Source organism: Macaca fascicularis, chromosome 1 (assembly GCF_037993035.2).
Source record: "Macaca fascicularis isolate 582-1 chromosome 1, T2T-MFA8v1.1".
Taxonomy (NCBI): domain Eukaryota; kingdom Metazoa; phylum Chordata; class Mammalia; order Primates; family Cercopithecidae; genus Macaca; species Macaca fascicularis.
This window is the reverse complement of record NC_088375.1, coordinates 167,920,297-169,050,617: the sequence shown is the minus strand read 5'-3', so window position 1 is coordinate 169,050,617 and position 1,130,321 is coordinate 167,920,297. Positions and strand designations below refer to the sequence as shown.

Below are 1,130,321 nucleotides of genomic sequence, written 5' to 3'. Positions count from 1 at the left end.
TCATAAGTTTCCTGAGACCTGCCAACATATGCGGAACTGTGAGTCAATTAAACCTCTTTTATAAATTTCCCAGTCTCAGGTATTTCTTTATACCTGTGTGAGAGTGGACTAATATACTTACTATCCATTAGTTATTTTTCCTGATCCTCCTTCTCCTCCCACCCTCTGCCCTCCGGTAGGCCCCAGTGTGTGTTGTTCCACTCTATGTGTCCATATGTTCTCATCATTTAGCTCCTATTTACAAGAGAGAACATGTGGTGTTTGATTTTCTGTCCCTGTGTTAGTTTGCTAAGGATAATGGCCTCCAGCTCTATCCATGTCTCTGCAAAGGACCAGACCTCATTCTTTTTTTTGTGGCTGCATAGTATTCCATGATGTATATGTACCACATTTTCTTTATACAGTGTATCATTGGTGGACTTTTATGTTGATTCCATGTCTTTGCTTTTGTGAGCAGTGTTGCAATGAACATACATGTGCATCTGTCTTTAAAATAGAATGATTTATATTCCTGTGGGTATATACCCAGTAATGGAACTGCTGAGTCTAATGGTATTTCTGATTCTAGGTCTTTGAAGCATTGCCACATTGTCTTCAAAAATGGTTGAACTAATTTGCACTCCCTCCAGCAGAATTTGATTCTGGGAAGACAATCTTTTATTCTACTCACATAAAATGTCACATTTATCACTTACTAACTCACAAGCACATTTGTGTTTATTTCTGGACTTTTTATTCTTTTTCATTGACTGTTTAATCTATTTTTTTTGCTAGTACTAAATTTGTAATTACCACAGCTACTCAATAAATTTAATACCTGGAGAGCCAGATTCTCCACCTTTCTTATTTTACTGAATTGATATTCTTTCCAGAGTAATTTTAGCTGAATTAAGTTTTGATAATAAAAAATTATGTTGACATTTTAATTGGAGTTAAAGTGTTGAAAATATCATCACTACAATATTTAGTAGCCCAAGATTATACATCAATTATAAAACAAATTTGTCATGAAAATATTACTTCTATCTTTTTAAATAATAAGACAAATAATTCACATAATATCTGTAATACTGAATTCTTCCCAGAATCATTCTTTCTTTGATATGAAACATTAGAAATTTGGTATGTGCTTGTCTTAGTCAGTTCAGGCTGCTGTAACAAAGTACCACAGACTGGGTGGGTTATAAATAATAGACATTTATTTCTCATGGCTCTGGATGCTCTGGTGAAGGCCCTCTTCCAGGTTGCAGACTGCCATTTTATCATTGTATCCTCACATGGCAGAAAGAGAGCTACGAAGTTCTCTGGGGTCTCTTTTATAAGGACACTAATCCCATTCATGAGGACTCTATCCTCATGATCTAATTACTTCCCAAAGACTCCACTTCCTGATATCATTACATGGCAGTTAACATTTCAGCATATGAATTTTGGAGGGACACACACAATCAGTCCATTGCAGTGCTCTAAGCTTTATGATTTAAATGTGGGGCTATAAATAGGGTGGTTATCGATCCCACTGTGTCTGACCAAGTCTTTATTTATGTATATATAATGACCCCTATCACTCTGGAGGGGAGGCAAAACACCACCACCTTCAGAGTCCCGGTTGGGCCTGATAATTAAATTGACATAAGATAGGTTAACAAGAGTAAGATAAAGCCCCAAAGAAATAGAATCAGTTACTTATGTACCAAATTAGACAAAGAATTTTAAGTTTGGAAACGTGATAAGGCAAAGGGGGTTGGGCCAGGGTAGTTAATTGGGTAGAGAAGTGACCAGAAAGACAATAGTTAGTTTAACAAAGTCTTCCTCCTGCTCTAGCCATGTAAGATGTGCCTGCTTCCCCTTCCACCATAATTTGCAAGTTTCCTGAGGCCTCCCCAGAAGCTGTCATGCTTCCTGTACAGCCTGTGAAACCATGAGACAATTAAACCTCTTTTCTTTATAAATTACCCAGTCTCAGGTGTGTGTTTTTAGCAGTGCAAGAATGTACTAATACACAGGGCTTATTGCTTAGTTCAGTCATTGCTCTGGACTGAGTTGAAAAAAATGGAAGGAAAAGAAGAACTGTCCTGAGAATTCCTACCTTCAGATTTGCGAACACTCGAATTTCTATCCTCAGATTTTCATGAGCATGAATTTTGGGCCAGAATTCATACTACCTGTGTGGTCTAGAATAACAACAAGCAAAATATTTAGTTTTAAGAGTCCTGTATTGCTTGAGCATCTAAGATACATCGTAGAAGCAAATGCAAATAGCTTCTGGCAAAATCCACATTCCACCAAGACCCTGGGAGACTTCAAAGTTCTAAGAATATAAGGTCATTAACAACATTACTTACACAGGGACATGGTCCCTTGACTGAGAGTCAGCAGGAACAATGGATGACAGTATCAGAACCACAGAGACTGGAAAACCAGGTCAAATTGCTAAGGAAGGCAGAGGAGAAAAGGGGAAAAGGTTTGGTCCAAGAAGGCAGTACTGAACTTTAGCAGTCCTGTAACTTCCCATTCCGAAACTCCTAACAGAGGAGATCCTCCTTTTTTCCTGTGGTTTAAACCAGTTTTAGTGGATTTTATACTGATAACTGGCAGTATCTCAACAGAGAGGGAGAAAAAGGAATTGAATTGAGGTGAGGGCTGGTAAGATGGCTGAATAGGAATAACTCTGATCTTCAACTCCCACTGAGAACAACGCAGAAGGCGGGTGATTTCTGCGTTTCCAACTGAGGTACCTGGCTCATCTCACTGGGACTGGTTAGACAGTGGATGCATCCCACAGAGGGTGAGCAGAAGCAGGGTGGGGAGTTGCCTCTCCTGGGAAGCACAAGGGGTTGGGGAACTCCCTCCCCTAGCCAAGGGAAGCCATGATGGATGGTGCCATGAAGAATGGTGCACTCCAGTCCAGATACTATGCTTTTCCCATGGTCTTCACAACCCATATACCAGGAGATTCCCTCAGATGCCTAAACCACCAGGGCCCTGGGTTTTAAGCACGAAACTGGGCAGCTGTTTGGGCAGACACTGAGCTAGCTGCAGGAGGTTTTTTTCATACCCCAGTGGCACATGGATCAGCAGCGAGACAGTACTGTTCACTCCCCTGGAAAGGGGGGCTGAAACCAGGGAGCCAAGTGTTCTAGCTCAGCAAATCCCATTCCCAGGGAGGCCATCAAGTTAAGATCCACTGGATTGAAATTCTCACTGCCATCACAGTAGTCTGAAGTTGACCTGGGACACTCGAGCTTGGTAGAGGGAGGGGCGTCTGCCATTACTGAGGCTTGAGTAGGTAGTTTTCCTCTCACAGTGTAAACAAAGCCATCAGGAAGTTCAAACTGGGGAGATCCCACTTCATCAAAGCAAAGCTGCTATAGCCAGATTGGCTCTCTAGATTCCTCCACCCTTGGCAGGGCATCTCTGAAAGAAAGGCAGCAGCCTCAGTCAGGGGCTTATAGATAAAACTCCCATCTCCCTGGGACACAACACCTTGGGGAAGAGGCAGCTGTGGGCGCAGCTGCAGCAGACTTAAACATTCCTGCCTGCTGACTCTGAAGAGAGCAGCAGATCTCCCAGCTCGAGCTCTACTAAGGCACAGACTGCCTCCTCAAGTGGGTCCCTGACCCCTGTGCCTCCTGACTGGGAGACCCTGCCCAGCAGGGATTGACAGATACCTCATACAAGAGAGCTCGGGCTGGCATCTGGTGTGTGCCCCTCTGGGATGAAGCTTCCAGAAGAAGGAACTGGCAGGAATCTTTGCTGTTCTGCAGCCTTTGCTGGTGGTAGCCACACAAACAGGGTCTGGAGTAGACCTGCAGTAAACTCCAGCAGACCTGAAGCCAAGGGGCCTGACTGTTAGAAGGAAAACTAACAAACATAAAGGAATACTATCAACATCAACAAAAAGGATGTCCATACAGAAATCCCATTCAAAGGTCACCAACATCAAAGAACAAAGGTAGATAAATCCATGAAGATGAGGAAAAAACAGCACAAAGAGGCTGAAAATGCAAAAACCAGAACTCCCCTTCTCCTCCAAAGGATCACAACTCCTCACCAGCAAGGGAACAAAACTGGATGGAGAATTAGTTCTGAAGTAGGCTTCAGAAGGTGTGTAAAAACAAACTCCTCTGAGCTAAAGGAGCATGTTCTAACCCAACGCAAGGAAGCTAAGAGCCTTGGAAAAAGGTTAGAGGAATTGCTAACTAGAATAACCAGTTAAGAGAAGAACATAAATGACCTGATGGAGCTGAAAAACACAGCACGAGAACTTTGTGAAGCATACACAAGTATCAGTAGCCAAATCAATCAAGTGGAAGAAAGGATATCAGAGACTGAAGATAATGCAATATAGCATGAATATAATATTAGAGAAAAAAGAATGAAAATGAATGAACAAAGACTCCAAGAAATATGGGACCATGTGAAAAGACCAAATCTACATTTGATTGGTGTACCTGAAAGTGAGGGGGAGAATGGAATCAAGTTAGAAAACACTCTTCAGGATATCATCCAGAACTTCCCCAACCTAGTAAGGCAGGCCAACATTCAAATTCAGGAAATACAGAGAACACCACAAAGATACTCCTCGAGAAGAGCAACTCCAAGACACAGAATTGTCAGATTCACCAAAGTTGAAATGAAGAAAAAAATGTTAAGGGCAACCAGAGAGAAAGGTTGGGTTACCCACAAAGGGAAGCCCATCAGACTAACAGCAGATCTCTCAGCAGAAACCCTCCAAGCCAGAAGAGAGTGGGGAACAATATTCAACATTCTTAAAGAAAAGAATTTTTCAACCCAGAATTTCATGTCCAGCCAAGCTAAGTTTCATAAGTGAAGGAGAAATAAAATCCTTTACAGACAAGCAAATGCTTAGAGATTTTGTCACCACCAGGCCTGCCCTACAAGAGACCCTGAAGGAAGCACTAAACATGGAAAGGAAAAACCGGTACCAGCCATTGCAAAAACATGCCAAAATGTAAAGACCATCGATGCTAGGAAAAAACTGCATCAACTAACGAGCAAAATAACCAGCTAATATCACAATGACAGGATCAAGTTCACACATAACAATATTAAACTTAAATGTAAATGGACTAAATGGTCCAATTAAAAGACACAGACTGGCAAATTGGATAAAGAGTCAAGACCCATCAGCTTGCTGTATTCAGGAGACCCATCTCACATGCAGAGATACACATAGGCTCAAATTAAAGGGATGGAGGAAGATCTACCAAGCAAATGGAGAACAAAAAAGCAGGGGTTGCAATCCTAGTCTCTGATAAAACAGACTTTAAACCATTAAAGATCAAAAGAGACAAAGAAGGCCATTACATAATGGTAAAGGGATCAATTCAACAGGAAGAGCTAACTATCCTAAATATATATGCACCCAATACAGGAGCACCTAGATTCATAAAGCAAGTCCCTAGAGACTTACAAAGAGACTTAGACTCCCATACAATAATAATGGGAGACTTCAACACCCCACTGTCAACATTAGACAGATCAACGAGACATAAAGTTAACAAGGATATCCAGGAATTGAACTCAACTCTGCATCAAGCGGAACTAATAGACATCTACAGAACTCTCCACCCCAAATCAACAGAATATACATTCTTCTCAGCGCGACATCACACTTATTCCAAAATTGACCACATAGTTGGAAGTAAAGCACTCCTCAGCAAATGTACAAGAACAGAAATTATAACAAACTGTCTCTCAGATCACAGTGCAATCAAACTAGAACTCAGGACTAAGAAACTCAATCAAAACCACTCAAATCTACATTTGATTAATGTACCTGAAAGTGATGGGGAGAATGGAGCCAAGTTGGAAAACACTCTTCAGGATATTATCCAGGAGAACTTCCCCAACCTAGCAAGGCAGGCCAACATTCAAATTCAAGAAATACAGAGAACACCACAAAGATACTCCTCAAGAAGAGCAACCCCAAAACACATAATCATCAAATTCACCAAGATGGAAATGAAGGAAAAAAAGATAAGGTCAGCCAGAGAGAAAGGTCAGGCTACCCACAAAAGGGAAGCCCATCAGACTAACTGCGGATCTGTCTACAGAAACCCTACAAGCCAGAAGAGAGCAGGGGCCAATATTCAACATTCTTATAGAAAAGACTTTCAATCCAGAATTTCATATCCAGCCAAAATAAGCTTCATAGATGAAGAAGAAATAAAATCCTTTAGAGACAAGCAAATGCTGAGAGATTTTATCACCACTAAGCCTGCCTTATAAGAGCTCTTGAAGGAAACACTAAACATGGAAAGGAAAAACCAGTCCCAGCCACTGCAAAAGCATACCAAATTGTGAAGACCATTGACACTATGAAGAAACTGCATCAACTAACGGGCAAAATAATCAGCTAACATCATAAAGATAGGATCAAATTCACACATAACAATATTAACCTTAAATGTAAATATGCTAAATGCTCCAATTAACAGACCCAGACTGGCAAATTGGATAAAGAGTCAAGAGCCATCGGTGTGCTGTATTCAGGAGACCCATCTCACATGCAGAGACACACATAGTCTAAAAATAAAGGGATGGAGGAATATTTACAAAGCAAATGGAAAGCAAAAACAAGCAGGGGTAGCAATCCTAGTCCTTGATAAAACAGACTTTAAACCAACAGAGATCAAAAGAGACAAAGAAGGGCATTACACAATGGTAAAGGGATCAATGCAACAAGAAGAGCTAACTATGCTAAATATATATGCACTTAATACAGGAGTAGGCAGATTCATAAGGCAAGTTCTTAGAGACCTACAAAGAGACTTAGACTCCCACACAATAATAGTGGGAGACTTTAACACCCCACTGGCAATATTAGACAGATCAATGAGACAGAAAATTAACAAGGATATTCAGGACTTGGACTTAGCTCTGGACCCAGTAGACCTAATAGACATCTACAGAACACTCCACCCCAAATCAACAGAATATACATTCTTCTCAGTACCACATAGCACTTATTCTAAAATTGACCACATAATTGGAAGTAAAACACTCCTCAGCAAATGCAAAAGAATGGAAATCATAACAAACAGTCTCTTAGACCCCAATGCAATCAAATTAGAACTGAGGATTAAGAAACTCACTTAAAACCGCACAAGTACATGGAAACCAAATAACCTGCTACTGAGTGACTACTGGATAAATAACAAAATTAAGGCAGAAATAAATAAGTTCTTTGAAATCAATGAGAACAAAGACACTATGTACCAGAATCACTGTGGCACAGCTAAAACAGTGCTTCGAGGAAAATTCATAGCACTAAATGCTCACAGGAAAAAGCAGGAAAGAACTAAAATCAACACCCTAACATCACAATTGAAAAAACTAGAGAAGCAAGAGCAAACAAATTCAAAAGCTAGCAGAAGACAAGAAATAACTAAGATCAGAGCAGAACTGAAGGAGATAGAGACACGAAAAACCCTTCCAAAAAAATCAATGAATCCAGGAGTTGGTTTTTTGAAAATATTTATAAAATAGACCACTAGCCAGACAACTAAATAATAAAAGAGAGAATAATCAAATAGACACAATAAAAAATGAAAAAGGTAGCCAGGGCGGTGGCTCATGCCTGTAATCCCAGCACTTTGGGAGGCTGAGGCGGGTGGATCACGAGGTCAGGAGATTGAGACCATCCTGGCTGACATGGTGAAATCCCGTCTCTACTAAAAATACCAAAAAATTAGCCTGGCATGGTGGTGGGCACCTGTAGTCCCAGCTACTTGGGAGGCTGAGGCAGGAGAATGGCATGAACCTGGGAGGCAGAGCTTGCAGTGAGCTGAGATCGTGCCACTGCACTCTAGCCTGGGCAATAGAATGAGACTCTGCATCAAAAAAAAAGTGATATCACCACTGATCCCACAGAAATACAAACTACCATCAGAGAATACCATAAATGCCTCTACACAAATACACTAGAATAGCTAGAAGAAATGCATAAATTCCTGGACACATATGCCCTCCCGAGACTACAGGAAGAAGTCAAATCCCTGAATAGACCAATAACAAGTTCTGAAATGGAGGCAGTAATTAATAGCCTACCAACCAAAAAAAACCCAGGACAAAACAGATTCACAGCAGAATTCTACCAGAGGTACAAAGAGGAGCTCATACCATTCCTTCTAAAACTATTCCAAACAATAGAAAAAGAGGGAATCCTCGCTAACTCATTTTATGAGGCTAGTATCATTCTGATACCAAAACCTGGCAGAGATACACACAAAAAAATAAAATTTCAGGCCAATATCTCTGATGAACTTTGATGTGAAAATCCTCAGTACAATACTGGCAAACCAAATCCAGCAGCACATCAAAATCTTATTCACCATGATCAAGTCAGTTTCATCCCTGGGATGCAAGGCTGGTTCAGCAAATGCAAATCAATAAATGTAAGCCATTACATAAACAGAACCAATGATAAAAACAGCATGATTATCCCAATAGATGCAGAAAAGGCCTTCGATAAAATTCAACAGTGCTTCATGCTAAAAACGCTCAATAAACTAGATATTGATGGAATGTATCTCAAAATAATAAGAGCTATTTATGACAAACCCACAGCCAATATAATACTGAATGGGCAAAAACTAGAAACATTCCCTTTGAAAACTGGCACAAGACAGGGATGCCCTTGCTCACCACTCCTATTCAACATAGTGTTGGAAGTTCTGGCCAGGGCAATTAGGCAAGAGAAAGAAACTAAGGGTATTCAATTAAGAAAAGAGGAAGTCAAATTGTCCCTATTTGCAGATGACATGATTGTATATTTAGAAAACCCCATCGTCTCAGCCCAAAAACTCCTTAAGCTGATAAGCCACTTCAGCAGAGTCTCAGGATACAAAATCAATGTGCAAAAATCACAAGCATTTCTATACACTAATAATAGACAGAGATCCAAATCATGAGTGAACTCTCATTCACAATTGCCACAAAGAAAATAAAATACCAGGAATACATCTTACAAAGGACGTGAAGGATCTCTTCCAAGAAAACTACAAATCACTGCTCAAGGAAATAAGACAGGACACAAACAAATGGAAGAACATTCCATGCTGATGGATGGGAAGAATCAGTACAGTGAAAATGGCCATACTACCCAAAGTAATTTATAGATTCAATGATATTCCCATCAAGCTACCATTGACTTTCTTCACAGAATTAGAAAAAACTACTTTAAACTTCATATGGAACCAAAAAAGAGCCCATATAGCCAAGACAATCCTAAGTAAAAAGAACAAAGCTGGAGGCATCATGCTACCTGACTTCAAACTATACTACAAGGCTACAGTAACCAAAACAGCATGGTACTGGTACCAAAACAGACACATAGACCAATGGAACAGAAAGGAGGCCTCAGAAATAACACATCTACAACCATCTGATCTTTGACAAAACCTGACAAAAACAACCAATGGGGAAAGTATTCCCTATTTAATAAATGGTGTGAAAACTGGCTAGCCATATGCAGAAAACTGAAACTGGACCCCTTTCTTACACCTTATACAAAAATTAATTCAAGATGGATGAAAGATTTCAACATAAGACCTAAAACCATAAAAACCCTAGAAGAGAACCTAGGCAATACCATTCAGGACATAGGCATGGGCAAAGGCTTCACGACTAAAATACCAAAAGCAATGGCACCAAAGGGAAAATTGACAAATGGGATATAATTAAACAAAAGAGCTTCTGCACAGCAAAAGAAACTATTGTCAGAGTGAACAGGCAACCTACAGAATGGGAGAAAATTTTACAATCTGTCCATCTGATGAAGGGCTAATATCCAGAATCTACAAAGAATTTAAACAAATTTACAAGAAAAAATCAAACAATCCCATCAAGAAAGTGGGCAAAGGATAGGAACAGGCACTTCTCAAAAGAATACATTTATGCAGCCAACAAACATATGAAAAAAAGCTCATTATCACTGGTCATTAGAGAAATGCAAATGAAAACTACAGTGAGATACCATCTCACACCAGTTAGAATGGTGATCATTAAAAAGTCATGAAACAACAGATACTGGTGAGGGTTGGAGAAATAGGAACACTTTTACATGGTTGGTAGGAGTGTAAATTAGTTCAACCATTGTGGAAGACATTGTGGCGATGCCTCAAGGATCCAGAACCAGAAATACCATTTGACCCAGCAATCCATTACTGGGTATATACCCAAAGGATTATAAATCATGCTGCTGTAAAGACACATGCACCCGTATGTTTATTGCAGCACTGTTCACAATAGCAAAGACTTGGAACAAACCCAAATGCCCATCAATGATAGATGGATAAAGAAAATGTGGCACATATACACTATGGAATACTATACAGTCATAAAAAGGATGAGTTCATGTCCTTTGTGGGGACATGGATGAAGCTGGAAACAATCATCCTCAGCAAACTAACACAGGAATAGAAAACCAAACACTGAATGTTCTCACTCATAAGTGGGAGTTGAACAATGAGAACATATGGACACAGGGAGGGGAACATAACACACCAGGGCCTGTCACGGAGTAGGGGGCTAAGGGAGGGATAGCTTTAGGAGAAATACCTAATGTAGATGCAGCAAACCACCATGGCACATATATACCTATGTAACAAACCTGCACGTTCTGCACATGTATCCCAGAAGTTAAAGTATAATTTTTTAAAAAAGCAAAAATGAATAAGCAAAAAAAAAAAAAAAAATTGAATTGAGAGTGGGGTGACTGTGATCACAAGATAGCAACGCAGTGTGATTGATTCCCAGAAGGAAGACAGATGGTTATTCTGCTTTTGGTATTGGAAAACCAGCCCTACTAAATGGAAATGGGAGGAGCTGGTGGGGGAAATGACTAATTCTCTTGAGGGAAACTCACAGTCTTAAAAATTAACAAAAATCAGCTGGGTGCAGTGATTGACCCCTGTAATTGTAGCACTTTGGGAGACTGAGGTAGGCAGATTGCTTGAGCTCTAGGAGTTCAAGATCAGCCTGAGCAACATGAAAAACCCCGTCTCCACAAAAAAATACAAAAATTAGCTGGATGTGGTGGTGTGCACTTCTAGTCCCAGCTACTGAGAGGATGAGGTGGAAGGATAACTTGGGCCCAGGAGGTCAAGGCTGCAGTAAGCTGAGATCATGCCAGCTTTGGCAACAGAGTGAGACCTTGTCTCAAAAGAAAAAAAAAAAAAGACAAAAAAACAGAAATCCTGATCCCAGTAAAACTGAAAAATATTTCATGTTTTTTCGTCTTTTAGAAATGAAAATAATTCACATAGTTAGAAATTTCTGACAGCACAACGTGCATCCAGCAGTGAAGTGAAGACAATTGAGCAGCTATCGACTCTGAGACAAAATACACATAATGAAAACAAAAAACAGAAGAGGTTCTAGACAGCCTGTTTGAATGCAGATTCTTCCAGAAAATTTCAGGATATTTGATACAGGAAGAATATTCCAATTTCTTCTCAAGAAAAGAACTCTGTACAAAAGGATAGTTGCATTGACTCCTGTTGGACATTGTTATGCTGAAATGCCCAGTAAAACTTTCCTAAAGTCTTTATTTTGGTATAGTGACAAGGTGGTCTGTGTTGAGGATTCCTAGAATAATTCTAGATTTGCAATCTGCTTTTGGACCTACCTCATTTTGTGCCATTCTTTGATCTTTTCCCTCAGTGGGCCCCAATTTCCTAAATTGTCAACTGAGAAGTACGCTTTACTGAATATTTGAGGTGTCTTTCAATGCCAAATTTCTAAGATCATGTTTCTTTACCAACATTCCTCTTAACCAAGATTACCAGTCTCAACAGTAAGGACAAAATAAGTGCTGACCTAAGTGACATTTTTCACTCCTGGATGTACTTTTCTTTTCCACTTAGCACTCTGGGTTTTTTTTTTTTTTTTGATGTGCTGATTTTAATTTCAGGGTCTCTTCTGCAGCTATACTTCACAGGCTTTGAAGTAACACCCATGTGAAATGAATGTGCTGCAGCCACAATTGTTAGTTAAATTTCCAAGAAAGGAGTTTCATGTGGATAAAACTGATAGGAAGTGTGAATAGCTAGATATGGGTGATGGTTGAACTATTACAAGCAATTTCACATAGTTTATATTGACAACACACTGAGATGTGATGGACACAAATATATATATATTTAAAGCAAAACATATATCTATGTACAATAACCTATCTTTATGAAATTCCCTTTAGTACATATTTTGCCTACAACTCCAAAGCCTGTGTTTCCAAGCTCTGTAATTCCATGGGAAGGCTGTCAGGGAAAATTTTTGACTCTGTAATGGATAAATACTTTCTAGTAAAACTGCACTCGACTTCTTTTAGATCCTCAAGAAGGCACGATGCCCAGCTTTCGGCTGCAGGGCCTTTCAACTCTTTGCATTAAAGGTATTACACTTGGCCAGGGAATTAGACTCCACTTACTTATATCCCCAACTTCTATTACTTTTATCTCCTGAGCATCTTCTAAACCTATCCACAATTTTCAATCCCCTTAATCACCATTCTAGTCCAGGTTTCTGTGATATCTCACTAGATGCTGGGAGTTGTCTGTTTCAGGCATTTGGGGGAGTGTGCAATGGTATGATATAGCATTGTTTGACATTTCTCTCATGAGGAATGAAATTGAGCCTCTTTTTATATATGATTTGTTCATTCACATATCCATTTTTAAAAAGTAACTAAGTCTTTCTAAATGGTTTACTTCTTTTTTTTCTGTGTATTATTCTGTGATATGGCATATTACTTTAACCATTCACTTACTATAGGACATTGTAGTTGTGACAAGTTTTTGGCTACTACAAATAACACTGCCATGAACATTTGTGTGTAGGTTTTTATGTGAACATAATTTTAATTTCTCTGGATTGTTGAATGGAAATGGTAGGGTGTATAGGGAGTGTATTTTTTTTAAAGCAACTTTATTGAAGTGTAATTGACAAATACAAATTATATATTTAAGGTCCATTACTTGATGTTTTGACATATGTATACATTGTGAAATGACCACCACAAACAAGCTAATTAACATATCTATCACCTCATGTCATTACACCATTTTCCTCTCTTTTTTTTGGGGGGGGGGTAAGAACACTTAAATGTACCCTCTTAGCAAATTTCAAGTGTACAATAGAGTATTATTAACCATAATCACCAAGCTGTACGTTAGATTTCTAAAACTTATTCATCTTGCATAACTGAAACTTTGTACCTTTGTCTAACATTACCCGATTTCCCTTTCAACTTCAGTCCCTAGCAATCCCCATTCTGCTTTCTGCTTTTGTGAATTTGACTATTTGAGATTTCCCATTTAAGTGAGATCATGCAATTTTTGTCTTTCTGTGTCTGGCTTATTTCACTTAACAAAATGTTCCCCAGGTTCATCCATGTTGTCGAAATGTATTAGTCTGTTCTCACACTGCTAATAAAGACATACCCAAGACTAGGTAATTTATAAAGGAAAGAGGTTTAATGGACTCACAGTTCCACATGGCTAGGGAGGCCTCACAATCATGGCAGAAGGCAAAGGAGAAGGAAAGGCACATCTTACATGGTGGCAGGCAAGGGAGCTTGTGCAGAACTCCTTTACAGAACTATCAGATCTTGTGAGACTTATTCATTACCATGAGAACAATATGGGGGAAACTACTCCCATGATTCAATTCTCTCTGCCTGGCCCTACCCTTGACACATGGGGATTACTACAGTCAAGGTAAGATTTGGGTGGTGACACAACCAAACCATATCACAGGGTTTCCTTTTTTAAGGCTGAATAATAATCTATTGTATATATGCAACACATTTTTTAATCCATTCGTCCATTGACAAACACTTAGGTTGTTTCCATATCGTGACTATTGTAAATAAGGCTGCAATGAATATGGGATTGCAGATATCTCTTCAAGATTCTGATTTCAGTTCTTTTGGATAAATATTCAACTTTTTGAAGAACCTCCCTACTGCTTTCCATAATGGCTGTACCAATTTACATTCCCACCAACAACATACAAGAGTTGTCTTTTCTCCACATCCTTGCCAACAGTAATTATCTTTGTCCCTTTGATAATTGCCATACTAACAGATGTGAGGTGATATCATATTGTGGTTTTGATTTGTATTTCCCTTATCATTAGTGACACTGAGAATCTTTTCATATACCTGTTGGCCATTTGTATGCTTTCTTTTGAGAAATGTCTATTCAGGTCTTTTGCTCATTTTTAAATTGCATTTTTGGTTTGTTTTTGCCTTATTTGTTTCTTGCCATTTAATTATATGAGTTCCCTCTATATTTTGAATATTAACTCCTTATTGAATATATGATTTGCAAGCATTTTCTCCCATTCTGTAGGCTGCCTTTTCACTCTGTGGATTGTTACCTTTGCGGTGCACAGGCTTTTTAATTTGAGATAATCCCACTAATCTATTTTTGCTTTTATTGCCTGTGATTTTGGTATCACATGCAAAAAAACCATTGCCCATATCAATGGCAAGAAGCTTTTCTCTATGTTTTCTTCTAGTATTTTTATAGTTTTAGGTCTTACCTTTAAGTATTTAACCTGTTTTGAGATGATTTTATTGTAAGTGGTGTGACATAGGGTCCAATTTCTTTCTTCTTTTTTTTTCATGTGGATATCCAGTTTTCCCAATACCTTTTATTGAAAAGAGTATTCTTTTTCAATCTGTGTTCTTGGCACTTTTGTCCTAGATAAGTTGACTGTAACTGTGTGTATTTGTTTTAGTCTCTTTATTCTTTTCTATTGATGTATATGTCTGTTTTTATGCCAATACCACACTGCTTCAGTTACTGTAGATGTGCAATATATTTTGAAATTAAAAAAATGTGATGCCTCCAGCTTTGTTCTTCTTTCTCAAAATTAATTTGGCTTTTCAGTGTCTTTTGTGATTCCATATGAATTTTATCATTCTTTATATTTCTATAAAGAATGCCATTGATATTTTCACAGGAATTGCATTGGATCCATAGATCCTTTGATTAGTATAGACATTTTAGTACACAAACATTGGATGTCTTTCCATTTATCTGGGTGGTCTTTAATTTCCTTCATCAATGTTTTATATTCTTCAATGTACAAGTCTTTTACCCCTTTGATTAGGGTATTCTTATGTATTTTATTCATTTTGTTGCTATTATAAATGGGATTTTTTCATAATTTCCTTTGCAGATAGTTCATTGTTACTGTATACAAGCAACACCAATTGTCATATATTGATTATGTTATCCTGCAACTTTACTGAATTTATTAGTTATGACAAATTGTTTTTGAGTCTTTAGAGTTTTCTACTTATATGATCATTTCATCTGCAAGAAGAGATGTTTTTATCTTTTTCTGTCTGATTTGGATGCCTTTAATTTCTTTTCTTGTCTAATTGCCCTAGCTAGGACTTCTAGTACTATCTTGAATAGAAACGGTGAGAGAGGGCATCTTTATCTTGTACTGGATCTCTGGGGAAAATCTTTCAGTTTTTCCCCTATGTCTTGTATTGTGTTAAGTTTCTTCTATACTGATGTTTTAGAGTTTTATGGATATCAAATTTTGTTAAATGCTTTTCCTGATCTATTAAGATAATCATGTGGTTTTTATCTTTTAGGGTCATATATCATTTATCGATTTGCATATATTGAACCATTCTTGCTTAGGTTACTAGGAATAAATCCCAGTTGATATGGTGTATGATCATTTTGATGTGCTATTGAGTTTGGTTTGCTAGAATTTTATTGAGGAGTTTTGCATCTATATTCATTAGGGATATTGGTCTACAGTTTTCTTGTGGTGCCTCTGTCTGATTTTGGTATCAAGGTAATTCTGGCCTCATGATATGAGTTTGCAAGTATTCTCTTTGCTGCTTTTGGGAAGAGTTCAAGAATGATTAGTATTAGTTTTTCTTTGAACATTAGTTAGAATTCACTCATGAAGGCTGAGCTTCACAGGTCTTTAGCTTTACTTTGTTGAGAGGTTTTACATTTTGATTCAATCTCCTTACTTGGTTTTGGTCTGTTCAGGATTTCCATCTCTTCTTGATTCATTCTTAATAAGCTATAGTTTCTAGGAATTTATTTCTATGTTGTCCAATTTGTTGGCATATAATTGTTCACAATAGTTGCTTAAGATCCTTATTTCTGAGGCATCCATTGTAATGTCTCATCCATTGTAATGTTTCATGTCTGATTTTATTTATTTGAGTCTTCTCTCTTTTTTTCTTAGTTTAGCCAGGGATTTGTCAAGTTTGTTTATCTTTTCAAAAAACCAACTCTTGGTTTCATTGATCATTTCTGCTGTTTTTCTATTCCCTATTTCATTTATTTCTGGTCTAATCTTTATTTTTTCCTTTATTCTGCTAACTTTGAGCATAGTTTGTTCTTCTTTTTCTAGTTCCTTGAGGTATAAAGTTAGGTTGTTTATTTAAATTCTTCCTTCTTTTTAAATTAAAGCATGTGTTACCATAAACTTATTTCTTAGTACTGCTTTTGCTGCATCCCCTAAGTTTGGTATGTTGTGTTTTGTTTCATTTGTTTTATATGTGTGTGTGTGTATATATATGTAATTTTTTCTTTTTTTGAGACAGAGTCTCACTTTGTCACTCAGGCTGGAGTGTAGTGTTATGATCATGGCTTACTACAATCCTGACCTCCCAGGCTGAAGTGATCCTTCTGCTTAAGCCTTTTGAGTAGCTGGGACCACAGGTGCATGCCACTATGCTCAGCTGATTTTTAAATTATTTTTGTAGAAACGAGGTCTCACTGTGTTTCCCAGGCTGGTCTCAAACTCCTGGGCTCAAGTGAACCTCCTACCTCAGCCTCCCACAATGCTGGGATCACAGGCATGTGCCACTGTGTCTGGCCTGTCTTATGATATTTTAAAAATTCCCTTTTGATTCCCTTTTCGACCCAATGGTTGTTCAAGCATGTATTGTTTTGTTTCCATGCACTTGTGAATTTTCCCATTTTCTTATTCTTATTGATTTACTTTTATTCTGTTGTGATTAGAAAAGGTACTTGATATGATTATTTGTTAAGGCATTAAATTTATGGGCATTAAATTTGTTAAGATTGATTTTGTGACCTAATATGTGATCTGTCTTGAAGAATGCTCTGTGTGTGCTTGAGAATAATATGTATTCTTCTGCTATTGGGTAGAAAGTCTTGTATATGACTATTAGGTTCATTTGGTCTATAGTGTTGTTGAAGTCACCTGTTTCTTTACTGATTTTTATGTCTGGATGCTATATCTATTATTGAAAATGTGCTATTTTGAAGTCTCCTACTATTATTGTATTGTTTATCTACTTCTCCCTTCATACCTGTCAATGTTAGATGGTCTGATGTTGGGTGCATTATGTATTTACAATTGATGAATTGATCCTTTCATCATTATGTGATGAATTTCTTTGTCTCTAGTGACACCTTTTGACTTAAAGTGTAATATGTATATATAAAACATATATATTACACACACATATACACATGTATATACATATACACACATATATACATGTATATATGAAGAATACGTGTATATACACAAGAATTGTATACAAAATCTCTACATTTTTATCCCCTCCACCCCCACTTTGTGTTCTTGAAGTCAGAGTTTGCTTCTTTTTATGTTGTTTATTCATTAACAATTTTTTGTATTGTAGTCATAACTTGCTGAGTATATATGTGTATATACACACGTATATATATGTGTGTATATGTATATACGTGTGTGTGTATATACGTGTGTGTGTGTAGTCACCACTTCTTTATTTTTGTTACTATTTGCATAGAATATCTTTTCCATCCCTTCACTTTCAGCCCATGTGTGTCCTTAAATCTAAAATGAGTTTCTTATAGACCGTATATTGCCTCCAGCAGTTGTGTTCTGCATTGGTGAAGACTGTGGGTATCTTCAACAGCAAAGGCTGCAGAGGTCCACAGTGGAGGCAAAAGCAATTGTGGTCCTGGGTGCTTAAGGCTGCTTACATCCTCCTGATTTTCTTTTCTCCTATTCATCTTTGGATAGTTATTTAATCATTGTTTGTGAGGCAGGAGGACGAGGTCTGGTACTTCTTAGTCTGCCATCTGGTTGCCATGATTATCTGATTGACTCTTTTTTTCCTACTTTATTGCTTGCTTTTCTTTTCAATTTATTTGTAAAAATTCTTCAGGCATTTTATATGTGAATCTTTTGTCAGGTATATGAATTAAAAACACATTTTACCACTCTGTGACTTACCTTTCAACTTTCCTAATGAAATATTTCAATGAGTAGAAATTCATAATTACAATATATTATGATTTATTATTATTTTTCTATGGTTAGCTTTACTTTGTCCTATTAAGAAATGTTAACCTATCCTAGGGTTGTAAATATATTCTTTTATTAACTTTTACAATCCATCTGGAGCTAGTTTTCTTTTCTTGGTATAGTATGAGCTAAGGGTCTCTATGTTAGTTTTATGTTGCTGTGTAACCAATCACCATAAATTTAATGGCTTGAAACAACACATATTTTATGACCTCAGAGTTTCCATGGGTCAGGAGTCTGGCCATGGCTTAGCTGTGTCCTCCACTCAGGGTCTCACAAAGTTGAACTCAAGCTGTTAACTAGACTGGGAGGTCTCATCTGAGGCTTGAGTTGTTTTCCATGCTTACATAGTTGTTAGCAGAATTCATTTTCTTTTGGCTGCAGAGTTCATGACAGCTTGTTTCTTCAAAGCTACCAAGGGAAAGAGAAATATTCTACTGCGTAAGGTTGTTCACTCTAGAAAATATTGTAAGAGACTCTTTTGATTAAGTGAGACCTGCCCAGGATAATTTGCCTTTTTATTAAAGGGAGATTCTATTGCCTTTCTTAAAATAAACTGGAAACTAATTACATTGAAAAAAATCCCTTGCCTTTGCCATATTCTATTGGTTACAAGCAAGTTACAGGTTTTCCAACACTCAGGGAGAGAGGAATTTGTAAAGGCATGGATTCCAGGGGCAGGAATCACTGGGGACCATCTTAGTATTTTGCCTACCATAATCCCTTTTTTCCTCCATGTATACAATTGACTCAGGCATGTTTATTGAAGAGAAGAGAATATCATTTTCCCCACTGAACTGTAGGGTCACTTTGTCATAACCATATATATGTGGGTCTGTATCTGTACAATAATCTGTTCTGTTGGTCTCCTTTTCTGCCTTTGTGCCAATGCCCATATTGTTTAATGACTGTAGCTTTACCAAATACCTTGATATCTTATAATATAAGTCTCTAAGCTTTGCCCTTCCTCAGTATTACATTGACAATTCTTGGCTCTCTACATTTCCATATGAATCCTAGAATCAATTGGTTAATTTCCCAACCTACCAAGATTTTGGGGAGGGGAGAATTTTTTTTGCCTTTATTAATAAATATTCAAAAAATTTAAATTTTAACAATATCAGATTTTCCAATCTATAAACATGATATAGATTTTTAAATTATATTTTAAAATTTTGTTCAATAATGTTTTATAAATTTCAGTATAGAGGTTCTTATGCAATTTTCTTTTATTTATTCCTAGATATTTGATGGTTTTAAAAATGCTATAAGTATCATGATTAAAATTTTTTTGTTTATTGTTGATATTTAGAAGTAAAATTGGTTTTTATGTATATCTTACCTTCTTTCTAAATATATTAATTCTAATTGATAAAAGATCTGTAGAACTTTTTGGAAATACTATATATACAATGATATAATTTTAAATGACAGTTTTTATTTTTTGCTATCATACAATTCTTAATTCATTTCTTTTTCTGGCTTTATTGTACTGACTAGGTCTTCCTTTCTAATGTTGAATAAAAATGGTAAGGGCAGCCGTATTTATCTTATTACCAATCATGGGGAAAATTTTCAGTAATTCTCTATTAATTATAATATTTTCTGTGGAATTTTTTCTTGTGTAGTTTCTCTTGTCAGGATGAAACATGTAAGAACTATATTTGATGGCAGAAACCCCTTATAAACATAAAGACACAAATAAGTTAAAAGTAAAACAGTGGAAAATGTTATATTATGTGAACACTAATTAAAAGGAAGTTGAATTGTCTATAATAATATGAGACAAAGATTGTAGGCCAAAGAATATTACCAGGGATAAAGAGAGAAATGCCATAATAATAAGGACATAAATTACTTAAGAGGATATAACAATTCTGAATGTGCATGTGCTTAAAAACAGCTTCAAAGTACTTGAAGAAAAATGGATAGAATTGAATGGAGAAATAGACAAATCCACAATTATATATGAAACACTAATAATCATTTCTAATAATTGCTAAAACACATAAACAGAAAATCAGTAGTTATATAAAATATTTAACATCATCAAGCAACTTTCCCTAATTACATTTATAAAAGACTGCACCCCAAACAGCAGAATATACATTTTAAAGAGGGCACATAAAACATTCACCAATATGGGCCATATTCTGAGCCATAAAACAAATCTCAATACATTTAAAAGAATTCAAATCATACAAAGCAAGTTCTTTTTATTTAATGGGATTAAACTATATTCCAATCACCAAAAAATGGAAATTTCCCAAATACATAAAAACAACATAGTAGGGTTACAAATAACTCATGGACAAAGATGAAATCAATAGAAAAAATATAAAATATTGTAACTGAATTAAAGTGAAAACATAGCATATCAAAACTTGTGAGATGTAAAGTACTACTTAGCAGGAAATTGATGGCATTAAGTTTTTAAATTAGAAAAGAAAGAAACTGTCAAATAAATAATCTCATCTTCAATCTGAAAGAAACTAGAAGAGCACATGAAATATGAAGTATGCTGCAAACAAGAAATAATAAATATCTAACCTGAAACAATGACATAGAAAACCTAAGAACAAGAGAGAGTATCAGTGAAACCTAAACCTACTTCTTTGAGAAGATCAATCAAATTGATAAAATCTAGCCAGACTGAGCAGGGGAAAAAAAAATGAAAGCACAGTTACTAAAATCAGGAACACGAGATGTGAAATCCCGATAGTTTCAACAGATATCAAAAGCAAAATAAGGGAATACTTCAAACAATCTTATGTCAGTAAATTTTACATGTAGATGATACAGGCAAATTCCTTGAAAGAGCTAAGCTACCAAATATTAGTGAAGTAGAAATAGCTAACCTAAACATTGCAATATCTATTGATAAAATTGAATTTGTAGTTAAAAATCTGCACCAAAAGAAAACTTCAGCACAGTTGGCTTCAATAGTGAATTCTACTAAACATTGAAGGAAATAATAATAATACCAATTCCACAGAAATTCTTCCATGAAAACTGAAGCGGAGGGACTATTTTCCGATCATTCCATGAGGCCAACCTTCCTCTGATGCCAAAATCAGAAAACCAAAAAACAAAAAACAAAACAAAACAAAAAACCACAAGTAATGAAAACTGCAGAAAAGTATCACCCCTGAACATAAACTCTAAAATTCCTAACAACATTTTAGAAAATTAGTCCAACATATAAAAGGATTATATATCACAACCAAGCAGAGTTTATTCCAAACATGGAAAGTTAATTTAACATCCTCAAAATGTTATACGTAACACCTCACACATGATCCAGCCGTTTCACCCAGAGATACGAAAGCACATGTCTGTACAAAGATTGGCACACCAATGTTCTTTTTCTCTAACGGTAAAAAACTAGAAACAACCCAAAGATCATGAACAGGGGAATGGACAAAGATTGGCACACCAATGTTCTTTTTCTCTAATAGTAAAAAACTAGAAACAACCCAAAGATCATGAACAGGGGAATGGATAAAAATTTGTATCTGCATCTAATAGAATGTTATTCAGTAACAATGAATTCCCTAAATTCCACTTCTAGCAACTGCAGCAATATGTGCCTAGCATTATCTGGAACAAGGCTATCTGCCATGCATACTCTGGTCTAGAAGACTGGGCAGAAAAACTGCTTCCAACTGGGATTCATAGTTGGATTCAACAGCTCAGCCAGATGGGTAAGCCAAGGTTGCTGGAGAGTAAGGGAGTCAATAGAGGTGTTATGGCTGTGGGGAGCAAAACATAGTAGAAAAAAGAGAAAATTATCAATGAAAACAAATCAAACCTGGAAGGAAAAGATTCCTGCTGAGTAGTACCTGGAGCTATAAGAGATGCAGGTCAGTCGCTAGAACTTAACTTCATTGTAAATATACATACCTAAAGTCTAACACACTACATATGAGGAAATTAGTTTTCTAAAACAAAAATTCCTTATCGACACGTAATATTAATCCTATTTTAAAGCTAGCAGATTATGATCACTGTTTTAACATCTTACCCAGTTATGGAGATGCATCTTAACCATTGGGAAGCACATGCTGGAGAATCTACAAATCAAACAACTATTGGCTTTGTTGTATTGGTGAAATGTTAGCTGGAGCTAAAAATTAGCTTTGAGTGGCTTGATTTGAATTTGGAAAGGAAAGATAATCCAGGCCAAGATGGTGGCAGTGGGTACTTCTGTTGTTTGTTTTATTGTAGCTTGGCCATCCATCAGCATTCTAGAGCAACTCACTGGTACCGCAGTGTGGCTTACTTAGGAGATGGCTAGATAGGTGGGTGCTCATGGATCATTGCTGGGAAATGAAGAGAGGCAGACTTAGAGCCCAGACTCTCAGTCCTACGGTGACTATCAAATGTAATTTTTTGTATACCTAATGTTAATTTTTGAAGGCCTAAATGGAAAGTTCGACTATTCATTTATTTAATAACATCAATTCTGCAAAGATTAGGGAACTTACATGCAGTCGAAACTAACTAAAATAGTAAGCAGAAAAGATTCCAAGAGCATATGAAAGTTTCTTGATTTTGGGAAATTTATATTAGAGCTGAAAAATGAAGGTTGATAAAGTGAATCCTGCAATTCCCAAATTTCCAGAACATTGAGAAATGTACTACAGAATATCTATGTAGGTTATCATATGTTTTTGTTTCAAGGACTTTTTGATGATTCAAATAATGAAGCAGCCATCCCTTTCTTTCAAAGTTTTACCATAATAAAGATATCCAGTAACAATAGAGTGTTCTCTTTGTTTAAAACTCTGTTGGGCAGGAAGGGGAAAACTATAAAACACACTTTTGAACATTTGCAAAGAGACTGGGCATTAGATGATATTTGGGAAGCACTGTCAACATTCTGCATGATAATAGTATGGCTATATAGGAAAACGTGCTCATTCTTAGGAAATGTACAGTACTCCCTCTTTATCTCTTTGTCTACAGTTTTGCTTTCCACAGTTTGTTACAAATGGTCAACCACGGTCCAAAAATATTAAGTGGAAAATTCCAGAAATAATCAACTCCTAAGTTTTAAATTGCACACTGTTCTGAGTGGTGTGATGAAATCTCATGCTGTCCTGCTCTGTCCAGCTCAGGATATGAATCACCCCTTTGTCCAGCATATCCACCCTGTCTACACTCCCCATTTGTCAGTAGCTGTCTGGATTATCAGATCGACCATTGTGTGTCACCACGCTTGTGTTCAAATCGCCTTATTTTAGTTCATAATAGCCCCAAAGCACAAGAATAGTGATGCTGGCAATTCAGATATGCCAAAGAGAAGTCATAAAGTGCTTCCTTTAAGTGAAAAGGTGAATGTGTTTGACTCAAGGAAAGAAAAAAAATCACATTCTGAGGTTGCAAAGGTCGTCTATGGGTGAGACTGAATCTTCTGTCTCTGAACTTGTGAGCAGTATATTGTTATATTTTATTATTATTTGTTGTTGTTAATCTCTCGTTGTGCCTAATTTATAAATTAAACTTTATCTTAATATGTATGTATATGAAAAAAAACCAATGTATATAGAGTTTGTTACTATCTGCAGTTTTGGGCATCCACCTGGGGGTCATGAATGTACTTACCATGGAAGGAGGGATTACTGTATGCTGAAGTTTTAGATATGAAGTGTTGAAATGTCTCCAACTTACCTACAAGTGGCTCAACCTATGTATACTTATCCTTATGTATATATATTATTTTAAATTATAGAAAAATGCTAACAATTATTAAACAAAAGTAGATTTGTAGGTGTTCACTGTATCATTATTTTAACTTTCTGGATATTTGAACATTTTTTATAATAAAATGTTGAGCTTGATGTGGTGGCTCATGCCTGTAATCCCAGCTACTTGAGAGGCTGAGGTGGGAGGATTGCTTGAGTCCAGTCCAGGAGTTTGAGACCATCATGGGGCAACATAGTGAGACCCCCATCTCAAAACAATTAAACAAATAAAATATTGAAAAAAGAGAAATTTACAAAAGAAAATACTAGGAAAGATAAGCCTCATTAACCAGTACATTTGGAAATATTGCCTGATGGACTTTCTTTTCCGTCATTTTCTGACCTCCTTATTCCACAGTCATTTTCCTTCTAGGACTAAGTCAAGGGCTGAAATTTATTGGTCTAGGGAATGGAGAAGATAAATACAGCTCAGACAAAGAGGTCAATATTCAATTTTGACTTTCAAAATAGAGTTTTGTTTTTTTTTTAAATACTGATGCCAAAACAATACAATAGAAAACAAGGACTTTATTCGAAAGAGCCATGCTGTGTTGGTGGTGATATGGTGTTCAAAGGGCCATAGCTCAAAGGGTTTACGTGGGAGTTGTATTCTACGTAATAGAAAAGGAGACTACCTTTTCCACATTATTGTGGGTTAAATAAGTTAAACCCTTTTCTATTAAAAAAAACTAGAAATGCTCATTAAACTTAAATATCCTTTTAAATGCTTAGGTGATCCTACAAAAATTAAGGCATATACTCATGGGCTTAAAACAAGAAGGAATTAAAAACTAGGGCCATAAGCACCCGAATCTTATTTATTGCTGATTCTCTGCAGTGTTTGCTGGTCTAAGTAACATAGGGCTTGTGTATTAGTAGCATCTTATGAGAAAATTAGACCTTGGGCCATCAGGAGACATGGGGTTAGAACTAATATCAGGTTACTTGAAAGGCTCCATCTTGAGTAAAATATTTGATAAAATCTAGCTCTTAGCAAAGAAGTATGAGTAAGCGAATTTATTTTGTCTTGAGATCTGAGTGGGGAAAAAAAAACCTTCCCTGAGAATTCATAACCAGAGTCCTATCTTGACACAAGATTGGGAAATAAATTTCTATCATTTGCAAACTCTAGAACCAAGCCCAGATATTAACCTAAAAGTGGCCCTGTGATATAATATCCTTATTGCTTTTGCCAAAAGAAAATTCAATATCCCTCTGGAGGGAGTGGCCTCGTGGGATTTGCACAAAATCAGACAAACATGACCTCACAGTCCAAACTTATAAAACGTGATATAATCTTTGATGAATAGGAGAGAGAAGGAAAACCTCTGTATTTGACCCCCCAAGAATTTAAGAAAATGGAATTATTAGATAGACTCTAAAATGAACATGAGTAACATTATTTAGGAAACAAAGGAATGCAATATATGAGAAAAGAGATAGATAGAAGCAAAGATTAGACATATCTGAAAAAGACAAGTACAACTTCTAGAAATAAAATACATAGTCATTGGAATTAGAATGCGGCGACTGCTGTTGATAAATCTGAAGTGAATAGCAGGAGCAACTGTTAAACTTCTCTACAGGCTCATGCCCCCAGCTGAGCTACCTTTGGTTCTCACAGATAAATTTTGCTAAGGAGAAGATCAGAATCAAAATTATGAAACAAAATAATAAACCATGCACTTTGAGAATGTCATTAGACCCAGTAAAAAACAAACCCACAGAGATTTTAAAATTAACATGTTGATAATCATTAGACATAAAATAAAAATTAGAAGTGATAAAATCATTATTACTGATCAAATATAGCAAATCTTAAAAAGACAAAATATAACTTCTAAAAATTAAAAATGATCATTACGGTTTTTAAAATAATGGGAGGTTAAATAGCCCATAAGAGATTAGTGAACTGGAAGATAAAGCTCACGAATTTACTGAGAATGCTTCCCACAAAGATTTAAAAAAAGGTTACATTCAGAATGTATATAGAAAAAAAGGATAAAGGAAAGGAATGTATAAAAGACATGGAAGTGGGGGAGAGAAGGTATACTATGTGTCTAACAGGAACTCTAAAGAGAGATAATGAAGAAGATGATGGAAAGATAGTAGGCAAAGAGTCTTCTGAGAGACAATGTTTCAGAATTGATGACAAATATTAACCTAAAGACCCAGCAATCATAAGCCCAGGTTGTGAATAAAACTAAATCCACACCTAGACAGATGATGAAACTTCCAAACTACAAGCATAAAGAAAAGATATTTTTCAAAACCAGAAGAAAAAGACAACTTACAAAGGAAGAAAAAATAAACTCTAAGTAGGCTTCTCAAAAGAAAGAATAGAAATTAGAAGGCAATAGAACAATATCTGTAAAATAGTGAGAGAAACTAACAATGCACCTGAATCCACCACTGATAGAACCTTGTTGAAAGAACCAACAAACGATTTAGTCAAGGAAGAAATGGAGCCTAGAAGGACAGAGTGAGGTACAGGATATGTTCTTAAGCAAATAAATTAGTCAGCAGGTGGGTAACCTGAGCATATTAAACAATAATAAAAATGTTCACAAACTTACAAGAAGACATTTCTCTATATATTCAAGTATAACTATCCGAGTCCATTTTGTGCTGCTATAACAGAATATCACAGACTGGGTAATTTATAATATCACAAACTGGCTCATGGTTCCAGAGGCTGAGAGTCCAAGATTAAGGGCCTGGCATCTGGTGAGGGCCTTCTTGCTGCATCATAAGATGGTGGAGGGCATCACATAGGAGAAAAAGAGAGAGCAAGTGAGGGCCAAACTCATCCTTTTATAAGGATCTCACTCCTGGGATAATGGTATGACTCTCTTAATGAGGGCAGAGTCCTCGTGGCCTGACACTTCTTTTTTTTTATTTTTTATTTTTTATTACTATTATACTTTAAGTTCTAGGGTACATGTGCATAACGTGCAGGTTTGTTACATATGTATACTTGTGCCATGTTGCTGTGCTGCACCCATCAACTCGTCAGCACCCATCAACTTGTCATTTACATCAGGTATAACTCCCAATGCAATCCCTCCCCCCGCCCCATGATAGGCCCCGGTGTGTGATGTCCCCCTTCCCGAGTCCAAGTGATCTCATTGTTCAGTTCCCACCTATGAGTGAGAACATGCGGTGTTTGGTTTTCTGTTCTTGTGATAGTTTGCTAAGAATGATGGTTTCCAGCTGCATCCATGTCCCTACAAAGGACACAAACTCATCCTTTTTTATGGCTACATAGTATTCCATGGTGTATATGTGCCACAGAGGATGTGGAGAAATAGGAACACTTTTGCACTGTTGGTGGGATTGTAAACTAGTTCAACCATTATGGAAAACAGTATGGCGACTCCTCAAAGACCTAGAACTAGATGTACCATATGACCCAGCCATCCCATTACTGGGTATATACCCAAAGGATTATAAATCATGCTGCTATAAAGACACATGCACACGTATGTTTATTGCGGCACTATTCACAATAGCAAAGACTTGGAATCAACCCAAATGTCCATCAGTGACAGACTGGATTAAGAAAATGTGGCCTGACACTTCTTAAAGATCTCACCTCTTAACACTGTACTATTGGGGGGTTGAGTTTCCAACACATGCTTTTTGGGAGACACATTCAAACCATACCAATAACCTTGCACTTTTTTTATTGAAATGGGCACTATAATATAAACCTTAAGCCTTAGCACAATTATACAACCTTTCCCTTGAACAAACACAGATGGTGACTATCTCTAATAATCCTCAGATTGTTCCCATGTCCCAGCCCATGACTGGGCTCACTCTCCAACTTTCAACCAAGAAACATTCTTTCATCTTATATAATATCATATATGATTACATGATAGGGAAAACAAGATTGCTAGATTATTTAAACATAGGTATCTGTGGTTACGGCTAAATGATCACAGAGTCTCTAAAAATTAAGTAGATAAGTGTGGCTTAACATATATATGAAGAAATATTTTTAGTTTACTGAGTAGACAGGCATCTAATATGAGGACCCATGGAAGAAATACACAGCTTCTTTTTATATCTTTTTAAAAATTTGAATACTTTTTGGGGTACAACTAGTTTTTGGTGACATGGATACATTGTGTAAGGGTGAAGTCTGAGATTTTAGTGCACTCATCACCCAAATTGGTACATTGTACCCAATATGTACTTTTTTATCCCTCATCTTCCTCCCACCTTCCCCTATTCTGAGTCTCCAAAGTCCATTACACCATTCTGCATGCCTTTGTGCACCCATAGCTTAGCTCTTATTCATAAGTAAGAACATACAGTATTTGGTTTTCCATTCCTGAGTTACTTCATGTAGAATAATGGCCTCCAGCTCCATCCAAGTTGCTGCTAAAGACATTATTTTATTCTTTTTTAATGGTTGAGTAGTATTCCATGGTGTATTTATACCACATTTTCTTTATCCACTCATCAGTTGACGAGCACTTATGCTGTTTTTATCTCTAGGGTATTGGGGATTGCGCTGTGATAAACATACATATGCAGGTGTGTTTCTGATAGGAATTGCACTGAATCTGTAGATTGCTTTCAGCAGTATGGTCATTTTCATGATATTGATTCTTCCAATCCATGAACATAGAATGTTTTTCTGTTTGTTTGTGTCATCCATTATTTCCTTTTTTTTTTTTTTTTTGAGATGGAGTCTCGGTCTGTTGCCCAGCCTGGAGTGCAGTGGCGCGATCTGGGCTCACTGCAAGCTCCACCTCCCGGGTTCACGCCATTCTCCCACCTCGGGAGAGTAGACTACAGGCGCCTGCCACCTCGCCTGACTAATTTTTTTGTATTTTTTAAAGAGAGATGGGGTTTCACTGTGTTAGCCAGGATGGTCTCGATCTCCTGACCTCGTGATCCGCCCGTCTCGGCCTCCCAAAGTGCTGGGATTACAGGCTTCAGCCACCGCGCCCGGCCAGTCTATTATTTCTTTCAGCAGTATTTTGTAGTTCTCCTTGCAGAGATTTTTAACCTCTTTGGTTAAGTATATTCCTAGATATTTTAATTTTTTTGCAGGTATTGTAAAAGAAATTGAGTTCTCGATTTGAGTCTCAGCTTGGACATTCTTAGTGTATAGCAGTGCTACTGATTTGTGTGCATTGATTTTATAATCTGATACTTTACTGAATTCATTGATTAAATCTAGGAGTCTTTTGGAGGAGTTTCCCAGGTGTAAATCAAATCATTGGCAAACAGAGATGCTTTGACTCCATCTTTTCCAATTTGGATGCCCCTTATTTCTTTCACTTGACTGATTGCTCTGCATAATGTCTTCCAGAGTAAAAGCAGAGAATATACTTTTCAATTCATTTTATTAGTATTGGATGTCTCAATACCAAGACTAGACAAAGATATTATAAGAAAGAAAACTATAGACATAAACACTTGAAGATAAAAATCTTCAAGAAAATGTTAACAAATCAAATCCAGCAAAACGTAAAAAGGATAATATATCCCAACCAAGTGGGCTTTATTGCAGGAATATATGACTGGTTCAACATCTTAAATCAAGCAATGGGCTGGGTGTGGTGGCTCACAACTGTAATCCCAGCAAGTGGTGCTGGAACAATTGGGCATACACATGAAAACAAAAAATAATCTTAGTCTGCACCTTACGCTGCATAAAAACATGAATCAACAATGATTCATAGACTAAATGCAAAATCTAAAATCATAACACTTCTATAATAGAAAATTCCCTAAGAGAAAACTTGCACGATGTGGATTAGGCAAATAATTTGTAGAGATGACACCAAAAGCTTATGTAAAAGAAAAAAAATCAATAAACTGGACTTTATATTAAAATGTAACATTTTGTTCTGAGAAAGACAGTGTTAAAGATTTGAAAAATAGAAGGCACAGACTGGGAGAAAATATTTGCTAATCACATTTCTGACTAAAGGCTGCATCCAGAATGTAAAGAATATTTAAAACTCAACAATAAGAAAACAACCTAATTTTACAAAATGGACAGAACGTCTGAACTTTCACCAAAGAAGGAATTTTGGATGGAAAATAAGCATATGAAAAGGGGCTCAGAATCACTAAAAATTAGGGGAAATAAAATAAGATACCAGTATGCATCTATCAGACTGTTTACAGTTTAAAAAAAAAATCTGTGAATTTCATGTGCTGGAGAGGTTGCGGAACAACTGGAACTCTCCAACATTGCTGGTCACAATGAAGAAGGTTTTGGCTACTTCAGAAAACAGTTTGACAGTTTCTTATAAAGTTGAACACATATGGTGGACCACCAAATGGTCCAACAATTTCACCCGTAGGTACCTATTTAAGTGAGATAAAAATTTATGGTTACATAAAAATATGTCCACAATTCTTCATAGCCCCTTCATAATTGTAATTGTCATTGTCAAATTGTAATTGTAATTGTCAAGACATGGAAACAACCCAGATATCTTTCAGCTGGTGAATGAATAAACAAACTGTGATACATCTATATAATAGGAGATAACTCAGCAATATCAAGGGACAAGCTATTGATTCCCCAACTACATGGATGAATCTGAAAACCCAAAGACTATGTGTTGTTTGATTCCACAGGCAGACCTATAAGGAGAAAAACACATCAGCAGGAGCAGGGGTTGGGAGTGAGGGGAAGGGATTTTGTATAAAAAGGAAGCATGGGGAGTTCAGGAGGAGGTGGATATGTGATGGAAATGTTCTCTATAGAACCGTGACACTATGCATGTGTCAAAACCCATAAAACTGTATGCCATAAAAGTGAATTTTACTGCATGTAAGTTAAAAATCTCAGCCAGGATATGGGAACAATATGGAAAGCCGGCTGTGACAAGTGGCTCAGAATGCACTATGAATGAATCACATAACCGATATGGAGGGAGGTGGGGAAGTCAGGGTTTAAACTGGATGGATGCTGTAAGATTCAAGACGAAAGAACTGTATATAAACACTGTACTTGAGAAATTTGTTTTTTTATTTTTTAATTTTTCTGGTTAATAGTAGGTGTATATATTTATGGGGTATTTGGGATATTTTGCTACATGCATACAATGTGTAATAATCACATCAGGGTAAATGGGGTATCCATTACCTTAAACATTTATCCTTTTTGTTGTCAACAATTCACATATACTCCTTTATTTATTTTAAAATGTACACTAAGTTGTTGTTGCCTGTAGTCACCCTTTGTGCTATCAAATAGTAGGTCTTATTCACTCTTTTTTTTTTTCACTTTTGTAGCATTTACTATGTGCCAGGCACTGTTATAAGTTCTTCTGAATGTTTTTAATCCACATGACACAACCTTAGCTCCATTTTACAGGTAAAGAACTAGGCACAGAGATGAGCTTGCCTGAGGTCATATTGTACAGGTAGGAAGAGGTAGAGCTGGGAGTTTAGCCTAAGAATATGCTAGAGGTGATCCTTTAAACTCCTACACTCTTTGCCTCCTGAGCAAAGAGGCTGTGGGTCATACATTCAAATCCTGTTGCCCCAAATTGCCATAACTGCATGAGTTGGGCAAGCTGCTCCCTCCATGAGCCTCAGTGGCTGCATCTGTGAAATAGGGACAGTCATCACAACTGCCCCATGGTGCTGCTGTGATGATTCTTAAATAATCCACACAATGGGTTTAAAAAGCCCAGCTGGGAAAATAACATTTCCTGCTTTTCTATTTCACAAGGTTCCATGAGAAGCAAATAACATAATAGTATGTCTATAGCCGCATTTTAAAATTTGCATCTTGAAATATTGCAAGCACATAAAAGTATAGAGAATAAATATAATAAACTCATATATTCAATATCAAGCATAAAAAATTAAAACTTACAGATGCAGGCGTAACCTTCTACATAACTCTCTGTAATTGCCTATCTTCTCCTCCATCTCCAGGGGTAACCACCACCCTGATTTTGAGGTTTATCATTCATATGCATATTTTTACATTCTTACCCTGGATGCATATATTTATCCTTAAAGAATATATATTATGTAATGTAAGATATTGTTTCACACATTGAAAAACTTCTGTCCATATTCTTGTGGAAATTTTGCTTAACACTGTAATTCTGAGACTGATCTATCTTGACACATGCATTTCTGGTTGGTTATTTGATTTGATTTGATTTGATTATACTTTAAGTTCTAGGGTACGTGTGTACAATGTGCAGGTTTGTTACATATGTGTACATGTGCCATGTTGGTGTGCTGTACCCCTAACGTAAACTCATCATTTACATTAGGTATATCTCCTAATGCTATCCCTCCTCCTTCCCCCACCTCACAATAGGCCCTGGTGTGTGATGTTCCCCACCCTGTGTCCAAGTGTTCTCATTGTTCAGTTCCCACCTATGAGTGATAACACGCAGTGTTTGGTTTTCTGTCCTTGCAATAGTTTGCTTAGAATGATGGTTTCCAGCTTCATCCATGTCCCTACAAAGGACATGAACTCATCCTTTTTTATGGCTGCATAGTATTCCACAGTGTATATGTGCCACATTTACTTTATCCAGTCTATCAATGATGGACATTTGGGTTGGTTCCAAGTCTTTGCTATTGTGAATAGTGCCACAATAAACATACGTGTGCATGTGTCTTTATAGCAGCATGATTTATAATCCTTTGGGTATATATCCAGTAGTGGGATTGCTGGGTCAAATGGTATTTCTAGTTCTAGATCCTTGAGGAATCACCACACTGTCTTCCAGAATGGTTGAACTAGTTTGCAGTCCCACCAACAGTGTAAAAGTGTTCCTATTTCTCCACATCCTCTCTAGCACCTGTTGTTTCCTGACTTTTTAATGATCACCATTCTAACTGGTGTGGGATGGTATCTCATTGTAGTTTTTATTTGCATTTCTCTGATGGCCAGTGATGATGAGCATTTTTTCATGTGTCTGTTAGTTGCATAAATGTCTTCTTTTGAGAAATGTCTGTTCATCTCCTTTGCCCACTTTTGATGGGATTGTTTGATTTTTTTCTTGTAAATTTGTTTAAGTTCTTTGTAGATTCTGGATATTAGCCTTTTGTCAGATGAGTAGATTGCAAAAATTTTCTCCCATTCTGTAGGTTGTCTGTTCACTCTGATGGTAGTTTCTTTTGCTGTGCAGAAGCTCTTTAGTTTAATTAGATCCCAGTTGTCAGTTTTGGCTTTTGTTGCCATTGCTTTTGGTGTTTTAGTCATATACTCCTTGCCCATGCCTATGGCCTGAATGGTGTTGCCTAGGTGTTCTTCTAGGGTTTTTATGGTTTTAGGTCTAACGTTTTAAGTCTTTAATACATCTTGAATTAATTTTTGTATACGGTGTAAGGGAGGGATGCAGTTTCAGCTTTCTACATATGGCTAACCAGTTTTCCCAGTATCATTTATTAAATAGGGAATCCTTTCCCCATTTCTCATTTTTGTCAGTTTGTCAAAGATCAGATGGTTGTAGATGTGTGGTATTATTTCTGGGGGCTCTATTATGTTCCATTGGTCTATATCTCTGTTTTGGTACCAGTACCATGCTGTTTTGGTTACTGTAGCCTTGTACTATAGTTTGAAGTCAGGTAGTGTGATGCCTCCAGCTTTGTTCTTTTGGTTGAGGACAGAATTGGCAATGTGGGTCTTTTCTGGTTCCATATGAACTTTAAAGCAGTTTTTCCAATTCTGTGAAGAAAGTCATTGGTAGCTTGATGGGGATGGCATTGAATCTATAAATTACCTTAGGCAGTATGGCAATTTTCACAATATTGATTCTTCCTATCCATGAGCATGGAATGTTCTTCCATTTGTTTGTGTCCTCTTTTATTTTGTTGAGCAGTGGTTTGTAGTTCTCCTTGAAGAGGTCCTTCACATCCCTTGTAAGTTGGATTCCTAGGTATTTTATTCTCTTTGAAGCAATTGTGAATGGGAGCACACTCATGATTTGGCTCTCTGTTTGTCTGTTATTGGCGTATAGGAATGCTTGTGATTTTTGCACATTGATTTTTTATCCTGAGACTTTGTTGAAGTTGCTTATCAGCTTAAGGAGATTTTGAGCTGAGACAATAGGGTTTTCTAAATATACAGTCATGTTATCTACAAACAGGGACTATTTGACTTCCTCTTTTCTTAATTGAATACCCTTAGTTTCTTTCTCTTGCCTAATTGCCCTGGCCAGAACTTCCAACACTATGTTGAATAGGAGTGGTGAGCGAGGGCATCCCTGTCTTGTGCCAGTTTTCAAAGGGAATGCTTCCAGTTTTTGTTCATTCAGTATAATATTGGCTGTGGGTTTGTCATAAATAGCTCTTATTATTTTGAGATATGTTCCATCGATACCTAGTTTATGGAGAGTTTTCAGCATGAAGGGCTGTTGAATTTTGTGGAAGGCCTTTTCCACATCTATTGAGGTAATCATGTGGTTTTTGTCTTTGGTTCTTTTTATATGATGGATTACATTTATTGATTTGCATATGTTGAACTGGCCTTGCATCCCAGGGATGAAGTCAACTTGATCGTGGTGGATAAGCTTTTTGATGTGCTGCTGGATTCAGTTTGCCAGTCTTTTATTGAGGATTTTTGCATCAAAGTTCATCAGGGATATTGGTCTAAAATTCTCTTTTTTTGTTCTGTCTTTGCCATGCTTTGGTATTAGGATGATGTTGGTCTTATAAAATGAATTAGGGAGGATTCCTTCTTTTTTCTATTGATTGGAATAGTGTCAGAAAGAATGGTACCAACTCCACTTTGTACCTCTGGTAGAATTCAGCTGTGACTCCATCTTGTCCTGGACTTTTTTTGGTTGGTAGGCTATTAATCATTGCCTCAATTTCAGAACCTGTCATTGGTCTATTCAGGGATTTAACTTCTTCCTGGTTTAGTCTTGGGAGGGTGTATGTGTCCAGGAATTTATCCATTTCTTCTAGATTTTCTAGTTTGTTTGCATAGAAGTGTTTATAATATATTCTCTGATGGTAGTTTGTATTTCTGTGGGATTGGTGGTGATATCCCCTTTATCATTTTTTATTGAGTCTATTTGATTCTTCTCTCTTTTCTTCTTTATTAGTCTTGGTAGTGGTCTATCAATTTTGTTGATCTTTTCAAAAAAACAGCTCCTGGATTCATTGAGTTTTTGAAGGGTTTCTTGTGTCTCTGTCTCCTTCAGTTCTGCCCTGATCCTAGTTATTTTTTGCCTTCTGCTAGCTTTTGAATGTGTTTACTCCTGTTTCTCTAGTTCTTTTAATTTTGATGTTAGGGTGCCAATTTTAGATCTTTCCTGCTTTCTCTTGTGATCATTTAGTGTTATAAATTTCCCTCTACACACTGCTTTAAATGTGTCCCAGAGATTCTGGTATGTTGTGTCTTTGTTCTCACTGGTTTCAACGAACATCTTTATTTCTGCCTTCATTTCATTATGTACCCAGTAGTCATTCAGGAGCAGTTTGTTCATTTTCCATGCAGTTGAGAGGTTTTGAGTGAGTTTCTTAATCCTGAGTTCTAGTTTGATTGCACTGTGGTCTGAGAGACAGTTTGTTATAATTTTTGTTCTTTTACAATTGCTTAGGAGTGCTTTACTTCTAACTATGTGGTCAGTTTTGGAATAAGTATGATGTGGTGCTGAGAAGAATGTATATTCTGTTGATTTGGGGTAGAGTGTTCTGTAGATGTCTATTAGGTCTGCTTGGTCCAGAGCTGAGTTCAATTCCTGGATATCCTTGTTAACTTTCTGTCTCGTTGATCTGTCTAATGTTGACACTGGGGTGTTAAAATCTCCCATTATTATTGTGTGGGAGTCTAAGTCTCTTTGTAGGTCTCTAAGGACTTGCTTTATGAATCTGGGTGTTCCTGTATTGGGTGCATATATATTTAGAACAGTTAGCTCTTCTTGTTGAACTGATCTCTTTACAATTATGTAATGACCTTCTTTGTCTCTTTTGTTCTTTGATGGTTTAAAGTCTGTTTTATCAGAGACTAGGATTGCAACCCCTGCTTTGTTTTTTGCTTTCCATTTGCTTGGTAGATCTTCCTCCATCCCTTTTTTTTGAGCCTATGTGTATCTCTGCACGTGAGATGGGTCTCCTGAATACAGCACACTGATGGGTCTTGACTCTTTATCCAATTTGCCAGTCTGTGTCTTTTAATTGGAGCATTTAACCCATTTACATTTAAAGTTAATATTATTATGTGTGAATTTGATCCTGTCATTATGATGTTAGCTGGTTATTTTGCATGTTAGTTGATGCAGTTTCTTTCTAGCATTGATGGTCTTTACAATTTGGTATGTTTTTGCAGTGGCTGATACTGGTTGTTCCTTTCCATGTTTAGTGCTTCCTTCAGGAGCTTTTGTAAGGCAGGCCTGGTGGTGACAAAAATCTCTCAAAATTTGCTTGTCTGTAAAGGATTTTATTTCTCCTTCACTTATGAAGTTTAGTTTGACTGGATATGAAATTCTGGGTTGAAAATTCTTTTCTTTAAAAATGTTGAATATTGGCCCCCACTATTCTGGCTTGTAGAGTTTCTGCTGAGAGATCCACTGTTAGTCTGATGGACTTCCCTTTGTGGGTAACCCGACCTTTCTCCCTGGCTGCCCTTAACATTTTTTCCTTCATTTCAACTTTGGTGAATCTGACAATTATGTGTCTTGGAGTTGCTCTTCTCGAGGAATATCTTTGTGGTGTTCTCTGTATATCCTGAATTTGAATGTTGACCTGCCTTGCTAGGTTGGGAAAGTTCTCCTGGATAATATCCTGAAGAGTGTTTTCCAACTTGGTTCCATTTTCCCCGTCACTTTCAGGTACACCAATCAGACATAGATTTGGTCTTTTCATATAGTCCCATATTTCTTGGAGGCTTTGTTCATTTATTTTTACACTTTTTTCTCTAAACTTCTCTTCTTGCTTCTCATTTCATTCATTTGATCTTCGATCACTGATACCCTTTCTTCCACTTGATCAAGTCAGCTACTGAAGCTTGTGCATGTGTCACATAGTTCTCATGCCATGGCTTTCAGCTCCATCATGTCATTTAAGGTCTTCTCTACACTGTTTATTCTAGCTAGTCATTTATATAATCTTTTTTCAAGGTTTTTGGCTTCTTTGTGATGGGTTCAAACATCCTCCTTTAGCTTGGAGAAGTTTGTTATTACCAATCGTCTGAAGCCTTCTTCTCTCAACTCGTCAAAGTCATTCTCCATCCAAATTTGTTCCGTTGCTGGTGGGGAGCTGCCTTTCTTTGGATGAGAAAAGGCACTCTGATTTTTAGAATTTTCAGCTTTTCTGCTCTGGTTTCTCACCATCTTTGTGGTTTCATCTACCTTTGGTCTTTGATGATGGTGACGTACAGATGGGGTTTTGGTGTGGATGTCCTTTCTGTTTGTTAGTTTTCTTTCCAAAAGGCAGGACCCACAGCTGCAGGTCTGTTGGAGTTTGCTGGAGGTCCGCTCCAGATCCTGTTTGCCTGGGTATCACCTGCAGAGGCTGCAGAACAGCAAATATTGCAGAATGGTAAATGTTGCTGTCTGATCCTTCTTCTGGAAGCTTCGTCTCAGAGGGGCACCCGGCTGTATGAGGTGTCAGTCGGCCCCTACAGGGAAGTGTCTCCCAGTTAGGTCACTCGGGGATCAGGGACCCACTTGAGGAGGCAGTCTCAGATCTCAAACTCCATGCTGGGAGAACCACTACTCTCTTCAAAACTGTCAGACAGGGACGTTTAAGTCTGCAGAAGTTTCTGCTGCCTTTTGTTCAGCTATGCCCCACCTCCAGAGGTGGAATCTACAGAGGCAGGCAGGCCTCCTTGAGCTGTGGTGGGCTCCACCCAGTTCGAGTTTCCCAGCCGCTTTGTTTACCTACTCAAGCCTCAGCAATGGTGGACACCCCTTCCCCAGTCTTGCTGCCACCTTGCAGTTTGATCTCAGACTGCTGTGCTAGCAGTGAGCAAGGCTCTGTGGGCGTGGGACCCTCCAAGCCAGTGTGGGATATAATCTCCTGGTGTGCCGTTTGCTAAGACCATTGGAAAAGTGCAGTATTAGAGTGAGAGTGTCCCGATTTTCCAGGTACCATCTGTCACAGCTTCCCTTTGCTAGGAAAGGGAATTCCCCGACCTCTTGTGCTTCCCAGGTGAGGTGATGCCCCATCCTGCTCCATGGGCTGCACCCACGGTCTGACAAGCCCCAGTGAGATGAACCTGATACATCAGTTGGAAATGCAGAAATCACCTGTCTTCTGCACTCATGCTGGGAGCTGCAGACTGGAGCTATTCCTATTCAGCCATCTTGGAAACTCCTCTTATTCACTCTTTCGAAGCATTTTTTGTACCCATTAACTATCCCCACTTCCCTTCCCCCACTGCCTTCCCAGCCTCTGGTAATCATTATTCTACTCTCTATCTCCATGAGTTCAATTGCTTTAATTATTAGCGCCCCCAAATAAGTGAGAACATGTGAGAACATCTTTCTGTGCCTGGCTTATTTCACTTAACATAATGACTTCCCTTTCCATCTATGTTATTGCAGATGACAGAGTTTTATTCTTTTTAATGGCTGGATAGTGTCTACTTGATAAATTTGTTTCTCATGGGAGTATGGGTTAGAAGTTTTGAAACTAATTAATTTGGATGTTAAGGTTGAACAAAATAAATGAATGAATGAATGAATGAATAAATAAATAAATAAACTGTAAATGATCAAAGCTAGGTTTCTCAGAGTGGGAGGATGAAGTTACGAAAATGAAAGTCAGGAGGGTTAGATGGAATCCCATGATGCTTTTGCCTTGCTAGGGTTTTCTGTGTTTTGGCTCCTCCTTGGACTTTCAGCCATCCCTGCAGGGCTGAGCCACACACAGTGACTCTCCACTCATGTGCTTCTCCTTCAGTGGTAGGCTGCTCTTGTTTGTGACTGGATTCTGAGTTCATGGTGGACATTCTCTATTGTCTTGAATAAGCCTCAGTCTTAGTCATTTAGACCCAGTGCCTGGGTCTTGAGAGTGGGGCTCTCTGGGCACGTTATATTTATTTTACTACTTCTGTTGCTTTCCTGCTGTACCTATACCTATACAGTCCATTTCCAGAGAGCTGCACCAACCAGTGTCTTACTTATATTTGGACCTCCAGTGTCTGTGATAATGCCTGGTACATAATAGAGCTTTGGTAAATTTCTATTGCATGTAATTGAACTAAGTCAATTTGAGTGAAATGTTTAGGAAAATGAAGGGTTGACATTGCTTGTATTTCACAAGATATTAAAAAATGAGTTAACAAGGAAAATTCTGGTTTGAGAATCATTTTCTCTATTTCTATATAACTATTTGAAATGACAGTATTCTCCATAATTGATTCTCTTTATTTGCCCCACTTCTCTTCGTAGGGGTGAGATAACTGAAATGTGCTGAAGAATTTCCATGTGGCAAGTGTCATGCTGGTCATTTAAACCCACATCCTCATTTAAATCTTGATGACGCTTAAAATCTCCACTGAGAAAATGGGGGACTTAGTAACTTTTCAGATAACTCAGAACTAGTACATAAAAGAGCCAGACTAGGAGTCTAGGTCTGAAGACATGCAAATATCAAAACCACCTTGTCAAACAGTGTGCTTCTCATAAAAGGATTACTTCTTAACTTGGAGATGAGAACTTTTCATGCTGTGAAAACTGGCATGGACAGTGGGTGAGGACAGAAGACTTCTAGGCTACAAATCTCCAAGGGGTCAGGAAACAATCATGGGATGGCCAATCGTAGTAGGGCCCATTAAGTTTCTTGTGAAGTGAAGAAAACGTATCAATCAAATTTTGAAAAGTATACTGGTTTCAAGCTCTTGTCTTTCCAGAGCTGCCGACAACCGTCCTTCTGCTTTGCCTTGTGCTCTGCTGCCACCTGCTGGTCATCCTAGAGACGGCAGAAGGAAGCTTTGGGCACAGGGTCAGTGCTCTGGGATCTTTGCCAGCGTAGCCCTGCGGAGTGACTACAGTGCCATCTGCAATTGTCTTCAAGGTGCTTGTGTTGACATTCTTGGCTTATCTCTATTCTTTCATTGTCTGAACAGTTTTGAGTAAAAGACCTGTGCCCTAAGGTCTGAAGTTCCAGCCTTCAAACAGGATGTGGGTAGAGGCCTCCCCTTGCTTCTGTAATAAAGTAGATGGATGGCGGGTAGGGAGGGCCCAGCAGTCCCTGACCGGAAAATAGTAGGCATTTTCCAAATGAGAGCTCTTTCCTCTCCCCCGCCCTTCACCAGAGGCCCCTCCGGAGATGCTTGGCTCCTGCAGTCCCTGAAGTTGGAGCACATTGAGAAGCTAAAATAGTACCAAGGATTGGGTCTTCTCACTTGCAAGAGAGAGCCCCCTAATCTGGGAGTAGGTATACAATTATAAAGTCTGCAGACACAGCAGGCAGGCGGCGGCTGACCTCATTATGCTGGCTTTAAATAAGTGTTGCTGAGGTCAGCAGAGCACCCAGACACCAAATTATGCAGTATGATTGGAAAGTATCCATTAATGACTTTAGAAGTCTACCATTATTTTTCACCATCAATCTTGGAAAAAACATGAGAAATAATGTATGTGTGCATGTAGTCACACATATACAAAGAATGTAAAGAATATAAAATTTGTGATGAAAGACTAAATACCAACGGTAGTTTTCTGAAGGTGATGAGTGCTTTTCCTTATCTGCATTTTATAGATTTTTTTTTAAACGGTGAATATTTATCACTTAGTATCTTTTAACTTAAAAAAAGAGTGTCTCTTAATCAGAGACTCTGGTTGTGTAAACCTGGGACTTTTGGTTGTAAGTAGAATGGACCAGGATCTCCAAGGCAGGAGATGGGAAACAGAAAAGAAAGGTTAGCTCTGTTTTCTTCTTGCAGCTCACTCACCCCAGCAGTTTGAAGATAGAGGACAGAGCTATTTGGCTTCTCTGATGTCGTCACTCGCTTGGCTGGGATGAGTTGGCTGGTGCTGGAGTCCAGAGATCTGGCACTGGCTTTTGTCCTTATTCATCCTCAATCCTGCTTCACCCTTCATCTCTGGCCACTACTTCTGTCCCAGTCCTCCCCTATCATAGTAATTGTCTTGTCCTCATTCTAATCTCTCTTTCTGCCACCACACAAAATTTTCACAAGTAAGTGGCTAGAAACCGACATTGTTTGTTCAGTATTAAGTCAAGGGAGAGAAGGAGGAGTAACACAGAGGTTTTTGTTTGTTTGTTTGTTTGTTTGTTTTTTGCCACGGAAAGATTTGTGCACATTGACATTTAAAACTTATTAACCGGCCGGGAGTGGTGGCTCACTCCTGTAATCCTAGCTCTTTGGGATGCTGAGGTGGGCAGATCACTTGAAGCCAGGAGTTCGAAGCCAGCCTGGCTATAATGGTGAAACCTCTTCTGTAGTAAAAATACAAAAATTAGCCAGGCATAGTGGCACACACCTATAATCCCAGCTACTTAGGAGGCTGAGGCAGGAGAATTGCTTCAACCCAGGAGGCAAAGGTTGCAGTGAACCAAGCTCGCACGATTGCACTCCAGCCTGGGTGACAGAGCGAGACTCTATCTCAAAAAAAAAAAAAAAAAAAGAAAGAAAAAGAAAAGCAAAAGCAAAAAAAAAGACTTACTAACCAATAGCTTAACTGGGCTGAGAGGGACTAAAACTCAGGTCTCCACCTGAGTGAAATACCAGATGAGCAAAATCATGCTCAAGTTCTCACTCCCAATAAGCTTTTTTCTTCCCCTCTTCCCCTTTTTGAAAGAGGGCCAATATCCTTCCAGAATCCTAAGCATAAAACGTGAGAGTTGCTATGGAGTCTTCTCCCCATCTCAGCAATTGCCAAGTTCTGAAGCCTCTATCTCAGGCCCTCCCTTCTCCCCTCCTTCCCTCTATGAGCTCCCTGTTTTACCCCCATTACCTCTTCTCTGCTCATAGCATAAGCCTCCTGAGGTTTCACACCCCCAGTCTGCCCTCATCCAGTCCATCTGACCTAGAGATGCTGCATTCATTCATCTGAGGGCCAGTTTTGACTGCCTTTCTAAAAGCATTTACAAGTTCTCCGGTATTGACCAAATAATACTCGAATTCTAAAAGTAGGTGTATAAACCCTTCTGCAGTCTAATCCCAGGTCATCATTGACTATTCCCTATGGGATAACATTGGCAACAGCCAAACTTGATGGTTCCAGGCACTGTAATTGACACTGAGGCTATAGACATGAGAATGGGATGCAGTGCTTGTGCTCCAGTGGCCCCACCTCCTGTTGGAGACACAGTCAGCAGTGGTGTAAGTGCTCTAGAGGGATGACCAAGGCTCTCTAGGAGTCTAGGACAGAGAGTATCAGAGGCTTCTTTAGGCTAAGGCAGAGAAGGAATAGGAATTAACCAGATAACTTGAGGGTAGAAATGGAGGCTAAGAGACTGGTAGACATTTTAGGAAGAGGCAACCATGCAGATGCATGAAATTGCAAGAATACATGGCAGGTGCTACTTCACACAGTTTAGGCTGCATGTGAGGAAGCAGTGGAAGAAGATGCAGGGGGCATAAGAACAATAGCACAAACATTAATTTCTTCAGCACTTTTCATGTGTTTTCCTGTTTACTTCTCAGGAAACATTGTAATATGGGTATGGTTTGTTCTGCTACAATGTATGTTTCTGTAACAACAGTTAGCTCACACTTGATTGGAAAATAAGGGAATGATTTCAGTATAATGAAGTTGGGTTGGTTCAGACACAGTCTCCCTGCCCCATCCCCCAAGGCTAGGATAATTAGAAAAGCAGGAGTAAAATCAGAACACGCAGCAGGAAATAAGAAAGCCCTCAGCTCAACTGTGGCTTAGACTCGAGACCCTTACTGCTCTATTTTAAGAAAATTAAAAATGAGAGTATGCCATGGGGCTCCCTCTCTAGAGAACCAGCCTCACACAAGCTCCTGGCTCTTGGCAGGTCCATGTCCCCCTCTGTCTACATCCACTGCAGCCCCTCTGGTTCAGAGCTCCACTTCTGTCTGCATTTTCTTAGTGCCTACACGATACCATCTCCTCCCTATAACTGTGAACTTTTTTGATAGCCCCTGAAGCAGCCTTCAACTGTGTTGAGCAACCTTCAACTGAGCTGAGCAGCCTGCCTAGATCAGCCTAGTTAGCCCCAGAGATTCCAGTTATTGTTTTTTCTTTCTGGTTGCAAAGTTTCACAGCTTTTGAGAGATATGCCTGATTTCATTTTGTCCCTTTAGTCCTTTATTTTTAGTGTGATTTTGTAGAACGTGAGATCTTTCAGGATTGAGTATGTTGTGCAATAGAAGACATGTACTATTGAATTCTTGTTTTACAGGAGAGGAAACAGCAGCTTAGATGCATGGAACTTGCTCATGTTTTTATGTCTGGTGGATGGTAATGCTGAATTTCATGACTCAAGCTACTTTGTTTTATGGGGCAGATTGGATAGGGTCTTACATGCTGGCACTTAAAAATCTGTTATTTCTCAGTAACTGGGCCCGGGACTTTGCAAATTGCATTTCCCAAACTCCTTTGGCAGCTGCCTTCCTTAGGTTTTGCCAGTGGGAGGCACTAGAAAGTGACTGAGAAGTTAGAGAAGGGGGAAATGGACTTCTTGTTTTTCTATTCCTGTCCTTGTTTCTCTAGAGCCACAGACAGTTGGCTCCAGCCTCTCCATGTCCCTAAGTTGCCAGCAGCAGCTGGGTCGCCCTTCCTTGGCAGTCAGCAAACAGGCCATGCTATTGTCCTTCACCAGATGGGCCTTAAAATCCCTTCTAATTCAAGCCCTGGCTGGATTCTTCTTCCTCAGTGGTCTGAGTACCAGCTTTCCAGAGCTTCCTTCAAGAAGTCTGATTTCCAGGCCCCCAGAACTTCTCCCCAGCTCTTCATTCTGGAAACACCATCTCTCCCCTTTGGATTCCTCAATCCTAGGAGTTGCAGTTGCTTCCTGCAGTTCTTGTTCTTTAGGCCGTTGCAGTGGGCCCTCTTGTTCTTCCAGCCTTCCAGCACTTGTGTGACCCATTCCTTGCACCAAACGCCTTCTCTTTAACAAACGTAATGTGTTCTGTCTCCCTGAGTGGACTCTGACCCTGATATCATGCTCATGAATATTGCTCAATAAGGAAATGTGAGTCTTTGAAGGCATTTAAACTGAAAAGTGGCTCCTTGCTGCAGTTTTTATTTCTTCATTTGGCAGCATTTGACTCTGTTAACAACGTTTTCTTTCTTTAAATCTTATGTCATCTTGGTTTCTCTGAAGTAAGACTCTCGTGGTCTCCCTACCTCTCTGGCTATTCTTTCTTAGCCTCCCATGGAGACTCATCTGCTTTTATTCTGGTGTTTCCTAGGGCCAGATACGTACCCTTTTATTTCTCCAATCTACACAATTTCCCTGGAAGAGCTCCTGCATTTCCACAACTTTAGGTATTATCTGTTTTCTGATGATGAGAAAACAGAGCTTTTATTTCTCCAATCTACACAATTTCCCTGGAAGAGCTCCTGCATTTCCACAACTTTAGGTATTATCTGTTTTCTGAGACAGATTCATGTCTCAGCCAGACAGTTCTCCTCAGTCTGTCAGTCTGTCTCCTCAGTCTGTCTCCTCAGCCCATTCATCCAGCTGCCCTCTGGACATCTCTCTGGGAGCACTCCCTGTGTTGCATTAGAGGGCCTGGACTGTGATGGAGGGAGACCCGGTTTCAATCCAGATCTGCATCAAACTCGAGGCGTCCCAGAAAGTTGATAATTATCTGTTTTTCCCACCAACCTTTCCCTCCCTCTGTGTTCCTAGTGTAAGTGGCTAACTCTAGCATTCATCCTTGTCCAAGTTGAAAAGCTGGGTGTCCGTTTTGACCCCTGCTTCTCCCTCATGTCTCATATACAAATAAGTCCACTAGGTTAAATCTCTTCACTTATTTCTATCATTCCTGTCACAGCTCTAGTTTGGTCCACTATAACTTCCAACAGCTTCCTCACAGGCATCTTACCTTCCAGTGATGCTGTTCTCAACATCAACTCCACACAGCAGTTAAGAGTATTTTCCCCCAAACAAAAATCTAATCAAAGTCTCTCCTCTACTTAAGACTGTTCAGTTCTGATTCTCCTCTTGGAATAAAATACAAACTCTATAGCATGGCTTATCATACCTTTGTGATCTTGTAGTGGGATGCTTCTGGCTGAGGGCTCTTTATTTTATGCAAGAAAAGATGCCATTTAAAGGCTTCCAGTCCTAATATCTCCAGGGGGTATAGATGGAAGGCACCGTTAGGAAGAGATATTGCTCTGGGAGGGGTCACTTTTCTCTCTTAATTATGTAAATGTCAGTCAAGATTGTACCCATTGCCTTGAAGGAAGGCATAATACGGTTTTTTTGAAACTCACCCACGGCTGCCTCTTGGAAATCACATGACTTATCTCCAGAGATAGGATCTTGCTCTGTCACTCAGGCTGGAGTGCAGTGGCACAATCGTGGCTCCCTGTAGCCTTAACTTCCTGGGCTCAGGTGATTCTCCCACCTCAGTCTCCTGAGTAGCTGGGACTACAGACATGGCTAATTTTTTGTATTTTTAGTAGAGACAGGGTTTCACCATGTTGCACAGGTTGGTCTGGAACTCCTGGCTCAAGCGATCTGCCACTTTGGCCTCTCGAATCTTTTCATTGAGCTAAAATATGTCTGTTGAATATGTACAAGAGTACATGAGAAGACTACCCCTGTTTCCTCATTCTTTCAGTGAAAAATTTAGGGAAAGAAAATGTTCATTCATTTTTTTCTTCCATTTGAACATGAGGCACATACATTCCATGACACAAATACCCCATACTCAGTTGTAAAACAATGGTTTATAACTCTCAGAAACAGGTGTTTTACAATTTCCTACATTAACCTGAGGGCCTGGTACAAAGGCATTTGAGCTTATAACCTCTGTGACACTAGCATTGATATATAGAAAGTATCTGCCACTGCCCGCTTTGCATGCACTCTAAAGTTGTGTCTCCTGTTGCAATATTTTATTTTTAGATTAGGGAGAGTCTTCATCTGTAGTGCCCTTCCACCATCAGTTTAGTAAATTTTATTGGCTCCTAAGCTTTCAACACCTGTGATGATGGATTACTTGCCTTTGATCCCCATATGGTGGTTTTTTAGAGCACAAAACGTCAAAAGGTGGCTCATGCCTGTACACCCAGAACTTTGGGAGGCTGAGGTGTGTGGATGACCTGAGTTTGGGAGTTTGAGACCAGCCTGGCCAACATGGTGAAACCCCGTCTCTTGGAAGTCTGTTTTGGACTTCCATTTCCTTCTTAAGGATGTAGCCTAGGTTCAGAGGGAAATCGAGGTCCTTGGAACAAGAAGGATAGTTTGTTTTAAGGTCAAAGTGCAAGCAACACAGCCCTTCGGCCTGCGGAGGCAACCCAGAGAAGAATTCTCCCTACACTGTCAAAAGCAGCATCAGGAAGCAAGTGTCCTCCTCACACATCCTCATCTGAACATTACTGTCTCCCTCCCCTAAATACCACCACACACACTCATAGACGGTCCATTCAGCTCTGGGTTTCTAATGCAAATGATTTGTCTTGGCCAAGATTGATCTGAAATTCTACACAGGACTCTAGCCAGAAGCCTTGAAGCTAGGATCTGAAACCAGCCCCCAAATCATATTCTAATTTCATTTGTCATCCCAGTGAATGGCCGGCTGGTGGTATCATGAAGAAAGAAAAGAGTAAAGCAACAATCTGAAAACAACCCGTACCTTGCAATGTCTCATTTAACAAACAGATAGTAACTGAACACCTATTCTGTGCCCTGTTGCTTTTGTCACCTGGCCTTTCTCAAAGCACCAAACCTCTTCTCCCTTGGGCCTTTGTTTTTTAAACCAAGTATTTGTTTTAATATGTCAATCTAGACCTCTTGATTATCCCAAGAAACAATGGGAAAAATGAAAATCCCCTAAAATATCTCCTAGAATAAGCTTGTGTGGAGTTCTTTTTTTTTTCTGTTTTGTTTGTTTTTTGAGATGGAGTCTAGCTCTGTTACCCAGGCTGGAGTGCAGTGGCGTAATCTCGGCTCACTGCAACCTCTGTCTCCCAGATTTAAATGATTCTCATGCCTCGGCCTCCCAAGTAGCTGGGACTACAGGCACATACCACCATGCCTGGATAATTTTTGTGTTATTAGTAAAGATGGGGTTTTGCCATGTTGGTCAGGCTGGTCTCGAACTCCTGGCCTCAAGTAATCCTGTGGTCTCCACCTCCCAAAGTGCTGGGATTACAGGCGTGAGCCACTGCGCCTGGCTGAGCTTGTGTGGAATTCTCATCTGGGGTGTTCCTGTTTTTTGGAGGCAGTAGAAGCAGGCTGGGCTTTGGCAACCAGCAGAATGAGGTCAGAATGCCCGCTCTGCTAGTTATTTGCAGCATGATCACTAAATCACTTAATCTCTTTGAGTTTCAATTACACCTTTGGTAACATGGTGATAGTTATAATAATAAGTACCTAGAGAGCTATTGGGGGATTAAATGCTATATGTATGCAAATGGATAGTCCACAGTAAAAGCCTAACACATATTAGAACCTCCTCATCCGACCAACCTCCAGTATGGTCTTCACTGAATATTCACCTTGTGCTGCAAAAGTGCTTTTTACTAAGAAAAAAAAAATTGATTTAGCTTTAAGACCTACCTAATAGCAAAGATGGAAATCCATTTTCATACACACTCCCAGTGAAAGTGAAGAGTGAGCAGGAATAAGACAGACAGTGCTGTAGTCACTAATGGGAATGGACTGGGGGTGACATAAATCAATTTACCAAATAGGAGGAATACTTTCTTACGAAATAGATATATTACCAGAAATGTAACAAAACTGAGTAAGTGTCTGAGAACAGAGCCACTTCGTTCTCCTTGCCTCCTGGCAGAGCGCCAAGCAAAAACCCATGATAATCTTAATCTTCCAGAACTCATGCTTTTGTCTTATCTTTTCCTCTGGACATGAGATTAATTGCTGTGCCCCACAATTAATTAACTGCATGTTATGTATGCACTCTGTTATGTATGCACTCAGTTCTCACCCATAAAATTTCTTTTTTTTTGAGATGGAGTCTCACTCTGTTGCTAGACTGGAGTGCAGTGGCACGATCTTGGCTCACTGCAAGCTCCACCTCCCGGCTTCAAGCGATTCTGCTGCCTCAGCCGCCTGAGTAGGTGGGATTACAGGCACTCACCACCATGCCCAGCTAATTTTTGTATTTTCCGTAGAGACGGGTTTTCGCCATGTTAGCCAGGATGGTCTCGATCTCTTGACCTTGTGATTTGCCTGCCTTGGCCTCCCAAAGTGCTAGGATTGCAGGTGTGAGCCATCACGCCTGGCCTAAAATTTCTTACTCTTGGAGAGGTGCACATCCTTTTGCAAGTGCTTGCATTACCAAATAGGACAATCAAAACATTCTCTATTTATACATGATCTTTCTGAAGGGTGTCTTGACAGTTCATATATATCAAAACCCTAAAATGGGCATACTCCTTAACCTAGCAATTCCAACTCTAAGATATTATTCAAAGAAAATATTTAATATGTACTAAAAATGTATGAAGTAGTATGCTATTTATAAATTGAAATACCCTTAAGTTTTAAAGATATTTTGGAATGCTACGTAGCTATTAAAATTGTGTTGTAGAAGAATAATGACATGGACAAATGTTCATAATTAATTTATAGCCAGAAAAACAAATAGGTTATAAGGCATTTTAAAAATGAACTCATCGCTCTAAAATCTAGGCTTGACAAAGAGTCTACAAGGAAACCATCAAATTATTCAGTTATTATCTCTAAATAAAGGAATTAAAGGAAAGTATTTGTTCTATACCTTTGTGCTTTTCATGTTTTAGCAGTTTTCCGGTTATTGTTATTGTTCATATTAGCAGCCAGGGAATGACGTGTTCTTTCTCTTTAGGGTCTTTGGGATGCTGGTCCCGCTACCTGAAATATCATTTCCCCCTCTTTGTCTGTTGAAGATAATTATCTGGTCATTCTTCAAAACTCAATTTATCACTGATTCCCAGAATCCTTTACTACTCCCAGGCTTTTTTGCTTTTAAAACACCTTACATTTAAAACACACAAACACACACTCATTGAACAGTTGTCACAGGCTAAGTACTGTTCTCGGCTTTTTTGTGTGTTTTTACTCATTTATTTTTCACAATAGACAGATGGCGCAGAGAATATCATCATCTCCATTTTATAGATAATGTAACTGAGGCTCACAGATCAAGAAACCTTCCCAAGATCATACAGCTAGTAAATGGCTGGGTGGGAATATTATTAACCCAGGCAGCCTGACTCTAGAACCTCTGCTGTAAACTTCTCTAGTAACTCGCATGCTACTAACCTTTTTTTTTTTTTTTGAGAAGGAATCTCGCTCTGTCACCAGGCTGGAGTGCAGTGGTGTGATCTCAGTTCACTGCAGCCTCTGCCTCCTGGGTTCAAGCGATTCTCCTTCCTCAGCCTCCCGAGTAGCTGGGACCATAAGTGCACACCACCACGCCCAGCTAATTTTTGTATTTTTAGTGGAGACAGGGTTTAACCATGTTGGCCAGGATGGTCTCGATCTCTCGACCTTGTGATCCGCCTACCTTGGCCTCCCAAAGTGCTGGTATTACAGGCATGAGCCACTGCACCCTGCCTCTACTAACCTATTTTAGTATCTGCTTTGCTTCTGTGCACATTAACATCTTTTGTACCTGGATCTTCTTGAATACAACAGGGCTAAATTTCCAGCAGCAAACATCTTGAGACAGCAATATTTGTGGAATACAAAAAAAAAACATCATCAACAAGGCTTACCACTGCTATTAAATACTGAATAAGTGTTTTATTATTATAGAGAAGTGGTAGGAAAAGGAGGAGAAGAAAGAGAAAGAAAAAATCTAAGGGATGAAAGAAAGACAAAGAAGAAGAATAACAAGAAGAACAGAGAATGGTTATAGAGGAAAAAAAGATCCGAGGCTTTGGGGACATTCACCTGATAGCCTCCTTACCTGTATTTTTCAGAAATCCTAATTCTATAATTTTTCATTTTTTTAAAGGCAGTTGGTTGGGTGTAGTTGCTCACATCTGTATGCCCAGCACTTTGGGAGGCCAAGGTGAGAGGATTGGTTGAGCTTAGGAGTTTGAGATAAGCCTTGGCACAAAGCAAAACTCGCCTCTCTACAAAATAATATAAAACAAATAAATTAGCTCGGTATGGCAGCATGCACCTGTAGTCCCAGCCACTCAAGCGGCTGAGGTGAGATGATCACTTGAACCCAGGAGCTCAAGGCTGCAGTGAGCTGTGATCACACCACTGCACTCCAGCCTGGGCAACAGAGTGAGATCCTGTCTCAAGAAATGAAAAATAAAAAATAAAAAAAAGCAGCAAACTTTTTCCAAGTGAAATTTAGTGCTGAAGACCAGCAAATAAAACAGATGACACTGTTTTGGGGCCAGAGTTTGCTGTACTCACCTGGAGAATTCCTAGCCTGCCCCAACCCCATGGCAGCCCTGAGACATCTCTGAAGAGCTATTAGGATTCTGAGAACAGCTTGAAAACCACTGCCTTAAAATTTTCTCTGGGTAAAGGTCACAAGTGTGCCTTTGTGAGTAGAATCCTTATCTCCTATAGGATCAAGGTTAAAATCTATGATCTGTTTCTGAGACTCCATTGAAAACATACTACATCCAAAGTTAATCATTAAAATAAAGTTAAAGAAAATGAAACTATAAATTACGAAATGCTTATATAATTTCCTTATATATAAATGTTCCTTTTGGTAGATTGTTTTTTTCTACATGGATTTTATTGGTTAAAGTGTTTATTTAACTTTGGACGTCAGATGCCTTCTTTTCCTGATAAACATTTCTACACCAAGTATAGGCAGTACCATTATTCCAATGATTTTCAAACTGCTTCCAAAATTAGTTTTATTTATTCTGAAATGTTCTGTGGTTACTTTGATATACATGAATTCCTCTAAAAGCTTTTGAATGGAGTAAAGGTTGATGGAGGGAGTTTTCTAAGGTAACTTTATTCTCTTCAATGATTCCTTGCTCAAAACACAGAGGAGGTCTGACTTCACCCAGCCAGTCATCAATGTCACTCTACTCATGAATGCACCAGCATCCAAGACAGAATTGCTCAAAGTTGTTAGTAGTTATATATAAAATGTTATTCATTGCTACAGTGTTTTCTTTATGAGAAAGATAACAATAGCAAAGTTTTGCAGGTCAAACCAGTATGCTAGTACAGGTTTTAGTCTATGTATTAGTCTATTGCTACGTTTGAGTGATGGAAGTAATAGTTTTGTTTGCAGCCATTACAGACATGAGTGGATGTTGTGACTAATGTTTACAGAGGATATGGAAGGGGATATTTATATAATACAGATTGTGTTGCAGGTGTCTTCTCTACCGGTTTACACATCTGGGACAGAGAATGTGGGAAGTATAGCACAACTTCTAGGATAGGTGGCTGGCTTACCGGGACTTTGTGTTACCCAACTAGAATGGGCTCTCCAAGTACCCATTTTACATCCATGTATCCTTCCAATAAGTCATTACATTTGCAAATACACCAACATTTATGTATTTTTGATTCTTTAATTGTTTAACAACCCAGAAAAATAGCTACCTTTTCTGTATTAAAAACGGTCTATACTGGGTGTGGTGGTACACGCATGTAGTCTCAGCTGCTCTGGAGGCTGAGGTGGGAGGATCACTTCAGCATAGGATTTTGAGACCAGCCTGAGCAACATAGAGGGATCCTATCTCCAAAAAAAATTTCCAGATGTTCTAAATGCAATCATTTTGTCATTAATTTGATGTGCATTACCTCATTTTACCTCATGACAACCCTATGAGGTAGGTACCATTTATTTCCATTTCTAAAAGTGGCTCAGGGTCTTTGACCTGCCCACCGATACACAGCTGGTTAAAAGCATGATCAGAATTGAAGCCAGTATTTATCTGACTGCAAAACCATGTCCTTGACTGCTCTGTTAAGTGGACCCTTGCAGTGTCTTCCAATTAGAACTGTATCTTTATTCATTTTAATTATTCTTTCACAGTCTAGCCCATAGCAGGCATTTCAGAAATGATTTTTTAAATGAATGAATGAGTAAAAAATGGTTATTGGAGTTGTGAATACCAAAATAATATACCAATTACTTCTTAAAGTCATCTAAGCTCTGTTTACTTCTCTCCATCTCTGCTGTCAGCACTAGCCAGAGCCACCATCCATTTTGCCTGGAATCCTTCAGAAACCACCTAACGATTCTCTGAATCCTTGGCTGCCTGTAGTCTATTTTCACTAAAGCAACCAGAGAGAGCTTGCTAGAATGCAAAACATTTCCTCTTTCCCCTCAAAAGAACAATCTTCTATGGTTTTCCACTGCTTCTAGGATTGAGTCGCAGGTCCTTAACATAGGACACAAAACCCTTTAACCTCATCTCATACCATGTCCACACAGCCCTTAGTGGTCCACCCACTCCGTCCTGCCTACAGTTCTCACGGTGCTGCTTCCCACCACAGGACATTTGCCTGTGCTGTGTTCTCTCTTGGAAATGCACGCTCCTCTTCCCTCCACCCTCCACCTCTAGTAACTCCTCTTCATCCTGTACATCTCCCCTCAGTCCAGATAAAATTCTTCTAAAATTTTCCTTTATTGCACTTTGAACTTCTCCTTGTTAGCACTAAACATTGTTGCAATATGCACTCATTTGACCTATGTTCTGTCTCTCCCAAGCAAGCTTCTTGGGGCATGAGCTATCGCTATTTTCCTCTCTTTTGTGAAGGCCATCCGTGTTTGTCCTGTAGTGGTCACTCAATAGATATTTAATACACAAAAATTTGTTTGAATGTGTGAACAGGATTTGGATATTGTGAGCTTGGATTTTGTCATGTTTCTGTTCTCTATCTTTACGATTTTTGGGGGTAACTATTTTGCTCAGGGCACTGTGATATTTAGAATGGATTTAAAAACTTTTAGCACATCTGTTGCCAAGGCCCAACTCCAGGGAAGTTCATAGAGTTAGAATTAGAAAAGCAAAGTATGTGTATGTTGGGCGGACAATCAAGGGAAGTGATAGTCCCAGGATGGCTGGGTCACTGGCCACCTGCAGTTGTCTTCTTTCTCTTCTCATTACCACCTTCCATTTTCCCTCAAGCAGGAGAAAAAGTGAATACAGAATGCAGATCACCTGCTGAGGTGGGTGCTGCAGAGAGCCACTGATTAAAGGTGGAGATGGAACTCCTTTTCTCAGTCTCATCTTCTTGAACCTAATACCAGCTGTGTTTGAAACTGAGCTACTACACACCTGCTGGGAGGTCATTTGCTGATGACACTATGAAAATGCCGGCGTTTGCTCCTTCAACTGAGAGATAATCAGCTTATTAAGAGCCTAAAGGAAGAGAAATTTTTTTCAATTAGGTATGTACCTTTTACTCTCTATTTCAAAGGTTAAGAACAAAGGCACAAAGTGTGTGTGTGTGTGTGTGTGTGTGCGCGCGCGCGCGCGTGTGTGTGTGTGTTCGTGTGTGTGTGTGTGTGTGTTGAGCAGTGCTGACCTGGGGTCCTGTATTTCTAAAGCATCTATCACTGTGGGAAAATTCAATTTCATGAAATTGAACTGGTGGGTGCTGTGCTGGCTCTTGCAGATATCTCTGGCCTGAAGCTCTGAGCTGTGCTGGCTCTTGCAGATATCTCTGGCCTGAAGCTCTGAATCCTGCATCTGCTTTGTCTCTGACCTCTCTGGCTCCTTTATGAAACTAGAACCTACAGAGGCAGAGTACACACTCCCTCCTAGACCACATTATTAAAAAAAGTACTTTCTCACCAAAAAAGGAGTGAGAAGCCAAAGAGATGAACAAAGCTTTTCTCCACAGAGGCACTACATGTTTATTTTCTAAGACCTTTTAGTTCTCACCTTAGAGAAATTTAAAAAAAAAAAATCAGTATGTCATTATCTTTCTGAGGGAAGGAATGAAATGTGCTAAGATGGATATTTTTCTTTCTGCTTTACTCATCCCATCTGCCCTGCATTACTAGCACTCTCAAGGAGGAGGAGCTTTTTTAAAGCTTTTTTTCCCCCAGCTCTTTGATTGAAATTGATAAGTGTTAGAAGGTTAGGTACTACTTTGGGTTGAGAACTTTGGAGTCAGAGTGTGAAACTGACAATCTAAATATTTCTCACCTTGATATCTAGCATACTAGACAGACAAATTTGTAGAAACTAGAAGCTCCCTAACAAAGTAAAGCTATTTACCTTTCTAGGCTGTCAGTACAAGCTTTTAAAGATGATAAATCTAGAATATGGCATACAATTCATTTTGGATCATTGTTAGCCTTATTCTTTTCTGAATAGCACAGTGCCTAGGTCATAACAAGCCCTCTAGAAAATGTTTTAATGGGATGAATAACTAAATGATTCTTTCAATATCATCAACACTGTCCTCTTGAGTATCTAAATTTGTAGGGAGCTTTAGGGAGGTCCTTGTCTCTCCAGCTCTTCTTTGCTATAGACATCAATGACTATCAGCTTAAAGATCAGCACCCCACCCAGTCCCTGAGTTTGCATTAGAAGACCTTGCCACCGTTGCTTTTGGTGTTTTAGACATGAAGTCTTTGCCCATGCCTATGTCCTGAATGGTACTACCTAGGTTTTCCTCTAAAAAGCCAAAATTGACAAGTGGGATCTAATTAAACTAAAAAGCTTCTGCACAGCAAAAGAAACTACCATCAGAGTGAACAGGCAACCTACAGAATGGGAGAAAATTTTTGCAATCTACTCATCTGACAAAGGGCTAATATCCAGAACCTACAAAGAACTCAAACAAATTTACAAGAAAAAAACAAACAACCCCATCAAAAAGTGGGCAAAGGATATGAACAGACATTTCTCAAAAGAAGACATTCCTACAGCCAACAGACACATGAAAAAATGCTCTTCATCACTGGCCATCAGAGAAATGCAAATCAAAACCACAATGAGATACCATCTCACACCAGTTAGAATGGCGATCATTAAAAAGTCAGGAAACAACAGGTGCTGGAGAGGATGTGGAGAAATAGGAACACTTTTACACTGTTGGTGGGATTGTAAACTAGTTCAAGCATTATGGAAAACAGTATGGCGATTCCTCAAGGATCTAGAACTAGATGTACCATATGACCCAGCCATCCCATTACTGGGTATATACCCAAAGGATTATAAATCATGCTGCTATAAAGACACATGCACACGTATGTTTATTGCGGCACTATTCACAATAGGAAAGACTTGGAATCAACCCAAATGTCCATCAGTGACAGACTGGATTAAGAAAATGTGGCACATATACACCATGGAATACTATGCAGCCATAAAAAAGGATGGGTTTGTGTCCTTTGTAGGGACATGGATGCAGCTGGAAACCATCATTCTTAGCAAACTATCACAAGAACAGAAAACCAAACACCGCATGTTCTCACTCATAGGTGGGAACTGAACAATGAGATCACTTGGACTTGGGAAGGGGAACATCACACACCGGGGCCTATCATGGGGACGGGGGAGGGGGGAGGGATTGCATTGGGAGTTATACCTGATGTAAATGACGAGTTGATGGGTGCTGACGAGTTGATGGGTGCAGCACAGCAACATGGCACAAGTATACATATGTAACAAACCTGCACGTTATGCACATGTACCCTAGAACTTAAAGTATAATAATAAAAAAAAAAAAAAAAAAAAAAAAAAAGACCTTGCCACATGCCTCACCCTCACCAGTCGGGGGATTCTGGAGTAAATCTTGTTGCTATAATCCCAGCATCTACTGAACCTGGATGAAACCTTTTGAGTAAGATGCCTTTGTTCCTAGATCTAGCCAGCCTCCTTCCTATGGCTAAGACTGTGTCCCTATTTGACTGACCTGCAGGGGTTTTGCTTCACAATGGTCAGACACTGGACATCTCTGGACGATCTGACTACAGGTCTCACCTCTGTCTGGTGGGCTACTTGCACAGTTTGGACCCTGTAGTTTAGAGAAATTAACAATAACCAATATTTACTGAGCATTTATGTGTTTGGCATAATTTGAAGTGCTTAGTCTATTCTAGCTTACTTAATTTTTGTGACAGCCCTATAACAACCCTGTAAAGTACTATTTTGATACACTTTTTAAAGATAAGGGGATTGAGTACAGAGAGGCAATGAAAATTGCCCTAAGGTTAAATAGCAGCATGATTCAAGTCGGGTCATCTAATTATAAAGCTAGTATTCCTAAGTAGTATGCCATAACTAGTACCACATTAGGCAGGGAGAATATTCAGTCATCACACAATGATACATTTTAGCAACTGGTGCCCATTCTGATTGGTTGGGAGTTCCTTCTGGTTGTTAAATATTTTGATTTTCAGTTGTTCTCTTAGGGCATTGTGAGGGAGGTTCTTGGCCGTCTCTTGGAATCTTTTCTGTAGCTAAGTTCATGACGCCACCCTACTTGGTTCTAGATTCCACGTCTTCTCAACCAGTTTCACAACTGAGGCACATGGCTATAGCAGATATGAAGAACAAGACAAGGTCCTTCTCCTCAATCTAGTTAAGACAGGCCTTGATTATTAAACAGTGGATTATGTCTGATTTAGGACACCAGCCAAGAGTTCGAACTCTAAAAGTCTATGTAGGTGTTGATTAGAAATGGAAGTGAAGTTCTGCTCCTGAGATCCAGAACACTAACAACTTTCTATTGTACATAAAACCAGGAACAAGAGAAGTTTTTATTAAGTTCTGCTAGCATCTCTGACTCATAAATGTACAAAGAGAAGATGACCAGAATAGTCTTTGCAACATTCAAGATACAAAAATAGAAGTCCTAAATAGGAGACCTAGGAGTAAAGCTGTATGTTCTTTTGGGGGAAGTGTGGTTGGGGTGACTCCATTAGATCAGGAAGAGAGAGTGTATAGAAAAGCACACAAGTCCAAGGGACTAGATTTCAAATTCAGCCTTCATCTTTTACTAGGACCCTTAGATATGAACGTATCTTGAACATCCAGAATTCCAGTTTACTTCATCTGTGAGGAAGTATACGTGAACACATGGGCTTTGCTACAGAATTCCTGGGTTCAGGAACTTTTTTGGGGGGAGGGGGGCAGAGTATCACTCTGTCACCCAGGCTGGAGTGCAGTCGCATAACTTGGCTCACTGCAATCTCTGCCTCCTGGGTTCAAGCGATTCTTGTGCCTTAGCCTGCCAAGTAGCTAAGATTACAGGCGCTTGCCACCACACCTGCTAATTTTTGTATTTTTAGTAGAAATGGGGTTTTGCCATAATGGCCAGGCTGGCCTTGAACTTCTGGCCTTAAGTGATCCACCCACCTTGGCCTCCCAAACTGGTAAGATTACAGGAGTGAGTCACCACGCCTGGCTGAGCCACCCCACCTGGCGACTTCCTGGTTTCAAATCCCCGCGTTGCCGTGTCCTAAATGGCAAAATATTGGGGAAGTTTTTAACCTGTGAATGCTCCAGTTTCCCCATCTGTAAAATGAGATAAATAACAATTCATAACATTATTGCAGGGATCAATGAATCATTTAAAAATTAAAATAGTGCCTGGCACAGGGGAAGTGCTCAACTAATGTTAGTTATTGTTAAAACAGGCCGAACGGAGATATTGGCAATTACCTCAATTATCTTTCTCGTGAGAATTCTATAAGGTAATAACCTACAATGAAATCATCTGGTACATAAAATATGCTTGGTAATTGTCAGTTTTCCCTCTACCCCAGTAAATATTAGATCCTAGGTAGCAATAGAAAATATGGAAAATGCAAGGCATATTTCACCAGCTTTAGATCAAGCCTATGTTCACAATTCATTCAAAACCTATCTTGAATCAAGCTTAAATCACTAGCAGAAAAATAATTGTCTTTTTCCACGAAATCTCCTTAAATTCACATGTCATCACCACAGATGATTATTATGGTCCTACATATGCAACGTTTATGTAAAAAGGATGAAATTGTCTCTCTTTAATTGCAAGAAGCTTACAACTTAATTTTGGAAACATGATCTTTGCTCCCTTGGTTAGTGATCACTGGAAGGTAAGGACCCCCAGGCAATTAATGAGATTGCTTATACTATGTGCCAAGGAATGAGGACAGAGAGTTCATGATTTCTAATGTCCCCAAGCACTTTTTCCTCTAAAATGGCCATGAGGAGTTTCAGTTATTTCACCATATAATTTTCTATGAATGCATCCAACTTTGGAGCGTGATGTATTCTGGAATCTAAATATCGAATCCTAACTTGGGTATTTACTTGCTCTGTGACCTTTGTCAAATTAGTTAAACTCTTTTTACCTCGACATCCTCTTGGGTCCTCAAAAGGGGGATAAAAATAACATCTCCCTCCCAGGAGTGTGGTGAGGATTAGCAGAGTTAGTACTGATAAAGCATTTAGAAGAGTACTTGGCACTTAGGAAGCTGGCTGTCAGTAAGTCTGCCATTGTTCCCTGGATTATTTTTTTTTTCCAGGGAGAAAATATTTTCCTTTCCCTGGATAAAACTGTGTTGCCAGGACTCAATAGACACGTCTGTTTCTTTAAGTTTCAAAATCAGTCTGGATTCACATGTTAAAGATGTCCAGTCCGAGATATCAATTTTCCCTTATATATTAGGTTGGTGCAAAAGCAATTGCAGTTTTTGCCATTAAAATGCTTTTGCACCAACCTAATACATATTAATATGTAGTTGGTGAACCTGCATCCTCCAGGGAAGGACATGCATTTCTGCTCGTTCATTCTCCTTCCCGACAAGCTAGCTGCCATTTCTGACCTTTACCAGATAGCATCATGATCTGGGTGTTTCAAGAGGACTTGCTTTTATGGCTACTTTTGTGGCCTTTCAATGCAGCTTCCTTGATGTTGGGAATGAACTCACCACGCTGCCTTTGACTCACAACCGGGTCCCGCCCCACCTCACTACCCCCAGCCCCTGGCTTTCCAGTTATCTCCACAGCCAATTCTTCACTCTCTCAAATACTTCACTTGATAGGACTTAACATGAGTCCAATCTGCCCTTCTCTTTTGTGTGGCTCATAGCAAGACCACAGGGAATAGGCACTCATCCCTTGCCCTGACAAACTCTGGGAGTGCTGGACCATTGCAATGTGGCAGCTTTTATTCTCCACCCGAAGGCTGCTTTATCTTTCTTGCCTGAGGGTCAGGGCAAGTGTCTTCCAGCTTTAGAGCATAATGTAAAGCTCTCATCAAGGCCATTGAATACCCTATCAGTAAGCTTAAGGTGACCACGATAAACTTTCCCCTCATTTTGGACGGGATAGGATGGAGTCTCACAGCAAAGTCATGCTTTCTCCAAAGAAATCTCTTTCCAAATCCTCTCTCTCTATATCCACTATCTCAACCCCATTTTAGGCTTTACCTGTAGTTTGATACCTGCTAGGTACCACATTCATCAAAACTGAGATAGAAAAGTTCTCTTTTTAACATTCTGTTATTATTATTATTTTTTTAAACCACAACTGGGACCAGGAAAGTCCACAGAATTTTCTCTCTTTCTCTCTCTTTTTTCTTACATTATCAAGGAGCTGAGGATTTGGCTGAAGAAAATTTTCTGGCAATCTCTCTTTTGAAGAATACTAGAGAAGGATCATCTGTATAGAAGTAATTAGATGTCAAAAAATTGCTGGGTCAAATCTCAGTCAGAAGATGACAGAAATCCCATCTTAAACTGGAAGCTCAATTTAAGCCTATTTACGTTGTTGCTTATTTTATTTAACAACTGAGAAAGGATGCCAATATTCTGCCTTAGGGACTTAGCTAAAAGCTTTTTAGATTGGTAGCTGCAGGATCTTGAAATGAGTAACATTTTGAGGTTTAATAGTGGCTTTGCTGAAAACAAGCAATTCTTAATACATTTAATTTAACGACAAGAATAATTAGAAATATGGATTTATATTAACAGGAGCTAGAGATTTGATGTGGGGCTCCATGATGTAAATGGGGAACAACCAATAATCCTTAAGGGAGTTACTGAATAATACTGGTCTTTCTTCTTCTTCTTCTTTTTTTAAATTATACTTTAAGTTCTGGGATACATGTGCAGAACGTGAAGGTTTGCCATGTGCCATGGTGGTTTGCTGCACCCATCAATCCATCATCTAGGTTTTAAAAAGCCCTGCAGGCATTAGGTATTTGTGCTAATGCTCTCCCTCCCGTGCCCCCCAACCCCTCATCACTTTCAGGTACACCAATCAATCATAGGTTTGGTTTTTCACATAGTCCCATATTTCTTGGAGGCTTTTTTTGTTCTTTTCCATTCTTTTTTCTCTAATCTTATCTTCACACTTTATTTCATTAAGTTGATCTTCAATCTCTGATATCCTTTCTTCCATTTGATCGATTCAGCTATTGTACTTGTGTATGCTTCACAAAGTTCTCGTGCTGTGTTTTTCAGCTCCATCAGGTCATTTATGTTCTTTAAACTGGTTATTCTAGTTAGCAGTTCCTGTAACCTTTTAACAAGGTTCTTAGCTTCCTTGCATTGGGTTAGAACATGCTCCTTTAGCTCAGAGGAGTTTGTTATTACCCACATTCTGAAGCCTACTTCTGTCAATTCATCAAACTCATTCTCTGTCCAGTTTTGTGCCCTTGCTGGAGAAGAGTCGCGATCATTTGGAGGAGAAGAGGCATTCTGGTCTTTGGAATTTTCAGCATTTTTGTGTTGTTTTTTTCCTCATCTTCATGGATTTATTTACCTTTGATCTTTGGTTCTGATGGCCTTTGGATGGGGTTTTTCTGTGGGTGTCCTTTTTGTTGATGTTGATGTTGATGTTATTGCTTTCTGGTTGTACGTTTTCCTGCTAACAGTCAGGCCTCTCTTCTGCAGGTCTGCTGGAGTTTGCTGAGGTCCACTCCAGACCCTGTTTGTGTAGGTATTACCAGTGGAGGTTGCAGAACAGCAAAGATTGCTGCTTGCTCCTTACTCTGGAAGCTTCCTCCCAGAGGGGCACCTGCCAGATACCAGCTGGAGCTCTCCTGTATGAGGTGTCTGTCAACCCCTGCTGGGAGGTGTTCCCCAGTCAGGAGGCACGGGGGTTAGGGACCCACTTGAGGAGGCAGTCTGTCCCTCAGCAGAGCTGGAGCACTGTGCTGGGAGATCTGCTGCTGTCTTCAGAGCCGGCAGGCAGGAATATTTATGTCTGCTGAAGCTGTGCCCACAGCTGCCCTATCCCCCAGGTGCCCTGTCCCAGGGAGATGGGAGATTTATCTATAAGCCCCTGAATGGGGCTGCTGCCTTTCCTTCAGAGATGTCTGTCCCGGGGAGGAGGAATCTAGAGAGGCATTCTGGCCCCAGGTGCTTTGCCATACTGCAGTGAGTTCTGCACAGTCTGAACTTCCCAATAGCTTCCTTAATACTGTGAGGGGAAAGCAAGCCTCAGTAACGGTGAACACCCCTCCCCCACCAAATGCGATTGTCCCAGATTGACTTCAGACTGATGTGCTGGTAGTGAGAATTTCAGGCCAGTGGTCCTTAGCTTGCTGGGCTCCGTGGGAGTGCGATCCACTGAGCAAGACCACTTGGCTCCCTAGCTTCAGGCCCCTTTTCAGGAGAGTGAATGGTTCTGTCTTGCTGGGGTTCCAGGCACCACTAGGGTATGAAAAAAACTCCTGCAGCTAGCTGGGTGTCTGCCTGAACAGTTGCCCAGTTTTGTGCTTGAAACCCAGGGCCCTGGTGGTGTAGGCACAGGAAGGAATCTCCTGGTGTGTGGGTTGCAAAACCACGAGAAAAGTGTAATATCTGGGCTGGATAGCACAGTCCCTCAGGGCGTCCCTTAGCTAGGGGAGCAAGTTCTCCAGCCCCTTGCACTTCCCTGGTGAGGCAACGCCACACCCTGCTTCTGCTTGCCTTCCATGGGCTGCACCCACTGTCTAACCAGTACCAATGAGATGAACTGGGTACCTCAGTTGGAAATACAGAAATCACCCGCCTTCTGCCTTGGTCTCACTGGGAGCTGCAGATTGGAGCTGTTCTTATATGGCCCACTTGCCAGCTCTCCCCCGCTGTTTTTTTTTTTTTTTTTTTTTTTTTTTTTTTTTTTTTTAAGGGACAGTGTCTTGCTCTGTCACCCAGGCTGGAATACAATGGCATGATCATAGCTCACTGAACACCCAGGTACCTGTGATCCTCCCATCTCAGGCTCCCAAGTAGCTGAGACCACAGGTGTGTGCCATCACACCCAACTGATTTAAAAAACAATTGTAGAGATGGGATCTATCTCTCTGTTGCTCAGGTTGGTCTCCAACTCCTGGTTCAAATGATCCTCTCTCCTGGGCCCCCAAAGTGTTTGGATTACAGGTGTGAGCCACCGTGCCCAGCCCCTTTGTCCTTTTTAAACCCATATCAACCACTTAATAATAAAAAGATGCTACTTAAAAGGAAATTAGCATAAGTGTGTAAATACTGGGCATCATTGAGGGGTGGGAAAGCAGGTGCTTTTACACAATCCAGGTGGAAATGTAATTGTTGCAGCCATTTGGAAGAATAATTTGACAAAATGCATCAACAGCCTTAAAAATTACATACTTTCAATTCAGTAGTTATCTTTTAGAAATCTATCCTAAGGAATGAAAAAGAATGCAAAGATATTTTTTCAAAGATATTTTTGTCAATGAGGCAATCTAAAAGTTCAACAATAAAGGTTTTACTGGATTATCGTTTATACATCTGTTGGAATTTTATGGAATCCTTTAAAATTAGGATATGAGTCTATATTTATCAATAAAAAAATTCTTTAAAGAAAAACAAGCTGAGTGTGGTGGCTCATGCCAGTAATCCCAGCCACTTGGGAGGCTGAGACAGGAAGATCCCTTGAGCCCAGAAGTTCGAGGCTGCAGTGAGCTATGACTGTGACACTGCACTCCAGCCTGGGTGACAGAGTGAGACCAGAACTACAGGAGAATACGTGGAATCATATTCCATGTTTTAAAATTATATATTTACATATAAAGTATATATATATCAGGAAGAACCAACATTTTAACAGTGGTTATCACTGAGAAGTGAAATTTTGAATGATTTACTCCCTTTTCCTACCTGCGTTTTCTAATTTTTCAGTAACAGATATGAACAATGAGCATTTAAAATGAAGAAAGTTATTAGAAGATGTTTCGTGTGATCCAGAAGCAAAAAATATATCAAAAAGAAGGAAAGATGGATGCATCTAACATTAAATACAGATGGATATAAGCGAAAATACAGCTTAGTGCAAATGGAAAAGAAAACCAAAACTGTAATCCTTTTTTCAACAAATGTTATTGCTTATGTGTTAATTGTCAGTTGTGTGACTCTGTGCAGCAGAATTCTCTAAGATACATAAGGCTCAGAGTTAGGTAAAAGTAGCTTTTTTATAAGGACACAATAAAAAATATACACTGAGCAGAGTTTAACTACATTTCCTAGATTCTGAATAAATAATTCAAGAATTGATCTACTAATATCAATAGATTTTGCATTATATGTTATTGCTTTTCTCACAGAATTGGGTGAATTTTTTTTTATTTTTGCTTATTTCCTTTCTACAATAGAAAATATCAGTTATATGTAATTAACACGTGGCACATGGTAGTTTCGGTTTATTTGCATTTAGCTAAACCCTTCAGCATGACCCTTATGCCAGACTCTTTCATCTGCAATACAAGTATATTATTCTGCAGCACAAATGTTTCTAAGGAAATTTTATGGAAATGGAAAAGCTCCAGACATACCATCGTATATCCAAAGGAGAAATTGACATGTCCATAAATAACAAATGTGATTTTTTTCAAGTCCAGTGAAACCAGCATTTGTTGTCTCTGCTCAGGATGGAGGCCAGTAATAAAAAGAGATGCCCTAACTCTGCTATGCATTTCAAAGAGAGAAATGTGCTCACATTATCTCTTAGCTATAAAGCATGAAAAGGAGAAAGTGTTTGTGGGGATAAATGGAAAATCATTAGTGGGCTTCTGTTAAGAGGGCAAGGGAGACAGCTAATGCATTAAGGCCAAACTGGCTTCTCAGAATGTGGTTATCAAACTTATCACCCTCCTCCCTCAGCCGTCTCACTCTCTTCAGTTTCTAATTCCACTTGACACGAAGCCTTGGCCTGTGAGAGAGTGCAGTAATGAATACCTAAATTCTGTATGTAAAAGAGCTCGACCATACAATCAGCTACCCACACACCTATAAAGCAGGAAGAGAAAAGAAACTTCTCCTTAGAATGGACTCTATACAAAGTAGTGTGTTCTGAGAGCTGACTACAGAAAAGAGAGCATGGTCCCTGATATATGTGCTGCATAAGTAAGTAATAGAAAGTTTTATTATAACACAGCCATATGCATTTGTCTACATATTGTCTATAGCACCTTTGGTTCTACAGTGGCAGATTTGTGGGATCTAAAAATCAAAGCAATTGAACTCATCTGCATAGTGCATCTAACAATGGTGGCCAGAGTCTGCAAAGGGTAGAAGGGTATTGTGGGGGATGTGGGGATGGTTAATGCTTACATTAAAAGTAGTTAGAAAGAATGAATTAGACCTAGTATTTGCTAGCACAACAGGGTGACTGTAGTCAGTAATAACTAAATTATACATTACTAAAAGAGTGTAATTGAATAGTTTGTAATACAAAGGATAAACGCTTGAGAGGATGAATACCCCATTCTCCATGATATGATTATTACACATTGTATGCCTGTATCAAAACATCTCATGTACCCTATAAATATATACACCTATGTACCCACTGGGTAAACTAACTGCTGGATCATATGGTAGCTCAATATTAGTTGTTTAAGGAACTTCCAAACTGTTCTCTATAGTGTTTGTACTAATTTACATTATCACTAACAGTGTACAAAGGTTCTCTTTTTCTACGCTCTTGTCAGCATTTGTTATTGCCTGTCTTTTGGATATAACCATTGTAACTGGGGTGAGATGATATCCCATTGTAGTTCTGATTTGCATTTCTCAGATGATCAATAATGTTGAGCACCTTTTCTTATGCCTGTTGGCCATTTGTATGCTTTTTGAGAAATTTATATTAAAATCTTTTGCCTATTGTTTAATCAGATTATTAGATTTTTTTTTCCTCTAAGGCTGTTTAAGCTCCTCATATATTATGGTTATTAATTTCTTGTCAGATGGGTAGTTTTCAAATATTTTCTCACGTTCTGTAGGTTGTCTCTTCACTTTGTTGATTGTTTCCTTTGAGGTGCAGAAGCTTTTTAACTTGTTGTGATCCCACTTGTCCATTTTTGCTTTGGTTGCCTGTGCTTGCCTGGGTATTACTCAAGAAATTTTTGCCCAGACCATTGTCCTGGAGAGTTTCCTTGATGTTTCTTGTAGTAGTTTCATGATTTGAGGTCTTAGAGTTAAGTCTTTAGTCCACTTTGATTTGATTCTTGTACATGGAAAAAGGATAAACGTCTAGTTTCATTCTTCTGCATATTGGTATCCAGTTTTCCCAGCATCATTTATTGAAGAGACTTTCTTCTACCCAGTGTATATTATTGGCACTTTTGTCAAAAATGAGTTTACTGTGGGTGTGTGGATTTGTTTCTGGGTTCTCTATTCTGTTCAATTTGTCTATGTGTCTGTTTTTATGCCAGTATCATACTGCTTTGGTGACTATAGCTCTGTACTATAATTTGAAGGCAGGCAATGTGATTCCTCCAGTTTTATTGTTTTGTATAGCATAGTTTTGGCTATTCTGGGTCTTTTCTGGTTCCATATACATTTTAGAGTTTTTTTTTTCTTTCTATTTCTGTGAAGAATGTCATTGGTATTTTGATAGGGATTGCATTGAATCTGTAGATTGCTTTCAGTAGTATGGACATTTTAACAATATTGATTTTTCCAATCCATACAAATGAAATATCTTTTCATTTTTTGGTGTCATCTTCCATTTCTTTCATCAATGTTTTATGTTTTCATTGTAGAGATCCTTCACTTCTTTGGTTAAGCTCTTTCCTAGGTATTTAATTTTGTTTGTGGCTATTGTAAATAGGATTACTTTTTGATTTCTTTTTGAGATTCTTCACTGTTGGTATATAAAAATGGTACCGATTTTTGTATGTTGATTTTGTATCCTGTAACTTTGCTGAATTTGTCTATTAGTTCTAATAGTTTTTTTGTTGGAGTCTTTAGGTTTTTCCAAATATAAGATCATATAATCTGAAAACAAGGATAATTTGACTTCTTACTTTCCAATTTGGATGCCCTTTATTTCTCTCTCTCATCTGATTTCTCTAATTAGGACTTCTAGTATTTGTTGAATAAAGCTGTGAAAGTGGGCATCGTTATCAAGATTTTAGAAGAACGGCTCTCAGTTTCCCATTCAGCATGATGTGGGTCTGTGACTCTATTGTATATGGCTTTTATTATGTTAAGGCATGTTCCTTCTATCCTCAGTTTTTTAAGGGTTTTTATCATGAAGGGATGTTGAATTTTATGAAACGCTTTTTCATCATCATTTGAAATTATCAGATGTTATTTATCTTTCATTCTGTTGATATGATGTATCACATCAATGATTTGCATATGTTGAACCATCCTTGTGTCTCAGGGATAAATCCCACTTGGTCATGATGAAAGATCTTTTTAATGTATTGTTGAATTTGGTTTTGTTAGTATTTGGTTGAGGATTTTCGCATCAATGTTCATCAGAGATATTGGCCTGTAGTTTTCTTTTTTTGATGTATCTTTGTCTAATTGTGATGTCAGCGGAATACTGGCCTTGTAGAGTGAGTTTGGAAGTATTCCTTCTTCCCCTATTTTTCAGGATAGTTTGATTACATTGGTATTAGTTTTTCTTTAAATGTTTGGTAGAATTCAGCAGTGAGGCCATGGAGTCCATGACTTTTCTTTACTGGGGAGATTTTTATTATGGTTTCAGTCTTATTACTTGTTATTTATCTGTTCACATTTTGGATTTCTTCATGGTTCAATCTTGGTAGGGTGTATGTGTCTAGGAATTGTCCATTTCTTCTAGCGTTTCCAATTTATTGCCATGTAGTTGCTCACAGTAGTCACTAATGATCCTTTGAATTTCTATCGTGTCAGTGGTAATGTCTCATTTTTCACCTCTGATTTTACTCATTTAGATCTCCTCTTTTTTTTTTTTTTTTTTTTAAGTGGAGTCTCGCTCTGTTACCCAGGCTGGAGTGCAGTGGCTCAATCTTGGCTCACTGCAAACTCTGCTGGGTTCAAGAAATTATCCTGCCTCAGCCTTCTGAGTTGCTGGGACTACAGGCGCATGCCACCATGCCCAGCTAATTTTTGTATTTTTAGTAGAGAGGGGATTTTACCATGTTTGCCAGGAGGGCCTCAATCTCTTGACCTTGTGATCCGCCTACCTCCGTCTCTCAAAGTGCTGGGATTACTAGTGTGAGCCACTGCGCCCGGCCTCTTTTCTTTTTTTCTTAGTTGGGCTAAAGGTTTGTCAGTTTTGTTTAACTTTTCAAAAAACCAACTTTTTGTTTCATTGATCTTTTGTATTGTTTTCTTCATTTCAATGCCATTTATTCCTCTGATCTTCATTATATCTTTTCTTTTTTTTTAATTTATTTATTATTATTATACTTTAAGTTGTAGGGTACATGTGCATAACGTGCAGGTTTGTTACATATGTATACTTGTGCCATGTTGCTGTGCTGCACCCATCAACTCGTCATTTACATCAGGTATAACTCCCAATGCAATCCCTCCCCCCTCCCCTCTCCCCATGATAGGCCCCGGTGTGTGATGTTCCCCTTCCTGAGTCCAAGTGATCTCATTGTTCAGTTCCCACCTATGAGTGAGAACATGCGGTGTTTGGTTTTCTGTTCTTGTGATAGTTTGCTAAGAATGATGGTTTCCAGCTGCATCCATGTCCCTACAAAGGACACAAACTCATCCTTTTTGATGGCTGCATAGTATTCCATGGTGTATATGTGCCACATTTTCTTAATCCAGTCTGTCACTGATGGACATTTGGGTTGATTCCAAGTCTTTCCTATTGTGAATAGTGCTGCAATAAACATACGTGTGCATGTGTCTTTATAGCAGCATAATTTATAATCCTTTGGGTATATACCCAGTAATGGGATGGCTGGGTCATATGGTACATCTAGTTCTAGATCCTTGAGGAATCGCCATACTGTTTTCCATAATGGTTGAACTAGTTTACAATCCCACCAACAGTGTAAAAGTGTTCCTATTTCTCCACATCCTCTCCAGCACCTGTTGTTTCCTGACTTTTTAATGATCGCCATTCTAACTGGTGTGAGATGGTATCTCACTGTGGTTTTGATTTGCATTTCTCTGATGGCCAGTGATGAAGAGCATTTTTTCATGTGTCTGTTGGCTGTAGGAATGTCTTCTTTTGAGAAATGTCTGTTCATATCCTTTGCCCACTTTTTGATGGGGTTGTTTGTTTTTTTCTTGTAAATTTGTTTGAGTTCTTTGTAGGTTCTGGATATTAGCCCTTTGTCAGATGAGTAGATTGCAAAAATTTTCTCCCATTCTGTAGGTTGCCTGTTCACTCTGATGGTAGTTTCTTTTGCTGTGCAGAAGCTCTTTAGTTTAATGAGATCCCATTTGTCAATTTTGGCTTTTGCTGCCGTTGCTTTTGGTGTTTTAGACATGAAGTCTTTGCCCATGCCTATGTCCTGAATGGTACTACCTAGGTTTTCCTCTAGGATTTTTATGGTATTAGGTCTAACATTTAAGTCTCTAATCCATCTTGAATTAATTTTCATATAAGGAGTAAGGAAAGGATCCAGTTTCAGCTTTCTACTTGTGGCTAGCCAATTTTCCCAGCACCATTTATTAAATAGGGAATCCTTTCCCCATTTCTTGTTTCTCTCAGGTTTGTCAAAGATCAGATGGCTGTAGATGTGTGGTATTATTTCTGAGGACTCTGTTCTGTTCCATTGGTCTATATCTCTGTTTTGGTACCAGTACCATGCTGTTTTGGTTACTGTAGCCTTGTAGTATAGTTTGAAGTCAGGTAGCGTGATGCCTCCAGCTTTGTTCTTTTGACTTAGAATTGTCTTGGAGATGTGGGCTCTTTTTTGGTTCCATATGAACTTTAAAGCAGTTTTTTCCAATTCTGTGAAGAAACTCGTTGGTAGCTTGATGGGGATGGCATTGAATCTATAAATTACCTTGGGCAGTATGGCCATTTTCATGATATTGATTCTTCCTATCCATGAGCATGGTATGTTCTTCCATTTGTTTGTGTCCTCTTTGATTTCACTGAGCAGTGGTTTGTAGTTCTCCTTGAAGAGGTCCTTTACATCCCTTGTAAGTTGGATTCCTAGGTATTTTATTCTCTTTGAAGCAATTGTGAATGGAAGTTCATTCCTGATTTGGCTCTCTGTTTGTCTGTTACTGGTGTATAAGAATGCTTGTGATTTTTGCACATTAATTTTGTATCCTGAGACTTTGCTGAAGTTGCTTATCAGCTTAAGGAGATTTTGGGCTGAGACAATGGGGTTTTCTAAATATACAATCATGTCATCTGCAAACAGGGACAATTTGACTTCTTCTTTTCCTAACTGAATACCCTTGATTTCTTTCTCTTGCCTGATTGCCCTAGCCAGAACTTCCAACACTATGTTGAATAGGAGTGGTGAGAGAGGGCATCCCTGTCTTGTGCCAGTTTTCAAAGGGAATTTTTCCAGTTTTTGCCCATTCAGTATGATATTGGCTGTGGGTTTGTCATAAATAGCTCTTATGATTTTGAGGTACGTTCCATCAATACCGAATTTATTGAGCGTTTTTAGCATGAAGGGCTGTTGAATTTTGTCAAAAGCCTTTTCTGCATCTATTGAGATAATCATGTGGTTCTTGTCTTTGGTTCTGTTTATATGCTGGATTATGTTTATTGATTTGCGAATGTTGAACCAGCCTTGCATCCCAGGGATGAAGCCCACTTGATCATGGTGGATAAGCTTTTTGATGTGTTGCTGAATCCGGTTTGCCAGTACTTTATTGAGGATTTTTGCATTGATGTTCATCAGGGATATTGGTCTAAAATTCTCTTTTTTTGTTGTGTCTCTGCCAGGCTTTGGTATCAGGATGATGTTGGCCTCATAAAATGAGTTAGGGAGGATTCCCTCTTTTTCTATTGATTGGAATAGTTTCAGAAGGAATGGTACCAACTCCTCCTTGTACCTCTGGTAGAATTCAGCTGTGAATCCATCTGGTCCTGGACTTTTTTTGGTTGGTAGGCTATTAATTATTGCCTCAATTTCAGAGCCTGCTATTGGTCTATTCAGGGATTCAACTTCTTCCTGGTTTAGTCTTGGAAGAGTGTAAGTGTCCAGGAAATTATCCATTTCTTCTAGATTTTCCAGTTTATTTGCGTAGAGGTGTTTATAGTATTCTCTGATGGTAGTTTGTATTTCTGTGGGGTCGGTGGTGATATCCCCTTTATCGTTTTTAATTGCGTCGATTTGATTCTTCTCTCTTTTCCTCTTTATTAGTTTTGCTAGTGGTCTGTCAATTTTGTTGATCTTTTCAAAAGACCAACTCCTGGATTCATTGATTTTTTGGAGGGTTTTTTGTGTCTCTGTCTCCTTCAGTTCTGCTCTGATTTTAGTTATTTCTTGCCTTCTGCTAGCTTTCGAATGTGTTTGCTCTTGCTTCTCTAGTTCTTTTAATTGCGATGTTAGAGTGTCAATTTTAGATCTTTCCTGCTTTCTCTTGTGGGCATTTAGTGCTATAAATTTCCCTCTACACACTGCTTTAAATGTGTCCCAGAGATTCTGGTATGTTGTATCTTTGTTCTCATTGGTTTCAAAGAACATCTTTATTTCTGCCTTCATTTCGTGATGTACCCAGTAGTCATTCAGGAGCAGGTTGTTCAGTTTCCATGTAGTTGAGCGGTTTTGATTGAGTTTCTTAGTCCTGAGTTCTAGTTTGATTGCACTGTGGTCTGAGAGACAGTTTGTTATAATTTCTGTTCTTGTACATTTGCTGAGGAGTGCTTTACTTCCAATTACGTGGTCAATTTTGGAGTAAGTACGATGTGGTGCTGAGAAGAATGTATATTCTGTTGATTTGGGGTGGAGAGTTCTATAGATGTCTATTAGGTCTGCTTGCTGCAGAGATGAGTTCAATTCCTGGATATCCTTGTTAACTTTCTGTCTCGTTGATCTGTCTAATGTTGACAGTGGAGTGTTGAAGTCTCCCATTATTATTGTATGGGAGTCTAAGTCTCTTTGTAAGTCTCTAAGGACTTGCTTTATGAATCTGGGTGCTCCTGTATTGGGTGCATATATATTTAGAACAGTTAGCTCTTCCTGTTGAATTGATCCCTTTACCATTATGTAATGGCCTTCTTTGTCTCTTTTGATCTTTGATGGTTTAAAGTCTGTTTTATCAGAGACTAGTATTGCAACCCCCGCTTTTTTATGTTCTCCATTTGCTTGGTAAATCTTCCTCCATCCCTTTATTTTGAGCCTATGTATGTCTCTGCATGTGAGATGGGTCTCCTGAATACAGCAGACTGATGGGTCTTGACTCTTTATCCAGTTTGCCAGTCTGTGTCTTTTAATTGGAGCATTTAGTCCATTTACATTTAAGGTTAAGATTGTTATGTGTGAACTTGATCCTGCCATTATGATATTAACTGGTTATTTTGCTCGTTGGTTGATGCAGTTTCTTCCTAGCCTCGATGGTCTTTACATTTTGGCATGTTTTTGCAATGGCTGGTACCGGTTGTTCCTTTCCATGTTTAGTGCTTCCTTCAGGGTCTCTTGTAAGGCAGGCCTAGTGGTGACACAATCTCTAAGCATTTGCTTATCTGTAAAGGATTTTATTTCTCCATCACTTATGAAACTTAGTTTGGCTGGATATGAAATTCTGGGTTTAAAATTCTTTTCTTTAAGAATGTTGAATATTGGCCCCCACTCTCTTCTGGCTTGTAGAGTTTCTGCCGAGAGATCTGCTGTTAGTCTGATGGGCTTCCCTTTGTGGGTAACCCGACCTTTCTCTCTGGCTGCCCTTAAGATTTTTTCCTTCATTTCAACTTTGGTGAATCTGGCAATTATGTGTCTTGGAGTTGCTCTTCTCGAGGAGTATCTTTGTGGCGTTCTCTGTATTTCCTGGATTTGAATGTTGGCCTGCCCTACTAGGTTGGGGAAGTTCTCCTGGATGATATCCTGAAGAGTGTTTTCCAACTTGGTTCCATTTTCCCCCTCACTTTCAGGCACCCCAATCAGACGTAGATTTGGTCTTTTTACATAATCCCATACTTCTTGCAGGCTTTGTTCATTTCTTTTTCTTCTTTTTTCTTTTGGTTTCTCTTCTCGCTTCATTTCATTCATTTGATCCTCAATCGCAGATACTCTTTCTTCCAGTTGATCGAGTCGGTTACTGAAGCTTGTGCATTTGTCACGTATTTCTCGTGTCATGGTTTTCATCTCTTTCATTTCGTTTATGACCTTCTCTGCATTAATTACTCTAGCCATCAATTCTTCCACTTTTTTTTCAAGATTTTTCGTTTCTTTGCGCTGGGTACGTAATTCCTCCTTTAGCTCTGAGAAATTTGATGGACTGAAGCCTTCTTCTCTCATCTCGTCAAAGTCATTCTCCGTCCAGCTTTGATCCGTTGCTGGCGATGAGCTGCACTCCTTTGCCGGGGGAGATGCGCTCTTATTTTTTGAATTTCCAGCTTTTCTGCCCTGCTTTTTCCCCATCTTTGTGGTTTTATCTGCCTCTGGTCTTTGATGATGGTGATGTACTGATGGGGTTTTGGTGTAGATGTCCTTCCTGTTTGATAGTTTTCCTTCTAACAGTCAGGACCCTCAGCTGTAGGTCTGTTGGAGATTGCTTGAGGTCCACTCCAGACCCTGTTTGCCTGGGTATCAGCAGCAGAGGCTGCAGAAGATAGAATATTTCTGAACAGCGAGTGTACCTGTCTGATTCTTGCTTTGGAAACTTCCTCTCAGGGGTGTACTCCACCCTGTGAGGTGTGGGGTGTCAGACTGCCCCTAGTGGGGGATGTCTCCCAGTTAGGCTACTCAGGGGTCAGGGACCCACTTGAGCAGGGAGTCTGTCCCTTCTCAGATCTCAGCCTCCGTGTTGGGAGATCCACTGCTCTCTTCAAAGCTGTCAGACAGAGTCGTTTGTGTCTGCAGAGGTTTCGGCTGCGTTTGTTATTGCCCTGTCCCCAGAGGTGGAGTCTACAGAGACAGGCAGGTTTCCTTGAGCTGCTGTGAGCTCCACCCAGTTCGAGCTTCCCAGCAGCTTTGTTTACCTACTTAAGCCTCAGCAATGGCGGGCGCCCCTCCCCCAGCTTCGCTGCTGCCTTGCCGGTAGATCACAGACTGCTGTGCTAGCAATGAGGGAAGCTCCGTGGGTGTGGGACCCTCCCGGCCAGGTGTGGGATATGATCTCCTGGTGTGCCTGTTTGCTTAAAGCGCAGTATTGGGGTGGGAGTTACCCGATTTTCCAGGTGTTGTGTGTCTCAGTTCCCCTGGCTAGGAAAAGGGATTCCCTTCCCCCTTGCGCTTCCCAGGTGAGGCAATGCCTCGCCCTGCTTCAGCTCTCACTGGTCTGGTCGGGCTGCAGCAGCTGACCAGCACCGATCGTCTGGCACTCCCCAGTGAGATGAACCCAGTACCTCAGTTGAAAATGCAGAAATCACCGGTCTTCTGTGTCACTCACGCTGGGAGTTGGAGACTGGAGCTGTTCCTATTCGGCCATCTTGCTCCGCCCCCCTATTTCTTTTCTTCTACTAACTTTCGGTTTGGTTTACTCTTGCTTTTCTAGTTCTTTAAAATGCATAGATTGTTTACGTAAAGTTTTTCTTTTTCTCATTTAGGCATTTATAGCTATATACTTCTCTCTTAGTACTGCTTTTGCTGTATCCCATAGATTTTGGCATGTTGTGTTTCCATTATCACTTGTTTCAATAAGTTTTTCAATTTCATTCTTAATGTCCCTCATTGACCCACTGTTCATTCAGGAGCATGTTGTTTAATTCCATGTATTTGTATGGTTTCCAAAATTCCTCTTATTACTGATTTCTAGTTTTATTCCATTGTGGTCAGAGAATATGCTTGATGTTATTTCATATCAAGTATATTTGAATATTTTGAATATTTTAAGACATATTTTGTGACCTAACATATGGTCTTTCTTTGAGAATTATCCATGTGGTGAGGGAAAAAAATGTGTATTCTGCAGCTTTTAAATGAAATTTTCTATAAATATGTATTAGGCCTATTTGGTATATAGTGCCGATTAAGTCTGAAGTTTCTTTGTTGATTTTTCTGCCTGGAAGATCTGTCCAATGCTAAAAGTAGGGTGTTGAAGTCTCCAGCTCTTATTGTAGTGGGGCCCATCTCTCTGTTTAGCTCTAATATTTGCTTTATATATCTAGGTGAGTCAGTGTTTGCTGTATTTAATTTTCAGTCTATGTGTGTCATTATAGATTAAGTGTGTTTCTTGTAGGCAGATCATTGGGTCTTCTTTTGTCATCCATTCAGCCACCCTCCTGTCTTTTGATTGGAGAATTTAGTCCATTTATATTCAGTGTTATCATTGATATGCAAAGACTGCAACTTTGTTGTTTGTTTTTTGATTGTTTTGTGGTCTCCACTTCCTTCTTTCTTTTTTTCCTTCTTCCTTTTAGTGAAAGTGATTTTCTCTGGTGATATGATTTAGTTTCTTGCTTTTTATTTTTTGTGCATCAATTGTATGTTTTTTAAATTTGAGATTACCAGGAGGCTTGCAAATACTATCTTAAAACCCATTATTTTAAGCTGATAACAACTTAACACTGTTTGCATAAACAAACTGACAAGCAAAAAGAAAACTAATAAAAAACTCTATGTCTTAACTTTGTACCCCTTCTTTTTAACTTTTGGTTGCTTCTATTTATATCTTATTGTACTGTCTATGTCTTGAAAAGTTTTGGCAGTTATTATTTTGGTCAGTCTATCATTTAGTCTTTCTACTTAAAACAAGAGTAGTTTGTACACCACAGTTAAGTGTTATACTATTCTGTTTTTTTTTCTGTGTAATTAAATTCCGTGTAATTACTATTACCAATGAGTTTTGTAGCTTCTGATGATCTTGTATTGCTCATTAACATCTCTTTCTTTCTGATTGAAGTACTTCCTTTAGCATTTCTTTTAAGATAGGTCTAGTGTTGATTAAATCCCTCAGCTTTTGTTTGTCTGGGAAAGTCTTTCTTTCTCCTTCATGTTTCAAGGATATTTTTGCTGGATATACTGTTCTAGGGTAAAAGATATTTTTCCTTCAGCACTTTAAATATGTCATGCCACTCTCCTGGCCTATAAGGTTCCCACTGAAAAGTCTGCTGCCAGATGTATTGAAGCTCCATTGTATATTATTTATTTCTTTTTGTCTTGTTGCTTTTAGAATTTTTTATTTATCCTTGACCTGTGGGAGTTTGATTATTAAATAGCTTGAGGTAGTTCTCTTTGGGTTAAATCTGCTTGGTGTTCTATTACCTTCTTGTACTCAGATATTGATATCTTTCTCGAGGTTTGGGAATTTATCATTATTATCCCTTTGAATAAACTTTCTACCTCTATCTCTTTCTCTGCCTCCTCTTAAGGCCAATAACTCTTAGATTTTCCCTTTTGAGGTTATTTTTTAGATCCTGTAGGGATGTCTCATAGTTTTTCAGTATTTTTTTCTCTTGTCTGCTCTGGCTGTTTATTTTCAAATAGCCTGTCTTCAAACTCACCAATTCTGTCTTCTGCTTGATCAGTTCTGATATTAAAAGACTCTTATGCATTCTTCAGTATGCCAATTGCATTTTTCAGCTTCAGAATTTCTGCTTAATTCTTTTTAGTTATTTCAATCTCTTTGTTAAATTTACCTGATAAAATTCTGAATTCTTTCTCTGTATTATCTTGAATTTCTTTGAGTTTCTCAACTCAGCTATTTTGAATTCTCTGTCTCAAAGGTCACATATCTCTCTCTCTCCAGGTTTGGTCCTTGGTGCCTTATTTAGTTCATTTGGTGAGGTAATGTTTTCCTGGATGGTGTTGATGTTTATAGATGTTCTTTGGTGTCTAGGCATTGAAAAATTAGGTATTTATTATAGTCTTCTCAGTCTGGGCTTGTTTTAGCTGTCCTTATTGGGCAGGCATTCCAGATATTTGAAAGAATTTGCATGTTGTGATCTAAGCTGTATCTACTCTAGGGGCCATCCCAAGCCCAGTAATGCTGGGGTTCTTGCAGACTTATAGAGGTACCACCTTGATGGTCTAGGGCAAAAATCCAGAAGAATTCTCTAGATTACCAGGCAGAGACTCTTGTTCTCCTCCAGTACTCTCTCCTGAGTGAATGGAATCTCTTTCTCTGTTCTGAGCGACTTGGAGCTGTGGGTGGTGTGACACAAGCACCCCTGTGACCATGATGACTAGGACTGTACTAGGTCACACCTGAAGCCAGCACAGCACTGGGTCTCACCTGAGGCCTGCTGTAACTTCCTGGCTACAGTCTATAATTAATTGGTAAACGCCATGGGGCTCTAAAGTCAGCAGGTGGCAAAGCCAGCAAGGCTTGTGTCCTTACCTTCAGGCTGGTGAATTCTGCCTAGCCCTGGGCAGGACCAGAAGTGCTATCTGGAAGCCAGCAACTAGGGTCAAAAACCTTAGAAGTCTGCCTCGTGTTTTCTTATACTGCAGCTAAGCTGGAACTCAAACCACAACACACAGTCCTTCCTACTCTTCCCTACCCTTACCAAAGACGGAGGAGCCTCACCCCATGGTCACCACCATGACTAGCCCACAGGGAGTACTGCCAGACTACTAATGTTGTTCCCTTAAGGCCCAAGGGCTCTTTAGTCAGCTTGTGGTGAATGCTACCTGGCCTTGGACTCGCCCTTCAGGGCAATGGGCTCCCATCTGACTCAGGGCAGATCCAGAAATACCATCCAAGAGTCAAGTCCTGGAATCTGGGACCCCAAGAGCCTGCTTGATGTTCTACACCCCTGTGGCAGTGTTGGTACCTAAGGTGCAAGATAAAGGATATTTGAATAAATAGTAAAAGCAATATCTGTTACTTTTTCTTCTGCTTTTCTCAAGTGGAAGGAGTTTTGCCCCATAGCCACTACAGCTGGTAATATGCTGAGTCTCACCTGAAGCCAGCAAGTCTTATAGGCTTACCCATGGCCTTTAACATAATACCTGGCTATCACTGCTGGTTATTCAGGGCTCAAGGGCTCAGTTAGCAGGGGATGAATACTGCCAGAACTGGGTTCTTCCCTTCAAGGCAGCAGGTTTTCTTCTGGCCCAGGGTATATCTAGGGATGTCATCCAGGAGCTAGAATCTCAAATGGGAGCCTCATGACCCTGACCTATGCCCTATCCTGCTGTGGTTGAGCTGGTATCTAAGATGCAAGAAAAAGTCCTCATTCTTACCTCTCCTCTCCTCAAGCAGAAGGAAGGGGTCTCTTTTGGAGCTGAGCAGCCTGGGGTTAGGAGAGGGTTGATACTCACACTCCCTTAGCTGCGCCTGGCTGGCATCTCAGTAGGTTGCATGCCCCATCAGTCCACTGTCTCTGGGCCCAGTTCAGCACTAGGACTTGCCTGGAAGTTCCAGTTCTTGTGGCCTAGACTGCCTTTCAAGTTTATGTGGGGCCCCAAAGCATGTTAGCCTGTGATGGCTAGGCTTATGGGAACTGAAGTTTGCACCACTGGGATAGGTGATTCCTCTCTTGCTATGGCTGATTTAATTGCTCTTTCCATGGGTGGGCATCCGCTGACTTTGGTTTTGTTTTGTTTTCTGTTTTAATAGGCAGCACTGAGTTCAGTGCCTCACAGATGCTGCAATAAATATCCCTCTCCCCAGAATGAAGAAACACTCTCTGCACCAGGCTGCTGCTGCCAGGGGATGGGGCAGGAGCAGTGTTGGTGATTCAGGATGGTTTTTCCCACCTCTTCAGTGACTCTTTCAGCGATATGAAGTTAAAACTAGGTACTAAGAGTGTTCACCTGATTTTTGGTTCTTATGAAGGTGCTTCTTGTGTGTAACTAGGTGTCCTTGTAGGAGGGGGTTGGGGGGTTGTTTGGTGGAGTCTTCTATCCTATCATCTTGCTCATCAAGGCACCATTAGTCAAAAAGAACTGGGTGAACATCCTGACTTTGTTATCTGTATGAATGTATATCTTCTAATCTCAAGATATTAAAATACATACCTTGCAGAACCATGGAGGATGAAGGATCATTTATAAATCAGTGAGCGTGAGACAAAATATGCTCTTAACAAATAGCTTCTATTATAAGTAATATATAAAAATATGTAAAGTACATATTTCCAAAGCGTTGTTAAGTATGGTCACACCCTGAATCCCCCACCTTCTCTAAAGCATTTATCCAATAGTAAGTATCCATTAAGTAAGAGGATTTTTGAAATATGAATTAACAAAGTAAATATTACATGGAATGAGCTCTGCTTATGGCCAAATATAGTGCCAGACAGTATTCATATGTCACCTCAACAAACTAGTGCCCTGATTATGCATTAAATAAGGCTCCCCAAACATAATACTTTCACATATTCCTTTATTTGGTTCCCCTGAGTTTTTACATTCTTGTCCAGTACATCGTGGTAAGATTCTGGATGTATTAGGGACATATGCTTAAATTTTTTTCTTTTTGAAATAAGAGTAAGTCTACTGTGAAAAGGGAAGTGGGAAAGAAGAACCTACATGATGCTTGGAAAGGACACATATAGAAGTTTAGGAGCTGGAAATTGATTCCTTTGCAATAATTATTATCATATACCATTTGGAATGTTCAAGTACTCTCAAGGAGATACACATTCCAGTTTGAAGAATGGCTTTGCCCAATATTAAATCCTGTAGAGGAGCAAAAAAAAAAAAAAAAAAAAAAAACAAAAAAAGTAAGTTAGTATTAAAAATATACAAAAGAAATAAAGTGATTTACTCATGTAATAATTAGAACAAGTAACATTTGGCTATGTTTACAAAGTGCATTATTATAATTAAACTTATTGGGTATTTATAACATCACTATGAAGAAGTTTGGAATTAGCATTTTTTTTAAAAAAAGGAAGTTAGGATTAAGAGAGTTTAAGTGGTTTTCTTAAGGTCCCAAAATGAAGTGGCAGAACCAGGACATAAACTCAGTCTTCTGGTTCTAAAGATGTGTACCAGATAACAGTTATTACCTACATTAGTAAAACCTGGGACCATTGTAAATAAACATTTAAAATCTTTCTTAAATATTGATTTTTGAAAACTTTCTAAAATTAGAATTTTCAAGTGTTTCAGTAAGGGAGTATGTAAAGTGTATAGATTTTTTTCTTACTGCCCATGTTTTCTATGAATCATCAAGCTAAAAATTCTATTGCTATTTAGTTTTTAAATCAGTATTTCTAGAGCATGACAGAATACACATAATGACTTGCAATCAGAGCACCACAACAATTTCAATGGCCATGGCATTTTTTTAAATTTAAGATATTCTGTATTTCATTTTGGGATCTGAAACATTAAGGAAGTAATGTGGTGTTTTTAAACTTAACTGAGTACTAATCCTTTTAGTAAATTAGAAATTAAAGCTGACATACTTCTTTCCAAAATATTCTTCCTTAAGCTACTCTAACTTTACGGTTTTTCTCTCATTGCTAGAATGGGATTATTTACCTACTGCTAATATTGGATTTAAGCTATTGTTTTTGGAGGAGATAATTTTGAGACTAAATTTTGAGTCTAAAAATCTGTGTGGCAAAAAGGTAGTTTACCAAATACCATTTTATAGAATAATACAATTTTATAAATATAATTTTATAATACTACTCTTATAAATACCATATTATAAAACAAGTTTTAGGAAATGCTTTCTGGTACTTAATGACTAATAGATTGCATCTTCTGCCTAGGAGAGCCTCCAAGTTTTCTGTCCTACATCCCATGGGAGGCCCTTACAGGGGCACGGAAAACCCGTTGCATCTCATCACTGCTAACTGACAAATTAATTAAAGCTTTTTTCCCGTCCGTGAAAGCCAGTGGTCTTGCCATAAAAGGTGAGCTAGAAGATATTCATTTTTCCATCCTATAGCATATACATTTAAAGAAAGTATGTGATTTAAAGAAAGTAATGCATAAGAAATTACAGTCCATTCCCAAAAGAGAGTCACTAAAATTAGAAAAATCCATCCAAAAATCTAGGCGTACGGAGATCCTCCACTTTAAAAGTCATTTTCTTAACCCAGGAATGTAAGTAGGAGGCTATCCTTTGATATCTATACTGAAATAACAAATTTAAAGAAAATATGCAGATGTTTCAAAGTTTAGAAATGGAAAACCACCACAGGAAATTATTAAATAGAAGCATAACTCTGGCCCAAGGACAAGTGTCATTAGCTGGTGTAAGGTGCAATAGGAAAGAAAAGGGATGGTGCAGTGACTTTTTAATAATGCTATTTTTAAAAACAAGTAAATTCCAAGAAGATGATGTCTTTCTTACCTTTTTGTTTTACTGGTATTTAGAATACTTTTTTTTTTAGTGAGATGATAATGATAGGAAATGGTGGTAATTGTTTATTTTCCAATTCTCCTCCTCTACAGAAAAAAAAGGCTGGTCTTCTGATGTGGGCCTTCCTCTGCCTCATCCTAACTCTAAATGCATGTTTAACACCATAGCATCCCAAAGCCTGGGAACTATGTGGGATCTGAGGATGGAGAAGACATGCATAAGTGAACAGGGTCCTTCCGATATTTCAACACACTTATGAAAAAATTCAGTTTCTTACCTTGCCCCAGGAGGCCCCATATGGCTTTCCACCTGCCCACACTTTTTAGCCTCATCTCTTTCCACTCTCTCATCTGCTCACTGAGCTCCGGCCGCACTGGCCTCCTTCCTGTCTCTCCAAGAGTCACACATCCTTGCTTTGTCTTGTGGCCTTTGTATCCGCAAATCTGCTTGTTCTCTCCTCCTCATGGCTCTTCGGATGACTGGCTTCTTCTCACCCTTCAGTACCCTGTGTCCTTGGCCATCCCATCTTAAGTGGACCCCTTTCTCCTCCACTCACTTTCTGACATACCAGCTTATTTCCCCTCATTTCACTAAGAACTAATTTTTATTATTTGTTTATTTCTAGCTTATTTGTTGTCTATCTCCTCCTGCTAAAATATAAGCTCCCAAACTGTAGAATGTTTATCTTTTTTGTTCTTTGTTGTGTCCACTTTTCCAAGAACAATGTTTGGCAATTGACAGTTATTGGGTACAATTAATTGAAAAGAAAAAGTGCAGGAAGGGAGTTGAGAAGGGAAGGAAGGAAGAAAAGGAGAAAAGGAGGAAGTAAGGAAGTGGGGAGGGAAGGAGACTGTAGCAAGATTTTTTTTTTTGGTGAAAGGAAAGTCAATTGATCTTGGCAATAGCATGAGTTTAAGAATATTTTGATTATATCTTTATTTGATAATTATCTGCAACCTTCTTTGGAATGAAAATTTTGTAAGTACAAAAACTTTGTTGCTTTTCCACCATTGTATTTCCAATGTCTAAAATAGGGCCTGACACAAGGCACTAAATAAATATTTGTTGAAGTAATTGATGAACGATGAGCTCCACTTAGGAAATAATGAGAAATACTATTAAGAAGCAAGAATATTTTGAGTGACAAGAAGTAATCTTTCAGGCATTTGAATTTGAAAATGCATTAAAAAGAAAACTATACATAATGCTAAATAAGGCCCAGCAAAAGCTTACACAGCAACGTTTACAATAACCATAAATTGGCCGGGCGTGCTGGCTCACGCCTGCAATCCTAGCACTTTGGGAGGCTGAGGTGGGTAGATCACCCGAGGTCAGGAGCTCGAGACTAGCCTGGCTAACATGGTGAAATCCCATCTCTACTAAAAATACAAAAAATTAGCCGGGCGTGGTGGCGGGCGCCTGTAGTCCCAGCTACTTGGGAGGCTAAGGCAAGAGAATCACTTGTGCCTGGGAGGAGGAGGTTGCAGTGAGCCGAGATTGCATCACTGCACTCCAGCCTGGGCAACAAGAGCAAAACTCTGTCTCAAAAAAACAAAAAAAACAAAGAAACAAAAAACAAGCAAAAAGCCCCCCACAAATTATTTCATAAAATTTGCTCAGATTACCTACTTGCTGCACACTGAACTAATAAAGAAAAGAATGCTCATTAGGACCTAGTATGGCCCAGGTAATGTGCTTACCATTTTCACCTGTCACCCGTTTTACCTTACTGGATCTTCATAACAACTAAATCACGTCTGTTTTATAGATGTAATAGGGTGTCTTTGCTGGGCGAACACTCCTATAAAATACAATTGGGAATAGTCCTATCATGTCCAGAACATAGAAGCTCCTTGCACATAGAATTAGCTAGTATCTCTCCCTACTGTGTCCATTTACACCCACTGATCCACACAGGGGCTGAGAAGCCTTCTGGGTGGAGGGCTTACACCTTCGTCACTGGATTTCAAGTACATATGAATGTGTTTGACAGACTCACGTGACCCTGACAGATGGTAACTTGTAGGGAACAACGTGGAGCCTCTGAGAGTGACATTGCTATGGCGAAGGAAGAATCTGGCATGATAAGCTACATCTAACCATATGGCTTGTTCTTCAGAGGGGCGTGCTGGGTTCTTCTGGGGATCAGTCTGGTGCTGATAATGGAATCTTCTCTTACTCATCCACTCTGTTGGTATGTTTTTACCCTGTGGAGAAACTGGCTGTATATCAGTCAGGGTTTCAGTTCTAGATCACAGAAACTCCTTTAAGCAGAAAGTTATTTAACACAGATGTTTACAAAGGTGTTGGAAGGACTGGGGGACCTGGAATTAGCCTGAGCTTCTGGGAACAGTATTGAACAGTCCCTGAACAATACGGTAGATCCGGCCAGTTAAGGGTGTAATTCTCACACCATCACCACAACGTGGCAGAATCAGTAAGCTGCTGGAAGCAGAATACCCCACCTCACCCACAAGCCGAGGAGCCAGAAGATGCTACCACCACGGATGGCTCCAGCTCCACTTCATCTCAGCCATGATCCATGCTAGCAGAATGAATGCCCCATGCCCTGCCTCTTGACACCACAAAGCCAGGGACCCCTGTCGTCACCACTGTGGAAAATTCTTATGCTTCCATGATCATGATTGCCAGCAAAAATGACAAAAGCAGACAGCAGCTGCCCTCACATCACTCTCGTCTTCTACATCTTGGGTGGGTGTCTCTTCTTGGAGAAGCTAGGTCACATACAGAACGTGAGCTGTGAAAGGGATCCAAGAAATGTTATTTTTTCATGTTTTGCCCTCCAGAGTGCGGGGAACCAGTGTTCAATATCTGCTATAGCTTACATGTGTGAATTGAAAGTTATATCTCTGAGTGCTGAAGCCCCTTAGAGCACAAGCAATTTTGCTGTGGGATGACTACAATAAACAGAAGGGACTCAGATAATCTTGTGGGAACTTCCTCAGTGAAACACCCAAAGGGCAGTCTCTTCCATATTTTGCAAGAATGACAACAGAGATCCCTGGCATAGGGTGGCAGGGATAGCATTTCAGGTCCACTACAGTCCAGGTATGTAGGTCTCTAACTCCACTAACATCTGAGCAGCAGAAAAAGAAGGAGGACAAAGGTCCCACTGGGGACAGAAACCACAAGGAATTGTCAGTCCTGAAGCTTTGGGCTCTAAATTAAGGTTGATTCATGAAAATATGTAAGCTCCCCTAGGGTCGTGTAGAGAACTGGGGACCTGGAATTGTCATTGTAACATCAAAAAGGAGGGGTTAAAGTTCTCAAGATTACCGTATTAATATACCTTCATTTGAATTCATGTGGGTCTTTTGGTTATATTGATGAAGATGATGAAGCTTAGAGCAAGTCATCACTTTGCCTAGACAGGAGTGGATCTATAATTTGACTCTCTCCAAAGTAGATGGTTTTTATATTGGCATTCTTTTGACTGAAAGTGACAGAATATCTTGCCTCATATTGTCTTACACGACAAAGACATTTATTATTCCCCATAATGGGAAGTCTGGAGATGCCATGAGCAGGGCGGCAGGGCTCCAGCTGTCCTCTGATTCCTTTAGCTCTTCCTCACTCTGATACTTCAGGTTGGAGACAAGATGGCTGCCCTGGGTCCAGGCCTCAGGCCAAGCATGATGATGGCATTTTGAAGAAAGGGGTCACATTCACCTCCGGTTTTCCTAAGATGATGGAAATTATTTTTCTGTAAGTCCCCCAGCAGACTTTCTCTCATGTCTCATTCACTAGAACCAATCCCTTTCTCTAAGCCTATCCTTGGGAAAAGAAATAAGATAACTGTGGTTGGCTACACTAATTAGGATGCACCACTGCAGCTGGAGTGGACTTGACTTCCCCTGGAGCATAAGGCTATGTGAAGAAGTGTGGTCACCTAAACAAAATGAGATATGCTAGAAAGGAGGATGATGAGGGTAATGGAGGTTGGGTAGGCAAGGAGTGATGCCAGGTTTGACCTCTCCATTAAATACTTAACTATTTTCCTGGGGGAAAAATTACAAGAAAGTTATTTTTGTTAAGGTTGGGTGATACACTGAGGAATGAGGGAACACCCAAATGCCAGGGCAGAAGAGGCAAATTTAGAAAAGAGTGAGAGAGAAGATGGACTGTTTCAAAAGGTGGAGCACAGAAGGGAATCTGCTGTACATTGGACACAACAAAGTTGCTTGTACCAAAGGTATGTACCCTGGTAAAGGTTTTTATGAGAAGGTCCTCTGAAGAAGAGGCAGGACACAAAGAATTCCACAGTTAAAGAGATCCAGGAGACCAACTGGAGGAGTGTCCGACAAGAGAGCAGGAGTAAAGTGACAGATGAGAAAAAGAAAGGCAAGAAAAGGATGAGGAGACCTGCTGGCCTGCAGTTAGTGCAAGGTGCTGTTGCTGGGACACCTGTTCGGGTGCTGCTGGGAATTACAGTCTCTGGCAGCTGGGTTCTGAAGAGAAGAAGTGGCTCTTAAGTAGCCGATATCCTTTGTGTCTCTGGTTATTAAAAATACAATTTAACGATGAGGGAATTCAGCAGAGCAGCAATTCTGAGGCTATCACCTTGCACTTACCGCCTAGTAAGATAAGTTTACCAAGAAAAAAAAGAAAAAAAGAAAAAAGAAAAAAAAGGAGAAGTTTACCACTTCTGTGTTTTCTCCTGGCTGACTTCGAAGCTGCAGAATCTGAGTGTGGTCTGTAAAAGGGGCAGGGGCTCTAAATTAAAATGAACAGCACTGTAGCTTCTCCCACACCTTGCCCAGAATGTCTTAGTTACTGAACCACAAACCACTCACTGCTGTGGCCCTCTGGAATGCTTTCTAGGAATATCCCTGTACAGATGCTCTTCATGAGCCCTTTCAAACCTCGAATCTTTGTCTCCCCTGATTCCTGTTATGTTGCATATAATGCTTCAGTTTTGTAGTGCCTGACACCATTATGAATGAATGTATGGTGATCTATGAATGGATATTTGAGCTTTACAGCTATTTTATGATTTAGGTGCTATTTTATAAAATGTGGACACCTAGTGTTGGCATTTAAATGAAGCTGACTTATGTAAGCATAGTGGTATAAAAATGAGGGAAAAACTAGCCTTAGACAACAGCCCTCTTTTGGTGCTTACTTATCCAATCAAATTTTGACTCTTTGATTCTCATATATATGTCCCAACAGTCGTGGCCTGGTTGAGGTTGCATTATTTGTAAAGTCTTTTGGCTCTGTATGTGAAATTGACATCTTGGTCCCATTCTTCACTCAAAATATTCTTCCAATTCCAGCTGCCATGGATTGCTATAAAGGAAATTTTCTGCAGCATCCCTGGACATGCTGGTGTTAGCTCCAAATCTCCTCAGAGAAGGATCAGGTAACTAGCATAAATCCCATGAGGAACATCTCTTTTCTCTTCAAGAGCTAAGCACTGAATGCAGCCTTCTGATGTGTTATGCTGATTGTATTTTGAATGTGTTTAAATTAAGACTGAGCCACATATTCCACTCATGAGCCTCAGCAGAAATCAAGGGATAGGCTGATTTCTCTTTAGAAAATCAAGATTCCTTACCAGGAAAAGAAAGTATAGATACTGGGCATCAAGACTGATAGATGTCTACTATAATCATCCACATGGAAGTTTCAGGAATTTAATGGGTTATCAGCCCAATGTATTTACGTTTCAACCCTGTGTAGTGATTTTCTAAAAGGTTATGTTGCCTCAGCATCCACTTTAATAGGTTTAATTTTCTCATACCAGAAGTGAGCTTGGTCGTCCTTGACATAATTTTCAGTTCTCTGCCTTTTCCCAGTTCCTTAATGTGGTCAATCCAGATATCTGTCTTGCACAATCCCCTCCTGGCGACCAACTCCCCATAGCACGGCTAGATGCAACCTACTGGACTTATCCCATTGACCCCCACAGCCCACATGGACTGCACACACATGCTGTAGCAACCATCTCTCCCTCAAAACATGACCCCATGGAATTTGTGCTGGCTTGCTCAAAATCCAACAGTTAGAACTCCCCATGGAAAACCTGCATGGGTAACGCCCTGAACCACAAAAAAGACTTCAGTCCACAGGTCCCTCTTTCTTTCTCTTGCTCCCCACCCACTGGTTGAGTGTCTGTGTCCTGGACAGTTCCCCACGCTCCCTTTGCCCTGTGAGGCATGCTGCCTTCTTCTCTCTGATCTGCAAGTAATAAGCTGCTTCTGTTATTTTATGTGTTTTGCTGATTGGAAGAATTATTTTATGCCTCCTCTGGGTCTCAACTGGCCAACACATTTAAACTTAACATTTTTCCCCATCAGGGCTCTCCTAAAGAGTGGCTATCTGGTAGGAATAACCTGGATACAAATCAGACAAGAGTCACAGGGTGTCATCAGTATAAACAGGTTTTCTATGAGAGGCACACTGGTCATGGGTCAGATGCTTAGGCATTGGGCTGGTCTGCCACGAGAAAGAAGAATCCTGTGAAAGGCTCATTGTAAGCATTTGTGACCAAATTCCTGGAGTCCCATCAGTCAGGGCTACAGTTTATGGCCACTTTTGCAAAAGAGACCTCAAGACCAAAAATACAACACCTTGAAATTAGATTTTTGAATATCAAAGTAAAATTTCAGATCATGGAGTCTAGATTTTTTCTTTTTTTAATTTTTTTTCTTTTTTTAAATTATTATTATTATACTTTAAGTTCTAGGGTACATGTGCATAACGTGCAGGTTTGTTACATATGTATACTTGTGCCATGTTGGTGTGCTGCACCCATCAACTTGTCAGCACCCATCAGACTGGATTAAGAAAATGTGGCACATATACACCATGGAATACTATGCAGCCATAAAAAAGGATGAGTTTGTGTCCTTTGTAGGGACATGGAGGCAGCTGGAAACCATCATTCTTAGCAAACTATCACAAGAACAGAAAACCAAACACCGCATGTTCTCACTCATAGGTGGGAACTGAACAATGAGATCACTTGGACTCGGGAAGGGGAACATCACACACTGGGGCCTATCATGGGGAGGCGGGAGGGGGGAGGGATTGCATTGGCAGTTATACCTGATGTAAATGACGAGTTGATTTTTTAGACAATACATCTTGAGAACCTCATCTTTCTTCTTGGTTATTTTAATTATGTATCCAATAAAGGCAGTAAAAATGACTTAAAATAAAAAATTATTTTATGTTGTTTGGAATAGGTCATTATTAACTCATTCCTAAATTATAGCATCTAGGAGAGTCTCTGCTGCACCTCATTACAAGATGCAAAAATACAGCAATTTCACACTTGCTTAGTTGGAATAATTCCATAAAATGTAAAACACCATCAAAAGTATCAAAAAAGGAGACTAAAGATGTGAAGTTTAACATATAAAACAATCTTCTGAAGAGGAATGTGAAGCTCTTTGCAACATGTGATTAGGTATCAGCATATAACAGTATAAAAGGTAATACTTAACTGCAAAGAAATACTTTACTAATAATGGGGTATTGTTATGCAGAGATTGTATTTCTGATTAGAGAACAAATACCATATGTTCACCTGCTCCATGGGCATTCCAGTTTTGCATACCAGGCACGTACTCTGCTACATGCATGGCAGCACTCAATTTGGAAAGTGCTATGTTGCTTGACAACATCCCCAGGCCTGCTGAATAGGAATTGAAGAGATTGCCAATCCCACATAGTCTTGACAATCATCCTCTTTGCACATGCAGGAGACAACACTAATGATCCTGTCATCCTTCCCCGCTCAAGTACTCAGGACAGACAATGCAGTAGGGGATAATGAGGTCCATGATCTCAACTATTCCTGGTTCCTGCACCTGTATGTTTGCAGAGGCTCAAGGAGTTCCTCTGAAAGCTGACGATCTGGAGGATAAAAATGATTCACAGATACATGCTTAGTGAATGAAGTAGAACATTTTTGTTTATCTTGTTTTTTTTGAATCCACACCTGGATATGAATCTGTGTCTCCAAGGCCTATACCACTTACTTTTATTGTTATTTGTGATTTTAGTTCTGTAGTTCTTTGAATACTAACAGCCTTCCTTCCTGGTATAGAGATCTTTCTGCTTTTTTCAAATCTTATGGAGGAGATAAGAGAGAGGACCAGTTTTGGTTGCTTATGCAGACAAGGTTGGGGTGGGTATAATTAATTAAGATGCTTGGAAAGTTTGTGAGCTGTCAAAGTGATGAAATCTAAAGTACTGATGATACACTTTGGAGAGCATGGAGAAAGAGATCATGGAATTTTTGCATAATGGACATATTTTTCTCCTCTAGTCTATAAGAGTTTACATGTGTAATTCTTGGCACAAAGTAGGTGTTTAATAAATATATATTGCATGATGAATTAATAAAATATAAAAACATAATAAGGGCAGGATAATTTGATTTTCTAATTATGTCTGTGTAAAAATGGAGTGATGAGAAAGCACACAATTTCTCTCTAGTCTTTAATTGAATGAGAAAAGAAGTGTTCATTCAATAAAACAAATAAACAAATGCTAGCAAAAAATAATGACCAAGAACCTAACAGGAAAAAGGGAGCAAAGATTTACGGTATAAAATTTAAAAATATGTATGTAGCTCTGGAAAGAAAGGAAACTTCAGCCTTGCTTCGTTAGCTCCTAACCTGGCTCCAACTTCACAAAACTAGTTCTAGGGAAAGAAAATATGTCAACCAAATTCTGATAATTCTCTTTTTACCCTTCATTTGGAAAGAAAAGGACTTAGGAAGTGGTTTTCTAATTTACTCTATTTAGTCCTGGATGGAGTAGAAATAGTTTTGTAAAGAGAGGGGCAAATGGACAGCCTTATCAACCAGCATTGACTGAGTCTGATGAAGCCTAAGTGCCAAAGCTTCATATGAAATAGCGGTAACAATACAAGGCCAAAGAGAACGGCACGGAAGAGGACATACCTCCTCCAGGCCAAGTATAACGCTAAGAGTGTCAAACTAAAATAATTGAATATTAAAGCAATGCCAAGTGTGAGCTTCTATTGCAATGCAAAGGGGCATATTTTTCTACCTACTTTATAGTGTTTTATGTTCTAATAAAATTCTTTGGGCTGAGTGCTAGTAAGAAACGTAATAAACCTGCATGTTCTGCACATGTATCCCAGAACTTAAAGAAAAGTTAAAAAAAAAAAAAAGAAAGAAATCACAATGAAAGATGACCCTCATCCCTTACCACTTAAAACTGGAAAATAATTTTACTTCTGCTAGGCTCATTTCTACTGGCTCTACCTACCCCTTAAACCCCTGCTTTTAACCATGTAAGAGAGGATGCATTTTTATTTGTCCCTCTCCTTTATGTTTATATAGAGTGATTTTCATTTAAAATACTTGATGATTGCAGAGAGCAGCAAAAATATACTCAAAAGCATGGCGGTAATGATGGTTCTTTCTGTTCATTTTTTCTCCCACAAGCGATGCTCCATATAGTAGCTGGTTCATCCAGCAGGAAGAATGGCAGATGGAGTTTACTAATATATCAGTACATGAAATGGAAAAAACAAAACAAAACAAAACAAATAAGCCACCAGGAAGAGGGCTTCCAGAAGACACATTATGATAGGACATTTATTCAATAAATATGAGCTCAAACATATCTCATCCCTGGAAATCAAGTTAAAACACACAGCCTTGATATGCTTGCTATTTCTGAACCAGGTCCTGTCTAGCTTTCCTGAAGCTATCCAGACAGGACCAGATTAGCATCTTTCCAGTACTGCAAAAAGCAAAACCAAACGTCAACAACAACAAAACCCTGTTTTCTGTGTACTATTTAAAAATTGTTGGCAGGGCGCGGTGGCTCACGCCTGTAATCCCAGCCCTTTGGGAGGCCGAGGCAGGCGGATCACAAGGTCAGTAGATCCAGACCATCCTGGCTAACACAGTGAAACCCCGTCTCTACTAAAAATACAAGAACAAAAATTAGCTGGGCTTGGTGGCGCGCGCCTGTAGTCCCAGCTACTGGGGAGGCTGAGGCAGGAGAATGGCATGAACCCAGGAGGCGGAGCTTGCAGTGAGCGGAGATCGCGCCACTGCACTCCAGCCTGGGCGACAGAGCGAGACACCGTCTCAAAAAAACAAAACAAAACAAAACAAAACAATTGTTGAGGCTTGATTCATTTGTTCAACAAATATTTAGTAAGTTCTTACTATGTGTCAGGTACTAAGTTAAACAAGAAAATCTTTTTAATACAATCAACAAGGCACCCTGCACTCTGAATGCTCAAATAGATAAGACTGATTGGTCAGCGTTTTCCTGGCTCCCTTAGCAACAGAAGGCCAGGCTAGCCTGAACTCAGGGGGTTGCATGCGGGAACTTGACTGGTATTCTCTCTCCTTTCTGTTCCCTGTTCTCCCTTTTGCTCCTCCTTTCTCTCTTTCCATCTTAATATCTCCTCTCTGTTTCTCTCTGCATATTAACTTTGTTCTCCCAAGCTACTTATTCTTACAAGCATACAACTATAGTCACAGGGAGCTCTGGACTTGTATCCCTACAGATTTGTTTCTGGAAAAGAAAGCAAGCTTCCCCCATCCAGCTTCAGTCAATTGCAAGGATTCTACTTGGCCTGAGGATAAGCCCAACTTTGGATCAGGTGGTGGGTTACAATTATTAGGCCAGGAAGGTGGGGTCTGTTACAATTATATGAGCTAGCGAGAGGAGATAAGGAGTATAATATTATGTAAAGAATAGCTATTGCAAAGACAGCATGTCATTAGTGTGCTATTACAAAACATGCTATGAGAAAAACCATCTAAAATTATCCATTGTCTATTTTAAAGAAGATACAATTTTAATTAAAAGAGTGCAAAGCGCACAATCAGAAAATCTAAACAGGGAGACATAAAATAGCTGAAAACAATTAAAAAAATACCTAACAAGGTATTTTCCTCTAATCATCAAGACTTAGCTTAAATGTCACTTCTCTGTTAAGTTTCTAGCTGACCCTCAAGACTGGCTAGGTCCTCCTCATACAGCGCCAGTGTTTCTCCTCTCCCACACTTGCCACATGGAACTTCATTATTTGTTTAAAGTTTTTTCCTCTGATAAGATTGTAACCTCCATGAGAGCAGGAACATATCCAGAGTCCAGCATAATGCCTGACACACAGTAAGCACTCAACAGATGTTATTTTAATGAATACAATGAGGCAGTTTAAAATGATCAGATATAATTTTTACATCCTAAGTTTGTAAGGATTTTTTAAACTGATAATTTTCAGTGCTATCTAGGATCATTGAAAACGTAATTCTTACACACCACTGATAAAATTGTAAATTGATGCCACATTTCTGGAGGATAATTTGACAATTGGGACTAGAGCTCAAAATGTTCATAGCCTTTGAATTTTATTTAGAAACTTAAGGAAATAATCAGGCAGTTATACTCAAGGCTATAGCTGCAAATGTCTGTTTTATAACTTTCTCCCTGTTTTCTTCTTTCTAACTACCTTCATTACCAGCTGTAAACCTCATGCAAGTAAAATTTATTAGCTGCTATTTCTCTTTGCACAATTATTTAAAAATTGTGGGTGACTCACTTCCTCTTACTCCTCAAGGTGTGATCTCCTGGCTCATCACCAATGTCTCCAGTACTCTTGAATTAATTCTTAGTGATTTCAGTATCTGCATACATGATCCTTCCAAAACCCTGGCCTCTCAATTGCTAAGCCTCTTTTCTCCAATGGGTTTCACCACCATCCTTTGAGATATCTACTCCCATGGTTTTCCTCTAGACTCTGTCATACTGTTCATTACCGTAATCATAGTTTTCAGAATTCCGATTCTCTAAGCAACACCCTCTGTCTTTAAAGTTCATTCCTTCTACGATATCCTTATAAAGACTGTTAAAGTACCCTAATTCTAACAATTATTTCAGCCCACCAGGACTATGTTAGTCCACTTTGCATTGCAATAAAGGAATACCTGAGGCTGGGTAACTTACAAAGAGAAGAGGTTTTTTTTTGGTTCATGTTTCTGCAGTCTGTACAAGAAGCATCGTACCAGCATCTGTTTCTGGTGAAGCCTCAGGAAGCTTCCAATCATGGCAGAAGGTGGAGCAGGAGCAGGAATGTCACGTGGTGAAAGAGAGAGCAAGAGAGGGGAAGAGGTGACAGGTTCTGTTAGACAACTAGCTCTCATGTAAACTAACAGTGTGAGGAAAACTGCCCCCATGATCCAATCACCTACCTCTAGGTCCCTCCCTCGACACATGGGGATTACTATTCAAGATGACTTTTGGGTGGGGACATAGAGCTAAACCATATCAACAAATAATAGCATGTTCGTTGTTCTTTGTTTACTTAAATGTTCTTTTATATCTCTCAGAGAATTTAAACATTTTCTTCATAGAGGTTCTACACATTCCTCACAAGGTTTGTTTCTAGATATTCTTTCTTTTGGTTCATACCTATTCTTTCATGTTATTTTATATTGATCATCTTTTGTACATTGAGAAGTTATTTATTTTTGCTAATTGTTAAACTCATCATCTTACCTAATTTTTTTGCTTCTACTGGGTTTTTAGATGGTTTGCTTAGGTTTTCTAGTTTTGTATAATTATGTCATTTGCAAATAATGAAACAATGATAATTTTGCTTTATATTTTGTTTTTGCTACTTTAATTATCTTTTCTAATTGAGCTGACTAATTCATTCATGGAAATACTAAATAGGAGATACTATTTATTATTATTTTGTCTTATTTCTTTCCAGTCTTTCATTCTTATGTTTTTGCAAGGTAAATAATAGAAAACACATAATTTATATTATTTCCCAAATTATGCACATACGCAAATTGTAGCTATGCATGTATTTACAATCTTATTTTCCTTCATTTTGCAGTTAGTTCAAGGATTTTCTTTTCTTTCTTTTTTTTTTTTTTTTTTTTTTGGAGACAGAGTCTCGCTCTGTCAGGACTCACTCATTATTATAGGGAGGGCACCAAGCCATTCATGAGGGATCTGTCTCCATGACCAAAACACCTCCCACTAGGCAACCCTACTCTAACAGTGGGGATCACATTTCAACATGAGATTTGGAGGGGACAAACATCCAAACTATATCAAGGACTTACAATCCACCCTGTCCTTCTCATTGTGCTAATTTTCTTCCTCACACCAATAGATTCTATGTGACTTCATTATAGTCATTCTCCTGTCCCTTTCTATCCTTATTGCACTCACATGGCTCAAATAAAATTCTGGTTAAAGCAAGTTCTCCATTTATGTCTGCATCTAAGCTGCTGAATTGGCTGGTGGAAAATAAAAATCATGGTGACTGCTCTGTTTAAATTAATGATCTGCAACTGTAAGAGAAACCCTTATTATTTCCTGGCGACCCTGCTATTTTACATTAGACTTTTTCCTTTCTCATCAGCTCTCTGAATCTCTAACATCTTCCCTTTCCTCTTCTCTCACATCTGATGCTCTTAATTTCTACTTCACAGAGAAAAATACAAGCAGTTGGAATGTACTTTCTACCATCTCTCCCCAGGCATGTTTAACAGCCTACAGACACCTGTGCCTCCTCTGCTCATTTAAAGCAAGCTTGTACACTATATCTCATCGTTTTCTGCTTACTCAAGGACATTGTTCCAGCAAATCTCCTCTCTCTCTCTCATGCATCATCAATTCTTTTGTTTTATACTGGATCATTCCCATCCATATGGGACATGGAGCTATTTTTTTTATCTTGAGAAAACAAAAACCAAAACTGTCTCCACTTCTGCCATCAGCTACCAATCTCCTTTTTCTGCTACCCTTTAGAGGAGATTCCTCAGAAGAGTTGTTTATACTTGATTCTGTTTTGCTTTGCATATTTTCTCTTGATTTCCTTCTAAGTAGGTATTCATTTCTACCATTCCACAGAAACTGCTTTTGTCAAAATCATCAGTGATCTTTTTGTTTCCAGATCTAATGATCAATTATTAGTCCTCAGCCTACTTGAATTATCAGCAGCATTTGACATAGTTAACCACTCCTTCCTGTATCACTTTCTTCACTTGGCTTTGGGAATCTCAATCACTCCGTCTCTCGTGGTTTTCTTCCTACCTACTGATCATGCATGTTTAGTCTTTTTTGCTGGTTACTCATGTCTCTGACTTAAACATTGGAATGCCCTGGGACTCCACCCATAGATCTTTTCTCCTTTCTATCTGTACTGCCTCCCTAGGTGATTTTGTCTATTTATGTAGACTTAAATATCATGCAAATGCTGATGACTTCTGAATTGTTTCTTCATGTCAGACCACTCCTCTGAACTCTAGGCTCATATATCCAATTCCTACTTGATCTCTAGGATGTTTACTTTGTATGTCAAACTTAATAGATCACATCCTGATAATCTGATCTCTCCATCCTATAATGCTCCTTATCTCATTAACTGACAACTTCAGTCTTTCAGCAGTCAAGGTTTAAATCTTAAAATTATCACTAACTCTTCTCTTTCGCTCTTATTATCTATTAGCAAATTCTGTTGGCACTATCTGCAACATCCAGAGTCTGACTGCTTCTCACTACTTTCCCTACTGTCTCTCTAGTTCAAGATATTTTCATCTCCCTAGATTGCAGCAAGGCATCCAGACTGGTTTCCCTGCTACCATCCTTATTTCATTTTAACCCTCTCAATACAGCATCAGAGTGATCCTTGGAAAATGTAAGTCTGATAATTTCACTTCTCTGCATAAAACTCTCCAGCATTCCTGTCTCCCTCAGATTGAAAACAAAAATTTTTCATCAAGGCCTACAATAATCTGGCAATCCATGAACTCTGTGACCACATCTACCATTCACACACTTGCCCAGTCCACTCCGCTTCCTTGTTGTTCTTTGAACACTTAAGCAAAATTCTACCTTGGGACATTTGCACTGACACCACTTGGAATGCTTTTCTTCCAGATATGCATATAGATCACACCTTAACTCTTTTAGTTATCTGCTAAAATAGCACATCAAAATGAGACTTTATATTACCATTCTATTTAAATTATAACTTCCTTTCCTGGCAATTCTCATTTCTGTTCTCTGTCTTCTATCCTTCATTAGTCTTATATAACATATTTGCTTGTTGATTATGTGTCTTATTAGAATGTAAGCTTGAGGGCAGGAATTTTGTCTCTATCACCTAAAATACTGCCTATTGTATATTGGCACGCATATAGTGTTTTCAAATATATAAATGAAATGCTTATCTTTAAGATGAAAAATTAGGGACATTCTTAAATATCCAATTATATAATAATGTCTGAATAAGTCACGGAAAATGAATTATGTTTCTATATGATGAAGCAAACACATCCACCAAAATTAGCATTAAAAGAATATTTGATGAAAATAAAATCCTTGAAGTAACTGCAAATGAAGGAAAATAAGATTGTAAATACATGCATACTTAAAATTTGCATATGTGCATAATTTGGGAAATAATATAAGTTATGTGTTTTCTATTATTTACCTTGCAAAAACATAAGAATGAAAGAATAGAAAGAAATAAGACAAAATAATAATAGTGTCTCCTATTTAGTATTTCCATGAATGAATTAGTCAGTTCAATTAGAAAAGATAATTAAAGTAGCAAAAACAAAATATAAAGCAAAAGTATCATTATTTGCAAATGACATAATTATACAAAACTAGAAAACCTAAGCAAACCATCTAAAAACCCAGTAGAAGCAAAAAAATTAGGTAAGATGATGTGTTGAACAATTAGCAAAAATAAATAACTTCTCAATGTACAAAAGATGATCAATATAAAATAATATGAAAGAATAGGTATGAACCAAAAGAAAGAATATCTAGAAACAAACCTTGTAAGGAATGTGTAGAACCTCTATGAAGAAAATGTTTAAATTCTCTGAGACAGATGAAAGAACATTTAAGTAAACAAAGAACAACCAACATGCTATTATTTGTTGATATGGTTTAGCTCTATGTCCCCACCCAAAAGTTATCTTGAATAGTAATCCCCATGTGTCAAGGGAGGGACCTAGCGGGAGGTGATTAGATCATGGGGGCAGTTTTCCTCACGCTGTTCTCGTGATAAGGAGTGAGTTCTCATGAGATCTGATGGTTTAAAATTGGCACTTCCCTCTTCTCTCTCTCTCTGTCTCTACTGCCAGAAGGTCCCTGCTTCCCTTTCATCTTCTGCCATGATTGTAAGTTTCCTGAGGCCTCATCCGTCATGCAGAACTGTGAGTCAATTAAACCTCTTTCCTTTATAAATTACCCAGCCTCAGGGAAGTTCTTTATAGCAGCATAAAAATGAACTAATATAGGGTATTGGTACCGACAGAGTGGGGTACTGCTGTAAAGATACATAAAAATGTGGAAGCAACTCTGGAACGTGGTAATGAGTAGAGGCTGGAACAGTTTGGAGGGCTCAGAGGAAGACAGGCAGATGACGGAGTTTGAAACTTCCTAGAGACTTGTTGAATGGTTGTGATCAAAATGCTGATAGTGATATGGACAATGAAGTCCAGGCTGAGACAGTCTCAGAGGGAGATTAGGAACTTATTGGGAACTGGAGCAAAGGTCACTCTTGCTATGCTTTAGCAAAGAGACTGGTGGCATTTTGTCCATGCCCTAGAGACCTGCAGAACTTTGAACTTGAGAGAGATGATTTACAGTATCTGGTAGAAGAAATTTCTAAGCAAAAAAGCATTGAAGATGTGACCTGGTGGTTTCTAAAAGTGTGTAGTCATATGCATTCACAAAGAAATTATCTGAATTTGAAACTTGCATCTGTTTATTATTATTATTTTAATTTTTTTATTATACTTTAAGTTTGGGGATACATGTACAGAACATGCAGGTTTGTTACATAGGTAAACATGTGCCATAGTGGTTTGTTGCACTTACTGACCTGTCATCTACATTAGGTATTTCTCCTAATGCTATCCCTCCAGTTACCCCTCCACACCATGACAGTCCCCAGTGTGTGATGTTCACCTTCTTGTGTCCATGTGTTCTTATGGTTAAGCTTCCACTTATGAGTGAGAAAATGCAGTGTTTGATTTTCAGTTCCTGCGTTAGTTTGCTGAGAATGATAGTTTCCAGCTTCATCTATGTCCCTGCAAAGGACATGAACTCATTCTTTTTTATGACTGCAGAGTATTCCATGGTGTATATGTGCCACATTTTCTTTATCCAGTCTATCATTGATGGGCATCCAAGTCTTTGCTATTGTGAATAGTCCTGCAATAAACTTACATGTGCATGTGTCTTTATAGTAGAATGATTTATAATCCTTTGGGTATATACCCAGTAATGGGATTGCTGGGTCAAATACCATTTCTGGTTCCAGATCCTTGAGGAATTGCCACACTGTCTTCCATAATGGTTGGACTAATTTGCATTCCCACCAACAGTGTAAAAGTGTTCTTATTTCTCCACATCGTCTCCAGCATCTGTTGTTTCCTGACTTTTTAATGATTGCTATTCTAACTAGCATGAGATGCTATCTCATTGTAGTTTTGATTTGCATTTCTCTAATGACCAGTGATGCTGCACCTTTTTTCATATGTTTGTTGGCTGCATAAATGTCTTCTCTTGAGAAGTGTCTGTTCCTATCCTTTGCCCACTTTTTGATGTGGTTGTTTTTTTTCTTGTAAATTTGTTTAAGTCCCTTGTAGATTCTGGATATTAGCCCTTTGTCAGATGGGTAGATTGCAAAGACTTTCTCCCATTCTGTAGGTTGCCTGTTCACTCTGATGATGGTTTCTTTTGCTGTGCAGAAGCTCTTTAGCTTAATTAGATCTCATTTGTCAATTGTGGCTTTTGTTGCCATTGCTTTTGGTGTTTTAGTCATGAAGTCACTGTCCATGCTTATGTCCTGAATGGTATTGCCTAGGTTTTCTTCTAGGGTTTTTATGCTTTTAGGTCTTACATTTAAGTCTATAATCCATTTTGAGTTAATTTTTATATAAGGTGTAAAGAAGGGGTCTAGTTTCAGTTTTCTGCATATGGCTAGCCAGTATTTCCAACACCATTTACTAAACAGAAAATTCTTTCCCCATTGCTTGTTTTTGTCAGGTTTGTCAAAGAACAGATGGTTGTAGATGTGTGGTGTTAATTTTGAGGCCTGTGTTCTGTTCCATTGATCTATATATCTGTTTTGGTACCAGTACCATGCCATTTTGGTTACTGTAGCCTTTGGTATAGTTTGAAGTCAGGTAGTGTGATGCATCCAACTTTGTTCTTTTTGCTTAGCATTGTCTTTGCTATAAGGGCTCTTTTTTGGTTCCATATGAACTTTAAAGTAGTTTTTTCTAATACTATGAAGAAAGTCAATGGTAGCTTGATGGGAATATCATTGAATCTATAAATTACTTTGGGTAGTATGACTTTTTCATGATATTGATTCTTCCTATCCATGGGCATGGAATGTTTTTCCATTTGTTTGTGTTCTCTCTGATTTCCTTGAGCAGTGGTTTGTAGTTCTCCTTGAAGAGGTCCTTCACATCCCTTGTAAGTTGGATTCCTAGGTATTTTATTCTCTTTGTAGCAATTGGAATGGGAGTTCACTCATGGTTTGGCTCTCTGTCTACTATTGGTGTATAAAAATGCTTGTCATTTTTGCACATTGATTTTGTATTCTGAGACTTTGCTGAAGTGGCTTATCAGCTTGAGTTTTTGGGCTAAGATGATGGGGTTTTCTAAATATACAATCATGTCACCTGCAATCAGAGACCATTTGACTTCCTCTCTTCCTATTCGAATACTCTTTTTTTCTTTTTTTTTTTGAGACAGAGTCTCGCTCTGTCACCCAGGCTGGAGTGCAGTGGTGCTATCTCGGCTCACTGCAGGCTCTGCCTCCTGGGTTCACACCATTCTCTTCCTCAGCCTCCCAAGTGACTGGGACTACAGGTGCCCACTACCTCGCCCAGGTAACTTTTTTGTATTTTTGTAGTAGACATGGGATTTCACCATGTTAGCCAGGATGGTCGATCTCCTGACTTCGTGATCTGCCCCCCTCAGCCTCCCAAAGTGCTGGGATTACAGGCCTGAGCCACCGCGCCCAGTCGAATAGTTTATTTCTTTCTTTTGGTTGGTCGCCCTGGCCAGAACTTCCAATACTATGTTGAATAAGAGTGGTGAGAGACGGCATCCTTGTTTTGCGCTGGTTTTCAAAGGGAATGTTTCCAGCTTTTGCCCATTCAGTATGATATTGGATATGGGTTTGTCATAAATAGCTCTTATTATTTTGAGATATGTCCCATCAATACCTAGTTTATTGAGAGTTTTTCGAATGAAGTGGTGTTGAATTTTACTGAAGGCCTTTTCTGCATCTATTGAGATAATAATGTGGTTTTTATCATTGGTTTTGTTTATGTGATGGATTATGTTTATTGATTTGCATATGTTGAAGAAGCCTTGTATCCCAGGGATGAAGTGGACTTGATCATGGTGGATAAGTTTTTTGATGTGCTGCTGGTTTCCGTTTGCCAGTATTTTATTGAGGATTTTCTCATCGATGTTTATCAGGGATATTGGCCTGAAATTTTCTTTTTTTGTTGTGTCTCTGCCAGGTTTTGGTATCAGGATGATGCTGGCCTCATAAAATGAGTTAGGGAGGAGTCCTTCCTTTTCTATTTTTTGGAATAGTTTCAGGAGGAATTGTACCAGTTCCTCTTTGTACCTCCAGTAGAATTCGGCTGTGAATCTGTCTGGTCCTGGGCATTTTTTGGTCGGTAGGCCATTAATTACTCCTGCCATTTCAGAACTTGTTATTGGTCTATTCAGGGATTCGACTTCTTCCTAGTTTAGTCTTGGATGGGTGTACGTGTCCAGGAATTCATCCATTTCTTCCAGATTTTCTAGTTTATTTGTGTAGAGGTGTTTATTGTATTCTCTGATGGTTGTTTTGTATTTCTGTGGGATCAGTGGTGATCTCCCCTTTAGTATTTTTTTATTGTGTCTATTTGAGTTTTCTAACTTTTTTTCAGTATTAGTCTGGCTAGCATTCTATTTTGTTAATCTTTTCAAAAAACCAGCTCCTGGATTCATTGATTTTTTTGAAGGATTTTTCGTGACTCTATCTCCTTCAGTTCTGCTCTGATCTTAGTTATTTCTTGTCTTCTGCTGGCTTTTGACTTTATTTGCTCTTGCTTCTCTAGTACTTTTAATTGTGATGTTAGGGTATTGATTTTAGATGTTTTCCTCTTTCTGATGTGGGCATTTAGTTCTATAAATTTCCCTCTAAACACTGTTTTAGCTGTGTCCCAGAGATTCTGGTATGTAGTGTCTTTGTTCTCGTTCATTTCAAAGAACTTATTTACTTCTGTCTTAATTCTGTTATTTACCCAGTAGTCATTCAGGAGCAGGTTATTCAGTTTCCATGTAGTTGTGCAGTTTTGAGTGAGTTTCTTAATCCTCAGTTCTAATTTGATTGCACTGTGGTCTGATACACTGTTTGTTAAGATTTCCATTCTTTTGTGTTTGCTGGGAGTGTTTTACTTCCAATTATGTGGTCAATTTTTGAATAAGTGTTATGTGGTGCTGAGAAGAATGTATATTTTGTTGATTAGAGATAGAGAGTTCTGTAGATGTCTATTAGGTCTCTTTGGTCCAGAGCTGAGTTCAAGTCCTGAATATCCTTGTTAATTTTCTGACTCGTTGATCTGCCTAATATTGACAGAGGGGCGTTAAAGTCTCCCACTGTTATTTTGTAGGAGACTAAGTCTCTTTATAGGTGTCTAAGAACTTGCTTTATGAATCTGGGTGCTCCTGTATTGGGTGCATATATATTTAGGATAGTTAGCTCTTCTTGTTGCATTGATCCCTTTACCATTATGTAATGCCCTTCTTTGTCTATTTTGATCTTTGTTGGTTTAAGTCTGTTTTATCAGAGACTAGGATAGCAACCCCTGCTTTTTTTTGCTTTCCAGTTACTTGATGAATATTCCTCCATTCCTTTATTTTGAGCCCATATTTGTCATTGTATGTGAGATGGGTCTCCTGAATATAGCACACTGATGGCTCTTGACTCTTTATCCTATTTGGCAGTCTGTGTCCTTTAATTGGTGCATTTAGCCCATTTACATTTAAGGTTAATATTGTTATATGTGAATTTGATCATGTCATCATGATACTAGCTGGTTATTTTGCCCATTAGTTGATGCAGTTTTTTCATAGTGTCAATGGTCTTTATAATTTGGCACGTTTTTGCAGTTGCTTGTACATGTTTTTCCTTTCCATGTTTATTGCTTCCCTCAGGAGCTCTTTTAAGGCTGGCCTGGTGGTGACAAAATCTCTCAGCATTTGCTTGTCTGTAAAGGATTTTATTTCTCCTTCGCTTATGAAGCTTCCTTTGTCTGGATATGAAATTCTGGGTTGAAAATTCTTTTCTTTAAGAATGTTGAATATTGGCCCCCATTCTCTCTGCTTGTAGGATTTCTGCAGAGTTTCACTGTTACTCTGATGGGCTTCCCTTTGTGAGTAACCTGACCTTTCTCTCTGGCTGCCCTTAACATTTTTTCCTTCATTTCAGCCTTGGTAAATCTGATGATTATGTGCCTTGGGTTTGGTTTTTTCAAGGATTATCTTTATGGTGTTCTCTGTATTTCCTGAATTGGAATGTTGGCCTGTCTTGCTAGGTTGGGGAAGTTCTCCTGGATAATATCCTGAAGTGTGTTTTCTAACTTGATTCCATTCTCCTCATCACTTTCAGGTACACCAATCAAATGTAGATTTGGTCTTTTCACATAGTCCCATATTTCTTGGAGGCGTTGTTCTTTCGTTTTCATTCTTTTTTCTCTAATCTTGTCTTCACGCTTTATTTCTCTAAGTTGATCTTCAATCTCTAATATCCTCTCTTCCGTTTGATCGATTTGGCTCTTGATACTTGTGTATGCTTCATAAAGTTATCATGCAGTGTTTTTCACCTCTATCAGGTCATTTACACCCTTGTCTAAACTCGTTAATCTAGTTAGCTGTTCCTGTGATCTTTTATTAAGGTTCTTGGCTTACTTGCATTGGGTTAGAACATGCTCCTTTAGCTTGGAGGAGTTTGCTCTTAACTACCTTCTGAAGCCGACTTCTGTAAATTTGTCAAACTCATTCTCCATTCAGTTTTCTTCCCTTGTTGGTGAGGCATTGTGATCCTTTTGAGGAGAAGCAGCATTCTGGTTTTTGGACTTTTCAGCCTTTTTGAGTGCTTTTTCCTTCATCTTTTTGTATTTATCTACCTTTGGTCTTTGATGTTGGTGACCTTTGGATGGGGTTTTGTGTGGATGTCCTTTTTGATGATGTTGATGTGATTGCTTCTGTTAGTTTTCCTCTAAGAGTCAGGCCCCTCTTCTGCAGGTCTACTGGAGTTTGCTGGAGGTCCACTCCAGACTCTGTTTGCCTAGATATCACCAGTGTAGGCTGCAGAGCAGCAAAGACTGATGCCTGTTCCTTCCTCTGGAAGTTTTGTGCCAGAGAGGTAACTGCCAGATGCCAGCCCAAGCTCTTCTGTATGAAGTGTCTGTCGACCCCTGCTGGGAGGTATCTCCCAGTCAGGAGGCATGGGGTTCAGGGACCTACCCTAGAAGGCAGTCTGTCCCTTGGCATAACTTGATTGCTGTGCTGGGAGATCTGCTGCTCTCTTCAGAGCCAGCAGGCAGGAATATTTAAGTGTGCTGAAGCTGCACCCACAGCCACCTCTTCCCCAAACTGTTCTGTCTCAGGGAGATGGGAGTTTTATCTATAAGCTTCTGACTGGGCCTGCTGCCTTTCTTTCAGAGTTGCCCTGTGCAGAGAAGAGGAATCTAGAGAGGCAGTCTGGCTACAGCAGCTTTGCCACGCTGTGGTGGGTTTCACACCCAGTTCAAACTTACTGGCAGCTTTGTTTACACTGTGATAGGAGAACCGTCTACTCAAGTCTCAGCAATGGCAGACTCCCCTCCCCCAACCAAGCTCAAGTGTCCCAGGTCAACTTCACACTGTTGTGCTGGCAGCGAGAATTTCAAGCCAGTGACTCGTAGCTTGCTGTGCTCTGTGGGGATTGGATCTGCTGAGCAAGATCACTTGGCTCCCTGGCTTCAGCCCCCTTTCCAAAGGAGTGAATGGTTCTGTCTCACTGGCATTTCAGGCACTGTTCGGGTACATACAAACAAACAAACAACAACAACAAAACACTCCTGCAGCTAACTTGGTGTCTGCCCAAGCAGCCGCCCAGTTTTGTGCTTGAAACCCAGGGTCCTGGTGATATAGGCACCTGAGATAACTCCTGGTCTTTGGGTTGCAAAGACTGTGGGAAAATCGTAGTATCTGGGCCGAATAGCACCGTACCTCATGGCACAGTCCCTCATGGCTTCCCTTTGCTAGGATAGGGAGTTCCCTGACCCCTTGCACTTTCTGGGTGAGTCAATGCCCCACCCTGCTTCTGCTTGCCCTCTGTGGGCTGCACCCTTTGTCTAATCAGTCTCAGTGAGAAGAACCTGATACCTTAGTTGGAAATGCAGCAATCACCGGCCTTCTGCCTTGGTCTCACTGAGAGCTGCAGACTGGACCTGTTCCTATTCAGCCATCTTGTCCTAATCCCTAATAATATGTAGAATATATCTACAGGCAAAGATTGTTCCCTATGAAAACCACTCCACAAAATTAGAAGCCACTGTCACATCAGATATCAACACAAGGGCATGAGAAATATAACAGGTTTCTTGAAACAAATAAAAATGAAAACACAACACACCAAAACCTGTGAGATGTTGCAATACCAGTGCTAAGAGGGATGTTTATAATACTAGATGACTACATCAAAAAGTAGAAAGATTTCAAATAACTTAATGGTGCACTGCAAGTAACTAGAAAAGCATGAATAAACCAAACCCAAAATTAGTAGAAGAAAAAAAAATCAGAGTAGAAATAAATAGAATAGAGACCAAACAAATACAAAGGATCAATGAAATGAAAAGTTGTTTTTTTTTTTTTTGAAAAGATAAACACATCAATAAATGCTTGCTAAACTAAGAAAAAAAGGAGAGGAAGCCCGAATTAGTAATATCAGAAAAGAAAAAGAAAATGTTACAACTGATACCACAGAAATACAAAGAATCATTAGACACTATTATAAACAACCATATGCTAACAAATTGGAAAATCTAGATACATGGATAAATTCCTGGATACACAGAAATCACAAAATTGAACTAGGAAGAAACAGAAAACCAAAACAGATCAATAATGAGTAACAAGACTGACTCAGTAATAAAATGTCTCTCAATAAGGAAAATTCCAGGACTGGATGGCTTTACTGTTGAATTCTACCAAACTTATAGGGAGAACTAACACCAATTTTTCTAAAACTATTTTTAAAAATTGAAGATGAGGAAATTCTTCCTAACTTATTTTATGAGGCTAGCATTACAAGGATACCAAAACCAGATAAGGACACAACCACAAAAGAAAACTATAGGCCAATATTTCTAATGAACATAGATACAAAAATCCTCAGCAAAATATTCTCAAACCAAATTAAATAACACATCAAAAAGTTAATCCACCACGGTCAAGTGGGATTTTTCTCAGGGATGCAAGGATGCTTCAACAAATGCAAATTAATAAATGTGATACATCAAATCAACAAAACCATATTATTATCTCAATAGATGCAGAAAAAGCATTGATAAAATTCACTATTTAATCATGACAGAAATGTTCAACAAATTAGGCATGGAAGGAACATACCTGAATGACAAAGACATAGCTAACATCCTACTAAATGGGGAAAAGCTGAAGGTTTTTCCTCTAAGAACTGGAATAAGACAAGGATGCCCACTTTCATCACATTCATTCAACATAGTAATGAAAGTCCTAGCTGGAAAAATGAAGAAATAAAAGGAATCTAAATTGGAAAAGAGACAGTCCAATTGTCCCTCTTTGCAGATGTTTCATACAGAAACATTTAAAGACTCTGTGAAAAAACTCTTAGAACTGATAAGCAAATTAAGTAAAGTTGCAGGATACAAAATCAACATACAAAAATCAGCAGTGTTTCTATATACCAATAACAAGCTAGAGGAAAAGAAATTTAAAAATAATCCCATTTACAACAGCTAAAAAAAAAAAAAAAAAAAAAAAAAACCCAGGGATAAATTTAACCAAGGAGGTGAAAGACCTCCGCAATAAAAACTACAAAACACTGATGAAAAAATTTGAAGAGGACACACACCCAAAATAGAAATACGTCTCATGTTCATGGATCAGAGAAATTAATACTGCTAATATGACCATACTACCTAAAGTAATCTACAGATTCAATGCAATCTCTATCAAAATGCCAGTGACATTCTTTTTTTTTTTTTTTTTTTTATACTTTAAGTTCTAGGGTACATGTGCATAACGTGCAGGTTTGTTACATATGTATACTTGTGCCATGTTGGTGTGCTGCACCCATCAACTCGTCAGCACCCATCAACTCGTCATTGACATCAGGTATCACTCCCAATGCAATCCCTCCCCCCTACCCCCTCCCCATGATAGGCCCCTGTGTGTGATGTTCCCACCAGTGACATTCTTTACAGAAATAAAAAAGCAATCCTAAAATGCATATGGAACTACAAAAGACCCTGAATAGCTACAGCAATTCCAAGCAAAATGAACAAAGCTAAAGGCATCCCATTACTTGATTTCAAAATACATTACAAGGTCATAGTAACCACAACAGCATTGTACTGGTATGAAAAACAAACACTTTAGACCAATAGAGCAGAAAAGTGAACTCAGAAATAAATCCATGTGTTTACAGCCAACTGACTTTCTACAAAGGTGCTGAGCACCTACACTGGGGAAACGCCCTTCAATAAATGGTGTTGGAAAAAACCTTGGTATCTATATGCAGAAGAATGAAACTAGACCCCAATCTCTTATCATATAAAAAAGTTAACACAAAATGAATTAAATACTTAAATGTAAACCCAAAATCATGAAGCTATTAAAAGAAAATATAGGGGAAATGCTTTATGATATTGGTCTAGGCAAAGATTTTAAGGCTAAATCCTCAAAAACACAGGAAACAAAAACAAAAATAGGCAAATGGGACAACGCAAAATTAAAAAGCTAAAAAGCTTCTGCACAGCAAAGGAGACAATCAACAGAATGAAGAGATAACCTATAGAATGGGAGAAAATATTTGCAAAGTATTCAACCAATAAGGGACTAATATCCAGAATACACAAGGAATTCAAACAATTTAAAAGCAAATAAACAAATAATTCCCATTAAAAAGTGGGCAAACAATCTAAGTGGACATTTATCAAAACAGGGCATATAAATGGCCAAGAAGTATATAAAAAATGCTCAATAGCACCAATATTCAGGGAAATTCAAATCAAAATGTCAATGAGATATCATCTCACCCCAGGTAGAATGGCTACCATCAAAAAGACAAAAAATAACAAATGCTGGTGAAGATGTGGACAAATTCTTATACACTGTTGGTACTTAATGCATGCGGGGCTTAAAAGCTAGATAATGGGTTGATACGTGCAGCAAAGCACCCTGGCACATGTATACATATGTAACAAACCTGCATGTTCTGCACATGTATCCTAGATCTTAAAGTAAAATAAAAAAAATTGCAATTATAGCTATTATGGAAAACAATATGGAGGTTTCTCAAAAAACTAAATATCAATTTGTCATACAATCCAGCAATCTCATGACTGAATTTATCCAAAGGAAAGGAAATTAGCATGTTGAAAGGATATCTGCTCACCTATGTTTACTGCAGTTCTGTTTGCAATAGCCAAGGTATTGAATCAACTGAAGTGTCCAACAGCAGATGAATGCATGTAGAAAATGTAGTGTTTATACACTATGAAATACTACTCAGCCATAAAAATGGAATGAATGGTGTCATTTGCAGCAACTTGGATGAGCTTGGGAGCCATTATGTTAAGTAAATGAGTCACAGCAAGACAAATAGCACATGAACTCACTCATATCTGGGAGCTAGAAAAATTGGTCTCACAGAAGTTGAAAGTAGAATGGTGGTTACTAGAGGCTTGGAAGGGTGGAAGAAGGAATGAATGGAAGTGGTTAATGGGTATAAACATTTCATTAGAGAAAAGGAATAAGCTTAGTGTTCAATAGCACAGTATGGTGACTAGTTAACTATAACATATTGCGTATTTCAAGATAGCTAGATGAAAAAATTTGAAATGGACCCAACATAAAGACATAAAGTCATGTTTGAGGTGATGGATATCCTAGATATCCTGATTTGATCATTATACATTGTATGCATGTATCAAAATAGCACATGTATCCTATAAATATATATAATTATTATGCATCAATTTAAAAAAAGAGAGAAAAAGATCAACAATGGGCTTCTTCTTTGATGTATACAAAGCATATAGAAATAATAAATGAACAAATACTTTCAATAGAAAAAAATTAGGGAATAGCATAAAGAGAATGCTTACAGAAAAATATGAATTTTCAATGCACATATTGGAAAATGCTCAATCTTACTCATAAGAAATGCACGTCACAGTCAAAATGACAATGATATCATTTTAAATTACCTTTCATATTGGGATAAATTACAGATTTTGACGATACTCACTGTCTGTGATCGTTTTAAGAAAAGGTGCTGGGATATACTTTTGGTGATAGTAATTGTTATTGTAGTTTCTCTAAATGGCAATTTGATAGTTTAAATAAAATGTATACAAATATACCTTTTGAGCCAGGAACCTGACACTAAACCTGACAGTAAGGATTTATCCAATGATACAGGTACACAATTAAATAAGATGTATAATGATATTTTTTAAAAGGCAAAAGATTTATAAAACCTGAAGAGAAACCAGAGTATTATAATGATATTTTAAAAAGTGGTATTAGTAATAACAAAACAAAATATTTGACTATAAATGTTCACCTGTAGAAAACTGGTTAAATGAAATGAACTTTTGAGTAATGAAAGATTGTATTACCAGAAAAAAGAATGAGATGGCTCTATATACATTAGCATGAAAACAATTCACAAAAAATAAACATATAAGGTATAGGTATTGTATGTAAACATACAATAAATTAAATACAAATAGTTTAAATATTTGTATATGAAAAAATATATGCTCATATATGCATGAACATTTTCTGAATGAAAACATGAAGAATTATTCAAGTGGTTGTTCTTGGGAAGTGCAGTTGGTGGGAAAAAGGACTTAAATTTTTATTTTTCATCCTCTGGATTGTTTGAATATTAAAATCATTTTCATGTGCTATTACAATTTTCTTAGAGATATCATTATGTGCTATCTGCATGGTAGAACTATGTTTTCCTTTTCCTTTTGTTTCTTTATATATTTCGGAATTTTTTAAATATATATTTCAGAATTTTAAAAAATAATAAATTCTTTTTTTCTTTTAAATCCCAGTAGTTTTGAGTCTGGATAATCCTACATCGCCTGTGCCCTTCAGGATAAGCCTGTAGGTGATGTGTATCTATGTTAAATGAGTAGGGCGATATGTTCTATAGAACTTTAGAAGACAGATAACAACAAAGAATTTCATTTTTAGTTTAAGAATTGTTAATCTGTAGCTTTTCTCTCAAGGAGCAATCAAATAATAGGGGTAGCTGACGGAAAAGTCACTCCTAGATAATGATATAAAACCATTTTCTCTGTGACAAAGCAACAAGAATCTTAGTTTTCTTTATAGTAAAAGAACATGTAATCATACTACCCAAAAGGGAACTGAGTTCATTTGAGAACATTTAAAAAGATATAACACTTCATGTTTGAATGTTTTCACTGCCAATTTTTAAATCCTTTTATTGAAAATGTGGACTGAAGAAGAAAAGGCTTCACAGATCTCATGTTGAAAGCTAAAGAAAGCATATTCACTTTATATGTGATAATGACTTCATCTTTACTTGCATAAAGATCTTTCACCTACATTAATTCATTTCAATTGTCAGAACAATCCTTTGAAATTTGTATTATTATCATATCCCTTTATGAATGACAACCTGGGGCTTGAAAGAAGTGAGTCACTGGAGGAGAGTTTTGGCACCAACGAGAGTGCCTGGGGAACACAGCCAGTGGTAATATTTACTGAATGAATGACTTCCTAATATCATACTGACAATAAACACAAGGACAGAGAAGGGAAGTCATTTATGTCCTCACAGCATTGGATGGGCAGCAGTGGCATCATCAGGAGCCCCAGACAGTCCAGATCACTGCTCCCTGCACCTTGTCCTCAGCCCCAAATGCACATACACCAAGGGCCCCACTGAGTTGGCTATCCAGTAAGCTAGCCACCTGGCCTTTCCCCTATGCAGCAGCCTAGAGCCACACACAGAAGTACATTAGGTTCCTGAAGAAGGAGGCCTTTCCAGCTTCCAGTTTCAGGATCACCCATAGTGACAACTTACTCCTTCTGCATGCCTGCCCATTAGCCTTGGCTTGACTGTATTGCTGGAGGTTTGCTTTCCACAGCCTTCTGATGCAGACATCATGAGCTTCAGGCTTCACATCCACAGTAGTGCCTGTTTTCCTCTGTGCATACACTCCCTCTACATATCTGCCTCTAACTTTGGCTCACCTGCAACCCTCTGGGTTGTCTCTATTTGCCTAGAGCCTGTGAAGCTGGCAACCTAGGGAAATTCTTCACCATCCATCATTTTCTTCAATTAGGTATTCCTCTTTGGAGGAATCAGTTCTCCATCAGTTTTAAGATGCCCTTTACAGTTTTCCTTTGAATCCTATAGTTACTCTCATATGAGAATGTAATACATCTTTATATTAAGACTTCCCTGTTTAAATTACTGTGTGATTTCTGTCTTCTGACTGAACTATACTGATAGAGAGGGCTTGAAAGGACAGTAAGAATCTGGGGAAATAAAAGGGAAATTCTACTCCTCTGAACCGTTAATTTGCAACTCAGGTATTTATATCTGACTTGCCAGTTATTGAGCTTTAATAACTGTGTATCTTTCAGTCAACTAAGAAACATATTGGTTGTTAAAATTTACTTATTCCTTGCAAGATAATACACATGAAAATGTTTAGAAAAACAATAAGAAAGGCCTATTTATCTCATTATATACAAATTATGATGCTATTCTTTAAGGAACTTTAGGGTTGTTTAGTATATATACCTAAGTGTGAAGACAAAAGTGACTCCATCTTGGATGCTAATCTGTCAAGTTAACTTCTGATTATCTCCAGTACCATGAAAGCTGTCTGATTCCTATTTTATTTACTGTCTTTAGTGTAAAAACTAGCACTTATTATAAAATCTTCCTTTAGATCAAAGCGACCTTGATGTTATTGCACAAATTATAGACTATGTGCATAGTCTTATGATGCATATAGCATTCTTGCCCATTCTGGAGAGTTGCCTTTGTCTCTATAGAGCACGTTTCCAATGGCATATAAATTCTGAATTTGGGAAGTAATGGTACAGAGATCTACCTGTCCTGCCACGCAAGACCATGGTTCTGTCGAAAAGTGACCCAATATATCGTCCTTTACCAATACACAGAATTTTCCTGCCTCATTCTTTAGTTTCTTGGCCCTTTATGTGTTTGCAGGTTGCTTTGCATATATGGCCCTTTCATGGAATACTATGACTCAGACATAATAAATGGATAAGATTCTCAATTGTAGAAAGTTCCTTTCCATGTAAAGAATGAGACAAAAACTTGCAAATGGAATCCCAATTGATAATCTCATTTGATTTCTATATTAACAGAATTTACTGACATTTCTGTTTAGTCTGCTAAACTGCAAGGTTACTTAACTGCAGCCAATTTTAAGGGATTTCTAATGGTTTAGGCTGGGTTATTTATTTATTTATTTTTAGATGGAGTTTCACTCTGTGTCCCAGGCTGGAGTGCAGAGGCACAATCTCGGCTCACTGCAGCCTCTGTCTCCTGGCTTCAAGCGATTCTCCTTAGGCTGGGTTAATTTTGGTTAATCTAGCTTAAAGAACAAAGAATAAGAAAGCTAAAGAGCTGATTTCTTGACTTGTTAAACACCTCCAGTTAGAATGTTTTATTTACTGTAGTTATACTCCACAACCCCTCTTTATGCCAATGTGTTCTGCGTGACCTGTGCTGTCATCCACCAGAAGAAACCTCAAGACAGCTGGAAAGAAATACAGATGAGCAGGGCAATGTGTGTGCTCCATAGATAGAAAATTTTATGCAATGAAGATCATGAAAACATAGATAGTCTAATAAACAGTTAACATTTATGGAGCATGTTCTATGTGCCAAGCATGCCTTATTGCTTATAAGAAAATGCCCATCTGGTTTCCTTTACCATTTTGAAACACCACAACAAATATATTATACTCAGGAGATAACCTGCTGCTCTTTAGCTGTTGCATCTCTTTAGCTGGCCAGAAAGACACTTGACTCTGAGGTGATCCAACACCCTAAAGCAGAAGAATCACACAAAGAAACCAACACAGATATTTAATTGAGCATAGTTTCAAAATAGATAACCAACAGATGGGATTACTAATGTGCTAAAACCCCATCGTCTCAGCCCAAAATCTCCTTAAGCTGATAAGCAACTTCAGCAAAGTCTCAGGATACAAAATCAACGTGCAAAAATCACAAGCATTTTTATACACCAATAACAGACAGAGAGCCAAAGCATGAGTGTACTCCCATTCACAACTGCTTCAAAGAGAATAAAATACCTAGGAATCCAACTTGCAAGGGATGTGAAGGTCCTCTTCAAGGAGAACTACAAACCACTGCTCAAAGAAATAAAAGAGGGCACAAACAAATGGAAGAATATTCCATGCTCATGGATAGGAAGAACCGATATCATGAAAATGGCCATACTGCCCAAGTTAATTTATAGATTCAGTGCCATCCCCATCAAGCTACCAATGACTTTCTTCACAGAATTGGAAAAAGCTACTTTAAAGTTCATATGGAACCAAAAAAGAGCCCGTATTGCCAAGACAATCCTAACCCAAAAGGACAAAGCTGGAGGCATCACGCTACCTGACTTCAAACTATATTATAAGGCTACAGTAACCAAAACAGCATGGTACTGGTACCAAAACAGAGATATAGACCAATGGAACTGAACAGAGCCCTCAGAAATAATATCACACATCTACAACTATCTGATCTTTGACAAACCTGACAAAAACAAGAAATAGGGAAAGGATTCCCTATTTAATAAATGGTACTGGGAAAACTGGCTGGCCATATGTAGAAAGCTGAAACTGGATTCCTTCCTTACACCTTATACAAAAATTAATTCAAAATGGATTAAAGATGATCTAAAACCATAAAAACCCTGGAAGAAAACCTAGGCAATACCATTCAGGCCATAGACATGGGCAAGGACTTCATGTCTAAAACACCAAAAGCAATGGCAACAAAAGCCAAAATTGACAAATGGGACCTAATTAACCTAAAGAGCTTCTGCACAGCAAAAGAAACTACCATCAGAATGGACAGGCAACATACAGAATGGGAGAAAATTTTTGCAATCTACTCATCTGACAAAGGGCTAATATCCAGAATCTACAAAGAACTTAAACAAAGTTACAAGAAAAAAATCAAACAACCCCATCAAAAAGTGGGCAAAGGAGATGAACAGACACTTCGCAAAAAAAGACATTTATGCAGCCAACAGACACATGAAAAAATGCTCATCATCACTGGCCATCAGAGAAATGCAAATCAAAACTACAATGAAATACCATCTCACACCAGTTAGAAGGGCAATCATTAAAAAGTCAGGAAACAACAGGTGCTGGAGAGGATGTGGAGAAATAGGAATACTTTTACACTGTTGTGGGACTGTAAACTAGTTCAACCATTGTGGAAGATGGTGTGGCGATTCCTCAAGGATCTACAAGTAGAAATACCATTTGACCCAGCCATCCTCTTTACTAGGTATATACCCAAAGGATTGTAAATCATGCTGCTATAAAGACATATGTACATGTATGTTTATTGTGGCACTATTCACAATAGCAAAGACTTGGAACCAACCCAAATGTCCATCAATGATAGACTGGATTAAGAAAATGTGGCACATATACACCATGGAATACTATGCAGCCATAAAAAAGGATGAGTTCATGTCCTTTGTAGGGACATGGATGAAACTGGAAACCATCATTCTCAGCAAACTATCACAAGGACAGAAAACCAAACACCACATGTTCACACTCACAGGTGGGAATTGAACAATGAGAACACTTGGACACAGGAAGGGGAATATCACACACTGGGGCCTGTTGTGGGGTGGGAAAAGTGGGGATGGATAGCATTAGGAGATATACCTAATGTAAATGACAAGTTAATGGGTGCAGCACACCAACATGGCACATGTATACATATGTAACAAACCTGAACATTGTGCACATGTACCCTAGAACTTAAAGTATAAAAAAAAAAAAAAAAGAAAAAGAACTTCTGATAATCTAGGAAGCTAATAGGTTACTTTTCCAAAGTTTTGGAAAAAATTCAGGAGACATAGTTGAAAAATAATGATTGAACTCTTTAAGTGATTTGTTTGACCAGGTTACCTTTTTGTGCCCTCGTATTTGCAATTCCTTATATTTATGTAGCAAATTGGAAACTGGTGCTTCATAGTTTACTTGATATAATCACATAGGTTTTCTCTCCTGACCCTTAAAAATTGATGTGAAGTAGATAAGAAACTGTTTTATTCCTCAGATAGAAGAGGAAAGTAAGCTAAAGAGAAGTTACGTAATTGGTTCAAAAAGACACACTGGAAATGGTACCCTTGTTTTCATATTTGCACCCCTGATCTCACTTGATTGCATCACACTGTCTCTCAAATAGCACCACCTAGGCCTCAGTGTGTTTTGGGTGTTTTTTTGTTTTGTTTTGTTTTTTTTCTTTGTGGTGTGGGAAACAACCTCTGAATGCCAGAATCAAGTCATCCTACAGGAAAGGACTTACTATTGTAGAGGAAAACATACTCTACAACCTCAGAAAATATAAAGAAAGCCCTATGGGTTAAGGAAGTATTTTCTTCTTCATTTGCTTATTATTTGTACTCAGAGGCTGTGATCTGCTGGTGTGAGCCACATTCTGTGTGGCTTTCTGTCATGTTAATTTTGCACTCAGCCACCTTCTTTTTTATTGCATACAATAACAGCACTGCACACTCAGAATTATTTTGCCATCCTGCTGTGAAAGCTTGCCTCCGCCCTTTTTTTAAATGGAGACGTTAATTCATTACTATTTAGAGACTGAAAAAGATTGGTTAGTATACATATAAATAATTTAGGCATTCATCAGGAATTAGTTGCTTTCAAATACCAAGAATGCTCAATAAACAGTTGATGAAAAACTAAAACGTATCTTAGAGGAGATGAATTATCAGAAGAGTGGGATCTTACTGTGTGATTTGGTCTGTTATTAAAAGCATTAGTAGGCCGGGCACGGTGGTTCACGCCTGTAATCTCTGCACTTTGGGAGGCCGAGGTGGGCGGATCAGGAGGTCAGGAGATGGAGACCATCCTGGCTAAAACGGTGAAATCCCGTCTCCACTAAAAAATACAAAAAAATTAGCTGGACGTGGTGGCACTTGCCTGTAGTCCCAGCTACTCGGGAGGCTAAGGCAGGAGAATCACTTGAACCCGGGAGGCAGAGGTTGCAGTGAGCCAAGATCGTGCCACTGCACTCTAGCCTGGGTGACAGAGCAAGACTCTGTCTCAAAAAAAACAAACAAACAAACAAAAAAAAAACGTAGTGAACAGTTTACTTCCTTATAGGACTTGAATACAAGAGAATCAGAAACATTGACCTTTTTATGTATGTGTGAAAACAGGAAATTTTACAAATAAATTCTGAATCACATTATTTTCTTGTTTTTCCCACTGAAAAACCTGATACGTTGTAAAGAAAAACAAGAAAATTCCACAAACTTACCAATGCTCCTCTAGGGAGCTGAGGAAATACTATAAGCCTTGATTTCTATCCCTCTGAGTCATAATTTTAACTTTTTATGAACCTATTACCTATCTAAGTTTCTAGAGTTGCTTTTTAAAAATCAGTTTTTATAGATTTACTCCTTAAGTTTTACACTTAATTTATCTGTTCTATAGTCATTTCAAACTATTTCAAATAGTTGTTCTCCATAGGAAACCGTATCACAATATCAGAAGCATCTAGGAAACATTTTAAAACACACCTCTGTTTTCTTTTTCCCTTCCCTACTGAGCTGTGCCCCGATTTGTGAAGTCATTCCTTATAAAAGTCCTTGGAACAAATTCATGGAAGCGCTGGTAAGATCATTCTTCCCTAAGCCTTTTTGGCAGCATAGTCAACCAGATAGCAAAGAATTTTACTGATGATGAACAAGAGTCCCAAATCACCCAAGCTTAGCAAAACACACAAAATAAACTGGGGCAATAAAATATGAGAAGCAAATTACATTTTTAATATTCTTTCCATGTTAATAATCTCTAGACTGTTACTGACAATAGTTGCAAGGAATTTAAAAATGCATTACCTATGTACAGTCATGCTCCCAATGGTTTATTATAATAAGATTTTAATCTGACAGAGTTGTTCCAATTCATTCCTCCAAGATATTATTACTTTGCAGAATAACCAAAAGGTGGGCAAATGCTTATCTGACATACTCTAGGGCGTTTATCATTAGCTCTGGATACCTATACCTGAGGAATTCAACATAATCAATCATGATACTTGAAAATTAACGGTGTTAAGCACTTTAGGGACAGCTTAAGTATTTCCCAGAAGAAAGACCTAGAATTGGGTATGGGCCAAGGGAAAAGTTATAAAGACAGATTCTGGACACACAAAAATAAAGATAAAGCAGAGAGAACGAGTATCCAATGTTAGGCATCCTTGACTTTGTTCATGATCTCTCATTTTTCTAAGACTTGAAATTGTAAATATTTGAGAATCCCTGCCCTCTCTGAGGTCCTCCTTAACCCTCCTATGTGGGACTGATTCTCTTCCTGATGCGTTCTCATCACTATAGGGACCTGCCCCTCTTTTAGCTCTTTACTTAAGTAATAGTCTCCACTTCCTGCCATTGCTGTAGTACAGCTATAGCTAATTAGATAAGGAGAAAAAAACGGATCTAAAAGATCTCATCCATAGATGGGCCAAAACTTTTGATCTGAAGTGAAAATATGGTCCAGACCAATCAAATTTCCCTCTTGGGATTCTGGAATGGAAATGCAGTTCCTGGGAAGAGAGCCAAGGCAGAAAATTACAAAAACTCAAAGGCTGAGTCTAGATGAGGAAAAGACTTTGTACACTTACTGATCTTATGCAGGGTAAAAAGGGGGTAATTATTATAACAGAAAGTGGATAATCAGAAAAATTATCCAAAACTTGGAAACGGATAAAAGAGACTATTGGATATTCCTTCAGGGCAGTACTGGGCTCAGTTTTCTATTGATAGGGTATTTTATAACTCAGTGGGAACAGAAGATAAATTATAGATTTTTGTCCGGTAGACAAGCAAACAATTTTTGTTCATTGGAACAGATACAGCAAAAGTTGCAATTTATGGCACAGGAAGACATTAACCACCTTTGCATCTAAGCCAGCTATCTAACCTTAATATTCTTTTATTAAATTCCCTACATATATCTTGCTTCTTAAATGTTCTTTGGGCATGGTTCAATATATTTAATATCTTTCCCATTAACTAGTAAATTAAATAAAAGCTTTGGGAAATATTTGTTTTATATTCATATGAAATCATTTTTATAGTATTTTGGGAATTCTTCTTCTTTCTTTTTTTTTGAGACAGGGTCTTGCTCTGTTGCCCAGGCTGGAGTACAGTGGCATGATCTCTTTGCCTCCTGGGTTCAAGTGATTCTTATGCCTCAACCTCCCAAGTAACTGGGATTACAGGTGCTTGGCACTACACCTGGTTAATTTTTGTATTTTTAGTACAGATGGGGTTTTGCCATGTCACCCAGGCTGGTCTCAAACTCCTGGGCTCAGGTGATTTGCCTGCCTCAGCCTCCAAAGTGCTGGGATTACAGGCGTGAGCCATTGTGCCTGCCCTTGGGGATTATTCTTTAACAGTTTTGGCAGTCATCCATTGATGTGCTAAATAAAAGTCACCTAACAGAGATAAGTAAATTGTGTTGTCTGTTGTATACCTCATGGGCTACTAAGCCCAGGTACATGTTTTCTTGGCTCCCAGTGTGAATTTCAAGTGATAGGAGAACTTCAAACGTTTCTGACTCTCTTTTTCCCTCTAGTTTCATTCCTTGTTACTTGCCTGATTTTACCATGGCCAGCATGTTATTCCCTCTGAGTGGCAATTAAAACTGTGAATTTGGCTTTATGATCTGACCATTTGGTGACTGCTGTTGTTAAAATAAAGATCATTAGACTGACGGAACGGACCCTGTGGCAATAAGATACCAAATTATAAACAAGAGCTGAGCCCATGCCAGGCAAGGGTTAAGTTATGCACCTTTATACATGAGGAATAAACTATATTCTAAGTATGACAAGGATCTTTTTCTTTAGCAGCTACATAAGCACTGGCTTTGAGATAAGCAATACAGAAACAATTGTGGCTCACCTACTGCCTCTTGGTTCAACAAGCTGACCTCTTTGTTCGACAGGCTATACATATAGCTTTGATTGGGCAAGAGACTGATTTCAGTAACTTTGTCCTGATAAGAGATCACCAGCCATGGACTGGTTCTTGCCTATTTACAGAGGCTGAGCACTGAGTGTCTTTGTGTCCTCTGCTTCACCTCTTAATGCACAGGGCCTAAGTGTAATGCATTTAAATGTTAGATTTCCACCCCAAAGTAAACAAGGGACATATGTAACATGTATATTTGCTCACTAAACAATTGCGTGTCCCCCTGTTCATGAATATTCACAGCTTCTCCTATAACCTGCTGAGTATGTATACTTAGCCAATCCATTCAGCATAAATTCCTGTTTCACCCTCCCTCCTTCAAAGTGCCTCCTCTCAGTCTCTGCTGGAGAGTACTCTTCCCAGTCTGTCAGGATGGCCACTCTGCAGACTGCAACCCTTTATAAGAAATAAAGCTCTCCTCTTGTTACCATGGGTCCTTGCTCCCAGAGCTCACAAGATGGTGGCAGGCTGCTTCGAAAATGGCGGTGGGCCACTTCCAAGATGGTGGCAAGTCTTGTGTTCTCTGACCTGGGGTTCTTGGCCTCACAGATTTCAAGGAATGGAATCTTGGGCCATGTGGTGAGTGTTACAGCTCTATAAGAAGCTGTGGGTCATGGAAGAAAACCATGGAACCCAGTGACTAGTGTTCAGCTCAGTCAGGACAAACCCAGGCACTTAGCTGTGCAGGAACAATGGCAAGTCTTTAGCTCCATCGGGAGTGGCAATGGGTGCCTCACTGGATCAGGAGCACAGTGGACACCCTGCCGGATCTGGAGGGATGGAAGTCAGTGGCAGGTCTGCGACTGCCGCAAACAGTAGTGGTGGATGGCCAGGGAAAGCTCAGCTTGAGCAGTAACAAAACACGGACCAGAAGAATGCAGTTGCAAGATTTATAGAGTGAAATAGAGTGAAAACAGGGCTCCCATACAAGGGGAGGGGACCTGAAGGGGGTTGCCATTGCCAGGTCGAATGCCTGGGTTTATATCCTGATCCTTGTCCCTCCCGCTGTGCTCTCAGGCAATAGATGATTGGCTATTTCTTTACCTCCTGTTTTTAGCTAATTAGCATTTTAGTGAGCTCTCTGATTGGTCCAGTGTGGGCTAAGTTGCAAGCACCCTGTTCAAAGGTGGATGCAGTCACCTTCCCAGCTAGACTTAGGGATTTTTAGTTGTCCTAGGAAATCCCAGCTAGTCCTGTCTCTCACTCTCCAAGTCTATGTAAATCATGATTCTTCAGTTGACACTGTGGAAGGAAGATGGAAATCCGTTGTTTGCTGGGTGAGAGAGAACAGAATCCAGCTTGTTCGTCCATTTTGTTTGGTTGTATTCATGAGCGCAAATCAGTTAAAAATTTTATGCCCACTAAGGAAAAAAAAGGTTGTTTGAGCTCTAGACTCATGAGTTTTTGTATTATTATGCTGTGATATTTTGTAAAATATATTTGGTCTGTGACCCCATTTCCTGGCATACACCTCATAAAAGCTGTAGAAACTCCAAAATGGTATCTTTTTGTATGCTAAGTTTTTGACTGATAACTGGCAGCCTGTAAGTAGCTTCAATATGGAGACTGGTCACCAAAAAGACCAAGGGAGGATTCCAGGGTTGGGACTTTCAGCCCACATCCCAGCCTCCAGGAAGGAGAGAGGGGCTGAACGTTGTTGACACTAATGGCTGATGGTTTATTCAGTCATGCCTACATAATGAATCCTCCATATACCCCCGCAAAAAACCAAAAAATTTGAAAGCTTTCAGGTAGCTGAACACGCGGAGGTTGCCGGAGGGTGGTATGCCCAAGGAGAACATGGAAGTTCCACACCCCTTGCCCCTTCCCCCATACCTGGCCCTAGGCATCTTTTTATCTGTATCCTTTGTAATATCCTTTATAATAAACCAATACATATAAGTAAGTTTCCCTAAGTTCTGTGAGCCACCCTAGCAAATTAATTGCACCCAAAGAGGGAGTTGTGAGAACCCCAACTTGAAGTGGGCCAGTCAGAAGTCCCAGAGGCTGGAACTTACAACTGGTGTCTGAAGGGGGTGGAAGCCTTGGGGAACTGAGCTCTCAACCTGTGAAATCTGCGGCCATCTCCAAGTAGAAAGCATCAGAATTGAGTTAGAGGACACCCAGGTGGTGTCTGCTGATAGGTATGTGCCCCCCCCGCCCACAATTTAGTCATAGAAGATTGATTGTTGATTGTTGTTGTGCAAGAACAGAATAAAAGCCATTTGTGTTTTTCTGCTCATGTGTTCACTTCATATCTGCGTATCTGTGACTGATTTGTAAAACAAGCTAAAAACTGTGTGACTGTGATCAGAAAAGCCTTTACCTCTCATTGTGTGTGAAATGTTTTTCTAACTCTGGAAAGTGTTAACACATTAGATTATGTTTCTGAAATTACTGGAATTTTTTTCTGATTGGTTTAATAGATAAATAAGTCGTTATAAGAATACAATATTTACTAAATTTGCAAAAATAAAGAGATGAAGCTTCTAATTATTTTAAATGTGCTAGACTTTTAAGGAAAGAACATCCTTACATAAGCTGCTAACTCAAAATCATTTTTTAAATAAAGTCTAAGTTTCTATAATTATGATTGGTATTTGGACAAATCAGACTGAATTAATAATTCTGGCTTAAAATCAGTCATAGCTTTTTGGTTTTTTCTTGAGTTATTCATGATGGAATGTGAAATAAGAATACTCAAAAAATAAAAAAAGGGTTATGTTTGTTTTCTCACGAAAAGACATGTTCAGATGAACTTCTAAGCCTTCTTGTTATATTGGCTTCCTGACCAAATAGTTAACATTACTCCTGTGTACTGATTAAGATTATGAATAATGCAAATTTGTGTTAAACTGAATTGAATAATAATTCCAACAAACACTTTTATAGTGGTAGTCATGTTTTAGAGTGTGTCAACTTAAATATGATTTCCAAAATCCTTAGGTAATTCAGCTACTTGTACTAATGTTAAATTGAGTTACCTTTTGAATAATTTTTGAATAGCTGGATACTTTACAATTAAGATGGACTACTGAACCCTTGATCATTAAGCATAATTGTAAGTTTATTAACTTTTGCTTCTGATTTTACTATACTCTATAGAGTAGATGTGTCTTTGGGGTATGTTGATGAACATGTTCGTTTTTGCTTCATTATTAAGGTAAGAACGGGATAAAAAAGAGGTGTGTTGTTGTGAAGTATTAAATTTTTTTTTTTTTATTTATTTATTATTATTATACTTTAAGTTGTAGGGTACATGTGCATAACGTGCAGGTTTGTTACATATGTATACTTGTGCCTTGTTGGTGTGCTGCACCCATCAACTTGTCATTTACATCAGGTATAACTCCCAATGCAATCCCTCCCCCCTCCCCCCTCCCCCCTCCCCAATATAGGCCCCGGTGTGTGATGTTCCCCTTCCTGAGTCCAAGTGATCTCATTGTTCAGTTCCCACCTATGAGTGAGAACATGCGGTGTTTGGTTTTCTGTTCTTGTGATAGTTTGCTAAGAATGATGGTTTCCAGCTGCATCTATGTCCCTACAAAGGACAAAAACTCATCCTTTTATGGCTGCATAGTATTCCATGGTGTATATGTGCCACATTTTCTTAATCCAATCTGTACTGATGGACATTTGGGTTGATTCCAAGTCTTTGCTATTGTGAATAGTGCCGCAATAAACATACGTGTGCATGTGTCTTTATAGCAGCATAATTTATAATCCTTTGGGTATATACCCAGTAATGGGATGGCTGGGTCATATGGTACATCTAGTTCTAGATCCTTGAGGAATTGCCATACTGTTTTCCATAATGGTTGAACTAGTTTACAATCCCACCAACAGCGTAAAAGTGTTCCTATTTCTCCACATCCTCTCCAGCACCTGTTGTTTCCTGACTTTTTAATGATCGCCATTCTAACTGGTGTGAGATGGTATCTCATTGTGGTTTTGATTTGCATTTCTCTGATGGCCAGTGATGATGAGCATTTTTTCATGTGTCTGTTGGCTGTAGGAATGTCTTCTTTTGAGAAATGTCTGTTCATATCCTTTGCCCTCTTTTTGATGGGGTTGTTTGTTTTTTTCTTGTAAATTTGTTTGAGTTCTTTGTAGGTTCTGGATATTAGCCCTTTGTCAGATGAGTAGATTGCAAAAATTTTCTCCCATTCTGTAGGTTGCCTGTTCACTCTGATGGTAGTTTCTTTTGCTGTGCAGAAGCTCTTTAGTTTAATTAGATCCCATTTGTCAATTTTGGCTTTTGCTGCCGTTGCTTTTGGCGTTTTAGACATGAAGTGTTTGCCCATGCCTATGTCCTGAATGGTACTACCTAGGTTTTCCTCTAGGATTTTTATGGTATTAGGTCTAACATTTAAGTCTCTAATCCATCTTGAATTAATTTTCGTATAAGGAGTAAGGAAAGGATCCAGTTTCAGCTTTCTACTTATGGCTAGCCAATTTTCCCAGCACCATTTATTAAATAGGGAATCCTTTCCCCATTTCTTGTTTCTCTCAGGTTTGTCAAAGATCAGATGGCTGTAGATGTGTGGTATTATTTCTGAGGACTCTGTTCTGTTCCATTGGTCTATATCTCTGTTTTGGTACCAGTACCATGCTGTTTTGGTTACTGTAGCCTTGTAGTATAGTTTGAAGTCAGGTAGCGTGATGCCTCCAGCTTTGTTCTTTTGACTTAGGATTGTCTTGGAGATGCGGGCTCTTTTTTGGTTCCATATGAACTTTAAAGCAGTTTTTTCCAATTCTGTGAAGAAACTCGTTGGTAGCTTGATGGGGATGGCATTGAATCTATAAATTACCTTGGGCAGTATGGCCATTTTCACGATATTGATTCTTCCTATCCATGAGCATGGTATGTTCTTCCATTTGTTTGTGTCCTCTTTGATTTCACTGAGCAGTGGTTTGTAGTTCTCCTTGAAGAGGTCCTTTACATCCCTTGTAAGTTGGATTCCTAGGTATTTTATTCTCTTTGAAGCAATTGTGAATGGAAGTTCATTCCTGATTTGGCTCTCTGTTTGTCTGTTACTGGTGTATAAGAATGCTTGTGATTTTTGCACATTAATTTTGTATCCTGAGACTTTGCTGAAGTTGCTTATCAGCTTAAGGAGATTTTGGGCTGAGACAATGGGGTTTTCTAAATATACAATCATGTCATCTGCAAACAGGGACAATTTGACTTCTTCTTTTCCTAACTGAATACCCTTGATTTCTTTCTCTTGCCTGATTGCTGTAGCCAGAACTTCCAACACTATGTTGAATAGGAGTGGTGAGAGAGGGCATCCCTGTCTTGTGCCAGTTTTCAAAGGGAATTTTTCCAGTTTTTGCCCATTCAGTATGATATTGGCTGTGGGTTTGTCATAGATAGCTCTTATGATTTTGAGGTACGTTCCATCAATACCGAATTTATTGAGCGTTTTTAGCATGAAGGGCTGTTGAATTTTGTCAAAAGCCTTTTCTGCATCTATTGAGATAATCATGTGGTTCTTGTCTTTGGTTCTGTTTATATGCTGGATTATGTTTATTGATTTGCGAATGTTGAACCAGCCTTGCATCCCAGGGATGAAGCCCACTTGATCATGGTGGATAAGCTTCTTGATGTGTTGCTGAATCCAGTTTGCCAGTACTTTATTGAGGATTTTTGCATCGATGTTCATCAGGGATATTGGTCTAAAATTCTCTTTTTTTGTTGTGTCTCTGCCAGGCTTTGGTATCAGGATGATATTGGCCTCATAAAATGAGTTAGGGAGGATTCCCTCTTTTTCTATTGATTGGAATAGTTTCAGAAGGAATGGTACCAACTCCTCCTTGTACCTCTGGTAGAATTCAGCTGTGAATCCATCTGGTCCTGGACTTTTTTTGGTTGGTAGGCTATTAACTATTGCCTCAATTTCAGAGCCTGCTATTGGTCTATTCAGGGATTCAACTTCTTCCTGGTTTAGTCTTGGAAGAGTGTAAGTGTCCAGGAAATTATCCATTTCTTCTAGATTTTCCAGTTTATTTGCGTAGAGGTGTTTATAGTATTCTCTGATGGTAGTTTGTATTTCTGTGGGGTCGGTGGTGATATCCCCTTTATCATTTTTAATTGCGTCGATTTGATTCTTCTCTCTTTTCTTCTTTATTAGTCTTGCTAGTGGTCTGTCAATTTTGTTGATCTTTTCAAAAAACCAACTCCTGGATTCATTGATTTTTTGGAGGGTTTTTTGTGTTTCTATCTCCTTCAGTTCTGCTCTAATCTTAGTTATTTCTTGCCTTCTGATAGCTTTCGAATGTGTTTGCTCTTGCTTCTCTAGTTCTTTTAATTGCGATGTTAGAGTGTCAATTTTAGATCTTTCCTGCTTTCTCTTGTGGGCATTTAGTGCTATAAATTTCCCTCTACACACTGCTTTAAATGTGTCCCAGAGATTCTGGTATGTTGTATCTTTGTTCTCATTGGTTTCAAAGAACATCTTTATTTCTGCCTTCATTTTGTGATGTACCCAGTAGTCATTCAGGAGCAGGTTGTTCAGTTTCCATGTAGTTGAGTGGTTTTGATTGAGTTTCTTAGTCCTGAGTTTTAGTTTGATTGCACTGTGGTCTGAGAGACAGTTTGTTATAATTTCTGTTCTTGTACATTTGCTGAGGAGTGCTTTACTTCCAATTACGTGATCAATTTTGGAGTAAGTACGATGTGGTGCTGAGAAGAATGTATATTCTGTTGATTTGGGGTGGAGAGTTCTATAGATGTCTATTAGGTCTGCTTGCTGCAGAGATGAGTTCAATTCCTGGATATCCTTGTTAACTTTCTGTCTCGTTGATCTGTCTAATGTTGACAGTGGAGTGTTGAAGTCTCCCATTATTATTGTATGGGAGTCTAAGTCTCTTTGTAAGTCTCTAAGGACTTGCTTGATCAATCTGGGTGCTCCTTTATTGGGTGCATATATATTTAGAACAGTTAGCTCTTCCTGTTGAATTGATCCCTTTACCATTATGTAATGGCCTTCTTTGTCTCTTTTGATCTTTGATGGTTTAAAGTCTGTTTTATCAGAGACTAGTATTGCAACCCCCGCTTTTTTTTGTTCTCCATTTGCTTGGTAAATCTTCCTCCATCCCTTTATTTTGAGCCTATGTATGTCTCTGCGTGTGAGATGGGTCTCCTGAATACAGCAGACTGATGGGTCTTGACTCTTTATCCAGTTTGCCAGTCTGTGTCTTTTAATTGGAGCATTTAGTCCATTTACATTTAAGGTTAAGATTGTTATGTGTGAACTTGATCCTGCCATTATGATATTAACTGGTTATTTTGCTCGTTGGTTGATGCAGTTTCTTCCTTGCCTCGATGGTCTTTACATTTTGGCATGTTTTTGCAATGGCTGGTACCGGTTGTTCCTTTCCATGTTTAGTGCTTCCTTCAGGGTCTCTTGTAAGGCAGGCCTAGTGGTGACACAATCTCTAAGCATTTGCTTATCTGTAAAGGATTTTATTTCTCCTTCACTTATGAAACTTAGTTTGGCTGGATATGAAATTCTAGGTTGAAAATTCTTTTCTTTAAGAATGTTGAATATCGGCCCCCACTCTCTTCTGGCTTGTAGAGTTTCTGCCGAGAGATCTGCTGTTAGTCTGATGGGCTTCCCTTTGTGGGTAACCCGACCTTTCTCTCTGGCTGCCCTTAAGATTTTTTCCTTCATTTCAACTTTGGTGAATCTGGCAATTATGAGTCTTGGAGTTGCTCTTCTCGAGGAGTATCTTTGTGGCATTCTCTGTATTTCCTGGATTTGAATGTTGGCCTGCCCTACTAGGTTGGGGAAGTTCTCCTGGATGATATCCTGAAGAGTGTTTTCCAACTTGGTTCCATTTTCCCCCTCACTTTCAGGCACCCCAATCAGACGTAGATTTGGTCTTTTTACATAATCCCATACTTCTTGCAGGCTTTGTTCATTTCTTTTTCTTCTTTTTTCTTTTGGTTTCTCTTCTCGCTTCATTTCATTCATTTGATCCTCAATCGCTGATACTCTTTCTTCCAGTTGATCGAGTCGGTTACTGAAGCTTGTGCATTTGTCATGTATTTCTCGTGTCATGGTTTTCATCTCTTTCATTTCGTTTATGACCTTCTCTGCATTAATTACTCTAGCCATCAATTCTTCCACTTGTTTTTCAAGATTTTTCGTTTCTTTGTGCTGGGTACGTAATTCCTCCTTTACCTCTGAGAAATTTGATGGACTGAAGCCTTCTTCTCTCATCTCGTCAAAGTCATTCTCCGTCCAGCTTTGATCCGTTGCTGGCGATGAGCTGCACTCCTTTGCCGGGGGAGATGCGCTCTTATTTTTTGAATTTCCAGCTTTTCTGCCCTGCTTTTTCCCCATCTTTGTGGTTTTATCTGCCTCTGGTCTTTGATGATGGTGATGTACTGATGGGGTTTTGGTGTAGGTGTCCTTCCTGTTTGATAGTTTTCCTTCTAACATTCAGGACCCTCAGCTGTAGGTCTGTTGGAGATTGCTTGAGGTCCACTCCAGACCCTGTTTGCCTGGGTATCAGCAGCAGAGGCTGCAGAAGATAGAATATTTCTGAACAGCGAGTGTACTTGTCTGATTCTTGCTTTGGAAGCTTCCTCTCAGGGGTGTACTCCACCCTGTGAGGTGTGGGGTGTCAGACTGCCCCTAGTGGGGGATGTCTCCCAGTTAGGCTGCTCAGGGGTCAGGGACCCACTTGAGCAGGGAGTCTGTCCCTTCTCAGATCTCAGCCTCCGTGTTGGGAGATCCACTGCTCTCTTCAAAGCTGTCAGACAGAGTCGTTTGCATCTGCAGAGTTTTCTGCTGTGTTTGTTATTGTTTACTGTGCCCTGTCCCCAGAGGTGGAGTCTACAGAGACAGGCAGGTTTCCTTGAGCTGCTGTGAGCTCCACCCAGTTCGAGCTTCCCAGCAGCTTTGTTTACCTACTTAAGCCTCAGCAATGGCGGGTGCCCCTCCCCCAGCCTTGCTGCTGCCTTGCCGGTAGATCACAGACTGCTGTGCTAGCAATGAGGGAAGCTCCGTGGGTGTGGGACCCTCCTGGCCAGGTGTGGGATATGATCTCCTGGTGTGCCTGTTTGCTTAAAGCGCAGTATTGGGGTGGGAGTTACCTGATTTTCCAGGTGTTGTGTGTCTCAGTTCCCCTGGCTAGGAAAAGGGATTCCCTTCCCCCTTGCGCTTCCCAGGTGAGGCAATGCCTCGCCCTGCTTCAGCTCTCGCTGGTCGGGCTGCAGCAGCTGACCAGCACCGATCGTCCGGCACTCCCCAGTGAGATGAACCCAGTACCTCAGTTGAAAATGCAGAAATCACCAGTCTTCTGTGTCGCTCGCGCTGGGAGTTGGAGACTGGAGCTGTTCCTATTCGGCCATCTTGCTCTGCCGTGAAGTATTAAATTATTACTATGCATGAGATTTGCTTGTCTGTTAAAGTTAATGACAGATTAACTACCTTTTGGTTCTTTCTGTAAAATAGAATTGTTACTTTAATTAAAAGTTATAATTAATTTGGATGGTTGAGGCTATGTTAGGATAACTATATCTGGGTATATGATTATATTTTTCATAGAAAAAGGAGAGTGTCTTTGTTTTAAAGGGCCGCTCTGTTCTAGAACATGAAAGAGCATAGTGAAAGACAAGGGTTGAGGGAGAAGACAAATGCCGAGAGGATTGAAAGGGGTAAATTTATCTGCTTTGGTCTATAACACTTTTTTTTTTTTTAAGAGATGAGGTCTTGCTATACTGTCCAGGCTGGAATGCAGTGGCCATTCATAGGAGTGATCCCACTTCAAGCATGGGAGTTTTGACCTGCTCTTTTTCTACCCTGGGTCAATTCACCCCTCCTTAGGCGACTTGCTGGTCCTCTGCTCCTGAAAGGTCACCATATTGATGCTGAACTTAGTGTGGACATCAGATTGGAATAGCACACTGCAGCCTAGAACTCCTGGCATCTTGCAACCCTCTTATCTCAGCCTCTTTAGGAGCTGGGACTACAGGCCTGCTCTGTTGAGCCACACTATAATACTTTTAAGTCTGTAAAGGACCTGTAAAATTTGTTAAATTTGGCAAAGTTCATACAATTTTGATGGACAAGCTGATTTAAGGAGAAAAAAGGAACTCACAAAACTTTTACTGCCAAATATATTAATGTAAAACTAGAATATGGTTATCTCTTTGGTAAGATAAAAAATTGGTGTCAGAGCTTTACCTTCCATGTAATCTACCCAAGATATTCCATAACTCATCAGAATAAGCTCTGTTTTTGATTGGCTTTGTAATGTACTTTTTTAAAGGAAGAATATCTCCTCACTTACAAAGAGCTGAATTTCCATAATGTGTTTTTATGTCTATTTGAATATATTTTATTGTCACCTTGACTAAGTAGATAACCAAGTGTTATTTCTCAGAGATCCACAATCCAATATTAATCAAACTACCATATTTTTAAATACTTTTTGCCTTTATCAACACTGGATTTCAAATTAAGAAAAAATAAAGTGAAATTTCAGGATATTTTTTCACACGAGATTATTTTTGAAATTTCATACAAAGTCCATGGAAATTTGCAATAATTATTTTTGTGCCTTATAAAAAAGTATGCTAAAATAATTAGATTTGTTTGGTGTGCTCCGTATTTCTTAATTAGATTAACATGATTATAAAAGCTGTATAGGAAGAATAGTCAAATCAGAAAAGATGCCCAGTCTATCCGAGGTTACATTTGTGTAGGAAATGTGCTGTCCATAGAGATGTTTCACAAATTGCACACTTTATGGGAAGGCCATGAAGATTTTTCAGTGCTTTAGTAATCCATAATAAGGTTTTACCCTCAAGGGAAACAGTTATCAGCTTCTTAGGAAATAGTAATGTGCTGCACGTCAATGGAAACTTGTACTCTCCTCCACACTCATGTTATTGGTCACTAGATTAAAATAATCACAGTTACTCAGTCTCACTCTCAAACAAGTTTCTGCTTCCCTCTAATACTTGCTTGAAGAACAGGCTATAGCTTCAGGCTATAGTTTGTATTTTAACATAGATGGACTGACTCAGATCCTTGCAGAAAAAACTTTACCAGATACTCTGAATTATTGGGTGCCTCAAAAAACAAACTCTTGGTGTTAGAGTAGGCAGAGAGCCAAACATGAGCTGAGAGGGGAGCCCCTAAGAAAAGGGAAATACCAATGCAGAAAGAAACGCCCCTTAAGATGCTCAGTCCTCATTCACTTTGCAGGTTAACCTGTCAGAATGTAGCTAGATGCATGCTGATAAGGGGAAGAGGGCAAAGAAGAAATTCCTAAGAGATACTAAGGCGCAATTTGTATCCAAAACTGGGCCTACACACATGCACCAACTAATAGGAAGGAAGGGTCCCACAAGGTCTCCCTGCCTAAGGTCTCCCCTAGGCAGGGAGAAGGAGGGGCTTAAGGCAGGAATGGAAAAACTTAAGATAGGAAACAGGTAGAGACTTGAAACAGAGGCAGGAATCTCAAGAAAAAAATCCTACAGCATCAAAATCCACCAGCAGGACTCTCAGGCTGCTGCAAGCCCACTCCCTTCAGCAGTCCACTCTGCCTCACCTTTTCAGAGTGTATTGTCTCTCTAAATAAACTCTTTGCTTTCTATTTTCCTTCAATACATTCTCTTTTTAGGCTAAATCAGTGGCTTGGCAAAATTGTTTCTCCAAGTAAGACTAAGAACTGAATATTCCTGCACTTCCTGGTAACACTGGTGCAGGTCTTCAACTGACCCTGCTTAGACAATTTTCAGATTGTACCAGTGCACTGAGTCAGGATTTTCAGGACTTTTTCCAGACTGAAAGTCAATGTACTTCTAAAATCTGACTTCTGAAGCAAGAACCACATCAATAATGAGAGAAATAGAATTGATTTTCTGGGGTGGTGGTGGTTATTTTTGGTATTACCTGAAATGTTGTATTTTTCATGGATATATGAGCAAGTCCATTTTCCTTCATCTTAAGCCATTTCTATCTAATCCATTTGGTAGATTATGCTTTTAAAAACTGAATGAAACATTAAGAAATGGTATTTGAGTTTCACTGACCCCTTGGAATTCAGAAATTACTGAATCTTTTTACTTTTCATGGCAATAGAGTGTATATATATATATATATATTTTTTTTTTTTTTTTATGAAGTCTCATTCTGTCACCCAGGCTGGAGTGCAGTGGCACAATATTGGCTCACTGCAACCTCCACCTCCAAGGCTCAACCGATTCTTTGGCCTCAGCCTCCTGAGTAGCTGGGGATTACAGGCATGAGTCACCACACATGACTAATTTTTTTATTTTTAATAGAGACAGAGTTTTGCCATGTTGGCCAGGCTGGTCCCTAAACTCCTGGCCTCAAGTGGCCCACCCACCTTGGCCTCCCAAAGTGCTGGGATTAGAGGCATGAGCACCATGCCCAGCCTATAGTTTATATATATATCTTGTATTAGTCAATTTTTTTATGCTATGAAGAAATGCCTGAGACTGGGTAATTTATAAAGAAAGGAAGTTTAATTGACTCACAGTTTTGCATGGCTGGGGAGGCCTCAAAAAACTTACAATTATGGTGGAAGGTGAAGGGGAAGCAGGCACCTTCTTACATGACGGCGGAAGAGAGAGGGAGAGGGTGAAATGGGGAAGATCCCCTAATACAACCATCAGATTCTGTGAGAACTCACTCACTATTAAGAGAACAGTGTGGGGGAAACTGCCACACGATCCAACTGCCTCCCTCGACCTGTGTGGATTACAGTTTGAGATGAGATTTGGGTGGGGACACAGAGCCAAACCACGAAACCTGTTTTCTTTTCTACCAATACATAATTGCCAAATCAATTCTGCAAACAAATCTGTACCTGGAGTGCCACACTTAACAATAAATCTCATTTAACCAGGTATGACAAGCCCACTTATAAACAGCAAGGATTGATTTTAGCAGAGGAGCCTATGAGTACACAGCCCTCTTAAGAAAACTGGCATGGGGCCTGGCATAGAATATTCTTATCTCAGGTGATAAAGAAGGATGCTCCTTGGCAGGCCATTCCTGAGCAAATCTTGGGAAGCTCAAAAAGAGAAACATTCATTCAAATTTATAGGTACTGTAGGTAGAATCTGGTGAAGAATGTATTCTGGTTTGCTAGGTTCAGGATAGAAGGGCAAATAATAGAGACTTAACAATTAAATCCAAGATTCTTTATGAAAATTTCCAGATGAAAATCAATTATCTTGTATTTGTAGTTGCTTGATGCTGGGTGGCTCTAGATTTGCAGAGTAAACTCAAAGAGGTCTGTGTCACTATTAAAATTCTTGTTAGTCTAAACCTTAGTAAGGCCAGCCATTTTGTGATTATTAATATTTGGAGATAATACCAAAGAGAGAGATTAACAGAAAAATTATTCAAAGTCTGGGAATAGACAAAAGAGATCACTGGGTGTACTTTCAGTGTAATGTTGGGCTTGACTTTCTTTGACTAGGGTATTTTACAACTTTTTTGGTGCCAGAGACTAATTTATAGATTTCTGTCCAGTTTCCTTATTAATTTAATATTTAAATTAAATTACATATTTGACACATGTTCACTTTATATTTGTATGAAAATACAAGTTTTTCCAACCTTTCGAAAATTATACTTTAATGCTGGTAATAATAATAGAGGTTATAAGATAGATATTTGGTATTATAATATGTCATATTGCTAAATATGTTTTAATGCCAAATCTTTGAAATCTAGTGCTAAATCTTGATAAGAATTGAGGCTTTTAACTTGCCCAAATGAAATCTCTCTTTCCCCATCTCCATGGTAGCCTTCCCTTGAGAATCAAGAACTCTGTGACTGCAGTTATTGTAAAACCAGGGGCCTGGTAGTAGTTACTGAAGGGTGTAGATTGGATTTTGAGTTGCCCCAAGTCTCATATCCAGAGAATTGTTACTATTTTCCCCACCTGGAAGTTCAATGTAAAGCTCCATTCTTAGAATCTGAATCATTTAACCTTAATTATCTCCCAATGGTTCAATCTACAGATATGGTAACATTGGAGATTAGGGTTCAATATACGAATTCTGAGGTACAAAATTCAGTTCATTGTACATTTGAACAGTATCAAAAGAGAGCTGGTTTTCCTATGCTACTACCAGGGAAAGTAGGCTTTAAGACCAAAGTTGTTACTAAAAAACTCTAAGGGGTTTATGGTGATAAAAGGGTCAATCCATCAGGGAGATATACAATTATAAACATATGTGCACATAACAGAGTCCCCAAATATGTGAAGCAAGAATTGACAGAATTGAAGGGAGAAATAGATAATTCAAAAATAATGGACACCTCAATACCCCTCTTTCAATAGTGGATAGTACAATTAGCCAGATTAATAAAGAAATAGCAGACTTAGCAACAAACTTGAACTGTATTAGTCCGTTCTCATGCTGCTATAAAGAATTGTCCAAGACTGCGTAATTTATAAAGAAAAGAAGTTTAATTGACTTACAGTTCCCCAGGGTTGTGGAGGCCTCAGGAAACTTACAATCATGGCAAAAAGGAAAGCAAACACATCATTCTTCACATGGCAGCAGAGAGGAGAAGTGCTGATCAAAGGGGGAAAAGCCCCTTATAAAACCATCAGATCTCATGAGAACTCACTCAACACCATGAGAAGAGCATGGGGGTAACCACCCCCATTATTCAATTGCCTCCCACCAGGTCCCTCCCATGACACATGGGGATTATGGAAACTACAATTCAAGATGAGATTTGGGTAGGGACACAGCCAAACCATATTAAGAACTAACATCTATAGGACACTCCACCAACAGTAGAATACACATTTTTCACAACTGCACATTAAACACTGTCCAGTATAGACAATTTATTAATAGGCCATAAAATAAACCTCAATAAATTTAAAAAGATTGAAATCATACAAAATATGTTCATTGACCATAATTATGTTTACTGTCCATAATGGAATGAATTAGAAATCAAGAACAGAAATAAACTTAGGATATTTACAAATACGTTGAAATTAATACACTTCTAAATAACTAACAGAAGAACTCACAAGGAGAACTCACAAAGGTAAATTAGAAAATAAACTGAGATAAATGAAAATAAAAACACAATATCCCCAAAACTTAGAAGATACAGGTAAAGCAATACTTCAATGGAAATTTATGACTATGAACATCTATATTAAAAAGGAGAAAGATCTCCAGTACAGTTAAGGTAACTTGTTACCTTAAGAAACTAGAAAAAGAAGAGCAAAATAAATCCAAATAAAGCAGATGAAAGGAAATAATAAAGACTAGTGGAAATAATGGAATAAATAGTAGAAAAAATAGAGAAAATTAGAAAAATAAAAGTCAATTCTTTGAAAATAATCAAGAATAGTGAAAAACCTGGGCTGACCTAGAAAACGAGAGAGAAAAATCAAATTACTAAAATCAGTAATGCAAAAATGATATGACTACCTACCTTATAGAAATAAAAAAGGATTATAAAGAAATATGAAAATTATCATCAAAATTCTTTGGCAACAAATTAGGTAACCTAGATGAAATGAACAAATTTCTAGAAAGAATTCTCAGAAAGACAAAATCTTTGAGTTCCTAAAACTGACAATAGAAATGAAATAAAAAATCTGGGCCAAGTACTGTGACCCACACCTATAGTCCCAGCACTCAGGGAGGCCGAGGTGGGAGGATCAATTGAGCCAGGAAATTTGAGACTAGCCACAGCAATATAGTGAGACCTGTCTCTAGCAAAAATAATTTTAAAATGAGATGGGTGTGGTGGTGTGAACCAGTAGCCCGAGCTACTCTGTAGGCTGAGGCAGGAGGATCACTTGAAGTTGGGAGATCAAGGCTACAAAGAGCTGTGATCATGCCACTGCACTCCAGCCTAGGTGACAGAGCGAGACCCTATATCAAAACTGAAACCAAAAAACCAAGCAACCAAATATAATTTATAAGTGAAGATATTTTGTTAGCAGTCAAAAACTTCCCACAAAGAAAAGCACAGGTCCAAATAGCTTCACAGACAAATTCACTACTATTTTAAGCAGAATTAACAACAGTCTTTCATACTACTAAAAAAAAAATAGAAAAGGAGGGACGCTTCCAAAATTATTCTACGAGGGCATTATTATCCGATACCAAAATCAGACAAAGGCATCACAAGAAAAGAAAACTACAGATCAACATCCCTTTTGAAATAGGTGCAAAATTCTTCAACAAAATACTAGCAGATTGAATACATCAATATATAAAAAAAATTATGCACAATTACCAGTGGGATTCATCCTAGAAATGCAAGGCTGATTTAACTTATGATAATCAATCCATGTAATACACTGTATTAATAGAATAAAGGACAAAAATCACATGATCGTCTCAATAGGCACAGAAAAAGAATTTGACAACACACAACATCCTTTCAAGTTAAAAAACACTAAATAAACTTGGATTAGAAAGGAATTTCCTAAACTTCATTAAGGTCATCTATGAAATACCCACAGCTGACATCATGCTTAATGGTGAAAGCCTGGACTCTTTCCATTTGCTATTTGAAAGAAATAAAATGCACCCAGATTGGAAAGAAAGAAGTAGAGCTATCTTTTCTTTTTCTTGAATAACAGTGCAGTTCAGAATGAGCCAAAGCTCACCACCCCCAGACAATACTGCACATTTGTTAGCATCACTCCAATAACCATAAGGATGACTACTAATATTCTGAGAGCAACTCAGCATGTCCCATGCATCATACTAAGAATAATCTTTTTTTAAAACTTTTATTTTAAGTTCAGGGATACATGTGAAGGTTTGTTACACAGGTAAGCATGCGTCATGGGGGTTTGTTGTACAGATTATTTCATCACCCAGGTATTAGGCCTACCACCCATTAATTATTTTTCCTGATCTTCTTTCTCCTCCCACCTGCCACCCTCCCATAAGGCCCAGTGTGTGTTTTTCCCCTCTATGTGTTCATGTGTTCTTATCATTTAGCTCTCACTCATGAGTGAGAATAGGTGGTATTTGGTTTTCTGTTCCTCTGTTAGTTTGATAAGAATGGCGATCACTATTTCTATTTACAGATGACATTATATTGTTTATAGAAAACCCTAACTAACCCACTAGAGAATTATTAGATGCAATAAATGAGTTCAGCAAGGTTGCAGCATGGAAGATCAATGTAAGTAAACCAATTGTATTTTTATACTCTTGCAATAAAAATTCCAAATATAAAATTCAGTAAACAATTCAATTTAAGATAGCATAAAGAGAAACTGTATTCTTAAAAAGAGAATAAAATTCCTAGAAATAAGTTTAACAAAAGAAGTACAGGAGTCATACGCTGAAGACTACAAAACATTGTTGAAACAAATTAAAGTAGACCTAAATAGATGGATGTACACCCCATATTTATGCTTTGGAAAACTCAGTATTGTTAAGGTAGCAATATTCCCCAAAGTGATAAACAGATTTAATGCAATGTCTAGTAAAATTCTACCTGTTTTTTTTTGGCAGAAATTGACAAGCTGATCCTAAAATTCATGGAAATGCAAGGAACACAGAATAGACAAAATAATCTTGAAATAAAACAAAGTTGGAGGACTCACACTTTCCAATTTCAAACTTTACTACAAAGCTACAGTAATCAAGATAGTGCGGTACTGGTGAAAGGGTAGAAATATCCATCAATGGAATAGGTTTGCGATTCAAGAACTAACTCCTTACATTTATGAACAATTTATTTTTTGATAAAGAGGACAAGACAAATGAAGAAAGAATAGTCCCTTCAACAAATGATCATGGCATAACTATATATCCACTGGGACAGAATAAAGTTGAACCCATACCTCATACCATATACAAAAATGAACTCAAAATGGATTAGAAATCTAAACATAAGTAAACTTTAACATATAGCTAAAACTATAAAATTGTTAGAAGAAAACCAGAGTAAACCTTTGTGCCTTTGGATTAGCAACAATTTCTCACATATGACTCCGAAAGTATAAATAACAAATGAAAAAATAGATAAATTGGACATCATAAAAATGAAAAGCTTTTGTTCTTCAAAGGACATAAGGAAAGTGAAAAGACAACTCACAGAATGGGAGGAAATATCTTCAAGTCATATATTGGCTATGGAAACTATACATTGAATATATTAAAATCTCTTACAACTCAACGATTCAAAAAAACTCAATTAAAAATGGACAAAAGATTTGAATAGACATTTTACAAAGGAGATAAACAAATGGCCCATAAGCACAAGAAAAGATGCTCAACATAATTAGTCTTTCAGGAAATACTAATTAAAACCACAAAGAGATACCACTTTACACATTATAGGAGACTACAATAAAAATGACAATTAACAAGTATTTGGAAGGGTATGAAGAAACTAGAATCCTCATACATTTCTGTATGAATTGTCATGCACTACTAATAAAAATGTGAAACTGTGCATTTGCTTTAGAAAATAGTTTAGCAGGTCCTCAAATGGTTAAACATAATGTTGTCGTACAACCCAGCAATTCCACTCCCAGATTTATACCCAAGAAAATTAAAAAATATGTCTACACAAATTCCTGTATGTGAATGTTCTGAGAAGCATTATTTTTAATAACCAAAAAGTGAAAGCAACCCAAATATCCATAAACCAATGAATGGATGAATAAAATGTGGTATATTCACATGATGGAATATTATTCAGCTATAAGAAAAGGAAGTTCTGATATATGCTACAGTATGAATGAACCTCAGAAACATTATGCTAAGTCAAAGAAGCCAGACACAAAATGCCACACATTATATGATTTTGTTTATACGATATGTCCAGAATTGGTAAATCCCCAGAGACGGAAAATAGTGCAGTAATTGCTGGGGTGAAGATAGGAAATAATAGGTAATTTCTGCTAATTAATATGGGATATCTTTTGGGGGTGATAAAAATATTCTGGAATTAGATAGTGGTGATTGGTATACGACTAAAATATACTAAATATTTACTAAAAACCACTGAATTGTGTATGTCAAAAGGGTGAACTTTACGGTATTTAAATGATATCTTTTTTTTTTTTTTTTGAGACGGAGTCTCGCTCTGTCACCCAGGCTGGAGTGCAGTGCAGTGGCCGGATCTCAGCTCACTGCAAGCTCCGCCTCCCGGGTTCACGCCATTCTCCTGCCTCAGCCTCCCGAGTAGCTGGGACTACAGGCGCCTGCCACCTCCCCCAGCTAAGTTTTTGTATTTTTAGTAGAGACGGGGTTTCACTGTGTTACCCAGGATGGTCTCGATCTCCTGACCTCGTGATCCGCCCGTCTCGGCCTCCCAAAGTGCTGGGATTACAGGCTTGAGCCACCGCGCCCGGCCTTAAATGATATCTTAATAAAGCTGTTATTTAAAAAAAAAAAAAACACCTAAAAACATCTGCAATACAATTCGTTGAAATGAGTTTATAGAAACTTTGTTGTTGCTGTTGGATTGTATCCTGTTGTTCAGCTGATTTATATTATATGTAATCTTTGTTCCAGATTGATCTTGCAAGTTACTCTTCGTTTTCAGGATTCAGCTTCCCTTTCTAAAATAGTTTCATCTCTAATAATTTGTTTTATAAATTTCATGATTTGTTGTCCTTTATATCCTTTATATCATTCATCACTTCTTTGCCTGCTTGGATTCCAGGGTCAATTACTAGAATCACTCCTTGGCTTATACTCTCAGCCTCTTCCATTGACCTGGTAAATCCAAATCCTAATTTAATGCAACATTGTGTCCTCTGTGCCTGAAGTTGGGTGGGTGAATGCTTGGAGAAAACTGAAACATTATGTTGACTGTTCTATTCTTGACTATTGACTTCAAGGTGGTCTTCGTGTTGTCTGACAAACCTATTGTATATTGATCCTTAGCTAATTCAATCTCCAGTCTTTCTAAAAGGAAGGAAAATAAAGAAAAAAAGGCCACTTTCTTTTCTCTCTTCAAACTTCCTATACTTCATCTCCTCTCCCTGTGCTGATGATTATGATCCTCTATTTTCAGTAAGAAAACAGGCACCTTGTAACATATCAACGTAATGTCACCATCACATCTTCCCAGCTACCTGAAATTTTATCCATAGACCACAACTTTATTCCTAGTTCAATGGATGAAATGTTCTTGTTCCCAGGCTAAGCCTCCGTCTGCTGGTACACAGGATCCCATCCATCTTTTCTCCTCCATGATATTGCTCCTGCAAATGACTTCTTCAGGTTTTTCAAGCTACTGGATTACTACCACACAGCATACAAACATGCTATCATATCTCCCATCTTAAAATATTGCCACACCCAGCTGCGGTCTCATTCTTTTGTTTCTATTTAAGAAATGTTTCCAGAAAACCTGTCTAAAACTATTGTATCCACTTACCTGACCCCTCCATTCTTTCTTCAATCTACTTTATTCAAGCTTTTTTCCCCTTACTCCTTTGACTCTTAAAAAGTCATCAGTTGAGCTCCACACTCACACTCAGTTCTCAGTCTTCATATTATGTAAATGAAATCACAATTTTTCATCATTAGTATGTTTCTTACTTCTTTAAACATTCTATTCACTTACTTTAGGAGTATCACTTTCTCTATCAGTTCTCCCCCTGATTTTCAGTCTCCATTGCTGGGTTCTCCTTATCTCCATAACCTCTAAGTATTGATGTGTTCTAGGGTACACCTCTTCTCTTCTCAATTGAAACCCATTACATAGGTAAACTTATCTGAACTTGTGACTTTTTGTACCAGCTACATATTGATGAATTCCAAACTTTTAGGGTAGCTTTCAGTGTGATGGAGATGTGTGCTAGCAAATGTGGAGTATCAGGGGCTGAAACTTTCTAGATAGTGGAAGCTACTCCATTCAATCTTGTACCAGGTCATCAAGAGTTCTAGAAAATGAGGCTCCAGTGACCTGAAACATGGGCTAGATTTTGCCATATCTTAATTCATAGCCAAACTTGCATTTCTGTGCCTTAACTCTGGACTTTAATGCTGAACTTTAACTCTCGGACCTCTGCACCTTACTTAAACTGTTATACCCAAATCATAGCTGTGCTTCCTTTGGAAAAGTCAGTAGATCCCAGATGCTTGGCCAAAAGTCCCTTGACAAATTCTGTTTTGAACTAGGCAGATGCTAACTCTGACCATTTATAGTTTTTGGCAGGCTTGGTACTCAACCTATTCAACACTATTCTAAACACTTAGTATCATTCACAGCACGTGGAGGTATTTGATATGTGTTATATATTTGATAAATGTTGGTTGTAAGGGGGAAGAGAGAACAAATTCTTATATTGGCCATGAGTTTTTTTTTTTTTTTTTTTTTTAACATCTTTCTAAGGCTTACTTCTGAATGTTATCAGAAATGAAGATGTTTTCTGCCCTTCTCTACCTACGGAGTTGATGTGATATGTAAATGAACCCTTTGGAGGTAAATATGCTACACTCAAATTCACATTTTCACATCACTTTACCATTTGTAGAAGTTACTACCCAAAATCGTTTGGTAAACATGCATTGCTATAACTTATCAGAAAATTGTAAGAAAATGCAAGTTTTCAGACAATTATCAGGCCATTGGTTAATAAATCAAGTTCAGAATTCTCCAAATTCTTAGATAGAAATTTATTGACATGTAGCATAAAGGGGTTTTGGTTGGTTTCATTGTGGCCAAGCAAATTGATTCTATTCACTAGTCAGAAAGGACGTGAGTGACTCAAATTCATGTAAAGAGCTTTATATGTATTTACTCAATCTTCTAACAGCTCTCTAGAGTACATATTATTGTGCATATTGTGAATGACCACATATTACATATATTCAAGGCTATACAAAATCCTGGCAACTTCTGCTGCCAGGAAACTGTATGTCTTGGGAAACTCTATACCCCAGTATAATAAAGACTGTCAACTTTAGTAACATTACTGTTGTAGGTCTTCTTGTAGATGAAATTAGAGGATTTTTCAAACATTGTGTATGGTAATCTACATGAGCACTTTAGAAAACCAGGAGGGACTGGGGCTGGGCGTGGTGGCTCACGCCTGTAATCCCAGCACTCTGTGAGGCCGAGATGAGTGGATCACGAGATCAGGAGATCGAGACCATCCTGGCTAACACGGTGAAACCCCGTCTCTACTAAAAATAAAAAAAAAAAAAAATTACCCGGGCGTGGTGGCGGGCACCTGTAGTCCCAGCTACTCGGGAGGCTGAGGCAGGGGAATGGCGTGAACCTGGGATGTGGAAGTTGCAGTGAGCCGAGATCGCGCCACTGCGCTGTAGCCTGGGTGACAGAGCGAGACTCCGTCTCAACAACAACAACAACAACAACAACACCAGGAGGGACTCAAGGTATTTTTGAGAAAGATTGTAGGGGGAAACATGAAGATTTGAATTGCTTTGAAGCTGTTCTTTCACCTTAAATTAATCATTGTTACTTATGCTTGCTCTCCCAAAGAATGGGTTATAGCGGTGAAACCAGAGCAAGTCTACAGTTTCCCAGACTACGCATAACCCTGTTACAGTTCCAAGATTGACAATGATCCTTATTTTGAATTTTCTCTGGTGGCTGTCTATGAGATGAGCTGTACATTCTTCTGAGGTTGACATTATCAGAGGATTGCTCTGTTTCTACTTAAGGGCTGAGGTTTGAGAACAGCAGAGTTGAATTTGTAGATTTTACAAGTTTATTAAATGGCTAGGCCCAACTTTATGTTTGAAGTCAGCCAATCTCGGCCTAAAGTCTAATACAAAAGAACTTTCAAACAGGGATATGGATAAATATATCATTTCTTTAGAAGTTGTCATTCCTTTTGACACTTGAAAATATGATTAATCAATAAATAATAAAGATTATATTCCTGAAATAACCACATGAATCATGGTTGATAACATGATTATACTCTGCATGTGAAAATTAGTTTGACCTTTTCACAGAAAGAAATCACTGAAAGTAATGTTATTGTTCTATGGCACACCAAATTTTTTCCCCAACATTAAAGACAGCATGGCAGATAGAAACACATAATTCACATTACATTTAATGATTTTTAAATTTATCTTTAAAATGTTTAAATAGATAAAAATTATAAAAACTCACTGAAAAGCTTATTACCCATGTCCCAGATCCTACTCCATCTGCAGAATTAAGCATTTTTGTTTATTGGATATCCTTTCAGAGACTTAAAAAAATTTGTATTTAACTAAGACAAATACATATTCTTACATTTATTTGTTTGTTACCCAAAGGTAATATACTTTTTAAACTTAATAACATATCTTGGAAAAATTTACATGTTAGTACACAGAATGATTACCCTTAGTTTTTTTTTTTTTTTTTTTCTGCATAATAGTATTCCATTGTATGGCTGTATCTTGTTATAAAATACTTGAGCTATTTTCAATCTTCTGTCATTCCTAAAAATGTTGCAACAAATACATTTGCATATGTATTATTTCATATATTAGTAAACTTTAGTAACCGTTAGTATATTTGCTTTAATATATTCAGTATATATAATAATTGAAATGTAATAAAAATGAGATTTCTGGGTCAGAATGTACATACATTTTCAATAGGAATCTACATGACTAAATTGCCTGCCAAAGAAACTGTTTCAGTTCGTACTCCCCCAAGCAAAAGGTGAGAGGAGCTTCTAAATTTTCAAATAATTTATCCCAATTCATCTTTTCCTTTAGACTTTGCTTATTGTTGTTTGCTTAACCTCTCTCTTTTCTTTTTCTTTTTGGTATACAGAAGTTTTCTTTTTCTTACACAGTCAGATTTTTCAATCTCCTTTTAATGGCTTTTGGATTTAAGATTTGTGCCCATGTTTTCTTCTAGAAGTTTTCTTGTTTATTCTTCTGCATGAAATTTAGAAATAGCTTTTTTGATTCTAAAAAATTATATTTTGGAGTAATTACTTTAAATTTATAAATTAATTTACAACTATTGTCTTTATTATGTTGAATCTACCTGTTAAAAAACAGGGAATGTTTTTCTGTTTACGTTTTCTTTTGTGCCTTCAGTAGTCAACCAAAATTTTCTGCATATAGATAGTCACGCATCACTTAACATTATATTTGGGGAAATGTATGGTGATTTTGTCATGCAAACATAACAGAATGTGCTTATGCAAACCTAGATAGTATATCCTACTACACAGATAGGCTATATGGTATAGCTTTTTGCTCCCAGGCTACAACAGCATGTTACTGTACGGAATACCATAGACAATTGTAATACAAAGGAGAGTATTTGCGTATCTAAACATAGAAAAAGTACAGTAAAAATATGGTATAAAATGATAAAAATGATATAACTGTAAAGGGCAGCTTCATTATAATCTTATGGGACCATTGTTGTATATGCATTTATCATTGATCAAAGCATTGTTATGCAGATTATGACTCTATAGGTCTTAAACATTCTCTGCTTAGTTTATTTTTAGATATTTCGGTTTTTTGTTGTGAATGTGAGACATTTTATTCATTATGTCTACGTGGTTGTTGTTTGTATATGTAAAAGCTGTTTTTCTGTATATTGACACAATACTTATTGTTTTTAATAGTTTTCAATTGATTTGCTTGGAGTTTCCAGATACTCTCATATTTTCTACAAATAGTGAAGGTTTTACTTCTGTATTAGTCAGAATTTTCCAGAGAAACAGAATCAACAAACTGTATATATATACACACACGTATATGTTTATTATGAGGAATTGGCTCACATGATTATGGAGACTGAGAAGTTTGACAATATGCCACCTGCAACCTGGAGACACAGTAAGCTGGTGTTATATTTCTAAGCTGATTGAGTACAAAGGCTTGGGAATGCAGGGAACTGATGGTATGAGTTTTAGTCCAAGTGTGTAGACTTGAGAACCTGGTGGTCTATGGTGTAAGCCCCAGCCTGAGGGCAGGAGAAGAACCAACGTTCCAGCTTCAGGAGTCAATACGAGAGAGAGAATTCTTTCTTCTTTGGCCTTTATGTTCTAATCAGGTCCTCAATGGACTGAATGATGCCCACCACATTGTGGGGGGCAATCTGCTTTCTAAGTCTACCAGTTCAAATGCTAATCTCTTCCAGAAACACACTAACAGATATACCCACAAATAATGGTTTAACGTTTTATTGATACATAATATTTTATACATTTTTGGAGTACGTGTGCTTTTTTATGCATAGATTGTGTAATGACCAAATCAGGGTATCGGGGTATATATCACCTTAAATATTTATCATTTCTATGTGTTGGTAACATTTTAAGTCCTCTCTTTAAGCCACCTTAAAAAATACAATATATAGAATAACAGCATAGTCACCCTAGCCCACTATTGAACATTAGAATTTATTTTTTCTATTTAACATGAATTTGTACCCGTTCACCAGATTCACACCCTTCTCAGCTTCTGGTACCTGTCATTCTATTCTCTATCTCCATGTAATCAAGTGTTTTTAGTTCCCACATATGAATGAGAACATGTGGAATTCGTCTCTCTGTCCTTGGGTTATTTCACTTAACATAATGTCGTCCAGTCCTATTTATGTTGCAGCAAATGACATAATTTCATTCTTTTTTGTGGAGGAATAAAATTACATTTCAGAAATAATGTTTAACTAGATATCTGGGCATCTTGTGACTCCGTTGACATGACACAAAAATTAACCATGATTAACCTTCTTAATTCAAATGGTTAGACCTTTAATTTATTTTTGTTCTTTCTTTTTTTTTTTTTTGAGACGGAGTTTTGCTCATGTTGCCCAGACTGGAGTGCAATGGCACGATCAGCTCACTGCAAATTCCACCTCCCAGGTTCAAGCCATTCTCCTGCCTCAGCCTCCCGAGTAGCTGGGATTACAGGCTTGCACCACCATGCCCGGCTAATTTTGTATTTTTAGTAGAGATGGAGTTTCTCCATGTTGCTTAGGCTGGTCTTAAACTGCCGACTTCAGATGATTGGCCCACCTCGGCCTCTGAAAGTGCTGTGATTACAGGTGTGAGCCACCAAGCCTGGCCATTCCTTTTTCTTCTGTGCATTAACTTATAAGCAAGAATAATGTTAAAGATAGTTATGAAATTTGCAACATGGTTATATACAATTTTTTATGGAGGAATAAAATTATATTTCAGAAATAATGTTTAGATATCTGGGCATCTTGTGACTCTGTTGACATGACACAAAAATTAACCATGATTAACCTTCTTAATTCAAATGGTTAGATCTTTAATTCATTTTTCTTCCTTTTTTTTTTTTTTTTTTTTTTGAGTTTGAGACCAGCCGAGACCAGCCTCAAACCAGTGGGAGTTTGAGACCATCCTAAAATTCCCTTATTTTAGTGGAAATGCCTTTACTGTTTTATCTTTAATATGGCTTTTGGGTTGAGGTAGATAAGTTTATCTATCTCAGATCTAGAAAAGATCCTAATAAGCTCGATTAGAATCCTTGTTGAGCAAGGATTTATATGCACCTAGATAACTGGGAATTTTTTTTTTTAAATAAAAAATGGTTATCATTTGAGTCTTCTGGTTCCCAAATAGTGACACAGAAGCAAGCTGGCTCTGCTTTCCCACACAGAAAAGCAAAAACAAATATAAAGTATCAAGATAATCACTAGCAATATTCCAGAACTCAAATATGAGGAAACAGTTCCTAGGGCCACAGAGAAAAGGAAAAAATTCCAAGCAGATGGTATGAAACCCCAAAGATAAATCTGTAGCAATAATAGCTATAGAAATCTGTTAAGAGTTATGTAATATAAAATTTTTAAACTGCAACAACATAAAGTAAAAATGTGGGAGGGAGTTAAAATGTAGAGTTTTTAAATATTTTTCTGTGATTGTTTGTTTCTACTCTTTTTGTGTGTGTGATCTAACATAAATTGTCATCTCCTTAAAATAGTTTGTTGTAGCTGTAAGATGTTTTTGTAAGCTTCATGGTACCCACAAAGCTAAAACCTATAATAGATCCACTAAAAATATAAAGCAATGAATTAAAACATACTACCAGAGAAAATCACTTAACTGCAAAGGGAGACATTAAGAAAGGAAGATAGAAAGAAGTTACAGAAAAACCAGAAAATAAGCAAGTAATGGTAAGTCCTCACTTATCAATAAATATGAAAGTAAATGGATTCAATTGTCCAATTAAAACGCACAGAATAGATGAATGAATAAAGAATCAAGAACTAACTATATGCTGTTTACAAGAAACTTACTTTACCTATAGAGACACACCTAAACTAGAAGTGAATAGGCAGAAAAAGATATTCCATACAATTAGAAACCAAAAAAGAGCAGGAGTCACTAGAGTTCTATCAGATAAAATTGACTACAAATCAAAGACGGTAAAAAGAGACAAGAAGGGAACTATATAATGATAAAGGGCTCAATTCAGCAAGAGGATATAACAATCATAAATATTTATTTACCCCAAACTGGAGCTCTCAATTATGTAAAGGAAACTTTAATAAATCTAAAGGGAGAGATAGGTTGTAGTACAATAATAGTAGGGCACTTCAGCACCCCACTTTGAGGAATAGATCAATCATCCAGACAGAAAATCAACAAAGAAATATAGGAGTTAAACCGCACACTAGACCAAATATGCCTAACTAACACTAACAGAACACTTCATCCAACTGCCGCAGAATGCACATTCTATTCATCAGCACATGGAATACTCTCCAGAATAAACCATATTTTAAACCACAAAACAAGTCTCAACAAATTCAAAAAAGTAGAAATCCTATCAAGTGTATTTTCTGACCACAATGAAAACAAGCTAGAAATCAATAACAAGAGGAACTTGGGAAATACACAAACAAAGAGAAATTAAACAAAATGCTCCTAAATGACCAATGAGTGGAAAAAGAAATTAAGAAGGAAAATTTAAAATCTCTTGAAACAAATAAAAATGGAAGTATAATGAACAAAAATCTATGGAATACAGAAAACTCAGTACTAAGAAAGAAGTTTATAGCAATAAACACCTACTTCAAAGAAGTAGAAAGACTTCAAATAAGCAACCTAACAATGCACCCTTCCCAGGACCTTAAAAAGCAAGAACAAATCAAACCTACAATTAGTAGAAGGAAAGAAATAAAGATCAGAGCAGAAAGAAATGAAATTGAGACTAAAAAATCAATACAGAAGGTCAATAAAATGACAAGATGGGTTGAAAAGAAAAAAATCAACAAATCTTTAGCTACACTAATTAAGAAAAAAGAGAAGACTCAAATAAATAAAATCAGAAATGAAACAGGAGTCATAACAACCAAAACCACAGAAATATAAAGAATCTATATGAAAGGTTATTGTAAAGAACTATATGCCAACTAATTGGAAAACCTAGAGGAAACAGATAAGTTTCTGGACATATACAATCTACCAATACTGAAAAATGAATAAACACAAAACCTCAACAAACCAATATTGAGTAACGAGTTTGAGTCAGTAATAAAAGATCTCTCATCAAAGAGAGCCCAGGACTTGATAGCTTCACTGCTGAATTATAAAAAACAAAGAAAAAGTAATACCAATTCTACTGAAATACTTCAAAAAAATTGAAGAAGAGGGAATACTTCCAAACTTATTATATGAGGTCAGCATGATAATGATACTAAAACCAAATAAGTATACCATAAAGAAAAATACATGCCAATATCACTTATTAACATCGATGAAAATATCCTCAACAAAATACTAGCAAACTGAATTCAACAACACATGAAAAAGATCATTCAACATGGTTAAGTGGGATTCATCTCAGGGATGCTAGGATGATGGTTCAACACACACAAGTCAAGAAATGCCTACATTAAAAAGTCTGAAAGAGCACAAATAGACAATCTAAGGTCACACCTCAAGGCTCTAGAGAAAGAAGAACAAACCAAACCAAATAAAAGAAATAATAAAGATCAGAGCAGAACTAAATGAGATTGAAACAAAATAAAATAAAAAAATCAGTACAAAAGATAAATGAAACAAAAAACCAAGAAAAGAAAAGAAACCATCCAAATAAGCTCAATTAGAAACAAAATAGGATATATTAGAACCAATACCATAGAAATACAAAAGAGTATTCAAGGCTACTATGAACACCTTTATGCACACAAACTAGAAAACCTAGAGGAGATGGATAAATTCCTGGAAATATTCAACTCTCCTAGATTAAGACCGGAAGAAATAAAAACTCTGGACAGACCAATAACAAGCAGAGAGGTTGAAACGGTAATTAAAAAAAAATTGCCAACAAAAAAAAGTCTGGGACCAGATGGATTCATATCTGAACTCTATCAGAAATTCAAAGAAGAAATGATACCAATCCTATTGACACTTCCAAAAGATAAAGAGTGAATCCTCCCTAAACTATTCTATGACTCCTCCCTAAACTATTCTATGAGGCCAGTATTGCCCTAATATCGACATTAGGAAAGGACATAACAACAACAACAACAACAACAACAACAACTACAGACCAATATCCCTAATGAACATAGATGCAACTCAGCAAAATACTAGCTAACCGAATCCAACAGCATATAACAAAGATAATCCACCATGATTAAGTGCTTTCATACCAGGGACACAGAGATGGTTTGACATCTGCAAGTCAATAAATGTATATACCACATAAACAGAATTAAAAACAGAAATTACAGATTATCTCAATAGACATAGAGACAGCATTTGACAAAATCCGGGATCCCTTTATGATTGAAAGCCTCAGCTCAAATCAGCACCGAAGGGACCTACCTTAAGGTAATGAAAGCCATCTATGATAAACCCGCAGCCAACATTACATCAAACAGAGAAAAGTTGAAAGAATCCCCCATGAGAACTGGAACAAGAAAAGATGCCTACTTTCATCACTTCTCTTCAATGTAGTACTAGAAGTCCTACCTAGAGCAGTCAGACTAGAGAAAGAAATAAAGGGCATCCAAATCAGAAAAGAGGAAGTCAAACTGTTGCTGTTCACTGATGATATGATTGTATATCTAGAAAACCCTAAAGACTCATCCAAAAAGCTCCTAGAACTGATAAATGAATTCAGCAAAGTTTCAGGATCTGTAATGTGCACAAATCGGTAGCTCTGCTGCACACCAACAGTGACCAAGCTCAGAATCAAATCAAGAACTCAACACTTTTTTACAACAGGTGCAAAAAAACAAAACAAAACAAAACAAAAATACTTAGGAATATACCTAACCAAAGCTGTAAAAGATCCACACAAAGAAAACTACGCTACAAAACACTGCTGAAAGAAATCATAGATGACATAAACAAATGGAAACATATCCCATCCTTATGGATGGGTGGAATCAATAGTGCAAAAATGACCATACTGCCAAAAGCAATCTATAAACTCAATGCAGTTCCCATCAAAATACCATCATTGTTCTCATCATCATCTACCATCATTGAGAAAACAATTCTAAAATTCATATGGAACCAAAAATGAGCCTGCATAGTGAAAGCAAGACCAAGCAAATATAACAAATCGGGAGGCATCACATTACCCGACTTCAAACTCCACTATAAGGCTATAGTCACCAAAACATCATGGTACTGGTATAAAAATAGGCAAATAGACCAATGGAACAGAATATAGAACCTGGAAATAGAGCCAAATACTTACAGCCAACTGACCTTTGACAAGGCAAACGAAACATAAAGTGGGGTAATGGACATCCTATTCAACAAATGAGATGGAATAATTGGCAAGCCACATATAGAAAAATGAAACTGGATCCTCATTGCTCATCTTACACAAAAATCAACTCAAGATGGATCAAGGACTTAAATCTAAGACTTGAAACCATAAAAATTCTAGAAGATAACATTGGAAAAACCTTTCTAGACACTGGCTTAGGCAAAGACTTCATGACCAAGGACCCAAAAGCAAATGCAACAAAAATGAAGATAAACAGATGGGACTTAACTGAACTACAAAGTTTCTGTGCAGTAAAAGAAATAATCAGCAGAGTAAACAGACAACCACAAAGTGGGAGAAAAATCTTTGCAAACTATGCATCCGATAAAGGAGTAATATCCAGAATCTACAAGGAACTCAAACAAATCAGCAAGAAAACAAACAAACAAACAAACAAACAATCCCATCAAAAAGTAGGTTAAGAACATTAATAGACAATTCTCAAAAGAAAATATACAAATGGTCAAAAAAATGAAAAAATTCTCAACATCACTAATTATCGTAAAAATGCAAATTGAAACAACATGTGATACTATCTTACTCCTGCAAGAATGGCCATAATTAAATAATCAAAAAATAATAGATATTGGCATGGATGTGGTAAAAAGGGAGCACTTTTACACTGCTAATGGGAATGTAAACTAGTACAATCACTATGGAAAATGATATGGAGATTCCTTAAAGAACTAAAAGTAGATATACCATGTGATCCAGCAATCCCACTACTGAGTATCTACCCAGAGGAAAAGAAGTCATTATATGAAAAAGACATTTGCACATGCATGTTTATAGCAGCACAATTTGCAATTGTAAAAATGTAGAATAAGCCCAAATGCCCATCAATCAACGAGTGGATAAAGAAAATGTGGTATATATATTCCATGGAATGCTACTTAGCCATAAAAAGAAATGAAATAATTCACAGCAACCTGCATGGAGTTGGAGGCCATTATTCTAAGTGAAGTAACTCAGGAATGGAAAGGCAAACATCAAATGTTCTCACTTATAAGTGTGAATTAAGCTATGAGGACACAAAGCCATAACAATGATACAATAGGCTTCAGGGACTCGGGGGGAAGATGGTAGGAAGGTGAAGAATAAAATACTACACATTGGGTATAGAGTACACTGCTCAGGTATTGGGTTCACCAAAATCTCAGAAATCACCATTAAATAACTTATCCATGTAACCGAACACCACCTGTTCCCCAAAAACCTATTGAAATTTAAAAAAATAACAACATCAAGTCAAATACTCCAAAAGAGAAAAAAAAGTGATACATCATATCTACAGAACCAAGAACGAAAACCATATGATAATTACAATAGATGCTAAAAAGCATTTGATAAAATTCAACACCCCTTTATAATAAAAATTCTTAACAGACTGGGTATGGAAGGAGCATACCTCAACACAATAAAGGCCATATATGACAGATTCACAGCTAACATTGTACTGAATGGAGAAAAATTGAAAGCCTTTCCTCTAAGATCTGGAGCAAGACAAGGATACCCATTTTCACCATTTTATTCAACATAATACTGGGAGTTCTGGCCACAGCAATCAGGCAAGAGAAAGAAATAAAGGGCATCTAAATTGCAAAGGAAGAGTTCAAATTAGCCTTGTTTGTAGATGATATGACCTTATACTTAAAAAATCTAAAGACTCTATCAAAAACTGTTTGAATTGATAAATTAAGTTCAGTAAAATTATAGGAATGCAATATCAACATAAAAAATCAGCATTTATATATGCCAACAACAAAGAATCTGCAAAATAAATCAAGGAAGCTATTTACAACAGCTACAAAGAATATGAAATACCTAGGAATCAATGTAACCAAAGAAGTAAAAGTTCTACATAAGGAAAATTATAAAATTCTGATGAAAGAAAATTGAAGTGAACGCGAAAAATGGAAAGATATTCTATGCTTATGAATTGAAAGAATTAACATATTTAAAATGATAATATTATCCAAAACAAATTACAGATTCAATGCAATCTCTATCAAAATGTCAATGATATTCTTCATGGAAATTTTAAAAACCCTTAAAATTCTTACGGAAGCACAAAAGACTTTAAATAGTGAAAAGAATCCTGAGCAAAAAGGACAAAGCCGGAGGCATCACACTGACTTCTAAATATGCTATAAAGCTATAGTAACCAAATCAGCATGGTACTGGCATAAAAACTGACACAAAGACCAAGGGAAGCGAATAGAGAACCCAGATATAAATTCACATATTTACAGTAAATTCATTTTTGACAAAGGTATCAAAAACATGCAATGGGAAAAGGACAGCTTCTTCAATAAATTGTGCCATGAAACTGAATAACTATATGCAGAAGAGTGAAACTAGACTTCTATTTCTCATAATATAAAAACATAAAATCAAAATGTATCAGAGACTTAAACTGAAGATCTGAAACTATGAAACTAGTAGAAGAAACTATCGGGCAAATGCTCCAGGACATTGGTCTGGGCAAAAAATTTTGGGGGTAAGACCTCAAAAAGCACAGCAATCAAAATAAAAGTAGACAAATGAGATTGTAGCAAGCTAAAACAGTTTTCTGCAGAAAAGAAAACAATCAACAAAGTGAAGAGACAATCCATAGAATGGGAGAAAATATTTGCAAACTATCTGACAAGGGATTAATAACCAGAATGTGTAAGGAACTCAAACAACTCAAAAGCAAAAACCCCAAATAATCCAATTTAAAAATGGGCAAAAAAGCTCAACACACATTCTCAAAAGTAGACATATAAATGACCAACAGGCATATGAAAAAATGTTCAGCACCACTAATCATCAGATAAATGCAAATCAAAATCACAATGAAATGTAATTTCATCCCAGTTGAAATGGCTCTTATTAAAAAGGCAGGAAATAATGGATGCCACTGAAGATATGGAGAAAGAGGAACCTTCATACATAATTGGTGGGAATGTGAAATAGTAGAGCCACTATGGAAAACTGTATGGAGCTTCCTCAAAAAACTGAAAATAGAACTACCATGTGATCCAGCAACTCCACTACTCTGTATATGTCCAAAAGAAAAACAAAATCAGTATGTGGAAGAGATATCTGCACTCTGTCTATTGCAGTACTATTCAGAATAGCCAAAATACAGAATCAAACTATGTGTCCATCAGTGAAAGAATAGATAAAGAAAATATGGTCTATATATACATTGCCATATTTTTTAGCCATAAAAATGAGGAAATACTGTCATTTGCAGCAACATGGATGTTACTGGAGGTCATTATATTAAGTGAAATAAGCCAAGCACAGAAAGAAAAATATTGCATGTTTTTACTTGGACTTGGGAGTTGAAAAAGTGGATCTCATTGAGGTAGAGAGCAGATTGGTAGTTACCAGAGGCTGGCAAGGAAAGGGAAGAGGAAAAATGAAGAGAGGCTGATGAATGGGTACAAATACACATTTTGATAGATGAAAGAAGAAAACCTTGTGTACCTTGTGTTTGATAGATCAGTAGGGTGACTATAGTTTACAGTTATCTATTGCATATTTCAAAATAGCTAGAAGAGAATAATCAAATGTTGCTAGCATAAAGAAAAGACATTTAATGTGATGGATACTCCAATTACACTGATTTTATCTTTACAATTTATATAAATGTATTAAATTATCACATGTACCCCCCCAAAAATGTTCATCTGTTATGTATCAATAAAAAATTAAATTAAATTAAAAAGTGAAAAACTCTCAAAAATGGCTATTGAATTTTTCAGATGCCTTTTTAATGTCTCTAGAATAAAAATTTTATGGTTCTTTCTATTTCGATCTTTCCCTATGATTATTTACCTGAAAAACTGCTAACATTGAATTATGCTTATATTCTTGGATTTTGAATTTAAAAGTAAGACTGATCTATAGGTTTCCTTTATGTGTGTCCCTTATTAAATTTTAGTATTAATGCTAAATACTTTATAAAATTTAATTGAAATTATTCCTTCTTTTTTACACTTTTTAATAGATTAGATATAATGAGAATTATCCATTCTTCAATGGTTTGGTAAAATTTCCTTGTAAAATTCATATTGGCTTGGTTACTCATTGGAGGAGGGCAAGGAATCGACAATTTTTTTTAACTTTTTCCCTTTGGATTTTCTCTGTCTTCTAAGGTCAGTTCAGGTTATTTATATTTCCCACTAAAAATACCCATTTAACCCAGATTTTCAAATGCATTTGCATATAGTAGAGCATGTACTGTCAATTGGGGCAATATGTCTCTGATATTATAATGGTCAATTTCTCTCATTAGGGAAAAATAAAATTTTCTTGGGAAGCAAAAATGAAAAAATGAGGAACATTATAACAGATTAAAGTAATCTTTAGAATTACATTAACATTCTTTATTTCTATGTTTAACCCCTTTTAATTTCTTACAGTGTATATTTTTTTGATTAATTTAACAATTATTTTAAATATTAAAAAGGCTGGCTTTTCAAATTACACATTAGCTCTAATCACCTTCCTTTCCTAACTCATTTATTAATTATTCTAAATTGTTCATTTTTTTTTCTTTTAGTTTCCTTCTGTTTAATAGTTGTTTTTCTAACTTTTTGGTTGGTGCATAATTCATGAATTAAGCTTAAGCTGTATCACATAATTCTTTTCAGTAGTGTTTTCATACCTCATTATTTTCAAGAAATCCTACAATTTTTGTTCATAGTTACTTAAGAGAGTTTTTTTGTTTAGAATTTTCAGGTGGAAAGATTTTTATTTTTCTGATTTTTCTATTGATTTCTGTTTTTATGGAATTGTCATCATATAACATTGTCCCTAATTTCTTATTTTTGCATTTTATCTTTATGGTTTAATAAATGGCAATTTTTATGAATATAATATTAGCCCTTAAAAAGAATATGTAATCTCTACTTTAGAGGTAGAAAGTCTGATATATCTGGAGTTGACTGAGGGAGGTGATTAAAACTGTCCTATTGTTGCTCTGTTGCTTTCCATATGTCTTTATATCTCTTGTAATAAAACTTATATATACAAGTTTCTGTTGTGTATTTGGCTCATAGATATTTATAAATTTCACATCTTCATTGTGATTTTTACTTTTTATATCATAAAGTGCTTTTCTTTGCTTTATTTAATACTTGTTTGTTCTGAGTCCAACTTGTCTGAAATTAAAATCACGAGTTCCACTATATTATTACTATACCTTTGCCATGTGTTTGGGTGGGGGGAATGTGGATGGGTATTATTTGGGTAAAACTTTGCTCTTCCTTTAATTTTCAACCATCTGAACTTTTTTTTCTTCAATGTGTATCTTATATATAGCATGGAGTTTTGGTTTTAATGCAATTTGAAAATCCTTTAAAAAATAGCTTAAAATGTGTATTGACTGAAAAATATTTGTCTCAATTCTTTGATATATACATAGATACGTGTGTGATTATACATGTATGCATGAATTTATGGTGCCTCTGATATTTAAAGTGTGCATTAAGGTGCAAATTTTCTCTCTAGCTGCTACCTTTATAATTCCATCTTTATATAATACTCATATTCTTTATTGTTTTGGATATAACTATTAGTTATGAGCAATGATAAATTGGTATGTATCCTCTTCTTTTTCCCCCACTGCGTTTCATCAGCTGTCATATTTTGTTTAAAAATTACATTTTTTAGTGTTTATCTTTTTATGTTATGTATGCTTACTCTACTACTTGTATGTCAGCTTTAAATGACATTTTCAACCTAAATAGTTACAGGTGAGTCAATCAATGAACTTATTCTAATTACCACCACCTTTTATTCTTTCCCTTCCCAAGATTGTGATTTGTGTCATTTCTATATTTTCAAAACCTATAGCATTCAAACTTTTTTGTAGTATTAGTTTTATAGTAAAAATACATTCAGTGTTCACCACCAGTCATTTTGAGAAAGTTTTCCCATTTTTATTCTAGTATATCCCCTTATGAGAGGAATATTCTTTGAGTTCTAATGTTTAAAAATATGACATTTATATATGATGAAAAACTAGCTAGATGTAAAATCCTTAGATCATATTTTTTCCCATGAGAATGTAATAAGTTTTGCTTCCATTGTCATTGGAACAAAAGCCCATTGTCATTAGGCTTTGAATGTTGCTTTCAAGAAGACTGAGGGTAGGTTGATTTATTTTTCTTTCCCCAATAATTGATTGTTTTGCTTGCTGCTTCAAGGGTTCCTTACGTATATATAAAATTCAATAATTTGTTCAATCATTATGAATCATTTTTTCTACTACATGGTATTTATGTTGCACATGTAGATTGAAGTCTTTTTTATCAATTTCAAGAAAGTTATTTTATAATTTTGCTTAAAACGATTTGCTCTGTTCCACAAATAAGGTTTTCTTCTTTAGAGACTACAATTATGTGTGTGTTGCATTTCATCTATCATTATCAGTTTCACACAAATAATTTTGTTTGCTATGTCTTACTTATCCACAATACTTATTCCTCTTTTGTGTTTCTTCCAATATTGCTTTCATTTCTGTCATGGTTTGCTTTTCGTCTTCTTTCTATTAAAAAAAATCAACTAATTTCATCCTTCTCATCTCTCTCTTGAGTTTCTTCATTTGTGCTTTTTGGTTTTCCTTAATAGATGATGTTTATTTCTTAACATAGCAACAAATATGCTTCTTTTAGAGAAACTACACTGCGTATGAATAAGATCGAAGACTCTAGAACAAGATTAACTGGGTTTAAATACTGGGTCCTCCTCTAACTGTGTGATCTTGAGTGTTACTTAACTTGTCCCTTAGGTCTTTAAATCTATATAATGGTAATAATAATAATAATATCTAATTTACAGAGTTGTGTTAAGAATCAATTGAGTTCATATCTCTACAAAGTGGTTAGAATATTGCCTGGCAACAGTAAATACTATGCTAAAGTATTATTAGTTTTTTTCTTGCATTGCAAAATTTATAGTCATAATTTTAATTGTCTCTATGACAACACTTTTTCCCCTCATCTATTAAAAAGTTTTGATGCTCATTTTCTGAATTTTAAAAATAGTATGTCTGTATCTGTGTTATGCCAGTTTCTTCTTTATCACTGCTCACTACTGAATGAATTATTTTTCTGGTCAAAGTCCTCAGAGAAAGTTACTGACGTGGAGGTTGCAAAGTGGCTTTCCTGTTCTCAAAACAAATAGCTCCCACTTAATGATCCCCAATAATTGACACCTCCGTCTACCCATGCCCATAAAATCCTCCCACATTGACTCTGGACTTAGCTACATGACTTGGTTTAGCCAATGGGACATTAGCAAACATGACACATACAGAAGCTTGAACCTTGAAAGGGTGTGAACACTAGAGCATGAACACTAGGCCACCATTTCTGTTGTTATTGGGAACATGTCCACCTCCATGTGAAAAAGCCTGACTAGTTTCCTGGGAAAAGGCCCTAGGTGTACAAGCCATCCTTTCAGAGATCCAGATTTGTGAGTAAGACCTGCTGATACCACATGGGGCAGAGATTAGCCACTAAGCCCACACAGCTGAGCCCATCCCAATTTTTCATCTCACTAAATTGTAGGCAAATCACTGGTAGTTTTTTAAACCATTGTTTTGGGTGGCTTGTTATGCAGCAATAGATTATAGATTCATTTTTACTGTTGCCTCACAGGCAGATTGCTTTTAGTAGTTATGGCATCTTTGTATACTCACTTCCTCTGAGACTTTGAAGGGAATTAGGTCCAGAAGATCCTTTTCCCGTAGTTCTCTGCTCCCCAGTTTTTACAAAGAGGGAATAGGACTTTTACGTTTCATAGTGATTTGATCAGCTTCAAGCATTAAAGTTTTGCTGACGCTGAGATCTGCTGCTACCTTGTTTCTGGAAACTCCCTGTGTTTCCTTTCATCATCCATATGTATGTGTCTCTTTTGCCTTCCTTCTGCTTCTGCTCCAGTTTTTGAGAGACATAGCTTTTGCATTTTATGATATACCTCTCATTTCCCAGAAAACATATTTTTGCTGGCACTTTCTGATATTTCTACTGCTGGTTCCCATTGCCTCTCCCTGGGCCTTTTCCATATGACTTCTGCCCAAACTCAGCTGCTTTTGGCAACCTTTAGAAGCGCTTTGGAGTTTGTAGGTAAAATCTGTATAAATTTGTTGAAAACGGTGTTTGACACTTCTTTTCCATTCTCTTTGTTAGTTGATGTAATTTTTAGAAAGAGATGAGAAAGATGCTTAGAAAGCTGACATCATTTTCTACTGGAATCCATGTAATAATTCTTTTTGCAGTTACAACTCTTTGGACACATTTTTCTGAAGATGATGTAATAACCTTGGGAGGCTTAGTAATTATTAATACCTTTCAAATTTCTCATATTCAAAAAGGGGCAGCATGATGCTTAAATTGGTTCTTTTTTTCCCCTAGATTGATCAATTTAGATTCCTTACACTCTCTTTAGGCAATGGTTGCCTTATATTTAATACATCTGACTAATTAATCCTAACTGTAGTTCAGAAAAAGAGATTACATTGTCATCATTTTACAGATGAAAACTGTGAGAACAATGACTACATTGCAGATTTTGTTGTCTTCCTTTCAGGTGCTTATTGCCTCACTATTATTAATTTTGGCTTTGGGCTCAATTTCAAGGTTATGGATGAGGTAGATGGCACAGTGTAAGCAACAGGTCCAAAAAGACAGAATAACCAGCGAACACTTGGTAGCATCTCTGATGTGGGGAAATGGGTGTTTTACACTCCAAAGGCTAGTGTTTGAATATGTTTCCTCCAAAACCATGAAGGGGAAAGTTCATTAAGTTCCCACACTGATAAGCTCTTAGACATGCCTTTCAACGTATAGGCATGTAAAGCTATTTTGGGTGAATGGGTGAATAGTAGGTTACTATGTTATTGCCCTTCTTTGGGAGGTCCCTATTTGTCCTTTAATACACAGTTCAGATGAGATTTAATTCCCTGACCTGTTCCTTCTCTTACATATAAAAAATTGCTTAAGCAATTGGTATGTGCTTCTGTTGTGAAATACTTGTGTTGTTTGTCTCGGGCTTTCATAGTTGGTTCTCCTACTAGGCAGTGAGCTCCTTGGGTGCAGAGACTATGTTCTAATTGACTCTGCACCTTCAGCTTCTGCAAAGTGCTCAGTGCAAAGTAGGTGTGCCATGATGTTTATTGGAATAAATCTATAAACAGGCAAATGTTATCTGTTAAAGTCATTTTGGTCTCTAGCTAGTGTAGTAGTTGGATAGGCAAAGTTACTTCATGCCTATCTTCCTCCTCTTTTTCCTTGCCAGCTTCCTTCTTTTTTTCTCTGACTGAAAGGGTTAGACAACCGGGGAAAAGGAAACTGTGCTTTCCAGCATACCTCTCGCACTCTACACACACACACACACACACACACACACACACACACACACACACACACACACACACACACACAGACATACACACACACACACACAGGACTCCACCCTGTTGCATTTTTAAAGCAGGCTCAATGAGGTTCCGGAGTGCCTGTTGCTCCATCACACGAATTCCCAAGTTGTGGGACCCATCTTCATGGGTGTCTTGGTGGAGAATCTCTTGGGAGGTGATCTGACCTGTTGGTTCAGGAGCACTGCGCATATTCACTCTGGAGCCCCTTTGTGCAACAGGAGACCAGCGGACTCCCACGGTCCCACTGGCTCCTTCCACGTAATGTGCCCCGCTGACTCTCTCGCCTCCCCCAACACGGGATCTGCGTTCCCTGCGCCCCAGTCCCTCTTTGTGCAGCCAGTAGCTGCAGAGCTCTTCGTCCTGTATTCATGGCAGATGCACAGCGAGTGACTGACACGTTTCAGGGACGGCGAATGGGAAAGAGCGCGGGCGGCCGGGGGAGGGGGTGTAGTGGCAGACGGCCGCTGGGATTATGAATGGGGGCTGGGGGGCCGGCGAGTGTGGGGTTCAAACCGGGATTTTCGGTTTCTGGCTTTGGATAGGCACGCAGGGCTGTGTGTAATCCTTCAGCTCTGGTGGTAAGGGAGATGCTGTGAGCTCCCAGCTGGGAGAGAGGGTTATTTTGCAAAACTCCCCTGGTACCGTGCCCATAGAATATTGCAGGAGGTCTGTGAGGTAGGTAGGGAAAGAAAATAACCTGGGAGGGCAATGGGAGAGGGCCAGACGACTGGGGACGGCGTGCTTTGCACCCTAGAATTGACAGGTGGTGGTCTCAGCAGTTACAACCTACTACACAGCATCTCATCCGTGCGATACGGTCACATTGTTTTTCCCCGCACCCGGCTGAAGAGCGCAGCGCGGCCGACCAAGTGGCATCCGCGAGCTGTCTCTTCCGGGGGGCGGGGGTGGACAGTAGGGAGAGGGGGTTTAAAGGGCCAGAGGAGGAGGGAAGAGCTGAGGGGCGCGTCGCCAGCGCCTGTGTCTCCCTGGCGCGGGTCCCCCAGGCTAGCCCGCTGGCCCGTCCGCGCGCGCGCTCCGCAGCCGCCCCCGGCCCGCGCGCCCCTTCCCGGGGCTCCTGGCCTCTCCTCAGCGGCTGCAGGCTCTTCGTCGCGGGCCGGGCTGCACGCGAGCGCCCTCCGGGCAGACTTTCGTCCCCCCTCCCCCGGGAGCGCGGAAGGCTCACTCCCAGCGCACGGTCTACCCGCGCCGGGTGGAGTCCCGGCGTCCAGAGAGCTGCGGCCGCGGCTGTGCAGCAGAGGCGCCTCGGGCAGGAGGAGGGCGGCTTCCGAGAGGGCAGCCTGAGGTAAGGGCTGCCTAGGAGGCTGCGGGTTTATTTTTCCTCATTCTCTTACTTCATCACACACCGAAGCCGTAATGGAGAGTGTGGGGTGCTGTAGGACTGATGGGGGGCGAAGAAGGAATGGGGTCGGCGGGCCTGGATGGTCGTATTGACGGCGTCATTGTTGCCCCTTGTAGAAAATCCGCCAACCGGCCTCTAGCCTTTCGCCCTCATCTTCTCTGCCTCGGCTTCCGCCTTTGGACTCTTGACAAGTCACTGGGGAGGAGAGGAAGGAGAGAGGCTAAGGGAGAATGGAGAGAGGCAGAAGGATTCAGGGCTTGGAAGCCCTGGACTAGGTGACGGATGGGCGCGCGGTGCCCAGTGATTGACTGCAGGCGGCAGGCGCGGAAGGGAGCCTGAACTACCCAAGAGTTTGCTGGGCTGAGGCTCCAGGATGGTCCTGCCTGCCCTGGTGGCTGGGGCACCAAGGGGGGCGCACTCAAGCCTCGGCATCATCAAGGCTCTGCCAGGAACTTTTGGGAAGCTCTGTCTGGTGTTTGGTTAGGGGGCTTGGACCTTTCTAAGCTACAAGAGTGTTTTGGGGAAGGAAGAGGCTCTCCTCCTTCCTCCCGTCACTTTCCTTGATGCCTACTCTCTTTTTCCATCTTCCTGCTTTGCCTCCTTCCTTCCCGTTTTTCACAGGCCACCTTCCTTGTGCGGTACTTCAAACACAAATCGGAATCCACTGTGGCCAACAGCTTTAAAGCGTGTATAAGGAGGAGCGCACAGAGGAATCGCTCTTAATTACAGTGGTTATATATACTTGTGTGTGTGTGTGTGTGTCTGTGTCACACACGTGCCTGGGATAATTTTTAGCAAGACTTTGAGATTGTCACCTAAAATTACATTGTACTTATATTAGGTTTACATCATAATTATATGATGCCACTGAACAGATATGGTAACTCTATGCAGTCTACATCTTAGATCTGAGATATAACTGTTCTTTGAATCACATGCATCTTTTAATTTCAAAGATTTCCAGCTGCTGGAAAATTCTTGGCTACGTTATAAGAATCAAAGGCACATTAAGCATAAAAAAAGGTAATAAAAGTCCAGATGCTATTTTTATTAGTAGATCATACTCCCCCCTCCCTTTCCTTTTGCTAAAAACTGTTATTATACCAATTATATTCATAAAAACAAAACAAATTTGGAGATTTCCAAGTGTTTTTACCTACAACCTGAAGTGTAGGTAGGGGTCTGGAATTTATCTGTACACGAATTGACAAGAAGATAGATAAGGCCAATGATTTCACTGCAGGTAAAGGAAGTTGAGCTTCTTCTCTCTCAGGATACCTCATTTCTTGACATCCCAAGAGAGAAATCCCCTGAAGGTCAATAAGTATAACATTGGCCTATTCAACTCTTCAAATCAATACTTGTAGGACTTGACTGCAATATATTTGCTGGCTGTTTCTATTCTTTTTCATTTTCTAAACAACAGCGTGCCAATTTTGTTAATTTACAAAAAATAAGTAAGATTGTTAAATGGACTGGAATTGTTGAGATGGCTTGATTGATGCATTGAGGCTGTTTATCTATATATCTATCATCCTTCTATTTTCCTTATTACAGTTGGGAGCTAAACAATGTTGCAGTGTGTCTACTTGTATTTTTATCAGCTGATTTGCTTTTCAGTTTCTGTGGCTTGGCATATTTTGCAAAAATGAATTCTTTTAAATTTCACTAGAGAGTAACCTGTTAGATATACTTGTTTGCTTTCAAAATAGTACTGTTTTTGATTTGAGGAATAAGAAATCAATCATACATGGTTTTCTGATCTTGGAGTCCTTCGCCTATCTAGAGACAGGTATTTAATAGTAATAGGTACTGTGTATGTACGAGTAAAGGTTTGTTTGATGAAGATACTGGACACAGAAATAATAATTCCATTTTGGTTTACAAATGGAATACTTAAAATCATGAAGAAATAAAGAGTTCTAGGTTACTCTTAATATCTTACTTGACTTAATTTGGCTAAGGAGCAAGAGGTATATGGCGAGGTTTTCAGTTAGAAAGATTTGGGGGTTGATAATTTATTATCATGTCATACAATTTCACCCATTTCTATTTCCAAAAACCTTCAAGCAGCATAGTTTGGAGGTGTAGGATGTTGCTGACCACAAAACAAATTAGTGCCTTCAGGCACTGGCTATTGTAGACACCATGTGGTAATACAGTGGACACTGTGATGTGCCAAATCGTTCTTCAAGGAGGGACTTGTTGCCCCAGCTTCTGAGAGTGTGGTCAACAGACGGCCTTCAATGGTCAGACTCTTCAGGGATTGCCTGAGCTGTAGAAAGCTCCCTTGTCCTTGTTTCCACTGGAAACACCCCTTTCCAGTGCAGCTCACATCCAGTGGCTGATCCATGTGGGAGTATAAAGATTGGGCCATCGCAGCACAACTCTGGAAAACTCTGAGGGATCTTTCTAGCTCTGGAGCTCCCTGAGGGCTTGCATTGCAGCTCTACTTCTCCCTTTGGTCTTTTCTGTTTCTTTCCCCATCCTTCCTCAGGTGTGGATAACAAGGCGGTTCCTAATAAAATAGGGCTTTGAACTTCATTTCAGAATTAGCTTGCCAGGGAAACCAACCTGTGACGATGTTCCTACCACATACATTCATTTTGCCAGTTTTAATCCATTGGTCTTTTGAAATGTGGTGTTTCAGCCATCAAATATGGTATAGAAAATGCGTATGTGGAAGGAATTTATAGTTGACAGTTTCTTTTTATTCCAACACTTGAAAAATGTTATGTCACTTCATTTCACAGGCCTCCCTGGTTTCAATGAGAAATTTGTTGTTGCTTGAATTGATGCTCCCTTATATGCAATGCGTCATTTCTCTCTGGATAGTTTCAAGATTATTTCCTATATCTTTAATTTTTGGAAGTTTGATTACGATCTGTTTTGGGATGAATTTCTTTTGGTTTGTTCTGTTTGGGATTTGATCAGGTTTGTAATATGTAGGTTTGTCTTTCACCAAGTTGGGAGATTCTTAGGCATTATTTCTTCAAACACAAAAGTATTTCAGCCCCACTCGCTTTCTTATCTCCTTCTGTGACTCCAATGCTATGAAAGTTGGATCTTTTGTTGTTGTCCTACAAGACCCTCAGGCTGGGTTCATCATTTTTTTTCCTGGTATTTTCTCTTTGTTAAAATAGAAAACATTCTGCTGATCTGTTTTCGAGTTCACTGATTCTGTCCTCTGTCTTCTCCACTACGGAGTCCATCTAGTATTTTATTTTGATTACTGTATTTCTCAGCTCAATAATTTCCATTTGGTTATTTTTGCAGCTTATGCTTATTTGCCGAGACATTCTACTTTTTCATTAGTTTCTAGGGAATTTGTATTTGCTTGCTGAAACATTTTTTTGTTTTTTTTTGTTTTTGAGACAGAGTCTTGCTCTGTCACCCAGGCTGGAATGCAGTGGCACGATCTTGGCCCACTGCAAACTCTGCCACCCGAGTTCAAGCGATTCTCCTCCCTCAGCCTCCTGAGTAGCTGGGACTATAGGCGCGTGCCACAATGCCCAGGTAATTTTTTGTATTTTTAGTGGAGAAGCGGTTTCACCATTTTGGCCAGGATGGTCTCGATCTCCTGACCTCATGACCTGTCTGCCTCAGCCTCCCAAAGTGCTGGGATTATAGGCTTGAGCCACCGTGTCGAGCCTGAAACATTTTTAGAATAAATGCTTTGTAATCTTTGTCAGATAATTCCAACATCTGATTCACTTAAATGTTGGTGTCACTTGATTGTCTTTTCTCATTCAAGTTGTGGTCATATTTTGGACATTTTAGCTATTATGTTAGAAGGCTCTGGGTTTCTATTTAAATCTTGTATTTTAACAGATAATCTCTCTGTTTAGGGTTAGCACACAGATCCTGGCCTACTTTTGTGGGCAGTGGTTTCAATGACAATTTAATTTCTAGAGACTTTGGGGTGCTGTTAGTCTGCCTAGTTTGTTTGGTGCTTCTGGGCCTCCCACTGAACGCTGCTGATGCCACCTGAAGGGGAAGAAGAAACCTCCCCAGGCCAGGCCCCATGGTGCCTCTAGGTCAGGGAAGTGTCTCTAAGTGACTTTCAGTCTTGCAGAAATGAGGAGCAGTCTTAGGCCTGGAACTTGTTGTGGCAGGATTCCTGGTGCCAGTGCTTTGAGGCCACCTAGTATTGTCAAATGGACCCCAGTTAGATGCAGACGAGGAATAAACCTACCTAGATCATTTTCTACTACCAGGTTAGGAGTCGGGAGACTCTGGGCCTGCTGTTGAATAGAGAGTTGGAAGACACCCACTGCCCTACTGCTCTATTGTTCCTCCAGTCCCGAGGTCACTAAGCAGTCCATCTCCCTCTTGCTACCATTCTCAGTCCTCCTTGAGATGCCCCTTGCATTATTCTTATTTTTTACTTTACAATTTTTTTTAAAGTTTTAAAAATTTATTTATTTATTTATTTATTTATTTATTTATTTATTTATTTAGAGTTTTGCTCTGTCACCCAGGCTGGAGTGCAGTGGTGCAATCTTGGCTCACTGCAACCTCTGCCTTCCGGGTTCAAGCAATTCTCTGGTCTCAGCCTCCCAAGTAGCTGGATTACTGTCTTCTCCACTACGGAGTCCTCTGTCTTCTCCACTACGGAGTCCACCTGGCTTCTCCACTACGGAGTAACACCACACCTGGCTAATTTTTGTATTTTTTTTTGTTTTTTTAGTAGAGACTGGGTTTCACCATGTTGGCCAGGCTGGTCTTGAATTCCTGACCTCAAGTGATCCACCTTTTCTTGGCTTCCCAAAGTGCTGGGATTATAGGCGTGAGCCACCATGCCCAGCCACATATGCTTTTAAAAAACACTCTAGTTTTAATCCTCAACCACATAATACATTACTATCACTGAAAATACTAGTTTGATTGTATTTCCCTGTAATACATATTTGTTGTGGAGACAGAGTTTAAACCTTAGTTCAAGATAGCTTAGTTAAATTAAGTTAGTTAATATTAATGTAATTGGAGAATTAAATGTCAAGTCATACCCTGTCAGTAGAGTCTAAGACAAAAATCTTGGTATGTGACATTTACTCTATGAAACATTTTTTTTTCAAGTTATCTTAATCCATTTGAAAAATATTAGTACTTCTTATTTATTGCCATCTTTGTGGGAAATACTAAAAAATCCTTTATCCCATAGACACTTTAACCTTAGAGAAAGTAAATGACATTATTTCCATAAGCAACTTGCTGATATTTTGAATGGATTAAGGAGCAGATACCAGGATTCTGTCTTTGGCTGTCCTGGTATATCACAGTGCTGACTCATAGAATTATGGCATTTTTAGTACTGAAAGTGATCTTAGAGATCACCTATTTCAACCTTATTGTTTTATATTTTAGAAAACTGACATGTTAGAAAGTCATAAGGGAATCTAAGTTCCTTCAGTTCAATGATGGCAGGGCTTGTTTATTCTGAGTTCTTAGAATTTCCTGATTTGATATTTTCTTTAACAAATCAGAATTGCCTTCCTTTGAGAAGGCTTATTAAAAAACTATTGTGAGGTATAATCTTTCAGTACCTCTTTTTTAAAAAGAAAAAATACTTCAAGAAGTTGGGAGGACATGATTTTTTTTTAAATAAAAAGTAGGCTTCTTTGAAAATCTGAGGGACATATGGATCAATTATCCAGAAAAATGAACATATAGTCAAAAATTTGCATTCAATATTAAGTATTTACGGATTCCTAGGAAAGACCTCCAGATACTGTTTTGTGTTATACTTATGCATTAACTGCGGATTGTCTTTGTTGGGGAAAGTGATAAGGATAATGACTTATTTTATAGTCTGAGTCAGCCTTAAAGGCCTGTGGATGGTGGCAGTTGTCCTGGGCATGGCACATTGGTATGCTGCAGGATTTGTCTCCCTGTAGATTCTAGAGTGGCAGTAGGTGAGAAGGATGTAGCAGGACCAGCAGGTGTTCAAACACACTGACTGTGCGAAATACAAACAGGCAACTCAGCCCACAGGGCTTGCTCTCTCCTCCCCCATAACACACACACACACACACACACACACACACACACACACACACTTACAACATATATTAAGATTCCTTAGAAAGATTCTCCATCTGTTTCTTTCTGCTCTCACCTTCTTACCATATGGAGAAACAGTGTCCTTTTGAGAGAATTCTCTCTTTTTCTGATAAGGCTGCTCTGGTGGTCATTTAAAATCAATTTCACCTATATCAAATGTTAAGGGCTGAAAAAAGAAAGATTAAAGCAGCATTTGCTGTATTTACTGGGGGGATTTTTCTAAGGGTAAAAACAAAACCACATCCATGTTTTCCTTATATCATGGATAAAAAAAATATTTAAGACCATAGAATAATAACTGAATTCAGAGATCAGGAGGCAAGGCCAGTATTGAAATTACTTTTAAAGAGGCTGCCTATATATACTTAAAGGAAGTTCTTATATATATCTCTGTGACTAGTACAGCTCCCTGGATGAGAAATAAGACTGAATTGTTTTGCAGTGTCATGAAGTATACCAGAGTGAAAAACTCAATGCAGAAAAATGGGAATGTTGTACAAAAAGATATAATAGAATGAGGCAGTTTTTTTTTTCTGGTTAATAACCCTAGAAAGCACTGTGTAGGACTTCTATTTGCAAGGTTACACTTTAGTAACTGAGTAAGTGAGGACTGGGAACTGGAAGTCCTGAGTTCCAGTGCTGCTATTTATTGGGTCAGCGACATCCTGTGTGTAAGCCTCAGGGTGTAAAATAAGGCTAACTTATGATAATCTCTAAAGTTCTTTCCAGCATTATCATTTGGTGAAACTTCAGATTAGTGGATATTGTTCGACAAAACATTTGAGGCATTTTGTGATAGGCCTGTGCAATTAAGTATTATCCATAAGAAAGATCTCCAGGAAGTTAATATTTGAATTTGAAATTAGTATTATATCTTGACATGGTCAGAATTGGCAACAGTATGAGTGGTCACAGTTGGGTTAAGACTATCCAACTATATGGTTATAGAACATAGCACAAAGCACAATTTGGGGAACAAACATTTTGTTGACAATGATAATGACAATGGTCATGATGCTAATATGGATGGCACTAGATTTAACTGGACTGGAGGTGTGGTAGATACTGTAGATTGGCTGAATATCAATTCATCCCCTTTCTCTCTCATCTTCCTCTGCTATACAAAGTGGAAAGCAAAACATTCAATTTTCCAGCCTCCCTTGACAAAGATTAGATGAAAGCTTCTGGGGAGCACTTCCCTTCTCGAACAAAACTTCTTAAAACGAAGTCTCTTTCCCCTTCTTTCTGCATAGAGCATGGATGATCCTTTGAGATGATTGGCCTTCTTGGAAGGATGAGGAATAAATCCATAGGCTTAGGATGATGAAGTGGCAAAACAGATGTAGCTTGGATTCTTGGTGGCATTTTCAAGATGTATCAGCCTTGCACTGCCTACCTCCAGATTTACTGTTCCATGAGAATAATATAAACCCCTTAATTGTTTCTTCCACTATTTGTTAGGTTTTTTTGTTACTTCCAGCCAAATATATTTCCAACTGAATACATAAAGTAATTTTTAAGACTTCACATTTTACATTTTTGAAGGATAAAATTAGTGTCTACAGATCTATGTAATTACTGACCTTGGATATGAAATTTAGGGTACTTTGTACCAATTCTTTCATTTTGAAGAAGTTTGGGTGTGAACATTTTAGATAATTTGTATAATTTTCATCTTATTTTTCATTGCTTGAAGAATAGCATGAGACTTCAAGAGTCTCTGTTTTGCATTGCTTAGAGAATAGTTCAAATTTTATTCAATGGGTGAAATTTATATTAAGAAAACTCTTTCTGTGAGTCATACCTCCTACTTAGCTATAATCTTCGGTAAGATAGGGATATAGCTGAAGAATGCCAATGAATCTGGAAAAAAATTGTTTTCCCCATTTGGATTATAGGCAAAATGTACAGCAAAGTGGGTTGCCCTCTTTACCATTTAATGTAAGTTTGTTTCCACCAAATTCCTTCTGACTTCACACTATCACAAACTGAGAAATACTTTAAAAGGAGGAGTATAAAGGTGAAAGAAGGTTGGCATTTGCAGTATGTGGATATAAAGATGGAAAATAATTTTGTGCATATGACAAAGAATCTACAGACTCTCCATTTAGATTTGTCTGACTTAGTGCAGGGAATTAATTTTTGCTTTAAGCCATGTGATAAGAGAAAAAGAAGGATTCGATTGGGATACATTGAGGATATTTTATCAGTTAAGATTGCATTCATTTGGGAGTAACCAATAATTTGACACACAGTGCTACAACCAGCAAGGAGTTGGTTATTTTTTTTACACAACATAAAGTGTCAGCAGAAAGATAGTTCTTAATAACCAAGGAGACTATGAAGGAATTGGGCTCCTTCTTACTTTTGACTCCACTGTAATTAGTGTATGTGTTTTATTCTCCTGGTGAAAAGACAGTTTGTAAAGCTCCCAGGCATGACATCTGTACCACAGGCAGGTAGAGGGGGCCAGGCACAAGGCATACAGCAGCTAAGTCAGTCCTTTTTAATAAAGAAAATATTAGCTTACTGGGAAGTTGCATCTGGTAGACTTCTAAAATCTTATTCACCAGAACTATGTCAATGGCCATACCTAAGTACAAGGAAGTATGAGAAATAGTTTATTTCTGTTTTAATTGCTGTCTGGAAAAATGGGTATCTCCCCAAAATGTCAGGATTCTGTTATAGATATGGGGTAGGAAACCACTATTGTCATTGCATATGAAAATATTTTACAGCTTTTTAAATACTTGCAGTGTTGTCTCATAAATTTGTAATCTGGAGATTTCTTAAAATATGATAGTTTAAAATGGTTATAAATTTTTATTTGCCTTATTATCTAATGTTTTTTAATCAGTTGTCATTGTGTCAAGAGAGCTGACTGATGTATGAAACTGAGTGATAGTATTGCTATTAAATGAATTATAAGCAAAAAAATTCATAATTTCCTTCTACATTAATAATGACATATATAAGTGTGAAATTCTGAGAAATCAGATAGTGACACTATTATGTACTATTTGTTTATAAAATGTATGTACTATTTATTTATAAAATGTTATGCTTTTCTGTTTTCCCTAAATTTTTAATGACATATATTAATATTTTCCAAGAGCAAATATATTTTTTAAAAGAATAAAATAAACTTGGCTTAATCTTATTATAAATGAGTATTTACTTTTGCATTATAAAAATGTATAAACTTTGCTATACTCATTCAATATATTGACAAAAATATCCTTCATAATTGAGGGTTTATTCTCCAATTGATGTAGGCACTCTACTTAGAAGCTGTTTATCCACATCAAGGATAATGAATTTCTTTTTCTAGTTAATTTTTTCACATTAAAATAGAAAGCAGCAACTGTTCTCTCCACATATCAAAAGGATATTATAAAGATAAATGAAATAATGGATGTGAAGTGTATTATTCTGCTCTAAAAGAAGGTGTTATATAAATTCTATAAACAGTATTATTAATATGTAAACAAGATGATGGGTGATCATTTCCAAAAGTGAGTATCATAAGCAGGAATTTTGAGTGTGATTCTCAATATAAGTTTTTCAAAGGAGAACAATATAACAACGTATTCTTAAGTTCTTGCATTGAAATATCACTGGTAAACCTCATTGTGTGGGGAAGAGAATGTACAGAAAGAGCTTCAAAGCCAGGCAATTTCTTGAATAATGCAACACAGTAATAGATTTTTGCCCAGATATAAAAAGTCCTTTGGGTCTCTTAAATGGTTTGTGAGATGGGAAAACTCTGATTAAAATGTACGATTCCAGTGCTGGAAATGGAATCTTAAATCTAGAATGGAAATTCCAATGCCATATCTTGGAAACAATGAGGTTCTGCTTTACTCAAAAATCTTCAATAAAGGCTTTTGTAATATTGTCAGTAAAGGTTTTTGTCAGCCCTTTGGACGCCTATTTAAAATAGGAAGTTGTTCCTTATTTCTAACCATGGCAAATGTCATGCTTTCTATGTGCTGGTCACTAGGGAAAATGAATTGTATGATATGGTGATAATGCTTGACTCTGAGCCAGAAAGCAAGGCTTGTGTCTTAGTTTTGTCGGTAACTTAATTGTGTAACTGGGAAAATTATTCAATTGCTTCGTGTAAAGAAACAGTCTTTAAACTACATCATTTTCCTCTTTAGGCTTTTTAAGCATGAGATGCTTAGGGGACTTGTCTAATGGAGGTTGTAGGGAAAAGTCACACCTGTGGGAAAAATACTGGGTCTCTTTCACATCAAATTTATGGTGATGGGTGTTTAGTCATGAAATTGTCATGTGAAAACTGATCTGGAAATAAGTACAAGGAATGAAGCTTTGCTTTTCTCTGTGCTTTATGCTCTTGCTTGATTTGTTGAAGATAAATGCTTATGTGTGGGCTTCCAAGTGGTGTATGCTAAAGAGACAGTAGCTAAGAAGGAACAAAGGTGGTCAGTTAAGGAGAGCATGTCATACTTTGTGAATCAGATTGTCAAGATTATTTTCTCTCTTTTTGCTTTACCTCAATTCATTACAAAGTCTTGTTTAATTGTCTTGGCTGTCTTATGAAAATTAAGAGTGAGGTTAAATTCAGGCAAGTGTTTTGGACAGGAAGTAGTTCCCCTTGGCCTAAACCACTGTGGTAGTAGCAGTAGCAGCAATAATTAGAGAGTAGGGAATTCTTAAGAGAAGATAGGGGAGAAATTAAGGGGGGAATAAAGGAATTGTGGCTGCCAAACACCACTAGAGGTCCAGCTGTCATTTTCCAAATGGATAGTTTTCTTCCACTGTGCATGACAGAAATATATTTCTTGGTCATGTAATGATACTGAGCTATTCCAGGTGGGCTGGGAGGAGGAAGTGGGAGCTCTGACCTGCTGTTTCAGGTGAGTCGTGTCATGGCTGCTCTGCTTCTTGCAGTCACCCAGGGACCTTAGAGTAGAGGCACTTATTTTAAAAAATTCCTTAACTAATAGACTTTAATTTTTAAATTAATTTTAATTGATACATAATATGTGTTCATATTTACGGGGCACATCTCTTCTTTTTTTTTCTGGGGGGTGTGTTGGGGGACCGAATCTCACTCTGTCTCCCAGGCTGGAGTGCAGTGGTGTGATTTTGGCTCACTGCAACCTCTGCCTTCAAGGTTGAAGCAATTCTCCTGCCTCAGCCTCCTGAGTAGCTGGTATTACAGGCATGCGCCACCAAGCCCGGCTAAGTTTTGTATTTTTAGTAGAAACGGGGTTTTGCCATTATGGCCAGGCTGGTCTCGAACTACTGAACTCAGGTGATCTACCCGCTTCGTCCTCCCAAAGTGTTGGGATTACAGGCGTGAGCCACCGTGCCTGGCCAGGGGCATGTCTCTTTTCAGTACGTGGATTTCAAAGATCTCGTGATCAACTCCATTCTGACAGAGCATGGCAGAGAAAGAGTGGGCAAATATTATGATGTTGTCCTGGAAGAGACACACATCCTTTACATTTATATATTATTGTTTAGAAATCAGTCTTATGGCCAAACCTAATTGAAAGAGAGATTGGGGATATTTTGTCTAATCTGTGTGTCTAAGGAAAAGAAAACAGATATTTTCGTGGATAGCTAATAGTATCTGCAGTACAATCATTGTGCAGATTTCTTTCTTAACCACTTTCCTACATCTGATTCCTTGTTTCCTGATTTCTATATCTTGCTGTTTCTTGGTTTAATCTTTTGTATTGATATCTTCAAGTATCTTCCTAAGGAAGAGTATTTAAAGGTAGAACTTTTGAAATGTTTTACACCTGGAAATGTTTTTCTTCTGTTTTACACCTTGTGGATGTAGAATTCTAGAAAGCCATTTTACTAAGAATTTTGAAGGTGTATTTCCATGTCTGTTGGCTGCCATTTTAGCCATTGAGAAGTTTGATGCTATTTTGAATCTTGATCCTTTAAATGCAAAGTTTTTTTGTCATTTGAAGCTTTTAAGATCATCTCATTCTCTTTGAAAATTTTGAGATTTCAAGATTATGTACCTGGGTGCAGGTCATTTCTAATTTTGGTGGGGGGACTCAGTGGGTCTTTTCTTTCTGGATACTGTATTCTTCTTTAGTTCTGGAAGTTTTTCTTCTATTATCAATTGTATGAATTCTAAAGTCAATTTTCCCCCATTATTTAACATCTCAGATCAAGATGCACCTTTAATCGATGGTGTCTTATAAAAGCCAGATGTCAGTCATAACTTGGTTGTGTAAAAAACATTCTATTGACACCTTCTGACATGACTTTAAAACAAGTGCTAACATTAGCACTATATTAGTGCTAAATTATTTCATTTGGTTTTCTTGGTTCTGTTTTTTAGAATTTCTGTTACTTCTTAGTGATACATAAAATAATGCTTGTTTTCAGTTGTAAGTCACACAATTATTTTCTGTATCACTAAGAAGAAATACTAGCAATGAAACTGTAAACAGTGTTTTCTAATCGCTTACAGAATTTCATTTTTATTGAACGAACATACTTTCACTTAAATATAAAATATATGATATATTTCTCCCATGAATGCATAACAAAAGGAACACATACTAAAATAGCTTAGATGAGTTATTCTAAAAACTGATTCTCTTTCAGAGTTTTAAATTCACATTCAGAATCCATCTCTTCAGAATCCTGAGTCACTAATATCTGTGTTTATCCATGCAGTCCCACTTTATGTACCAGCAGTAGAGCTCATCCTGAACAGACGCTTAGCAATTATGTTGATCGAACTTGCCTTGCGATTTCTGCTTTGGGGGTGTTGTTAAACATGCTTGATTCCCCACTGATCCTATCTCTTCATTACAGGTACATGATTTCTAGGTGTTAAAGGATGTGCCATTATTGTTTCTTAGATTTCCTCGTGACCAAACTAACACTCGTTTTGTAAGTTTTTATGAACATGCAGGTCATGACAGCTATCTCATTACTGCTGCCTCTCTGACAGCAATTGTAAGATACTGTCAATTGTAAGACATATCCTGATTTCAGGGCTTTAATTGGAAAATATATGTGGTATTTAGATGTTGAGCCATCAGGATTAATCCTCTAAAAATTTCTTATCTTTTAAAACAAATTTTCTTTCACATCTTACATATTGTTCTATGTATAGTGACTCTTCTACCATGTACCTTAATTGCAAGGTAAAGAGAAACTTGAGTTTTCTTGAAATGAATCAGAAATGGCAAGAAACCCTGAGGTCCTTTTACCTCTAGCAACAGTACATCTGCTAGAAAACTCACCTGACCTGGGAGATGATCAAATCATAAAGAGAACCACATTTGTGATTCAGGCACCCCTTTTCAGGTGCCTCAGAGAATCATGTCTAGAAGCAGTGGGAAACGTTTCTCCATCTGTCCCTCTGTATAGATTCATAGATCCACAATCACATTTATACATATCATTCTATAACTACACGTATTCACTCAAAATTGAGTAAAAGAATCGATTTCTCACATCATTATGAAGGGCTGCATCGTATTCTATTGAAGAAGTGTACTATGCTTTATTGAATCCATTCTCTAATGATGAATATTCAAATTGCTTTCATTTTAATTACTGGAATTTACCAGTGCTTTAATAAGTATCCCAGTATAAATGTTTGGAATTGCTGAGTTAAGGGCTATACACAATTTAAAGGCTTTTTGACATAACCTTTTCTTCCAGAAAGTGTATACCAATGTATGGTTTCACCAACTGTCGATCATAGTGCCGGTTTCCTCCTATCCCTCTAATCCCATTTCCTCATTTCCCTCTAATTCTCGGTTTTGTCAAGTCATTGGTCAATGTGAGGAGAGAAAAACGGTCTCTTGGCCATTTTCAATTAGTTTTCTTTAATTACTAATGAGCCTGATGAACTTTTCAATGTGGTGTGGTGTCCTTTAAGAGAGAAAGCAGCTGCCAAGTAGGGTTAGAGTGAGCAGGGCAGCTGGAGTGGCCCCTTCGTTGATGTCAATAGAAGGCATCTATCAGGAAAAGAGTAGTTACTGCTTTGGAGTCCTGGAAGGTTTGGAGAACTCTGTGGTTTAAGCCCTTCAGTCATCACAGAGATCCTTTTTGTTACCTCCCCAAAGTAGCTGGATGTCTTTCAGGTTCCACAGTTATTGTTACTTTGACCATAGTGTCTGCATGAATACAGAGCATCAACCTCTAGACTGTATAATCCTCATTTAGTCCCAGAGACAGGATGGGCTAGGGGCAATAAATAGGTGAGGTGTAAGTACGATAGTAGGATTTTGAGTCAGTGGGGATTAAAAGGAGAGCTGGGTCCATCAAGTAGGTAGACAAACACAATTTATTTTATTTTATTTTTTGAAGCAGACTCTTGCTCTGATGCTCAGGCTGGAGTGAAGTATACAATTCTAGCTCACTGTAACCTTGAACTCCTGGGCTCAAGTGAACCTCCTGCCTCAGCCTCCCAAGTAGCTAGCACTGCAGGCATGCACCACCACACATGGCTAATTTAAAAAAAAAATTGTAGAGACAGGGTCTTGCTACGTTGCCCAGGCTGGTCTTGAACTTCTGGTCTCATGTAATTCTCCTACTTCAGCTTCCCAAAGTGCTGAGATTACAGGTGTGAGCCACTATCCTTAGCTGGAAGAGCATAAATATTTGAAGGCAGACAGTATAAAGCATATGAGGGAACAGTAAGTCTAGACAATATTCCATATAGGTGAGGAATGGGAGGATATGTTTGAAAGGTGGGCTGAGATCACATTGTGAACTTTGAGCATACGAATGTGAGTTTTAGGAGGGGGATCTTTATCTTAATGGCAGTGGGGGCCCTCTGAAATTTTTGGAATTCTGATGTGGTGGGACCTGACAAGTGTCATGTTGTAGGAAATGTAATAGCATTGAAAAGCATTGGAAATGAATATGGGTAGTACAAAAGGTTTCTATGTGTATCCTGTACTTGGTAAAGGGTAGAACCTTTTCAGTTATGGCTGATTTGTGTTTAGAGGGACATAGAATCAGTTGAATGCTTCTAGTACATGATTGTTGTTATTTTCTATTTCTCAGAAAAAGACAACTTAGGATTAGCTCATTTTTTGGACACACAGGTCAGGCTTTTAGAATATGTTTAGGTTGTAACAGAATAACAGAAAGTGGAATTGTTTTTTGAACATGTTATGTGGTGTGTGGGTAGATATTTAGCATTTAAAAATGCAAAATGGGCTGGGCGCGGTGGCTCATGCCTGTAATCCCAGCACTTTGGGATGCCAAGGTTGGGGGATCACTTGAGGTCAGGAGTTTGAGACCAGCCTGGCCAATGTGGTGAAACCCTGTCTCTACTAAAAATACAAAAATTAGCTGGGCATGGTGGCATGGGCCTGTAATCCCAGCTACTTGGGAGGCTGAGGAAGGAGAATTGCTTGAACCTGGGAGGCAGAGGTTGCAGTGAACTGAGATTGTGCCACTGCACTCTAGCTTGGGTGACAGTGAGACTCCATCTCTCTCTCTCACACACACACATACACACACTAAATAAATGAAATAAAAAAATTGCAAAATGAATTCAGAAGGTGCATCAAAAACAACCTACAGAATTGCCATGAGATCGTCAACTTTGCCGAATGACAGCAAACATGATTTCAAATGGAAAATACACTCATTAAGCCATTTAGACTACTGAAGTTATATGTGTTATAATTTATATTCCATTTGTATATGGACTCATTTTTCATATTGAAATATTAGCATAAATGAGGAGATCTAAACACTGCCTTCATTTGATTGGGAAATTATCTGAAGTACATGATATAGGATATTTAAAGAGGCTTTAGCATTAATAGTTTGGAATTGGATAGTTTATGGTTATTTTCTTACTTTTGTTGAAATTTAAACTGCACTTTCTGAAATAGCATTTATTATACTTTTAGATATCATCTGTCTTGACTAGGAAGTCAGTCACTGAATAAGTAATTTTGTTTCTGGTATTACTACCTGACAAACAGTGATTTTCAGAGATGGTCATAAAAGCAGCATTAATGATCATTTTTAGAGATAGAATGACAAATATCTTGATAAATCATGCCTTGTGTTTAACTTATTTATGAATAGTTTCTGCTGTGGATCTTTTTTGTGCTCTTAAAATGCAGTTAAATCTGTAGTTCAAGAATTGAATTTTTATTCTTCCAGTAATTGCAGCCAAGGGCTACACTCTCTTTCAACCTAGATAAGTCATAGTGACATTCCTAGGCCAAAAGAAGGATGCTTGTTGAAAGTTGGTGGGTGGTGAAAAGGACATGCAGTGTATAGCTTCCCTTTCAAATGCAGAAACAGGGCTTTTCCAAGGTGGAGTACTGGCAAATTATGGGATGTTCCAAAAGTCCGTCGTCCACACTTTCTGCTCTAGCAAAGGCAATTTTGCTCTTTATTTCAATGTCGGTACCTTTATAAAGATTTTGTTTTTTCCTCTGGAGGAGGGTAACTAATATTTATTGAGCATTCACCATGTGCCAGGCATCTTAGGAAATGCTTTAAATGCAGTCTCATTTAATTCTTACTATTACCTTGTGATGAAAGCATTATTATATTAATTTTGAGGATGAAAACACTAAGTCTCAGTCAAGTAATTTGCTTAAGTTTATGTAGCGAGGGGTGACTTGTTTTTTTTCTTTCACCAACCCAAAGTCTATACTTTTTCTAGTGCCTGCTTAAAACTTTAAAAATATTTATTGAGGGTTTTAGTATGTTCCAGGTATATAATTTAGATATATTTATTTTCATTTTAAAGATGAAGAAATCGAGAGGTTCAGATTAATCCTTTTTTTAACATTACACAGAGCCAGGATTCAAACTTAGGTCCATCTGACTCCAAAGCCTATGCTCTTACCTACCATGTTGACTTGTAAGACTTTTTCTTAAAGGGCTATATTTTTAAATTATTATTAATATTTACAATTATTTTCTATTTATTTTCTTAAGACATAAATGCCATAAATGCTACCACCTTTTCATACAAATACAGTGAGTTAATGTGGAGGATCTACTACTAAATGCCTTTAGGATTCTGCTAAACGCTTCGTCTACATTAGGTTTTCTCAACTCCAATGCTATTGATATTTTGGGCCAGATGATTCCTTGTTTGGGAGACAGCCTGTCTTGTGCATTGTAGGGTGTTTAGCAGCATCCCTGGCCTCTGCCAACTAGATGCAAACAGCACTCTCTTTTCCTCCTACCCAGTTGTGACAACCAAAAATACTTCAGACATTATCAAATATCTTTTGTCAGAGAGGAAATAACCTGAAGTTGAAAACTAATGGTCTACATTATCTCATCTTATCCTTAGGGCACCCCCTGAGGCTCATATCATTATGATCTCAGTTTTACACAATAAGAATAACTTGCTTAGGGTCATATTGCTGAGAAATAGTATCTTCAGGGCTCAAATTTAAGGCTTACCTATGACTTTGGACTAAGTTTTGTTGTATTTCATGGACTACGTCTTGTCGTCAAACTTAACTTGAGCATTCTGGAAGGCGTGGCTATGTCAGATTCTCCTTTTTCTTTTGCCCCAAGGGCACCTAGAAAAGTACTTAATACCCAGCTGTGCTTTGACAGATGTTCATTAAGCAAATGACCCATTTTATGTGGGTCATAGTTAAATAAGCAGATTTTAAATAAAATGGATCTGAGTGCAGACACATCACAGGTTTATATCTCATTCCTGCCATTTATTTGTTATAGGATCATGGAAAAATTTTTGACCTATTTGATTTCCTCATTTGCCTGTGACTAATAATCCCTCCTGTGGATGTTGTGAGGAGTAAGTGAGTTAACATATAAAGTCATCTAGCATAGTACAAGACACAAGGTTACAAAATTAAGTAAATGATAATTACTAGTAATACAAATAATATTAATATTAATGATAAGAAGGTGGCTTGAATTTTCTCTTTATATTATGACATAATTTACATATACTTTTATTTCAATAAATTTAGAAAAAAATTTCTTTTGTATGCCTAAGACAACTTGAAAGCTGCTATTTCATTAACATTAAATAAAAATTACATAAAATATAAAATATACAGAAGGTAAATGAGGAAATTAGGGGGAAAAGGTAAAGCCAAACAAACAAACCAAAAAAACCCCAAGACCATTAAAGGACAAAATTAGCATGTTGTAGGACTGAGGTTTCAGTGAAGAGTTAAGCTTAGTTCCTTTCATTTCACTGAAGAAGTTTTAACCCTCATGGTGGCTCAAGGGCTAGGGCTTCTTTTGGCCTTGAGAGCAGATGAATTGACTCATCCCTGACCTCAGCCCTCAGCCTTCTGCTGATTTGGCATCTCTAGCTTCCTTCCCCGAGGTCTGACCTTTTGCCTCATTTCCTCTGACTCATTTTTGGGTTCTGTTCTTGGCTTTCAGCTTCTGTTCTGAGATTTCCTTTTCTAAGTTTCTGGGTCCTCTTGTAGGTTAGTTACTCACTTGTTTTAGTTTCTCTGCTGGTCTCCTTCTTAGGGTATGGTCCTCCACGCTCTGCCATACCTGGGTTGCATCAGCTGCTCAAAGGCAGCATTTCTCACCTTCTGCTGCTCTGGCTGGTCCATGGCCAACGTAGACAAATCCCTTCCAAACGTAACTGGCCATAATCATGTAGGTTTTAACTATAGGTTGATGGCATTAAATTTCCAAGACAGTAAAATGTCAGGGTGCAAATTCATTGTTTTTAGACACTGGAGGGACTTTCTGTGTTCTAAATACCTCTCAAATTTTTTTTTCATCCATTGGCACACTTTGGAATGTTAATATTTGTAGTAAACACTGAACTACACAGATAATGCTGTTTGTGGTTCTAGGAATTACAAGGCTATCCTAGGGACTGAGGGGATGACTGTCTCAGCCTCCTATGCGATATTATGTATAGAAATGCACTGGTTGAGAAGCTCTATTCTAAAGTCTCCATGAAAACACAAATAGATAGCACTGGGCAGGGGTTGGGAGAGAGTATAACACCTTAAACAATTATTCTCTAGCTTCTTTATTTCTATTTGCCTGTCAGCTGCTTTCTAAGGGTCCTAGACAGCCCTGGAAAAGTTGCCCTAGGAATACAAAACCTTAAGAATGAAGATAAGGACACTAAAGTTTCTGTAGGGGCTGGAGAGGGAATGCCTAAATCTATTCTAAGACATATTGAGAGATATTAGAACTGGAACGAGATTGGGAACAGGCAGAGAGTTAGGAGGCTACTGAGGAAGTTCAGGAATGAGATACTGAGAGTTTGGTCTATTAGCTACTCACCTGAAAAGGAATGAGTCTCTTATTTAAATTCATACAGAAAATATTTAAGCATGTATGGTGGGTTGGTTGTTAATACTTTGTCAAATGCATGCCACTTGACTAATTGTGGGAGGTCACTATAATTACCATTTTGATGTGAGAGGTATAGGGAGGGAGAAAGAAGTCAACAATAATATGCAAGTTACTATTTTAATTAATTGGGGGAATTGAGTTGCCATTCACTAAAGGAAGAGTAAGAAAAAGATAGTTTTGCTGAGGGAGATGGCATGTTGAGTTTTGAACATGCAAGTTTGAGATATATTTGCAATATAAAATAATAGCTATCTGAAAAGTATTTGGAAGGTGGTCTGGAACTCTCAAGAAAAAGTCAGATCAGAGGAAACAGATTTTAGAATTGAACAATGTAGAGATCTATACATTTTCATTGTGGGCCCTGGAAATCATATGCAAAATAGTATGAAAAATGTTACTTGCCAGTGTAGTTTTTCTGAGGAGGGGGTCCTCTGTAGTTTCAAAGAATCACTGCTACAGATAGATGAGATAGGTAAATTAAGACCTTAATGGCAAATGGGCAGAAATTATGATTTTTAAAGTAAAAGAGGAAAATGAATCAAGGATAACTTCGGGGTATGTTTTTCTTTGGCAGCAATGCAAGAATAGGATAAGAAATTGGTTTGTGAAGCTGTGGGGTTAGAAATACTGAATTTGAATTAGAATGTAGATTTGAAAAATAATGTGTCCAATAGGCAATAGGCATTATGGGAAAAAAAGAAAACCCCAAAAAATCAAAAAACAAAAACAGTTGAGAGATCTGGAATATAGATTTGTTTGTCTTCAGTGTTATGATGATAGTAGAAGTCCTGAGTGTATGTGAGCTTTAAGCCAATTATTAGAATAACAAGAGAACAGTGAAGAAGTCCAAGTCTTGAGCTTTGGGTAATACCCAGAGTCGAGAGCCAGGTGAACAGAAGGGCTGGGGCACTCTGGGCACTTGACAGAAAATTCAGTCGTGAATTGACTACAGCACATTGCTTGCCAAAGCCTTGCCTGAGGCAGCTGCCGGTTGATGGAAACAGCTCAGGGTGTGTATCAGCACTCTTCCTCTAGCTGGCTGGACTGGTAGTCTTCAAATCCTTTTGCTCCCTCATCCCTATAATAAAATTTATTTAAGTCACACCACCTTCTTATATGTATATGTGTTTAGATGCTGTAGAGAATACGTGAAAACAGAAATTTATGAAGATGAAATACATTGATAAAAGATGAATGTAATATGCATTTTCTTATAATCAAGGGATTATTTTGTGCACCTTCTATAATGGTTTTTTAAAAGAAACTTTATTGAGATACTGCTTAAGTACAATAAGTTAAACTCATTTAAAATGCTACAGTTTGGTGACTATTGACAAATGTGTTCAATTATGAAACCACCACAATCAACATTTTTCCATTATTCTTGAAAGTTTCCTGGTGCCTCTTTGCTGTCTGTTCCTCTCTCCAACTCATCCCTTGGCAATTACTGATCTGCTTTCTTTCACTGTGAATTAGTTTTAGTTGTTATAATTTTATATAGATAGAATCATACAGTATCTACTTTTTTTTTGTTTCTGTCACTCAAAGGATGCTTTTTCTTTTTATTGCTGTATGAGATATAGCAAAATATCTTTGTACATTTACCTGTTGATTGTCATTTAGGTTGTTCCTAGGTGTGAACTATTACAAAAATACCAGCCACAAATATTTTTTGTATAAGTTTTTGCATGGATATATGTTTTTATTTGTCTTGAGCAAATACCTAGTTATGGAAAAGCTTGGTTGTTCTAGGTAATTAGAAAGTGCTTGGCTATGCAAAAATTATTGCATTTCCCAGCATAAGTGTATTCATTCATTCTTCATTCAACACACATTTTTAAGCAAGCATAACTTGTGCTTTAAGAGTCAACTTAAATATTACATCTCTGCTTTTGAAGAAATTTAATTTAAGATATATAAATTTGGAAGCCATATATATGATTAAGTTGGTGTTTCAAGTCATGAGAGAACACAATTATTTATCAAATGACAGTTCAATTTTGGAAAAGAAATTGATACTGTTGGCTCCGTAAGTGAGAAAAAAATACAACCAAAATTAAAAATTAAATTGAGAATAAATGCAATATGGTATCCTGGATTGGATGCTGTAATGGTAAAAGGACATTAGTGGAAAAATGGGTGAAGTGTCTGTGAAAACTCTGTACTATCTTTACAACTTTTCTGTAAATTTAAAATGATTTGAAAATAAAAGTTTATTTTTAAAAAGGGTTCATTGAGAAACCAATTGTACAGTTAGGAGTTTCTGCTCAATAAAATTTGTCCTGAAACTAAAAGAATTTAAACTGAACTAAACATTTGATCATATATGACAAAGATACATTCTTATTAAATAAAATGCACTTGTAAGTCAATAATAACAATCCTAATCTCCTCAAAGAATATTGGACCAAGTATATAAAAGCAATCAGTAAAATGATTCATACATATTGCTCTGTAAGGAAGGAACCATATTCACCTGCCTCAAGTTTTTACATAAAAGGACTTCAGCTACAGTACCTTGTCCCGTTTTCTCATTTCTCACTCTGTCCTAAGCTAACTGATCTTAATAATTGGTGAGAAAAAAATAACAACTACTTGGCTCAGCTCTTTCTCAATTTTCTCTTTTCCTATAGATGCACCTCAGCTGCTTGTGTTTCAGTTTTAGAAGAATCTTGGAAGACCCAAGTGTTATCAAAAGTCAAGTATTCTTTTCTGATCAGCCTAAACATTAAGAAAGCTATTTTTTAAAATCGGTGTGATTCGCGTTTCTTGTTTTAGTGATTATTAATGCAATATGTGTGTGTGTGTGAGAGAGAGAGAGAGAGAGAAAGAGAGAAATTTGGTTTTGGGGTGGGGTGGAGAGTACAATTAATTATCTCAACCCCGACAGCTAATAAACACTGGAAGATATATTAATTCTCCATAGTAACCAAATAAATGCAACTTAAAACAAGGTTGCTGCTACCAAATTGATAATTCATAAAAGGCTTCAGAAGGAAAAAAGCCAGTTTTGAAGAACTTTTAGTGAAAGAACCTTTAAACTGTGAGTAGAAATGTAAATTGGTACAATTTTCCCCAAAGGCAAATTGGCAATTTGTATCAATAACCATAAAATGGTTCATACTCAATTTTGATTTTATGATAAAATCTACGGAAGCAATCACAGATTTCATCACAAAGATTTATAAACAAAGATGTTAGTCACAGCACTATTTATAATGGACAAAGAAAGGGAAACAGCCTTATTATCTAATATGGGGACATTATGCTACTTATTATTAAAGCCATGAAAATCATTTTTTGAAGAGTATTTGTTGATTTGGGAAAATTAATATGATACAGTATAAATTAGATAAAAGCAAGATGCAGTACTATATGTGTGTTTTGATTTGAATTTTCTAAGCAGCTTCATTCTATGTAATAAGTTTTGTAAAAAGCATTTTTATAAAATTACAATTTTGAAAAATAATTTTGTAACAAACCCAACACAAATACATTCATAAACATGTTTGTATAAAAGTATTATTAAGCGAGATGATTCTTGTGTTCTGGACTTGTAGCTGAGGTTCAAAACTGTGAACAAAGTTTACTATGTACTGCACAGAAATGGTTATTTTTGGGGGTGCAGAATGTTTGTGAGGAGTGGGCCCAATGAAAGGGGTGTCATCATGATGTCTGAGTGCCACACAGGAGGCATCTAAAGCCAGTGTGAAATTGTTAAGCAGAGAAACAAGAGCCAGGAAAATAATCAGAAGAGGTGACAGTCTCTCCCAGTTATTCGTTTTCTCTTCCTTGCCTTTGGTGGAATTAGCCTTTAAGAGAAATGAGGCAGTATGTAAGGGTGCTGCTTCTTGCATTCAGAACCTTGTTGACAGTGAACCCAAGTGTAGCTTTCATTGGTAGCAGGATAATGGAAGAGCTTTAAATTTAAGGTTGAAGTCTGAAATTTAAAAATGAAAGGATTGAGCCTTAAGTGTCAAAGCAAGACTCTTCTATAATTATAAATTTACATGTATACATTAGTGTGTACATGGCTTGCTGACAGGGTCCTAACTCACTGCTGTGTACATATGAAGTGGTTTTTATTTATTTATTTTTACTGTAGCAGGTCAAACTCTAGTCCCTCCCTTTATTATTGCAACTGTTACTGATGTGTTAACTGGACTCTGTATCTATATTTGTTGTTTAGTTTTTATAGGATTGTGTTTGTATTTTGTACATCATGAATGAGTGAAAAGACCTAGAAGGATATGCGCTAAAAATTGGAGATTAATTAATGATCTTTTAGTTGTAGAATTATTTATCCATTTTGTTTGCATCTTTAGACTTCCTTGTATTTTCAAAAACAATTATGTATAATTTATAATCTCACAAAAATATATATTTCAAAGATGTCTTCCGTAAAATTATAATTGAAGATGATATTCATTGTGTTACTTGATTTATGTATTTTACAAGGATACACACATTACTTTTATTTTTCAAAGATTAACACCTCAGGAAAATGTTTCTTCAGATAAACTTGTAAAATTTCTTTTATCAGATACAAATATAGGGCCTCTTCTGCTCTAGTTATCAAGAAAAAAAAAAAGCTAAATTCATTGCTCAACTGTCACTGCTTTTGATTTTGCCCTCATCATGTCTAATTTAGAATGCTTCAGCAGCCTTCTGACTATTCCCTGCTCTAACCTCTTCCACCCTCAACAATGCCTTCCAAGGGATATTTCCAGCCTGCAAATCTGGCTGTAGTTATTTACATGCTTAAAATTCTTCAGCCTCCTTCTGTGTCACAAAACCAAACTATGGGCCTGGCACTCTAAGCTTTCCCTGCTCAGGACTCAGTGTAAATATGTCTTTTCTTGTGTATTGTTCTTTTCCTGTTTGCATTCTATTCTTCAACCTTATTAAGTTACTTGTAATTTTCCTAGAGAGCTGTGATCTTTTCATGCTTTTGCTCTATTTCTTTTTTTTTTCTTTTTTTTTTTTTTTTGAGACGGAGTCTCGCTGTATCTCCCAGGCTGGAGTGCAGTGGCGCGATCTCGGCTCACTGCAAGCTCCGCCTCCCGGGTTCACGCCATTCTCCCGCCTCAGCCTCCGAGTAGCTGGGACTACAGGCGCCCGCCACCACGCCCGGCTAATTTTTTGTATTTTTAGTAGAGACGGGGTTTCACCGTGTTAGCCAGGATGGTCTTGATCTCCTGACCTCGTGATCCGCCCGTCTCGGCCTCCCAAAGTGCTGGGATTACAGGCTTGAGCCACCGCGCCCGGCCTGCTTTTGCTCTATTTCTCGTGTTCTTTTCTCTTCAATTCTCCTTCTTCCTATTGTCTCTTTCTCTGGAGGAAATTTTTTCTTTTCCTTTAATGAACTCCCTTTTTCCTGGCAGAGTAATCTGTTCCTTTCTTGTGTTCCCCGCACCACATGTACAGAACTGCAATTCTTCGTTTTCTTGTGCGTGTCTTCTGTATAAATATTGGGAGATTCTCAAAGGCCAGAACCAAGCCTTTCTCAATTAGCTAAGGGCTTATTATACAATGAATGTTTAATACATACATACATATATATACACACACACATATATACACACACATACATATATATACATATATATATAAAATAACACAAATCTTCAACATTTAAAATTTTGTGCCTCTTAAAATCCCCACAACAAACTTATGAGGCAGATGTTATTATACAGGTAAAGAAATGGAAGCTTAGAGATATTATATTTATTGTGTTGTTATTTGCTTAATACCTGTCTCTTCCATTGGACCATAAGCTCAGCAAAGCCATGGATAGTATTAGTCAAGGATAAGCTAGCATATGCTGCAATAATAAAACACCCTCAAATTTCAGTGGCTTCTTAAAAACCCCAACATAGTTTGTTTCTCACACATACTACATGCCCGTCATGAGTGTGGTGCTCTTCTGCCACACTTAGATTTTACTCTGGGATCCGTCTAACAAAACAGCTGCTACCTAGAACATTGCCAGTTGCCATAGCAGAAGAAGGGATGTGGAACCACACAATGGATTTTGAACTTCTGCCCACTTTTCATTGGCTAAAGCAAGCCACATGACCTGTCCTAAATACAACAGTATGGGTATATATAATCCTCCTAGAGGGATGGCACCACAGAGAAAAATGAAATATATGGCAGACAAAATAATCTATCATAGATAACCCAACTGTTTTGTTCACGATTGCACATCCAGTACCCTATACCTGATTCATTGTAGGTCTCAGTATATGGTGATTGCATGATTGAATGTCACAAGGCTTGTAGGAGTACCAGAACTGTTATTTGACTAGTCTAACTCCAGAGACCAGTCTGAATGACTTTGCTATTTATATAACTTGGTTTCAGATATTTACGAACATCCCTTCTCTGCTTATTCTCTTTTTTTGTTGTTGTTGTTGTTTTTTGTTTTTGTTTTGTTTTGTTTTTTTTGAGACGGAGTCTCACTCTGTCGCCCAGGCTGGAGGGCAGTGGCACGACTTCGCTCACTGCAAGATCCACCTCCCGGGTTCACGCCATTCTCCTGCCTCAGCCTCCCGAGTACCTGGGACTACAGGCTCCTGCCACCATGGCTGGCTAATTTTTTATATTTTTAGCAGAGACAGGGTTTCACTGTGTTAGCCAGGATGGTCTCGATCAGACCTTGTGATCCATCTGCCTCGGCCTCCCAAAGTGCTGGGATTACAGGCGTGAGCCACCACGCCCGGCGTATTCTCTTGTTTTTGCTTTGTTTATAATTGTTCTGTAAAGGGCATGGAATTAGTTGCTGTGACTGTAAAAGAAATTAGAGAAAGAATGACCATAGAGTTAGAATGATTCCACCAATGTATAGCTCCAGAGAAATCATGTTAAGAATTCACAAGGAAAAGAATAAAAGACAGTATCAACAGAGCAAGAGATTGATTAGACAAAAAGACTAAGATTTGGTTGGAAAAGGTCTTTGCTGTCAGATGCTTCAGGGAAGTTATGGGGGCAACTAAGTGAAGGTTTTCATGTTTAATCAAACTTTAAAAGATAGAAGTAATAGCAACAGTATTTATCTTTCAAAGCATTCTGAGGCTGAAATTGGGAACGGGGGTGTGGTTGAGATCCCATATTGAAGGAATACAGAGATTTTTTCTTTGCAGTTGAAATATTCAAGTGGGCTCATTCTCCATTTTTTAGAAATAGAGAAGTAAAGAACTTTAAAAATTGAAGAATTGATTTTATCTCTGAATAATTAATCTCCTCACATGACAAATCAATCTGAACAATTCACTATGGAAAAAAGAACTTCAAATATTGTAGGTTAGATAGGCACTTTATGAAATTCTAATAGTTTTATTTTATGGTTAAAATATGAAATTATAAAGATTAATTGAAGTACTGCTTTCTCACTAATGAGATTAGTTTGTCTGTGGTCAGGAATGTGTTAGTACAAGAGATTTAGTAGGGGTAAGATGAATTTCCTGAAGAGGAATTCTGGAGGCAGAGTAAGAGCATGTTTTAAGTAAGATGTATCTTAGCCCTTTAAAAAGTTACTTTACCACCTTAGATTTAGGTTTTAATTCAGCCTGTAGTCCTTGATAACAGTGAATTCACGGGAAAATTAATCCCTTGGGTTCTTCCTTTCTTCATCTATAAAGCAGAGATATGGTATTTACCTTGACATTTTGTTTAATAAATAATAATGCATGTGAAATATTGACAATAAATGGTAGCTCCGATGATAGACAATTAGAAATAATTACAGAAATAATTACTCGGCCATCCACTTTCCCTCCTAGGAAAGAGCAGGAAACGTGAGATGAGATGGACAGAATTTGATCAACACTGGTTTACTTTTTTGACACATTGATATCTCTGTAAGATAAGTGAAGCTTAACAGTGCTGCATGGTGAGCCCCAGCCCAGGAAATTATTTTTCCTTAGAGCCTCAGAATTCATTTAGCTACTTGGAATTTTAATAAAGAATTTTACCAACCCTGACCATAATTTACAAACCCTGTGGCTTGGCTGAATCCATTGAGGAGAGATGAGTACATTGCAGGAGACAGGGCACTCTGTCTCTAATGATGGGTCCAATCGACTGCAGCTTGGTCAGGCCCAGTGGAATGCAGCTCATTCTGCCCCTAGAAAGCTTAAAGTGGTTGCGTCATTTATAAACAGCCAGCCTTTTTTATTCTTGCTTAAGGTTGCAGGAGAGTAATTGCCATAGCAACAGTTATCCCTTCCAGAACTGTTAAGTACAAGGGTGCCCCTTGGTAAAATGATTGGAGATTCAGGAAGTTCTCATCCTGTTATGATTTATTCAATATTTCTTTGATTTTAAAGCTATTTAACAAGTTCTTTGCACATTTTCCTGGAAAGTAGCATAGATTCTGTATAATAGTTCTTAGGGCTAGAAGCTATCTCCTAAAGAAGTCTACTTTCTCCAGTCCTGGTCTTCAGACAGATAGAAGTTCTCTATTTACGAAAACAAAACAAAACAAAACTGCTTTATCCAGTTACTTGTGTCTTAAATCTATTTTGTCTATAATTCTCCCTAATCCACTTCTCCTTCTGACTTCTCATTTTAGTTAATGGTACTAACTTCTCTTTCTACAAACAGAAACTCAGAATTGAGTGTCATTTTATACTCATCCTGTAATCTAAAATTGATCTGCCAGTTTTGCCTATTTAGTGCAGTGGTTCTCATTCCTGGCATGCATAAGAATCAACTGTAGAGTCTTTAAAAAATGTCACCCCTAAAACTTATCCCTGGATATGTTTGGATATGAATGTCCATCTTTTGTATTGTGAAAATTTCAGAGATATTGAAAAGTACAATGTGAAATAGAAAAATAAGGTGTAAATATAACAAAACAACTGTTTAGCTTCAAGTTAGCTCAGAAAAACAGAACATCACCGACACAGTTGATGCGTCCTATGTATTGCTGGTCTGACATTTCCTTCTTCCTCCATTCAAGAGTAATTTCTACTCTCAATATTGCATTTATTTTTCCCTTAGATTTCCTTATAGGTATGTGTCTTCTTGGGCAGTAGCTGGTTAAATTTTGTTTGATTTTTATGTAAATGTCATACTGTGTGTAATTTATGACCTGCCTTTTTTTATTCTCTATTATAGTTTTAATATTTATTCATGCTGATGCCTGCACCTGTGGCCCACTTATTTAGTGTAGTACTCCACTAATGACTATAGCTCAATTAATTCATCCTCTCCCCCATGGATGGATATTAAGATTGTTTTCGGTGATTTTTTTTGCCCAGGTGCACACCTTTAGGGCATATATCTAGAGTAAAATTGCTGTCTTCAACTTTACATTTACATTTTTAACTTTGCAAAATGATGCCTTTTTTCCCCCAACAGTCATGTATGAGAATTTGTGGTGCTTCATATCTCTGTCTTTACTTGTTACTGCCTGCTATGGTTTGAATGCAGGTGTCCCTCCAAAATTTGCATGTTAGAACTTAAACCCCAAAGTGACAGTACTAAGAGGTGAGACTTTCCGGAGGTAATTAGGTCATGAGTGCTCTGCCATCATGAATGGGATTAATGCCTTATAAAAGGGCTGGAGGGACCTAGCTAGGTCCTTTTTCCCTTCTGCTGCTTCTACCACATGAGGACACAGTGTTTGACCACTCTGGAGGACATGGTAAGCAACAGGCACTATCTTGGAAACAGAGAGAGCCAACCCTCAGCAGACACTGAACCTGCCAGTGTCTTGATCTTGGACTTCCCAGTCTCCAAAACTGTGAGAAATTAATTTCTATTATTGATAAATTGCTCAGTCTGTGATATTTTGTCATAGCAGCAGAAACATACTAAGACACTGCTGAAGGTTTTTTTTTTTTCCAGTTTTATACTAGAGGATGTAAAGTGGTATCACATACTGATTTTAATTTCCATCTTCCTGATAATTAATGAAACTGAGCTTCTTTTCTTATTTATATCTGCTATTCTTGCTTCCTCTTCTGAAAAATTCTTATTCTTCTATCCTGTTGTTCATCTGCATTTTGAAAAATTCTGGAGAGGCCGGGCATGGTGGCTCACACCTGTAATCCCAGCACTTTGGGAGGTCAAGGCAGATGGATTGCAAGGTCAGGAGTTTGAGACCAACCTGGCCAACGTGGTGAAACCCTGTCTCTACTAAAAATATAAAAATTAGCTGGGTGTGGTGGCGTGTGTTTGTAATTCCAGCTACTCAGGAGGCTGAGGCATGAGAATCGCTCAAACCCAGGAGGCAGAGGTTGCAGTGAGCCAAGATTGTGCCACTGCGCTACAGTCTGGCTGAGAGAGCGAGATTCTATCTCAAAACAACAACAACAACAACAACAACAACAACAAAATTCTAGAGAAGTAATTCTGAAGAGCAGCCAAGGGTGAGAGTGACTGTCTTTATGTCTCACTTCCAGCCCTTCCTTATTGTTTCCACTGCGCCTGCACTTGTTCAGGCCCTTACCATGTTAGAACGTCTCATCTGTTTGCAGTACTCTTCTTAGTGGTCTCTGAGCGTCTAGTCTCCCCACTATCAATTCATTTGAGCCGTTTCTTCTCCGTGAACCCTAGTTCTGACTGATCATCTAACTCCCTGGTTCGGAATATTGGTGACTTCCGCTTGCCTGCAAATAACATCTGAACATCTTATGTACCTTTTTGATGAATACTTACCTACATCTCTAATGTTGCTTCCCTCTAATTTCATCATCTATCCTTTCCTTCTGCAGATCCTAATATCTTGTTATGTCAACAGGAGCACTATCGTTTCTTCCTTCCATGTCTGGCCACCCATGAGCTCCACTGTTTATCTGCTATGTACCCCTTAAAAATGGAAGCAATCTTCCATTCTTTGTCTTCTGAACTATTGCAATATGTAATTCTTTATGTTACTCTTGTTCTCTTGACCACTTTCTACCTGGTGTTATTGTTGTCTTTGCCAGGTAGCAAATCCAGGAAGTTATAATCCTTCATTCTCACCCCCCATCTCAGTGCATTTTATATACTAGATGATGTCATTATTTTTGTGAATGCATAAAATCATGCAATGGAAACAGAACCCAAGTCTCAGGATTGTCTTTTTTATTTTTATTTATTTTTTTTGTAAAATCAATCAATTCCTCAAGGTCAATAACTGAGTCTTCTCAGGCTTGTGTGTTCTTTTTCTTAGAGTGTCTTTCACATACTTAGTGTGAAGATAAAAGGAGACCATTGGCTTCATTGTCGTTTAAGCAAACATATTTTTGCACCTAACTGTACCCTTAAGACCACAGATACATCAAAAAAATTCTTAGTGATGAAAAACAGTAAATATTTTAGTGTCAGTGTGCTTAAAGAAAATAGTTTAAATGTTTTAGAAATTAAATCTGGTGAATACTGTTAACTAGGCAACACTACTTTTCGTAAAAAATATTGACAGTGCTCCATATGCGAAAATATTAGAGGATTGATTATGTGGAAATATAAAGGAATAAGACTGAATTTCTTATGTGACTTATAAATGATCCCTAAAGACATTTATACATGAACATTTCACATATGTATATCTATATACACATATATATTTATATACATACAAATATATACATAAATATATACACACAATTCATAAAGCAATAAATTCTCTCATGTACATATTTGGAAACCATTGCTGGCATTTTACAGTTTCATTTACATCAAGCCCTTCTTGGTAGTTTCTTTGTGCAACTGATGCTGAATACAACTTTGTTGCTGCCTCCTCAGGTCTGAGTTGGTATGCGGGCAATAAGGAGGTCCAGCTTTCTGAAGCCCAGTTGAATCAGGCTCTCTAGTAATGCTACAGAGCATTAGAATGGTTCATTTGGGTGATAACAAAGTTCCATTAAACATAGTCTATCTCTCATAACGATGGCAGAAGAATGTGGCTGTTTTCTTTCATGAAATCCCCCAATACCATTTGGTTCAGTAGCAGACATGATTAACTGGTGACCCCAAAGCATTTCTTATTCCTTACCTCTTTTACCCCTTGTCCCCTTCCATTAGAACTTGAAAAACCAGATACATACATCTGACCCTCTTCTGGCCAAAGAAACTTAAGGGAAAGGCTATTGACTTTCTGAGAAAGATAATTTACTTCCCAAGGAAAGGGGGATATGAAGAGAGGTCATTGATATTGCTCTCCCCGCCTCCTCTTTTTCTATTGCGGACATTGTTGTGATGATATTATACCTGGAACTGTAGTGGTTAGTCTATAACTACAAGGGCAAAAACCTAAAACAATGAGGTGGTGGAACACAAGGATAGAAAGAGACTGGTTCATGATGACCCTGTTTAGCAAAGGAATGAACCCTGGAAATGCTTTCCTCCATACATATGTATAAGTAAACAATACATGCTTTTCTGTTCTGTGGAGTTTCTATTACTTGAAGCTAGCTACATCCTAATCAATAGAGTCACATGTTGAAAGAGTCTATTATCCATAATTATCTCAATAATCTGAAAACAGGCTCACACCTATAATCCCAGCATTTTGGGAGGCTGAGGTGAGCATATCGCTTGAGCTCTGAAGTTCAAGACCAGCCTAGGCAACATGGACAAACCCCATCTCTACAAAAATAAAAATAAAAATAAAAATAAAAAAATAAAATTGTCTATCTATCCTATCCTATCTATCTATCTATCTATCTATCTATCTATCTATCTATCTATCTATCTGTCTATCTATCTATCTCAACATCCTCTTGGTGAGTTTTCTGTTATCTGTCCTGAAGTGAGCTTCAGGAATCTCCTTTAGCTTTCCTTTCCTGAAATTTTTTTTTCTTTAAAAACAACTTCTTACTCATCTTCCTTATATGCTACATCCTTCTGGTACTGGCTGTGAATACTTTTACAGTGATGGTATTATCATCTTTATGGCAATCTGACTCACATTTAAATTTCATCATATTTTGCATCTGGACTAACATAAGATATTCTGTACTCATCTACATGGAAGACTTGCCTGGTTTACTGAGAAATTGCTAGTTTTGTCCCTTTAGGAAGTTTTAACAAACTCTTCACCTACTGGATAGTTTTCCTTTCCAAAATCCACTTTCCGTAGGAATTCGTGAAACTTATTACTTTGGAAAAGCTGGCTTATGGGAGCTAGGTGTATCCATAAATCCTCTTGATACTTCTTGCAAAATAATATTAGTAGTCTAAGTTGTCATTTTTCTGTCCCTGCCTCCTAAGTTACCAATCACTGGACTTGAAGCCTAGATATTTAATAAATATGGGGCTTTTTATTCTAGAGAAAAAGTGGCATATAAGCTTCTAATATTCAGGTGGAATTTTTTAAAAAATTGCTGAGGCTGACTGTGGCCTAGCATGGTAGTGCCAAGTCCCTGGGACCATAGTATTTAATAATAGAGTGCTTCATATATTTTACAGACTTTTCCCTCCTGGAGTCCCACCAGGTACTCAGAGTTACTTTGAGAGAAGATCAGAATGAATCCTAAGAAAGTTGCCCTTGTTCTCTATAGTGCTAGCTGGGGGAAGGAATAGTAGCCACTCTGAGATTGCCCAGACCTGTCTCCCTAATCTTCATATGGACAAATGCCTTGATCTGCAGGAGGAAGAGTAACTAACACTGTAGTCTGAGAGAACTGGTGCAAACCAACTGCATCTTGGGGAAAAAAACAGGAAAAATAAAAAAGTTCTACTCTGGAAAAGGGGCAGGAATGTAGGTTTTGTCCAACAATACTTCTGGAGAAGGAACACTTAGGAAAATTACACCCCCTATTGTGACCCAGGTTCACAATGCCTGATGAAGAATGAGACTGAATCAGAATATTAGATGCTTTCCATACCCTTTAGCTTTACCCAACCATGTACATCAAATAAAAATAACAGTGACATACAACTGGGAAAGCTCCAACAAGGAGTTTCTCTCTTGAGAGAGGTGCAAAAGGATAGCCCAAAGCAAAGAAGGAAGACTTCTGAAAAATTACCGCATACATTAAGCACAAGGTATCACTAGAGAAATTTGAATTCTGAATTCACTGAGTGTAATCATAGCAACTGCAAACATCAAACACAGCCCAACACCTGACTTGATTAACACAACCCCCTTCCCTACACTAAACATTTAGCAGAACAAAGGCTCACTCTTCATCAAGTATTTAAAAAAATGTACTCCCATATCTACTGTCAATCTTTTTGTTGAAAGATGGCTTTCAACAAAAAATTACAAGGCATACAAAAATGCAAAAAAAAAAAAGAAAGTCATTTGAAAAGACACAGAAATCATCAGAGCCAGTCTCAGATATGACATGGATATTGGAACTATCAGAAAGCAAATTTAAAATAACTGATTAGCATGTTAAAAGCTCTATTGGAAAAGTTAGACAACATGTAAGGGCAGATAGATAATTTCAGCTGAAAAATGAAAACTATAAGAAGCAAAGGAAAATGCTATTTAAAAAAACCCTCCAGTAACAAAAATAAAGAATACCTTCAACTGACTTACTAGTAGACTTACATAGTTGAGGAAAGAATCACTGAATTTGAAGGTAGGTAAATGGAAATTTCCCAAACTAAAACCCAAAGAGAAAATAGATTTGAAAAAACAGAAGAAGAGCAGAGCATCCAAGAGTTGAGACATTATCAAACAGCCTGTTCTACATCTAACTGGAATCCTAGGAGGAGAAAAAAGAGAAAACTAGTCAGAAAAAAAAAAATATTTGAAGAAATAATGGCTGAGAATTTTCCAAAATTTGGTAAAACGACACCAAATTATAGATCCAAAAGCTGGAAGAACATCAAGCAAGATAAATGTCAAAACCTCATACTTCAATATATAATATTTTAAGATGTTGAAAACCAAATACAAAGGGAAAGTATTGAAAGCAGACAAAGGAAAAAAGTCGTATTATCTACGAAAGAACAAGAATTATAGCAGGCTTCTCATCAGGAAGCATGCAAGCCAGAAGACGTTGAAGTGATGTATTTAAAGTGCAAAGAAAAAAATTGTCAAGCCAGAATTCTGTATTTTTCCTAAGTGGAAAGAAAAGTAAATGCCTTCTCAGAAAAATAAAAACTGAGAGAATTAATGGCTCTCAAATCGAATCTAGGAGGAATGTAAAGGAAGCTCTTCAAGTCGGAAGGAATGTCATATAGGTCACAAAATGGATCTACGCAAAGAAATGAGGAACATCGGTAATGGAATAAGTAAAAGTATAATAAAATATTTTCCTTTTTATTATTATTATTTATTATTTTGAGACAGAGTCTTACTCTGTTGCCCAGGCTGGAGTGCAGTGGCGTGATCATGGCTCACTGCAACCTCTGCCTCCCGGGTTCAAACGATTCTCTTGCTTCAGTCTCTCGAGTAGCTGGGATTCCAGGTGTGTGCCACCATGCCTGTCTAATTTTTGTATTTTTAGTAGAGACAGGGTTTCACCATGTTGGCCAGGCTGGTCTTGAACTCCTGACCTCAAATGATCCTTCTGCTTTGGCCTCTGAAAGTGCTGGGATTACAGGTGTAAGACCCTGAACCTGGTCTCCTTATTTTTATTACTTTAAAGGATAGCTGACTGTTTAAAGCAAAACTGTAAAAATGTACATTGTGTTTGTAACATATAATCAAGTGAAATTTATGACAAAAATGTTACAAGAGATGGGAGGGAGGAATTAGGAATCTACTGTTTTAAGGTCCTTATACTACACATGAAGTGATGTAATATTATTTAAAGGTTGACTTATATTGTTAAAATACGTAATTATAACCCTTGGGAAAATCACTTAGAAAGTTTTAAAAAGTTATAATTAATACGTCAATTTAGGAAATAAAATGGAATAATAAGAATGTTCAGTACAGCTCAGAGATGGCAGAAAAGGAGGAAAAAAGAGACAATGAGTAAATTGAACAAACAGAAGACAGCTAGCAAGATGGAATATATAAACTCAACCTGGTTGATAATAACTTTAAACACGAATGGTCTAAGCATGCCAGTTAAATGTCAGAGATTTTCAGATAGGATAAAATAACAAGATCCATCTATATGCAACATACAAACAACAACAAAACACTTTAAATAATTATATAAGTTAAATGTAAGAGGATATGGAAAGATATACCATGAAAATGCTAACCGAAAGAATTATGGATAACTATATTAATTTTAAACAAAGCAGACTTCAGAATAAGAAATAGTATCAGAGACAAACAGGGGCATTACATAATAATAGTGGAGTAAGTTATCCAAGAAGATATAACTCTGAATGTGTGTGCAGCTTGTGATGTGACCTCAAATACATGCAGCAAAACTAACAGATTTGAAAGAGATAGAGACAAATTTACAATTATAATTACAAACTTCAGCACTCCTTTCTTAGTAATTGACAAAACAAGCAGGCAAAAATCATTAAGGTTATAGATGACCTAAACCATGCTATAAAAATTATATATTTGACCTTTATAGAGCACTCCAACCAACAAAAGTATAATTTTTATTTTTCTCTAGTGAACACTGAACATTCACAAAGATAGACTATATTCTGGGCCATAAAACAAACGTTAATTAATTTAACAGAACAGAAGTTATACTAAGTTGATTCTTGAATCAGAATAAAACTAAACTAGAAATCAATAACAAAAAGATCTATTGAAAATCCTTGAATATTTGAAAATGAAAAAATACTCTTCTAAATAAACCCAGGGTTTAAATAAGAAGTCTTAAGGGTAATTTCAAACAAAACAAAACAAAAAGCATCTGGTACAGATAACCAAAGGGAGGAGAAAAGCTAGAATGAACCATGTTGTATTAGGTTATAGTCAGAGATACTGGTATGATCTCGTGTTTAGCTCAATATAAATGTAAATGGAGAGATACAAAAATAATTATAGATAAATGTGTAAATTAGCTCTTTCTGTTAAGAAGAGCTAGAGGCAGTAACACCCCAGTGACAATGAGCATACAGAGAGATTTCTAAACATAGTTCTTCTAAAAGGAACAAGGGACTCTTAAGATATGGCCAGTTCTAGAGCTGGACAGGAAAATACAAGATGTGCTTGAAATATCTAGTAGCGTCAGAAAATAAATAAATGCTCAGAAACAACTTTACAGAAGCCAACCTGAAAAACGCTTCCCATGGCCAAAATTGGAACAATTTGAGCAAGGAAATAAATGATGTGGCACTGGGCTGTAACACAAGTATAAAATAAATATACGTGCATCTACATTGATATAAACGAAAGACTGAAAAATAAATAAATTGAAGGAGACCAACCTTTCATACAGAAATGTTACATAATCTTTGAAATATTGTCTCCTCTAGGCGGTCAAGCTTAACTCTCTCTGCCTTGAGTGTGGACTGTACTTTGTGTCTTGCTTCCAAATAATTGAATCTCCAAAAGGAAATAAAGTCACTTTACAGTGGAGAAGTAAACACTGACTTGCCCAGGTGACCAAGGTTAACATCACCAGTGATGAGTCATGTTGATAGCAAGTAACCTCTGATAAAATGAGATGAGAAGCACACTTCAACTCTGTGGCCTTTTCCAAAACCCCTAGCCACATTTGAATGAGAAAACCACCAGACAAAACCAAATTGAGCAACATTCTACAAAATTCGTGAAAGCTACTCCCCAAATCTGTAGAGGTCATCAAAAGCAAAGAAAGAGTGAGAAACTCCCCCGGACAACAGGAGAGCATGGTAAGGAGACATGACATTTCAATGCAATGTGGTATCATAGACTGGATCCTGGAATAGAGAAAAGGACACTAGTGGACATACTAGTAAAATTTGAGTTCTGTCTGGAGCTTATTTAATAGTAATGTATGAATATTAGTTTCCTAGTTTTGAAAAATATGTTATGGTTATAGAAGGTGTTAACAATAGAGAAAACTAGGTGATGGGTATACAGTAATTATCTGAATTATCTTTGCAGCTTTTCTGTCAGCCTAAATTTACTCCAAAAATTGTTAAAAATGATTTGAACTAAAGGAAAATGCAACATATCAAAATTTGTGGGATGCTACTAAAGCAATGCTAAAAGGTACATTTTTAGTGCTAAATGCCCCTATCGAAATGAAGAATGAGTCAAATTCAGTAACTCAAGCTTACACTTTGATAAATTAGAGAAAGAAATTTAGAGAAAGAAGAACAAGTTAAAAACAAAGCAAGCAGAAGGAAATAAATAATAAAGATTAGAGCAGCGGTTAATGAAACTGAAAACACAAATGCAATAGACAAAATTAATGAAACCAAAAGCTGACTCTTTCAAAGGATCAATATAACTGGTAAACCTTTTGCAAGGCTGATCAAGAAAAACTGACACACATTCCTAATAGCAGAAATGAAAGAGGGGACATGACTATTGAATTCACAAACACTGATAGAATAGTAAGGAGACCTTATAATCAATTGTGTGCTCATAAATTCAGCAGCTTTGAAGGAATGGATCCATTTATTGCAAGATAAAAACTACCAAAAAGAATATTAGAAAACTTGACTAGTTCTATAGCTATTAAGTAAGTTGAATTTTTAGTTTAAAACCTGCTGAGAAAGGAAACCCCAGATTATTTCACTGGTGAGTTCTATGAAACATTGAGGATAAAATAGTTCCAGTTCTTTACAATCTCTTCCAGAAAACAGAAGAGGAGGGAACACTTTCCAACTCATTTTATGAAGCCAGCATTACTGTAATGCCAAACCAGTCAAAGATGCTATAAGAAAAATAAACTCCAGATGGATATCTCCCAGGAACATAAACATAAGATTCCTCAATAAAATATTAGCAAATCAAATTCAGCAATATGTAAGTGTGAGACTCATCCCATTGATGAATATCTAGAGCTAAATTCATTCAGCTATTTTTAAAAATTAGACACACATTTATTCAGTATTTACTATATGTTAGAACATATATCAGGCCCCGGGGGTATCACTTAAACAATGACAAGAAGAAAATCTTCTGTTGTGACCCCCAGAGAAAGAGATCAGTCATAACCATTGGTGAATTCCTTTTAGGAGATACAAAAATGACAAGATGTAGGCATGCCATCTTCTTGAGATTCCACAATATTGCTGTGAATTTGATGTTGCTTATGAAATCTTTGGACTCCTAATGATAGGTGTAAGATTGAAAGAAATAATCATAATGTCTAGACAAATTCTTACAAAGATTCTGTGGTAGGAGGTAAAACTTAAGGATTTGGAAGCACATAGAAACACATTCAGTGTTTCCATTGCAGGATGACACTTTAGAAGAGAGAAGATCTGGAAGTTGAACAGCTGCTGTCTGTAAACTTGATTAAGGACTGAAATAACTTTTGGCTAAAGATAAAAAAAACATGATATGCCTGCAATAAATGTATTTAATTGGCATTTAGGTAACTTGGTCAAGAGTGATTTAAATTAAATGTGGAAATGAAGGGAGGATTTGGTCCAGATAAACACATGACTCTAATTGCTATGTGTTGAGCACAGAGCCAGAAGGCAAGACTAAGAGTTCTTGTGGCATCCAGTGAACCACTGTGGCATTCAGTGATTCAGTTCCTAAGAAACAATTAGAAAAAGGCCCAGGAATGCTAGTGGTAATTCAGATACCAATTCAAAGATCACAGGAAATATGGAAAGTACATTGATATTATAACTTGGGAAAGTATAATTGGTCTTATATGTATCACTGAGTCCTGGTAGGATAGAAGTCAACTTGAGAAATGGTGGAAAGATATGTCTTCTGACAAGTTCAATCAGTGGTTTTCTTTTTTTCTTATTTTTTATTTTTTTATTTTTATTATATTATAAGTTCTAGGGTACATGTGCACAACGTGCAGGTTTGTTACATATGTATACATGTGCCATGTTGGTGTGCTGCACGCATCAACTCGTCAGCACCCATCAACTGGTCATTTACATCAGTTATAACTCTCAGTGCTATCCCTTCCCCCTCCCCCCTCCCCATGATAGGCCCCGGTGTGTGATGTTCCCCTTCCCATGTCCAAGTGATCTCATTGTTCAATTCCCAACTATGAGTGAGAACGTGCGGTGTTTGGTTTTCTGTTCCTGCAAAAGTTTGCTGAGAATGATGGTTTCCAGCTGCACCCATGTCCCTATAAAGGACATGAACTTATCCTTTTTTATGGCTGCATAGTATTCCATAGTGTATATGTGCCACATTTTCTTAATCCACTCTGTCACTGATGGACATTTGGGTTGATTCCAAGTCTCTGCTATTGTGAATAGTGCCGCAATAAACATACGTGTGCATGTGTCTTTATAGCAGCATTATTTATAATCCTTTGGGTATATCCCAGTAATGGGATGGCTGGGTCAAATGGTATTTCTACTTCTAGATCCTTGAGGAATCGCCACACTGTTTTCCACAATGGTTGAACTAGTTTACAATCCCACCAACAGTGTAAAAATGTTCCTATTTCTCCACATCCTCTCCAGCACCTGTTGTTTCCTGATTTTTTGATGATTGCCATACTAACTGGTGTGAGATGGTATCTCATTGTGGGTTTGATTTGCATTTTTCTGATGGCAAGTGATGATGAGCATATTTTCATGTGTCTGTTGGCTGTATGAATGTCTTCATATCCTTTGCCCATTATTTGATGGGGTTGTTTGTTTTTTTCTTGTAAATTTGTTTGAGTTCTTTGTAGGTTCTGGATATTAGCCCTTTGTCAGATGAGTAGATTACAAAAATTTTCTCCCATTCTGTAGGTTGCCTGTTCACTCTGATGGTAGTTTCTTTTGCTGTACAGAAGCTCTTTAGTTTAATGAGATTCCATTTGTCAATTTTGGCTTTTGTTGCTGTTGCTTTTGGTGTTTTAGACATGAAGTCCTTGCCCATGCCTATGGCCTGAATGGTATTGCCTAGGTTTTCTTCTAGCATTTTTATGGTATTAGGTCTAACATTTAAGTTTCTAATCCATCTTTAATTAATTTTTGTATAAGGAGTAAAGAAAGGATCCAGTTTCAGCTTTCTACTTGTGGCTAGCCAATTTTCCCAGCACCATTTATTAAATAGGGAATCCTTTCCACATTTCTTGTTTTTCTCAGGTTTGTCAAAGATCAAATGGCTGTAGATGTGTGGTATTATTTCTGAGGGCTCTTATCTGTTCCATTGGTCTATATCTCTGTTTTGGTACCAGTACCATACTGTTTTGGTTACTATAGCCTTGTAGTATAGTTTGAAGTCAGGTAGCGTGATGCCTCCAGCTTTGTTCTTTTGACTTAGGATTGTCTTGGCAATGTGGGGTCTTTTTTGGTTCCAAATGAACTTTAAAGCAGTTTTTTCCAATTCTGTGAAGAAAGTCATTGGTAGCTTGATGGGAATGGCATTGAATCTATAAATAACCTTGGGCAGTATGGCCATTTTCACGATATTGATTCTTCCTATCCATGAGCATGGTATGTTCTTCCATTTGTTTGTGTCCTCTTTTATTTCACTGAGCAATGGTTTGTAGTTCTCCTTGAAGAGGTCCTTTACATCCCTTGTAAGTTGGATTCCTAGGTATTTTATTCTCTTTGAAGCAATTGTGAATTGAAGTTCAGTCATGATTTAACTCTGTCTTTGTCTGTTACTGATGTATAAGAATGCTTGTGATTTTTGCACATTAATTTTGTATCCTGAGACTTTGCTGAAGTTGCTTATCAGCTTAAGGAGATTTTGGGCTGAAATGATGGGATTTTCTAAATATACAATCATGTCATCTGCAAACAGGGACAATTTGACTTCTTTTCCTAACTGAATACCCTTCATTTCTTTCTCTTGCCTGATTGCCCTAGCCAGAACTTCCAACACTATGTTGAATAGGAGTGGTGAGAAAGGGAATCCCTGTCCTGTGCCAGTTTTCAAAGGAAATGCCCTCAGTTTTTGCCCGTTCAGTATGATATTGGCTGTGGGTTCGTCATAAATAGCTCTTATCATTTTAAGATACGTCCCATCAATACCAAATTTATTGAGAGTTTTTAGCATGAAGGGCTGTTGAATTTTGTGGAAGGCCTTTTCTGCATCTATTGAGAAAATCATGTGGTTTTTGACTTTGGTTCTGTTTATATACTGGATTACATTTATTGATTTGTATATGTTGAACCAGCCTTGCATCCCAGGGATGAAGCCCACTTGATCATGGTAGATAAGCTTTTTGATGTGCTGCTGGATTTGGTTTGCCAGTATTTTATTGAGGATTTTTGCATCGATGTTCATCAGGGATATTCATCTAAAATTCTCTTTTTTTGTTGTGTCTCTGCCAGGCTTTGGTATCAGGATGATGTTGGCCTCATAAAATGAGTTAAGGAGGACTCCCTCTTTTTCTATTGATTGGAATAGTTTCAGAAGAAATGGTACCAGCTCCTCCTTGTACCTCTGGTAGAATTTGGCTGTGAATCCGTCTGGTCCTGGACATTTTTTGGTTGGTAGGATATTAATTATTGCCTCAATTTCACAGCCTTCTATTGGTCTATTCAGGGATTCAACTTCTTCCTGGTTTAGTCTTGGGAGAGTTTAAGTGTCCAGGAAATTATCCATTTCTTCTAGGTTTTCTAGTTTATTTGTGTAGAGGTGTTTATAGTATTCTCTGATGGTAGTTTGTATTTCTGTGGGGTTGGTGGTGATATCCCCTTTATCATTTTTTATTGCATCTGTTTGATTCTTCTCTCTTTTCTTCTTTATTAGTCTCACTATCAATTTTGTTGATCTTTTCAAAAAACCAGCTCCTGTATTCATTGATTTTTTGGAGGGTTTTTTGTGTCTCTATCTCCTTCAGTTCTGCCCTGACCTTAGTTATGTTTTGCCTTCTGCTAGCTTTTGAATGTGTTTGCTCTTGCTTCTCTAGTTCTTTTAATTGTGATGTTAGGGTGTCAATTTTAGGTGTTTCCTGCTTTCTCTTGTGGGCATTTAGTGCTATAAATTTCCCTCTACACACTGCTTTAAATGTGTCCAAGATATTCTGGTATGTTGTGTCTTTGTTCTCATTGGTTTCAAAGAACATCTTTATTTCTGCCTTCATTTCGTGATGTACCCAGTAGTCATTCAGGAGCAGGTTGTTCAGTTTCCATGTAGTTGAGTGGTTTGAGTGAGTTTCTTAATGTTGAGTTCTAATTTGATGGCACTGTGGTCTGAGAGACTGTATGTTATGATTTATATTCTCTAACATTTGCTGAGGGGTGCTTTACTTCCAATTATCTGGTTAATTTTAGAATAAGTGCCATGTGGTGCTGAGAAGAATGCATATTCTGTTGATTTAGGATGTAGAGTTCTGTAGATGTCTATTAGGTCCACTTGGTGCAGAGTTGCGTTCAATTCCTGGATATCGTTGTTAACTTTCTGTCTCATTGATCTGTCTAATGTTGACAGTGGGGTGTTAAAATCTCCCATTATTATTGTATGGGAGTCTAAGTCTCTTTGTAAGTCTCTAAGGACTCACTTTATGAATCTAGGTGCTCCCGTATTGGGTGCATATGTATTTAGAATAGTTAGCTCTTCCTGTTGAGTTGATCCCTTTACCATTATGTAATGACCTTCTTTGTCTCTTTTGATCTTTGATGGTTTAAAGTCTGTTTTATCAGAGACTAGGACTGCATCTCCTGCTTTTTTTTTGTTCTCCATTTGCTTGGTAGATCTTCCTCCATCCTTTATTTTGAGCCTATGTGTGTCTCTGCACGTGAGATGGGTCTCCTGAATACAGCAAACTGATGGGTCTTGACCCTTTATTCAGTTTGCCAGTCTGTGTCTTTTAATTGGACCATTTAGTCCATTTACATTTAAGGTTAATATTGTTATGTGTGAACTTGATCCTGTCATTGTGATATTAACTGGTTATTTTGCTCGTTGGTTGATGCAGTTTCTTCCTAGCATCAATGGTCTTTACATTTTGGTATGTTTTTGCAATGGCTGGTACCAGTTGTTCCTTTCCATGTGTAGTGCTTCCTTCAGGATCTCTTGTAGGGCAGGCCTGGTGGTGACAAAATCTCTAAGCGTATGCTTGTCTCTGAAGGATTTTATTTCTCCTTCACTTACGAAGCTTAGTTTGGCTGGATATGAAATTCTGGGTTGAAAATTCTTTTCTTATGGCCATGCGCGGTGGCTCAAGCCTGTAATCCCAGCACTTTGGGAGGCCGAGGCGGGTGGATCACGAGGTCAGGAGATCAAGACTATCCTGGCTAACATGGTGAAACCCCGTCTCTACTAAAAATACAAAAAAACTAGCCGGGCGTGGTGGCGGGCGCCTGTAGTCTCAGCTACTTGGGAGGCTGAGGCGGGAGAATGGCGTGAACCCGGGAGGCGGAGCTTGCAGTGAGCCGAGATCACGCCACTGCACTCCAGCCTGGGAGACACAGCGAGACTCCGTCTCAAAAAAAAAAAAAAAAAAAAAAAAAAAAAGAAAATTCTTTTCTTTAAGAATGTTGAATATTGGCCCCCACTGTCTTCTGGCTTGGAGGGTTTCTGCCGAGAGGTCTGATGTTAGTCTGATGGGCTTCCCTTTGTGGGTAACCCGACTTTTCTCTCTGGCTGCCCTTAACATTTTTTCCTGAATTTCAACTTCGGTGAATCTGACAATTGTGTGTCTTGGAGTTGCTCTTCTCCAGGAGTATCTTTGTGGGATTCTCTGTATTTCCTGAATTTGAATGTTGGCCTGCCTTACTAGGTTGGGGAAGTTCCCCTGCATGATATCCTGAAGAGTGTTTTCCAAGTTGGTTCCATTTTTCCCCTCACTTTCAGGCACACCAATCTGACATAGATTTGGTCTTTTCACATAATCCCATATTTCTTAGAGGTTTTGTTCATTTCTTTTTCCTCTTTTTACTCTAGACTTCTCTTCTTGCTTCGTTTCTTTCATTTGATCTTCAAGCATTGATACTCTTTCTTTCAGTTGATTGAGTCGGTTACTCAAGCTTGTGCATTTGTCACATATTTCTCGTGTCATGATTTTTATCTCTATCAGTTCATTTATGGCCTTCTCTGCATTGATTATTCTAGTTATCCATTCTTCCATTCTTTTTTCAAGATTTTTAGTTTCTTTGCACTGGTTACGTAGTTCCTCCTTTAGCTCTGAGATGTTTGATCGATTGAAGCCTTCTTCTCTATCTTGTCAAAGTCATTCTCCGTCCAGCTTTGATCTGTTGCTGGCGATGAGGTGTGTTCCTTTGGAGGGGGAGATGTGCTCCGATTTTTTGAATTTCCAGCTTTTCTGTCCTGCTTTTTCCCCATCTTTGTGGTTTTATCTGTCTTTGGTCTTTGATGACGGTGACGAACTAATGGGGTTTTGGTGTGGGTGTCCTTTCCGTTTGTTAGTTTTCTTTCTAATAGTCAGGACTCTCAGCTCTAGGTCTGTTGGAGATTGCTTGAGGTCCACTCCAGACGCTGTTTGCCTGGGTATCAGCAGCGGAGGCTGCAGAAGATAGAATATTGCTGAACAGCGAGTGTTGCTGTCTGATTTTTGCTCTGGAAGCTTCGTCTCAGGGGTGTACCCTGCCATGTGAGGTGTGAGGTGTTGGTCTGCACCTAGTGGGGGGTATCTCCCAGTTAGGCTACTCATGGGTCAGGGACCCACTGGAGCAGGCAGTCTGTCTGTTCTTAGATCTCAAGCTCCATGCTGGGAGATCCACTGCTCTCTTCAAAGCTGTCAGACAGGGTCATTTACCTCTGCCGAGGTTTCTGCTGCTTTTTGTTTAGCTATGCCCTGTCCCCAGAGGTGGAGTCTACAGAGACAGGCAGGCCCCCTTGAGCTGTGATGGGCTCCACCCAGTTCGAGCTTCCTGGAGGCTTTGTTTACCTACTTAAGCCTCAGCAATGGCAGGCGCCCCTCCCCCAGCCTCCCTGCTACCTTGCAGTTAGATCTCAGACTGCTGTGCTAGCATGGAAGGAGGATCCCTGGGCGTGGGACCCTCCCATCCAGGTGTGGGATATAATCGCCTGGTGTGCCGTTTGCTAACCCCTTGGTAAAGCGCAGTATTAGGGTGGGAGTTACCTGATTTTCCAGGTGTTGTGTGTCTCAGTTTCCCTTGGCTAGGAAAAGGGATTCCCTTCTCCCTTGCGCTTCCCAGGTGAGGTGCTGGCTCGCCCTGTTTCAGCTCTTGCCTGTCGGGCTGCACCAGCTGACCAGCACCGATTGTCTGGCACTCCCCAGTGAGATGAATCTGGTACCTCAGTTGAAAATGCCAAAATCTTTCATCCTCTGTGTCGCTCGTGCTGGGAGCTGGAGGCTGGAGTTGCTCCTATTAGGCCATCTTGCTCCGGGACCAGCAGTGGTTTTCAATAGGAAATAAAGAGTGCTGGTCATGAGCATCAGAGTTTCATGTGGAATTTTAAAAGATCTGATTGAGTATATTGCTCATTAAAGTTATTAGGTAGGTATAAATAGTATAGTCAAATGATTAGAAGATTATAATAGACATTAGTGCTGCTCAATAATATTTTGAGTTCTACTCCTGAGCTCAGGGAATATAGCCCTTCTCTGCCTCTTCTTTAATGTGACTTTCTGTGATGAATAAAAGTGAGCAAAGTGAACAATTTTATCAGGATTTGGAGCACATTTGCGTGAGTGAGAAATAAGTTATTGCTATATTAAACCATTGAGATTTAAGGATGATTTGTTACCATTGCATAATCTAGCCCATCTTCATTGATACAAAGATATATGTCATTGTAAAAATTTATAGATTGGTCACAATATATAATAAATGATTACAGAAGTGGATTTCAACCAGGTTTTAACTATAAAAATGTTTCTCAAATACAGACTTAAAGAGATTCCCAGTATATAAGGAGATAAGTTATGAAACTGCTTTGTTAGAAGCAAAAGTTGGACTGGTCTCCTCTATCCAGCCTTTCCACTTCTCTCCTCACTAGACTTTAAGGCCCCTGAAGTCCTTGTGGTCAATTTGTAGAACTTCTAACGCATAACAAAACACAGTTGAAAAACCACAGCTATAGGAAGATAGATTTTTAGCTCAATAAGAGGAAGTACTTTCAGTCAGAAATGTCCAAAGATAGAATTGGCTACTAAAGTAGTGAGCTGCTGTCACAGGAAGTGTTAAAGCACCAATTGGTTATGCTAGGCAGATGTAGTGATAGAAGGTATTCTGTCATTGGCTACCACTTCTAGCATTAGAGGTCCTGATTCTTAGGCCTCTTCCAATGGATAACCTCTTCTATTAATCTTTATCTCTTTCTCTGCCTTATTTTTCTTCATTAACATTATCACTTGTTTACATTATATAAAAATTCATCTATCTAACTAGCAGTATACTGAATCAATTATTAAATTTTCAGAAATGTTTTGAGTCAGCTGTTAAGCACAGACATTGTTAAAAATTTAATTATTTAAACTTACAATTAAATTATATCAAAAACTAGGTAATAACACTCAAAATGCATCACTTTCTAATCACTTTGCTACATTTTGCTATTACCTATGCTCTTGAGCTTATTTATATCCATCATGTCTGTATGGTGGAAATATATAATGATGTGCTATGTAATAGTGTGCTATGACACTGAGTTTCTTTAAGCAAAGTTTCTTTCTTTCTTTCTTTCTTTCTTTCTTTCTTTCTTTCTTTCTTTCTTTCTTTCTTTCTTTCTTTCTTTCTTTCTTTCTTTCTTTCTTTCTTTCTTTCTTTCTTTCTTTCTTTCTTTCTTTCTTTCTTTCTTTCTTTCTTTCTTTCTTTCTTTCTTTTCTAAGATGGAGTCTTGCTCTGTTACCCAGGCTGAAGTGCAGTGGTGCAATCTCAGCTTACTGCAACCTCCGCCTCCCAGGTTCAAGCAATTCTCCTGCATCAGCCTCCAGAGTAGCTGGGATTACAGGTGCCCGCCACCATGCCCGGCTAATTTTTGTATTTTTAGTAGAGATGGGGTTTTGCCATGTTGGCCAGGCTGATCTCGAACTGCTGACCTTATGTGATCCGCCTGCCTTGACCTCCCAAAGTGATGGGATGACAGGCGCCTGGCCTAAGCATGTTTCTTTAAGCAAACATTTGGGATATGATGTTGAGTTTCTTGCTTAAAGAATGTGTAAAGCAGTTAGCATGGGCCTCTTACACAGTAAAACTTAAATGCATGTCAACCAGTAAGCTTTTTATACCTTATATGAAGGATTTTGCAGTTCACACTGGAATTTTAAGAATGAGAAAGGGGGAGAAAACTACTCATCATTTGCTGAGCCTCTACCATATTCCACAGACTGTTCTAGAGAATTTACATTAATGATCAAATTAACCCTTCGTAGTCCCATGAGAGAGGTATAATTTGGTATAAGTAATACCATATTGTAAATATGGGAACTGACAGACAGAGGTTTATATATAGCCATGCCCTCATGTCTAAATTGAGGCAGGATCTAGATGATAGCCCACTTATTTTTGATTCCAAATTTCATTTTGCCACTTCCTGGGTTGTACTGATAAGCTCTAAATCACACCACAATCAATAGAGAAGCCAAGCCCAACTTTGCATCCATGATGTTACATTGGTAGTTTGAAATCAGTCATGGTGCAAATAATTACATCACAGGAATCATCGAACTCTATAAATCTCAGCTGATCCCTGGAGGCTTGTTAAATATTTACCAGCACACCACTATGTCCATCTATAGCTCTCAATGCCTCTGGAATTTAACCTCCATAAGGATACAGAACATAACTTTGATATGTTCATTGTTGTCAGTTCTCAACAAATATTTATTTAGTGAATAAATTAATAACCAACAATAATAGGACAAGCAGGCATTTTTAAAGAAGCAAGTTGAGAAACCAGGGAACATGAATGGGAAGGTTTAGATGAGACTGAAATTGCTTTCTGTCTTTTTCTGGTGTGCCTGCTTTGGCTGTTTCATAGGGCAGTACAGTTCAGTTTGTGTGTAGAAATCATCCCTCTCTCTTCTCCAAAGAGAGCTTCCAAAAGCAATTCCTGAACCATTCACAAGTTTCTGAAGAAAATTTGACATTTTTCCTCTCTTGTGGTGTTCATCCTAAGTGTATTTGCAAGCAGGAGTACTGATTTTATAAGCAGAGATAAAATTTTAACCCAGAAAAGTGTTAATTCTCAAAATATGATATCAGCAAACCTAAAGAAGAAGCCAAGTCCAATTAGGTGGCCCTCAGAGAAGGCTGAGCAAGTGAAAAATAAAGGCAAATCCAACCATCTTGAGTAGGTTTCACTGAAAAGTTCTCTTGATTGAAATTTGTTGGTCATCTTAGTGAAGTCACTAGAAGCTTCAACTTTTGACCAATTTGGCCACATTTAAAAAATGTTTTCTGGGGACATTTGCACTGCTGTGGACTGGGGTTCATGAGCTGGAACCCTACAGGTAGTTTCCAGGCTGTCTAAATGTTAGGTCTGCATGGCAGTTCAAAAAATTGAATTAATTTCTAGAAATTAAATATCAGAGAATTTCTACTAAAAATCTGGATTTCTGAGTTGTCTTGAAAATTCAGTACATCCAGTAACACCAGACCTGTATTCCCACAAGGCAAAAATCCACTTGAGTGAAGTAACTCTACTCTCTTTTTTTTATTTATATATTTTCATTTTTATTTTTTTCCTAGATGGAGTCTTGGTCTTGTCGCCCAGGCTGGAGTGCAATGGCATGGTCTCATATACTGCAACCTACTCCTCCTGGGTTCAAGCGATTCTCCTGCCTCAACCTCCAGAGTAGCTGGGACTACAGGCATGCACCACCACACCTGGCTAATTTTTGTATTTTTAGTAGAAACGGGGTTTCACCATGTTGGCCAGGCTGATCTCGAACTTCCGACCTCAGGCCCGTCTCAGCCTCCCAAAGTGCTGGGATTACAGGCACGAGCCACCACACCCAGACTTAGTAGCTCCGCTCTCTTTAGATGGATCATACGTTCTCCAGCTCACCGCTATCCTCACCGTGTCCCCATGGTTACCTCTACTCTGTAAGATCATTTATCTGTTCTTGTATTCCTCTGATATCACCTCAGAGTTATTTTCCTCATGTAATATTGATTACATGTGATGTCTGAGTAACTAATGAGGGCTACGGTTTGTTGTTTAGCATCCAGTAATTCTTCTACTAGGCCGTTAACCTTCCTGGTTCTCATTTTTCTCAGGTGTAAGTCAAGTGGTTGAACCAGGTAAACACCGGGGCATTCTATTGCTCTGGCATTCTGTGCTCACGCTGACTAAGCTAAGCACTTATGCTATTCTCTGACAGCTTTTGTTTCAACTCCTTTACATTTCTATCTCTGTTGCTGTATCTCTCTTTCTCCATCTTTATCTCTGTCTTTATCATCATCTAAAAGATTATTGTTCTCTTACTGTCTGTTTTAGAGAAGGATGCCTACAGGTTATCCATGGTAGAGAGGAAGCGTGTGGGATCTTCATGAAAGCAAAAGAGCATACCTGACCGTCCATTCTCTGTTCTTTCTTCCTATGAGAGACACTGCTTGCTTTGTTTACAGTCTTAATGGGGCTTGAAGCAGTAAAACATGCTGATTGTAAAAGAGCATTCCAGAACTCAGGGAGAAGACTTCCTTTTGCCTTCTACCATACTTCCTAAGTGTAATTTACTCATAGTGTAAACAGATCAACTGCTGGAAATGTCACTGTATACTTTTTAAAATTAAACATACCAGCCAGAACCAGTTTTTTTTTTTTTTTAATCATTAAGCTACCATGGTGATAGATATCCTAGACACATATATATAAACAACAATTTGCATTTTTCTATATATACTGCACTGGAGATTATTTATATATCATGTATTGTGTATATAAAGGACAAAGGGCTTATCACACTTAAGTGAATAGCTTCTGAAACAGTATTTCTCAAGTCTGGTTCACAGGGATAAAGATACTACCTACAGGCCGGGCACAGTGGCTCACACTTGTAATCCCAGCACTTTGGGAGGCCAAAGCAGGAGGATCACCTGAGGTCAGGAGTTCAAGACCAGCCTGCCTCTACTAAAGAGACAGGGGGCAAAACCCCGTCTATACCATACTAAAAATACAAAAATTAGTCGGGTATGGTTGCCCATGCCTGTGATCCCAGCTACTTGGGAGGCTGAGGCAGGAGAATTGCTTGAACTTGGGAGGCGGAGGATGCCGTGAGTCTAGTTTGCGCCACTGCACTTTAGTCTGGAAGACAGAGCAAGACTCCTTATCAAAAAAAAAAAAAAAAAAATTGCTATCTGCAATACATTAGCATCTTCATTAACTGGAGGACCAGAGTATTTGGGGATAGCTGACGAACAGCCTTACTGGCATGGGTTTTGTTTTCTTTAAAATCCCTATTTTTTTAACTTTTATTTTAAGGTCAGGGGTACATATGCAGATTTGTTACATAGGTAAACTTGTGTATGTGTGTGTGTGAGGTCTGTTGTATAGATTATTTCATCACCCAGGTATTAAGCCTAGTACCCATTAGTTATTTTTCCACCTGCACCCCCTGAAAGGGCCCAGTGTGTGTTGTCTTGTTTCCCTCCGTGTGTCCTTATGTTCTCATCATTTAGCTCACACATGTGATTTCGTTTTAGCACAACTCCTGTAGTGTGCTTTTGCAGTATTTTCCATCACTTTGGATATAAAACATCATTGCGAAAATAAATGCATTTTATTTTAGTATCATAGCTAGGTGGGTAGTACATAGTTGTTTGAAGGGGTTGGGTTTTTTTCCTCTTGACTTCCTTTTTTGTTCATCAGAAGTATATGTCTTGCCAGTGATACCTCCGTATGTACTTTTTATTTAGAGTCCCTAAGAATTGACATTATTTTTCAAAATGGGTAAAATATTTCACTAATACTTTTGTTATTTTGTGTTCTAGATCATCACAAAAATGAATGTGACAAGAAATTTAATTGCCTCTTGCTTGTGGAGGAGGACAGAAATTGTGTGGAAATAAAAACTATAGCAGCAACACATTTTTAAGCCTTTATAAGGTGTCTACTTTAGAAATAATTTTGTTCAGAACAGTTTACATTTCGATCTAATTAATCTTTTCTTCTTCCTTCCTTTAGATTGTCTCTCTCTCTATTTATATATATTATATATTATATATTTTATATATATTATATATATATATTTTTTTGTCTCCCATTTCTTTATTGTAGGAGCAGATAGTGCTAGTGATCGATTTAGCCATGAAAGATGACTTGATAATACTAGGTTACTCTAATAGCATTCCTTAATTTCTTTTTCCTTTAATAAGAAAGGCAGGAAAAAATAAATTCTGTTTTTCTTGGTGTTTGGAAAAACTTCACTAATGTTAATTATTCTTACTGATTCATAAGCTCAAGAGGTTTCTGTTGATTAAAAATGACAATTGCAAGCAAAGGTTCTGTGGAGCCAAAAATACGTTGAAGCTAGTAAGTGTTTTGTATAATTTCACTGTGTTGGATAATGAACTTAAAAAGGTTGTATTAAGAAAAATAACTTATTGCTGAAAACTAGTTGTAACTTGTGGCTTGTGCAGTAGGTGTGTAAGACATTGAATTTTTGCTGTATACTTTAGGATTTGGAAATACCTATAACAGCTTATAAGCTATAAACTTCAGTTATGAAATAACAGTTATAAAAATCTCTATATTATTTACCTCCAGCTTTCCAAGATTAGATCTTTTGTTAGATGCCTGTTTTGCTGTGATTTTATTTTATTATTTTATACTTTCATTCTAAACCAATCTTTTTTTTTTAGTATTCTCCTATTATCCTTTTTTTATTATTAAACTTTAAGTTCTGGGATACATGTGCAGAACGTGCAGGTTTGTTACATAGGTATCACGTGCCATGGTGGTTTGCTGCACCCATAAACTCATCATCTACCTTAGGTATTTCTGCTAATGCTATCCCTTCCCTTGCCCTCCACACCCTGACAGGCCCCTGTGTGTGATGTTCCCCTTCCTGTGTCCATGTGTTCTCATTGTTTAACTCCCACTTATGAGTGAGAATATGTGGTGTTTGGTTTTCTGTTCTTGTGTTAGTTTGCTGAGAATGATGGTTTCCAGCTTCATCCGTGTCCCTGCAAAGGACATGAATGCATCCTTTTTTATGCCTGCATAGCATTCTGTGATGTGTATATGTGCAACATTTTCTTTATCCAGTCTATCATTGATTGGCATTTGGGTTGGTTCCAAGTCTTTGCTATGGTGAACAGTGCTGCAATAAACATACGTGTGCATGTGTCTTTATAGTAGAATGATTTATAATCCTTGGGTATATACCCAGTGATGGGATTGCTGGATCAAATGGTATTTCTGGTTCTAGATCCTTGAGGAATCGCCACACTGTCTTCCACAATAGTTGAACTAATTCACACTCCCTCCAACAGTGTAAAAGCATTCCTGTTTCTCCACATCCTCTCTAGTGTCCATTGTTTCCTGACTTTTTAATGATCGCCATTCCAACTGGCATGAGATGGTATCTCATTGTGGTTTTGATTTGCATTGATTTTAAATATATAAAAAATAAATAAGCCAAGTGTAAATTGCACCACGTGAGGATAAGAAAGATGGCTGAATGTCACAGAAAACTATACTGTGGCATCTAATCATATCCTTAAAACTCAGTTAATAAATACTTCTGTTTTATATGTATATATTTGTGTCTGTGTGTGTGTGTATATGTATGAAATGGTGGGGAGTATGAAAAAGTTGTAATAGAAGCAAATGAACATAAATTCCTCAAAAGAAGTATGGATTGGACCAAGACATCATATTCAATGTTGCACACTTTAAAGTAACTGATTTATAATAAAAGTTTTAAAAGAAAAACATAGTTATACTAATTAAACATATAGTTAAGCTTGATGTACAAAATAATACCAAATTGGATTTAAAAATAATTATTTTCTTAAGATACTAAAAAATGTCCTGATTTTTAATGAGTAGTTACAATTTTATTATAACCTTTTAAAACTTTGTTTGCCTTTAGCATTTCTTAATATTATTGTAAGCATTAACAATACTAAACAAAACAAAAAAGAGATTGAAGATTCAGTCAAGACAAATAGAAATAATAGTAACAAAAGTTCCCGGAAAATATGAGCTATTAAAGGGCATGAGCCACCTCTTATGCTGTTTTGGTTAAATAAATGTCTCAGATTGTTTGCTACAAGACCCTGTGCTGGGCACTGGATGAATTAGACACACTTCCTCTGTCCAGGGTCAGATAAAGTGGCTATCTTCGCTCCGTATGTGCGTAGTTTTCACCACTGTACTTTTGGTACCTAGCATAGAGCTGAACTCGTAAAAGGCAGTCAATATCCACTTGTTGCGTTGAATCAAATATTTGTTGTTACACTGAACAACTGAAATTTCGGAATCACTATGTTGAGTCATTTTGGGCTCCTCAGAAATTTTGTTAATGAAACAATACAGGTGTAGGGTATTTTGAACTTGCTAGGATGCAAATTATTTAACAATATTCAAATGAAATCATTGCACTTAGAGGCCAGGCATGGTTGTTGACATCTGTAATCCCGGCACTCTGGGAGGCTGAGGCAGGTGGATTGCCTAAGCTCGGGAGTTCTAGACCAGCCTAGGCAATGTGGTGAAATTCCGTCTCTACTAAAAATATAAAAAATTAGCTGGGTGTGGTGGCACATGCCTGTAATCCCAGCTGCTCTGGAGGTTGGGGCATGAAACTTGCTTTAACCCGGGAGACAGAGGTTGTAGTGAGCCAAGTCTGTTGCCACTTCATTCACTCCAGCCTGGGTAATGGAGCGAGACTCTGCCTTGAAAGAAAAGAAAGCAAGAAAGCAAGAAAGAGAGAAAGAGAGAAAGAGAGAAAGGGAAAGGAAAGGAAAGGAAGGAAGGAAGGAAGGAAGGAAGGAAGGAAGGAAGGAAGGAAGGAAGGAATTATTGCACTTAAAGTTCATTACCATTTCTATTGTTAGTATAGTGGGAAGAGCAGGAGTCTGGGGTAAGGTAGCTGTGTGATCTTGGGCAAGCAGCCTACTGTCCTCAAACTAGGGATTTCTCCATCTTTAACATGAGGTCCCAAAATGGATTATGAACCAGAAGTCGCAGTCATCTAAGGCCTCAAGGGAGGCCTTGAATTACTTAGAATGGTATGCAAAATGATTTAAATATGTTTGAAAATATGTTCTTTACTTGGAGAGGATCCAAACTTCAATAGATTCTAAAAAAGCCTATATTGCCACCTCTCTGGTCTACATTATCTCTAGAGTTTATTTTACTTTGAAAAATAGTTTTTAGTGTAGCATACAAAAATTTTAATCTATAGATTGAAATTAGGCAACAAACCATCAATATGTTATTATATAAGAGAAATGCCATTTTTGATTATTATCTGTTTTCTACCCTGATTGAATAATTAAACCATCAAGCAGTTAATGAACACTTATTGATAATTATTATCTATTCTGAGGGGCAATAACAAAAGGACATAGTGAAAGATATACCAATAACTTTCTTCAAAGAATCCACTATCTAATTAGAAACATTAAATCTACTTAGTCTTTCCCTTCGAAGTAGTCATAGAGATGAATCTTACACCATGGAAAATTAGAGGGAAGCTATATTTAAGACTATATGGTTTGCAAGTGAAATAGATCATTTCTAAGGTATTTATTAGGGAGATACTATTTTCAAGGTGTTGTGCTAATCCAGTCATGCCAGGCATATTTATTGGGTACTCACTTGCCAGACACACACACACAAAAACACTAATAAATAGTATATATGGTCTCTCAACATTAAGAAAGTGTTGGGTTTTTATTTTGCAAGAAATACAAAAACAAATAAGTATAGTGCTGTTATTCCGTATTATAATTCATATATGAAATTCATATATGAGAGAGTTGCATGGGATAACAGAAGCGGCACTCTAAGGTGACCGCTTTTGGTAATCCCTGGCTCTTAGTGGTTTGAAGTCTAATTGAGTGGTATAATAAAACATGCAAACAACTAAAACATAGGACAACATATATTGTATCATGATTAGCTGCAAAGTGCCATGCTGTTTCTGAGGAAGGAGAGTTTTCTGTCATCTCCGAGGAAGGGAGTTTGAGGGAAAGAGCAAAATAAAGTTTGTGAAAGATGTGGAGCCATGACTGTAGTGGAATTTATTAATAGTAGAGATGAGCAGCAGGAGCAAAGACATTGGCTAAGGGTATCCCTGTGACACAGCACATCTTCCACTTTACCTGGAGCCCAGGGCACAAAGGAGCCACAGCAACAAAGGTTAGAAAGGTGGACCAGGGCGAAGGGTGGGGTCCAAACCTTATCTTTTAGAGAGTGAGTAAGTGTTATAGACTTATGCACAAGGGAAAAACGAACAGAACTGTGATTTCTGAAGCTTACCCTGGGATGAATTGAAATGAGGAGAGGGCCAAAGAAAGAAGATCTGCTGTAGCAATAGACCATTGAGAAATATGAGAAACTAGACAGCAGTGAGTGAAGTGGGAACAAAAGGAGGGAACAGATTTCTGTGGCATCACAGAGGCAGAGCAGCAGGCTTTGACAATTGATGAGGTAGGGGGATGAGGAAGATAACAGGCAAAGATGAGTCAGGCCTTTTTTTTTTTTTTTTGCGTGGGTCACTGGCAGGATGCTGTTGCTGTTGGCAGAAATTTAGAAAGTCAGAAGGATGAATTGTTTAAGGAAGGAATAATGGTAATGAGTTTAATTCTTATTGAGGTCAGTGAGGATGGGAACAGCCATGTAAAACTTGGGAACTTGGAATACGGCCTGGATGTTGAAGGACAAATTAAATTTGGATCCATGAAGAGGAGAGGTTTGGATTTTTTTGGCCCAAGGACCAGCATGCACAGAGGTTCATAACTGGGTATATTTATACCAACTGTAACAAGGAATATTTAATTCTGCAGATATTTGTTGAGTGTCACTGGATTTAAGTCCTATAATGTTCATCTGCCTTGTTACTCCAAGCTTAAGATGGTACTTAGCCCTTGGCATGAATTCAGCAAATATTTGTTGAACAGATAAATAAATGAAGACCCACTTCATGCCAAGAATAGTGCAAAATACCCACCAACATAGAGGCAGAGAAAAATAAGTATGTATCCTAAAAATGCTCACAGTCATCATATACATGCGTGTGTATTTATTTTCAAAACACTGTGTTACATGGTAATAGAGTTGCATGCAGAGCACAAGAGGTACTTCTGAATCTTCACAGAAGAGACATTGACATTCTTAGAGAATGGGTGGCATCTAGGAGGATGAATAGGAGCTCATGCCAGGAAGATAGGGAAGTGGAGGAAGGAGTTCCAGACAGAGGGTGTTACATATGCATAGGCACTGGCATTTGAAAGTTTATAGATTTGGGGGATAACTATCAAATGTGTAGGATGTATATGGGTAAAGGAAAGGAGAAAGATGAGATTGGAGATGTAGACCATTGGAGACCATTTCTTGAAGGGCCTTTTCTAACATACTAAGGAGCTGGAGTTATTCTGAAGGCCTGAGGTACACAGAGGAATTATGAAGAAAAGAGGTTATATAGGAGGTATACTCAGGAAGTTGCCAGCAAGAGTGAGGCTGAGAAGGCCCAGCTTCCAACACACGAGAGACATACTTACACTTCCTAGGAAGGCCCCTAAAGAAGAGAATTACAAAGATTCATTTGCTGGCTTCTCTTTCATCATTTGTTTTTATCTTTTGGAGCCTGGATACTCGAATTCCTGTATGGCAAACTTTGCCCTTTCCTTCCCCAAGGTACAGCTGTTAAGAGAGTGCATGAAAATCTCCCACTACGAAATGCCACTGGGGGTCATGAGAAGCACCTCTTGTTAACAGTTAAAAAGTAGAATACATTTTGGACTTTCAGCTTTTCATTTCCTAACTATGGGTCATAGAAGAATGTTCATTGGTGTATATAAACTTGAATTTCTTAATCTGAAAAATAAGGCTAAAAGTTTTTAAGTAAATATATGAATTTAATCAGTCTGTTGGATTGATTTAAATCAGTAGGTGTTGAAAGACAGGATTCATTTTTTTTTCCTTAAGTCTGCTTTTTTCTTACATTTGCAAATAAGAAGTTTTGTATCCAAACATATTATTCTTCCAAAATTTTTAAGGATAAAGATGTACTTTTAAAAGAAGCTATAATTTAACATTTTCTTTTGGTTAAATATAATTATTCTAAAAATGGCATATCTCTACATTATGTTTGCTTGGTAAAACTGAATATTACTTGCCTGTTTCCAGAATATGACATAAGTGGAAATAAGACGATTTTAGAACATTTTCATAACAAAGTTACCATATAAATCTTATATGAGTGGATGGCGTAATTAGATTGTTTTTAAAGTTTCAGGTGTTCAGTTTCTTTTTTCCTGGTTTTTACTTTCTGTTTGACCTTCAGGGAAACTAACTGTATTTACTTCAAACATTTCTTATCCACATGTCTTCAATATATAATCATAGTATTTGGTACATCTGAAATGCCTGACATCTGATGCTTCTGAATTGCTTCCTAAATGTGGATTTAGGCCTTGTGGGCCAGATGGCAAAAGTCAACAGAATAAAAGTATTTATTAGGTATTAATGATTGTACTGGGTGCTGTACTAGATAACAAAATTGAGAAAGAAAGTATTTTCTATGATTTCAGGTATCCTACAATTTAGCTAGGCAGTCCAAACACAAATACATTTTTGAAGAGGAATAAAATTAGTGCACATGGAAGTGTTTGGCCTTGCCTTGATGATAGATCTAACATTAGCAAATAAATGTCTCAGAGCTGCCATCTTACAGACCGTTGTGTTCTCTTAGACAGATGGAAGCTTTCCAGCTAAACTGGTTTAATTCATTACTATTTACTTGGTAGCCAAAATAACTTACTACCTTATTTTGTGTTGGATTTGAAATTCAAAAAAAGTAAAGAAAACAAAATAAAAACAAATTTGAGTTTCTTGTAATTTATTTTATTATAGGGAGTTTTGTTCCAAGACTGTTTAGTGACCAAAATAAATAAGGCTGCTGTCTTTAATATGTAGTTTATTCTCCCCACAAACACATTACTTGAACAGCAACTAAAAAAAGAGATTAAAAAAAAAGAAGTGGGGAGGATATACTAGGCATTCTCTTCTTCTTGGCTCAAAGCTTAGAGGTCGTGACCAGCTGGACAGCTTTCCAGAAATCATAAGCAGCTACTGGGCCAATTGTTTTTATTACAGAATTATAGAGGAATTCTGAGGTGTAAATGATTTGTAAAGCAGCTCTATTTAGGAGTAGTTTTGCGGAGGTTTGGATCAATTCAGTGGGTTGTAGTTTGACATATGAAGTGATAACTGTATGCCTAGACAGTCCCGGCTGCTGAATTCGCAACTACAGTGAAGAGTTCTGCCCACCCCCATCTGTCTAAGGGGCATCTCCACCTGTCATTTCTGTACTCTGGCCTCTATGACATGATAAATTATTTTTAATTAGAATTGCTGACAATTTTTCATTCTCTGGATAATGTCCCAGCGTACAACATAACATCCAACATAACTTTGGCAGTTCAGAAGTGAGCTTAAACAACATGCAGTACTTCTCTCCGCAGTTATAAATAATTGTAAATAATTTGTTGAGAAATACACACATGAAATGCCTTTATTTTTTCCAATCTAAATTCTCAGCACTGCTCTGTGGATCCTTTTCTAGCATCCTTTAACAAAATCTTGGCTAGCTTCTATAGCTTTCTAGCCACTTCTCAGTTATTAAGACTTAGTCTAGCCCAGTATAGAACTTCAGTCTCATGTGTGAGTCAAAGCTCCCTCTCTCTACAGCATGGGCTGGAGTTGTAACCCTGACTTTATTGTAGGGGTGAGATATGGTCTGGCTCTGAGATACCTTCTATGTTTTACTCTTTGAGGTGAAGAAGCTCTTCTGGTTTAAGGAAATGTGGGCAGAATGAGGAATAGGGAAGCAGAGCTCTTGGTATAGCTGATCTCATATTGATGATGCCGAACAGTGCTCCTGCTGTAACTATATTCCATCCAGTTCTGATCTCTGTCCATATAGAGCAATATCCACCTAAGTGTTGTGCATGGTCCTCAGTAGCTGTCAGCTTTACCCCGAACCCTTTATCTTTAATGACTCAGATTGAGGAAGTCAAATTTTTCTTAAGTTCTGCATCTCCTTTCTCTGGATGGGTGTCTCATTACAGGAAACCATGTGAACTCCCCCAAGTTTTTCTCCAGTCCCTATTCAGGGGCTTAGAGAATAGGGATGTAAATTACTGTCTTGTTCTTCAAAGCCACACTGTTTTATCTTAGTATCTTGAAGTCGTGCCTGGCTAGCCACCTCTATGGGCTTTTCCTCTTCAGAAATCAATTTTTCAGAAGAGGGCTCCAATCCCTGTGTTCACATATCTCTCAAACTTCAGTTGTTATGTTCTAAGTTCTTACTAATCTTGTTCGACTCCATGACAGCACTAGGTAGGCCTACAGGTTGTTTCTACCCAGGAAGCATCCAACCAGGGTGGATGTCAGGACCTTCCACTCTCTATGAATGAGTCTCTAGGAGCCACTCTCCCTTAATTCCGGTGAGGAGAAAGCACAGAGAGAGGAGGGTATGGTTTCTGTCCATGAGCTCTGCATTTCCCAACCCCTTTAGGGGCTGACAACAAACTTCAGTAGACTGGGTTAAGTATAGAATAAAGTATATTTTAATGGAAAAACTTAGGGCAAGGTTGTGTAATTCAGAGAAGCAAAAATGAACACAGTTGAGAAATCGTACAACATCTTTGGAGAGGAAGAAATAGGTCAGTTTGGTTGTGGCATAGGAGGTAATAAAAATCAAGTTTCAGAAAGAAGAATAATTTCTGACATATTTTTAATGGCCTTGAATGCCTGGTTGATGAGTTTTGAGTTAATTTAATTTATAAAGGGTTAAGAAGCTAAGATGCTAAGAATGTAGCTGTGATTGAAACAGAGAGGCAAATTCTTACAAGTTTGAATATTGTTGTCTACGTTGCATTTACAAAGCTTTTTGGAGTCGTAGCAAGTGATTCTGAAAGCTCTAGAATTCTAGCTGTATATCTAGTGTTTGTCTGGGTTACTTCATTTATAGTTATAGAGAGGAATAGTTTTCAGTTGTCTGGCACAAATGGAGTGTTTTTATCATAAATTTGTACTATTAGCAATTTCTTAGCTCTTGACAGATAAACTTAATAAGGGGTACCAATCCATGATAACCTTTACTTAGAGTTACAGGGAAAACAGTACATTCTTTGTGTATGGCAAACAACTCTTCCCTGATACTGATTCAATGCGAGAAGAATTGTAACAACAAAGCAGCAATATGACATTAAATTCTTGTTGACCACATTAACTGTTGTAGATTTTTTAAAAAACCTGTTTTCTGCTAAGAGTCATAATATTTTCTAATATTGTTGGCAATAGCATTGTTTGCTTTTGTTATGATCACTGTTCTAAATACTGTAGTTGTCATGACAATAAAATAACAGTAATAATAACAACAATATATAACACGTATTGAGATCTTATCATATGTCTTCCATTTTGTAAAACATTTCCCATGGGCTCATTTGAGCCCCACAACAACTTCATGAGAAAGGTACTGAGGGAACTGAGGCATAGGGAGGTTAAGCTTTTCGACTATGATCACATCACATGTAAAGGTGGAGCCAGGATATTGTTCAGGCAGTCTGAGTTCAATTGCTGGGCTCTTCAACATCACAGCTATGGCTGGGGCTGTATGAAGTCAGGATTGACACTGTGTTATATTCAAACATACGAGGAATGTGGTGGTGGGCTTACTGTGAGCAGATTGGAAGGCTGTGACCTTCAGATCTTTATTTAATGCAAGTTGGTGGGGCTACCTCTTTGTCTTAGCCTCTTTCCTTGCTGAAAGTCCCTGAAACACTTTGTGATTATAGCAGAATGGATATCTCTAAAGCATGGCAACCTGGTGAGTTGCCATGATTTTCTGAAGTTCTCAGCAGCCTGTGAGTGGCACAACTGCAATCATTGTCCTTTCTTCATTGTCATTCCTACCGTCATGTAAATGTTGAACATATAGAGAACTAAGAAGCAGATGCTATCAAGGGAAAGTCCAGAAAGGTGGCAGTTCTTAAGTATAGAATCATCATTTGACATCAAGTTCTGAGCTTGGAACATTTGGAAACTCAGCTTTATCAGTACAATAAGAGTTGAGCAAACTCAGGAAGATGACTTCATTCAAATTAAATGAATGGGGGTTAATATATTGATTAATTTTGTGAATTCATTAATTTTTTTAATGAACTATGATGTATAATTTTTTTTTCTTTTTTTTTCTTTTTTTAAAAATTTATTTATTATTATTATACTTTAAGTTGTAGGGTACATGTGCATAACGTGCAGGTTTGTTACATATGTATACTTGTGCCATGTTGCTGTGCTGCACCCATCAACTCGTCATTTACATCAGGTATAACTCCCAATGCAATCCCTCCCCCCTCCCCCCTCTCCATGATAGGCCCCGGTGTGTGATGTTCCCCTTCCTGAGTCCAAGTGATCTCATTGTTCAGTTCCCACCTATGAGTGAGAACATGCGGTGTTTGGTTTTCTGTTCTTGTGATAGTTTGCTAAGAATGATGGTTCCCAGCTACATCCATGTCCCTACAAAGGACACAAACTCATCCTTTTTGATGGCTGCATAGTATTCCATGGTGTATATGTGCCACATTTTCTTAATCCAATCTGTCACTGATGGACATTTGGGTTGATTCCAAGTCTTTGCTATTGTGAATAGTGCTGCAATAAACATACGTGTGCATGTGTCTTTATAGCAGCATAATTTATAATCCTATGGGTATATACCCAGTAATGGGATGGCTGGGTCATATGGTACATCTAGTTCTAGATCCTTGAGGAATCGCCATACTGTTTTCCATAATGGTTGAACTAGTTTACAATCCCACCAACAGTGTAAAAGTGTTCCTATTTCTCCACATCCTCTCCAACACCTGTTGTTTCCTGACTTTTTAATGATCGCCATTCTAACTGGTGTGAGATGGTATCTCATTGTGGTTTTGATTTGCATTTCTCTGATGGCCAGTGATGATGAGCATTTTTTCATGTGTCTATTGGCTGTAGGAATGTCTTCTTTTGAGAAATGTCTGTTCATATCCTTTGCCCACTTTTTGATGGGGTTGTTTGTTTTTTTCTTGTAAATTTGTTTGAGTTCGTTGTAGGTTCTGGATATTAGCCCTTTGTCAGATGAGTAGATTGCAAAAATTTTCTCCCATTCTGTAGGTTGCCTGTTCACTCTGATGGTAGTTTCTTGTGTTGTGCAGAAGCTCTTTAGTTTAATTAGATCCCATTTGTCAATTTTGGCTTTTGCTGCTGTTGCTTTTGGTGTTTTAGACATGAAGTCTTTGCCCATGCCTATGTCCTGAATGGTACTACCTAGGTTTTCCTCTAGGATTTTTATGGTATTAGGTCTAACATTTAAGTCTCTAATCCATCTTGAATTAATTTTCGTATAAGGAGTAAGGAAAGGATCCAGTTTCAGCTTTCTACTTATGGCTAGCCAATTTTCCCAGCACCATTTATTAAATAGGGAATCCTTTCCCCATTTCTTGTTTCTCTCAGGTTTGTCAAAGATCAGATGGCTGTAGATGTGTGGTATTATTTCTGAGGACTCTGTTCTGTTCCATTGGTCTATATCTCTGTTTTGTTACCAGTACCATGCTGTTTTGGTTACTGTAGCCTTGTAGTATAGTTTGAAGTCAGGTAGCGTGATGCCTCCAGCTTTGTTCTTTTGACTTAGGATTGTCTTGGAGATGCGGGCTCTTTTTTGGTTCCATATGAACTTTAAAGCAGTTTTTTCCAATTCTGTGAAGAAACACATTGGTAGCTTGATGGGGATGGCATTGAATCTATAAATTACCTTGGGCAGTATGGCCATTTTCACGATATTGATTCTTCCTATCCATGAGCATGGTATGTTCTTCCATTTGTTTGTGTCCTCTTTGATTTCACTGAGCAGTGGTTTGTAGTTCTCCTTGAAGAGGTCCTTTACATCCCTTGTAAGTTGGATTCCTAGGTATTTCATTCTCTTTGAAGCAATTGTGAATGGAAGTTCATTCCTGATTTGGCTCTCTGTTTGTCTGTTACTGGTGTATAAGAATGCTTGTGATTTTTGCACATTAATTTTGTATCCTGAGACTTTGCCGAAGTTGCTTATCAGCTTAAGGAGATTTTGGGCTGAGACAATGGGGTTTTCTAAATATACAATCATGTCATCTGCAAACAGGGACAATTTGACTTCTTCTTTTCCTAACTGAATACCCTTGATTTCTTTCTCTTGCCTGATTGCCCTAGCCAGAACTTCCAACACTATGTTGAATAGGAGTGGTGAGAGAGGGCATCCCTGTCTTGTGCCAGTTTTCAAAGGGAATTTTTCCAGTTTTTGCCCATTCAGTATGATATTGGCTGTGGGTTTGTCATAGATAGCTCTTATGATTTTGAGGTACGTTCCATCAATACCGAATTTATTGAGCGTTTTTAGCATGAAGGGCTGTTGAATTTTGTCAAAAGCCTTTTCTGCATCTATTGAGATAATCATGTGGTTCTTGTCTTTGGTTCTGTTTATATGCTGGATTATGTTGATTGATTTGCGAATGTTGAACCAGCCTTGCATCCCAGGGATGAAGCCCACTTGATCATGGTGGATAAGCTTTTTGATGTGTTGCTGAATCCGGTTTGCCAGTACTTTATTGAGGATTTTTGCATTGATGTTCATCAGGGATATTGGTCTAAAATTCTCTTTTTTTGTTGTGTCTCTGCCAGGCTTTGGTATCAGGATGATGTTGGCCTCATAAAATGAGTTAGGGAGGATTCCCTCTTTTTCTATTGATTGGAATAGTTTCAGAAGGAATGGTACCAACTCCTCCTTGTACCTCTGGTAGAATTCAGCTGTGAATCCATCTGGTCCTGGACTTTTTTTGGTTGGTAGGCTATTAATTATTGCCTCAATTTCAGAGCCTGCTATTGGTCTATTCAGGGATTCAACTTCTTCCTGGTTTAGTCTTGGAAGAGTGTAAGTGTCCAGGAAATTATCCATTTCTTCTAGATTTTCCAGTTTATTTGCGTAGAGGTGTTTATAGTATTCTCTGATGGTAGTTTGTATTTCTGTGGGGTCGGTGGTGATATCCCCTTTATCATTTTTAATTGCGTCAATTTGATTCTTCTCTCTTTTCTTCTTTATTAGTCTTGCTAGTGGTCTGTCAATTTTGTTGATCTTTTCAAAATCCAACTCCTGGATTCATTGATTTTTTGGAGGGCTTTTTGTGTCTCTATCTCCTTCAGTTCTGCTCTGATCTTAGTTATTTCTTGCCTTCTGCTAGCTTTCGAATGTGTTTGCTCTAGCTTCTCTAGTTCTTTTAATTGCGATGTTAGAGTGTCAATTTTAGATCTTTCCTGCTTTCTCTTGTGGGCATTTAGTGCTATAAATTTCCCTCTACACACTGCTTTAAATGTGTCCCAGAGATTCTGGTATGTTGTATCTTTGTTCTCATTGGTTTCAAAGAACATCTTTATTTCTGCCTTCATTTCGTGATGTACCCAGTAGTCATTCAGGAGCAGGTTGTTCAGTTTCCATGTAGTTGAGTGGTTTTGATTGAGTTTCTTAGTCCTGAGTTCTAGTTTGATTGCACTGTGGTCTGAGAGACAGTTTGTTATAATTTCTGTTCTTGTACATTTGCTGAGGAGTGCTTTACTTCCAATTACGTGGTCAATTTTGGAGTAAGTACGATGTGGTGCTGAGAAGAATGTATATTCTGTTGATTTGGGGTGGAGAGTTCTATAGATGTCTATTAGTTCTGCTTGCTGCAGAGATGAATTCAATTCCTGGATATCCTTGTTAACTTTCTGTCTCGTTGATCTGTCTAATGTTGACAGTGGAGTGTTGAAGTCTCCCATTATTATTGTATGGGAGTCTAAGTCTCTTTGTAAGTCTCTAAGGACTTGCTTTATGAATCTGGGTGCTCCTGTATTGGGTGCATATATATTTAGGATAGTTAGCTCTTCCTTTTGAATTGATCCCTTTACCATTATGTAATGGCCTTCTTTGTCTCTTTTGATCTTTGATGGTTTAAAGTCTGTTTTATCAGAGACTATTATTGCAACCCCCGCTTTTTTTTGTTCTCCATTTGCTTGGTAGGTCTTCCTCCATCCCTTTATTTTGAGCCTATGTATGTCTCTGCGTGTGAGATGGGTCTCCTGAATACAGCAAACCGATGGGTCTTGACTCTTTATCCAGTTTGCCAGTCTGTGTCTTTTAATTGGAGCATTTAGTCCATTTACATTTAAGGTTAAGATTGTTATGTGTGAACTTGATCCTGCCATTATGATATTAACTGGTTATTTTGCTCGTTAGTTGATGCAGTTTCTTCCTAGCCTCGATGGTCTTTACATGTTGGCATGTTTTTGCAATGGCTGGTACTGGTTGTTCCTTTCCATGTTTAGTGCTTCCTTCAGGGTCTCTTGTAAGGCAGGCCTAGTGGTGACAAAATCTCTAAGCATTTGCTTATCTGTAAAGGATTTTATTTCTCCTTCACTTATGAAACTTAGTTTGGCTGGATATGAAATTCTGGGTTGAAAATTCTTTTCTTTAAGAATGTTGAATATTGGCCCCCACTCTCTTCTGGCTTGGAGAGTTTCTGCCGAGAGATCTGCTGTTAGTCTGATGGGCTTCCCTTTGTGGGTAACTCGACCTTTCTCTCTGGCTGCCCTTAAGATTTTTTCCTTCATTTCAACTTTGGTGAATCTGGCAATTTTGTGTCTTGGAGTTGCTCTTCTCGAGGAGTATCTTTGTGGCGTTCTCTGTATTTCCTGGATTTGAATGTTGGCCTGCCCTACTAGGTTGGGGAAGTTCTCCTGGATGATATCCTGAAGAGTGTTTTCCAACTTGGTTCCATTTTCCCCCTCACTTTCAGGCACCCCAATCAGACGTAGATTTGGTCTTTTTACATAATCCCATACTTCTTGCAGGCTTTGTTCATTTCTTTTTCTTCTTTTTTCTTTTGGTTTCTCTTCTCGCTTCATTTCATTCATTTGATCCTCAATCGCTGATACTCTTTCTTCCAGTTGATCGAGTCGGTTACTGAAGCTTGTGCATTTGTCACGTATTTCTCGTGTCATGGTTTTCATCTCTTTCATTTCGTTTAGGACCTTCTCTGCATTAATTACTCTAGCCATCAATTCTTCCACTTTTTTTTTCAAGATTTTTCGTTTCTTTGCGCTGGGTACGTAATTCCTCCTTTAGCTCTGAGAAATTTGATGAACTGAAGCCTTCTTCTCTCATCTCGTCAAAGTCATTCTCCGTCCAGCTTTGATCCGTTGCTGGCGATGAGCTGCGCTCCTTTGCCGGGGGAGATGCGCTCTTATTTTTTGAATTTCCAGCTTTTCTGCCCTGCTTTTTCCCCATCTTTGTGGTTTTATCTGCCTCTGGTCTTTGATGATGGTGATGTACTGATGGGGTTTTGGTGTAGGTGTCCTTCCTGTTTGATAGTTTTCCTTCTAACAGTCAGGACCCTCAGCTGTAGGTCTGTTGGAGATTGCTTGAGGTCCACTCCAGACCCTGTTTGCCTGGGTATCAGCAGCAGAGGCTGCAGAAGATAGAATATTTCTGAACAGTGAGTGTACCTGTCTGATTCTTGCTTTGGAAGCTTCCTCTCAGGGGTGTACTCTACCCTGTGAGGTGTAGGGTGTCAGACTGCCCCTGGTGGGGGATGTCTCCCAGTTAGGCTACTCAGGGGTCAGGGACCCACTTGAGCAGGGAGTCTGTCCCTTCTCAGATCTCAACCTCCGTGTTGGGAGATCCACTGCTCTCTTCAAAGCTGTCAGACAGAGTCGTTTGCGTCTGCAGAGGTTTCGGCTGAGTTTGTTATTGTTTACTGTGCCCTGTTCCCAGAGGTGGAGTCTACAGAGACAGGCAGGTTTCCTTGAGCTGCTGTGAGCTCCACCCAGTTCGAGCTTCCCAGTGGCTTTGTTTACCTACTTAAGCCTCAGCAATGGTGGGCGCCCCTCCCCCAGCCTCGCTGCTGCCTTGCCGGTAGATCACAGACTGCTGTGCTAGCAATGAGGGAGGCTCCGTGGGTGTGGGACCCTCCCGGCCAGGTGTGGGATATGATCTCCTGGTGTGCCTGTTTGCTTAAAGCGCAGTATTGGGGTGGGAGTTACCCGATTTTCCAGGTGTTATGTGTCTCAGTTCCCCTGGCTAGGAAAAGGGATTCCCTTCCCCCTTGCGCTTCCCAGGTGAGGCAATGCCTCACCCTGCTTCAGCTCTCGCTGGTCGGGCTGCAGCAGCTGACCAGCACCGATCGTCCGGCACTCCCCAGTGAGATGAACCCAGTACCTCAGTTGAAAATGCAGAAATCACCGGTCTTCTGTGTCACTCGTGCTGGGAGGTGGAGACTGGAGCTGTTCCTATTCGGCCATCTTGCTCCGCCCCCCCCCATAATTTTTTAACAATAAGACGGACCCATTTTAAATGTACAGTTTGATTGATTTTTTTTTTTTTTTTTTAAGACAGAGTCATTCTCTGTCACCAGGCTGAAGTGCAGTGGCGTGATCTTGGCTCAGTGCATCCTCCGCCTTCCGGGTTCAAGCAATTCCCCTGCCTCAGCCTCCCAAGTAGCTGGGACCACAGGCATGTGCCACCATGCCTGGCTAATTTTTTTTTTTTTTTTTTGTATTTTAGTAGAGATGGGATTTCACCATGTTAACCAGGATGGTCTCGATCTCTTGACCTCGTGATCCGCATACCTTGGCCTCCTAAAGTGTTGGGATTACAAGTGAGAGCCACCGTGCCCGGCCCAGCTTGATAAATTTTGATATGTGTATGTCTGTGAAATGTCAACCACAATCAACATGTAGAACTTTCTGTTATCTTAAGAGTCCCTTGTGCTAACTTCTAGTCACTTCTTATGCCCTACCCTCAGCCCCATGCAAACACTGATATGCTATCACCATAGATTAATTTTTCTTTCCAAAGTTTCATATAAATGGAATAATATAATATATACTCTTTTGTGGCTGGCCTTTCTTGTTCAACAAAATGTTTCTGAGATTCATTCATGTTGTTTCATGTACTAATAGTTCATTCATTTATATTGCTGACAATATGTTATTGATATATGACAAATCATCCATTTACCTTTGATGAACATTTGAATTCTTTCCAGCTGTCAGCTATTATGAATGAAGCTACTCTGAATATTTGTGTAATAGTCTTATTGTGGATGAAAGGAAGTTTCTATTTCTCTTGGTATATCAGTCAGGGTCCAATCAAGAGACAGAAACCATACAGTTTAGGGAATATTTAATTTTAAAATATTATTAAAATTACTTAATAGATAATAATTATTAATGGAATACTATTATTAGAGCATTGGAGTAATGAAAAATTGGCTATTAAGAGGTAAAGAGAATTTTAAAGAACATGGGGTTAGCAGAATAGGAAGAAGCAACCACTCTATTTGAGAGGGCATGCTCATGGCTCAATAGACCGTGGGTATTTCTGTAAAGTGTTTCACCAACAGGACTCTACTGGCTATCTGCCTTCAGAAGTGCAAGGGGTAAGTGTTGATGAAAAGGAACTGCACTTCAAAACTCACTGGAGAGATACCCAAGTGGGAAGCTGTTGAATTGGAGGTGCCTTACTCATCACACTCACTGGGAAATGATTGTCTGGGTTACCAAGGAAAGCTGTTTACCCAGAGCAGGTTCACAGTGGCACTCCATAAGCAAACATCCTAAAGGGGTTTCAGGGGAAGCTGAGAACAGGGAGGTGCCAGGCTAGCAGTACTCCATTGAGAAACATCCTGAGGAGGTGTTGAAAGAAACTGGTTAAGTGGAGTTGTCTGGCCAGTGACCTTTCTGGGTGCCAGTGTATGCCATTCAAGGGAATGTGTTTAACAGGTGGCACTGGTGGGGATCCCACTCTATGGGCCCTGGAGGAAGCTTCCCTCCCAGTGGCATTCCACTACAAAGCTACCTGAGGGAATGCCAAGGGAAGCTGGTCATGAGAACATGTCATACACTTAGATACTGGACACTGCAGGAAAGAAAAATAACTGTGCATTTTGAGAGCCTGATGCAAGAAATATACCAGAACCAGAACAAGAACCCCGCCTTTTCTCTATTGTCTTTTTGGAACCATCTGTTACAAAGGGTTGTGACACCTGGCAAAGAATAAATATTTATAGGATTTAGCTCGATTATTACAGCCAGGTATTGCAAATTGGATATGGAACTGAGAGTCAATAAATTGGTAATTGACATGTTTGGTAAATGCATAGCAGCACAGTTGCTGGGTCACGTGTTATGACTGTATGTTTCTATAAGCAATTGCCAAACTGCTTTCCAAAGTGGTTGCACCATTCGCATTCCCACCAGCAATACCTGAGCGTTTTACTTACTCCATATCACCACCAATGCTTAGTAGTATCGCCTTGTACTTTTTTTTTTTTTTTTTTTTTAGTCAGAATCTTGCTCTGTTGCCTAGGCTGGAGTGCAGTGACTGATCTGGCTCACTGCAACCTCTGCCTCGCAGGTTCAAGTGATTCTCCTGCCTCAGCCTCCCAAGTAGCTGGGATTATAGGCACCTGCCACCATGCCTAGCTAATTTTTGTATTTTTAGTAGAGATGAGGTTTCACCACATTGGCCAAGCTGGTCTTGAACTCTTGACCTCAGGTGATCCACCCACCTCAGCCTCCCAAAGTGCTGGGAATACAGGGGTGAGCTACTGCACCTGGCCCACTCTGTACTTTTTGTAGTGAATTTGTAGTGCATAGTGTAAGTGAACAGTGTAGATATTGTAGTGAGTTTGATGCAGTATCACTTTGTGGTTTTAGTTCACAGTCCTCTGATGGTGAAGGATGTGGATAGTTACTTTAATTGGCCATTTGTATATCTTTTTATGAGAAGTTTCTGTTCAAATCTTTTGTCCATTACAAAAATGAATTATTGGTTTGTCTTATAGCTAAGTAAGAGTGTGTTTGTGTGTATTTGTGTGTATAGGTGTGTTTGTGTGGCTGTGTATATATATATTCTAGATGTGGGTGCACTGCCAAATATAGGTTACAAATATTTTCCCTCAGTCTGTATCTTGCCTTTGCATTTTGTTCACGATGAGTTTCAAAGAGCAGAATTTTAAAAATTTGATAAAGTCTAACATGTTTTTAACAGTTCATGCTTTTCTTTCCTATCTAAGAAATGTTTACCTAGGTAGCAAATATTTTCTTTCATGTTTTATTCTGTAAGTTTTAGTGTATTCGCTTTCACATTTAGGTCTGTGATCCATTTCAGATTAATTTTTTTGTATGGAGTGAGATAATACTTGTATTTGTATTCACATATTCACATGTATATGAATATGAGTTGTCACCCTACTCCAAGGGATACCCAATTGTCCTAAAAACCATTAGCTAAAAAGTCTTTCTATTTCCCATTGAATTAGTTTAGATGCTGTCAAAAATCAATAGGCCAAATATGCTTGATATGTTTCTGGATTCTCTAATTTGTTTCATAAATGTATGTTTTATCCTTATGCCAATACCATACTGTCTTGATTACAGCAGCTTTATGGTAAGATTTGCCATCCAACAGTTTAAGTCTTCCAAATATGTACTTTTTCAAAACTGTTTTTGCTATTTTAGCATTTTTTATTTTTTTGCATTTATATACATTTTTTTCTATGTACATGTTAGAATCATATTATTAATGTTTATAAAAGCATTTGCTGAGATTTTGATTTGAATTATGTTGACTCTATAAATAAGTTTAAAGAGAACTAATATGTGAACAATATTGGTCTTATGATTAATGAACATTTTGTGTTTCTCTATTTATTTAGGTCTTTTTTTCCACAGTGTTTTGTAGCTTTCATTGTACAAGTGCACATATAAATTGTTAAATTTATTTGTAAATCATTCGTGGTTTATGATGCTATTTTAAGTGGCATTTAAACATTTATTTTCCAACTATTTGTTGCTAGTATATAGAAATAAACATAATTTTTAAAATACTGGGATTAAATCTTGAGTCCTTGTTAAATATACTTGTGGTTCTAAAAGGTTTCTTCTGTTTTTTTTAAAGGTTTCTTCTATTTCTTCTCTCTATTTTTCTTGTCTGTATGGTTTTTATTTCTTTTATCACCTTGCTTCACTACTTACTACTCTAGTGTTGAATAGGAGTAATGAGATTGGAGTTCTCATCTTTGTTATCCAATATTAGGGGGAAGCATTCTTTCATCATTAAGTAGGATGTTAGAAAGGTTTTTGATAGATGCTTCTTCTATTGATAGTTTTCTGAGAGTTTTTAAATTTGTCTTAATCAGGAACTCTTTTTCTGCATCGACTGAGATGAAAGTATTTTACCATGTTAATGCAGTGAATTACACTGATTGATTTTTGAATATGAAATCAGCCTTACGTCTCTAGGGTAAATTTTTCTTGATTATGGTATATTATCCCTTTTTTGTTTAGTGCTGGATTCTATTTCCAAGAACTTTTGAAGATTTTATATCTATTTTCATGAAAGACATGGATCTGTAGTTTTATTGGTTTAATTTCTCTGCTTAGACTATCAGGGTTATGCTAACCTTGTAAAATGAAATGAGATTTTTCCTCTCCTCTCCAGGTTTCTATAAGATTTTAACTAGGATTGTTATAATTTTTTACTTAAATATTAGAATTCTTCAATAAAGCAATCTGAGTTCAGAAACTTTTGTAGTTCTTGTTCAGATTTTAATAAAGAATTCAATATTTAATTGACATGGGAGTATTTGTAATGTTTTCAAAAGACCTGTTTTATTTCCATTTATTTTTCTATTTTATTAACTTCTGTTTTTATCTTTTTTTTCCTTCTACCTATTTTGAGCTTACTTTGCTCTTCTTATTCTACAACGTTAATATGAAAGCTTACATGATTGATTTTGGATCTTTCCTCTTTTCTGTCTTGTTTTCTAATTTAAATCCATGTCTCTCACTGTAAACACTGCTTGAGTTGTTTATCACATAATTTTGTATGTTTTACTTTCATTTTTATTCAGTTTAATACGTTTTCTAATTTACATTTACTTGGGGATTTCCATGTGATTTTTTTCCTACTGATTTCTAGTATAACTCTGTTGTGGTCAGATACATCTTTTGAATTATTACAGTTCTTTTAAATTAATTAAGACTTGTTTATGGTCCACGCTATTGTATCTCTTGGTATACTTCGCATATACTTGAAGACAATTTGGGTTCTATTGTCATTGGGTGTATATTTTATAAATGTCAATTGGGTAAATTTATTGATAATGTTTAAGAATTATTTATACTTATAGATTGTCTGCTTGTTCTTTCAATCACTGAGAGAAGAGTGTTGAATTTTCCAATTATAATTGTACATTTAGCTATTTTCCTTTTCAGTTCTGCCAGTTTTTGTCTCTTGTTTTTGGAGTTCTGTTATTAGGTGCATAAAAATTTACAATTTGTATGCCCTCTTGATCAGTTGACTCCATTATCATTGTGACATGCTTCTTTTTGTCCTGATCACATTCCTTGTTTCGAAGTCTACCTTGTCTAATGTTAAAAACAGTATTCTTTTGATTACAATTTTTGTGGTATATCTTTTTTTGTCATTTCCTTATAATGTATCTATAACTTTACATTTTAAGTGGGTTTCTTGTAGACAGCATAAAGTTGGATCCTTCTCTTTATTTAATCAAGTTTGTCAATCTCTGCATCTTAATTGGAGCATTTAAACTTTTATTTCATGTTATTATAGATGTATTTCAGTTTAAATATACTATATTTCTATTTATTTTCTATTTGTCTTTCCTGCTTTATTCTTTTTGTGACTTCTTTTATTTTAGTTGTGTATTTAAAAATATTTTATGTTATTCTTCATTATTAGTTTATGCATTATAATCCTTTGATTTATTTTATTTTATTTTTTTATTTGAGATGGAGTCTTACTCTGTCACCAGGCTGGAGTCCAGTGGTGCAATCTTGACTCACTGCAACCTCCACCTCCCAGGTTCAAGTGATTCTCCTGCCTCAGCCTCCTGAGTAGCTGGGACTACAGGCACGCACCACCATGCCCAGCTAATTTTTGTATTTTTAGTAGAGACGGGGTTTCACCATGTTGTCCAGGATGGTCTCAATCTCTTGACCTTGTGATCTGCCCACCTTGGCCTCCCAAAGTGCTAGGATTACAGGCATGAGCCACCGTGCCCGGCCAATTTATTTTTAAGAAGTTGTTCTAGGGCAGCTTTGATCAATCTGAGTTTAAAGGCAGAATTAAACTAATACCCTAAGACATCTGTTGTATATAATGAACTATTTTCTTTCTTATTTGCCCAATATGGTGTTATTTATTGACCATCCTTTGGAAAATAAATAAAACAGTCACTCACATAGTTTTCTGTGCTCAGTGGTCCACATGAGAGCCTAGGGTGATTATAGATGATCTAAGAAAGTTTATAAAATGCTTATCATGTTTACCTTTGAATAACATTATGCCTCTTCACACATAAGAACCCCAACCCACCTATACTTCTACCTGTCCTCTCCAGTCCTTTTAAAATACCATATGTTTTGCTTATATGTATATGCAAATATATACATACATTTAATATATACATAATAAATACATGTTCTTTTTTGCTTTAAATAGTAAATTTTGTTTTAAAGAAATTAAAAATGAGAAACAATTTATTTTATATTTCCTCATATATTTACAAATTTTCAAGCTCTTCATCTTTTTTTGTGGACTCATTTTCATTGATTCTTTTCTTTATGTTTGAAGAACTTTCTTTAACATATCCTATAGTGCATATCCACTGGCATTAAATTCTCCCAGCTTTTTTTTTTTCCTGAATGTGTTTATTTTGCTCTCACTTAAAAAATATGTTCTCTAGGTATAAAATTCTAGATTGTCAGTTTTTTCTTCATCACTTTAAAGTTATGGCTCCACTGACTGCTGCATACATATTTGTATCTCTGAAAGTAATGTATCTTATTTTTCTCTGGATTTTTTTTTTTTTGAGACGGAGTCTTGCTCTGTCGCCCAGGCTGGAGTGCAGTGGCGCGATCTCGGCTCACTGCAAGCTCCGCCTCCTGGATTTACGCCATTCTCCTGCCTCAGCCTCCTGAGTAGCTGGGACTACAGGCGCCCACCACCGCGCCCGGCTAATTTTTTGTATTTTTAGTAGAGACGGGGTTTCACCGTGGTCTCGATCTCCTGACCTTGTGATCCGCCCGCCTCGGCCTCCCAAAGTGCTGGGATTACAGGCGTGAGCCACCGCGCCCAGCCTGGATGTTTTTAAGTATTTGTATTTATCATTACCCTTTGGCAATTTAAATATAAAGTGTGTGATATACCTTTCTTGTATTTATTCCACTTGAGTTTGCTGAAATTCTTGCAAGTAGGTTTATAGTTTTCATCAAATTTTTTAAAATTTTAGCTTTTGTAAAAGTGTTTTTCCATTTTCCCTCTCTTTCCTCTCCTCTGGAACTCCATACCTCTTAGTTACAGACCTCTTAGTATTATGCTTCAGGTCATTGAGTTTTTGTTTATTGTTTTCCCATTTTTTTCTTTCTCTGAACTCCATTTGGGTATTTCTTTTTTGGATATGTTTTCAAATTTGCTATTTTTAAATTTTCACTTCATAGTATCTAATCTGCTCTTAATATTATCCAAAGAATTTGTTTTACAAATACTGTTTTTTATTTTTAGATATTTCATTTGATTATTTTCTACATTTAATTTCTCTCTCATGTGTACATTTTCCTTAATATTAAGAAACAGTTATAATATCTGCTTTTACATTCTTCTTTAAGCAGGTATTATACATATTATACTATATTATATTATTCTATCATTTCTGCCATTTCAGCATTGGATTTTATTGACTGATATTTTCCCTGGGTAACATATTTTCCAGTTTCTTTTCCATTTGTAATGATATTTTATTAGGTGTAGGAAATTGTGAATGTTATATTGTTGAGTGTCTGGATTTTGTTTTGTTCTTTTAAATTATATTGAATTTTTTTTTGCCAGCTGTTGGTTAACTGCAGTTTAGTTTGATCCTTTTGAAGCTTTTAAAGAAGTTTTAATGGAATGAGTCTGGCGCAGCCCTTTTTCTAGAGGTAGATTAGTCCTACTACTTGCACAGAACTTCTGGATCTTTACTGATTACTCCAAGTGGTCAATGAGGAATCTCTACTCCATCAGAACTCAAATGTTTCCCATTTCTGTGTGGGCTTTAGGAATAGTTGAGCTGACAGCCACCTGATTATTCCGCGTTCAATTTTGTATCATTTCACTCCACATATGTATGTCTTAGTATTCAGTGGATTCAAGAAGATTTCTGTAAATACTTCTGGAGCTTCCACTTTTTCCTATAACTACGTCTTCTCTATAACTCTACTGCATATGTTCCAGCCTCTGGAGCCTGCTTGAAATCTGATCTTTGTGTCCTTGACTTGGTGAGTACTGCTGTGTTCTGCTTAGGATCTATTTTCCCTCTCTGATGTATAGAACGTGGCTCTAGGCAGAAAGCCAGGAAAAGCATAAAGCTAACCTCATTTGCCTGCCTTTTCATAGTGATTGCAGTCCTGTGTTGTCTCTTTTTTAGGTCTGAAAGTGGTTTTTTTTTTTTGTATCTTTTCCCAGTTTTCTTTTTGTTTACAGTGGGAGACTACATGTGGGCTAATTGCTTCATAACTAGATGCAGAAATTTCCCAATTTATTAATTTTTGATTGAAGATAAAACTTTTTTTTGACCAAAATACATCTATTTGTTATTCTAAGCACTATCTCCTTTGTACCACTTGGTGGATTACATTAATACTTGAAAGATTTTCTGGTGAACATGCAATCAATGTGCAAGGAGATGGAGATTCTTTTTTTATTCTTTTATTTTAAGTTCTGGGATACATGTGCAGAACGTGCAGGTTTGTTACATAGGTATGCATGTGCCATGGTGTTTTGCTGTACCCATCAACCTGTCACCTAGATTTTTGTCCTAATGCTCTCCCTCCCTTGCCCCACCCCCCCAACAGGCCTGGTGTGTGATGTTCCCCTCCCTGTGTCCATGTGTTCTCACCGTTCAACTCCCACCTATGAGTGAAAACATGCAGTGTTTGGTTTTCTGTTCCTGTGTTAGTTTGCTGAGAATGATGGCCTCCAGCTTCATCTATGTCCCTTCAAAGGACATGAACTCATTCACTGTATGGCTGCATAGTATTCCATGGTGTATATGTGCCACATTTTCTTTATCCAGTCTATCACTGATGGGCATTTGGGTTGGTTCCAAGTCTTTGCTATTGTAAATAGTGCTGCAATAAACATACGTGTGCATGTGTCTTTATAGTAGAATAATTTATAATCCTTTGGGTATATACTCAGTAAGGGGATTGCTTGGTCAAATGGCATTTCTGTTTCTATGTCCTTGAGGAATCACCACACTGTCTTCCACAATGGTTGAACTAACTTACACTCCCACCAACAGTCAATCCAAAGCATTGAGATAGAGATTCTTAAGCGTTTGCTTGGCTTGGCCTCAGGAAAGTCTTAACGCTGACAGTCTCACAGATATACTCCTTCCTTTGAAGTCGCCCCACCTCAGTTTAATGCAACTGCCTTGTCAGCGGATTGTGTCAGATATCTTGGAGTCATCCTTGACTTCTGATCTTGTCTTTGATGGTACAATTGAAATTCTGTCAATTGTGTCATCAAAATATTATCTTGTTCCCATTTCCATTACCAGCATGCTGGTGCCTGATCTAGCTCCCTAACTGTTTTCTCTGCAATTTTTCTTACAACCTGCACCCACACCTCTCCCCAGTTTAATGTTGGCAGAGTAGCTAAAGTAGTGCTTTAAAAATGTAAGTCATATATAGTAATGTTCTGTTCTAAACCTCAATAGTTTTTTATCTTACCCAGAGCCAGAACCAGATTCCTTAGAATAGCCTACAAGGCCCTATACAAAGTAGCCTCAATTAACTTCTCTCTTCCTGGTGCTCACTGCATTCCAGGCATAGTAGTGCCCTTGATTTTTCTCAAACACACTAGGCATGATTCCACCTCAGGAATGTTTTCTGTGATTCCACCTCTTAGCATTATGTTCTCTTTACTTTTTTATTTTTATTTTTTAGAGACAGGGTCTTGTAGTTTCAAAGGTGACTTTAAATAAAACTTTGCTCATGTTAAGAGAAGCACTGTGGATACCTGATGCAAAAATAAAAAAACAAACCAGGTGCAGTGGTGTGCACCTGTAGTACTAGCTACTAGGGAGCCTGAGGCAGGAGGATCTTTTGAGCCCAGGAGTTTGAATTCAGGCTGGACAACATAGGAAGACCCTGCCTTGTCACCTATTTTTTATCTTGCCTTGAATGTAATTTTTGTCTGTTTTAATCATTGTAATATCTCTGTTGCCCAAAACACCATTGAACATATGGTGCACACTCCAGATATATTTGTTGGATAAGTGAATATTTGAAGTCAGATATCTTAATGACCAGTTACTCGTGCCTTCTAGATTCAGTATTTATTTGCCCTTGGCAATGATGCACAAAATTCCAGATTCCTGATCTTGACTGCCTTTTTTTTTCTCTAGACTTCACGTAGGCTACCATGTTGCCATGTTCTCCTTTTTGCAGGCAGGTAACATAATACAGATGACTAGGCTGGAGTTTTGTATTCAAACATATATTTCTGGCCTTGCACAGTGGTTGTTTTGTCTGAACTTCGAAGTTCCCAAATAGACTTAGGGATCTATCTCTTGGAGTGGTTTATTTCTACTGAGAACTAATTTTGTCATTTGTGGTTTATTTCTGAAAGTTTCATTCTCAAATGGCAACATTAATTTAAATTCCAGGGCAACTCATTGTGGTCACTAGGAACCACTTTGAAAGTGTTGAAAATGAGTTCAGTTCAGCTGAGAACATTTGAATTCATATTATCAGTGTTTATTCCCTCCCACCTCCTTATAAATGGTGGTTAGGTGTATAGGCCAACCCACAAAAGCCTATTTTATTCACATGAAGCTGATCTGTAGTTCTAATACTATCATTGTACATACCTGATTTATAATCTTTTTTACAAGAGAAAATGTATCGAAGTTTTAAACAGCTGTGACAGCTATTTGGCTGCAAGTTCTAACACATTAATCTACAAACGTTTTTAAAACATAGCTTGATGACAAGTTTACATCTACTTGGAAATATTTCATTATCTTGGATAAAATGTGACAATCGATGTTGATTAAATATTGTATACAGCAATTGGAAATTACAAAGTGTTAAGTAGTAACGTTTAGACTCAATTGTATAGCTTTTCATCTATCTTTTATACAACATTTTGGCCCTTCTTTTCAGTCTGTATACCATATTTTCCTCTTTTCTGTCTATATCTTCTGGTTAGCAAATCACATATTGAGACTGACTGTTTTAGCATTTAAAAGTTTAGCAGTTTTGTTAAACAAAAAAGACAGATAATTTACTGCAGAATGGCAAGGGATCATTCTTTTGGCCTTTGTTTTGTTTTAATAGGGTAGTTGAGAGAAAAAAAGATGCAGTTCAGTTCTGAACCATTCTGTAACAGGCTATTATCAAGAGAGATGGGAAGAGGGAGCACTTTACTTCCATTTCAGAGATGTTTGCACTTGGAAGTGTATGAATTCTTAAGTTTTCATTGGAGCCGTTTGAATTTTGTTATATAACGTACACATTGGCATCCAATTAGTCACTTTCAGATATTTGTGTGTTGCCCAAATATTCTAGCACAAATGCTAGAAGTGCCTAGCATTTCTCAAACTGACACCTATGGGTTCCCTGGATCTTTGAGAACTTATTTTTGGTTAAACTTGAGTACAATAATAATGTTTAGATTTTCTATTTGATTATATAAAATAATTGATATAAGATATTCTGGATTGTCTGGATGCCCCTTTCGCACTAATTTACATTTACATTGGAACAAAGTAAAGGTCAATTGATATCACAAAAACTAATGCAGAGTTTAGTCTTAGTTTAAGTTGAGAAAATAGTTAGGAGAATTGAACAAGCATAAGACTCTGGTACAAAGATGTCAAATAAAAAAGAATATGCACCATGCCACATTTACCTTTTAGGTAAATGTACTGAGTAATTAGGTAGATCCCATCTTTGTATAAATTACATTTCTTTTGTTTTGCAATGTTGTGAAAATATTTTCATTAATGATATTTTTAAATTTGGCATTCAGTTTTGTTGTAGAAAGAGGTGGACTGTCAGATAAAATGAACGATTGGTTATCAAAAGCGAGCTTGCTGTTAAAAAAGGAAAATAAAAATTAATGAATAGTCAATATATGCTCAAAACAACAAGAATTAGACCATTGGTAACTGACATATAATATACAAATACTGTATGTAAGGACAGCTTTCCACTGCGTACTCATTGTTGGCAACTAACTTTTAGAAAAAACATTATATGTCACATTAAATTAATTAAGTTAAATTAATTGCTTGTTAAGAAATTTCTCTACTCTTCTTATTTCCCTATAGAGAGATACACATTAGAAAAACACCTCTGACATCTTGCCCCACCCCTCATTTTTGCCCATGTAGGAGTAGTGAATTATGTGGTTGGAAGATGAAAACCACTGGTCTATGTTTTTTGATTGGGTAGAACTAATCTGGTGAAATACTGTAGGCATTATGAGTTAGAACTCTCTCTTTTAAAATTTTTCTTTAGGTTCTGGGATACATGTGCAGAACATGCAGGTTAGTTACACAGGTATACACTTGCCATGGTGGTTTGCTGCACCTATCAACCTGTCATCTAGGTTTCAAGCTCCACATGCATTAGCTATTTGTCCTAATACTCTCCCTCCCCTCAACCCTTACCCTCTGACAGCCCTGGTGTGTGATGTTCCCCTCCCTGTGTCCATGTGTTCTCATTGTTCAACTCCCACTTATAAGTGAAAACATGCAGTGTTTGGTTTTCTGTTCCTGTGTTAGTTTGCTGAGAATGATGGCTTCCAGCTTCATTATGTCCCTGCAAAGGATATGAACTCATCCTTTTTATGGCTGCATAGTATTCCACGGTGTATATGTGCCACATTTTCTTTATCCAATCTATCACTGATGGGCATTTGGGTTGGTTCAAAGACTTTGCTATTGTGAATAGTGCTGCAATAAACATACATGTGCATGTGTCTTTATAGTAGAATGATATATAATCCTTTGGGTATATACCCAGTAATGGGATTGCTTGGTCAAATGGTATTTCTAGTTCTAGATCCTTGAGGAATTGCCACACTGTCTTGCACAATGGTTGAACTAATTTACACTCCCACCAACAATGTAAAAGCATTCCTATTTCTCCACATCCTCTCCACCATCTGTTGTTTCCTGACTTTTTAATGATCACTATTCTAACTGGCATGAGATGTTATCTCATTGTGGTTTTGATTTGCATTTCTCTAATGACCAGTGAAGATAAGCTCTTTTTCATATGTTTGTCGGCTGCAAAAATGTCTTCTTTTGAAAAATGTCTGTTCATATCCTTCACCCGCTTTTTGATGGGGACTTTTTTTCTTGTAAATTTGTTTAAGTTCATTGTAGATTTTGGATAGTAGCCCTTTGTCACATGAGTACATTGCAAAAATTTTCTCCCATTCTGTAGGTTGCCTGTTCAGTCTGATGATAGTTTCTTTTGCTATGCAGAAGCATTTTAGTTTAATTAGATCCCACTTGTCAATTTTGCCTTTTGTTGCAAGTGCTTTTGGTGTTTTAGTGTTGGAGTCTTTGCCCTTGCCTATGTCCTGAATGATATTGCCTAGGTTTTCTTCTACAGTTTTTACAGTTTGGGGTTTTACATTTAAATCTTTAATCCATCTTGAGTTAATTTTTGTATAAGGCGTAAGGAAGGGGTCCAGTTTCTCTCTCCTGCATACAGCTAGTGAGTTTTCTCAGCACAATTTATTAAATAGAGAATCCTTTCCCCATTGCTTGTTTTTGCCAGGTTTGTTGAAGATCAGATGGCTGTAGATGTGCGGTGTTATTTCTGAGGTCTCTGTTCCATTCCATTGATCTTTATATCTGTTTTGGTACCAGTGCCATGCTGTTTTGGTACCAGTGCCATGCTGTTTTGGTTACTGTAGCCTTGTAGTATAGTTTGAAGTCAGGTAGCAAGATGCCTCCAGCTTTGTTCTTTTTGCTTAGGATTGTCTTAGCTATACAGGCTCTTTTTTGGTTCCATATGAAATTTAAAGTTGTTTTTTGTCTAATTCTGCAATGAAAGTCAATGGTAGCTTGATGGGAATAGGATTCTATCTCTAAATTACTTTGGGCCATATGGCCATTTTCATGATATTGATCGTTCCTATCTGTGCACATGGAATGTTTTTCCATTTGTTTATGTCCTCTCTTGTTTCCTTAAGCAGTGATTTGTAGTTCTCCTTGAAGCGGTCCTTCATATCTCTTGTAAGTTGTATTCCTAGTTATTTTATTCTCTTTGTAGCAATCGTGAATGGGAGTTCACTCATGATTTGGCTCTCTGCTTGTCTATTATTGGTACATAAGAATACTTTATGATTTTTGCATGTTGATTTTTGTATCCTGAGATGTTTCTGATGTTGCTTATCAGCTTAAGGAGTTCTTGGGCTGAAACGATAGGTTTTCTAAATACAGAATCATGTCATCTGCAAACAGAGACTGTGTGACTACCCCCTCTTCCTATTTAAATATGCTTTATTTCTTTCTCTTGCTTGATTGCCATGACCAGAACTTCCAATACTATATTGAATTGTAGTGGTGAGAGAGGGCATCCTTGTTTTATACCAGTTTTCAAAGGGAATGCTTCCATCTTTTGCCCATTCAGTATGATATTGGCTATGGGTTTGTCATAAATTGCTCTTACTATTTTGAGATATCTTCCATCAATACCTAGTTTATAGAGAGTTTTTAGCATGAAAGAGTGCTTAATTTTATTGCAGGCCTTTTCTGCATCTATTGAGATAATAATATGGTTTTTGTTATTATTTCTATTTACGTGATGGATTATGTTTATTGATTTGCATATGTTGAACCAGCCTTGCATCCCAGGGATGAAGCTGACTTCATTGTGGTGGATAGGCTTTTTGATGTGCTGCTGAATTTGGTTTGTCAGTGTTTTATTGAGGATCTTCACATCAATGTTCATCAAGGATATTGACCTGAAATTTTCTTTTTTTATTGCGTTTCTGCCAGGTTTTGTTATCAGGATGATGCTGGCCTCATAAAATGAGTTAGGGAGGAGTCCCTCTTTTTTATTGCTTGGTATTCTTTCAGAAGGAATGGTACTAGCTCCTCTTTGTACCTCTGGTAGCATTCAGCTGTGAATCTGTCTGGTCCTGGGCCTTTTTTTGGTTGGTATGCTATTAATTACTGCCTCAATTTCAGAGCTTGTTATTGGTCTATTCAGGGATTCGGCTTCTTCCTGGTTTAATCTTGAGAGGGTGTATGTGTCCAGGAATTAATCCATTTCTTTTAGATTTTCTAGTTTATTTGCATAGAGGTGTTTATAGTATTCTCTGATGGTAGTTTGTATTTCTGTGGGATCGGTGATGATATATTCTTCATCACTTTTTACTGTGTCTATTTGATTCTTCTCTCTTTTCTTCCTTATTATTCTGGGTACCACTCTATCTATTTTGTTAATCTTTTCAAAAAACCAGCTCCTGGATTCATTGATTTTTTGAAGGGTTTTTGTATCTCTATCTCCTTCAGTTCTGGTCTGATTTTAGTTATTTCTTGTCGTCTGCTAGTTTTTGAATTTGTTTGCTCTTGCTTCTCTAGTTTTTTTTAAATTGTGATGTTAGGGTGTCAATTTCATATCTTTCCAGTTTTCTGATGTAGGCACATTTAGTGCTATAAATTTCCCTCTTAACTCTGCTTTAGTTGTGTCTCAGAGGTTCTGGTATGTTGTCTCTTTGTTCTCATTGGTTTCAAATAACTTCTTTATTTCTGCCTTAATTTCATTATCTACCCAGTAGTCATTCAGGAGCAGATTGTTCAGTTTCCATATAGTTGTGCATTTTTTTGTGAGTTTCTTAATGCTGAGTTCTAATTTGATGGCACTGTGGTCTGAGAGACTGTATGTTATGATTTACATTCTCTAGCATTTGCTGAGGAGTGCTTTACTTCCAATTATATGGTTAATTTTAGAATAAGTGCCATGTGGTGCTGAGAAGAATGCATATTCTGTTGATTTAGGATGTAGAGTTCTGTAGATGTCTATTAGATATGCTTGGTCCAGAACTGAGTTCAAGTCCTGAATATGCTTGCTAATTTTCTGTCTTGTTGATCTGTGTAATACTGACAGTGGGGTGTTAAAGTCTCCCACTATTATTGTGTGGGAGTCTAAGTCTTTTTGTAGGTCTCTAAGAACTTGTTTTATGAATCTGGATGCTCCTGTATTAGGTGCATACATATTTAGGATAGTTAGCTCTTCTTGTTGAATTGATCCCTTTACCATTATGTAATGCCTTTCTCTTCCTCTTTTTTGATCTTTGTCAGTTAAAGTCTGTTTTATCAGGGACTAGGATTGCACCCTGCTTCTTTTGCTTTCCATTTGCTTGGTAAATATTCCTCCATCTCTTCATTTTGAGCCTATATATGTCTGTGCACACGAAATGGATGTCCTGAATGCAGCACACTGATGGGTCTTTATCCAATTTGCCAGTCTGTGTCTTTTAAGTGGGGCATTTAGCCCATACACATTTAAGATGAATATTGTTATGTGTGAATTTGAGCCCATCATCCTGATGCTAGCTGGTTCTTTTTCACATTAGTTGAAGCAGTTTCTTAATAGTGTCATTGGTCTTTATATTTTGGTGCATTTTTGCAGTGACTGGTACTGGTTTTCCTTTCCATATTTAGTGCCTCCTTCAGGAGCTCTTGTAAGGCAAGTCTGGTGGTGACAAAATCCCTCAGCATTTGTTTGTCTGGAAAGGATTTTATTTCTCCTTCACTTATGAAGCTTAGTTTGTCTGGATATGACATTCTGGTTTGAAAATTCTTTTCTTAAAGAATGTTGAATATTGGCCTTCAGACTCTTCTGGGTTGTTGGGTTTCTGCAGAGAAATCCACTGTTAGTCTGATGGGTTTCCCTTTATAGGTAACCTGACCTTTCTCTCTGGCTGCCCTTAACATTTTTTTCCTTCAGTTCAACCTTGGGGAATCTGACGATTATGTGTCTTGGGGTTGCTCTTTTTGAGGAGTATCTTAGGGGTGTTCTCTGTATTTCCTGAATTTGAATGTTGGCGTGGCTTGCTAGGTTGGGGAAGTTTTGCTGGATAATATCCTGAAGTGTGTTGTCAAACGTGGTTCCATTCTTCCCATCACTTTCAGGTACACCAATCCATCGTAGGTTTGGTCTTTTCACATAGTTCCATATTTCTTGGAGGCTTTGTTCATTCCTTTTCATTCTTTTTACTGTAATCTTATCTTCATGCCTTATTTCAGTAAGTTGATCTTCAATCTCTGATATGCTTTTTTCTGCTTGATCAATTCAGGTATTGATATTTGTGTATGCTTCACGAAGTTCTTGTGCTGTGTTTTTCAGCTCCATCAAGTCATTTGTGTTCTTCTCTAAACTGGTTATTTTATTTAGCAGTTCCTGTAACTTTTTATCAAGGTTCATTGCTTCCTTGCCTTGGGTTAGAACATGCTCCTTTAGCTCAGAGGAGTTTGTTATTACCCACCTTTTGAAGCCGACTTCTGTCATTTCTTCAATCTCATTCTCCATACAGTTTTGTGCCCTTGCTGGAGAGGAGTTGCGATTATTTGGACAAGAGGCATTCTGGTTTTTGGAATTTTCAGCATTTTTGCGCTGGTTTTTCCTCATCTTCATGGATTTATCTACCTTTGATCTTTGAGGCTGATGACCTTTGGATGGGTTTTTGTGTGGAGGTCTTTCATATGGATGTTGATGTTGCTTTCGGTTTGTTAGTTTTTCTTCTAACAATCAGGCCCCCTGCTGCAATTTGCTGAAGCTCCACTCCAGACCCTGTTCACCTGGGTATCACCAGTGGAGGCTGCAGAACAGTAAAGATTGCTGCCTGCTCCTTTCTCTGGAAGCTTCATCCCAGAGGGGCACCAGCCTGATGCCAGCTGGAACTCTCCTGTATGAAGTGTCTGTCCACCCCTGTTGGGAGATCTCTTCCGGTCAGAAGGCGTGGGTTTCAGGGACCCACTTTAGGAGGCAGTCAGTCCCTTAGCAGGGCTCAAACACCGTGCTGGGAGAATCCGCCTCGTCAGTATCAGCTGCTCTCCTCAGAGCCCGCAGGCAGGAACGTTTAAGTCCATTGAAGCTGCGCCCACAACCGCCCCTTCCCCCAGGTGCCATGTCCCAGGGAGATGGGAGTTTTACCTATAAGCCCCTATATGGGGCTGCTGCCTTTTCTTCAAAGCAGCCCTGCCCAATGAGGAGGAATCTAGAGAGGCAGTCTGGCCACAGCTGTTTTGCCTTGTTGTGGTGATTTCCGCCCAGTCCAAACCTACCTGCCTCCTTAGCACTGTCAGGGGAAAACCTGCCTACTCAAGCCTTAGTAATGGCGGATGCCCCTCCCCACACCAAGCTGGATCGTCCCAGGTAGACTTCAGAGTGCCCTGCTGTTAGTGAGAATTTCAAGCCAGTGGTTCTTAGCTAGATGGGCTCCTGGCTTCGTGGGAGTGGGACCCGCTGAATGAGACCACCTGGCTCCCTGGTTTCAGCCCCCTTTCCAGGGAAGTGAATTGCTCTGTCTTGCTGGGGTTCCAGGCGCCTCTGCCGGGGAGGGAAGGAACAAAACTCATGCAGCTTAGCTGGGTGTCTGCCCAAACAGCTGCCCAGTTTTGTGCTTGAAACCCAGGGCCCTGGTGGTGTAGGCACATGAGGGAATCTCCTGATGTGCAGATTGCAAAAACCATGGGAAAAGTGTGTTAGCTGGGCCGGGTAGCACAGTCCCTCACGGCTTCCTTTGGCTGGGAGAGGGAGGTCCCTGGCTCCTTGCAGTTCCCAGGTGAGGCATGCCCCACTCTGCTTCTGCTCTTCCTCCACGGGCAGCACCCACTGCCTAACCAGTCCCGGTGAGATGAACTGGGTACCTCAGTTGGAAACGCGGAAATCACCCCCCTTCTTTGTTGGTCTCCCTAGGAGCTACAGACCCGAGCTGTTTTTATTCGGCCATCTTGCCAGATCCTCCTGAATTCAGTCTCTCTCCCTCCATCCCAACTCCACCACCTCCCCTCCTTCAAACTAGTACAAAGCTGTGATCCTGTGTAAATTGCAGCTGCTCTGTAGACCTAAACTTTCTATAAGTAGGCTATCCCAAGATTTGGACCCAGACAGGTTATCCTCACACCAAGCCATGTTCTTCAACAGCTTTATCAGTATGAAAGATGATATTTTGCTCTCCACTTGTCTCTTTCATTTGATTAGTTCCGATCTTGGGAAAGGGAGGGGTTAATCATTATTGAGCCTCTAAAACTCCAACAGTTTTGTTTTTTTTTTTAATTTTCCTTAGTTTTATGGTTATATGGGCACTATATGCAAATAATTGTATTTATTTTTACATTACAGAAATATAATTATAATGAAAATAATTTAATCCAACACCAAAAACCCCTGAGCATGTTTTTCCTTTAATACACATCCATATAACACATAAGCTGGAGAAAATTTAAGGCAGCAGAATTGTCACTAACACACTCAAACTCAATCAAAATAAAGATTAAAGCAATTTCCCTAGAAACTTTTTTAAAAATAAAGTCAGCGACAACAACAATTTTAGAATATGGTAATGATGATAAGTAGTTTTTGAATTTCCCTGCATTCACCATAAAAAGTAAAAAAGAAACTTTTTTTTTTTGCTTTTAGACAATATATATGACAAAACTAGATGACAAAATATGAATCCTAAAATATTACTAGGTCAGGTAAAGCTACCAACAGCAATAATACCTGCATCATAGCAACCTCTAGATATGACTACCCATTTCCTGGAAATACGACAGAGGAACATGTTATACCTCTCTATAGAAATGTAATCAGCATATTCCAGTCTATGGGAGGAACCCTGCTAAAGAAATGGTATCTTTAACACATAACCAAAAGAGTAAAAAAGGATTGATTAGAGAGACTTCTGGGGAATATTGAGCAGCTGCAATGTATGACTCATATTTGAATCTTGACTAAAATTATAAAAATTATAAGAAAAGTTAGAAAACATGAATATAACTGAGTGTTTGCTTTATTAATCAAAGCTTTTTTTGATGTGATAATGGTATTGTGGTGTTTTAAAAAAGAATTTCTAACTTTTAGAGTTGCTTAATGAAATATTTACATGTAAAATAATGTGCCTGGAAAGGAGGATATAAAATGAGGTATAGATGGAATAAGACTGACAACAAGTAAATAATTATTGAAGCTGGATTATTGAGGTACATTATAGCATTCTCTTTAGTGTGGAATATGTTTGAAATTTCCTATAATAAAAAATTTAAAAATACCTTAGGAGCACAAAGGAACGTTTAAATGAGACTATAAGGATCAAATGATGGACTATTAGACTTCAGAGAAAGTGTTTTCATAGTTCAGAGAAAAGGAAGGCCAAAGAAGATTTTGAAATCCTAGGTATCTAGTCAAATTATTTCCAATTCTGTTCAAATATTAGGGGTCCCTATCAATCTACAATAACAGGTAAGAGCGAAGTTATTTCTTTTAACTTTGGAATATATTTCCTTCTTACAGTTGAAAAGGCATATCTGATAGATTGACAATTCCCCTAAACATTTATTGAACCATAGCTTTACAAACCATAGCTTTCTCTAGTGATCTACAATAGCAGGTAAGAGCAAAGTTATTTCTTTTAACTTTGGAATATATTTCCTTCTTACAGATAAAAAGGCATATCTGATAGATTGACAATTCCCCTAAACATTTATCGAACCATAGCTTTACAAACCATAGCTTTCTCTAGTGATCTACAATAGCAGGTAAGAGCAAAGTTATTTCTTTTAACTTTGGAATATATTTCCTTCTTACAGTTAAAAAGGCTTGTCTGATAGATTGACAATTCCCCTAAACATGTATCAAGCCATAGATTTACAGCGTGTGTGGCTGAGAATGATTCACTTCAGCCCTTTTGGGAGCTGGGGCATCTGAGCTCCTGAGCTAAGACTTCCAGCCTGTAGCTGTGTACAGCCTTGTCTTTTTATATCTTAGTGAACTATACAGATATTGTCATTTTCAAATCCCTGTTATGCCCTAAAAATGCATGGGAAGCACTAGACTATCCTGTAAATCTGACTTGTGATTCCCTCTACTGAGGAACTGTCCTCTACGCCCTACATCATTGTTCAGAAGTCTAGTGTCTTTTCCCAAACAGAGATATACACTTCAGATAGAAAGAAGCAGATGTCAATCTGTCAACTAACATGTGTTGATTGATTTCCTAGACACCGTGGGGAGGGAAGATACATACTTTATCTTACCATCTGTTCTCTCTAAAAATCCCTTTATTTCTCCACTGGCTCTGATATTACGAAGTCACTAGTGCACTCAGTCTACAGTCAGTTAATAAACATTTAATGAGCGGAGAACAAATGTCTGACTCGGTGTTGGATTCTAGAGCTCAAAAGGTAAATATGTAAGATATGGTTCTTGCTATCCTTTTCTTAGTTCTCAGTCTCTTTGCTCTCATTGCTAACTTTGACACCAACGAACTCTACCTTGTAGAAACTTTATAATTCTGAAGTTACCAGATGGCTCCCTATGCTCTCTCTGCTCCAAGCTTATTGCATCATTCTAAAAATTCACTGATTGATGCTGCCTCTGATGAAATATAGGCATTTCTATCATCATCTCTCATTTATTTAACAGTATTGCTTCTACTACCATGTTCTGGGCTCAGGGAACCCATGCATCCAGCAGGAGACAGAGATTGCTAAAGACTAGTAAAGTACAAGAAAGTGCAATTAATTGAGAGAGTTCTGAAGGACGCTAGGGAGGCACTTCATAGAGAATGTGAAAATTAGCCAGGGTTTCAAAGGATGACATACTGAGTTGAGCTGACGTTTTATTTCCACTGTTCCTCCTTCTTCCATATAGCTGTGATTAGCCATAGAGCATTCACCTATTTATTCATTCATTGAACAAATACTTATCAAGCACCAACTATGTAAGAGGGACTCTGCTAGGCAGATTCAGCAGGTGGATGGTCACCCAACTGGCAAAAGAACTGTATAGCAGGGGCCACCAACTCCCAGGCTGCGGATCAGTAGTGGTCTGTGGCCTGTTAGGAACTGGGCCACGCAGCCAGAGGTGAGCTATGGCTGAGTCAACAAACATTACCGCCTGAACTCCGCCTCCTGTCAGATCAGTGGCGGTATTAGATTTTCGTAGGAGTGCAAACCCTATTGTTAACTGTGCATGCAAGAGATCTAGGTTGCACGCTTTTTATGAGAATTTAACTAATGCCTGATGATCTGATGTGGAACAGTTTCGTCCTGAAACCAGCTCCCTCCCACCCCCCGTCTGTGGAAAAAGTGTCTTCCACAAAACTGGTCCCTGGTGCCAAAAAGGCTGGGGACCACTGCCCTACAGGGAATACAGATAATCTGGGTCAGTGACAGGGAGTCATTAATACAGGATCAGGCACTCATGGATCAAGTCCAGTCAGAGGAATGGAAAATCTAGTCTGATTCTTGGAAGATACCGTATCCTCAAGAATTCGTGACAGTTGTATAATCAGACAATTTTGGAAGTGTAGGCATATAATGCAGTTAAATCATTTTCCATTTCAGATACAATCTATGCCATTCACATTAGTTCACATCCCAAATATGTTACCTTGAGCAAAGTTATCCATTCTGTGTCCTTGTTTCCATAGTTGTAAAATGAAATAAAGCATAGCTACCCTGTAAGTTCTTGAGGGATAGTAAATATAATTTATATAATTCAAGAGTTTTTGTCACCTGAAGGTGCTCATTAAATGCAATTGTTTAAAGTTATGGGATTTTGAACTAATATTGTTATAGCATTTCCTGAAAGGATGAAACAGCAAGGTGTATGTGTATGTATTGTGTGTGTGTATTATAGACACAAGGGGTACAAGACTTTACAGACTGTCACATAAAGAATTACTTTGGGAACTACTGATAGCAATTAATCATTATCATGAATTTAAGTATTAGTTGTCAGTTCTCAATGACAAGAATAGCATGCAGGAGGGTTAGAATTCCACTGTGTTTTTCTGAGAGGGAGGGATGGTTTGTATACATTTGTTAGTAGCTGAGTAAAATTCACCCCTGATAATTTGTGAGGTGATCTTTGTATTAGTTTATTTGCTTTAATTTTTACTGACCAGAGCGCTGGAAAAAGCTGCACCTATTGCTTGGCTATACCATATTTTTTTAAAATGGCACTTTTGTATCTTTTACTAAGAAACATGAAATTTCAGTTTATCTTGGTTTGTAACTTTTGACTTTTTTTTTTATCAGCTAACAGAAATCCTCTCATAAGGCAATTATAGCCTTTGGTCATTAATGCCATAACTTAGACTGCTTTCATTAGAGATGGTGAAAAATGTGAGTGTGGTTGTGGAAAGCATTTGAGAACTAAGACAGCTCACATATGTCATAAGATTAATTTTAGACTAGATATTTTTTCCATTCAATGCGCACTTACTTTTGCCATTTTTTTACAGTATCTTGCTAAGATTTAAAATATCCAAGAGATTTTCACCCAGAGAGTATTGTTTCCTAAGAGGGTTAGTTCTTATGCATTTATATTCTCCAAGCTGAATAAATTGCAGAGCTAGGCCAAGAAATGTGTAAAAGGTTTGCATAACCTAACCATGTCTCCAGAAATAACATATTCATTTCTTAGGTGTTAATTTGTCTTTAAATCGTGTCTGGATGCTCACAACAGCACTATTAAGCATAAAGTGTATCATTTCTCCAGTCTTTCATTAATCCCCCCTTTGCTTCCTTCCTACCAGCCAAAAACAAGTCAGGAAACAAACACACTAACTAAACTAAAATTTTAAAGAATAGGAAGGTGAAAAATTACTTTCTGCTTAAGATACATCAAAATTATTAGAGGTTTTTTTGAGGTTTCATTGTAAAAATGAGATAAAAACAAACAAATCAATACCTTTCCATCTGTGTGCATTGATGGCACTCCTTAATAAAAAGTCTTTGTGGCTAACAAGAAAATTAGCAGAATAGTTAGAATACCATATTCATCTTTCAAATCACCAAGAACCAAAGTTTTTACTGAGAAGAGGGTCACAACCTTTTTTCCCATTTGCATTGGATCCTTTAAGTAAATTATCAGCAATGTGACAAATATCTTATTATTACTATGTGGGTGTGACCAAGTCTGTTCTTGTTTAATTTAGAGCTAAGCAGGATAGATTATCAGAGAGTATAGTAATGGATAGCAACATGCTGTGACTTAGGTAGGTCCAGGCAATATTAATAGTAATTTTAATGATCTAAAAGCTAGGTAGATAAGAATGAGAGTATCTGAGTCAAGAGAGTTAGAAACCAAATTACAAGTGCCAAAATTAGAGGAAGAATTGGTAAGACTGAAGTCTAAGGGCAGCATTTCAGCCCCAGGGTAGGATCAACATTGGAATCTTGGGCAGACTATTTAGATCCAGGAACAGGGGATGATGACAGGGACCTAGTTAACAGAACTGGAATTCAAGATAGAGATTTGCTCCTAAGGACAAGGTAGATACTTGTCTATTAGGGTGAGTCCTAGAGTCAGAATCCTTCAAATGATGGTTTAATTTGATCTCTTTAAAGTATGCTTTAAATCTCTTCGTGACTAAGGTCAGAATTGATCCAGGACCTTGGAGTGCTAGAGCAGGGCTTGCAAGTGAGAGTTAAGATGTAAACTTTTCCCATTTATGCTTCATTCCCTAGTGACACGCAATTCCTTTTTCTCTAATCTGAACTAATCTGTTAGTTTAACTGTTGACTTAAACTTACAGCATGGATTAAAGATAGGAGTTCTAGCATTAAACAGATGCCCTTACTTGCTTTGGGACCCAGGTCAGCTTATTCAGCTTCTTGAAGCCTCTGTTTCCTTATCTACAAAATGCAAATAAGAAAATTATTTCACAGCATTATTGTTAGCATTGATGTAAAACACTTGGCATAATGCCTGGCACATAGCTAATTACAATTTGTACTTTATTTTTATTTCTAACTAGCTACCAGCTATGAAAAGAAGACTTTAGTTGCCTGAAGGGTTGATACTTAGGCACAAGTTGACACACAGCTTTACGTCATCTGACCATGAATTGTGCAGGCTGCTCCTTCTGCCTCTTTCATTGTGTCTGTCTGCCTGGCTGACTTGTGTGACAGCCCCGTAATAAGTACCAATAAAAGTCCTGTAATAATGCTTGCCAAGAAGTATAATACATGAAATTCTATCTCTAGATGTCTATTTAATATGTTAATCAATTTCACCTAAGCTTTGAATGTGATTTCAACTCTTGAATACAATGTAATATGGAGTGCTTTTTTTTGATGGATGTAATTCTTTTGTGAAAACTTAAGCATTGTACCAAAAATAAGATGTGAATGTGTTTTTTTAAAGAGTAGGTGAATCTAAAAATTGTTATCTAATGGTTACTATTTTGGTTTCATGCATGATTTTATGGCAAAAACCTACATAAATTGTAAGTTATTCAATTTCTTCCTTTGGGCTTATCAAACTCACAGCTTTTTTCCCCAAATTTATATGTGCCAGATACAGCCATATTTCAGGAAATATGAAGTTTTAAAAATGTTCTTCCTGACTGCTAACCAAATTACTTAGAATTTTTCCTTAAGTCATTCTCAGAAAATTGGTCACATTTACGAGTGATAAAATTACATGTACAATTTATTGAATAATTGTTAATAATTAATGACAAATAATGAACTTCAGTCAAGAGACAGATTCTGCCCTCAAATAATTTACAGTTCTTAAAATCATAAGCAGATACTTCCCAGTAGGGTCCGTGTTTTAGTTGACACTGGGCTCACTCTGAGAACGGGAAGTAATCAGAGAACAGTGATGGTTTAACGTTATCTTACTTAGAACTTAGATCAAAGAGTTACAGCGCTTTGTAATCCTCAGCACTCAATGAATAGATTGCCAAAGTAAATCTCAGTTTGTTTAATGTCTAGTGAAGAAGAGGAAAAAGCAGCTATTAAGCCATCACAATTTTTAAAGGAGGACAGAATGACAATGTTATTGGATATGGAATTTTCTCTGTCTTCAGTCAGCAGACTTCATTGAATACTTATGGAATGAAAAGAACTTGGTGCAAATTACTGTACACTAAGCATTGTGGTGGGATATAAAAAAAGTATAATAAAGGCATTTGTGTAGCACATTGCAGGTAAAGAAAATATATAATCTCATGTGATATTCACAACTTCTCTGTGAGGAAGGAATACAGATGTTATCAATTTTTCCCACTTTATCAATAAAATGACGGAGGATTTTGAGATTAATGATTTATGCAATGACCTGCAGAGCTAGCATCAGATCCACATCTTCATATACGAATATCCATTCATTCAAACATATTTATCTAGGGACTACTATGTACAAAGCACTGTGCAAAGTACTGGTGCTATGCCAAAACAAAAAGCCCCTGCTTTCCAGAGCTCATATTCCACATGGGGAGATAAAACTACAACAATTTTAAGTAAAAAATGCTGGGCTGTGGAGGGATGGTGCAAATGTAAGTAAAATGTACTGATAATTCAGAAAAGGAAGTCCGTTTACTCTGGCAAGAAAGACAGGGATGTCTGCTAGATATTGAAGGTGTGTGTAGTGGGAGTTCTTCAAAGGGAAGTTGGGACTGGCTCAAGCACAAGATAGAACTCAGGAAGTATAAGATGAGTAGGAGCAGCAGTGAAACGTGACGGGAAAGAAAGATTGGGGATTATGTCCCAAAGAGCCAGATACAACATTTGTTTGAGCTTTCTGAGGTAGGGATCACTGAATATTTTTAGGTATCAGAATGATCACCAAAAAATAAGATCAAGATGGTAGAATGTGATATGTAGATACAAAGTGTGAGATCAGAGACAAGAGTCAGTTTTTTAAGGACCAGTTGGTTTAAAGCATTTATCTTCTACAATTATGTTGTACAATGCAGTTATTACAATAATCATTACATACTTTCCTCCATTACGTCTTTGAAATGTATAAAAGATATTTTAAAATATTTGGGAAATTAATTAAGAATTTAACAAAAAATAACTCTTTTAGTTGAGTATATAGAATGAACAATTCTCTCGTTACCAAGATCATTGTCTAAGACCAACATTTTATGAAAATGTAGAATTCTACATATATGTGTTAGGGTTTGAAATGATATTTCATAAGTAGAGGTAGAGATTTTTAAAACAATTCTGATTATTTTCCTTATCTATAGTTTGTTCAAAGACATTCTTTGAAAGATTTTTTTTTCATATTAATATTCTAATTGTTATTCATTCAATTGCTTTATTTATTTTCTTTTTTCTGTTTTTTTATTTTTTATTTTATTTTTATTATTATACTTTAAGTTCTAGGGTACATGTGCACAACATGCAGGTTTGTTTTATATGTATACTTGTGCCATGTTGGTGTGCTGCACCCATCAACTCGTCAGCACCGATCAACTCGTCATTTACATCAGGTATAACTCCCAGTGCCATCCCTCCCCCCTCCCTCCTCCCCATAATAGGCCCCGGTGTGTGATGTTCCCCTTCCCATGTCCAAGTGATCTCATTGTTCAAATCCCAACTATGAGTGAGAACATGCGGTGTTTGGTTTTCTGTTCTTGCGAAAGTTTGCTGAGAATGATGGTTTCCAGCTGCATCCATGTCCCTACAAAGGACATGAACTCATCCTTTTTTATGGCTGCATAGTGTTCCATGGTGTATATGTGTGACCTTTTCTTGATCCAGTCTGTCACTGATGGACATTTGGGTTGATTCCAAGCCTTTGGTATTGTGAATAGTGCCACAATACACATACGTGTGCATATGTCTTTATAGCAGCATGATTTATAATCCTTTGGGTGTATACCCAGTAATGGGATGACTGGGTCATATGGTATTTCTAGTTCTAGATCCTTGAGGAATCGCCATACTGTTTTCACAAGGTTGAACTAGTTTACAATCCCACCAATGGTATAAAAGTGTTCCTATTTCTCCACATCCTCTCCAGCACCTGTTGTTTCCTGACTTTTTAATGATCGCCATTCTAACTGGTGTGAGATGGTATCTCATTGTGATTTTGATTTGCATTTCTCTGATGGCGAGTGATGATGAGCATTTTTTCATGTGTCTGTTGGCTGTATAAATGTCTTCTTTTGAGAAGGGTCTGTTCATATCCTTTGCCCACTTTTTGATGGGGTGGTTTGTTTTTTTCTTGTAAATTTGCTTGAGTTCTTTGTAGGTTCTGGATATTAGCCCTTTGTCAGATGAGTAGATTGCAAAATTTTCTCCCATTCTGTAGGTTGCCTGTTCACTCTGATGGTAGTTTCTTTTGCTGTGCAGAAGCTCTTTAGTTTAATGAGATCCCATTTGTCAATTTTGGCTTTTGTTGCCATTGCTTTTGGTGTTTTAGACATGAAGTCCTTGCCCATGCCTATGTCCTGAATGGTATTACCTAGGTTTTCTTCTAGGATTTTTATGGTATTAGGTCTAACATTTAAGTCTCTAATCCATCTTGAATTAATTTTCATATAAGGAGTAAAGAAAGGATCAAGTTTCAGCTTTCTATTTATGGCTAGCCAATTTTCCCAGCACCATTTATTAAATAGAGAATCCTTTCCCCATTTCTTGTTTTTGTCAGGTTTGTCAAAGATCAGATGACTGTAGATGTGTGGTATTATTTCTGAGGACTCTTTTCTGTTCCATTGTTCTATATCTCTGGTTTACTACCTGTACCGTGCTGTTTTGGTTACTGTAGCCTTGTAGTATAGTTTGAAGTCAGGTAGCGCGATGCCTCCAGCTTTGTTCTTTTGACTTAGGATTGTCTTGGCTTTATTTATTTTCATGGACAGTCAAGATAGTTAAAAAATTGATATAAGTTTGGGGGGGGGCAGAATGTTTTTTTTTAAGAATTTAAAGAACAATGCAGATGAAAGGAGTTTTTTTTTTTTTTTTTTGAGACGGAGTCTCGCTCTGTCGCCCAGGCTGGAGTGCAGTGGCGCGATCTCGGCTCACTGCAAGCTCCGCCTCCCGGGTTCACGCCATTCTCCTGCCTCAGCCTCCCGAGTAGCTGGGACTACAGGCGCCCACAACCGCGCCCGGCTAATTTTTTTTTTTGTATTTTTAGTAGAGACGGGGTTTCACCGTGGTCTCGATCTCCTGACCTTGTGATCCGCCCGCCTCGGCCTCCCAAAGTGCTGGGATTACAGGCGTGAGCCACCGCGCCCGGCTAGGAGTTTTATTACATATCCTAAATGTTCATTTTTAGCCTGAATCACTTAATAATTATTTTATAATAATCAAATTATTTTAGATTTTCTCACTACTCACCAATAGATTCACAGTTTGTTTTTTATTATAAACATTTCTGTATGTAATTTAATGCTTGTCAATACTTACAGAAATTCAATGAAATAAAACATTATCCCTAATAAGTTGTCAGTATCTGTTTTTCAGGATCATAGAGTTTATAAATATGATAACATGCAATGGAGCAATACTTAATATTTTCTCAAGTAGTTAAAACAAATATTGCATATATACATATTACATGTGCATACATACATATGTGTATGAAGTTTTATTTTTAGATTGAAATTTGTTAAGTTAGAAAAATAAAATGGAAATATTATTGTATTTACTTGTAAATCTATTTATATCGGTCTCAGTGTATGTTTAAATTCTTCAGGGTTCTCATTAGTAAATTATTTAAATTATTGGTGGTTAGAGTTCCCTAAATATATGGTCTAACAGCTGTTGATTAATAAATTGTCATAGTTTATGACACATTGTAGGTATATGGAATTATTAATAACTGTTATTTATAATCATACAATATGAAATATTTCCGTGGTTGGAAACTATAGCCTGAAAGTATGTTTCTGTGTAACATTTTCAAATTAATGTGATCATTCACAATTGCTACAAAAAAAGAAATCTAGGAATACAACTTACAAGGGACGTGAAGGACCTCTTCAAGGAGAACTACAAACCACTGCTTGAGGAATTAAGAAAGGACACAAACAAATGGAAAAAAAAGTCCATGCTCATGGATAGGATGAATCAATATCATGAAAATGGCCATACTGCCCAAAGTAATTTATAGATTGAATGCAATCATCATCATGGTACCGTTGACTTTCTTCACAGAACTAGAAAATTTTAAATTTCATATGGAACCAAAAAAGAACCTGTATAGCCAAGACAATACTAAGCAAAAAGAACAGGTGGATGCATCATGCTACCTAACTGCAAACTATACTACAAGGCTACAGTAACCAGAACAGCATGGCACTGGTACCAAAACAGATATATAGACCAACAGAGCAGAACAGAGGCCTCAGAAATAACACCACACATCTACAACCATCTGATCTTTGATGAACTTGACATAAACAAGCAATGAAGAAATGATTCTCTATTTAATAAATGGTGCTGGGAAAACTGACTAGTCATATCCAGAAAATAGAAACTGGACCCCTTCCTTATAGCCTATACAAAAATTAACACAAGATGGATTACAGACTTAAACATAAAACCTAAAACTATAAAAACCCTAGAAGAAAACCTAGGCAATACCATTCAGGACATAGGTAAGGGCAAAGATTTCATGACTAAAACACCAAAAGCAATAGCAACAAAAGTCAGAATTGACTAATGGGATCTAACTAAACTAAAGAGCTTCTGCACAGCAAAAGAAACTATCATCAGAGTGAATGGGCAACCTACAGAATGGAAGAAAATTTTTGCACTCTATTCATTTGACAAAGGTCTAATATCCAGAATCTATAAGTAATGTAAACAAATTTACAAGAAAAAAACCAAACAACCCCATCAAAAAGTGGGCAAAGGATATGAACAGACACTTATCAGAAGACATTTACGCAGCCAACAAACATATGGAAAAAGCTCATCATCACTGGTCATTAGAGAAATGTATATCAAAACCACAATGAGATACCATCTCATGCCAGTTAGAATGGTGATCATTAAAAAGTCAAGAAACAACAGATGCTGGAGAGGATGTGGAGAAATAGAAATGCTTTTACACTGTTGGAAGGAGTGTAAATTCATTCAACCATTATGGAAGACAGTGTGGTGATTCCTCAAGGATTTAGAACCAGAAATATCATTTGACCCAGCAATCCCATTACTGGGTATATACCCAAAGGATTATATATCATTCTACTATAAAGACACATGCACACTTATGTTTATTGTGGCACTATTTAAAATAGCAAAGACTTCGAAGCAACCCAAATGTCCATCAATGATAGACTGGATAAAGAAAATGTGGCACATATATACCATGGAATACCATGTAGTCATAAAAAAAGATGAGTTCATGCTGTTTGCAGGGACATGGATGAAGCTGGAAACTATCATCCTCAGCAAACTAACACAAGAACAGAAAACCAAACACTGCATGTTCTCACTCAGAAGTGAGAGTTGAACAACGAGAACACATGGACACAGGGAGGGGAACATCACACAGCCGGGCCTGTTGGGGAGTCGAGGTAAAGAGGAGGGAGAGCATTAAGACAAATAGCTAATGCATGTGGAGCTTAAAAACTAGATGACAGGTTGATAGGTGCAGCAAACCACCATGGTACATGTATACCTATGTAACAAACCTGCATGTTAAGCACATGTATCCCCAAGCTGAAAGTAAAATAAAAAAAATTATAAAGACAATATGAAAAGTTTTGCAACATAAATAATGAGAACATTTGTTGAGGGTTATGATGTGCCAGGTATTATCTAAACTCTTTATATAGTTATATTGATGTCTACTTTGTGCAAGATTTTATTCCTATTTTAGAAATGAAGAAACTGAGACACAGAAAGGTCACACCCTTGTTTCTTCCCTCCTTTTGCCTCTAGACTCCCATTGGTGATTTTATTGGCTGAACTCAGGAGTTAGCTGTCAGGGGTGCCTGGGAAATGCAGTAATCAAAATTCTTCCTCCCAGGACATAAAATACAAACCCAAAGCAGGGAAGGGCAAAGAGTGGGTCCCAGGGAAAACAGGTCCAGAACTAACACATAACTACTGTGTAGCAGGTGCAGGTATATGCTATTTTTTTCTGATAGTTATAAGGTTTTATATGAAATTTTACTTGGTCATTTCTTTGTTTTAAAAATGTTAAGCTCCTGCTAGGTAATTGTGACCAAAAGATATATAAAATAAACAGCCCAATAGAAGAAGAGATAAATTCATAAATAAATAACATATAAAACATAATTATATAAGGTAAATATATATATACATATAATGTATTATAGAAAAATATGAGAAGAGATTTAATTTGGACTGGAGGAATCAGAAGTCTGGAAAAACTAAGAAAAAGAATGTGATATGAACTGGGTTTTGAAAGAAATAGGAAACTAGAACCCAGTTAGGCATTTAGGTACAGGATAAACGTAAATAAAAGCATGAAAACTATAATAGGAATTGTATATCAGGCACAATGGCTTGGCTGTATAGCTGTAGTGCAAGGGATATGGAAGAAAGTGGAAAGATAATTGTTCATTGCATGAGCTCAAAGTCATTTATACATTTGAACTGTATTCCTAACCAAACTTAAGGGCTGTTTACGTCACAGATTTCTGAAAATTGGTTGTATCCATCTTTCTCTTCTTATTGTTTGCACAGACCAGCAGAGTGTTAATGCTGTTCTTGGTCTATGCATAATTCCTGGATCATATAAGGACCATGGAATTACAAAGGAAAAATGCAGTTGGCTTGCATTCCCCAAAATATCTGTATTTGCTGCTTCCCAAAACATTAATATGCATCATGGTTACTACAAGACTTGCAAAGGTGATGCTGATATGTCTGTGTCTGGTTTGTTACTGTTTGTACCTTCGTTTGCTAGATTTGAAGTCTGGCCAGGGAAATAATGTGGGCAATTGCTCAAGCTATGCTGCTTCAGCTTCCCTTTAATACCTGGTCAAGAGCAGTCTCCAGTGATGCTGTGTACTCTGAACACCTCTGCTGCTCCATGACTAGAAAGGACTCAGAATTTAGACAAGGGTGAGTCATGCCAGGCCTGAGTAGGTGGCCATCAACCTAATGTAAATCTTTTAAAGTAGAAAAGTATTTCCCTGCTTATGCTGGTCATACTGCTCACTCCTTCAGATCCATTCCCTGCTCTTCTCTGTGCTGAAGGAGGTTGATCTCTCTAGGACCTCTTGTTACGGTCTGAATGTGAGTGTCCCTGCACCAACATTCACATGCTGAAATCCTTATCCCCAAAGTGATGGTCTTAGGAGGTGGACCTTTGGGAGATGATTAGGTGATGAGGCTGCAGCCCTCATGAATGAGATTAATGCCTTCGTAAAAGTGACCCCAGAGGGACCCCTCATCCCTTCCACTATATGAGGACATGGTGAAAAGGCGTTATTTGTGAATGAGGACAGGATCCCTCAGCAGAGGGATCTGCCAGTGCCTTCATCTTGGATGTGCCAGCCTCCAGAACAGTGGTAAATAAATTTGTGTTGTTAATAAGCTACCCAGTCTGTGGTATTTTATTATAGCAACCTGACTGGACCAAGTCAGTGCTCCCTTGATCTTTGGATTGCATTTGATTTTTGCCTATGGGAGGCAGTAATGGAAGAAGTCAGGGAAGATGAAGAGTAATTGGGGTATTTATTACCTCTCTTTCTCCTTCCTAGGTCATAGTTTTTGCAGAGCCTATTTTCCTTTAATTGCTGTGAGATAGTGAGGTGACCCCCTCCTTGCTGACTTCAGCTCCTGTCAGGTTTCAGTAGCACTGTACCTTTCCTTGCCCCGCAGGCCTAGGGATGGTAACAGCTCCCCATTGTGACTAGTCCTTGGATGCTTCACCATTTCTTTTCAGTTGCCATAACCCTGCCTGCACCTCTATAAAATGTCGCTTCCTTCAGTGCTCTTAAATTAAATCCTTTGAGTGCATTCTTTGTTTCTCTTCTGCATGCTAGGCTATACCACGCAGACTCCTTTATCAGGACTGGTGGATGGCTTAGCTCTTTCAGGAATTTCCCTCAGTCATTTTCCCTCACCAAAGTTCTGTTCACTTTCTGAGCCTGCATTCAGTGACTGATCATTGTGGAGGTATAAAAGGCCTGGTTTGCTTGGACCCTGACTGGGGCAGCCATGGGGTTCATTGTGACTGTTGTTGAGCCTACAGTTGGCACCCAAACCTAGCATCTCCCGCTGCCAGACCTGCTTCCTGTCCTCAGTTCCACAGATGCAGAACCTGAGAGTACTCCCTAATAATTTCTGGAATGCTTGCCTCAGTTTTATAATCTACTTCCCAGAAAAAGCAATTTACAAACACCATTTCTTTAAAAGCACGTGTGCTGGCTAATCATTATAATGATTAATTGTCTTCTCTTGTCTATAATTGCCAATATGACTCACAATGGGCATAGTTTTGCTTTTGTGCCTTCTCAGTTCCCTTTCCTGGGGTCCTTTATGGCCTTTTACTCTTATGCCAATCTGTGCTCTTAAAAAATTTTCTAAACACACTAATTAAAGCAATCCTGAGTTACCAATTTATGCTTGCTAAATCAGCAAACATTTAAAAAATATTACAGCCTCCAGCATTGTTGGAGTTGTTATAGCACAGATACATTTATACTGTGCTAATGGCATTATAAACCAAAGTAACTCTTGAGAAAGATTGCATGACATTATATATCATTATGCTATTTGATCTAATAAGTGCTTTCTTGATAATTTATTCTTCAACAATTAAAAGGAAGAACAAATCTACATGTACAAGTTATCATCTGTTTTGAAAAAAAAGACCACCGCTTAATATCTGAAATAAAATACTGAATTTATTAATATTTTAAGTAAGGGAAAGCCTTGCTTGTGAGGCTAGCCTTTCTGAGCAAAGCATGAAGCTGATATTATATAGGGTTTTTGGAAGCATGAAGTCCAGAAATTTGAAGTTCTTCTGAGATGTCACTGTTTAGTGATTGGCTAACACTTCGTTGTAGAAGCATGGTTACCAGTGTGCATCCATTGCTGACTTTAGAAATGCAGTTACTAAAGTGAAGCTGTTTCCAATTGGCTGACTTTCAGAATTCAGAGCTGTCATTGATTGGCTAGGTTTCAGAAATATGTTTATTGAAGTGAGTTTTCATTGATTGATTATGTAAGTTTAAACTCAGATGGGTAGTTACTTATAATAGGTAGCAAATAACTAGTCTTCTCATAGAAGTATAGGAACTTTTTTTCTCAACAGCATATTCTCTAATATAAACCCGGATGTAATCTCAATGTCTATTTAATATGCAAATGGTTAAGTAATTATGGTGAAGAAATAATGGGATATTATACAGTTAATAACCATTATTAGTATTGCATGGCTGCATAGTAAAAGATTTATAATGTAAGGGTACATTTAAAAAAGATTATAAATAGAATTTTCTTGTTTATGGCAACTATTTGTAAAATGTGTGTGTGTGAAGGGATCAGTTCATAGAATGACGAAAACTATTAATGTTTTACATGTTTGTATATTTTATATGTATATATGTGTGAGAACACATACATGTTTTAAAATAAAGATTAAAAAAGCAATTTAATAATTCAACAGATAACAGGAAAGTTTGAATTTTAGTAGGCAATGTTGAAGACCAATATGCCTTTAAGACACAAATGAACTCATCTCATTAGAGGCCATAAAAGTGGAAGAAACACTGAACTTGGAATTTATGTCTTCATTTGAGTCTTTCCTGCATCACATTATTATTTATCTGACCTTTGGCAAACCATTTGTCCTTTGTGAGCTTCATTTGCCCACCTTTAAAATGTGACTAACAATCATATGCTTCATAGGTTAAGAGAATTAAATGAGACTCCTATTATGAAAATGCTTTGTAAACTAGAAAATGTTATACAAACTCTATTATTTTTTCATCTTTCAATTTTTTAATTGACATAATATTTGTACATATTTATGGGGTACATGTGGTATTTTGTTATATGTGCCGACTGTGTAATAATCAAGTCAGAGTATTTGGAGTGTTTATCACTTTGAATATGTATCATTTCTATGTATTAGGAACATTTCAAGTACTTTCTTCTAGCTGTTTTGAAATATACAATACAGCGTTGTTAATTATAGTCCCCCTATTCTGCTATTGAACATTAGAACTTATTCCTTCTATCTAACTCTATGCTGATACTCATAACCAACCACTTTTTATCTTCCTACCCATCTACTTACACACCCTTCTCAGCCTCTGGTATCTATTATTCTACTGTCTACCTACATGAGACCAACTTTTGGTTCTTACATGAGTGAAAATATGTGATATTTGTCTTTCTGTGCCTGGTATATTTCACTTAACATAGTGACCTCCAGTTCCATCCATGTTGCTGCAAATGACATTATTTCATTTTTATGGCTCAATAGTATTCCATCATGTACATATACCACATCTTCTCAATCCATTTGTTTGTAGAAGCTTAGGTCGATTCCATATCTTTGCTATTGTGAATAATGCAGCAATAAACATGTAAGTGCGGCATCCATTTTATACACTTATTTATTTTCCATTGGATAAATACCCAGTAGTGGGATTGCTAAATTGTATGTTTGTTGTATTTTTAGTTGATAAATCTTCATACTGTTTTTCTTTTTTTTTTTTTTTTTTTTTTTTTTTTGAGACGGAGTCTCACGCTGTTGCCCAGGCTGGAGTGCAGTGGCGCGATCTTGGCTCACTGCAAGCTCCGCCTCCCGGGTTCCCGCCATTCTCCTGCCTCAGCCTCCTGAGTAGCTGGGACTACAGGCGCCCGCCACCGCGCCCGGCTAATTTTTTGTATTTTTAGTAGAGACGGGGTTTCACTGTGGTCTCGATCTCCTGACCTTGTGATCCGCCCGCCTCGGCCTCCCAAAGTGCTGGGATTACAGGCTTGAGCCACCGCGCCCGGCCCATACTGTTTTTCATAGTGGTTTACTAATTTACATTCCTACCAACAGTGTGTAAGAGTTCACTTTTCTTCACATTCTCACCAGCATCTGCTATTTGTGTGTGTGTGTGTGTGTGTGTTAATAGTCATTCAACTGGGGTAAGATTATATCACATTGTGATTTTGATGTACATTTCCCATTTTTCCGTCTCTCCCTCCCTCCCTCCCTTTCTCCCTTTCTCCCTTTCTCTCCTTCCTTCCTTCTTTTTTTTTTTTTTTTTTTTTTAATTTACAGGGTCTCACTCTGTGACCCTGGTTGGAATACGGTGGTGCAATCTTGGCTCACTACAACCTCTGCTTCCCAGGCTCCAGAGATCTGCCCACCTCAGCCTCCAGAGTAGCTGGGACTACAGGTGCCCACCAGCATATTTGGCTAATTTTTGTATTTTTTTAAAAGACGGGGTTTTGCCATGTTGCCCAGACTGTTCTCAAACTCCTGATCTCAAGCAGTCCACCTGCCTCGGCCTCCAAATGTGCTGGGATTACCGGCATGAGCCACCATGCCCAGCCCAGCATTTATTTTCATATGCCTATTTGCCATTTGTCTGTCTTCTTTTGAGAAATGTTGATTTATGTGTTTGCTCATTTTTCACTGGGATTTTTTTAAACTTGTTTGAGTTCCTTCTATATCTAGGTATTAGTCTCTTATTAGATGAATAGTTTGCAAATAATTTCTTCCATTCAACAGATTGTCTCTTCACTAGGTTGATTGTTACCTTTGCTGTGAAGACGCTTTTAAATTTACTGTAGTCTCATTTGTTTATTTTTGTTTTTGTTGCCTGTGCTTTTGAGGTCTTAGCCATAAAATCTTTTCTAGACCTATGTCCAGAAGTGTTTCTCCTTTGTCTTCTTCTAGCAGTTTTTATAGTTTCAGGTCTTATGTATAAGTCTTTAATCTACCCTGAGTTGATTTTTGTATTTGTTGAGAGTTAGGGGTCTAGCTTCATTCTTCTGCATATGGCTACTAATTTTCCTAGCACCATTTGTAGAAGAGAATGTTCTTTCTCCAATATATGTCCTTGCTTCCTTTGTCAAAAATCCTTTGGTTGAAAAATACGTGAATTGATTTCTGGGTTTGCTACTTTGTCCCATGGTGTATGTATTTGTTTTTATACAAAAGTCATGCTGTTTTGGTTATGACAGTCCTGTAATATATTTTGAAGTCAGGTATTGTGGTGCCTCCAGCTTTGTTTCTTTTGCTTAGGATTGCTTTGGCAGTTTAGACTCTTCTTTGGTAACACGTGAATTTTAGGATTGTTTTTTCTATTTCTGTGAAAAATGACATTGCTCTTTTGATTGGAATTATATTGAATCTGCAGATTGCTTTGGACAGTATGGTTATTTTGATGATATTTATTATTTTGATTCATGAGCAGGGGAGGTCTTTCAATTTGTTTGTGTTATCCTCAATTTCTTTCATCAGTGTTTTGTAGTTTTCCCTGCAGAGTTCTTTTGCTTCCTTGGTTAAATTTATTCCTAAGTATGTCATTTTTTAGCTGTTACAAATTATGTTGCCTTCTTGATTTCTTTCTCAACTAGTTTATTACTAATGTAAACAAACAATACTGATTTTTGTATATTGATATTGTATCTTGAAACTTTACTGAACTTATTAATTTATTAGATCTAAGATTTTTTTGTGGAGTCTGTAGATTTTTTCTAGATATTAAATTACACCATCTGCAAAGACGGGCAGTTCGACGTCCTCATTTTCAATTCCATTCTCTTGCCTGATGGTTTGGGCTAGGACTTCCAATACTATATTGAATAAGAGCGGTGAGAGTGGGCATTCTTGTCTTGTTCTAGTTTTTAGAGAGAAGACTTTCAGCTTTCCCCATTCAGTATGATGTTAGCTGTATCTTTGTGGTATATGGCCCTTATTATGTTGAGGTATGTTCCTTCTATGCCTAATTTCATGAGGGTTTTATCACAAAGGGATGTTGAATTCTATCACATGCCTTTTCTTTGTCTATTGACCGAATGAGATGGTTTTAATCCTTCATTCTTTTGTGATGTATCACATTTACTGATTTGCATATATTGAATCATCTTTGCATTCCTGGGATAAATCCCACTTGATCATGGTGTATTATCTTTTTGATGTGTTGTTGGATTCAGTGTGCTAGTATTTTGTTGAGGATTTATGTTTCTCTGTTCCTCAAGAATATTGGCCTGTAGTGTTGTTGTTTTCATGTTTTTGTCTAGCCTTATAGAATGAGTAATGGAGAATTTCAAACTATATTATTAAGGTGCCAGATTCAATATTTATACTATAGATAACTCAAAGCTAATTGCTAAAAAAGATAAATAAAATGAAGTTGTAATTTTTTGAAACATAAAATGCTTCATAATATGAAGTGTGTTTGGAATTGAAGCCAAGGAAAACACATGCTGCTGCTCAAACTATTTGTCCTTTGATGAGGTGCCAAATAACTCAACATCTGTCTGAGAGTTGGTCATGGCATAAAGGGGGATACCTTTTCTAATACACTATGTGGCTGCTGCTTCATTGGGGAGAGATGCACTGCAATGTGGTCTATATTGTACCTTTGCTCACAAACTTCCTTAGATTTGGAGTCATTGTGTTCAGTAGACATCTTAATGGAAAAGCTACAATTTTGTTCCTATGGAATGCATGACTATTTGTATAAACGGTAAATGTGATACACACTTCTTCCTTTTGTGAGGCATCCACTGACTTCACAGTCCTACCAAAGGTTAAAAATACACCAAAACTGAATCATGCCAAGGCAAGCTCAATAATTTTAAAGTTCAGCTTTTAAACACTTAAGCAGTTAAGTCACTAATGAAAAAATATCCCATCTGTACCATTGAGATGAGAAATTTAGAACTGCTAGAACTGCTAATCTTATAATTACTAGGAGAATTCTGCAATTTAAAGCTTGACAAATTTGTTTTATTTTTTCCTACCTGGCAAAATCCAGCATTATCTTTGCTTATTTTAAAGTTTTAGGTTGATTCTTTGACTTACATGAAATTTAAGATAATTTGCCTTATATTGGTTTGCATTTTCATGGAAAGACCATTTCTATTATATACCATTCATATGTGAGGGTATGTGTGGGTGGTTGAGCACATCAGGTTTCATGTTTATTTTAAATACAGTTAAAATCTAAACTGTTCTTGCCCGAGAAATTGGGGAACTCTGGAGATTAATCAGACTTTATAGCAGATGACTATATCATTAGTTTCAGTTGAGCTTTTCTTACTGTGGTAACTGGAGTATCCAGATGAATTTACTCAATTAACAACTAGACATTGTAACAGATTGAAGTATACATGTTCTTGGGCTCAATGTACTTTCACTCTAACTTTGGAGACAGAGTAAACATATTAACCAATTAAAGAATACCTGTAGTCAGCTTCAGTCAGAATTGTAGGAGGGAGAGAGTCCCACGAGAGTGGTGGGGTTTAAGCTGATGTCAAAGAATTTGGATACATGGAGGAGAGCAGACAAGCAAAAGAAAGAAGAGTATGAAGGCATCTAGAGGAGACACAGCATAGAGTATTTACATAAGTTTTGCAAGTGAAGTCTGCAGTTCTACATCCTCAGTTCGAAAACACACACACACACACACACACACAGATACAGCTGCAGAATGGACAACAAAGGGACTGAGATGAAACAGCTGCTGTGGTAGTTAGGAGTGTTGGTTTTGGGGTGAGACTGCCTGGATTTATGTTCCAGCCTTTGTGATTAGCTCTGTGACTTTGAAGAACTCACCTACCCATACTAAGCCTCAGTTGTTTCCTATGTGAAATGGGAATGACTATAATAGTACCAGATGAAAATGGGAAAATTGAAAGAGAAAAAGCAATTAGAACAGTGTCCAGTGTGTGATTAGATGTAAGTAAAACTTACTATCATTTGCCGTTTGTGGAAATGTGTTCATAATTTTGTTACCTATGGTGTATTGCTACAGGATCTTTGAGACCCAGAACCTATCTTTTATTTTTAATTAGTCAATTTGGCATTCAGATTTTGAACATTCATTTATAACAAATGCTAAAGATGTGACAGGTTGTCTAATGACAGGCATCTGATCTTTGTATATTTTATATGATTAATAGTTGTTGAAATAAAGTAAATATCAGCTGTTGGAAGTATATATTTTCTTAAGGGTCACTTCTGTCTTTGGTAGTTCAACTAGTACTTTTTATAGCTCTTATAAAGTTATAGTATAATTTTTTATATAACTATACTGTATACATCTTTAGGATCTCATTGGTGTATCACCTTGTGGACGTCTGTCCCAGTAAAGAACTTAGACTATCATATGACAATGAGTCAAGCTCATTGTTACAAAACATGCTCTTCTTATTTTAATTACAGAGGTCTAAGTTTAATAAAAATATTGAATCGATTCAATTCAATGTAGCGAATGTTAGTTATTTCATTTGTTTGATATTTATGAGCTTTAATGGATTTAATACTAAAATGCTTTTTTATTTAATGAAAAGCATGGCAGAATTTTATTGCAGTACAAGGTGCACTGTACTAATAGTCCTTGACATCTATACAAATTGTTGTGTTGGATTGAATGATGGATATTAAAAAGAACATATTATTTTTACTTCTCATTGTGAAAAATGAAATCAGTCTTTTAGGGGTCAAAGAATTGTTCTAGAAGGCATTAATAGAATTGGATACTGCCTGAGATGATCCATGATGTCAGGCCCCTGTGATCTGATAATCTCCTTTATACTTGTTCTTTTCTGAAATAAAGCTGATCTGTTAATCTCATGTGTTTTTTAAATTTAAATTCATCAACTTCTGCCTTGATGTAAGAGAAAATCTTATAACAGGAATTCCCCAAATTTTGCTTCCTTGCTTTTTAAAACCTAGCAAAGCCATAGATTACAGAATTCTAGAGCTGGAAGAGAAGATATTCCCTTTATTTTATAATCCTCTAATTTTACTGGTGAGGAAACTGAGGCCTGCTGAGTTATCATACTTGCTTAAGACAATAATCACAAAACCAGACTGAAGCTAATGTTTTCTGTTTCCGGGTATCTATCTACAAACCAGAGACTCATAATATTGATAGTAACTAATTTAAGAGCACACAACTTAAATATTTTGACAGGGCTTACCACAAATGAGTCACTATTTTAATTGAGTGACCTTGTTTAAATAGATCAGGATCTTGTTTTACTGTTAAAGGGAATCACTAAGCAAAACATGCCTCAAAGCCTGTTTATGCCTTATAGTCTTGAGAGTCATGATGTCTTCAGCTCCCTAATATCAGAACAGTATTTTTTAAAAAGAAAACTGTGAATAACTCTTCACTTAGCTTCTCTCCACTTAATAGCGTGTTTGCATCTGTACTCACCCTAACCCCAGTCCCTGCTTCTCCCTAGGGATAATTGTCTACCTGTGCCATAGGTCTCTCTTCTTCCACTTCATCAGTTATCCTTTTACCATCAACCTCTCCCAGTATGTCACCTCTTTCTTCTAAAACATAGACTTATTCAAGTAATCTCCTACCACCCTACTGATAAACAACAATAACTTTTTATTCATCTTCTGTTGCTTTTCTTCTTTGGGTATTACTCCCTTCTCTTCTTTTCTATAGAGATAAATTCCATTAAGAAATTATCTGCATTTGATACTTCCATTTTATTAGCTCAAATTCACTACTCAGACAGTATTTTCACAAATTTTCATAAATTAAAAAAGTACTTATTGAAAGTAAATAAATACATAAATAATAAACATTATCATGAAAGTAAAGCTTGAAAATAAAATTCAATAGAATAAGTTTTGGTTTTACCCCCTAAAGGAGGAAGAAATGAATTGATGGATGGTGGTTGTGAAAAAGAAGTATCTAGCAGGCAGTCTTTGGAAGGAGTATTATTTCTCCATTGTTTTTCCCCTACCAGTCTTTGGACCTTTTAGGGGCTCATGGTTATCATCTACTTACATTGCTCACAAAGATAAACTCATAGTGGACTTACTTTTAGTTAAAAATTAACATTTCCTAAATTTATATTAAAATGCAAAGATTTTTGACTTGCTAAACAATTTTTAATAAGAAAAAACAGTTTGTGAGCAAAGGACATGAATAGACATTTCTCAAAAGAAGACATACAAACAGCCAACAAGCATATGGAAAAATGCTCAACATCACTGATCATCAGGGAAATGCAAATTAAACTCACCTTACTCCTGCAAGAGGTACACTTTACTCTTTACTCCTGCAAGAATGGCCGTAATTAAAAAAATAAGTAGATGTTGGCATGGATGTGGTGAAAGGGAACACTTTTATGCTACTGGTGGGAATGTAAATTAGTGCAATCACTATGGAAAACAGTATGGAGATTCTTTAAAGAACTAAAAATGGAGCTATCATTCAGTCCAGCAGTCCCACTACTGGATATCAACCTACCCAAAGGAAAAGTAATCATTATATGAAACATGCACACATGTTTATAACAGGACAATTTGAAGTTGCAAAGATATGGAATCAACCTAAATACCCATTGAACTTAGTTTTAAAGAAACTTAGGTTTAAAGAAACCTGTTTAAAGAAAATGTGGTATATATATCCATGGAAGACAACCCATCCATAAGAGGGAATGAAATAATGTGTTTTGTAGCAACTTGGATGGATCTGGAGACCATTATTCTAAGTGAAGTAACTTAGGAGTGGAAAATCAAATATCATATGTTCTCACTTATAAGTTGGAGCTAAGCTATGGGGACATAAAGGCATAAGAGTGATATAATGGACTTTGGGTGCTTGCAGGGGAAGTTTGGGAGGGGGTGCCAGATAAAAGACTACATATTGGGCACAGTGTACACTGCTTGGGTGAACACTGAAATCTCAGAAATCACCACTAAAGAACTTATCCATGTAACCAAAAACTACCTGTAACCCAAAAAACAGTTGAAATTTAAAAAAGAAAGAAAAAAACAGTTAGAGGATTTATGCTAAGTGACTTGAAGACAATATTCTATTGGCATAAGGATAGACACTAAGATAGAGAGTCCAGAAATAATTTCATGCCTACATGAGCAAGTATTTTCTCAGTAACTTAATGAGGAAAAAGGTAGTATTTTCAACAATTAATGTTGGATGTTTTGACATATATATGGGAAAATTAACTTGTATAATAACTCATGTCATATATAAAAATTAACTCAAAATGAACATATACATATGAAACATATAATTTCTAGAAGGAAATATAGGAACATAATTATTTTCTTATTAAAAATAAGAAATGATGGGTTGATCAAAGATTTCTTAGAACACAAAATGTCAGACCACATAAAATTAATAAATTGGGAAATTCTAAACCTAAAAACTTTGCTGTGTAAAAGACATTGTGCAGAAAATAAAACGACATGTCTCATCCTTGAAGGAAATGTTTACAAAGCATGTATCTTGTAAATAATTTGTTTTCAAAATATATAAACAACTCTCACAAACCAGTAGGGAGAAAAATAACCAAATAAAATTATGGGGGAAAACTGAACATAATTTCACAAAAGAAAACATATGAATGGAAGATTAACACATGAAAAGATGCCTAGCATTGTTAGTTCTTAGAGAAATGTAAATCAAAACCATAGTGAGATACTACTATACTCCCACTAGAGTGGGTAAAATGAACAAAAACAGAAACAAAAAATCCGGTAATAGTAAGTTTTGGCAAACGTGCAAAGTTTCTGGAAGTCTCATACACTGCTGCTGGGAATGCAAAGTAGTTTAGCTATGTTGATAATTAACTCGGTAGTTTCTTTTAAAGTTGAACATACATTTACCAAATGACTCAGAAATCGCAGTCTTAGCTACTTACCCAAGAAAAAATTAAAACATATGTCTTTAAAATTATTGTACTGTGACCGGGCGCGCTGGCTCACGCCTGTAATCCCAGCACTTTGGGAGGCCGAGACGGGCGGATCACAAGGTCAGAAGATCGAGACCATCCTGGCTAACACGGTGAGACCCCGTCTCTACTAAAAGTACAAAAAACTAGCCGGGCAAGGTGGTGGGCACCTATAGTCCCAGCTACTCGGGAGGCTGAGGCAGGAGAATGGCGTGAACCCGGGAGGCGGAGCTTGTAGTGAGCTGAGATCCGGCCACTGCACTCCAGCCTGGGTGACAGAGTGAGACTCCGTAAAAAAATTGTACTGTACTTCAATGTTCATTGCAACTTTATAAGGTGTTAGGGGATGGAATGTATCACAAACAGGCAAAATGATGGAAAAATTCTGTGTCTTGGTTTTAACAATGTTACAGAACTGTATACATTACTCAGCTTAAAGTAGGTGAGTTTCAATACCATTTTTACTTCAGGTATGCTGATAAAATGATACTTCAGGCTGGGTATGGTGGCTCACACCTGTAATACCAGCACTTTGGGAGGCCGAAACTGGCGAATCACCTGAGGTCAGGAGTTCAAGACCAGCTTGGCCAACATGGTGAAACCCCATCTCTACTAAATATACAAAAATTAGCTGTGCGTGGTGGCAGGCGCCTGTAATCCCAGCTACTCAGGAGGCTGAGGCAGGAGAATCGCTTGAACTCGGGAGGTGCAGGCTGCAGTGAGCTGAGATAGTGCCGCTGCACTCTAGTCTGGGTGACAGAGCGAGACTCTGTCTCAAAAAAAAAAAAAAAAAAAAAGATACTTCAACCACAGGATAAACATGGGGTCTACATGAACATTGACCAAATAGTAAAAATATACTATTTACCTTCTTTAAATAAGTGGATGAATGTCTTGTAAAGATTAGGATGGAGATCATTGCCTAATTTCCCATTAGGCATTAAAAATCATGACCAGATAATAATGAAACAGGAGAAGTTATAGATATAAATCCTGGAGAATGAAGGCAATTTTCTGTCTATTCAGTATTACTTAACGCAGTATTAGATTTAACATGCTTTACAAATGATAATAGTGACAGTTGTTTTATTGTCATCTGGGCAAAGATGAAAAAGAAAATAATAATAATAATAATATTTCAAATTATTTATAATAATTGCCTAAGAAGTGAATAGGAAGATTTTCTGTTTTTCTGTAACATTTGCATTCTATATTTGAAGGATGTTGGTATTTGTTTAAAAAAAAATCTACATTCCATTTTTTATATATGCATATGGGGTGTGTGTGTGTGTGTGTGTGTGTGTGTGTGTGTGTGTGTACTAGTCTGTTCTCACACTGCTAATAAAGACATACCCGAGACTGGATAATTTAAAAAAGAAAGAGGTTTAATTGACTCACAGTTTCACATGGATGGGGAGACCTCACAATCACAATGGAATGCAAATGAGGAGCAAAGTCACATCTTACATGGCAGCAGGCAAGAGAGCTTGTGTAAGGGAACTCCCCTTTATAAAGCTATCAGATCTCAGGAGACTAATTCACTATCACTAGAATAGTGTGGGAAAGACCCACCCCCATGACTCAATTGCCTCCCACTGTGTCCCTCCCATGACATATGGGAATGATGGAGCTACAGTTCAACATGAGATTCGGGTGAGGACACAGCCAAACCATATTAGTTTGTATATACACACACAGTCTGTATAATGACAGTCTGAAAAACAGGCAAGCCCAAAATCTTTCTGTGATCCAGGCAATTTTATTTAGCTTTATGATAAAAGAGAGAAATAGTTACTGGTTCTTATTCACCAACACTGAGGGAGAGCATTATAGACTACATTCATGGCTGGATAATAATTTGTCAGTATTTGTTGTTTGCTATAATAATTTGTTATTATATATAGTCTGAAAGACTTGGGATAAATGCCATTTAAGAAATTATATTATTTCCTCATCTTATGATTCGTCCTTTTGTGATGATTGTAATGTTTACCTTGTTAGATTCATCTTGACCTCCTGTCCAGATCCCTGGAGACTGTGAAGCAGTTGTTATAGTCTTTTGTAATAAGAAAATTTAGGCATAAATAGCTCTAAAGCAGAGTTACGTAAGGTATTGTTATTTCTATTGTGTTTTTTAAAAAAGGAAGTGAGGTTGAAAGAGGGCATTTTGTGGTGAAATGAAGAGCATAAGACTTAACTGAAATGGTGGGGTTGTGATTCAGCAAAATATTTAATAAGGACCTACTCACATGCAAGACCCTGCCAGGCATCACTCACTGTTTCATTTAATCCTCAAAATAACTCTGTCAGATAGATAGGATGCATTATTTCTATTTTAATAAATAAGAACACAGTTTCAGAAGGGTCAAATAAATTGCTGAATGTTCCACAGTTACTGTGGACAGAATTAGAATTTCAACCCAGAGTTTGTCTGAATCCAATTGCAAAGACATTACCTGTACACAGATATATAATGCATTTGTTTGCATTGAATAAAGTTTATATTGGAGAATCTTCAAATGCCTATCACTAATACTAGAAATATTAATGCTCCTGTCTTCCTAAAGCCATGCAATAAAATTTCAACTTTTATTCTAGATTTAGGGGGTACATGTGCAGGTTTGTTACCTGGGTAGTACTGAGGTTTGGAGTATGAATGGTTCCATTTCTCAGGCAATAGGTAATTTTTCAGCCCTTGACCCCTTCCCTCTTTTCTCCCTCCAGTACTCCCCAGTATATATTTTTCCCAATGCTTAGCTCCCACTTATAAGTGAGAGCATGTGTATTTGGTTTTCTGTTCTTGTGTTAATCTACTTAGGATAATGGCCTCCAGCTTCACCCGTGTTGTTGCAAAGGACATGATTTTGTTCTTTTTTATGGCTGCATAGTATTCCATGGCGTACATATACCACATTTTCTTTATCCAGTCTACCATTGATGGGCACAGAGGTTGATTTCATGTCTTTGGTATTGTAATTAATGCTATGATTAACGTATGTGTGCATTTGTCTTTTTGGGAGAATGATTTATTTTCTTCTGGATATATGCCCAGTGATGGGATTGCTGGGTCAAATGGTAGTTCTGTCTTAAGTTCTTTGAGAAATGTCCAAACTGCTTTCCACAGTGGCTGAACTAATTTACATTCCCACTAACAGTGTGTAAGCCTTCCCTTTTCTCTACAATCTTGCAGTCATCTGTTATTTTTTGACTTTTAAGTAATAACTATTCTGGCTGGTGTAAGATAGTATCTCATTGTGATTTTGATATGCAGGTCTCTGATGATTAGTGATGTTGAGCATTTATTCATATGCCTTTTGGCTACTTGTATGTCTTTTTTTTTGAGAAGTGTCTCTTCATGTCCTTTACCCATTTTTAATGGGGTTGTTTTTTGCTTGTTGAATTGTTTAAGTTTCTAAAGATTCTGGATATCATACCTTTGTCATGCATAGTTTGCAAATATTTTCTTTCATTTTGTGGGGTTTCTGTTTACTCTGTTGGTAGGTTTCTTTTTTCTGTGCAGAATTTCTTTAGTTTGATTAGGTCACACTTGTCAAATTTTGGTTTTATTGCAATTGTTTTTGAGGACTTAGTCATAAATTCTTTGCCAACGCCAATTCGAGAAGGGTATTTCCCCACTATCATTCTTCACAGAATTGGAAAAAACAATCCTAAAAATCATATGGAACCAAAAAAGAGACTGGATAGCCAAAGCAAGACTAAGCAAAAGTAACAAATCTGGAGGCACCATATTACCTGATTTCAAACTATACTATAAGACCATAGTCACCAAAACAGCATGGTACTGGTATAAAAATAGGCACATAGGCTAATGGAACAGAATAGAGAACCCAGAAATAAACCAAAATACTTACAGACAACTGATCTCTGACAAAGCAAACAAAAACATAAAATGGAGAAAGGACAACCTTTTCAACAAATGGTACTGGGATAATTGGCTAGCCACATTTAGGAGAATGAAACTGGATCCTCATCTCTTACCTTATACAAAAATCAACTCAAGATGGATTCAGGACTTAAATCTAAGACCTAAAAGTATAAAAATTCTAGTAGATAACATTGTAAAAACCCTTCTAGACATTGGCTTAGGCAAGGATTTTATGACCAAGAACTCAAAAGCAAATACAGTAAAAATAAAGATAAATAGTTGGGACTTAATTAAACTTAAGAGTTTTTGCATGGCAAAAAGAACAGTTAGCAGAGTAAACAGACAACCCACAGAGTGGGAAAAAATATTCACAACCTATACATCTGACAGAGGACTAATATCCAGAATCTACAACAAACTCAAACAAATCAGCAAGAAAATAAAATCCCATCAAAAAGTGGGCTAAGGACATGAAGAGACAGTTCCCAAAAGATGATATACAATTGGCCAAAAAACATATGAAAAAATGCTGAACATCACTAATGATCAGGAAAACACAAATTAAAACCACAATGCAATACCACCTTACTCCTGCAGGAATGGCCATAATAAAAAAAAGATAAAAAATAAATGGTAGATGTTGGTGTGGATGCAGTGAACAGGGAGCACTTCTACACTGCTGGTGGGAATGTAAACTAGTACAACCACTGTGGAAAAGAGTGTAGAGAGTCCTTAAAGAACTAAAAGTAGAACTACCATTTGCTCCAGTAATCCCACTACTGGGTACCTACCCAGAGGAAAAGAAGTCATTATACAAAAAAGATACTTGCACATGCATGTTTATAGCTGCACAATTCACAATTGCAAAAATGTGGAACAAATCTAAATGCCCATCAATCAACGAGTGGATAAACAGTATGTGTGTGTGTGTGTGTATACTATATATATATGTAGTATATACATATATATACACAAATCTGATATTGGTCTATTCAGCGTTTCAATTTATTTAGATTCAATTTTGAATTTGATATTGGTCTGTTTGAAGTTTCAATTTCTTTCTGATTCAATCTTGAGAGGTTGTGTGTTTCTTTGTTAATTTAGCTAGTGCTCTCTTCATCTTGTTTATCCTTTCGAAGAAATAATTTTTGGTTTCATTGATCCTTTGGATGGATTTAAGTCTCAGTTTCATTTAGTTCTGCTCTGATTTTAGTTATGTTTTTTCTTCTGATGGCTTTGGGATTAGTATGCTCTTATTTTTCTAGTCCCTCTAGGTGTCATGTTACATCATTGATTTGAGATCTTTTAAATTCTTGGTATAGGTGTTTAGTACTATAAACTTTTTTTTAAAATACTTTAAGTTCTAGGGTACATGCACACAACGTGCAGATTTGTTACATATGTACACAAGTGCCATGTTGGTGTGCTGCACCCATTAACTCGTCATTTACATTAGGTATATCTCCTAATGCTATCCCTTCCCCCTGCCCCCTCACTACAGTAGGACCCAGTGTGTGATGGAATGTGATGATCTCCAAGTGATCTCATTGTTCAATTCCCACCCATGAGTGAGAACACGTGGTATTTGGTTTTCTGTTCTTGTGATAGTTTGCTGAGAATGATGGTTCCCAGCTGCATCCATGTCCCTACAAAGGATACAAACCCATCCTTTTTTATGGCTGCATAGTATTCCATGGTGTATATGTGCCACATTTTCTTAATCCAGTCTGTCACTGATGGACATTTGGGTTGATTCCAAGTCTTTGCTATTGTGAAGAGTGCTGCAATAAACATATGTGTGCATGTGTCTTTATAGCATCATGATTTACAATCCTTTGGGTATATACCCATTAATGTGATGGCTGGGTCATATAGTATTTCTAGTTCTAGATCCTTGAGGAATCGCCATACTGTTTTCCAAAATGGTTGAACTAGTTTACAATCCCACCAACAATGTAAAAGTGTTCCTATTTCTCCATATCCTCTCCAGCATCTGTTGTTTCCTGATTTTTTAATGATTGCCATTCTAACTGGAGTGAGATGGTATCTCATTGGGGGTTTGATTTGCATTTCTCTGATGGCAAGTGATGATGAGCATTTTTTCATGTGTCTGTTGGCTGTATGAATGTCTTCTTTTGAGAAGTGTCTGTTCATATCATTTGCCCACTTTTTGATGGGGTGGTTTGTTTTTTTCTTGTAAATTTGCTTGAGTTCTTTGTAGGTTCTGGATATTAGCCCTTTGTCAGATGAGTAGATTGCAAAAATTTTCTCCCATTCTGTAGGTTGCCTGTTCACTCTGATGGTAGTTTCTTTTGTTGTGCAGAAGCTCTTTAGTTTATTAGATCCCATTTGTCAATTTTGGCTTTTGTTGCCATTGCTTTTGGTGTTTTAGACATGAAGTCCTTGCCCATGCCTATGTCCTGAATGGTATTACCTAGGTTTTTTTCTAGGATTTTGTATGGTTTTAGGTCTAACATTTAAGTCTTTAATCCATCTTGAATTAATTTTCATATAAGGAGTAAGAAAAGGATCCAGTTTAAGCTTTCTACTTATGGCTAGCGAATTTTCCCAGCACCATTTATTAAATAGGGAATCCTTTCCCCATTTCTTGTTTTTGTCAGGTTTGTCAAAGATCAGATGGCTGTAGATGTGTGGTATTATTTCTGAGGGCTCTTATCTGTTCCATTGGTCTATATCTCTGTTTTGTTACCAGTACCATGCTGTTTTGGTTACTGCAGCCTTGTAGTATAGTTTGAAGTCAGGTAGCGTGATGCCTCTAGCTTTGTTCTTTTGACTTAGGATTGTCTTGGCAATGCAGGCTTTTTTTCTGGTTCCATATGAACTTTAAAGCAGTTTTTTTCTAATTCTGTGAAGAATATCATTGGTAGCTTGATGGGGATGGCATTGAATCTATAAATTACCTTGGGCAGTATGGCCATTTTCATGATATTGATTCTTCCTATCCGTGAGCATGGTATGTTCTTCCATTTGTTTGTGTCCTCTTTGATTTCACTGAGCAGTGGTTTGTAGTTCTCCTTGAAGAGGTCCTTTACATCCCTTGTAAGTTGGATTCCTAGGTATTTTATTCACTTTGAAGCAATTGTGAATGGAAGTACATTCATGATTTGACTCTCTGTCTGTACTGGTGTATAAGAATGCTTGTGATTTTTGCACATTGATTTTGTATCCTGAGACTTTGCTGAAGTTGCTTATTAGCTTAAGGAGATTTTGGGCTTAGACAATGGGGTTTTCAAAATATACAATCATGTCATCTGCAAACAGGGACAATTTGACTTCCTGTTTTCCTAACTGAATACCCTTGATTTCTTTCTCTTGCCTAATTGCCCTAGCCAGAACTTCCAACACTATGTTGAATAGGAGTGGTGAGAGAGGGCATCCCTGTCTTGTGCCAGTTTTCAAAGGGAATTTTTCCAGTTTTTGCCCATTCAGTATGATATTGGCTGTGGGTTTGTCATAAATAGCTCTTATTGTTTTCAGATATGTTCCATCAATACCGAATGTATTGAGAGTTTTTAGCATGAAGGGCTGTTGAATTTTGTGGAAGGCCTTTTCTGCATCTATTGAGATAATCATGTGGTTTTTGTCTTTGGTTCTGTTTATGTGCTGGATTACATTTATTGATTTGCGTATGTTGAACCAGCCTTGCATCCCAGGGATGAAGCCCACCTGATTATGGTGGAGAAGCTTTTTGATGTGCTGGTGGATTCGGTTTGCCAGTATTTTATTGAGGATTTTTGCATCAATGTTCATCAGGGATATTGGTGTAAAATTCTCTTTTTTTGTTGTATCTCTGTCAGGCTTGGGTATCAGGATGATGTTGGCCTCGTAAAATGAGTTAGGGAGGATTCCCTCTTTTTCTATTGATTAGAATCGTTTCAGAAGGAATGGTACCAACTCCTCCTTGTACCTCTGGTAGAATTCGGCTGTGAATCCATCTGGTCCTGGACTTTTTTTGGTTGGTAGGCTATAAATTATTGCCTCAATTTCAGAGCCTGCTATTGGTCTATTCAGGGATTCAACTTCTTCGTGGTTTAGTATTGGGAGGGGTAAGTGTCCACGAATTTATCCATTTGTTCTAGATTTTCGAGTTTATTTGCGTAGAGGTGTTTATAGTATTCTCTGATGGTAGTTTGTATTTCTGTGGGGTTGGTGATGATATCCCCTTTATCGTTTTTTTATTGCATCTATTTGATTCTTCTCTCTTTTCTTCTTTATTAGTCTCGCTAGCCGTCTATCAATTTTGTTGATCTTTTCAAATAACCAGCTCCTGGATTCATTGCTTTTTTGAAGGATTTTTTGTGTCTCTCTCTTTCGGTTCTGCCCTGATCTTAGTTATTTCTTACTTTCTGTTAGCTTTTGAATGTGTTTGCTCTTCCTTCTCTAGTTGTTTTAATTGTAATGTTAGGGTGTCAATTTTAGATCTTTCCTGCTTTCTCTTGTGGACATTTAGTGCTATAAATTTCCCTCTACACACTGCTTTAAATGTGTCCAAGATATTCTGGTATGTTGTGTCTTTGTTCTCTTTGGTTTCAAAGAACATCTTTATTTCTGCCTTCATTTTGTTATGTACCCAGTAGTCATTCAGGAGCAGGTTGTTCAGTTTCCAAGTCGTTGAGTGGTTTTGAGTGAGTTTCTTAGTCCTGAGTTCTAGCTTGATTGCACTGTGGTCTGAGAGACAGTTTGTAATAATTTCTGTTCTTTTACATTTGCTGAGGAGTGCTTTACTTCCAACTATGTGGTCATTTGTGGAATAAGTGTGATGTGGTGCTGAGAAGAATGTATATTCTGTTGATATGGGGTGGAGAGTTCTGTAGATGTCTATTAGGTCCACTTGGTGCAGAGTTGAGTTCAATTCCTGGATATCCTTGTTAACTTTCTGTCTTATTGATCTGTCTAATGTTGACAGTAGGGTGTTAAAGTCTCCCATTATTATTGTATGGGAGTCTAAGTCTCTTTGTAAGTCTCTAAGGACTTGCTTTATGAATCTGGGTGCTCCTGTAATTGGTGCATATATATTTAGGATAGTTAGCTTTTCCTGATGAATTGATTCCTTTTCCATTATGTAATGGCCTTCTTTGTCTCTTTTGATCTTTGATGGTTTAAAGTCTGTTTTATCAGAGACTAGGATTGCAACCCCTGCTTTTTTTTTGTTTTCCATTTGCTTGGTAGGTCTTCCTCCATCCCTTTATTTTGAGTCTATGTGTGTCTCTGCCTGTGAGGTGGGTCTCCTGAATACAGCAAACTGATGGGTCTTGACTCTTTATCCAATTTGCCAGTCCATGTCTTTTAATTGGACCTTTTAGTCCATTTACATTTAAGGTTAATATTGTTATGTGTGAACTTGATCCTGTCATTATGATATTAGCTGGTTATTTTGCTCACTAGTTGATGCAGTTTCTTCCTAGCGGCAATGGACTTTACATTTTAACACGTTTTTGCAATGGCTGGTACCAGTTGTTCCTTTCCATGTGTAGTGCTTCCTTCAGGATCTCTTGTAGGGCAGGCCTGGTGGTGACAAGATCTCTAAGCATTTGCTTATCTGTAAAGGATTTTATTTCTCCTTCACTTATGAAACTTAGTTTGGCTGGATATGAAATTCTGGGTTGAAAATTCTTTTCTTTAAGAATGTTGAATATTGGCCCCCACCTCTCTTCTGGCTTGGAGAGTTTCTGCTGAGAGATCTGATGTTAGTCTGATGGGCTTCCCTTTGTGTGTAACCCGACCTTTCTCTCTGGCTGCCCTTAACATTTTTTCCTTCATTTCAACTTTGGTGAATCTGACAATTATGTGTCTTAGAGTTGCTCTTCTCGAGGAGTATCTTTGTGGCGTTCTCTGTATTTCCTGAATTGGAATGTTGGCCTGCCTTACTAGATTGGGGAAGTTCTCCTGGATGATATCCTGCCGTGTTTTCCAACTTGTTACCTGTCACTTTCAGGCACACCAGTCAGAGGTAGATTTGGTCTTTTCACATAATCCCATACTTCTTGGTGGCTTTGTTCATTTCTTTTTACTCTTTTTTCTCTACACTTCTCTTCTTGCTTCATTTCATTCATTTGATCTTCAATCACTGATACTCTTTCTACCAGTTGATCGAGTCGGTTACTGAAGCTTGTGCATTTGTCATGTATTTCTCATGTTATGGTTTTCATCTCTATCAGTTCTTTTAAGGTCTTCTCTGCATTGATTATTCTAGTTATCCATTCATCCATTCTTTTTTCAAGGTTTTTAGTTTCTCTGTGCTGGTTATGTAGTTCCTCCTTTAGCTCTGAGAAGTTCGATCAACTGAAGCCTTCTTCTCTCAACTCGTCAAAGTCATTCTCTGTCCAGCTTTGTTCCGTTGCTGGCGATGAGCTGCGTTCCTTTGGAGGGGGTGATGCACTCTGTGTTTTTGAATTTCCAGCTTTTCTGCACTGCTTTTTCTTGATCTTTGTGGTTTTATCTGCCTTTGGTCTTTGATGATGGTGATGTACTGATGGGGTTTTAGTGTGGGTGTCCTTTCTGTTTGTTTTCCTTCTAACAGTCAGGACCCTCAACTGTAGGTTTGTTGGAGTTTGCTTGAGGTCCACTCCAGACGCTGTTTGCCTGGGTATCAGCAGCGGAGGCTGCAGAAGATAGAATATTACTGAACAGTGAGTGTTGCTGTCTGATTTTTGCTCTGGAAGCTTTGTCTCAGGGGTGTAACCCGCCATGTGAGGTGTGAGGTGTCGGTCTGCACCTAGTAGGGGATGTCTCTCAGTTAGGCTACTCAGGGGTCAGGGACCCACTGGAGCAGGCAGTCTGTCCATTCTCAGATCTCAGCTTCCATGCTGGGAGATCCACTGCTCTCTTCAAAGCTATCATACAGGGGCATTTACCCCTGCTGAGGTTTCTGCTGCTTTTTGTTTAGGTATGCCCTGTCCCCAGAGGAGTGCAGTATAAACTTTTAACATTGGTTCTGCTCCATCCCATAGATTTTGTATGTGTCTCTATTTTCATTTATTTCAAGAATTTTTTTTCACTTCTGCCTTAATTTTTTTTATTTAACCAAAAGTTATTCAGGAGCAAGTTGTTTAATTTCCATGTCATTGTGTGGTTTTAAGAGATCTTCATGGTATTGATTTTTATTTTTATTCCACTGTGGACTGAGAGTATGGTTGGTATGATATTGATTTTCTTGAACTTACTGAGATTTAATTTATGGCTGAGTCTGTGGTTGATCTCAGAGTAGCATGCAATATTTTAACACTTTCTTATATTGATTATGTGTTATTTCAGCCATATCAGAAATGTATACAACAAATAATTATTTTGCCAATAGAAATGCAAGTTTAGAAGGATCAAATGACTCATTAATGATTTCATTGTCAGTAATTGAGCTCTTATTGGTAGCTAAGTATCAGTGATAAGAAGTTTTGTTTATGAATTAACTACTTTCCTTCATTTTCCTGATAAAATTCTACTTATGTTACAAAAGCACAGCTTAGATTTACTTTCTTGATGAAACCTTCCTGGGTCCTCCTAGGCAGACTTACATAGCCTTCCTCTAAGTTATTGTCACATCTTGTAAAGCATATTCGTTATATAACTGGTTGTATCAGTTGTGCATTATGATTGTGATGATATTCTACTTAGATTCAACAGTCCATGAGGACAGAAGTCATACTATTTCATCTATGATTCCTCAAGCCTATACAGTACACGGCCCTCAGTAACGCTCAATAAATTGTTGTTGGGTAAATGAATGAATAAATGCCCAAGTACATGACTATATGGATTCATCATTAAAATTTTTGGTGGGTGCAGAAGTATATTTTTTGGTTTTAGAAAGCTTCCCAATATATAAATAAACTTTTGCTGAAACAAAAACAAAACTAAGCGAAACAACCCTTTAATTTAGAGTCTGCAAATATAGGCACTATAGTGGAACAAACTATGGACCAAAGGCCAAGTTATGCAACTAACTGGGTGAATGACAGGTCAACTTTTATGGACCTCTATATTTTTTTTCTACAAAATAAGGAAATCATGGTATGGAAAACATTACAAAGGTGGTATTTTAATAAGTAAAATTTGAAAATCGTTTGAAAATGATTTGATCTTCAATCGCTGATACTCTTTCTACCAGTTGATCGACTCAGTTACTGAAGCTTGTGCATTTGAAAATGATTTTCAAATTTTACTTATTAAAATACCCACACACTTTATGGAAGTGGGTATAATAAGCAGTACTGTAGTGGTTTTCAAGCTTTTCTTTTTAAGTGGCAGAACTTCTTGTGAAGTAAAATCTTACACCGAGTTCCAGAATGTAAAATAGTTGAAAATTGAGATGTTGTAGCTGCTAAGTCTCTTTGTCCTCTAATAGTTGTCCCTTCTGGTATCTCACTTCCTGCATATCAAATGTATTAGGTGCTTGTCAAATTTCATGAATGAGTTCATTCTTAGGGCAAAGCTTATATGCACCCAATACAGCAGCAACCAGATTCATAAAGCAAGTCCTTAGAGACCTAAAAAGAGGCTTAGACTCCCAAACAACAATAATAGGAGACTTTAACACCCCACTGTCAACATTAGACAGATCAACAAGACAGAAAGTTAAAAAGGATATCCAGGAATTGAACTCAGCTCTGCACCAAGTGGACCTAATAGACATCTACAGAACTCTCCACCCCATATCAACAGAATATACATTCTTCTCAGCACCACATCACACTTATTCCACAATTGACCACATAGTTGGAAGTAAAGCACTCCTCAGCAAATGTAAAAGAACAGAAATTATTACAAACTGTCTCTCAGACCACAGTGCAATCAAACTAGAACTCAGGACTAAGAAACTCACTCAAAACCACTCAACAACATGGAAACTGAACAACCTGCTCCTGAATGACTACTGGGTACACAACGAAATGAAGGCAGAAATAAAGATGTTCTTTGAAACCAATGAGAACAAAGACACAACATATCAGAATATCTTGGACACATTTAAAGCAGTGTGTAGAGGGAAATTTATAGCACTATATGTCCACAAGAGAGAGCAGGAAAGATCTAAAATTGACACTCTAACATTACAATTAAAACAACTAGAGAAGCAAGAGCAAACACGTTCAAAAGCTAACAGAAAGTAAGAAATAACTAAGATCAGGGCAGAACTGAAAGAGATAGAGACACAAAAAATCCTTCAAAAAAGCAATGAATCCAGGAGCTGGTTATTTGAAAAGATCAACAAAATTGATAGACGGCTAGCGAGACTAATAAAGAAGAAAAGAGAGAAGAATCAAATAGATGCAATAAAAAACGATAAAGGGGATATCACCACCGATACCACAGAAATACAAACTACCATCAGAGAATACTATAAACACCTCTACACAAATAAAATCGAAAATATAGAAGATATGGATAAATTCCTTGACACATATAACCTCCCAAGACTAAACCAGCAAGAAGTTGAATCCCTGAATAGACTAATATCAGGCTCTGAAATTGAAACTATAATTAATAGCCTACCAACCAAAAGAAGTCCAGGACCAGATGGATTCACAGCCGAATTCTACCAGAGGTACAAGGAGGAGTTGGTACCATTCCTTCTGAAACGATTCTAATCAATAGAAAAAGAGGGAATCCTCCCTAACTCATTTTACGAGGCCAACATCATCCTGATACCCAAGCCTGGCAGAGACACAGCAAAAAAAGACAATTTTAGACCAATATCCCTGATGAACATCGGTGCAAAAATCCTCAATAAAATACTGGCAAACTGATTCCAGCAGCACATCAAAAAGCTTCTCCACCATAATCAGGTGGGCTTCATCCCTGGGATGCAAGGCTGGTCCAACATACACAAATCAGTAAATGTAATCCAGCGTATAAACAGAACCAAAGACAAAAACCACATGATTATCTCAATAGATGCAGAAAAGGCCTTCCACAAAATTCAACAGCCCTTCATGCTAAAAACTCTCAATAAATTCGGTATTGACGAGACATATCCTAAAAACGATAAGAGCTAATTATGATGAACCCACAGCCAATATCATACTGAACGGGCAAAAACTGGGGGCATTTCCTTTGAAAACTGGCACAGGACAGAGATGCCCTCTCTCACCACTCCTATTCAACATAGTATTGGAAGTTCTGGCCAGGGCAATCAGGCAGGAGAAAGAAATAAAGGCTGTTCAATTAGGAAAAGAGGAAGTCAAATTGTCCCTGTTTGCAGATGACATGATTGTATATTTAGAAAACCCCATCGTCTCAGCCCCAAATCTCCTTAAGCTGATAAGCAACTTCAGCAAAGTCTCAGGATGCAAAATCAATGTGCAAAAGCCACAAGCATTCACACCAATAACAGACAAACAGAGAGCCAAATCATGTGTGAACTCCCATTCACAATTGCTTCAAATAGAATAAAATACCTAGGAATCCAACTTACAAGGGATGTGAAGGTCCTCTTCATGGAGAACTGTAAACCACTGCTCAACAAAATAAAAGAGGACACAAATAAATGGAAGAACATTCTATGCTCATAGATAGAAAGAATCAATATTGTGAAAATGGCCATACTGCCCAAGGTAATTTATAGATTCAATGCCATCCCCATCAAGCTACCAATGACTTTCTTCAGAGAACTGGAAAAACGACTTTAAAGTTCATATGGAACCAAAAAAGAGCCCGCATTGCCAATTCTGTCCTAGACCAAAAGAACAAAGCTGGAGGCATCACACTACCTGACTTCAAACTATACTACAAGGCTACAGTAACCAAAACAGCATGGTGCTGGTATCAAAACAGAGATATAGACCAATGGAACTGAACAGAGTCCTCACAAATAATATTACACATCTATAGCCATCTGATCCTTGACAAACCTGACAAAAACAAGCAATGGAGAAAGGATTCCCTATTTAATAAATGGTGCTGGGAAAACTGGCTAGCCATATGTAGAAAGCTGAAACTGGATCCCTTCCTTACACCTTATACAAAAATTAATTCAAGATGGATTAAAGACTTAAATGTTAGACCTAAAACCATAAAAACCCTAGAAGAAAACCTAGGCAATACAATTCAGGCCATAGGCAGGGGCAAGGACTTCATGTCGAAAACACCAAAAGCAGTGGCAACAAAAGCCAAAATTGACAAATAGGATCTAATTAAACTAAAGAGCTTCTGCACAGCAAAAGAAACTACCATCAGAGTGAACGGGCAACCTACAGAATGGGAGAAAATTTTTGCAATCTACTCATCTGACAAAGGGCTAATATCCAGAATCTACAAAGAACTTAAACAAATTTACAAGAAAAAAACAAACAACCCCATCAAAAAGTGGGTGAAGGATATGAACAGACACTTCTCAAAAGAAGGCATTTATGCAGCCAACAGACACATGAAAAACTGCTCATCATCACTGGCCATCAGAGAAAATGCAAATCAAAACCACAATGAGATACCATGTCACAGCAGTTAGAATGACGATCATTAAAAAGTCAGGAAACAACAGGTGCTGGAGAGGATGTGGAGAAACAGGAACACTTTTATACTGTTGGTGGGACTGTAAACTAGTTCAATAATTGTGGAAGACAGTGTGGCGATTCCTCAATGATCTGGAACTAGAAATACCATTTGACCCAGCCATCCCATTACTGGGTATATGCCCAAAGAATTATAAGTCATGCTGCTCTAAAGACACATGCACACATATATTTATTGCAGCACTGTTCACAATAGCAAAGACTTGGAACCAATCCAAATATCCATCAAAGATAGACTGGATTAAGAAAAGGTCACGCATATACACCATGGAATACTATGCAGTCATAAAAAAGGATGAGTTCATGTCCTTTGTAGGGACATGGATGAAACTGGAAACCATCATTCTCAGCAAACTATCACAAGGACAAAAAAACAAACACTGCATGTTCTCACTCATAGGTGGGAATTGAACACTGAAAACACTTGGACACAGGAAGGCGAACATCACACACCAAGGCCTGTTATGGGATGGGGGGAGAGGGGAGGGATAGCTTTAGGAGATATACCTAATGTAAATGACGAGTTAATGGGTGCAGCACACCAACATGGCACATGTATACATATGTAACAAACCTGCACGTGGTGCACATGTACCCTAGAACTTAAAGTATAATTAAAAAAAAAAAAAAGTAAAAACTAAAACAACAACAACAAAATAAAGAAAGGAAGAAAGAAAGAGGAAGGAAGGAAGGAAGGAAGGAAGGAAGGAAGGAAGAAAGGAAGAAAGAAAAAGAAAACAAGCAAGCCTGGGCAATATGATGAAACCCATCTCTTCAAAATACACACACACACACACACACACACACACACATATTAGCCAGGTGTGGGAGTGTGCACCTGTGCTCCCAGCTAATTTGAGAGGCTGATGTGGGAGGTTCAGTTGAGCCCATGAGGTCGAGGCTGCAGTGAGCTGTGTTTGTGCCTGGGCATAGAGCAAGAGCCTGTCTCAAAATAATTTTTAAAAAATTTAAAAAAATAAATAAGGAAATGATAGTTTCTAAATATGAAGATTCTTAAAGACCAATAAAAATGTATTTCTCTGTTCCTTTATGTTCTATCAAAACAATATTATGTGGCATTCTAGTATTACCACAAGAATTTCAGTCTTCTGCTTTTGACATTGTTTCTTTTTACATGCTTGTTTTTCATATGTGCACATAGACCTGAATCCCCTGACATTTTAATAGAGCTGGGACAGAGAGGCCCAAATTAGATGTTACTTCTAGGTAGGGAATCACTAGCAGACTTCATAAACCAATTATATTTCAGTTAAGCCAGTAAATATTAGGCCATTAATTCATTTAAAGTCCTGGGAAGATTTCTCACATTTTTGTTATCTTCCTCTTATGAAGTCTGTAATGATGTAGTATTTATATTTCTGATAAAGGAATGCACAGAAATTTTGTGTGCTTGCTTGCTTAAAACAAGAATGAACTGCCATCCTTTGTTGTTTCAGTCTTCTTCACAAGAAACGAAAACTTAGTTACTTGGTGATGAGTGTCTGGGGTTTTTGAGTCTAAAAAGAAGACTTAGACCAAATTCCTGTCTGTGTCTCATATACCCCATGAAACATGTTTGAACAGCACTGTACAGGTGAACAATTTTTAAAAGTCTAGAGACATAGCACTTGTGAATGAATGTCAAGCGTCTTCTCTATTAACTTAAAAAAATTTAGTATTGGATTGAAGCCTAACTTAGAAGAAAAAATACTTAGTGAATTCTTGTTGAAGCATAAGATAAACAGACAAATTATTATGCTTAAGTTATGTTTTAGATATACAGTTTTATACACACAATCTACGTTTTCCAATTTAATGTAAATTTCTATGAGATTACATAAAAGAGTAGCTGTTCATGGGCTCCATATGTTCTGCCAACTGCATATCTCTTTTTTTTTGTTTCATCATTTAAAAAATCTTCTGATTCCTTTCTTGTTCTGAAATACCACTTTTATTCCCACTTATCCTGTTTCTTGGCCCCTACCCATCCTCATTTGCTGCTTGTTCTCTGATAAATAATGCTTATTTGCTGCTTCCAAGTGGCAGCAGAGGTAATGGTTGATTTCATGAGCTCTGCAGGCATAGTGCCTGGGTGTGAATCCTGTCTCCCTGCCTTTTCCTAGATTAGTGAGCTTAGATGAGTCATTCACCCTTTCTGGGCCTCAGAATTCTCCCCTGAAAAATGGAGATAAAAATAGTTGTGAGAATTACATGAGATGATAGATTTAGGGACTATAGAAGAGTGCCTGCCATAAAGCTATTCATACCTCTGTCAGAAGAGTAGGAATATGTATCCTGTCAATATAGCTGACATTTGCAGTTTACCAGGCATTCTGATTCTGTTTCCTGCCCCCTCCTATCTGCTGCTTTTGAATTATCACACTTTCAGGGAATCTAGCAAGAGGCCTCAAGCCTATCTAGTCTACTCATTCAAACATTTTCCAGCAAATATTTATTGCTTGGCACAAGAGATATAGTGGTTGGCGGTTCTCTCTCTGAGCTTCTGGGAGGCATAAACCTATTCATTCATACAAACAAATATGTAATTGTGAAAAATACTGTGAATGGAAAAATAATGTGATGATACCTTCTTACAAGAAGGGGAAGTCCATAAAGGCTTTTCTGAACAAATGACATCAAAGCTGAAGGCTGAAGAATGGGTTAGCCAGGCAAAGTTGAAGACATGTTACAGTGTAGGAAAAGTTCAGAGACAAGAAAGGCATGCTGGATACACTGTAAAACCAGTCACTGTAAAACCAGTCGAACTAAAGCTAAATGAGTTACAGGGGAGAGTGATGTGGCATAAGCATAAGGTGGGGAAGCAAGTGGAAGCCAGAATAGGAAGTTGAGGCTTAAAAGTCAAGCAGGGACCAGATCTGTAGGGACTTATATGATTAATCTTCATATTAAGGGTTTTGCATTATCCTAAAAATTACAGAAAGCATGAAGAATGCAAAGCTGGGGATTAATATAAGGAATTTTGCATATTTAAAAGATCACACTGGAGAACAGAGAGAGGAGGACTGGAAGGACTTCTTTCTTTGTTCCTTAGTTACAGTACCTGGGAAAGGACAGTAGCCTCCTCAACGAAGCTTTCCTTGATAACATCTTGCCCATAGAGGTGGCCTTCACTCATTTTTTCATCTGATTAACCCATGATCTATTGCACTTCTCACACTGCACTGTGAACCTGGCACAGGCGAAGGTGTTCAGTATTGTAGGATGAATAAGCATTGATTCTCCTCTCCTAAGATGAGACAGGGGCATTTTAAGGTCAAGAACTATATATATTTTCATCTTTGTATTAGCCACGGCATCTAGCAAATCCCTACCACATGTTGGGCTCTCAATCTTTTGTTGATGTTGAGAAATCAAATGAAAAGTGGTTTTTGATGATGGATGGAAATAGGGGTTTTGGATCATGGATGCAATTTAATTTTTTGTACTCTCATTGAAAGTTGGTAATATTAATTGAGATCTAGAGTGGCTGTTACTAAATACCTCTGAGGGTAGCGTTAGAAGATCTCAATTTGGGCCGGGCGCGGTGGCTCAGGCCTGTAATCCCAGCACTTTGGGAGGCCGAGTCGGGCAGATCACGATGTCAGGAGATCGAGACCATCCTGGCTAACACGGTGAAATCCCGTCTCTACTAAAAATACAAAAAAAAAAAAAAAAAAAAAAAAAATTAGCCGGGCGTGGTGGCGGGCGTCTGTAGTCAGCTACTCGGTGGCTGAGGCAGGAGAATGGCGTGAACCCGGGAGGCGGAGCTTGCAGTGAGGGAAGATCAGGACACTGCACTCCAGCCTGGGGGCGACAGAGCGAGACTCCGTCTCAAAAAAAAAAAAAAAAAAAAAAAAAATCGAAATTTGAGAATGAGCACATACCCAACAAATACTTACTAAATTAATTGAATGTGTTTCAGCCATACTTGCCTTTTACATCTGTTTGTAGATCCGTGGTTTATTTTAGGAGACGGAAAAAATTCCCTAATCCATCCTCAACCTCCTCTAATGCCATCTTCACTTTGGCACAGTGGTAACTCAGAGATGAAAACTCTCAGGTGTGGAGAGAGCTTGCAATACCAGGTTATTAATAGATTTGAATACAGGGCTTTTTTTTTTGTTGTTGTTGTTTTCCTTTTGTTTAAGATGAAACAAAAAATGGCTGAAACGAAAGTGATTTGTGGTGTTTTAAACTATAAGAGATTAAGCAGTGGCTACTTTATTTTAGACTAAGAAAAATAATTCAACTCTTTAAAACTTTCCACTTAGTATTTACTGCAGGGAAATTCACTAAGAAATTCATTAAGGCATTATTTACACAAGCAGAAACATGGGATTCGTTGTCACTTTCTCTCTGTTGTGTTATTGTTGAAAATTAGCATTCAGCTCAGCAAATTGAATACTAAGAATTCTTTTTTTTGTCACCATGTGTATTGATTTCAAATTTATGCCCGATTAGTAATTTACAAAGAACATATTTTATAGTAGAAATTGGTGTAAGTGGTTGTTCTGGAAACATGGGTTTTACTCAAAGCAGCATTTAGCCTTGCTACTTTGCGTTTTGATGACTGTTTAAAAGGATGCCATTATCTCTTCATTACTTATTGTTCTCTCAGGATAAGCTAATGGTTTAAGTTCATATTAATTCCTAGCACTTTTCAATTTTTATCTCAAAAGTCCTTGATACTTACTACTTAATTGAAAAAACTGATTCTTCTCTCTCAGCAATGTTTATATCTAAATATTGAGCAACTTTACAAATAAAATGACCTTTCTTATTACACATACTTTTTTTTCCCTCAAATTTACTTGCTCTTTATTGTTTGCATCATACAACTTCAAAAATTTTGGGGAGGAAGCACATTTGTCTCTGTTTATCTCCGTCATATTAAAATCAGAAAGCAGCAATAACTGGGTACAACAGTCCTGAATTTCTAAAAGTGTGATGAGAGCAGTAGATGAAAATTAAAGGGGAAAGTCTAATATTTTATGTATCAAATTCTGGATATGTTTATCTAATTGTTGAGTCTTGAGAGTTGTTTTTTATAGTTTGTGTTTATTTCTGCTAGTTTTCTGGAATTTCATTGGTTTCATAAAGTTTATGGATGATTATACTCCAGTCCCTTTATTTGACAGTTGAGGAAACCGAAGTCCCAGAGCTAAGTGGATAGCTATAGCTAGGTGGATGTAGGGGCTGGGAGTGGAGATAGCAGTTCAGGCTCTGCTTTGTCCAGCAAGTCTTCCTTCAGTTCACAGTACATTATATGCTAGCACAAACAGAAAACCTTTGTTTTCTTGAACTAAACCTTAATGTTAGTTATAAAAGTCAAGATCCCATGGTTTAGTTTTGAGGTTCTTAGACATTTATACTTTATGAATTGTTAAAATTTCCAAAGAATTAGGAGACTGACATAGAATTGCCAATTTTTAGTTTTCTCAGTTCAGAACATTGAGAAACAAAGCAAAAATACACCATTGCCTCATTATATTATTGTCATTTCATAAAGGGACATTTTCTCATCTAAAAGAAGATGAGTAGGACATTTCCTGTTAAGCTAGAAAGGACAACTGTAACCCAAAACAGTGAACTAGAAGCCATCAAACTATCCACGTTCTGTAAGGATAGACATACACAAGTGTGGTCTGGTGCCTCGCTCTGAGGCAGAGGCAGCTAGTTGGGTTCTGATTCTAATCCTCATCCTGGCAACCTCTGAACTCTCATGTATATAGACTCTAGATGGGGAGAAGAGGTGTTGGAGAAGTGCGTTATTGGCCTACTGAAAATGAAGAACCATTTCTAGGACAGAAGTACCTTCGACAAAGGACAGGCTAACTTCTGTATCCCTTAGGCTCCAGTTAGGAAAACAAAGGATTTAATACAAGCAATTTGTCCATTCTCCTGGAAGAATAAAGAAGGTCTCCTCTCTCCAAGTCTCTTCAAGTCTCCCACCAGTGATTTCCATTGTCAACACCTAAAGGTAGCCACCTAGATAGAGAATCTGTTAAATGTAGTTTGCAATGTAGTCTGTAATGTAGTTTGATTCACATAGCAGAATTTAGAATGATTGGCTTAGGGCTGCAAGACATTGGTAAATAACTGACAGTATCTTTTCTCTCCATTGATCACTTATGTAGAAGAATTTTGTGCTTTTATGAGAAGGAGAAAGAGAAGTGGAGAGATACAGCAGGGAACAGAGAAGAAACAGCAGTAAAGCAGCATATACATTTAGGTGTATCTGTACATTTAGTATACATACATTTAGTGTATATATTTAGTGTGACCAGGATGCTTGAGCTTATTCTAGATCAAGTGGACATGCAGCTTGAGTCATCATGTCATTATTCCAATCAAGAGAGTAGACTATCAGGCAAGGGGACCTCACCAACAAGAGTTTCAATATGTGCCAATGAGGGTGGAACTGAGGAGATGAGCTAAGTTACTTCTCTCCAGTGTGAAAGCTCCTACTGCCCCATTAGAGGAAGGGCCTCATCTCAACACCTGCCTTAGAGAAGGCATCAAAGTGAGTCTGATTTTACCAGAGAAGCAGAGACGCTCAAAAAAGGACTGCAATTAAATGCCTAGTTAAGTAAGAAGACTTTTCCCTCTTGTCTTTAATTCTTCTACTCTGCCGCAATATGGAAAGAGCTAGAACCTGAAGATAAAAGTAGGGAGGAAGAATAAAAGAGTAGAACATTCTCTTTTCCCACTCCAAGTCCCAGACACTGACCACTGAATTAAAACAGTTACAAGATAGGAGTTACGGAATCAATCTGAACTGTTGTTAAGGAGGACAGAATAGATTTGATATTACATATGGAAAAGTTATTGGAGAAAAATGAAGACTACTTCATATCTGTGCTCTACTGAGTTCAGAATGTTCAATAAATCAGTTACATAAGAAATAGAATGAAAGCTTTTTGAACATCATCTCCAAAATAAAAGATATTTTTTAAATTGGAAAAAAGTAGTATTTTTTAAACTCAAAATATTACTTTTGTTTTTCTCATTTCTGCATGGTTTTGTCTAGCATGTGTCCATGATATAGAATTTTAAAATACTTATCACTATTCATTGAAATTCCTTTTAGCCAAGTGTCACTAGTACTGATAACTCTAACCTGTGAAAGGTGAAATTCACACTATTAACACAGAAGTCAGGGTCTTTTTCCTCATTTTAACCTTTAAATATCTGTTGAGAAAGGGGAAAAGGAAAAGGTGCAATTATATAAAGAATATTCTAGTCTGAATAAAACAGAAAATTATAAAGGACTAATATAAATTTAAAAGCATCTTTTAAGTGGTTAAATATAAAACCACAGGGAAAACTATTAAACATATATCAGAAATGGAATCTGCCATCACATTTATCACCTTAGAAATTTTTAGAAATACTTTGTTTTAATGAAGCATATGGTGTTTTGTTTATTCAGAAGCAAATTTTATAAGGGACAATAATCTCAGATTAAGAGAACCTGATCTGTCCTCTCACTTACAGCATTTGCCTTAAATATGAGGTATTTAAAAACTTTAGTATCTTTTAATATCACTTATTTTTGTCCTTACACTAGCAGGGAGCATGGCTCCAGGAAACTGATCAACTTAACTTGTATTACCAACATCAGAAAAAAAAGATACAAAAACCATTTCACTTAGTTTCACCTTGAAAAGATGTAAATAAGACCCAATCAGCTGTACAGTGATAGGTTAATAGTCTTGGTTTTAGAACAAGAATGTTCTGGTCTTAATCAGCAGAGTGCATGCCTTTGGGCAGGTTTCATTACTTTTCCCAAGACATGATGCCCTCACTTGTCTTGATAATTGTGCCTAGCACATTTGGTTGGTTGCTTTTATGATATCATTGAAATCATGTATGTGGAGTGCTTAAAAATGACTCAAGGTAAATCTTCCATCTCTGTTAGCCTAAACAAAAGGCAGCAGAGGTTCCTGAAAAGAATCTCCATTGTCATCTGTGAGTGAGGACACGAAACTATTTCTGACTTACAAAAACAAATTGAGATAATGCTTGCTGACCTTTTCTCAAAGTATCAAAACCAATCTAGATCTCCAAGTAGGTTCTACTCATTTATTCTTTGAATACTTATTTATTGAGACTTGCTTGTGTCAGTCACTGTGCTAGGAACTGAGGGGAGATATTTAACAATTCTGACTATTGTCAAGTTTTGGAAGTAGGTCTGTATTAGTCAGGATCCTAGTAGGAAACAGATTGTTCTCTTAAAGAGGATGAAAGAAAGTTTAATGGAAGTACTATTTACAAAGGGTATAGGCAGGGTTGAGGATAACCAAAAAGGGCTATGAAATACTAGGAGGCTAGCAACAGTAGGAAGCTGCTTCCGGTTCTACAGCTAAATAGGAAGTCCTGCAGGATCTGTGACCTCAAGCAGAACATTTTAGCCATGGCTACACTATGGCCAGCAGACTTTCCTCCTGCCCTCTGATCTTTTGCAACTGCCTCCATTGACTGAACATACCCAGGAGCCAGAGGGCTAGACAGCACCTGAGGGCCAGCCTCCCAGGGCACAGACCAGAATGGAGAAGGGCCAAGAGTGGGTCTGAAGGGGCAAATGAGGAATATCCCAGAAAATAATCAATCTATATTTCTTGCTGTTTTTGGTCTTATATAACATATGTTGGCTTTTTTCCCTAAATATAAAATAATGTATTTTTATTGTAGAACAGTTGGAAAACTGCCTTGTAACTTGTGATCCTGCTTTTTCCGAGCCAGGACATGTGTCCGGTTGAAGACACATGAATTTATACAGTAAGTTATCATACTCAAAGGATCATAAAACAAAATTATTTCCATGGCTAAGACCTTACAAAAATACTCTTGCTTCTCAAAAGATCTACTGATGTTACCCTGGACCATTTTGCTCTCTGCATGATGGCATCTTTCTACATGTGTTGCACTCTTGGCACACCTTTTTATATTTTTGAATATTGTTCTACATTATCTCCACTGAAGAAATTCAACTCACTTAGGAAATCTTCTATAACCCTTATTCCATTATTCTATTATTATCATTATTATATTATCATCATTTCACACAGCACCTTTAATATTTTTTATATGCTCACAACTTTACAGTTATAATCATTGAGTATGTATAGTTTTATATCCTGCATTTAAAACACATTTAAATCTTGCTTTTCTTAAATTTAGGAGTTTGAACTTTTTTTTTTTCAGGTTTAACCCTACCTATAGAGGCCCTCGATATTGACTATAAACCCTGATGAAATATCTCTTGTTACTTGTCTACTTTTGCTGGGTTTCAACCAGCCTTTGAGTAAAAGCCTTAGAATTCTGCCTACTGCTGTTTGGTCAGCATTAGAGGGGCATCGTAGTTCTAATCATCCTTTCGTGTATGCCGAGGAAATTCTTTTCCTTGGCATATTGAATCAAATACCTGAAAAGCCCGTGGGGTTCTCTCCCTAGAGCACTTATAAAGGCAAAGTTTCTCCCTTCCCCCATTCTCTTATCTACTTTGTCAGTTTCACTGCCAACTCCTGCATAATGTAGTCAAATTATGTGTTAGAAATTCAACCCTGGTTTCCTGGGTGATGGTACAATGCCACTACTTAGTATTCCTAGTCACACAGCTACAATTTCATCATGCTCTTAATCTATATATATCTTCATGCTAGAGAAGCAGACTTTTTAAATAAAGCATGCATTAAGGGTTAAATGGACACAGTGAAAAAATATATAGGAGTCCTTGAGCTCAGCAATAATACAGGATATTTTTGGTACTAAGACCTTGTGAAACCATCATATGGACTAATACTTCTCGGATTTTGTATTTTTTATATTACATCTTTTTTCAGTTAAATTCTGCAAACACAATTCTTTGTGTTGTTTTGTAGTCTATTGTATGACAACTTTATATTTTAAAAATTTTATTTTAGATTGAATGGTACACGTGCAGGTTTGTTACACGGATATATTGAGTAATGCTGAGGTTTGGGCTTCCGGTGAACCCATCACCCAAATAGTGAACATAGTGCCCAATAGATACTATTTTACCTTTTACCCCCCTCCCACCCTCTTCCCTTTGAGTGTTCATAAACCAGTGACTGCTTTGCCTTTGGTTTCTACGATAAGAGTGCACCCTTAAATTCTGGTAGTGTTATTGAGGTTCTTTGTTTCTACAGTGACTTCCAATGATCTACACAAAGCAAATGTCATGAACTAGAGCATCTGTATCTCAAAATAGCTAGATTTCTGTGACTTAAACCAGGAAATTCAAGCTCTAACTACTGGTTGCTAGAATTTTCTGTGATAAATAATTGCCTACTAGTTTATGCACTAGACATATGAAAGATTTAAACTGGAGGTAAAAATGACAATTAAGGTTTTTTTCTTTCATGTATATATATTTTGTATTGGTTTACTTTTCTTTACTTTTTTGACAGTATAAAGCAGTCATATTCTTTAAATTCTGAACTCGTCATGTTTTAGCTATGTTACCTTGGCCAAATAATTGTTCTCTCTGTTCCTTTATTAGAAAAAATGATGAAAATAGTCTAACAAACTGTTGCAAGCATCAAATAAAATATTTTATGGGAATATACTTTGTAAACTATAAAGCACCTGTGTAAAATGCATATTCTTTTTATATTCTTCATGATCATTATTTGGGAGCCTAATTGTTACTTATTATTCTTACTATCTTTTCCCAAATAGCTTTGTACCAATTTCTTGGATTTTTGTATTAATATTTTGTGAAGCTCTTTTCTCAGCATATCACATTTAATTGGCTTGGTAAATTATGATGTTTGGTTTTGCATGTACATGTTACACATTTCAAATGTTACTTTAGAGAGTATGCCACATATTTTTCTTTGAGGATACAGAGCTGTTGTTTTTTTTTGTGTGTGTGTTTTCTCCTGTAGGTATTAAAAAGTGTCAGCAAAGCTGCATTGAATAACAGACATCCTAAGAGGGGATATTTTCCACCTCTATAATGAAGAAAAGCAGGAGTGTGATGACAGTGACGGCCGATGATGTAAGTTCCAAAAGGTCCCAATCATGTTCGGTCTGTTCAATAAAGAAGTCACTGGATAATTCTATTCAAAGGGCAGCTGGGGGTGTTCAACACACCACTCTGTGACTAGGTGTTTTTCTGACATGGGCATAGCCAGCACCTGGATCTGGCATTCTGTGAATTGGACAGCAGGAGCAATACCCTCTTTGCATCTTGGAAATGGGCTGAGTTTCACTTTTATGGTTTTCAATCACAGAACCACCAATCTCTAGTCTACGCCCATATCCTCACTCTCAGACAATTCCTCTTTCCACACTGCTTGCATGATCAGTTCTCTGATAACTTTCTTCCACACTTTTACCCATGTACAGCTAACCCTTGAAAGTCACTTCCTGTGGTGGGGTTTTTGACAACTACTCGTAAGAAACTTGTGATATACATAGCCCCTAGGCCTTGCTATTCAAGTGTGGTCCTTGGACCAGCAGCATTAGCATTACCTGGGTGTTTATTGAGAATGCAGAATCTCAGGCCACACCTCAGACCTACAAATCAGACTATATTTTAACAGGATAGCAGAGTAAATAGGTATGTACTTTGTTTGAAAAGCCCCGATCTAAATCATCTGAAGAAATCTGTAAACTATCTTCTATAGCTTTGGATCTTGGTCCTTAATTATCTCTTTGCTTTCAACTGACCAGTCCTTCATTAGTGTGCCTTTAATTGTCTCATCTTTACCCAATTACTGTTTGTAATTGAGCTAAAAATTATGTGCGGCTGATCAGATATGTGAAAGGAAAGAAAGGAGGGAAGAAGGAAAAGTAATTTTCCTTGTTTTCTGTAATAACCCATCTTGTTAAGCTCCTATTTCACAGATGCTCACCCCGTGGGCCCTGTGGGCCCTTTGCCTCATAGCAGCAAAGCTTTGGCAGGAATGTTAGAACTAATTCTCAGCTTTCTTCTATGTTCCCTGTAGGACCCACAGTGCAGAGGGAGAGTTAGGTGTGCTATTTAGGTTCTTGCTTCCAAAATACACTCCTTTTCCATTGCCACTTCTATTTTTTTTGCATGTCAGAGAACCTAGTTAATGTGTTCTGTTCTGTCACTTGTGGCAGCATTTACTTCTTTTTTTTTTCCTCCCTTCCTAGCTCCTGGACTAGAAGGGCATTTCCTTTAAGTTACAGTCTAAGTTCTCAGGACCAACATTGCTCAGGATATCTAAAATAAAACTTCTGGGATTTAGAAAACTTTTTTTCTTAAAAAAAGAAAAAGCCTTGGGATTGTCCCTTAATACTATTTGTATACTGTGTGCGCCAGTATTTTGTTTTTTGGAAGAATAAAACTGATCAATGCATTCCATCTATAAAAGATGGACAAACCATTAATTCTTTCTCATCGCATCCTTGAATAATAATCCTGATCCTCCCTGAGGGAATAGTGGGCATAGTCAAAACAAGAGGAAGGTTGCCTGCAGGAAAAATGCAATGGATATGAACATTAACCCCACCATATTGGATAAATATTACCTAGATTTGCTCTGTCCACTATGGTAGCCACTAGCCACATGTGACTGTTAAGTACTAGTCTGAATGGAAATGTGCTGTAAACATGAAATAGATCTTGGATTATGAATATACAGTGCAATACGAAGCATTTCATTAATAATTTTTGATAATATTACATGTTGCAATATCATATTTTGCATATACAAGCCTAAGTAAAATATGTTATGAAAATAAATTTCACCTGTTTCTTTTTATTTTTTAAATGTAGCTACTAGAAAACTTAACATTACACCTTTCACTCTCATTTGCATTTCTAAGCACAGAAATTATATATGCAAATATATTAGGAGATTGTTTCAAAGAAGGGAAAATAGTAAGAGTGATAATAATTACCTCCAAAAAACTACTCTTCTAATTGATGGTGACTGCCAACAATAAAAATCACAGTTTTCGAAGAAAAAATTGCTTTCATTACTGTCTCATAGAGTATCATGACATTTAGCTTTGATTGGGACTCTGACTGCCATTCACTGCTTTCCATAATTTCCATTTCTGATTTCATAAGGCTTAAAAAATTCTGTCCTGTGGTCCAAATTGAATGTGTACCAAAGCACAGTAGGAGACCTTAAAAATACCTTATTCCATTTTCTCACTATGAGTTTAACCAGAAGAATTCAAAAAGTAGAGAATGCTTCAAAAATGACTGAAATAGAAAAAACAAAAGACAAATAATAACAGCAACAAACCCTTGACTACTTAAGCACCAGCATTTCTCATCTGTACATTTCAATGGTCCCAACTTGGTTGGTTTCAATATGGGGCTATCACAAAGAGCTGTCCTTTGGTGTCCCCTGCCCCTCCTCTCTGCAAACTTCTACTTAGGTGCAGGATTTTACACTACCTTTTCCTTTGTGACAACCTTTTCAAATTTTATTGGCAAGAATATTGACTTTTAAACAAACAATTATTCAGAAACAGAAGGATAAACCAAAACTAGATTTTTCCTTAGGGATTGTTCATATTATCAGGTGAATTTTGGAAACCATGATGCATTTTAAAAGTTGTGATTTCCAGAGGTAACATTCAAATTAATGTTCCTTTCCACAAAATCTTTGAAAATTTAGGAAAAGAAGTTCAAGATCACAAATCAGTAATTGAGAACTGACTAAACTAAATTTTACTATGAGGTTTTTAGTAATTTTAGGGTAGTGGTGTATAAATTATTGGTATGAATTACAGAGTGCGAAGTAATTATGAATAAATCTGCATGAGTTAATTAGTGTTTGTAAAACAATATTAAGTTTTCATCTTGAATTTAATTTCTGACAAGCTATTCCATTATGCTCTTACTTTGTGGCAATGCATTTAATGTTAACTGAGGTCTTCTGGAACAAATCTTTTTAACTTAAAGAATGATTTTAGATTTGAAAATTCGAGCTTGTTCGCAAATTAGTGTGGGAGATATTTTGTGATAGGTGTGACTTTTTGTTTTTCAAATAACAAGTACCAAATAGTACCCATTTAGGTCACTTACCACAATTAAACCTCATTGGTAATAGTTCTTTTTTCTAAAGGAGAAAAATATCTGATAATCACATTAGGAGGCTAGGGTGGTTGGTGGTTTAGCTACATGATAGGTATCCTTATTTCTGTTCTTTGGCATGGTGTTTCTTACATAAGAGATAAAGTATATATTCAAGACTTTGCGTTCCAGATAACCAGTGCTTTCTTTACATGCATATTTGGAACTAGACTGATTTACAGTTATGATTTCATTTAGTTTGTTCTTAAATCTCTTCAGGAAGGTGTTATATATTTTGTCTCCTGAAGTAGTTTGTCTTTCAAAAAATAAGCATATATATTAGTTTTTCCCTTTAGCTTCTAATTTACACATGTAGACACACACACACACACACACCATACAGTAAGTGCCAGACCTACAATGGATTTAATATAATAACTAATTACTAAACAGTGAAATACTGATACATTCCAGAATGTTTCAAACTCTGGAAAATTTTAAATTGTTTTGTCTTCTTCCTGATACTGAACTGTGGTTCTACTGAATTTCAAATAAATAGTATTTTAAAATTATAAGTCAAGCAAAGAAAATATAATGGTATCCCATTTTCTGGTATGGAGGGTGGGGCTCCTGAAAATTGTCAAACCTGTTTTTGCCCCGATTTCTATCATCAAAATATAGTCTTGCATGCCTCAGATAAGTATAAATCACTAGATTATATGTTCTGTGAGAAAAGATACCATTCCTCTTTTTGCTATTGTATCCTTCTTAAACAGCACAGTGCACAATAATAATAGATGTGTGTCAAATGTGTGTTGAATTAACACAGCTAGCCTCAAACTTGAGTTAATTATCCTTGTATGAATTAGGATAGGGGCCATGGAGTGGAGGAGCGGAGGGTAAAGAACTTTGTTTAAACTTTAGGAGGTCTAGTCGCAGGTTTCCTAACTTGAGTCTGAAGGGCTAGAAGGAAATACCTGTCTTTAGGGTCACAGAGTAATTTTTAGGTGAGAGACTAGCCCGATACTAGGACTTCTGTTATTCTCTGCTAGCCAGGTGTGGACAGCAAAATTCTAACTTTTAAACCTTAAGTTGGTATCAGTGGCCATTGCAGGACTATAACATTTTCTGTTTCAACTGGTATGAATGGTACACCAGGAAGAGGCTCATTAGGGCCTCCCGCTCCCAACAATCTCAGGACCCACTGTCACCAAAAGATATGGGAAGAATAAATAACTTGTATCATTGAGTATAGCACAATGTCTTTGTCTTCTCACAAAGTATATGATTAATGTCAGCATTAGGGCATGTACTTGAACATGGCAGTTCAAGACTGGATAAAGTATACTTCTTTTTCTGAATTTTTACACAATTTGACCAAAAAATTATATATATATATATAGATATATATCTATATATATGTATCTCCACTTGTAAGAAGACCTTTCATAAGAACATAACAGTCACCTCTAATTATCAACATTCCACTGTTCTAAGATACAAAATATTTTTACCTTAAAACACTGAATGGCTGGGTTCAGTGGCTCATGCCTATAATCCCAGCACTTTGGGAGGCCGGGACAGGCAGATCACCTGATGTCAGGAGTTTGCGATCAGCCTGGTCAACATGGTGAAACCCCATCTCTACCAAAAATACAATAATTAGTCAGGCGTTGTGGCGCGTGCCTGTAGTCCTATCTATGTGCGAGGCTGAGGCAGGAGAATCACTTAAACTCAGAGGAAGAGGTTGTAATGAGCTGAGATCACTCCAACCTGGGTGACAGAGCAAGACTCCGTCTCAAAAAATAAATAAATACATAAAATGCTGAACAAGAAACTTTATATTTTCTCATAGTTTGTTCCCATAGTTGAAGAATGATAACATTGATTTCCAAAATATATTTTTAATTTTAGCTAATATCATTTTAGCAAATTATGAAAAAAAATTAAAATAGAAAGGAAAGAAGGAGGCCTCCAATCCACATGCTACAACTGGTAAACATTATCTATATGCCTAAAAATCTTGAGGAATATGCACGGATAAGTTTATTCCAAAAGCTGAGAATCAGCCTCTTCTATTGTTTTCTCTTAAGCTTTTGACATCAATGTTAGATTCTGATTGTGAGATGATCAGGACATCATAAGTGACAGCTTGATCATTTAGTTTCTTGTTTCACTCCATTTAACATTTGAATTTCATTTTCTTTCTCTTCTTTCTTTCTTTCCCTGTGGTTCCTCCAGAATGTTAAAGATTATTTTGAATGTAGCTTGAGTAAATCCTACAGTTCTTCCAGTAACACACTTGGGATCGACCTCTGGAGAGGGAGAAGGTGTTGCTCAGGAAACTTACAGTTACCACCGCTGTCTCAAAGACAGAGTGAAAGGGCAAGGACTCCTGAGGGAGATGGTATTTCCAGGCCGACCACACTACCTTTGACAACGCTTCCAAGCATTGCTATTACAACTGTAAGCCAGGAGTGGTGAGTAGCCTCAAAATCAAATGTCAGTTCTAAATTTTTATTTTCCAATTTCTCCAAACATGATTTCATAGTATTAAAATGTGCTTTTCTGTGAAATAACTAAGACGATTGACATTTTGAGAATTTGTTTCCCCTTAGAATCAAACATAAGGTCTTGTAAACAGTGGAGATATTTTCTAGTTCTTCAGAGTGGAAGGAACATGCTTCATTTAAAGCTACTGAGGAAGGAATGAGATACATTTACATTAATGTAAAGGGATAGCAAAATTACTGCTTATGATCTAACTTTTTAAAAAAGAGCTATACAGTGTGCATCAGTATTTTTTGACTTAGAAAAACAAATTACATGAGTTACTATATGTATATGATATTCTTATTGCTGAACTCCACACTTATCCCTAACTTCTCTTTATTATCATCCCATTTTATTAATCTCAGTTTGTGATTATCTATAAAATAAACACTTCTTTGTAAATTGAAAGAGTAATGAAAATTGTGCTGTGATAGATGCTGGGACTATTTTGCAGAGTCTATATTTATGAAAGAGGCTATTTTAAACTAGTGTTGAAAAGTTAATCATCTAATCTTACAATTGTGGTTATCATGCCATGACTGCTTCGAATATGTGCTTTATTATGTATTTAATAATTAGTACATTCTCACTTTTTCTCTTCTGTTTTCCTATATCATTTTAAAATACTTTTTCAAGAATTATTGGCTTACATATCATGGAGATTTATCATGAAAATGAAAAATAATTTCTCGGTTTGATATGATTTTAAATTAATAATGTGTTGCTTTTAAAATAGCTTTTTGTTTAAATAATTTATCAAGCTGAAAGACTAAACATTAAATTATTGTACAACATTATTCTAGTAAATCATTAAAAATCTATGATTTTTATGGTGTACCATGTACCTCTGCCACATGCTGAGCTCTCCAGGGCTGATGACTAGCCCAGTATGTGCTCTTTGAATAATGATATACGGCATCTTGACATCCTTTAGTTAATGTTTACCTGACACATTGAGAATTAGATCACTGAAACTCCAGGTATCATAGTTAATAGCATGAAATATTTAATCAGACAATCCGTGTGATAGAGAATCATGCTAAAACATTGTAAAGAAAATGGATTAAAAATTTGAGAGGCACTGTCTTATATCTTCTGTTCAGCTGAATTAACATTATATAACAGTCATAGCCAATCATGGAGAACTAAAAGGGGTAGGGCTCCCCTATAGGGTACTCAATCACATGGCTTATGTGATTAGTCTTGATTTTGCATCTGTATAATTACAGATTTGGAGTCTTAAAGATTTCTAGATTTATTTTTCAGCAAGTTGGCAGTGATACAATTCTACCAGTTGTTAAAGTATTGAGATGTTTTCATACCAGTTGGTAAATATATGCTTTCTTGAGCTCTCTGATTGCCCCTACTACTATCCCAGACTATTCTCCAGAAGTCTCCAGAAATTCTCACAATCTAAAAGCAAAGAGGTGAAGACTGGCACAGAGGAGTCTGGTTTTGGTGGGTGCTGGTGCTATATCTGTTGTTAGATAATTTTGAAAAACACCTTGGATAAAATGTACAGTGCCTTGTAAAGTTTGAGTTCATTTAATTCAAAGACATTTTGGAAGTTGTAGAATTGTTCCTTCCTTAAAAATATCAAATCTAGACCCTGCCATTTGGGGCATGCTTGTTTATCTTTCCTAGTTGAATGTTTTTATTTTTAAAGGAGGGCAATAATATTTGTCTCATTGGCTATTGTGAGGATCAAATGAGGTAATCTATCTAAGGTTTTTTGCTTAGTAAAATGCATTCGGTAGGTAATCAGCAAATGTTGATTTTTGTCTTCTTGATCATTATCCAATAAAGATTTTTTGGAAATTAGAAACCATGTCTCAAGTATCAGTAGCCTTATTCTGGGTGTCAGTATTTTAGGGTGAAATGGAAAATTTAGCCATTATTCATGTTCAATAGTCAGTGAGCACCACATATTAGTAATTCATTTATAACATGCCTGTTTTATTTCAATTGACTGGCTACTTTTTAAAGTATGAGAGTAGAGTATGCAGTTATCAACTCTAAATTTATTTTTAAATATAAGTAACTAAAAGCGTTTCTGAACATCTCTTGAAAATCCGGCTTCCACTGAAATACTGATAGCTGAAGACTGGTGGAATTATTGGTGAAGGAATCTGATTAAAAAATGATTTGACTAGAAGTGAGGAAACTGGGTTCAAATTATGATCATTGCCATCAACTTGATGAAAGTTCATAGAGATAAGGAGTACTGCCTGCGACTATGTGAGAGAAAGAATTGTGCTTACCACTTAGAGTACCAAGAATATGGAATCAATTTCCATGCCAAGACCAGCAATGAGCAAATGTTTTCTGTAAAGGACCAGATAGTAAATATTTTAAGTTTTATGAGCTTTGCAGTCTCTGTCACAACTACTCATCCTTGCTGTGATATTGTGAAAGGAGCCATAGCCAATGTGTAAACAAGTAAGTGTTGCTGTGTTCCAATAAAACTTTGTTTACAAAAACAGGCAGCAGGCTGGATTTGGCCTGCCAGAGTTTGCTGATCCCTTTCTAGACTACTAAACATCTCTAAGACATGATTCTAGGATTTGATAATTGCTTTCACAGTTATCAAGGACAAAAACTGACTTTGAGGTCCTGGCTGATGTGCTAAATAAGTCATAAATATGGGACGATGTGTTCTAGATCAAGCTATCAAAGACAGTGAAATAATTTGATTCAGTTCTAGTGAAAAGTATTGCTCAATTTTATGTAAAGTTTTATCTAAAAACATTAACATGATTTTAGGATGTGTTTATTTGGAGAAAACTGGCCATCATTACAGCAAAAAGACCTGAAATACCAGAATAGTAGTTTTATTTATCATGGAGCAAGAAAGAGTTAGAAGGGACTCAAGCCCAGTTTTATTGGGTGATTTCCATTTTGTAGCCTTTCAGATGAGTTTCTATTATAATACAATCTCCAAAAGACAGAAATGAACAAACAATGGAAATGGTAATACCTACATTTCAGAGTCATGAGGAAAATTAAAGAAAAGGTTTGCTCTGCATATAGCAGTCACTTGTTCTTAATGGTTATTTTGATGTTATTATTATTGTGATTTTTATTGTTAAATTTAGACTGAGCAGCCAAAATTATGCATTTTCTATTATTGGAGGTTTTAGGGAAACTTTACCTCCTGAGTTCTTGGAACCAACTTGGACATATGATGAAGGAGGAATTCAGGTATGAAAGCAAGATGTTATCTTTAATACTGATAAAATTGATATTGAAAATATAATTTATGTCTGTGGGCAAGTGGGTTCCTAATATTGAAACCTATAATTACATAGATGCTAGACCTGGGCAGGATCACTTCACCTCTTACACACACATATATAGAAGGCCTACCCCTACAAAACTTGTAGCATGGAGGATCTGTAGAAATCCTACCCACGTGAGAAAGTAGAGGGAAGGACTGAATTGTACATGGCCAGTTTCTCCTTCTGAAAACACCAACAAAGATTAAATTATTCATTCTCCCTGGAGAATAGCGAGTAAGGCGGCAGAAAGAGGCTGGAAATGTGATGCTGGTGGCATTCTGGACACTTGCAAGGCATATCAAGCATTTCCCAGTTTTTAAAATCTTTTCACCTTAACTTCAGGGGCACATGAGGGATGTGGCTGTTCTTTAGAGGAAGATATCGGGAGTATACCAGTACCGACTTACCGCCATCTTTGTGAAGCTGTTCTCGCAATATCAACTGCTGCCCTTTTGTGTATTCCCCCGACCCCTGCCGCCAAAAAAAAAAAAAAAAAAAAAAAAAAAAAAAAAAAAAAAAAATCTGAATTCAAAGTTTCCTGCTGTTGTAACCTGAAGTTCAAAGAAATGAAGTTCTCAAATTTATCCTCTGTGTATTCTTGATTTTCTCATTTTGTTAGCAGGATCTTGAAGCGTGGTTTAGAGGGAGGGTTTCCTAACCAGCTGCAGCCTAAGTCATCTTCCGCTGTAAAGGCTGTAGTTTCGTCAGACCCTTAGAAATTGTATTAGTATAATACCAAGTCTCTGATGGACTTCACTTTTTAAATAGTTACTGATGTACCAAATTTATCAATGCAATTCTGCATAACCAAATTTAGATAATAAGCCAATTCTGGGCCGTGAAATCTAAGTTAATCTATAACTTTAATCTTCTTACATGAGGATCTTAGAACACTTTACTTTTTCAAGTCCTTCGCTGTTTACAGTTTGTTTTTATGTATTTTAATTATCTGTCTCTCTCTCTATATATCTTACCACACAATACATTAGCATTTTTTTTTTTTTTTTTGCATTCACCGTTTGATTTGGATTTTCCCAGATATTTACCAATATTTTTGGTTTTAATTCCTCCTCATATCTTTGACCCTCTGCTGGGATTACTTGCCTTTTTGCCTGAAGTAAATTCTTTAGAATTTATTTCGGTTTGTCTGAAAATATCTTTACTTTATTTCAACACTTTGAAACTATTTTTTCCCTGCTTTTTGTATTCTGTTGTTACTATTAGGAAATCAGCTATCACTCCAATTGTCTTTCTTGTAGATGACCTGTCATTTTTTTTTTTTTTGTCTCTGGATTTGAGCAGTTGAACTTTACTGTGCCTAAGGGTGGATTTCCTTTTATTTATCTTATATAAAATTTCCCAGACTTCTTGAATATGTGAGTTTATATCTTCCTCATCAGATCTAGAATATTCTTTATCATTATCTCTTCAAATATTTTATCTGCCAGTCTTTCTCCTCTGCCTTTGGACTTCTGACTAAATGTATTTTTTAAACTTACTTCTTTATCTTCCATTTCTTTTAATTTATTCCACTTTTTTCCTCATTTTGTCTTTCTGGGCTGCATTCTGATAATTATTTCTAATCTGCCTTCGAGTTTGCTAATTTTTTTTCAAATGACGTCTCATTTGTTATTAAACCTATTATATATTTTTTTCATTTTGATTATTGTGTTTTTTAATTTTAAAGTTTTTATTCATGTATTTAAAAATATACTAGATAATCTTATGTGGTTTTCTATTCCCTGCATGTATTCACTACCTATTACTGCATAACAAATAATCCCAAAATTTACTGGCTTAAAATAACTAATTTTTTATCTCAGAGTTTCTATGGATCAGGAATCTAGCTGTGGCTTAGCTGTGTGCCTCTAGCTCAGGTTCTCTCACAAGGATGAAATCAAGTAATTGGCCAGTACCGTAGTCATGTACATGGGTGGAAAGGTGGGCAGATCTGCTTCCAACCTCACCAACATGGTTGTTGACTGGCTCAATTCGTGGCTCTGGCTGACTAGAAATACCAGTTCCTTGCCATGTGGGGCTCATAGACCCATGTGAAGGCTATTTATAACATGCTAGTTTGGTTTCTCCAGAGCAAGTGTTTTGGGAAAGAGAGACCAATAGAAAGTGAGCAAGACAGAAGTCAAAGTATTTTGACAACTTAATCTTAGAAGTGACATCCCATCACTTTTATATATTCTGTTCATTAGGTCTTACACATGCACAGGGGAGGGGATTCTGCAAAGGAATAAACAAGGAGGTGGAGATCACTGGAGATCAGTTTAGAGGTTGTATATGGCTTTGCAGATATTTTCAAGCTTTAGAAAGCAAGAATAGTTATTTTATTGTTTTGCTCATTTTAGTATCTAAAGTTTTCAGTGATTCTATTTTTTATTATCTTTGTTTCCTGATGGTTTTTGCTCATGCTTTTAAAAAACTTTATTAAGAAAAATAGCCAATGCATGCTGGGCTTAACACCTAGGTAATGAGTTGATAGGTGCAGCAAACCACCGTGGCACATGTTGTATGTAACAAAACTGCACATCCTGCACATGTACCCTGGAACTGAAAATTAAAAAAAAAAATTCCTTACTACTATTTAAAAAAACTTTATTAAAGTAAAATCAGTGTGCAAAAAAGTATACATATCATAAGAGGGCATGTTGATAAAATTTCACAAATTGGACACAACCACAAAACCAGGAACAAAATCAAGAAACAAAACTTTACTAGTGTCTCAGAAGCTCTTCTTATGCACCCCATGAACCCCTATGCCATCACTACCTCCTCCATACATCTAACAACATCTATTAGTTTTGTCTGTTTTTGAACTTTACATAATGGAATCACATAATGTATACTCTTTTGCATTTCACTTATTTATTGCCCTCAACATTAGGTTTAAGAGGTGTGCTTAATTGTATTGTGTACTGCCACAATAAATTAAATGTCATTGAAACATTATTTGTAGGCACAATTTAAGGTATCAGAATAAGGTTCGTCATAGAGAATTTGCACTTGATTCTACCAGGTCTATAGGGGCATTGGGGCATTGGTAGATTGATTAGAGGGTTTCTCAATCATCTGGCTGAAACATGATCATAATCTGTGAAGGTCCATTGTCTATGACCCCACACCCTCAACCACTGGCCCTGCTTGAATTATCACTGAGGCTACCCTTCTGGCAGTCTCCTGGATGTACAGTAGGGGTGTTTACTTCTATTTTACCTTTGCAATGAGAAAATAGCCCTTTGAAATTCTGGTTTAATTTGGGAAGACTCTCCTTTTGAATGCCTCACCCAGGCATGGCTGGGCTTTGATTACAGTTCCCCCTTGACCCTCAAGGACATCAGACTGATGTTAACTTTTCCTCTGGGTGGTAAATATCCTCAGGGCAAAAGCAGCTTTGGTGTCCATTATGTACTTTTGGTGAGAAACGTACCCTTATACTTTGGCTTGCTATTTCCTTACTAACTTGACATTTCTTTAGTAGCATCAAGAAAGTAAGATGATACTTTTCCTTATTTTTAAAGCAAAGGTTTTGTTGAGATAACCTTGCTAACAATATTACAGAAACCTTTCATAGCTACTTGCTATGGAGATCTTAGGTCCTTTCGTTCCACACTTGTTTTGGCTATAAAATTGCCTTTAGTACATTCTTAAACTGAAGTTTCTGATGACAATTCTTAAGTGTGTGCTCCCAAGGGTCTAGTGAGGAACTATTTCTTTGACTTTTGCTCCTGAAGACACTATATTTCCCCAGTATCTGAATGTTCTTGGCTTTGAGTAAAATGTTTCCTTATTTTATCTGGTAGATATTAGTGTCTTTATTGTTTTATCTCCCTTTCAGAAAGAAACATCTGAGTTTGCAGTAGTTTAATCTGAATCTTATTTTAGTGTATTTTCTTCCTTCGTACTTGTAGGCCTACATGGAGTTGATTACTTCACTTCTTTTACTTTTTCTTGCTATTTGATCTAGGTATTGGTAATTATCCATGGATGAGGATAAATACCAAATACATATACAAACACACACACACACACACACACACACACACACACACACCCTTAAGCATATCATATTCAAACTACAGCAAACCAAAGACAAAGATAAAAATCTCTAAAGAAATCAAATAATAAAAATAGACATATAGAGGAACAAGAGTAATAATTATACTGGACTGTCAGAAACCACGAAAGCAAGAAGAGAGTAGAGTACATTATTTGAAGTGTCGAAATAAAAACCTTCACCAGGCTAGAATTTTCTAACCAGCAAAATTATCCTTCAAATGTGAAGGAGAGAGGGAGACTTTTTCAGACAAACAAAACTGAGGAAACTCACTGTCAGCAGACCTACTTTATAGGAGCATCTTAAAAGCATGTTTATTCATCAAGAAGAAAAATGATATAAAGCAGAAACATAGATCTACACAAATAAGAGTGCCAGAGGAGAAATACATGAATATAAGATAACATTGTTTAGTTTTTTCAAGCTAAACTTTTTTAACTATATAAAACAGCTGTTTCAAGCAATACCAACAACATGCTGGGTGATTATAGTATGGGGTAAGGGAAATGAAAGACAACAATGTGAAATAAACAAGCAGGAGCAAATGGGAATATTCTGTTTTAAGATATATGTACTACATGTGAAGGTAGACTTAGGTTACTTAAAATATACATGTGTATTATACATATAATATGTATGTAAATATATATAATATATATTATCTTTATCACATCTGGAACAGCAGCTGCTATTGGAGTCACCACTTGGTTAAACTTACGATAATCCACCGTTATCCTCCAAGACCCATCTTTCTTCTGCACAGGCCAAATGGGAGCGTTGGATGGGGATGTGGTGGGAATAAACACCCATGTGTCTTTCAAGTCCTTGATTGTGGCACTAATCTCCACAATCCCTCCAGGGATGCAATATTGTTTTTGATTTGACCTATTTTTCTAGGTAGAGGCAGCTCTAATGGCTTCCGTTTGACCTTTCCCACGATAATAGCCCTCACCCTAACAGTCAGGGAGCCAGTGTGGGGGTTCTCTCAGCTGCTAAGAGTGCATGTGCCAATTATGCACTGGGGAAATGACCACAGGATGAATCTGAAGACCCACTGGATCCACTGTGAGTTGGACCTGAGCTAAAACTCCATTAATTACCTGACCTCCATAAGCTCCTGCTTTAACTGGAAGACCACAGTGACATTTTGAGTCCTCTGGAATCAACGTTAGCTCAGAGCCAGTGTCCAGTAGTTCCCTAAATGTCAATCATTTCCCTTTCTCCAATACACAGGTACCCTGGTAAAAGGCTGGAGGTCTCCTTGGGGAAAGATGGGAGAAAGATTCACTGCACAAATTGTCGGTAATGTAGTGGAGTCCTTCCTCAAGGGGACCTGGCCTCCCTTTCATTCAAGGGATTCTGGGTCTGTAAACTGGCTTAAGTCTGGAAATTGATTGAGGGTATTATGTATAAGTCACTAAACTCCTTGCCTCTCATGAGTGGTGAATGAGGAATGTCAAATGCATCTATTTTGCATTATATCCACGCTAAGGACTATTAGTTTTCTCCATACTATCAGAAGTAGAGTCCTGAGCATTATTGAGTCTAATCATATTAAGCAGCCAACTCCAGAAACTCCCAAACTAATGAAAGAACTCCATCCTTAATATCCTGTTCCTCTAGAACCATTCCAGGTACCAAAATCTATGTTTGTCAGATTTCTGTAGAGGGACAGAACTGCTAGGATACAAAGTCCCACAATAAGCTGTCTGTAAGCTTGAGAAGCAAGGAGAGCCAGTCTGAGAGTCTCAAAAACTGAAGAACTTGGAGTCCAATGTTTGAGGGCAGGAAGCATCCAGCATGGAAGAAAGATATAGGCTGGGAGACTATGCCAGTCCTTCCTTTTCACATTTTTCTGCCTGCTTTATATTTGCTGGCAGCTGATTAGATTGTGCCCACCAGATTAAGGGTGGGTCCTCCTCCCCAGCCCACTGACTCAAATGTTAATCTCCTTTGGCAACACCCTCACAGACACACCCAGGATCAATACATTGCATCTTTCAATTCAGTGAAGTTGACACTCAGTATTATTAACTACTACAGAGGGCCACTATTCTCCAGACTCCAGAATGATAGATCCACTGACAGCTTGTATCCTGTACCTGGAAAAGCCACAGGCATTCAATGTCAGCCGTTAAGAGCAGCCATGGGGGGTTGAGCCCTGCAAGGCCATAGGGGCAGAGCTGTCCAAGGCCTTGGGAGCCCAGCTCTTGCATCAGTGTGCCCTGGATGTGGGACATGGAGTCAAAGGATATTATTGTGGAGCTATACAATTTAATGATCACCCTGCCAGGTTTTGTACTTGCATAGGGCCTGTAGCCCTGTTCTTTTGGCTGATTTCTCTCTTTTGGAATGGAAATATTTACCCAATGCCTATACCCCCATTGTATCTTGGAAATAACTAACTTATTTTTGATTTTTCAGGCTCATAGGCAGAAGGGACTAACTTTGTCTCAGATGAGACTTTGGACTGTGGACTTTTGAGTTAATGCTGGAATGAGTTAAGACTTTGGGAGACTGTCGGGAAGGCATGATTGTGTTCAGCAGTGTGAGAAGGACATGAGATTTGGGAGGGCCCAGGATCAGAATGATGTGGTTTGAATCTGTGTCCCCACTCAAATTTCATGTTCAACTGTAATCCCCAATGTTGGAAGTGAGACCTGGTGGGAGGTGATTGGATCATAGGGGCACTTTCGCATGAATGGTTTAGCGTCATCCCCCTAGTGCTGTTCTCATGATAGTGAGTGAGTTATTGTGAGGTATGTTTTCTTTGGAAATGTGTAGCACCTCTCCCCCCTTTCTCTTCTTCCTGATCCACCCATGTAAGACATAACTGCTTCCTCTTTTCCTCCCACCATGATTGTAAGTTTCCTGATTGTAAATTTCCTGAGACTTCCCTAGAAGCAGAAGCAGCTATGCTTTCCTGTACAGCCTACAGAACAATGAGCAAATTAAACCTCTTTTCTTTATAAATTACCCAGTCTTGGGTATTCCTCTGTAGCGATGTGAGAATGGCCTAATACAAAAAGGCATACAGTTTGGGAAAAAAGAAATAAAATGATCTTTGCAGATGACATGACTGTCTTTACAAAATATCCTAAAGACTGGCAGAAACAAACAAACAAACAAACAAACAAGAAACACCTCTCCTTGAAGGAAATAATCAATATAACAAGGTTTCTGGATATATAGTTAATATACAAAATCAGTTGCTTTCCTATACACTGGCAATGGACAATTTAAATTTGAAATTATAGTGATAAAATGTCATTTACAGAAGTGATACCTTCCTTCCCCCAGCAAACCCACCAATTTAACAACAACTCACAGACAAATTATCTTACTGAGAAATCCAAAACTAGTTGAGAGGCTCCTGCACCCAGACACATCAAATCCCACAGGAAAATTCAGGACACCCTCATTTCTGAATCCCTACCCACAGCTCAATGCCACGTGATCGAAAGGAAAACCCTAGCTCCCATCTTCTCCCTGGGGAGTAAAAGAGTTGGACCATGTGTATGACACCCTTCCAACTTCTTCCTCCCCAAAGGATGGGCCTCTCTCTTTCCAGTCTTGGAGGAGTAATGGAAGCATAATCTAACCATCCAAGGGCTGGTAAGAACACAGACAGAAGTTTGCACTGACAGTTCCCATATCCTTTCCCTCAGCTCAACACAGAGCAAGAAAATGAAAGATCCCTGCTTCCAGCATCTTCTTGGGAAGGGAAGAGTTAGTCGGCTTGGCCAATGCTCCAGCTTTTCTGGCAGCTTCCCAAAGGACTTCCTCTGTCTGGCTCGTTTTGGAGTACTTATGGGACCTGGCATACTCTAGCCAGGGGTTAGAGTACTCTACTCATACTCATTGGGGCCAATGAGAACAAATATGGTGGTTTGTTCTAGCATGCAACTAGATGACATGGTCCCTCCCATAAGCTCAGTGTAGGGTGAACAGGTAAAAAAAATCACAGATCCCAGCTTTTCTCTCTGTGTGTCGTGGGAAGAGTTGGAAAGGGCATCATATGATTCAATTTTTCTGGGGGCTACTTGAGGAATGGCCCGAATATCACTTGTATTGGAACACTGATTGTACCTAGCATACTCTAGATGGTAGCTGCTAAAAACAAAGAAAACAGATTGGCAGATTGGAGAGGCCCCCAGAATCTCTGGCTGGGCTGGTTAGTGAGGGTCTTCTCCTTTATAAGGTTAGTCTGTGAAGATTGGGAGAGGTTGCTGTTTTGTCTGATGTACAGACACCAACACAAAGAATTGAGGAAAATAAAAATAAACATGGAAATAGGTTCCAAACAAAGGAACAAGATAAATCTCCAGAAACAAAGCCTAATGAAAGAGAAATATATGATTTACCTAACAGAGAACTCAAATTAACCATTATGAAGATGTTCACGAAAACCAAGAGAACAATGCATGAACGTGAGTATTTCAACAGAGATATAGAAAGTATAAAAAGTACCAAAAAGAATTCATAGAGCTAAATATTATAATAACAGCTAAAAATTCACTAAAGCAGTGTGACAGGAGACTAAATCAAGCAGAAGAAAGGATAAGCACACTTGAAGACAAGTTATTGTTGTTGGAAATTATTCAGTCAGAAGAGCAAAAAGAAAAAAATCGCAAAAATAAGGACAGCTTAAAGGACTTACGGGACACCATCAAGTGGACCAATGTGCACATTATAGGAGTTCTAGGAGGAGAGAGGAGAGAGAAAAAGAACCACAAAACATATTCAAAGAACTAATAGCACAAAACTTCCCAAATCTGGGGAAGAAAATGCACATTCTACTCTAGGAAGCCCAGCATATACAAAATGAAATGAACTGGAAGAAACCTACGCTGAGATACATTATAATTATATTGTCAAAAGTCAAGGCAAAGAGAAAATTTTCAAAGTAGCAACAGAAAAGTGATTTGTCATGTACAAGGGATTTCCCATAAAACTAAAAGTGGATTTTTCAGTAGAAAACCTTGCAGACCAGAAGGGAGTGGGATGATATATTCAAAGTGCTGAAATTAAAAAAAAGAAAAAAAAAAAAAGAAAGAAAACTGCCAGCAAAAAATACTATGCATGCCAAAATTCTCCTTTGAAAATGGAGACTTTTCCAGACAAATAAAAGCAGAGAGGCTGGGCACTGTGGCTCACGCCTGTAATACCCATCACTTTGGGAGGTCAAGACAGGCAGATCACTTGAGGTCAGGAGTTAAAGACCAGCCTGGCCAACATAGTGAAACCCCGTCTCTACTAAAAATACAAAAAATTAGCTGGGCCTGGTGGCACGTGCCTGTAATCCCAGCTACTTGGGAGGCTGAGGTGGAGATTGCATTGAGCTGAGATCATTGTGCCATTGCATTCCAGCCCTGGCAACAGGGTGAGAATCCGTCTCAAAAAAAAAAAAAAAAAAAGCAGAGAGAGTTGATCAGTGCCATACTTGTCTTAAAAGGAATGCTAATGGAAGCTCTTCAAGTTGCAACAAATGACACAAATAGTAACATGATAGCACAAGAAAGTGAAACTTGGTAATGATAAATATATAGACAAATACAGACTACTGCAAATACTGTAACTGTTGGGTTAATCACTTTTAATTATAAAGTTAAAAGACAAAATATATTGAAAATATCTGTAATCAAATATTATTTAAAGGGATATGGAATGTAGAGAGATGTGAATTTTGACATCTATAATATAATGTGTGATGGGAAAGAAGTTCAAGTGTAGAGAAATTGAATGTAAGTTATTAGTTTAATATAGACTATTTTAAATAAACTATAAAATAGACTAATAGATATTTTATGTAAGCCCCATGGGTAGCCACAAAGAAATACCTATAGAAGATACAAAAAAGAAAAAGAGAAAAGAATCAAAGTATATCAGTACAAAATATTCACCACAACACAAAGGAAGACAGCATGAGAGAGGAAGACATAGGAGGTCAAGCTGGGAGGGTTACTTGAGCCCAGGAGCTTCAGACCAGCCTGGGCAACATACGAAGACCCTATCTGTAAAAAAATATGTTTTTAAAATTAGTTGGGCACGGTGGTCTATGCCTGTAGCCCTGGCTACTCAGGAGGCTAATGCAGGAGGATTGCTTAAGCCTAGATAACAAAGAGCTATGACTGTGCCATAGCACTGCAGTCTGGGTGATCCTGTCTCAATAAAAAATAAAACACAGAGAAAGAATAAAAAGACAGCTGTAAGAACCACAAGACAAACAGACAACAATGAACAAAATGGCAATAGTAAATTTTTCTCTATTAGTGTTTACTTTACATAGAAATGGATTAAATTCCTCAATCAGAAGACAAAGAGCAGTTGAATAGATTCGAAAAATAAGAGTGAACTATATGCTGTCTATAAGAAACTCACTTTAGATTTAAAGACACAAATGAATAGTGAAGGGATGGAAATATATATTCAATATAAATGGTCACCAAAGGAGAAGTGGCTGTACTTATATCAGACAAAATATATGTAAAGTAAAAATTAGTACAAGATACAAAGACGAACATTATATAATAATGAAAAAGTCAATTGAACGGGAAGATATAACACTTACAAATATATGGACCCAACATCAGAGCATCTAAATATATAAAACAAAAGTCGATACACCTAAAGAAATAATACGCAAAAAATACAATAATTATAGGAGGCTTCTTTACCCCATTTTTAATAATGGATAAGACAACTAGACATAAAATAACAAATAGCAGACTTGAACAACACTATAGACCAAAAGAGCCTAACATACCTATATAAAATATTCATCTCATAGCAGCAGAATATACATTCTTCTCAGGTGTACATGAAACATTCTCTAGGATAGATCACATGTTAGGTCACAAAACAATTTTTAATAAAATGAATAAGATTGAAATTATACCAAATATGTTTTTGGAGCACAGTGGAGTGAAATCAGAAATCAGTAGCAGAAGGAAAACTGGAAAATTCACAAATATGTGGAAATTAACATACTCCTGATATCCTAGTATTCTTCACTTAGTGGGTCAAAGAAAAGAATAAGGAAAGAAATTAGAAAATATTGAGGCAAATTAAAATAAAAATACAACATACAAAACTTATGGGATGCAGAAAAAAATAAATAAAAATGTGACATGCCAATATAGGACCTTTACCATGAATGGAATTTGCAGGACTGATCATTGCTCTGGGTAAGTCAGTGAGTGAATGTGAAGGCCTAGGATGTTACTATACATTAGTATAGATTCTATAAACACTCTACGCTTAGGCTACACTAAATTTACAAACAAATATTTTTCTTCAATAAAAAATTAATCTGAGCTTACTATAACATTTTGCTTTATAAAATTCCTAATTAAAAAAATATTTTTAACTTTTTGCAATAATACTTAGTTTAAAACACAAACACAGCCGGGTACGGTGGCTCATGCCTGTAATCTCAGCACTTTGGCAAGCCAAGATGGGTGGATCACCTGTGGTCGAGAGTTCAAAACCAGCCTGACCAACATGGAGAAACTCCATTTCTACTAAAAGTACAAAATTAGCCGTGGTGGCATATGTCTGTAATCCCAGCTACTCAGGAGGCTGAGGTAGGAGAATCACTTGAACCTGGGAGGTGCAGGTTGCAGTGAGCTGAGATCATGCCATTGTACTCCAGCCTGGGCAACAGAAGTGAAATTCCGTCTCAAACTAAACTAAACAACAATGACAACAACAACAACAACAAAAAACATTGTATAGTTGCATAAAAATATTCTCACTTGTTATATCCTTATTCTATAAGCTTTTTTTTTTTTTTTTTTTTTGTTAAAAACAAAGACACAAGCACACACAATAGCCTAGGTCCTTGCAGGATCAGGATCATCAACATCTCTGTCTCCCACCTCCACATCTTGTCCCACTGGAAGGTCTTCAGGAGCAGTAACACACATGGAGTTGCCGTCTCCTAGGATAACAATGCCTTCTTCTGGAATACCTCCTGAAGGACCTGCCTGAAGCTGTTTTACGGTTAACTTTTTTTAATATGCATAAAGGAATATTCTAAAATAATGATAAAAAGTTAGCACAGTAGGTTTGTTTATACCAGCATTACCACAAACACATGAATAATGCTATGACATTATTATATCATTAGGCAACAGCAATTTTTCAGCATGATTATAGTCTTATGGGACCACCATCATATATGTGGTCCACCTTTGACCCAAATATTATTATGCTGTTCATGACTGTATTGGAAATAACGAGGAAAGAAATAGGAGAACTTGAGTTCCCAAGGTGGAGATCAGTTGTTGTTAAATATTAGAGTGCATCAGAATCACCTGAAGGATTTATTGAAACGCAGATTGCTGGACCCTAAGAGTTGAGTGTCTAGGGTAGGACCTAACATTTTGTGTTTCTAACAAGTCTCCAGGTGATACTTATGGTTTTGGCCCAGGGGCCACATTTTGGGAATTATTGGCCTAGATTTTCTCAAAAAGTAGGAGGTTAGGTCATCTGCTGAGAATAAGGGAAAGTGGGCCCTGAACTCTCCTTTCAGCCAAAGGCAGGCATGTTCTAGAACACTGAAGCATGTTAAGAGTGAGTTTTAATCTGGAGCAATGTTTTTTTTTCTATGCCAAGCCAACTGATTTGTGGTGGGATTAATTCCCAGGTTTTAGATAACTGCACTGCTTTGAGAATGCTCACAGCTTAATGATACCATAGAATTATTATCAGCTTCATTTTCCATTGTGTAGGAAGAGGCACAGAAATAAAGAAGGCAGGAGTCTTCTTTCAGGTTTCCTTATGGTGGACTTTTTCATAAGAAAGAGTTCTGGCTTCTCCTTTGTTGTTCCCTCAAAGAAGATTATAAATATGTTTGCTTGTCTCCCACCTCCATCTGCCTGAGGGCTGTGCTTTGCTTCTGTAAATGTTTCAGTTGGAACATGGTGATTCTGTTTGGGCATCTATTAACTTAGGTGTGATGTCTGATGTTTACTGTCTCAACGTTCACCTCCACTGGGGAGAGTGGTGGCGATTTCCCTGACTCTGTCTAAAGCTGGAAACATTCATTACCATGGAGGGGAAAGTGGTTGGTTCACTGAGGTGGGGGCTTTGAAACACAGGATGTGCTTTATTGCTCCCACAGTCAGTCACAAGTTGACAGTTGCATGAGGCTTTCCATAAAAATATTTTATACTTTTGTGCTGCCTCTCAGCTGCAGATCCTAAAGCCCTGTTTTAAAGATCAAAATACCCATAGATGTGCAAATGCCAGGGATTCAACAAAAGCTGGTGCATGGATGGGAAACTAATGACACACACATCTGTTCAGCTCTCATCATGCTCCACCACCCGCTGGAATCTTTTGGCTACAGAAACTGAATTTGTGATTCGTGCATCAAGCATTGCAGTCAACAACTCAGCAATTCACAAAGTCTCCTCTGTGATTGCCATCTTAGGTACGTGAGGTAATGGACGATGGATATTTAAAATTATGCCTCAACCCTGCTTTACCTCGTCACTTATTCTGGTATCAGTCAAATTTCTACTAGATTATGGGAAGTGCAGGTTTTTAAATAAAAGGTGCCTAGGATAGATGCTGGCCTATGTAGCTCTAATAATTGGTATAATACTTTATAGTATAGATGATATTTTCACTGTAACACATTATAGTATACAATGTCCATTCCATCCCCTACTTGATTTAAACTCAACTCCGTAACAACCTCGTGAGATGGGCCTTATTCCTTAAGGTAAAAGAAGAACAAACAAAAAATGGCTGCAACCAAAATGTAATAATTGGTGTAAATGGTTTCATAGTAAAAAAGAAAGACTTCACTTTTGATATTTGATGGCTGACACCTTTCAGTTTCCCATCTATCTTTCTTTTTCTCCTTAGCTCCACATCCTGAGAAGATAAGAGAACCTGGGCTTTCCTCCCTTGGTGCCCATGGGGAAGTTCAAACCACACAAATCCCTCTCCTCTAGGAATTCTCATTCTAGTCCCAACCCTCTTAACTATGATAAAAACCCTAAACCATCAACACCACCCCCATCTTGACTTGTCTCACCTTAGGTAGAATCTGAGCCCTTCACCTTGGGGAATATGTGAGTAGTAAACTTTATTTTGTATCTGTAATTCCTATGTTTTATTCATCCTAGCATTCATACATTTCTGAGGATGCTGGATGTTCATATAAATAGGTTTATTAGCTTTAGATTGACTAATGATGCTTTATTCAAATGTGTGGTTATTTCAGATCAAAGAAAAGGAAGCATTGTGCTTGACACAGGGCTAAGAACTGAAAGACGAACAAAACATTGCCTGTGTCCTTTCCTCAGTAGTTATAGTCTGGTAGAAAAGGCAGACATGTACATTAACAAATTACAAAACAGTGTCATATGTAGCATGTACAAGTTATTGTGGGAATGCAGAAGAGAGAGTGACTGGTTTTTCCTGGGTTTAGCAATATATGTATAAAGTCGTAAGAGCATGAAAGAAGATTGTATGTTGAGGGAACTATATTTAGTTTTATTTGGTTGAAGAGCTGGATTAGTGTTGGGAGATGCAATCGGAAAGGGCCTTAAAGGCTCTGCTGGCACATTGGATTTTATCCTGAGGGCATTGGTGAGCTTTTGAAAGGCTTTAAGAAATGAAATAAAAGAAGAACCCTTTTAAAGAGTCACTTTGATGGCAGTATGGAAGATAGATGGGAGCCGAGACAGAAAGATACTTGAGAACAATATTACTTTAGTCCAAGTGAGCAATGACAATGGCTAAATCAGGACAAAAGCAGTGAGAATAGTTAGAGGAGGACACATGGCAGGCACTGTTCCCGGTGTTGGGATATAAGATTGAAAGAGGACAGAGAAATTCTGTTTTTTATGATGTTTTTATTCTGATAAGGGTATAGAAGAGAACCACTAAGATCCATTCTCCTCTTCTGTCCAGCAGTAAGAAAACTCCAGAGATGCAGCTGAACACATGACTACCTAGAAAATAGACTGTACTTTTCAGACTTTCTTGCAGCTTCCTCCAAGTCTAGCTATACTAGTTTCTGGCCAAATCATGCCCTTGAAATGAAGAGGCATCCTCCTCCTTTCCCTTTTCCCTTTCTACGGGTTGGGATGTGTACACAGTGATGAGATTTCTGGCACCATGTACCCAAGGTTACCACAGGCTTGATAGAACAGCAAGACTAAAGGGTCCTGAGTATGTAACAATTTCATGGAGAGCCATCATACCAGGCTGAATTTTAATGTGGAATAACTAAAATTCTATCTTGCTGTTCTGGGTGTCTCTTTGTCACAGAAGCTGAGCCTATCTCATAAGTAATACTGGGAGAGATATACAGTCATAATGGAGATTTACGTGAAGAGAATGCTCAGGTCTTGAACTCCACAAAGGTAGTCATCTAAGCGTATAAATAAGTTATATAAGTATAAGCTGAGTCTGTTAAGCTTAATATGTAATTATTCAAAATAAGTACCAGCTGTAATTTACATGCAAGGAAAAGCTTTGTAGACTGAGCTAGTCAGTGAGGGCTCCTCAGACAAGAAGGATCCACTTATGCAAGGCACTTACATGTGGGAGTGCCAGACAGTGTGATGAAAGAGAGAATAGAGCTGAATATCTCATCCTATGTCTTATTATTTGAGGAACTTACTAATCCTATATTAAGAATTTGGTTAATTATTTGATAAAGGCATGAGTTTGTTCATTGAGCTGCAAGCTGATTACAGTAGTAATTACAATAACTAGCAAGAAAACTATAGACTGAGATAAATGTAATAAATGAAATAAACAAGGTGGTGTGATAGAGTAAATGAAAACTGAGCAAAAGAATGCTGCTTTAGATAAGGTTGCTACAGAAGTCCTCCAAGAGAGGTGATGTTTGATTGATAAACAAATAATAAATGGCAGTTATTGTATAAAAAGTAGGGGGCAGGGTAGGAATTTTATAGGCAGAGGGACTAGAAATACAAAAGCTCTGAGGTGAGAAAGAGCCTGGTATATTTTTATCGGAGAAAAAAGGCCGGAGTGACTGCAGAATGGAAAGCACGAGGGGAGAAAGAAGGAAGTTGAAATTGTAGAGGGAGGGAGCAGTTAGATCATCGAACTGCTTGTAGGGTATATTAACAAATTTTGTTTTATTCTAACAGCAAGGGGAAGCCATTGTACAGTTTTAAACAAAAACATGACATTATCTGACTTTAAAAAAATAATGTTTTGGTTATGGATAGAATGAATCATAGAAGCAAAGTGGAAGCAGAGATTATTGCAGGAAGGTGATTTGAAACAGGGTGATTGAACAGAGGGTATGGGAAGAAGTGAAAGAATTTAATTGCTTTTTGGAAACATTGATAGGGCTTACTATGAAATGCAGGTAGAGGTCTGAGAAAAGAAGTCATCAAGCATCAATCATGCTTTTTGCTTGAGGTGCTAGGTTGATAGTGATACCATTTGCTAAAACTGAAAATACTCAGGGAAATATTTTTGGGGGTATAAGCCAAAAGATCAATTTTGGACAAGTATAAAAGTGCTGATGGCTGTAGGAAATTAGGTGTATGAATCTGGGCTTCGAACAAGTGAGTGAAATTTCATTAGTCCTCAGAATAAATATAGTATTAATACTTTAATAGCTCATTTTATTTATAAAATATTTCAAATATACTAAAAGTACAGAAAGTAATTTAGTAGGCATAATCGCTTGATGTGCCCACCATGTAGATTTAACGAATGTTGACATTTTGCCATTTTTTGCTTTGGAACTTTGAACAATATAATGTTGCAGATAAAGTTAAAGGATGAGAGCATTCTTAAGGATGGTGGGAAGACAGAGGCTTGAATGTGTCTTACTTCTTGTTCACTCCCAACTCTACCTCTTCTGCCAGCAGACAGGTCCTAGAGGATAGGAATGAAGCCTCAGGTTCTGTCACAGTCTCGCCAAGGAGAGCAGAGGAATTTCTCTTCTTTGGGAAGAGGAGAGCTTGGGCATCAGCACTGAAGAATCCCAAGATTAGGATCAGAATACCTGGATCCTGGGACAGCTTCACTCTCAGAAACTCGTAATCTCCCACAAATTCACATCTAAAGAAATATACCAAAATTCTTATTTTTGGATTCCTAAAAATTGAGAAGTGACCAAACAGGCAGCTGGACCTTTTCTATCTCTTGGGTTGGGAGAGCATGATGAGGCCAGAGCCAGAAGATCAGAAAGGTTTCCTCCTGATGCCTTGACATGGTACCAGCAAGGTGTCCTTTACCAGAGGAAAAACCAGAAAGGAGAAAACCTGTAAGATATATCTCATGAAATAGAGTTACTGGGGGAGACAGACAATGACCCATGACAAAAAACCAAGTCCTTGGGAGATTCAAATACAAAACAGAAAAAAAAAAAAAACTTTCTGGAATCAAAATAATTTTAAAACTTTGGCACAAAAATATGTATACATTGTGAAATATGTAAAAGAAAACATATGCATTACCTCATATACTTATTTTTGGTGTGTGTGGTGAAAACACTTAAAATCTATTCTCTTAGCAATTTGCAAAAATACACTATGTTGGTGTTAACTGTAGTCGTCATATACAATAGATCTCTTGAACGTATTCCTCCTAGGTGAAATTTTGTATCCTTTGACCAACATTACCCCAGTCAACAATCTCTCCATTTTCTCTGGCATCAGCCTTTTTCAAATCACCTTCCTCCTTCCTCCAATAGTCTCTGTTTCCACTTTGTCCCTACAATTCATTCCACCCATACCTAAAACACTATCTTTTAAAGTCAAATTACATCACATTTTTGTCCAAAGCTGTAGTAATGACTTCTTATTTCTGTAAAGATAAAACAAAATTCCTTACCATAGCCTATCAGCAATTAGGTGTTCTAACTACTCCCTGCCTCTACCATCTCAACTTCCTTCTTTCTCTTCCCTGCTTTTCATCCTCCAGACACACTGACCTCCTCAGTCCCTGCTAAGCATAATTCTACTCTCCACTTCTGAGTTAATTTTTTTTCACTCCATATATAAGCGAGATCATGTGGCATTTGTCTTTCTATGCCTGGCTTATTTCACGTAACATAATGTCCTCCATGTTCATCCATGTTGTCACAAATTACAGAAATTCCTGCTTTTTTTAAATAATAAAGAATATTTTTTTCATGTATATGCCGCATTTTTTTCTCTATTCATCCATTGATAGACACTTAGGTTGATTCCATATCTTGGCTATTGTGAATAGTGCTGCAATTAACATGGTAGTGCAGATATTCAACATAGTTATTTCATTTCCCTTAGATGTATACCTAGTAGTGAGATTTCTGGGTCATATGGTAGCTCTATTTTTAAGTTTTCGAGGAAACTTTCTACTGTTTTCCACAATGGCTGAACTAATTTGCATTTTCATCTACACTATAAAAGGGTTTCTTTTTCTCCACATCTTCTTCAACACTTATCTTTCACTTATTTGATAATAGCCATTCTAACAGGTGTGAGGTAATATCTCATACTGGTTTTAATTTGCATTTGCCTGATGATTAGTGATGTTGAATGTTTTTTCATATACTTATTGGGCATTTTTGTTTCTTCTTTTGAGAAATGTCTATTCAGATATTTTGTCCATGTTTAAAATTACTATTGAGTTTTTTGAGTTCCTTATATATTTTGGCTATTAATCCCTTATCAGTTGTATGGTTTGCACATATTTTCTCCCATTCTGTAGGTTGTCTCTTTACTGTGTTGATTGTTTGCTTGGTTGTACAGAACCTTTTCAGTTTGATATAATCCCAATTGTTTATTTTTGTTTTTGTTGCCCATGCTTTCAGATTTATACCTAAAAAAAGTATTGCCCAGACCAATGTAATGGAGCTTTGCCCCTATGTTTTCTTCTGGTAGTTTTTCATTTCCAGATCTTAAATTTAACTCTTTAATCAATTTTTAGTTGATTTTTGTTTATCATGTGAGATGAGGGTCTAATTCATTCTTTTGCATGTGAATATCCAGTTTTGCCAACGCTATTTATTAAAGACTATTCTCATTGTGTATTCTTAGCACCTTTGTCAAAAATCAATTAACCATCAATATGCGGATTTATTTCTGGGCTCTCTTTTCTGTTCTGTTGGTCTATGTATCTGTTTTTATGACAGCACCATGCTGTTTTGATTATTATTGCTTTGTGGTATATTTTGAAATCAGGTAGTGTGGTGCCTTCAGCTTTGTTATTTTTGCTTAAGATTGCTTTAGCTATTCAGGGAATTCTACAGTTCCAAACATATTTTAGAAATGGTTATTCTATTTCTGTGAAAATACCATTGTAATCTTGATAGGAATTACATTGAATTTGTAGATCACTTTGCATAGTATGGACATTTTAACAATATTACTTCTTCAAAGCCATGAACATAGATTCCCTCTCCATATATCTGAGTCTTTCTCAATTTCAATGTTTTCAGTTGTCAATGTACAGGTCTTTCGCCTCCTTGGTTAAATTTGTTTCTAAGTAATATTTTTGTAGGTGTTGTAAATGGGATTGTTTTCTTGATTTCTTTTGTGGATAGTTTGTTGTTAGTATATAGAAATGCTACTGATTTATATGTTGATTTTATATACTGCAACTTTACCAAATTTTGTTTAATAGTTCAAATATTTTTTTGTGGAGTCTTTAGGGATTTTATTTATAAGATCATGTCATTTTCACATAGGAACAATTTAACTTCTCCTCCAATTTAGATGTCTTTTATTTCTTTCTCTTGCCTAATTGCTCTGGCTAGGATGTCCAGTAGTATGTTGAATAGAAGTGGTAAGAGTAAGCATCATCGTCATGATTCATATCTTAGAGGGAAAGCTTTTGACTTTTCACCTTTGGATATGATGTTAGCTGTGGGTTTGTCATATATGGTCTTTACTGTGTGAGGTACGTTACTGCTATACCTAATTTGTTAAGCTGATTTTTTTTATGGAAGATTTTTGAATTTTATCAGTTGCTTTTTCTGTATCTATTGAGCTGATCATATGGTTTTCGATTTTTTTTTTTTAGATTTGCATATGTTGAATCATCCTGGCATACCTGGGATAAATCCAACTTGATTATGGTGAATGGTCCTTTTAATGTACTGTTGAATTCGGTTTGCTAGTATTTTGTGATGATTTTCGCATCTGTGTTCATCAGGTATATTGGCCTGTAATTTTCTCTTCTTGTAGTGCCCTGTCTGGCTTTGGTGTCTGTGTAATGCTGGTCTGAAAATATTTATGTAGCTCAAGAGCAAGGTTAGATATAGATATGCAGACTTATAAGTTTTCGGGCAGATAAAATGATAGCTGAATGTTTTATAGACAGGGAAATGGAATCCACAAATGAGTTTCTAGAATGAGAAAAGGACAACACTTGAAAGGAGAGGGAATGCAAAGAGCAAGTTAAGACAATAGAGATGACCAGCCCTGGCCATACAGGAGCAAGATCAGAGACAGGAAAACAAAGCAATTAAGCATACTGCAGAGAAGTCATGTAAAATAAAGGCAGGAAGTGTAGTTTGAGTCTGGAGATTTGGAGAGCATTTATGACTTCCCACATCCCCATATGCTCTGTGAATCTAGTAGTCCTGGTTCTTATGTGGGGAGCATTCCTACCAGGGAACATGATAAATGTACCACTCAACTTAAAGCTATAGCTGCTACCTTTGGTAGTCACTTTGGTCTCCTTATAGCAGTAGATGAATAAGCAGAGAAAGAAGTTAACTTATTTGCTGGGATAATGTATCCTAATCATCAAGGAAAGGTAAGGCTGCTGCTAAATCATGGAAATAGGCAGCACAGATATTGCAAGGAGAATAAAGTTGAGCAAAGTGACTCGCCTTGACTCCCTCCCCATGTGTTCTCCTATTTGGGCTGTAGACCCACATAATGGCTATTGGTTTAAAGTGTATTCCTCATCCTAAAGTATAGTGTTCCACACTGTAGAATGTCATTTTCCCGCTAGCACTTCAGTGGCAAATTTGAGTCCATTACATATTTTTCTATTGCTGGCAGCTTCTGGATAGTGTAGTGGTCATAGGATTAGTGCACTCCCTGGTTATTTCCTCTACACCACACATCCTTTGCTGTAAAGTGATCCCTTAGCCTGAGTAAATATTTTGTAGATTCCAATTTGGTTGTCATATGTTTTGAGTTTTTGGATAGGGAACTGGCTGAGACACTGTAGGCAGGAAAGTCAAACCCAGACCAAGAATACATGTTAATTCTGACTACAGTAAACATAACCTTTCCCTAGGTGAAGGGGTCCTTATGTAATCAACTTGCCACCCAATGGCAGGTTGGTCTCCTTGAGAGATGGTCTCCACTTTGCTTTCTGTTGCAAGGAGGTCCAACATTCATCAGCAGCAGTTACTAAATCAGCTTTGAAGAGATGGAGCCTATGCTCATAGCCTCTGTCTCTATCACTGTGGCTACACTGTATGTGAGACCATTTTCCAGGCATCAAGGTGGCCAAGTACAGAGATTTGCTGACATACCTTGCCCAGTCATCCTTGGGATTCTGTAGGATTATTCTGCAGTGGATTCTGTGTGGCAGGCACAAATGTACAATGGAACAATCCCTGCACTTTGTTCCCACTCTCATAGGTTCATTCATATGCCTCTTACCCAGACCTTTTCATACCTGGTCTTCAATCTTGTTTATTTCAAGGCTCTAACCAGTCAGCTAGGTAAGTCATTAGTTCATATATCCCAGTTTTTTGCCACTTCTCTTCTTTCCCTAACTACTGTTTTTCAGTGCTACTCTGTAGTACAATAGCTATTCATTTTTATCTTACACCCACACACTGAATTGATCCATCCATGTACCAATCTTGGGCTTTTTCTCCTTCATCAACAGGTCACAGGAAACCCTTCATGAATTCATAGGTGTGAAATGGGGGAGAAGCATGATAACAGTGACAGATAGCATGTAGGTTTGTGACATTTGTTTGTGTATCTTTCTTATACCCCCTTACATCTGCTCAAGTTTGACCCTGGGCATATCCTATCCATGTTATGGTAGATTGCTGCTGGGGTCACCTGATTTTATGATTTATTGGATCTATCGGTATCCATGGTGTGCTAGTAAATGTTTAATGATCACTTCTGAAAAATACTGCCTTGGCTTTTAGCATTTGCTGGCTTCTATGGCGTAAATATGTCTACTATGGCTGATTTCAAGTGCCAAAGTGATGTCAGAATGTGGAGTTAGGAAGAGATGTGATGGTATGAACTCTCTCTAGCACATCACTATCTTCAGTTTGTGATAGCAGTTCTGGTCACAAGGTCACTTGATGTCACTTGAGTTTCCATGGTTTGATACTCATTTTCTACTGGGGCCCAGGGGTATGCCAGGAGTTGTTTATCAATAGTTTATAGTTCTGTACTGCAGATGTCATAGCCTTGCCCTGGAACCCTAGAAGTGTACACTGTATAAAACACATTTTGCTACTACAAATAATTCCAGTACTATGGGCGATGTGGTGCAAGCAAGAGTCTTGGACCTTATGCAGACCATTTGTTGCCTGGGGCTCCTCTCAAAAGTAACATCTCTTTGCATCGTTTGGCAAATGGATTGTAACAGTAGTCTCAAGTGTATTATATGTTGTACCTCAACATCAAAGAGGTCTACTGAACACTGTGATTCTCTTTCAATGCTAGGAGGCAAGATCGTAATTTATCCTTTACTTTGGAGTACATATCCCAGGATACTCAGAATACTGGAACCCTAAGATTTTTATCTATGTGGCAGCCTCTTGAATCTTCCTCTAGAGCACACATTTCTTTCCAAACCATCCAGAATACTTGCCACTTTTTGCACGTCAGGTACGGTTAACATGACATCCTCAATACAGTGGACCAGTGTGATGTTCTGCAGAATATCCAGATGATGCAAGGCTGTGCTGACAATATTATGACAAAGAGCAGGAGAATTATCATAGCGATGGGGCAAGACTGTGAATATACACTATTATCTGTCTATGTGAATGAGAACTTCTTCCAATCCTTCTTTCTGATAAAAATGAAAAAGAAAATATTTGCCAGTTGAGTGGTGACATACTTGTGGTGTGCTTGGTGACTCCTGGTTAACAGGTGGTCCACACAGTTTTTGCAAGGCCAGGCTAGTGTATTAAATAGGGCCCCATTAGGGACCACCATTCCTGTATCTTTTAAGGCTTGGAGGGTGACACTAATTTTTGCTATTTCCTTGAGATGCTGTTTTGGGTTGAATTATATTCCCAAAAGATTTATTGAAGTCGTATCCCCTGGTATCTACAAATGTGACCTTGTTTAGAAATAGGGTTGATGCAGATGTTATTAGCTAAGATGAGGTCATACTGGAATAGGGTGGACCCTTTCTCCAGTATGACTGGTATCCATATTAGAAGAAGGAAATTTAGACACAGCTGTAGACACAGAGGGAAGACTGTTATGTAAATCTGGAGGCCGAGATTTGAGTTATGCTGCCACAAGTGACGGATTGCCGGGGACTACCAGAAGATGGAAGAGATGAGGAAGAATCCTCCTGTTAAGGCTTTGGAGGGAGCACAGACTTGCTGACACCTTGTGTTTAGATTTCTAGCCTCTAGAACTGTGAAATAAACTTCTGTGGTTTAAAGCCACTTAGTTTGTGTACTTTATTATAGCAGCCATAGGAAACTAATACAGATGCAATATATATAGTATATATAATATATATGAATACATATACATAAATATGTATACTATATATAATATATATACACATATACATAGATGTACATAATCATATATATATTTATAAATTCATTATCCTCATGGAAGTGTCTTACTGGTATATCCAGGATTATTCTCTTTGCCTTTGCTATAACAACAGCTCTAACTTTACAATTCAATGAACAAAGGGCTCTGCCAACTGCTAAGCATGCCCATCCCAACTGTACATTTGGAAACTGTGCAAAGGCCCACCCGTACCTATTGTGAGACAGACATGGTTTGGACTCTGTTTGCTAGCTAACTTCCATATACTTCTACTCTTAGCAGGAGGGTAATGTATTAGTCAGGGTTCTCTAGAATGATAGAAATAATGGGATATATACTATATATATATGTATATATATAAAGGAGAGCTTATTATGCTTTAACTTACATGATCACAAGATTCCACAATAGGCTGCCTGCAAGCTTGAGGAGCAAGGAGAGCCAGTCTGAGTCTCAAAACTGAAGAATTTGGAGTCCAATGTTCAAGGGCAGGAAGCATCCAGCATGGGAGAAAGATAGAGGCTGAGAGGCTAGGCCAGTCTCTCCTTTTCACATTTTTCTGCCTGCTTTATATTCACTAGCAGCTGGTTAGATGGTGCCCACCCAGTTCAGGGTGGGTCTGCCTCTCCCAGTCCACTGACTCACATGTTAATCTCCTTTGGCAACACCCTCACAGACAATCCCAGGGTCAATACTTTGTATCCTTCAATCCAATCAAGTTGACACTCAGTATTAACCACCACAGGCAGTGATGGTGTTTGGGATCTTTGGCTATCAGCATCAATCTGTATGCATTTGTTTGGAAATATCTGAGTAATTTATGGATTGATCGATGGTGTTGCAACATCTTTCCTTTTTTTCAGTCGATGTGTTCTGGGTCACAGAATTGGTTCAGGCCTAAAAGCTGAGCATGGAAATAGGGCTTTTCACTGAGCATAGCTGACCTCCAACTTCTACTCTGCAGTCACCTATCTCTTTTAAATATTCATATTCAAATACCCTTATTGACTGCCTATGTATCTTGCCCGTAGGGACAAAATGTTCTGTGAGCCCTTTCCATAAATTCTGTGGGTCATGCCTTGCTGACTCATTCTGAACTTGCTGTGGATTATAGCCATTCTGTCCACCGCTTTTCTACTGGGTACATGCTGCCACCTGGCTCTGCTGTTCTCAGATCCTATCATCTCCATTGCTATTAGGGAACCCAGTACTACAACAATATCTCACATCATTATTCCCAGGGGTCCTTCTAACCTTATTGCCTTGGAAAAGGGCATGTCTTGTGGGCCTCCCTAAGGAATATGGTTGGTACAGGGTTTTCTGTCTCATAGAATGGACCCATTCCTTGCATGTTGCTTCTGTGAGCTTTTTAAGCCCTTCCTTCATCATTTGCTACAGCAGTTCTGACATCTCTATTTTGTTTACTGTAGGCCTTTCCTTTTCTCAAGCTTTCAAAGTTAATTCTATCAGCCGATTACAGCAATCACTGGGGCTCTTGCCAGGGCATTAAATCCCGTGTCACTGGAAAGTGCCACTGTATTGCAAAGCTCTCCCTGACACAGCTGTACAGCCTATCTTCTCTTGATTTAAGCCTTGATGGTAACATGTTATCCAGGTCTTGATGTTTTTAGGCATGTAATTTATTTTTTGCTTTACCTGGCCCAAGACTCTTTGATCAGGTTATGCTGAGATTTTACTCTAATTATGAACCAAGACAGGAAGTGGAGCAAGTCCTGAGAAGGTAAAGAAATGTTGTCTAAGATACCTACCTCACTTGATACCTTTGTATAACTTCAAACTTGTGTGCGTGTGTGTGTGTGTGTGTGTGTAGCTCTATCTTCCAATAAGAGATAATTGGTCACATTTTCAGGTGCATAGTATTCAGGATAACCCAATATTCAAGATTCCTAACTATGTCGATACAGATATCCCTATCCAAGCATCAGGGTCCACTCCTTTCAGGGCTCTAAGTTTGTGTAAGAGACCTGCCTAGGCTGAGATCCAGCTTTCTCTGATGAACTGCCAACAACTAATTTTTTGTTTCTCCTGTTCTTCAACTGTGTCTGCCATCCAGGTGTAGAAGTGGAAGTTTTCTTTAAATGGTGCCTAGGAGTGCCTTTTGCTCTCACTTTGCTAATTTACTTTGTTGATTAATAGACTTGAACCTGTCATTTTCTCTCTTCAATCACTGGTGCTGAGCAATAGCCAACCAATTCCATATTCTTATAGTTGTTATTTCCTCATATCTCTAAAATACCCAGAGTATTGTCCCAGCCATTGCACTGCTTCTACCTGTATCCCATCACAGGCCACGGTAGGTGAGAGTCAGTAAAAAGCACCAGCATTCCAAGGACTGTCAGCCCTCCACCTATCACCAGCAATAGAGTTCTCATTATCATCCAGCTGGAAAATCATCCAACTCCAGGCTACCTATCTTTAGAGTCTGTCTCTCCTAGAACTGCTTTTTGTATCGGTGGTCATAGATTGGGCTCCGCTCAGGTTAGGGATCCTTGTTTAAGTGACTTGTTGGGGGTGTTCTCAATAGGGGAGTGAGGGAAGCACAACAGGATGGGGAAAACGCCAAGCAAGAATGTGGCCTCAGGAGGGACTAACTTCAGTCCGACCCTACAGGACACTCTGGAGCACAAATTACACAACAAAGCTAGTCCTACATAGAGAAAAAGAGGCTGGCCTTGTGTATCCCATGCCAGGAGGTCATTGGCTGAGTCAGCCCTGGAGAAGGGAGGGGAAGTGGTGTATCCACCCAGGCAAAGTGGCTTCCAACTGGTTCAGGACGATTCTCTGGAATAGGGGTGAGCTGTTTATTGTTATCTCCAAAACTCACTGCAAATGGGAGATGGTACAACCAGAAGAGGGAATGTGGACAAATACCAGCCACATTCACCACCATATTACAGAGTTATTAGGAACTCTAATGATCAGCATGAAGTTTTTCTGTGTCTAGGCAAGAACATATTTCTTTAAACTGTCTGGAAATCTTCTCTAGTCTTGGGTAAGAAGGTTGTGTTTATCTTTCCTCCTTTTTAGTGGAATTATACTCAATCCTAAATACCCATTCACCATCTTTAACAAGGGACCCTCATGCAAATAGGATCTCTCCTCCTGGTCTGCTGTCAACTCTTTGAGTCTCCACAACAAGAATGTTATTCCCCACTGTGTTAACTTTACTTTTCTCTCTCCTTACCTTTGTTCTTGCACTATAATGGTTGCAGTGGGGGATTATGAGAACATCTCCTTTCAGATACGTTGTCACATTTGGAATCGTGTGATCTAGCGTGAGAAATGTTTAACCTTTTTCCTTTCTATTTTCAAGTGAAAATGTCTTTATACTAGTACATGTCATTTCTGAAGAGGGGATTAGAAAAGGGGACAAAAGAAGGGAAGATACAAAAGTAATGTAGAAGTGGCCAAGAATGAGATTTGGGTTTCCTATTTTTTCAGTTTGAGTTTGGAAATTTATGCATTCTTTTTGTTTGTTTTTGATCCAGTAAAAAAAAGTGTAACCTCTGGTCAGGACTTCAATACTTCTGAAGCGTCTAGAAGTAAGTCATTGTTTCCTGAGTTGATTTAAGGCAGTTTATGATGAGAGCCATTCTGTTTTTTATTCCCTATAACTCTGAGCATGCTGTTGAATGAATAGTCTGTGCTCCACAACCACTTGAAAAATGATGATGCAGGTCAAAGTGTTTTGAAAACTGTAAAAATCCATGTAGAAATGAGGTAATATGGTTGCTTTAAATTGACCTCTCTAAAGGTTCCATCACCTTTTATCCTGTTTTACCCCATATATAGATCCCAAGGTTCTTCCTCCCCCTTGCTGCAGAATGCCCCTTTCATTTCCTCCTTTAGAGCCATAAAAATTCCAACTATAATTCTAGGGCCTGGTTTGAATCCCACTGTGAGGAAACAAATCCTGCTACTCTAAGATTTGGCAATGGAGGATGAATATCCCTTTAGGGAAAACGATGGCTGAAACTTGTGGGTTTCACTCATAGCTACTGAGTTTCTCCTAAGGGACCTCCTTTTCTTAGGACAGTGTTTTCAAAGTGTGGTCCCCACGTCAGAGTATTAGCATTACTAGAGAACTTGTTAAAAATGAAAATGATTAGCTCTACCCCAGACCTATCAAATTTTGAACCCTGATTGTAGGACCCTGCAGTTCGTGTTTCAGTAAGGCTTCCAGGTGATTGTGAGGCCTGCTAAAGTTTAAGAGCTGCTGTCCTAGGGAATCACTTACATGTCATCACTTTTGATACGACCCCATGAGCTTCAGGAAATCCTCCTCAACTTAGCGCTTTATACCACATTAACCCTTAATTGTTGTGGCACAGTCAAGACATTTAAACTAGCTTTCCTACCTCATGCCTTCTCCCTCATAAAAGGAAAGTGAATTCCTAACATTAATGTATAATTAGGCCGGGCGTGGTGGCCCACGCCTGTAATCCCAGCACTTTGGGAGGCTGAGGTGGGTGGATCACCTGAGGTCAGGAGTTTGAGATCAGCCTGGTCAACATACTGAAACCCCATCTCTACTTAAAAAATACCAAAATTAGCCAGGCGTGGTGGTGTGTGCCTGTAATCCCAGCTGCTCTGGCGGCTGAGGCGGGAGAATTGCTTGAACCCAGGAATGGAGGTTGCAGTGAGCCAAGATCATGCCATTGCACACCAACCTGAGTGACAAAAAGCAAAACTTTGTCTCAAACAAAACAAAACAAAACAAAACAAAACAAAAACAGTTTTATAGTCAGGCAAACTACACTTTGACTCCTACTTTTCACTTAGTTATGTTGATAGGAAGGCTCTGCATCTGTTAAATGATGATAATAGTAATACCTACCTTTTAAGACTATTGTGGAGTTTAACTGAGATGGTGAATGGAAAGCAATTAGCAAAACGTCTGACTCATAGGTAGTTTTCAGTAAATGATAACAAATAATAATTTAGCTTAGTCATGATCATTTGATAGCTCCTTATCTGCAGTGAGTCTGAGAGACTAGCTCTCAGGCCACCTCCACTGGGCATGGAACATATTTTACCCTGGAATTTAGAGGCACCCTAAGCATGTCTTGGGCCCTTGCGGTCTAGGCCAAGAGAGAAGCAGGAATTCTCTCTTCCGTGTCTAACTTCCACTGTCCAGATTCTAGTTTACTGTCTTAAGACCCTTCTCTCACCCAGGATATTGTTTTTGGGAAACATCAGGCCCATTCCCAACATTTACAGGGCTTGAAGCAGGAGTATAAATGGAAGGCCCACACATCATATATGTATTTATAATTTACAGAGCAAGCTGAAAATGTTTTATACTCTGTGTAGGCAGGATATCAGCCCACACAATCCCAGGAAGCTGTGACTGTGTTACATTATGAGATAAAGGGACTTTGCAGATGTGATTAAGCTAAGGGCTTGAGATGGGGTGGTGATCCTAGATAATCTAGTCCGATGAAATCACAAGGGTCTTTATGAGAAGGAGGCCGGAGAGTCAGAGAAGGAGATGTAACAAAGGAAGCCAAAATTGGAGTTATGCGAATCCATGAGTGAGGTAGTGGGCAGTCTCTAGAAGCTGTGAAAAAGCAAGGAAAGGGATTCTTCCCTTCATCCCCAGTGGGAGTGCAGCCTTGCTGGTCCATTTTAGACTTCTGACCTTCAGAACTGCTCCATAATACATTTGTGTTGTTTTAAGTCACAAAGTTGCAGCAATTTGTTACTACAGTGATAAGAAACTAATAACCCTCCTACCTTCATAACAGTACCATTTAAAAAAAATGTGTACATATGTTTTAATAAGACTGAAAGTTGACAAAATATCAATGGTGGTTGAAGTTGATGATTATTTTGCATAGCAAATGGTCTTTGAATGATTCAGTAATATTTGGGTGAATAATAAAATAAAGATACAATTTATTATTATTATTTTCTTTTTTAGATGGAGTCTTGCTCTGTCACCCAGGCTGGAGTGCAGTGACATGATCTCGGCTCACTGCAACCTCCATCTCACAAGTTCAAGTGATTCTCTTGCCTCAGCCTCCCAGGTAGCTGGGATTACAGGCACATGCCACCACACCCAGCTTATTTTTGTATTTTTAGTAGAGACAGGGTTTCACCATGTTGGCCAGGCTGGTCTCGAACTCCTGACCTCAAATGATCCACCTGCCTTGGCCTCCCAAAAAGCTAGGATTATAGCCATGGGACATTGCGCCTGGCCTCATTAATTATTTTTATCCCATAACACTTATTTTTTTTACCTTTATTTCAACATAATCATGAGTTATATGGCTCAGAGAACTTGTTTCTTATAGGCAGTATTGCCACACTAGGCCACCTTACTTGAATTACTGTAGTTCCTAGCTAATATTTAAAATTATTTTCAGTTTGGAGAAACTTGGTTCTACTGAGGCAGTAGCAACTGAATTATCATTAAAACTCTTAAAGAATACTGGATTAAGAAATAATTAACTTATATATCACATTCATGTATTATAAGCGGATTGTTTATGACGCATGGTCTCATCATGATCTTATCATGATCTCAGAAAAAAATTACCAAGTATTTAACTTAAGCAAGTGATTACTGTTGCATATATTTTGCTTTTCAACACCTAAAAAGCAATATCTAGATGCCTAGAGTTTTACTTAAGTTTCTTTTTTTCCCCAATCTTTTCAATGGTGAAATATTAGAAGAAAATTTTAAAAACAGAAGTATAATGCTTAATTTGATTAGTTCTCTCACTACATTTGATACTATTGCTAAGTAAGAATGACCAGCCTGCAGGTTCTCGTTTGTTTGTGCATGAGTCTTCTCCTCTGTGTTCATATAAATGTTTTCTATTTCCTTTTTCTAATTTTTAAATATTTTATTGTTGCATCTCACATGTAGTTTATCTCAATTTAGATAAAAGTAATTCAAAATATTTGCAAAGACTTTTTATTCTTTTTAAAATGAAGTAGCCAAACCTAGATTGTTAGTGTATTTATAAACTTTTGCCATATAATAAGTAGCCAGCAACAATTCATACTGCATCAATTTGTGGTTCCCTTGAGAATCACAAACAAGAGATTCCTTTGAGAATCACAGAGACATAAGAAAACAGACGCTTGGCACTGGTGAAAAATGGTGTGTTATTATATAAGAATCTTTTGCTTTTGTTCTGTCTGAGAGGGCAGAATTGAGTAAATAATTTTTTTTCTTTTACCGAAATCCTTCTCTGTACCCTGAAGCCCTGTCCGTCCGTCCATCTCAGGTGTTAGTTCCAGCACAGTCCCATAAACCTCAAGGCACTGCCACATAAAGACCTTTTGTTCTGAGGACTGGGATAAGAGATGTAGAAAAGTGTCTTCCTAGGGCGTGGAGAGTTTATAGTATACCCACTAAAGTCAAGGGCCGTTCTGAGAGAACCCTTTTATGGGATTTTGCGTTCTCTACCCATAGAAATGTATCTTTTTCCTCTTACTGAAAAAAACAACAACAAAAGCGTAGAAATAGTAATGGAACTCACTACAACAGCATAATGCACCAAGTGGCACATGTGTGCACACTGACACACACACAGGTGAAGAACTGAAACAAGTCACCCAAATTTGCATGGGTAACAGATTTGGGATTCGAGTCCATGTCTACTTCACATTGAGTTCATTCTGCTACGTCATCTTGCTTCCTCAAGAGCAGGGTATTATCCTTGTTCTGGTTTATCTAGCATCTTATCTGTATTTTTCACTCAAAACTGACTCACATTTCACTTCTTGGGGAAGGTCTCCCAATTCCCTTTTGAACTTTCTACAGTAACATGCTATTCAGTCATTTATAGGGTTACATGCTGTTCCCACACTGGCCTCTGATTCTTTGAGGACAAGGATTCTGGTTTCTGTATTTCTGAGGCCTAACAGAGTGCCTAGAATATATTAGGAGCTGAAATGTGGGATAATAAGAAAGCTCTTAATTTAAAAAAGAAATCTACTACCACTATAAGTCAGCATATAAATCAATAAGTGCGGGCATGAAATTCAGAAGTCACATGAATTCATTTTTAGGTCCCAGATTGATAGCTGCTGGGATATTTTAAGGGAATTTTGAAAAGATTCCACTGTTTTCTTCAGTAATTTATTCAAATATGGGTCATTCTATACTGTCAGCAAATTCTTTCTGATATTTAACCTGAAGCAGTAACCTATAAATGATATGCTGAGGCTCTGAGAGAGTTGGTGTAATTGCCAAAGTTTCAGCCTTACTACTGGGATATATTTAAGTTTTGGGAAAGTGTTAATTCAGCACATTTTATTTTTTTTTTTATTTTTTATTTTTTTTTAATTTATTTATTATTATTATACTTTAAGTTGTAGGGTACATGTGCATAACGTGCAGGTTTGTTACATATGTATACTTGTGCCATGTTGCTGTGCTGCACCCATCAACTCGTCATTTACATCAGGTATAACTCCCAATGCAATCCCTCCCCCCTCCCCCCTCCCCATGATAGGCCCCGGTGTGTGATGTTCCCCTTCCTGAGTCCGAGAGATCTCATTGTTCAGTTCCCACCTATGAGTGAGAACATGCGGTGTTTGGTTTTCTGTTCTTGCGATAGTTTGCTAAGAATGATGGATTCCAGCTGCATCCAAGTCCCTACAAAGGACTCAAACTCATCCTTTTTTATGGCTGCATAGTATTCCATGGTGTATATGTGCCACATTTTCTTAATCCAATCTGTCACTGATGGACATTTGGGTTGATTCCAAGTCTTTGCTATTGTGAATAGTGCTGCAATAAACATACGTGTGCATGTGTCTTTATAGCAGCATAATTTATAATCCTTTGGGTATATACCCAGTAATGGGATGGCTGGGTCATATGGTAAATCTAGTTCTAGATCCTTGAGGAATCGCCATACTGTTTTCCATAATGGTTGAACTAGTTTACAATCCCACCAACAGTGTAAAAGTGTTCCTATTTCTCCACATCCTCTCCAGCACCTGTTGTTTCCTGACTTTTTAATGATTGCCATTCTAACTGGTGTGAGATGGTATCTCATTGTGGTTTTGATTTGCATTTCTCTGATGGCCAGTGATGATGAGCATTTTTTCATGTGTCTGTTGGCTGTATGAATGTCTTCTTTTGAGAAATGTCTGTTCATGTCCTTTGCCCACTTTTTGATGGGGTTGTTTGTTTTTTTCTTGTAAATTTGTTTGAGTTCTTTGTAGGTTCTGGATATTAGCCCTTTGTCAGATGAGTATATTGCAAAAATTTTTTCCCATTCTGTAGGTTGCCTGTTCACTCTGATGGTAGTGTCTTTTGCTGTGCAGAAGCTCTTTAGTTTAATGAGATCCCATTTGTCAATTTTGGCTTTTGCTGCCGTTGCTTTTGGTGTTTTAGACATGAAATCTTTGCCCATGCCTATGTCCTGAATGGTACTACCTAGGTTTTCCTCTAGGATTTTTATGGTATTAGGTCTAACATTTAAGTCTCTAATCCATCTTGAATTAATTTTCGTATAAGGAGTAAGGAAAGGATCCAGTTTCAGCTTTCTACTTATGGCTAGCCAATTTTCCCAGCACCATTTATTAAATAGGGAATCCTTTCCCCATTTCTTGTTTCTCTCAGGTTTGTCAAAGATCAAATGGCTGTAGATGTGTGGTATTATTTCTGAGGACTCTGTTCTGTTCCATTGGTCTATATCTCTGTTTTGGTACCAGTACCATGCTGTTTTGGTTACTGTAGCCTTGTAGTATAGTTTGAAGTCAGGTAGCGTGATGCCTCCAGCTTTGTTCTTTTGACTTAGGATTGTCTTGGAGATGCGGGCTCTTTTTTGGTTCCATATGAACTTTAAAGCAGTTTTTTCCAATTCTGTGAAGAAACTCATTGGTAGCTTGATGGGGATGGCATTGAATCTATAAATTACCTTGGGCAGTATGGCCATTTTCACGATATTGATTCTTCCTATCCATGAGCATGGTATGTTCTTCCATTTGTTTGTGTCCTCTTTGATTTCACTGAGCAGTGGTTTGTAGTTCTCCTTGAAGAGGTCCTTTACATCCCTTGTAAGTTGGATTCCTAGGTATTTGATTCTCTTTGAAGCAATTGTGAATGGAAGTTCATTCCTGATTTGGCTCTCTGTTTGTCTGTTACTGGTGTATAAGAATGCTTGTGATTTTTGCACATTAATTTTGTATCCTGAGACTTTGCTGAAGTTGCTTATCAGCTTAAGGAGATTTTGGGCTGAGACAATGGGGTTTTCTAAATATACAATCATGTCATCTGCAAACAGGGACAATTTGACTTCTTTTCCTAACTGAATACCCTTGATTTCTTTCTCTTGCCTGATTGCCCTAGCCAGAACTTCCAACACTATGTTGAATAGGAGTGGTGAGAGAGGGCATCCCTGTCTTGTGCCAGTTTTCAAAGGGAATTTTTCCAGTTTTTGCCCATTCAGTATGATATTGGCTGTGGGTTTGTCATAAATAGCTCTTATTATTTTGAGGTACGTTCCATCAATACCGAATTTATTGAGCGTTTTTAGCATGAAGGGCTGTTGAATTTTGTCAAAAGCCTTTTCTGCATCAATTGAGATAATCATGTGGTTCTTGTCTTTGGTTCTGTTTATATGCTGGATTATGTTTATTGATTTGCGAATGTTGAACCAGCCTTGCATCCCAGGGATGAAGCCCACTTGATCATGGTGGATAAGCTTTTTGATGTGTTGCTGAATCCGGTTTGCCAGTATTTTATTGAGGATTTTTGCATCGATGTTCATCAGGGATATTGGTCTAAAATTCTCTTTTTTTGTTGTGTCTCTGCCAGGCTTTGGTATCAGGATGATGTTGGCCTCATAAAATGAGTTAGGGAGGATTCCCTCTTTTTCTATTGATTGGAATAGTTTCAGAAGGAATGGTACCAACTCCTCCTTGTACCTCTGGTAGAATTCAGCTGTGAATCCATCTGGTCCTGGACTTTTTTTGGTTGGTAGGCTATTAATTGTTGCCTCAATTTCAGAGCCTGCTATTGGTCTATTCAGGGATTCAACTTCTTCCTGGTTTAGTCTTGGAAGAGTGTAAGTGTCCAGGAAATTATCCATTTCTTCTAGATTTTCCAGTTTATTTGCGTAGAGGTGTTTATAGTATTCTCTGATGGTAGTTTGTATTTCTGTGGGGTCGGTGGTGATATCCCCTTGATCATTTTTAATTGTGTCGATTTGATTCTTCTCTCTTTTCTTCTTTATTAGTCTGGCTAGTGGTCTGTCAATTTTGTTGATCTTTTCAAAAAACCAACTCCTGGATTCATTGATTTTTTGGAGGGTTTTTTGTGTCTCTATCTCCTTCAGTTCTGCTCTGATCTTAGTTATTTCTTGCCTTCTGCTAGCTTTCGAATGTGTTTGCTCTTGCTTCTCTAGTTCTTTTAATTGCGATGTTAGAGTGTCAATTTTACATCTTTCCTGCTTTCTCTTGTGGGCATTTAGTGCTATAAATTTCCCTCTACACACTGCTTTAAATGTGTCCCAGAGATTCTGGTATGTTGTATCTTTGTTCTCATTGGTTTCAAAGAACATCTTTATTTCTGCCTTCATTTCGTGATGTACCCAGTAGTCATTCAGGAGCAGGTTGTTCAGTTTCCATGTAGTTGAGCGGTTTTGAGTGAGTTTCTTAGTCCTGAGTTCTAGCTTGATTGCACTGTGGTCTGAGAGACAGTTTGTTATAATTTCTGTTCTTGTACATTTGCTGAGGAGTGCTTTACTTCCAATTACGTGGTCAATTTTGGAGTAAGTATGATGTGGTGCTGAGAAGAATGTATATTCTGTTGATTTGGGGTGGAGAGTTCTATAGATGTCTATTAGGTCTGCTTGCTGCAGAGATGAGTTCAATTCCTGGATATCCTTGTTAACTTTCTGTCTCGTTGATCTGTCTAATGTTGACAGTGGAGTGTTGAAGTCTCCCATTATTATTGTATGGGAGTCTAAGTCTCTTTGTAAGTCTCTAAGGACTTGCTTTATGAATCTGGGTGCTCCTGTATTGGGTGCATATATATTTAGGATAGTTAGCTCTTCCTGTTGAATTGATCCCTTTACCATTATGTAATGGCCTTCTTTGTCTCTTTTGATCTTTGATGGTTTAAAGTCTGTTTTATCAGAGACTAGTATTGCAACCCCTGCTTTTTTTTGTTCTCCATTTGCTTGGTAAATCTTCCTCCATCCCTTTATTTTGAGCCTATGTATGTCTCTGCGTGTGAGATGGGTCTCCTGAATACAGCAGACTGATGGGTCTTGACTCTTTATCCAGTTTGCCAGTCTGTGTCTTTTAATTGGAGCATTTAGTCCATTTACATTTAAGGTTAATATTGTTATGTGTGAACTTGATCCTGCCATTATGATATTAACTGGTTATTTTGCTCGTTAGTTGATGCAGTTTCTTCCTAGCCTCAATGGTCTTTACATTTTGGCATGTTTTTGCAATGGCTGGTACCGGTTGTTCCTTTCCATGTTTAGTGCTTCCTTCAGGGTCTCTTGTAAGGCAGGCCTAGTGGTGACAAAATCTCTAAGCATTTGCTTATCTGTAAAGGATTTTATTTCTCCTTCACTTATGAAACTTAGTTTGGCTGGATATGAAATTCTGGGTTTAAAATTCTTTTCTTTAAGAATGTTGAATATTGGCCCCCACTCTCTTCTGGCTTGTAGAGTTTCTGCTGAGAGATCTGCTGTTAGTCTGATGGGCTTCCCTTTGTGGGTAACCCGACCTTTCTCTCTGGCTGCCCTTAAGATTTTTTCCTTCATTTCAACTTTGGTGAATCTGGCAATTATGTGTCTTGGAGTTGCTCTTCTCGAGGAGTATCTTTGTGGCGTTCTCTGTATTTCCTGGATTTGAATGTTGGCCTGCCCTACTAGGCTGGGGAAGTTCTCCTGGATGATATCCTGAAGAGTGTTTTCCAACTTGGTTCCATTTTCCCCCTCACTTTCAGGCACCCCAATCAGACGTAGATTTGGTCTTTTTACATAATCCCAATTCAGCACATTTTAAAGAGCAGTATTTTTAGTTCCTTGGGCAAATGGTTCTGTTCCAATTCAGGAAACAAAAGGTGTTGGTTTAGCTAACAGTTTGATTTCAATCTCTGAAGCCTTTCCACCAATCATTTTCTTATTCAAGCAAAATCAGTCTTTCCTCCATGTTCTCAAGTCCAATTTATTTAAAACACACACATACATGTCCACAGGCACACATACATACACACACATAATATTACAGTATAACTATTATATACTGTTTTAGATATAGAAAGAAGTGTAGATATAGATTGTGGGTTCTTGAGTTTCTAAGAGTTTCCTTATTGTTTGCTTCTCCAGTGACTTTGCAATAACATAGCAAACTTCCAGTAAATGTTTGCGAAATACGTGAATAATAAATGAGAGAAATGAGGTGGAGCTTGAAATAATCCTGCCACCTTTGTTTCTATCACTGTAAATGTTATGTATACCTGTCTCCTTTCGTAGAAAGTCTTGCACATATGTACCTGGAGAAGAGATATTCATTGTTGTGTTTGCTGTCTTAGAGGGTATGCACAGCTTGAACTTTACCAGGAAGCAACAAATTATTTTTGAAAGTCATTGAAAATTTGTACTCCTACCAGCCATGTATAAATGTTCCTATTTATCTGTGTACTCTCTGACCTTTGATATTGTCGGACTTAATTTTTGCCAGTCTAGTAGGTATATAATGGTATCTCGTTGTGACTTTACTGATGACTTTGAACAATTTTCAGATATTTATTTGCCATTTATTTTTTATTTTCTGTGACATCTCTGTTTAGTGTTTTTGTCCACTTTTGTTTTTCTTCTTTATTAGTGATTTGCAGGCATTTTTGCATTTATGTAAATACTAATATTTTGTCTCAGGCTGGCTTGTCTTTTTACCCTCTTTCTGGTGTTTCTTGGTGGATAACATTCTTCATTTTGACATAGCTGAATTTCATTAACCTTTTATTTTATATGGTTAATGCTTTGTGCTTAAAAAATCCTTTTCTACCCCAACTTTATAAAGATATTTTCCTATATTTTCTCTAAAAGTTTTAAGGTTCACGCACCATTCATTGACTTATCTTTCTCTTAATAATTTCCAATGCTATGTCTGTTACACAGCAAGCTACCATTTATGCAGGGGTCTGATTCTGGACTCTATTCTGATTTGTTTGGCCTGTGTGTCTGTCCCTGAGCCCAACTGCTAATTTATATCAGTAAGGCATTTTCTCCTACTCTGTCACTCTTCAGAAACGGTGAGTTCTTCCTGGTCCTGTACTCATTCATGTAAATTTTAAAATTACTGGTTAAATTTTATGGAAACCTGTTATAACTTTCATTGTAATTGTATTGAATTTAGAAAGCCATTTCTGGAAATTGGTATTTTTTGTGATATTGTGTCTTCCTATCTATTAACATGCTGTATTTCTCGATTTATTTAGGTCTGTCAAAGTCTTTAGAAAATATTTATAATTCTTATTCTTAGGTCTTGCTCCTCTTTGTTACATTACTTCACTTTTGCTGCTGTAGTAACTAGTATATTTAAAAAATATATATTTTCAGTTTGTGGCTGATCATGGAAATAAAATTAGATTTTATATTTTGACCTTACAGCCAGCTGTTTGTTACTGATTATTACGTCTAATAACTTGTCTTGAGAATCTGTTGTGTTTTGCATAAAAATCCATTTTCTGCAAATATTGATACTGTGTTTCTTCCCTTCTAATCTTTACTCCTTTAATTTTTTTCTTGTAATTATATTGGCTGTTTAGTACAGTGCCGAAAAGAAGTGCTATTATATGCATGCTTATCTTGTTTCATGTTGTACAGGGGATTGCAATCAGATTATGTCTGTTGTAGGCTTTTTATAGATGCATTTGATTAGGTTATAGGCGCTTTTTGCATTCTTAGCTTTATGAGATTTTTTAAAATATGCTTGTGTTCGATTTTTTAAAATTATATTTTTCCCTGCACTTATTGAGATGATCTTTTTAAATTTATTGATATGGTGATAAATATAATGTATTTTCTAATGATAAACTGCCTTTTCATTCCTAAAGCTCAACTTGGTCAAGATATATTATTATCCTTTCAAATTTATTTTTGGAAAGTTTGCCTATATTTTATCTAATTTTTTTGCATCTAGTTTCATAAGTGAAGTTGATCGATATTTTTTCCCACATTGTGATATTTTAAAAAGTATCAATGATATGCTAGACTCTTAGAGTGATTTGAAGATTGTGCCCTCTTTCTCTCTTTTGGGGAAGAGTTTAAAACTTATAAATAATGTGGTAGGACTCACCTATAAAGTATTTGGGTCTGATATTTTCTTCATGGGAAGATTTTTCTTAAAACTATGATTCAACATTTTTAACTTATTTTAAGCCTACTATTTATTCTTGATACTGTTTTAATGTTATGTTTTTTCCTAATAATGTGTCCATTTTGACTAAGTTTTTTAGTATATTGGTACAATGTTGTGATGCGCACACACACACACACACACACACACACACACACACACAAATACCGTAGTGTTACCTTATCTTTTTAACCTGTTTTATCTGCAGTTACATATCGGTAGTAATCTGCAGTTTTGTATCTGTAGTTATGACTTATATAGTTCTATTTAAAATTTCTTTTGAAACAAATGTTTGTAACTGCATATCAGAAAAGTATTACAGCAGGTATTTAATCACTTAAATTTGAGTGTGTTCTATGCCTCCCAGATACAGAAATACAGTATTTTATTTTGTTTTATTTTCCAACACAAGGGGGCAGCATTGCTGCACTGTTAATTTCCTGTAGGCTAACACCGCTTTGCCTTGTGTAGGTTTAAATACAGCGCATCTCTTTCAAAAGGATAATCATTTGAGGATTGCATAAATGTAGACCTTGTCTATTTTTCACTTACATGACATTCATGGAAATTTAGTTTTGAAAACAATACTCTCTGATTAGCATTTATATGTGTTTTATATTTGCTTCATTGTTTCTGATTCTGTAACAATCACCTAATTCTGAGAAGACTAAGTACTATTGTGCTTGATGATGTTTATGTACGATAATTTTCTAGAAATCTGAATTTTTTTAAATGAGTTTTTCAATGATATTATTGAGAAATAGGTAGGGTACCGTTTTGACATAAAGGATGAAGAACCCACAAAGCTCATGAGCTTCCTGTCGGATGTGAGAGATTAAAACTACTACTAACTACACCACCAGGTCCATGTCAATCAACTCATTTGGAGATGGGAGGTGAGAGTGCAAAAATAATATTAACATTAATATTAAGTACCCTTATTGGCTACTCATTATAGCGTACATTGTTTATTTGCTCCACTTGGACTTATTTTTATAAAATCATCCTGTAAAGTAGGTATTATTACCCCCATTTTTACAGATGAGGAGGCAGAAGCTTGGGTTGGCTGACTCACCCCTAAGTTCATGAGGCTCAGAAGAGGGTGCTGATTAATAAATCCCCAGGTTTTCTCAATACTCCACACTGCCTCTCCATCAACAGTAAAACAGGTTGAATTCGACAATTCAATAGAAAAGTAATTTTGATAGTTGAGTTCCTTCATCCCTTACCATGTCTAGTTCACATATATTATGATGATGATTATTATGATTTTTTTTGGTAGAGACAGGGTCTTTTTATGTTGTCCAGGCTGGTCTCAAACTCCTAGACTCAAGCAATTCTCTCCATCCTGAGCTTCCCAAAATGCAGGGATTACAGGCATGAGCCACGTGCCTGGCTCACATATTAGATTTGGTCTAGGCTACTTTGAACAAAATGCAAAATGCTTTGTAAAGTCTACATTTTATTATTGCATTTGCTATTTTTAGCTCTTTATGTCTGAGCAATTGTTTAATACCTGTGCCTGAGAATCTTGTTCTCAACAGAGGAACTGTGGGGGAGATTCCAGAAGTTCCTTTTAGAGTTGTTGTTTCACCATACCAGTGCATCAGTGACTGAGAAGGAAGTATTTGCTTTTGTGTGGCAGCGCAGTAAATTCATAGAACACAGTTCTGAGAAGCGCAAGGCACTAGCAAGAATGATAGGTCACCATCTCCATTATCTGTCGGTGGTGAATATGGAAGATAGCATTCCACATTAACTTTTGAGAAAGAGAAAGTGAGGCAAGAAGAGATTGCTGAAATAGATTGTCTGTGATCACTGATGGTTGAAATTCTTGAGTTAGCATTTTTTATTCCTGGCCAAAGAATGTATCTTTTGGGTTTAACATCACTTTAGGAGTCAGACAGCGTTGAATGTTAGACTGAGCTTTGCATTTTTTAGGTCGTGACTTTAGACAGACTCCCTGAGCCTCAGATTCATCATCTGTGAAAGAAAGATAAGATGAATAGCAATTTCTCCAGGCTACAAAATATATAAAAATGTATTTTTTCAAACATACACATTCAAAAATAATGGCCGTATTTTTAAATGCTACCCTACGTTGTGTCAAGGGCATCAATTTCTAACTTAGAAACATTTGCAATTCTGAGCAGTGTCCTTTGAGGCCACTGGGTGTCTCTAGAAAGCTTGAAATTTAGGAGTAAACAGAAAGATACCTGTGAACACGCTTTATAAACTATAAAGACTTGCAAAAATATAAAATCATTATAATGGCTCTTCTCTCTGAGCTCAACTTCCACAGGATACATGGCATATACTTTTGCATGTATCAACTTAGTTCAAATTAATAAAAACTATTTTTGGACTCCTAATATGTGCTAGGAAAACATTCATTCATTAAAAAAATATTTATTAGGTACCTAAATGTACACTGTTTTAGGTACTAGAGATTGGACAATAAACAAAACAGATTAATCCTTTGCCCGTGGAGCTTGTATTTGTAGAGGTGACACGTGTGGAACACACATAGGTAGGATGTTTGGTAATAATACAGAGAAGAATAAAGTCTAGGCCAATGGCTGGAGAATGGTGGAAGCTTGCTACTTTAGATGGAATTGTCCAAAAAGCCTTCTTTGAAGAGGCAAAAACTGAGCAAAGACTTGAATGAACTAAAGAAACGAGCCACACATCTATCTAGAAAAACTGAGTTATTGGCAGAGAGAACAAAAAGTCAAAGACCTTGAAATGAGGTTGTGTGCCTGGTATGTTTGCAAAATGGCAGGAAAGCCATGGTAAACCATACAAATTATTGGGTTTTCCATGTAATTCATTGTCTCTTTGAGAGACAGTATCTATTATAATATTATAATTTTATAGCTTCTCTTTTATAGGTGTTCATAATAAGAAGAAAGATAATAATTAGTGCTTTTTGAGTACTTGCCATGTGCTATATTTGTCCTTACAACCCTTCCAAATAAATATAATTATCCGCTATTATACAGAGACTCTAAGTAGCTTTCCTAAGGTAGCATATTCAGTAAGTAGGTGAGGCAACAGTTTGTCTTATTTCAAAGTGCAGGGTGCATGATAACTCAATGGGGAGACAGATGAGTGAAAAATGCGTAGTAATGTCAGAGGGCTTATGAAAGGCACCTAGTGAAGGTGTCATGAAGTTACCTAGGGAAGGTGTCATGTTATGCCATGGAGGATCAGTTCCTTAAGGAAGGAGAAGATGGAGTGGGAATGGAGACAGAATCTCCTGCAAGAATCAAAGGCATGGGGGCTTGGAAGAGCATGGGATACATATGCAGTAAATAACAAACAGTTAAGTATGACTGAAGAGTCTGTAGCATGCGATTTAATACAGATGCTCCTCCATTTATAATGAGATTACAACCTGACAAACCCATCATAAGTTGAAAATATCGTAAGTCAAAAATGCACTTAATATACATAACCCACAGAACATCATAGCTTAGCCCAGCTTACCTTAGATGTACTTAGAACATTTATATTAGCCTACAGTTCAGCAAAATCATCTACCACAAAGCCTATTTATAATAAAGTATTGATTATCTCATGTAATTGATTGAATACTGCACTGAAGTGAAAAACAGAGTAATTGTATGGGCATTGACAGTAAGGTTTCTACAGAATGTGCATCCCTTCCACACCATCCTGAGGTCAAAAAGTGGTCGGTTGAACCGTTGTAAGTTGGGGACCATCTGCAGACATGCTCAGGTGCTACTGTGCCGGGCAGGGTCTGCTACTGTAACATAAGACGCCTCCCAGCCATGACTGATTGGACAGAGGTGGAACTCTGCCCCAAGTGTAGCAGAATCCAGTGTTTTACTAGGAACACAGGATGTGTGTAGCTTGACTCAAGCAGCTGAGGTGACTGAATCCAATTCTGACTTTCAAAACTTTGAAGCAAGGATACAGAAGCTGTTGCTGGTCCATGAAAGGCCCTGGGATAGGGAGATTATCCAAATTTGGGTGGCTCAAGAGGTCATTGGGCCATGGGAAAGCTGATTAGGAAGCTGTCTACAGAAAGAGAAAAATGGAACAAGTACAGAGAGAAGCAAAGAAGGAATATTATGAAATCTTGGAGAGAAATGGAGACAGCGGATTCTCAGTTTCTGTCGCATTTCCAGTTCTTTAGGCCTCACGAGGCAGGTCTATGTCCTGTCCTAGATCCCGGAGATCTTTCTATCCCAAAATTAGGGGGGAGGGGGGCATATAATTTAGATCCAAAATGGCACTCTTTTGAAGTGAAAGTGGCTGCTATTAATAATTACAGGTTTAAACTCCCAAATCACTGGGAAAACTGGGTTGTATGCAGTGGTGGTCTAGGAAGTATTTAACAACTGGGTCCCCAGAAAACTACAGCAACAACGAACCAGAATTTGATTGGTAGCATGTGTCGATTTCCATGTTGTAGATACTCTCACCATAGCTGATTTCCAGCTACCAACTGGCTTGAAAAATTCCTCAAAATGTAATAATCACCTTTCTCCAGCTGCGACAAGTCAGCCCCCGCACACCACTGGAGGCATACTGCCCTACCTAAACTACGCTCCTTCTATACTCAACCCCCGCCCCCACCGTTACTTTTACTTGGGTTTTGTGAGTTTATTTGAACCTTGCAACTCCGAAAGCACTGATTAGAACAGTAGTGCTTTTGGCCCTGCGACTGCAGGCAGTGGGAGGCCTGCCTACCAGCCTGCCCTCCAGCTCCATGAAGAGAGAGACTATTTTAAACTTCCCTTTCCTCCCCAGCATGCCCAGCACAGCGAGCAGAATGTCACAGCTGTCAGTAAATGCCGACTGCATTAATGTTGAGGTGTCCCTCCTTGCACCCCTGCAGCAAGGTTGGCCAGCTGTGATTTACCATTTGCCTGTCAGCAGTGGGAAAGTAACTTTGTGACAGCGGCAAACACCAGTTTCTCAGAGGATTTTGAAACCTGGATTCTGATCTTTTTACCTAGATGTGATTGTTGTTAGCTTATCATCCCCTGTCAAGTTCTAGGCTTCCATGAGCAGAAAATGAAGTTTGTTAATTCAGTTATGGGATGCTCTGACTCTTTAGCTACATGGATGCTAACTGCTCGATCGGTGCCGCTCCTTAGCATGTTCACATTGGCCTGAGGCAAGCCCTGTCACACTCATTCTTCCTTCTTCAAATAACACAATCATTGCCTTCCAAAAAGCAGAATCATCCATCCTGTTTTAGAAATAAACTGGTTACCCAAACTAAGTAGCTAAGCTTGGACTGTACAAATACCTTTCTACCTGGAATCCAAGTTTTTCTTTACATTTTCCTCTTTTATTCCTATTTATGCTTGTATGTAAAAATCTTTATAATTTGCAGAAACTGGTAAATTATCAGAAGAATTTGGTTTCTGCCAGCTTCCCTAAAAGCAATTATTTTCCCTGTTTCTGAGAAGTGATAAGAATAAAAACATTTCCTCTGAACTTTCTGAATATATGATTGTTAAATGATTGATATAACACTTACACTGAGGAAAAAAATTATTCCAAGTCAGGCACATGGGTGAGCTCACACACATATAGACACACACATATACTTTCTTCTCTAGCAGTTCTCGGGTGAAAGAGAATCAGGTGAAATGAGAATTCTACGCTTGTACTAATACTGTCTTTTAAAGTTGTTTATTTACAAAAGTCTTCCCAGGTTACATGCCAAGTAATAAAATGGTTAAACAATTAAAAGATTTCCAAGGCAACTTATTCCAAAGTACTGTAAAAAGTCAGCTATGAAATCACACTTGTAATTGAAGACTCAAAGTCTCAGCTTTCAGTAGGCATGCATTAGTATCAAGAAGGTCAAGATTCATGGATTCTGGTATTTTTGGTTATAGCAAGAGAAATTTACTTTTATAAACCCTAGTGTGAAAATCAATTCACCACAAAATTCTGTGTGTTTACAATGTGTCCATTAATGTCCTGGTTAATGTAAAATGATGAGAACATGAGTCTAAGTAATAGATTTTCGTAAAGTGGAATATATAGAGATGCTTTCTAGAGCGTTATTTAAATTTTGAAAAAGAATAACAATTCTACATCTCCAATAAATGAGCATGATTTAATTTGGACAGATAGTGAACTGCTATCTGACCATTTAAAACCATGTTGCAGAAGAATATTTGCTGCTGTGAAACGATATTCAGAATATATTGCTAAATGGTGAATTCAGCTACAGAACTCTATAATAACAATTTTTATATATATTGTGTGTGTGCATGTGTGTGTGTATTACATATAGGACTAGAAAGATATAATAATTTAACAGTGGTTATACCCAGTGGATATATCTGGGGAGAGTGATTAAGTCATATTGCTCTATTCGCCTATTTACATTTTTCATGGTGCTGGTTACTGTCGGAGCATGCTCGGCTGTTTTAGTCACAGGAAAAGTTATTCTCATGAGTGTACTGAATTTTGAAGGGAATAGAGTCTTACACAATTAACTAAAATGAGACATATATATGTGCCAAATGTATGGTGTAGGGACCTGTAATTCATTACCTTCCTGCCCTTTTACTTAGGGACAGGTTTAACAAAGGTGAGTGGGGGTAACCTAGAGGAATGAAAACACCTTGGGTAACATGAATTGATGCCTGCTTAAAGAGTTAAGGCATTTCATCACCCCCATGGAAAAGGAGAACAAAGCTTTTACTGTACTATTAATTAGAATTCAGCTTTGCATAGTTACAAACTTCAGTGAAATTGGTGCAGGATCCTATTCTCAAAGGGTTACAAAGCACATATTGTTGTCAAAGTAAACTCAGTACAGAAAGATGGCATCCTCAGAATAAAAATTAAGTACATTTTATATGAAGCGATCCACATTAGATACTTTGATAGGTTTATACATTAAACAGTGGTGAACAGTTCCAGGAATCCTGAATCCTGTGAGCTTTCTTTCTTTCTTTTTTTTTTTTTTTCATAAAATGAATGCCCTTATTTCCCAGAAATCCAAGACTTAACATTTCTTAACAGCTTATCTGATGGTAACAAACCCAAACTGGCATGTAAATATTATCAACCATGATGGTTTTCAATTAATAGATCAAGGTAAAACAAAAATTACATTTTATTCAATTTTTACCACTAGTGCTTAGCACAGTGCCTAATGTATTATTGGCACTCAACAAAAACATGCGTATTTTTCTTTAAGACTGTCGAATAAACAGAACCAATGACAAAAACCATGTGATTATCTCAATAGATGCAGAAAACGCCTGTGATAAAATTCAGCACCCCTTCATGCTAAAAACTCTCAGTAAACTATGTATTGTTGGAACGTATCTCAAAATAATGAGAGCTATTTGTGACAAACCCACATCCGATATCACACTGAATGGGTAAAAGCTGCAAGCATTCCCTTTTAAAACCAGCACAAGAAAAGGATGCCCTCTCTCACTACTCCTATTCAACATAGTATTAGAAGTTCTGGCCAGGGCAATCAGGCAAGAGAAGGAAATAAAGGGTATTCAAATAGGAAGAGAGGAAGTCAAATTGTCTCTGTTTGCAGACGACGTGATTGTATATTTAGAAAACCCCATCATCTCAGCCCAATATTTCCTTAAGCTGATAAGGAACTTCAGCAAAGTCCCAGGATATAAAATCAATGTGCAAAAATCACAAGATTCCTATACACCAATAATAGACAAACAGAGAGCCAAATCATGAGTGAACTCCCATGCAAAATTGCTACAAAGAAAATAAAATACCTAAGAATACAACTTATAAGGTATGTGAAGGACCTCTTCAAGGAGAACTACAAACCACTGCTCAAGGAAACAAAGGAGGACAAAAACAAAAGGAAAAACATTCCATGCTCATGGATAGAAGAATCAATAATGTGAAAAAGGCCATACTGACCAAAGTAATTTATAGATTCAGTGCTATTCCCATCAAGCTACCATTGACTTTTCTCACAGAATTAGAAAAAATTACTTTAAATTTTATATGGAACCAAAAAAGAGCTCATATAGCCAAGACAATCCTAAGCAAAAAGAACAAAGCTGGAGGCATCACACTACCTGACTTCAAACTATATTACACGGCTACAGTAACCAAAAGAGCATAGTACTGGTACCAAAACAGATATATAGACCAATGGAGCAGAACAGGGGCCTCAGAAATAATGCTACACACCTACAACTATCTTATCTTTGACAAACCTGACAAAAACAAGCAATGGGGAAAGGATTCCCTATTTAATAAATTGTGTTAGGAAAACTGGCTAGCCATATGGAGAAAATTGAAACTGGATCCCTTCCTTAAACCTTATATAAAAATTAACTCAAGATGGATTAAAGACTTAAACATAAGATCTAAAACCATATAAACCCTAGAAGAAAACCTAGGCAATACCATTCAGGACATAGGCACGGGCAAAAGCTTCATGACTAAAACACCAAAAGCAATGGCAACAAAAGCCAAAATTGACAAATGGGATCTAATTAAACTAAAGAGCTTCTGCAAAGCAAAAGAAACTATCATCAGAGTGAACAGGCAACCTAGAGAATGGGAGAAAATTTTTGCAATCTATCCATCTGACAAAAGGCTAATATCCAGAATCTACAAAGAACTTAAACAAATTTACAAGAAAAAAACCAACCCCATCAAAAAGTAGATGAAGGGTATGAACAGACACTTCTCAAAAGAAGACATTTATACAGCCAACAAACATATTAAAAAAACTCATCATCACTGGTCATTAGAGCAATGCAAATCAAAACCACGATGAGATACCATCTCACACCAGTTAGAATGGCAATCATTAAAAGGTCAGGAAACAGCAGATGCTGGAGAGGATGTGGAGAAATAGGAACGCTTTTACACTGTTGGTGGGAGTGTAAATTAGTTCAACCATTGTGGAAGACAGTGTGGCAATTCCTCAAGGATCTAGAACTAGAAATACCATCTGAACCAGCAATACCCAAAGGATTATAAATCATGCTACTATGAAGACACATACACACGTATGTTTATTGCAGCACTGTTCACAATAGCAAAGATTTGGAACCAACCCAAATGCCCATCAATGATAGATTGGATAAAGAAAATGTGGCACATATACATAGTATTCCACATATACGTGGAATACTATGCAGCCATAAAAAAGGATGAGTTCATGGAAACCATCATTCTCAGGAAACTAACACAGGAACAGAAAACCAAACACTGAATGTTCTCACTCATAAGTAGGAGTTGAACGATGAGAACACATAGACAGAGGAAGGGGAACATCACACACTGGGGCCTTTTGAGGGGTGGAGAACTAGGGGAGGGATAACATTAGGAGAAATACCAGTGTAGATGATGGGTTGATGGGTGCAGCAAACCACAATGACACGTGTATACCTATGTAACAAACCTGCATGTTCTGCACATGTATCCCAGAATTTAAAGTATAATTTTAAAAAAGAAAAAAACACGCATACTTGATTGAGCTAGAAAATATGCTTGTTCTCTAATCTGTGCTTGCTAGTAAATAGAATGACATAATAGAAAGACTATGGACCGAGAAACCAATACCCACGCCAGCTGGGACTGAGTTCTAACGCCAGCTCTTTTGTTAACTCAATGTATGGCTTCTTCTCCTTGTGGCTCCATTTACCCACTTATTAAAAAGAGGATTGGACTAGATTAACTCCAATGAGAGTATCTTTCAGATCAGAGTACCTAAGGGTTTCTTTTCTTTCTCTCTGTATTGCCATAACTCATGTATTTATTAATGTATTCCACAGATCCTTATTGAATGTTGTCTCTGTACATCAGTCATTGTGCTATGTCATGCAGAACAGGCCTGTAAACAAGGCACACACAGTCCCTGACCTTGAGGTCCCTTCCTCCAGTGAGAAAGTTGTGTTCCCTCCTACTTGGCTAACTATAATTTTTTTTAAAAAAATTCACTCATTGTTTAAAGCAATATCTTAGAGGAATGAGAAGTTATTCTTATTGGGAGAATTGCTTGTCATCATAAAGTTCTCTTTGACGAGATAGAGAAATTTACAAAGATTAAACTCCTAAATTGCATTTCCTTGTGAATTATTTGAATGGACCAGAATAAACACAAGTTTGGTGTTTCCTAGCATTTTAGTGACAGCATGGGTACACCTCACTTCACAATGTAAATGCATTTTTAAAATGCAGTTTGTAAAGTATGTTTTATTAACTGTCATATTTTTAGAGTACCAGAGTAAACTGACCATTTGAAGGAATGCTTCATATAGTGAGTCATATTGTCATGTAATTATGACCCAACCTATATTTTTATTTCATTAAAGGATTTTTCTTAATGCAAAGCATCTTTAAACTTCAATGTAAAGGAGATAATTATATTACAATATTCATAACCACATTTTGACACAGCATTGATCTTTTTGTTGCTTTGATCTAATAGTTTGTAGAAAATAGAATGCATCACAATATCTCATTTAATTTTACCTGAGAAACACCCTACTTTTTCAGGTTGTATAAGTCAGGATAAGCTGGCTATTATGCTATAACAAACAACTCCAAACTCTTGGAGCTTTAAACACTATAGGTTTTCTTCTTGCTCATATGACACATTCATCTTGGGTATGGATGAATTGGACTGATTACAATTACTCTAGAACCCCAGGCTGACAGCTGCCACCATCTCAAACATTTTCATGATAAGTGCAAGAGAGCAAAAAGAGCTCTGAGAGGGTCTCACTTTGCAAAGCATTGTGTGGTTATATCCAGTTATAAATCACTGGCTAGAATGAGTCACATGCTCCATATTTTCACAGGGGGGCAGGAAGTACTATCCTACCATCTGCCTAGGAAGAAGACAGCTGGGACACTAGATGAGTAACACTAATTACTACCAAACACGGTATGAAAGAGTTGTTTTCAGGCATTAGCTCCCTTAATTTGCTAGAGAATCAATTAACACTTGGTTAGCCTAGCAATCTATTTAGTTGAAAAAACTTTTTTTTTGAAGATTTCAAAGCACGAACTTTTTTGAAAAGATCTACTGCATTCTACTATATATTGCTGGAAATCTATCGACATCTTCAAATTTTAGATCTGTGACAATATTTGTAATGACGTGTATTTTACACTTTTGCCCATGACTATTAATGACTTTTTTTGTTTACTGTGATTCTCAAAAGCATTAAAAAAGAAGAAAGGTTAGATCATAGAAATGGGGTTATAGAAATGGTATGATTAGTTTTGTTTCTTTAATTCTTTTTCCCTTGGTGTTTTTTTTAGACTCAGAGTTTTGCTTTGAATTGCTTTTCCAGTATTTGAGAGTGCTCTACTAGTGCTTATTCATTTTCCATTCTAATAAGAATTCTAAGCCAGAACAAATAGGAATTTGTCAGAAAATTATGGTTGACTCTCAACTACTTCTAAATATCAATCTCAAAAGTTCATTTAATAATTCAACTTTCTTAGGCACAGTAATACACAATGTATAAGTGCCTTTTAATCTACATCTTAAAGTATTATTTTTATATTTATTAATAATTGTATTTGTTTATAAATTTACTTATTTAACAAACTTTTATTGTACTCCTATGTAGCAGGCATTCAAACTGATTTAATGGTTTAAAATATATTTAATTGTATACTAAGAATTTATGAGAATTTACAAATATTTTTCTAAGTAAGTTTGTTGTGCTTTAAAGGTTATACGGTTCTATTCTTTCATATGAAATTGGCAATACAAACCTAAAAATAGGAAATACATTTTGGACTACCTGTCCAGAGGCAGGGGCTAGACTACCTTCTTTCTTATGATTTTTTGCAGAAGAGTGATACATGTATTTGGAAGATAAATGGCGGGGAGGTATTAGTGTAATATATTGCTGTCAAATATTCTGGGATTCATACTTTATTCACTTAACCAGCCAAAAGTGACTATGTGTTTACTGTGGGTCTTGTGATTTGGTAAGGACTCAAAATATAAAGATTAAGACATGAGCCATATTCTCATGAAGTTCACACTCAACTGGGGGAAATAGATATGCCAATATACAATTAACAAGTATATAATGTAATAAGTTCTATGGTAAAGGTATCTACTGAGCACAATGGAAATACCAACCAACCTGGAGGCATCAGTGAGATCTTTCAAGAATGGAAGTGACATTCGATTGGGTCTTGGAGTGAAATACACTTGGGAAGTGAGGAAGGAGAACATTGCATGTATAACGAGCAGCATGAGTGACTAAATGTGTGAACATGTGAAAAAATGTGCACCTGGAGGACTCCATACATGAGATGTGGGGTGCAGTAGCAGGAAATGAGGCCAAAAGAAAACCTGGGTCTGGACAGGACAGGATCTTGGCTTGAGTTTGCCTCAGATAAGAAAGGATAGGCTAAAGGATAAGAAAGGAGAGGTTACAGAGCTTCTGGAAAGCCATTAACTAAAGGGATTGGAATTTATCTAGTAGGCATCTGGGATCATTGAGGTGTATAAAGCAAGAGACTGACATGGTCAGGCTGATATATTCAGGAAAATAAGTAATTGTAGTGAGAGATAGAGAGGAATAAATTAGAGACAGTGAAGCCTGGAGGTACAAAAACTTACATCTTGACTTCATCAGCTTAATTTGCCGGTGACTAGACGCTAGGCAATTGAGATAGGTGACTAATTCTTGTACTTTAATTTATAATATTATGACTGTGCTTAGAAAGTGACACCTGGTCCTTTAATAACTTGATTGCTTTTTCTATATAAAACATCTCCATTAAATTTTCTTTGAAGTACCAATGCATTTTCTAGAAAGCAGAAGACATGTTAATAGCAGCGATTGCCTTTCTCTGCTATGAACATCTATGTGATACTAAGCAGTTATTTAGGCATTTCTATTAATAGACAGTAATAGGTATACTGGGGAGATTTCTAAGGGAATCATTTCATGAAGCACCTTATATGACTTTAATGCAAAAACCCAGTAGTGAATAAAGGAATAAGTTGATCAAGTCACACATTTGTAGCCACCAGCATAGTTTGGAGGATGATATGTAGTTGAAGTGAAATGAAAATGCTGAGACTGATATTTATTCCAACTATTTCAAAAGTAGAATATGATAGTCCCTGACAATATTCAGAGAGGATGGTGTTATCAGCAGTATGAGCTGTTTTTGACAAATCAAGAATATAAATGAGGGAGACTGATTCGTGCCAAAATTGACTAACTCCAAGTAATCATCTCTGGAATGCTTAAGTAGGTATTTTCTTTTATTCCTGTAGCTATAACAATACATCATTTGAAAGATTTTCAGAAATGAGCATCATTATCAATAATGAAAAAAGTAGGTCATAATCTCTTTTTCCTTTGGACTTTTAAATGCCAAGTCTTGTATCTTATGAATATAAAAGCCATTATCTGCATTACGAAGATATATCCATCATTGTTGCTTCTCTCTGTTATGAAATAACATCATTTTTTTCTAGGCAGACTAGGTAGATTCTGGTACAAAAAAATTTGGTAACATATTATGACTGTGTGTTTATTGGATTTTATGTTTATTTTAAACTTATAAGTTTTGATTTTTAAGTTTCTAAACATTTAGGTCCCTTGCACTTTCACATATAAGTGTGTTTCAATGCATATGCCTTATGGTCAGATAGCCAGTTGTTTTGGGAATCAGTTTGCCATTGAGATGGTCAGTCCCCAAAAGGCCAGGAGAATATTCCTTCACACGGCCCACTGGGCACATGTGTACACTTCTTTGTCTTGCCATATTTCAGAGAGGCTATTTTTGTCAATTGGGATTATGCATTTGTTAGAGCTGGTGAGTTCTTGGGAGATCCATGTATCGAAGCCTTTTGAGTTTTAGAATTTTTTCTTGGTATAATGTTTAATAGGTCTAGATTATTTGGGAAGAGGTGTGATAAAGCTGAATATTTTCCTGTAGAAGAAACAATTTGTAATCTTGATTAGCTTTCTGCGATGGAAAGTAGCTTTGGCCAACAGGTGACAATATTCTTCAATTGGTAAGTGTGGAATTGGATGAGAGACACAATCAACCTGAAGGTGCATGCTGTTTACCAAACAGTAGACTAGAAGTGGAGGAAAATGAGGAATTAAATTCTATCGAACATACTCTAATTTACTTAGTGTTTCTGCATAACTATTTCTGGAGAGTATTTTCAATTTTTTCCTTTATTTAGATGCAGTTCCACTATAACTAGTCTTACTATAAGCAAGCCTTTTTAGTAAAGAGAGGAGAAAATATACTCTCTTGTTTTTTATTTCTTTGCAACCAAACATTTGTTGAATGCTACACTGGGCCATGCATAGAGTTGAACATGACAAATTGTTGCCAGAGAAAATTCTAGACTGGTGAATAATTTGTCTTGAATGTTTTTTGATTGCATTTAGGTAAAGTTCTTGGAGCAAAGTGTTCCGTTGGCTACAAATCTATCCCTTCTGTTTGTATCAGAAAAACCCAGCGCTAGCCAGCTTTGAGCATTAGTTAATTGACAATATTAGAAAAAAAAATCAGGTCCAGAACCAAGCCCTTATTTCCACTGATTGGGAAGACACACAGAATTATTCCTTAAAGTGGTCCCATTTCCATAGAATGAAACTGAAATTAAATGAGTGACAGAATTGCTTCAATCCACAGATAATTATGAATGAATGTAGGTTTACTGATATAGGTACTCAAACTCAGTGACTATGTTTATATTTACATATAAAATACATACATATCTTTATAATTTTATGTATACAATAATATATACTGTATATTATAGCATAACTGATTTTTAGAAAAGACAATTTTGTTGGAGAAAGATCTTTAGAGTGAGACAGCTGGATTTGAATAAAACTTTAGTACTTACTATTTTTCAGCTTTGAATCTCAGAACAAGAGTTTCTTTGTTACTGTATTTGCAAACTTGGACACAATAGACATCTAGGAATTGGTAGTTATTATCCTTTTGCTACTAATTTATGTTTAACAAATATTCCAGTGCTATTATGATCAGAAGACTGCATGAAGGTATTGTGGGAAAAGCACTAAGAGGAACAATACAAGATCTCTCTCTTTAAAGGACTTTGATACAGTTTGATCGGAGGGATAGACACATTCATTCATCCAATAAATCTTAAAGAATTCCAACCTAAAGCATACAAAATAATGCGAAACCATTATAGGACATAAATGTAGCACCGGGTTTGTTTGTTTGTTTGTTTGTTTTTCTCTTGAGACAGTCTTGCTCTGTCACCCAAGCTGGAAAGCAATGGCACGAGGCTGGCTCACTGCAACCTCCACGTCCTGGGTTCAAACAATTCCCCTGCCTCAGCCTCCTGAGTAGCTGGGACTACAAGTGCATGCCACCACACCCAGCTAATTTTTTTATTTTTAGTGGAGATGGGCTTTTGCCATGTTGACCAGGCTGGTCTTGAGCTTCTGACCTCAGGTGATCTGCCTGCCTCCGCCTCCCAAAGTGCTGGAATTACAGGTGTGAGCCACTATGCCTGGCCTGGAATAATTTTTATGTCACCAAGATGGAAATTCTAGATCATGGTTGCCCTCTTTTCCAATTTCTACTTAGAGATTTCCTCCTTACATGTAGCCATAGTAGAATACTTTTAATAAATAAAAAATGTTCTTGAAAACCATTGTCAATAATTATGATGTGATCAATGACAATAAGTAGACTATTTGTAATTATCATGGATTGTTTCAACCTTATTCTATATTAAGGTTTCACTGTTATTTCTAATAAGCTACTGATTGCTAAAGCTGCATTTTTAAGTTGGCTCATTATATAGGAAATATTCAGATATTAAAATAACTATAGGTGCTCATAGTTGATCAGTCTACAATGCTTGGGTGTTGCCATTCCCTTCTCCCTGGGTCATGGCAGACATTGCCTATTAATCATGGCATCTTTTTTCTATTCATTGCAGTCTCACAAACCTTCTCATGTCAGTGTGATATGGTTTAGATTTGTGTCCCTTCCCAAATCTCATATTGAATTGGAGGAGGGATCTGGTGGGAGCTGAATGAATAATGGGGGTGGAATTCCCCTTGATGTTCATGTGATAGTGAGTGAGTTCTCACAAGATCTGATGGTTTAAAGTGTGTGGCACTTCCCCCTTGCTCTCTTTCTCTTCTGCTTCACCATAGCATGATGTGCTTGCTTTCCTTTCACTTTCCATTATGACTGTAAGTTTCCTGAGGCCTCCTAGCGATGCTTCCTGTACATCCTGTGAACTGTCAGTCAATTATACCTCTTTTCTTCATAAATTACCCTGTCTCAAGTAGTTGTTTATGGCAGCATGAGAACAGACTAATACAGAAATTTGATACTGGGAGAGTGGGACACTCTTATAAAGATAGCTGAAAATGTGGAAACAACTTTTGTAACTGGGTAATGCTCAAAGGTTGGAACAGTTTAGAGGACTCAGAAGAAGACAGGAAGATGTGGGAAAGAGTTGAACTTCCTAGAGACTTGTTGAATGGTTGTGACCAAAATGCTGTTAGTGATATGGACAATGACGTCCAGGCTGAGGTGATCTTAGATGGAAATGAGAAACTTATTGGGAACTGGAGTAAAGTTGACTCTTGCTATGTTTTAGCAAAGACACTGTTGGCAAATTGCACCTGCCCTAGAGATCTGTGAAACTTTGCACTTGAGAGGTGATTTAGGGTGTCTGGCAGAAGAAATTTCTAAGCAGCAAAGCAATCAGGATATAACCTGGCTGTTTCTAAAAGTGTACACTCATATGCATGGACAAAGAGATTATCTGAAACTGGAATTTATATTTAAAAGGGAAGTAGAGTGTAAAAGTTTGGAAAATTTGCAGCCTGGCCACGTACTAGAAAAGAAAAACCCATTTTCTGGGGAGAAATTCAAGCCTACTGCAGAAATTTGCATAAGGAAAGAGGAACTGAATGTTAATAGCCAAGGCAATGGGGAAAATGTTTCCAGGGCATTTCAGAGACCTTCACTGCAGCTCCCATTACAGGCCCAGAGGTGTAGGAGGGAAAAATGGTTTTGTGGACCTGGCCCAAGGCCCCGCTGCTTTTTGTATCCTTGGAACAAGGCACCCTACATGCCAGACACTCCAGCTCCAGGTGTGGCTAAAAAGAGCCAAGGTACAGCTCAGGTCATTGCTTCAGGGGGTGTAAGCGACATGCCTTGGCGGCTTCCATCTGGTTTTGGACTTGCAGGTGCACAGAAGAGAAGAGTTGAGGATTGGAAACCTCCACCTAGATTTCAGAGGATGTATGAAAACACCTGAATGTCAGTGTAGAAGTCTGCTGCACAGGTGGAGCCCTCCTGGAGAACCTCTACTAGGGCAGTGTGGAGGGGAACTGTGGGGTCGAAGCCCCCACACAGAGTCCCCACTGAGACACTGCCTAGTGGAGCTGTGAGAAGAGGGCCACTGGCCTTCAGACCCCAGAATGGTAGATCCATCGACAGCTTGCACCATGTGACTGGAAAAGCCTCAGGTGCTCAATGCCAGCGTATGAAAGCAAATGTAGGGGCTGTACCTGGTAGAGCCACAGTGGCAGAGCTGCCCAAGGCCTTGGGAGCCCACCCCTTGAATCAGCATGCCCTGGATGTGAGACATGGAGTCTACGAATATTATTTTGCAGCTTTAAGATTTAATGACCACCCTGGATTTCAGACGTGCACAGTGCCTGTAGTCCCTTTGGTTTGGCTGCTTTTCTTCCTTTTGGAATGGAAGCATTTACACAATTCCTGTACCTTCATTTTATTTTGGAAGCAACTAACTTGTGTTTGATTTTACAGGCTTATAGGCAGAAGGGACTTGGCTTGTCTCAGATTAGACTTTGGGCGTGGACTTTTGAGTTAATGCTGGAATGAGTTAAGACTCCATGGGACTGTTGGAAAGGCATGATTTGTCTTAAAATGTGAGAAGGTCATGAGATTTGGGAGGGTCCAGGGATGGAATGATATGGCTTGGATTTGTGTCCCCAACCAAATCTCATGTCAAATTGGAGATGGGGCCTGGTGGGAGGTGATTAGATTATGGGGTCAGATTTCCCCTTGGTGTTCTTGTGCTAGTGAGTGAGTTCTCATAAGATCTGATGGTTTAAATGTGTATGGCACTTCCTGCTTATCTCTCTCTGTCTCCTGCCCAGCTATGGTAAGATGTGCTTGCTTCCCATTTACCTTCCATCATGATTGCAAGTTTCCTGAGGCCTCTTAGCAATGCGTCTTGTACAGCCTGCAGAACTGTGAGTCAATTAAACCTCTTTTCTTCATAAATTACTCAGTCTTAGGTAGTTCTTTATAGCAGTGTGAGAATGAACTAATAGAGTGTTTCAGGTAGTCACAGCCAACTAATTTGACTTGACACATGTGATAGCATCTAATTTTCATCCCATCATAAGCATTTCTGAGTTTGAGAAAGTTCACACTCACTATGTTAACTGAAGCTACCTTGTAACCTGTAAATCTATCTTTAGGAAACTTTATCTACTAGTTATAATTCTGGCTTTTTCTTCTGGTCTCATTATATGCTAAAATTCCTTGATTATCAACTCTGAAAACATGGCAGAATTCAGTGGTTCACAAATATTGGTGTGCATCAGATTCACCTGAAGACTTGTTAAGAGATTTATGGGTCCCACTCCCCAGAGTTTCTGATTCAGTAGGTGGCAATATTTTAAAACAGGTTTAGAAAGCTTTCAAGAGATATAAACTCAAGCGATGCTTTTGGTGCCGATCATGGAGCCACATTTGGAGAACTACTGACATAATGAAAAGAACGTAGACTTACAGAGAGAAAAGCATTAAGAGCATCATTACTAGATTCTTGAGCCTCAATTGTTCTCAATGAAGTTTTCCCATTAATAAAGCCTGTATCATGGAATTACTTGAAGCATTACCTGAGAAATATTTCAAGTATTTAGCAATAATGGCCCCTCAGTGAATGTTCATTCCCCTTTTTGTACTTGGTGCATGTTGTAATAAAAAAATCAGATCTAGCATTGTTCTATATACCATAGGGAAATGGAGATGGTGATGTATAGTTCTTGTTCTTTCTTCCATGAACTGTTGTTACATATTCTAATCTTCAGAAACTCGCTTTGTGTTATTCTATACAGCATACCATATTTGCTCTTTGCTCTGAAAAGCTTGCTTTAGGCCCTAAGGAAAAAGTTTTACTTTTTTACTTTGAGTGTGGAAAAGTGCCCAAATGGTAATCCAGCAGATAACTGTGTATAAAAGCTGTGGAGCCACATTAGGCTTGGATTTCCCTCTTTACAGGTAATATTTTTAAATGAATGTGATAATACTTAGAGCACATTTTACATGTGCAAAGGAGTATACTATTCAAATATTTGTGCCAGATTGTATTGTAAATGCAGAACCATTTAATTTTAATTTATTTTTAAATTAATTTTTTTTTTTGAGATGGAATTTTGCTCTTGTTCCCCAGGCTGGAGTGCAATGGCACGATATCGGCTCACTGCAACCTCCACTTCCTGGGTTAAAGTGATTCTCCTGCCTCAGCCTCCAGAGTAATTGGGATTACAGGCACCCACCAGCACACCTGGATAATTTTTGTATTTTTAGTAGAGATGGGGTTTCACCATGTTCGTCAGGCTGGTCTTGAACTCCTGACCTCAGGTGATCCACCCACCTTGGCCTCCTAAAGTGCTGGGATTACCGGTGTGAGACACTGCTCTGGGTGCACTACCACTTAATGTTAAATTTTCATATATTAATTCACATGAATTTCCCTAAAGAATACTTGGTCCGAACATTTACATCTATGGACAAGGCACTGAGAAACAGAAAACCTGAAGGAATTTCTCAAGGATGATGAAGAACCTGGCTTAGGTTTGATCTCAAAACACAGATTCCTGATAAATAATTCACTCGCTTAGGTCATTCTCCTCTATGATTGCTCTTCAATTTACCAGGGGTTTGATTTGTTTCCACAAGTATTTTCGCATGCAGATTATTTATAGATTACTGTATTTTTGTGCTTAGTAATCGTAATAAAAATATCAAGAGTACTGTTTAGGAAATATAATGTTATCTATGGCAAAATTGTTCTTAATTATAATGTAGTGTTTTTGGACAGTATAAATGATAGCTTAGAATTGAAAAGAGAATTACTATGCTTACCATAAATCTCCTTGACAACAAGTTCAATGTTTTGAATAGTGAATCATTTAGAATTTTATGCAGATTTACAGGTCTCTCACCTTAGCATCTCATTCCTTTTTTATATATCTGGGATTTTAACAGGTATTCTTCAAAACCCCCATAATTATTACTGCTTTAACAAATATTTTTGGCCATCCAACTCATTTGTATTTGAAATGTTTGCTTAATTTTTACTATCATCATCATCACCATCATCCATCATCTTCATCTTTCTTCAGTATTTATTGAGCTTTGAAAAACTGTGAAAATCAACTTCAAAGAACATCTTGATTACTTTACTAAAATGAAGTTCCATATTGGAACCCCCATTCCATAAAAAAAGATGTGATTCACATTCTGGGTCTTCTTTCTAAGGGATATATAACGTCAGTTAGGCAGTTACCATCCCCCAAGCTGCTTGCTTCTCATTTTGTAATGACAAGAAAGCTCTCTCAGCATATAGTATTCTGTACAGATTGCCTTCCTGCCTTTGGCAGAGCTCCTGTTTCTCCTGTGAATCATTCCTCAGTACACAGTGTTACCATTGTGTTATCTGAAAGAGCGAATCCTGCTGGGTGGTGGTGCAGCTACTCCATTGGGAAGGTCACAAGTTCATGTCTGCTTTGCCTTCTGTCTAGTGAAATGTGTTCCCACTAAGGAATAGAGAATTGCAATATTTTTCTGCTTATGGAAGGTCAGGCTTTCAGTGGTACCCCAGCAGTGTTGGCTAAAAGGCCATCAACAGTGGCAAATTCAAGGCAAGGTTTAACCTTGCCTGTTGTCTATCATTCCAGATGTTTTTTCACACCTCTTCTCAGTGGCTGAAAAAATGAATTTGCTTAAGGACTTGGTTGAAGTGACTGAGGATGAAGCAGACGGCTCTTAATGGGACCCTTGAGTGAAAGCTCTTGCGGTTTAACTAAGTGGCCTTTATTGATTAAGCAGGCATTTATTGAACATCAGCTCTGTGCCAGGCACTGCTTTAGGTGCTGGAGTCACCGAGGTAAATGAAACACTAAAGGTCTCTGTTGTTTCGGGGGTTTTATTCTAGTTGAGGTGTCAGGTAATAACAATGGCAGACAGTGAGTGACAGAAGCTGTTAGGAGATTAAAACTGAGGAAGGTAAGAGGAAGGGCAGGGCTGTTGTTTTACATCGGGTCATTAGGGACAGACTTTCTGAGAAGACATATGAACAGATACCTGAAGGAAATGAGGGAGGGAACCATAGAAAGATCTAGAGAAAGAGCTTTCCAGAAAGAGGTAAAAGCAAACAGATCCTGAGGAATGAGTGTGAGTCACCATGAGACAGGGGCCACATATGAATTCAACGTTTGTTTGAAATAAGAATATTTTGTTGATAATGACTATACACATCTATATAAAATACATTTGAAAATATGACATTAAGCACAAAAAGCCATCACCACTTTAAAAAATATGTGTATATAATGAAGGTATAAAATAATATTTTCTGTCATAAATTTTTCCACAGTAGAGCCATCACAGGGTTAAAACAATATGTTTTATACATAATGTACTGTAACTGCTTTTTTAACAACTGAAAATGTACAGAAAATGGTGTTTTGACTGTCTATCTTTAGTCTTCAGCTGTTGCTGTCACGATTCAGAAATTTGGATCTCTGCCTTAAGAAGCACATTTTCTTAGCTATAAAAAAATCTGATGGAATCTACAACTGTAATCATAGGCTGTGACTTTAGAATATAAATCACTTGTTATAAAAAGGGGGTGTTAGTGTTTCTTTTCTTTTCATTTGATTCTCATTTGTGTTCTCAATATGCTTTACTTTGAGTTTGTTCGTATTTGGATGAAGATAAAATTTTCCTTGGCTTCGGTGTGTGGCAAGCAGTGCCCATTTATTTTAATAGATACTGTACCAACCAAATCCCAATATGTGTCAGGAAATCCAGAAAACTGAACCCAGAAATGATGCTAGACACAGATAGAAAGGAGGACTTCAACAATTCCTACATGTTACTTTGGTGATTGGTGTGAAGGGGTATGTTATAGTATCTTCTAAAAGCACAGTTACTTTCAGAAAAATTAGAAAAATTTAAAAAGATTTAAAAACACAATATCATTAAGAATTTGGTCTCTTGCCTCTAAATTTTCTAAATTACCAAAAATAAAATAGAATAAAGTTATTGGCTATAGATAATATAGCACAAATTTGATAGTTTTAAATCTCAGGCATGTAAAATCAGTCCAGATTTCACACCAAAGCACTATCTGTAGCAGTAATAGCCATGAGAATTAAGTATCTGACCTGGGAGGCCCCAAAATATCAATCTTAGGTGTGTCATTAGAAGGTAAAAAATCTGGAAATAGAATCCTAAGATTATATTTCTATCTATAATATTTATGGTAAAGAAAAGGAGGTACATAAGAAAAGTTTCTAGATTTTAACACACGAGAGACAAATAAATTCTTTTCAACATGAAAGACAAATAAATTTTGAGTTGCAAATGAATGAACATGCCAAGGTACATTAAACCAATATACTTTCTTCTAAAACTGGCTTAAGATTGATAAGAGTGCATTCAGGCAAAATTATTTTTTAAAATTACTCATTAATAAAAGTTTGTTAATTTTTGTTGCTTATTCAAATTGCTTTGTGTTGTCCTGAAATAAGAAATTATAGAGAAACAATTCTGGTTTCAAGATATAATATAATTGGATTTCATAGATTTTTAATACAGTGTTTTATATTTATGTATATAGAAATATGGCATATTCATAAGTTTCTTTTTCCTTTTTTTTGCAATAAAGTATGGTGGATTAAAGCATAAGTTTTGAAGTCAGATGTCTTTGGGTTCCAATACTTACCAACTGGTTGACTTTGGGTAATTCATCTAATGTTTCTGTAATTCAATTTCTTTATCCGTAAGGTATAGATTATATAGTTCAAAGGGGGTATTATAAGGTTAAATGTGATAATGTGATAATAATGTATATAAAATTAACTAGTACATAGCAAACTCTCAATAAAAAATGGTTATTATATCTTAGTTCCAGTGGTTCTTTCTCTTTCTGTCTTCCCCCCTGAGAAAGGCCTGGAACTGATTCTTTTCTCATAGCTGTTAGAAAGAACCAACTCAGCTTCATTTTTGGACATCTAGCTCCCAGAGCTGTGAGACAATAAATTTCTGTTGATTAAGCCACCCAGTCTGTGGTAATACCAGGAAGTACTAAGGTAGTGCTGTAACAAATACTTTAAAATGTGGAAGTGGCTTTGGAATTTGGTTGGCAGAGACTGGAAGAGATTTGAGGTGCTTAGTAGGAAAGGTCTAGATTGCCTCCAGGAGACTATTGGTAGACTTATGAATGTTAAAGATGTTTCTGATGAAGTTTCGGACAGAAATAAGAACATCTTCTTGGAAACTGGAGGAACGGTAATCCTTATTACAAAATAGAAAAGAACGTGGTCTACTTGTGTTCTAGTTTCTTTGTGGAAAATAGAACTTATAGATGATGAACTTGGATATTTAGCTGAGGAGCTTTCTAAGCAAAGGGTCACAAGCACATCCTGGTTCTCCTTGCTGTTTATAGTAAACTGTGAAGGGAGAGACTAAATTGAAGAAGGAGTTGTTAAGCAAAAAATAACCAGAATGTGAAGACTGGAAAAATTCTCAGCCTATCTACATTGCAAAAAATGAGAAAACTTGTTCTGGAGAGAGCATCAAAAGTGTGACTGAGAGAGCATCAAAAGTGTCATCTCAGCAAAAGCCAGGAATAGATATGTGGTCATCCAGGAAAGATCTGTGAAAGACCCCCTTGTCTGGTGGCTTAGAACCCTATGAATTGCACAAGAGGCCAACAAGATTTTTGAGAGTTTTGTATCAGCAGAAACACTACAGACTCTGACTGAAGGTAACAGAACTGGGATGAAGTGAAGGAAAATGGTCAGACTTCTGGGATTCTACAAGCAGGAAATGGGTTGATTGAACTATCTGGCTGGTTGATAATGCAGATAGTTTTTAAGAAAAGAGAAGAATGATCTGGAAGGTAGTTTAGAGGTCAGCAGAGCTGCTTCTGTCATCATTGGTCCAGAGTGCACAAGCCTGGCAACACTGGGGCCATTTCCTCATTGGCTCCAGAAAATAGGACCACCTCCTTGGTTTCAGAGGGCAAGTCTAGTCACTAATGCTCAGGTCCTAGAAAACTGGTTCCACCACATTTATGGCCCCAAAGGACAGAACACTGAGCCAAAGAGGTTTATTCTCAAGTCTCAATATCTATTGGAATTTTTCCTGCTAGGTTTTGGACCTATGATCTATTTCTTCCTTTTGAAATAGGAATGTTTGTCCTGTGCCTGTCCCACCATTGTATTTTCAAATCAGATAACTCATTGTCTGGATTTATAGGTTTCCAGATGGAGAAGAACTTTGCCTCAGGATGAATCATACTTCAAGTTTCACCCATAATCGTTTTGGATGATTTAAATGAGATTTGAGACTCAGAGTTGATGCTGGAACAGTTAAGACTTTTGGAGGTGTTGTGATGGAGTGAATGTATTTTGCATATGACAGACAAGGACATGAATTTTTGGGGTCAGAAGATGGATGTTTATGGATTTGTGTCCTCCCCAAATCATATGTTGAAATTCTAACCCCCAGTACCTCAGAAAGTGACCTCTTTTGGAGAAAAGATCTTTACAGAGATTATAAAGTTAAAATAAGGTCATTAAGGTGGGTTCTAATCCAATATGACTGGTATCTTTATTAAAAAGGGTAATTGTGACATTGAGACAGCATAAAGGGAAAGCCATGTGAAGAGTCATAGGGAGAAGGCAGCCATCTATAAGCCAAGGAGAAAGGCCTGCAACAGATTCTTCCCTCACAACCCTCAGAGGAGCCGATTCTGCTGACACCTTGGTTTTGAAAGTCTAGCCTCCAGAACAGTGAGACAATGCATTTTTATTGTTTAAGTCACCCACTCATTTGCACTTTGTTATGGAAGCTCTAATAACATAATATACTATTGTGTATGTCAGAAGTTCAGACTGTGTTATTAAAAAGCATCTAATCTATATTGTATAAGGATAGTTGAAGGAGTATAGTTATTTAGGATGGAAGAGAAAAGTACTACAAAATATATCTTTGCAGGGCTATATATGACCCAGGAATCCTACTCTTGGGTATTTACCATAGAGGAATGACATATTGTATTCACACAAAAACCTGTACACGGATGTTTACAGAAGCTCTATTTATAATTGAGCTCAAAACTAGAAACAGCCCAATTGTCCTTCAGTGGGTAAATGAATAAACAAACTGGTAGAGACTTAAAATGGAATGCCATTTGGCAATAAAAATGAATGAACTATTAATAAATGTAACATCTTGGCTAAACTTCAAAGACATTGTGCTCAGTAAAAACTTGATCTCAACAGGTTAAACACTATATGATTCCATTTATATGATATGATTGAAAAGACAAATCAGTGATGGAGAGTAGATCACAGGTTGCCAGGGATTAGCAGTGGCAGGAAGGATGTAACTATAAAGGTGTAGCACAGAAAGTTTACTGAGGGTGACAGAACTATTCTATATCCTGAACCTGGTGGGAATTGCAAGAATATATATGTGTGTCAACTTTCATAGAACAGTATACCAAAAAAGGTGAATTTTATTTCATGATAAATTAAAAATTTTACTTTACAAAAGAGACGAAAATAGTAACAAGGGAAGCTTTCAAAAAATATATGTTCTTGTTCAAGAACAACGTGACCAACATGGCGAAAACCCATCTCTACTAAAAATACAAAAATTAGCCAGGTGTGGTGGCGGGCGCATGTAGTCCCAGCTCTTCAGAAGGCTGAGGCAGGATAATTGCTTAAACCCGAGAGGTGGAGGTTACAGTGAGCTGAGATGGTGCCACTGCACTTCCAGCCTGGGCGACAGAGTGAGATTCCATCTCAAAAAAAATATAATTTTATATATATATATAATCTTTAAATGTCTTTTCTAAAACTCTCAGCATACTTACATATCAAATGTCTCAAGCCTTTGATTTTACATATGTAATATTGCAGTGTTTTGATAATATGAAATATTTATATTGAAGTAAATTTGAGTTACTCTAAATTTAAATTTAAATTCTAGGATTTTATAGCAAGTCTTGACAAATAAAATTCTATTTTCTTGATTATAAACTAATGAGCCATCATCATTAATGCTACTGATTTTTTTTTTTTTTTTTTTGAAATGGAGCCTTGCCCTGTTGCCCAGGCTGGAGTGCAGTGGCACAATCCCGGCTCACTGCAAGCCCCGCCTCCTGGGTTTAGGCCATTCTCCTGACTCAGCCTCCCGAGTAGCTGGGACTACAGGCACCCGCCACCACGCCCGGCTAATTTTTTGTGTATTTTTAGTAGAGACAGGGTTTCACCGTGTTAGCCAGGATGGTATCGATCTCCTGACCTCATGATCCTCCTGCCTCGGCCTCCCAAAGTACTGGGATTACAGGCTTGAGCCACCACACCCGGCCACTGCTACTGAAATTTTTAAAAATTCCAATATGAACAGATTTAAAATAAACAGACTATGTAGTAAATAAATAAATCTTGAAATTAAGTGAGCTGATCTTGATCTAACCTACTATTTTTGAAGCATTTTCTACATAGATATGTATTACGTGCCCTTGTAAGGCTCATAGTAGAAAATATTAATTTCTGAAAATATTGTTTCTGTGAAATAGCTTGCAAATGTCCACTTAAACATGTAATGGATCTCTGCATATTGTTCTTTTTTTTAAGAGCAATGAAGTGGATCTGATTTAATATTAATGTATGCTATACTCTGTGATCTCTGTAGTATCACAGTTAACTGGACTTACGTAGGCAATTATTTACATTTAAAATTTTACAATATAGATTAATACTATATTTTTTTCTCATCTATTTCCGACAAGACTACTGACAAAGTAGGAAATAATGAAAAGAGAAAAGCTTATTTTAGAGAAAGAGGTTTTCCCAAATATAACTTTGTTTCCAATAGCTATGTCCCTAATATTTTATTCATTTGAAATCACCCTTTTAGACAATTTGCTGACAGGTTAATATTATCTTTGGGAACTGGAGTACCCTCTTTTAGTGTGGTTTTTGTAACACCTACCACGGGAATAGCTTCCGCTTGCATTTAGGTATCTGACTCATCCTTTCTAATATATCTTGATTTAATGATGACCTAGGGAAGAAAGAGAGGAACTCCCTTAGTATTTTTATTCTATGTAATCTGCCTTCTCAGAATGTGCCTCATGAAAGAAGCACCTAATTACTCTGCCAAAACCAGAAAGCACTGTGAGGAGAAAGCCTGGCAAGTTTTTCCTACCAGTCTGCCACCTAATGAATAGACATTGTAACACACTGGTATTCTGCTTTTGCACTGCAGCAAGAATGTGAATAATAATAATTATTATTATTATTAAAAGAACAAAGAAATGTTAGCTAAAATGGTAAACATAGATAAACTGCTGTGATTTAAGAAGTTGCCATTTGGAATCCTCTGTAAGCTCAAGTATAAAAAGGATATTGGCTGTAATCGCTTTCAAGACAGTAAGAAAAATCCAGGGCTAATAGCAGGGCATGATTTGAGGTGCCAAATTTATTTTCATTCACACATTTAACTGCTAAATATTAGTAAATCCGAACAGATAATACCAGCTTCTGAAGATACAAAGGTGAATACAATAGTTTATGTCCTTGAAGAGCTCATAGATTAGGCCAGGAGACAAATGAAAAAAAGTACCATAACATATCACAAAATATTCTGAGAGAGACAGCCAATGCTGGTGGAGTACAGATGGATGAAACAGCTGACTCTTCCTATGGAAGTTGAGAAAAAATTTACTGAAGAGTTTTCCTTTGAATTTAGCCTTAATGGATGAGACATGACATGCTTGACAAAGATAATAGAGAAAGAACACTTCAGACAGTGAGAATTGCATAAAATAATACATATACAACATCTTGAAAATGCTATTCCTTAATGCCTATATAGCTCTTACTCTAATTTGAGAGAAATAGTTTATTCCATTTTGTTTGATGCCTCCTCCTTTGTCTTATTCTGCACCAAGGCAATCAGTTATTTATTCATTCAAAGAATATTTGTTTAAATACCTACTATGTAGCAAACAGAATTTGGGGAGCTGAGATTATAGGACTGAACAAAATCCTGTTCCTTATGAAACTTGAATTCCAGAAGGAGTAAACAGATGATAACAAAGTCATTAAGTAACATCGACTATGATAAACAAGTAATTAATATTATATGCTGACAAGTACTATGGAGGAAAATGAAGTAGAATAGGGGAGGTCAGTAGGTTTAAACAGGGCGATTATGAGGGACTTCATCAAACAAGCGATATTTGGGCAAATGCTGAAGGAGATGAGGGAACAAACCATGCAGATATACTGGGAAAAAGGAAACTTGAGCAACATTTTCTATGAACAAAAAGGAGGCCAGTGTGGCTGAAGAAGAACTAGGGGGAGAGTTGAAGAAGATGAAAGAGAGGTACTGCAGTTGGGGATCGGGGAACCTCATGTAGGGACCTCAAGGCCATTGTATAGACTTTACTTTTACTCTAGGTGATGAGGAGTCACTGGAGGGCTTTGAGTGGGCAGTTCTTTCTTGAATGGGACCATCTCTAAGATACATGAAACTATACTCAAGCATCTAGGATACAAGCCTCCCACATAGGATTCAGGTGACATTATCAGGTAGTACAGGCTAAAACTGATCTTTCTGAAGCACCATTTTACTAAAGATGAGTAATTAAATAGCATCAAATGGATAAAAGTGAGGTATTCACATCGTCTTATAAAGATATCATGCTAGATAACTTCAGACTCAAGGATGTTGCGTATATGTGAAGATGAACTTCTAGCAATATGACTGGATCACGCTGGGAGCATGAATTCCCTCTTCTGTCCCATAAGGTATCCTCTGTTTTAAAAAGCTTTGGTAGCATTGGTGTAGTATAATAAAATGGACACCATAGTTAGAGTGGAAAGACCTGGTTTTGAGTATTGGATCAACTGGTTAAAAACGATGCAATTTTATTTCTTGATTTTTTTTTTTTTTTTTTTTTTTTTTTGAGATGGAGTCTTGCTGTTGTCTGCCTGGGCTGGAATGGAGTGCAATGGCATGATCTCAGCTCACCACAACCTCCGCCTCCTGGGTTCCAGCAATTCTCCTGCCTCAGCCTCCCAAGTAGCTGAGATTACAGGCATGCTCTGCCATGCCCAGCTAATTTTTGTATTTTTTAGTAGAGACGGGGTTTCACCATGTTGGCCAGGCTGATCTCAAACTCCCGACCTCAGGTGATCTGCCCTCATCGACCTCCCAAAGTGCTGGAATTACAGGCGTGAGCCACCGTGCCCGGCCTTGCGTCTTGATATTCTTATCTGAAAATGGGTATAATAATGTACAAACAATGCACATTCAATCTAGAAATATTTATTGACTGTCTACTCTGTGCCATAATCTATCTCGAATTCCAGAAATATAGTATTGAACAAGACTCAGCCCAGGCCGAAAGGATTTTATGTTTCAAACAGGGAATTTCAACAGTATTTGTCTGATATATTTATGAGGATCAAATAAAATAATACATTAGAAATGCTTACTGCCATATATAGCTCTCAGTAGAAATGCCAAAAAATGTAAGTTATATCTCTATAATTCTTTTAAAGAGTTGCCAGTTAATTTTATAAGATAGCTAGATAACCATTTTCATTCAGTTGAATATTACCTTCTTTTCAATCATGTTGGAATAATTCTCTAGCTTTGTTTTTAAAAACAAAATAGAAAAATTGAGAGAAGTTGCAATTTGGGGGTTGCTGTAGTTATATATAACAGTGTATTTACTGTTATATACTGTTGTATAATGGCATACACTGTTGGAAGAGGTATGGTTGTTCATTGGTGTTCTGTTACCTTGCCATTGACTGAAGGAAGGGATCTGGTATAGCTTTACTTGAATAGAGTCTAATAGTTGTGTGTTGTTTTAGAAAAAAGGAACCAGCTAGTGAAATAAATAAAGACGTGATCAATAATAATTCAACTTTGTTAATACTGATAGTCTTAAATCTGATCCTCTTTTAAAGCTTTTTTATAAAAAGCTTCTGAATTGTCTTTTTAAAAAAAGCTTCTTAATTAATTGTCTTCTCAAATATTCAGCTTTGTATTTACAGTAAGTGGGAACCATGTTATTTTGAGTGCCATGTTGTGCTATGTATAATATTACTGTATACAAACTGCAGTTTTGTGCATTTAAAATACATTTGTTTTATTTTTTAATTTATTTTACTTTTTTAGGATTTCCTCATTTTTTTATTATACTTTAAGTTCTAGGGTACATGTGCACAACATGCAGTTATGTTACATATGTACACATGTGCCATGTTGGTGTGCTGCACCTATTAACTTGTCATTTACATTAGGTATATCTCCTAAAGCTATCTCTCCCCCCTCCCCCCACTCCATGACAGGCCTTGGTGTGTGATGTTCCCCTTCCTGTGTCCAAGTGTTCTCATTGTTCAGTTCCCACCTATGAGTGAGAACATGCGGTGTTTGGTTTTTTTGTCCTCGGGATAGTTTGCTGAGAATGATGGTTTCCAGTTTCATCCATGTCTCTACAAAGGACATGAACTCATCCTTTTTTATGGCTGCATAGTGTCCCATGGTGTGTTTGTGCCACATTTTCTTAATCCAGTCTATCATCAATGGACATTTGGGTTGGTTCCAAGTCTTTGCTACTGTGAACAGTACCACAATAAACATATGTGTGCATGTGTCTTTATAGCAGCATGATTTATAATCCTTTGAGTATATACCCAGTAATGGGATGGCTGGGTCAAATGGTATTTCTAGTTCTAGATCTTTGAGGAATTGTCACACTGTCTTCCACAATGGTTGAACTAGTTTACAGTCCCACCAACAGTGTAAAAGTGTTCTTATTTCTCCACATCCTCTCCAGCACCTGTTATTTCCTGACTTTTTAATGATGGCCATTCTAAATGGTGTGAGATGGTATCTCATTGTGGTTTTGATTTGCATTTCTCTGATGGCCAGTGATGATGAGCATTTTTTCATGTGTCTGTTGGCTGCATAAATGTCTTCTTTTGAGAAGTGTCTGTTCATATCCTTCACACACTTTTTGATGGGGTTGTTTGGTTTTTCTTGTAAATTTGTTTGAGTTCTTTGTAGATTCTGGATGTTAGCCCTTTGTCGGATGGGTAGATTGCAAAATTTTTCTCCCATTCTGTAGGTTGCCTGTTCACTCTGATGGTAGTTTCTTTTGATGTGCAGAAGCTCTTTAGTTTAATAGATCCCATTAGTCAATTTTGGCTTTTGATGCCATTGCTTTTGGTGTTTTAGACATGAAGTCCTTGCCCATGCCTATGTCCTGAATGATATTGCCTAGATTTTCTTCTAGGGCTTTTATGGTTTTAAGTCTAACATTTAAGTCTTTAATCCATCTTGAATTAATTTTTGTGTAAGATGTAAGGAAGGGATCCAGTTTCAGCTTTCTACATATGGCTAGCCATCTTTCCCAGCACCATTTATTAAATAGGGAATCCTTTCCCCATTGCTTGTTTTTGTCAGGTTTGTCAAAGATCAGATGGTTGTAGATATGTGGTATTATTTCTGAGGGCTCTGTTCAGTTCCATTGGTCTATATCTCTGTTTTGGTACCAGTACCATGCTGTTTTGGTTACTGTAGCCTTGTAGTATAGTTTGAAGTCAGGTAACATGATGTCTCCATCTTTGTTCTTTTGGTTGAGGATTGACTTGGCAATGTGGGTCTTTTTTGGTTCCATATGAACTTTAAAGTAGTTTTTCCAATTCTGTGAAGAAAGTCATTGGTAGCTTGATGGTGATGGCATCTATAAATTACCTTGGGCGGTATGGCCATTTTCATATTGATTCTTCCTATCCATGAGCATGAAATGTTCTTCCATTTGTTTGTGTCCTCTTATTTTGTTGAGCAGTGGTTTGTAATTCTCCTTGAAGAGGTCCTTCACATCCCTTGTAAGTTGGATTTCTAGGTATTTTATTCTCTTTGAAGCAGTTGTGAATGTGACTTCACTCATGATTTGGCTCTCTGTGATTGGTGTAAAAGAATGCTTGTGATTTTTGCACATTGATTTTGTATCCTGAGACTTTGCTGAAGTTACTTATCAGCTTGAGATTTGGGGCTGAGATGATGGGGTTTTCTAAATATACAATGATGTCATCTGCAAACAGGGACCATTTGTCTTCCTCTTTTCCTAATTGAATACCCTTTATTTCTTTCTCCTGCCTGATTGCCCTGGCCAGATAATGGTTGAAAAGTGGTCACTCATAGCAAATTTATTTCGGGTCAACTTTTAAACTTTGAAGGATATTGAGTATAAAAATAATGTAATTATTTTCATCCAAAATAATTGTATTGCAAGGATTTTGAGTTTTAAAAACATTTTAAAACAAAGCTATCATAGTGTCACTATAAATTTATAATACTTTTGACTGTAATTAATTGACCTTTCTTTTCAATTCAATGAAAATCAAAATGTTTCAATTTTTTCCACAATGTTTACAATAATAATATATTATTTAATTGTTATTGACTATATAACTATATTCAAATCCTTTAATCATATTTATTATGATAAATTATTGATTCTTATTGCTTTGACAGGATATGGATATCAGAAATTTCATCATTTGAAACTGAGACAGAGTGGGCACGGTGGCTTGCGCCTGTATTCTCAGTAATTTGGGAGGCTGAGGCAGGTGGATTACTTGAGGCCAGGAGTTTGAGACCAGCCTGGCCAACATCGTGAAACCTGTCGCTACTAAGAATACAAAAAATTAGCCAGGCATCGTGGCGGGCGCCTGTAATCTCGGCTACTCGGGAGGTAGGAGAATTGCTTGAACCCGGAGGCAGAGGTTGCAGTGAGCCTAGACAGAGCCAATGCACTCCAGCCTGGGTGACACAGCAAGACTCTGTCTAAAAAATAAATAAAATAAAATAAAATAAAATAAAATAAAATGTTATTGAGTTATAAAAAAAATAAACCTGAGACGTACCTTTAATTGGAATTCTCAAATAATTCCCAAGTATCTGTACATTGATAAATTAATTGGGAATTACTCATTTCTCCTTCTGAGGTGCCAAGGGCTAAGGGTTATACATGAACAGGAAGGTTTTCAGTTTATTCATTAGTTTCTTCCTAGGCACTTGACAGGGCACATAGACTCTATTTGCTTTTTCTCCTGTTCTCCTGGCTGTCTCTCTCAAATAGTATTCTTTGCTGAAATGTAGCATAGGATTTGTTTTAACTGTACTTATATTTACTTTTTCTTAGATAGCATTGCCTATTTCCTACCTTGTAGACTCATCTTTGTTTTCAACATTTGGCAAAGCGTCTCCTTTTTTTTTTTTTTTTTTTTTTTTTTTTGGCAGTTTTGCTCTAAAAACAAACTTTCATGCATTTGCCTTAAACTTTTTTTTTTTCAGAAATAAGTAATTCAGACTTTCAAAAAGTCCGATTATCTTTTAAGTTTTATATTTCAATTGGCTCTCTTTGGTATTCCTTTTTTTTTTTTTCTAGAGTAGGTAGAATTAACAGACTTTGCATATTTTTGTGAACTTCACTTCTTACGATGATTCTCAAAATTTCTTTATTTGGGAACTTGGCTGTCATAATAGCTAAAGTGAAAAAAGTAATTTAGAATGCCACACAATGGCACATAATTTGGCAATAAGAAATGGAAAGTAATTATAATTGCACTATTCTACTGCTTTAGGTAAGTTTATGTCAACATTTCTTTATCTAAATAAACAACAGTTCACATACGGCTATATCTAGGTTGTGAAATTTGTTGTAATATTTTTAGAAAGAAATTCCTAAAATTCTTACTATATTTTGGCAGTTTTGAAAAGTAAATCTGAGAAGTCTTTTTGTAACTTCAAATTGCTATTTTACTTTTTGCTAATAAATCACTATGAATAATGGAAAAATCACATATTTTCATGTCCCAGTTTTAAATCATATTATTGCTGGAGGAAAGTCCCAGCTTTGTTTTCATAATTCAGCAAATATTAGGTAGCTTATAGCCATATTTTCTCCTGTGACATTACTAATAGTTTGTCTTCTCAAATAGGGCAGTTAAAATATCTTTAGATATTAAAAAATGCATTAGAGCCAACTTGAAGAAAATTACAATTTTGTAATTGAGTTAAAGATCATTCCATTGGGAATTTAAAAACCTGGGTTTTAGTTTTAGCTCTAGTATCAGCAGCTAATATGACTTTAGGCAAGTTGCTTAAATTCTTTAGCTCTGTTACCTTGTCATTGGAATGAGGAGCTGAACAAGGTGATTACTAGGATTCAGTGCAAGTCTAAAATTCCATGACTTTGTTTTTGTTCATAATATATTTTAGTTAATTATTGAAATGTTGTTGTGCTTTCCAGAGGAGTACCTGTAAACTAGTAATTTAAACCCTTCCTATTGTGTTTGAACCACTTTCCCAAGGGCTGGCATGGGTCTTACTTGTTCCTACACGTAGGAGTTAGTCTGCTCTTATTTAGCCCTTTAGATATTTAGCACATTTTAGCCAGAATATCTGACACAGATTAATGATTTTTTTTTTTTTTTTGAGACAAAGACTCACTCTGTCACCAAGGCTGGAGTGCAGTGGCGTGATCTTGGCTCACTGCAACCTCCGCCTGCTTGGTTCAAGTGATTCTTATGCCTCATCCTCCTGAGTAACTAAGATTACAGGTGTGTGCCATCGCACCCGGCTAATTTTTGTATTTTTTTTTTAGGAGAGACAGGATTTCACCATGTTGGCCAGACTAGTCTCAAACTCCTGGCCTCAACTGATTCACCTGCCGTGGCCTCCCAAAGTGTTGGGATTACAGGCATGAGCCACTGCACTCAGCCCAAATGATTTTATAAGGGTAGAAGACTTCACATCGTAGTGGGAGAATTCAATGTCTCCCTTTTTCACTGAAGTCTCACCGGGAATCATGTCTTTTCTGTCACTCTTGCTGATGAGCCCTAGTTCTGCTTTGTCAAACTTATTTGAGATCAAGCTGGCCCTTGTGACAATCATTGCCGGTATAGACTTTTCATAACATCAAGAAACTTCAAGCACCACTATTTCCTTTCTACTTCCCCATGTGCCTTTTAAAGTATAGAAGCTGTATTCCAATATGTATCTAGATGTCAGGTTACAGTGATCTACTTTTGGACTTGAGGCATTTTTTGGACTCCTCTGCCCATAAGTCTCACTTGCATTCTTTGTGAACAAAGAGCACACGCACTCTCAAATGTATATGCCCACATGCAAGCATACAGTATCTTGTACACTTCCCTGCACACACACAAACACAAGCATAGTGCTTGACTTTGGACTCTGCACTTTAACTGAGAGTGTTCATTTTTCCTGGTTGTTACCTTCATTCCAGTTTTGTGAGCTTTGCTGTCAAAGTGTCTGTTCATCTAACATAGAGTGGCTGCTGTTGGCAACCCATGAACAATGAGCTTAAACAGAAGAATGGGGGTAATGTTTATTGTAATAAATATTGGACATTAAATTCCTTGGGGGAATGAACCAAATCCAATGTTTTCCTGTTCACTGACATTTTTTATATTGATGCTGTTTTGGATCTTCTGGAGAAGGGAGGGGAAAAAAAAACTTCAGCAAATCAGCTCTTTCATTCAAAAATGGAATTCAGAAGACTATTTTAGCTAGCTTTTTTTTGACAATTCCGGATTTAATCAGTTTTTACTGTGATGAAGACAGTTAGCCTCACAAATTTTGTGGAAATCTAAAGCGATGAAGGGTGTCGTTAAGGGGGAAACAGAGTGCAATTGTTTAAATAATCCTGAGCCAATAGCGTTTGGTAGGTGGAGTTACTGTTGTGTGCATTACAGAGCAAGATAATTCTGAATGAAGACTTTAAACATTACACATGCTGGACGGATTCTGGGTCTGCTCTTTGTGCAAACAAAACAAGTGACTAGGTTTTGCTTACTATCCATTAGTGAATGCAGCTTGTTTGATAAGATATTTTTTTAAAAAAATACATGTAAAGGATTTATCAAAAGCCCTTATGAATATTTCATGAGTTGATATATTCAGCTGAATGAATTCAGTGAGTGTCAGTGTGTAGCTTGCAGACAAACCTCATCCACAAGGAGGCTACTGACATTGGAAGCACTTTGGCGCATTTTCAGAGGCAAAGCCAGCCTGATAAAGCTCCTTGTGACAGCCTGACTTGCTATTCTTCGAGTATGCTGCTCTTGCTCTAAGACGCTCATACATTGGAGTCCCAGCTTCGTAAATTAAACTGGAAATAGTTTGCAGACTTACCAGTCTTCTAACCTGCAGCAGTGTCTCTGCTATGTTTGAGATTTTTGTTTTGGATGGTGAAAGCTAGCACTCCTTACAAGACATGACAGCAAAAGATTCTTCAAAGGAACTTACTGCTTCTGAACCTGAGGTTTGCATAAAGACTTTCAAGGAGCAAATGCATTTAGAACTTGAGCTTCCGAGATTGCCAGGAAACAGACCTACATCTCCTAAAATTTCTCCACGCAGTTCACCAAGGAACTCACCATGCTTTTTCAGAAAGTTGCTGGTGAATAAAAGCATTCGGCAGCGTCGTCGCTTCACTGTGGCTCATACATGGTAAGATGAGACTTGGAGGTATCTACAGTGCTTTTCAGAATCTTGCATTAGCACCAGTGATTAGCAGTGTAGAAAATGGAACATTTGAGTTTTGTTCCTAATACATACCACAAGTATGAAATGAATGGAGACCAGGTTAGCTGAAGAATACATAAATGCACTGTGTGCTAAATTGTCATTGTGCTACTAGCTATTTCCAGATAAAATATGCTTTTAACTGCAGTCTTTAAAATTACTGCTTATCAGAATACATAGCTAATTCTAGGTAAGTCGAGTAATAAATGAATTTTTAAAGTCAGTTTTTTGCTTCATATCTGTTGAGGTGGTAGGTGACTTTTTTGTTCTGTGATTGTTAGTGATTTTAAAAAATAATTTTGGGACATGAATAAGTATTTTAATCTTAGTTCTAACTTATCTTTAAGATAAGGTATAAAGTCTAACTTAATTTGTTGGACCACCATGTTTATAGCGTATAAACCAGTGAGTTTTTGATTTATTGACTTATCTTTAATTACTTAAGGAAAGGGAAAACTAAGTCCTCACTTCTGAAATTGCATGATTAGTTACTTTAATATATGATTCCAAAATGCTGTTATTTTTAAGAGCCTCTTTAAAAAAAAAATAGAACTTAAAATTTATAGATGTTTTTGGAATACCCAGCAAATAAATTCAAGAACCCTCTATAAAACTTGCTCTGAGCCTGCCACCTTTAATACATATGTTTACAAGGTATGTAAATATAGTAGGGTAATGTCCTTAAACAGTATAATGATGAAATGTAAGGATAAAACACAATGAAATTAAATCACTTTTACTGTAAGAGCCAGGCCACTTCAGATTTCTTTGGAGGATATATTTTCTTTCAGATTAACGTACCTTTAAAAATTAAGTAGCTGTACCTTGGTTTTTTCTAGCAGAGACCATAGCAATAAAGGGAGCATGTACATCTTAAAGGCAATTCTAACACAGTGATTTTGTGACTACATGCTGGATTGCCAATCAACATTATAAATTGAGGAGATCTGATTTTTAAAAATTAATACTCACTTGAATTATTTTCTACTTATCTAAAATGCTTGTCTGCTTAATCTACTGTATAATGCATTGGCAAATTAAAGTTATGCCTAGAAAGATATAGCTTGCCTTTGATAGATACCACATGTTTAGCCAACACATAGTTTGCCTGGAATATATGTTGTGCTTGTTCTTGCTTTATGACAATGGACTGTCCATATAATGGCTTTATTGCAGAATTTCTTTGGTCATCTTCTTGATGTATTAAATCATGTCGTTTAATTGTAATCTCTTATTTGCAAAATACACGTGGTTAGTCTTTCAAAGCCTACCAATGATGGTAGCATTTGTAGAAAGGCAAGGTTTATGTATAAGGATGTACTGACTTGAAGAAGTCCTCTCTTTTGTGCTTTATCCCACCCCTAACATGTATGTATTTTCTTATAGTTTGCTAAGTAGTATAACTAAATAGGGAAGGTATATAAACATATGCTTAATTAGTTATGAAAATAATATATATAGAAAATACATAATAGATGCACATCTTTTCTTACTTGAGTTAATATTAAGTCACTATTTTAACCAAAAGGATATTTAATTTTAGATAGCTAATTTTTAGATAATGATATGTCTTCTTAAACCCTCAGTAATATTTTTCTTAATGTAGAGTTTTGGTTCTGAACACAATAGTGTGACCTTTCTTTTTCTTATAATAGATTTTTGATGTGCTAAGAACATAGAGCTATAAATACTGGAGTTTTTTACTTTTCCAAAAACCCCAATTTTAAAATGATTAAAGAGCTAGTTTTACTCATGCATTATACAAATTTTCTTGCAGCAAGTTGCAAAAGGAACAATTAAATGGTATCTGAAGTTACCTATGCTAATAAGATGATATTCTTTTAGTTGAGTTAAAACAAAATTTTACAATTGCCAAAAAAGAAAACATAGGACTTTGATATAATGCTGTATAATATAGGTTAAAATAATTCATTAATCATTAAACTTGTAAAATAACTTTAGTTATGACTATGATTCATTTTCATCCTTTTTACTTTCAACTCACACATTCCCCTTCTGATGTTTCTTAGTAAAACTGTTTCACAGTTTGTTTTCAGCTCATGACTAAGTCTTTATTTATATTTATTTCTATTGTTTTATCTGAATATATACTTAACATTTTTCAAATTTATTTTCATACAACATGCAATGAAAATCTCTTTCTGGAAAATAGACATATATCTTACATATTTTCATGACTTTTTCAAATCTTAAAAATTTTGCCTTTCCCAGGGGAACCCCAATAAAGGCTCTGGCCGAAAGCTTCATGCTTTCCCCTTGCTTCACTTCTTTGTCTCTTGAGCACCCTAATGTCTTTCCAATGAATATGCGTGGCTCTGTATGGGCTGCCATATCTCCTGTCTCTAAGAATTGTGAGTATAATAAACTTTTCTTTCTTGAATTTTCAAGAAATTTCATGTGCTTTTTTTACATTAGATGAAATGGTTACATGAGGAAATAAGAGCATAAGTACTTTACTTTTGCCTCTGTCATAGTGAAATGTAACCAGCCTTTCACGATCAACGATTGGTATTTTCCAAACCACGCACTTAAGTTAGAAATTCCAAGATATGCACTTAGAAGTCTCTAAAAACATGTTATTACTTTACAGTAGACAGTAGGCTTCTTTTAAGAAGATTGGATTGTTTTGATTCCAGCGTTGAAATTAAAGTAATTTTCATGATGAAGCTAAACAATGCAGAGGATGCAGTTTATATGCAAACCCACTAAACAGTTTTTATTTGTAGATTTCATATTTCAGTCAGATGGATGTGTAGTTCTGGCTTTAAAAACCCAAGTTATGAACTGTGGACTAATGGCAGAAGATTTAAGAAATATTTATGAAATTCTGACTCTGGGCTATTTAAAAATATCTGAGGAAATGTGGATATTCAATGTGTTGTCACCAATCAGAGTATTTACAAAATCCTAAATCTGGAAGGAATTTGGATGATTATCTCATTGCTTCCTTTTACCCTTGGGCAGGACCACAATTACTCCATCTTTAACATATGGGAATCTGCCCTACTTTTAAGACTCTAGAGAAAATAATTCTAAAACCTCACTTAGTATACAATCTTACTACTTTATAGTCCAGGTACTAGAAAACTATTTGTGATGATTTATCTGTATTATTTATATATTATGTATAATATGTTTTCCCCTCAGTGGATATTATTGATAAAAAAGATGCGTAAGAGCCTGCATGAATCTGAAGATCATTATTAACTGGTGCCAGCGTTTTCTTTTTCATTCACTCAACATATGTAATTGAGCACTGCTGTGAGCAAGAAGAGAAAAAAAATCTGATTCAACCCACATGTATTCCAACACCTACTATATTTTAAGTTTTTTACTAGAATGTCTGCATATGTTATCTCATTTAAGTTTCATTTGGAATATAAGTATACTCCAAATTCATGATCCTTTCAATATTGCCTATTGCAGATATCAAAATTATTTTGAATTGCTTTAGCTTCTTATAGGTGTTTATACTCCATTAGTCATTATTTTGACTCTGAACCACCATCTCAAATTTCAAAAATTTTCTTTGAATTTTGAGACCCAAAAGTGGATACCACACTCTTTGTTAGATGATATGAGAAAATATACATATGAAACATGTAATAAGTTGCAAAGTGTCAGTGGAAACTTCAGAATTACTGAATCAGAAAATTACTGCCAGAGTTCTAAGGTAACATACTCTTTATCCCCAATCCCACATCAGGGATGCTAACTTCTGGAGCACAGTGTTATCCTACCTGGCCTGTATGGCCTGCCTGTGCTTGCCTGGCACTTGTCACACGGTGTCCAGCTTTTATAACCTACCCTTCTTTGTTGATGTCCCAACCTCAGTCATCAGTTCTCTTTCATCATTAGCAACATGATGCTCTCTGAAGAAAGCAATGGTCTTGAATATATCCTGGGCCCACCACACCCCCAACTACCATCCTCCCCACTGCCAACTCCCGCTCTGCGCCCCCTGCCCCGCTGCATTGCTGCTCCTTTCTGGAGCTCTCTTCTTGTATTGGTGAGCACTATCCTTTATCTGTCTGTCCATACTTGCACACAGGAAACAATATTTTTGTAATTAGAAGTTAGTAGGAGAAAAGAGGCTTGTATTCCTTTTTCTCATTTAGTTTTACATATATCTTGGAAATCTTTTCTCATTTTAACAAAGGTTCGTGAAGTCTTTACTTGTGTATCTAATATTTGAATATAAAAGTTTTTAAAGCCATAGTTAGTACTCTAAAGGGACTTATATTTGGCAAGACAACACTGGATTAAGTGGAGAATAGGAAAAAAAACAGTGAATATGGCAGATGATTGACCTTTCTCAGAACTGCAGATGTGCTTGCTGTATTACGCAACTTAGTCCTAGTTTGTTAGCTAACTCTACTGAATCTGTGCTTGTAATATTGATCAATTGCCTTGAATTCTTTCCTGGTAATATTGGAAATTTTTTGAGATGTCTGTCTTTACATATTTATTGATTCAACATTTGTTTGAACAAAACATTTGTTTAGAGTCTACTGTGCACCAGGCTCTGATCTGGGCTTAGGAGACACACAATGAGAAAGACCCCTTGTCTTCAAAGAACTCCTATACTAGCTGGAAGACAAACTTATGCAATAATAATTAATCAGTGGTGTGGGAATAATGCTACTGAAGCGTGTTGTTCAACTTGTCATGAGAGCACAGAAGAAATAACTACCACTAGACAGTGAGTCAATGTGTTAAGGTAAGTTTAGAGAAGAGATGACATTTGCGTGGGGTTGTGACAAATGAATAGGAGTTTTCTAGGAGAAAAGTGGGCAGGAAAGGTATTTTTTGGGCAAAGGAGCAATAATTAGGAAATCCTGTTAACAAATGATAACAATAATAGCTCTAATATATTTAGCACTTACATAATGTGTTGGATATTAGTTCTAAATGTATTTACTCATTTAAGCACATAAAAACCCCATGAGTTATATACTATTATATTATTTTCATTTTATAGGAAAAGGAATAAAGGTCAGAGAGGACAAGTAATTTATCCAAGTTTACACAGAAAATAAACAGCTGAGTTGGGATTTGACTCTGAGCATGAGTGAAAGTACACATAGTTCACTGGGGTTTCAGCCTAAGGATGCAAGGTGGGAAAGCTAGGAAGTAAGACTGTGCCAGCAGGTTGGAGCCATTTGCTAGGGCTTCCAATATCATGAACAAGACTTGGGGCTTTAGCCCATCCACCCTCAGTGGGGAGCCATGACAGGTTATGAGAAAGGGATTACCATATATTATTTTTATTTTGGAAAGGTACTTTGCAGGTCAGGCGGAGAATGGATTAGAGGACAAGGAGCTTAAAGGTAAAGGGAAAAGGGACAGTGTGCATTTGAGAGATAATGACTTCTACTTATTTTGTATATCTCGTAACATTGAAAACCATGCATATGACTTGCTTTATGACTTAACAAATTATGGTTTTTGGAAACTGGGAGGAAAGCATGTGAACTTGGTGTCTCTTGATTTATCACTTACACCATGATGCTGTAGATAGTACTAGCTGGTACAATACCCCCACATGCATCAAACAATCAGCAAAGGTGCATAGGAGGATGTGTGCATCTGAGGAAAACCCTATTAGCTCAGTCCTAATTTACTAGAGGTGCTTTGTATTTTGCTTTAAGTGCAGACTCCTAGTGGGTTAAAAAAAAGAGCAGGCATTATCTTAGTCCACAATCTGAATCAAATGGCAGTAGAAATCTATGCCTCATAGCCCGAGTCTGTTGCTTTAATCAGAGCAAGCATTTTATCAGTACATCTATAAATAGTGTTTTCCTGGCCTTTTAGTGTCCTCAAGTCTTCAATATATTGAATTTTTAAAATACTTACTGTAAAAAGGGCTTTGCAAAGTAATGGTGACAACCCCCAGGACACATGCCGGAAGGTGGCCCAGCAAGCTTGCCAGCTGCCTTTCTGCTAAAGGCTAAACCCATTTTGCTAAATCCCACTTGCGTTCTCTTTCCATTCCTTTCTGTTTTGTTATCTCTCCGTTTTTCTCCTTGGATGTTTATAGTGCTTCCTTCTCTAACATCACTGCCAATGCACTTGCAACATTATGCTAGAAGCATTTAAGTGATTTCTTAGAAAAAATCTCAAATGCTTACCATGGTTTTCAGGTAATATTTTCTGGCCCCGAGCTGCTTCCAACCTTCTCTCCTGTTCTCCAGCCCTGTGAACCTTCTTTCTGTTGTTCAGCAAACAAAGCCTGTATCCACTTCCAGCCTTTGCACTTGGTTTTCTTCTGCCTGGAAGAAAAGTACCTGGATGTTAACATGGTTTCCTCTTATGTCCATTCAGGATTCTACTATCTCCAGGTATCACTATCCGGAGAGGCCTTTGCTGACCTCCCTATCTAAAATAGCACCCTTTCACCTTCTAGTTCCTTGTCTCTTTGGTACTTATTATTACCTGAAAATACACTATAGACATGCTTATGTGTTATATTGTCTTATCTTTCCATCATCTGCCATGGCTGCTAAATTGAATGAGTACAGCGATTCTGTCTTGTTTTCAGTATCCTGAGAACATACAAGAAAGACAGTCATTTAACATATACTTGTTGAAGAAAATAAAGAATGAATATGGTTTGTTTCCTGCTCTTTATTCTTTGAGCACTTTTCCTTTAGCTTGATATGAAGGAACCAGAAAGGAAGCTTTGTTGATACTTACTCTGCAAGCATCCTTCTCCATTCATCTCTCAATAGCTGTGCTCCGTTTCTGTTAGTATAGTTACTATAACTTGCTTCCTATATTGTATTCTATGATATTGCAGATGCAGATTTAATTATAATATCTCACTAGAGCCTAACTTCTTTACATGGTAGCCTATTTAATTAAGTCACCACGTACAAATCATATTACCTAGTCTGTAGTGCTGTAAAGTAAATATTTGTCTGTAGTACTGTATAATTATTTATTTGGTTATTCTTCATGCATCAAGTAGCACGGTTGGTATATCAGCTCAGGAAAGCTCTACATATCTCTCACCAACTGCCTGAGAAGAAGTGCTGTATGGGGGAATCTATTTGTTATTTTGCCTTCAAAATGTTTACATAGTGCACATTAGAATGCTTAATTATCTATATTTTTTCCACTGGTGTAACATTTACAATATTAACTCTAGCAGCAGCTACAGCAATTTGAGCTTTTAATAGGATTTCCCCAGGGAACTTGGAAGTAAGAAGTCTATGACTTGCAGAGTGAGGAAATTACAAGTTAATAACCCTTGTACTCTAGGAAAGACATCACTGAGAGGGAAACTGTTCACTTGGTTCTGTCTCATTTTGTTTTTCCTGAACTAGGAGGTTGGCGACCTCTGTCTCTGGTAGTAATTTGTTTGACATAAATATGTTTGAATACCACTGTGTACTGTAGGTTGAAATGAAAAATAACTCGACTTCTCAGGTTGCTTCTTGCTGGAACTTAGGGAGAATGAGGATGACTGCTTCTCAAGACCTTTTTGAAGAGAATGCCTATGCGGTGATGTGCTCCCTTGACAGACCCAGGCTTGTCCTCCTCTTCCTAACTATATCTCTCCTGACTCAGGTTTATTGCAAACTATGCAGATTGGAAGTAAGGGGATGGAGGATAGTGTGGCTTCAAAGAGTGCTTCTTTCAAACTGTATTTTCAGGAAAATCAGTGGTCTAGATCTAGGAACCATTTGGGAATTCCTTGAAAAAGAGCGTGGTGATGATCTGTTTCCTGGTTCTGGGTCAGAACAAAGCAATATGGATGATTATATGCTTGGAGAATTTTGGAGGATTCTCACACAAGTCCGTAATCTCCAAGTACTTGAAAACCACCAGTTTAAGAGTTAAATGAGTAGAGGGAGAAAAGAAATCTGTTTAATTGTGCTTGATAAAGTCACAGGCATTTCCAGATAATTTATAACATTAAAATTATCTTCATCCAATATGTTCAGGAATGGCAGTAGGATAAATGAGGAGGATGAAAGCAACTGTGGGTCAGGGAGACATCAATGGTAGTGAAAATTTTAAATTTCAAAGTTGAAAGAATAGTACAATGAACACTCTTTACCTAGATATACTAATTATTAGTGGTTTCTCTTATTTACCTCTGTATCTCTTTCTCTGTATAAGAGCATATATATGTTTTCTTTATGTTGAAGAGAGCACATTTAGATGGAGAGCAGTAGTTTTGGGATCAAAAGAAAACTATTATTTATTTTTAGATAGTTTCCATGTCATCAGTATGCTGTTATTGTAATTCATCCATGTTTTTGCATTTATTAGTAGTTTGTTCCCTTTTATTATTAAGTGGTATTCCTTTGTATTGGGTGTACTACAATTTGTTTATCTGTTCACCAACTGGATAGAAATTTGAATTTCCAGTCTTTTGGCTATTATGAATAAAGATGACATAAACATTCATGTATAGTTTTCTGGGTAAACATATATTCTATTCTTTCTTGGGTAAATATCTTAGAGTGGCATTGATGGGTTGTATGGTGAAGTATATACTTTTTTGGTTGTTATTTGTTTTTGTTTTTTGACACAGAATCTTGCTTGGTTGCCCAGGCTGAAGTGCAGTGGCATGATCTTGGCTTACTGCAACCTCTGCCTCATGGGTTCAAACGAGTCTCAGCCTTCTGAGTAGCTGGGGCTACAGGCATGTGCCACCACACCCAGTTCATTTTTGTACTTTTTGTAGAGATGGGTTTTCACCACGTTGCCCAGGCTAGTGTTGACCTCCTAGGCTCAAGCAATCCGCCTGCCTCAGCCTCCCAAAATGCTGTGATTACAGGCATGAGCCACTGCGCCTGGCCTAAAGTGTATGCTTTACTTTATAAAACACTGCAAAACTGTTTTCCATCATGGATGTCCCACTTTATAGTCTTACTAGCTATATATGAGAGTTCTTATTATTCTGTATCTGTGAGGGCATTTTAAACTGTCAGATTTTTTTTTTTTAATTTTAGTCATTCTTATAGATGAGTAGTGGTAACTTGCTGTGATTTTAATTTGCATTTCCCTTATGACTAGTAATACCGAACATATTTTAATCTCTTTATTTGCTATCGCTATCTCTTTGGTGAAATAAAATTGTTTATACAAGTCGTGTATCAATAAACTTTGCAAATATTTTAATTCTTAAGAGCGCATTAACATATTGACAAGTTATGAATACATTTGTAGCACCAGTTTAAAAAAGAAAACTATTAAAATATAGTAGAGGGTTAAAGGCATCTATTATAATATATGATTTTTCTTGCTGATAAATTATTGGTTTTCATTACTTAAAATGGTTTCTAAGAGATGATGTCTATAGGATTCAAATTTTCTTCCTCAAGAAGGTATGTTATTTTTTAAAAATAAATATATAAAAAATTTATAAGGATGAAACACTATACAACATCTTAATGTAGTATACTGGATTTTATCATTGTATAATTTTGATGTTATCTTGAATTTATTTTTTATGGTGAATATTTGTTTTATGTTACTTCATCTGGAGTTGAGAATGCTAGGTTGAGTATCAGTATTTTACCTTGATTTTCTCTTGAAACTTTAGATCAATCCTAGACCTAATTTAACTGTTCTAGACCTCAATTATTTAATTGGCAAAATAGAGAAAAGAGTTTTATGTTCAGATATTTTCAAATGTTAATTTAATTAAAAAATGTCTACCTAGACTGTGAGTTACCTGTTTCTCGAGATAATAAAGTACTTAGAACAATACTTCAAGTGTTATAAGTTGTATAGTAGATGTTACTGTTTAATTATCTGACTAAATCTCTAACCACACACAAACATGCATATTGTTGTCAGGGTTGGTTGGTAAAGCAGGAGCTAGTTTTTTTATTTTTTGAAAAGTATCACTATGTATGGACTGTGCCAATTTGAAAGAGTCACAGTGCATATGGGTTAGTAAAGAAATACATTTACAATATCCACAGTGTGACAATTCAGTATACTAAGAAACAAAATATCATTCATTTGCTGTCATGTAATAATCATATCCTAATGAACCAAGCTAAATTATACTAAAATGCACTAATTATCAGAAGACCCAGTGTGAATAACTTACATTCCCAGTAAGAAACTTTATTGTCTTGTTTTGCTCTCATCAATACATTTTTTTTTTAAAAAAAAAAAAAAACCATTTATCATCTTCCACTGTGTGAAAGAGATAGGAGGACCACTTTGAAGTCATTCCATCCACTTGTACCAATAAGCTTAAAAGAAAAAGACAAAACAAAACATAAGAAGATGACTTGTCTATTTCAGGATCCACATATTAAAAGCCAATATAGGATTCAGTGAACAAATGCCTTGGAAGAATTCCAGTGTCATCAAACTTCTTTATTTCAAAATGTCTCCTTTCCATCCTTTCTGGTCCTCTACAAAATTAATAAGCTCAGACTATTTGTTGCAGCGTACAGGATCAGAGCATGCTTCTGTGGCTTATTTCTGATGTAATTCCCTCAGCAGTTTATACAGGAATTCTTTATCTCACCATCGGGATTCTTTAGGCCAGAAGAGAGGTCAGAGAAGACTGGACAAATAAACTATGGGATCTAAGTCTTTCTTGCTAGGGTCCTAACTGCCCAAGACTTCCTCCTGAGAGTCTGCTGTTGAAATTCATATGCATATTTCAATTTTATGGGGTTAACCCTGGCTGTTGTCTTTACCTGTCAGCCTGCTCAGCCAGGTGTGAGTTCACCCATAAAACAGTGTCTTTCACATACTCATTTACCAAAACGACATAGAGACTTTAGGATGCCAGATGATATAATGCAAAAAGTACAGCATTTGGTTTCTAACTGCACCTTTTTCCAGACACTGGTTTTGGGAAAACCATTCAACCTATCTTAGAAAAAGTAGAAAAATTAGAAAAACTCTACCTGTATTTCATTAGGACTTTATGAAGATTAAATGAAGTAATGTGTGTATGATGGTTAGTATGATCCCTGGCCAATGGCAGGTAATAAGCAGTCCTTAGTTCACTAATGTATCGAAAGCTTATGATTTTGCATAAAATTTATATAATATGTATCATAATGTAAACTACTTAAAGATCTTTATAACATGGTTCAATTAAATCAGTTTTCACTGAGCAAATATGGTACATCTTAAATCCATTCTTTTAGACCACTTAGATGTTACTTAGTTTCATAGGATATGACTTTATCATAAAGCCCATATTAATCCTTACCACAATAAAATAAAAAGTAATAAATCCTTGTGTATTATGGTATGTAATCACTCTCATTCATCACAGAGACCATTCCAAATTGCAGATTTTGACCATAGAATAATCTTTTTTTTAAAATTCCATTTACCTTCTTGAATTTGATTCTTTCTCCATTAGTGAAACTATTAATAGATATCAATGAACCACTGCTTTTTTAAGTTAACATAAAACACATTTAATGGCCTTTTCAAAGTGCTGGAATGTCTCTGAAGTTGTTTTCCTTCGTGGGATCTAACCTCCTAGTGACTTGTTTATATAAGAAAGTTTATTCATGAGACGCAGCGGAAAAGCATCTAGGGATCTAGATTGACAGAATCTAGACATGTATCCTGGCACCACCACTTACAAACTGTTTATTTATTTGTTTATTTATTTTTTGAGTGGAGAAGGAGTAGTCACTTAACCTTTGGGAGCATCAACTTCCTTAACAGTAAATAAGAGATAAAACAATTACACTTATTTCTCTACTTATATAATTTTATATGATTATATAATATTTACAAATATTAATTAGTATGGTTGAGAAGCATGGGAAAAGAAAGATAAAGATTACTGGACAGAAAAGTAATGGTACTCTATCATTAAAATATAAAAATCAAAGTGCTTGACTTAAGTGCCGCAGGTGTATTTGGGTGTATGTAAAGAGCATCCCATTAATAAATATTATCGAATACTATACACATTGATCCAGATTTCTTTTATAAAAGGGGGAAGAGTTTCTGCTGTATGGGACCATGTAAGTGAGAGACTGGAGACAGGAGACAGACTAAATGGTACCTTAAGATCCCATCTACCCCATGGGTCTTTATATCACTTTTATGCTTCCTGCAGAGAGATAATAACAAGCTCATATAACCAATAGATGATGAAGTGAAAGTTGCATTTAACCTTTATTCAGACAACTTTACAACATTTCAATCAAATTACTCTTTATTTCTTGGTCATTTCAAAGAATATTTAAGGATGAAAACAAAAATAAAAGTTATTGCTTCTCCTTTAAGAAAGATTTCCTTCTCACATAATCTTTGATCAGGCTATTTTGTCACTTGGCAACTTAAAGGAAGGAAAAAGTTATATCTTTAAGGCCAGGGGTTCTATTTAAAAGAATTGTCATTGAAAAATGGTTATTCAAATCAACTCAAAGCTTAGTAACAGTGAAAAATAAAGTAAACTACTTTTGGGTTTCACAAGGATCATGCCAAGTTTCTGGCTCTGTCCAAATTAATAAAAATAAGATTTTTAGGAACCTGTCTGGAAATTGTAGATTAAATTGAGCAACTGCTTCATCTGAATAAAGCTTTGCAGAGTCTAATATTATGAAGGAGCTATCTTCATGAATACAGTGCTTGCTTGGGATTATAGGGATTTGAGTTTTAATGCCAGCTGAATCCCTAATGCCCACAGAGCACATATGCATTCATTTGTTCCTGGTAGCTTTTCTGTCAAGTGGGATTAATAATTACCTGCTCTACCACTCTTACCTTATGTATTATAGTATGAATATTCATACCTGTGTTCACAGAATGCTCTGCCTTTCTGCAAAATAACATGATGGAGGCATTCAGAAAGACAAAAAAAATGGTTTCTAAAAAAGTTTTATGCATATCAGATTTTCAAAAATGTGTCTCAGCTTTAAAATGCATTAATAAATTTTGTATTTTATGTGAACCCTAAAAATGCTCTTGCCAAGTACTTAGTAATCTGAAAGCTAAGATAATTGTTTTGGGTTTCTTATAGCATTGCTGCATTTGTGTATGTTAGTCCTTTTTCAATGGATAAACACCAGATGGACATTGCTTAGTGACTTAACTCTGATGGGTGACTTGCATTTTCATTTTTTATTGATTACAACTAACAGATATTTATTGCTGGATAATGCAAACATGATGCACCATGCCATCAAGGAGCTTTAATCTCGGTAAGGAGAGTATATAGTCATTTGGCATGTCAAATGATTAATTTTGCATAGATACAAGTGTTAAGAGTGTATCAGCATAGCCAGGCATGGTGGATTGCACCTGTAATTCCAACCACTTGGGAGGCTGAGGCAAGAAGATTGCTTGAGCCCAGAAGTTTGAGATAAGCCTGGGCAGCATGGTGAGTGATATGGTTTGGCTGTGTCTCCACCCAAATCTTTATCTTGAATTATAGTTCCCTTAATCTTCATGTGTCATGGGAGGGACCTGGTGGGAGGTAATCGAATCATGGGGGAGGTTCCCCCATGCTGTTCTCGTGATAGTGAGTGAGTTCTCAACAGATCTGATGATTTTATGTGGGGCTTTTCCCCGCTTTGCTCTGCACTTCTCCTTCCTGCAATCATGTGAAGGGGGACGTGTTTGCTTCCTCTTCTGCCATGATTGGAGGTTTCCTGAGGCCTCCGCAGCTATGCAAAACTGTGGGTCAATTAAACTTCTTTCCTTTATAAATTACCCAGTCTCGGGTATTTCCTTACAGCAGTGTGAGAATGGGCTAATACAGTAAGACTCCTATCTCTACAAAAACTAAAACAGTAATAAATTAGCCAGACATAGTGGCACATGCTTGTAGTCCAAGCTACTCTGGAGACTGAGGTGGGAAGATCCTTGAGCCTAGCAATTACAGGCTTCAATGAGCCCTGTTTGCATCACTGCACTCTGGCTTGGGCAACAGAGTGAAACTTTGACTCTGAAAAAATATATATAAAAGTATAAAATACAGGGCCAGGCATGGAGGCTCATGCCTGTAATCCCAGCACTTTGGGAGGCCGAGGCGGGGGGATCATTTGAGGTCAGGTGTTCAAGACCAGCCTGACCAACATGGTGAAACCCCATCTCTAATAAAATGCAAAAATTAGCCAGGTGTGGTGGCAGGCACCTGTAATTTCAGCTACTCGGGAGGCTGAGGCAGGAGAATTGCTTGAACTCTGGAGGTGGAGGTTGCAGTGAGCGAGATCACGCCACTGTACTTTAGCCTGGGTGACAGAAGAAGAAAAACAAAAAAACCCCCCCAAAAAAACAATCAAATGGAAAGCAAGTATAAAATACAATGGCTCTCCCACTGCTACCAGGTGGAAACGATCGATTATGAAACTACAGGTTTGAAGAGCAGTGGTTCTACTTCTTTTTCCAAATGGCTGTGAGCCTTGACTCTGGCCCTGTTATGGTGACTTACCGAGCAATTAATCACTAGTGAGTAATACTTGAGAATCTGGTGTACTAGCAATAGGCTAGGTAGTCTGCTGATGTGAGCAGGTAGGAAATATCTCCTAAGATAGAGGGAAACAAATTCGCATTTTAATTTTTTTCACATAAAAATTAGGCAGTGATAGAACAATTACATCATATACTTCTTACGTAATTTAGTCTTCATCTCCATTTACAGATGAGAAAGTTGAGACTCAGGAAGGTCAATTGACTGATACCAGGTAAACAAGCTACACATAAATAAACCAAGATTTAGTACATGTGTTCTGATTCGAAGTAACATTTTATATGTTGACAAGGTCCATAGATACAGAGGTATATCGTTATACAACCTGCCCCATCCCCTTTGTAACTTCCAACTCCAAGCTCCTGTGGGAACACATCCAGGGTTACTGGACTCACATGTCCCCTTATTAAAAGCTTCCTCTCAGGAAGGCTTGTTAAATTCATTTGCTCTTACACATAATAGACTCATGGGGTTTAATGTGTGGTTCCATTTGGGGAGAATAAACCATTAAACTAGAATAATTAATTTCTACTTATAGAATTTGGCACATTAGAGAGAAGAGACAAAGGAGAGTATTTTGGAGGATGAAAGCGTATGGTCCAGGCATGGAACATAGACGATGGGCTTGAATGTCCAGGCATGTCATTGTATTTGCAAAACCATTCATTCATTCATTCATTCATTTACATTGTCAGCCACCTGCTTGATGGTGCCCATGTTTCCTGCTTTTCCTGTTTCTATAGATGAATTATCTGTGTACCTGGTTAAGGCCACCCCTCACTGTGCACTGCATTATATCAGTACTCACCAACAAGGGCTTTGCTCTTGCACTTGTCCCTGCTGTGTCCTGTATCATCAGTTTTCCATTCTATTAAATGGTTTCTACCCATTTACAAACATGCTATTTCCCTTTAAAAACCCCTCTTTGACCCAAGGCACTCTTCTATCTATTGCTCTATTTCATTTCTCCCTTATAAGAAAAACTGTCCCAAATAATTTTACTGCTTTCCTGGTTTCCTCTCCTCCAGCCGTCTTCTGGAAACTTCTAACCAAGTTTTCTCCTCACAGTTCCACTAAAAGTGTTCTTACTGAGGTTATGACATTCCATGTGCCAAATCTAATGACCAATTCTTAATCCTCATCTAGCTCAGCCCATCAGCAGCATATCATACAGCTGATTACTTTCTTTTTCTTGAAACACTGCCTTCACTTGGCCTCCAAAACACTGAATGTCTCTCCTTCCTCATGGGCTTGTCTTTCTCAGTTGGTCCCTCCTCATGTCCCTCATGTCTAAATACTGGAATGCTCCAGAGGGTTGTGGACCTCTTCTTTTTTGTCCTATAATAATTCCCCAGGCCAAGTATCTCACTCTAAATAACATTGATATGCTGATGCTTCCTAAATTTATATCTCTAGCCAGACTGAACTCTGAACTCTAGATCTATGTCTCTCTCCAGCAGCCTTCTTGACAACCCAAACTTAGCACATCCAAACTGACATCATGGCTTTCTCCCCCTACACCACGCCCTTGATGTAATATGTTCCAAATCTTTGCCATTGCAGTAAAATGCAATTCAATTTTTCTAATTACTTAGGTCAGAAATCTTGGAGTCTTACATGATTCCTGTTTTTCTCTGATATTTCCCATTTCAAATGCATCAGCAAATCCTGTCAGCTCAACATTCACAAGGAAGCCAGACTCTCACCACTTCTCATCACCAGCTGTCGCTGTTCTGATCCAAGTAACTATTACCTCAAACCTGGATTATTAAATTAACATCTTACTGGATCTCCCTTCTTCCATTCTTTCCCCTTTATGATTAATTCCTCTTGTAGCTGCTACAGTGATCCTTTATAGTGTCTGATCAGTTGTTTCATTCCTCTATTAATTCCTCTATTTAACAACATCTTCTTTCACTCAGAGTATGGGTCAATGTGCATGTACCATGCCTAAAAGTCTACCCTGGTCTCAATCTATTATTTCTCCAACTCCTTTCTTTCCCCTCACACCATCCCACCCACACTGCTGTACCTGGTTCTCAGGCTAAGCAGCATTTCTTATCAAGACCTCGGCCTTTTCTTGTTGTCAAGAAAAAACTTTCTCTAGATATCTGTATGGGCTTTTCTTTTCTTATTTCAGGTTGTTTATTGAATTCATCTAATTGGAGAAGACTTTTTGGCCATCTATATAAAATAGCAGTGCACATCTTAGCCTTTCTACCATCTTTATCCCTGCTTTCGGTTCTTTATCTACATATATATATACGTGTGTGTGTATTTTTCTATATCTGCATCTACTTTATATCCATGTCTATATGATCTGTATCTTTGTCTATCTGTCTGTCTATCTATCTATTTAATCTTTGGTATTGTCTGTCTCTTGTCTCTCTCCAGGTAGAATATAATCTCCATGAAGACAAAGAACTTTGTCTTTGTCTATTTTATTCATGGCTAAATCCTCAAAACTAGAACACATGGTAGCACATGGTAGGTAGTTAATATATATTTATTGAATGAATAAGTGAATAATAAGTGAATAAATAGACGAATGATTTACAGACTGTTTGAGTACCTTCCAGTTTTAAGCACTGAGGCCCCATGTTGAATGGGAGAGGGAAATGGGAAGAGATAATTTGAAATATTATGTGATAAATAAAATAGTAAAAATATTGCCTTTCAAAATGGTAATTTTATCTGGAAATATAAATTTTAAAAATTAAAAAATATTATTATGTAAAATTTAAGAAAAGGTTATTTTCTACATAAAGAGAAAGAGGGGCATTTGGCAAGTATACTGAACTTAACAGTAAGAAAACTTAAATTCATATTTTGATTACATTGTTAACTAGCTGTAAAATCTTTGGAAAATAACTCATCTAGTCTCTTCCTCCCATTGTACCTAGTATACTATCTAATTTATTTTATAGTTGTGAAGATTTAGTCAGATAATATAATACATAATGGGCATTAAGTAGATATTATTTTTATTTCTTTCCATATCTAATACTACATTTTACATTCATAGGTTAACCTTCTGTAATCAGTCTTATTCCTCTACAATTTATCAATGACTTTCTAAATTCCCACTTCATTGACTTTCTTCCATTTTCCTCCTGTGAGACTTTTTGATATCATGCGATGCCATACTCAGCCTCATCTTCCCCACGAAGATTAATCATATTTCTCTCCTTGCTTCAACAATATCGCGTATGAGAACTGGTGAGTTTTTTACCTCTATTTCTATGGATGGAAAGCTGGATTAATTTTCAACATTGTAGGACAGTAATAAGTGAATATTCTTTAATTGGAATTATGTTTCTTTGAGTTACTTGTCACTAATATGTAGTGAATCAGTGGAAATGAAAAGGATGCTCATAGAGTAACTGCATAGTGAGTACATAAATCAAAACCATGGCTATCTTTTTACCCTGTGCTACAGCCAGGCTAATGAAACGAGAGCAACATTAATATTTTTAAGAAAGAGTATCACAATGGTAAATTTTATTTGTAGGGCATTATGTAGAAGAGAAAATTTTCAGGAATAATTATATTAGACTCATCTCTTTGACATCAGGCACTATTTCCTATTCATATTGCAAAATAACTGGCAAGTAGATATTTTTAAAAAATGAGTTTTTTTTTTTTCCTCTGAGACATCTGTATTTTACTACAGGTGGGACAAAGTTATTTTGGTTCTTATTTTGCCACTGGGATATTGGCAGGCAGAGGGTGACAGAATAATGTAACATCTGAAATTTCAGGCTATGAGGAAACTCACACACATAAAATTTGTCAAACAATTAGGATATTTCTAAAATGTGAACAGATGTATAATAGAACTTAGCAAAATGAAAAATGACCTTTTTTGTTTTTGATGGATACATAAAGAATTTATATACGGTTTTCTAGGTTAGCCTAGTTAAAACCTCTTCTTCCAGTTAAGAAATAATTGCTAATTGAGACCAAGACATTATAATTGTTTTCCTTTTGTATCATAATAATGAAAAATATCAAGAATTATATCTTATCACTTTTTACACAGGTCCAAGTGATGTTTTTTGAACTTCCATGCCACATTTTTTTAGCCAAGTTTTCACCAGTTTGGAACTCTTAAGGGTTATTTTTCAGTGAAAGACAATCTTTTAAGGAGTTTATGTCCTAAATATTTTCTGGTTTTGCAGTAGCATACATCAGACATAGTCATTGTGTTTGGATTGGGATTTTCACTTTTAACATGTTCTCAAATTCTCTAGGCGTTTAATGTTTCCATCTGGTCCTCATAAAAGATTTCACATTTGTAATGCAGCTCAGGCTCCTACTCAGAGAGCATCATTATAATTCTATCCATGACTCTAGTTTGATAGAGCAGATACTTTTAAAACTTTGGATTTGTTTTTTGCTTTTGTGTTCTGTCTTAAATCTAGGAATAACACTTGAGTTTAATGGTGCATTTCTTTCTGAAAATAATCATAGTGTGCACACCATGACACCAGGCTCACACCCTGCTTCCTTCTGTGCAGTTTGAAGCTCCTAGGGCAGGAGGAGTAACCACATTGTGAGCCCAGTACGAGGAAACTTAGCAGTCATCTTACTTTCTCTTCATTAAACAATCTGTTCTCAGTCATCACAGATGGAGAGGATATTTTCAAGGACTTGAACATTTTCTTGAAATAGCCAAACAACTAGGAATCTCCTTTTGCCATGTTAAATAATAGGTTCTAGGGCACAGTTTGAGCAAAGTTCACAGCTTCTAGCAAGGTCTTTTCTATGTAGTTAGGTGTGCAGTGCATGTGGATTTGTTTAGTGAGTATGTGCTTAAGTAGCACTTACTATATGTCAAGTAATTCTCTAACAACTTCACAAATATTAACTCATTTAATCCTCACAGTAACTTTATGAATAAGGTACTATTAGTAACCCTATCCAAGGATGTAGAAACTGAGGCATAAAGCAAAAAGACCACAGCTAGCAAGTGGAAGAGCCGGAATTAAAACCTAGGTGGTCTGGTTCAAGAATCCATGGTCTTAACTGTGAAACTATGCTATGACTGAATGTGTTCAGTATCAGATTCCCAAAGATCTATTATTACTTCCCAGAATTGAATTGCACACTTTGTGTAACTCTCCTGAACACCATCCTTGACTCATCATTGGCACTCAGTGAATGTTTGCTTACCTTAGGGTTTAATTAAGAGTGAAATGATAACTGATTTTGCAATCGTTTGAAAAAAAGGCAGAACCAAAGGCGAATCATAATGGTAGCCAGTGGACAGGCTGTTTTTCATTCAGAAGAGTCAGTGGATCCCGTTATCTAAGGATAACCTATATTTAAGGCCCAGATACTTCTAAGATGATGCTTTGGATTCTACATATTCAAATCTGGAAGAACTATCTTCATTTCACTAATAGTTCTTTACTGATACAGTTTATTTTTATTTAAGTGTGGTGAAATACATATAACACAAAATTTACCATCTTCGCTATGTCTAGGTGTACAGTTCAGTAGTGTTACATAATTCACATTCTTGTGCAACCAGCCTCCAGAACTCTTTTCATCTTTCAAAACTGAAAGTCTATACCACTTAAGCAACAACTCCTCATTTTTTCTTCCCTCTAAGCTCCCAGAAACCATCACTTTAAAAAAAAAAAAATCTCATCCACCCATGGAAATTTGGGTTGCTGCCACCTTTTGGCTATTGTGAATAATGCTGCTATGAACAGGGGTGTAAAAATATCTCTTTGAGACTCTACTTTTATTTCTTTGGGGTATATACCCAGAAATGGAAGTGCTGAGTCATATGCTAATTCTACTTTTAATTTATTTCCCATACTGTTTTCCGTAATAGCTGTATCATTTGACATTCCCACCAACAGTGCATAAAAGTTCTACTTTCTCCACATTCTGACCAATATTTATTATTTTCTGTTATTTTTTTTTCTGATAGAAGTTACCCTAATGGATGTTAGATGGCACATCATCATGGCTTTGATGTGTATTTCCCTAATGATTCATGATGTTGAGCATCTTTTCATGTGATTATTGGCCATTTATATATCTTCTCTGGAAAAATGTCTGTTCAAGTCCTTTGTACATTTTAAAATTGGCTTGCTGTGTTGTTGTTGAGTTGTTGGAATTCTTTATATATTCTAGGTATTAGCCCCTTGTCAGATATATGATTTGCAAATATTGTCTCCCTTCTGTGGGCTGGCTTTTCACTATACTCTTGTGTTCTCTGATGCACAGAATTTTTACATTTTGATGTAGCCGAATTTATCTACTTTCACTTTTTTACCTATGCTTTCTGGTGTCATAGCCAAAAAATAATAATCAAATCTAGTGTTAAGATCCTTTTCCTTATGATTCCTTATAGAATTTTTATAGTTTGGGTCTTGTGTTTAGGTTTTTGATCCATTTGGAGTTGATTTTTGCATATCGTGTAAGATTACAGTCCAGCTGCTTTATTTTGCATGTTGGTATCCAGCTCTCCCAACACCATTTGTTAGAAAAACCAATAAAGATTTAAGGGAAACTCAGACCACATAGCTATAAACCTGGAGTTCCTCTCATACTTTGGTCCAAACCATAATAGATTTAGAAAGAATCATGATTAAAGTTCTCAACTGGGGCCTCTTTTCTTCCCCTGAGAACATTTAGCAATAGGTGGGGACATTTTTGGTTGTCATATCTTGGGGTGGGAGTGGGGGTAGCAGTTGTTACTGGAATCTAGTGAGTAAAGGCTATGAATGTTGCTAAATACCCTACAATAAACAGGACAGCTCCCTAAAGCAAAGAAGTATCTGGCTTCAAATGTCAGTAGTGCTGAGGTTGAGGAACCCTAGCCTAGAGTACAGTGAAGTACAGGTTATGTTGTAGGACTGGAAAATTGGGGAATCTTCTTTTTTTGCCATTTGAGGGCTTGATGATCATTGCAGAGGTGACTACCTAAGTGTCCAATTATTAACTACTTGGTAGTTGGTTTTTTAAAGATGCCTGAATTTCACATACATCCAGTTAGGTTTTAACAACAAAATGCTATTTTGCACTTCACTTTTGCCTTCAAGACTGTTCTTTCTTCTCACTTTCTTTCACCACAATTTTGTCCTTTTATGTATTCATTTTCTCTTTTCTGTAAGAAAACAAGTAAATAACTATAGGATTGACCATAAGAACTGGAGACCTATTAGACTATACAATAATCAAGGATTACAGAAATGCCTAGAAATTCTAGGCATTTCTTCTTCTCCTGCTTCTGAGCTACTTACAGAAGAAAGATGCCCAAATGACAATACAAACATGAAATTAGTTACTTTATAATAAATAGTTAATTTATAACACCAAGGCTTGTATTTAAAATTCCAGAGCTTGACTCTCTGCTGAACTGAGCTGGAGCACACGACTTCAGCCCAAGGTAATTTTATACTGGGTGTTTATGGTCAGGGAAACTTCATTTCTGAGGACATGCTTGAGCTGAGATGTGACTGGCTAAAAGCCTCAAGCCATGAGAACATTTGGAAGAAGAGTATTTCTACAAGAAAAAAAAAACAGAAAATTACAGTGCAAAGGTATTAAGGTAGGAATAAGCTTGGCATGTCCAAGAAATATAAATAAGACCAGTGAGGCCGATGCTCTGAGTTACTGAGGATGACAGAGGTATGATGCAACTGCTGAAATCAAATTAATATTTCTTTTTCCAGAGGAAAAGGTGGGGGTGTTTGATTAGAACTTCTCCTAGTATAAGGAGAGCTTCTCTCAACCTTGGACACCTGAAGTTGGCAGGTGTGTAAAGCATTGGTTTTGTATTGCATGGTTGGTTCATGTTATCAATTACTGTTAAAGTATTTATTTCTTCATGTTTCAAAAACCACCAATAATTTTCTGCATTCTAGGCACCATTATAGGACAAGGCATTGGAGAGACTGAGATGAATAAGACAAAATGCTTATGTTTAGGAGCTCATAGTTTGCATTTGTGGATTGGATAGTTGGATAGAACTCTTCTAATTATTGACTATGTGACATGGGGAAAGTTATTAAACCTCTCTGTGTCTGAGTATCTCCACCTTTAAAATGAGATATTTATTGCAGTTACTTCATGGGGTTTTGTGAGGATTGAGTTAATACATTTAAAGCAGTACCTGAGATATAGTAATAGTAACCACTCAATAACTTAGCTATTATTTTGTGATGGTTTTACAGAAGGACAGAAGGAGACTCATTAATTCAGTCTCAAAGGTTAGCGACAATTTAAAAGAAGAGGTGAAATTTGAGTTCTTTCATTAACTCATCATTTGTTTGATAAATATATGTCAAGTGCCTACTGTGTTCCACATACTGCTTTTCTGCTGTGGCACATACTTCTTTCTTGCTGCCTGGATTATCTTTGACACCGTTATTCAGCTGTCAAACTTTAACATCCACATCATCCTCTTCAATGTAACCTTCTTCAGTTTAAGAAAGAGTATATATTAGGGATAAAAATTATACAAATAATAATTTAGTTACAATTGTCAACTATGATATCAAGTGTAATCCAGTCAGTGAGGGGAAAAATGCAAGGAACATTGAGAAAGTGTGAAAGATAAGGAAATGTCTTAGCCAAGAGATGCAATATATGAGAGATAAGAAATGCAAAATGTCATAAGAAAAATTAGAATAATCATAATCATCAACTTTGTAGGTTTCCTAAACTTCTTACATTTAATGTATTTATCTTGTAATTTTCTAAGAGTTGAACACTTATCACCAAAAAGGCTTCAATGCTTGCTTTTGGGTCAGCCATAAATGGATAAGGAGCAAAAGGATGCAGCTTGCTTTCAATGCCAAGTCAGACTTGTGCTGGAGGAGGTGTTTAGGGATGGGTTTTCTAAGGGAGAAGAATATGTAGGGCACCTACTGAAGGAGAGGAGTATGGGCTCTTTGGCCATTCTTGTGAAGAAAAAAGACAGAGTGTGGGTGGGATAAGGAGCAGAACTAGGCTAGAATAGGGAGCGTTAGGTTGAAGCAGGAGGGCTGGAGGGTAGTTCTCTGGAATTTTGATTGTGCCTATATAAGCAATTCTTTGCCCTTTTTTTGGATTTACATACTTGATGTCTCCTTTCAGACTGTTGACTATTAGAGCAAACATTTGAGAGCAGAGAATTTATTGTATTTGTGTAACCAGTATCTCTCATTCTGCTGCATATACATAAGGCCTTTAGTAAATGTTTGCTGAATTCCCCTATCAATTTATATATCAATTAATGAGATAATAAAATAAGACTGGAAGAAGAGGATCATATCCAGTATACCTAGCCTATAATTTGTTCAATATTGATGTGTTTAAAAATAAAAAAGCTACCTAGATAAAAGGCCAAAATATAACATGTAGTTATGACAGTCAGGGTTTATTTAGCATTTCTATAAGCCAATCGCCTTTCAATTTATTCTATGTGTATTCAGTGGTGATGGTAGACAACTGGTTTTGGGTCAAAATTGCATATAGGGTCATATTTTCTTGCTAATTCAACTTTCTAAGTTCTAGGTTGGTAAATATTGTAGAAAAAGCAAAATGCTTCCCATATGTCTATAGATTTTCTTGCTTTAATAGCTTCATTTGTGACTTTGGGAACCAGAATACTTTAGAAAAATTTAAAATAAAACAAGTCATTTATTCCTGGAATAAGTTCCTATGCCATGCATATCTTGAGTTTAGAAATTCGGCTGAGAGCAACTAGTGATTATTTCCTGACTACAACTATTTGTGAGATACAGAAATCTTAATGATAATAATCCAGTATTAGTGAGATTTTTTTAAACAAATATATATTCAAGTGTGCTTTCCAAGAGCAATTTATACCTCACCAATTATTTACTGAGTTGTATGTGGAAATTGGAATTAACTGGCACCATTTATTTCACTTACATTTTGAAACCACTTACAGATTGACACCTGGTAACTGGCTATATTTTATATAGCTCTGCACAGATCATAGAGTTTTAGAGGTGGAAGTTACTTTTTACTTTTAATGTTACTGTTGTAACAGGATGCATTTAATTGTTTCAGCAAGAGGAAGACACAGGTTTCCATCTAAAGAGTATGCAGTTTTAGGCCAGGCGCAGTGGCTCATGCCTGTAATCCCAGTATTTTGGGAGGCCAATGCGGGTGGATCACGAGGTCAGGAGATCGAGACCATCCTAGCTAACATAGTGAAACCCCGTCTCTACAAAAATACAAAAAATTAGCCAGGCATGGTGGTGGCGGGCACCTGTAGTCCCAGCTACTCAGGAGGCTGAGGCAAGAGAATGGAGTGAACTCAGGAGGCGGAGCTCGCAATGAGCCAAGATCACGCCACTGCACTCCAGCCTGGGCGACAGAGCCAGAGTGAGACTCTGTCTCAAAAAAAAAAAAAAAAAAAAAAAAAAGAGTATGTGGTTTTTGACTTTTATAATACATAGATTCAGCTTGAATAAATTTTAAGATTAAGTATTTAAATGTTGTGCTTTGTGTAGATACGTAGATGCAACAGAAATATCAAAGGACAATTCCAATATGAGGTTAGTATTTTAATATCTTATATCAAAATATCTGAGCACCTAGAAACTGTTTGGCAGAGGCAATTAAGAGCTTAAATGGTTCTTCAAATAATTCAATTTAAGGGTAGGATTTGGAAACAAGTAGCATTATCAGACTGAAAATAACACCTTTTATAAGAATGTCTATGGATACAATCTTAAGTTAGTGGCATATGGCTTTTATATATTTATCCAACCAATATCAACTATGTGCAAAGAATGTGATCTAAAGAATGTGTTCAGCCAGATAATACATGTGTATTTTAATAATTAAAAGGTTCTGTGATATAAATTCTGACCTGAGGATAAAGTACTACAAGATAAAATAATTACCATAATTTTATATTTTATAATGATAAAACTACCTATAGAATGAAATACCTTATATCTTACTTTTTGCTACTTTGGGGTTAATTATGCACTTAAATAAATGGTAGGAGTTATTACTCACTGTTTTCACATTTAAATTCATCCTGATATGATGACATATAGTTTTAATGACCTGGTTAATCCTAATGAAAACTTTCAGTGGCAGTGCCTGGGGCCAGTAGTCTGCTGTATGTTTTATTTCTATATTATTGCAACAGCAGCAAAAGATATTGGTGCTTCTGTTCACCTACAAATCATCAATAAGGAACTGAAGGCGAATTTATTTAAAAAGCAATTTTTAGAACAAGTCATTAGTTCACACAGAGCTATTTAAATGTCCCATGCAAATTGATGGAATGTTCTAGCAAATATTATTTAGAAAATTATTATTATTATTGTTCTTCTTCTTCTTCTTCTTCTTTTTGTTTTTTTTTTTGAGATTGAGTCTTGCTCTGTCACCCAGGCTGGAGTGCAGCAGTGTGATCTTGGCTCACTGCAGCCTCCGCCTCCCGGGTTCAAGCAATTCTCCTGCCTCTTCCTCCTGAGTAGCTGGGAGTACATGTGCACGCCGCCATGCCCAGCTCATTTTTGTATTTTTAGCAGAGGCAGGGTTTCACCATGTTGGCCAGGATGGTCTTGATCTCCTCACCTTGTGATCTGACCCCTCGACCTCCCAAAGTGCTGGGATTACAGGCATGAGCCACTGTGCCCGGCCTAGAAACTTTTTAGTAGCTCACATTCTTTGCCCAGTCATTTCACACCAGTATCCCACAGGAGTTCCTTTGCATCCAGAAACAGAAAGGATTAGATTTTAATATCATCTAACAATATTCTTTTGTTGTTTAATCACACTGTATAGTGCTAACCTAAATCTAATCTGGAAATTTGTTCATATCCAGTTTGAGGAACTAGTGAAGTAGACAATACTCTTAGAGAGCTACAGGAGCTAAATGCACATCTCTGGTTCATTTGTAGACATCATTCAAGCCTCAGGCTTGTATTCTTCATTTAGCTCTGCCAGTCAACAAGAATTCACTGCGTGGTCACTCATGACTGAGACCTGTACAAGACTGTGTACATAGAAGCCAAAGAAAAATAGTCACTATCAACAAGCATATATTGATACACATAGGCACAATTCCTCTTTCAAAAGTTTGCATTACTGTTGAGGAAAGTAGACATCTATATTTTTATAATGCCTATTTGAAATTTGTCTAGGAAATTCTGTTGCTGGTCAACAGTGTAGCTAGACCTGGTATAAGAACAGGTCAGGTACAGCAGGATTCAGATTAAGGCAGGTGTCTGGCATCAGAATAGTGAACGTTAGAAAGGTAGGATTCCCAGTATATAGCATTACTTAAAGAACACTTTGAACTCTTACCATTGATCGCTTGCGGAGTGTAAATGGTGACAATCTGTTGGTACCTTGGAGAGCTCCCAATAACCTCTATCTTTGTTTTGTTAAGGTGCTACTGAGGCTTTTTGTTGTCTTAGTTTTAGGTCTACTTTTTAAGCTGTATCATCCTGGTGGACCTAAAAGGTAGGTAAGGCAGCTGTACTTCAATTTGCTGTGATTAGGCTATGTGGTACTAGGATTATTATCTACATCTTACTAAAACCTTTTGACCTTCACACAAGATCATAGACAATATTTTTGGGTTCCTCAAAGTTTCCTATGCACTGAGGAGGACAGATAGGCTTATCAGTTCACAATGTTGGCACACTTTGTCTCCAAGGGAAACAGCATTTTTTGGCATAGACAAAAGAAGTGTTGCCAAGGACAAGGTGGCATATGCTCAGCTCCAATTAGTGGCAGAGACAATAAACACAGTAAGAGTTCAGAGAAGGAAGTTGTTTCTGAGTACTATGGAACAAGTGAAAAGCTCCATGCAATAGCTAGCCTTGTAGTAATGAAAGCATTCAGGTGGAAGAGGGAATTCCAGGTGGAGGAAATGGTTAGCATCAACATTCTGTTGATTTCAATTGAAGACAATTACAAGGCAAAATCTTTATCTTTAGCCTATAATCCACCTGAGGGAGAAACGAACCATGAAAGCAGAAACCAACGTTAGATCAACTGTCATTTATGTAGTTAAAAGAGTAATAAAATACAGTGTAAACTTAATAATAATGCTTAGGAGATAAAGCCTTAGGAATAAAGGATCTGTGTTGGGTAGGGCTATTTAGGGCACTGTATGGAGATCTGTCTCCTGATTTCAGTTATTATTTTGTTTCTTACGTTAGTACTTCATTACTATATGTGTCTCAAGTGGAGAGTTGAACTCAGGAAAACAGCCTCAGAAAGAAAAAGAAAAAAAAAATACTACATACTGATCTTAGTTATACATATTTTGATAATAATGTGAGTTGTTTCGGGCTGAGTTTATTTTTTACCTTTTGTCCTGCCTACCCACTACTTTTCATGTTCCGGCCAGCCTCGTGACTTTGGGGTTCTCCATTCTGAGGGACTCTCCATACAAGTATCCTCCATTAATGTGAAGTAGAGTTGCTTATACTTGCAAAAAGTCCTAGAGGATAGAAAAAACAATCAATAATGGGTGCAAATAATAGATAAACACTATTTTTGATAGTATTCAAGTAGGTCTCTTACCAAGTTATTTTCAGAATATCCCTAAAAAATATAAATCTAGCATCACAATACCTTAGAGTTGGAAGTGCTTCAGAGATCATCTCATTTACCCCTTACTCAATCAGATAGCCATCCAACTTGCATTACTTCTCTGATAACTAGGCTATGTCTGAACGTTTTCAGATATGGAAAGCTTGCTACCCCCAAGGAGCCATTCTGCTGCTGACCAATACTTAGAAAGGTGTTGCATTAAACTATAATTTGTCCCTATGACTTTAAATAGATTTTTCCAGTTTCTTTCCAAAGAAGCTACACCAACTATGTCAATTCATACATTTATTCAACAAAATATATAGGTCATATAATATATGCAAGGAATTTTCTGAGCCCTACAAATAACTTTATAAACATGGATATAATATCCTCTATGAGAAGGCAGATTCTTAATAAATGGGTTTTTTTGGATCACTAGATAGATGGATAGATGAATCCTTTTCACCATTAAATAATGGTAAACTCTTGATGTATAGAGTTTGGTGTATACCTTGATAAGTGAAGGATGTGGAATGAGTATATTAATATCCTAATATCCTCTAGAATGGTGATGTATTTTATTTCATAGCCTATCAGTGTAAAAAACAGGCAAATACAATATTTATGTATTTATTTTCAAATTATACATATGAATTACTTAACTAAAGTATTATGTATATGAACTAAATAGATATTTTTAAAGATTTAACACAAGTACATATAGCTATATATTTTAATAGTTTTTACAGTGCCCTATATAACCCACAAGTATGATTTATAGCTTTGTTAGTTATTCAAATATACTGCCTTTCTAGAAAACCAGCATTTTAGTTGTCCATTACATCTTAGTTGTTTTCCTAACTGGAGTCAAGTGATCACAATATGGTAGCATTTAAAATTTGGCTTAAGAACATATTAGAGCTCACCAAGTTTTTCAAAAAATATACTTGGAGACAATATTAAGAAACAGAGTACCTCAAGGAAAGATGTGATAGAAGTAATTTATGAAAAACAATTTATATGAAAGCTTTATACTTTTAATATAAAAGTACTATAGAAAAAAACACTGTAAAGATGCATAAAAAGGAGAAGTTTGAAACTGTCAAATAGACTAAATTCCTTACTCTTTACAAGCCTAACAACCCAGTTGGAATATCTCATAGAGTATAAATCTGGGATCTCATTAAAAATAAATATTTTCCAGTAACACAATGATGCAGAGGCAAAATGTAAGAAATAGGAAAAAATAGGAAAGAAAATAATGACTTCATATGCTTCTTACCTATTGTCTGCTATGCCAATTTGGATTACCACACCACAGGTTTAGCTTGAAACTGAACTCATAATTTCTCCCCAGACTGTTTCCATGTGAGTTACCTAATTCCGTGTATGGTATCACCATCCTCTGGGTGTCCCAGGCCCCCAACTTTAAACTTAATCTCTGTTCCCCATTTCATGACTATTTGTTTACCAAGTTATTTTGATTATCTGCAATATCCAGCAAGCAAATTATCCCATGTACTTAGGTACAGTAAAAATTTAGATCTGCTAACAACCACAGAGGTTTGTGCTTTAAGTTTAGTTGTGAGCTCTGAAAAATGTTAGAGTATTAAGTGTCAAACTTAAGATGGCAAGTCCATTTTCATAATTTAATTTTTAGTTTCAATTTTGAAGAATCTCAGCAAATGTATATGTCTCAGAATATAAACCTTTAATAATATAATTATTTTCTGGTCAATGACATCTTTTATTGTTTTCTTGATCCATACTCAGACTTACAACTTTGAATAAAAATGTAAATATCTGCAACATTTGGGCAATATTGCTTTATAGATGAAAGTGTACATACAAGTTCAGTTCAGTTTTGCACTTTTACAAACCTAGGAGATGTCCTTGATACATGAATGACAGTGTTTCTTCAAGGGGTTAACATACTATTACAGTAGAAGGCATGGTCAGGACTCATGCTTACACTTTCAGCTTTGACCCACCCTGGCTTTGGACCTTGGGTAAATGATTAGTCTCACTCAGAATAAAACTTCTACTAGACTTTTCATGTCAATGGGTCAATGGTCCCTTTCTGTGTCTAGCTAACATTGTGCCTCATGTCCTCTATTATCCCCATCTGGCCCTAATTAGGTGAGGCTATATCATGGCAGCATAGCTTCAGGATTAAGCTCTCAGGCTTGAAATCAGATACTTTGGGTATATGTCCCTGTTCTGCTACCTATGGTAACAGGACAAAAGCATTTAATCTCTATGTTTTGATGTCTGATCTGTAAAATGAGGTAATAATAGCACTTAATTTATAGGTTTGTTGTGAGAATACCACAGGTTAATATAAAAAAAGTGCTTAGGACTAGCACATAATAACTCTATGTGGTTGCTATTATTGATATTCATATAAAGCACTCAGCAATGTGCCTGGCATGTAGTGTGCACTCACTAAGTATTAACTGTTATTCTCATTGCCAGACTCCATTCAATTTCTGTAAGCCTTATTTCAGACTTTGGTCACAAAGCAAAACAGATGAAAGTATATCCTCATAACACAAATCTGTGTTCTTCACCTCAACAAACCAACCAATTGTGGCATCCTGAGGGAGGATGTGTGCATCACCTTGCAATGTCATAACGTATGTCTGCAAAGGACTATTATACAACACGTGGCTCAGTAAACTTACATTTTTCTTAACAGCTGCAAACTAAGATTTTTTTTGAAAAACCCTATTAGTTTGTGCCAGAGTCACTGTGAAAGTGCATGTTCAAATTCTTGACCCTTGTTTTACCTGTTAGCTTTAATGCATTTTACTTTTTAATATTATAATCTACTAAAATCTAAAAATATGAGTATTAGTCTGTTATCATGCTGCTAATAAAGACATACCTGAGACTGGGAAGGAGAAGAGGTTTAATTGGACTTACCATGTGGCTGCTGAGGCCTCAGAATCATGGCTGGAGGCAAAAGGCACTCCTTACATGGTGGCAACAAGAGAAAAATGAGGAAGAAGCAAAAGTAGAAACCCCTGATAAACCCATCAGATCTCATGAGACTTATTCACTATCACGAGAGTAGCATGGGAAAGACTGGCCCCCATGATTCATTTATCTCCCCCTGGGTCCCTCCTACAACATGTGGAAATTCTGGGAGATACAATTCAAGTTGAGATTTGGATTCAGACACAGCCAAGCCGTATCATTCTGCCCCTGGCCCCACCAAATCTCATGTCCTCACATTTCAAAACCAACCATACCTTCCTGGCAATCCCCTGAAGTCTTAACTCATGACAGCATTAACCCAAAAATCCACAGTCCAAAGTCTCATCTGAAACAGGGCAAGTCCCTTCTACGTATGAGCCTGTAAAATCAAAAGCAAGTTAGTTACTTCCTAGATATAATGGAGGTACACGTATTAGGTAAATATAGCCATTCCAAATGGGAGAGATTGGCCAAAACAAAGAGGTTACAGGGCCTATGCAAATCCAAAATCCAGGGGGACAGTCAAATTTTAAAGCTCCAAAATGATCCCTGACTTTATGTCTCACATCTGGGTCACACTGATGCAAGGGTTGGGTTCCCATGGTCTTGGGCAACTTCACCCCTGTGGCTTTGCAGTGTACAGCCTTCCCTCCTGGCTGCTTTCACAGGCAGGCATTGAGTGTCTGTGGCTTTTCCAGGCACATGGTGCAAGCTGTCAGTGGATCTACCATTCTGGGGTCTGGAAGATGGTGGCCCTCTTCTCACAGCTCAATTAGGCAGTGCCCTAGTAGGGACTCTGTGTGGGGGCTCCAACCCCACATTTCCCTTCTGCATTGCTCTAGCAGAGGTTCTCCATGAGGACCCCGCCCCTGCAGCAAACTTTTGCCTGGGCATGCAGGCATTTTCATACATCTTCTGAAATCTAGATGGAGGTTCCCAAATCTCAATTCTTGAATTCTGTGCACCTATGGGCTCAACACCAAGCGAAAGTTGCCAAAGCTTGGGGATTCCACCCTCTGAAGCCACAGCCTGAGCTGTTTGTTGGCTCCTTTCAGCCAAGGCTGGAGTGACTGGGACACAGGGCACCAAGTCCCTAGGCTACACACAGCATAGGGAACCCAGGCCTGGCCCACAAAACCACCTTTTCTTCCTAGGTCTCCAGGCCTGCGATGGGAAGGGCTGCTGTGAAGCTCTTTGATGTGGCCTAGAGACATTTTCCCCATGGTTTTGGGGATTAACATTAGGCTCCTTGCTACTTATGCAAATTTCTGCAGCCAGCTTGGATTTCTCCCCAGAAAATGGGTTTTTCTTTTCTATTGCATAGTCAGGTTGCAAATTTTCCAAACTTTTATGCTCTGCTTCCCTTGTAAAACTGAATGCCTTTAACAACACCCAAGTCACCTCTTGAATAGTTTGCTGCCTTAGAAATTTCTTCCATCAGATACCCTAAATCATCCCTCTTAGGTTCAAAGTTCCACAAATCTCTAGGGCAGGGGCAAAATGCCACCAGTCTTTTTGTTAAAACATAACAAGAGTCACCTTTGCTCCAGTTCCCAACAAGTTCCTCATCTGCATCTGAGACCACCTCAGCCTGAATTTTGTTGTCCATATTGCTATCAGTATTTTGGGCAAAGCCATTCTAGAAGTCTCTAGAAAGTTCCAAACTTTCCCACATTTTCCTGTCTTCTTCTGAGCCCTTCAAACTGTTCCCACCTCTGCCTGTTACCAGTTCCAAAGTCACTTTGACATTTTCGGATATCTTTTCAGCAACATCCCACTCTACTGGTACCAATTTACTGCATTAGTCCTTTTTCACACTGCTTATAAAGACATACCCAGACTGGGAAGGAAAAGAAGTTTATTTAGACTTACAGTTCCACATGGCTGTGGAGGCCTCAGAGTCATGGCAGGAGGTGAAAGGCACTTCTTACATGGTGGTGGCAAGAAAAAAAAATGAGGAAGAAGCAAAAGCAGAAACCTCTGATAAACGCATCAGATTTTTCATGAGACTTACTCACTATCACGAGGGTAGCATGGGAAAGACTGGCTCCTGTAATTCAATTACCTCTCCCTGGGTACCTCCCACAACACGTGGAAATTCTGGGAGATACAATTCAAGTTGAGATTTGGGTGGGGACACAGCCAAACCATATTAATACCTGATCAGATAGGAAGCTTGCTCTAAGTTGGTAGAATGTAATTTCATGCAAGAGAATTTGGGTTGAAACAGTTTGAGATAAATATGATTTGTATAACAAATATTTTAGAGTGAACTTTTTCAATTTGCCGTTATTAAAAATGTTTTACCTCACGCCTGTAATCCCAGCACTTTGGGAGGCTGAGGCAGGCTGATCACGAGGTCAGGAGATTGAGACCATCCTGGCTAACACAGTGAAACCCTGTCTCTACTAAAAATACAAAAAATTAGCCGGGTGTGGTGGCGGGCTCCTGTAGTCCCAGCTACTCGGGAGGCTGAGGCAGGAGAATGGTGTGAACCCCTGAGGCGGAGCTTGCAGTGAGCTGAGATTGCGCCACTGCACTCCAGTCTGGGCAACAGAGCGAGACTCTGTCTCAAAAAACAAACAAACAAACAAACAAACAAAAATATTTTACATAAAAATGAAAGATGAAGAGTCCATTGACTCTTTTTTCTTAAGCTAAAGTAGACAATACTAATATTAATTTTTATATATTATGTATGAATGTTACTTTTACTTTTTAATATGAAATGCAAGTCTTATGTTACTATAATAATAAGCACTACTGGCAAAGTTTCTTCTTAATTGTAATCTTTACAGCATAATGAATTCATCTTCCTACATCTAGACATGCAATAATGAAATATTTTAAATACTGAATTTAGGATCAGTTTGATTTTATATACTCTTAAATTTGAAATAACCACTTTCAAATTTCTCACCCAGTGATTATAGCAATAAATGATCTTTGCTTGTTATACAAAGGTATTTTCAAGCAATATTCCTTTTGTTGCTTACCCCAAATTACGAAGTCTAACTTCAGAAGTCTCAGATTAATTGGGATAGTCAAGCATAGTGACAGAATTGGTATTTAAATCCGGACTTCTTCAATGCCTAATCTGTTGAGGGTTTTCTTATCATGAAGGGATGTTGGATTTTATTGAAGGCTTTTTCTGCATCTATTGGGATGACCATATGGTTTTGGGTTTTGATTCTGTTTATGGGGTGAATCACATTTATTTATTTGCATATGTTGAACCAACCTTGCATCCCAGGAATAAAGCTTAATTGATTGTGGTGAATTAACCTTTTGATGTGCTACTGGACCTGGTTTGCTAGTATTCTGTTGAGGATTTTTGCATCTATGTTCATCAAGGATATTGACCTGAAGTTTTTCACTGTGTCTTTGCCAGATTTTGGTACCAGGAAGATGCTGAATGTATAGAATGAGTTAGGGAGAAGCCCCTCCTCCTTGATTTTTTGAAAAGGCTGTAGTAGGATTGATATCAGTTCTCCTTGCATGTCTAGTAGAATTTGACTGTGAAGCCATCTGTTCTGGGGCTTCTTTTGGTTGGTAGGTTTTGTAGTTTTTTTAATTACTGATTCAACTTTGAACTTTTTATTGTTCTGTTCAGGTTTTTGCTTTCTTCCTTGTTCAGTCTACTATTTGACTCAGCAATCCATTACTGGGTATATATCCAAAGAAAAATAATTACATCAAAACACATATACACACATATGTTCATTACAATGCTATTCACAATAGCAAAGACATGGAATCAACCTAGGTGCCCATCAACAGTGGATAGATTAAAGCAAATGTGGTACATATACAGCATGGTATACTATGCAGTCTTAAATAGAATGAAATCATGTCCTCTGCAGCAAACATGGATAGAGCTGGAGGCCATTATCATAAGTGACCTAATGCAAGAATAGAAACCCAAATACTGCATGTTCTCACTTATAAGTGGGGGCTAAGCATTTAATACTTATGAAAGTAAATATAGGAACAATAAACACTGGGGACCACTAGAAAAAGAAGGGAGGGAAGAGGGCATGGGCTGAAGAACCATCTGTTTGGTATTATGCTTTCTGCCTGGGTGACAGTCATTGGGACCCCAAGCCTCAACAACACACAATTTACCCATGTAACAAACCTTCATGTATATCCTTGAATCCACAATAAAAGTTGAAATTAATAAAACATAAAATAAAAGCACACACAAAAAAAACCCTGGACTTCTAATGCCAAAGACTACATTTCCAGGTATTTAAAGTAAATAGACTAAAATAATTGATTAGAGAATTTTAGGTGAGAGGAAAACACCCTTTTCTCTGTGGATTAATAAAAAACCAATTAATATTCTTTCTTTTTATTCTCACCTCTCATTCCTTTATAGAGAAGAGCAATGGAAAGAAGAAGGGAACAGGGAAACATGGTCAAGGAAGGAAAGTGATTCTCAATCAGGAGAAAAGGTAGCTCTCATTGGTGAAAATTTGGTGCAGTACAACAAAAATACAAAATCCAATTTACAAAAGATGAAATATTTCAGTGACCCATATATTTATTTTTCTGTGTTTATCTCCATGGGTTTGGGCTTTTTCCTTATTATTTCAGAATTGGGCTGTAGCCTGCAAGTAAATTAAAGAGCAATTGTTTTCATTTTTAATTATTGATTAGCTGTCTCTAAGGTTCATTTACTATTAATGCAGAGGTAGAATTGTGGTTTTTTCCTTACTCTCTAGTTCTTGATGAACCCCATATGGTTCTGGGGCTCACAGCTCTTCAATAATTCAAGATTGTCATGGAAATATAATCAAGTTTTGAAAATCTAGATCAGTAGTTTTCAAAGTTTTTTCTCCTATCAACAATAGAAATATTTTTTTCTAGCTAAATTATAATCTGGACTCAAACTTTTAAATTGTGTTTAAGTGGAACTGCTTGGCTTTTGTATAAGAAGGAAGGTTTCTCCGTGGCTCATTCAACTTTCCATCCTCTCCGGTGACCCCACAGGTGGCTCTTTCAAAGGTTGGGGCTCCTGTTGAACAGAATTTGAAGTACACTGAGATAGATGAAAAACAGATAAGATGTAGCTCAGCCTGAGTGCTAAGATAGAGCTGATCTGGGTTCAAACCATGAACCTCACCATCAACTAAGCTTGTTACCAACAGCAAGTAGCTAAACTTCTCTAATATCAGTTTCCTCCTCAGTATAAGTGGAGGGAAAATAATGGCCAACTTATAAAACTGTTTTGAGGATTGAAATAATGCATATAAAGTGTTTGGCCTGTATTGTTACTTTTGTCAGTTAATAATCTCTTCTGAGACATATTCTATAGTGATACAATGTTGGCAGTATGATGAAGCCATAGAGATAATGCTACTCAGAGTACATACTGCTTTCTTGATGACAGACCTGAATACTTCAAATTATAATCCTAGGAGGCTATAGTTTATGTTTTTTCCAACTCTAAGATTTGAATAAAGACATATTTAAAGTGTATCCATTTTGAATAATACATTTAAAGGGATACTTTATCTTCTAAGATGCCGCACTGGTGAAAATCCCTAGGATAATGTGTAATCTTCTTTGACAGTATGTACACCTAAAATAGTTTCACAAGTGTAAGATGGCAAATGTAATCTTTCCATGTGCAAATAGACTTTATTCCGTTGAGGGTAGGGTCTCTAAAGCGGAGTTTTTTTTTTTAATGCCATGGTATCATTTATCTAATTCTTTTTTTTTTTTTTTTTTTTTTTTTTTTGAGACGGAGTCTCGCTCTGTCGCCCAGGCTGCAGTGCAGTGACCAGATCGCAGCTCACTGCAAGCTCCGCCTCCCGGGTTTACGCCATTCTCCTGCCTCAGCCTCCCGAGTAGCTGGGACTACAGGCGCCCGCTACCTCGCCCGGCTAGCTTTTTGTATTTTTTAGTAGAGACGGGGTTCACCGTGTAGGCCAGGATGGTCTCGATCACCTGACCTCCTGATCCGCCCGTCTCGGCCTCCCAAAGTGCTGGGATTACAGGCTTGAGCCACCGCGCCCGGCCCATTTATCTAATTCTTAATAGGCAATCCATTTTGCTTTCTTTCTTCTCTCCCTCCCTTCCTTCTCTTCTTCCCTTGCTTCTACTTGGTGCCAAACACAGTGTTTTATTTATGATACTAAAAAGTAAAATGAGTGTGAAGCTGGCTGGTCACCCATTGTTTTGAACTAATAACTTAGAAAAAAAATATTTCAGTGGCCCATATATTTGTTTTTATGTGTTTATGCATGTGGTTTTGGGTTTTTTTTTTTAGTGTCTTCCATCCCTAGAAGTCACTTTAATCTCAAGACTCTCCAAGTAAACTTTTCAGCAAAAGCATCAGGTGAGAAGTCTGGGAGAAACCATTCTGTAAAACAATATGAACAGAGTGGAGCAGTGAACACAGTGCACCCTTTCTTTCTCTGTCCTCCAAACCATCCTTCTTCTTATAGACTCCCTGCCATGTGTTGCCTGGCTCAGGTTCTCCTTGTTCATCCTGCCATATTAGCACTGGCTTCTTTGAGTTCTGCACTGAGTTCTGAGGCGGTGGCGCTTTATTCACTAGTAACTTCCAGGACCAGGGCATGCTATGCTCCAATTGATTGTGTAGATTAAAAAGTCTCTTCTTAAAAAATAATACATGCTGCTTGGAAATCCACAGACACTTAAATTTTATTTAGAATCTTACTTGGAATGTGTTAGTAGCCAGATAAAAGAGCAAGACTGACTCAGGAAAGAAGCCAGAGGAAGGGTAGGTGTGTCAAGCAAAAGCAGACAGCAGCACCAAATTGAAAAAAAAAAAAAAAAGAGAGAGAGGAGGAGGAGAAGGGGCTGAAGGTACATCTCTTTTTTCTTTTCTTTTTTTTTTTGTAATTTTTGCCTTAAGCTTTCCATTCAAATTATCTTGTTCTTCTTGGACTAGCTATTAATATGAGACTTATGAGTGATTAGCATTTCAAAGAGATAGAGACAAGGGATGATGATTCTGTGAGTCACCGACTCCATTGAATGACAGCTTGACTAACCCAATGACACACACAGTTCTCAGCCACACCCCTACCCTGAACGTGTCTTCTCAGAATTCTCTCCCTTAATCTTGATCTTTATGTTCTTCTTTCGCTTTCCATTTTATGTCTCTTTTGCCTCTTGTAATGAATTCTGTTTTCCTAATCTTCCCCCTTACCCCTTTCAACGTCTGTGTATTCCTTTCTCCCTCTTTGTGAGTTCTCTCTCTCTTTTTCTCTAATATTTTGCATACCCTTAATTCTTATCTCCACAAGCCATGGATTTTGAATTATATGTTTGAAATATTAACTGCAGCAATTTAATAACGATTTAAAACTCTAGGTTTCTGTTAAATAACAATTAAGTTGAAAGTTTAAAATTTCACATTTCACAGGAGAGGTTTTTTTTGCTATGTAAGCCACTTCTTTGGACTTTAGGTCAGAATATTTAAGTAGAAAAATAACTATCAGTTCTAATTTAAGCTGTTATTTTAATGTTATAGACAGTAAATTTAAATTATTCATGGCATTATGGAATATTCCTGGGTTTCCTGATCCTCTAGTTTTAGGCTACAATGTTTCATGAACTGGCTTAACTACAAAAACTGTTATCTAAAATCTATACCAAACATTAAAAGGGCAGAAAAGGGGAGAAGGCATCCAGACATTGAAAAATTCTGCAGAAACTTCAGCCTGGAAATGCATTGAACTCACACACAACCTTTAATATTTTCCTTGCATTCTTTGAATGAACCTTGCTTTTTTGTTCAGAACCCTAGCATGTCTAGGAACTTACATTGCATGTGCTGAGTCTTGGAAGTGACCATATGTCCTTTTTATTTCTACCTCTGTTTGGCTCTATCTGCTCTAGGTTTTTCCTGTCTGGTCATAAAGTTTTTATCTTACCATTCAGTTTCTCCCAGAAAGCCTCTGAACCTGTCCAACTTTGTTATTTCTGTCTGCTCCCCCACTCATTGATGGAAGCGTGGGTGGGGATAGGGGATTGTTTGAACTTTTGCCTTTTAGGTTATCATCTTATCTCCTTGCTCTGCCAGTATCAATATTCTCTCTGCTAGAGAGTAGCTTCCCAAAGTACTTGGGTCCCTTAGGGACGTCTCTGCATCCTAATCTTTCAGTACTTATCTGCGGTCCATTACTTACCCTCATTAAATACAGTTTGGATCATTTCCCAGAGTCAATGGCAAAAATAAAAAGAAATTTTTAGTTTAATTAAAGACTGGCACCATTTTTTAATTAATTTTTTTTGACAAATGATAATTGTGTGTATTTATGGGGTATAATGTGATGTTTTGACACATGTATACATTGTGGAATGATCGAATCGGGGTGATTAGCATATCCATTACCTCAAATATTTATTATTTCTCTGTGGTGAGAACACTTAAAACTCCTCTCTTTTAGCTATTCTGAAATATATTCTGAAATATCTGCTACATTATTATTAACTATAGTCATCTTCCTGTGCAATAGAACACCAGAACTTATTCCTCCTATCTAACTATAACTTTGTACTTATTGACCAACGTCTCCCCTTTTCCTGTTCACCTCCAAACCCCTAGCCTCTGGTAACCACCATTCTCCTCTCTACTTCTATTAGTTTAACTTTTTTAGTTTCCATATATAAGTGAGATTATACAATGTTTGTCTCTCTGTGTCTGGCTTATTTCACTTAACATAATGTCCTCCAGGTTTATCCATGTTGTTGCAAATGACAGAATTTCCTGTTTTTGTAAAGGCTGAAAAGTATTCCATTGTGTGTGTGTGTGTGTGTGTGTGTGTGTGTGTGTAATCACGCTTTAAAATTATTCATCAGTTTATAGACAAAAGTTATTTCCATATCTTGGCTATAATAAATATTACTGCAATGAATATGGGAGTGTAGACCTCTCTTCGGCATACTAATTGTAATTCCTTTGTACGTACACCCAGTAGTGGGGATTGCTGGATAATATGGTAATTGTATTTTTACTTTTTTGAGAAACTTCCATAGTAGTTTCTAAAGTGGCTGTACTAATTTACAATAGCATCAATAATATAAAATCCTCCCCTTTTTTCCACATCCTTAACAATATTTGTTACCTTTCATCTTGATAACAGCCATTGTAACAGGGTGAAGTGATATGTCATTGTGGTTTTAATTTGCATTTTACTAATGACTAGAGATGTTAAGCATTATGAGCATTTGTATGTCTTCTTTTGAGAAATGTCTAAGTTCCTTGCCCATTTTTAAATAAAATTTTTTTCCTTGTTATTGAGTGGTTTGAGTTCCCTGTATATTTTGGATATTAGCCCCTTGTCCAGCATATGATCTGCAAATATTTTCTCCTAATCTATGGGTTGTCTCTTTGCTCTCTGAACTGTTTTCTTTGCTGTGCAGAGCTTTCTGGTTTGATGCAATCCCATTTGTCTATGTTTGCTTTTATTGCCTGTGCTTTTGGGCTCATATCCAAGAAATTTCTGCCCAGATCAGTATCATGGGTATTTTCCCCCAAGTAATTTTGAGTAGTTTTACAGTTTCCAGTCTTATGTTTAAGTCTTTAATCTATTGTGTGAGTTTGTTCTTATATTAGGGGTGAGATAAGAGTCCATTTTGGTTCTTCTGTATCTGGACTTCTGTTTTCTCAATGGCATTTATTGAAGTGACTGTCTTTTCCCATTGTGTGTCCCTAGTGCCTTTGTCAGAAATCAATTGACTATAGACATGTGGGTTTATTTCTGTGCTCTCTGTCTTATACCATTAGTCAATGTGTCTGTTTTTATGCCAATATCATGCTGCTTTGCTGTTTTCATTACTATGGCTTTGTATATTATTTTGAAATCCTATAGCATGACGACTCCAGGTTTGTCCTTTTTGGTCAACATTGCTTTTGCTATTTGGAGTCTTTTGTGGTTCCAAACAAATTTTAGAATTGTTTTATCTGGGCCAAGCATGGCGGCTCATGCCTGTAATCTCAACACTTTGGGAGGCCGATGCAGGCAGATCATGAGGTCAGGAGTTCGAGACCAGCCTGGCCAACATGGTGAAACCCCGTCTCTACTAAAAATATAAAAAATTATATTTTTATAATTTTTTGCATGGTGGCGTGCGCCTGTAGTCCCAACTACTCGGGAGGCTGAGGCAGGAGAATCACTTGAACCTGGGAGGTGGGGGTCGCAGTGAGCCGAGATCGCGCCACTGTACTCCAGCCTTGGTGACAGAGTGAGACTCTGTCTCAAAAAAAAGAGAAAGAAACTTTTTTCTATTTCTGTAAAGAATGACATTGGGATTTTGATAAAGATTGCATTGAAACTGTAGGTCACTTTGGGTAATATGGATCTTTTAAAAATATTAATTCTTCCAATCTATAAACATGGGATATCTTTTCATTTGTCATCAATGTTTTATAGTTTTCAGTGTACACGTCTTTCACTTTATTCATTAAATTTAGTCCTAAATACTTTAATTTTTTGATGCTATTATAAATGAGATTGTTTTATTTCTTTTTCAGACACTTTGTTGTTAGTGTATAGACATACCACTGATTTTTGTAGGTTGATTTATGTATCCTGTAACTTTACTGAATTTGTTTTCCAGTTCTAGCAGTTTTTTTGGTGGAGTCATTAGGATTTTCTTTATATAAGGTCATGTCAGCAAATGAAGAGGATTTTACTTCATTTCCTATTTTGATGCCTTTTATTTCTTTCTCATATCTAATTGTTCTGGCTAGGACTTCGAGTACTATGTTGAAAATAGGTGATGAGAGTGTGCATCCTTGTCTTGTTCCTGATCTTAAAGGAAAAGCCTTCAGCTTGTTACCATTAAATATGATGCTAGGTATGAATATTGGCATCATTTTTAACAATAAAAATATTTTTAAAATTTTGTGTTGTGGCAAAAATTGGCTATGCAACATATTTTTATCATTTCATAAAAGATTATGGATCAAAAAATATTAACGAAAATAAAAGAAAATATATTAAAACTTCCCTTATTACCTTTATTCAACTTAGGTTTAAATTATATGATAAATTAGAAATAGAAGATATTAACAAAATAAAAGGCTTTATAGCACTTTTGTAGAAATTTGAAAGGTTTGCAATAATTTGTATAGTGTAAAATTGGGGACAATTTTCCATGAGGTCATAAGTACAGGATAGGAGGGCATTAAGGTGGTGGAATAAAATTGGTACATACTGATATGGGACAGAATCACAGCAAAATGTGTGCAGGGGGTAGGATTCATTTATTTAGTCAGTCAGAGAGTCAATTATATATTTTACAAATCGTCTAGTTGCTGTTATTTTGTGCCAGTCATTGTACTAGGTTTTGGGGTTTCAGTGGTAAATAAAAACAGACAACATGAAGTATAACTATATAAGCATTCATTGAGTAATGACACAATGTTTACTGTGTTATTTAATGATTATGTATGTGTTTGGCAGGAAGACAACTGAAACCATAGAACCACATAGCTGGGGATCTTGTTATGCAGAGTGTAGAATCAGAGATTTCCATGATGAAATGATATTGAATTAAAGTGAGAGCAAAGAGAACATTCTTTTTGTTTTATTTTAAGATTGGCAACCCTCAGCATTCTTAAAGTTCAAAGGGAAGGATTCAGTACCTACGGAATAGTGGAAAATATGGAGGGAAAAAAGATATCTGCAAGATATCTGAGATGGTAGAAATAGGAAATGAAGTTGCAGGATTTTGTGGCAGGGAGGTGGGTCACAGTTTGGTGCTTTTCTTAAGACAGGAAAAAATACTTGTGATTGTTTTGTAAATAGGCTCTTGAACAGGGAGGAAACTGGTGAAGGTATTGCTTTAAGAATGGTGGCAATAGATTGTTAAGCGATTGGAATAGTTTAAGAGTGAAAGACCAGGTCAGGTGGAAGATAGCTGCATCTAAGCAGGCATTGAGTAATAAGGTCATGAATTGAGATAGCTTAATGTCCATGTGAAAATTATCTTCTATGCTTTCTGTTTTTGTGACATCTTTTCACTCCTTTTTTCTTTTAAACAAAATGCAGTTGTGTGTATCTCGGAAGTCCTATTCAGTAAAAATTTTCCCTATTCTCTCAGGAAGAGTTTTATTGCAACTCCCCCAGAATCCCACAGAATCTGATTTCTACCTCTTAGTGCACATTCTATGAAACAATTAATTATTTATGTTCTTGTTACCTGAATAAAACTGATAATTTCTCATGGGCTTGGAGAGTTATTTATTTTTATAGCATACACAAGACAGAATTTGGAAAATATTGGACACACAATTAGATATTGTTATTGATTGACTGAGTGCCTAGATGAAGATAATCAACATTTGCATTTTTTACATTTTCCACAGGTAGCCTGCCTTGTTGCTTTTCTTCTTAGTGTATCTCTAAGTGAAAGACTTCATAACTTGGAAAATACCAGTACCTACATTGTTGAAATCAATTGCTTACCTAAAGCAGACAGATTGGTTTCTTTTCAAGACACAGCAAATTAGTGATAACTGATTTATCTAGCGTGTTATTTTTCAGTTTCAGAATAATATATACCAAAATACGTTGTGTTTTCCCATTCTTAGTGGGTGTTCTAAGAGGTTCACCAACAACGTTGTTTACTTCTCTCTTTCTCTCTTACTTTCTCTCATATCTCTATATATCTATAATCTTTCTATCTATCCACTGATCTATAATCACATGTACATACATATATGTACGCCAAAGCCAGATAAACATGGATTTAAATCGTGTTGGCTTCATTTAACTGTGACTCAGAAATGTCATACAGTCACTGAGCCTCAGTTTCTGCATCTGAAAATGGTAAATAATTTCTCTTGTCTTGCGGACTTTAAGACAGGATTAGAAATAACATCTTGTGAAGTGTTTAATAATTGGTACACAATTCACAGTGGCTATTATTTTGGTATATATTTTACAGTACTGGTTATGTAGTTGTATATAGGCATAAATGATTATTGGTATTCGTAACTGACAATGTATGCTGATCAATTTTGATGGACAACTGAGAGAAAACTCTGTGGTTTCAGATTCTGCCCCTTTAGGAATGGATAATTGGGAGGAAGAAGCTGGGATTCTGCATTCCTCTCTCTCCATCAGCATCCAAACTGAAACCTTCATGATGGAGGATAGGATGGATTCTCCTGTTAGAGAAGATAGTTGCACTGCCTGAACACTGGTTGCTCTTAGGATTCAATGTTTATCTTTTAACTTTTTCAATGAGGGCCACCGTTGTATTGGCAGAAAGAGTGCTTTTTGATATGGTTATGTATATGCCCAACTCCTAATGCATAAACCTGTTAGTAGAGCACATTCAGGATACTCAGGACACTGAATAAAGAAACAATAACCCGATTTTATTTAGAGGAACCACCTCAAAGTCTCTGGCAGTGATGCTCAATTCTCTCCCCTTCCTAACCCACAAGGAAGAAGGCGGCTGGAGGCACCTTCTTCCTTTCTTTGGGAGTGGGAAGAAAATACATGTTTCTTCCCACTCCCAAAGAGAAAGGCTATGCAGTGGGAGTAGGCTGGATGTTACAATTCTTTGCTCCATTAGGGGATTAAAATGACAGGTGACACTTCTCTTTTATAAGCCAGGCACCTAGGAAAAAAAGGTTGCTTGTTTTGGGTTTGCTTTATAATAAGAAGAATATGCTGAAGCACAGGTAGTTAGAAAATAAAATTTGGGTAAGAGGTTTGATGAAAGGCTGGGAATAAAAGTAGTTGCATTTTTAGTACAGCATGAAAATTTAATCCTACAATGTTTGAGATTGTCTTGGATGTAGTTTTAAAGAAGTGACTTTGCTCAGGAAATGAAGAATCAAGGAGAGTAAAGGTAAAGAAAGTATTTGCAATTTGGTACCAGGTTTAGAGAAGACCTCAAGTGTTATAGCATAGAGGCCATTTGGAAAGTCAACCCTTAGCCTAAAGTATGGAGAAAGGGGAGGGAGAGGAGGGCTTTTAAAAGGAAGTAGGAAAGACAAAATCATATCTTACTCACTTGATAATTTTGCCTAAAATCTGATGGGACTGATTTTAGCTTAGTGGTCCCATCATTTTAAAAACGTTTCAGCCCATCTTTTCTGAAATTGGTAAGATTGGAAGTGGATAGCAGCTGGGTGTGTCTTCAAATGATTTGTTGCTGAACAGAATAATTCCTTTTCTAGAACTAATACAAACTAAGGTGTTGTATACAGGTGGAGTAGGATGGTGATAGTTATTTACTGGGCAAAAATGCTAAGCAAAGTAGCTTAGAAAGTATAATGGCCCAAAGATAAACTGTTGCCTTACTTCCTGCTTAGTGAAATATTGTTTATTAAGACTCAATTCATAGTTGGCTTCTGTTTTTTCTTCTGCCGTCCAGTACTGAAAGATGTGCAAAAATGTTCCAGCATTTGCTCAATGATCAAATGGTCACTTTCTTTGTATTGACAATCTCTCTTGATGTTAGTTTGTTCCACATGTCATCCAAGGCCGACAATTGTTATAGTAGCCTCAAGGTTTTCGTCATTACAACTTCCTGACTTCTCTCCTTCTTTCTCTTTTTCCAACTTAAGACCCAGGTGTATAGAACCACTTGCAACTTCTACAACATACCATCTTTGCTTACGCTGTACCCAGTGGTTGGAACATTTTAACTTACTTCATCACTTGCCTCACCCTACTGAATTTTCAAGACATGGCTCAATGTCCTATAGAAAGCATGGCCAGTTGCAGGATGAAGTCAAAGAAAACTGTCTCTGCTATGTGCTCCAGTTAGATTTCTGTGCTTTGTAACAGCATTAATCACAATATATAGCACGTCATTTTTCTGCTTCTCTTTCTGGGTCATGAATAACCTGAGGAAGAAGAATCTATTTTCCTTTTGCTTTGAAATACACATGCGCACACACACACACACACTTACACACAGAATACCTAATGTATGATTCAACATAATGTCTGGCTTAGTAGGTCATCAGTAGGTTCAAAGAATAAATGAATATATGAATTACAAGTGTTTTACATAATGGATATATAATAAGTAACTGTTAAATAAATGTTTTCAAAGGAGTTACTTTTCTTGAAGAAAACAAACTTCTTGATTCAATTTTTATTACAAAAGTTTAAAGATATATTTAATGAGCCATTTTCAAAGGAAATGCCATAAGTGGAGGTTATTAATTATTCACTAATTCCTTTTCAACCAACTTACCAACTTCAGGTGACTGTTTTCCCCAAATCAAATAATTGTTAAAATTATTTGTATAGCTGTTAAATTGATTGATACAACTTAAATTTAAATAGAAGATAAGTGTTTTAATAGTAACATTTTCAGCCCCAAGATAGCATGTTTTCCTCATGTGTTTTCCAAAGAAAAGAAGCTAGATTACTGTGACTTAATTTATAATATATTTAAACACTGATGGATAAAAAAATAATGAAGTGTTTATTTACCAAAAAAGTAAATTTGAGGTCCAGTATATCTTAATATACTGATTTATTGCTTATGCAATGTATAATATTAATTATGTACAACTGCATTATACAACACACATAATGGCAGTAATTACATTCATGTGTCTGAAATACATTTTTGAATGAGTTATTTATTTATTTAATTCGAGGGACAGAACAATAAGTTAAAAGAAAGTATAAGGCATGGCCAGAGCTGGGAGATAGCTGAGGAAAATAGTGGAGTCAGCTAGCACTCAGACTCTTACTTCCTTGCTTAATACCTCTGAAAGCTTGATAAGTTACTTAACCTTCCTAACTCCCCTTTTCCTAATCTGGTACAGGTTGATAATGTTACCTCGTTCAAATTATGTAGAGATTTGAAAAAGATAATATAGGGAAAGCACTCGATCCAGTTTTCAGCATAAAACAAGCTCTCCATAAAGCATCATTTCTCTTTTAAGGATATTGTCCTTAAGGCAGTGTGTTGCAGAGGTTTTGAGTCAAGCAGTCTGGATTTAATAAGATGTTTCCCTGGCATTCAAAAGTTTTTGATCTGTTAAAGGTAGAAAAATTTTTATTAAAAAGACTAACTATTTTGTATTAGCCAAAAGTAGATATAATTGTTGTTAATGTAAGAATAGATTTGGTGTATTACTTAAAAATTTTTGACTCTCCAATATCTTTCAAATTTCCAACACCAATAGTAATACAAGCCCCAGTAAGCAGTGAATCAAATTGGAACTGTACTTCTGCAATGGTGTAGTTCTTTGCAGTGCAATCTGTTATGTTAACTCGTTTTTTACTGTATGAAATTCATGTGTTCTTTTCATAAACCTGGGATTATAAAAAGTCTAATGTGATGTGTGAGTTTAAAACTATGAATCCAGCTTTAGGGAGGTCTCGTTAAGGAAAAAGGGGACAGACGGATCCGTGTGCTTACTGTGTGTTATAGTGCCTACTGAATGCTTTTGGAATAAAAAGATGAGTAAGTTTGAGCCTTTTAACAGTAGCTACTTAGAGCCCTTAGAAGGAGGAAAGGAAATTACAGAATACCTCTTTGAATTTTTGACCAGTTATAAATTTTTTTTAAAAGTGAAATAAATAAGTCAACTAATTGGATTTGCTTTGCTATTTCAGTCAATCTGTGTTGAATCTTTGAGCAGAACTGGTTGAGCAGCTTACATGACCGCTCTCCAAGTAAATGGAAAATTTCCCAAGCTCATGCTGGTTAGGAAACAGAAGGCCTCTTTGAAAGCAGTGCAGAACTCAGCAGTTTGGGTTTCATTGAACTGGCTTAGTGGTTTCAACTTATATAACTTCCATATGGAAAGTTAAGGGGAACATGGAAACCAAACCCTCTTATTGTACCACCTGAGAGCAGCTGCTCTTTCGGGGGTTTCTGGTACATTGCCTAGGACCCTGGAGATCTTTTATTTTTCCTAAAAATCTGGAATTCGGTCCAAAGACCAACAAAACCATGAAAGTCAAACTTATGCAAACTAATTTCTAATGGCAGTGAGAGGAGGAAATCTAGTTTAATCTTCTTTTTAAAGTGCACGAGCACTTGGAACTGGTTCACCTCCAGTCAGCAAAGGGTCCAGAGAGAACCAACACCAAACAGGCAACACCATTGTGTTCTGTAGTAAATCATGGATGGTGAAATAATTTTGTTTTTCTTTTGAAATAGTCTAGAGGCAAATGAGAATATTAGGCTGAACGTTGTAAATTACAGACAGCTAGGAACCATCATTGGTAAAGACTAAAGATCCAATTTGGAAAATAAAACAAACAAACAAAAAAATTATGTCTCACTTGGTTATGGGAGGACATTGAGAATCACTGAAAGTCTGTCAAGTATTATACTAAACGTATTATATGTGCTTTGTCATCTAATTTTTTATCACTTCTGTGGGTGGGAATTATTTCAACTTAATTTTAGCTTCTGAAGAAACTGACATAGAGACGGAATGTGTTTCTAAAGGACTGAAAAGGGGTGAATTTAGGATCGAATCCCGCGTGTGTCTCTACCTTTTTTAAATAAATCACACTCTATTTTGATGTGTTTATAATATTTCTTTTAGGGATATGAATTTACAAATGGTAAGAGTGGGTTGAACCATTCTTAAAATACTGATAGTTTAATAAAAAATATTGTAAAAATCTTTACATGCCTAAAATTGATTACTCCTCTGCGAAAGTTTCTACATGGTTGCATTTGTGTGGCCGAATGAAAAGACATATGTTTTAGAAGAGAAACGTAATGAATGATTTGATGATTGTGCAGTGTTTTTATCCAGTGATTTAGAACTCAGCTTGTTTGAATTGCTTTAGCAGGGGGATCACAAGCGGTATATTTTTTTAAGTAAATGTTTAAAACATTGGCTATATGTTTAATTAGAGAAAAGTCTCTGGACTCACAATGAGCAGAGGAATTTGAGAAAATTAGTGTAGTTAAAACTCAGATGTCCAGCAAGGTTATATTATATTTCTTTTGTGCTTCATAAGATGTGAATAAGATTTTCCAAATAATTAGGACTGAATGTTAACTCTATAAGAGAAAGATTTTATTTTTAGAAATTTGAATAAGAATCTCCCTTTAAAATCCACATTTCCATGCCATATGTGATCATTTTATGAGTAAAATTTTATCTTTCCTAGAATCCAAGAGCATTATTATAAACATCAGCTACTGAGTTATTCTGTTAACTGCCATTGATACAATTTTTATGAAATACAAACTTGAGTAACAACTGGTCCTAAATTTAAAAAAAACAGAAACAAAAATTCTCCATTTATTTGTAATAATGACATATTTTTAAGTCCTCTATAACTGGAATAAAATAACCAATCACTATATGTATCTGATCCACCTGCATTCTCATTCTAACCGCATGGTGAGGGTCAAACTCCTGCTCAATGCATGATCTTTGTCATGAGGTGGAGCTTACCAGGACTTACGACTGTTTACAAACTGACCTTTTTCTCCTTTGACTCCTATCTTTTTCTTTGTGTATGTACTGCTGAAGTAAGCATTCTCCTTTGACTCTTTCTTTTCATTTTATTATTATTTTTTCAATTTTTATTTTCAATTCTCTGTGGGTACTCCCTTCATTTTAGAATCTCAAAGTAGCACTTAGTCACCAAATGTCTGTTTCTTCTGTTTTGAAGTCTAATCTAACTCCTCTGGCTCCCCTGAGCTAATGCTGATTCCTAAAGAGAAGGCGCCCTTAACTCAAAGTTAGAAATATAATCAAAGTCCCTAAGTTTTCTCAAATATCTCCTTCTAGCATGTCTTTCTGAACAGAGTCTTATCAGAAATTTCTCCTGCAAAAATACTTTCCTGGCTTGTACCTCCTAATTTTATTCAAGAATGTAGCAGGAAGTTCATGAAGCATCGATGAAGTGTCTATTACATGGAAGATACTCTTAGGTGCTACACACACAAAGATGGCTAAGATGCATGCTCATCCCCCAAGATGCCCATGTTAAAGTGGGGGGCAGGGACATAAAGATGTAATATATATAGATGATTGTGAAAGGATATATATGAGATTCAATCAAAGAAAATATGTTCTTGAAAAGCAAATCTCCAAGAGTGTTTAAGAGTCTAAGATTATGGGAATGAACGTGATAGGCAGTGGGCTGAAAGATGTGCAAATGAATGCTGTGTTCTAGGAACCACATATAGTTAAATAATGCTAAGCATAGAAGTGAGAGAGATGGGGAGTGGAAGGAGAGCAGTCTGTAAGGGTGAGAACCATATCACGAATGAGACCATGGTAGGGAATCAGACTTGATTTTACACATGATGGAGTGCTTTTGGAGTGTGTTTATTTTAGATGAATTATTCTGTAGTGACTGTAGAAGAGATATTTGAAAGGGGCAACACTGGAGGTAGGAAAACCAGTTAGGAAGTGATTGTTAGTCAACTAAGCTGGATAGGATGAAGCTTTAGACTGGGTCCATAGTGACAGAGATGGAGGAGAGAAAATTTAGAGAAATATTTATTAAATGTACATGACATGGAGAGTTCTAAATGTTTACATTGAGCTGCAGGAACAGATACAGATTTTGTGGGGCCTGAAAAGAAAGTAAAATTATTAATTCAAAAGTAGGTATAAAAGTAAATATTTATTTAAAATGAGAGAATAAATCACAAGGTTACACACTTTGATAAAATGACAAGCCACAAACCTCACAAAATTGAGAAAAATAAATGTATTTTATATAAGCACAAACTCAATATTTCTTCAGTTCAACTTCCCTTTAGCCATATTCCAAAACTATCTGTACTGATTCTAGTATCTCCCAACATGAGGAAATATGACAGAGATAAAATCAGAATTCAAAGAGAATCAGGAGCGAGCAAGATACATCCCAGAACCTTTGTTCCCGGTGGTAAATTAAGCAATCATGTCTGGTCAAAGTCAGTGCTTGTTATTTCTTATCTGCATAAAATATTTTCCATTTTAAACCAAGAAGACTCTGAATTATCTGGAATTACATGTTTTTGGCCATAAGAGTGGAATAATGACTGTAATCATTAACAGTAAGGAGTGAGGGAGGCTATTCAATGAGGAAAGAAATGTGTAACATTGCTTCACTTAGGAACATTATCCCCCTCTGCTATTTTTTCTTTTAGTGCCTTCCTGAATAGAATATCCTCCAATATTCAGATACAATGGGCTCTAGCATGCTCTTTAAGAACCAACAGTCTTGAAATCTATAATGAGTCAATGCAGATAAACTTTTCTGAACTTTAATTAGATTTTTATCTAGTTTGATATTTATCTAATTTGATATCTATGCACAGAAACAAGATAGCAAAACTAAGAATAAATAGGATTTTATAAATTGTTTTATTTAAAGAATAGCAAATATTAACTTTGGAGTATTAATTCCTGTGATTTTCTTGATATTTGTAAGACAACCAGTGATTCCTGCAAGAAATGTGGCAAGACGGGTGAAACATGCCATCTATTAAGCTTTCTGTTCTTTCTTTGAGAGACAGCACAGCATAGGGGTTAAGTGCAGGAACCACAGAGTTTGACTGATTTAGTTGGACTCCAGGCTGCTTACTGGTTATGTTCTACTTAACCTTTATTTGCCTCAGTTTCTTCATCTGTTAAACAGGGATAAAATGACACCTACCTTACTGGGTTATCGAGTGAATTATAGGTGTTAATATATGAAAATATCTTAGAAGCAATGCCTGGCACTTTAAATAAGCATTATATAGGTAGCTGTTGTTGTTGTTATCCAAAGAGAAGGAAGCATAGTTTTCCTTAGACTAGCCTAGAAGTCCCTGTACCACTGAGTCAGTCAGATTTCCAAACTTTATTCCTAGGTACTATACCAGGTATGCTGAGCTCCAGCCCAGTGTTGCTCAAAGTGTGTTCCATATGGATGTTCTGAGATAATTTGTTATGCCCAGTAAGTGTAGAGCTGAATTAAATATTTTAGAGGTGACAGAAAGTTCCATATAGTTTTTCATGCTTTAGACTCATAACTCGAAGGCCACATGGATGGTCTCTGAAGATGATGGGGCAATATCCTTTCTATCTGTTACCTTGAGCTTTCACTGAACATGACAATAATTGATTATGCTAAGACTTTGGCCTTTCCGACTTTTGTGGTGTAAGTTCAGACCCTTTGAAGAAGCAGTTCATAAATGCCAATTAAATAAATTTCACCCCAACATTAGCTGTGCTGTCCTGCCAAGGGAAGTGTTGCTTGTTTACTTAGCACTTGTGTCTTGTTAATACTGGTGATGGCCATCTGTGGGTATGAAAGGCTAAAGGCTGTTAAGTGACAGACGAATCATTTCCACAGGGCATGCATATACATTCTTTCTTTGGATGCTGTCTAGAGTTTGTCCTTGGCAGACCATTGGCATTTTCAGACTTGCTTCCAGTATCCTCTTGTATGTGTTGCCTCACAGTAACTTGTCACTTCACTCAAGCAGAAAGCTCACAGTTCTCTCCTTGCTATACCTATTGTACTAGCCTCTGAATGCAATGTTTTGGTGACTGCCATTATCACTTCCTTTGGCTTTTGATCACTAAACTTCCATTATCCAGGCATCACTTGTATTTATGAGTAAACTTTTCCTTTGGCACCACCCCCATACTCCAAGGCTTGTAGATGAGCCATTTCCTGACAGCTAAGGAGCAATCAGCTCCACTGTCCTCCTACATAATAATGAATAATCTTTTCTGCAGTCAATAAAACAGGCTCCCACGATCATATCCTTTTATGACTTGGGGATGCTGGTGAAGAATCTTGACCAGATATTATTTGATTTGGGAGAATAGAGCAATGTAAGTGTGGCATTCAATATGCTTTAAAATAATTATCTGAAAGGTGTAACTTTCATGCTAAACATGATTTACGATACAAAGAAAGTAGTCTAGGAGAAATAAACCATGGAACTCATGGGCATTTAGTGATAAAACGAGTAAGATAATTGTCTAATCTGCCTCCTTTATTTTATAGTTGTGGATGCTGGAGCCCAGTAGAGTTGACTTGCTCAAGGGCACATAGTTAAGGAGCAGTGGAGTTGCTGGAATAGTCTTCTGATTCACAGCCCGTTGCTCTTCATTCTCAGATGTTTTATAACTGATAATATCTTCGAAAATATCTAAATATCTGTGGTTGGGAGGCTGCTTGAGATCACTTCCTTTTCACTGATAGGTCAGAGGACACACAAGAAGCCCGCTCTTAACATATCAGTAAGTCAGTGATGGATGAAATGAAGGGGTAAGTGTAGACGCCACCATTTTTAAGTTACATTGTTGAGGAGAGAGGAAGAAATGCTCAACAAATTAGCTCTCTGTCTTTCTTCAATCTGTCTGCTATGATTTATCCAGTAATGTATTGGCCCCCTGAACTTGGTGCTTTTACATCTAGTACATTTCCATATCTTACATTTGAGTTAAAATTTAAATATTCATTACTTGTTATTCCGAGAGTGGAAAGATCATAAGCCTAGAATAAGGAGATTAGGTTCTACTCTAAATTCTACTGTGAACCTGAATCCCAATCATGAAAAAGTCACTACTCTTTGCCTCAGTTTCTTCACATGTAAAATTGAGGTGCTGCTTTAAATAGCATCATCTAAAATTCGTTTCAGATATTGTGAATGGAAAAGCAACAATCTCTGAATGTTACAACTGTCAGGTCAGTTACCCTCATGGATTTCATACATTTCCCATGCCTGGTTGTTGGCAGAGGGACAAGAGTGGGAGTGTGGTGTCTGTGTTAGTATTGCCAGCTGACGGGCTTTAAAACAGGAGTAGTATGGTTTGAGTAACAAAAATACCTTCTTAGGGTGCCTCACCAAATAATAGACGGTGCTGAAGAGAGTATCTAAGTAAGAGACCCGGCTATTTCTCAACTAGACCTACATTTAATATTTAAAAACACGAAAACTCATATAATTAACATGTAACTTATTTGTATTAAAATTAGTATGCTGACATGATATTTTCTAAAACTGGACCACATATGCATGTATTTCCTAAATAATCCTTCAAGAGAATAGAGCAGGAAATGAAGTGATATGCCCATTTGCAGTGTGGTATGGGGCTTCCTGAATGTATAAATATGGAAGGCACCAAGGTGGGGCTGGATACCAGTAATGCCAATAACTTAATTTCAGCATTTCAACTACTGTGTACATCCTCAAAATGCCTTTCACTTTAATTTTGTATAAATACAAATTGGATCCTGGGTTACATTTTGCTTTAGATATGAAAAAAATGTATTTACGTTTCCCACACAACTGCTAGGAATTAAAGTAGTGTGAAAACTCCACACAAATAAATAATACATTTAAAACTGTTTCCAGAAGAATAATTTGAAAACAAAGTAGTTTTGGCACATAGGCAACAAAAAGTCCCTTTTACCTGGGTTTCTTTGATTCAGAGATTAAGCATATGGATTTATGGAGACAGATTACGTCCTCAACAAATTAAACAATACAGGATATACGTTGTTGTCTGATGTAATATGAGGAAACTTTAAAATTTGTTTCCATGAATTCTATGTTCAATTGGAAATATATGTTCAATTGAGTATCAGTAGAAAAATCTATTGTTTTTACTAATGACTCAGCTGCTTAAATGATCTATTGTATCGGCGGCCAGTGGCAGGAAGGAGGCTCTGTGCAGTATTGTTGTCACCATGACATTAGTGACATCATTTAGCAGAAATAGAATTTGGGACATTTGGAAAACAAAGCAGTGGCCTCTTGGCTCAACTTTGTGAGAACCTAATAAATTCTAAGAAAGTATAATGGACAGTGTTGATTTCTCCATGTATATTTAGTGATATTATATATAGGCACACACACACAACTATATACATATTTTATTTAAATTCACCTACTAATGTATGAGATTCAAAATGCCCTATAGACTTTGGGAAGAATGTTAATTTTGTATTGCAAAGCCATGCTCTACTTTAAAAGCAATGCCATCAGATATACAGCATACTCAACAGGGCCAAGAAAACATGTAATGTGGATTCTGTTCTGAGATACACCTTTGTTAAAAAGAATACCTTCAGTTTTTCCTGTCTGACTAAAAATGATGAAAGGGAGGGTATTCTGCATGGCTGTGTTAGAGCATCGAGATATTGGAGATCCGTGAAGGAGCATCATCGTTACTGTAGAAACTAATGCTGCTCCTGCCATGGACATACAAAGGACAGACTGAAAAATGAAGAGGGGAAAAGCAATGGAAGGAAGAGGTGCCTTGAAATGAGAATAAAGAAACTACACAGAAAGGACTGAATTAAGAAAAGAACAGCCTGCAGCAGAGTGGGGAATCTAGACACTGAAAATTCCCATTGGAAATGTAAAAAACTGGATCACCACTTGGGTGGGTTCAAAGAAATGATGACTTTTCTATATTTAATAGTTAAATTTTCTCTAAAGTATATGCATTTTTTTGCCTTTGGAACACCTTTTTGAATCCTGAAGTCTCTCTTAAAAATTAAATTTGAAAGAAAACAAAATAAGTAAAAGTATTGAAGTTTGTGATAGACAATGTATTTGAATACTGAGTATTAGAATCTGTGACAAGCCACTTGACCTCACCTTAAAATAGGGAAACTAATAGCAACCTCATGATTATTGGGTCAGTATAGGAGAAAACCAAATTCAAACCCTGCTCCATGGAGTGAACATTTCTATTTTGGGGAGAAGATTAGGAAATGGAATCTGGGAATATAAATTATTCAGTTTAGTATTTCAGAATGAAGAGAAAAGAGAAGATTTCTTTTCCTTTATTCCTCTCTCTGAAAAAGAATGATTTGTTCATGTTTGAAGACTGTGAACAGAGGTAGAAAACATTTATTATATACACGTAAATATATAATTAGATGACAGTTTACAAAGTGAATGAATAGATGCTATTAAAATGCTACATTTGACCTTCAAAAGTATCTCAAATAGGTTTGATATTATTTGGTTATTTGCTAATTTGGATAAATTGCAGAGCAAAATTTTATATCTAGAATAGAAGATATAATATCTTTCTATAACATTTGATATGTTTTCTGGAAATGTTTACTTGTAGATTATTATCACTCATGTATTGTGGTAGACAAGGTGATGTAGCATCCAGATACCTCTTAAAAGAAACACTTGCCAGCTCCTGCCTTTTTATCCAAAGTCATACTATTCACTCCTTAGGCCAGCCTATTTTCATAGCTGATGAAGCCTGGGGTATAAAAGTATGGCCATCTTCTGAGGTTCTGTTGGGTTTACTAAGGTCGTGGTGGGGCCTGCACTGAAGCTCAGCTTTTCTTCTGCCAGTCCTGCTTTTTCCCCATCCCTTTCATGTCGTTGAGTCCAACAAGACGTTCTTAATAAACATCCTGTATGCTAAACTCCAATTCAGAGTCTGATTTCTAGAGAACACAACTGGTATCATGTACTTTACTATTGCAAGTAAAGTATCATGTGGATAAATATTTTCCATTTGAAATGTCCATCAAGTTTAACTTTTAATGTCGGTTTTCACATGTATGCATAGCTTCAGATTACCTGTACTATCCTTTAAAAATTCACAAAGAAAGCTAAAAATGCTTGCAAAATTTGTTAGTTCATGTTTTATATGCAGAATCTTAGTGACTAAGGAATTTTAAGAAAATATTTATAGTTATAGGGTTTCAGGAGACACTACAGATCACATCAAACCCACTTGTATAGATAAGAAAGCTGGCGGGCTGCAATAAACATATGTGTGCATGTGTCTTTATAGCAGCATGATTTATAATCCTTTGGGTATATACCCAGTAATGGGATGGCTGGGTCATATGGTACATCTAGTTCTAGATCTTTGAGGAATCGCCATACTGTTTTCCTTAATGGTTGAACTAGTTTACAATCCCACCAACAGTGTAAAAGTGTTCCTATTGGAATCAACCCAAATGTCCATCAGTGACAGACTGGATTAAGAAAATGTGGCACATATACACCACGGAATACTATGCAGCCATCAAAAAGGATGAGTTTGTGTCCTTTGTAGGGACATGGATGCAGCTGGAAACCATCATTCTTAGCAAACTATCACAAGAACAGAAAACCAAACACCGCATGTTCTCACTCATAGGTGGGAACTGAACAATGAGATCACTTGGACTCGGGAAGGGGAACATCACACACCGGGGCCTATCCTGGGGAGGGGGGAGGGGGAAGGGATTGCATTGGGAGTTATACCTGATGTAAATGATGAGTTGATGGGTGCTGACGAGTTGATGGGTGCAGCACACCAACATGGCACAAGTATACATATGTAACAAACCTGCACATTATGCACATGTACCCTATAACTTAAAATATAATAATAATAATAATAATAAATAAATAAATAAATAAAATAAAAAAGAAAGCTGGAGGGCTAAGAGGACTCTTTCAAGGCCATGCTAGGGCTTAGACCACAAGAAGGCCTACTGCTCCTTTAGTTTTCTGTGTTCAGGGACTGATTTTTTTTTTTTTTTTTTTTTTTTTTGCCTTCTCTCTTTCTTTCCTCCTCTGTTCCTTTAACCTAATTTGCTTCCTCATATTCGTAAGCCACAGCTGTTTCCCAGAACTGTGAAATCTTTTCCGAGAAATGATTAGGAGTGTGATATGTGTAGGGTGGTATACAGAGGGCACCTATAACTCCTGTAATTCTGTCAACTTGTAACTGTGCTTAAAATTTATCAAATTAGAGGGTGTTTTCTGAACCTCATGACACTAGCGGTTTTCCCAGATGAAGTGAATGTTACCCAGGTTTCCTCTGAGAATCCAGGAGGTAGGCTGATGGGCAGCTTCTTCATTTTACATTCAAGACTACACATTTGTACCTTCCTCCCATGAGCACAAAAAAATGTTTTCAATATTTCTTAGGCATTAGATGTAATAAAGTGTCATTAGGAGTTTTATAGTGTAGAGAAATGTATTATTTCCGAGCCCATTTTAGACTTTCTATGTGGCAGACAATGTATTTACTGCTAAACATGTTCTATAGCATATGGCCTGAATATATTCTGTAGTTATCTCATATCTAAGCAGATATTTAAGTAGTTGAGATCCATTTATCTTTCCTGAAATGCCTTAATAATATTTTATAACTGATTAGCATGTACAAAATGCTTTTATGTATGTATATTAAATGTTTGTTGAATAAATTATACATGTTTTTATATTCAGACATTAGAAAAGAAAGCTATGTAGTAATCTCACTTAATTTAAGCCTCAGTCTATGAAGTAAATATTATCTTCTCCATTTTTCAATAAGAAATCTAAGAATCTGCAAGTCTAAGTTCTGATAACCACTGGCTTACACTTTCTGTGTATTATGTCCCAGACATGTTCTAGGAGCTTTATGTGTATTAACTATTTCTTTGAACAACCCAACTGAAGTTGGTACCATTATTATCGATGGCATTTTACAGATGAGTACACTGAAACACAGATAGATTAACCTGGCCAAGGCCACACAGTGGGTGAATGTTAGGAGTGGGGGCTGGGCATGGTGGCTTACTCTTGTAATCCCAGCAAATTTGGGAGGCTGAGGTAGGCGGGATCACCTGAGTTTAGGAGTTCAAGACCAGCCTGGCCAACACGGTGAAACCCCATCTCCACTAAAATAAAAAAAATTGGCCGGGGGTGGTGGTGGGTGCCCGTAATCCCAGCTACTTGGGAGGCTGAGGCAGGAGAATTGCTTGAACCCAGAAGGCGGAAGTTGCAGTGAGCCGAGATCGCACCAGTGCACTCCAGCCTGGGTGACAAGAATGAAACTCCATCTCAATTAAAAATAATAATATTTTTTAAAAAGGAGGGGGATGCAGCCTAGGTAGGATGACCAACTATTCTGACTTGCTCAAGACTGAGGGGTTTCCCAGGGCACAGGATTTTCAGTGCTCACACCGTAGCAGTCTCAGGTAAGTAGAACAGCTGGTCGGCCTAAATCCAGTTTGTGTGCTCAAGGACCTACACCCTTAAGCACCTAGCTCTTCTGTTTGTCATGCATAAGGTGGTGGATCCAGGGTTTGAACCCTCATTGAGTGACTCTGAAGCCTGTGCTTTTATATTTCCATCATGTTGCCGTGATTTGTATTTTAATACAAATATATCACAAAAGGTGATCACAGATTACTAATGTATAATATGTTTGGATAGGTAATCATATACCAAAGCCTAATACATTTACTTAGACAGGAACGTGCATTCAGATATTTGTCATGATTCTTTTGTAAACAACTTTACTGGGGGATAATTGATAGCAAAAAAGCACATATTTTAGGTATACAATTTGGACATACGCAAACACCCATGTAACAGTCACTATAACCAAGGTAAAAAGCATATTTATCACTTCCAAAAGTTTTCTCATGCCCCCACCTTTTAGTAAGTTCTAGAGATCTGTTCAACGTAGTGTCTATAATTAGTGATACGATGTTGTGCTCTTTAAACGTTGTTAGGAGGGTAGATCTCATGCTTTGATTCCTAATTGGCTTCATCTCATTTGACATCTGCTTGTTTAATTTTTCTTACACTTCGGTTTCTCCCAAAAGCCTATTCCCTATTTCCCATAAGTTGCTATGGACTTGTACTATAGATTGATATTTTATTCTTCCCTTTCCCATCGGTCACTCCTGAATGATATCTTTCTCATGTGTACCCTACTTCAACTTCACTTTCCCTGATGGGTTTGAAATATATGATGTATACATTCAGTATCCACAGGTGCCTGCCAGTTTCCTCTTCTGTCATGGTTCCTCGTTATCTATAGGCCCCTACTTCTCTAAGTGTTATTGTTTCCCTAATCCCAACTCCTCACATCTCTTTAGTTTCATGACATCTTCCTGTAATATTGTGCCAATAAAACTACCTTCAGATTTGAGAGAAGGGAGAAATCAATATAAACTAGTGTTGTCGTGGACACCTTTAAAGAGATGATATTAGTCAAGCTGCATTTTAAGGAGTGCAAATGCGATTTAGATGAGCATCAGTAATATCAAAGTCTTGATTTTGCTGATTTAGATTTTGAAGGAAGATTGTAGTCTAGGAACTAAGAAATATTTAATTAGTCTTTCTTTCTGATTTCGTGAACTTATCATGAGTGAACTACTAGGTGACTTATGCAATTTCTAGACTCTGTCTTTGAAGGCAGAGTTCTTAAATTGTGGAGGCACATGGTGCTTAATTGTATTGGAGGTTGGCTTTGCATTGTAAAGAGCATGTTTGCATAACACTTATCAGGTGAGTTACTTTTGGCTAGCATTTATTTAACTTCCTTGAGCCTCAATTATCTTTTGGCTAGCTGTACTTACCATGTAGAGTTGTTGTAAGAATGAAAATAGATAAAGGATTAATAAAATAGCTAGTTTAGTGCCTGGCACTCAGTAGCTATTATTAGTCTTACCTAAAGCGTTGTTATTCTGTTCATGGATGAAAGCAACTGATTTTCGACTTCTTTTGATACTCTAATGAGATAACAAGTACATGAGAACGGATGACTGTGGTTAGTACTGTAGGTCAGGAATAAGAAATTATTTTTAAACTCCTCCCACTCTTTCCCTCTATAGCAACTCCTTCTTTGTCCGGATTGAGATTTATGTAGATGCTTTTTCCCAGTGCTTCAGTACTAAATGTTTAAGAATGCCAGATATTTTAATTTAAAAGCATACTTTTTCATCAAAAATGATGCCTGAGAAATATTAGTGTTAACCTTACATAAAATTTTGAGATATAAATATAGCACACTCTGAACAAAATTTGTGTTTAACCATGTTGATATGTTAGATGTTAGATTGAGGTAGACAGAGGGTTTGTGATTACATATTTTGTCTAGAAAAAGGTAACTATCAGAAATGTTCTATTGTTCAATATTGTTTACATTCATATTTCAACAGAGCTACCACTTTTGGTAAATACCAATATGTGTAATGTTTTCTGGCTACACTTCCCTAGAACAAAATTTATATTTTTTCCATGATTGATTTAACTTCCTTATTTGAATATATTTTATAGTTAGGTATGTAGGTGATGCTTACTTTATTTATGCTACTAACTTTTTAAAAATTTACTTATTGAACGGTGCCTTTCAGGCTGATGGGGCCTCTAGAGGCAATAAGAAATAGCAGGGAAAATAGATGAAATTATTTTTAATTTCAATTGTTATTTGCATGCAGTTTCTTTTCTTTCAGACCTTTTCTCTATTACAGAAGTTGTGGGGGTTGGAGGGAGAGAAAGGGAACGAGAGAGAGATGTGTGTAAAATTGCTTCTCCTGGCTGTGGTCAAAAGGGTATATGACTGTGGAAGAATGGTCAGAGACATGCAATGCTAATTGCTTTGAAGGTGGAGGAAGGTGGCCAGGAGCCAAAGAATGAAGACAGCATCTAGATATGAAGAAAGCAATGAAAACAAACAAACAAACAAATAAACAAAATATATATATATTTCCTTACTTGGTAAACTTTGTGGATGTGATTAAAGATATGGAGCTTGAGATGGGTTATATGATTGTGATCAGTTTAATCACACGAATCTTTAAAAGTGGAAGACCTTTTATGCCTTTCCCGGCTGTGGTTAAAGAGAGATGTGACTACAGAAGAATCATCAGAGAGATACAACATTGATGGCTTTGATGATGGAGGAATGTGATCATGAGTCAAGAAATGCAGGTCACGTTTGGAAGCTGGAAAAGGTAAGGAAGTAGATTCTCACTTAGGGTCTCCAGAAAGGAACATAGCCCTGCTGACACTTTGACTTTTTTCCAGCAAAACCTGTGTCTTATTTCTGACCTCCATAAATGTAAGAGAATACATTTGCATTGTTTAAGTCACTAACTTTGCAGTAATTTATAACAGCAGCAATAAAAACTAATTCATGTATACATTTTATATTATATTGAAGGAAATAAATATATTTTCATTGTTTTGAATATATGTATATTCATCTCTAGCATAATCTATAGTAATATATGCTTAAATTATCATCCTGTACCCAAGACAAATTTATTTATAGGAGTCCTCAGTTTGGTGCACCATGACTTACATAGAGGGAACTCTTTCCTTATTTCAATGGATATTTACTGAGCACTTAGTATACACTAAGTGCTAAGTGCTGGATATGCTGTAAATAATAGTAGACATGTTTCCTACTCTTACTACATTATTGCAACATTAGTCATTACTAGTTCTGCCATGTTTTCTCCTTTTTAGATTGTACTAAAAAGGAGGAAATACTAAAAGAGTATTGTACTAAAAGAGTTCTTGGATAAGGGACTCTTTCTTTCTTGGTTTGCAGTTAGCACTGTTCCAACAGTATGAAGACATAAACAATTTTTAAAGAATGGAAGTCTTTTTGAGGCTAATACATACAACATTAGTTCATTTTTATGCTGCTGATTAAGACATACTAAAGACAAACATGAGACTGGGCAATTTCAAAAGAAAGAAGTTTATTGGACTTACAGTTCCACATGGCTGGGAGGCCTCACAATCACTGGGGGAAGGTGAAAGGCAAGGAGGAGCAAGTCACGTCTTACATGAATGGCAACAGGCAAAGAGAGACCTTGTGCAGGGAAGCTCCCATTTTTAAAATCATCAGATCTTGTGAAGCTTATTCACTGTCACCCGGACAGCATGGGAGAGACCTGCTCCCGTGATTCAGTTATCTCCCACAGGGTCCCTCCTACATCACGTGGGAATTATGGGAGCTATGTGATGAGATTTGGGTGGGGACACAAAACCAAACCATATCATTCCACCCCTGGTCCTTCCCAAATCTCATGTCTTCACATTTCAAAACCAATCATCCCTTCCCGACAATTCCCCAAAGTCAACTCATTTCAGCATTAACTCAGAAGTCCACAGTCCAAAGTCTCATCTGAGACAAGGCAAGTTCCTTTCACCTATGAGCCTATGAAATCAAAAGCATGCTAGTTACTTCCTAGATACAATGGGGGTACAGTTACCAGGTAAATACAGCCATTTAGAATGGGAGAAATTGGCCAAAACAAAGGGACTATGGGCCCCATGCAAGTCTGAAAACCAGCAGGGGAGTCAAATCTTAAAGCTCCCAAATGATCTCCTTTGTCTTCGTGTCTCACATCCAGATGCTAATGGAAGAGGTGGGTTTCCATGGTATTGGACAGCTCCACTCATCTGGCTTTACAGAGTGCAGCCTTCCTTCCACCTGTTTTCATGGGTTAGCATTGAGTGTCTGTGGCTTTTCCAGGTGCATGGTGCAAACTGTCAGTGGATCTACCACTCTGGTATCTAGAGGATGGTGTCCCTCTTCTCACAGCTCTACTAGGCAGTGCCCCACTAGGGACTCTGTATAGGGGCTCTGACCACACATTTCCCTTCTACACTGCCCCAGCAGAGGTTCTTCATGAGGGCCCTGCTCCTGCAACAAACTTTTGCCTGGGCATGCAGGCATTTCCATACATCCTCTGAAGTCTAAGCAGAGGTTACCCAAACTTCAATTATTGATGTCTGTGCACCTGCAGGCTCAACACCATGTGGAAGTTACCAAGGCTTGGGACTTGCACCCTCTGAAGCCATGGCCTGAGCTGTACCATGGCCCCTTTTAGTCATGGCTGGAGAGGCTGGGACGCAGGGCACCAAGCTTCGACTGCACACAGCACAGGGGACCTGGGCCCAGCCCATGAAACCATTTTTTTTCCCTAGACCTCCAGTAAAGGAGGGGGAGGGACTACCATGAAGATCTTTGCAATGCCCTGGAGACATTTCTTCTGTTGTCTTGGGGATTAACATTTGATTCCTCATTACTTACACAAATTTTTGTAGCTGGCTTGAATTTCTCCTCAGAATATGGGATTTTCTTTTCTATCACATTGTCAAGCTGCAAATTTTTTGAACTTTTATGCTCTGCATCCCTTATAAAACTGAATGCCTTTAACAGTACCCAAGTCACCTCTTGAATGTTTTGCTGCTTAGACATTTTTTTCCACCATATACCCTAAATCATCCCTCTCAAATTCAAAGTTCCACAAATCTCTAGGGCAGAGGCAAAATGCCACCAGTCTCTTTGCTAAAACACAACAAGAGTCGCCTTTGCTCCAGTTCCCAACAGGTTCCTCATTTCCATCTGAGACCATCTCAGCCTAGACTTTACTCTTTATATCACTTTCAGCATTTTCCTCAAAGCCATTCAACAAGTCTCTAGGAAATTCCAAGCCTTCCCACATTTTCCTGTCTTCTTCTGAGTCCACCAAACTGTTCCAACCTCTGCCTGTTACCCAGTTCCAAAGTTACTTCCACACTTTCAGGAATCTTTTCAGCAACCCCCCACTCTACTGACACCAATTTGCTGTATTAGTCTGTTTTCATGCTGCTGATAAAGACGTACTGGAGACTGGTCAATTTACAAAAGGCAGAAGTTTATTGAACTTACAGTTCCACATGGCTGGGGAGGCCTCACAGTCATGGAGGAAGGTGAAAGGCACATTAAGTCACATCTCACATGAATGGCAGTTGGCAGAGAGCTTGTGCAGGGAAACTTTCATTTTTAAAACCATCAGATCTTGTGAGACTTACTCACTATCTTGAGAATAACACAGAAAAGACCTGCCCGCATGATTCAATAACCTCCCACTGGGTCCCTCCCCTAACACGTGGGAATTATGGGGGCCACATGATGAGATTTGGGTGAAGACACAGAAAAATCATATCACATATATATTCAGGTATTTTAATATTTTCTTATATAGCATGGGATCAAAAGAGAGCTTATTTTCTTTGGCTATAACACATTGTTTTTAAGATACCTCTTACAGTGGAATACCTGATAATTTAAAACAATTTCTGGCCAAAATGGCAGTGACCAAGGAAAAAGCTCAATTAGAATTTCAAGTCTATACACATTTGGAATCCAACCCTGACTTCAAAAACAGTTTTTAAGTAAGTCATTCTGTGAAAACTAAATTATAAATGACACATATGTAAAGATTAATTCTTTAACTATATCATAGCATGCTCCCTGAATGTTAACAGCTCTTATTTGTTTCAGAAGGGACTTCAGGCAACAATTTATATCTTGTGGTTTTCAATCTGGCTTCATTTGTCACTGGGTTCTGAAGCTTCAGGATTAAATTTTGTAGTACTAGTGAACACAGACTCTTTATCAAATGTTCATGACTATTACTCTTTTGGTGTTATGCAAAAAGTAGACAGAAAAATACATAGGACCAAAATATTAGAGTTTTTACTTGCTGTAAAATTCTTCCCGTATTTAAAATACATCGTAAAATACCTGTTTTTTCCTTAAAAGAACATTCAGAAAAATGTAGCACTCTTTATGTGCTTTCCAATATGGTGGTCATTAGCCAGACGTGTGAATATTGAATGCTTAGAATATGGCTGTCTAAACTGGTTACGAGTGTAAAACACACACTGGAATTTGAAGATTTAGTATAAAATGAAAATATTTAAAATACATCATAACAAACTTTGTATTGATTACATGCTGAAATTGTAATATTTTGATATATTTGGCTAAGTAAGATGCATTGCTAGTTAATATTGCCCATTTCTTTTTACTTGTTTAAAAACATAGCTACTAAAAAATTTATAATTCTAAGTGTGCTTTGCTTCTGTGACTCGCATATTTTTGTCAGACACTGCTGTTTTAGATGTTAAGTTAGTTATTCCAATTGCAGGAAAATATAGGGAACCATGTTTGGATTCTTAAATATTAAGTGTGAGGTCAGTGTTTCCTGACTAGCGAAGCCACTCCTGCTTGGTCCTTCTCTTCTTCCTGAGTCTGGTGTTTCAGTGCGGGTATCTTTCTTGTAAAGAGAGTGAAAAATAGGTGTAATACATTTAAGAAAATGATTAGAATGTCATTGAATGACATCAAAAGAAGTGAATAAAATTGGAAAAGAAGAGTGGGCAGCATATTAATTCTGTCATCAATAGCTATGTTCTTTGTCCTTTTTCAGGGAATCTCTAGAACATGTCCTTTGAAAATGAGAAAGATAGCCTGTTTATTCACCAGATAAAGATTACATGTGGTCTTTAGCAAGAAATATGAACTCAGGAGGATGACAGATTTTAACCTTAATTTGAATGGAAGGGAAGCATTGTGTAAGAAGGATTAAATAATGTGACTTCACACTGTCTTCATACTACATAATAACTGAAAATTGATTGGCAATATAGCATTTATTATTTTATTGCAATACTGTTATTAGAACACGGGAAAGTGGTTATCCAAATGCCCATGCTTTCTAAGGAGGAAACCAAAGGTCTGATGTCTGGATATGAGTTCAGACTATCTTCCCACTAAGAGTAAAAACTTCTCGATTTCATGAAGGACAGGCTGGAGAAAGGCAAAAAAAAGACCACCTATAAAATGGATACAGAGAGAGAGGAGATTGAATCGTAAAGTCTCTAAGCCTTTGTCCAATTATAAGATTTTTTCTCTTGTTTCGAGACTTTATTAAAGTTCTATGATCTACACTCATTGTGTAAAATTGATAAAGGTTAATATTATTACCATCTAATCTATTGAATATTATTTTATTTAAACTGATATACCAAAGGAAATCATGAGCTTTGTGTTAGCAAAAGGGAAAGATTTTCAATATTCTCTTACTGCTTATAAATAACTGTTTTATCAAACACCAGGGCCTGTCGGGGGGTGGGGGACAAGGGGAGGGAGAGCATTAGGACAAATACCTAATGCATGTGGAGATTAAAACCTAGATGATGGGTTGATAGATGCAGCAAACCACCATGGCACATATATACCTACGTAACAAACCTGCATATTCTGCACATGTATCCCAGAACTTAAAGTAAAATAAAAAATAATTAAAAAGAAGTTCTTAATTATCTCCAGGGAGAGAGAGACATAATTGTGAGGTTCATAAAGAAGCAAATTAAAAATGATCATACTTTGTTTCCCAAATGGATCTTTGCTTGTTTTTGGAGCAAGGATAAGAGGTTGCTTATACACCTAGTTTTGCAAAAGGTTGAATACTTTAGCCATCTTACCATTTAAACATTGCTGATATTCTATATCCCGAGCCAGGGAAAAGAGATTCTGTCTAAGCAAGCAAATCCGAACACTAAAATACCTTAGTTAAAATGAAAAGCAGGAGCTACTCTGGGTTTCTTTACAAAATGCAATTTTTCGTTCACAAATAAACTCATTGGTGCTAATCTTGTAAACAGTGGTAACTACGGCACCTAAATAAAAATGGCACTTTATTCATTAGCACCATGGAGGGTTTATAGGAGATCACTTTGAAAGATATACTTAGGAAGACAACTTGGGGATTCTGTATAACTCTCTTAAAAGAACTCAAAATGCTCTCAGATGGTAGTGGAAATTAAGCTTTTTCTGCATGACTTCAGGTGAATTAGGAAGAAGAAAAAATGTTGAAGGAGAAGGAAATTTTGTTCAAGTTTACCAAAGAGCTTCCCAACAAATAGAGATTATAGTGAAATTGGTGACATTTGGAAGCCCTAAAAGTTCAACTATGAAATAAAGTATAAAGCAGAGGACTGAAAATTGTTATAAAGTATGCTAGAGTGGAATTTCAGCCTCAGGTAGAAATTAGGTATGATGCTAGGCAAGCTGACCTTCAAAGACCCTTCAATGTTAAATTCTATGAAAAGCAATGATTGATTTGTGTTAGTTTTCTAAAAAGAAACTTTCAGTATCTGTGCTGCATTAAGTATTGCAAGTCCAAATGAAATGCATTATTATTTAAAATTTTTGACCATTTTAATACAATTCATTGCGCTCTCTTTCACATCCCTCTTTAGTGCAGTGAAGAACATGCTTATTAGTATAGATCCTCATGTTCCAGAAGAGTCCTTTTTCTGAGTGGTAAATCAAGCATGTCGGTGTCTCTGTAGCAATCCCAAATACAACATAGCCTGGTAGCTGGTGGTACTGCTGGCACTGCTTGTCTCTAGCTTGACCTTATTAAAACATTGATCAGCAATGGCCTCATGTAGCTTATTTGCACACAGCTGCCTCACAGTAGATATCATTTGTTTTGCGCCCTAGTGGTTTTGCCCAATGAGTAGTTTAAAAGACACTAAACTTAAAATCCTCACAGCACTGCAAACATGGGAATTTGTCTGTAGTTTCTTACTCAGTTGGAATGACAAAAGGTTAGGCGAAAAGAGAAGGTGAATATTATTTACTTCAGTGGTTCTAAACTCTGAAAATAATTACCAGAGTCTGGACCCCCTACTTAGGGATTCTGATGTAATTTATCTACAGTGGGTACTGGGCTCTGGTATTTTTTGACAGCTCCCCAGGTAATTCTAATGTGAAGCCAAGGTTGGGAAAAACTAGTCTTTTCTAATCATTTTCTTATTATGCTTTATTTTATTTTTTAAATTGATACATAATGATTAGGCATGTTTATGGAGTACATAGTGCTGTTTTAATACATATGTAAAGATCAGATTGGTGTCATTAGCAGAACCATCATCTCAAACATTTATCATTTCTTTATGTTGGGAATATTTAATATCCCAACAGTTAGGGAACTGTTGTATCTTCTCTTTTAAAATCAAATTTAAACACCTTATAAATAATGGAAAGAACTTCTTTATTCCAACAATTGAATCATTGAGCCAATATAAATTTCTAGAGAGACATTTTGAATTGGATCTTTTCGGAAGAGAAAGGGAAACAGTCTTCCCCAGGAAGCACTGTCACCCCTCTCTCTAAGGTAACAGACAGTCTGAGTGATGAGTGTTTCCTTGAAGTAAGAGTACTAAAGGTACAAGGAAAAGACTGCTTTTTCCTGTCTTCAAGCCTTTGCACCTACCATGCTATCAGACTGGCATGTTCTTTTCTCACTTTAGATTGGAGAATGCCCATTCATTTTTAAAAATCCCATGCCACTATCATCATCCCTAAAGTCTTTCTTAATGTCTCCCAGGAAGTATTAGCTGCTCCCCTCATCTGCATACGCAGTTCATATCTCTCCTATTGGACATATTCCCAGTTATACAATTTATTTACTCACACATGAAAATCTGAACTCTTCAAAGCTAGACACCCCACCTAGGACTAACCTATTGGTGTGTTTTCTAGTATAGTTAATGACATGTATTATGCACTCAAGAAAAGTTTATTAAAATAAAATAAATAATTGGGTTGGTGCGTGAATGAGTGAGTGTAAGTGAAGTTGCAAATATTCTTGCTGTCACTAGAGAAGCTGAAACAGATTGAATAAACATAAAAACCGTAGGTTTCTGCCCTGAACCATTAAATACAAAGTATACAAAGAATGTCCCAAGAATCCTCCTTTGATATACAATAAAAACATCTAACATCTTAGGCCCTGGTATCAAAGACTGTATAAATAAGCACGGTGAAGGACCCTCATGAACTGGTTATGTCACCCTATTTCCTAGCAAAATGCTGTGGAAGATGACATTTTAGCAGTTGTGATAATAAGACTTTATTTTTCAAAGTTCCCAATAATGTAAACTGAGTTACAAAAGTCTGGAATCCAGAAACAAATGACCTACAGTCTTCTGGTTGGTTTTCTAACTGTGAATTTAACAGTATCTGGAACCTGTTTCCTATACATTGGCTATGACTTTGGACTTCCTAAGGAACCAAACTGTATTTGTACTCTTATCCTGGTTGCGTTTCCAACCCTTAAAATCTCGAGTCCTAAGAAAAATTATTTAAGTCCTTGTCCAATAGATCCAATCAACTACTACACCTACAATATAAAGAAGATAAGAAGCTGTCATCCAGGTGTTCACTAGCAAATCTGGTCACCTCTCAGGTTGTAGTCATGTGACATCTATCATTTATTTCTTGCGTGCTCCAGCTTCCTTTCCTCTGGGTAAGTGAAACCCAAAATCCATATCAACCACTTATGCTGCCCCAAGGTCCCAGGAACCCCTAGCTTTAGTTCTATCTGTCTAAAATACTATTATGAACATATGATTTAATTTGTATTCCCTCAAGTCCTTTAAAAACTTAGGTTATAACCAGAATAGAACAATTTTTTAAATTAACATTGGGTAGAAGAATCAGTTTCTTTTTTTCCTTTTGATATGTTTGTTTCTTAAATTTAAAAGTAGGAAATGTCTAAATGCGTTCAAATAAATGAATGATCAAAGCCAAAATCAGAAGCAGGTTTTATAGTTTATGGAAGGTACTTTTGCATAAAATAATCCATAAAGAACATCCAGTATGTTTTCTCTGAGTCCTCTGAAATGAACAGGTGCTTTCCTATTTAGTTAGAACTCTCACTACTGAACATTATAATAACGTTTGGGAAAGATCAGAATTAACAATAAGTCAGTGAGTTACCCAAAATTGAGTCAGTGCTTTTCTTCAGAGAGTAATATGTTGTGAACAAAAATTGAGGTATGATTAAACAGAATTAGATATTCATACTCCTCAATATTATTTACATTTTAGGTTTCACTCAAGTTTTTCTTAGCCTTTGTTAGCAAAAACAGAATTTGCTTCCAATAGTGCTAATGAAGTGTTGTCAATGAAGGAATTATTTACAGAGTTGTAATCAAGGTAAGGGACAAAGCAAGGGTTGATGCGATGCCAAGAAGCTAATGGCAGTGGGAAGCCTACATCTGAAAAAGTGAAAGTGCAGAAAGTAAAACAGAGTTACTGGGGCAGGAGCTGATGCAGAAGAGAAGGGCCGCTCAGTGGAGCTATGGAAATGGAAGTCACCAGCTGTTCTGCTCTACTAAAAAAAATAAAGAAATGAGGAAGACAAGAAAAGGAAAAAAAGGAGGCAGTTCAGAGATAGAGGGGGATACAGAAGAAATAGCTATGGTCTTCCTCTCTTTTGCCCTCCAGTTTCTTGCTGGTGTTTACTGTTAGCCAAATGAAAGCCAAGTGGAGCTTCCTCCTTAGCCCGTTTACCAGTAGAGTTCTCATTGACTCTTTTTCTCAGGGCTTATTGTTTTCCTGGACTCTGAAGTCTAATTTTTCCTGATACCTCTGTGGAACCTTAGGGTTGCAGTATGTTTTACTGAATTCTTGGACACTGCACTTTGTTCTCCTATCTTTATTAGAATGTTACACCTTATGTTTTAACTTGAGTGCCAACTCTTAACTATTAGTAGCATTTACTAAAAAATATTCTGAATGAGCTTTATGTCTTTGGTATTTCTTGCCAACTCAGAGGTTAAAAAGAAAAAAAATGTTTCAGAAACTTTTACAATCTTTTCCCCTAAACTATATTATTGCTTTTCTCATTTTATAACTCTGCAACATGAATTTGGCTATAAAATAAAAATTTCGTTACTTTTAAATAATAAATAGAAAATTAATATTTTCTTATTCTTGCTATTTAAACGTTTCCATATACTTCTTTAGATTTCTGTGTCGAACTTCTTCTTTCAAGATTTTAAATCAAAGCCCAGAATTTGCTTAGAGGTAGATTTATAAATAATGTATTAAATTATTTTTTTAAATATCAAAGAAATCTCTTGTGGTATTACTAATGAAATTGGAATTAAAGATTGATGTTAACTAGTTCTTAGTTAACATCAATCTTTATTAATTCATCCATTCATTCATTCATGGAGCTAAATATTTATTGAGTAGCTATTACCATATGTCGTTGAATTTAAGTTGCCATCAATTTTAAGTAGTATCCTGATTTCAGAAACATTAAAATGTAAAAAAATGCATACTTTAGAATTAATGAATAATACGTGTGGTAGGTGTATTTCAATTTAGAATAACTTATGGTTGGGAAATAGTTTATGATCTAGAATTGATTACCAAAGGCAAGCAAAACAAAACAAAACCAGATTACTGGAGTTTCAGTTGTCATTTTTATATGTTGCTTTTCTTTTTTCAATAAGTCTGTTTATGTCTTGAATGCGGGAACTGTATTATACTTCTTTGACATTCTCTGGGTGTGATTGTAAAATGTAATCATAGAATATTAGTTACGGAAGAGACTTTGGTGATCATTTAGTCATCTAGTCCAACTTCCTCATTTATAGAAGAAGGGATCAGAGAAGGGCTAACTTGCCCTGATTGCCTAGCTAGTTAGTAGCAGAGTGAATGAACACTGAAATTCAGTTCTCAAATTATTTTTCCAGTGTTTTAATCTATTATTATACAATGTAAGTTTTAAGAGTAGATAGCAATGAATATACATACACATATTGTATGTTTACCAAGGTCATAATTAACTCCAATATTAGTCCTCCACTTAGGTACTAGGGTTTTACTTTAACTTTAGTACAAAAAGGCTTAGTGATGTCTTTTGTCACCTTTAGATATATACATGTGTTAGTAGTAGGTTTTACTTTAGCAAAACTTCATCCATTTCCTGTTATATTAAATGGCTCATTCAGTCTTCTTTTGGGTGCTTTTGTTCTTCTTTCTAGTAACAAAAATTATAATTTAGAAAAATATATAATTTTATGTATTTGTATATTTAAAAATAAAATATGTATCATTTGATCTTTCATTATTCATTCAATCTTTATCAAGCGCTTAATTTTTAATTTCTGTGATGAGTGTTTCCATATAATTTATGTAATTTTGTTGTACTTAGTAATGAGATAGTCCCTACCCGCAACCTCCTCCATCCCCTACATTACCTAAATTAACTAGTACACATTTTTTAGTCATGTAGATGCAGAAAAAGCTTGCCCTGAAGCTTTGCAGATTTGGTGAGTAGTATTTATTATGCAAATTTCCTAAGTGTTCAAGGAGAAGTTATTTTCCAGCATTTCCAGTAGGAAATGATTGGTAGTATTCCTGTTGAGTACACAAAGCTGATTTTGCCTTTGAATTTAACTACCACACTTTAGCACCGCTTTATTGAAATGTTAATGCAGATGTGATGTGTCAACATTTAGAAAAACGTAAATAAAATTGGAAAGTTCCAGGTGAATTTATACGTTCCTTAAAAGCTGCAGAATACAATTACTTTTTGACTTTCTTCGTTCTGGCTTAAAAGTTATAGTTTCATGTTCATTTCTGCTTTTCAACGCCTTGTATCTTATGTCTCATTTACCCTTCCCACTAATCTCCTGAAGGCAGAGCACATGAAGCCTATTATTTAAGAATGTTGGCTTTTTAGTTTCAAAGGTTTGAATATGAATCTTGGCTCAGACTTCTAACTAGCTATGTGATTTTAGGTATGCTACTTGATCTTCTTAGACTTAGTTCTCATATATGTAGAATATTAAAAAGATTAAAACCTCACAAGATTATTCTGAAAATTTCGCAGGAAAAGTAATATAATCTTTTTTGGTTCAGGGCACAGTTTTACATACATTTAAGCTGATTTTTTTTTATTTTGTAATATTCACACAACAAAATGTAGATTGTTGAAGCTAAGAAACCTATAAGACACAGCAACCAAAAGTCAGTGCCTTGGGGGAGCTATATGTATAATTGTTCTTGTTTCCCCAAAAGCCAGGAAGACAATACAACTTGGAGAACTATTCCTGAAGGAATAGCACAGAGCAGAAATACAATTCAAAACCAGCGAAGCTATTCTCAGGGATACAGAGAAAGAGTCTGCAAGCATTTTGCAAAGCAGGCATTGAAAGAGAACTCAAACAAATTTACAAGAAAAAAACAAACAACCCCATGAAAAAGTGGGCAAAGGATATGAACAGACATTTCTCAAAAGAAGACATTCATACAGCCAACAGACACATGAAAAAATGCTCATCATCACTGGCCATCAGAGAAATGCAAATCAAAACCACAATGAGATACCATCTCACACCAGTTAGAATGGCGATCATTAAAAAGTCAGGAAACAACAGGTGCTGGAGAGGATGTGGAGAAATAGGAACACTTTTACACTGTTGGTGGGATTGTAAACTAGTTCAACCATTATGGAAAACAGTATGGCGATTCCTCAAGGATCTAGAACTAGATGTACCATATGACCCAGCCATCCCATTACTGGGTATATACCCAAAGGATTATAAATTATGCTGCTATAAAGACACATGCACACGTATGTTTATTGCAGCACTATTCACAATAGCAAAAACTTGGAATCAACCCAAATGTCCATCAGTGACAGATTGGATTAAGAAAATGTGGCACATATACACCATGGAATACTATGCAGCCATCAAAAAGGATGAGTTTGTGTCCTTTGTAGGGACATGGATGCAGCTGGAAACCATCATTCTTAGCAAACTATCACAAGAACAGAAAACCAAACACCGCATGTTCTCACTCATAGGTGGGAACTGAACAATGAGATCACTTGGATTCAGGAAGGGGAACATCACACACCGGGGCCTATCATGGGGAGGGGGAGGGGGGAGGGATTGCACTGGGAGTTATACCTGATGTAAATGACGAGTTGATGGGTGCAGCACACCAACATGGCACAAGTATACATATGTAACAAACCTGCATGTTATGCACATGTACCCTACAACTTAAAGTATAATAATAATAAATAAATTTAAAAAATAAATAAATAAAAGAAAGAGAAAAACCTTCCTTGGAGAGTTGTGTAGCAGATATTAGAATTAAGCAATAGCTAGAAATATAGAAACAGAACTGATGAAGAATTGATAAGATTTTGAGAGCAATGACATCATATTTTTAAAATACAAATTGCAGTGAACCCCTACCCCTTTAAAATTTATATTTTAACGTTCCTGAATTTGGAATTGATTAATGTCCTGTCTTCCCTCATCAAGTTGATTTTCTATCTTATAATCAAGTCATAATCCTGGATTAGGGTAATAAAATAATACATGCTTTGCTCTATTAACTAATATACTTTGAACAATTGCAGATGAAAATATAGAAAGTTCTTCTCATTTAAATATAATCACTCATACAAACACACTTTTATATAAGGCCATTACAATATAGACAGAAGTGGGATATAGAATATAATGAGACACTGAAGAAGAGTAATCTGGGATCATGGAAAAGGAAGATCGAAATGAGATCATTTTTCATTGCTTTGATCAATTCCTTAATTCCACAACTACAAATCTGTTATTTATGGTTTGTAACAGGTAGATGTTCAGTTCACTCTTTGGTTAACTGTAGGTAAATTTCACCTCACAGTGTGGCTAAATCACTTTGAATTGAATTTTTTGTTGTCTTCATAAAGTCCTGAATTAGAAGAATTCCATTCTTCTATGAGACATAGGTACTAAATAAAGCTTTAAATTGCAAGAAGAATTATTTGACAAAGAGAACAGGCTGTGGCCATTCTAAGAATGGTTTCCAGATAAGCCTATTTCTGTTCGGTAACTGTGTTAACACCCTGCTGTGTCCTTACGTGGTCCTCTATTGTGTATTTTAACCTGGGCATTGAAGTGCGTCAGCAAAGTCTGACCAATAGCTCCAATTGACTTTTCCAATCATGTTCCCATTATTGAGTCTTTGACATCCATGGAAAGCATTTCTTTCTCTGAGCATCCTCTGTTCCTTTTTGCCTCTTATTATGCCACTCATAAAGCTTTGTTTATTGTGAAATACCCTCCTTAGCTTATCTCTGTATGGTGAAATCCTAACCAAACTTCAAAGTAAATCTCAAATTGTCACTATCCAGTAAGAGGAATTATTATAATATTAATTTCTTTTTTTCAGCTCTTCCAGAGCATATGATTATACTTCTGCCTTTATTATTTTCTACAGTTAGTTTTGCATTATACTATTTTCTAGATTTACGACTCTAATTATCCACAATTCTGTCTTTTCCAGTAGAGGTCACACATTTATTGAGCACATACTATATTTGGACATTAGCAGTGTAGAAGTGAAACGGCCATATTCCTTGCTCTCTCAGATCTCAAGTCTACTGAGGACATAGAAAGGATAATCTCTAAAATGGAATATTGGTACCATTGTAGGTAATAACAGGGTGTCATGGGGCTAGGTAATAATGAGGGCCTGGGTCAGGAAAAACTTCCTGGAGGAAATGAAAACTCTGTAAATTGGCCCTTCATTGTATCTCTCACTGAAACCATTTTGGGTGGAATTATGTTTCCTGTGAAGCCTTAACTTATATTTATGATTACAAAAAATAAGATTTACTCCTTTTTGATTGTTTGTGTAAAGCTCTGTTATAATATTACTACCTTGCTTCCTTATATTAACATGTATGTGCATGTGTATGCATGTGCATGTGTGTACTATGTAGTTTTGTGTTTGTTCATTGAGGGGGACTTTGAAATCTTGATCAGGGTAGACACAGTGTTTCTTTACACTTGTTACTCTGAAATTATCTGTTTCATGTTCGTACATTTTTACAAGGCTCTGAATTCTTTTTGGGCAAGTGCCACCACCTCCTCATCATCGTAGCCACAGGTGGTCAGCTCATATAGGGCAGGCACCCTGTAAATGTGTTGAGCTAGATTGATTAATGTGTCTATATGCATTTTTTTCCCTCAGGAGAAAAAGGTCTGTTGAAATCTTTAGTTGGAATATGTGAATATTCTTGTTACTATATATAGTCTGTAACTACATGGAGGAAAGGCTTTGAGGGTGGAAGAGACATTTGCAAGCTGGAGAAAAAAGAATGTGTCAGTATGTGAGGGAATGGTAGAGGGAAAAGTAGATGGAGTGGGAAGCTGGGGGCGGTGAAAGGTGGTAAAGTGAGACACTAAGTGACAATAAACCATTTAAAAATAATTCGTCCTAAAGTTCTGGCCATTCTGAATTCATCTTTGCTGAGAAATTTTACATTTTTGGCTCACCTTTTGGGAAGGTAGAGATTTAGGCTAGGGAAAAAGTAGACAAGTACAAGTTTCCATGGAAACAATTACCATAAAATATCGACCAACAAAGATATTAGGAAGCAGGAAAGGAAAGAGATAGTTGCCATGGAAACATGGACAATCAGAGACATGTACTTGAAGTGATTCCTTCTTATTTATTTTAGCTAAATACCTGATTAAAATTGTAATATTTTAGTTTGTAGTTTAGTTTTAAATATTCATAAAGATTTGTTTAAGAACATGTTTTTCTATCTTGGTAAGTTATAAATTCACAGGAATTCAGGGAATATCCTTTTGTTTTGATTGGATATGACATCATTTTATTGAATACAAAATCCATTTAAAATATGACATTTAATATATAAGCTATGAAAGTATTATTTTATAAACATGACTTTTAAAAATTTACTCTTTCTTCAGAGTAAATGATGTTAATTTTTCTTAATGAAGGTTAACATTTTTCTTGATGAAGTTTAAATCATTGCTTTTAATTTGCATTGACTAGCATAAATTAATAATATTAGGAGTAGGGCATTCCAAGCACTTTGATACAATAAAAGCAGGCTCACTTTTTCTCCAAACAATTTTGTGTGACTTAAATTTTGAGATCCTTTTTAGGTTTACAATTTTATTTTGGTTATTTTGGCTGTCTACTTACTATATAAACATGAATGAGGTACTATTAAAGGCAATATATCTGTAGTGGATAATTATATAAAGATTAGATGATTCAAAAAATGTCCCATCTATATATAAATGCAACTCAGAGAAATTTGGATTAATAAAGCAGAATATTAATCTCCAATGTTGGTTATAAATTTGTAGGATTCAGTTTTAAAGTTCCCTTTGAAGAGTACTTTGGGAATATATTCTGAAATGATTTCTTATGTTTTCGTTGCTGTAACACTGAAATGTAAGGAGCTTACAGAGAATACATCATTTTCTACCAGATACTGATATACCTTAAGTGTCAACTTAAATTGAATTACCATTTTTGAGAATTATTTTCCCCTCCTAGCTGTCACCTCTTGTCATCTTCTTAGGTATTCAGAGTTCAGCTTTCTAAAAGAGGAGCATGTAGACCTCTTGTGGACAGCTTCCCTGTTATGACTGATCTTTTGTATCTTAAAAAGTAGGTTACAAGAAAAACTTCTTTAGATGCTATAAGACTATGTGTTATCGATAACCTTTGCAAAATAAAGCATGTTGATTTTTCAGACTCTGTAGGCAACTAAAAAGCCCTCTTCTTTTCTTAAGGTCATACAACTTTATAGGTAGGAGGAACTCAGAGGTTAATTTGTCCAACTCTTAAATTTTAAAGGGGAAAAATTTGAGGTACAAAGATCGTAGGTGACATGCTAAAGGCCATGTCTCCTGTTTGTCAGTTTAGTGTTCTCTTTATAGCACCAGTATATATCCAAGACATGGTTTGGCTATGTTTTACCTACACCTTTGTCTCTCTTAATCTACCCCTAAGCCACCACACATAGATATACACACATAAATTGCTCACTATGCACAGGAAGCTTTAAGCCAAATAATTCACTGCATGCTTCTCCTATAAAGAAAATTCTGAAGGTCCATGAATACTATGTAGGCTGCTTAAGAAATAATGAGCAAGCAGTGAAGGAAAAGAGTGGTGTCCTTATTTCCAAATAGAATTAACCTTCCCCTCCAAAAGACATACATCCAAATCACTATCAAGTGTAAAAGACAGAGCTGATTTCCAGAATCATTTATTTTGGACTTTCCTTCTCTTTTCTTAGTGCTAACATTTTTTATCCATGTTGCTAATGTTTTTTCAAATGTGTGGATATTTCCTTATAATTTCTCTGAGAGAAATTCTACTACTAAAATGGTTTTACCAATTTTAGTTTGCAGACTTAACATTTCTGGGGGAAAGGGGTGCAAGCAGCTAGGTAGCTCTCCAGACTACTAACAAGCTGGAGAGTGGAGTTTTCCTTGTTAAAGAGTGACCATGGCTGTTTTGAGAATCTTGGTGCCTATACAATGCAGCCTTTCAAAATGGTCCCCACATGGCCAACTCACTAGGATTCTCTGTCTTTCCATTCAAGTTTAGTTATTAAATTACACAGAATTATTCAGGTATTTAGTCCTGAATACCTGCTCTGTTCTAGATAACCTGCTAGGTTCTAGGAACATCAAGGCAAATCATATATGGTTCTTGTCCTTGAAGTTTTTCAGTCTAGTGGGGATGAAAGTGGAACAAATAGAAAATAAACTTTAATACATTGCCATAATAGAAATGGAATCTCAGAGCAAAGACCCCTAATGCACGTCTGTGGAAATTGTAGGATTGATGAAGGTGGAGGTGAAGTAAACAAACAAAATTTAAACAGCAAACAAAAAATATATCCCACTTCTCTAACACAAATTGTATTCAGCCTTTAGCCTTTTTTTTTTTTTTTTTTTTTTTTTTTTTACATTTAACCAGTTCCTTATAGAAAAACATTTGCCATTGTACAGTGATTTGACAATGCCCTTGCTGTGGTTTGATGGCCGAGCCTGCCGGATCTTGTGATTCTCTGGGACAGGGATTGTGTTCTGCAGTGTCTGGTATGAATTGGTGTGTCCAACAGATTGAACCTTTCCATGGCACATCTACGCACCTTTCTTTACAATGTCACCTAGTACTTAAGAGTAGTCTGTGGGATTAGGCAGATCTGTGTTTGATTTGAAGCTTTGCCACAAACTGTCTACCTTATCTTGGGCAATGAGACTTTATTTCTTCAAACCTATTTCATGTTATTATGGTGAGAATTCAATGAGGCAGTGTTGGCAAAAGTTTTAGAAGAGTACCTAGACAAGAAAGTCTCAATAATATGTCAAGTGCTTTATGATGACATGCATGACTATGGAAGGGATGGGGAAACTAGGTGCTAGCAGTCTTAGGAGCCCAGCTCTGTACAACCAGCTCATATCACCCTCCTCCACTCTCTCTGCTCCCACCTCCCTTTCCTTTCTTGGCATGTGGTGATGAAACTGTGTCTCCCCCTTGTGCTTTTTGAAAAAAAAAAAATTGCAGCCAACTCCAAGTTTTAGTTGGCAACAAATCTGATAGTAAACCAGATAACATGCTTCTCTCCAAAGCAAATATAAACTGTATCAATAGAAATGTAGTTTTCGGAACTCTGGAAATTCTTCTCTGGCACCCTTGTGGACCATATTTGAACACTTAGCCTAGTTTCAGATGCCACCTCTGAGGACATTAACAAACAAGAAAGAATCCTAGGAAGGGTGTGTGTATTACTTAATGGTATGAAAACCATATCATAGAAGAAAAAAGGTCAAATACATAAAGATAATAGTGTGGAAAGGAGTAGACCCAGGGTACACGAGAGCTAAATTTAATACAGATAGGGCTTTAATGTCGAGTGCAGTGTTCCTTGGGAACCTCAAGGCTGGAATCCCTCAGCCATTGCTTATACATTTTTGAGCACTGTAATTCAGTAGATGGATAGCACCTGATCTTCAGGCAGGCTGTCTTACCCATTTCAGGCTCACTACCTGTGTCCGAGAAGGTTGTGGAGATGTGATTGCTCATGGATGTATCCTTGGAAGGGGGACTGGAAGACCTTTGGTTTAATGAATTCATGGGCACATTTATAATGGTGAGCATATCCAAATGTTTTCTTGGTCAGAAAAGTTTAAGTATTAATAACACCTTCCTTTTGTGAGGAATTGTCAGGTCATGTTTCATTTTGCTCAGTAATTATTTTATGTCCTTTCTAATAGTGCTGATTAAGCCATTCATTTATTTAAGAAAAGCTTACTGAACAAAGATACTTGGACAAAAGAGAACAAAGCCCTTGCTCGTTGAAAACCTAAGTCCTATGAGTAATGCCTTTATTTAGATCGTACTAATATTACACATAACAATGTTTACCATTTTAACTATTTTGAAATTTACAGCTCAGTCACTTTTAGTACATTCATACTATTTTGCAACCATCACTACCATCTGGTTTCAGAATATTTTGATCATGACAAAAATAAATTCTGTACCCATTGAACCAGTTGCTCCTCATTTCCCCCTCCCCCAGTCCTTGGTTGCACTAATCTGCTTTCTATTTATGTCTATATGAATTTGCTTAAGCTGGGTGTTCATATGAATGAAATCATATAATATGTGGCCTTTGTGTTTGTCTTCTTCCACTCAGCATAATGTTTTCAAGGTTCATCTATGGTGTAGTATATATCAGTACTTCATTGCTTTCTACGGCTGAATAATATTTCATGTCATGGATTCACCACCTTTTGTGTATCTGTTTGTCTGTTGATGGACATTCGAGTTGTTTTCAGCTTTTGGCTATTGTGAATAGTTGTGATATAGAGCAGGTGAGTCCCCAATTGGGTCTTAGCTCAGGAGGGTTTTTGACTCTGCCCAGGAAATAATTCAAGGGTGAGTTGGTGGTGTTAGACAGCAATTTTTATCGAAGTGGCAGTGCACGGCAGCAGCACATTGTTTCTTGCAGAGGAGGGCTACTCTATAGGCACTGTGCCCAGAGTAGCCCTGCTCTTCAAGGAACAGTACCTCTGCTGCTGCTATACACTGCCACTTCAATAAAAATTGCTGTCTACCACCACCAGCTCACCTTTGAATTATTTCCTGAGCAAAGCCAAAAACTCTCCCAGGCTAAGCCCCAATTTTGGGGTTCACCTGTCCTACATCAGCTGGGCTATGAACATTTTTGTACGAGTTTTTGTTTGAACAGCTGCTTCAAATTGTATTGGATGTATGCTGGGAGCATTATTATTGTTGGGTCATATGGTAATTCTATGTTAAACTTATTAAGGACCTATTTTTTTTTTAAGTGAGATTTCCAGGTTTTATATTTACTGCTTTACATGCAGTTTGTGGAATTAGAAAAGGTTCTCAGGACCTTTGTTCCCTCTTTTTAAGAGATTTAACAATATTCTCTTTGACACAAAAATTTTTAAAAATCCAATTATAATACTGACCAAAATTATAAACCTGTGAATAAATTTCTAGGAAAGATCTTATCTAGAAGGGGCTTTCTGTATGTCCTACGTATCATTCCCACTTCACAAGGAGTTGTACAATTGGAGCCCTGGCCTTGCTGCCTCAAGTTGGTCTCTGGCACCATACAATGGGAAGAAGACCTCTGGGCTTTCTGAGGTAAACCTTGGCTCATGCTCATATTCACTAAGCAGAAATGTTCTTTCCGATTTTTAGGTTTTTCAGGAGAAACTGAATATCTAAATTTTTATATGATTATCTTCTATTTTTTTTTTCTACCAGAAATCATTTGATTTTTTAAAAGATCTAATAAACATGGCCATAGAACAGTATCTATAAATTATAAGGGATGGTTTTACAGAACAGAAAATTTTATAATGTTGATTTGATGCAAGCAATTTAGCAGATTGGTTCAAATTTGTCATCTGCACTTTCTAGTTTTAGTGGTTCTCAAATGTATACTCTTTTTTTTTTCTTTTTTATTATACTTTAAGTTCTAGGGTACATGTGCACAACGTGCAGGTTTGTTACATATGTACACATGTGCCATGTTGGTGTGCTGCACCCATTAACTCGTCATTTACATTAGGTATATCTCCTAATGCTATCATCCCCCTTCCCCCTACCCCACAACAGACCCTGGTGTGTGATGTTCCCCTTCCTGTGTCCAAGTGTTCTCATTGTTCAGTTCCCACCTATGAGTGAGAACATGCGGTGTTTAGTTTTCTGTTCTTGCGATAGTTTGCTGAGAATGATGGTTTCCAGCTGCATCCATGTCTCTACAAAGGACACGAACTCATCCTTTTTTATGGCTGCATAGTATTCCATGGTGTATATGAGCCACATTTTCTTAATCCAGTCTGTCTTTGATGGACATTTGGGTTGGTTCCAAGTTTTTGCTATTGTGAATATTGCCACAATAAACATACGCGTGCGTGTGTCTTTATAGCAGCATGATTTATAATCCTTTGGGTATATACCCAATAATCGAATGGCTGGGTCAAATGGTATTTCTAGTTCTAGATCCTTGAGGAATTGCCACACTGTCTTCCACAATTGTTGAACTAGTTTACAGTCCCACCAACAGTGTAAAAGTGTTCCTGTTTCTCCACATCCTCTCCAGCACCTGTTGTTTCCTGACTTTTTAATGATCGCCATTCCAACTGGTGTGACATGGTATCTCATTGTGGTTTTGATTTGCATTTCTCTGATGGCTAGTGATGATGAGCATTTTTTCATGTGTCTGTTGACTGCATAATATGTTTTTAATGCCAGCAACTCATTCACATTTAACAAAACAAAACAAAACAAAACACCATGGGCCAAGCAAAACAAGTCTGGAAGCTAAATTTGACTTGCAGGCCATTGATTTACTACTGCTTTCTTTTTCTTTTTCTTTTTTTTCTTCTAACTTTTGTTCTAGGTTCAGAGGGTACATGTGCAGGTTTGTTACCTGGGTATACTGCATGACAGTGAAGTTTGGCGTGTGAATGAATCCATCTCTCAAGTAGCAATATATAGTTTTCAGCCAATAGGCAGTTTTCAGCCCTTGTGCCCCACCCCTTCTTATATTTCCCAGTATCTATTTTTCTCATCTTTGTGTCCATGTGTACTTGATGTTTAGCTTCCACCTGTAAGTGAGAACATGTAGTATTTGGTTTTCTGTTTCTACATTAGTTTGCTTAGAAAAATGGCCTCCAGCTGCATCCATTTGCTGCAAAGCACATGATTTCATTCTTTTTGATGGCTGCATAATTTTCCATCTGTATATGTAGCACATGTTCTTTAATTCAGAGTTGATGGGCCCCTGGGTTGATTCAGTGTCTTTGTGAATAATGCAGTGATGAACATATGAGTGCATGTGTCTTTTTGGTAGAACAGTTTATTTTCCTTTGGGTATATACTCAGTTATGGAATTGCTGGATTTAATGGTAGTTCAACTTTTAGTTCTTTGAGAAATCTCCAAACTGATCTGCACAGTGACTGGACTAATTTACATCCCCACCATTGGTGTATGAGTTCCCGTTTCTCTGCAGCCTTGACAGCATCTGTTGTTTTTAGACTTTTTAACAAAGACCATTCTGACCAGTGTGAAATGGTATCTCATTGTGGTTTTGATTTGCACATCTCTGATAATTAGTAATGATGAGCGTTTTTTCATATGTTTGTTGGGTACTTGTATTTCTTCTTTGGGAAGTTCATGTTCTTTGCCTACTTTTTAATGTGGTTACTTGTTTTTTGCATGTTGATTTGTTTAAATTTTTTATAGATTCTGGATATTTGGCCTTTGTCAGATGCATAGTTTTCAGACACTTTCCCCCTCTGTAAGCTGTCGGTTGACTCCCTTCATAGTTTCTCTTGGTGGCAGAATATCTTTAGTTTAATTAGGTCTTACTTGTTAATTTGTTTTTTTTTTTTTTTTTTTTTTTTTTTTTTTTTTTTTTTGAGACGGAGTCTCGCTGTGTCGCCCAGGCTGGAGTGCAGTGGCCGGATCTCAGCTCACTGCAAGCTCTGCCTCCCGGGTTTTTACGCCATTCTCCTGCCTCAGCCTCCCGAGTAGCTGGGACTACAGGCGCCCGCCACCTCGCCCGGCTAGTTTTTTGTATTTTTTAGTAGAGACGGGGTTTCACCGTGTTAGCCGGGATCGTCTCGAACTCCTGACCTCGTGATCCGCCCGTCTCGGCCTCCCAAAGTGCTGGGATTACAGGCTTGAGCCACCACGCCCGGCCCTTACTTGTTAATTTTTGTTTTTGTTGGATTTGATTTTGAGGACTTAGCTGTAAATTCTTTGCCAAGGCCAATATTGAGAAGAGTATTTCCTAGGTTTTCTTTTAGGATTTTTATAGTGTGAGATCTAACACTTAAGTCTTTAATCCATCTTGAGTAAATATTTATGTATGATGATTGGTGGGGTTCAGTTTCATTCTTCTGGGTCTGATTGCTTTTTTTTTATGAGCATACCACCACTCAGATGGTTACAAGACAATAATAGCTAATGCATTTATGCTAAATACTATGTTCTAGGCACTAATGTAAACATTTAATATGCGTTAATTTAATTCTTATGACAATTCAGTGAGGTAGGTGTAATTTTATTGCCATTATTCCCATAGCACACTTTTCAGAGTACTTTGGTTATTTATTTATGAACTTGATTTCCTTTATATATTGAAAGTTCTTTGTGGGCATGAACCATGTTTTACTTACATTTATGACCTCAGAACTGAGTCCAGTGCCTAGGATATGTGGATATTCCCTAAATTTTGGTTAAGTGAATGAATGAATGGCATCCTATCCTGACTATAATTCTGGTCTGCCCTGCAATAGTAAGAATGCTCACTAACATTTCAGGCTTTCTGTGTGTTTGGGACAGTGCCAGGTACTTCTGAGAGATATTAGTTTATTATTAAAGGCCACGTTGTGAAGAACTTGGGTTCTCAGTCTCTAGGAATAAATAGACTTCCTGATTCAAATCTTGCCTTTACCAACTCTTGTTTGTGTGATCTTGGTCAAATAACATAACTCTATGTACTTTATTTTTCATATCTTCAGATGGTAACAATGATGTAATAATAGTCATACCCAACCTCTCCAAATGATCATCACATCCTCTGTACACTGTTCTAAGCAATTTGTAAAAATTATTTCTTGCAATGATAGCCAGTTCGTGGATTTTGTGAGAGGTAAATGAGCTAATTCATGTAAAGCATTTATAATTTGCTTGACACATAGTAAGCACTGAGAACAGTTGGTTCTCTGTATTATATCCATTTTACGAAAGAGAAAATTGCGTAGTAGAGATATTGAGTCCCTTTTTTTAAGGTTGCATGGCTAGTAAACTACAGAATTGAAATTGAGACTACTTGCTACCTGGTTTAAGCCTTTTTCTTTTTTTTGTTTTTCAAGACAGAGTTTTGCTCTGCCGCCCAGGCTGGAGTGCAGTGGTGCGATCTCAGCTTACTGCAACCTCCACTTTCATGGTTCAAGCAATTTCCCTGCCTCAGCCTCCCGAGTAGCTGGGACTACAGGCACATGCCACCACACCTGGCTAATTATTATTATTATTATTTGTATTTTTAGTAGAGACGGGGTTTCACCATGTTGGCCAGACTGGTCTTGAACGTCCTGACCTCAGGCAATCCTCCTACCTCCACCTCCCAAAGTGCTGAGATTACAGGTGTGACCCACCAAGCCCAGCCTAAAGCCTCTTTCTTTAATCACCATGCTGTGCAGCCTATCTCCTAATATACACTTTCCCCTTTTCTCCACCTATATAGCATGTGCTTAATCTCTAGACTAGAGACAAAATTGGTTATTTCTCCCTACTCCAACCTGTTCTAGTGTTTACTGGGCAATTCATCTTTTAAAAAATTGTGACAGCTCCCTCATTATCACTATCATAAATTGTACTTTAAATCTGCTCGTAGATCTTAGATCTTATCTTTTCATTTTATCTGTGTTGCAGCCTAGCTCAGGACCTCATATGAAAAGCGCATAATACGTGAGAGGCTCTCGCAAGTAGGAAGAACTACTTTATCACCTTCATCAAAGAACACTCCTGTTCTCTTGAGGTGTGAGTCACTTACAGTTTTGGACGGATGGGCATAAGGGAGAGAAAGAGACTCAATCTAACCCCCACAATCCACTCATCAATTCCCTTATTTATTCAGGAAATACATGTAGATATAATGAATAAACCCTGATGATTAAAAAATGGTATGGATTTTGCCACCAGATAGCCTGCACATCTTTCTCTTATAGTGTATATTGATTCTCTTAAAACAGAATTAAAAATGAAAATCTATGCTCTGAACACACTCTCTCACTGTCTTGGTTTCTGTCTCTCTCTGCTTCTGTTTTTTTTTTTTTTTTTTTTTCCTCTCTCTCTCTCTTGGTCTCAATTTCATTCAATGCTTTTTTATTTTCAGTGGACCCTGGGGGTGTGAACAGGTATTTCTAGTTAAAATATAACTATTTATAGTTAAAAACTCCTGCTGATTGGGTCACAGTTACACTAGTGCCCTATTTGGTGACTTGAGGGAGCTTGAGGATTTGGACCCTTTATCTCTGTCATTTTGTATACCTGGCAACCTACAGGTTACATGTGAAATATGCCACATGAACCTGCCAGTGCTTTAAATTCCCAGCAGATATTCTGCAGAGTAGTAGCACATCGTTTTTGTAGTACATCTGTAACACCATGTAATGCCACTCACCAAATTCCAGCAAATTAAAGAAACTTTGAAGAATTCACCACAAACTGATTAGAGAAAGAGAGTTATTTAGAGAAAAGATTAAAGGAGCTAATTAATTAGCACAGCTTGACGGAGTGGGGGCTAAAGGGAGAGCTAATGGCTGTTCGAAATTATTTGAAGATACTAAATGTCGAGGAGGAAAAAATATTTTGTATAATGCAACAAAGTGCTATTAAGAGCAATGAGGCAGAACTGAGAATGAAAGTATTAAAATGAAGTATGTGAGAACTCTACTAAAAATATAATTTGTTAAATTGTGAAGTAGTCTTTCCAATTATGAGGTAGAAGAGCAAAGAAATAAAAATAAGCATATAAATATATACTAACAAGCTTTAATGAAAATAATTTTAATACTTGTTGGACAGTTTAAATGGTCTGCTATTTTTAACGTTTATTAATTTCAAATTTGAGCAATTATTTCATCCCAACAAAGGCCCGTTCTGTCCTCAAGTATTTCTATATGTCCTGAAAAACACTAGGTCTCTAACTCTATAAACGAGGCTGAGAATACCAATATTTTTAAAATTATTCTTTAGGATTTTGTTTCATTGGCACATCTCTGAGAATAATGGGAGCTATTGACCAGACTGACATTTCTGTGGTTTTGTGCCATGATGTTTTCCTTTCCCAAGTGAGAAAGTTTTTCCAGTTCATACAGAAAAATTGTGTCAAAGTGTTACCAACCAAATTCCACAAATCACCGTGACACTACCGATAGAACATGTCTGTAATATAAGTTGTTGAAAACTGAGCAAATAAGATGCTTTGACAAAACCGGTCAGTCTAAGAATATTGTTATCTTTTTAGCAAGCGAAAAGACAGTTTTATAACTTGAATTATAGTATTGGGGAAAAAAAAGGGAAAAGAAGAGGCTTCATTACATAAGTAAAATTCAAAACATAATTATTGAAAACATTGGCAAAGGTTTTAATGTTTGGATGTTATTGCAGAAATAGTCTGAGTTTATAATAAAAATGATAGGAAGTCTTTAGAAAACAAAGTGGGAAAAGCATGTCTTCACCAGTGTGTCCCCAGGTGCTGAGGGGCCCCATCTTAGAGGCAACATCAAGGTGTCACCATGTGTTACAGGTACACTCTGGCCTTCTTATCCCCTATTAAAGTGTCGGAGATTTTTATTTTGAAATTTTAAATGTATTTTTCTTTTCTTCTTTTTCTTCTTTGTTAACTTTTATTTTAGAATCATGGGTCCATGTGCAGGATTGTTACAGGGGTATATTGTATAACGCTGAGGTTTGGGGTATGACTGGACCATCATCCTGGTTTTCAGCACAGTACCCAATAGGTAGTTTTCAGCCCTTGCTCCTAACCCTCTCTCCACAACTAGTAGGCTCCAGTGTCTGTTGTTCCCATCTCTATGTCCATGTGTATCCCATATTTAGCTCCCACTTGTAAGTGAGAACATGTCGTATAAATGAGAAAGAGATCTCCCATCTTCTATTTGGCCCCTAGTCCAGAACTTCTAAAACATTCTTCCATTTTTTGTGATCTTACTGACTCACAGCTATTGCATCTTTTACAGAGCTTTCTCCATGGTCTTTTGCTCTATGTGAGGAAATTCAATTGTAGTCTCTTATTTCTTGCTCTTCCTCCATAAAAACTGCTGTTTAGTCATAAGAGAGAAAGCATCTAACATTGGCATTAATTGAGATTAATTTGCCTACCGCATATCTCTCGTCTGTTATCAACATTCTCCATTTCATTCAAAAGCTTCAGTGCTAGGTCCTCTTCACTTGAATGTTAAGTCCCACCAGGCTTTGACTGAGAATCTTCCATAGATGATATTCCATGTCCCAAACGTTCTGAGGTCCACACTTTCCACATAAAAGTTCAACAAAATTCACCTTATAAAAGAAATTTAGTGAAAGTAAATCTTTTTGAAGTAATGTTTAAAAAATCTTCTTGAAATATATATTCTAATAGTCATCCATCTGTACTAATTTCTGAAGTAGAATAAAGTGTATATAATAAATAATTCAGGGATAAAGAAAATTCTGTGTATGGAATTAGCAATTCAATTCTATATCGTTGATGATTCCAAAGGAAATTTCATTTTTTGTCAGGAACCCTGGTAGCAATGTGGACTAGTAGAAAGTGTCCAAGCTTTAGTGGTAGTACTGGAGAGATGTGGTCAGTTAGTGTCGTAACAGTTTGCTCTGCCTGACAGGTGGATATATAAAAGCCCATCTTTTCTTTACTATGAAACATTATACCTGGGAATGAAAAGTAAAACTCTCTCTCTCTCTCTCTCCCTCTCTCTATCCCTCTGTGTGTGTGTGTGTGTGTGCGCGCGTGTGTGTGTGTGTATGTAGCTACAAATACTCTGCATTTGCATAAACACCACTTTGCCCATTAAAATGGCGTGTACTCATTTCACAAGTCATCCAGTCTAATATGTCATCAGATTCCTGGAAAGGAAACTTTTAGTAAACTCCTCTTTGGATGGACTAATATATTTTATACAGCCTTATAACACAAAAGGAGAGTTGGAAGTACATATGCAGAAAGAAATAAGAAAATAAAATCAGAGGAGCATTAAAACAAGGGAATATGATAGCATTCACTCCCATTCCCCAAATCCCAGCATTGATTATCCCGTGTCCTCATTGCATACTTCATCAGGTGGTACTTTGCAGTCTTCTTTTACTAGTGTCTTTTATCTTATTTTGCTTTTCACATCTACTGCCCTCTGTTGCCTGAGAACAAGGAGCCTCCTTTGTTCTCTCTGGGCACCTTGCTTATCCATAGTAGGAGAGCATTTTAAACCTAAGTGAATATCTACCTGTGGAATTGATATGAAGATTAAATGCTTATGAAGTACAAGGTATGGAAAAGTTATCTGGTTTCCATTACTTCTGTTTCTCTTTTGACAAGACTTTCTCTTTTTCCAGGACCCATTCCCATTTCCTTGAGTAAGTGTATAGGCTCTGGCATCAGAAGACATGGGTTTGAATCTTGGCTCTGTCATTTGCTAGTTAAGTATCCTTGGGTAAATTGCCTCAATGTGTTGTGCCTCATTTTGTCAGTTTTAAATGGAGATAGTAATAGTATCTACTGTATAGGAATTTTGATAGGATCGAAATAATATATATACAGTGCTTATAAAGTGCTCAATAGAAAGGCTCAATAAATAAATATTTGTGATAGTCATTAATATTATATATTATATATTGATTTGTTTTCCAAGAACAAAATTTAATTCATTATTCATTGATGAAATTTGCTTAAAAACATTTTGAGTATCATCTAGATTTGAAATACTATGCTAGGCATCTGTGAACAAGACAGAAATGGTGTTTTTTCCGTATGAGCTCAAAATCTAGTGGGAGATAAAGACAAACAGGCGGTAATGGGTAGGACAATTACTATGATTAGGCTTGACCTTTGACTCCTTCATTCCTCCTACATAGCCAGTCACAAAATCCTCTCCAAAGAAAGAAATATTTTCTCCAAAGTATTTCAAAGTCTCTCCTTTACAGTCTTCTGCTGCCTCCCTCATCCTGCAGTTTGTTGTTGCTTTGTGTCTATTACCACAATAGCCTTCCAGTTAGCGTCCATGCCTATAGTATTTTCTCCTTCATTCTCTGCCTGCATGGCCACATTCGCCTTCTTTAAACACTGCTTTCATCATGGCACTGCCCTGTTTAGTAACTTTAAATAGCTCGCTTGTTCCTCCTCTGTCAAGTCCAAAGCTATCTGCTAACTTATAAGACCACCCACCATCAGCCCCCAGCCTAACTATATAATCATTTTTTCCACTTCTCCTCACAGTATAGCAGGCATTCTAGTGAGCATGAAACCTGCATGCCGGGGACACTTAATCCTACCTCCAGACTTATCACTATTGTCATAGAAATGACTAAACTTTGAGTGCTTAAAGGGTGCTAGGTATTGTACTAGCTGTTTTTCACAGTTTATCTTTAATTTTTATAAAACCAAGATTCTTCGTTGACGTTATTATCCTGATTTACAAATGAGGAAAAGTATTCTGAGAAGTTCAGGAATCCAGGATCCAAATCCATGTCTGTTTCATCTCAAATTCCTCCTCCTTTTCACTGTACCTCCATTCCATGCTGCTCATTTGACCCAGAATGTTTTTCTGCTCATTCTACCAACACAAAAACCTTAAATTATCTCCATAACCTAAGTGCTGGTTTAAGTTCTGTTTTGGAAAATCGTTAACTCTTTGGAAAATCTCTAACTCTCCCTTCACTATTTTCCTTCATTATTAAACTCCTGAAATGCTAACAACCATCAATATCACCTTGTTCCTAACCTTTACACTTGTATTGTGTGGTATTATTCTGTATGTGCCAGTCTTCTTTCCTCAGCTACATTGTAGGTATAATAAGCGTGAGCACTCTGTGTTATGTCATACTCTCTCAGGTGAGTTGCAGTTTTTCTGAACATGAGGTGTATACATAATACATGCTTGTTGATAGGATTTTTTGTCATCCTCAGCCATTGAGTTATCTCATTTTCTTGGGTCCATGTGGTCAGTACAGAAAGGGTAAATCTTAATTCAATTTAAAAAATTAGACCACTTACAAGAGAGATAGAAAATATAACAAGAGAGTACACGTTGGGGTGAAAGAAAATAGAAAAATAAAAGTGGGGACAATGTTGCTGGGAATGTGACTTAAAACATACAATATAATGCTGGAGGTGGGTCTTGTTTCCTACCAGTCAAAGGTGAAAGACAGGAGCCTTCTCTCTTACAAAATTTATTGTTCAGAAGACAAAATGCAAATCAATTGCTCACAAGCAGTAAATCTATATTTGGTATCAAGACCAGACAGAAATTTCTCCCCATGCGTTCTCATTAGGAGGAAATTGAGTAAAGCAGTGAACACCCTTGCAAACATTATTACAGTAGTTACAATAAAGAGCTTCATAGGAATCTTTCTTATAATGACCCTCAGTCTAGCCAATGACATCATAGCAACAAAGTGAAATACATTAAGAACAATTCCTCAGGTGGGGACCAGAGCAAACTCTGGTTTAGACCCCAAGAAACTCATCTAGTAGAAGGGCTGAGGGATCAACCCTCAAAGAAGTTGCTGTTCCAAATTGATGCTTTAGGGGTCTGGAGGCTCAGGTATGGAAGTGAAGATCAGATATGGTAGGTCTGGGCTGTTTTTAGTCTTTTTTCATGTATGTGATAGTATCTTCATTCTACTTGGTGATCTGTCTAGGTTCTGGTAGAAATTTAGGCTGTGGCTAGCACTACAGTGGAAGGGATTCTCCCTCCTGGGAATAAGGCAGAGTCTCAAGCATTGGGCTGAAGTTACAGACACAGTTCTTATTTTGGTTGGAAACAGAGGTACTGATCAAGAAACCAAAGTGAACAGCCAGTCACATGCATAGAGTTAAGGCAGGGATGGTGGGGGATGTGGCATTAGCTTGATGAACTTAGGGATGTGCTGGTTTACTCATTAGGATGCACCAAGTATCAGGATTAGTAAGGATGCAGCTGGAAATATACCTATGTAAGGCTTTGATCTCATTGACTCAGCGGTGATCCCCAGTGTGTAGAATGGAATCGCCTGGGGATGCTTGTCAGCATGTACATCCCTGTGCCCTACCCAGGACCTCCTGAGTCAATGTCTTTGTGGGCAGCTGTGGGTTTAACAACCTCCCCAAGTGCTTCTCATGTAAACTAAAATTTGAGAACCATTGAATTAGGGAGTAAGAGGATGAACCTACAGGTTTGAGATATAAGTATCTGTTCTTAGGCTGACTTGAAGCTAACATTGGACACAGCAATTTTAGTGGGACTTAGAGGAATAGACACCATTAAATTTTTCATAAAGCATTGAATGATGAAATGACTTGAAACAAGTCATTGAATTAAAAGTGGAATTTTTATGACAGAAGTGCAGGCAGGAAAATTTAAATGTCCTCTTAATAATGAGAGAAGGTGCACATTTAATGAATGGAGAAGTTTTAACAGGAGCTAGCAGCACACCCTGCATTTACCTTCATGGAAAGTAGCTCTCAGAGCACCTGAGAAGTTTTATTTTGGGAGAAGGGAGATCTAGAGGGCCCTACATGCAGCTAGGGAAGTAATTACTTGACAGCTGATGAAAACAAAATGATAGGTTGCTATAAGAAGCAGAGTGGCTGGATACTCTGACTCTAGAATGTTTCCCTGGTTCTGAATACATTATAACTGTGCCAGCACGAAGATCCAGGGCATGCAGTACATATTTCCCTTGGTCTTGACAGGTTATGGGGAATCATGACAAGCTTTGCCTCTGTTAGACTAAAAATAGGTGTTTTGACTGCAAGTTTGCGCAGCTGTCTTTGATGATGAGGAGCTCATCCTACGCTTCTGCTTGTTGTGTTATTGTTTCATTTGTTTGTTGTTGTTATTTTAAGTAGAGAAAGAAAAGAATTGGGGAAAAGGTTTGAACCAAAGCAATCAGACAACTTCAGTAATAAAATGCTACCCAGGTTTTTGCAACAGGAAACCTGAGCAATCCTACTGCTAATGCTGTTCTCGCTATAGGGATTCATCGAGCCTATTTTATCAGCTCAGTGGGGTTCAGTGTCTCTCCACTCCGATGGGAAAAAAGCAGAATTATCACCAGGTAATGAAAAACACCCCATCCCATGTTTATAGGGTGTTTTATTAAAAGCATGTTGCTTTGGCCTCATATACCAATTGCAATATGTGAGTGTAAGATGCTAGAATAGCTCTCAAGGGAAACACTTTCCTTTGTGCTAATTTAAAATTCCTCGAAGAGCATGCAGTCAGGTGTGATGTTAATATTTTGAATCCTTACTAGCTGAGATTTTCATAAAGGAGATGGTAGGTGGAGTAAAGGGTCAGCTGAGTTTTGGAGCCACCTGGCCAGGGCTGGCAGTTTACTATGATTTGCTTTCAGAACTATTTTTTACATTTCTGATATCCCACACTCTTTTATTTTATGTCATAATCATTAGGGGATTCAAATGAGTGTTCCTATTATGATTAGGTAAATAACATTTTACTTATTATTCCTGTTTATAACCACATTTTACTTGGTATAAATTAATTTTCTATTATGCCAGTGGAATTTTCACATTTGACTCTTTGTTTCTGCAAAGCTTAACTCAATGTTGATTTTTGCGGACTCCACCATTAGTTCCATCCAATTAGCATTTTATTCTCCAGCTCATCTTTATCCTAATTCTTTCAAAACTTTAGGGCCCATATTAAGTTCTAGGACAATTAATTCCTACCACAGTGTGTAGTTGACTAGAGGAGGTACACTTGTAAAGAAATAACACCAATACAGTGTGACAACGATAATAATAGAGGTCTTTAAAGAGAGAAGTTTAATTGAGAAGAGTGATATTTCGGTTAGATCTTAAAGGACTGGGTGGAAATTCACCAGACTTTGAAGAGAAAGGTGCTTATGCCTCGGAGAGAAACCTGCACGTACAAGGGCATGGAGTTATGGAAGAACAGAGTGCTTGGCATGTTCAGAGACTACTGGATAAGTCTGCAACTGTTCTTTATACTCACATATTGCAATGAAGGTTTACAGTCAAAAGATAAAGTCAGAAATGTAGGACTAAAATTGTGAAATTCCTTATGCTCTATACAGTTGGGCTTGGCCATTCTCCTTTGGGTATTGAAAGGGCAGTCAATGGCAAGTAGGCCAGTATTTTTAAAAGCATATTAAAAAAGATTACTCTGGCAGAAGTAGGCAAAATGATTTGGAGCAGTCCAGACTAGAGGCAGGGAGGTCAGTTAAGAGTTTATGGCAATAATTCTGAGACTAGCTGAGGAACCACAGCTTGGGCTGAGGTTGTTGGAATGGAGGAACGTTGCTAAGTAAAGGTTAAATGAACTTGGTGATTGCCTGTTTGAAGCAGAGAAGAGGAGTGGGAAGGACACCGTGAATTTAAAGATTCTAACTTAGGGAACTGGCTGGTGCTATGTCAACTCAGACAAGGCATCTGTGAGGAGAGGGCTATTTATTTATTTATTAAAGACAGGAAGTTAGTAAGTCAGTTTTAGGATGATGAGATCCAAGAACCTCTGGGTATCCAACTGGAGATGTCTAGTGTTTAGTCAGATAAAGAAGCCTGGGGCTCAGGAGGAAAGTCTAGACAGGAGACATGGATTTGGGAGCGTGGGGACTAATTATTGGTCTGCTGGAATCATGACTTTACAATGCTGTTAATATAACCTATTCATACAGCTGCATTACATAGATGTCTCATTTACAGATTCTATTCTAATAATTCTTAAATATTTTTACATTTTCTGCTACTGTGTCAGATCTACCCTATGCTATACTTGTATTTTTGCACTTTTTTTTAGCCTAAGTGAAGCAGAAGCCTCTTAATTTACCTTTTTTCAATGTCATACTATTGAATGTTCAACAAGGTAAAATGGTCAGAACTTGGACTTCAGAGCCTGGTAGTCATTGGGGCTTTTTTTCCTCATCTCCTGGAAACAATACAATTATATCCCTCCTCTTCCCCCATCTCCAAGTAAGATTTAGCTAGCTTTTAGCTCTTGAAATGTGAGTAGACAGATCATGTCATTTCTAGGGAGAAGCTTTAAGCATTAGTTTGTCATTCATCACATCCTTTTTTTCTGCCTTTGTAGCCTTGGAGATATAAGCCCTATCAATAAGAGTTCCAAAGTGACTGTATTGAGCAGAGTTCTCCATATGACCCACATTAGACAGAAGAATGAGAAATAAAATGGACTGCATTGAGCCACTGAGATTGACATTGTTGTTATGAAAGCATAAGCTAGCCAGTCTGGCTGGTAAAGAGGTAACTAGACATGGGCTCAAGTCCTGGCTTTGTCACTAATTGACTAACTGTAAGAAAGTTACACAACTTCTTAGAGCTCCAGTGTCTTCATTTTTGGAAATAATGATACTGAATTTGCCAAAACTCTGTGAGAATTAGAGACAAGGTATACAAAGTACCTTGTAAAAAACAGCCATCCACTACATACCAGCTATTATTACAGTCTCCATCCATCATTTTGGATAGTTACTCAATTTTAGTGTTTTGATTTTGTAGTACCTTACAGTGGCTATCCCTCTCACATTTGTGTTGTGTTCAGATTTCTTGAAAATGTAATCTCCATGTTTATCTGAGAAACTGTTAAAAAATAAAAATAAAAATAGTGAAAGCAAGATAGGGCCAAGGACAGGACAGGGTGGTCATGCCAACATAGATCTTCTCACAGACACTGCATTTATTAATGGCTGTCTTTAGATAAAGTTGTAAAATTAATTCTCCTTGCAATGGCCCCAAACTCCTCATCTTTTTTCCTGAGGATACAGAGGTTTTTTCATAGGCACCCTATAAAAGAACTGCTTAGCCAGTCACCTTGCTAAGACTGCATATGATATAACCACATCAATTTCTTAAACATTTGAAAACTGTTTGTTTTGTGGTATGTTGGCTTTTTGTCTCAAACAGCTGATTGTTCTGTGTATTACGAAGTACCCAAATCATTTCTGAGCCGTTATCTTCTACACCAAAACTTCTGTCATTATGCTATTATAGAGTTATTTTTCTATCATGATCTGATTGCCTGCTTATACTATCCACCTTATTTAAAATTCTACACTGGTCACACAAGATTTTATCCATTTGTATATAAACTAAAGTTCAAAATCTACTTATGGAAAATAGGAGTATACCCTTGATCTATGTAGATGACAGACTCAACTCTTAGAAAAAAGAATAAGGGATGATAGTAATTACATCTTGTAACTTCATTTTGAAAAACAAAACTTGGTTGGTATCTTGGAAGACATAGGAATTTCAGGACAGAGTGACCTTAGCTAATACACAGATAACAAAACTGTAGAAAGACAAGGGTATTAATAAGGCAAATGTATTTGTAGAATAGTAGAAAGAAAGGATTACCTTCAGAGGTAGGCTTGATGTAAAAGGAAGTATCACTTCTTATGATGGTCAATATAAAGCTATAAAGCCTATTTCTTCCAGGGGTGATATAGCTAGAAATACACTTTGATTCTAAATAGGTTTAGTTAGGTTTATGAATACATCGATAATGTGCCATTGAGGGCAGGACAGGTCATAGGAACATACATATGATATTTGAGGGGAACTTTGGGTGGCCTATCACCTCATACTCTTAAGAGAGGACTTATGTTGTATGGTTCAGCAGCTTGACCAATTTGGGGACATTCCTTTGTTCTTGTAAGTGTTATCATAGTCAAATTACTCAGAGGAACAAATAGTTACAAGCTCCCCGAGGTCTTAGATGACAAAATCATATATATATATATGTATATTTGTGTGTGTATGTATGTATATAGACACTGACATTACTCATAATTAAAAAACATCTTAACGTTTTTGGGAAAGAGGTACAGACTTCTTTTACTCTGTATGAAGGAAACTAGAGAATTTTGAAAGTCATAGGTCTGAAAATGTTTAGTTACAAGTGTGTTTTCTTTAAAATCTATCCTTCAGTTGAGATGACAGTAGCTGTCACCACACCCCTTTCCCTAGGTAGCCAAATTAATAGGGAAAAGAAAAAATGTGTTCATTGGAGTAGAGGCTCACACACTATCACAGTGCCCTTGACAGCACCCTGTTGTGGCCCCCGTTCCACCTATGTGATGGCCTTTCAGACATGACAAACAGTTTTTCTAGTTTCTTTAGGTGAAAAGACTTAACTGCCAATTAACAAGACATCCCAGGTTTAAAAAAAAAGTGACTGTAACTTCGTAATTTTATTTTCCTAGCATCTGTTCTATTCAAGCCAAGCCTACTGCGGTGATCTTCATCAAGACAATTCAGGGGTTTCCTAGCAACCAAGTTTCCTGTGGTTTCCTTGGTTATATGTAATGACATAACTCTTATGGGCAACTTCACCAAAACACAGAAGAAAGCCCTCCTAAAGAATGAAATTCAAAAAAAAAAAATCAGGTTACTGCTCACTGAGTGTCTCTGTTTAAAATGGAGAAATTTATCTTTGTGAGCGTTAATGACACAATAAATGATTATGTAGCGATTGCAAAGTAAAATCACATGGTTATACGATTTCTTTCATTGTTTTTGTTATATGCCTGATCCTAATTTGATTTCTGAAATCAGGATCCTTTTTCCATCTCTTCTAATTGCCACATACTTAGATATATCCAGCAGATGAAAACTAGACACTTAAAAAATTACATGAGAGGTCATTTATTAAAATAGCAGAGTTGTAGTTGCTCAAGAGTAGGAACCAATAATACTGCCTGTTTGTACTAACAAAGTATATTTAGGAAGTTTGTTTGGCAATATTAAGGGTTGTTGGTGGAGACCATTAAATAACTGTTAATGTATACTGATCTGTAAATTTTCCATGCAACATGACCGACATTAACTACTTTTATGTACTTAATTGTTTTTTCCTTCTATAGTCACAAAGACAAATTATATTGGGTAACTACTCTTTGTTGATATATCTAAAATCCATAATATGTCGACCAAAGAAAGAAATATAAATTTACACAATTAAGAGTAAAATTTGTGTAACATCGGCTATTCATCCTTGCATTTTCAGTGCCTATCATAGAAGGTGGCTTGTGATAAATATGAAAGATTGGATTAATGAATGACCAGAGCCCAATAACTCCTTTGGTTTTTCCAGTGGAAATCGGAATTTAATATGGGGATCCCCAGATTAAAGTAATGCACACTTAGAAAAAGAGAAAAATATAATTAATACATCAGAAATTTTTGAGTTAGAGCATAGTATGTCCTCACTTGTTGATAGGTTCTTGGAAACTGTGACTTTAAGTGAACTGACATAATGAATAGTAGAACTAATTTTACCATAGGTTAATTGGTACGAGCAAGAGTTAAGTTCCTATGGCATACAGTATATACAGTACATTGTTTCACTTAAAGTCACACTTTTCAAGAATCTATCCATGAGGATTTACCATATATATTCCTCTGCATACTATCCATTTATTAATTAAATATTTATTATGGACCTATTAGGTGCCAGGTTCTGTGCCAAGTGTTCAGAGTACAACTGAGAACAAAATTAAATATGATTACAGCCTCAAGAAGCTTGACAATAAAATGATTAGGAATTATAAATTAGCTAAATGAGAATACAAACAAAAGTACAAATGCTGTAAAGACAAGATACTGTAAACACAAGATAGATTAGGCCATAAGTTTAACAAAGAAACCTCTTCTGATTTGGGAGTAGAGTGTCCAGGGATAGCTTCTCAAAGGAAGTAGCATTTAAGCTAAGAGATGAAGGCCTAGGTAAGCATAACTGGGAGAAAGTTGGGTGTCGTTGGGGAACAGCAGAGACAAAAGGATAAGCATGTGCAAAGACTTTAGAGGAACCCAAAGAAGCCAGAGAGACTGGAGTTCTCATTTCAGTCCGTGGGAATTAACCTAGAATAAGAGGAGATTTCAGACGGCTTCAGGAGGATTCCTATAGGCCATGTTGAGCATTCAGCAGAAGCAATCTAGAAAAAAGTTCGGAAATGTGGTTAATAGTCACAATTTAACTCTGTAGTGTTAAATGTACTTAAAAAACTACCTAAGACCTTGATTTGAAGGTGACAATTTAATTCTGAAGTTACTGAAATAGTTGAGCCCCAGTAGGACTGGGTTTGTGGTATGAATGGGGCATTCGGACAGACTGCTTGTGGACTGGTTGTCCAACCTAGGAGAAGCTGAAGTCCAGCAGCAGTGTCAATTATCCAGGCAGAAGATTGAAGGTCTAAAGCTCAGAGCAGGCAAAAAGCATGGTAATGGAGTGGGGGTGGAGAAAATAGCATTTATTTAAGATGATTTTATTACATATTTGTATATACCTTATTTCATTTAATTCTAAAAACCGCATGATGAGGTGGGTATTAAGAAACTGAGAAATAGAAAGTGTAAAAGCCTACCCTGGATGATACGATACCAGTGAGGCTGGGATTAAAATCCAGGATTTTATTGAGTTCTAAAATTGTGCTTTCTTTTTCAGCGTAATACATTATATTTCCACTCTTCTGTGCAGTAACTTGGGTCAGAGTCTTGATATCAAGATGGACCGTATGTCATGGCTGACCACAGCCAATGAGAGAGGAAGATTTATTCTAATCTTGCTTTCCTGAGGCTTCTAACCAATAAGTTATACTAATCCTAACTTAGTGGAAGCAAATGCCTCCTTTAACTTTATTTAAATAGAAGCACTTATTTGTGTATGTATTTATCCAAGAAACTTTATTGAGTTATCTTTAAAATCACATGCTTAGCAATCATTTTGAAACTGATACATTTGGAGTTTGATGTATTCAATTCTGCAATGAGATGAGGGGGAAAAAAGCATAAGACAACTTATGCCCTTCATATCATTAAGACAAACATGGAAAAGTAGAAGGGACCCAGAGATCGTTTGGGTCCTCGATGTTCTTTCATTCATTCAATCAATTTTTTATTGAACTTCTGCTATATGCCAGGCACAGTTTTATGTGTTGTGGATATTCCATTGAACAAAGTCCTTGATATCATGGGAAATAGACAAAAACACATAATCTAATAAATTATAATTCATAGTCAGGCAGCAAGAAATGATATGAAGAGAATTGATGAGAACATTAAAAAGTGATCAAGTGAGGCCTCCCTGAGGAAGTGAAATCTTACTAGAGACCAGAAAGAACCTAAGGAGTGATAAATGGAGGAAGACAATTCAAGGCAGAGTGAGGAGAAATCCCAAAGACTGAGACATACAGCATGCTTGGTAGGTTGGAGCAATGACTACACTTCAGATTTTCTGAAAACTTAGTAATTAATGATTTTTCAAGCTAATAAACTGAGTTTACAGTCCTTGTGTAACAGAAGAGACTCAAAGATCTACCATTTACTCAAGGAGCCATGCAGCTGAAACTGTATAAATCCAAATCTGGCCTCATTTAATATGAACAATTGTGTTAAAATCAATTTCTTTTCTGCATTAAGATTTAGTCCTTTAAAGTTTTCAATTAGCAATAACCATGCCTCAGATAAACCTCATTGGCTATGATATTGCTACTGTACAAAGCTGATTTAGTCCTTTAAAAACTAAAAGCCACTGTCTTGCCTCACAAACTTTGAAAATCACTTTAGAATTGTTTAAGGCAAAGACATAAACTGGGTTAATTTCAGAGTAAAGATGATTCTCTGTTGTTTGCACAGTATTTTATTAATTCTAGAATCATGGAATATTAGAACTTAAAGTGATCTCTGAATTCATCTAAAGCACCATGATAATAGCTAACATTTATAGAGCCAGCTGCCATTCTAAATGCTTAGCTCATATTAGTATATTTTGTCCTCATAACCTTTGCAGACATAATTATTAAGCCTCTGTTTGTAAATGCGGGAAATTGAGGAATATAGGGGTTAAGTAATTTTCCCAAGGTAACACCACTAGTAAGCAATGAACCCACGCAGTCTGAATCTAAAGTCTTTGCATTTAACCATTGCATATTAGACAGCTGGAAGAACCTGAGACTGACTGGTTAAGTAAAATTTCCAAGATCACACCCTTGGGAAGCAAAGGTAGCATTTCAGCCTTGTCCTGTATGCCCTTAGAATTTGAGTTCTTAATCACTATTCTGTGCTACAAGCATCATCCATCTTGGTGAACATCTAGTTTAAACCCCACTTTGAGAGGTAATACTATTCTGTAGAATGTACATGGACTTTTTGAACTAGAAGAGTCTTTATTTAAATTCAGTTATATACTTGCTATCATAGCCTGCAATCTTGAGCAAATAACTTCTTTAAGTCTCAGTTTGCTATATATAAAATTTAGGTAATCATACTTGCCAAATTACATTGTAGAGAGAAATAAATGATGTATTATGTCTAACATAGCATTGAGTATGTATGAGGCAGTTGACATATGGCACAATTACTGTAATTCTGGAGAGGAAACTAAGGTGAAAGGAGCTGTGTCACATAGCTAATAGTGGAATACCTGGGATACAAATCAGGTTCCCTGATTGTTATATTTCTTGCATTGAACTACAAAAGGACTAAGTAGTGACAAGATTCACAGAAAAATAACCTGCCAATTTCTCTGCATGTCTGTTGTTATTCCAACTCAGAATCTGTGATATTAATTACCATAGCCAGTTTGCTGAACTCCTAGTGTTAACCATGCTAGTTCTGTCTGATACATGATGTCATGGATTGTTGTGTAATATAATATGTATCACTCTTGCCTTCCAAATTAAATCATAATAATCCCCTCAAAGGGATTTGTTTCTTGTTTGATTGTTTTTGTGCTTCTTCTGTATCCTTGAGCTTCACCTTCAAGTGTGGGAGAAAAGGTCTTTTATGTTAACAAACCCACAAATCAACTACTTTAACTGCTTTTTAAATTTTAAAATATTTTATTTTATACTTTTTATACTTTTAATCAATACATGGTATTGTAAATGTTCATGGGCTACATAATTATATTTCAATACATATAATGTGTATTGATGAAATCAGGGTAATCAGTATATCCATTATCTCCCTAATTTATCATTGCTTTGTGTTGGGAACATCCAATATTCTCCTTCTAGCTATTTGAAACTGCATATTATTGTTGACTATAGTCATCCTACAGTGCTATAGAACACTTGGACTTATTTCTCCTATCTCGCTGTAGTTTGTATCCTTTAACAAATCTGTCCATATACCATTTTCCTTACCCTTCCTAGACCCTGGTATCCTCTGTTCTATTTTTCACTTCTATGAAGTCAACATTTTCAGCTTCCTCATATGCATGAGAACATGCGGTTTTTAACCTTCTGTTCCTGGGTTTTTTCACTGAAACCGCTTTGTTGAGAGATCATTTATATGCAATAAATAGTATCAACTTTAAATGTACAATTCTATGAGTTTTGACAAATGCATACAGTTGCATAACAACACCACAATTATGACATAGACTACTCTGTCCAAAATGGTTGCCACTAGCCCCTTGTGGCTACTCGTCACTTGAAAAGGGGCTAGTCCTAATTAAATGTGGTATAAGTAAAAAAATAATAATAATAATAAAAATATATATACACACACACACTGCATTTCAAAGGCTTAGTATAAAAGTTTAAAAATCTCATTAATAATTTATGTTGATTATGTATTGGCCACTTTTTTATATATCAAGTAAATATATTTAAATTAATCTTACCTTTTTTTAACTTTTAAATATAGATAGTAAAATATTCAAATTACATATGTGACTGGCACTATATTTCTATTGGGCAATGTTTTCATAGAACATTGTGACCACTTCTAAAAACTTATTTCTTGCCACTTTCTAAGCAATCTCCTTCCTGCACCCCAATTCTTGGGGATCGCTGATATTCCCTCTGTCACTATAGTTTTGCCTTTTTTAGAACATCAAATAGCGTGTAGTTTTTCATATCTGGTTTCTTTCATTTAGCGTAATGCTTCTGAGAGTCATCCATGTTTTTATGAATCAGCCGTTTGTTTCTTTATTGTCGAGTAGTATTTATCATGGATATTCCATAATTTGTTTATGTACTTCTCAGTTAATGGACATTTAGGTTGTTTCCAGTTTTTGATTCTTAATAAAGCTGGCATGAACATATGAGTACAAGTTTTGTGTGGACATAGGTTTTCATTTCGATTGGATAAATATATCAGAAGGGGATTACTGGATAGTATAATAAGTATACGTTCAACTTTAGAAGAAACTGCCAAAGTCTTTTCCAAAGTGGTTATAATACTTTACGTCTTCACTAGTAATGTATGGGAGTTTACGTTGCTCCACATTTTCAACAGCTTTGTATTGTTAGTCTTATTAAATTGTAGCCATTCAAGTGGATGTCTTTGATATCACATTGTGATGGTTTTCATTTATGTTTTCCTTTACAGCTAATGATGTTGAAGATATTTTTATGTGTTTGTTTGCCTGCCATTCATATTTCTTCCTTGGTGAAATGTGTCAATCAAATCTGTTGTCCATTTTTAAATATTATTTGTCTTCTAATTGAGTTGGAAGGGTAAAGTTATTTATAAACACTGGATATGATAGTTTCTGTTTTTACATCTTCAAATTTACTTATTTTTTCTGCAGTGTTTAATATTATGGCAATACAATGCATTGTAATTTTTCATTGAAGATTTTCTTTAAATTTCCAGTTGGCTCTTTGTTATAGCTTATACTTTTTTCTTCCTTCTATTATTTTATATTATTCTTTCTCTCTATCTTCTTAAACAAATGAAACATATTTGTAGTACTTTTTAAAAAATATACTTGTCTACAAATTCTATTATATCTGTTATTTTCAGTCTTTTAATTTGTTCATTTTTCTATTGCTTATTGTCCTTATTTTTCTATCTTTTTATTAACTATTGGATTTTTTAGATAATCCATTGTTTGCTGCTGAGTTTTTTGTTTTTTTGGGTTTTTTTTTTTTTTTTTTTGTATTTTTAAAAGTGATAGATTTTGTTCTGGCACCCTTGGGATACTTGGAATCAGTTTGATCCTTCTGAAGCTTACTTTCAACCATTATTAGAATTGGCCCAGAGTACCAGTTAGTCTAGGGTTACTACTATGATGATAACTATATGATGATTCTTGGGGATGCGCCGTGTAATCACACTGCTTGATAGAAACATGAATTATGACTAACTCTGTGTAAGCTCTGACAGTTGTTCAGAGTGAGGTTCTTTCTTCAGCGTTGGGTAGTTTCCTCTCACACGATTGCATATCAATCTTCAGCCAGACTCAAGGGGATATCTCAGCAGATCCTCAGAGCTCTATATCAGCGCAGCTCCTTCATCTCTGGTACTTGTTCTTGCAATCTCTAGCCATTTGGCCTTCCATAGACTCTGACCTACCCTAACTCAGAACAAATGCCAGTCTCTGTCTGGGTTCCCCGCTCTCTGCACTGCAGCCTAGCAACTGCCTTCAGGCTGTACACTGGACATTCACTGAACTCACCCTGCTTCTTTACCTTTTCTCAGGGATCATGATCCATCATTTCATAGACTTTGTATTTCATTATTCCATCATGGCTGGAAGCATAAGGCCAGATATTTTAACTTTGAAATAAAATATCATCTTTGAAGTCTACAAAGGTTACATATGCAGCCTGAGTTTTTCCTTTCCATTGACAGTTCAAAATATCAGCACTCTGCATGGGTCTTCAAGAGGTTAGTTTTAAATTTTTGCTCCCTAGGTTCCAAGTAAAACCCAGTTAGAAATGTTAACACTTTAACATTCAAGAAAGAAAGTCTAAAGACTATAATGAGCATACCTGTTTCTCAATTTGTAAGGCTTCGTTTCTAAATCAAATTAGAGCGTTAAAAAGCAACTTAATTGGAGTACTTTTCTTTAACTCTCCCATAAATGGCTTTGCTCAGCTTTATTTCATTATTGTGCTTTAGCTTTCACTAAAGTCATACAAAAACATCGCACCTTCTGACAACACATGTACACACAAACATAGATACAATGAGAATTGAATTGCCATAACACATTTCCATCACTTCCTACTACTAAATGTAATTCTCAGATCCTTTGTTCCTGGTTTGGTGAAAATCTTGAAAAATTTTTTTAAACAATTTAATTTCATTTTAAGTTCTGGGATACATGTGCAGCATGTGCAGGTGTGTTACATAGGTAGATGTGTGCTGTGGTGGTTTGCTGCACCTATCAACTCATCACCTAGGTATGGCCCCAGTGTATGTTGTTCCCCCGCCCCCATGCCCATGTGTTCTCATGGTTCAGCTCCCACTTATAACTGAGAATATGCCGTGTTTGGTTTTCTGTTCTTGTGTTAATTTGCTGAGGAAAATGGCTTCCAGCTCCATCCATGTTCCTACAAAGGACATGATCTCATTCTTTTGTATGGCTGCATAGTATTTCATGGTGTTTATGTACCACATTTTCTTTATCCAGTCTATCACTGATGGGCATTTGGGTTGATTCCACATCTTTGCTATTGTGAATAGTGCTTCAGTGAATATACACATGCACGTATTGAAGTAATACATTAAAGGATGCCACTTAATGTGTTTTTGGTAGTTTTGATTCTTATTTCAACTTCATTGTTCTAATTCCTTATTCTTTATGTTATTTTGATTTTTAATGGAATAATTACATTTTAAAATGATGAATGAATAAAATTGTTTTTCTATTTTGACAATGCTAGACACATAGTTGATATTCAGTAAACTCTGATAAAATGAAAGTAATTGCTAATAGACTAAGCTAGTGAACATATGCAAGAAATAGATTACTAGTCCATTTACCTCAGTCCCAAGCACATATTGACACCTACGATGTACAGAATGTTGAGGTGGGTGCTCAAAAATAAATTGACTGAGATGTGGTCTTTTCGTCACGGAGCAATCACTTATGAATTTGATTTTGTATTGATTCAGTCAGAATAGATTGCTTTCTCTGCTTGAAATGCTCCCTCTTTCTACAAGTCACCATACTCAGACAGTCTCTCATGTTTCTTACTTCATTCAAGCCCTTCCTTTAATATCACTTCATCAAAGAAGTCTTCCTTGGCCATTTTTCCTAAAATGCAACTACTTGTTTATACTTCATTCTGTCACTCTGTTTTATTTTTCATCATAGCTATTGCCATCACCATATATATATGTGTGTGTGTATATGTGTGTATATATGTATACATGTGTATATATGTATACATGTGTGTATATATGCATACGTATGTATATGTGTGTACACGTATGTATATGTATGTGCACACGTATGTATATGTATGTATACATATGTATGTATATGTATGTATATGTATGTATACATACGTATACATATATACACACACATATATATACACACATATATATACACACATATATGTACCTTTGAGACAGAGTCTTGCTCTGTTGCCCAGGCTGAAGTGCCGTGGTGGGATCTCGGTTCACTGCAATCTCCCCCTCCTGGGTTCAAGCAATTCTCCTGCCTCAGCCTCCCCAGTAACTGTGACTACAGGTGCGCACCACCATGCTAACTAGTTTTTGTATTTTTAGTAGAGATGGGGTTTCTTCATGTTGGCCAGGCTGGTCTCGAACTCCTGACCTCAGGTGATCAGCCCGCCTTGGCCTCCTAAAGTGCTGGGATTACAGGTGTCAGTCACTGTGTCTGGCCTGTGTTCAAATTTTTCTTTCACTTCTAACCTTAATTTCAAAGTAAATTCCATGACGATAGGGATTTGGGCTGATGTGTTCATACAGTGTCCATGAGTCTTAGAACAATGACTAGTACAAGTAAATGCTTAATAAATATTCACTTAATCAATCAATGAATGAATTTAAAAAGCGAATTCTCTGTGATTAATCTAATCATAGATATGTTAAGTTTAGCCTGCATTATTTGTAGTTTGCTAGAATTTCCACTGGTAGCCAGTTGTGTTTGAACTCATGAAAAATACTTTCCAGCTTCACTGTTGTTGTGAGGAGAGTCTTCTATGTGTAGAGGTTAACTGCACATCCCCCAAACAACATTATTGCTGAGTGAAGATGCCTAATGCCTTTACTATTAATTATCTGTGGCTATACGAAACTCTAAGCTTTTGAGTTTTTATCTTTTTATTTTAATAGTTAATTTGAATAGAACCTAGTAATTTTATAATCTAAGATCTTTTAGAGTTTTTTGGGTTTTTGTTTTTAAGAAAAAGGTTTCTGCATCATACAAATATTCTCCTTTAAATATGGAATTTCATTATCGTGTTTTCAGGGAGAATGGATGTGTCTACCTAAATATTTTTTATTTTGAAATGTGATGAAAATGTAACTAATACCAGACATACTGAATTCTGTACATCAGAATTTATTATTTTAGCAGCATATGGGAAATACTGAAATTCATTTTGCTGTAAGTATAGCTGGTGAAGTGAGCAGTATTGTTGCGTTTAGAGTCTTTGATGTTTTGGAAAGTTGCCATTAAGGCCTTTCAATCTTACATTTTGGACTTATGAGAAAAATCCCTGGGGCTATTCTAAAATCCTAACAGATGCCTTCTGCTAAAACGCATACAAAATATATCTCTTTTCCTATATTAAACTTTCATATTTATTTAATAAAATAAAGCAAATATCTTTTGTATTAGAAAAAAGCACAAATATAAGGGATCTGCAAGATCCTTTATATCTACTTCTTCAATTCCCAATTGAAAAAACTGAGACTCACTTTCTTGAGTCAGAACAGGACTTTATCAAAGACAGAAAATTAATAACAGGCAGTTCTAGAAACCAGAAACCTACTATTCAATTTACTAACATGCCAAACGTTCAAATACTTTAGATATTGTGCCTTAAATATTGTTACAATAGTAATATTTTCGCATTATGCCAGAGAATAAACCGCAGTCTATTTCTAAGGAAATTAATTATATAAAAGGAAGGATCCTATGGTTCTTTATAGTATTTTTTAAAAATGATCAATTAAAGCTCATTATTAGTACTAAAGTAGAATCACTTTTCTTCCCTAGGAGAACTGAGTTGTAAGAATGCATTGTAAATGTATTTTTAAATTGTTGATTTTATTTAGAATTGGCATCTTTTGCTAAAGAATCACCATGAGTCTTCACCGAAAGGTTGAAATGAGTTGCTATTGTTGAGCATTGTGGGCTAAGAGAAATCCTGCCTCATGTAAATTTATTTACATTGCTTCATCCCTCTCTGTATCTTCAGGAAGTTCAAGGACCTGCGATAAAACTGATGCTGAATGTATTTCTCCAAAGAGTTGGAACTTTACAATATTGGTTATTTTCCTTTCTTCAGATTTCTTTTTCTTATCCTGCTTCCTACTATATGTCTTAAACTTTTGATATGAGGCCAGCATATGTGCCATTGAAAATGGTCTTAGAGTTTCTCTTTTAGTGAAATTGAATATTCTCTCATACATACTAATAGTGATGTGTATAGACAATAATTTAGCATGATAAAGCTCTAGAAGCAGCCTTGGCTTTTCTAGTGAACATCATGGCAATCTTTTTAAAGTTATTGGTTTAGTATGATATAAAATTCACAGGTATAAAAGAAAGCAAATAAATACAAATAGATAAATAAGGTATTTCCGTAGCATTCAGTTGGTATGACAATCATTATACACAAAAATTTGCTCTAGATATTTCCCCCTGTGCAATCTGTCAGAACATTCTGGGCTTCCATGTGGTCTCTGAGTGAAATTCACTTTTCACTACAAAAATCTTTTTATATTAAATCATATGCTCCATTACTTTCTAGGAAATGGGAAATCATAGCCCACTGTATTGTACAAAAAGCATACCAACTACCTACAAATGAAATTAAGATTGAGAGGCATCATTCATTATTTTCAGTGCACACCTGAACTGAGAAAAGCACATTAATGTTGGGTTGTTGATGTCAACCCATTTTTCTTGTATTTATTAAAAATTATCATGTACTCTGAGCTTAAAAATTGTTTTGATTTCTTCACTTAAAAAACATTTTCAGCTGTTCACATAATTTAGGAGACAGTAAAAAATACGTACCTTCCCATGAGACTTTCATGGTAAGTCCACCTGGATGACCAAAAATACTTTTTTTTTGTTAGCATTCTTGCTGCAGAAATAAAACATTGTTATGCAGATATATTCACTTCAAGGCAAAACACCAAATTATTTTCCAGTGTTTTTCCCCTCAGGAGCTTTCATGATTCTAAACCTTTCACAAGATAGATAAAGCAAATCTTTCTGAAGATAAATTGGATACTGTAAAATCCAAAACTATTCTAAGCTACCAGGTGAATATGATCAGTTTCAGTTGTGTAAGCCTCAACTCAAGACAATAAAAGGTGTTTGCAGCTCTTATTGATGTCAAGTATATGTCAATATAAAACGACAGCAACAACAAATATCAAAACATTGTGATGAGATTAGACTTATTATTATTATTATTATTATTTTTTTTTTTTTTGAGGCGGAGTCTCGCTCTGTCGCCCAGGCTGGAGTGCTGTGGCTGGATCTCAGCTCACTGCAAGCTCCGCCTCCCGGGTTGCCGCCATTCTCCTGCCTCAGCCTCCCGAGTAGCTGGGACTACAGGCGCCCGCCACCTCGCCCGGCTAGTTTTTTGTATTTTTTAGTAGAGACGGGGTTTCACCGTGTTAGCCAGGATGGTCTCGATCTCCTGACCTCGTGATCCGCCCGTCTCGGCCTCCCAAAGTGCTGGGATTACAGGCTTGAGCCACCGCGCCCGGCCGAGATTAGACTTATTATATTTAATTTGGATTTCTAAAAAAGATACACACTTATTTTTTAAAAAAGATTAAATAGACAAAATTATACATATTTATGGTATACAGCATGATGTTTTGATATATGTATCCATTACCTCGCATACTTATTTCTTTGTAGTGAGAATATTTAAAGTCTACTCTCTTAGCAGTTTTCAAATACACAATACATTGTTATTAAAGAGTCATCAGGCTGTGCAATAGATCTCCTGAACTTACACCTCCTGTTTAACTGAAATTGTGTAAGCCTTTCACCAAGATCTTCCCAATCCCCGTCACCTGCCCACACCAGCCCCTGGTAGCCATCGTTATACTTTCTGCTTCTTTGAGTTTGATTTCTTGTTTTTTTAGATTCATCCACTTCGATTAGAAACTAAAACATAAGACCTGAGACTGTAAAACTACTAGAAGAAAACATAGGGGAAAAGCTTCTTGATAATGGGCAAAGATTTTCTGGATATGACCCAAAAAGCACAGGAAAAAAATGCAAAATTAGACAAATGAGATTGCATCACACTAAAAATCTTCTGCACAGCAAAGGAAACAATCAACAGAGTGAAGAGACAACCTAGGGAATGGGAAAAAATATTTGCAAACCATACATCTAATAAGGGATAATATCCAAAATACATAAGGAACTCAAACAACTCAATAACAAGAAAACAATCCAATTTTTTTAAATGGGCAAAGGACTTGAAAAGACATACAAATGGCCAACATGTTTATGAAAAATGTCCAATGTCACTAATCATCAGGGAAAGGCATGTTCATTTCAGTGTCTTTTATTAATGACATTATGGTATCTATCTATCTATCTATCTATCTATCTATCTATCTATCTATCTGTATCTGTTAGTGTTGATTTTTAATTACAGCATCCAAAATATTCAGTGTCTACTTACAAAGCTGTTTTAAATTATTTTGATTCAACTGACTCATCAAATCAAATGATTTGATATCATTTTCCAATGAAATTAAATTTCTTAATTTCTAGTTTTTGACTGCATGCAAATAAAACTGTTGGCCATATAGAAAGTTCCTGTTCCCACACCGTTGCCCTCATTCCATTATTTGTGTTTTCTACTCAATGTCTTCACTGTAGTATTGGTGGTGGATAGAGAGATAAAGTTTGCATTAAGTGAAATAAACAAGTTATTGGAATATCCCTTGCTAATCAATAAGGTAATTAATGAATTGTAATTAGGATGTAGAACCTGTGAAACCCTGTTATAAAATGCCATGGTACAGACATATCTAAAATAGACCAACAGATGTTTTGAGAAACTTCTTGAAATTTTCTTTGTTTCTTTAGAGTTTCTTTATCAAATTATAAGTAAGAATACAAATGTAGTTGGTGATGATGAGATAATTCTTTGAGCAAAACAATAGCTCTGTAGGTGAGGTTAAAAAGTTCATATTAATATTGCTAAGAGTTTTTCATATAGAAATAATTTTATTTTTCAGATTTTTGAGAGCTGGAGAGATGAGGATGGGGGAATGAAGGAGCAGTAAGGTTTGCTCAATTGATGACACATTTATGTATAATTTTTTCATGCTTTGGAAACAAATTTTATGAAAAATTGTTCCAAGAAGTTTTAAACACATTACAGATATGAATTAACTGCATACTATTAATTTAAAAATTATTATTAGAACATTTGTTACTTTCACATATGACAGCGTTAGATAATACTAAGTTCTAATTTTTTGATTTTTCTAGCTCACATCCCTATTCTGGGTCTCCTTTTCAAGCTTTTTGATGTATTCATAATTTAATATGTTACCTTTTAAAAATTATTTTATTTTAGATTTAGGGGATACATATATACGTTTGTTACACGGATATATTGAGTAGCGGTAGTGATTGGACTTCTAATGTACCCATCACCCAAATAGTGAACATTGTACTCAATAGATTATTTTTCAACCCTCACCCCTCTCCTCTCATTATAGTTTTTTGGCAGTAGGTATTTTTGTTAAGATATCAGAAATTGAATTAGTGGAACTCTTCTTAAAATGACCAACAGGTAACTCAGTTCATTTCTGTGCAGCACTCCTAAATTCGAGATTTTTCTGACTTTCTAGTTGAGAATTAGTGGAACTCTTCTTAAAATGACCCATAGGTAACTCAGTTCATTTCTGTGCAGCACTCCTACATTAGAGATTTTTCTGACTTTCTAGTTGGGAAAGTTCATGTAATTCATTGTCAAAACTTTTAAATCAAAATGCTAGCCTTAATATAAATTTCCAACACTGCAGTGGAGTCTGGGTGCCATGTTAACTTGATTGCTGCAGTAAAAAGCTTGAAGCTTTCATAAATGCAGAACGATGCTGGTGAAGAGGAACCTGATTTTAAAATTATTACTTAAACCTAGGTTTCCAGTAAAGAGCAGAAATTGATGAGCAGTTGAGGGAATAATAACCAATGGTTACAGTCAAAATAGTAACTTCTGTGACATTTCTAAGTATGGAAGTGTGAGATGGAAGTATGTGGAGGAACTGAGAGCTCCTCACTACCTCAAACTTAGGCAGCTTTAACTAGATTGGGAGAGTTCCAATGTATATACCTAACTGCAGGTGTCCATCTTTGAAGAAAGTGGAAAAGGGCAATGAATGAACAGATTCCACAAGTCTTGTCTGCTACTAAACGAATTGGTCAGTGTTATTGTGGAAATAATGTATGAAAAGCATAGAGCACAGGTCCTGGCACATAGTAAATACCAAATACATGGTGGATATTACTAAGGGACGCAGCAATGCTTATTACCTAAAAGCATAGATTCTGAAGTTTAACCATCTGTGTTTTTGTCTTGCTTCCACAGTAACAGCTGGGTAAACTTGGGAATGTTAACTTCTCTGAGGCTTGTTGAGATCAAAAATAATACTACCTCACATGGTTGTCAAGGAAATAAATGAGTGAGAATATATATAATGCAATTAAAACAACTCCTAATATGTAGTAAGCACTCAATGTAAATATCAGCTATTTCCACTACCACTACAACTATGATGAGGGTGATGACTACGACTGCTATCACCACTGCCTTCTGCAACTACTGCTATCTGGCCTATCTTATTAGGAATTGGCTGGGAGCTTGTAGAAGCTTTGGATAAGCAGAATTGGTTAAGTCAGGACCTGACTAATCTGACCAGTTTGGGCAGAGCTGAAGCTTACTTTGTAACTCCTTGGAAGCAAATATGGAAAAACAGATTATCATGAGGATTAAACTATTTGATAAAACAAAACAGTTTTAGCAAGATTATCGAATTATTTATAAGTAAATCATGAAATGATGCTGTTTTAATCACAGATTTAAGGCACACCAAATTCTTACCCCACATGAAAAGACCTGAACCCCAATATTTAAGAAAAAAATTATATCATGTATACTTTAAAATAATTTTCTAACAGTTATTTTGTGTGCTGCAGAAGAACTGACATCTTTTCTTATTGTGTAAAATATATATAACAAAATTTACTGTTTTAAACATTTTTATGGAGTTTGGTGACATTAACTACATTTACATTGTTGGGCACCCATCATGACCATCCATCTCTAGAATAATTTCCATTTTTCCAAACTGAAACTCTTTACCCATTAAACGATAATTCCACATTTCCACCCACCTTAAGTACCTGGCAACCACCATTCTACATTTTGTCTCTACACTTGACTATTCTAGACACTTAATATAAGTAGACTCATAGAATATTGTCCTTTTGTGTGTGGCTTATTTCCCTCAGCACAGTATCTTCAAGCTTCATCTATGTTGTTAGAATTTTATTGTTTTTTAAGGCCCAATAATATATTTCATTGTATGTATATGCCACATTTTGTTTAATCCATTCATTTGTTGGTGAACATTTGGGTTGTTTCCACCTTTTTGCTATTGTGAATAATGCCGCCATGAATATTGGTATACGTGTAGCTATTTTTAAAGACTATTATTTAACTTAGGCTTCCATTAAAATGAACTGTCTCCCTTAATAGTCCAAATTAATGAACTTTTTTTCCTGTACCTCATTCCTTTGATATTAGAATGCTACCCTAAAAGAGTAGTTATGAAACTTTAATGTGCATCAGAATCACCTACCTAAAGGGCTTGTTAAAGTTACTGTGCCCTACCCTAGAGTTTCTCATCCAGTAGTTGATCTTATCCCTACTGAAAATTTGCATTTCTAGTACATTACCTAGTGATGCTATTGCTGCTGGTTAGGGATCACATTTTGAGAACCACTGGCACTGGTTTTGACACTAGCTTTGTCACTTTGAGCAAGCATCTTTTCCTTTCTTCACCTACAAACTGAGGTGAGTATACTATTATCTGTGAATTCTCATCCAAAATTATATATATCTATGTATACATACACACACACACACACACACACACACACACATATATATATATATATTCCTAGCAGGAAACAGATGGCATTCTCAAATTAGGATAATTTTAGGAGATGTATACAGAGAGTAATTTACAAAGGTGTGTAAAGGAAGGCACAAAAGATAGTTCAGTTGCCCAAGTTGGAAATGGTAGTACCATTGCTTTCCCTAAGTCTCAAAGAAGAGGGAAGGCAGGAGTTATATGCAAGAATAGGTGGAGACAGCAGTCTTAGAGCAGATGAGCCTTTCAGTTGGCCCATGGGCTCCATTCAGGAAAGAGTCCTGGAGAACAAGCTCCTCCCCCATCCAGCCTCTCCTCCCCACTGACTGAAGGCAAGAAGCTGGGGCAAGAGAGCTCTGTGATGTCAGTCAGGTAGGTCAGCCCTTTGGAGAATGCATATAGAGAGATCAAACAGATGATATCCAGCACAATGGAACCAACAAATGCAAGGAGCAGCTGCTGGAAAATCTATCAGACTGAGTCTTCTTTATATGGTTAGTTTTTTTCTGCTGCCACTAAAGTATCTCAAAACATGTTCGTAAATCATGTCTTTTTTTTTTTTTTTTTTGTCTTTTCAGCTCCAACTGAGTATAATTGTTTATTGTCTAACAGATGTTGACTAGTCATACTCATTATAGTAGGGGCCTTTTTCATGTCACAAAAATGTTTGCAGGTGTGATTACATGTAGAGTGATGCTTAGAGAAGAAAGGTACTGTCCTCAACTGGTTTTCAGCTTTCTCACTGGCCATGGATCTACCAGTGATACGTTCTGTAAGATCCATCTATTTTGGCCTGATCTGTAGTTGATTAGAAGGAGTTATACTTCTTTTGATTACGTATTTTTATCTTGTCTGGTTATGGTTTCTTACCAAAAAGAAACAATGCCAGGGTTCACTATAATCATTGTTTCTTAATAATGAAGCAACTAAATGGTACCAGGTTCTTTGGCAAGACTAAATGTTTTATATTGGAAACCCACAATTTATGAATCTAAATGAATCTAGAGCTCTGCCATTTTAGAACCTTTGCATTTTATTCAAGGATGAAGATGAACAAAATTACCAACGAGCAATGTATATAAAAAGTTGATTAATTTATATGCATTGAGTACTTATTATAGGCAAAGAATCTCCTGAGGTGCTGGGAGAATTACAGAAAAACTGTAACTAACTGAGTCATGCTTATGAGCTTACAGTAATTTTTAGAGAAAAGGAAGACATTCCTGAAAAATAAAGGTACTAATAAAAAGGTAAATTTTTTTTCTAGCTCTTCCAAGTTTAATCTTCTTGGATTGCTTGCTTTTGTACTTTTCATTTAGAGCATTTATTACAATTTATAATTTATATATTTGGAGAAATTATTGATTGAATATCTGCCTCACCCCAGACTATAATGAGGACAGAACTGAGGTCACGTCTCTACCAGTGTGACTAGGAACATTGGTAAATGACCACTGAATTAATTAGTTAAGTAACCACATAAACACAAATATAAAATTTAAGTCATAGGTCAGTAGCTGAAAGAAGATAAGGAAAGATTTGCTGATTGTCTACAATGAGCCAGCTGCTTTCCAAAGGTACAAATGACAATTACAGGCTAGGCAGTGAGGACATATCTAACTCTGCAGGACCCTCTGCCACTGATGCTGCCTGATTGTTATACAGATTGAGTCTCTCTTTATCTCTCCTGTCACTTGTGTTCTCCTGTGTCGCTTGTGTTTTCCTTCTGTGCCTCTAGCATCATTGCCTCCACATCTTATCATATTTAATCATCTTAAAGTGCTTTTCAGTTTACCAACGGCTTTATGTCCATCCATCAGCAAATATCACAGCAACTCTCCACTTTACAAAGGAGGAAACAGACTCAGAGGAATGTGATGACTATCCCAAGATACTGCAAAGTAAATACAGAACAGAACTTAAAACTGGGTCTTCCACTTCCAAAGCTAGTGCTGCCCCAAGCGATGGGATTATACTGCACTTTGTAGTGACTGTGACAGCCTTTAAAGTGACCAAGTTTCTTTTTGGTTCCTCTTCTCTCTTGGTGTTGAGTTTTTGAGACACAATTGCATTTAGAATTCTCAAGTACTGAAAGGTGCTTTTCCCCATGGATTTGAATCAAATGTGTGAATAGCATCCAAAAAGGTTAATCTGTTTACCCAACTAGAACATTTTGCACTGCAGAAATAAAACTAGAAGTTGCATTGCTGGGTTGCTCCAGATGTCCTGTGCTTTGAGCTGCTTTATTTGCATTTGGTATTTCAAAGCTTGTGATCAATTTACAATTATAATTGTCACCGAAATTTTACTTTAACTAGCACTTTGTGAAGGAAAATATCAATTTACATTATTTTGCAGAGTTTGAAAATATCTAATGATTTATAAAACATAAATGGTTTTCATCAAGACAAGTGAGTACAAAATTGCTGTTGCTCTCTATGTTGTAATTGTTTCCTAATACAAGATCTTGTTATTTTCATACATGCATTTTATATTCACTATGCTAGTCCATAATAAGATAATTTTAATCATTGAGCTATACAGCTGCTCTAAGAGAATGAAGAACATGAATAAGAAAATCAGACAGCTGATTATAAAATGTATTATTGGATGTCTGTCTTGGCGGCACATGTAACTAGATTAACAGTGAGCCTGATTCCATATGTAAGGTGTTTCTTACTTTTCATATCTCCTTTAAGATATGCAAAGATATATTTACTTCATATACTATTAATAGAATTCTTGTCAGTGGCGTTAGAGGAATTCTTAGAAATAGCTCAGTTTCTTTAAACTGTAATACCAGAAAGAAAAGACATCATAAATTATGCATCAAATATATTGTTTTGAGAGTCAATAGATAATAGCAAACATTTATTAAGTGCTTGCCTTTAGCTAGGCTCTGTGCTAAGAACATTATGTGCATAAGGTCATTTAATCATTTGAGATTCTATTTATTATTTGAGACTCTGCTATTATGAATTACTATGGCCTGAATGTTTGTGTCTCCCTAAAATTCACATGTTGAAAACCTAATCACCACTGTGATGGTATTAAGGGGTGAGGCCTTTGGGAAGTGATTAGATCATTAGGACAGAGCTCTCATAAATAGGATTCATGTCCTTATAGAAGAGGCCTGAGAGAGTTGCCATGGCCCTTCCACGATGTGAGGACGCAACAAGGAGGCTCTGTCTATGAACCAGAAAGCAGGCCCTCACCAGCAACCAAATTAGCCAGCACCTTGATCTCGGACTTTACAATCTCCAGAACCCTGATAAATAAATTTCTATTGTTTATGAGCTACTTAGTTTATAGTATTTTGTCATAGTTTCCTGAACAGACTAAGACATGAATTCTTTCTCAAAGATGAGGAAACTAAAGTTTAAAGTGGTTAAGTTTCCGAAGGTTCTGTAGCCAGCAAGAGATATATAAAGCACCAAATAATAAAATAAATTTTCAAATAAAAGTGAAATCCAAGAAAAGACAGAAAGTACTAATGCTTAGTTCAGAATTTTATTATTAGTCTGAAAAAATAACATAATTTATGTGTAAATTATACAAGCTTAGAATAAAAAGAAACCCCTTAAAGACTCTCTGAAAACATAGACTACGTCTTTCTTAATTTTTAATCTCCTTTCATATAGTAGCCCACAATTTTCTTTTTTTCGAGACGGAGTCTGGTTGTGACGTCCAGGGTGGAGTGCAGTGGCACAGTCTTGGCTCACTGCAACCTCTGCTTCCTGGGTTCAAGCGATTCTCCTGCCTCAGCCTCCCGGGTAGCTGGGACTACAGGCACATGTCACTACGCCTGGCTAATTTTTGTACTTTTAGTAGAGACAGGATTTCACCATAGTGGCCAGGCTAGTCTCGAACTCCTGACCTCAAGTGATCCACCTGCCTCAGCCTCCCAAAGGGCTGGGATTACAGGCATAAGCCACTGCACCCAGTCATATAAAAAATACGGAGTTGAATTTTATTCAGTGTCAGAACCTTCCAAAATTAGAGAGTTTACAACCCAATTTATTCTTGAGAAGTTCCAGGTATCAAACAATTATTTTATCTTTTAAGTAATAATGTTTCTCTCCATAATTTCCCTTTGTTGAAATTGTGTGATCACGGAGCCTAAATGTCTATTGGTAATATAATATTAATATTCAACATGGATGATGCAATTCATACTGACCTGTCAACAGCCCAATATTAATTTAAACTCCTGACCTTCAATGATTTACCTCAGAGCAATGGTTCTCTTTTCTTGCTTACTTTTGGGTCAGCTTCAAACACACCAATGCCCAGTTTCCACTACAGAGCAAATTGGTCTGCATATCTGGAGTTGATCTGAACATAAGCATTTTTTAACAACTCCCCAGATAGTTCTAATGTGCAGCCAATATTGAGGCTCACTATGATCGAGAAATGCACACTAAATACAGAGGGTTATGCCAGGCAAGGAACTACCTTTCTGCCCAGCCAGGACAATCCAGAAGAGCATTATTTTTATGACTTCATCAAGCATTGAGGTCCATAATTTGATCTTAACCTTGCATAAAAGTTACGCAGACCCTAGGAAATTGATAATATGTTAATCGAACATGAAACTGTCTCACATACAGTATAGAATGCCAGACTATGGGGGCTTCCCATTGGGCACATTTGCTGTCTGAAAACTCGTTCCTCTTTTTCAATTAGTTGGGTGGACTAACTAATTAAAGAGCTGAAGAGCTAGAATTCGAGTGGAAATAGTTGATAATGTTGGTATATTTTGCTTAAGGTGTGAAGAATCTTGATAAAATGTCCTTGTTTTGATGATAATGCTCTTTTGTTTAAATTCTGATGTCCTATAGATTCAAGGTCTTCTGGATATTCTAAATTAATATTGCCAAGTCAACTTATTTGACTCCTATTTTTCTATGACTTTGTAGGTAATCCTCCTTCTTTCTTTATATATAATACTTTATCTTGCAGTTTTAGCATTGGCAACATTCTATTTCTGTTATATTTCTTGATTGCATTAGTGAAGTTCTAGCACTCCTTAAGCATAGTTGACAGAATGCTTATCCAATGTGTGGAAGACAGAAAGCTTAGAGGATTAGAACAAACATTAGAAGAGCAGTTTGTTCTTAACCTACTTTTCTGCTGAGACGCTTCTTAAAGTTGATGTTCTCTTGCATGGGCATACCCTGATTTTGAAAAACCTTGTCAAATTATCTCTATTTCTGTTTTGTTTTGTTTTGTTTTTTTAATCTGGGTCTCTCTCATGTTTTAGGCTTTCCTCAAATGTCTGATGATTCTTGATTGTTTGTATTTAAGAGAGTCCATAGAAAAGCTGGTTCAGACCTCTGTGTTCAAGGGTAACCATAGCTTTAGCATAATGAGGCAGACAAAGCAGACAGGGCATTCAACTAGGTACTTTGTGCTGGGCTCCCCTCCTCCCCCTAACCCCCACCACACACGTCCTGGAAGGCAGCAATGCTTCTGTTTCATCATACAGTATAATCACATTCTTTAGAATTCTTCCACTTTTCTTGTCTATAGATTAGACTGAGGGTGTCAATATCCAGAGGTCAGTATAAAGACTCCCCCCGCCAGCCGCCCCATACAAGATCTTGCTCTGTCACCCAGGCTGGAGTGCAGTTGCACAATCACAGCTCACTGCAGCCTCAACCTTCTGGGCTCAAGCTATCCTGCCACCTCAACCTACTGAGTAGCTGAGATTACAGGCATGTGACACCACACCCGGCTAATCTTTGTATTTTTTTTTTTTTTTTTTTGTAGAGATGGGGTTTTGTCATGTTGCCCAGGCTGATCTCCAACTCCTGGGCTCAAGCAATCCTCCAGCCTCAGCCTCCCAAAGTGCTAGGATTACATGGGTGAGCCACCACACCTGGCATATATAAAGACTTCTAGGCAAGGGTTCATTCTGGTTCCCTTTCTAGCTACAGCCCCAGGATGTCACCTGGCTAAGTCCATCTCTGCCTGCCGTCATTATTTGCCACCCCTCCATCTGGCGTTGGTCTTCCAAAGTGCCGGTGACTGCCCCATACCCTTTTCTTCATCATTGTGTATTGATTGCTTTCTCGAAAATTCCATTTTTTATTTTTTAAATATCTAACGAGGAGAGGGAGACAATTACCGGTGGATAAAGTAAAACAGACGTTCAGGAAAATTATTGAATGTGGACTGCAGCACAGATAAGTAGATTGTAGATTATACACAATTCCAGTGGCTCAAGCTATATTCCATCACTTTGTTTTCTCAAGAAAACTCTTACTAGTTGCCAAAAAAAAAAAAAAAAACCTGATTATCTTATAGAGGTTTTCTTAAATCAAATTCACGGGCCGAGATACGTGAGTGTTAATGAGAAATTACTTCCCACCCTCTTCACAACTGTTTATAAGCGAACACTCTGTTGTGCCACTGGTTTAGAAGGTGTCATTAAAAGAACCGGGAGTCCAGAAGACCTTTACAAGCCATAATTATAGAAATTATCTGGGAAGGTAACCTTTAATACTGGTGGATGTAATATTGTGCTTGAGTGCAGTTGGAAGAGATGTGGCAGAAACAGACACAGCTTTTATCTAGGTTTTTTTTCTAAGTTTCCAGGGCTACGGTTATTTCTAAAATATTTTTGTATCTTCCTCATAATACCCAGCATATAGCTTTATCCATAGTGAGTACTCAATTTTTCACTGATAAACTGAAGTAGTTTCTGGGATCCTGGCAGCCCACCAACTTATAAAATATTAGAGCTGAATGGAATATATCAGCTCATCTGATTTTTCTTTGATTCTGGGACATTTTTCTTTTCTATATGTCATCATTACTTAAAAGGAGGATGCATATGAAAATGGATATGTACAGATAAGATATGATTGCTTCTTTTTCTTAAAAATCCAAACCCTATTATTTCATTGACAGATTGTCTTAGAGTTGGCAGCATTTAATAATTGAGTAAATACAGTCCTTCCTGTTACTAATGTGCCCTATTTTTTCTTTCCTCTCTACTTTTGCATAAGCATTTTTCTTTGCCTGGAAGGCTCATTACCTCTTTCTTGTTTCTTGGTGAATTCCTAAACCATTTTTTTTCAAAATTACCTCAAATGTTACTACTTTGAGGAAGCCTTCCTGGATTCTCACAGGAACAGCTAATGGCATCTCTTTTAACATATCCCCTTCTTCATCTCTATGTATACTCTTCTTCCATTTCATTTTACAAGTAGCAAAATTCATCCAGAGAGATGAAGGAGCGTTTACAAGGTTAAACATCAGAAGAGCCTCAGAGATTCAGAGGAGTCTATTTCTGACCCATGTAATCTCCATGTGGCCAGCTGGGTCATGTGGCTTAGTCTCAATTTTGGTTGAATTTCAAAGGTGTTTTCGGAGGAAATAGAGGAGTAAAGAGGTCAGAAGTTCATTTTGAGAGATGCTTCCGGAAGACCTCTTTACCACATAATTTGTATATTCGGTGGTGTGTTTTCCACTGTGATTTTGGCCAGAGTGCAGTTGTACACAGACACTTGTTACATTGAGTCTTGTAGAATCAGGTAGGGTCTGACCTTTTAAGGCCATTATTATGGAGTAGAACACAGAGAAGCTGCCTGCGCAGCTGGCAACATGTATAGGTAATGGAGCGTATCTTCAGACTGTAGAGAGAAAAGAAGTGCGTGTATTAATTTCGCAGGAGAAATAATATTGTCTCTAGCATTCTCTATAAACCATAATAGAAAAGCAGTCCTGTGTTCCAGGACTCTGTCAATAACTGATGTTAGTGCCACAATTCCCAGTTCTGTTTTCCTGGCACAAGCTTCTGCTGGGATTTCCAATTAGCAGAGGGAGCTCTGCAAGAGTTTTGGATTGTGGACATTGTCACTGTTCTGGGTTAAATTGTGTTTTCCCCAAAAGTTATTGATGTCCTAACTCCTAGTGAATGTCACCTTATTCAGAAATAAGGGTCTTTGCAGATAATCAAATTAAGATGAGGCAATTAGGGTGGGCTCTAATATAATATGTCTGGTATCTTTTAAAAAAGAGAGAATTTGGACCTCGGGACAGATATGCTCAGAGGGAAGACAACATGAAGACACAATGAGAATGCCATCTATAAGCCATGGAACCTCTGAGGTGAGGCTACCAGAAGCTTAGAGAGAGGCATGGAACAAAGATTCTCCCTTATATCCCTCAAAGGGGATGAACCCTGCTGACACCTTGATGTCAGACTTCTAACCTCCACAACTGTGAGACAACATATTTATGTTGTTTAAGCCGCTCAGTTTGTGGTACTTTTTTACAACAGCCTTCAGAAACAAATACAGTCACTAATTTGCTTTCATCTCTGTGTCACCTTTTCAAATGTCAGCTCCTTGTTTCCAAAATGAAGGATCTAGATAACATGATCTCCAGCTCTAAACTTCCCTAATCTCTCTAGAAGTTTGATAAACTGGTTCTGCAGCTGTGCCTCTCTTCCCACTTCGTCTTTGATTCCTTGACCTAGACCCTTGGTTTGGATGGGGTATGGCTAGGAGTAGCTCACCCTTCTCTGGTCTCCTGGGGGAATTTAACTGAAGTACATTCTCCTCCTGCCCAGTAGTGATGGCAAGAATTAAAGGAAAGACTTGCTGTGTCTCATACATCATGGATCTCTGACCCCTTCTTTCCATCATATCTCCTGAAAGTTTCAGGCCAGATATTTTACACCAGAGATCACAATCTGGACTCAGTATACAAATCGGCTTTATTTGCCTGTACCATTTTTAATTTTTTTAATTAAAAAATTAGTGCCAAGACGAAAATTGTAAGATTTCACATCAAAATCTGAATTTCTGGCATAGCAGGCCAGGATTCCCACACAGTAACAATGATTATTTCCAGCTCATTTCTGTTGAAAGGTGGTTGCCTTTGAAAAAGTCTGCACTGTCTATTGTACCACTGCCTCTACCCCTCTCTATTCTCCCTTCACCAGCTCCAGTTCTGGCTTCTCTCATGAATGCTATCTCCATGGGCCCCACAGGCATTTGACTTTGGGACCTCTGTGGACATTATGATGAGAACTATTTATTTCCATACTATTTTCTCTGGGAGTACAGAATTTAAGTCATTTTATATGTCTCACATGTTATATCACAGTACATTGTATATCTATAAATGTATATGCCCTTTAATGATTACAGATGTGTCCCCATAGTGTCTTGTACATTGTGGACACTAAACAGGTATGTACTTAAAATGTTTTTGTCCACTCTGTAAAAATCAATCTTTTGGTACCATGAGGTCCTTAAAGATAGATCAGAAAGTAGTGCTGCCTCAGGGGGTTACTATCCTCTCTGAGGAAGTAAGACATGGAGTCAGGCAGGTAAAGGATTCAAGAAGAAAGTGAAAAGTCTGAAGACAAATGCAGGCATGGTATGAGGATAATTCAGGGGAAGGATCGAGCACTTCTGACTGGGGCCATCGGGAATTTTGCAGTGGTAATAGGGGACATTTTATCTGAGACTTGGAAGAATGGTAGGATTTGCTCCAACATGAGGAAATATGAGCATTGAGTAGGCAGGTATGGGGTAATTTTAGAGTTGGCAGCATTTAATAATTGAGTAAATACAGTCCTTCCTGTTACTAATGTACCGTATTTTTTCTTTCCTCTCTACTTTTGCATATGCATTTTTCTTTGCCTGGAAGGCTCATTCCCTCTTTCTTGTTTCTTGGTGAATTCCTAAACCATTTTTTTCAAAATCACCTCAAATGTTACCACTTTGAGGAAGCCTTCCTGGATTCTCACAGGAACAGCTAATGGCATCTCTTTTAACATATTCCCTTCTTCATCTCTATGTATACTCTTCTTCCATTTCATTTTACAAGTAGCAAAATTCATCCAGAGAGATGAAGGAGCGTTTACAAGGTTAAACATCAGAAAAGCCTCAGAGATCCAGAGAAGTCTATTTCAGACCCATGTAATCCCATAAAAAAATAGTTCGGGAAATTATGGGAAATGAGCCAGAGGGGATAATTTAGAACCATCTAACCATGGCACGAATATCAGGTGTAAGGAGTTTAGGCAGCTCCTCCTTCCTGGAGGAACTACGTTTATTCTTTGTCTGTGAGTAAGAACTAGACAAGAAGGATGTACCTCACTTCTGTTGTTCAGAAAGAAAAATGGCCATTTTATGTTTGCATCTACTTTGAGTTTCAAGGTAGAAAATCTTTCTTTTTAATTTTCTTCATTCTGGTATGAGTAGCAATTTTTAAGGAAAGCGGCCCAATACAGTTCTTGACAGTACGTTCTAAAACAGCAACACAGCATCCTTATCTCTGCTATAACTTCGTCTATCCCAGCTTTCTAATAGGAGCATATTAGCATCCTTCACAGAAGTATGCTCAATAACTTATTAGCTGTTCATTGAGCAAACTTATTTGTCATTTTGAAACTTGAGTCAGGTAAAATATTTTCTTTCACATTTTTTTTCTCCTTTTCACTCTCTCAACTTTCTCTACTTCTTTCTGCCTCATATCACTCACTGTCTGCTTCCGTCCCTGTCTTTCTTCCTTTCTCCTTTTTCTTCCTTTCCTCCTTCCCTCCTTCCTTTCTCCTTTCTCCCCCACTGCTTCCTTCTTATCTTTCTAATAAAGCAGTTAAGAGCAACAACTTTGAAGTCACATGGCCAAGGCTGTAATTCTAGGCTACTGACTGATTGTAGAACCCTGAAATAGCTACTTAGCTTCTTTGAGCATCCATTTTTCCATCTGCAAAATGGGATCATGATAATAACTACTGCATAAGAATATTGAGAATATTCATGTGTTAACACATGTAAAACACTCAGACCATGTGCCAGGCACATGTTAAGTGCTCAGTAAGTGTTATCTGTTTTTATTGTTATTGTATCTGCTGCTTTTTTCACATTTATCCTCATTGACTTTGGGTTCTTTTAAAATTGTGTAGAAAAATACACTGTAATTGTTCTTTGTTTAATTTTAGACCCAAGAGATATATTCTGATATTAAAAAGATTTTTTGTTATTATGGAACAACATATATAATCCACAACTTAGATCCATATAATTTGTTAAATGTATTATTGGACTCTGACTGATAAGTGGGTTAATTTTATATATGTAACCATAAGACCACTTTTAGAAGAATATGGCCATATCGTAGATGCCTTCTTCTATTTGCTGATTGAGATAGAGGAACATGACATATTTTATGTATAAGGAGTCAGCGGGTCTTGAGTTTCTTTAGTATTTTTTCTTTTATCTTTCCTTTTTTTTTTTTTTTTTTTTTTGGAGACAGAGTTTTCCTCCTGGTGCCCAGGTTGGAGTGCAGTGGCAAGATCTCAGCTCACTGCAATTTCTGCTTCCCGGGTTCAGGTGGTTTTCTTGCCTCAGCCACCCAAGTATCTGGGATTACAGGTGCCTGCCACCATACCTGGCTAATTTTTGTATTTTTAGTAGTGACGGGGTTTCACCGTTTTGACCAGGCCGGTCTTGAACTCCTGACCTCGGGTGATCTGTCTGCCTCGGCCTCCCAAAGTGTTGGGATTACAGGTGTGAGCCACTATGCCCGGCCAGGATTTTTTTCAAGAGCTCTATATTTTGACCGTTTATCTGTTTCTCTTTTCTTTTTCCTTTATTGGGTGCATCCAGTCTATCATATTTTGACATTTGGAAAGGTCGGTATTTTTCCACACGCTAGTAAGCATATTTTACTTGAAATAGGTAGACCCATGAAATTTTGATGCCTTTTTTTGAAGACAATGATTTTAACAAGAGAAAATGGCTTGCTTTATGTCTTTTCTAATAACTGAGTGCAACATGTATGATAAGTGAGATTCTAATAGTTTTGGCAAAAGTGCACAAATGTAACTTTCTTGACAGCATTTTGAAGGTTATCCATCCACAGTAGCTTTTATATCTGTACAACTTGCTTCCTAAAACACTTATTTTCATCAGTACTTTCAGATATTTGAATTATACTTTCTCAATTTGATTTTTCAAGTGAGGTGTAAGGATATAGGTGGGACTGGAGAATTCCTACCTGCCTTTCTTCCTTTGTCATTCCCTCTCTCCTTCCTCCCTCCTCCCGTCCCTCCTTTTCTCCTTCTTTCCTTCCCTCCTTCCCTCCCTCTCTTATTCTTTTATTTTTCTTTTTTTAAAAAAGGCTTTAATATTATTCTGCTTCTGTTAAACTGGCAAGTATTGCCCTTAAATAATCATCACAGACACTTTCACCCTTCTTACCCTCAATTCATCAAATAAAAACAAATTAATTATGTTTAGATGCATCTACTAAATTGTGAGTGCCTTTAGGCCAAGAGCAAATGCTTTTCAAAATACCTAGAAGAATGAATTTACTCACAGTACTTGTGATCGTTAAATCCCTTAGCCTACCAGTGGCTTTTTTACTTGACCTGTACACTGGATTAAAGATTCTTGCTCTCCCTGTCCACTTCCATAGGTTATCATATCACAATAATGATAATAACAATACATAACTTTTGTTCAGCTCATAAAAGTTTTTAAGATGTTCCCATATACAAAGTGATTAATGAGAAAGCTCTTTGGAAATACAAAAAGCAAAGCAAATGCAAGGTTTAGCAAGTTTAAAGAAAACTGTTCTGCACTGAAATGTCTGTGTGGTGCCATTAAGCATTTAATTTTATTTCTCAGGTTATGGATTTGTCTCATGAGAGGTGATGTGCTTAAGAACATCAGTGTGAGTGAAGCGGGACTGGCATAATGCATAAATGTAATTCCAGGGGAGTCGGGAAGACACCAAAAAAAAATGCTTACTGTTAGCTTGAAATGGAAAATGATCATTCTCCTTTGTTAGTTCTGAAGAGCTAGCAGATTGACAGTGATACGACACAGGATCTAATTTTACACTGATGCAAATTAGATAAAATATAAAAATTCTGGTTCTAGAAAGAACACAAGTACTTGCTTATAAATTATTCAATTGGACACTTTGAAAAGAGTCTGCCATGCTCCTATTTTGGCAACATCCAAGTAGATGTTAGAATGACAGAATGTGTTATTTTTGAAAATGACTTTATGGATCATCTAATCAGTTGTTTTGATGGGGAAACTGAAACACAGAAAGGCAAAATACTTTTGCTATGACCGCGTGACTTTTTAATGGCTGAACTAGACTCTTTCAATATATCATCCCCCATATTTTGCCTGTAATATTTTGAATATTCACTAGATTGAGCTCACTGAAGGTAGGTACAGCAGGTCCTCTAGTAATGCAGTTTTGTTCAGTGTTGTTTCCTCATAACATCAATGAGGGGAAAAAAAAAGTTAATTCCTGGCTCAAGCCACTGTCTGGGTGCAATTTACGTTCTCCTTGTGTTTGCGTGGGTTTTCTCCCAGTACTCCAGTTTCCTCCCACATCCCAAAGATATGCTCCTTAAGTGAATTGGCGTCTCTAAGTGGTCCTAGCCTGAACGAGGTGCGTGTGTGTGTGTGCGTGCATGTGTGTGTGTGTGTGTGTGTGTGTGTGTGTGTGTGCGCGCGCGCACCCTGCGATGGAACGGCAGCCTGTCCAGGGCTGGTTCTCACCTTGCACTCTGAGCTGCCGGGATAGACTTTGGCCATCTGTGTGCTTTAAGTGGCATAATTACCTTACTTTATTTTTTTCATCTTGTTTTTTTTGAGACGTTGTCTCAATTTAGTCCTTACCGATATTTCTTTCCTATATCTCTAAATGGTTGAACTAGTCATTTTGCAATTCATGATGGCCCATACTATTACATTTCTTTTTTTTTTCTTTTTTCTTTTTTTTTTTTTTTTTTTTTTTTTTTGAGATGGAGTCTTGCTCTGTCCCCGAGGCTGGAGTGCAGTGGTGTGATCTCAGCTCACTGCAACTTCCATCTCCAAGGTTCAAGCGATGCTCCTGCCTCACTGGGATTACAAGCGCCAGCCACCATGCCCAGCTAATTTTTGTAGTTTTAGTAGAGACGGGGTTTCTCCACGTTGGTCAGGTTGGTCTCGAATTCCTGACCTCAGGTGATCCACCCGCCTTGGCCTCCCAAAGTGTTGGGATTACAGGCGTGAGCCACGGCACCCACCCAATAGTGTGTTGTTAAGTGATAAAAGTTCAGGGATAGGTCAGATGAGGTGGCTGATCTCAAGGAGCTTATAGTCTAAGGAGGAGAGGAGAAAGAGAGAGAAAGAGGTGTCAGCAGTTGAAACACAATGTAATAAGCGTAGCAAATATCAGGTTTTTTTTTTTTTTAATTTATTTTATTTTAGGGAGAGTCTCACTCAGGCTGGAGTGCAGTGGCGCAATCTCGGCTCACTGCAAGCTCCGCCTCCCGGGTTCACGCCATTCTCCTGCCTCAGCCTCAGGCTCCTGCCATCATGCCGTCTAATTTTTTGTATTTTTAGTAGCGATGGGGTTTCACTGTGTTAGCCAGGATGGTCTCAATCTCCTGACCTCGTGATCTGCCCGCCTCAGCCTCCCAAAGTGTTAGGATTACAGGCGTGAGCTACTGCGCCCAGCCTCAAATATAATTTTGATTGTCCCTTAGTGACTAAGGGACAATAAAAAGGAATGCATTAATTACTTTGCAGAATAAGTCAGAGAAATATTTTGAAAAGACATATTTGAGTTGGAACATGAAAACAAAGGTCAGTTCCTAACTAACAAAATAATCAAGATGATAACTTTCTAATAAGCTTCTGGTATTACTAATATCAAATACAAATAAATTGTGTCAGAGGTAGAAGCTTTCACTATAGTGTTTACTCTATGTAACCCCTATACTTTTTTAAACTTTAAACTTCTTGGTCCATGATGCCATTAACTCATCCCAGCCCTGCCTTATTAAGATGAAAACTTTGACCTAAAACACATATATATTTCAGAAAACCTATAACAAAAAGTAAAATGATGATTTATTTTCAAAGTAAACCAACAAGCAAAACTGTCCTTAAAGCTTCTCCTTTTAGAAGAATTTCAGTTAATAAATAAATATAGAGGGAATTAGAGAAATAAAAAGTTGCCGATAGAACCCAGCAGTAATAATAGTTGCGGGCAAGATCCACCAGTGAATGATAAAATTCTTCGTGAAAGTTTGAGAAATGACAGATATGTCTATAGTAGTAAAGTGTTCATTTCAAGATACTTTTAATTACAAAAGCAATAATACTAATTTTGTAGTGGAGACACCAGGTAGATTTCACCTTAACAAGGTGATATGTTTAATATCAACAGTAATAAGACAGGTGGGCATCAGCTTTTACCTCACAGGATATACTTCAAGGGTGCATCACTTACAAGGACATTCTACAAAATGACTAATCTGTTCTCTTTAAAAACATCAAGATCATGAAAGACAAAGAAAGAGGGGGGAACTATCATAGACTGAAGATAAATAAGGCAATTAAAAAACTAAATGGAATATGAGATACTGGATTGGATCATGGAACAGACAAAAGCCATTACTGGAAAAACTGGTAAAATACCAATAAAGACTGCAGTTTAGTTAGTAGTATTGTACTATGACAATTCCTTAGTTTTTAAGATTGTCCTATGAATATACACTATGAATACATCTTGCATGAAGGTATGGCTCTGCGTACCTTAGGAGAAACAATAGGGGAGCTGGCTGAAGGATGAATGGCACACAGCAACTCTCTACTCTTTCTGTACCTTTTTTGTAAGTTTAAAATATTTTCAAAATAAAAATAATATAAATAATTGTCTTTACACGTTAGGGATATTTCTAACTGATTTGAACTTTTAATAAAGGGCATATAATGTTGAAAGGTGATCCAAATCATTGTGTTAAAGGAAATTTGAAACAAAGAGAAAAAGATGGTTGTATTTCTGTAACGTCTTTATTCTAGTACTAAAGTGTAGAATTTAAATAAAATACATAATTTAGTTATAGATTAGTCTTAACTAATGTGAGAATTAATCTTAATCTGTCTTGTGCTCCACCTCTGTTTACATCTTTACCCTAAAAATAGTATATAACACAAAACACAAAGCATGCAATTTCTCAAGTATATTCAGGAAGTTGATTCTGGGGTATAAAAAGGTGTAGGGCTATACAGTCCCTCATTAGCAAAGAAAACAATTTCCTTTTAATTTAGAAAACGTTCTTTTATCCCCAGGAGATGTTATTGGCTCAGGATTACTGACATCATAGTGTTGACTTTTTCGTTATGAACTTTCTAATAACTAACATTTTTATTACTCCAATTATGTCTTTCTCAGTTTCTTCTTTATGACTGAGAAGATTATTTTAGTCTGCATGTGACTTTGATTGGGGGATTTTCTAAGCTAAACTGTAAGAGTTCGTAGGTAATTCTATTTCAGTCTTTAGAATGCTGGATGTCTATACTTTAAATCATGTAAAGTTTATATGTCTGACCTCAACAGATGTAAGTGGGTTTTATTGAGCATTATTTCTAATAATATCATATGTTTGAAAATCTCACTAGTTTAACATAGGTAGATTCTGGGTTTAATTACTAAATTTTCTTCAAATTCTGTGCAATCAAGGTGAAAGGGTTTGTTTCCAAGGAAACAAATGCATTCCATTTTTATCACATAAAATGTTTTCTGCAAGAAAATTCCATAACCAGTCTCCAGGGAGATACCGTGTCATAAAATAGCTCTCATTGGAGATTTTTCCAAAGGAACACGATTTCATTTTTGTTCCCTGAAAATAATCCTGTATTTGTGTAATTTTCATTATATTGAATTTTTAAAAAATTAACAACAGAGCTGTTGCCATCATCTCTTTAGAATCATAAAATGTACAATTTGAGGAGAATGTGATTTTCCTCTGACCATTAGGTTGCATTTATATCGGAGTCTAAATAGCATGTATTCAAGATGTTCACTTGAGAAGAAACAGCCTGTTCTAATGCTGATATTTGCCACCTTAAAGGCTTCATTCTTTGTTGGTATTTATTTGATGTTGGACATAACTGCTTCTTAAGAAAATTTGACAGCCACATGATAGTCTGGCTTTGCATATCTATTAGTCTGTTTTCACACAGATGATAAAGACATACTCGAGACTGGGTAATTTATAAAGAAAAAGAGATTTAATGGACTCGCAGTTCCACATGACTAGGGAGGCCTTACAATCATGGCAGAAGGTGAAAGGTATGTCTTATGTGGCAGCAGGCAAGAGTGAAAATGAGAGCAAAGTGAAAGAGAAAATCCCTTATAAAACCATTGGATCTCATGAGACTTATTCACTACCACGAGAACTGTATGAGGGAAACCGCCTTCATGATTCAATTATTTCCGACTTCCTCCCACACAGCATGGGAATGATTGGAGCTACAATTCAAGATGAGATTTGGTTGGGGACACAGCCAAACCATACCAGCAAACTATTATGATTGAATTAAGAAATAAGGAAACTGAGGGAAGTAGATTCGCTTTACACAAATCTGAGGGTCTCTTCTTACGTACTTCTTTTCGTAGTAGTTGGCCTTACCCATGTGAGTGTTTGCATCTAGAGACGTTGTGTTATTCCTCTTGCAGCCTGGACCTAACATATGTTTGACAACAGAATAAAATAATTAACCATTTATACATTAAGAAGACACATTTTTGAAGTAGAAAACAAGATAACAGTGAAATTACAGTGGTTAGGGATAGCATAATAGTCAAAATTATAAGTCATAGCTCTGCCCCTTACAAAATCTGTAACTTAGCATATTATTTAAACCTCTCTGTAAAATGAGGAAAGACGTATCTATTTCCTAAGGTTGTATATTAAGATAATATGTATAAAAAGTGTATGCACTAGAGGAATTTCTTTAAAATATGAGAACTATTCCATAAAAAGCACTGTGATGTTGCACATAATATGACTTTGTCTTAATTCAGGGGATGTGTTACATTTTTCTTGTTTTTAATGCAAATTTCATGCATGGGCCAGCTAATGTGAAATAATGTACTTACCTTTGCTAGGTTAGCACTATTGTCTAAAAAACAGAAGTGATTTTTAAAGCATTCTGTGAAAGTTTGGACTTCTCTCAGCCTAACCCTAATTCTACAAATCCCCCAAATTCCATCTTCAGAGATCCAACATGCAACTGTCTAACTCATCCCACATGGCTCAAATCTTTACATGACTTAGAAGTATAGATTACCAATCAAAGCAAATGGGAGAATGCATTGATTTGTGAAATGGCAACAGGCCCCTCATGGGACACCCAGTGGAGCCTCCTTACAAAGTTTAGCTTGTGCAATTTGTGAACAAAAGGGAGACACTCATGACTCATGACAGACTGTAGCATACAGGAAATAATAAATACTGACAACAAAATGTGTCATTTGTAAAACGTACATTCATTCATTCATTCATGTGACAACTGTTTATTGAGTGGCAAGTGCCAGGGACTAGGCTAGATTCTGTTCACATATATGATCTCATTTTAAATCACATGAAATTTCAGGAAATATGATCAACCCCATGTAGTGGATGCTGAGGGACAACTCACAGACCCCCTACTTAAGGACCAAACTACACTCACTCTCCCAGCTGTCCCCAAATGTTGACAGTCAAAGCCTCTTGTGTGAATCTCTATCAAGAAATGTTCTCTCAACCAAAGATAGACACCTTGCCCAGAATCATGGTCCTTCCTGGAGGCAGCCTGCATCCAATGACTGATTTATGTCGGATATACCCAGTCTCAATTTTGAACATCACTGAAGGGTCGTCCCGGCTCCAGATCCTTGGTAGGCTCACCTGAGGCCCCTGTTGCAACAGAATCACAGATCATCTCCCTCTGTCAAATCCTGTTTTTCTCACCTCTTATGGGTGTGTTGTTCCTAAAAGCACTAGCCAAATAAATCTGTTGCACACAAATCTTAAAGACTTAGAGTCTATTTCCTGGAAATTCATTTTACAAGTGAAGAATCTGAAGTTGTATTATTTCACCCAAGCCCATGTAGGCAATATGTGGTGGGATTAGGATGCTGTCTCCGAATGTCATGCATGTTGTAAAAGCCCAGCAATTAGAGATGGGGTTCAATCTTGGAAATGGCCCTTATAAGGTTAGGCCTTCACCAGGTTTAAGTTTTCAATTTCAGGTTGGCAGTCCAAAGCTCTCAAAATCAGTCAAAAGTGTTGTGCAAAGGTAAAAAACGTATAAAGGTAGAGTGGATATGTCCAACTGTCCCCATTAGCAGGAAGAGGGTAAGAGCTAATGAGCAAATGAAGCTTGGTGGAAGTATTGACAACTAGAAGCAGATTTTTACACCATTTTTTTTAAACGGGGACTTTGTTAATAAGTCAATTCCACTAAGCAGCTACTTATTTGACCTTATTATTTCCAATATGTAAAAAATTGGAAGATCAAAATAAGGAATTATAAACAACATTAAATATTTATGAGAAATCATGTTTAAAGAATATATTAATGACATTGAAAACAGGTCCTGAATCTATAATGTCTGTACATATGAGAGAAAATGAGCACTTATATTAAAAATATTTGTATGTTTGCTATGAAAATGGCAAAATCAGATAATCCTAATATTAACCTTCAATATTTTCTAAATGCCAAATATGTATTTCTAACCAGGGAAAGGATGATGATTTAACATTTTGAACTCTTTTAGTAATAACACATTAATTCAATCAACAATATTTATTGAGAACCTTCTATGTACCAGACACTATTCTAAGCAATGGGAATAGAACAATGAATGAGAAACATGGTCCCTGTCTCAAGACCCTATATTATACCAGAGGTAGGGAGAGAGTCAACAAGCAAACACAAATGTAAACAAGGCCTCTCTGTCAGCTGACCTCTCAGCAGTGAGGTTACAACCACTTCAAGATCTGTGAGCAGAGCCTTCTAGGCAAAAACCAATGTGGAACCCTATGAGGGAATAGGAAGAACTTTGTAAAACAGAAAGGCAGGAGGGCTGGAGCAGAGCAAGTGATGGGGAAGGTAGAGATGAGGCTTTAGGGTTAGGTAAGAGCCCTTCACTTGTGGGCTATGAAAGAGAATTTGGATTTTATTCTAGGTGTGATGAGAATTTCTTAGTGTGTTCTGAACAATAGAATGACATGATCCTTTTTTTATAAGATCATTTTGACTTTACAGTGTCCCTGAAAAACTAAGTATATTCAATGAACATTCAAGCATTACTTATTGCACTGAAGAGGAGACAGTTGGAGAGTACTGCAGTGTAGCTGGGAGAACATAAGCTTTGTGGTCTGATAGATCTACGTTCAAAACCCATCTCTGTTTCTTTCTAACTGGAAGTTATCCTCTGAATTTTAGGTTTCCTTTTTATTTGTAAAACAGAATAATAAAACTTAGTTTTCAGGGCTAGTTTTAGGATTGACGACTCATGTTCAGTGGCTGACACAGTGTTGGTGCTCCGTATTTTGTGATGGTGATGAATGTGGAGTACAGTAACATAATATAAATTATAGTGACTTTTCTCTGATCTCATTTGTTGTTGGTGCTATAAAGACCTACAGATAAACTCTGACCCCTTTCTTAAAGAGACAAATAATTGTTTTATTGACCTTTTAGTTTCAAAGGAAGTTAGACATGAAGGTCTGCTGAGACTGTGTGACTGGAATATTTCTTTCATATTATTTCTCCCTCTTTTTTCCCCACTGTCTTGAAATTGTGTACCTCAGACCTACTGTTTTTGTTGTCTTCAGATCACACAGAGCAACTTTTGATGGAAACTTGGGCTCACCAGCATACATTTTTGTAGTGTATGCATTTGCACTTAACATTTCTCTTCTTGGCTTTAGCAATGATTCAAGAAAAAGACACCAGAGAAGACCAAAGTCATCCAACTTGTTTAACAGGCTTTTTAGGACTAGGGGACTTAGATAGAGCTCAACAGTGGCATATCTTGGAAAATGTTATGTTTGGAAATTCTTTTCTTCTGAGGTGGCAGTGAGATGCAAGAGTTGATATACCAGGGCTACTCGCTTTGAGGGCCTGCACCAAGGACAAGGAACCCCAGCAATCTCCTCCAATGTTGCGTCTTTAGGATTTTGTTTAAAGTGAAAAAAATAGGAGGAGGAGGAGGACATTGGAAGATAAGGACTCAGATACAGAAGCAGGAAGGTTGCCTCTGTTTTTTTCAGTGAGTGATTCTCTCTGTACGGTGCTATTCACATTTTCCCACAATATAATGACTCACAAAATTTGTAAGGTCCAGGTGATCCTCTCAACTTCCCATATATTAGAGACAGCTTTGGATATCACCATCAAACAAGTATCTGAAGAAATCTCAAAGAAGGTTATTATTATTGCTTATTTTTGAATCTCATTTCACAAACTTGGGAATGCAGTAAATATTACCATCTTTACTTTCACTAATGTATCCTAATTTCTGTCTCCGAGTCCTATTTTACTTACCTAGTAGAAAACTTAAGCTTAGGTCTTTCTGGCATTCTCACCCTCAAGAGTGAGTCACAATTCCTTGGGCTTACTGCCAAGTATGAATATAGGGCAACCTTGTCTTGAGTAATTGGGCCCATAGGCTGACTTGACCATAAGAAGTCTGTTGTTCCTATCCTCATAGCTTCTTTAGGTTTACTCTAATAGCATTTGTTGCCTTCTTGTAGTCCTTGGGGCCCAGGAATCTTAAGCAAGTCTTCCTCTGATCCTGTCTGCCTAGAAGCCATCTCCTTCCTTGTGTCTTGCTACCTTCTCAATATACTTTGGGGAAGCAGAGCCCAGGCCGTTTGTACTCTTAGGCCCCCAACCTGGAAGGTGGGGAGTGGAAGGGAGTTGGTAGCTGGAGTTGGGCTTTCACTCTCTATATGTCCCTTTTATCTACTGTCCTAAAAGTTTTCTGACTTTCCCTATTTCTCCCCTGGGAAAACAGTGAGCTCAGGGCCTGCCTCTTGCTTCAGTGGAAGAGAAGGGAATAGGAAAAAGGCAGAGAGAGAAATGCATAGGTTCCTATCTCAAAACTATATATGCAAAACTGGAAAAAAAAAGACTTTTAAGGCTGCCCTTAAACAGTGGAATCTTTTCTAAGATGAGATAGAGATTGCAGATGAATATGTTGAAACCAAAAGAACAGTTTTCAGTTTTCTTGTCGTGCCAGAACCATGCTGTCTTCCTAGGGAAAACATACTCTGATTCAGCCAGAGAAACAATTGTGTCTTAGGCAGATAGTTACAAAGCTGGCACCATGGAGTTGCTTTGAATAAGCCAATGCAATTATGTGGTCCTTTAAAAACTTCTCTATTTTATAATTGAAGGCACTAAGATAGAAGTGGTACCTAGAATAGCAGAGCTCTCAAAGGTACCATGGCCTTTTACCACTTCTCTCCTGAGCCTCTCTTATTTTTACAAGTATTTGGTTCTTCTCCTTTTGATGTTTCAGGGCTGGAGGAAACTCCTACTCATGTTATCAGACACTATATGCCTTATTTTACATATGTACTTGGACTCAGCATCCAAAGGGTACCATTGTGGCTCGTTGGGCTGAACATGGATCCTTGACTTGGGAAGCATAGGTCCACATTCCTTGCTACACTTAACTCATTTGGTGGTCTTTAACAGGTTGCTTATGCTATCTAAGGCTATTTCCTTATTTTAAAAAGAGAAGTGAAAAATATCTAATTCACGATTTTGTTCTGAGAGTCAAATGAAACAAAGTGATGAGAGGTTGTTTGTAAAATACTGTTTTATACAATTATTTCATTTTTTCCAAAAATGTTTATTATGTGTGCCATGTGCCAAATGCTTTGTTTGGTCTAGGCTTTATAGCCATATAGATAAATAAAATGCAGTCACTTCTGTCAAGCAATATAATCAGGTGAGGGAGATAAAACAGAAAGATACAGTGTGAAGTCATATCTGTAGAGATATAATTGTGTCATATCATGCAAAATTACATAGTCTGTACAAAAGGATAATACTAGAATTGGCTTCCTGAAGAAGTTGACTCTTGAATTGAGTCTTATAGGATGAAGAATTTGGTGGTATGAGGTAGATGAATGAGAAAGACATGCCAAGGTATCAATAACAGAATGAACAGACGGTGAAGCAGCAAGCACCCATGTGTTGATACATATTGGTGGAAGCAGAGGGTGGACAGACATATCAATATAGCTGGCGCTTATAATTGGAAGCAATATGTAGCTTGAGATAAATATGGGCAGGTAGTTAAAGAACAAAGATTACTCTAATAAAGAACTCAGATGTAATTTTTTAGGTGATGAGAAATCATTGAAGAGTTTTATACCATCAGATTTTTACTTTTTACAGATAACCCCAATGAAGGGATTCGCAGTGTCAGCAGTTAATTTGAGATATCAAGACCAGAGTCAGAGAGACAAGTCAGTCTCACCATCTGGGGAAGCAATGATGAAGATCCGAATTAGCACAAGATAAGAATAGAGTATGAAGAATAGAGCAATGCTTGGAGATTGACTTGGCTCTTGGAGATATTGATTGCAATATGGAAATCAAGGATGATTGATGCCAATGACTGGGAAGACATATAGAGGTAGAAACAAGTTTGGGTGTGGATACATTTAGTTTGGGGTGCTCAATTTGAGGGCTATGTGAGGCATGCAGGTTGAGATACACATACAGATGCTGGAATTATGAACTTGAATCTCAGAGAAGGGATCAGGCCAGTAATATAGATGTATTCATATACTTGACAAGTACAGCTTGAGAGACTGCAACCATAGAAGTCTCATGGTCATTTTTTGCTCCCCAATACTCTCATTTTGATAATTAAAATATCTGATTTCATATAGTAGTTAAATTTCAAGTTTGCATTTTAAGCTAAAGAATCTGCCCTCCCAAACTTTGGGCATGAAAAATATGGAATGAGGGAGGAAAAATTGGGCCAGGAAAGATCTCTCTTGACTGATACCAATGTAATCTGGTATTGGGTTGCTCTGGTTGTTTCAGATGTTTCAAGGGGATTCTTTCTCTTCTCGGTACTTTCATGAGCTCATTGAAGAACTGCCTACTGAGCTATGCTAATTACAGCTCCCTTGATGTCAGCAGTATGTATCCGTAGGCTGGCTACTTACGGTCCCCTCCCATCCCCCCGCCCCTCACCATGTAGTTCCACTTTTTAATGGTCCACTAGTACCACCCTAATCTGAGATATCCTTTCTACTTTAAGTTCTGTTCAGGTGCTATAGCATTTATCCTGAAACATGGACTAGTTGATATCTGTTCTCCCAGGGCCTCGACCAAAACCAAAGTAAAATGAACCCCATTTTTATCTTCTATTTCAGAGATGTGTGAATCGTTCAATTAGAAGTGGCAATTGAAATGATGAGATCCTCTTTCTTCCCACCCTCACCCTGCCAGTAAGAATGCTCATAAAGGGGCCAGGCACAGTGGCTCATGCCTGGAATCCCAGTACTTTGTACTTTGGAAAGCCGAAGTGGGCAGATCTCCTGAAGTCAGGAGTTTGAGATCAGCCTGACCAACATGATGAAACCCCATCTCTACTAAAAATACAAAAATTAGCTGGGCGTGGTGGCAGGTGCCTGTAAGCTCAGCTACTCGGTAGGCTGGGCTTGAACCCAGGAGGCAGAGGTTGCAGTGAGCCAAGATTGCACGACTGCACTCCAGTCTGGACGACAGAGCAAGACTCCATCTAAAAAAAAAAATGCTCAAAAAGGAAGATAAGTGGAATGCAAAATGCAAACAGATTGCTGGGGAACAAACCATCATTCAGAAAGTGAGCAGAGGCAGGGAAGGACAGAGACAGAGAAGCAATGGTTGAGACAGAAGGAGAACCTGGAGAATAAGGAGTCAAATAAATTACAGAGTAAGGAGGTCTAAGAAGGAGGACGTAATCAACATATGGGATGCTGTGAAGAATGCAATTCGATGAGGACTAGGATAGTAAAATGTTAGATTTTGCTATGAGATCAATTCCTATCCTTGTAAGGAAATCCAGTTAGAGAAAGGGAAATGGCAAGGGTTTTTGAGAAGTGTGGATGAAAGAGGAGAAATATTAGATATTAGATAGAGGAGATGTGGGATCAATGTAGAGTTTTTAGAATTGGAGAAACCAGCAATGTTCACAGGCTGAGGGAAAATAGGCATAGTGACGGCTGATTTGAAGAGGCAAGAAAGAAGAAGGATAATTGATGGTAGATGGTTAATGCTGATTATTTCTCTTTTGGGCACTTTCGAGGTCTCATGGGGTGTAGGAAGGAAGGAGATCAAGAGCATAGTGAAGAGGTTAGGACTGATTAAAAGGAGGGATAGCTCATACACTGAAAAAGGAGAAGTGTGACATAAGCATGCATTTTGATTTGTTTGTTCATAGTGGCAGAAAGTTGGATGAGATCATGTCTGATGGCTTTAATTTTCTCACTGAAATAGGGATAAGGCTATGTGCTAAGTGTGGTGAACCAGGATCTGAGTCACATCTAATCCACTCATTTAGAAATTAGAAAGACTGAGCTGAATTGAGTGGTATTATTATACCTAACATAGAGATGTGGAATCCGTGATTCAGAACACTTAAGTGACTTGCTTGAAGCTGCCCTGGTGGCTAATGTTAGAGTCTGGACAGCATAAGGAATCTCCAGATCATCAGGTTATTGGCACTTGAGAGTCTCAAGAGATTCTTATGTTCCATCTTTACCAGCCCATCAAAGGAATAAGAGGTAAAAATAGAAAATTGCGGGCCAGGCGCGGTGGCTCAAGCCTGTAATCCCAGCACTTTGGGAGGCCGAGACGGGCGGATCACGAGGTCAGGAGATCGAGACCATCCTGGCTAACACAGTGAAACCCCGTCTCTACTAAAAAATACAAAAAACTAGCCGGGCGAGGTGGTGGGCGCCTGTAGTCCCAGCTACTCGGGAGGCTGAGGCAGGAGAATGGCGTAAACCCGGGAGGCGGAGCTTGCAGTGAGCTGAGATCCGGCCACTGCACTCCATCTAGCCTGGGCGGCAGAGCGAGACTCCGTCTCAAAAAAAAAAAAAAAGAAAAGAAAATTGCAAAGAGTTGTGTAAATTCATATATTCTTTATTACCTTTCCCCTCTCCTTTCTATAACCAAACTTTAACATTTACTGAATATCTAATATCTTCTAGTCACTGTGATAAACACTATTCTGGGAAATCAAATATGTAGCTGATTTATAGTGGGCACTTATTGTGTATCAGGAACTATTCTAAGTATTTTATACTTATAAATGAATGTAATTCTTTTATGAATATAATGAGGCTGGAGAACTCGTGTCTCCATATTACACAGAAGGAAACTGAAGTCCAGTGATATTCGCTGACTTAAACACAGCTATTAAGTTACAAAGCTAGGCTTGTCTAGCTTCAGTGCCCACAGTTTAATCCATTACAATATACATAGTTTCTACTCTCAAAGAACTTACCTTCTTTTGGGAAAGCGCAAGGAAAACGTGGGTGGTTTTAACAAATAAAGCAATCGAAAGCCAGATGATATAACACTACAGAAAAAGTAATGGCCTGGCGCCATAGGTCATGCCTGTAATCCAGCACTTCGGGAGGCAAAGTGGGTGGATCACCTGAGGTCAGGAGTTTGAGACCAGCCTAGCCAACATAGTGAAATCCCATCTCTACTAAAAATACAAAAATTAGCTGAGCATGATGGCGGGCGCCTGTAATCCCAGCTACTTGGGAGGCTGAGGCAGGAGAATCGCTTGAACCCTGGAGGCAGAGGTTGCAGTGAGCCGAGATCATGCTACTATACTCCAGCCTGGGCAGCTGGGCAAGGTCGAGCAAGACTCTATGTCTACAGATTCAAAAAAAAAAAAAAGGAATAATATGGGCCATGATGAAGTGCAAAATGACTAGGCTTTTAGAGATACAGGAAAGAGATGTCAGATGGACTGGGTTGTCTGGTAGGTAGGATTAATACATTTTATTAATACAACACTGATGGCTAACAAGTGTTTGTTGAATTTAGTTACTCAAATAGAAATAGTCCAACCAGGCTTATCGTTTATGTGCACATGTATAAAACTTTATACTTTTATATTAAACCCAAATCACCAAGCCAGACTTTGCCTTCTTTCAAGTGTTTCCCCTTAGAACTTTTATTGCCAGCAGACCTAAGCTAGAACCTTTCCAGCCATTAGAATAGGTTCTACTAACACTGAACTCCAAAAAAACAAGTGGGAGAGGGCCTTGATCTTTCTCCTTTTAGCTAAGGAAGCTCTTTGACCACCATAAAAATGTGCTTGTTTTCTCTCTACTTTATCAACATATCAAAGGTATACTGAGAAAGGCAGCTTGTATTGGGACCCAAAAGGTCTAATTACAACCTCTGTATTTGTTTTCTATTGTTGTTGTTACAAATTACCACAAATTAAGTGGCTTAGAATACCAACCACTTATTGTCTCATGTTTCTATTCATCAGAAGTCCAAGTACAGCATGGTTCAACTGCTTGGAATCTCCAAGCCGAAATCATTGTGTCAGCATGTCTGCCTTCCTTTCTGGAGGTTCTAAGGATGAAGTTGCTTTAAGTTCACGAAGATTGTTGGCACAATTCAGTTCCTTGTGTCCATAGGACTGAGGTCCCTGTTTTCTTGCCAAAAATCAACCAGGAAACTCTCTCAGCTCCTTAATGCTGGCCAGTTTCCTCATCCCATTGTTCCCTCCATCTTCAAGCCAGCAAAGGCACACCCTTCTAATGCTTTGAATCTCCTGGGCTTTCCACATCTCTCTGCCTCCAGTAGGAGAATGTTCTCTACTTTAAGAGCTCATGGGATTAGATTGGGCCCATCAGGATATTCCAATGTTATACATAAGGTCTGTAACCTTAATGATATCTGCAAAGTCTCTTTTACCATTTAATGTAACATATCTACGAATTCTAAGGGATTAGGGAATCAGCATCTTTTGAGATCCTTCTGCCTACTATACCATCCCCCTAGAAATAAGTGAGCATTACTCAAAATAGCCACTTAAGTAAATCTCCCTCCCCCCCACCAAAAAAAAAAAAAAAAAAAAACCATGAGCCAAACATACAAAAACCACATCTGCACCAGAGCCAGGTATCTGCTGACTCCCCAGCTCTAGTGAGAGAAGAGGTGAACATGTTTTAAAAGAAAAGATTTTTCATCAGGCATCCCATTGTATATATGTTGGACATTAGACCATTCTTCACCTATGTGAGGCACTTAGTAAATTGTAGCTGCTGTGATGGTGATGAGGGCAGTGATCCCACTAGATTTAACTTAAGACAGAATGTTAGGTACTGAAGCAGATTCAAAGCAGATCAAACGTAGCTTTTGCCTTAGGGAAAATGACAGGTACACAAATAAATGCAGGATGAAGTAGTAAATGCCTTGAAAAGAGGAACCTTTTTTTCCTTTTGATGGCTGTTCTTGATGCTTGTTTTAAACTGTTATCACCCAATTAAAAATGATGCAAAGGGTGGAGAGCAGTGTTTGTTAACACGGGATTTACCCCAGCTGCCACTCACTTCCTGTGTAGTGCCAATCTTGCAAATCCAGGAAGGCCAGCCACTCGAAACCACCTCAGAGAGGGCCAGGAACCAGGAAAGGTCAGCGAAGCCTCTTGGATTTAAAATAAAGAATCAGGAAACAAAGGGCTCAACGCAACTTTTACAACTACAAATTAAATGCAAAGAATGACACATCATTACATAAGCAGCATAAAATATAATTTAAATGTCAAAAGAACTGAAGATTCTTGAATCATGTAAGAAAAACTTGCAGAATGTGTTAAATGTCTCAATTTGTACTATACCAAAAAAAAGTAAAAAGTAAAAATGGCATTGTTTTATAATGCAAAAATACAGAAATCAGTCTTGTTTTCCTACTGTTTATAGGAATCCTTATGTTTATTTTAGCTAACTTTAAAAATATTCATCTTTTAAAAATTCTTATGACTTTCAGGGACTGTGGATATATTTGAGTATAAGAGGGTATTATTTAACTTAAGACAGTGCTTAAATGTGATATGTGTGCCTATTAAAGTTACAGTTAAATCTTTTATATGAAGAATGCATTTTCATTGGGAGGAGTAGGCGTTTCACAGATTGCTCTACTACTTGGAATATGATTTCACATGCATTTTTGCTCTCTTGAAAATTAGCTTTGTGGCAATTGGTTTCCCTACTTCTGCCACCCACTTACATTTTAGATCTTTGTTTTGAAGCTTGTGAGATATATTTAACAACATCATATTAACATTTTAGGTCTCTGTCTGAATACAGTAGTTCCACGTTCTTTGGCAGATACAGAATTTTTCTAGTTTTTGGTTGTCAAAGATATCAATCTAAACAAAGCTAAATGTGTATGTATATCTATACATGCATTTGTATGTGTATGTGTGTAGTATAAGCTATACCTAGAAAATTTACTCTTCAATCATTTATTAAACATTTATTGAGGTCTTACTGTGTTTCCTGCAGTTACCTAAACACCGAGAATACTAAGGTTACTAGGACACAGTACCCTGGATTCAGAGAGCTCTCAGAATATTAGTTGAGGGAAACTTGGAGCAGTATATTGTGGTAAATGGCAGCCAGCAGTGCAGATAGAGAGCTTTGAGAATATATGTAATAGAGAAGAAACTTACTCTAAACTAGGGCAGAAAGAATTGAGCAAAGTTTCCCGAAGATGACTTTATTTTAGTGAATAAGTCTTTTAGAAGTAATTTGTTTATTCAGGTTTCTGATACTTTTGGCATTTTCTCAGATTAGATGAATCCCCCCAGTTTAGTGGAGGGGACATAGGAAGGAAAGGAAAGCAGAGTGAGTTAGGGAAGAAGAGAGAGTAAGGAGTAGTCTCAGAAAGCCTCCTCAGAAAGCCTCAGAAAGTTATAGCCTCCTGGGCTCTTGCCTCTGGGAAGAGTATACAATACTTTCTGGACCTATGGAAGGCTGGGCCTGAAGGGCATCTTAGGTCAGTTTCCTTTACGGCAACATTTTCCTGGACAATCTTGGGTAGTGCTACCTGAAGTCACATAGGCTTCCCTCCCAGGTCGGTCATTGTTCAAACTAGGGCACCAACACAATGTATTCTGCACCAGAGGTATCACGAAAACAGCAAGGGAGTAGAAACATAGTTGACTCTTGAACAACATGGGCATTAGGGGTGCCAAACCCTTGCACAGTTCAAAATCGAATATTACTTTTACTCCCCCCACAAAACTTAACTACTAATAGCCTACTGTTGTTCAGAAACCTCACAGATAACATGGTCAATTAACACATATCTGAATATGTATTATATACTGTCTTCTTACAATAAAGTAAGCTAGATAAAAGAAAATGTTATTAAGAAAATCACAAAGAAGAAAAAATATATTTATTATTTATTAAGTGGAAGTGGGTCATTATAAAGGTCTTCATCTTTGTTGTCTTCATGTTGAGTAGGTTGAGGAGGAAGAGGAAGGGGGTGGTCCTGCTGTCTCAGGGGTGACAGAGGCAGAAGAAAATTTGAGATAAGTGGACCTGTACACTTTAAACCTGTGTTGTTCATGGGTCAACTTTAATTCTACATAATCTCTAAGAAAGTCAACAGTAGTGCTAAAATATTTAAAGTCACCTCTGCCAGTTTACATGTCGCTTTGCTTGGCTCACTTCAAAATTAGGAAAGCTATAATCCTCTGCCAAGAATTCCGTATGCAAATATTTTTTAATAAAGAAAATCATAGGAGGAAGTTGAATTTTGCTGCAGTATGGCAACATACTAACAGTGTGTTTTAAAAATTTTTTGACAGAATGCAGTGTTAGAAAGCAAGCACAACAGAGTTCATTTACAAGAATACCTGCTTTAAAAATAACTCTACTGTTAGGAGGAAACAACTTCTGGACTAGTTCTTTTGTGTGGAAAAATCCAGAAATGAATAGGAAATAAAGTTGTTGTGTGTTATATACAGAGCATTTGCATCATGGAAAAAGCTTTATATTCCTTTCGAAGTGACACAGTTATATTCTCATTTAATAATATTGTAATGTCGGTGTTTTGATCTTTTGTTATCTGGCCACATCTGGTAATTTTGTGTCTTACAGCCTTCAGTCCAGAAAAAAGTTAGTCAGAAAGAACAGTTGAAGGTTTCCTTCAATACTTAGTTCAGCCACCAGAAAAGGTTTCCACAAAAGATTTTTCTCCCAGCATCAGAGAATGGGTGGGTAATACAGAGAGTAAGCTAAGGGAGAGAGAACAGTTCAGCTCACGTCTGTGTTTTGCATCTGTGTTGTAACAGGCATTTACAAAAGGCTGTAGATGCAGTATAAAGAGCATAGCACAGGAGCCACAGTGTTGATTAGAATAAGAAGCCCAGAAAATGCTGGAAGAATCAGAATAGCATCACTTTAGTGCAAAAGATACTTATAAAGGACTTCTCTTTTGCTAGACACTGAACTGCAATAAAAGTGAAGACAAGGGTTTGTCTTTGTTTCTAGTGAAACAGGTTCATTCACAACTGTATTATGAGCCATGTATACACCAAAATTCAGAATTCATTTTAACCAGGGGAAGTAAGGATGCTTCATTGAGTATATAAGGTTTAAGTGGAGACTTGACAAATAGGGACAATATTTGCAGCTAGAAAATGGAAAAGTGGGAATGGTACGTGGATCAGACATTACATCTGGAATCCACGGCAACAATTTAAGCATGGTTGAAATAAGGAGTAATGCAGAGAGATGAGACTAATAGGACTCTGGTTAATTGGAACAGGACAGTGAAGTCAGAAGATCCTTGATGCTCTGCCAGCCAGGGTGCTTCTAGGGTGGGTGGTGATGCCATATAGTGGAATAGCAGACACTGCTGGGCACTCCTCCTTATGAACAGGACTCTTAATTCTAATTTGAAAGCCAATGTGCTCAACATAAAATCACCTATTTTCTCAGAACTATCTTGTAGCAAGGGATGGGTATGTAACACAGTTCAGGCTATTGAGACATAAACAGAAGTTGAGATATAGCCAGAGGACATTCTGAAAGCCTCTTGAAAAGGAGAAAGTCACAGCTGACATTTGCTTTTTTCATGTTGCCCTGCACCCTTCTTTCCACTCAATTTGTAGGAATGGGCAGCCATCTTGTAACCAGGATGGCAGATGTCTTGTGGGCAGACGTCTTGTGCTAAGGATCCTAGAGCAGGAAGAAAGAAGGAGCTTGGTTGAGTAGCTGCAGTAACTCAGGTCTGCCTACCCCAGACTCCTTGTTATGGGAGAAAAACAAACTTCTTATTTGTTTAAACCACTGTAGCCAGATTTCTGCTAGAGCAGCTAAATTGAATCCTTATTAATATAGATGGCCTGTGGGGAAAAGTGAAAATAGTTGAGGGGAAAAGTTGAATGGAAGTTACAAGCCCTAAGAATTGTAAGGAGGGAGAAAGGAAAACTTGCCAGATTTTCCCAAGTCAGTATCGAGCAAACGGTTCCAGGTTTTTTTCCATTGAAGAATTGCACGTTATTACATCCATTCATTCAACAATTAAACAAATATTTATTTATTTATTGTGCCACTGTTATGTGTCAGACATTTTACTGGATTCCAGGGGTACAAAAATGTATGTAATGAGACCCTTCAGGAAGCACACGATCTAATAGAAACAAGCATGTCAAACTTAATCATAAATAGTTTGGATTTGAAAACTGTGATTTATAAATTTATAAAAATTCCTGAAACTCTAGTAGAGAATAAACTATTTTCTTCCAGCTGCACCAAAGATTTGGAGTGTAAATTGGTTACTGATACAAATTGAGCATTCCTAATGTGAATCTCTGAAATGCTCCAAAGTTAGAAACTTGGAGCGTTAACATGACACTCAATGGGAATGCTCATTGGAGAGTTTAGATTTAGATTTAAATTTTCAGATTAAGGAGGCGCAACCATTCAACCAGTAAGTATAATGCAATTATTACAAAAATCTGAGCTCCAAAAGACTTCTGGTCCCAAACATTTTTGGAGGATAAGGGATATTCAACCTGTACATTAGTGCTGCAGAATAAAAGAGGCCATGGTACTTTTTCGCCAGTGACTTTGAGTTAAGGGAGCACAAAATTAGTGTCTTTCTAAAGGAAAATGAATTGAGTAACTGGAGAGGTATTATCTTGGGAAACATATACATACCACCAGTGGACAGTTATGGATAGCTACTCTACTCTCATACACTTCCAGAGGTTCCCATCTCCACTTTTAAAAACCACTGCATCTCATCAAACTATTAACTTTTTACAATACTAGAATGGACTGATGTGCGAAATATAACCTCTTTATGCCTTGATGAAGCTATGGTGGCCATGAGCAGCAATCTACAAACTTGATTGCTAGCTTCTAAAACAAACATTCAATATCAGCATTAACCTATTCCTTTCCAGACATTCATCAAACATTATTGATCACCCCCTAAATATAGGCCTTTTCTGGGGATAAGGGCATCCCATCATTTATCTTTGTATGATGAATGCAGTATGTTTTGAAGTCTTGAGTCTCAGGGAACTTTGGAAGTCAGGTCATTTCTGAGCTTTTTATTTAAGTAGCAATCCTGTGGTCTTCAGACAATGGGAAGTGATTTCCGCAAAAGCTTTTATGCTTTATTACTTGCCCTTTAAGAAATGTGGGATGAGATAAAACAAAGAAGGTGCCTTTCCAGCCAGTTCATTGCTGCTTTGCTTCCCACAGTGGATTGTTGTTCTTCTCTGGATAAATACCGAGTAGTGTTTTTCTCCTAATTATTTCCTCAAAGTGATAGTATCAGCTCTGATGTTGAATAATGATCCCTGCTATTATTAAGATTTTGTGTGTGTGTGTGTGTGTGTGTGTGTGTGTGTGTGTGTTTTGAGAATTGTATGACTGCTATATGACTGCCATATTTGCTTCACTTCACAAAAGTCAGTAAGGACAGGAAGGCATTTGACAGGTTAACTAGTCCACCCCTCACCTCTGGAAGTAACTTTTAACATCTGCTGTTAGACAGTCTTCTTTTTTACTGTTCACAGCATAATAGAAATATATCAAAACTGCTCATCCTGAACAAGTTTAGGAGAAGGCCATTGCCTGGGCAGCATGATTTTATGGACTTAGTCTACCATGACTTTTTCCCTTGGATGAGCAGCTAAACGGTTGCCACTGTTGCACAACTCCACTGTTCAAATAAGAATCTATGTGAATGGTAGCCCTGAAGTTGTGCAATAAAAAATCCACAGAGTCAGACCTCACAAGTCTGAGCTAAGATATTTGAAATGTGTCCACCACATTTCAAGCATCACACTCTTTGGGAGCCTGCGTGCTATTCCGAGGACTCAAAGTGAAATATTAAAATTTCATGTAAATTTTGCTTCTATTCTACTATCTGTTTGTTTTAAGACACAAATCCTATTTTAAACTACTTACCATAGAGGAAAATTAGTGTTTCATTAAAACTGACCCTGTTTAAAAATCTGTACTTTCTTATTCCTATTGCACACTAAAAATGATGGGTAAACACAAAGGACAAAGGACAGCTTCTCCAATGAGCTGTATGCAACTCTAGGGCCTGGAAATTCAACTCTTTTTGAATTTGTGTCTATGCTCTCAAGGGTTTATATATGACTACATTAATAAATCAGCCAATAGCCTTCAAATAGGTTGACAGCCTGTGAAACCCAAGTGAAAAATTTTGTGCAGTAAGGAGCAATTCACGTGGAAGGAAAGCAAAAATAACATATTTGATCAATATATTATACTTCAGAAAGCACTTGCACATGAGACTGTGACCTTTGTCAGTCAAAGACCATTTTCAAATTATTTGTGTTCCCAATGCTCTAAACAAAAGTAAATTCCTAACAAATATTTCTTTTTTTATTATACTTTAAGTTCTAGAGTACATGTGCACAACATGCAGGTTTGTTACATATGTATACGTGTGCCATGTTGGTGAGCTGCACCCATTAACTCATCATTTACATTAGGTATATTGCAAGAATAAATATTTCTTAAGTTAATTCTTAATAAATATTTGTTATCATATTTGGCCCACCTACCAGCCCGGTAAGGTCGGGAATATTGTCATTTTTCAAAGGATGAAACTGAGATTCAGTAGTGATTTGCCCAAGATAACACTGTTAGCGATCACAGGATTGGGAAAGGGAACCTGAACCATGCCCACAGTGCACTGTCTATGACACCAGCTACCTTCCACATACCCACGCTCACAGTTTCCTCTTAATAACCACACAGTTTCAGGGGAGAGGAAAAACAGTCCATGCATATTGAGTTGCTTTTTCCGGTTCAAATGCCTGGTGCAGAGTAAAAGCTATTTTCTAAATCTGGTAAATCTTCTTGTCTGCTTGGATTCAGTCAGACTTCAGAATGGAATGAGCAAATGATAGATGGCAGTAATAGGGTGCTTCCAGTGGGGCATTTCTTAGCCACTTTATTCTGCTTCTTGGAACTCCACTTGGAGATGTTTTAAATCACTTAGGAAGAGAAACTAGAGTGAGAAAGCCAGACTTGTAAGGAGCTCTGTCCTGACAGACATCTTTAACGATTTGCTATTACTCTATCACTTGAGGCACTACTTATTTGGACTGTACCCAAGTAAACCCTACCAAGTCTTGCAAAAAGACAATAGAAATGAGGAAAACATGTTTTCTCTTCTTTTGGGGGTCACTATCTCATCTGTATCATTAAAAGAATACATTCTTGGGCCAGGCATGGTGGCTTATGCCTGTAATTCCAGCACTTAGGGAGGTGGAGATAGATGGATTTTTGAGGTCGGGAGTTCAAGACCAGCCTGGCCAACTTGGCAAAACCCTGTCTGTACTAAAAATCCAAAACTTAGCCAAGCTTGCTGGCGAGAACCTGTAATTTCAGCTACTCGGGAGGCTGAAGCATGAGAATTGTTTGAACCTGAGAGGCAGTGGTTGCAGTGAGCCCAGATTGTGCCACTGCACTCCAGCTTGGGTGATGGAGTGAGACTCTGTCTTAAAAATAGTAATAATAAAATAAATAAGTAAAAGAATACATTCTTAGGAATGTAAGAATTTGCACTGGCTTCCCCAAGAAATTTTCTATGATCTCACTTGTTATCTAAATCTTGTCTATTCTTGAAGGATGCTGAAAGCTTTCTATGCCGATTCTATTTCACACGATAATATCCATGTCTCACTTTCTATAGTTTGTTGTCTTTTAGGTATGTTTATTGATTTATAATTTACAGACCATAAAATTTATCTTTATAAAGTTTACAATTTAATTATTTTTAGTACATTTATGGAACTGTGCAATCATCACCCACATTTAAGTTTAAAATCTTTGGATATCTCCCCTAAGAAATCCTTTATTAGCATTCACTCTCCATGAGCATTTACTCTCTACTACCACCATCCTCAGCCCTAGGCAACTCTAATCTATTTTCTGTCTCTATAGATTTGCCTATTCTGGTTATTTTATATAAATGAAATCTTGCAATATGTGGTCTTTTGTGACTGACTTCTTTCATTTAGCATAATGTTTTTAGGGTTTATTCATGTAGCATGTATCTGTACTTTATTCCTTTTTATCGTTGGATAATATTCCATTGTATGGCTATACCACATTTTGTTTATCCACTCATCAATTGATGAACATTTGGGTTCTTTCTAGTTTTTGACTATCATGAGCAATGCTGTTATAAGATCCATGCACAAGTTTTTGTATAACTAGGACGGAAATCGCTAGGTCATATGCTAACTATGTTTAACCTTTTGAAGAACTGCCAAATTTTCCCAAAGCAGGTGTACCATTTTTCAATCCCATCAGCAATGAATGAGCATTCTGATATCTCCATATCCTTGCCAATGCTTTTTACTGTTTGTCTTTGTTATTTTAGCTACCCTAGTGAGTGTTAGTAGCATACAATTGTGGTTTTAATATGCATTGCTCTTGAATGATGATGGTGAGTATCTTTTCATGTGCTGATGGCCATTTGTTTATATTTTTTTGAGAAACATCTGTCTAAATCCCCATTTAAATTTATATTATATTTTTAAACTATTGAGTTATTTATATATTCTGGACACAAATATATGTGATTATTGGTTATATAATTTGCCAATGTTTTCTCCTATTCTATGGATTGTCTTTTTACTCCCTTGATGTTATCATTTGTAGCACATTAATTTTGATGTGGTCAAATTTGCATTTTTTTTCTTTTGTCACTTGTGCTGTTGGTGTCCCTTCTAAGAAACCATTACCTAACAGAAGGTTATGAGAATTTACTCCCGTGCTTTCTTCCACAAACTTAAGGTGTTGGGGGTTCTGGGGTGCTCGGTAATCCCAGAACTTTGGGAAGTCAAGATAGGGGGATAGCTTGAGGCCAGGAATTTGAGATCAGCCTGGGCAACATAGTGAGACCCATCTCTCCAAAAAAGTAAAATATTATCCAGGTGTGGTGGCACATGCCTGCAGTCTCAGCTACTCAGTAGGCGGAGGCAGGAGCATCCCTTGATCTCAGGAGTTTGAGGATGCAGTAAGCTATGATTGTGCCACTGCACTCCAGTCTGGGTGACACAGAAATACCCCACCTCAAAAAATATATAAAATAAAATAAAATGAGAAATAAAGTTTGGACTCTGATAAACTTTGAGATAATTTTTTAATATGTTGTAAGGTAGGAGTCCAGCTGCATTCTTTGTTATGTGGGTAGCCAGTTATCTCCTCAGCATTTGTTGAAAAGACTGTTCTTTCCCCATTAAATTGTTATGGAACCCTTGTAGAAAATTAATTGACCATACATGTGTGAGTTTATATCTAGACTCTCAATTCCATTCCATTGATCTCTATGTGTATCCTTAAGCTAGTATCACACTGTCTCATAACTTAGATTTTGAAATCAGGAATTGTAAAACTTGGTTCTTTTTCAAGATGGTGTTGGCTATTTAGGGGCCTTTGTAACCCCATAAGAATTTTGGAATCAGCTTTTCAATTTCTGGGGGAAAACAAAAAGGCCAGTGGAATTGTGGCAGGGATTGCACTGGTTCTGAAGATCATTTTCACATTATTCATTGCTAACATATGGAAATACAATTGATTTACATATGGGGATCTTGTATCCTGCAACCTTACTTGAAGTCATTTATTAGCACTGATATTTTTCTATCAGATTCCTTAAGATTTTCTATTTACAAGATCATGACATCTCCAAATATAAATTGTTTTACCTCTTCCTTTCCAACAATGATGCCTTTTATTTCTTTTTATTGCCTAATCGTACTGACTAGAATCTTCAGTACAATGTTGAAAAGATGTGGCAAGAGCAGACAGCCTCGTTTTGTCCCTCAACATAGGGGAAAGCACCCAGTCTTTCCCTGTTAACTATGACAGTGGCTATGGGTTTTTCATAGATGTCTTTCATCGCGTTATGGAAATTCCATCATACCCCTACTTTGTTGGGTATTTTTTCATGAAAGGATGTGGAATTTGTTATATGCTTTTACTCTGTCTATTGAAATAATCATGTGGTTTTAATTCTTTAATTTGCAAATATGGTCTATTACGTTAATTAACTTTTGTATGTTAAACCAACCTTGGATTCCTGGGTTAAATCCCACTTGACCATGGTGTCTAATGCTTTTATATGATGCTGGATTCAATTCCCTAGAATTTTGTTGAGGAATTTTTTATATCAATATTCATACAGGATGTTAGCCTGTACTTTTCTTTCCTTGTGATGTCTTCACCTGATTTTAGAATCAAAATAGTACTGACCTCAGATAATGAGTTGAAAAGTGTTTCCTCTTCTTTTATTTGTTGAAAAAAAATAGATCTTATAAGGATTTGTGTTACTTCTTTAAATGTTGGATATAATTCACCAGTAAAGTCATGTGGGTTTGAACTTTTCATTGTTGGGTGTTTTTTGGAAAAAGGGGCTTATAGGCAAAGAGAACAGTAAAATGTAATAGAACCTTTTTAAGGAGCAGTTAGAAAACAAAAGCAGCTGTAGCTGAAGTGACTCCCCATTGCCTATATGTTAAAATTTAATCTCATTAGTCTGATTCATGGCTCTTCCTAATGTGGAACTTGCTCAATCCCTCCAGCTTCATTCATCTCTTGTCACTACTTCTTTCACACTTTAAGCATCTTCCATGCTGATTTAATAATAATAGTTACTCTCTTCCAGGCATTGTATTAAGTCTGTGACACAATCTCAATCAACTATTATATTCAAATTCTCAGAAATAAGGCTGCTGTTATTTCATGACTTCGTTCAAGAAGCTCTTACTCCCCAGAATGAACCATGCCTTTATTCATTTCTTATCCCTCTTTGCCTCTGTCTTGTGAGGCTGAAAAATTCCTATCTATGGTTTAAAACTCACCTGGAGTGTCACCTACATAAAACACCAGTGAAGAATGTCTAACAGTCTGGGTACTTTTTGTTAATATGTCTGTTTCTCGCCTATTGTAAGTCTTTTGATGGCCGGCACCATATTTGATTCATCTCTTTATTTCCAATCTCCCAGGGTGCCTGTCACACAGTAGACACTCAATTAAAAATTGTGGAGCTAATGAATAAACCTGGCTATCTCGAATGAAGTTCTCCCCAGCATTTTGGATAGCTGGGATGTTATTGTATTTCTCTATGCTTCTTATAGCACCTAGTGCAACACTGAGAAATGCTCATTGAAGTTAACTCAACTGAATGATAAATTAATATTATAATGTCAGTAGCACATTTTGAACTCTTCAGTAAAAAGATGCCATGAAAACCTCAAAGTAGCTGTAAAAAATAGAAATGATAAAAATCTGTTTGGATGACATCTTTTTAGAAAATACAAAAACAATTCTGTTGTGTTTTGATACATAATTACACTTGAAGATTTTTGGTGTAACAGAGCTGTGTTTGGGGATTCTAGTGATCATAATAACAGCACTGCTTGATGCTAGGGGAGGGGAAATCTATTTTAGAAGCTTTCAATGACAACTTTTGTTCTCTGTATCTGGAAGCAATTCCCAGTGCTGTTTACTTAAATGCTTTATAATGTGGAAAACTCAGGAGCATTGTAGGATCTCCAGAGACAGAAGAAGATTTAATGTTTCTTAAATTCTCCCTCTGTCACAAGACGAAGATGAGCAGGCAGGGTGGCAGCATTGTCTGTAGCAGCAGCAGTAAACCACCACCTATGCAAGCTCTGTACTTTTTAACATAGCATTGGAAGCCAGTATCAGTCATGGTTCTCCAGAGAAACAGAACTGATAAGGTGTGTGATAAACAGAGCTGATATATGTATATATGTGGTGTGTATATATATATAATATATGGTGCATGTATTTATATATGGTATATATACAATATAGGGTATAGGAATTTTTCAGCCTCGCAAGACAGAGGCAGAGAGGGAGAAGAAATGAATAAAGGCATAGTTCATTCTGGGGAGTAAGAGCTTCATGAACGAAGTCATGAAATAACAGCAGCCTTATTTCTGAGAATTTGAATATAATGGTTAATTGAGATTGTGTCACAGGTATATACATATACGGTATATATATAATATAGGGTGTATATATATAATATATGGTTAAGTGTGTGCATATAAGTGTGTGCATATATATACACACACACACATATGCACACTATACACACACACACACATATACACACACTAAGAAATTCATTGTAAGGATTCGACTCACATAGTTTTGGGGTCTGACAAGTCCAAAATTTGTAGGGCAAGCCAGCAGGCTAGAAACAGTCTGGAGTCAATGTTGCAGTCTTGAGTCTGAAATTAATAGGTTAGGCTAGCAGACTGGAAATTTAAGCAGGTGTCAGTGCTGGAGTCTTGAGGCAGAATTTCCTCTTCTCTGGGAAATATGTTTTTGCTCTTACGGTCTTCAGCTGATACCAGGAGACCCCACACACAGTATTGAGAGTAATCTCCTTAACGTAAAGTCAACTGATTGTGGATGTTAACCACATCTACAAAACATCTTTGCAGCAACATGCAGATTATTGTTTGATTAAATAAGTGAATACTATAGCCTAGCCAAGTTGATACATAGAACTAATCATCACAAGGCCCTGTGACACATGGGACATGCTTCCCTCTCCCAGCTTGTATCTTCCATGACTTCTCATGCCCCACACCAGATTGCAAAGCTTGCTCTGAAGAAGCCCTGCACTTCTCTGCCTTGTGGTGCCTTTGCTTTTTCTCCGTCCCTACTCAAGATTCTCTTTCCTCCCAGTTGTCCAACCCAGTTGTCAAATTCCTACCCTTATTTCTTGGATCCTGTGCAAATGTCATTTTCCTTCCCAAACCTTGGCTGCTTTCCGGTTTAAATATTGTGTCTTCCTCTCTTGAACCCCCAACAGATGTCCTTGAAGTAAAACCTCCTTGCTCTGCTTTGCATTATTTGTAAATGTATTCATGGCAACCATTCCGTCTCTCTTATAGCCTGAGGGGGGTCAAGAACCTCGTGGATTTTTTTGTTTTGTTTTGTCTTGTTTTGTTTTAATATCTTTGTTCCCGACAGGGTATAGAGCTTCCATTCATATGGCAATCTTTATTCTTTTTCTGTTCCCTGTTCTTTGCTAGCTTCCCAGGAATATAAAGATTAATTAGACTAGTTTCCAGCACTCTGAGTCTTTATAGCCCAGTGGGGAAGGCAAATAAGTCAACCATAGGTATCCACAAGAACTCATTGAACTGAATTAATTCCGGCTGCAGAAGTACAGTCACTTTCCTTTTAATATCTCCTTACCTTAATACTCCTACATAAAGACATTAGCCAGAGCAGACAGCAGGCTTGTAGTGGGCTGGAAAGCTCTGTCCTCATAAGACTTACAGAGGAGTAGTGTGTATGGTGTGATCTGAGGGGCATCAAGGACGCTTACTGATCCAAAAATATCTCTGTTGCTAAGATGCCTGATATACCATCATTCATTCATCCAAGTTCAGATTATCCTATCTCTAAATGTACCTGGGAGGAATTACCAAATGCCTATATTAACTTTTCAAAATTCTTTTCCCTTCTTTTTTTTACCTTTTTATCTTCCCTTTCTCCTTTAAGGCAGCTAAACTGCTCTCCCTGAAAGACTCCTACCACACAAAGGAGTTAAGAGCTCCTCCCCTGGGTCCCAATAGCACCCCGTGCCTGTTACAGCAGAAATGTTTTATCCTCTAGTTCTTATGTGTTTATTGCTTACCTGAGCTCCTCCACCAGACTGAGCTCGTAAAGGGAAAAACTGTGTTTTTCATCTCTATAATCTCAACACAGAGCACAGTGCCAAACACACAGTGGAATGCTCTGTAAGATTCCTGGAATGACCAGGTGGCTCTCCATGGTGATATACCTGTTTGCCTTTCTTCTCTGATAGAATGACCCATGAGCATATGTAGGGGACAGACTTGATAAAAGAGAATTGAAAGGCAAAGAGAAGAAAACAGAGATAGGAAAAAAGGGACTTTCGGGAAATCACTTCAGTGCCTAGGCCCATCCTTGATCCTGCTGTTGGCTGTTGTCCACTTTTTGGTTTCATTAATGGATAAAGTGCCTTGTGAATTAAACATGCTGTTTTCTTTTGTTTTGTGATACATGATCTGAAGTACCATCAGCTGGCAAGAGATTTTCCAGAAGCATTTTGTCAAGTGGAAAGGTGGCTACACATGCTCCATTTACAAAAGCAAAAATGCTTTCAAATATCTTTTCCTTCCACATGGATTGAGAACACAAATCTCTTCTCATGCCTGTCTCTTCCATTCGTTACCCCTTCTCCTTTGCTCAAGGAATATGCTTGTAAAGACATCCAAAAAGTGATTTTTCCAAGCCCCTTGTGGTTGCAGAATGCAGACCTGCAAAAATTTCCTGAAGTAATAGGATGGGAACTATAAAATTACACCTAGGCTGGGCACAGTGTGTAATCTCAGCACTTTGGAGGCTGAGGTGGGAAGAATGCTTGAGCCCAGGAATTTGAGACAGGCCTGAGCAACATAACGAGACCTCATCTCTACAAGAAAAATAAGAAAATAAGGCAGGAGGATCTCTTGAGCCCGGGTGGTTGAGACTGCGATGGGCTGTGATTGTGCCACGGCACTCCTGCCTGGGCAACAGGAGTGAAACCCTCTCTCTGGAAAAAAAGAAAGTTACATATAGATTGGAGCTGAAACCAAGATGGAAGCCGAGGTGACTTTAGAGTCAGCTATTTTCTGTTTCTTTCTCATTCGCTGAATGAGCTCTTTCTTCTGCTCTCCTTCCCTCCACAGAGTCACTCCATTTTCCTCTTGCTCCTCTTTCCCTATACATCTCTTCTCTTTCCTCGTGTCTTCTGCTTACCTACAATTTCTGCCCCCTCACAACTTCACAGGACCTAGTGTGGCTACCCCAGACACTCACTGCCTCATGATTTCAGATGTAAAGATATATGCCTCCACGTAGATACCCCATGGTTCATACTTATTTTAATCTCCCCAGAAATATGTTCTTAAAATTTAGTTTTAGCAGGGTCAATCAATAAATTGGTTCATTTGCCCTAACATAATCTAGAACTGATTTTATATTGTTACCTATCATTTGTAGCCACTAGATTATTTATTTTTTATACATACATATTTATATATACATGTGTATATACCTATATATACACATATATACTATATATAGTACCTACAGAATGCCAAGATTTGTGCTAGGTACTGGCAATACCATCATGAGAAAACATAAATCTGCCCTAGTGGAACTAATTTCTAACTGATTACTTTCCTTCTTACTTGTCCTCATCTAATCTAACTTCAAATGAGTAATCCTTCCAACACATGAGTCAAACCATGATATTCCCTGCTTAAAATCATTAATGACATTTATCATCCAAATTCACATAAGGATGTTTTACCGCCTGCTTCTCTGTTTTTATTTCTGACCCCTGCCCGATTTATTGTACTTTATGCTTCTACAAAACCAATGTTAATCCATGCCCTTGCCTTGGCACATGACAGAATCGGGAGAAGTAGAAAGTATGGGATGAAGTAAAGATAAACTTGAGAGACAGGTTGATTCAGTGTCTAAATGTTATTATCCTAACTAATGTGTAAATATCACAAAACCTAATCTTGCCTTCACATAGTAAACCATTTTATGTATTTTTGTTAGAGTGGATTAAAAAGTGGCATTTGTGGTTTTATCTGGCTTCAGATTCATTAGGAATGAGTGAGTGAAAGGAAACTAAAAGGGTGAGTTCATTGGTACATGAACAATTTAATCCTTTTTCAGTCTCAATAGCTATTGTTGTGGCCAACAAAGCGACTCTTATAAGTTGTGCACAAACAAGAAGTAGTCAGGAGAGTGTTTATGATGTCATCATAAATATTTATAATAAGGACATGACACAATGTTTTGGGAGACATTGTTGAGAAAGGTTAGACAGTGAATGTTCATTTAGATCAAAATCAAACACCTGACACTTGTTGAGCATTTTGTAATTTACAAAGCATACTCACATTTACTATCCTATTTAAACTCAATTTTTCAATCTACATTGGACCATTATCTTCATTGGGCAAGCATTCGCTAATATCTCCATCCTTAGACTCCACATTCCCCACCAGGAAAAAAACAAAAACAAAAACAAAAACCTTAATATCTTCTTTCTTTTACAGCAAAGCCCAAGAGTTGTCTATGTTCGTTATCTTGACCTTCTCACCTAACATTCTTTCGTCAGTCAATACAGATCTGGTTTTTGTTCCCACAACTTCACTGAAATTGCTTTTATCAAGGTCATTAGAAATGCCCATCGTGTCTCTTCAGTCTCTCTTCCTGGAAACACTCTTCTTCACTTGGCTTCAGACACAGTATATTTCACGGGTTTCCCACCTATTTCACTGGTTTATCCTCCTCTGCACTTTTAATGGTCCCACTGCTCAGTTATTGTCTCTCAATACACTCATTCCCAAGGTGATCTCAACCAGACCCTAGTTTTCAACATGATTTGAAAGCTGATGACTCCCAGTTTCTATCTTCAACCCAGTTCTCTCCCTTAAGCTCTGAACTTGTGTAGCCAACAGCCTTCTTAACTCTCTTTAGATAGGCATCTCAAACTTACAATCCTAAAACTGAACCCTGGAGGACCCTGCTCTAATGCAAGTGCTCCCCTTCTCAGGAAGTGGTACTAAATTCATGCACAGATGCCCTAGCTGGAAATATGGATGTCATCCCTAAGGCCTCTCTTTTCTCATTCTCAGCATTTCATCTATCCACATGTCCTTAGAATCTGACTAGTTATTACTACCTACACCTCTGCCAACCTAGAGAAAGCCACCATTATCATCACTTAGACTTCTGGAACAGCTTTTTAACTTGGTTCTTCACTTCCTTTCTAGCTCCTTTTGAGTGCAGTCAAAGTGATACTTTCAAATAATCTAGTGGTATTCCCTTCATATTCTGATGAAAACCCAGTCTTTTTCTAGAACCTATAGACCTTCATGACCTGGGTCTTGCCTTTCGCTTCAAACTTAGTTCTACCTTAAGGTATTTGCGGTTACTGGCTCTGTCTAGAATTTTCCTCTACCAGACCTTCTCATAATTCATTCCCTCAGTTCCTTCTGATTCTACCCAAATGTAATCTCTCTTCCCCATCCTACAGCTTTTTGTCCCTTAACCCTCTTTATTTTCCTTATTCCCTTACTGGTCAATATAGTATATATTTGCTTAATTATTTATGATCTCTCTTTCTCTCAGTAGAATGTAAGTCCAAGAGGTTTGTTTTCTCCTATACTCCCAACATCTAGAACAGTGCTATATTATTGTAGGTGTCAAATAAATAGATACTGAATGAAAGAATGAGATTTAAATATAAACCTTTCAATTAGAAGTCAAGTGTTCTTTTCATGACCAAAGCCCATGTAAAAAAAGTGATCATATTTCCATATTTTTTGATCTCTCTAGCATATTCTGAGGAAGTATTTTGAGGACATGATCTCAGATTCTTTTGGATAAATGGAGATACATGATATTAGAGCACTTGTGTAATTGCAGTTTGTGTTGATGAGGTATGGGTTTATGACAGAGACATCAGTATCATCTCCATTGGTATGGAAGCATTTCACACTAATGTTCTACTGCATAGATTTAGGCATAATTCCAACAGTGGCAGGAGAATTGCCCTAAAAACATAGGAATTCGCAAATTTTAAACTTTTGATCCAGTGAAACTTAAAAGGGCAGCAGAGATAACACAATGGTATTACATCAAACTTAAAAGCTACCATACAGCAACAGAAACAATCAAGAGTGAGGAGATAACCTACAGGATGAGAGAAGGTAACTTGCAAACTGTGCACCTCACAAGGGGTTAATATCCAGCAAAAGAACAAGTAATTCTATTTCAAAATGGGCAAAAGACCTGAATAGACATACAGATGGGTGACAGGTATGTGAAAAAAATACTCAACATCACTAATTGTCAGGGAAATGCAAATCAAAACCACAGTCCAGTAGAGAAAGGGGAACTCGTATACTGTTGGTAAGAATGTGAATTAATACAGCCATTCTGGAAAATAGTGAAGAGTTTCCTCAAAAAACTAAAACTAGAAGTACCATATTATCCAACAATCCCACTACTAGTTATGTATCCAAAGAAAATCAGTATGTCAAAGAGATATTGTCACTCCCATGTTTATTGCTGCATTATTCACAATAGCCAAAATACGGAATCAAACTATGTGCCTATCAGTGGGTGAATGGATACAGCAAACATGACATATATACACATTGGAATACTATCCAGTCATAACACAAAATGATATCCTGTCATTTGTGGCAATGTGGTTGAACTTGGAGGACATTATGTTAAGTGAAATCAGCTAGGCACAGAAAGACAAATACTGCGTGATCTCACTCATTTGTGGAATCTAAAAAAGATGATCTCATAAAAGTAGAGATTAGAATAGTGGTTACCAGATGCTGAGAAGGGTAGTGGGTAAAGGAGGATGGAGAGAAATTAGCAAAAGGGTACAAACTTACAGTTAGGAAGAACAAGTTTTGGTGTTCTATTACACAATAAGGTGATACATAATAAAAATGTATTGTATATTTTAAGATAGCTATGAGAGAGGATTTTGAAAGTTATCACCACAAAGAATGATAAATGTTTTAAGTGGTGGATGTGCTAATTACCCTGATTTGATCATTATATAATGTATACATGTACTGGAACATCACACTGTACCCCATAAATATGCATGGTTATTAGAGGTCATTTATAAATAAAATAAAACTTTTTTTTTTTTTTTTTTTTTTTGAGAAAGAGCCTCACTCTGTTGCACAGGCTGGAGTATAGTGGTGCAATCTCGGCTCACTGCAACCTTTGCCTCCCGGATTCAAGCAATTCTCATGTCTTAGCCTCCCAGGTAGCAGGGACTACGAGTGTGCGCCACCACACCCAGCTACTTTTTTTTTTTTGTATTTTTTGTAGAGAAGGGGTTTCACCATGTCGGCCAGGCTAGTCTGAAACTCCTGACCTCAGATGATCCACCTGCCTCGGCCTCCCAAAGTGTTGGGATTACAGGCATGAGCCACCACATCCGGTCAAAATAAAACTTTTTTAAAAAGAAGAGAAAATTCAAGTATTAAAAAGCCACTTCAGACAATCTGTTTGTAAAGTGCTGTAGACAATAGGATCTTGGACATGGGTTGAATAATTTTGAGGGTTTTGCCTGGTGCCTCAAATCCTAGCACACTGGGGTAGTGTCCTCTTTTGTCCTTGTAGAAATCATATAAAAGCTCTTAGTCTTTATAAGCCATGAATTAAGTGCTCCCCACACTTTCCTGGGAAGCATTTGAAATTACTTCAAAATTTACAGTTGAATAGAGTAGCTGCCGTTTATCGTGTACCTACTGTGTGCTCAACATTTTAAGTCTGTTATCTTATTTGATCTTTAAGTTCCTGAGTTAGGTATTTGTAGTAGACATTTACAGTTTTGTCAATCTGGAATAGTCTCCTCGCTCTTCTAGGAGATGACTCTTCCCATTCAAATGCCGGATGTTTTAATAGGCACTCTACATACAGCTCTCGCCTGCTGGCCAGAGGAGTTGGCTGGGACCAAGAATGAACCAAATAGATTCCTCACACAGGATTTTTACCATGGGTGTTAAAAGGGGAAAATTGTTCCCTCGTATCACAATACCATAAGGCATAACCCATGCCAATGTCCTACTGTGTGGAGGAGTATGACTGAGAGAATTTACCAGGTATATGGAGAATAGAGACAGATCAGAGACAAGAGACCCAAAGGTGTTTGAATCCTTTCTGTCTTCTTTGAGGTTGGTGCTGCCTCTACCCTTTCAATTCTTTCAATTGCTTCCTTATATGAACCAATGGCTTCCTCCTTTACTTATGTCCATTTAATTGGCTATTTGACACTTGCAATTACAGGAGCTCTACATAGTGCAATAAATTATATCTCCTTTTTATGGATACAACCCCCAAAGCATAAAAAGTTAAGTCACTTTTTATCTGTTACGTGGCGAAATGGTATTAAATTCAGGTCTGTGGGTTCTAATAGCCTTCTGCTCTGTCCAATGCATTACATTGCCATTCTTTTTATACCTTTGAAAGGTAGCACTCAGCAGATAGTTAAATATGTGACACAATGTATTTGTTTTTTTATTAATGGAGACGAGCATCTAATGTAGTTACAAGAATAAAAAGCTATCTAAGTGTCCTGGCACATGTCCTTGCTTGTTTCTTTATTTGTAAAATGACCAAGGTGAAATCTAGGACCTCTGAATTTTGTTTCTTGTGGAAAGTTGTCTAAAATCAAACAGATTCTTAGTGCCTCTGAAGATCTAATTATACTGACTGTGCCTCTAGGATTTATTTAAATATGAAAACAAAAGGAAGTGCCTCTATCAGACCTCATAATCATGAGCCAAGTTGGCTTCCAGTCCTGCAGCAATAAGTCTGGAGTGGCACTGCCAGAACATCAATATCTTCTTATTGCCAGATCAGAGTCCCATCCTAAAAGACATGTGTGCATTGTCAGGAAGAAATTTAAAAATACCCAGAAACAACCAATCTTCCGGAAGATGAAAGGCATTTTTTTTTTCCTTGAAAATTATAGCATACACCCCTAAATCTTGAAAACACATTATTTTGGAATGGTTGTTATAAGCACCTTCCTTTGGCATTCAAATTGGGCATCTAACAACTCCTACAGAACATCAGCTGCGATATAGATGATTATGTTGGAGGTAAAATCAGTACAGTGAAGCCCGTTTCAGCACCGACATGCACAAACAGGTACAGGAGTCAAACCTGAACACACACACACACACACACACACACAGTCACACACAATGGTCTTTTTGTTTTCTTTTTAATGTGTTCTCAGAAAGGGTGCTTAAAATTGTCCCCTTTGTCAGCTTTTGTTACTCACTCAGTCTGAAGTATCAGAATAATCTTACCCTAAATGCATTTCTGGTTTAATACTCAATTCTTTGTAAAAGAAAATCAGTTCACCTTTCAGAATGTCTTTTTTCACAGGTGCTCTAATTATTTTTAAGCTCATATTGATATGATATTTTATTGCCTACCAGATGTTTTCATGCAAATTACCTATGTAAAGTGTTTATGTACCAAACATATAAGGCTATTATTATTATTATTTATGTTTTACCTGCTTGTCTTTCATTATCACAGAAGCTCTATTATTATTTGCATTTAAAGATGAAGACACTGAGGGTCGACGGAACAAATGACATCCAGGAACACACTTACTAGCTGTGTGTCCCAGGATAAGTTACAGCTAACAAATATGTCCCAGAATAAGTCACTTATCTCACTGATACTCTACTCTGGCTTCAGATAACGCAAAGAGTAAGGGATTTACAACCAAACATGTCTGGGTTGAAATCCCAAATTCACCTACCAGCTTTGTGACTTTAAGCAGGTGACTTAATCTCTTGGATCCTTTGTTCTTATATCTTTAAAATGAAGGCAGTAATAACTGAATTATAAGCTTTTAGTGAGTATTAAATAAGAAACTATATGAAGCCCTTAGCACTCATCAGTGCAGAGTAGGTGCTCGCTAAATGGTGCTAGTTTTACTCCAAGTGCTCTTGGTTGCTGAAAAAAAAAAAGTGACCTATTTGGTGCTGATTCTCTAAGGGTCTATGGAAGCTCCAAAAATTCAGTGAAACTTTTATAGCATAACGTGGTCAGTGCTAAGGTGCCCTGAGGCTCTAGGGACATTCTCCCTCCTCGCTTTGTCCCTAATTGAAAACTAATGTACAGGGACGGGACAAGACTTGCGATTTCACAGGTCCTTTGGTGGTATGGTTTGTGGACTTGTCTTTTTTTTTTTTTTTTTTTTTGCTATTCTGGTGACCCATACACATATAGCATCTAATAGTCTGTGGCTTCCAGGGAAGGGAGAGAGTCAATTCCATACTCCTGTGATGCTCTCATTTGGGAGTAGTGTCTATTAGAGCAGGTAAACTGTCAGAGAATGCACCAGATCTTGGGTAAGTCAGCCAGCTTCTTTCTGTTCCATGACTACAGGTCCAGCTTGATGCCCAGCCTATACAGGTTGAGTATCCCTTATCTGAAATGCTTGGGACAAGAAATGTTTCAGATTTTGGATTTTTTTTCAGGTATTGGAATATTTGCATATACTTACTCACTGAGCATGCCAAATCTAAAAATCCGAAGCTCAAAATGCTCCAATGAGCCTTTCTTTTGTGTGTCATGTTGGCACTCAAAATGTTTCAGATTTTGGAGTGTTTCAGATTTGCGATTTTTGGATTTGAGATGCTTCATCTGTACTTGCTGCTGGTCATAGTGTGTGAATGAGGTGGTGCTGGACACTTGATAAACTGAGGAATGGGTTAAGTACTATCAGTTGTTACAATAATGGATCGATTAATTATCAATTGTGTTTTTGTCTGTAAGAAACAGAAGACCCAAGTCAACTTTTATTACTTGAAGGCAAATAGTTCTACTGTGGTCATGGGAAGGCTACTGAGCTTCTTTTAGTTCAGTTTTCCAATATCCTAAATCAGGGTAATAATGCTACCATCCTTCTAGGTTTGCCATAAGGTTTCTTACTGTAAGAGATTAGCCTTAGACTGCAAAGAAGTGTGCTCAACTCCTTTCCCTGCCTCCTACTGGCTACAGTAATCTAATCTAATTCTTCCCAAGACTCACCTGCAGAATGAAATTAACAATGCCTTCCTCAAAAGATGTTGTGAGTGACCAATAAGAGTTATTGGTAGGTAGGATTGCACAGGTGGCAATACCTTGCATAACATCCAATACACTGATGTTTGTTGAAATTAAAACTGACATCTGGATGTTTAGTTTCTTATCTATAAAATGAAGATGGGGTACTTTTCTCGGAAGATTGTGATGGGGATTAAATGCAATGATATATGTGAAAACATTTTAGGAACTCCATAATAATGTATAAAGGTAATTATTAGTACTATTAATCTCATAATTATTTGTATTATAATATATAACCATTATATTAATCATTTTTGTGGCTCTTATGATGTCTAAGTCAATAGTATAGATTCTGATTTTTCATATTAAAGAATTACTTATATAAATAGATTGCTTAGAAATAAATTTTCAAATGTTTGAGTCCATAAGATATTGTCTAGAGACACATTTATTATAATATACTTTAACAAAACTGTCATGTTTCAGCATGTAAAATTGTTGAGAGAAATAATTTTTAAAATGTCACTTAAAGCTAGTGAGGTTAAAAATTAGTGAAATAAAATAAGTGCTGCCTGTTTAAGTATTTAACAGCTGCCCACCTTCCCATTGCACTTCAGATTTTCAGCACCACCCTATAGAAGATCTTCACCTGGTACTGGTGTGTGACTTACTGCTAAGTGAAGCTGCCAGCTTAGGTGAGGTTGTTTTGGTGTCTTTTATCCTGTTAGCTGTTGATGGACAGCCTATGTGCATTTGCACTCTCAGATAACATTCCTTGTTGTTTTTCCTCTAGTAAGCTTTTGAAACCAGTCTTCAGGTGCATTTGTCTATAAGTATGCAAGTCCCTGCCATAGATTTTTTCCATTATTTCCTGATGTTACCCAGCCCTCTCAGCTAGAAACCAAAATTTACTCCATCAACAAGACATGCTTTAGTAGATAACAAAAAGAGAACCATTTGCAGACATAATCCTAGAGTAATGTATTTCGTATGTGTGGTCTTTTTTCCCCAAACAAGAAATTACTACTACTGGTGGTTCATCTCTTATGAAAAGACCAGCAATCAGGCCAGGCACGGTGGCTCACGTCCGTAATCCCAGCGCTTTGGGAGGCCAAGGTGGGTGGATCACGAGGTCAGGAGTTCAAGACCAGCCTGGCCAACATGGTGAAACCCCATCTCTACTAAAAATACAAAAAAAAAAATACAGCTGGGCATGGTGGCAGGCACCTGTAATCCCAGCTACTCGGGAGGCTGAGTCAGGAGAATTGAGAATTGCTTGAACCTGGGAGGCAGAGGTTGCAGTGAGCCGAGACCATGCCACTGCACTCCAGCCTGGGCAACAGAGGGAGACTCCGTCTCAAAAAAAAAAAAAAAAAGGAAAAGAAAAGAAAAGACTAGCGATCTTTGTTATAGGCAGTAGGGCATAATGCATATGAAATATAGAGTCTGAGAACTTAAGTTCGAGCCCTGACTCTGGATCTTCTGGATGAGTTACTTTGAGCAAGCTGTGTCTCTCAGACTTAATTTCTTTAACTTATATTTGAATTCCTGCACTGCTACTATATCTAATTAACCATGTCCTTGGACAAGTCATGTAATCCTTCTCAGGCTCACTTTCTGTTATAAAATAAGATAAAAATTTTCTTCAGAGAATTGTTGGGAAGATTAAGTAAAATAAAGTTTGAAAAGTATGGTTTCTGGTATATATAATAGCTATTGTTATTATTACTATGATTATTTTAATATTAACATTGTAGTATTTAATAAGAGATGCAAGTCACAGTTCATTTTTTTCTAAGACTATTATCTGAGGGGCAATGGATTTCTCTCAGGAAACTCAAAGAAATGCATTTTTCCTCCTTTAATTTTAGTGAGCTAAATAAAATTCATTGTAAAAGAACTTAATCTTGTAGATAATATAATTTTTATAGAGACGATTCTAAGAAGTACACATATACACAAACTAAAAAAACTAATAAATGAGATTCAGCAAGGTGGCAGGATATAAGATCAATACATACAAATCAATTGTAATTCTATATGATAGCAATGAATAATTTGAAATTTAAGAAAACAATTCCCTTTATAATAGCATCAAAAAGAATAAAATATTTAAAAACATTTGCCAAGGCAATACAAGATTTTTATGCTGAAAACTATAAAACATTGTGAAGAAAAATTAAGGAAGACTTAAATAAATAGAAGAACATCCCATGTTAGTAGATTGGAAGACTCAAATTTTAAGATGGTATTACTCCCCAGATTGGTTTACAGATTCAATACAATCCTTATCAATATTCCAATTTTTTTTTTTTTGAGAAATTGACAAACTGATCCTAGGATTTATATGGAAATGCAAGGGACCTATAAAAACCAAATCAAACCTGAGGGGGAAAAAAAAACAAAGTTGGACGATTCACACTTTCCAGCTTAAAAATTTACTAAAATGACAATATAGGACTGACATAAGATAGATATATATAGATAGATTAATAGAATAGAATTGAGAGGCTAGAAAGAAATCTATGCCTGTATAATCAATCTATTTTTGACCAAGGTGCCAAGATAATTCAATGGAGGGGTGGGGAAGGGAGAATAGCCTTTTCAACTAATAATACAGAGACAGCTGGATATCCACATGCAAAAGAATGGAGTTGGACTCCTAATTTACTCCATGTACAAAAATTAACTAAAGTGAATCATAGATCTAAAACTAAGAGCTAAAACCATAACAATCTTATAAGAAAAAAGAGGAGTAAATATTCACGACCTAGGGTTGGTCAATGGTTTCTTAGCTATGACACCAATTACACAAATGTCAAAGAAAAAATGGATGAAATAGACTTCATTAAAGTGAAAAACTTTTTGTTCTTCCAAGGACACTATTAAAACACTGAAAGGGGGCTGGACGGGATGGTTCATACTTGTAATTCCAGCACTTTGGGAGGCAAAGGTATGCAGATCACAAGGTCAGGAGTTTGAGGCCAGCCTGACCAACATGATGAAACCCCATCTCTACTAAAAATACAAAAGTTAGCCGGGCATGGTGACACGCGCCTGTGATCTCAGCTACTCCGGAGGCTGAGGCAGGAGAATCACTTGAACCCAGGAGGTGGAGGTTGCAGTGAGCCGAGATGTTGCCACTGCACTCCAGCCTGGGAAAAGAGCGAGACTCTGTCTCAAAAAATAAATAAATAAATAAATAAAATAAAGTGAAAGGACAATCCACAGAATGGGAGAAAATATTTGTTAATCATGTATCTGACAAGGGGACATGTTTCTGGAATAAACAAAGAATACTTACAATTCAACAACAAAAAGCCACAGACCGTAACTAACAAATGGGCAAAGGATTTGAATAGGCATTTCTCCAAAGAAGAAATACAAATGGACAATGATCATATGAAAATAGACTTTCACACCATTAGTCATTAGGAAAATGTAAATCAAAACCACAATGAGATATTGCTTCACACCCACTAGGATGGCTATGGTCAATAAGACAGCCGATAACAAATGCTGGAGAGAATGTTGGGGAAATTGGAACTCTGATACATTTCTGGTGGGATTGTAAAATGGTGTGACCACATTGGAAAACAGTTTGGCAGTTTCTCAAAGTGTTAAACATAAAGTTAGAGCAAGTTTACACCTACGTTTATGTACAGGAAAAATGATCACATAAATTCATGCAAAAACTTGTACATGAGTATTCATAAAAGTATTATTCGTACATAATAGCTAAAAAGTAGAAACAACTCAATGACAATCAACATAAACAAAATGTGATATATGAGTACAATAGAATTTATTTTGGTGGTAAAAAGGAATAAAGTACTGATATATGCTACAAAATGAATGAATTTTTAAAACTTTAAGTGAGAGAACCCACACAGTGTGTGATTCAATTAACATGAAGTATTCAGAATGGGCAACTCCCTGGTAGGAGTAAATGGAAATGGAGTTCCCTTTAGGGCTGATCAACATTTTATAAAATTTGATAGTGGAGATGGTTGTAAAATATTAATATATTAAAAACCATTGAATTGGACATTTTATAAATGTAAATTTTACAGCATATGAATTGTATCTTAATAAAGCAGTTATTTAAAAAGGAACTTAAGCACTTTGATATTTCTATGGAAGTGAAAAAGAAAATAGGTTACTTGCTTTCCATTTTCAAGAGTATAAGCCAAGTGTCTCCCTGTGGTTATAGTGGTAAATTAGTGTGAATCATGTGGTGAATTAGCGACATGTCATCTTTAAAATTCCCCTTATCCAATATTCCTAGATCATCTTTGCTAATTTTATATTTTCTTCATAATCTAAAAGCAATACTTTAGAAGCATTCTCAAAAGTCATTTTGTTGCCAGATTAGATTAAATGTACACATGCACCAATGCCTCTCTCTTTTCTATTCAGTCCTTCTCAAAAATTAAATTAATCTCCAAATGACCTGAGAAAATAAAGCCTTCTCCTGTAAGAGAGTTACCTTGAACATTCACTCTGACCCAAAATATTATTTTCATGAAAATCACTTCTATTATTATGAACTAGACCAGCTATCTTCTTTCTCATTAGCTGAAAACCTCCAGACTAGCATTTGTTTTTATTCATTTATAAATTAATTTATTTTTCAACAACTATTTATTGAGTTCCTACTTTGTGTTAGGCACTAGAGTAGGCACTGACAACAAAGTAGTGAAAAAATACAGAAATCTTCTTTCTCTTGGAGTCACATTCTAGTGCAAGGGTACAGATGATACATATAATAAATACATGGTATATTAGACAGTGATGTTGTGAGGAAAAAAAGCAGAATAAAGACAGTGCTGTGGTGATAGGGTGGTCAGACAAGGCTTTGAAAATGAGGTGACATTTGAACAAGGTCTGAGTAAGTGTGGGAGTGAGCTATGGAGCAAACTGGGGAAGAGCACATTAGGCAGAGAAAATAGCCATCGAAAAATTCCAGAGGCGAGAGCATGCCTGGCATGGTGTAGAAACCTCAAAGGGTCACTGTGGCTTCAGCAGTTTGGGGAATGGGGAGAATAGGGAATGAGGACCATATCTACCGTCTTGGAGACCATTGTAAGAACTTTGGCTGTCATTGTGAATAGAAGGGAGGCCAGCTGGAAGATGTTCAGCTGGCGAATGATGTGTGACCTGAGTTATGTTTCTAAAAGATTATCTTGGATGCTATTTTGAAAATAAGCTGAAGGAAAGACAAGGGCACAAGAGGAAGTCCAATTAGAAACTGGTTTTCGCAATTAAGTGTTGACCTTCTATGTACCTGTATTATTTTTTACACCTGTTGCTACCATTGCACAAAATGAGTCTTGTCCTAAGGTCAGCTTCTCTGAGACATTGTGAGGGTCGGGGAGATGAGGTGTGAGGCAAATCTGAAATAAAGAAATAAGGCATCCCTTCTAGGAACACAGATCCAACTAAAATACAGGATTATCAGGTTCCCGAAGGAGGATAAATGATACTATGCCCTGAAAAACAGACAAAGGGGAGACCATTCAAAAATGCCTTCTCATTTGATTGCAAACCAGGGATTTTCAGTGTGAGTCATCTACATGTTACTCAGAAATCCAGAATGCCAGGACCCTTGTTCTCTCTGTTGAATGCCTTTGGGGTATAATTTGTCACTCTGGGAAATGCCATCAGTTTTTCAGAGATCAGAGGATCTTTGAACCTAATACTGTTGTGCTGGGTTAATTGTGATTTCAATGGCCTTCAAGTGCTATTGTATCTGTTTAGAGGCCAGTCTTCCTGCGCCAGTGGTGAAAGTTTAAATATACACTAGCATGCTTAGAGCAGTCAGGGGAGTTGGTCCTAAATCTGGAAGTTGAATTCATTATTCCAGTCGCACTGTTATTTCTTTGTGTAACATAGATATTTTCTTTGCTCTCTAATCTTCTGTGATGAAAAGGACCTATAATCTCTCCAGGGTTTTCGCCTTTGTTGTGGTCTCACATGTGTCATTCAGGAAATCTGACCCCATGTGTTAGGTGTTCTCTCATGGTGCACTGAATGAGCTAAACAACGCAGACCGAGTCAGACAGAAGGCTGGATAGCTCCAAATGCAATGCAAACCAGAGAAGGAGAGAGAATTGTATTTGATTAATCAGATCACTGTGAACTTCTGCTAAAAGAAACCCCCGAACATGCTGACATATCACCAGGCATAGAGGAGAAAATGCAAAATGAGAATGAAAACAGAGGATACTGTTTAAAGGGAGATATTTCTGCAATTTGGGAAACTCAAATTATTTCTTTTTCTGAGGTAAATTGGAAAAAATCCTACACGCATCATGGGAAGCTATCATTCAGATTTGGCTACAGATTGGTTTTCTCATTTGATTTCTTAAGCAAACTACTGACGATGTTCCTGTTGAATGCTTACATGTTGATTGCTAAGTCAGTTGTATTCATATTGAAAATTATATTTACTCTGCAGTGGTAAGTGGCATGCCATCAGAAAGAAAAATAAAAGGACAAAGAGTTAAGTAATAATTATGTAGCAGCAAGAACACAGGGAAGATAATGAAAATGAACTAAGTCCCTGAGAGTGAGATACGGATAGTGTACCAGCTTTTCAGGATGTTGCACGTTAGTTCCTCAACAACATTCGTAGATATGGTAGGTGTTAGTGATGCTGTGAACATCAAACTTTATCTGACAGTTCGGGAATCAAGCTGGGAGATGGTGTTATATTTAAAAACACTGAATAATGAGAAATGTTAAAGAAGTAAAATGTTTAGGGAAAATATTATGCTTTGCAAAATTATATGATTTTTAGGAAAAATGCATTGAGTACATTATTTATATTAAAATTTCCTTACTTACCTTTTTAAAAAATTATAGGCGTAGCTTGTGAATTGAGTGTGGAGCTTTTCTGTAAGAATAAATTATCTGTTTCCTCAGGTCAGTCTACCATCTGTGAATGATATTTATTTTTGTCTTTGAAATTTAAATATGACACTTTTAAAAAGCTTTTCCCTATTAGACTTTTACTAAAAGAAATAGAAGGTAATGAGCAGTTATGACAAATTGTAAAGATTTTCTGCTACTCCTAGATATATATTTTTATGTGACTAATGAATAATTGATGATTTTTTTTAATCTCTTTTTAGAGCTATCAGAGAGGTTTAAAATACTTCACATTGCTTAAAATATTTCTGGTGTCCATGAACTGTGTCTCCATTTTGACGGTTAACACAGCAAAAACATGGAATTGTGGGTGGTGGAATGCAAAGGATATCACAAACTAGAACCAATCAGTAATTTGTGTAATTTTTAAACTGATTTACCCTTTTGTAATATCATAGTACCAGGTTTACATGTGCAACAAAACAGAGGCGTGTGACCATACATTTTAAATAGGAGAATTGCTTGGTTGGAGATTAAACTTTGAGCTGCTCTGAATGCCAAGGCTTTTTGGAGGGCAGAAATTGTGGCTGGCATAATTTCTGTGCGCAGTGCCTACCTGGCATGAGACTTTTGGGTGGTGTTGATGAGTAAATCAGAAAAGCAAAGCACTTCTTAATTAAGATTAAGAGTTACTTACTCTTAATTTTGAACATAATTAATTCTTAAATCAGTCCACAATTTTGCCCACTCACATTTTTTTCTGGGATTGATAGAAAATATCAGAGACATTCAAGGAAAAGGAATTTAGAATTTTTACTATTCCCATAAAAACTGGATTTCAAAAGAGAATTTTGAGTAATTGGGTCAAATATGAAATCTTTTCTTCCCATTTTAATAACTTAAGTTGAAAGCAGTCATGTACTTTATGAGATGGAACATTAGTCTTCTGCAACAAAATATAAAAGGAGGCAGTTTCTTGAAACTAGAGAACATGTGGTTAGAAAGTTAAGAAGGTTCTTGTTGGTTTTCAGACATATGATATATAACTAATGTCATCATAATTTTCTTTAAAAATAATATATTAAAAAGGGAAAAATAATTTAAGCTTATCTGATCACAAAACTCTTTTTGGAGGTGAAGTGCCTATTAATATCTCAGTGACCTTCTGGAACAGCCTGGGTGACGTGATGTTGCTTCAGTGAAACAAACACTGCCTACAGAACCAGATCAATACTGTTGAAAATTACAGCTTGTTTACCTCAAGCAGGCCTGAGCTCTAATTTTCTTGTGTGTAAATGAGTTTATAATGCTTCCCTTGAAATATTGTGAAGATTGTGATGTAATATGAAGCACCCAGCATAGTTACTGGCACATCTGAAGCACTCAATAAAAACTAAACTTATATTAAGAATGAAATATACAAAATAATATTTATATGTGACTCATTGTGGTGTTTCAATGAGGTGTAAAAGTACTTAGCACGGGGGCCTTGTCCAAAGAATTAACTCAGCAAATTCTAGCTTTCTTTTTAAAAAATTTCCACTTCTATTTTAGATTTAGGGGGTACATGTGCAGGTTTGTTACACTGGTATATTGTGTGATGCTGAGGTTTGGAGTATAATTGATCCCAGCATGCAGATAATGAGCATAGTATCCAATGGGTAGTTTTCCAACTCTACCCTTATCTCCTGCTTTTGGAGTCCACAGTGTTTATTATTCCCATCTTTGTGTCCATGTGTATGCAATGTGTAGCTCCCTCTTATAAGTGAGAACATGAGGTATTTGCTTTTCTGTTCCTGCATTAATTCACTTAGGATAATGGCCTCCAGCTGCATCCATATTGCTGCAAAGTATATGATTTCATTTTTTCTTATGGCTGCATAGTATTCCGTGGTGTATAAATACCACATTTTCTTTATCCAATTCACTGTGAATGGGCACCTACAGTGATTCCATGTCTTTGCTATTGTGAATAGTGCTGTGATGAACATATGAATGGATGTGTGTTTTTGGTAGAACAATTTATTTTCCTTTGGGTATATGCCCAGTAATGGGATTGCTGGATTGAATGATAGTTTTGTTTTTAAGATCTTTGAGAAATTTCCAAACTGCTTTCCACAGTGGCTGACCTAATTTACATTCCTACTAACAATGTATAAGTGTTCCCTTTTCTCTGCAGCCTCCTCAGAAGTATTGTTTTTTGACTTGTTGATTATAGCCATTCTGACTATTGTGAGATGGTAGCCCATCATAGTTTTTGTTTGCATTTTTCTGATAATTAGTGATGTTGAGAAATGTTTAAGAGAATTAATTTGGTAAATAACAACTTCTTTCCTTTTTTCATCTCCTCACCTTCACATTATGTATAAGTTAGCAGGCTCTTTTTTGGAAATCCAGATCCTTTCAGTTATAATATGATGTTTAAAGCAACTTTTAAAAATTACACTTATCTATTGAAATGGTTGATTCATTCTTCTTTTTGGTATATACTTAGTACTTTCTATGTACCAGGTACTGTGCTGGCTTCTGGAATCTAAAGTTGTATAATTTTCAGATGGAGTGAGCCCCCAAATAAATGAATGATTATAAATCAGCTTGTTAAAACCATAATTGATGTGTATACAGTCTGCTTTGGGCACATGGATACACCTGTATCAGATTGGGGGTACAGGAGGTGACCCGTAATCAGAATTTTCATGGATAAGTAGGCCACAAGTAAACAAAAATCAGAAGGAAGACCTTCCAGGCATAATATAGCATAGCATGATGCATCCTGGAGAATAACTATTGATGTTCTAAGTCACGAGAAGGAAAATGATTGCTTGTGACAACATTGAATAGGCAACAGGGCTGGATAAGCCCTCATGAGAACTTCAGTTTTCTCCTGAAAGCTGTGAGGGACCGTAAAGTATGAAAGCAGAGAAGGGCATAAGCCAAAATATGGGGCTACCTTGGAGTCAGAAGCTGGTCAGGGTGTTTTCCATGAAAGCTAAGGGCGCTTCCATTGTAATAGAATTGTATTCTATTTTAAGAGGAAAAAACTCAAGCAAGTGCTGCTAAACCCGCAAGAGTCTTTTTGAATTTACCTATAATCTTTGAGGTGGCCCAATGGCTTGGACTACTCTTATATGGCAATTTGCAGCGATCAAAATGGAACATCACAATTAAGCTGTTGAATTGTTAAGTGGTAAAATGTTTTAAAGATTCAACAGCTAAAGGCTTAGAAGCCTGCCAAGAGTATCCTTGTAAGCCCTCTACCTGATAAAGATTTATCTGTTTTTATGTAAGTCATTAAGAGTTAAGAATAACTTTTTATTTTCTCCAGTTGAGCTCATTTGACTTACTTAGTTTTTTTTGTTTGTTTTTTGATGCAGAGTCTTGCTCTGTCACCCAGGCTGGACTACAGTGATATGATCACTGCTCACTGCAACCTCCACCTCTTGGGCTCAAAGCATTCCTCCCACCTCAGCCTCCTGAGTAGCAGGGACCACAGGCTTGTGTCACCACACCTGGCTAATTTTCATATTTTTAGCAGAGAGGAGTTTTTGCTATGTTGCCCAGGCTGATCTCAAACTCCTGGGCTCAAGCAATCTGCCTGCCTTGGCCCCCCAAAGTGCTGAGATTACAGGTGTCAGCCACTGCATCTAACTTTATTTTTTTAAGTTACTTTACCTACAATTTTTTTTTCTACTGAACTACAGCTAATGATGAATTCAGGTGAGAAAATAAAAGGGAACTCTACATTTTCAATTACACCTAAGTCAATTAATTAGAGGTTAAAAATCACTTAAATGCAGTAGGGGAGTTAAATTTTATGAACTCTAGGGGAAATCCTTGAGCAAAGAGAATTATGTTTATAGTAAAATTATTTTCTGATTTACTTGTTTTATAAGTATTAATTTTGTACTACATGATTCTCTAAAGCAAGGCACACTTACATTTCGTAAATTTAGTAGGTGGAATTATGTATGGGCTTAACCTAAAACAGTGTTGCCTACTGTAATCATCCATTCTCACACTGCTATAAAGAACTGCCTTGGCTGAGCACAGTAGCTCATACTTGTAATCCCAGCACTTTGGGAGGCCGAGGTGGGCAGATCATGAGGTCAGGAGTTCGAGACCAGCCTAACCAACATGGTGAAACCCCATCTCTACCAGAAATACAAAAATTAGCCAGGCGTGGTGGCTCATGCCTGTAATCCCAGCTACTCGGGAGGCTGAGGCAGGAGAATCACTTGAACCTGGGAGGTGGAGGTTGCAGTGAGCTGAGATCGCACCCCTGCACTCCAGCCTGTGTGACAGAGCCAGACTCTGTCTCAAAAACAACAATAACAACAAAGAACTACCTGAGACTGGGTGATTTATGAAGAAAAGAGGTTTGATTTACTCACAGTTCCACAGGCTAAACAGGAAGCAAGGCTAGGAGGCCTCAGGAAACTTACAATCATGGCAGAAGATGAAGGGGAAGCAAGGCACGTCTTACATGGTGGAAGGAGAGAGAGAAAGAGGGAGGAGGTGTCATACTTAAACCATCAAATCTCATGAGCTCTCACTCACTATCACCAGAACAGCATGGGGAAACCTGCCCCTATGATCCAATTACCTCCCACCAGGTCCCTCCCTCAACACATAAGAATTACAATTTGGATTACAATTCTAGGTGAGATTTGTGTGGGGGCACAGAGCCAAACCATATCACCTACCAAGGCATTTATATTATAAGCTAAATTATAGATGTGTAAACATTTCCAGAAACCAGTAAATATTTCTTTATTGAACTAGTCGAAAATCCATAGAGCCCAACAGAGTGTATTTGTCACTGCCAAACACTGAGAAGAAGCCAAGTTTCAGACTGTGCAAGAGCTCATTTTGACAACTATTAGGTTGCAGTCCTATGCGTAGTTCTGTTGTAAAGAACTACTTTGTTAGCTAAAAGAAGACTCGTTGCTTTAATTATCTAAGTCAGTATGAGAAAAAATTGTGCCTGAGACCAGTTCCCTGTGATGAAAATAAAAGCCAGTAAAATAGTAACACTTGGACACATTCAAATATATTATCTCTGACTGTTAGTCCCTGATAGGTACAGACAGCAGAAAACTTCATTCCAATCAACAACTTTTTTATTTATAAACATTTAAGACTTTAAAAAATGTATTCTTTTTTTGTGCACTGTGGACATTTTTCTCCTCTTGAGATGTGAGCCTTAGCATGTGCAGTATGAGTGAAATGCCTATAACTCCCTACTTTGGTGAAGACAAATGTATGTAACATTTGAAGAATGACATTACTTCTTTCTCTCTACGCTATATAATAGAATTGCATACATCCTGCTCCAGCAGAACACACACTTAAAAGTCAGTCTTGTATGAATCATCACATATTTGCTCTATTTAGCATGGAACTACGTATTAGGAAGGTACAAAAGAAGTGTGGTTCACTTGCCTCAAATTTGAGACAGAAAAACAAACTTTTTCTGTTAATGAGATTATTTCCATGAAATGTCATGCAAAAGATTTTTTAGGAGAAAAAAGATTGAGAAAGGACACATTCTTATTCAGTATAAAAGCTATTTAGTACTTAGAAGCTGGTTAAAGGCAGATGGCTCAGGCTATCAGTTCAGTAGACCTAAAATTATCCTGAGAGCTGATTTCAGGAAGGGATGTTAGCTTCCTCCTAAGACCTTCTTCCCTGTCAGAAATGCAGCTTCCTCTTTGATTGCATAGTTTACTCAACAAAGGCAAGATTGCCCACGCTAAAGACAGACGGGAAAATTCCAAGGTTGGAGGTTGACTGGCAAGAAGCAGGTAGCTAATCTAACAGATAGTGCAGATAGTGTCTTGAGAGAACCCCGCCTACAAAACCACAGATCTAACACAGCATGGGGGCTAGGCATCATCTAAAATCTGCAGGTCCATCCACTCTTGGAACATTCCCTGCCTGAGATCACAGCTACCCGAAGCAAGCTCTGTTGTGCCAATCACAGTGAATTAGTCAGATGGCTAAGACTTCCCTCTTAAATAATGCAGTAATTTAATTTTCTTGTGATAATTAGAAGGTTGAAGAAAATAAATCTCTTAACTATGGCCCTCAATTTATTCAAATATAAGTGCAGATTATAGCACAGATGAAGTTATCATATTAAAAGATAATCAAGTTATAAAATTGGTATTTCTATCAAGGCTATTTGTGTCAACTAATTAAAAGTTATCTTTTGAATTACCATGCCTGCTGAATCAGCTTTCAGTAAATAATGCTAATGTACTTCACATAAAATAGTTATATTTAAAGTAAACTATTTCTTAAATATATGAATTATTCAGACTTTGTTGTGGATGGTATGCAAAGAAACATCCTAATCACAACTAATCTCACAATTGATCTTTATTTTCCTTATGTAGCATAAAACTGCATTCACTTCTCAAATGAACACTTACTGAGAGTGCTACTCTCTTTTGCTGTCTGGTCAGTGGCCCTGGCAATACAGTACTTACTAAGAATTACTCCTTGCCACGTTCCTGCCTAGATTCCTCCTCTAATGGGAGGGACAGATATCTGCCAATAAGAAGACAATCTGAGAAATGGCATAAAAGGGCTATGCATAAAGCTCCATGAGGTCCCCAGGAGAGCTAGCACCTTCTTCACAGAGGAGGTGACATTTGACTTCAGTCTAACAGTGTGACAAGGGAGGTAGTCTAGATAGAGAGAAAAACAAATACAAATGAATGGAGACAGAAATGGGCATGACTGGCTTAGAGAAAGATAAAGCCTACAGTACGGTTATATGTATTGTTTGTTTATGTCTCCCCCTTGTCCCATGTTACCCCTACCACAAACTGGGATGTGAACACCATGAAGGCAAGAAATTTTGTCTGTTTTGTTAACTAATATATGCCAAATGGTTGGAATGGTGTTTAGCAGATGGTAATACTTGTGAAATGAGTGAATGTATATGTGTGTGTGAGAGAGAGTTGTAACTGTGTGACTTGGGACTTAGGCATATCCGGGAATTCAAGTGACTTTGTAGAAATAACATCTAACAAGCGTTGGTCTTTGACCCTCTTACTTCCTTGGGAATGCTTTTCCTGAAGGAAGATTTTATTTGAAAACTAATAATCACTCTGTAAACTTTATTCTGACAGCAGCAAAGTTTCAAAGCCCTGAAAGATCTCATTGTCATTGAACAGTGTCATAAGCTGCAGGCAGGAAAAGTCAAGTTTAGGTTTGTGTCCACAGTGCATTGAAGCCAGATAATAAATATTCAGACTGTGACATTTTAGGAACCTTAGTTCAAGGATATTTAGTGTTAGGCCTCTGGTGTTTTATTGATTTCCAAGTAAGCCACAGGAATGCCCTGAAACCTTTCCTAAAGGTGGGATCATCATGGTTCAGTAAATAGTCAAAGCTTTACAGAAGTCGATACAGGCTTTGGTAGGCATTGTTTTTTTAAGTAAAAAATCTAGTGAAATTCCAGTCACATCATCAAAAATCACTTTCTAAGATACAAAGGACCAAGTGTGAGAATTGGAATTATAATTCACATTTTAAGATACCATCAGGTGGCATCACAATGCCTATTATTCCTTAAAAAGAAAGAAAAGACAATGAAAGGAGAAAATTATGTATACATCTCTTATTCTAACTTAGTATTTAATAAAGCTCAGGATAGGTGACATATTTTTAAGTTACCATGTTATGTTTTTTCCTTTTCTCCCCCCCAAAAAGAAGTCAAAATAAACAAAAATTCATTATATTATTTTTAAAACACTTCTTCAAATATCTACTCTATGCCAGTTTAGGGTGCCTTGTACCCACTAATTTATTCTTCATAACAATCTGTTAGTTAGGAACTCTTGTCCCTGTATTGCATATTAAAAACTGAGGCTGTGATGGTGTTAACTTTTTCATTTTCATGAAAAAAATATTGAGCAGAATCTGAATGAAAACTCAGTTCTGTGTTATTCTAAAACTCTTTCTACCATATGATAAATACATACAACTTGTATAATTACTGATTTCTTGATTGCTAATGGCAGTGATTTTAATTTTTAAGTTTTTATTTATAAAGTTTATAAATATTTAAATTTTAGTTAATGAATATGTTTAAATTTTCTTGTGACCTTTAAAAAAAGAAAAATAATATTTATTTCCCAATTTATCCAGAGCTATTTGGTGCTCCTAACTAAAAAGATTTTGATTGCTTACAAATGCAAGTCAACAAATTTTTATGGCACTCATGCTATGGGTAAGGAGGGCTATATAAGATATGCTGCATGCTGGAACTGTTGTAAATAAGTGAAATATCTTCAAGGACCTTGTGATTACATTTGGATAATGAAATATACATGCTCAATATCTAATCTATACATGTCAATCAACTATTCAGAAAAGATCTACCTTAACTTTTTCTTTTCTTTTTTTTTTTTCTTTTTTCTTTTTTTTTTCTTTTTTTTTTTTGAGATGGATTTTCACTCTTGTTGCACAGGCTGGAGTGCAATGACGCGATCTAAGCTCACTGCAACCTCCGCCTCCAGGGTCAAGCTCTTCTCCTGCCTCAGCCTCCCAAGTAGCTGGGATTATAGGCACCCGCCACTAGGGAGGACCGGCTAATTGTTTTTTATTTTTAGTAGAAACGGGGTTTCACCATATTGGCCAGGCTGGTCTCGAACTCCTGACCTCAGGTGATCTGCCTGCCTCAGCCTCCCAAAGTGCTGGGATTACAGGCATGAGCCACCATACCAGGCCCTTAACTTTTCATGACTTCGATTGATTCAAAGTTACTGATTCTTTCAGTTTGTCAACCTTACTATGGAAACTCATTCAGCGTATAAATTTGCAGTCTTAAAGCACCATCATATAGTGAATGAGCAACACCAGGCTATATAAGTGTCTGTGCATATTTAGAAAGCCATCATAATTTTCTCCTTTATTTGTCAATGGTCAGTGCAGACTGCATATGAGATGGGTAGCAACACAGAATATGATGGAGGGTATGGAGTGAACGTAGAAACAGAAGTTACGTGAAGAAGATCCAGGAGCGTGAGAACTACTCATTGGCAAATATAGCCCTCTTTATGGGCTGCTTAAACATCAAAAATGTATTTGAAGGAAAGAAAAGTATACATAGTAAATATTTATTAAATATAAACTAACCTGTTTGCTCCTTACTGAATTTGCAATGTGTAGGATGACACAGATGCCAATCAATAGTTGCTGAATGAATGAATAGACAAATGATCCAGGACATTCAGGTCATTTGAACAAGTGTAGCTGTCAATAAATGATTAATTAGCTTGCTGTATAGACTGCTGTAGGCTTCCACCTCTGGCTTCACTGAAATTTCTGGACTGACATGGTAGATTGTACACTTCTTACAAACACAGGGAACCCTCAGAGGGTGGGAATTTTAAATGTCTAAGTGTGATTCTAGAACTTCTAGAATCCTTTCTTATGAGTTTGGAATCCAATGCTTGTTTCTTCAATGAAAACAAGGTCCAGGGAGGAAGGAAATGGGGACTAATTGACCAAGAATCCCCCCAGAGATCCATCCATATTCTATAGAAAGGATTTTAAAATCTCATTGACAAGGTAGATCAACAGAAATCATAACTTCTAATGCTCATGGATTCATTTAACATTTTTCAAACACAGCATGCCATTGTGTGCCTATTTAGGGGAAACAGAAATGAGTAACATGTTATTACTTTTCAGGAATTCACAGTCAAGTAGGGAGGAAAGCCAACATGTGAACAAATACATGTATTGCAATCTGGTAAGTGTCTGTCATGACAAAAACATTTATTAAGAGGAATTGGGAGATATATATGGAGGAAAGGGACAGAAAATATGTGAACATGTGAAACAACAAAGCAAGTTGAGGAAATTGAAAGATTATGGCACAGGTGGATATTAAGAGTCACATCAGAAAAGTAAAGTTAGAATGTGAATCAAGCTACATATCATATAGAATTTGTTGTGACATGTTAAGGAACAGATTTTTTTCATAAAATCTTTGAGAAGTCATGGAGGTTTGTAAGCATGGAGGGGCATGACAGGGTTTATAATTTTAAAAGATTATCATAGAAATAAAGCTCAAGGCAGGCAACTGTTCAGAAGGCTGTAGCAGTAACTCAGGAAAGAGATGATCAAAAGACATGAATTAGGGCAGCCATTGCCAGAAAAAGAGAAAACTAATTCAAAAAGGCAAAAGAGGTGGAATACTCCAGGGTAGGTAACAACTTGGGCAGCTGTTCACTTGTTTATGACACTGGCAAGGTTTGGGTTGGCCACTGGCAGTTAAAACAGATTGTCCACAGTTGTGAAGGGGTCTTATTTGCTTTTATTGGTAGTGGTAGTGGTGATCAGATGTGGGAGACAAGAATGATTCTCAAGTTGATAGCTTGATTTACTCTGTGGATTGATAGAAAAAGAGAGAGAGAGAGTGCATGTATATGTGTGTGTGTGTGTGTGTGTATGTGTGTCCACTATCTAGCACTGTGCCTGGCACTGAAACACAATAATACATATTTTAAAATAAATATCTGAGACTAATAGCTGTCTCATATAGAGCGCCTCTGAGGTGTTTTATGCATGTGTCATTTCATTATTACTGTGTATATGCAGAATCATTCAAGGACATATCTCTACTAAGAGATGAAGCTGGATACAAATCTGCATGTAACAGGCCTCAATGCCCATATCAATACCATTGTGCTGAGTGAAAGGAATGATGAATCTGGTCGTGGAAGAAAGTTTAGGGCTTGCTCAGTTAGGAGGAAGTTCAGGCTTGTAAATAATGTACAAGATATTTGGTAGCTTGAGTGGTAATTTATCGTCTGTTTTGCAGCTAAATGAATGGAAGAGGGTGAAAACAAAACTTATTGTTTAAATCCAGGTACTAAAGAACACTTTAGATACCTACCGTTGGGTAAACATTACCTAATTGGCAAGAAGTTTGTTTTTCTAGCTAACCTAAACTCTTAGTGCTGACATTTAAACACATGTTCTCTTGTTCGCTCCTCACTGAAAAAGCAAGTCTTCTCCACAATGATCTTTCATATTTCTGGAATATTTTTATTAATTTAGAGGAATACATATCATATATACTATTAGCTAATGGGATAACATAATGAGCTGATGATGCTGTTTCTTGGACAATAGGCAATTACTGAAGAATATTCTTTCTGTGTTTCTTTCCCTTGGCCAGTTTGACTTTCTACATTGAATGGCTTTAGATTCTATTGAGTGTGGCTACATAACCTTGAGATTGACATTGATGTTTTCACCCTTATTTTTACTCCCAATCTTCTCTCTACTCCACTTTGTAGTTATTTTACCACCAGCATTGTTTGCCAACAAATACTCCAGAACGAAAGGGAAGATGAGATTGCAGTTGATTCCCTACTTTTCACTCTGGTTAGAGTGTTCTATGCCTAGCTTTCCTGGGTAACTTTAAAAACAAACAAAAATCTATCTTAAGTGCATGTATTAGTTTTATTTGCTATGATTGGCCTTGGATAGCCTTAGTAGTTTAAAGTTTCCTTCTTTTAAAAAAAAAATAGCGGGGAAAAAAAGAGCAAAGACCTTTACTTTAAAACTAAATAATTGGAATAAGTGCTATTTCTTTTTTTTTAGATTTGAACATATTATTATTTACTCAGGCAAGTACGACCATTCCTCAAAAAAGGACTTGAAAAGTCAATAAATAATATGCTATGCCTAGCAAGCAAAAAAGCAGTTGGCTCTGCTTCTTTCTTTTTGGTTTTATTTTGAATGTTTTTGAAATAAATGTTAGTTCACAGAGCACTAGCTTCCTTCCTGTCACAGGGTTTTTCGGTGTGGCTGTTGTTTGCTTCCTAAATGACAGTAAAGCTTCGTTATATGTGTACCTATTCTTTTCCTGAACATTTGCACATTTCTTGGAAACATGGTAGAGTTTATCATTTGACATTATTATTGTTTTGGGAAAATATAGTAATTTGTTTAGAATTTTTATACAAAGCATATATAGAGAGTGATCTTTAATAATTTTATAAATGAGACATTAAAGGAAATTGCGCCCCTATTTAAGTTAAATGTTTTAGTAAGCATTCTCTTGTTTAATTCAGTTTTAATTGCATTATTAATTATCATGAACAAAATATTGCTAGGGAAAAGCTGAAGAGATCATCTAATTGCAGCTTTTACTGCTTTGAATGATAAAGTACCTTTGATTTGGTGCTGAGCCAGGAGGGCTTGATTGATAATATCTGTCTCAGATGTCACCCTGGGAGAAAAGAATAAAACCTCAGTAGAGTTGGTGCATTGCAGCTGTCTCCGCTGCTCCAATTTCTCTGCCCCATTGACGTCATTGGGAGGTTTCAAACCAGTCCAGGGTGTCTAGTAAACCTGCACATAAATGAAATGAAGAAACAAAAACAGTGATTCATAGCCCCACTCTCACTCCAAAGAGGTGGCTGTTATAGCCTTTCAGATAATGGGCAGATGTTTTCTCCTTTACTGAATTTTAAAAAGAGAAAAAAATATCATCAGCTCTCCAGAAATGTGGGAAAGCCTCAGACAAGGAATGCGAATTGCGTAAGCCCTTCTGAAATCAGATTATATCACAATGAGCCACATTTGTCCAAAGTTCTCAGATACCATAACCTGTATCCAGCTTGTCTTTAAAATCAGGAATATCTGAAGCAGAATGTGGCATGGGAAACAGCTTCCTTTGGAGACAAGACTGCTCTCACCACTCAGGCCAGTTCCCAATACCATTTCCTCCCCTTCTCTCTTCATAGGCTGCCTTTTGTGCTGAGTTCTAAATGAGGGGCCCCCAAAGACAATGATAGGAACACAGAGTAGAATTACAGTATTTTCCAGTAAAGATGTTTTTGTTTCCTTGTTTGGAGATATGTGTTTGTTTAAGTCTTTTTTTTTATCAGCTTAATGCATTAAATACATGATAAACTCTAATCCTCCAAATAATATCACAAAGAACCATTTCTAAATGCTACCACATAGCAATTTAGGGATCCAGCTGAGCATTAATGATAAAATATGTTCAGATGCTAATTTTTCATCTGCTGGGCAATTTGGCTGCTGGGAGCAAAAGAATGTTCTCCTTTTCCCCTCCCCTCATTTACCACGAGCGATGACAGGAAGGACTCCAAATAACCGAGTAGCTTTCATTTCTTATTTATCCGACAAATTCCATGAAATACAGCTGAAAAATACCTGAATCTGTATAGCACTTTAAAGTTTGCAAAACATTATCATCACTTTCATTTTCCCAGTTATGTTTGTTAGACAAAACTGTAAGGCAGATATTATAATTATCACCATGTTTTCCAATCCTGTGCCCTATATTTTGAAATCACTTCAACTTAGCAGAGATGTGTTGACCATTTATTACATGTGGTAAATTCTTTAAGGTAAAAGATACATAAGACATAGTTTTCAGGCCTCATGAGCTTAGAGAACTGAGGACAAAACAAGCATTCACATGTACCTTAAATCACAAGGCAGAATAACACAGGTGCATAAGACAAAGTGTTGGCTCCCGACAGTGGGTCTTGAATGAAGGGACATTTCAGAGCAATATTCAAAAACCGATAATATTTCAATAGATAAAGATGATGGATGTGGCCTTTGGGAGTCAAAGGACCTGCATGAACAGTCACATAGGCAAGATGATCTGAGGGATGATTGGAATGACACAAAGGATGTTTGGAAACTAAAGGCAGGGATCTGGTGAAAGGTAGGTCAGGCTATTAGTGGCTGACCCTAAATGCCAGGGTGAGAAATTTGTAATAATAATGAGACATTTAAATGCTGAAGCTAGGGAGTAAAACAAATCTGTCCTTTAGTAAAATCCATCAAGCAGTCAAGTGTAAGGTACATGAGAGAAAAGAAAATCTGGCTCATGGCGCTAATTAGGAGGCTCCATAGAAATCCAGGGTAGGGAGGTTTGAAGAAACAGAATAATAGGAATTTATTTGTTTAAAAGTATTTATTGAGCATCTATTATCTGCCAGCCACTATTCCAGAAATGAGAATATGGCAATCATAGACAAACTCTCTGCCTTTATAGGTCTTTCCTTTTAGTAAGGAAGAAATGAAAACAAAGGAAAAGTTTACCAAATGCTATGGGTTAGAACTAACAGCACTTAGTAACAGGTGGTTCTGGATAGAAGAAGATTCAGGATTAATTTAGTAATTTCTCTCTTTGAGAGAACATATTCCTTAACATGTTAGCTAAAAGTGCACTTACTCTATGAAGTTAGCTTTCTTCAGGTGCCACAATAACACTTCACATGGATACCACATAGCTCAAATATAATGAGGTGTAGAAGCACACTTGGCAAAGCACTGAGTGCTAGATAAATATTATCGTTATTAGTTGTGAATGGTTGTTTTTAGTGTATTGTTATTATAACAAAATAGCAATACTTCAGAGTTTTCATTTGGTAAATTGTTTTTCATTTTAGTTATTTGAAAGCAAAGAGTTGAAATATAGTTATATTCATTATGTGTCTTCAAATAATCTCAGAAAAGTTTGGAACTTACCTTGCCATATAATCCTTTGATTTTGTTGCTGCTGTGATTTTTGCTTACATGTTAGTGTAGTATACATTATGAAAAATGATATGTATTGTCTAGGGAGCTCCTAAAACTTGTATCTGGGACTCCAGTGCCTAGTGGAGAAAGAGGCCAATTCAGCAAAGAACGTATTTTATGCATTGATAAATTTTGTGAGCTACATCCTCATGAGCATCTAATACTTTAAACACCTAGCCATCTTCTTTGAGGTTATTTATATGAATGATTTATTAGAGAGTTTAGGTTATTTCTCCTATACATCCACAAGTCTCATAACATTTAAAAGACTGATCTGTTGCTCCTGTTATTAGTAAAATTCATTTTACAACATATATTTAAAAATTAGCAGAAATTAAAATCTTATTTCACATCAAAGTAAATGTGAGCTGCATAATCAGATTACTATCGAGTCAGTAGACTACCTGGGGTTATCAATAATGACCCTACTTATGTGCCTGCCTTTTTGTCAAGTTAAGAAGAAGAATCTACATTCAAGTGGAAGGGGAGAATCGAGAGCATTACCTAGATAATTGTCTTTAAGGAGTATTAGTTCATTTTTGCGCTGCTGATAAAGACATACCCGAGACTGGGTAATTTATAAAGAAAAAGAGGTTGGATGGACTCATAGTTCCATGTGGCTGGGGAGACCTCACAATCATGGCAGAAGGCAAAAGGGACGTTTCACATAGCAGCAGACAAGTGGGAATGAGAACCAAGCAAAAGGCAAAACCCTTATAAAACCATCAGCTCTTGTGAGACTTATTCACTACCATGAGAATAGTATGGGGGTAAACACCCTCATGATTTCAATTATCTCCCACCAGGTCCCTCCCACAACACTTGGGAATTATGGGAGCTACAATTCAAGATGTGATTTGGGTGGGGACACAGTCAAACCATATCAGAAGTCTTTTTAGGAAAAATAAAATGATAATAAAATGAACTTCTTACATTGATAACTATCCCTGATGTACTAAAAAAGGCTTACTTGGTAAGTACTTCCTAATATATATGTATCTAGGGCCTTGTGTCCAAAATTGTTCCCTCTTTCTCTCTCTCTCTCTTTGTATCTATTGAAGACTCTTTTGTGATCCTTTCTGCCCAACTGAAGATCAGGCAGATAAGTAAATAATTTGATCAGTGACTTCTTTTTGCCTATAAAACTTTAGTTTAAAAAAACCATTTGGTAATCATAATCCCTTGTTGTCTTTTTGCTTAGAATTCGGACTCAACTGAACTGATCACAATCTCTGATAAGCCCTTCCCAATTCTGCCCACTGCCCTTCTGCATCCTCCTAGCTCTTCTCACTGTACTGTCCTTACTGTTTGCTTGTCCATATCATGCTGTGCTTATCTATTTGTATGATTCTTTCACCTCTTGGCCATGAAACCACTGAAGAGCATGACTGTTTCCTTCATATCTATACCCATCACCCCTAGAAGAGTCTCAGTCACCCATGAGGTTCTCAAGAAATATGGGAAATGTCCATTAAAGTGAATTTTCTTTTGACGATGGAGACATGGCTTTCGTGGCTTCAGGGGAAACTTTTATTGTCCTAAAAAGGAGCCCCTTTATCCTTTATGCCAAATACAAAGGCTGTATCTCTTATCAAGTCTTAGGGTAATTTTCTGAGTCTTGAGACATATGGTAATTAATAATGATAATAATAACAGGAGCAGCAACAGTTAACTGAGCACTTGGTGTTTGCCAGGCCTGTGTTAAGCACCTAACATATAATAATACCTCAGTCAATCTATATTTTGCAGAGGAAGAAACAAAAAGTTGAAGGTACTTGCCCAAAGTCATACAAATATAAAGACTTGGTAAATCAAGATTAACCCAAGTTTTTCTGCCATTAAAACCTACTTTTAACAGTTATGAGGAATTGCTAAGTTGACACATAACAAATCCATTAAAAAGATATGGATTTTATTTGTACACAGAGCTGGAATATGTCTGTCAGTATGGGAAGGTACCTGACTTCATGATCATATATGGAAACACAGTAAGACGTTTCCACAAGAAAGGAATTTCATGTTGTTTGTCTAGTCCTTTAAACATCTGGATATATTTTGAAACTAATTTTTTAAACTGCCTTTGGTTTGAGTCTTTGAAAATGAAAAATATGTTTTATGAAACAGTCACTGTTCAGGGAGCCAAAAGACTTGAATTCTAATCTCAACTTTGTATTTTACTAAACCAGATTCCTGAACCATCCTAGGCTATTTCTTGGTTGTCAAATCAATGATGGAATGATATTGTAGGTTCACCATATCCCGTTCCTTTCTGTTCCTCTAGTGTGCTTCACTTACTTTGGAGAGGCTGCTGAAGACCAATTTCAAATTACTTTTGGTGATAAAAAGCCTGAAACTTGTGGGGGATACTTCAGGGAAAGGTTTTCATCTCAGAGCTTTAAAATAATCATGTCCACTGGGTTCTCCGTGGTTTGGGATTCTTACGAAGCTTAATGAGTGAAAGGGACAACAATTTTCAAAATGTTAGCAATTTCCTACATTTGACCTTTTAACATTTAGAAACATTAGTCAAGGTATCTTTAAATTCTTTAAATTATAGCTGACCTTTGGAGGACAAAAACCATAAATTAAAGTTATTACCTATATGGAATGCTTATATGGAACTATTAGCAAAGTAAAAGTGGGACTTTAAGTTCACTATGGAAAAATGCTTTTAGAGGCTGAAATCATTATAGGGGTAGAGTCATTGAGCTGGAAAGTAACTTGGGAAGTCATCTAGTCCACCCTTCTGTCTAAGGCCATGTCACATTTGAACCATAACAAGAGATTTGAAATCTTTTTTTTTTTTTTTTTTTTTTAAGGAAGATTCAACCACTTCTCTTGGTATCTAGTTCTAGTAACTGACAACCTCACCTGTCAGCAAGTCGTTCTTCATAGCTAACCTAAATCTCTAGGGCTGTAGTTTGAACTAACTCATTTTCTTCTGTTTTTAGATGTAGAAAACAGCTTGTATAATAACTCCTTATGCACATGAAGATTGCTATCAAGATGTTATTCAGCTCTCATCCTGAAGCCAAATTCTCTGAGGGTTTCTTCACAATTTCTTTGTGTCTAACCTTTTAGTAACCTGCCTTTTGCTCATATGACTGTACCTAAGCCTTCATCCTCTCAACTGTGAGACCCACAAAACGAGCTAATAGCATACTTAGCTATGATACTCTATGAATTGCTTAGTTGAATATGTTATGCTAACAAGATAACTTGGATGCTGTTTCTGTTTAACAAAACATAATGAAAACTTTTCCTTTAAACAATAGAAACAGAAAGCATTGTATTGACAGCAAGAGAGATTACAAGGGTGTCCATCACCTTAAAATTCCCCAATTTATAAAAATCATGAACTAAAAAAATGAATGAACTAAGGAAGATAATTTAACAAATATTTATGACTCCTTTACATTTCTACTCCCATGCTGAGCAGGTGGTTAATGAAGTAAAATAAGTTTTGGTATAAAACAACTCCAATTTCATACCCCATGTAACTGGACTTAATGAGCAAGTATATTCTAATTTCTAAGCTTTATTTGCCTAATCTTACAGAATATGAAAATAATAAAAATGGTGAGTTCCTTGAGAACAGGGCATTCTTATTTATTTTTGTATCTATGGTGAGTTCCTTGAGGACAAGGGCAATTTCTTATTTATTTTTGTATCTCTAGGGCCTTCCCCAATTCATAACAGAGATTAATACTCACTTATGTTTGAATTTTACTGAAAGATTGCTTGTGAGAATTAAATGAGATTATATATGTGAAAATATTTGGTCTGCTGTTAAACTCTACATAATTGTGAGTCATTACCATTAGTTATTTTAAAAGAGTGATGATTAGTAATGAGTTTTAAAAATTAAACCAAACTTTGGTTTGCAGCTGTCTTTCCAGGAACTTTTGTTAATCATTTGTTGCATATCATGTAAAAAGTTATCTAAACATGAGTTTCCTAAAATTAATAATCAATGGTACAAAATTGGCCATTTGGAGTTTAAGGCTTAAACTCTTTCGTTGAGCAAAATGAGAATGACAAGGGAACTCAGATGTGACCCAGGTGACCTCCCAGAGCCAATCCAAATTCACTCTGGCACCAGATGAATAGGATTACCCTGAAAAATTTATAATTTTCCAGGGCTTCCATGACCTTGTGTAGATTTCCCTATGTGGGAGAGAAAAATCAGTGGTATCTTTGACTGACAATAGCACCCAAAGGTTTAAATAACATTGCTTTATTTATTAACAACATGACTAAAAGGAGTCGTTAAGTACTTGACCTTCTTTCATGGGGAACAGCCAAAGGGCCAGAGGAATACAGGGACTTAAAAAGCAGTGTTTATGAATAATATTTGAGAGCTTTCTAAAGAGCACCATCCCCTGTTTTGCTATTTGGTTTACAAATACTTAGTTTAAGAAAGATGAACTTTGGAATCAAAATTCAGATTGAGATCTTAGCTCTGCCATACAAGTAGGTCCTTGGGACAATTACTTAGCTTTTCTACCCTCAATTTTCCTTTCTGTAAAATGGAAAATATATTACCTAGCTCATAAGTTTCCTGGCACTGCTGGGTTCTTGGTAACTTCATTACCTCGTACACCTGATCTCCTTCTTCACCTGTCTTGTTAGTGGCAGTTGACTGGCTAATATGATTTACAAAACTAGTATGTCCAATGTATTTGAGACCCCTGCAAGAAGCAGCAAAACTATTTGATAAACATTTTATTGAATTTATTTCTAAGAGTGATATTGATTGCATGACAATGACACAAAACTATAAACCTCAGAGCATGTGTTGCTTTTTGAGGAATTAACTTAAAACTAGAAAAATACAGCTTTAGATGTAAAAATTGCTTATAGCCTGCCGAGGGCAAATAGCATAGGAAGGAGTTCTGGAAGCGGAACTGGCAGCCCTGGGTTTAGGCCCACCTGTGCCCCAAACTGGAAAACCCTGGACGAGTCACTTTTCTTTTCTGAACCTTACTTGCTTCATCTTTAAAATGATAGGATGATGCCCTGGGCCTTTTTCTGCATCAGCAGTCCATAGAGTTGAGAGTCAAGCATCAATACTCTCCCAAACAGATGCTGCCTAGGCACAGAAGGGTTCAGGCTCCATCTTGTTTTGCTGTCAAAACTTCGAACAGTGAGGACTATGGCCTTTAGGCCAGCACATCTCTGTAGAGAAAACATAAGTTGTCCCAGTGTGAAGATTCTGAAGGCAGTTTGGTCTCCCCTTCCCCAACTTATTTTCTAGATGAAGAACATGCTATCTTGTTTAGTGAGAAAGTTTGTCACAAAAAAGAAAAGTAAAAATAACAAAAAAGAAACATAAACAAGAGCTCAGGATAAAGAAAATAACAAAATTGGAATGCAAACCATACCAATTTGAAATCAGGCAAATAACTTATTTTACTAAATCAAATTTCAAAGATTGAAGTCTGGATCTGTTTATGTTGCTGCAGTCCCTCTTGAAATTACCAAATAGGAATATCACTCCTGGTAATTTAATTTCTATGGAGCTGGAAGATATAGATATTTGTGAATCTCCCACTTAAGGCCTAAATTAGATTTCTTCATTTAGAATAAGAAATATGTTTAAAAAGCATACATTTTATTTTTTTCTCCACGTTTTCTGCACTTGAAAAGGGATCGTGTCTAATTGTACGCTCAGCTTAGAGCCATATTCTTGGCTTAACAGAGATAAATCAACTCACTCCACTAAACCAAAAGGAAAAAATAACTTATAGATGTTAATCTCTCATAGCTTGCAGCAGTCTTTCCTATTATTAGAGGGAGCAAAAAAATCAGCCAGAGACACACGTCATATTTATATATATTTAAAATGGAATATTCAGGAATGTTGTTTATCACAGTTAAACCTGTGCTGAAATACTTTACAGATATGCAACTTAAACTACAGTGAAAAACCATCTTTGCTCTTTTCCTATGTGCTGATGAGAAAGAATATACATCTCAAAGAGCAGTGGTTTCTTCAAAATCCCCTATCTACATCTTGGAACTCTATTCTGTGCAAATTCATTTCTCCTCAAAGATGAAAATAAAGAAATGAACTTATTTAAGACTTAAGGGTAAGGCAAACAAAAAATGCATAGACAAAATTTAGAATCCCTAATAATCTGGGATTTAACCTGAAAGTCTTTAAAATGCATTAGCATTTAATTTTAGAGAGAGAGGGAGAAAAAAAGAAGACCCTACTGCTGTATATTTGTGTTCAAAATTTACTGCTGTTTCTCTGGAATAGAAAAGAACCAGTTTCTGTTGAGTTGGCAAATTAATGTGCTTGAACAGAATAAAGAGAGCAGGCCAAGGAAATCACACTGCTTTTAATACTTTCTTTGCAAAGAGCTTTTTTGGACTAAGTCCATGACTGCTACAAGTAAGTACCGAGTTGCAAGAAGAATGTGAGTGGAGATCAAGTAGGCTGGGGCTTTTTGTTAATTCACTCTTAATGTTACTAATGTTAATTTGAATCTGGAGACTTAAGATCAAACCAAGTGGCTAATATTCTGCAAGGCCCCGTTCCCTTTCCTAGTGACTCCTGGGGGTAGAAATCATTTCTTAAACCTAATATAAAAATCTGCTCTTCTGAGTGATTGCAAAATAACTGGGGTTAGAGTTCTGTATCTTAGCTTTCTATTCACTTATGTGCACAGCTACTTTTTAAATTATTTTTTCTGTTTGTAAGAGAAGTGCATAACCATCATGGGAAACATAAAGAAAAAAATCCTTTGTATTTGACAAAACATTCATAAAGCACAGTCAAGCTAGATAAGCAAACAGTGGCATTTATTTTAAGTTTAATTCATCTTAGAGAAACTACAATAGGAATACATGTGTTTCCAAAGCCTCAAGGACTGTTAGGATTCACTTGTGGCCTCTTTCTGCTCCTCTCTGCACTTTTCCTGTGTTCTTAAGTCTTTTGGTAGTTCAACCTTTTCTAACCCATGTGACAGAAAGCATGGCCACGCCTAAGTTTTAGAATTTATGGCTCATCTATGCAGAGAAAAATTTAAGTATTATACTCCCTCTCCATTCCATACTTAGATTATTTAGAAAGAAATTCATGGACCCAACTTAGGTCAATAGCCCACCCCGGCACAATCATATATAGCATAGGCTGGAGTGGAACAGTAAAATGACAAGACATAGTTGCTTCTGCTCTACTCAAGTAGACTAGGGAATGGGGACAAACTTCCTCAAAGAAAGAGGCTGAACAAACTTTGTAATAAATCTCCCTTTTAAACTTGAAATCTCTTCACCCAGCGATAACTACTGATAACATTTATATATATTTTTTTTTCTTCTGATTTTCTCTTTAAGCTTATGTATTTTTTAATGTGTTAAGGTCATTCTGTTTATAATGTTTTGAATCTAGCTTTTTCCAATCCATCATTCATCATTAGCCCTCACCCATGGTTTACTTTTAACAATAATAATTACAAAGTAACAGCAATGACAGTAGGTAGTATGCAGCAAGTGCTGTCTTATTGTTAAGAACTTTGCATTATCTTATTCACTCTCACAATAGAGTAATATATATTAAACCCGTTCACAGTTTGCTATAGCTTACAACACACTTTCATAGATATTCCATTTGATCATGCCAACAATGTTGTGAAAGATGGCATTATCTTATTTATTTATTTATTTATTTATTTATTTATTTATTTATTTGAGACGGAGTCTTGCTGTATCGCCCAGGCTGGAGTGCAATGACTTGATCTCGGCTCACTGCAAACTCTGCCTCCCAGGTTCACACCATTCTCCTGCCTCAGCTTCCCGAGTAGCTGAGACTACAGGCGTCCACCACCATGCCCGGCTAATTTTTTGTATTTTTAGTAGAGACGGGGTTTCAACTTGTTAGCCAGAATGGTCTCGATCTCCTGACCTCGTGATCCGCCCTCCTCAGCCTCCCAAAGTGCTGGGATTACAGGCGTGAACCACCACATCCGGCTGGCATTATCATTCATTTCCCTTTTATGTCTAAAATAGATTCTCTCTGTGCTAGAAAGGACCATTCACTAAAAGTTATACAACTAGTGAATGGTTCTTTCTAGCCAGACTTTAAATTCTGTTTCCTTGAGCTCATGCCCTGTTGCCTCCCCTGGTATTTTTCTGCATTCAGGTAGACTGACTGCTCAGTTGTTCTCCAACGTTGTCATTTATGCAGTCCTGCCCCTCCTCTTGCCAAGGACTTTCTAGACACTCACAGTGACTATAGGGACAAAAAGGGAAGGTGGAGAAGAGCACTGAAGCGATGTGCCAGGAATCAGGAGTTTGTTCACTATGATCTCCCAGGACACTCATGGAGTGGCAATGGAAGTGTGGCTTCCAAACTGTCAGGCACAGTCTCTTTTCCCTCAGAAACTGTGCTGCTCCTCACCATGGCCTGCCACTGCTAGGCACTCTCGGGCCTGGATATTTTCTCTCAGGGTCGCCTTTTTTTTCTTTTTCCAATCCAGTTTCTTTCAGGGAAACTTGGAATTTACCCTTCAGGAGTGATACTCAATTATGAGCTAGCTTCAGAAGATCTACTGGAAAACTTCTGATTCAGTGTCCCTGAACGTTCAGGAACAGGAGGCTATCTAGCCTGGAGCAAAAACAGAATCTGTAGCAGGGATACAGCCTAACTCCACAGTCCAGCATTTCATCCCAGATAGAGCACAATGACCAAAGATGAGAGGTAATGTGATAATCTTGAAAAGGAAGGTAGAGGAAGCAGCAAGAAGGTAGAAGACTTGGTCATGCTAGGTATGCCAAACATTCTGTAATTACTTCCTATTTAAAAAAAAAATTATGTGGGTGGGATAATAAGAGATACCATGAAATGTGTATCACATACTATAATGACCTTCATTCATTTTGTAAGCAGCTGACTTGGTTCAGAAATATGCTTGCTAGTAATAAGTTGCAGGTAAGGAAACTAGTGACCTAGACCAGGTGATCTGGATGTGGCTGCAGTGGACGTGGGTAGCCAGTCACCCATGGAACACAGAATATGGATCTGATATCATTATGTATGGAACTTCAGAGATTGCATGGTCTACTAGCTCAGGAACAGGTTTCATTTGTCTTTGAATCCCTAGCATGTAAGTTAAACAAACTGAATATAGGTTATTGGGGTCAACATGAGCAAAATTCTGCATTACAGCCTGGCTTATCATGGACTGATTACTTCTGCTGCCCTTTAGTGCTTTACCATTCGTCTTCCCCAGGCAAAACATCCAAGGCTGAGTCCACTTGGTGAAAGATTGCCAACGCTTGTACTGAAAGGAAATACTACATTTCCCCTGTAAATAGTAATGAAACTGACTAAATAAGCACAACTTATATGGCAAAAATTTTCAAATTCTTGAATCAGGCTGAGGTAAATGGAGAGTTAAAAGATTAAGATTTTATCATTGTTTTTAGAGTAACTTGTTTATAGTCATGCTGTTTCTTTATTATATTTGTAGTCTTCAAGTGCCATTATTTCTTACAAATCATATGTGAATTTTTAATGAGGTAGTTATAATATTCGTTAATTAAAACTCACTAGCAAGATTAAAGCCAATTTCTTAATGTAATTTATAGTGTTAATATTAATAATTCAGAAACTGAACCCCAATTATTTACATGGATGATATTTTGATGTTGTAAATATTTATGAGCCATGGGTCACTGGAGATATAAATTAGTTTCTCATCAATTAAGAACAGCAATTTAAGGCAAATGAAAAACGTTTTCAAAACAGAAATTTATTGTATTTTTAATAATAGCTCAACTTTATTGCTAACCTTATTACTGGCAAGAACCTGAGAAACAAAATCAAATTTGGGTTTCTTTCTAAATTTTTTTAAAGTTACTGGAAAACATAGTCTGTTTAATTTCTCATATGATACACAAAGGGAAAAAAAAACTCTTCTAGGATGTAGTCCCAGTCGTAATGGTGAGTCATTGGCTGCAGCAGTCATAATGATACAGGATTCTATTTATTGCTGTTCTCTAAGCCTCATACAGTGAAGCCGGGCAGAAATTATATAATTATTCCTCCTGGATGGATCTTCTTATTGGTTTGTAATTACAAAATACTCTTTGAATACTTTTGTATCCTGAAATTAAGACTTCAGAATTGCAGAAAGAACTATAAGGTTTGATCTCAGGCTTGTTTATCCTCTTTATATTTTATTTTGCCAATTAATAGTGTAGCTTCCTAGTGCTAAACTGTGACTTCTTTATCTTTTGTATGGCTCAATTACTTAGACTAATTTTAAGTAAATCCTAAGGGAAACCTCTTATTTTCACAATTACATGGTATATTTTTCCACTGCTTGTAACTTCTTCCTGTATCAATTAAGTAGCTTACGTTGCTAATGTTCCATGCTCTGTAGGTGTGCCTCCTTCAATATTTCCTGTCCTTTTCACCACTTCTCATAAATGGTTTCTAATCATTCTTACAATTTTATCTTCTTGGAGCCTTGAGAGACAGGCACAGGTTCTCTTACATAAGCTATTACTGATATTGGTTGCTTTTATTTTCCCTCCAACCCCGACTCCAGCTAACAACTGTTGAGTGCGTACCATGTGGCAAGTAATAGGAATAAAGAGATTAATGAGCCCTCAAAGAATTCTTGATTTATGTGGCACATGCTTCTAGCTAACTGTTCTAGCTACACCAGCCAGTTCTAGAGAGGTACCCACGGAGGTTTTGGGTATGTGCTTAACTCCTTGAAGATTCTTCTGGAATGATGACTAAAGTAATTGTCAAGAGAAGCTATGCTAATCTTCCTCTTCAGAACATTCCCATTTCTTTCTTAGTTATAGGTATGAGGAGTCTAAAATATGCTTTAACAAAGTAAGCTTATTGTTATAACTGGAGCCATGCAAAAACTTAATTTCCTACAATATAATTTCTTGCTCCTCCAAAGTCATTCAAATAGTACATTTGACTTATTTTATATGTTGCTTAGTGGAAAGGTATCACAAATAAAAAGTGGACCACAACGAGTAGAGGATCAAATAAGATGATGCATGCATAGAACTTGGCAGAGTGTTATTTTATTATTAATAAATCAAAATCAATTAAAGAAATTAGAAAATATATTGATTTGTTAATTAAAATATAACACTGTGCTAAATGCTTAGCTTGCATTATCTCATTTAATTCTTACCAAAACTCTTTGAGGTGATTATTGTATATACTCCCATTTACAGATGAAAAACTGAGGTTTAAGAAAAAGACATGTGTGTCTAAATTTCTTAGTGACTAAATGGCAGCAGACTAGGACTGTCTTGACTCCAAAGAACATGTTCTAATGCTGTACAGCTTCAGACTACTTCATCAGAGCTGTGATGCTCGATAATATATGTCAGGATATGAATACTTACACTCATGCCAGACCATGTCATAAGCCTTAGACCTTTTTTATTTGTGTTTTATAGATAGTGACCTTTTAGTGCAGTGACAATTTCTTACCACATAGCAATCTGCATGCAAGGAATTGCTAATATCTGCTTTGCTCAGAAGGAAGCTTATATGTAGCATTAATTAGGGCACCATTAATCCATTCAGTTATTTATTGAAACTATTATTTGTTGAGTTTCTGCTACATGCTGGGAAGTTTCATGTGTTATCTCCTTCAAACACATTGTAAAAGACATGAGGATACCAATTTTCTATATCTGCCGTAATTTTCCCAAGGTTACATAGCTACTAACTGGATGTAGTGTCTTGGATTCAGACTCAGCTATGTGTCTCCAAGGTCTATACCGAACTACCCTGCTAGTTAAGTTAGAGCTTATGTTTACCACAAATCTATGTCCCACCAGCATGTAATTTCTAAATCAACTCTGTTGAGGTATAATTTAAATAAATGAAATGCACATGTTTTAAGTGTGATGCATTTGGTAAGATTTGATTATGTATGTACCCTTGTAGCTACCACCCTCACTCCAATTATACAACATTTCCATCAGTCAGTAAATTGCTTCGTGCACTTTTGCAGTCTCTCTTACTCCTTGCCCTAGGCTACCATTGATCTGATTGCCATCACTGTAGATTAGTTTTTCCAATTCTAGAACTTCATATAAAAGGAATAGTACAGTATATACTCTTTTTTGCCTGATTTTTTCACTTGATATAAAGTTTTGTGAGATTCATACATGTTGTTCCTATTCAATAGTTCATTCTTTTTTATTACTGAATAATATTCCATTATATCATCACATCACATTTGTTTTTCCATTTGTCTCTTGATGAGTGTGTGGTTATTTCCAGTTTGGGGTGATGTCGAATAAAGCTGCTATGAGCATTCATATTCCAATTTTATTGGCTCATCCACTATTGTCCAAAAGAATTTCTTGAACTCTGCATTTGTCCTGAAGGATTCTCTGATTGTTCTTCATACAAGCCCAATCTCTAGGAATATAACGTGAACTCCAGCTAATTTCTGAAACTCATGTATTTAATTATACATTTACACTAACTACCATTTGCATTGAGATATATCCTCCTGATTGATGGCATTGCTTTTAGAGTCAGTTATCTTTTATTTCTCACACTAGTCATAGTCACCACTGTCAGTCAGACTTTTTAGTTCCAAGAAACTGAAACCAATCCTGGCTCCCTTAAAAAGTAGATGAATCTGGCCAGGCACAGCGGCTCACACCTGTAATCCCAGCACTTTGGGAGGTCGAGGCAGGCAGATCACGAGGTCAAGAGATCGAGATCAGCCTGGCCAACATGGTGAAACTCCATCTCTACTAAAAAAAAATTAGCTGGGTGTGGTGGCACACGCCTGTAATCCCAGCTACTCGGGAGGCTGAGGCAGGAGAGTCACTTGAACCCAGAAAGTGTAGGTTGCAGTGAGCCGAGATCGCACCACTGCACTCCAGCCTGGGTGACAGAGCAAGACTCCATCTAAAAAAAAAAAAAAAAAGGAAAAGAAAAGAAAAAAAACAAGTGTATGAATCAATGAACAGGAGAGCGGGTAGTTCATACAATCACAGGAAACTATAGAACGAGGTTTGCCAAACAGGCAGGAGCAAGGAAAGCTAGGCAGCTGCCAGGTCCACAGCCAAGGTCATATAAAAAAATCAATCTGTTGCAGACACTGCTGTCACAGCTACTGACATTAAACTCACCATTTCTGCTCCTGATCATAAGACCGTATTAGTTATGCATGACTCACTTTCTAGTACCTATTCCATTTCTTTTTTTGCCTTCAGACGGTTGTGTGTGTCTAAGAAATTTCCAGCAAGTCTCGACCTGGGTTGGGATGAGAGTAGTAGGACAAGAGAAGTAGGCACCCCAGAGGTGTGGACCAAAAGCACTTGCCTTCTAATTATGATATCAGGGCTTGCTTAAGCAGTTCCTCCTGATGACAGAGAACAGCAGGGCAGAGTATTCCTGACTTTAAGGGTTGGAAGATAAGATGTACCATTCATGGACAGCCTTGTCACATGGTCATCTGAATTCCGTGTGATATGAACATAATATTACAAGGCTTATGGATTTAATCTCTCCTAATACTCAGACACTATCCAGGTGCAACTTCTTATTTGTATAAAAGACAGGGTTTTCTCCAGGTAATCATATTATACATTCCAAGCCTCTTCTCTCTCCTTAAATTCTGGATGAGTATTTCATACCTTTGCCTCTCTTTAAACTCTCAAAAATCTATCCCCACTCTCAGCTGATGATGCTTCTTTCTAATTTACTGAGTAAACAGAAGCAATAAGGACTTCCACAGACTCCCAGTTGATGGGATCTGCACTCAAATACTCTGCTTTCCTGCCTATAGATTAATTACCTATGCTCCTATCTAAGGCCAATTAAATAATAATGCTATATACTGGAGTAAATGATTTTGATTTATTCATAATAAAATAACACTCTGCTAAGTTCTATGCATGCATCATCTCATTTAGTCCTCTAAGCGTTTTCATGTGGGCACTTTAATTAGCCCTGATTTATAAATAAACTGTAGCTTAGGGGAGCTAAGTAACTTGTCTGATGTTCTACAACTAGTATTTGGCAGCAGACCAAGTTTGAGTAACTTTAAAGGACAGCTTCAAAAAATTTTTAATCTCAATTTTGTGATTTTTTTTTTTTTTAGTGTATCATAGAACATAGCATTGTTGATCATCCAGTCTCACATTCCAGGTTACCTGATAAACCTTCAGCCTGCATCCCAGCTGGTGGATATTCTCACCCAGTGTGAAACCCAAACCTTTATACTTGATGGATCTAACCCTTGAGATCCTGAATGCATTTCACAAACAGATTTTTCTTGCCTTCTACCACCAGGCATGGAGTATCCAAAAGTACTCCAGCACATTGCTTGGATACCTCAATATTCTTCTCTGCCCTTTTTGTGTAGCAGCAACTATTAGCCACAGCCTATGAACAAACTTGGGTGTGGACCTTAGACTCCTCTTCCAAGAAATATCACACAAGGTCCAGCCACTGGAAAATTTCTCTTCCCCACTGTCCTTCATGGTCAACTCTAGGTGCCCTCCCCTATTTCATGTCAGAATCTGTTTACAGTTGGTACCAAACCATTCCATCCTTTTTCTCTCATAACCTAAGTAAAGGCCCAATGTACCTGACCCTCCATTACTTTTCTGACATCCACTTTCCTTCTTACTCTTTTGTCTTTCTGTACATAGGACTCCATACTTTTGTTCATGCCATGCCAGCCTTTGCTCTTGCTGTTATTCTGTCTGAAATGTCCCTCATCCCCGTATCCACGTGGAAACTCCCTCCTCTTCTAGCCTTTGCTTGAATCTCTCATTCTCCAGGAGGCCTAGCTTTCCCCTCCTCTCTCACCAGAACTCCTGATCTACTCTACTCGTTTTACTTTTTTGTACAGTGCTTTTCACTTTCTAAGACACCATATAATTTACTTACCATTTAAATTTTATTGTCTTTCCCCCCACCAGAATGTTAACTCCTCAATGTCATTTCTTTTGTGCCCACTGACAGTCACAAGCACCTAGAAAAATCCTGGCCCGTATTAGACTCTCATTAAACATTCATTGAACTGACGCTGATCTTAGTGACTTCCATCATGATATGCTCCCTGAGACCTGCTATAGACTCCATACCACCCCTTGATACAGCATCACAGGACAAGCACAATAACAAGAATAAAATGGAATAGCTACTTGTGCTGCAGCACAGTATAGCAGCGAGACCTCTCTTCTCTGGATCCCCCTCAAAGATAACAGCTGTTCAAGTCACCTGGCTAGTGAGTCCAGACAGCACAGCATAATGTGGTATATACTGCCTCCAAAGTCTATGGAGGTTCACTCAAGTTTTGTTCCTCCTCTTTCTCAGTGGTGGCTCAGTCAAGCATTCCTTTCTTTCTTTTTATTTTTCCAGTTAGGTTCTTCCCATTTTATTTTGTCTCTGAAGACTCCATGATTAATTAGCCAATATTTCTATAGGCATTCTTTCTTGATGTGTCATTAAACTCTTAAAGGAAGACTCCTTTCTAAGGAAGCTTTAGGAATCTCCTGGAGATGACATTACAGTGACATAATGTGAATAATTGTCTCAAGAAAGAACCAAGGTACCCTGACTTTCTTCTTCTTCAGATTGTTTTCGCTGCCTTCAGAGAGAATACCTTTTTAGGTATTTTCTTTCAGACATAAAGGTGAAAATTATTAGTCTTAAAATCCTTTTCAAGATTTACCTTAAGATGCCTATTAAGTACAAAGAATATTTTTGGTGCCCAGAGCTGATATCCTGGTGTTCCATGGAATATCTTGATCCCTAGATCTTTACTACATATCTATGGCATTTCTGTTTTTATAGCAAAGTAAACTAAGCACTATAATCACTGTTACTGCAAAATCTTAGGCTACATAGAGTCTCTTGAACTGCCTTAACACAGTTTCTGCATTTTTTTACTTTTAGGATTTCCTCTCTGAAACCTGAATATGTAAGCAATCACCGACTGTATATATTAAAGCCATTGTTTTTTCAACTTGATGGAGACCACATGTATGGCTGGACGTCCCTGTGTTAAACTGCATTTGGACCATTGCTCTTCTACCATATATTTATTTTCACTTGGAATTTTAGATCGTTTGTGGATTTTGGCTCTAGTGTAGATTTAGTGCTCTACTTTTTCATTCATGCAGTTTTTCATCACATTGCCCCTGAATGACTTTTTGGAAGTGGAAGTATGATTATCTCATTCATAACTACATAACATCTTTCTGTGTTCTCCCATCTCTTCCAGGAGAAAAGTTTGAATTAATTAGCTTGACCAAACGCGTCTTTTTAATCTAGTTCTGTTTATCTTTCCAAACCTTTCTGCCAGCCATACAGATGCCTACAGTAAAAAATCATATTTTTGTATCAAAAAGATAAAACATCACGCCAAACATACCTGTGGCAAGAGACACACTATGATCTTGGGCATGCGACAGTGAAAGCTAAGCAACATCCCGTTTTTCTCCAGTGAAAAACTATCTTTGATTCTTGGTTCTTGAAATGTCTTCTAGTTCCAAAAGTGGAACAAGCATTTTCTACAGGAAACTGTACATCTGGGATTAGTACTATTTAGACTTTAAATGAAGAAAAGCCTCTGTTTAAGCAAGAGGAAAGATCAAAAGTATTCTCAGATCTTTTATTCATTCCTTACTTTCCCTTCTGGCATTTTTTTCCCCTGTAACTTTGAGAGATTTTTGAAGAGGAAGAAGGCAGTAAGATCACGATAAGGTACACACAAGGGAGTTGGAAATGAATTCTTATTTTCTCAGCACTTGCTCATGGCTAGGTATTGGGCTGAGGGATTGCACATATATTACTGCATCAATTCTATGATACACATTGCTTTTATATTTTAATATCTCAGAAGTATGTGTTGAAATCAATAGTATTTTAGATTTGATGAAATATGCCTTGCTTGATCTGAACCCCAACTTCATTAACAGATTTATTTATTTTTATTTTTTATTTTTTTAACATCAACTTTATTTTACAAATTAAGAATCTGTAGATGAGAAAGATTATTTGCCCTGTGTCACAAGTAGCAGAACCAGAATTCAAGCAGAGGTCTGAATAACTCCAAAACCCACTAACAAATTGTAGATATTACTTTAGATTTGAGATAAATACCTAATGTTTATTATGACAAATTCAGGATCCAAAATAATCTTGACTGGCCAGAGCAGCCTGAGACAAACTAAATAAAACTGCAAGTGATCCTCTCTCATAACATGACCAGGTTGGAAGAAGTAAATAGCAATGAGAGAGTCAGGAATTAGACAGAAGTAGAACAGGTACTGGAGTGGGGTAGGGGTTAAAAAGTGGAGAGCAGTGGGTAAAGATGAGAGAAAAAAGTCTAGACTCTAGTAATAGGCAGGAGAAACTTGCTATGACAGGTGAGGGAAAGTTTAGTACGAGGTAATGGGGTGTTTTGACAGGCAGACAGAGCCCAGGAGGTGCAAAGCTCAGCACAGGCAGTACAAAAAGATGCAACAGAATGCCTCAGAGATCTCTGTCACCAGCTAGCAGGTCATAGGCAACAAGCCAATGGGAAGGCTTTAGCATTAGCCAATGCTAGCAAATATTTTCACTGTAGCAGCATATAGTTTTGAAAGTCAGTGAAGAATATCATTTTTTCCAAGATGGTTCATAGGTCGAAATCCTAGGCCTGGGAGATGCTAGAAGGTGATGAGAGAAGCAGCAGTAACATAATGCCAAGATGTTAGATGTTGATGTTAAAACTCCTAGTTTGTAGCTATGCTATACTAGAAAAGGAAAAAGAGTGCTTCAGCAGCTCCTGTGACTCCACAAGAGGGTTAACATACAATATTACAGAGGAGGGAGGACTTGTAAGATGGCCATGTTACTGCTGGTCAAGTAACATAATATTCTACCTTCAGCTGTACAAGGGCTTAGATTCCTTTGGGGATGGAAGAGCGATATGATGGCTTCTTTCTGCAGGAGACTTCAGAGACAGGGGATTAAGTCAAAGCTGAACATGCCCCCAGGTAAAGCAATGCCCTATCCACATGGAGGCCATGAACCAGAGGGAGGCCAGGGAGAACTCTTCTGGACCAATGAGTGAACAGTCACCTAAGTATATCTCTGCCTCCCCTATTCTTTGTGGAGTTAGGCCTGGAAAGGAGAGCTAAAGAGATGATACATCCCCAGACTCTGTCCCCATCTCATAAGGGGCTACGCTGGGAGGATGAGTAAAAGAGCAAAGGCCAAATGTTGAGCCAGTGATGAGGGGAAGCATGATATTTGGTATGAGATTGGAGTTTTAAAGTGGCATGGAATGTAGTTCCAAAACTGAAAGTGCTTGCAAAGTCATGAGATTTGCTTGGGATGTTATTCAAGTGTCACAGCAAAGGGAAACTCAAAAACCATGTGATGTCTGATTTTACGTGTCAATTTGCCTGGACCACTGGGTGCCCAGATGTTTGGTTAAACATTATTCTGGGTGTATCGGTGAGGGTATTTCTGGTTGAAATACTCTCTGTTTTATTTTTTAAAAATAAATAATATAATTGCATCTATACTATAATATAAATAATTAAAATATCCTATCTATTTTAATTGATAGGTTAAGTAAAGCAGTTTGCCCTCCTCATTGTGCATGAGCCTCATTTCCTGTTGTGTTCTGTTTCTCTGTAGAACTCCTGATGAGTACAGTATATTTAAAGAAAGCAATTCAAAAAATAAAAAGTCATTCTTAGTTTATCCCCAACAGAGTTGAGATTTTTGCAATAAACTGGTTACAGTTTTGTTATAAAGAGGTATGAGAGTACTCAATTGTGAATATTCAACTACACCTCTGAATTTCCTGCATCACTTTTGTGGACTCATCTTCAGTAGACCTAGTCAAACAGTCTTTAAATTAACATATTGTATTTTACTTTTGACAAACGCACATCATATTATTAGACGAGTCAATGCAATTTGGCCATGAGACTGCTCTCTTAAGCCATCTCTGAAAGTGTCTCAAAGCACAGTCAGCTATTAGATAGGAACAGAATTTCACATATTTACTTCCAAACTAGCCAGTGCATGGTGTGCAAGAGAATAATGGAAAAGGGATGCTGAAACAACTCATTTCCAGCACAGGGAAGGGGAGGCTGGTTGGAGAAGAAGGCAGTCTTAATAGCACGGTCATTAATTTTCCAAATTCTTTTCTGAACTTGACTGTGACTCTCTGGGTAGTGTGTTATCAATTTCAGCCTCATTACCTATGCACAGCAAGGGAAACTGAGGACAAATCATGTCCCTAGACTCCAACCTGTTATAAATTCCCTTGCATTTGAGATCAAATAAAGCCTTGAACTTAAATTACTCTCTTCTTACATCATCATGTCTGCTTCATTTGCTCTAAGTTTATTCTCCCCACATAAAAAATAAGGGAGGCCATTAAGAATAAGAAGGGGAATGTAGTGGTTTGTCAGCTTACCCTCTCCAGATCTTCTCCCATTTGTGTCATTAGTGCTCACATTTAGTCCACTGGATCAGTTCCACTGTAGTTATTTTTGAAGGCCATCTGAGGCTATTATACTTAGTCATTGAGTGTTTACCCCAGCATTGTAGCTGTCATTGGCTAAGCAAGAAACAAAGCACATCTGGCTGGGATTGTAAATGGCACTTGATAAAGGTATTCACAGAAGTGTAGGCAGGGATATTGAGATACCCAATGACTAGCAACAGTGGGAAATGGTCACTACTACTATGCCTAAAGAAGCAGGAGGAAGAAATGATTAATGTGGCATAAAATGCAGCAGCCAAAAGAGCTGCAGTGCCAAGCAGGAAGGAGCAAGAAGAGAGATGCACTGACATCTTTCTCCTTCTGCCTGTCTGTCTCTTTTTGGTGTCTCCTGTTGGCTGAACTCGACAAAAAGTCAAAGGGCAAAGGAACCCATGGTCAGTCCCTCAGGTCACAAAGATGGAAAATGGATTGGAGGGTACGGATAGGGAGAGGCAAATGGAGAATAATCAACCCAGTTGTTTTGCATATTTGTATGATTTGTTTTATTATTTTTATTAGTTTTGTATTTAGTAGAAGAAAATTTCTTTCTCCATCAAGGCCTGGGTTCTGTTGTACAATTATTATTTATTATCTACTGACATTACTGGTACTGCAACTATACCTGGGATCTTTCAAACAATATTTCAATATATTATGGCTTAAGTTTAGGAAGAAGACACATACACACACACACACAAAGTGTGGCTGGAAAAGTAGTTTGAGGCCAGATCATTGAGAACTTTTACTGGCTGTTGAGAATTTTGATAGGCAACAAGAAGATATTGAAGGATGTTGAGGAAGGGAGTGCTTTACTTAGAAATGTATTACAGAAATATTAAGCTGACAACATTATAGCAGATGTTTTGATGGAGGAGAAATTGAAGGCAGGGAAAATTGGAGAAGCAGCATTAGCCTGGTAATTGATTATCCTCCCAACACCTCTGTAAAGCTGTTGGGTGCAAATTGTTAGTGGTTTACTATCTAGTGCCTGGGAACTGCAGGAAGATTCAATGCCCTCCAAAATAATAGCTTCTAACTACTAAATTAAGGACAAGGAGGAAGCTAGGTTACTCCCAAGTGATGTTGGCTGATATCTCAAATGCAGTGACAGAGAGGGCCTTGTGTCATGAAGTTCAAGGACAGTGTCGTTAGGGAAGGAATTTACTGGCCTCCGTGAGTGGGAAATGAAAGTGGTCCCAGGCATTCATTGTGAAACAAACCCCAAAGTTACGCAGTCTCTTTCTAAACTGTTTGGAAAGTACAAAGAAGTGTGGTAGGGAGATGACTCTAGCCATGCTTTGAGCTCAGTGATTATTGCTGTTGCTACTGACAGCTCATCTCTCATGGAGATGAGCCATATCCTTAATAATCTCATTTCGTTCTGTTTTCCAAAAAGTTATACTCCTCCTAGATAATCAATCCTTTTCAATATCAGTGCTTACGACCCCTCTGGGACCTCTTTCCCACCCTTCAGAAATGCTGTGATCTTGGAAGAAATCTGCTGTTAGATCCTTGTACATATGTTATTCTACCACCAGACTACTGTTCTTGAGAGCAGGGATGATATTTATTCATTTTAGCACTCTTAACACTTATTACAAGGCCCAGCATTCGATAGAGTTAAATACTTTTTGGTTGGATGGTTGCATCTAGCTACAGATGGATAGCTGTGGCTATCTTTAAAAAATCTGTTTTATTGGGTTTTAATCATGGGATTTAATTATGTTTTGTTTATAGAAAAAAAATCATGTTCTCATTGCATTTACTAATATGCATTATTTCTGCCAACAGTATTTGATAGCATCAGTGTTTCTGTCTTCTCAGTCTGAATAAATAAAGTCAAGTTACCTCTCACATAGGGTATATAAATATGTAAGGGTCCCGTTCTCACATGGTTCCACTGTAGTGGAGAGTTTAGCCATGTATGGCTTCTCAAATATAAGCTCAATAAAGATAAGTAACTTGAAATTTTTCTAATATGACTTCTCCTGGAACATGGTGCAGTGGCAAGGGCAACATGATGGCAGAGGCTAGTGGCAAGTACAGGTAGACATGTAATGCATGGTAATGTGAAGGTGGCATGTTTCTCATTCAGCTCTGTTGGCTGCCACTAAGAATTCATTGCTTTTACTTTGTGCCATAGGAGTTTCGCAGAGGTGGAAACTTATTAGTAAATCATCACAAAGAGCAACTTCCTGGTTGACATAAATCACCTTGCACTTTACAGCATTTTCTTACATTGTGGTTTCAGTTGTGAAGATGTGCTATCTGTTTCCATTCTGCCTGTGGTGTTAGAGAACAAGTCATGGAAAAAATTGAAATCCAGAAGAATGTACGAAGCACAACATTATCCCTTCCTGTTGTTCCTGGTCTCTACCTTCAGATTCTGCACCATGTTTGTATGCTGAAAGGTGTTTTCGTGATGACTGGGTTGGGCAATGACATGTGAAGAGGTGTCACTTCACCTGGCCAACACAGAGCTCAAATTATCCAGATAAGACGACGAATTGGAATCTTCAGATCAAACACTTCAAGAAGACTATTGCTGAGGAAGGATTCTGCATGACCTTTCAGAGAAACAAGATCAGACAAAGAGTAGGGATGAAGATAAGCCACATTGTTAACAATAAAATTAGAGAGCAGAAGCTCAGCAGGACTTGTAGTTACATCTGTAAGGGAGTTAGAAATGAAGCAGCAGAGACAACATACTTTATACAATTCTGGAAACACTTATCATTTCTCTAGTTTATTATTTTTATGATTTCTTGACAGTTTTTCTATACTGATTAGTATGGCAATGTATAAAACTAGAAGGTTCTGCCAATTTACCTTCCAAGGCAACAAGGAATTAAGGGCTAGAGGAAAATTTCCAAGAGCTAGAAAAAGCTACTTAATTACAGGACAAACTAAGTAAAAGGAAAGAAGAGGGGAGTTCAGGAAATATCTGGAGGCTTGGAGGTAATCTGGGGCTGAGCAGCCAAAAAGTTCACAAGATTGGATGTTTTACTTGCTATTGGGAAAGAGAAGAGAGGAGTAGCTGATAAGAAGAATGCTCTTTGATCCCCTCTACTTCAAAGCATTATGGATCTAGATTAATATTCAGTACTTCTTTATTCAGGTAATTTTCTTTAAGCTTCACCGTCTTTCCATTAGAGTGAGAAAACATTTTATAGTTTCTAAATTGTCTCTTCATAAGTTCTAAGGGATAAAGTGGGAGACATTCAGGAGCCTGGCACATTAGCATCCTCTTAATGCAGTATGAAGTTGAGGGGCTTTTAATGTGGATATCAAAACTGATTATTGAAATTACAAAGAAGCCTTGTATGCTGCTTGCAGGCTAAGATGGATGGCGACGGTGGAGCCTTTTGCATTATAAATTAGAATGGATGCTCCCTTTTTAAGTCATTGCTCTTTTAGGTTGCTAATTTATCTTTTTATCTGTGATTTATCCTTCCTTGCTCACATTCTTAAACTGCTTTTCCCTCTGCTACTATGTCTTAATAGCATAGACTTGGATTTACTGTGACTGATTTGGCAAATTTCAAGCTTTAGAAAGGTGTCTTAAAATTGTTGCTGAGAGCTTTCTGGAGATGGGTAATAACATTGATTGGAATTGATAGTCTCTTGAAGAAGAGAAGTTGAAAATGTTGCCAGGGCTCCAAGGAATGACATGAAGTTGATATCTTCATTTATTTGTCCAATCGAGACTTGGCTATTTCTGTCTAAAGTGGTAAACAGACATATTATTTTACTACTATTAAAAGTAGCAATAGCAATAACAATAGTTATATAATATATATTAATATTTCAGTTAGGACTTTTTATTTCATACCACATAAATTATCTTTGATACACTTAAACAAAGGATAATTTATTGAAAAGATTTTGGGAGCACCTACAACCATTGCAAACCTGGAGAGCCAGCCCTAGAAATAGACAAGAACCAAGGCAGCCCTAGAGAGAAAGCAGGACCCTCCAGAGAGGCCTCCTAACCAAAACCATTGGAAAGTGGCCACCTTACTAGGATAAAGACAAATTCTAGCCATTTTTAGCCTCTTTGTCCTTTAGTTGGGATTTAAATTCCAAAGATAGGGCATCTTGTTTGGCCTACCTTGAATCACATGCAAGCCGCTTGTTTGGGTTGTGTGGAACCCCTGATTGCTTATTATGTCAGCAGACTTTATGTAATATGAAAGACATTTACTTAAGGGCATAGAAAGATATTGTTAAAAATGGGAATTGAGTGCCCAGCAACCAAAAAAATAAACCCATGGTACTTTACTTTTTATAAAAAATGTAAAACATATTCAACTTAACCTTTGCAGCAACACTCTGAAATATACAGGCAGTATTAAAACTGTGTTACAGATTAGGTAATTTAGGATTAACCTTATCAGGTAAATTCTCCCAAATGGCATAGTAATTTAGTGACAGAATAATATTCAAAACCAAGAGTCCTCATTATATATTTTATGTTTTTCCTTGCTTTCTTTCTTATTATTTGGGGCTTTGATACACAAACAGGTAAGATCATTGAGGAACTTCAGTTCCAAAATATTTTCTCCTTTTATCCCTCTGGCCCTCCCACCCTCTGTCATCATTCCTTGTATCTTTCTTTGTTCCCTTTGGCTAATATTATTGAAAGCTTATTGAATTATCTTCCCTTAATTAATTTGAAAAGATGAACTTCAGGTACTGAGTGTATTGACACTTTTTTTTTTATCGCCATGTCTGTATTAATTAAGATGAATTTTGGCTGAATATGCTGAACATTCTAAAACAACAGTTGTTTAAACAGAAAAATGTTTGTTCTCACACATAAAAGCCAAGGAAAGCCAGGTCTGGTGTGGTGGTTCTGGGACATCATCAGTAACCCAGCATCCTCTGTCTTTTTGTTCTACCATATTAGCTCTGGCTTCCAATTTCAAAGTCTTTTCATTAGTTATCATGACTGCTGGAGTCCCCGCCATCAATCCAGATGTTCCAGATTGGAGTATGGAGTAAAAGCAGAAAAGCAAGTGAGGGTTTTCTCTCTCTGTATGTGGTCTTCCTGAAACATCTTAGAGGTTCTTCCCAACAGCTTCTGCTTATATTTCATTGGCCAGAGCTTAATCACATGGCTACACTAGTTCAAGGGTACGTGTAATATCTCTTTCTGAACTAGGGTTTCTTGCCTTTAATGACAATATTTAATTCTTGGTATTGTCGTGAGGATTAAATGAGGTAATGTGTGTACATTTTCTAACAAAAGGGCTTGATAAATAATAAGCACCTAGTAACAGTTGATTCATTTCTACTCTCTTCCTGAGGCCTAGAGTTCAGGGCACCCATGCAGCCTCCAGTTGTTCATTTGCCTTTGCTTTTTGTGGAATCTTATGGTCTAAAGGAGAAGATAAAAATTTTAAACTCAATTAGGACTTCATCAAAATGTCAACAATTATGCTGACTAGCTGTGTAATCTTGAGCAAATTATTCAACCTCTCTGATCATCTGTTTCCTCACTGTTCAATGTGAATAATACTGTAAAATCTATCTTGTGAATTGTTATAAGAATGATATGATATATGTAAAAATATGCTCCCAGCTTAGTTCCTGACATAAGAATAGATGCTCAAGAAATGTGAGTTGTTCCTCTTGCCCTCTCACTATTACAAAGATTTGTAGTCACTTATTATTAAAACCTTTTCTCCTTGGGAAAAGAAAAATTGGCATCTTAATGGCTTTTCATTATTTTTTATAAAGAAGAATAAACTAAAGGAATAATAAAAGATAATTTAAATTGTTTTGTTTTTCTGCTTGTGAACTCAGAATACTTCAAATATGATAGTTCCTCATTATTATTTTTTAAGGAAACATTAACTTGAGCATATATCCATTGAATGTTCACTCAATGTGTGCCAGGTGTGTTACAGATCATAGAAATACAGCAATAAACAAAAACTGATAAGGTTTCTTTCTTTCCTGAAACACATTTTAGAGGCAGAAATAAATGAATACATACATAATATAGTTTCAGGTAGTGATGCATGTGGTGAAGAAAAATGCACAGGAAAACGAGATAGAGAAGGATGGCCAGTGTCATGTCAGATAAGATTCTCAGAGAAAACACCCTCAAGGAGGTGATGTCTGAACTCCCTGCCCACCACAACAAACAGCCTACAGGACCTTAAGGAAAAGGCTATATTTGGGCTGATTACTCAGTTTCCCCGAGAGGCCATCAGAACTAGCTCCAACTTGCTTCATATTCCAGTTTCCCTCAGTTATCCTCAGTAGTCCAAGCCTCCCATAATCATTTTAGCATTTTGCTCCATATGGCTTGACACATTTCCTAAGATAAATGAATCTTCCCTAACCTTTCCACAGTGCTGCTGAAATTCTGAGTCTGGAAATCATGGAGATTTCTTCCATCCTCAGATTCCTAGCTAATTGTTCCCTTGCCTTGCTCCAGCTGACACCTGGCTCTCCCTTAGCCTCTGAGCTACATTTGCAGTGTTCTTTTTTAATCCCCCCTCCTCCACTCCATATTCAATGCACTGCAGTGCCTAGAGAAAGAGGAGGGCCCTCTGCTTAGAGATCATTTTATTCCCTACCTTTCTCAAAAACCTTGCTTTTTTGAGGTGCATGCCATCAGACTACAATACCTGCTACTCTTCTTTGATGTAGTCAGCCACAGATTTCAGGATCATACCCTTGAATTCACTGAATATTGCAGCCTCTGACTCACTCTGTCTCCATGACAAATGGTGGCATCATTTGTGATAACTTCTACATGCATGTAGATGATCCATTCAATACCCTGGTCTTATAGTTATTTGCTATCACTTTGAATAACCTTTTCTTCCACACCAACTAAGCCATCTCCTCTCCCATGTTTACTTTACACTTTTTAGTTTACCAATAACTGAACTGTCTCCAAACTCTTGATGTCAAGCATTTCCACTTGATGCCTGACTCTTACTTCCCATCTTTCCAGTGCATCTCTCTCTTTCCACTGCTTAGACTTCTACTCCATTACGACTTCCAACTCATAGACTCTGCCACTTCTCACTGCTCCCCATTCCCCTCCATCCTTCTCACATACATTCTCCACTTCTTTCTTTGCCAAGCTTAAATTTAAGTATTTGTCATTAAAGTTACTTGTTTCTAAACACACTTAGGTGCCCACCAAAATTCTGAGCAAAATTTTGGAGCAGATCAGATCAATCCTTGCCTACCCAGAACTGGCACAAGGGCAGCAAAAAAATGGCTGGAGAAAAATAGTCAAGCGGCCAGGTGCAGTGGCTCACACGTGTAATCCCAGAACTTTGGGAGGCCGAGGCAGGTGGATCATCTGAGGTCAGGAGTTCAAGACCAGCCTGGGCAACATGGTGAAACTCTGTCTCTACTAAAAATAATTTTAAAAAATTAGCTGGGCGGAGTGGCACGTGCCTGTAATCCCAGCTACTCGGGAGGCTGAAGCAAGAGAATCACTTGAGCCCGGGAGGCAGAGGTTGCAGTGAGCCAAGATTGTGCCATTGCACTCCATCCTGGCAACAGATCAAGAGTCTGCCTCAAAAATAATAATAATAATAATAATAGTCAAGCACAGAACTCGAGCTCATTCTAAACTAATGCCCACAAATCTCAGATGAGTTGTCAATGTTACTCTGCAATTTTATTGCAAATTCTGGTCAAGTCACTCTCTCCGTCTCCAAAACAACTATTTTATGTCATCTCATCTCTACTTAAACCTCCAAAACTATGTCCGTCTGTCTCATTCTTACTGAGAAAATAGAAAAAATCTCAAGAGAGTTATTTATCTGTCACAGAATCTACCAATGTGTTCTACCTTTTCTTTGGACACAATTCATGAGCTACATCCAGCATTTCCACTGTACTCTGGACACCACTTCACGTTGACTCCTCGAGGACTTTGCACCTGTATCTCTCTCCTCCCTCACCTTGATCATCAATTTCTCTCTCTCTCTCTCTCTCTCTCTCTCTCTCTCAAACATGAAAACATGACATTAAAGAAGCCTACATGGGCTCTGCAGCCTCCTCCAGTTACTGTGTCATGTCTGGCCTCTGCTTCACAGACAAGCTCTTTTAAGAGTTGTTTTTATTTTCTCACCCCCCGTTCTCACCTCAACTCACTTCAACCAGGCTTGGGTCCACTACACCCAAATGGAAATTACATTCTCAATATTCTCACTTTTACCAAAACTCATGGCACATTATCAGTCCTCATTTTACTCTTCTCAGTTGATAATATTTCTAAGAATTCTTGCGTTTTTGATGTGAACTCAGATTTTTTCCACCCTCATATTTTATAATGGGAGTCTTTGAGAGGTATGAGCTCCTTGACTTTCATTAAGTAGGTTTGAATAGAATTCAGTGAAGAAGGTCTGTTTCTCCTTAGTCACAGGTATGCCAGCTCCCATAGCATTTCTCCTGATGGGCTCTAGAGCAAGACATCTTATGCACAGTTCCAGCCAGAATTCAACTAGACTTGGGCTCTAGAAATTCTAAACTGAATACTTGGGCCCAGTAACTGGGGCAGGAATAACTGATGTTAAATCCAGCTGTGAAATCTTTTTAAAATCACCCGGTGTTTAACTTACGTAAATTCATACTGTTCTTTGAGTCTCCTGTTTTATTTTGTTTCCCTGGTTGTTGGCATTTCCAATTTCTTATTTTTGTTTATTTGTTTCATGGATTAGTAACAATTGCTCATCAATAAATCCCCCCTTGGGGGAAGTAACACATTCATTGTATGTGTGACGTTTGTCTTAAAGAAAGTCTAGCTCATTGGATGATTTCTTCTGTTGGTGCAAACACTACCAGACCTAGGGCAAGCACTTACTGATGTGCATACTGAAATTCATTGTCATTCTGCATCTGTATCTTTAAGTCCTAAACCTTGTGGAATTGGTATGAGGGTCAGGAAGTGAAGTAGTGCCGTGTAGCAATTAGAAATTCCAACAGACCTTTTGATTTGTCTAGCAAAATGCTTTTAATTTTTTTAACTTAATTTTTTAAAGCTGAGCATGCATTCAGTTCACCAAGACCCCAACAATCACTTTTTATTATCTTTTCTCTGACCAGTTTTATTTAAAATATCTTTGTAGAGGCTCTTCTTCAAGTCAGGCACCGTACTAGGCTCTAGAGATATTGCAGGAACAAGATAGAGCAAAGTCCCAAATCTCATGAAGACTGCATTTAATGGAGAGATACTGATAAAAAATGAGGCAACAAATGAATAAACAAGAACATTCCAAATAATGAGAAATGCAATTAAGTTAATAGAATAAGATGATGTGGTGTGAAAAGTGTCCAGGAGGAGATGTTACTATAGATTGAGTAGGCCAGAAAACCCTCCTGAGGAGCTGGCATTTGCTCTGAGGAATCAATAATATGAAGGAGCCACTTTTTGAAGATCAGAGAGAGGATGCTAAGCAGAGCCAACAGCAAGGTCAAAGAGCCTGTGGCAAGGAAAGTTTGGTTTGTTCCAAGAAATGGACAGTCAGTGCAAAATGGAAGCAAGAAGGAAAATTGTATAAAATGAGATCAGAAAGCAGAGAGCAGATTGTGGAAATTCTTACAGGCTATCATAAGGATTTTGGATTTTATTTTAAATGTGATGGACAGCTATAGAAGATTTTAAAACATGATCTAGTTTATAATTTTTAACGTTTACTCTGATTACTGTGGGTAAAATAGTTTATAGAATCAAAAAATGGAAACGAGAAGACCAATGACTGTTGAAACAAAACCTCATAAGAGGTAATGATAGTTTGAGTAAGGTTTGGAGCTATTAAAGTGAACAGAATGTACAAGGATAGGACAGATGTTGGAAATAGAGCCAACAGGACTTGCTGATGGATTAAATGCATCGCGTGAGGGAAAGAGAGGAATCAAGGACAATTCCAGATTTTGGGCTTGAACAACTGGCTAGACAAGAGTATCATTGACTGAGATGGGAAGGACTGAATGAGCAACAGATTTAGTTGGGAAAAGAAATAATTCTGTTTTGGCCATATGGCATTGAAGATGCATATGAGACATCCATGTTAAAGTTGAGTAGGCACTGGATATGTGAGTCACTGCATCCATTTACATTACCTGTAAAGGCTTCTAAGTTTGTGTCTTTGGTACAGAGCGTAGGTTAAGAACAATGGTTCAGGAGTAAAAAGATCTTTGTTTGAATCCAGTTTTTGATGCTTACCAGCTCCACGACCTTGGGCAAAATTCTTAAGTTGTCTAGACATCAGGATCCTTATCTATATAATCGGGTTAGAATATTATGTACTTCATAAGTTGATTGTGAAGATTAAATAAGTTGATTTATGCAAAGTGCTTAATAAAGTGTCTGGAAAAATATAGATATACAATGCATTAGGGATTATTTATTGAACATCTACTCTGAGATATGCCTTTTGTATATATTACTTCACCTAGCCCTCCCACACTCCTCACATCAGCTCTGACTGCTAAATATCACTCTACAGGAGACTGAGAACAGATTGATACTTTTTCACTTTTCAAAGAAAATGTACATACCTGCATGGACTACTCCTGCCTTACCAACCTAGGAAGCATTTCTATGAAGCTGAAATGGTTATCTCTACACTGAAATCCATATTTCTGTGGATATGCCTACCTCATATCTCTTCTTTGATGTCTGTCATTTCAATTGACATGATCTGATCTCTACCCCAAACCCAAATCTTCTGCTGACTTCCTCATCTTAGTTGAGATCTGATTGCCCAGGTATAACACCCTGTAATCACCATCAGTCCTTGTCTTTCTCACACATGCTTCATGAAAGCTTTACATGAAATGGCTTCATGGTACCCCACTCTTATTTCCTGCTACTCACCCCCTCACTCACTTTGCTGCAGCCACACTGGCCTACTTGCTGTTATTCAAATACACTAGGCATGCTCGTGCTTTTGTGCTTGCTGTTTCCTTAGCCTGACACCCAAATACCCTAGACATTCCCCCAGATATCTGTCTTGTTAACCTGACCACTTGTTCAGAATTAAAGCTCTTCTGGCACTATTTCCCTTTCCTTCCTTTCCCCTGGCTCATTCAGAGAGATACTATACTCTCTTAAGCCAGTTTCCCTGGAGTCAATTCTTCTGTCAGTAAAGGTCCTTTGGTCCTCTGCCTACTGACTCAGCCCCATGACATGCATTAGGGTTGTCTCTAGCTGCAATGTAAGAAACCACGCAACTTTGGGAGTCCGAGGTGGGCAGATCACGAGGTCAGGAGATTGAGACCACCCTGGCTAACACGGTGAAACCCCGTCTCTACTAAAAGTATAAAAAATTAGCCAGGCATGGTGGTGGCGACCACCTGTAGTCCCAGCTACTCGGGAGGCTGAGGCGGGAGAATGGCATGAACCCAGGAGGCAGATCTTGCAGTGAGTGGAGATCGCGCCACTGCACTCCAGGCTGGGTGACAGATCGAGACTCCATCTCAAAAAAAAAAGAAAAGAAACCATGCTATAGTGACTAAACAGGGCTTTATTTGTCTCATGCAACAAGAAGTTCAGGGGTAGGGGTAGGTAGTCTAAGGCCTGTGTGTCACCAAAGATTCGAATCCTCTTACCTTCTTTTTCTACCATCCTGGTGCTTATCCTTAAAGTCATACTATTGATATTGATTGTCTATGAGTTCTTTATTTCAGGCAGAAAAAACAAGGAAAGGGTAAGAAGCAAAAGATAAAGAATTCTCCTAGGTTGTAAAGTTTGTCTTCTATAGTCTGCACTATCTGAAATTGCTGATTTTTCAGCTATTTTTAACCTATCAAATGGCAATTTCATATGGTCTGACCTAATATTTGGGAAGGAACACCTTCCCTAGAGGCTTCCACCTGCATCTCACTGGCCACAACTATGCCACCTGTACACTCTCAACCTCAGGCAGAGGAGATAAAGACTGTGTGAGCCTTTAAGGCAGCCACTTCAATGCCTGCCATCCACAATTTTGTTTGTTTTGAGTTACCAATCTTCCATGAACTTATTCAGCTTCCTGGCTTGGGGCCATCCCCCTCAGAGCTTCTGTTACAAGGCAGCCACTACTCTTTCACAGACATGGGGGTTCATAACTCTTCACTAAATCCCTACTGCACAACTCAGCACATGAGAACTTTTGGGTCTCCTATGTGATATCTACAGATTCTGAGGAATTACATTTCAGAGACTGGGGCACTAATGACAGAATCTCAGGCCTTCTATCTAAAGATATCATACTGCCATTTCTATTCTACCACATTATCCTGTGCTGGTGTGGCGAAAAAAACCCTGCAGAGCTGAATTTCTAAATCTTTATACATATTATTTAATCTAATCCTCACAGCAAGCTTTTAGCTCTCTCTTCTATTGCTATTTTATACACGAAGAAACTAAATCTCAGAGAGGTTAAATCCAAGGCCCTTTTAGCCAGCAAATGACAGAGCTTCTATTCAAACTCAGGTCTGCCTCAAGCCAAAGCCACGGCCTGATCCATTTCGTTAAATTGCTACTGAGTATTATAGATCTTTCCTAGGGCAATCATTTTCTTCTATATAGGACTCCTGGAGTCACTCTGAGCATTTTTAATGAGGCTGACAACAAAGGGAAGCTTAGAAGTTTCTAAGCAGTCACTCCCACAGAGTTGCTTAATTTGCCCTAATTCCTGATTTTTGCATCCCCTGTCCTAGGCTCTTGCTCACACATGGACTTGAATTTGTGGAAAGGTCAAAAATGATATTCTAGATGGAGAGATGGTCTTGCAGTATGAAGAACGTAAGCAGAAATGAGTAAATAAAGCTCTAGGAGAGCATGTGATTCAGCTCGATTAAAGGATAGATAAGCCGTGGTGACATATAAGCTTAGGTAGAGTTCAAATCATACCATTAGGATTTTGACTGCCAGGCAGAAGAGTTTAATCTTTCTTCTGTTGGCAATGATGATGTATTGGAGGTTTTGACACAGAAGAATTAAATTATACTTTGTGTTTACAATTTAAAAAAATTAAAAACTTTTAAAGTTGCCTTGAATAAAAAGGAAACATAATAATCCTACCACAGGGATTCCAAGGCAAATTTGAAAGTTTTGTGACATTTTCTGTTATCATTTCTTTTTTCCAAGATAGCAGTGAGATTTAGTTTGTACATCATAAGGACTGTTAGCCTTTAAACAGACAAAACAGAAAATCCCTACATCTAAATTCAATTTTTGTTGTAAGAACAAAAGTTGCTCCTACTAACGTTAAATAACAAATGACCGGAAGCATCTCCCAATTCAATGTTAAAATAGTTCCTGACCGGGTGCAGTGGCTCACGCCTATAGTCTCAGAACTTTGGGAATCTGAGGAGGGCAGATCACGAGGTCGGGAGTTTGAGACCAGCCTGGTCAACATGGTGAAGCCCTGCCTCCACTAAAAATACAAAAATTAGCCGGGCACGATGGCATGTGCTTCTCAGGAGGCTGAGGCCAGAGAATTGCTTGAACCCAGGAGGCGGAGGTTGCAGTGAGCCGAGATTGCGCCACTGCACTCCAGCCTGGGTGACAGAGCGAGAATCCATCTCAAAAAAAAAAAAAAAAAAAAAAAAATTCCTAAATTGTAAAACCAGCATGGCAAACTAAATGAGTATGATGGCTTCCTTGTCTAGAGTAGAATGGTTATGATTCAGAATATAATTTTTTAAAACATATTGAAGAATATTGAATAATTTAAGTGACTCATTAATAAAATTGAGAAGCTACATGCAATAAACTCAGCTAGACCGTTTAAGTTGCTGGTTTTTATTTGTCCAAATAATGTCACATTATTGAGGTGGCACAGAAAACAGTAATCTGTGAGTCAGAAACATGTGAGTCAGCAACACTGTGTGAAGAGCCCTCTGTCCTTTTGATTACTCAAACTGATGTTTTGATTCAACTGAGTAATTTACCAGTAAGTTAAGATAATTGAGTATTAAAAAGGAAATCCATGTTGAGAGAATTGGTTGTGAAAACATGAAACGAGGAAATGGAGTAATTGACAGAGCTGAGAAGTATTCAGGGATGTCTGTATCAAATAAATCAACCCTTCAAATGACTTGTTTTACTGTTTGTGATTGAGTGAGTCCAAGTACAGGCTTCTAAGAGAAGCAGTTGAAAGAAATGCTTTGCAAATGTGTTTTCTCAAGTACTTAAATTTGAAGGCAGTAACTGTTGCTGCTATTCAAAGGATGGATTTGTAAAATAACAATGCCTTCTTTAAAAACAGGTGTTTAAATTGGTATTGATATCGAATGAGGAAAATAACTCACATTGGTTAAAAAGTAGACTTCTCTATTCACTTCCAAACACTGCTCCTATTTCCCTCTTTTGAAAGGATTGCTATGGAAAGAAAAACCAAGCCTATCACAGTGATTCAGTTTTATACTCCATGCGGGGGTCAAGTGTGAGTGAGGTAAAAGATTATCACAGTTCCTCAAGGATACTATCATAGTGAGGACATCTCCCAATCCTGACTGGTTCCACCTTAATTTGGCTTTGGGGAATGAAATTGGGGACTGTCCAGTCATAGGAAGAGCAAGCTAAGACCTGCTCGTAGGCATTTGGTTTAAATTACAGGAAGATTAAATTTCTAAAAATAATGGCAACGAACAGCAAAGCCTGGAGACTGAGCTTTAATAGAATCATCATACCATTTATTTTTGGAATGTTGACGTTTCTGAAACTCCTCAGATGCAAGATCAATGCTAAGTAGTTTTATAGAAATTGGACGCATTTTCCATAAGATTACCACCAGAGCAGAGGGCAATGATGTGCAAAAGCAGTGCAGAGACAGTGCCTCAAATACACCGCAAAGCTCTGTCTGGGCACCTCTCCTGCAGCACCTGGCATCAGTACTACATTTTCAGACCTTTATCTGTTAAACTGTTTGTTTGCCCTTTTGGGGATATACAGTGTGCTAGCTTTGTTGTCTAGCTGGATTAGTCATTCATCATATTCTTTCTGTAGTTCTCATTGTTTTAAACACATTAGGGAAGCATTGGTGAATAGATAGTATTCTCTATCATGATAAAAACTTGATAAAATCACCTAGGAAATCAGTGTAGAGAAAGAAAAGACCATAAAGCTGAGCCTAGGGGCCCTCCAACATTTAGAATTGGAAAAAAAAGTTAGAGTTTGGAAAAAGACCTAGGAAGCCAAGAATATAGGAGAAAAACCAGGAGGAGAGGTACCTTGAAAGTCAAATGAAGGATAACTTGGGCCAAATATTCCTGATATTTGAGAAAGATAGTGACTAAGAATTGACCATCGGTTTGGACAAGATGTAGGACACTGATGATCTTGACCAGGGGGATTTCTTGTGAAGTGTTGTGGACCAAATCCAGATTCTAGTGTGTTGAGAAGAAAATAAGTGTTAAGGAAATAGAGACAGCAATAGAGACAACTTGTTAGGAAGTTTTATTTGAAAAGAATTGCTAGAAAATGAGGCAATGGATGGAGGGGTGCATGGGATAACCACAGGTCTTTTTAAAAAACATATACATAAGGTACAAATGACATACCAAAAATGCACTTCTTAAAGTGTACAGTTCAGACACATATATATTCATGAAAGTATCACTACATTGAAGATAATAAATATAGCCGTCAAACCCAAAACTTTCCCTTTGCAAACCCTCCCACCTCTCCCTGACACCACCCCTTTCCCCACAGGAAGCTACCTATCTTCTTTCTGTCACCATAGATTAGTTTTAGTTTCCAGAATTCTATATAAATGGAATTATACAGTATGTACTCTATTTATCAGACTTATTTCACTCAGCATAATTTGTTTAGGATTCATCCATGTTGCTGCAGGTGTCAGTAGTGCATTCTTTTTTTATAGCTAAGTGGTATTCCACTGTATGGGTATACCACAATTTGTTTATCCATTCACCTATTACATTTGGATTGTTTCCAGTTATTTTACTATGCCAACGCTGCAATAAGTATTCTGCCTAGACTATTCTATTATCTATTAATAAAAATCATTTTATGTCTTCCTTTTCAGTGTATATGCTTTGATATCTTTGTCTTTCCTTATTGCACTGGGTAAAACCTCCAGTGAAATGTTGAGCAAAAGTGGTAAGAGCAGGCATTCATACCTTGTTCCTAATTTTATGGAGAAATAATTCAGTCTTTTATCTTAAAGGATAACATTAGCTGAAGGTTTTCACAAATGCCATTTACCTGGGAGGTGTGTGTGTGTGTGTGTGTGTGTGTGTGTGTATATGTATGTGTGTAGAATGGATGTTGAACTTTGTCAAATGCTTTTTTCTTCACCTAATTATGTGATTACATGTATGTTGGTTTGTTTTTCAGTCTGTTAGTATGGAGAACTACATTGATTTTTGTGTGTGTGTGTTATAACAACCTTGTATTCCTTGGATACACCCTACTTAATCATAAGGTGTCATCCTCTTCATGTATTATTAGATTTGATTTGACATAATTTTGTTAAGAATTAGTCCGTGTGTGTTTATGGGGATATTATTCTTTTGGGTGATTGTCTTTGATTTTTATACCGGAGAAACCCTGACCTTATACAATGAGTTGAGAAATATTCCCTCCTCTTCAATTTTCTAAAATGATGTATAAAGTCAGCATAATTTTTTAAATATTTTGGGCAGAAGTAACCAGTGAAGTTATCTGGGCATGCAGTTTTCTTTACAGAAATGTTTTTAACTTCAAAATTCAATTTCTGTAATAGATACAGACCTATTTATGTTATTTCTTTCTTCCTGAGTGAATTTTGATAGACTGTGTTTTACAAGCAATTCATCCATTTCTTTGAAGTTGTCAAGTGTATTGGTATAATAATTATTATTATCATTATTATTTTATTTTATTTTTGAGATGGAGTCTTGCTCTGTCGCCCAGGCCTGAGTGCAATGGCAGGATCTTGGCTCACTGCAACCTCTGCCTCCCAGGTTCAAGTGATTCTCCTGCCTCAGCCTCCCAAGTAGCTGGGATTATAGGTGCATGCCATCATACCTTGCTAATTTTTGTATTTTTAGTAGAGATAGGGTTTCACTATGTTGTCCAGGCTGGTCCTGACCTCAGGTGATCCGCCCGTCTCGGCCTTCCAAAGTGCTGGGATTACAGGCATGAGCCATCACATCAGCCTGACATAAATTTTTTTATGATTCTTTATTATCTTTACAGTATCTTTAGAGTCTATCCTGATATCTCCTTTCTCATTCTTTCGGTAACCTGTTTCTCTTCTTTTTTTTTTTTTTTTTTTTTTTTCTGGTAAGTCTCACTAGAGGTTTGTCAATTTTATTGATTACTCAAAACCTGTCTTGGCCTCACTGATCTCTCTCTCCCTCTCTCCTTTATTTCCATTCTATCTTTATTTTTTCCCTTCTGCTTCCTTTGTGATTTTCTCTTTCTTAAGCTAGAAACTAAAGTCATTTTTTCTTCTATTTTTTAATAAAGGTATTTTAGTGCTGTAGATCTCCCTGAAAATACTGCTTTAGCTGCATCCTACAAATTTTAACATATAATGTTTTCATTGTCCTTCAGTTCAAAATTGTTTTAATTTCTATTTTCATTGTATCTTTGGCTCATGAGTTATTTAGATTGTATTTCGTTTCCAAATACCTGGGGCTTTACCAGAGATCTTTCTGGTTTTTATTTCTAGTTTAATTACGCTCTGATCAGAGGACAAACTTAGTATGACTTCAAATTTTTTAAATGTTTTGAGACTTGTTTTATAGACTAGAATGTCAGCTATGTTAGTGATATTTCATGCACACTTGAAAATAATTTCCATTCATCTATTGTTAGGTGTAGTGTTCTATCATTGTCAATTAGCTAAATTGATGGTGATGTTAAAGTCTTCTATATCCTTACTGGGTTTCTGTCTATTCATTCCATCAATTATTGAGGCTCTAATTGTGTAGTCTTCTATTTCTTTCTTCAGTTTTATCAACTTTTGCCTCATGTAGGTTGAAACTCTATTATTGGGTACAAAAATATTTAGAATTGTTATATTCTTTTTAAGAACTGACTTATCATTATGAAATCATCCTTTTTACTCCTGGTAATATTCTTAGCTCTGGAATCTACTTATTCTTTTATTAATATAGACATTCTAGATTTCTGCTGATTAGTGTTATCATAGTTTATCTTTTTTCAATTCTTTTCCTTTTAACATATTTGTGTCTTTATATTTAAAGTGGTCTATTATAAGCCACATGTAGTCAGGTCATGCTTTTTTAATCCATCTAGAAAATGTCTTCCTTTTGAAATGTGATGTTTAGACCATTTACATTTAAAGGTGATACTGCCATGGTCAGGCTTAAATCTACCATGTTGCTATTTGTTTTCTATTGTCTTATCTGCTCTGTTGGAAAAAAAAAAGTTTAGACAAGTTAAATTTAACAGAGTTTAACTGAGCACAGGATTTTTTCAGAATCGGGCAGCCTTCGGATCAGAACAGGCTCAGAGAGCAGCACTCCAGTGTGGGGCAGTGGCATTTATTAATAGAAAACAATAGTAATGTACAGAAACAGCTTGATTAGTATGATTACTTGGCCATCCATGATTGAAGCTTGGCTGCTGTGGTTGGCTGAGCTCAGCTATTTGTTACAAAAGTATAAGCCTAAGTTAAGCTTTCAGTTAGTTTATATCGTTAAAAGTACAGAGGAATTTTCAGGCTAAATTTAGCAGTTCATTATATGCTTTTTCCTCTTTTTCTTCTCTCTTTTGGATAGTTGTTTTATGCTTCCATTTTCTTTGTTAGCATATATATACACACATATATATGCTAACATATATATATACACATATATCTTCATTTTTAAATGTTAATAGTTACTTTAGGATTTAGAGTATAAATGTTTAGTTTATCAAAGTGTACCGTTAAGCAATATTCTACCACTTTATATAAGAATCTTCAGAATACACTTCTATTTCCTCCTTCTTTGCCTTTGTGCTCTTGTCATATAGTTTACTTCTACATATGTTATGAACTTCACAGTACATTGTTATTATGTGTGCTTTTCAATCACTTATCTTTTAAAGAGATTTTAATAGTAAGAAAAAAATGTTTATTCTTTTGTATAGAACCAGATTTCCATCTGGTATCATTTTCTTTCTGCTTGAAGGATTTCCTTTAACATTTCTTGTACTTCGGGCTTGCTGTAGATGATGAATTCTTTCAACTTTCATATGTTTGATGAAAGTCTTTTTACTAGTTACTTTTTGTTTGAGGGTTTGTTTGTTTTTGATACAAAACTTTACAGCTTGTTTGCTCGTGCAAAATGGAAAATGATGATGCGGGAGAGAGTAAGTGTATGCAGAAGGGTAGACCATGAGTAGATGAGCGAGGGCAGGATTCAGAACAGAGGAGTTGGCTTCTGATAAAATCACAGAAATGTATCCATAGTAGCAAGAAGAAAGACAGAACAGATGTTTACACGTGTGAGTTGATTGATTCATTAATGGATCCAACCAAACTGTTTTTAAATCCACGATGTACCATTTAATAGCTAAGTGGTTATCAGCAAGTTATTTAAGCCCTTTAAATTTGAATTTTCACATCTATAAAATCAAGTTCCTTCCTTCCTCACAAGGTGATTAGAACAATGAAATGAGGTAACGTATATCAAATGTACAGCACATGGCCTGGCACATTGTGCCTACTCAATACCTGTGAGAAAAAAATATATAGCTTTTCTATGCTTTACTGCCTAAGTACAAGTGAAAAGATACTGAAATATCATTTTTCCATTTCTACTTTCTCTGCTTCCCCTTCTCTCACCCCTCCTCCCTTCCCAAAAGAACATATTTAAAATCCAAATGCCAGGTTGTCTGCAGGTGCAGTGTTCAAGACTGATAATTTTATTTGGAGGCCAGATGTTAACTGACATAAACACTATTAAGTGCTATGTAGACCGGAGGCTGAAGCATTGATTTCCAATTTTATGATTATTATTTGAATTTACAGCAAACCATACTGCCATTCCTTCCACCTTTCTACCTCCACCAAAAAGAAAATATATGGCCTATTCATTCTCAAGAGAATATAAATTGTTTTTAAAAATACGAAGTTCTTGAAATATTAAGTAATGCTATTTCACAAACCTGGAACTGAAAATGTACCCTTGACGTGCACCTCAACACCTCTCTGGAGCTCTCCTTGAAAGGTCAAAGACTTGTGAAATTTGATCTGAAAACCAGTCTCATTTTCTGAAATAAACACAGAGTAATAACGACAAAAATGCTTCAAACCTAGCACAAGTTTTTACATTAACTTGTATTTTAAATCTGAGTTTCCTTAGACTTGATGTGGGAGCTGACCCAATGGCAATAAATAAATAGCCCTTCTCTGAGTAAAGAAATACTTTGTGAAAACAAAAGTTGGGTCTACTGTGAACCACGGAGGTTATTGTTGGTGTTTAATGCGCTCACACAGTCAATTATTCATTCATTAATCTATTGAACAGACATTTGTTCATAACCCGCAGTATGTCCCAGGAAAGTGCCAGGCACTAGTTAATATACCGTTAAGTGCAACAGATGGCCCTCATGGGGCTTAGAGTTGTATGAGAGAGGAAGGCAATAAAAGGGAAAAAAAGACAAATAAATATAGCAAAAAGCTTTAATAGGTGCTATGAAGGGAACTTACTTAAATAATGGGTTAAAGAAGACATTTTTTAGTAGATGACTTAAACTAAAGCTTAAAGAATGAGAAGAAGGCAGCCATCCAGAGAGTAGAGTAGAGGAGAAAACAAACAGAAAGACCAACATTTATTCATTCATTCACTCGACAAATATTTATGTAGCACTTTCTACCAGCCAGGGACTGTTCAAAGCAAAGCAGATATACCAGGAAGGAAAACACACACGTGCAAAATTGCTGAACTGAGAAAGGATTTGGCATGTTCTGGAACAGAAAGGAAGTCTCTGAGGCTGAATCACACTGAGCAGGGGACAGTGTGGTATTGGATGAGGACGGGGGGTTGTGGCAAGGGCTAGATTATGTGAAAATTTGTGATCCATGACAAGAAGTTTGGATTTTGTCCTACATGAAGTGACATGATTGTATTATTGTATTAAAAGATTGCTCTTGTTATGTGAGAAGGTTTGAAGGACAGGGTCGGGGGCAGTGGAAGTGGAGAGATCCATGGGGTGGCCATTCCAGTTCAGATGAGAGATTTTAATGCCCTGAAACCATGGTGGAAACAGAGTTACAGAAAACTGTATAGTTTCAATATAGAGTGGATAGGACCTGTTGGTCAACTGAAAAGGAGGAAGGAGGTTGGGAAAGGAAGTAAAATCATGGATGATTCTGGTTTGTACAACTGAGTAGATGGTGGCTCCATTTACTTCGATGAGGGAGAATGAGTGAGTAGGTGGTTGGGAGCAGGGAATGAAAACTAGAGGTAGGGGGAAGGGTGGGTAAAGATTAAACTAAAGTTTTCTAGCCAAGTCTTGAAGAATTAAATCAATCCAAAATTTTAATTCATTATGTCATGTGGTTCCTATGGCCCCATCACTGGAATATACAAACAGAAGCTAAATGACCATTTATCTGCAATATTTTAGATACAGATTTCAAACAGATATCTAGAACTGATTTTCAAATAGTAAGTGAGAACTTACAAAAGAAAGCAGCAATTTCTTGAAGCCATCACTACTTTAGTAAGAAGTAGTTTTCCCAGATCAATCTCATCTCCCTAATTGATCTTGAGCTACTGGAAACTGACATCGTATTTCTTAATAAAAATCTTATTTAATTACTAGATTGTCTTGTTGGCAGAAATACTTAACTTATGAATTAAAGTGTTTATATTTTATTAATAGAGCATTTAACAATCTCTTATGATAACTTTTAAAAAATGGAGAATGTAGCTTGGAAAATATTGAGCGAGTAGAATATTTTGCATACTCAAAGTGCACACTGGGGCAGAATCAATGCAAAGCAATCCTCCCTCCCTGGCCCTTTATAATGTCTACATACAAAAAAATTCCCACACAAAATTAATCTCTTTTAGAGAACTTTTCCTTTCCTTGGAATTACTGTTTTATAAAAAGTGGTAATTATTATTAAAAGTTGTAACATCCTTTAGGGGTTTTAGTAGATAAGAGTTTGAAAGTGAGTCTATGAAATTTCAGCCATAATTAGAACACTAAAGAAAGACATAATTTATAATTCCTATTATTTCTGAAAAACATTTTTTACCTGGAAATAGATGGACAGAGCATTTTGTAAACTTGCTAGAAATAATGCTTCTATATTTATGAAGAGGGAATATTTACATATGGTCATATTCTGCTTGCGCATTAAGTAGTATGACATAGGAACAACACAATGTGAAATTACCAAAGAATCACACTAAAATATACTCCTAAGCATTTGAAACAAAACTTTTAAAAAATGATACTTATCTTAACAATTTCAGTAGAAAAACTAAGTGTTGATATTCTTTTTTCATTGTTCACCCATTTCTTTATAGTGAAATGTTTACAACCCAGAAAAGGATCTCAATCAATAAGTAAAATAATTTACAAAATATATTTATCGTCAAAATTAAAGCTTTCTAACAAAGGAACTGAGGGGTACTTGTGGCATTTCCACCTCTCACCACATCAATACCAGAAGATGTGAATGATTGCTGCTGTGTGTGGGCACTGGGCCTCTCCTTTGGGCTTGGAGCTCTCTGGAAGGCATTCTAGCTCCTCCCTGCAGGTGGTATTTGGTAGCACATTCCCAGTTCTTCTTTACGGAGCTAACTTTTAGGAGTTGATTAGGGTACAGGGCAAGAGATGACTGAGTATCGCCATATCACCCACAGTCAGTCTTGTTGAAGTTCGTCTGTGCTGTCTGTGGTGGGTATCAAGGGGAGTTTATAAAAATTCCTTGGCCCTAAACCATTCATTCATTCATTTGTTTATTCATCAGACATGATAGGCATGGCCCTTAGCACTGGGGTTAAAAATAAGAAAAAGATTCAAACCTAAGTATCATCTGACTCAATTCTTTAGTTAAAGTATAGAAATGAGGATAGGAAGGAACTTAAGGACAAGTTTTACCACTACCTGTGTCTGATCTCAACACTGCCTGAGAAAGATGGACGGTATTTCCTGGTGAAGTGCAATTGACAGCCTACATGACTGGATAGAGTGGACCTGCTGCCTACCCAAACTAAAGAAACATTATTCCCTTGGTCTCTATCACACTACTGTATGTTTGCTTTTCTTCATAGTATTTCTCACTATCGGAAACTATCTTGCTTTCCTATTTGTTGTCTGTCTTTCCCTCAGGGACCTTGTTTCATACACTGCTGTATTCTCAGGTGGAGAACAGTGCCTTGTTTCATAGTGGGTGCTTGCTAAATATTTGTTGAGTAAATGAATGCTCATCACTATTAACATAAAACCACACTTGAGAACCAACCTTTTTTCTATCTCCAAAATGTCTGCAAGTTGTCTAATCTTAGGGGGGTACCTCACAACTTCATTTCAGTGGGAAAAGATGAGGTGTAGGGGGCAGGATACAGGGATCCCCTGTTTCATTTCAGTTAATTCCCCCACAGAGCTGGAAGTAGAAGCCAGATCCCTAGAATCTCAGAGCTCTTCAGCATTCCTGCGCTACCTCTGGTTAAGCCTTTCTGTGGGGAAAGCAGTTTTGGATTACTGCCATGAATGTAATTTTCAAAGGCCCTGGAAGAAGAAAAAGCAATGGAAGCTGCTTCTAGACTTCAGATGAGCTGAACATCAAAGTTCTTCTTCGTAGTCTGTGGAAGGGAATTCATAGAATTCTTACGGCATAACTGTAATATTCTGCTATAGCTGTGGCCAGAGGAGTTCTGCCTGCCTTCTGCTAGGACATGGGCTCTATATCAGGCTGGCTGTGTTTTTCACAGCTTAGTCCTTCGTTAGAAATTAGGACTGGCTGCAGCCTGCAGTGACTAATTATAGAAAGATGGGTCATTGTCATTGTGGGTAAAAACACATGTGCCTGTTAAACTCCTCTGTCTACAGGGATCAGATAGTACATTTGAAGTGACGGCCAATATAATCACTTAAGTAAATGGATAAATAGTTATTTGTTTTTATTAAAATGATAAACAAGCGTTTGAAGACATTAGTGTCTTTTTCTTTTTCTTTCTTTTCTTTTCGTGAAATGGAATCTCACTGTGTCCCTCAGTTGGAAGTGCAGTGGCATATCTTGTCTCACTGAAATCTCTGCCTTCTGGATTCAAGTGATTCTCCTGCCTCAGACTCCTGAGTAGCTGGGATTACAGTTAGTTTTTGAGTACAACTGAGGAGAATATTTTCCAACAGAAATTTAAAGAAACCCAGCATTTTTTCATGACTATGCCTCCCCCCACAACATACACACTCTATACAGAAACATGCACTTTATTATAGAAACAACATTTTCCATAAGCAAAAACTGCTAGGATGGAGTTCCTGGGATACTGCAGGGAGAGTGGGGAATGAAGAACCCAGTGACTCCCTTTAAGAGCTCCACTGAGGTCATCACCTGCCAGAGGTTTTAATCCAAATGGAGCTGGCTTTTTGTCAGATGTGAGAAAAAACTATGAGATTTTTGCATTCATTTAACAAATATTTGTTGTATGCCTTTTGGTGTGATACTCAGCTCTAGGCCCTGGGAATACAAAACCGAATGCAGGCTTCATTCCTGCTTCAAGGAGGTCACTGTCTGGTGGAATGAGAGAGAGAAGTAAACAGAGGAGTACAGTCTAGCATGGCCGGTTCTGGAATCAAGGAGTCTGAGGAGACATCTGAGGTGTCAGGGCACAGATTGTAAGGTGTAATGAAAAGAGGTCACACTTTAGAATTTTTTGAATGAAGTTTCACATTTTGGAGCCTCCATTTTCTCTTCTTTGAAACGGGGCAAAAAGAATTAGCCTGCCAGAGTTGTGGTAATTCAATGATACAGAAGAGACTCAGTGAGTAACTTCTAAGAAAGAAATGCAAAACTGAGACAGCAAGAGCTCTCTCCAAAAAGGCAGTGAACCATTCTGCGGACCTGTGGATTTCAATCTCTTTTGTGGAGTTTGCAGTCTTTCTAGCGGGTTATTTGTTAGAATAAGCCAAAGAGGCTCACCTAGAGAATGACTAAGTTGCAGAAGAAAAATCTCCTTTGGTTTAGAAATTAATTATTCCTAGGATGTTGCTTCACGAGTCTTTGTTACAGAAATTGGAGTTTGTGCAAGTAATTGGGGATCAGGAAACAACCACCCTGGGGACAATTGCAGGCATTTCTGCGACCAACTGGTTTAACTTGAATTCTTGGAAGTAGAGCTTCTCTTAGGTTAATCAAAGGTGTCATGGTACACCTTGTGGCTCTTTTCCTTATCCCTGATTTTTCCTCCCAGGCTTATGAATAAGGCTTCAGTCATATTTCTCCCTCCAACACTGCCAGCAGCCCCACCTGCTGGGCTTGGAGGCTGGGGCCTGCAGCCTAAGGACAGTGTGGCAGTCTGCTGCCATCTGCTGGCACACATGTCACCAGCTCCGGGCTGGCTTTGCAAGGATTCCCCAGGAATGGAAACCACCAGAATAACTGTGGGGCAAAGAACGTTCCTGCTTATATTGAAAAACGAAGAGATGAGAAGATGGCAGACAGAAGCTGGTATAAGAAGGCTTTTCTCCTCCTGGGAGTTTATGTAAAGATGCGGACATCTCAGACAGCTAAGCCAGTGATATTACTATGCAGATTTGTTTTGCTCAGGGAGAATACAGCAGTACTTAAAAAAAAAAAAAAAAAAAACCATCTTATTGTATTTAGATCACTGTCTCACAAGGTCGAACAAATAAATTAATGTCACATCTCTGTAGATTCATTTAAAGGAAACAGTAGAAACACATGGCAGTGGGGTCTCAGGTGGGCATAGGGAAGCAGAAAGAGGGGAGGGATTGGAGAAACATTTCACAGTTAGTTACAGTATATTTTAGTTGGTTCTGTCCACATTTTTTGAAGACCTACTGTTTACAAGGCTCTGACCCAGATGCCTGGGATACAAGAATGAGTAATACTCAGTAATACTGAGTCCCTCCTGGCTTGGAGATAACCATGTATTGGGGAGCAGTAAATAAAGAGAATTAAAATAGAATTGCAAGTACTGTGATAAAGTACTATGGTAAAGGAATCTGGGAGAGCACACAGGAGGAGCGTATGTTAAAATCAAACTGGACTGCAGTGTCAGAGAGAGCGTACTCAGGGAGATGGCATGAACTGAATTTTGAAGATACTAGCTCAAAGAAGCACCGCTTCTCATACAGCCTATCACGCACCATCACTGCCTGGAGGAGCTGAGAACACTAGATACAAAGTAAGAGAAGGCTGTTAAAACATTAGGTCTCAGATAAGCAATTGATGCAGTCCAGGGATATTGGCAGAGGCAAGGAGAAGCAGGCAGATCCAAGTGAGCAGGCAGCATAAAGAATCCTGAAGATCAGAGAGCAGGGCTTGGCAGGCTCTTTGGACCCAGGGAAAAGACCACTTTCAATGCTGTGTCCATAGGTTGGATAAGGGCAACCCCTTCCAGGCAGTTATAAGTCACAATCAAATATTCAGAAACTTGTGAGTAACTTCCTCTCTTAATCTATCTGAAACTTCTGTGTGACCTAATTTAAATGTTGAAATAGCTACAAGCTCAAAGGTATCAACTGCAACGTTATTCAGAATTGCAAATATGAGGAGCAAGAGTAGAGAAAATGCTTGAGAAAACTGTGATACATCAACTGAATGAAGCAGCTCATGGAAAATGCTAATTCTGAAAACTGTAGCACATAACAAATACTTGTGAAAAAAATCAAGATCCAAACCTGCAGGAAAAAAAAAATATTCAGAAGAGAAAAAAATAAACTGCTAGTAATGATGCTGTTCTTTTCTCTATTGTCTAAGTTTTATATAATATTCTTATATTTCTTTTATAATGATTTTTTAAAATATAAATAGCCTAAAGATGAAATGTGTGTCCTGATGAAGGCAGAGGCAAAAATTACCCTAAACAAATAATGGCCCTATTTATGTGTTTGTTTCTGCTACTGTAGATTCCATTTTCTTCCTAATTGTATTTCAGTTGGTGTGGTATATTCATTTTGCTTATAAAGCCTGTCCTCAGCCTTCCCTTTGCCCACACCCCTCCTCATTCCCTGGATCTGTGGGACGTATTGTGATGTCTGCCCGCTAATTTTGCTGTGACTGGGGCTGGTGTCTGGTTGGTGATTCATGTTTGTTCCAAAGTTGTACATCTGTGTTGGTTGCTTTGAAGCAGTGCCCCAGGGAATATGAAAGGCCATTTGTCTCCCTAAGACTGCTTCTTTGCATCAGAGACTTCTTCCCTGGCTTCGTTTAAATTCCAGCAAGCTCTCCTATGAGTTTAAGTAGGGTAAGAAGGAAAGAAAACAAAAGCAAAGAGGGTCATCTTGGAGACAGCGTTGGAGTCAGGTTCTAACCCCAGTTTTCCTGGCAGAAGTAAACTTCTTGGATGCTAATACTAGGGACAGAATGCCTGTGATGCTCATTTTAAGGGTAATGCTTTGTGGACTTACCCTCTGCCCACTAGGAATGCCTTTAGCAAAATAGAAGGCAGGATGAGCCTTGGTGGAAACCCTCAATGGAAAGAGTTCTGAGAGCTTGGTGGGCATACCCACTTGGCACCTCCTCTAAGATTTTAGCACAGATACACACAGCAGTGGCATTCATAATATTTAATGACTGGCACTGCATGAGCACTGACGAATTAATGGACACAGGCACAGTGCTTCCAGACACCAATCCTTTAGTTACTGGATCACTAGGAAGTCCAGCTGATCCTGGAGGACCTGGGGCAGTGGATGGATGCTAACAGTTTAAAAAGTATGTTAGGGTTTTAATATCCAGAAAGGTTGCACAGATGCATGCCAATGAATAACAACATAAATACATGAAATTTCTAAACTCATGCCCACCGTTAAGCTTTGTGTATTTCCTCCTTCAGTTTTTAAGAACCTACCTACTTTGCCTTTAAAAAGGGTTCAGAGCCCATGACCTACTGGTTCTATGGGATTTGGGTGGCACACAAAAAAAGCGCTTATCCACAAAGGGGCTTTTTATTTTGCTCAACAGCTACGACAGATCTCACCCGAGGGAAGTTTGCAAGTCACTTTATTATATTTTCGCTTGTTGCAATGTATGTGGTTAACAACATAGCTCTGCCTCCTGGCAGGCTGGCAAGCAGGCTGGTAGTATGAATGATTGCCCACCTGCCTGTCTACCTGCAGTCTTTGAAAGGCAGCCCCATCCCAGACCATTAGCCTAGTGAGAAAATTCATCTACAATACCTTGAAAGACCAAACACATTGGATCGTTGTAGCTTTTCCTTGGCCTTTTACCCAGACATTATCACTTTCTGCTTCTTATCAGACACCTGGAGTTTGTGGGTTGTCTAAAAGCAGCTTCTCTGAGTGATCTCCAGGGAAGCATTATAACCCTGCCTTCTGCCATTTCTTCTCCTCATGTTTCAAGGAAACCTACAGCTTCAATTTGCTGCCTCCCCGTTTTCATTCAAGAGAGCAGCCAAGGTTGCTTATAGTCTAACTGACTCTTTATGTACCAAATTACCTTTGGTTGAATTCAGAGACTAAAGAGGAATTTCACTCAGTTATCCATTGGGCCATCCTGGAGTTCTGTCATTAGGAAAGTCTGAGGTTGTAAAGAAATTAGTCGCAAGACATGAGTCTTCCAATTCTGCTCTACAAGTTACTAGCCTATGACTCTGAGCAAGGTATTTACATCTTGCTAAGCCTCATTTACCTCAAATGTAGAGTGGGATCATCTTATATACTTCACAGGGTTGTTAGGAGGAGGCGCTTTGTAAAGTGAAGAAATATAAGCAAAATTCACCCAAAGAGAGCTGGTTGTAAGAACTAGTGAAAGGAAAGCACCAAGAATGTAGACATAAATCATGGCAGCTGAATTAGTATACAGGAAAATCACTAATTTGAATTTGAAAAAGGGAGCATCCTCAGCCCCATATCTTTTGTTCAACATCTCTCTGCAAAGCTTTAGCTGGGGAGCAGTGAGAGTTCTGGAGAAATACTAGGGAAGAGGGTTATTGTCAATTTGAGGCTAAGAGAGGTTGTGTGTGCAGGAAAAAATGCATATGTGATGATAAAGGAGAATGTGAAAAGGGCACAGTGCCCAGGGAAATACCAGCCGTGGGGATACAGAAAACAAGAGACAAAATCTCTACTGCTCCCATCTCTGTGTTCGTTGATCAGAGCCTGTTCAAATAATTGTGGGCTTGAGGGCACCTTTCTAGAGTGATGAAGACTGATAGGAAAGCTCATGACACTCCTCTGTGGGAGCCAGTGAATGCATCCTCTCCCAGAGACAAAGCTCTGCAGCCTTGGAGAGTAATTTGGTGTTAGCAGATTAATTAAGTCTTTTTCTGTGGTTAAATTTGCGGATGAATATTACATCTCAGGTTGAGCCTCCCATCTAGTCACCCAGTGGAGGTTGTCAGGATAACACTTTGTTCCTGAAACATTTAGAAACATGTGTATTGTATATTTAATGAGACTGTGATATTTGTTCATGACAGGAAGAAGTCTTCCAGATAGGGAGACTTACGCATGTGATAGTTCAGTGTCTGACACCTAGAGCTGTGCTGAATGTCCCACTAGAGTTGCTTATTATCACCAAGTTGTTGTATGCCTGGCACCAATGCTGAATTTGTCAAAGTTGCTCATGTCACTGAAAGACCATGGAGTTTGCTCCTGGGTTCAAATTCTGGCTCCATTATTTGCTAATGGTGGGCATGGGTAAATAACTGAACCTCAGTGGGACTCAGTTTCCTATACATAACATGAAAATAATAATGACTGCAACTCTAAGCTGTCCTGAGGATTAAAACTTTCCATAGTACATACAGTTTTATGTAAAATGCTTAGCATATAGTACCTGCCACACATTGGTTCTCAGGGTATACTATGCGTCCTCCTCCATGGTTACCATGTGACCAGAGTTTCCTGCTTTCTCTTTAAGCTTTGATGTGGAAAATGGCCCTTCCCCAGGTCGGAGTCCACTGGATCCCCAGGCCAGCTCTTCCTCTGGGCTGGTACTTCACACCACCTTTCCTGGGCACAGCCAGCGCAGAGAGTCATTTCTCTACAGATCAGACAGCGACTATGACTTGTCACCAAAGGCGATGTCGAGAAACTCTTCGCTTCCAAGCGAGCAGTAAGTACAAGCTCTGTCTGGCTTCCAGTCTCACACTTACCTCATCTCTACCCAGGTCACAGTGGCAGCAACAACAGTTCCCCTTTAATCCATGGGAAGGATGAAGGAAGAAAATGAATATAAGCAGGGGTGACATGATGACCATTTTAAGGACATTAATGCTCTATAACATGCAGAATATGTAGCTGGGGTCTCCAAGGGTGTTGGAAAATCTAGACACAGTGTTTACTTTACATCTGTTACTGATACCTTAAAAAAATTATTTTGCTTCATTTCCTGAACTGCTGAGTCATTTACAGCATGAGAACCTTAACACTTTTTACGCATCACACTTGAAATTTCAGCTGCATGTGCCGTTTCCATGAGGCTCCAGCAAAGAGGAAAAATGGTGATTGGTTACATGCATGCTGTCTCAGTGGCCTTTGCTTGGTGACTTTAATAAGCTGTCATTCAGCCACATGCCTGTGTCCCTTCTCTGAAACCTTAACACAATGCCCACTTGTTGCCTGGCTCCTTGGTGAGACACAACACACTCCACCGCCCTATAAAGCACAGCTGATATTTTTGTTTTGCCGCTATTAATTGTAAATCTCTAATTTTTATTTAAAGAACAAGGTCTAGGTTGTGTCACCCACTTATTAAATTTCCAAAACCAAATAAAACTGGATTCTGGAATTCATGCCTTAAAAGGTTTCTGGGCACAGATACAATTGTTTTTATATTATATGTCATAAAAGTATCAGTAGCTCCCTAAAGTCTCCAGTTTGGAAAATTCCACTGTATTCTCTTCTGCTATTGGAAAGGAAGTCAAAAAGTTTCACCGTCTGGTGAAAGGGGGTATTTTGAAGCTACCAGCAAAAAAAATTCCTCGAGGCATTTCTGCCAGCACATTTTTAATAGAAGCACCCCTGCCCTAAAATATCTCAATCATCATGTGGGCCCAAATTCATTTTTCAGTCATTTGGCAAATATTTACTGATTCTCTCCTTTGTGCCACACATTGTGCCAATCTCTGGTGATAGAAGACAAACAAAACAGTATAAAAATCACAGATGGGTTAAAGGCATATCTCATTCTCAGAAAGTGCACATGCTCTCAGGGAGGTTACAGCTAAATAAGAAAGACCAGAGAAACACACACATACACACATAACAGAGTGGAAGGAAATAATATTTAATGAGCACTTCCCATGGAGCCGAGCTTGTGTTCTTATGTTATCTCTGTTAATCTGTCAGGTAGGTGCCATTATTATCCCCACTCCATAGATCATGAAACTGGGACTCTGAGAGATTGAGAAACTTGCCCCTATCCCATGACTGTGTATCATGCTGTGTCCCATGATGTGGCTAAGACTGACCATATTAAAAACTTTTGGAATCTTTCCATCCATGTTCTTCAAATTGCAAAGTCGCATCTCTGCCACTAGGTAGAAAACAAATGACTGCAGAGTAGAGGTGTCGGAGGCTGGAGGAGAGGTAGGTAGCCAGCCACTTTGCTGTAGATCTTGTAGAACCCAAGGCATTTCTGACAAAAGTTTGAATGGGGGTCTTTGAATGCAAAGGTATTGGGAATTCTTTCTTTCACCAAAATAAACACCTTTCTAGGCTTCATCGTGGGAGAGCATAGGTTATGTGGTGAGCTCAAAGTAATTAGAACTTAATTCACATAGTATTTTACAGGTGAAAGATTAGCTTTGAAATCTTGTCATCCCCCCGAAACTAATTCCCTGGTTAAGAGTTCTCCAGACACAAGCCAAGCGGCAGGAAGAGTCTCAAGGTCGTTCAGAGTCTCCCCAGAAAACTCTACCGCAATTCCGGATTAACTCTTGTGTTTTATTATTTGGAATCAAAAGGTGGTAGAAATGTTAAACTTGAAGAGACCTTAAAGATCACAATCCAACTCAGTCTACGGCAGTTGAAACAGAGGTGTAGTTCTAAATGATTCTGCGTCCAGCATCCCTGTTACTGGTAGTTTACTGTCCTTTCAGTTTTACTGGCCAGTAAAATTTCCCCCGGTGTAACTTTAGAACCTAATTTTTCCAACTTTAAATTTAGGCAAGTAAAAATTATATATGTAAATTATCGAATATCATTCTCTCTTTTTAAAGATAAGGACTTAGATAAAAAGTAGGACAAGCAAAATTTCATAATAAAAAACAGCCTTTCCCAAGAAAACAAGGTTGGCAACGTAATACCACCCTATCAAAAATACTGATAACAAGATGTATTCAAATCTTTATGTGAATGAAAATAGCACAAGATTTTGTTTTTCAAATATTTCAGTATCACAGAAAAAATCTTCTATATATTTGTCAGGTTTTGAATTATATTTCACTACACACTGAAAAGTAGAGTTTGAATAATATCAAGCTTCTAGTAATTTAGATTTATGTTAGCAAATCCAGTTTCACACAAACATCTGAATCTGAACTAAAGTAATGCTCTTAAAACTATTTCACATGATTATTAATTCTTTACGATGAATTGAAACAGAGGAACAGCAACCCCCAAGCTTCTCACTCCTTCTTTTGCTTTCTGTCCATAGATCCAGGAAGAAGAAGGGTGATCATGGACTAAGAGTCTAGATGTGAAGGCCATTTGGTAGGGGCTGCTAGATGTTCCCTGCTCACAAGCCCCTCATATCCAGCACAGAGCTGTCGTGAATTTTTTATGAAAAGTGGAAAACTTTACATAATTCTACTGCATTAAATCCTAGTAATAAAGGAAACACTCGCTTTTAAAATTTTCTCATCTGAATTTTTTCAGAAAAGTAACAGGAAATTATAGTCAGGGGAGAGTGAATGAAAAGATATTAAGAGTAAAAATGTGAACAAGAAAAATTAAAAGTGGCTTTAACTTTGAGCAACAAAGGAGAGATCAGAATAAGGCAATAAAGCAAGATCACCATTGGGTCCCAAAAGGCAATTTCAGATACTTTCCTAGATGTGGCAATAGTTTGTTGGTTTCTGTTCAGTTCCTGTGTTGTAGTCATCCCAAACGTAATGCCTTCGTATACTGAGGTACAGATTGCCTCATGGGAACATAAAATACTGGAAACTAGTAAGGCCAGTTTTATTGCTGAAAACTGTGGCAGGAACCACCATGGAGAGAATGGAGTTTTGATTATCCACCTGCAAAGCCACAGGAAAGGACACTCCATGTTTTTTTCATTTGGTCATCCCATTTTGCAAAGCCTTACATGGGCAAGAAGCTTTTGAAAGCCACCATTTGCGTGTGGACTAAGTAGTCTCTAGAGAGAGCCTACTCATTTTCAAGGGAAATGAAACCTAAGAACCAAGAAGAAAAGCAGAAATAACAACCCACTTAAATTTAAAACCTGTTTATTGATGGACTAGCAAAAAGTGCAGTGTGGTTTCTAAGACTTGAGTTAGACTTACAGCCATCACACTTGCTAGCACTGTGGCTTTTAAGACGTTGAATCTCTTTTATTGTCTCTAAATTATCTGTAAATAAAAGCACACATTTATTGAGTATTTTCTGTATGCTATCTGTTAAAATACTTTACGTATGTTAATTCATTTAATCCCCATATCCCCAATGTGGTAGGTACTATAACTTTCTTGTTTTAATGATGACGACATTAGGGCACAGAGAAGTTAAATGACTTCCCCAATAAACGGGAACAAGACAAACCCCAGGAGTCTAGGTGGTAAACTATATGGATATCCAGTATGTAAACAGACTCTAAATGAGGCTGAAAAACTGTCTTATTTGTTCACAAAGTTCCTAAATTTACATATTTATTGAAAGAGAGAATGAATATGATCCTCCTAACAGCTGGAAAGGTAGGCAGAACAGAAATTAATAGCATTATTTTTTATTTTTCAGCCTCATTTAGAGTCTGTTAAGTGACCTCCCCAATAAACGGAAACAGTTTCTATGTCTTCAAGGGTACTAAAACATTAGTAAGTCAATAGGCAGTTTTAGTAGCTTCCGATAAGGGCAGGCATAGAGCGTTATGCACTGGTTTGAAAGGTCTGGCCAGGCAGGAAAGCAGCCTACTTTGAGGAGGTTACAGCTCAGCTAGAGGAGTCAGGCAGGCAGAAGGACGTGCAGGAGAGGCCAGTTGCTAACTAATTCTCCAGTTAGTGTGGGAGCATTTTGGAGAACCACAGCTCAGTGTGGTTGATCCAGAGGATATGAGAGGATAAGGAAGTGGTGAAAAACGAGACTGGAAAAGTGAGCAGGAACCTCATCATGAAGGGCCTATGTTAAGGGATTGGCCTTTACGCTGCAAGTGGAGAGTTACTAAGGGCTTTAAGCAGATAAATATATAATGCAACATTTTTAAAAATAGCTCTGATTGCAACATAGAAAATGGTTTACAGAGTAGGGAAGCTTAAAGACTAGTACTCAAACCTACAGAGCCAAATGGGAGGCTGCCTTGATAATCATGTAAAAGAGGACAGGGATTTATATTACAGATGATCTAGTGAGCAGTTAAAACATATTTGCAAGTCAGGATCAGCAGGAGTTAGTGTTTGACTGAAGGATAAGGGAGATGGAGGTTTCAGGCTTGGTCAAGAAGATAGGTGGTTGCACCATTTCCTGGGATCAGGAGCATTCTCTTACTACATGAAATAATGTACATGAAAGTGCTTTGCAAACTGTAAATATCACATAAGTATGAGTCCTCTTGATTGCAATGGACAGACATGAATATCTTAAAGGAGCTCTCATTGCCTGGAAATAGAGACATGCAACCCTTTAATTACGGATGCCCTTCAACTTACAATGTCCCAAAAATTCCATCCTAATTTGAATATATTGTAAGTTGAAAATGCATTTAACATACCTAACCTACCAAACATTACAGCTTGACCTAACCTACCTTAAGTGTGCTCAGAACACTTACTTTAGCATACAGTTGAGCAAATCATCTAAAGCAAAGCCTACTTTATAATAAAGTGTTGGATATCTCATGTAATTGATTGAATACTGTACTGAAAGTGAAAAACAGAATGGTTGTATGGGTACTCTAAGTATAGTTTCTACTGAATGCATATGGCTTTTGTGCCATTGTGAAGTCAAAAATTGTAAGTTGGGCAGGGTGTGTGACCTGTAATCCCAGCACTTTGGGAGGCTAAGGCGGGCGGATTGCTTGATCTCAGGAGTTTGAGACCAGCCTGGACAACATGGTGAAACCCTATCTCTACGAAAAATACAAAAAATTAGCTGGGATTGGTGGTGAGTGCTTGTGGTCCCAGCTCCTCAGGAGGCTGAGATAGGAGGAACACTTGAGCCAGAGAGGTGGAGGTTGCAATGAGCTAAGATCATGCCACTGCACTCCAGGCTAGTTAATAGAGTGAGACTCTGTCTCAGAAGGAAAAAAAAAAAAAGGAGTAAGTGAAATAATCGTTAAGTTGAGGACCATCCATATAAAAACAAAGATACCTACCTACTGGCATTGCTAATAACTATAAATCAATAACTAAGCTGCTTTTATGTGCTAAGCACTGTTATTAAGAGTTGTACATATGTAATAATTCATTTAATTCTCATACGACCCTCTTTTACAGGTAAAAATGTTGAGACATGAAGAGGATTAGCTAGTAATAATGCAGCTGAGAGACAAACCCATGCTCCTTGGCTCCAAAATCTGTGCTGTTAACCACTATAGTATATATCTCTCTATATGACAGACTAAAATCAAGCAAATTACAAGTTAAATTCTGTGTGTAGTGATAAAACAGAGAAAGGTGGAATGAATTAATAACATTCAGAGTGTGGCAGTGAAAGGCAGTTTTTCTGCTTTCTAGAAAATTATTTTATTGTTTAGAGCAGACCTACATACACTCCATTCTATGACTCAGTACTAAGACTGGAGTGCTCATTTCCAGTTATGCTCTAAATTTGCAATGTGCTGACTTTGTCACTAGATGTTGCTCTTGCAATGGTTCTGAATATCCGGACTTGCTCCTGAGAGGCATTGCTTCTCCAGGGGTTTGGGAAAGTAAGAAGTGTATTAGTTTCCATAATCAATCAAATGTTTTGTTCTTTCTATGCTATTTGATTCTTAACTAGTGATTTATCAAATTGTGATTTTTAAAAATTTATAATAGTTCCGTAAATAATCTGGTTGCACTCAAAGAGAAGTTTTTTGTTTCTTTTCTGTTACTTTCTATAAATTGATAGATTCTTTAACAGCAGTTTTCTAACATACAGCATTAGCTTTGCCAGCTCGAATTCTTTAAGGGAACCAATGCTGGGAATCTGTAAAATCTATTTTTTGCTTCTGAATGTTCTGTTCTCCTAAACTTCAGAAGTTCCATAATGATAAAGTCATGATGACATTATGCCCTATTAATGTTTCTTTATCTCCCTTTAGTCTTTGGATTGTGCAGTTTTAATAACTCCTCCAACTCATTCAACAATCCATCAGCTCAAGGTACCACCTATGCATGAGATTTACTTATATTATTTAGCTTTTATCAGATACCAGACTCTGGAAATCCAGGAGTCATGGAAGATACACTTAAATCTAAATCCATTATCTAGTCCCAAATTCACCCTGATGTCTTATGAACAATGTGAACTTCACATCAGAAATCAGAACACTTCACTTAACTAGCCTAAAAAAAATAGAAAGGAGAAAATAGAGAGAGAGAGAGAGAGAGAGAAGGAAAGAAGGAAAGAAGGAAGGAAGGAAGGAAGGAAGGAAGGAAGGAAGGAAGGAAGGAAGGAAGGAAGGAAGGAAGGAAGGAAGGAAAGAAGGAAAGAAGGAAAGAAGGAAGGAAGGAAAGAAGGAAAGAAAAAGGAAGAGAGAGAGAGGGAGGGAGGGAGGGAGGGAGGGAGGAAGGAAGGAAGGAAGGAAGGAAGGAAGGAAGGAAGGAAGGAAGGAAGGAAGGGAAGGAAGAAAAGAATCAGAACAAACTGCAAGATCTTTACCCATCTCAAAGTTCATCTTGGGAAAAATGACTGGAAAGGGGCAGTTTCTGATACAGTTCACCACACTCCATTTATCACAACTGCTCCTCTCTTGATTATTCTGTCTTTCTTTTTTGCATCTCTCCAAGAACCCTGAGGCTCTTCCTTTGGCTCCCTATTTATATGTACCCCCACCTCAGGGGGCCACTTCCTGCCATGGCCTTAACTATCCCTACTTTTGTAGGGAACCCCTTAATCTATAGCTCAAATTCCCATATCTCAGTCTTCCCGCTCGATGTCTCCACCCAGATGTAAATCAGTACCTTAAAGTTCAACATGTAACTTAAAAACTCAGTGACTACTTAAAACTCCCCCAACAGGAGGGTAAACTCCTCATTTCCTTATTTCTACTCATGACTTCACTGTTTTCTCAGATATCCATTTTTAAAATTGAAAATTATATTTCTTTATGACCCCTTATCCAATTAAATGTCGAGTCCTGCGAAACCTCTGGGCTCTCTTCCAGTTGTCTCATTCTGTCCCTTTCTTGGCCTTACCTATTGCTTCTCATCAGAATGGGTGCAATTTCTAACTATTCTTTCCAGGTCTGTCCCTTCTCCAATCTATCCCTCCACATCCAAGCATTTTACTTTCTAAAACACTTTTCTGTTGGCCCATCTCACTTTCCATCTCTCCAGAAACCTTCACTGGCTCCTTTCTCTCTCTCTTTTCTTGCTTTCTCTCTTTCTTTCTTTCTTTCTTTCTTTCTTTCTTTCTTTCTTTCTTTCTTTCTTTCTTTCTTTCTTTCTTTCTTTCTTTCTTCTTTGTCTTTCTGTCTTTCTTTTCTGTCTTTCTCTTTCTTTCTTAGACAAAGTTTCACTCTTATCACCCAGGCTGGAGTGCAATGGTGTGATCTAGGCTCACTGCAACCTCTGCCTCCTGAGTTCAAGTGATTCTCCTGATTCAGCGTCCCGAGTAGCTGTACCACCACGCCCAGCTAATTTTTTTTTTTTTTTTTTTTTAGTAGAGACAGGGTTCCTCCACATTGGTCAGACTGGTCTCGAACTCCCAACCTCAGGTGATCTGCCTGTCTCAGCCTCCCAAAGTGCTAGGATTACAGGCATGAGCCACCGCACCCAGCCTGGGTCATTTCTTTCTATGGAGTTAAGTACTGACTCTATAATCTTTGTCTGGATTGTCCATAATATGAGCATGGGGGGACTTCTATCTTTATTCTCTACAAATGTCTATAGCTAATATGCTCTTCTCCACCCAAATAGCCATCAAAGATCTTAATAAGCGTATTCAGTATTTTCTCATTTCAGTGCCTTTGTTCCTGTCATTTCTCTTCATTGGCAGCATCTACCATCCCTGACTTTTTAAATCCTTCAAAGTTCATCTGAAACACTGCTCACTCAATCAAGACTTTCCTACTTTCTCTAACCTGTAATTATCATGTTTCCTTTGGACTTCATGAAGTATACCCATTGTTCGTAATTCTCATTCTATATTAAAATGTCTATTACAGTTTTTAAAATAATTTGTCTCCCCTACTTTGTTTTAATTTTGGAGGTCATGAATATTTTGTATGATTTGATATGTCAACTATGCAGCAAGTCATAAAATAGGAAGCATAGGCTAGGTGTAGTGGCTTACACCTGTAACTCTGGCACTTGGGAGGCCAAAGTGGGCCGATTGCTTGAGCCCAGCCTGGGCAGCATGGCAATACTCTGTCTCTACAGAAAAATACAAAATAAATAAATAAATACAATAACTTAGTGTGGTGTTGTGTTCCTGTAGTCCCAGCTACTCCAGAGTCTGAGGTGGGAAGATTGCTTGAGTCTGGAGGCAGAAGTTGCAGTGAGCTGAGATCATGCCACTATACTCCAGCCTAGGTGACAAAGCTAGACCCTGTCTCAAAACAAAGCAAAATAATGACAACAACGAAAACGAAGCATAGTGTTTAAAAAGCACAGATTTTTGAAACCAAACGGTCTAAATTCTTACATTTGGAATCAGTCTCAGTTCTTCTACTTACTAGGTATGTGCTAGTTAATTGCTCTGTGGATCGATGTCATTTATATAATAGCAATATTAAGAATACCTGCCGCACAGCCCTGTTACAATAATTAAATGAGATAATGCATGTAAACTGCTTACCATGAGGCCTGGCAGACAGTAGTAGTCACACAAAGAATGCTTACTCCTTGTCAGTATTCTTTTTATTGTCACCGTACAAAGTGGGCACAGAAGAAACTTGCCAGATTAAATTGAAGTTCAGAGGTTTCTAGCTAAAGACAAAGGTGGAAAGAAAAGTATCATATTAAATAGATGCCAAGTTAAAAGCCTATGATAGAGGAGAGGCCCAAATGGATGTATGTGTTGTTAACTCTGGAGCCCGAGGCCTCACATGGTGCCTGGTACATGGCACACAATTAATAATTATTGGTTGCACTAATGTAGTTAACAAAGAAGGTGCCATATTTGTGTGGCAATTATGAGGACAGGGAAGGTAGGCCAGACACTAAGGGAAGGTTCACTGTTACTGACTTCTGTGCTGCTACGATGATTCACACTGTAATGGCAAAGGGCCTGATTTTGTGACTATAGCTCAAACCAGCATGTCTTCTAGTACCTTCAATAGAGAGATTGCTGAATGTGGGTTTAAGTAGATTTCTCAAAGCACGTGCCAGTGAAAACACATTTCGACTCTTCCTAAATACAGATTTACATAACACTGGGTACAGCTTAATCAGTTCTTTGGGACAAAATGGAGTGACAATGGTATGATTATGGTGGGTTCAGCCATATGCTACTATTAAAAGCTTTTCCTTAGATACTTTAAGAAAAAAGTTATATTAAAAACAAAAAGTAATGGGATTCCCAGACAGAATTCTGTGTTTAAATGGCATTAAAGCTGTGGTTCGAATCAACAAAAGCCAGGAAATCCAAAGTTAACCTTTATCCAGACTGTTATACCATTTTTTCCAACTGTGTGTGTCCCTGTGAGCAGCCCTCCCTTTGAATTTCCTGGCTCTGGCAACCAAAATCCACAAGTCGCTTTAAATTACAGTACTCTGGATCTGTTATTTAATGGGAATATATCCTGAGGATATATGCTTACTTGCAAATGCTTTTATGTGTAGTCACTGTAAATTCAGGAGTCATGAATCTGGTACTAATTTTTTTCCTTTCAAGCTCTTGGGATACACTTTCAGGCCAAATTGTGAGTCCTGCCTTATATCCAGGTAGAAGAACTTGTGTAACATTTGTGTTGTTAACACTGATAAAATTTAATATTAGAGCTTGTATGTCACAGTTATAATTCAAGTAAATTTCTAAAGGTTCTTTTTTTCTCTTTTCACCAGACATGGCGATGACTTGATTGTAACTCCTTTTGCCCAGGTATGTATTATGCTGGCCCTGGCTTGCTTTCACTGTTGCTAGTTTCTAAGTTTGAACCTGGCCATTTGTCTTCTTTTGGCCTTAACCATTTTAAACATTTTTCTTGTAGGTCCTTGCCAGCTTGCGAAGTGTGAGAAACAACTTCACTATACTGACAAACCTTCATGGTACATCTAACAAGTAAGCATTGACTTTTTTGTGGAGTTTGAATCCCTAACATAAAGGCAAAGTATTGAGCAGCAATTAAAAAATACAACTATTACATGGAAAATTGCCCTCTAAGCTAAGTTAATATACACATTAAAATTTGAAAATAGGATGGATCACCATAGTATTTTAGAACTCATACAACATTAAAAGTAACCTAGTCTGGGTCTTCTTAGTCTTTGTACCTATAAGACTTAGTATCCAGTAGGAATTCACAAATGAAAGAACAAGAGGAGGATTTTATTTTTTGTTGACTTTTACATTTACCACTTTGACCAGTAATGGCCATAAATTCTGTTAGAAGACTTTTGGAGTAAGTTCTTAATGAATTCAGATATTCAAACTTAAAATTAAACGTAGCAAAAAGTTCAAGTCCAATTTGCCGAATTTTTGATTTTCTATAAACAAATTCATGCAGTTTAATGAATAAGTGCGGGGTTATCTTCTCCTCCACCTTCACTTAATTATATGATCTTGGCATTTAAATTAATATTGCTGATCCTTGATCTCCATATCTATAAAATGAAGGGTTTGAACTTTATATTCCTTGCAGTAATACTCTCTCCAAAATCATTTCAAATCTATGAGCCTAAGCTAAAAGTTCTATTCCATTCACTCTTCTGCATGTTTTAAAAAAGTATCACAGAGGTCAGAGAGTCATAGAACCCATAATCCTGGAATGAGAGGGCTGGAGGAGGCCTTTGAGACCATTGATTCTCTTTGTTTAGGAGAAACCTAAGCTCTCAAGAATCCAGTGACTTGCTAACAACTGCCCCCTACTCCATAAGTTAGAGACCCATCAGGGCCAAAACCTACATCTAATTTTTCAGCCAGAGTTCACTACAGAGTATCCTATATCTCTCATCTTTGTGAAATTATTTTTTAGTCCTTTACTTTGCTTTCATACAAATTTTCATAGAATAGATTTGTTAAAAGTGGGAGTAAACCCTGCTTTGAATGTTTGCTTTTCCTTTCACTGTCTTAATGACTAGGCTTTCTTGTGAGATGACTCTATATACTCTGATCAAACTTCCATGTGAGTGATCTTTCTCACATGTTGTATGACTGTGTCACCCTTCAGCTTGAGGCATTTCAGCAGTCCGGTGTTATTAAGATAAAGTTTAAATGCTGGTGCTTGCACCCAAGACAAATTAATTTGATTGATAGTTGCTCGGGTTTATATTTAGTGCAACGTATATGAAATCTAGAGGCTTGTCCCAGCCTCTTTTGGAGTAGGACTCCATTTATGTATTTATTCATCTATCTATTTATTTATTTACTTACTTATCTATTTGTCCATCCAACAAGTATTTATTTAGCACATACCATCCATTCATAGATCCATTCATGGATATATGCATTTAGCAAACAACTACTGAGCACCCCCATCAGTAGCAGGCACTGGTAATATAATAGTGTCCAGAGCAGACAAGTTCTCTCCTCTTTTAGGGCTTACATTCTAATATGAAATGCTGGGGGATGCAGTGTAAGCAATCAGACTAGGTCTCTAGCCACGTGGAATTATGTTCAATAATCATGGTCTGTTGTTCTCTGCATGCTCTCTTCTCTATCCTAATTATGGACTTACTGTTCTTTCTTCCTAAAATGTCTCTTTCCACTTGCCAGTGTCGGCTTGGCCAAATCCTGATTGTCTTTATGTCCCATCTCTAGTATCACCTTCACTGAGATGCTTTCCCTGACCTCACTAAACCTGGCTGAGTGGCCCTCATGTGGATCCAGAGTACTCTGAAAACCTTATCACTTGCTTTATGGATCTCCGCCTGCCACTAGATTGTGTGCCCCTTAGGAGTAAGAATTGGATTTAGTTTTTCTTGAATTCCCAAGAATAGCAGAATGCCTGACATACAGTTTGTGCTTCATAAAAATTCATCACATATATGAATTTATGGATAGATAATTGTTGGAGGAAAGACCACCAATTATTTAGAAAATTATATTTGCAGGAGTGATCCCTTCTCTATGTTTTTTCTTTGTAGAATATGGCCTCAGGAGCCATGATTACAGGCTTCACAGTCCAATTCTACCCCCTCGAAAATGATACACTTGGGCAAGCTAATTACCCTCTCTATATCTCAGTTTTCTAATGTATAAAATAGGGTTGTTGTGAGAATTAAATGAATTGATATTCGCAAAGTACTTAAAACAGCATCTTGCACAAAGTAGGTGCTCAATAAATGTGAGCTATTATAATGGATCGTTACATTTCTCTTGCTGAATCCAGAAGTGGTGTAACACTTTGGGGATTTCATATCTGTTATGTCAGCTTAGATCACCATAAATGATATTCATGGTATTGAACGAATAAAGGTATTGTTACTCCCACTCTAAGGGTAAGGAAACAAAACTTAGGGAGATTAAATGACTTCAGCAAGAATGTACAGCTTCTAGTGGGCAACAGAGTTTTCCTTGAAACCTGGAATCCTGTCACTGCAGTGCTCTTTTCATTTGCCAAACCTGCTAAGTCTTCTGGTTTATAGGAAGAAGTCCCTGGAAGGTTTTGGAACAGAAAGACATTTAGGAAGAACTTAAGGAATACCTGAAGATCAGAAAGCCTGAAGATAGAGACAGTAGCTAAAATAGTATTTCAGGAATTAAAGGGGGTATAACTCTGAACCAGATTGATGGAGATGGGAATAAGGGGGAAGGGATTAATATAGACACATTTAAAGGCTTCTTCAGCATGGCTGGACTGAGAACCACTACATTGCACAGCACTAGGGAGAAGGCCAGGTGGGTGGTGGTGTTCTCATTCTTATTTGTTAGCATGGGTTTGAGGATTTTTACCTCTGTTAGCAGTATTAGGACATTCAGCCTAACCCTGCTAATTAATATGCTGTGCCAACTGAAACTACTTTCTCAATAATCAGGTCTTTCCACACCCTTGAGGGTTTTGGTCCTTGTGAACTTTTAAGAACCAAGTACCCCAAAACCATAATTGCCATAGCATAGCTGAAGCACAGCCCTTCCCACACTCTAGCTGAGGACTACCCTTCAAATCACGGCCCCTTGTGTCGCCCTTGGTCCAAAGCAAGCCATACTTATCACACAAAGCAGGTCTCCAGTAGTAAGATAGTTGTATCTAATGATCTTTCTCAAATTCATACCCATGTGTACAGAGTTGATCCTGTTACGATTGCAAGTACTACCCTGTCACCAACAAAAATTCAAGACAGGGCACATTTGCCACTGGAGTTTCACCAAAGGGAGTTGAGAGTGGTGCAGTCCAGCTCAGATTCAGTCCTGAATAATGGATTTCAGACATCAGGAAGCTGAAATCGATGAAATCAATTAGCCATCTCCGGAGAAGACTGGCAGGGGCAGGTTGGAAAACTGAGTGTCCATTTAATGCACTCCATTTTATTTCTAGATAGTGAATACCTTCAAACAACTAAAGAAAATCCAAGAGAAGGAACTGAAGACAATAATGTTTGAAAGGAATGGATACAACATACAGAAAGCATCCCCCCCCCAACACACACACACACACACACACACACAGACACACACACACACACAGACACACACACACACAGACACACACACACAGAGTTATCTTAACAGCTGAAACTGTAGAATTCATGGAACTCAGATATTTCTTTCTGGGATACTTGACTTCGGATCCAGGGTGCCATTCCCTGCCTTGAATGTAGCATTTAAGCAATAATTATGTCCTAGGAGTGGTTTTCATGAGACATCTGGTTAGTGTGGTTTATTGTAGGAAAAGGAACTCCCACATAGAACTATACTTCTCATAAGTCAAGATTTCTTTTATCTTTTGGCTCTGCTCTGCATAAAAGCAGTCCATTGTCTGCCTGTGCTTTACCACCCAAAGGGTGGAAATCTCAAAGTTCCTGTTGAGGTGGTTTCCTTGCACCTTCATGAAATATCCCATTGAGGGATGCTTGATTGGACCTGTATTTCTTGGCTGCAAATTAAAACCTACACTTCCTTTGTCCCAAGAGTTAATTTTGAAAATATGGCTTTCATTTAGAGTTGTTAATTCAGATAAGCATTCTTAAAGCATTTGCTGACTTTAAACAGACTGCTGTAGTAATCAGGTGGATGAGTGAGTGTGCCCACTGTTCAGTAGTCTGATAGCCAGGGGATGGAGCTGGGAGCAAAGAGGTGTCATTTATCAATCAACTCTGTCATCAACATCATGAATATCACCTGTGGCTATCAGGCAACCATGTAACTTCTTTGTATTAACATTCTTCCAAAGCATAATTTAATCAACATGTATGTAATCTTCAGGAAAGGATTAACAACCACTTACTTTTTTTAGGTGTATATCTATCCAAAATGTCTTTTATTGCTGTATGTACTTTGGCATGTGAATTAAATTAGCTGAGGGTCATAAAATTTTGAGCATTCAGAGTTGGAATGAACCTAGTCAAATTTCCTCAGATTAAGTGAAGCAATATATGTAAAACTCCTCACACAGGACCTGGTATGTTGTAAATCACCAGTAAATGTTAGTTCCTGCCTGCTCTCCTCAAGTGAGGAAGAAACTAAGAGGTTCTATGAATTGCCCAAGGGCTATACAGTGGGAAGGTGCCAGAGCCAGGATTAGGATTCCTGTCTTCTTAGTCACAGTCCAGTTCTCTCTCCACTGTGCTATTCAGGGCTGGAAAGTATGAACTGCCATGGCCATATTATCTTCCCTATTTATATCACCGTCTTCAGCAATCAGCCACATAACTTTTTATGATTCTTTCATAAGTTAGGGACTTTGGAAACTGAGCAACCAATACCACTTTCCTCTGGCACTCTTTACAATTCTCTGTCTGGCATTCTCAACTTACAGAACATTGAAAATGTACTGAGCATCTTGTTTGCACCAGGTCTCACGAATAATTGACAAACCCAAATAAGGTCCCTGCCTTTCCAAAGCTTCCACACAGAGATGCTTATCTGAATTGACAACTCTAAATAAAAGCCATATTTTCAAAACTAATTCTGAGACAAAAGAATTTGCATAATATGTGTAATTTCCAAGAAGTCATTGAGAGAATTGGGCACTGTGATTAGACATGCTGTAAAGAAAGTAGAGATTTCCAACATTTAGGGTCTCCTAGTTCAGTGTCTTCTTTCACAAAAGTCTTCTTTGGAACTCAGGAAAAGGTGCAAGATAAAATTATTAAATTGTATTATCAATCCAGTACATATGTGTTGAGCACCTACATCATACCAAATATTATGCCAGATCCCTGTGTTACAGTTGTGCACAATGTTCAATCATTGCTTAAATTTCTCCCAGATGAGTTGAAGAGAAAGACAGGAAAATGGGAAATGCGATACAGAATGAACAATGCAATGGTTCAGTAAGCATAGAAAATACAGAACACAGGTGAGGGCCACTCACAGAGGGAAGGCTCCTCTGAGGAGGTGATGCCTGAGCAGAGTCCTAGGACATATGAAAGAGCTAGCCATTTAAAGAAAAGAAAAGTATTCAGCTGAGCAAAATGTGTGCAAAGGCACAGCAACAAAAGAGAGTGCTGTGTTCGAGGAACGGCAAGTGGCATATAGAACCAAGATTGTATGTGAAAAGGAAACCAGATAAAATATTCATATAGAGTATTTGGTTCTCAAATCACTTTCACATCAATGGGTTATTCAATCTACATTCGATTAACATTTTGGAGTTCCTACTATTTGCCAGGCAAATTGGTGGGACCTGAAGAGTATGTAAGCAAAGATATCAGAACTGGATCCTGCCATCAACAGGTCACAGATTACTAGTGGAGATAATATGTGCCAATATGGACTGTCACATGAAGAAATGACCCTAAAGATACAAATAAAGCACCATGAGAGATTAGAGAGACCACTCTTGGCTAAAAGGATGGCATCCTTTGGAGAAGGTTTGATGAGTAACTTAACCTTTGATGGGTAGATTGGTGTGAAGAGAGCTTGCTTTACAGGGGAATGAATGGTCTGAATAATGACAGGAAAGGGGCAGCACATATTCAAGGAAAAAGAGGTGATCAAGTTTGTCCTTGGCAAGTGTGAGTCAGCTCTGTTCCTCATTCATTCATTCTTCTATTCAATAAGTATTTACTGAATGCTTGTCATATGAAGGACTATCCTGGGTGCCAGGGATCAAGCAGTAAACAAGTTGTTCCCTGCTCACATAATGTTTACATTTAATCTAAGGAACTATGTATTGAACACTAACTAGACAAAGCCTATTTAAGCTATAATTTTAAAGTGCTACAAAAGAGAAGTACAGGATGCATGAGAGCACACAGCCAGTCAGTGGTCTGAGATGAAATGTCAGGCAATGAGGAATTATGAGAGATAAGCTGGAAAAAGGATATTGGGGCTAGAGAGCAAGGACTTTGAATGCCAGACTAAGGATTTTGGAATTTAATCTCTTAATTTTCCTGAAAAACAGCCCTCAGTATTAGTGCAGGTGTTATCAGCATATGGTATAGTGGAAAGAGCATGCACTTTGGATTCAGAAAGACTTAGCTTTGAATCCTGGCTGTACCAATTATAAATCATGTGTCAGTATGTTTCTTAACCTCTCTGAGCTTCAGTTTTCTTATCCTTAAAATGGAGTGATAATACTCCCAGTGGAAGCTAAGAAGTACCTAGCACAGCCTAGCAGAGAAAAACAATCATTAGATGATAATTTCCCTTCTCTTGTCACATGTGAAAATTGCATACCACTGAGAGTTTAAAACTACCCTGCCTAGGAACACCCAGCTAGTAAATTAATGGTAGATGTGGACCTGTCTATAGACTATGACTACTAGGTGTGGGTACCTACAAGCTAGATTGTCCCTAAAGGACCAGAGATTAATTTAGAGCAGCAGAAAAACCTAGGGAAATAATTCTGTGGCCACACCAGTAGGAAGACTCTTCTTTAGCAACAACAATGCCGGCTGTTCTTTGTCATTTAGAATTTGACTTCCTTCTCAAACTTGCCTGTGCATGAGAATGCAAAGACAAGTGAAAAATACAGATTCTCAGGCCTCATCTCAGATATACTGAAATCAACTCTTCGGGGTTGGGAAAAGAAATTTAACAGCTCCCCTAATGAGTCTGATGCTTATCCATGTTTGAGAACCATTGGACTAGAGTCTCACTCTCTTGCTCATAGCAAACGTCCTGTTACTCCTTAGTGGAGCAGAGAATCCTTAATACCAGTGTCTCTGAAAATGTGGTCCTCAGACCGGCAGCATCAGCACCACTTGGGAACTTTTTATAAGGGCCAACTTTTAAGCCCATCCCAGGCCTACTGAATCAGCAACTCTGGGGGTAGGGCCCAGCAGTGTGTCTGCATAAGCCCTCCAGGTGGTTCTGATGCACCCTAATGTTTGAGAGCCCTGCTCAAGAGTACTCCTGAGAAGTTCTCCAGCAATGCAGCGGGAAACAGGAGAGTCTGGTAGAAGTTCTGCAGAACATGAGAAGACTGGTAAGAGCAGTGAAATTGAAAGATTTGGGGCAGAGAAAGGAAAAGAACCAAGAAAAAAGGAGGAGCCCCTGTACTATGGGAACATGGGTTTGCTTGTTTCATTTAACCCCTGACTTCAGCAGGCTTGTTATGACATAAAGTGACATCCCAGTTCCTCCATGTAAATTCTGTTCCCTAAGTAAAGCAAGTTGGATGACTGTTCCCAGTGGTTGTGTGACCCTGGTAAGTGACTTCACCTCTCTAGGTGTCAGTCTCCTGAGGTACAAAAATTAGGGACCGGAAGTGATTGATCGCTAAGGGTTCCTCTGGCTATAACTTTTTACAGCACTGCCCAAAGGAATTGAGATTCACTCTGACATTTCGAGTGACGCCTGAGCGAGCAACTCGTTTTCTGAGGGCTTCTTGGAACAGCAAAACCTAAAACAGGGGGCTGGTTGGGGACCCGGAGTAAACAACTTCCTTCATGGAGAGTCAGAGCATCCTGAGGCCTTGCAGAGGGAAATTCCAGGCCATCTGGATGTGAGAGAATTGCAGTCCATCTGGATGTGAGAGAATTACAGTCATCTACCCGGGTTACAGGAGCCTGCCTTCCGGAGATAGCATTATGTCACTACATAGTTCATTATGACCTGGAAAAGTCCTCAGTAACCATGAGGGTGGGGTGTCGGGGGTGGGAATGGGGAGTTTTGATACACAGACTCAGTCTTTCTCTTCTCTGTCTGTCTCCACAGGAGGTCTCCAGCTGCTAGTCAGCCTCCTGTCTCCAGAGTCAACCCGCAAGGTAGGCCATGTCATAAGGTCTATCTCGATGTTTCAAGATAGAACAATAAACATGCCTCTTATTCAGAACTGGTTTTTAGAACAATAGCATTGTTTGCATATTGTGGCTCTCAAAAGTATGTCTCTTGGTGACTTTTTTCTAAGGTACACTAGAGCATTACTTCACTCTATTAAAACCACATTAAAAGCAGGACTAAATAATTTGCCCATTGTATTTGCAGACTTTCAGAACATGATAAATGTGGAGTAATGCTGCTCCTTCCCCAAAGGGGAGCAGGAGGCAGAGTTGTATTGACAGTGCAGCTTGACCTCAGCTTGATGGCCCCAATAAACTACAGGAGAGCTAACCTCAAAGACCTAAGGTGCCCCATGCTGGCCTGAGGGCCCCTGCGGATATGTTAGTGGTTTCCCTCTTAATGTCAACTATAGATCCCACTTGAATCTACATCCTTTCCAGGTGTGAAACCAAAGGCTCTTTCCAGGTCAAGAATCATTTCTCTTGGAGGGCATCCAACTTTGTTCCTCAACGGTGTTTTTTTTTTTTTTAAGAACTTAACCTCTCATCTTTCAGAACAGTGCATCCACTTCTCTTGGTGTGTTGAGAGCTGCAGAGAGGAAGGGTCACCTTGAAGGAACACCATGGAGTTGTGTTGAACTGAAATTCTTCTTCACACAAAATGCAACCAGTTCTGTGACATTTGTTAACGTCCAAATAATGTTTTCTCCTAAATCTGTTCCCTACTATTGTAGCAGTAGGTTTAAGAAAAAACACAGGAGAAACAATTAAGATGAACTCACACTGAGATCACCTAACGCCTGACACCTAACAATGCCTCACACGCTTTTCTATTTCCAGCAGCGCTTCATACTTAAAATCTTTCTTACTTGGTTGTTGTGTTTTCTTTCTGGTATCCTGATCATAAGTATAACGGAAGCATTGCAAAAGCTCAACTTCTAAAAGAAGGGAACAAAAGCAGCAGATTCTATTGGCTCATTGGCTTCTGAAGTATTTGTGGTGCATGCTTTTAAAAATATTTTCATAAGAGAAAGATTGAGAACGAGAAAAAAAAGTGAAAGAAAGATATTAAGTAAAGGTGAGTTTACTCTAGAGCCCTGAGATATGAAATACAAAGAAGTAAATAGTACTCTATGAACTTCAAAAACCTGGCGTGCTGCATGTACTATTTCCCTTAGAACTGTTATTGAAAGAAACAAAATAGGGTGTTTTAACATATAACTCGTGTTACATACTTGGAGATCAAAGGAGGTAGTTTTGAAACTCCAATCATTTCATCATATTGGCCTACCAGTGAGGCAATGTTGCTCACATTTCTGTTAGACAAATTTCTGTTAGCCAAATATTCAACATCAGTTTGAATATTTAGACAATGTTTTCTTTTTCTTGTAATAAATACTGACAAACATTAGGAGAATATGTAAAATTTATGGTTCTGTAAATTAGCTCATTAACCAAAGATGTGGTTGGAAAGATCATTTTGTGATTATTGGCACAGCAACTACAGCTTGACAACTAAGGCTTCTTTTGATAAAGTCTTCTCAAACAATGGAGCAAAGAAATGACAATACCACTCAGGCAATTTGTTTCCTTCTGTCTCTGTGGCAAACTACAAAAATCCTGGCTTTTCACTGGGAAGAGAATGTAGTGATACCAATTATTACGTAATTATGGGTTTCAAAATCTCCTTAACGTTTAGCCACGGTTAGGAAAGGAAGGAGGAGACACACATCCCGTGTTTTGTTCTTATTATCAGCTGAAATAAATCAGGCAGATTTTTCCTGTTATTTTAATATTTATCAGCATATGACAAAGAGGTGTGTTTAAATAGAAACTTTAAAGGGGAATGAAAAATAAGTGGCTCAGAACAAACAGAATTGAGAACTGGAGTGCTGCTTAAAAAGTAAGATCAGGTTTTTATTTGTCAGTACTGACGTTGAATTCATGTATTTCAATTGAAATCTAAGATAAAAGGTACAAGAAATCTACAATAATTTAAACAGATTTAGCAACAACCCAGTTTACTCAGAAAGCCTGACTTAGGTATCTCTATTCTTGTATAGGAGCAATTCAGAAGAAGAGAGAGAAAGAGAGAGAGAAATACCAAATCTTAAAACACTTTATTTTTTTGAATATATAAAGGAGAAAAAATGCAATTTATTTTAAAAGCTAATAGTCAGAAACCATGGTAAATTGGTACATTTACTTTTATAAATTGATTATTAACAGAAATATTAAATAGATAAATCAAAGGAAAACTCTCCGTCTGAAATACCCTTCTTCGGCCAGCGTGGTGGCTCATGCCTGTAATCTGAACACTTTGGGAGGCCAAGGTGGGCGGATCACAAGGTCAGGAGTTCAAGACCAGCCTGACCAACATGGTGAAACCCCATCTTTACTAAAACTACAAAAATTGCCAGGCGTGGTGGCACGTGCCTGCAGTCCCAGCTACTCTGGAGGCTGAGACAGGAGAATCTCTTGAACTTGGAGGCAGAGGTTGCAGTGAGCCGAGATCATGCCACTGCACCCCACCCCAGGTGACAGAGCAAGACTCCGTCTCAAAAAAAATACACACACACACCAGAAATACCCTTCTTCTCACTATCCAACCAAGGTTCTTATCAGCTCTCATGGCTCAATGCAAATGTCCTTTGCAAAGACATCTTATTTTTTCTTAAGTTGTCATAATTGCTCCTTATTTAAATTAAGGAGCAATTAAAGTTGCTATGGCAACAATTTAATTCTCTTAAACAATTTAATTTAATTCAAGGCTTCTTGTATGTCTCTCCCATTGGAGATAAAGCTCTTGAAGACAGGGACTATGGCTTATCTATCTTTTTATCACTCGTGGTGCTTTTGTGTAATTATTTTCACATAGTAAGAACACAGTAAGTGTTGAATTGACCAGGAGAAATACTAAAATTTAGGGACTTTATGTGAAGAAAAATACATATAAAATAAAATTTTAATAAAAAGCCAATATTTTTATCTCTATTGCTGTGAAAAGTATTCAAATTGTGTTTTTTCTCTATGAAAAGTTAGTTATTGCACTGAAGTTAATAGAGGTTTGAGACACACTCTGTAACTGCTTATATATGTTAGTGTGTTCATATAGGTTTTGAACAAAAAGAGTGAAATCTAAGAAGCTGGCATTTAGCACTTCGAATAAGAAAGCCAGAGTAGAGCAATGGAGAATTTTAAGCCCAGAAGGAACGAGGAAGTCATATGCTCCCAGGTTGAGGAGAAAGACACAGTAAATCCTCCTGGGGGTGTCGAAAATGCCAATGTTATAGTTTAATGAGCATCTGAATTTGTTTCACATTTTGCCTTTCACAAGCATAAATTCCAGGCTCTCCCTACATGGTGCTCAAGGATTGAAACAGAAAGGAAAAAAAACAGAAAAGAAGAAAGAAAACTCCAAAACAAGGGAGGAACTTGAATTCTGTCACCTGTACATATTCACAACAGAAAATTGAAGTAATTCTCAGGATTTCGGGTCCCAAAACGATTTGCAACAGGAAAATGGGGTGCATGCATACACACATGTGTGTGATAATTGTCCCCCTTTTGCCACGCCATCCTATCCTTTGCTCTTCAATAGTAATCATACATATGTCATGACAGTCAGAATTTACTGAAAAGATAAATTATCAAGTGTCAACTGTCTTTACAGAATGATTTTTTTTTGCTTTATAGAGGGACTGGAGAAGTATCCTTTTAATTACTAGCACATCTGAGTCATACAAATGTGTCTTAATGTAAAATAATATGTATCATGTATACAATATTTTAGCAGCCAACTTGATACATAAGGTGGGGTGCTCTCTACTAAATTTCTTTTTCTAAAATTTATCAGTAAATTTACTGAGCAGAAACATTATCACTGGAAACAGGTGAGATGTTATGAAAAACAACACAGAAGTCTATGGGTCACTGGAAATGACAGCGAACCATAGCAACAAAATGACTAGGGAATCACTTTGAGGACTTCAAGCCAGATTGCTGCAGATACTAACGATATGAAAGCCTGGATATCCATAGCCTTGATTTATGGTGGTTTTCAACACCAGCCAATTAGAATACATTTCAAGAAAAGACCGTGTTCGGAGAAATCTGATGAGACAGTATAGAGCTTTCCAGTAAAGCCTGAAATAGGTTGGCCTATGTGAGAAACAGGCTTAATTAAGGTTTTTCCAGTGCTCACGGAATGCATTTCTTTTAATATGTGTCTAGGCCATTCTGGGGAGGAATTGGCTTTTTACCAGTTGATAAAACAGAAGAAGAGGCTTTCTCTTTGGAAACATATTTCTCCATATGGGTTCTGCCCATAACTTTACTTGATTATGACTATCCTTCCAGAGGTTCATGTGAGTGTACCAGATGCAGGGTCTCTTCAAGTAGTGGACAAGAGGGTCAGTGAGTTATCTTCGATTTTAAGGAATTCAGAAAGTCATGACATTGATTCCATTCTCATTTTTTGCCAGAGCTTTCAGGACCTGTGATGAGACAGGGTCTATGTGTGCATGGGTAACGGGCTCTCTGAGAACCACAGCAATAGCCTGAGAGCAGTGCTGCATCAGATGACTGGAAATGAGGCCCAGCATAAGCAGAACCTTTGCTTGGTTTCTACATTAAGCAAGAACTGTCAGGCAAGATTACAACACTTATGGACAAATAGGAATAAAATCAATCTTGTGACCAAAAGCTGTGACCAGTCATGATAAAGGAAGGATTGGAGGGAATTATAAGAAAAAAGAAAAAGGAAAGAAAAGAAAGGAAAGGAAAAAGAAAAAGTCAGAAATATCAAACGATGTTTTCTTCCTTATTCTGAATTATGAGTGCTGAATTATTGCAATAATTGCCTTAATTACTCACCTTTAGTGTTTAGACAGCCTGCATAGAAAATGATAGCACAAATGCACCAGAAAAGCCCCAGTTATTTTGAGAATAATTTCCAAATGATTGTTTTGTAATAATTGTTTTTGTCTAAAATAGCCCTCTTGTGAAAGTTTACCACAGAGCATCAACATTGAGCTGTTTATATTGATTTGCAGTTATTTCATACGTATCTAAAATTAAGTATTGGTAGTCATAAAAACGTTAATACCTCAGCTAAAGTGCAAACGTTAAAATGTTTCCCTTAAGCAGGTATTGTCAAATATAACATCCTGCTTATTATGGTTATTTCACTAGTTCAAAATTAATTTGCAAATTTAGCATAAGTATTTCTTCTCTTTGAATGAAACCGATGAGACCTGCATCTAAGTTCTCACTAGCTGCCTGAACAGTGGAGTCCGTTCCGTGTTGACTCCACTTCACATTTTTGTACTGCTGAGAAACACCATCCACCCACCCTCCCCTTGAAAGTTGGAATCATGCATGTTAGTAAGTATTTCAGTTATGCTATTGACGTCAATGGAGTCATTAAATAGATTGCTGGCCCTCCCAGAGGCAAATCGCTGCCAGGGACCTAGATACAGACACGTTTTTTACAAAGACAACCATCAGGTTTTGCTATAGCAGTAAGCCAGAGAAAGGAAAAAGTTTATACTGTAGCAGACCTATCTCCAAACACAGTTTCTTTCTTTCTTTTGCATTTTAATTCCGGCCTTTCTTTCTCTTTGGTTACAGTAGGCTGGAGCAGATACCCAGATATTGTTGCCTGAATGTTTTGTGTGCAAAAGCATCTCCTGTAATTGAGACCTTGAAGGGAAGTACCCCATTTTCAAAAATGAGTCTCACCTTTTGCTCTACACAGCCCAGTTGACTTGGTTGCATAAATTATCTAGGCAAATCACTATTGTCTGCCAGTAAGGTTGTGTTTGATATATATAGTTCCCTGAATAAACAGTCTCCTCCAAACACACACACTTGTGTCCTTTCTGCCATCTCTGCGTGGCATGTAGCTGCATCCCCTCATCTATGAATCAACCTTTATGCAGCTAGCACTGTGCTGTAGCATTGGGGATCTGCAGCAAAGGGTGGAGGAGGAGGCTGGGAAGAAACTTCACTTCTCTCAGCTCAGCTGCCTCATCCGCAGCGCTCCCACAGGAGGCTGTCCACGTGCCTGTGTCCTCCCAAACCCTAGCTGCTGCCTGCCTGCAACCTGGTCCTGCAGCTCCCAGGCGTGGCAGGCAGAACCCTTTAGGAAACATCTGCCTCTTTCTGGGCATTCTTGACAGCTCTATTTACCTGCACAGCCCCAGGAGTCAGAGCCAGAGATTCGCCTCACACATCTGGACTCTTCCACCTCCAGGATTGAAGTTAGGGAGACATCTGGAGCAGACAAATTTCTTCAAATCTGATTGTCAGAAATTATCCCCTTGGTTTTAGAACCTATTTCCCCCCTCAGTCCTGTTCCTTAATTCCCCGGACACCCCCAACCCCCATTACTTACCGATAAGTTTGTATATAAATGCCAGACACCTGACTACCTCTGGTAACCCCTTTTGGTTCATCTGGAGACCCAAATTCATTCCCCTACGCAACTGTCCTTTTTCCTGTTTTCCTGACTTTGAGTAGCATCTTCATCATCCACCCTTTTATCTCCCTCTTCGCCTACCACAGTCAACTCCTTTAGTCTTTTTCTCTAATCTTTCTTTTTCCTTTTCTCCCCTACTTCCTCTGCCTTTGTTTATTGTTCCATCATCCTGTACTTAAAGTATTATGGTGGTCCTCCAACTTGTTATTATTGTCCTCATTCTTTCCCCACTCTAAACCAGCTTCCATTCTGGTATTAGAATTCTTCTTTTTTGGGGCGTGGGGGGAGCGGGGGATGGGGTCTTACTCTGTTGCCAGGCTGGAGTACAATGGCATGATCTTGGCTCACTGCAATCTCAGCCTCCCTGCAACCTCAGCCTCCTGGGTTCAAGCGAATTTCCTGCCTCAGCCTCCCATTTAGCTGGGACTACAGGCACCCGCCACCATGCCCAGCTAATTTTTTGTATTTTTAGTACAGTCAGCGTTTCACCATGTTGGCCAAGTTGGTCTCAATCTCTTGACCTTGTGATCTGCCCACCTCAACCTTCCAAAGTAGAACTATTCTTATAAACCCCAGTTATGGTTATATTATTTTCTGTTTTAGCTACACTTTGCCTTCAAGATAAGACCTAAATGTCTCGCCAGGCATGCAAAAGCCTTTAGAATTTTGCTCTCCCTCTTTGTCATCATTTCCCACTTTACGCTGCCACCCCCCTGCACAACTGATGGCTGAAGTGCACTGAGTATATGTCCCTGAAATACACCAGGATCTTCTTGCTTTCCTGCTTTCATATATGCTGTTTCTTCTACCTGGTTGCCTTTTCCCCAAAATGTCATTTACATATTCAGCTCAGGGATTTTTTCTCATATTGTCACTGTGAACAAATTCTATATATCATCTGATTCTTGGATTCAGGATTAAAATAAATATATAGTCTCAATTCAGGGCCTGGCCCCTGATATATACTATACGCATAGGAAACACTACTTCCTTTACCCATTTCCATCTGGAAAGTGCCTTTTAATCCTTCATCTTCTTAATATACCTCCTGCAATTCATCCAAAATTACTGTTAATTATATCTCAAAATCTCTGTTATTATACTTATCATACTGTATTGTAATTATTTCATTTTTTCCCATTCTAAACTAAAAGCATCCCAAGTTCAAATACTAATAATCTTTTTCTATATCCTCAATTTATAGCATAAAGCCTGGAACATAGTAAATGCTCAATAAATATTTATGAAATGAACAAATAAGGATGAATAATGCCCATGCCTGAACCAAATAAGATTAGAAAGGAACTGAGACTCAAGTTCAGCTTTGTTCAGACTTTCTGAAATATCTGCTAGCTCTCAGGACATGTACATAGTGCTGACATCCCTTGCTAATCTTGACAACATCTGACTTTCAAGGCACTTGAAATGAACTCTTTGTTATCCATTACTTCAGGAAGAAGTGGCAGTGTTAAAAGAAATGGAAGAAAATTAAGCAACTAAATATGAATTTTTATCATACTATATTGTTCTCTTAGTGCCTGGCATTGTACTTGTCACAAAGTAGGCACTCAAGTAGCATATTGAATGGAATTGGTTTGAGAACTCAGTTCATCCTTCAGATAAGTTACTTTTCTGAGACTCACTTTTCTTTTCTGAAAAATGGGCTTTTTTTTTTTTTTTTTTTTTTTTTTTTTTTGAGACAGAGTTTCACTCTTGTTGCCTAGGCTAGAGTGCAATGGTACAATCTCAGCTCACTGCAACCTCTGCCTCCCAGGTTCAAGTGATGAATCTCCTGCCTCAGCCTCCCAAGTAGCTGGGATTACAGGTATATGTCACAACACCCAGCTAATTTTTTAAATATTTTTAGTAGAGACGGGGTTTCACCATGTGGGTCATGCTGGTCTTGAACTCCTGATCTCAGGTGATCCACCCTCGTCGGCCTCTCAAAGTGCTGGGATTACAGGCATGAGCCAGAGTGCCTGGCCAAAAATGGGTATTTTAATATGCTATATGTTAAGATTGTTGTGAGGGCTAAACGAGAAAAACTTTATATAGTGATTAAAGGTGGAGACTCTGGAGTCAGACTGCCTCTTTCAAATTCCAGCTACACCACTTTGTGACCTTGGGACAAATTGCTTAACCTCTGTATGTCCTAATTGCCTCATCTCCAAAATTAGGATGAAAATTGTGTGTTTTGGTTGTAAGAATTCAATATGTTAACATGTATAAAACACGTAGAACGTCCCAGTGTTGGTATTGGTGTTATTAGCATTACGTAACATGCCTCAGATAATACCCAGCACATAGCAAGCTGCCAATATGTGGTAGCTAAGATCCTAGATCCCAGCCTTCTGCTATAAGGAGGGAACCACAACAGAAAGCCCTGTTGAGATCTTTCTAGAAGGTTCTGGTCTACTTTGCTTCCATAATAATACAATGTAAAGGGAATCATTTTTGAAGTTTAGACTTTTTTTCCTCCCGAGACCATAGAAATCTGGTTATATAGAAATAGTTTTAGAACTGAAGGTAGGGTTCTCCAGCTCATACAAGGGAAAGCTGAGGAATCAGGAGGGAGAGTGGAGCTGATACCAAATAGACGGGGACACCCCTAAATACAGCTTTTTCTCTTAAAAGCAGAGTGCAAAAGAGATTGTCAAATTATTCAGGATTTCTGGTAAACCAAATCTTAGTTAACTGAGAGCCCCGTCTTGCATAAACCTGAGAGGATGCCACTTTATAAGATAGCATAATTACAGCTTGTACAGCACATCAAAGTTGTATTGAAATACATCTTTCAGGGTTGGTACACACCTATTCAGGCATAGGTGTTACAACCCAGGAAGCTTAGCAGGGAGTAACAGTAGGAGCTGATGCAGAGCTTCCCTTTGCAGAGAGGACAAAACCTACTAGCAGAGTCCACAGGAAGGGAAGAGGGTTGGCCCTTTTGGGAAAAACTTTACACCCTCTCCAATTACTGCTGAGAAGAAAAAAGCAACCTCATACACATTTTAACCCCTTCTCCTCTTTATTGAAAGGGAAGGAGATCAAAAAGGAGGTTGGGGCTAGCCTAGAGAAGAATGAATGTGAAAGTTTGCTAGGAGACAAGGAAGGAAGAGGACCACCAAAGTTCCTTTTTCTGCCTCCTGCTTCCCCAAGAGGGTATGATCCTGGGGGCAGGCTGAATTCTGCTTGCTTGTTTCTGATCAACCCCGAGCCAGCACATTATGAAGTTGCCTCCAGAACTGTTCTCGGAAGCCAGGAGCATTTCAGGGAACAGTCTTTCACCCAAGAGGAGCGAAACAAAGCAGGGACTGTCCCCTTAAAATAGAGAACAGGCAACAGAACTCACTGGATCTTTTTCTTGGTTTATTGTCTTGACTTCCTCCCAGCCAGAGCTGTTGACAAGTACCAAAAGTCACCCCTTGGAGTTTTCTGTATTTTTCCTACCCCCTCTTTGGCTGTGTCCACAGAGTAAGCTTATTTGAATCTTAGAGGCAGCCAGGTCAGATAATGCTATTTTCTCTCTGCCCCCCTCAGTTGTACTTGGGGCTTCAAATTTCTAGGGTCTAGTCTAGCTGGTACTGCTGGTCTAATAAACTAGATAACGTCCAAAGACCACATGTGCACCACTGATTTCAGCAAAGGTAAGAGGCTAGTGATTATTCCATTTCTGGTATGTGCCGGGCACAGTGCTAGCCCCTTTGAATATATCACCTCACCTAATTCTCCAAACTAAACTTATTTGTATATATTATCGCCCCTATTTCACGTATTTGATTCTTTGCATATATTATTGCCCCAATGTCACATATTTGGAAAAAGAAGGTTCAGGAAGTATATGGGGCTTACTCAAGACCACAAAGTTAGTGATAGAATCAGAACTGAAAGCTAGATCTGTATTTCTTGAAAACCCATGCTGTTTCCTCTACAGTCTTAACCACACTGTCTCTGCCTGCATCCCACTGTAAACCTTGGACGTTACAGCTTATCAAGAAGGGGATGGGGAAAATGTCATAGCAAGAAAGCAAAGTGACTGGACTACCAACAACCTTAATAATTATTACATACTAGAGGACTTTCTTTAATTTCTTTCTCATCTATCCATTTTATTGTAAGTGGTAAGCAAAGGTGTAAGTCTTGAGAGAAATACATCTCACATGTCCATTATTCATTCATTAATGTATTTAATAAACATGTGTTAAATTCATACTGTACACAAGGCACTGTGTTAGCCACTGAGGATGCTGTGATGAAGAGAATGCATTCAGAACCTTATCTCATAGATCTTATGGCCCAGGAAATAATGCATGAATAAATTCATGCTTATACACTTTATAATTGTAATGAAGGAAAGTACCGAATGCTATGATATTGGCTCACTTTTTCACCTGTAAAAATGGGAATAATACTAGTACTTACCATTAGGGTTGTGGTAATATCTAAATGCATTATTATACATAAAGCATTTAGAACACTGCCTGACACCCAGTATTATTTAGTGTTTAATTATTATGATCATTAGTTTTATCATTATTTATCATTATCTTCATTATCATTAGTCTAGTTGTTATTATTGTTATAATTCTGGGGACTAAAGTAGATTAGAAGATAGGAAAGAACTCTATAAATAAATGACTTTAAACTGGAGTTCTGAACACTGAGGAGCTGGGGTAGATCGAGGGGTGGTCGTCCCTGAGAGAGTAACCAACACCTCAGAGGTTCCACAGCCAGAGACCTGGGCAGTCTGAACAATAGTAAGGGACACAGCCAAAGAGACTGAGAAATGCCAGGTTAAGCATAACATTTGTAAGTCATGATAGATGTGTAGATTTTACTGCAAATTCACTTGGGAGCCATTAAAAGATTTTGAGAAATGGATTGACATGATCTGACATGCATATTACTTATTTTATTTTATTTTTTGTTTGTTTATTTTTTCCTTTTGAGACAGAGTCTTGCTCTGTTGTCCAGGCTGGAGTACAGTGGCATGATCTCAGCTCACCACAACCTCCACGTCCTGGGTTCAACCGATTCTCGTACCTCAGCCTCCCGAGTAGCTGGGACTACAGGCGTGTGCCACCACGCCAGACTAATTTTTGTATTTTGAGTAGAGATGGGGTTTCACTTTGTTGGCCAGGCTGGTCTCCAACTCCTAACCTCGTGATCTGCATGCCTTGGCCTCCCAAAGTGCTGGGATTACAGGCATGAGCCCGGCCTGATATGCATTTTAAATACACAACTTCTCTTTGAGCCCCAAGTCTGGGTTACTGGCATCTCCTACATGCTCCCAGTACCTGTATTTTCTCTGTCATAATACTCAGCTCCTGCCCCTTCCATGCACCTCCTGGTTAAGGAGACTGGCTCTGCAGCTAGATTGCCTGCACTTAGTTCTAGTTCAATACCTTTCTTTCTTTGTATGATTGTAGAGAAGTAATTCAACATCTCTGGGTCTTGATTTTCTTACATGTTTAGTGGGGATAATAATAGAACCTTCTGCATAGAATTGTTTTAAGAGCAAAATTAAGACAGTTAGAACAGTGGCTGGCACACATAAAGCGCTAAATAAATATTAGTTGTTTTTAATATATTGTAACTGCCTATTTTCTTGACTGTTTATACACTAGACTGTATGCTTAGTTCCTGGCACAAGGCAAGTGCTCAAAAATATTTACTGAAAAAAGAATGAACAAGGAAAGAGAGGTAGTGCAATAAATTGTAACTAAAAGAAGATAAAGATTGCTGTCCTATTCATGGAAAAATGGGCTTTCTGGAAACTGGGGTATATTCTGATAAGGAGGAGCTTGCTTATGGGGCCAGAGAAACTGAATGACTTTGCAGCTGCCCAGCTGCTACAGCTTTGGGGAACTTGAAATAACATCCGTGGGACAAAAATTTGTTTCAGAATCTGTGATGCCAATCTGGACTGCCATCTGCACAAAAAGAAAACTGGGCTCATGAAAGAGCTTTTTCATTCTCTTGGGCTATGTGACTATCTCTCTGGAAAGCAAACGCAAGGCTAAACCTCCGGAGTTCTCCATTTGCTGCCTTTGGAAGGACAGTCTCACCAAAAGAGCCAGTCATCCTACTAAGAACATAACACTATGACTTCCTTTTCATCCCTGCATTGCTAATAGGGTCTCAAAGGAACAAGGGCTCAGTTCTGTGAAGTAAACACACACCTTTAGTGTAGTGAATAGACACTGGAAGAAGCTTTTCACGTATTTGTAAGCTGGGAAGTCTTTTAGGCATTGAGTAGCAACAGCTCCTTTATTGCTTCATGCAGCTGCACGGGGTACCTGCCCGGACAAACAATGAATCCTTCAGCTCTCTGAATGTTCCAGTTCTGTGCTCTGTGTGTGTGTGTGTGTGTGTGTGTGTGTGGTGTGTGCATGCATACGTGCATGCGTGCTGGTTTGTTACTGTTACATCCCAGGGGAAAATAAGGGTTCTTTGCATGCATTTTGTCAACACAATGGGTCTCTGTTCTCGCTGACCTGGTTTTCCTTTATTCCTTCCCTCTCATTGCAAGTTTAGGCAGTCTGGCTTTCTTCATCCACAGAGCAGTTCAAGGCCTTCCCCTGATTTACCCCTCTCTGCATGCTCTTCACACTTCCAAACCATTTTCCATATAGGCCTCTTAAATCTAATTTAAATACTTCCCTCTAGAAAGCTTCCTACGATGAGTACTGCCTAATTGCTCCCTCCTGTACATCTCCTATGTTGCTTTCTAAAAGCATCATAGCTCTTTATGTCATGGGCATAAGTTCTTCCTTCATTATCTGTCAGGTGTGTGTGTACTCCTTAAGCTAAAATTTTATATTATGGCATCTCACTGAGCCAAGGGGAAGGAGGAGTACTTGTGTGAATAAGACCTAGACTCTGATTGGGAATTTAAACCATCTGGAAACAAGAAATAAGATACATTACTTGTAGCCAGGAGTTCAAGACCAGCCTGGCCAACATAGTGAAATCCTGACTCTACTAAAAATACAAAAAATTAGCCAGGTGTGGTGGCTTGCTCATGTAATTCCAGCTACTTGGGAGGCTGAGGCAAGAGAATTGCTTGAACCCGGGAGGCGGAGATTGCAGTGAGCCAGGATTGCGCCACTGCACTCCAGAGCGAGACTCTGTCTCAAAAAAAAAAAAAAAAAAAAAAAAAAAGAAAAAAGATAAAAGTAAAATACGTGAAGATAAGGACTGTGTCAGTCATGGTCCTCTACAGAAACAGAATCAGCAGTAGGAAGATATTCACTTTAAGAATTTGGCTCACGCAATTATAGTGGTTGACAAGCTTGAAATCTATAGAGCAGACAGTAAATTCAGGCAGTAATTAATGCTGCAGTCTTGAGGCAGAATATGTTCTTTTCCAGGAAGCCTCAGTTTCTGCTCACAACTGACTGCACAAGGCCCACCAACATCATTGGGGGTAATCTCCTTTACTTTAAATCTATTGATTGTAGATGTTAACTACATCTACAAAATACCTTTCACAGACAACACCTAGATCAATATTGATTAAATAACTGGGTATGATAGAGTAGCCAAGTCGGCACATACAACTCATTATCAAGGACCCATCAACCAACAACCCCAAACACCTGTCTTTGGAATTAGGCTGGAATTATGCCCAGCTCTTCTGCAAATAAGATGTATAAAATACAGGACAATAAAAATTTTTGTATTATTTCTGATTGAGTCTTCACTTCAAAACAAACTAAAATAATCATTCATCCTAGCTCACAGAATTGTTTTGAAAGCCAAATGATCGTTCAAAAGACCGGAAGTGCAAAGTATTGCTACTTTGAACGCCTTAACAGTGCGCAAGTAGTAGCGGTACACCTGTTAAATATTGGTGGCCACGCAAACACATCACCGTTCTCTCTACTGAGCAGGCATGAGAGAAGAGAAAATCTTGGGCTTTTGCTTTACATGAATGCCAATCAATTTGTGCCTAGTATCTGGAATACACAACTGATTATCTTAAACTCAATGGAGAGAAATATCTTTAAAAGAAGTTAATTTGGACCAGAAATATCTCAGGGGAGGTAGGAGTGAGGTGGGAACATTCTTTATGTATGTTTCCACAGAATTGAGTATGAAATTTTATTCCCTATAAAAACAAATTAGAAATTTGAATGTCAGTCCAATTTGCCAGGTTATCCTTGAGACACCCTTCCTTCTCACTCCTGGATATTAAAACTTATCTCCATTTCCCTGTAAGTCTTGTATTCCTGTCACTAAGAATGTCTCCAGCCTCTTTGCAGAGCACATTGGCACAAGGCCCCCTTCTGAAGCCACAGTGCCAAAGTTCTGATTGCACCTCCGTATTCCTGTGTTTCCAGTAAGTCTTTTAAAGGCATTTGACTCCGCCTCTGGTCCTGAATATTTTAGGCCTATTGAGTTTAGAATCTAGAGAAAATAGCAGATTAAATGTAGCTCAGGAACAAGAGGGTGTTATCCAGAGAAAGCTGAAAGTGACTGGAGCAGCAGATGTAAACATCGTCACCAGGACGTACATAGCTTTAACTCAGGTACCTGCACAGGCATCAGAGGCAGCATGGCACAGATAGTTCACAGGCCTGGGTGTCTATGCTTATGGACTGGCCTTCCAAGTGCAGTTTCCTCCTCACTCTTATTTATCTTCTAATAAAGAATTGCTCCCAGCAAATTACTAAACTAAACCTACTGTTGATACTTTTACTCGAGTCATAAAAACACATAACTCTACTTCCTGCTTCTGCAGAAGTGGAACATGCTTCTACAATTCCCTTTTCTAAATTTGTTGATGGGTTACTTATTGCCCCACTCCTTAAGTGTCTGTGGAGGGGATTCTGTCTAATCTTTAACAGGGAACAGTTTTGGGGAAATAGTCCCTTTTCTCCCTTCTGTGCTGCCAAAGCAGAGGGCAAAGACAAGTAACAGTGAGTGGGAATTACAGGAGAGGTTTTTGCCTCAGTGAGCCTTTTAACCCATTAGAGATCTGGAAGAAAATGGAGTGGGTTTCTGGGGGAAGTGACTTGTTCTGCATTCCCTTGCTGGAAGATCACTTGCCTGGACATATGTAGGAAGTGTAACATGGGTTTTCCTCATTCGGAGGAAGGGTGGATTCGATCACTTTTGAGATTTTTCTGGTGTTAGGAGCATATATGGTGGAACTGTGGTTTGGTAAGTCAGTTTCAGTTCTACACTGCCCCCAAAGTATTTTGCTTGTTTTCAAAGGCCTGTCCATAAAGCATTTGTTTCAAATACAAGGCATGGGGGAGGAGGTGTTATCATAATATCAAACCCCTGCTAAGTATCAGATTTTTTATTAGGTACTCTGCAAAGGAGATCTTTTTTTATCCTCAACAACCTTCTGTTAAGTCAATATTATTATCCCATTTTTTTAACCGATGAAACTATGCCTCAATGAATGTAACGAGTAGTATAAAGACACTCACTCAGCTTGTAATTGACAGACCTAGGATCTGAACCATCAAGACACTCAGCTAGTAAGTGGTAGAGTTAGGATGTGAACACTGACTTGTTTGGCTCAGAAGCCTGTATACTTGGCATGAGCTCTCTGTGCTGTCCGGTAAGTAAAGGTGCATGTGATGCCCACACAGGTACCTGTGTTGAAGGTACGTACACCCTTGAGATGATGTTTACATCTGTGGTTCCAATCACTCTCAGCTGTCTCTGAACAATAACCACTTGTTCTTCAGCAACATTTAATCTGTATTTTTCCTCCAGATTCTATAACTAGAGAGAATTTAGGAGAAAATATATTTCAAGCTTTAGTTTTCCCTCGTGGGAATAACTGAGTCAATAGGGAGGTGGCAGTGTCTTCCTCTCTTCTAGGAATAAGTCTCCTTCCCTGAAAGACTTTTGGGTTTTGAGTAGGCCATCCTGGCAGGGAAAGGAGGCAGGGGAGAATTTTTAGAACGTAGCAGAGCTGTGGGAGACATATCTCCAGTGCATTACTCACTGCTTAAAAGACACCCTCAGCCTCTGACATCACAAGGAGAGAGAATAAGATTTCAGATCTGTAGTGAAACTGAGGTGTGTCTTGCTTGAACACAAGGAGGCAGCCATCCAACTCTAGGCTGGCTCTGGAAAGTCCCATTTTGAATAATTTGCTTCTTATGATGCTTTGTTCAGCTTCCCTACCTTAAGTGAAACTGTGTGACTTAAATGAGAGAGCACTGAGCTGAAACTCAGGAAACCTAAATTTCAGTACTGGCACCAACCAGGTGTGTAACCAGAAGTAAATCCTTTAACCTTTCTAGACTCAGTCACCTTCAGTTTAAATTATTTCGAGTCTTTGAGTCTTAGAATCCAATCTTACTTCAGATTTCTAAAATGGCTCCTGGCCCAAAAATAGTGGTATGTGGGTGTTGACATGGATAATTCTTTGTCAGGGAGGAAACAGCCCCTCGGTAAGAATCTGGAATTCAAGCCTAGGTCTCTGGTCTGACTCCAAAACCTAGGCTTCTTTCACTTCTCCTACCCTGACAAGAGGCCATACTATTGTTTCATAACAAAGTGTATCTGTATTACTTTTATAATTCCTGTTAGCCTTGTCATTGGCACAGTTCATTAGCAAACATGCATTGAGTGCTTATGAGTGCTGGGAAAACAAAAAGGAAGGGGACATGGTACCTGACCTAAACTTAAAAGCATTTTCATAAGGAGATTCTGGAGCCACGCTGCCTGGATTTAGATCCCAGTTCTACTACTTTTTAGACTGATTACTTCTTAAACTTTCTGCATACCTTAGTTGCTTCATCCTCATTTTCTTCACCTTTAAAATCTTCCTCTTAGAGTTGCTTTAAGGATTAAATTTGTTACTTCATGTAAAACATTTAAAATAGTGCCAATCATAGAGGAATGACAAAATACATAATTGCCGTTATTGTTACTATTATATATATGTATATATGTATGTCAGTCCCCTTGTGTCAAGAGTCTTGGAAGGTTGCAACTGGGTCTTGTTCGCTGGCACTTAATAAATGTTTGTTGGGTCCAATTATTCAACTCATATTTACAACTTTTCTACTATGCACAAAGCCCTCTGATGGATGCTTGGTAGAATCCAGAATTTTTACAACTTACTTTTTAAAAAATCATCATGTCTTAGAGCTTACATAAGTATAATTTGGAAATTTCTTTCTCTTTCAATATTTTCCGCTCTTTCTTTTTCTGTGGCCCTTGTATAGAACGCATTAAGGAACTAAGAGGAAGATATCCCACACATATGCTTTCTAACTTAATCATATGAGCCATCCCGGAGGAGGTGGAGTTAACAACACACCAAAAAGAAGATTCTCCTCTTTCTTAAATGATAAATGTCTTTTAGAACTCTGATGTCAGACAAGAGAGTGCTGCTTGTCTGTGGCATGGGTTTTCTGTGTCAGAGAGAGAGAGAGAGAGATTCATTCACTCACCTTCTCATTCACTCATTCATTCACCCTAAAAGCACCTGGTGAGTACTCACCACAACATGAATCAGGCATTGTGCCTGGATAATGCTGGATAATGGAGATACAGGAATGAATAAGACATGGTTTCCTCTTTGGGAGAGTTTACAGTCATGGGGCAGACAAACACAAATTGATATATAATAGAGTGTAATAAGAATTTTTCAGAAGCATGAGTAAAGTGCTCTGGACGGACACAGGAAGGCAGGTGGTTGGGAGCAGGATCCTGGCCTAAGTATAAATAACATTCTGTACTGAGCTGTACTTAGGAAATTTGTAAATTGGGTTTTATTAAATTTTAAAAATTAGTATTTCCCATAGCTGGGTCATTCATTATACAGCTAAGTTTTCAGCCATTTCAGCTCAAGTTAGCATATTCTTTGAGCACCTATTATAACCAAGTAGATTAGGAGACTACATATTCATTCTGACCATGACTAAGACAGGGAAGGTATAGGATATATGATTTGAACTCTGCCTTAAAGAATAGATAATCTTTCGTAAGGCAAAGTGAGAAGTAGTTTTTAAGAGGGCAGACCATGCTCAAACAAATGGAGGCCAGCTAGGTACAGTGGTGCATGCCTGTAGTTCGATCTACTCAGGAGGCTGAGGCAGGAGGATTGCTTGAGCCCAGGAGTTTGAAACTGTAGTGCACAAGATAATGGCTGTGAATAACCACTTCACTCCCACTGGGCAACAAAGCAAGACCCCATCTCAAAAAAATAAAGTATGTAATGAAAAAGTATAGGTTTAATTGCTTAGTTATTAGAATGAAAGTCATCCTGGGGAATTAGTGAAGGAAGGATAGGGCGTAGGGATATGGCAGGACATTAGACAGGAAAGATGGCTGGGCAAAGAATAAAGGGTTTTGCTTACCTACCAAGATTTTATTTTATGTGCAGCAAGGAGCCACTGATATTTGTTCAGCAGGGAGATTCATTATCAAAGCAGTGCTTCTTGGGATGTTTAATGTGGTTTTGGCTACAGTGACAGGAAGCAGATTCAGGCTTGGAATCAGAAAACATAAGAGATATTGATGAATTGGGATTAGTTGTGTGATCCTGAGCAAGTTCATAATCATTGCTGAGCTTTAGCCTCTTCATCTATATAGTAAGCAAGATTAAATTACGACAAGAGCAACAATCACAACAACAATGTTTATTGATCATTACTCTCTGAATAGCATTGTGCTAGGCCATTTCCTTGTAATGTTTAAGCCTCAAAACACCTCTGTGAGTTCTTTAAAAGGTAAACATAAATTTATCCATATGACCCACCAATTTCACTCTTAGATATCTACACAAGACAATTGAAGACGTATCCACCAAGTCTTGAACACAAATGTTATTAGCAGCATTATTTATTTGTTTTTAATTTTTAATTTTTAAAAATATATTTAGGGGCTACAAGTGCAGGCTTCTTACATGAATATATTTTATAGTGATGAAGTCTGGAGTTTTATTGCATCCATCACCCAAATAGTGAAGATTGTACCCATTAGGAAATTTTCAACTCTCACACCCCCTTACCCTTCCACCTTTTGTAGTCTCCAACAGCCATTATTTCACTCTATATGTCCATGTGTCCATTGTTTAACTCCCACTTATAAAGGAAAATGTGCAGTATTTGACTTTCTGTTTCTGAGTTAATTCACTGAGGCTAATGACCTCCAGTTCCACTTATGTTGCTGTGAAAGATATGATTTCATTATTTTTATGGCTGAGTAGTGTTCCATGGCATATATATCTTAGCTGATCTTGACTTGGGCAGCAGTTGCCCAGATGGATTAGAGGAGTGAGACGAACCAAGAAAAAGAGCTATACAATGCTGCAGGCAGGAAGTAACAAGAGCTTACCCAAAGCACTGTCAGGGGTAAAGAACTGAAGATGTTGACAATGAAGCCAAGCTAGGGTAATGCTCCTATTGTACCATATTTTAACTTCTCTAAACAATCATTTAGGATGCTTGATTCTATGAACAAGAGAAGACAAAGAATAGAGGTCTTCCTTTCCTTCAGCAAACAGCTGACACACTTTCCCATCATAAACTTTGTAATTCAGGATGTAAAACCAGATCCAACAACCAAACCCAGCTAGAAGGTTAAATAAATAAGTGCTAAATAAATAAACATGATTTTTCTTTTCCTTGGCCCATGAGTCTCCATAGAAGATGCCATGTGCTTCTGGTAATTGAAGTCTACTAGTCAATTTTCCTTTCTTTGTAAAATTGGGGGAATGGCCTACTCAGGGTTATAAACTGAAACTTTGAGGAGTTGGAACTTTTTGTATGTTTTGTTTTGTATTTTCTCATCATGAGCCCTGTCATTAACAATAATTATGAATCACAGGTGAGGGAGTGCACCTCACATTTCATCTTTTATTTTGAAATGCTGTTAAAACTCAAAAGGCAGAAACATAGCCTGTGGCCTTGGCAGATGCAGGACTAAGTGATTTCATGGGGTTTTTCCTGCATTACTTTCTATGAGTGATATTTTGTGGTGCAGATGTGCCTGCCACATTGTGAAACATTATTATTAATAAATCCACATTCCCCGAAACAAACAAGACAGCATGGCAAACAGTGGTGTTTGCTCTGTATACATTTGGGTTGGTTTTTCATCATTTCCTAAGACCAAGGCCCTGCTGCTTCCCATCACATGGTGAAAAATGTGAGAATTCACAGTTTGCCTATTTTGGCAACATAAACATGGGAAAACTTGTGGTCACAGAGTCAGGACTCTTCATTCTGGAGGGCTTGGTAGCAAGTGGATGGGGTCGTGCGGGAGCTTCCTTAGGGAGGACAATATTGAATCTGGAAGTGCACAGGACTTAGTCCATGTAATAAAGAGACTATTCTGAACACCCTTTAGTATTCAGTCTTTCAGTCACTGCCCCCAAAGAGCCAAGAAAAACTAATGTATGCCCCCCTTGGTAATTAAATGTTCAAGCTTTAAGAAACTTGAAGAAATCTTGAACGTAGCAACACTAACTGCCGGCTTTGTTAGCTGTTATAAGAATTCAGCCAGTCACAACTCATTCAAAATGCCCTTATTGGACACTGACTTTGTGCATAGCAGGGTTCTAAATTATAGTCCCAGTCCTCAGAGGGATTACAGTGAATGCAGGTGGGGATGATATTTAAATGTGACACATTTACATATTAACTGACAAAGTGAATGGTGGTGGTTTTCTTCTCAGTGAAGACTTTCAGAGCTGTCCTGCCCCAACAACTGGCGAGTGGAGCCTCCATCTTCGAATCCAAACAATTCGATCTCACTCTGTTAGAGATAATAGAAAGGTCATGAGTTTTTGGCATCAGAAACTCGTAAGTCTTAATCACACATTTCCTGTCTATTAGGTGGATTGTAAACTCCCTGAGGACAAAGTCTGTTTAAACACTGCGTAACTCAGAACCCAGCACAGTGCCCAACATTTAATAGGCACTCCACAAATATTTGATGTTGAACACATAAAATTAACTGTAATCCTAACAAAGTTAACCTCTGAGTCCAGCGTTCCTCTTGGTGAAACAGGAGGAATCACACCTGCTTCACAGGATCTGAGAGGTTGACTGGAATGGAGGGTGAGGAGGAAAACTCCAGACCTTCCTTGCCTGGGCCCAAATTCTGGTCTGGCAATCATTAGCTCTGTGATTTTGAGCAAATAAGTTGTCTTTGCCTCTGTTTCCCACACCACCAAATGAGGATAATAATATCGCCTACGTTTCAGGCTGGGCACAGTGGCTCATGCATTTTGGGAGGCCGAGGTGGAAGGATTTCTTGAGGCCAGGAGTTTGAGAGCAGCCTGAGCAACATAGCAAGACCTTTTATCTACAAAACAAAAACTTTTAAAAAATAGCTGAGCATGGTGGTGTGTACCTGTAAGTCCTAGCTACTTGGTAGGCTGAGGAAGGAGGATGACTTGAGTCCAGGAGTTGGAGGCGGCAGTGAGCTATGATTGTGCCACTGCACTCCAGCCTGGGTGACAGAGTAAGACCCTGTCTCTAAAAAAACAAAGCAAAACAAAACAAAAAACTGTTTTAGGCCATTCTTGTGTTGCCATAAAGAAATACCAATGATTAGGTAATTAATAAAGAAAAGAGGTTTCATTGCCTCACAGTTCTGCATGGTGGCCTACAGGAAGCATAATAATGACATCTGCTTGGCTTCTGGGGAGACCTGAGGAAACTTACAATCATGGCAGAAGGTGAAGGGGAAGCAGGCATGACACACAGCCAGAGCAGGGGCGAGGTGACACACTTTTAAATAGCCAGATCTTAGGAGAAATCACTCACTACTGCAAACACAACACCAAGGGAACAGTGCTAAACCATTCATGAGAAAACACCCACATGATTCAGTCACTTTCAACCAGGCCCCACCTCAAACATTGAGGATTACATACCAACCTGAGAGTTAGGTGGAGGTGGGACATCCAAACCATATCACAAAACTACTTTTTCGGTTTGCTATGATGATTAAATGAATACTTGTATAGTTCTTAGACTAGGGCCTGGTACATAGTATATTCTATGAAAATAGTTATAAAATGCCTCACATAGCCTGCTCCAAATGATGCTGAATAAATGTTAAAGAACATTATGTTTGACCCCCATTTCCTAAACTAGTGCCCGACTTACTATAAATGCACAGAATGGAATATAATTATTAATTGAGTGTTATTGATTTTCTGAAACTCAAGCTAGAAATATGGGCTTGTGGGCTAGAAATGTAGGGAACAGTTTCATCAAGGACAAGGAACAAAATTTGGACCTTAGTGGAATTAAATGGCAGTGATAAGGAGTTCACAGATAAGGCATATAATCTGCAAAAGCTGGAGGAAAGAAGGATCAAGTCACAATCACAAGATGCCCCACCATCAACAGGACTTGGTGCCAGTTTCTGGGAGAATAATTTGTCATGATCCAGCTTTTTAAGTGCGTTTGACCAAAGCTCTGCTTTAGTTCTGTGGTTTCAACTGCACAGATTAATACTTCGATGGCTGCTTGTTTATTCACTTATTTATTGAGGAAATATTTATGTAAATCCTACTATGTGCCAGACATTTTGCTAGGAGGTGGTGAATAAAATAGAAATGGAAGCCTGGGCAACATAGCAATACCTGTGTCTACAAAACAATAAAAATAAAAATAAAATAACATGCCTGTGGTCTCAGCCTCTCAGGAGGCTGAGGCAGGAGGATCCCTTGAGCCCAGTAGTTAGAGGTTACAATGAGCCATGATGGTGCCTCTGCATTCCAACCTGAGTGACAGAGCAAGACCTGTCTCAAGAAAGAAAAAAATAAAAGAAATGGACTTCATCTCTTTTGGACCAGGAAGGAGAGACATACTATAAACAGGAAAATAAATAGATTTTGATAAGAGCTTCAAAGGATATTAAAAGGATACGGTATTCCTCAGATGGAAAAATGGGAAAAGGTCTGTCCAAGGAGGTGATATTTCTATGGAACCCAGAAAGGTAAGAAGGAAAAAGGAGACTCTTCCAGGCTAGGAAACATAATATTCAAAGGTCTTGAGAATGGTATATTTGAGAAAGAAGGCCGGTGTGGCTGGAACAGAGTGAACTGGGAGTGAGTAGTGAAAAATGGGGTTGGTATCATATAGACAGGGCCAGGTCTCATAGGATCTTGTAGGTGATGGTAGACAATTTGGATTATATTAAAGCAAATTGGGCAGCCACTGAAAAAAATGGAGAAGAGAAAATGTTATATATATATATTATTTTTTAAAAAATCTCACTCAGATTTCAATGTGTGTAATAAATTGGATTGGAAAGAGAGGATATGAGAGGAACATTGAAGAAGTCTGAGCAAGAGGTGATGTTTGCCTAATCAAGGATGGTAGCGGTAGGAAGTGAGGGCAGTGAACCGACGTGTAATATATTCTGTAGGTGAAATAGATACGATGATGCTGATGAATTAAATGGGGAGGGACTGAAAGTAGAAATAGTAAGGGAGAGGAAAGATTCAAGAATGAAATCCAGGCTTCTGGCTTGAACCACTGAGTGAGTATTAATGCCAATGACTAAGTTGAAAATGTTAAAAGAGGGAATGTTGAAAGGTGGATTGAGGAAAAAATCAGGAGTTTGGTTTCAGATGTCAATTTTCAGTGCTCTGATGTAGCCAAGAAGAGATGTCAACACAGCAGAGAAAAGATTAGGCTAGAGAGATAAGTTTTGAGAGTTGCACAGATCTAGAGGGGGGTGAAGGGCAGTGGGACCCAGAAAGCAGGTTGAGGTGTTGGCCTTTGGTAACAGCAGGGACACCTGGTGAATGAAGAAGAAGGGAGGATGTGGGTGTAACTGGAGGTGATAATCATCATCACCATAGCTAATATTTATTGAATTTACTGATAATGTACCAGGTAATGTTCTAAGTAAGTTTCATTTATTAACTCACTTAATCCTCATAGTAACCTTATGAGTAGATTTGTACATATACTGTTTCAAAACTGAGAGGGTTCTCATTCGATGGTCTACATTGTGGAAGGGGAGTCAAGCAGGACATTTGAAGAGAGAAGCTAGGACACAGTGGGGATAGGAAGTATTCAGTGGAACTTCCAGGCAGGACTGAGAGTTCCTTTGAGATTTTAAGTTATGAATGTAAAGTGAATCTAACCCAAAATACAAATGGATTTTCCACAGCATTCAGCAATCAGACTTCAGTGGCCTGACTTAATTGGTGCTTCATGTGGAATCAGGGATAATTTCCAATGCCAGGAGTAGTAATCAAAAACACTATTATTCCCTACTAGTATCCTAGCACTTTATGTGCTTTCGTGAAGCTGCTTTGGAGACTTGGCCACAAGAAGCCTTCCACCCACCAGGCTACCCCTCAATCCCTGCTCAGAAGCAGAAACCATGGCTCCATGAAAGAATAATATCTAGAGTGAACTACAGCCACTCATCAGGAGGATGAAGAAATTGATGACTGAGTTTAAGCCTCATTTCTAGAAGAGATCCAAACTGGATGCCCTGTCTTGTTCTACCTCACCGCTTTCCAGGTTCCTCTCAGTGGCCAGGGTACCTCCTCTACCTAAGAAATTACCGTCAGCTCTCCCCACTGCCAAGAGCTCACACATGAAGAAGGGATGCAAAATCTTTACTTGACACAGAAAGCTTTAGGTTGACAACAAATAGCAATAGCTAACATTTACTGAGTACATCTCTTATATCAGGCTGTGGGCTAAGTGCTTTTATATGCAGTATTTCCCTTAATCTTTAAAACAAACCAGTGAGATAGGAATCTTTGTGATCTCATACTACAGATAAGAAAAGTGAGCTCTAAGGAGGTTAAATATTTTTTCGCAGACCAAGAAGCTAACAAGTAGAGCAGCCAAGAGTAGAATCCAGGCAGTCTGACTCTAGAAACTGGGCTCTTTTAACAAGTACAATATAATGGCAAATCAACCAACATCTCTGCTGGATCAAGCTGTTGTGTATATCCATTTGTTATCACAGGTTGTCAGCTTTCTATAGATGTTACTTAAGAAACATATGGATTTTATTTCTAACTATATTTAGACTGGCTTCTACTCTCCCGTGTTCTCAAAATGAGGGACTAACTCTGGGGGAATTATGGAATTAATAGATTTTATTATTTCCCTCTTTTGAGAGCAAACAGCCTGTTACAGAGTCGTGTTTATGGTTTGTTGGTTTTTTGCAAGCCTGGTGACCTATGTTAAGAGAATTTCCCCTGAAGTCAAATGTGCTCACACATGTGACAGCATAAGCTGCACTCCATGGGCTCCAAGTACTGGCAATAATGACCTGACTTTTTTTCCCACCATGTAATTATGAATTAAGATTTGACTTTTAACACGAATTCCCAGATAATTGAGGTCAATATGAAAATTTTAGTTTCAATATCTGAGTATCTTAACTGTGTAGGTTATTTGTGGGTATACTGATAATAAGCTCTTTATGTTGACCTTCTTTTAGGTGGTTGTAGCCTGTGAGTGGGTTTTTTCATAAATGAGGGATATATGGATTCCCATGGAGCCATTCACACATTCTGCACATAATCAGAGCCAAATGGTACTCATTAGGATTGAACATGAGATATTAATTTCCTTGAGGGCCTGGGGAATCTGCATTTTTAAATAAAACCCCAGGTGATTCTTGTATAAACCAAAGTTTAAGAAACATTAAATAGATGTGCTTTAATTGTTTGATTTATTTTGTCTTCTTTTCTTATTAAGGATAAAAAAAATTAAATGACCTTTAACAGGCTTGACTATCACTACAGTAGTAATAAAAGCCAATAGCTGGTGAATGTTTATCTTTGCTGAATACTGTTTTATGTATCTATTTCATATGTAACACATTCTTAGGCAGAGATTATCATTAGCCCCATTTTGAAGATAAAAAACAATGAGATGGAGAGAGTCTAAGTAACCCAAGATCACATAGCTACTGAGTGGCAAAGCGAGGGTTTAGAATTATACTATTGCCTTTGAAGGCCAACTAATTATCTGGAGACAGATAACGATGGATATAAATCACAGCTTTACTACTTACCAGCTTGAAAGATGAGTTTAATAATACTGACTTTGTGTGGTTATTGTAAAAATGACAGAATAATGCATATAAAGCACCAAATACATGCCTGTCAAGTAGTAGATACTCATTAAATGGTGGCTATTAAGTGTTGTGAGCTGCAAAGTTGAACAGGTATTCCATGATTTTGATCACTGTAATCAGTGAACACACGTAATCCAAATACCTGCCTACATATAGTATACTGTTTTTAGTGTTTTAACTCTCCAAATTATTTCAATAATTATCTCTACCTCCTCCTTCCCACTATCTCTTTAGATGTGGTCTGTGCCTAAGACTCCCTAAGACACTAATTCTACATGATTTGAAAAGTAACATAAATACTTCTATTGTCTTTCTATCCTAGGGAAGTTTGAATGAATTTAAGATATTTTCCAATGACTTTAGGTATGAATGTTTGCAAAGGGCCAGAGCTCCCTGGAAGTAAGTTGAAAAACAAACCCAGCTGTAATAGCCTGGTGACCCAGCAGCCCAGACCTGCCATAATAACCCATTTGGGGATTGCATGGTAATTGGGTCCATGGCATTTGGCTTAGTGGTTCTGATTGTGACACATGATGATTCAAGTTTACTCATGGACACACTAGACCATCACAAAATGACCTTTTTTGAGGTCCTTGGGGTCAGGCGGGGAGGGAGGGAGGGAGAAGCACTGGGGCACTCTAAACAAAGCAGCTTTGTTTTTACACCGCTTGCTTGGACAAGTGTCTCCTCACGTGCAGCAGTCATTTGCTGTGGGGCTCTGGCAGAGTAACTAAAATGTGACAGAAATGAAGGGCAGATTCTGAAATCCCCTGGAAAATCACCCTCCCAAGCAAATATTTGCCATGGTATTGTAGCCCAATGACTTATTTTTTGTCATTCACTTTTCTTTGCTCATTCTTTTCCTTATGACCATTTAAAAGGTGGGTAAAATGAATATTTATTGAGCATCTACTATGTGCATTGCACGTACTGTACTGAGTTTATGGAAGATAGAGTCTGGGCTGAAATCATTTACCACCTCTAGAATTCATTCTCCATGTCTGCAAAATGGGGATTTGGGCTATGTCAGTGATTCTCAAGTTAGTGTATAGTTTATTAAAGCATATTCAAGAAGTGATTCCCAAGTTAGTTACATAGTTTATTAAAGCACATTCAACATTGCATTTTCTATTTAAAACACACACACAAAATCTTCAGAAAAATCTTTAGAAACCAGGAAAGTAAACTTTAACAAAATCTCAGCCAATAGACATATAAAAAGCGTAGAATCTCAACCAAAGGGCCACCTGAATCTGCATAAAGGCCAGGTATGTGATTTTGTTGTTGTTGTTCTCAACCATATAAAACTGGTTGAGAAACTCCAGATCAGATAATCTCTAAGATTTATCTCAAGTTCAAAAAACTCTGTGGCCAGACATGGTGGCTCACGCCTGTAATCCCAGCACTTTGGGAGGCCGAGCTGGGCAAGTCACCTGAAGTCAGGAGTTCCTGACCAGCCTGGCCAACATGGTGAAACCTCGTCTCTACTAAAAATACAAAAATTAGCCAGTTGTGGTGGCAGGCACCTGTAATCCCAGCTGCTCAAGAGGCTGAGGCAGGAGAATTGCTTGAACCCAGGAGGCGGTGGTTGCAGTGAGCCAAGATCACACCACTGTACTCCACCCTGGGCAACACAGCAATACTCTGTCTCAATTAAAACCAATAAAAAACAAATCTGTGATTTTATTAGGGCTTCTCTCAACAAAGTTAGTGTTTTTATGGCTCAGAGAAGATATATGTAGCTTTAGAGAAGGATAAATCATTATGACTTAAGAGATAATCAGTCATTTCTGATATCAACTTATGATTGTTTATTCATGGACAAATGTATGTAGTGACTCACAAAACACAATTTTCTAATTGATTCTACTGATATTGCCCATCAAATATAATTAATTTAGGCCCAAAGTGAATTTTTTTGCTTTTCTAAAGTCAGTCTTCACTATCTTCGCAGCCCAAATCAGCCAAATAATTTAGGTAAAAAGTATTTATTTTACCACTTCTCTCAGGTTTCTCTCTGATGCTTGTGCTTTGCAAACAGGTCAGTAAAAAATATAAAAGAAATAAGCAATAAATCTTAAGTTTCTTTCTTGTCTATCTGTATTTTTTTTTTTTTTTTGTATATTAGGTATTTTTTCTCTTTTTATTAATTCAGAATGTTCCAGCAAAAGAGGAGAAAAAAACACACAGTAAAGGGAAAATCAAAAAGGAGAGACACTGTTAAGGGATTGACTACATTAAAAGAGAAAGTGGAGGAATGAAATCCAAAAAGAATTTTCAGGGAAAATCCCTCAGTTAAAAAAAAAAAGACAAAGATATTGCATAGGGTGTGTTTCATGACTCATGCCTGGCTCTGTACCTGGGTGATTCATTTGGTGGAAAACATAGCTGGCTCAGAGAACCTTTCACAGGCCCCAGACTTTGTTGAAATCATTTGAAGCTTCATTTTGTGTGTATATTTTCCTCACTTCTTTAAAACTGAAATATTAATTGCTTATGAGAAACAGGCCCGGATCATCAGAGTTTATGTGTATGGCCACTTGAGATTTAGAAGTAGATCAGGGACTTTGAAGTACGGGAAGTGTTTAAGAACCTGGGACAGGTTTGTTCCTAGTGGCTTTTCTTTATCTCCCAACAGGAATAAATAGTAGGTCCAAGGGAATCCTGTTGGATAGAGTTCAAAGGGGACAGGCCCTTGGTAGGGGCAGACTAGATTAGTGGCTTTCAAACTTTTTTGATCATGACTCACAATAAAACATATATTTTACATTAAGACTCAGCCCCACATGTCTGTGTGTTTTGTGAAACAATACTTACCTTTACTATATATGTTTTACTTGATATTTTCTATTCTATTATATTTTATTCCATTCTATTTTTTTCTTTTTAAACCGAGTCTTGCTCTGTCGCGAGTGCGGTAGTGCAATCTCGGCTCACTTCAACCTCCACCTCCCAGGTTCAAACAATTCTCCTGGCTCAGCTTCCCATGTAGCTACAACTGCAGGCGCACACCACCATGCCTGGCAAATTTTTGTATTTTCAGTAGAGACAGGGTTTCACCATGTTGGCCAAGTTGGTCTCAAACTCCTGACCTGAAGTGATCCTCCCACTTCAGCTTCCCAAAGTGCTGGGATTACAGGAGTGAGCCACTGTGCCTGGCCCCCATTCTTTTCTTTTGTTGTTTTAAATAAATGTTGGCAAAGACCTTAAAAAGATTTCACAGCTCAGTAGTAGATTTCTATGTATAACTTTCCAATTTCTGTCCTCTCTGCTGCACCCTCTAAACGCACACCTTGTTAAAATACAGCACGATATAGCCAATTTTCAGGAACATCTCTCTGGCACTCCATCCTTCACACTAAAATACTTGCAGTTTCTCAAACACCATACTGTCTTTCACTTCCTTCATGTGTCGCCCTCTCTGCTCAGTGCACTTGAGTACTTTCCCACTCCAATTCCTCTTTGTTCATGAGGCTAACGCCCGCTGGTTTAGACCCAATTCAGAGGTCAACGTCTCTTACTAGGGCTGTTTGTCTTCTGCACGCTCCTGAGCATCCTGGGTTTATCTTTATCTCAGCCTTATCATGCTGTGTTATGATGACCCATTTATATGTTTTTCTTTCCCACTAGACTTATTGGTGGCAAAAACTGTGTCTTATTTGATATCCGCAGGATCTGGCCTAATGCTTGGCACATACCTGACTAATAAATTCTGGATGAATGAGACCTACCTACTGGCAGGCACTTGGTAGGGAGCGGGCTGACTTCTTGGTAAACTGTAGCCTGTTTACCACAAACAAGAAAGCATACTTCTATGGAGAATGCTCAGCTTCTTTTAGTTGATGTGCTGACCCTCATTGCAATTCTTTTTCTGTTGCCAATAGGAGATAATGTAGCAAAGTAGCTAAGAAGTCAGACTGAGGAGCTGTATAGAACTGGATTTGACTTCTGGCTCATCAGTTACTAGCTTTGTGACCTTAGGCATGTTACTTAATTCTTTTAAATCTCGGGTTCCTCATTTGCAAAATAGGAATAACAACCTTCTATGGCTGTGGTTAGGATTGTGTGAATGCTATTAAATAATGGCATATAAGCTCCATGAGGTTAGGATGTTTGTCACTTCAGTTCATTGTCATGAACTCAGAAGAGAGGTTGGCACATATTTGTTGAATCAATGAGTATCTTGTACATAATAGACCATCAGTAATTCATAGCAGCTCTTATTCATGTGAATTTTTCACCAACTCTTACATGAAATTTTTTGGAGTGTGTATGATGTGCATAATAATTCCATATCCCTTCTTTAATGAGAAGTTAGGGACCCACCTGTGAGGTGACCCTTCCAGAGCCTGACATTCAGTGACACAAGATGCATGTAGAAACAGTTGCCTTTCAAAAGAAGTTGTTTTCAGGCTAGAATTAAGTTTAATCATTCAAAGCTGTTTGATTCTGTGGAAGTTCTACAGTTCCGTTTTTGAGTCGTTGTCCATCGGCATTTGACTCTTTCTTCTTGTCTCATATCATACATCTCTTAGCCATATCACCATTTGCTGAATATTAGACTCACATAGATTCAGATTCAGAGTCTCAGGGGAAAATGATTGCATTTCTCAGTGTTCTTGGAGCTGTTTCACTTGCTTCCTCGACAAATATTTTGTGTAAGATCCATAAGGATAGAAAATCCGTTATTACATAAGACCCTTTACTGTTTCCCATTTCATGAATAGATGTTTGTATTTCAGGTTTTCACTTGGGTCTTTCCCATGCTCAGTACTTTTATAAGTAACTTATTGTGCTACAACCAAGGTATTGTTTTGGGTTTTTGTGAATTTTGTCAGCATACAGATATCCCTACATACTATATTTCTACAAAAACCCCACAAACTTTAAAAAGTAATTCCCAAACTCTTAAACAAGCCAGGCCAAATGAAAGGATGACATTGCTTTATTTCTATAGCTTACTGAAACAGTAAAAATGAAAAGAGATCCTCAAGAAAGTGGTTTTACCTTGCTTTTATTTTCTCATGCATTTATCCAAAAAGTCCTTTTATTATATTATTCATTACATATTATTCATTGAAGCCCACTCCTGAGAGAATTAACCTGCTTCTGTGATAATAATATTACTCCATTCATAAGGGCTCTGCCCCTCACAGGTGCTACCTGTCAACACTATTGATTGGAGATTAAGTTTCTAACACATGTACTTTGGGGAACACATTGAAAGCACCAGAGGTCCTGGTCTAATGATTAGGGGTAATCATTAGCATGGTGTCATTCATTATGGTGTAGGTAGTAAAGTTAAATGATTCAGCTTATTAGTCCATTATTCATTCATTAGTCCATATGTTTGCTTACCTTACATTTGACTAGGTTGGTGAACAAGGTTGTCCTATTACTTACCCTATTGTATGTAAAAATCTGCCCAAAGCCATTTTAATCATTGGTATGAATGTAGGTACCATTTCAGCGTGCACTCCTCATAAACTCTTCAGATACATACTAAGAGGATATAAAAGAGAGTGGTAAATCCTATAGCACTGTGCTAATTTAATAACTTACAAAGTTCATCAACAGAACAATATACTTTTGTTCTCAAGTTGAAGATTACTCCAAAGTCACTATAGTCATATTATGCTGGCTGGGGCTTTTCACTGAAATTTTGAAAATAGGAGGAAGAGGAGCATATCCAGTGGGGAAAGAGAAAACATTTTGGTAAGTGGAATTGGGAGAAAAGCAAGCTTGCCTGACTACCTAATAGGCCTTACTTAGTTGGTTCAGTGGTGGGGACCAAGTAGACCACAGAAGGGCCAAGCTGTCTGGAAAAGAGAAGGGTTGTCATTTCTGGAACCCCTACTATGTGCTAGATACTTCACAGGTCTTTTACATCTTTAAGTTGAACCTATGGGGAAAATTATTGCATTCATTTTAAAGATAAGTTAACTGCTGTCCATTTAAAAAAAGTAAGTACAGTTGCTTTGCAAGGTCACACAACTTTTATGGGGTAGGGCCTGGACTTGAGTCCAAGACTTCAAAGCTTGTGTTCTTTCTACCAGCCACCTACTCTCAGAATGCTCCTGTTAAACCCATTTTGTGGCAAGTCAGGTATGTGTTGCACTTGACATCTTTTTTAGATTTCCACTTGTACAACCATTCCCCCCAAAATTGTGGAGAGGTTCCACGCAATGGAACTTGAGACTTCATCTATTCAGCCTTCTACCCTGAAAGGTTCCTCTGAGCTCATCACTGTAACCTGAAATGTCTTTCACATGGATCTGAAAACATTTAGTGAAGTAGAAAGTATTGTGTTCATAATAGTCATGCCATGGTACTGTTTTTTTCCTTTTTGAAAAAAGGAAAAAGTTTAGTTGACACAAAATAATTGTATATATTTGTGGGATACAGAGTGATATTTTTATGTATGTATACACTGCATAATGATCAAATCAGAATAATTAGCATATTCATCACCTTAAACATTTATCATTTATTTGTGTTGGGAACATTCAAAATCCTCTCTTCTAGCTTTGAAAATATACAATAAATTGTTATTAACTATATTTACCCTATAGTGCAATAGAAAACTAGAACTTATTCTTCCTGTCTGGCTCTAATTTTGTGTTCCTTACCAGAACTTTCTGTCTTCCTCTTCCCACTAATCTTCCTAGCCTATAATAACCATAATTCTACTCTCTACTATGAGCTTAATGTTTTTTAGCCCCCAGATATTAGTGAAACTTGCAGTATTTGTCTTTCTGTACCTGACTTATTTTATTTAATGTCCTCCAAGCTCATCCATGTTGCTGTGAATGACAGAATTTCATTCTTTTTCATGAGTGAATAGCATTCCATTATTATATGCCACATTTCCTTTATCCATTCATTTGTTGATGGACATTTAGGCTAATTCCATATCTTGGCTATTCTCAATAGTGCTGCAATAAATGTGGGGTATAGATATCTCTCCAATACATTGATTTATTTTCCCTTGGATAAATACCCAGTAGTGGGATCACTGTAATATGGCAATTCTATTTAAGCTTTGTTGCAAAACCTCCATACCATTTTCCATAATAGCTATACTAACTTACTTTCCCACCAACAGTTTATAAGAGTTCCCTTTCCTCCACATCCTTGCTGGCATTTGTTATTTTTTGTCTTTCTGATAAAGGACAAAAGCTTTTAGCTTTTCCTCAGTCATTGTGATGTTAGCTGTGTGTTTGCCTGTTTTGTGTTGAGGTTTGTTCCTTCTATGCCTAACGTATTGAGAGTTTTTATCATGAAGGGATATTGAATTTTATCAAATGCTTTTTTCTGCCTTTATTGATTTGTAAAACTTTTTAGTAACAATAAATTCGATTATAGAATATAAATATTATAAGGAAAAATATATGTTATATATGAATTAATAATGGCATGAACAGTAAAATCAAACAAAATGCATTTTGGAAAAATTGGCACTATTGCACAAACACAGACATCTAGGGGAATGTCTTTCTCTCTAGTGTTCTTGTTTTTACCTTCTTCAGCCATGTGAAAAGACTTTCAAAGGTTCTGTTTTATTCTCAGAGTTGACAGACTCACCCTGCAACAGAGTGGGCGTCAAAAGCCAATGGCTGCCTTGAGTAAATTAATTTTCTGTTGATTTTAGTTCCCCTTTGAGACTTCCTGAGATACTGATCATAGAAATGAATATTAGCGATTTAATTCTGGCACCTCGTCAGGACTAAGACTGCATTCCTGGATGCAGCCTGTAACATCACTGCTGGCTGAACTCACTTCTCCTTGCCCACCAAGGGACCTGAAAACCACATTAAGGTGGAGAGGAGAGTGTGGCACCTCCTTGCTCAGAGATCAGCCAGTTCACTGTATTTTATTGACTGTGTACTGTTGATTTATCCAGCCTTCTCATTTCACATGTGAGGGAGAGCAATTTGGAGTGACTTCTCTGCACTTACATAGCTGATGATAGAGGGTGGACCAGAATCCACATCTCCAACTACCAGTCCAGAATTCTTTCCATTCCCCAGTCACTCACTTATTCATGCATTCATCTAACATTTATTGGATGCCTACAGTGTGTGTATAGCTGTGACTACAAAAATGAATTGGACACAGACCCTGAACTCAAGGTCTTTACCCTGGCTTATGTTTTTGATTTCCCAGAGGTCTGAGGTCCATTAGGAAGGTGACTGTCTGCCAGGGCAGTCTCTCCATGCCGGCTGGATTAGGCAATCACTGCTGGCTGTATACAGTCCCATTTTCAGTGTCCAGATGCATTATTCATAGATGGCTTATTCTCTGGTTTTCTGACTTTCTTACTGGGTTTTCTCACCCAAACAGCATTACTGATAAATAATATTTAAGTGGCTGAGCTCTGAAGATTAAGCTATTAATATCACAAACAGGCTCCATAGTCTCTCTAGTAAAGAGAGAAAAAGAGTCAGTATGTATGTGTGTGTGTGTTTACACATATGCGCATGCAGTGTGGCTCTCTGAGACACTTACAAGAAAAGTTCCTGTGTGCTCATGAATGGCCCGTAGTACAGTTACGAGTATGTTCTAGGCCTCACATGGCTCTAATGCTCACCAGATTACCAATATTAGAGAAGCAGATTTTTTTCAATAGGTAATTTTTAATAATTTAAGGACTCTTATTTCTCATTATTTTAGAAATCCAACTTGGGGCGTCTCATTTGATTAGCAACTGTTTTCCAAGGGACTCCTGTATTCTCAGCCCTGTACGAGGTTTGGGCCTTGGAGGCTGAGTCAGAGATCATGATACTCAAACCATTTTCACTTTCATTTGTTGTTGTTTTCATTGTTGCTCCATTTAATCCTGAGGTAAAAAAGGACTAGTAATATTATCTCTATGTCACACAGGAGGAAGCAGAGGCACAGGGAGGCTTAATGACTTGCCAGGACCCTCAATGCTATAAGCAGGAAAGCAGGGGCGAGACCACCAGGCTTCTTACTACGAGGACAATGCTTTTTTTTCCTAACTATGCCAGATTGCCAATCCGTGTTTTTTAATTCAGGAAGGATTAGAGAAAAAATATTGCAAGCATATAAATGTAACCTCATGATAGAATAGGAACAATTAAATAAAAATACTAAAGTTCATTTTAAATACTACCTAAATTAGGTCATTAATTCATCCTATAGCTTTTTCTACCAGCAGGCATAATTGAGTTGCTTTCCCAAATGCCAGGTTATTCTACCCATGTGAGTTATAAAGACCTTTTTCTTGAAGGGATTACTGCTGAGCTTCTCCTAATTCATGACTTTGTGATGGGAGAGATACAAGTAACATGTTCGCTGGGCTTTTGTAACTCTAGAGAAAGCTCTTCCTAAATCTTGGAGCTTACTGCTCAGCCAACTTATTGACTTTGTCTAGGAGGTGGTCATTAGCCTCTCAAACCACAGAGGTTTGGACTGTTCAACTACAGTAAGCCTAGAAGCAAAGAGAGATTAGAACACAGCATCGCTGGGTGAAAATGGGGAAAGCTACACTGCTTCTAAATTGCAGTGCTCTGTCCTATACTCATTTCTAGAGGAATCAAGAAGAACTTGAAGCAGATGTGACCCACTGGCCTTGCAGACAGGAGGCAATGGAAAAGCACATCCACAAACCAGCCTCTCTGAGCATCAGCTCCCTAGCTGGGTGACATTCCTAAGACTCTTCCCTGTACCAGTTTCCACATTTATAAAAAAGAACCACAGATGTGTCCTTGATGGTCATCCTACTGTCATCTGTTACCAACACATACGCTGTGGTGTTATGTGGCTTGGGAAAATCTACAAACTGGTCTTTTGGCTTTGATCACCTGATTGATTTACTGTCAGCAGATGACATTAAAATTAGCTTTCATTTGTTGAGCAAATCTAGATGGGCAATTGAGGATGGAAACAGGGAGTGGCCTGGGTGGTGACTGGAATTAGAATAGTAATCTCTTGTGTTTTAGAGGTTACAAAACACTTTCCCACCTGTAGTCTCATTGAATTACCATAAAGTCCTGCAAGGGCCAATATTCTTAACCTCATCTGACAAATGAGAAGTTGATGTTCCGAAAGGTAAAGTGACTGGTCAGCGTTCACCAAAAGATTTGGTGGCAGTACGAAAAGCAAAATAAAAGCAAAAGTTATTGCTTTCTTGTGCAACACATCAGAGAGTGATTAGAATCTACTATAAGGCTTTTTGGCTATGCTGAGATGATCAACAGTTAATTATAAAACACTGTCAACATACACGCTGGTGCTCTTCTCTTTCTGGGCTTTCATACCTGCTCTTCTTGAGGTTTCCCTCCCCAATCTGTGTGTAACTCCTTCAATTTATCACTTGGAAACCACTTCCTCTAAGAAGACCCAAGACCTTGCTAGATGCCCATCCTATGGATTTCCATGGCATCCAAAGATTACCCACATTCTGTTCATACCACTCTAATTCAATTGCCTGTGTTGGAATATAGCTCCATTTAGGCACTAAGAATACTTATTCACAAGTCATTCAGGAGTGCTTATTTTTTCACCATTGTAACCACAACACCTTGAACAGTAGACCCTGGATAAACATTTCTTGAGAAAATGTTGCATGATCTGCTGTAGCCAAGAGGAAGTTTTGCTTCCACATTGCCCTCAGGGCTGGGAGGGAATTGGAATCTCTTCCTCCTACCCTCCAGCTTTATTAAGGTATAATGGACAAATAAAAATTATATATGTTTATGGTGTATAGCGTGGTGTTTCTATACACATACACACACATACACACAGTGAAATGATTAAATCATGCTTATTAATATAATCTGTCACTTCATAGACTTTTTATTTGTGGTAAGAACATTTAAGATCTACTCTCTCAGCAATTTTCAAGCATACAATACCTTATTATCAGCTATAGTCACCATGCTGTACAGTAGATCTCCATAACTTATTCTTCCTAATAGAAACTTTGTACCCTTTGACTAACCTTTAAAATCATCCAAGACAGTACCATTTCCAGAAGGAGGCTCTCAGGAATCCAAAGAAACCAAACTCTAGTTATTTGCCTAAAATGTTAGTTCATTCCCAGAAGTAAGCCTTAGAGTTGAGAGAGTACTAGAAGTGTGACAAGGATGGAGGTTAGCGTTTGTGTATCCTTATGGGAAAAGAGATACGAGCAGATATTTTTGGAGTTACTGGGAAACTTAACCATGACACTTGGCCTGCTTATGTGTCTGGTATTATTGCTGGGAACCAAACTTCATACCAAACCTGTAGCTATCAGATATCAGTTTTGGGAAGAGACGTGAACTTGCTTATGTTGTTATTTATAACAATAGTTTTCTATTTTGTGTCAGGTTAGAAGACACCATCACACCACTGAAATATGTTATCAGAACCACAGGCAGGTAGAGTATAGTAAATATGGTCAATGATGAGCAAGACCTAGGACTCACGACTCAGGAAGATATGGAACCCAGCATTTAACCTAGTACCTACCCGTGCAAAATCCTTTCAAGTATTTAGGAGTTAATGAGTATATTAATATCATCATCCTACAAAATGAATTTGTCCAATCTTGTCAGTGAGGTCATTTCTGCAATGACAAAATTTTAAAGGACTTGCAGAGTTTGACAAGAGATAGACATTACAGGCATTGTGCTGAATTTTCAGCAAAAGCAGTCATAGGCAATATAAAACAAAAGAGCATGACTGGGTTCCAGTATAACTTTATTTACAAAACTAAGAAGTGGACTGCCATGTTTGCTACATCACAGTTTCCTGACACTGGTAAAAATACACCTATCAATTCCCATTTTTACTCTTTCATTTCCTTCTGGAAATCTTTCCTATGTTCTCCATCCTCCATAAGCTAAAGCCTAAACTCCTTAACTCTGCTCTGATCTGAACAGTACTTCCACACTCCCTCATACTTAGTGGTCCTTTTCCTCTCTTTGTGCTCGTCACATTTTTCCATGCAGATAACACCACTCTTAATGCTTTCTACTTAGTCCAATTCTACTCATCTTTTAAGATAGATCTCTTCAAATGAGGTAGAGGGGTCATATCAGAATAATCTGGGAAACCTTTTGACAATAAACACAGTGCTCCTCTCCAACACTAAATTCTCATAGACACAGCAAGGAGAATGGGGAGAGCAGGGACATACGGGTTTGGAAAATGTGCCTCACCTTATTCAAGCAATTCCTACCTTCTTTTAAAACTACTGCTATAGGACGTTACTAAAATCCACTTCCTCCAAGAAGCTCTCCCTGATCACATAAACCCATACTCAGCTTTTCTTTCTGTGGACCTCCTCGGTCCTCAGGGCTCACAAAATTCATTTTAGCACCTGGAGTATTATTTGGCTAGTTAAGCTTTTCCTGTGCCAGGCACTGTTATAGGTGCTAGTGTACAGCAGTAAACATGACAGTGAATGCCCTTCTCTCAGAAGATGACACTCTAATGAATTGAAGAGACAGGCAAGTGCAGTGCATGTGTACAAGAGAGTGAAAAGATAATTTCAGACAATGAAAACAAGATAATGGGATAAGGAGTGACTGGAAAGCAAGGAGTAAGGGATGGTTGGAGGGATAAAGAAGTGCTGCTTTAGCTAAAGAAGTCAGGAAAAGCTTCAGGAATCTATAATTGAGCTTAAAATCTGAATGCAAAAACCTAGAGGAAAAGAACTGCAGGTAGAGGGAACAGCACAGTTTTATCTTTCCCTTCTCTGAAAATGCTATTGAACATAGAATGTTGGAGAAGCAAGACTCATAGAGATAGTTAAAAACAGTCTTCTTATTTAAGGTTGCTAGATACAGTATGGGATGCCTAATTAAATTTGAATTTCGGATAAACAACAGGTAATTTTTTTAGTAGAAAGACTAATTGTAGCATAATAACTGAAAAGAGTATTATCTGAAATTTAAATTTAACTGGGTGTCCTGTTTGTTTGTTTGTTTGTTTTGGGCTGAACCTGACAAGTCTACATTTTATTCATAGGAAAAAGGTGAACCAGGGTGATTTGTGTCTAATATCCTCCAGGTCCTTTAAAGCTGTACTGAAACAAAATCGGAATCTAAGCAGAAGCAATTTAATTTGGTGTTGCTATGTCAGATGATCTTATGCTGTTTTCTGATTGTCTCATTGGATAATAATTTGTCTCCCTGGTAACTCCTTAACAACAGATTCCCTATGACTTTTAAAAAATCATATACTAAGTTCAATATTAAGTAATTAATTTATTCTGTGATGCTTCTTCTACCACAAGCCTGTAATAATAGTACTTTCCTGAATGAAAGGTGACAGGCCTCTATCCTCAAGTATAATAGGAGAAATTAACAGATATAACTCATTTAAAATCATCTTGGATCATGACAAAGGGCCACAGCAGAGGTACCCAATGGACTGGGTTTCTGAGTAGGGAGATCCAACATGGAAATCAAGGAAGTCTGATGTAGGCCTTGATCAATGGCAAGAATTTCAATAAGGGATTATAGAAGACATCATCCAGGAAAAACAAATCAAAGACAATGCGCTGAAAATAACAGAACTTGTCTTGGTAACAAGTCCATCTCTGTGGTTGAAACAGAGAATAGCTAAAGGATAAGAGCATGAGATGTTAGACCTTGGTTGTCACAAACCCTGTACAACAAATTAAGGGATTTTGTTCTTTGTCTTTATTTTATACCTTTGAAAACTTGTGGACGTCTAAATATTTTTGAGCTGGCACTTGTAAAAAGAGTCACAAATGAAGAAAAACAATCTGATATGGTGTAAAACATGGAGACCAGTAAGAGAGTGACTGCAGAAGTCCTAGTTATTCAAATGAAGATTTGATTCTACTTTATAATAAGACAAAAGGAAAGAGGGCACTGAATGCAATAGATATTTTTGAGATAGAAATCCCAGAGCCTGCCAACTAGTGGGTTGTAGAACTTGAGAGAAATGGAGGAATTGAAGATAAAGCTGAGATTTTATATTTATATGACTGGGAGAAAGACAGTGCCATTCACAAAAATATGGAAAACCTAGGGAAATCAGTAGATTGTAGGTGGACAAGACTTACTCATTTTTAAATATTGCATTATAGAATGTATAGCTATAAAGAGCATCATGATAATGCCCAATTCCTTTGTTTCATGTAGAAGAAAATCCAGTGGGAGTAAGTAACTTGCCTGTGATCACTCAGTAAGTTAGTGAAATAGCCAGTTCTGGAAATCTGATGCCCTATTTTCCCTGAACAGTGTATCATCCGTAAGATGGGCTGTCTTATGATGAGTTTATAGAAGTAGAATAATTATGTGGTGCTGTGCGGTGATCAGTTGGAAATACAGATGTGACACTTTGGTAAAAGATCAGGGACAATGATTTGGGAGGCATCTAAATGAAAATAACATTTGAAGGTACGAAAACAAATGGGGTAGCCTAAAGAGATGTAGTTCATATAAGTCAAATGTGACAGATGTCAATGGGGACTAAGAAGAAGTCTCCACTGAATTTCACATTTAGAAGGCCATTGGGATGAGAGAGAGAGAAAGAGAGAGAGAGAGAGTGCAGAGTGAGGGGCTGGTGCAGAAGTGGAAACAAAATTTAAAATTATTTTTCTGGAAGATGGAAGTAAAAGGAGAAAGATATAATATCGTTGAAGCAGGGCCTAAAGAAAAGCTCTCAGGTTGTTGTTGGATAGGAGAAAAATAAATGCACATGTAGGTAGAAGCAATGAGAGCCATGGAAAGCAAGTAAAGATGTAAATCAATGAGGGTAGAACTGAAATTGGTGAAGTCCTGCAAGGAACTAGAGGAGACAGAGGAGCAGGAACCAGGAGGACACTGAAGCAGATCGTTAAAAGTGGAGATAGAGAAGCCTCCACAGCACAAAGTGGTGAAGTGGATGGAATTCAAATTGACCTTTACCTCCTCAGTGAGGTAGAAAGTTGGGTTCTTGGTTAAAAGTGAGAAGATTGAAATGGGAATGGGAATTTGTGAATAGTGGAAATGGCTTGACATAATGACCGTGGAGAATCAGTAAAGAGATGTAAACTCAGATTTAGGGCCTTGTTGAGGGTAGAGTAGTGCATTTGTGGTAGCCCTAATCAATCTAGTTTCCATGCTGTTCAGCTATGGAAGTAGAAGAGAAAATATGAACAATGGGAGTTTTCCAGGAATTCTCAGGTGGTGGTGAGTACCGTTTTGTTGATGTTGTTCTTGTTGTTATTGTTGTTGTGTTTAAATTACTGTTGATGAAATTAATGTTAGGTAAAGAGTCAAGCAGACTGGGCAAATGTCTGCTTGATATTTGCTGAATGAAGGAGTTAAGTCGCAGGCCAAGGTCAGGTTTCCAAGGGTGCTTTTATGCTAGGCTTTATCTGCTTGTTGCATACATTATTTTTTTATCCTTGTGATAATAGGAAAAATTAGATAAATGATAAACTTATGAGGTACCCATTACTACCCCAAATTTACAGATAGAGGTCCTCAAACTAAGATTGAGTGAACTGTGTACAAAAAGACCCACAACCGTAAATGGCAGAACTTTTTCAAACCCTGCCTTGCCTTTGCCTCCAGTAACCAGGAAGGAAATGCAAAATTGGGCAGATAAGGTAGCTGAGGTCAGATGAGGAATTTCAGAAATAGAGATGGAACACTTCCTAGTGATAAGCTCCAAAGTGAAGCAGTGGTGACAGAGGAAGGATAAAAATGCTGCTTATAGATGTCAAGGCGCAAGGAATTAGAGAGTTCATGGATTTTTTTCCAGAAACTTATTATTGAAGTATCATATGCAGAGAGAAAAGTGCACAAACCACAAGTGTAGAAATCGGTGATTTTTAAGAAAATGAACACACCTATGTAACCACTACCCAGACCAAAAAAAAAAAACAAATAATTACCAATTCAATAGAAAGCCCCTAGAAGTCCCTCCGAGTCTCTAAACCCTGAAGGTAACTAGCATCTTGACATCCTGGCTTAATATCAAAGATTAGTGTTTGTCTCTTTGGAGCTTTGTATTAATGGTATCATACTATTTAATGTACTTTTTAACATCTGGGCATTTTTTGCTCCACATGGGTCACATGGGTACTTATGAGATTCATTCCTGTTGTTTCATGCTACAGTTGTTGCAGTAGATTTAACCACTAATATAACCATGCAAATAGTTACCACCTTTTCTAATGAGAAGAGTCCCATTATGTGAGGCCCATAAACAAAAGATTATGTACATTTTTATGCATTTTTATTAGATAGAAAGTGTAGGCAACTTGACAGATACATTTCTAACATATACAGAGCTATGCTAACATTGCATTTAGATATAGTTATTAGCAAATTATAAGAAAGTCCTGTATGTTCTACTCTATAGTACTGCAAAGAGCCTTGTAATTAAAAAAAAGAAGGTTCACCGTTTAGTCCAATGTACATACACTTTGTCGATTCAGGAAAGAGGCTAGGATTCAATGAATGCACTGACAATTTTGAAACAAACAAAAAATCCTGTGTCATTATGAGTGTTTGGAATTTCAGGATTCACCAAACTATTCTTAGTTGTTTGGAAATGATGTGCACTTAGTCCTGGAAGATTTAAGGAAACACCACCTGCCTTTCAGTAGTGTGTTTCTGGGAAGGCTCTATGTTAACCATTCTGCAGTACAAATATAAATAACTACATACACTTTAAGACACAAGACATAATGGTCTAAAAAATGATGTTCCAGAGCAGCTGGAAATGCAGACAAGTACATGCTTAATGTTGCGAATGGGTTTATAAAACCTCCAAGTTGCTCAACCTCCCTTGAGACACAGTTTCTTCTTCTATAAAATAGAGATAATGCTCCCTCTAGCTCGGTGGGCTTCTATGCGAATCAGATGATGTGGTATATAAGACAGCACTTGCCAAATTGTAAGACAAGAATATGGTATGATTCTTTCTTGCTGTAAATCTTTTTCAGTTGCTCATTGCAAGTCAATGTGAAGGGGGAATACCCAGATTCATAGCACCACAGATTGCAGCAAAGTTTAGCCAGGTGATGAATAAGTTTGCCTTTGGAATCAGACAGTCTGGGATGGGAGTACAGACTGTGCCTGCCACTCACTAGCGGCTGTGTACTGGATGCAAGTTATTAATCTCCTAGGGCCATAGATTTCATTTCTAGAATGGAGATCATAGCACTTGTTAGACTTACCTAGAGGAATAGGTAATTGTAAGAAATGCACCCCTCATGGCACCTTATGCTCAGAATTATACCAATAAATAGTGTCGGTTACCATAATTCTATTATGATAATAGCAGTAATAATAGTATGATGGCTTCAAGCAGCCACTTAGTGCTGTTGAGGTACAAGGTAAACATTGACCTCCTGGGGTAGTACCTGCCGGGCTCTCCCACTGTTTTGTTACTTCATTATTTAAGGGAATTTTTCCAGGCTGATGATAGCAGGCTTGGAACCTTGGTAGCTTACATCCTGTGGCCTCTGGGCACCTACAAAATTCAGGTGCCAAGGGAGCCTCATGTGGGAGGGCCTCTGATAGAGGAACTACTCTCCTCCTCTCTGCTCCCAGATTCTCAAGTAAGCCCTGTGCCTTTCTGTAATTTCTTGATGAATTTTAGAATAGTGGAACATTGGAGCAGAAAGAGACCTCTAGACATCATCTGGTGCAACACCCACATTTCACAGCTGAAGAACTAGGGCTCATAGAGGCTAAGGGGCTTTCTTTTAGAGTGAGCTGGTGGTAAAGCTGGGACTGGAACTAAAATCTCCCAATACCCCGTTCAGAACACTTTCTTCTCTTCCACACTGCCCTCAGGAGGTAGCTTCACCTCCACTCTCTCCGTGCAAATGGAGGACTGTTATCTGCTTTAAATTTGGGCTTGAATCTTATTCTCCATGGAATCCCTTGGACAATGCTTTGCATGTAATAGTTACTCAGAAAAAAGAGTATCTTTAAGTGGAATTCAATTTCTAGGATACCCTCTTCTCATATTCAATTTTTAGAGCAGAAACCAACCTTAAAGATCATCTTTAAATGACCAAGCTCATTTCTCTGTGCTGCACATGTCCTGCTTCCTAAGAGCATTCTCCTCTAGTTGTCCTGGGCAGTCAAGCCGTCTTTCCATTGCTCTCACGCTGCCTCCACTATACAGCTGCGTGCTAATACTTACATCACGATATAGCACAGTATAGTGGCTAAGAGTATAAGACCTGGAGTCAAGAGAGAATGACGATCCTGGCTGACACTTACTATATCTTTAATGACTCTAAACCTGTTTTCTTTTTGTTCCCTTTTTTTTCTTTTTCTTTTTTTTTTTATTATACTTTAAGTTCTAGGGTACATGTGCACAACGTGCAGATTTGTTATATATGTATACATGTGCCATGTTGGTGTGCTGCACCCATTAACTCGTCATTTACATTACGTATATCTCCTAATTAAACCTGTTTCCTTATCTGTAAAATGGGGAAGGTAATGCCTACTTTGTAAGGTGTTAAACATTAATAGTATGTCAAGTCTTTAGTATAGTGCCTAACCCATATTGAGTGCTCAATGAATGTCTTAATATTAGGTTGTATCACAATTTATACATTGACATGTCTGTCTCCCCTGTTGAACTGTTATCTTTGGGTATAGAACCTTGCCTTAGTTAATTTTGTATCCATGGGATCTTGAATGGTGTTGTCTGGTACAAAATAAATACTCAAGATTTTTAGGAGAGGGAGAAAGAGAAGGAAGGAAAGAAGGGAGAACTAGTTATGCAGTGCAGCTGAGCTCCAACCTAAAAAATTAAAGACCTGGGTTCAAGCTTCAGCTTTTCCATCTACTGGCTGTGGAGTTCTTGCCAGTTACTCAATGTCTGTGAAACACATTCTCTTTATCAGCGAAATAGGTTTGCTAATACCGACATCATAGCATTGCTATGAGGATACTTTGAGACAATGTGAGACTGTTTTGCATATTGAAATGTACTTTACAGATTTATACAAATCATCATTGTTATGAGAAGACATGCCTTCACTGTCTCCTTTATTTTACCAGATAATCAGCCACTTTGCAGTGACTGCATCTATGGAGCAGAAGCACTCAGTTAGGTGCTGGGAGGAGGCCTTTGCTTTCAATATGTTTACTATGCAGAAGGGAGGTTAGAATCCACAACCTCCACTCACAGCCATGACAGGTAGCTTGAGAGAATTTCTGGCTGGGAGACTTTGACCTCCACTGATCCCCCTCTCTGAGTGCCCAGCAGCAGCAGTCTCTGAGGTGACCCCTAATATGGCATGCACATGCCAGGCCTGCTCAAGTTCATCTTTGGAATGCTGTCTCCTTTGTCAAATGTCACCAGCGTGATTTTCTCATTTCCCTCATTTTAAAGCAGCAAAGTGTATTCCCCATGATGTAAATGGTAAAGTGGCACAGAGTGGAGACAGAGGGTGACCTAATGCCAGTGGAATAGAAAGTCAGGGCTGATACCTGACCGCCACTTCCCCACTCTGAGCACTGCATATAGGGACCTGCTCTGAGACCTTCATCTTTACCTTCATGCAGAGCTTCTCCTTCCTTAGGTATAAATCCCCAAATGTATAGGCCTGGGAACCTCTAGAGAAACACAGATAAAGAGAAATTCACCTCAGTGCCGCTTACTCTTCATCAGGGATCTGCAAAGCTTTTTCAATTGTAAAAGCAGCTCCTTTTAAACACTTCCTGAAAGCATTACCTCATTTCCTCACATCTAAAACCACATTTCTTTAACCTACTCTTTTCATCTAAGTGAGGGATTTAAGTGGATGTTGAACCTCCATTCTTAATTCTGGAGGCTTGGGTTTCTCTAGAACGTTTAGAAGGTTTGGCTCACGTGGGAGTCTTGGTATTAGTTTCCTATTGCTGCAATAAATGTTACACAAACTTGGTGGCTTAAAACAACATAAACCGTGGTTTTGGCAAGGCTGTGTTTCTTTCTAGAGACTCTAAGGGAACATCCATTTTCCTGTCTCTTCCAGCTTTTAGAGGTTGCTTGCATTCCTTGGCTCCCGGCCCCTTTTCATCTTCAAAGGCAGCAATAGCTGATCAGACCTTTCTCACCTCCCATCACTGTGACACTAAATCTTCTGCTTCCCTCTTCAGCATTAAGAACACTTTCAATTACATCGGGCCCAACTGGATAAGCCAAAATAATCTCCTTATTTTTGGGTTACCTCCTTAGCAAACTTAACTCCATCTGCTACCTTTTGCCATAGAACAGCACATGTTTACAGGTTGCAGGGATTAGGATGCAGACATCTTTAGGAGAGTGATTTCAGGATCTCAAAATTTCTCTATAGCATGATCGACAAACTATAGCCCATGGGCCAGCCACGTGATTTTGCAAATAAAGTGTTATTGGAACACAACTCTTTGTTTATGTATGATCTGTGATGGCCTTCGTGCTCAAATGGCAGAGTTGTTTGCAACAGAGACCGTATGACCCAGAAATCTAAAATATTTATTGCCTGGCTCTTGAAAAAGTTTTCCTCTGCTCTGTAGCACTTTTTATGTCTTTGGTTCTGACTGCATCTCTTTAGAACATCACTCACAACCTTGTGGATATCTGCTTCACATTTTAATTACAAACAACCCCAAACCCACTTTTTAAATTCTAGCAGTGTTCTGCCTGCCTCTCCAGTGGTTCCTCCTCTATCATCAATTACCATACAATTACTTATCACTTGTAGTAACTCCAAGCACCATAGAGTGTTAAGTCTCTTTGCTTTTTCCCTCTGCTTGAAATGCACTTACCTTCTTTCTCTATCTCTTGCCAGGCAAGCTCCTATTTATCCTTTAAAACTGTGACAATGCATAACTTCCTCCAGGAAGCCTTCTCTAACATGCCCATCCAAGGAGAAGTACTCTACTCTGAAATTACTTCTAGAATCCTAGAATAGAATAACTTCTACTCTCAAAACAGTCTTGCTGGACTGTAAGTGCCTCAGTGGCAGTGACTGAGTGATTTACCCTTCTTGTTGCCTCTGCACCTTGGAGAAACTTGCTTCTTTCCGTTTCATGGAGGGAATGGCTGTTTCCTTGAAGATTCACTTCCCTTCTCCTGGCCTCAGTCTCATCATATGCGAACCAAGGAGTTGGATTAAGTACAGTCAGTCTCTAAGGCCCCTTCCAGGTTCAATAATCCTTTCCATCCCGGAAGATTTGGCCTGGTTCCTTACAGATGCTGAGGAGAGAGAAATCTCCTGCATTAAGCTTGTGCCCTGCAGAGTTGGAAATCATCCAAAACAGTTATCACTCATAGCTTTGCTTTGACTGTGTGGCAACTGGGAACTGAGGAAATGGGGGTAGAGTGACTGGAAGAGAGCAAGGAGTTGCTGAGATAATTTGGGGGAAATCTCTTGTAAGTATTTGTCCCTGACCTTTCTTCAGGAACCAATGAGAAGGCAGCACAGTGGCCTGGAGATTTATAATCCTTCGCCGCAATCCATGCCTGGGGCTCCTCCACTTGTTATGGATGCACCCTAAATCTTTGTAACCACGTGGGAGTCAAGACAAACTCAATGTGGTAAATAATTAACACATCTCCCCCTCCTCCCCTAACTCCCTCACATGTATCAGTGTTTCTGCTCTTGTGTCCCACTCCAAGGTTTTGTGACAATTTTGGACACAATTGTCACCCTTTTGTGATGATTTTGGAGACTCCTCTCTCCGATCCTCCATATCCCATCCCTTAAACATATATTTTTGCCTTCCAAACATTGCTTAGAACTTAGCTCTTCTCTGTCATCTTATTGCTACCACCTATTCTAGCCTACATAGGTAATCCTGACAGTAGAATCTTCCCCAGGTTCCCAACTCTAGCTACTTCCCATTGAGAGCCATCTTATATCCTCCTGCCAGCTTCATTGTTGCACATTCCCTCTCCCCTCATGCCTCACCCCTGTTCAAGAACTACAATAGCTCCGTGCTATTCCTGTATCAAATCCAAACTTCTTGGTCTCATTTCATGATCTAATTCCACTGTTTCTGTTTGTTTGTTTTTTGTTTTCTGTTTTCGTTTTTTGTTTTGTTTTGTTTTTTTGTTTCTGTTTGTTTTTGTTTTGTTTTGTTTTTGAGATGGAATCTCACTGTTAAGCCCAGCCTGGAGTGCAGTGGCATGATCTTGGCTCACTGCACCCTCCGCCTCCCAGGTTCAAGCGAGTCTCCCACCTCAGTCTACCGAGTAGCTGGGATTACAGGCACCCACCACTATGCATGGCTAATTTTTGTGTTAGCCACAGTAGAGATGGGGTTTCACCATGTTAGCCAGGCTGGTTTCAAACTCCTGACCTCAGGTGATCCCCCCGCCTCGGCCTCCCAAAGTGCTGGGATTACAGGCTTGAGCCACCGTGCCCAACCTCCAATGTTTTTTCATCACTCTGTTCAGTGTGACCTATCTCGTCTCTGCTTCACATTTCATTTTGGCCTCCATGCCATTCCTCCTATGGTTACCATTACCTGGCTTGTAATTCAGTTTAATTCAGTGCATTTTCACAAACACTTATGAAGTACCTGCTCTGTTCAAAGCACAAGCACACCTGTGCTGCTCCCAGTCCTTCTCTGATGATCCAACTGCAGTCCATGGTTTGCCCTTGCTGTTTTCACTTTGTGTCTATGCACTTCTCCCCTCCTAGACACACATTCCTTGAGGAAAATGACAACTGTGTCTTTCACTGTCGTACCCCTCACTGGGATCTATTAAGTCCAGGCTCCCAGGCCACCTTTACCCATACATCATTCTCTTCCCACTTGTTCTGTCTTCTATAAATTAATGATAACAAATCTATCTCACAGGTTGTTTTGAGTATTACAGATATTTTGTTCAGGGTTGACTCTCAATTGATGGTTGCAATGATTAGCATTGTTTTTTATATCCATCCCCTTAGAGTCCTTCAATTTTTATTGCGCAAGCTCTTAAGCATTTGGAGTTAGGGAAAGTAAAACATATTTTATCACTATTAGGCATAGAAGTTATTTCTGTTCCTGAGTCTTGACTGGAAAATTCTACACTCAACACCACAAATTACAGTAGGTTAATGCATCTAATTTCACCTGTTCATAAGGCAAATATTTATTTTATTTTATTTTTTTGGAAACAGAGTCTCACTCTGTCACCCAGGCTGGAGTGCAGTGGCACAATCTCGACTCAGTACAACTTCCGCCTCCAGGATTCAAGCGATTCTCCTGCCTCAGCCTCCTAAGTAGCTGGGATTACAGGCACACGCCACTATGCCAGGCTAATTTTTATATATATATATATATATATATATATATATAAAAGAAAGTGAAATTATGAGCCTTTATAGGCCATTACTTGTGAAGAAAATTACTTACTTCCTAAGTGCCAAGCACTATCCTTGTCTATGAGCATACTAGGGTGAACAAGACATCATGCATCTCATTGTCAAGAAGGAAAAAGAGGCAGTATACTGATACACACAAAAAGGATTATGTATTTACAAATTATGCTGACTTCCAGGAAAGAATATATATATATATATATATATATATATATATATATATATTTTTTTTTTTTTTTTTTTTTAATAGAGACGGAATTTCACCATGTTGGTCAGGCTGGTCTCGAATTCCTGACCTCATGATCCGCCTCCCTTGGCCTCACAAAGTGAAGGCAAGTATTTATTAAATGCTTGCTGTTTATCAAGCAGTGCTCAGTCCTTACCATTATCAACTTCAGTGGCCTTCTTTTTTTTTGTAGGTGAGTCATTCCCTCTTCCTCATCTCAGACCCAGCCCTCCCTACCTAAGAGGAAGTGTAGTATGGGAACTGTGCAATTCAAAGTTTTCACTGAGGGCTTGGTTCTGAGCCTTGCCACGTAAACCTCACTCACTCTCCACCCTCCTGGGTTCTTCTGAGGCTGTGTCTGCTGGGTGCCAGCTAGAGCCTTCTGTCTGCTGGCTCCCTAGCCTATTCAGCTTCAGAAAAATAATTTCTAATCCAAACTGCAACTATTTGAAATCCAGTCAGAGTGTAGCAGTAATTCATTCATTCAATAAGTTCAATCAGTGAGTAAATTCAATTTAGTAAATGATTGCTAAATTAAAGCAATCGCCCAGCAAGGCTGATTCAACAATCTCAAAATGTCTGCTGTATGTTTCTGCAACGAACTTTGTAGTATAATCTCTTCATTAAAAGATTAATATTCCTTTGTTTACTACTACTTCAAATAATACAAATTCACATAATTCAAGGAAATCTTCCAAACTAGATAACATGATATTATATGATAAATGCCAGAAGAACCATCAAAACAAAACCCAAAAACATCAAACCTTCACTAATGAGAAAACAACTTTTAAAAATTACCTTAGGCATCTATAACCTAGATCATCCCAGTTTTAAGACTTTTCAGAATCTGTATCTAGTTGTTATATGTATGAAGCTGGCAACAAGAGGCCAAAATGTCAGAAGTGACATGCAAAACATTTACAGTCCTGTCTGTATGTGTGTGTTCAGGGGGAGATTGATTTAAGCCAATATTTTCTACCTAGCCTGCACATTTATGTTGGCAGGATTTCACTGGTAAATATTGGTCTAAACCAAACACTGAAATCTTTAATCACATTTAAACAGACATTGCATTATACTGCGTTAGACACTGCATTAGAAAGGAACCAACAGGGAAAAAGTAAGCACAGCTGATAGCTACAATCTTTCAAGGGTAAAAAGGAAAAATCAGAATTCAGTAAAATTCTTCAGAGGGAGAAATGCCAAGAAAACCATAGCTGAAATGCAAAATTTTGTTTTTCTAAAGTCTGGAGCTGAGTTCAGTTAAGTGACGTAGTTTACAAACCAGGGGAAATTAGGGCAGGAACGGAAGTACTGCTAAATTAGGAGAAATCGGCCAAAGGAAAGTGAGCTAGCTGTGACATACACAGTGTTGGCTTCTTTCTCTCATTCTCAAACAATTCTTGTTTGCTACTGTGTGGAGTTGGGTTGCCATGAAACCTGAGGCCTAATTTTATATTTCATTGGAAGTTCTGAATCTGTCACATAAAGCAACTGTTTGTCTACCCACAGAGGCTGCAAAAATCGTAACTGTTAACCTTTCCTAATACACACAGAAAACCCCAACCCAAAAAGAGTTGCTTGGCTTTTTTTGTTTAGTGTCTTCATTCAGATCCAGGGGTTCTTACTGAATCATCCAGAACCCTGTAAATCACCTCAAGAGCCTGTGAGTCTCCTACTAAAGTGCCCCTTCCTCCATCCCTCACCACCTCTGCTGCACCAAACCCCACCCCACACACTTCAGACACAGCCCTAGACTGCTTAGATGTTTACTAAGAGAGTCTTCAGGAGGAATGGCTATTTTATCTCTGAAATCTATGCTTTTCCCTTCTTAATTAAACTGTCAGGCCCCACATTTTGGTGCAGATGATAAGATTTGAGAGAAGCAGGGATCCTGTTGAGATGAATGGTCAGTCCCACTAACGGGTGCTTCAAAGAAATACTGTTTTTATTTGTTTCTTTTCTTTATTATTATTTTTTTTAAGTCAGACCTGGTGCAGTGCCTCACATCTGTAATCCCAACACTGTGGGAGGCCGAGGTGGCAGGCTCACTTGAGCCCAGGAGTTCGAGACCAGCCTGAGCAACACAGCAAGACCCTCATCTCTACAGAAAATTAGAAAATCAGCCAGGCATGGTGGTAAGCACCTGTAGTCTCAGCTACTTTGGAGGCTGATGCAGGAGAATCACTTGGCCTAGGAGTTCGAGGCTGCAGTGAGCCGTGGTCACGCCATTGTGCTCCAGCCTGGGTGACAGAGTGAGATCTGGTCTCTAAAAAAATAAAATAAAATAAAATAATTTATCAGCTCTTAGGAGAGTGAGGACGTGGGACGCCCAGGAAAAAAAAAAAAATGTTGAAAGACTCAGCATGGTTATTGCCAAACCTGGCTGAGGATGGAAATCACCTGAAGCAATTCTAAAAAGAACAAATTCCCAGAATGCAGTCTGCCAAGACTGCTTTATATGTCTGGGGTTTAGCCTGGGAATTGCCCCCAGGAGATTCAGATGCACCTCTTCTATAGACGGGTATAGTGATGAATATCAACTTTGAATTCAGGCTGGATTAGAAACCACGATCTAGTATATACTTAGTGTTGTAACTTTGGGCAGATTATGTAACCTCTCTGAGCCTCAGTTTGCTCATCTGTAAAATAGGGATAACAACTATATACTGGGGTTGTTGTAAAGATTAATGAAATGATATACATAGTCTCTCACACACTGTCTGACTTATGGTATGACAAAAATAAAGTTAAGCCAATCCAAATGTCTCTTTGAGACTCACCCAACTGAGATACTCCTAAGGCATTCCTGATCACGCCGGAGGCAAACTGCCTCAGTCTGAATTCTGACTCCACTAAGTCTGTGACTCTGGAAAGTTACTGAATTTCTCTTTCTCCTCTGTAAAATAAAATGATCTATTATATTTAAAATAATACCCAGGTCAACAAATTATGATGAAGATCAAATTAGTTAATGGATGTAAAGTGCTTAGAAGCAGGGACTACTACCCAGTAAATATTAGCAAAAAATCATTATTTTTATTACCACCTCTTTTAAGACAAGCAATTATGGTGGAATGAATGCTGGCCTTCCAGTGTTCAAGTCCTGGCTATAGACTTATGAGCTAGAATACTGCTTCCCAATAGAAATGTAAAAAACACCCTACAGGTAATTTAAAATTTTCTAATAAACACATAGAAAGAAACAGGTGTAATTAATTTTATAAACAGATTTGACTTAATATATGCAAAATAGTTAACATGTAATCAAATATATACATTTATTGAGCAATTTACATCATTTTTCATACAAAGACTTCGAATTCCAGCATGTATGTTACACTTATAGCACATCTGACCACAGACTAGCCACATTTTAAGTACTCAGTAGCCACATGTGACTAGTAGCTACCATATTGCACAGGGTAGACATTCCAGATTCTAAAGCAAGTCCCAGCACCTTCATGAGCCTCAATAATCTCATTTGTAAAAATGGAGATAACATTAATGGCTTTGTTTGCAGAAGAAAATCAGTAAACTTGAAAGCTCATGTCAACTGGTAAAGACTGTATATAGCAGGTTTTTTACTCTTTACAACACTTGGACTACCAAATACAATGCAATTTTCATAAAGTGATGTATCCAAGGTCGTGTGTGATCTGAGACATCACCCAGGACCACATCAGGCAGAGACACTTTCCTATAGGCAGATGAAAGAGATTTTAGCTAGTAATGTTTCAAGAGGTTGGAAATTTTCTAGTCCTCTTCCCCCCCTCACCCACCACCTTCACTCTCAACAGCAAACACATTTGCTTCTACTCTTCACTGACTCTTGAAATTCCTTTGACCACTTTCATTCTACAAATAAAGATAAAATTGAGGGATAAATAACCCTTGTGTTCTCTCTAATAACATCTTAATTTGAGGCCTCCTTACTTCTTAAGTTCCTATCTTTTTCTACAAATGAAATTCTCTGATGTTAATCATTTACCAAGTGCTTATTCTCTACACTCTTATAATTTTTATAAAATTCTGCTATCAGAGCACTAGTTCATCTTCTTAAGGATTGTATTTTATATGTCAAGAGCACTGAACTTGGAGTCAGAAAGCCTAGATTCAAGTTTCCAAGTTCTACATTTTCTAGTTATGGGATTTGAGGTGAAGCATGTAATGACCAGAAGACATGAAAATTCCCTGAGCTTCGTCAGTCTTTTCCTCTATAAAATAAAGACAATGATACCTCTCTCACAAGATATGATGAGGATTAAAAGAGATAATACACAAGAAAGTGATCTATAACTGCAAAGAATTAGACAACTATAAAATGGTATTTAGGGATTTATAAGCCATTTTGTGTATGATATTCTTCCATTGCGCAGTTTTCAATGGTTCCTTATTGCCTGCCAAATAAAGTCAGAATCTTTAATCTAACATTCAAAACCTCCCCAAAATTTGGCCCTGACCACACTACTTTTGCAAGTTTATCCCACTCAACCCACTTACTCAAATCAAATGTTCTAACCAACTAGAACTCTCATATTTGTCCTCCCCAAACAATGCTGAATGGTGTGACATATTTCTAACTTGGTATCTTTCTTCATGCTGTCCATTGCCTTACCTCATTTTCCAACCTCTCAAACTTCCACCCATTCTTCTTTACCTGGCCTCCAAATCTCTCATGATCTCCTTTTCCCTTATATACTTAAGCTCTATCTCTGCAGCCTCTGAACTTTGCTTGTGTCTTTCTTATGGTAGCTATGAAAACCTTTGTGGGATTCTAGTAACTCTTGGTGCACAGAGACTTGCAATAAGATGCCTGAATGTGGGTACTCGGTGAGAATTAAATAATCAAATCTGCAAGTGATTTTGCAGAAGTACTATTGAGAGGCAAAATGTTTCCCATGTAAAAAACTAGCCAGCCTAGAAATCTAATCAACACATGAATGCAAAAGAAAGATAGACCTGATTAACTGTGGTAACACTGAATAAATCAGTAAAAAGGAGGTGGTTTGTTTGGAGACTAGCAAAAAAAGAACAAAGGACAACTATTGAACATTGTGACTCTGATACTGTTCAGTAGCAAAGGCCCCTTTCTTTTTGGTAATGCATAGCCTATCTGTTGATATGCTGGGCATGTCTACAGTTCAACCAATATTTTCTGAGCTTCTACTAGGTAATAGATGCTTGATGCACAAAAGACTAGCTCAAAAAGATAGATTCTGTACTGTCAAGAAGGTTCGAATCTAATAGATGAGAACAACCAAGAGAAATGTTTGTAATGAAATACGGTCATTTGGAAATAGAGGTTTGCAATATGGTGTTGTGAGATCTTAGAGGAAAGAGGCTTAATCCAACCTCAGAATATTTAGAAAACGTTGTAGAGGAGATGACACTAGGCTGAGTCCTAAAAGATAAGGAAGAGATAGCCAGCTGAACAAAGTTGGGAAAGGCATTTTAGGCAGATAGAAATGCTTGAGCAGAAACAACTATTATACAATCTATCTCAGTAAGGGAGCTGAGTATATCAGGCTTGAGGAAAGGAGCCATTTAAGCCATCCAGCTAACTCTGATGCTCTGATTTCATGCTTCCCAACCCATCTTATGATTAGAATTTGACCTCCTACATAGGGAAACATGTGATGACCAGAAGACATAAAAAGCTTTTTGTAAATTATTGTTCTCCATTAATTCATTGGACTCTGATTTGCCATTGGGCTCTTGTGAGTTGAACTAGTATAAACTGAATGAACTCAAAATACACTAACAAAATTACATTTCTGGACCTGAAAGGCTGAAGTGACTTGAATTTTGGTCATCAACCAAATTCCACCACCTTAGAGGCCATGTGGTTTTAACTTACGAATGTTTCAAATCCATTTACCTCTCTTCATCTCCATTGCTATTACATGGTTGTAGCTATCATCATCTCCAGCATAGACTACTGTAATAAAGAAATCATGATGCCATCTTAGTCCATTCTTGCTGCTACAACAAAATATCTGAGATTAGGTAATTTTCAAAGAGCAGAAATTTATTTCTCACAGTTCTGGAAGCTGGGAAGTACAAGATCAAGTCATTGGTAGATTCAGTGTCTGAGGAGAGCTGCTCTCTCTGCTTCAAGATGGCCTCTTGTTGATGTGAAGGACCTCTTCAAGGAGAACTACAAACCACTGCTCAAAGAAATAAAAGAGGACACAAACAAATGGAAGAACATTCCATGCTCATGGATAGGAAGAATCAATATCATGAAAATGTCCATACTGCCCAAGGTAATTTATGGATTCAATGCTATCCCCATCAAGCTACCACTGACTTTGTTCACAGAATTGGAAAAAACTGCTTTAAAGCTCATATGGAACCAAATAATAGCCCGCATGGCCAAGACAATCCTAAGCAAAAAGAACAAAGCTGGAAGCATCATGTTACCTGACTTCAAACTATACTGAGGCTACAGTAACCAAAACAGCATGGTACTGGTACCAAAACAGAGATACAAACTAATGGAACAGAACAGAGGCCTCAGAAATAACACCACACATCTACAACCAACTGATCTTTGACAAACCTGACAAAAACAAGCAATGGGGAAAGGATTCCCTATTTAATAAATGGTGCTGGAAAAACTGGCTAGCCATATGTAGAAAGCTGAAACTGGATCCCTTCCTTATACTGTATACAAAAATTAACTCAAGGTGGATTAAAGACTTAAATGTAAGACCTAACACCATGAAAACCCTAGAAGAAAACCTAGGCAATACCATTCAGGACATAGGCATGGGCAAAGACTTCATGACTAAAACACCAAAAGCAATGGCAACAAAAGCCAAAATAGACAAATGGGATCTAATTAAACTAAAGAGCTTCTGCACAGCAAAAGGAACTATCATCCGAGTGAACAGGCAACCTAAAGAATGGGAGAAAATCTTTGCAATCCACCCATCTGACAAAGGGCTAATATCCAGAATCTACAAAGAACTTAAACAAATTTACAAGAAAAAAACAACCCCATCAAAAAGTGGGCAAAGGATATGAACAGACATTTCTTAAAAGAAGACATTTATGCAGCCAACAGACATATGAAAAAAATGCTCATCATCACTGGTCATCAGAGAAATGCAAATCAAAACCACAATGAGATACCATCTCATGCCAGTTAGAATAGTGATCATTAAAAATCAGGAAACAACAGATGCTGGAGAGGATGTGGAAAATAGGAACACTTTTACACTGTTGGTGGGAGTGTAAATTAGTTCAACCATTGTGGAAGACAGTATGGTGATTCCTCAAAGATCTAGAACTAGAAATACCATTTGACCCAGTGATCCCATTACTGGATATATACCCCAAGGATTGTAAATCATGCTACTACAGAGACACATGCACATGTATGTTTATTGCAGCACTATTCACAATAGCAAAACTTGGAACCAACCCAAATGTCCATCAATGATAGACTGGATTAAGAAAATGTGTCACATATACACCATAGGATACTATGCAGCCATAAAAAAGGATGAGTTCATGTCCTTTGCAGGGACATGGATGAAGCTGGAAACCATCATTCTAAGCAAACTATCACAAGGACAGAAAACCAAACACCGCATGTTCTCAGTCATGGGTGGGAGCTGAACAATGAGAACACATGGACACAGGGAGGGAAACATCACACACTGGGGCCTGTCAGGAGCTGGGGGTCTGGGGGAGGGATAGCATTAGGAGATATACCTAATGTAAATGACGAGTTAATGGGTGCAGCACACCAACATGGCACATGTATACCTATGTAACAAACCAGAGCATTGTGCACATGTACCCTAGAACTTAAAGTGTAATTAAAAAATAAAATAAAATAAAAATAAAAGATGGCTCCTTATTGTTGTGTCTTCTAGAAGGGACGAACTCTGTGCTGTCATATGGCAGAAGGGATGAAAGGAAAAAAGGGCCTAGCTAATTCTCCCCAGCTCTTTTAAAAGGTTGCTAATCCCATTCATGAGTGCTCTGCCCTCATGACTTAATCACCTCCTAAAGGCCTCACCTCTTAATTCCTGTGTTGAAACCTCACCAGTAGGTTTCAACACAGGAATTTTGGGAGACACATTTAGATCATAACAAATGCTACCAGCAACTAGGATGGATACTTAACTAGGTTACTGGGTAATGTTTTATGTGTTTTGGTATGGTTTACCTCATTTAATCTTCATAACTACCCCCACAAGATATGCTTACCCCCATTTTAGAGATGAGGAAATTAAGGGTTAGAGAAATTGAGCAACTCACTCAAGTTAATACTGCTAATAAATGGCAAAGCCAGATATCAAACTTGTGTATGTCTTCCTGTGGATATGGGGCTCTTGAATACTATTTAGCTAACCTCATTGCTAGTCTCTAGATTTCATTCTTGCCTTTAAGTTCATTCTCCAAATTGCAGCCAGAGGGATCTTTTTAAAATGCAAATTTGGCTGGACCACTCCTTTGATAGAGCTCCACCAAGTTTTCCAATTGCTTCCAGAATAAAATACAAGATCTTTTCATAGCCTTCCATGACTGTGTATAACTTGATCTAACTTCTCCTACCAGTCTTTCCCTCTCTGTGTTCCTGAGCATACTCTGATATTCCCCTTGCCTAGAATGCTTTCCTCTCCCTTGATACTTAATTATTATTCCTCAAAATCTCATAACTTTTCAAGGCAGGCCTTCTCTCACATCCCCACTTTTCAGATTGTGGGTCTCCAGTTATCCCTATTATAAATGTTTATAGCGCTCTACACTTCTTAGTATCTCTTTTCCAAGTTGTACTAAGTTTTTGCATAATTATTTTTCTATTCCTCTTAGGATAGAGGCTTCAAGTAAGCAAAACTCTAATATTCACCACTATATCCTTAGAGTTTCATGATGTGCCTACAACATAATAGGCACTCAAAAAGTTCACTCATTAAATATTTATCGTATCATATTCAACAAATAATAGCCAACATTCATCTGGTACTTGTACTATGCACTGTCCTAAGCACTTTACATTTATTTATTTGTTAACCACATGCTACAGCCCATTAAAATAGATACTATTATTATTCTCATTACACAGATGAAGAAACTAGGGCACAGAGAAGTAACGTCTTACGTAACAAAGTAATATAACAGTGAGTGGTGGTACTGGAATATGAACCAAGGCAGTCTAGCTCCAGAGACCAAGCTTTTAATCACTGCTCTATATCCTTCATAAATATTGTGTCAATATATTTACTTTGTTAGAAAAATAATTGGACAACAGCTTGCCTCTATCCCTTTCACTTTCTTATGTCCTTGGTCTTGGTCTTTAATACCAATACAGGTAGATAATTAAGTTCTTTGAACATCCCTTCACATTGGTGGTACATGTTTTAGCTGGATGAGAACAGATTCTCATTAGCATGTAAATGCCAAAGGCAGAGTTCTGGAGAGCAGGTTTTGGTAAGGGTAAGGATATTAAAAGAGTGGGAGGTAGACCAAAAGGAAACAGTGCTATGAGGCTGGCACATCAAAGACATAGCTTTGCCTTGTCTAAGCCTATCTCTATAGAAGAAAGAGAAACTTTGACCATTTATTTATAACAGGCCCCATGGCTTAGCAAAAAAATTATGGAATTTAGAATCAATATGTCAATCAATAGAATTAAAATGTCTCCTTCATTCTCCCTCCTTTTCCCATCTTCCCCTCTCAATCTCTCTGTCCGTCTACTTTGCCTCCCTCCCTCCTAGGCCCATCATATCACTTTCAGCAAATTGTTAAATGCATCCAAGCCTCAATTTTCTCACATTCATAATGGAAAATGTATGTCATAATGATAATAATTTCTCTCTTGGGGTTATTTTTCAAGGAAAAAATGAGATATGCAAGTGAAAGTGCTTGGTAAACTGTCAAGTTATATATACAAGAGCCAGTTGTGATTACAGTTGTTTTTTTTTTTTTTTTCTTGTAGTCTTAGAGGAATTTGCTAAAGAGATCAGCATCAAAATGACCTACTTTTCACTGTTATTTCCCTTAAGGGCAGTGAACCTCTTCTTTTGTGAATCCACCCAGAGTGAAATCCCTGTCATATGCAATTGCCAAGTTCCATATTTATAAAGACATGCTAACAAAGTCCTGCCTAAAGAAAGGCTACATAGGGTTTGCTAACTTTGGTCTTGGAAGAATTGCATTACAGTGTATACATGTTCTCCTGTTCTTATGATTTGTTCCATAGATATTTTACCCAAGGTTAAAATAGCATGCCCTCTTGAAATGTTGCACTCTAACTTGAGTGTGCTTCATTTACCAAATATTATATATTTGGACATAATAACTCATGATGAAGAAAAAATATTCCTAACTCTAAGGGAAAAAATCACAACCAAGATCGCCAAATAAATAAATAGGCCAATAGCCTCAAACTCATACCTTTGCATAAAGAGATGCCAATTCCTATATGTATGAAGCTATTTTACATTTTATCAAGTACTTACTGCACTATGGGAAGGAATCAAAGAATGGACTAAGTATGCTAACTTAAAGGCATGTAGAGCCATAGGAGCAACCCAAACATAAGACATCTGCAGGGCTAGAAGCTTGAGAATGAAGCTAAAAGTAAAGCTGAATGTAAAGAATCCAATTAAAACACACTTCTCATTTACAAAGATCAGAAGATTATGGGAGGAAGCTGAGAAGGCACCTAGCTTCACAGACTTACTATTTATAGAAGGAAAAGGGATTTCCAATATAATCACAGTGCAATGGACAATAGCACTCCTGAAGTGTCTTGTTCATTGCTGTAATCTGGCACCCACCCAGCAGCAGGCTTGGCACATAGTAGTTGCTCAGTGTACTTTTGCTGAATGAATGAACAAACAGCTTCCTTATACAATTCTCCATGTCTGAAAGGCACTGACCTGGTATGTCAGTTAGAATTTTGTGAAAAAACGATCCATCAGGTCAGGTCTATATTTTAGAAGTGGAAACCAACTATCTCTAACTTAAGACAAGTGTTAAGAATGCATTTTTCTGAAGTCATACAGTAAGAAGGACATTTTAGGATGTCATAGCCAACCTTACACATGCTTCCCTTCTCAGGGCCAAAGCAAAACTCTGTCAATGACCCAGCTGTCAAATACATGTCAATATATCATCAGGAAAGTGACCCAGGACCAGAGAAGTGGTGGGAAGGGGGGAGAAGTTCCTGACACGTGCCAGATCAAAGGCTTGGCGTATATTGATTCACTTAATTTTCACAGCTAGTTTAAACTATCTTCCTGTTTTACAGGTGAAGAAATGGAAGCACAGTGGGCTACTTTTCTTGTCTAAGGGCACACTGCTATTAAATGGCACAGTTAACAGTTTATAAACAGCTGGGCAGACTCTAACGTGTTTCACTGAATTTTGAGTTAGTAAGAGCATCCTGGTCTATGTCACATTAAAACCAACATTTGTTGTTGTTTCTTAGCTATGTGAGATTTACTCAAACTCTGTTGATACCCATTGCTATAGCTAAAGAAAAGGAAAGGAAATGTGTTTTTGGAAATTCTGCTCTTGTTTTTTTAAACTGGGCTTCCCCTAGATGGTAGTATCTGTTGAAAGCCTACATGGATAACCAGAAAGACAGAAAAGTGCACAAATCACAAGTGTAGAAATCAGTGAGTTCTTATAAAGTGAACATACCTATGTAACCAGTTCCCAGAACAAGAAATAGATCATTGCCAACCCTATAGAAAGCCCTTCAAGTCCCTGCTGGTCACTAAGCCCACAAGGTAACCAATATCTTGACTTCTATTAATTTAATTAGTTTTTGCCTCTTTGGAACTTTATGGAATTTGACCCATACTATTTTTTCATGTACTTTGTAATATTTGGTTTCCTTTGTTCCACATTTGTGTTTATGATATTCATTCCTGTTGCTGCATGTAACAGTTGGTCCAATTGATTTAACCACTAGAATAACTTTGCAAATAGTTACCACCTTCTCTAATAGAAAGGAAGTCCAATTATGTGAGGCCCATAAAGGTTATGTACAGTTCTTTTCTATGTGCTTTCTGTGGATAAAAAGTATGGGTGACTTGACAGATAAGTTTCTGATATATAGAGATATGTTGGAATATCATATAGATGTAATTTGTAGGAAATTTATATTTGGGGTGTATTATGATGCTTTCAATTGCTAATCATGTGTAATTGGGGGCAGAGCACTGTTTTCTCTCAGTCTCAGTTTTCTCATCTGTATTACAAGCCATGAGACTTAAGGTTTCAAAGTTAAATGATGCCAGATACATAAAGGGCCCCTGTACCTACTTTTCCAAGAGATCAGTGTAGTCATAAGATTACGTTTCCCTGCACGGATTGCAGGGCCAGCTTTTAGGGCACCTGAGGTCTTTTAGCAGTGGGGCCGCTGATTTCATAACTGCTGAAATGTGTCCCCATGTTTTCTAACTATGAGTAACTAGCTATTTGTGGCCAGGCAGAGGTTTCTAATTACCCTTTCCTGTCACTCTTCTCTGGATCTCTCCCCCTTCCCAACAGGACTCTGCTAACTCACACACCTATTTCTACTAGATTTGCATTTAAAAAGCTGGGGAAATTGGTCTGTGAACCTAAGTATTAGATGAACTGCAAAATTACTGAAACAGAAAAACATGAAAAGGTCATTGACTGAAAATAAGAATATTGCTCAGTAGTTTGTACAATGCGATCCTATTTCTGTTATATACGTATGTATGTTTACATACACACATAAACACATACATGACATGCACCAAGAAGTCAACAGTGGTGATCTCTGACTGCTAAAAATGTGAGATTTTTATCATTTGAATTGTTGGCTTCTCTGCAATTTTCTGTTTTTCTAAATGTGCCTGTATCCCATCTGTAATAATAAATGAGATATTTGCAAAATGTATATAATACTAAAAGGTTTACAGTCCGTTTTTGTGTCTGTTCCCTGATTCTACCTTTCCCATGAGAATAGGATATTTTTCTTATCCTCGTTTTAGAGATAAATAAATTTAGTCTTCGAGAATATAAGTAATTTACCGGAGGTTACTCTCTGAAGCAAGATGCAGGACAAGAACCATACCAGGTCTTCTGAGTAAATATTGCACAGTTTCCCTGTGCTAAGGCCTGCATCAGGTAGATCAGAAAAGGGAAGTGGAGACTTGAGAAATAACAACATTTAGGAAAGCAGTTATGCAATCGTAAATGGAAGAGATCCGAGGGTAAGATGCAACTTTAAATGCAGAATTTTCAGGAATACGTGCATCTTTCAGTGCTAAACTGAATCCTCTATTTCATGGACCAAGATATAGTCTTATTAGGAATCTGGAGGGAACTATTTGCTCTAATAATTTAACCTCTGATTTCTTAGTTGATGCCTTCAGGTAAATAAGATAATCATCCTACTTCCGTATCTATCACACGAAGATGTTGCAAGGATTAACAAATAGTGTGCTGGGAGCTCCTTTGAGAAAAGAGCTATTTGAATGCCACATATCATTAGCAGATTAATATTATAATTATTTATTCAATTTATCTTCCTGTTTCTCAGAGTCAAATGCAATACCCAGAGACTTATAGAAGGAAGAAAATCTTTCTTTGACACTCTTGTTGGAATAAAAGAGGGAAAAAAGAGAGGAAGAGAAGGGAGGTCGTTTCTCCCTACTTCTTCCCTCTGGAAGTTTTTGAAAATGAAGTCCAACCGCGTGACCATCCATGGTCCCATGACCTACTCTTACGGCCTCTGAGATTTGTTTCTATGGTGTTAAACATTGTTTCTTCTCAGGGACATCTTATGTAAGACAGGAACAGAGCCAGTTTCATGGGCATGTAACCTGTTGGGTTGCACAGGGCCCTATGCTCAGAAGGGTTCCATATTTGCCATCTTAAAACTTGTAATAATATTATATTTGAACTTGTGTTTTATAAGTGATGTCTGATGGGACAGTAGAGTATGTGCCAGTGGCTTGGAGCCTTGGCTCATGCACTTTCTCACTTCCTGTCACCTGCCTGTCTCCCTGGACAAGATCATCCTAACCATCCACTCCTCTGCTCCCTGGTGCCCTAGGAATCGTCTAGCTTCCTTTTTCCCACCTGCACCTGTGACCACTGCTGTCCTCCATCCCCAGTCAGGGTACAGGCACAGGGAGGGTCTGAGTGAGCCATGTGTGCTTTGTAGCCTCAGGTGGGACATGGAAGCAGCTATCTCTGACCTGGGCTGGCATAGCTGTGGTAGACAGAGGCCAGGTCTTGATGGGAGTGAGCCTCTTGTCCACCCCTGTTTCAGGTACCCAGCATGTCCCTGCTAAGAGGCTGCAGTACCCTTAGCAGTATGCTAAGACCCAAGGGGTTGTCTGCTGTGGGTAGGGTCTTAGAGACCATGAGAAGGGAGAAATACCTAACTTGACTTCCCCAGCTCTTGTGCCTCGTAGGGGCACAGCTCATCAGTCTGGTAGCTATCAGGAAGGAGGAGTGAGCTGCTGGTGAGCTATGTGTGTGCCCTCAGTCGTAAGTGGCAGGGCCTTCATGTTGCTGTGAGGGTCTGCACTCACCTCAGGGTATCCCAGTGCCTGAAATAATGCAATATTTAAACACACCAAACCTTTCATTGTGATAAGTGTACCATAATAATATAAGACATTAACAATGAGGAAATTAGAATGTGGGATATGTGGGAAGTCCCTGTGTTATCTTTGCAATTTTTTCTGTCAGTCTGAAAGTATTTTAAAATAAGTATATGAAGAAAAAAACACCATGACAAGTTGAAAGAGAATGCAGAAGAAAGGAAAAAACTTTATATTTTAGTATCTTTTATAGTAATTTTACTGCTTTTTGAACAAGGGGCCCTGCACTTTCACTTTGTACTGGGCCTTTCAAATTATGCAGCTGATTCTTACTGTAAAATCCCTTATTGAATATGCAATTCAGTTATCTCCCTTTCTTTTCTTCCTCACACTCTTTCCTACTCCTCAATGCCAGGCCTTAGGATTTCTCCGATTGCCCTTAATAATTCTCCTATGCATCTATCACCTACTAAGAACTGGCTATCATCCTAGGCACTTCACATACTTTATCTTATTTCATCCCTTTATAACTTTATGAGATAAATATTTTTATCCTTCTTCTACAGATGTACGAAATTGAGGTCTAGGACCACACAGTAAGTGATAGAAGAGAAAGTCAATATTCATGATTCTTACTCCAAATCTGGTGCTTTTTTTTCACAGTGCTACAGACGGACCATTCAGCCTTCAGGTGCCCAGGTATTTGTAGGCTGCTTAGGCAATTTGGTTTCCATTCCTCCAATTATTTGCTGAGTATCTCCTAGGTGCTAAAGCTACAAAGTTATAGCAGGGAGGCCAGTCCTGAGCTGCTCTGGTCATTTTCTTTAATCGCATTCATAGGTAGCAGGTGCTTAATATCCCCCTATTTAGTACACTCTGACCTCTGTGCCCCTGGCTTAGTTACCATGATAGGAAGACTATAAAGTGGACACAAAGTCTTGACTGTGGATTAAGAGTTTGGAAAGTGACACTCTAGCATAACTAACATTGCTTCAAAATGTATTAATTTTTGCTTCAACATTTTGATGGGTGATCTGAAGAAGAGAGACAATGGAGCAAGGACTCTTCATATCCATTATCTGTTCACCCACATCTCACGCTGTACCAACTCTAGAAGTACATGCATGCTTGTTCCATACAGTAGACAATGAATGAGCTCACTGGTATATCTTTGAAGAGTCCTTCTTTTTTAGTACTTCTGCGGGTATAATTACTCTATGTATTTCCTTGGTCAAGCTTGAGTAGAAATCAGATCCCTTTTTTCCTCTTCATGAAGGAGAAATGTGATGTATCATCTTGCAGTCATTTTGCATATCAGCAGATTCAAAAGGCTAGGAGCAAGCTGCTTTCTCCCCACCGTCCTGGTGAATGTCTGATATTAGTTACAGAGAACCACAGGTTGTGATGTGGAAGACACGAAGGTAGTAAATCCCCAGCAGCTGGGAAGTCATCGGACTTTTTCCCTTATTAGAGGCAGGGAGGGTTCTGTCTCTTCAGAAAAAGCTTCCTTGGAAGAAGTGCTCTTCTGGAAACAAACAGAGGAGGCAAGGGGGTGTTTTGGACACACTAGAGAGTAAGTCAGAGAATCTTCGTGTTGAGGCAGCATTGCAAAATTGAAGAGGAAGAAAGGAAGGAAGGTATGTGTAAGTCTGACTTGAAATGAGTTTTATTAAAAACACCTCAATTCTTGTCTGCACATTTTTGAAGAGTGTGAAAAAAAATGGAGGAAGTTACCTCCCGTGGTTTTGTGGCTTTTTAAGTATGACATACAGGATATTGAATTTAACCCCTGTTTGTCCTGAAGTGTATGGATATTTCTGGGATAAACAAAGCAACTATTCTTTGAAATATGCGTCTGTGGCCAAGTGATTCCAGTTACTTGGAATCACAGTTCTGTTGATTCTCTTTTCTGCTTCAAGTATTTGCGCACCACAGACATAAGATTATTCATACGATAATTTTTAAAAACTATGTGGTCTTGCTAGAATTTCTGTATAAATATATGTCTTTTAATTATGGCAGGAATGTTATATTAGAACTCTATATGAGATTTTACATTTTATTAGTGCCTATTGTGTGTTTGTATTTCAGAAAGCTTGGTAGATAGAGTTCATGCTGTTTCTCTCAAAAACAGTCCTGTATGCAGGAGAGTCCGACAGCTTTTTACAACTCTCTGTAGCTTCATTAATTCATCTAGCATCTATAAAGTTAATTCAGTGTTTATTAAGACTGATTTCTTAAGCCAATAACCTGAAGTATTTTTTAGACTCACAAACTTTTAGATGTAAAATGACATGTTAAGGATATGTAAAAAGTTTTAATTAGCAAAAAAAAAAAAAATGTGGTCTTCACAACAATATTTTTTGTATGGACCTCCAACGATATTTCCAGAAAGTCTAGAGTCTTAGGGCAGCAAATCAGAACCCCCAGCTTTAATCAAAATAAAAATCTGCAGTGTTCACATCTGGCTCCACCTGAAAGTCCGGTTCAGAATTTCCCTGTGATCCTGGCACTTGCAGAAGGGAAGTTTTAGCTTTGTTTAGTATAACAAGAGCTGCAGGACTCCCAGGCCAATAAACGTGTTCACGTAAGACTCCAGACAGCTTCTTTTAGACTGGAGTCTTATCAGGGAGACCTCATTTTCCCTCTAATTAAAGGGAAGATTTCAGGGAGAGAAAGGAATAGCCCATGCCTCTTACTTGTGCGAGTCAGTGTTCGCTGAATTAGAAGTTCTTCCAACATGAACACATTCCCCAGCACGAATGACTGCCTAGAATTTGAACGTAATCGTCAACCAGTTTTCGCCCAAATTTTGACTGTTTCATTTAGAAGAAAAGCAAAATGAGAAAAAGCTTTCCTCATTTCTCCTTGAGATGGCAAAACACTCAGAAATGACATCACATACCCTAAAGAACCCTGGGATGACTAAGGCAAAGAGAGCCTGAGAAAACTCTTTGCTGCTTCTGCCTTTAGTTTTAGGACACATTTATGCAGATGAGCTTATAAGAGACCGTTCCCGTTCCCTCCGCCTTCTTCCTCAGAGGAAGTTTCTTGGTAGATCACCGACACCTCATCCAGGCGGGGGGTGGGGGAGAAACTTGGCACCAGCCATCCCAGGCAGAGCACCACTGTGATTTGTTCTCCTGGTGGAGAGAGCTGGAAGGAAGGAGCCAGCGTGCAAATAATGAAGGAGCACGGGGGCACCTTCAGTAGCGCCGGAATCAGCGGTGGCAGCGGTGACTGTGCTATGGACAGCCTGCAGCCGCTTCAGCCTAACTACATGCCTGTGTGTTTGTTTGCAGAAGAATCTTATCAAAAATTAGCAATGGAAACGCTGGAGGAATTAGACTGGTGTTTAGACCAGCTAGAGACCATACAGACCTACCGCTCTGTCAGTGAGATGGCTTCTAACAAGGTAAGAGATGACCTTTTTATTCATTAAAGTGTGATCATGCAGGGAGCTCCAGCTCCCCTCACCTCTGTCTGCTGCAGAGTGTACCAGGGAACGCTACCAACCCTAAGAATGTGTTTCTTGCTTTGTCTAGAAGATTCTGTTCCAAAGTGTCACACTCTACTTGTGTCTTGATGCTACAGCAAAAGTTTAAAATCCTCAGTACACTTCAATTTCCAGAAGCCAAATTTCTCTCTTACCGATGCAATTTGGAATAGGTTTAAGGTGAGACGTGTCTGTCTGTAAAGCTTCCAAATCAATATAAAATGGAAAGTGCTTTAAATTTTTTTTACAATTATCAGGAAACTAAAATCTGAGTGAATCTTGCTGCATTGCAATCAGGTGTCACATATTTATTTTTAGACAAGAAAGTAGTTTAACCTTCATATATCAATTGGAAAGAATGTTCTGCATTCAAGTTGGATAAATTCCCTCTAAGAAGAAGGACATCCTGGGATTTTCTAAGATTTCTTTTGTGATGCTTTCATGATCTAAGATAAAAAAGAAACAATGTGCTTTGTCTCCAAAACCAGAAGTTTTCTTTTGTTTACGTTTGCTGATTTTCATAGTGAAATCATTTGAAATTGCTTCATGCATACTGCCCTCAAAATGGTTTTATTTACAATCCCTAGACAAAGCTTAATGTTGAAGAGCCTTAATTATCTATCATTGTATCATTTGTTTAATTAACACCTGGACTTAGAGTGCTAATTTATGTAGTGATAGTTGTTGCTTTTTGTTTGTATTTTTACCTTGGAGAATATTATATTAAATACATATTGTTATAAAGTTATACAAAGTTATATATGTGTGTGTACACAGGCACACACACACACATACACTTTGTTAAAAAGCCTTACACCATACCTTTATAAGTGCACATTTCAGAGTCCCAATCATTCTAGCCTGAGGTATCGTCTTGTTGTCTATGTTTCTGGGGCTGAGAAGAGATTTTGTTCCACACCTGCCAGCATGCCCTTTCCAGCCCTGAGGTGCACCAGTGAGTGTGTGTCCCTTCTCCAGTTTTCCTGGGGTAAAAGTACCACCTTTGGATCAAGGCTTGCTGGCTGCCGCTCAGAGGATCTGCGCAGAGGAAGCAGTGTGTCCTCAGGAGATCCTCAAGGAGGGGAGGGGGAACTCTTCCTACTTGGAACTCTTTGTTTATTGGTTAATGAAAGGGTGAAAATAAGTCCCTTTCTAAAATTTTAGTTTAGAGTTTAAGTTGGAAGGGAAAAAAAAGAAAAGAACACATTTGAGGATTAACTATTTATTGACTTTTCTCTGAAGGTCTCAATTGAAGGTTAAACTCAGGGATTTTCCAGGCTGGGGTAAAGCTCAACCAACTGCTTCCCTGTGAGGAGGGCTTTGCTGTGTGACTTCTCCAAATCACACTGGGACTCCATGTAGAAGGACTTCCACAAGGCTTGAGCCTACTTTGGAGCGTTAGCAGACACTCTGTTCCCTGTATTTTGTGATAATTGACGGCTATGCAAGATGTAGATCCAACATTTATGGGGTAGTTTTTCAATAGCTTTCACCATAGAGAATATGGCAAACTTCAGTAGTCACTAAAATATGCTAACTAGAGTCACCAAGATAAAGCAGACAATTAACTCCAAGAAGAGAAAAAGAGTACCCCCTGAGAGACTACAAGTTGCCATTAATTTTCATTTTGAGTGTCAATATGCTGTAGTATTCTAATCCCATTCATGCCTAGAGTGCTGGAAATAGACATTGACTGTCTTGCAAATTTATAAAAACAATCTTATTCAGCATAGTAGTTAGTAAGGCTCTGAGACCAGGCACTCTGTAGATACGGGTGAGGATTCCAATCCCTCAGGCTTCCGCTCCTCCTTTATGGTGTTGTGTGCAGGAAGCAATGAAAGTTGAATAGAGCTAACCCTAACAAAAGGGCTAACCTTCAATGCTGACACAGTTAGCTTAAGTAAAAAGCATGCAGCCTCAGTCATTTTCTAGATCTACAGTGGAAAGATTGTCAGGCAAAGCAATTATTTAGTGCATGAATGATGCCCAACTGACAGCTAAGAATAAATTTTAAAAATATCTCTTTTTACTACCTTTTAAAAGATTATTGATTATTCAGATAATTGTCTCAGGTTAAACTTAAGCATAACATGCACCATGACACGTATGATATAAGGCAATGAGGCCAGGGTGTGGTGGCTCACACCTGTAACCACAGCACTTTGGGAGATTGAGGCAGCACTTTGGGATTGCTTGAGCCCAGGAGTTCGAGATAATGCAATGCAAACATTTTTGTGACCACCAGAAAGAAATTGATCTGCACCCGTTCTTTGGGAACTGAATTATCCGTGGCAAAAAAAAAAAAAAAAAAAAAAAATTATATTGCATATTCACTTTTCAATGTTGTTGAAACTATCTGAGATTTCCATCCAAGTTGAAGTTGACATTTTAAAACTTTATCCTGATCATCACTCCCATTACTATGTAGTCTTATTTGGCCATATTTTGCTTACCCTTATCAACTAAGGAGCCAGGGTAAAAGTCTCTGAGTTTAAGATCTGGAAGTGATGTGAAGACATGTTATAGAGGGCGTGTACCTATCAGCAGTATCCACTACATTTTTGCAAAAACTCTGTGTTCCTAGTTCTGTTTCAGCTAAGTGCCCATTAAGTTTTGTTTGCAATATCTGATCTTAAGAATGGTGATAGGTGAAATCGTGTAATGCTGAGGGGTATTTGGGAATTACATAAGTGCAGTCTACATGCCACTGGTAGAGAGTTAATTGTGTTTGGTGGAGGAAGAGCAAGCATCTTTCATCTTTACTTCATCTAGCTAGGGTTGTGCTTTTTCAGTTTGTTTGTTTTCCTTAATCCTTTAAATTCTGAAGAAAACTGAGTGACTCAAATCTCCTAAAAGACTTTCTCAAATGTATTTCATAGCCCAGAGAGTTAGATGAGAAACATCGTCCTCTCTTTGGCCCAAATTTCTCTGATCCCTTAATGCTGGCCATGGTCCAAATGGAATTCCAGAATTTTAGAGAACGATGCTGCCAGGTACTTTAGTCTTGTAAATTATTTTCCTCCAAGAATTACTAGAAGATGGAATAAGTTCAGCAGAAGTTTTACAAGGCAATGGTATTGTTATTTAACATGAAAAGGATGGCTAGTGAACCTCCTGCCAGCTGCCCAAATTCGATTAGACATGTTAGAGCTAGCTGTTTTGCTTAACGATAGATTGCCTTCTTAGAATTGTTCATTAATTTTGTGTTTCAATTTTCATCACCTCCTGAATTAGAAGAATTGTCTTACACTTCAGCAAAATGCATCAGAGCATGAGTTCCTCAGTGGCAAAACAGTCAGATGTTTTGAAAACAGGATGCTTTGGCTCTCCATTATAAAAAGAGGAACGGAAAGAGAAACAGTATAGAAAGGAAGAAAGCAAATAGCCTCAGCAGGGTCCCCAGCCCAGCAACGGCATAAACAGTGACCTATCTTCCTGACCTTCACTGTGGCTCAGTTCCTGACCTCGTGTCACCAAAGCCAACCGACGTCATTAGAGGAGGATAGGAGGAATGGCGCAGCTGCTGTGAGGGTGACTAGAATTTCCTGTCTCCTTCCTGACAGACGCAGTCAGAAAAGTACAGGGTTGCAACAACAGTGGCTGAGGAAGGAGCAACCCAGAACAATCCTAGGGAGGCTAATTGTGACTGACGGGGAATGGGGAGGTGTTCCTTCCCTCATTGTACTGAGAAACCTAGTTTCTCACCTAGAATTTTCAGGTGAAAAACGTCAAAAGGGTCATTCTTACCCAGAATGCTAAATGTTTTTCAAAGGATGAACATGCTGTGGTATTCAGAAAGGAGCTATGTTCAAGCAACTAGTCACTGTCTTCACTTCCCCCACAAACGCCCTCCACTGTCCTTTTCGTTCTCCATTGGTTTTGCTCTGGGACTGTTTTATATGTAGTACAAAGGTTGGGTGCTGCTGGGTGAAAATGGATATTCTGTTGTTGAAAAGAGTGGCCCTGTGTATTAGTACTTTTTTTTTGTTTAGAATGAAGTGTTAGGACCTAGCACTTGAATAAATGTTTGCTAAGATAGAAATGGGAGATAGATGGTCCTTTTTCTCTTAAGGCATTGTGAAGTTGGCTACAGATAACCATCATGGGGAAGTGAGTCCTCCTGGCTATGCAGGCTTATTTTTCCAGTTCTTCGGGTGCAGCCATACTAGAGTACTAAACAGGGAGCACGAAGGCAACTAATTGCCAGTGCTCTTGGGTGTGCGGGATAAAGTCACACAATTCTACCAGGCCCCAAGCCAGCTGGGAATTAGGCTGCATGACACTGGATGGTGATCATGACAGGCTGATTGCCCTAATGAGGGGTAAACCATTTTGTATTTAACTGAATAATCAATAACTATGGAAAATGCCAGCTCCTGCAGAACTGATAGGAAATAGATCTTACTGGCCAGTGGATTCATGTTAGAGCTCCATAAGAGAGAAGGTAGACAGGTGTTCAGTCCTTGAAAGGAATATTCATGCCACTTTTGCCTAAAATGTAATGATATGATTGCAGCAGTGCCACCCTAGCATAAGATGGATCCTTTTCCTGGGCTCTGTGCTGTAATCAGAGGGCCTTAGCCTGGCCTTCCTTCTGCTGCCCTCCATCCCAGGAAGTGAGGAGTTGGCCGGGCCAAGGGAGCAGCTTTGCTCCCCTCTCTAAACTACATTTTGCATCTGCTGGACCCCCACATTCTCTGTCCAGATGGCTTTGAACCCACTTCCCAGCCATACAAGCCTCTTCCTGGAATGTGCTGCAGGCATACACACCCTTAGACCTAAGGAGTTTAACCAAGAGGCAGCAATGACAGGTGTGAAGACACTTGTGTAGAAGGAATTTAGGCAACCAGGTGGTGGTCCAGGGCTCACACCAGCTGCTCACAGGTCCCTGGAGATGGAAGGGCATGGGGAAAGAGGGCCAACCCATATCCAAGGAGTTCAAGAATTTGAAATTCAACCTGACCTTCCAGGCTATTATGGAGGAATATCTGTCAAAGTACAAGTAAAGGAGATAGCTCAATGTATATCTTTGTATATTTAGACTTATGGTTTGTAGCCCCACGTGTGTTAGAGGTGAGCCTGGATTAGAGGGCAGAATAGAATTCTGGTAGCCAGGTGGGCACTCATACATTTTTTTTTTGGTTCAAATTTTCTCTCTTTACTGCTCAGATTTATATAGACTAAATTATGGAGGGAGCAAAATAAAGTGAAGAGAGCTTGGAAATAAGCCATGAGTTTGAGTTCTAGCTCTGCCTTCCCTTAGGTATAGTATTATAGACAATAAAACTATTTAGAATCTTTCCATTTTCTCTTCTGTAAAACAAAATAGTTGGAAAAGACTCAGCTCTTCAGTTTATTGATTGAATAATATTAGTAAACAACAGAACTACCTTTACAGATGTATGCAGTCATTGTGCTAAGCTCTTTACCTCATTCTATAATCAATATTCACAGTAACCCTTTGAAATAGGTACTGTTATTATTCCTGCTTCACAGACGAGTAAAGTGAGGCATAGAAAGTTGAAATAACTTGCCTAAGGTAAATCATAGAGCCAGGAATCACACCCAGTTCATCTGACTTACTATCAATGATCCCAATGAGGCATATAAAGATAGAAAAAAGTTTAGAGTTATTTAGTAATTCTTCTAAGGGGATTTTGGATTGGTTGGTGGGTGATCTTGTTCTTTCAACTGTGGCAAGCATTAGGGAGGCCTGGTTCAAATTTATATTCTGTAGCTACCATACTCACAACCTCTAGGATAGCCATTAATTGCCCTAGGCTCAGTCTTCTTGCCTGGGAAGCAGTGTCTCCTAACATAGATAAGGGTAAAGAGCAATCACAATTATAGAAAATGGTTATAAAGTGCTCATAAAAATGCAAATAATGGTATTAAACTAATCCATTTCCTATTTCAGATCAATTTGCTAACTTCAAGATCTGTTTCTTAAAATTCTCCAACATGGCCTAAGATAAGATAATAAAGGTTCGTTCAAAGGACTATAGACTACCCCCAAATTCCCTTTTTCCCTGCTTCTCAAAATAAAAAGGGAAATAGAGATAAGCTATTCTTACTTTTTTAATTTATATTATCATTCAAATAATTGGGGCAATTTCATTTTATGCCACAACCTTTCCAAGGCATGGAACATGACCATAAAATAGAATTAATGCTTCAGTAATATGTAAGAGAAATTTTTGGAGGTAACATGTCCACTGTTTTTCTTGGGCTTTGTCTTCAAATAAAGATGAAAGAGAAGGTTAAGCTATTTATTCTTTGTCAATGTTTCAGTTACTCTTTCTATGACAAAATGGAGTTGTACTAGTGAGTATTAGTATTAGTGCAATTCAGTATTCCAAGTTCTAGTCTTCTCAAAACTTAGCAAATCACAGAGTTTGAAGGTTATTTGGTGCTTTGTAATAAGTTTGATTTGTAATCTGTTTTGTTTTATTTAAATAGTTCTTCATTGGTTTTAACAGAACCATTTCCTTTACTCAATGGCAATCCATTTGACCCAATCATTCTGCCTAACTCACTTGAAAGTCCCCAAGTGAGCAAGTCTCCAAAAAGCAAGCAGATATGAAGTAAGAGGACATTGCCTTTGATTGTTTTACCTCTGGTTAGCTGACGAGAGAGCATAATAGTCTCAAAATCTGATACATAAATCACTTTAAGGTGACCATCTTTCTCCACATTAGGGAAAAAATAATAGCTATGTTTAGATTGTCAAATATAAATGTAGAACACTAGTCTTGAAAAATAGAATTCAACACATTAGCAGAATAAATGTTTGGTCTCTATTTTTAAAAAATAATTCTTTCTCATCTTTTTAAAACTTTTTTGGTTTTTTTTTTTTTTTTTTTTTTTAAATATGTCCCAGTCTAAAAGGCTCGTAGGTTCTATGCCATTGTTATCTATGAAAGAAAAACCAAGGGTGGAGCTTGCATTTGCATTTTTCTTCCAAAACATTTTTCTTCTGAGTAAAAGTGTGCTCAACAAGTAGAGATAGCTCAGATATCTGGAAACCAGGACTTACTAAACAAGAAGATGCCAGGGCAAATTTGTGCTTCAGTCAATAGGTTTCACGCTCTTGAAGGCACGGTGCCAGTTGTCAATGTGCTTTCCTGAGCATCCTTTCCCTCTAGCATTTTTCAGGGACCTACCAGCCCCTCTCTGTCTTGCGCACTTGTACGTGATGTTTCCCTCAAGTGGTGCCAAACTGTTTAGTCTCTTGGATATTTCACTGTAACTTCCTTTGTTTGATTGACTTTAAAGTAGCCAAGTGCTTCCACAAAGAAAGGACTCTTAAGTTATTTAGAAATGAAGAAGACAGTAAAATTCCTGTTTCTTTTGTTTCTGTTTTGGGAAGTGCCTGATAATTTTTTCTTCTTATGGAGTAGATTTTAAAGCTATAAATCATGCCATTCTGTTCATCAGTCACTTTTTTCCTTCTGCTAATTACTTGCAATTTTAAAATATATCACTTTTGAAATCTAGAGCCCCCAAAGATTGAAGTTTAGCAAATGTATTAAAATAAAATGTATCTTCATGGCTCAGTCACTTTCATCTTCTAATTTTTTTAGCTACTCAAAATAATTATAATTTTTAAATTAATTATTAAACACTTTACATGGCCGCCATCCCCTCACTTTTTGCTAACAGCGTAGTGCATAATGTTTTAACTTTAAGCAATTATAAAAATGAAATTTGAATACAGATACCAGGAAGTAAAAATGACTAAGCCAATTTTTAAATTTTAGATTTGGGACGAGAGGTATTGGCATTTGATATCTAAAAAGATAGATTTTAAGTAGTTGTTTTAGAAAGAAAATAGTAAAAAAAAAAAAAAAATTATCATTAAATAAAAATATATTTCCAACTCAATTATATAGGCTATGCTAAAGCCAATCAGACAGGGCACAGTGAAGTATTAATTTGTCAACTATCTAATGTCTTTGGTCACTATTGATAATGAAATTTGATAAATCAAACCAAGAAAGATCTAAACATTTTCTTTCTAGTTATAGTTTTACGTGATTACATTAGACAAAGTCCTAGAACTTTAAGCCTAGAAGAGAGCCTTAAGTATTATTATCTATTTCTATTTGAAGTCATTTTATAGATGAGAAAATGAGGTAGCTTTTGCCACTAATAACAAGTGAGGATTAAAGTACCTAATGTACTCCAAATAATTTTGTAAAATATAAGGCACATTCTAAATGAAAAGTAATTTTATTATGGCATGGCTTCTCCAAAGTCTTTTTTTTTTTTTTTTTTTGAGACAGAGTCTCGCTATGTCGCCCAGGCTGGAGTGCAGTGGCCGGATCTCAGTTCACTGCAAGCTCGGCCTCCTGGGTTTACGGCATTCTCCTGCCTCAGCCTCCCGAGTAGCTGGGACTACAGGCGCCCGCCACCTCGCCTGGCTAGTTTTTTGTATTTTTTAGTAGAGACGGGGTTTCACCAGGTTAGCCAGGATGGTCTCGATCTGCTGACCTCGTGATCCGCCCGTCTCGGCCTCCCAAAGTGCTGGGATTACAGGCTTGAGCCACCGCGCCCGGCCAACTTCTCCAAAGTCTTAAGGTGAATTGGTGGGATTAAGGTATTAAAATATAGGTCTGATCATAAATCTGGCTTACTGTTCATCTTCAGCAAAAGGCTGGATATGTTTGAGAAAGACATGGGACATTCTGTCTTTTGTTTACATTGACTTTTAGACTTCTCATTCTTCATTTACACATCTTGTGTAAAAGGTACACATAAGTGTCTTAATAATTTCAAGTAAAGAACTAATTTAGTATGCCTGAAAATTAACTGATCAAAACATAGCAAGAACTAGTTGAAGTGAGTTACTTTAAATGCCCCTGGTTTTAATTTCAGAATTTTTAAAAAGCCTTAAACTTTTGAGGCTTTTGATTGTTGTTTGCTTTCTCACTAATTCCAATGCCAAAGTTTAGGTAGTAAAAATACCCTGTGGTTAGTGTAACTGCCCTTAACTTCTTTCTATTTCTTTCTTTCCTCTCTCTGAAACTGAAGATGATAAATTGGAAAGTTTTACCGCTTGGATTGGTAAGCCTTGGGTTCTCTCTGCCACTTTCCCGAGCCGTTGGCATGGAAAGTTGAACTTGAGATGGTGATTCCAGTTTGACCCTCTCCCTACACCCTAGAATGTTTCCGCACAGTGAACCAAATTATGTAAAGCTCTCACAACCCAAATATAATTTCTTGATTCTTGAGTCATATTACCAAGATCCTAGTGGAGTTAGGTACAATGGTGTTGGTAGCTACCTATTGAGAAATAATACATAATATAAATGTAATTAATGCCTTGTAAATAGTTTAAAGCAAGTAAGTCTGATTCACAGCATATAGAGACACATTTTTATGTATTTAGCTAACTTAAAATGAGTCTTAGTATGTGTAGACCCCTGAGTTAAGCTGATACTGCAAATATTTTGCCATAAAATTTGGATAAATAATAAACTATTAATGTAATTATTTAAATGTGGGGAAAATCAAGTGAAAATTACTCGGAGAATTGAGCATCTTGGGAAAATATTGATTAAGGGAAATTATTTCTAGAAGATCCTTGACAGTCTAAAGTTAGCTCTTTTTTCCTCCATAATTTCTAATCATTATCTGTGTTACGAAGTAGAACAAAGTAAAAGAAAATTCCTTAGTATATAATGTAAGAAATGAAAAGAAAATTTCTAATTCTTAAGTGAATAAGAAAGCTTAGTGTTTTAGTTATTGGAATAAGATATAGAAAATGTGAATTAAAAAACTAAAATGAGGCCGGGCGCAGTGGCTCATGCCTGTAATCCCAGCACTTTGGGAAGCCAAGGTGGGCGAATCACTTGACGTCAGGAGTTTGAGACCAGCCTGGTCAACATGATGAAATCCTGTCTCTAATTAAAAAAAAAAAAAAATTAGCTGGGCATGGTGGCACATGCTGTAATCCCAGCTACTTGAGAGGCTGAGGCAGGAGAATCACTTGAGACTGGGAGGTGGAGGGCAGGGAGCCCAGATCACATCCACTGCACTCCAGCCTGGGCAACAAGAGCGAAACTCCATCGCAAAGAAAAAAAAAAAAAAAAAAAGCTAAAATGAGTCCGGACCAGTGGTTCATGCCTGTAATCCCAGCACTTTGGGAGGCCTAAGAGGGTGAATCACTTGAGGCCAGGAGTTCAAGACCAGCCTGGCCAACACAGAGAAACCCTGTCTCTACTAAAAATACAAAAAATTAACTGGGCTCAGTGGCGCGTGCTTGTAGTTCCAGCTACTGGGGTGGCTGAGGCTGGAGGCAGAGGTTGTAGTGCACCAAGATCGCACCACTGCACTTCTGCACTCCAGCCTGGGTGATGGGAGTGAAACCCTGTCGGAAAAAAAAAAAAAAAAAAAAGGGTAAAATGGTGGAGATTTTACTGAGGGAAGATCCATTTAAGGGCTAGGAGAATCATTTGTGTGTAAAAAGGAAAGGCACAGATTTTTTTTTTTAAAGAGAGACTAAAATTTTTAGTAGCTCCTCTTGATGAAAACAGTGGACTTCCAACTTCCTCTCTACCCTCAATGTCAGAAAATCTATGGAAAATATGGCTTCAGAATATTATCATCACTTGAGAATAAAGAAACAGAGGGATTTACCCTCCATCTTTATATTTCATTGCCTAGAGAACTTCCCCTTGGCTCAAACATGTCATCAGATCAGACCTTGTGCTATGATTCTGCCTCTAGGACACCAAACTGTGGGGCTTTTTTTGAAACCCTGCCTTAGCTATTCTAACTTCCATAACATTTTCATAGACCATCCTCTTACCTATCTTATCAATTAATACCATAGCTAACATTTTAGTTATCTGGGATTTTATTTATGTCTGCTCAGATTGCAAGTGTTGAATGTTTTAGACTCCAGTTTCCTTGCAGGATTCAGGCTAATACATGCCAAGGAGGCATAGATCTCTTTCTGTTTAATTGTAAAGATGGAAGTGAAAAGCAAAGAAAGTTTTTGTCAGTTGGTGGTAGTTGATATTTGGTTTATTTTAAAAAGCTCTCTGCAGTTTTCTTGGTCATTTAAGACATTTGTTGACATGGGGACTTTTAATGGATTATCCTGCTTTTCAACAATGCTGGCAGGGTAATGACCTCACTGGTGGGCACAGAACAATAATAAAGATGGAGATTTTCTTTCAGTATTTTCAAAAAATTTAAAGTTATGAAACATTTTTACACTATCCAGTTCAATGTGCATTTCCAGTATACTTTTGTGTGATGGTGAGAAGCTAGGGACCTTCTAATGGGTCACTAATGAAATGGACTCCAACTCCCACTCTGGATCCCTCACTCATAATCCACAAGAATTAATTTAACCTGCCAGATGCTACCCATTTAGCAAGCTGAAAGGAAACAGTGCCCCCCAATGCCTGTAGCCCTTGTCCATTGTGATTGCTGTTACTGATTCCATTCTATAAGTGAGTCAGATGATTTAGATACATATATGTTTACTAATGCAATGGGTATGTTTTTCTTGGCCAGGCTCAGTATATTATTTGTGTTCTTGTCAGGGAGAGCTACCACTGAATCTTTTCCTGCTGTATTTTAACACTCAGGAACTGGTTGTGCAAAGTTTATTTGCATCTTTCTTGCATTGCATGGGAGCATCCTTGAGAATATTTTATCAAGATTTGCTAGTATTTTTTTAATATTTAAAAATCAGTATCATTTAATTTCAGAGAGTTTGCTTCAATTTATTGGAATTAATTTAAAATTCTTTTGTATTTATATTTTTTCTTTTACATATTTAAAGTATTAAGATAAAGTCATTGCCTAATGCTGTCTGCCATAGTAAAATTTGCAAACTAAGAAAGGTCACATATTGCTTTTCAAGAAAGACTGTTTAGGGCCCTTAATACAGTGCCAAAATAGAAGAACTTTGTCAAAAATGAACAAAAGTATGAACTCCTTGGTAAGAGTAGATTCTCTTTGTTTTAAAGAAGTTAAATACATTGGGTTAAAATGAGCAAAATATGAGCTCCTTTTTGGAAAGTTAAGAAAGGAGGAATAGAGATTAGGAAAAATTCAGAAATTTCCAATCACTGCTTCTCAAATCTAACCACATAATCCAGGACTTCATTTCCCAGAAAACTCTGCATCTGCCCAAGGGAACATTAGTTATGAGACAATGCAGAGATTTCTAAGGCCCATTTCTTCACTTAATGTTTATTTGCTCTCAAAGCTTCTTGTGGTACCAGGATAGAGCATTAAATAGCATTATTATCTTTGAGTTATAGCTGTGTCTTATTTTTGCATTGTTAGTTCCAGTGTAGGATGGTAATAAAACATATTTGAAGTATCCATTCCTGCATACACGGTGCTCTTACCTGTGTTCTCATATGACACTCACCCTGAGGAAGGTCTTACTGTATCCCCATTTTCAGATATGAAACTGAGATTTGGGAAAGATAACCAATTTGTCCAAGTCCTTTACCTACTAAATGGCAAGACGTAGAGTCAATCTTGTTCTGTTTGCTCAAAAGTTGAATAATTTAAAAATAAAAGTTAAAGGGAAATCCACAATTTATTATATTCTTGTATAACTTGTTAACAAAACATATCATCATAGAATTTTAAAGCTAGAAGTCAACCAGGTCTTGTTTTTCAGACCTCAGTTCAGATATCGTCTCTTTAGAAAGACCTTCTTTTAGTACCCTAACTCAGCAGCCTGTTGGTTTTACAATTTACTATCACAAGATATAGTTTTTGGTTTTGATCATGGAACTTGGTTCTTACTTATATCTTTCATTAGACTGTAAAGTTACTGAAGACATAGATTGTGTCTACCATGTTCACTAGTGAAGCCCCAGCAGTTAGACTAGCTATAGGCACATGGTAGGCATTAGAATAAATTTTTTTTATCAATTGCATGAAGTTCAGAAACTTAATTTAATTTGTCCATGACCAAGTATTTGTTAGTGGTAAATCCATTAGAACCCTGGAATCCTGTTTCCTGCTGTGCTGCAATGGCTACTTGCAGGGGCCTGCCATGCCTAATTCCAGCTTTCTAATTGTTAGGTTGCATGAGAAACCCTCATCTGGTTCCCAATGACTCCCCAAAGTACCCTGAAAAAAGGGAAAGCTTATTCCTACCCTTCTCCTTCATCCAAAGTCAGATAACAGAGAACAAAGTTGTCAGGGACAAATGCTTTCTTCCTGTGAGCAGAAATGTGAAGCATGGTTTTGGTTGGAATTTTTGTTTGGTTGGTTGGTTTTTGGTTCAGTTTTGCAGTATTTGGCTTACTATTCTCTCAAAAAGTCTGCATCCTGTGGACAAGAATCTAAGCTCTTCGGAGACTGGCAATGGCTATTCCACTCTCTGGGGAGCCTATTTATGAGCACACATGTCTATTAACTCAGCCATTCTCCATATCTGTTGGAGAATAGCAGCCTAATTATCTGCCATCATTTGGTTTTCATTCCTGGCATATTGGTGACACTCCTCTTACCTCAGCCACATATTCAATTAATTTATACGTGTTACCACATTGATCTCAACTGTGAAAATCTGAGCAAAATGCATACTTGGTACAGTTATCCTTATGTCAGGTAGTCTGTGGTCAGTCATAGCTTTTAATCAATAGATAAAAAATTGTAAAGTGTCTTAATTTGAGAAAATTGGCTAAACCAAAGAAGCACGAATGGATAGTTACCAACAGTTGAATTTCTCCAAATAGACTCTTTTTTATGGTATGACTTAAACGTAAGGCCATTTTGAGTTATGGTGTTTTTCATTTGACTTGCTTCATCTATCTTTCTGGCAATTCTGGTTTACGCTCCTTAGACTGGTGAATAATCTGAATGTCAACCAGAGAGTCTGAACTTCTATGAGTAACTCATGTGTCACATAATCTATGTGACATAGTACTGCATCACACCTGCAGCAGCATGCTATAGGAATTCTGTAGTTAATTATATACACTGCTGTCAACAATGAAAATAAGGTATTTAGGTATCAAAGAACCAACTGAAACTTCCACCCAAAAGCAAATCCAAAGTGAGAAAGGTACCATGAGCTCAGATTATTTTGAAATTTACAGATAAAACCTAGCTTCAAGTACAAATCCTGTGGAAGAAAGAGCACACACTAGGTCTCAGACACCTTGGCAGCCACTTTACATATATTATTCCTAATCTTCCCATTTCAAAGATAGAAAATTCTAGTCTCTAAGAGACTCGTGACTTGCCATGTTTCTCAGACTAAGTTACAGTACATATTTTATTTCCAGATTCAGTTGAATCCTCAGATGCTCTTGTATCAATGCTATTATGATGTTGGATTAGCTGCAGCTCACTGGTAAGGCAAACCTGCAACCAGCACCCCCTCTACTTCATGTTTGCAGCAGAAGCTGCCTCTATTAACCTTCCATGAACCCAGCAAACCTATACATCTTGAGGTGCCTTATTCAAAGCATCTCTCCATCTCTTCTAAATTATGATAGCTAATAGCTATCATAAAATAAAAGTGATAGCTAATAGCTAATAATAGCTAAAAATACATAACAAGCCTAACTACCTTTTTAATAGGATAAAATTACATAAGATATCACTAAGTCTATGAAATTTATGTCTGTTTTATAACTGTGTTATGCAACTATTTTCATCTTTTATAGTTTTAGTTAATAGTTTATATGTGCAAACCTCCAATCTGTTACAGATTTTCCTCAATTTGCTGGTACATACTCTAGCTTAGGGATTACTGAAATATCAAAACAGATGATAACATATATGCTTTCAGGGAAGAAAAGGATACATCTATGTAGCCCAAAGTTTTCATTTATTTTTTTGATAAGCCCTAGAGTTGATCTTGAAAATTGCCAGATTAGTAGGCTGTCCCAGCCCTGAGAAATCACTAGTCCAGAAGTGGCAATTCCCAAGGCAGGTATTGAAACATTCCATTATCTTTTACCTCAAGGGCTGTATGAAAGTCACTAGCTGAAATCAATACAATTAATAATAAACACAACGTGTTCTACATGGTGTTATTAAGGGGTAGAGTAATAATCTCAAAAACAAACTATGGTAAATTTTTGTAGCTGCAAAAACTATTAGAAACTTTAATAAGGCAGGACTTAAAACAACCTAAGAGGTAGTATAGACTGAAAATGGAATTCACTTCTTAAAGAGAATCATGGCCAATACATATGGGTTATGAAAAGAAAGTAGAATATTTGGGTGGTAGTTTCCCTGTTCTGTGTAACTACTTTCACGTCAGATATGGAGGTCCTAAAACATAGGTGTTATTTTTCACTGGTCAGAAAAGGACACTAGACTGGATGGTCCGTGGGTCTGATCCATGACAGGTCTTCTGATTGTTGAAAAATACTGTAAGTTGTAGAGCTTCTAGCTGTGAAATGTTTCCAAAGAAACCTTTGTCATCTACTTTGGAATCATATTAATGCCCTGTGGCCTTGGAATTGACTCTAGAAGCTTTCAGTTAAATATTAGCCATTATACCTGTACAGAAAAAAATATAGAAAGGCTTAAATGGAAAAACAAAAGAGTAACTGAATAATGTACCTTGATTCCTTGATTTTTCTCAGTTACCATGATGATTTTTGTCATCTGTTGAAAAAGGTTTCTGCTAAATTTAATTATCAGACCATCATCTCAAATCTTCAAAGTTCCTTTTTTTTGTGTCTTTCTCTATTAACAGACAAATTAAAAGGGAAGGATCAAGTATATGAAATGAAATTGTGATGCTCCAGGAACAGTTTTAGGTCTTACGTTTCATTGGAAGAAAAGTCCTCTGTCAAAAAGAAAAGTTCAAAAAGTTTAAATTATCTAAAAATATACAGTGTCCCTAAACCTAACATATATAATGAGTGTATGGCCTGGAAATCCAATCTCTTCATAGGTGATTTGGATATGCAATATCAGGACTATACTTACAGTTAAAAAAAAAAAAAGATAAAGAAAACTCTTCTTTATCTGAAATTCAAATTTAACTTGGTGCCCCAAATTTTTATTTGCTAAACCTTATATATGTGGAAACATAATATAGTTTATAAATATTATATATATAGTTTAAAATGCATAGTGACTATATCAGTCTTTAGGTATAAATAGTTACAGTATCTTTTGTCAATTTGATTACATCATTACAGCAACTTTCAGAGTTGAGAGAATGTTGGATCTTGAGAAATTGCTATAAACATTCTTATGGGAATCATTTTGGGTCTAGGAAACATTGATTTTTTAGCGTTCCAATAATGTGTGTTATATCATCTCTTGAGAAGTTTTCAGAAATTCTGAGAAAAATGAACAGCAGAAAAGGGTTAGATAGATAGGAAGAAATATCTAATAATTTGGAGAGCTGTTCAAGCCCTAATCTCAAGATATAGAGCTGCTATATTCAAATTTGTTTGATCTTTTGATATTTTTCAATTCTGTATGAAGGCATTAATGGTTTTTTCCTGCTTTGCCTTTTAATATGTCACTTGAGCAGATATTTGTCCTCTAACTAGCAAGTAGAATTGATTCTATGGTTGCTTCATCATAATTTTTGATGCAGAATAATGGTAGATATATTCATGCTTGTTTTTCGTTGGATACTTACTGATTACTACATCACTGAACATTTAAGAAAAGAATCACTCAATTCTAACATGTTTAGAAGAGTTTCTTTCTGATTTGGCACATGGACAGTGAGAATGACCTCACTGTGTTTGTTCCCTGGCACACCAAAGGTTTGCTGCAGATGTTAGTACAGCAGAACTTGTTCGCTAAGATGACCCATTATGGAACTCTAGCTGATTAAGCAGATGTTAATGGACAATTGCATGTCCATTATTACTTCTTTGACCATATTACCAACTCAACTCAATTGTACTTGCTTTTCAAATAAGACCAACCTGTCAATAAAGAAACCGGACATCAAGTTTCAGATGATTGGTAGAGATTACAGGGAAACGCAAAAAGGAGGGAAGAGATGAGACGCACATTGTCAAATAATCTGAAATGTTAAGAATTGTGGAAATTGTGAGTTTCATAAGGAGTTTTAGACAAGGTACACTATATCCCCCATTCTGTTTTTTTCTATTTCGTTTTAAACTTAGATTTGCTTTACTTCTTTGGGTCTTCATTTCTTTCCATGCAAAATTCCTGAAAGTCAAAAGGAAGATTAGAAGCTAGCCATTTTACCACTAAAGAAACTGAGCCCCAAGAAGTTAATTCAGCTTACCCAAGATTACATCTTTGGTTAGGGCCAAACCTAAGACAGGGACAGACTCTGTTTTCTTCATTTCTCACTAAACTGTATCACTACAGTTTAAACTTCTTTCTACCACTACTAGCATTCTGTGCCTTCAGAAGGAATTTTCAGTCCCTTCACTTTCCTGATGCCTGGGAATTCTTTTTAAGTTATGACTAACAACGTATAAAACATGAGTCAAAAGTTAGTCCCTAATAAAGTCATTGTGACTTTAATGACTTCAGCAGTTGTTTCATTCTGCAAAAACAGGAAGATCCCACACAATAAGGCGCCTGTCTCACAGCTGGGCTCCTGCGTAGACGGCCACCCACAAGAGTAACTAACTGCTGGGGCTGTCTTCCTCTCTTTGACACCTTTTTATTCTCTGTTCTTACAGTTTTCTCCTACTGACCTCATCCTGAGATTATCCATGAGAGGAAGGTACCTGCTTTAGCTTTTCTTTGATAGGGTAAAGAATAGTTTTAATCACTTAAGATTCACTCCTAAGTGATTTTCAGGTCACCCTCAACAGGCCTAAATTAGTCTTAGAAGGAGCTCTTTCATGGGCTTTATACTAGCTTCCTGTGTTATCACTCTTCTGGATTGTTTTATTCTCAAAACATAAAATCGCCAAATTTTAGATTTAAGAAGAGCCTGCGATCATTCCAGTTCACTCCACCTATGTGATTAGTTTAAGAACTCATTACCAAGATGGTGCCTATCTTGCCTGCAGATCTTTGCATAAAGCTCAAACTAATTCCCCCACAAGAAATATAGAAAAGTGAAGAAGTGTCCTATCATTTCAGAAGAAACTGGCTTGGATGAAATAATCTCTATATGCAGTGTTGAAACTAAAGAAAAATTGAAGCCATCAAACAAACAAAATGTTCCTATCAAGTGTAACTGAATTTTAGCTTTTATTACCTATTCTCTACTTTTAAAATAACTTTTCGCTATTAAAGGAACTTATTCCAAAAATCAGACAATTTTATAGAAAAGGTATATTCTAGGCGAATAATATTAAATCACTTACCTAGAAAATATACCTTCTTCCCTTTTCAAAAAATAGCTGCAATTTCTAGCAGTATATGTGAATCTAGTGTTGGGCATAAGCTTAAGAAGGCATTGGAGGAATTTTTTATTACTAAGAGTTCATTCACAAACTTTGCTTGTCTGTGTTGAAAAGTGGCATTGGCCATTTCCTCTGGGGACATTATTTCTAGGTAGGCTGTAACAGGGTTTTCCTGTGAAGGCAGATTCTTAGGGAAAATAGTATCTGTGTGCATGAGATGGTAGAGACACATTTATCTTTAAAATAAATGTTCCTATTTGTGAATTTCTCTACTGCATTTAATAAAGTAAATAATGCCCATTTCCTTTCAATCCAGTAACTCCTTGGGACACAGTTTTACCCAGGAGCTATTTTACCTTTGAGTCTGGATGAAACATGTAACTTAATAAACTCCAAAAGTCTTACACTATAAAACTCTGAGGGATGATAAATGCTTCCCTTCCTTTGTTACGGTCTGAAGCATTTTCAATCTGAGTTGTTTTCCTCAGTCATGTAGAGGGAGTTTTGTTTTCTGGGAAGTCTTGGTTGCTGGTAAATAATGTGTCCAAACTGTAGGAGGCAGCCACAAAATTTATCATACAAGTATGAAAGGTTAGGGTTGAAAGGCTGAGATCCTAAAATCATGCATCATTTTCATTTTACACATGAGAGGTGATGTAACTACACAGGAGAGTGAGAGCCGAGAATGAAAAGTCAAGATTCATCTACTACATAGTGGCTGCCTCTGGCTCAACAGAAACACTCCCATGTGGGAGTCAGTTGCTGAAAACCCAACTAAGCCTAGCTCCTCAACTGTCTCCTCAGGCTTCACTTCAAACATAATTCATATCTATTCTATTTCTTAATGTGTCTCATCACACAGTTAAACGCTAGTCATACTAACTCAACTCTACATATACTAGAATGTAAAAGATACCCTTCCACCCCCGGCTGTCTGCTCCTTGAAGGCCATGTCTGCCTTTCTTAGTTTGTACAGAGCCCAACATAAATGGGCCCTTCATACGTGCTTTTTGATGAGAGCAATGATTGCCTTCACGTCAGTGTGGTTGGGCCCTCCCTTATGGAGGAGGAAAACCAACAGTTGTTGCTAAGCAACATTTAAAGGACTAGGTTAGTTTCTGACACTAAGTGACCTCCATTTGCATACTTCGCCATGTTGTGTGTTTTATGATTGCCTTAAGATGACTTTGTTTTTTGGTGGCATTGCTATATGCCCTTAGCAAAAGGCTCCTAGGAGAACTAGTTTAGGCCTGGAAAGGAGGAAGGTGATATTCATCTGTTAATGACTTAGATGAGTACGCTGATCCTTTCAGTAAACTATGCAGGAAAGGTGAGGAGTTTGGTTTATTTTCAGCCCTGCAGCTGAGAGCCACCTCCCTGTTCCCATATTGAAAGTGATTGACAATGTATCCCAACAGGGTCCTGTGGCAATGGGAGGCTATAGGAAGAAAATAAACAGAGAAGTCTTTCCTCTTATAGCCTTTTATGATTCAATTTCTACCTGCTCCTATCTTCTGAGCAGAGATGCTGATATAGCTAATAAAGAACTGGCCCCACCCTCTCCAGACTGTTTGCTGTTGTGGTTAAACAACGTGCCCTAATATATCTATTCCTACTAGAATGAAAGCTGATTAAAAACATGAAAAGAGTTTTTGTTTGTTCCTTTGTTTTTTTCACTGCTATATCATCACTCTTTTCCCTGGTCATTTTAGGTATTCAATAAATGGTTGACAAATAAGTGAAAAAAAAGGGGATTATTGAACTAATACCAACCTGATTGACTCTAAAACATTCCTAAGTGTTTCAGAGAGACTAAAGAAGCCAAAATGAGATAACTGTTTGAATGTTATATTTGCCTAAGTCTAGTGCAGAGAAAATTATGGAAGAAATCATCTGTCTCTAAGCTTTTTACAAGATATGTTTACAATGATTCAAGTAAAGTTTACTTCTTCCCCAAAATTCAGCTTATTGGTCAGAGCAATAAACTTGTCTTCTTCAGCTTCTGAGTCTTCAGCCTAAGTACCTGTCTTTTAAGGATTTAAGATGAGAGGCCATTGTGACTGAGCAGTTGTATCTTTAAAACTAAATAATTTGGAAGTCATGCGATTCACAGATTCACCTGGGGTTCAAAATTGCACGGAGGTTCAATAAGTAAAATACGCTAGCTGAGATGATTGATTCAGAGATGCCTGGTTACTAACATATTGTATCATCATAGGAAACACACCCACATACACAAGTAGGGTTACCCAAAAAGAGGGTGATTGGACATCTTTGAGAACAATGCATGGTGCAGTGCGCCGGCAGGCAGAAATACTGACTTGCATTGGCTTCACCTCCAAAAGCCAGGTCTCCTAGGCACAGGCCATGGCGTAACCCCGGGCTTGGATACTTGAAATAAAGCTATTGTTGGATGCTGATGCTCATTTGAAAGGGGAATGCCTCACAGGAAAAAAAGCCAATTGCAAGTCGGGGTTGTTGCCGTGGTGCTTTGCTACTCCTTCAACTTGCTATAAATGAAATTATGGGAGTACAGGGGTAGGATAACAGAGGGGAGAGATGAGGAGGGAAATGGGATGAGCCTGGGGCAGGGAATCCCACTGCAGTAAAGCTCTAGTGTTTCCCCTTGCCTGTACTCTAATGCTGACAAGGAGAAGGGAGGGGCTGGGAAGAAGGGAGAGAGAAACATGCACGGAAGAAATGACTTTCTCAACATACTCTGGATGGCTAAAATAAAATAAAAATTAATTTAAATCCTCAGAGTTCTAATGTGAGTTAGAAGAGGTAACACTAAATCTCAAACAATTCACCATTCTTTCAGTTATGACTGTTCATATTTCCTAACACACTCTGGATCTTAGATGGAAAGGTTAAAAGAGTTTAATACATTTGTCGAATTCAATCTAATATGCATATCAATGAGCTAATGGAGGGCAGAAACTTACATGCTGCATAGGAAGTACTTTTCAAATGAAATAAATTAATTCCATTCCCATTCATTTTACTATGAAAAGAGGCTAAATGCATTGGCACACGCTTGGTGTGCGACAAATAATCCTCCAAAAAGCTAGTTCACAAAAATTATTGTGTACCGGCAAGCCTAGTCTGAAAACAGCCACGGTCCTAACCTTTTTTAAATGTTTGTTTAAATGTTCAGAAAGTCGATTCATCAAATGCATTATCACTTTGATCCATTAGAGCAGCTGGATTTTTGTGCAGAGGCTGCATCTGCAGAATTCTGGTCTGCAGTGGAGAGAGAGGGTTAAGGAACACCTAGTTGAAATGGGGGAGGGTACTGACTTCAGATTTACTTAAATATTCATGGGGCTTCCTCCATTTTAATCTTCTCCTTTTTAAAAGATGGCTGTGTTTCCTAGTCTGGCAACTCCTCAGGAAAGAAGAATTGCTTCTTCCTTGCAGAGTTCGGCTGAGTAGGACTAATGTAGAAGAGTGGAAACCCCTTCGGCCACCAGGACTATTCATAATTCATAAGTGCTTCAAACCAGCCAGCTGAATACATTTGGACAGGCTCTTGCTCCTTCGTGCAATTCCTGATTTCATTGCTCTCTTCTGCCAGGAAATAAGCAGGGAGCATAGGCTTCTTGCAAGAATGGAGTGCGAAGATGGGCTTTGTTTGGCTTAGGAAATGCCATACATTTTGGAGGTTTTGTCTTTTCTAAGTTTTGATTATTTTATCACTGGATCTGCAGGGCTTTCCTGATCCTTTCGGGATTGCTCTCTCAGAACCGTGAATTCTTTCAAAGGGATTTGTGGATTGTGGCAAAGAAAGCATTCCAAAATGCCTGAGGCAAATTATTTGTTATCTGTATCTTGGGGTTACATCAAGGTGGGTTAATTTGATTGTGTTCTGTGTCTTTGATAAAATGTGAAACATGTGTGTGTGTGTGTGTGTGTGTGTGTGTGTGTGTGTGTGTGTGCGCGCGCGCGCGTTTTGTGTGAAGTAGAGGACATCTGTAATGATTTAATTTGTGTGTTCATTTAACCCACTGGGACCTCTTATTTTGAAATAAGAGCATGTTATATTACATTTTATTTAAGTGTACTATGCTGTGTTTTAACCCTATTCTTTTTACTCAATTCTGTTTTTTAAAAGATGCTTCTTTTTTTTCTTTTTCGCTTAAACTTTTCACATATAATCTCCTGTCACCAAATAGGTTATTAAATTATATTTTAGAGGTAATTTCAGACAAATGTATTTTTAAAAGTAGTTACAGTTTCAAGTGGAATTATCTTGACATCTATTAAAATTCCTTTTCCTAGGTTTGCATCTTCAAAAGTAATCAGTTGTTAATTCTAAGAAATCTTAAGAAAACCTCTTTTCCAAAAGTGACGTTGGAATAATTTCAAGTTGAAGAGATACATTTTTGTAGAAACAGTACTATTTATCTAATGGTATCTGCTCATCCAACCTCTTGATTCCTGGACAGTAAAGTTGGAAACATTTAAAGTGAACATTTGCTCTTTTGAAAATGGTTAATGCATTTTTGTTCTTTATAAACAGTTCAAAAGAATGCTGAACCGGGAGCTGACACACCTCTCAGAGATGAGCCGGTCAGGGAACCAGGTGTCTGAATACATTTCAAATACTTTCTTAGGTAAGATAATAACTGGGAAAAACCTGTTTTATAACTGGGGTTTTCAGAATTAATTTCTACAATCTATCAAGGACATCCCCATGTGAATTGGGGATGGAGTTGAGTCATATAAAAATCCATTTAAAATAATAACTAAGGCCAGTCTTCAAAAGAAAAAAAAAAAGCAGAAAGATCATGTTTTTGAAAAAAAGAATTAAAATACCCATCCGAGACAGAGGGTTATTATGGGCTAACTGTATTTAAACGGCCCTCAGCCCCACCTTGTCTACCTGCCCACTTCCATCTTTGCTAAGACCTCTGAAGTAATGAGGGAAATCCAATCACCCAAGCCCTAGAGACAGCTCCATTGGCTCCTCTGACATGGTAGCCTTTCAATTCCTTCAATAACTGAGCTTTGAGCAAAAGGTTTCCTCTATGATGTTTTGTAGGGGATATGCTTGAGGAATAATTCCATGGTGATTTGGTCCATGAGAATAAGCTTTGGGAATAATTTGACTATTGCTTTGCTAAGTTATTTATTAAAGATAAATGGATGGTATGGGGAGAATTTTAATACTATCTTAAGGATTTCATATTCTGCAAGCAGCCTTATTCTCTTTCCCATCTGATGCTTTATCCATTATTCTGTTGTTACATTACTGGTATTTAACACATGATACTGACCAAAAAGGATTGCATGAATGGTCCTCAACTATTGTCATACATGTTATTTGATTATTTGGGATTTTTGAATTCAGTCTTAAAGGCAACTTTTGTATAATGAACCTATTAGGACAATTTTGATTTAAGAAGTCTTACAGAATCTGCAGATCTGTGCATCAAAGTAAATGGATAGCATTTAGATTCTGATTTTGTTGACTTTAAATTGCTGCTGAATTATGCTTGCTTATGAAACCTCATTTTCCAGGGAAGTGACCCACTCTCACAGCTGAACATTGCATCCTTTCTTCTTTTTTGGAATAGCCATATAGCATTAAATCAATGAGCATTTTCCTTGACGTGTGGGAGTGCAGAAGACAAGAGTAGAGATTTGGGAACCTCCTCCTAGATTTCAGAGGATCTATGGAAATGCTTGTGTATATGTGCATATTTTCTTTAGCCAGTCTATCATTGATGGGCATTTAGGTTGATTCCATGTCTTTACTATCCTGAATAGTGTTGCAATGAACATAAGTGTACATGTGCCTTATTGAAACAAATACCTCTTCTGGTTTTATTTCTAAGATCAATCCTATTTCTCTAACACCAAAGCAGTTCTTGCTATCAGCAGATCAATCAGCCCTCTCTTTAAGCAGCCTCTTACAGAGCTTACTGCATTACTCTGCAGTGGATGGTCACCAGACATGATTAACAAGTGCCTTTCTAACAGTTTCTAGTATGTGAGTGTCTGCAGCACTTAATTTTCTCCAGCTGCAGTTGCAACGCCTTTGTCAGAGAACAAAGGAGAAGAATTTTCATCCATCCTAGCTCCCAGAGGTGCCTAGAAAGTAACTCTACAGAAAACATTAAATACTGATCCTTTTCTTCTCCTTTAATACATTTGAAGAAAGGGATCTTCTGCTGAGCATTTCAGATATACCCTGCTCTGTGTAGTGCCCAATGATTTTTCATTAGCTGGAAGCTGTTTTAGGGACATTTTACAGGTTAATGACTGTGGGAGACGAGAATAAAATCAAAACTGCAAGAACCCATTTTTGTCTTCATAAGCATTGCATTTTAAAATATGAGGGCTTGAGGACTTCTCAGAAGAGATTCTCACTACTGTAGTTAAAGTTATATGAAGTCTCTGAACCCTTAATCATCCAAGACTGGACTTAAGCAGTCCTCTTCATTTGTAGTCTCTTTCAATATCTGCTTACCAAGGACAACAACAATATCTTAGTCCACTAATTAATCTTTTTTATCACCATAGGCTACCAAGAAAGAAAGCTGATAAGATAATAAAGATGATTCATTCCTCAGAGTAGGAAAAAATAAAAAGAAAAAATTTAAAAGATGCTAAATATGAGCTCTGAGTCTCAACACTGTCCAAGATGAGGCAAATGTCAACTCTTTCTTGCCTATTGTGCTTGCTATTTAGGCAGATCTCTTGAGCAAAACCAGTCATTTGGCTTCTCATTGTTCCAAAAATTAAATTCAAGAACAAATTGTTGAGGAAGGTTATTAGAATCTCAATCCTTGTAGACTCAGCATTAAGAGGGTGGTGTGTGTCAGTGGGTATATATGTTTGAGGGTATATGGGGTAAACCCCATCAAATAGACTAGACAGGCAGATTGGAATTTTAAATGTTCTTGAGAAGATATAGGAAGAAAAAACCTATAATATGAACAAAAGATGCATCAGTTGTCTCACTTGTAAAATGGGAGCACTGGTATAGATGACATCTCAAATCCCTTCCAACTCTAACTTCCTATAACTTTGATATGAACTGAGTTTATCAGTTTTGCTAAGACATACCTGGCCATCTGGATTCTCTGTGGTGAACCCTCGGCTTGTAATTTGACAATCTCAAAAAACAAATAAATGAAGTTTGTTTCCAGACTGACAGTGAAGGGCATGGAACTCTTAGTTTTATCCTGTGAGCATGATGAATGTTCCCAGAAGACCATGAAGCCTTCTTCATAAACCTTCTGATCTGCATGGGACCCTAAAACCTTGTAGTCCAATTCCCTCATTTTATAGGAGAGAAAACAGAGGACCCAGAGGGATGAGGTAACTTGACCAAGATCACTTGGCTAATACATTCCTCAGCCAGAACTAGGACTTGGCTCTCTTGACATCTAGACCTAAACACCCTGTCAATCCTTTAACGAGGAAAGAAGGCTGTTAGGAACACAGAATATATAGAACAAAATCACATAAGGACTCTTAAGTAATACATACATCATTTTGGAAACAAATCTTTAGGAATCAGGATTGTGGGACCTAAAAATAAAATGTTTATTAACAGGCCAGGCATGGTGGCTCACGCCTGTATCCAGCATATTCAGAGGCCGAGATGGGCAGATCACCTGAGGTCAGGAGCTCGAGACCAGCCTGGCCAACATGGTGAAACCCCGTCTCTACTAAAAATACAAAAATAGCTAGATGTGGTGGTGCATGCCTGTAGTCCCAGCTACTGGGGAGCCTGAGGCAGGAGAATCACTTGAATCCAGGAGATGGAGGTTGCAGTGAGCCAAGATCACACCATTGCACTCCAGCCTGGGCGAAAAGAGCAAAACTCTGTCTCAAAAAAAAAAAAAAAAAAATGTATTAACAGTTTCTAATAATATAAAAGTTTCCTGTAAGACCTTGGCAACCACTTCAGTGAGCATAAAATAAGATTTTAGCAATTTACCTTAAACTTGAAGAGCAATATCTCACTAAGAGTCATTAAATGTTAAAAATGTGTCATCCAGGTAGGAGGGAAATCCCTTAATCCGGAGATATGTGAAACTTGTGTTGCTCGTATCTTAAAAAAAAAAAAGTGATGCAGGAGGACAGGGAGAAAGGCAGGCAGCAGACTATATTTACCAGTCCAGGCACTCATTGATGCTGTGATAGAATAGCCTCCAGGTTGCTGGTACAAGGGGAAATAGAAGTGTCTAATTTCAAGGGAAATAAAGCAGGACCTAGGGAGAAGGAGAATAAATAATACAAGATTTTTAGATGTTATATTACAATTTAGTTAATATTTTCATGTACAGAGAAAAGTTATCCTTTTAAATCTTCTACTTACCATCTCAAAATCTAGAACTTAGAATTTTCAAGATGTAAGGAAAAGAGCTTAGGAATTTTGCATAATTAAAAAGTGTGATCTAGCAAAACAGGAACCTCAAATTAAGCCATTAACAGAATTTGGATGAGACTATTTTTTGTATCTGCTTTTTGTTTGTTTTATACAGGCTGGCTGTTTGCTCACTGTTTTCTGACTATTCCATAAATGTAAATTCACTCAGTGTGTTTATTGTGATTTCTTCGAGTCTGAGTTTCTGATTATTTCCACACTGTGCTGGCTAAGCATTTAATAGAGGAAATTCAGAATAGGGAAACCTATTAGTTGTTCCAGTGCCTGCATAGGGAAACACCCATTAATGTCAAATTGGCACTATTTGTGAATAATGGTCTTCTTCATCATTGCCGTGTTCCAGACACAGTAGTGGTTCAGCTCAATTACTCACTGTTGCGGGAAATCTTTAATTAAACAAAGGGAAAAGGCTGCTAGTCCTACTAGAAATGGTTATATGTGCAGTGACACAGGAGAATCTACGAGCCTCTTAACTGGAGGTGAAGAATGGTGGTTAGAAAGGCAGGCCCTGTGGTGGCCTTTCATTTTAGCAAAAAGTAGTAATTATTAGGAGTAAAGTGACAGGGAGAAAAGTAATTTCAAACTAATATAAAATACAGTTTTTATGCCGGAGATTGTGTGGCAGGAAAAAGATTTTTAACAGGAACCTCAAGGCCTGGGTTCTATGCTATTAAATCACTGTGTCTGGAGCAAAGTAATTGCAAAATAAATATCTGTTAAATAAATTGCCCTTTGAGCTTGGGCAAGTTGCTGACTTCATCTGAAAAATGAGAGTGTGGGATTGTTATTGGTTCTCAAACCTGGCTCTGATTAGCCAAGTCACTCGGGAATCTTTTAAGAAAATACTGATTCAGTAGGGTTGGGTGGGGCTTATAAATCTGTATTTTTCTGAAGTTTCCTGGGTGCTTCTGATGCTGAACTAGGTTGGAAACCCCTAAACTAATTGAGATGACCACTAAAATTCCTCCCTAAGCAAAAGTCGTAGGCTTGTGAGTGTAGGAGCTTGTGGGACACCTAGAAACAATATTGATATGTCAGTGATGGAGAATTCCCTTGCTTCGGCCCCACAGAGAAGAGGTGAGGTATACACAAAGCTGGTACTGTCTCACTGTGCTTGCTTTGCTCTGATGAAGTGTCCACAGGGGCCTATGAGCAGCCAGAGGTCTCTGGGGAAAACATGTGACTGTGCCATTGTCTGCAAGAGTCAAAACAAATCGTCTAGATCCCAAAATGCCATCTGGGAGCATGTCATTTTCAAATGGCAAAGTTGTCTTCCTACTAATTTTCACTGTAACTAGCAGAGGTAAATGTAGGTACTTTTGAAAGCTGCATTAACTCTTTCAGCCACAGGATGTCATTTAGTTCAATAAAGTAGTTTTTATGCAATTTAATAATTGCCTCTGTGCACCCACCAGCATCCCTGTGGCCTGAAAGAGTTAACACATTTTTTCAGGATTACTGAGCATACATCTCCCTGTGAAGTGAAATGGAATATTTGATTGCTGATATTTTTAACAGCACAATGTAAAGGAAAGAGCTTCTATAAGCAGGTAGGCACATTTTTTTTTTTCACTGATCCAAGCTCTGCTGCTACCTTGTTGTAACACAACTTTTAAAAATATTATGAAATATCATAAATATGTAATAACCTTAAATGTGTTAGTAAGTGTAATGCTTATTACAAATGAGAGGCCTTATTATTATTTATTAGTAGAATTAATAGACACAAGGCATGAAATAAAACTAAAATTATATTCTTCCTCTAAACCTCAAAGGGTAATAAACCAAGTCCTTAAAGTAATTGTTTGAGGATTATGACCCATTTCTACTTCTAACATATATACTGCTTATTTAAACTGAGCCCTGCTAAAGCCATATGGATTTTTAAATTTTTTAAGTAAAGATAAGATGAGCAGATCATGAAACCTGTTTTTATTAATCTGATGAACATTTTATTATACAAAAATATGTTAATCACTTTATTTAAAAAATCTACATATAAATATTGGTGCTCCACCTTGCAAATGTATAAGGGTAATTCTCCTAAATTACACTGAAAACAGAAGATTTGGTCTTGGGTCCTATTTTTCTTGCTTTCTGGGCAAGTTATTTAGTTCCTCTGGGCTTTAATTTGCCTAGCAATAACATGGAACAACAAATCTTCTTATCATTCTCAACAAATTTTATATATTCCCCACTTACTTCATAGAACTACTCTAGAGATACAGTGAAATAGTGCTACAAGATTTTATAAGATTCTAAAGCTGTTACAGATGGTTAGAGTTGTTTTGAATATTGCAGTGGATTCTCATAGACACATGTGCTGAAAAACATTTTCCTTTGTCTGTTGCAGACAAGCAGAATGATGTGGAGATCCCATCTCCCACCCAGAAAGACAGGGAGAAAAAGAAAAAGCAGCAGCTCATGACCCAGATAAGTGGAGTGAAGAAATTAATGCATAGTTCAAGCTTAAACAATACAAGCATCTCACGCTTTGGAGTCAACACTGAAAATGAAGATCACCTGGCCAAGGTGTGTATAAGCTCAGGTTTTGTGCATGTAGCTCTCTGCTTTACAGCAGACGGATGACCGTATACCTTTTAGAAAACAGTAGGGATTGCTTTTGCATTATTGTGTTAGGGAAGCTCATATGAAATGAGTTTACTGTGAGCAGTAAGGCCTTCTGAAAGCTGTCATTAGAGGAAGGTTGATTAAACATGAGACCAAGTCTTGGGGGAGAGCCTGGATCTCTTATGCTGGTAGTTATTAAGAATGCCATTGTTGGGGTATGTAATGGAAGATCCTTTTTCCATACCAAAGAACCACTTTTTTTGTTTTGTCTTGAGTTAGGTTTGTTATGGACAGTTCCTTATGAATGAAGAATCCTTCTGAAGAGACATGGGGAAAATCCCAGGAAAGGTCAATAGGCAGGTCTCAATTATCCCAGAGGACATTTCAGGGACTGTATGCTGAGGACCAATGGGAAAATCTGCACTAATCGGTAGTGCTGGAAAAGAAATAAAGAGAAATTGACAGCACTGACTCTGGAGCCCAAACTCCAGTAGTGGAGGGAGGCATAGAAAGAATTCATACATCCTTTAGGAGGCCACACAAGGTGACTACTGAGGTCCTCTCAACTTTGTGAGAATATGAAATCAGCTTACTGTGAGCAGTAAGACCTTCTGAAAGCTGCCATTAGAGGAAGGTTGATTAAACATTAGGCCAAGTCGTGATGGAAAGCCTGGATCTCTTACTCTGGGTAGTTGTTAAGAATGAAATAAATTGGTCCTTAAATCAGATAACCTTGGAATAATCTCACAACACAGGACTGAGTGATGTTTCTTCCAGGTCCATCTGTGGCCCAGAAGCCCTAGGATATAATTTATGACTGGCATTCTTCATGACCTTTTACATTAAATTGGGTTGACTTATGCACATTCTGACAGCTGAGTCTTCCTGATCTGGCTTTCAGTGATGATAACCAAAGGGCAGAGGAGTTTTCCCTGAGACTGATTTTCGAGCTGTTACTAATGGGCCAGTAAGCAGCAAGGAGAGAGACAGGGAAATTAAACTAGAGTGATCTCTGTTCACTGTGGCCACTTTGAAAGCAACGTTGGTTGAAGACTGATGCATGTCCAATATAGGTCAGCAACTAAATTTATAAATAGATACTCTCCTTTTTCTGAATAAAAAAATGTTCAGAAATTTATAGCTATCCTGAAGAGGACACACGACCTCCTAGGCAATTTAACTTTCAGATTTTCATGCAACCGAAGCGCTCTAAGGAGCCACTCTAAAGACTTAAGCAGCCAGTGTCCAAAAAATAAATTAAAAGAATGAGGCATGTGAGCACAACTTTCCTTATTCCTAAATTCCTTTAAATTTTTAATTGCAGGAACTGGAAGACCTGAACAAATGGGGTCTTAACATCTTTAATGTGGCTGGATATTCCCACAATAGGCCCCTAACATGCATCATGTATGCTATATTCCAGGTGAGTGAACAGGAGTGAATGCTGGCTTTCCAATTGGATGGCTCTTTATGATTTTTTTTTCTGTCTTGCTTTTCTGATTTAACTTTCCTCCACTTTGGACATCTACTTATTTATGTTCTAATCCATTTTACAACATAGGAAAGAGACCTCCTGAAGACATTCAGAATCTCATCTGACACATTTATAACCTACATGATGACTTTAGAAGACCATTACCATTCCGACGTGGCATATCACAACAGCCTGCACGCTGCTGATGTAGCTCAGTCAACCCACGTTCTCCTTTCTACACCAGCATTAGACGTGAGTAGTTATGATCTGTTTTGCATTCCTGCCCATCCTCCTTCAAAAATGCCATACCAGCTAGATGTAGTAGCATGTGCTTGTAGTCCTAGCTACTCGGGAGGCTGAGTTGGGAGGATTGCTTGAGCCCAGGGGTTCAAGGTTACAGTGAGCTATGACTGCTCCCCTGGACTCCTGCTTGGGCAACCCTGTCTCTAAAAAAAATAAAAACAAAAAAAAAAAGTTTTAAGTGCCTTACAATATGCAATATACTTACAAAATTAATGTGATTAGACCACATTGCATACTTGAACTGGTTCTTTATAAAATGTATCACATCCATTAACTGAGCTATTTATAAAAAATGAATGACATTTCTACTTGCTTTGCTTTCTAATATCAGAGTAACCTTCCCTTTACATCTCTTACTATTAAAAGTATTTAACTATAAGGCAATTAACAGGATTTCAGGGCAGGAACCATGTCTTATTCTTCATTGTATTTCTAGTAAGGGATGCAATGTACCTCAAAATGTCTTGTTCAGTGTCTGGTAGATAGTATATTCTCAGTATGCAATTACTTATCTGAACTGCCCAACACCACCCTAGGTATATACAGAGCACTATATTCCCAGGGGGGTATCGCAGAACTATAAAATACTCTCTACATTTCTTATTAGTAGTAAATATTCAGAGGCTTTTTCTCCTAAAAAATTATAAAACTGATGCTGTGTATTGAAGAAATAGTAACTAAAAATCTAGAACAGAAGAATTAATAATGCTGAAACAAGGAGAAACAATATTCATAGTTTGCCATACTAACTCTGAGAAGGTGGCTGTAGCTCCTTCTTTCACAGATGAATGCATTTGTGTATGCCAATATAATCAACAATGTATGCAGCAGGTCATACTCTTACTTGACAAATGAAAATGATGGTCAAGTACTCCCAAAATGTGCTGGACCACTGCAGGAAGGGACTGGCCATGCCCTATCCAGCCTCACCTTTACAGATTCAGTTTGGAAGGTGAAAAAAGATTGGCCACAACTCTGTTGCTTGAGTTGCATATTTTCTAAGAAAAGAAATCCAAGAAATCTTGAGAAAGTGAAATGGAGCTAAGGGTGTTTGATCCCTCTGAAGGAGAGAAACAGTACTGTTTTTATACCCTGTGTAAGTATCACAGAGTGAGGCAACACTATTTATCAACTGCCTGGTGTTATTAATAGTATACCTACTGAATGGCCAGAAAATGGCTATGAGTGCTGCAAACTTTTTAGAAAAGGGAGGGTTCAGTGAGTGCTTGAGTAATGGGATTGGTCTTTATAGGAGAGGTGGAAACTTGCCTCAAGCTAGCATTGGAAGGACCAGAAGATTTAACTAATCCCAGAGGATGAGGGAAGACATTTCAGCCCTGGAATGAGCACCAATATATACCTTATTAATCCTAGGTTTGAATCATTGTGCATGGGTAGGGGCAGACATGACATGACATAAAGGAATTGAGCAGCGGGGCCTCAGGTTTCACTTCTTAGGAAGGTTCTCAAATCTTGCCCATAGTAAATGATTAGTGGATACGTGTTGAATGAATGAGTAATATCTAAAGGCTTGTGACCACACCATAAATTTCACTTTAGGAAATAATTTATTGCTTATCTTATGAATCGGGAGTTTGGCCATTTTCTCTAAGTTATTCAGCTAACAGCATATGAAGGTTGTTATATCTCAGAGCAGAGCCAGCCTGACTTGCTTCTTTGCTTCTTTGACTTGTATCTGCTTGTGTTACATAAGCACCATGCTGCCACACCACTGGTCCAAGAAACAAACATTAGACATTGACACACTCCATGAGATTTGTGCTAATGTCTTTCCAACCATCAGCCTTTAGGCTTGCTGTGAGGCTGAGCTCTGGCCATCATTCCTTTCACGTCAGAGACTTTATGATGATGAACAGAATCTACATTTACTTAAATTAGTATATTGAGATATTACATAAATCAACAATCCCTCTCCCAACAAGGATAAAGTAGGATACTTTACAAATGAAACTGAATAAGCAGGATAGGCAAATTGGATGTGGAGTTAAATGTGTTTATTTGTCCAACAGGCTGTCTTCACAGATTTGGAAATCCTGGCTGCCATTTTTGCAGCTGCTATCCATGACGTTGATCATCCTGGAGTCTCCAATCAGTTTCTCATCAACACAAGTGAGTTCACCACCAGAACAGTCATTCCAGATAATTGTATGATTCACTGCTTAAGTTTTTTCCTCCTAATGTTTTCATTATGGATAATCACAAGGATAATAGTGAGGCAATCCTTCCATTCCTCTCAAACTGGTCAGGCCTTTCGTGGATACTCAGTCCAGTCTAGCAACACAATGTTTGAGCTGCTTGGAGAACTTGGAGAGGGTCATAGGGGAGCCATAAAAAGTACTCAAAGTTTGGCAAATACAATATGTAAGGAAAGAATAACAGATATGGAATTATTCATAAAGAACAAGAAAAGGTTTGGTGATCCCATGATAATGACTTTTGATATTATACAAAACTCTGCACAGAACATAGTAACTCACTACTGTCCCTATCTGCTTGGGAAGCAGCCACAAATGTTAAATCTGCACATGGGAACCTCCAAGCAAAAATAAGATGCTGTAAAAAGCACTGGAATGAGTTTCCACAGTTCAGAAGGAAGGGTCATTAAAAGTTCCACACATTTTCCTCCAACTGCATAGATTTGATTATGGATTGGGAGTAGCAATGACCTGAGTGACCAGGGGTGTCTAGCCTTAGGATCCCAAGCCATACTCAAAGCTTTTGTCATGCTTAAAATGTTTAGTTTTCACATCTTTGAAAATCCTTTCATTCTCTCAAATAATGCACTATCTCTAAGTGCTGGAAATCTAAGTAGTTTGAGAATATTGGTTATCCCAATGTGGTCATGAATAACATCAAGTACTGATAGTTTCCTAGAAATGCTTTTTTGAGCTACTTGCTGCAAAAGGGTCCTGATCATCAGTCCTTGACCTTTATCCAAAGAATATCTGAATGACCTAGGTTTGGAGTACACTGGATTCTTTTACTTCCTTCTTCTATTGAACAAACAAAATGTTGGGGCAGCTATGTGTCTGCATGGATTATATCAGTTGGTAGAGTGTGGTGTCATGAATCAATCCATATATAGGCCAGTTAGCCTCACACAGAAAAATGATCTATCTACTACAGTCACCCATAGCACTGCAACATATAAAGCCTGCTTGTAGATCAGTGCCCTTGATCACAGGATGAACAAAACAAGAGTGCTCATCGGAGGTTAGTACTCAGAGCACACTATTAAAGCAATGATATATGTGTAACAGAACCTGCAATTAAGTAACACATTGCCACCACTTGTCTGGTATTCTTGATTAAAATGTGGTTTCATAAGTCTGATGACCATATTCCCAAGCAGACTTCTGTCTAACAAAAGATGCCTGTGATTCTTCTATATAAAAGGCATGCTGGAAGCTGCATCTTAGGTTTCCAGATACTGCAATTTCTCGTGGAGAGAGTAAAAAGACAGAAAATTTGACATCAGAATTGTTCCAAAAAAGTAGTAATGTATAGTATCATATGAACAGAAAGCTCTAAAAAGTGATGTTATTTGGGTAAAATGAAGTTTTACATCAAACACTATCTTTGACAATCCAAAATTCACAATTGCCAGGGATTAGGGAGCATATAAAATGTGAATATAGCTTGAAAATCTCATTACAATGCATAAAGTTTAGTGGTACTTTCACGTTGTTCTTTGCCAAAGCACAAAATTTTTGAAGACACATAAAAATAGGATTTAGCTGCTCAGGAATGCCCTTACCTAATATTAAATTCTTCATCTGAGATATAGAATGAGTAAAAGGATTTTAAAATACAATGAATTTTAATCACAGAGAAAGCTTATACACCAGTAGAAGCATTTTTTGCTTACAAACTGACGACTTCTGTTTGTAGAGGGCCACTGCTTCTCTAAGAGGAAATGGCATGTGGCTGGTGGTTCTTGAAATAATTTGGAGAGAACTAGGTCTGATTTCACTTTGAGATAACGCCAACATTCAAATCATATCCCTTTTTAATTAAGTCATCATTTGGTCTGATTTTTTAGATTCAGAACTTGCTCTGATGTATAATGATGAATCTGTGTTGGAAAATCATCACCTTGCTGTGGGTTTCAAACTGCTGCAAGAAGAACACTGTGACATCTTCATGAATCTCACGAAGAAGCAGCGTCAGACACTCAGGAAGATGGTTATTGACATGGTAAGACTTGAGCCTCTCTACGTTCCTCACTTACTGCCATTCTCTCTGATAGACTGAATTTATTAAAAGTTTTCCTTTTCTTTTTACCCAAGGTGTTAGCAACTGATATGTCTAAACATATGAGCCTGCTGGCAGACCTGAAGACAATGGTAGAAACGAAGAAAGTTACAAGTTCAGGCGTTCTTCTCCTAGACAACTATACTGATCGCATTCAGGTATTTGATGAAAGTCTTTGATTTAACACAAAACCACACCAAACTAAGCTGAACAACAATTAGAAAAAGAAAACAAAGATAAATTCAGTTTTTGGTATATCCTAGGCTACTACTATAGCTGAGGGCTTAAGAACAAGCTAAGGAAAATGGACATTCAAGTTTATCCTCTAATTTATGAGGGAAAAAAAATCCCTATTTGTGGAATTGCTTATTAGGTCTATAAATAAATTGCAAAATCTATTTGTAATAGGGCATACGTGACTGTTGGTTCCAAAAGCTTGTGTTTGGATTTAAATCCCATTGACTTGAAGTTTGTTAGGTTTGTTTTGGATATACAAATTGCCATCAGCTGTTCTCCTCTTTCCACAAGTGGAAAATATGAAGTTATCTACTTGGAGTAATTCTTTGCATTCTTTCCAAACTGAGAAAAGGAAATGATAGCAGCATCTGACCTCTAATGTTCCTTCCAATTTTTAAATTCAATGACTGTCAGTCTAAGAAGACACACATTTTCCCCTTTGGGACTCTATAAAGGTAAATAACTGACCCAGGCTAGCACCATTGTAATTCCATTTTTTTTTTTTTTTTTTTTGGTGCATATGTCATAATTATAATGCAATTAAAATGTTCTAGGGTTTAGTACCAAGCGTACTAGTATGAGAAGGATGAGATGTTCTGGCAGTATTTACACCTAATTTTATGGGATTTCTAAAAATTGATGATTTCAGGTCCTTCGCAACATGGTGCACTGTGCAGACCTGAGCAACCCCACCAAGTCCTTGGAATTGTATCGGCAATGGACAGACCGCATCATGGAGGAATTTTTCCAGCAGGGAGACAAAGAGCGGGAAAGGGGAATGGAAATTAGCCCAATGTGTGATAAACACACAGCTTCTGTGGAAAAATCCCAGGTATCTAATATGAGATTTTCAAAGTACTTGCGAGCTCTGCTGATTGTAGAGCTGGAGGGTTCTATTTAATTCCATTTTTCCAATAGAATATGTATATATGAGACGAGAAGGAGACAGTTACGCATTTTGTTCCATTATAGTCAGGACTCATGTGACTTCTCCATTACACTCAGTTTCACAGGGTGGGGATAAGTAGTCATCAGAAACCCATCAAAATTTGGATTACGTGTCCCTAAATCATTTAGATAGTTGTCTCTGATGTTTGCAAATCCAGCTGAATGATCTGAACACTGGTATCTGCTCCATCCCATCCCTCTGGATTTCTTCTTGCTCTGTCTTCATTCAAGAGCTCTGCTCCTCACCCTTGCTTCCAGTCCTCTGTTTTTATCTTTGTCCTTCATCAGCCCACTGCAACCATCACCAGAGGCAGTCTCTTTTAATGTATAGTCAAAGCCCTGTCTTGTGTTCCCTCCCGGGATGCTTCTATGCTTTTGAGAACATGCTGACATTTTCCAGTTGTGTCCAAAGCTTCACATTCTGTGTGTGCTTAGGATAGGGGACAATAGTCTGGAGGAGGTGAATACAGAAATGTCTAGATGCCAATAGCTGCAGAATATGCAGCAATGGACAGTATCAGTATCCACACAGAGTTTTTTCAAGAAAACGAATGGGCTGAGCCAAGTAGCTGAGATTGAGAATTAGTTCATAGACTGTCCAAGATCTTTATCCCAAAAACATTTGGATTGTTTATTGTCAGTATTTATCCTCTTTCCCTACTACCTGGAAACCCCAAATTTGCATATACTTGTAATATTAATGTACAGTTCCTTTGCAATTTTTATTTTGTTGCTTCTTAAAGAAACTCAACTAAATGAGTTTTAAAAAATCTGTGAAAGGGCTGGACACAGTGGCTCACACCTGTAATCCAGGACTACGGGAGGCTGAGGTGGGCGGATCACCTGAGGTCAGGAGTTCAAGACCAGCCTGGCCAACACGGTGAAACCTTGTCTCTACCAAAAACACACAAAAAATTGGCCGGGCATGGTGGTGTGTGCCTGTAGTCCCAGCTACTCGGGAAGCTGAGGCAGGAAAATCGCCTGAACCCAGGAGGCAGAGGTTGTAGTGAGCTGAGATTGTGCCACTGCATTCCAGCCTAGGCAACAGAGCAAGGCTTCATTTCAAAAAAAAAAAAAAAAAAAAAAATCTGTGAAAGTGATCTGAAGTCTAATATGCTGTAAAAATACAAGTTAACATTGTTAATGAGGGTCAATTCAAATAGCCCAAAGGCTTAAGTGGAACAAGATATGAATCAGTAAGGAGGAGTAACACCATTTTATTAATAGCAGTGATGTTTTATGTTTATATGATGTTCTGTGCAGCATTTCACACGTTTTCCATATATTATCTTACTTGGACCCCCAAACAGCCTTGCAAAATAGATAAAGCAGATATTTCTCCAGCATGTCAGGTTCAAAGCTGCCCTCTTGGTCCACTACAGCAGCTCTCTCATCCAAAGCTCTTCACTCTCCATCTTAGGGACAGGTCTTCCTGTTGCCATAACATCGTTATCCACTCTGGTGTTTCCCACCGATGGGCTCTGCTGAACACCGTCTGATTGGCCCACCAGTAAAGCTCTTTACTGGGTGCTCTCAGGATTCATACAGCTCTCTCGTCCTGTGATCTAGGGAATAAATAGCAGCTACCTTGCAAAAAAATTCTCAGCATTTCTTAGCAGAAGCAAAACAAGTGAAGAAAGGAAATGACTGCACTGTGTTCAGCTTATTCAATTTTCTCCATTACCTTGAGCTTGTTATTTTGGGTCCCTGGAAAACACCTTGAAAATAGTCTGTAACATTCATTAAGTAAAGAAGTAAAAGGGAGGGAAAAGGAGGGGGTGGAAGTGAGAGAAATATCTGAATCATGTATGATCAAGTTTTTATAACCAGTGTAGATCAGAGATGCCCTGATTTTGCTGTGAATCTTGCTTTTTAAGGCTAGGAAAGCACCAGAAAGAAGAATAAGAAAATACATATATATACACACACACACAGACATCATATATATATATTTTATATATGAAAGAGTCACATATGACCAAAGTTCTTGTGTACAGTACAACTTGGATGTATTAAATGACTGGCCAAATACCAACATATTAATAAAGGGAAGTTTCCAGTAGTGTGGAAAGAGACCTATATAATGTCCCATGGGTGGGTGCCCTTTGCCCATCTACCCCTAAATCCCAACCTAGCATCTCTCTAGCTCCCCAGACCATGGCAGGGGAATTCCCTTCTCTCATTCAGCTAGTGCCTATTCTTTCTCTCTACTTGTCCCCACCCCCAGTGTTTCCTGTTTGTCCAACAATGAGGAGGCCAGCGTAAGGCCACACTGCTAGCTCATGCAGGATGCATAGCCCCTGAGTAAACCATAACAGAGCCATAAGCCTGGTATTTAATCACAGGAACACCAGCAAAAGGAACTGCTTAATTGTTTTTTATTTTCCCTTCTTTCTCTTGATGGAAATGACTGTGTGCTCTATAGATCCAAAACAATTGCATGAATGTCCATCAAGGGGATATGTGTTTCTTTCAGGGCTTAAAGTATTTTCACGTGTTTCATCAAACTCCTCTACCAGCCAAAAGCATTCCACAGAACTTGAGAAATTCCAGAGTAGTGAGGAGCCAGATCCTCATCACTTTGGAATAGCAACATATTTTAAAGTTAGCAAGGAAAAAATATTGAGTCAAAACACGTTAGACCTGGGCCTGCCTTCTTCAGAAAATGACTCACAGAATCCAAGTAGTGACAGAGTCGTGCTTTGTCTTTGGGTCCCTGGAAAACACGAGGATTCCATCCAGACGACTTATCTGGCGCACGTAAAAGGAAATGCAGTCTGTTGTAGTGAGATGAACACAGGTTTTGGGATCAGACAAAGCTGGGGCTGAGTCCCAGCTCCACCACTCACTAGTTATGTGACCTCTGACAAGATATTTAATCTCAGTAAGTCGTAGTTTCTGCCTTTCTAAATAATATACAGCAATACTTACTTTTCAGGATTAAGAGAGAATACATCAATTGCATTCAGTGTGAGACCCACCATATAGTGAGTGCCCAAATCATGGAATCCATTATGATTGATCTTTCTGGTTATTCATGTTCTTTCTTTGCATGGAAACCAAGACACTGTGTTTACTTTTCAAGCACCATCACAATAACAGATGTGTAATCTTATTTTTCTCCAGGTTGGTTTTATCGACTACATTGTCCATCCATTGTGGGAGACCTGGGCAGATTTGGTACAGCCTGATGCTCAGGACATTCTCGATACCTTAGAAGATAACAGGAACTGGTATCAGAGCATGATACCTCAAAGTCCCTCACCACCACTGGACGAGCAGAACAGGGACTGCCAGGGTCTGATGGAGAAGTTTCAGTTTGAACTGACTCTCGATGAGGAAGATTCTGAAGGACCTGAGAAGGAGGGAGAGGGACACAGCTATTTCAGCAGCACAAAGACGCTTTGCGTGATTGATCCAGAAAACAGAGATTCCCTGGGAGAGACTGACATAGACATTGCAACAGAAGACAAGTCCCCAGTTGATACATAATCCCCCTCTCCTTGTGGAGATGAACATTCTCCCCTTGATGAGCATGCCAGCTATGTGGTAGGGCCAGCCCACCATGGGGGCCAAGACCTGCACAGGACAAGGGCCACCTGGCCTTTCAGTTACTTGAGTTTGGAGTCAGAATGCAAGATCAGGAAGCAAAGAGCAGCTCAGGAAATCCCACGGTTGACTTGCCTTGCTGGCAAGCTTGGTGGAGAGGGCTGAAGCTGTTGCTGGTGGCCGGTTCTGATCAAGACACATGGCTTGAAAATGGAAGACACAAAACTGAGAGATCGTTCTGCACTAAGTTTCGGGAACTTATCCCCGATAGTGACTGAACTCACTGACTAATAACTTCATTTATGAATCTGCTCACTTGTCCCTTTGTCTGCCAACCTGTGTGCCTTTTTTGTAAAACATTTTCATGTCTTTAAAATGCCTGTTGAATACCTAGAGTTTAGTATCAACTTCTACACAGACAAGCTTTCAAAGTTGACAAACTTTTTTGACTCTTTCTGGAAAAGGGAAAGAAAATAGTCTTCCTTCTTTCTTGGGCAATATCCTTCACTTTACTACAGTTACTTTTGCAAACAGACAGAAAGGATACACTTCTAACCACATTTTACTTCCTTCCCCTGTTGTCCAATCCAACTCCACAGCCACTCATAACTTCTCTCTGTTTGCTTGCCTTCAACAATACTTTTTCTCCTCTGGAGTTTAACTTTTTGCTGTAAACAGAATAAAAGTTAACAAATTAGGGGGTAGAAAGGAGCAGTGGTGTCGTTCACCATAAGAGTGTGCATAGCACTAAGCAGTGTGCCCTGCTGTGTCTTGGACCCTGCCCCTGACAGGAGTTGTACAGTCCCTGGCCCTGTTCCCTACCTCCTCTTTTCACCCAGTTACGCTGTTTTCAATGTAATGCTGCCGTCCTTCTCTTGCACTGCCTTCTGCGCTAACACCTCCATTCCTGTTTATAACCGTGTATTTATTACTTAATGTATATAATGTAATGTTTTGTAAGTTATTAATTTATATATCTAACATTGCCTGCCAATGGTGGTGTTAAATTTGTGTAGAAAACTCTGCCTAAGAGTTACGACTTTTTCTTGTAATGTTTTGTATTGTGTATTATATAACCCAAACATCACTTAGGAGAGACATACGGCCCCCTTGGCAGAGAGGACAGGGGTGGGCTTTTGTTCACAGGGTCTGCCCTTTCCCTGCCTGAGTTGCTACTTCTGCACAACCCCTTTATGAACCAGTTTTGGAAACAAGATTCTCACATTAGATGCTAAATGGTTTATACTGAGCTTTTACTTTTGTATAGCTTGATAGGGGCAGGGGGCAATGGGATGTAGTTTTTACCCAGGTTCTATCCAAATCTGTGTGGGCATGAGTTGGGTTATAACTGAGTCCTACTATCATTGTGGCTTTGGTTCAAAAAGCAACACTACATTTGCTCACAGATGATTCTTCTGAATGCTCCCAAACTACTGACTTTGAAGAGCTAGCCTCCTGCCTGCCATTAAGCAGGAATGTCGTGTTCCAATTCATTACGAAAGAAAACAATGAAACAATGTGAATTTTTATAATAAAATGTGAACTGATGTAGCAAATTATGCAAATGTGAAGCCTCTTCTGATAACACTTGTTAGGCCTCTTACTGATGTCAGTTTCAGTTTGTAAAATATGTTTCATGCTTTCAGTTCAGCATTGTGACTCAGTAATTACAGAAAATGGCACAAATGTGCATGACCAATGGGTTTGTGTGTCTATGAACACTGCATTGTTTCAGGTGAACATTTGATCGTTTTCAAACGTTTCTCACAATGTATGTTATAGTATTATTATTATATATTGTGTTCAAATGCATTCTAAAGAGACTTTTATATGAGGTGAATAAACAAAAGCATGATTAGATTAGTCTGTAGGCCCACTTATTTCATGATTAGTTCTGACATATGAAAAGCAGATCTTTCTCTTCTCTTCTGCCATTCCCCACAAAGAAAGCCAACCACTTTGTCCAGCCAACATCACAACTGAAGTTTCAGAATCTATGTCCAAAAAGTCCCCCAGTTTGGAACATTTCACTTTTTTCTTAGCAACTGTTCGACCCAGCTCAATGATGCAGGAAGGGGGTTGAGGAAGGAAAACAAAACCACTTTGCTCATCTCGAACCATTTCCTTCTACCTCTTTAAGAGTCTGAAGTGCTTAATCTACTAGATAAATAAAGGGAATCCCCAACTTGGCTGAATCCTCTAGAAAACTGAATCATAGATTATAGAACATTAGTATAATGCAGTCAGAGAGTCCCATTGATTCATTTGACACATGAAGAATCTAAGGTCCAAGGACTTATCTTCAACCACAACCCACAGAACATGGGTGGACACTCACGGTTTTCTCAGTGATCCATGCAGCCTCTTGTTGGTCATATGGCTATGATTTTCTTTCTGGAAAGAACTGTTTATATATAAGAAAAATACTTAAATGCTTTGTTGAAATCTTAAAGTCAGCGTTTTAAAATATTTTATCCTGAGAAGAAGAGTGTGTGTGTGTGTGTGTGTGTGTGTGTGCGCGCGCGCGCGCACGCGCCTGTGTGTTTGTTGCTGAAGCTTGCAAACAAGTATCAGTGTTGGCCCATAATAATTTAGCCACAAGGGAGTGCTCTGTGAACCAGTAAGATGGTCTTCTCTAAACACAGCTGAAATTAAAATGAGCCGACACTGCAGAACCAGCTTGCCTGCTAGTTGCAGAGCTATTTCCAACATTTTCCATCATCTCTGATTTCTGATTGTGCCTCACCATCTCTGAGAGTTTGAAATTGAGCAAAATAAATTGCTTACAATAGCCACAGGTGTGACTTGTGTAATGCCTAGTGCTATAAATATTTACAGGTCTGTTTTCTACTGGTAAGAGGTTCTTAATTAACCCTTATTGCAAATAAGAATCATGTTGGAAATCAATATTTTTAAAAATACTTGTTTGGGGCCCGTCTTCCTCCCTTCAATTCTGATTGAATTGACCTTGGGTGAAGCCCTAGGCATCAGATTTTAAAAATTTCCCCCAGGCTGGAGTGCAGTGGCACAATCTCGGCTCACTGCAACCTCTACCTCCCAGGTTCAAGCAATTCTTGTGCCTCAGCCTCCCATGTAGCTGGGACTACAGGTGCGTGCCACCCCATGTGTCTAATTTTTTGTATATTAGAGATGGGGTTTCACCACGTTGCCTGGGCTGGTCTCAAACCCCTGAGCTCAGGCAATCCGCTCACCTCAGCCTCCCAAAGTGCTAGGATTACAGGCACGAGGCACTGCGCCCAGTCTCTCCCCAGGTAATCCTAATGTGCAATTGAAGTAGAGATCCACTGCTCTGAAACAGAAAATCATGCCTGCAGCTGAGGTGTTCTTTCAACCCCACTGTCATCAGATATTCATTGTGCACTCATCATGGCCAGCATATCATGCCCAATGTAGCTATTTTAAACAGTAATTTTTATTACATCCCAGTTTTATCTTACCAGCTGACTTCTAACTAACTTCTAGGTAAGATGAAACTGTACGATTTCACTAGTTTCCTATCGGAAGTCTCAAGAACCAGGCCAGACCTCAGGCATCCAAGCTAACTAGACCCTTCATGAGTGCAGAAATCATACCTAGTACTTTCTCCTCCATTTCCATGATGCCTAGCATCATACCTGGCACAGCGTTCATGCTTAAACATTTGTTTCATCAATCTGGATGTTGATGATGTAAAATTTCAATTAACAGGAAGATCAGAAGAATGCACATTCTAGGCAATTTAACTTTCAGCTTCTCTCACTTGATCGTAATGATCTGTTTTCAGATGTCTCTCCACCCAGCACTGAACCCTCTCCAAGATAGAACAATGTTTTTTGCCTGGTCTCTTTTTTAACCTTTGTATTCTTCATCAACAAACACTATACCAGCCCTAAGCGAAAGGAGAACTGGTGATGTTTGTTGAGCTAATGACCCAAGAAATAAGTAGAACCCTTTTATTGAAATTACTTGTGAAATTGGATCTACTTGGTTTTCTTGCTGAAGGAGTAGAGTACACTGGGAAAAGCATAGTTTGACAAACCTGTATTCCAAGCCTTTTCCTGTACCTTCCTACCTATGGGGATTTGGACAAATTTCTTAAATTTTTGAGCCTAAATGTTCTCATCATTAAATGGAGCTAACAATAGACAGCCAAAGATGAAATCAGGCATAGTGTTACATACAGTAGAAGCTCAATAAATCTTTGTTATCTAAGTGTATGTACTCATGGATGAAGGGATTGATTAATATTTAAAAACTTGTAAAAATCACCTCTAAAAGCAGAAGGCAACAACACATTTTGATTAGTTTAGGGTTCTTGAAATCAAGTTCCAGTTAATCTAGATTTTTCTACATAAACTTCAAGATTCTGGGAGGATGAGTGCTGTCACTTCAACCCATCATATGGGACTATGCTGACACTGATAGGCTCATTGAGTTGGAAGAAAACATGTAAATCATATTATTCTTCCTCTTCAATGCTATAGAATCCCTCCAAAAATATACCTAATTGAAAGCATCAGGAAATAGATAACTCAGCAAGGCCTTTTGAAATAATGTAAATTACTAGGTTTCTGGTAATCAAAGTGTACTCTTCTAGAGCAGCCTTTCTTGTTTGATTTTTTAAAACATTTCTAGCTAAATATTGTATGTAATTCCTCCTCTAATTTCTTGTTCCAATTGAAAATAGGAGCCAGACTTTTTGACTATGTGACCTTGGGAAAGTTTATATGGCCTCTCTGCACCTCAATTTCCTCATCTGTAAATAGAAGTAATAATAGCAGCACCTATTTAATAAGATTATCTTGAGAATTATATTAATTAAAGCTGTAAAATAGTAAAAATAGTGTCTGGCTCATAATATGCATGAACAAATGTTAACTATATATAGCTAAAGGTAGCATGCTTTCTACATTGTAGCTCCTTCAACCAACCATTATGCATATGACCTGTCTTCATCATTATGGTCAAATTATTCTGGGCTTGTTCAAATAGACAGTGCTCTTTTAGGATGAGTGCCTCGGAAGCAAGCACCATACTTCACTCATCGTGGGGCACAGTGTGATTCTTGCCCTTCTTTGTTCTGTACTCTGTTCTATAATCCAAGATTGCATTCATTTGGAGGGACGTCAGGGACTCACCCGGATAATTCATAAGATGCTTACAGGCAAACAAAACACTTCATACCTTTTCACATGAACCACTGTTAAACTAAATCTTCTCCACTTTGTTCTTATACAACTAAGTTTCTGAATTTCAGGGCAGAATTTATACTTCTCTGATACATTTCATCTGAAAAACAAGTAGGGTATAAGAAAGAGGATTTTCAGTTTGAGTGTCAGATTGACCTATTTGTAAATCCCAGCTCCAGAATTACCTGTACAACCTCATAGAAGGTATGCAATTTATTTTACCTTCAGTTTCCTTTTCTGAAGAAGAAATATTTTATATATATAATAAAATATATAAAAATATTATATATATAAAATATATATATATTTTATATATATATATATAAAAAAAGTTATTTGGAGGCCAGGGGCAGTGGCTCATGCCTGCAATCCCAGACTTTGGGAGGCTGAGGTGGGCAGATCACCTGAGATCGGGAGATCAAAACCAGCCTGACCAACATAGAGAAACTCCCTCTCTACTAAAAATACAAAATTAGCCAGGCGTGGTGGTGCACACTTGTAGTCCCAGCTACTCGGGAGGCTGAGGCAGGAGAATCTCTTGAACCCAGGAGGCAGAGGTTGCAGTGAGCCGAGATCACACCATTGCACTCCAGCCTGGGCAACAGGAGCAAAACTCTGTCTCAAAAAAAAAAATTTGGAAGGCAAAGGTAAGCATCTAGCACATTCAGGGCATACAATAAATAAGGGTTATTAGTCATATTAATACCCTACTATGATGATTAAATGAGATAATATGTATATGGGAAAAATCCTCATACTATTGTTTTAATTCATTATTTTTGGCTTAAAAATTATTTTGAATTCTCATCCTGATAGCTCACAAACTATGTCCTTCCTACCAGAATTTGTTATCTATAGATAATAATGTATTTTATATTTTTATTTACACTTTAGTAAAATGTTAACCAGAACAAGACAAGGAATGGATATGTGTTAAGCTGCCAAAAGTCTGTCTCATCAGCATTGATCCATTAGTCAATGTTCCATGGGCAATGGCACTAAGTCAATTATAAATTCACCTATGTATACCATCACCTAGGTCAGTCTGGACAAAAACACATCAGGAAAAATGTGATCAAAGACTTTTCTGAAATTCAGATATACCATATCTAAAGCATTTGCCTTCTTAGTATAATCTATTAGCCCTAACTATCTGATAAAAGAGACTATGATAGCATGACTTGTCCTTGGGGAATTAATGCTAGTTACTGCCCTCGCAAATGGCCTACAAACCATGAGATAATAATCCATTCCAGAATTTTGCATACAATTGATGTCATGCTTGACATTTTGTAGTGCTGGACTCTTTCTTTCTAAAGAGTGGGAAAATATTTGCCTATCACACATCCCCAGATTTCTGGTCTGTTTTGTGTTCTCTTTGATTTCTGATAGATCACCAATTATAAGCGAAAAACACATTGAAAAGCCCTTTCAATATCGTGGGAAATCATATGCCTAGAAACATGAAACTACTTAAAGAACAGAGATGCTCTCCTAACTGCCCTTTGCTTTACATGGCAAGCCTAGCAGAAGCACATGATACTTGTGCACACGTATATAAGTTAAAGACTCATATTCTTTTAACTGAGTAACACTGTCTTCTTCCACCAAATACAGTTTCAAAAAGGATCCCCATGGAGTAGTGAAGGATGACAAGGGAATCTATCTCATTTGAATGGGTTCTTTAGAACCTACCACTGATTGATTCAGTAAACATGTACTGAGTCCTGAATACTTTCAGGCACTGTTCTAAGACATTGTCCCTATGTCTTAAGTATTGGAGTATGTAAGAAAATGGATGTACAAACAAAAACCTTCAGTAGCAGTATAAGAAGTGCTGACTAAAGAAACACATAGAGAACACAAAAATGGGAGCATCTAACTCCTTTGGGAGCATAAATTAGGGAACATTTCTGATAGAAGGACAAGGTTGAGTCTTTAAGAATGTGTAGAAAGCTGTCAATGAACCTGGATCAAGAGACGAAGAGCAGGCAGAACTTTGTTACAGCGGGAAGGGACAGCATGTACAAGGTAGAGAATGGGAAAGAGTATTTTTGAGGCCCATTCATACACTGATTTATTTCAAAACTATTTATTCACTACATACTGTGGCCCAAGTATTCTACTAGACCTTAAGGATACAGGGACATACAAGCAGAGGAAAGCCCTATTCATTAAATAAAGCTGCAGTCAAGGAGACAGATATTAGTAATGTTTTTAAAAGTGGATGTGTTATTAGGAACTGGTACAAGTTATCCAAAGGATGGAAATATACTAATGTGAGACTAATTTTTAAAAATCACCTTGGCTAATTTGTAAGAAAAAGGGAAGGGAGCCCTTTCTGACTGTAAAAGCAACTTGTACTAAAGTCCTGTAGTGAGTGTGAGGAGCAGGGCATCGAGGAGGAACTGAAAGCTGACCAATTTGACTTGGGGTAGTGGAATCGTCAGAATTGACGCTGGTGAGGTGGCACAGGCCAGGTCCCACAGGACCTGGTGGACTATTACAAGAATGGGCTCTTTCTTAAACATAATGAGTGTCTGCCCAAATTTTTAAATGGGGAAATGATACGATCAGATTCCATTTGGAAAGATCATCCCAATTGCAGTGCAGAAACAAATCTTAAGAGGGCAATAAAGAAAGTGGGAGATCTGTTAGCAGGCTGTTGCAGTTATCCAGCCAAGATGAGATGATATCTTGGACTAAAGTGAGGCTGAAAGATGGATATAAATGGATGGATGCGGAGTTATTTAGGTATTGCATTTATAGATCTTAGTGATGGATTCTATTGAGAAGAAAAAGAATCAAGACTAGATCCTGAGTTTTTGCCCAATATGACTAGAAAGGCGAAGTCATTCTCTGAAAAAAGGAAACACTGGGAAAGTATTAGTTGGCACAGAAGCATGATTCCAGTTCTGAGTGTGTTGATGTGAGTGGCTTTGTGACACCAAAGTATATGTGAAGTAGACAATGGAATATGACCATCTGGAATTCAAAGAAGTCCAGACTGGGAATTATCACAGGGATCATACGTAAGGAACCTGAAGCCATGACATGTCCCAGGGAGAGAGTGTGGAATGAGAAAATCCGTGAGAGACAAGACTAACACATCAGGTACTCTATTAGTTCATAAGAGAACACAAAAAGATGGGCATGTAAAGGAGATTGATAAAGAGAAACCAAAGAATTAGTACAACTACCAAGAGACTCTGGTTTCTAAGAAGGCTAAAAAAAGAGTATTTAAAGAAGGGAGTGGGTCACAATATTAAATCCTTCTGAGACATTATTTTTTTAAAAAAAGGAAAATATTTATTTTATTTAGAAATATGAATATCACTGATGAACTTGGAGTGATGGCACGTTAGCTAGTTTTTAGTGAGTAAAGACTAAACAAGTAGTAAGGAAAAAAATAGAGGCAGTGAGAACAGATAAGAAGTTCAGGTGCAATAAGGAAGATTGAGCAGAGTGCTATCTAGGAGAGGATGAGAGGTAAGGGAAACTTTTCTTTTGAAAGTACTAAACATACTTAAGAGCTACTTAAGCATATTTTAATGAAAATGGAGAGCATCCTGCTAAGACAAAGCAATTGAAAAGAGAGGAGAGAGATTGAATCATTGATACTGGCTGCCTGAGAAGCAGAAATAATGTATTCCAAAGCACTTGCAGAGGGATTAGTCTTGGAAGAACTTTCACAGTGTTGTCACAGGGCTATATGCATAGACCTACCATATGTCATGGTCTTCTTGATAATATTATGTTAACCTCTGATTCTCTTGCAGGTTTAGAAGCGGCAACACTTCTGTTGCCTGAGATTGGAATGATGTGACTGAGACTGCCTTCCTGGCAGCGAAATGGGCTATTCGGCAGGCACAAGTCCTGTGGTAGTTGACCAGAGGTGCCCGTTTGAGCTGGGTGTGCATGTGACCACAGATGGCTTCAGCTGGGGCCTGTGGCAGTGCATGGAGTGCTTGAGAATAACAGTAGGGTTTTAGTCCCAACTATGGAAGGGAGCTGAGCTCTGGTATTCCTCGATAGAGAAATAGCTGGCAGCTGTATATGCCGCCCTTCATGCTTGTGAGAGTGTGACAGCACGGGCTGCAGTCGTCATGCAGATAACTTACCAGACAGTGGGATGGGTAATGATGCATTCCCGGGTAAGGACCCCCAGGATTGGGACAGCACAGACATCCACTTTAGCAAAGTGGGGTGCCTACTTAGAGCAGTGGAGTACTCTGAGTACAGGTCCCTTAGCAGCAGAGCTGCAAAAGATCTCAGGACCTGTAGTCCCAATGCAAGATAAGGCCATGGGGCCTAAGGCACCCCCGCCATTCCTGATGGGTCATAGTCTACAGATAGGTCTAGCCAGGGTGCTACTGCTGCCTGGACCACTGTTGCAGTCCAAGTTAGTATTGACACCATATGGTTTGAAAGCAGGTGTGGGCAAATTTGCCAATGGGCTGAACTCAGGACAGTGCGAATAGTGATCACTAAGGAGGTGACACCTACAGTAATCTGCACCGATAGCTGGGCAGTTTATCAAGGCTTAATCTTGTGGTTAAATACACAGAAGTTACAGAAGTGGCTAGTTGGTCACCGACCCATGTAAGGCCAAGCCATGTGGCAAAACCTATGGGAGGAAGGATGACCTCCTCTGACCAGGTATGGGGATGAACAGTAACATGTTGTTGCCTGCCCCAAGGCCCACAAAGGTAGGGAAATTAAAACCTGGCTTAATGTATAAAGCAACATTGGGGTAGCGTCACCATGGGGTGGTTACCTGCTATAACTTAGAGTTGTTGCCCCCTGTATTACTACTGCGGCCCTGGGTCCAGGGTTCCTCTCTGTGGGTACATTTCCCCACTAGAAAAACTCTCTCAGCCTTACATTCCCCTCCCATTCCCTTGGGGGTGAAATGTAAGGCCTATGTGTCAGACCTGTGTGTCTAGGGCCTGTGTGCCTACAGCTTATGTATAAGGCCTATGTGTCAGACCTGTGTGTCCAAGGCTAATGTCTCTGTTGGCCTAGGGGGTGGAATGTAAGGAAAATAGATGTTCTGTGGTCAAGAACAGGCTGAAGCAAATATCCAGTCCAGCATGACTCAGCAAATTTGGATTGCAGGCACACACCTCCACTCATGTAACCATGCCACGAGAGGCACATTATAGGTGATCACCCACATGAGCCTGTGCTTGGCTCAGAGCCACTATTGTCTGTAAAAGGTATAGTTACCCTGATAACACTGTACATACAGCTTGTGCCCATGGCTCGCACCCAGGCTTGTTTGTGCCTAGGTTCGCTCACATCCAGAGACAGAACAAAGCTACATCGAAACTATATATGATTCAAGTGTTTTTCCAGCTACCTACCAGTCATCCACTGACTCCCCTTGGACTCAGTTAGAACCTGACACAAGGACATCAGGCTGTTGTAAATTTGGAGCTGGCATGGTCACTTTCTCCAAAGCTGCCTGTTGTTTCCTCCTCAACAGCAAGCTCTTCCTCTTTAGTTGTAATACCGTGGAATTGCAATTCCCTTAGTTACTTCCTCAATTATAAAGAATGAACTTTCTGGGACCTTCTTTCACCAAACTCTCTTGAATGCTAATGTTTCTTAAGTAGTCTGAACTATTTCCTCTGAGCCAAATTATTCTGCCTCTTTTGAGCTCTCTGTGTCTAAACTGTCCCTGTAAGAATCCTATCAAAGCCAACTTTGACAGTGCATCTAACCAGTCATCTGTTGGTCAGTCGGTCAGTCAAGAAAATGATTTACTAAGCACCTAAGACCTGCTAGGCACTTTCTAGTAATTGGAATAATTAGTTGCCCTTTTTGTCCTGTTAACTGTCCTATTTTTTCCTTTTCTTAGGTCTTTTGCAGTTAATATAATAAACTTACCCTAGAACCTCAGGTTTTTAACATGCTATAACTTTTCTACAATCTATCTTGCTCTCCTATCCATTTCACAGGCACATAGAACTGTAGAATTGGAAGGGAACTTTGAAATTGGCCGATCTGGCACCTCTTACATTTGAATGTGCATATAAATCACCTGAGGATCTTGTTTAAATACAGATTCTGAATCAGTAGGTCTGGGATGAGGCCTGAGATTCTGTATATTTAGCAAGCTCCCAGGTGATGCTGATAGTGCTGGTACTTGAACAACCCTTTAAAGAGCAAAGGTATAGCAAAGGTATAGTCTCCTGGTTCATAACTAAGAGTATATATCAGAATGCCCTGCTTTCGCAAAATACAGATTCTGAATCAGACTCTAGCAGTGGGGCTGGGACATATGAAATTTGAAAAGGCAGTCTCAGAATTCCATTTCCAGTCAATATGGAATAACAGGAATTGGATTTATCATCCTGCCTGAAACAACTAAAAGAAAAAAACCTGAAAAATTATGATTCACTGGTTTTCAAGACATTAGTGGATAAAGGAGTGATTTCTCTGGACATGAAACAAATGGCATAAGCCCTATGATTGTCCCAGTTTACTGCCTTGAAAGTGTCTCCCAGCCATGGAATAGAGGAGAGTAACCCAAGCAGAGCCCGGCTAACTCCAGAGATGAGAATCAGGCAAGAAAAAGATGGGCAGAGTTCTCAGAGCAGAGTACCAGAAAAGGAGCTTCACAGAGAGAGAAATCCAGAAAGCCCCCTTCGAGTACATAGCAGAACACTGCTTAGCACACAAGTGCCAGAAAACTACTCAAGGCAAAGAACAGCTAGAAAGGATAAGAAGTAACAAAGCCCTGTGCTCACACAGGATGGATGATAGTACCTGTACCCATCAGCCAAAAATGTCATGGTTCAGGGGGCATTTTCAGAACACTCAGGAAGGACTTCCACAGGTAAGGAATGAGTCCTAGACTGAGCACTGCTACAACCCCACCTAACAAATCTTAAAGGCAGGATTTAAAAGGATAAGTGTTTTTAAGCAATTTAACTGTATTGCAGAATAAATCTCAAGAATATTTATAGAAATACAAATTATCCAGCACCAAACAAAGTAAAATTCACAGTAAATAGCATTCAATGAAAAATTATCAGGCACGGAAAGAAGAGACTGTAATCAATAAAGAGGAGAAAAATCAATTTAAAAAACTAACTCTAAATGTTAGAATTAAGAGACAATAAGACATTTGTAATATTTCATACATATAACTCCTATGTATATAGGTTTTCATCCATGGTTGCAGACTCATAACTCCCATAGCCCTTGTTACAAACAGATCTACAGAGGTTACAGACAGACTCTCTTTCTCTCTCTCTCTCTGATACTCGTCTGCCCTCCTTTCACCTCATTCCAGTGGGGGAGTCCTGCCCCATATCCTGGAGAAAGAAATGTTGCTGAGATGCCAAGTAGAATCTGAACAGACAGGCCTTGTTGGGTGTAGATCCCACTCTTTTTGTCCGGTCACATTTTGACATGGTTTGCGATGCTTCAATCATGCCTACCCAATGAAGTCTCCATAAAAGATCCAAGAGGACAGGGTTCATGGGGCTTCTGGAGAGCTGAACTCATGAAGGCTGACAGAAAGGTAAACAAGAACAAAACCACAGGCTGAGAAGGTGGCTTATCTCAACTCCAGGGAGACAGAGGCTTCTGCACGCGGGACTCTTCTGGACCTGGCCCTATGGATCTCTTCATCCAGCTGTTTATTTGTATCCTTTAAAATGTCTTTTATAAAAACTTGGTGAATGTGTCTTCCTGAGATCTGTGAGCCCCTTTAGCAAATTAATGGAATCCAAAGTGGGAGTCATGAGAACCCAAACTTGAAGCTGGTAGATCAGAAGTTCTGGAGGCCCAGACTTGCAACTGACATTGTGGGGCTGAGGGTTGAGACTGAGCCCTCAAACTGCTGGATCTGATGCTATCTCCAAGAGACAGTAATGGAATTCAATTGAAGAACACCTAGCTGGTGTCTGCTACAGAGTTGATTGCTTGCTTGCCAGTGGAGAGAAATACCAAAATGTATTTTGGTATAAACTATTGTTTTGGTGTGAGAACAGAGGAAAAATTGTTAGAGTTTTTCTTAACAACAGTAAAAGCTGTATTCCATATGTTTACCATGTAAAGTAGAGATAAGGAAGATATTTTCAAAATACAGTAAATAGGGTTAATTTTAGAAGATTAGATATTGTGGAAGAAAATATTAGTGAGCTTAAAGACAGAGCAACAAAAACCATTCAAAATGAAACACAGAGAAAAGAGAATTAAGAAAAAAAAAAAGAATCAATCAAATGGCCTAATAATGTATAGTTGTCCCAGAAAGTAATTTTCTTCCAAAATCCAAAAAAATTTAAATATTTACAATGCTTATATTACATATTTAATATATTAAAGTATTATTTTTTAAATGCTGGAAATTTTCCAAAATTGATTTAAAAATATACATGCACAAATTCAAAAAGCTCAAAAAACCCAACCACAAAAAACTTGAAGAAAACTACATTAAAGCACCTGATAATCAAATTGCCCAAAGCCAGCGATAAAGAAAAGTCTAAAAAACATTCAGATAAGGGGAAAATGTCATGCTATATACAGAGTAACAAAGGTAATTATGGTCAGCAGATTTTGCGCCAGAAGTAATGGAAGCAAGAAGACAATGGAACATCATCTTTAAGGCACCAAAAAAGAAAAGAAAAAAAAATCCTGTTATCCAAGAACTGCATACTAAATGAAAATACCTTTTTAAAGTGAAGGTGAAATAAATACCTTTTCAGACATAAAAAAATAAAAGAATGCATGGTCCCAATAAATCCACACTACAAGAACTGTTAAAGGAAGTCCTCAAACAAAAGGACTTCCTTCAGATGGAAATGTGAATCTATATCCAAGAATGAAGAACACTAGAAATGGTAACAACACTATTACATATATACCATTTTCATATTTTAAAAAAACCTCTTTACAAGATAATTGTGTCTTTAAACAAAAAAAGTAGCATAAAATTTATGATGTATATATAAAAGTAAAACAAATGACAGCTATAGTATAAAAACAGAATGAAGAAATGAAAGCTTATTATTGTAAGGCTTTCTATTATGTGTGTGTACAAAAAAGAACATCTTCAAAGTAGGGTGTGGTAATGTACACTTGTAGTACCAGCTACTTTACAGGTTGAGGTAGGAGGATAACTTGAACCTAGGAGTTTGTGTTTGAGTTTGATTGTTTTCCTCAAAATATTATTTGGGTTCTGTTCTTTAAAAAAATGGCTTAATTCATTCTTTCAGCACCTACGTATCTAGTGCTGGAGAAACAGAGATTTAAAAAGACAATCCATGACTTCACTGAGCTTCATTGAGTTTACCTTATGGGGGAAAAGAGAAGGTAAGAGAATCTTCCATTGCAATATAATACGAAAAGTACCAAGTAGCAGTTAACAAAGGTCATTAAGAAATAATAGAGAAGAGGTTTTGCTAGATTTATTAAGGAGCTGGAAGGGATGTGGCAAGCATTCTGGGAAAAACTGATTGGAATTCTGTAGTTGCTTCATAATTTAGTTTGATCTTTTATGATTTTATTTAAATCATGCACATCTGTGCTTGGGCATTTATGTGCAAATGTGTTAGTGCATTTACATAGTGCCTGACACAGGGGTTGGCAAATAGAAAGTACTCAATAAACATTTGATAAATCAACAAAAATTCACACACATACGCACGTGCGCACACACACACACACACATTTTATCCACCAGAAACTGCCTTTAAGTTTTCATTTTGTGCTTGTGTTTCTTTCTGCTAACTTTGGAATACCTACAGCAGCCCAGGCTTGGACCTAAGAGTTGAGGTTTCTCCCTGATCTGGCTTACTGACTTCTATCAACACACCTGCCTTTGGGACTGTATTAGTTGATTAAAGCTGCCTTAACAAATGACTGCAAACTTGACAGCTTACAACAACAGAAATTTATTCTCTAACAGTTCTGGAAGCCAGAAGTCCAAAATCAAGGTACAGGCAGAGCCATGCTCCCTCCCAATGTTTCTTCCCTCTTCCAACTTCTGGTAGTTCCAGGCATTCCTGAGCTTATAGTTGCAAAACTCAAATCTCTGCATCTATCTTCACACAACCTCCTCTGTGTGCCTATGTTTTTTCTTCTCCTGTCTCTTATAAGGATATTTACTACTGGACTTAAGTTCTATTAGATTATCCAGGATGATCTTACCTTGAGATCATAATTACATCTGCAATGATCCTTTTTTCAAATAAGGTCATATTTACAGACTCTAGGGTATAGGACATGAGCATATTTTTTCGGAGGGCCACAATGCAACCCACTATAGGGGCATTTCAAGCAAGTTCAGGACTATAGTGAGATGAATACGGTACTTATATCAGGTACAAAATGTAAGGGAATGCCAAGAAAAACCCTCAGTAATCAACATAAAGAATATTTTAATGCAATAATTATTGAAAAATCAAAATGAATGCTAAAAGTCAATGATGAACAAAATATAAATTTTTAAAATACAGACAATCAGAATTACTGATTTTTCTTTCCTTTTTGATCTCCAATATGGTTCAGCATCGCACTAATTTCCAGCAACAGCCCAAGCTTCCGATCCATAGTGAGGATGAGTTCAACCAAGTCCACTGTTTCCCTTGTCATATTTAGATCACTCTTCTCAGAAACATTGCTCCAGGGAGCTTTACTCAGGAGACCAGGCTGCTATAAACTGGCCTTCCTACTTCCAATGCAGGCTTATTTTTCTTATGAATTGTGCAAACACCTCCTGAGAAGCTAATTAAAATGGAAGTCAGTGCTGCCAAGTCCGGGAAGCCTCCAAATGAGCATCAGGAGGCTGCCAGAAAGCATAATTAATACACACACTCAACTCCTCACTATGGCTTAAGGGAGGGTGGGGGTAGAAGACTTTGAAGGACAAATTAACTCTGAAAGGTGAATACAAAGTGGAACTTTCTGAGCTCCATTGCCAAGCACAGCACAGGCCAAATGAAAGGCACTGGGTATGGGTATAAAGAAATGCTTGGTGTTGGGTGGATGTAGTTTAAGAACAGGAATAAAACTGAACTCCCTGCTTCTTAGTACCATTAAGAAACAAAAAAAAATGTTATTTATATTTGATTTGTGTGCTACACTTGGAGTTAAATTAATAAGACATATCAGTAAGCTGGGCCTAGTAGTAAAATAAAAATATAAAATCTGATATTACATAATAACCACTGAGAAAGTATAATAAAAAATAAAATCACATTTCTAATAGTGACGCAGGATTTTTCTTCTCAGTCACTTTGCAAACTGAGGACCCCTGGCTGGCAACACCCCACCTGGGCCTCTATCAGCCATGCTGATGTGCCCCAGTTCATCTGTGTTACAGCTTGTGCCTGCATTTGGTGGTTCCCGAGCTCTTATACTGTGCTCAAGAAGAATGAGGATATGCAGGGCATTGAAGGGTGAGGAAGACGTAGAAGAACGATGAAAATGGCTTTCAGTGGAGAAGTGATGTGGGGTGAGGGTTGTGGGAGTGGATGGTTGCCCCATTGCTGGGTCTGGGGCCCTTCATGGACTCAGAATAGGGAGTGCATGCTGATTGGTTTGTGAGTATGCCAAAAAGTTTAAAGTGAAGACGCCACTCAAAGGTGGGCATGACAGTGTAGAAAACCCAATTAGGAAAAGGTAGGTATATGTTAAATAGGTGAAGGGCAGAGATTAATCAGAGGAAAGTGTGCCAAATGACCGACAAGTACGCAATCCGGTCAGAAGATTTAACATGTAGCTTGGTTTTCAGGCTTTAAATTGTCTTTAGCTTGGACATGGGGTTTTGCCAGGGACCTGCCCCTATCTGCTTAGGCATTTGTCTGCCTCTGTTGATAGTCTGGCAAAAATATTTTTAATACCTAGGAACAAACTTAAGAGGAAATAAGTAGGACCTCTAAGAACTCAGAGACTTTACTTATAGCCATAAAGAAAACTTTAAAAGACTTTTCTAAGTGGCAATATGCATTACACTGAGTGAAAAGACTCTATATCGTAATATAAATCCAACTCAAATTCGGATATAAACAGAGTAATTTTAAGAAAAGTATCAATGGTAGTTTTGGAGGAGATTTAACAACTTGATTTTCTTCACATCTTTCTTAAAACAAATAATTTCCACTTTTATTTTAGATGCAAGGAGTACATGTGCAGGTTTGTTACAAGGATATATTGGGATGCTGAGGTTTGGAGTACAATTGATTCCTTTACCAAGGTACTGATCAAGGTACAATTGATCCCTTTACCAAGGTACTAACCCAATAGTTCTTCAACCCATGCCACCCTCTCTTCTTCCCAACTCTGGTAGTCCCCAGTGTCTATTGTTGCCATCTTTATGTCCATGAGTACCCAGTGCTTAGCACCCACTTATAAGTGAGAACATGAGGTGTTTGTTTTTCTGCTCCTGCATTACTTCATTTAGGATAATGGTCTCCAGCTGCATCCATATTGTTGCAAAGGATATGATTTTGTTCTTTTTTATGGCTGCATAGTGTTCCATGATAACAACCTGATTTTAAAATTCATCTAAAAGGTCAAAGCAAGAGAGTAGCTGAATACATTTTGAAAGAAAAAAATAGATGACATGGGTTGGACACGGTGCCTCATGCCTGTAATCCCAGCACTTTGGGAGGCCAAGGTGGGCAGATCACGAGGTCAGGAGATCGAGACCATCCTAGCTAACACGGTGAAACCCATCTCTACTAAAAAATACAAAAACTAGCCCGGCATGGTGGCGGGCGCCTATAGTCCCAGCTACTCTGGAGGCTGAGGCAGGAAAATGGTGCGAACCCCAAAGATGTAGCTTGTGGTGAGCCGAGATCGCACCACTGCACTCCAGCCTGGGGGACAGTGCGAGACTCTGTCTTTAAAAAAATAAAATAAAATAAAAAATGAAATAAATAAAAATAAAAAGTAGATAACATGAACTTCCAGGTAACTAAAATTATTACAGAACTATAACGCTTAAGAAAAGGGATAATGTTACCAGCTAAGAAAATTGACACATGAAACAAAATAGCCTATAAACTGAGCTCCCTATGTGTAAGGTTTTTATGTGGATTAGAGGCTCTGTAGTAAGTGATTTTTGAAGGGAAAGCTTAATAAATATTGATCTAATGTGGAGCTATTTATTAATTATTAGAGAAAAATAGTTGCCCCCTTTATATATCACTTAAATTGAAATTGATTAAAGATAGAAATGAATTACAAGAAAGTATATGAGACCATCTGATCTCAAGATAGAGATATATTTTTCAAAGCATGAAAACAAGGAACATTATAGAGTAAAAAGTCAACTTTTCTCCATGAAATTTAAAATCTTTATATCAAAACTCACTGTAAGCAACTTAAAGGAAATAATACATGTAGAAAATATTTGCCACATGTATGAAACACGATTATTAGCCTTGTGTAATAGATGTCTCAAAAATCAATAAGGTTTGATTTTGATTGTTAAATCAAGAAGAAAAAGAAAAGATGCCAGGTCCGGTGGCTTGTGCCTTTAATCGCAGCTATTCAAAAAGCTGGGGTGGGAAGATTGCTTGAGGCCAGGAGTTAGGGACCAGCTTGAGCAAGATAGCAAGATCCCTGTCTCTCAAAAAATTAAAAATAAAAAAATCAACCAAGTGTGGTGGTGCACGCTTTTAGTCCAAACTACTCAGGAAATTGAGATGGGAGGATTGCTTGAGCCCAGGAGTTCTAGGCTACAGTGAGCTGTGATGTTGCTGCTACACTCTAGCAGGGGTGACAGAGTGATGTCCTGTCAAAAAAAAAAAAAGAAATAAAGAAGAAAGAAAAGAAAGGAAGGAAGAAAGGAAGGAAAGAAGGAAGGAAGGAAGGAAGGAAGGAAGGAAGGAAGGAAGGAAGGAAGGAAGGAAGGAAGGAAGGAAGGAAGGAGAAAAAGAAAGAAGGAAAGAAAGAAAGAAAGAAAGAAGAAAGAAAGAAAGAAAGAAAGAGAAAGAAGAAAGAAAGAAAGAAAGAAAGAAAGAAAGAAAGAAAGAAAGAAAGAAAGAAAGAAAGAAAGAAAGAAAGAGAAAGGAAGGGCAGGGAAGGGAAGGGAAGGGAAGGGAAGGGAACAGAACAGAATGGAACGGAAAGGAAAGGAAAGGAAAGGAAGAAGGAAAGAAAAGATGAATACTATACTCAAAAAAATGAGTGAAACTCATGAATGAAGGGTTCACGTAAAAAGAAATCTAAATGGCCAATTTTGTGTGAAAAATGTTAACTTTGTAAGTAACGAAAGAAATGCAAGTTAAAATAAAAGCAGAATACCATTGCTCAAACTGAAAAAATTATTTTTAAAAAATCAAACCCAATATGTGATAAACAAAACTCAAGTCTCTACATGCTCACTTTTCGCAGAAATGTCAAGCAGTGCCCTCTTTTGAAGTCTTTTGACTATTATATATCAAAAACCTAAAAAAAATCCTGCCAATTCTTTACTAATTCCATTTTTAAATAGAACTGAGGAAATGATTTAAATGTACACATAGGTTTAAGATAAGATATTCATTACAATATTAACAAAGGCAAAAAATGTAAAATAGTCTCAGTATGTAACAACATGAAAATAATTATATAATGGGATCCTATGATATTATTAAAATAATGTTTTGAACAATAATTATACATTGTAATGCTCTATTTACTTTTAAATTTATTAAAAGCTGTAAATAAATACCTGAGCACGCAAATACATACTACAGGAAAAAAGAATAATTAACCCTGATGTATTAAGATTAACATTTTCTCAGAGCTAAGCATTTTATTGGCTTATTATTTTCACACTTTTTCATTTTATGTTGTCCAGATTTTCTACCATTAGAATACATTATTTTATAATCAGAAAAAAGTTAATTAAAACATTTTTTAAGGCTTAATTATCACCTCATAGGATATCAACCCTAGAAAAGAACATGAACAAAAACCTGACCTGCCTTCTCATTTTTCCCATAAAGAAACCAGAGAATCAGAAAGTTAGATGGTTGGCAAAGGCCAAATGCTATTTGCAAGCAGAGTAAAGGTGCCTCCTCAAATTTGCAGCCAAATAGACCTCCCCAAGATAGCCTGTTTCAAAGAATCCCTTTACAGGCACCCAGACAGAGAAGCCACCAGCCCGCAGTGTTTTTGGGGACATGGCAGGCCAAGGGCAGTTTTCCAACTCATCTCAAGCTCTGGCCATTCTTGTTGAAACCTTAAGACCAGAAAGTAGAGATATGTCCAGGCCTCAGTCTTGCTGCCCAAGAGACAAATCCTCACCTGCCTAGACCCTTGAGCAGATTCTGAGTTCCCTTCAATCTGGAAGGCTCCATGCCTATTTGAGAGGTGAAGGAACTGAGGGAATCTGCAAATTCTACCCACCTCACATCCAAATATACCATGGTTTTCCACCCCTGCCCTAACACTCAGATCTCCTTTATCTATCTAAAAGTAGGTCTCAGTGGTAGTAGCAGTGGTGGTGGGGTCATTCCATAGGCTACAATGTGAATGGTAGTTGTGGCAGGTGGTGGCCTTGGTCTGGGAGGACTTGAAGGAGTCTGCCATTGAAAAAGGGCAGAAATGTACAGGCTTGTCAAGCAAAAGGAACCATGTGCAAAGGCCCTGGGCTTTGATACCGTGTGATGAGAAGTTCAGCTGCATGGGGTGTGGGGGCAGGAAGGGATGACAGCTGATGTGGCTGGAAGTGAAAGGCCTTGAAGACTGTGCGAGGGAGGACTGTGGGAAGTCAAGAGCAGAGTGTGGGAAATGGAAGGGAGTGGGAGGTAGGCACAGCGGGGCCCAGGCCCTGACAGAGGAGGTGCCATGTACCAAGAGGGGATTGGGCAAACTGGACCAGCAGATAAATGGAAGTACATCCCTGATGGACTGCAGCCAAATTCAGCCAATGGCCCAGCCCTAGTCTCAGACCAGCCTGGACATATCGCAGGAGGGTCTAACCAGCCAGGGCCATCTCTCCTGTCCCAGCTGCACATTCCCCCTCATGTGGCTCAGAGTGGGCAGCTAATAGGGGATCTGTGTTTCAGAAGAAAAGGATGAAAACAGGGCCACACCAAAAGAGGAAGTGGCAGAACTTTGCTCAGAAGAGTTTTCAGCCGCGGGGAGTCTCCAGAGATGCTGAACGGAGGCCTGGGCGACAGCTGCTTGACTGAGCACAGCCAACTCTGTTCATGGATGACGGACATGCTTGGGTGGCGGGTGAGCTTAGACGACAGAGGCCTGTGTTCACGTCCCAGCTCTGCCACATCTGTAGTGATGGGCAAGTCATTTATCCTTTCCAAGTCTCAGTGTTCTCCACTTTCCCTGTCAAAAGGGCATAATAATAGTCTCTATTTCATATGGTTATTGAGACTATAAAACAATTTATTGCATAGAGCATTAATAATACTGAAGGATTGTTGTTAACTTTTTAATCTTCTCCTTTCATCTTCCTGGGACCCAGATCCATTATTTGTATTTGTATTCCAATAGAAGAGGAACGGGGTATGTGAACAGCCACATATTGGGTCACTTTACCTGAATTACCCTCCGAATTCTCCCATGGGCCCCATAAGAAGGGCATTAAGATCTCTCTCGGGCAGAGAAGTTGAATTTCAGAGACGCAAAATCACTTATGTAAGATCCCAAGCTAATTTAAGGCAGAAAAGTAATTCTGTCTACCTCCAAACTCCTGCCTGTCCACCAACCAGGCTGCCTTCCCCAGCTCAAATCTCCACAACCTGTTAGTACCACCTACCCCTATACACCTGCTGCCATGGGAACAAGGGTCCCGTCCCCTTAGGTCTCACACAGACTGGGAACGTGGCCTTTGTTTTACTGGCAAAGCTGACCCAGGCCAGGACACAGCCAGATCCACCATCCCTGAACTCGGGACTACTGTGGGTCACAGACACCCCTTTGACAGTGAGATGCCACACCTAGAACCCATTACCTAGCAAAACATAAGAATTTGGAGTAAAACACCATTTAAAAAAATCTACGTGTGCCTCTATCCCACAGGGAGTTCCTGAGGTTTCAGGGAGTTTTTCAGGGGTCCAGAGAACCCAGAGGGATAAGGGGCTGGGAATAATTTTAACAGCATAGGATCTCATAGGATGGAATGAAGTGGAGAGTCGCGGGGAGCCATTTTTACACTGCATATCCCACAACACTCTCTAATATGATTTAGCCCTTTCACTACACAAAGTAAGAAGCTGACGGTTAGACACACAGGGGAGAGGCTGCTTCACATGGCAGAAAGAGCTGGGACTGCCAGTCCATGAGATGTTTGTTGCAGTTCTCATTTCTTTACTTATTTTGCTGGGTGATCCTGGGCAAGTGGCCTAGCTGCTGTTACAACACAACCACAATGATGCCTGCCATTCACTGGGTGCTTCCCAAGGGCTAGCCTTGTCCTAGGCTCTGAACGTTTATTATTGCATTTCCTCTTTACAATAACCGTAGGAGATAACCATGATTTTCTCCCTTTCGTGGATGAGGGTTGAAGCACACTGCAGACTCAAAGCCCCTCCCCAGGGCTCTACATCTACCGTAAGGCCACCCTGGGCAGACACTTCTCCTTTATAGAGCAGGGAGCCTCTGACAATGCAAAGGTCAATGTCAGATAATTTTTTTTTTCTTTTAACAATCGTCACTCTGGATGATGGTGGAGTGGTGTGTGTGTGAGGAGTGTTTCCTAGAGAGACATTCATGACAGTTCTTAAGGTCAGGGGTGGTGTGGCTGGAGCCATATCTGTGAAATCTAATTGCCAAGATTCCCCCTCTTTCAAAAGAGTAGAGCTCCCTCTTCTCCTTGCCAGGCTCTCTGTTTCCGGAACTTTGGGCTTTACTCTCTAAGAGTTTCAGATGTGTTGAAACTCTGTAGAATTCAGGGGAAATCTTGCTGGGTCAGAGCCTGCACAGTTATCCCTCTGGGAGTTTCCAGCTTTGTGTGGGCTCAATATCAACAATTTTTGTTCGAGAAGCTCTAGAACTGGCCCAAGACCAATGTTACCCTGGCCAGGCCGTTGTTGATAAAACTCAAAGGTTGTACTTCTGTAAGAAGAAAGAGAAATTGTCTCAGCCACAGGCAAATGACAGATGTGTGCAGGAGTTTTACATTTGCCATCTCATTCGGCTTTCACATGGGAGATAGAGGATAGTATCCCCATTTTAAAGAAGGGAGAACTGAGTTGGCCAAGGTCACCCAGAGCATAGTAGAATTGGGAGAGATTTTTCTTTTCAAAGCCCACTCTTCATTGCTGTGATTCCTTGCTAATTATCCAGCTGAGACACAGGATCATGTTGCAGTATAAGAACATACCAGACTAGCTGGGATTAAATTTTGGCCCGACTGTGGGCTAGTTACTTAATCACCCCGAATCTCAATTCCTCATGCATGAAATGAGGCTGAAATTACCAGTGTTTGCTTCATAGGGCTCTTATGAGTTTTCAATGGGTTAATATGGGGGGAATGATTAGAACAATGTACATGACATAGTGTCAGTTATTTTAATCATATAACTTGATTTAAGAAATGCACTGTTGTTTTAGCAGGTATATAGTGTACACTAGGGGAAGGAACATAATTTTCAGACAGCAAATCAGACTCTGTGCTGGGTGGGTGCTTCAGACTCACAACCCATTTAGAGTGCTGCACAGTCCCATGAGTGAAACATTCAACAGATGAGGAAACCGAGGAATAAAGAGTGTGCAATGTGACTCATGTTGCTCAGCTACAGAGTATTCGAGCTGGAACTCAAACCCCAGGCTGACACCAGCACTTCCACTTTTGCCTCTGTCATGGTGGCCAATGCCACTGGATGAAAAAGAAGAGCCCAACAAGAAAGCATGTGTTGGAAAGCACATACATGTGACTAGAGGACCACCAGGGAGGGAAGGGCTGCCATCTTACTCGCATTGCCTTGTTTTACAACTACATTATTTCCTGATCTAGTCCTCTGTACATTTAATTGTGATTAATACTGAAAATTAAAATGCACAAAGCACAAAGGAACCTGGCATTTCAGGAGGCTACTGTAATTGATTCAGAATTTGAAGACATTCATCTATATTTGTTGTTTATTGTCTTCCTACTATATGCTGGATCTGGGGGTTAGAAAGTTAATGGAGGAGTGACACGAAGATTAAATAATGACACACTGAATGGCATGTGCACAAATGATTATAAGCACCATTAAAGAGAGCTGGGCCGGGCGCGGTGGCTCAAGCCTGTAATCCCAGCACTTTGGGAGGCCGATACGGGTGGATCACGAGGTCAGGAGATCAAGACCATCCTGACTAACACGGTGAAACCCCGTCTCTACTAAAAAATACAAAAAACTAGCCGGGCCAGGTGGCGGGCGCCTGTAGTCCCAGCTACTCGGGAGGCGGAGGCAGGAGAATGGCGTAAACCTGGGAGGTGGAGCTTGCAGTGAGCTGAGATCCGGCCACTGCACTCCAGCCTGGGCGACAGAGCGAGACTCCGTCTCAAAAAAAAAAAAAAAAAAAAAAAAAGTGAGCTTGATGGCATTTAAAGGGGTAGATGGTAGTCTGGTCTGATCTAGCTGAGGGCTCAAGATATAGCATGCAGAAGTCTAAAGGAAGAAGAGAAGGAGAGGATGAATGTCACAGAGAGAAAGAACAGCATTTGCAAAGGCTTTATGGCAGAAGAATCATAGACTATTTGAGGAACTGAAAGATTCTCTGTGTCTAGAGCACAGAAAAAGTGGGTTAAAGAAGTTCAAGATGAGGTTGGAAAGGCAGGAAGGGGCCAGAATATGCAGAACACTGGTGATCACATAGAATCGGTCTTTGTTCTAAGAGGATGGGGAGGAATTCAGATTTAAAAAATTAAGACTTTTTTTACAGGGGCTGTAAAATTGCAAGTAATCTGTTTAGGTTATGATTAACACAACATCATATCATTGTATTATATACTAACATACGGTTAGTACCCATCATATTGTGAAGGTATGACAAACAGCCTTCAACTTACCTCCAATTCTGAGGATAATTAATGGCTATGGGAATAATGTGTTGAGACTCAGTGGGTATATCAGGATGCAGTAGGAATGAATACTATTATCCATTAACAATATAAGCCTGGCCGGGCACGGTGGCTCACGCCTATAACCCCAGCACTTCGGGAGGCTGAGGGGGGCAGATGGCTTGAGACCAGGAGTTTGAGACCAGCCTGGCCAACATGGTGAAACCCCGGTTTTACAAAAAATACAAAAATTAGCCAGGTGTGGTGACGCATGCCTATAGTCCCAACTACTTGGGAGGCTGAGGCATGAGAATTCTTGAACTCAGGAAGCAGAGTTTGCAGTGAGCCAAGATCATGCCACTGCACTCCAGCCTGGGCTCAAAAAACAAAACAAAACAATGTAAACCTGGAATGGACTGAAGCTGCATGTTCTAACTGTGGCTGCATAAAGCAAAGGGGCTCTGTCATCGACTGCCCCAGGTCAGAATCACAGCTGTGCCACTTGGTATCTGCTGGAACTTGGGCAGTTTACTTAGTAACTCAGAATCTCAGCTTCCCAAGCTGTAAAATAGACACAGAAGTGCTCACCTTCAAGGGACTTTGTGAGGATTATTGGAGTTGAAATGTTTAACAATTAGGCACATGATGGACTTCATAATAATAAACTATCTTAGTGTATAAAGAGAATTTGGAAGTATAATCATGGAATCTTTAAAGTTGGACCTTAGGGTAAGTGGGAAGGAGAAAACAGAAAGGACAACTTATTTCACCTTTTCTCAACATAAGTTGTCTTTAAGTATGAGTACTACACAATAGACCTTTACAAAAACAACCAAGAGGGCAGGTTTATGTTCTGCATTCATTCACCAGGTTTGGTAAATGAGCTACCCATTCACCCCGGGAGTATAAGAGGTTATTAAACTGTGTCACCAAAAGACAGACAGACTAGATATTGGACACTTGAGCAAATTTGAAAGCTGTCCATCCAAAATTTTAAGCCACAAAAAGGAAATAGCCACAAATAGGAAAACCATTAGATGACTTGCACACATTGAAGAGATGAGAGAGTTGGGATGCTGAAGATTAAGAGGATTTGTGAAGAGGATTTCTTCAGAAAGAGGTGTTAGTGAATGGAGTCTCAGATAACTCCCGGGTTTTAACTTTTTCAGGCATAGTGCCAGGTACAAAGTTGATATTCAATAAGCATTTATTGAATGAATGATTGAATGAATAACTGATATATGACTATAACCTGAAATAGGTAAGAAATAGAAAAAGAGCATTAAGTGTCTTTAACCTTGAGGTAAGAAATACATATAAATTATAACACATAAAATTAAGAAAATTGGCTGGGGGCAGTTGTTCCCACTTGTAATCCCAGCACTTTGGGAGGCTGAGGTGGGTGGATCACAAGGTCAGGAGTTCGAGACCAGCCTGGTCAGTATAGTGAAACCCTGTCTCTACAAATAATACAAAAATTAGCCGGGTGTGGTGGCTGCACCTGTAATCCCAGCTACATGGGAGGCTGTGGCAGAAGAATTGCTTGAACCTGGGAGGCAGAGGTTGCAGTGAACTGAGAGCATACCACTGCACTCCAGCCTGGGTGACAGAGTGAGACTTTGAAGAGTATGGAGTAAAATTATAGAAGACTAGGAATAGTTTCTCCTTTACAAAAAAAACAGCTGAATTTCAGAAATGATAAACCTGTGCCATTAATTTTGGCAAAACACTAAAGCATATTTCTAAACAGTTAGTCATGAAAGTAGTCCTCACCAGGAGCTAGTATTTGTCTGCTAGGGTTACAAGAGTAGCCTGAATAGGAACATACTAAAAATAATGTATTCTGATTTTAGGGAGAGATTTGATAGTTGTGTAATTGCAAAAATGTGGTTGCAATGATAAGACAGCCATAGTTGTAGTTTGTAATTACCTTACCCAAATTCTCTCATGGCAAATTAGTCTAGATGGGATCCCTAGATTCAGGACGTAGAGTAGTGGTTTGCCGTCCTGGTCAAGTCTTAAACAAGGAAACTTTTACAACACATCAATATCTGGCTCCACGCTCAGAAATTTAGATTTTGTTTGTCTGGTATGGACTCCAGCCATTTGAATGTTTCAAAAATTCTCTAGTGTTCTAACATGCAAAGTTTTCATCACTATTTTCTTAATGTTCTATTCTTGGCCATAGCCTTTACAATATATTTTTAAAGAACATATTGAATGAAGACAGAAAAGCTGCTTGTGTTGTGTTTGTACATGAGTCAAAACTAGAAAATGATGAAATTAAGCCTGAAATGAGCAAACAAATGAAAACCTTCAACAAGACAGAAAAATAAGCAAAGACACTCACAAAGTAAAATGTCTTGTTACAGAGATATTTTGCTAATGAAATGAGTCAACACATAGAAAGAACTTACAGCAGAATTAGGCACACGCACACTCAGTACATTTAGCACACCAAATCCTGCTCACCGTAGGTCAGCATTCTCTTCATGTTAGAGAAACGAAGGTACAAAGGATGTGCCCTTCTAGCCTAAAATCATGCAGTAAGCTGTGAACCTGGGCTTCAAACCCAGTCCTGACTCCAGGGTCCAAGTTCTTATTTACTATTCTGAGTGTTAGTATGAACTTTGATTTTTAGGACTGAAAGGGATGTTAGAATTTACCTCAGACATTTTAGAGAGAAAAATTGAGGTTTGGGAAAGTGAGTCATTTGCCCAAATGCACACAGAGAATAGAAGAAGAAGAAGAAGAAGAAGAAGAAGAAGAAGAAGAAGAAGAAGAAGAAGAAGAAGAAGAAGAAGAAGAAGAAGAAGGAGGAGGAGGAGGAGGAGGAGGAGGAGGAGGAGGAGGAGGAAGAGGAGGAGGAGGAGGAGGAGGAGGAGGAAGAGGAGGAGGAGGAGGAGGAGGAAGGGAGGGGAGGGGGAGGGGAGGGGGAGGGGAGGGGGAGGGGGGGAGGGGGAAGGGGGTGGGAGGGGGAGGGGAGGGGGAGGGGGAGGGGAGGGGGGAGGGGGAGGGGGGAGGGGAGGGAGGGGGAGGAAAAGGAAAGAAAAGCAAAGGAAGGGAAGGGAAGGGAAAGGAAGGGGAGGAATAGGGGAAAAAAGGAAAGAAAGAAGCCAGGTCCTGTGTTTAGGGCCCTTTCCAAATCAAAGGAAATCTGGGAAGGTTCTAACTTACTCCAGGGAAAATGAGTGCATCAGTAGGGAAATCCACAAGAAAGCTTTGAGAAATGCTCTCAAAGAGGTTCTGACTCTCACAGGTGGTGCTAGACGTTTCTCAGGAATCCTGAGATCAGTGTAGGGGTCAAATTTCTCCCCCTCGCAGCCCCATGCCTGGACTAAGACTTTTTTGTCTTGTTTGGCTTTGTTCTGTTTTGCTTTGTTTTAGAGGCAGGGTCTCACTCTGTCACCCAGACTGGAGTGCAGTGGTGCCATCAGGGCTCACTGCAGCCTCCACCTCCCAGGCTTAAGCCATCCTCCCACCTCAGCCTCCCGAGAAACTGGGACTACAGGCACACACCACCGTGCCTGACTAATTTTTTTTTTTTTTTTGTAGGGATGGTTCTCCCTATGTTTCTCAGGCTGATCTCAAACCTTGGCTTCAAATGATCCTCCTGACTCAGCCTCCCAAAAAACTGGGATTACAGGTATGAACCACCATTCCTGGCCTAAAGGTTTAATTAAAGAGGTGAACTCCCATATCAAGGAGAGTGTTAACAGGTAAGAGTTGAAGTTTGTTTTCTCTGGCATAGGGAAATCCTGACCCAGAGATATGGAGAAGGATATTGAAGATGTTTTATACCAAATTATAAAACCTTGGATTAGGAGATTTCAGAAGACTCTTGCCACATGAAAAAAACTCTTAGTCCTGGAGAGTATGCTCCAGTGATTTCTGGGCATCCCCAGGTAGAATCCCACATGTACTCATGAACCAGCTTTGTTGGCTACTATGTTGCTTTGACCCCATTTTTCCTTTTTACTTTTTTTTTTTTTTTTTTTTTTGTATTTTTAGTAGAGACAGGGTTACTTTTTTTTTAAATTATACTTTAAGTTCTAGGGTGCATGTGCACAACGTGCAGGTTTGTTACTTATGTATACATGTGCCATGTTGCTGTGCTGCACCCATTAACTCGTCATTTACATTACGTATATCTTGTAATGCTATCCCTCCCCTCTCCCCCTCCCCACAATAGGGCCCAGTGTGTGATGCTCCACTTCCTGTGTCCAAGTGACCTCATTGTTCAAGTCCCACCTATGAGTGAGAACATGCGGTGTTTGGTTTTCTGTTCTTGCGATAGTTTGCTGAGAATGATGGTTTCCTGTGGCACATACACACTATGGAATACTATGCAGCCATAAAAAAGGATGAGTTTGTGTCCTTTGTAGGGACATGGATGCAGCTGGAAACCATTTTTCCTTTTTTGTTAAACTCATTCTCCGTAATGAAGCTGCCTCACTCAATAGTGAGCATGGAGATCAAATGAGATAGCACATAGGCACTCAATAAATCAAAATTTGTTGCAATAATGCCATTAATAATGAAGAAAAATAACTCCACTAGTCGCTTCTGCTATTTTAAACTAGATGTCCACTGGAGTCAAGAGAGACTAGAATAAACTACTAAGGAATATTTGAAGGGAAAGACAATCCTTTTCTATCGATGACAGTGATTCAGGCTTCAAAGGCAGGAGGATGACCCGGTCTGGACACAATAACAATTCCAGGCACAAGCTGCTATCTGCTGCAGGCAGGATCTCCTAAATGGAGTCCTGGTGGACACCTGTCCTAAAAGCACCCAGAGCCCACACTGCTCCAGCCTGCACCTCTCGCCTCCAGCCACTTTGAAGAATGGAGATAAGATAGTGATCACTCCAGAGTGCACGCTGAGGCTCAGGGCCTGTGCTACATGCTCCAAGTATGTGACCTTACTGAGCCCTCACAGCAATTGGTATTATAAAGCCAATACCCTTTACAGAAGGAGAATATATGAATTCAAAGGAGTTAAATACCTTGCCCAAGGAACAGTCCATTTTCTGACTCTAAGACACATCCTTAACTCCTCTGTACATGTCAGGAATTTCTGGTAAATATTTTTTACCTAGACCTGCAAGAAGGACCCCTTCTCCTCTGCTCATCTGCTTAGACCATAAAATGATCCCTACATTCTGGCCTCCTAAGAGTCTAGCCTGGCTGCTTTGCCTTCTCCCCTCGTGGGAGTCTTTGTGAAGAATGGATTTAGCTTCTTGGCTCTGCAGCTTTGCTTCTGAGCCAGAGGACTCACATGACTCCAAGTGTCAAGTCCCAGGGACACCAGTGCAAACACCAGCTGCAGCTGTGACTCTTTTTGCACACACTGTTTTTGGAGGAGCTCTCACCCACACTCTGAGAAACTAAGCACACTATTCACTTTCTGAAGGGTACTGAAGGAACATCTGGGGTCATCCTGCATTGGTCAATATGCCTATATCTCTGCAGCAAAAGGCAAGCTCTCCTCACCCTTCCAAGCACAGAAACGCCTGCTGTCAGGGAGAAAACTTCCAACAAGAGCTGGTGCTTTTGGACTGTACCAGATCTCTCTATCCCAGCTGATTTTCATAATTTCCTCTTCCTGAAATGGAGGCAGCACTCGCCAACGTCTATGCTTCTTGCTGGCAAGAAGATATAGTCTCAGCAGAACCTGCATGCAGCACTTTGGGGAAGAAAACTTGAGTATTTTCGATATCTATCCTGAAGGCTCAGTGTCCAGGTTTCCATGTAGGTCCTTGAAAGGCATGTCTAATAGAGCTGTGTACTATGTGTGCCTCAAGCTCCAAAATCCTGTGTCAGCAGCTTGAGATGACATCTGCTACTTGCTTAAAACCTCACGTCCTTCTTGAAAATATTAGCCCCACTCTCACATTAGTTTAAGATCCTCATCAGAGAATTTTCTAAAGAGCCTATATTAGGGATTTCACAGGAAGATATCCTCGATCTTCCTCTGTAATGCATCTCAATTCCTTATAACCTAACCTAAATACAACAAACCAAAATAATTTTGAGATCGGACAGACTGAAGCTGAAATTACCCAAAATGCCACTGGTCAGGTTTCCTGGAAACAGACTCATCGAGGGAGATTTGTGCCAGGTGTTTTTTGGAGAGTGCTCTTGGGAGCAACATCTATAAGGGACCAAGGGAAACAGGACTGGGCAGAGAGAGTTGAATAGAATGAAACAGAGGTTTAAGCTGATCCCGTGGGGGAGCTCTGAATCTCGGTTGGCCTTTCAGAGATGTCTCAGATTCACCTCTCTGATCTTTGTATCTCTGCACAGACCAGCTTCCAGGGAGGGGGTTGTGTGTAACCTTGGACAAGGCAGTTACCTTTGGTAAAGAGAGCAATTTTCAAAGAGGAACTTACCTATGGGCCATCAGCAAGCAATGTTTGCAACCATGGGGGGGCACTGAATGCCTTTGTTTTAAAGGGGGGGATTTAGGTGCACACCACAGCATCCACTGCACAAGCAAAATCTCTCACTCTCTAGGAAGCAGAGGCCTAGAGAAAAGTGGATGGCCCAGGGTCACACAGCAAGGTGATGGAATAAAAAACAGCATGGACTGCTATGGAAACTGGGAGCATTAAAACAAAACAAAACAAAAAGGAAAAACAAAAACAAAACTAAAACTAAAAAATACACTAGAATTGCAATGACTGTAAACCTCAAAACAATGTTTTCCCTCTAATATCAATACACCTATTGTTTGCTGAGCATATCCTATTGTGCCAGGGGTACATTAGTTAATATGTTAACTAATCAGATGGAACCCCATAGAGTAGGTATTATTGCCCTTATTTTGTAGCTGAGGAAACAGGTCTCAAATGTATTTAGTAGCCTAGCAAAGTGCCTAGCACATGTTAAACATCCGTCTGTCTCCAAAGCCTGTGCTTATAACCCACATCTTCCTCTCTACGATTTACCTAGGAGCCTTCTCTCTACCATTGTAAACTAGGCTATCGCCCCAATCATCAACAGTTTAAGAGAGGAACAAGTCACCATTCTCTGCCCAGCAATCCCTCACTGTCATGAGAACTGCTATTTTTTATCACCATTTGTGATTCCTTTCTAGTCCACCACCATTCTTATGCTGGCTTCATAAAATGAATTTCTAGCTTATCCAGCCGAAGGCCCATGGATCGCAACCCTGTGACTAAACATTCTTCCAAGCATACAGCAAATACTTATTGGGTGCACACTATGTGCTGGCATCCTGCTAAGCACTTTGCACTCATTCTCTCATGCTACCCTATGAGGCAAGTATTTTGATTCCTACCTTGTAGATGAGAAAAACAGAGGTTTAGATAGTGCAGTCACTGACCCAAGATCACGTAGCCTGGATTTACATGCAGATCTGTTTTGCTTTGACAAAGCTGTGTTCATTCATTCTCTGTTATTAAGCAAATATTTATTAAATGCCTACGCACAATCCAGTACTGTGCAGAACTGCACTGGAGATAAAGCTTCACTCAGGACATATGCTCTCATTCCTTGCCTTTGTGGCAGTTGCATTCTAGAGGAACAGTCACAAATACAAAGGCCTCCAGGGGCTTTGAGTTAAGTGGATGGGTGGGGAGTGCAAGGGAGGGGACAGCAGGTTTCTGCCTTCTTAAGGCACTAACTACTCAACTCCAACCAAACGTTGCTATGTGAGAACATGGGCCCAGAACTGCCAGCTTTTCCATTTTTCAAAAGGAGCCAGAAATCTATATTTTATGTGAAATGCCTTGATGTCTTAAAATTGCGGACTAAGCCAACCATTCTGTTAACATTAATGTGTGTTAAACAAAAGGCATATGTGGGCCACATTAAGTCCTGGGGGACACCCTATTCTGAGATTCCTAGAGAGTCAGCCCACCTGAATCCAGGTTAATTTCATGTCGAAATATCAAGTGCACCCTGCATGTTCCCTGAGTCTGGGGCCTTTTCCTATGGTACAGGAAGCTTTAAGTCATGACTTAAAGTTTTCTTGCTAGAGAAACTCTACAGTTTCTTTTTCCTTGAAATTCCATTCTTCCCTGAGTCTAGGCTAGGCTATTAGCTGACCTGCTTCTGTCAGGAAATAGCTGGATTGTGGGCGTCTACAAACAGCAAGAGAAGGCTACGTGACCACTGCTCACAGCCTCCTTCCCCCTTCTCGTTCCTGCTGCCACCAGATGGTTCTGAGATAATGCCACGTCTTTCCTGCAAGAAACAACATTTCCGAGCCATTCTGCCGATCCCTTCTGGCTGTCTTGGGAATGCAATTTCTGGGCCTCTCCCCTCCTGTCATTGCTTCCCCTGTCTTATCTTCAGAGGGATAGGGGACCTGAGCTGGTCCCTTTCCAAAGAGAGTCAATCATCCACCATGCTGGAAGTTCAGGGGCTCACGTAGACGATGTAAACGTGCAAACTCAAGTTCCGGCTCACCCATGGATGCTTACAGTATGTTTGGGACCACCCAGTCATTTCCAAAATTATGTATGATACCAATCTCACTCCTTATCTCTGCTGTGAAGATTCATATTCTCTAATCAAACAAGTGGAGTTCTTAGTCTCCCAAAAATCCTGTGAGAGACAAAACAAGATAATCTTTCCCCACAAACCTGGCATCCAGCCAAGCTTTGATCTCTGGTTCCAGCCCCTCCCTCAGTCTTCAACATGATTTTCCCATGATGTTAAACAACATCTCCTTCTACCTCTGCTGATGACACAAGAGGCAAAGAGTGGGGATCTAATCAGTAGTTACTGCCTGCTCCTAGATATTAATTGGTAGGAAGGAGAATTAGGCCCCTGAGATGAGATCAATATTAGCTGTCAGAAAAAGCTGGCATCATTAATCTGTTTCAGTGTGAACTGAGAGCTGACGTGCAAAGACCTGGGGCTGGCTGGGTGCAGTGGCTCCTGCCTCTAATCCCAGCACTTTGGGAGGCCGAGGTGGGTGGATCACTTGAGGTCAGGAATTTGAGACCAGCCCAGCAAATAATGGTGAAACCCCGTCTCTACTAAAAATACAAAAATCAGCCGGGTTTGGTGGCATGTGCCTGTAATTCCAGCTACTCAAGAGCCTGAGGCAGGAGACTCGCTTGAGCCCAAGAGATAGAGGTTGCAGTGAGCGGAGATTGTGCTGCTGTACCCCAGCCTGGGCAACAGAGCAAGACTCCATCTCAAAAAAAAAAAAAAAAAAAAAGAAAAAGAAAAAAGAAAAGAAAAGAAAAAAGAAAAAAAGACCTGGGGTTTCCTAACCCAGGGAATATGGAAGATATTCTAAATATATTGCTTGACATTGGCAAACATTGGCTCTTACATTTTACATTTGAGCTACCCTCTAAAGGCCATGTCAAGTCACCATTTACAAATTTTGCTGAGGCACAAATTTGGATTGCACAATGAGAGGCAAGTAGTTTGACAAATGAATGAGCCCAGCTAATTGCCTGATACCTACCTTTCTATGGTATTTTGTCTCCACTTAATACAGGATTTCCTTTAATCTTCACAAACAGCCTGTTGGGGAGGTATTATTACTCTCATTTTACAGATTCATGAATAGATCATGGGCTATGGGCTATGGTAATCTACATAAAAATGAGAATTCAAGAAAATCTCAAATAGTATCTCATTTGCATGTCAAGAGTCTACTGGACTAATTTTTGTCTTCTCTATTTGGAACAATCTAGTTGAAAAAAAAAACATCACTGCAATGATCTGGAAAGAATCTTCCAACTATACCTCAAACATAAACTGAGGCCTTCTAGACTATGAGATGTATGAGATGTAATTAGAGTTACCACAGCCTCCAATTCCACCACCTAGATAAGCCTGAATCCCAGACTTGCTTGCCAATTATCTGAGCTTTACAATCATAAGGGAGTTCCCTTGTCTACAAGCGCTCTCTTAATGCATTTGGGGAGTTCTATTAAAAGACCAACAAATGTTTTAGGGTTCTGTAGACTTTGCAGAAATTTTATTTGCTTGCTTGTTTGGGGAAATGGTGGTTAAAGAAGAGTTTCATGGAGAAGCACACAGCTTGCCATGATTTATCTCACTCTTCATCCCTCTTGTCCTCCTTTCTTTTTCTCTGGCCCTTTCCCAGCCCTTAGGAACTACAACTTATTAATGCAATCCCCTGGTCCCTTTCTCTGAAGAGTCACCAACCAACTCCCAGACCTTGAGGGCCTTAGATTTGCCTCAAGTGAGGCTATCAAGGCAGTTTCTTATGAAAATATTCTATGTGTGTTGCTGTAAGAATAAAATTATCTCCCTTTGGTGATAACAACTATGAGAACTGTCCCAACCATGGAAGAGGCTGCCCCAGGAAGTAAGGAGATTGACTCCTCTAGGTCAAAGACCTAGAAAACCATTTATAGGGACATTGAAGAAAGATTTATATTGATGATTATGCCAAAGTACCTGTAAGATCCTGCAACCCAAAGATCCCCTAGTACAAGATTTCTGAGCACTCCCAGATTTTGACAGCAGACAGACCTGGATTTGCATCAGCGTTCTATGTCTTGCTAGCTGTCGGATTACGGGACGGTATATATCCCATCTGAGACACATTTCCAACGTCTGTAAAGCACATGATAAATGATAAATGGCAAAGTGTTCCTCAGTTATTTAACACAATGTCTGCTACATAGCAATAGCAACATAACAGAGGGCTTCTAGTATTATCTTTATTTTACTGTCGTTGTCTTGTTGGTAGGTTGTCCAAGTCAGAGAAACAGCAGGACTTAATTTTAAACAGGTAGTAAATTAGAACCAAAAAAATAAACTCTATCACCACTTCTGCTGCATAATATCTGAGCGACGTTAAACACATCACTTAACTGATCTAAACCTCAGTTTCCTCACTTGAAACTATGGGGTGATAACACTCTTTTTTTGACTACCAAAGTTGTGTTACGTGAGAAAATTAAGGTAACTGTAATTTAAACATTATAATTACCTTAAAAATTAGTCAAAATGGGAAGATTTACCAAGTAAATGGAAAGAAAAAAAAAAAAAAGCAAATGTTACAATCCTAGTCTCTGATAAAACAGACATTAGGCAGGGCATGATGGCTCACACCTGTAATTGCAGCACTTTGGGAGGCTGAAACAGGCAGATCATGAGGTCAGGAGATTGAGACCATCCTGGCTAACATGGTGAAATCCCATCTCTACTAAAAATACAAAAAAATTAGCAGGGTGTGGTGGCACGCGCCTGTAGTCCCAGCTACTCAGGAGGCTGAGGCACGAGAATCGCTTGAACCCAGGAGGTGGAGGTTGCAGTGAGCCGAGATTGCACCACTGCACCTGCACTCCAGCCTGGGTGACAGAGTGAAACTCTGTCTAAAAACAAATAAACAAACAAAAAACAGACTTTAAACCAACAAAGATCAAAAAAGACAAAGAAGGGCATTACATAATGGTAAAGGGATCAATGCAACAAGAAGAGCTAACTATCTTAAATATATATGTACCCATACAGGAGCACCCAGATTCATAAAGCAAGTTCTTAGAGATCTACAGAGAGACTCAGACTTCCACACAACAATAGTGGGAGACTTTAACACCCCACTGTCAATACTACACAGATCAGTGAGTCAGAAAATTAACAAGGATATTCAGGACTTGAGCTCAGCTCTGGACCAAGTGGACCTGATAGACATCTATAGAACTCTCCCCTCAAAATCAATAGAATATACATTTTCTCAGCACCACATACCACTTATTCTAAAACCGACCACATAATTGGAAGTAAAACACTCCTCAGCAAATGCAAAAGAACATAAATCATAACAAACACTCTCTCTGATCACGGTTCAATCAAATTAGAACTCAGGATTTAAAAACTCACTCAAAACTACACAACTACATGGAAACTGAACAACCTGCTCCTGAATGACTACTGGGTAAATAATGAAATTAAGGCAGAAATAAATAAGTTCTTTGAAACCAATCAGAACAAAAACACAATATACCAGAATCTCTGGGACACAGCTAAAGCGGTGGTTAGAGGGAAATTTATAGCCCTAAATGACCACAGGAGAAAGCAGGAAAGATCTAAAATCAACACCCTAACATATAATTAAAAGAATTAGAGAAGCAAGAGCAAACAAACTCAAAAGCTAGCAGAAGATAAGAAATAACTAAGATCAGAGTAGAACTGAAAGAGACAGAGACACAAAAAACCTTTCAAAAAATCAGTGAATCCAGCAGCTGGTGTTTTGAAAAGATTAACAAAATAGATAGACCACTAACCAGACTAATAAAGAAGAAAAGAGAGAAAAATCAAATAGACAATAAAAAATGATAAAGGGGAGATCACCACTGATCCCACAGAAATACAAACTACCATCGGAGAATACTATAAACACCTCTACCCAAATAAACTAGAAAACCTAGAAGAAATCGATACATTCATGGACACATACACCTTCTAAAGACTAAACCAGGAAGAAGTTGAATCCCTGAATAGACCAAAAACAAGTTCTGAAATTGAGGCAGTAATTAATAGCCTACCAACCAATAAAAGCCCAGGACTGGATGGATTCACAGCCGAATTTTACCAGGGGTTCAAAGAGGAGCTGGTACCATTCCTTCTGAAACTATTCCAAACAACAGAAAAAGAGGGACTCCTCCCTAACTCATTTGATGAGGCCAGCATCATTATGATACCAAAACCTGGCAGAGACACAACAAAAAAAGAAAATTTCAGGCCAATATCCCCGATGATTATCAATGCGAAAATCCTCAATGCAATACTGGCAAACTGAATTCAGCAGCACGTTAAAAAGCTTATCCAGCATGTTCAAGTCTGCTTCATCACTGGGATGCAAGGCTGGTTCAACAAACACAAATCAATAAACATAATCCATCACTTAAGCAGAACCAATGACAAAAACCACATTATTATTTCAATAGATGCAGAAAAGGCCTTCAATAAAATTCAACACTCCTTCTTGCTAAAAACACTCAAAAAACTAGGTATTGATGGAACATATCTCAAAATAATAAGAGCTATTTATGACAAACCCACAGCCAATATCATACTGAATGGTCAAAAGCTGAAAGCATTCCTTTTGAAAATTGGCACAAGAGAAGGATTCCCTGTCTCACCATTCCTATTCAACATGGTATTATAAGTTCTGGCCAGGGCAATCAGGTAAGAGAAAGAAATAAAGGTATTCAAATAGGAAGGGAGGAAGTCAAATTATCTCTCTTTGCAGATGACATGAATGTATATTTAGAAAACCCCATCGTCTCAGCTCAAAAACTCCTTAAGCTGATAAGCAACTTCAACAAAGTCTCAGGATATGAAATCAATGTGCAAAAATCACAAGCATTCCTATACAGATAGAATGGAGAAAGAGAGAGCCAAATCATGAACAAACTCCCATTCACAATTGCTACAAAGAGGATAAAATACCTAGGAATACAACTTACAAGGGACATGAAGGACCTCTTCAAGGAGAACTACAAACTATTGCCCAAAGGAATAAAAGAGGGCACAAACAAATTGAAAAATATTCAATGTTCATGGATAGGAAGAACCAATATCTTGAAAATGACCATACTGACCAAAGTAATTTATAGATTCAATGCTATTCCCATCATGCTACCACTGACTTTCTTCACAGAATTAGAAAAAACTACTTTAAATTTCATATGAAGCCAAAAAAGAGCCCATATAGCCAAGGCAATCCTAAGCAAAAAGAACAAAGCTGGAGGCATCACGCTACCTGACTTCAAACTATGCTACAAGGCTACAGTAACCAAAACAGCATGGTACTGGTACCAAAAAAGAGATATAGACCAATGGAACAGAACAGAGGCCTCAGAAACAACACCACACATCTACAACCATCTGATCTTTGACAAACCTGACAAAAACAAGCAATGGGGAAAGGATTTCCTATTTAGTAAATGGTGTTGGGAAAACTGGCTAGCCATATGCAGAAAACTGAAACTGGACCCCTTCCTTACACCTTATACAAAAATTAACTCAAGATGGATTAAAAATTGAAACATAAGACCTAAAACCATAAAAACCCTAGAAGAAAACCTAGGCAATACCATTCAGGACATAGGCACAGACAAAGACTTCATGACTAAAACACAAAAAGCAATTGCAACAAAAACCAAAATTGACAAATGGGATCTAATTAAACTAAAGAGCTTCTGCACAGCAAAAGAAACTATCATCAGAGGCAACCTACAGACTGGGAGAAAATTTCTGCAACCTATGCATCTGGCAAAGGGCTAATATCCAGAATCTACAGGGAACTTAAACAAATGTATAAGAAAAAAAACAAACAACCCCATCAGAAAGTGGGCAAAAGATATGAACAGACACTTCTCAAAAGAAGATATTTATGTGGCCAACAAACATATGAAAAAAAGTTCATCATCACTGGTCATTAGAGAAATGCAAATCAAAACCACAATGAGATAGCATCTCATGCCAGTTAGAATGGTGATCATTAAAAAGTCAGGAAACAACAGATGCTGGAGAGATTGTGGTGAAATAGGAATGCTTTTACACTGTTGATGGGAGCATAAATTAGTTCAACCATTGTGGAAGACAGTGTGGCAGTGTGGTGATTCCTCAAGGATCTGGAACTAGGAATAACATTTGAGCCAGCAATCCCATTACTGGGTATATACCCAAAGGATTACAAATCATTCTACTATAAAGATACATGCACACGTATGTTTATTACAACACTATTCACAACAGTAAAGACTTGGAACCAACCCAAATGCACATCAATGTTAGACTGGATAAAGAAAATGTGGCATATATATACTATGGAATAGTATGTAGCCATAAAAAAGAATGAGTTCATGTCCTTTGCAGGGACATGGATGAAGCTGGAAACCAACATTCTCAGCAAACTAACACAGGAATGGAAAAGTAAACACTGCCTCTTCTCACTCATAAGTGGGAGGTGAACAATGAAAACACACGGGCAGAGGGAGGGGAACATCACACAACAGGGGCCTGTTGGGAGGTGGTGGCAAGGGGAGGGATAGCATTAGGAGAAATACCTAATAAAGATGATGGATTGATGGGTGCAGCAAACCACCATGGCACATATATACCTATGTAACAAACCTGCACATTCTGTACATGTATCCCAGAACTTAAAGTATAATAAAAAAGATGAGTCAAAATGATGGAGTTGCCACATCTACCTTATGCGCACATCTCACATCTTCTGTGTCTGGGTTCTATTCTTCCTAGTGTTTTTGTGTTGTCTTCCTCTTGTCTGGGATCCACTGAAGCTCACCAGCTTGTTAATGCTCCTGAGCTGTACGCCCAAAAGCTCAAAAGTGGCCCCTACTAAGAATTTGCTCATGACTTTGTAAGCTAGCACTGTTTGAGAACATAAGCATATTTTCAACAGGGACTTTCTAGAGAATTGTCCCATAAGCCAACAGGAAGATAGAGATGGTAGAATTATTTTAAACTGGATAAACCTTATGGTGTGTATGCAGAAAGAGCCTGCCTTATCTGAAGCTAGGCCAGACTCATTCTGTGTCATGTCCCATTGCATCTTCTATCCCAAGCCTCTGTCGATCAGCTGTGAGATCCACAGACACACATATCCTGTAGCAGCTTTCATTCCATACCAAACTATGTCTCCTGCATGACCAGAAGCAGAGGCATAGACCAGATGACCTCCAGACTTCCCTGCCAATTCTTGGAATGAAATATCAAAGGGATTCCAGGCAAAGTGATTGCAACACTTGGTCATTTCTTCAACAACAAATATTTACTAAACTCCTATGTTAAACCAGGCATTATGCCAGAATCTGAGCACTCAAAGCTGCATAAGATGCAACATAGCCCTGAATTGGGTGCTAACCTCCTTCCATGAAACTCAAAGTACCATAAATTCCTATTTGAAAAGAAAACCAAAAATTCTTCCCAGGCATTTTCTCATTTGATCATAAAGCTACTCTGTAATCTAATAACTGATATCCCCATTTAATATAGGAGGTAACTGGGGCTCTGAGGGATTTGTTTAACGTAAAAGAGACATTAACTAGTAGAGCTGGAATTTGAGGAGGGCAGGCACTTCAAGGGAAAGGCAAGCCCATTGTCTTTGGTCTGTGCTGTTTGTCCTTGGGATTCTGAGTCTGTTAAAAGCATTAGTGTGAACAAGACAGAGATGTATATATATGATTAACTCACCCTAGTACTTCTGGTGTTTCAGATAACCCCCCCTCCAATCCCCTTGCTCCCTCTCTGCAACCTGCCACTTAAGCCAGGGTAAGGCAAACACAAAGACAAGGGTGGATTTGCACCCTCTGGGAAGGCAGCACAGATCTTGAAGGGTGTGCTACCTCTGCTTAGATCATTATCTTTCTCTTCATCAGAAGGGCCTTGATTAAATAGCAAGCACATTTCAGAACTGGAATGAGAAGGTAATGCATAAAACCACAGCCTAGTTTTAGAACAGTCTGAAAGCTCCTAGGCTTTTTGCCTAGAGAAAATAATTTGGTCAGAGGGCTTTTAGCTCCTCGTTTGGGTGCATGGGGACTATAGTGATCTGCAGTTTCCATGACAACAACATTTTTTCTATAAATAGATCTGCCCCAAGCAGGGTGCAAGCTTACAATCAGTTCTTAATACATTTTCACAAATGACTGATCAATGACTGGAAATACATCTCCCTTCTCCAGTACACAGCTTACCCATTTCCAGCAGTGACAGAGTTCATAGGGTTTTTTTTTTTTTTTTTGCATTACAGGGAAATTTACTCTAGTGTTTATGGAAGCTATCAAGAGTGTATTTAAATATTCAACTCCGTCTAAAAAGATTCTGTGATTAATATTTCTCCAGACCAAACCAGCTTGAGTCTCAATAATCAGTAACAAAGCATTATTTCTCTGGCTCTTTTCCCGCCAGCTGTTATAATAATGAGAGCTCACCCCAACCCTTCTTTTGCTTGTTCTGGGAATCCTCAGGGAGTGGCCTATGTCATATAGGCCCTTGAACAGAGTTCCTGGATACTGATTTTTCCGTTACTCTTCAGAATTGCACTGGTGATGTCTGCTGTCACTGCCGATACCAAAGTCTTCTTGATATAAGCATGATTCTGGAACACGGCGACCTCTCCATTCCAGATGTGAACTGACTCTGGTTCAGGCAGTATCCATCATGAGGACATGCCTTTGGAGGCCCATCCCACCTGTTCTTCATATGTGCTTGAAAGGGTCTGTGTCCCATGACGAGTACAGCTTAAACTGCCAAGCTGGGACCCATGCTGCAAGCCAAAGTGAGCAAGTGTCTGCACTGGCTTTGCATCAGGAGTTGAACTAGCCTAGATTTGACCCGGAAGCTGATGATAAGTGTGCTGACAACACTTGAGTATCTTTTATTCCTGATGTAAGTAGTTAAGCTAGTTCTACTTTTGTTCTCTGAATGACTGGAGGAAGGAGAACTAAGCTCATTTACTCTTTACTTTGGAAAAACGAAACAGCAGAAACTTGGGGCACAGTCTCTTAATGGAAAGTCACCTTAGAACATAATTTCTCAACCAGAAGTTGAGTCACATGTCTAACAAGTGCAACAAGTGGGTTTATAATGGTGATGGAAAAGATAATTTGGAATGAAGATTCTTTCAGATGCTGCATTTGTTTGTTATTTATTTCTATGTCACTCCCTATAGGAGTTAATGCCACTGCCAGGAATAAAGATCTCAAAGAAACATAAAAAGGAAGCCCATATAAGTAAAAAAGATAAACATGATTGGGGTGTAAGATAGAATTGAAATGAAACTCATGTAAAAATGCCACTCAAGCAGCCTTAAGCTTTCCAGCATTCACACACACACACACACACACACACACACACACACACACACACACCCCTGATAGAAGTTATGGGATTCCTAGATTTCTTAGGATTTGTTTTAAGTTTCTCAAGAAAAGATAGCTATTCCTGATATCAAATAGAAATAAGTTTCTCCCAAGAAGACTTACAAAGTGTGCTTCATGAGTAATTCCAGAAAATGTGGTCAATAAAAACCAAGGAAAGCATTCAGTGGGCAAAGAGGGTGATGGTAAGAATGCAAGCAGCAGTGCATGAGCACAGAAGATGAGAAGAGGCCCAGCTGGGAACTGTGGAGGCTCTTGTCCTCTTCTTCCCCTTCCTCCTACAGGTCTTTCTTTTGCATGGTTTCTGCCCCATCTAGCATCTTCCTTCCAGTCCTTTTTTCCTAATGGCTCTGTCCTTTTCAACCTCTCTCTCTCTCTCTCTGTCCCTCAGTAAAGTTGTTTCCTCTTCCTGTCCTGAAGTTCAGAAAGGACAAAGTACATGACCAAGGTCATACAGCTGAGTAGTGTAGTTTATGTGTCTTAAGGTTTTGAGTCAGACCTGTGTGTCAAATCAATCTCTATCCTTAAAGATTTACTCAATATTTAGCAAATATTTATAGAATTCAAACTAAGGTGATCCCATCTAGTCTTAAGACTTGAAACATGATCTGTATACTCATGTTACCTAAGTGTATACTTCTGGTCCTGACCTCTTTCCTGAAATTCCAACTCCTACATCCAATGCCTCTGAGCATGTTCACTCAGATGTCTGGTAAGCAACTACAAATGTCCAGATCCAAAGTACCACGGGTCTGGATTTTTCCTCCAAAGCTTTTCCTGCCTATGTCTTTTGCATCTCGTGAAATGATATCTCCATTTACCCAGATGCTTAAGTCAGTTTTCTTGCCCTGCCCTCATCAAATACATTAGGAAACCTATCTGCTCCAACCCAAGTTGAGCCACTTCTTACCATCCCCAATACCATCATTCCAGACCAACTCTTCTCTCTCCTATTCTAGTGCTAACATAGCCTCCTACACAACTTCGCTATTTCTATTCTTGCCCCACTGTCCACACAACAGCGATAGCAATCTAGTTAAAACTAAATCAGATCATGGAATGTCCTTGCTCAAAACCTTCCAATGCTGCCCTTGTATTGAACAAAACTTAAATAAGGGAGTGGCTTCAAGGTTGTTTGCAGCCTGACCTCTACCTCTCTGAACTCATTTGCAAGCATTTTCTCCTTTTATTTACTGTGCTTTTGTGTGTGTGTGTGTGTGTGCACATATGTGTGCATTTATGTATGGAAACATAATTAGTATTTTGTTTCATTGACAAACCATAATTGTATATAACTTTATGGGGCACAGTGTGATATTTTTATATATGTATACAATATGGAATAATTAAATCAAGCTGATTAAGATATCTATCACCTCACTTATTTTTTGTTAGAAAACATTTGAAATGTATTCCCTCAGTTGTTTTGCAATATACATTATTATTGACTATAGTCAGCCTATTGTGCAATAGATCGCAAAACTAATCCTCCTGTCTAACTGAAACTTTTTACCCTATGACCAGCAACTCCCCATTCCCTGTCTCTTCTCCTCACCTCTCCACCCAGCCTCTGTTAACCATCATTCTACTCTCTACTTCTATGAGTATAACTTTTTTAGATTCCGCATGAAAGTGAGATCATGCAGTATGTGTCTTTCTGTGCCTAGTTTATTTAACTTTGCACAATATCCTGCAGATTCATCCACATTGTCACAAATTACAAGATTTTCTTCTTTTCTAAGACTGAATAGTATTCCATTGTCTGCATATACCACATTTTCTTTATCTATTCACCTGTTGATGGACATAAGTTGATTCCACATCTTGGTTATTGTGAACAGCACTGCCATGAACATAGGAGTCCAGATATCCTTTGGACACATTGATTTCAATTCCTTTGGACAAATACCCAGAAGAGGGATTGATTGACATATGATAGTTCTATTTTTAGTTTTTTGAGGAACTTCCATTCAGTTTTCCATAATGGCTGTGAGTCTGGAATTTGTTGCTGCCAGTGGGCTTGTGGTCTCACTGACTTCAAGAATGAAGCTGCAGCCCTTCGCAGTGAGTGTTACAGCTCTTAAAGGTGGCACGGACCCAACAGTGAGCAGCAGCAAGATTTATTGCGAAGAGCAAAATAACAAAGCTTCCACAGCATGTAAGGGGACCCAAGCAGGTTACCGCTGCTGGCTGGGATAGCCAGCTTTTATTACCTTATTTGTCCCCTCCCATGTTCCATTTCTGTCATATCAGAGTGCCCTTTTTTCAATCCTCCCTGCAATTGGTTACTTTTAGGCTCCTGCTGATTGATGCATTTTACAGAGCCCTGATTGGTGCATTTTACAGAGCACTGATTGGTGCATTTTACAATCCCCTTGCTAGCTACAGAGCACTGATTGGTACATTTTACAATCCTAGCTAGAGTGCTGATTGGTGCATTTTACAATCCTCTTATAAGACAGAAAAGTTCTCCAAGTCCCCACTCAACCCAGGAAGTCCAGCTGGCTTTACCTCTCAATACCCCCTTAAAAGAGGACACTCCAACTGTTGTTGGGAATTGGGTGATGACCACTCTAGCTATTTCCTGCTGGATAGGGGCAAAGAAGGGGCCCTGCAATTGTAGTGTCCTCCAGAGGGGAACTCTCTAGGCCTGTCAAAGGGCCAGTGGGTCGGTCCAGGAGTCCTCAGTGGAAGTTGTGAGTTGAGCTCATTTGAGGTTCCATTTGTAAGACCATCTGTAGCTTGATGGCCTCAATCCTGGAGGTAACAAATTTGACAAGGAGGTTAAAAATACAGGACCCAAAGGCAAGTAATAGCAAAATGGCTGTTATGGGACCTAGAAAGGGGAGAAGCCCTGTCGCCCAACTCCAGAGGTTGGTATAAGAGTTTGAAAGGCATTGTCTGATTTCAGAAGCCTTTTCCTATAAATGCCAGGTGGTGTCTTGTACTCTCCCTGACTGGTTAGTGTAAAAACAACAGTCTTCCTCTAAGAAAGTGCAGAGTCCTCCTTTCTCAGCCGTGAGGAGGTCTAGGCCTCAGCAGTATTGGAGAGTCACTGCTGCCAAAGAGTCTATTTGGGATTGTAGAGTAAGGATAGATTTAGTTATTTCTTGCAAACAGTCTGAGAAATCCTTTGAGAGTGTGTGGTAGTAGGGCAAAGTGGACAAACCTGCTTTTCCAGTTCCTGTAGCAGTGGCCATCCATAAACCTATAAGCAGGGGTATTACTTGTATGGCCCTGCACTGATAGACTTGAGCTTTGAGGGGCACTGATAGGTTCTGATTTCCTGGGGCAATGTCGGTGTTGGGACTTAGGAAGATTAAGGTGCAGGTGCTTGTCCAGTTGGTGGGGAGGCAGATAGAGGTTGAAGTTCCATACAAGAAGAATATGCCTTGGCTGGGTAGACAGAACGGGTTATGTATGTTGAAAAGGTGTGTGAGTTTGTTGTTTTCATTTTCCCACACTCCTAGAGTACTTGCCAAGGTAGCTCTGGAGCAGCTAGAAAGGGATGTTGGGAGCAAACTGAGTGGCTCCCTGTGTTCTATCTTCCCATTGGAGAAAAAAAACCATTTTGTATCTACTAGGAACCATTCAAGGGGGTGATTGAAAGTGGGGATGAGAAGGCATTCATTAGTGGTGGGGGCACTGCTGCAGGAGGTCCAGGGGTGAATGGTCATGCAGGGAGTATGTTTGCCATTACAAAACCCAGACTGTTTATTAAGCAGGGAGGAGGTGATGATTTTTGGAGTCCCTGAGAAGCAGACAAGTCGTCTGAATGGAGCTGTTTGGGTGACTCTGAAGTCACTATGATCAGTTGGGGCTTGAAGTTGTAGAGTGTAATTACACTGATGGGATAGTAGACGCCCCAGGGGGAGGCCTGATAGCAGGTTGCGTTGGATGTTTAAAAGGGCTTGGAAAGTTAAGACGGTATTTGTAGTTGCAGGGTTGTGTATGGACTTCTTATTGCTTGTGTAATAGGTGAGGTTGGAAATGTAAGAGCATAAAAGTTAGATTGTGCGTCCTGTTAGGGTATTCTTGGTCTTATCAAAGATGAGGAAGTAGGCTAATGGTTGCATATTTAGAAGTTGGAAAGGGTCTTTTCCTTCACAATGGGGATGGTAGGTTAAGTTAGTAAAGACCCAGTTTTTTGCAGGAACAGGAGTGGTAATGTAAGCAGTGACTGATAGAGGGATGCAAAGCCAACAGTCATTTGTCAGGGAAGGATTGGACTGGTTTAACAGAGAGTGGGTTAATTTGAGAGTCTTGTAGAGGTAATTAGGAGCTAGTGGAAGGGGAGGATCAACTATGTGGGGTATCCAAGGAAGCAAGAGGGATAGATAGGCAAAGAGTAAGTAGGAAGGTAAAGAGGGTACCCTGGAAGATGAGATCATTTTATCCAGTCTGAGTTAATAATAGGAGTAAATTGCTGTCAGAAGGAAGGATGAAAGAAAAAAGGTTGACGTGATTGGGATTTTCATCCTGGCAGGAGCTACAGTATATAGTCCTACTGCAAAGAGTATGGCTAGTATACTGGTTAATAATGTGATGAAACAGTGAAAGGATTCCATTAAAAGGGCAAGGAGAGGTGTTAAAGATTATGTAGGTTTTCACTTATCTTTTTGAAGTAAGAAGGGGTTTTTCCTCAAGATCAGCTGTAGGAGTCTTTTTAGTCTGGGATGTTTCCTTCCAAAATAGGAGACGCAAGGCCTCCAGTGGCTCACAGGGGTATCAAAGCTGATCTGGCTGATCTTGGGACTCCTGAGCTGTTGGTCCCGTAGGTTGCTCAGGGGGCGTCCAAAGTTTAACTCGGGTATAGTGAATCCAAGATTCCACTCCTGCCACCTTAACTGCAGTGGGGGTAGAGAGGATTACTGAGTATGGTCCTTCCCACAAAGAATCCATAGATGGGGAGATAGAGGGGAGGGATTTGACCAACACTAGATCTCCCATTTGAAACAACTCCGTTCCCTTTTCTCTGTGACATCCTTCACATAGGATTTAAGGTTTTGTTGATATTTTGCCAAAGAAGTTATATCTTTGACCAAGTTGGCCATTTCCTGATCAAGTAGGAGGTCATTTGTGAGAAAAGGTCGTCCATACAGCTTTTCATATGGACTGAGCCCCATTTGGTGAGGATAATTTCAGATTCTCAACAAGGCCACGGGCAAGACAGTAGGTCATCGGAGATGAGTTTCTTGTGTTAGTTTCCTTAGGTGCCTCTTGAGTGTTTCATTTGCCTTCTCAACCTTCCCTGAGGATTGTGGCCTCCAGGCACAGTGAAGGTGATATTGTATCCCTAGTGCCCTGGAAATTCCCTGAGTTATCATGCCTTTAAAAGCCAGACCATTATTGCTTTGTAAGCTTTAGGGAAGTTCAAATCTAGGAATTATTTCATAAATTAGGACTCTAACCACTTCCTGAGCCTTCTCTGTCTTGCAGGGGAAGGCTTCTATCCAATTTGTAAAGGTATCAACACAGATCAACAAGTATTGAAATCCCCTTGACTTAGGCATATGGGTTAAGTCTAATTGCCAGTCCTCTCCAGGATAGTGCCCTATTCTTTGTTCCCCCAGAGGTGCCTTATGATGGACCAAGGGATTATTCCTTTGGCATACCTCACAGTCTTTGACTACTTGTTGAGTGGTGTGGAGGAGATTTGGCCCTGTAAACAGGATTAAGCCATTTGATGAGTGTTCTCAACACCCATGTGAAAAATTTGGTGGAGGGTTTTAAGTATTTTCCACTGGCTGGCTTTGGGTATGAATACCTTTTCCTCTTCTGTCATTAACCACCCCGAGGGGAGAAAACTATGCCCCCGCGAAAGTCCCCATTCTGTTTCAGTTGGGGAATACTGGGGCTTAATCTCTTGGAGAGGTTTGTTCCATACCAAGGGTCCTTCCATAGGTATTTCTAATGGGAAGTTCTGCCTGGCAACAGTTTTGGCCTCAGTGTCTGCCCAGTGGTTTCCTTCTGCCTTTTCTCCTTCACCTTTTTGATGGCTTCGGCAGTGTAAGACTACCACCTCCTTGGGTTTTTGCACTGCGTGCAATAACTCCATGACTTCCTTGTAGTATTTAACAGGGGTTCCCCCAGAGGTTAGGAACTCCCTTTCTTTCCATATTGCAGCATGAGCATGTAGGATTAGATAAGCATACTTGCTATCTGTATACACGTTTATTCTTTTTCCCTTTCCCACTTCTAAGGCTCCGGTAAACACCACTAGTTCTTTTAACTGGGCACCGGTCCCTGGGGGAAGAGACTTACTTTCAAGTACTGTTACATCACTAACTATGGCATAACCTGTCCTTTGTATCCCATTCTCCACAAGTGAACTTCCATCAGTATATAGGTTAAAGTCAAGATTAGCTAAGGGAATTTCTAAAAGATCCTCTCAGATGGTGTAGGTCTGGGCTACAATTTGTTGGCAGTCATGCTCGATTGGTTCCCCATCATCTGGGGAAAAAGTGGCAGGGTTGAGGGCTGCACACATGTGTATTTGAAGCACTGGTCCCTCAAGGAGTAGTGCCTGGTATCTAAGCAGGCAATTGTCTGATAGCCATAAACTTCCGTTGGCACCTAGTACACCATTTACATCATGAGTAGTCCAGACAGTGAGATCTTTTCCTTGTATTATTTTTATAGCCTCTGATACTAAGATGGCCACCACTGCAACTACCCATAAACAGTGAGTCCAGCCTTTTGCTACTACATCAATTTCCTTACTTAGGTATGCCACTGGTTGTGGGGTTGTCCCATGAGTCTGACTAAGGACTCCAAGAGCTATTCCCACTCTTTCTGTGATGTATAAAGAGAAGTTTTGTCCCGTGGGAAGGCTTAAGGCTAGAGCTTGTACTAAGACCTGCTTTAAGATTTTGAAAGCTGTTTCTGCCTCTGGTTCCCATTCTACTAGATGAGTATTTGCCCTCTGAGTCTCCTTGATTAGAGTATAGAGTGGCCTGACCATCTCGCTGTATCCAGGGATCCATAGTTAGCAAAAGTCAGTGATTCCAAGGAACCCCGCAAATGTTTTAATGTCTTAGGGCAAGGATAAGCCAGTATAGGCTGTATTCCTTCCTTGCTGAGGGCCCTGGTTCCTCTGGCTAAGATTATGCCTAGATATTTGACTTGTTGTAGGCAGAGCTGAGCCTTTGATTTAGACCCCTTGTACCCTTGATTAACTAGAAACTTCAAGAGATCTAGAGTAGTCTGCTGGCATGAGGCTTCCAAACTGGGAGCCAAAAGTAAATCATCCACATACTGAAGGATCAGAGTGCCCAGACTTGAGAAGTGACTTAGATCTTAGGCCAGTGCCTGACCAAACAGATGAGGGCCATCCCTAAACCCTTGAGGCAAGACCATCCACTTAAGCTGGGACATGTGGTCTGTGGGATCCTCAAAGGCAAAGAGAAACTGGTAGTCAGAGTGCAATGGACTTCAGAAGAAGGCATCCTTGAGGTCCAGAACAGTGAACAATTCTACTTCCTCTGATATTTTAGAGAGCAGGGTATAGGGGCTGGATACAGTGGGATATAGAGGAATTACTGCCTCATTGATGAGCCTAAGATCTTGCACTAGTCTCCACTGACCATTCAGTTTTTGTACTCCTAGAATTGAGGTGTTGCAGTGACTGTTGCATTTTCTTAATAAGCCTTGAGCTTTCAAATGTCTAACAATATCCTGTAATCCTTTATGAGCTTCAGGTCTTAAGGGATATTGCCTTTGATAAGGAAAAGTGGTGGGGTCTTTTAGTCTGATTTGGACTGGGTGGGCATTTTTTACACTTCCAAATTGTCCTTCCAATGCCCAGACTTCAGGGTTGATTTCCTCCTCAAATAGGGGACAACAAATGGGTATTTTGTCCCCCATATTCATATAGATAATAGCTCCAGCTTTGGCTAATATGTCCCTCCCTAATAAGGGTGTGGGACTTTCAGGCATAACAAGAAAGGCATGTGAAAAGAGCAATGTCTCCCAATTACAACTGAGGAGGTGGGAGAAATACCTGGTTACAGGCTGTCACAGGATTCCTCGGATGGTAACTGACCTTGAAGACACTTGTCCAGGGCAGGAGATTAACACTGAGAAGGCTGCACCAGTGTCCAGGAGGAAGTCAGTTCCCTGGCCCTGAATGGTTAAACTTACCCGGGACTCAGTGAGGGTGATGACATGAGCTGGAGCTTGCCCTGGGCACTCTCATTCCCATTGTTGGATCATCTGGTTGGGGGCTTCTGGACAAGAGAACCTTGGTCCTCTGCAGTGTGCCTTCCAGTGATTGCCTTGGCATAGTGGACATGGGTGAGGGGGCTGCTTGTTTCTCATTGGACACTCTTTTGTAAGGTGTCTTTGCAAACCACACTGATAGCAAGCCCTAACAAGTGATTGGCCTGCTCCATTTTCTGTCCTCTCTGAAACACCAAGATTTGTCTGTCTGAGGGCCATGACTAAGGCTGCGGCCTTTCTCTGATCTCGCTTTCCTTTTTGGCCTGTTCGTCTTGGTCCCTATTATAGAACACCAAGTTTTCTAGGTTTAATAATGCCTCCAGATTTTGTTCAGGGCCAGGGCTCACTTTTGGAGCTTTCTCCTGATATCTGTGGCTGATTGAGTAATAAACTTATCTTTGAGGATCAATTGACCCTCAACGGAGTCGGGTGACAGGGAAGTTTATTTTCTTAAGGCCTCCCACAGCCACTCGAGGAAGGCAGAAGTATTTTCTTCCTTTCCCTGAGTTATGGTGGACATCATTGAATAATTCATGGATTTTTCCTAATTCTCCTTAGTCCTTCTTCTAGAACACAGGTGAACAGATGTTTGCCACTCCAGTCCCCATGATCTAAGTCTAGGTCCCAGCTGGGATCCATACTGGGGACGGCTTGCTGACTGGTAGGGAATTTGTCCCTTTCTTTGGCTGTCATTCTATCATTTACTTGACTAAGATACAAGGTATCTCCAATCTCTCAGGCTAGAGATAAAGCTGCATTCTTTTCATTAAAGGCCAGGGTTTAATCTAATAATAGCATGACATCTCTCCAAGTGAGGTTGAAGGTTTGCCCTAGACCCTGTAGGACATCTATATACCTATCAAGATCATCTGAAAATGTCCCCAGGTCTACCTTGAACTGCTTTAAATCAGAGAGGGAGAAGGGGATATGTACCCAGGTTGGGCCAAATTCCCCTCCCCTTACAGCTTGAAGGTGACATAACTGATAGTCCCAGGGGGGTTTGTGGTCCCTTGGAGATTTCTTTGCTTGTTCCCTATTGGGTGGGGGAGATTAGAGGAAGCTTATCATTAATAGGAAGGGGAGCTGTAGGAAGGCAAGGATATGGAGGTAACTGAGAGGTCCTCCTGTGGGATGTAAATTGCAAGCTTTGCATAGTTGTAGATTCTCCTTCAATGAAAAGAAAGCTTGGATATAAGGTATTTCACTCCATTTGCCTTCCCTTTTACAGCAAAGGTCAAGCTGCAGGATAGTACTGTAATTTGTACTTCCCTGAGGTGGCCATTTTTACCCATCAGAGAATATTGGGCCAGGCTGTAGTACAGAAAAAAAATTAAGCTGCTTCTTTTTCAGGATTTGTGGATCAAACTGATCCCAATGGCTTAAGATGCATTTCAAGGGTGAGCATGTTGATGCCTAAGTGTTTCCCATCTGAAAGAAAAAAATGCCTACGATTTTGATTTGTTTGTTTTTTTGTTTTCCCTGCCCAAGAACCCACAATTGTCCCTGGACCCTGCTGTTTGAAATAGTTGTGCTCACCGAAGCAGCAGCAGAAACACTGGTTTTCCTCAGAGACCACAATGAGGACCAAGGAAGGTCAGATTTAGTGGCCCTTACCAATGAATTCTCGAAAACCTACACCCTTGCCTTCCTCTTAGACCACGAAGAGTACCAAGAAAAGTTAGATTTAGTGGCCATTACTGACACATTCTCGAAAAACTGTTAGAGTCCTAACCATTCTCCTGTTAGTAATGGGACCTTATGCTTGTCCTGTGAAGATGATATGCCTCAAAATGGAGTGGAGGGCCATACTTTGAGGGAGGGAAGGGATCTCCAGGGTTGGAAGAGTGATGTCTTTTGTCCTCACTTCTCATCATATGAATGGGAAGGTTATAATCTCTGAGGCTCCTCATACCCTAGCTTTGGGAATAGCCTTTGTTAGGCCTGCTAGTCTAAGGAGGGATCCTAAAATTCCAGATAGTGCCCCTGCAATGGGGCTTTGGCCAAAAATTGTCTTTCTGATTGGTGAGCCCAGGTGCCTAAAGAAGGGAACAGAGTCCCAAAATTTATACTAGAAATCATTCTTATAGAAGAGACTAGAAGAGCACCAGGGACAGGGAGTGGTTTTTAGAAGCAGGACTAGCCTCAGAGAAGAGGGGTGGGAGGAATTTTGTCTGACAGGCATTAGGACCCAGGAGGCAAGAGTAAGGATAGATAGGATAGATGGGCGAGTCTCACTTGAGTGACTTAACTTTGAGAGTTCTGCTCATGGCTGTAGGATCAACCAACTTTTTGCTGGGACCCTGGAGCTGAATGGCTTTCCTCTCTGTTGACCCTAAGCTCAGCCCAGAAGTGCAGGAAAAGTGGAAGCTGGTTCCAGGCAAACCAATGCTTCCAACTCCAAAGAGTCAGGGGTTGTTAGAAAGCCCTTTCCCAGAAAGCCTGACACCCATGTCTTTAGTCTGACAGATGCCTAGTGTTTAGCCCCTGAATTCTAAGGAAAAATAGGACAGAATAGCAAGTGAAAGGATATCACCATGTGGCGATATCCCGGACAAGCCCCCAAGATGACTATGCTGCCCTGGGGAGTGACAGACATCTGGCAACTCGCTCAGGTTCCCTTCCACGCTGTGGAAGCTTTGTTCTTTCATTCTTCACAATAAATCTTGCTGCTGTTCACTCTTCGGGTCTGCGCAATCTTTAAGAGCTGTAACACTCACCACAAAGGTCTGTGGCTCCATTCTTGAAGTTAGCAAGACCATGAAATCACCGGAAGGAACCAACTCCAGACACAGCTGTACTAATTTACATTTCCACCAAGATTATACAAGTGTTCTCTTTTCTCCACATCCTTGGTAACACTTGTCTTTCATCTTCTTGATAAAAGTCATTCTAATTGGTGTGAGACAGTATCTTATTGCGGTTTTAATTTGAATTTCCTCAAATGATTAGTGATGCTGAGCATTTTTTCACAAACCTGCCAGTCATTTATATGTCTTCTTTTGAAAAGTGTCTGTTCAGGTCCTTTGCCCATTGCTAAATCAGGTTATTTTTTTTTTCTTGCTATTGAGTTTTTTGAGTTTCTCATATATTTTGGATATTAACCTCTTATCAGATGTATGGTTTGCAAATACTTTTCCTACTCCATGGGCTGTCTCTTCATTTTTGTTAATTGTTTCTTTTGCTGTGCAGAAGTTTGATGCAATCTGTTGTCTATCTTTCCTTCGTTTCCTGTGCTTTTGGATCCATATCCAAAACATCATTACTCAGACCAATGTTGCAGAGTTTTTCCCATATGTTTTCTTCTAGTAGTTTTATAGTTTCAGGTCTTGAAATGTGGATGTCAGTGGATAAAGCTGTGCTTAACTGAGCAATCTCTTGTTCTTTGATCAGGAAGATAGCAGTGTGATGATGCAGGTACCCCAGGGACTCCAAATTTAACAAAGGGGATTTCCAGTTTTGGGGTATAGTATTGGCTGAGATTCAGGCTTCCCTGGTCTAGCATCATCAATATGAGCCTAGGTATATGTTTCCAGCAGTGGCTGTGGTGTGGACACCTCCTCTGCAAGGGGATTTTGAACCTGAATCTTTGGCTCTCCTTGGAATTCTGTGCACTCTCTAAGATCTGTGTTAAATTTATTTTCTGTTTAATCTAGTTAGGGTGGATTCTGTGTTTGCAACTAAGAACTCAGATGACATATGGATCATCTGAGCTATGAAATGGTTTAGGTCAGTATCCTTGACCTATACAAGCCCCTCATCAGTAACCAACATAGTGGTCTTTCACCAACTTATGTCTTTCACCTCCTTGGTTAGATAGATTCCTAGGTATTTTATTTTTTTAAGCCATTATAAAAACTGTTGAGGTTTTTAATTGATTCCCAGCTTGGTTGTTGTTGGTGTATAGCAGAGCTACATTAATTTTGTATTCTGAAACTTTGCTGAATTCATTAACCAGCTCTAGGAGCTGTTGGGAGGAGTCTTTAGAGTTTTCTAGGAATATGATCATATCAACAGCAAACAGCGACAGTTTAACTTCCTCTTTACCAATTCAGATGCCCTTTATTTCTTTCTCTTGTCTTATTACTCTGGTTAGGACTTCCAGTACTATGTTGAATAGAAATGATGAGAGTGGGCATCCTTGTTTTGTTCCAGTTCTCAGGGGAAATGGTTTCAACTTTTCACCATTCAGTGTATTGTTGGCTGTGGGTTTGTCATAGATGGCTTTGATTACTTTAAGGTATGTACCTTTGATGTAGGTTTTGCTGAGGGTTTTAACCATAAAGAGAAGCTAGATTATGTCAAATGCTTTTTCTGCCTCTATTGAGATGATCATGTAATTTTTGTTTTTAATTCTGTTTATGTGGTGTATGACATTTAATGACTTGCATATGTTAAACCATCACTGTATCCCTGGTATGAAACCCACTTGATCATGGTGGATTATCTTTCTGATATGCTGTTGGATTCAGTTAGCTAGTATTTTGTTAAGGATTTTTGCATGTATGTTCATCAGTGATATTGGCCTGTATTTTTCTTTTTTTCTTACGTTTTTTCCTGGTTTTGGTATTAAGGTGGTACTGGCTTCATGGAATTATTTAGGAAGGAGTTTTTCTCTGTCTCGTGGAATAGCGTCAATAGTATTGTATCAATTCTTCTTTGAATGTCTGATAGAATTCAGCTGTGAATCTGCCTGGTCCTGGACTTTTTTTTTGTTTGCAAATTTTTAGTTACCATTTCAATATTGCTGCTTGTTATTGGTCTGTTCAGAGTTTCTATTTCTTCCTGGTTTAATACAGGAGAGTTGTATATTTCCAGGAATTTATCCATCTCCTCTAGGTTTTCTAGTTTATGTGCATAAAGGTGTTCATAGTAGTCTTGAATGATCTTTTGTATTTCTGTGGCATCAGTTGTAATGTCTTCTGTTTCATTTCTAATTAAGCTTATTTGGATCTTCTCTCTTCTTTTCTTGGTTAATATTGCTAATGGTCTATCAATTTTATTTATCTTTTCCAAGAACCAGATTTTTGTTTCATTTGCCTTTGGCATTTTTTTTTGTTTCAATTTTATTTAGTTCTGCTCTGATCTTTATTATTTCTTTTCTCCTGCTGGGTTTGGGTTTGGTTTGTTCTTGCTTCTCTAGTTCCTCAAGGTGTGACCTTAGATTGTCTATTTGTGCTCTTTAAGACTTTCCTCTCAGCACCACCTTTGCTGTATCCCAGAGGTTGTGCCACTATCATCATTCAGTTAAAAGAATTTGTTAACTTCCATCTTGATTTCATTGTTGACCCAACGATCATTCAAGAGCAGGTTATTTAATTTCCATGTATTTGCTTGGTTTTGAGGTTTCTTTTTGGGGTTGATTTCAAATTGTATTCCACTGTGGTCTGAGAGAGTACTTGATATAATTTCAATTGTCTTTAATATATAGAGACTTGTTTTGTGGCCTATCATATGGTCTATCTTGGAGAATGTTCCATGTGCTGATGAATAGAATGTATATTCTGCAGTTGTTGGGTAGAATGTTCTGTAAATATCTGTTAAGTCCGTTTGTTCTAGGGTATATTTAAATTCATTGTTTCTTTGTTGACTTTCTGTCTTGATGACCTGTCTAGTATTGTCAGAGTATTAAAGTCCTCCACTATTATTGTATTGCTATCTATCTTATTTCTTAGGTCTAGTGGTAATTGTTTTATAAATATGTGAGCTCCAGTGTTAGGTGCATGTATATTTAGGATTGCAATATTTTCCTGTTGAGTAAGTCCTTTTATCATTATATAATGCTCCTCTTTGTCTCTTTTAACTGCTGTTACTTTAAAGTTTGTTTTCTTCTGATATAAGAATAGCTATTCCTCCTCACTTTTGGTGTCCATTTGCATAGAATATCTTTTTCCATCCCTTTTCCTTAAGTTTATGTGAGTCCTTATGTGTTAGGTGAGTCTCGTAGACAGAAGATATTTGGTTAGTGAATTCTTATCCATTGTGCCATTTTGTACCTTTTAAGTGCAATATTTAGGCCATTTATATTCAATGTTAGTATTAAGATGTGAAGTACTATTCTATTCATCATGCCATTTGTTGCCTGAATACCTTGGTTTTTTAAAAATTTATTATGTTTTTGTTTTATAGGTCCTGTGAGATTTATGCTTTAAGGAGGTTCTATTCTGGTGTGTTTTGAAGATTAATTTCAAGATTTAGAGCTCCTTTTAGCAGTTGTGGTAGTGCAGGCTTGGTAGAGGCAAATTCTCTCAGCATTTGTTTGTCTAAAAAAGACCTTATCTTTCCTTCATTTATGAAGCTGAGTTTCACTGGATACAAAATTCTTGAACGATAATTATTTTGTTTAAGGAGGCTAAAGATAGGACCCCAATCCTTCCTAGCTTGTAGAGTTATTGCTGAGAAATCTTCTGTTAATCTCACAGGTTTTACTTTATGGATTACCTGATGCTTTTACCTCACAGCACTTAAGATTCTTTTCTTTGTCTTGACTTTACATAACCTGATAACTATGGGCCTAGGTGATGATCTTTCATGATAAATTTCCCAGGTGTCCTTTGAGCTTCTTGTATTTGGATGGCTAGATCTCTAGCAATGCTGGGGAGGTTTCCCTCACTTATTATCTCAAATATATTTTCCAAACTTCTAGATTTCTCTTCTTCCTTGCAAACATCAATTATTCTTAGGTTTCATAATTTAACATAGTCCCAAACTTCTTGGAGGCTTTGTTCATTTTCTTTTATTCTTTTTTCTTTGTCTTTGTTGGATTGAGTTAATTTGAAAGCCTTGTCTTCAAGCTCTGAAGTTCTTTCTTCTACTTGTTTGATTCTATTCCTGAGACTTTCTAGTGTATTTTGCATTTCTCTAAGTGTGTCTTTCATTTCCAGAAGTTGTGATTATTTTTAATTATGTTATTTCACTGAAGATTTTTCCCTTCATGTATTGTATTATTATTATTTTTATTTATTAACTGGGACTTCACATTTCTCTGGTGTCTCCTTGATTAGATTAATATTTGACCTTCTGATTTCTTTTTCCAGCAACTCAGAGATTTCTTCTTGGTTTGAATCCATTGCTGGTGAGCTAGTGTGATCTTTTGGAGGTTTTAATAAAACTTTGTTGTCATAGTTTCAGAATTGTTTTTCTGTTTTTGTTTTTGTTTTGTTTTGTTTTTTCTCATTTGGGTAGATTATGTCAGAGGGAAGAGCTGGCACTCAAGGGTTGCTGTTCAGATTCTTTTCATCCCACAGGGCGCTCCCTTCCTTTAGGAATATGGCTCCCTGAGAGCTGAACTATAGTGATTGTTATTTCTCCTCTGGATCTAGCCACCCAGTGGAGCTATCAGCCTTCCAGCTCTTATGAGGGGTTGTCTGCCCAGGGCCCTGTGAACCATCTTCAAGTCTCTCAGCCATGGATACCAGCATCTGTTCTGATGGAGGTGGTAGGGGAGTAAAGTGGACTCTGTGAGGGTCCTTGGTTGAAGTGTTGTTTATTGTAGTAGTTTTGTGTTGGTTAGGCTCCAGCCAGGAGATGGTGCTTTCAAGAGAACATCAACTGCAGTAGTATAGAAAGGATCAGGTGGTGGGGGGGATCATAGAGCTCCCAAGAGATTATGTCCTTTGTCTTTGGCTACCAGGGCAGGTAGAGAAAGACCATCGGGAGGGGGCAGATTAGGCATGTCTGAGCTCAGACCCTCTTTGTGCAGGGCTTACTGTGGCTGCTGTGGAGGATGGGGGTGTGGTTCTCAGGCCAATGGAGTTATGTTCCCAGGGAGATTATGGCTGCCTCTGGTGCATCATGCAAGTCACCAGGGAAATGGGGGAAATCCAGAAGTTAGTTGCAGTCCTCACTCAGCTCCCATGCAGCCCAAAAGGCTGGTCTCACTCTCACCATGCCCCCTAGTAACACCAAGTTTATTTCCAGGCAGCTACTGATCAGGGCTGAGAACTTACCCCAGGCTGCCAGCCTCCCTGCTGAGAAAGCAAGTAGGGCTTTCAGGTTTTGTGCCTCCCTGCCTGTGGTAACTTCTATGCTGAGTCTGCTCCAATTCCCCACCCCCCACCCCTCACCACCAGGGTTCTGTCCAGGAAATGTCACATTCAGTCAAAATTGTTACACACTTCAGCTAGAAGTTTCCTTCTCCCTGTAGTCTTTTCCCAGTTCTTCTGGCAGCCCTCCCCAAGGACCCCTGCGAGACAAAGTCAGAAATGGCTTCCCTGGGGATTGAGAGCACCCACAGTGCTCTTCCCACTGTTTCTTCTACCCCTATATTTCACTTGGCTCTCTAAATTTGTCTCAGCTCTAGGTAAGGTCAAATTCCTCTTCTATGATTTGGACCTTCAGGTTCCCCAGTGAGGGTGCATGTTTGGGGGCAGAAGAACACCATTTCAAACTTTGGATACTCACAGTTATTCAGGTGTCTCTTGGAGCATGCAGTGGCAACCCACTTGCTTCAAAGGGTCTGTGGATTCACTTGGCTTTCCTGGTATATTCTTGCAGTAGTTCTTGGAGCAAAAGTTCATGATGTGAGTCTCCATATGCTGCTCTGTCCATCTGAGTGAGAGCTGCAAGTTAGTCCTTCCTCCTAGCTGCCTTTTTCTTCTAACCCTACCATTGGTCTTTCTTAACAGCAGGAGAGACTCCCTTCATCCTCTGCCTTTTATAGTTTTGGTGGTGTTTATTCGCCTTTGTTACAGTCACCTAGCTCAAGGCTTATTGTAGTCTCTCTCATTCTTATTTTCCCTTTCTGTCTGCATTCCTTTAGCTTTCATTGACCACCTACTGTTTGCCAGACACTAAAGACATGGAAATGAAAATACATTATACTCCCTTCCAAAGAACTGACAGTATTCTCAAATGACCAGCAAGCAAACAACAACTAAAAGGCTGTATGATGTTAAGTCATCTACAGCAAAGTAAAATAATGCAATAACTAAGTGCATAGGCTTTGGAGTCAGACTCACCTACAAACAAATTCTGGCTCTGATGCTAGCTGCTGATTTTTGCTAAATTATTTAATCCCTTAAGCTTCAATTGCCCCATCTAAGAAATAAGGTTAATAATAAGTAATGCATAGGGTGATTGTGAACATGAAATAAAATAGCGTACACTAAGTACTTAATAAAGTGCCCAGTTTTTTGTAATATTCAATAAATATTATTGTTAAAAACAAGCTTGTCTGATGATGTCAGGAAATCCCTCACAGAGGGAAAATAACATTATTACTTAAAGGAAGCATTCTTAATCTAAGCAGGCAGATGCACCTGTGCATTTTGTTTCTTAGTCAACAATTATTCATTTTAAAAGACTGTTTCTTGTAACATCCTGGGATGAGAAGTATCCTGTTTTGATTCTTTTATTTTGCAAACAGAGAAAATGTCAGAAGCTAATTAGCTCATCCAAGTGCATACCAGTTTTGTTATTTAACCAGTAAAGGCTTTCTGTGAGAAAAGATTGTGCAGTTAATCTACATTAAATAATTAGTCTGTACAAAGCCTTGTGGGGGATATAAAAATGTAAAACCACTAAGAGACACCATGTGGTGTCACTGGGAGTGAATGTTGATTCCAAGATGAGCACTCCACAAAGGCAGAAAAGATGAAACTGTCATTTTGTGTGTCAGACTAGAGTGACAGGTATAAAGAAGAGATCATGGTCAAGAGGGATGATCAGAAAATACTATCACAAAGGAAGTGAACTTGAAAAGCTGGGCTTAAAAATCAATGGAATTTAGACAATGGGTAGAGAAAGTATGGGAGTGTGTTAGGAAAAACAGAATTTGAGCAAAGGGCATGGTGGTGAAGACACACAACACTCAAGAGAAATCAAGCTGGTAAATTTTCTTTGTGCAGTTAAGAGGTCAAATGACTTTCCCAAGGTCGCACAATTATTTAGGACTAGGATGAGGTCTTCTAATTTGCAGTTTTATTTGTTCTGCCATGTGCAAGATTTATAACTGATGATTGGGTGTTGCAAGAAGGGCAATATTTCATCAACCTCAAAGAAATGAGACAAAAAGACTGCCTCTAAGGCTTATTGGATGCAGATGTGGTTGCCTAAAAATTCCAACAGACACATGTTCACCTTCTGTGGCTGAGCAGGACCATCCTGTAGGAAGGCTGCTACTGCCGACCTGGTACTCCCACCACATCCTGACTCTCCGACTCTTGAGTATGTGGCTTTATGGGAATATCCAAGGCCATAGGACTTCCTCAGGGCAGCCATAGCACATGGCCACAAAAGGGTTTGGGCCAAATAGACTACCATGGCTCTTCAGAGGGACAGCAGTGCAGGGAGCATTTCTGGACTTTATTACCCTGGATTGAGCAAAATTTGTGAGTTTCCAATTAGAGTTAGCTGTGCCTAGTGTTGTCTTTTTTTTTTTTTTTTTTTAAATAAATATTTTAGGTTTGGGAGTACATGTGAAGGTTTGTTACATAGGTGAACTCGTGTCACAGGGGTTTGTTGTACAGCTTATTTCATCACCCATGCATAAAGTCCAGTACCCAGTATTTATTATTTGTGCTTCTTTTCTTCCTCCCACCCTCCACCCTCAAGTAGACTCCAGTGTCTTTCATTCCCCCAAAGCTGACATTTTAAACCAGCCCAAAATATAATAATGGTAATCCAAAGTCATGTGTGATTTTTTTTTTTGTTTGTTTTTTTAATTATACCTTAAGTTCTAGGGTACATATGCATAACGTGCAGGTTTGTTACATATGTATACTTGTGTCACGTTGGTGTGCTGCACCCATCAACTCATCAGCACACATCAACTCATCATTTACATCAGGTATAACTCCCAGTGCAATCCCTCCCACCTCCCCCCTCCCCATGATAGGCCCCGGTGTGTGATGTTCCCTTTCCTGAGTCCGAGTGATCTCATTGTTCAGTTCCCACCTATGAGTGAGAACATGCGGTGTTTGGTTTTCTGTTCTTGTGATAGTTTGCTGAGAATGATGGTTTTCAGCTGCATCCATGTCCCTACAAAGGACACAAACTCATCCTTTTTTATGGCTGCATAGTATTCCATGGTGTATATGTGCCACATTTTCTTAATCCAGTCTGTCACTGATGGACATTTGGGTTGATTCCAAGTCTTTGCTATTGTGAATAGTGCTGCAATGAACATACGTGTGCATGTGTCTTTATAGCACCATGATTATAATCCTTTGGGTATATACCCAGTAATGGGATGGCTGGGTCATATGGTACTTCTAGTTCTAGATCCTTGAAGAATTGCCATACTGTTTTCCATAATGGTTGAACTAGTTTACAGTCCCACCAACAGTGTAAAATTGTTCCTATTTCTCCACATCCTCTCCAGCACCTGTTGTTTCCTGACTTTTTAATGATTGCCATTCTAACTGGTGTGAGATGGTTTCTCATTGTGGTTTTGATTTGCATTTCTCTGATGGCCAGTGATGATGAGCATTGTTTCATGTGTCTGTTGGCTGTATGCATGTCTTCTTTTGAGAAATGTCTGTTCATATCCTTTACCCACTTTTTGATGGGGTTGTTAATTTTTTTCTTGTAAATTTGTTTGAGTTCTTTGTAGGTTCTGGATATTAGACCTTTGTCAGATGAGTAGATTGCAAAAATTTTCTCCCATTCTGTAGGTTGCCTGTTCACTCTGATGGTAGTTTCTTTTGCTGTGCAGAAGCTCTTTAGTTTAATTAGATCCCATTTGTCAATTTTGGTTTTTGTTGCCTTTGCTTTTGGTGTTTTAGACATGAAGTCCTTGCCCATGCCTATGTCCTGAATGGTATTGCCTAAGTTTTCTTCTAGGGTTTTTATGGTTTTAGGTCTAACATTTAAGTCTCTAATTCATCTTGAATTAACTTTCGTATAAGGAGTAAGGAAAGGATCCAGTTTCAGCTTTCTACTTATGGCTAGCCAATTTTCTTGGCACCATTTATTAAATAGGGAATCCTTTCCCTGTTTCTTGTTTTACTCAGGTTTGTCAAAGATCAGATGGCTGTAGATGTGTGGTGTTATTTCTGAGGCCTCTGTTCTGTTCCATTGGTCTATATCTCTGTTTTGGTACCAGTACCATGCTGTTTTGGTTACTGTAGCCTTGTAGAATAGTTTGAAGGCAGGTAGCATGATGCCTCCAGCTTTGTTCTTTTGACTTAGGATTGTCTTGGCAATGTGGGGTCTTTTTTGGCTCCATATGAACTGTAAAGCAGTTTTTTCCAATTCCATGAAGAAACTCATTGGTAGCTTGATGGGGATGGCATTGAACCTATAAATTACCTTGAGCAGTATGGCCATTTTCACAATATTGATTCTTCCTATCCATGAGCATGGTATGTTCTTCCATTTGTTTGTGTCCTCTTTTATTTCACTGAGCAATGGTTTGTAGTTCTTCTTGAAGAGATCCTTTACATCCCTTGTAAGTTGGATTCCTAGGTATTTTATTCTCTTTGAAGCAATTGTGAATGGAAGTTCATTCATGATTTGGTTCTCTGTTTGTCTGTTACTGGTGTATAAGAACGCTTGTGATTTTTGCACATTGATTTTTGTATCCAGAGACTTTGCTGAAGTTACTTATCAGCTTAAAGAGATTTTGGGTTGAGATGATGGAGTTTTCTAAATATACAATCATGTCATCTGCAAACAAGGACAATTTGACTTCTTCTTTTCCTAACTGAATACCCTTGATTTCTTTCTCTTCCCTGATTGCCCTAGCTTTTTATGATAATGGTTAGTTGATGCAGTTTCTTCCTAGCATCAATGGTCTTTACATTTTGGCATGTTTTTGCAATGGCTGGTACCAGTTGTTCCTTTCCATGTTTAGTGATTTCTTCAGGGTCTCTTGTAAGGCAGGCCTGGTTGTGACAAAATCTCTAAGCATTTGCTTATTTGTAAAGGATTTTATTTCTCCTTCACTTATGAAACTTAGTTTGGCTGGATATGAAATTCTGGGTTTAAAATTCTTTTCTTTAAGAATGTTGAATATTGGCCCCCACTCTCTTCTGGCTTGTAGACTTTCTGCTGAGAGATCTGCTGTTAGTCTGAGTGGGTAACCCGACCTTTCTCTCTGGCTGCCCTTAACAGTTTTTCCTTCATTTCAACTTTGGTGAATCTGACAATTATGTGTCTTGGAGTTGCTCTTCTCGAGGAGTGTCTTTGTGGAGTTCTCTGTATTTCCTGAATTTGAATGTTGGCTTGCCTTACTAGGTTGGGGAGGTTCTCCTGGACAATATCCTGAAGAGCGTTTTCCAACTTGTTTCCATTTTTTTCCCTCACTTTCAGTCACCCCAGTCAGACGTAGATTTGGTCTTTTCACATAATCCCATACTTCTTGAAGGTTTTGTTCATTTATTTTTCCTCTTTTTTCTTCAGACTTCTCTTCTTGCTTCATTTCATTGATTTGATCCTCAATCACTGATACTCTTTCTTCCAGTTGATCGAGTCAGTTACTGAAGCTTGTGCATTTGTCACGTATTTCTCATGTCATGGTTTTTATCTCTGTCAGTTCGTTTATGGCCTTCTCTGCACTGATTATTCTAGTTATCTATTCTTCCATTCTTTTTTCAAGATTTTTAGTTTCTTTGTGCTGGGTATGTAATTCCTTAGCTCTGAGAAGTTTGATGGACTGAAGCCTTCTTCCCTCAACTCATCAAAGTCATTCTCCATCCAGCTTTGATCCATTGCTGGCGATGAGCTGCGTTCCTTTGGAGGGGGAGATGCACTCTTATTTTTTGAATTTCTAGCTTTTCTGCCCTGCTTTTCCTCCATCTTTATGGTTTTATCTGCCTTTGGTCTTTGATGATGGTGATGTACTGATGGGGTTTTGGTGTGGGTGTCCTTCCTGTTTGTTATTTTTCCTTCTAACAGTCAGGACCCTCAGCTGTAGGTCTGTTGGAGATTGCTTGAGGTCCACTCTAGACCATGTTTGCCTGGGTATCAGCGGCAGAGGCTGCAGAAGATAGAATATTGCTGAACAGCGAGTGTACCTGTCTGATTCTTGCTTTGGAAGCTTCATCTAAGGGGTGTACCCCACCGTGTGAGGTATGGGTGTTGGTCTGCCCCTAGTTGGGGGTGTCTCCCAGTTAGGCTACTCAGGGATCAGGGACCCACTTGAGCAGGCAGTCTGTCCATTCTCAGATCTCAACCTCCACGTTGGGAGATCCACTGCTCTCTTCAAAGCTGTCAGACAGGGTCATTTGCATCTGCAGAGGTTTCTGCTGCTTTTTTTGTTTGTTTGTTTAGCTGTGCCCTGTCCCCAGAGGTGGAGTCTACAGAGACAGGCAGGCCTCCTTGAGCTGCCTCAAGGAGGCAGTGGGCTCCACCCAGTTCGAGCTTCCCAGCGGCTTTGTTTACCTACTTAAGCTTCAGCAATGGCAGGCACCCCTTCCCCAGCCTCACTGCTGCCTTGCCATTAGATCACAGACTGCTGTGCTAGCAATGAGGGAGGCTCCACTGGCGTGGGACCCTCCAGGCCAGGTGTGGGATATAATCTCCTGGTGTGCCATTTGCTAAGACCTTTGGTAAAGCGCAGTACTGGGGTGGGAGTTACCCAATCTTCCAGGTGTTGTGTGTCTCAGTTCCCCTGGCTAGGAAAAGGGATTCCCTTCCCCGTTGCACTTCCCAGGTGAGGCGATACCTCGCCCTGCTTCAGCTCTCGCTGGTCAGGCTGCAGCAGCTGACCAGCACCAATTGTCCGGCACTCCCTAGTGAGATGAACCCAGTACCTCAGGTGAAAATGCAGAAATCACCCGTCTTCTGTGTCGTTCACGCTGGGAGCTGGAGACTGGAGCTGTTCCTATTCAGCCATCTTGCTCCACCCTCCCTTTTTTTTTTTTTTTTTTTTTTTGAGATGGAGTTTCTCTCCTGTTGCCCAGGCTGGAGTGCAATGGTGTAATGGTATAATTTTGCTTCATTGCAACCTCTGCCTCCCAGGTTCAAGTGATTCTCCTGCCTCAGCCTCCCAAGTAGCTGGGATTACAGGCGCCTGCCACCACACCCAGCTAATTTTTGTATTTTTAGTAGAGACAGGGTTTCACCACCTTGGCCAGGCTGGTCTTGAACTCCTGACCTCAGGTGATCCACCTGCCTTGGCCTTTCAAAGTGCTGGGATTATAAGCATGAGCCACCAAGCCCAGCTGTGTTGTCCTTTTTGATAAGCAGTGTCATTTAGGAGATTATATGCTGGAGAAAGAAGATCTGGGTTCAAGTCCTTTTCTAGCTTTGTGATTTGGAGCAAGTTAATTATGATATCTTGTTACCATGAGATTAGTTTTGCCAACCTCCTTATTTTATGGGTTAGAAAAAAACCCAGAAGCTCAGAAGAGTTTAATAACTTGTTCAAAGTTATATAATATGTTAAATATATAAATCTCCATTGAATAATATCACCTCTATCTTCCTCACAAAGCTTTTATGAGGCTCAAATAAGAAAATAAATATGAATATTCACCACAGTACTTGATGTGGATGCCAGAAACCCTTAATGTCCTTTTTCCCCATGAATAAAGTGGTAGTAATCAATCACACACACACACATGCACACACACACACACACCCCCCACATATACAGCATAGTGCATAACACACATACATATAAGATTTATTTAAAATGACCTTGAGAAGAAAATTATTAACTCTGGGTCAGATGTGTTTATAAGCCCATTTCTGGGACCACATTCTGGGCTCCACCATATTGTATCTTGGGGTCATGCCTCTTTCACAACTGGAGAGAGGTACTCCAAGCATCAATTCATAAAAGCTGTTACTAGCACACTATCTCTATCCTATTTTTTTTTTCAAACAATACTATCTATCTTGCCTTTTCTGAGGGAGCACAGATGTATCTAATCAAGTTGATTGAAACAAGGGAAATTGCACTGGTATTTGGACCTGTTGTCACAGTAAAGTGTCAAAGACTTACAGGACCAGGAAAACTTGTGACTTGGCTATTGCACTCATGATGTGGTTTTTATATAAATGGCCTGCATTCATTTAAGGACAAACACCAGACAATCCTTCTCCCAGCTTCAGAATAGACTGAAAGTAGAGAAGAGCAGAGAAAAATTTTGTTTCTTTGGTTTGGTTTTAGGAAATAATTTACAATATTTATACTCTAGGAATTGCCGTAGAGAAATTAGAATTTTTTAATTAAAAATTTATTTTCCTCTTAGCTTCTTGCAATGTTCACATTATACAGTGCATTCAAGATATACGGTCTTATTCCTATTTCAGCAATTCTCAATCAGATAATCTCAGAATGCTTGTTAAAATGCAGATCTTTGGTCTTTGGTCCAGATCAACCGATTTAGAATTACTTGCATCGGTAAGTTAAGTAAGCTCTTGGTGAAATTCTCATGTCCACTAGAATTTAGAAACCACTGCACACTCCCTTCTAGCATCTGAAATCACTTCTATTTTTATAGATAAAATAACCTGTTTTTCGAACTCTTCCATACTTGTAGCCTTTGGGTTTCTAGATCTCTTTTAAGCTCACCAGGATCTAGTATTCAGACTAGGACTCAGCCAGTGAAATTAGATGGAGTAGAATGGAAATTCTACGTGTGCTTCCCATAATAAAGTTTCACTCTTCTCTCTTCCTGCTTCAACTTTCTCCACAAACACACAGCAGTAAAATATACTTATATTTAAAGTTCTATTCTTATGCACTACAGAGCTTAAGAAATACTGCTCCCCTTGTGGTAGGTGCTGGACCAGCCAATGTTTTCGATTAGTAGGTGAGGCACATGAAGAGTTTGTGGTGAATGCATCAGTGGGAGGAAGAAAAGCATGAAATGAAGGATTGACATGATTGTGGTGCCTGGAGCCAGAGAGTTAGGTGCTGGTTCCAGCACTGATATTAACTGAGGGTGTGATTTGAGCTGAGTCATGCCTCTCTTTGGGCCACAGGGTGCTACCTTAGGGCTAAGCAGAATTCTTTAAGGCAGAGCTTGCTAGCTTTTATGTAGTCTCACACTGGTGTGCCACAAATGGATTACAGGTGTGCTATGAATTACTGAGTTCCTCAGCTCTCAGAATGTGCCTCTAGCCAAGAGAAGCCTCATCAGAATCTTCTTGGGGACTAGTCTGAGCAGTGTAGGAGTCCAAGAACTACCCTCATAGTCCCTAGAGGAGGCAGTGGGCACCATGAGCCACGTTTACCATGCATTTCTCCACTATAATGCCCTGAGTGTATGCAGCCAAGAAGGTAGGTTCTCTACTGCATGGGCATCTCAGCAGCCAACCATCCTAGCCGTTAGCACCACTAACCATCCTAGGTAAGGCCTGAGGATCAGTAGGGAGTTTGTGTCCAGCTGCCCAGAAGCTTAGAGCTTAACCCAAGATGCGGCCAGTGGGGATGAGTGAGTACAGAAACATGGTGGGGGTTTCTGGTCTGCCCAGCAACAAGGGATAGCCCAGAATCTCTCTTTCCACATATATCAGATTCATCTTCAGCGGCTGGATAAAAAAGTCCATTTGGTGATTTCCATGCTAGCTTTAGGGCAACTGCTTTTACAACGCATATGCAATATACAAATTAGACCTTCTTTATTATTTTGGAATGCTAGATAGCATAAAAGTCTGAATTTAAATTACCTTTGCTCTATCATAAAAAGTTAAACATGAACTTGTCAGTATAAGAAAAGGATAAGCTATTAGGTTCTTTAATTTCAAATGTTGCAAATCTTCAAATAGTTGTAAACAACGGTTTTAATTTTTTTAAAATTATCTTATTGTGGGAATGAAGGTTCTTGCTGATACACACCACTAGGAATTTGAAACAATCATCATTAAAAAGTCTTAATTAGAGTTTTGCATAGCTATTTTGAATATGGTGTCTGTTGGTAAAAAGATATGTCAATGGTAGTAAGTTCAAATTTCTAATTTTTTAAAATTATTTTATTTGGAATCTTTATATAAATTTAATATTTGATATTTTTCTAAACATCTTGCATTTTATTTTTCCCATGAGGATATAAATATAGTGACAAATTTTTTCACTGAGCTTCATTGATCTATTCCCAGATCACCCTCCAGTTTTTTTAGAGAAAACATTTGTATAGAACAAAAAGATTTTCTATGTGTGGAAGATGTGACAAAGATTGCGTACAGTATTTTAGGGCAGTGGTTCTCAAATGGGGATGATTTTGCTTCCCAAAGGGCGTTTGACAATGTCTGAAGACATTTTCTGGTTGTCACTATTGGGGAGCTACTTATGGCATCTAACAGGCAGAGACCAGGAATGCTGCTAAATACCCTACAATGCACAGGAAAATTCTCCATAAAAAGAATTATCAGACCCAAAATGTCAATAGTGCCAAAGACAGAAACTGTGTGTTCCAGAGCCTGTCTCATTCTTATATTCTGATTCAGAATTATAAATGTTCTTGTAGTAGTTGGAAATAATGGTTATGGCCAGAAATGGCCAGCTCTAATCTCCTAACTGCGTCTATAATAGCAGACCCTGTAGGCAAGCAAAACGTAGGGCAGAACTTCCTACGGGCCTGTTGGAAATCAGGCTACAGATATTTGCTTGAGATGATATGCATTTCAAACCAGTCATTGTGTAACTTTTATGGCTACAATCTTAGTGCCCCCAGGTGAGCATCTTCTTCTGCCCTTTTATTTTTTTAAAACATCATATTCTAGAAATGACATTTTTGTTCCATTGGATTGTGACTCATGTTGTTTTTCAACAACACCCCTTCCTCTAGCCCCAACTCTGGATCTCATCATGACTAGCTTGGCTGGGATGGGTGGCCCAAAAGGCAGAGATCTGCACTGAAAATCTTTTCAAATCATTTCCTTCTCCTTACCGTTGAAATTCAAAAGGGGAATTCAAATTCCTTCAAATTTCTTTCGAAGTCGAAGCCATCCTGTTTTTTGGCATTAGTGTGCTACTTCTAAGACTAAACAAATCTTCCATATCCTTCCTCTCTGATGCACTCATCCTCTTGGTTGTTTTGTTTTGTTTTGTTTTGTTTTTTAACACGTCAGGATGATTCAAGTGACCAGGGATTAAACCAGTCTGGACAACCATACTCCTTTATCAGTATGACTCCTACCACCCCTTCAGTCAATTTTTACAACAGATTCACATCTACTGTCTGGTACCAATAGCAGGTTTAATGGAGCATCAGACACTTTTATTTGTCCTAGGACCTAACTGAGGATAGGCAATTCTATTAATAAATATACTTGGATAGAAGAAAGATCAATAGATCTAGGGTCTTTGTTACATAAAATTAAGCAAGTTAATCAGTCATTGGGGCCTCACTTTGCTCATATAAAAGACTAGTAGTGACTAGAGGGCTGTTGATTTTCCCTCAACTTAAAATGAAAGAAAAAGCACTGAAAATTTTTGAAAAGCATGTCAGTATTAGGAAGTGCACACTTCCATGGTATTGACTCATTGTTAATGTATCATTTATACTGAAATGAGGAAGTTGGGTTTTACAGTTGAAATCAGGAACTAGTTTACATCCTTTGCAGGGTTTAAAGGCCCTGGAAGAGTATGGTCATCAGTGTGACCTGGATAGCACTTTAATGCTGGCAAAAACGACCCACCAATTTATTTAAGAAATACATATTAAGCCCCTAGTATGCTCTTTGTAAACAAATAGTACAATTTTTTTTTCTATTTTGCAGAGGAGAAAGCTGAAGCACCAGATGGTTAAAAGGACTGTTCAAGACAGCCCTGCAATTTTGACCAAAGAATAAAGCTGAAGGGTACTAGGGCAAGAGAGGAACTGTGTCCACAACAATTCATAATTCCAAATTCTCACTTCCATGATTCGAATACTGAATGTGTACTCCTTTAGCTAAAAATACAGTTGTTTAAGTAAAATCATCATTATTTACTGTCTTGCTAAATTGTAGTGTTGTTATTAACCAGAAACAACAGCTTAAGTCATTGTGTTTTAGAATACTTATTATCCTGATTGTTTGAAAATGCTACCTGAAATTTTTCCTGGCACTTTTGAGTCATTCTCAACAGGTACACACATCTGGTGTTTCTCCATGACACACTAGCCATTCCCCTTTAATTTCTTTCTTCTTCCTAACAGACACTGGAGTTATAATATCAAACTTCCATTCATGATGAATATTTGAACTACGATGGAGACTGAGAGTCTGGGGAAGAAAATGTGTCCTGTTGATATGTACCTCAATAAAGACACCTTCCTCTCTATCTTCTTGGGGCAGCCTCACATCTAGTTCAGTTAGGAAGCCCGTAAACTCTGATCCATGTTTGGAGCCCTCTGAAACTTCAACATGCATTAAACTCAAAACTTCCCAGTCTCTGAAGTTCCTTAATTGTTCAGCGTTCCCTACTTGAAAGGCAAAGGACCACATCCTCAGGTCTCCTTTTATTGCATTTACCCCAGACTTGAGTCCACTGATTAGGTATGTGGGTGTTTAGACAAAAGACAGAAAATTAGAAATGTGTTTGGAGAACTGACTCCAGGTTCTGTACTAGTACTAAATTCTGCATGTTTGCAATAGTTGATATTTTCAGTTTTTTCTATTTCTAGCCATAATAAGTGAGTGGTGGTATCTCATGGTGGTTTTAGTTTGCATGTCATTGCTGATTGATGATTTTGATCATCTTTTTCTAGGTCTTATCTAATCATTGATGATTTTGATCATCTTTTCTAGGTCTTATCACCCATACATACAACGGCTTTGATGAAGTGCACTGAATATGTATATATATATATGGTCCTAGATTTCTTAACAATGGGGGTACATTTTGAGAAATGCATCGTTAGGTGATTTCATCATTATGCAAACATTGTAAAGTGAACTTACACAAACCTAAGTAGCATAGCCTACTTTACACCTTGGCTGTATGGTATAGCCTATTGCTCCTAGGCTACAAACCTGTACAGCATGTTACTGTACTGAATCCTGTAGGCCATTGTAACACAATGGTAAGTATTTATGTATCTAAACATAGAAAAGACACAACATTATAATTTCATAAGACCACTGTCATATATGTGGTCTTTCATTGACTGAACCATTATTAGGTAGCACATGAATGACTGTTTATATATATATCACCTCTCTCTATATATGTATATACACACACACACATATGTATAAGTATGTGTATATATATGTGCATATAGGAATGTACACTTATGTGTAAACATATGCATATGTATGTATACATGTATGCATGTATCAGTTTGTATACATATATGTACATACTTATACATATATACATATGTACATGTAGGTATACATGTGTGTATATAGGAAAAGAGTGAGTGGTAGTATATACATGCATACATTTGTATACAAACATATATACATACACATATATACACACATATACATGCATATATGTTTATATATATACACACGTGTGTGTATAATATACATATATGTATATATGTATATATACTCCACATACCACACATTATATATATCTATCTTATATATATGTGTATGTATATGTGTTCACATATGCATAATTGTGTATACATATATGCATACACATATACATACATACATATATGTACACATATACATGTATCCCTGAACTTAAAATAAAAGTATAAAAAAATCTTATTATGAAGTTACAGTCATCAAGAACAGTATATGATATTGGCATTAAGATAGGCAAATAAATCAGTGGATCAGAATAAGGGATCCAGAAATATATACATATATATGTGTGTACACACACTTCCATGTATGTATGTGGGTGTATATATATACACACATATTTATATACATAGAGATCAAGAGCATAAATGACTTGGTTAAACAACACAGAGAAAGTGCCTATAGATGACATAGTGAAAATGTATGATGGGCTTATTAAGAAATAAGAACACTGTGCATTCTAGAGCAAGGCATTATATCAGTTAATAAAATCAAGGAAAAAGTTCTAAGACAAAACTGTTGTTAGTGGAGCAAATGACTGGAGAAAACATTTTTAAAAGCCATCCAGCAGAATGCCTCCTCATCACTGGAGGTTCCACTTCCTGCTCCTTCAACTGCTCTAACGTTTCTTCTCACCTAAAAAAAGTAGAATACAGTGTACAGTAACCTTTTAATCAAAACACAGCTTCACAGTTAGAGACTGAAAGCCTGGCTTTGTTGTTGCTGTTGTTTAACAGCTAATACAGGTATTCTGGAGGAGCTACTGTGTTGCTCCATTACCCTGAACACATTATTTTTTTCACTGTATTAACCCATTTATGCCTGAGGTTGCAATTTTTTGAATTTTTGCACTCCAACCTTGGCGATGACCTTGAGCAGTAGGATATAAATAACTCCCGCATGCTTAGTGTTCCATTATTGGGTTAATGGTATGTCATAATTTTTGTCATTAATTACCTATGTGCAAGTAAGTGTAAGAAATTGATTGCTTATAAGCAGCATATAAGTGCAGAGTCAGGAATGATGGTGATGCCAAACAACCACAGATTGTCCAGCTAGGTGGCTGAGATAGAGACACTTTTGCTTTCTGATGTATCAATGTACACAAACTTTGTTTCATGCACAAAAGTATTAAATATATTGTATAAAATTACCATTAAGCTATGTGTATGAGACACATATAAGACATAAATGAATTTCATGTTTAGACTTGGGATCCATCCTCAAGATATCTCATTATATATGTGCAAATATTCCAAAAGCTGAAAAATCTAACAGAAACACTTCTGGTCCCAAGCATTTTGGATAAGGAATACTCAATCTCTATATATAATCAAGTATTTTATCATTGCAAAACATATTCTGTTGGCCTGTAGATTGTCTTTTCATTCACTTTAGAGTGTCTTTTAAGGATTACAAGTTTTAAATTTTGATGAAGTCCAAATGTTTAAGTTTTTTCTTTGGCGAATTGCGTTTTTGATGTCATATCTAAGAAGTTTTTGCCTAACCCAAAGTCACAAAAGTTTCCTATGTTCTAGAGGTTTCATAGCTTTAGGTTTTAAATTTAAATTCATTTTTGTTTATTCTACAAATTATGAATCAAGCTTCATTTTTTTGCACACAACTATTCATTTTTTCCAGCACTATTTGCTGAAAAGATATCCTTTCTCCATAGACTTTCCTTTGTACCTTCACTAAAAATCAGTTCTCTCTCTCTCTCACTCTCTACATATGTGTGTGTGTGTGTGTGTGTGTGTGTGTGTGTGTGTGTAGTTTATTTCTGGACCCTCTATTGTGATCCACTGATTTAGTTGCCTATCTTAATGCCAATACCATATACTGTTTTGATGACTGTAACTTTATAATGTCATTTTTTTAACTTTTATTTTAAGTTCAGGGATACATGCACAATTTTGTCACATAGGTACACTCGTATCATGGGGGTTTGTTGTATAGATTATTTCATCACCCAGGTATTAAGTCTAATACCCATTAGTTGTTTTTCCTGCTCCTCTCCCTAGCCCCACTTTCTACCCTCAGGTAGGCTCCAGGGTGAGTTGTTCCCCTCTATGTGTCCATGTGTTTTCCTCATTTAGCTCCCACTTATAAGTGAGAACATGAAATATTTGATTTTCTGTTCCCGAGTTAGTTTGCTAAGGTTGATGGCCTCCAGCTCCATCCATGTTCCTGCAAAGGACATGATCTCATTCTTTTTATGGCTGCATAGTATTCCATGCTGTGTACGTACCATATTTTCTTTATCTAGTCTACCATTCATGGGCTTTTGCACTGGCTCCATGTCTTTGAGGTATAATAAGTCTTGAAATCAGGTAAGGCTACTCCTCCAACTTTGCTCCTCTAATTTTGTTTATTTTTGAGACAGGGCCTCCCTCTATTGCCCAGACTGGAGTGAAGTAGCATGATCATGGCTCACTGCAGCCTTGACCTCCCAGGCTCAAGTTTGCTCTTCTTTTTCAAAGTTGTTTTGGCTATTCCAAGTCATTTGCACTTCCATTTGAATTCTAGAATCAAATTATTAATTTTCACAAAGTCCTGCTCCGGAAGTCCATCAGGCTCCTCTTGTGTCCTCCCTGGTCACACCTGGACTTCCTCAAGGCAATAAGCTCTGGCACTGACTTCAGCTCGCTTGCTTCAGGTGTCACTGTCCCTCACTGCCTGATGTCTAGAAACTTCAAAAACACTCTTTCACATATTTTTTTCTTTTGTTGTTATTGTTGTTGTTTCAGGCAGGAAGATAAATTCAATCCCTGCTACTCCACCTTCACTGGAAGCAGACTCGTGTTCACATTTTTTGAAGTATCCTTATCTTTTAGATTAACATATTGAGTGATGTACAGATAAAATGATAAGACATCTGGAATTTGCTTTAACATACTACTGACATCTGAAAGTGTGGGGGGCATAGATGAAACACAATTGGCTCCAAGTTGATAAGTGTTCTTACTGGGTGATGGGTAAAATGGGGATGAAGAGAGAGAGAGAGAGAGAGAGAGAGAGAGAGAGAGAGAGAGAGAGAGAGAGAGACACAGAAAGAAAGAAAGAAAGAAAGAAAGAAAGAAAGAAAGAAAGAAAGAAAGAAAGAAAGAAAGAGAGAGAGAGAAAGAAAGAAAAAAAGAAAGAGAAAGAAAGAAAGAAAGAAAGAAAGAAAGAAAGAAAGAAAGAAAGAAAGAAAGAAAGAAAGAAAGAAAGAAAGAAAGAAAGAAAGTTGGAGTGAGTTTAAAATTTTCCATAAAACAGTTTTCAACATAAAGATCTTGAAACTACTGCCTAGCTCAAGGGATTGCTGTGAGGATTAAATGTGGAATTGTATGTAAATTGCCCAGAACTATGCTTAGAACTTAACGAAAAGTAGCTATTAATACTACATAATTGTATAAAACCAACTACCAAATATATATTAAAGAAGTCTGATAAAAATTTCTCCTGAAAAGAGGTAACCCTTCAGCTAAAAATGAATGTGGGTCTCTGCTCACCCACAGCACCCTGCTCTTCCCTCTCTTGGTGCTGTCTTTCTACTGTCGCCCTGAGCTCTGGCTGCCTGGCCCAAATAAGTCAACATGTCAGCATCAGGAAAGAGGTGTTTGGAGAAGGATTGGAGCGACAATTTTAAGCTCATGCAAACTTTGTTCTTTCTCTCTTTATTTCTCCCTCCCTCCCTCCCTTCTTCCTTTCCTTTCCTTTCCTTTCCTTTCCATTCCTTTCCTTTCCTTTCCTTTCCATTTTCTTTCTGTGCATTAGTTCCTTCAGGGAGTCTCCCAAACCCACAAACACTAAATTTGGTACCTTTTCTCTGAATTTCCCTGGCACTCTGTCCCTCCTACTGTCAAAGCACTTAAATAGGGCCTCGTAGCTCTCTAGTTTGGAACCTCTCTCCCAATTCCTAAGATTTCCTTACATTTATTTCCATATTCTTAGAGCCCAGCACATAGTAGACACTCAAAGCACACCTGTGGCACTGTTTGATGTCACGGTCCCACCTGCCCATCTTTGCGACCCTCTTCTCTGTGTGCTTTGTTCCTGCCTCTGTGGGCTTTGTTCCTGCCTCTGTGGGCTTTGTTCCTGCCTCTGTGCACAGCCTGCTGGGGTGACGCTTTCCTGTTTGAGAGTCTTGACATTCAGTTTCTGTTTATGTACTTACTCAGGCTCATTATAAGAACTGGTTATCTTTTCTTTTCAATTAATTGCACTGTAATGAAAACTCTGTCTCTCCAATCCTTCTCCAAATACCTCTTGTTGCTGTGTTGAGTTATTTGAGCCAGGAAGCGAGAGCTCAGGAAGACAGTAGAAAGACAGCACCAGGAGAGAGAAGAGGAGAGTGTTGGAGGTGAACAGAGACAGCAGGGGTCTCCTTTCAGGCTGGTCCAGAGCCCCACATTCTCTTAGTATGCACACAAGTAGACTAGGGTGAAAAATTCAATCATGAAAATGAAAGAACTTAGAACCACAAATGTGAGGGCTAGAAGGGGCATCAACATAATTGAACCTTTCATACTTGCTCCAATCACCAAACACACACGTGCACACACACATGCAAATGCACAGACACACATGCACACACCTTGTCAACTGGACGTGTCTCTGAAGACTCCTTAGGTCATTGAGGAACAAGAGCACAATTTGGAAACCACCAACCAAGCTGGATATTTTTACTTTAAGGAAAGGCACAGAGATGAGTCTGGGATCCAAATCTTACAATTCCTGGTTTCTTTTCTTTCCATTAATTAACCTACACTGCCACCTCTGACCAAAACAACAACAACCATGCTCCGTAGATGTGTCTGCATTCTGGATGTCAGAGCCATAGAAATCTTCCCAGTGTGAATCAAATATTAGTAGATGTGTTGCTGGAACAATCACAGCTTTCAAGAATGAATCTGAAAGATTTCAAACCTTCCTCAGGAAAAAAAAAAAAAAAAAAAAGGCTACATGATATCAGATTGAGCTGATTTGAAACGCTGAGACTGGGGAGCTGAATCTTCTGCTTGGCAGGCCAGAAAGCAACGAAGGCCATTTTGTGTACCTGAGAGAGAGACAGAAAGTGGTTTTACACCACCATCTAGTGATAGAAAGCAATACTGTCGCTAAAGCTCAAAAACGGTTCATGATTTTTTAATTCAACCGACAAGTATTTATTCTAAAGTCTCCGATTTGTCAGAGCTTACACTAGACACTGGGGACATAGCAAAAGTTAATTACAAAAATCCATATACCAATTTCAGAAATCTCTCTCTCTCTCTTACTCTTACAAGCACCTCTAGTCTGCGGTCTTGACTACCAGGTCCCTCTCACTCCTGAATCTGTAATCCAAAGTGATCCTTAGACAACTCAGATCCCAGAACATAGAGACCTCTTAAACGCCAAGCACCTGATGTGGACATTTCTGGGGAAGGGGAGGCTTCCACAAATTCTCCCTGAATGATAACCATTCAGTTGCTATCAGTCTGAGAATGCAAATATATGTGCTTCTTGAGTCTTGGAGAATGAGACATCAAGATTCACGTCATTCTCATGGAATTTTGGAGAGAGATTCTTATGATGGAATAGGACTTTATATGATGTCTTGAAGAGGACAGCCTATGATGCTCAGGGCTCAAAAAGTATCTGACTAATTGGTAAATTTCCTTTCCTTCCAATTTATCATGACTCTACCTTGTAGGGTCTGATCAAAGTCCAGATGGAGAAAATGACAGGGTAAAGAAGGTATCTTTGCTTGATGTCCTGGATTACTTGTAGAGGCCAAGCAATATGATGCTAAAAGAGTTCTTTCTTTGCCATTGCCTTAGAATTTTTCTGAGTTCAATTTACAGACTAGGCGATAAACCTGAGAAGCTTCTCAGTTTGTAGTGATAAATTCTAATCCTAGTATTTTTTCAAATGCTGGAAATAACTTGGATAAATTGTTTCATCCCTCTGACTTTCATTTCTGCCACTGGAAAAAAATAGAATTCAGAATAATTTGACACAGATAACCAGAAGATATGTTATCCTTCTGGAAAAATGCATGCAAAATTTCTTAGAGCTTCAGACAACTCAAACTCTTAGCCTGACCTGAAAATACTAACTCATCAAAGAAAAATGTGGATGACAGTTTCTGGCAAGACGGCACACTCTTTAATCTAGAAGACCTTCCAGGTAAAATATAATCCAATGATGAATCATACACACACAATAAACATAATTTTAATGCATTGTTACACTTATTAAAAAGTGAAGGAAAACTTCTGAGGCTCTAAAAGTTAAATAAATAGTAACAGAAACAATGCACTACAACCTGAGCAGGCAGCTGTAGCAATAAGCAAGTGAGCAGAGGAGGGAGTTATAAATTGGGATTGTCTGGAAATAAATGCTTACATTGCTGCAATCAGCACCTCCAATATAGGTTATTGGATTCTTACAGATTTTATTCCATAAAATGTAGCTCATAACGAAAACAGAAAAACCAAAACCAAAAAACACACAAGGAGTACATGAGAGGCAGCAGAAATAATACATGATAAATTAGACTTTCAAAGACTTCAGATATTGGAGTGATCTGATAAAGAATGTGAAATGTAAACCAAAAATAAAATTCTAAGCACCCCCAACCAACTCAATGGACCCCTCCTGTCAGCCAAGGGGATTCCAAAGAAACATAAAATACTGGCTCCAGCCATGATGGGAAGGGCGGTGGAATTGGACATGCCTCATTACATGGTCCTCTCTTTGGAATGTAGGCACAACTGTCCAGCATTAACACTAAAACAGAGATCTCAAGACTGACAAAACAGATTCTTGTAATGTTAGGATACCAACTTCCAACCTGACTCAAGTATAGCATCACATGACAGATAGCAGGAGCCTGAAAGAAACAAAAGTATTTTACCCCAAATTATAATTATTTGACATATTTTGAAATGGCCCTGCCAAGCTGTCTCCTATGGGGAAAATTTACATTCTGCAGAGAATCTCTTTCCCTTTCCAGGTATTTTTCTGACCCTGAAGGGATTAGATGAGAGTTTAGCACTTTTGAAGGTATGAATAGGAAATATTTGCCATTTATTACCTCTAAGGGCAGCTGCCTATGAGACTTCACCTACATAAAAACTGTGGTCTCCACAACACCTTATGTTAACCCAGACACTCCTTTCTGTTGATTTCAGGTCTTTAGATAATAATTAACTCTTTCAACAAATTATCAATCAAAAAATCTTTTAATTCATCTATGACCTGTAAGCCCCCATTTCAAGTCGTCTCACCTTTCCAGACCAAACTAATGTATACCTCATATGTATTGATTGATGTCCTATGTCTCCCTAAAATGTATAAAACCAACCTGTAACCCAATCACGTTGGGCACATGTTCTCAGGACCTCCTGAGGCCATGTCATGGGTCATGATCTTTGCATTTGACTTAGAAGAAATCTCTTCAAATATTTTACAGAGTTTGGCTTTTTGTCAACAGAAACAACCATGTGTAAAAGGTCAAAAGAAATGGAAAAGGAAATTTTAAAAAATCAAGAAAAACAGAATGTAAAAACGGGCAGGGCGCAATGGCTCATGTCTGGAATTGCAGCACTTTGGGAGGCCAAGGTGGCAGTCCTTGAGCCGAGAAGTTTGAGACCAGCTTAGGCAACATGGTGAAACCTCCATCTCTACAAAAAAACACATTCAAAAAATAAATAAAAAAAATTCAAAAGCAATATGGCAGATTTTAGAAACAACTAAATAAAATGTGTAGATTTCAAATACACACCTAGACCTCAATGGCTGAATGAAACAGCAAATTAAACAAAGCTGAAAAGAGTATTAGAGAGCTGGAAAATATAACTTGAATAAATTACCTATAACACAGCCCAGAGATATAAAAAGATAGTATATCCGAACAGATGATCAAGAGACACAGATGAGATGATGGAAGCAAATTCTAACACAACTAATTTGGAGTTACAGCAGTAAAAGTTGGTGCACAAGCAAGAGAAGGGCTTGCAAAGCAGCAATTAGGAAGGTAAGGCGAGATAGTGAGCTGAAATGCTCATGGTTATGACGATGATAAAAAACTGAGGATTGCAAGATTAATAGTCATTTTCACTATTTTTTTTTTATTATACTTTAAGTTCTAGGGTACATGTGCACAACGTGCAGGTTTGTTACACACGTATACATGTGCCATGTTGGTGTGCTGCACCCATTAACTCGTCATTTACATTAGGTATATCTCCTAATGCTATCCTTCCCCCTTCCCCCCTCCCCACAATAGGCCCCCGTGTGTGATGTTCCCCTTCCTGTGTCCAAGTGATCTCATTGTTCAATTCCCACCTATGAGTGAGAACATATGGTGTTTGGTTTTCTGTCATTGAGATAGTTTGCTGAGAATGATGGTTTTCAGCTGCATCCATGTCCCTACAAAGGACACAAACTCATCCTTTTTTATGGCTGCATAGTATTCCATGGTGTATATGTGCCACATTTTCTTAATCCAGTCTGTCACTGATGGACATTTGGGTTGATTCCAAGTCTTTGCTATTGTGAATAGTGCTGCAATAAACATACGTGTACATGTGTCTTTATAGCAGCATGATTTATAATCCTTTGGGTATATACCCAGTAATGGGACGGCTGGGTCTAATGGTATTTCTAGTTCTAGATCCTTGAGGAATCGCCACACTGTTTTCCACAATGGTTGAACTAGTTTACAGTCCCAGCAACAGTGTAAAAGTTTTCCTATTTCTCCACATCCTCTCCAGCACCTGTTGTTTCCGGATTTTTTAATGATTGCCATTCTAACTGGTGTGAGATGGTATCTCATTGTGGTTTTGATTTGCATTTCTCTGATGGCCAGTGATGATGAGCATTTTTTCATTTGTCTGTTGGCTGTATGAATGTCTTCTTTTGAGAAGTGTCTGTTCATATCCTTTGCCCACTTTTTGATGGGGTTGTTTTTTTCTTGTAAATTTGTTTGAGTTCTTTGTAGGTTCTGGATATTAGCCCTTTGTCAGATGAGTAGATTGCAAAAATTTTCTCCCATTCTGTAGGTTGCCTGTTCACTCTGATGGTAGTTTCTTTTGCTGTGCAGAAGGCTTTAGTTTAATTAGATCCCATTTGTCAATTTTGGCTTTTGTTGCCATTGCTTTTGGTGTTTTAGACATGAAGTCCTTGCCCATGCCTATATCCAGAATGGTATTACCTAGGTTTTCTTCTAGGGTTTTTATGGTTTTAGGTCTAACATTTAAGTCTCTAATCCATCTTGAATTAATTTTTGTATAAGGAGTAAGGAAAGGATCCAGTTTCAGCTTTCTACTTATGGCTAGCCAATTTTCCCAGCACCATTTATTAAATAGGGAATCCTTTCCCCCTTTCTTGTTTTTGCCAGGTTTGTCAAAGATCAGATGACTGTAGATGTGTGATATTATTTCTGAGGGCTGTTCTGTTCCATTGCTCTATACGTCTGTTTTGGTACCAGTACCATGCTGTTTTGGTTACTGTAGCCCTGTAGTATAGTTTGAAGTCAGGTAGCATGATGCCTCCAGCTTTGTTCTTTTGACTTAGGATTGTCTTGGCAATGTGGGTTCTTTTTGGTTCCATATGAACTTTAAAGCTGTTTTTTCCAATTCTGTGAAGAAAGTCATTGGTAGCTTAATGGGGATGGCATTGAATTTATAAATTACCTTGGGCAGTATGGCCATTTTCACAATATTGATTCTTCCTATCCATGAGCATGGTATGTTCATCCATTTGTTTGTGTCCTCTTTTATTTCACTGAGCAGTGGTTTGTAGTTCTCCTTGAAGAGGTCCTTTACATCCCTTGTAAGTTGGATTCCTAGGTATTTTATTCTCTTAGAAGCTATTGTGAATGGAAGTTCATTCATGATTTGGTTCTCTGTTTGTCTGTTACTGGTGTATAAGAATGCTTGTGATTTTTGCACATTGATTTTGTATCCTGAGACTTTGCTGAAGTTGCTTATCAGCTTAAAGAGATTTAGGGCTGAGATGATGGGGTTTTCTAAATATACAATCATGTCATCTGCAAACAGGGACAATTTGACTTCTTCTTTTCCTAACTGAATACCCACATCCCACAAGGGGTAGAGTTGATCAAACGACACAATGAAAGAAAATACACAAGAGAGTTGCTGCTATTTTAAATGATGAAAGTGAATGAAATGGTCTTTGGGAGGAAGCAAAAACAAATTTAAAAATATACAATCTGTAGTGATGGACTCGAGAACATAGGATCATGAATGCTTTGTACACTTTCTTTTTTGTTTTCTAAAATTTCTACAATAAATAGGCAGACAGGGTCTATTGCTTAGGATTGCAAGCTGTATTAGGTTTGCATGGGAAGAAAAACTGATTTCTGTCTACCCTTTAGGTTCTTTGGCTGAGCCATGAATTAAATCAACATAAAGCATATTAACAGGTGAAAAATAATTTGAATTATGTATGTATGCACAGGAGTCCCACAAAAATATGAGACTCAAAGAAGAGCTGAATGATTGATGCTTATATATTATAGCATCCTGAGCTACAGTCAGAGGGAGGGGCTTGGGGCTCCTAAGGAGTAGTGGGGACAAGTTATGGGAGGATGAGGGGGGAAATGTACAGTGAATAAATGTGGTCTCATTATACAGATAAGGATCTCTCAGGTGGTAAGAGTTGTCTCAGGAGCAGCTCTTTCCTTGATACAGTTATCTTTATTAATGCAAATTTTCCTTATAGATGCATATTTATTTTACAAAAGGGCAGCTATTCAGAGCTGCTCTAGTTTCTCAAAATAACCTGCTAATAAACAGGATGCCCAAGAGGAATATTTAGGGGTTATTTGTCCTGAGCTCCAACAGTGTTTTAGAGCTACTGTAACAAAATACCACAAACTGGGTGGCTTAGAACCATGGATATATTTAATGTCTCACAGTTCTGAAGACTAGAAATCTAAAATCAAGTTGTTGGCAGGGCCACACTCTCTGTGAAGCCTCTCGGGGAAAATCTGTTCCATTCCTGTCTCCCAGTTTCTGAAGTTACCAGTAATCTTCATCACTCTAACTCCTGTGTCATTACACAGCATCTCCCTGTGTGTCTGGGTCTCTGTGTTTCCTCTCCTCTAATAAGGATACCAGCCTTATTGGATTAGGAACCCACCCTACTCCAGCATGACCTCATCTTAATTATATGTTAACTTAATTACATTTGCAACAACCGTATTTCCAAATACAGTCATATTTGGAGGTTCTGGGAAGCATACGAATTTTAGGCGACACTATCCAACACAGTACATGGGTGTTTGGTTTAAATCTTGGCTCTGCTACCAATTAGCTACGTAAACTTGAACAAGCTAGTGGCTATTTTGAGCACCCTGTTTTCTCATCTGTAAAGTGAGGACAAGAATACTCACTCCATAGACCTTTTGTGAGGATTACTGTGAAGGGCTGTGCTTGTGCCTATTGCAGAGTAAATACTCAGCTGGAAACAGCTATTATTTTTGCTCTCACTGTCGGAAATTTTTTTTTTAACAAATTTGAAGACAGAGAAAAAAGAATCACCTGTCACTAGACCAAACCATGCCATTTAAACAAAGCAAGCTTTGGGAACCGCAATGTCTATCTAACATTCGTTTCTCTCTCGCATTATATTTAGTACCTAGTAAAAAACCTAATTTAGCTCAGGATATACTAGGTTCTAGTTAACTGATTGTTTCTGATGAAGGAGAAAAATTTTGCATCTATTTCAGTCTCAGGCTAAGAGGCTCAGAAGAGATACACAATTTTAGCTAAGAGTACCTGCCTAATCTAAAAGTATCTATTGCTTCTTTTTTCATTTTTGTTCCTACTATGCACAAGCTTGACTTTCCAGTTCATTTTAACTTGATGCCAAGTATATCCAAGGTCTTTTTTGTAAGAGAAGGGAGCTATATGATCTACTTGGCAGAAAATAGCTTCCTTATAGCGTAATTAAACTTCTCTTCATTAAGGTTGAGTACTACGGATTTAAAGATATGTTATCTGGGAAGGCTATGATACTAACTTGTAAGAAATCATTAACATTTTAGGATGTATTATTTTTCCATTAAATTAGACGCTTAGAAGGGCAGTTCATTCTGAGGGGAGAAAGGAGGTTCAGGAACATTCCAGAGCGTGGTTCACTTCAGGGTACACTTTTTATCTGGGAAAATGTAGTGAGAGGGTAACTGAGAGCCTCTGAGAGGCAACAGATTTGCCACCTGAGAAAAAAGCCCCTGAGGCAATGACTGTGTTATTTACATGTGTATAATGCTCCACGTGCTCCTCTGAAAATACCCATGTGGCTTTGTGTACATATATGTTTAAATAATGTGTAAGCAAATATAAGCAGGTTGTGAAACATACACACACAACAAAAAGAAGTTGGGTGCTGGAGTCACCCTGCCAGAGCCCACAGTCAAGTTCCCCATCTCCCAGCCTGTGATCTGGGCAAGTAACAGAAGTTCATTGGGCCGGTTACATCAGACCCTAGAGTTGTTTTAAAGATTAACTTTGTTACTATTGTAAAACACTTAGAATATCGCTTTACACAATATAGGTTTTTAAAACATCCTTAGTAATTTGTTGTTGTTTTTTTTTTCCTGCCAAAGACATGAAGATGTTGTGCCTCTATTTGTTCTTCATCATCTCATTATGAGTTTTGCTTTGGAACAGTAGGTTATAATCACCTGAGGATTCCCTTTTGAGTTGATGAACAGGATCAAGCTAGCTCATTTCCAACTGAATCTACATCAAATTAAGGAAAGTAAAAATATTTTTCAAAGAACAGACTGATATTTAGTAAGGGAAGCAATAGTTTGTTAGCAGAAAAAAAAAAAAAAAAGAAAAGCAGTGCCTGCTATAATGACAACAAAGTGTGTCTCTGTGGGTGGATGCTAACACAGATATTTATTTTTATTTATTCATTATGTTGTTTGGTAGAGACTGAGTCTCACTATGTTGCCCAGGCTGGTCTTGAACTCCTGGCCTTAAGCAGTCCTCCCTCCTGAGCCTCCCAAAGTGCTGGAATTACAGGTGTGAGCCATGGTGCCCAACCCAACAGTTTTTACTAGTACCAAAGTAAAGAAGATTTTTAAAAAGCATATTCTGTCTTATTGCTGTTGTTTCTAATCAGGAAGGCAAACAATGTAGACAGGAGCAAGTTTAACCTTTGGAGGAAGTGTTTGTTTAGTAAATATCACATTTTTTAATCCAAGAAGCTCTTTTCCTTCAATCTGTTAGCAAATAGAAGTCTCCCTGAAAATCAGTGTTGTGCATCTAAAATGAGTATCTTGACTGGACAAGACCAGTTGGGTCTGACCACAAGAGGAAACATATTCTGACATTAGGCTTTCTCTCAACAACAGGTTGGATGTGATGGGCCATTGAAAAATGGATGACAGGTCCTTAGATTTAAAGAGCTGATGGACTCATGGAGAGAACCAGATGTTAACGCATTTTGAATGGGCTGATTCCTTGCAATGTGTGTGTGTTTTTTTGTTTTTCTGTGTTTTTTTTTTTTTTTTGAAGTTATTCTATTACCATAATGATCACAACAAACAATGGTAAGTCCCTGTGTATTTTCATCTGAGTCTATATATGCCCTGGTCCCTGTTATTAGCCCCTTCCTTCCCCCAGAAACATCAAATAGAGACTACTAAGTCCCAGACATTATTATAAATAGTTGGATACAACAGTGAGGGCCTCTGACCTCACAGAGTTTACAATCTAGAGAGGAAAGGGGGCTACCCTGCTTTAGGTGGCCAGGGAAGGCATCCCCAGAAAAGTGACCCTTAAGCACAGACATGAATTGATGATAGAACCATGTGATGAGGGGCTCCAAAACCAGACTGCTTGAGATCAAAATCCTGGTTCTGTGTGAGGTTTCCAGAACTTTCTATGTCTTGAGTTTCTTATCTGTAAAATGGAGATGAGAGTAATTGCTTCATGGTGTTGTGAGGATTAAATGGTTTAATAGTATATCATCAATCATAAGGCTGTATTTTTTCCCTACATTTTGACATCTCAAGATCAAGAACTTCTTATAATGAATAGGGCTTACACTCACTGATAGGCATGCGGCAGTCCTAATGAGGTGGTTAATGATTGCTTAGGAGCTAAGACAGTTGCTGTCCCAGGTGGCATGACACGACATTTGCATCTGCTCTGTGCCACAAAACATTAAGGACCATTTTAGGAAGAAACATGAAGCCTGATTGTTGGAAAACATTTTGTGTGACACCCTGTAGTCAGATCTAAGATGCTCAAGTATCAAAACTGGGAAATGGGTGTCAGCAGCTTGGAAGAAAATTCCTAGAACTGGAATCCTGGAGTGAAGTATTGGTTAAAAAAAATATATATATGACAGGACGAGTCTCTTCATGACTCTGACGCTCATTATGTAGAAAATCCCAGACTTTGGCAATTTTGTCAAAACTGATTGAGAATGGGCAACTTCCAAATGTAAAGGAGGCTTAGAAATTGATTAAATAATTTATTTTACTTACATTTTCATTTTTATGTGTGAACAAGTATGATCCCTAATTTTTAAAATTATATCCAAATGAGGATCATTTTTCAACAAGAACAAAAATTCAAAGTGACAAGAAAACATGGTTCATATTTACTTGACCACAGTTTTTTTCTTTCTTAGTGGCTCATAAAATAATAATACATCTTACAAAGGATGCATCTTAGAGTCCATGAAAGGTTGGTGAATCTTTTACAATAGTGCCTGGCAGTAGTAAGCTTTTGGTAAACCATTATCAGTATTTCTCGGTTCTTTTGGGGACAATGGTGCTCACCTCTAAGTTTCACTGCTCAGTGTACCTCTCTCACTTTCTAAGCAAATCCTCTTCATGAGGCTCTTACTGCAATTCACTGAGAAAGGAACAAGAGTTAGCACAGAGGAGGTGCTCAATAATTATTTATTTATTAAATGAATGAATGACTGGATTCCTGCTAAGCCCCTTCATATTTCAGACAGCAGGTGTAAGAAATTCCCCTATTACCTAAGTCACCATGGTTATGGGAGTGGAGAGGAGACACTGAGTGAGACTCCCAGACCCAGGGACCAGAGGCAGCCTCTGAGCTCCTTCACTTGCTGCCAGAGCACTGAGAGGAGCACCGTGTTTCTGGTGCAGCCTAGAGAATTGTGGATGTGACACTGGTAAGTAGAGGAGCTGAGGGTGCCTGGGCCAGCGCAATTTCCTCATTATCCCATTGTCATGAGAATCTGAGAGCCCCCAGAAACCTAAATGCCATATCAGAGGAAAAAAAGATTGGGAAAAAGTGTAAAGGGACAGCATTTTTCCTAAATCACCTAAGAATACCGCATATGACAAACTTTACTCTTAATTGGCAATGTTGCATCCTATTACTGATGGAGTAGGAACTTAAGGAAAAAGCCATGTTTAGTTCAAGAGGAAAAAAGTATTTCCTATATACCTAAGTATGTGGCTTGAATATTCTTACCTGCTGTATGCATACATCCTAAGAAAACTCATTAATCTGGAGGAATTATGGGTGGAAGCAGTGTAGTCTAAACCTATAATGAGAAAGAAAATCTCAATTAGCAAGACGTTCCCTTGATCTTGTAGTCAGTTTCTTAAAGGAATATTGACCAAAGGGATATCCAAATCATGAAAAGAAAATAATATTAATTTCTTGTGAATGTTCTATTTGATTCCAAAGGACAGACTCTGGATGCTTTTTATTGTGTGCATTGGGGATTTGAGGGATGCTGGCCATTCTTTTCATAGATGAATTAACGTGCTAAAGTAATACCCAGAAAGCTTGTTTTCCTAAAGAAAAAATAAACTTAACTATGTAGAAATTCCAGAAAAAAGATGGAAGGACACCAAGGACACCTAAGTAATTGAAATGTGAATTTTGAGAAACAACTGTGGAATAATTTCCTAAAAGAAATGTCTCAGATGCTAGATGCAAAAGAAGAGGCAAATGCCAAATTGTGGGGTGAAAACATGGGGATTGCAAAAGGATTGCAACTGGAGTGTAAGAGTTAAACCCAGGAATTAACGAACAACTCTGAACTTATCCAGGAAATAATGGATGGTTATATCAACTGGAAATGTTTCATTTAATAACAAAAAGTTGTCATAAACAAACTTTTAAAGTACAATGTTAAAAATGGTAGAGTTCTTAATTTAGGATCCTTTGCCATTAGCCCACAGATGTCTGTGACATATTTGGCACCCTCATCTTCAATCACTGGGGGGATTCTGAGCCTTCCCTATTATTGAATGGTGAGTATCATATGTTCCAGAATTAAGAACCAAGAGAGACAAGCTGTACATGTTCATGTGCATATCTTTCCCAACTTATGTCCTTTGCTTCAGTGAATAAGCCGACTGGAGTGGTGACCAATGGCGGGTGCTCCTGGCACCCCCTTCGACTACATCAGCACAGAGACATGCTTTTGTTTGTTGTGTTTTTAAAAATCTTGCTCTCATATGAATTTATTACATTTTGTTAGTTTTTAAAATATACTTAAATTAAAAATCATACATTTCAGACTCTATTTTTAATTTTTTTATTTGTATAAATTTAAGGGATATAAGTGCAGTTTTGTTACATTGATATATTGTGTAGTGGTGAAGTCTAGGCTTCTAGTGTATCCATCACCTGAGTAATGTACACTGTACCCTTTAAGTAATTTCTAATCCCTTACCACTCTTTCACCCTTTTGATTGTCTAATGTCTATTATTCCACATTCTATGTCCATGTGTACACATTATTTAGCTCCCACTTATAAGTAAGAATGTGCAGTATTTGACTTTCTGTTTCTGAGTGGTTATACTTAAAATAATGGTCTCCAGTACCATCCATGTTGCTGCAAAAGAACATGATTTCACTTTTTTTTAATGGCTCAACAGTATTCCATTGTGTGTGTGCGTATGTGTGTATGTGTGTGTATGCATTAATACCACATTTTCTTTATCCAATCATCCACTGATTGACATTTTAGATTGATTTCATATCATTGCTATTGTGAAGGATGCTGCAATAGACATAGAAGTATAGCTATTTTTTAATATAGTGATTTTTTCTCATTTGAGTAGATACACAGCTAGATTGTTGAATTGTACATTAATTCTATTTTTAGTTATCTGAAGACTCTATTTTTTCTATTTTCCAGTCTTCACCAGTTTTCCCAATAAACCCATTGTCTGCTCCAGGATCCAATTCAAGACGCCATATTTTATGTCGTTTTCATAGTTGTATAGTCTCCTCCAGTCTATGACAAGAAGTTTTAATACATAAATGTTTTAGTATCGAACAATTCTTTTAATCTACATACATTAAAAATAAGAGAAGAAAAAGCCCAAAAGTTATATATGGCTATGACATATGTCAAGGATGATTGAGAAACAATACAGTGCCTTAGACTGCACTAACAAATTCATTTAAATAAGATAAAATTAAACAATCTTAATGTACAGTCCTATAAATTTTGACAAACACATACATCTGTGTAGCTGTATGTTATAATCAAGATATAGAATAGTTCCATCACCCACAAAAAATCCTTTATCTGTAGTCAATCAGTGCCCTAAAACATCCAGCCAAACACTCCCCTAAAACACACAGCCGTGGCAACAACTTCATTGGCATGACGTTGCTCATATATCCCCTTATTATCCTTTAATTACTGTAGACTATGTAGTGATTTCACTGCTCTCATTCCCAGTATTGATTATTTTTGACTTCCCTCTCTGACCAGCATAACTAGAGATTCATCAATTTCATTGATCTCAAAGAGCAAGCTTTTGATTTCATTGATTTTTCTCTGTTGTTACTCTGTTTTTTATTCCACTGATTTTTGCACAGATCTTTATGATTTCTTTCTTTCTTCTTTGGGTTTAATATGTTCTTCTCTTTCTAGTTCCTTAACATGAAAACCCATATTACAGTATATTAGACCTCTAATATACTGATTAGAGGTCTTTCTTCTTGTCTTATATAAGCATTTAGTGCTACAACTTTCCCTTTATTACCGCTTTAGATATAAATATAATAAATTAAAATTACACAAATTTTAATTTATTGAGTTTTTATTATCATTCATTTTTAAACATTTTCTCATTCCCATTATGCCTTACTCATTGAGCCATAGATTACATAGAACCACGTTGTTTAATTTCCATTTTCCCCATAATTTTCCAGGTATTTTTCTGTTGTTTTCTAGATCAATTTCAGTATGATCACAGAATATGATTTGCATGATTTCAATTCTTTTAAATTTGCTAAAGTTTATTTTATGAATAAGAAAATGGCAATCTTGGTGTACTTCCATTTGCACTTGAAAATAATGTATATTGTGCTATTGTGCTATTGTTGGATAAAATGTTCTACTATTGCCAGGTAGGTTAAGTTTGTTGATAGTGTTGCTCACGTGTTCTCTAAAGTTACTGTATTTAAAATTTATTTGTTCTATTAATTACTGAGAGAAGAATATTAACATTTCCAATTATAATTATGGATTTGTCAATTTCCCTTTTAATTACATTAGTTTTTGCTTAATGTATTTTGAAGCTCCATCATTAGGTTCATACGCATTTATGATTGCCATGTCTTCTTTATCATTAGGTCATGTTCCTCATGATTCCTGGTAATATTTGTTCTAAAGTCTACTTTGATATTTAGTCCCTTTAGCTTTCTTTTGATCACTATTTTTATAATCCATCTTTTTCTATTCTTTTAATTTTACCTGTATTTAAAATGAGTTTCTTAAAGATTACATAGAGTTGATGAGTTGCGTGTTTATTTAACTTGATAATCTCTGTTTTTTGTTATGTTTAGACAATTTGTTTAATGTAACTATTGATATACTCTTATTAAAACCTACCATTTTGTTAGTTGTTTTAAATTTTTCTATCCATCCTTTGCTTCTCTTTTTTTGCTTGCTTTGGATTAATTTTTTTTTACATTCAATCTTATCTACACTTTTGGCCTATTATTCATATATATTTTTAAAATGTTTTATTTTTAGTAGTTGTTCCAAGCTTTATAATGTGCATTATTAATAAAGCGCAGTCTTAGGCCAGGCACAGTGGCTCACGCCTGTAATCCTCCCAAAGTGGCTCAGCACTTTGGGAGGCTGAGGCAAGTGGATCATCTGAGGTCAGGAGTTTGAGACCTGCCTGGCCAATGTGGTGGAACCCCATCTCTACTAAAAATACCGAAATTAGCTGGGCATGATGTCGAGTGCCTATAGTCCCAGCTACTCAGGAGGCTGAGGCACGAGAATCGCTTGAACCTGGGAAGCGGAGGTTGCAGTGAGCTGAGATTGCACCACTGCCCTCCAGCCTAGGCAACAGAATGAGACCATATCTCAATAATAAAAAATAAAAATAAAGCACAGTCTTACTAAAACAAATCACACTACTTCAAAGGCTTTAAAATACTTATATGCTTCCAATTCCTACTTCCCATAATCAGTGAGGGTATTGCTGTCACACATTTTAATTTTGCATATGCCAAAATACATCACTCTTATTTTTGCTTTAGAAAACCAATAATCTTTTAGAGTAATTAAAAAGAAGAAAAACTTTTTTTTTTCTTTGAGATGGAGTCTCGCTCTGTCACCCAGGCTGGAGTGCAGTGGCATGATCTCTGCTCACTGCAAGCTCCGCCTCCCGGGTTCACGCCATTCTCCTGCCTCAGCCTCCCGAGTAGCTGGAACTACAGGCGCCCGCCACCATGCCCCGCTAATTTTTTGTATTTTTAGTAGAGATGGGGTTTCACCGTGTTAGCCAGGATGGTCTCGATCTCCTGATCTCATGATCCGCCCGCCTCGGCCTTCCAAAGTGCTGGGATTACAGACGTGAGCCACCGCACCCAGCCAATAAAAAAAACTTTTATACTTATCTTTATTTTCATCACTTCCAGAAATCTTTATTCTTTGTATACATCAAAATTTCTCTCTCGTAAATTTCCTTCGGCCTGAAGAGCTGTCTTTAACACATCTCATAGTGCAGATCTGCTGATAATCAAAGATCTTGGTTTTTATTGTCTAAAAGAGTATTTCTCCTTCAGCTTAAACTGTATTTTCACTGGGTATAGAATTCTAGGTTTACAGACATTTTGTTTAAATGCTCCAATGATATCACTTTATTTTTTGCACACTTGCATAGATTATGACAAGAAGTCTGTTGCAACTTTTTTCTTTTCCTTGTTTCTGGGTGTATGTGTCATTTTCTCTATAACTTTAATTTCAGCAGTGTGAATATGCTGTCTCTTGTGGTGTGTGTGTGTGTGTATGGTGTTTAATATTTTTGTGCTTGGGGTTCTCTGAAATTTTTTGATCTGTATTCTGCCACATTTCATTATTTTGGGAAAAGTATTGGCTGTTATCTCTTAAAGTACTTTTTCTGTCTAATTTTCTGTCTTCTTCTAGGGTTCTAATTACACATATATTAGACCATTTGATAGTATTCCAGAGTTCCTGTATTCTCTGTCTGTCTTCCTTTTTCCACTCTTTTTTTCTCTTTGTGTTTTACTTTGGGTGATTTATTCAAGTTCAGTGATTCTTTCTTCAGCTATATTGATTCTTCTGATAATTTCATTAAAGTAATTTTTCATTTCTGTTGCAATGATTTTTACTTTATCTTTTCTATTTGTCTTTCTCTTTATTTTCAATTCTCTGGACAGACATTTCCCATCTATTCATACATGTTGTCCCTATTCTCTCCTAGAATGTTTAATAAATTAATCTTAGTCAATTTAAATTCCTGCCTGATTGTTCCAAAATCTGGGTAGGGTCTGAGTTAGATTGTTGATTGCTTCATCTCTTGACAGTGGTTGTTACATCTTTTTATTGCATGCTGGATAAAGTATACAGGACAGTAGACACTAAGATAAATAGTACTTATGCCTAGAAATAGGAATACTTATTCTTCTATTGGTCATTAGTGTTGGAGTTTGAGTCAATACGGTCAGCAATTCAGCTGGGTTTCAGTTGTGTTGTTGCTTCAGTGCCCTGCCAGTTTCATTCCTCTGGCATTATCTTATGCTTAAGATGGAGACCAGTTTGCCTGATAATTTTACTCAATGTGCCTGGTCTACCCTCAGTTTTAGGCCTTTTCTGAGTATCTGCATATCAAAGAAGTTGTCTCTTCAATTTTCTTGCCTTTTACCCAACAATAGGCTGCTATCACTTGTTACTTGGCACTTGCTAGTATGGTAGTGGGGAGTAAGAGATGTTTCCTACTGCTCCACTTCAACCAAATTCTTAAGCAGACCCTGTGGAAGTTTTGCTGCCCTTCCACCAACAACTTAAGTCTTTTGTTCCTTAGGGGAGAAGGAGCTTGGCAGGATTTTGTGCTTTTCCCATAGCAGAGGCAGTTCCCCTTGTCCAGGCTCATAAGAGTTAAGATTTGTCATGTTTCTGGAATCTTCTGTTGTGAGACAGAATCAACATTCTTTTTTTAACTTTTAAGTTCAGGGGTACAAGTGCAGGTTTGTTATAATACATAGGTAAATGTGTGTCATGGGGTTTGTGGTAAATATTATTTAATCATGCAGGTATAAAGCCTAGTATCCATTACTTATTTTTCCTGATCCTCTCCCTTCTCCCCACTCCACCCTCTAAATGGCCCCAGTGTGTGTTGTTCCCCTCCATGTGTCCATAAGTTCTCATCAGTTAGCTCCCACTTATGAGTTAGAACATGTGGTATTTAATTATCTGTTCCTGTGTTAGTTTGCTAAGGATGATGGCCTCCAGCTCCAACCATGTTCCCACAAAAGACATACTCTCATCCCTTTTTATGGCTGCATAGTATTCAATGGTGTAGGATATGGTTTGGCTCTGTTCCCCACCCACATCTCATCTCAAATTGTAATCTCTACGTGTCAGGGGAGGGACCTGGTGGGAGGTGATTGGATCATGGGGGTAGATTTTCCCCATGAGAGCCATGCTGTTCTCAAGACAGTTCTCACAAGATCTGATGGTTTAAAAGTATGGCATTACCACCCTCATTCTCTCATCTGCTGCCACCATGTAAGGTATGCCTTGCTTCCCCTTCACTTTCCACCATGATTGTAAGTTTCCTGAGGCCTCCCTAGCCATGCATAACTGTGAGTCAATTAAACCTCTTTCCTTTATAAATTACCCAGTCTCAGGTAGTTCTTTATAGCAGTGAGAAAAAGGACAAATACAGAAAATCGGTATTGAGGAAGTGGGGCACTGCTATAAAGATACCTAAAAATGTGGAAACAACTTTGCAACTGGGTAATGGACAGAGGTTGGAACAGCCTGGAGGGCTCAAAAGAAGACAGGAAGATGTGGGAAAGTTTGGAACTTCCTGGAGACTTGTTGAATGGATTTAATCAAAATGATGATGGAGATGAGGAACTTATTGGAAACTGGAGTAAAAGTCACTCTTGCTATGCTTTAGCAAAGAGACTGGTGGTATTTTGCCTCTGCCCTAGAGATCTGTAGAACTCTGAACTTGAGAGAGATGATTTAGGGTAGCTGGTGGAAGAATTTTCTAAGCAGCCAAGCATTCAAGATGTGGCCTGGCTTTTTCTGAAAACATAGTCATCTGTGTTCACAAAGAAATGGTCTGAAATTGGAACCTATGTTTAAAAGGAAAGCAGAACATAAAAGTTTGGAAAATTTGCAGCCTGACCATGTGGTAGAAAACAAAACTCCTTTTTCTGGGAGAAATTGAAACCCCACTGACTGCAGAAATTTGCATGCATAAATAAAGAGAAACAGAATGCTAATAGCCAAGACAATGGAGGTGTCCTGCTCTGAAATGTCTCCAGGGCATTTCAGAGCTCTTCATGGCAGCCCCTCCAATCACAGGCCTGGAAGCCTAGGATGAAAAAATGGTTTCCTGGGCAGGGCCCAGGGCCCCACTGGTCTGTTCAGCCTTAGGACATAGCACCCTGCATTCTAGCCACTCCATCTCCAGTAATGGTTTTAAAAGGGGTCAAGGTACAACTCAGGCCATGGCTTCTAAGGGTACAAGCCCCAAGCCTCAGTGGCTTGACGTATTGGACCTGTGGGAGTGCAGAAGACAAGAGTTGAGATTTGGGGACCTCCTCCTAGATTTCAGAGGATCTATGAAAATGCCTGTGTATATGTGCACATTTTCTGTAGCCAGTCTATCATTGATGGGCATTTAGGTTGATTCCATGTCTTTACTAACCTGAATAGTGTTGCAATGAACCTAAGTGTGCATGTGCCTTTATAATAGAATGATTTATATTCTTTAAGGTATTATACACCCAGGAATGAGATTGCTGGGTCAAATGGTATTTCTGTCTTTTGATTTTTGAGGAATCGCCACACTGTCTTCCACAATGGCTGAACTAATGTACACTCCCACCAATAATGTATAAGCATTCCTTTTTCTTTACAACCTCACCAGCATCTGTTATTTTTGACTTTTTAATAATGGCTATATTAATCCATTCTCACACTACTCAAAAGAACTTCCTGAGACTGGGTAATTTATGAAGAAAAGAGGTTTAATTGACTCACAGTTCCATAAGCTTAACAGAAAGCATGACTGGGAGGCCTCAGGAAACTTACAATCATGGTGGAAGGTGAAGGGAGAGCAAGCACCTTCTTCACATGGTGGCAGGAGAGAGAGAGCGAAAGGAGAAGTGCCAGACTCTTTTAAACCATCAGATATCATGATAACTCAATTACCATTGTGAGAGCAGCAAAGGGAAACGTGCCCCCATGATCCATTTACCTTCCAACAGTTCCCTCCTCCAATGTGACATAAGATTTGGGCAGGGACACAAATCCAAACCATATCAGTAGCCATTCTGATTGGTGTTAAATGGTAACACCAGAAAAGTGTCTGTTCAGGTCCTTTGCCCACTTTTGAATGGGGTGGTTTGGTTTTTTCTTGGAAATTTGTTTAAGTTCCTTATAGATGCTGGATATTAGAGCTTGGTTGGATGTATAGTTTGCAAAAATGTTCACCCATTCTATAGATTGTCTGTTTACTCTGTTCATAGTTTCTTTTCAACTATGTTTACTCTATTGATAGTTTCTAGTCACTGTTTTATCTCCAGCACCTGGAACAGTGCCTGACACATAATGGTCACTCCATAAATATTTATTCTATGAATAAATGAATGAATAAGAAAGCTCCTCTGTTTTTCTAGGTATAACAAATTTCATCTCAGGCTGATAAACAGGTAGTATAAATTACGTTTCTTAAGTGAGATTCATGTTTTGCAAACTGCATGTTGAATCCATTATTCATTTTGGATATATCTCTACTAAAAAGAAGCAAATAAGGACAATTAAATTTAGAAAATTGGTTTTGGAGTATAACATAAGAAGCATAAGGAGATATCAGTCATCCAACAGATATATCTGAATGCCTTCCATTTGTCTAGCTCTATGATAGGCACTATGGGGAGCAGGCACACAAAAGTACTAGAATGAGTCTCAGCAAATAGCTACAAGAGAGTTAGGCAGAAGTTCATAGAGAAAAAAATCAAGAGAAAAATAAAAGCTAGATCTGCACATACCTGTGCCTCATTGAAAACATTTTTTAAAGATTTAGACAAAGAAGAAGTTAAAGTTATCTGAGACCCATGATAAGAGAGTCCAACCCACAAGGATTTATTGATCATTTTGGTTGACCTAAGAATGTCTAAGCAACATTCATCTACAAGCCTTAATTACTGTTGTTGTTGTTGTTGTTGTTGTTGTTTTCTGGCTATCCTGCCTCTTGGAATAGAAAATATTCTCTAATAATAAGCTCTTTCTAAATTGTTTTTTACAGTGAAAAAAAAAAAAGCTGGGAAAAACTCAGTTTCTATGCTGCCACCTTACCCTATTGTCACGGTCAAACTATGTTGCCTTGGTAACTTCACCAGATAAAATGTGCTGCGCTATCCACCTGTGATGTCACAGCAGATGGCATTATCTTGGCAGCAGAATAAAATAGCCTCTCTCTGAACTTGCTATTTGGACTGTCTCAGAAACTTCATTCATGGAAGAATATCACACAATGTCTATTTCAAATGTGGTACCCTTTCCGGACCTAAATTTCTCCAGAGCACATTTCTCTCCCTTCATACCAGTCAACACAGGACTGGAATATAGCCGGCTGGGAGGAAGGGGTGTCCCTGGGTTCCTCTGGTTGATTTATTTGTTGCTTACACAGTATCCATTCTCTCCATATTTCCTTCTTTCTAATTTTGCTTAGAGATTCAGCCTTCTCACAGTCATGTTTGCGACTCAGAAAAACTGAAGACATATGCACTCTGGAAACAGATCATAACTAGGCCAATCATGGTAACCTCATCCCCTTATGAGTGATTTGTTCCAGGACCCAGTTTTAAGCTAGTCAGTGCACAGGCATTTCCCTGGTGACTGTACTGGTCCAGAGTTGAGCACATGACCAGTTTGGCTCAATCAGATTGCAAAGAACTTCCATTCCATGGTTAGAGGAAAGAATCTCTTTCACCAGGTCAACAAGAACAAGGAACAATTTTGCCACAATTACAGTAAGTAGGCATGTTGAAAGCATGAAGGACGCCAGCCTGAGGCCAAAGCTGGCAGCTGGTGGCAGGACAGAGTAGAGAAGATGGCAGAGGAATGGAATCAGAGCTCTTAATTGTGCCTTGTTTGTAGACTGCTCCACCACTGGACTTCCTGATATGTGATATAATGAATTCTGTTATTGTTTAACATAGTTTAGACTCAAGGTTTCCTGTTTCTTATAACTGAGAGCATCTTTACTGACATGGTACCAGCACCCAAAAACAAACATGTCATCTTGGACAAATCGCTTCATGTCTTCATATCTCAATTCACATATTGAACAATGAAGGCATTTGATTTAAAACCTCTAAATTGGTCTTCTGGTATTCTAAACTTCCAAGTCTAAAATGCAAAGCATAGTTCTAGACACCATGAAGTTTTTAAAACAGTGTAAGAACCCAAGTGAGCAGTTCAGGCCCAAAGCTTGGGAGAAAAGGCATTATAAAGCATATCACATTTTATAAACAATGGACCTCTAGAAGTTTACCTGAAAAGCTTAGTGAGAAGTGCCAAAATTATCTAATCTCTAGTCAATATAAGAAGAACCAAGATGGGAGAAGGGTAGAGGGGAATCTTTTGGAAAGTTCAGAGTTCACAAAGATAGGCTATTTTCTTCTTCACTATCACCTGTGGAGGAGGGGTGGCTGCTTCCCTTCCTCCTAACCAGTGGGGCTCCAGTAGAAACTCTTACCAAGATTGGGCATGCCTGCAACAAGAAGAAACTTGAATTGATTCCCTGCTCAGAAATTTTCTTGACTAGTGGCTTATTAATCTGCCCCTTTCCATGCCAAACAGGAGGGAGAGAGAACTATAAAATAGCAGTACTGAAAAAAAGAGGTAGACTCTTGAGTGTACTTGAGATTCCTGTGGATGACACCAAGAAAGGTATTTGGGCTTAACCTGAGGCATCTGCTGAATCAGGGAGCCCAAGCAGGAGGGAGCACCTTTTTGGGGATCTAGGGGATGATTAAATTGAATACAAGCCAGATTTCCCAAATCATACCATTGTGCAGAAGAGAGATGTCCTAGAGCCTAGAGAGAGGATTTGAATGTCTGCTGTAACTAACACAAGGTATGTTCTATTGCAGATGCACAGTAAATATTTATGAAAGAAAACTAGGAAAGAAATAAGTTAGCTGGTTAGTTTTTTCTCTATCGTACTTTGCATGGTCCCTGTGTGATTCTTTTAGAAAGATGAGGATAATAAGCGGACTATGCCTAGGCTCCTACTACTACTCTTCACCACACTGTAGTTTCTAAACACATTCTTTCTCCTCCCGCCTCATGCCTTTCTACTCCTTTATGCATACCTGGAACTCCTGATGTATCAAACCCACTTCCTGCTCCAGCAGTACAACACATCATCTCACACACACACCAGGGCCTGAACCCTAAATGCTGAACCCCCTGGTTTGTCTGGAAAATCCCTCTTCCTCTATCAAAACGAGATCTTGAAGTATTCCCTAACCTTCCCCATATAAGATTTCCATGACACCCAGTGCATCTCTTTTTATTATTTATTATTTACTTCCTGACTCATGCTTAGCTGAAGTCTCATATAATCCAAATTTGGTATTTTTCTTACCTTGAATTAGCACAATGTACTATTTTCTGTATTAGTTTCTAGAGAACATTTTTCCATTGCTCTCTTCCTAGTTCTCTGTCTTGACAAAGTTCTTTGGAATTCAAGTTGCATTCTCCAGGGTGTTATCTACTTTTTCCAATCTGGAAAAATATTACAGAACTGCCCATACAGAAAAAACCTGTTATTTTTATAAATAGGAAGGTTCTTAAAGATTATCTAATCAACATCCGTGTTTCAATGATAAGGAATTTGAGGTCATCAGACGTGAAATGACTTCTCTATGTTTGTAGAATTGCTTTATAGTAACACAAACTCTGATATTGCAATAGACAGTAAAGTATTGCTGTTTTGTCTAAGATGAAGCAAAATGAAACATCTTAACTGAGCTCATTCATAATTCCATATTGAAGATACCAAATGTGCCCTGAGTGATATTCACATTCGTTTCAGAACCTCTGACCGTGGCTTTGAATGTAGGGTATTCCAAGCCAATGGAATACATGGCAGGACCATAGCATGTACAATAAAAGAGAGAATTAGCATGTAAAAATACACCTAGCAAAAAATATCATACACTCCCTGTACCTTTCTCAGAATTTGGCATTCTTAAAACTGATAAGGACTTTATAGGTTACTCAGAGAAGCACCTTCTATATGTCAAGCATTTTAGCAGACTATTGATATACCAGATCTTATTTACTCATCACAAAACAAACACATTGAGGAAAGTGTTACCTCTATTTTTAAAATGCCAGGACTTGAGGCCAGGCATGGTGGCTCACGCCTGTTATCTCAGCACTTTGGGAGGCTGAGGCAGGTGGATCCCCTGAGGTCAGGAGTTTCAGACCAGACTGGCCAACATGGCAAAACCCTGTCTCTACTAAAAATACAAAAATTAGCTGGGCATGGTGGCAGGTGCCTGTAATCCCAGCTACTGGGGAGGCTGAGGCAGGGAGAATCGCTTGAATCCAGAAGGCAGAGGTTGCAATGAGCCTAGATTGCGCCATTGCACTCAAGCCTGGATGACATAGTGAGACTCTGTCAAAAAAAAAAAAAAACTTGGATTCAGATAAGATAAATGCCTTCCTCAAATTTCTAGCCAAGTAATTATGGAGCTGGTCTACAAACTCAGGTATGTCCAACTTCAACACCTTCTTAACCCTTTGCTCCTAAATCAGATTTACTCTCTCTAATCACAGCATTCTTTTTTACAGATTACATGAACTGGAAAATCTCAGTCTGGGGTGGATTTTGTTTTGAGAAGCAACTCTCTTTCTATAGTTGAAAAATTCTGGGTTTTCTTCCTAATTTTAGATCCCCAAATTTGCCTACCAGGAACTTCCACTGAGTCTTTATGCAGCCTTTTAGAGCAAATCTAACCAAGCTAATTCTTTGTGAGGACACTTCTAAACTTCTTCCATTGTTCCTTGGGCTTGACTTTGTTCTGTAACTAACTAATTGAAGTTAGTTAGCCATGAGTCTTCATTTCTTCAGGGAAAACATCCAGTGTTCACTCAACTATTATTGGTAAACTTTTCTTCCTAGGCTCATGCCTGGATGGCATTTCTTGTACTTTCTATTCCAGTGTTACTGTGTAAGTATAGCTCTCAGAACAGGACATGACTACTCCACATGTAGTCTGTTTTCAACTTGATATTACATTTCAATGAATGCAGCCTAAGTTTATTAGCTTTTTCATCAGGATCTCGACACACTAAAGACAGATTTTCTGAGTACAATTCTACAAGGCTTAAGAACACTCAACAGACTCTCAGAAATTTAGCCAACACTTGATTCATCCAATTAAAAGGAAACACCACTAACATGCCGTCAAATGCAACTGAACTGTATCTTACCTCCAAACATTCAAGACTTTTATAGGAAATCACAAGCTACTTAGCTCTGTGTTACTTTGAATTAGTTACAGGACCAAATCAAGCTTTGTGGGATTTTTGCCAGCTTCTGTGCAGAGATATGCATTGGCCTCCATCCAATGCCATTTCTAGGAACAACCCCGTTAGTGGAACACAAAAGCAGTAAGACTACAAATTCAAGGCTGAGTCGGACACTAATAAATTGTTTTATTTCACTAACTGTGCTTTTTTTTTTTTTTTTTTTTTTTTGAGATGGAGTCTCACTCTGTCACCTAGGCTGGAGTGCAGTGGCAGGATCTCGGCTCACTGAAGGCTCTGCCTCCCAGGTTCATGCCATTCTCCTGCTTCAGCCTCCCAAGTAGCTGGGACTACAGGTGCCCACCACCATGCCTGGCTAATTTTTTGTATTTTTTAGTAGTGACGGGTTTTCACCATGTTAACTAGGATGGTCTCAATCTCCTGACCTTGTGATCTGCCTGCTTTGGCCTCCCAAAGTGCTGAGATTACAGGCCACTCACTGTACTTTTTAAGAATGTTCTTTTATTTTAATGAAATTAAAAGAGAAAGCACCAGTTAGACCTTTCTCTCCTACACAAGGGAGAATCTGCAGCAACCTAGAGAATCATGTATCTCTATGTCCTTACCAAACAAGAAAGATAAGGGGCGGAAGTGAACCTTTCTACCAACACTGAATAACACAGATCTGCGTACTGTTAATACAAAACAGTATAAAGGAAGAACAATATTTGTATATTTGTGATAGATAAAAAGGATCCGCTAGATTGTAAGCAGCATGAGAACATTTATGTCTTACAATCGTATTCAATATGCGACAGATAATGCTGTATCCATTTGGATGAACAACTAAATGAACCAATAGAATCAAATCTATAAATGGTTGACACTGGCGTGAATCATGAGGTTGTGTGTTTCCTGCTGGGGGCTCTAGATTCTCTTTCAATTAGATGGTCTTTAGATTTTTGCTGCCATTGACAATTAGCAATCTCTATAAGCAATGCTCTTAGACAAAGTCAAATTCCTCAGTCTTATGTTCCTTCATAATTCAGGGTGATAAATTGAGTGAATTGAGCTCTTCCACACAGACAGTTCTATTCAATTATCTTAGGAGAGAGAGTATGGTCAAGAATAGTCTTTTAGGAGAGGTATTGGTCAAAGGGAACAAATTTTCAGTCAAAAGATAAATAAGTTCTTAGGACCTAATGTACAGGATGGTGACTCTAGTTAATAATACTGTATTGTATACTTGAAATTTTCTAAAAGAGTAGCCCTTAAGTGTTCTTACCACACACACACACACACACACACACACAAAGGTGTGATGTGAGGTGACGGATGTGTTAGTTTGATTGTGTTAATCGTTTCACAATGTATATATATCAAATAATCACATTAGATGGTTTAAATATATACAATATTTATTTGTCAATTATACTTCAATAAAGATAGGAGGAAAAATAATCTTTTAGAGCTGGTTGATCTGGTGTGGATATAGACTTTCTAAGTTAATATTACAGGCCCCATAACATAAGCAGGTTTGGAAGTAAATCAAATACTTCTTAACAATATCCTGCCTGGATTATTTTTTGTATCCAATAAGGTAGAAAGTCATATAAATAGGACAAATACGTCATCTTCATAACTCATAAGAAATGTAAATTATCTTAGAAAAATAATATTTATTAGGTGAGGAGTGTTTGCTCTTAAGTAGTTTATGATGTGTCATCAGTCACAGATCTTGTTTTTAATAAAGTAATTTAAAATCTGAGAATCATCAGTATCTCAGTCTTCCCCCTCACTCACAAAATGAGAAATCATATCTTTCCATTTGTGAGATATCAAATCCTGGACCAAGGAAATCCTTTTGTGCCTAGCCAAAGATGTTAGAAAGGATAAAGGAATGAGGCCTCTTTGTTGTTGTTGTTGTTGTTGTTGTTTTTGTTTTTGTTTTTGTATTTGACCATGGAATCATTTTATATACAGCACTATTAATACCCAGCATTTCAAATGATACAATTTAGGCATGCCAGCTGATAGTGGAGAAAAGTAACTATAGTTCAAAAATAAACTGGCCTACAAAGTACTAAGTAATATACATTATTATCTTGTTAAATATTCACTATATATCTGCCTGGTAGGTAATATTTTCATTTTATTTTATCTTATTTTTTAACTTTTATTTTAGGTTCAGGGTTACATGTGCAGGTTTGTTACGTTGGTAAACTCACATCATGGGAGTTTGTTGTATAGATTATCTCAATACCCATGAATTAAGTCCAATACTAAGTAGTTATCTTTTCTGCTCCTCTCCCTCCTCCCACCCTCCACCCTTAAGTAGATCCCGGTGTCTGTTCTTTCCTTCTTTACCTTCATACATTATCATCATTTAGCTCCCACTTATAAGTGAGAAGATGTGGTATTTGCTTTTCTCTTCCTGCATTAGTTTGCTTAGGATAATAACCTTCAACTGTATCCACATTCCCACAAAATACATGATCTTGTTTTTTTTTATGGCTACATAGTGTTTTATGGTATATATGTACCACATTTTTCTTTATCTAATCCATCATTTATGGGCATTTAGATTGATTCCATGCCTTTGTTATTGTGAATAGTGCCGCAATGAACATTTGAGTTCATGTGTCATTATGGTAAAAATGATTTATATTCCTCTGGGTATATACCCAGTAATGGGATTGCTGGGTCGAATGATAGTTCTGCTCTTAGCTCTTTGAGGAATCACTATACTGCTTTCCACAGTGGTTGAATTAATTCACACTCCCGCCAGCAATGTGTATGTGTTCCATTTTCTCCACAATCTTACTAGCATCTGTTGTTTTTTGACTTTTTAATAATAAAGTCATTCTGACTGGTGTCACATGGTATCTCATTATGGTTTTCATTTGCATTTCTCCAATGATTAGTGATATTGAGCTTTTTTTCATATGTTTGTTAGCCACATATATATCTTCTTTTGAAAAGTGTCTGTTCAATCCTTTGCCCACTTTTTAATAAGGTTGTTTGTTTTTCACTTGTAAATTTGTTTAGGTTTGTTATAGATGCTGGATATTAGGCTATTGTTAGATGCATAGTTTGCAAAAATTTTCTTCCATTCTGTAGGTTGTCTGTTTACTCTGTTGATAGCTTCTTTTGCTGTGCAGAAACTCTTAAGTATAATTGGATCCCATTTGTCAATTTTTGCTCCTGTTGCAATTGCTTTTGGTGTCTTGTCATGAAAGCTTTGCCCGTTCCTATGTCCAGGATGATATTGCCTAGGTTGTCTTTCAGGGTTTTTAGTTTTGGGTTTTACATTTAAGTCTCGAATTCATCTTGAGTTGACTTTTGCATATGGCGTAAGGAAGGGGTCCAGCCTCAGTCTTCAGCATATGGTTAGCCAGTTATTCCAGCATCATTTATTGAATAGGGAGTCTTTTCCCCATTGCTTGTTTTTGTCAGCTTTGTCAAAGATCAGGTGGTCATAGGTGTGTGCCCTTATTTCTGGGCTCTCTATTCTGTTCCATTGGTGTATGTTCTTATTTTTGTACCAGTACCATGATGTTTTTGAGTAGGAATGGTGAGAAAGGGCATCCTTGTCTTGTGCTGGTTTTTAAGGGGAATGCTTCTAGCTTTTGCCCATTCAGAATAATGTTGGCTGTGGGTTTGTCATAGGTAACTCTTATTATTTTGAAGTAAGTTCCTTCAATACCTAGCTTGTTGAGAGTTTTTAACATGAAAGGGTGTTAAATTTTATTGAAAGCTTTTTCTGCATCTATTGAGAAAATTATGCAATTTTTGTCTTTAATTCTGTTTATGTGATGAATAATATTAATTGATTTGTATATGTTGAACCAACCTTGCATCTCAGGGATGAAGCCTACTTGATCATGGTGGATTAGCCTTTTGATGTGCTGCTGGATTTGGTTTGCAACTATTTTTTTGAGGATTTTTGAATCACTGTCCATCAGGATATTGGCCTGAAGTTTTCTTTTCTTGTTGTATCTCTGCCAGGTTTTGATATAAGAATGATGTTGGCCTTATATAATCAGTTGGTGAGGAGTCCCTCCTCCTCAATTTTTTGAAATAGTTTCTTTAGGAATCGTGCCAGCTCTTCTTTGTACATCTGGTAGAATTTGGCTGAGACTCCATTCTTATGTGTAGAGAGGTGTAATTTCCCAAAAGAGGGGTGCTATGGTCTGAATGTTTGTTTTCCCCAAATTCAGGTGTTGAAATTCTAAACCCCAAAGTGATAATATTAAAAGATGGTGCCTTTGGGAGGTAATATGGTTTGGCTCGGTCTCCACCGAAATCTAATCCTGAATTGTAATCCCCATAATTCCCAAGTGTTAAGGGAGGGACCTGGTGGGACATGACTGGATCATGGGGGCAATTTCCCCCATGCTGTTCTCATGATATTGCATGAATATGCATGAGATCTGATGGATTTATAAGTTCCTCCTTCACTCTCTCTCCCTTGCCTGCCACCACATAAGACATGCCTGCTTCCTTTTCCACCATGATTGTAAGTTTCCTGAGGCCTTCCCAGCCATCCAGAACTGTAAGTCAATTACACCTCTTTTCTTTATAAATTACCCAGTCTCGGGTATTATCTTTATAGCAGTGTTCAAATGGACTAATAAAGGAGGTAATTAGGTCATGAGCACTCTGTCTGCATGAATGGGATTAGTGTCATTATAAAAGAAGACTAAGGGAGTTTGTTTGCCCCTTTGCCATGTGAGGACTCAGCTAGAAGGCACCATCTATGAAGTAGAGAGAGAGTGCTCACTAGGCACCAAATCTACTAGCATCTTAGTCTTGAACTTCTTAGCCTAAAGAACTATGAGCAATGCATTTCTATTGTCTATAAATCACTTAGTCTAAGGTATTTTGTTATAACAACCCAAATAAACTAAAGTAAGATGGTTGAAGACACCAAATTCAGCTTAAAGAGGGCTAAGGTAGAAGGAGTAAGAGAAACTTTAGGTCTGATTTTTCTAAAATTTCCCCCTCCCTCACACTAACCCTCTCCTGTACAATATAGGAGGAATGTCTCAGGGAGCAGATGGAGTGAGGGCAGGGGAACCTGTTGCAACAGAACTACAGTGATATGTACCACTTTGTGCAAGTGGTATTAGTTGATTATTTGAATGCCCTTCTCCATCTGCTCCACTCCCTCTACATTTCTAGCTCTTAGCCTAACGCCTGGTGATATAGCTTGGATGTGCGTCCCCTCCAAATCTCATGTTGAAATGTGATCTTCAATATTGGGGGTGGGACCCAGTAAGAGGTATTTGGGTTATTGGGGAGGATCCCTCATTAACGGCTTAGTGCTGTCCTCTCGGGATTCAGTGAGTTCTAAATCTTGGAGTTCAGATGAGATCTGGTTGTTTAAAAGAGCTTGCTACCTCCTCCCTCTCTCCCTTGCTACCACCATGACTGGAAGCTTCCTGAGGCCCTCATCAGAAGCAGATGCTAGCACTATGTTTTGTGTACAGCCAGCAGAAACATGAGCCAAATAAATCTTTCCTTTATAAATTATCCAGTCTCAGATACTCCTTTATAGCAACACAAATTGACCAACAAACTCGGCATGTAGTAATTATTCCATTTAAATAAATGAGGGTTAAATACATAAATAAAAACTTTCTTTTTTAGTAAGTATAATGTCCATAGCCTTCTGGGTTGGAAACAAAAAAAAGGAATTAGTAGGGGAAGGATGACTAGTGAATCGGCTCACTCTGTCCCAAAAATTCACCTTTCTCTTCAAGGTCAGTCACTGACTGTCCATGACTTCACCATGCTGGCCTATACCACTTCACACCCTTGTCCAAGCAGAAACAGTGAGCCTCCTTCTTAATATCTCTTATCCCAGATGAGACAAGACTATAACACCCACATGACATTTTACCATGGACACATATACCAAAGGGGAAATAAACATAGAATATCAGGAACCTCAATGAGTGGTTTCCTTTAAAGAGCTTTTTTTAAAATTTTGGATTGTGTAGCAATAAATTATCTGGTAGATTTCAATGGGATAAAACAAACCTAAATAAAATGTTAAAAATTAATTTGTGACATACTATAACCATAGAATATCCCATGAAATAGAACATGTGTGATCCAATTGTCTGTATTTTTAGGGAACCTACAAATATGAAAAGAAGTGTCCAATTTAAGAGGACTAGTGAAAAAGATGGAACTGAAATTAAAGCCCCTTCATATCCTGTCTAGTTCTCTAGTCACTCAACTTAATGTTTAAACCAACTACCTGACTCTTCAGGTCTCCATGGTCCCCAGACACTGAAATCTAAAATAGATTCTAAATGAAATTAATGCTACTTGTGCTATTTTGTTAAGATGTAGTTTATCTTTTTTAACTTATATTGTAACTGGAGAGGTAACTCAGTACTTTAAAGAAATCTTGATAGTTGTTGTTGACTGACAAACATGTTTATAAGGTAGTGAGGAGAAAGAATAGTTGCATGTTTAGAAAAAGGAAAGGTTGGGAGATAATTGATCCCTCTTTACCCACTTGTCAGGTGGAGCTTTTAGAATATCAGACCATCATGAGATACCAAATGATAAATGGATGAACCAAACCACTTTGGGCCAAGGGTGAGAGAGATGTCTTTAAGGTAAGATTTAAATAATGGCACAAAGAAGATGTGGAGTAAATTTGCCTGAGAGAAGCAAGTGGACTGGCCGAAGAGGCAGAGATAAGGAAAGAGAGGTAGTTCATAGTGTTATTGGAATATCTGCATAGAAGCTTTCCAATTCTTTCAGGTAGCCAACTGCCCTCTAGTAGTTTATCCACCTGGAATTAGATGTTGCACCATCTCACACGGTTGTATCTCCAGGTGCACTGCAATCAGCAATAGCTATTTTGCTTAGTTCTTGAATGAACAATTGCTAATAAGTAAACTCAATCATAATATTAGAAAAGAAAAATGAAAATAATCATTTGAGCAGAAAACCTCTGCCGCAGCAAGTCTTTGGGCTAAACTACAGAAAGGTGTTATCATTTCTCAAGTAGTTTAGACCAAGAGACATGACAGAAACTTAGTAGAAAAGGTGGCAGGCGTGGCCACTAGGATGGGACTAGGGAAAATTAAGTTGTCTCCAGAGCCTGGAGAAGACAATAATGTGCGATATTAAAGGACTGAACAGGCTCTGATGTGATTCTGATAAGCACGAGAATCTAAAGAGTTCTAATCGATGGACTGGAACATGTCTCTGGGAGTTGCCACAGGAAAGAGAAACATAACAAATCTGAGTTATATATTGGACCTAGCCAGTAGGCTATTCCTAGAAATAATTAGAGGGCTATGCAGAGAAACCAAGACAAAGTTCCGGTCATATGAAATAGCAGCCCCAGGAGTGCTGGAGGGAAAATATTCAGAAGATACCAGGGCACACAGGGTTTATTCAGCACAGCAAGGCCGAGTCTATGGCACCAAAGACAAATCTACCTTTGTTGTAATGGATAAGAGCAGTGATTTGGGTGTTAAAAAGCATTGGTTCTAAATCCTGACTTTGCTGTTTACCAGCTGTGGGACTTTGATGGATAGTGAGTTACCCCTTTGACCCTCAATTTTTCCATTTTTTAAATGAGATGTTGCGTAACTCCTGTCCCTTGCCAAGAGGATTAAATAAAATACTATTTTAATTTGTAATTGAGTGTGTGACATGAAGGAAGCATTAAGACAAAGGTAAATATTATTTTAATTCTTTTTCACTGATGGGACCAAGGTTGTTAATATGCCTCTGGCCTTAGACAGGACTGACTCAGAAACTGGACGATTTTGCTTGGCAATACAGGCATCAATTCTAGATGAGCAAACCAAGAAAGTTGAGAAACTTAGAGGGGCAACCTGTCTCGACCATCGAGGAGGCCTTTTAAAAATGCATCTGTTGTGTTAATTTCTTCTTAAAGTTTGTTACTGAAAGTGGAGTGCAGAAATTTTATGGCCTGGTCTCTGCAAAACTTTATTGTGTTAAAGGTCAAACAAGGACCAAAGTTAGCACTTCGATTCAAGATTCTACTGGACCTGCTTTGCTCAATAGAAATGAATCATTTAAAGCATTGGCACAAGAGTGCATTGGTATTGCTGAATGCTCTAGAACACTTGGATAAGATTATTTTCTTAAGCAGCTAAGTAGTTGTCCTTAAATCTTGTTCAGTTTATCAACTGACAGAGTAAAATCTTAAATAATGAACAAAATATAGTGCAGACCTATTTATCTGTCCGTACCATTACAAATTTATGAGAGCTAAATAAATGAGGCTTCACAATGTCTGAGAATATCAGGTAATTTCCTTAAGAAATTTACAAATATAAGTAAAAATTAATTTTCTAATTTCTAAGGATTTCTATCTCCCCATTAGTTGTGAATATGGAGGCACAGTGTAAACTTAGTATTATGGACAGGAAAAGTCATTTTTAGCTTAACTTAGTAAAGAACTAAAAAAGAAAATAAATCATAGACCAGTCTCTGTTCCAAACCCTTTCTGCAATGCACAGAGTTGTAGAGTTTTAGCTCTGCCCAAGAGAAGCTCAAAATATGAGAATTATTTATTCATCCATTCAACAGAAAACAAAATTGATTGTCTACAGCACTGAGAAAACAGAAGTGAATACTAGAGACAAAGTGTCTGTCCTCAAGGAGCTTACATTCTAGTGTAGGGAGACAGACAATAAATAAAAAACACAAACATATAATTCAGGTAGAGATAAATGGAATTTTTTTTTTTTAATTGCAGAATAAGTGCTAGGAGACTGATGTAAGGTGTACACATTCCTTATAGATAGCATGTCAGGGACGACTCTCTGTGAAGGTGACAGGTAAGAAGAGCCAAAATGCAATGAGAAAGTGAATCTAGCAGAACCCAGGCCTGGCAGGGTCCTCTAACACAGTGGTCCCCAACCTTTCTGGCACCAGGTTTCGGTTTCAGGGAAGACAATTATTCCATGAACTGGGTGGTGAGGGAGGTGGTTTCAAGATGAAAGTGTTTCATCTCAGATCATCATCAGGCATTAGACAGATTTTCATAAGAAGTGCACAACCTAGATCCCTCGCATGCACAGTTCACAATAGGGTTCGCACTCCTGTGAGAATCTAATGCTGCCACTGATCTGACAGGAGGTGGAACTCAGGTGGTAATGTTCTCTTGCCCACGCTCACCGCCTGCTGTGGCCCCTTTCCTAACAGGCCATGGACTGGTACCAGTCCACGACCTGGAGTTTGAGGACCCCTGCTCTAAGATTTCATCAACCTCTGTCCCAACAATCGCAGCAGCTTCTTCTTCTTCTGTCCCAACATTGACAGCAATGACATTTAGAGGTTCAGGAACATGGCTCGTATTTTCTCCGAGGATGTACAGCAAGAGCATAACTTCTATTCGTCACGTAGTGCCTCCTTTGTCACCACCACTTTCTATCTCTTTTTTCTACCATCAATATTTTAATACCAGTGGCCTGCCTCTGAAGATTTCATGGCCCAACTTTTTAAATGCCAAAAAAAAAAAAAAAGAAAAGAAAATATCTGTTTCTTTAGGAGTCTTGGTAAAAGAAAATTAAATATATATATATATATATATATGAAGTAGTTTGGGTAGCTTGAACACTCCTCTCTTTAACAAGAATCTTCAAAATTGTTTTGGTAGCAGAAGTCTCTTCTCAGATGAATCTTATGTAAAACAGATTATGTATTATACAACAGAGAAAACAGCAGAACTGTTCTGGATAAAGCAGAGATCTGACTTCCCAGAAACTGCTTGAAAATTCCTCAAAGGCCCTGGAGCAAAGTCTCTTTGGACAATGGAAAGAAGATTAAGTTTATCAAGAGCATCTTTTTGAAAACACTCATTCAAAATATTGAATGATATTCAATATTCATTTTCTGAATTTCTGCTCAATGCAAGGCAATGCCCTAGAAACTGAGAGCAACAGTGAAAGACAGGGAAGGGATAAAAAGAAATCACTTCTTGATCTCATTCAGATGGAGATAAAACAATTCATTATAATGGTTAAATATATGAGATTTGGAGCTATATAGCTTCCAAGCTGAGATCCTTCACTTCTTTTCTGTGTGGTCCCAGTGAGTTAATTAATCTAACTGTGCCTCAGCTTCCACAAATGTGAAATAAAATCTGTTCACTTGGTCCTTCACCAAATTATTGGTCCCTGCTAGGTGAGTATCTCCAAACATTGTGGATGAATCACATTTTTTCTTTAACAAAAGCTTTACTGGATTGAACAGTAAGGATACAGCACAGTGAGGAATCTGTGCAGAGTGCTCTGACACCCAGTGGATGATCTAATAGTGGGTCTGTCTATAATCATTCCTATACCCTCGTTACCTCCTAGTAACTAGGAGGTAATCTAGGTCAAAGATTCATGTCTCTAATATGTTAAATGAGATAAAAGCCCCATCCCTTGCCTTGGAGCCTCAAAAGTTTCTTTGCAAGGTTTAGTTACTAAAATAAGTTTCTGGACAGCAAGGACCTCAGTCTGTCTATTCAAATCCCAGTGCCCCTTGTCCCAGGTCTGTCTTCTGGAGTTACCAGGCTGCAGAGAATATTCACAGTTTTGGTTCTGCATCTTTGGCAGTATCACTCACAAATCAGATGTCATTTCAGTCCGGCATGCAGAGGTCCTTTCTTCTTTGGTATTAGGAATAAACCAGCTCCTTAGAAACAAGTGTGAAGTCTGCCCACCTGGTCACTGAGAGAGGCAGGGAAAGAGCTTAAGTGACTGTGGGAACACAGTGTGTAAGCATGCATGTATGTGCAGGAGTTATGAAGAGGTATAGACAAATGCTGAAGCAGGCCTCTTTGATCAACACACCGACCTCATAGCAAGGAAGGTATTAAATAAAATCATGTATGTAAAGCATTCCAACATTTTATATTCATTCTAGTGTAGGGAGACAGACAATAAGCCAGTAAAAAACACTCTGTGTTTCTTTTGCTGTTCTACTCAGTAACTGTAAAGTATACTTGTGTTGGTAAAGAGCAATTTAATTGCAAGCAATCAATTTTGTTTAACTACCTAGACAAAGGGGAGTTATTTATGTATCACTCAGAAAAATAAATATCACACTTAGTTATCTGAGGGAATCATATATACTACAGGAAATCGTTTCATAGATGTTGGAAGAATGAAAGGGCAAAAAAGGGACCCTGAACTAATGCAGAAATGGTAACTGCAGGAAGAAACTACCTCCTCTAGGAGAGGGATCTCTGGGGAAACAGAATAGAAGAAGTATGTTTCCAGAGCCATGGATTTCAGAGGAGGTGCTCTGTGGACTAAGATTGCTGAGAAAGAGGCAGCTCTCTTCCAGCTGCTGTTGGCTCCTCTGGGTGCCTGTGCTAAGCCTGCTACTCAGAGGCAAAGACACTGGAAGCTGCAGCCAAATGCCACTGGTGCAAAGATGCTGCCAAAAACAAAACAGAAAGGACAGGCTAACTCTTTCCCTTGGGCATTCTTATGTCCTTTAGTGGCTCTTATAAGCTAATGGGAAGCCAGCTAGCAGAGGGGCCTGGGAAATGCAGTTTGCAGAATATAGAAGGGTGGATTGAAGCTGAGAGATAATAGGTAAATAACTGGCAAATTGGTTCATGGAATCCAAGGAAGGCTCAACTCAGAAACCATATGAACCAGGACCTGCATGTAGCTAGGACTTCCTGTTTCTTCTCTAAATTCTGCTTCTTGCTGCTCATCAGCTTAGGCAGTTCTGTTCTCCATGGCAATGGCAGCACCTGGCTGCTCAAATCTCCCACATCTGACTCCCTGCAACTGTGACCATCAGAGATAAATTAAAAATTAATTAAATTATACCTGCTTTTACTTGCTCTAGTATGACCTTGACCCAAATTTGTAGCCTTTTGAATTTCAGATTTGTTTTTTCTCTTCAAGGTAGATTAAATAAAATTGTTGACTTAGGGGAAACAGAGATGACTGCATGTCAGGTAAAAGTCACAAAGTACATTTTTTATTCTATTTCATATTATTTCAATAATGGGTCATTGTATAATATCTCAGGAGACATCAAAATTTCCAAAGGAATTTACTCACAGTATAAAAATTTAACACATACCTCTGTTCTGCTTCAGAGTACCATAGTTAACTCTTAGGCATGATTCTCCCTTTGTGGCTCCTTCCTTTCCTCCCACATCCTTTTGGCTAGAATTCCATTAACAACTGCACCACAGTGAGAAAAGGAAGAGAAAGATAAAATCGATGAAATTTAATTCAGACTGTTATGTTTGTACTTCAGGATTTTCAAGCATTTGGCAATAGGCACAGCAGCGAAACAAGCCAACAGAGTCCTGGCCTGCCATGTATTCACTCTTGACCATGAATCTTTTCTGAGCTGGAGTTTTTTAAATTTTTATTTTTATAGTGAGAATAATAACAATTACATTTTCACAGATAATATGAGAACCAAATAAGATACCATTTGCAATTTAAAAAAAAATCACTTCTCAGCCAGGCGCCGTGGCTCACATCTGTAGTCCCAGCACTATGGGAGACGGAGGCGGGCAGATCCCTTGAGGTCAGGAGTTCAAGACCAGCGTGGTATGGTGAAACCCTGTCTATACAAAAAAATACAAAAATTAGCTGGGTGTGGTGGTGCATGCCTGTAGTCCCAGCTACTTGGGAAGCTGCAGCAAGAGAATCACTTGAATCTTGGAGGCGGAGGTTGCTGTGAGCCAAGATTGCACCACTGCACTCCAGCCTGGGCAACAGAGTAAGAACCTGTCAAAAAAAAAATCACTTTTTAGGCTCCCTCTGACTTCTAAACATAAACACTGTAAGGACCAGCATGAATGGAGCTGAGGACAGGCCCCCCAGGCTTGCATATGTGATGCAGGTGACCTTTGCCGACCTTGCTGCTTACCTGTTTCACTGCCAGGATTAAAGGTCATCAGAGTCAGGGAGGCTCAAGGTCAGGGACAAGGAAGTTCAAATCTCAAAGTGGCCTAAGGCTAAGAAGAACCCAGAACTCGGAAGGGGCATGGCTACTCTGGAATCTAGTTCAACCCTCCTACAGATGCATTCACTTGAGTGGAACAGCCAGGATTGAAAACTCTGTGCACAAGTTGTTTAACAAGAAGACAGCAGCCCAAAGAAGGTGTGAATAAAGGCAGAAGAATCACAATCATTGATTTTTAACAAAGTGAGTCCATTCCAATTGAGCTGTGTCTTTCGTTGATACCTAGTGGCTCAATCAGTTACTCAAAAGCAGCAGTTTTAAAACTTCTGAAGACTTCGTATTGGATCCAGGGCAAAACCTAAACTGCTTAGTCCTACATCCAGAGCCCTTCTATATAGCTTCCATTACCTTCTCTCCGTAAGACAGCTCTTCCTCAATTGTGTCCGGCATTCTCATGACTCTTTGCCTTTGACGTAGGTTGTTCTCTTTCCCAAACTGCCCATTATTACTTTTCCTACTCGCCTTTTAAGGCAGAGATTGAATATCGTTTCCTCCTGGAAGCTGGGTGTTCTTACCTACTCCTTATAGCACACCCAACACGACACACAGCAATAAAAATCACTTGTCTTCCAACTAGACTATGAGTAATTCCTCTAACAAGAAGCTAGGGCTGATTCATCATACACTCCACCCCCTTGTCTCTTCCTATCCTATGTTTGGAGTTTGTAAAGTTTGATGAAATACCAGCTAGAATGGCTATTACTAAAAAGTCAAAAAATAACAGATGCTGGCAAGACCGTGGAGAAAAGGGAATGCCTGTACGCTGCTGGTAGAAATGTAAATTAACTCAGCCGTAGTGAAGAGTAGTGTGGCAATTTCTCGATACCTTAAAGGAGAATTACCATTTGATCCAGCAACCCTATTATTGGGTATATACTCAAAGAAATATAAATTGTTTTATCATAAAGACACATGCTCATGTATGTTCATCACAGCACTGTTCACAATAGCAAAGTCATAGAATCAACCTCAACGTCTATCAATGGTAGATTGGATTTTTAAAATGTGGCACACATACATGATGGAATACTATGCTGTGATAAAAAAGAATGAGATCATGTCCTCTGCAGCAACATAGATGAAGCTGGAGGCCATAATCCTAAGTGAACTAACACAGAAACAGAAAACCAAATATGCATGTTCTCATAGGTGGAAGCTAAACATTGAGTACACATTGACACAAAGAAGGAAATGACAGACAGTGGGCCTTACTTGAGGGTGGAAGGTGGGAGGAGGGAGAGGATCTAGAACTGCTTGTGTACTTCACTTATTACCTGGGTGATGAAGTAATGTGTACACCAAACAACTGTGACATGCAATTTACCCATATACCAAACCTGCACATGTACCTGTGAACCTAAAATAATAATTAAAAACAAAACAATGAAACAATAAAAAAGTGGGGTCCCCAGAAAAAAAACTGTGAAAGAATGAAAAAAATCTCAAAAATGAATATTTACCCTGAACACACTCTTCTATGTGATTTCCCTTTCAATGAGAATAGCATGGTATAGTGGACGGTAGGTTCTAGGGCTTCACAGACCTTATTCTAGTTCTGGTGTCCCACCTACTAGCTAAGTCCCAGTAATCATGTTACTTCTTTCAACCTCAGTTATTTCATTTTTATAATGAAAATAGTAATAATAAAGTTACATTTCACAGAAAATGCAAAGTTCAAATAAGAAAATATTTGCAATTTTAAAAAATATAAATAGAGAAATGCTATACAAAAGTTAAATATTTAAACATGACAGGAACTACAATTTTAAAACAACTTATTTACTTTTTTTTAAAGGGGATAGGGTAGGAATTAAAATTCAACCAGAACCAAAAAACAGCTAAAAAAATTAAAGGGGGGAAATAGAATGAGGGCATTTCATAGGTGGTTTCTGGTAAGAAGAAGTAAATAAAAGTGGCTAATATTAATGTCTGAAATAAAATTTTGAAGATTTTCAGAGATGAATCAACAGCTTCCTCATCATAGAGTGGGAAAATTGCTATTGCTGTTTTAGTATTGATAATTAAACCAAAATGACAATAAACTGCTTGCTATTAGAAGGCAATAAATAAAACCCAAGTTTCTATTTGAAATACAGCAGACAATTTTAAGCTTTTTTTCTTCTGCTGTGAATCACTATCGCTTTATTGTCACATCAATTCTTTGGAATCACCTCTCACTTTTACTGTCTTTCTGCCTCTTGCCAACTCCTCTCAGTTCTGACTTTAAATTTCTGCCTTTCCTCTCCTATGAGAATGATCTTTTAAAACAACTTGGAAGATCCTTCTCAAAACAACTTGGAAGATTAGAGCACACAATCAGATCACTTATAATCTCAATTTAGATCAAATCGAGATGCAATTCCAGCTACAAGAAAACAAGGTTAACTCATAAGTGAGATTTCAATTGTACTTTAAAATATAAACTTACTGCAGTACTTACTTAATTATGTCATCGCATGTTGCCTGTAACAGCCATCTCTTTTTTCCTGCTTAGCGATGCTGTAAATCGGCTCTCCATCCCAGCTCTAGGGGGTGAATGTCAATTATCACAGTTAATCTAGAGTCATAATAATTGTGTTCCCTTCACCAGCGATTGGTTTAATCGGGGGTATATTATGTAATCCTGGCCAATTAGGCTAGAGGGAATTCTGGACTTTTTGAGGAAAGATTTTTCATCCTGATAGAAAGAGCAGGTGATGAGAAATAACTCATTTGTGCTTCTCCATATGATCATGTGAGCACATGACCTCTCTGGCTTCAGCAAAGAGGAGGGAGGCAATGCCTCCATAGTAGAAAGGTTCAAGAGCCCTGGATCGTTTAGAAGACTGTTAACACGCTGGATTAGCACACTATGAAAACGCCCACTTTCAGATGTGATATTATGTAAAATAACAAATCCTTTATTGTTTAAGCCACTTTCAAATTTTACTTCATTTTGCTTTTCCAGCTGAAAACATCCTAAGACATGTAGTAAACTTTTGGCAAATTGAATTGTCTGGCTAACCAAGAATTTTTAAAAATATCTTCCAGATTATCCTGAGAGAATACTAATAGTGTCATCCCCCAAGTTTGCCTGTGAAATTCTAATGAAATACAGAAATAAATGCAAACATTCAATGATATAAGAACTACCAAACTTCTAAAAGAATCTCTAAAATATAGATGATACCCTTAAACATAAAAGATTATATATAATATTTCAAAGAAAATTTAGATGACATCAGATACAAGGTTTGGTAGACTTGACCATATAAAAATTTAAACTCCTAAACATGACAACTAATTCCATAATCAAAATTAGTTTAGAAAAACAAATTAGGAAAAATATAGGTAACATATATATAACAAAGTGTTAACATCCTTAATATAGGAAGATATCTTACAAGTCAATAAGAAAAAGGCATTAAAAGGAGAAAAACAGTTGAAAGCAAACCCATTCAATAGACAAAAATTCAAACTTCATAATTAATATAATAAAAATAAAGAAACAAGGAAACTCTATTCCTTGACTATCAATTTGTCAAGGTTGTTAATGTTAATGAAGGCATGGTGAAACGGGTATCTTATAAAGTAGAGCTGTGTCACAACTTTTACTGATTAAAATTTGGTAACTAAAGCCAAAAGTTAACAATATTCATTTGTTTTGACCCAATTATTTTCCTTTGGGATATTTGTCGTTAAGAAAATAGTCAAAACAATTTACAAAGTTATATGCATAATAACACCCATTTCAGTTTATATACACATATATATACACATATACATATATGCCCCCAAACTATGGCACTTATTATTTAAAAGTTAGTACTTCTATAGGAAAAATTTCTATGCCACAACTAAAAACCATTTTTAATAAGCAACATGCAAAAAAGGTTGTAATAAAAAAGTGAAAAAATTGGATTCAATATTCCATATATACAGTATGATCTTGACTGCTAAATGTGTTCTACATACATTTCACCCAAAGTATTGCAAACACAAAGCTGAAGTGTACAATGGAATTTTAGTTAAATTTTGGTGGAAAATTGGGTTGGTGAGGATGCAATAAATAAAACAGAGAAAGGAAAACAATTTGCAGTTCAGGTGCAGATATTATTATTTCTAAACTCTAGCACATACAAATCTTCCATTTCTTTTTAGTTTCTCACTGGCTGTGTAGCTCTGTGCACTTCCAGGTCCCCACCATGATGATAGGCCTAGTTGCAAATCTTGAGCTACTGCATTTCCTGTTACTTTTTCTTCAAGGAGATACATCTCCCCCTTTGTCTTGTCCTTGTCCATCCAAGTCGTGTTCTGTGAAAGTGTATTGGGAGTATGTGGTAACAATCCTGTCTTTTGACGCCAAAAAGGCTTATCAAATGCTTTCCATCCTCCTTCCCCTCAAATAAACCAGAAGAACCATCTACCATAGTTGTGTCACTAATCAAGAAGGCAGGAGCAGCTGCTGTGAGTTTGTAGCAATTATTTTTATTTAAAAATAGCATCTCTTATACCTGTTCAATAACTATGTGTATATATTTATATCTTTAGCAATATTTATTTCTGAGAAGGATTACTGAAGATTTTTATTTTTGTTTTTATGTTTTTTCCTATTTACAAAAAAAATCTATAATAAGTATGCAATCAGAAAACAAACCAAAATATTTTTCTAACATTTTTCTATTCTGTTTATTGAAAATGCATGTAAAGCATGCTGAAATACTCTCTTGCATTTGTAATATTGACTCACAAATGTAACGAATCTTTAATGAATTTGGATAAAACAATAATTCTTGAAGCAGTAAGGATCATCAGTAGGAAAAAGACACTGCTTCTTTTTTTTTTTTTTTTTTTTTTTTTTTGAGACGGAGTCTTGCTCTGTCACCCAGGCTGGAGTGCAGTGGCCGGATCTCAGCTCACTGCAAGCTCCGCCTCCCGGGTTTACGCCATTCTCCTGCCTCAGCCTCCCGAGTAGCTGGGACTACAGGCGCCCGCCACCTCGCCCGGCTATTTTTTTGTATTTTTTAGTAGAGACGGGGTTTCACCGTGTTAGCCGGGATCGTCTCTCGATCTCCTGACCTCGTGATCCGCCCGTCTCGGCCTCCCAAAGTGCTGGGATTACAGGCTTGAGCCACCGCGCCCGGCCAAAAAAAGACACTGCTTCTTACTGCAAAATCCTACTGAGGTAGAAAGAAATCGATGAGACTGGCCCACCTAATCGTTACAATGGGCTTTTGTTCAAAAGGTGCATCATTCTCTAGTTTAATGGACTTGTAAATGAATCTGAACATGAGTCTAAATGAACAAGAGTCTAAAATGAACTTGACAGTTGACATTTTAAAATAATAGTGGCTATCAATTTATTTTCTTGTCATTCATTTCTCTCTGCTGAAAGAGACTACACATGCACAGGAAGAACCATGACCTGAGAGCTGTAGTTCATTAGATAAGGCTGTGTGTGTGTATGTGCATTTATTTGCACATATGTGTGTTTATGAAGGAATAACCCTGATCTTTGGACTGAACTGTGTATTATATAATTGATTGTATATTGCACAATGCTCTCGGAATCAAACTTTCAATTAATTTATTTATAAAATTTTTCCAAATTTTCAGTCTCTCAGAGCCTACCTCTTCTGCCAATATTTATTCATATTAACCTACATTTCATTTATCCTATTCCTTTAATCTTTCCTTGACTGCCCAGTGCTTAAAATGCCATTTGCTTAACAGTATTATTATACGTTCATCTTTAAACAGAGAGAGGATTTCACGCCCATCGCCATACCTAAATCCAGAAGAGAAGAAACAGGGCTGATTTTTCTGTTCTCCAGAATACTTGAAAGCTAATTTTCTCAGTTTCTTGAATCATATCTCTGACTAACATTTGGGCTATTCACGAAGAAAAGAAAAGGAAGTGAAAAAGAAGACGTTCTGGAATAAACCCTAGGAAGTATGTGCCTGGCTGTGTGATCTAGTAAAACAGCCTGGGCTTTTTTTGTCAGATAGTTCTAGCTCCCATACCTTCTTGCTCTGTGACCATGAATATGTCATTAAAACTGAGTCTCAGCTCCTTCACTGTAAAATGGGACAACATGTTTACCTAGCAGGGTTATTCTAGGATTAGAAACATACGTAAATAATTATGATTGTATGCCTATATCATGTATCTAATATCAAATATGTCCCCCAGTATTAAATATTCAAGTAAACATTTAACTTTGAACAAGTGATTAAATTTCTCTGGGCTTCAGTTGGTTTTTTTTTTCACCTGCAGTGTGAACAATGCTTTTCCTCACTTACCTCCAGTTTTCATTGATCTATAAAAAGACAATGCAAAGGATACGCTGTGTTTATTTTTGATGCCAAAAAATTAATTATATTTTTCAGGACTCATTTCATTAACTGATTGCTTACATAATTACTATCCAAGATTACTGTGAAGATTAAATACATAAAGTGATCCAAAAATATTAACTATCATCATCATCTACATTAAGTAATTTTATCTTCCTTACATTGTCAGACTTTGTTCCTGATTTTTGGTGTGAAAAATATTTCTGTTAAGTGTGGGGATAATTTAGCTGTTCTGTCTGGGTCCGCACTATCTGGGAAGGCCCTTCTGATTCTTCTGGAGGTTCTGTCAACCATTTGTAGGAGCAGCATGGGCACACTGGCTCCAATGCTCCTATGACACTTGTTTTCTGTGTTCCGGATACTCTGGCAACTGTGCAAATTATTTCATTGCTGAAAACTCTCCACTCACCATGAATACTGCAGGGCGCTTGAGCACTCATGGCCAAAATCATTAAAACCCTGTCTATGAAAACATATGAACATGGAAAAGACAGTGTCCCCTCACTAGTAGCAAGGATTTGCACTGTCAGAGTACAGTTCAGGCAAAGCTCCAGGCTGGCTCTCCAGGTAAGTACATTGGCATTTCCAAACTAGTCGTGTTAACATGTAGCCCCTCAGCCACTGATCAGATTTTTAGTCATCTAATTACATTGTAAAAATTGGCTTTTCTTCCATGGACAGCTTTGTGAACTATTTTAAGAAGAGAAATAAAATAGGTCAGAGAAACCTGCTTCTCTTAAAACTATATAAAATGATAGCTGCTGATTTTCAGGGGAAAATAAGTAAACTGAAAGGTAATTGAAAGGTAAATTGGGAACCAGGGAATAATAAAGCCAAGCAGAGCTGTAATGAGAGTTATCCAATTAAAATTGTGGGGAATAAGAAATGATTCTCCATCAAGCTCTCTATCACAAAAAGCATTCATTTCAGGTCTTCAATTGTGAATAATTTTTCCAATCAAAGATTTAAGTGAGGTTACAATAGGTGGTATATAAACAATCAGTTAATGAAATGAGCTGTAAGGAGCAGGATGAATAGTTCTAATATTAACTACAAATGCAGCTTCTCCCTTGCTTTCTCTTCTTATAGAGCAATGAGAAATGAAAGCTGGTTGTTGGATATAAATAAAACAAGTATATGTATAGTACAGTAGAATTGCTTAACCGGAGGCCTGGGGTCAGTCATCTGAATTATAGGCAATAGAGTCTGACCGTCTGGAGATAACAGATTTGCAAAACCTGAAAATCAAAGCTCATACTCTTATTTCACACATGAATTCCTAAAGTGTAAATTTTTTATTTAAAAAAAAAAAACTTAACAGTTATTTCATGGTTTTTTAAAGATTATTAAAGAAAAATTCCTTTTTGGACTTTAAATAAGATAGAATACAGAAAAATTTAAACAAAAAAATTAACCAATAGTAATCCCGGCACACAGAAATAACCATTGGCTATTTTATGTATTTCATTCTAATATTTTTTTGTTGGATGCATATACATAAATCTATTAAAATGATTCTTGCTTTAAAATTTATATTCTGCCTTTTCCATACTGATTGTTATTTTAAGCACAGAGCTAACAAGTTTGATTGTCTAAAATATTCACAGCATTTTAGGAACTGCAAATTAGAAGAGAGACTCAAGGATGTTTAAAGGGGAATAAGCTCTCAACTGTGAAATGAATGTCCGTGAGTGAAGTAAGTTAGAAAAACCCTTGGTGAATAAAATAAGAAAAATAGGATTAGAGGGGAAACTCAGAGAATGTGTAATTCAACTCTGGTGCAAATGTTTAATTCCTTCTAAAGCAACCTTGCTAAAGGAATACTTTAGAGGCAGAGAATGTAGTAGAGACAGTCCCCGTCTTATGATGGTTTGGCCCATAATGTTTTGAGCGTGTTTAAGGTATGCTAGGCTAAGCTATGATGATCAGTAGAATAGGCATATTAAATGCACTTTCAGCTTATGAGATTTTCAATTTACAATGAGTTTACTAGGATGTAACTCCATCTTAAGTTGAGAGGTGTCTGTTTTCCCAATGGAGTGCTTCCCGTTTTCAGACAGTTCTTATATTAGCTAGACCAGTGCTAGTGTTTACAAAAGAGAGAGTATTCAAATCTAGTTAAATAGCAACCAAATATGTTGCCTAATTAATGGCAGGCTCCACTCCACATATTGATTCTGGGCCTAGGCTCCTTCCATCTTTGGCACAAAGCTTCAAAGGCTTCCAGGTTCATCAACATCAAGCCAGTGGAAGAAGAAAGAGCATAGCGGACTGTGCAAAGAAGGTGTTCACGGGCCAGGCCTGAAAAGCCCACATCACACTCCCTTGGTCAGAACTTAATCACAAGCACACACCTAACTGTAAGGGAGTCTGGAAAATGTTGTCAAAATGTGGGCCCCAGATGAGGAGAAACAGGTTTGGTAAATAGGGCCAATCTCTGCCATAGTTCTATTCATTAGAAAGTTCATCCTCAAAATGAGCCAAAATTCTGCACAAATTGCTTCTGATTTTTTCCTCCAGGACAACATAATTCTCATCCCACTTCCACAAGATAACCCTTTAAATGCTTAAAGATTAACTTTATATCTCTCATATGTCTTACTTTGTTCAATGTAAATACTCCAGGTTTTCTTCAATTTTTTTAATGTGACATTGCTATTAGAGTCATTTGGAGTTATTTGTCACAGAAATAAGCAAATTTCTGTGCTTTAGTACTCCTTTAAGGCATGATTTTTTAGGCAAAACATAACCAATGTGCATAATAAAATTCTTTAGTCATCTAGAAACTATTTAAGATCACAGGCAAAGTATGTAACACGTTTTTAAATGACATGCAACAAGATGGTAGAATGGAAATCGTTTGCCCTATCTTAGTATCAACTATAGCACCCATATAGATATCAGGACACCAAGATAAGCCAGAGACAGAGTGCCCAACTCTATATGCTCCCCATATGCAGATTTATAAAGAAAATGATCCTGAGAAACCAGTCCAAGTCTCTTAGATCTTTCAGCCAGATCAAAGATTAAAAATGGGGTCAGAAGTAAAACTTTGGAGCAGAAGTAAAGTTGCAATCTTTCCACGTCTAGTCTAGTGAGGCGATCTTCAAACGGACCACTTGGAGAAAATGTATGTGCTCTCTGCAAGTGAGAGATGCCAAGAATATTGATATCAAAGAAAGCAAGAACTGAGGTCTCACTAAAGGGTGAGAAAGAGGTTGACTGGTTAAAGACCCAGAGTTTGTCAGAGCAAACAATGCAAGAATGTTTCCTGTGGGCCATGTGTGGGCCTCACAGGAGAGTATCAATCAGCCTGGAGTTTCTTGGGGCCTACCCAATAGAGGCACCTAGAAAAGCAAGAAGATACCTGGAAGCTGCCAAAGTCATCACAAGTCTTATAATCTAGAAAAGGGATGCATCTGCCCAGGTCAAAAGAAATGGAAGAGCAACGAATCAGCACAGCACATTCATAAAGCCCACAAAAGCACCCCAAGAGAAAGTCAGCCTTGATGATCTGTTAGGCCCATCCACAGATGCCAATTTAACCATCCACTTGGGACACAAGGCATAAAGCTACACAGTCAAGTAAACATTGTTCTATCCCCTTACCTCACCTCCCATACTGCACCATATGTAAACCACAGGTACTGCGTGGAGACCAGATGAGCAGGAACAGGAGAAAAAGAAACTCATGACGCCCTCTCCCTGCTGTGGCCTCCAGTCTTAAGCAGACCCAGCAAGGGGAGGGAACAATGTGTGAGTTCAGAGTTATGATTAAAATCTGACATGGTAATCCAAATACTGAATTGAGACTGTTCTTACTACATGAAATAACCTTCAAGACTAAGCAGGATATTTATGGAACCTCCCCAGTTTGCCTCCATGGATAGGGGAAGATGATTACAAGTCGTTCTTGTCCAACATACTGATTCCATTTGGGTGTTAGGAAAATTCACTAATGTGAAACCTCTCCTTCCCAGAAGATTGTGGATAAAAGGAATTCAGTGTAGCCACAGGATATTTATGACATGAAATGAACAAATAGGTACATTCCTGCATTAGAATGGGATTGGCTATGGTAACAAATAACCCCAGAAACCTTAGTGTTCTTATACATGAAAGTTTACTTCTCATTCACAAAGTCTTCTTTAGATCACACAACTCTCCAAGGCTGTTCCCTTCTGCTATAAACTGAATGTTTGTGTCCCCCCACTAATTCATAAGTTGAAACCCTAACCTCCACTGATGGCATTAGGGGCTGGGGCCTTTGGAAGGTGATTAGATCATGAGAGTGGAGCCCTCGTGAATGAGATTAGTGCCTTACAGAAAGACATCAGAGCATTTGCTTTTTCTCTGCTCTCCATCATGTGAGGATACGAGAGGTTAGCAGTCTGCAACCCAGAAGAGAGCCTTCACCAGAACTCAACCATGCTGGCACCCTGATCTTGGATTTTCAGCCTCCAGAATTGTGAGAAATAAATGTCTGTTTTTATAAGCACCCACTCTTTGTAATATATTATACCAGTCCAACTGACCAAGGCATCTTCCGAGCAGGGATCCAACCTCCTTCCATTCTAAGTCTACGCATCAAAGAAATAGCTTTCAAAGTCACAAAAGACAGAATCTGCCGAGCTCACACTGCTCTTAAATGCTGCAGAGCGGAAATAACTCACGTCACTTTTGCTCACAGACCACTCTCCAGAACTTAGTCACATGGCTCCATCTGACATAAGGGCCTGGGATGTCTTCCTGTGTGCCCAGGAAGGAAAGGAAAGCTGAATGTGATAAGCACTAGTTATTTCTATCACAAATCTTCTGCACAGCAGCTGCAACACTGATAAGAAGAACATTTAGTGTTGCACCACTAGAAGGGTTGTAAGATCCAGTTTTCAGCTCAGGTCTCTCTTGGGAAGTGACTCTTCACACCAAAAAAAGAGAGGAATGAAATAATACACTCTTTAATTATAGTGGAAATATATAGTCTAAACAGAGAATACACATACAAAGAGATAAGAACAGTCAGGTTACCAAGAATGTTGCAGGTTTAAATAAAGACATATCATCATTAAGTTAAATATTAGAGACTAGTAAGTTTCAAAGTATGTTTGGAGAAACACTCTCTGAAGAAATCAACGGATGCAAATTAGTATTTGAAGTACATATTAAGTATCAGCATTAAACAGAGACATATGCAAATTATGCTGAGTGTTTTGAAAGAGCAATAATAAAATATATTTATTGTAATACAGTTAAACAGACTCAATATCCTCAGAAATGGTCAAGGTAAAAAGACATTTTATCTTTACTAAACATGTATTATTAATGCCGTTTTATAGATGAACAAGGAGGAGACTCAGAAGATCATATCAGGACTCTTAGCTGCAAGCAACAGAAACTCTTTTGCTTAAACAACATGGAAATGCACTATCTCACTAAACACTGAGTTTAGAGGTCCAGAGGTGGGGCACACTCCAGGAATTAAGTCTTTACTGTGTTACCAGGGCCCCATATTATTTCCATCTTTCCCTTTTGCCACCCACAGCATCAGCTGATTCCTCTTTTGGTCCTAAGATGGCTGCTACCAGAAATGCTCCCCACTTTATACCCAGCAGGAGAGAGAGAAAAAAACCTGCTTTCTCTTTTTCAAAAGTCACCTGTTTCTCATTAGGCTAGTGGTTCACAACTGGGAACAATTATGCCTCCACAAAGGAAATTTGGTGATGTCTGCAGACATTTTTGGTTGTTGTGACTGGGAGCAGCGGTGTTCCTGCCATCTGTTGGGTAGGGCTGCTGCACAGGATATGCACAGGACAGCCTCCCACAACAAAGCGTGATCCAATACAAAATACCAATAGTGCTGAGGTGGAGAAACCCTGTGTTAGACAAAAGCTTCCTAAGGCCCCAAAACACATCTGTGCTCTTCAGTGTATTCCCAACATCCAGCAGAATGCCTTACAGAACCTTCCTCTAGACACAGGCCCACACTTACTTTGCAATTTATTATTGGAGCCCATGTTTACATAGGAAGCCATTTTCTCTGGTTCCAGACACTTTGAAGCCAGTGTAATCTTGTCTCACAGCAGGATGAAGTCTCAACTATATGCAAGACTTTAGCCAGAGGTCCTTACAGCTCCTGATCTTAGTGAATTTTCTTCTCCAAGCTGTTGAAAGGAATTCTGTGGTTTGAGTGATCTACGAGTAAGGAAGGCAAGTTGCTCACTTCACTGAGCTGATTCTGGTGATCCACATCCGTATAAAAGCAGAGATGAGTCTCCATGGCCTGGATGACTTGGAGACATCAGGGATTTAAAATGTCCTGAGGATTAGGAAGAGCCTTCAAGACAGACTGCTGAGGGCAGTGACTTTTGATTCTCATATGTTTTGTCACCCTAGCGTCTCCCAAGAGACTGATGGTAGGATAGGATAGTGTGTATAAATTATCCTTTGCATAGTAGCAGCTAAATAGATGCTTTCTTCCTGTTTCTCTTTTCATCCTTGAGCTTTTAAGTCCCCATTCAGTTTTACAACCAAAAGGTAAAGTTTGGGGGGAATACAGAAACTGTTGTTTTTAATGATGTTGAAGAGAGGAATCTAAAAAAGAACCTTGTAATAATCAAGGGGCCCTGATTTCCACCTTCACTGCTCTTCACATTTACTGGATCATTAGACTGTTTTGTTGAAACATAGAAACTAACACTTAAAACAGAACTGGAGAAAGAAGACAGGTCCTCTAAATAGTGATGAAGACAAGGAAGATACAAAGAGAATTCAATTAGTTGACAGTGATGTAGTCTGCTGTGTGTGACACTGCATTGGACACTGTGGTTGACTTAGGCTTAGGTTCCATCTCCAGATGTTCAGAACACTTCTAACTTAAAATCTCCTGGGTGGCACAAGGTATAAACGTTAGTAAAACTAAATATCAAATGTCCACATTAATAACAATTTATTACAACTCCCAAAGAGAAGTCTCAAGACAATATGAAAGGAATAGCCAAGTATAGGATAGTGAGAATAAATGGTAGACAAATTACCGCAAAATGAAGATTGCTATAGCTTAGCTTCATTTGAGAAGTTTTCAGAAATCACGCCAGATAAGAGATAATTTTTAAAGGATGCACAAGATTTAGGTTGCATGGATTTACAACATGTTGCCCAGGCCAGTTTACCTATTATCATTTGTTTATGGGAGTAGATGTTGATTTATTTTGCTTGCTTCCAAAACATACACAGCTCCAAAAAATGATTCACCATTTTTCATATTTTCTTTTTGAATTGAATTTCCTGAAAACTCTACTTTAAAAATAACAAATTCTCAAGGTAGTTTCATACATGTGTATATCACATTGCTCCCTGTGGTTCTTCTTACATAGTGCTTAGAATCTGGGCAGATATAAAACACCAAGGAGATCGTAAGTTAATAGTTTTGAACCACACTAACAAAATTTTAGAACTTTCCTATCCCCAGTTTCCTTCTGTGGCTCTTATTGTCAGAGTAGCCTCTGTTTTATTCCTTCAGCCTCTGGTGCCAATCCCCCTGCCACTACTGATCTGTCTTCCCTATAACACAAGAGGTCTTTCTAAAACTCAGATCTGGACATACTACTACCTTGATTAATGCTGTCAATGTTTCCTCCTCATTGCTTGCAGCAACAGTCTGCAGGGTATGCATATTCCTGTGGATAATAAACATCCCAAGGAATACTCAAACAAGGAGAGTTTTAAAAGAATTGATTTTCAGATATTCAACTTCTATTTATTCTCTTTCCTAAAGCTGATGTGCCTGAGAAAGCATCCGTGGTCACAAAATCTTCAGTTGTTCCTTTTCAACTTTCCCCCAAAACAGGCAAATATCACACTTTTTCTAAATTGTTATGGGAAATTCTCTAGGTTGTAAACACCTTCTGGGAACCACAAAAGGCAATAATTTGAAATATCAGTATACAACAATTCAAAATATCAGTGTAGTGGAGAAAGTGAACATCCCTCACAAGTGGGTAATAATCTCTGTTGCAAGTTTGGTGAGTTTCATATTCATTGTTTGTAAAGATTGAGAAAGAAATTGAAGGAAAACCCAAATTGTTAGCTAAATATAGTTTGATAATGGATCATTATGTAATTTTTAGGCACGTAACTCATAAAGAATTCTAAGAACTGAGGGACATTGCTGTAGCAAAACTTTTTCCATTTCCATCTATGTATTTTAGAAAAGTTTCTCAGACCTCCAACTTTAAAAATTTTAAAAATGCAAATGAATTGATGCTGATCCTTGCCTCGTTCTAGCAAAAAATTGACATTTATCCATGGGGTTTAAAACTAACTTTAAGAGGGCACTATCTCTTTTATTAAGAGATTCAATGCCAATAGAAATTTTAAGTTTGTTTAATATTCATCAAAATTTATAATGTAATTATTCTTTTTGACAGACTATCCACATTCTATATAATGTTTGAACAGGTTTACTAGCCAAATATATTCATTATTAATTTAGAAAAATGTCTTCATTTAAAATGTTTTCAAACTTATTTTTCAATTTTGAGTTTTTGGATAAGGGTTTGAGAAATAATTCTGTGCTAATTATTGTAATGATAAACTCAATCAAGATGAAAATTTAATAAAGATGTATTATGGTTCCAGAAAAAATCTTAACTGTTACATTTTTAAGGGATATATGAGGCAAGATCAATAAAATGCTTTCATAAAAGAAAGTAATTATCAAGATAAAATTTTAAACAGGACCACACTTCTGTGTGAGAGTACAAATTAAATTTCTACCCATTGTCAATCATCTTAGGAAGAAGTCAATTCTTGAGCAAGCAAGGAAGGTTCAAGTGGTGGCCTTTAGAACCGTTGAAAGAACATTTTTCTTTTGTTGATCAAGATCTTATTTTGGCTGGTAATTACTTACACTCTGACACATAGAAAAGTTGACGATAACAAGGCACTTTGAATCTAAATGATAGCAGAGGGAAGATAATCAATTGAGCCACTATTTTAAATACCAGAAATTACAGTGAGATTTTTATAGTTTTCACAGAATAAGGAGCTTAGCTCTAGGTGGAGAAAGAAGCTCTCTCACACACACACATACAGAAATAAACAAAAAATATATTTTTAAATATATACTTCACAGTATCTACTTAAAAGATGAGAAACCTAAAAATAAACCTAACAAAATCTGTGTAACATTTTTATGGAAAAGAATTATAATATTTTACTGAAAAACTTTAAAGAAGCCCTATATACATGTTCATAAATCGAAAGACTCATAGGATGTCAATTCTCTCCTAAATCACTTTATGAATTCAAAAAGATGACAAATAAAATCCCAACAGTGATTTTCATGTAACTTAATATTAAAGGCTGAATTATGGACTCGCCAAATTCATATATTGAAGTACCTCCAAATGTAACTGTATTTTATAGATAGGGTCTTTAAAGAAGTGATTAAGTTAAATGAGGCTATTTGGAAATTCCCTAATCCAATAGAACCAGTGTCCCTGTGAGAAGGGGATATTTGAACACAGACAAGTACAGAGGGAAGATGACACGAAGACACTGAGGAAGAGGATGGCAACTTCAAGTCAAGAAGAAAGGCTTGGCACAAATTCTTTCCCCATGGCCTTCAAAAGGATTCTGATCCTGCCTCAGCTTGATCTTGGACTTGGAAGCACCAGAAATGTGAGAAAATAAATTTCTATTATTTAAGTCACCCAACCTGTGGTACTTGTCATGGCAGCCCTGGCAAACTCATATACTTAATAAGCCTTTTCTAAAATTTTATATTGAAGAAGCCCATGAACAGGCAAGACAACTTTGAAGAAACACAGGAGCTCTCAAGAGTATTAATAGTTCATTACAAAACTATATTAACTAAGACAGAGTAGTTTTGGTATAGAGACAAATACACTAGTGGAATAGAACAGAGAGTGCAGAAATAGAGCCTGTGTTTACTGAAAGCCGATGCATGACAGATGTTGGAATGAGATTCGGTAAAAGGTGCTAGGCCAACTGAAATTGTCTAAAAAGAAATAAAAGTGAGTTCTTACCTCACATGATACACAAAAATCACTCCCAAATGGAATAGAGCCTGAAATATGGAAAGAAAACCTTTAAATATCTAGAGTATATTGGAAAGTATCTTTATGTACTCAAGTTAGGAATAGAGTTATTAAATAAGACATGGTCATAAACACAAAGGAAAGGTAAACAATAACTCTACTACATTAAAATTGAACACATCTGCTCACAAAAGACACAACACGTGTGAAAGGATGTATAACAGCACAAATATTTATAACACATATAATCAATAAAAGAATTATCCTCAAAATATGTAAATGACAATTATAAATCAATAAGGAAAAAAATACCCCAACAGTCCAAAAGAGATGAACAGGCAAATCTCAGAGGAGGAAACATATGAAAAGGTTCAATCTCACCTCTAATTTGCATTCCAGGGAAATAAAACCTAAAACCATTCCTCACATAGGCAAATGTTACAATGTCTGCTACCACCAAATGCTGGAGAGGATGTGGGCATGGAGAAACAGGTGTACATCTCTTGGGGGCAAATACAGTGGTAGAACCACTTTTGAGAACAATTGTACAATATTTAGTAAAATCAAAACTAAGTATACCCTATAATTCAGTAATCCAACTCATATATATATATATACATATATATACTTTCAACACATTTTAATGGGCATACAGAGATATGTACAAGATTTTTCATACAAATACTTTTGTAATGATAATTGAAGAAAGCCTAATATTCATCTACAGGAAAAGAAGTACATAATTTAACCACAGTGAAAATAAATGAATAAAAGCATCACAAATAAATGTGGATGATTCTCACAATCATAATAATTAGATTAAAAATTAAGTTGCAAAAGAATATATATAAATATGTGAATGAACATATATACACATATATAAAATGAGATGCCGTTAATATTAAGCTAAAATAAAACCATTGTTAATGGGAACATACAAACGAAATTTTTAAAGAAGTATTTTTAAGGAACTGGAATTTCAAGCCCAAATTTGGGGCAGTATTTCTGTGTGGGTGGTGGCATAATGTGGGGAAGGTGATACACACAAATACCATCGATTCTGTTAACATTTCATTTCTTAAGGTTATTACACTAGATTTATATCTTTCATATATTTTAAATACTGTATAACACATTAAAAGCTCTGTTATATCCAAATTATTACAAACAAGTAAAACTTTATTAACAATCATTATCTCCTTCCCTAGCCATGATTCATCACTTCCCATAATTACTTTTATCATTTCTCAGAAGTATAATCTTCCTAAAAATATAGATGTTTACATTTCAAATGGGTAAAGGCAGACTATGTTGTAGAAAAACTTGATTGAAAGAGAGTCTTTATCTCTTTACATTAAATGACAAGAAAATGCAACAGATAAATCTTTCATATGACAGACCAAAGAAGTTTTTCCTTAGTAAGAATGACCATAATTAATCATCTAAACGGGAACACTTTTGAGAGTGAAATAGAGAAATATTAAGTTAAATTAAATTAAACGGAGAAATAATAAATCGAGCAATTGAAGCGGAAAGAGGCACTGTCCGAGACAAACTTACCATTAGTTGGTCATTTCACTAACCAATGCCCTTTGCTTCCTTCACTGATTGTTAAACTGGGCTTTCTTCTTAGCACACAAAGGTACCTGAATAAACAATATATTTTGTGTCCCTGTCACAGTTTTCCCTTTATAAAGGCCAATTCCTAGATTTCCATTTCTGATACATTGTTGAGTGATTTGGAGAAAAAATTTCTGGTATATATCACCAAAGAGTGCTTGATAAGTGTTTTAAAGATACAGTTGAGCTGGAAAACAGTAACGTCAGAAAAAGGGAATGCCAGAACAGACAAGAAAGTAGGAAACAAGAGAGATAAGGGAGTTCTTTGCCTTGAAATTGTCTTTGGTCCTTAATGCTTCAACTGGGAGACCAGAGACCAAGTGGGAAGATGGTCCAGAAACCACTTTTTCCATCTGGGGCACGAAAAATGATATCCTCAAGGAGTAAGTAGAGAAAAGATGCTCTGTAGTGAAGATATTTGTCTTCACATTGACCGTGAGAAGAAAGATAAAAAGAAAATAAATCTCTGAGTGTTCTCAAACATAAGCCCTCTGTCACATGACTTTGGGCAAGATTTCACACTTCAGTGTGGCCAGTGAACTTGAAATTTAAACAATTTTAAAAATTTAGTTGAAAGTAGTCCCATGGTGGTAGTGTTTGGCAGGTAACTTACTGACAGAACATGAATAGATCTTTTTTAGGGAAAATTACATTTAATCACGTTAAATCACCCACACAAAAAGTGATACAGATAAGGTTTCCAGTCATATGAGCTCAGAAGTCATATGAAGCAAGAGTGAGCAGAAACAATAAACTGCAGAGTTAGATCTGATAAGATTTATAGATTAAAATTAGTAGATTTTTTAAAGGATGTTTAATATGCTTAAAGAACCAAGGAAGTATTAAATCATGACCAAGAAGATGTGAAAAGGAAACAAAACTTTTAGAAATGAGAAATATAATAACTGAAATTGGAACTCAGTGGACAGGCTGAATAGAATATTAGGCAAAGCTAAAGATAATTAGAGAATTAAAGGCTGTGAAAATTTCACAGATTGCATTATAGATTATTTTATTTTTAATCTTTTTTTATTTCAGCATACAATTGTAAACAACTCGTGGATCAAATAAGAACTCATAATGGAAAACAAAATACTGAATGTAAAAACTAAAACACTGGTGGGGTCCAGCCAAAGCTGTATTTGAAGGAATTGTGTACTGTAAATGGTAATATTGGGAAATGAAAAGAAGGAAGGCTTAAAATACATGAGCCAAGCATTCAGCTCAAGAAGTTAGAATGAAAGCAAGAGAATAAACTGAAGGAAAGCAGAAGAAAGGTATTTATTATAAAAATAAAATCAAAAATGGATTCAATAGGCAACAAAGATACAATAGAGAAGTTTGGCAAACCAAATTCAGTAATCTACAACAAAATGAATATATAATATCTGTGTGGAATTTATATCAGCTATTCAAGATTTTAAGTGTTAAAAAACCAACTAATATAATTGGACCCCTTGTGTTCTTAAGAAAGGAGAAAAACGTATGAAAATTTAGTAGATGTGGGAAATACATTCAATAAAATGTAACACCCATTTATGATGATAAACTGAGAAACAAAGGGAATTTTCTTAATCTGATATTGATTCTCTCTTTAAACCCTATGAGGAAATGTCATATTCAATGTGGTAATTAGCACTGCTTCATTTTATAGTAGAGAACAACTTATACTGTAATAATATAAACTCCTGCAAGGAAACGCGTTTTCTGTATGGGTACTGGGTATACTGGGTTGCATTTTAACATAACAATAAATAGTTAACTTTTTCACTGGACAAATAAACGCTAAGATGCATGATTATTGGAACTGCATAATAATACAGGACCTTGCATCTAATTAGTAAGGTGGGTTCAAAAAGTACATGATGTACCATGGAAAATCTTTCTCATTTTATGAGAATGACATGACTTAATGCATGGACAGTCTTTTAAAAAATCTTTTGAAAAAACCTTGAAAAAAACTGTTACTTGGCTCTTTCTAGAATTATCATTTCTAGGTTAAAAACAAAAACAAACAAAACTTCCACTTATGATCTCTGAAGGCAGACAGAACTGGGCTAAAATTCTAACTTTTCCTTTTACTAGCTATTTACTCTTTGGAAGATACTGAAACTGTCTGGTTCTCAGTTTATCTGTAAAATAGGAATGATCACATCTGTATCATAAAGTGTTGTACAAATTAAAGAAATGCGGAATTTACCATGCACCCAGCACAAAGTCAAAGCTCAACAAATGGATAACAAATCCTTATCTATTTGTATTTCCATGTCTACTTTTCTTTTGGAGTAGCTCAGACTTTAAAATCCTACTTACACATTCCTGGTTTTATATTTAGCTGCACATTGGGGAATGAAGGCAAAAAGTCTGCATCTAAGACTCGGACTGAGTATTAAAGGTGGAACAGCACCCTCCTGAGGACAAAGTGGGTTTGACAGCTGTTGTCACCTCAAGAGTGCTTAGAAGGTAGCTAGCCTCCACTCGCCTTGGGAACCAGAACCAGCAACATAATTGGCAGGGCCCAGGGCAGAATAAAAATATGGTGCCCTGTGTTTGAAAATTATCTAGAATTTTGAGACAGCAATAACAGAGCATTAAGCCACGCAAAGGACCCCTTGAGCCATGGGGCTTTTTGTTACTCCATGGTTGCGTGCCCATGAAGCATCTCTCTCCATTTTCACTCATAGAGAAACAGGATTTGGTACCTATTATTGAAACCAAAAGGCCTCTTACGTATGATCTTTAGTCAGTAAAACTTAGTTTCAGTTTGGGGTTTTGCTGAAAGACATATCCCGACAGTTTCCTTCCATTGGGTGTTTTTTTTTTTCTTTCTGTAAATAAACTTTATTTGCATTCTCTTATTAACGTTAAAGGTTTACTGAGTTTAATAAGAATAAAAACTCTCTGTAAATGTAATTATTTTTAGAATTTATTTCCTTTTAAAATCCTTCCTAAAGGAATTCCTGAAACATACCAAATTTTTCAGATCGTTACCTCTGAGGAAAGGCAGAAGTGATGAGAATTTTGGAGCAGAACATGGGAGAAGAGCTTCGACTCTACCTATATTTTATTTCCAAATCTAAATACATATTAAAATTCAATAAAGCTGGATGGTAGGCATACATATAATATATTCAACTCTGTAAGCTTCTGCCTTTGCAATATTTTATGATAAAAGTATTTCCAAAAATCCTAAACTAAAGAAATTGGTCTTTAAATATAATTTGGAGGAGTTAAGAAAAGAATCTGAATTTAAGTTCTGCCGTGCAGTGTGGCTGCACGAACTTGGCCATATTCCTTTAACTCCTCGAGCTTCCATTCTCTTATAAATTGATAGGGTTGAACATACAATCTTTAAAGCCCCTTTTAAGCTATTAATCTTTACTTCCATGAAATAAACAATACATTTACAACATAATTTGATATGTTACAATTTCTCAATGTGCATAATTAATTGTGAACTGGTGGGGCAGTGGGGTAAAACTTGGTAAACCTAAAGTCCAACTGAAAAGAGAGGACAGTGTGCAGGTATTTTTCCTTCTCTCAACTTTACTTTTAAGAGAAACAGGCTAACCATGAGAACAAAAACAAACAAACAAAAACACATTAAAAGCTTCATGTCAAATATTCAAAAGTTTCTCAATTACAACTTTTTTAGTTATTGTTGTTGTTTTTTGTGGGTTTTTTGTTCGTTTGTTTGTTTTTGAGACAGAGTCTTGCTCTGTTGCTCAGGCTGGAGTGCAATGGTGCAATCTTGGCTCACTGAAACCTCCGCCTCCCGGGTTCAAGCGATTCTCCTGCCTCAGCCTCCCAAGTAGCTGGAATTAAAGGCACCCACCCACTACCACACCTGGCTAATTTTTGTATTTTAGTAGAGATGCGGTTTCACCATGTTGGCCAGGCTGGTCTTGAACTCCTGACTTCAAGGGATCTGCCCTCCTCAGCCTCCCAAAGTGTTGGGATTACAGGCGTGAGCCACCTCGCCCAGCCTATTTCCATTTTTAACTTAGAAAATTTGAAACTTTCAGCTGGGTGTGGTGGCATGTGCCTGTATTCCCAGCTACTTAGGAAGCTGCGAGAGAAGGATTGCTTGAGCCTAGGAGTTTGAGGCTGCAGTGAGTTATGACCATGACGCTGCACTTCAGCCAGGGCAACAGAGCAAACTTAAAACAACCTTTGCAAAGGTAATGACAGTGAAAGCAGTCTAGCATGGCTGACTCCATCTTGCTTCTAGCCCCACACGCTGGCTGTCCTCACTCTTCCTGGGTGTAGGCCAAGCTAACCATGGGAGGAATTTAGTTTATAGTTCAACTTTAATGCAAGGATGTTTGATAATAGTCCCTTACTAAAACTGATCTCCTCCTGATCAGGAATGGAAACGACCTTTGTTTGAATTTTTGGCATGAAAGGCTAAATATTAGAATTATGGGAGGGACCTGAATTCTGCTAAAATGTAGGTGTAGCTAAACAATTACCAGTCATTGTCCCAAGCTTGTTTTTCTATAATCTCTTACTGCTCAGGAATCACGTGGCCAGGAGTCACAAGATTTGTGACTTTGCCAATTGCTCCTGTAGATAACATCACTATTGTGGAACTTAAGATTGGTCTATTGAGATATTTTTCAGACTTTTGCATCCTGGCAACTCACCCCACTGAGACCATGACTCATGACTCAGCTGGTCCTGTGTTCCCCACCCAGAGGTGGACTTAGCACATGAGGACCATCCATTTTCCACATTCCTGTGATTTCATCACCAGCCAATCAGCAGCACCCATCCTCTAGCTCCAAATTGCCCACAAAAGCCCTAGCCTCTGAGTTCTCCAAGAGGCTGATTTGTGTAATAATGAACTCCTATTCTACCACTTGGCTGGCTTTGCATTAATTAAACTCTACTGCAATAGTGCTGTCTCAGTGAATTGGGCTTATCTATGCCACAGGCAAAAAGAATCTGTCAGATGATTAGAAGACCATGTCTCAAAAAAAAAAAAAAAAAAGAAAGAAAGAAAGAAAAGAAAGAAAGAAAGAAAATTTGAAGCTTCTCTATTTCCAAATATTAGGAACTTGGAAAAATATGAACAAAGCTAGGATTTCTAGTAAGGTGGGGTTCATATACTTTCCTGATACACTTTTCCGTGTGAAGAGAGGTAAGTCACTGGGTGGGAAGCTAGATGTGGTTAGGAGCGGGTGGTGAAGACTGACAAACTGGAAAGAGTATGCCCTGATTGGACAGTCAGCACTTAGCTTTAGTTTATTATTCCCATGTATCAGTATGAGTGTGATGTTAACAAAGCTTCCCATTTTCCAAAAGAAGACCCAAAAACCAGAAGACCCAGAAACCTGGACTTTCGGAGATTTTTCCTAGTTTTTATTTGTTGGTAGAGCATGCAGACCTTTTCTTAGAAGTGAGTTGTCTATCAGATAAAAACACCAAAAGGCTCAATTTAATTAATAGTACTAATGTTTTACTGACTTCTGGGCTTAAGTTTGCTTGTTGGTTATGCTCTGTTTTGAGGTTTTCAGTAACATTATTACCATGTCTACAGGAATTGAGGCTATTAGTTACTGAGCCCCAAGTTATTACCCCATACACACATTTTTCTGGTGACTTCAGCTCCTAGTTCACTCTCATGCTGTCTCTACTACTTATTATTATATCTGCACTCTTGGTGATTTCAACTTATGCATATGTGAAACTTTCACAGCCTGACTGCTCAGATGCTTAATGTCTGCCCACCAAGGATCTTGCTGTTCACCCTACTGGAGCAACCTTACTCCCCAGATCACATGGTAGACGTCCAGACTGCTAACTTCAATCTGGCCATAACTCCACCCCACTCTCTGATCACCATCTTTCATCTTTCCAGTTTATTCCCTCTACGCTGACTGCTGGTTCCAACATCTTTTGACTCTTCAAGGCACCTACCTTCAAATGATCATTTTACCTTTTTACTATCCCTTTGAGGAAAGAAAAGAACTTTTTATATGAGGAATTGAGTCCTTTCAAATTATCAGACTCGGAGAGGCATTAAAATGAGACAGTAATCATGTCCTACTTCCTACCTTTGAGCTACGCAGCATTCTCTGGAAACTGCTTGCTATTGCCCCAAGTTGCTATTAATTAACCTAATAAGGCTGCACTGGACACTACAACCCACACCCTATAGGTTAACAATGTGTAGCCAATCACTAATCAATGTTATTTCTGTAAATCAATGAGAATTCCTGACAAATAACTTTGCATCAGCCCACTCCTGTACCCCCGCCTTTTTTTTTTTTTTCCTTTAAAAATCTGCTTGTAACAAATGGAGCTTATATTCAAAGTTGCTTGGGTCTGAGTCTTCTGGGCAGCTTCCTAGCTTTGGCTCAAGTAAACTCTTTAAATCATATTTTGTGCTTTAGCCTCTTTCTTCTGGGTTAACACCTTAATGCCCCAATATCTTCTCTTGCTTCTTATCCAGTTACAAATTCCAAAGTCAATATTTATAGTCACTTACTTGCACATATTCAATTCCATACCCATCTCTCTCTTTATTTTACCTGAAGGCAAAACCAGAACCCTGGCTAAATGCAAATCTCAGTATTCCACATCTGCATCTCAACTGGGAGTGTCTAGGGGAAAACATTCAGCTATGCCAATGGAAGTCACCTTAAATTCCTGACCAGAACCACAAGGGCACCCTTAATGTTTTCAGATAATTGTCCTAAAATTTCTCTAGTTTACTATGAGGAAAATGCTAGTAGTAAGAGGGATATATGCACAATAGAAAAAAAGAGAGAGAATGTTTAACATCAGAGAGTGGTGAGAAGATTATGAATATTGCAAATGAATGAATTTGCAGTATGGTGAGAAGGAAAGATTTTTGAAGGACAAAAATCAAATCACGCCGTCAACAGTAAGTACAGTGCTTCAGCAAGACATAAGGAAGCATTAAGGGCAGAATGAATAACCTTCTAAGTGTGGCTTGAGAATCAGCATCCATGCTGGAAGCCCGCTAACTTAATATTTACTGAGGAGAAGGATCAACCTTGTTAAAGCACTGAAGACAAAGCAAGGTGAAAATGCTATTGATGAGCGCTTCAGTGCAGCTCTTGAATGTGCAATGGTTCAAGGCCTATTGATCCCTGCACAGCACCAAAGGAGTAATGAAGAGGCCAACAGACACTGGGGCATTCTGTGGCTGCCCTGGAGAGCATCAGTTGTGTGGGTCGTGAGAGGAGCTGATTATTGGCTTTTGCTAATTTTTAATGCAGATGAAACTAATCTAACTGATCTATTTCAGGAAATGTTATCTGAGAGAATAACCATCAATAAGCTAGAAATTTGATCCCCATTTTAAAACTGCGAAGGGACAAATCAAACTATAATTTGGTTGGAACTACATCAAAGTAATACATGTGAGACCCCTTCCCAACACTTTAGAGTTATAAGCAAATGGACTCAGGAGTAACTTTTTAGAACCTGATCTGCTTTATATTTCAAAAAGGAGAATTTCTATAATTAAATACCAACAATGACAATTAAAACAATCACTTTGGGATTATAGTTAGTCGTTTATAACAATAGACTGAAATCTTGAGGGAAAAAAAGCTACATCTTCTGTTCTTTTATTCCCAGCACCTAGCAAATTCTATTAAAGCAAATACTCAGAAAATATACATAGATTAAATAAGTCACTGAAAATAAATGATAAGACAGGTATTCTTATATATCAGTCAAAAAAATTCCAGGAATATACATATTTTTAGACTATAACTAGAGACTTTTAAAATCTCTTTCTTGAAAGATTTTTAAGTTTCAAAGGAGGGAAAAAAATTAGTGTTAGAACTCTTTCTCAGTTAATTAAAATTCTTATTTTCTCTGAGCATTTTGGCTAATTGGTAGGAAACGGCAAGATGACTGACTAGACACAGACAGGTAGAACAGCTACTACCAAGGGACGGAAAATACCTGCACACTCCTAACAGATCTTCAGAGGGAAAGCACGGAGAGTAGACAGTGGGAAGACACAGAAGCTGGGGTGAAGGGGGAGGAAGCCGGGAACCCTCCATAGGGCTATCTTGGTCTGGGACCGATTCCTGGCCGCCAACAGCTCTTGGGGAACAGGTGAGTTGAACTGGCGAGGAACAACCCATCCTTGCCATGGGCCTCTGAAATCCCAGCGGGAGGAGACCCCCTCAACCACCTTGGACACTCAAGTTATCAGGGAGAGCTGCTTAGAGAAGTGGGAGGGGCAGCGGGCCAGCTGTTCTGGAGCCCAAAGGGTTTGGTGCAGGAGCATCTGTAGTGGAGCAGCTGCCAGGGATGGCCATCACCCTAGGCTGTTCTTGCTCCCATAGGAGACTTTATCCTTAGGGGAACTATGGGACATGAACTCTGCAGGGCAGTCTTGCCCATCAGGCTGGGTGGTCTGACCTGAGCACCCCTTGGTCTGCTGACCTCTCCCAAGGCCCCAGCCTTGCTGGGCCTGCTTGCAGAGCAGCCTTGGGTGTCCTGAGGGCCCACATCATAGCTTCTGCACTGGTGGGCTGTGCCTGACCAGCAGAGAGCTCTAGTGGGGTGGTCCCCACCACTGCACACCAGCCCTGCCCACCCACTCCCTCTCAACACTACAGCTTCCCGCAGGCCCAAAGCAACTGTCCACATTGTTTTGCAGGCACACACGGGTGGGCAGGTTTTGCCTTACTTGTCCCTCCTGCATGTGTGTGTGTGTGTGTGTGTATGTGTGTGTGTGCACCCTGTCCTGCCACTGCTGCAGCAGTGGAGCAATCCACCCCCACCATCCACTGTCATTGCAGTGGGAGCTTTGAAGTGCACAGAGCCAGCCAGCCCTGCCCCTGACAGCACCCACCCCTTACGCCAATACCACGAGGGAAATGAAATGAGGCACAGAAAATAGCAGACCCTGCCACGCCTGAAGAGATCAACCTTGCCTGAAGTGCACAGAGAGGGCACACAGACCTGCACCCACCAGCGCCCCACCCCTGTACCACCACCACCACCAGCATGACCTTGCACACAATTGCCAGCAGGGCCCCCAACCCTGCCCACAGTCACATTGCCTCCAGGATTGTGGTGAACCCAGGCACAGAGGCAGGCACTCTAGCACCTTGCTGCAGCCAATGAGCATTCACCTCCCCACTGCCACTGAAGCTGCTGATGGCACTTGAGAATGAGGATGGATCCTGCTGTCACTGCATTATGAAACACTTTGCCTGACACCACCTGTTGGAGGGTAATGACCAGCAGTCTGGGAGTACCTCATCCCTGGACCCCCAGAGCAGTGGGTTCCTAATCTCAAGGAGTCAGGGAACAAATTCAGGGCCCAATAAAAGTCCCCCACAGTCAGAACACACAGTCCAGGAGTTCAGAGCTGAGTGTTGGCCCCCTAAAATCTTCTGGAAATGAAGCCACTTGGCTGAATCACCTTATACCACAATCAAACCTCAAGGTCATCAAATAGTTAAAAAAAAAAAAAAAAAAAAAAAAAAAAAGCCATCCAAAGGTCAGCAACTTCAAGGATTAGAGGAACATCAGCCCACAAAAGTGAGAAAAAAACGGTGCAAAAACCCTGAAAACTCAAAAACCCAGAAACCCAGAGTGCCTTCTTTCCTGAAAAGGACCCCACCACCTTTCCAGCAAGCATTCTGAACCAGGCTGAGATGGCTGAAATGACATAAATAGAATTCAGAATATGGACAAGAAGGAAGATCACTGAGATGCAGTTCATTGAAACCCAATGCAAGGAAGCTAAGACTCACAATAAAACAATACAGGAACTGACAGTCAAAAGAGCCGGTGATATGGCTTGATTCTGTGTCCCTATCCAAATCTCATCTTGTAGCTCCCATAATTCCCATGTGTTGTGGGAGGGACCTGGTGGGAGATAACTGAATCATGGGGGACAGATATTTCCCATGCTGTTCGCATGATAGTGAATGGGTCTCACAAGATCTGATGGTTTTAAAAACGGGAGTTTCCCTTCACAAGCCCTCTTCTCTTCTCTGCCACCATGTGAGATGTGCATTTCACCTTCCACTATGATTGTGAGGTCTCCCCAGCCATGTGGAGCTGTGAGTTCAGTAAATCTATTTCTTTGGTAAATTTCCCAGTCTCAGGTAGGCCTTTATCAGCAGCATGAAAATCGACTAATATAGTAAATTGGTACCAGTATAGTGGGGCGCTGCTGAAAAGATACCCAAAAATGTGGAAGCAACTTTGAAACTGGGTAACAGGCAGAGGTTGAAACAGTTTGGAGGCCTCAGAAGAAGACAGGAAAATGTGGGAAAGTTTGGAACTCCCTAGAGACTTGTTGAATGGCTTTGCCCAAAATGCTGATAATGATATGGACAATGAAGTCAAGGCTGAGGTGGTCTCAGATGGAGATGAGGAACTTGTTGGGAAATGGAGCAAAGGTGATTTTTGTTATTAGAAAAGAGACTAGCTTAGCCTCCTAGCCGACATCTTTCTCCCATGCTGGATGCTTCCTGCCCTCAAGCATCAGACTCCTAGCTCTTCAGTTTTGGGACTCAGACTGGCATTTCCTGCTCCTCAGCTTGCAGACAACCTACTTTGGAACCTGTGATCATGTGAGTTAGTACTACTTAATAAACTGCCATATATATATATGGACAGGACATATATATATGTACAGGACAAGATGGATTCTCAGCTGAATTCTAACAGACTTTCAAAGAAGAATTGATACCAATCCTATTGACACTATTCCACAAGATAGAGAAGGAGGGAATCCTCTCTAAATCATTCTATAAAGCCAGTATCACCCTAATACCAAAACCAGGAATGGACATAACAAAAAAAGAAAACTACAGACCAATATCCTTGATGAACATAGATGTAAAAATTCTTAACAACATACCAGCTAACTGAATCCAACAGCATATCAAAAAGATAATCCACCATGATCAAGTAGGTTTCATACCAGGGATGCAGGAATGGTTTAACATCTGCAAGTCAGTAAATGTGATACACCACATAAATAGAATTAAAAGCAAAAATCACATGGTCATCTCAATAGATGCAGAAAAAGCATTTGACTAAATCCAGCATCACTTTATGATTAAAATCCTCAGCAAAATCAGCATAGAAGGGACAAACCCCAACGTAATAAAAGCCATCTACGACAAACCCACAGCCAACATAATACTGAATGGGGAAAAGTTGAAAGCATTCCTTCGAAGAACTGGAATAAGACAAGGATGCCCACTCCCACCACTTCCATTCAACATAATACTGGAAGTCCTAGCCAGAGCAATAAAAAAAGAGAAAGAAATAAAGGGCATCCAAGTGGGTAAAGAGGAAGTTAAACTGTCACTGTTTGCTGATGATATGATTGTATAACTAGAAAATCCTAAAGACTCCTCCAGAAAGCTCCTAGATCTGATAAATTAATTCAGCAATGTTTCAGGATACAAAATTAACATACACAAATCTGCAGCTTTACTATACACCAACAGCGACCAAGCCAAGAATCAAATAAAGAACTCAACCTCTTTTACAGTAGCTGCAAAAAAAGTAAAATACTTAGGAATCAAGTAAGTTCCTTCATTAGTTTCACTAACAAAGGAAGTGAAAGACCTCTACAAGAAAAAGTACAAAACACTGCTGAGAGAAATCATAGATGAAGCAAACAAATGGAAACACATCCCATGCTCATAGACAGGTAGAATCAATATTGTAAAAGTGATCATACTGCCAAAAGCAATGTACAAATTCAATGCAATTCCCATAAAATACAACCATTATTCTTCACAGATCTACAAAAAAAAAAAAAAAAAAAAAAATCTAAAAACCAAAAAAAGAGCCCACATAGCCAAAGAAGACTAATCAAAAAGAACAAATCTGGAGACATAACATTAACTAACTTCAAACTATACTACAAGGCCATAGTAACCAAAACAGCATGGTACTGGTATAAAAAAGGCACATAGACCAATGGAACAAAATAGAGATACCATAAATTAACCCAAATAATTACAGCCAACCGATCTTCAACAAAACAAACAAAAACATAAAGTGGGGAAAGGACACCCTATTCAACAAATGGTGCTGGGATAATTGACAAGCCACATGTAGAAGAGTGAAATTGGATCCTCATCTCTCACCTTATACAAAAATCAACTCAAGATGGATCAAGGACTTAAATCAAAGGCCTGAAACCATGAAAATTCTAGAAGATAACATAGGAAAAACCCTTCTAGACATTGGCTTTGGCAAAGACTTAATGACCAAGAAACCAAAAGCAAATGCAACAGAAACAAAGACAAATAGATGGGACTTAATTAAACTAAAGAGCTTCTGCACGGCAAAAGGAATAGTCATCAGAGTAAATAGTCAACCCACAGAGTGGGAGAAAATTTTCACAATGTATACATCTGACAAAGGACTAATAAACAGAATCTATAAGGAACTCAAACAAATTAGCAAGAAACAAACAATCCTATCAAAAAGTGGGTTAAGGACATGAATAGATAATTCTCAAAAGAAGATATACGAAAGGCCAACAAACATACAAAAAAATGCTCAACATCATTAATGACCCAGAAATGCAAATCAAAATCGCAATGTGATAACACCTTACTCCTGCAAGAATGGCCATAATCAAAAAATCAAAACATAAAAGATGTTGGCGTGGATGTAGTGAAAAGAGAACATTCATACACTGCTGGTGGGAATGTAAACTAGTACAATCACTGTGAAAAACAATGTGGAGATTCCTTAAAGTAGAACTACCATTTGATCCAGCAATCCCACTACTGGGTATCTACCCAGAGAAAAAGAAGTCATTGTACAAAAAAGACACTTGCACACACATGTTTATAACAGCATAATTTGCAATTGCAAAAATATGGAACCAACCCAAATACCCATCAATCAATGAGTGGATAAAGAAATTGTGATACATATATATATCACGATTTATATATATTTTATATATATAATGGAATTATATATATAATTTTATATATAATGGAATCCTACTCAGCCATAAAAAGAAACAAATTAATGGCATTCACAACAACCTGGATGGAACTGGAGACTATTACTCTAGGTGAAGTAACTCAGGAATGGAAAACCAAACACTGTATGTTCTCATAAGAGGGAGCTAAGCTATGAGGATGCAAAGGCATAAGAATGATACAATGTACTTTGGGGACTCAGGGGAAAGGGTGGGAGGGGGGTGAGGGATAAAAGACAACAAATTAGGTTTAGTGTTACTGCTCGGGCAATAGGTGCACCAAAATTTCACAAATTACCACTAAAGAACTTACTCTGTAACCAAATAGCACCTGTTCCTCCCAAACCTGTGGAAATAAACGAAAATGCAAAAATCAAAAAGGATGGCCGGGTGCGGTGGCTCCCACCTGTAATTCCAGCACTTTGGGAGACCAATGCGGGTGGATCACAAGGTCAGGAGTTCAAGACCAGCCTGGCCAAGATGGTGAAACCCTGTCTCTACTAAAAACACAAAAATTAGCCTGGCATGGTGGTGGGCACCTGTAATTCCAGCTACTTGGGAGATTGAGGCAGAGAATTGCTTGAAACCCAGGAGGTGGAGGTTGCAGTGAGCCGAGATTGTGCCACTGCACTCCAGCCTAGGCAACAGAGCAAGACTCCATCTCAAAAAAAGAAAAAAAAAAATTCTTTGGGAATAATGAAAACAAACATACAACATACCAGAATCTCTGGGACACATTTTAAGGTAGTGTTAAGATAAAAATTTATAGCGCTGAACTCCCATATCAAAAAGTTAGAAAGATCTCAATTTAACAACCTAACATCACAACTAAAGCAACTAGAAAATGAAGAATAAGCCAACCCCGAAGCTAGCAGAAGACAATAAATAACAAAAATCGAGCTTAGTTGAAGGAGATTGAGACATTAAAAAAACATTCAGAAGATCAATGAATCCAGGAGTTGATTTTTTGAAAAAAATTAATAAAATAGATAGACTACTAGGTAGACTAATAAGGAAGAGAAGAGAGAAGATCCAAGTAAACACAATCAGAAATGACTAAGGAGATATTACCACTGACCCCACAGAACTACAAATAACCATCAGAGAATATTATGCACATAAAATAGAAAAATCTAGAAGAAACGAATAAATTCTTGGACACACACATACTCCCAAGACTGAGCCAGGAAGAAATTGAATCCCTGAACAGATCAATAACAAGCTCCTAAATTGAATTAATAATAAATAGCCTACTAACTGAAAAATCCCAGGACCAGATTCACAAATGAATTATACCAGATATACAGATAAGAGCTAGTACCATTCCTACTAAAACTATTCCAAAATATTGAGGAGGAAGGACTCCTCCCCAACTGATTCTGTGAGGCCAGCATCATCTTGATACCAAAGCTTGGCAAAGACACACACGAGAGAGAAAACTTCAGGCCAACATTCTTGATGAATATTGATACAAAATTCCTCAGCAAAATACTTGCAAACCGAATCCAGCAGCACATCAAAAAGCTTATCCACCATGATCAAGTAGGCTTTATCTCTGGGATGCAAGGTTGGTTCAACATATGGAAATCAATAAATGTTATTCATCACATAAACAGAACTAAAGACAAAAAATCACATGATTATCTCAATAGATGCAGAAAAGGCTTTGGATAAATTTTAACAACTTTTCATGTTAAAAGCTCTCAGCAAGCTAGGTATAGAAAGAACATACCTCAAAATAATAAGAGCCATCTATGACAAACCCACAGCCAACATCATACTGAATGAACAAAAGTTGGAAGCATTCCTCTTGAAAACCAGAGCAAGACAAGGATGCCCTCTCTCACCATTCCTATTCAACAAATATCGGAAGCCCTGGCCAGAACAGTCAAAAGAAAGAAATGAAGGGCATCCAAATAGGAAGGGAGGTAGTCAAAATATCCCTGTTTGCAGACAACATGACCCTATATCTAGAAAACCCAGTCTCAGCTCAAATGCTCCTAAAACTGATAAACAATTTCAGCGATGTCTCAGGATACAAAATCAACATACAAAAATCACTAGTATTCCTATACATCACCAGCAGTCAAGCTGAGAGCCAAATCAGAAAGGCAGTCATATTCATAACAGCCCCTAAAAGAATAATATACCTAGGAACACAGTTAACCAGGGAGGAGAAAGATCTCTACAAGGAGAATTACAAAAACGCTGCTCACAGAAATCAGAGATGACACAAATAAATGGAAAAACATTTCATGCTCATGGATAGGAAGAACCCTAAAATGGCCATACTGCTCAAAGCAATTTATAGATTCAATGCTATTCCTATTAAACTACCAATGACATTCTTCACAGAACTAGAAAAAGCTATTTTAAAATTCGTATGGATCCAAAAGAGAGTCCAAATAGCCAAGGCAATTCTAAGTAAAAACAACAAAGCTGCAGGCATCATACTATCCAATTCACACTACACTACAGGGCTATAGTAACCAAAACAGCATGGTACTGGCATAAAAACAGACACATAAACCAATGGAACAGAATAGAGAGCCCAGAAATAAGGCCGTACACCTACAACTATACCATCTTCAACAAAACTGACACAAATAAGCAATGAGGGAAATGACTCCCTATTCAACAAATGGTGGTGGGATAACTGGCTAGCCATATGCAGAAGATTGAAACTGGACCCCTTCCTAATATTGTGTGCAAAAATTAATTCAAGATGGATTAAAAACTTAAATGAAAAACACAAAACTATAAAAACCCTGGAAGATAACCTAGGTAATACCATTCTGGATACAGGAACGGGCAAGGATTTCATGACAAAGATACCAAAAGCAATGGCAATAAAAGCTAAAATTGACAAATGGGATCTAATTAAACTAAAGAGCTTCTGCACAGCAAAAGAAACTACGAACAAATAAACAGCCGACCTACAGAATAGGAGAAAATTTTTGCAAACTATGCATCTGACAAAGGTCTAATATCCAGTGTCTATAAGGAACTTAAACCAATTTACAAGAAAAACAATCAACAAAATTAAAAAGTGGGAAAAGAACATGGACAGGTAGTATTCAAAAGAAGACATATATGCAGCTAAAAAGTATATGAAAAAACTCAGTATCACTAATCATTAGAGAAATGCTAATCAAAACCACAGTGAAATACCATGTTGCACCAGTCAGAATGGCTATTACAAAAATGTCAAAATGTAACAGATGCTGGCAAGGTTGCAGAGAAGAAAGACTTATACACTGTTTTTGGGTGTGTAAATTAGTTCAACCATTGTGGAAGACAGTGTGACAATTCCTCCACGATCTAAAAACAAAAATACTATTTGGCCCAGCAATCCCATACTCAAAGGAATATAAATTTTTCTATCATAAAGACACATGCAAGTATATGTTCATTGCAGCACTATTCACAATAGCAAAGACATGGAATCAACCTAAATGCCCATCAATGGTAGACTGGATAAAGAAAATGGGGTACACATGCACCATGGAATTCTATGTAGCCATAAAAAAGAATGAGATCATGTCCTTTGCAAGAATATGGATGGAGTTGGAGGCCATTATCCTTTGCAAACTAACACAGGAACAGAAAACCAAATACCGCATGTTCTCACTTATAAGTTGGAGCTAAATATTGAGATCACATGGACACATAGACAGGAACAATACACCCTGGGGCCTAGCAGAGGGTGGAGGATGGAAGGAGGAGAGGATGAGGACAAATAGCTAATACGTACTAGGCTTCATACCTGGGTGATGAAATAATCTGTACAACAAACCCTCCTGACATAAGCTTACCTGTATAACAAACCTGCACATGTATGCCTGAACTTAAAATAAAAGTTTTTTAAAAACCTGGTTTTAGCTCATTAATGTGGGATGTGTATTAGAGAGTAAATTCCATTTATTTGAAGATGCAATTCACTGACAATTTTGATCAAATTTAGAATGAATGTTAAGAGTAGATACAGAGTTGAGTATGTTGATATTGGATTAAACTTAGAAACTTTTTAATAGCCAAATATTATAAATAGCTTTTATTGAAAGGTGTGCCCCCAGTAATATCTGTTATTTGGGGGTCAGTACAGTTAACCTGTCTCATAAAAAAAGAAAATTGTATTGCATTTTGAATTAACTTGTTGACAGTCTGATTGTATAAAACATGCATTTCACTGTGCTCCATGCAATTCCAAGATAGACATTAAAGAAGATTAAAGGAATAAAAACCAAAGTGCTCAGTATTCTTAGTGTTCAGTGTCCTTTTAGGTACTGATAACTATTTATGCCACCTATGAGATTACTATTTGTATTCACATGGCTTATTTTCTGGATGATCCTATTTCATACTTCATCACCTTCCTTTTTCACATGATTGCCAGACAGACCGAGGATCCATGCAAACTTGAGAAACAAGTGCTTTAGTTGCATGAGCTTGGGCAAAACACATGCACACACACACGCACTCACACACAATTTCCCTGTTGCCTCAACTTCCTCATTTGTAAATTCAATTCAATTCAATATTTTGAGTCCCTCTCATATTTCAGTGTTTGTGCTTGGGTATTCACAAAGATGATCTGATTTCATCCTCATTAAGAATTCTATAGGTAGTCATTCTCATTTTATAGAAGAGGAATCAGGGACTCATAGAGGTGGTTATTTCATCAAGATCAGGTGACTAGCAGGAAGAATCAGAATGAAAAACCAGATCTATATGATTTCCAAGCCCATGCCTTTGCCACTAAAACCTGCTGCTACCTTCCAGGAAGAGTGGTATTATAAATGGAATTCATAAAACTGACCAAATGAATAAAAATGAGTAAAAATAAGGAATATATTATTAATCTTGAATCCAAAGAAAGATTCCTGCCTCATACATACTATAGGCTTTGATTGCTATTGTTGATACAAAAAACCCCAGTCACCCTACACTATAAAAACTATAAAAGCTAAAAATTGGGACTCAATGTCCTCCATTTGCTGCATCCCCCATATTCAATGTAAATATATGACAGTATATCCCATTTTAAGAAAATTAAATGTACAATATTTAGTCATTCAAGAAGGTACAGACTCGAAAATGCTATAGACCTTCCCTCTGGTTCAACTGCTTCATTTTACAGATGAGTAAACTGAAACTTGAGAAGTTTAAGTTATCCACCCAAGGTCATCTAACAAGATAGCAACCAAAGTGGAACTAGAACAGAGCTCTCCTGATGGTCTATTAGCACTCCTTTCTTTATATCATGCCATCACCTTTGCAAGGGATGCCATGGTGCTATCAAATGACAAATTCATAAAATATTTACTGAATGCCTATTATGTGTCAGGCACTGTGATGTAATAGTAAGCAAAAAATGTAATGGTAAGCAAACAAAATAGAGTCTTTGTACTCATGAGACTTACAGTTTAGTAGGAGTTGGAGACATTTATGAAATAATTGCACAAATATATAATTGCACACCATAAAAGCACTATAAAAACTACACAGTGCTGCTATGAGAATGTATAGCTAATCTGCTCTGACAGAGTAGATTAGATCTGTGGGAAGTCAGGCTAAGTTTCTCCAAGGAAGTGATGTTTGAACTAAAATCAGTGTGAGTGGTGGGCCATAGAGGAAAGGAAAAACAGAGTGCCTCCTACCTACCTATGGAGACTTGGTTTCCAAAAACCCAAAGCATATCAAAGTCAAAACTAAGTTCAAACATATAAACCAGTGACTCAGAAATGTGGTCCCCCAAACCAAGGTAATGATCTGACAATCAAAATTAAAACATGTCCCAAGATCAAACACTCAGCAGTTACTTTTAAGAGGTAATCCACCGATGCTGGGAGGAATATTCAAAAGCACATTGAAGTCAAATAATTGTGTGCTAAAACACTAGGGTTGTTACTTGTGGTGGTTTGAAAATGGAGATTTGCCAGTAACTATAAAATTGGTGAGTGTGTGACATTTGTTGTTGGCAACTTGGAACCATCGCCATCAGTCCCTCTTAAGGCTGAAAACTACAATGTCCAAAATTCCTTTCCCTGTAAGTTTCAGGGTTAGAAATTTGTCAATGGAAAAGACTTACATGAAATTTGAAAAACAGAAGTGAAGCGGAAACTATTATATTGGAAGATAATGACCATCCTACATGACAGGCTTCCAGACTTCACAAGTTCCTACTTTGAAGTAAAGTGGTTTACAGATTTTCCCACAAGAGGCAGCTTTCTGTTCCAGTGCTTTCCCTAATATCACAATAAAAATTTCTCCAGTTGCCCAGCCTCAACACTCCAGATATTTCAAACCCTGTAGATCCTAACAATTTCTGTAAACTCTATTTCCTATATTAAAATACTTATTCTTATAATACTTGTCATAGCTCCATTTTCCCAATCAACCCCAAACTATTGCAACTTTGGGAATTGAAAGTAGTCTCAGGCACACATAAATTTATGGATAGGGATCTTTTATTGGTTCTCTCACCTGATTAGATTTAAAGATATTAATAGCCTTCATTTTCAGCATCAGTGAGCATCACTATAGCAGGCAGTGGCAAAATAGTTACTTAAATTATCATGGTAGTCATCTGGAGTCAAGTACCAATAGAAGTCAAAGATGTAAGTTGCCACAATAGAACATGTATATAACGGCTGTGGGATGAAATGATGGCTTCTAAATGTAATAAAGAACTTGGGGGTGGAAAAGAATAATGCACTTAGGACTAAAAAATCCAGCTCAAGGCTAGGTAAAAAATCAGAAAACTAAGACTGTCCTGAAAGAAACTCTATCTTCTGTGGCCTCAGAGTTGAAATCCTGTGGGTGGCTGAACTACAATACAATCTGAATTCACATCCACTCAGGGTCTCTTGTGTTAAATTGAGGGCATTGACTGGGAAAGAGCTGCACCCATAAAATTGGGAGGAGGATATCTGGCCAGATTTTGATTAAGCCAAAAACCTGGGACTTCCAAATTTCCCTGCACTTTCCCTGCCAGAAGAAGCAATCTTCCCTTTCTTATGTAAGAGTGTGAGACTCCTCTTACTCATAGACTAATGACTACTCCAGGGATAGTTTTCTTATAAGTGAGTGCTGATCTTTAAGACTAACCCCCACCAACTCCATTGATTCTAGACATTTAATATGACTCAAATCCCAGTATAAACCAGATGGTCAGGTATTAAGTGCAGAATTTTGACAGCTTATATCAACAGAAACTTGGAAAATATGGATGAGAAGATTTCTTAGGGGTGTTAGACCAGTGTGGGAGGAATATAATATTGGGTCAAACTGAATTTAATATGGATGCAGTAACTAGAGATTATGAATTCAGTGTACTATCTCAAGTAGCTAGGAATGACTCTAACAGTTCTTGACTGGTTGACTGACATCTGGGCTCAGTAGTGGCTTATAGTTAATGAAGCTAAGATACCAAAACTCTCTTGGTATATCATAGAGCAAGCCTTTCAAATTTGGCACTATTGACACTTAGAGTTAGATAATTCTTTGTTGGAATTAAAAATTAGTCATTGGGACTGTGGATTGTAGACATTTAGCAGTATTCCTAGCTATCAGATGTCAGTTGCACCTCTCCCAAGTTATGATAATAAAAAATGTCCCTAAACATTGTAAAATGTCCTCTTGGAGAGAAAAATTTACCTCAGTTGAGAACCACTATTGTAGAAAAGAGCATCCAAAGGCTTATGGAGATGTGAATGCTGGAGTATATTTACTATGAATGAGCTTCTTACCCACCTGCTAGTTATGTCACCTGGGAGGGTCCAGAGTATACACACTTCATTAAGGCATTGAGAAACAAATTGGCAAAGGCAGCATCAACATCCATAAAAAGGCCCTGTAGTGGCAGTTCTCTGCAAAGAAATAAGTGATGCTGCCATGGAAATGAGCTCCTTGAATTAAATAGGTGATGAGATTCCAGGACAACAAGGTCCAAGAAGTGATCAGAATGATTTGGCCTATAGAAATCTTTGGTGAGGACTAATTTATCATGGGGTTCCCAGGACCATAATTAACTACCTACTAAAGTCTTATTTGTTTTGTATAAGCAAAATAAACACATAAAACCCAAAAATTGGTCTGGAGACAGAGGTCCAGCATGAATCACTACAGTTGACAGTCATTGCTTTCTCAACAAATTCTCAGACTTGAGTAGCATTATAGATCTAGATCCCTTTTTAAAAGATATAGTAGACAGAATAATGGCCCCCAAAGGTATATACATCCTCATTCCCTGAACCAGTGAATATGTCATAGCAAAAGGGAAACTAAGGTTACAGATGGAAATAAGGTATTCTAATCAGCTGAACTCAAAATAATATTACCCTGAATTATCTAGGGTGGTGGGTCCGATGCAATCACAAGGGTTCTTAAAAAAGGAAGAGTAAGACAGAAGAGTCAGAACCAAAGAGATGTCATCGTGTTTAGTCCAGTGAAACCCATTTTGGACTCCTGACCTCTAAATTTTGTGTCATTTTAAGTCACTACATTTGTAGTAATTTATTATGGCAGCCATAGAAAACTAATACACTAGGTTACTGTGAGTAAAGGCTCTGCTACACTTACAAAAATTTTATACTGCAAGTCTTCCTCCCAACATTTTCCAAGGGGACTCTGTCCATTTACCAGTATAACTGTGTGCTGGGAAAATGAAACCAGCCAAACTTTCCAGGGTTTCATAGAAACTGAGTCTGAACTGATGCTCATTCCTAGAGATCTAAATACCACTATGGTCCAGTAGTCAAAGTAGGGACTTCTGTCTCACTGTAGGCCCATTTGATCTCCAAGCCTATGGCTATTCTCCTGGTTCTGGAATGCATAGTTAGAAAAGGCATACTCAGAATTCCTGTATTAATTCCTTGATCTGTGGAGTAGCAGATACTCTTGCCAGATAGATATCTCCTTATTAAAATAGTAAACCAAAAGTAATGCCACATCAAAGACTTGGAATACGGAGGGTTATTGGTCCCTATCACTATGCCCATTCACCCTATCTGGCCTGTGTAGAGATAAGATGAATCATGGATTACTATAAACTTAATCAGGTGGTGACTTTAATAGAAGCTATTGACCAGATGTGGCTTTTTACTGGAGTAAATCAACACAGTCCCTGATATTTTATCTGCAGCATTGATCTAGTGGATGTTTCTTCTCTACACTTGTTAATAAACACATGTAGAAAAAAAGTTTCCTTTATATGGCAAGAGCAGCAGTACACTTTCACTATGTTGCCTTACTTCAACCTCTGTTTTAATCCAGTACTCAGGAATCTTGATTGCCTAGCAATTCCATAGGATATTTTTCTAGCCCATTGCATTGGTGATATCAGGCTGTTTAGTATTAGTGAGCAGATATCAGGCTGTTTAGGACTGGTGAGCAAGAAGCAGCAAATATCCTAGAATACCTTAATAAAACCCATGACAGGTGGTAGGACCACAAAATTCAGGACTTGCAGACTCAGTAACATTTCTAGGAGTTCTGTAGTCTGGGATATATTGAGATACTACCTAGAAAGTGAGAGACAAGTGGTTTTAACCACTAGAAAAAGCCATAACACTTAGGATGCCCATTTGGATCTTCAGGCTATCTATAATTTACTTAGTCATGCTGCTTTGATTCATGTACTGAGTAACCTTTTCACACTGCTAGTTTTGAGTGGGATATAGAGCAAGAGAAGGCTCTGCAACAGGTACAGTTCGTGTCGCTTCACCACTTGAGCCATATAACACTACAGATCTAATGGTGGTGAAGTTCCTGTGACAGATCCGAATGTTGTTTGAAGTCTTGGCAGGCTCCTAAAGATAAATAACACCGCCAGCCTTTGAATTTTGTAATAAAGCTAATAAAGCTATGTTGTCTTCTGTGATAAATATTTTTCTTTTGAGAAACAGCTTTCAGCTTGCCCACCAACTTACCATGTGACCTAAGTTTCTCATCATAAAATGTGTGTTTTCTGGCTCCCCAAGTTATAAATTTGGATGTATACAACAGCACTTCATCATCAAGTAGAAGATATACATATAGGACAGGACTTGAGCAGGTTTTGAAGGCACAAGTAATTTGCACAGGCCAATGACTCAGACTCTTAATGCTTCTACTCCAGTAGCAAGACTTCATTTCCTTTACTCAGCTCCTATGGCCTTATGGTTAGTCCCCTATGACCAGTTTATTTGCGACAACAAAGCTTTTTTTTTTACAGATGGTTCTGCATTATATTCTGGTAACAATTGAATGTGTGTAGCTGCAACACATCAGCAGCACTCAGGGATGACCCTGAAGAATGGCAGTAAAGGACACCCTCAAGAGAAAAGAACTTTGAGTAATGCTACTTGTTGCTCATTTTGCTTGGAGGGGAATCTAGGCCAAGGTATGGATCTACGCTGTTTTGGGGCGGGGAGTGGGGGGTGTGCAGTGGTTAACAGTTTAGCTGGATGATCACGGAATTAGAAGGCACAAAATTGGAAAATTGTTCACAAAGAGATCTGAAGAAAGGATGTATGAATACAATTCTCCAAATTGGTACAGAATATGAGAATATTTGGTTCCCATGTAAATGTTTACCAAAGGGCTACCATGACAGAGGAGACTTTCAATAATCAAAGGGACAAGATGGTCCTGTGCGTGGATGTCAATCAGTCTCTTTCTCCAGCTACAGCTTTCCTTGCCCAATGTGTTTGATCAAAATGGCCATAGCAGCGGGGATAAAGACTGTGCCCTCACCAAGACTATTGGCTATATCCTGTACTGAGTGACTAGCCAGCCAAAAACAAAGATCAATACTGATTTCTCCAATATGGTACTGTTCTCTGGAAGGGCCAGCCAGCTGCCTGGTGGCAGAGATTTGTTTGTACTTACACAAACATTTATGTACTATATATGCATATATATGGATTTGCCTTCCCAACTGACAATGATTCTACTAAAATAAAATCATCTGTAGACTTACAGGATGCCTTATTCACAGTCTGGTTATTCTACACAGACAATGCTTTTAACCAAGAAATAATTTTATAGTGAATGTAATGCGGCAGTAGGTTCATACCCTCAGAATTTACTTGTCTTGCTATGTTTCCCATCATCCTGAGGCAGGTAACTGATATAACACTGGCGTGGCCTTTTGAAGGCACAGGGCTTTAGCTGCTTGACACACTTTGCTTGGCATGTGTTCTGAATCAGCAATCAGTATATTGTGTTATTTCACCTATAGCCAACACACATAGAATTAGGAACCATGGGGTAGAAATAGAACTGACTTCTGTCATTATTATTCTTAAAAATTTATCAGCAAAATTTTTCATTCCAGTTCTTGCAACCTGAGCTTGCTGCATGTAAAATCTTAACGCCTAAGATGAAAAGAAATAAAAATAGTCATTATGAACCAGAAGCTATGAGTACCTTCTGGCCACTATGCACACCTCATGCCACTGGACCAACAGCAAAGTAGGGTGTTACTACAGGGTTGAGGCAATTCATCCTGATTACAAAGGGGAAATTAAGTTGCTAGTACAAAATGGGAGTAAAGAGGGTGTGACTAGAATTCAGAAGACTCCATGGAGTGCCTCTTAGTACTCCTAAGTCCTACAGCAAAAGATAATGGGAAACTATAGAAACCTAATCCAGACAGAACCACTAATGACAGAGATCCTTAGGGAAGATTTGGGTAACTCCACTGGGCAAAGAACTACAACCAACTAAACTGCTTACTGAGGACAAAGTGACTAAGCAAACTTTAATGAAATAAGAAAGATATAAACACCAATTATTACCAAATCATCAGTTACAGAAATAGTAATTATACTAATTTTGTTCATTTTCTTTACTGCTTTGTTTACATTTATATACATTAATGAATTCATATCTTCAATTTTATATTATCTAATATACGATGTTATAAGAATGATTAACCATATATTTCAGTATCTGTATTATATTACAGGACATCAAAGGGGTAAGCATAACTCAGCTAAAGATGGATAGACATTATCTGGAGATAGTTAAAATGACATAGAGGACTTGAATCTCCTCTTCAGGAATAGGGCTTGTTAGTCTTTTGTTATTAAAGGATAGCTGCACTGTGCTACTTAAAAGCATGATGTTGTTATACTATTTATTTAGATGTTAAATGTGGTTTAAAAGAACAAGAATAGATGTTAAGTTTCCCTAGAGGAGACTCTGCTAGGTTGGTTGTATTGAATTTGATAACATCTTGACATTTCCTTTTTGAGCCTGAGAAACAGGTTTCCTAAAAATCTTCCCCACATGGTCCTGGATTCGAATTTTCCAGTAAGAACAACTTGCATGAGATTTGAAAGGTAGAAGCACTTTGGGAAAGTCATTGCAATTCCACGCATTACGTCTCCAGACTTCCTCACAAGTTCTCAGCTAGCAGCCACAGAGAAGTGAAAACTTTCCCTTAAGTGGCACCATTCTCTGCCTATTGTTGTGCTTCACTCTGATATTTGTGACTGTTTCTGGATTCTCCAGCCTCAGCCATTCAGATTAATATTTCCCCAGTTCTTTCCATATTTGTGTAAGCCCTGTTTTCTTTATTAAGCCCAATTATACCTGTTAATACTTGCATTTGCTCTATTTTCTTGAACAAACCGAGACTGATACAGTGAGTGACCATCTAGTGCTGGTTTATATTCAGTACCCATTACCCCTGTGGTAGTTGTGCCCAGTGAAGTAAAACTGCCAGTGGAAAATGGATACTAGGGAAATTGTTTGGTAAAACCAGAAAATGGGACTGAGCCCCTTTCAAGCAGGTCCTGTGAAGAAACCAGCAGGAAAACCAAGGGCAGATTAGGCAGGTAGACCAGAATATAACAGTGGAGTGTGTTCCAGAATTCAGAGTTCGTCCTCTGCACACTGATACCACACTGCAAACACAAATCATTCTAGGCTTCACCTGCTGTTTGGAACGAATGCAATCCCTAACATTTTTTCCAGCTTTTGTCAGGGTAGGTTCACAACCAGAGCAGCTGAAGCTACAGATGAAAGATATCAATGACGCTGGTTCAAAGAAACTGAAAAAGGCACGGCCTGACAATGGGGCTACAAATATACCCAGGGTTATTATAGACCAGAACTATAGCGCAAAGCTTATCACCCATAATGTTAAATTAACATACTGAATTATAATCAGTTAATGCCTTAATAAAATTAGCAATTACGACATTGCTTTTGTTCACAAAGAGAATATATTTCTCATCTCAAATCCATTTCTCAAGTCCACTCTATGCATCCAATTTAAAGTGTAGAGTTTCTCACACAATAGAATTTATATCCCCTGTCACTATTTATCAAGCAACCCTGAAATTGAAAAGATTTATTCAGCAAGACCTTTCTCTGATTCCATTTTATGGGTCTAATAACTTGGTTTAATTGTCAACTGTAAAAGAGATAAGATTAGAGAACTTAGTAATTTGTCCCTTTTATGTTAGAAATATTTCACCATGGCCTAGATCCAAGAAGATGAGTAACTAGCGCACAACCAATTCTTAAAGAAGGAAAAAAGCAATTGTATAAGCATCTCCAATATTTTGGGTATAAACCCTAAGCCATTCCAAATCTTTAAAGCCTTAGGTGAATAGGTTGCAGGATTAATATTACAGCTTGGACACATATTGATCCATTTAAATTCTCAGTCTTCAACAAATTTTGTCAGACTATTCATACTGTTAGTAGATTCTGAAATGAGTTGGGCTGGATACTGTTCTTGTTCTGGATGATAATCACAAAACCTACAAGAAGCAATTGGAGTTTATTTCTACTGGCCTGTGCACATGCAACGGTGTTTTTCAGCTGAGATTGAGCAGTAAAAGCACTGCACATGCACATGTGATAGGCCTGATTATAGCAGAAGCCCCCAAGGCTCCTCCTACTTTTCGCTGCTTCTGCAGTGCCCCCCTTGAATGGGATCTGTTGACAAGGCCCCTTCTGGACAGTAGCTGACAGGCACAAGGAGCTTATAGGTTTTGAATGGAAAGGATTTGCTAAATAAAGCTTCAATCCAAACTTCACCCCTCCCTTCCCGAGGTCAAGGCACTGAAGTCCTTGGTAGCTATGGCAATTACAAGGTGAACCAATGAATTACTGACATCTTAGGGTTTGCTACTTGACTCTTATCCCCAGTTAAATGCAGTTATAAAATTAAGTTCATATATTATATTTTCAAAATGAAAATACAGAGCGAGAAAGCTTTTTTTTAAGTAGCCATGTAATTAAAGATGGTACGTGCCTCTGCAGTTCATTGTCAAAGATTGATTGTCTCCTAATCTAAACCTCAACACATTATCCTTTTGAAATTAAGTATACCAAGAGTCAAGACTTTTTCTTCTAAGAGTTAATTCTATATAACCTAAGTTACTCAGCTAATATGATATATCATGTATTCAAATGTCTTTTATTTCCTTTTTATTTTTTTCCCTTGGTTCTAGTGTAAGATTTATTTAGTTTGTAATGGTCATTAAAAAGAAGGTAGTGGATACCAGTGAAAAACACTATTTTAGGATGGTGATGGCCTTCTTTGGGCTTGATTCTTAAAAGAAATTATGTTATTTTATAATATTCTGATTATTCTCTAACTTCATCCATATCTTTGAACTAAGCTGAACACTGACCTCTTATTTTGGCTAGTGACCTTTAAAAAGAAAAGAACTTCAGATCTCACAGAGCTCTTTCAAAGTAAGTGGTCTTAAATGATTTCACTTCCATTGTCTCTCACTCTCTAATCCACTTTCGGTACTGTCTGACTTGCAACTTCTTGGCTTTATCTCCTATTTCTAGCATTTCATTTGCTTTTTGCATATGCTTACAGGTCTCAATATTAATGATTTTTGACCGTTAGTACTTCCTGGAACGGACTTAATCATTTAGGACTCCTCCTCAAGCGACAGATAGCCAATCTGAATTTGCTTGAGAGAAATGGAGAAGTTATTGGTCACTGCTATGGACACAATGTCTGGGTCCTGTCAAAAATTCATGTTGAAACTTAATCTCCAATGTAGTAGTATTAAGAGATTGGGCCTTTAGGAAGTGGTTAGGCCATGAGGGCTCCTCCCTCATGAGTGAGATTAAGGCCTTTATAAAAGAGGCTCCACACAATCTTCAGCCCTTTTGCCCTTGCACCTCTTTTGCCGTCTGAAACACAGTATTGCCTCTGGAGGATGCAACAACAAGGCACCATCTTGGAAGCAAAGACTAGGCCCTCATCAGACACGCAACCTGCCAGAGCCTTGATCTTGGAATTCCCAGCCACCAGAGCTGTGAGAAATATATTTCTGTTGTTTATAAGCTACTCAGTTTATAGCATTTTGTTATAGTAACCAAACAGGCTAAGACATGTATAATATGCATACATATGTAAATATTTATATACATAGTATACAGATTAGCATAATGAAGGTTTAGTTTTCTCACACATTCAAAGTCTGATAAGGGCCAGGCAGCTCCCTGAAATTTGGGAGGGGAAGAAAGGTATGGAGAATATGCAGGATGTTTGTAAAGGCCAGGCCTGAAAAATTCCATTGGTCTTAATTTAGTCATTTGACCCCATCCAGCTGCAAGGAAAGCTGGCAAATACAGTCTTCCTGTGTATCCAGATGGAGAAAATAGTGTGATAAGCATGTACCACTATCTCTGACATAATTTTATTTCTATTTCTTCCTAATATTTTGGCTAGCATCCATAAAATAGTATTAAATATTAAATAACAGTGATGATAAAGAATAATTGTCTTATTTTTGATTTTTATTCTTGATAATGAAAATGTTTTCACTATGTTTCCATTTAAAACATGGCCAATTTGGGGTCAAGATATGTATATTTTAGCATCCTAAGGAGGTTTTATATCTCTTTCTTTGTTAAGATTTATTTATTTAATAAGTGATATAAATTGAAATTTATCAAATATCTTTTTGGCAACTATGAAGATAATTATACAAGTTTCTTTTTAAAAGCTTAATATTGTAAATTGTATTAGTAGCTCTCTTAATGTTGAATTATTTTTTCTCACTTTTAAAGTCTAATATAATATACAATGTTCTTGAAAAGCTGTATTATGTTTGCTGTCATTTACTTCAATTTTTGTATCAATATTCATAAGTAAGATTGAGCTATAGTCTATTTTTAATTATTTTTGTCATGTTTCATAATTCATAAGTTGAAGCTTTATGGAGCTTTTTCTCTTTTTCCAGTTTGTTGAGCTGTCAAAATTGCATTGGAGTGATTTGATTCTCCAAAGAGAGAAAGAATTCCACTATGCTTGGGTCAGTTGCTGTTGTTGTAGGTTTATGCTTCAAGCACATAGCCACTGGGCTATCAATGTTCAATCTTGGCAGTACCCATTTTATCACTGCTTATAGCTATAACATTTTAAAATGTTTAATGAGAATGTTTTTATTACTTCCATGCACTCTTTCTGGCTCTCAGTATGCTCTTTTATCACAGCAATCTGCTCTTATTTATTGCTGCTGTATCTCTGAAATTATATCAAAACTGGAAAACAGATTTAAAAAAACATGACTCTCAAGTTCTCTACATTTCCTCTGCCTCAGTGGAGACATTTCCTCTGCTTCAGTGAGCTGTAGTTATTTTCCTTCTCTTTTGAAACTGTTGATTTTTCTCATGGATTCAGTCGTTATTGCTTATCCTTATCAATGTAAGTCTATTTAAGCAGTACTCTCAGCTGATATAAATTTCTTCAGCACTCATGTAGGTATGGACACGTGGCTCTTGGGCTGCTCATAGACCAATGGGTGACAAGCATACCACGGCATGTCTTGTCTTTGGTGTAAGTGGGCCCGCACATAGGGTCTTCCCCCCAGGGAAACAGGAGCATGACTACAGGGTCTGCTGGTTTCTCTCTGGATCCCATCATGATAGGGGTTCTCTTTGCCATAGAAACTCGTATATATATACATACATAGTCACAGTAGTGAGCATATGACTAAGTCCAATGTAAGTTTTGGTTTAAAAAAAAATCTATCGTGTGAATTCATCGACATGGTCCCCACTGACTGGTTTGAAAAGTGAACAATGATCCAAGCCAGGTCAATCACAGTCCTTCCCTGGAAGTTTTTTGAAGGAGATCTAGGCTAGTAAATCTGTGAAGAGGTGAGCTTAGGGGATGCTAATGGTCAGGCTCTGATCATGTTGAGAAAAATTGGTAAGAGAAAAGGAGATGACATGTTGGGAGAGACAGAGAGAGTTCTGAGTACTTGGTTCAGGTAACAAAATTTCCTGGAGTGTCCTGGTTCTTGCTTTCCCTCAGCTGTTCAGTTCTTGCCATAATTCTATGAGCTACCTCAATAAATTCACTTTTTGCCCATGTTAGTTCAAGTTGGAGTTCTTTTATTTTAGCCAAGAGTAGAATAACCATGGGAACACACTCACACACACACACACACAAAGATATATGTATCTCTTTTTCATCTGCATCATCTCATGGAATTCCAATTTTTCAGTCTTGCCAATTTCCAGGACTTGGGCAGTACTTTTCCTTCTACATTCACTGAATTACCTCAATGGGGATAGCAAAAGGGGCAGAGTCAATTGTCATGTTAAGAGCACTACCTTGGAGATACACAAACAAATACACAAATCTGGATACATATTTTAGTGCTAATTTTCTTTCCTCCTTTCTTTGTGACTCAATTCTCATTGTCTTCTTTCTCTTTCTAAAATACAAACAAATTTCCCCTTAAACCTAAAATTGGGAGATAGTGAAGAAGCTCAGCTTTTATAGTAGGAATATAATAAGATTTCATTCTAAAACACGACGTAATCAGTCATTACTACCATGCAAATATTATTTTAGAAAAAAATGTTGAATGTCTAGTGACTTCAGCAATTAAGTTTTTGGTCTTGGACCAGTCATAAGTACCATATCAGAGCCTTGTACGATCTGGGCTGACATTCACATCCTGAGCTGAACTCCTGAGCAATTCTTGCACTTTGATGCAAGTCAATTATTCACCCAATCTTTTCCATATACCCTTTGACTTTCATTTCAGAATTGCAAAAGGTATTCCATGATTTTGGAGGCTAGATATTCTCCTTTGCCCTTGCTGGCAAGCAAAAACTATACTATGAAGTGATAAAATTTGAATCACAACCTAAAGGATTGTCTTTCTTCTTGATCGAAACAATTTTTTTTTCCAAAAACCTATGAGAGGCTAGGCACGGTGACCCACGCCTGTAATCCCAGCACTTTGGGAGGCCAAGGCCGGTGGATCACTTGAGGTCAGGAGATCGAGACCAGCCTGGCCAACACGATGAAACCCCGTTTCTACTAAAAATACAAAAAAAAAAAAAATCAGGTGCACGTGGTGGTGCATGACTGCAATCCCAGCTACTCAAGTGGCTCAGGCAGGAGAATAGCTTGAACCCAGGAGGCAGAGGCTGTAGTGAGCCAAGATCTCACCACTGCACTCCAGCCTGGGCAACAGAGTGACACTCTTTCAAAAAGAGAAAAAGAAAAAGAAAAAAACCTATGAGAAAATACCACGATTAGGATAATCTCTTTTGATTATATATTTGAGCAAATTTTATTGAAACAACTTCATTCATTGGATATTCTTATAATTGGTAATAGCGTCTTCTTTTTAAAGGGTAAAATACACACAGCTGATGAAATTGTGGTGAAGTTTATCCTTTGGGATTAGCTTTACCACCTTTAAATACACATCCCTTTCTGACAATATCTACACACTTCTGCTTTTCCTATAAATAGTCATTGACCAAAAGAATCTTTCCATTGACTTGCTGTCTCTAGATAGTTGCTGCAAGTCTAAAGAAAACTTGAAGTGTACCCATACCAAATAATCCTAGAGAGGATTACTCTAACACACTGTAAAACTTATATTGGGAGGAAGAAGGCAGGCAGCCTGGGTTTCTCTGCCTTTCCCTTACATCCTAACAATGGCCCCCACTCCTGCACCTCAGTGCTTGCACTCACCTCCAGATTTTGCATGAGACTTTTTACTTACTTACAACTCCCTATATTCTTTAGAACTACCACTTCAAGCCCATTCCAATTAATTTCTGAACTCTGAAATTTCACCTCTGTAAGAAAACAAAAAGAAGTCTTTCCTAATTAACCTCATTTGGTTCTGATTTCCCACTTAGCAGCCTTTCAGAAATCTCCAACATGTTACATCTTTGGATGCATCACCTGGTCTTTCACTAACTTGTTCTCTGTGCCTTTGGTACAACTCCCAGTTGGCTGCAAACTTCTTTGATGCATCTGCCAGCCCTTTGGTAGTAATAATACTAATACTAAAAAGCTAACATGCCAGTCTTATTATGCTCCAGACACAATGCTAAGTAATTTACTGTCAGATTATTTGGATACTGTCTGGCATATAGTAAGCCATTAATACAGGTTTGTTATTATTACCATTTATAGCCCAATTAACTTGGTATTACTATTCTCTCCATTTCAGGATAAGAAAACTGTGAGGCACAGAGAATTACATAAATTGCTCAGAGTCACAGAGCTCATTACGTGGCAGAAACAAACCTTGGTGCCCATCTATTTGACACCAATAACTATCAATGTTCTTAATCATTACAAAAAAATTGCTAAACACACACACACACACGCACACACACACACACTAATTAATCCTTTTTGCGATAATACCCCTGTCGTTTTCAGAGCAGTGTAAGTTGTACTCAAGGCAGGTTTTACTTAAGAATTCACTCCCCTTTTAAAATTTAACTGTCTTAGAGACATAAGGAAAAAGTCACAAGTATTTGTATCTCCCCGGAGATTTTCATTTTGAAATTTAGAGGCCACTGAAATATGTGTCCTTAGGGAGAACAATGGGTTTTTCAAAACTTCTAAGTTGCTAAGGAGCTGTGTTCTGTTTTTTAACTATGAATATGCTACATCAGTCAGTCACCAGGACGTCATATTTGCTTTGGTCGAAAGAGCTAGGCCATGTCCAGGCCTGAGCAATAGAAAAAGTTTATGAGTATATTGCTAATATAAATGATTAATAATACATTACAGGCTCAACCCTGATCATGCCATGCATCTTCTTACAGTTATTTTGAGTACATTTTCATTTGATGCTCACAATTGCTCTCTACTGTAACAACTTTTCTCCTGGTCATGCTGTGAGATTGTACAGGGAGAAACACGCACTTCTGATGTTGTCTTTCCTGAGTTCTAAAGAAGGCTTTGCCTTTCCTCCCATCTCCTTTCCTTTTTCTCTTCCTTCTTCCTCTCATAGGCTGCCCCGTCCTTTTCTTCCTTAGCTGTCTGAGCTTTCTTGAGGGGAACCAAGGGTCGTAGATTCCCCAGGCCTGAGCCCTTCTGGAAGGCTCCAGGTTCTCTGGAGAGCAGTCAGGTGACAGAATCAACCCAACCAGGCCCAGTGACATAACTTCCCACTTAGGCAGCTGCACAGCACCCAGATCCCATCCCTGGAAGCTTCAAAACCCTGGGCTCCGCCACAACCAGGCACAACTGCCTCCCTCCAGGTTTCCACTTGGGTGAATGAATGGGCTTGAAGGCAACTCCAGATGCAGGAGGCGCGTTGCGGAGAAACGTGTCATTTACGAGAAAGTTTGTTTCCTACAGAGACTGCAGTTGGCAGCTGCACTCCCAGTCGGTTGCGAGAAAAGCTCCCCACCTGGGGAAGCGAGGCAGCTCCCGTGTGCGCTTGGCAGGGAGGACGCGGTGGCGGCGGGACTCGAACTCGGTCGTCGAAGGGCGCCCCGCAGGGTCCCGTCTGTAGCCCGGACGGCGTGCCCAGGTTGGAGTGGGAGGGAGCCGGCGTGCACAGCTGTCTTTGGTCGGGCTCAGGCTTCCGCTCCCTGCCTGCTCCCCTTTCCAGCCTCCCGCCCCAGAAATGATCTCAAGCGTTGCCAGTTTGATTCCAGAGCCCCACTCGGGTGGGTTCTTTTGTTTCTTTGTTTTAATGACAGTTCCCAGCCCTTCGGCATGTCATGCGCAATTAATTCCCTGGCTCTCACGAAGGCAGCTGGGGTGAAATTTCTTCTGCATCATCCTTTTGGGGATAATTGTTTATGATGTGACGTCAGTCGGATTGATTTTTCTCTCTTGAATGAAGGGTGGGAGGGGAGAAAGAGAGACGGAGAGAGAGAGAGAGGCGCACAGATGTGCACGGAGGCCACCGACACTGACATTTGGAATTCCTTCAGGGTAAAAGGACACCGGAATGGGAGCTTAAAAATGTATTGCTAAGATTTCAGGCTGCACGGAATTGTTAAGTTTTTCTTAAAAAAAAAAAAAAAAGAAAAGAAAGAAAGAAAAAGAAAAGAACCCCCTCCGCAGCAAGCCACTTAGGTGCTCCTTTCACGCCAGAGTCCCCTGTTAAGGTGGCAGCCCTTGGAATTAATCTCGGGCACCCAGCCGCTGCTGCAAGCTTAAGGAGACGACGAGGAGGGGCGGGGGAAGTGCGTCACCAGGTGGGGAAGGGGCTGTGTATTTGGTGACAAACGGGAGGCGATGGGGGTGGAGGGGAATGGGGACGGGAAATAGGTTCTGTGTGCTCTCCGGGGGTATTGTGTCAGGAGATGCAGGCTGGCTACCATGTGACGCGGTCCAAAGCTGAAGGGATTGGCCGAGGCAGCGCAGGCGGTGCAGCTCGGCCGGCTTGCCTTTCCTCTCCCTTTCTCTCAGCATCTTCCTGGTAGCCTGCCTGTAGGTGAAGCAGCACCAGCAGCATCCATGGCCTGTCTTTTGGGTTAACACTTATCTCCTTTGGCTTCGGCAGCGGACGCAATAGACCTCAGCAGCGGCGTGGTGAGGACTTAGCTGGGACCTGGAATCGTATCCTCCTGTGTTTTTTCAGACTCCTTGGAAATTAAGGAATGCAATTCTGCCACCATGATGGAAGGTAGGATGCTTTCGGCTGTGGTTGACTGGCTTCAAGCAAGGTTTGGGCGGAACAGCGTTAAAGAATATGTGCAGCCAGTGTATGTGGCGGTTCTAGAACCTGGTTGCCAAGGTTTTGCAAGCAGAAATGCTGCAGTTTGCTTGCAGTGGATCTGGGCTCAGACTAATGGAATCAAACCACAGGGCTGCTGCCTAGCTCAGAACCTACAGAGCTCCCAGCTCCTTTGAGAGAGAAAAGCCTGAAGTGTTTGCAGGGAGCTGAGATGGAGCTAGGAAAGAGCTTGCAAGCAAATAAGTTGGGCAAGAAGATAAGGTTTTCTGTTCTGGGTTCCTGGGACTACACTGATTAAACATTTACAATGGAAACTTGTTTTCTGAAATTGACATTAGACAGGAGAGGTCATGAACAGAGTTATCCACACAGACATTTTCAGTGAACTGTTAAAAAATTATAAAAATTCTTACAAGGTATTTTTATCTCTGCAGTTTACATCATATTATTGGGATAGGAGGGCAGCAAATTTGGTCCATAAACTGTAGTTGTATGAGAATGTAATTGCAACAGAATGAAAAATATAAGGAAAATACCCGGGCCTCTTGCCTCCTGATTCGGGGTCTTATTAGGTTAAAAAAGAATTTTATGCTCCCTAAATGCTTTCCCTGTCCAGTGGTTTTTAGCCAAGCATCAAATGATTATTTGCTGATGATCTTTTTGTATATTCAATATTGAGTGTAAGGAGGAACTTTCCCTGGGGAGATGCTATTTAAACTATATTTTATTCTACTAAATTACCCTTCCCAACCTGAAACTGTGACAGCCAAGATTGTCTCAAAAAAGCAGCAAGCTGATCAGGAAAGAAGCAAGCAGCTCTATGCAGGCTTTGATTTTCTGTTTTCACACTATAGGATGGTGCAAAACTCCTGGCCTTTCCTAAGATGACAGGCAGAAATTTGTCCCCAGCCTGGATTTCACAATGCAGAATTGAGTGCATAATGGGTCTCAAATCAGCCATGAAAATGGCAGAGAGGCCACCTCTTAAGCCAAGGTTTGTCCTACGGATTTTAACTATTGCTTAGAAATTTACCAAAATGGAATAAGAAGAGGATGGTTTCTTAAAAACAGCAGTGTAGCCTGTACTTATTTGGCAGAAATGAATTCTTTTTGCTCTCCCTGTCATCATGTCAAACATTGTCAATGTGATTTGGGGGAGTGAAGAATTCTAGAGTCAAAACCCACAGATTTTAGAAGATAGCCTTAAAAGAGAGGTTGGGTATGATTTTGTCATGGAGCTGAGTCTTGTTTGCAAAAGGTTCTCAAGCTAGTCCTTCAAATCCAGGCCTATATAAATTGAGATTGCTAACACTCTCAGATTAAGTCATTTTCATTAAATCAAAATGGATTTAATCTTTGAATAGCAAGGCAAGACAAACAGAAAGAGTATTATTTATGCACTTTTCAATTAAAAATTCATGTGGATTATCTTCTTCAGAAAAAAATCTTGCCTGTAGAGGTACTGTATTTCTCCAGCTCAATTTCATATAGCATTTCTTAAAAATGCATCTGCACACATTCTGATTAGATTTCGGTCTTGCACAGAGAATTGGATGCTCTTTCTTTTACTTCTTGCCTTGCAAACCATGGCACTAAAGTATCTTCTTTGAAGGTTGTAACGTTTTTTGATGCTCATTAATGATTCTCCCGGTAATATGGTCTATTGTGCCATCCAAGAATGCCAGTTCAAAGCCCTGTGATAAGCTTATCCAGGCTGCCTAAACCAAAATGAGAACTGCAACAAAGACTTGTTCTGGAGCTGAATTAACACTATTGCTCTGGGTTTGCCAAATTTATCTAATGAAGGATGTTATCTTAGCACTGGTATGAATTAGAGGTTATACTATGGATACAGTTGTCTTTCACCAGATCTTTTGCAAGAGAAATTGGACAGGTGTTCCCACTGGCTTAAATAGCTAAATGAAATTAACATTCATTTCTACCCATAGTTCCTACTTAAATGTTTTTAAGCCTTATTATCTTAATAGTTCAGTGACCTTAGAAAGGCAAATAGGAGCTTAACCAAAAATCAATTTTCTATCAGTTGCCTTCCAACTTAGTTGACAGTCTTTTTGGCAATATACATTCATGTTTCCAGTATTGCATGGCAGAATTTCACCTCTGAATTGCTCTTATTCTGAAGGTGTGGTATATAATTATTATTTCCACTTAACTCATCTCTAGAGATTGCCAGGCTCTGTACATCTACCACAATAACGTTGGAAAGATAAGGAACCTCATCAAAGGCACCCCGAAATTGCCATTGCAGCTTTTTGTTGAAACATCAGTAGACTCGGAGAATGTGCCACCAAACATCTAGTTAAAATCATATTTCTTCTCAAGTAGTGTGTCTCACACACACACATAGAGTCATCCACACAAACACATTTCTGGAAAGGAAGAAAACATATATTTGCACTCATGAGTATGTACATTTCTATATTGCTAAAGTGTTTTAGTCTGCTACTCAGAAAAAGCATGGCCATGGCAACTTTTCAAAGGCACTTCTCTACTTTGTGTAAAGCAAGAGTAAACAAATATTCAGCAGAATGGGTCATAGTAAACTACGTTTTGTTTGTGTGACCAGGATATAGGCTCCTTTCATTCAATGTCTATTGGAAATCCATCTTATCATAGATGATAAATGTTACTACCTCCTCAGTGATCCTAATATCATGGAAGTCAACGAAATAATTCCCCAGGGACCACAAGCCGGTGATTAGTAGTTTGTGGCTCCATGGTTCATTTAACGTATTTTAATTAAAAAACATATTTTTGAGGGACTTGATTTGTTGCTTCCTGCATACTTGTCTTTTGACAGTGGTTGGCATTGAGTTGTTTCCTTTCTAAAGAAAGCCACATGATCATGAAGGGAAAGATGATGAGCAAAGGGAATTATTAACTAAGGAGTGTACATGCTGGCTAAACTTGCAATGAAGTCTATGTGGTTAGGGTAACTATTCAAGGACTATTTTTTTGATATATTATTATTAAAGTTTGAAAGCGGCATTCTTTAGCTATCCTTTCTAAGACAACTGGAACTAAGTCAGAGTTTCTTGGGCTATCTGTCTATTTGTGAGGATGTCTAGAAAGTACTTTCCTTGTTCACGTAGGCCCAACTGAAAGTGTTTTGCATTTTCAGTTCCATATTCAGGCTCTTAGGTGCTATACTAGAAAGATAAGTTTCTAGGTGCCAGTGGTTTCATTTTATATGATAATTTAAAAAATTAACAAGCATATATTTTGAAGGGATTACTGGGTTTAATTATAATATTCAGGGTAATATATTTTATTATATTTATTTTATATATTTTATATTTTTAATATATATAAATATTTTATATTTTAAAATATATTTTATTATATTTACTACTCATAAAAACCTGAAAATAAGTATATTGTGTATACAATGCTTTTTTCAGTCTTTTTCTACATTTCAAAAGTAAAAATAATGCATTGAGGCAAAAAAATGGTGGAGTAGAATTTGAACCTACATCCATTTAACCACAAAGCTCATGTTTTTGACCCTCTAGGAATCTCTTAGTTTCGCTTTGCCTCAGGTTGGGCATGTTAACCTAATTGAAAAATAGGCCATAGTGCCTTTGGTTGCATATTCTGTGTCTCTCTGTTTTAAATATGAATATTCACAGAACCATACTCTTTAATTTCTTATTAATGCTTTTTATGTCCAAAAATCATTATTTAAAAAATTTTGCATAATTCAAGAGTAACTGAATTTCTGTTGTTGCAATAAACCTTATAAACACTAAGAACTTCTTTTCCTATTTAGAAACAGAGTTTTACTAAATAACATTTGGAAAATTCTTTGGTCAGAAAAGAGCAAGACATCTTGAATCTGGAGCTGTTCATTTTATAGTTAGTTAAGAAGTTTTAAAGGGAATGCTTCTAATTTTCCTACTGATTCTCTTCTTTAAATGATGAAATTACTTTATAAAATCTAAACATGCAGATATAAGATTCTAATATATGTTCCATCACTTGTGTAATTTCTCATCTTCTCCAGTGTTCTGTGTCATAAAGAACCTCTTTAGATGTATATGTTCCCATCCAAGTGTCAGGGGTCAACATTAAACTTCTAAAAATATTATGGAGTCTTTAAAAAAGTTAAATTAGATAAACCATACTAGAAGACTCTGGATCATTCTTTGTGTTGGATGTAGCACATACACTATCCATGTTTCAAATAAACAAGGGACAGGAAGTTACCAACTCACAATTTTTGTGTTCCTGAAAGTTTGTTTGTGAGTTGGTTACTTGGAACCTGTTTTCCTGTAGGAATAATGATACAAATAATAGAGTCTCGCACAAGTCCATCAAAGGCTATTAACCCAATATCTAGTTAACATCCCAAATATTTGCTATAAAATGTGTAAAGAACAGTATGGTTCTCATAGTAATTAAATAGAAGAAAATTATGGCATTAAATGTGTTTTTAATTTTGAATGTTGCTGTTTGAAGGAAAGAAGCTTTAACTGGAGGGCAATGAAGAGCTGGAGAGAAAATTTGAAGGTATTTTTAGAATACCATCAAATACTTTAAGTATTTTCAGAAGTTTTAGATACTCATGACACTGGATTTTTCAATTATGCTCAATTTTGCTTTCATACTTGTAGCTTACCTTTTCCCAATTCAATTTTATCATATGAACTGCTTTTAAATTATGAGTAAAGTCATGATGTAAACTCACAGACTGGATTAAAAGTGGGAGAGAGAATTTACTGAGATAACTCTAAAGGAGTTAGAAGAGAGAAAAATGATAAGGGATTATAATGAATTTGGGCTCACGTGTCTGAATAAGTCCCATTTGGAGAAATTAACTGAATAAGAAAGAGGTCATAGGTAGAATAGAAAAAGCAGGAACATAGTAAAAGCAGGAAAAAGTGGGGTGAGGCAGAGGTGTTGGGTCTCATAGGTTTGTGTGCTAACTACCAAATGTAGGTATGGGCACACAATGGCAAGTTTTCCATGGGGGAGAGATTGGAGAAGTGCATTTAGACTTGGGAAGTGATGGGCCTCTATTCTTGGAACTTGTTTGTTGGTTAACTACATCTGCAAGGTATTAGAAAGATCTGATATTAGAAAGATATTAGGCATCTAGAATTAAATACTTTACATCACACGCCTGCCTTGTTTAAGAAAACTTCTATATCTTCCCATTTCTCTTAAAATCCATAGGCTACAAGACCCTGCATGCTCTGGCCTGCTGTGCCTTTTCAAGCTCATCAAATACTTCACTCACACTGAAAGCCATACTGCTTGCCTTCTGGTGTTCAGAATAAACACTTTCATGCCTCAGGGCTTTTTCCTTGCCTAAAACACTCATTTTGCAGGTCATGGAGTTACCAATTCTCTTGTGGTCCCAGCAAAACTGCCACCTCCTCAGGCAGCCTTTGCTATCATCCTTGTCATCTCAAACATATATCCTGGGCTACTGAGTCCATCTCAGCCCGCTCTCTCTCCTCAGAGCTGTGTTTATGGCCTGTGGTTGCTTTCAATGCATGGGCTGAATCTCTCACTCAGAGGTAAGCTCCACGAGGGCAGAAATCTGGTCTACCATATTCACCTCTGTATCCTTAGCTCTTGGCACACTATAAATACTTAACATGTTTATTAATTGAATAAGTGAACAAAACTAGATACAAATGACTCAGATAACTGTATACTATTCATTATTAGGTATTATTTTGGGCATTATGATGGACGTAAGAAAAAAATGCTCAAATATGTATTCTCACTGGAGAAATAAAATCAATAAACATGAAACAATTAGGAAATAAGACAATATTCTGCAGTGATAAATTGTGAGAAACAGATAATATATATTGAAATGCAAAAAAAAGGAAATAGTTCATTTTAAAATACGTACTTGAGCTTGAATTGTTTTGGTGATGAGTTCCTAGGAAATGATTTCGTAATGAAAAAAGGCACATTGTAGCACCACCATTCAAAGAATTCCCAGAGTCAGTTTTGTCAATATCCTGATGCTTTTTTTCTTTTCTCTCTTCCTTTGCCTTCCTTGCATTTCTGCCTTTCCTTTCTCTACTTTTCTCATTCTTCCATCCCACCTTTCCCTTCCTGGGTTCTCATTCCTTTTCTCTGGTTTATGACCAAGCCTGAAAATGGTGGCTTACAAAGCTAGCAGGTTTGACTTGGAATCTGGGAAAGTGTTTTTAAATAAATGAATGAATGTAAATGAGTGCAACGTTGTTCTATGTTTTTGTGTGTACAGTGACGATGTCATGGTATATGAGATTTTTCAGATGCAAATTACTCCTGATTAAAGAATTTGTTAATCTTAGGCGCTCAATGTGTTAGCTGATTTTATGCAGTTGGACTTTTTGGTAAAAAGAACATGAACCCAGAAGTCAGACTTGAGTTTGAGTCTAAGTGTTGTGACTGCTTGGCTGTATGCCATGAGAAAGTTACTTTACATTCCTGGGCTCTGTTTCCTTGCAAACAAAATGAGATAATTGATCTACCATACCTCTAGAACATCCAGCTTTAACAGTCTCTGGCATTTGCTGAATGATTGGGATTCCTCACATCTACTCGCTCCAAAGTTTGAATTCTAATGATTGACTGCTTTTCCTCTCATCTCAAAATATATTCATCCCCGACACACAAATCATTCAAATGCGTTACTATCTGCCTTTTATTAGTTTAATTTTTCTCTATTTTTATTTTGCATCCACAATTTAGTTTTGCCTCTTTCCTGTACTGGAACACAAAAAGTGCATGTATGGCAACCCTCTTCTGCAACTCCTAGTCTAGAACTGTTTGTTTATTCATCAAATATTCTGTATCGAATGCACACTAGGCATTGTTCTAGGTGCTATAAGCTCAGTAGTGAACAAAACAGATTAAAATGTCTGCCCATGTGGCATTCCTTTTGCAGAAGTCAGTCAGCATGAGCCTATGTGATCCATGGATCAAGTGACAGGTGAGCATTCAGAAGTCTAGCATTCAGATACTGGTTCTGTGAATGTCTTATGACAGTGCCCCTTGGGCTCATGCTTCTCACACATTTAATAAATGAATGAATGTCATGTCCTTGCCTTAGCTCACCATTCCAAACCCAAAGTTGCAGCTGAGAGCTCAGCAACTGCTATAGGTTTGAACATTTTCACAGAAAAGATGTAAATGCCACGAAAGGGTCATTTTAGGATAAAAATTACACATCTACTCACATGTTTTTTGGTGTATACCAAAAACTTTCATTTTTATTTTTGGTTCATATCCACTTCTGTTATGTGTCAAGACTAGTGTTTTAGGATTTTTGAAAGCCTGTGTGGAGTTACCTATGTTTCTTCTCTTTACAAACAATATAAGGAGGAAAATATTCTGCTCACTTAGGGCATTGTCAAAGATTATGCGACATTTGCACATGCTTAAAAGTTTTAAAAATGCTTTATTCATCAAACAGATACATCTGGAGTGTTTCTGATATCTCAGTTGTTGTACTAGGCACAATGAAAATGACAGCAAAACACAAGGCAACAATGTAACCCATCTTCAGAAGCATAGAGTCTATTATATGATATCACATTTGCATGTACATATTTTATTCTTGCAATGCCTCTGTGTGGTAGAAAGAATAAGTACAGTAATCCTCCCTTACCTGCAGAGGATTTGTTCCAAGACCCCCAGTAGATGCCTGAAACTACAGATATCACCAAGCCCTATATACACTATGCTTTTTCCTATACATATATATGAGATAAAGTTGATTTATATATATGATTATATATATATACACCTTCACAGGTATCAATCAATAGGTATCAATTTTACCTATGATAATTTTACCTTTATCATAGGTAAAATTAACTTTACCTATGATAAAGTTAATTTGTAAATTAGGCACAGTAGGAGATTGGCAACAATATCTAATAATAAAATTTAGAACAGGTATAACAGCCTGCTATAATAAAAGTTATGTGAATGTGGTGTCTGTCTCGAAATATTTTGTTATACAGTACGCACCTCTCTTCTGATGATGTGAGATGTTACAGTGCCTACATGATGAGATGAAATGGAGTGAAATGACGTATGCATTGTGATGTAGTGTTAGGCTGCCATTGACCTTGAACACAAGCACTGTGATATGCAACAATGTGATGACTGAGACGACTACTAAGTGACTAAGAGCAGGTAGTGTAGACAGCATGGATACACTGGACAAAGGACTGATTCATGTCCCAGACAAGATGGAGTAGGATGGCACGAGATTTCATTACGCTACTCACAATGGCATGCAATTTAAAACTTATGAATTGGTTATTTCTAAATTTTTTCCTTTAATATTTTCAGACCACAGTTGACTGTGGGTAACTGAACCCACAGAAAATGAAACCTTGGATAAGGAAGAACTTTTGCATTACTATCCTTATTTTAAACAGAAGGAAACTAGGGCCCACCAAGGTTAAGTGACGCTCAAAGTGACCACCTTACTAGTGGCAGAACCAGCACATATCAGCCAGGCTTGACTCCTAGTTAAGTGCTGTTTATTTGTATAATGGCGTAACTGGAAAATCTTACTCATATCTAAAGTGTTTGACCTAGGTCTCTGACTGGCAAGTAAACAGTAGATTGCTTAAGTCTGACTTGATGTTTCAAAAGCCTTCTTCAGAACTAAGCGAGTTAATTTTATTATCAGGTCATGATCTTTCAGAACAGTCATCAACTTGAAGAAGGCCACCTCACACAGAAGGGTTTTATCCCAGTGGGCTCTTTTCAGTAGCTCTCCCTGTTTTTCTACAGTTTTCTGAGGAAGAGGGTCACGATGTGATGTCACTAGTCCAGTAGACTCTAAACTTTCACAACTTACCTTCTACCACACATTTTATCAAAAAGCCTGGTTCCCACCACCAACAAAAGCCCTTTTTTCCCCCTGAGAAGGACAACTCAGTGTTCACTGATATTTTATGAAAACTGTGGCTGTTATCATGAAAACATGATAATGTGTACCATCATTTGAAGATTAACCAAATGGGTTCAACCTCATTTTATAGCTGCAGAAACCAAGGCCAAATGAAAAGGCTTACCTAAGGATTTTTATTCTCTCTGTAAGAGGACAAGTCAAAGTTTATTTTAGTAATGATTCCAAAACTGTGAATAGACAAAGACTTGGAGCCCACGGTGTCTTTCACGTTCAAAGGTGCTGAGGCTGGCTGGATGACTGCCAAAAGACACAAATGAATGTGTCCCCAGGGTCATCGTTCTACTGAGTACACATACAATGTGACCATTTACAGCTCTCTCCCTTGATTTTCTCAGTGAGTCAGTACAGTGTAGGGGGAAGGGCCAGGACTTGAAGAGGGACTATACCACCTCGGTGACTGGTGACCTTGAGTGAGTTCTGGAATGGTTGGCCTCAGCTTCCCCATTTGTAAAGGGAGAATAATGCTGGCTACCTACCTCATAGAGTCATTATGAAGAGCAAATGAAGTAATAAATATACATCTGAGAGTGTACTACAGATGCCAGTTTTTTTCTCAGTTTTCTCTCAACCTATATACCCATTATAAAGTTTAATTTATAAATTAGGCACAGTAGGAGATTGGCAATGATAACTAATAATAAAATAGAAGTTTCCATTGTTCTATTGGGTGTTACTTGTGGATTTCTTAGCCTCTGGAGGCTAGATGTTACTGCTTGCTGTTTTGTTTTTTATGTAGATTATTACTGTACCTTCCTGAAGATAGGCCTTACAGATTTCTTTCTCCTCTTCACCATACCATGAAGTTACAAGCATACTCCATCATCCTTTATTCTCAACGTCCATGTGGTCGGCCACCCCTTTCTTGAACATGTACAGCATCACTAATCAATCACAGCCATCTTTCCCCCTAGCTGTAGTATCTATCTCAACATCATATTCCAGGAAATTCCTGTGAATTGATTGGAATGGGCACATGAGATGATATTACCTTGCATTCCTTACCACAAGCAGTTTCCCAAAGTTGAAATACAGGGAATAAAACTAGAATATAGGCTGGGCGAGGTGGCTCATACCTGTAATTTCAGCCCTTAGGGAGGCCGAGGCAAGTGGATTACTTGAAGCCAGGAGTTACAGACCAGGCTGGCCAACATGGCAAAACCCTGCCTCTACCAAAAATACAAAAAAATTAGCTGGGCATGGTGGTGTGCACCCGTACTCCCAGCTAATCAGGAGGCTCAGGCGGGAGAATCACTTGAACCTTGGAAGTGGAGGTTGCAGTGAGCTGTGATCACATCACTGCACTCCAGCCTGGGCCACAGAGGGATAGTCTGTCTCAAACACAAACAGACAAACATACAAAACCCACTAGAATATAGGTGATCTACCTGTGCACCCACCTTTACAAATGCCCTTAGTGAATCACCAAAAATGACATGTCAAAAATTGCTCACAGCAGCAGCTCTGGTAACAATGGCAGGAAATGGTCTCCAAGCCTGATTGTAGATAGAACCCTACTCCTGTGCTATTGACTGTAACCATTAAGTTTCTCTTAGCCTCCTTGTGCCCTAATTTGAAGAACTATGTCTACCGGGCAGCCAAGCTAGAGTCACTGCTTGGATTCATTCCTGATTCCTCCTTCCTTCCTGTCCTACATCAGTAGGTCCTCAAGAACTGTAGATTGTCTTTCCTGAATAGCTCTTGACTTTGTTCTCTCTCTTTCATCCCCTGCTAACACATCTGATCAGACCTTGCTTCTTCCACCTTCCAATGAATCCTCACAGCCACCAAAGACATCAATTTCCTCATTTGCCTTTGCTTGTTTCCCACGCTTCTAAGATGAAGTCAAAATGCTTTAGTGTGCTGTGCAAAGCTTTCACTCATAGGCTGCCTTCAGCCTTATCACTCACTGGCCCAGCCAGACAGAGCTCCTTGCCATTCTCTTGCCCTTGAACTTGCCATTCCTTTCCTTCTCTATATGGAAACAGTCTGTTCTGACTTTTCAAGCACTAACTAAAGACTGCCTGCCTTCAGTGAAGCCTTCACATATGCAGCAGGTTGAAAATGAGAGCTCTGGCTTTGGAGTCAGACTGATCCAGCTTACACCTGTGTGTGTGACCCTAGGGAGCTAGTGAACACGTTTCCTCCTCAGGAAAGTGGATATGATGATAACAGTCTTTCTCATGGGTAATTTAATCATGTAAGGTTGAAAAAATTAAATCAGAAAGTGCACTTGTAGCACTTGGAGTTCTCCAGAGAGACAGAACTGAACAAATATTGTGTGTGTGTGTGTGTGTGTGTGTGTACATACATACAGAGAGAAAGAGAGAGAGGAGTTTTTAAATAAGGAATTGTCTCACATGGTTGTGGGGACTGGCGTGGCAAGTCCAAAATTTGTAGGGCAGGCTGGCAGGCCGGTAACTCAGGCAAGGGTTAACGGTGCAGTCTTAAGACAAAATGTTAAGCTCCCAATAAATCTTAGTTACTATTCTCTTTTAGGCATAGCACATTCTTATACCTGCTTTGTTCCTTGCTAAAAACCAAGGACTATGCCACAGTGGAGATCATATTTTACTCACTTTAGGATTCCCAATGTGTGGCATGTGTGTAAATGCTCAATAAATACCCAGTTTTAATCAATGAATCCTGTGTAGGGATCACAAACTTTTGGTGAAAGAGTCAAGTCACCTAGCATATGGTTATTATGAGAATTAAATGAGTTAAAATATGCAAAACATTTAGAAGATTATTTGGTCCATAGTAAAAGCTTATTAAACGTTATTGTCATGTGCACATCAAAGGTCCCAGTAAAGTTCCTGGATGCCAGGCAATACCCTGGATCGTGCTTCCTCTGCTCTTCCCAAAGCACCCATCTGCCATGTAGGATCACATGGCTGAGAGCCACATTCTGGTTCCAGGAGTGTGCAGTTAATATAGTATCTCACACATGTCTGCCTGACTCCTTTCATCATTCCCTCTGATTTTAAGAGGCCAGGTTTCATTGCAGGAAACTTGCAAAATAAGAAGATATGTAGAAGAAAATTAAATTCCTAAATAATCTCATTGTTATAAAAGAACCAACCACTACTACAGTTTGTTGAGTGAAGAACATGAGCTTTGGAGACAGACAACCTGAAGTTGCTTAACCCTTGGTGATCTCATCAGCATCATAATTTGTTTCACTATTCCTCTGTCATCAAATATTTAGGCTTGATTTGTATATTGAGGACAAATTGCTCAGATTAAGGAGTCTCATGGTATGGTATGACTTCTTGGCTCTTATTTAATAAGTTATCCTGATGAGGTGGTGAGAATTCTGCATTGAATTCTAGTCCTGGCATTGCCCCAACCAGTTGAGTGACTTTAGACAAGGCTCTAACATTGGGGAAAGAAAGCAAGGTAGTAAAGAGAAATTGATTTTAATTAGAAAAATTCTGATATCTCCTGGCACCTTTCTTTATTGGTTATGAGGATAAGGCCAAGAATTTCCTAGGTGGGTAAGAACCAATTTGGCATGTCCTTTCTGCAAGTCCTGACTATGTCTATTGGGTTAAGTCATCACCTCTCTGCTTTCCCATCTATAGACTGGTAAATTATATGAGTGTTCCTGAATCTTACTGGGTTGAATATTGAAGCATTAAAATATATGTGAAAGTATTTTGAAAGCTGTAAAATTTTTTATGTAAGTATAATGTAGTATTAGAGCATTATTAGTTTTAGTATCTTGAAAATTCTGGTTTCAACTGAAGAGTTGGGTTAGATATTTTGAAGGCACCAACTCATTTTAAAACTCTATGATGAATCCCTGCTACAGACAACCCCTTTCCCCAATATCCTTAAATTTCCATGTCTACAAATGATTGTTTTTCATTTTTAGATACCAGAAGATAAGCACCTTTCCAAATTTAATGATTTATTTAAATGGGGATGGCTATATGGAATTTTGTTAAACTGAATAAAAATATTGTTACCAATAATGGATACATAGTGGGACAACTTAAAATGCAGTTTAAAGGGTGTTCAACTGACATCTATCTTGTACTAGTTACAAACCCAAATATAGTTCCGTATACAATTTCAGCAAAGTCTAATCCTCTCCTTCTAAATGCCAGATCAAATGATTTCATCTGGATTTCTTCTCTTGAGTTTCCTGCTATCTTCTGTCTTCATGGCAGCCCAGTTCAAGTTGGCACAATGAAGAACAGAGCTCGTCACACTCTTGATCAACTTTTGACTAAGACACATAGGAAGTGTTGTAGTGACAGTGCAAGGCGATGAGCTAGCCAGGCATCTAGGTGTGAGACACAGGTGAGCAAGACACATACAGACCTTGCTGTCATGGAACCTGAGTTCAAGTATGAGGACACAAGATTAACAAACCAAATGAATGAACAAGATCATCTCAGATTACGTTAAAATCAGTGAAAGAGGCAAAATAGAATCATGTGGTGGAGAATGGGAGGGGTGGTGGTAAAGGCTACTTTCGGTGGTAAGGGAAGGTTTTTCTGAGAAGGGGCACTTGAACTGAGACCCCTATACCTTGTGACCTGTGAAGCTCTGGAACAGCATTTCAGGAGTGAAAACAGCAGGGTGATGTGCCTGGGCCTTGGTGAACTCAAGGATAAGAGGGAAGCCTGCATGGCCGGAGACCAGTGAGGAAGGGAACAGAGGCAGGAGAGAAGAACAGGAGATTCACATCAGGCAGGGCTTTGTGAGCAGTGGAGGTGGATCTGGAATGGATTCTGAAGCAAGGAAAAGCCACTGGAGAGGGTGAAGGAGAAGGTCATGCTTTTTCTTGCATCTTTAGACAATTACTTGTGTTGTCAGACGGACTTTAGTAGTTTCAGATGGCATTATAGCTTTTTTTTTTTTTTTTTTTTTTTTTTTTGAGGAAGTGGAAGAGTGATTATCTTGAATCTGTGTTTGAGTAATAAATATTCTGATTTTATGTAAATTTTATGTTTATTTGCGGGAAAGCTGATGGAGATTGGAAGGGATGGTGGTGCCCTTCCCCAAGCCACTCATTGGCACCATCACTATTGAGGTCTGTAGGCTCAAAGTGAAGGTTTAATTTAGCTATTGAATAAACTCTAACCCAAATAGTTCTGGCATTAGGCTTTTTCAAAGACATGCTGACAACTGAAAAAGATGAAGATATTGGAGATCCAAGGGTATCGTGCACTTTTTTAATGTATTTATCTTTAAATATCTTTGAAGCACTTCAATTATTTGATAGCTGTTCTGATACTGAATCAGTTAGTTTATTAGTCTGGCTTTCATCACTGAGGCTTTTTCTCTCTAGGCCAGATCAGAAAGATAGAAATACTTAAGAGATCTTACTGTTGACAGAGGTTGACCTCTCCATGCTTCATTTTTCTCTCCAAATGTTCCCATTAAAACCTTTTGTGTCCTCTCTGAATGTCATCTACTGAGATACCTACAGTCTGCCTTAACTAGATTCACCTGTGCGCTTCTCCAATTCTATAGCCCTCTCTTCCTACCTGCAGGTGCCAAAACTTACTATGCCCTAAATTGCATTTTTACCCAAGAGGAAAATATATGCAAGGCTTCCTGTACGTGGGAATTGCTCCTGGTCTAGTTTCCTTTGGGACAGGAACAGGCCTCTGGTTTTCTTTTATAATTTCTTACATAATATAGCAGCTAAATGCACAGGCTTGAAAGTTAAAAATTACTTGGATTCAGATCCTGACTCTGAGACTTGCTGGCTATGCGCCCCTGGGCAAGCCTGAGCTTCAAGCTCCTTCCTTCCTTCCTTCCTTCCTTCCTTCCTTCCCTTCCTTTCCCTTCCCTTCCCTTCCTCCTGTCTTCCTTGCTTCCTCCTTTCTCTTTTTTCTTTTTTTCCTTTTAAACTATCACAAATTACAAGCTTGTCAGCAAGTATTTATTGAGGTTTCAAATATTGTGCTAGGTACTAGATGTACATAGTGAGCAAACCTCATGAAACAGACATTGTGGAGCTTACAGTTTAGTGACAATGACATTAAAATAACACAGATAATTATATGATTACAAGTGAGCAAAGTTATGTGAAGGAAGCATTGAATGGGATTCTTGAAGAGCTTTTTAAATAAGGACCTAACCTTGTAAGTGAGAGTGAGTCAAAGTGGCAAGCATTAAATGACACTATGTGTGTGTAGAGTCAAACATACTTCCTGTTACTTTTACAGTCAGTTGCTCATGTTATCCTTATTATTATAGTGTGGTTGGCATTGTTAATATTATCAGCACCCCCATGCTTGTGCATATCCTTGATTCAGTAAACTTCCCCAGAACTTGCTATAAGATAATACCAAAATGTCTTTTTACGATATTCTTGGTCACTTGCCTAGATGTGCCCTACATCTGTGCTTCCCGACCCCTGCCAGCTTACCTAGTTTTTGACCAGGTATCTGAGCAGTTTCTAGGGCTACACACTCATATTTTGGTTTCCATCCATACACTGACTCCCCAGAATCTTTAGAAGACCTCTGATCTTACTGCTCCATCTCCTAAATAGGTGTCATCCAAACCTAACATCACAACTGCCCTGTTGCTCCGTTGTTCCAGAAGGAAGCAGGAATCTTTTAGGGAATTTTCCAAAAGAAAAGAAGAGTCCCTCCCAGTATCTTTGAGTTCTTTTTAAGAGCTCATTGCTATACCTACTCTGCTCTATAAGCACCTGCTCTGGCTGAATTATGAGCCTGGGAGATATTCCTTCTCATTATTCTTGAGAAAGTCTTTCTTGTTCACCACTGGTAGGCCATAAATCTAATCCTCAGACTTCATCGTTTCTCCACACCAAAGGCTGTGAAATTATGGTTTATTTTTTATTTTTTATATTGTCAGTGCATATGTGTTACGTAAACCTATGTATGGCGAACCCTTGATTTTCCTAGTAGATTGGTGAGAGGAAGAGCTCTTAATAGCCAATAGCCCTGAATCACCTCTTCTATTAAAGTTTCTCATAACTGGCTTTAGTTCTCCTTTCCTTTTCTTCCCATTCTCTAATTAGACCTTACCAAAAGATAGTTGCCCTGTAACTTACCAAAACCCAGCTACCCCAGAACAGCCCTAGATCTCTGGATATTGCATAATAAAAAAAGACTGAGAATAACGTTATCCAAGAAGCGTTCCATAATTTCTCTTAACAAGTATATACAGCTGTTACCACTGCCCCTCCCACAAGAGGAGGAAATATTCGAGTCATGTTCAGATTTACTAACATAAAAATAGCTATCATTTCTTGAGCTCCTGCAACATGCCGGAAGTTGTTCCTAAAATATCTATAAACATTTATCTCATTTAACATTCACAAGAATTTCATAAGGTTGGTACTAAGATAATTATTTCTATTACACAGATGAGAAAACTGAAGTTCAGAGAGTTTATGACTTGCCTAAATATTTAGGACTTGAATTCATCTAACGAGATCAGGCATGTTCAAGGTGGTATGACCACAGACTTGAACACTGATCTATCTGATTCTCAAAGTTATATTGTGAAACACTAAGAAATATTGTCTCTTAATTTTTACCTTTGAGGATTTAAACTTACTGTATTCCCATATGGGGCAGAACAATGGCATTCTCCGCACCACAGCAATTGATAGTGATAATAACTAAGATTATTATAGCATGCTTACCTACTGTCCTTATTACATAGATGAGAAAACTGAGGCTCAGAGAGTTTATAACTCACCATATTAATGGTACATCAGCAAATGATGATAGAGCTAACAAAACTATTATTAAGGATGTCTTTGTTCTGGTTATTTTAAATCAGATTGGTTTGTAGTTTCTCATATTTTAGTTTTCTGTGGCATTGTATGTTAAAGCAAACTTTAATGAATGATGTTGGATGTTTCAGGGAAATTTGCAATGCTGTTTTCAGCACTTAAAGCAATTCTCCTATGTTAGAATGCAATATCTATTTCCACCTTTTGCTTAACAATCTATTAGGCACATCTCCTACTTTCAGTTGTAATAGAATTTAAATTTTTTAGCATTTCAAAGGCAATTAAATCATCAGTTGACTTTTGTTTAATATAAAAAATATAGTCATTATGACTTTGTGGTTTGGAAAAGGTTATAGTTCCCAATTTTATATTAATACTTTCATTGTAGTTAAAGTTTAACACTTCTTTTGATTTTAATATTCTTAACAGATGCTCAACTCTCAATAACTATAATAAGACATACATTTTAGAAATATGTAAAAACATGCCAGTCCTCTCCAAGTTACTTATAGACCTGAAATAGAGTATTTATGCTGTTTGCTCTGCAGTAAATACAAATACTGCTCTTAGGTGTTGCCTTTTTACTTGCATGTTGTGTTTCTTGTTATCATCATAAGTTCTTTAGTCAGAGCATGAAAACCAATTTCATAGGTGAATGCCATATATAAGGCACCTGACTCCAACGTATGCAAAAGTCCAAGATTGTAGATTCTGAGATGAAATTAACTCATAGAAGATGACCCAAGGTTAGTAGTAATAACATTCATTATTAATTATTCTGGACAACTTATCAGTGTACCAGGCTCTGACTGAGGGGCTATATAAATGGTGGATCACCTATCTCTCACCATTCTGCTATGAGGAGTAGTCTTAATCCCATTTGATAGATGAGGAAACTGAGGCTCAAGATCACATGCACGGGTAGGGAGTAGCAGAGCAGGATGGGACCACCGAGTCCTAGCTGGTGTGATCGCTGAAGCATTGCGTTTACCACCAGACGTCATGATGGGCTTGTTAAGAAAGCTGAGTTGGAGAGGTTCTTGTCCCTTGTCATGAGGGGAGACTTCATGCGGAGCCGCTTGTCCACTTCTCATCACGTCTTCTGAGTTCTTGGACCTGCCCACTTTGTTGGCTATTTGTTATGTATCTTAAAGAGTCTTTACAGACTTCAGAAAATTCATTTAACAACACAGTTTCTAGGGTTATGCTACCCTTGGTGCTTCCACCTCACCTTTCTTTTCTGCACTGTGTGCTCATTTGCGCCATCACACTGCTCCCTCTTTCCTTCTGCTCTCTTGCCTGGTTGGCATAGTGCTGCTGCTTCTTCCTGGGTTCCTCCTGTTCTGTGGTCTCTGCCTTCGTTCTTCCCTCAGACAGGCAAGTTTACGGAGCAGCAAAGCATCGATAAGACAGCAGCCTTTTGAGCTAGGCTGCTTGAGTTTACACCTTAACCCAATTTCACTTACTGCTCCACTATCTTGGCTAATTTACTTCTCTTCTCTATGCCTCTACTTTCTCTTTTCTCAGCTTTAAAATCAATACCTATCTCATGCAGTTTATTTTGAGGAATAAATAAGTTACCATATGTAAAGTACATAGCTTAGTGGTTGGCACATAATAATTGCTCACCTAATTAATCTTCTTTTTTGTTGTTTACATTTCCATGATAAGAGGTAATTTACATCAGGAAGTCCCATTATTTGGGTGAGAGAGAAAATTACTTCAATCACTATAAAGGAAAACCCTTCCTTCAGGAAGAAAAAGCAAATAAGTTTTCCCATTAAGGTGTTTCTCATTCCCTCATTTTCAAGCTCCCCTTGTCCACAGCAAAGTGAGCTGGCTGACTGCCATTGGGACCTCAGAGACCAACACATCAGCCAAGTTTTGTTTTTGTCTTAACTCTTGGAATTCCCATCTCTCCAACTCCCAGCTGCCCTTATGCACAATGCTGGGGTGATAGCTCCATGTTTGGGTCACGGTTGACCTGAGTCTTGCAGTCTTCAGAGGGTAGGCAGAAAGCTGGGGAAATGGTGGCTTCCTGTTCACTTGCACCACAACAGTCAGGCACTGGGGAATAGATGATAACTTTATGTGCATGCGGGGAGCAGAGGCAGTAAAGAAGAATTCAAAATGACCCTCAAAGCCAGTTGCATATGAAACATTTCATGAAGCATTTAATTTATGCTCACTGCCTCTTGTTATAGATGGCATTTTTTTTTTTCATCTTAAAAATAAAGTCATCAAAAATGAGGCCAACGGCCAGGCATGGTGGTTCACGCCTATAATCCCAGCACTTTGGGAGGCTAAGGTGGGTGGATCACTTGAGGTCAGAAGTTTGAGACCAACCTGGCCAACATGGTGAAACCCCGCCTCTACTAAAAATACAAAAATAGCCGGGTGTGGTGGTGAGCACCTGTAGTCCCAGCTACTCGGGAGGCTGAGGCCGGAGAATTGCTTGAACCTGGGAGGTGGAGGTTGCAGTGAGCCAAGATCGCACCACTACACTCCAGCCTGTGCGACAGAGCAAGACTCCAGTCTAAAAAAAAAAGAAAAAAGAAAAAAATGAGGCCAAGGAAGTGAAATAATTTGACTAAGATCTACAGGATTTCAATACCTCAATACCTATGCTCTTCATCACCGCATAGTGCTGCTCCCTTCACTTTGCTGTGCATCCTCCTTCCTACACTACCCTCTCTTGGCCTCAGTGACTTCATCTGTAAAATGATAGGTTTGTCACAATGATGTTGGCGTTCCCTTCGAGCTCTGACATTCTGGCACTCTTGAGTTGGCATCCAAGTTTAGAAACACCGTTGCCAGTGGTCACTTTCTGAGTGTCCAGCAGGATGTGTCTGGACAGGCCTCATTTACTCATTGCTGCTTGTTTTATGCTGCAGTTGTCTGCGACTCTCTCACTGAATCACATTACAGCTTACATTATCCTGTCTCCTGTACCAACCAAACATACTTTGTTCCATTACCACTGAGCAAATCCTCTAAGGAATCTAATACAGCTCCAAGAATTATCTTATGGTAGCTGCTTAATGTGTGTTTCCTCCACCCACAAGTCAATACAATTTCAGAATAAGATGCTCCACAGAGTCTAAATGAGGTTGAGATCAAGTATAGACAGGAAGGAACCCAACACCACTGAGCTCTACTGAGTTAAGGATCTTTTTCTTTGCTTTTTACAATCTTTTGAGATTAGATGCTTTCTCCAAGGTTCAGACAGAATAAGCCCTTAGCCAATGCAAATAATGCAATTTTGAGTCTGCCTATATGTTATCCATGCTACTGTAACCTTTCCCTTGGTATAACACGTTGAGCATCCCTAATCCTAGAAAATCTGAAATCCAAAATGCTGCAAAATGTGAAAATTTTTGAGCAGTAACATGATACCATAAGTGGAAAAGTCCACACCTAACCTCGTATAATAGGCCACAATCAAACTGCAATGAAAACTTTGTTTCATGGATAAGATTATTTAAAATGTGTATAAAATTACCTTCAGGCTATGTTTATAAGGTATGTATACAAAACATAAATGGATTTTGTGTTTAGACTTGGGTCTCATCCTCAGGATACCTCATAAGGCATATGCAAATATTCAAAAATCTGAAAAAATTCAGAATCTAAAACACTTCTGGGTCCCAAGCATTTTGGATAAGGAATACTCAATCTGTAGTAGAGTATTAGTAGAAAGAGTCACAAATTGGAAATACTGTTCCAACTTTGCTACCGATTTTTTGACATATTGTTTTGATAAGGCACTCATCTATACAATGCGTCTATAAAAGTGATTATCTTTCAACTGAGTAACCTTAGAGATTCTCTATCTGGAGCCAGGTTAATGTTTAAATCATCTCAACTAGTTAGGAGAACATTAAATCATCTTTCATTCTTCTTTCTCCTTTATCTCATAAGTTCAGTCACCAAGTACTATCAGTGCTCTATTCAGAATGCCTCTCTGTATTTTTCTTCCCTGTTTCTGTCACCACCACTGTAAATCTGAATATTATGATACTCCCGGAATCCTGAAATAGATTTCAGGCTGCACATATTCCCAGACTCTACCCAACTTGCCTCCTAGTTCTTCATGTGTGCCCTCGTCATATACATAGTGCTCACTTCTTGCTCGCATCTGAAACCTCCATTTTTCCTTCTCCATCACTTGTGTTATCAAGTTCTCTGGGTTTCAATAAACAGAACCCACCCAAAATAAACTTTCTGTTCTCCCATGTCCACCATGTTTATCTTATATCTGAACATTTACCAGTACTGTTTTCTGCAACTCTGTTCATCTAATTCTTCCAAATCTTTCAAGACCCAGCCCAAGTACAGAAAAGAGTGCTGTCCCTCTTGTTCATCAAGAGGGATATATCCCAAACACTAGTACAATCCCAGGCTCATAATAACAGCTTAGTAAATGTTGATTGAATTAACAAATGACTCCCTTCCACAAAGGTTTCTTTGACTAATTTAGCCCAATTCACTTCAGAATTTTCTAAACCCAATGGCATCAATTTAGCAGCTATACGGTCTTTTAATTTCAGGGAATTGCTTTGTTTTCATCCATTTAAGGAAGATCAAAATCAATGAAACTATAAGAAGGTGTTGAACTGGATGAATCTTAGCTATGGCCATATCTCTTACAGGGTGGAGGAGAAAAAAGCACTACCTATGTATCAGGCCCAGTTCCAAGTCCTTTATCCGTACTTTACTCATTATACTTACAACAGTGTGATGTAAGTGCTAAATTATCCCCAATTTATTGATGTGAAAACTGAGATTCAGAGAGGTTAAGTGACTTGCTTAAGGTAAGAAAGCTAGAACATGGTTAAGCCAGGATTTGAACCCAGCGATTCTGGCTACAGATGTGTAATCATTAGCATTATACTATGCTGCCTCTCACATCACTGCAAAATACAGGAAAATATTGAGTATTTCACAAGAGTAATGCCAAGACTAAAACAAACAAACAAACAAAAATAGCTCCTAAGTCAGCCTCTCTGGTCAATGGAGCATAATATAATCATCTTATTAGGAATGGACAGTTCTTTAGATTCAGCTCTTGCTTATTCATAATCCCTGGTAAGATGCTCTCCTGGCTGCTTATAAATAGGTCTGCTCTTGTGTTTTGGCCCTCAGTGATAACAGCCTCACCCTAGCTGGAACTCTCCCTTTTTCCTTTGAATTCTCGGGCCCTCTGAAATGCCACAAGGCTAACGGCAGGATGTGCGTTCTTTAAGGAAGCCCTACTTCCTGGAGCTTCTCTGGCAAGCTGTCCTAGGCAGCTCTTCACTGCAAGCCTCTGATCAACTGAATGAAAATGAAGTGGGCATTTGTATTTCCCCACTGATTGAGTTGGCTCAACTTGATGTAGGTTCAAATTCACAAAAGCGTGTGCAGGCTTGCTTCCAGGCTTGCAATGGAGCTGGAGGAGGGCAGGCTGTGTGCCCGGCTTTCTTGCAAAGCATGGCCTTGGATATGTGTCACTGGTACCCTCAAAAACCAAGGCTCCAGAATCCCCCACCCCCACTTACAAGTCATGGGATGATTTGTGCAAGGTGCCCTACTTCTGACGCCAACTGGACCCTGTTCAAATGAGCGTGGAGATCAGAAAGTATTCTTTAAAGGGTGAGTGAACCCATCATGGCTAAAATGATCTGTAAAACAAAACATCCCAAACTGTCCCCCTGTTGGTTATTCAACCTTAATATTTTTGCTCTACTTGAAAGCTTTTCGCTTAGAAAAGCGCAGCTCTTGGTTAGTGAATGCCAGTTATTTAAGAGAATGTCAGCCTGGTTAAATTATGTTTTCTGAGTTCTTGCTTGACAACAATTATAGTAGTACCTTGATATTTACAATTTAACATTCAGATTTTTTGTATTTGTACAATGCACTTTAGAATCACAACAAGGAGTAATTTGTAGGTGTCCTGAGATGTGACTATGAATCATCCACTTAGGAATGCAGAGGTTTAGGTAGGGTCAGTTAGAGAATATATCTAGCTGAGTGCCCAGCATTCACATCTGAACAGGTCTGTTATTCTCTAGAGTAGTAATTATAATTTAGGAATTCTTGTCCAAATGTCAAGGGTGAACTCTATTTCTGAATCAGTGAAATAGCTTTAGATTTTTGTACAAATGATTGTGACACAAGGCTTTTGAAATTTTCCCATTCCACACTCAGAGCAGGCATTGCTAATAAATCAAGTGCTCTAATCAAATGCAGCCTGAATCAGAATTTTCTGCAAAAAGTTAACTGGATTTGGTGCTTGAAAATGTGAAAATTACTCAGTATTGCTGGGCTTTGGAAGGTCTAAAGTAAGCTGCCTGTTTTCTTCCCTTTAACTTGAGCCTGACATTAAATTCAGATCTCTCTATCCTCTCCTACACACGTTTGGGTCTCTCAGACAGAATATACCAAGCATTCTCCAAATACATCAGGGAACTGGGTCGCTTCATTTGGTCTGCACACCTCTGGCAACCAGATTGGGATAAATGTGTAAGAAGGAGTAGGTAACGAAAAGGAGGAATAATGATCAGATTTCATGTGGAGAGAAATAGGTAAGCACAGGCTAGGCAAAATTTCCATTAGGCAAAATAATGTCCCAACAAGAAACTCGCCTTTTGTTACCAAAAACAGTCTATTTCTTGGCCTAATTTCTGAATTGTGCCAAACCTGAAATTAACTTTTGTTAGAAATGGAAATGTTCTAATCTAAAGAAGACATTTACACTTTGTGGATTTGTGATTCCATTTTAAATACTTAATACTTATTGAATTCTTCCATTGTAACAATCAGATACCTTATATGATAGGCCTGTTTGCATGTCAGTTTGCCTCCTGAAACATGAGCTCTGTGAGGATGGGGAATGGGAAATACTTTTTTAAAAAAACTTGCTTCTGGGAAACTATCAGTATGCCTTCCATGTGGTAGGCGTGAATGAATAAATGATATATAGTATGAGTGGTTTTATCACAGATTCTTATTCACCATGAAGCAGTTATAGACCTGTTCCAATGACAATTTCTCTTGATTCCAGGTTTTCCAAAATTGGAGACAATGGCATTTATCTCTGTCCTGCTCATTTTACCCTGAGAGCTGGGCTGGCTTCATGGGTCTGTACTCCGCACATAAGGGCCCAGGCTTAGAGGGGTCCTACACTTGGTTTAGTACTCTTCCATCACCTTCTTAAAATTTGTAATAATTTCTGAGCAAGGAGCCCTGCATTTTCATTTTGCACCAAGCCCCACAGACTTTGCAGCCAGTCCTGCCTGGCTATGTAATCTGAAGACTAAGCTAACCAACAACTGCCCATCTAGCACAGTGAGTATATTAGACTATATATTGTATTATATAGTATATAATACTGAAAATATATAATACTAAACAACCCTGAAAGATTATGTGGTTTTGCAAATATCATTAATTAATAATTAATTGGGCACCTAGTATGTGCCAGACACTGTTCTGGCTACCAAACAGGCATTATCTTATTGAAGCCTCAAAACAAGTCACAGAATTAGACTATATTATATAGTCTAATAACCTCACTGTGCTAAATGGGCAGTTGTGGGTTAGCTTAGCCTTCAGTTGGTCTTTTCTCTCTTCAAGTTGAATTCACAAATAATGTCTGGTTTTGTGGGTGTGTAGTTCTTTTTGTTTAGGGAAAAAAAAAAAAAAAAACCTTCTACAGCATCCATTTTATCAGAGAGAGGCATTCTTTGTCACTTGGGTTCCAGATTAATAATTCTAGAATCCTACCATGCAGGAGTTGTAATTTGGTTTCGAAGAATCAAAGAGAAAAAGTTTAAGAGGAGGGAACCCAAAGAGGGGCTAGCAGGTGTAAATGACTTCCAGGCCCTTCCTTTCATCTGGTGGTGAGGGAAAGGAGAAAGATGCTAAGCAAACTTGAGAGCTCCTCAGGAGATCCTTAGGAACCGTGTACTGCTGGGCCCCTTTCTCCTGCTTCCCTTCCAGGGCTCAAGCATCCTTGGAAAATGCTTCTTCAACTTCTGTGTGTGCAGAAAACATGTACCAATCTTGTTTAATGTATATTCTGATGCAGAAAGTCAGGGGTGGGGTGTGTGATTCTGAATTTCTAACAGGACTATAGGGGAGGCTGATGCTATTGGTTCATACTTTGGGTAGTAAGCTGACAGGTTTGCCATTTTTCAGATATTTGAGCAGATCCTGAATTCCTGCTTTATCCTGACTTATGGAGCTACGACTTTTCCTATAAGTAGCCTGGCTTAACCTATCTTATAAATACAAATACCGACACACGCCTACTTAAGCACATGCATGAATGCTATGACTTAGAATGTTTAGTGCTTCGAGGAAGAGAAAACTGTAACTCAAACTGCCTTAGGCAAGGAGGACATTTGTTATTTTATGCAACTGAAAGAGCAGACAGAGTCAAAAGCAAGCTTGAGGAGCAGTAGAGTACATGGCTCCACAATGTCATTAAAGACCTGGGCTTTCGTTTCTCTACTCTGCCATCCTCTGCCTTCAGAAATGGCTGTGACTGTGAGGGACATCACTTTCAGATAAAACAATGTCCAGAGGCAGAAAAGAAATGTCTCTGGTGTCTCTGTTTAGAACCCAGACACATTTCCCAGAAGCCCCAAGGAAACATCTCACACCTCATGTCGCTGGTCTGTTTCCAACCCAGTTATTTAGCCAGGGGGATGGATGACTGCGATTGGCTTAGCTTAATGAAGATAATCAGAGTCCACTAGCTGGAGCCAGGGAAGAGGGGGTCAATGTTCCTTTAAACACATAAATATTAAGAGGAATGAATATCTGAAATATGTCCAAATTATGTTGGAAAGAGGAAATTTGTCATAGCTGAGGGGAGAGAGAATAGGTACTAAGTTGGCAAATGACCAACATAGTGTATATGTCTACTCACATCCACTCCCCAGCAAAGGAGCTTTATTTCAAGAAGAGCAATGCACCATCTCATCACAGATCTGCAGCAGAGAGGTCTGGAGGCTCAAACCCTTCTCTTTGTGTCGTTGAATTTTTCCTCCCTGACCTCTAATTTGTTTGGTTTGGCTGTGAAAAAATAACCTTCACTGCAGCTTTCTACCGGGAAGCTAATCATTGACGCATAATTACAATGTAGGGCAGAAATAAGTACCCAGTTGATTTTGTTGTTGACTTAATTGAAATACTGTACGTTTTTCAGGCCCACCCTCATTAGTTCCGCACTCTATCCTTGTACTTTATCCCTAAAGAGAGGGAACTCTGATGCCCAACACTTTATTGATCCAGCCCTTGAAATCTCATGATTGATTTTTGCCAGCATTGTACGACGTGTTTCCTCTGTTTAGACACTAGATAAATTTTGCAGTAAGCAATTATGGATAAATTTTACCATAAGCAATTAAAAAACAACCAGGTTTCTTAATAACATTCCTGGGAGACCCACTGAACTGCCAAAAACTACTTTTAAAAGTGTGTTAAGAGAATTTATTTCTTGATATAAATTCCTATAACAAGAGACACATTGAGTGAAACTTTTTCCTCATTTACTAACAAACATTTACTAATAAATGTTACTTAAAAAAAAAGGAGGACAACATGGTGGACAAAAACACAGACTCTGAAGCCCAACTACCCAGCTTAAATCTCAGTTATGCCACTAACTGCGTGACCTTAGGCAAGTTCTTAAGCTTTATGCTTTGGTTTCCTTTTCTGTGAAATGAGGATAAGAATAGCATCTACCTCTCTTGGCCTTTGTGAATGTTAAGCGTGAATATAAAGAAAAGTGCACTTAGCACAGAGTAAGCCCATTGTAAGTGTTAACACGTTTATATTTTTACATGCCTTCTTTTTTGAAGTAGCACCTCTATTTACACATATTTTCTCTAATCTCCCAAACACCCCTGAAAGATTATATAGTATTGCAACTATTATTAACTGATAATAGCTAACATTAATGGAGTGCCTACTATGTGCCAGACACTGTTCTGGCTACCAAACAGGCATTATGTCATTGAAGCCTCAAAACAAGTCACAGAAATATGATTTTTCTCCTTTTACAGATGACAAAAACTGAAGGACAGAAAGATCAATTAAATTGCCCAGTGACATTCACTTTGTTTGGTAGTGGCACTATTGAGACTGGAACTCAGTCAGCTTGACTCTCGCATGCTTAACTTTATGCTACTTTTGATATGCACATATATAGACTATGATATTAAATGACTTGTTCACAATCTTTCCACTACGCCTTGTTCCCTTTCCTCAGTTTGGTCAATAAGCATGGTAAAAAATCTACTCTCTGTCAAAAAATGTGTGGGAAGTCAGAGATTGTGATCCATAGAACATAGCAGAACTTGAGAAAATGAGGAGATATGTTTAAAAGGGTACTAATAAGTATTCAATCGAAAATGGAGTCTACAGAGCACTTTCATATTTAACTGAACAGAATTAAGACGTTAATTGTCTCATGAGTAGTACCTGCTTTATAGAAGCTTGCTAAAACAGGGTGCTTGTGGTAGGATGCAAAGTAAAATACTATGTTCATGGCACAAGTGAGGAAGACACTCAGTCCCACCTGCCGGACTCTCTTGCGCCTCACATATCACCATGTCATAGTCTTCAAATGACATTCTTACTGCTTTAGATCACAGAGGCCTTTTATTCAAATGAAATATTGTAAGGGGAGGCCAATGTCTGAAACAGACACATGTTTTATTAGTACTCATTTCTACATTCAGCATTATAGAAAAGTTACAATAAAGTCCTCAAACAAGATCAGTTAAAATACACCAGGCTTAAAGTTTGCTTCCAGTTTTCATCATTTTGCCTTTGGTTGCCCATTCCTGATAAAATCTTGAGTCACAGATAGCAGTAGTCATACATGCTAACAGCTCCTGACTTCCCAAATCCAAGATTTCTTCTGTATCAGTTTAAATAGCTGTGGGAGTTTCTTTCAGCCAAAAAAAAAAAAAAAAAAAAAAAAATCTGGCTTTCATTCACTGACATATATTAGTGAGCACCTCCTATGTGCTAAGCACCCAGTAGAGTGCCAGAGTATATGACAGACAGGGTAGAAACGGTCCCTGCCTTTGCAGTTTTGGAGAGTGGCAACTTCTAATCTAGACTCTGCACAACAGCTAGTTTTAATTTTTCATTTCATTTTTCCAAATGCAATAGATATTAGAGGAAATTTTAAAAGAAGAAGATTTGCTAGATGAGGGTTTCAGGGAGATAAAATTCTTCTCTCTAAAGGGGGGAAATCCTGTATCTGATAGAATTTTAGAAGGGATTAAAATGATAGCAGGGAAGAATTCTGGGGGATGCAAAAGAGGGAGTATATGAACAGTAAAGACTGGGATAGAGACTGCAATGGAAGCACCAAGCTGAGAAAAGACAAAGAGGACTAATTGGATAGGTTCCCTTCCATTCACCAAGGAGGGGTGGCAAAATATGTTACCACCAGCAGCTGAATATGCTTAGGACCAAAACTTCTTGCTCAATTTGTTTATTTATTTTGGTTTTTTCTTTAGCAAAAATACTTTGGGCCTTCTTAGATGTGGAAAACTAGCCCCGGGGCAGAGCCAAGGAAAATCAAGGGGAAAGAAAAAGTTGAATTGCTCTACAAAAGGAATTGGAAAATTTTAAGTATTTAGGAATTGCCCAGGAGGGGACACAGGAAGGAGGAGCATGAGCAAGGTTCTGCAACAGGGTGATGCACAGAGGGGCGAGGCGATTTGGAAGGTGAAGGGTTCTCTGTGATAATAATGGCCTGTGATTTTTAAGAATAGAAATGTTTAAAATGTTATCTGCCTTGCTGTAATGTAATCCTTTGTTATTCCCTATTTATTGTTGCTGTTGTTAAAATCTGTTACCCACACTCTCTTACATGTGGTATTTATAAGAAATTGAAGAAAAAACAGGGAGGCAGGGGCATTGTCCTGAATTATTGGAAACATTAGTATGAAGTAGAAAGAGAAAAAAGTCAGCTGCAAGAAGAAAACCAAAACATCAAGAATTTGGTATAAATAGGCAATCTGAACAACAGATGCCTAAGAGGAGTATAACCCACCCAGTAAACCTTGGGGTAATAGGGGAGGGTCCGTGTGTCTCACAGCGGGCACTGGAGGTGCTTCTACTTTAATACTGCGAAGTGTTACATAAGCCAGAGGACTTGGAGCTGTCCATCTGGCTGACTCCCGGGTTATTTGGAGAAACATGCCATGTTGCAGCAAGAAGAAACTTTCAAGACACAAATCTAGTCCAGAGCCTTCCTTTAACAGATTTGGTCACCAAGACCAGAGAAGAGAGTGACTTGCCCGATTCCACCAAGGTGAAGGGGAAGAGACACAACTACCAGATCTCCTGACTGTGACCCTGGCTCTCGGTCCACTCGGCTCCTGTCTCTTCATGAGAGAAGACTGTGCTTTGATGATGTTTTGGGAAAGTGCTAGTGGTTTAGAGTTCTCCAGCAGGCTGATTGGCTTAGCAGCTGGGAAATTCTGAATCACATCGGATGGAATGTTTTGTTTACTTCCTCCCAGCAGTGCTAAAGGGGAGAAAGAGTTTGTTCCCCCACCCCCTCCTCCACCCAACTAATTTGCTGGAAGCAGTAAATAATTTCCCAGTTCATCTGATCTCCCTTCTAACCAATGTCTTCCTGTGATAGTTGAAGAGAAAGAATATCATTTGAAATACTTGACTTCTTTTCAGAAGCTAGCAAAGAGAAAAATGAATGTCTCTTCCTTAACTCTTAGAAAGCTACTATCCCTTACTGTTAGGGGCAAATTGTAACGCAGAGATCCTGTCTAGGGCAGCCAGTGAATAGATGTGTGTCCAGAGATTGTTAAACCCAGACTGTTAGCAATCATATAGTTCAACAGATCAGAAGCCCTTTCTTAAACCAAATTAAAGTCAACATTCAATAAACAAAAACTGATAAAATTGGAGCAGCTTAGGTTGAAGTTAGGAGTTGAAAACATCTTAATCTCCCCCTTACCCTGCTGTAATAGTCTCTGAGACAGATCTCTAAAGAAGCAATTTGGAAATGACTAAACTAGTTCAGCTGACTCACTCTACCAATGGTGATTTCAGAATGGCCTTCCCTATGTCCCATGGCTAAGGAGTGGCATACCTGGACTTGAACTCAGCTCTCCTCAGACTCAGTCCATTGACCCTTCTGTAATTCACTAACATGGTAAAGTGCTCTCACGACTTACGCCTCATCTGGAACTAAGATCTCCTTGGAGTACAGAGTGACCAGATGAGATTAGACAGGCAATATGTTACTGTATGCAGTAACCAGGGAAAATTCAGCGACATCGAGTCAGAGGAAGCTGTGGTTTGACCTGACCTATCTAAACAAATGTACACAAGCAAAGCAGGCAAAGCAGGCATGGAAAAATACATATTTCAGGTGATTCTTGAGATACTTAGAGTGTCTATGTCATCTGTCATTTCCTCTTTACACTGGTCCACATACAGCCCAAAGATGCCCTGTAATCCTGAGCAGACAATACAAGCAGGAAATCATGCTGCGTCAGTTATTCTTTTTCTACAAATAATATGGTAGGAGGTGTTCACCAGTCCACACAAAGGTAAAGAAATTAACTTGGATCTAGGGGTCACCAAGAATCACACAATCTGCTATCTGTGGGCTTTTAGGGTAGTTACTTCAGTCCCCTCCTTCCCAAGGAGGAAATTAGAGGGAAATGAGATTTTACACCTAGAGCCCTCAACTTCGTGTCTGGCGTATAGTAAGCATGCAATAGTACTAGTGAGTATTTTTGTTATGTAACTAGCATAATAGTAACACTTCTTACAATAACCCTGTGGTGCTTATAATGATCAGTCCTCATTTTCCAAATGAAGAAAAACTGAGGTCTGGAGAGTTTAAGTGCCTTGCCCAAAGTCATGCAATCTGGAAGGGGGCAGATGGTAGACATAAAACCAGGACCACCTGACTCCACTGCCAGTTTGCTTTATGCTTCAGTGATTCCCCCAGTAAATTTCTACTTGAGTTCCATGTCAGGGGAAAAACATTTCTGCCAATGCATTGTCATCTGACATGTAATTTGGGTGTCTCCCTTTTCAGTTTAGTGCTAGAAAACTTGTAACCAAATTTATTGTCCAAGTATAATACTGTAACTAACTCTGAAATAATTTATCCCTTTTCTTTCATTTACATGGGCTCTTATTTTTGATGGCCTGATTTTCATTTATTTTATGTTTGAAACATCTTACCATGTTACTTTTGAGATGTCTTTACAAAAACTGTCGTCATTATCAGAAATGAATAGAAATTCAAACTTAATTATGTTAGAGTTGTATTAAGGGGTAAGGGACATAAAAAGGATAAACCAAGGTTTCTGGCATCAAGAAACTTACAGTTTAATTGGGGACAATAGAACTATGCATGAAAATGATGAGGCAGTAAATAAATTCCAAGTGAGAGAGGTATGGGCAGAAAGTACCTCTGAAGAGAGAGAGATTTCTAAAATTGGAGGTTATGTTGGGAAAGACTTGCTGAAATTTGGGCTTAGATTTCCAGAAAAAGCTGGTTACGGTAGAATCCAAAAGCTAGAAGACTCTCGCTTCTCTAAGTTAAAATAAATCATTTGCTTACACGTTCATTCAACACACTTTTGTTCACTTCCCTGTGCTAGACTATGTATTGGCACTGGGTGGTGAGTACAATAAGAATTGTCTTCACTCTTGTAGAATAGAAAGTGTAGGTTTTCAAGAAAAACATTATTAGTGCTACCATGTTTTATTTCTAGAAGAAAGCAGAGAGCAGGAAATACTGAAATCAAGTGTAGTGTAAATTGTAAGCAGTCATCTCATTCTCATTTACCAGCCCATTTAATAGTACATTTTATTTCAAGTAAAATATTTTAGATTCTTATGGCTTCAGTTAGATTCAACCCAAACTAGCCATTACACTGAATGAAAGATAAATTCACTTAATGTCTTACTTTTATTGGGAGAAATTAATCATTCCGCTAGAATATGCTGGAACAACCAGAAACTGTAAATCCTGTTTTTAGAGGAATACCAGGGTGGTTTCCTTACTGGTAAGAACCCATCTCAACACAGTCTGTCAGTTGATTTGCTATTTGCATCATAAGATCTTTTAAAGATCGATGTAAATAATGAGCAAGAGTTGTCTGTAGGGGCCATCAGCTTTCCTAGGCACTGATTCTTATTCCATCCATCATTTTTGTTTCAGAGACATTAGGAATAACAACTACTAATTTGAAAAAGGGAATTTTTATATATTTGCCTCCAAAACCTTTTATTTTATCCATCAAGACAAAAATGCACTTTTTCTGTGGGAAGAGTTCTTTCTATTAATTTTTGAGTAATGAATAATAATCCTCGTATGCAGCAGAATCTAGTCCAATGGAATAACACCATTTAAGAAACTTACAGTTTAATTGGAGACAATAGATAGTCCCCACATTAAACAACACATTTAAGAGTGTGTTGACCTGAACTGTAGTCCTAACCATACCAATCGATGGGTCTAGTTTTTCATCTGTCATGTGGGGATAATAATGAAAACATGATAGGTATTAAAATATAGTATAAAACATAGAATGTTTTATTGTTTTTGCCTTCCTCAGATGCATTTACTCTTTTTTGTTTATTTATTCTACTTTAAGTTCTGGGATACACGTGCAGAAAGTTCAGTTTTGTTACATAGGTATATATGTGTCATGGTGATTTGCTGCACCCATTAACCTGTCATCTGGGTTTGCAGCCCCACATGCATTAGGTATTTGTCCTAATGCTCTCCCTCCCCTTGCCCCCTACCCCTTAACAGGGCCCCGTGTGTGATGTTCCCCTCCCTGTGTCCGTGTGTTCTCATTGTTCAACTCTCACTTATGAGTGTGAACATGCAGTGTTTTGTTTTCTGTTCCTGTGTTAGTTTGCTTAGGATGATGGCTTCCAGCTTCATCCATGTCCCTCCAAAGGACATGATCTCATTCTTTTTCATGGTTGCATAGTATTCCGTGGAGTATATGTATGACATTTTCTTTATCCAGTCTATCATTGATGAGCATTTGGGTTGGTTCCATGTTCCTATTTCTCCACAGCCTCACCAGCATCTATTGTTTCTTGACGTTTTAATAATCGCCATTCTGACTGGCATGAGATGGTATCTCATTATGGTTTTGATTTGCATTTCTCTAATGACCATTGATGATGAACTTTTTCTCATATGTTTGTTGGCTACATAAATGTCTTCTTTTGAGAAGACATATCCTTCGCCCACTTTTTGATGGGGTTGTTTTTTCTTGTAAATTTGTTTAAGTTCCTTATAGATTCTGAATATTAGACCTTTGTCAGATGGGTAGATTGCAAAAATGTTCTCCCATTCTGTAGGTTGCCTGTTCACACTGATGGTAATTTATTTTGCTGTGCAGGAGATCTTTAGTTTAATTAGATCCTGTTTTTCAATTTTCATTTTTGTTGCAATGGCTTTTGGCATTTTCATCATGAAATCTTTGCCCATGCCTATGTTCTGAATAGTATTGCCTAGGTTTTCTTCCAGGGTTTTTATGGTTTTAGGTTTTACATTTAAGTTTTTAATCCACCTTGAGTTAATTTTTGTATAAGGTGTAAGGAAGGGGTCCAGTTTCAGTTTTCTGCATATGGCTAGCCAGTTTTCCCAACACCATTTATTAAATAGGGAATTATTTCCCCGTTGCTTGTTTTTGTCATGTTTGTCGAAGATCAGATGGTTGTAGATGTGTGGTGTTATTTCTGAAGTCTCTGTTCTGTTCACTTGGTCTATATGTCTGCTTTGGTACGAACACCATGCTGTTTTGGTTACTGTAGTCTTGTAGTATAGTTTTAAGTCAGGTAGCATGATGCCTCCAGCTTTGTTCCTTTTGCCTAGGATTGTCTTGGCTATATGGACTCTTTTTTGGTTCTATATGAAATTTAAAGTAGTTTTTTCTAATTCTGTGAAGAACGTCAGTGGTAGTTTGATGGGAATGGCATTGAATGCATAAATTACTTTGGGTAGTATGGCCATTTTCACAATATTGATTCTTTCTATCCATGAGCATGGAATGTTTTTCCATTTGTTTGTGTCCTCTCTGATTCCCTTGAGCAATGGTTTATAGTTCTCCTTGAAGAGGTCCTTCACGTCCCTTGTTTCCTATATTCCTAGGTTTTTTTATTCTGTTTGTAGCAATTGTGAATGGGAGTTCATTCATGAGTTGGCTCTCAGCTTTCTATTGTTGGTGTATAGTAATGCTTGTGATTTTTGCACATTGATTTTGTATCCTGAGACTTTGCTGAAGTTGCTTGCCAGCTTAAGGAGGTTTTGGGCTGAGATGATGGGGTTTTCTAAACATAGAATCATGTCATCTGCAAACAAAAACAATTTGACTTATTTTCTTCCTATGTGAATACCCTTTATTTCTTTCTCTTGCCTGATTGCCCTGGCTAGAACTTCCAATACTGTGTTGAATAGGAGTGGTGAGAGAGGACGTCCTTGTCCTTTGCCAGTTTTCAACAGGAATGCATCCACCTTTTGCCCATTCAGTATGATATCAGCTATTGGTTTGTCATAAATAGCTCTTATTATTTTGAGATATCCACCATGATCAAGAAGGCTTCATCCCTGGGATGCAAGGTTGGTTCAACCTATGCAAATCAATAAGTGTAATCCATCACATAAGCAGAACCAATGACAAAAACCACATGATTATCTCAATAGATGCAGAAAAGGCCTTCAATAAAATTCAACATCCCTTCATGTTAATAACTCTCAATAAACTAGATATTGAGGGAGTGTTTACTATTTTTTAGTAATAGTATCCAAAATTTCTCTTGGGAACTGGCTGCTACCCCATATAGCACAGAGCATGTGGCACAGGCCTGGCCAATCAGAATAATAAATGATGATGCTTATGAAAAAAATAAAAGGACATCAGCAGTTGCCTCAGGAATGCAGGTATTATTCAAATTGGTTAAATGAGAGTGAATTATGAGAATTGTATGGGATGAGGTACTTGATCTCTTCTCCCGAGTTTATACCTGGAAGGACACAAGCCTGAGGCTACAGTCTCCAAATGGTGAAACTTGAGAATGGAGTACCCAGAGAGAATGAGTTTTATTTCTTCCTTTTCAATGTGTATCTCTTTTATTTCCTTTATTTGTTTTGAAAGGGAGTAGTGATAGAGAACATCCTTGCTTTGTTTCTGATCTTAGTAGAAGAGCTTTGAGTTTCTCCCCACTAAGCATAATGCTTTATTAGCTGTAGGTTTTTTGTAGCTAGTCTTTATCAAATTGAGGTGGTTCTCCTCTATTCCTGGTTTACTGAGATTTTTTAAAATCAAAAATGGGTGTTGGATTTTTTCAGCTGCTTTTTCTGCATCTACTAATTTAAGAATGTGATTTTTTTCTTTAGCCTGTTGATGTAATGGATTATTTTAGTTTTACATTTATTTAACATATTTCAAATGTTGAACCAGCATTGCCAATCTGGTGTAATTCCCACTTGGTTGTGGTATATAATTTTTTTATACATTGTTGGATTTGATTTGCTAATACTTTATTGAGAATTTTTATATCTATGTTTACGAGATATATTGGTCTGTAGTTTTCTTTTCTTGTAATATTTTTGGTTTTGGCCTCATGAATGAGTTAGTAAATATCCCTTCTTCAATTTTTTGGAAAATGTTATAGAAAATTAGAAAAATTTCTTTTCTAAATATTTGGTAAGACTAATCAATGCATCCATCCAGGCCTGGTGCTTTCTGTTTTAAAAGTTATAAACTATTGATTCAATTTCTATAATAGATAAAGACTTATTCAAATTGTCTGTTTCTTTTTATGTGAGTTTTGACAGATTATGCCTTTCAAGGAATCGGTTCATTTGATTTAGGTTATCAAATGGTGGGCATAGAGAAGTTTATCATATTCCTTAATTATCCTTTTAATGTCCACAGAATCTGTAGTAATGTCCTCTCTTTCATTTTTGATGTTAGTAATTTGTGACATCTCTCTTTTTTTCTTAGTTGGCCTGGCTAGAGGCATATAGGTTTTATTGATCTTTTCAATAAAACATTTTTTGGTATTGTTCTATTATTATTTTTAATGGTCTTAATTTCACTATGTGAAATGCCATCAGTGTGCATGCATAAATTCTGCCGTTATTATCATCGTAGGAACTTTTGGAAACTTCCCCTGTTTGGTTTGGAAGGGGGGTGTAGAGGGAAAGCAAAGTTGATTCCTCCATTCCTATAATCCAGGTATGCATTCCAAAGAGTACACTCAGATTCATTTGGGTCTTTCTGCACATTCCTGGGCTGTGAACTGTGTGAAATACTTTACAATGTTAAGCATTTTCCTGAGGCACTAATAGTCAATAGACAAATATCTTGCAGGTAAATTAAATTTGAAGGAAGTTTCACATTCTCTCGCCAACTATTTGATCTTTGTTAATAGTGTGATACCCAATAGTTTTCTATTTTAGAAGTTTCAGTGCCATCTATCCATCAAATCATTCATTATATATGTATTTAGCAAATGTTTGCTGAGTGCCTACTGTATACCAAGCACTGTGCTAAGCACTAAGGATTTAGTATTGAGCAAAACATATGTAGTTCCCTACTGTCATGGAGCTTATAGTCTTTTTGTCCTCATCATTTGCTCACCCACCATGACTCCATCCTCCATTTAAACTTGTAGTAAATTTCCAGTCTTCCAGTAATTCAATTTGAGAATTATTGCTTGGGTCTGTCATTCTGTTTCTCTGCTATTCCTGTCTCAGGTCATATCCACTTCATCTCCCCTGTAAGACTGTAATTCCTGATCTCCCTGCTACCAAAGTAGCTTCACCATAGTCCACATTTCATACAGCATTTGTAAAATTGTCCTCTTGGAAACAAATCTGATGATAAGTCTTAGTGTAACTGTGGGTAAGTCAACCAGATAAGTGCCTCCCAATGGGATGCAATATAAAGTACACAGCACCACCTGTGAAGTATTCCTGCCTTTAACAAATTAAAGTTGAATCGGATTAGGCCTTTGAGAGTGAACTACCAGTTATAGGAAACAAAAAAGATAGAAGAAAACGTTAAATGAAACCACCAAGGAAGCAAACAGACAAATGGAGTATATGAAATAGTCCTAGGACATTACACCAGGTTTCTCCAGTAAGACAATGTTAAGAGGGTGGGGGGAAGAGAAAGTGCTCTAAATTAAGATCTCTAAGAATCACTACAACCTAGTGCAACATGAGACAGTGATTGGGGTCCCAATTTGAGCAAACATACTATTAAAAAGATATGCGACATTTCAATGTAGACCTAATTAAATGATGCCGATAAAATATTTTTAATTTAGTTAGCTTAGAAAATGGATTGTGGGCCGGGCGCGGTGGCTCAAGCCTGTAATCCCAGCACTTTGGGAGGCCGAGGCGGGCGGATCACAAGGTCAGGAGATCGAGACCACAGTGAAACCCCGTCTCTACTAAAAATACAAAAAATTAGCCGGGTGCGGTGGCGGGCGCCTCTAGTCCCAGCTACTCAGGAGGCTGAGGCAGGAGAATGGCGGGAACCTGGGAGGCGGAGCTTGCAGTGAGCCGAGATCGCGCCACTGCACTCCAGCCTGGGCAACAGCGCGAGACTCCGTCTCAAAAAAAAAAAAAAAAAAAAAGAAAATGGATTGTGGTTGGATAAGAACAAATTCATATGTACATATCTAGAAATGACATGAGGTGAAAGATTTGCTTTAAAAATCATTCATCTTGACAACTGAGTGGTTGATGTACATATGGTAATTTTTATATTATTCTCCTTCATGTTTGTTTAAAGAGTAAAAATTTTAAAATTATTCAGTCATGTAACTCTTAAAAATAATCTGCAGGTTCTCTGCTGGCTACAGAACACAATCTAAACTCATAAGCTTGCCATTCAAGTATCTTTATAAACTGACCCCAAACTAGTTTTTGACCTATTTCTACATTCCCCATGATTCTTCCTTGCATAACGTTCCTTTTCCTAAACCCACCATATGCCCTTTCATGACTCCAAGTCTTTGTGAATTCCATTCCCACTGTATAGAATTTCCTTGCCCTTCTTCTCAGGTGACAAATGTACTTACCCCTAAAGTCACAGCACAAAATATTTTCCTTTGGAACAAACAGCTTAGCCAGAGTTAGTCATTTTCTTCAACCTGCTTATTTTTCCATGACTCGCTTACAGGATTCACTACATTCTGTTGTAATTATCAAGCCAATGTCTCTCTGTCTCTGTACTCCCAGCACCACCATAGTGCCCAACAAGCAAGAGGTGCATGATAATCGCCTGTCAAATGAATGCCTGCAGAGTGGATCCTTTCTCTGTGCATGTCCTCCTTATGACCTAAAGAGAGAGAAATACAGAAAGACCATTTTTCTACCTTGCAGTGTTTTTCTCCTATCTTGTAAATCTCAGAGATTTGACTTCCCTAAAATGGAAAGACAATCACAGTTCTAAACTCCCGGGTGACAGAAATATGCTAGTATTTCGTTTGTAAACACCACCAACAAATTGACTCTGTCATTAAGATTTAATGATTTTTAGCATAGCTGGGATTTATCTTTAGAAAAACACTGAGACTTGATTCCTTTAATGAACTTTTTTTCCTGACCCAGCAATACCTAATTTCTACCTAATTGCTTTGTGTTGACATTTAGTTTAGTTTCTTGGGTTCCTCCCCGAAATATGTCCTTATGGAGGCTGCTCCCAGGCTGTTTAGCTGCAATGCATTATTTTGTCCTTAAGTCTTGAATTCAAACGCTTGAAAACATTCACTTTCCTTTTTTTTTTTTTTTTTTTCACTCTTAGGGATTTTGTGTATCATCAACTTATGATAGTAGTTTCAAGCTTTCTGAGTGATTTTAAGTTCATAATTTTTGGTAAAATGTAACCCACAAGACTGATTATGCATCCCCTACATAAAAGGATCTCCTCTTCAGTGTGGTGCTAGGATATTTTCAAGGGCCTACAACAGAGAGAATAAAAATTTGACATGAGTCATAGACTAACGAAAGACAAGTACAATGCGATATACATATAAAATGAAATATTATTCAGCAATGAAAAGGAATGAAGTACTGATACATATCATAACAGGATAAGCCTTGAAAATATTGTGTCAAGTGAAAGGACCTAGTCACAAAAGATATATTGCATTATTCCATTTATAGCAAATGTCCAGAATAGGCAAATCTATCAAGACAGAAAGTAGACTAATGGTAGCCTGGAACTGGGAGGGTTGGGGGAAACTGGGGAGAGATTTCCAATGGGTGTAGGGTTTCCTTGTGGAGTGATTAAAAATGCTTCAGAATTACATAGTGGTGATGGTTGCACAAGTCTGTGAATATACTAAAAATCATGAATTATACATTTATAGGATATGAATTATATCTTAATAAAGCTGGTTTATCAGTCAGAATGTCTATTATTAAAAAGTCTAAAAATAACAGATGTTAGTGAGGTTGCAGAGAAAAAGGAATGCTTATAAACTGTTTGTGGGAGTGTAAATTAGTTCAACCATTGTGGAAGACAGTCTTTTCTCAAAGACTTAAAAACAGAAATACGATTTAACCCAGCAATCCCATTACTGAGTATATACCCAAAGGAATATAGATTATTCTATCATAATGACACATGCACTCATATGTTCATTACAGCACTATTCACAATAGCAAAGACATGGAATCAACCTAAATGCCCATCAGTGGTAGACTGGATGAAGAAAACATGGTACGTATACACCATGGAATACTATGCAGCCGTAAAAAAGAAAGAGATCATGTCCTTCGCAGGAACCTGAATGGAGCTGGAGGCCATTATCCTTAGCAAACTAATGCAGGAACAGAAAATCAGATACCATATGCTCTCAATTATAAGTGGAAGCTAAATGAGAACACATAGACACACAGAGGGGAACAATGTGCACTGGGGCCTATCACTGAGGAGAGGGTTGGAGGAGACAGAGGACCATGAAAAATAACTAATGAGTACTAGGCTTAATACCCAGGTGGTGAAAAATAATCTGTACAACAAACCCCCATGGCACAAGTTTACCTGTGTAACAAAGCTGCACGTGTACCCCTGAATTTAAAGTAAAAGTTAAATTTAAAAACAAAAATAAAGCTGGTTTATTTTTAAGCTTAGGCATGATAATTGGATACAGTATTTTTAGGATATTGCTGGCTGGTCCATCAAACAGCCCCAAACCTCACAGTGGCTTCACATTAGCACATTTGTTTGTTTCCTCATTCACATAAGAATTCAATGTACGTATTCCTCGTAGGTGAGGAGCCTCCCACGCAGTCATTCAGAGACCCAGGTTCTTTTCATCCCTGTATCTCTAAGATCTCAGAGTCCTCTGCAATCAGCCGGCAGAAGGGGATAGGGAGTGGAAAGAGGCATATCTATTTCTCTACTCTCTCAGCTTGGGAGAACCCCATATCACTTCCACTCAAGTTCCACTGTGTTGCATGGCACACTTAATTGCAAAGGCCTCTTGGAAAAGTAACTTAATTATGTATCCAGGAAGGAGAGTAAACTGGTTTGGCAAATGGTTAACCATTCTCTGTCGTGGTGTCCCCACCCTCTTCATCCTCCCTACTTATTGGTGCTTATCTCCAACTCTTTACCATGTTTTATTCATCACCTAGTATAATTCTGTTATATACATTCTCATTGTTTAATTAGGCACATGTGGTATACATCTATGAGAACAATTAGATTGTTTTTAATCCATTAAAGGAAAGGAGAATATGCTTTATATGCAGAACATAGGAGGTATCAACCTGTTCCTTCACTCTCCTTAATTCACTGCCTTTGTCACCAAACATATCTTTCTTAAGCAAATCTATTCTTGTTGCTTCCCCTTCTCAGAGCATTCACTGGCTCCCCCTTTCTTATACCTGTTGTTTCCACATGCCTGTCTGTGGATTGCTTGAATGTATAGTAAAATGGTAAAAATTAAGACAACGTAGTCTCCGTGCATGTCTGTGCATGCACACACACGTATATGTGTGTATATAGTTGATGTCAGATTGCCAACTGCGCTTGCTCAAGACATTTATTTAGAGATTATGTCTCTCTGATATTTTGGAGTGTTAAACTATTATTTTCTTTTATGAAACCATGGTGCTAGTTGATTATTTTTAAATGTTCTTCCATTACAAAATAGATTTAACCTTATACTTTGTCAAAATGTGGGCAAGCATATGACTTGAGAGCAATAGAACTTTTTAAGACGTCTTTTGAGCAGTTTATAAAGTTGCTCGTAGAAGGCACATCATCTCCATAGCCCTGATCACATGGTGTATAATTTTGTCCTGCTTAGAAGGCTTGCATATATATGTGCTCATGGAGATAACAGTGAAGGGTCTTCCAGGAATTTAGAAAACGTTGCAAAGAGGATGGGAGGGTTTATATTAGGTACTGTGTGGATTTCCAATAAGACTGCTGGAGAAAGAATAAATTAAGGTCCTAACTACCATCGATAATGTGCATCTGCAAGACCCCATTTCATTTGGCCAACTTTTCACTCTTAAATTTACTTAGCCTTACATTTAGATCCAACTTGGATCTTACGTTTACTTGTAGATGCATCCCCAAATCCTCTCTAACTGCTGTGGTTTTGGAAAGTAGCCATTTTAAAAACCTCAAAATTGAACCTAAGCACTCTGGGTACAAATATAAATTTAGCAAATATACAACCTATCAAACCCATGTGTATTGACATTCTCTATGTGACTCATTGTGGGTCTTCATGAAAGTCATGCCGGCCCACTGGGGTTCAGTTTTCACCAATAGAAAAATGAGAGTGGTCCAGTCAGACTTCTAAAGCCTCTTTACTTCTAACGCTGTATACCCTAAATTATTCATGCCTGGTGCATGCATAGTTTGTGGTAATATCATATCAAGGGTTTTATTTTCCATTCACAGTTAGAATCTGACACACTTCAAAGTAAATAAAATGTGTGCTGTGTGTCTGTTTAAAGCTTAAATAGAAACCACCTGTCATGTGAGTGTCTTGGAAAGACAAGTAGAGGCAGCATTTGCCTTTGTTATCAGTGACTCAGGCTCCAACAGATCCAGGCTTCAGTAGCAGTTTCATCAGTACACTAGGAGCCACGTGCAAAATGTCTAGTCTGCAGGACCCTTTTTCCTAGGAACACATTGCACTGCACTGAGAGTGAAGGTGGAGAGATCCAAAGTAAACCAATATTTATTTATATATTGCAGCAAGATGTCAGAAAATGAGAATTCACATTAATAAGATGCAGAAGGGACTTGGGAGGGTTCCTTCTGTGGTCCTAAAGATAAATATTATTTTAAAGTTGCTAACAAAGAAGGAGGTACCGTGTTAGTATTCGCATTTTTCTTCTTGAAAAGGAGGTTCTAATGTAGTATCAAGTTAAAATCACTGAAGTGGAGGAAAAAATAGGAAAATCTTTCCCTGTCCTGTGAACTGAAATAACTGTAACCATGTAGCTTCTGGTTGCTGAGCCCAAGTAGTTGAACATTGTAATGTGGGGCTGGGAGCATGGGCTTCTGGAGTCAGCAGCCTGGGTTCAAAGTCTGGCTCCACCACATAAAAGCTTTGTGAAACACTTCAAGTTATTTACCTTTGTAAGCCTCAGTGTCCTCATCTACAAAATAGAGATGATAGTACTGGGTCATGGCAAGGATTTAAGGAGGTAATAAAACCAATGCACATGTGAACTCTCAAGGAATTGATAGCCATTTTTCTTATTACCTCAACCTTTAATATTAATACATATCTGAAGACCTCCCAGATCAACCCCGTCTATATTTTTGCTCCAGAAATCTGTCTGTTTAAATTTTCTAGAAAGATTTGCAATTTGTTTCTTTTCTTCTCCTTCTCCTTTTGCTCTTCTCTTTTTCCTGATCCCTCCTCTCAGAGTAGATAAGAGTGGTACTGGCCACAAGCCAGACTCCTCTTGAAAGAATATGCTTTCAGATTAGCCATGTGTCATCTGAAGTTGTGGATCTGGGGATTAGTCTTCAGTGATTACAAATCAGACAAGGGGAATTATTGTCTTATTTCCCCTCCCACCTCCTTCCCAAGCAGAGCTGCTGCCTGCTCAGGGTGGCAGCTTCAGCTGGGTCATGCCTGGTGCTTGGCATGCAGCTGCAGCAGTGAGAGCTGAGGATGCTTCAGGGTGTTTTTGATTTTGTTCTGTTTCGTTTTTGAAAAAGGCAACTTTCAGTGCATTGGAACCCAGTGTCTTGAATAACTACCTGCCTGCTAAATGCTGGCAAGGAATTTTGCCCCAGATGAAGTGCAAGGTGCTACTGAGATCGTCCTTTTCTTACCTCTGCCTGTTAAATGCCTTGCCCATTATTCGAGGTTCATTTAAAGTATCTGTTCCTCCATGAAGGCCCTTCTTGGTCTCTCTTCTGGACTTCCTTTCCAACTCAGTTCATGGCATGTGCTTACAGCATGAATTCTTAGGTCTCCTTGATTAATCTGGTCTACTTCATATAAACTCCTTAAAAGAATGTTTGTTTACAGACTGACCCTGAACAATTTCTTTTAATTTGCTTGTATCTTGGTTTGATAAGCAGTCTCTGCTTTTAATCTAATCTAACCCTGATGCTTAACTGATTAATTTCATCCTTCCTGGCTTCTTATTCTGACCACATCGGGGCCTCGTTGCATGTAAGTGAAGGACAAAGAGGAAAGAGGTCCATGGGACTATGATGGGTGTTACCTTCATTTATTTGTATTATAGTGACAAGTGTATTTATCCTATTTCTCTCTTGTAAGCACGATTCCAGGGATTTGTTTTTCTTTGTAAAATGGGGCTTTGAACATAGGAGGTGCTCAAATAGTTAATAATTGGAATAGATACGCTAATTATTAGTTTAGAAGAGTGATACTAATGCAGTCCTCTGTGTTTGTGTGTGTGTGTATGTTTGTGTGTTGCACACCCAAAAAGAAGAGGAGGAGGAATAGGACAATGACAGCAGTCTCAACCATAGTTATATTTTGAAATTTTTCTTTCTTCCCTTCTTTATCACTTTCCCTTTCTACATGAAGTCAGGATTCAAGACCAGATGTTTAATTTTAGCATCAAGGTTGGTTTCTATGAATCATTGCTCTATTAAAACCTATTCTAACCAAAATATCTCATTGTTATTTATAAGTTGATGTACCTTTTAAAAAAATTTACCTCTTGCAAAGATATTTTTATTTTAATTTTTTCCATTTTTAGAAATACATTCCTATTACTACTGGTACTGGGCATTATTGGGGGTAGAAAATATCCAATGTCATGTAATAATAGTTCCCCAATCACCAGAGTCACAGGGGAGCTCCTATTCCTGAGCCCATCCCTGGAGATTCTGAGTCAGGATATCTGCAGCACTGAAAATTTGTGACTTTAAAAAGGTTCCCAAGTGGGGCTAATGAGCAATGGGTGTAGGAACTGGGGTGAAAAGATTAGGTCCTATCCATGAGGAGTTTATAAGCTGCTCAGGAAAATCAAATCATAAGAAATGCTAACTCACAAGCTTGAATTATATTATGAAATACCTTACATATTTAACCTGCTTAGCCATTTGTGAAGCATTTCATAAAGGGAAATTTCACATAGCCCATCCCTCCTACAAGATATGTAAAGAAATTGTTTTTATCCACTTTTTTCTCAAGCTGGTATTGAGGCAAAGACATTAACTGACTCAGTTAGAAACTCAAAGTCCTGACTGAGCCCAGCTTCAAACGGTACATATCCCCATGCCCTTAAATGTACAAACGGACTCACTGGTTCAAGAGTTTTTTGTTTTTGTTTTTGTTTTTGTTTGAGATGGAGTTTCACTCTTGTGGCCCAGACTGGAGTGCAACGGTGAGATCTCGGCTCACCACAACCTCCACCTCCCAGATTCAAGGGATTCTCCTGCCTCAGTCTCCTGAGTAGCTGAGATTACAGGCATGTGCCACCACACCCAACTAATTTTGTATTTTTAGTAGAGATGGGGTATCTCCATGTTGGTCCGGCTGGTTTTGAACTCCCGATCTCAGATGATCCGCCTGCCTCTGCCTCCCAAAGTACATGGTATTTGTTTGTAGTGAAGCAAATATCCGGAACAGCAAGCAGAGAGAATTAGGGGGTACATCTACAAGTCAGATGAGACTGATGATTCAGAGACACATCTACAACCATGTGTTTTCCTCTTTAAGTATCCAGAAGAGTGGTTTCACTTCTATTTATTCTTGGGCCTGTAAAATTACACACATATTTACTGATAGGAGTAGCCAAGTCTTGTTATTGTTACTATTTATTTTAATTTTCTTTTAAGAGGCTAAGGTGGAGAGAAGTAACTGCTTATCCTACCATGTCAGTACCCAACATGCTGCTTCCCAAAGTTATATGTACTCAGCCTCACCAATCTCTCACTGTCCCAGACCTTCATGTTAAGTGTCTGTAGAGACACCATTAAGGTTTGAGATGACAGGCATAAGATGGTAGACACGGGAATGCCTATTATCAGAAGTTTTTATAAAGTTTCCTAAGACAATAGACATAGATATTTCCTAGGATAGAAAAAGAGATCCATATGAGATTGTGGCAGAGGGCAGACTTGAAATGAAAAAGTTTTTTAATGCTGTGCATCTGGACCATGTTTCCTAAATTCTGTGCATGTAGCGAGGCACCTGTAGAATATTGTCCAAGTTCATTAGGCCACATTACTAGGGTTCAATCTTAACATGTTCTGTTTCACTTCTAACAGACTGCTTGTAATTCTCACAATATTCTTACTTTTTTGTCCACCCTTGCCTTGGCTCCTGGTGCCTATACTAATGGAAATAATCCTTGTCCATGCTGCTTGGATCACCTTTCCTAACTTTATAATACCTAACGAAGACTTTCCTCAACCATCATTTGTTGTCACAAAACCTTTCTGGGCAACATCCCACCCAAAAACAACTGGTCATTGTCTCCTCTTCCCCATCTTAGCAAATGCCAACTTTGTCATTTCAGTTGCTCTAACCAAACATTTTTTTCTATTTATTCCTGATTTCTCTCCATTTTTCATATTCCACTTTCAATCACCAACTATTCTATGTTCTCTACTGTCAGAATGTATCTCAGATATAATCACTCCTCACCTTCTCCAAATCTTTCACCCTGGTCTAAGGCACAATATACTCACAGCTGTTTATTTTAATAGCCTCCTAATTATCTTCTCTGTTCCCATTTTAGCCCCACTTCTATGTATTACCTGCATGACAAGCAGGGTGATCCTTTTAAAATTTAAGGCAGATCATGTCACATCTTTTTAATATGCTTGAATGGCTTCCATCATACTCAGAAAAAGACCCAGACTCCTAACCAGTATGTCTGCAAGGCCCTATATAACCTAAGGCCCCACTACAACTCCAATTTCCACTTCTACCTCTCTCCAACCACATGAGGGTTTTGCTGTTTCCTGTACCTTTAAGCATTTTCTTGTCTTAGGGTCTTTGCACTTACTCTTACCCTTGCCTGAAACCCTCTTCCCCTGATAACTACATAGTAACTACATAGTCTCTGCTCAGATATCACCTTAAAGGTCTTTCTTGAGCATACCACCTAAGATAGCGATCACTACCTCAAAACTCCCTATCTACCTGAATCTGCTTTTTCCTGTTCATAATACTTCTCTATATCCAACACGACATATTATTTATTTGTACATCATATATCTTTCCCTATACAGCAATAATTTTGTTTGTTACTATGTCTTTAACACTCAGTGTAGTGTCTTTGTAATCAATAAACTAATAAAAACATCCAATATAACAATTTATTGTAGATATTTCTTTATATATTTGTTTTTCTTAATTATACAAGAATTCTTAACTATTTTTATCTTCAATATCTGGTACATAGTAGGTACTCAATAAATGTTTTGATTCATGCACGACTACATAGCACTTTTTATGAAGCAGATGCAATGCTGAAATAATTTCTAGTTTTGCTAGCAGAATATATAACTTTATTCATACAGTATAAAATCACAACAGCAAACATACATCACTTTTAAAATGAGCTATTGTAACTAAGAATCAGCTGTTTCTAAGTTTTATGCTAAAGCATATTAATTTCTTCATTTGTTTGGATCTGTGCACTCTATAGAAAAGCCATCATATATACCAAGAGCTTAAGAAAATGTACGGAAAATTTGGAGAAATTTTGTAACTTTTTTCTTGTCACAATTACTTATCTTCTTAGTGGTCAAAAACTCAAGACCTCACTCTATTGAAACATTCTAAGACATGAGAGTGTATAATTAAACCTCACTGTTTTAGACCAATAAACCCTATCTGTTTAAATTGCCAACTAGTTCATTTAAGGCAGCATAGTACAGTGGTTCAAGAGTCCAAACTCTGCATTCAGACTGTATATTTTTAAATTCTAGCTTGAACAGTTACTAGTTATGCAAACTCAAGCATGTTCTCAACCTTTCTTTTCTTGTGTATAAATAAGGGTAATAATATCCCTAGCTCATGCTGTTAATGAAAGTATTTATGATGTCTCCACAAAACCCATAGAATAGTGCCTTGTAAATAGTAGGAACTCAATCTTAGTATTGTTATAGTTATTAATAAAAAATATAGTTTGTATTACATTTAATTGTGCATAATAACTCTTAACAAGGTATTTCCTAATAGGTTCTGCCAATATTGCCTTAAAGAATAAATAAGAACTATTTATGATTAAATCCATTTCTATAAAAATAATTCATGTGTTGAAGTTCATACCTTCTCTTAAGTTTAAAATGCTTCGCCTGGCACATCCTCAGCTCAGCTCAAAGTGAGTTATTATACATGATTCATGAGAAAACTCCAAATTAATAGTTTTATTTTGTGGTCCCTGCTGAACACTGAAGAGTGATTGCGTTTATGATACATGACATCAAATGTGAGTTAGGTCTTGATTTATTTAACAATTCACCATTATAAAAGAGGACTGGAGACTTTTACTAAATTTTACTTTGACAAATGAAGAAGCACAAGGGACACTAATTAGAATTCGCTTCACAAATTATCCGTTGTCTGTGCATAATCTGGCTGTCCACGTGGGCTCTTCCACTCTGTGTGTGGGGTGCTTGTAACGATGAAATGCAGCCTGGTGAACAATGTGTACCTTGAAGAGCTATAGCACGGCCCACAGTTGGTGTCTTAGTAGAAACAAAGCTAGGTAATCAACTACTTTGGCATCAGGAAAATTATACAAAAAGAAAAGGAGAGACACTGAACTATATCTCTGGGACAAAGAGAATGGATTCTAAGTATCTTACCTCAGAAAAAGAAGTGACTGCTTAGTTAGTGGCGGTAACAGGATCAGTCAGAATCCATGTCTTCCATAGTCTCCTCAATGTACTTTCCATTCAGCCACGCTTTAGAGCTGGGAAAGAGGTTGGTTGTGGGTTATCTGGAAATTTGGGAAAAGGTCATCTTGATTTTAAAAGGGCTCATAATTCTGAATGAGACTAAGTGAACTAGAATAGTAATGGGATAGATAATATAAAACATTATTTGCATAACATTGCTTCTGAAAATGAAAATATTTGCTCAGAAGTATTTGTTCTCAGAGGAAGTAGCCAGATGAACTGGTGAATGAAGGTAGAAGAACCTTACTATCAGCATCCCTTCCAGGGAGACTTTGTATGAAAACAGGTCAGGTCTTAACACCACAAATATGAATGGAGAGTCATTGCTCTCTGGATGATCTGAGGGAAGCCATTTAGCTCTAAGTTTTTGATTAAGTGGGAGGAAAGTGCACTTCAGTGGCTGAAGATGATTTTTTTTTGTAAAGTGTTTTGCCAATTTATATTAGTGGAAAAAGAGTTAACAGTTTCCAGTCAAAGATGTAGGAAGTAATCAGAGTCATCTGTGCATGAAATAAACATCATAATTACATTAGAAATAATTGATTCGTAAATATCTGAATTACACATGGCTTTTTAGATGCTGCCTAAAAACTATTTATCAAGGAGAATGTGAGACAAATATGCCTATAAGTATATCAAAGTACATGGTACTTCAGAAAGATGATCCGCCTTGAATAATTTAGGATTTTGTTAAGATAAATTAGCCCCAGATTCTCATTCTTAAATCCTTAGATCTTTGTTTAACAGAGTGGCAACAAGTTGCTCTATGCTAGAAAAAATACATATATATAAAAATATAAAATACATATAAAAACATATATATAAATATATATATATATAATCTACAGGCATATGTTGCTTTTAAAGCAAACAACTTAAATTTGGATTTATACAAAAATTAGATGATTTTATTTCACACATATTTATAACATTTTCAAATATATCAAATCTCTGATGTGTTTGACATCAATTGATTGATAAATATCTGAATTACACATGGCTTTTTAGATACCACCTACAAAGTATTTATCAAGGAGAAAGTGAGATATGTCTATGCTATACACATAGAAAATTCAGCTATAATAGTAAGTCAGAAAAGTTTAAGTGGTTTTGGTGAGACTGAAAGATGGAATTGTACAAAAGATGAGCCATCAGCTCTTTTCCTCATAGTAAGAAAGTTGGGATACATCTAAAATATTCTCAAAGTGTAGTCTATGAAATGTTAGCACTAGAAAATTTTTAACTGCTTATTATAAATTCAGATTCACCCCATCCTACTGATTTTGGGGGTGTATGCCCCAATAACTGCATTGCACTAACTTCCTTAGTTTGCTCTTATGCACTCTCATGCTTGTCAACTACTGGTATTAACTATTTGCTTAAAGGCTGGTTTCACCTTTGCAGAAATTCATGATCCTAATTTGTATTTTCATAAATAAAAATACAAGTTCCTCAGTTCATGATTAAACATTCAAGCACAATCCTCTAAGCCCAAATACCCTTTCATTAGGTAAACTCAAGAGGAAACTCTTATGCAGCCTCAGCTGTGCTTCATTTTACATCCTTGGTTAAGGCTTCCTATTCCCCATCTATTTCCCTCCTACATCCCAATTAGTAGTGTCTTTCTTCTGCATACTCCTTAGTCACTTGGTGTTGCATTTGTTCACGTAGCTTGCTCCTGTCTACATCACTGGCTACGAACCCCATGAAGGGAGGAATGTTATTCATCTTCGATGTCATCTCTCCTAGTACAGTAGTCAATACATAATAGCTGCTCAATAAATTTTTGTTGCATGGCTTTAACTTTGGTTCATAAAGGTTAATGTTTCATCTCTACGGTGACTTAAAAGTTGTACTTGGTTAAACTTGGGACATTTTTGCTGAAGAGTCTAGCTCCAAGAGGAAACCAGTGATCCCAAGAAATGCATTTGAGATAAATTAGTAAGTAGAATCTTTAGAGTCCTGTTTTGTTGTTGTTGCTGTTTTTATTTATCTTTGAAATGACACCAGAGACTTGTCTGATTAAAATGAAATTGTTGGCTTGGTGTCTACTTCCAATTAGACTGTAAGCTTCTTGAATTTATGAATTGTATCTCAATAATCTCCGTATCTTCAATACCTGTATCTAGTATAGATGCTACAAAGAAATAAAGTTTAAATTAAGCATCAGCCATAGCCCTTGAAGATAATAAATGCTTATCAGACGCTGTTTGGATTCCCCAACACCTAGATAAAGAGCTTTATGTTCCTTAAAGACAAACAAATCTCTGAATCTTTAAGTTGGAAAGGACTTCAGAGGTCATCCATTCCATTGGCTAACAGTGCAAATAGCTCTTCTGTAGCCCCTGTTAAAATTTCTCTAGCTCCAGGAAGCTCAGTAACACCAAATGTAAACAAGTACATTTAAACTGATCTAAATGTTCACAAGTTGGGTTTTTTCTTCTTTTTTCATGAACTAGAATCACTTAGGTCCACACAGTACCATGTTAGCTTCCTTACCAGGTTGTAATTTTCAAGGATTCCCATATTGGTATATATCTAGGAATATCCGAAACATGACAACAATTTTAACAGGTTAATGCATTATGTTTAATTAACAGAGAACAGCTTTAAGGTAGTGGTAGGTATATGAATTAAGTAAAACCTTCTTCCCTGTAGGCAAATTTCTGTGCTCCTGGGTATTATTCAGCAAATATGATAGATGAATATATGGGGATTTCTTTCCTGGTGCTTAGTGTTTTCCTGACACTATTGCTGTGTTGACCTTTCTTCATGACCTTCTCAAATGTTTCACACAACTGTAGACTGGCAGCTAGGTATAACACCTCTCTCCCTCAAAACAAAAAGAAAGAACAAGCATTGTAAATTCTTACTCTTTCCCTTGAACTGAATTCATCTCTACCTGGAAGTCTTCCTTGAACTATGTTCCAATCACATGTGCGTTTTCTTCCATCATCATAATTATTTCTTCCCTCTGGGTCTATTTCCTGCTCTGTGCCTTTACCTCCAGTCACAGAATGGTTTTCTACCTTGCCCGGAGGCCTTTCCCTATTGATCATTTCGTATGTGCCCTTCTCTGTGGTGCTTCTGGCATTCTTAGCCATGTTTTTGTTTGTTTTGTTCTGTTTTATTGTTTTTGACAGTCTTCTATAATCTTACCTTTGTTTTGTGCTGAACTCTGTATTCCTGAGACTTTGATCCACTGTCTTTGTATCTGCCTTCAGTTTAATGTCTATTAGGCCTTTTGTGCTATGACACGTCAGAACATTTCCTCTGCATGGAATAGGTCTAGGATATCAAGTTATGCTAACTTTGGATCTTCAGATTTTAAAGTCCGTGAGAAAGCAGGGTGACTCTTTAAGCCCCCCCACTATGGGCGGTGCCATTTTGAGAAAGATTAAAAAGAGCTTTGGAGTTTTTTTGTGGCTTTTTTTTTTTTTTTTTTTTTTTACACCTGGCTAATTTTTGTGGTTTTTGTTTTGTTTTATTTTTTATCAGTAGAAACAGGGTTTCGTCCTGTTGGCGAGGCTGGTCTTGAGCTCCTGACCTCAGGTGATTCACCTGCCTCAGCCTCCCAAAGTGCTGGGATTACAAGCATGAGCCACTGTGCCAGGCCAAGAGCTTTGGAGTTTTCTAAGGAATCCAGTGAATACCAAGTTCCATGCTTATGAAAGAGTTTATGTTAGAGAAGTTCCAAGTCTAATACTGTCTCCAAGTGCTCTGCTAAAATAACTTAGTGATTTTCTGTCTAATTGATTTACCAATTGTTGAGAAAGAGGTCTTAAGGTCTCCAACTACAGTTGTGGATTTGTCTTTTTCTTCTTTCAGTTCTATCAATTTTTGTTTCACATATTCTGCAACTCTATCGTTTAGTGCCTAAACATTAAGAATTGCTAATGTGTCTTTTATCATTATATAATTTTGCTTTATGCTTCCAGCAGTTTTTCTTGTTCTGATGTCTACATTATCTGATACTAAGTTACTCCTGTTTTCCTATGATCAATGTCTTCATAATATATTTTCCCATCTTTTACCTTCAATTTGCCTAGGTCATTATATTTGAAGTGAGTTTCTTGTATACATTATATAGATGGGTCATATTTTCAAATCCCCTTGGCCAATCTTTATCGTTTAGTTGGTATATTTAGGCCTCTTACACTTAATGTAATTGATTAGAATTTAACTATGGCAATTTTTGTTAGTTTTCTGTTTCCTCATTTCTGTTTTCTTTTTCCTGCCTTCCTGAAGGTTACTCGAACATCTTTTTAAGAATTATATGATGTTTTTAAGTGTATCTCATTGTATAGCATTTCTAGTGGCTGCTCTAGATATTACATCATATATACATAACTTATTACTGTATACTGGTGTCATCATTTTACCAATTTGAGTAAAGTATAAAACCTTACTTCCCTTTATGCCTTTTAATCCTTCCCAATTTGTAATACAATTGTTTTAAATATTTCCTTTATATACTTTTAGCACCACATCAGAAAGTATTATAATTTTTGCGTAAACCACTACAAATAATTTATAAAGCTCAAGAGAAGATGGAAAGCCCATTATATTTACCCATATTTTTGTTTACTGTGCTATTTTCTTCCTTCCTAATGTTCTACATTTTCTTCTTTTATTTTTTCCTTCTATTTAAAGAGTCCGCTTTAGCTGTTTTTTTAGAGCAGGTCTGCTGGTGATAAATTGTTAGTTTTCTTTCATCAAAGAATGTCTTGATTTTCATTCATTTCTTCGGGATGTACTCACTGGGTACTAAATTCTGAGTTGATAGTAGTTTTTTGTTGTTGTTTAGCTTTTCTTGCCACTTAAAAAATACTGTCCCGCTTTTCTCTGGTCTCCATAGTGTCTGATAAGAAATCCACTGTCAATTAGAAGTGTTTCTTTCCTACAATTAAGGTGTCATTTTTTTCTGTTTTCTTTTAAGAATTTATTCTCTGTATTTAATTTTCAGAAGTTCAATCATGACATGTATCATTTCTTTGGGTTTATCCTCTTTAGAGTTTGCTCAGTTTCTTGAATCTGTGAGTTTGTGTCTATTGACAAATGTAGAAAATTTTAAGCCTTTATTTATTCAGCTACTTTTTCAGCTATGCCTTCTTTCTTCTCTCCTTCTGAGACTCCAAATGATAACTTTTTTGTTATAGTCCCACATGTCCTTAAGGCTCTGTTCATTTTTTTTCTTGGTGTATTTTCTCTATTTTCAGATTTGGTAATTTCTATTATTTTAACTTCTGGTTCACTGATTCTTTTCTGTTATTGAACCATCCACTGAGCTTCTTATTTCAGATTGTATTATTCAGATGAAATAAATCAACTTTCTTACCCAATCCCTGCAGTGTTTATATGACTTCTTTTGGGCCTCTTGTTATGTTGAAAACCCCTGTTCATAACAGATTGGAATTAGGCTTATTATTGCTTAATCCTGTATAACTAGGTTCCTAGACTCCCAGTACTTATGTGAACATTCTAGGATACTGCTAATTCTAGCTGGCATTACCTTAACAAATTCTGGGGAGTCATCCATCTGATAGTGGAACAAAGATCCTATTTAATTAACCACATTGCCTCTACCTTAAATAAGCCCACTTTTTCTTGTTTGATCCTCTGTCAATCATCTTCACAAAGAGAAGGACGATGAAGGCCAGAAAGGGAAGGGAGGAGAAAGAAAGGAAAAATCCCTTGTAAAACTTGGTAATACTAAATCTTCTCTCAATAAAAGCATCTACTTCCTTTAACCTTTACCTGGAACCTCTATTACTTGCACTTTTTGCTTTTTGATCTTCTTTTCATTAAACAAGACAATAACAAGAAGAGCAACAACAACAAAATCATTGGGGTATTACTTCATCTGAATTACAATATTAGCTCTTGAACTCAAAAACGAAATCTGCTGAAGTATTTATGGAAATATGATCTGTTTGTTATTTAGATCTTCTTTGTAATAATTTCACTTATTAAACTTCCAATGGAGCCATGTTTTATTCTTTGATTCAGGAGATTGCCAGATCATCTTTTATGATCACTAACTAAAGAAAATGGAATAGCTGCGTATATATTTGTCTCCTTAAAAACATGAAAGTATTAAGGCAAATACTGCTGCTGCCTATCACCCAAGTTGCCCCTGACCCACTGTAGTATCTCTGGGAAAATACTTGCCCTCATTTTCCTTCAGCATCTCTACCTGCAAAACAAGAATATATTAGAACCACCCCTACTTCACTGGACTGTGGAAGAAAAGTAGAGCAGCAGTGTTTCAATGTTCTATCAAAGACAGATTTGTGCATATGTAACATTTGTCACTATTTGAGTCAATGTGTTCCAAGGCAGAGATGTAGTCAGTCTAATATAGTCTAATATAGTCAGTCTAAAATTTTTCTATAGTAATTTGAGTTTTACAGCAAAATAAAAGAAATAATAATTAATTGAAGAAGTTAATTTTTCACTCTTTCTAGTTAGTGTCTTTTTCTGCATTTTTTAAAATTTCACTCCAGACCTGTGATCTGTAAAGCTCTAAGTGCAGTTAACCTTGATGATGTCCTATTTACATTCTTCATTCTTACTACCCTTTTGGTTTCACATTTAGTTTGTGTCTTGTTCTTTGCAGACCATTAGCAATATATTCTCAGTTGAATATCTTCATAGAAGGATCCAAAACTTCATTAGTAGCAGTAGCATTTGAATTTCAGGTTTTACGTAAGGCAAACATGCTGCCTCCTTGGTTTGAGAATTTTAAAGGTAAAATTTGGTAGAAATGTGATAAGAAAAGACAAAAGTTATCTACTTAGCACAAGAAACAAAAACAGAACTCTTATTTTTTCTTAAATTTTCTCCAACAGTAAAACATGGGCCTGTTTTAATCAATGTTAAATTATATATTGTGTTCTGTTTAGCATCTGAATATGTCATCATTATTCTTTCTTCCACTTAGATTCGTAATACCTACATGGTAACTTTTTCTTGATAGAGTCTTTTTTTTTTATTGGAGTTGGGGTAAAGAGAAGGTGAAGGATTCAGAAATTTCTCATGACTGAATGGAAAAAGAATGAATCAATTAAATGTTTGCTGAAGAGGCTAAGACGTGCCTATTTTAGACTTTGTTTTCTTAAGTAATTTGGGCACACACACAAAAAAGAAATTCTGTTCTTAATCCCAATTTATCTTATTTTCTCAAAAACAAATAAAACAAATTCCCTAAACACTGGACTAGAAGGGCAAGAGTCCTTGAAGCAAATTCAAACTATTGGCTTTTCTGGGCCATAAATTCCAGAAGAATGGATTTTCCCAGGGGCTCTTGAGCTTGTGATGGGACTTTATGCCTCCCCACCAACCAGCTTCCAAACAATGCCTGTGATAAAAACCCAAATGCCTGTGAAAAACACTCTCCTGATGCCACATTTCTTTATATGTAATTACCTCCAAGCCCTGAAGTCTCAACAATGAGAGTGTTTGACAGCATATTCCTAAGATATTTTCTTTAAGTAAAGATTTTTTTTTTCTTAAGGAATCATATTCAGGAGTCATGGAAGTATCTGGCTATTTAAACCCTCCATCGCCTATACAAATCTCAAATTTTTTCTTACTATCAAGATTCTACTCCATCATTTTGGCCTGGCTTAAGTCTCATCCCTTCAATAAAACTATTATCCATTGTCTTGTGAAATTTGTGTTGCATTTATAGATAGTGACACACAATTGTCACATGATGATAGAATGCTGCATATTCTCTCTTTGTTCCCTGTGTGTGAGTTGTCCCATGGAGGTGTTAAATTCCTTGGGGCAGGATTAGACTGAGACCTCAAGTGACTCTAGGTACTAAAGGGATTTTGGCATCCCCTACAACCACTATGTCTAATTCAAAATCAAAATGATGTCATTCAGTCACATAAGGATAAGAGAGGCTAGCAAATTTCAAATTTTTTCATACTCATTTTGAGAAATGTCATTTTTTAATATTGTTTCCCATTTTTAGTAGGACAAGCAAATGTGTATGTGGTCCACTGGATAATCCTACTCACTTTGGAGATAAAAACAAGCGTTTTTTTAATGTATATTTTTCTTGTGCATTCCTAGGAACAATTAGAATCTACCTACATCTGTTTGTTTGATTAAGGGAGTCCTTTAGTAAACTCTATGAAATTGGACAACATGTTAGAAAATAATTTTTGTCTAATTATTTGTTGTATAAGTGTGGGTTCTGTATATCAGAATTTATTTTATTTTGCTTTTTATTTTTACTTTTTACAGAGATGTGGCCCAGCCTGGGATGCAGTGGTGTGATCCTAGCTCACTGCCACCTTGACTTACTGGGCTCAAGGGATTCTTCTGCCTCAGCCTCCAAGTAGCTTGCCAAAACTTGGAAGCAACCATGATGTCCTTAGTAGGTAAATGAATAAACCTTATACATCTAGACCATAGAATATTATTCAGTGCTAAAAAGAAATGAGCTATCAAGTCAGGAAAATATATAGAGGAAGCTGAAGTGCATATTACTAAGTGAAAGAGGCCAATCTGAAAAGGTATGCTCCACCACGCTTGGCTAATTTTTCAATGTTTTGTAGAAATGAGGTGTCCTTAGTTGCCCAGGCTGGACTCAAGTGATCCGCCCCCTGCAACCTCCCAAAGTTCTGTGATTACAGACCCGATCCACTGCACCTGGCATATATCAGAATTTCTTAAAATGAGAAATACGTTTTCTTTCTGTAGCCCAGTTGTCAGTGGCTCACTTGTCCTCCTTTACAAACTGCCCCAACAAAAAAATGCACTCTTACCAACACCTCCATATTAGTCATCAATGTAAATTTTTTAAGGCAATGGAGATGTTTTTATATCATGCACCCACAGTAAACTTGACATCTTCTGTGTTCATTGAATTTTCTCTACAGTTGAGCATGGACCATCTTACTGCAGGAGTGAGAAGAGGTCTCTGACCCTTCCCTCTATCTACAGCCTTTCTACACATTCTGAATTTGGTCTGGAAGTATCTTATCAAACCATTTCCCCAATAATGCCATATTCCTCCTTACAAAGTATCTTGATTCAATTATCAACAATAAAATTTTCTCAGATAATTGTACCTTGTTTAGGCCAAAGATCTGATTCTTAGCCTCAACATAAGCCTGTTAGAATGATCTAGGTGATGAACACAGATTCTTTCTCATCCCTGTTTTGATAAAGTTCCTTCTTTTTCCAGTCCTGCTTACTGTATTTTTTCTTTTTAATAGACTTTTTAGAGAACTTTTAAGTTCACAGCAAAATTGAGCATGAAGTACAGCGATTTCCCATATATCCCCTGCCCCTACACATACGTAGCCTCCCCCATTGTCAGCATTCTCCATTAGAGTGATAACTTTGTTACAATTTATAAACCTATGTAGACAGATCATTCTCCCTCAAAGTTCATAGTTTACATTAGGATTGACTCTTAGTGGTGCACATTTTATAGGTTTGGACAAATGTGTAACAGCACATATTCACCATTATAGAATCATACAGAATAGTTTCACTGTCCTGAAAGATCTGTGCTCTGACTTCCTTCCCTGACCCTAACCCCTGGAACCACTCATCTTCCTATTTTCTTCATAGTTTTGCTTTTTCTACGATGTCATATAGTTAGAATCATACAGTATGTATGTAGGCTTCTTTTTCTCTCTCTCTCTTTCTTTCTCTCTCTCTCTCTCTTTCTTTCTCTCTCTCTCTCTCTCTCTTTCTTTTTTTTTTTTTTAGAAAGGGTTTACCACATTACCCAGGCTGATCTTGAACTCCTGGACTCAAGCAATCCTCCCGCCTTTGCCTCCCAAAGTGCTGAAATTGCAGGCGTGAGCCATCGCGCCTGGCCTATGTAGCCTTTTCAGATTGGTTTCTTTCAATTAGTAACATACACTCAAGCTTATTCCATGTGTTTTCATGGCTTGATAGCTCATTTCTTTTTAGCACTGAATAATATTCCATGGTCTGAATGTACAATGGATTATTCATTTATTCACCTACTGAAGGACATCATGGTTGTTTCCAAGTTTGGGCAAATATAAATATAGCTGCTATAAACATCAGTGTGCAAGTTTTTGTGTGGACAGAGTTTTCAACACATTTTACTAATTACCAAGGAGCACAGTTGCTGGATCATTCAGTAAGAGTATGTTTAATTTTATAAGAAACTGCTAGATAGTCTTCTAAAGTGGCTGTATCACTTTGCATTTCTACTAGCAATGAATAAGACTCCCTGTTGTTCTACAGTTCTGTTTGCCTTTCACATTGATTGATCATCAGTTGTCTCATAGCACTTACTACAACATGTGGCTGATTTGACACATAGCTCTCTTGTAAGGGTCTCTTCTAGTCATTTAGAAAACATGAAATACTGGGATGAGCTATAAGGCACAATGAATTTCACTTGATAGGTCAAAAAGAGACCCAGCTCAGCAGGCACAGCAGCTCATGCCTGTAATTCCAGCTACTCAGGAGGCTGAGATGGGAGGATTGCTTGAGCCCAGGAAGTGGAGGCTGCAGTGGGCCATGATCTCCATGCATCCCAGCCTGGGCAACAGAGCAGGACCCTGTCTCTAAAAAAGATATAAAAACAGACCCATTTCTGGTCCTCATTTGCTCTGTAACTTGCCAAGTTTTTCTTTTTAAAAAAATCTGTTATATTTCCTCTTTTTCTAAATAAGATTAAGAGATTCCAAAATTTTAAATAATATTTATCTAATAATATTCTTAAAGAATAGAATACATATTCTGATTAGCATTGAATGTTTCTTAACGAATACTACTACGAGAAATGAAATAAAACTATTATTATGGTTACCCAGTAACAAGAGTGTGCTTTTCTTTCTTCACAACTTAAAGTTGTAAAGTGGAAAGTGAGTATACATTTAGAAATTTTTAAATATTTTTGTAGCCATAAAATCTAGAAGTGAGAACAAAGGTTGTTCATAGGGTATTCCAATGGGAATCAACAGCTATGTGAAAGGAAAAAATAGAAACTTTTTTTTCACTGAAATGTAAAGGTGTGTACCTATCTAAAATTTCTAACACTTATTTAGTCCCCCAAATTATTTCTTTGTATTTCCTTGTAGGTCTCCTTGGGAAATTGCTCCAATTCAACTATTAGACATATTGTTATTAACATTTACTTACTTTCTTACCGTGTAAATGTAACTTTTTTTCAGTAGTTTTATCATTTGTGATGAGGTCTGTTCGGTGGTTTGTTAGTGTGATGAAGAAGAGTGTGGTTTAGGAAGGTTGGTTCACAACTAAGCAAAGTGGTTTCAGAAAACTCACTTGGGTCTCCATTTCCCAGGTCTGGTCCTTAGGCTTGGAGATCCAGGTACTTGGTTTTGCCAGTGCTTAGAGATGAGCAGGCTCTGGGAATGTGGGAGCAGTCGTGCGACCCAGACTCACCAGAGATTTGTATATAAAGATTTGAATGTAAAATAAACTCCGGTTTATTAACTTGTACTAAGAAAGAAAAGGCCAAGGAGAAAGACAGGCAGTGGAGACGCACAGCGAGGGCATCCCTCTCCTAGCTTGGGTGGTGTGCTGAATTTCTCAAGTCCTCAGTCCTCATCTATACATGGGGATAATGACAGGACCCAACCTCACAAGATTGTGGGAGACTTAATGAGGTAATGTATAGAAAATGCATTAACACTCTCCTTGTCACTTTCTAAACACTCAAATATTAGGAGAAGAAAATATTTTAACTCCTTTGGTGAGTGCTTTCTCTCTCAGAATGAGATGTTTCCTGCATGTGTGTGGATTCAGACTAAAAAGGAATCAGGAGATTGTAATGAAGGAGTTCCTGGCTGGAGCCATCCTTTCACACTACAAAGAAAAATTTGCCAGGGACATGCTGTTTACTGGGAGCTCCTCACCTGAACAATGCCAAAGATACATTTATCAGGTTTGTTTTTCTTTTTTCTTTCTTTTTTTTTTTTCTTTTTCTTTGAGACGGTGTCTGGCTATGTCGCCTAGGCTGGAATTCTGTGGCGCGATCTCGGCTCACTGCAAGCTCCGCCTCCCGGGTTCACGCCATTCCCCTGCCTCAGCCTATCAGAGTAGCTGGGACTACTGGCGCCCGCCACCACACCCGGCTATTTTTTGTATTTTTAGTAGAGACGGGTTTCCACCGTGATCTCGATCTCCTGACCTCGTGATCCGCCCGCCTCGGCTTCCCAAAGTGCTGGGATTACAAGCGTGAGCCATCAGGTTGTTTTTCTAAATACTGTTTTCATACACTTCGTGCTGGTCATTGACTTTTCAGCTGGTGTGACCTTTCTTTAGCTCTGTTAACACTACTGTTAACAAACAGCTGGCACAGAAGTGGCAATATCTTTGCCAGTGCCTATGGCGGACATCAAGCATCAACTGGGTTCTGTCTCTGCTAAGCCTGAACTCACCCTCCGAATTCTTCTCATCACTGTCCTCTAGTCAGCCACTACCAATGGCTCATAGTTTTTACTGGGAGTAAAATGTATCTTGTGATCCGTGGAATAGGCCACAATGAAATCATCAGTCCCTACTTAGAGCTGAAAGCACATTATTTCTCATCAGTGTGCTGTTTCTATTAATCAAGTTTTCACCATGCTAAGGGTGATAACTTTCAAACCTTCCGCAACCTCACAAAATATGAGCAGATAAAGATAAAAGTTATATTGGTGAACTCCTGAGTTCCACTCTCAGGTTTTGTGCATGTAAGGGAGCTTGTGCTTTTATTTCCATTTACTAGCTTTTCTAACCTCTTCATAAAATGTGCAGTAAGAGTGATTAATTAAACAAGCCATAATATGGAACCTGTATTATGGAATATCGCTTAGTGATAAAAGGAATGAAATACAGATGCACACAACAAACTGGATGGATCTCAAGGGCATTGTGCTGTGTTGAAAAGACGAATCTCAAAATGATACATACTGTATAAGTCCATTTGTTCATATTCTTGAAATGACAAAATTAGAGAGATGGAAGAGAGATTAGTAGCTTCCAGTGGTTTGAAGAGGGGGAGGAGGAAGGTGGCTGTGACTATTTAAGGGCAGCACAAGGAATCCTTGTAATAGAACTGTTCTGTAGCTTGACTATGGTAGTGAGCAAAAGAATCTACATGTGTTATAAAATCACATTTAAAATCCAAACCTACACAAGTGCATATAAAACTGGTGAAATCTGAATAAGGTGGGTGTATTGTATCGATGCAGGATTTTTCTTCTCAGTCACTTTGCAAGCCAGCTGGCATGCCCCAGCTAACCAATGTTATAGCTTGTACCTACATTCAGCAGTTCCTGAGCTCTTGTTCCATGCCCAAGAAGAATGAGGATATGCGGACATTGAAGTATGAAGAGGGCCGAAAAGAATTTTACTGAGTGATGGAACAGCTCTCAGCGGAGAGGGAATGCAGGATGGGTGGAGTGGTTCCCCTACCAGAAGGCAGGAAAGTCCCCTGTGTGGCTGGGTCTGGGGCCTTTTATGGGCTCAGAATGGGGAGTGTGTGCTGATTAGTTTGTGAGTATGCAAAAAACATAAAGCAAAGATACCACTCAGATGGGCACAACAGTGTAGACAAACCAATTAGGAAAGGGTAGGTATATGTAAAATAGGTGAAAGGTGGAAACAAATCAGAGGAAACCAAACCAAAGGGGAAGACAAGTTCTCAATCTGGTCCAAGGATTTAACTTGCAGCTTGGCTTTCAGGCTTTGAACTGATTTCCGCTTGGAGGTGGGGTTCCACTGGGAACCTGCCCCTATCAGCCTAGGCATTTGACTGTCTTCTGCCACTCTAAGCATCAATGTCAATTTCCGGATTGTGATATTGTACCGTAATTATACAAGATGTTAATACTGTAATACAAAATTGGGTGAAGGGTATGTGGGGTCTGTTATTTCTTACACTACAATTATCTCAAAAGATTTTTAAAAAGATCTGCAATGAGCATTTCAAGGATTGCAATTGCATCTATTGCAATTAAGTATCAAATAAAGGGAATTATTCCTTCAGAATAGGAAAGACTGCTACTCAAATATTTTCAAACTTAAGGTAGCTGTATTCTTAAAATTTCATAATATTTTTACTTTGAAGACAGTCCCCAAAGATGTATTTACTCCCTAATCTGGCTTGACTTATCAATATTAAAACAGAAAACTGGTTTAAAAAATTCCTTTAGTACATGTGCAGGTTTGCTGTATAGGTAAACTCATATTACAGGGGTTCGTACAGATTATTTCATCAACCAGGTACTAAGCCTAGTACCCAATAGTTATCTTTTCTGCTTCTCTCCCTCCTCCCAACCTCCACCCTGAAGTAGGCCCCAATGTCTGTTGTTCCTTTCTTTGTGTTCATCAGTTCTCTTCATTTAGTTTCCACTTATGAGTGAGAAAATGCAGTATCTGGTTTTCTATAACAGAAAACTGTTTATCCAACATTCTATCAGCCTGAGCACCTTATTTAAAACTTGACAGAATGTTAGTTTATAGCTATTTGTTTTATTTTCTGTTTTAATATGAAATGATCAAATAACTAAGCAAAAGTGAGATCTGGTGCTTTTGTCCCCTTAAAAATGAGAGGTAGGGGGAGTATTCTGCAGTACTATATATTTTCAGCCAGAGACAGCAAACATGCAGCAAGTATGTTTCCACTTAGCCCTGATTCTCCAGTCTAAGACAGACATCATTGATTGATCATCGCACAGAATTTTCTGAAGATCTTACTTCCTCAGAATCCTTCTCAACGCACACTCAAGGTAGCCATTAACAGTAAGTTGCCATTGACACAAGATGGAGCCCCCGGGTCAGCATTTATGTACTAATTCTCCTTCTCAGAGCATGGGACTTTCTAGAGTACTCTATCCCCTGTCCATGCCATGTAAACAGGATTTTATGCATTAACATTTTGTTTCCTTTCCCAGTTTCACTTCTTCTAAGCAAGATTCATATGCTTGCTGAATGTTTTTAGCTTGCATAAATAAAAAGTCTACAAATTGAGTGATTTTGCATTAAAATACAACATTCCTGAAAAAGTAGTTCCATATACAGCTGGTAAACTGTGAACAGATTTTAAAGTCCTGTATAGTTCAAGCAGAAAGGGAACACAACTGGCCGGCATGGAGAAAAGTAAGTTCTCTTGGGCAAGTGTATATTTTTAAAAAGACATTTGTCCCTTTTGCAATAATTAAAGTAGCAACCTTAAATGTCAAAGATGATCAGTATCTAGATGCTGACACTAGTTACTTGATTTGATAGTAAACGGGTCTTTTAATCCAGAAACAACAGAAATGGGTGATTTTAATTGATTTTCTTTACATGTACTCTATCCAGACTAGTAGTATAAGGAAAGCAATAAAAACTAACAAATCATAGAATGGTTTACCTGAAAGAGATAATTCATCTACTTCAGAGCCCCTGAGTACCTACTGTTTATTAGAGCCACAGTTTCCAAACTGTGTACCAAATTTAAATTTTAACTTTGGAATGCTTTACATTTCCAAGGAAAACGAAGTGATATCTGTCAGATGCTGAATGAGCTTAAGGTACTTCACACTTTCAACCTCTGGTCGCATGTATTAGTTTGTTCTCATGTTGCTATAAAGAAATCCCTGAGACTGAGTAGTTTATAAAGAAAAGAGATTTAATTGGCCCACGGTTCTGCAGGCTGTACAGGAATCATGGCAGCATCTTCTGAATGTACATGTAGATGTAGAATGTACGTGCGGATGTACATTCTACAGTACATGTACAATCGTGGCTGAATGTGAAAGGGAGCCAGCACTTGACACAGCCAAGCAGGAGGACGAAAAGTGGCGGGGAGGTGTTACACACTTTTGAACAACCAGATTCCATAATAACTCAGTATCACCAGAACATCACCAAAGGGATGGTGCTAAACCATTCACAGGAACTCCGATCCCACGATCCAATCACCTCCCACCAGGCTCCATCTCCAACACTGGGGATTACAACTGAACATCAGATTTGGGCAGGGACACAGATCAAAACCATAAAACCATGCCACATTCCTTTAGATGACGTCATATCCTTGCAAAGCTGAGTTTTAGAAGTTTACTGGGATGAAATGCAAGCACAGCCCCAAATGTAGAAAAAATGTACAAAAATGTACAAAAAAATGTAGAATGTGAAATGAAGAAGGCAGTGTTCTACCCAGGGCTCAACAAGCAACATACCCCTCATTAGTAAATAATTATGGTTAGTTATAAATACAATTCAGTTGTTATTTTTCTTTCAATTTCTGTGCATTTTTTCAAACAACTACTAAGTTATTAAGGACAGAAATGCTCAAGTTATTCGAACCTAACTGCTTGATGAATGAAACTGTTAGGTATTTCTGTTTTATGAAAATGTTACTTAAACATCAAGTGAATTTGGGAACCTTTGCCCTAGGGCATAGGGGAACATATTTCATCATGTTATTTCATTTACTCCTGATAAAATCCCATAAGATAGGTATAATCAGCCTAATTTTGTACTTGAAGAAATTGAGATTTACACGGTTTTAGTGACTTGCCCAAATCTACACCACTGGTAGGTGACTGGGGCTACAGGGGCTAAGTGACATGCCTAAAAATTCACAGCAAGTCAGAGGCAGAAATAAAACAAACAAAATCCTGGTGTCCTGATTCTCCTCCCAGGAGAATCCCTTTTACAAAGCCGTACTCTCTCTCCAAACCCTCATGCGCCTCCTCTCTTGTCAGTCTGAATGTACAGTATGAAAAGATAGACTTCCATGCTACACATCTTATTTAACTACAAGTGTATTTATGCTGCCTTAGTAGCTGCCCCACTAGATTTTGAGTATGTGAGGAAAATGTACACAATACTGTGAGTGAGGATTTTTGTTCAGGCTAAATAAATGCTAAAACAATATTAAAACAACTTTAGGCTCCTGTAACCAAGGAGACTCTGAGGTCTTATAGAGAATATTACCCTCTCCTCGGGTTTCCTGTGGCTAAATGGCTGATCCTGCCTTTCAGGGAATTGGACACTTGGGATCTATTTTCAACCTGATGAACTCCAATTGAACACTAAAGAGAGTCTGGGTTTTCCCTTCAGTCTTCACAGAAATGATCCCTGATACCATCTTTGTGACCCAGAGGGGTGGGCAGTATTAAAACCCAAGGTCCAATGAATGCTGATAGAACCTTTACAAGATTTGACACATTGGTCTCCATTGTAATGGGTATTTAAGACACAGCTTTCTCGGGCTCAGTGAGTTTTTGCTTTGCCTTTGTTCAGTGGCATTTAACATGCAGCCTTATGAACAGCATGTTAAACAGTCAGCCTTTGTGCCTTTGGGTTCATTTCAATAAGTTTATAGAAATTTAATTTTTTAACGAAATTCATTACATAAGTTGTGTTATTATGGCTCACATTTAAACAAAAATTTTTATCCAAGGTCGAATCTTTTTTCAATTTGAATAGCTTTCATTTATTCTACCATTCCGCTAGAAACTAGAGAATCAAAGGGGAACTAGCGCAGAGAACCCCTCCTAGAAATGGAAGTCATGTCAATGAAAAGTCACACCCATGGTAGTTGCCATAATAACACATTTATAAGTTCTGATGGTTGTAGCAAGGAAAGAGTAAAAAGTTCCACCTAGAGGATACTAACAAGGCAACGTTCACAGAGAAGGCAATGATTATGTTTTATCCCAAAGCTCAAGTAGGAGTTTTGCTGAGTGAACATGTTGAGAAAGGGAATTCAGAGCAGAGAGGAGTGTGCTTAGAAACGAGAGGCTGAAACAGTGCGCCGTTAGAAAGGATGCAAGTGGTTGAATGTTACTGGACTATGAAGTGTCAGAGGGAGAGCAGCCAGTAAAGCCAGTGGGTAGGTTAGGTCATGATGATAAGTGGTCTCCTAGGCCTTGCAAGCCTGTGGATTTTACCAGAAAATGTGCCGATTTTAGGTGGGGGCGTGACGTGATTAGGTTTGCAAATTTGAAAACTCACTCCACCAATAGTGTGTAGAGTAGCTTGGAACAGGTAAGATACCAAAAACAGGAAGGATCTCCTGGGATGGTGTTTAGTAAACCCAGTTTATATTGTAAAACCTTACTAATTTAGACTTGTTTTTGAAAATTTGTGGTGATTTAGTGCTCAACCCTTTTCCTACCAGTGAAAATGACTTCTCCATATGAACACAGATTGTAGTGCTTGGCTTTCCAGTACACACATGCTAGTCCTACTCAAAAGAAGTAAAAAGATTCTGCTAAAAGCAACCTTTATAGTGCTTCAGAAAATGTATAATTTTCTCTGTCCATTATTTTTATCAGAGTTGGGGAGGGGTTGTTTGTTTTTGAGTGTGTGCATGTGTGTGTGAGAGAGAAAAGAATAGAATCCTAACAATCTATAATGAGAAGAAAGCTAAATGATCTAGTCCATTGTTTTCAAAATTTCTTTACTTATCCCCCACAGTAATGAAAACATGTTCCACTGAACCCAGAATACAGATATACATATAAAAATCAAAAGTGAAGTACTTTACAAAAAAAGCAGAAATAAACCAAAATACATATTCTTCCTGTATATAAGGAGGCCTACATTTTACCACATTCAATTTCATTTTTAGAATGCTTGTCAAGACCCTGTAAATTGATTTCCTGACCGATTAATGAGTTGTTGCCTGCAGTTTGAAAAAATACTAATTTAGTTCAACTTTCATTCTGATTCAGAAAGCTTTTCCTAATAACAGACTAGTAAAGCAATATCCCTAAATTAGTACATGGATCCCTTTCTCTGTAGACTCCACCTTTCTGATGCAATGTCCCAAATATATCTGCCTAATTCCTTTACATACAGACCAAGGAGCTGCTAACTTCAGGTGTACATAGGGGAGACCTCATTAAGCTGAGAATCAGTGATCTGGAGAAAGCAGAATATTGGCCTCTCAGACCCCAGGGATTTTCTACTAGAACAGCTTGAAAGTCCAAATAGATCCAAATTTAAAGTCCAAATAATAGATCTGAAAGATTCAAAGCTTGGGTGGGTGACAGAAAGAACCTTGTCATAGGATTTGAGAGACCTGAAACTTGACCCATATGACCTGAGCTTCCCAAATACTGAGCCATGAAGCAGTTGCATCAGAATCACCTGGAGACCTTTTCAATGTATAAATTCCTGGGCCTCAATCCCAGAATTACAATGGAGATATGAACATTTTAAAAGCTCCCTGCATCATCCACATGTGACCATGACTGGAAACCTCTGATTTGGGCTTTCTGAACCCCGGGAACTTCTTCTAGAGAACGGTCATGAGATCTGCCTCCCTGCCATGATTGTTATGGAGAACAAATGAAATACTGTACATAAAAGCCCCGAAGCAGTCAAGAGCTCTACAGGTGCAAAATACCAATGTAAAGGTATATCTCATGCTGTCTCCTGGCTCACCTTGAAAATTACTAATAATAACTGGATGTCTACAAACAGAGATTCTTTTTTTGTAATAAGTTTGCACATTTAGCTCATGGTAATACCAGAAGTTTACCAGAACTTAGTAAGAATGTTTTACATAAATTTTTAGAAATATTAGAAAATGAAGCCCTCAATTAAAACTTTGGCCTCTCTGAAAGAAAATAACGTTCTCTGCTCTAGTTATTACCTGTGGCAAGCAATGGGATTTGTTTGTGTGCTTGTTTTCTCTGCCTTACAAATGTATATCTGGAGAAAGATATGAGAAAGTTCACCTTATATATCCTGCAAGTAGGTGAAGCCTAAATGAATCAGTCCTAAAATAAATGATAAATGTTAAGCTAATGCTTTTTGACAAGCATTTGCTTGGAAAAAGAGAAAGAAATAGAATGTTCAGTTTTTGAGGACAAAGTAATAATGGTTTCTCAGGCTATTTATGAAAAAAAAAAGTATTTCAAATCTTTCATGGTGCTTACCAAGTAGAGATTTTTATTTAATAAACATTAGATGTGTACTAGGGTTTATATAGAAATCACTTCCTGTGTAAGAATTATATATCAAATCCCATACTTTCTGAGTGACAGAATTTGGACAGTGTCTGTGGTTAGTGATCCACCAAGTTAAATTTTCATTTTAAAAATTAGCAAACAATGCTTTCTCAATTGTTTGATATATTATAAAGAAATTTTTTAACTGAAACTAAAGGACTAGAATTAGAATATTAACTTGTACTGCCTCTGATAGAGCATCAGAAATAAAAATCTAGAACCAATCACACAGACCACACGGTGTGCTGGAAACACACTGAGAGCTATGAAACACATTGAGAGACACTTGATTAAAAGCTTAATATAAATGTTCAGGGTAGAAAGGCTAATATTTTTAAGCAAAATGCTTAAAGCAAGGTCTAGAATGGAAGAATAAATTAGTGAGAAAAAGAGACCAATGCTAAGTATGGTTAAGATTATTATCTTTGATAGACCTATGTCTAAACAATCACTTTCCAACTTTCCCCCAATATCTTAATAACAAAAGTTGCTATGGAGTATTTTCTTTTCATTTTCAATAGCTAGATATAATCAACAGCTAGCTGCTTTATCAATCTCAGATGAACTTTGGAATGTGCTAATGGAGGGAATATACTAAGAATTGGAAAGGAGTCCAGAGGATATTGACTATAGTTTTTTGTCTTCTTTCCTTTTATTCCATAACTGATCAGAGAATAACAACACAGAAAAATGTGTTGGGCAGCACATTATAGTTTATGAATCCCCATTATATGTGTTATCTTATTTTACTTTCATGGTAACCTGGTGAAATAGGTAGGATCTGTCTCTGGAAAAATACCTCTAAGGTATGCTAAATATGATGAGATATTTAAGAAGAAAAAGTGCTGGGGAAGGAAGGACATGTTTCTACTGATCAAAGAAGTTACTTGACTTCTCACCCCTTGGATTTATTACCAGAGTTCTGAGTTTCATCTTATAATGTAGCAAAATATTCCATGCAAGAAACCACTAGAATGCACCAGCAAAAGAAAGATGCCGAAATAATGAATGAAAAAGCATTTCCATCGTAGTTGTCTCAGACAATGAGATTCCTCCACAGAGAAACAACATAGCATACTGCCAAGTCAAATAACATGAAAATACCAAAATAGTCAAAATGGACAATTTATATTGTTTCACTTAAAAAGAAGTTGTTTTCTACATTTAGCTGTATAAACTTGTGTCTGAGCCCTCACTCTACCATTGCTTTGTTTTGTGACCTTGACCAAGTCCATTTAACTTTCTCTCAACCCGTTTTCTCATCCAATGGTAAATAGACAAAATAATGCTTATCTCATAGGATGGTTGGGATAATGAAATATGTAATGTAATGAACATTCAATTCACAAACTATCACCACTGTGTAAAAATGTGAGTTACTGCATTGGATCAGCAGTGGTTTCACCGGTAGTTTGTACAGTCAGAGACATTTCAGCCTTCCCTGGTCAACCTGTAGCCCCTTACTTCTGACTGTGAATCATTTTGAGTTTTTTCCACTCCCTCAACCCAATATCCAATCATTCACTTAGGTTTTCCTACTTTATCTCCTAAATAATTCTTTAATTCACTATTTTTCTACTCCATTTCTAGAGCAACTTCCTCTTTTAGGGCTCCCATCATATATTTTGACTAAATTGTCACCACGTTCTCTAAACTGGTCTCCTTATGTCTAGTCTTTGCTCTTCACTTCATCTTCCCTGATACGTACAAATCTAACCCCATAAATATTTCACTAAAACGTTACATTTGCATCCAGTAACTTTCAGAATGAAGTCCAAGCCACTTCCGTGGAACAAAGGGACCCCCATGACCTGACCCTTTAGCCCCATCTTCTGTCACTGTCTTCTTCTTATTTAGTGTTATTTACAAATAGCAAATGTTTTCAGTTCTTCATACACAGCATCCATTTCATCCTTCTGTGTATGACTTTGGGAGACATCCTCTGAGTAAACATTAAAGGCTTTTCATGTGAGCAGGCAATTGCTCTATGGCAGTAATTCCCAGATAAAGCTCCTTACCTTACACCAGGTACCTCCCTTAAAGAGTAGAGACATTAAAAAATGTATAAACGGGCAATTGTCAAGGCAGAAAAGAGAAATGTGACACCCCCAAGTCATCTTCCTAATGAATTGTGATGTGGCTTTGTTTTTAACCTGGATACTTGAATTAAGGAGATTGATGCCACAGTCATTATAGCAAACTGTGTTTTAAAGGTATATGAGAGGAGGCAAACAGTCCGGATGTCACAAAACTACTGTGCTATCTAGTGTGTCTCAGAGCCCTTAACAAATACAGCCCAAACAATGACTCACGACCCCTTTATAGCCCAAAACAAGCTGGCACTTTTGTCATGACAGTTCATCAAGGTTTTTATTTTTGATCCAGAGGACATGCAGGTGAAGGCTAATTTGGTGTCTGAGGGTGAATGGAAAGCGGATACAATGTTTAGGAATTATTGCTCAATACCACTGATTATGTCTGTGGTTCAATTAGCCATGTCTTGAGAGAAAAGGCAGTGTGAGTCTGAACGCTCCCGGACTGAGGTCCAGTTCTCCAGTTAAGGTTTCGATTGCTTTGTGGTTCAGCCAAGACCACCTAACCTCAATGTTGGAATTCACCTGAGTGTTATGGAAGGTATAAGTCACCTTTATTCCTCCCTCCATGCACATCTTTTCATCTGGGGAAGATCTGAGATCTCTCAGACATAGATAATTTCAAAATATAGGAAGCATGAACTTAAGTCTCAGATTTTTTAAAAATAGGCATTATGTAGTAGGAAAAAATACTAGGCCTGTAGTCAAGCTCAAATATATTTAAATATTAGTGCTGTTTATTCACCATGGGATCTTACATGAGTCAGTTAATCTCTCAGAACCTCTTGCTACCCACATGTAAAAAGTGTGCATGGATAATACCTACCCATCAGGATTGATTTAAGGATTAAACAAGATAAGGTATGTGAGGGGGTTTAGCATTGTATGAAATAATTATCACACAGTAGGAACTATGTCTGTTTTTTCCTTTATCATCATTGGTAATGACCAAGCTCTTTATTTCTATTTCTGCTTCTTAAATAACTGGTTTGGGTTTTTTTCTCCTTCTATTCAGCTTTGAAAGCTGCGGGGCCAGCAAAAGCACTGTGGCTGTGTAATAGAAACAGATGGATGAGTAGACCAGCCAGAGGAAAAATAGGAAGGCTCCATGAGGCAGACATGACAGAGGACATGACTGATTGACTGTAATTCACAGCATCCATCATCATGAGACCAGGGACAGATACTGTGTATTCTAAGCCTGACTCAGGCTCTGATTCCTTCCAAGGTGTTAAGCAACTCATTTAGTATCTGACAAAGAGTCACCATAATGCTCAGCATAGCTGGGTTGTCTCTGCCAAGATAATTTATCATTCACTGTTTTTACACATTAATGCAAAAACTATATATATTGAGTTCCTACAGAGTGAGGGACTTAAATTGGGGTTTGCAGATACATTTAGGCAGCCTGTAAACTCCCGGGAATGTTATACATGGATTGGTAGATATGTTCTTGCCTGTATTTTATGAGCGGATTTATAACTTTTGTTAGATTCTCACTGGAGTTTGTGACCAAAAAGAGATTAAGAGTCACTGCTATGTGGTGTAAGACTTATCATACCATGTTCATGAATATGTTTTTATAGAATCTTAAAAGACATACCCTGATGAAAAAGGGATTGGAGCCATGCACAGTTTCTGTGAACTGTACTATGTTGTAATAGGAATTTTACTACATTTGATCCTCAATAACAGAATTCAAGTGGACATTCAAAGTTATTTCTTAATTGCTGATGAGACGTGCTTGCACCATGGTGGTGGGGTGGGTTTGGCTGGAAATTGATGGCTGAAAGTATTTGAAGAGAAAAGCCAGAAGTCATCACTGTACTCTGTCACTAAAATTAAAACTAACAATTCAGAGATAGAAACAGTACTGCTTTCCCCCTTGCCCTCTGATTATTTGGCTGGATATGTTCTGTAACAGGGGATTCCCTGAAAGGTCTAGGGTAATGCCCCACCCCCCTCCACCAGGGGACACCCTCCACAAAGATGCCTGACAACTTACCTTTTCATATGCTTTAGAGGTGAAGCCTACTTAAAAAGCAAGCACTTGGTGGAAAGGGGATATTTGGTTCCCGTTTGCCATCCTTGACAGTTCTTGTTATTGCTTTTTGTTTTCTCTCTTCATTTAAATCTCTTTCTCTATAACAACGCTAGCAAGAAAACTGAGTGGACCAGAGAGAACAGACCAGATAGAGCAGATGTTCCCAGGAGTGCTGGGAGAGGAAAAAAGGGGAAGCATTAGGAGAATCACCAAAGAGTGTGTGAGCTGAGTTCAGTGTGTACATAGTCAAGGCATTGTGTACCCCACATGCCCACTCCTCATCCACCCATCCAGACAGCGTGAAAATGGGGCAAGAATACTGGCCTTGGGTTTCCATGAGCCCGAATGTGACTCAGGCTCATCACTTTCTATCCATGCCATGTTGGCAAATTGCAGGACTTCTCAGAGAGGTCTTCCTCATCTGCAAAGTGGAGATGATTATACCCACTCCACAGTGTAGTGCTGTGAGTTTCATGTGATAATGCATGAAAAGTACATGGCAGGCATTTAATAAATACTAGCTTATAGTTAGCTCTTCTTATTTTACAGAATCTCATTTTCTGGGAGATTAAGATGTATCCTTTAACAACCTCATATCTGATGATATTTCTAATCTGTAATATATGTATATATATTCTTACTAATACGTTTCTTAAGCAATTACACCTAATTTAACCTATATTTTGATGATGAAAAGTTACATTTTTGTAACTATTTAAAACCATTTAAAAAGCATTTTTCACATTGATCATTGTTTAGAATATCAATTAACATGCTGTGCTATAATTCAGCAGAGCTACCAGACACTGTTGCTCTGCTTCGGGCTGCTGGCGTGAAGATAAAAGCTCTCTGGTTTTCTGAAGTATATGATGTTTCATTTCCCCTCTGGCAGCTCCCATTAATACTTATGTTTAACTTTGCCCCCTTGGCTCATTCTGATTTTCTGCTGTTTTTCTAGTATGGAAAAGGAGATTAACCTTAAAACAGGAGGGAGGAGGCACTGAGTGAGAGTGTGAGGGTCTCTTCAGTGTTGTATGGACTCGCCATGCCTTAATCTCACTTTTCCTTCCACTTCTTCATTTACTTTGCTGTATTTTTAGGGTGTTCGTGGTATTTATGACACATGCTCTTTTACAAGTGTAGATGAGCAAATAAGTATTTAGTCGAGGGTTTTTGTTTTTCCTCAGTAATGGAAGAAGACTTAATTTAAGAGCTCCTGGTTTGGTCACTTATATCCCACAGGGATGAAGGTCACTTTTGATACTTGAGCCTTTGCTTGGCTTGGAGCCCTCTTCTCAGCATAGTGAATGTTCCATCTGCAGTCAGGACACTGAACTAGGATCACCAATGGGCACAAGATGAATGAGATAAGACGAATGCCTTCAATTGGCTTAAAATCTAAAAGAAGAAAGACAATGTAAACTGTAATATGAGGCAAAATTCGGTGAGTTTTATAATGAAGTCTTAAGTGAAATTTGGAAGAAAGGGAAAAATATCCATTTTGAAATCCAACTTCCAGCAGGTGTAGTGAGGCATTTCTGAACCAGCTTGAGAAGGGGAAGGTTTCTGTGGCCAGTTTGAAGACAAGATCATCCAAAGAGAGAGTCATCCAAACAGAAGCAAATACGTAGACCACAAATGTGCAGACTTGTTTAGGGAATAGAAATAACTTTCGTTTGGTTTCAGAGTGGAGTGCTTAGAGTTACAGTGACAGATAAAACTGGAGAAATATAGCAGACCAGGTCCTAATGCCACACCAGCTAAGGAGTTCTGTGTTCTGGTGACTTCCTAACAGATTGAATTCTGCTGAAATCACAGAGGTTTGCACCACTTAAGCCAAATGGTAGAAGTGAACAAGATGTGTGGATGTATTTAGATGGCTAGCAACTCAACAGAAGGGACTAGAGCTAGCCTCTGGTTTCAACTGAGTTTCAGAGGAGAAATATCTGAGCCAACCTGACTAGGATGCTAGCAAACTTTTGAATTCAGTATACAATTTATCTTGTAAATGTGACTATTTTAGAAAAAAACAAAATACATTTGTGGAGAGCACCACAAAATTAGCTTCATTCAGATTTGGCATTTGGACCTTGGCTTTTCTACAGACCCTGTTTCTAATGATATCTTATTCTGGGCTTTTTTTTTTTTTTCATCGTTATTAAAGTTACCCTTTACTTTCCTTCTGCCTTTGAAGTTATAATCTCATCAGTTGAAAGTCTTTTTAGAGCACTTAACAGAAAATTTAATCAAAATGCTAAGCCAAATTTCAACTAAAAAGTTATTAGCGTCACTGGAAATGTGAGTCAGATTTTCAGGTAACGCTATTCAGCCAAATAGGGTTCACTGCACTGTTCCAGACATTTAGAAAGTAAATAGATATATTTAGTGTAGAAGTAGATACAAAAACCATACTCAAAAAAACTAAAACTACTCTATATGCTAGAGTACTACAGAAACTAGGTATGAGTTTGTGTTCTCTCTAGGTGAAGATATCAACATTTACTTTTCTATGTGATTATATATAGTTATTTATTACACGTATATACCCACTCATATCTAATGAAGCAACTTGGTAAAGCATACTAAACTGAAGTAAAGGGATGAAAGTTTGAGACCAGGCTCGTCTAAAATTTTCTGTGTGGCTGTGTGCCTATTGTTTGAATTTCTTTGGAATTCAGTTTTGCTTATCTTACCAAACCAGACATTCATCTCTTCCCTGATGTTATGTAATTTAGCTACTCATTAATTGTGTCTCATCATCGCCTCTTTCTAATCCTTCAGTAAAAGTCACCATACAAGAACAGGAACAACCAGCAGCTTTAGGGGAAAAAAGTAATTCAGTAAGTCATAGTATATATATATTTTTTAATTCCATCAATTTTAAGGATTATCCCGGGGTCAAATGTTACATTCATATTCAATTTCCCAAAAATATTTATTGCACATAAAAGAATTAAATAATGGCATTCGCAGTTACCTGGATGGAACTGGAGACCATTATTCTAAGTAAAGTAACTCAGGAATGGAAAATCAAACATTGTATACTCTTACTTATTAGTGGGAGCTAAGCTACAATGATGCAAAAGTGTAAGAATGATGCAATGGACTTTGGAAACTCGGTGGGAAAGGGTGGGAGGGGGTGAGGGATAAAGGACTACAAATTGGGTACAGTGTATACTACTTGGGTGATGGATGCACCAAAATCTCAGAAATCAACACTAAAGAATTTATTCATGTAAACAAACACCACCTGTTCCCCAAAAACCTATGAGAATAAAAAATAAAAATTAAAAAACCAAAGTATTTATTGTGATAAGTGATTGATTTTGCTAAGTTTCTGAATGCATGATTTATTTAGTCTTCATAATTAACCTGTGAGATAAGATCCATTTTGTGGATATGGATGCTGAGGCTGAGAGAAGTATAAGTTTATTCATAGTAACATCAGGAGTAAATGGCAGAGCCAGTTAATTATGTGGGACTAGAGCTCAGGGCTGCAGAGAAGGGATAACAGGGTTTGAAAACAACAGCTAGTTGACTTCCAAAGAGCCAAGCTTCTCTTCTGCATATGCAGAGCTGTTGCTGGGGAGTGACTTCACAGCCAGGGACTTTGTTTCCAGTGTCTCACATGTAGGTGAGGCCACATGGTCCATAAGCCAAACTCCTGCTGGCCAACAGTATAAAAGCACAATTCTGTCTCTTCCTGGCTGAAGTGGTAAAGTATCTGAGGTGACATCCTCACATTCTCTTCCTTTTCCATGGCAATCTTGGAGGCCATGTCTCAAAGGTGATAGCTTCATGCGATGGGAGAAGCCCATGTGAACAGATTGGATAGATACAAGAAAGAAACCTAACAGCACTCCCTGCTGGTTTGGATGTGGAAAGGAAAAATCAAAGATACTTGTCAGGTTTCTGGATGGAGCATCTTGGAGGATGATGGCACCAGTTTACTTGGAGAGGGAACCCTGGCAAAAGAACTGGCTGGGGAGGAAGATGATGGATTCAGCTTCAGTTTATACATGCCTCATGTGAACACTGGATTGTCTTAATAGATTACTGAAAATTAAATAAGATGTTACAGAATCTTAGAGTCAATGTTATTCAACAGAAGGTGTCCTAGTCCACTTGTGTTGCTGTAAGGAAATACCTGAGACTGGGTAGTTTAGAAGGAAAAGAAGGTTTATTTGCCTTTCGGTTCTGCAAGCTGCACAAGAAGCATGGCACCAGCATCTGCTTCCGGTGAGGACCTCAGGCTGCTTACACTCCTGGCAGAAGATGAAATGAAGCCAGTGTGTGCAGAGGTCACATGGCGAGAGAAAGCAATAGAGAGGAGGGGAGGAGGTGCCAGGTTCTTTTTAACAACCAGCTCTCATAGAAATTAACAGCTTGAAAACTCATTCACTGCTTTGAGAATGATACCAAATCATTCATGAGGGATCCTCTCCCATGACCGAAACACTTTCCACTAGGCACCACTTCCAACATGAGGGATCAAATGTCAACATGAGATATGGAAGACAAACACCCAAACTATAACAGAAGGAGTCGGAAAGCACACTGTTAGATGATTTGCGAAGAGATGTGGATTTTCCTCCCCTTTCTGTATTAACAAAGGAAGAGAAAGACCTTACCATTTGAAATGGGTTGGACTCTTTACTTTTATATGATGTATACTATGACAGTTTACTATTTCTCAACTCTCAACTGAAATGGTAATAATAATTATATCAATAAATGATATTAATTTTTGCTTGGGTAGCACTTTATGTATATATCCAAACCCATTTTCTCATTTAATACGATAATCGTGTGAAGAAGGCATAGAAACTGAATTCTTGAGAGATTAAATGATTTTTTTTTTGACATTACACAGTTAGTGGTAAAGCTAAAATCTGATGTCATGTCTGACTGGCAATGTAACAAAACTCTGTGAGGGTTTGAGTTCAGGAATTATGGAGGTTTAAAAAGAAGGCTCTAAATTAGTTTAAATCCCAATTAAGATTGTCAACGTTGGTATATGTAAATATGTAAATATTGTCACAACTGGAAAACTCTGAAGTGCTAAAAACTCAGAATTGGCTTATTACTGTCAAAACTAGAACATTTCTAAGAGTTAACTGTTCAGGTATTCAGCTGTTCTGGTAAATTAAATATTCTAGTTAGGGAGAGTTTGCATTTCATAACTCAAATACAGATAATAATTTAAATGCTAGCTTTTAAACAAGTATACAGCATAGCACTTTTAACACTAAAACAATACTCAATATAATTTTGTCTTTTGGTGTTGTAGAAAACACTCTATTTATTTAGCTTATCATAGTGAGTATTATAGAAATTAATTACTATTGCCCTAAAGTTTTCTGGCACTAGGTAATAGACATTGCTGATAGGGAAAAAAATCAGAGGATGTCACTTTCCTGTCCTACTTTGTCTACCTCTTTAGGACTTTCAACGACTGCCCATTCCACTTAGAATTTAAGTTTTTGTGTGTTTTGTTTTGTTTTGTTTCTGAGTCAGAGTCTCACTCTGTCGCCCATGATGGAGTGCAGTGGTGCAATCTCAACTCATTGCAACCTCTGCTTCTTGGGCTCAAGGGATACTCCCACCTAAGCCTCCCAAGTAGTTGGGGTTACAGGTGCATACCACTACGCCCAGCTATTTTTTGTATTTTTAGTAGAGATGGGGTTTTGCCATGTTGGCCAGGCTGGTCTCCAAGTCATGAGCTCAAGCAATGTGCCCACCTCAGCCTCCCAAAGTGCTGGGATTACAGGCATGAGCCACTGCACCCAGCCTAAAATCTAAGGTCTTTAACTTGACTTTCTAAAACTTGCATGATTGACTCCTGGCAACCTCACCTCATGTCACTCTTCACCTCAAACACCACGCAATAATGCATATATGCCCCTTCGATGAGTAGATAACTAAAGTGGGTAACAGTGACCTAATGGAAAGAGTGTTTCAGGGTTTTAGTAATTGGTCTCTGATTGCACATAATCAGAGGGTAATATTAGATGTTGTATCTCTAGTCTAGAAAAGTCTCTGGCACGTGACAGATACTGAATAGGTTCCTTTTCTACTGACCACTGAATGAGAAGATGAAGAAATCTTCTGATAGTGATGCCAAATACTCCAGAGCTTGGATGACTCTAAGCATTGAATGAAATTCTGGAGTTACATCCGTGCCCAATACTGGACAACTGGTGAAGAAAATACTGACCAGTGATGAGAAAAATTATCATTCCATTCTTGCGAGGTGAATATGAGGACCTAGGATCTGAGAATCATTAGTAGAGCAACAAATATGTATTTAACTGTTTGAAATAGAAGATCTGTATGTAAAGACAGAGAATAATGACATGATTGTTTACTCTAAAATTCTGAGGGAATGGCTTAATAAATCTGCAAGCCTGCCAAGGGTTAACTTTCCAAGAGAGTTGACTTGAGGAAAGACGAAGGGAGAGCAGGTGTTCACTGTAACTTGATGGATTTATGTGATCCAACAGGACGAATTTCACGACAGTGAATTTCTGTTACCTATTGTGATTTACAGCCAAAAGATGGATAGATGGAGGACAGATGGATAAATATATCAATGGTCATTATTATTATAAATCTTACAAACAGGATCACTCTATATGCATCCTGGTAGCCTTTAAGGCCTCTCCAAAGAACTTAGAGCATATACTGCACATTTATTTTCCTTTAAAACCTTTTATTTCTATGTGTGTTTATCTGATGGCTGATTTTTTTCAAAAATAACTTCATATTTATATCTATAATTTTAACTTTTTAAACCATTTATATTCCTTTTTAGAAGTAGACTTCATAGATCCTTATTAAATAAAGTTGGCTAATAGCCTGTGGTGTATAGAAAGGGCAGTATCATGTAATCTCCTACTTTATCTACCTCTCTGCCTCCACATGGTAGGTTAGAATTAAACCAGAAGAATTCTAATGGGGGATATGTTCCAGCTTTTTTTTTTTTTTTTTTTTTTTTTCCATTTTGAGATGGAGTTTCACTCTTTTTGCCCAGGCTGGAGTGCAATGGCATGATCTCAGCTCACCACAACCTCTGGCTCCCAGATTCCAGTGATTCTCCTGCCTCAGCCTCCCGAGTAGCTGGGATTACAGGCATGCACCACCACACACAGCTAATTTTGTATTTTTTTTTAGTAGAGACAGAGTTTCTCCATGTTGGTCAGGCTGGTCTCGAACTCCTGACCTCAGGTGATCCACCCACCTGGGCCTCCTAAAGTGCTGGGATTACAGGCATGAGCCTCCACCCTAAAAATGGAGTTTTGCTCTTGTTGCCCAGGCTGGAGTGCAATGGTGTCAACTTGGCTCGCTGCAACCTCCATCTCTCAGTTTCAAATGATTCTTCTGCCTCAGCATCCTGAGTAGCTGGGATTACAGGCATGCGCCCCACTCCCAGCTGATTTTCTATTTTTAGTAGAGATGGGGTTTCACCGTTTTGGCCAAGCTGTTCTTGAACCCCTGACCTCAGGTGATCTGCCTGCCTCAGCCTCCCAAAGTGATGGAATTACAGGTGTGAGCCACTGCGCACATCCACCAGCTTCCTTTTTAAATTGACCTTTGAATAAGTTAAGTTGAGCGATCAAATGATACATGTAATAAGAATTTATAGATTTTACGGAAGGACTGGCCCCCTATTCCCTGAATGAAATATAAAAGGGAAAGGGCATATAGAAAAGCATTTCTGGTATTATCCAGTTCATTTTCTTTTGAATTTATTTTCTTGTGGAAAATGGAGGGTTTTTTAAACCTCATTTGGTTTGGTGAATTACAATCCAATTGAATTTTTCTCTTTATGCCTAAAAAGTCTATCTGAGCAGGACCATTAATTTAAATGCTTTCTACAAGTCATTTTCAGGCCAGGGAGGGACTGGAGATAGAAGGATGTGAAGAAAATAAATGACTGTAGTAGGAGAAAATGAAGGAGAGAAAAAGAAAGTAACATTTTTACAGATCAAGGTTCTAAAGGAACAGGTCAAATTAATTTACCTAGTGTTTAAAGTATTCTCCTTCATGCAAAACTTGTGTGTCTCCCAAATAGGCTGGGCAGGAAACTCCAAATCCTGTGATATCCCTAACCCAAGTAGAAGGAGCACTGACCTACTTTCAGATCACACTGGAAAGACCAACCGATCAATCGAAGTTTGTAACAGACTTGCACAAAGAGAAGGCTTCATCAATGCTGTATTTTCCTGCTGCATGAGAGAGTTATTTTTCTTGTTGTGAGTGTTTTAATCCCCACTTACCTTTTATGATAGATGTTAGTCAGTGACATTTCTTGAGACTGAGTTTGGTTTTGTTATTATTGCTCTAACCAAGAAAAGCTTGAGGTTTTGAAATTTTGATTATTTTCAAATTCTGATGTCATATTTTTATTTCTAAAGGAATAGAGTTATGAGGTTTCTGTATCATTTAGTTTCTTTTATGTGATCTGTTAAAAGAGCTGATTTCTAGTTGTTTTATAACTATCAAAATTCCCAGAAAAGCAGAAAAATCTGCATAAAGTGATGCACAATATATTTTAGGTGTTGTACTGGGTTTTTACACTTATTTAAACCTTACAAAAACCTTTTATGATAGATAGCTGAGAAAACTGAGACTCAGAGAGGTCAAGAAACTTGTCCTAGGAAGGAGTGAAGATGATTTTTGAGATCTTTCTGATCTCAAAGCTCAGACTTTACAACCATGTCTACTTCCCATGGATCTTTGTACTATTCTTATAGCTTAACAGAAGTTGACCACCTGCTTAAAATTCTTCCCAATTATATTCAACTTCATCATTACATTAATATTGGCACAGCAAACACCAAGTCCCTTTGTAGCAAACCTATTTCATGACCATCTTCTTTAACATTTTCTTCTACGTTACCAAAAGAACAAATATTTCTTTTTTTAAAAGTCAATTTTAGCACCTTGAAGTTCATAATTGCCCTCTAGAAGTCCTCATTTCAGTGTTTCAGCATGATTTTTTATATATCAAATCTGAACTTCAAATTGTCATTTATATCAGACCCTTTTGCAATTTATCGCTAATGGCGTGTGTCCTTAAGATTTCTCCCAAAAGGTTCAGTGCTCAGCTCAGAATGATGAGGTATTGTAGAGAGGTTTTGTGCATACTAAGTACAGAGATTACCTGGATTTCCTTTAAGTCAAGTAAAAATGTAGGTGAAGCATTCATACCAAAACCACATGCTGACCAACTTTGAACAGGGAGGCTGAGGCAGGACAATGGCATGAACCCGGGAGGTGGAGCTGGCAGTGAGCCAAGAAGATCACGCCACTGCACTCTAGCCAGGGAGACAGAGCAAGACTCCATCTCAAAAAAAAAAAAAAAAAAAAAGAATTGCAAATCTGTAGAACGGCTTGTAAACATTTACTGAATGACTGCCTTGCACCAGGTACTGCTAGACACTGAACTCTACATTTTCTACTTCCTGGCACTTGCCTTTATGAAGCATCTCTTCTACCCTAGGCAGTAGTCTATGCATGGGAAATCAGAAATATCATAAAAAATCATTGGACCAACTGGCCTCCATCTTAACTGGTTTTATGTCTTTCTGTAAGAATTTCTGATGACAAAGAATCTGAATTGGATTACAGTGACTATATTTAAAACCTAGAGGGAAAGCTGATACACAAAGCGCCTTAATCTTTTCTGACAGAAATACAGTGAGCATCATAATGAAAAGATATAGCCAGTCTAGAGTTGCTGTCAATATGCGGCATTGTGCCCAGGGCAATTAAATTTGCCTGTTTTTTATTACTGAGACCAAATATTTGGCCTGGGTTCCTGCAGAAAATAAGTAATTCCATTACATGTGATTCACCTTTGAGTAACCCTCCAAGTTAATGAAGACTCAAGCTGAAAATTTATATTTATTACAGAAATAATCCATTTAGCAAATATTTATTGGGTCTCTTTATGTTCACTGGGCAGCATATAAAGATTTAAACTTGCAAAATACCGCCTTTGTGTGTAAGAAATGTGCAGCCTAACTTGCCTAAAAATCTCTCTCCAGTTTTTCAAACAAAAAATCACATTCCTGTTTTTTTGTTTTTAATAAGAGGATAAAATGAATTGTGATGAGTAACAAAAGCTATTCCAAAGTCATGAGGAGCCTGGACTCTGGAGTCAGGCAGAGGGTGTTTTAAAATGTGTTCTGCTATTTATCACCTGTGCGACCTGGCATCAGGTGCTTCTCATGTGCCATGATGTAGAATCAATATGACAATAGCTCCCATCTCATTAAATTGTGTTGGACTGAGATAAGAAAGTTCCTGATAAATTCCCTGAAACATCACAAGTACTCAGTACATTATGTCTATTAATTTTTTTATGATATATGTTTTGGGCTAAATTGAGTTTTTATTGTATCATTGTGCACATTTCCCACCTAAAATGTAATGAAGTCTCAGCACATCCCTCACTCTGAGTCTCTGCTCTCTGGCCGAAGGCCTGTGTATTCAGATTGGTGCATCTGGTATAGTTTGGGGCTCCTTCTCCTCCTTCCCTAATACATCTATATACACAAATAAATATCAAAAAGTTGGACACCAATGGAATGTAGATTTCAAACATCAATAAAAGTCATTAGCTTTTAAAAAAATGGTTATATAAACACCAAGCAGCTTTTAAAGAAATTGTTAAACAAACATTGATGACATGTCTTCTGTGCACTGGGTACTGCAATAATCATCATGACCACTCTGAAAGAAGTTGCTTGACTCTGGAGCCAAACAGACCTAGCTCAACATCTTGGCCTTGTTACTCATTTGTTTAGTGACTGTGAAAGAGAAACTTACTCACTTTGAGTCTGTTTCTTAATCCAAAGACAGGGAGTTAGTAATACCTTCTCAGGTTGTTGAAAGAATTAGTCTGCTTTAAAGTGTTTGGCACAGTGTCTGGCACATGCAAGGTTCTCAGTAAACAAGAGTTGCCTTTCCCTCACCCCTAGTGATTACAGAGAGATTGTCTCTCCAAACCTCCTATCTTGTGAAAACACGAATCTTATATGGAAAGTACCACAGTATCTCTTAGACTCTCTATCAATGTTGCTGGAAAGCAGTCAAACTGGGTTTCAAACCCAGATCTTTGGATTCTGAGTAAGGTCACATATTTTGCTCCCTTCCACCCTGTCACCCTACTTCAGTTTTTGGAAGCGTGATTTGCATGCTTCTGGGGGAGATATGTGAGGAACAGATCGCATTCCACTATTAACTGGGTTCTACATATTGATCCTAAAGCACGGTCATTGCCAACATATCTCCTCTTCTTAGAGCTCCTCTTCTTCTCCAGAGCTCTAGATCACTCCTAGAGCTGGCTTTGTTCCTAGTCATTGTCTTGTCCAAGCTCTGTTTAAAAGCACAGTGAGTGATGGGAGGCAGGAGGAGCAAATGCACCCTAGGAACATGATCTCCAAAAGTGATGCCTTTTCAACAGTTTTAAAGGCAGTACGTTTATATGGAGGTTCTAACACCACCATAAAGAGCTTTTAGAGAAAGCAATGTGCATCTAGACTATGAGGTGAGTAAGGAAGGTGGGCAAAAAAGAAGTGCTTTCTAAGACAGAACACCCTCTCCCGCAGGTTCTGCCTGCCCCAGTGTGAGAACCTGGCTTTGTCTTTGACTCTTTTCTGGTTTGTACCTGCCCCACCTCTCTTCCCACCCCAGTCCCTTTAAGTTAGCTTGGGTGGTAAGCCCATTTCTGCTAAGATGCTGTTAAGAAGGTGACCGTTCTATATTTGGCCTCTCCATGTTGTTCTGTTACTAGCAATGGAGTGGTGGGAATACAGGACAAGGAGAGAAAGGAGGAGTTATTGGCAGGACTCTCCACTTACACTTCTAGGAGACAGCATCGCGAGTTAAGGCCAGCAGTTTGGTCCTCAGTTTCTGCCTACAGAATGCAAACACTTCAGTGTCCTCTGTTAGGGACTCAGCTCCAGGAGTGTGACCTCCACTTGGCAATCTACAGAAACAGTCTTCATTTTTATGGACAAAAATATTTCAGGTGTTTTTTAAAAATAAAATAAAATAGAAATAAAACTAAACAAGCAAAAACTCTGTAGGTTCTTTGGAGTATCAGACTTTGATGTTTTACTTAAAATTAGTAATAGAGTCCAAGTTTCCTTTTTTTTAAAGCCTTCCTCTAAACAATTCTCCTTTCAGTGTAAAATTTAAAAGTGGCTCAAATTCAAAATTTGATGTTTATTTAATGAATCCCTACAATTCCTATCAGTTGTACTCAGGAGAAAAGCAAATGGATAAAGATAGTTTATTTTTTCTGCTGTACAGTTTCTTCTTCACCTGCAGGTCTGTATACTTTTAAAGTCAGGACATTCTAAGGTGCTTCATGGGCTTTTTTTTAGTTAGTTTAGGGAAGCTTCAGAAAAAAACACCAGTAAACACACTAATTTTTGTTTCAAATTAAGAGAGTTATTTTTTAAAGTTTTTTTTTAAAAATGATATTCAAACTGTTTCTGACCTGCAGTCTATCATAATGTACTAGCCGTTCTGACACTGTTATAAAAATACTACCCAAGACTAGGTAACTTATAAAGAAAGGGGGTTTAATTGACTCACAGTTCCACATGGCTGGGGAGGCCTCAGGAAACTTACAATCATGGTGGAAGGCGAAAGGGAAGCAAGGTCCATCTTACATGGCAGTAGATGGGGAGAGAGAAGGAGAGAGAGAGAGAGAGAGAGAGAGAGAGGAGGGGGAATGTGCCACACTTAAAGCATGAGCTCTCGTGAGAACTCCCTCATTAGCATGGGGGAAATTGCCCCCATGATCCAATCACCTCCCACCAGGTCCCTCCCTTGACATGTGGGGATTACAATTCCAGATGTGACTTGAGTAGGGACATAGAGCCAAACCATATCACATAAAAAATGTATTTTATATCACCATCCAATTTGGCCAAGAGTTTCATGAAACAGTATTTATGCACGTTTTTCTGTTTCATTTTAAAATAGAGGTTTTGCCCTGACAAACTGCCTTCATAAGCTTCCAATGGGGCCTTATTTGCAGTTTGAAAAGGGGATTGAGAAATAGTGCCTCTCTTTTAATACAATTGCACAAATGATTTTAAAGAATGTTCTTTTCATGCGACATGGGGAGGTGAAAATAAACAAGATGCCCACATGGATGGAGCTGCTGACTTCATGGAGTTCACCATCTAGTGGGATTAATATAATATTGTGATTTTAGGAGAACAGATCAAAGGAGCAAGCATCATGACAAAAATGCATTTGCTTATGAAAAGCTTTTTTGCAAACATCTGACACATGTGCAAGAAAAGCTGGATGTCCTGTTGTAAATTCTCATGGAAATATTACTTTCTTGATACTGAAGGTTACTATGAACAGGAATTCGTGACTGTATTGATTTCTTTACTAAATATTTGACAACTTTTTTGGCAAAACAAAACAAAAACAAAAGCAGTAACATGTGCCACAAACTTTTAAGCCAATCTGCCTTGTTTCTTTCTTTTCTTCCCCACTTATTCCCCTCCTTGTCCTCCCTTGTCACAGAATAATCAGGCTTGAACTATTCCATTTCTTTTTTATCATGGTAAAATACAAACAAAATAAAATTTTCCATTTTGACCATTTTAGAGTGTAAATCTCAGTGGCATTTAGTACATTCTCAATGTCGTGCAACATAACCACCATCAAGTTCCAGAACTTTATATCACCCCAAGAGGAAACCCGTACTCATTAAGCAGCCACTCCCCTTTCCCCGTTCACTCAGCCTCTCTCAACCTCCAATCTGCTTTCTGTATTAATCAATTTGCCTACTCTGGAAATTTCATATAAATGAAATAATGTAATATGTGGCTCTTTGCATTTGACTCCCTTCATTTAGCATAGTATTTTCAAGGTTCATTCATATTGTAGCCTGTATCAGTACTTTATTCCTTTTTATGGCTGAATAGTATTCCATTGCATGGCTAGGCCACATTTTGCTTATTCATTTATCTGTTGATGGAGAGCTATTTCATTTTAAAAGGAATTTCATTCACAAGATAATTAGAAACTAAATGATTGGGCATATCTTTACATCTTTTATTACATATGTATTATAAGCAGAGTCTGAGGTTTTTGAAGAAATCTGGTGTCTCTGTAGGAGCCTGAGTATGAGAAGTACTCTGTATTCAGAAGTTCATGAGATTGTGCTGGGTCTCACCTATAAATTCAGGATTTTTCTGCATACATATGATGAATGAAACCACATTGGTGGATGAAATCACGCTCAGAAAAGGATGTAGAAGTGCCTAGGACAAAGCCCTGAATAACCCCAACATTCTGGGGAGTACTGGAGTAAGAGTAGCCTCCTGTTTCCTCACTGGGGATGAAGATAATAAAACTTAACTTAGGCAAACTCTCAGACTCACTACTTTAGGGAAAAATACCACCTACTTTTTCACAAAGTTTGTAAGAGATTTAAATGAGGCAACATATGCAACCAGTGCCTGGGCAATAGGCAGGACCTCAGCAGTGGTAGCTGGTAGTATTCTAATGACAAAACTTCTTCCCATTCTGTATTTTTGACACTATCACTATTATCTATTTCTACGTATATTGCTTTATTTATCTTATCTGGTAAGATATTGATGGCATTTGTCTGGTAACATTATAACCGGGCTGCCTAGTTTGAAATAAGTTTTCAACCTTTTAAAAATCCATTTATACTTAATTTGTGTGTGTGTGTGTGTGTGTGTGTGTGTGTGTCTGTGGTTGTTTCCCACAACACCAAAAGAAGCTAAAGAAATCTGAATTCGGTGGAGAAGTTAGGGGCACAGGACAGACACACAGTGTGGCTGATGAATTACAGCAGTTTTGGATTCACATAGGAAACTGTTCTCAATTCCATAGCTTGGGAGAGAACCATTCTAACCCCGGATTATCAAGACAGTAAAATTCTTTCCCTTTAGATGACTTTGTTTTGATGTTGGCAAGAGAAAAGTCATTGCATTTCTTAAAGGACACTTAGTTTTTGCCCTCCCATTTTTGGTAAAAAAATAATTGATAAAAAATTTATGCTCCACCCTAGAGGTAATTATACTGTAATTGTAACTACCTGAAGTGGAGAATCATTAGATATAGTGTTTTTAAAACTTATCAGATTATTGAACATAGTGTCTTAAATTTGTTATTCCTGTAAGATCCTTGACTATTGTTGCTCTCTGTTGAAGAGTTTCAGTATTTTTTGATGAATTCTCAAAAGACATGAGCACACCTCTCTTCACTCAATTTTAACGCAGTTGTTGCGATTGTTTTCTCCTTGGATCTTCTAAAAGATTCATTAAGGTATGAAAAACTGACTTTCATAACTTCATTTGCTTTAGTCTTTCAGTTTCCTTCATATTTTTTGTAAACTTCTTAAACCTTTCCACTTTTGAAGAAGTAAAATATTTTCAACCTTTTTTTTTTTTTTTTTTTTTTTTGAGATTAAGTCTCACTCTGTCACCCAGGCTGGAGTGCAATGGCATGATCTTGGCTCACTGCAACCTCTGCCTCCCAGGTTCAAGCAATTCTCTCACCTCAGCCTCCAAAGTAGCTGGGACTACAGGTGTGTGCTCCCACACCAGGTTAATTTTTTGTGTTTTTAGTAGAGACGGGGTTTCACCATGTTGGCCAGGCTGGTCTCGAACTCCTGACCTCAAGTGATTCACCCGCCTCAGCCTCCCAAAGGGCTGGGATTACAAGCATGAGCCACTGAGCCTGGCCCAACATTTTTTTCTTATTCAACAATTTGATTAGGGCATTTTTTTCTAGAATTTCACATCTTTGGTGTATTCCTATTTACATTCTATGTATAAGTGTATTTCATGTGTTAAAAACATGATTTCCAGTGAAAGTAAAGCTACAGATATAGGCATGGCATTTTGTGAAGATGTGCAGATTCTTTCGTCTCTTATCATTGGCTGATTTGTTATAGGCTGAGAGGCTGAAACATAAAGGTAATGTAACTTATATTAAGCTATGCAATTAGAACTGATGCTGGGAATGGACTCTCTGCCTCCTGGATCCTGATTCGGTGCATTTTTTTTTCACTGGGAAGTGGACAACTCATGATGTTCATGACCTAGTTCATGTTGGCTATTGTCCAAACTTGGTGGTCAAAACCAGCACAGGGTCTATGGAAAACTACTATTTCCCGTTCTGTTACCAATTTAATACAAAGAGTACTGGAATGTGTGTATATTTTCTGATATATTTGGTAAGGCATGCTATTTTTTATCTCATAGGTCAAGTTACAGGAAATAACACACTTGAAACCCTGAGATGATAGTAGCATTGGTTTTATAGTCCTGTAAAAACCAGTGGTGATTGCTGAATATGGCATTCATTGTGAGCTCAAAGCTAAATCAGAAGCAAAGAAAAGCCAATTAGGAGACTTGAAACCCAAGGAAAATTGTAGGGATAGACTGATGATTATGTAACTATGATACTTTGTCCTTATAAGGGAATAAGACATTTAGAGGTGAGAAAGAAATTTTTAATAAACAAAATAAAAAATAAAAGGGGAGAAGATGTTTCTAAATATTATGGGTGGGTAGTTTTAAATGTCAATATGTTTTCCTATAAACTCATCATGTGGTAAGTAACGGAAAATAGTTTTATGTGGGAGGAGTTTTTAAAAAATTGACATTTTAAAGACCTAAATGTCTTAAATGGATGACTATTAAAATACAAAATTAGACGGAACAGAGACATTTTGAAGATTGTATTTGAGTAGTATCCTAAGAGGCAGATAATGAATGACTCAGATAATCTGAGTGGTTTGGGCTGACTCACATGTTTTGGAAAAACGTATCATCAACTCACTGATTCTGTCATTGTTTTTCCCTTTGTTCCACCTGGCAGTACCAAACAAATCTGAAATATCAGTGACTCTCTCAGCTCCAATTTCTCAAGAAGACTTTCCAAACCACCAATAACAAGTCTAAGGTTTGAATACATAAACATTTAATTTATTTGAATAATACTCACTAACAGACGCAGAAGGCATGTCTGTAACTATGGATCATGTAGGGGGTGGGAAACCCAAACAGCTTTGACAGGATGAGTAGAAAAGAACCAAGACTGTACTTGGCTTGTCAGGATGGAAGAAAAGGGCTTTCTTAGCTAGTGCTGCTTGAATGGTGCTTCCTGGAAGACATTTTAAATCACAAATATTATCTGGACTTAAAAATGAGGGAGCCTTGGCCTTTGTTCAAGAAAGGATCACAGTCTACTAGGGAAACTGACACAGAAACTAATAGGTGATACCATTTGATATATCCTACATATAAGAGCAACATTTTGGGGGGGAACACAGAATAATCAGTGTCTTACGCCTCCAGGATTAAGAGGCCCTACAGAAGGAGTGGCATTTGTCCTGGGCCTTAAAGGATGAAGTGAAATTCTAAATGTCCACAAAATAGGGAAAGCATTTCAATCACAAGTAAGGACCACACAAGAAAGAAAGAAATACAGGAGTGCAAATTTTGGGGTGTGTTCAGAGAATGGTTCATAATTCAGTGCAGCCACAGACTGGAGAAGGTAGTAAAAGATAAGATGGGAATACGGGACACAGAGATGTGTCAGATCTGTGCAGTTCTCTTGGCATGGGTCACATGATCTCTGTCTTGGCATTATCCCAGTCTAAAGAATATGTCTAACCTGAAAATGGCTATTCTTCTAAATCTGTGATTTGACTTCTTGGCAGAACCCCAATATGGGTGATGAATAACAGTAGTCTAAGAAAATCTTACAATCTTTTCTATACCCATGCATCCTTGTGTTGCTTATAGTGCTAAGAACTTATGGTGTGAAGTCCTTGATAGATAACTATTGAAAAATGTATTAATGAGTCATATGAATATGCAAACACACATACCTATACATACAACTTCAGAAACTTCATTGCTTTCTAAACATTCAAGTCTAACTGGTGTGTTACAACTTTCAAAATATGTTCACTTGAATGTTGCTGAGTTTTTGATCCTTTGCTGTTTTCCCACAGGATTGAAAAAACGTACAAGGAAGGCCTTTGGAATACGGAAGAAAGAAAAGGACACTGATTCTACGTATGTACTTTAGGAGTTTGCCTCCTCGAAGAAGCTATTTGCATAAGAGATGCTCTTGTCACAGTCAATATAAGATTGCCACACAGTTTTCTCAGATATTGTGTACTATTTGCTTTCCCCATTTCTGAGTAAATTGTAATTATTCAATATAAACAGTTCTTAGATTTATGCTAAAAAGGTAAAAATTTTTCATCACATGTTCAGTTTTTAATCATGTGTTTCTTTCTTTTCTTTTTAAATCATTATACTTCCCAGCAGTCTCAGGAGGCGGAAAATGTGACTGTTAATTTTATGAAGGATAAAAAGAATTCATTTCCACATATAGAGTTGAGCCTATGATCTGAACTAAAGAAATAACAAAACACCTGTTTGGATAGATTAGACCTAGCCAGAAACAGAAATGTAGACTACATAACATCTCAAAGCTCTTACTTGAGATGCCAAGATTTTGTACAAGCCGAATTGTAAATCAACCAACAGAATTCAGGAATGATTGGATATTTAGCAGTGAATAAGAAACAAAAGCCAGAAACAACTGTGGGGATGCTTTTACATATTTAAGTGATCATATCCAAGAGAATTAGTTGCCCACAGACACTGATAGACCCTGAAAATGTCCAATGACATAACAGTTTCATTCCACTAACTTCCTTCCACGTATTTGACCATCTTGAATTCTCCTGCAGAAGTATTTGGCTCTGACACAAAATCTCAGTAGACTTTTGGAGCCAAGCAGGTAACTTATATACGTGAAGTCCACTGGCCAGGAACTTGAGACTCCATCCCACGACCAGTATAGGGAGAGCACAGCTGCAGATGGTTGTGACCAGGTAGAAATGCAGATCTGATGTAGTTTGCTGTACATCAGAATTGAACCCATTATACCCCTCATTTGGCTAGAATCTCTGAAAGAAAGTTAGAAAAAGGGAACAGCAATAGTTGTATGGGCATAGGTGAAAATGAAGAAAGCCACATTTATTCTCACCTTTAGCTTTTCATTCTGTATATTTTTATCATGCATAAATTTTATCACAAGATCCTGAGTATTTCCCTGAGCCTTTGTCCTTTAAGAATTTATGATTCATGAGACAAAATATCTACTACACAAATTAAAGTATTGTTTATACAACTAATGAGGTAACATATTTGAAATGACTCATATGGTACCTAATACTTAGTAAATGCTCAGCAAATGGCAGCTACTGGTACTCTTATTATTACTGACACAAATTAATATGTGTAAGTTCCTTACAAGCAACTAAGATGGGATTTCATGGGAATTTGAGGGTGAAAAATCTCATATTTGGATTGATGATCAGTGATGCTTCAGGGTAGGGGAGGAGACTTGAGTTTGGCCTTCAAGAAGATGAGGATGTGTATTTCATGCAAAGGGAACAACAAAAGCAAAAGCAGAAAGGTAGAAAAGTCCACTAGGCATTTATTGACATGACAAATGGGGCAGTTTGTCTACTTGGGAGTTACAGGTAAAGGTGATAATGGAAGGCAAAGCTGGAAAGGAGACCAGGACCAGATAGGAAGGGCCTTAAGTACCAGGCTGAGGTGTGTGGGCTACTTCCATAGGCAGTGGGCCACCTTGAAACCTTGAAAGTTTTTTAAGCCAAAGAGTGTAAAGGATTGAGGGGACGAAGTTATTTTTTGTCTAGATGCCAAATATTAAGTTCTTATATTTTCTTTTTTCATTTTCTTTTGTAACTATTTATTTCATGGATATTACATTTACTGTTGTCCTGCAAATTTTTCTAAATAACTAAGTTAGGAATATTTTTCTGAGGATTATATAAATTACATTGTTTCTTAAGAAGTTTGCCATTTTCTAATCATTAACCACCCAGAATATGTGCTGATGCCTTCACTAGATCAGAAGACCTGGGCTGTAGTCCCAGCACGGCCCAAACTCCATGGCTTTGGGAATTACCCTTTACTTTGCTGGGCCTCATTTTCCACACCTGTAAACAACAACAAAGAAATTTACACTAAATGGAATCGAATTTCCCTAAAGGGCCAGACACTATGTGAGTCATATAAGGGAAGGCATTATAGGATTCGTAGTGCCAGGTGTTGTGTGGGACACTATTCGATGGATCTCAGGAGAACATCGTTAACAGAAACTAAATCCATTTCTGAAGGAAGACAATGTCTGTAACTGACCAAACCGGAGATTTCTGGCATGCGAGGAAAGTTAAAAAGGAAAAAGCTTTCTTGAGAGAGAAGAGGTTGAACAATCTCTCCAGGGCAGGCTGCACTAATTTACATGTAGCCAAAGCACTACTCTTCCATCACCATTTCTGAAGTTATTAAAATAACTGAGTTATTCCTCGCAGCTATGGGTAGAGGCCAAATATCTCTCTGAGGTACTCTAATAAGACATTTGTTTAAAGAATCCCAAGTATCCTTCGTTAACTTCTTGTCATTTGAGAGTCCCAAATTACTTATGTGATAGCAAAATAGCTGAAGCTGGTTCCACCATCAGTAATGGTCAAAGAACAAGCTGTTTAGTATGTTTAGTATAAGCCTTTGCTTTTCATGAACTCCCTAATGCTTTCATGAACTCTGTAATTTGATCACTTATCATTCTCGGAAAAGAAATCATAAATGCAAAGGGGTTGGGAAAGCGCTCTAGCAATTTGCTGTCCCTTCAGCTTTAGTAAATGCTTATGTTTGTCTGTGATCATTGAAACCTTGTTGATGCAAACTGTTTTTCAGGGCTGCTACAACTCACTATGGGTTGCTCAGCAACCTGCTAGGGTAGACACCAGAACCAACTTCAGCTGATTGAACCTCCTTAGATGTACAGTGGGCTTATGACCAGAGTTTCCTGATTTGATCATCATTGCAGCAGCTGGTAGGGGAAGGGAGAGAGCTTGTGCTAAGTGGCAGGCCCTGTGCAGGGCATATGTTGCGCTGATATCCTTTTTAGTCTTCCTAGTAATTAAATAACGTTAGCAGCAATACGTCAATTTTAAAGAGAAATATCAGTGCCAAAGGAGGTTAAGTAATTTTCTGAAGGCTACTCAGAAACTAAGACTTGGAGTCCATATTCTAGTCTAAAATCCAGTGTCTGTGCTTTCATCACCAAAAAGAAAAAATATCAATGGGTAGAACTAAAACCCAGACAAATAGGAGGGTTAAAAAAAAAAAGACAGTAGTTACAAAAGGCAACTGAAACTTTAAAAAATAGATCCCAAAAGTCCATGGTAGATGATTCTTTTTAAAATAGAAGTCAGCAAATACAATAAGTCTGCCATGAAAAAGAAAAAAATTATTTTAAAATACAATATAAAACCTCAGGGGGTTAGAAAGTGAAATTAGAACACATGCCCAACTGTCTGAGGCTGCTAAAATCTCTTCACTCCCTATCCTGGGTTATAGTGTATAAAAATTATTATTCTAGAAAACATTTAATGAGCATTTACTATGTTCTAGGGACTGTTTCAGGTTCTTCTCTTTTGTTAGTCCACTGAATCCTCTAATAGCCCTATGGGGTATATACTGTTATGCTGGCTATTTTATAGATAAAGAAACCAAGAAAAAAAGGGGTGAAGTAATTTGCCCAAGCTTCTGCAGCTAGGAAATTGACACTGGTTGATCCCAGGCAGTCTGGCACTGGAGCCGGTGCCCTTAGCCACCATGCTCACTGACTGCATTGGACACATGAGCCACATTTCCATTAGTAGAGAAGACGAAGGATCAGAATAGGACTCCAGTGCCACTATGTACAATCACAGTTTCTCTGATTAAAAATTGTGAAAGACCATCCCAACAGCTGCAATAAGTATGAGGTCAAGTGCCTCCCCTTTAAGATCCCCTACTGATAGGACCTTGTACCTGGATCCACAGTGGGCAACACCACAGCCAGGCCAATCTCCGAGCTTTTGCCGCATCTATTGCTTGCGGTTCCCAAAGGCATCCCCACATGGATCAGTGCCTCTGAACACATCCTACCCAAAAGTTGATGCAATCACCTCTCTCCCAGCTCCGTTAGTAAGGTTGGAGTCCTAGTAAGAAATACTCATATATAGAGACCTTAAGTCCTAGTAAGTTGAAGTCCTAATAAGAAATACTCAGTATATTGGCCAGGCACCATGGCTCACACCTGTAATTCCAGTACTTTGGAAAGCTGAGGTAGGTGGATTATCTGAGGTCAGGAGTTCGAGACCAACCTAGTCAACATGGTGAAACCGCTTCTCTACTAAAAATAAAAATTATCTGGGCGTAGTGACGCATGCCTATAATCTCAGCTACTTGGAAGGCTGAGCCAGGAGAATCACTTGAACCTGGGAGGCAGACATCACAATGAGCTGAGATTGTGCCATTACACACCAGCCTGGGTGACAAGAGCAAAACTCCATCTCGAAAGAGAGAGAGAGAGGAAGGAAGGAAGGAAGGAAGGAAGGAAGGAAGGAAGGAAGGAAGGAAGGAAAGAAGGGAGGGAGGGAGGGAGGAAGGGAGAGAGAGAGGGAGAAAAAAAGAAAGAAAGAAAAGAAAAAAAAGAAAGATAGAATGAAAGAAAGAAAGAGAGAGAGAAAGAAAGAAAGAAAGAGAAAGAAAAAGAGAAAGAAAGAAAGAAAGAAAGAAAGAAAGAAAGAAAGAAAGAAAGAAAGAAAGAAAGAGAGAGAGAGAGAGAGACAGGCAGACTAAGTATATAGATATAAAAAAGAGAATTGGCTTTGATGAGTATGAATTGGTACCTATTCTCAGTGCTCTCCTACTAGCCTGGGCTTACTATGACCATGATAACCTACTGGATTTACTCACCTGTTTCATTCTCTCTGTGATGAATATGTTTTCATTATTTTTATCCTTTGGTCCTAACCAATCGCCTGGCTCATTACAAGTACTTTTGTCAGCTAAGATTCTTCCTATCGTTCTATTTTAAATAGAATTTTTTCAAACTGGTTAATTTCCACATCCAAGTAATGTCCAAAAGTCTCAAGATTTCTGTCAATTCCCATGGTCTTTCAATATTAGGATGTTCTCTGTTTCTTGCCCCTCTATCACTGATTCACCTTTGCATCTCTGTGGACACAGAACTCACTAGTTATGAAAAATATGCACTCTGTCAAGTGTATTATAATCCAAGTAGAATATTCCGCTAATTTTGAAGGGATGTTGGTGGGGAAAGGGAATCACACCTTGGAGTCTAGATGGCATCCCACCAACTCTCTGCATTGCTCTCTCTCTCTCTCTCTCTCTCTCTTTTCTCACTGGCTCCCTGCCATTAAGCAATAATTCTCTTACCTGATTGCACCTTCTGAAGAATGATTCCAACCCCACACCAAACTCCTCAAGATATCACAGTTCACCTTAAGCACTTATTAAGGTTTTCTTCCAAATAATGCAGGTCTCTTTCCAAGCGTAATAAGTATCCCTGTATTTTTTGCCTCTTAAAAACTGAATTAAAATGGGAAGTTACAAAATTACAGTGGCTACCTTCTAGTTTCTCCGTCTGCTCCTCTAATCCAGTTTTCCAAAATACCCCTAATACTTTAACGTCCAGTGTGGCTGCAAGTGGGCAGTTTCGTGTTTCTAGTGAAGAGATATCTTGGAAGAGAAAAGGAATTATAAGCAACTCACAGTTTTGAATACCATGTGTCAGGAACTGTTGTAAGTTCTCTCTATATTACCTTATTTAAACTGGCTTAGAGAGGTTAAGTGTTCAAGGTCACAGAGCTATTTGGACACCCAGCTTCATCTTACTCAAAAGCCCTTGCTCTTGACTACTGCAGCATGGTGCCACCATAGAATAGCTGCCCTGGGCTTTAGTCATCAGAAGGAGCCATTTAGCAAAATGTTGTTCTCCATTTCCTGCTCTTCTATAATGGAAGGAGAAGTAAACATAGAAATACAGAGGAAAGTACCAATTCTCAAAATAAAGTTGAAAAATACCACAGAAGCTTTCTCATGTAGGAGGCAATTCAGGACCATTCACAGAAGCAAAGATATAAGGGCTGGGGTCAGTGATTCTCTCCTGCAATCCCAGCTTCTCAGGAGGCTGGCGCAGAGGTTCACTGGAGCCCAGCAGTTCAAGGCTGTAGTATGCTTTTGATTGTGCCTGTGAATAGCCACTGCACTCCAGCCTGGGCAACATAGCAAGACCCCATCTCTTAAAAATACACAGGTGAGACAGCACATTGGTTTACTTGCCTCATGATAGTTTTAAATGGAGCCAGCTAGAGTGGAGTCTCTTTAATAAACTCTCCTCTCAAAAATGAACCAAGGCACTACCCTACCCACTTGTGGCTTTGGGCTCCAACTTTTTAATGAGAATTTCCTTCCCACATACACATACCCCACACTTAAATATCACTCAACCAATTTGTTTTGATTTAGTTTTCATTAGCCAGGTTTACCAGGGCAGGAATGCTGGGGAAGGGGAGGGTAGTGGTTAATGGTTCTTACTGCTGTACTTTAGTCTATGTGGCAAGAATGATTCCTTAGCATAATAGCTATCAATTTCTTTTTGTTACAGAGGTTCACCAGATAGAGATGGAATTGTAAGTATTTAAATAACCATTTTTACTGAGTTTGTGTCAATATATGCTGTGTTTAAATTTCTCAAAGCCCCATTTTTTTTTCCTGTATGGAAAAAAATACCTTGAATGACTTTTTAGACCTCTTACTATTGTAATTTTCTATATTAATTGCATGGGACATAAATGTAGTCTTGGTCAAGCTAGATTTATTTATGGCATTTACCTAAAACCCTGCCCCAGAGCAGGCAGGCCAACAGATGGTGGGTCGCAAGCCAGACAGTTCATGCAGGGGCTGCTCCCATCAACTGTTATTTCATTTCCAATTTAATGATGCAAAAGTTCATTATGGGAGAATGTTTTTCTCCGACAGAGGCCACAAAGTTGTAATGAAGCTGAGATCCAAGAAAATTGAAAGAAGCTTTTCCCCTTTAGTAGTTGTGCTGCAGATACATTTTCTATATTAAATTCAAAAGTAGGAGATGGTCTTGAAAACCACTTAAGCCTGAATTTACAGTCTGAAAGAGGAAAAAGTGTCCACTGGGTTTAGATCTAACAGTTAGCTGTGACTCCTTGCTGGCCGCCAGAATTCTTGCTTTTTAAAGAAGTCCGTGGTGCATGGGCTTAGATTTATCCGAGTTGCGCTTATGGGAGTCTGCACCGACTCCTAAAATGACTTCCTTCAAATCTAAATCAGATGCCTATTCAGAAGGTTCAAAAGAACAGCTGTTACTGAAAAAAAAAATGGACTTACATTAGGCTCATTGGGCTGGAGTGGGAACTAAAATAAACCTGATGGTTAAAAAATTTCTTAAATCACCCTTCACAATATTATACCTAAACTGGGGTGTTAATTGCAGCTATAGCAGGAATTTTTCTTCCACACTTGACTCAAGGTTCTTAGCTTTGGGGTGCCTTTTGCTTTCGTGTGGTTCTCACCATGAAATGTTAAGAAAATAGACTGAAATTGATCAGACATTGGGTAACACTATAATCAAGGCTCTATTCAGCAGGGGAAAAAAAAGACCCAGAAGACTCAGCTTCTCCTCACCTCTTGCTTCTGGCTCAGAGCCCTCTCGTTAACTCTGTCTCAGGTACTCTCTGCTTCTGTGTCTCTTCTTTGCTTCTGGCTTGGTCCCCTCCCTGGGTTCTCTGGTCCCCTCTGACCTTTGCAAACTCTGTTAGCTACTCTGCTTCCTATCCTCGCTGCTCCCAGACTGGATTGCTGTTTCTTGCTTCTCTACCTGTGCCACTCTCAGTCTTGTCCTCATTTTCTTTCTCCGAACCCCTGCTCATTGTCTCTAAGGCCCCTTGCTGCCTCACTATTCTCTGTGTTCTGAACAGCACCAGTTTAAATCTCTGGTAGAATGTGCACCCTGGTACCTGGTACAGCAGCTGACACGTGGCAGGCAATGATGAGTATGTGCTGCATTAATGAACCCAGCAGTCATTCTGGGGATGCATCCCCCCAGGGCAGGGCTTCATGCCTGAGTTCCCCAAGTCCTTCACCATTCCAAATCATATGAAGTTCTTTATTAGCAGTCGTGCCCACTTGGTTACTTAATTAGAAATGCCATAAATATCACTGATCGTGATTATTAGGAAAGATAAATTAGTTAATTTTGACTTCTTAGAAAATAACACAGACCTGTTCCGGAAAAGGCTACATTCAAAATAAATGCACTTCCTCAGAAACAGGCTTTATAGGTAATTGGACATTATTAGCCAGCTGCTGGTTTTACTATTTAGAAATGTTCTCCAAGCTTTCCACGTTTACTATGGTCACTGAATCTTAGAAACCAGTGCTATCTGAGTTTCTATCTGCATTCAGTTCTCAGAGATACCAACCTGATTTTCCTTCAAACTCAGAATGATTTCTTCAGCCCTTGTTTCTATAGACCCAGTCCACTTTTGCTTAACTGATATAGCTTTCAAATTATTGCCTTTTGAATGTCAAGTGTTGAAATGTGTGGTTTCATTAATGTAGTTCCACAAACTACAGGTGGTGGTGCACCTACCTAATGTTGATAAACTACTTGGTGAACATAAACTTTAATGTACTGTTGTTTATTTAATGCCAGTTTCTCAAAATCCAACGAAGCTCATCTCTGGTGACAATGCTTCTGAGGTTTAACCTATAGAGGCTTCGTGGCAGGGCTGCATGCATGAAGGTGGGCCTTGCTCCCCACTGGCTGAATGTACCCGTCACTGGCAGAGCTGTCTGTCATGGTGTCCAAGTGTGACGATGCATCCTAACCTAGACACAAACTCTAATTTGTGCAGGGCAAACTAACTTTTTTCTAAGCAGTTCCAGTTTCCCTCCACACATAAACTTGGAGCATCAGGGTCATAGCCCTTGCTGTGCAAAGGTCATTTTTTATCACCCTGAACAGGTGTGCAGGAAAGGGCACAGATTTGGAGCTGTCAGCTGTGTGTGCTGTATGTATTGGTGACCCGCAGGAAGGCTTTGATCCAGGCTAAACTGAACTTTTCCCACTTAGGTTAGAAATACAAACATTTTTATTCCGTCTCTTCTTGTGTGTCCTTGTGCCTGTTCTCTACGTGTAAATTAAATGCTGGCTGTATAAGAAATAGATCCACATGGTCCCTAGTGCCTGGGACACATCTTCTTCCTCCTCCCTTCTTCTCTTGGCCTAACCAAGCTGGCCTGCTGAATAGAGCCTCATTATGGGCCCCAAAGTCCACTCTTTGCTTAAGGAACCCTGCCAAGATTGGTAGGCCGTATGATTTGGCCTAGAGATGGTTTCTTCTATGGTATGTTTGCTGACTCCATGTAATTCTTTATATGTGTCTTGAAGAACAAGCAGATCTTTTAACCACTTTTTTCTACATGAAAACAATCAATTCCAGCAGCCCAGCCCACACGAACCACCCTACAATAGCAAAGCAGAGTGTGCGCGTGAAGGAGGAAAAAAAGTTTCGGTAAGGAAACAGATTTTAGTTTAAAATTTCCAAAGGGTTATTAAAAACAGTGAGTAAAATCCCAATTTAAAATTTGGAAAGCACAGTAGTTTTCATTTACTCCATTTAAGAAAACTCTTAGGTATTTCCAAATTACTTCTTGAATATCTGGGGCCAATTTTTAAATTAACCATACAGACTTTATGGACTGACATCTGAATGTACTTTTAAAGAGTAATCACACATAAAAGATGTGTGTTTCCTGTTTCATCGACAAAGGACAGGAATTCAAATTTTAAAAAGAATCTACTATCTACAAAGAAGCCTTTGGCTATAATGGAAATATCGCCACATAAACTGGGTAGTCATTTCTTAGGATAAGCACTATCTCAATAACATCAGGAATTTGGCAGAAACTTGATCTGTAGGAACCAGTGTATTTGACCAAAGAACATGGAGTCAGGGATGCCGACCCTAGCCCAAACTCTGTGGTACCTATAGCTGTATTGTACAGTATGGTAGCCACATGTGACTATTTAATTAAAATTCAGTTCCTCGGTTGCACTTGACACATTTCAAGTACTCCATAGCCACTTGTGGCTAGTGGCTGCCATCATGGATAGCACACAGGTAGAACATTGCCCTCTTCACAGATATTTCTATTGGGCAGTGCTGTTCTATAGAATTAATTACAAAGTGAGTCAAGTCTACCTCAGTGGAGAAAAGATAATATTTAGGCAGTATATCATGTACCTTTAACATGCCCCACCCAAGGATCATTACCTGGCCATGAACTGACCTTGAAAACCAGAGGCATTCCCAATGGAAATTGAGAACTTTGATGAGTGTATGATTGAACATAACTGTCACTATATTTATCTATTTAGCCCATCATATTATATAAAAACAGATAATATATGCTAACCAAAGTAAAATACCTATGAAGACATGATTAGCATCACTGTGAGCCTCAATTATCTTTAAATAATAGTCATATTCAAGTTATAAAAGTTACTTATGCTAAAGGTAGGATTTTTGAATTTTAAAACATACAAAATAAAAGGAAGAGGTAAAAATCTATATAATTACAATTCTAAGAGAAAAATCATTGTTTATATGTTGGTAAATAACTGATACTTCTTTCACTATTAAGCCTGGTTTTTAAGTGGTGTTTCCCCACATAACTGATATTCTTCCTTGCTTCTTCTTCTTGAAAGTTTTCCATTTGAAAATCAGTAGACTCATTATCTTCACTATTACTAGTACTACAGTTGCACCTTTCTCAATGGTTAAACCAACAAAGAATTGTTTTTTTCTTGGGTTTAGGCCAGAAGAATTCCATCCAGGCTCTGACTTAGCTTTAACTTGATAATTTCCACTTGGAAAACCAAAGATATTTGTAGTAATCCACTGGCATAACTGAGACCAAATTCCTCTAATAAAGCCGTGTGTGTGTGTGTGTGTGTGTGTGTGTGTGTGTGTGTGTGCATGTGTGTGTTGAATATCTACGAAAAATAATGTATTGTTATGATTTGTTGTTGGTTTTTAGTATTTGTTGTTAAAGTGTCCCTATTTTTGAAGAAAAAATTTCTACAAGTTTTGCTTCCCTTTTATCTCAGTCTTCCTTTGGTTTTCATGCAAACTGGGAAATTTTCACTCTGCCTAGATCGTCAGATTTAGAACTCACCTTTCTTTCTACAATATTAGATATATGTTGTCAGGAAAGAAAGAAAAACAAATATACATATATATATATTTATCTGTGTGTGTGTGTAGGTATCTGTGTATGTTTATTTATATATATGCATGTGTATGTATATATGTGTGTATGTATATGTACACACATACATACATACACACAAACAAATATGTGTGTGTGTGTGTGTGTGTGTGTGTATAAACTGTTTAGCTGAACATATAAGCCATCTTGGTTTTTAAGGGCCTTAGTTACAAAGATGAGATTATCATGGAAGCAAACTGTAGAACTTTGAAAATTTTGAACTCAGTAATTTATCGAATCTGTGGTTTTGGATAACAATCCTAGATCACAAAATTCATGAGTTTACTTCTCTGGAATCTGCTTAGTCCTTTTGATCTCCTATCAATATAAATTAAATGTCTATATTGAACTTGTTTGTTATATATGCTTTCTAAGAAGGAGTGGAGCACTTTGCAAAGAAGTCATATACAAACAGATTGGTAAAGCAGGAATTAAAAGAGAAAGTAAATATGATAAAGAGAAAATAGGAGCCCTGTCTACACCCAAGTGAGAGAATCATTTGTATTAAGTGTCACATTATGTAATGGACCAGTTCTCAACAGTAGCTTTGTGGGGTATACACAGGCAGAGTTGATATGACAGGTTTTACAAAGACCTTTGTTCAGAGTAGAAGAAATACCACCGAAGCACTAATTCAATGAAGGCAATTATGTGAGAAGATTAAAATGATGTAGTCTGCATACAAATAATCTATGTCAGGAGTGGGACAGAGAGGGAGATGGTCACAGACCTTATGTCCATGGATGCTGGTCTGTGGAGGCAAGGCATGGCCCAGTTCTTATCATTGTAAATTCTAGTGCCGTGGTAGTGTATTGGAAGGCAGAGGGCATGAGCACATTATCTATTTCTTGTGCATTATTTACCCTTGCCAAAGCCCTGCTATTCCATAGAATGCCTAGTCAACATTCACTGTTATTCAATGATGATGATGATTCTGGGTTATCTAGTGATCTTATGTGCACACATAAAAAGCTTATTTCTCCACCTATTTGTCAAATTGGGTATTAGTTGTTTACATTGCAGTTCAAGTGGCCTTTATTTGTTATTGCAAAATTAGAGGTCCTGTGTCCAAGCCTCATGCATCACCGTTTGACGTGTGTTGTTCTGAGATCTGCTATGCGCAGTGACATACCCTTGTCCCATGTGCTAAATATAAGAATGTTGAATGAACCCTCCATTACCAACCTGATTTGTGTTTGTCCTTTGCTCACAAGACATAGAAAATCTTGGCAATATCTGTTTGGGTGATGCCACATCTTTGCTCAAGTGCTTGTAGCCATGTGTCATGGTTGTACTAGGGGACAAAGAAAACTTTAAGATAATCAGAAGAGAGTAGTACTGACATCCAGTCAACTTGCAATGATACATGCTCACGGAGGCACAGATCACACGAATGACAAAAATCCACCATTAATCCTCAAATTCTATTTTTAAAATTTGATAAGAAAAGTCCTTTAAAAAATTATTTTTAATAACTAGGAGCTGAATGAACTGATGTGGAGCTGACTTCCTCTATGTTTTATCAAGGGAGTAGTTACAAAAAAATTGAGTCAGGGCTAAAATGCTAAAAGATTATTTAATGACTTGGATGAGTACTCTTTGGATATGTTGTAACTAATTGTATATAATAGCAGCATGGAGGTAAAAATGTTTCCATTTAAAATACATATATACACGGCTATATGTAAAAATGTTTCCATTTAAAATACATATATACACGGCTATATCTCCTGTAGGTTTAGAGGATTCAATTATAATAAAGGTGCTGCTAATTCTTCAGTAATTGAATAAAATTTGAACAGTTCATCATTAATATCCCTGTGCCTCAGTATCCTACAATCTTTTGTGAAATAAGTACGTAGGCTTTTTTATGCAGTGTCACGGCAGCTAGATTTACCATTCCGTTACATAAATGTGGCTCCTTAATAAGCTGCTCTAATATGTCTTTCCAGTGCTGGATTTTGATAGCTCTTGCTAAATGCAGATAAGAGTTCAATGTTCTTTGTTCCTTTGTTTTTATTCAAATATTTTCCTTCTAAATTCATTTTCAACTTTATTACAGAAGAAAAGCAATGGGGCACCAAATGGATTTTATGCGGAAATTGATTGGGAAAGATATGTGAGTATCAGAAGATTGTTTCTCTTTATTAAGTATTTTACAGCTTAAAAATGAGTTGAGGTATTCTTATAATAGGACTTAGAAATAAGTGAAATACTCATCATGTCATTAGGAAGTGCCTAGCCTAGTTAGGATGGGGCTAAGAGCAATAAAGTCTGTCAGAATTGAGTTTAAGATCTTATGCAAGCTTGTCTAACTTTATGAGATTTTTTGTGATTTATTTATTTATTTTAGCTGATCAGCTATTGTTAACGTTAGTGTATTTTATGTGTGACCCAAGATAATTTTTCTTCTTCCAGTGTGGCCTAGGGAAGCCAAAAGATTGGACACCCCTGATGTAGCCCCTACACGTATCAGCTGTGTGTGCCCTTGGAGAAGTTATTTGCCGAGTAGCAAAAAAGAAGTCAATGACCGCGTGTCATTGTTGCAAGGATTCAATGAGCTAATTATTTGCAAAACATTTCAGTAACCTGCCTAGCCTGTAGTATTTGCTCAAAAAATGCTTTTCTAATATTAAATCTGGGTGTTTCAGCCCTGGTCCTACTTCTTAGAAGTTTTGAGAATAGAGGTAAGTCAACCTGATTTTGGCAGGAAAGGCTTCAGGGAGGATGTGACCTCTGAGCAAAGGCCTAACATATACATAGAGGCTAACTGGCTGAACATTTGGGGGAAGAGAATTGCAGGCAGAGGGAACAGCATTGATGAGGTCTCTGAAATGAGACAGTGCTTGCAGCACCCAAATCACAAACATTGGGAAGGAGAGAACATGTGGCTGAGAGGGGATCAGTGGAAGATAATTACAAATGTGAGGCTAGAGAGAGGGGCAGGAGCCAGCCCTGCTGGGTCTTATTGGCTACACAGAGGCACTTGGCTTTTATTCTAAATGCAGTGAGAAGCCAGGGGCAGTTTTTAGCAGGTAAGTGACCTCAATACACTTGTATTTAAAAAAAAAAAAAAAAAAGCACCTCTGAGAACTGAAGAAGGAGGAAAAGAGGAAGACCACAATAAATGCTCAAAAAAATGGTGAGTTTCAGACACAGAAAGAAAAAAACTGTATGATCTTGCTTATATGCAGAATCTAAAAAGAAGTCAAATATGGGAGGCTGATGCAGGAGAATCGCTTGAACCCGGGAGGCGGATGTTGCAGTGAGCTGAGATCGCACCACTGCACTCCAGCCTGAGCGAAACAGAGAGACTTTGTCTCAAAAAAAAAAAGAAAAAGAAAGAAAGAAAAGAAAAAGAAGTTAAATACATAGAAACAGTAGAAAAGTAGTCAGCAGGGACAAAAAGAGAAAGGAAATGGAAGAAGTAGCTCAAAGAGTACAAATTTGCAGTAAGGTGAGATGAAGTCTAGATATCTAAAGTACTAAACCTTTGCTAACGGTTTAGGTGCTCTTATCATACACACACACATAAAAAGGGCAACCATAGAAGGTAACAGAAATGTAAATTTAACTGTAGTAGTCATCTTACTATGTATATGCATATCAAAACATGTTGTATATCTTAAATATAGACAATAAAAATGAATTTGTTTAATGGTATTTTTTTCCTTGGTATGTAGACCCTCTTCTCTCTCCATGGTTATGGCACTTTTACTGCTTTATTAACTCCCAAACTAACTCTCCAACTCTGCCTTCTCCCACGGACAGACCTACAACCTCAACTTCAACAGGGCCACCTACAAATGCTTCATCTTCCTCCCCTCTAGGACATAGGGTATAGTCTGAAACAGGTGGGGTCAAAACCTAGGTCTGACATTTGCTGGGTGTGTTTCCTTGAGAAATGGTGTCTGATTTATCTTATTTCCCCCCTTGATAAATGGGATAATTCTTTTCACATATGTTTGTTGTGTGGTTCAGTGAGGTAAAGTATGGGTCACAATGCTTACCATGTAGTAAGAATCCAAATGCTATCATTCTAATCCCAACAGTACAAACTGCCTTTTTATGTTTTCTGCTTCTTTCCAAAAAAATGTTAGTTGTCTGCTGTTAGAATTAGTTCAACTTGGAGTACCAGCACTCTCCCACAATTTGAGGGTAGAAATCTTGGATTCCTCTTTAACCTTCCCTCTGCTTTTTCTCCTATGACTGATCTGTTACCAAGAACCAACAATCCATCCTTTCAAATATCCTTGAGTTATCCCATCCCACCGTAACTCGATCCATGTCCTTAGCACATCTTGCCTGAATGGATGCACATGTTTTGAATTAGTTTTTCTTTCTCCAGTTCTTCAGCCCCAAGGCTATCCTGGAACATACTTCCAGAACTCCTTAAGATCCTGATTTCAGTATGCCCCACCCTAGCTGAGAAGCTGCAGTAGCTACCTCAAGTCCAAACTCTTCCCCTGGCCTCTTGGCCTCCATAGTCTCATCTCCCCATCTCCCACTGTGCAGCTTCTTCTCTAGCCATGTCACCGTTGCTGTTTCCCCTCTGTTTCCCCATCTGAGTCACCCAGTGTCTGCTCCCATCTTGGTGTCTCTGAACAGGCTCTTTCTTACCATCCAGAAGGAGCTCCCACTCTGCCCTCTCCTGTCTGTCCTGAAAGACCCATAAAGACCTCTCTGATTCTTTTAAACTTCACTAATTTCCTCTTCTTTAAACCCTGTCTAACACAGGTGTTTTGTGTTTTATATTTTCTTTTTAATTTTTACCTACCAAAACACATTTCAATTTCCCTGAGGAAAAGTAATCTGCATTTCTTATCACCCATGTTGCTTAGCACAGTCCTTGCTTACAGGAAATGAATGTTAAATTCTGTTTGAATGCTTTCTTTCACTGACAGTTGATTCCTCCTTGTTTATTTTCACAGTAGGAGGACTCTCCAAGTGTCCTTGAGTAAATATCTAAACATATTGCTCAAAATTCACTTCCAAAAGTTAGAAGCTTCATCTCCTAAAAGAAAAGACTTTTCTATATGCTTAAATAGAAGACTCTAGAAAAAAAATAATTTCTTGATCACTGTTAGGATAATAATCACTTCATATGCACTTGTGTTTTATAGAACTCACCTGAGCTGGATGAAGAAGGCTACAGCATCAGACCCGAGGAACCCGGCTATATCCTTTCTTTATTTTTTTATTCTAATTTTCATTCACTCTCAAGAAACAGTAAAATAAATTCAGATTTTACAAAAGTAATGAAATAACCTAATCTTCACAAGTCCTGTTATCCCTAATATTAGAGATGAATAAACAGCACTGAGAACAGCCTGAGCTCTAGCAAGCAGGCATTTTGCCTTAATCTATTCATAGAAAAGAGAGAGGAGAAAGAGAAAAATGTGCTGAAAAAACAACTGTGGAAATGGTGGGTACTGGGCTGTCTGCTAATCCCTGATATGACTGTCATTTATATAGCAACTAGAAAATAGCTCTTGCTGTCCTCTCCCTACAATTCATCCCTGGGCAAAGCATGTCACACTGATGCATTTAAAACTCCTCGTGGATCATCTGTAAAGCAGCCTTCCTCTCTCTGTAGATGAGTCAGCTCACATGTGCTTGTCTGTGTGTGCAGAGTATGACACAACAAATGGTCGACCGCTGCAAAAATGTAGCATATTGGAACCATTGCTTCGTGAAATTCACCATCCTTGATCATGTTCTGAGGAAAGGTGAATAAGTTCTAACCCTTTCCTCCTTTACTTTTGTATGTTTTGCTTTGATTTTCTGCCATCTAAGGATACTTTTGCTGTCTCTATATGCAAACACTCTTGTCTTAGAGTGGTTGCCTCCCAGTAGAAGAAAGAGTTATGTATCTTTAACTGTGTTCTACCTACCAAAGGAAAGCACTTTTATTCTTCGAGTGAATCGGAAGAAGAAGAAGAATCACATAAGAAATTTAATATCAAGATTAAACCATTGCAATCTAAAGACATTCTTAAGAATGCTGCAACTGTAGATGAATTGAAGGCATCAATAGGCAACATCGCACTTTCCCCATCACCAGTGGTGAGTGTTGTGTGTGTGTGTGTTGAACTTTAGTGAGATTGAACAGAGCTATGTTCTGCCTGTATGCATTAAGTCAATCAGAAACTCCTTAAATTGAAGCCTGCATATGGTCACCATGTAATGAATTCTATAGACCTTAACAAGCTCATTCTAGCTTGAGAAAGTTGTACTTATTTTATATTGCAGTCCTTGTGCTTTTCAAAATGGTGAAAAACACATGGAACCACATTTTCTTTTGACTTATTTTCCTGCAAGCATTTTAAAAAGAAAAAATAATAAAGATTATCCAGACTTATCTCTAATGCAGACTTAGCAACTAGAAACAACATGAAGTTCACAGATTTGCTAACAGTGATTTTTAAAAACCCATCTTAGTTTCCTTTTCTATGATACACCACGTGAAAATACATGGAAGGAAACTGGTTATTTTTTGTATTGCTATGCTCTAAAACCAAAAATTAATCAAAATCATGGTCTAAATCGAACTTAAGACTTATATCCTTCATTCTATTGTATTATCAAGTTGACTTAAATAATCTTATCTTTAAGGTACCTCAGATATGAGTAATTGTTCCATTTATATTATTCAAATAGGTATTTTCCTGTAGACAAACTAAGACTTGGGGTTAAAAAAGAGGTATTTTTGCACAATTTGCGCTTCCATTCCCCAATTCCCAGCTACTAAATGTCTTTAATTGCTGAATTCTGGGTTCCAACATTTACAGTCTTTTCTCTGTTTGATAAATGCCACCATTGTTTTCTAAAAATGGTTGTGAGGAACAGATGAAGGCTCTCAAACTGGCAGCTAATATGTTCTTGGCATCTTCTTTAGAGAGATGAGATCTCTGTACAGCATTCCCCTTGAACAGGGCAGTTAATAAACGCTGAACCATTTTCAAGATGCTTCAGGAAACATCTCAACTAACCTTTCTAAATGAGTTGTAATCATCCGTCTTTTGAGAATAAACTTTTGCCTCACCGGCATGAAAAATGTCTATCATGATGCTTTCTTTAGTGTTTAATGCTTATAACGGACTTGATCGCTGCTGTTGGTGACAACCAAAATGATTGCTAAGAGTAACTAACCACAGTAAACAATATTTAAAGCAATTTTTACTCATATACTCCCCTGCTACTTTAAGATGTCTTCTTGAAAAGGGAAGCATGAAATGTATTAGTTTTCTTTTCCTTCTGCAATGGAAGGTGCAGATTTTATAGTTACATATTGGCCTGTGAGTTCTAGTAATGGTGGTATTTTAAATGCACACTCTTTCACTTTTCAGTGGCATCTTTCAAATTATTTTTCACTTACTGAATAATATTTTTTACTAAAAATCTCCTTAAGTGTCTAAAACCTGTTTATAGCCATGTCTGTGCAGTTTATTTTATTCACTTCTCTGAGTTTATTCTCTGTATAATAAACTGGCCCTTTGGAAGCTACCTGGGGTAAGTAAAAGAAGGCAAGTTCAGAGGATTAAGTGAAGAAATTTATGTGAAAGCAAATGTACTGGCAGAGTCCCAGAAACATAGTGGATGTTTGCCGGAATGTAGCTGAATCCAGGAAAGAAGAGATTCCCTCTGTTGAATAGAATATGCATGGCTAAGTTACCTGGTAGCTATTCCTCCAGCCAGATACATTGCTGAGGATGCAGCAAAAAGTGGTGGTTTACTCTGAGCTCTTTTCAACATCTGTTTTTAAGGAAATATATTGACATGGTGTGGTTAAGATTCTGAAGAAAAAGTGTTAAGGGAAGCAGAGTGAAAACTAGATGGAGACACCCAGAGAGAGTGACCTCGGAGTTACTCTGTTTCTGCAAATCAACAACACCACAGACCAAGGGACCCTCAGCTCCCGTTCCCAGCACCCACACCTCCACTTTGTTCTCTATGATGTGAGAACCTGGATCTCCTATTCCTGTGATTCCTAAATATTTATAATTTTTTATACTTGGTGTGGAAGAGTAAGCTGTTTTCATTACTTTAGGAAAGAGTGAGCATGTTTCTGGATGCACATAAGTTTAAAGAGAGGTTGTAACTGAAAACATATTCTTGGCTTTAGAATCCTTGCCCTCTCCTTGATAACCCATGGGTAGATACGGATAGATATAGATATAGATAGTGGTGTTGTTGTTGTTGTTGTTGTTTAGACAAAGTCTTGTTCTGTTGCTCAGGCTGGAGAGCAGTGGTACAATCTCTGCTCACTGCAACCTCCACCTCCCGGGTTCAAGCGATTCTCCAGCCTCAGCCTCCCGAGTAGATGGGATTACAAGCATTCACCACCATGCCTGGCTACTTTTTGTATTTTCAGTAGAGACAATGTTTCACCACATTGGCCAGGCTGGTCTCGAACTCCTGACCTCAGGTGATCCATCCATCTCGGCCTCCCAAAGTGCCAGGATTACAGGCATGAGCCACCGCGCCCAATCATGTACATATATTTTATAAATGACATATGTAGCACTTCCTCTCCAGAGCTAGATAAGTAGAAATAACCTGAAATCCAGCTGGTGCCATGATAAAAATGACAATGATTTTGGACTTTACATGTTTCCAGCCCAAAGAGCAGACAATTATACATCTATATTTTCTTCAGGTACTAAAAAAGAAATAGGGTCTACACCAGTTAATGATATATCAGAATGTTTTATTTAAGCTATGGTTTTTATACTACAAAAGCATAAATCATTACATTAATAGAAATGAGGAAATGTCAAATAATAAATTATTCATAACAATGATTTACATTGGACTTCTGATTTATGTTTCTTTTGAAGTTTTTAAGATAAAGTTGTGCCTCACTTATTCTTTTCATTTATTTGTTAATATGTATCCATGAACTATAACTAATTTGATCTCTTTTATCATGAATTGGTCTTTTTTTTACTTGAATAGTTTTGCTATATATATTGGACAGTCAAATTAATGAATGAAATGGGAGAAATGAATGAATCATATAATTATGTGTATATACAATATAAACTTATCTGAAAATTACTTCTCAAGACAAAGTCTCAGCAGCAAGACAAATCAAGATTTTAATTGCTGGCAACAATCCTACTGTATAGTTAGACAAATAAACATAATTGTAGTCCAGATTTTACCTTAGCCCTTGATTTTTATATAGAAATAAAATATAATGTAGGGCAGAACACCAAAAAGGCAGAAGGATAATACAGGAGTTAACTCACAGGTAAAGGTAATAGTTCTTATTCTTATCACGTTCCAGTCTGCTGATAAGATACCATGCTTACAGGGCAAAGAATGAACATCACCCAGGTTTGAGATGTTGATTTGGTATCTGTGTAAGTTAGAATATTTGCTAAGCTGTTTTTAACAGAGACCAAAATAATAATGGCTTAAACTAAATAGGTGGTTTCTTTCTCTCCCACATAAAAGTCAAAGCTGATAGGCAGTCCAGAAGTAAAAGAGTCTTACTCCAGTGGTCACTCAAAAACCCAGGAATTTTCTGCATTATTGCTTCCCCTTTCCTAGAGCGGCACTGCTGCCTTACCACCACAAGTACTTCCATGTACCAGCCTTGGGATGGAGGAAAGAAGAAATAAAAAGAAAGAGGTTTTCTTTAAGAGTTTAACTCAGAAGTTGCACGCATCACTACCACCCAGATCCCACTACCACAGTTTAATCACATGGACACATTCGCTGCAAGGGAGTCTGGAAAATGTAGTGTTTTGCTAGATAAACATGTAGCCAGCTAACATTCAGGGTTTTATTAGTAAAAGACAAAAGAACAAATGGCCATTGGTGGACTTTGACAGTTAGTTTCTGCCACTCTGTCCTGAATTATATTGTATCTGCATCTTAAGGTTAGAATTAAGTAATCTCAAATTATTTCAGGGAGTTCATTAGGAAATGGGATTTCTTCCCATATATGTTTAAAGTTATTTCCAGTGCCTATTGAATCCAGAATGTTCTAAAATAATTTTCTAATCACTAATTTATAAATACTAGTGATACTGTGCTGCTTGTTAGCTAACAGCAGGGTGAACAGAGACACTCCAACAACAGTACAGCGTCCCTCTGCTTATGCAGGTTCACTGTTTTTTGAGGCAGACTGTTCCACTGTTGAAAGAAAAATCTTCCTTTTATTAAACCAAATAGTTTTTGTCCTTGATTATAGTTGTACTCTTTAAAGGATGAACAAAGGATAAAGCCCCTTCTTTTACCAGTGAATTTTCCATGAAGCAGAATGACTCCAACTCCAAGATTAGTGTGCAGGATGTTTATTAAGGAGTGACCTTGGACTTAATACCTGTGGTGTGGGGTGGGCAGAGGGAGAAGTTGAGCTTTTTTACACAACCAACAACAGGCTGTGCTGATCCCAGGGAAACTCGGGAACTAGTAGGAGCCTTCAGAGTTAGTGTGAGTTTGGTTAAGATGAATAACCTTGATACTGCTCAATCAATCAGTGCTCTGATGTGGGCCACACTAGGAAGGGGCATGCCCTTGGGTTAGGTAGCACTCTGCAGTTGAGGCAGATCCTGAGGTGCTGACAATTGAAGGCTGCCGATAGCCCTTCCAGCAGCTGGTGCAAGGAACCCTTCTGAAGAAGATTCTGCGTGGCACATTTTGGTGTCCATCCCAAATTCCCTGTTCTTGACGTAAGCCCTAGTATATCATTGCCATTCAATTAATGCTTGTAAGTGAGTGAGTGAGTGAGTGAGTGAGTGAGTGAGTGAGTGAGTGAACAAATACGTGAATGGGACCAGGCCAAGGACAGAGAACCGTGGCATGTTACCACCTTCCAGTTTTACAACCATCCACTAATAATACCCTTCAGCCTCCTTTGTTCACCACACAATGATTCTCCTAACTGTGCCCTAATCCTGGGCACATATTTTCATTCATTTTTTTCAAAACATTACTGCATTTGAGAGATCTGGGGTGTCTATGGCCTTGCCTGGATCTACCAGGCCAGGAAACCCTATGAGGGAGAGTGATAGGTTCAGTTTGCCCTGTTTCTTTGCGCTGGCACCTAGGGTTATCACCTTCTTTTCCAAGTGCTTTCTGGCCATCTGTTTAAATATTTTGTTCTAGAATTTTGGATTAATCACAAGCAGGTGTGTAGTAACAGAAAGCACATGTCACATGGATTCAGATTGTCCTGGGTCCCAGCCCAAGTCGACCACTTTCTGCCTGTGTAACCTTAGACAAGCCCCATAACTGTTCTGATCCCCCATTTCTGCCACTGTAAAGGAAGGATGATAAGAATCCTTAAGGACTTTTTGTGCAGAAGATCCTAATAACAGTACATGATGTGTAATTGGTACTCTGCAATTGTTTGTTTCTTCATTACTTAACCTGGATTCTTTTTTAAAAAACACTTCTCCTTTTTCAAGGGTCATGCTCTGCTTCCCCATGTTCAGCCTCCTAACCTAAGAGCATACTGTGTTTTCGTGTCCTGGATTAGAATGTATCTACATCTCGAGGTTAGAATTCAGTTAAAGCAGCTTGGAGTTCTCTTGCCTGTATCAGACTTTAATTCTGAGCCAAATCTGATCCGCCTTTTAGAGGAACTACTTTTAAGTTAGTTTTCTCCATTTTGGACAATTGTGGTTGATTTTCTTTAAACACAAATAGAAACTTTGTATATACCCCCTGAAGGAACTGAGGTACAGTGGGAAAAGTGACAGCCCTGACCTCAGCCTCTTGCTAGCAGTACTGCTTAGGTAAGGTACTTAAACCTCTGTGAAAGTCTCGGTTTCTTTCTGTCTGAAATGGAACAAACAGCTACCTTACAGGGTGGTTGTTGCCACGGTCATCTCTTTCTGCTAGTGCAGTGTAAAGACCACTCTCCCTAAAGGAGGAGATAGAGACAGGTGCAACACGAACAGTAGTTTGCTTGCTTTACACCGCACTCCCTACATTTAGGGTAGAAGCAAACCTCCATTATATCATACAAGAAATGGCTTTGTTCTTAAAGAGTAAAGTAATTTTTTGAAGAAGGCTAAATAAAATAATCAGTGCAGGAATGAATTATAAGGAAATATGCCTTCACACACACATACACAGACACACACACACACACACAAAAGTCAGAATTCAACATACAATTGAATTGAATTGAATTGGATACAATTCCCTTTAAGAGAATTTGAGGGAAATAGAAATGAGACTTATTCCAATGATGTCCCAATTACTCAAATAAGTGGGTTCTACCTCCTTTTAGTTGATGAGGTTTGGTATGTTGCAAACCCAGTGCCTTGGTTTCTTCATCTATTAATGGGGTGACTCCCATACCTACTTCATTGGGCTATTTTGAGGGTTGAATGATTTAATGTATGTCAAGTACTTATAATAGAAGCTACATGTAAAGATTGTCTCATTGCTATAGATGCTAGAGCACATTTTAAAGAATATCATTAATAGTGAAAAAAAAAAAATACAAAAAACTAGCCAGGCGAGGTGGCGGATGCCTGTAGTCCCAGCTACTCGAGAGGCTGAGGCAGGAGAATGGCGTAAACCTGGGAGGCAGAGCTTGCAGTGAGCTGAGATCCGGCCACTGCACTCCAGCCTGGGCGACAGAGCGAGACTCCATCTCACAAAAAAAAAAAATAGTAATAAATAACTCAAATTTCCAAAAGTAATTTAGAACCAAGACCAGTAATTAATTACCCATTAATTACCCTAAGCATCAAGCTGGGAAAGTGTGTTAATTTTTGTGATGCCTATGAACTGGTTTTGCAGATAATTCCAGAAGGAAGCATCCCTAAATTGTTTTGAGTACCACCAACATCCCCTGCATACATATGGTACTCTTTGGGAGACCTATTGAAGGCTAACATTCACAATGGCACACTTCATTGTGCATCATGGATAATTGACTTTGTTTCTAACTCCCCCTTCAAATCATTTCACCAAATATATGTTGAGCACCCTCCATGCAGCAGGCACTGAGAGCTAATACCAGAAATATTGAACAGTCTGAGAAAACAACATCTAGCAGCAACCAGAAGCTGAAATGGTTCTTGTGGTTCAAGCCCTTGCCTGTCTTCACTTCAGTTTCCTGATTGAAGATGTGGTCTTCTGCAGTCCACATTCCTCTGGCCTCCATTTCCAGGTCTTCTGGCTTGCTCACCCTTCCTAGGATCTCAGATATGGACATCTCCATTCCTTCCAAATCCCACCCGGAGCACTGTCTGACACATCTGCATATGTGCTGTGCTCGCCAGGTACCTTAAAACCTGTGGCTCCCATGGCTTTTGTGGAGGTGAGAAGACAAATGCCATGGTTTAATCCTTGATGTGATCTTTTATGCTGCCATGGATTCCTTTATTTTTGGTTTTTGGTGAGCCAATAATGCCTTCTGGCTTATCTTGAGAAGGTGTCTTTTAACTACAAGGATTTTGTTCCTTACTGATTAAGAAATTGTGCTCTAGAGTAAGTCATTCTGGCTTTGCATTTATTATCCATGTAGCCCCGAGCAAATTACTTAACTCTTTAAGCCTCAGTCAAGGCTTAATCGAGTGTAAAATAAGATTAATAATACTGCCCACTTCATAGGATATTTGTAAGAATTAAGGAAATAATGCATATAAGGTGCTTAGTACTTTCTAAGGAAATTTATGTAAGGTCTAAAAGAAGTGCTTAGTAAATAATAGCTATTATTAATCAGAATAACAATAGAATACCAAAGTCATCTTTAAGATCATTGATGACTTTGAGAACTTGTCATGGTCATGAATTTGGTAGTGGCAGCTTTGAACACAAATTCTGTGTCAGATGCTTCACATACAAGAATTCATTCATCCTCCCAGCAACCCTGTGAGATCAGTACTATTATTATCCCCACTTTACAGATGAGAAAACTGAGACATTCAGGGATTTATTAACTCACTCGAGGCATCACAGCTAGTAAGTGAAGTTGCTGGGATTTAAACCCAGAAAGTTCAGTTTCTAATTGAGAACTCTTAACCACTGTATTATACTAGTTTTGATGAAAGCTATTGACTCTCTTTCTAGAAAAAAAGTTCTCTAGCTCATTCAAACTATTTTACATACAATTTCTGAATGCTCACATGAAAAAAACCTTTGGAAGGATATAGATCCCAGCACAAAGGGCCCACCTCATAGACTTTCTCCCCAGTGAGTCCATCCACACAGACTCTCTTCTACAGTACAGCACTTCATATATTGTACCATGTGACAGGAGAGCGAGGTTGAGTTGATACCTTGGCAGGTCAGGCTTAAACGCTGCTGTGTGACACGTGATTTCTCATTTATTGAAATTATCTGATTATATATCCAGATTGTATGCACTTTTGTTTTCAATGTTAAGGAATGATGTTGTTTTTATATGACTCATTTATTTCAGTTCCCCTAATCAATTAATCAATCGGCAAGCACTTTTTATGTCAATGGCACATTATAATAATGCTATGTGTTTTATAAATGCCCAGTCATGATCAAAAGGATGAAATGAGCAGCAGCACTATTAAGCCATCTGGGAGGTAGTTGATAGCCCATTTTACAGAGAAACCGGCACAGAAAGTTCAAGAGACAAGGATAAATAGAATGAACACAGGCTTTTGAGTATGTATCTTATTATCTATGTGACTATAGGCAAGTTCCTTAACTCTGAGCTTCAGATGCCATGTCTGTAAAATGGGAAAAAATGTGTCTACCTTCTCATGACAGGAGAAAATATTATAGAATACCAAGTTCAGTGCTGTCTCCCAGAAGAGGCGCCATTAAATATCAATCACATTCTCAGCTTTGCTTTCCTTTTCCTTAAGTTCAGAGACTTGTAGGAAGCAGAAGGAAAATAAAAATAGTGAGGGAGGACTTGAGCAAAGTCACAAGGGTTGAGAGAAATGATGTGAGAGCAGGAGCCGACCTGCCCTGGCATGTAGGCTAGTGCCTTCTCCCTTCCTCTGGAAAGTAAGTGATACAGTGAAATAAAGACTCTGACATTGAGCCATGAAGGAACAATTAGTTTAATCTTCATCCTGGAGATTTGCAACGCATAACTATTTAACCAAAAAAATATGAGGAGGGGGAAATAGCTTTGAACTGGAGACAGTCTGGTGTTGTTTGCCTGTTCCATGTGGCCCACCCACCCTTCCACCCCCAAATTAGCCTGCCAGAGAGCAAAATCCATGAATTTGCTGCTGCTTGGTAACACCACCCCCTTTCCTGTCCTCACTTTGGCAGAAGGTTCAGAACCCCATTGAGTTCAGTGAAAACAAAGAGTCATCAGTGGAGGAGGTGAGCTCCAGTCTCCTACACACCAGCATTCTCTCCTGGTAGAAACAGTGCACAGTGCAAGAAGAGGCTAAAGATTGCATGCATTCTGGTGCAAGGCACTCAGCCCAGAACTCTTATGCAGGGAATTAGAAGGCAGAAGTTCAGCTTGTGTTCTACTCATCAAGGAAAGCTTCGTAGGGTAAACGTGATTTTGATTGGTCTAGACCAGGGGTATCAAACATGGGGCATATAAACTGCCACCCCATCCCCAAATCTTCAACAGATATTGCCACTAAATCCCAGATACAGGCTGAGAAGCCAGCCCCTCTAGACAGACCTGCAGGCAGCTGGACCAAAATCAGCTAGAGTTAGCATATGAGATGCACCTTTTGTTTTTTCCAGGACTTATAGAGGATAGATGGGAAAACAGGTGGAAACTTTCTTTTTTCTTCTCAACATTGTAATAAATCATGTACTGTATGCAGAAGAATTAGTTTTGTATCTGATACTGTTTTTTCATTCCTTCATTACTAATTTTTTTTCCTAGGAATTTTTCTGTAGCTTCCATTTCCTGACATTTAAAATCCACACCTTTCATGCCCACTTACTCTGGTAAAAAGAAATCTTGAGCTGTATGAATATTCACTATTCAACCTGGAGTGCCTTTGTCATGATTTCTCCAATTAATGTTGATTGTACATTCTGAGTAAATGTAAGGGTTAGATTTTTCTTACATAAACACAATTCCTACATCGTGTTATACTGTCTCAGGCAAGCTGACCTGATTTGAGGGTTCTGGAAACATGATCACTATGGTTGGAGATCACAAACACTCAATTTCTGTAACCAACTCAAAATTTAATTGAATAAGGCTATGTACTCACAATATTGACACATCGTATAAAATATTAGGATGGCCTCAGTAGAAGTAGCAAATTATTGAGTTATATGCTTTTTGTTATAATGTTAATTGTAATCAAAAAAGGCTAACTTTTATATCTTTAAGGTCTGCCTTAATTTTATATGTTAGTAGCATTTAGAATTTAAAACTATTTTGATTAGCTAAGGGCCATAATCAGGGTAGAATGTGCTCTGTAAAGAAGCAATCAATTTTGAAAGTAAGTTTTTAACAGAAGCCTACTTTGTGAACCGTTTACTGAATGTTGGGTTTCTAACAACTAATCCTGCACCCAGAGTTTGTAGGTTGTCTACTTTTTCCCTAAGGACGCATTTTCTCTAGGTCCCACATCAGTGAATGACACATAGCAGGTACTTAGAAAATACTTGTTGATTGTCTGGGTGGACGGATGCACCACGGGGCGTTACATAAAATGTATGCCGTATCTAGCTCTGCTATAATGCAACTTATGTTACTCGCATTATTTTACAGAGCAAATTTATGGTTCTCAGTTCCTTTGATCTTTTCCTCTTCAATTTAACCAAGTTTCTTTTTCCACTACTTGATGGGTAAACAACAAGAGTAATTGTTTCCTGTTTATTCATCTACAATGTGTAGGTTCTTTTAAAAAGTTTATTAATGTGTTCTTTTCTGTGAGTCCTAGTGCACATCCAGTGAGATCGTTTTCTCATCTAAAGCCTGAGGTTTTCAGTCACTTAGTTGTCTTCAACCTTGAAGGTCACGTATCAATGATTACCTTTCTTATACAATTATACTTATTTTTTTACTAAGGAGTTTCTAAAAATATGTGAATAATAGTATAAATAAGCGTAACAGTATAAGGAAAAAAAAATCTATCCCTTTGCCCTCTGAACGAGATTTCATTTTAGTGGCAGCAGTCTACAGCAGTAAATGTACTTTTTATTGTTTTAGAAAAAGAATCTTAGAGTATGAATCACTCACATTAATTATGTCAAAAAAAATTTTCCTCAAAGACTGGGGAGAATTTCATTTCTAAACAGAATGAAGGTGATATTTCCTTCCAACTTAACATCTGTCTAAAGGACAGCCGCTAACTGCCCATGGACCTTGGAGCTGCAGCTTGAAACAGCGGCCAGCACAGAAGAGATGCAGAGCCATGGCTGCCAGCCTAGCTGCCTGTCCCGATGCGGGCAACAGAGACAGAGGGCGGATGGACCAACCTCAGTGTGTTTTGCCCAACCAAAATGCCTTTCCACTTTGTAACCTATTTGAAGCCCATCTTAATTTCATTATTTTTTAAACACGGCACATGGGGAATCAAAATGAGTTTCCAAAGAGGAATGACAAATGGCAGCACATATCATAACCAGGTATTTTCTGATATTTTTTCACCCATGCCTCTTCTCAACACCAACAGTTACTAAATGTCCACGCCTCAGAACTCCTGATAAGTAACAGCAATAAGCCGCACTGGCGCAGAGTAAAGCCAGAATCTCCATGGTGGTCTTCAAGAGCCTCATTGTCAAGATTCCCCCAGCCCTAGACTAACAGCTGCCATTCTTCCCTCTCCTTCTACTCCTCCCTGGCTCCCTGGGAGCCCTCTTCCCCTAGATAGCTGTGTCGTGACCTCCCTCACGAACTGCCACTATTTGCTCAGTCACTTTCTCAAGGAAGCCTCCCCTGACCACCTTATATAAAATCACGAAACCCTTTGCCCTGGAATTCCTGAACCCCTTTATTTGCACTACTTTTTAAAATTGCATTTGTCATCTTCTCAAATACTAAATACTTTCCTTATTTAATTAGTACACAGTCATGTGTTGCTTAATTGGTGTTAGACAATTTTATCATTGTGTGCACAACACAGAATGCACTTAGACAAACCTAGATGGCACAGCCTACCACACACCTAGGTTGTGTGGTGTAACCTAGTGCTCCCAGGCTGCAAATATGTATGGAATGTTACTGTATTGAATACCATAGACAAATGTAACATAATCATATCTCCGAATCTAAACATATGTAAACATAAAAAAGTACAGTAAAAATATGGTATGAAAGATTTTTTTAATGGTACACCTGTATAAGGCATTTACCATGAATGGAGTTTGCAGGGCTCATAGTTGCTCTGGGTGAGTCAGTGAGTGGATGTGAAGGCCTAGGACATGACTGGACACTACTGTAGACTTTGTAAACACTGTACAATTAGGCTACCCTAAATTTATAAAATTAGCCTTATAACTCTTTTACTTTGTAAACTTCTAAACTTTTTAAAAAGTATTGACTCTTTTGTTATAACATTTAACCCAAAAACATTGTACAGCTGTACAAAAATACTTTATACTCTTTCTTTATAGTATTTAAAGTAAATCCTTTCTTTATACTCTATTCTACAAGCTTTTATTCTATTAAAATTTTTTCTTTTCACTTCTTAAACTTTTTAGTTAAAAACTGAGACACAAACAAAACATTGGCCTAGACCTACACAAGGTCGGGACCAGCAACATCACTGTCTTTCGCCTCCACCTTTTATCCCACTGGAAGGCCTTCAGGGGCAGTAACACACATGGAGCTGTCACCTCCTCAGGTGACAGTGCCTTCTTCTGAAATACTTCCTGAAGGACCTGCACAAGGCTGTTTTACAGTTAATTAACTTGTTTTTTATAAGTGGAAGGAGTATACTCAAAAAATAACAATAAATAGTATAGTAAATCCATATACCAGTAACAGCCATTTATTATCAAGTATTATGTACTTAATAATCCTGGCAGCACAGGAGGTTTGTTTGCACCAGCATCACCACAAGCGCATGGGTAATGCGTCGCACTATGACATCACGAGGCAGTAGAAATTTTTCAACTCTATCATAATCTTATGGGACCACCATCGTATATGCGGTCCATCGTTGACCAAAACGTCTGTATAAAATGCATGACAGTGTTTATTACTGATTATCTTTCTCCTTCCTCTACTACCAGATGTAAACCCATTGGAGCTTTTATCACCTTTTCTGTTGTTCACTAATATCCCCAGAATAGTGTCTGGTATTTACTAGGTGCTCAATAAATATCTGTTAATGGCTTAATAAATGAATAATCCTTTTGCCTCTTGTGAATACCCAAGTAGTCATAAATAGCCAAGACAAAGTGATTATTTTATAATAGAATCCCATTTATTAAAATATAAAGATTTGGACTGGGCATAGTGGCTCATGCCTATAATTCCAGTGCTTTGGGAAGCCACACTGGGAGGATTGCTTGAGCCCAGGAGTTTGAGACCAGCCTGAGCAACATAGCGAGACCCAGTCTTTACAAAAAATAAAATAAAAATAAAATGAGCCAGGCACAGTGGCATGCACCTGTAATCCCAGCTACTCAGGAGGCTGAGACAGAAGGATCGCTTGAACCCAGGAGTTCAAGGTTAGAGTGAGCTATGATTACACCACTGCACTTCAGCCTGGGGAATAAAACTAGACCCTATCTCTTAAAATACATCATATAAACAAAAATAAAAAGAGAAAGATTCAGGATTCAGTCATCCTATTTTTCAGGTTCAATGATTGCAGACTCTTAAAAGGCTTACAGATTCAACCTGACATTTTATGTCTTGATCCGACTCTATGATGCCTGATGCCAAAAATTCCCATGACAGCTCAATTCCTTGTTAAGCTGGGCAGCAAGCAGGGATGTAATCAGAGCACAAAACCTTAATGTAAGTGATCATCAAAACTGGTTTATATTTTCTTCATTCACCTCTATTAGCTTTGACTCTCAAACAGAATTCAATTTTGAATTGGTTTCTAACCCCTCATGCAAAAATGTAGGTAGCAACAAACCTAACTTGAATGAATACTTGCATTTTACCATGTTATTTGGAGTAATAACAGCCAGAGAGAGAGACCCTCCAGCTACAGAGGGTCGGGGTCTATGAGTTCCTTGAAAGCTGTCGATTATGGGATAAGCCGCCTTTCAACAAGCCTTGTAAGTCAGAAATTGTGTTTTCTTAGGCTCTTGGACAAAAAAAAAAAAAAATCCCTGTCCTTCGTAACCATTCAATGGTTATATTTTAGGTAAATTTATATTTTGTCAAAAAATTCACTTACTCATTTCTATTTACAAGTAAGCCCAGAGGGATATCTTTCTTTCCCATTTCTCTTATTTATCTTTTCCATAATTAAAAATAAACTCTGATGCTACTAGCTCATTTTAAATCAAATACATATTTGTTTTTTCCTATCTTTGTTTTTATTTTTTTTTCAACATTCTGAGGAAACCTTTAAGCTAAGAGGTCGAGGTCATAGCCTAGGTGTTGATAGCTGCTGCCATAGCAAAACAGCATATTAAATCAAGATGGTTTAATATATCAGGTAGCCTGAAGTGGAGAGGTGTAGGGAGGAGGGGAGGGATAACCCTTATCATTTGTGTGTTCACGTTTACTCTTCTGATTTTAATTAAATAAGATGCATTTGATTTTAGAAAAGGCTGAGAAATTTACCTTATAAATAAGAGTTTTAGTTCAAGGGCTGAAAACTACAAGGATGTAGCCCTTTTCTTGGCCCTTAACGATTCTGAAGCATTAGTTTTTGCTCTAGGAGAAAATTCTGCCCTGGACATCTGAGCACATAATCTTCACTAACGTTGTACAAAGCTGTGCCACTTCTTTAGAACATTTGTAACATGGGTAGCACCTGAGGTCACTAATAGGCAGAGAAATTAACAGTTAAGTAGGAGCTAACTGAAATATTTGTGGAGCTGGTGAAAGAACCATTACAACTGAGGACACATGGCTTGTGCCATATATAATTCAGCCTTATTTCAAAGAACAATTTATTTTTTTTATTTCAAAAGACATTGTACTTCAAACATTTGTATAATGTTACAATGGCTCCCCATAAAGGGAATTTATAAACTTGTGTTGAATGCCTCACTCTATGTTTGGGGCTAGAGAGAATCCGTGCATAGCCATTATTGTGAGTTAATAATCGAGTGGAGACATCTAAACAATACAGAACAAAATAAAAATTGCAGAAATGTACTAGCAATGTGTACCTTTGTTCCCTGAGGCTAATAAAGGTCAGGCAAATACAAAGGCCTTCAATATTTATTTATTATTTTGAACAAAAGGACTGAGTCACAATCAAACCAGAGAAGGGAGCAATGTATTTTGGCAGGCAAAGCTGGGAAAGGTCTTATGGAAGAAATGTTACTGACCTTGAAAAATGAGTAATTTTGATTCAGGGAGAGGGAGAAGTAGCATGGGAAGAAGACAGGGAAGGGTGTAAGTGCATGGCACATCCAAGAGAGCCAGGAGAGTGCAGCGAGGTGCAGGCTTCATAGAAAGTCAACGGAGGAAGATGAGGGTGGGAAGGGAAGCTGCAGCCCTTCACCAAAGCATTAAATTCCATAGAATGGAGTTGGCATTCTATTTTCTGGATAGTAAAGAGGTTTTTTAAGGGCAGAATGATATATTCACTTCACTATTTTTGGAAAATGATTCCGAGGATAGTGTGAAGGATGGATTAGGAGATGAAGCTGGAAATAGGACCTTCAGCTAGGAAGCGAATGTGCTGTCAGTGAGGGATAATGAAGGCCTCATTAAGATAGGAGCTGAGGAAGTAAGAGGGCATTCTGAGGGGCCATTGACCACTCACAGGGAGAAGAATTCATAATTGTACGTGGAGAATAGGGAGAAATCAAGGATGGGATCTAAGAAGAACTGACAGTTCTAGCCATGGTGACTTGGAGAAGATGATAGGTCCTGGGTTCCCCGGTGAGACTGGAGTTTCTGGAAAGTCTCGTGTTTTCGTTTCATGACCATGCCTGGCTACAATGCATGAGTAGTATTTTCCAACTCCTCTCAATATTATGAAACATAATTTTTTATTGTCAAGCCACAAATCCGTTTGATAAAAGTAAACCATTCAAAAGAAAGATTAGGCCAGGCATGATGGTTCACACCTCTAATCCCAGAACTTTGGGAGGCTGAGGTGGGGGGATCACTTGAGCCCAGAAGTTCAAGACTAGCCTGGGCAATATAGCAAGACCCTATCTTTACAAAAATAAAAATAATTAGCCAGAAATTGTGGTACATGCTTATAGTCCTAGCTACATGGGAGGCTGAGGTGGGAGAATCTCTTGAGAACAGGAATTGAGGGTTTCAGCGAGCTATGATTATGCCACTGCACTCCTCCCTGGGCACAGAGCAAGACAGACTCTGTCAGAAAAAGAAAGAGAGAAAGAGAGAAAAAGAAAGAAAGAAGGAAAGAAAGAGAGAAAAAGAAAGAAAGAAGGAAAGAAAGAAAAAGGAAAGAGAGAAAAGAAAGAAAGAAAAAGAAAGAAAGAAAGAAAGAAGAAAAGAAGGAAAGAAAAAGAAAGAAAGGAAGGAAGGAAGGAGAAAGAGAAAGAAAAAGAAAGAAAGAAAGAAAGAGAAAGAAAGAAAAAGAGAGGGAGGCAAGGAGGAAGGAAGGAAGGAGAGAAAGAGAAAGAAGAAATAAATAAAGAGAAAGAGAAAGAAAGAGAGAAGGAGGGAGGGAGGGTGGAAGGAAGGAAGGAAGAAGGAAGGAAGGAAGGAAGGAAGGAAGGAAGGAAGGAAGGAAACATGGAAGGAAGGAAGGAAACATGGAAGGAAGGAAGGAAACATGGAAGGAAGGAAGGAAGGAAGGAAGGAAGGAAGGAAGGAAGGAAGGAAGGAAGGAAGGAAGGAGCAAGCTTAGAATGTGCTTAGATGCCCAGATGAAGTCCACACCAATGCCCTCTGTAGCTTGAACTAAAGACAGCAGCCTAGGAATGACCATATCAGACCCCCACAGGAAGCATTTATAAAAGCAGTGCCTTCAAGAGCTGCCTTAAGTAAGGTTATCCTGAGTCTTGTCCTGTTTCTTCTTGAAAATACATTTCACCTCTCTCATTTTCTCTTTATTCTTCCTCCCCATGCCTACGCTTTTAGAGGAAAAGTCCGGTAAGAAATAAGTCCTTTCCACTTTTGGGGCAAACATTATTTATTCTGTTTATTTTCATTATCTGCATATCTAATGACTGACTGTGTTTAACACCTAAACAAGGTTTTGAACTTTAAAAACAAACCTTTGTGAACCATGACCAGGTCTCATTATGCCACATGGGAAAAAAAAGGAAGTTGGTTGCTAAGTGATTTTACAAACCCGTTATTAAGGGCCCTGGGGTAATTTTGTAAAGATTCACCTCTGCCTCAATCACAGCCATATGATCAAATATTTTTGGTACTAAGTTTCATTTATTGCAGTTTCCACTGGAATTAGTCAAGCTACATATACATATCATGAGCTAAGCAAATGTTTTTTAAGTTAATTTTTGATTAGTGTACAACATAGTAGCATCTGGAATGCCTATGAAGCTGGCCTGGGAATGGGGAGTTGTAGGGAAGCTGGGGGGTTTTATTTTGTTTTTGTTTTAGTAAATCCAAATATTCCCTCCTGGAATTGTCAGAGACTGGAAAAGAGGATCTTTATAAAATGCAAATTACCTCGTGGATGTTAATTTTTAGTAGCAGTGGGTGATTTTTAGTGGCAACACAAGTCTGATACGATGTACCTACATCGTTTTATTTTAGAGCAACACAAGGAACAGATCTCAAAAAATAAAATGAGTTTGTTCTCTTCTTGGTTGCCTGGTTTGTTGGGAACATGTTCTCAGGATACTGATGCATGGCTGACAGAGGTGACCTCTCTGCTGGAAAATAGGAAAATATTATGTTCCATGTTCATAGCACCAAGTGGTTGGTTTGTTGTTAACGCACCTAGGTGCGTGGTGCAGTAAGTGCTTTCACCTCTTATCCTTCCCACTGACCAAATCCTGGCAGCCACTCCACCACATACAGGATACTGTGCTTACAGAAAAGCCATAGGATAAGAGGGAGGCGGAAGAGAGACACAGGAAGGACAAAAATATGAGACCAAAACATTAAAATGTCTCAAAATATGAGCCCCACTCTTTAGGTTTCCAAAAATAACATAAGGAGCTACAATTATGATTATTACTAAGCTAAATGGCCCGCTTCTGAGTAATTCAAAATCAACCATGCATCGCCTGTTCTGTGGCAGTTTCCAATTTCATTTATTCTTGTGGACCCTGAATGTTTTTCTGAATTAACCAAATTTGGCCACTTCAAATATCCACAGGACTGTGTGGCCTGAATTTTGTCTATGGTGCTTTAAAACTTCTCTCTTTTTCATTAGTTTCATTAATTTTAACTGCAAGAATTTCCCCCTGTCACTCCCTCACCTAATTTTTCTTTGGAAATGTCCATCTTGATTCCTCGGCCTGGTCATTTTATTGACTAGCAGGTTCTTCGTTTCTCTTCCCAAATGAAATTTTAGAAGATCATCTCAAATATGTCTGATTGAATATAATAGACAGTCGCTGTAATTTAACTTGTAATCTGTAGTCGACCGAAGTTTAAATACAGATAAACACCTACAATAGCGTGGCAAATTGATGCTTGCCAAATAGTTTGTCTTCACCCTAAAGCATTTAAAAACAAGTAGGAATCCTCGTAAGAATCTTAGTAATAAATGTAGTGATCATATATTCTAATTCTTTCCTAGAAAATTCTCTAACATTAATCACTCAATTTACTAAAATGAGGCTATAGAAAAATCATATTTGTTTAGTGCTTTGTAGTTAATTGCCCATTCTCAACTTTGTTTCCCTATAGCACTAAATTTAGCAAATTAGGATGCCATAAAACTTCAAAATCTGGGTTATTTAATGAATGTGACAAGGGGGATAGATTGTTTGGTTAGTTAGAAATGATAAACATATTAAAACACTTTATTCACATTGACTAAGATGAAGGTATCATAGTTAACTGAATTTAAGTTAACTCTGTTATATAAAAGATAATAAAACAGAACTGCCATGTCATATAAGAACAGTGTGAAGACTGAGGATGTAGGCTGCAGTATTTTCTTTTAGGTAGATATATTCATTTTGAAAATTATATAAATTTTAGAAATATACCACATTCTCGATCTTCATTCCAGTGACAAAATCATAGATTAGCAGTGTTTATCCACTTTGAAAATAGCCTCAACATATAAAATAAGAGTTATCTCTAAGTTGAACACCAAAATAAAAGTAGAAGGGAAAATAAAATGTTTTCCACATTGGAAGACCAAGAGAAATCTAGGTAGTGAACACAGTATTTAATTAGGAATGAAGGAAATTTGTTCAGAAAACAAGCAGACCACTTGCAAAGTCTCTGAGTAATCAGACATAGAAATGAAGCAGTAATAACAGCAGATAGAATTTACTGAGTGCTTATTATGTATGATACAAATGGCTGCAATCAGAGGTGAATTAACCTCCTGCAGATTCTGAACAACTGAATAGGTGTTTTGTTTGGTTGTGCAGTTAAAAACAATTTCAGCCCACATTTCAAAACTAGAACATTTCAAATTAAAAAAAAAAAAAATCTGGATGCTCATCATCTCTCTGAAGTCCTGGCAGGACTAAGCCCACATTCTCACGTGGCGCACATGGGGTGCACTGAATAGTGGCCAGTTTTCCAGAATCTCATAATGTGTATGTGCCTGACTCCCAGCACCCCCTCCCCATCCCCCACCCACTTTTTACTCCTGCAAGCATTTGGGTTTGCAACTTTGGACGTAGATCTCTCAGCTTATAGAATATATCAAGACCAGATACTAAATTAGTTTTCTTCTGCCTTTGAAGAAAATTCTGTATATTGGTAAACAAAAAATAGAACACTAAAAGGCTTTGACATTCTTGGGAAATGATGGGAGAAAGGGTAAAGCAAAATTTTGAACAGGCAAAGACCCTTCCGTCCTGGCTGATAATAATTTTTCTGTCCTTATCTGGCATAGCCTAAGCCAATTTTTGCTCTTCAGTGGTGATAATTGGCATATATAAAGCCCTCCCATTTGCTTCTGGAATTATTTTCCTTTCGAAGCTTTCAGATAGCTCTTAATTAAAGACCTTGAGGCTTTCTGGGTCTGCACTTTGTACAGCTTCCAGCTCTGTCTTTTGGGTTCTGTTTAATCAGCCTGTGACTACATGAATTTGAACAGCTATTCCCTGCTGAAGGCGTTTTGCAAATGGAGTTTCCAAAATGCTATATTACAAGGTTGTCTCTTACTAGAAAAAAAATTAAACCTTGAACTTGTGATTAAAATAGAGGTTTATAACTCATTGGAAATTAAGATATGACTCAATTTGGGTAGATTAATATATTTGAAATTATTTTGAAAAAGTATTCTGTATAACCTTAAATTAAAAGTAATGGCCAAAAACCACAATTACTCTTGCACCTGCCTTAATAATAAAGTGTCTTGTATGTAAGGTTTTGCCTCTGAATGCTTGCAATCTAGGTTCTATTTTGCATATTTCTCACAATTTTATCTTGGGCCACTTTTAGTCCTCTAATTGCTATATTTTAAAAGTGAATTGTTTGTCATGAAATTCCCATACCTCTTTCTACACAAAAGAACTTTTTAATTTGGTCACTAAAGAATAATAAAGTCTAAAGTTTCATTTATAAAAGTGTTTGAATTTTTCTCAAAACACAGTATGGATTAGTCAATAAGATAATTTAAGCCCAGAAACAAGTATTCATGTGGCCTTTTTTTTTACAATTTTATTTAAGGTGCATCCAGGCAGGTTTATAAGAAAGGTGGACTCAATAGGTAGCAGTACCTGGAAAATAAGGCAAATAATAAAGTCTGTAATATTACAAGTAAATTGTCTAGAATAATATGTCTAGAATCCTAGCTACTTATAAGCTTGTCTGAAAAATAACCACTCCTGGATGTTAATCACAATGACTCGCTGCTTTTGGAGTCATTCAACAATGCTATGCTTGGCATCATAGAAGGAATGAGAAAATGAGAAACAGGGGATCTGAATTCTGTCTGGTTCTACCTGCTTACTAGCTGTGTATCTCAGAGCCTCATCTTCCTCTCTATAGCATGTAGCCAGTTGGACTAGATATTCATGGAGGCCTACCCAGATGTAAAAAGCTACAAGTTTTGCTTCCTATCTATGCTCTAGAAAGAATATCCTCTACATTTGAACAAACTCCTAACTTTCTTTGTGTTTGTGCTCCTCATTTTGGTTTTGGGAGGTAGCTTCTGGTGACTCCATGCATTAGCCCATATATTGAAAGGGAAACTGACGAACAGCTCTTTCCCCACTCACATCCTAGTCACTCGTGTAACATCAGAAAGCTCCTAAAGAGGCAGAGCTATCAGAGATTGTTGTAATAAATTGATAGCAGCCATAATCAAGATTTGAAAAGCGAAAGGAAGAAGTCATACATTTGCTTGTTGTGTTTGTTGTTGTTGTTGTTGTTGTTTTTATCATACTTTAAGTTCTAGGGTACATTTGCACAACGTGCAGGTTTGTTACATATGTATACATGGTGCCATGCTGGTTGCTGCACCCATTAACTCGTCATTTACATTAAGTATTTCTCCTAATTCTATCCTTCCCCCCTCCCCCTACCCCACGACAGGCCCTGGTGTGTGATGTTCCCCACCCTGTGTCCAAGTGTTCTCATTGTTCAATTCCCACCTACGAGTGAGAACATGCAGTGTTTGGTTTTCTGTCCTTGAGATAGTTTGCTCAGAATGGTTTCCAGCTTCATCCATGTCCCTACAAAGGACATGAACTCATCCTTTTTTATGGCTGCATAGTATTCTGTGGTGTATATGTGCCACATTTTCTTAATGCAGTCTATCATTGATGGACATTTGCGTTGGTTCCAAGTCTTTGCTATTGTGAATCGTGCCGCAATAAACGTACGTGTGCATGTGTCTTTATAGTCGCATGATTTATAATCCTTTGGGTATATATCCAGTAATGGGATCGCTGGGTCAAATGATATTTCTAGTTCTAGATCCTTGAGGAATTGCCACACTGTCTTCCACAATGGTTGAACTAATTTACACTCCCACCAACAGTGTAAAAGTGTTCATATTTCTCCACATCCTCTCCAGCATCTGTTGTTTCCTGACTTCTTAATGATTGCCATTCTAACAGGTGTGAGATGGTATCTCATTGTGGTTTTGATTTGCATTTCTGTGATGACCAGTGATGATGAGCATTTTTTTCATGTGTCTGTTGGCTGCATAAATGTCTTATTTTGAGAAGTGTCTGTTCATATCCTTTGCCCACTTTTTGATGGGGTTGTTTGATTTTTTCTTGTAAATTTGTGTAAGTGCTTTGTAGATTCTGGATGTTAGCCCTTTGTCAGATGGGTAGATTGCAAAAATTTTCTCCCGTTCTGTAGGTTGCTGTTCACTCTGATGGTAGTTTCTTTTCCTGTGCAGAAGCTGTTTAGTTTAATTAGATCCCATTTATCTCTTTTGGTTTTTGTTGCTATTGCTTTTGGTGTTTTAGTCATGAAGTCCTTGCCCATGCCTATGTCCTGAATGGTATTGCCTAGGTTTTCTTCTAGGGTTTTTATGGTGTTAGGTCTAACATTTAAGTCTTTAATCCATCTTGAATTAATTTTTATATAAGTTGTAAGGAAAGGATCCAGTTTCAGCTTTCTACATATGGCTAGCCAGTTTTCTCAGCACCATTTATTAAATAGGGAATCCTTTCCCCATTGCTTGCTTTTGTCAGGTCTGTTAAAGATTAGATGGTTGTAGATGTGTGGTGTTATTTCTGAGGGCTCTGTTCTGTTCCATTGGTCTATATCTCTGTTTTGGTACCAGTACTGTACTGTTTTGGTTACTGTAGCCTTGTAGTATAGTTTGAAGTCAGGCAGTGTGATGCCTCCAGCTTTGTTCTTTTTACTTATGATTGTCTTGGCAATGAGGGCTCTTTTTTGGTTCCATATGAACTTTAAAGTAGTTTTATTCCAATTTTGTGAAGAAAGTCATTGGGAGCTTGATGGGAATGGCATTGGATCTATAAATTACCTTGGGCAGTATGGCCATTTTCACGATATTGATTCTTCCTATTCATGAGCATGGAATGTTCTTCCACTTGTTTGTGTCCTCTTTTATTTTGTTGAACAGTGGTTTGTAGTTCTCCTTGAAGAGGTCCTTCACATCCATTGTAAGTTTGATTCCTAGGTATTTTATTCTCTTTGTAGCAATTGTGAATGGGAGTTCACTCATGATTTGTCTCTCTGTTTGTCTGTTATTGGTGTATAGGAATGCTTGTGATTTTTGCACATTGATTTTGTGTTTTCTAAGGTCATGTGGTCCACCAGGGTTCTGTTGCTGCTGGACAGTTTTCGTCATTCCCAACTATGTTTGTGAGGGCCTCCTCATCTTTCCCATCACATTCTCATCATTGACATGACATTGGTAGAGGCCGCCCAAATCACTAGGCCAAGAATGTTCAACACAAAAGTATCCTTATAAGCACACCTTCCATAGAACACCAAAGAAAAATTCCAGACAAGGAAAAGTGCTCTCTAAATCCTGCCTCTGGTTTTTTGTAAGCTCTTTTTGTACCCTAACTACGTGAAAAATGCATTATTGTCTATATTTGCTAACATCCTGCTCTGTAGGGAAACAGTTTACTTCTCTATTCTCTAAGTACCCCCTCCTCAAACTTTCTAGAGAAAAACTTCTATGGCAAGACATTAAACATTGTTAGTAAAGTTTTCTTGTATGTTTCTGCCTTGTTCTTACGTACACATAACTAAAACTTACATATCCACCTTAGCAAAGCTGTATTGTACAACGGATATCCTCTCTTTAAGGTTCTCCAATGCCTCCTGTGGTTTAAATAAGCCCTAAATACTAGGACTGCCTGTCTTCCTTTGGCCTGATTCTCTGGAGTGTATGTTTGGTTAGCTGCTTATGAAGTTTTCTATTACCCAAGACTTTTGACTGATCCATCATTCTCTGACTAGGTGTCTGTTCTCTCTTCCTTTTTGCTGATCACAGAGGCGCAGCCCGGTAAGAACTCTCAACATTTTTACCTTAAACATGTATAGAGAAAATTGCTGCCAAGGCAAGGTGGCCAGGTTGGTTTCCCATTAAATTTATGATAACCCAGTGTGAGTGAGGCAGATGAAACAGGTTTACTGATTGAAAGCCTCTGACCCTCTTAAGTACCAAGGGCATATTTTAGAATTGTCAGAGCACTTTCCCATAACTAACTAAACTAATACATGGGAATCTCAACTCCTAGTACTAAATTTGGAAAATATATGGAATGTGTGTGTGTATGTGTGTGTGTGTGTGTGTGTGTGTGTACATAAAAGGCCTAGTTCACCAGAAAGTACCATAGAAGTTGATAGCAAAGAGATAATAAAGAATAATAAAACTATTAAGAATGTAAGGACACCATTTTTAAGCTATCATTGTTTTTAAGCCTGAATTCAAAATATGTTCCTGCAACATAACTTACAATGATCAGAATATGCTGATACATCATTATAATTTCCATCTTGGGAGAGGGAGACACACTTTCAAGTCATTATTCCTAGGCTATCACATAATTCTAAATAAATTTCATCACAGAAGACAAAATTTGGGAGGGTAGACCAATATTAATTTGTATTGTTCAAAATGGAAACTGTCATTTTCCTCAAGTTGAAAAGTATCATGAATTTTTTTTTTTTTTTCTGTGATGGATCTCACTCTGTCACCCAGGCTGGAGTGCAGTGGCACGATCTCTGCTCACTACACCCTCCAACTCTCGAGTTCAAGCAATTCTCCTGCCTCAGCCTCCCGAGTGGCTGGGATTACAGGCACCCACCACCACACCCAGCTAATTTTTTGTATTTTTAGTAGAGACGGGGTTTCATCGTGTTAGCCGGGATGATCTTAATCTCCTGACCTCATGATCCACCCGCCTTGACCTCCCAAAGTGCTGGGATTACAGGCATGAGCCACCGCGCCCGGCTGAAGAGTATCATGAATTTAAAGCAACAAAAAGTAGGGTCTTTGTTATTTTTGAAATGATAATCATTTACCTGGTCAGTCCCTTAAGAGAGGAAATGGAACTGAAAACAGCCTCTCTGAAATATCCCTAGGCCTGTGCCAATCCAATTAGTCAATTATTATTTGATGCAAATACCCTGCCCCAGGTGACCAGTTGGTGGTTCTCTGCTAAACTACATAGCTAATGCCATTGAAAGACGGTATCTGCAGAGACCGCTAATCTATGGATGATTCCAACCCAGCTGTTAAGTGACATCACAGATTATGAAAAGAGTGAATTCAGTTATTCAAAGTGAGGAAATTTATTCACGACATACATATAACAACAAACAAGCATTGAAAGGGGGAAAATACAGTCACTTGACAAGGGGAGGTTTTTGAATCCAATGGGCTTTTTTTCCTGAATGTGGTTTGTGTGGTCAACATCACCTCAGTCTTTTTCTAAATATGTCATGCTGCAACATTAAGGTCATCAGAGACCTGTATGCCCATCCAGCAGACAGCAGGACTTTCTTTTCTGTTGCTGCTGACTTGCTGCTGATTTTTCAAACATTTGTTGCTTTCTAAATTGATACTAGCTTTGTTCTTCCTAATTTCTAAACAATAGAGTTTTCTTGAATACTTCTGCCATGTCTTGGTTGCACTTAACTTGGGATTGTTCATTCGTGAAGACTATTTAATAAAAATGTTACAGGGGCTTCTTCTTTAGTGCCTTTCAACTGTGAATATCTAAGGAATGAATTGACACCCCTGGGAATTGATGACTACAAAAGGAGCTCTGTACCTTTCTTGGTTTCATGGATATTAACATTTGAAGGAGTAGGACAGAGGGACAAAGAGGTCTTCAATACAGTCTCTGGGACCTCCTGGGTTTTAGGCCTCACAGTACTAGGTGGGCTGTGTTCCCTCAATGCTATTTATTAATCTTGTGATTGAGTGCTTGGAACTAAAGGCCCTCTTTTTTCCCTTCAGATCTTATTAATGAAATTCTATCTGACAGTTCATAACCCAGAAAAACATCTGTTATCTAATTATTTCTGTTATCTAATCATTTCTGTCTACAGAGCCTTCTTTTCCAAAAGTAAACCTGTATCCAAACTTCCATAATGTCCTCGGCAGATTTACGTGGCCATATTTATTAGAAAGTATTTATAAATAATGTAGTAATTCTCTATATGGCACACTTAGTAGAGAAAAACAGATGACATTATTAGACAAAACAAGCCAGAAAATGTAGTTTGAGAGACTGAGAAAGCATCAAATGGATCCTTGTTCAGATTGAAACTGCTCCTTTAGCATAAATGGGTTCAAAATTGGACAAAAAATGCTGATGCAGCCTTAGGAACAAGGGAAAGAAGCTTCTTATAGGTCGATTACAGAGGCGCTAAATCTTGTCCTAAGCTGTTAATGTTATACTTTGAGAGAAGAAAATGTATCCGTGACCACCAAATTGAGCCTTCACTAAAATTAAAAAGAGGAAAAAAATGTGTTTGGTGGCCATCCAACAAATGTGTTCATGGTCTCACCTTTTGGAATGCTTTCTTATATGTACTTCGGCTTTCCCTGTCCTCAACTCTGCCCCTGTCATTCTCCTATGGCAGGCATCCCAAGCCATGCTCTACCCCACGATGCAGCCATCCTCGTGGTCTACTTTTCTGGTGGCATCCATGCTGAGAACTTTTCACAACTTCTGGTTTTTAATCAAAACTTTTTATCTAATCAATCCTTCTACTATCTAAATAAGTTTATGCTAAGGCATTATAAAAACTGGAGATGAGGTGCTCAGATTATTCCTGCCAGGGCTGTTTGTATTCCAATAATATCACGATGTCTTGAACACAAGACATTACTTCCAATTCACGAATCGATGGGCCTAGTGGCCGGCAAGTGAAATAAATTGGGAGGATGAGTGCATAGGGTGGAATTCCCTGACTTTCTGAATAAAACAGTTCATTCAATGGCAGATGGCTCAAGTTTCCCTTGCCTTTTACACTTGCCACCTATACCTGTTAAAATCACATTTGTAAACTGATGACTGTTTCCATTAGCAACCTGGGGACCCCACCTGACAAGGAGCATGCACTACTCCTAAATACACTCTGTAATTTTTAAGCATCAAACATATGCTAAACTTCGATTTACTTTCTTATCTACTAGAGTTTAAGAGGTTTTTTTTAATGGCCTATTCAATATTTGAATTTAATTTACCAAATCTACCCAGGTAAGGGGTTTTTCTTGTTCAGAAGACTTATGATTTACCCTTCCCTCCTCTCTATAATCTTTGAATGAAATAAAAAAAAAACTGATTTCTGTGTGTATACCTACAATTTCCTACTTAAATGCGGTTCTGAGAAAAATTTCATTTCCCTATCTGCATTTATTTGAGTTCAGTTTAATTGCAATGACAGAAATAATACATATTGTACATAACATATATGTGGTCTTAAACCTTATAGTGTCTATTTCTAATTCTAGGGTGCAATTAAAAGGAACTTATCCAGTAAGTATATCTTAGCTACCAGAAATAGCGTATGATTTAAAAGAAAGAACAGTTCCTTGGATCTTGGAGTATATATGCATATGAATTATGCATTCCTGGGCTTAATTTTTAAGACTTACAAATTTTTTACTTTTACAGCAAAGAATTCTTGTAATGATAGAGGGCCCCTGTGGGTTCTGAGTGATTAATGTTTAAGTTCTGAAAATAAATATGTTTTTGGAAAAGCATTGCTATTTTCTTTCTATATTTGTCAACTCTTGCTGTATTATTTAACTTTAGAAATGAATTTAATCGAGTGTGTATTTGTTGCTGGGGGTGGGAAGAACAGGCGGGCAGAAGGAACTGAAAGTAGAAGCAACTTACCCATTCTTGTGTTATTTGATATGAAAATTTTGGTCAACCAAAGCGATATGATATAGGTTATAATACACATAGGGCACAATTCTCCTCTGCTGCATACAACACATCCTAGGAAATTCTAAATTCATGTGTCATAGTTAAAGATACAACATTTTCTTGGCATTTTAAGAAAAGAACAGGCAGAGAATGCTGGATTCATGTCCTACACATATGGCCTGGCTTAGTATTCTCTTCATTGGAAAGCAGAACCAGTCAAGGCAGCAGACATTCCAAGAATGGTGTGCTCTTTCACTAAGTGCTGCACTATCCAGATCTTCTATTTGATGGCTTGTCACGGAAGTTCCTTAGTTAATGAGGTTTTACAAATGCCAGAGAAAACACCACTACATATGCCTAATATATGGCTGTTGCATTGCCAGGAGAGAAGGTTTGTTTTGCAAAGTTTTCATACTGAGTTGCTTATTGATGGGACTTAAATCTCTAAGTGTTTCCAAATGTAGGTTATAAGACATATCAGGGAATGGTAAAAATATGTCTAAAAAGTTCCTTTGTCCTGTGCATCAGGTGAAGAAGTGGCAAGACCCAGGCGCTCCACACCAACTCCAGAACTTATAAGGTGAGTGTGAAAGACATTAGTTGTGTTTTATGCAAGGCATCATGAACTTTTAACAATTAAGCAAATCTCCTTTGAGCTAAACTCTCAGCTCCCATTAACAAAGGCTCTACCAAAATATGTCAGTCCGTATATCCATATCATGGTCAAATATGTTATTATTTTTGAAAAGTGCAGCCCAAGGGAGACCTTTAGGGAAATATTCTGCACTTATCTGAAGTAACTGTCTATCAGAATGTGCAGTCCCCTTCCTGATGGGACAGCTAAAGTTCTCTCTAAAGAGGTCTTTTGGTGTCTGGAATGCTGATCTTCAATATTATTATATTGCCCTACAAAAATAAGCCTTTTTAGTTGGATGCCATCTCATGATGCATTCCACCTGCCACCCACCAAAGGAATCTTCCTATCTGTTTTTAATTTTTGGCAAAGCATTGTATTTTACAGTGTATTCTGTGGGTTAGGTAAGTATTGTGCAAATGGGCACTGTTTTATAAAAAGACTGCTATTTCTATTTAAAAGCTGAATTATTTTCAATCTTTATCCTCCTCCAACCTCTCCCCTCTCCTCTTCACCCCTTGCCCCTTACCATACCATATAGACCTCATTGGGATCAATGAGGGGAATCAGATTTGGAGAAGAAATGAAGATAATTATGCATCATTTTCTTAATAATCAGTCTGGAGTAATAATTAAGAGAAAGGATGCAAGTTTAACTTATCCTCCTGTTTTCCCCTGATTTCATAATACTTCTCTTTCTGAGATTTACTGTATTGGGGTATTAGGAGGTTACAACTAGTCTGTTAGAGGATGAAACTTCTCGGTGGCTTTTTACCTAATATCCCTATGCTTGACTTTCACTAATTATAAACTGCATTAACTACAACACAGAGATGTGGTGAAATCAAATATAAATGGTACTTGAGGTCTTAGAGAAAGGTGCTTTGCAGTAAACTCAGCTCTAGTATTATCTCTTCTAGGTATAGAGAATCAGGATGCTTTGAAAGAGTTATTCTCCTTCAACTTATTTCTATTGGATGAGCACCTCAGTTCTCCACTGAGAACTAAGGATCTCACCTTCTATGAATTCTTTTGTCCCATAATACATCTGACATCCTTATAAAATACTTTCTGGTCCTAACGGGGCTTGTATACACTAGTGCACACACACACTTGTTTTACTGAGAAAAATATTTGAAAGTTTGTATATCTTTTTGAGTATTAATTTTTGAGCCCTTTCTCTGTATTTTGCCTTAATGTGTGTGATTTAGCAAAAAGCCTCCTGATGACACTACGGCCCTTGCTCCTCTCTTTGGCCCACCACTAGAATCAGCTTTTGATGAACAGAAGACAGAAGGTAGGAAAAGAAACTCCATATATTATAGATTTGTTTTTTCTTTTATTGAAGTACAGCTTTTCTAGATAAAATGTATGTACTTTGAGGTATATTTTAAATATAGTATCTTCATGGGAAAGAAAAGTTTCAATATAGGTGTGCTGTCAAGAACAGAAGTTTAGTTTGCAAATCTGTATTATTTTAGGATTTGAAACATTACTAACAAGCTCATTCTTCAAAAGAAGTCAGTAAAAATTACTGCAAATCTACACAAATCCCTGTCACAGAGTAAACACTCTGGGAACCAGACCATCATCATTTGAGGTATCAACAGAATCACAAATGGAGACAGACCTTCATACACCCGTCATTGCCACTGTCGTTGGGATCTAGCCTCCCTGACCACATTTGCTCTTTCCCACCTCATAATGAAGGCTTCAGTTGGATTGCTCACAACAGTCATTGTTTGCTGCCTGAAGACCCAGGAATGACCTTGAATCATTTAGAAACTTAGAAACAAGGCCAGGCGTGGTGGCTCGCTCCTTCAATCCCAACACTTTGGGATGCTGAGATAGGATTGTTTGAGCCCAGGAGTTCGAGACCAGCCTGGACAACATATGGAGACCCCATCTCTGCAAAAAAAAATTTTTAATTAGCTGGGCATGGTGGTGTATGCCTGTAGGCCCAGTTCCTCGGGAGGCTGAGGTGGGTGGTTCACTTAAGCCCAGGAAGTCAAGGCTGCAGGGAGCTGTGATCACACCATTGCACTCCAGCTGAGCAGCAGAGCAAGACCCTACCTCAAAAAAAAATAAATAAATAAAAAGAAAACACTACTGAAGGAATATCTTTATTTTTGCCATTATTTTTGAGTTTACCTAGTAAATATTTATTCCTAGAGTTAAAGATATAACTTTTTAAAATCAACCATTTTTTGGATGGCTGTAAATACTGTGTACTTTACTGATATAAAATCAACTCTCTATAAAATGCATCTTATCTATTCCCGAAATGTGTTTACGTCTAATGCATGTATCTCCAGTAGCTATGTTTGGTAACATAGAAAGTTTTTATAAAAATTATTTGACTTAGGGGCACCATGGTAAATGTATAATAACATATTATCTTTCTAGGATCTATTGGTGAAGGTCTTAAGTGTTAAAGATGGCAAGAATTAGAAGCATAATGGGTAGAATAAGCTACATTAACAAAGAGACCTCAAGTACAATAAATTAAACAAGATGGAATCTTATTACTCTTTCATGTTAACAGTCTAGAAGTAAACAATATAGGACTGGTAAAGTAGCTCTGCTGTCTTTAAAATGTTACTGTTATCTCTGGCTCCAAGGTGGCTGCTGTAGCTCTCCTCCTCTCCCATTCAGAAGAGAGGAAGTGGGGTGAGGACCACTGGAACTCACTGCTAACTATTCTAAGAGCAAAACTAGAAGAGACACAGGTCACTTCCTGCCAAACCCCACTGGAGAGAACTGGGTGCCATGTAGCCAGCTAAAATTCTGTTACTATAGAAGAACTGGAGAATGAATTCTGGGAGACAGCCATCAGTCAGCCACACCTGAATATTTTCAATGATTTTGTTAGGAAAATGTACAAAGAGCATTTCTAAATACTCCTTTAGTGATATAAATGCCCATAACTTAGAATCCCTATGTAAAAGTGGCCTTGCAGTGAGGCTATCAGTTTCCTTATTAACTCATCTACTATCAGTCTCACTTTTAATGACATATTGTATGGTTACTGGAGAGGGGATTTGATTGGTTGCACCTAAATCTGCCCGTTTAAGGAATCCCATAACTATATGGAAACTTTATATAAAGAATAGAAATCATTCTTTAAAAATCAAAGCTGTGCTCCACATTGAATTCATGAAGAAAATGCTGCTTCATATCTTTGGAGAATGTTTGCGTTCATGTTAAACAGAGCGAAGACCACCTCTGAGGCCTGTGGTGGAGAGGAGATACCTACCTAGACCTGTCTGTGATTGTGGCCTCAATTGTTCCAATTGTTCTTTAGATGATTTCAGCCCCTGAACTTCTGTAAAGTTCCTGCCTTTGCACCAGCCACACTAGCTTTTTCAATACCCACACTTCCCTTTCGTATCTACTCATTCTTCATTAGATCGATTTATCTTTTTCTTTTTGTTTTCCTTTTTTTTTTTTTTTGACAGGATCTCACTGTCACCCAGGCTGGAAAACAGTGGCAAGTTCTTAGCTCAATGCAGCCTCGACCTCCCACAGCGATCCTCCTGCCTCAGCCCCCCGAGTAGCTGGGATCACAGGCACATGCCACCCCACCTGACTAACTTTTGTACTTTTTGTAAAGACTGGGTCTCACCATGTTGCCCAGCTGGTCCCGAACTCCTGGACTCAAGTAACCCTCCCACCTCAGCCTCCCAAAGTGCTGGGATTACAGCTGTGAGCCACCGTGCCTGGCCTAGAAAGATTTTTCTATCACTAGTTGAAATGGTCTGGGGAAAAAAATATGTATTTTAGAGTTAGGTCTGCTGCATCAGATCTTAGCTCTTCTGTTTTTACCATGGACACTTCATTAAACCACTCCAATCATTAGTTTCCTTTCCCACAAGTGGTACTGGTCTCAACCACATGGTGGTGGTGTGAGTATTCGAATAGATAGTAATAGCTACTGGCCTTGTGATATGTGTTTTATATACATTTTATATATACTATATTAATATATCTTTCATCTGTTAATTCTCTTCATAACTCCCTAAGGTTGCTTTTATTATCTCCACTTTACACTAAAGGAAGGCAGCGCAGAGAGGTTAAGCAACTTGCCAAGGTCCTACAGTCAGTGCAGAGGATAGATTCAAACCGCATCCAACTGACTTCTCATCCTGTCCTAGACGACATAATGAATGACAGGAGTACTTGCATAGTCCCTGCCACAGGATAGGGGCTGAGAAGCACTAACTATTTGCATTGTCATAGCTATTTTTAAAAATCAGAACAGAAAGCAGAAAGAAAGAGAAGAAATGTTAAATTCAGTGTCCTTAGGCCCAAAACCTAATTGCCCTATGTTAAACGTCTAAGCACTCATTTTTTCTGGTTCTTTTAACATATTCACCAAGCGTTTTTAATTTCTTTTTATGATGCTGTAAAAGGTTTATGTAAAAACCCTGTAGAACCCTTCAAGGATAGGAACCACTGCATAGAATGCAGGCATTTCGGTTTTGAAGCATATTCATAGGAGGCTTTAAATAAACGAACTTACAACAAAACAAGTGTTCATGGGGTTAATGTCTGGATTTTCAAATGGGTACCTGAAACAGAGCCAGTACATGTACTGATACTCAGAATGTCCTTAAGTGACCACCCAGGAAGAAAATGCAGATTCTGCTCTGAAAGTTTTTATGTAGCTATATGCACACACACAGATACTCCTCCCACCCACACTCTCACCACACTCCTATTTCTATTCTCTGCTTGAAAAGAATAAGGAGCAGCACATTCCTAAATTAATGTTTTAGTACTGAGACAAGAGGAAAATAATTTTGTAAAGCTCGAATTGAAATTGAAATTTTAAGTTCTAAAGTATGGGGATTTTTTTTAATTCTCCCTGGGAAATCTTCTTTTTTGTTTCCAGTTCTTTTAGACCAGCCTGAGATATGGGGTTCAGGCCAACCAATTAATCCAAGCATGGAGTCGCCAAAGTTAACAAGGCCTTTTCCCACTGGAAGTAAGTTACGTGTCTGCTCTGTCTGGAAAAATAAGTGACTCATTTTACTGTCTGTCTGCATAGTGAAACATGCATAGGCAACTCTTAGAAAGTCTACGTAAGCAACATTAGAACTGAATAATATTAAGAAGAGATGTTATTCTAACAGACTTTCAAGTTAAAGAACTCAGGGCAGCTTATGAAGACAGGAAGAAAATAATACAATAAAGCAAATTATTAACCTTGAGTCATAGCCTTTTCTGAAATCCCACATGCTTATTCATTCATTTATTCATTGTATATATGTAAGAATAAGAAGCAAGTGAGCTAAAGAAACTACTGCGTTCCGGGCATTAAGCTATCATATAACACAGAGGTGAACAAGTCTGATATGGTCTCTGCTCATCCTATAGAACAACTGAGGCTACACGGGACAGAAAGAACACATTGATAGAAAAGAGTGACAATTGGGGAACAAGAGAACTGAGGCTATATGGTAGACAGAAGCTGAGACAGTAGATCAGAGTAAATGTATGTGAAAGTTGCCATCGGTCTGGCTTCTTCCAGCATGACCCAGGTGGCTGGGAAAGGAGGTCCTGAAGATCTAGATAGCCCTTCACCGGTGATGGGTTGGGCTATTTGGACTGAATGGATGGTTCATCAGGCAAAGCCACCCTTCTTACAGATTTATTGAATTCCCTTTTCAGTATACTGCCTCTGAAGCATGCCGCCTGTGGAAGGCACTCTTTGGAGAACTGGATTTCAAAAAGATGCGTTTTGGGAGGAGGGAGATGCACAGGGTATTTTTGCTCCTTTGGGCTCACATACAGACCAACTAATACTTTTTCCAGTTCAGTATCTCCAGAGCTTGCACCTTGGTGCCTAAACATGATCCTGAGAATTAACCGAGGGGATTCATAATCAAAGGCTGAGAGGTTGTTTGTTGGAAATATTATTGCTATAAAGCCATGTGATCTAGCCTTTCCAAAGATGTTTCTCTCATTAAACAGGATAGGAAAAACATCATTATCAACAATTTTTTAAAAACTTCTGAACTTTGAAAAACATATATATATATATATACATATTTTTTTTTTTTTTTTTTTTTTTTTGAGACAGAGTCTCGCTCTGTCACCCAGGCTGGAGTGCAGTGGCGCAATCTCGGCTCACTGCAAGCTCCGCCTCCCGGGTTCACGCCATTCTCCTGCCTCAGCCTCCTGAGTAGCTGGGACTACAGGCGCCCCCCACTGCGCCCGGCTAATTTTTTTTTGTATTTTTAGTAGAAACGGGGTTTCACCGTGGTCTCGATCTCCTGACCTTGTGATCCGCCCGCCTCGGCCTCCCAAAGTGCTGGGATTACAGGCGTGAGCCACCGCGCCCGGCCATGAAAAACATATTTTTAAAATATTTGAACCACAGTGGCATGATTTTGAATGCTTTTCCCTGCAAAACAAAACCAGTGAAAAAGCTGTAACTTCTTTGAAAAGCTTTCTTTACAGACCTGAGCTATACAAGTGATCCCTAGAAAACCCTTTCCTAAATGCCAAGAAAGTAAGTGAATTGTTTATGGGGATGATGTATTGGTTTTAACTATTGGTATTTCAGAGTTGTGAGTCTTAAGTGCTGTGGTTGCACTTAGCACCATGCAGACTGTTGTTTAATTGATGTGCATTGTACCATTCTGCTCATTTTGTAGTTGCAGCATATGTTTTCTATTTTAGCTTAGTAGGCTTTTATAGTATTTTATTTGTTTTTATCGTATTTTGTTGATTATGACCTTGATTTTTGGCAGAGATCCTTAATCAGGAGCAGAGCCCCTGATTGACTGTTAACTTCTGTGGGAAAATATGATCCACTAGAGGTGTAGTTTTCAGAAGCTCATAACTAAGATTAAGAACCACATATTCCTAGGCTTTAGGATGAGAGTTGTTAGTCATACTTATTGTGTGGAAGAACAGGATGCTACCTAAAAATAATAAATAAAGTACGGGAAGGGGAGGAGGAGGGAGGAATGACATGAAAAGCTTCTTCCTAATTTAGTCAAGTGGAAGGCACCAGCAAGCACTCCCCAGCCATGTGCCCACCTGCCTCCCTCTGCGTTTAGGTTATGAGAGAGTGGACGGCATTCAGATTCACAGCTAAACTTTGGGATGGCCTATTGAATTAGTGTGAACTCTTTGAATCTACCAAATAGGGCCAGTGACAAGAAAACATACACTGAAAGAAAGAGGAAGAAGAAATGAACCCATTGAAACAGTAATTTCAAACTTTGCACAGAAAGTTGACAAGTCCAACTCAGAAGGGTGAATCTCTTCGTAGGGACCATGATACTTGTTTTGGCTGTAATTTTTGTCAAAGGAATCTGTTCATTCTTCCTTGACCCAAGGAGTTAGTTTGCTTCTAACTTTAAAAAATGTACTAAAATTTAAGAAATATAATTTTGAGAAATCTTTCCCAACTCAATCCGGACACCAAGATCCTGACTGGATTAAAAACCCCTCACAGGAGCCCCCACCCAACCTGTTATTTCCATTATCAAACCCTCGACTGTAACTGTCAGCTAACATGAGTTCATTCAGTCAGTCATAAATCCCTTGAGGCCAGAGGCTATTTTTATTCAACCCTATGACCCTAGTTCCTAGTACAGGAGGTAGGACATAGTTGTCGCTTGAGGTTTGTGTGTTGAATCATATTTAAATGAATAAAATGGTGATATTATTATTAATGTCCAACATTCTTTTGACATTCTCTTGTTCTCATAAAATGGAAGAATCTGAATGGGTTCTGCTTCAGTTCTTTGGCTTCGAAGTTTAAACAAATAGACCATTGATTGCTATTCCATTTCCAATAGCAGGAATATAACTGAAAGCCCAAATGCTGCTTATTTAAAGTGTGTTGTATAGCTTAGGAAGAACATGACCAATGATACTTGATTTCTTATCTCTTTGCAGCACCTCCACCACTGCCTCCAAAAAATGTACCAGCTACCCCACCCCGAACAGGATCCCCTTTAACAATTGGACCAGGTACGCTTTTATTTTTTCAGTTCTGGGATGACGTGTCAAACAGAGCAGTGGCCCTGGATGAACATGCCCTTGATGTGTTGAAAACTGTAGGCTACACAAAAACATTACAATGTTGACATTTAGTTTTGCTTCTATTAGAATTTCTTATGCAGATTTATTTTAAAGCACCACTTCCAGGTTTCACACAAAAAAATAGTAATAATTTCTCAATTAATTTTTCCTTGGTATAATTTTGTTGAATGAGGGCCATTTTGTAAAATGAAAGAAAAAAAACTCAATATGGAAAGTCATTGTTTAATTAACCCCTCACTTCATTGGATCTCATTTTAATGATTTACAAATTCATAATCTCAAAGCACAATTGGTATTTTTTCAAGACAATTTTGCTAAGACTGAAACTATCTAGTCTATGAAGACATAAAATGGTTCCTAGGGTGTGCAGTATACTGGTGGTGGGGAAATTCTTTTTCCAGTAGTCATTCAAGTATTTATTATCCCATGGCAAAGAGATATGTGAAGACTATGAAATACGGCAAGGAATTGCTACATGCCTGTAGACAGATAATGCTTAAGGCATATCTTTACCATCTATTAAAATCAATACTATGTATTCATACAACTTATAGTCTGCCAAGTCTTACTAGACTAGCAAGTCAAAAGTAGTAATGGCTGTTTTATGTGCCTGGGCCCTTAGAATGTGGTTGTTTATCACCTTCGGAATTCTATTGCAGCTTCATCTTTTGCTATTTATGCAGCCTGGTGAGTTTGATAGCTGCAGAGTAGGGCATTCATCAACAAAAGCAAAAGCAAGATGTAGTCATTTATGAAATTTATATTGACTCAAACCCAATAGAGAGTCATCCAGAGCTTCGTAAGTAAAGATGTTTGCAGGTTCAAGACATTTTGGCCCCTTGTATTTCCACAAATTGTGTTAGATATAAATATACCTACTAGCACAAGATTATAAATATTGTGGACCATGCAAAATGCTTCCCCATTTATCTACAGCTTGGAACCTTGAAAGTTAATTCCTTTCAAACTAGAAATATAGAAATACTAAGATGGCTCATATAGTCCAAAAGTTATATAAAGGTAAAGTGACTTCTGCTCATGCCTTCCAGTTGTTTAGGTAACAATTTGTAATGTGAATAATCTCAGTTTTTTAAAAGTGCAGTTCTTCATACAGAGCTGTAGAAGACCGTTTTTAATTTTTTCTCTTATTATTGCTATGAATTAGAAGGAATAGCTTATGCTAATATTTTAGCAAAACAGAGACTTTTCGGTATCATGACATCCTATAGATAAATATCACAGTTATGCCTATGATGTTGACAGGTTAGACTTAATGAGAAAATAAATTACTTAAAATTTTTTAAATTATTTTCTTCCCTATTAAGCAGGTATATATGTGACAGTTCTAATAAGTAGCAAATGCCTCCTCAATAATCTATGTGTGTATTGTGTGTGGGGTGTGTATATCTGTGTTTGTAAGTATCTTTGTGGTGATATCTTCTTAATCTTTGCACTGTGTTTCTGGTGTTTTTTAAGGTTGAGGATATACAGCTAAATATGATGTGATCACTTTTTTAAATTAACAAATATTATAATCAGTTTCACCAAAGTCTTGATTTAATATACGAGAGTAGACAATCTTAATAAAATATGAGGCCAGCTTTCACTTCTCAATTCTTTTTATGTTGTGTGATGTGTATTTTAGTAGGTCAGATTTTCAGAAGGGACCTTGCTTTTGGAATTTGCAGTCCCAGAGCGTGTACTTCTCTGTGAATCTGACACTAACTTCTCAAAATGATCATACTTTGTGCACCTGTGAGGAGCCTTTGAGAGCAGTATCATGCACGGCATTTTACATGATGGTCAAAGTAGCTGGCTTGTGCTCAGCTTGCGAAAAAGAGTAAATAATAGCATAAAAATATGATGCTCACTTTATGGAGGGGGGAATCTTTCCCCTCACCTTAGGCTCCTAATCCAATAAAGATATTTTTACATCATGAAGTACGCCCACTGAGGCACCTCACACAGCAATGTATTTTCCAGTCTTTGACTCCCTCCCTCAATCCCCACACAAATAATAAGTCAATTAAAGTTTAAAATCAACTACTTTAACCACAGGAAATGACCAGTCAGCCACAGAGATCAAAATTGAAAAACTACCATCCATCAATGACTTGGACAGCATTTTTGGGCCAGTATTGTCCCCCAAGTCTGTTGCTGTTAATGCTGAAGAAAAGTGGGTCCATTTTTCTGATACGTCCCCGGAACATGTTACTCCGGAGTTGACTCCAAGGGAAAAAGTGGTGTCCCCACCAGCTACACCAGACAACCCAGCTGACTCCCCAGCTCCAGGCCCTCTCGGCCCCCCAGGTCCCATGGGCCCCCCAGGGCCTCCCGGGCCTCCTCGCAATGTACCATCGCCGCTCAATTTAGAAGAAGTCCAGAAGAAAGTCGCTGAGCAGACCTTCATTAAAGATGATTACTTAGAAACAATCTCATCTCCTAAAGATTTTGGGTTGGGACAAAGAGCAACTCCACCTCCCCCACCACCACCCACCTACAGGACTGTGGTTTCGTCCCCCGGACCTGGCTCGGGCCCTGGTACGGGGACCACCAGTGGTATGTCTTACGCTTGAGTGTGCTTCTTGTGCCGGGGAATGGCCATGGCTGCTGCAGTGTGAGCAACACCCTCCTCCTGCCTGGCAGCTGGCTTCAGAGCTTCAGCCCTCGCTCCTCCGGTCTGGGTGTCCTGTGGCCCTGCAGCATGTCCTAGTCCATCAGATGGTAGATGCTCACAGTCATGGTCCAAGTCTGTGGATGTGTCCTGCCTTGCACTCTCAGCCCTTAGGTGTGCCCTGCCGTCTACCATGCAGTTAAGAGGTCTTGATTTCTAAAACAAAGCTGTCATGCCATTGTTTGGAATTCAGGAAAGTTCTAGGAAGACAGATTTCACATAGAGTGGGTTTCATGTTAAATGTCTGATTTCCTTGTCGGATGCCCCCACAAGGACACTAGGTTTTGTGGGCCAGTGTGTTGTGTGTGTATGTAGGCAGGAGGAGGCGGGTGGGTTTCTTTTCTTTTTTTTTCCAATTTTTTTCTTTTCTTTTTTGGTTGTGGAAGAACCACGTTAACCCCTCTAACTTCTTTAAAAAGATGTAAGGTTTGAAAAGGAGATTTTAGGAAAAAGCAAAAGGAAAAAAAAAAGAGAGAGACATATATTGCATCTGTAATCTCATCAAGCTGTCACTGAAGACAAACTTGTTCTCTGTTCTCACCAGTTGACACACTCATCAGGCTATGAGGTCAACTCTAAGTGTGGTGACAGGTGATGGACTCTATGCCAATTCTGACATTGAATTTTATTTTTTTTCCTTATTTGAAGCTTCATTTTGTGTGTTTTAATTATGGTAACACCTACCATGCATACTAAAGCAATATCAAGATTTTCAAATGCATCTTCCCCCATATCATTTATTCCACTCTTGCCCAAATTTGTCTGACAACACCCCCCAGTGCTTTCCTTCCTGTGCATGTGGGTTCAGTTTAGGGGCCTTCAGGGGGTGCCATGTATTTGTTTTTCATTTGCTGTGAAAGAGGCAATAAAGTGAAAGGTACTTAAATCTAGTAAGAGAGAAATTCTAATATTCAGTCATCATCACTGCCTCTTTCAATGAGGTCTTGCAGTACTTGCTCTGTGCTTGCAAATTCTTCTGTGCTTAAAGTGACAGAGTCCATGGTGATCAAGAAGAGGGCTAGGAGTTCACCTGTACTGCACACAAAACCAGTGTTTTATATTTTTAGGTGTGTATGCCTCCAGGTCCTCTTCCTCCCAAAAGGAAAACTATTCAAAGTCAGCAAGTATTTTTACCATAAGACCTTTGGGAGCCTTTATTTTGCAAATAATAGAAACTACAGTTTCTTGTCCTGGGCACCACACTGTTTGTTTGTTTGTTTCTTTTCTTTTTCTTTTCTTTTTTTTTTTTTTTTTTTTTCAGACAAGGTCTTGCTCTGATGCCCAGGCTGGAGTGCAGTGGCACCATCTCAGCTCACTGTAACCTCCGCCTCCTGGGTTCAAGCGATTTTCCTCCCTTAGCCTCCTGCGTAGTTGGGATTATAGGTGCGTGCCACCAGGCCCAGCTACTTTTTTCAGTAGAGACAGGCTTTTCAGTAGAGACAGAGTTTCACCATATTGGCCAGTCTAGTCTTGAACTCCTGGCCTCAAGTGACCCACCTGCCTCAGCCTCCCAAAGTGCTGGGATTATAGGCATGAGCCACCGTGCCCAGCCCTAAATGCTTTTTGGCCCTAAATGCTTTTTGTGCATTATTTCATACACCACCACCATGTGGTAGATACCGTTATCTTTCTCATTTTACAGATGGGAAAACTGAGGCTCAGAGATGTCAAGTAATTTGCCCAAGTTTACAAGCTGGAGGCAATGAACTGGATTCATACTCAGGTTTCTCTGATCTGGAGCCTATGTTGTTAACCAGTGTGGTCTCCAGGCACTTTTGTAAGGTTTGGTTATAAATATTCCAAACTTATTTGACTACTGACACCCATCTACACTGCACAGTGTCATCAACAAGATCACCTAAAGTCTTCTCTCAAAATGTACTCGGTCTGTGCTCCTCTAATTCTAGAGGGTTACAGCATCCATCTCCATTCCTCTATTGTTCTTTTAGGTCTTTGGGGAGATACAAAGCTCCTTATCTACCTGTAAAGATAATAAAGAATGACTATGTAAATCCTCCAAACCACAAACCCAAAGACGTTAGTTGTCCATTATAAAAGAGGGGTGTGTACTTTTATTTTCTATGCAGCTCTCCTAAGCCAGGCTCTCAGACTCCTGAAAGGACATTTAAAGAATACCCACCTCCCTCCAAGGGTAGGCCACAATGCTGTCCTCAAAGGAAACACCTTTATCAGGAGTAGAGAGGACAGGTGGCTTTGGTAATTCATCTGTGTTTCATCTAACACCTTTCATAAAGCTCTCGAAGATATTTGTCCAATTGAATTTATCACTAATCTAATTAGGAAGAAAGGAACTTTTGTTTTCTTTCTGGAATTTTTGAGAGTTTTGTTGTGATTTTAATGTTTAGCTTCCATACCCGTATTTGAAATTATTTTAAAATGTCACCAGTAAAGACTCTTGATCTTAATAATTGAGCTGGAAAAAGCTTGACTTTACTGGTATTAAAAGATTGGATTTCTAAGTAAAAGATTGAACTGGGTTACTGAAGCGTGTGAATAAATAAAACTCTGCAGCATGATCTCCTTAATTAAGTCCCAGTTTATTTGCTGCTTAATCTTTTATTGATGGAACATTTACAAGCTGGAAGAAATATAAATTTAAGATTGAAACAATAGGGTATGGCCTCATGTTTTAAAGATTAGCAATGCTTCTCACTACCTGCTTTTTATAACATCAGGCCTGATGAAACTAACTTTCTTGCACTTCTCGAAGCATATTTAATTGTATACCATTATGCACTCACTTTTAAAATGTTATCTACAGCAAGGTGACTGTCACTGACCAAGTATAGACAGTACTGATAACCTTGTGAATCAGAAGAGGCACCTGCTGTTGAAAAGCAGTTGGAAGTTAAGAATTTGCTCCAATAACTTCAATTTCCTTATGGCAAAAGTTATAAATACCTATTTTGGCCAGAACAGCACTTTACTGGAATGCAGACGCTGGTTCTTGGCAAAGGCTATCTCTTCTCCCATGGGGGTTGTGTGCCAGAGGCCGGGGGGAAAAGAGTTTTGTTGGCTTGCACCAAGTTTGAGGGCCAGGGAAAGAAAGGAGTAAGTAAAGAAAGAATGTTCAGTGCAACATTTTCCAACTTTGTAAACTAAAGATGTTATATGCAAACACACAAGTCAATAAACAAATTAGTCTGAGCTACCTGGGGTTGAATTAACTGAATATATTTCCTAACCACAAGTCTTTTAGAGCAGCAATGTCCAATACAGAGGTGCCTAGCCACATGGGGTTATTTTAATTATAATTATAGTTGCTTAACATTAATACAAAAAGTTCATTCTTTAGATACAGCAGCCACAATTCAAGTGCTCAGTGGCTATATGTGGCTAGCAACTATCTTATTAGACAGTTCTAGAATATTTTCACCATTGCAGAAAGCTCTATTAGTAATGTTTCAGGGCTTTTAATGTGTTAGTCATCAAAAAGGGAAACATAGCATATAATCATTTACATACATATTTAATGGTTTGTTCAAAGAAATGGTATAATTATGGTGTAAGAAACACAACTTGGGAAAGGTTGTTTAGTTCTTCACATATTTCAAAGTGCATATGTTTTAACTCACTTGATTCTCCCAGCAACAGCACGAACTATTAGCCTCATTTTGTGGATTAGCAAACTGAAGCTCAAAAAGGTAACTTAGCTGTAATCACAAAGCTAGTAAGTAGCAGAGCCAGGATACGGCCCCAGATCTGTTGGATTCCACAGACTGTGCCTTGACCATGTCTTCCAGCTGCTTCCACTGCTCCAGCCCAACACACACATAAAAAAAGAAATGAAAGTGGAAGCGGTAGATACGTGGTCTTTGGGGGTTGCCAAAGAAATTGATTAAACCAGCTTGAGAACAACCAATGGATTGAGAGCATGTCAATGGTTGCCAACCTTTTTTAACTCACAAAACTCAGTGTTTTGGGGGGTTTTAAAGTTAAACCTTAAACAGTGGTGCTGTCCAAATCATTTTCCAGCATTGTTCTGGAAATAAACACTTTTTAAGGGGGAAATGAAAATGCATTTCAAAATTGAAGAGTGAGGATAGAGATGTGCAAATGATAGCCATCTACACTAATAAAATGTGAAACAGTTGAGTAATTTCACAAAAGTATGTGAAGCCTTAGTTCAATTGTGAAATACCCCTCAGGCCCTGAATATCCTCTGCTAAGCCTCAGGGTTTGGTCAAGCAGGGTTTTAACTGAAATATCCTTGTCCTTCTAGCTGCAAAACAAATCAATTACTTCAATTCAGTACAGAAAAAAGTGATTTCAATGGGGCATCCATAAAGGAAAACAATTAACTTTTCAATGAACAACTTTTTTTTAACTTTTTAGTTGTATTTGTATCAAAAAACACAATCTTAATCATCATCACCAGTATCTACTACTTTCTATTTGTGTAGCATTTTATATAGTCAACATTTTCATAAGCATTTTCAATTTTATTTGTTACAAATACCTTGTAAGGTAGAAACAATGTCTCTTAAAACAAGGAAGCTGAGGTTTCAGGCCAGCAGGGCCAGAACTCAAATCATCTGGTTCTTCATCCAGTGTTTTTCAGTATTCCACACTGCCTTGGTGGTGGCTCCTTAGTACTTTCCCAGGCATCACTGAAAGGAGTTTAAAATTTTTTTTTGTACTGGAACATGTAGGAAAAGGATAAAGAGTTGGCTTTTTCTTAGAATTATTCAAAAGACTATTTCTTGGAAACAGACCTACAGATAGACATTTTGGGCCTTTCCTATGGCATGGTTTTCACAAAGCTAAATAGAACACCTCCTCCTCCATCACCACCAAAAAAAAAAAAAGTTCTGAGGCTTCACTGTTTAAAGATTTATTGATCTCTATGCTGTTGCTTCTGTCTTCTGAAAATATCCTGGGTGTAAATCTACTAACACAATAATCAAAAGAAAACTTTGTAGTGGGGCCTGTCAAAACATACCTTTTTTTAAAGAGAAGATTAGCCAAAGACTAAAAACATCTATATTGAGAGAGAGATGTGCAAGCCAAGCAAAAATAAGAACAGACTTTATGCAAAATGTGGGACTCTCCACCACAGTCCATCTCAAGCTATAAGAGATTGCATTTAAGGGCGTGAGCTTCGGAGGTACATACACAGTTTTAGCTACATGACCTTAGGCAAGTTACTGAACATCTCTGAGCTTCAGATTCTGCATAGATGCCTAACAGTACCTACCTCCAAAGCTTGTCAGGGGAATAAGGTAATACGTGTAAAGTGCTTAGCATAGACCCTGGCCCAGTAGAGAAAAAAAGTAAGAATACAGGTGGTAGTGGTAGAGGAAGGTGGAGATAGAGAGGGAGCGGGGGTAATAATTAGTAGGTTTCACACTAATGTGATTACACATAGAATAAACAACACAGAGAAACACACTCAGGATTTCAGATTATTTAAACAAAAGGCACAAGGTTTAATCCCCCAGGGACTCTCTTAAAACACAGCAGATTTCTGAAATGATAGGTTTTGCTGCTCAACTTCAAAGCTTTTGAGAGTCTGAGAATTTGGAGACTGAGATGCTGATATAAAAACTCTCCAGAGAGCCCAGTTTTGTGGTGTGTTGTTTGGGAGGTGGTGAGGGGGTGGCAGGTATGGGGGATGAAGTGTGGATATTTTCCCAGGGCAGGATTTCTTCGAATTTTCTTGGGATGATTTGAGACCTGTGTTTCTAACGGAAGTGACAAAAACCTCAGGAGCAGTCGGAACTTTTCTGAACAAGAACGGTTTGAACATTGATTTGACTTTTTAAAGGTTTTTAGTAAAGTTTCCCTGTGTATCTCAGACATACGACTGAAGTTAGGCAGATTCCTGAATCCAGAGACCCCACTGGTGTGCTGACTGATGTGCATGCCAGCCTCTGTGTGTCTTCTGTGTTTCATGCGCTTGTCATTGACAGCCAGAAAAGTAAATCCAAGAGGCTCTTTCAAAAATCATCGTGGGCAAACTCTGCATTGACAGATTCCCAAGCAGCCTCCTTCACAAAATAAAATCCTCTAAATTCAGTGCATTTCTGTTATTAAGATTCTAAATACAAAGTATTCATGCAACATCTAATTTATTTTCTTGTATTTTGTCTTTTGCTTACCATCCAGTGTTTGGGTACATTAATAAAGTTGGCGCTCATACTTTAACTACAGTCAAAAGCATAATTCTCTTAATCACATTTGAAGAAGAAAAGCCTAAAGTGGAAAAAATCATTCATCTTCCTTCAAGTTCTAACCCCCATTTTCATCTTGGACATAAACAAATTCTAAATACATGCAAAATGCAAGAGAATTTATTATGTGTTTAGTGTGTATATGATGATAATGAAAGGCACCTACCACGCAGCCAAGAGTCTTAAGACCTTACCTTCTGTCACAGAGCAATAAAAGGATTTACCTTTCCCTGGGTGTCACATGACAACAAAAGGCAATGAGCTTCTGCCATCACCCGTAGTGGAACTGAGTAATTTTTTTTCTTTATTAAGAAAAAAAAGAGAAAAAACAAAATGCTACAGTGTTTAGTGTAGTAACTGCCAAGGCAAAAATAAATAAATAAATAAATAAATGTGTCCGGGACTGGCATTGTACTGTGATAACAGCGCTTTGGCCCCCTGTGTTTCCAGCCATTTTTAATACCAGCTTGTTTTTCAGGTGCATCATCCCCTGCTCGACCAGCCACTCCTTTGGTTCCTTGCAGCAGTACCACTCCACCTCCACCCCCTCCCCGGCCTCCATCCCGGCCAAAGCTACCACCAGGCAAGCCTGGAGTTGGAGATGTGGTATGTTCCCTTCTGCTCTGACTTGCTCAGAAACAGTGAGAATGACAAACAGAAGCTCCAAATGCCCTCAGGTCTAAGCGTTTAGAGAACTTGTACAAACAACCTTGACAGGTGGCATCTGAAAGACAGTCACTGTGGTATGAGTGTACATTTCAACCCTCCTCAAATTTCTGCCATCTTTCAAGCCAACGTCTAAAATGACAGGCATGGTATGCTTGGGCCCTCATCTCTGCTACAGTGGGTTAGATGCAAATGATGATAGTAACATTCAATAGCACTAAATCCTTTAGAAAGAGAGCTGTTTCACAATATTTGTCTGATATTAGAAAACTCCAAGAGAGGGCAAATCTTGGTTTCTGATCCCAGAATGCAGATGACTTATTCATAGTAGGCACACTATGTGAATATACAGTGAAGGAGTGGTGGCTTGGGGAATTTGTTGCAGAAGTTTCTTGCCGTGTGTTTTAAGGCTGAGGAGTGGAAAACATTCTGTGTGAACAATTAAGAGAGACTTGTGGCAGAGGTAGATTTCTTTGGCATTTGCACACAGGAGTCACAAACAAATGATGTGCATAGTATTTGGCTGAGCTAGCACAGTATAGTATTTTTGTATTTTGTTAGCTTTAGATGAGTATGAACTCTCACTCTGTGTTACCTGCTGAGTCCCTGAGGGCATGTGAGTTCGGTGCTGAAACAGACCCACTGACCGTGTCACAGATCCCAGCTTCTCTAAGCTCAGGTTTAGCATATTATGGTTTATCGTTTCTCCAGCTCAATTCCACAAACTCTCGTATAGATATAATTAATTACAGTGTAAAAATGGTGTCGTCTATTCTTTAAAAACCTAAGTTGTCGTATCTGGGGCTGGGAGACATTAACAATATGGAACAAAAATGCTGCAACCTGTGTATCTAACTTTTCATCTCTTTTCTTCTCCTTACAGTCCAGACCTTTTAGCCCTCCCATTCATTCTTCCAGCCCTCCTCCAATAGCACCCTTAGCGCGGGCTGAAAGCACTTCTTCAATATCGTCAACCAATTCCTTGAGTGCAGCCACCACTCCCACAGTTGGTAAAAATTCTCTCCTCTCTTTTAATCCGTTTGTGGTTTTGACTGGCTATTTTTAATTGTCTGAAATCCCCAAGGCCCTGTGTTTCTAGTTGAAATTGTTTTGCTGTGTGTTTTGCTACTATTACCTGACTCTTCTTTTAAAACCAACTTCTCAGCAAAGGAGGCAAAGTGCTTTACCTAAGCAAATAAACAAATACAAGAACATTAACGCCTGTGTTTTGCAGGAATTTTCTTATGCTGTTCCATACAGAGCTATTCAAAAAATAAGGAAGAAATCGCCAAGGAAGGTCTTGTAATTTAGATATTATTTCTTAAATAAAAATGTCTCCTTTGAGGGGAAATGTTTGTTTAAATTCCAACCATGTACCACATCAGAAATCACAAAATTTAGAACCTGTATTTTCTTGAAGCTTTCATTTCTTCATCATTTTTGGGTGTCCTTATGTTGACAAATGGTATAAACATCGGCATTGTGAGACCTGAGCAAACTTTTCGGCATTTTTTTTTCTAGTGCTTTTCAGTGATGTGTGGTCAATTTTCCCAGAGAAATAAGGCATTTTCAGGAAATGCCTTTATGCCTCTTTCCTTATGCTGTGATGAAAATGAAGAGTTGAGAATGGCTGTTCAGCTGGATGGTTTTCCAAGGTTTCAATGCTTCATTTTGCCTGGAGCATCATTCCCCTTTCCAAAGCTGGTCTCTCTCTTTTTCCACCTCCCAGCAGGAGACAAGGTCCTGTTGCCTCTCTCATTTTTGCATGGTGTCTCCCACCTAGGGCTTTCCCATTCCATTTTTCCCATGGGATTCCCATTCCCCACTGTCTTCCTTTGTTGTCGGAACTCCCCTCCGGCTCTTCCATAGTGTAAACCACTTGGCCCATCCCACACTGCTTGGGAGAATGGTTAACTAAAGCTAAATAAGTTCCTTCTGCTACTCTTGGAAGAGTAGAATGCACAGTTGCCTATGTGAGAAGTAGCTTGATCAAAGTCTGAAGCCCTTCTGGAGAAAGAACTGCCTATTTTCCCAGAGAAATAAGTTAAGGTGTGCCTCTTAAGTCCCCCAAAGGGAATTTAAACTACATCACATGCTTTATATTTTTAATCAGATCCTCCCAAAAGAACCTTTCAAGTTTGGTGAAAATAGAGCCAGCTACCTAGTTTCATGTGAGTTAGCAACAGACAGATATTTAACATTATTTATGTAGCCAAGTTTGTTCCTGTCTGCAACATCAATTGGGGCAATTTAGGGCTTCCTATCTTTCAATGCCTAGTAACTCATTTCCCTCTGTTTTGTTTGTTTGTTTGTTTCTGTAACTTTTTTTAAAATTCTATCCCCTTAATACTTCTTGATTGCTATAAGCCATTCCCCACACTGTCACTCTTTTTCAAGATGAGTTGTTTCACCTCCTTCATGTGATTTGCCTTGTTGGTCAGAGAGGAAAGTAAGAGTAAACTGTCACTCAGAAACCTGGCCCCAAGTGACCTCAGATAAACCTGTAACATGTTCTTTCAATGCACTGTGATTCATAGAGAAAACAGCACACACAAAGAATTTGAACTGGCCAAGCGCAGTGGCTCATGCCTGTAATCCCAACACTTTGGGAGGCCGAGGAAGGCGAATCACGAGGTCAGGAGTTCGACCAGCCTGGCCAACATAGTGAAACCCCATCTCTACTAAAAATACAAAAATTAGCCGGGTGTGGTGGCGGGCACCTGTAGTCCCAGCCACTCGGGAGGCTGAGGCAGGAGAATCCCTTGAACTCGGGAGGCGGAGGTTGCAGTGAGCCGAGATCGTGCTACTGCATGCTCTAGCCTAGGTAAGAGCGAGACTCCGTCTCAAAAAAAAAAAAAAAAAGAGAGAATTTGAACTTTGTGCATATTTGTACAATGTGTTTCTATACTCTCTGCCGCAGAAATCTCAAATCCTGGCCAGAAACTTTGATTCTTAACACATCTAGTATGGGTTCTTTCAAGATGAACCAGAGCGGGTTTAAAAAATATATATAGCCATGTAAGACAATAGTCACATTGCTTTATTACTAAGGAGCATACTGATTTAATCTGTTTGATTTTGTTGTGTTTATTTGGTGTCCATCTTCCTGCTGAATTCCTCACCCTCCTGCTCTGTCTTTTCACCTGCTGTGGGTCACCTGACAGCCACTTTTCTCTGAAGTAAATATATTGTCAAGACTGACTGTCCCCAGGCTTCCTGTGCACTGCTCTTCCTCTCCGGAGAGGATGCGCTTCGGCTGTTTAACACCAAAAGGCCTAATCACGACTGACTTGGAATGTCAACTTAATGTAGTCAAATGGTGTGAGGGAGGTAGAGAATTTCAGCAGCAAATTCTCTGAGGTTGATAGCTCAACATTTCCCTCCCACCACAATACTTTTTTTGACATTTCCTATGGTACTTGAGCCAAAATTGGGGCAAATCTAAAGTAATTCAAGAACTAAAGTTTTAAGAGCAAGTCTAAACCTTCTACACAGCAATTCATGTAAGAAAATGCCCCTAAATGACTTTGGATATGAAATGTCTCATGACAGCTGTGATTACACAATAGCAAGTCTGATGCCACAGCTGAAAATAGGACTTTTTGTGTATTGTCACACTCGCATAAGGAAGAGCTCCTATACAACTGCCTTTTACTGAATTGACACCCTCGATTGAAAAATGTACCATTATTTTATATACAACTGAGAAAGGGGAGAAAAACTACTGGTTGAGCTAACATAAAATGCTTTTTTATTACATTAATTATTTCAGACAGGTTAGAATGTGAAAAAGTGCACAGTTTAGAATCAATGAGCCAGGTTTGGTGGTGTGCAGTGGTAATCTGGTGGTAATCCCAACTGAGATGGGAGGATTACTTGACCCCAGGAATTCAGGACAAGCCTGGGCAACACAGCAAGATTCTCATCTCAGTTTTTAAAAATAATAAATAAATAAAAAGAATCAATGAAAAACAGTAAGTTCTTTTGCATTAGTAAAAGCTCACAGGACCTCTACTATATGATTTGGGGGGAAATCCTATTAATATTATGAGGATAGGGAAATTGCTTAAAGTTACTCTAAGAACCAAGCTCCTTGACGTTTCAAGATACAGAGATAACAATAGAGATAATGAGGAATATTATCATTAAATTGTAAATATGGAGTCAAGCTAATAGAATATTTTCCAAGGAACATTATTCTTTGTGGAATATTTTTTCTACCCTCATCCATTTCATTCTCTGCATTTTTCTTTCTTACTGGTCTTTGTACAGATTTTATTCCATTTTCTATTAAAGTTGTAATAGTATGCATAAGACCTGTGACATTGAGTACTTTTTAAAAATCACATAGAGTCAAAATCCCAATTACTTGCACTTGTTAGTTGCTGAGAAGGGAGACCTTAGAAAGAGCTGAATTGGTTACAGTCCAGAGCACCAATTCATGCATGATGTTGTGACCAATTTACAAAGACATTCAGACACAGCTGGATACCATAGACAAAGATAAAATTATGATAATGCTGTTCAAAATTAACAGTCCATAACTATCAAAGGCAGGTGCAAGGCAAATTGAATTTGGATACTGATGAGGCTGAAATGGGATAGTTCATACAGGGACCTTGGATTTATACTGTTGCTTTTTTATGGCCATGTTAAAAGCATCTACTTTCCCCATGGGAGGAAGGTGCATACTGAGTGATCCTATTGAGCTGTCAGTGCTCTATCAGGAGATTCTTGTTGATGGACATATGTCTGACCATTTGAGAATTGTGTTGGAGTGAAATACACTTGCATAAGTCAATTTTTAATGACAGTTCCTTTAGCAACTCCCTGAGAAGATGGGGCGTGACTTCTTCCCTGGAGCTGACTTCAGACAAATTCACAGATGCTAAACCCTGGCTTTTTTTTACATTTTAATTTCCTCTCATAGAATCATCACAAAATAAGCAAAACACTTTTTTATATCGTAATCATAATTCCAGTGTTTTCAGTTTTGTTTCCTTTTTCCATTAAAATGATTCCTGTGTTTCAGTCAGTAAAGTGGGCTTCTTGATTTCATTTGGGATTTGTATTTGTGTTTTTGTTTTCCATTCGTTTATGTTTCTTTGGTTCGTAGTGTCAGAAGATGATGTTTTTTATGACAAACTGCCCTCGTTTGAAAGGCGCTGTGAAACGCCTGCAGGTATGGTGCTAGCCAAGTGATCTCTAGAGACCTAGATTCCAAAAATCCAAGTCATTATCCATCTGAATGCTATAAACTTCATGGACATGCCCCTCACCTCATGAGTGTCCAGTGCCTCTCAGATGTACCCTGTATATTTACTGTTCCTCGTGGAACTCATGCCACTGAAATTTTTTAAGTGACTATATTAAAAAACAGCAGGTTGCATGACAGTTTCTCAGTGAAGAGGTTCAAAAAAGGTGAGATGCTATTGCTGTGTGAATTTACAAAGGAAAGAATAATTTAACTGCTCAGAATTACATGTCCGGTCACTGCTTTTTAATTTAAAAATAATAGAGCATCATTAGTAATCTTGTTTTCTCTTTGGTACATAGGTAAAGGGTGTTTTGTGTCTGGATGCCTAAGGTGATTCCAGGGGAGGGGATGGAAGATATGTGACATCTTCCCTGAAATTTATATTGATATGCAATGCTTTGTCATTTAAAACCTAAGCTAATGTTTTCTACAATCCATAACTCTGAGTTTATCTTTTTGGAAACATAGAAGGGGATGGCATTGAAGATGAAATGGATACAGCAATTGCTGGATGACAGTTTGCCCAAATTAGTGCAGTTAAAATATGCTGACGCCCCTGCATGGCCAGGAAGACTTCCGCTCCATGCACACAAGCACCAAGTATCAAGCGACCACCAACACATGCCCATTCCTTTAGGCCTCCATAGCTTTGCTTTTGCTTTCTGTTTCCTGAACTTTAAAAAAAAAAAAAAAAAAAAAGCATAGATTGCCAGCCTTTCCTTTTTCCTGCACGCTAATGGCATGTAGTGCCTCCACCCTTCCCTATAGTGAGATTAATGACCTGCTCTGTAACTCACATTGTGTCCTTCTCTCTCCCTCTCCTTAACCCTTCCCATCCCGCTTCAACTCCTGGCCATACAGAGAATGAACAGCCTTCCCTCGTTTGGTTTGACAGAGGAAAGTTTTATTTGACTTTTGAAGGTAAGTAGTGCATAGCATACCAGATTCTAATTTATACTCCTCCTCATCCTTATTTCCTCATTTGCATTTCCAAGTCCCAGTTCTCTTCAAAAGTTCTGGTCTCGCTTTCCATATGAAAATGCTATGGCTACTTAGAAAATATTCAACACTAAAGGAAATACTACATGAATTTGGTTTGTATATGATCTTCAATTTTTTCACATTAAAAAAGTTCAAGCTAATTTGCAGTTAATATTGGTTATTTAATGAACTAAGGTCAATTGAAAATAAAACAAAACAAAACAAAACACACTTTTTTGGCCAAGGAACTTAACTCTGTCAACCAGGGCTCTTTCCTAACTCTTTTGCAAATGCAGTGCAACAAATATAAAGACATTTTTGATTGGTATTGGCATTTAACTTGTTTTGGATGATTAATATTTTAGATGCAACATCTATTATTGTAAAATCTAAATATGTAAAAACATTCTTATGACAAGGAATGCTGCATAAGAGATCAGAAAAATTGGGAAAAGAAAAAAAGGAGTATATTAGTAAGTTTGATCTGCATCTCCTGAAATTGCAATTAAGATAACTCCAGTAAAATGGACAACTATTGCTGGACTTGCCATTTTAGAAGATTAAGGAAAATATACATAAATGTAATGTCAAATATCTAACCTCACTGTTTGATCATTTGTTATATTCTGCATTAAGGATAAGCATTCTTCTGTTTTCTATTTAAGTTCTAAATCATCTTAACAGGCCAGTCATTTGATTAAATGGTCCATTTAAACTAATGGTGGGGGAAGAGGTTAAGTAATTTAATTTATGGGCCATCTTACACATAAAAATTTATCACATAAAATCCTACTTTCTAGGATTTTAAATAGCTACATTTACCCCAGGATCAAAAGTTGGCCAAAACACATTTCACTCTAGAATTGAATCTAAATATTGAACTTGTTTTTGTGTTTCATGGCAACAAAATAGAATTTTTGTAACTTGAGTGTGTGTTTTAATGCAATTTTAAAAACCAGAATGGCTGATATACATAAATAGTTTGTATAGTTGTGGCTTTTTTCTCTCAACAATGAATTTTGCTTGCAAGATAGTCATAGAGATGGAAGTTCTTAGGTAGAACTTACCCAGAAAAAGCTTGGGTAGTATTAGGAAAGATGGTCTGATTTCAAATTTCGCAGACATCCTGATTTCTTGAACTGGCCTCGGCAGAAGACAGGTGAATAAGCAGTCTTCAGGAGAGGATGTATCTTCTGCACATGAAGTCAAAGCCTTCATTGCCTTGGGCCATTAATTTTGTGATAACCAAGATGCAAAGTCCGCAACTTGTGACCTCCTAAATTTTCTCTTTGAATTAAACGAAATTAATAAGTGCCCAGGTATTTTTTTTTTTTTTTTTTTTTTTTTTTTTTACTAATCGGCATGTTGCCAAAGAAGAAACTCCAGTTGTATAGGTTGGTAATCTTGAGGTAAAGCAATACCTGTATACTTAAAGGCACTTTGGTTCCATCTGGTCACATCAGATGATGTAGTTTACCTTCTTTTAACTAGGAAATTAAGCAAGGCACTTTGCCAACCCTCAAATAATTGTCTGGAGCTCAACAACAACAACAACGACAACAACAACAAAAAACTCTGACAGTTTTTTGTTGTTTGTTTTGGCTAGTGTATGTGTCAGCTTATTGTTTATGCTTTATTGTGGATCTATTTTGAGAGACAGAGAGAGATCCTTTTTGAAGAAACCAATCTAAAGACATTTTTGGTTGTCTGTTTGTTTTAAAAATACATATTATCAATCAAATATAAATATTTAATAAATGTATAGAATAACATATCACATTTTATGAAAATATATTTGTCAGTAGATTTCTGGGTATTTAAACTTGGTAACATTGCCATTTTAATTAGTGAGATCCAAATTCCTTAAGCATCTCAACTTGGGCCAAGAGAAGTCATGCGAGAAGAGTTTTAATAGAAATTAATTGAAATCTCTAGTACTGTATTATCTTAATCTTGGACTTTGTTCAAGTTTAAGTATAAAGGAGGCTACTTGAAAGGATATGTGAATAGCTGTATCAAGAATGTCGGTGTCACTGTTTCTCTCGCTAAAAAATGTTTATGCAGGTAAAAGTATATTCAAATGCACATCAAGGGAAGCCTTAGAAGAAGCTAAAAAACGATGCCTTGCTATCTCTGAGCAAAAAAGGCTATATTTTTTACATGGAGATTTGTTTTCATCATGTACAGTCATTAGACTTGGGTATTTTTAGCTAGTAAAACCTAGAAGAATTTTTTTTAATTTTTCTGCTGTGATGATAAAATGACATAGAAATGGTGACAATTTAATTTACCTTGAAAATAGGGCCCCCGCCTAAATTTTTATACTGCAAAAACATTTTCCTTCAACATGCTTTATTGAATAGGATTTCTAACATATTCTTTTAGGGCACTCTGGTTTTACCTGCATTTGTTATTATTAATATTAATTATCATTATCTTCAATTCTTCATTCAGGGAATGTAGAAGAAGAAAGATTCCCACATCAAAATAGTCATCAGTTCCAAATAGCTTTTCAACTATTATTTATTGACTTCTAAATAGTATTTTTATAGTGTTCAAAACCCTATTCTGTCTTATTCATCATTTTATTCTTACAATGCTTTAGATATCATTATCACTTAGTCAATATTTGAGCTACTGATCAACCAATCAACTAAGTGGCCTGTGACTTTATTTGAGGATAACATGAGGTGCTTCGCACTTCCAAATTTAAGTTAATAATAGAGATAGAAAAGTGTTAGTGGTTCTAATTCACAAGTCCTAGTGCTTTTCTGAATGTTTTACTTTTAGAAACAGCTTCACTGAAATATGAATTTATAATAAGAATTATATTTATTTTAAGTTGGGAAACTCAGTAAAGATTGCAAATGGTGATTTTTTTTTTTTTTTTTTTTTTTTTGAGACGGAGTCTCCCTCTGTCACCCAGGCTGGAGTGCAGTGGCGCGATCTCGGCTCACTGCAAGCTCCGCCTCCCAGGTTCAGGCCATTCTCCTGCCTCAGCCTCCAGGGGCTCCGCCTCCCAGGTTCAGGCCATTCTCCTGCCTCAGCCTCCCCGGGACTACAGGCGCCCGCCACCACGCCCGGCTAATTTTTTGTATTTTTAGTAGAGACTGGGTTTCACCGTGTTAGCCAGGACTGTCTCAATCTCCTGCCCTCATGATCCAACCGCCTCGTCTTCCCAAAGTACTGGGATTAGAGGCGTGAGCCACCGCGCCCGGCCCAAATGGTGATGACTTTTTAAATTCATCAAAGACTGTATCCTATTGAAGCTATCAAGTATTCTGAGGTGGGAGGGCAAGATATTTTCATGACAAATATTAAATAGAAGATAGGACTGCTAGATATTTGAACAATTCCCTAGAGTGTTTGAACATCTAGATGTTTCCAGAAATGTGCTGCACTTTTCCTTGGTTAGATTTTTAAACTACAAAATCATCTCATATGTGGTGATAAAAAACAAACAAACAAAAAGTCTGCTGCCTTAAGTTCTTAAATGGCCTCGTGTGGGAATATCAGCTCTATCGTCTGCTCATGTAGCCTCTTAGACATCTCACACACTCTCATCTCCAGACTGCTCTGTGCTGCTGTTTACTGGTCTTTTCCCCATCATTCCCACCAGGAACATCACATGTCTAGCAGTATCCTTCTCTACATTTCAGTCTCTCAGATGAACTTGTCCACCTGTTTCCTGACAAAATCCTGACTCTTAGGAGCCATCAGTTCCGTAGAACTCTCCATGGAGACCTCTCTTCAGTCTTCGGTGGATTGTTCATCATGGGACTAGCAGGCAGAGTTTGGATTCTCTTAGTTCCCTATTGCTACTTCCAAAGCCTTCCTGATTGTGAGAGCAGCCATCTGATAATTCTACCCTCTTCCACTCCTTATTGCTGTTAACAGTTGACGGCAGAGCAGTCCTCTGCATTTACGTTAGAGGTGTTGGCAGCTTGCGTGTCATCCCCTGTGCCACCTCACTTCCCAGCATCATCCTGTGACATAGAGTGTATGTGTGTGACCTGTCTCACACGCTGGCTCCAGGGCCTCTTGATTTTTGCTCCAACAAGCTTTCTCTCCACTTTATTCAGTACTCCACACCTCTGGCCACACCCTGGAAATCGTTCCCCTGGCAAGTCTCATTTCAGCTGTTTCATAATTAAGAATTTGTCACCCTTTTTGTACACCAGGGACTTTAGGAAGCAATATTCTTTCATTCAACAAATATTAAGTGACTGCCTACTGTATACTAGCACTGTCCTGGGCACTCCCCACTAGTGAACAAAACAGAAAAAATCCCTGTCCCCGCAGAGGTTATGTTCTACTGTGGAAAGTTAAAAATAAAAAGATAAATAAGTAAAATATATATAGTATGAATATGATAATGAGTTCTATAGGAAAAATAAAATAGGAAAGGAGAATAGAGTATAGTGAGGGTTGCAGTTTTAAATTGGGGGATTTGAGGTTGAAAAATGAAAAATAAAATAAAAATAATAATGAATATGAGTAGTTAACATCTGAGAATTTACCATGTGTAAAGCAGTCTCCATCTATTATCTTATTTCACCTGCACAACTCACTGATGCAGAAACTGAGATTCAGGTAATGTAAGTAACTTTCACAGGGTCACACAGTCAAAAGAGACAGAGTGGCAGGGTACAGTGGCTCACTCCTGTAATTCCAGCACTTTGGGAGACCGAGGCGAGTGGATCACCTGAGGTCAGGAGTTCAAGACCAGCACAGCCAACATGGTGAAACCCCACCTGTACTAAAAGTACGAAAATTAGCTGGACATGGTAGCATGTGCCTATAATCCCAGCTACTTGGGAGGCTGAGGCAGGAGAGTTGTTTGAACCCAGGAGGCGGAAGTTGCAGTGAGCCAAGATCATGTCACTGCACTCCAGCCTGGGCAACAGAGTGAAACTCCATCTCAAAAAAAAAAAAGGAGACTAATGATTCAAACTCTGGCCACCTATCCAGAGGCCACTCTGCTCCATCACCTCACCCTACTGTACCTACATAATCTCATTCAATCCTTACCACAAAGGTTTTGCCCTAATCTAGCCTTCTAGCTCTCTAATTTCCTGATACTACATCTAATTTTTCCCTTTTATTTTTAGTTGACAGCTAATAATTTTCCTATTTATAGGATACCAAGTAATATTTCAATACATGTGTATTATGTATAATAATCAAATCAGGGTAATTAGCATATCCATCATCTCAAATATTTCTCATTTTTGGGGTTGTGAACATTCAAAATCCTCTTTTTGGAAATATACAGTAAATTATTGTTTTCAATATTTACCATACAGTGCTATAGAATACTAACAGTTAGTCCTCTTACCTAGTTGTAATTTTGTACCTATTAACCAGCCTTTGACCCCACTGAGACCTCTGTCCTCATGTTCTTCCTGTTCTCAGTCCACTAACCCAGGTGGAGACACTCAAGTTCTTTTCATTATCCAGATGAGACCTGAGAGAGGAAAAATACGTTTCTGAAAGGACCTTAATCATTTACATAATAGGAGCTACATTTTTTCTCTTTGGAGTTATATTATCTCTGTGAAAAAAATAAACGCTTGGGTATTTTAAATGTCTGACCATCTTAAGCAGGTTATTAAATACCCCTGCTTAGTAATTGGCAAGTCACAATTATAGCCATAGAGCATTCGACTTTTCTTACCCTGACGTAGCAATAAAGCAAGAAATGAACAGGTCAAATTTCTCACATGCAGTCACAAGAATACTAATTCATTCATCTGAGAGTCACTAAAGAAAGGAAAATTGGAAGATATGACCAATTTTCTGGGAAGCAATGGCTATGCCAAATTCACATTATTCTCAAGTGGGACATAGTACTTTCCCCACTGAAGGCCCCTTTCAATCTATAACAGGAAAATGTTTAAGTACCCACTCTGCAAATCACAGCATTAAGTACGACCAGGTTGGGGAAACAATACAGAAACATTAAAAGCAGTTTTACAAGACTGTCTTCATTAGAAATATTAGAACCACGCTCCCTAGCTATTCTGAGTTTTTATATGTGGACTGTATTGTATATCTAAAATGAAAAATTCATTCTATTAAAATAATTGAAGGTCACAGAGAGTTTTTTTAATAGCCTAAACCTGTTAAGAAGATTAAAGTTGAGCTGAACCTGCAAAATGTTCTATCAGGCAGTTCTGCCAGGGTTTCAGTAGTATACTTTACCTCTTCATAATAAATTAGTTGCTTGGTTCTGAAAATTTTGACATTGACCAGCATGCTGATTATACTTGGTGTCCTGCTCTTTGAGGCAGTTGTCCTGTCTTATTCATGGTTAGTGTAGGACTGTCATGCTAGTGACAGAACAGAAAGCCAGCAAAGTGTCCCCTGTTTCTGGCCTGAGGCCTAGGCCAAAATGGAAGGAATAGGCTTCTAGGGAGGACATAAATGTACAGAATTCATGTGAGAATTCTACTGATGGGAAAGCTGGAGAGCAGGTGTTACCTTCTGTTCCAAGCGTGTCACCATGCAAGGAGGACCTAGTTGGTGAAAATATCATTTTGCTTGGATTCAGCATATCTGGGGTGCTGCTGTTTTTGCCAGTAATGCTGATGCAATGTATCGCTGATGAGCGCTTAACATGGGCTACATTCTGAGCTAGTTACTCCACATCCACAAGCTCATGTCACTCACACAACAGTCCTAGGAAGTGGGTACTATTGTTAATCACATTTTACAGATGAGTAAACAGAAGCTCTGAGCACTTAGGTAACTTCTCTGAGATTACACAGCTAGTTGGTGGTTAAATCCGTTAAAGGGGAGTTACTGATAACACAGCTAGTCAGTGGTTAAATACGTTAAATGGGAGTTACTATTATGTCACAAAACTGATGTTCCTAACCACTATGCTACTCAGGTCTTGGTTGTGTCACTCAATAACCATGCGATCTTGATATTTAATGTCTCTGAGTCTCTGTTCTATCATCTTTAAAATGGAAAGCATAATACCCACCTCTCAGGATAATTAGGAAAATCAGATAAGATACATTGTTTTTGTTTAATAAAGTACTATACATAGGAAAGGTTTTAAATTATCCATGCCTTGAAGTTGCATCAAATTAAATAAGAATTAAAGGAAGACACCAAGAAGGTATTGCATCCAAGATGCATTTGTTTCTCATTTCTGGTCTCTTCCTGGTCTCTAAAGTGATCTCATGGGTGTCTGAGGGTGACTATGCTTAGAAGCTTCTTGTGTGTCTATCAGACTCACTGATAATGTAGTTTCTTCCTCTTATGGCCATAATGGTCCAAAAAACAGTTGTTTCTGAATATGTCTCTCATGCAAAAGAAAACACAATCCAATAGGTTTAAAATAGATAAACATTGGGCAGCATTTGCTTTGCTCAAGATTGAAGCCTTTCACTCCCCATAGAGGAACGGAACCCTGCATGTCAGCTGCACTTCCCTGGGTGCAAAAGTAGATTCTAGAACAGGACTTCTCATCTGACTGGAGTAATCAAATGGGGAACTAACAACAATAGCAGAAAGTCCTGAGCCCCCCAAAAAGAAGGGTTACTATGTGTGGACAATTTTAAAACCTGAAGTGTAAGTTAAATAGCTCCCCAGAGCAGGAAAATGAGTAACAGAATAGAAAAGTTAAAGAATATTCACTCGTTTATTTCTGCATTCAGTGCTTCACAACCAGTCCATGAGCTCTTCTTAGCTACAAGCCCTTGTGCTGGAATTATGGAAGTGAAATAATACAACTTCTGCCTTCCAGTAGTTCACAAGAAATAGAAGAACAGAAGAAATAGAAGAGTTTGGCACTTCCTATATAAAGCATCCTGTAGCAAAGGCAATGGTAGAATTGCAAAAATGTTCTAGTAGTTAGGGTGATGGAAGAAATGGGAGCAACATTATACCTGCATAGACTCTACTTTGAAGCACTATAACATGTTGCTATGTTAGAGTCTAATAGAAAATCTTATGAGATATGTAAATGTTAACCTAAGCTATATTTGGTATTATCCTAGTATTAGAAATAATTAACGCATATCCATTTGCTCTCAGTACACATATACATACATATGCACACACACACATGCACACACACATAGAGATAATAGAGAAAAGGATATGGAATATATATATCATATATGATATGATATGGAATATATGTGTCATATATGATATGATATGTATCACATATATTCTATACCATATGTATGATATATTGATATATTGACATATTGATATAGTATACATATATAGTATGTCAGCTATATCATATTTTACATATGATATGTATCATATATAATATATGACTAATCTACAGTATGATATATATGTTTTCATATATGATGTATATCACATGTTTTCATATATGATATATATCATGTTTTCATATATGATATATATGAAATATGGAATATACATGGTATATTGCATATCATAGATATTTCATATCACATATATAAAGAGAAAAAGAACTCTGTGTGTGTGTATGTGTGTGTATGTGTGTTTATGCATGAGTTCTGGAATAAGCCTTCTAAATCTTAGTTACAACCTCAGCACAATGTGTGACTTTAGGCAGGTTACTTAACCTCTCTAAGACTTAGTTTCCTCCTCTGAAAATTGGAGTAATAATGGCACCTCTTTCATAGGGTTGTGGTCAAGATTAAAATTAAACACTGAGAACAGTGCATGCAAAGCACTCAGATATAAGCAACTGTTGTCCAACTTCATGCATCCTTTGCTTGTAACACGGCTGTGTTTTACTTAGTTCTTGGCTGCTTTGGAGAAGTTTCAGTTGTAGCATTCTTGTCTTCTTCTACATGAAAATATGACAATTTGATTCTGCTGTGAGTTGCTACGTGGTCTCCCTTCCTTGTCAGCAGAGATGATAAGCAGTGTTTTCTGTGCTGGTATGCAGCAAGACAATGATTTGGAAGCATCACGCCACTGCGTTGCTGTACACCCTTTGCCTCCACTAGAGCCCATTATTAAAGCTGACTTGTTGAGACTAATGTTCTGCATGGCAGTGTCCTCCTGGGGGTTCTGTGTTAACACTGATGGGAGATGTGGCAGAAAATCTTTTACCCTCTCTTTTATTAAAGGATTTGTAAATCATAGCACTTCTGCAGACTTGACAAATGATTTCAAACTTCCTGAGAAAAGAATGGAGAAGCTGAGAATTCCAGGGGGAAACTGCTTCATCTTTGGATGGTTCTGAGCCTTCAACATGCAATTGCTGGCTGATGACCTCAATAGAGTTTGTTCCTATTATGTCTTTTAAGAAGAGCTGTCCACAGACTTCGGCTGCCTACCCCATTTCAGAATACTCTTTTTATGAACCTCTGACATAAATGAATGAAGAAAGTATACTAGTGATTCAAAGAGATTTTACTAAGACTCAGAAGAAGCTCCCATTTATAAGCCTTTTTAAGTGTCTGGTGTGGATATATTTGATCAGCACCACATATACTCCAAACAAATTTTAGACAGTTACTTGTATAAGGTTTTTGCAAACTATAAAGTACTATTCAAAAGTAATCATTTCCTAAGATAATAATTAGTATTAAGGTATATTTGATACGTGCTAGGCATGTGCTAAGAATTTCATATTAATCGTTTCGTTTATTACATCAAAGATTGACTGGGAGACATTAACATAAGGCATTAACATAAGTCACTGTCCTTAAGATTTTAACCTGTTTATGTCTTCAACTATTTTGCACTGTGTGTGTAATCATTTCTGCCACATCATGGACTGTCAGCAGACAAAAAATGTCGTGGACTTTGTCTTCTCTTCTGCTGACTCTGCTGTACCCAGTCACCAGGACCCAAGTGAATATGGCCTTGAGGCTTCTTTTCTTGCTGACGCACATTCACACAGGCAGTGTGTGCTATTTACAACTGTGTTTCTTAGTCTTCTATTCAGTGTAATAACAGCATGACTTCCCCTAAGATCTGATTCAGAGAATTGAAATATGCCCTGAGAAAACATGAAAGGTTTTTCTGGAGAAGTGTCCCAAGGGTAATATTAATTGTTCAAGGATGTTTCGGAAAAGTTGCAATCATCACTGTGGCAAATGAATCTAGGAAGAGGAAGTATGAGTTATTTAATGTCGGTTACTCCTTTCCTTAGATTTTTGCCTTTTTTGGACTTTACACACAGCCCATTTACTATGAAACTAGCAGCTCAAATAGCAGGCTTTCAGGCAGTCAAACTGTGGCAGACTGCATTCTTCCTGCTTCTCCAATCATATTTATCAGTCTCATTGGGGGAATAACTTTCAGTAGTGCTCAAAATTACCAGCATCCAATTTGTAACTGCAAGGACCCATTCAAGAAATAAAAGAGAGTTCTCATAAGTGGGAGTTGAACAATCAGAACACATGGACACAGGGAGGGAAACAACACACACCGGGGCCTGTCAGGGGTTGGGAGGCAAGGAGAGGGACAGCATTAGGACAAATACCTAATGCACGTGGGACTTAAAAACTGGATGACGGGTTGATGAGTGCAGCAAACCACCATGGCACATGTATACCTATGTAACAAACCTACACATTCTGCACATGTATCCCGGAACTTAAAGTAAAATTTAAAAAATAAATAAAAAACAAAATTTTTCTGAATTCCAGTTATATTAAAACAAAAACAAAACAAAACAAGAGAACTTCTTCATTACTTTGGATCACCAATGTATTTCTTCTTTTTAATGAATTATTGTTTTCAGTATAATCTGAAACTTTTTTTGTTATAATTTGCTTCTTACTATCAAACCATTTATTTTAATTTGGTTACTCATCTTCATTACCTTTATCTCACATTTTAATCAAATATTTTTAATTTTGTATATATTTTATATTATGCATAAGATATAAACTATATATTATATAATATATAAAATATTATAAATATTTATACTATAAAATATATATACTATAAAATACATAATATAAAATATTTATACATAATATATATTTATATGTATCATATAATTTATATAGAGAGATAATATTTATATATAATATATATTATAAATAAATATTTTAATAAATATAATAAATATCTATAATATTTGATATTTTAATCTAAATATTGTCTTTTCTTTTTGATAAATAAATGTAAAGATGACAAAAGAAAAAAGAAATAAAGAAGAAATGTAGAAATCTCAATGATATTTAAAATTCCAAAGTCATAATCAATATATACTTACATTTTTTCCTCAATATCAAAGTAACACACATTACAGAAAACTTGGAAAAATAGAAAGGTATTTTTAAAAAGATCTATAATCAAATAACTGTAGATGACTGCTTTTATCATTTTGATGTTTTTCAGTTCTAAGATTTTGCATGTGAATGTGAGTCTGCGTGTGTGCGTGTATAGTTTGTATTATCACACAGTGTATAATTATGCATCATTTTATTTTAACATATGCTAGTATTCCGCTTGACACTTCAAAGAATTTAGAAATAGCTCACAGTTGGCTTTATTGTGATCATGACATTAATTTAAGCATATTATTACTTTTAAAAATTCAAACATGGGAAAGTATAAATAAAAGAGTAAATATCACCCCAGAATCACACTATCTAGAGAGTAGTAGAAATAACATTTTTGATGTTTTGGTGAAAATTTTTGATGAAACCCTCTCTGCATGTATCTGCACACACACACACTGACACACATACACACACACACTGACACACATACACACACAAATATGTGTGCTGCATTTACTTGATCCCAAGAAGCCATTCATTGGGATATGCTCCATTGTTTTCACAAGTTTTTGGGTGCAAAATAAACTTTTTCAAGTGTAGAAAAGCATTTTTTTTCCTGACCAATAATAATAGACAAATGCAAGCCACTATCTTCGGTATAACCATCAGAAACTGAGCCTAAATCTATTTCGTATTCAGAATCTGCAGACACATCTGAATCACTTCTGGCCATCAGCAGTTACAGTTAATATCATAGTGGCGTGATGACTTTTCTATACCATATGTTTATAACTTTGACCTCTTTATACTCTTTGCATTGATGGTTTAATTTTGTGACACATCAAAAATTCCAGAATTTTATCTGTATTAGCTTTCCGGAATTTACTTATAAATTGTTGCAAAGTAAACAATTTCCTTGAAAGTCAACAAGAAATTTTTGACAGATGCAGTTTTAGCATCTGAGTGTCCCTTTAGGATGCATATCAGTCATAACCTACTCGTTTCATCTTTCAAAATCCTGTAGCTTAGATTCCAAAGAATGTGGCAGTTTCTCCCACCAGCAGTTGCACAGTCTGGTAGACGACTGTTAATTTTCCAAGAGAGTTGATGAGTTGTCCCGGGGCGTTCACATCTTTGGCCCTTTTAAGCCTGAGATTAGTGCTTCTCAAACTTTTTTTTCATTATCCCTCTTTCCTTGCCCAGAGAGCCTCTATTAGACCTTGTTTTTCCCTAATTGCTCCCCAAGTCGAATTCTAATATCACAGATGTACTGTACATCTGGTCATGTGCTATATGTATATTTGTGTGCTTTATATATTTAACAAGTAAGATTTCTTTCACCTTCCCCAAAGAACCAATTTTTACTCCCTTTGGGGTGATACTTCCGCTTTGAGAAGGCATGCTATGCCTGCAGCTACATCTCGGATCACAACTTCCTAGGATGTAGGGGTGAACATCTTTAACACAGGGTAGGGTTTAATAATACAATGGAAGTTAGACCTGGTTTTCAGTCCCACCTCCCCTACTTACTGTAGAGCAAATTACCTTGAGCAAGTTATGTAACTTCACTAAGGTTTAATTTAAAAGAGTGTATCTCAAATAGATGTTTTGAGATTAGAAGACATGAGGCATGTAATGTGTTCAGCACAGTGGCCATTGTATACAAGTGCTTTACATAAATTAGCTTTTGATATATTTATTCTTATTCTTCATAGTACCACGCTATAGCTGGCTGTTTCCGATGCTTGATCAAACTCTCACTGCTGTCTATGTGAAAGTGTTTAAAATTTGGCTGTATGAGCCTTCATACTAAGACAAAGGAAATCCTGTTTTTAGACTACCTGAGGAAATCAATTTGAACAAGTGTACATTCACTTTTCTTTCATTTTTATTATGGCTTTGTCTTCTGCCTTATGTTCATATTTAACAGTATTGTTCTGACTTCAATAATAAAAAGAAAGTATAATTTTCTCATTTTCTGAGTCAAACATTTTAGGAAGTTAATTCAAGTGGGCATTAATTTTGGATGACAGTTTAGGTGCTCTAGGCAAAGACCCAGGTTGAAGACAAATTCTCTACCAAACATGGAGAAAAGTGTCAATTGATTGTATGTTTCTGGACTGAGCAGAATTTGAAAAGTGAAAAAATATATATGCACATGAAATATATATATAACCAGGGCAAGTGAGCAGAGATTTATGAGGAGGAAGACTGGAAATAACTCTAATCCTATTTACATACTCAGAAATCCCGTACTCTTAATTCTACTCTATGAGAACTGACTTTCTTATTTATTTATTTATTTATTTATTTATTTATTTATTTAGGGCATCCAAGCATGTTTATTAATCATTCGAATTTCTTTTTTATTTTAACTGTTATACTTTAAGTTCTGGGATACATGAGCAGAACATGCATGTTTGTTACATAGGTACACATGTGCCATGGTGTTTTGCTGCACCCATCAACCCGTCATCTACATTAGGTATTTCTCCTAATGTTATCCCTCCCCAACCTCCCGCCCCCAACAGGCCCCAATGTGTGTTGTTCCTCTGCCTGCGTCCATGTGTTCTCGTTGGAGAACTGACTTTCTTAAGTACACTTTCCTCATTTTCATGAAGGAGAATATGCAGCATTCTGAAAAGTATGTAGCAAGGATAACTCACCCAGTGCCACTGTGGGTGAGGACGAGGCCTATGGGGCTCTTATATGGAAAAGTGTGGAGTCAAGTGAATCTAGATTTGAATTCTGACTCCACCATTTACTGGCTGCAAAAACATGGGTAAATGCTTCTCTCCTCTCGGACTCAGTTTCTTGATCTGTAATACGTAGTAATGCCTATCTGGACACCTGGTTGTAGTCATAATTAAATGATGCACTGTGTGTAAAGCATAAAAGACAGTATCTAGCTCATAGCAAGTACTCGATAATATTGTTCCTCCCCTTTTGAGGTTTGCCCTTTTTCCTTTGTATTCTCACTCAGCAGGTCAATTGATGCTACTCGGGACAGGAGAAGCCAAGGCAGCACTTACAGAAGCTTCTTGACGTTTTTAAGCTTCAGTTTGTCAGCTGTAAAATGGGGATAACAATACATCTTTCTTAAAAGTGTGAGGATTTAATAAGGAAATGCGTGTGGAACATTTAGCACAATCCCCAGAATTCAGAAAGTATATGTTCTTTTAGTTCTCATGGTAGCATTATTATCAATTAGATTAGGTGATGGTATAAGAGTATCAAAACACTCAAGAAAATATTATATAGAGATAGATATTTATATGCAGCATGTACACACACAATTTACACACATATAAGATATATTTTATATATCATATATTTTATATAATATTTTATATAATCTAAGCCAACTACAATCATAATATTCCAAGATTTAGAGAAAAGGGAAAAAAATTAAAAAATTGTATGTGATAACTTTATTTTGACTTCTTTTCTCCCAAATCTATCCTAAACATTTTTGAAAAGTTTTTGCTATGATAAACAAGTAACTTCACTTCAGCTAAGATTTACAATGTCACAGGAGCATACTTACCTTTTCAAGTTAAGCTCTCATGATACAGTTCTTTCTACTGAACTATATAGAAAGAATTTCTACTTTTCTTTTTATGCTTTCCTCATTTACTAAATGCATCTGGTGCTGAGGAGAGCCTGAAACAGTATGTTACATGTCATGACTGTGAGGCAAATTCTTCTTCACTGCTAATGATAATGGCTGCCAAGTTATTGAGTTTTTACTGTGTGCCAGGTACTGTAATTTACACAAACTAATGAAACTCTTTGTCCCAGTGTTCACTCTTGGTTACCTTGCAGTTACTAGATTCTGAAGACAAGCAAAGACCACAGCAACATGAAACTATTTACTTATAATCTTAGTCCTCATTCTAATACACTTTTTCCCAAATTAACACTGGTGTCCATCCCCACCCATTACATGAATGCAGAACCCAATAAGTTTTCCCGTAGACATCTGATCATATAAACAATGGATATACCACGCAAATACAGTGCATATTTATTGCAAGTGAAATTGCCAGTCTTAGAAAGGATATAGGATTCCATGAAGTCTATGAAACTGGTGATGTAAAGCTTTTCATCACACCCAAAGTCATTGTCAGTTTAGAATTTAACAGAAATTAAAACTATTAATTACTAAAAAAGAGGGAAAAGCATAAGCTTACATCCGAGCCACTTCAAAACAAAGACGAGAAACTGAGAGACCCTTAGAATAATGTATAAAACTCTCAATTAATTCTGCAATAATGCTCTATTGATGATCATGAATCAAAGCCAAACCTAAATCTTGGGTGATGTGTAAAGCTGTAATACAATTTTATCAGAAAAATATACCCTTCCCAAAAATATCAACACAAATTATTTTTATTCATTCTAAGAACTCAATTATTAATGTAGCTTAAACTTTGTTAATAAAAGATCGTTTCACAAGTTTAATTTATGACAGGTTAGAATCTCAATCAAACCTGTCTGTCATTATGTACTATGAAATTTTAGTATCCATTTTAAGTACCTTAATTGTTAAATGACTTCTCTGTTATTGACTATCCTCAAATAACAAGAACATAGAACATCCTGTATCATCATATTTAATCCTCCGAATGTCTGCAAAAGGTACTCTCTTCATTTTACAATATGATGAAGCTGAAACTCAGAGAGGTCAGGTAATTTTTCAGGGTCACAGAGTAAGGGTAAAACCCAGATTCAGAATTAATCCAATCTCTTTCCAACATTCTTTCTCTTTGTCCCTGCATTATATATAACATATTCTATAAATTATTATACAGTTGGGTCTCATTTATCTTTTTCCTAATTCTAACTAATACAATCAGCTTTTAAAGAAAAAACTAGTCTAATTTTCACTCTTCGCTACTTCATATATCTTCTGGAGCATTGTCTCTCTTCTATGCACTCTGAGGCTTTCTGATGTCTCCATCTGTTGGTTATATCCCTGTATTGTCATCCCTGGGCATAAGGGTCATTTGCCCCCTGCCTGCAGCAGATCTGGTAGGGTGGGCGGTTGTTTGGCCTGATAGCCTGCAAAATGGGGACAGTCGGTAAACAAATCAGACCACTCTCTCTTGCTGTCCATGCTTCAGATTGTGTTTTCGGGGTGACTGTTTCCAACCTCAGATGAACAGAAGGTAAAATATGCAGCTGTCTTGGCATCTGGCATTAGTGGTGCAGATCCTTCCTGCATTTGGATAAGATTGGGAGCACTGGTATTATTGTCCCAATTTAACAGAGGTGAAGCTAGAATCATTGACCATCTCAGGTCAAATATTGAAGAAGCACAGTCAAGACTGAAGCCCACACCCTCTGACGCCATCCTAGACTCCTTATTGCAGGCATTTGTTATCTGAATTTGAGCAGGTTACTTAAGCACTCTAGCTTTCCTATAAGAAACAGTTGTTTGAAATAGCACCTACTTGGTAAGATGGTGGTGCAAATTAAGGAAGATAACACACGTGAATTATTGCACAGAGTATGAATACATTACATAATAGATATTACCATTTATTGTTAATTTTGTGAAAATGCCACAATACCCCCAAGGGAGCCACTAGTTTGACATAAATTCATACTAAATGTAAAACTGAAAATACGTTGTCTTCATGAGCTGGCTTTGATGAGAGAAAGTGCTAAACTTCGACATTGCAAAGTGAACGAGATTATATGGAAAATGGAGAAAGTGCACAGGAAGAGGAGACTGGCCTGCCCGAATGCAGGCTTGCTCACTGCACATGATTGGCAGAAGTGCATAGGAGGCACCTTGATTAAACTCAGGAGGCAAACGCTCCTTTATTTATAAAAGAAAACCTTATACTTGTATTTAATTTCTGTACCTGTGCATTTTGCTTTTTTTCTCTTTCCTCTTTTTTTTCTAATTTTTTATTTCTCTTCTAAAAACTCTCTTCCTCTTCTTTAAACACTTACATATACAATCTGTTCTCCTTCCCCACGTTCATTTTTCATTTGTCTTCCCATGAAATGCTTTCATAAATTAAGGACCTCATCTTTTAAAGATGTCAGAAGTCATGCTGCTATTAAGAATTTAAATTATTTTTAGCCTCAGCCTGTCTACATGTGTATATCTGTGTGACCTTGCTTGGTAATGAGAGTCACAGAAAACTGCCTTTCAGAAAACACACAGTCACACACTGGCGATTCTCTGTGCCCTCTTCCGTTCCTCAGAACCCCCTCAAAGCGTGCATGTCAATTACTTCCCAGTACTCTGGAGATGCTTTTCTGTTGGAGGTCCAGAGGCTAATGGCAGCAACTCATCCTTCTGGGGGTACCACAAATACATAATCAGGTTCCTAAGATAACTCTCTCCTGACTTCTATGCTCCTTGAGCCAGGTAGGGAGGATGGTGGCATCCGGAGTCAGGCAGTGCTTGGTTTGCATCACAGTTCTGTTTTGATTGTTTACTTGCCAGGTGACGATGGCAAGGCTATTGAATGACTTGAAACCATTTTCTCATCTGTAAAACAAGGGCAAGAATGGTACTTAGAGCGCTCATAAACTTACCTTATTACCAGGATTAGTAATTAATATAAGTAAAGTCCTTTGAATAGTGGTTGGTATGCAGTAAGAGATAGAAATTTTCATTGCTGCTACAATTACCATTAAGAGAGCCAGAAAACCTAAGATTGAATTTCAGCTTCACCACTTACCAGCAGGGTTACTTTGGGCTAGAGATAATTATACCTAACCTGTGTACACTCCAGTGTACAAAGCACATAAAGCCACGTTAGTGTTTGATTTTTGATGTTATTGAAGGACAGACAAAAAAACCATGTCAATAAATACTGCCTCCAATTGAATTCTTGGTAAATTATTATTAACAACAATAATACAATAATTACAATATTAGACTGTTCTCTAACTTCATACAGTGTTTCATTTGTAGTTAATATTATAATCCTCTTTTATACAATAAACTCCATAGAGGGAAGGATATGCCTCATACATTTCTGTGTATCCTTCGGCACCTAGCACAATGTCTAATTATTACAAGAACTCACATTTTAATAAATTAATTATGATTATTCAAATAATCAATTTGTTTATTTGAATAAAATAAACATGCATTCAACCAACTTTATCTCCTATTGACACAAGTATTATTATCAAGCTACTGAAATCAATATAATAGCTACCTATGTGATATGTGAAAAATTAGGCACACATGCACAGATTATATGATAGAATTTTAGTGACGGAAGGAAGCTGAAAGAATTCTGCGCTAACTCCATGCTCAGTGAAGAATTCTATTTGTTTTGTATCTCCCTTTGTTTCTGCCTAGAAACCTACTCAACTTCAAAGAACCAATTCTAATTCAACAACCTCAGTAAAGTTCATCCTGACAAAAATGACAGCAACAAAAACAATAATATTAGTCATATGTTTTCAAGTACATACCATGTTAAGTATTTCACAAATGTTATGCTGTTTGATGTTCACCATGAGCCTTTAACATTGACACTATCTTTATACCATTTTAAAGATGAGGAAACTGATTACAGAGAGACTTAAATACATTGTCCCTCGACATACAGATGGTAAGCCAAAGAGCCAGGATTCACACCGAAGTCTATATGACTCTAGAGTCCAGGTTTCCTTTATTAAATCAACTAATAGCATCTGCTATACCACTCATTTAGTAATTAGTCTTGCAGTGAACTAATCCCATAGTGATGTCACTTGAACCATCATCTTACCTAACCTCTTGTTTGCATACATTATTGTTATTTAGTTTTCCATATGTTTATGTCTTTTTTCCTGAAAGACTACATATTTATGTCCTCACCACTATCTTGTACATGGTAGTGTCTCAGTAAATACGACAGAGCCATCCAAATCTCCAGTGAGGGTATGCTGTTTCCAGGGCAGTTTATTTTTCTGTTAGAAAGTTATTCTTACTGTAAAAATTTTAAATGCCTATAGACGACTTAAAATCATAGGATCTTAAAACAAAGACACTATGCAGTCTATTGCCTTCATTTCATGATCGAGGGAACCTAAGTTTAAGAGATTTCCCCAAGACCACAGAGCTATTAACTTGCAGATCTATAGCCTTGAACTCTGGTCTCCAGAGTCGCTGTCTGTTAATATTATTTCAGTTATTAGAAAACAGTTTCCAGGCCCCTCTTAGTCCTCTTAGGCCATAAGGCTTGAATTTCTCATTATCTTGGACACTTTTCTGGTTTTAGCCCTGTTTTCCAATAATGCTACTAAACAAAAACTCTCTGAGGTGCTATGGGGGAATGAAAGCATTCATTTATTACTCATATCATTTTCACTGAGTATAATCTTTATGCAAAATACCTGGTATTCTTGTCAATTAAACATTGATCTGCCTTTTGATTTGGTCATTCTACTTTGTAGGAATACATTACATCTTAAGGAAATTAAAAAAGGAAAACAATACCAATTTAAACAAAGATGGATTTAGATTGCTATCTAGAAGTGGTTCAACATTTGGACAATGTTTGTAGAATAACAAATAGTTGCAGAAAATGATATGTAGACTAAATAGCAATAAAAAATATTGTAAGTGGGAAAAAGTAAAACACAAAATGGCATATCAATTGCAATGTATATGGATGTGAAGAAATTAGGGTTATAAATTTTGTATCCTTAAAGATAAGAAAGTTCTTTGTAAATGTTTGTTGTTTTGTGTGTTTCTCCTTCCCTGGCATCACTGATCAGTTCTACAATAAGGACTATAGTGCCCAGAAGTTATCATAGCTAGAGGATGTGTTGTTGGGGGACGTGGGGGGAGGTAGGTAAGGAGAAATGGGTCTTGATCATGCCACAGATGGCCTTGTGTATCATTACACTGAAGAGTGTGGTCTTTGACTTGTGTTCCAATTGCCATCTGTGAGCTTTAAAACAAAGCACACAAGCAAACAAAAAGCACTACAACCGTCATTTCTAGTGATGTGTCTCTTACTTGTCCTTTGATATAGCCCAAGCTAGGCAAGAGGTTTAGAACTCAACAATAGAAAATTGATGATCAACTAAAACCTCCAGGTGCTTTTTTTCACGTATTCTTCTACCAAGCAAGTTTTCACCAAACCACAATTGTTTCATTAATTTTAAACCTTGATATATAAGAATTTTACATTTGTTTCTGCTGATATTTTTCTTATAAGTTCCAGTTCAGTACCTCAAAATTATAAGAAAAATTTTAGCTCTTTTAATGAATCTGCCATGATGATCATCATAAAAGTAGCTAATCATTACTGAGTGCTTACTGTGGTTCAAGTGCGATGCTAAATGCTTTGCCTCATTTTATCCTCAGAACAGGCCTACAAAGTGGGTATCATGACATCATCCCTGCCAAAGATCATTTAGATAACAAGTGTCAGAGACAGGACTCAATCCCAGGTATGTCTGATGCTAAATCCCATGCTCTTAGCCACTACAATGTGCCATTTCTGAGCACTTTATTCAGTTTTATCCAAGCCACTAAAGAGCCCAAACTAGGGACCAGTCTCTGAGATAATCCACTAGACAGTTCCTTCGCAATGGATGTATAGCTACTGATTCATGCTCATTGGATACTGTGATTTATCTAATTGTCAATTCGCTTGGCAAGACTATGATCCATACAACTTTTACTATTTTATTCATAAGACTATCCTAGAAGACTATTAAATGCTTTGCAGAATTGAAAAATATTATGATGATGACATTCCCTTTATATACTAGCATCTGCTTCTCTCCTCATTTTTATCTTTTTTCCTAAGAAATCTCCTCATCTACATTATCGTCTCCTTCACTAAACTATGCATCACACTTTGAGCCTTGGTTCCATCAAACTGTAAAATGAAGACAATACTTACTTCATACATTTACATAGCTAGCGTGCTCTAAACTGACGTCCATTGTTTCAAATACTTCAGAGGCCTCCCATCTTCCATTCAGGGTGTTCTAACCCAAGTTCCAGAACCCCAAGAACCTCAGGAAATTTATAATGCTACTTTAAATAATAAATATGATATATATGTGTGTGATTTGCTCTGAAAAGTATTCTTAGATTTGTATTCGATTATCAAAAAGGAATTAGGATTTTAATGGCTATAAAGACAAATTTTCCTAAATGTTTATATAAAACTCTTCATGACCTAATTGCTAACTCCCCAAGCCTCATCTGCTTCCACATGTCACCCTTCAATACCCACCACACTCACATACACACACAAACAGTACCACACTTGCTGTGGTTTCTTAAATGTGTCTGCTCAGCTCCACACGTAGATACAAGGTAGACCTCCTTCCTTCTACTCTTTGTAAGATCATCTTCTTCCTCAGACCTATACAAGCATCATTAAGTGCTTTCATAGAGCTTTGCTCATTTTTTTAAAGAATTTATCAAATCACTCCATTTGCTTGTAGATTTATCTATCCTCCTCACCAAACGCTAAGTTTCAATCACGTAGTAGCAATGACCCTGATAGAGTGGTAACAGTCCAGCCCTCTTACCACTGTGGCCTAGTTTTAACCAACAGTTAGAGAAGCCATTCTTCTCCAGAAACTGGTAGTCGCTCAATAAACATTTGAACTAACAACTAAGAGCAACTAAACTGAACAACACCATTACAAAATAATGGCCTGTGTTTATTGTGCCTTTATTGTTTATAAATGTGCTTAAACCTTACTTTTCTGAGACCCAACCGTGGATAATTCAACACGTATTTAGTGGAAGGCCAATATCATCCAGGCTGGGTTTTAGGGACTGTCAAGGTCTCATTAAAGAAGCTAATGCCATTGTAACTCCCTTTTAAAATGTAGGGCTCCATGGGCAGCAAAGACTTAGCCATGCATACTCCAACTTCAGACTCACCCAGTGAGTCTGTAATTGCCCACTTGGTACATAATTGCATACTAAGAAGGCAAAATAATAATGTCCTCAGAGTCTAAGCTTTGAACTCATACATACCCCAGTGCCAATCTTAAACTTTATGCATACCAGCTGTGCAGGACTGAACAAGTTGTATAAACTCTTTGAGCCTTGGTTCCATCAAACTGTAAAATGAAGACAATACTTACTTCATACATTTACATAGGTAATATATATAAAACAGTAAGTGTGCAACAAATAATGTTAATGGAGGTAATTAAGATTGGTGACTGTTGATGATGTTGATGATCACAATGCTGCTGCTGATGACATCAGTACATTGAACTGTAACTCATTGAGGGCAAAGACCATGTGTTTTTGAATCCCCAACACCTACCATAATACCTGATACATAGTAGATATTAGATATTAGATAACTGTTTGTTAAATTAATTGTCAATTGCCAAGTCCAAGATATTGAAAGCCAAGAGGAGACAGAAAAGAGGCTAGCATGAACTAGAGTGATCAAGGAAAGCTTTATTGAGGAGGGAGGTGTACGAATGGTAGATTGTTTTCAGACCTGGAGAAGAGGACAAAAGTTATTGAAGGTGAAAGAAAACAAGCCTAACACCAAAGTATATAGTCCATGCTGGGAGTGGGGAGGAGTAAATGCATTTTGTTTGGCAGGAAGGGGAAGCAGTGCGTATGTGACATAATTAAATACTTTATGTAATAATTACCAAAACTTTACTGCTCAATACCATGCCCACAGATCAATAACAAAAACAATAATCTTAAATGTTGATGCTTTCAGAAGCTACAGGTTACAGTAAAATGATACAGAAAAATGTTTCATTTAGAACACTGCATCGTATGGTGGGAAAAACGTGAGTTCCATAGGGAGATACACCTAGGTTTGAATTTTTGTTTTGCCATTTAACTAACTATATTATCTTAGGCAAGTCACTTACATGGAGCTTCCGTTTCCTCTGCTATAAAATGGGAATAATCATACCTATCCCACAAGGCCAATGTGGAATTTGAATGAGATTATTCGTGCAAGGCACCCATGTTCGTACAGACATGCCTTGCCCATGTCTGCATGAACACCTGTGTATAGCAGGTGTTCAACAGATATGAGAGCTGGCGTTATTTTTAATAGTGTGAATTAGTGCATTTATGTCTTGTGCTAAGTCAATGTGTATATTTTGGTTGTGTATGTTTTTGGACATGTAAACTTGAGCTTACTTGGTCTGAGAGTAACTGGGCTTTTTGAAATGGAAATAATCCAGGAAAAAAAATGGGTAATGTGATACCACTTGGCTGCTCTTCAAAATGAAGAAATGAAAAAAAGTTTTTAGTATGGGCAATTGATTGAACTGAATGCTCAAATAGGAAACTAATAATTGTCTTTATTAACCACCTGCTGTACAAACTGTCATGCAAATACTGCCTTATGTTTTATGCAAAACATTTGAAAACCCCTATGACTTTGTTCTGCTTGGATTTTCTTTTCTGTGCCAAAATACGTAATTGAATTAATTTCAAGTGTGTTTGTCTGTAAACTAGCCAAATATTTCCTTTTAAATACTTGAGCTCTATGTTGAATATACAGAGTTATGGTTCTTAGAACATTTTTTTAACATTAAGGGGTAGATTTTATTCCTTAATCCTTTAATGGGCTTTTAATTTCACATATACTAAAGTGTCTCTTAATTTCATAATAAATGAAAACTTTTCATTTCATGCAGGTTCTTCCAGGGGACCCAGCCCCCTAACCATGGGAGCCCAGGACACTCTCCCTGTTGCAGCAGCATTTACAGAAACAGTCAATGCCTACTTCAAAGGAGCTGATCCAAGCAAGTAAGCCTGATACTTGGTCCATGCAAAAAATAATTCAGTTAGCAATAGTAGGTGGCACAGCTACAATAGAGGTGAAAATGTCATTAGGAATATTGATTTCATGCTTTTTAAAATGTATCAAGAGAATTTACTCTAGAAACCTTTGATTCTGTTTTGGTTCTAGATAACTTACTCTAGAAACCTAGAAATCTTTGATTCTGCTTTGGTTGCAAGTAACAGAAAACTCTAACCCAGTCTGTCAACAATGAGGAAATTTATTGTCTCACAAGAGTAAAAGTACAGATCATGTCTTTTATTGTCTTAATCTTTCCTGGATGGGAATCACCCACGTATAAATTAAAACGATGGTTCACTGGAATGAGAACATGAAAGAAAAAACACCTTCCCAAAACACTCAAAGTATCAAGGGAACAAATTTTCTGTGACCCTTATTAAGTAAGGAAAAACTGGCCAAAAATGAAAGAGAAAGAAAAAAACTATAATCAGAGCAAAGTAAAAATTCTAGGGAGAGTTCACCACCTTCTATTTACATGAGCCTGATTTCACTTATACATGTACATACTGACAATGGACTTGGTCTGAATGCATACATTTATATAATTAAATATTTGACCTCTTGCTAAGGAATTCCATAGATAGGATTCAGAAAATCGATGGTTTCCCTCAAATTATATTGTGTATTTTATGTGTGTGCACATGTGCATTATTCTATAGAAAAGGTCTATAACATTTATCACTTAACAAAGGGATTTGTAATCCAAAAAAAGATTAAAAGTGATTAGTGATCTACACCGAAAACTAAACAACTAAGTCAGACTTAGTTTCAATAGTGTCATTAATGTAATTCCAGGTCTGAATATGATCAATAAAGGGAACGCCTACGTGAGGAAAGAACTGCTCTTAGTTTTTTTACTTACAAAGACTAGGGCTTGGAAAAACTTAATATCTATGACATAAGAACTGGAGACCAGACATGGTGGCTCACACATGTAATCCCAGCACTTTGGGAGGCTAAGGCAGAAGGATTGCTGAGGCCAAGGGTTCGAGACCACCCCTGGCAACATAGGGAGATCCTGGCTCTGCAAAAAATACAAAAATTGTCTGAGTGTGGTGGTGCACACCTGCAGTCCCAGTTACTTGGGAAGTTGAGGTGGGAGGGTCACTTGAGCCTGGGAGGCAGAGGCAGCAGTGAGCCATGATCACACCACTGCACTCCAGTCTGGGTGACAGAGCAACACCCTGTTTCAGAAAAATAAATACAATTTTAAAAACCGGAGAAGAAAAAGTCAATGTGTATATAGAAATCTAAAACTCGAAATCTAACAATATTATACTGGAAAACTAATATAATTAGTCACTCCACCTTTAAGTGTACTAGCCAGCCGCTAGGATCTATCAACTTCATGTCTCTTTAAACATCTAGGTTTCATTCTATGCCCAGAATATTATAGAGAAACAAACACTGTGGACTCTGGATTTTCCATGTCTTTTCTCTTTCATCCTCAAAACAGAAAGGCCATTTGCCACATCCCTGTATCAATAGAAATTACAAGCTACCTCTTATAGAGCATACTGAACTGTTAAAGCAAGTAGACACCATGAGCGTTAGCTGTAGATATGCTTTATTCATACATATTTGTTCTGTAGAATCTTCTTTGGATAAAGGATTTGCATAATTTTCTGTTATTCCAGTTCTAAGAAATACTTACCACTGACTACTGACCATACCTTAGAAAATCAGGTTGGCCTGAATTGAGAAAAGCAGACAGAAACACCCTTCTACATTTTTATTTATTTTTTGAGATGGAGTCTCACTTTGTCACCGAGGCTGAAACACAATGGCACAATCACAGCTCACTGCAGCCTCAACCTCCCAGTCTCAGGCAATTCTCCCACTTCAACCTTCTGAGTTGCTGGGACTATAGGCACACGCCACCACACCTGGCTAATTTTTGTATTTTTTGTAGAGACAGGGTTTTGTCATGTTGCCCAGGCTGGTCTTGAACTCCAGGGCTCAAACGATCTGCCCACCTTGGCCTCCCAAAGAGCTAGGATTACAGGTGTGAGCCACTGTGCCTGGCCAGAAATGCCCTTTTTAAAAATTAGAGTAGTCAGGAGTGTGGAGTGAAAGTGTATACCTAAGTGAAAACCACTGGGGATCCACAAGAATGAATTCATCTTTGTCTGCTTCCTAATTGGCTTTCATTCGTTCATCCACTAATTTATTCAGGGAGACCTAATTGGTCTCCCTTCTTCCACTTTTGCACCCCTACAAAGTCTCAACATACATGTCACTCTTCTGCTCAAAATCCTCCTATCTTGTTCAAAGTAAAAACAAAATGCTTCATAATACTCTTACGAGACCCTCCATGATCTGCCCTTGGAGACTCCCCCAGCCTCACCCCAGTGGCTGTTTCTCTGATCCCATCTCCATCACTCCTTTCCTTATCCCTGACCATGCCTCCAACCCTCACCTCCATATTCACTCCAGTCTAGCCACATGGCCTCCTGGCGTCTCTCTTCCATCACCCCAACCCATCCGCACCTCAGGAGTTTTCATTTGCTGCACTTTCTGCCTTCAGATGCTTTCTCTCCTAGGTTCTTCTCCTGGGTTCTGAGTGACTTGTCCCCTCCTTCCCTTCATGATTCTTCAGTAAATTTATCAAAGAGACCTTCCCTGTCCATTCTGTATAAAATAATAGCAGAGCTCCCCACCCCGTCAACATTTTCTTCCTCTTTACCTCACATTCTCTGTCTCCATAGCCCTTCTCTCTTAACATCTTTTTTGTTGTTGTTGTCCATTATTTGTCTTCTTCCTTACTAGAATGTAAACACCATGAGAGCTGGATTTTGCCTGTTTGGTTCACTGTTGTGTCCTCAGCTAAACAGGACAAGGCATATTTGCTGAACAAGTTAAATTGAATTACTCTCCTAACATTTACAAAATGGCTACTATGTACCTGCCATTGTGCTAGACAGGAGGCATATTGGTAATAAAGACAGCTCATATGCAAAATAGGACTTGTGCATAAATATAATAAAAAGTGCACCATAGAACACATGTAACTATGGTGCAATGGGAGTCAAGAAGCCCTTAATAACATATTTCTTAATTCCAGTAAGTGGTATAGCAGCCTATCCCCTGTCAGCCTGTCACAATATAAGCCAGAGTTTTCACCCTGGTTCAGTTTCCCAATACACTATGACAGGTGTGTAGGGTGGTCTGCACCTGTAAGCCTGGTGTCTGCAGCCTTGGCATTCCAATGACATGGCACTTGAGCCAAATTAATATTAGTGACCCTTCTAAATTAACTGAGCCTTTGACTTGTGGATGTATATCTGTTTTCAATTTTATTGCCACAAATAGTTGTAGGATGTCCTGTATGCTGGTAGGTGGGAGATCCAATATATTTCATTAAAATTTTGAAATCAGAAACTTATAAATGAGTAACTTATAAACATAAATGAATCATGAAGTGACACTCATATATTTAATTGCATCTTCAGCACCATGTTAATTGCTCTTCCTTTATTATTCACTTTCAAGGAAATAACTCAAGTTCTATCACCAGGTGGAAATAATGCCAACCAAGGTACCAAAGAGAGAAATGATGCAGCAAAGGCATTTGGATTTGATTTTGTCTATAGTTCCCTGTCATCCTGCATCAAAGCCATTTGTTCTCAGACCATCCACTGGGAACAGAAATCTACTATCTTAATTATTATATACTATGATATGTAACCCATTTAAATATAGTTATACTCTAAATATTCAGAGCACCTGTAACAGGTATTCTGACATGTAAGACTTTCTCAGTAGCTCACTGGCAGCGAATTCCTTGACCTTTGCTATTGATTGGGGAAACACATCTCCCACTGTTAGTTTCTTTTTAAAGAACCTTGGTGCTTAAAAATAAGGGTCAGAGATTAACTCTCTAATTCCCTGGAAAAGCTTAGGTTTCTCAGCTGTCTCTTATCCTTCTTTTATCGTCACATTTTAATTATTTATTCAGTATATGTCTTCCTGTTTAAACTAGAGGTTTGCACAAGGACCATTTGTCCAATTTGTCACTGCCAATTCTAGCACATTACATTGTGCCTGGTTTATTGTGTAGGCACCCTATAAATAAATATGTAAATGTATAAATTTATATTTTAAACACTGAGTTCTTACTCTGAGTTCCGCGTTATGCACCATTGCCTTCCCAGAACCTATGACACAGAACTTGCCTTCACAATAGTAAATAAGATGTGCACAAAACTGCAACGCAGTTTTCTAGAAAAAGATTTGTACCCACTCCAAGCAAACACAGAGAAAGGAAAAACCAAGGAAGGCTAAATGGAAAGGATATTAAGAAATGTTTTGGAAAGGCCTTCTTTTGAACTTAGTCTCATAATATGAAAAGCAGTACATAAGCCAAAGAAAGGGAATTGTAAAGAAAAGAAGAGAAGCTACATCTACAAAGATGTACACTGAGAAAGAGATCTGGGAGTTTAGTGAGCAGTACATATAAATCACATTTTATGAGAGAGATGCATCTCTGATGACCTCACACATTCCCTGAACAAAACTGGCCAGTGTTTCTGTGACCAGCGAATGGGTGCTGCCCATGGCACTAGGGAAAATCCAGTGTATAAGTCACTTGGCTGGTTGACTTTGAAGTTTTGCCATTTTTTGACAAATATTTCATTTATGAGGATTCACATGATTTCTTATTTTATTCATGAAGTAAGCATCTATTCATATTTCCATCTCGCATTATTTCCACATCCAAACTCACATGAAATGTAGCCACCTTGCATACTGGTAGGAACAATCCTTAAGTTAAAAATAAAATTATTTAGTGAGTATAGAAAATATTCCATTTGTTTATAGAACATTTCAGGTCAATTTAGACACTGGATGGGTTATTAAGTCAGCAAAAGTTCTGGCTCTGACAATTGTGATGCCGAAACGTAACTGAGGCTTCAGTACTTCTTACACAGGGCTACGTGGACTACCTCTCCCACCTTCTACCCGACACTAAGCCCTTTGAAAGCAGAGGCTATTTTGCTCATTTTTAAATTAACACCCCACTGGAAAAAATAATAATAACAACTTGCATAGTTAGGAGTGAATAGGCAGATGCCTGTCATAAATGCCACCTCCTCCCCTGTCTGACTTGCTTTCAAAACAGAAACTTTATCTCCTACCAAGACACCGTTTAGATCTCATTTTGAGCAACCTGGAAAGAAAACTGAGAAAATTCCCTACCAGTTAAAAAACAATTGAGCCACCACTGCTAATAACAATATACTGAGTGATGGTAGGTGCTGAAATCTAATTTTATAAGTGCTCTAATAGTTTTCTAATAGCTGCCAAACAATATTCTCCATGTCCACATATGGACAAATATCAAGAGTAGACTCAGCTTGAGGGGAAGTCAAGGCTCAGAACCAATTTGGCACTAGTATACAAACAGGGTTAATGGATCTAAAAGGTAGAGAAGGAAGGCAGCAGCTTGCTCCCAAACTGGGAGGTCAGCAGTGTTCTCCAGGAAAGATGGAGATGCAGACTTCCAGAAACCAAAAATCTCATTCAGAGCACTACAAAGTTATGGATTTAACACCTGAGTGAAGGAGGCTCACATGGCATCTTTAAGAAGCTCATCTGCTCCCCGTCTCTGCCCCAAACCCAGCCTTAAACATACAAGGCTATAGCAGTTCCTCATTTAAGCTATTTTGAATGTATGCCAGAGAGCTCCTCACCTGAACCAGGTGTGTTTCATCAATTAGAGTTACACAATATACAAGGTGACTATGGGACAATGTGGAGACCCCATGCTACAATGTGAGCAAAGTTTTCATTTATTAACATCAATTTCCCTAGAAAGTACATACCTGAACTGAGAGGTGAAGTACTATAAGAGTCAACTGTGGAGACATTGGAGGAAATCATAAAGAAGCTCACTCACTTTAAGTATTTACTGTTTCCCAAAGAAGAATGAGCTTCGTGAAATTTCTGCTTTAGCCAAGGTAGAATAACAGACCAGTTTACCCTTCTACCTCAAACAGCTGAAAAATGAGCAAAATATATAAAACAATGACTTGCAAGACACTGGACCTCAGGCGAAGGCAGTGATCCCTAAGAGAGGAGTTGCGCCCTATGATTGCTCCATCTTACTTCTTTGAGAGTTTTCAGGCCTAGCATAAGGAGAGCCCAGCTGACTTCCAGCTGCTCATGGGGAGGTGTTTCACTGAGGCATTCTACTACAAAACTGGCCGAGGGAAGTGCCAGGGGAAGCTAAGGTCGGTGGGTGCTGCCGCCACCATGCACTGCAGAAGATGGCAGTGGAGAAGGCATGAACATGGCAGGAGGCTGGAAAAGAATCCATCTGCATTGCAAGATCTGAGCATTGTGGCAGCCCAGCCAGTTGTATTCCATGAGTCAGATGACAGGCAAGCTGTCTGTGCTACCAGGCACTGGCAGAGCTAAATGACTTGCAAAACGCACACTCTGGGGACACTACATGCACTGCAGGAACCACACACAACCTCTTGCTCTGCAACAGCCTGGCACTACATAAGCCTTGTGCATTGCAAGAGCGTGCATTTGCAAGCAGGCTGGAAGGGAGAAGGAAAACCCCTTTCTCCTGCAGTGTCTCTCTAGCGCCCTCTACTGACAAAACTAAGCATGGTTCCTGCAGGCAAAGAGAAAACATAACAAAAGGTCCATTAATTTTCTCAGCGCAGTTAGTAAAGGGTGAATTGGAACGGAGAGGCAATGAATTGATTTTATTTAGACATTGACGCAGTGATTATAAATCTCATGTGGAAATTCAAAGGGCCTACCATAGCCCAAACAACTATGAAAAGGAACAAAGTTAGAGAACATCACTTGATTTCATAAGTATTATAAAGCTAGTGTAATCAAGACAGTGCGATATTGGCTTAAAAAATAGACCAAATAGATCTATAGAACAGAATGTATCGTGAATCCAGAAATAGACTCACACAGATAAGGACAATTAGATTTCAACAAAATTTTCAAAGTAATTCGGTGGAGAAAGGGCAGTCTTCTCAGAAAATGGTTTTAATCTTCTCTGAAGAAAAAAATATTCTTCAGAAAATGGCTAAAACAACTGGATATTTATATCCACAGACACACAAAATGAACTGAGATCCATACTTGACATTATATACATTGTAAGACTCAAATAGGTGAAAATGGGTAATGAAGCTAAATGTAAAATCAAAGATTTTTTTTAAACTTCTAGAAGAAAATATAAGTGAGCCAGTTGCAGTGGCTCATGCCTGTAATTCCAGCACTTTGGGAGGCCAAGGTAGGAGGATTGCTTGAGGCCAGGAGTTTGAGGCTGCAGTGAGCTATGCTTGCACCCTGCACTCTAGTCTGGGTGACAGAGAAAGACCTTGTCTCAGAAAGGAAAAAGAAAATATAAATGAAATTTTCGTGACCTTGGGTTTGGCAAAGACTTCTTAAATAAGACATCAAAAGAATGACTGGATTAGATATAACCCATAAAAGAATAAATTGATGAATTAGAAACTTCTGCTCTTCAAATGTGTTTTTAAGAGAAAGAAAAAACAAAACAAGCCACAGACTGGGCTGCAAATTATATATCTGACAACTGAAATGCCCAGAATGTGTAAAGAAACCTTAACATTCAATAAGAGAACAAACAACTCTATTTAAAAACTTGGCAGACAGTTTAAGCAGACACTTTGCCAAAGAAGATAACTGATGGCAAGCACATAAAAGATGCTTATGATCCTTAACCATTATGCAAATGCAAATTAAAACAACAAGAAGATACCACTACTCATCTATGAGAATGGCTAAGATTTAAATTCTCAATTCTACCAAGTGTTGGTGAGAGTGTGGAATAACTAAAACCCTCATGCACAGCTGTATTTTCCACTTTAGAAAACAGAGCTAAATGACTTGCAAAACTCACACTCTGGGGACACTACATGCACTGCAGGAACCACACACAACCTCTTGCTCTGCAACAGCCTGGCACTACATAAGCCTTGTGCATTGCAAGAGCAAGCATTTGCAAGCACGCTGGAAGGGAGAAGGAAAACCCCTTTCTCCTGCAGTGTCTCTCTAGCGCCCTCTACTGACAAAACTAAGCATGGTTCCTGCAGGCAAAGAGAAAATATAACAAAAGTCCATTAATTTTCTCAGCGCAGTTAGTGAAGGGTGAATTGGAACGCAGAGGCAATGAATTTGAGAGCCCACACCTGTTGTGTGAGCTAGTGACTCTCCTCCTATGTACTGACCAAGAGAAATGACAGGGTATATTCATACTCATACCTGTACACATGTATCCATTGCACCTTTATTTGTAATTGGCAAAAACTGGAAAGAACCCAAATGTTCTTCAGTAGGTGAACGTATTTTTTAAAACTGTGGTATATCCATACACTACACAGCCACGAAACGAAATGAACTATTAGTGCACACAACTACATGGACAAATCTCAAAATAATTATGTGGAGTTAAAGAAACAAAAAATCACACACCTTACAATTCTGTTATATAAAATTCTAGAAATTGCAAAAGAAGGTATAGTGACCGGAAGCATATTAACTCTTGCCTAGGGACAGGGAAAGGAAGCAGTGGGAGAGATTACAAAAAGGGATTACAAAAAAGCATAAGGAAGCTTTCAGGGATGATGGAAATGTTCATTTTCTTAATTGTATGATGATTTTACATCATATAATCTCATGGAGTTTTACACTATAAATAAGTTCAGTTTATTATATATCAATTATATCTTCATAAAGTCTTTTTTTAAAAAACAAAGAATTATTTTTCCTTCCACACTATCATCCCATTGTGTTAACTTATCTGACTGATTTTACAATTTTTACCAAATAGACAAATTAATGGAACGAAGAACTAGTTACATGCAGGCAAAAACTTTACCTCATGAGTACATAAAAGAACATGCTAAAGGCATTACTCATGTTACTCGAAGAACTAGGACAAGTCCCAAGAAATAATGTGATGACATTGTACAGTTTACTATCTTGAAATATGCTGCCAAAGATTCAGAAATCAAAGTGAGGGAGAACCACCAGAGCAGAGGATTCTATTCATGAGGTGAAGCTATAGACTTCTACAGAAAGAGAAAAGCCGTGCTTTTCTTCTTACATTTCAAAACATATAAAACAAAATAGTCACTTTGTAAAATAAGTGTTGACCATTTAGTTCTCAGATAAGTTAGAAATGATACACTGCTGGTGAGAGTGTAAATTAATTCAACCATAGTAGAAAGTAGTGTGGTGATTCCTCAAAGGGCTAAAAACAGAACTACCCTTCGACCCAAAGATCCTATTACTGGTTATATTCCCAAAGAAATATAAATCATTCTATCATCAAGACACATGCATTGGTATGTTCATTGCAGAACTATTCACAATAGCTAAGACACAGAATCAACCTAAATGGCCACCAGTGGTAGACTAGATAAAGAAAATGTGTTATATGTACACCATGGAACACTACACAGCCATAAAAAAGAATGAGATCATGTCCTTTGCAGGAACATGGATGGAACTGAAGGCCATTATCCTTCCCAAACCAACACAGGAACAGAAAAACGAACACCTCATGTTCTTACTTATAAGTGGGAGCTAAATAATGAGAACACGTGGACAGAAAGAGGGGAACGACAGAAACTGGGGCCTGCTTGGGGGAGGAGGCTGGGAAAAGAGAAAGGTTAGCAAAAAAAAAAACCTGGCAAGTACTATGCTTAGCACCCAGGTGACAAAATAATCTGTACACCAAATCCCCAAGTCATGTGTTTACCTATATAACAAACCTGCACATGTACCCCTGAACCTAAAATGGAAGTTAAAGTATTTTTTAATGGAATTGTAAGAAAATACCTTTTATCTCTTCTGCACCTCTTCTGCTGTTTAACATTGCCTCATAAATTGTTTTTCACAGCTGTTTTGATTCAGTTTGATTCAGTGTATTGACATCGGTTTTCTCTCTCTTTCCTCTCTGTGTTTTGATATGCCAGATGTATCGTTAAGATTACTGGAGAAATGGTGTTGTCATTTCCTGCTGGCATCACCAGACACTTTGCCAACAACCCATCCCCAGCTGCTCTGACTTTTCGGGTGGTAAATTTCAGCAGGTTAGAACACGTCCTGCCAAATCCCCAACTTCTCTGCTGGTAAATATGATTTTGCATAAATTTTTCAGAGATATATGTGGCTTAGTACTTTGTACTTAGATGAGGGATATATCTTAGCAAGAGAGTCGCACTATAGTGAAATTACCACCACTCAGATATATTTGTAGATTCAAACATGGAATCTACCAGCTATCAAAATTTGTTGTGGGTGATTGTGTATGTGTGTGACTGCATATGCATATACATGTTTTAATGGCCGACTATCTCAAGTGGTTAGAGAGACAGAGTAAGAACATCTGTATCAGCAACAGTTTATTCATTGTCTGTTTTACTCATTATCAACAGACAGTGGATGACAATGGCGGGAAATGAGCCAAATAACAAGAATAAAATCCTTTCATTGTATGAGCATCTTTTTATTTTTATTTTATTTCATTTTATTTTATTTTTGAGATGGAGTCTCACTCTGTTGCCTAGGCTGGAGTGCAGTGGCACCATCTCAGCTCACTGCAACCTCAGCCTCCTTGGTTCAAGTGGTTCTCCTGCCTCAGCCTCCCAAGTAGCTGAGATTACAGGTGCCCACCACCACGCCTGGCTAATTTTTGTATTTTTAGTAGAGATGGGGTTTCGCCATGTTGGCCAGGCTGGTCTCAAACTCCTGACCTCAAGTGATCTGCCCGCCTCAGGCTCCCAAAGTGCTAGGATTGCAGCCTTGAGCCACCGCGCCTGGCTTTCTCTTTAAATCAATTGTGTGTGTAGGTGTGATTGTGCATGTGCAGATGCATAATAAAGACATCAAATACAGGTTTAATATTTAATACAATTTCATTATAATGATCATTGCTTTGATGGAACTTTACATGTATGACATAAAATAAACTTTTGCAAATCTGTTTATATAAATATAATTTTCACATTTTCTAGCTATTAAACCTGAATTTGATGTCTTTATTATGCATATGCACAGTCACACAAACCCACATGCATGCATGCTATTAAAATGGTCAATTATACAAGTTAATTATTTGCAGTGAATGAGCTGAAAGGAGTCTTCTTGACAGCTTCTCCATCATGAAGTCCTGATGGTCATCTACAAAGCTCTGTCTGAAGTGGCCACTTTTCTCTTTACTGCCACCTCCCTTGTCCAAGTGACCACTGTCTTTTCCCCGTAGCACTGCAATTGCCTTCTTCTCTCCCTGAATCCAATCTTGCCCGTCTCCAGTACATTTTAGCAGCCAGGTGGTCTTTTATGAGTAAATCAGGTCATCTTCGTTCACAACTCCCTGGTGGCTTCGTATTACCCTTGTCCCAGAATCTAAACGTGTTACCATTGCCTTTGAGGCCTTGAGTTATTTACCTTGTCTGCCTCTCTGTTCTCATCTCCCACCATCCTGCCTCAGAATCCTTTTAGCTCCAGCAAGACCTGTCAATCTCAGAAACAGGCTGAGTCCTTTCCCACAACACGGCTTTTAGTACGTTTCCTCTGCCTGGAATACTATTTCAACCTTCTTCACCTGACTCCAACTCATCCTTTAGTCTCAGCTCTACTCTGCCTCTGACACTATCCCATTCTCCTCCCCAGACCCCCACCAACCAGCCCTAAACTAGTAGTTTGGTGCAAAAGTAATTGCAGTTTCTACCATTACTTTTAAATGACAAAAATCACAATTACTTTTGCGCCAACCTAATAAATTCTGTCCTCTTGTTATTCTCTCTAAAGGTACCCTGTTCTTTTCCTTTCAGGCACTTACTACAGTTAATAATGACATATCTATTTGTGTTTCTTCATTCATCCATCTGCCATACAAGACTGTGCAAACCATGAGGGAATGGAAAAAGTCTCTTAATTCAAATTCTTGCTTCAGTTTCCCTCCGTGTTTTGATTGCGCACGTTGAGCCAATTTATTTTTCAAGGTTCTTCCATCGGAAATTAGGAATTATGTGCCAATATCTTGCCAGTTTGTTTGTAAATATGACTGGTGTCATAGTTACAGCTTTTGTTGCATTTTTAGGCAGTTATGTTGCCAAGTTCTTACGCATATGTGCAAAAGTTGTATACATGTATTAACATATTGGTCTTATACATAGAATCAAATATCACTCAAAAGGGTTTTGCTTACCAAAATATTATATAGACCCTTAAATTATTATTTGCAAAAGTAAAAAAAAAGAAAGAAAGAAAATATATCACATTAATTTGGATCTTATGAACTCTAAATATTTAATCACTATAACAGGGCTATGATGAGTGACCCTTTAGTCATCTATAGACTCTTTAGTTTTGTTATGCAGTGCCACTCCACTACCTCGACCACCACAACCATCCCCAGTTTTTAAAAAGGTGTTGTTGACCAGGCATCATTCTAGATTGCAGTCCCAGCCTTTAGTGTCTATCATCAGCCAATTGTTTCCTTAATGTTTACTGAAGAAGACTTCATATGTGACCATGGCCCCTGGACATTTTGGTTTGCAATCCCTATGACAGGGGTCAAATTGAAGATTACGTCTACTTTTTTCTTGTGAAAAAAGTTTTGCTTGTAAAAAATATGCGGGAACAAATGTCAAGTCAAATACGAGACTGAAGAATGCTCAAGAAGCCTTGAGCATTTAAGAATTCCATCCCTGTGTAAGCATTTGATTGGCAAAGCTTTCTTGGATATTTTTTAAAGCAGGTTCTCTAAGAAATTATCACAGACCTACGACAACTTATTTTGCTATTAAACTCAGCAAATGTATTTCTTTAAAATTGTTTTATATAATTGAGGATTTCCCAATTATTCAAATCTACTTAGTACAAATTAATGATATGATGCTAGATATTAATTCTGAACCTCTGTTTTGGCATAGTGGGAAAGTGTACAACTGATATGGGCTGGAATCTGGCTCTGTTTCTTATTAGCTGCATGACCTTAAGCAAATTATTTAATTTCACTGACCCTCTGTTACTCTTACCTCCTGCCTGCTTGTGTAGCAACAGCTTGGAGAGCTTGGGTAACTTAGATGCTTTTCAATTAAAACACTCAGATAGCCCTTATCAGCATCCCTAGCTCAGCCGACAAGGGGCAAAGTCTTCAGGACAACATGTGTTTTCCACCCCCTTCCTCCATTTCCAGGGCCAAAGAGCTTTACCTCGTCCTCAATAACCTTATATCCAAGGACAGCAAAACCACACTGGTCACACTGAGACTTGGCCACCCTTTCCTAACAGATCAGTGACAGTTTTAAGGCCCTGGTGTTTTTTACTCAGCTTTCTTGATTTATAGGAATTCTGGAGACTGAATCATAGCAACTTGCTTTTGACCTGTCTTTTCAATTTTTCACTGTATCAGTCTTCTCTCTTCTCAACCCCGAATTTTCTCTTTTTATAACAAGTTTGCTCATCTTTAGAAACAAAGACAATAATTCTTCCTTTGTAGGGTAGATTTTAATGAAATAGTTTATAATAGCATATAATAGGTGCTCAAGAAATTATAACTACTGTTATTGTACTATATAGGATATTCTGAAAGTGAAATGTCAGCAAATGTGTGTGACAAGTAACTGAATCACTTGTGGCTTTAGCTTCCTCATTATATGGGAAATGAGTTATATGTTTGTACACTCTTGCCTGATTCTTTTTATCACTGAGATGAGCATTTGCAAGATAGATTGGGTAAGTGGTCTGTATACAGGCCTCTGAGCAAAGCTAAGACTCTCATAGGGATAGAAAACTTCTTAGCTTGTAAAGATTCTGCTCTTCTTCTGTATTATAACTACAATGATTGTCATTTAAACTCCAGGATCGTCTTATAAGTGAAGTGAAATCTTTGATGATTTAAATGCTCATGGATGAAATATTATGAATGCTGAAAAGGTAGCATGGTAATTTTAGTATCACTGTTTTCTGCTTAGTTGGTGATAAAGGCCATGTTTACATTTGGTCAAATATTTCACTAGATAATTTCTGAGAAACTACTGGTCAAAGTAATTCAAAAGTAAATAAATGTATTCAGTTCCTTAATTGCATTAACTGACTAATTTAGACAAAACTGGTGCAGTAGAAAGGGCTATTAAGTTTGAGTTAATAAATAATTCACTCTTGAAAGCACCCAATTATCGCTGCAATTAGTTAATATTACTGAGCACTCACTGAGACTGATAGCAACACAGTAGCTCCTCCCTGTGGATATTAATCTACCAACACAAGAGCATTCAGAACTGTATTTGTACGAAAACCACACCACTGTTAATAGATTCATAATAATCTCTACAAATTGTCAAAAGATGGCTCTACATATCAGAAGACAATTTGCTAAGATGCTTCTTGTAGGGTTTGTATTTGTTTTAAGATGCTACTCAATCATTTTTCTTCCCAAATGAACAGTGATAATACACAAAATGATGCCAATACCAAGGAATTCTGGGTAAACATGCCAAATTTGATGACTCACCTAAAGAAAGTGTCTGAACAAAAACCCCAGGCTACATATTATAACGTTGACATGCTCAAATATCAGGTAAGCCTATTTACATGGTCAGTATCTCTTTCACATGACATACTTCTTGTCTAAAGTACCTGTTATTGAATAAAAATAACCAAAGTAATGCTTCTTTTAACATTATTTAAAAGCTATAACTCATTTTTCTAAATGGAAACTTTAAAAGACAACTTGGGGACTACTGACAAAAATATTCATACATGTTCTTATTAGTTTAAGCTTACAAGTAAAACATTTTATCACAAAATTAGAGAAATGTGCCACAAAAAAGGAAGTCGCAGAACATTATACTAATTAAGATTATAAGTTTATATTGATAAACAAGATGATTATAATTTTGTTAAGAACATTACTATACTACAACCTCTTATTTTAAATGATTCAATGTAAACAATCTGCTTTCATTTTTCTAGTAAGAGAGTCCTATGAAAGAATTCTAATAAAATCTAACGTTAAGAAATAGTTCAATAATAAAGCAATGTTTGATACATACAATATATGAGAACTTTCTTTTTGTGTCTAGGATTGACCTTACCTCAAATTATTATTCATACCGGGATCCTGATAGTGCCTGAGTCTCTCATTGATTCCCAGCCACTTGACTGACTGGATTTTTTTTCTTTTTTTTTTTGAGACAGAGTCTCACCCTGTCACACAGGCTGGAGTGCAGTGGCACAATCTCAGCTCACTGCAACATCCACCTCCCGTGGTCAAGCGATTCTCCTGCCTCAGCCTCCTGAGTAGCTAGGATTACAGGCGTGCAGCAGCACGCCCTGCTAATTTTTTATATTTTTAGTAGAGACAGGGTTTCACCATGTTGTCTATGCTGGTCTGGAACTCCTGACCTCAGGTGATCCACCCGCATCAGCCTCCCAAAGTGCTGAGATTACAGGCGTGAGCCACACCACCAGCTGACTGCCTAGATTTTTTTAAACCTTTTTATTTTTTAATTGACAGGTACAATTGTATATCTGTATTAGGTACAACATGATATTTTGAATATATGTGTTGTGGAATGACTAAATTAAACTAACATATGCATTACCTCACATAGTTATTTTTGTGATGAGAACACTTTCCATTCACTGTCTTTAGCGTTTTTCAATAATACAGTATATGGTTATTACCTATAGTCACCACATTATGCAATTGATCCTTGAATTTCTTCCTCTCATCTAACTGAAGTTTTTTGTCCTTTGAGCAACATCTCCCTAAACAAACCCCCACCCCAACCACCTCCACCACCACTACCTCAGCCTCTGGTAACCACCATTCTACTCTCTAATTCTGTAAGATCAACTTTTATTTTTATGTTTATTTTATTTTATTTATTTAGTTTTTTGAGATGAAGTCTCGCTCTGTTGCCCAAGCTGGAGTGCAGTGGCACGATCTCGGCTTATAGTAGCATCCACCTCCTGGGTCCAAGCGATTCTCCTTCCTCAGCCTACCAAGTAGCTGGGATTACAGGCACGCACCACCATCCTGGCTACTTTTTGTATTTTCGATAGAGACAGGGTTTCACCATGTTGGCCAGGCTGGTCTCGAACTCCTGGCCTCAGGTGACCCCCTGCCTTGGCATCCCAAAGTGCCACTGTGCCCTGCCAAGATCAACTTTCAAATATTTTACATAAGAGTGAGATCATGTGGTATTGGTCTTTCTGTGCCTGGCTCATTTCATTTACCATATTTTTAATGCATTATGATTTTTGATTAAGTATGTTCAGATTAATTCTCTTAAAATGAAGAAAGTTGTACTTTAATAAAAATCAGGATATCTCAAACTCGACTGTGTTTCTCAATCAAATGCCGGTTCTGAATTGATGCTAAAAAGAAATATACATTATATATATTTAAATATATATATATTTATTTATAATAGTTATATATACTATATTTATAAATATATTTATTTATACAAATATTTTAAATATCTATAAATATTTTAAAATATTATATAAAATATACAAATATATAAATATGATGTATTATATGTGAATATAATATATAATATATTATATGTGAATATATTATATGTGAATATATTATATATTATATGTAAATACAGGTAGATATCATTATTAAATATACATGTAATATATGTATATTTGGGAGTGTTAGGACCTAGCAGATACATATATATATTTAATTTTTTTATTTTATTTAATTGGTTTAGAATGCAATCCAAGTATCTGTACTTTGTGTAAGTTTCTCAAGGGAGTCTATGCATCCTATGCTTTGGAAAACATTTATTTAAATTGTTGTAAGGAAACCATTTAAAGTGAAATATCTATATAATGGTATATTTTCCAAAAATGCAAAAGAATATAATTTTTCCTTGTGAGAATAGTATATACTCTTCAAACATTATGGATAATACTGAAAAAATATGTAATATGGTATAAATTCATCACTTACAAATTAAAATATAATAGAAAACACATTTTATATAACATTTTCCCAAAATATTTTAAAATGCTTAGTGACTGCTTTATGCTTTGAGAGAAATGAAAGGAAATAAGAAAGGAAAACTCTAAATGTAATTCTTTTTCTGAATGAGAAATTAAATTTCAAGGCAGAAGTTAAATTTCATGTATGGTTTGCATCCCCAAAGTGTGAAAATAAGATGGCAGTTCCTTTCCTTCGTGGACGCTAGTTATATACACTGCATGTACATCTTCACTTCAGATAAAAAAAAATTTTAATCATTAAATCCTATAGAGTTTTTTCATTTCCATGTTTGTTATTAAGTAAATCTAGAAATTAGACAGGATTCACCTATTGCAGTATGAACTTTGTGTAAAGTATTAAAGTGTAGTCAAGGGCTGGACATGATGGCTCACGCTTGTAATCCTAACACTTTGGGAGGCTGAGACGGGAGGATCACTCGAGCCCAGGAGTTCGAGACTAGCCTGGGCAACATAGTGAGACCCCGTCTCTACTTTTTTAAAATAAATAAAGTGTAGGCAAGATACTGAATTCTAGAATTAAGTCAGCTTTCTACTGGCCACTGACATAGGTACTTAATATCCCAGAACCTCAGTTTCCTCATCTTCAAATAAGGGTAATAATGATATCTACCTATTTTATAGCTTGCTATAAGAAGTTAATAGCCTAATATATTTCAAAGTAATTTGTGAAATGTAAACAGCCCAAGACTTGCTGCTTTATTTTAACGTGTGCTCTGAGGAATCCCTTTTGCTGTTATTTAGCTGTGTTTTTGTTGTTGTTTTTTAACAATGCAAGGAATTGGGTGGAGAAGCACAACTAGCATTTTGTGGAACTGCCCTTAAACGCAGCACATTTAGTTTCTGGCCCAAAAGCATCCCCTAGAAATTGGGGCAATCAAAAACACATTTTCATATCCAAAAAGCACCTCCCCAGGTAGAGGAACTATAATCAGGTTGAGAACTACTGCTGAAGACAGAGTTCAGAAAAAGGGGTGGGGGAGGGGGATTCTGCTCTGCTTTTGATCTGCTTTAGTTAATAGATTTCTAAATAAATGTTTGCCTGCAGAAAGCATTATGCTGCCAATCATCTTCAAAGTTTAAAAACTATAATGGTTAACTAGCTTAAATTGTCATCAAAAGCCGTATCTGTCATTTTATAAAAGAATCCATTTTGGGGCTTGTTTCTGCCACAGCCACTCCTGCCTTCAGAGTTCAATCTACCCTCAGGACCCTTCTCCATGGTGATCATATGTGCAGGCATTTCCTAGACAGTTGTTTATATCCTTCAAAATCAGCAAAGCTCATCACACTCCATGAATAAAAATCCAAGGGCATAGACACCACTCATCTGATCCCTGCAATGTACATGTACTTGTGAGAGGTGACTTTCTTAGAGACTTATTCAGCGCCATAATGAATGATCGAGAAATTGTAACACTGTAAATTTTTCGCTATGGACCCAGAATTCACATCAATATTATTGTCTTTAGATCAATGTTTGTTGATTCTTCAAACCTGGCTTTTTCCTGGTCAGGCTCACAGCTGATTCTATTTAGTATCGACAGTAGATTCCAGCGCTGTAGCACTTCCAGCTAAAGGAATCCCAAAGGAAGTAAAAACTGGAAGTAACTTCCATCTACTCCCTTTGGGATTTGCCAAAGTAAGGACTTGAAACCAGGTATGAAATCCCAAAGGAGTAATAATAACTTACCCTAGTCTAACTCACTGGTTTGTTGTTGAAGAGAAAATATGGTAAGAATATTAATAGGTGGCATTTATCAAAATGTAATTCCTAGTGTGTGCTAGGCATCCTGCTGAGTGTTTCACAAAAAAAAAAATCTCCTTCAATCTTCCTGACAACTCTATAGGTAAATATTATTGTTGTAATTCCCATTTAGCAGATGAGGAAAGAACTGAAGCTCAGAGGGGTTTAGGGACTTGTCCAAGATCACTCAGCTTATAAGTGGAGCAGCAGAATCAGAATTCACACCTGGGACTGTCTAGCTTCCTGGCCTCAGCTCCCAGCCAGTGTACTATTCCACCTCCTTAACTGACATGAAGTGTACTGGAAACTCCAAAGTGCCACTGACACTAGTAGCTGCTATTTTTAGTCTGTAACAGTTTACCTGAAGCACCCAGCTCTCTCTCACAGCACCCTTCACGGTGCCTGTCACTCACAGTTGCTTGTGAGCAGCATAAACAACACTATGACATTTTGATGTCTAAGAACATCCCTGTGGGAGAAAATCATAGCTTCTGGTTTTGTTTCAGATTATTGGTCGAGCCTTAAATATTCTCTTCCCTGTCATTTGGCAAGGTGTCTGCCCAGGGCATTCAGTCCACGCCCCTGAACCTGGCAGTGAATTGGCGATGTGAACCTTCAAGCACTGACCTGCGCATAGATTACAAATACAATACAGATGCAATGACGACCGCTGTGGCCCTCAACAATGTGCAGTTCCTGGTCCCCATCGATGGAGGAGTCACCAAGCTCCAGGCGGTGCTCCCACCAGCAGTCTGGTATGAAGCCTCCTGTTCTCTCCACCAAAGGGCTCCTCTGGGTCAAGGGGTCATAGACTTCTTAGAGCTTGTGTGTCCTGTAGGAGGAGATGACAGCGGGCCTGTGTATTAGGGTTCAGGGCAGGAAATAGAAACCGCTGGTAGCTATTTTAAGCAAAAACTAATTCAACAGGGACTTCAATGCTCACACAATCGTGGAAGTGCTAAAGAAACAGGCTGGATCTCCAAAAATGCCTCCCAGAGCTCTACAGAACTGGCCTGCCACAATCCAGGGAAGGGGAGAAATTAGAAGGCCACCGGTAGAGCCACAGCATTCAAGAAGCCACAGCTGTAACTCTGATCCTAGGACCAGCAAGCTCCTATTGGTACCTCCTTAAGTGCTTCTTGGCACCCACAAATTAGAGGCTAGAGTGGACCCCTGGTGTTAGAAGATCCCCACATCAGAGTTAGACTGCTGGTCAGAGGAGAACAGTCAAGAAAGCTGCGGGAGAATGGCCTCTGCCTCCTTTCTGTCTTCTAAATCTCAAACCGTGCATGCAATTGGTAAACCTAATTTGTAACTAGGACCCTAACTGCAAAGGCCTCTGAGAAATGTAGTGTTTCATTTTGTAGCCTCTGAACTATAAAAAGGCACACTAGAGAAGGTATGGGACTAGAAACTGAATAGATACATTGTGCCTATATCATCTGTTATATAGGACTTGTTCTAGAAAGAGCATTTCATTTTTCCACATGACTGTCAGAAGCAGAAACTGGAATTTGTTTTAAAAATGAATGTCAGTGGCTTAAGCCTGTAATCCCAGCACTTTGGGAGGCCGAGACGGGCGGATCACGAGGTCAGAAGATCGTGACCATCCTGGCTAATACGGTGAAACCCCGTCTCTACTAAAAAATACAAAAAACTAGCTGGGCGAGGTGGCGGGTGCCTGTAGTCCCAGCTACTCGGGAGGCTGAGGCAGGCGAATGGCGTAAACCCGGGAGGCGGAGCTTGCAGTGAGCTGAGATCGCGCCACTGCACTCCAGCCTGGGCAAGAGAGCGAGACTCCGCCTCAAAAAAAAAAAAAACAAAAACAAAAAAAGGATGTCAGCCAGATCATGACCCCAATTTAAATTACCTTAATTAATTGATTAACTAATACTTCCATCTATCTTCCCATGTATGTTTCAGCAAATTTATTTTTTTTTTTTAATTTTAGCTCTACTTTGTCCTCTAAATATTCATTTTACCGTTTTCTAGCTAGTTACAATAAGGACAGGGAAAAAAGAGATTTATGTATGTTTGGGAGGGGAGAGAGAGACAGGGAATTTTAAAATTGTAGTGAAACTTTTCAAGCTCTATTTTTAAAAATTAATACTATCTGGAAAAAAAAAAAAAAAAACAGCATCCACTAAACAAAAACTCTTGGATATGCAAAAACCTTTTACCTAATTCATTTTTAGGAATGCTGAACAACAGAGAATATTGTGGAAGATTCCTGATATCTCTCAGAAGTCAGAAAATGGAGGTAATGGAATCACAAGCTTATTTTATTTAACATGTAAAGCTAAAATGGCTTTTAGGTATTTGCCAACTATTACCCAAAACATGTAGCAATAAAAACAAGCAGAATATTTCACTCCATTTTTGCATTTACTTATTTCAATTAATAAAAGCAAATAATTCTTCAATCAATTCTCTTTTACCCCTTTTCTACAGACTCATCAAACTATCGTTTAGGCCTTTTAAGGAGGCATGTTTTCATCCTGTGTCAGATTCCACACTCCCTGATTAGACATTTTTCACTCTCCTCAGATATTAATCATAGGTTGGAAAATACAAGGGCTTCCAAGTAGCACATCTTCAAATTTTGAGGTACCATCTCACGAAAGTACACTTTTACCAGTGTGCAAATAGAGTTGCTCATAATATTCAATGATAAACTTCATTTAATCACCATTTTGTCAATGAAGTCTGATTTTGTATGTTAATTTTTGAATGCAATCTCCAAAATTATATCCAGAATATTACATTGACTGTTACCTTGTAATAATGTTTGTTTGTTTTTTTTAGGGGTGGGTTCTTTGTTGGCAAGATTTCAGTTATCTGAAGGCCCAAGCAAACCTTCTCCATTGGTTGTGCAGTTCACAAGTGAAGGAAGCACCCTTTCTGGCTGTGACATTGAACTTGTTGGAGCAGGGTATCGATTTTCGCTCATCAAGAAAAGGTTTGCTGCAGGTAAATGAGTATCTTGATTTTTTTTATTTGCATAAATAATGTTGCCTTAGCTACTCTTCCTTAAGAGGAATAGATTGTGATTTTCTCATCTTTTTCCTCCACCTCTTTTCCACTCCCAACCCCCATCCCAATTAGAAAACAAACCAGGTATTGAATGAAGTAGAAATAGGACAATGAAATAGGACAGTGAATCAGAAGTCGGAAGGCTCTGACTTCTAACTCTGTTTCTTAAGTGGGACTAGTTGTTCCCATTATATAGATGTATATACTGAGGTTAATGGAGTAAATCCTACTTTTATTATATTGATGAACGAGACAAATACTGTGTGCTTTTTTTTTTTTTTTTTTTTTTTTATGGTGAGCTGCAAGCTCCACCTCCCAGGTTCACGCCATTCTGTCTCAGCCTCCCGAGTAGCTGGGACTACAGGTGCCCACCACCAAGCCCGGCTAATTTTTTGTATTTTAGTAGAGACAGGGGTTCACCGTGTTAGCCAGGATAGTCTTGATCTCCTGACCTCGTGATCTGCCCACCTCAGCCTCCCAAAGTGCTGGGATTACAGGCGTGAGCCACTGCCCCCAGCCTTGCCTTTTAATGTATCTCCCACCTGAAAACTTTTTATTCTCTGACAGGGCTTCATAGAGTTTAGACTTGTCAGGTTTAGCTGAGATCTGGGAGAATCTATTTTTCATTTTAATCACAAACTCAAAGAATCTAGGCCACAGATCAAAAATGGTCACCCATAAGCTGAATGTGGCCATGAGACAAGTTTTATTTGGCACACACCATGGGGTTTTGTTTTGTTTTTCAATTGGGGGAGAGGAACTCTCTAATACTAGAGTGATTATACTTTTCAGTGATTTGCTGGGATAAATCCTGGTTTTTCATGCCTGTTGTACTGATGTAATTATTAATTATACCCTTTTCACTCTCGAAAATGATCCAAGTTGGAAAATAAGTTATATGAGCACCCTTTCTAAAATAAGTTGCATTCTCACATCCAGAAATAAATCTCCCAATCTATCCTGGGCAAACCCCAAACCTCTGCAAATTGTGGATCTATGGAAATGTGAAAAGTCAACTAGCCGATCTGAAAAATTGAAAATTGATTTGGAAACATTATGTATCTTTTATTTGTATTGCACCTCTAAAGTATGCAGTATCTGGCTCCTAGGGGTAGGGAAGGAGGAATAGAAATGTTACCCATATAATAATTACATTATTGAACTAGCAGATAACGTGTTAACATGTTGTTTTGTTTTGCAGGAAAATACTTGGCAGATAACTAATAATATCTTATGCAAGGATTTGGAGGATTCATATAATGGAGAACTGATGTATGAGAAACAGGTTTTAATTTTGGTTTGATGAAAACAAACCAATATCTGCACTTGGGATATATCAGGTGGAAAGTCAATGACTTTCAGCTGTGATTTCCCTCACACAATACCATGATGACCAGTCCTACAGTATTTACTTCTAGGTGTAATATTGTTAATGGTTTTAAAATGTAATTATTGTATTTGTAAATTGTACTCTCATTCCAGTAAAGCAGTTAGACACTTGAGTTTTAGCATTTTACCATTCCTGAAATGGATGTAATTCAAACTGTGGTATGTAAATTTAATAGTAGTATTGTTGAATGGCACAATGCTTACAGAGGTAGATTGCATTTTGTCAATATATAAAATTTAAATATAATATTGATAGCTGTCATAAAGGGGGTGCCACACATTAAAGAAACTTAAGTGGAACCAGAAGAAAAAGAAACAAACTTACTTTTCTTCAATCCTTAGTATGTTTTACTCTAGTGCTAAATAAAAATTCTATCTTCAAATGTTTAGTGGGTTAAATTGAGAAACTATTTCAGAAAAAAATTCTAAGGTTACAGCATATTCAAAGAAAAGCATTAGTTACCACTTTTTAAAAAGCTTTTTTTTCAAACTGCAAATTTCATAAAAATGCAAACTGTGTAAACAGGGCCTCTTATTTTTATAACTTGTGTAAAAAGGGAAAGCAATTCATATTTAAAGTTTAAGTATATTAAATTATAATCAAGAGTAAAGAAGATGTTGAAGTCTTAACTACTCGCCCCTCTCTACAGTTTAGCAAATGTGGGGATTGCTGAATAATCAGTCAGACTAAAACCAAAATTGTGATTTTAAGATTTCAAGACTTTCCATAGCTGAACTGGCTAACAACTTTTGCTTAATTACTCTGAATAGATGATCTTACTCATCCAGTATGGGGGAATGATACCTCGCGTCTTCCTCTTTCTCCACAGGAAATCAAAACACTGAGACTGAGAATTTTAGGGAAAAAAAAAAGTCCCCTGTTTAGATCCAGAAGGATTTTAATCATTGTTTATATCATTTGAGAATGAAAAAATAAGCTTTATAAATGAAATTCTATTCACATTACTGTGTAATAAATTTCCTTTCAGATGATTAAGATTCATTGTATAAAACTGTAAATCTTTGCCATTCTTGGAGAAGTAAGAGGAGAGTTACCAAAAATGTATGTCATTTCATCGTTGCAAGGTATAATAAAAACTGTAATTATTCAATCTGGCCCCACCATATGAACATTTAGAAAGACGAACTTCTTCAGGAGTCTCAATTGTAAAACCTTCCCTCATTCAGATCTGAAAATGTTAGTTTTCCTTTAAGTCCTAGAACTTATTGAAACATAAACCAATTTATATTATAGGTTATGTTATTAAATAACTATAATTATTAAGTTATTATTTTTATAATTAGTCGTTAAATTTTCATTTTATATCCACTCAAATTTAACAAAGAATCTTTAGCCCCTTTAAATTTTAGAATCAAATTAAATTTTTAAAGTCTTACTTCTAAAATGAGATTGTGACTGGCAATTGTTTACAGTGCAACTTTTTAAATTAATCTTTGTACTCCTCTATTAGTGCTTGCTACCAAAAGAATGTTCCAGATGATTTGTTTTACCCTGGGAAAATTCTTACTATTCAACAAACTCTCAGTCGGCTCCCTAAAGCAGTCTGGTGTTGAAGTTTCTTTGAACAAACTAATTAGTATACTCATTTTATGTAAAGGTATCCAATTTGGTTTTGAAACCAAAATAGAAAATGCAAAATTCTAAATTCCATGAAACATGGAATTTATGACACCAAAATCAATGGAGAGTAAGTAGCAGAAAACTGAGAATTGTCCAGCATATGGATATAACAATGTGTTTTTAAGTAATCAATTCATTTAAAAATTTGAATATTAATACAAAGCATATTAAAAAACGTGTAAATATTACTGGTTCTCATGTCTTTGTATTTATATTTTATTTTGTTTTATTTTGTATAGCTCTGGAATGAATTAGTAATTAAACGCAAGGGTTTTTTCCAAAAAAATAATTTTATTGATTTTTTAAAATGTAATTAAAAGCATAGATTACAGTAATCTCTAATATTATTCAAATGTTTCTAGGGACTAAATTAGAAACTATGAAGAAATCCTGTAATTCCTTAACTGGTCTTTATGAAACAGAATGGGAGTCAGCAATTTCAAAATGATTGAACTATGAATAACCAGAACCTCAATAGAAAATGTATCCCTTCATCTCTCAGAAAAGACCTCAAATAATAACACAGAAAGCTGGTATCAGGGATTTGTATTTTGACATTTTGTTGTTCTTTTTTTAATTTTGTAGATTATAATCTCCTGTTACATCTATATCCACAGTGCTGTAGAATAAGAATTCATGTCCTGAAAATGATCCTAGGCAATGAAAGAGTCCAGTTATCAAAGACATTAAGTCAGATTCATTTGTTCATTTTATTCCCAAGTCAGAATAAAATGAACTAGTAGGTATTAAAACTATTTTCAGTACTAGGGGTTAAAACAAAAAGAAATGGTTCCAGTTAACCAGAACACCATTTCCTGAACGTTATGGTCTTTAAAAGGTTCTGCTTTAGTAAGATTAAAAAGTATAAATGATGCTACTTTATTTTGGCAACATGGAAAGTATGTTTTTCTTTTCCAATAAATTCCATATTTTCATGAAATTTTTAAAAATAAATTTTTATTAAGAATTAGTCTGAATTTTATCATAATTGAAATTTATAATTACTAAGAATTAAATTTTTAATCATTTCTAAAGTTGTATTCTTCTCTACACCCACAGCCAAAATGGAAATTCACTGTATGGTATTTGGGAATATATTTCACCTGTAAAAGAAAGAATGTCCACAATTCAAAGGGTTTTGAGTTAATAAATAGGAATCCCTGAGTCAAACTACAGAATTTTTTTCGCTTTATATATTCTTAGTCAGCAAAGTATTTGAGCTATAATTACACATATTTCCACTTCTAAATCTTCTTTTAGAAAGCAGATAACTATAATACTACAGTTGGGTCTACCCCTAACTCCTGCTGTATGATATTGGACAAGTCACTGCCCTTTTCAGTTTCTCATCTTTAGGATGAGGAGTTGGGATTGCCAGTGGTTTTCAAGCTTTTCTTAACAGCAGGGCATTTGTTTCTAATAAAATTGCACATGGAATCCTGGTAGGCAAAACAGCTCAAAGAAATGCAGGAGTTTCTCCAACAGTTTAAATCAGGGCTCCTCAAAGCGTGGTTTAAACACCATAACAACATGCAATGATCTGTCAAGTGTCTTCCAACTCTGAAGTTCCACAGTTGTAATTTATTCAGATAAACCACCTTTTGAGGCTTTATAAGCAAACTTGTAAAAATCATAGTAATTGAATGATACACAATAAAAACTGACAGAGTGTTTACCACGTAGCAGTCACTACAGATATTAGCTCATTTAATCCTCTTATCAATCAAAAACTTGTAAGTATTCTTTTTAATTCCTGTTTTACAAGTGATGACACTGAGGCTTAAATAGAATAATTAATTTCCCCAAAATGACACTGCAGCTGAAAGTAACCCAGTTATTCTGACTGCAAAGGAAATGCCTTAATTGCTTTTTCCATCCTGAACAAAAAAAAAATCTGTTTTATGTCACTGTACATACTTCATTTGAATGCCAAGGTAAAAGCCACCATGAAAAACCATTACCAAAATAAGGATAATTCCAATAACAAAATTGTCAAAAAAGAATCACTGCTTCTCAAAGTATGATTGGTGTCATCACTTATTAATGTTTTGTATCATCACTTATTAATGATTTTGTCTTGGTCACCACTATGCCTAGAAGATAGTAGGGACTGATAAACATTGTTAAACACCGTAACAACACACAATGATCTATGAAATGTCAATGTCTTCCATCCCTGAAATTCCATGATTCTACTTTACTCAGATAAACCACTTTTTGAGGCATTATAAGGTAACATGTATAATCAAGTTCATACAAGCTATACACAGTAGGCATCGATAAATTTGTATTGACAGCATAAACTTCTAGGGATGGGATTTGGGAATATACATTTTGATAAGTGCCCCAAATTTGAGAATCATTGCTCTAGTAGATCTCTAAGGTCCTTCTTAGTTCTGACATTATATCAGATTTTAAGCATTAAATTCTAAGATGAAAAACATTTTTCTAGTCAGTTTATTTTTCATTCAGTCCACTTAATTGCCTACAATCTTAAAAAAAATATATTTTTTTCCTAGGAAAATTCCTATCTTTTTCTTAAAGTTACTCTGTTATACTATCTCAGTCTCAAAGTAGCCTGAAATGCATTTTCTCATTTTCGTATTTCTGTCCTTTTCTTCAGTGTCTTAAAAGACTTGAAGTAGAAGGGAGGTTGCAAGCTGTTATTTATTCAAACACAAAATCCTAATAAATGTTTCCTTCTTTGCAAGGGACATTCAGATCTCTAACTTGTGAGTTGAACCTATTTGTTTTGTAAGCTTTTGACTTTACAAACATGTGGTATCCTCATTCTAAAAGAGTCGCACCAATATTTTTTCTCAAAATAGCCACAGGCTGTAAATTAAATTGAACAATACAGTAAAATATGCGGATACATACTAAACAGATGAGTGTGTGTGTATGTGTCTGTGTTTAAGCTTTTCCTTTTCCAAAAGATTATATATTTGAGCAAAATCCCATTCAGTCTGAATGTACTCATTTTGCCACATGGTTTTCTGATCAGCAAATTTTTTTAAAAAATGAAAGCATGATATTATATTTAATAATAGAAAAACAAGAGTGATCTCTAAATATAGCCTTGAAAGTTAATGTAATATTATGTATCCATACAATGAGTCAAATTAAATGGTTGATATAAATGTACAAATCAATCCAAGTCACACTGATTAAAGGGACTATTCGAATGACCAGCCTCACCACCTTTTACTGTGTGCACTTTCCTCTTAAGGCTTTATTGTATTTTCCCTGCTCCTTTAGGCTTTTTTATCATGTGGAAACAGTATCTAAATGCCATTCTCTCACTTATGAATTAAATATGGCTACCATTAATGTTCCTTTTTGTCAGTGGAGTGTATGGCAGGAAAATGAAACAGGAATACATTGCTTAAGTCTCTAAATATTAAAACAAACAAACAACAACAAAACACTTGCCTTTCTCTTGTGTCATTGCTTCAATGTTCTGTCATCTTCTGCAAGCTAGAGTTGCATTGTTGATATCTAATTAAGATCTAAATATCTTTCATGAAGGAATGTTAAATGTAAAGTCTGTTGAGTTGACCATGGTGAATCTCTTGATTGGCCCTCGTTTAATATCTGATTTCTTTCCTAAATGGGTATGTCTGTGAGGAAAAGATACCTCATAGTTGACATTGACCATGGGTATAATAATTTATTCTCCAGGATTAACTTCTAAAATTATTTTTCCTTTGATTTCTAACTGCCTCCTTCTATCCCTAGAGTAATACCTTGCCTATCTTAAATACATCTTTATCCTTGTAAAAAAATGTTTTGGCAAAAAACGAATATATTTTTTAATGTCCCATAATGTTTTAAAGGAAAGAAGTAAAGAGTATTTCGGCTATGCTCACCAATATTCCAGTATTTTACAAATTGTGTTCTGGAAGATATTCATTGTGGTCTGAGAACAAATGGTCCTATACTATAATTCTCTCTCCTTGGACATTAATAATAAATGTTAGTGTTTAATGAAGCTTAAGAAAGTTATTGAATGAGGTAAAAACTTTTTTTTCTAAGCACACCTTGAGAAACCTTTGGAAAAGTTTTCTTTTAACACTAGTTTATATATCCTTCAATAATTGTAAATAAAATAACCAGGAATGCTTTGAAAAAATGCTTCTGGAATTTTGTTTTAATTTTAAGGGAATTCCTGTCATTTCAAATGAATTGTTATCTATTTTAAATTTCATTAGTATCTCTTAGTGAATTTAACTTTATCATCTAAAATATTCAAAACAATGAAATTTTTTAAATTGTTTTTGTATTATTTTTAAGGCTTGCACCTATGACCAGCATATCAGACCCCATCTGTTGAAGATGTTTCCAATTATTTGCAGTGTGGAATTAATGCCAGTGAATAATCTGCAGCAATGTTTTACTAAACAGCTTTAGGAAACTGAATCATGATAGATCCATGTTGACAGTATTTTTACATAAGCTTGTCAGAAATTATATTTAAAACATTTTGGGGAAAGCCAAGAGCAGTGCACTGTTTAGCACAGATTTTGCGAGATTCTCTACTCTTAATGAGCATTTCACAGGTTTTTGTTGTTGGTGGTGGTGGTGGTGGTGGTGGCTTTTTTTTTTTTGCTTTGCTTTACTTTGCCAATCAGTTGCTTTTTTAGCAAATCAACAACGTTTCTTTAAAAACTTCCTGGGTAAATTGTCTGTTATCATATAGAAAAGAATCAAACTGAATCACTTTACATTTCTCTAAAGATAGTTCAGTTTTTAATCCATCCAGAATTTGTGAATCAGCCTGATAGATCATAAGCCATGTATAATTTTAAAATGTTCCATTGAATGAGTATATCATACAAATGTTAATTCCATCTCACTCATTCAGTTTTATATTACTTTTATGACTTTTTATCTGGCAAAGTAAATGTTTGATATTATTCATATATCATCGCTCTAAGGTATTTTAAATCATACAACAAGTAACTATCACAAGGACCACTGTCCCAAGATCCAAAGTCAGATTTTTTTTTTCTTTTCAAGTTGCTAGAATGATCATTCATATAGCTGTTTTGACTTTTGATGTCAGAATTTAGTTCTTGCTTTGTTAAATAGACATACATGGAAGAGTTGTCTCCTGTCTAATTCATATTCTCTCTCTCTTTATCTCTCTCTCTCTCTTTCTTTCTCTCTGTGTGTATGTCTCTCTCTCTCTCCTCTCTGTCTAAGGGGAATTGGAAAATTGCTGCTGAATAATTTTTCTTGAAAAAGCCAAGTGTTGATATGATGATATATTAATCTTATTTATGAACAGAGCCTCCCTACAGGCCAAGCAGTAACGTATACAGCTGACTTTTTAAGTTGTTTGAACACGATTGTTTTTGATTAAAAAGAATTTTTGGGTTTTTTTACTTGTATAGTAAAAGATCATATGAATTAAATGCTCAGATATTAATTTTCATTCCTACTAAGTGGCCATGTAAGGCATTGATTTTTTTAAACTTGAACAATATAAGAAACTAGGAATCTCAGAAAGATTGTGCTGTGTTTCTATAGGTAATGAAATCCTGTCAATTAAGGAAAATGCTGTGTGTAATTTGATTTGGTGGTAGCCTTTATTTAGAGCTCTCTTTGATCCATGTAGCAAAAATAGACTAAATTTCTTTTTAATCTTGTACTGAGTACATAATTTCACAAAAATACCTTGGGTATAAAATATTTATAAAAGGAATTGTGGATTAAAATACTCAAGATACTTTTAAAATTTAGTCAAAATGTTGATTTCCAGCCTTTTTCCTACACGTCTATTTCAAAAAAGTATACTTTATTCTGACAGCCATTACTGCTTAGTCTGTGATGAAAGCTTTACTGCTTCTATGCTGTGCTCAGGAGAAAACCAACAACAGAAGCGAAGGCTTGCTCCTTCACAGAATTGCAGCAAAGCTCTCTGCTGGCAATGGTGACAGGAAAGTGTGTAATTGACTTGTTGAAGATAATCATGAGATCATCTGAACATTACTTGCCTTATAAGTTAGAAATAGTATGGATATCACTTTTTGTAAATAATAATTTTTGTGTTTTTTGTTCATAATTTTCCCAATCACCTATTTCACAAAATCCTGAATATGCAATTATTTATTATGACACATTACTGCAACTAGGGCTCCCATTCCAGAACAAAGTTTAATTCTATATGTAAGTTGTTACTGAAATGTGATTTCTTTTTCTGGAAAATAAATGAAAAATATGAAAATAAATTGAATTGTAAATCTCTTTTACTGTCAGCCTCTTAAAATTTTACCCTCATTTCTGGAAAACTTCATTCCATGTTTAGGGTAGGGATGGTGGGCCAAAGGTCTGACAAAGGTCAAGGGTTTAGAGTTAGACAAATCTCAGCTCTGTGATTTAAGTATCGACTTGAGCATGTTACTCAACGATTCTACATTTCCTTATCTTAAAAAAAGATAGAGCAATGTCCCCTATGTCATAGACGCTGAACAGATTCAATGAGATAATGTTTATCCATCACCCAGCAGTTCCTACCTAGTTCATAGTATATTCAGTCAGCAGTCCTTTCCTGATCTTATCTTTCCGTGAGTAGGGATTGGGATAGGCAAAAGAACCTATTGCTCTTCTTCCAACACTATCCTAACACTGTGCTCCACCGGAATCCCAATGTATTACTGTCAGTTAATGCTAATTGCTGCAGGACACTC

At 37.9% G+C, this 1,130,321-nt stretch overlaps 2 protein-coding genes, 3 long non-coding RNA genes and 1 pseudogene across 58 annotated transcripts; 2 read left to right on the top strand and 4 right to left on the bottom strand.

The window, feature by feature from the left end:
* Nucleotides 1-159,612: 159,612 nt before the first annotated feature.
* PDE4B (phosphodiesterase 4B) lies at nucleotides 159,613-749,117 on the top strand. 7 transcript variants are annotated; one of them, XM_005543133.5, is made up of 17 exons: nucleotides 159,613-159,707; nucleotides 298,433-298,545; nucleotides 303,790-304,028; nucleotides 620,145-620,339; nucleotides 630,595-630,631; nucleotides 630,741-630,811; nucleotides 639,014-639,063; nucleotides 706,994-707,106; nucleotides 730,021-730,114; nucleotides 736,256-736,434; nucleotides 737,798-737,896; nucleotides 738,035-738,199; nucleotides 740,281-740,380; nucleotides 742,314-742,468; nucleotides 742,561-742,683; nucleotides 743,412-743,594; nucleotides 746,837-749,117. In XM_005543133.5, exons 2-17 carry the CDS (start codon nucleotides 298,504-298,506, stop codon nucleotides 747,200-747,202), a joined length of 2,211 nt encoding a protein of 736 aa, XP_005543190.1. In that variant the 5' UTR covers nucleotides 159,613-159,707; nucleotides 298,433-298,503; the 3' UTR covers nucleotides 747,203-749,117. The 7 variants fall into 7 exon arrangements, with proteins under 7 accessions (XP_005543190.1, XP_073860675.1, XP_005543192.1 ...); XM_074004574.1 differs by lacking the exon at nucleotides 639,014-639,063; XM_005543135.5 differs by lacking the exons at nucleotides 159,613-159,707; nucleotides 298,433-298,545; nucleotides 303,790-304,028 and adding an exon at nucleotides 383,013-383,420.
* Nucleotides 484,340-484,461, bottom strand: LOC123570685 (U4 spliceosomal RNA; annotated as a pseudogene).
* Nucleotides 744,912-747,927, bottom strand: LOC141407879 (uncharacterized). The gene is made up of 2 exons (XR_012419047.1): nucleotides 746,385-747,927; nucleotides 744,912-745,275 (listed from the first exon to the last, which is right to left on the bottom strand). It is a non-coding gene; the product is annotated as an uncharacterized lncRNA (long non-coding RNA).
* Nucleotides 749,118-749,555: 438 nt separating the features above from the next.
* Nucleotides 749,556-779,908, bottom strand: LOC107127258 (uncharacterized). Its single transcript, XR_012419046.1, has 3 exons — nucleotides 779,714-779,908; nucleotides 752,444-752,548; nucleotides 749,556-749,663 (listed from the first exon to the last, which is right to left on the bottom strand). It is a non-coding gene; the product is annotated as an uncharacterized lncRNA (long non-coding RNA).
* Nucleotides 767,084-774,997, bottom strand: LOC141407880 (uncharacterized). Its single transcript, XR_012419048.1, has 2 exons — nucleotides 774,881-774,997; nucleotides 767,084-768,744 (listed from the first exon to the last, which is right to left on the bottom strand). It is a non-coding gene; the product is annotated as an uncharacterized lncRNA (long non-coding RNA).
* Nucleotides 779,909-913,986: 134,078 nt separating the features above from the next.
* SGIP1 (SH3GL interacting endocytic adaptor 1) lies at nucleotides 913,987-1,129,878 on the top strand. 48 transcript variants are annotated; one of them, XM_065520783.2, is made up of 25 exons: nucleotides 913,987-914,071; nucleotides 914,646-914,768; nucleotides 1,005,091-1,005,154; nucleotides 1,011,645-1,011,669; nucleotides 1,012,656-1,012,739; nucleotides 1,014,520-1,014,588; nucleotides 1,018,410-1,018,466; nucleotides 1,021,471-1,021,525; nucleotides 1,022,238-1,022,413; nucleotides 1,049,878-1,049,902; nucleotides 1,050,827-1,050,878; nucleotides 1,052,144-1,052,229; nucleotides 1,055,827-1,055,919; nucleotides 1,058,850-1,058,924; nucleotides 1,061,055-1,061,555; nucleotides 1,068,343-1,068,470; nucleotides 1,069,414-1,069,540; nucleotides 1,073,647-1,073,712; nucleotides 1,098,612-1,098,723; nucleotides 1,108,759-1,108,914; nucleotides 1,113,239-1,113,371; nucleotides 1,118,118-1,118,320; nucleotides 1,119,761-1,119,825; nucleotides 1,120,371-1,120,535; nucleotides 1,121,800-1,123,918. In XM_065520783.2, the coding sequence occupies exons 2-25, from the start codon at nucleotides 914,759-914,761 to the stop codon at nucleotides 1,121,820-1,121,822; spliced, it is 2,550 nt and encodes an 849-aa protein (XP_065376855.1). In that variant the 5' UTR covers nucleotides 913,987-914,071; nucleotides 914,646-914,758; the 3' UTR covers nucleotides 1,121,823-1,123,918. The 48 variants fall into 48 exon arrangements, with proteins under 48 accessions (XP_065376855.1, XP_065376848.1, XP_073860508.1 ...); XM_065520776.2 differs by having other exon boundaries at nucleotides 913,987-914,337; XM_074004407.1 differs by lacking the exon at nucleotides 1,012,656-1,012,739.
* The last annotated feature ends 443 nt before the right edge of the window (nucleotides 1,129,879-1,130,321 follow it).

What these genes read in the sequence shown, in the direction of transcription:
- SGIP1 (XM_065520773.2), top strand. An exon ending in CCCTTTAACAATTGGACCAG is followed by an intron (nt 1,058,925 to 1,061,054) that starts GTACGCTTTTAT and finishes CTTTAACCACAG; the next exon opens with GAAATGACCAGTCAGCCACA. An exon ending in TGGTACGGGGACCACCAGTG is followed by an intron (nt 1,061,556 to 1,068,342) that starts GTATGTCTTACG and finishes CTTGTTTTTCAG; the next exon opens with GTGCATCATCCCCTGCTCGA.
- PDE4B (XM_005543133.5), top strand. Translation starts at nt 298,504, where the DNA reads ATGAAGAAAAGCAGGAGTGTGATGACAGTGACGGCCGATGAT. An exon ending in TCATGTATGCTATATTCCAG is followed by an intron (nt 737,897 to 738,034) that starts GTGAGTGAACAG and finishes TTTACAACATAG; the next exon opens with GAAAGAGACCTCCTGAAGAC. An exon ending in TTTCTACACCAGCATTAGAC is followed by an intron (nt 738,200 to 740,280) that starts GTGAGTAGTTAT and finishes TTTGTCCAACAG; the next exon opens with GCTGTCTTCACAGATTTGGA.